We start from the raw sequence: 938,628 nt of genomic DNA, 5'->3' as shown, positions 1-938,628 counted from the left end.
ATATATGTTTGGTCATCCGGCCAAAAACAGCCAAAACCAGCAGCACATCATAGTTAATAAGTAACGTAAATAACTCAATGCAAAGTGCTCGTTTTCTTGTCCGCTTGCTTTGCATAGCAAGCCGAGCACTTAACGTTTCCTTTTGTTGCCATAAATTTGCATAGGCTGCTGCGCAGCCGCCACATATGTACTAGTTATTGTCGCTAACTCTGCAAGTCAAGTTCGTTTTTCGTTATCGCATCTGGTACGGAGAAGCTTAGCTTTCCGTCTACCAGCATAAACTTTGTAAATCTCGGCGATCGCTACCGATGCAAAATAAACATTTGTGCACCTCTTTTAAATTGAACAATTTCGTTTTCGCTTATTTTGCAATTATTTCGCCAACATAATTTCGCATATTTGGAATCATAAAAAAGCTTATGATTATACATTTTGGTGACGCCATAGTGATTAATAATTCCACAAAACCTTGCTTAATCGCGTTAAAAAACAAAAGCGTACATAATTGAGTTCATTGTACACAAAAAATATTCAAGTACATAAGTGCAAAAGTATAAGTTCATAGTGCCTACTGTACCGCCAATAAGCAGCCGTGTGAAGCGACGTTTTTGAGGGCAACGAACATCAGCAGATAAAACAGTTATTCGCGCGCGTCATTTATCTCTGCTATTTCGGTTTTCGGTTCTCTCTCGCGTTCATAATGTCTGAGAGCGACGGTCAAATGCGCGCCTTCCAAGCTGTCGCATCAGCTGCTGCTGACGTAGCTGATGCAGCGACGCTTGCGCCAACAGCTTCGACGTCAACAGCTGTGGGCAATGCAGTGCAGGCTACGAGCAATAGTGTTGAGTTTTATAAGCGCAAGGCGCAATCATTATATGCGTGGGCGCTTTCTATTCAAAATAAAATAAATGATTGTGAAATTGACAATATTTCAGAAAGTGAGCTGCGAAAACGTGTGGAAATGCTGCAAAGTATTCAGGCCTCTTTTAATTTGGTGCATGACAAATTAGAGGAGCTGGACTTTGACGAGATTGGCAGCAGTTTGCGCTGCAACTTTGCTGAGCTGGTGGTCTGCTTGGAGGGCCGCCTGCTAAATACAATACAAAGGATGCAATCTGGCGCGCCGCCGTGTTCGACGCTTCGGCAAGATGATCAGTCTACCATTGTGATAAATCGGTCTCGTTGCCTGAGCTTAAGTTGCCTACATTCAGTGGTGGATATACTGAATATGCAGATTTCTCTTCGATGTTCACATCAGTGATCGCCAAGGATCCAGATCTCTCCGATGTGGAAAAGTTGCAGCATTTGAGGTCAAGCTTAAGAGGATCTGCGTTGGACACGATTCGTGCGCTTGAGATAAGTGGTGCAAATTATTCAGTGGCGTTAGACCTACTCGACAAGCGGTTTAACAATAAGCGTCTTATTTTCCAGGCACACATCTCCGAGATTTTGGGCATTAAAAGGGCTGAAACTACAAGCAAGCTGCGAGAGTTGTCCGACAAAGTCAACGCAAATATGCGTGCACTGTTGAGTTTGGGCAATATGCAAGATGTAGCTGGCAGCATCGTCGTTCAGACAATTTTGGGCAAGGTGGATGCTGCGACGCAGGCAAAGTGGGAGGAAGCCGCCCCATTGAACGTTATACCGTCGTGGGAGCAATTTGCGACGTTCTTGGATAGCAGGTGTCAAAAATTGGAAAACATCGAGCATGCAATGGCATCATATTCGTCGAATTATCAGGTGGGAAAGAATAAAAACACTAACACCAAACGCTCGTTTGTCGCCACTAACCCATCCGCAAATGGTTGTCTGTTTTGTGACAATAATGCACACGAAATATACAGTTGCCCACTTTTTGGTAATTTGTCGCCTGTACTTCGTTTAAAGGAAGCGAAACGCCTCTCTCTGTGTATAAATTGTCTTAGAAAGGGACACAGAATGAGAACTTGCAATTCTGGATCGTGCAGAACCTGTGGTGCCAAACATCACAGTTTATTGCATTTTAATAATTCAGCTGCCGTAAATTTGATGCCTGAGCAATCGTCCGCTTCTGACTTACACTCGCGGCCGTCTTCATTGTTACTGCCACGTAGCGCTCTCGCAGCTGTTTCGCCATCATCGCTTGCTTCATTGCCTGCCCAAAATCTCGGCTCAGATGTTGTGCTCTTGGCCACCGCTGTCATCAGCATTCAAAATCGCGCCGGGACTTGGGTACCTTGCCGTGCACTGCTCGATTCCGGATCACAGTTGCACATTATAACTTCGCGATTCGCTCACCGGCTCCAACTTCGAAAGACCAAGTCGTCGGCCTCTGTGTCTGGTCTTGGTGACGTCAGTTTCAAGTCTGATGGTTGCACTGTGCACTTATGCTTGCAATCATTGGTCACTGACTATTCCGCAAATATTACTGCTTTGGTCGCTCCTTCCATTACTGAGAACCAACCAACTTTCACGGTTGACATATCTCATTGGGATATACCAAGCAATGTCCGCTTAGCTGATCCGGCGTTCTTCAAGCCACAGCAAATTGATATGCTTATCGGTGCCAATTTATTCTACGAGTTGTTGTGCGTAGGTCAGATTAAACTGGCTGATGGCCTGCCACTTCTGCAACAGACTCGTTTGGGCTGGATAGTTACTGGAGGTGGGTCGCAGCGTCAGAAATCTGCTTTGGTTGCATCCAATTCTCCGTCTACACAGGATTGCAATACACGAATCGAGCAGATGGTTCGCTCTTTTTGGGAACTCGAAAGTGGTGTCGATCCGGCTGTAAAACTCACCAAAGAAGAGTTCGACTGCGAGGAGCATTTCAAGGCTAATTACAGGCGCCTGCGTACTGGCGAGTATTCCGTCCGATTGCCTGTAAAGCTCAGTACAGATCTGCTTGGCGATTCCTATACGCAAGCCTATCGTCGGTTCATAAACTTGGAGCGAAAGTTAGAACGCAATCCACTTCTCAAAGCACAGTACTCTGCATTCATTAAGGAGTATTTAGAGTTGGGTCATATGTCGCTTGTATCGCCAGTTTCGCTAAATTTGTGCAAGTATTTCCTGCCGCACCATTGCGTTCTGAAGGAGGACAGCACAACGACAAAGTTGAGAGTCGTGTTTGACGGTTCCGCATCCACATCCTCTGGTCATTCTTTAAATGACATCCTAATGGCTGGTCCTTCCATTCAGTCAAAGCTCGCAAACACGCTTGTTCGATTTCGCACGTTTCCTATCGCTTTAACAGGAGACATCTGCAAGATGTACCGCTGCGTGCGAGTATCAAATCCGGATAGCTATTTTCAATGCATTCTATGGCGTGACTCGCCTCAAAAGCCTATTCAAGTTTTCCGTCTTGATACCGTCACTTACGGTACAAAGCCTGCCTCGTTTCTCTCCGTTCGCACTATGCATCAGCTGGCTGAAGATGAGCATGAGCTATTTCCTATTGGCTCCGATATCTTGCGCCGCGATTTTTATGTTGATGATTTAATCACTGGTGGTGCTTCTACAAACGAAGTCATAGAAATTATGAGACAAACCACAGGGCTACTTGCCAAGGCTAATTTCAAGCTAAGGAAGTGGTGCTCCAGCAATCCTGATGTGCTCAAACAAGTTCCGGAAGAAGACAAAGAAACTCTAGTTAAGTTTGATGATGGCAGCGACATAACAAAAACTCTAGGACTGTCGTGGGATCCTGCGACGGATTTATTCATTTTCACGTTTCTGCCAGCATTGACATCTGGTCGAATTTGCAAGCGCACTGTTTTGTCAACTATTGCCAGATTTTATGATCCGCTTGGCCTTATTGGACCAGTAATCGCAAAGGCTAAGATATTCCTGCAGGCGCTTTGGAGAGAAAGGCTTGATTGGGATGAAAGCCTTTCAGCATCATTGACAACATCTTGGCATAATCTTATTGCAGATTTTGAGCGCACAAAGCAGCTGAAATTTCCAAGGCTTGCACTTTCTGCTGGTGTTTCCATTGAAGTGCATGGTTTTAGTGATGCCAGCATAGATGCCTATGGAGCTTGCGTCTACATCATTTCGACCACGCAAGGCCAATCTCGTGCGGAGCTGCTGTGTTCCAGATCTCGTGTGGCGCCGCTCAAATCGTTGACCGTGCCCCGACTAGAGTTGTGCGGAGCCGTTTTGCTGGCACAACTCATAAACGAAATATCTCGTATGGAGTTATTCGACTGCAAGTTTTATTGTTGGTCTGATTCTGCAGTAGCGCTATCTTGGATTCGCAGCGAGCCATCCAGGTTTCAAATTTTCGTTTCCAATCGCATCGCAACTATTCAAGAGTTGACCTCTGGCATGGAATGGCGATATATTCCAACCGATTTGAATCCTGCGGACATACTTTCACGTGGAGCTTTGCCCAGCGAATTAGTCCAGTCCAACTTGTGGCTACATGGTCCCGCATTTCTGACGAAGGACAAATCTTCTTGGCCAGAGTCTTGCATTTCCGCCTCGTCGCTTCCTGAGCAGCGCTCTAAAGTGTTTGTAAGCACCACACTGTGCGAAGACATTGCACAGCAATGCAAATATGTTAACACATTTGGAAAGCTGCAGCGCGTGTTTGCATATGTATACAAGTTCCTGCACCGTGTACGAATTCCTGGGCTATCGGTGGACTGCATCCGTCATGGTACACTGCTGTTGATGCGCTCAATTCAAATGTCTACGCTTCGGGACGAATACAAGACCTTGCAGGCCGGACACACTTTGAAATCGTCTAGCTCCTGTCTTTCTTTATCTCCGTTTCTCGACAGCTCTGGATTGATGCGCGTTGGTGGCCGTCTAAGTAACTCTGCGCTCGACTTTGAAGCCCAGCATCCAATTATACTTCCAAGGCGTCATCCAGTCACGCGTTCAGTCATTATGCACTACCATGTCCGTAATCTGCATTCTGGACCTCGTGCATTGCTGGCCTCAATTCGGTTGCAGTATTGGCCAATTGGCGGTCGGAAAACAGTGTGCAGCGTAGTCAGCAAATGCACCATTTGTTTTCGAGCCAAGCCTCGTCTTGTGGAGCATGTTATGGCTGACCTGCCAAAGGATCGAGTTGATGCTTCACATACCTTTATGGTCACTGGTGTGGATTTTTGTGGGCCGTTTTTCTACAAAAGCGAGGTCCGCAATAAGGCACCAATAAAATGCTATATTTGCATTTTCATTTGCTTCGCCACCAAGGCTGTGCATTTGGAGTTGGTGAAGGATTTAACCACCGGAGCATTCTTAAATGCACTTAAACGCTTTATTTTGACGCGCTGTCGACCTACGAGGATCTGGTCTGACAACGCTACAAATTTCGTTGGCGCACGGAACGAGATGGCTGAGCTAAAGCGTCTTTTTGAATCCAGCGAGCACCTGCAGGCTGTGCAAGAATTTTGCCTTGCTGACTGTATTGATTGGCGTTTCATTCCGCCGCGCTCGCCTCACTTTGGTGGTCTATGGGAAGCGGCTGTAAAGACTGCCAAGCATCATTTCTACAGATCCGTCGGACTATCGCTGCTCGAATTTGATGAACTGCGCACGCTTGTATGCCATATCGGGGCAATTATTAATTCTCGCCCATTGTTATCCCTTTCAGAACATCCAGCAGATCTCGATGTCTTGACTCCAGCTCATTTTCTTGGTGCTGCTCCGCTGTCAACGTACGTTGAGCCTGATCTGACGAAGCTCAATTTCAATCGGCTGGATCGATGGCAGCGCGTGACGTACTACCAGCAGATATTTTGGGCTCGCTGGCGTGAAGAATACTTGACGCTTCTTCAACAGCGCTCAAAATGGCGAGTGTCGCAGCCTGGACTCTCCATTGATGATGTCGTTCTGGTCAAGGACGAGAATTTGCCGCCCCTCAAATGGCCATTAGCAAGGGTGGTCAGCCTCATCAGCGGCGCAGATGGCGTGTCGAGAGTTGCAGAATTGAGGACTTCCACTGGAACCATTCGGCGAGCCGGTCGCAAATTATGCCCGCTGCCGAAACAAGATGTTGTTGAAGACCCTGGTTCTTCAACAGGGGGAGTATGTTTGGTCATCCGGCCAAAAACAGCCAAAACCAGCAGCACATCATAGTTAATAAGTAACGTAAATAACTCAATGCAAAGTGCTCGTTTTCTTGTCGCTTGCTTTGCATAGCAAGCCGAGCACTTAACGTTTCCTTTTGTTGCCATAAATTTGCATAGGCTGCTGCGCAGCCGCCACATATGTACTAGTTATTGTCGCTAACTCTGCAAGTCAAGTTCGTTTTTCGTTATCGCATCTGGTACGGAGAAGCTTAGCTTTCCGTCTACCAGCATAAACTTTGTAAATCTCGGCGATCGCTACCGATGCAAAATAAACATTTGTGCACCTCTTTTAAATTGAACAATTTCGTTTTCGCTTATTTTGCAATTATTTCGCCAACATAATTTCGCATATTTGGAATCATAAAAAAGCTTATGATTATACAATATATATATATATATATATATATATATATATATATATATATATAATATATATATATATATATATATATATATATATATGTATATATATATAATTAAATATTCAACACGATATTCCTCATTCTAGAGTTAGTGTTGGCGAAATGAAAATAAAATTAATTGATCCAAGAAAGATTGTTCAAAGACGGCCATATAGACTTAGCCCAATGGAAAGAGAATTGGTACGAGACAAGATAAGTGAACTTATGGAATGCAATGTCATAAAACCTAGTTGTTCACCTTATGCAAGTCCCATAATGCTGGTAAATAAAAAGGATGGTTCCCATCGTCTGTGTGTTGATTACCGAGAGTTGAATTCCAACACAGTATCTGATAAATATCCTTTGCCCCTTATAGCCGATCAAATAGCCAGACTTCATGGAGCGAATTATTTTTCATGCTTAGACATGGCGAGCGGATATTACCAAATCCCTCTGCATGAAGATTCGATAGAATGTACAGCTTTTGTCACCCCAGATGGCCAATATGAATTTTTGTCCATGCCGTTTGGGCTCAAAAATGCACCTTCAGTTTTTCAACGTACAGTGATGCAAGCTCTGGGCGGCCTTGCAAATACATTTGTTGTTGTTTATATGGATGACGTACTGATAGTAGCTGCAACACAAAATGAGGCGTTAGAAAGGCTAAAGATTACTCTTGACATACTCACGAAAGCTGGATTTTCATTCAATTTAAAAAAGTGTTCTTTTCTTAAGTTAACTGTTCAATACTTAGGATATGAAGTAAGTGCGGGCGAAATTCGTCCAAATTCGCGTAAAATTGCAGCGTTGACTGCCCTACCGCCTCCTCAATCGGTTAGTGCTTTAAGACAATTTATTGGACTAGCGTCTTATTTCCGGCAATTTATGCAAGGGTTTTCTTGTTTCATGAAACCGTTATATATTTTAACAGCAGAAAAGAATGAATTTAGTTGGAAGCCAGAACATGAGCAAATACGAAAAAAAGTCATTTCTATTCTTACGCAAAAGCCGGTCTTAGTAATTTTTGACCCGCAGTATCCAATCGAGTTGCATACCGATGCCAGCTCTCGTGGATATGGTGCCATTTTATTACATAAAATTAACAACAAATCTCATGTGGTTGAATATTACAGTAAGGCTGCTTCACCTGCTGAGTCACGATACCATTCATATGAATTGGAGACTCTTGCCGTTGTCATGGCAATAAAACACTTTCGCCACTATTTGTTGGGCCGGAACTTTGTTGTGTTTACTGATTGCAACTCACTTAAAGCATCAAGAACTAAGCGTGACCTATCTTCCAGGGCACAAAGGTGGTGGGCTTATTTGCAGTCGTTCACATTTGATGTCCAATATAGGGAAGGGAAGCGAATGGCTCACGTTGACTTTTTATCAAGAAATCTTCCTTCGGTTGATTCAACTATTGTAACTCCTAAAGTCTCTGAAAAGCGAATTAATTTGGCTGAAATTTCTAGCAATTGGCTTATGGCTGAACAACGTCAAGATACTGAAATAGTCAATATTGTGAATAGATTAAAAGAAAATTCTCTTGCTGATGACATTGCAAAAACCTATGAGTTGAGAGCAGGAATACTCTGCCGAAAAATACAGCGAAATGGTAGGACTCGATCCTTATCAATTGCTCCACGAGCTTTTAGATTAGTCTGTAATAAACCAAATTCATGAGTCCATTATGCACCTAGGATGGGAGGAGACCTTAGATAAGGCCTATGATTATTACTGGGTTGATAATATGTCTAAGTATATCCGAAAATTTGTTGATAACTGCATAACTTGCAAAATGTCAAAGTCATTCTCAGGTAAAATTCAAGCTAGCCTTCATCCAATACCAAAAGTCGACATGCCTTGGCACACTATCCATATAGACATAACTGGGAAGTTAAGCGGCAAGTCTGATCAAAAGGAGTACGTTATTGTTCAAGTGGACGCATTTACGAAATTTGTCTATCTTACTCACACGCTTAAAATTGATGCCGAAAATTGCATAAATGCAGTGAAATCGACTGTATCTTTGTTTGGAGTACCAAACCGCATAATAGCGGATCAGGGAAGATGTTTTGCCAGCACTAAATTTAGTGAGTTTTGTTCACAACAAAAAAAAAATTTGCATTTAATCGCGACCGGTGCGAGTAGAGCTAATGGACAGGTAGAATGCATCATGAGCACTTTGAGAAACTTGTTGACTGCGGTTGAGACTAGCAGCAGATCTTGGCAAGACGCTGTAGGTGAGGTTCAATTGGCTTTAAATTGTACGGTAAATCGGGTGACAAAGGCAAGTCCCTTAGAGTTGTTTATTGGCAAGGTTGCTCGTCCGTTGGGATTACTTCCACCTTGTGATACGGCACACAAGATTGATTTGGCAGTAGTAAGAGCTCAAGCTGTAAAAAATATTTCAGCTGCAGCAACATATAACAAAACGCAGTTTGATAAATACAAGGCTAAGGTTGTTGGATAAAAGGTTGGAGATTTTGTGCTATTAAAAAATGAAGAGAGGCATCAGACGAAGTTAAGTCCAAAGTTTAGAGGGCCGTTTCAAATAACCGAACTTTTAGACGGTGATAGATATATACTCAGGTCATTGACGAGTAATAGAAAATACAAGTATGCGCACGATGATTTAAGAAAACTGCCAGATGGGCACGTACCAGCTGAGTTGGAATGTTGTGATGAGGATTTGAATGAAATGATTGAAATGGAAGCTGTTGAAAGAGACAGTAAAGAAAACACCAGTGAAGGTGAAGCTGTTGAAAGAGACAGCACTGTTGCCTGAGGGGCTGATTATTAAAGTTTGAATATTGGTCGAAATGCAAGCACAAGTGCAAAACTAAAGTTTTGATCATGGCGTGTGGCGCATTAGATGGTGTGATTTGACATTTGATGGATAAATAGTAATGTCAACATTAAAAAGAGAATTGAATTATTTGTGGTTGATTTAAAGAAAAGAAATCTGTATAAGTTTATTAAAAATGGAACCAAAATTTGAATATATATATATATATATATATGTATATATATATTATTAAATATTCAACACGATATTGGCCGAAAAAAATAGGTTTTATTTCTTATACAACACAACATTTATTGAATTTATATATATATATATATATATATATATATATATATATATATATATATATATATATATATATATATAATAATTCAATAAATGTTGTGTTGTATAAGAAATAAAACCTATTTTTTTCGGCCAATATCGTGTTGAATATTTAATAATATATATATACATATATATATATATATATATATATATATTCAAATTTTGGTTCCATTTTATATATATATATATATATATATATATATATATATATATATATATATATATATATATATATATATATATATATATATATATATATATATATATATATATATATATATATACCAGGACCGACCAGGACTTCCGGTAATACTGTCACCAAATCGTCTAGTCGCACGTTGCTCATATCTGCCTTATCTTCCAGATCCCGAAGGAACGTTCTTGGGTCCCCGCTGCCGTCAAATCGCACGCCCCACTGTGCTACCTGTGTCTGCAACGCGGCTCGTCTGTCTCGTTCGGCTGATGTTGGCGCATGTTCCTCTGCCACCAGCACACTCGCGAGTGGTGGCGCTGGAGTCGGTGCTGTTGGGTCATCATTGTCAGGTGCACCACCAGCAGGAGCAGCAGACGTGGTGGAAGCGCAGATCTGGCTCGACAGTTTCTGGAAACCATCCTCCACGGTCTGGGCCAATCGGTGGGTGTACTGCGCCAACACAACTGTCATCGAATCGGCAATTGCTTGTGCCAGGTTTACCGTTGAGGGCACTGGAGCCACTGTTGGCGTCGCTGAGGCTGCCGTGGGCTTGGCTGCGGACGCTACAGGCGAGGCCGCGACCGCTACCGAAATGGTCGGCACTGACGCTGGAGTTGGCGATGTCGTCCGCGCTGGAGTCGGCGATGCGGCTCGCACCGGGACCACGGCTGGTGTCGTGTCTGCCTCTGTCGCGACGAGTAGCCCCTCCGGTACGTCCTCTTGTTTCGGGACTCCCAGCCGTCCGCCGCTCTTCCTTCCGGAGCACACGTATCCACCTCGTTCGTAGCATCGTAGGTCCACGCTCTCTTCTCTCTACTTGGTCGGATATAACCTCAAACTTCTTTGGGGTCCCTGCTCGGGCCCCACTTGTAATGTTGTTACTCTGCCGCGGGTATGCTCGCCGGCCAGAGTTTACTGAAATAATAATTATTATTAGGCACCCCAAAGTGCCGAGGCGTCCGCTTAAATAAAGAGGGCGGTATGGCGAAATCCGTTTCACGTTTTTCTTTATTAACTAAAAATTTACAGCCCGCGCTTCAGTGCGCGATTTACTTCGGGCAAAACCAGAAAAGAACTAACTGAAACTCCATATTCATCAACTTACAACTACATTCGGCATCGAACTAAACTAGTCCATATTCATCAACTTAAATCTACTTTCGGCATCGTACCGACGCACTGCTGCCAGCTACGTAACGCGTCGTTACAATATAGCCGTAGATGAGGAGAAACAAAGATCAGTAAGCCCCACACCAAATTCCCCAAATACGACGTACATAAGCATAATTTCGGAAGAAGATTCCCTTTTCCTTTCAGGCAGTCTGTTAACGGCGCGGAAATCGTAGAAAAGTTCCGAATGACAGTCCCCAAGAATCGGCGGAGCTGCTTTGCGCTGGGGGGCAAGGAAATTGCCCGGATCGCTTCGACTTTGTCCGGGACGATCCGCAATGCACCATTGCCAACAACAAACCCCAAATACTTCAAGTACCTGTAGCAGAACTTTTTAAAGGAGGTCGTCAAGTTTGCTACTTTCAAGGCACTCGCCACGTCCAACAGCACCTTGCAATGCTCAGCAAATGTTCTGGATATAAAGAGGAGGTTGTCCAGGTAGACGGAGACATGGTTACTCAAACACTAGGGAATCACCTTATCCATCACGCGGCAGAGGCGCTGCGCTGCATTGCACAGCCCAAACGGCTGTAAATGCGGTGTACTTCCGGCTCTCCCGATCTAGTTCGATCTGCATAAAACGCATGCTTCAAATCTAGGCTGCTGATATAAACCGTGTCCTCCACTCGCCTCAAAATCGACTCAATGCTCTGGAGTGGGTAAGCAACATTTACCGTGAGTAGATTTAGTTTTCTCGCATCTAAGCACAGCCGGTTTTTTCCAGGCTTCCTCACCAAAGTCACTCGGTTGCTCAATGGACTCTCACTTCGCTCAACCACCACTAGCCGTAGCATCTCGTCGACTTATGTAAATAATAGTGCTTGCATAGCCGGTGACACTGGATAAAAATGCTCCTTCACTGGGAGTGCGCCCTCCGTCAACTGCATGTGGTGCTGCTCCACTGGTGTCCAACCCAGAATGTGCTCCTCGAAGGACCTGAATTGGACCACAACTCGCTATAGTTCCTCTTGCTGCCACGCCTCTAACTCATGCGGATCCATCGGTGTGCTCTTTGCCAAACGCTCCTCATCTAACTCAGCCACATGACGTCCCTCGCCTTCAGCCGGGATCACATTCGGAGCTAAGCCGAACATGCGCCAAAAATCTACGCCCACATAAAGCGGTTGGCATAATGATGGATAATCGTGGATTCCATGTCCAATTCCGTTCTACTTGTATTATACTGCACGCGGGCCTTCACGCTACCAATAATGCGATGCGGCACGGCTCCTGCTGTTTTCACAGCGGACTTGGTTTCGTGTACCACCAGCCCTAGGTCTTGTACTGCCTCCATGGCGCCAGCACCCAACAGGCTTACCGATGCCCTAGTGTTCAACAGTCCCGGGAACTTCCGATCCGCAATCACGACGGCGTAGGGACGACTATCTGCGCAACCGGCCGCCCTCACAGCTGCGCAAACCGCATGCCGTTTCCGCCTGCGTTCGCTGTGCCTTCTTCGCGCTCGCAGAGATATTCTAGACGCACTGCCAATATCCGACTCGTGCTGATTACCAAATATGCCGTTTCTGGCTACTTCATACTCGCGCTGACGCTGCTCCAAGGGTTTACGCTTACGGATAGAAAACTCGCGATACCGTGACCCTGATGTTCGTTTTTATCACCTTGATGATGTCGTAATCCGAAAACGGACACACCAGCCGGGACTGCAGCACCAGCATCGCCTGTATGTACTCCTCCCTCAGCTCCTGCTCTCTCTCTCAAACTCCGATTTTCGAGTTTGTAATTGCTGCTGCAGCCCCTAGCGGATATTCGGCCAATCGGGCACTCCAGTACCAGTCTTTTGCCCTTCCACTCACCAAACAATGGAAATCGCGCAATACGTCCCCCCATGGCACCTGGTACAATGATTGCAAATGCTCCAAGCGAAATATGAATTCCGCCACCGGCATACTTTTGGCTTCGCCATCAAATACCAGGCCCCACTTCCTGATGTGGACGACGTCAGGCCTGGAATCTCTGCTATGCCTCTAGTGTCCGGTTGTCCACGAACAGGTGTGTCGGTGCCGCTGCTGCTGGTTTATTGCCTAGTAAATCCCTTTCTTCTTCCATATGTTCATTCGCGCGCGCATCCTAGCGCCGCGCAGACACAGGCGGTGGCTCTGGCAGTCGACTGGGCTGCCGCTGTTGGTGTCCTATGCGTGTTCTCCTTTTTGAACACCGCCACCGCCTCATTAATTTCCCACATAAAGGCCAACATGCTGCTGCATTGTGTCGCGGATGGACTGCGATACGTCTCATGCGCCTACGCTAATGCCACGTTTATAGTGGAACGTACCTCGCTCGGCAGCGCGGACTCTGGTCCGCCGCCCTGTCTCTGTCCCATACCGCTCGGTTCTTGTGCGCGCGCGTCGGCTGCTGCCCCGGAACTGTTCGGCAGTTCATCTGAAAAACCTCTGAATGCTGCCCAGCCTACGCTTGGCCGCGATCACCGATGAGCGCCCCGAAACGGATTTCCAAGTATGTGTAGGAGTCGTAAACGCCGATCATATTCAAATATTTATGTATAAAAGTATTGTAACCAGGCACTAGAAACATCTTTTAAACTAATAAATAAACCATAAATAAATAGACCCGTGTACGTATATGTGTCTCTAAATGGCCTGTGCGTTATATCGAAGGCCTTTGAGTATCCTCATTTCATATATATATATATATATATACTTTATATTATATATATATTATATATATATATACCGGTTGAATACACACTTTCATGTGGCCTGTGCGTTATATCGAAGGCCTTTGAGTATCCTCATTTCAGCTGCTACTTGGCAGTGGCGGAATTCATATTTCGCTTGGAGCATTTGCAATCATTGTACCAGGTGCCATGGGGGGACGTATTGCGCGATTTCCATTGTTTGGTGAGTGGAAGGGCAAAAGACTGGTACTGGAGTGCCCGATTGGCCGAATATCCGCTATGGGCTGCAGCAGCAATTACAAACTCGAAAATCGGAGTTTGAGAGAGAGAGCAGGAGCTGAGGGAGGAGTACATACAGGCGATGCTGGTGCTGCAGTCCCGGTTGGTGTGTCCGTTTTCGGATTACGACATCATCAAGGTGATAAAAACGAACATCAGGGTCACGGTATCGCGAGTTTTCTATCCGTAAGCGTAAACCCTTGGAGCAGCGTCAGCGCGAGTATGAAGTAGCCAGAAACGGCATATTTGGTAATCAGCACGAGTCGGATATTGGCAGTGCGTCTAGAATATCTCTGCGAGCGCGAAGAAGGCACAGCGAACGCAGGCGGAAACGGCATGCGGTTTGCGCAGCTGTGAGGGCGGCCGGTTGCGCAGATAGTCGTCCCTACGCCGTCGTGATTGCGGATCGGAAGTTCCCGGGACTGTTGAACACTAGGGCATCGGTAAGCCTGTTGGGTGCTGGCGCCATGGAGGCAGTACAAGACCTAGGGCTGGTGGTACACGAAACCAAGTCCGCTGTGAAAACAGCAGGAGCCGTGCCGCATCGCATCATTGGTAGCGTGAAGGCCCGCGTGCAGTATAATACAAGTAGAACGGAATTGGACATGGAATCCACGATTATCCATCATTATGCCAACCGCTTTATGTGGGCGTAGATTTTTGGCGCATGTTCGGCTTAGCTCCGAATGTGATCCCGGCTGAAGGCGAGGGACGTCATGTGGCTGAGTTAGATGAGGAGCGTTTGGCAAAGAGCACACCGATGGATCCGCATGAGTTAGAGGCGTGGCAGCAAGAGGAACTATAGCGAGTTGTGGTCCAATTCAGGTCCTTCGAGGAGCACATTCTGGGTTGGACACCAGTGGAGCAGCACCACATGCAGTTGACGGAGGGCGCACTCCCAGTGAAGGAGCATTTTTATCCAGTGTCACCGGCTATGCAAGCACTATTATTTACATAAGTCGACGAGATGCTACGGCTAGTGGTGGTTGAGCGAAGTGAGAGTCCATTGAGCAACCGAGTGACTTTGGTGAGGAAGCCTGGAAAAAACCGGCTGTGCTTAGATGCGAGAAAACTAAATCTACTCACGGTAAATGTTGCTTACCCACTCCAGAGCATTGAGTCGATTTTGAGGCGAGTGGAGGACACGGTTTATATCAGCAGCCTAGATTTGAAGCATGCGTTTTATGCAGATCGAACTAGATCGGGAGAGCCGGAAGTACACCGCATTTACAGCCGTTTGGGCTGTGCAATGCAGCGCAGCGCCTCTGCCGCGTGATGGATAAGGTGATTCCCTAGTGTTTGAGTAACCATGTCTCCGTCTACCTGGACAACCTCCTCTTTATATCCAGAACATTTGCTGAGCATTGCAAGGTGCTGTTGGACGTGGCGAGTGCCTTGAAAGTAGCAAACTTGACGACCTCCTTTAAAAAGTTCTGCTTCAGGTACTTGAAGTATTTGGGGTTTGTTGTTGGCAATGGTGCATTGCGGATCGTCCCGGACAAAGTCGAAGCGATCCGGGCAATTTCCTTGCCCCCCAGCGCAAAGCAGCTCCGCCGATTCTTGGGGACTGTCATTCGGAACTTTTCTACGATTTCCGCGCCGTTAACAGACTGCCTGAAAGGAAAAGGGAATCTTCTTCCGAAATTATGCTTATGTACGTCGTATTTGGGGAATTTGGTGTGGGGCTTACTGATCTTTGTTTCTCCTCATCTACGGCTATATTGTAACGACGCGTTACGTAGCTGGCAGCAGTGCGTCGGTACGATGCCGAAAGTAGATTTAAGTTGATGAATATGGACTAGTTTAGTTCGATGCCGAATGTAGTTGTAAGTTGATGAATATGGAGTTTTAGTTAGTTCTTTTCTGGTTTTGCCCGAAGTAAATCGCGCACTGAAGCGCGGGCTGTAAATTTTTAGTTAATAAAGAAAAACGTGAAACGGATTTCGCCATACCGCCCTCTTTATTTAAGCGGACGCCTCGGCACTTTGGGGTGCCTAATAATAATTATTATTTCAGTAAACTCTGGCCGGCGAGCATACCCGCGGCAGAGTAACAACATTACAAGTGGGGCCCGAGCAGGGACCCCAAAGAAGTTTGAGGTTATATCCGACCAAGTAGAGAGAAGAGAGCGTGGACCTACGATGCTACGAACGAGGTGGATACGTGTGCTCCGGAAGGAAGAGCGGCGGACGGCTGGGAGTCCCGAAACAAGAGGACGTACCGGAGGGGCTACTCGTCGCGACAGAGGCAGACACGACACCAGCCGTGGTCCCGGTGCGAGCCGCATCGCCGACTCCAGCGCGGACGACATCGCCAACTCCAGCGTCAGTGCCGACCATTTCGGTAGCGGTCGCGGCCTCGCCTGTAGCGTCCGCAGCCAAGCCCACGGCAGCCTCAGCGACGCCAACAGTGGCTCCAGTGCCCTCAACGGTAAACCTGGCACAAGCAATTGCCGATTCGATGACAGTTGTGTTGGCGCAGTACACCCACCGATTGGCCCAGACCGTGGAGGATGGTTTCCAGAAACTGTCGAGCCAGATCTGCGCTTCCACCACGTCTGCTGCTCCTGCTGGTGGTGCACCTGACAATGATGACCCAACAGCACCGACTCCAGCGCCACCACTCGCGAGTGTGCTGGTGGCAGAGGAACATGCGCCAACATCAGCCGAACGAGACAGACGAGCCGCGTTGCAGACACAGGTAGCACAGTGGGGCGTGCGATTTGACGGCAGCGGGGACCCAAGAACGTTCCTTCGGGATCTGGAAGATAAGGCAGATATGAGCAACGTGCGACTAGACGATTTGGTGACAGTATTACCGGAAGTCCTGGTCGGCGAGGCAAAGGAGTGGGAGTGGTCAAGGCGCAATTTGGCACAACGGTGGGTCGAGTTCCGCCAAGACCAACTAAAAGAGTATCCAGCAGGCCCCCATATAGAAGAGCGCCGGCGGGAAGCATACAGCCGGGTCCAGGGTGCATCAGAGAGCCCTATCGAGTATGTCCGAGCGATGCGACGGCTGATGCGCGGCGCGGAGATGACTGCAGAGGAGCAGCTGAGACTTGTCCACGCCAACGGGCTACCAGAAATACGCGCCAACCTCCGCCTGGCAGGCGAAGAAGTGAGCTCGCTCGATGGGTACGTACAGGCGGCCCATGGCGTGTACCAAGCAGTCTTAGCACGGACACAGGCGGCCGGCAATGACGAGACGAACGCCACACACCCTACGCCGATCCCACAGCCAGTGGCTGTTGGCCCAGCGGACACGCATCGTCGCCCACCCATCTGCAGACGTTGCGGGATGGGATGACACAATATGGACGCGTGCCCAAACAGCTCTACTGTTGGGACTGTGGTAAGATGGGGGTGCGTGCGAACGAATGCTGCCGACGCGCGACGGGAAACGCCAGGGGGGCTCGCCCCACATCAACAGCCGGCGAGCCCACGCAGGCAAATTCCAATTAACAACGACACGCAGGTTAGCGGCTGTGCTATCAGTAGACTGTGATGGTGTACTAGTAGAGGCGGTCGTGGACACCGGAGCGACACGCAGCTTCGCGAGTCCGAGGCTGGCGCAACGCCTGCGGGCGCCAGACGGAGAAAATGTACGGTCCGTGAGCGTGACTGTGTCCATGGCTGACGGGACACAGAAGACGGTCCGTGAAGAAACGAAGGCAACGATCACGGTGGGCGACAGTCGCGTAGTACTGCCGCTGCTCACACTCCCCGGATGCATATATGAGCTCACATTGGGATTAGATTACGTCCATATGGCCAACGGGGCGGTGACTGTGGGCGGCCAAACTGTAGAACTGCGAGCGGACGACCAACGGCCACGCAGGCGGCGGAGGCGGAATCGCAGAGCCCGACATGCAGCCTTGGTGACAAGCGAGCAGGCGGCGCTCACTAAAGCCGCCCACCTAACGGAGCAGCAGACCCAGAAAGCAGACAGGTTCCTCGAGGGGGAACTGGCAAGCTTCGAGAGCATCACAGGAGTCTCGTCGGCAGCGGTGCACACAATCCGGATGAAAGACGAGCGTCCCATCAAACAGCGGTACTACCCCCGGAATCCGGCCATGCAAGCAGTGATCAATCAAGAAGTCGACGAATTGCTGGCAAAGGGCTGCATCGAGCGCTCCGACAGCGCCTACAGCGCACCCATTGTGTTGGTGCGCAAGAAGACAGGCGCCTGGAGGATTTGCATCGACTATCGACAGCTGAACGAACGCTCAGAACCAGATGCGTACCCATTTCCGTGGATCCAGCACATTTTGGAGCAGCTGCGCCAGGCCAAATACATAAGCAGCATCGATTTGCGGAATGGGTACTGGCAGATTCCGATGGAGCGCGAAAGCCAGCGATTAACAGCGTTCACGGTGCCAGGACGCGGGCTATTCCAGTGGCGTGTGATGCCGTTTGGCCTTCGCTCCCGCGACATTCCAGAGGGCGTTGGACAGCGTCATGGGCCCGGACATGGCACCGCACGCGTTTGCATACCTCGACGACATAGTGGTGGTCGGCAGGACGTTCGAGGAATACTAGAGCAACTTGCGCGAGGTGTTCCGGCGACTGCGGGCGGCCAAAAGGCGAATAAATCGAGATAAGTGCGAATTCTTTTGTAAATCCATTAGGTACCTGGGGCATCTAGTGACGGAGGCAGGCATCCAAACGGATCCGGAGAAGGTAGCAGCCATCCACGAGCTGAAGCCGCCATCAAATCTAAAACAATTGCGGCAGTACATTGGAATGGCCTCGTGGTATCGACGCTTCGTACCAAATTTCGCCACAACGGTTGGGCCCCTCACCGAACTGTTGAAGAAGGGCCACAAGTGGAGTTGGGGAATGCAGCAGCAGGAGGCATTCGAGTGTATCCAGAAGCAGCTGATGGCAGAAGACGCTTCTGCCTACAGATGGACGCCAGCGAGTGTGGGCTGGGCGCGGTTCTGACGCAAGACATAGACGGCCACGAACACGTGATTTCCTACGCCAGTAGGAAGCTGCAGAAAGCGGAGGTCAACTACAGCGCCACGGAGAAGGAGTGCCTCGCAATTGTTTGGGGAATCCGAAAGCTGCGACACTATCTGGAAGGCTACCATTTCACTGTCGTGACCGATCACTTAGCGGTGCGTTGGCTCAACTCGATCGAGAGCCCCACCGGCCGCATCGCACGCTGGGCTTTGGAGCTACAGCAGCACACCTTCGATGTCCAGTACCGGAAAGGATCCTTGAACGTGGTGGCCGACGCGCTGTCACGACAGCCGCGCGAGGTGGCCGGCCGTGCAAACGTGGATCCAGAGGCAGCGCCAACTTGTAAATGGTTACAGCGGCTGACGGCAGCGGTGTTGGAGAGTCCCAGCAAGTACCCAGATTACGCCATACAGAACGACAAGCTGTACCGCCGCATCGCCCACGTGCTAGGAGAAGATGAGGTGTCACCATGGAGGCTATGCGTGGCCGCGCCTCTACGACAGGAGGTGTTGAGAGAATGCCACGATGACGCAACGGCCGGCCATATGGGAGTACGCCGAACCTGTGCGCGCGTTGCAGACCGATACCACTGGCCTGGTCTGTATCGCGACTTAGCGAAGTATGTGCACCAGTGCCTGTTGTGCCAACGCTATAAAGCCCAGCAACAGCTGACGGCAGGCGAGATGCGAGAGGCTGCGGCGACAGGAGCAGCGGCAGCACGAGCGTCAGGAAAAGGAGCGGGAGCGGAGCGAAAGGCGGCAGCGGCTGGAAGGGGCCATACGGAGCGCGTGGAAGCTGGAAGCTTGTACGATTTATCGAACTTTTTCTCTATTTTATTCCTAGTTAATTTTTCTAAACACCCTTTTTTAAATTTTTGGTTTTTTTTTATATACTAGAGAAACCAAATTTTGCACAAAGATGCCTTATGTGTGTACGCTGTACAAGTTTGTTTTATTTTTTGGATTTTCCCCCACTTCCCCCCTATGGCAGTTTTCCCGATTTTGCAATCGTATAATCGCCTATATTTCGGAGACTATTGGAATTTCGAACTCAAATTTGGGAAATACCCCCAGTTAGTCATTATGTGTTCGTATGCCAAGTTTCACTATGATATATTTGCTGCCCCAGCGCTGCACAAGCGCTGCCCGCAGCTGTTGTTGATGCTGGTACTTTGGTTGACTGCAAACATGTTTACACAGACACGAATAGATGCGAATAGGCATTCATACACTTACATAGTCGCAATTGCTTTGTATATGTGCAATTATACACCCTTTTCGTGAGTTCGAATACCGAGAGAGGTAAAATAGATCCAAATTTTTATAATTTTCTTAATTTTTTATATTTTTTATAATTATTGTAAACATATGCACAGAGTATTTCAAAATCGGGACACCCGACTTTAGCTTTTTTACTTGTTTCTTTTCAAATTATTTTTTTCAGAAATTCTAATTCGGTCTGGAGTTTACAAGCTAACTCTCAGGCGTGGGTGGGGGGGGGGGGGGGGTGTGCTGGTGCGCATTCAAGGCCGTTTTTATTTCCGTTATTCTTTTAGCGATTTTCCGGCGCACGCCCCCTTTTCTATTTTTCATAGTATATATATATATATATATATATAGTTAAATTATGTTGTAAACATAATTTGTAACAATTTGATTTGAGTCTTACTAATGGCCCGTGAAAACTAAGACCAACGCTGTTTTTAATTAAACACACAAAGTTATTTATTATTGTGGTTATTTATTATATCTGCAGCTTAAGACTGATTACAAAGAGCGAAAGAACTTAAAAAGAAACCTCGGTGGGACACGATCGGAGCTTAAAGCTTAGAGTTTGTGGATGATGCAATAATTGCGTTAAAAGTGAAAGCATATGAATGAGGATACCTGGAGCTTTTGGATGATGCAATAATTACATTAAAAGCACAAGCATTACAAACGAAGATGCATGGAGCATTTGGATGATGTTGTTTGATTTCATTGAGGCCGCAGCAAATGAATGTTTAAATAATTTAATATAAAAATGAAATAAAGGTCCAATGTAGACGTGAATACGTCACTATATATATATATTTTTTTTTTTATTTTTATTTTTTTTTTACTTGACACATCACTAGCACTCTACTCACTCCGCTTTTATCCATTCCAATGAAATTTTCCCAGTTTGTCTCTTCTTCACCGCTTCTGCCTGCCTTGGCACGTACCACACGATCTGTGCCTGAGAGGTAAATATTCCGATGGTCCGTTAGTGTCACACCATTGCTAGTGAGCAAATCCTGCTGATTGAAGTCGCTAATCAATTTGTCCTAATAGCATCACTGCAGATTGCAGCTGTCACGGTCGCCATGAAATAAATCTCGTTCGATTTTGCATCCGTCGTCAAATTGAAAAATATATTTGACGGGCACGAAAACGAAAAAGAGAAGAAACAAAAACGACGGGGGAAGTGATGAGTATGAGGGGGGAGACAGGGGCGTTGAAGATTAGAGCCAACCTGAAGCTGAAGGGCGCCAGGGCAGGGTATACCGGAGCAAGGCAGTGGCTTCAGGACAGCGGCGGGGAGTTCGCACTGCGGATCACGACCACGAGGCAAGCAGTGCTGACGAGCAGTGCCAGTATTTAGGACCGGAACGCTTCCCGTATTCAGTATAAGTACCACTTGTTACACATATATCGCCATTATGTACAACCTATACGATCCTACACCACACAATCAATACATTCCACAGCCGTGAAACAGTCGAATTACACCAAAAATCATTTACCCGGGTCGTCGCTTATATTCTTCGTTTCAAAATAAGGCGGAAAAGTGGTACAACTCTAACACAAGAAGAGTTAAAATACGCACGAATAGTCATCATCAGGAATATCCAACATGTGGATTTCGCTGCTGAGATTAAGCAATTAAAGCGAAACGAAGCTGTTGACAATAGCAGCCCGTTATTGACATTGACTCCATTTCCGGACAAGGACGCAATCCTCCGAGTGGGAGGACGGTTCGAAGCATCAACTCTGTCTTTTGATGCAAAACATCCGATGCTGCTTCCGTTCAATCTCAAGGACCATTTTACACATGTTGCACATCGAAAATATGCACTGCGGAGCACAAGCCCTGATAGCAATATCCAGGCAAAAGTATTGGATATTGAAAGCAAAGGGAATGCCACGGAACATAATTCAAAGCTGCGTCAAATGCACAAGAGCTAAACCTAAACTTTTGCAAAAAATAATGGGAGACCTGCCAACATTACGAGTTACACAGGTAAAACCTTTCCTCAACGCTGGAGTGGACTACTGCGGACCATTCTGGATTTACTTTAACGCCCAGTCAAGGCTTATATAGCGGTCTTCTGCTGCTTTGCAACCAAGGCAGTTTACCTGGAGCTCGTCAGTAACCTATCAACGGATGCTTTCATAGGTGCACTAAAGCGTTTCTTTGGCCGTCGAGGGAGATGCAAAACTCTTCACTGCGACAATGCTACAAACTTTGTTGGCGCAAAAAATAAACTAGCAGAGCTGAAAGAGACCATTTAATCTAATCGCGGTCAAACAGCCATCATAAGGGCGTGCAATAAAAATGATGTCAATTTCAAATTCATCCCTCCGCGTGCTCCCCATTTCGGTGGTTTATGGGAAGCAGCAGTGAAGTCAGCGAAGCACCTATTGTTAAAAAATGTTTCGACCGCATCCTTGATTGCTGAGGAACTCGGAACTGTCATCGTTGAGATTGAGGCCATTCTCAATTCTCGACCACTAACGCCGCTATCAAGTGACCCTAATGATTTAACGGCTCTGACTCCAGGACACTTCTTGGTAGGAGAGCCTCTAACTGCCGAAGCCGATAACGAGCCTCCCAAGAATCCTAAAACGCTGGTTCGACAATGGGAACTCGTGTCGAAATTAAAACATCTGTTTTAGACTCAATGGTCGCAAGAATATTTGCAACAGCTGCAACAAAGGCAAAAATGGAGAAAATCGTCAGCTAACGTAAAAGAAGGAATGATGATTTTACTGAAGGAAGACAAAGTGCCTGTCCTTCAATGGCCTTTGGGACGAGTCGTCAAGACCTACCCAGGTCCAGATGGTTATGTGCGGATAGCAGACATAAAAACATCAACAGAAATATACAAGAGGCCAATCCACAAACTAGCGCCGCTTTTTCCTGAAGAAGAACCCACGCACAAACACCCACTCGACGAGGACGATCAGGAAAACATAGCAGACGAAAATGCCGAACCAAAAAGGCGCCAGCCGACAAACATCGAACTGGATGATATCAATCGGCAACCAGAAAAGCCCCAGCACACTCTCACTGTCAATATAAGTGAAGGTTAAACAACTGTTTAACGGCCGGGAGTATGTTGGTGTTCATATATGCCCCATAGCGCTGACGTTCATCGTACTGTCAATGTCACACGCACTTGACCGTATCATGAGCTACGCATAGGCCACGCATGGTCCACGCATGTGCATATGAAGTCAACGCAGGCAGCTATTCTTAGCTATTGCTAGAATAGCGGACGCGCATGTGCACAAAACAACCCCCAACCGGCTGGTACGTCTACCTACACCTACGCTGGATGTCCAGGCACCGACTCTGCTAGCGGGAAGTGAGCGGGAGTCAGCACGTCAAGGTCTGAAGGATGCTCCGAAAGTGGAAGTAATGGTCGAGAATTAATTATAGCGCCGATCTGGCAAACCAGGTGCGCATCTCTTCGAAGTCGAGTATTGCAGAGGCAACAGCACGGTAAAGATAATGCTTTGCCGTCTTCACCGCCGCTTCCCAAAGTCCGCCAAAGTGTGGTGAACGAGGAGGTATAAATCGGCAGTCAATCGACTCTGCTAAGCAAAACTCTTGCACCGCCTGTACATGCTCAGCACTCAGGAATAGACGCTTTAACTCTGCCAATTCATTTTTGGCGCCAACGAAGTTAGTCGCATTATTGGATCATATCCGAGCGGGTCGACCACGCGTGGAGATAAAGCGTTTTAAAGCACCAAGAAAAGCAGCTGTGGACAGGTCCTTGTAGACGCTGATGTAGCATTTTATGGCTGGCCTGTTGAGAACTTCACTCTGGTAGAAAAATGGGCCGCAGTAGTCAACGCCATAAACGCCATGACCATAAACGTATACGACGAATCCACTCGATCCCCAGGCAAGTCGGCCATCAGATGCTCAACCAAGTGCGGCTTGGCTCTGAAGCATACTGTGCACTTGCTGACAGCAGCTGAAACCGTCTTTCGGCCGCCTATGGGCCAGTATTGTAGACGAATCGAGGCCAACAACGCACGTGGCCCAGCAGGTAAGCTGCGAATGTGGTGATGATAAATAAGCGCTCTTGTCACAGGATGCTGCCTGGGTAAAATTGCTAGATGCTTGGCTGCGAAATCCAACGGAGAATTTTTCAGCCGTCCGCCTACGCGCAGCAATCCAACCTCATCAATAAATGGCGCGAGCGAGGCCAGGGAACTGGAGGGTCTCTCTCGCTGTCCCGCCCGTAGCGCCTTGTAGTCCTCGAAAAGCGTTGATAGTTGAATGGAACGTAGCAGAATGTGAGTTCCATGATGTAGGCAAGCCAGTGTTAAGCCAGAGTACCGGATACGATGAATAAATTTGTAGACGAAACCAAAAACCCTTTGTAACTTGTAGAAAGAGTTTACGAACTTGCAGCCTGCCGAAACATCTGTGTAGCATGCCGCTCCAAGCAGGACCCTTTGACGAAGTTCAGGCAGCGACTGTACAGACAAACAGGATTCAGGACATTTGCTTTTGCTTTCTGTAAGAAATTTGGGTCCATGAGCCCACAACGAAGATTCCAAAAGTTCACCGGGCAGAATCCTCTAGATAAAATGTCTGCCGGACTTAGATACATTGGCACGTATTTCCACTCCATTCCAGATGTCAGCTCCAGAATTGTGGCTAAACGATTGGAGACGAATATCTTGAAGCTCGAAGACTCGCTGCGAAGCCAAGATAATACGACGTATGAGTCAGACCAGCAATAGCATGGGCCACAGAATATCTTCATCTTGGCCACTTCATGCATAAGCTGCGCCAGCAACGCGGCACCGCAGAGTTCCAATTTGGGTACTGTGGTCGTCTTTAAAGGTGCCACACGCGATTTAGCGCAAAGAAGTTGCACCGTCGTTTTTCCCTGAGCTGTAGAGACTATGTAGACGCAGGCTCCATAAGCGCTCATGCTGGCATCGCTGAAGCCATGGACTTCAATAGTTGCGTTAGGAATGAGCACCAGCCGTGGAAAAGTGAGCTTTGGCACACGTTCAAAATTTTAGCAGAAACCAATCCAAGTGGGTGCTAACGCCGCCGGAAGACTCTCATCCCACTCCAACTTCGCCTTCCAGAGATCCTGCATAAAGATTTTAGATTTGGTTATTACAGGACAAGCAAGACCAAGCGGGTCGTAAAAACGTGCGATAGCTGACAAGACAGAACGCTTGGTAAGCTTAGAAGGCAGCTCTAAGGGTGATAGCGAAAACAAAAACTGATCGGAAGCCGGATCCCAGACCAAGCCCAATGTTTTGGTGATGTCGCAATTATCATCAAATTTTAGCAGCGATTCCTTACCTGCATGAGGGACGCCTTGCAGTACTGCAGAGTTGCTTGAGCACCATTTCCGCAATTTGAAACTGCCCGTCGACGGAAGACTAGTAGTCTGATGCATGATCTCCATCACCTCTGGAACTGAACTGGCTCCAGTAATGAGATCATCCACATAGAAATCACGCTGAAGAATTTCGGCGCCAATGGGAAATGAGGCCTGCTCATCCATGGCCAATTGATGCAGTATCCAACTTATAGACTTGCACTTCTTGGTGCGGTGTATCACGCCAAAAAATACATTGCAAGAAAGTGTCGGGCTCTGCCACCCGTACACAGCAATACATCTTGCATACATCACCTGTGAGTGCAATTGCAAACGAACGAAACCGTAGCAATGTGTTGAAGAGCTTTCTTTGAATGGTGGGACCTACCATCAAAACTTCGTTCAATGAGTAGCCAGAAGTTGTTGCCGCAGATCCATCAATCACAACTCTGAGCTTCGTAGTTGTACTATCCTCCTTTAAGACGCAATGATGCGGTAGATAGTACTTGCATTTATCCCTTGAGTCAGTGCTGACAAGAGACATTTGATTCAAATCCTTGTACTCCTTTATGAAGGCCGAGTACTGGACCTTTAAATTGGGGCGCTCCAATTTTCTCTCCAAATTTAGAAAACGGCGGCGTGGCTGCTGGTACGAGTCGCTTAGCAACTCAACGCTGTGTTTCGGAGGCAGCCACACAGAATACTCGCCATTAGGTAGGCGAAAAACGTTGGCATTAAAATGCGCTTCGCACTCCAACTCCTCCTTGGTAGGCAGCATATCTGTGTCGATGTAGCTCTCCAGCTCCCAGAATCTGCGTATGAGCCTTTCTATGCGACCATTTGACTCTGTTTCCTCATCTGCTACAGACTGAAATGAAACGAGAGCCGATTTACGGATTTGTGAACCACCTCCTGTTATGATCCATCCCAGGCGAGTCTTCTGAATCACCGGCAATCCGGGAGCCAGTTTGATCTGCCCAACGCAGAGCAGTTCGAAGAACAGGCTGGCGCCGATCAGCATGTCAACTTGTTGCGGCCTATTGAAGCTAGGATCAGCCAAACGGATATTAGATGGAATTTTCCAATGCGTCGTATCGAAATTAATGTTGGGCTGGTTGTCCGTGATATTCGGAGCCACCAACGCCGAAATGTTGGTTGAATAATCCGACGACCGAGACTCCAGACACACCAAGGCCAAAGACGCAAGCTCTTGTTTTCACTTTGCGCAATTGAAGCTGATGAGCAAGTCGAGAAGTAACTATATGCACCTGCGATCCAGAATCGAGCAAGGCACGACAAGGTACCAATGTGCCAGCGCGACTCCTCACGTTGACAACGGCGGTGGCGAGAAGCACAACATCAGGGCTGAGATTCTGGGCTGAAATGGGCGGATGCGGAGATGTGGCAGTCATGACGCTTGGAAATGACGATGATGTTGGCAATTGCGTTACTGCTTGCTGAGAGGAATCAGAAGCTTGGGCATCAGATGCAAACACGTGCGCTACGGATCCTTCAAAATGCAGAAGGCTGTGATGCCTTGCACCGCAGACTCTACAGGATCGAGCCTTCCAGGTTCTATATTGATAGCCCTTTTGGAGACAATTGAGACAAAGGGAAAGCTTTCTGGCCTCCTTATGGCGCAGAACTGACAACAGATTTGCGAATTGGGAGCAGGTGTATATTGAATGGCCCGCGACATCACAAAATACACAGATTTTCGTACTAGGGTTAGTAGCAACAAAAGACCGTCTATTGTTGTTAGTATTTTTGCTACTCTTTCCCACCTGTGATCCAGAATTGTACACTGCGGTAGCCTGTTCCACATTTTCCAACTTCTGACATCGCTTTTCCAGAAATGATGTGAACTGTTGTAGCGTCGGAACCGTGTCAAATGGGACAGTTTCCTCCCATTTGGTCTGAGTCGCATTGTCCAATCTCTGCAGCAACGTATGGATGATGACACAATCGGCGATCTGCTCCGAATTTCCCATTCCATGTAATGCCCGCACGTGCGAAGGAAATGTACAAAGAGAGCAAATATTGAGCGCGATCAAAGCCAACATTATAAGAGTTATTAAACGTTTAGCGCTTCTTGCTTCGCAGAGCAAGGTACAATTTGTACATATGAATAATTATGCGTCTGTTGCAGACGACTGCGCTGCCTGCGCCAGCTGCTTGACCAAACAAAACCCTTACATTTCGATAATAAAGACAGAACAAAAAGAACACTCGTGCTCTTATGATATCAATTCCCTTTCAGCTCCTCCGAATTACACTTGGTTCAAGCACCGATTGTAAAAATACCCAGCTACTAGTTTATTACTAGGGGCTAAATTCAACAAGCAACAACAATGGCCCTAACTGTTATTGCTGGGTGGGGAGATCTCTTCGCCGGAGTTGTGTATGGCTAGCCTGCCACGTTAAATTCTACGCAAGCTGGTACTTTGCATTCAACTTGGCGATTTCATCTTTAACAGATCCCACATTTAAATCTTTCCGAATATTTTCACTCCGTATGTACCTGGGTGCCCCAGTGATGGTTCTCAGCATCTTCGATTGAGATCTCTCGATTAACTCTAAATTACTAATGAAAGTGTTTTCCCCTAGTTTAGAGCACACATAAGGCATCTTTGTGCAAAATTTGGTGTCTCTAGATCTTACAGTCTCTGAGATCCAGGTGTTCATACGGACGGACAGACATAGATCGACTCGTCTTGTCATGCTGATGAAGAATATATATACTTTGTGGGGTCTGCCACGTCTCCTTCTGTCTGTTACATTTTTCAGCTCGTGCAAACCTAATAAACTGTAAAACTGTAAATTGTATAAAAATAAAAAAAAACTAAGGCAAATTTGTTAATGTACATTTGAATAACAAAAGGCTCGAAATAAGTTTTTTGTTTGTATGTAGACAGATAAGAAATTTTAATTAGAAATGGAATGGAAAAAAAATAGTAAATAAAAAAGCAAAGATTTGAAAAAGGGTGTTTAGAAAAATTAGCTAGGAATAAAATAGAGAAAAAAATCCCTTGCGGAGCATCCGAATTTTCAATAATACATTGATTGGAATGCTATTTTTTTATTCCTTTTTACTCCGCTTGGGAGCTTAGGGCTTCTACAAGAACATTTTTCCATCTGACTGACTCTCAATTTCTAGCCGTCTGTCTGTCTTGGATGTAGCTGTATCCCATGTGGTGTTGTTTCTGGGTTAAATTCTGAAGGTAATCCGCCGCCAGGTTGTCGTCTTTAGGTCTGTCGACCCGACTGCTTCCTTGGAAGTGTTCCTCCAGAGTATCCGTAACATCGACATCGAAGTGGAGCCGTTTTGGGTTCATTTGTCTCGTATAAGTTTCAATAATCATTTGTTGTCAGTCGACCTGGTGATTGGCCAGATGTGACTTATCCCAGTGGTGGGGCTGCCACCTGTCGCCGCCGGCGAGAGGCGTCTTGGGGGAGTTATACTATTGTGTTGTCCAGATAGCGTGGATGGATGTGTTCTTTTTGGTGGATAAATGACCACGACGTTGAAGGCATGTATTTAGGAGAGTTTTCGAGAGGAGACATTTTTGGGTCATACTCTCGCCATGAGTGTGGCTCGAGCCCACGACCTCTTGTTTGGTGTGCGCATGCGCTATCCACTACGCCACCGAGGCCCCCGGAATGCTATATGCAAGAGGCTAAATGAGCTGAGGGCTGAGTTCGATAAATCGTACAAAAGCCTCACTCAAAATACGCCAATACAGATAGGTACGCTGAATAGGCACACCATTAAATTGCATATGCCGAAATTAGTTTGAAAACTGCACTGTACAAGAGTACTTTGTACTCCAGTTTTAGTGGTGAATGGACGTTCATAAGTCAATCTAGATTAATAGCTTTTAGTTTCAGTTGATCTATCTTCGCTTCGATGTGTTTGCGACAAGTAATACCAAGGTATGGATACCAAGGTATTTTACATCGTTTTTTTGTGGAATATTGATGTTGTTTAGCGACAATGGAGGACAAGTTTTGTTTGTTTAGGGATGTCAGCGGAGGACGGCATGTGTGAGTATGTGAATACTTTCTGCTCAACGGTGGACAAACTGACAGAGGTAGATATTCGGCTAGGAGACAAGCTAGCCGTGGTGATTTTGCTGTCGAGTTTGCCAAAGGATTATGAGAACTTTGTTGTGGCCATGGAGACGCGAGACAGTTTGCCAACGTTGGATCAGTTGAAGATCAAGTTGTTGGGCGAAGGAGCACGCAGGAGTGCAGAAGACAGTTCCATTAAAAAGGCATACCAAGCAAGGAGTGGTCAGGTACGGCCAGAAGTGGCGCGGAAAAGCAAAGACAAAAGAGATGTCGAGTGCTATAAATGCGGGCAGCGCGGCCACTATAAAAGAGACTGCAGGAATAAAGGCAAAGACAGAACGTCAAGGTTTCAGCAACAACAACAACAGGCGCACTCGTTTACGGTTCTAGCTGCGTTGGACGCAGACGATCTAGAGTTTTCGAGTTGGTGTGTGGATTCTGGGGCAACAACGCACATGTGCTGCGTGCGCAATATGTTTGCGAATTTTGTTCCACATAAAGGCAGTTGGCAAAGGTGACGTCATGCTAAAAACAAATTCAGGGCAGTTAAAGCTGGAGAGTGTACTGTATGTACCAGATATGAAGGGAAATTTCATATCAGTCACGCGTGCTATCGAACGAGGCTGCACGGTGAAGTTCGATCAGCAGTTTGCGGTGTTTCGCAAGCATGGCCCAGAATTATTGAAGGCCAAGAAGAAGAACAAGCTTTTTGTGTTCAGGAGCGAACGCAACATGGTTTTCGATGCAGCACAAAGCAGTGCAAGTATATGGCACTACAGGTATGGACATCTAAATTATGCCAGTCTAATGAGTCTCGTAAAGAACGAAGAGTCGAGCCAGACATCAGCTGGAGTTGGTACATACCGATGTATGTGGCCCGTTTGCGAAGCGGTCACTAGGTGGCTCGATGTATTTCCTGACATTTATTGATGAAATGTCTAGGCGCATGTTTACATATTTTCTAAAGTCGAAGGACGAGTATTTAGAAAATTTGTAGAATTCAAGAACATGGCAGAGCGGCAGACTGGGTATAAGATGAAAGCAATAAGGAGCGACAATGGCCGTGAGTTCATCAACAGGCGATTTGATGAATTTTTAAAGCAGAATGGCATTGTGCGTCACCTGACGGTTCCATATAGTCCTCAACAGAATGGTGTTGCCGAGCGGGCAAACCGGACTCTTGTCGAGATGGCAAGAAGTATGCTTCTCCATGCGAATATGGGAGAAAACCTGTGGGCAGAGGCTTGCATCGATTTCCCAGATGTGGCTGATACCCCGGCAGTAGATATGGTAAAGATCTTGCCACATGGCGATGATGAGCATCAATCCGAGAGTTGGATTGATGAAGGTTCTTTCAGCGAGGAATATGCCAGTGCCGAGGAGACAGGGGCTATGCAGCAAAACGATTTTGAGCTTGACAATGAGTGTGAGCCAACGCAGATGGAAAGCGTGCGAATTGGTCCAGGTCGACCAAAACTGGTTCGGACAGGCAAAACAGGGCGTCCGAGAAAGGTCTACAATGCATTAGATTCATTGCATGCGAAGGAGATACCCTTGCCACAGACGTTCCATGAGGCAACGCGCAGTGAGCAGGCTTCATATTGGCAGGCAGCCATGGATCAGGAGTATGAAGCGCTGGTGGCAAATGGTACGTGGACTCCAGCGGATCTACCCAAAGGGCAACACGCGATTGGTTGCAAGTGGGTGTACACGATCAAAAGGAACAGCGCAGGCAATGTGGAGCGCTACAAATCTCGTCTGGTGGCTAAGGGATGTTAACAAAGATACGGCGTAAACTACGAAGAGACGTTACTCCAGTGTGTCGTTATGAAACGATAGAGATGAAACTGTATGTGCACCAAATGGATGTCTGCACGGCGTATCTCAATAGCGAGTTGAGTGAAGTAGTCTACATGAAGCAGCCTGAAGGATTTGTAGACAAGACATGCGCACAGCAGGTGCTGAGGCTCAACAAAGCGATATACGGATTAAAGCAAGCAGGAAGGGAGTGGAATGCCAAATTAGACGCAGCGCTATGCGATATTGGATTCACCCCTTGCCAACTGGAACCATGCTTGTATAAGCAAGACATGGAAGGTAATCTCTGTCTAATTCTAATCTATTTTGACGATTTACTTATAGCATGCCAGAACAAAGATGACCTGATGGCGATCAAAACAAAGATTGCAATGAAATTCGAATGCGTCGATAAGGGGTCACTGCGGATGTTTCTGGGCATGCAGGTCGAACGAGATGGCGAGACAGGCGATATAACAATGAACCAGTCATTGTATATCAAAGATGTACTGGAGAGGCACAACATGCAATCGTGCCGGATTGCAAAGACACCATTAGATGCCGGATTTCAAGTGGCATGTAATAGCGAAGATTGCGTGATTGAAGATACTCAGGCTTATCAATCAGCAATTGGCGAACTGATATGGCTGGCTCTAACGTCAATGCCAGACATCTACCACTCCGTCGTGAAGTTGGCACAGAGGAGCAAGAACCCACATGGTGAACATGTGGCAGCAGTAAAGCATGTAATGCGGTATCTGTCGGGCACTATAAATATGAAGCTGAACTATAGTGCATGTGGCGACGCGCTGAGAGGCTACGTTGATGCAGATTGGGGCGGTGACGTGAGTAACCGCAGATCATATACCGGATACGTATTCTTCATGGCAGGTGGGCCAATATCATGGAAGTCTGAAAAGCAGGACTGCGTAGCTCTGAGCAGCACAGAGGCTGAGTATGTGGCCCTATGATCAGCGACGAAGGAGGCATTACACTTGAGGCGATTGATCATCGAGATTGGCTGTGGAGAATCTGAAACATCAACGATATTGTTTGGCGACAATCTGAGTGCACAGAATTTAGCCAAAAAACCAGTCTACCACGCCAGATCAAAACATATTGATATCAGGCATAATTTCGTCCGCGAAGTCATCCAAAAGGGTGATATAGAGCTACGTTATGTTCCAACTAACGACAGGATTGCTGATGTCCTCTCGAAGAATTTGCCGAAGCAGAAACATTGTCATTTTGTTAAATTATTAAATTTGAATTTTAACTAAAATGAAATGTAATTTGAAATTGTAATTGGCAATGCAAAAGGCTCACATTGAGGAAGGGTGTCGATAATTGAGTAATCGATACACAATTTGTGCCTTTGCAGCCCTTGTTTTAGTTTTTGTATCACTTCTTCCCTGACTACTGAAATGTATGGAAGCACACCTGTTTTGTTTTGTTAACATGAAGTACACCAAAAATAAAATCACAAAATATTAACACCAACCTACACCGATCCTCGGGCATTGTTTAAATATAACAACACAGAGGTTACTCGGTTGACTTGTTCAATGGTTCCACGTTTTCGCGAAAACCAAATTGGTGCATTGGAATTGCACTGTTGGTGTGTAGGTGCTGTTTGAGCCGATTCAGGAGCAGTTTTTTGAATATTGGGACGGCTGGAGACTGATAGGTGTATATGATGATGGCTGAGACTTGTCCTTTCCGGTTTTATGGATCATTGTGATGACAGATTTTCTCCATTGTTGACGAAATTAGCTCTATTTCATCAGGCTGTTGAAAATGATGGTGAGAAAATATACTGCACAGCTCGACAATTCAATAATCATTTTGGGGGAATTTAAATCGTGGCCCGGCGTTTTTTTTTATTTGAAACTTGGCAAATGGTGAAATGTTGATTTAGTGTCGATTGGTGGACATACTCCTGATTTAGCTGTCGACAATGGGAATTGTTTGCAGCTCGACCCGACTGCTTCCTTGGAAGTGTTCCTCCAGAGTATCCGTAACATCGACATCGAAGTGGAGCCGTTTTGGGTTCATTTGTCTCGTATAAGTTTCAATAATCATTTGTTGTCAGTCGACCTGGTGATTGGCCAGATGTGACTTATCCCAGTGGTGGGGCTGCCACCTGTCGCCGCCGGCGAGAGGCGTCTTGGGGGAGTTATACTATTGTGTTGTCCAGATAGCGTGGATGGATGTGTTCTTTTTGGTGGATAAATGACCACGACGTTGAAGGCATGTATTTAGGAGAGTTTTCGAGAGGAGACATTTTTGGGTCATACTCTCGCCATGAGTGTGGCTCGAGCCCACGACCTCTTGTTTGGTGTGCGCATGCGCTATCCACTACGCCACCGAGGCCCCCGGAATGCTATATGCAAGAGGCTAAATGAGCTGAGGGCTGAGTTCGATAAATCGTACAAAAGCCTCACTCAAAATACGCCAATACAGATAGGTACGCTGAATAGGCACACCATTAAATTGCATATGCCGAAATTAGTTTGAAAACTGCACTGTACAAGAGTACTTTGTACTCCAGTTTTAGTGGTGAATGGACGTTCATAAGTCAATCTAGATTAATAGCTTTTAGTTTCAGTTGATCTATCTTCGCTTCGATGTGTTTGCGACAAGTAATACCAAGGTATGGATACCAAGGTATTTTACATCGTTTTTTTGTGGAATATTGATGTTGTTTAGCGACAATGGAGGACAAGTTTTGTTTGTTTAGGGATGTCAGCGGAGGACGGCATGTGTGAGTATGTGAATACTTTCTGCTCAACGGTGGACAAACTGACAGAGGTAGATATTCGGCTAGGAGACAAGCTAGCCGTGGTGATTTTGCTGTCGAGTTTGCCAAAGGATTATGAGAACTTTGTTGTGGCCATGGAGACGCGAGACAGTTTGCCAACGTTGGATCAGTTGAAGATCAAGTTGTTGGGCGAAGGAGCACGCAGGAGTGCAGAAGACAGTTCCATTAAAAAGGCATACCAAGCAAGGAGTGGTCAGGTACGGCCAGAAGTGGCGCGGAAAAGCAAAGACAAAAGAGATGTCGAGTGCTATAAATGCGGGCAGCGCGGCCACTATAAAAGAGACTGCAGGAATAAAGGCAAAGACAGAACGTCAAGGTTTCAGCAACAACAACAACAGGCGCACTCGTTTACGGTTCTAGCTGCGTTGGACGCAGACGATCTAGAGTTTTCGAGTTGGTGTGTGGATTCTGGGGCAACAACGCACATGTGCTGCGTGCGCAATATGTTTGCGAATTTTGTTCCACATAAAGGCAGTTGGCAAAGGTGACGTCATGCTAAAAACAAATTCAGGGCAGTTAAAGCTGGAGAGTGTACTGTATGTACCAGATATGAAGGGAAATTTCATATCAGTCACGCGTGCTATCGAACGAGGCTGCACGGTGAAGTTCGATCAGCAGTTTGCGGTGTTTCGCAAGCATGGCCCAGAATTATTGAAGGCCAAGAAGAAGAACAAGCTTTTTGTGTTCAGGAGCGAACGCAACATGGTTTTCGATGCAGCACAAAGCAGTGCAAGTATATGGCACTACAGGTATGGACATCTAAATTATGCCAGTCTAATGAGTCTCGTAAAGAACGAAGAGTCGAGCCAGACATCAGCTGGAGTTGGTACATACCGATGTATGTGGCCCGTTTGCGAAGCGGTCACTAGGTGGCTCGATGTATTTCCTGATGAATTTTTAAAGCAGAATGGCATTGTGCGTCAGCTGACGGTTCCATATAGTCCTCAACAGAATGGTGTTACCGAGCGGGCAAACCGGACTCTTGTCGAGATGGCAAGAAGTATGCTTCTCCATGCGAATATGGGAGAAAACCTGTGGGCAGAGGCTTGCATCGATTTCCCAGATGTGGCTGATACCCCGGCAGTAGATATGGTAAAGATCTTGCCACATGGCGATGATGAGCATCAATCCGAGAGTTGGATTGATGAAGGTTCTTTCAGCGAGGAATATGCCAGTGCCGAGGAGACAGGGGTTATGCAGCAAAACGATTTTGAGCTTGACAATGAGTGTGAGCCAACGCAGATGGAAAGCGTGCGAATTGGTCCAGGTCGACCAAAACTGGTTCGGACAGGCAAAACAGGGCGTCCGAGAAAGGTCTACAATGCATTAGATTCATTGCATGCGAAGGAGATACCCTTGCCACAGACGTTCCATGAGGCAACGCGCAGTGAGCAGGCTTCATATTGGCAGGCAGCCATGGATCAGGAGTATGAAGCGCTGGTGGCAAATGGTACGTGGACTCCAGCGGATCTACCCAAAGGGCAACACGCGATTGGTTGCAATTGGGTGTACACGATCAAAAGGAACAGCGCAGGCAATGTGGAGCGCTACAAATCTCGTCTGGTGGCTAAGGGATGTTAACAAAGATACGGCGTAAACTACGAAGAGACGTTTTCTCCAGTGTGTCGTTATGAAACGATACGACTAGTTTTGGCATTAGCGGCAGAGATGAAACTGTATGTGCACCAAATGGATGTCTGCACGGCGTATCTCAATAGCGAGTTGAGTGAAGTAGTCTACATGAAGCAGCCTGAAGGATTTGTAGACAAGACATGCGCACAGCAGGTGCTGAGGCTCAACAAAGCGATATACGGATTAAAGCAAGCAGGAAGGGAGTGGAATGCCAAATTAGACGCAGCGCTATGCGATATTGGATTCACCCCTTGCCAACTGGAACCATGCTTGTATAAGCAAGACATGGAAGGTAATCTCTGTCTAATTCTAATCTATTTTGACGATTTACTTATAGCATGCCAGAACAAAGATGACCTGATGGCGATCAAAACAAAGATTGCAATGAAATTCGAATGCGTCGATAAGGGGTCACTGCGGATGTTTCTGGGCATGCAGGTCGAACGAGATGGCGAGACAGGCGATATAACAATGAACCAGTCATTGTATATCAAAGATGTACTGGAGAGGCACAACATGCAATCGTGCCGGATTGCAAAGACACCATTAGATGCCGGATTTCAAGTGGCATGTAATAGAGAAGATTGCGTGATTGAAGATACTCAGGCTTATCAATCAGCAATTGGCGAACTGATATGGCTGGCTCTAACGTCAATGCCAGACATCTACCACTCCGTCGTGAAGTTGGCACAGAGGAGCAAGAACCCACATGGTGAACATGTGGCAGCAGTAAAGCATGTAATGCGGTATCTGTCGGGCACTATAAATATGAAGCTGAACTATAGTGCATGTGGCGACGCGCTGAGAGGCTACGTTGATGCAGATTGGGGCGGTGACGTGAGTAACCGCAGATCATATACCGGATACGTATTCTTCATGGCAGGTGGGCCAATATCATGGAAGTCTGAAAAGCAGGACTGCGTAGCTCTGAGCAGCACAGAGGCTGAGTATGTGGCCCTATGATCAGCGACGAAGGAGGCATTACACTTGAGGCGATTGATCATCGAGATTGGCTGTGGAGAATCTGAAACATCAACGATATTGTTTGGCGACAAACTGAGTGCACAGAATTTAGCCAAAAAACCAGTCTACCACGCCAGATCAAAACATATTGATATCAGGCATAATTTCGTCCGCGAAGTCATCCAAAAGGGTGATATAGAGCTACGTTATGTTCCAACTAACGACAGGATTGCTGATGTCCTCACGAAGAATTTGCCGAAGCAGAAACATTGTCATTTTGTTAAATTATTAAATTTGAATTTTAACTAAAATGAAATGTAATTTGAAATTGTAATTGGCAATGCAAAAGGCTCGCATTGAGGAAGGGTGTCGATAATTGAGTAATCGATACACAATTTGTGCCTTTGCAGCCCTTGTTTTAGTTTTTGTATCACTTCTTCCCTGACTACTGAAATGTATGGAAGCACACCTGTTTTGTTTTGTTAACATGAAGTACATCAAAAATAAAATAAAACAAAATATTAACACCAACCTACACCGATCCTCGGGCATTGTTTAAATATAACAACACAGAGGTTACTCGGTTGACTTGTTCAATGGTTCCACGTTTTCCCGAAAACCAAATTGGTGCATTGGAATTGCACTGTTGGTGTGTAGGTGCTGTTTGAGCCGATTCAGGAGCAGTTTTTTGAATATTGGGACGGCTGGAGACTGATAGGTGTATATGATGATGGCTGAGACTTGTCCTTTCCGGTTTTATGGATCATTGTGATGACAGATTTTCTCCATTGTTGACGAAATTAGCTCTATTTCATGAGGCTGTTGAAAATGATGGTGAGAAAATATACTGCACAGCTCGACAATTCAATAATCATTTTGGGGGAAATTAAATCGTGGCCTGGCGTTTTTTTTTTTTGCTTTGAAACTTGGCAAATGGTGAAATGTTGATTTAGTGTCGATTGGTGGACATACTCCTGATTTAGCTGTCGACAATGGGAATTGTTTGCAGCTTGGGGATAGTTTCTTGTAGTATGCGCACATAGGGAGTACACACTGTACGCAGTGCATTTATAAGAACACACACTGTAACACTCTGTTGCAGTGGTTACAAAAACTAGAGGCCGAAGCATATTTCAGGCACGACGTAACATGATCGCACTTATGCGCCTTAAGCGAGATAAGTGCAGTGTCGGCCTTTTTATCATAATCACTTCATGTGTGCATGTTATTCTCTCTCGTTTCTGGCAGCGCAGCTACGCGGCCTTAGCATAGTTTTACTTTAAGTCCAAAAGTAAGAGTTTAGTTTAAGTTTGAGTTTTGAGTTGTAATAAAGCTTCAACAAAACTCACTCCAAGTGTTTATAATGGGGCCCCGTCAATTCTAGTATTTGATGGGGCTCCACATATCTTCACACGGCGACCGTGACAAATTTCGAATCTTCGACTACATTTATAAAAGTTAAAAAAAAGATAATAATTACATAAAATACGTGAATAAAAATCGGACATAACGGCTTTAGGCGATGCTGATGTACAAAAACAAACAAATTTTATGACATCGTCAACGAAACTATAAAATCATAAATTTCTGCATAATTATGATTCAAATTTTGCTTCATATGAAACCACGAAAAAATCAACAAGAACAACAGAGGTCTACTACTGTATTGAAGAACTTCAACAAAAATAAATGCGTTGTCCGCGGTTGGATTACTCCAGAAGACAGCCCTGGCGGAAACAACAAGTGCGAAAGGCATAGGACATAGGACAGAGGAGCACACTCACGAAATCGAGGGAGCATCATCGTGGCAGGAGCCGGCGAAGTCCTGCTGATGCGGACGCCACTAGACGCCAATGCGAAGAGGGACACCAGAAGAAATAATAATAATTTAAAATATATACATAGAAGAAGATAATAAAATTGTAAGAAATATTGTAATTACGAGCTGTCCCTGCAAATGGCATGTAAAGATATAAACTAGGTAGGGATCAATGTAAAACAAAAAAAAACATTAATAAAATATATATATATATATATATATATATATATATATATATATATATATATATATAGAAGAAAAAGTAAAAAGAAAATATTCTTACTGTTCAATTTAAGTTAAGTAAAAAACATATCGAAAAAAAAACAATAAACAGATATAATTTTTGCACAAAAAGCTGCGATTATATACCTGTGGTAGCAGTACTACTAAATTTTTAAATTTTGATCGAATCTATATATATAAAACAGTTTGTCCTGACTGACTGACTGATTGGTGATCAACGCACAGCCCAAACGGTAAAGGCTAGGAAGCTGAAATTTGGACTCAAGTATCCTTTCATAGTCTAGGTTTTTGGAAAACTCGAGCTCCAAAGGGGGGAAAACAGGCTCCAACGTTTGTATGAAAAATCTACAGTTTTCATCTTTCTTTAAACTTAGTTTGTATACTCTCAGAACAATTCCAAGAAAAACTGTATACTTGGTTTTTTTTTGGGGCCTAAAATATGGGAGTTTTCCTGTAAAAAAAATGTTGGGGCACAAAAGCAAACCGCGTCAACAGCCCACAGCCCAAACGGTAAAAGCTAGGATGCTGAAATTTGGGCTCAAGTATCCCATCATGGTGTAGATGAGCACTAAGAAGGGATTTTGGAAAATTCGAGCTCCAAAGGGGGGAAAACGAGATCCAAAGTTTGTTTGAAAAATCCGCATTTTTTAGCCGATCGACATAAAATGAAATCAATTAAAGAATACAAACAAAACTGCATACTTAGATTTTCGAAATTTGTGTTGGAGCTTGAATTATTGGGGTTTTAATATTTATTCACTATTTCAAATGAAAAGTTTGTGTTATAAATTTAGTCCGATCGATTTAAAATTTGGATAATGTAATCTACGTAACTAAATCTACAACTTTGCATTCAAGGATTTTCAAAACATGCATTTTACAAAAGCAGGCAGAACAAACAATACAAAATATCAAACAGTTGGGGACAACTAAGTATACATACACACACACACACATGCAAACAGCTGTTCGTGTAGTTGCGTGCAACCGATTGAAATAGCCAAAGCAACATGTGAGACACTGTGTGAATGTCCATACATATGTGCACATCTATGTATGCACATATGTATCTACATGTGTATGTTTGTACATTCGTCTTGCACTGGCAGAGCAAGAAATGTTAATTAATTGAAAATTATATAACATTTTTTAAAGTAATTTTTTCTTTGTTTAGTGCATTTGGCATTAGTGTTTTCATTAATAACTTTATGCAGCAACAACAAATATCAAATAGTTGGGGATATCACATACACACACTCACACACAACAAGCAACAGTTCGTGTCTATGTGTGCGGTTCTCTACGTACGGTTGAAAAAGTAAAGAGAAACATACATATGTATGCCTGTTTATGAATATAGCATGTATGTACATTCGTATTAATGTATACATTGGGCAATCGAACACAGTTGTTTGATTGTAAAAAAAATAATGCTCTAAAAACAACAACAACTGCAAGTCATTGGCTCGCTCTTCTTCTTTCGTTTTGACCATTTAATGTTAATTGCAAAGGCAAAACGCCAAAAGTTTACAGTTACCGTCGCTAGACAACGACTGCGTAAGCGATAGTAAAGCAGAAACTGAATAACGGAGCTACGCATATTCTGCTTCGTATTGCGGGCAGATGTATGTATGTATATGATTTGTTCTTATTGATCTCAATAAATAATTAGATTTTATTATTTAAATATTCAGCTTATTCCATTCAAACTTTGATATTTTGATGGTATCGGTGGCTTCAACTATCGAAAGTCTTACTCTAGCAAATTGAGATGAGAATTGTCAGTGCTTTTTGATCGTGGCTCATCGCTGCACGGCATTGCCACGAGTGCCGTGTTTCATATACCGAGTTTGTGCGTGACCGTATTGACTCAATATGGCACGAAAAGACTCAAATGTGAATTTAAAATTAGGATATACCCTTATAATTATTCCCCTTTTTTGCACATAGTCTATCTTAAAACGTTGCGTTATCTCTATATATAAAACAGTTTGTCCTGACTAATTGGTGATCAACGCAAAGCCCAAACGGTAAAAGATGAAATTTGGACTCAAGTATCGTTTCATAGTATCCATCATAGTGTAGGAGCACACTAAGAAAGGCTTTTGGAAAATTATAGCTCCAAAGGGGCGAAAACGAGCTTTAAAAAAGATTAGTTATAGTGGTCATGTTCGTTTAACGAAATAGTTTGGCAAGAACAAAAATGTAACGGACTACTGAACAATTTTTTGTCAAGAACAGAAAATGTTCAATTAAAAACCTTAAATGCCTTCCTACTGGTAACTTAAAGGGTGAAAGCATATGGGAAGGTTATGCACACACAAAATAAATACAATTGGAAACATTATATTGAGCCGGGTTAAGACGGGCAATACCTGCTAGTAATTTTATATTTTGAGTTTAAATTACACAATAAGAAAAAAAAACTAATTTTCGGTTTTTTTTTTGTTAGCCAATGGAAGTCTGAAAAGCAGGACTGCGTAGCTCTGAGCAGCACAGAGGCTGAGTATGTGGCCCTATGATCAGCGACGAAGGAGGCATTATACTTGAGGCGATTGATCATCGAGATTGGCTGTGGAGAATCTGAAACATCAACGATATTGTTTGGCGACAATCTGAGTGCACAGAATTTAGCCAAAAAACCAGTCTACCACGCCAGATCAAAACATATTGATATCAGGCATAATTTCGTCCGCGAAGTCATCCAAAAGGGTGATATAGAGCTACGTTATGTTCCAACTAACGACAGGATTGCTGATGTCCTCACGAAGAATTTGCCGAAGCAGAAACATTGTCATTTTGTTAAATTATTAAATTTGAATTTTAACTAAAATGAAATGTAATTTGAAATTGTAATTGGCAATGCAAAAGGCTCACATTGAGGAAGGGTGTCGATAATTGAGTAATCGATACACAATTTGTGCCTTTGCAGCCCTTGTTTTAGTTTTTGTATCACTTCTTCCCTGACTACTGAAATGTATGGAAGCACACCTGTTTTGTTTTGTTAACATGAAGTACATCAAAAATAAAATAAAACAAAATATTAACACCAACCTACACCGATCCTCGGGCATTGTTTAAATATAACAACACAGAGGTTACTCGGTTGACTTGTTCAATGGTTCCACGTTTTCCCGAAAACCAAATTGGTGCATTGGAATTGCACTGTTGGTGTGTAGGTGCTGTTTGAGCCGATTCAGGAGCAGTTTTTTGAATATTGGGACGGCTGGAGACTGATAGGTGTATATGATGATGGCTGAGACTTGTCCTTTCCGGTTTTATGGATCATTGTGATGACAGATTTTCTCCATTGTTGGCGAAATTAGCTCTATTTCATCAGGCTGTTGAAAATGATGGTGAGAAAATATACTGCACAGCTCGACAATTCAATAATCATTTTGGGGGAAATTAAATCGTGGCCCGGCGTTTTTTTTTTTTTTTTGCTTTGAAACTTGGCAAATGGTGAAATGTTGATTTAGTGTCGATTGGTGGACATACTCCTGATTTAGCTGTCGACAATGGGAATTGTTTGCAGCTCGGGGATAGTTTCTTGTAGTATGCGCACATAGGGAGTACACAACGATATTGTTTGGCGACAATCTGAGTGCACAGAATTTAGCCAAAAAAACCAGTCTACCACGCCAGATCAAAACATATTGATATCAGGCATAATTTCGTCCGCCAAGTCATCCAAAAGGGTGATATAGAGCTACGTTATGTTCCAACTAACGACAGGATTGCTGATGTCCTCACGAAGAATTTGCCGAAGCAACGGTCGTTTTCATTGGCCAATACAAAAAAAAAAAAACATCTTAAAATGTTTGAAATACGATTACATTGAAAAAAAAAGGAGCTAATTGGCTGATACTGATAAAAAAAGATACAAGATGACAAGGTAGACAAAAATTCTGCGCAGGAAATGAGAAACGAAAAATGGAAATTGCCTTAGCAATCCATGAAAGAAAAGCTTCAAAGCCCAACGTATACGAAGTGCGTAAAGTAATATGATATTGACTATTTATATACGAATAGACATCTCGATTTAGGTCAGCTTTTCCAAAGGCTTGAAAGCCGGTATATACAAAATCAGCCAAATCAAAGAGGCACCGTGGGAAAAGATCTTTGAATTTGTTCAATAGATACTTTTAAGAATATGGGCAATAAATAATGAATTTAATGAGAGTAGCGCTACTCAACCCGGTGACCCAAATTAAAAATAAAAAGAAGAAGCTATTTTGTCTGCATTGATTGTATGTATTGTAACGACGCACGGCTGCCAGCTACGCAACGCGTCTTCACGATGAGTAGTTTTAAGTAGGTGTAAGTAGTTGTAAGTTGAAGGGAGTTTTTAGTTAGTTCTGTTGGAGAGGCAAACGAACGCGCATTGAAGCGCACCCTCCTATTTGACATTTGAGAAATAAAACACAAAGCATCATATTTAAATGGTAACTGCGGGCTCACTTTTTTTTTGGGGAACCAAACAAAGAATTTTGCAGCGACTCTGGCCGACGAGTATACCCGGGCCAGAGCAACGTTACAGTATATAACATATTTTTGAATATTTTGCTCTGAAGTACAGTCCAGTGAAGACGTTCATTACGGACTTGGAAACAGAGAATAAGAATTCACTAATTACTTATTTGTGCAGATGTTTAAAAAATTAAAGATATAGCGTCTAACGCATACCACCACAAACAGTTAGGGCAATCAGTAGATGTCATATGTCTGTTCTGGAATGTGTTTTTGGTTTAACCGCAAGCCGCAAAACCGCAAGCCACAAAACCACAATCCGCAAAACCACAGACCGCAAAACCGCAGACCGCAGTCCGCAAACCACAAAAATAAAAAGAACCCCGCAAGTGGGAACTGTGTGAAGTCGGGGCTATCGCTAGCCTGGTGGCCGGGGTTACCGCTAGCCTGGGGGCCGGGGCTATCGCTGGCCTTGTACTTGACCGCAAGCTGCTATCGCTGGCTTTGTACTTGGCCGGGCGGACTTATCGCTGACCGACCTTGGAGGCTGGTTATAATATGTAATAATTAAAATGAAATAACTTGCGATAGCTTCATAGTTTTTCTACCAAAACGCTATAACCTTTTTGTAATATTCGAGGGGGACGTCCCTAGAGGACTGGTAGCGAATTTCAACACTTGTTGCTTGACGAGTTTAGCGGTGTGAGTTGAAGGACCCTTTGTCCTGAGAAATGGCAGCTGGGTTGTGCACTCATTTGTTGGGCGTTGTTAATGCAGGATGTTCGCTCCTGCACTGCAATAAACGGGATGCGGTTGGACGCTGGATGTAGAAAGGTCTATAGTCTTGGTTGAGCAAAGTTGACCAGGCTGTGTAATTCACCTTGATGAGCACGTTAAGCACTTATCGTAATGAAAGTCGCGCACTGTGGTTCTTACACTGAATTTTATTATGCGCGGCATGGGTTTATATAGTAATGAATTTCTTACAATTATGCTTAGGTGTCTACTTATTGAACTAATTTCTTACGAATATGCTTATTTGTCTTCATTGAACTAATTGACTATTGAACTGCTTAATTCGACCTGGTTTGATTTGTTGTTCCGGGTCACATTGTTGTTTGACTGACCCACTGTTGGCCGCTTATGCATGTTGCTGACACTGCGTTTTTGTTGCATTGCTGCTGTTTTGCTTTGATTGCAATAATTGTTAATTCATAATTTGTCGATACGCTGAGCGACATACAGTTGGCTAATTGATATACTTTGCCCGTATTTCGCTTATGCTGCATTATTGCCGCTGTTGGTTCATGAATGCGTGGACATTGATTTTGTTCGTTGGTATTTCGCGTGCGCTGCATTGTTTGACACGCTGAGCGAAATACATTCTCCCCCCCCCCCCCCAAATCGCGGGTTCGCGCGATTTATTTTGTACCTGCTTGTAAGTGCTGAATCGGTGGGTAGCTGCTGGCGCCTGTAGCTAGGTGCTTCCGGAAATTGGACTCCTTGCAAGCTGGTTGCTGGTGTGCAGAATTTTCATGCCTGCTGAATCGATGGGTGACTGCTGGCGCCTCCCGTAATTGGACTCCTGGCCGAAGGTTTGCTTGCTTGCAGATTTCCTGTTTTAAAGTTGGTTTGAGGTTCGTTTGGTCAGATGTCTTCATTAGTCTTCTTTGGCTTGTTGTGATGGACACTCGTCTGCCCTGCCAAGTTTCCGAGGTGACGAGTACCACGATGACGTGGTTTGTAACGACGCACAGCAGCCAGCTACGCAACGCGTCGTCACGATGCCGATGAGTAGTTTTAGGTGTAAGTAGTTGTAAGTTGAAGGGAGTTTTTAGTTAGTTCTGTTGGAGAGGCAAACGAACGCGCATTGAAGCGCACCCTCCTATTTGACATTTGAGAAATAAAACACAAAGCATCATATTTGAGTGGTAACTGCGGGCTCGCTTTATTTCTGGGGAACCAAACCAAGAATTTTGCAGCGACTCTGGCCGACGAGTATACCCGGGCCAGAGCAACGTTACAAGTGGCGCCCGAGCAGGGACCCCAAAATAAAGTGAGGTTAAACACGACCGCGACCACGCGGCGAGTTGGAAAACGTAAGGCGAGAATTGTTGACTCGTGATGGTGCGAACGAGCTGGGTGCGAGCGTTGAGGAAGGAGGAGCTGATCGAGCTGCTGCAGGAGTTTGAGATCCACGTCGCGGGCACCGTTGAAACGCTAAGAACACGCTTCGCCACGTTTGTGAAAGCGGCGGGGCCGGAACACCAGCCACGCCTAGAACTGCTAGCGGCCCGCTATGAGAGCCTACAGTCACGTCCGGTGAGTCCTGTACCGCCGAAGGCCCAACTGGAGGTCCCCAAGCGAGAGGAAGGTTCGCCCGGCATGCACCTGCCGCCTACGGAAGCTGCGGCATCGCCAAGAACACCGACCGAGCATCCCGAGACACCATCAACGGGGCCATTAGCGGAAACAGCACCAGCTGGGGCTGCACCAGTGACCGTGACCGCCACCACCACCTATACGACAGAAGCGCCAGCGGCGCCATGCGTGACCACGAACCAGATCGTGGCCACGACGGTGGTAACGACCCTCGCCACACCGTCGATGGTCTCGACGGCCGGGCCGGCCATGTCAACCGCATCCGCGGCTGGTTCGGCCCTCTCGTCAATGTCACGAGCGGAGCGGAGAGCCCTGAGCACGGAGGTGGCACAGTGGGGAGTGCATTTCGACGGCAGCGGGGACCCACGAGCATTCTTGCGCAGGCTAGAAGAAAAAGCGGAAGTGAGTGGGGAAACGGTAGATAATTTGGTGTCGATGTTACCGAACATTCTGGAGGGCGCGGCAATGACGTGGGACCGCACAAGGCGAAACTCGACCCAGTCGTGGGCAGAGTTCCGCGCGGAACTGCTAGAAGCGTACCCGGCCGCTCCTCACGTTGAGCGGTGGCGACAGAATGCGCAACGACGCTTTCAGGGCGAGTCGGAGTCCACTGCGACCTACGTCCAAGCGATGCTGGAATTGATGCTCAATGCAGACATGCCCGGAGAGGAGCAGCTGAGGCTCATCTACCGCAACAGCCGACTAGCGATCAACATCAGGATACGACATCAGGATGTCCATACTGTGGCAGAATTCAAACGGCAAGCAGCAGAGCTGGAGGAGTTGGGCCTGGTTCCGGCCTGTACCATTGGGACAGGGCCATCCCAGCCAGCGTTCATGGGCCCACGGGGGTTTCCGATCCGACGTCCGGAGCCAACGGATACGCAGCCCATATCTGGTGGTGAGTTAAACAGGGGAGACTTTGTCCCTTTACAGACTGCACCCGCGCGAACAACAGCAACCGGACCCGAGATGCAGAGCTCGTCGGCACACCAGGGGCGGTCTTGCAAACGCTGTGGTATGGCGGGGCACGACAACGAATGCTGCCCAAACCAACAATAACTATACTGCTTGGATTGCGGTAGGCTGGGCATACGAGCGAACGAATGCTGTCGCCGCAGAGCGGGAAACGCCAGGGGGGCTCGCCACATGCAGCCAATAGGCGAGCCCACGCAGGAAAACTAGTGGCAGAACGCGCGCGAGTGATGGTGTTGAGGGTGGATTGCGGTGGTCTTGCCCTCGACGCGGTGGTGGATACGGGAGCCACCCGCAGCTTCGTGAGCCCGGCGCTGGCACGACGCTTGAGAAAGCCAGGTGGGGAGAATGTACGGAGTGTAGAGGTGTCGATGTCGATGGCCAACGGCTCGCGACAAACTGTTTGCGAGGAGACGATGACGGCGATAACAGTGGACGACAAATGCATCTCGATACCACTAGGGCTGGATTTCATCAGCAAGGCCTATGGTACGCTCACCGCCGGCAGCCACAAGCTGGAGATGCGAGATGTGCGTGAGCGACGACGGCGGAGAAGGCGTCAGGCGCGCCGCAGAGTACGATGTGCGGCATTGGTGACCACAGAGCCAATTGCTCCATCGGCGGCTACGCTGACAGATGAACAGGCTGCTCAGGCTGCCACGTTCCTTCAGGAGGAATTACCACGCTTTGAGAACATTGTGGGCGTATCGTCGGTGGCGACACACACGATCCGCGTGAAAGACGACAGGAGCATTAAACAGCGCTACTATCCGAGGAATCCGGCGATGCAAGCGGTGATTGACAACGAGGTTGACGAGTTGCTGGCGAAGGGCTGCATTGAGCGGTCCGATAGCGCGTACAGCGCGCCCATAGTCCTGGTACGCAAGAAGAATGGGGCGTGGCGAATGTGCATCGACTACCGCCAGCTGAACGAGCGCTCGGAGCCAGGTGCATACCCCATTCCGAGGATCCAACATATTCTCGAACAGTTACGACAGGCAAAGTACATCAGCAGCATCGACTTGCGGAACGGTTATTGGCAGATCCCCACAGCCGCAAATACACCGCCTTCACAGTGCCCGGACGGGGCCTTTTCCAATGACGAGTGATGCCATTTGGCCTGCACTCCGCCCCAGCCACCTTCCAGCGGGCGCTAGATAGCGTTATCGGCCCGGATATGGCTCCACACGCGTTTGCCTATCTGGACGACATAGTTGTGGTTGGGAAGACATTCGAAGAACACCTATGTAACCTCAGGGAGGTGTTTCGAAGACTGAGAGCGGCAAACCTACGGGTAAATCAAGATAAGTGTGAGTTTTTTCGCAGGTCCATACGCTACCTGGGGCACCTGGTGACAGAAGACGGGATACAGACGGATCCAGAAAAGGTGGCAGCCATACGTGAACTGAAGGCCCCGGCCAACCTAAAACAGCTGCTGTAGTACATCGGGATGGCCTCGTGGTACCGCCGCCTTGTACCCAATTTCGCCACAACGGTCGGCCCACTCACCGAGCTGTTAAAGAAAGGCCACAAGTGGAGTTGGGGAACACCGCAGCAGGAGGCATTTGATTGTATCCAAAGACAGCTCATGGAAGCGCCGGTGTTAGCGTGCCCCGTTTTCACACAACGCTTCTGCCTACAGACTGACGCCAGCGAGTATGGGCTGGGCGCGGTTTTGACACAGAACGTAGACGGCCAGGAGCACGTGATTTCCTACGCCAGTAGGAAACTGCAGAAAGCAGAGGTCAATTCGATGTCCAGTACCGAAAAGGAGCCCTGAACGTGGTGGTCGACGCGCTGTCACGGCAGCCGAGCGAGGTGGCCGGCCGCGCACACGTGGAGCCAGAGGCAGCGGCAACTTGTAAATGGCTACAGCGGCTGTTGTGCCAACGCTATAAAGCCCAGCAACAGCTGACAGCAGGCAAGATGCATTTCAAACCAGCGGAGGCAGCGTGGCACGTCGTATGCGCCGATTTTGTGGGGCCGCTGCCGCGGTCCAAACGGGGAAACGCGTATCTACTGGTCCTGGTGGATAAGTTCAGCAAGTGGGCAGAAATGGTCCCCATCCGCAAGGTAACAGCGGCGGCAGTTAAGCTGGCCCTACGAGAGCGGATCCTGGCGCGGTTCGGGACTCCACGAAAGCTCATCACAGACAACGGAGCCCAGTTTACAAGTCGCGCGCTGAAACAGTTCCTCGCTGAGGCAGGCATACAGCAACAACTGACGGAACCATATACACCTCAGGAGAATCCCACGGAGCGGACCAATAGAATGGTCAAAACATTGATTGCTCAGCTGGCGGACGGGCAGCACAACACGTGGGACGAACCACTGTCGGAAGCACAATTGGCTATTAATACAGCACTTTCAGACGCAACGGGTTACTCACCGGTTTTCATTCTATTTGGGAGAGAACCAAGGCATCCACGCACACTGTACGGCAGGGATCCAGACGCCCCTGAGGCAGTACCAGGTAGCCCACAAACACACGCGACACTGGTACAGTTCATTGCCTGAATAGCGAAAAGAAACCAAGTGGTGGCCAGTGAGGATCAGGCGCGTCAGTATAATCTGCGGAGGCGCGCGTGTGGACCCCAACTAGGCGACGAGGTTCTCGTGCGACAGCATCACCTGTCCGACGCCGCAGAGCAGTTTGCGGCCAAACTGGCGCCTCGCTTCGATGGCCCATTCACAGTGCGTGCATTTATATCCCCAGTCATAGTGCGCTTACGACCAGTAGCGGGCGGCAGAGGTAAAACAGCACATGTGCGAGATCTGAAGGCGCTGAATGCAGACGTCAGCGTCGCCGACGAGTGCAGCGACAGCGGCAGTTGCGCTGGTATGGGAACCATGCCACTGACAATCTCTCAACAGCCACAACAGCAGCCATCACAACAGCCACGACAAGCAGCGATAGTAACAGAATCCAAAGGATTTTGACACGCCAGCAGCAGCAGCGGTAGCTGCGTGGGTGTGGGCAGCACGGCTAGGCCACTGCCACGCAACCAGCCAATTCCGCAGCATCAGCGGCCTCAGCAGCAGTAACAGCGTGGACAGAAGCAGCGGCGAAGCGCCGAGAGCGATGACGCGTAAGCAGCAGCGGCACCAATGCAGCAGCGGCTACGTAGATGAAGGCAGTAGTGGCGACGCCGGCAGCCGCGGCAACAGGTGACGACAACAGCGGAGGCAGCGGCAGCCATGGCGGCGACGCCAACACAGCCAGGCCAGCGGTCAAGCGTCGGGGCAACCAAAGCAGGCGACCCTAGCTAAAGAATAACGTCCACGTAATCCTGCAGACATAATCTAATTTTATTACGTTTCAGCCACATATAGCGGCGATGGGAGGCCCGGTGCACTGGTTGCAGTCGACGCAGTATAAGATGTACACCGTGTTGTAACAGCATGTGCATGCCGCTGGCACATAATTAGCCGTTGCGTGCTACAGGTAGTCCATCAGCGGCAGGCCATGCAGGCTAGAAAGTATAGTCAGTACTTTTGCGAGATGCAGCTCGTTGCCCAGCAATCACCAACAGATTCCGCACCCCAGAGTTTGAAATTCAAACACGCTGCGGAAATGGAGAGCGAAGACAACGATGCGACAGAATGACAGCGCGAGCAGCTGACTGTGAAGTTACAGGTGGCGTCGACAGGTGGCCAAACGCGAGGGGTGGCAGCGCTACCACCCAGCTGCTACACATCTGCCTTTCGATTATGGCGCGGTGCTAACAAAATTTGAAAACACCTTCGATCGGGCCGTTCGACCCTTTGGGGAAAGGGGGAGGTGTAACGACGCACAGCTGCCAGCTACGCAACGCATCGTCAAGATGAGTAGTTTTAAGTAGGTGTAAGTAGTTGTAAGTTGAAGGGAGTTTTTAGTTAGTTCTGTTGGAGAGGCAAACGAACGCGCATTGAAGCGCACCCTCCTATTTAACATTTGAGAAATAAAACACAAAGCATCATATTTGAGTGGTAACTGCGGGCTCGCTTTATTTCTGGGGAACCAAACCAAGAATTTTGCAGCGACTCTGGCCGTCGAGTATACCCGGGCCAGAGCAACTTTACAGGTTGTTGCGAGATGCGGAGGGCCATGTTTATGGCTTGCGTGGTTCCTATGGAACTCTTGGCACAGCTTCGGGGGAGTTATGTCCAGTTAAGCCAGTGGCGATGGTTAACGAATGCCCTTTATATTATTAAAACTGCGACGTGGTGATGAAGCATCACAGGAAGCACCACAGGGGCCAAACGTCGTTCAGCGTTTCTTATCTGGTAGTTGAGCCTTCCGAGTATAGTGACGGTCTTCTGAAGCTGCAGGCTCCTCGTAATTAGCGTTCTCCTTTCCGAGGTACCCATGAATCAGTATTTTCGGGCGATACTTTCATGATGGAGATGATTCCATATGTTGCCTTTGTAGATCAATAAAGTCATAGCTCGTGCTTGTTTTCATGGTCTCCTCGTTTGTATTGTCAGCTATGTCGCGTTCGGTGTCGTTATTTGTTCCTTTTCCTTTTGTTGCTGGGTTCGTCATCAGATGAACGTTAGATGTTACCTTGCTTTGGCTACGGAATGTCCATTATGTACTGTAGGTTCATACTTGCTGGACGCTGTTCGTGTCTAGGAGCTGGTGATGGTTGTAATGGCAGTGAAGGCTGGCAACTCATGGCGACATCTTTGTCTTTGGCCTTGAGCGCTTGTCGAATTCCCAGTCCAATGGCTATGAGCACGAGCACTCCGCTGAGGCATAAAGCTGCATTTGCCTGTGTTGAGGGTCTATCTGGAATGACGTCGTCTTCCAGCCTGCTTAGTTGCAACTTCCTCTGTAAATCGGTGAACTGATCTGCATTAGCTCTTGCTTTGATTTCTGGAATACTCATGGTTTCTTCCGTTACTGCTGTCCCGGCCTCGATATTGCCAAACGCTGCATATGCCTCCATTATTTGGGACGTCGTCGTAGGATGTGCTGTGAGTGCGTATTGAGTGCCCTTCAACGAACAAGTAGGGTCGATTGTCAGAATGGCCGTGTCGGACAAGATCAGTTTCCTTTTATAAGTCTCACACACTGCTGTTAAGTTGGCTGTCTCCCTCGTGGCGAACAGCCAAGTGTTCGGTGCGTACAACGGAATCCATGTTGACACGTCGGTAACCTCTACTAGTGGGCATTGAGTTCCACTTTGGTTTAGGAACAAGTTCAGTTCACATTTCCACATCGGCGCCTCGGCAGAGAACGTCATCTGCTGCTTTGGGCAAACTAGGACGTTGCTGTTCAGCCGATGGCACTTGGCCATTTGTGGTGTGCTGAGCGTGAAAAAACGATTTCGATGGTCGTTGATTACAATGAAGTCAGCTTCGCTGGTAACTCTTTTTATCTGAGTTTTCGAACTTCGGAAAGGAATTAGTGTCATTTTGTATGCCATGAATTGCTCCTCGTCAACAAGTGGGAGGGTAATAGCAAAGATGAGATACGTATCGATCCACGTTACCTTTGTCTGCATCAGTTAGTACAGTTCTTGAATGCTGTCCCTGTGTGTTGGTAGTGCCGTTCTAGGGGGTAGATTGGCCTTTATCCTCTCCACCTCCTGAAGCAACTTCCACGGTGACAGTAACAGCAAACTCAGCTTTCCATGTCTGGCGTCTGTTATTACGTCAAACATCATATCTTCTGTTCTCCGGATTGTTGTCAACAACAGAGTTAGTTGTGTGGCGATGCTTGTAAACTGCCAGCCTAGTGATTCCCGATTTCCGAATTCCTTACCAATGGTGTTGATTTGCGTTCGCAGTGCTCGGAGTCTGCTGGCGTTGACCTCCTCATTTCTTTGCATTGCTTTGCGTGCTATTCATAACTGAGGTCTGATTCCGCAAGATCTCTTTCAGATGATTCCCGTCTGCCTTGATTCTGGTGATAGTATTGACCATAGACTCAGCGTATTTCGAGTCCAACACCCCAAACAGCCCATTTGCGATATTTCCAACAATGTCTAGTGGCGACGGGCGGTAACGCCTTCCTTTAAAGATCTCCTCGTTATGCCTGAAGGTATCCAATTCATGCGTGAGGAACGTGAGTAACGCCTAACATTTGTGGTCCTGGTGGGCTGCATCATCGCACTCCTTTTCGGCACTTGTCCGTGGTGGCTCGTCTCCCGGCACCGTATCCCGCTGCCAGAACCTTTCTATTAACGTGGCGAGATGCTCAGTTACCCGTCTCGTGATTGCTCCCACACACGCAGTTGATGACCTGGCTCGGGTGTCAAACATTCCTGACAAAATCCATCCGAGCGCCGTGCTTTGTAGCGTGGGTTGCCCGACGCCAAGAGAAAGCTGATGTGGGTTCATAAACGGGTGATAGAACTCTGCTCCAATTAACACGTCGATTCTTCCTGACCGGTAGAACTCTGGGTCAGCCAACTGGACCCCAGCGGGGATGGGAATCGCGGCCTTGTCCATGGGCGTTGCTGGCTGGTTGGGTACAATGGTGTCTAACGCCAACGCCTCCAGGTGTGTGGCCGTCCATGGATGATAGCTCGATACCCACCCTATCCGATACGGGATGGTTGCAACTGCCAATTCCCATCAGCCGGGTGGCGGTCTTGTGCGTCTTCATGTTGAGCTCGCGCAGGAGGCGATTTGACACCAGGTTCACTTGTGAGCTGGAATCCAGCAGGGCCCGCACCACCCTTTGCTGGCCGTTGGGTGCGGAAATTCTGACTCGCGCAGTGGCCACCAGTACTAGCCGCTCGTCGGCGGCGGCCTCAGCTATTCCCGACTTTATATGCTGACTGGTGGACGCGCATCCCTTCCTCTCCCTGTGGAGCAGCGTGTGGTGGGGTTGATTGCATTGGAAACATGGTGGTGCTCCGCAGCTGCGGGACGCATGCTTAGCGTATAAGCAGCTTCACCTGGCGTTTTCTTCCGCCCACGCCCATCGGTCATTGACGTGCAGGCTGAGGAATTTGCTTCTCGGCAGTAGCTGCAACCCTGTCCCTGGGTGGAGCTGCGCGCCACTGCTGCACCGGTGGTTGGCCGAACAGGTCGTTCACTCATTTTGGTCACTTCCAACGCCCGAAAGCGTCGGTTGAGGAAGCCCAGAAACGCGTTGACTGACTGCAGCTCAGTTGAATCCTGTGTTTCCTGCTCCAGCAGCGCCAAATTAAGCCTGTCCAACATCCGACGTAGCACATACAGGAGTATGCTGTCCCAACTGAGGACGACGGGATCCAATCCCACCTGCCGAAGTGCGCTCAGCGTCTTGATAGTGGTGTCATGCAAAGCCCGAATGGCCCTCGGGTCGTTTGTGACCGCTGGTTGCTCCATGAATCTTTCTAGAACGGCCGTGGTACTTGCCCTCGGGTTCTGATTGCGCTGTACCAGAGCCTTCTATGCTACTGCGTAGTTCGACGCAGTTCCGCTTAGATGGTCAATAAGCTCTGCTGCTTGTCCCTTTAGGCAGGTCTTCAGGTAGCACATCTTTTGCACATCCGGCAGACTAGTTCTGTGGACCAGCTCCTGGAATAGGGCGCTGAAGGCAGGCCAGTTGACGTATCGACCGTCGAACGGTGGGATGGATATTTGCGGGAGCCTGACTGCTATGTCTGCGGCGGGCGTTTGCTTGGACAGGATGTTGTTGAGCAGTTTTTGGGCCTGCAGGAAGCGGCCGGAGTTAAAACCGTGACTTTCTGGGTTCTCCCAATCGATGTTGAGCTGGTCCCGCTTGTTCTGAATGCGACTCCATACCGTCAGGGCTAAGTCTCGCCTTTTGGGCAGGACTGGTTGGGTTGACCAACTCTGCATCATGAGCTCGAAAGCCTTCAGCTCGTAGTTGAACGACGCGACGCCTGGAGCCATTACCTTTGTTGGCGTCATCCTTCCTGCTTCTAGGGCCGCTAAGTTGATCAACTCTCCTCCTAGGCTGGTCGGAGTGGCCGGCCTTGATGAGCCGCGGGGTGGCGGAACTTGCAGCTGGACACTGGACTCGGTGGTTGCTGCTCTCACCTCGGGCTGCGGCTGGCCCCTCTGGCCGGCGGCTGCTGGAACAACTCAAGGTACCGCTGGGCCTGCTTCTGAGTGTGCTCGTAGAGCCGGAAGTAGTCATGTTCTTCTGGCAGTTCTTCCGAGGCTAGCAGAGCGCGGTGGCAATCTTCCAACTCCTGTACCAGCGCTTGAAGCCGACTCGCCAGCCTTGGGAAGTATTCAGGCTTGCACTTGCGATCCCAGCCATCCTTCTTGTAATTCGTTATGAGCCGTTCGATTTCCTCGACCCTTCCTCGTTGGGCCTGCACGGCTAAGGACTTGTCGGTTTTCGACATCCTGTTCACTTATTGTCTGAGTTTCGTGCTCAGTGATTGTGATCCTGTATCAAGGATCACGTCGGGGTCACCAATGTTAATTCGCGGGGGACGTCCCTAGAGGACTGGTAGCGAATTTCAACACTTGTTGCTTGACGAGTTTAGCGCTGTGAGTTGAAGGACCCTTTGTCCTGAGAAATGGCAGCTGGGTTGTGCACTCACTTGTTGGGCGTCATTGCTGCAGGATGTTCGCTCCTGCACTGCAATAAACGGGATGCGGTTGGACGCTGGATGTAGAAAGACCTATAGTCTTGGTTGAGCAAAGTTGACCAGGCTGTGTAATTCACCTTGATGAGCACGTTAAGCACTTATCGTAATGAAAGTCGCGCACTGTGGTTCTTACACTGAATTTTATTATGCGCGGCATGGGTTTATATAGTAATGAATTTCTTACAATTATGCTTAGGTGTCTACTTATTGAACTAATTTCTTACGAATATGCTTATTTGTCTTCATTGAACTAATTGACTATTGAACTGCTTAATTCGACCTGGTTTGATTTGTTGTTCCGGGTCACATTGTTGTTTGACTGACCCACTGTTGGCCGCTTATGCATGTTGTTGACACTGCGTTTTTGTTGCGTTGACCCACTGGCCGTTTGCGCTGCATTGCTGCTGTTTCGCTTTGATTGCAATAATTGTTAATTCATAATTTGTCGATACGCTGAGCGACATACAGTTGGCTAATTGATATACTTTGCCCGTATTTCGCTTATGCTGATTTATTGCCGCTGTTGGTTCATGAATGCGTGGACATTGATTTTGTTCGTTAGTATTTCGCGTGCGCTGCATTGTTTGACACGCTGAGCGAAATACAATGTCTGTTATGGAACGTGTTTTTGGTTTAACCGCAAACCGCAAAACCACAAACCGCAAACCACAAAACCGCAAACCACAAAACCGCAAAAAAATAAAAATAAAATAAAAAGAAACCCGCAAGAGGGAACTGTGTGGGAGTCGGGGCTATCGCTATCCTGGGGGGCCGGGGCTATCGTGGGAACTGTGTGGGAGTCGGGGCTATCGGTAGTTTGGGGGCCGGGGCTATCGCTGGTCTTGTACTTGACCGCAAGCCGCTATCGCTGGCTTTGTACTTGGCCGGACGGACTTATCGCTGACCGACCTTGATGGCTGGTTATAATATGTAATAATTAAAATGAACTGACTAGCTTCATAGTTTTTCTACCAGAACGCTATAACCTTTGGTCTGAGACAGCCGTTGAACACGTTGCAGGAGGAAATTTTAAATTTGTAATTTAAGCAAAATACAAACAATTATACACTTAAATTTTTAGATGAAAATGAAGAGTTAAATAAAAAAGAAGAAGATGAAAATATGTATATATTTACAAATAACACAAAAAAAAAAAATGAAGTGTGTGGACAACGTTATCAACATAACACATCCTTAAGGCGTCACATAAGAAATAAACATGATTCAAACAACACATCATCTAACGCAACACGTTACTGTAATTTATGTGATCAACATGTTCCAAACGTTAAATAGTACTACGTACTAACTTACATAAACAGTTATCTAGTGTTCAAACAAATGATAACATAAGATGCATAAGAAATGTATTTCGAAATCGTATTGCATCGTATATAATCGAAAATCCCAATAAACAATGCTTAAATATTACTGTGTTTTTTCAATTAATCAACGAGCAAGTGATTAAATTAATAAAAGCCGCAATACAAAAACACATTAATATAAAGTTTAATTTTGAACTATTTTATAATTACGTTTTAATTAAGGCAAGTAAAGACTATTGACAAAGCGACCTTTTTTTATTTTATTTTATTCAAAATATCAACAACACTACTGTCGATTATATTATAAAACTTAATATAACAAATTAAACTAAACAAAATAAAAGATAAGAAAGCCTAACACAAAGCTGTACAATGACGTCTATTAATGCCTCCGACACGTTGGGGGAATTTTATTTGCCAATTGGCCAGCTATGCCCCGATTCACAGCCATATGCGGTCAGAGACATTAAAGACCTAAAAAAACTATACAAAAAGTAGATTAAGGTGAAAAATTAATTCTATTTAACAACTAATTACAAAAAGTACGAAGTAGAACGAGAAAGAGAAAAAGAAAGAAGGAAAGATAGACAGAGAAACAGAAAAACAGAAAGGTAGAAAGAGAGACGAAAAGAAAAAGAAAAAGAGGGAAATCTCCAACCCGGTGGGGGAAATTTTAAATGCCAGTTCGGCAAGCTATGCCCCAACTCACAGCAGTAAGTGGTCAGAGATTTCCCCGAAGATAATTATAAAGAATAGATTTGATAGAACAGAGAGAGAGCCCTGTCGAAAGTAAATGTGAAAGATCGTTATAATGTCTGCACATTTTTCAACCGATCGACTTAAAACTTGGTTTCTAAAATCAATAAAAGAATACAAAGAAAGTTGCATACTTGGTTTTTCAAATATTTTCTTGGAGACTGAATTATTGGGTTTGGGTTTATTGGCTTTTTTGGGGCACAAGAGGAAACCGCGTCAACAGCCCACTGCCCAAACGGTAAGAGCTTGTTGCATCGGGCTGGTCACAAAAAAAGCAAAACAAATGTATATATATATAACTAAACAGAGCTTGGCGCTCTATTTATATTTAAAAATTTATACTTACATTTATAAAGAAAGCTTAGATGTTTCAGTCGAGAAAGTTGTACAAAGTTTGCCAATTGCAGTAGCGCGTTTCGTAACAAGCTAGAAAGCTGAAATTTGGGGCCAAGTATCCTATCCATAGTGTAGGTGCGCACTAAGAAGGGATTTTGGAAAATTCGTGCTCTAAAGGGGGAGAAACGAGCTCCAAAGTTTGTTTGAAAATTCTTCAGTTTTCCACAAATCAACTTTAAATTTAATTTTTTATATTCTGTTATGTGCGACGCGGCAGTATTGGGAAACCGCAAATGGCGTCGGACGAAGGGGATGGCAACTCGCGCGATTGACAGCTGGCGCGGGCCGATACCAAGTACTCGTGCGTGAGGTGCGAGGACCAGTGCTACCAATTAGGAGGGTTGCAAAGTTGGGAAAGTAGCAATTCCTGGGGAATGACAAGTCATGACCTCAGGGAAGGGCAAATAAATTGTGGCCAGTGAGTGAGACGCACGTGAAGTTACGAACAAAGAACAAAATAATGGGACTAGAAGATTTATAAAACACAGGAGTAACGACAGGAGGATTGGGAAATACACCAGCGGGGGTTCATAGGCGAGGTAAGGATCTTAGAAAGGCCAGTGTGCCGATAACTAATTCCTTACCATGTATAATAGGAGTAGCAGTAACTGCGGACGGTCCAGAAAGTGCGCTGTGCGCGGGTCGACACCGAACGTCGGAAAAGTTTATACTAGCGGCAGAAGACAGCACTAGCACCGACCGGCAATACTGGATCTAAGACAGGACCTCGGCCCTAGCTGAAGCCAGGCCAACTTTCATTTATCCTGAAGTCCGGGCTAAGTACTCCTCTCTCTTTTGTTTTTTTTTTTGTTTGACGCACATATATAAACATTTGATTTAAACTCACACCACAAAATTTATATACATATATATATATGCATACACATATATATACATACACATATCAACACATACCCATATACTCATAAATATATTATATACACCGCACAAATAATTCAACCCCCCACCGCCACATACACACAATAGCCCAAATAACACAATAGCCACAAAACTCAAACACTAAACACAACACAAACAAATCACTGTTTTAAAGAAATATATGTATACATAAAATAAAAATAATAATAAAAAAAAATATCATAAAAAAATGTAAAACATATATATATATATATATATGTTTTACATTTTTTTATGATATTTTTTTTATTATTATTTTATTTATGTATATTCATATATATATATATATATATATATATTATATATATATATATATATATATATATATATATATATATATATATATATATATATATATATATATATATATATATATATATATATATATATATATATATATACAATTAGTTCAATGAAGACAAATAAGCATATTCGTAAGAAATTAGTTCAATAAGTAGACACCTAAGCATAATTGTAAGAAATTCATTACTATATAAACCCATGCCGCGCATAATAAAATTCAGATGCCTTATATGAATACGCAGAAAATGTATATTTTGGAATTTCCCTCCCTTACCCCTCTCCCATGCAAATCGCGATTTTCTCTAACTCCCGTAATTCTTGCAATTTCAAACTAAAATACCCCCAATTAGTTATTATGTGTCCGTATGCCAAGTTTCAAATAATAGACAGATTTAACAAGAAGTTATAGCCATAAATATATTTGCTGCTCCAGCGCTGCCCGCGGCTGTTGTTGATGTTGCTGTTTAGTTGACTGTTAACATGCTTACACAGACACGAATAGATGCGCATAGGCATATATACACTCACACAGGCGCAATTGCTATGTAAATGTGCAATTATACACCATTTACGTGAGTTCGAATACCGAGAAAGGTAAAATCGATAAAAAAATTTTTTTTTTTAATTTTCTTAATTTTTTATACCTTGTTCCCAAAGGGTACAAGGGTATATTAGGTTTGTGCGAGTGTACATGTAACACACAGAAAAAGGCGTGGCAGACCCCACAAAGTATATATATTCTTGATCAACATGACAAGCCGAGTCGATATAGCCATGTCCGTCTGTCCGTCTGTCTGTATGAACGCAAGGATCTCAGAAACTATAAGAGCTACAATAACTAAATTTGGTATACAGATTCTCCTGAGCCCGAGAAAGGACGAGTTTGTTCATTTTTCCCGATGCGCCCCCCCACTCCCCCCTTATTAATGATTTTCTATAACTCCCGTAATTCTTGGAATTTTTAACTAATTTTGGTAGTCACATTAGGTTAGTGATTATATATCCGTATACCAAGATTCATTATGATAGGTTGATCAGAAAGAAAGTTATAGCCATACTAGCAGGTATTGCCCGTCTTAGCCCGGCTCAATATAATGTTTCCAATTGTATTTATTTTGTGTGTGCATAACCTACCCATATGTTTTCACCTTATATATAATATAAGTTACCAGTAGGAAGGCATTTAAGGTATTTAAATGAACATTTTCTGTTCTTGACAAAAAATTGTTCAGTAGTCCGTTACATTTTTGTTCTTGCCAAACTATTTCGTTCAACGAACATGACCACCATAACTAATATTTTTTAAAGCTCGTTTTCCCCCCGTTGGAGCTAGAATTTTCCAAAAGCCTTTCTTAGTGTGCTCCTACACTATGATGGATACTATGAAAAGATACTTGAGTCCAAATTTCATCTTTTACCGTTTGGGCTGTGCGTTGATCACCAATTAGTCAGGACAAACTGTTTTATATATAGAGATAACGCAACGTTTTAAGATAGACGATTTGCAAAAAAGGGGGAATAATTATAAGGGTATATCCTAATTTTAAATTCACATTTGAGCCTTTTCGTGCCATATTGAGTCAATACGGTCACGCACAAACTCGGAATATGAAACACGGCACTCGTGTCAATGCCGTGCAGCGATGAGCCACGATCAAAAAGCACTGACAATTCTCATCTCAATTTGCTAGAGTAAGACTTTCGATAGTTGAAGCCACCGATACCATCAAAATATCGAAGTTTGAATGCAATAAGCAGAATATTTAAATAATAAAATCTAATTATTTATTGAGATCAATAAGAACAAATCATACATACATACATCTGCCCGCAATGCGAAGCAGAATATGCGTAGCTCCGTTATTCGGTTTCTGCTTTACTATCGCTTACGCAGTCGTTGCTTAGCGACGGTAACTGTAAACTTTTGGCGTTTTGCCTTTGCAATTAACATTAAATGGTCAAAACGAAAGAAGATGTGCGAGCCAACAACTTAAAGTTGTTGTTGTTGTTTTGTATGTACATGCTACATACATATACAGGCATACATGCATATGCATGTACATATGTATGTATGCATGGGCACACATAGACACGAACTGTTGCTTGTTGTATGCATGTGTGAGTGTGTGTATGTGATGTCCCCAACTATTTGATATTTGATATATGGCAAGTAAAAAACATATTGCTATATTTTAATCGTTGAATGCCAATTTGTTGATATAATGTTGATTACATTACCCAAATTTGAAATCGATCGGACAAAATTTATAACACAAACTATTCATTTGAAAAAGTGAATAAATATTAAAACCCCAATAATAAAATTAAATGCGATATATCGAAAATATCGATACTTGTGTTGATATATCGTAATACATGTCGAATACAAATACATCGAAAAACATCGTTTGAGAGTTATTGATTATAATACTGTATTCGATTGTTCACTGTACACATATGTACATACATACATACAAATGTATTTGTGTGTGTACGGTAACTGTAAACTTTTGGCATTTTTCGTATGCAATTAACAGCCGTAAATTATCAAAACGAAAGAAGTTTTGCGAGCCAGTAACTTGAAGTTTTTGTTTTAAAAATTTTGATTTGAAAACATAGAACACTATTTATTACAATTAAACAACAGTGTTCGATGGCCCACTGCATACATACAAACCTATATATGTATATAAGAATGTATGTACGTACATACATACTTATTGATGTACATATGTACATACTATACATACAGACGTATGTACATATGTATATACGTATGTAATACATATGGTGCTGGTGTAATTCATAAGGCGAAATTCTTTCTAAGGGGAGCAATGTCCCCCCTGCACAACCTGCGTACGCCTTTGTAGTCCGTTGTCCTAAAATCCCTTCTTAGTGCGCATCTACACCATGATAGGATACTTGAGCCCAAATTTCAGTTTCCTAGCTTTTACCGTTTGGGCTGTGGGGTGTTCATTGTGTTTCAATTTTTCCACGGAAAACCCCCCCTTTTTCATGCCCCAGGAAAAATGGTGAAAAACCAAGTATACAGTTTTTCTTGTATTCTTTTTGAGAGTATACAAACTAAGTTTGAAGTTAATTGGATGAAAATTGTAGATTTTTCATACAAACGTTGGAGCCCGTTTTCCCCCCTTTGGCGTTCGAATTTTCCAAAACCGCTTCTTAGTGCTCACCTACACCACTGAAGACAACATGTGTCCAATTTTCAGCCTCCTAGCTCTAATCGTTTGGGCTGTGCGTTGATTGCCAATCAGTCAGTCAGTCAGTCAGTCAGTCAGTCAGTCAGGACAAACTGTTTTATATATATAGAGATAACCGTGCCCAATGTACACATACATACATACATACATACATAACCAAAGTTGGCATCCAGATTCTCCTAGGTCCGAGAAAGGACGAGTTTATTATTATTTTTTTTAATTTCCCCCCTCCCCCCATCCGCCCCCCCCCCTTCCCATGCTACAGAATTTCGTTAATAGCATCCACATTTCAAATGCTACCTAAACCAAACTTTGCACACATAATTTATATATAATTATCTACTGTTGTTTTTCAATTTGGTCAATTCTAAGAAAAGTTATTAGCGAAACAAATTCTCGCCAGTACAACCCCCCCAAACTGCAGCAACAAGTTCGCTCTTCTTCTTCCTCGTTTTGCTTCTGCTTTGGGCTCATATAACTCAGTGACGGAAGTTTACCTGGGTACAGGGTATTACACTGTCGGGCTTGCTCGACTGTAGCATTCTCTCTTGTTTACTATATGATATTCTTCTTTCGACGCTCTCTAAAGTTTTTAAAGAGTTCATTTTCCAAATAGCAAATATAGTACAATAAGTACTATGTATGGTTATACGTACATACATACATACATATCTTCGTTACGCACCGGGCGGACTGCCAGTCCTGACTTAACTGTGTGCTTCCTCAGCACGTTCTACGCACGGTCGACTTATCCACAAAAAGTCCGACGTGGGACATTTAATTTTGATTTATAAATCGGGACGTCCCGCCAAAATTGGAGCGTTCGGTAACGCTGATGTACATACATTTAAATTTTTCATGCAGGCCTTATCCGCCTATATACATACATCTCTATATATATAAAACAGTTTGTCCTGACTACTGATTGGTGATCAACGCACAGCCCAAACGGTAAAAGCTAGGATGCTGAAATTTGGGCTCAAGTATCCTATCATGGTGTAGATGCGCACTAAGAAGGGATTTTGGAAAATTCGAGCTCCAAAGGGGGGAAAACGAGCTCCAAAGTTTGTTTGAAAAATCCGCACTTTTCAACCGATCGACTTAAAACTTAGTTTCTAAAATCAATTAAAGGATACAAACAAAACATACTCGGATTTTCGAAATTTGTGTTGGAGCTTGAATTATTGGGGTTTTAATATTTATTCACTATTTCAAATGAAAAGTTTTTGTTATAAATTTAGTCCGATCGATTTAAAATTTGGATAATGTAATCTACGTAACTAAATCTACAACTTTGCATTCAAGGATTTTCAAAATATGCATTTTACAAAAGCAGGCAGAACAAACAATACAAAATATCAAACAGTTGGGGACAACTAAGTATACATATACACACATACAAACAGCTGTTCGTGTAGTTGCGTGCAAACGATTGAAATAGCCAAAGCAACATGTGAGACACTAATGTGTGAATGTCCATACATATGTGCACATCTATGTATGTACATATGTATCTACATATGTATGTATGTACATTCGTCTTGCACTGACAGAGCAAGAAATGTTAATTAATTGAAAATTATATAACATTTTTAAAAGTAATTTTTTCTTTGCTTAGTGCATTTGGCAGTAGGGTTTTCATTAATAGCTTTATGCAGCAACAACAAATATCAAATAGTTGGGGACATCACATACACGCACTCACACACACAACAAGCAACAGTTCGTGTCTATGTGTGCGGCTCTCTACGTGCGGTTGAAAAAGTAAAAAGAAACATATGTACATACATATGTATGCCTGTGTATGAATATAGCATGTATGTACATTCGTATTAATGTATACATTGGGCAATCGAACACAGTTGTTTGATTGTAAAAAAAATAATGCTCTAAAAACAACAACAACTGCAAGTCATTAGCTCGCTCTTCTTCTTTCGTTTTCACCATTTAATGTTAATTGCAAAGGCAAAACGCCAAAAGTTTACAGTTACCGTCGGTAGGCAACGACTGCGTAAGCGATAGTAAAGCAGAAACCGAATAACGGAGCTACGCATATTCTGCTTCGCATTGCGGGCAGATGTATGTATGTATATGATTTGTTCTTATTGATCTCAATAAATAATTAGATTTTGTTATTTAAATATTCTGCTTATTGCATTCAAACTTCGATATTTTGATGGTATCGGTGCCAGTGCTTTTTGATCGTGGCTCATCGCTGCACGGCATTGACACGAGTGCCGTGTTTCATATTCCGAGTTTGTGCGTGGCCGTATTGACTCAATATGGCACGAAAAGACTCAAATGTGAATTTAAATTTGGACTCAAGTATCGTTTCATAGTATCCATCATAGTGTAGGAGCACACTAAGAAAGGCTTTTGGAAAATTCTAGCTCCAACGGGGGGAAAACGAGCTTTAAAAAATATTAGTTATAGTGGTCATGTTCGTTTAACGAAATAGTTTGTCAAGAACAAAAATGTAACGGACTACTGAACAATTTTTTGTCAAGAACAGAAAATGTTCATTTAAATACCTTAAATGCCTTCCTACTGGTAACCTTTAAGGTGAAAACATATGGGTAGGTTATGCACACACAAAATAAATACAATTGGAAACATATTGAGCTGCTAGTCTATGTATGTATGTATGTTCATTCGTTTTGCACTGACAGAGCAAGACATGTTAATTAATTAAAAATTATTTAACATTTTTAAAAGTAATTTTTTCTTTCTTTAGTACATTTGGCATTATGGTTTTCATTAGTAACTTTATGCAGCAACAACAATTTACAAAGAACGCAAATATCAAATAGTTGGGGACATCATATACACACACTCACACACAGAAGCAGCAACAGTTCGTGTCTATGTATGAAAAAGTAAAGAGAAACATGCATGCATATGTACATACATACAAGTATGTATGTATGTATGCCTATGTACGTAAATATATAGCATGTATGTACATTCGTATGTATGTATGTATGTATACATTGGACAATCGAGCACTGTTGTTTGATTGTAATAAATAATGTTTTATGGTTTTAAGTCAAATTTTTAAAGTCATTGGCTCGCGCTTCATCATTTACGCCTGTTAATTTCAAAGGCGAAATGCCAAAAGTTTACAGTTACCGTCGCTAGGCAAAGACTGCGTAAGCGATAGTAAAGCAGAAACCGAAAGCGGACCTACGCATATTCTGCTTCGCGTTGCGGGCAGATGTACATATGTATGTACAAGTATGTAGCACATAGAGCATCCGACACATGCCCATCACTAGCATATCAGCTGATCGCATATTTACAGCGACTTACCGTTTTAGTATTAGCTAACAACGCTACAAATGTATTCTGAACAAATCGAAGAGTCATTTACCACTAAGCCTATTTTGTGAGTGTATTCATGCGATTTACAAAAGCAGAAACACACCTTTTACATTCACAACATTCATATTTGGAATTGAAGACACAAATTAGTGTTGAATTACAAAAATTTAATACATACTTATACATATATGTATGTATGTATGTAGGATGGATTGTACTACCGTTTATTGGTAAATGCAAATCAATCAAGTATATAATGAATATAATATATAGAGCAGTTAAGAGAATAGTAAAAGTTCAACGCGACTAATACAATTGTGCAAGTTTACAACGGTTATTAAGATTAGACGACGGCTGGTCACTGAAACGACTGACGGCTGAAACGACTGACTGCTGCTCTTCAATACGGCACGACTGCTGACAACTTTATTACACGACCTGCTGATGACTTGTTGCCACGAACTCTCGTTGACGACTCTCTTCACACTCTGCTTCTGCTGTATAGGGATGCCATCTTGCTGCTATAGGTGCCTGGTTGCCACCTTACACTCGGCCATCCTGCTCTTCATCTGTCTCAGATGAATCTGTATCGGCTTCTTCGTCCTGTGTTTGATTTTGGTAGCGCCACAACTTCATAAAGTCGGCGCTGGTTGTTGTCAGCTGGTCATACCTTCCGTTACGTTTCACCTTGACAACGTCGTATGGGCCGATAAATTTGTTTGCCAACTTCTTGCCGGTAACGAATTGGGTGACCTTAATTGCCACAAGATCGTGTAGCTGATAGCCATGATGACCTTTGCGCCTCTTGTCAAAGTTGTTTTTATAGGTCTCTTGCGCCTGCTGTATTGCATCTTAACATCGTTTCGGATTGTGATACGCTCGGTTTGTAGACCCATAATAAATTCCTCTTCCAATATTTTGATAATTTCGGTATCTGCTTCACAACGCATTTTCACTCCAAACATAACTTCAAAAGGAGTATACTTTGTTGACGAGTGTACATGCGCGTTGATAGCCTGTTGAGCTTTTGACGTGTACTTGTACCATTTGGTCGGCTCTGCTGCTGATGTCTTTGCCAATACTGAGAGAATGACTCTATTCACTCTTTCGATTTGGCCGTTACCCCTGGGAACACCTGTGGTCGTTTCCACGTGCTCGATCTTATTCGCTGCGCAGAACTCCTTAAACATCTTCGAAGTGAATGCAGCACCTTTATCGCTTATTATGCGCTGCGGACTGCCGAATATGCTGACCCAGGACTCGACGTGTTTAATGACCTCTTGTGCATCTGTCGACTTTGTGGGGTATATCCAAGTGTATTTAGAGAACCCGTCTACCCCCCCGTCTAAATATGTACTTATAATTTTTTGTTGTAGAGTCCAGCGTGCCCAAGTGATCGACATGTAGTGTAGCTAATGGACTATCTCCTTTATCGATGCAATGCAGGAAATCGTCCTGCTTGCCCAGCTTTCTATTGTGTATGATGCACTCTACACAATTTTCGATTAACTCTTTGACCTTTTTTTCCATGTGCGGCATATAAAAATCTTGACGTATTGAGTGCATTGTTTTTTGAACACCCATATGTCCGAAATTGTGAGCGCTCCTTATGATTTCTTTTTCCATACTTTTTGGTAAAGCCAGTAAATCTTGACCTTCCATCTGTTTGTATACCAAACCATTTTTAAGTTTATAATCTGCATAAGGTTTTGTTTTTATTATCTCTGCTACGGCTACTAGATGTTGGTCCTTCTGTTGCGCTCGTGCTATTTGCGCGTGAACTTCCGTTGATATGACCATAATTGGGTATCGGCTGAGACTGTCGACGTGCTTCATTCTGTTGCCTGCTCGATGCTCGATCTTGAACTGGAAGTCTTGTAGGTACATAAGCCACTGAACAACTTCTCGGGGTACTTCTTTCTTGGAGTTTGTCTGCTTAAACGCGGCGCAATCAGTCACTAAGTCGAACTTGATTCCCATAAGGTAGTGACGCAGTTTTCTCGTAGCTAAATATGCGGCTTTTACCTCCAAAAGATAACTGTGCAACTTTTCTTCTGACGGCGATGTTTTCTTACTCCAGTAGAATACGGGGTACCACTTATTTTCATGCTGCTGCAATAAAGTTGCGCCGAAGCCGTCTTTGGATGCGTCGACATGCAACTGTGTTTTGACATTCTGATTGAATATTTTCAGCACCGGCTCCGTTGTTGATGCCAACTTTAGCTTCTCGATCGCTTGCAATTGTGGGCCCTCCATTTTAAATTCGGCATCCTATATTTTATATATCGAACAAATACGGCTGGCGAGTTACAAAAGCCAAATGGGGCTTTATTAAATTCAAATAGACCCTCCTTCGTTACAAAAGCAGTAAATTTTTTACTCTGCTCGTCGACTTCAACATGGAAAAAGCCATTGTGCAGGTCCATGACTGTAAAATACCTGGCACTCTGCATTTTTTCAAGAACCTCTTCCACGATCGGAACTGGAAATCTATCTTTGGCAACTAGTGTGTTCAGCTTGCGAAAATCAATACAAAGCCTGTGCGAGCCATCTTTCTTCTTGGCCAGTATGACTTTGCTTGCTATGTCGGAGTACGATTCACGGACGATACCCTGCTCCAACCATTGCTCCACCTGCTTCTTGACAACTTCTCTTTCCACATTTGACATGCGGCTTGGGTTCTCTCGAAAGGCTATGACGCTTCCATTTGGTACGATGCTCAACTTAATAGGACAGTTTGCGTGTACATTTTTCGGCTTGTAGTTGTTTACCATTTGCTCAACTGCTTTCTTGTATTTCTGATCAACGTCAATTTCAGCCTTCGAACTCACTACATTGTAAACTTCATGCTCGTTTTTATCCTCGCATACGTCTGTCTTAGGCTGTGTGAATTTGTAGCCTTCGCTGTTTAACTGGACTGTAAACTTTCGAATAAAATCGTAGCCAACAATAACATCAATGTTAAGCTTGACATCTGGAACGACAATAAAATTATGTTGTGTGTGTAATTCATCTACGCTCACCGTGGCTGAAAATTCGCCCAACGCTGCTGTTGTTACATTGCCCAAACCATACAACTTCGCATAACATTTCTGCAATCTGCACCCAGCAAATTTGTCGAGATAAATCCGTTCGCGCATCAGGGACACGTCAGCACCAGTATCCACTAAGCATGATACCTGAACATTGTTTATATCCATCTGCTTGTTACGGCTTTTGTCAACCACAATTTTGACATTTTGTTTCGATACTTCGCAGTTTTTGGCCACATGCCCGGCGCCGTTGCACTTGAAACATTTGGTTTCCTCCCTGCACTCCGCTCTCTTGTGTTGCGTCGATCCACAATTGAAACAATGCTGTTTGCGCTCGTTCTCTTTGCTTCCCTTTTCTGCTGCTTCGCTGTTTTCACGCTGGTAACCGCTTTGTTTACGTTTGGTCGAATGATTTCTGGTCAACTTTTGAATTAATTCATACGCCTGCAGCAGCTCCTTATACGTAGTGGCTTTATACAATGGGTATTTTAAGTCCTCACGTAACTCGACACCATCAGCTATATAACTCATCAGGGATTCATCGTCAATGACACCTAATGCTGCAATTTTACGCATTTGTAGTACATACTCGTGGAAGTTTTCATTTATCTGCTTTTTGCGCTGTCGTAACTTTTTGTGTAACTCTGCACTATTCAGCTGTTGATCGAACTCGTTTATTAAAACAGTACACAAAGATTCGAAGTTAGACACAGTTGTGGTCTCCAGAAATAGTTTTGCTGTTCCCTTCATCTTATTACGTGCATTTACATATTTCTGTTTTGCACTCAATTCGTAAGCGTCTGCATTTTCTATAAAATTGGTAATCCACTGTCGGATCGGAATTGTAACACCATCGTAGTCTGGTACGACCTTTGAAAAACATTCAACTGAAATATTGTAACCTCTGGTAGCTTCCTCTTGATTAAGTTTTTCTGCAAACAATTTAACCAAATCGCCGACTTCGCTGCTATTGTACGTAGTTTTGTAATATTGTTTTTCGGCATTCTCCTTTTGACCATCCTGTGCACCCTTTTGTCGTTGTGGTGAATTTCTCGACACCTACTGTTGTCTCGGTCTCATGCATGGACTCGGCACGGATCTTGCTGCTTTGCTCTTCTTCTGTAATTTCTGCTGTGTGTGACATTTCAAAATTTAACGACTGCTTTTCGGTGTCCATTTCTATTTCACCACTATCTTCTCTTTCTTCACACTGTTCGGCGTCACTTTCGTGTAATTGCTTCTGTACTTGTTTCTTGCCTTTTTTCTATTAGAATGAATCATTTCATATAACAAATTTCAATGTTTTTCAACAAAAACTGCTTTTCACTTTTCTCTAAGTTGGCTTGCTCTTCGGTTGAGCCCCCATGTAGGATGGATTGTACTACCGTTTATTGGTAAATGCAAATCAATCAAGTATATAATGAATATAATATATAGAGCAGTTAAGAGAATAGTAAAAGTTCAACGCGACTAATACAATTGTGCAAGTTTACAACGGTTATTAAGATTAGACGACGGCTGGTCACTGAAACGACTGACGGCTGAAACGACTGACTGCTGCTCTTCAATACGGCACGACTGCTGACAACTTTATTACACGACCTGCTGATGACTTGCTGCCACGAACTCTCGTTGACGACTCTCTTCACACTCTGCTTCTGCTGTATAGGGATGCCATCTTGCTGCTATAGGTGCCTGGTTGCCACCTTACATGTATGTATATAGGCGGATAAGGCCTGCATGAAAAATTTAAATGTATGTACATCAGCGTTACCGAACGCTCCAATTTTGGCGGGACGTCCCGATTTATAAATCAAAATTAAATGTCCCACGTCGGACTTTTTGTGGATAAGTCGACCGTGCGTAGAACGTGCTGAGGAAGCACACAGTTAAGTCAGGACTGGCAGTCCGCCCGGTGCGTAACGAAGATATGTATGTATGTATGTACGTATAACCATACATAGTACTTATTGTACTATATTTGCTATTTGGAAAATGAACTCCTTAAAAACTTTAGAGAGCGTCGAAAGAAGAATATCATATAGTAAACAAGAGAGAATGCTACAGTCGAGCAAGCCCGACAGTGTAATACCCTGTACCCAGGTAAACTTCCGTCACTGAGTTATATGAGCCCAAAGCAGAAGCAAAACGAGGAAGAAGAAGAGCGAACTTGTTGCTGCAGTTTGGGGGGGTTGTACTGGCGAGAATTTGTTTCGCTAATAACTTTTCTTAGAATTGACCAAATTGAAAAACAACAGTAGATAATTATATATAAATTATGTGTGCAAAGTTTGGTTTAGGTAGCATTTGAAATGTGGATGCTATTAACGAAATTCTGTAGCATGGGAAGGGGGGGGGGGGCGGATTGGGGGAGGGGGGAAATTAAAAAAAAAATAATAATAAACTCGTCCTTTCTCGGACCTAGGAGAATCTGGATGCCAACTTTGGTTATGTATGTATGTATGTATGTATGTGTACATTGGGCACGGTTATATGGCTATAACTTTCTTTCTGATCAACCTATCATAATGAAACTTGGTATACGGATATATAATCACTAACCTAATGTGACTACCAAAATTAGTTAAAAATTCCAAGAATTACGGGAGTTATAGAAAATCATTAATAAGGGGGGAGTGGGGGGGGGCGCATCGGGAAAAATGAACAAACTCGTCCTTTCTCGGGCTCAGGAGAATCTGTATACCAAATTTAGTTATTGTAGCTCTTATAGTTTCTGAGATCCTTGCGTTCATACAGACAGACGGACAGACGGACATGGCTATATCGACTCGGCTTGTCATGCTGATCAAGAATATATATACTTTGTGGGGTCTGCCACGCCTTTTTCTGTGTGTTACATGTACACTCGCACAAACCTAATATACCCTTGTACCCTTTGGGAACAAGGTATACAAAATTAAGAAAATTTAAAAAAAAAATTTTTTATCGATTTTACCTTTCTCGGTATTCGAACTCACGTAAATGGTGTATAATTGCACATTTACATAGCAATTGCGCCTGTGTGAGTGTATATATGCCTATGCGCATCTATTCGTGTCTGTGTAAACATGTTAACAGTCAACTAAACAGCAACATCAACAACAGCCGCGGGCAGCGCTGGAGCAGCAAATATATTTATGGCTATAACTTCTTGTTAAATCTGTCTATTATTTGAAACTTGGCATACGGACACATAATAACTAATTGGGGGTATTTTAGTTTGAAATTGCAAGAATTACGGGAGTTAGAGAAAATCGCGATTTGCATGGGAGAGGGGTAAGGGAGGGAAATTCCAAAATATACATTTTCTGCGTATTCATATAAGGCATCTGGGACTAGGTCTTATAGTCTCCGAGATATAGGCGATTATACAATTGGAAAATCGGGAAAACCCCCATAGGGGGGAAGTGGGGGGAAAATCCAAAAAATTGAACAAACTTGCACAGCGTACACATATAACGCATCTTTGTGTCTCTACCTCTTATAGTCTCTGAGATCCAGGTGTTCATACGGACAGGCGGACAGACAGGGCTAGATCGACTCGTCTTGGCATGCTGATCAAGAATATATATACTTTGTGGGGTCTGCCACGCCTCCTTCTGCATGTTACATTTTCAGCTCCCGCAAACCTAATATACTCTTGTACATTTTATGTACAGAGTATAACTACATCAAATTTATACACAAGATGATGAACGATATATAAAAGCTAATAATATAGACAAGGGTGTCATGAGGTCATAAAGGTATACCTTGAGCAAAAAACAAGAGAGAACGCTACAGTCGAGCAAGCCCTGTACCCAGGTAAACTTCCGTCACTGAGTTATATGCGCCCATAGCAGCAGCAAAAAGAGGAAGAAGAAGAGCGAACTTGTTGCTGCAGTTTGGTGGGGTTGTACTGGCGAGAATTTGTTTCGCTAATAACTTTTCTTAGAATTGACCGAATTGAATAAAATTTTAAACAACAGTAGTATATATAAATTATGTGTGCAAAGTTTGGTTTAGGTAGCATTTGAAATGTAGACGCTATTGACGAAATTCTGTAGCGGGGGAAGGGGGGGAAAATTCCAAAAAATAAAATAAACTCGTCCTTACTCGGACCTAGGAGAATCTGGATGCCAGCTTTGGTTATTCTAGCTTTTATAGTTTCTGAGATCCTCGCGTTCATCCAGACGGACGGACGGACAGACGGACGGACATGTCTAGATCGATTTCTCTCGTCATACTGATCAAGAATATATATACCTTATGGGGTCGGAGATGCTTCCTTCTGTATGTTACATACTTTGCACAAACCTAATATACCCTTTTTACCCTACGGGTACAGGGTATAAAAAACCCAAAAAAAAACAGCAACAACAACCTAATAATTAATTGTATAATCACATTTTATTTTTCCTAAATAAAAATCTTAAACATAAATGTCCACAATTATAGGTGTTGTGTTTGTGTTCATTTCTATAATTATATTCAATGGGTGGTTTTAAATAATTAACGATTTCAATCGGTGGTTGCAAATCACCAAAACTATCAAAGTATTTTTTATAATTTTCATTTTTTAAAATATGGTACCCAGTGTGTGCCTCTGCCGCTTTCATTATCTAAATTTATTATAACACATTCGTTGATCCATGGTCTCTTCGGCAAACGATCACGCATAAAAACACCACGAAAGTACTTAAAATATTTACCAATGTTGCATCGGGCTGGTCACTAAAAAAGCTAAGGGGTAGCGCTACGGGAGACGCCGAAATTTGAAGTATTGGCAATTAGCATTACCAATTCATTTATTTAATATACAACGAATATTTAACTTATTATAATTACGTTGATGCTGCCGTTCGTTCGCTACGCGGTAATCCTCTTGTTGATATCGATCTCGATAGCCAACAACCTTATTTTGGCGTTGCCACAAAGTTGGTACAGCAGCGACATCTAGCGGTACCGAGCGGAGGGCCGGGGTGCCAACTGCGGACGCACAGGCGCAGAGTTGCGGTCCGATGGCATGCAAAACGAAAAGGAAAGCCACGGCCGAAACAAACGGATACAAAGGGAGAATGAAAATCCGCAGGCGCATGACATCCGGCACATAAAAGGCGGTGCGGGGCGATAATCTGTGTTTTTGGCAACTGGGACCTGGCATGTAAGGACGTGGACCACGAGAAAAAAACCAGAAGCAGTCTCAAGGTGAGCATGAAAAAAAAAAATATATATATATATATATATATATATATATATATATATATATATATATATATATATAACTCGCAAAAAATGTACCTACCGTATGACTAAAGCTTTTAATCGTTTAATCGTTCGATGGTGTAGGGATAATTGTCACACACCATCATTGGCAGCAGCAGCACCACCATCAGCGTTCATCATAAGCAGCAGCATAAGCTGATCGTAGCAGTAGCAGCAGCAACAGCGGCAGCAGCAAAGCACTACCAACGACCGCGCAAACAGCGGCATCTCCAGCAGTAGTAGCAAGAGCGGCACCGCCATCTGCGGCATAACACCTCCAAAGCCAGCTGCCATAGCAGCATTAGCACCTTCAGCGGCCGCAGCGGCACCACCATCGTTAGCAGCAATAGCGGCGCCGCTACCAGCAACAGCAACCACGTCAGTCTGCGCCATCAGCAGCGGAGGATAGAAAAGCCGGAGAGTGCCTGTTGTTTGCGTTTGAACTGCAACAATCAGGCAGAGATCCTCCTACGCGCCTTCCGTTTGTTGTTTTGGGTATAAGCTGCACCTGCAGGGTCCCACGCGCAGCCCCAGTTTAATTTTCTGCAGAAAAAAGAAATAGAACGAGTACAATTAAATACATACATATAAATAAACATAGAAAAAAACAAGTAAAAAAGCTAAAGTCGGGTGTCCCGACTTTGAAATACTCTGTACATATGTTTACAATAATTATAGAAAATAAAAAAATTAAGAAAATAAAAAAAAAAATTTGATCGATTTTACCTCTCTCGGTATTCGAACTCACGTAAAGGGTGTATAATTGCACATTTACATAGCAATTGCGTCTGTGTGAGTGTATGTATGCCTATGCGCATCTATTCGTGTCTGTGTAAGCATTTTCGCAGTCAACCAAACAGCAACATCAACAACAGCCGCGGGCAGCGCTTGAGCAGCGCTGCAGCAGCGCTGCATCAGCAAATATATTTATGGCTATAACTTCTTGTTAAATCGGTCTATCATAATGAAATTTGGCATACGGACACATAATAACTAACTGGGGGTATTTCCAAAATTTTAGTTCGAAATTCCAAGAATTACGGGAGTTACGATTTGCGGGGTAGAGGGGGGAGGGAGGGGAATTCCAAAATATACATTTTCTGCGTATTCACATAAGGCATCTGGGACTAAAATTTGGTGTTCCTAGGTCTTATAGTCTCCGAGATATAGGCGATTATACGAATGGAAAATCGGGAAAACCCCCATAGGGGGGAAGTGGGGGGGAAAATCAAAAAAATAAAACAAACTCGTATAGAATACACACATAACGCATCTTTGTGCAAAATTTGGTGTCTCTATCTCTTATAGTCTCTGAGATCCAGGTGTTCATACGGACGGACAGACGGACAGACAGACAGACAGGGCTAGATCGACTCGTCTCGTCATGCTGATCAAGAATATATATACTTTGTGGGGTCTGCCACGCCTCCTTCTGCCTGTTACATTTTTCAGCTCCCGCAAACCTAATATACTCTTGTACATTTCATGTACAGAGTATAATGAGCCAGAAAGCGGCACCAAAACAGAGCTTGGCGCTCCAAAGAATAATAAATATATATATGTAGAGGCACTTAAAGTTTAAAGTTTCCTATATAAAAAAAGGAAAGGTTTAAAAAAAATTTATACATATATAAAGACGCTTAGATGTTTAAGTTCTAATGCAAATATTTCAGTAAAAAAAGAAAGTTGTCGTGTATATACATATATACATATTTCCATATTTATTATTCATTTATTTACGCATTGGCTGTTGGCAAGCCTTTTTATAGCCTGTACCCAAAGGGTGAAAGGCTATACTAGTTTTGTGCGCATGTATGTAACACACAGAAGGAGGCGTGGCAGACCCCACAAAGTATATATATTCTTGATCAGGATGAGAAGACGAGTCGATATAGCCATGTCCGTCTGACCGTCTGTCCGTCTGTCTGTATGAGCGCAAGGATCTCAGTAAGTACAAGAGCTAGGATAACCAAAATTGGTATCAAGGTTCCTATAAGCCCTAGGCAGAACGAGTTTGTTTATTTTTTCTGATACACTCCCCCACTCCCCCGCAATTCGTATTTTTTCTTATAACTTCCGTAATTCTCGGAATTTTAAAATCAATTTTGGTAGGTACATCCAGTTAGTACTAATGTGTCCGTGTGCCAAATTTCATCATGATAGGTCAATTATGAAGAAAGTTATAGCCATAAGTAAAATCGCTGCTCATGCGCTGCCTGCAGCTCTGTCGGCAGCGCTGCCCGCAGCTGTTGTTGTTGTTGCTGCTTTTGTTCAACTTTGTGCTGCATACATACACGCATATAAACACGCATAGGTACGTGATGTAAATGTATGCTGTTTAAACTGAACATAAACATGTATTCTAATTTAATTTAATTAATTATTTTAATTAATTCATTCATTCATTTTTTTTAATAATTTAATTTTTTTAAAATTTTTTTTTTTTTAATTTTTTTTTTTTTGTGGAGAGTACAGGCTATTTTACTGTCGGGCTTGCTCGACTGTAGCGTTCTATCTTGGTTTTTTTTTGTTTTGCATCGATTTATTTTCATTTTTATTCATTTACATTTTGTTTCAACTATACCTCACGCATGTAATGTACACACCTACTTCATAATTTTGCACTCATGCACATTAAAACACATGTATCACGCATTGAAAATTCTTTTTTTATGGCCGCACTGCCAATAATGATGCAGTAAAGCAGCTTTAATAGGGGTGGGAGACTCACCTTCGTCAAACACGGCCCTAGAATAGGGTATCCAATAAAAAATATTTGCGCTGGATACAGGCAGGGTGGGTACGCCAGGGATATTCCAGCTAGATCCAAATGCAGTTGTCCGATGCCACAATTTCTGTCCGTCCGCACATATGGAATTTCCTTTTCGTCCGTACGAATACGTGATAACTTGAGGGAGTTATCCGTTTATTTGTTCTTTGTTGCATTACGTTTCTTTTATTTTATGTTAGTTATTTTTGGTTTGTTTACGTTTAGATTCGGTTTTGTATATTGCGCCGCGAATTTATTGAAGTTATGGATATTGTGTAGATTGTTTGTAATCAATAGAGGAAACGAGGTATCGGATATTGTGCGACTCACGCGGGCATATGGTTTGGACACACACCCGAGGAGAGTTCCGATGAGCCAGCCGGCGTTGCCCAAAGGAAAAGCGTTGTCATAACAATATGGCGCCCAAGGGAATGTTTGAATTTTAGATGCCAAGGAGTAGGTGTAGTTGCTTAGGGCCCGGAACCATGGTCGGGTGGAACCTAGGCAGCAGCCGTACGCAGGCGTACAATTCGGATAGAACAAAAAAAACAAATGAAGCCGATGGCTGGGTGCGCTCGATCGGTTTGGTAGGGACCGAATCCCGTATAACACCAATTGCAAGCGTGTGTGACGTGGACAGTAACTCACGAAGGTGCGGATGTAAGCCCTTCGTTTGCGACCGCCATTTGGAACGACGCTGGCCAATATGTGCTATAGGGGGATTCCAATGCGCAAGTTTAGTGCTTTTCGTTTTGGTTTTGGGTTTTAGAAAGTGAAACACATTCTTGAGTCCAGTCACTGCACTGTCGCTGTGTTGTCATTGTGTTTGCCTGGTGGACGTGGAGTATCGGTGGCCCAGGATGGCAAATGAAGTCCCCTGCGATGCATCGATACGCACGATGAGCTAGAGCAGATGGTGGACATAGAGGAATTGATCGCAATGAAACAACCATTTAATTTGTTGACTGCCTTTCATCGCCATCAGGGCGATAAATGTAGCTGGCAACGAATAGTGCAGGTTTGTGGCGTAGGGCAGCTGTAGAAGGCGTAGAAATTTTAAGAGGTACAAGATTCCGGAACTCCAGCCACCCACGCTAAAAGGAGTTTCCCTCAAATTCAGCCGCAGTGCAAAGTACCTGGGAGTCATCCTGGACAGCAAACTGCACTGGAACGATAACACAATTGAGCGGGTGAAGAAAGCCACTAATGCACTCTACACCTGCAAGAGGGCCATAAGCTCCAGATGGGGATTCTCACCAAGCATCGTACAATGGATATATACGGCTATCATACGACCGATTCTCCTATATGGAATTGTGGTATGGTGGCCTGCGCTGGAAAGATCGACCATCCTCACTCTGCTCAGCAAGGTGCAGAGATCGGCGGAGAGGTCACTAAGCGCCTATCCCCCGGCACGGCAGGCGGCAGACCGATTTTTATTTTTTCGGACAGCCAAGCGGCGCTCAAAGCGTTGGAATCCAATGTGGACAACTCAAAAACTATTACTGACTGCCGCAAATCTCTCAACGAGATGGCCCAGCAGGCCAGTACCACCCTGGCCCCTGTAGTAGCCCATTTTCATTATGTTTTATCAATAGGAGCAGTATTTGCTATTATAGCAGGGTTTATCCACTGATACCCCTTATTTACAGGATTAACATTAAACTCAAAATGATTGAAAAGTCAATTTATTATTATATTTATTGGAGTAAATTTAACATTTTTCCCCCAACATTTCTTAGGACTGGCTGGAATACCTCGACGATATTCTGATTATCCAGATGCTTATACTACATGAAATGTTATTTCAACCATTGGATCTTCAATTTCTTTATTAGGTATTTTATTTTTTTTTATATTATTTGAGAAAGATTAGTTTCACAACGACAAGTAATTTACCCAATTCAATTAAATTCATCTATTGAATGAATCTTCAAGATAGTTCTTCTCCTTTAATACAACAATTAATTTTTTTTCACGATCATGCTTTATTAATTTTAGTAATAATTACTGTACTAGTTGGGTATTTAATATTTATATTATTTTTTAATAAATATATTAACCGATTTCTTTTACATGGACAATTAATTGAAATAATTTGAACAATTCTCCCCGCTATTATTTTATTATTTATTGCTTTCCCATCTCTTCGACTATTGTATTTACTTGACGAAATTAATGAACCTTCGGTTACTTTAAAATCAATTGGACATCAATGATATTGAAGCTATGAATATTCAGACTTTAACAATATCGAATTTGATTCTTATATAATCCCAACAAATGAATTATCAAATGATGGATTTCGTTTATTAGATGTCGATAATCGCATTGTTCTTCCTATAAATTCACAAATCCGAATTTTAGTGACAGCCGCAGATGTTATTCACTCTTGAACAATCCCAACTCTTGGGGTAAAGGTTGACGGGACCCCAGGAAGATTAAATCAAACTAACTTTTTTATAAACCGCCCAGGACTATTTTATGGACAATGTTCAGAAATTTGTGGAGCAAATCATAGTTTTATACCAATTGTAATTGAAAGAGTACCTGTAAATTATTTTATTAAATGAATTTCTAAGAATTTAAACTCTTCATTAGATGACTGAAAGCAAGTACTGGTCTCTTAAACCATCTTATAGTAAATTAGCACTTACTTCTAATGAAAAAAATTAGTTAAAATATAACATTAGTATGTCAAACTAAAATTATTAAACATTCTTAATATTTTTTAATCCCACAAATAGCCCCAATTAGCTGATTATTATTATTTTTAATTTTTTCTATTGTATTTATTTTATTTTGTTCAATTAATTATTATATATACCAACCTCACCTAAATCAAATGAATTAAAAAATATTAATTTAAATTCAATAAATTGAAAATGATAACTAATTTATTTTCTGTATTTGACCCATCAGCATGTTTTAATTTATCACTAAATTGATTAAGAACATTTTTAGGATTATTAATAATTCCATCAATTTATTGACTTATACCTTCCCAAAATAATATTTTTTGAAATTCAATTCTTTTAACATTACACAAAGAATTTAAAACTTTATTAGGCCCCTCAGGACATAATGGGTCTACATTTATTTTTATTTCTTTATTCTCATTAATTTTAATTAATAATTTTATAGGACTATTTCCTTACATTTTTACAAGAACAAGACATTTAACACTTACATTAACTCTTGCTTTACCACTATGATTATGTTTTATGTTATATGGTTGAATTAATCATACACAACACATATTTGCCCATTTAGTCCCTCAAGGAACTCCCGCTATTTTAATACCGTTTATAGTATGTATTGAAAATATTAGAAATGTAATCCGTCCAGGAACATTAGCTGTTCGATTAACAGCAAATATAATTGCCGGACATTTATTATTAACACTATTGGGAAATACAGGGCCTTCTTTATCATATTTATTAGTAACATTTTTACTAATCGCACAAATTGCTTTATTAGTTCTTGAATCAGCTGTTGCTATAATTCAATCATATGTATTCGCTGTACTCAGAACCCTTTATTCTAGAGAAGTTAATTAATTTACAGCCACATAATGTCTACACATTCAAATCACCCCTTTCATTTAGTTGATTATAGCCCATGACCTTTAACAGGAGCAATCGGGGCTATAACAACAGTTTCAGGTATAGTAAAATGATTTCATCAATATGATTCTTCTTTATTTTTACTAGGGAATATTATTACAATCTTAACTGTTTATCAATGATGACGAGATGTATCACGAGAAGGAACGTTTCAAGGACTTCATACCTACGCAGTAACAATTGGTCTACGATGAGGAATAATTTTATTTATTTTATCAGAAGTTTTATTTTTTGTGAGTTTTTTTTGAGCATTTTTTCATAGAAGTCTATCACCAGCTATTGAATTAGGAGCATCATGACCCCCAGCTGGAATTACAGCATTTAACCCCTTTCAAATTCCTTTATTAAATACAGCAATTTTATTGGCTTCAGGAGTTACTGTAACTTGAGCTCATCATAGATTAATGGAAAATAACCACTCACAAGCTACTCAAGGCTTATTTTTCACTGTAATTTTAGGAATTTATTTTACAATTTTACAAGCTTATGAATATATTGAAGCTCCGTTTACTATCGCTGACTCTGTTTATGGGTCTACATTTTATATAGCTACAGGGTTTCATGGGCTCCACGTATTAATCGGTACTACATTTTTATTAATTTGTTTAATCCGCCATTTAAATAATCATTTTTCAAAAAATCACCATTTTGGATTTGAAGCTGCCGCCTGATATTGACACTTTGTTGATATTGTTTGATTATTTTTATATATTTCAATTTATTGATGAGGAGGGTAAATATTTATTAACATATCTATATAGTATAAAAGTATATTTGACTTCCAATCATAAGGTCTATTAATTAATAGTATAGATAATTTTTTTAATTATTACTATATCACTTATTATTTTTATACCCTGTACCCAAAGGGTACAAGGGTATATTAGTTTTGTGCGAGTGCACATGGAACACACAGAAGGAGGCTTGGTAGACCCCACAAAGTATATATATTATTGATCAGCATGACAAGCCGAGTCGATATAGCCATGTCCGTCTGTCCGTCTGTCTGTCTGTCTGTCTGTCTGTATGAACGCAAGAATCTCCGAAAGTATTTTTTTTATTTTTTTATTTTTATTTTTTTTTTTATTTATAAAAATCAACAAATTTACTGTCAATAAATAATTGGTAATATTAGAAAGTAAAATAAAAATATTTATAGTATTACATTATAAGTTAAACTTAAAAGATAAGAAAGCCTAAGGGAGAGCTATACAATGACGTCTATTAATGCCTCCGACACGTTGGGGGAATTTTATTTGCCAGTTGGCCAGCTATGCCCCGATTCACAGCCAAATGTGGTCAGAGACATTATAGACCTAACAAACTAAACAAATAGCAAGTAGAAGAGAAGAATTAATTCTACTTGAGAACTAATTAGAAAAAGTAAGGTGTAGAAAGAGGAGCTAGAATAACCAAACTTGGTATACAGATTCTCCTGAGACCGAGAAAGGACGAGTTTGTTTATTTTTTCTGATCCACCCCCCCACTCCCCCCCTATTCAAGATTTTCTATAACTCCCGTAATTCTTGGAATTTTGGTAGTCACATTAGGTTAGTAATTATATATCCGTATACCAAGTCTCATTATGATAGAATGATCGGAAAGAAAGTTATAGCCATATAACCAGGCCCAATGCACACATACATACATATGTACAAGTACACAAACACGCATAAGGCACGATTCTGATGTAAATGTAAATGTATGTATGCATGCATGGAATATTTTATATTTAATTAGTTAATATTTAGTTAATTAATTAAATTAATTTAGTTAATTAATTTAATTAATTAATTAAATTACTTTTTTGTGGGGTGGTACAGGGTATTTAAGAGTTGAGCCTGCTCGACTTTAGCATTCCTTTCTTGTTATTATTTCTTCAATTGTAATAATTTTAGCATCTATTTTATCAAAAAAATCTTTAGTTGACCGTGAAAAAAGATCACCATTCGAATGTGGATTTGACCCTAAATCTTCTTCCCGGCTACCCTTTTCTTTACGATTTTTTTTAATTACAATTATTTTTTTAATTTTTGATGTAGAAATTGCTCTAATCTTACCTATAATCATAATTATAAAATATTCTAATTGAATAATCTGATCAATTACTTCTTTAATTTTTATTTTAATTTTATTAGTAGGACTTTATCATGAATGAAATCAAGGGATATTAAACTGATCAACTTAAGGGGTTGTAGTCAATTATGACATTTGATTTGCATTCAAAAAGTATTGATTATTCAATCTACCTTATGCACGTCTAAGAATATGAAGCGATTTATTGCAATTAGTTTCGACCTAATCTTAGGTAATTTTACCCTTATTCTTATTTTAATTGAAACCAAAATAGAGGTCTATCACTGTTAATGATAAAATTGAGTACTAAACTCCAATTAAAGAAGTATGTTGATCAAGAAAAAGCTGCTAACTTTTATCTTTTAATGGTTAAATTCCATTTATACTTCTATTTATATAGTTTAAAATAAAACTTTACATTTTCAATGTAAAAATAAAATTCTTGATTTTTATAAATTACTAATAATAATTATCTATATCCAAAGATTAATTAATCTCCATAACATCTTCAATGTCATACTCTATGTATAAGCTATTTAGATATAAAAAAATATAAAAATTAAATAAAATTAAAATTCAAAAAACAAATAATAATAGATAAATTTTTAAACTATTATTTTGTTTATTAAACAAAACTTGAGAATATTTTTACTAATTTTTGATAAATATGCTGACCCCCAAAATATTCCGATCAACCTTGGTCAAAACTTTTAATAATAACTTGACCATAATTTAATGGGTAAAAAATTAACCCATAAGTAGAAATATAGGGCATAAATTATATTGAACCTAAAAAAATGAAATTTTATAGTTTAAAAAGGATTTATTTAATGTATATAAATTTCTTACAGAAATTAAATATCCTAACGCCCCCCCAACAATACAAACAAATAAAGTTAATAAATTTATACAAACCGGTAAACAAATTATATAAGGGGAAGGAAAAATTAATCAATTTAATATTCTTCCTCCAATAATTCTTATAAATAATAATCCTAATATTCCTCGTAATATAACTCAACCTTCATCATTTAACATATTTAATCTACCGCAATTTAAATCTCCTCTTATTGTATAAAATACTAACCGAAAAGAATAACACACTGTTAACCCAGTAGAAAAAAAATTTAAAAAAAATGAAAATAAATTAATATTATTAATTATAACAATCTCTAAAATTATATCCTTTGAGTAAAACCCAGCTAAAAAGGGCATACCACATAAAGCTAAATTAGAAACATTAAAACACGCAGAAGTTAAAGGCATATGAATTCTTAACGAATATCTTGAGAATTATTTATATTATGAATAATAGTGCCAGGACACCAGAATATTGAGGGAAACTGCATTGCAGACGAGCTGACAAGGGAGGGAACAAACGCAAGCATTCTTACCGACAGGGAAGGCATGGGAATGCCGTTAGCAACCTTTCGGCTCATGACACGCAATCATGCGCTTTTCATGGCACAGCAGCGCTGGGAGAGCACAAACACATGCGTTTGTGCCAGGCTTACCTGGCCATCCCTTGATACAAAAAGGACGTTAAAGCTCGTAAGGCTAAGAAGGACAGATATCTCCATGGTGGTGGGGGCCCTCACGGGCCACTGTCCGATTGGCAGACATGCATCAAGACTGAACATTCCGTTCAACGACTTCTGCAGAAGCTGCAGAGACGAGGAGGAGGAGGAAAGTGTGGAGCACCTCCTCTGCCACTGCCCGGCACTGAGCAGGCGCAGGCTATGCACTTTAGGGAAACCTTTCTTAAGCGACCTCTCGGAATTAAAAGATGTGGAGCTCGTGGACTTAGAAAATTTTTTGAACACCACAGGGTGGCTGAAGGCTCACCAACAAAACTAGGGATTACATGGTATCACAATGGGCCTCCTAGGCCTAAGTGGGGGGTGATTATCATCACCCCCGCCATTTCAACCTAACCTAACCATGTAACATGCAGAAGGAAGCATCTCCGACCCCATAAAGTATATATATTCTGAATCAGCATGACGAGAGAAATCGATCTAGACATGTCCGTCCGTCCGTCTGTCCGTCTGGATGAACGCAAGGATCTCAGAAACTATAAAAGCTAGAATAACCAAAGTTGGTATCCAGATTCTCCTAGGTCCGAGAAAGAACGAGTTTATTTTATTTTTTGGAATTGGTTTTTGTTGTTTTGGGCGTTTGCAAAACTTTTCATTGTTTTGAATACATACATACAACAATTTACTTTATACGTGAATTTTACTTCGGGGCCTGCTTGAAAGATGAACAAATTTATAATCTAAAATACAAATAAATATTATAAACAAGTAAAAAAGCTAAAGTCGGGTGTCCCGACTTTGAAATGCTCTGTACATATGTTTACAATAATTATAGAAAATAAAACAAGATAGAACACTACAGTCGAGCAAGCCCTGTAGCCTGTACTCTACACAAAAAAGAAAAATTAAAAAAAAAAAAAAATAAAATAAAATTTAAAAAAAAAATGAATGAATGAATGAATTAATTAAATTAAATTAGAATACATGTTTATGTTCAGTTTTAACAGCATACATTTACATCACGTACCTATGCGTGTTTATATGCGTGTATGTATGCAGCACAAAGTTGAACCAAAGCAGGAACAACAACAACAGCTGCGGGCAGCGCTGCCGACAGAACTGCAAGCAGCGCATGAGCAGCGATTTTACTTATGGCTATAACTTTCTTCAGAATTGACCTATCATGATGATGGCACACGGACACATTAGTACTAACTGGATGTACCTACCAAAATTGATTTCAAAATTCCGAGAATTACGGGAGTTATGAAAAAAACATGAATTGCGGGGGAGTGGGGGTTGTATCAGAAAAAATAAACAAACTCGATCTGCCTAGGGCTTATAGGAACATTGATACCAATTTTGGTTATCCTAGCTCTTGTACTTACTGAGATCCTTGCGCTCATACAGACAGGGGGAATCAAAGGCAATAAGGCATCTTTGTGCAAAATTTGGTGTCTCTATCTCTTATAGTCTCTGAGATCCAGGTGTTCATACGGACGGACAGACGGACAGACAGACAGACAGACAGGGCTAGATCGACTCGTCTTGTCATGCTGATCAGGAATATATATACTTTGTGGGGTCCGCCACGCTTCCTTCTGCCTGTTACATTTTTCAGCTCGCGCAAACCTAATATACTTCTGTACATTTCATGTACAGAGTATAAAAAGAAATCGTTTTTGTTTTAATTGTCGTGTCTGACGCCCGCTTCAGACTAAGCCCATAGACTAAAAAAGGCTCCCGAACTATCTCGGTGCCTCAACAACTATATTCATATTTATTTATTCATATTCACTTAATTATCTATTTATTGTTGTACTTATTTATTTATCTAACATACATAATTAACGTACATATATTTGGCCCATTGGTTTTTGTTGTTTTGGGCGTTCGCAAACATTTTCATTGTTTTGAATACATATATACAAGGTGTTTTCCAAAGTAAACAGGACTTAAAAAAAAACAGAAGAAAAGGGTTTTTCGGCAAAATCAATTTATTTTATTCAAAATAGTCTCCATCTGGTTCAATACAGCTTTTTGCACGATCCAAAAGCATGTCGAACGAGTGTTTTAGCTCGTTGGCCGGTATTGCCGCCAGTATGCCGGTGCAAGCCTTTTGAATGGCCTCTACGTCTGCATAACGCGTTCCTTTCATGGGCAAATGCATTTTTCCGAAAAGGTAGAAATCGCATGGTGCCATATGAGGTGAATACGGCGAGTAATTAATGGTTAAAATGTGATTTTTGGTCAAATTATCGGTCACAAGCGTCGATCGAATGTTGGATTCTGAGCAATTTTTGGTCGTCAGTCAATTTGTGCGGAACAATCCGTGCACACACATTTCGTAAGCCCAAATGTTCGGTCAAAATGCGATAAATCGATATTTTGGAGATGTTTAATTCCATTTCCATCAATTTCAATGATGATTTCGGCTGATTTTTGATGAATTCACGCACAGTTTCGATGGAATTTTGATTGGCCCACATGTTGATCGTCATTTATGTCCTCACGACCACTTTGAAAACGTTGAAACCACTCGTGCACCCTGCTACGGGATAGGCAATCATCGCCATACACTTGTTCCATCAATTGAAACGTTTCGGTAAAAGTTTTACCAATTTTAAAACAAAATTTAGTGTTGGCTCTTTGTTCGAAGCTTATTTTCGCACCGATAACACAAACATACTGACACTTAAAACGCAATAACTTCACTTCCAATCGATGAAATGTCATTAAATTCTCACTGGACAATTGATAAAGATAGCAGATTCTAACGCACCAGTCGACATATAGATAGCGCCACCAGGGGGCGCTTGATTCAAAAAGTCCTGTTTACTTTGGGACGCACCTTGTACAACAATTCAATTGATACGCGAATTTTACTTCGGGGCCTGCTTGAAAGCTAAACAAATTTTAAATCTAAAATACAAATAAATATTATAAAAAACAGAGCGATTTTAAATTGAAAGGCCGTCCATAGCACAAGCAATACGCGGGGACGCCGAGCCAGTAGTCACGTTGGCGGTAGAATCAGCAGTGGCGCAGGCGAACGAAACATACCGCCAATCGCAAAAAGAGGGCATCAACAAAGTGTTGAAGGAAGAAATCCGAATGGGTTTCCAAGACTTGATGGGCGCGCTCAAAGAAGTCTTGCAGCCGCGAGCGACTAGCGGCGATTCAGCTGCTAATGGAGCATGGCAACCACCAGTCAGCCAAAGTCGTGGCGCATTTCCAAAACGGCCGCATCAATACCAAGCCAAGCCTATAACATCTGCGAGAAGCGCTTCGCGTCCGGTAGCAAGGCCGGCGGCAGCTAATTCCTCTAGTGGATCTGGCCATAGCAGCAGTACAGCGCGGAATTGGCGAAATCCGGTCGCACCATCAGCCCGGCGAGGAGGCAACAGGCGCAACGATTGGAGTGGTTAGATGGACCCACCTCCTCCGTGTGCAGCGGCGAATGGCAGATCAGGATGGTGCCGCGTTGAAAAGAGGGACATCGTTTTCAGCGGCGATAAGAGGCAGTGTCGCTGCGCGTGGTCCGGAGTCTTAAACAGCTTCCATCTGCTAGTGACTGGGCACGCTCGCGAGTGGTACTGGCAGTACGTCAGGGATCGCCGGGCGGACAGCTGGCATGAACTAAAGCGAAGCATGCTGTCCCGTTTTAAAGGCGCCGCCGACGAATTTGAGCGTATGCGTCAATTGCGCGAAAGACGGCAGAAGGCAAGCGAAAGCGTTGAGGAGTACTTCTATGCCTTGAGAAAGCTGGCGCCGCGTCTCCAAACAGCACCATCCAAAAACGAGATGATGAAATATATTAAAAGGGGATTAAAAACAGAATTAGCTCGTTATGTGTATGCGATGCGCGTGTACACGGTAGACCACTTACGTGAGGAATGCGTAGAGGTGGAAGCTATGGTTCTGCGGCGAGAAGGCTTGTACCCAACACGCAGGGCACACGTTTTAATGGCGGAAACCGTCCACCGCAAGTGGAGGAGTTGGTCGACGACACTAACGGCGAGGAGTCGGCGGATTTCGGCATCATCGAGGAGGCGCGTTTGGCAAGGCGCCCGCAACAGGCGTTAGTTTTCTGGAACTGTAGACAAGCCGGCCACAGTTTCCGTGACTGCATGTCGCCGGAAAGGCGCGTTTTCTGTTATGGATGTGGTAAACCAGAAACCTATAGTCCCTCATGCCCCGATTGTGCGGGAAACGGCCGTCGGAGTGCGGATCAAGTGGGCGAATCGCGCTCGACACAGGTGCCCACCAGGATGGCAACGGAGCGGTCCTAGAAGAGAAAATTGATAATAAAAATATCCCATATAGTAGTAAGTTGAGATTTTTACCATACGAAGAGAAGATGCGGGCATATCTGGAGGCGCGCAATAAAATTTTCGCTCAACATCAATTAGACGGCATGAGAATGGTAACAGCCAAAGTTAAAAAGGCCCGAGCACGATTTAGAGTAAGAAGGCAGACAAAGAAGCTGGTGGCCGAGGCAGTGCGACGCGAAGGAGCAGCAGACCCGAGGATTTATGCCGAAGTACTAGTACGAGGCTATGTGCTACGCGGTTTGCTGGATACCGGAGCCTCGGTAAGCGTGCTAGGCAAGGGCAGTCTTGAACTGCTGAAAGAGGTTGGCGTGGAGCCCAGCAAATACATTCCAATAATTAAAACAGCAGGCGGTCAAGATCGAGCCGTAATTGGGCGGGTGCGCTTACCAGTAAAGTATCGGGAGGATACCAAAGAAGTGGTGTTTTATGTATGCCCATCGCTCGAGCAGAACGCTTATTTCGGCATCGACTTTTGGCGGCTGTTTAATTTGACTCCACTATTAATTCCTCCAGAAAAGTCTGCCGTTGTCCTCGATGAATTGCTAGCTGATAGAGTAGCGCATTATGTGAACCAGGATGAAGTAAAACCGGAACTAGATATGTGGGAATTAAATGAACAACAAAAGCTGAAATTGGAACGAGTAGAAAAGGAAGTGGGATTAGGAAAGACGACTGTGGAAACTCACCGTATTGAATTTGTCAGCGGAGCAGAGCCAGTGAAAGACAGCCACTACCCTCTATCACCCGCTATGCAAAAGATTGTGTGGGATGAGGTGGACAGTATGCTTGCGCTTGGCGTCATCGAGGTTAGCGATAGTTCGTGGAGTAACCGCATCACCATAGTGCGACGACCGGGCAAGAACCGGTTTTTCCTCGATGCCCATAGGTTGAACAAACTGACTGTAAAAGATGCCTATCCGCTACCATGCGTGGAGGGAATCCTATCTGGAATCGACCAGTGTAGACTTGAAATTTACGTTTTGGCAAGTGGAGTTGGAGTAGTCCAGTAGAAGATGAACTGCGTTTACGGTACCTGGGCGTCCTTTGTACCAATTCCGCATGATGCTTTTCCGATTGTGTATCGCCGCTCAAAGATTGTGCCGGCTGATGGACAAGGTCATACCAAATGAGCTGAGGTCCAACGTGAAAGTATATCTGAATGCCTCAAGAAGGCAAATCTGACGATAGGGTTACAAAAGTCAAAGTTTTCCTTTAAAACATTGAAATACCTGGGATTTATCGTGGACGTACTTCGAACAGATCCGGAACGGGTGTGGGCGATACAGCGCATACAGGTACCGAGGTCCGTAAAGGAGGTTCGCGTTTTCTTAGTAACCGCCGGGTGGTACAGGCGATTCATAAGAGATTTTGCCACCTTAGCAGCTCCGCTTACTGAGGCACTGAAAAAGCGATCTGGATTGTTACTAAAACAGAAATGGAATATGACGGTGGTGATGCTGGTGGAACTCGATTTTAATAGTTTTTCACAACAACAATAAGAACAACATACAGATACAGACTATTCTGACTTCGTTTATAATGAATATGATATTTTTCCATTTGTTCTAATAAAAAACTATCACGTAAAGCTGTTCTTCTTCTTCTTCTTATTCGTTGGACTTTGTATTTTTATTTTGATTCATATTTTGAACGATAGCATTTAATTGATTTGTAATTGGTCTGAATGTATTTTCTAACATATTAATTCTATGAATTTGATTAGACTTTAGACTTTTTAGTTTTTCATTTAACACCAATCTGGTTTGAATCAGGTCGTTTAACATATTATTTTTTTGTTGTTGTTTTGTTTTTTCCATTGTTTTACTTGTATTGTATTTTTTCTTCTTCTTGTTTTTGTTTGTTTTTTCATTTTGTGTTTTATTGTATTTCTTCTTCTTCTTTTCAAACTCAATTTTAAACAAGATGAAATATGAAAATATTATCCTTTATATGTGATTATACAAGTTAACACCCAGCAACATAACAACCAACGTTGCTGCACCCTTCTACGCCTGCCACTGTGGCCCCTTCCACACGCCTTCCATGACCATCAGCGACGAGCGTTCACCCGTCGAGCTGCAGCGCCAACATAATGTGGAATGTTGAGCAACTATGCAGCCAGGCCGGCTATGCCAGCGCTGGCTCCGGTTTACACAATTCTGCAGCGTTAACATAACACAAGTGCTGCGGACATTGTGCTACATTGTGGCCGGGCCAGCAACATCAGCGCTGGCTCCGGCTAAATGCCTACGCAGCACACAGGAAATCTGACGCTGCGCAACGGGCCCGAGGAACTGGGCCATTGAAAGAGAAAGGAAGCCGCCTTCTTATTGTGAATCGGGAGAATATCAGCGACATGCACAGGATACTACTAATTATTACAAGGTGACCCATTCAATACTATATGGCCTTAACTGGCGCCCGAGCAGGGACCCCCTCTTGAGGGTGTACCCTGTTTAATTATAAGTGTTAGAATTTAAATGGTGCGCGGAGCCTTAATAAAATAATGAAAAAAAAAAAAAACGAAGATGTGGTGGTGCAAAAGGGCAAAGGAAAAAAAGGAAAAAAATGAAAATAAGTTCGAGAGAACAATTTAGTGTATGAGCGTGGAAGCAAAAAAATAAAGAAAAAGTAAAAACAACTACACACTGCGGCGGTATGCCAACGGCATATCCGCGAGTGCGAAAATGTTGTTAATATTAGTGTTATGAGCGTGAAAGCAAAAAAAAAAATAAAGAAAAAGTAAAAACAACTACACACTGCGGCGGTTTGCCAACGGCATATCCGCGAGTGCGAAAATGTTGTTAATATTAGTGTTCTGATGCAGTTTAAAACAAGTAAAAAAGCTAAAGTCGGGTGTCCCGACTTTGAAATACTCTGTACATATGTTTACAATAATCATAGAAAATAAAAAAAAAAGAATAAAAACAAGTAAAAAAGCTAAAGTCGGGTGTCCCGACTTTGAAATACTCTGTACATATGTTTACAATAATTATAGAAAATAAAAAAATTAAGAAAATAAAAAAAAAATTTGATCGATTTTACCTCTCTCGGTATTCGAACTCACGTATAATTGCACATTTACATAGCAATTGCGTCTGTGTGAGTGTATGTATGCCTATGCGTATCAATTCGTGTCTGTGTAAGCATTTTCGCAGTCAACCAAACAGCAACATCAACAACAGCCGCGGGCAGCGCTTGAGCAGCGCTGCAGCAGCGCTGCATCAGCAAATATATTTATGGCTATAACTTCTTGTTAAATCGGTCTATCATAATGAAATTTGGCATACGGACACATAATAACCAACTGGGGGTATTTCCAAAATTTTAGTTCGAAATTCCAAGAATTACGGGAGTTACGATTTGCGGGGTAGAGGGGGGAGGGAGGGGAATTCCAAAATATACATTTTCTGCGTATTCACATAAGGCATCTGGGACTAAAATTTGGTGTTCCTAGGTCTTATAGTCTCCGAGATATAGGCGATTATACGAATGGAAAATCGGGAAAACCCCCATAGGGGGGAAGTGGGGGGGAAAATCAAAAAAATAAAACAAACTCGTATAGAATACACACATAACGCATCTTTGTGCAAAATTTGGTGTCTCTATCTCTTATAGTCTCTGAGATCCAGGTGTTCATACGGACGGACAGACGGACAGACAGACAGACAGACAGGGCTAGATCGACTCGTCTCGTCATGCTGATCAAGAATATATATACTTTGTGGGGTCTGCCACGCCTCCTTCTGCCTGTTACATTTTTCAGCTCCCGCAAACCTAATATACTCTTGTACATTTCATGTACAGAGTATAAAAATTGGATCGATTTTACCTCTCTCGGTATTCGAACTCACGTAAAGGGTGTATAATTGCACATTTACATAGCAATTGCGTCTGTGTGAGTGTATGTATGCCTATGCGCATCTATTCGTGTCTGTGTAAGCATTTTCTTGAAACTTGGTATACGGACACATAATTACTAACTGGGGGTATTTCCAAAATTTTAGTTCGAAATTCCAAGAATTACGGAAGTTAGAGAAAATCGCATTTTCGGGGGAGAGGGGGGACGGAGGAAAATTCCAAAATATATATTTTCTGCGTATTCACACAAGGCACCTTGGACTAAAATTTGGTGTTCCTAGGTCTTATAGTCTCCGAGATATAGGCGATTATACGAATGGAAAATCGGGAAAACCCCCATAGGGGGGAAGTGGGGGGGAAAATCAAAAAAATAAAACAAACTCGTATAGAATACACACATAACGCATCTTTGTGCAAAATTTGGTGTCTCTATCTCTTATAGTCTCTGAGATCCAGGTGTTCATACGGACGGACAGACGGACAGACAGGGCTAGATCGACTCGTCTTGTCACGCTGATCAAGAATATATATACTTTGTGGGGTCTGCCACGCCTCCTTCTGCCTGTTACATTTTTCAGCTCCCGCAAACCTAATATACTCTTGTACATTTCATGTACAGAGTATAATAAATTACTACGTCATAACTGCTTTGAAAGGAAATATTTAATTTCCCGACAAAAGACAGTATAAAATGCCCAATCCTGCGAATCCTTCAAAAGAAGGACCCTCCAGGGTAGAAGGGCTAAGCCAGCTACCTGGTTTTTAACAAACAAATTAAATAACTGCAATGCAATACAATGCAAAAGAAAGGGAAAAAATAATAGAAAAAACGGAAATCACTTGGTTGGCACTATTCAGTAAAAAAAAATGAGTAATAATAGTAATAAATAAAATGAAATAAAATTTTTTTATTTTTATTTTAATCAGAACTCTCAAGGCATAAAGAGATCGGAGTTTAGTCACGGCACACTACACGAAACAGCACTTAACAACACAATACACACTGTAACAGGGGTAAGTGAAACGTTTTCATTTTCTTTATTCCTCCGCCGTCGTACTTAATTTTTTGCCGCCTTAATATTGGGCAACTTGTGGAAGCTTTTTTAGTGTGGAATAGTAATTCCTTAAACAAAACTAAAATTAAAAAAATCTATTATTTCAATAAATCAAATTGAAGGTAAAATAATATAATAATAAAGGAAAATTTTCGGAAATGAAACTAAGAATTGCATAACATTTGCGTATTCACAAACCTTTTTTTTAGGGGTAACAACAAACCCAATCTCTTGCAACTGCCTCACGAACAAGAAAAATGGAGGAGATCAAAAGTGCCCTCAATAGATTCAACGACAGCCTTAAAGCCCTGCTTGACCAGCTTATGGGGGTAAAGGAAAATATATGGAAATGGATGGCGCAGTCCATCCTGAATGACTACGAAATTATTAGGGGCAAGCCCCTATAACGGTCAATAGTCTTACACGTTAGGCAGAAGATAAGGGGCGATGCCGATTCGGCGCTTTGCTCCTATAGTGTACCAGATTATGATTGGCCGATTAGCCCTAAAATCTCTGCCGGTTGCACGCCACTACCCACTCCGTTTTTTGTCCAATCCGCTGCGGGCAGCGTAAAAATTACGCATCGCCTCGTGGGCCAATTTTTCAAACCTTCCGGAATTGACTCTGCCATTACCTTTTACGTACTCCCTGGCTTAAGTTCCTTTGACGGCATCATTGGCGATGACACCCTCAAGGAAATGAAGGCCCTGATCGACAGGAAAAACGACTTTTTACTTATATCCCCTGGGATTAAGTTGCCCCTGTTGGCAAGACGATCCTCCAACATTCACCCGTTGATCGACGGCGATCATCCCGACTGCATTAGGCAGACGTTGGAGAAACTGATCAGGGAATAGTGGTATATTCCCTCTTTTTGCCACTTTCGCCAGGGGAAGCTGTCCACACGACCGTTAAGGCCGAGATCCGCACTAACACGCATGACCCCATATTCACTCGGAGTTACCCATACGAGGGGGTTGGCTAGCCTTGGCAAAGCCAAGTATTTTACCACTCTTGATCTGACGTCGGGGTTTCATCAGATCCACATGAAGGAGAGCGATATCCCGAAGACCGCTTTTTCAACCCTAAATGGGAAATACGAATTCCTTCGTCTCCCATTCGGTCTCAAAAACGCTCCCGCGATCTTTCAGCGGATGATTGACGAGCACATCAGAAAGATCTGCTACGTTTATATTGATGACATTATAGTCTTTAGCGAAGACTATCAAAGCCATTGGAAAAACCTTCGCGCGGTCTTCGATAGTCTAAAGAAGGCCAAGCTCCAGGTAAATTAGGAAAAAACGCGTTTCTTGGCCACGAAGGTAGAATTCCTGGGGTATATTGTCACGCAAGATGGCATTAAGGCAGATGAGAAAAAGGTAAAGGCCATTAATGAAATGAAACCCTCCACAGACTTGAGGGAATTGAAGAGTTTCCTTGGCATGACCTCGTATTACAGGAAGTTCATCCAAGATTACGCCAAAGTCGCGAAGCCATTGACGAATCTGACAAGGGGAGAGCTTGCCGGGGTGAAGGCGTCGCAATCAAAAAACATCCCGATTGAACTCGACGAAAGGGCTTTACTGGCTTTTAGCGATTTGAAAACCATTCTTTCCTCGTCTGAGGTGTTAGCGTTCCCAGATTTTACCAAGCCATTTCACTTAACCACGGACGCTTCGAATTATGCCATAGGCGCCGTCCTTTCGCAAGACGATAAAGGCAAGGACCGGCCGATCGCGTACATTTCCCGTTCACTGAGTAGGACGGTTAAAATTACGCCACGATCGAGGAGATGCTCGCAATAGTGTGGGCATTGGAAAATCTTCGATCCTATTTGTACGGGGCGGGGTCGATTAAAGTTTATACAGACCACCAGCCCCTAACATTTGCGCTAGGCAACAGAAACTTTAATGCGAAGTTAAAACGTTGGAAGTCGCGAATTGAGGAATACAATTGCGTACTGGCCTATAAACCAGGAAGGTCCAATGTCGTTGCTGATGCCCTCTCTCGCATCACGACACAGGTTAATTATCTGGGCTCAGACACGGCTACCGCCTCAGAGGTGGACTCAGTGGCCACTGTTCGCGCGCTTGAAGACGCTTCCCACCTAATACCACATGAAGAGGCACCAATCAATGCATTTAGGAATCAATTGATATTCGACCAAGATCCCTGAGACTTACCTATCGTTCTTCCAGTCAATATGCTATGAGAATTTTAAACTGTTTAAAATTCGAATAACGCAGAGACTGGTCTCAGACCTGTCCGATGCGGAACAAATTTGCGATGTGATTGAAAAAGAGCATCGCCGAGCCCATAGAGGTCCGAAAGAAGTCCGCATCCAAATACTGGAGAAGTTTTACTTCCCCAAAATGACGAGCACAATACGCGCTCAGGTGTCATCTTGCGAGTGCTGTAAACTTTTTAAGTACGAGCGACACCCTAACAAGCCAGAACTGCAACCAACGCCGATTCCTGGCTACCCGTGTGAAATACTTCACGTTGACGTGTTCACACTAGAAAAAAGGGTATATTTGAGCTGCATAGACAAGTTCACCAAGTTCGCTAAGCTTTTTCCCTTAGAGTCTAAATCGTCGGTGCACTTGCACGAGAAACTTCTGGAGGCTCTCCACTACTTCTCTGTCCCTAGAATGATGGTCTCTGACAATGAGAGGGGTCTTTTGTGCCCCACCGTATTGAATTATTTGCGCACTCTGGGAATTGAGCTGTACTACACTCCAACCCAGAAAAGCAAGGTCAATGGCCAAATAGAGAAGTTTCATTCCACTTTCTTGGAAATCTATAGGTGTCTGAGAAGTGAATATCCCACCTTCAAAAACATCGACTTGGTACCCATAGCGGTGGACAGATACAACAATTCTGTCAACTCGGTGACCAAAAAGAAACCGGTGGATATTTTCTTTAATCAAACATCGAGGATTAATTACCAGGGCTTAGCAAGCTTTAAACAACAGATTCTTGAGGATGTAAAGGGACTGAATCAGCACAAACAAACGCTGACAAACCTTGCTAGGAACAAAAATAGAGGAGAACCCAGGGAGTACGGTCAGGGCGACAAGGTTTTCGTCGCTAATAAACAAATTAAGACGAAAGAAAAACAACGTTTTAGACCTGAGCAAGTGCAAGAGGCTGGGAAGGTTACTATAAAGACAAAATCAGGAAAGGTCTCCCACAAGTCCGACATTAGAAACTAGAATGATGCGGAGAATAAGAATTTTGAATTTGGAAGGCGTTTCACCGGTTCCTTGCACGCACATAATAGCAACTTAAGAGTACACCTAAACACCTCCAATTAGAATTAAGCTATGAAACCAATAATTAGATTTAAGTACAAAATATTGTATAGAATTAATATACACAAAAAATAATTTTAAGCTTCAAATTTAATTATTGCACACTAAAAATTCGTTTTAAAATTCCAATTCCAATACTCATCGCAAGCATGGCACTGGCCACCACCATGGGAGCCGTACACGTCTTCAAATATGAGGCGCCGGTCGTCCCCCTACAACAAGGAGTTGTCTGGTGCGTTAATGGATTATTCAAGCTGGCACACGTCATCGACCTGGAGCGAATGCAGAAAATCATCAGAGAAATGGAGGAGGAAGCGCTACACGTCACTGATCCCGGAATTGGCACCCTGGTGTTACACTACCTGCGAGGCGCAACGGAAAACATTGCACGCCTGCTAAGCGTGCCACAAAGGAGACCACGATCCTTAGACTGGCTGGGGTCAGCCTGGAATTGGGTTGCAGGATCGCCAGACGCGTCGGATTGAGATGCAATCCTCAAGGCTCAGGACAGCACCGTGAAAAACAACGACCAACAGATCCGGATCAACACGCGGCTCTTCGACGCTACGCATGAGTCCATCCAACGGCTCAATGAAGTCATCGGCAGGGTCAACGGGGACGTGCACGCCACCATGGCAGTATTGCACAAGGCTCTTATCTTGATGGACCAAGTGAATGAGATAACGAGGGCGTGTCAGCTCGCAAAGGCCGGCGTGATAAATTCGAATTTGCTGGATCACGAAGAGGTGCTGAATTAGAAAATCTGGAAATAGAAAATCTGCCGTACCAGAACGTCGTTGAAGCACTGGAGTTCTCTCGTCCCTCAGTTCTGACGCATGGAACATCGCTGCTGTACGTCCTGTCGATGCCCAAAGTCATTAATGGAGAATATCGCCTGATCCACGTCTTCCCGTCAGTGGTCAACGATAGTCAAGTGGCACTGGACTACAATACGTTGGCTATGAATAGCCAGGAAACGTACGACGTCATCGGAACCTGCTTATCCATTGGCAATACAACTGTTTACCAGGAGAAGGACCTGAGGAAGCTGGAAGAAGACCACTGTATCCCGAGGTTGCTGAGAGGTGGTCACGCTGCGTGCAAATATCTGGAGAGTAACCGACAAATAGTTAAATTGGTGGACGAGGGTACGTTGTTCCTCACCAATTTCGACGGAGCAGTAACCACCGCGTCGAGGGAATACCATCTGAAAGGTACAGTTATCGTACAGTACGACAATGAAACGGTGACGGTTCAGGGCAGGAACTACAGCAGCTACTCATCAACTCGAATGATGGCCATGGCCGCCGTGCTCACGAAGGTAACCGCCACTGGCTACGAACCGTCGCTGGGCTATGTCCATGACTTCAGTGTGAAGAACTAAAGTAGACTGGCCAGCATGTCGAATTAAATGGTGGTATCGCTCTGTACAGAAGCCGCACTAATCCTGATAGTCGCGGCCACGATCTACCTCATCTGGAGAAAAATAACGTCGACCAAAGGCATTCCGAGGCCGAGCGACATCGTCGCACAATTGGAGCCATAAGTCGTCTGCGAAACCTCCAAGGCCGAGTGATCTGCGGGACGCAGATCTTGTGGAAGGGAGGAGTTAACACCCAGCAACATAACAACCAACGTTGCTACACCCTTCTACGCCCGCCACTGTGGCCCCTTCCACACGCCTTCCATGACCATCAGCGGCGAGCGTTCACCCGTCGAGCTGCAGCGCCAACATAATGTGGAATGTTGAGCAACTATGCAGCCAGGCCGGCTATGCCAGCGCTGGCTCCGGTTTACACAATTCTGCAGCGTTAACATAACACAAGTGCTGCGGACATTGTGCTACATTGTGGCCGGACCAGCAACATCAGCGCTGGCTCCGGCTAAATGCCTACGCAGCACACAGGAAATCTGACGCTGCGCAAAGGGCCCGAGGAACTGGGCCATCCGACCGCCGACCGTGGTTCACTGCCGCTCTGGACGACGCACAGTGGGGCCTTAGGCCGAAACAGCTTGCGAAAATCAAAATTTTCATGAACGCTTTGGGAGTAATGAATAAACGTGTCTAATAGTTTTTTTTCCAAAGATTACGAAAATCTTACTCTCAAATCGGAATTATAGTTTAGGACATATGTGCACTCAAAGTCGACCCTTTTTTAAGCTCGCAACAATTAATTCAATTTGATGCAAATACTTCATCTTTCAGGTATAATATTAGCTAAGTTATGAAACGAATCATTGATGTTTTGATTTGTATTGCTAGATGAATTAATTTTATGCATTATTTAATAAAAACTATGTCTTTCGTATTTGTAGTTATCTAGAAAACGTTATTTTTTAAACTACCTATTTTTAGGGTGTTTTTCAACTTTGATGGAAAATACAAAAAAAGTACCCAAAAGTACCTCGCCCATATTTTCAAAATATGTTCCCTAAATATTCTTTTACCTAACGCAATAAAACTTTCATCCGCCCGGATCCGCCGGTGTGCACCAGAGCAAAAAGAGTGCCGCAACTTCGGAAAAAAATCAGCGAAAAAGGCGCTGCCGCGGGTATAAGAAGAAGAATGCATTGCAGGTAGATTCGCAGTAACGGCTATTAGGAACATTGTATTTAGCATTATGGATACAAAAATATACCTAAGCGGTCCTATTTGATCCACATTTAATATTGTGCAACCAAAATTATGCATAACATTTATTACAGGTAGTGTAATTTACAATATCAGGTGAAGGTCTTGCAATCTTTTTGACCCTTTCATGAATTGTAATTTCTTTGCTTTAAAGCATTTGAACAGGCAAAAAGAGGTTTTAGTTTATTATCTTAGGTATGCGTTTAGAAATGGTATATATTGCCAATATTTTTGGTGCAGCGTAATAGTCGAATTTTGACTTAAAAAGCAATCAGTTGTGTCTAACTAGCAGTGAATAGTATTTTTCAATATAATTTACGTTTAAATACCTTAAAAGTGATTTTTCTTTAACATGGCTGTGCAAAATGCAACATTATTTGATCTATTTAGGAATTCCAGTGATGAGAAGGAATTTGAAGAAGCTGTTCTGGAAGAGCTGTATGATGCTCTGGAAAGTGCAGATCAGCAAAAAATGTTGAGAAATAAGCTTAAATTAATTTATTCTAAAATCAAACAGAAATGGATAAGCGTAGGATATAGCAAGCAGAAATTTGATTTAAAATATGAAATCTGGCTATCAACGACTACGTACTTGGATACATCAATGGACGATGTACCCTCTACATCAACTGGACGAGCCAGAGGAAGACCAACGAAATCCATTGAAGAATGCTCGGATTTTACAAGAAAAAGAAAGCTTGTCGATGTCACAGAAGCCATAGCTACGGATCACTTGTCGGAGGCGCTGTCCATGAAATACACCAAGGATCAGGAAAAAATAAAATCGCAAGTCACAAAAGCGGTTGCTGACGCAAGCCCAGTGCGACTTAAAAGGATCAAGGAAAGCATTCCTACTCCGCCAAACTTACTGCCAAAGCAGTTCAGTGCCGATGAGGCTTTGGCATTGTTTATGGATTTGGGATTGTCAAAGGAAAAATATTTAATATTGCGACATTCCCTAATTCGGCATAATGTTGATGTTCTTCCTGGGTACAAACAAATAGGATCGGCTAAGAAAGAGGCAGTACCTCAGCCCACAATAGTGACGGAACAGTCAGTGCAAGTAACACTTCATGACCAATTGGAGAAATGTCAGAGGAAGCCCAAGAGTCGAGGAACAAGGACTATAAAAAATTCAGATATTTGAACACATGCAAGACGTCACGAATAAGGCAAAACGAGGATCTCTTCAATATGTTGTCAGCCTCTTCAGATCCACTGGTTTCATCCCTTAGACATGTGAGGTCTCACAAAGAATTAGTTAGTAATTATTCTTCGGACATGGTGAAATTATTAGATATTCCTTCGAATGTAGACGACTATTTTAAAGAAAACATATTAATGTAAATAATTGCAGCTGTCAGTACTTTATAATAAAAATTAATGTAATCATAAAATATTAACAAAATATTTTATTTTAATTTTTTTTATGTAAAAAAAATTTTCAATATTTTTAAATTAAAAAAAAAATTTGAAATATTTAAACAATTTTTTTTTCAATTTTTAATTTGTTAAAAACTAAAAATATAACATAACTGAAAATAATTGTATCATTAAACGTTTTTTATTAGTTTGATTAGGCAAATATTGCACTGGCAACAAAATCCAACTTTGAGCACACATTGCGCAGCTCCTACAAATCACAGCACAATGCGCTAATTGCTTAAGCTTAAGAATTTTTCTTTCAAACAAAATTTGAATGACGAAAATTGCTTCAGCCGTTCAGAAGATATGATTTTAGTCTTAAGTTTGCCATATTTTACTGATAATAAACTAATACTTGTATTGAAAGAGAAAGGAAGCCGCCTTCTTATTGTGAATCGGGAGAATATCAGCGACATGCATAGGATACTACTAATTATTACAAGGTGACCCATTCAATACTACATGGGCAACCTTAACTTATATTAAAACAACATCGTTTTTGAAAAGCTGATCATAACCTGATCAAAAGCTGATCAGAAGCAAATCAAGAGGTATCACAAATGTATGAAATTATCAAAACCGGTCCTATATCGTCCATTGTGTACAGCATTATCTTTACTTATAACAACAAATTCATATTTATCTTTCCAACATTTACTACAAATATCTAGAAATTGTTTAAAAGTCGCCTATGACATGATCATTATAAATATGTTTAATATTCATTTCATCTTGTTTAAATATTATAATTAAATTGGCATTGTCACATATTAAGAATAAAGTATCAGCTGTGCTTGCATACAGACGTGTTTCTCTATCGCTGCGCCAAAACTCCTAATTTGTCAATTTATTTACAACATTTTACGTACACAGTGCTAATAATCGCGAGAAGTTCAATTTCGTTCTTCATAGAAACTGCTAGTGATCAAATAAATTAAAGGAATCTTTAATAAAATCACTAATTATAAAAGTACTTTTGAAGCGCGAAAACTATACAAACACATATATCAATACCAACACCGAGGCACTGAGTTATTAACATATCTGCATATTTGAATCAGCGCTCAACAAAGCACTCAACAATCACTCATCAGCGCTCAACAAATAACTCAATAAAACATAAACGAAAAACTTACACTGTACATCAAGGCACCGCAGCCCAACAAACGCGCACGAGAAAACACAGTCACTGACCTTAAGGAGGGCCGCCAGTCAGAGGGTATATCGTCTAAAATTATGGCGTTGATAAGTCTCCGTTTTGAGGAACAGGCCAGCCTCATCACTGCCAATATGGGAGATGCTGAGCAGCGCATCCTAAACGTTCTGCTGGAGCGTTTCGACCGTATGGCTGAGGAAATGAAGCAACTACATGAGAGGGTGGATCAGCTTCATGAGAGGGTGAATACCATGGAGCGCGAGGTTGGAGAGCTGTCTTCATTGAGGGAGCGGGTTGGAGTGCTGGAGGCAAAGCTTGCTGCGCAGCTCAATGTCAATGCTGCCTGTGACCTGCGCATACATGGAGTCCCACACATGGAGGGAAAATGTACGAAAATGTACGTACCTTATACCACTCCCTCTGTTTCGCCTTAAACATTACACCACCGCCTAGGATACGGGAAATTTTTCGTCCAAGAAATAAACAGGTTTCGAATGTTGATCCCGATATAATTATTAAATTTGAAAATTTATATGAAAAAACCACGTTGCTGAAGGCAGCCGCAGCCTACCGTCGGCAAAGCAACAAAACACTAAGCTTGCAAATGCTGGGCTTTGATTCTCTAGCCCCCATATACATCAATGAGCAGCTAACAAGAGAAAGCTATATAATCTTTAAAGAGGCGATAAAGCTTAAAAAACAGAAACGTTTTGTTGCTGTGTTCTCACGCAGAGGCATAGTGCACGTGAAGCTTAGGGAGAACGAGAGTGCGCAGCCCATACATAGCAGGGACGAGCTTTTACAGCTCGCTCATTATAATGAGCGTGGATTTCGCTCTCCCACTGCCTGAGTTTCTGCCCTGTAAACATATGCTAGCTTTTAACAATAATATAAGCTTTAGGTCTAATTCTTGGATAAATAATTTTTTCATTATTCGTTTTCTTGTAAATGTAATAATAGTGTGCAGATCATCTGTTAGTGCTCTTGATCTCTGTATAATGCGTGGGCGTTTGATTGTTTTTTGGACTCCATGCAAGATAACTTAAGATATGCTTCCACAGCGAACAGTCATTCCATTATTCGGGTTCTATGTAAGCAAAAGAAGGGTCTTCATATTTGTCACCTCAACGCACAAAGTCTAGTGAATAAAATGGACGAGTTTAGATCTTTGTTTGTCAATTCTAATGTAGATGTAGTGTGTGTGTCTGAAACGTGGTTTGTCTCTAGTCTTAATGATCAATATGTATGTTGTAATGGGTATAATGTCTATCGTTCTGACCGTGAGGGGCATGCGGGGGGTGTGGCCATATATGTAAAAAATAGTCTTAAATGCCAGGTGATTAGCAACCAGCCATTGGGCAGCAATCTGGAATATTTGTTTCTGCAAATATCAGGCCGCAAAAATATTGAAAGCATCCTTGTCGGATGTACGTATAGACCTAACAGACATACGGACTACAGTGACTTTTTGGATACCTTTTCCGCAGTGTCTATAAAATATAACAATATTGTCCTGGCTGGAGATTTTAACAGCAATATGCTAATCGAGCATCACCTAAAAGATGACATGATCGGTTTGGGCATGAGACTGGGAAATACTGTTTTACCTACACATTTCTCCAACACCTGTAATACCCTCCTTGACGTATTCTTTGTTAATGACACCAATAAAGCGATTCTTTTTGACCAGCTCTCAGCACCAGCTTTCTCCAAACATGACATGATTTTTTTGACGTATGATATCTACCTAGATCAAAATAACCATACAATTACTTATAGGGACTTTAGGAATATTGACATTAGGCTACTCTTTGATTACTGCGATACCATAATCTTTGACGAGATATATACAAAACCCACAGTAGACGAGCAGCTTGAACTTTTTAATGAACACTTTCAGCACCTTTATAATAGTTTTGTACCGCTGCGACTAAAAGTAATTAAGCCTGTTAAAAACGAATGGTTTAGTAGAGAAATTGGTTATGCAATAATACGACGAGATCATGCTTTCAATAAGTGGAAACGCTATAAGACCACGGCTCACCTATTGCATTATAGGAAACTCAGAAAAATAGTTGGGCTGAAAATCATAAATGCTAAGCGTGCCCATTACTGAGGTAATGATTTTCGGCCTATTTCCATACTACCGTTCCTCTCAAAAGCATTTGAACACCTGATGACAAACCAAATTACTAACTTCATGGTAACAAACTCACTATTAAGCGACAAACAATCGGGCTTCAGGAAAAATAGAAGTTGTATAACTTCAATATTAAAAATTACAGAGGACATTCGTGAGCAAATGGACAACAGTATGGTAACTTTTTTGACCCTTCTTGACTACTCAAAAGCTTTTGACACGGTAAATCATACCATACTCTGCACCAAACTTGAACGACTCTATAACTTCTCTGACTCCGCTATACATCTAGTCCAATCATACCTGTCCTGTCGCCATCAAGCAGTCGTCACCTCGTGTAGTGTTTCGTCTTTTCTGTTAATAAAACGTGGAGTCCCACAGGGTTCAGTGCTAGGGCCCCTGCTATTTTCTATTTATGTTAATGACCTCCCATGTTCTGTGTCAAACTGCGATATTCACTTGTATGTTGTTCAGTTGTATGTTAATCCTCCGTTAGATAGATTAAAAGAATGTGTACGTGCTTGTAATGACGATCTGTTGAAAATCAGTGAATGGGCGAGAATAAATGGTCTGGAAGTCAATCCGGAAAAATCTAAATGCCTGGTAATTTATAAAAAGAAAATTAACTTACTTAATCTAGAGAAATTACAACTGAAAGACAAACATATTGAATACGTAAGGCAGGCGAAAAATTTAGGGATAATCATTAATGAGACACTATCATGGCACAATCATGTTAATAATGCTGTAGGAAGAACGTATAGTGCACTTAGGTTTCTCTCTTTGACGCAGAATTTCCTCCCAGCCAAACTCAAGCTCCTTATTGCTAAGACATACTTGATACCCTCACTATTTTATGGAGTAGAATTATTCAGAAACTGTGACGCCGTAAGCCAGAACAAACTAAAAGTAGCCTTTAACAGCATTGCACGTTATGTCTTTGATATTAAAAGAAGAGAATCCATAACGGAATACGCAAAACAAATTTTTAACTTGACTCTTAACTCCTGGATTAAACTTAGGACCCTAATTTTTATACACAGAACCATTACTCGAAAAGAGCCGAATTATTTGTATGACAAAATTTCATTTACCTCATCAAGAAGAACAAATAATATAGTCTGCATAAGATATAGATTATGTTGTTCCGAAAAACACTTTTTTATATTTGCTGTTCGTCTGTGGAACGAGTTACCGCATGGCTTAAAAACAATCAGCAATGAAACGCATTTTAGAAATAGAATTCATGCGCACTATCAAGAAAATACCTAAATGAAATAAAGTAAGAGCACAATATTAATACATTTACACTCAGTAGGCAACATTTTTGTTTATTATAAAATAATAATAATATTAAAAATAAGAACCAAATACACTTTAAATTTATGTATAATTAAAATGTATCTAATATAAATAGGTTAAGTACGCTAATGAAATCACTTGAATTTTAATAATATCTAAGGAAATTTAATTAATGTGACTAGTGCATAAATTTATAAGAATCATTCTTGTAGCACTAGGAATAAATAAATAAATAAATAAATGTTTTGGTATTTTTGTATATGTTTGACATAGATAGAAAGAGTCTATATGTTTATGACGGTCCATACAAAAATAATATCTTATTGTTTGTTTATCACAGAGTACATCATCAAATATGTGACTAGTGCTTTAACATATAAGTAACTCCACTTGTTGCACTAGGAAGTCATCAACAATAAATAAATAAATATCATTATTGAATTCGGTCTGGCTTTATCTGGACTTAGAACTTGTTCCTTGTCTGAAAACGTAAACAGCTGTATTCCCTTAATTGGTTTTTATCAATTCCATCAAATATTGATACTTGGGCTGATACAACGATTTTGTGTAGATGTAAATATTTTGGAATTTAAGTCCATTTAGCCTTTCGATTAAACTTATCATAACATTTTTCTTTCCACAATTAGATGGTCCCACAATTAGTGCACCTATCGAATTGGGTAACAACGGGCTATGCACAATTTGTTCACTCCTATCCCGCTCACCACAAACGTGATCAAAATTCCGTATTTTGATTTTCTTATGTTGTTTTACTAATCGCATTTTATCAACTAATAAGAAAACTATATATAAATATTTGTATATATATTGTAATAGTAATAATTAATAATGCCTATAAATTATAAACGGAAATTAAATTCAAAGCAGTGTGAAACTGGGAGCGGATTCGTCAACAACTTAATTAACAAATTATAGGTTGAACTTCATTTGCCTGGCTATCAATTTTACGGTTTCCTACCTTTGGTGCCAATAATGACAGCAATTTCAGCACTTGGTGGTCTTGCAAGTGGTGGATCAGCTATTGCCAAAGCCATAAACGATATTAAAAATGGAGAAGAACAATTATCGGAAGCGACACGACATAATCGATATATGGAATCAATTGCTATGGGGAAGGGATATTTTTTGAAACCATATAAGCAAGGCTATGGACTATTTTATAAGCCCCATTCAAAAAACTCTTAGAAATGCTACCTAAACGACTTACCGATATTGATTTAATTGGTTTTGGTAAATATTTTAAGCACTTTCGTGGTGTTTTTATGCGTGATCGTTTGCCGAAGAGACCATGGATCAACGAATGTGGCATAATAAATTTAGATAATGAAAGCGGCTGAGGCACACACTGGGTAGCATATTTAAAAAATGGAAATTATAAAGAATACTGCAAATGTAGTGACGTGGACGCTGTGTAGTACCAAATGATGCAGGTGAGATGATTGGTTGTACCTTAAATTTAATTATTTTATTTCAATAAATGCACTTCACTTGGACGGGGGGCGCACATGCGCAGACCTTATATTGCCAATACAATAATAAGAACTAAAAACTAAGCCTAGTCTAAGCTTATTCTAAGCCTATGCTAGGCGGCCGCCGGTGTGATGAGTTCACGGTCGGCAGCCGACGACCGACGGACAGTACGCTCTCCTCTTACGCGAACGGCTTGGGAAGCGCTTAGCCGCTGCAGAAGCCGGACAAGATCCAGCCGAAGAGGATGTTCTGAGCGACGGGGACTCCAGATTGACCCAGCAGCAGCCCTTGCTGTATGATGTTTGGGTACACATCAGCGCCGAGGACCAGGACCGTCGAAGGCCGGTCAAAATTGGGATCCGCAAGCGACAGATGCGCGAAGTGGCGCCGCCCACCGCAGCCGAGGGAGTCCGGTACTGGACCCTGGCCTCCACCTTCAGGATCACCTCCAGTTCGGTGAAAGGGCTGTGTTTGGAGCGCACAAAGGCTGAGTGGGCTTTTTCGGCACCTATCGGGACACTGGCCAGCTTCAGGCCTTTTGCGAAGGATTCGCTGATGCGGCTTACAGGGCTGCCGGGATCAAGGAGGACGCGGACGTCAAACCATTTCCGTCCTGAACCAACTTGGACGACAGCCGTGGGCATGACGAGAGTTTTCCCGTGTTGGAGGAGTGAGGAGAGCGTAGGAGCCTGTGGGACAGGTAGCGAGGACGGCGCTTTGGCGGAACGCCTTGGGGGCGTGCCTGTACGGCCTCGTCCGTGTTGGTGCGACAAGCGCTCGACCATGATCGGCACTCTGGCGGACCGCCTGGGAGGGGTGCCTGCACGATCGCGTGTTGTCTTACGATGTGCATGCTCCCGCATGTGGAGCAATGTGTGGTAGTCCTTTTCGCAAATTCGACACCGGTCACCGCTCCGACAGTCACCTCCTGAGTGCTCGTGCGCCAGACAGTTGGGACAGTACTGATTAATCAGCACTGCCCGAAGCGAGAAAAACGACAACTGTAGGAGAGCACAATTGGATGACATTCATCATAGCTCAATGTCTGAGAGGCCACCAAGCGGCCACACGATCTCATGATCCCGTGTTCATCCAAGAAGGGATTCAAATTATGGACTGAGCTTGACGAGGACACTGGTTGCTTTCCTTGCAATCCGATTGGCGACGAAGGTCGTCCAAGTACAAACTGGTTTCCTGAGCAAGGCAATCGTCGAATCCGTCCAAAAGAAAGTGTCGTAGCTGCTGACGGGAAGATATCTCTATATATATAAAACAGTTTGTCCTGACTGACTGACTGATTGGCAATCAGCGCACAGCCCAAACGGTAAGAGCTAGGAAGCTGAAATTTGGACACAAGATCCCTCTTATAGTGAAAGTGAGCACTAAGAAGGGGTTTCGGAAAATTCGAGCTCCAAAGGGGGGAAAACGAGCTCCAATTTTTATCCGATTAACTTCAAACTTAGTTTGTATATTCTCAAAAAGAATACAAAAAAAACTGTATACTTGGATTTTCAATATTTTTCCTGCGGCCTGAATAATAATGATTTTCCGGTGGAAAATTCGGTAAACGAAAAGCTATGTGCAATCAACGCACAGCCCAAACGGTATGGTTTTTCACCATTTTTCCTGGGGCATGAAAAAAGGGGGGTTTTCCGTGGAAAAATTGAAACACAATCAACACCCCACAGCCCAAACGGTAAAAGCTAGGAAACTGAAATTTGGGCTCAAGTATCCTATCATGGTGTAGATGCGCACTAAGAAGGGATTTTGGAAAATTCGAGCTCCAAAGGGGGGAAAAGTAGCTCCAAAGTTTGTTTTAAAATTCTGCATTTTTGAATCGATCAACTTTAAATTTAGGTTTTATAATCTATAAAAGAATACAAACAAAACTGCATACTCGGTTTTTCAAAATTTTTGGAGCTTGAATTATTGGGGTTTTAATATTTATTCATTTTTTCAAATGAAAAGTTTGTGTTATAAATTTTGTCAGATCGATTTCAAATTTGGGTAATATAATCTACGTAACTAAAATTACAACTTTGCATTTAACGATTTTTAAAATATGCATTTTAGAAATGCAGGTAGAACAAACAATACAAAATATCAAACAGTTGGGGACAACTAAGTATACATACACACACACACACATACATACATACAAGCAGCTGTTCGTGTAGTTGCGTGTAAACGGTTGAAGTAGCCAAAGCAAAATGTGAGACACTAATGTGTGAATGTTCATTTGTACACATGTATGTACATACATACATACATATGTATGTACAAAAGTACATTCGTCTTGCACTGACAGGGCAAGAAATGTTAATTAATTAAAAATTATTAACATTATAACATAAACATTTTTATGCTATTTTTTCTTTGTTTAGTACATTTGGCATAAGGGGTTTTTAGGACAACGGACTACAAGGGTGTACACAGGTTGGGCAGGGGGGACATTTCTCCCCTTAGAAAGAATTTCGCATTATGAATTACGCCAGCACCATATGTATTACATACGTACATACGTCTGTATGTATAGCATGTACATATGTATGTATGTACATCAATAAGTATGTATGTACGTTCATACATTCCTATATACATATATAGGTTTGTATGTACAAGTATGCAGTGGGCTATCGAACACTGTTGTTTAATTGTAAAAAATAGTTTTCTATGGTTTCAAATCAAAATTTTTAAAACAACAACAACAACTTCAAGTTATTGGCTCGCAAATCTTCTTTCGTTTTGATCATTTACGCCTGTTCATTACATACGCAAAATGCCAAAAGTTTACAGTTACAGTACACATACAAATAAATTTGTATGTATGTATGTGTACAGTGTACAATCGAATACAGTATTATAATCAATAACTCTCAAACGATGTTTTTCGATGTATTTGTATTCGACATGTATTACGATATATCAACACAAGTATCGATATTTTCGATATATCGCATTTAATTTTATTATTGGGGTTTTAATATTTATTCACTTTTTCAAATGAATAGTTTGTGTTATAAATTTTGTCCGATCGATTTCAAATTTGGGTAATGTAATCAACATAACTATATCAACAAATTGGCATTCAACGATTAAAATATAGCAATATGTTTTTTACTTGCCATATATCAAATATCAAATAGTTGGGAACAGTTCGTGTCTATGTGTGCCCATGCATACATACATATGTACAAGCATATGTATCTATGCCTGTATATGTATGAAGCATGTAAATACAAAACAACAACAACAACTTCAAGTTGTTGGCTCGCTCATCTTCTTTCGTTTTGACCATTTAATGTTAATTGCAAAGGCAAAACGCCAAAAGTTTACAGTTACCGTCGCTAAGCAACGACTGCGTATGCGATAGTAAAGCAGAAACCGAATAACGGAGCTACGCATATTCTGCTTCGCATTGCGGGCAGATGTATGTATGTATATGATTTGTTCTTATCGATCTCAATAAATAATTAGATTTTATTATTTAAATATTCTGCTTATTGCATTCAAACTTCGATATTTTGATGGTATCGGTGGCTTCAACTATCGAAAGTTTTACTCTAGCAAATTGAGATGAGAATTGTCAGTGCTTTTTGATCGTGGCTCATCGCTGCACGGCATTGACACGAGTGCCGTGTTTCATATTCCGAGTTTGTGCGTGACCGTATTGACTCAAATGTGAATTTAAAATTAGGATATACCCTTATAATTATTCCCCTTTTTTGCACATAGTCTATCTTAAAACGTTGCGTTATCTCTATATATAAAACAGTTTGTCCTGACTAATTGGTGATCAACGCACAGCCCAAACGGTAAAAGATGAAATTTGGACTCAAGTATCCTTTCATAGTATCCATCATAGTGTAGGAGCACACTAAGAAAGGCTTTTGGAAAATTCTAACTCCAAAGGGGGGAGGTTTAAAAAATATTAGTTATAGTGGTCATGTTCGTTTAAAGAAATAGTTTGGCAAGAACAAAAATGTAACGGACTACTGAACAATTTTTTGTCAAGAACAGAAAATGTTCATTTAAATACCTTAAATGCCTTCCTACTGGTAACTTATAAGGTGAAAACATATGGGTAGGTTATGCACACACAAAATAAATACAATTGGAAACATTATATTGAGCCGGGTTAAGACGGGCAATACCTGCTAGTTTAAAATAAAATTCGGTTTTTTTGTTGTTTACATTTTAATAAGTTTTGCTTACATTTTAATAAGTTTTGTGGTTACGTTTGTTGCAGAAATTTCTTGTGTTTGAGTGTATATTTTTGTTTACTTCAGTGCAACGTTTGGTGTGCATTCATTTATAGTTTTTTTTAAAATCATATTTATTCACGGAATTATTTGTGTTTGGTCACTTCGTAGTTTAAGAGAATTAAATTCAATTAGATATTAATAATGTTTAGATTTAAGTAAAAAATGAATTGTTTGCACATATGTTATTGTTAGGCGCTGTTTACAACTGTAAGTTTTTTTGTTTTATGTTGCTCTCTCGCGCTCTTGAATGCGATCCACTTGCGCATGAGAGCAAGCATCACTTAGAAAACTCAGATCAGACTGTGCAGTTCGCTTTTGTAACTTCTGCAACGTAAATTCAGTGCGAGCCAAAAACAGTCTGCCACTTTGATATTCCATAACATCGCTTCATTTGGAAGCGAATTAATCAAGGTACCTTGGACCTTCGCTTTTGCCATACCGGCAAGTTTCCGGCTTAAGCCGTACATTTTGGCGCCCCCGGGTGGACTTTGGCTTTTCTTGGTCGCCGCTGGACTTCGTTCTTCGTTGGATTTGTTCCTGTACGTGGATTGCTGTACTTGTGCCTCACATTGGGTTTGGATCTTGGCAAGTTCATCCAGCATCCATATGACTTTCCATAATTGTCAGGGTAGTGCACAGGTAACGAATACAAATTAAGTTTCGGCCACATATGTACATATGTGTACATTGTCGGCTTGTGCATAGATAAATAAATGCCAACTGCCAAGCGACAACCATACATATGTATGTACATAACTGCGCTTAGTTGCTGCAAGGTGGACCGTGACTTTTTTTGGAATTCGGAAAATTATTTGTACATACATATGTACATATATTGACATTAGTAAATGCACAGTTTTAATAAAGAAACTAAGTCAAATTTGTACTTAATTGATTTGTATTATTTAAACTGGTTGCGCTTGGCATAAAATTATTCCCAGTATATACATACATTTACATATAAATATATACACGCGCATGTATATATACACACATACATACATACATAATAAAAAATTTTAGTCGCGCCAAATTCTCGGCTGGGTCGTTGCGCTTTACCAATTTGCCGTTGCTTTTTCCTTTGGTACTTGTGTCCACTCTCCGTCGTTGCAGCTCGGTCTGCAAACGGTTACAGCTGTACATAAGCACACACAAAGCAACAAGCAATCGTGCGTTGGCTTTGTGCATTCTTCTAGCGACTGTGAATTTGCAGCGATTCTCTTCGCACTTGCTGCTTGTGCGCTTTCTCGTTGCGCCAGCCGTCGAAGTTGGTTCTGCTAGCGCCTGCGTAGCTGCCGAATATTTGTTCTATTGTAGCTGCGCTGCCAACGTTTGATAACTCAAATATTAATTCGAGTTATTGAACTTGTGTTTGCTTTGCGTCGATCAGCTGCGCTATCTAATAGAACAGTGCCGGCCAAATATATTAGGCACACTTTTGAGTTTGTGCATATTTAGGCAGCTTAACTTAAAACGTGCCGGTCTAATATATTAGCCATCTTACCTGTCCATTAGTATAGTAGCGTTAGATTTGATAATCGCCAGCCATTATTAAAATTTATCAATACACCGCCTTTAATAAAAAAGAATCAAAATGCCTAGTAAAAGATGCAAGCAAGTTCAGAGCAGAGAACTAGACGAGTCGAATTCTAGTAAAGCCGACTGCTGGCTACAGTCGCATGATAATGTGGTTCGCGACATTGAACGCATTAAATGCTCCATTCAGAGTACCCCAGTCATCGAACCATTCGAGGTTGAGTGCAGGCTAGAAATTTTGAAAAGGCATTCAAAATACAAGAAGAGCTTGACAACATAAATCCTTCTCTAGCTTCTAGAGCAGACTTAGAAAGTCTGTGCGTCACAGCAAAGGCATTGCTCATGAGCAGAGGTGGACGGGCAAAACTCCATACGGATAGTTTAGCCAATTCCACAATGAGTGGATCCTCTCATAGCCGGCAACTTCCAACAATGAAGTTGCCGAGATTTAGCGGAAACTATTCCGATTATAATAACTTTATTGGTAATTTTGAGAGCTTGGTCGACGACGATCCATCTTTGTCCAATATTGAAAAGTTCAACCACATGCTTTCATGCCTAGAAAAAAAAGCGCTCGGTACCGTAAGAGCCTACCAGGTAACCGAGGAAAATTATCCTACAGCGCTTGCAGCGCTTAAGCGCGTGTACGATAATAGTTGCCTTATCGTATTTGATAGCATTGCCAAACTTTTTGATTTGCCCAAATTGCACAGCCCGTCAGCTGTGTCGTTGCGTTCATTGATTGATAATGTTCGCGCCAGCTACGAGTCGTTGTTGTCGTTAGGTAACGACAAACAAATTTCAAACTTAATGCTCATACATTTGGTTATAAGCAAGATTGACCCCACTACAGTGGGAGGAAAGCCTTGACTACAGCCGTCTTCCGTCTTGGGAAGATTGCGAGGCTGCGCTCAATCGACGTTATCATCATTTGTCCGCTGAAGAATCGTCTTGTGGCCGTAGTAAAAAAAGTTGTGCCAATTATGCAAAAAAGGGTAGTAAAGTTGCGCTACCAGTTGCTTAGCCTAGTCAGCCGTCTGGTCCGAAATGTCCGTTCTGCCAGTCGAATGAGCATTACATACATTCGTGTACCCAATTTGCAGCGATAACTCGAGACAAACGCTTCAATTTCGTGAAACGGTCTCTGTTATGCATAAACTGCCTTAGAAAGGGTCATACGACAAAGGTGTGCAAATCAATTGGGTGTAGAGTTTGTTCGAAACAACACCACACAATCCTGCACAAATATGTTGCAAATTTCCCACATCCTGCACCTGTTAGACAGTCAGTAGCTGCCCAGCCAGCAACGCCAGCACAAACTTCGGTTGTTAACCATGCAACTACTGTATCTGACTAGGTCATTTTAACTACGGCAGTTGTTCGAGTTATGGATCAATCAGGATCTTTCCAACTTGCCAGGGCCTTACTCGATTCTGGTTCCCAAGTCAATTTCATGACGGAAGAGTTGGCCAAATCGTTGAATTTAAAAAGGGGAAAGAAAAGATATAAGCTTGCTTGGTATAGGTAAACGAAAATCTGCTGTCAGACATGTCGTGCAAACGTCAATAGCTTCACGCGTCGGCAACTTGTAACGTTGGTACTCTGCCGCGGGTATGCTCGCCGGCCAGAGTATGCTAATATAAATAAGGCACCCCAAAGTGCCAAGTTGTCCCACAAATAAAAGAGAGGCGGTATGCCAAAACTTCTCCACGTGTTTCTTTAATCTAACAAAATCAAAACTCAAACTGCCCGCGCTTCAGTGCGTGTGGGCCGAAAACAGAGAACAAACTAAACTTAGAAAGAACTTAAAGCTACTTGCCTTCGTGGCTTACTGTACTTATAATTACTTATACGCGTCATTACACGTCCCCCCTTCCTGAGCGGGGCACGTTCCTCCCTCCTGTGCGGAACACGATCCGGTCGAGGGGGGTGGCTGCCAACGCCACCATCGGAAGCCTCCCTTCTTCCGTCATCCGTCGTAAGCCATGCGCCTCCGCCGGTGTAAACATCGCCCATGCAAGGGGCTTGGTGGGGCCGTCGCACCTCTCCAGCACCACCATCGGCTGTTCGCACGCTGTGCCATCGGGCTCTCGGCCCCACGCCATGAACACTGGCCAATGGACGTGCGGCTGCACCACCTGCGGCCCCACTGCATGCAGCCGTTTCAGCTCCTGTACGCATCTGGCGTATATTAGACGCGCCTCCACCACTCGCATGGCTACTTCCAGCCCGACGGTCTATCGTCGGTGTTACCACTTGCAGCGATAGTGGTCGGTGCTGCCACTTATCGCATCTCCACGATAACTCGTTATCGACGGCCACCTGTCGCTCTGGTAACTCGACATCACCGCCCACATGTTTATATTATGCTTGATTTCCGGTCCTGGGCTATTTCAGGCCTGAAACGTAACAGAAAGTTTTTGTCTAATTATGTCTTATGCTCACATGGGTGTCCTCCTCGGCCAGAACGGCCACTTTGCCGCTCCCGCTTGAGTGGACGCCCGTTGCACTGCTGTTGTTGCTGTCTGTGTGACCAATAGGGCCCTGGCTGCTGTAACTGCTGTCTTGGCTGTCGTGCGGCTGTTGCGACCGCGGCTGCCTTCGTCGTGTTCGTTGACATGGCCGATCTAGTTGCCCGGACTGCCGCTGCGTCTGCGGAGATTGGTGTTGTGGCTGCTGTGAAGCTGTCGGTGGCGTGGTCCCGGTGACCATACTAACGCTGCCTCTGTCGGCTTCGCTGTCTTCTGCATTCACCGCTTTCAGATCCCGCACGTGTGCCGTTCTACCTCTGCCGCCCGCTACTGGTCGCACACGCACTATAACAGGGGATATGAATGCCCGCACTGTGAATGGTCCATCGAAGCGAGGCGCCAGCTTGGCCGCAAACTGCTCGGCTGCGTTGGACAGGTGATGTTGTCGCACGAGCACCTCGTCGCCCAGTTTGGGTCGCCACTCGCGTCTCCGCAGATTGTACTGGCGTGCCTGATCCTCGCTGGCCACCCCTTGGTTTCTTCTTGATATGCGGGCAACAAACTGTAGCAGCGTCGCGTGTGTTTCTGGGCTACCTGGTGCTGCCTCAGGGGCATCAGGATCCCTGCCGTACAGTGTGTGTGGATGCCGTGGTTCTCTTCCAAATAGGATGAAAGCCGGTGAGTAGCCCGTTGCGTCTGAAATTGCTGTATTAATGGCCAATTGTGCTTCCGGCAGTTGTTCGTCCCACGTGTTGTGCTGCCCGTCCGCCAGCTGGGCAATCAATGTTTTGACCGTTCTATTGGTCCGCTCAGTGGGATTCTCCTGAGGTGTGTATGGTGCCGTCAGTTGTTGCTGGATGCCTGCCTCGGCGAGGAACTGCTTCAGCGCGCGGCTCGTAAACTGGGCTCCGTTGTCTGTAATGAGCTTTCTTGGTGTGCCAAACCGTGCCAGAATCCGCTCGCGCAAGGCCAGCTTCACTGCCGCTGCCGTCGCCTTGCGGATGGGGACCAGTTCTGCCCATTTACTGAACTTATCGACCAGGACCAGTAGATACGCGTTGCCCCGCTTGGACCGCGGCAGCGGCCCCACAAAATCGGCGCAGACGACGTCCCACGCTGCCTCCGCTGGTTTGAAGCGCATCTTGCCTGCCGTCAGCTGTTGCTGGGCTTTATAGCGTTGGCACAACAGGCACTGGTGTACATACTTCGCTAAGTCGCGATACAGACCAGGCCAGTGGTATCGGTCTGCAACGCGTGCACAGGTTCGGCGTACTCCCATATGGCCCGCTGTTGCGTCGTCGTGGCATTCTCTCAACACCTCCAGTCGTAGAGGCGCGGCCACGCATAGCCTCCATGGTGACACCTCATCTTCTCCTAGCACGTGAGCGATGCGGCGGTACAACCTGTCGTTCAGTATGGCGTAATCTGGGTACTTGCTGGGACTCTCCAACACCGCTGCCGTCAGCCGCTGTAACCATTTCCAAGTTGGTGCTGCCTCTGACTCCACGTGTGCACGGCCGACCACCTCGCGTGGTTGTCGTGACAGCGCGTCGGCCACCACATTCAAGGCTCCTTTTCGGTACTGGACATCGAAGGTGTACTGCTGCAGCTCCAAAGCCCAGCGTGCGATGCGGCCGGTGGGACTCTCAATCGAGTTGAGCCAACGCAACGCCAAGTGATCAGTCACGACAGTGAAATGGTAGCCTTCCAAATAGTGTCGCAGTTTTCGGATTCCCCACACAATTGCGAGGCACTCCTTCTCCGTGGCGCTGTAGTTGACCTCCGCTTTCTGCAGCTTCCTACTGGCGTAGGAAATTACGTGTTCGTGGCCGTCTATGTCTTGCGTCAGAACCGCGCCCAGCCCATACTCGCTGGCGTCCGTCTGTAGGCAGAAACGTCGAGAGAAATCGGGGCACGCCAACACCGGAGCTTCCATCAGCTGCTTCTGGATACACTGGAATGCCTCCTGCTGCTGCTTTCCCCAACTCCACTTGTGGCCCTTCTTCAACAGTTCGGTAAGGGGCCCAACCGTTGTGGCGAAATTTGGTACGAAGCGTCGATACCACGAGGCCATTCCAATGTACTGCCGCAATTGTTTTAGATTTGATGGCGGCTTCAGCTCGTGGATGGCTGCTACCTTCTCCGGATCCGTTTGGATGCCCGCCTCCGTCACCAGGTGCCCCAGGTACCTAATGGATTTACGAAAGAATTCGCACTTATCTCGATTTATTCGCAGATTGGCCGCTCGCAGTCGCCGGAACACCTCGCGCAAGTTGCTCAAGTGTTCCTCGAACGTCCTACCGACCACCACTATGTCGTCGAGGTATGCAAACGCGTGCGGTGCCATGTCCGGGCCAATGACGCTGTCCAACGCCCTCTGGAATGTTGCGGGCGCAGAATGCAGGCCGAACGGCATCACACGCCACTGGAACAGCCCGCGTCCTGGCACCGTGAACGCTGTATATCGCTGGCTTTCGCGCTCCATCGGAATCTGCCAGTACCCATTCCGCAAATCGATGCTACTTATGTATTTGGCCTGGCGCAGCTGCTCCAAAATGTGCTGGATCCGCGGAATTGGGTACGCATCTGGTTCTGAGCGTTCGTTCAGCTGCCGATAGTCGATGCACATCCTCCAGGCGCCTGTCTTCTTGCGCACCAACACGATGGGTGTGCTGTAGGCACTGTCGGATTGCTCGATGCAGCCCTTTGCCAGCAATTCGTCGACTTCTTGATTGATCACTGCCTGCATGGCCGGATTCCGGGGGTAGTACCGCTGTTTGATGGGACGCTCGTCTTTCATCCGGATTATGTGCACCGCCGCCGACGAGACTCCTGTGATGCTCTCAAAGCTTGCCAGCTCCCCCTCGAGGAATCTGGCGGCCGTCTGGGTCTGCTGCTCCGTCAGGTGGGCGGCTATAGTGAGCCCCGCCTGTTCGCTTGTCACCAAGGCTGCATGTCGGGCTCTGCGATTTCGCCTCCGCCGTCTGCGTGGCCGTGGATCGTTCGTTCGCAATTCTACAGCTTGACCGCCCACAGTCATCGCCCCGTTGGCCATTTGGACATAATCCAGTCCCAGTGTGAGCTCATCTATGCAACCGGGGAGTGTGAGTAGCGGCAGTACTACGCGACTGTCGCCCACCGTGACCGTCGCCTTCGTTTCTTCACGGACCGTCTTCTGTGTCCCGTCCGCCATGGACACAGTCACGCTCACGGACCGTACATTTCCTCCGTCTGGCGCCCGCAGGCGTTGCGCCAGCCTCGGACTCGCGAAGCTGCGTGTCGCTCCGGTGTCCACGACCGCCTCTACCAGTACACCATCACAGTCTACTGGTAGCGCGGCCGCTACCCTGCGTGTCGTTGTTAGTTGGAATTTGCCTGCGTGGGCTCGCCGACTGTTGATGTGGGACGAGCCCCCCTGGCGTTTCCCGTCGCGCGTCGGCAGCATTCGTTTGCACGCACCCCCATCTTACCACAGTCCCAACAGTAGAGCTGTTGAGAGTTTGGGCACGCGTCCGTACTGTGTCCTCCCATCCCGCAACGTCGGCAGATGGGTGGGCGGCGATACGTGTCCGCTGGGCCAACCGCCACCGGCTGTGGGATCGGCGTAGTGTGTGTGGCGTTCGTCTCATCATTGCCGGCCGCCTGTGACCGTGCTAAGATTGCTTGGTGCACGCCCTGTGCCGCCTGTACGTACCCATCGAGTGAGCTCACTTCTTCGCCTGCCAGGCGAAGATTGGCGCGTATTTCTGGTAGCCCGTTGGCGTGGACAAGTCTCAGCTGCTCCTCTGCAGTCATCCCCGCGCCGCGCATCAGTCGTTGCATCGCTCGGACATACTCGATAGGGCTCTCTGATGCGCCCTGGACCCGGCTGTATGCTTCCCGCCGGCGCTCTTCTATGTGGGGACCCGCTGGATATTCTTTTAGTAGGTCTTGGCGGAACTCGGCCCACCGTTGTACCAAATTGCGCCTTGACCACTCCCACTCCTTCGCCTCGCCAACCAGGATTTCCGGTAACACGGTCACCAACTCATCTAATCGCACGTTCCTTATCTCTGCCTTATCTTCCAGGTCCCGGAGGAACGTTCTTGGGTCCCCGCTGCCGTCGAAACGTACTCCCCACTGTGCCACCTCCGTGCTCAGGGCTCTCCGCTCCGCTCGTGACATTGTCGAGTGGGCCGAACCAGCCGCGGATGCGGTTGACACGGCTGATGTTGGCGCCTGTGGTTCTGCCACCGCCTGCGCGCTTGCGAGCGGTGACGCTGGAGTCGGTGCTGTTGGGTCATCTGCGTCAGGCACATTACCAGCAGGCGCGGTGGAACCGCAGACCTGGCTCGACAGCTTCTGGAAACCATCCTCCATAGCCTGGGCCAACCGGTGGGCGTACTGAGCCAACTCGGCAATCGCTTGTGTCAGGTCCGCCGTTGAGAGCACTGGAGCCACTGTTGGCGTCGCTGAGGCTGCCGTGGGCTCGGTTGTGGTAGCTCCCGGCGAGGCCGCGACCGCTACCAAGATGGTCGGCACTGTCGCAGGAGTTAGCGGTGTCGTGTTCGCCTCTGTCACGACGAGCAGTCCCTCCGGTACGTCCTCTTGTTTCGGGACTCCCAGCCGTCCGCCGGGCACCGGGCTCAACTGACCTGCCGTCGCGGTACGCGACGACATGTTCTCGTAATACGCCGCTAGTTCTTCCAGGCGGGGTCGGTACTCTTCTTGGGCAGACTTCACGAACGTTGCCAGCCGCCCCCGCAAAGCCTCCACGGTGCCGGTCTCCTCGATGTCGAACTCGCGCAGCACCGTGCTGAGCTCTTCCTTCCGCATCGTAGGTCCACGCTCTCTCCCCTACTTGGTCGGATCTAACCTCACACTTCTTTGGGGTCCCTGCTCGGGCGCCACTTGTAACGTTGGTACTCTGCCGCGGGTATGCTCGCCGGCCAGAGTATGCTAATATAAATAAGGCACCCCAAAGTGCCAAGTTGTCCCACAAATAAAAGAGAGGCGGTATGCCAAAACTTCTCCACGTGTTTCTTTAATCTAACAAAATCAAAACTCAAACTGCCCGCGCTTCAGTGCGTGTGGGCCGAAAACAGAGAACAAACTAAACTTAGAAAGAACTTAAAGCTACTTGCCTTCGTGGCTTACTGTACTTATAATTACTTATACTTATAACTACTCGTAATGACGCGCGGCTGCCCGCTATGCAACGCGTCATTACAAACTTCACATTCGATTGAGATTGAGAGAAGGGCACGTAAAAGGAACAAGTGAGTCTCCATCTTTACAAGCAACAGCCCTCGGCTTGATAGTGGCTGGCCGATGCCAGTCTGCGAGCTCACCATGAGCTAATTAATTTAGACACACTTGTTCGCAGGTTCTGGGAGTTGGAAGAAGTTCCAAATTTAACTGAAACAAATTTATATATCCCAGAACAGATGCTTTGTGAGAAATCATTCGTGAATTCAATCACTCGCTTGCTTAGGGTCGGCTTAGTGTCGCATTGCCATTTAAATCTAGCCCTCAGTGTCTTGGCAACTCATTCGAGAATGCTAAAAGGCGTTTTTTGGCACTAGAGAGAAGAATGGCTAAGCAGCCAGAAATACATGTCAAGTACAACAACTTTATGTTGGAATATATTTCGTTGGGCCATATGACTGCTACCGACAATAGAATTCCGAGAGAGCCACACTATTTTATTCCATACCAGTGTGTGCTAAGACCACAAAGCACCTCAACGAAATTGCGAGTAGTTTTCGACGCGTCGAGCAAGACGTCGTCACAGAAGTCATTAAATGACATTCTTATGGTTGGTCCAACCATCCAACCATGTTTGTACTCCACTTTGTTGAGGTTTCGACTTCGGCCATTTGCACTGTCGGCTGACATTGCCAAAATGTACCGGCAGGTTGAAGTCGAAGAATCACAGCGCAATTTTCAGTTAATCACCGATTAAATACGGTCACCTATGGTACCGCATCGGCACCGTTCTTGGCAATTCGATGCCTAAAATATTTGAGTGAGCTGCACGCCCAGTCACATTCACTGGCTTCTAAGTCATTAGTTTCTGACTTTTATGTGGATGATTTGCTATCTGGCGCAGATACTGTGGAAGAATTGCACCATTTGGGTTTGTTCTTGCAAAATGGTCATCAAATTGTAAGGATTTTGAAGTCCAGCCTTCTGACGAACTCGTCATTGGACATCAAGAGGACACAAAGGCTTTAGGCATCGTGTCGAATCCTCGTGATGACGCATTCAAATATTCTACAGCAAACATATCGCTAGACGTAGTGCCTACAAAACGGGCCATTCTGTCGTTTATATCGCGTATATATGACCCACTTGGTTTGCTGTGTCCAGTTATTACTAGGGCAAAAATATTAATGCAAGAACTTTGGCTCCTTAAATTTGCATGGGATGACCAAATACCTAGTCACCTTCTGAAGGATTTACAGTCCATAACGAACTCATTTGTTGACTTGGAGTCGTTGCGCACACCCCTTACGTTGGTTTCACAAAAACAGCAAAGTGCCAAGTGCATGGTTTTGGTGATGCCTCAACAAGAGCGTACGGGTGCTGTCTCTACATTCGAGTAGAGCATGAGCAGAACGTGACAGTGCACTTGTTGACTGCTAAGTCCAAAGTTGCACCATTGAAGACCAAATGGGTTCCACGCCTGGAGCTTTGCGCAGCCCAGTTATTGGCCAATTTATGGGACAAAGTCAGGACACTTCTGCACACGCCATTGGAGCAAGTCATTTTCTGGTCAGATTCAGAAGTGGTGTTACATTGGTTGCAAACGCACCCGTCTCATCTTAATACATTCGTTGCCAATAGAGTAGCAAACATTCAGGAACTGACGTCAAATGTGTTGTGGCGTCACGTTCCCACAAAAGAAAATCCAGCAGATTTAGCTTCGCGTGGTTGTACTACAACTGAACTGACTGATTCACATTGGTTCAATGGTCCGAAATTTTTACTTCTAGATCGTTCCCTTTGGCCTCAGAATTCACATCTTGAACTGACCAAAGAGCAGTCAGAGCTGGAGCTGCGAAAGAGTGCTACGGCTCTCATCGCGGCCGATGTGCCTTCTAATCCACTTATTGATTTAGTGGAAAGGTTCTCATCGTTTCCGAAAATTATTCGCATTGTTTGCTACATCTTTCGATTTAGAAACGGAAAACGATTTAATCACTCATCTCTTGTGCCAACTGCAGCCTAATTGGAATTCGCGTTCTTGGCAGTTGTGCGTGCGGTGCAGCACACAGCTTTTGCAGATGAAATCTCGAAGCTGGACAAATCACTAACATTGCAGCCCTCGTACCAAAAGCTAAATCCTTTTCTGTGCCCGCATCGGAACGGTCCACATGAGCTTACATTGATTCGAGTGGGCGGTCGCTTATTAAAGGCACCAATTCCTCATAATGCAAAGTTTCCGTTGTTAATGCCAAAAGGATGCCGGTTTATTACCTTGTACATACAAAATTTTTTTATGTAACAAATTTCCACTCTGGTCCTCGGGCACTTGTCGGCATTCTTCGTCCGCAAGTATGGCTGATAAATGCGCGACAAGCCTGTAGCGCAATTGTGCGTTGTTGTGTACATTGCTTTCGGTATAAACCAATATTAGCAAGCCAAATTATGGGAAATTTGCCCGCTGATCGGCTACATGGATGTAGACCGTTTGAAGTAAGCGGAGTGGACTTTTGTGGTCCAATACCTGTCTCGATGGGAATTCGTGGCAGAGCCCCGGTCAAAATTATGTCGCAGTATTCGTGTGTTTTACTTCTAAAGCTGTGCATATAGAAATCGTAGCCGTGGGCTTGTGAAGCGCCTGTACTGCGACAATGCCACCAATTTTGTGGGTGCTGCACGCATGTTGGCGGACTTCAAGAGCAGCTTCAACGCCAACAAGGATGCCATCGCTTCAGCTGCTGCCACGAAGGGAATAACATTCGTGTTTATTCCCCCACGAGCACCGCATTTCGGCGGCCTTTGGGAGGCAGCGGTCGGCACGGTGGTTCTCGTACACGAGGACAACCGTCCACCGCAGCAGTGGATGTTGGGAGTCGTCGAGGGAACGACTCGAGGAGCGGATGGAAGAGTGCGCGTGGTGACCGTCCGAACTAAGACAGGCCAGTACACTCGCGCGATCCATCGTTTGGCCCCTTTGCCAAAAAATATTTCTTGAAGCCCTACGGGCGTTCAACGCGGCCGATGTTTGGTCACTTCGTAGTTTAAGAGAATTAAATTCAATTAGATATTAAGAATGTTTTGAAGCTTAGATTTAAGTAAAAAACAAGATAGAACGCTACAGTCGAGCAAGCCCGACAGTAAAATAGCCTGTACTCTCTACAAAAAAGAAAAATTAAAAAAAAATTAAATTATTAAAAAAATTGAATGAATGAATTAATTAAATTAAATTAGAATACATGTTTATGTTCAGTTTTAACAGCATACATTTACATCACGTACCTATGCGTGTTTATATGCGTGTATGTATGCAGCACAAAGTTGAACCAAAGCAGCAACAACAACAACAGCTGCGGGCAGCGCTGCCGACAGAGCTGCAGGCAGTGCATGAGCAGCGATTTTACTTATGGCTATAACTTTCTTCAGAATTGACCTATCATGATGAAATTTGGCACACGGACACATTAGTACTAACTGGATGTACCTACCAAAATTGATTTGATTTGATTGATTCCGAGAATTACGGAAGTTATAAGAAAAAACACGAATTGCGGGGGAGTGGGGGGGTGCATCGAAAAAAAACTCAAACTCGTACTTTCTCGGTCTTAGGAGAATATGGAAACCAAGTTTGGTTATTCTAGCTCTTATACTTTCTGAGATCCTTGCGTTCATACGGACAAACGGTCAGACGGACAGACGGACGGACGGACAAGGCTATATCCACTCGGCTTCTCATCCTGATCAAGAATATATATACTTTGTGGGGTCTGCCACGCCTCCTTCTGTGTGTTACATACATGCGCACAAAACTAGTATAGCCTTTCACCCTTTGGGTACAGGCTATAATGAATTGTTTGCACATATGTTATTGTTAGGCGCTGTTTACAGATGTAAGTTTTTTTTGTTTTATGTTGCTCTCTCGCGCTCTTGAATGCGATCCACTTGCGCATGAGAGCAAGCATCACTTAGAAAACTCAGATCAGACTGTGCAGTTCGCTTTTGTAACTTCTGCAACGTAAATTCAGTGCGGGCCGAAAACAGTCTGCCATTTTGATATTCCATAACATCGCTTCATTTGGAAGCGAATTAATCATGGTACCTTTGGACCTTCGCTTTTGCCTTACCGGCAAGTTTCCGGCTTAAGCCGTACAATCTGCTTATTCGCTTACGTATTTATTCATTTATTTACATCGCATATATTACGATCTTTACAAGTACAAGATACAAGCATTACGTTCAAGCTTGACTTCCCATATGTATACATGTGTAATTATAGATTTGTACACGAGTTTTGTGTTCGGTGGTTCGCCCGGAGGCTGGCACAAAATTATGACATAAAATATAGATAAATAATAAAAAGTAAAGTATAGCGTATTTGGCAGAAAATTGAGAAATGCCGAGAGAGATAAAATCGATCCAATTTTTTTGTTAATTTCTATAATTATTCTAAACATATGTACAGAGTATTTCAAAGTCGGTACACCCGACCTTTTTACTTGTTAATTAATTTAATGTTTTTAAATACTTTTTTATTTTTCGTTTTTGTGGAAAGTACAGAGTATTTTACTGTCGGGCCTGCTCGACTATATCGTTCTATCTTGTTTGGAGTATGGGTTTTGTTCGATAGGGTAAAAAGGTAAAATGGATCAAAATTTTTTTTTTAATTTTCTGTAATTACTGTAAACATATGTATAGAGTATTTCCAAGCCGGGACACCCGACTTTAGCTTTTTTACTTGTTTTTAAAATTGATGTTTAACATTTTTTTTACTTTTTTCGCTTTTGGTGGGAAGTACAGGATATTAAAGAGTTGAGCTCGCTCGATTTTAGCATTCCTTTCTTGTTATTGTTAGAAGATAGAAACAAAAACAACACAACGAGAATATAATTTGAAGTTAGGAAATACTCTACTACTTATTTGTTCCAGTTTTTTGCACAAAGTCTATCTTAATCAAGTAGAGAAGTAGAATAATTATGCGTGTATGTGTGTGCATGTCTCGTGTGCCTGTGCAAAGCAGTAACAACAGCTGCTGACACTGCTTGCCTATAACTTCCTGTTAAATCGGCCTATCATGATAAAAGTTAGCATACCGACTCAAAATCACTAACAGGGGGTATTTTCTGAATTTCAATTAAAAATTCCAAGGTAAATTCCAAAAATTGGTAATACATTGGATATTTATTTATTATAGATAGCATCCTCATCCTTTTTATTGCAATTTCCTGTGAATTTCCGATTGATCATGTAATATTTCAACACTTCTGCAAAGAAACTTTTACATTTTACGTAGATACGATTATAGTACATGGCTCCCAAATAATATAATCTTCTGTTATGCCTTTTAGATGTCTAGAAGAAAACGCGTCAGAAGAGCGAAAGAAATTGTATAAGCGTGATAAGCGGTCACATGCTCGCCAGAATAGCAGGCTAAACAATTTAAGGGATGTTTTTCAAATGTTTTCAATGAATGGCATCGACAAATGCTCTCAGCATACTACCGCCGTTAACCAACCTCTTGAATCACCATTTACAGGTTCGCATGACGTTATAAAACATGAAACTAACGAGTAAATATTTTTAGGGTCAACGACAAGGAGGGTGCAGTATCAGTGGATAGTGACAAGCAACTGCAAAGCAACTCAACTCCTGGTACCTACGAATCGAAATTTCGTGTGCTTTTTCAACAATCGTGAAAGGGAGTACTGCAGCGACTCTGTCGGGCATCTCTGCAACAACCGAGCCTTTTCCACGAATGATTGAATATATAGGAGTTAGTCGACTTTTGTTGGCTACATGCGACAGCATCGAAACATTGTTAATTTGAATAAGTATTATAAGTATTTTCATCAATAAAGTTTTTCGTGTTCACTCAGTACTAAATACTCAGCGCAACAATTATTGGCTCACGTTTGCCGTAAACATAAGATAACCGCCATCTATCGCCGAGAACACCTCTTAGGGCAATTCAATTATGCCTAATTTTTCTCTCTAATGCCTAATTTTTCTATCGGGCTTACAATATCATTTGAGACTAATATTTGGTCAAAATAAACGAATTTCAAGTTAGTTTTTTGATCAAACACTTAGTTTACCTAATATAGGTGAAAATAATGTTATTTTTGGTTATGAAACTGAAAAAAAAAAAAACAATTTTAGCGCATTAATTAAATAAATGTTACATTTTGTACAAAACGCCTAAGTTTCAGACATGCAACCCCTCAATTTGTATATTCTTTTACAAGTACCAACGCGATCCAACATTTTACACCAGTGACCAATCTGGTCGTAACGTACCTTATTTGTTGGGAAATAGAGTTTCTTTGGTAGTGATAGCGTTGAAGCAGGTGATGCCGATTGTGATGACAACGGGATTGAACAGAGCCAAACAAACACATTGATTCAGCCACTTCACTGCGGAAGTTAGTCAGCTGACAAGTGCGTCCTTTGTGCAGCCGGTGCTAAAGAATATACGCATTTACCATGGCCATATCCAACATATAACCCTAAACAGCTCTATAATTTCGTTTAAAAAGGGTGGTTAGTCTAATATTTCGAATTACAGAAGCATTGCAAAGTTGTCCGCTATACCAAAATTATTTGGAAAAATAATTTGTGGCACTTTGGAGGACCTCTGTAAATCTCTATATATATAAAACAGTTTGTCCTGACTGACTTGATTGGTGATCAACGCACAGCCCAAACGGTAAGAGCTAGAAAGCTGAAATTTGGACTCGGTCAATTTTATTTTTTTCTAAATCGGAAGCATCAGGGATACTTGCGACAATCTTCAAGGCTGCACCCAAGAAGTCTAAGCTTCTCGATATTCTATGGTGCACATTCAAAGCGGACAACAAATTTCTTACGTGCTCGACATCCAAGTCCAATAGTTTCCGCATGTGAGACTGGGGAAACAGATCTGACATTCCGGCAGTCTCGTCTGTCATGCGTGCAAACTCGGTCGAATTCGCAGAGTGCCTCACATAGTCGTGTTGATCCCACACCAAAACGCTTCCGTCTAATATCGGCACATATTTGGAATGGGAGTAGTCGGTAATCCGAGCGTCTGCTACCGCTAGCAAGTATCGCGCGTCCAAGTCTGGAAATAAATTTTAGAGTCGTGTCAGTCCAACAGGAATTATGTGTGCTTCATCTGATTTTTGGTAATCGAGAGGTGGCTATTCAAGGCTACCCTGGTTACTACCTTAGGTTGTCCTTGTGGACAACTCTGCCCTTAATTAGAACCATCGTTCCTAAGTCTGCGTCCACCCTCCGCTCAACGCATAAAGGTGTCAGTTTGTTGCCCAGCCTTCTGTTAGTTTTTTCTAGGACCCTTTCTCCTACTTCGAATACTCTATTCTGTCTGCGCTGGTTCTCCCTGTTGTGCAGGAGGTTCTGGGCTTTTTCCACCCTGCCCCTCACCACCTCCAACAATCCCGAGTCAGAGGCGTGCAGTATATCAATAGGTCTTTTGTCTGTGATCGAGTGTATCGTACGATTATATTCCGCTGTGGCCAGAAGTATTACGTCGGTCGTGTCCTCGATCCCCCTTTCGATTTTCAAACACCTTGCCATCTCTAAGAGTGTGCTGTGAAAGCGTTCCACTTGCCCATTTGACGTACTATGTAGCGGAGGCTCATTCTCCATAGTAACACCAAAATTGTTTGATAAAAGCGATCTCACCGTTTCCAACTTGAGCGCCGGTTCATTATCACAGTAGATCGCGCGGGCGTATGGAAAGATGTTCATTAATTGTATCAGGGGTGCTTTCACATCCTCTATTGTCCGTGATGTAATTGGTTGTACCACAGCAAATTTAGAGAACTTATCCACACATGTCAAAAAGAATTTCTTATCTGTTGAGAAGATATCTACGTGAAGTCTCTCACCCGAGTTTGATACAACTTCGTTGGCGAGCCTAGTCATCCTAGGGAAATAGTAGTCAGACAAGACTTGTTTTACGTTCTCTTGAGCGGCCCTATGAGCTCGATTATGCTCAGTTGTGAGGATCTCTCTTCTTTGATGTCGAAGATGTCCGCCACGAATTTCTTGCAGTGCCAGAACTTCGTGGACGGAAAATTCCGAACCAAGTCGTTCTGAATGTATGCTAATGTGGGCAGGTCGCAGTATATTGCATTTACCACGCCTGTGTTAACCACTTCTTTCACTTGCTCGAACAGATTTTCTTTGTCCGTGAAATCTATCATGTGGCGAGTTTTTTCGCCAAACAAAATAAAATTTCGCTTTAGTGGGAGGCGCGCCTCCTCTAGGACAATCTGATTTCTGAAGCAATTTAAGGGCTTGTCCGTGGATTCGACCGTGTAGGTCAACGACAGCTCACTGTGCATAGTGGCTGCGTCTGATTCAGGGTATTGGTCTTCCAATGCATTGACATTCTGTCGCGACAAGGCGTCGGCAACATGATTTTCTTTGCCTGGTTTATAGAATACCTTGGCGTTAAGTTCGTCTATTCGTGCCTTCCAACGCTCAATTTTCGCGTTAGGGTTTTGCTCCGAAACGGCAAACGTCAGCGGTTGGTGGTCGGTAAAAATATTTATATCTTTAACTCCGTAGAGGTAATGATGAAGTTTTCCCAGAGCCCATACTATGGCAAGAAGCTCTCTTTCATTTGTGGCATAGTTCATCTCTCTGTCCTTCAATGTCCTAGAGATCATCGTAATCGGACGACCACCTTGGGAAAGAACTGCCCCTATGCCATGACCTGAAGCGTCGGTCGTTAGATCAAACGGTTTTTTATAATCAGGGTAGATTAGCATAACATCCTCAGATGCGAGAATGTTTCTCAATTTTTCAAACGCATAGCGCTGGGTTTCGTCAAACTCAATAAGAACTTTTCTTGACTTGTTGACTGACCCATTTTCTCCCTTAAGAATGCTTGAGAGGGGCCTTGCAATTGAAGCAAAATCTTTTATAAAGCATCTATAGTAGCTCGCCAACCCCAAGAATAATCTGAGAGCGAACAAATTTTTTGGCTCAGAAAATTCCCTTATGGCTTTCACCTTTTCAGGGTCTGTTCTTGCGCCTTCGCTGGTTACAATGAAACCGAGATACTCGACGCTTTTTTTGAAAAAATGCGATTTTTCTTGAGCAACTCTCATGTTTGCATCATATAAACTTTTTAGGACCCAGTCAACGTGTTTAACGTTATCTACCTCATTTTCAGAAAAAACTATAACATCATCGACGTAGACGTAGCAAGTCTTGCCGATCTGCTCGCGCAAAACGTCATCGATGGCCCTTTGAAAAATACTGCCTGCATTCTTTAGACCAAACGGAAGTCGGCAAAATTCATACTTCTCCCCATTTACCGAGAAGGAAGTTTTCACACGATCACGCTCAGCCAGCGTGATCTGGTGGTAACCAGATTTTAGGTCTAATGTTGTAAAGTTTTTGGCTTTACCCAAATTAGCCAATATCATTGAAATATTTGGCATCGGGTAAGTATCTGCCACCGTATTCTCATTGAGCTTCCGAAAGTCGATTACCAGACGTTTCTTTTTGTTGCCCAACTCGTCGGTGCCTTTTTTGTCAACAACCCAGATTGGGTTGTTGTACGGTGACCTGGATTTTCGGATTATACCGTTCGCTAGAAGGTTCCGTATTTCCATGGTCACGAAGTCAGCCACACCCATGGGGTGGGGGTACAACTTAGAATATATTGGCTGAGTGTCCGTCGTCCTTATGGTTGCGACGACCGAAGTATTATATGGCAGAGCCTCGTTTGGGTCTGCGAAAGCCTTTATTCTATTTTTCAGCATTTTAACAAAGTTATTTTTTACCTCTTCTGGTGCTTCAATGTCGTCAACGTTAGTAAAGTTGACATTAGAGCACCTGTGGTACTCAATCGTTTCCGATTTGGTGCCACATCCCAATTCACCCTTCTGTAAATTTAGAACCACGCCCACTTGCGTTAGCAGGTCAAGGCCAATGATCCCATCAAACGTTGAGAGGCTGTTGAGCAAAAAAAAATGGTGCTTTAACACCAAACATTCTTAAAAAACATTTTTTCTCAATTCTGCTTGAACCGTGAAGTGAGTGAATTGAAAAGGGGGTATCGACCGGGACGACATTCCTCATACCCGTGTAGGGTTTTATGTAGTTTTTGGAGGCGCCCGTGTCGATTAAAAACTTCATGACTACCCCCGCTACTCTTCGTCTGATAAAGGGCAGCAGGGAGCTTCCTCTAAAAAATTCGCGAAATCACTCTCGCAATCGGCCCCGATTTCATCGGAAATTTGGGATACCGCGTCGAGTGCGGCCGAATTGTAAGTTACACACTCTTGGTCATTCCCCTGCGCAATGTGATTGACCCTTTGCCTTCTTTGGCCGGTCATTCGCTCAGATTGGTTAGGTTTTTTGCCTTGCTGGAAACCCCGTAGTGCCTCCCTGAGTTCTGGTTCTGCCGTGAAGCAGTAAAATGTCGAAATTTCGACGAAGAGGGGTCTACGTCCATGGGCTCGCCAAAATCCCCCTGGGTCTGTTCATTTTGTGTTTGATCCGGCTGCTGCTGGCCGCCCTGCTGTCGGCTAAAGAATGGACTTTTTCCTTGGCCTGTCTGAGACCCGCCTTTTAGCCCTTGCTGCCTCATCTGTTGTCTACCGTGTGGTCGCAGCTCCACACTTTGAGATTTTCCCTCTAAGCTCCTGGCGTAATTTGCAGCAAAGGCATACCTTTCGTGATTCGCCTCCAACTCCTGGGCCAATGCCAAAGCTGAAGGCAAATCGGGTGGATGGGCTGCGAAAAGCACATCCGTTAGATTTCGCTTGAGCCCAGATATGAACACCCGAAGGGCATCCCCTCTAAACTTCTCGCACATGCCCCTTGCTAGGTCTGTATCGTAGGACATGTTGACCTTATTTATTAGTAAGGTCAACTTCTTCTCCACCTCGTCATAGTATCCTAACAGCGAAAGATTTCCCTGTCTGAACGTACCTAGCTCCTGTTCGATGACGTGTATCTGTCTCTTGTCACTTTACGTAAAATCGAGTCTACCTATGATGGCCTCGAAATTCATAGGAGTGTTGAAAGATGCGAGCACAGCATCTGCTGGACCCCTTATCTTACTCCTCATTATGATAACCGCCTGGTAATGGCGGGAGCTGCCATTGTAAGGCTTAAAAATTTTGTAGGCGGCGAGAGCAGCTTGACGCCAAGACACATATGTCTCCTGTGTGCCGAAGAACTCGGCTAAGCACTTTACAGCGTCTAAGGGCTCATCACAGTGGACACCCTCCACTATTTGTACATCTTTATAAACTTCTACCTCCGGAGGCGCTATTTGTACAGTTTGTATGCGCTGCGAGAGTTCGCTAATTTTGCGGTTGAAGTCCCCCTTAAGGGTTTCTGTTCTCTGATCATACAGAGCTGCCTGTGCTGCCAAAGCGGAGGTTACCGCCGCATCGATAATGACCCTTAATTCCTCAGCGTTCATTTTCCTTTCTGCTCGGTCGATTTGGCAATTACTTACGCCCTCGATCAACCCCTGCAGTACACTATCGTTGCTGTCGTAAGTTTCTGACCGCACGGATACGTTACTAAACTCGTCTGAGCTATCGCCACTCATCAACAACCAGCAGCCCCTTCTGGCAAGAAAATGTACTTATTTTATATAATAAGGCAAGAATTTCACCTCACTCAGCACAACCCTGCTCACAAGTTCTATTAATTTGTTTCATTAACTATAATGGGCCGTTTACGTAGCCGAGAGAAAAAAGGTCAATTTAAGAGTAGCAACACACTAACATGCTCTCTTATTCTGCTTATTGTATTTATTTACTAATTTTAAACCTTTGGTATAAGTCTGTGTGTTAATCATTCGTTCAAATTCTAAATCCTACCCTCTTCAAAATCAATTAAAAAGGTATAAAATATATTTGACCAGTGCGAACCATTAAGGGATTTTTTTATATGATTTAAGGATTTATATTTATGCAGAAAGGGAAAGAGGAATTAAAAGAAACAAATTTTTATTTATTTACGTATTCTCTTTTGAAAACCAGCAGCTGGTTTAACCCTTCTACCCTGGAGGGTCCTTCTTTTTTTTTAAAGGATTCGCAGGATTGGGTGTGTTATACCGTCCTTTATATTTTTACGGTATTTTATGTAATCGCCTTTGGTCTCACTACTCACTTTTACATTTAATTAAGTTTTTTTTTCACATAAATAGCTATTAACACACAGACACAAAATATTATTTCACCTTAAGGTTTTAGGATATAAAAACTTCTTAACTGTATTAGATTTTTATTACAATTTTCACTTAATTCTACTTACATTACTATTAAATCCATCCTATTCCAAGGCGGAGCTGCTGTAGACGTGGCGGTGGCTTGGTGGTGGTGGTGCGGCAGCGCCGTGGCAGTGGTCCGGTCGTTGACGATTAGATTGATTGCCGGGGTTCTTTTTTTTATGAACTCTCTCAGCACCTAGTGCTGGGGTTTATTTTTTCCTTTTTTTTATATATATGTTTTCACACAAAAAGTTTTCCACAAAACTATTTTTATTTTGGGCACAATTTAAAGACTGTTTCCGTGAGTTTTTTGTGTTTTTTTTTTATTACTTTTTTTCAATAGTATGAAACTTTTGTCACTATCACAAATTTTGAAGTTTTACTTTTAATTATTATTAATTCAAACAATTCAATACAACGATATCTGTTGTTTTAATTTCTTGTTAATTTAAACAATTGGTGTTTCATTCGTAGCGTTGGCACGACGATGTTTTGTTTTAATTACATATCAATTTGAACACTTGATATTTCAACCGCGGCGTTGGCACGACGGTGTATTTATTAATTTAATTTTAAAACGCGAGTGAGTACTTCGCCGTTGGGCGCCAGTTAATTAGTCACTCCGTACGATATGATTAAAACCGTCGCTGGTCGAAGGACGCAGCATTAAAACACGGAGTGAGTTTATTTTGGAGTTTATTACTGCGCAGTGATGCGGCAGTCCAAATCGATTATTCAGAACTAAATTACAAAATATAAATCTTACAAGCTAGAGCCCAAATGCGGCCGCCGATGTGCTGAGCTTGCGCCTCGTGCAGCGTGTCACATTACCGCGTCGTTGACCAAGCTGCTGCCCATGGGAATGCTGGGTCAGCTACTTGGGTGCAAATGCCTGGCGGTGAATTTGCTCAAGCATTTGCTGGTTGGGGGGCTGAGCGTTGTGGGTTAACTTATATACCAACATACAATTATTGCACTTATATTCACAAACATATATTGATTGCCAACATACATTTATAGCACTTATATTCGCAAGCATATATTTATTGCACATACATACGTATATTCACAAACATATATTTACACGCACACATTGGTGCGCATACGTTTATATTTATTTTATTTTAATGTTTTTTTTGTGGTTATTTGTTAAGAAATTTAAATTAATATTGTACACGTCCATACACCGGCACAGATAGTATACATTAAAACATATGGCAATTATAACGTTTTGGAAAGGAAAATAATGACGCGTTTTTGCTAGACACGTAGAGTGGGGGGGGGATGAACTCACCGACCGGGCCAAAATAAGGAGTACGTAGCTCCATAGTGGGTAGCCACAAATCGTGTCGGCTACAGGATGGGCGGGAGCGCTTGGGCAGGAACACCGAAGTCCACAGAAACTGCCGGAGGAGTTTTTTTTTTGTCGCATCGTAGTTTTTTTTTGTTGCACTTGTAGTTTCGTTCTTTTGCAGTTTGTTTGTTTACGTTTATAGTGATGAACGTTTTGGCTGTAACCGAGTTATCGGTAATTGTTCGGCTCACGCGGGCATTGGGATGGACCCACACCCTGATTGGAGTTCCGAAAGAAAATAAATAAGCCGATACGAGGGCGCCGTCAAAGCTGGTTATTGTTGTAAAAGAAAATAATTATGTTAAAAAATGGAATGAGCAATTCTGATGGGAGCGCCTCGAGAATGCGTAAGTCGCGACGGTTGGATGAAGCCGCTCGCTTGCGACGTATTCATTGCCTGGTGGTGGAAGGCGTAAGCGCCGGAGGAAGTAGAGGGAATGGGCCCATTTTTAATCATATTTATTTACTTGTTTGTTTAGTTTGGGTTTTTTTTTTGTTTTTTTGTCTCGATTGCATTTTAATTAAATTTATTGTGAATAGTTAGTTGCAGTGGTGTTTTTGAGTGTGCCACTTGGCTTATTTGGCATTGTCTGCGTTGGCATTGTGGTCCGTGTGCCCGGGAGGCTTTTAGTTGTTTCAGTGGCCCAGGCGACAGAAGTTGTCACCTGCGATGCACTGGCAATGGCACGGAGGATAATGTTTAGGGTAGATTAGGATAAATTTGTATCCAAAGAGGCATGTAGGAAGGTGAGATCTCTTCACTGTCATCCATCCAGATGATGATGAATGGAACAGTGAATAAAGATCTCGCGATACATAAATAAAATATGAATCTGGCAAAGTATGTAAAGCGCAGAAAGGAGCAGCTGGTGGTTCCGGTCGGATGAATTGATGAATTTCCTCCCCTCATTGAATTAGTAAAACCGAAATTTTGTTTGAGTGTCACATTTGATTGCAGAATTTGTAGCGGTGTGCAACATTTTTGTTTTTTTTTGTAAGCGGGTGCTGTGGCGGCATGGCCAGGTGGACGGAGTAAGCCAGGTGTTGCAGGAGGAGATTCGGAAAGGCTTCCTGGAATTAATGCGAGCTGTTAACGCGGCATTGCTACCGGTCAGAACAGGCGTGGACTACGTACCTCAATTGCGCGCCGAGCAGCAGGTGTCTGATCAGGTCAGCAGGGGAGCAGTCCCGAAAAGGCCTGAGCCAAGGCAGAGCGCAAGCAGGACCCAAATACACGACGGCTCGAGCCGAGAGTATAGGCGGCCGAGCGACAACACGTCGAGCAGCATGGACGGCAGGAGCGAAGCGGATGCGAGGAACTGGCGAAATCCGTGGAGCGCTCAGCGGCCAAGGCGCGTAGATTTCCGGGGCCACGATGATGCGCGGCAGGCTGATCCACCCCCACCATACGTTCAAGGGAACGAAAGGTCGTCTTGGGGCCGAGTTGAAAAATGGGGCCTATCGTTTGATGGCGACAGACATAAAATTGCTGTGGAGGATTTCGTGTTCCGTGTGGAGTTTTTACAGCGGCAGTGCAGATGTTCCTGGGCTGAAGTTTTGAATAATTTCCATCTATTGGTGAGCGGCAACGCGAGAGAGTGGTACTGGCAATATGTGCGTGACCACAGGGCCGATAGCTGGCAGGAATTAAAGCATAGCCTGATCGCTCGGTTTAGAGGCGCCGCCGATGAGTTCCAGCGGATGCAAGAGTTGCGCGAGAGGCGAGAAAAGCCCACAGAAAGCATCGAGGACTTCTTCCACGCCATGAGGAAGCTGGCATCACGTTTGCAATCACCGCCAGCCGAAGCTGAAATGATAAAAATAATCAAAAAGGGGCTGAAAGTTGAAGTGGCGCGGTATGTTTACGCACTTTGTGTGTATAGCGTGGACCATCTGCGTGACGAGTGCGTGGAGGTGGAGGCAACGATGGAGCGGCAGGATGGAACGCCTGCATACCGCAGTGGTTTTAGAGCTGGTTCCAGTGGGCGAACCAGGCCCGTAGACGAGTTGGAGGACGATTTTGGAGGGACTGATGCAGCAGACGACGTAGCCGTAGAAGAGGCGCGAGTCACCAGGCGTGTACAGCTGCAGCTAAATTGCTGGAACTATGGCCAAGCGGGGCATGGTTTCCGCGATTGCATGGCGCGAGAGCGGCAGATATTTTGTTACCGCTGTGGCTTAGGAGTGTGAGAAGCCTGCGAAATGGAAAGGATAAACGGATGCAAAAAGGATTGGGAGTTGTCACGCGGTACAGGTAATGGAGCCGACACGGGAATCGACATTTTGCTAAAGATATTGGAAGAGTGCGGTTGTGCAGTGGGACTCGGCTTTCGTTTTTTTTTTGGTTCTGTTAACCTAAAAATTGGTAAGAGAACAAGGCGTGTAGGAGTTGAAAGAATGAATATTTATTGATATACGTCTACAGAAATGGTAGACCCAGCAGCAGACGAGCGGTCGCTGGGTCTATATTACATTTTGGATTGATGCTACAATTTTGGATTTACATCATTTTGGATTATTGGGAAATTGGTAGCCACCAGCACATGCCACATCGTCTCGCCGACCACATTTCGACGCATGTTGAGGCTGCATTGACCGCCCGCATCACCATCGTCGTTCTAATCGTGGCATCTTCGTCAGCGGCAGCCGTATAATAAGAGGCTAATTCAGCGCCATCCCACCGAGCAGCAGCTTGAACAGTAGCAGACGGAGGATACTTGCCATTGGAGCTAAGACTGAGTGAGTCCGTTCTGATACAAGGTGTTGATGCTAGCGACGCCAACGCCGTACCGTACCACAACCCTGATTCCTGGCCCCATCGTGTGTCTGGTGCTTTAAATTATAAAAAAAGAAAGAAAAGAGAACCAAATTAAATTTTAATATGAATATAAGTGTTTACGTGTATTTATGCGTACGCTCACCTGTCTCGTGAGGAAATAGCCAAGCTTTGATCTTAGAAATGTGTACAACCGAATAGGAAGGACAGCCTAGAATTTGTGAGTGTTTGGCCACCAGCGTAGAACAAATAGGAGTGCCCCTGACCCCTAGAGCTCTGTGGAGGGAAGGTGATTCGCGTCCATAGCTTATCCATTTACATATGCCGTCCGAATTGGGTTTTCATTCTCGTTCGGTTTCAATAGGTCATAGCCTGGGCTGCAATATACATACAAAGTTCCATACTTATATGTATTACAAACATACATATATTAATACGCGCATATACATATATTACAAACATTTTTTATTTTAATGTTTTTTTTGTGGTTATTTGTGAAGAAATTTAAATTAATATTGTACACGTGCATACACCGGCACAGATGGTATACATTAAAACATATGGCAATTATAACGTTTTGGAAAGGAAAATATTGACGCGTTTTTGCTAGACACGTAGAGTGAGGGGGGGATGAACTCACCGACCGGGCCAAAATAAGGAGTACGTAGCTCCATAGTGGGTAGCCACAAATCGTGTCGGCTACAGGATGGGCGGGAGCGCTTGGGCAGGAACACCGAAGTCCACAGAAACTGCCGGAGGAGTTTTTTTTTTGTCGCATCGTAGTTTTTTTTTGTCGCATCGTAGTTTTTTTTTGTTGCACTTGTAGTTTGAACGTTTTGGCTGTAACCGAGTTATCGGTAATTGTTCGGCTCACGCGGGCATTGGGATGGACCCACACCCTGATTGGAGTTCCGATGAGCCAGCCGGCGTTGCCCAAGTCAAGAAGCGTGGTCGTAACAAACAAAACAAAGAGTGGTTGTTGCGGGTGATCAAATGTTGAATGCAATCGGGATTGGTACGGTGCATATAAAAACTAATAAATCGGAATTTAACCTTAAAAATGTTTTACACATACCGGAGTTGCAAACAAATTTTTTCTCAGTGGCTAAAGGTGCTGAAAATGGACTACAAGTAATATTTTATAATAAATGTGCGATTTTAAAAATAATCGATGAAAACTTTGTTATTGCGGTGGCAAATAAACAAAATGGTTTGTATTTTTTTAAAAATATCTACAATTCGGTGAATTTAGCAGCGAATAAAATCATGGTGAAATGGCATAATCGATTCGGACATATTAATACACAAAGTCTAAATAAACTTGCGTCAAATGAAACGGTGTATGAAATGGAAAAGCTACAAGCAAAAGAAAACTTTAAGTGTGTATCATGTATGAAAAGTAAAATTTGTTCTCAGCCATTCGAAGAATCAAAATATCGCGCTAAAAATTTGTTAGAGATAATACACTCAGATGTGTGTGGACCTTTTAACGTAAAGTCAATTGGTGGATCGCAATATTTTTTGACATTTATTGACGATAAATCTATATATGCTACGGTGTTCTTTATAAAAAATAAAAGTGAAGTATTTGAGCATTCTAAATCATACAAATATGAGGTAGAAAAGCAAACTGGCTATAAAATAAAAGCACTCAGAAATGACAATGGTGGAGAATATGTGAGCAAAGATTTGAGTGAATTTTTGCGTGCACAAAATAAAAATAAAAAAAAATAAAAAAATAAAAAGACAACTCACAGTGCCTCATACTCCTCAACAAAATGGTGTGTCCGAGCGGTAAAATCGAACAATTGTAGAAATGGCTAGGTCAATGATGATACATGCAGGATTAGAAGAAAAGTTTTGGGCTGAAGCAATTAATTGTGCACCATATATCAAAAATCGGTCTTTAACAAAAGCGTTAGAAAATACTACACCTTTTGAAATGGTGTATGGTCGCAAACCAGGGGTGAAACATTTTAGAACTTTCGGATGTTTAGCAATTGGGCTAGATAAGACACAGAAAGGGAAATTCAAGGCCAGGGGCAAAGAATACATATTTATGGGGTATAGCAGTCAAGTAAAGGGATATAGGTTATATGATCCAGAACTAAACACGGTGGTAATAAAGCGAGATGTATAGTTTGATGAAGATTTGTTCATGGGAAACAAAAATAACATTGATTATTCTTACATAATTGGGCGAGAAAATGGGTCAGAAATTATGGAAAAACCACCACGCAGATGTTCATAAGCAAAGAATATCCAAATAAAGTAGCAAAACTGAATAGAACTATCTACTGGTTAAAGCAGTCTGGCAGAGAATGGAACGCAAAATTGGATGCGGCTCTTAAAGAATATGGATGTGTTCCATGTACCAGCAAGCCATGCTTGTACGAAATGGTGAACAACAGATTAAACATTATTGCAGTCTACGTGGACGAAATACTAATCGCAAGTACAAGCGAAGAAGACTTGAAGAACATCAAAAGCTACATTGGTGGAAAGTATAAATCCATCGACAAAGGGAAAGTAGAGAACTTTCTGGGATTTGATGTTGAGCGCATTGGAGAAACTGGAGAGATGTTTGTGAACCAAACAAAATACATTGAAGAGTTGTTGCAACAATACGATATGCAGAACTGTAGAGCAGCAGCAACACCACTAGAACCAGGATACCAGATAAAAGCTCCTTTAGACGACTCAAAACTGGTGGATGCGACGAAGTATCAGGCGTTAATTGGCAGCCTGATGTATATAGCGATACCCACGAGACCCGACATACTGCACTCGGTGTGCAAGCTATCCCAGATGAACAAAAATTCAACTGTTGAGCACGAAGTAGCAGCAAAACACGTTCTTCGTTATTTGTCCAGCACGAAGAACATGAAGTTACATTACCATTTGACAGGAAGACCCATGGAAGGCCACGCTGATGCAGATTGGGGTGGTAATTTAATTGATAGTAAAACTTTCACAGGTTATATGTTTTTCCTTGCTGAAACGGCTTTTTCGTGGGAGTCACATAAACAAACGACTGTGGCTCTAAGTACTACTGAAGCGGAGTACATGGCGTTGGCAGCAGCGGCTAAAGAGGCGGTGTATCTCAGACGTCTTTTGAATGAGCTCAACTGTTTCCAAACCGATCAACCGATATGTGTATATGGCGACAATCTCAGCGCGCAACACTTGGCCAAGAATCACATGTACCACGCAAAAAGCAAGCACATCGACATACGATACCATTTCATCAGAGAATTAGTTAATAACAATGAAATTATTTTGAAGTATGTTGATACAACAAACATGATAGCAGATCTTTGTACTAAAAATTTAAGTAAGCAAAAACATATGAAGTTGTTAAACATGATAGGCTTAAAGTAACATTTTTGTTGAGAAGAGGTGTTGAAATATTTGGAATTATAAGCGCGCAGTTCGCCTTATGAATTCAACCAATAAACACCTATGTTATTTTCATTCAAAGTAATAAATGCCAACATGATATTTACCGAGATTAATTTCTTTATATCAATGACTGCAAGAAATTCACGATTTCGCTGATGCTGGCTCAAAAGGAGAGAAGAACGTCGATTTTACTAGCTATCGCTTAAAAGCTGTGCACACTATGATCCTCTCAGAGAGAAAGAAGAGCGAGAGACAGAAAAGTAACGCGACAGAGGCACTTACCAAATAAATTATGCATCCCTAGTTCACCACTCTCTATCATGATGAAACTTGGCATATGGACATTTGAAATTCCAAGAATAACGAGAGTTACGATTTGCTTAGGAGAGGGGGGAGGGAGGGAAACTGCACACATATTCATTTATTTATTTATTTGTTTATAAAAAAATCAACAAATTTACTGTCAATAAATAATTGATAATATTAGAAAGTAAAATAAAGATATTTATAGTATTACATTATAAGTTAAACTTAAAAGATAAGAAAGCCTAAGGGAGAGCTATACAATGACGTCTATTAATGCCTCCGACACGTTGGGGGAATTTTATTTGCCAGTTGGCCAGCTATGCCCCGATTCACAGCCAAATGTGGTCAGAGACATTATAGACCTAACAAACTAAACAAGTAACAAGTAGAAGAGAAGAATTAATTCTACTTAAGAACTAATTAGAAAAAGTAAGGTGTAGAAAGAGGAAGAGGAAAAAGAAAAAAATAAGAGGGAAAGAGAGATACAAAGACAGAGAAAGAGAAAGAGGTAAATCTCCAACCCGGTGGGGGAAAATTTAAATGCCAGTCCGGCTAGCTATGCCCCGACTCACAGCAGAAGTGGTCAGAGATTTTCCCGAAGATAATTATAAAGAATAATCTTTACAGAACAGAGAGAGAGAGAGTTCTGTCGAAAGTAAATGTGAAAGATCATTATAATTACTGCAAATGACCCGAAAACGATTGTGCAAAGCGTAATCGGTTGTGCATCTAGCCAATATGAACGGCAAATAATTCCTTGTTGGTCTACAAGGAACTGAAAAATTAAGGCGACCTAAGAGGGCAGAGGAGTCAACCTCACCGATAACTAACTTGTGGAGAAAAACTATTCCAAGAACAGTCCTACGATTTTCTAAAGATGGAAGGTTTATAAGTAATAGTCTACTTGAATACGATGGCATCAAAACATTAGGATCCCAGTTAAGTCCGCGTAAAGCAAAATGCAAGAATTGCTTCTGAACAGATTCAATACGCTCCTGATACTTTCTATACTGTGGACACCAGACACAAGAGCAGTATTCAAGCACAGGGCGTACTAGAGACGTGTACAGAAGTTTGGTAGTATAAGGATCAGTAAATTCCTTGGACCATCGTTTAATGAATCCAAGTACACCCTTAGCTTTATTTACAATGCTAGAAATGTGAAGATTGAAGTTCAATTTGGAATCAAAAAGAACCCCAAGGTCTTCAACAGTCGATATACGCTGCAATGGCACATTGTCAATCGTATATGTGACTAAGAGGGGCAAAGTTCGATGAAAGGTCATGAACTTACATTTAGAGCAATTGAGGTACAAGCGGTTTACTATGCACCAAGATTGCATGCAGTTCAGATCATCCTGCAGGCGTTGAAAATGAAGAGGGTTTTTGTAAGATAGAATAAGTTTCACATCATCAGCATACATAAGTATATAAGAGTGTGACAAGATAGAGGGGAGGTCATTAATAAATAATGTAAAAAGTAAAGGGCCAAGATGACTACCTTGAGGCACACCTGAGGATGCATAAACGGGCTTAGAGATATGCGACCTGAGCAAAATTCGTTGGGTCCTGTTTTTTAAATAGGACGAAATCCAACGCAACAAATCGGCAGGAAATCCTATGCGGCTAAGCTTAAAGAGCAGAAGGTCATGGTTAACAGAGTCAAATGCTTTACTGAAGTCAGTGTAAACGACATCAGTCTGCATTTTTAGAATAAATGCCTCATTTACCAAAGAAGTAAATTCCAGCAAATTGGTCGTAGTAGACCGTCTCTTAATAAAACCATGTTGAGCAGGAGATATGACAGATTTGCAGAGATGCTGCAAAGTGCCGCAAACTATTTTTTCAAATAATTTTGGTATAGCGGACAACTTTGCAATACCTCTGTAATTCGAAATATCAGACTTACCACCCTTTTTATATAAAGGAATTATAAAAGATTCTCTCCAAATAGCTGGAAAGATTGAAGAACTAAGCGACAGATTAAAAAGTTTAACCAATAGTTGTAAAAGAGAACTAGAACATTCCTTGAGTACACAACTAGGAATGTTGTCTGCTCCAGGAGAGTACGAAGACTTCAAGGATTTGATAGCAGAAAGTAGACAACTATCAGTAATTATGGGAGCGTAAATAGTGTGGGAAGATGAAATGCTATAAGGATAAGAGGTATTACTAATAGAGACAGAGGAATAAGTTGACTGGAAGAAGTTGGCGAACAAGTCAGCAGCTTCAGAATCATTGCTGGCTTTCTTGTCACCAAGGAAAAATGATGAAGGTAGCGAAGCAGTTTTACGTTTAGAGTTAACGAACTTATAGAACTGTTTAGGGTCCTGTGCAAATTGTATCTTACATCGGGCAAGGTAATTATTATAACACCGTGAGTTAAGAAGGACAAAATTGGATTTCGCTATAGAGTATTTATAGAAGTCAATAGATAGGCCCGACTGCTTATACTTTTTAAAGCATCTAGATTTAACATTTTTTAAGTTTGAAAGTCTTGGCGAAAACCACGGAGGTTTTGATGACGCAGACAATATGACACAATTTGGGAGACAGACATCAAAAAGAGCATTAATAGTGTCATAGAAAAACTTAACGGCTATGTTGATATCAACCGCACTATACAGAAAAGACCAATTAGTTGCTAAAATAAGTTCATTAAGCAAAGAAAAATTTCCTTTGTGAAAGCAACGACTTGTTTTATTAGAATTAAGTGTAGGAATTAAGGTGTGATTTGAAAATGATAGAGAGATTTCTAAAGTAGGGTGGTAAGTATCTTCAGGCACTGACAGGGGTGAAGACCTAGAGACAACTGCACTACTAGGGTCAGTGACATAGACGAGATCAAGCATTCTACTAAGGTGATTAGGTATAGGATTAATTTGAAACAAAGAAAGGTCCAACAGGCAATCCAAAAATTCATGGTCTGCAGAGGGCACCAAATAATTTGATTCATTGAGGTATGACCATTCTATGTTGGGCAAATTAAAATCACCTACCACAACAAACGCGTCGCTGTCACGAAGATGAGTAAAAATTTCTTTAATACAAGTTATATGTTGCATATAAACCTGAACATCAGAAGAGGGAGGTATGTACGAGCAAGTGATGTATAGAACAAAAGACGGAAAAGTTACTTTAACAGCAACAAATTCAACATCATTTGGCACATCTACATCAATGATTTCCGACCGAAGGTTGGATTTGACTGCAATCAGTACGCCTCCACCTCGACGACTCGGACGATCACGACGAAAGATACAAAAGTCATCTGATAAAATTTCGTTATCAAAAATCGTAGGGTTTAACCACGTTTCTGAAAACGCAATAATATTCGAATCGAAAGAAAAACTGCTCAAAAATAAATTGCCAAGCTTGGACAAAAGACCCCTAACATTCTGATACAGAATATTAAGCGAAAAGGATCGCGAGCCTAGTTTTTTGAAGCCAAACTTGACGTTGGTTTCGAAGAAAGATTGGACTGTAAATCAACAGGCAGTGACGAAACTCGTTTTTTCTGCCTGAACTCATGAACAATCATATGTGGAGGCCAAAATTTTGGATCACATATAATTGTAAAAGCTTCCGGCGGAACACTTATTTTAAACGATGCTATTTCACGGGGCTCAGCAAAACTAATCTTCGAAATAGACACACTAGCTGTCGATTTACTAGCAATATAGGCTGCTAAGGATTCACAAGTGGTATCAGAAGATAATCTAGATACAAAAACTTGTTTTCGGGGAGCTATCACAGTAAGAGACGGAGGCTGAGGAAGAGCTGGAATTGACGCACTTTCAGCAGTAACTGATGAAACTACAGGGGATAGTGCAGGGGATTTGGCAGTGCAAGCTTTTTTAGAAGATTTTTTAGAAGCTTTCGAGGCAACTGCTGACTTGCTTACTGCAGGAGGTTCCATTAATGGGGCTACTGCGACTTCAGCAGGAGAAGGCATAGGGGAAATTTCAAACAAATTTCCAGGGGAAGCAGACAACGAGATTACCGGCGATAAATAGAGATGCCCTGGTGAACATGGGCGTGATGAGGTTGACGGGGCCGAGCAAGGCGGTACCTCTAAAAATTGAGGCTCTAACCTACGCTTGGGCGGAGACACAAACCAATATTGACTAAGCAACTCTTCACCAGAGTCAAACTCAGTTGAGAGTTGCTTAGTTATTTTTTGCAATTTAAGAAATTTATCTCTCACGTTATTATACATACGTGAGAAATTAAATTGTGTGCCAATGCATACAGGGCATGACCACTTCAAACCACCACAGCCTTTTTTAGGTGAGTAGATTCTGTCGAGGTCACGACCATTTAATCCAGCACATTTAATATGCATAAAATTCTCACACAACCAACAGCTAACAAACCGAAGTTGATCGGAATCAATTGCATCTTTAAATGTGCAAGACTTGTTGCAGCACGACATTATGGGCGGAATAAATACGAGTGTGAATGATTTAAATATGTGAGTTAGCGCAAAGCGTAAGAAAAACGGTATAAGCACAAACAGAGAAAAAAAAAACTAAGCGGCACTGAGATAAAGCTTTTAGGTACTGCAGCAAACAAGCAACAACAACAAGGCTGAGTGGGAGCGAAGACGCACAAAGAGAGGGCTACCGCGAACACACACACAAACTTTTTGCAAGCAAAGATAGCTGCTTAAAAGCAAAATGCAAAATAATTGCAAAAACAAAGTGCAGTGCACTGACGCCGAAATAATAAAAGTATTAAATAAATACCTGTTAAATGCACAACCAAAAAACTGAGCACAATAATGGTCTAATAGATAAAAAATTCACAAAGTAAAACAATAATGCACAAATTAAAAGTTGATTTAGAAGGCAAAAATAATAAAAAAAACACAGAGCGCAAGTAAACACGTCTTTCACTGACAACAACTCTCTCTCTCTCAACTCTTTCATATAAGGCATCTTGGACATCTTGGTGTCTCTATCTCTTATAGTCTCTGAGATACCGGTGTTCATACGGACGGACAGACAGACAGACATAGATCGACTCGTCTTGTTATGCTGATCAAGAATATATATACTTTATGTGGTCTGCTACGCCTCCTTCTGCCTGTTACATTTTTCAGCTCGCGCAAACCTAATATACTTCTGCACATTTCATGTACAGAGTATAACAAGTAGAGAAGCTAAAGCCGGGTGTCACGACTTTGAAATACTCTATGCATAGGTGCAGAATAATTATGCGTGTATGTGTGTGTATGTCTCGTGTGCCTATGCAAAGCAGTAACAACAGCTGCGGGCACTGCTTGGTCATACATACATATATGGCTTCCTGTTAAATCGGCCTATCATGATGAAACTTAGCATACAGACTCATAATCAGCAACAGGGGGTTTTTTCCGAATTTCAATGAAAAATTCCAAAAATTGGCAATACTATTGGATATAATTTTCTATACATAGCATACACATCATTTTAATTGCAAGAAGAAATCGCGTCAGAAGCGCGAAACAAATTGTATAAGCGTGAAGAGTAGGCTTAACCATTTAACATACGTCAAATATGACCACAGCAGACAGCTCACTATATCAAAGCCAAAATGTTTTTAATGAATGACATCGGTAAATGCTCTCAACGTACTACCGCCATTAACCAACCTTGAATCACCATGGTTCGCATGACATTATAAAACATGAAACAATTGAGTATACAATTTTAGGATCAACAACAAGGAGGGTGCAGTATCAGTGGATAGTGACAAGGCTCTTGAACAGCAACTGCAAAGCTACTCAACTCCTGGTACCTACGAATCGAAATTTCGTGTGCGTTTTAAACAATCGTGAGATCGTCACTGGATAGGGTGTACTGGAACGACTCTGTCGGGCATCTCAGCAACAACCGAGCCTTTTCCACGAATGATTGAATATAGGTGTTAGTCGACTTATGTTGGCTACATGAGTTGCAACAGCATCGAAACATTGTTAATTTGAATAAGTATTATAAGTATTTGCATCAATAAAGTTTTTCGTGTTCACTCAGTAATACATACTCAGCGCGATAATTAACGGCTCACGTTTGCCGTAAATGTGGCGACCCACTCGCGCACCAATCGGGCATCGCTGGAACTACAGACCGATGTCACTAACAATGCTAGCCGTTACTACGAATGAAGGCTACGGAGTATCGATAATCTTGTCTGGCTAGCTTGCGTGGAAACAACGTGTTATTATATTTCTTATAATATTATATGTGTAATAAAAGTACAAAAGAAACAAAGTGCATATTATTGAACTAATTATAAATGGCTCATATCTGCCATAGTGGTGACCCTGACGTGATTTATTAATCATCTATATGTAACAAAACTTTTGTTAAACACGTGCTTGGGGAAATTTCCGGAATTTGTGTATGCAGACTCCGCGATACAACTTACGCTCTCTGAAATGAAATAACTTTGTTTTTCTGACGACGACATAAAAACCGAAAGCATGGCAACTTCAGAAGAGCTTTCGAACCAACTGCGTGATCTTCAACGCCAAATGGAAGCACTACAAGCAACCTAGGATCTCATCGTTCGTCCGCCGACCACTGGTCAATACGAAGCGCTCAAGGAACGTCTGCTACAACGACTTGCGGAATACTCTGAATCCAAATTGCGACGCCTATTGCAAGGGGGTGGAACAACTGGTTTGAAACCTTCTGAGATTTTGGCAAACATGCGCCGCCTCGCTCCGGACCCCACCAGCCTTGCGAACGTTACCAGTCGTCAAACTAAAACGGCTGTCGTCTACGCTGGTTGGCGACAGCCACACAACAACTAACGAGTCCTGTCAAATTCATATCATCCGTGAACGCCGCCTTTATGTGTACGACCAATCATCCAACATAAGATACCTCATCGACTCCGGATCCGTGGTTTCTATTATACCACGCTCGTTGGTTAAACACAAGACCAAACTAGGCGATCTTCTTTTATACGCAGCAAACCAAACGCCAATTAAAACATGCGGATGTTATGTTGCTCACTAATAAACGTTTAATTGACTCATTAACAGGTATGTCAACACCCGCATGCATAACATATGTGAAGCAACTATCTCTTTCACTTTGCAATCCATGTTTAACCTACAAGATCTTCTGCGAGAATTTGTCGACGTGACAAATCCCTCTTTCAAAACCACCAATCATCACGTCGTGGATGTCCTGTTGCCGATCAACCACGTCGTCTCTCTGAAGAGAGCTTACTCTCGCAAAAAAGGAATTTCATTTTCTCGAGCAGCAGGGCATTTGTCGACCGTCAAAAAGGCCATGGTCAAGCCCACTACATTTGGTGTCAAAAAAGGATGGCGGTTGGAGAGAATGCGGCGACTATCGCAAACTGAATGCTGTTAATACACCGGATTGCTGTCACCTATACCAAACAACAGTTTTCTCCATACTCGATCTGGTTAAAGCAGATTCCAATGGATGAAAACGATATACGGATACGATATACTGCAGTACATAGATGATATACTCATTATGTACAATACATTGGCTGAACACTAAGAACATCTACGCATTGTTTTTGAAATACTCCGCAAGCACGGCTTGTGCGTCATTTTAAGCAAGTGTCAGATTGCTAAAACAGAGGTGCGGTTTCTTAGCTAGGTCATCACGGAGTTGGAATCAAGCCACCGACCGATTGAATTGACGCCATTGTCAATTACGCACGGCCAGACACAATAGGCCAGCTCGGCCGCTTTCTTGGCATAATTAACTATTATCGAAGATGCCTGCAGTGTAGCTGCTGCAACGCTCCTCTCACATCCATCGCCAAACTGCAAAAATACACAAACACAATCATCTTGTTCCCCAAAAAATCAACGTTTCCGCTGGAAGGTTCGGCCATGTGCACTTGGATATTGTGGTTATGCCAAGGATACCGTTACTGCTTAACCATGATAGACCGCTTCTCTCGCTGGCCTGAAGCCATTCCATTGGGCGACATCACGACTGAAACGATAGCTTCTGCATTTTGGACCTGTTGGATAGCACGCTTTGGTACACCGAAGACAATTACCACCGATCAAGGCAAGCAATTTGAGCCAGCCATTTTCAAAGAGCTAGCTCAACTTGTTGGTAGCAAATATGTATAAACCACGTATCATCCACAATGGAATGGCCTAATAGAAAGATAGCACCGATCATTTAAGTCAGCATTGATGTGTAACGCCGGTTTCCTGTGGTCACAATTGCTACCATCGGTAATGCTCGGACTTTGCACTTGTTATAAACAAGATTTGCAAGCTTCTGCGGCGGAGTACCGCTTCGTCTGCCGAATAAATTTTTCGATGATCTCGACTCCAATGTAACGCCTGCTGCATTTTTGATAAAACTTCGTGAGCACATACGTCACAGCAAACAGCTCACTACACCAAATCAAAAATGTTTTTAATGACGGGCATCGATCAGTGCTCTCACGTTTTCATCAGCACTGACGCCGTAAAGCAGCCTCTTGAGCCACCGTATACAGGTCCGTATGAAGTGATAAAACGCGAAACTGACAGAGTTTACATCCTGCGGATCAACGACAAGGAAGTTGCAGTATCAGTGAATCGTCTGAAACCGGCTTTTCTTTTAAATGATGATAATACTATCGAACAGCAGCAACAGCGCAACTTCACTTTTCGTACCTACGAAAGGAAATTTCAGGTGCGTTTTACACAATCGTGACGTCGTCACTGGAGAGGGAGTACTGTGGCGACCCACTCGCGCACCTATCGGGCATCGCTGGAACTACGGACCGATGTCACTAACAATGCTAGCCGTTACTACGAATGTAGTATCGATAATCTTGTCTGGCTGGCTTGCGTGGAAACAACAATATTTCTTATAATATTATATGTGTAATAAAAGTACAAAAGAAACAAAGTGCATATTATTGAACTCAATTATAAATGGCTCACATTTGCCATATAATTTTAGAAGATAACCGCCACCTATCGCCTAGAACACCTCTTAGGGCAATTCATTAATCCTCTAATGCCTTATTTTTATAGCCTGTACCCAAAGGGTGAAAGGCTATACTAGTTTTGTGCGCATGTATGTAACACACAGAAGGAGGCGTGGCAGACCCCACAAAGTATATATATTCTTGATCAGGATGAGAAGACGAGTCGATATAGCCATGTCCGTCTGTCCGTCTGACCGTCTGTCCGTCTGTCTGTATGAGCGCAAGGATCTCAGTAAGTACAAGAGCTAGGATAACCAAAATTGGTATCAAGGTTCCTATAAGCCCTAGGCAGAACGAGTTTGTTTATTTTTTCTGATACACCCCCCCACTCCCCCGCAATTCGTATTTTTTCTTATAACTTCCGTAATTCTCGGAATTTTAAAATCAATTTTGGTAGGTACATCCAGTTAGTACTAATGTGTCCGTGTGCCAAATTTCATCATGATAGGTCAATTCTGAAGAAAGTTATAGCCATAAGTAAAATCGCTGCTCATGCGCTGCCTCTGTCGGCAGCGCTGCCCGCAGCGCTGCTCGCAGCTGTTGTTGTTGTTGCTGCTTTGGTTCCACTTTGTGCTGCATACATACACGCATATAAACACGCATAGGTACGTGATGTAAATGTATGCTGTTTAAACTGAACATAAACATGTATTCTAATTTAATTTAATTAATTATTTTAATTTATTAATTCATTCATTTTTTTTAATAATTTAATTTTTTTTTAATTTTTTTTTTTTTATTTTTCTTTTTTGTGGAGAGTACAGGCTATTTTACTGTCGGGCTTGCTCGACTGTAGCGTTCTATCTTGTTCTATCTGGCTTACAAAATCATTTGAGACTAATTTTTGGTCAAAATAGACGAATTTCAAGTTAGTTTTTTGATCAAACACTTAGTTTACCTGGTATAGGTGAAAATAATGTTTATAATGTGGTATTATTTCAAATTTATTTTATTATTTTTGGTTATGAAACTGAAAAAAAAAACAACTTTAGCGCATTAATTAAATAAATGAATGTTACATTTTGTACAAAACGCCTGAGTTTCAGTGATAAGTGCATCCTTTGTGCAGCCGGTGCTAAAGAATATACGCATTTACCATGGCCATATCCAACATATAACCCTGAATAGCTCTATAATTTTGTTACCTCAAAACGTAAAACTTGTTCCCTTCCCCTCCTCCAAAAATTGGCAATACTTTTGGATATTTATTTATTATAGATAGCATCCACATCATTTTAATTGCAATTTCCTGTGAATTTCCTATTAATCATGTAAAATTTCAACAGTTCTGCTCTTTGCATTTACTTTTACATTTTATGTAGATAAGTACCAATGTCTCCTACCGTACATAAGATTTTAGTACATGGCTTCCAAAAAATATAAAATTCTGTTATACCTTTTAGATGTCTAGAAGAAAACGCGCCAGAAGCGCGAAACAAATTGTATAAGCGTGATAGGCGGTCACATGCTCGCCAGAAGAGCAGGCTAAACAATTTAACATACGTCAAATATGACCACAGCAGACAGCTCACTATATCAAAGCCAAAATGTTTTCAATGAATGACATCGGTAAATGCTCTCAACGTACTACCGCCATTAACCAACCTTGAATCACCATTTACTGGTTCGCATGACATTATAAAACATGAAACAATTGAGTATACAATTTTAGGATCAACAACAAGGAGGGTGCAGTATCAGTGGATAGTGACAAGGCTCTTGAACAGCAACTGCAAAGCTACTCAACTCCTGGTACCTACGAATCGAAATTTCGTGTGCGTTTTAAACAATCGTGAGATCGTCACTGGATAGGGTGTACTGGAGCGACTCTGTCGGGCATCTCAGCAACAACCGAGCCTTTTCCACGAATGATTGAATATAGGTGTTAGTCGACTTATGTTGGCTACATGAGTTGCAACAGCATCGAAACATTGTTAATTTGAATAAGTATTATAAGTATTTGCATCAATAAAGTTTTTCGTGTTCACTCAGTAATACATACTCAGCGCGATAATTAACGGCTCACGTTTGCCGTAAATGTGGCGACCCACTCGCGCACCTATCGGGCATCGCTGGAACTAAAGACCGATGTCACTAACAATGCTAGCCGTTACTACGAATGAAGGCTACGGAGTATCGATAATCTTGTCTGACAAAACTTTTGTTAAACACGTGCTTGGGGAAATTTCCGGAATTTGTGTATGCAGACTCCGCGATACAACTTACGCTCTCTGAAAGGAAATAACTTTGTTTTTCTGACAACGACATAAAAACCGAAAGCATGGCAACTTCAGAAGAGCTTTCGAACCAACTGCGTGATCTTCAACGCCAAATGGAAGCACTACAAGCAACCTAGGATCTCATCGTTCGTCCGCCGACCGACGCGACGCCTATTGCAAGGGGGTGGAACAACTGGTTTGAAACCTTCCGAGATTTTGGCAAACATGCGGCGCCTCGCTCCGGACCCCACCAGCCTTGCGAACGTTACCAGTCGTCAAACTAAAACGGCTGTCGTCTACACTGGTTGGCGACAGCCACACAACAACTAACGAGTCCTGTCAAATTCATATCATCCGTGAACGCCGCCTTTATGTGTACGACCAATCATCCAACATAAGATACCTCATCGACTCCGGATCCGTGGTTTCTATTATACCACGCTCGTTGGTTAAACACAAGACCAAACTAGGCGATCTTCTTTTATACGCAGCAAACCAAACGCCAATTAAAACATGCGGATGTTATGTTGCTCACTAATAAACGTTTAATTGACTCATTAACAGGTATGTCAACACCCGCATGCATAACATATGTGAAACAACTATCTCTTTCACTTTGCAATCCATGTTTAACCTACAAGATCTTCTGCGAGAATTTGTCGACGAGACAAATCCCTCTTTCAAAACCACCAATCATCACGACGTTCGACACCACATTGAGACAACTGGATGTCCTGTTGCCGATCGACCACGTCGTCTCTCTGAAGAGAGCTTACTCTCGCAAAAAAGGAATTTCATTTTCTCGAGCAGCAGGGCATTTGTCGACCGTCAAAAAGGCCATGGTCAAGCCCACTACATTTGGTGTCAAAAAAGGATGGCGGTTCGAGAGAGAATGCGGCGACTATCGCAAACTGAATGCTGTTAATACACCGGATTGCTGTCCCATCGCCCATATCCACGACTTTTCCGAGCACCTATACCAAACAACAGTTTTCTTCATACTCGATCTGGTTAAAGCAGATTCCAATGGATGAAAACGATATACGGATACGATATACTGCAGTACATAGATGATATACTCATTATGTACAATACATTGGCTGAACACCAAGAACATCTACGCATTGTGTTTGAAATACTCCGCAAGCACGGCTTGTGCGTCATTTTAAGCAAGTGTCAGATTGCTAAAACAGAGGTGCGGCTTCTTAGCTAGGTCAGCAACGGAAATGGAATCAAGCCACCGACCGATTGAATTGACGCCATTGTCAATTACGCACGGCCAGACACAATAGGCCAGCTCGGCCGCTTTGTTGGCATAATTAACTATTATCGAAGATGCCTGCAGTGTAGCTGCTGCAACGCTCCTCTCACATCCATCGCCAAACTGCAAAAATACACAAACACAATCATCTTGTTCCCCAAAAAATCAACGTTTCCGCTGGAAGGTTCGGCCATGTGCACTTGGATATTGTGGTTATGCCAAGGATACCGTTACTGCTTAACCATGATAGACCGCTTCTCTCGCTGGCCTGAAGCCATTCCATTGGGCGACATCACGACTGAAACGATAGCTTCTGCATTTTGGGCCTGTTGGATAGCACGCTTTGGTACACCGAAGACAATTACCACCGATCAAGGCAAGCAATTTGAGCCAGTCATTTTCAAAGAGCTAGCTCAACTTGTTGGTAGCAAACATGTACAAACCACGTATCATCCACAATCGAATGGCCTAATAGAAAGATAGCACCGATCATTTAAGTCAGCATTGATGTGTAACGCCGGTTTCCCGTGGCCACAACTGCTACCATCGGTAATGCTCGGACTTTGCACTTGTTATAAACAAGATCTGCAAGCTTCTGCGGCGGAGTACCGCTTCGTCTGCCGAATGAATTTTTCGATGATCTCGACTCCAATGTAACGCCTGCTGCATTTTTGATAAAACTTCGTGAGCACATACGTCACAGCAAACAGCTCACTACACCAAATCAAAAATGTTTTTAATGACGGGCATCGATCAGTGCTCTCACGTTTTCATCAGCACTGACGCCGTAAAGCAGCCTCTTGTGCCACCGTATACAGGTCCGTATGAAGTGATAAAACGCGAAACTGACAGAGTTTACATCCTGCGGATCAACGACAAGGAAGTTGCAGTATCAGTGAATCGTCTGAAACCGGCTTTTCTTTTAAATTATGATAATACTATCGAACAGCAGCAACAGCGCAACTGCACTTTTCGTACCTACGAAAGGAAATTTCAGGTGCGTTTTACACAATCGTGACGTCGTCACTGGAAAGGGAGTACTGTGACGACCCACTCGCGCACCTATCGGGCATCGCTGGAACTACAGACCGATGTCACTAACAATGCTAGCCGCTACTACGAATGTAGTATCGATAATCTTGTCTGGATGGCTTGCGTGGAAACAACAATATTTCTTATAATATTATATGTGTAATAAAAGTACAAAAGAAACAAAGTGCATATTAGTGAACTTAATTATAAATGGCTAACATTTGCCATATAATTTTAGTAGATAACCGCCACCTATCGCCTAGAATACCTCTTAGGGCAATTCATTAATCCTCTAATGCCTTATTTTTCTATCTGGCTTACAAAATCATTTGAGACTAATTTTTGGTCAAAATAGACGAATTTCAAGTTAGTTTGATCAAACACTTAGTTTACCTGGTATAGGTGAAAATAATGTTATTTTTGTTATGAAACTGAAAAAAAACAACTTTATGTTGGCTACATGAGTTGCAACAGCATCGAAACATTGTTAATTTGAATAAGTATTATAAGTATTTGCATCAATAAAGTTTTTCATGTTCGCTCAGTAATACATACTCAGCGCGATAATTAACGGCTCACGTTTGCCGTAAATAAGGCGACCCACTCGCGCACCTATCGGGCATCGCTGGAACTACAGACCGATGTCACAATATTTCTTATAATATTATATGTGTAATAAAAGTACAAAAGAAACAAAGTGCATATTATTGAACTAATTATAAATGGCTCACATTTGCCATAGTGGTGACCCTGACGTGATTTATTAATCATCTATATGTAACAAAACTTTTGTTAAACACGTGCTTGGGGAAATTTCCGGAATTTGTGTATGCAGACTCCGCAATACAACTTACGCTCTCTGAAAGGAAATAACTTTGTTTTTCTGACGACGACATAAAAACCGAAAGCATGGCAACTTCAGAAGAGCTTTCGAACCAACTGCGTGATCTTCAACGCCAAATGGAAGCACTACAAGCAACCTAGGATCTCATCGTTCGTCCGCCGACCACTAGTCAATACGAAGCGCTCAAGGAACGTCTGCTACAACGACTTGCGGAATACTCTGAATCCAAATTGCGACGCCTATTGCAAGGGGGTGGAACAACTGGTTTGAAACCTTCTGAGATTTTGGCAAACATGCGGCGCCTCGCTCCGGACCCCACCAGCCTTGCGAACGTTACCAGTCGTCAAACTAAAACGGCTGTCGTCTACACTGGTTGGCGACAGCCACACAACAACTAACGAGTCCTGTCAAATTCATATCATCCGTGAACGCCGCCTTTATGTGTACGACCAATCATCCAACATAAGATACCTCATCGACTCCGGATCCGTGGTTTCTATTATACCACGCTCGTTGGTTAAACACAAGACCAAACTAGGCGATCTTCTTTTATACGCAGCAAACCAAACGCCAATTAAAACATGCGGATGTTATGTTGCTCACTAATAAACGTTTAATTGACTCATTAACAGGTATGTCAACACCCGCATGCATAACATATGTGAAGCAACTATCTCTTTCACTTTGCAATCCATGTTTAACCTACAAGATCTTCTGCGAGAATTTGTCGACGAGACAAATCCCTCTTTCAAAACCACCAATCATCACGACGTTCGACACCACATTGAGACAACTGGATGTCCTGTTGCCGATCGACCACGTCGTCTCTCTGAAGAGAGCTTACTCTCGCAAAAAAGAAATTTCATTTTCTCGAACAGCAGGGCATTTGTCGACCGTCAAAAAGGCCATTGTCAAGCCCACTACATTTGGTGTCAAAAAAGGATGGCGGTTGGAGAGAATGCGGCGACAATCGCAAACTGAATGCTGTTAATACACCGGATTGCTGTCCCATCGCCCATATCCACGACTTTTCCGAGCACCTATACCAAACAACAGTTTTCTTCATACTCGATCTGGTTAAAGCAGATTCCAATGGATGAAAACGATATACGGATACGATATACTGCAGTACATAGATGATATACTCATTATGTACAATACATTGGCTGAACACCAAGAACATCTACGCATTGTGTTTGAAATACTCCGCAAGCACGGCTTGTGCGTCATTTTAAGCAAGTGTCAGATTGCTAAAACAGAGGTGCGGTTTCTTAGCTAGGTCAGCAACGGAAATGGAATCAAGCCACCGACCGATTGAATTGACGCCATTGTCAATTACGCACGGCCAGACACAATAGGCCAGCTCGGCCGCTTTGTTGGCATAATTAACTATTATCGAAGATGCCTGCAGTGTAGCTGCTGCAACGCTCCTCTCACATCCATCGCCAAACTGCAAAAATACACAAACACAATCATCTTGTTCCCCAAAAAATCAACGTTTCCGCTGGAAGGTTCGGCCATGTGCACTTGGATATTGTGGTTATGCCAAGGATACCGTTACTGCTTAACCATGATAGACCGCTTCTCTCGCTGGCCTGAAGCCATTCCATTGGGCGACATCACGACTGAAACGATAGCTTCTGCATTTTGGGCCTGTTGGATAGCACGCTTTGGTATACCGAAGACAATTACCACCGATCAAGGCAAGCAATTTGAGCCAGCCATTTTCAAAATGCTAGCTCAACTTGTTGGTAGCAAACATGTACAAACCACGTATCATCCACAATCGAATGGCCTAATAGAAAGATAGCACCGATCATTTAAGTCAGCATTGATGTGTAACGCCGGTTTCCCGTGGCCACAACTGCTACCATCGGTAATGCTCGGACTTTGCACTTGTTATAAACAAGATCTGCAAGCTTCTGCGGCGGAGTACCGCTTCGTCTGCCGAATGAATTTTTCGATGATCTCGACTCCAATGTAACGCCTGCTGCATTTTTGATAAAACTTCGTGAGCACATACGTCACAGCAAACAGCTCACTACACCAAATCAAAAATGTTTTTAATGACGGGCATCGATCAGTGCTCTCACGTTTTCATCAGCACTGACGCCGTAAAGCAGCCTCTTGTGCCACCGTATACAGGTCCGTATGAAGTGATAAAACGCGAAACTGACAGAGTTTACATCCTGCGGATCAACGACAAGGAAGTTGCAGTATCAGTGAATCGTCTGAAACCGGCTTTTCTTTTAAATTATGATAATACTATCGAACAGCAGCAACAGCGCAACTGCACTTTTCGTACCTACGAAAGGAAATTTCAGGTGCGTTTTACACAATCGTGACGTCGTCACTGGAAAGGGAGTACTGTGGCGACCCACTCGCGCACCTATCGGGCATCGCTGGAACTACGGACCGATGTCACTAACAATGCTAGCCGTTACTACGAATGTAGTATCGATAATCTTGTCTGGCTGGCTTGCGTGGAAACAACAATATTTCTTATAATATTATATGTGTAATAAAAGTACAAAAGAAACAAAGTGCATATTATTGAACTCAATTATAAATGGCTCACATTTGCCATATAATTTTAGAAGATAACCGCCACCTATCGCCTAGAACACCTCTTAGGGCAATTCATTAATCCTCTAATGCCTTATTTTTCTATCTGGCTTACAAAATCATTTGAGACTAATTTTTGGTCAAAATAGACGAATTTCAAGTTAGTTTTTTGATCAAACACTTAGTTTACCTGGTATAGGTGAAAATAATGTTTATAATGTGGTATTATTTCATATTTATTTTATTATTTTTGGTTATGAAACTGAAAAAAAAAACAACTTTAGCGCATTAATTAAATAAATGAATGTTACATTTTGTACAAAACGCCTGAGTTTCAGTGATAAGTGCATCCTTTGTGCAGCCGGTGCTAAAGAATATACGCATTTACCATGGCAATATCCAACATATAACCCTGAATAGCTCTATAATTTTGTTACCTCAAAACGTAAAACTTGTTCCCTTCCCCTCCTCCAAAAATTGGCAATACTTTTGGATATTTATTTATTATAGATAGCATCCACATCATTTTAATTGCAATTTCCTGTCAATTTCCTATTAATCATGTAAAATTTCAACAGTTCTGCTCTTTGCATTTACTTTTACATTTTATGTAGATAAGTACCAATGTCTCCTACCGTACATAAGATTTTAGTACATGGCTTCCAAAAAATATAAAATTCTGTTATACCTTTTAGATGTCTAGAAGAAAACGCGCCAGAAGCGCGAAACAAATTGTATAAGCGTGATAGGCGGTCACATGCTCGCCAGAAGAGCAGGCTAAACAATTTAACATACGTCAAATATGACCACAGCAGACAGCTCACTATATCAAAGCCAAAATGTTTTCAATGAATGACATCGGTAAATGCTCTCAACGTACTACCGCCATTAACCAACCTTGAATCACCATTTACTGGTTCGCATGACATTATAAAACATGAAACAATTGAGTATACAATTTTAGGATCAACAACAAGGAGGGTGCAGTATCAGTGGATAGTGACAAGGCTCTTGAACAGCAACTGCAAAGCTACTCAACTCCTGGTACCTACGAATCGAAATTTCGTGTGCGTTTTAAACAATCGTGAGATCGTCACTGGATAGGGTGTACTGGAACGACTCTGTCGGGCATCTCAGCAACAACCGAGCCTTTTCCACGAATGATTGAATATAGGTGTTAGTCGACTTATGTTGGCTACATGAGTTGCAACAGCATCGAAACATTGTTAATTTGAATAAGTATTATAAGTATTTGCATCAATAAAGTTTTTCGTGTTCACTTAGTACTAAATACTCAGCGAACAATTATTGGCTCACGTTTGCCGTTTAATAAGATAACCGCCACCTATCGCCTAGAACACCTCATAGGGCAATTCAATTAATCCTCTAATGCCTAATTTTTCTATCGGGCTTACAATATCATTTGATACTAATATTTGGTCAAAATAAACGAATTTCAAGTTAGTTTTTTGATCAAACACTTAGTTTACCTAATATAGGTGAAAATAATGTTATTTTTGTTATGAAACTGAAAAAAAACAACTTTATGTTGGCTACATGAGTTGCAACAGCATCGAAACATTGTTAATTTGAATAAGTATTATAAGTATTTGCATCAATAAAGTTTTTCATGTTCGCTCAGTAATACATACTCAGCGCGATAATTAACGGCTCACGTTTGCCGTAAATAAGGTGACCCACTCGCGCACCTATCGGGCATCGCTGGAACTACAGACCGATGTCACAATATTTCTTATAATATTATATGTGTAATAAAAGTACAAAAGAAACAAAGTGCATATTATTGAACTAATTATAAATGGCTCACATTTGCCATAGTGGTGACCCTGACGTGATTTATTAATCATCTATATGTAACAAAACTTTTGTTAAACACGTGCTTGGGGAAATTTCCGGAATTTGTGTATGCAGACTCCGCAATACAACTTACGCTCTCTGAAAGGAAATAACTTTGTTTTTCTGACGACGACATAAAAACCGAAAGCATGGCAACTTCAGAAGAGCTTTCGAACCAACTGCGTGATCTTCAACGCCAAATGGAAGCACTACAAGCAACCTAGGATCTCATCGTTCGTCCGCCGACCACTAGTCAATACGAAGCGCTCAAGGAACGTCTGCTACAACGACTTGCGGAATACTCTGAATCCAAATTGCGACGCCTATTGCAAGGGGGTGGAACAACTGGTTTGAAACCTTCTGAGATTTTGGCAAACATGCGGCGCCTCGCTCCGGACCCCACCAGCCTTGCGAACGTTACCAGTCGTCAAACTAAAACGGCTGTCGTCTACACTGGTTGGCGACAGCCACACAACAACTAACGAGTCCTGTCAAATTCATATCATCCGTGAACGCCGCCTTTATGTGTACGACCAATCATCCAACATAAGATACCTCATCGACTCCGGATCCGTGGTTTCTATTATACCACGCTCGTTGGTTAAACACAAGACCAAACTAGGCGATCTTCTTTTATACGCAGCAAACCAAACGCCAATTAAAACATGCGGATGTTATGTTGCTCACTAATAAACGTTTAATTGACTCATTAACAGGTATGTCAGCACCCGCATGCATAACATATGTGAAGCAACTATCTCTTTCACTTTGCAATCCATGTTTAACCTACAAGATCTTCTGCGAGAATTTGTCGACGTGACAAATCCCTCTTTCAAAACCACCAATCATCACGTCGTGGATGTCCTGTTGCCGATCAACCACGTCGTCTCTCTGAAGAGAGCTTACTCTCGCAAAAAAGAAATTTCATTTTCTCGAACAGCAGGGCATTTGTCGACCGTCAAAAAGGCCATGGTCAAGCCCACTACATTTGGTGTCAAAAAAGGATGGCGGTTGGAGAGAATGCGGCGACTATCGCAAACTGAATGCTGTTAATACACCGGATTGCTGTCACCTATACCAAACAACAGTTTTCTCCATACTCGATCTGGTTAAAGCAGATTCCAATGGATGAAAACGATATACGGATACGATATACATATGTACAATACATTGGCTGAACACTAAGAACATCTACGCATTGTTTTTGAAATACTCTGCAAGCACGGCTTGTGCGTCATTTTAAGCAAGTGTCAGATTGCTAAAACAGAGGTGCGGTTTCTTAGCTAGGTCATCACGGAATTGGAATCAAGCCACCGACCGATTGAATTGACGCCATTGTCAATTACGCACGGCCAGACACAATAGGCCAGCTCGGCCGCTTTCTTGGCATAATTAACTATTATCGAAGATGCCTGCAGTGTAGCTGCTGCAACGCTCCTCTCACATCCATCGCCAAACTGCAAAAATACACAAACACAATCATCTTGTTCCCCAAAAAATCAACGTTTCCGCTGGAAGGTTCGGCCATGTGCACTTGGATATTGTGGTTATGCCAAGGATACCGTTACTGCTTAACCATGATAGACCGCTTCTCTCGCTGGCCTGAAGCCATTCCATTGGGCGACATCACGACTGAAACGATAGCTTCTGCATTTTGGGCCTGTTGGATAGCACGCTTTGGTATACCGAAGACAATTACCACCGATCAAGGCAAGCAATTTGAGCCAGCCATTTTCAAAATGCTAGCTCAACTTGTTGGTAGCAAACATGTACAAACCACGTATCATCCACAATCGAATGGCCTAATAGAAAGATAGCACCGATCATTTAAGTCAGCATTGATGTGTAACGCCGGTTTCCCGTGGCCACAACTGCTACCATCGGTAATGCTCGGACTTTGCACTTGTTATAAACAAGATCTGCAAGCTTCTGCGGCGGAGTACCGCTTCGTCTGCCGAATGAATTTTTCGATGATCTCGACTCCAATGTAACGCCTGCTGCATTTTTGATAAAACTTCGTGAGCACATACGTCACAGCAAACAGCACTACACCAAATCAAAAATGTTTTTAATGACGGGCATCGATCAGTGCTCTCACGTTTTCATCAGCACTGACGCCGTAAAGCAGCCTCTTGTGCCACCGTATACAGGTCCGTATGAAGTGATAAAACGCGAAACTGACAGAGTTTACATCCTGCGGATCAACGACAAGGAAGTTGCAGTATCAGTGAATCGTCTGAAACCGGCTTTTCTTTTAAATTATGATAATACTATCGAACAGCAGCAACAGCGCAACTGCACTTTTCGTACCTACGAAAGGAAATTTCAGGTGCGTTTTACACAATCGTGACGTCGTCACTGGAAAGGGAGTACTGTGGCGACCCACTCGCGCACCTATCGGGCATCGCTGGAACTACAGACCGATGTCACAATATTTCTTATAATATTATATGTGTAATAAAAGTACAAAAGAAACAAAGTGCATATTATTGAACTAATTATAAATGGCTCACATTTGCCATAGTGGTGACCCTGACGTGATTTATTAATCATCTATATGTAACAAAACTTTTGTTAAACACGTGTTTGGGGAAATTTCCGGAATTTGTGTATGCAGACTCCGCAATACAACTTACGCTCTCTGAAAGGAAATAACTTTGTTTTTCTGACGACGACATAAAAACCGAAAGCATGGCAACTTCAGAAGAGCTTTCGAACCAACTGCGTGATCTTCAACGCCAAATGGAAGCACTACAAGCAACCTAGGATCTCATCGTTCGTCCGCCGACCGACGCGACGCCTATTGCAAGGGGGTGGAACAACTGGTTTGAAACCTTCCGAGATTTTGGCAAACATGCGGCGCCTCGCTCCGGACCCCACCAGCCTTGCGAACGTTACCAGTCGTCAAACTAAAACGGCTGTCGTCTACACTGGTTGGCGACAGCCACACAACAACTAACGAGTCCTGTCAAATTCATATCATCCGTGAACGCCGCCTTTATGTGTACGACCAATCATCCAACATAAGATACCTCATCGACTCCGGATCCGTGGTTTCTATTATACCACGCTCGTTGGTTAAACACAAGACCAAACTAGGCGATCTTCTTTTATACGCAGCAAACCAAACGCCAATTAAAACATGCGGATGTTATGTTGCTCACTAATAAACGTTTAATTGACTCATTAACAGGTATGTCAACACCCGCATGCATAACATATGTGAAGCAACTATCTCTTTCACTTTGCAATCCATGTTTAACCTACAAGATCTTCTGCGAGAATTTGTCGACGAGACAAATCCCTCTTTCAAAACCACCAATCATCACGACGTTCGACACCACATTGAGACAACTGGATGTCCTGTTGCCGATCGACCACGTCGTCTCTCTGAAGAGAGCTTACTCTCGCAAAAAAGAAATTTCATTTTCTCGAGCAGCAGGGCATTTGTCGACCGTCAAAAAGGCCATGGTCAAGCCCACTACATTTGGTGTCAAAAAAGGATGGCGGTTCGAGAGAGAATGCGGCGACTATCGCAAACTGAATGCTGTTAATACACCGGATTGCTGTCACCTATACCAAACAACAGTTTTCTCCATACTCGATCTGGTTAAAGCAGATTCCAATGGATGAAAACGATATACGGATACGATATACTGCAGTACATAGATGATATACTCATTATGTACAATACATTGGCTGAACACCAAGAACATCTACGCATTGTTTTTGAAATACTCCGCAAGCACGGCTTGTGCGTCATTTTAAGCAAGTGTCAGATTGCTGAAACAGAGGTGCGGTTTCTTAGCTAGGTCATCACGGAGTTGGAATCAAGCCACCGACCGATTGAATTGACGCCATTGTCAATTACGCACGGCCAGACACAATAGGCCAGCTCGGCCGCTTTCTTGGCATAATTAACTATTATCGAAGATGCCTGCAGTGTAGCTGCTGCAACGCTCCTCTCACATCCATCGCCAAACTGCAAAAATACACAAACACAATCATCTTGTTCCCCAAAAAATCAACGTTTCCGCTGGAAGGTTCGGCCATGTGCACTTGGATATTGTGGTTATGCCAAGGATACCGTTACTGCTTAACCATGATAGACCGCTTCTCTCGCTGGCCTGAAGCCATTCCATTGGGCGACATCACGACTGAAACGATAGCTTCTGCATTTTGGACCTGTTGGATATCACGCTTTGGTACACCGAAGACAATTACCACCGATCAAGGCAAGCAATTTGAGCCAGCCATTTTCAAAGAGCTAGCTCAACTTGTTGGTAGCAAATATGTATAAACCACGTATCATCCACAATCGAATGGCCTAATAGAAAGATAGCACCAATCATTTAAGTCAGAATTGATGTGTAACGCCGGTTTCCCGTGGTCACAATTGCTACCATCGGTAATGCTCGGACTTTGCACTTGTTATAAACAAGATTTGCAAGCTTCTGCGGCGGAGTACCGCTTCGTCTGCCGAATGAATTTTTCGATGATCTCGACTCCAATGTAACGCCTGCTGCATTTTTGACAAAACTTCGTGAGCACATACGTCACAGCAAACAGCACTACACCAAATCAAAAATGTTTTTAATGACGGGTGTAGTGTGCATACATAAGGAGTACACACTGTACGCAGTGCACTCTTAAGAACATACACTGTAACACTTTATTGCAGTGAATAAATTAATTCAAAAAGCCAAGCATAATTCGGACGCGATGTAATATGATCGCACATGCATTGGGCGACATAAGTGCAGCGTCAGTGCAACTAGTGTCAGCCACCTCAAGTGCACATAACATTCTCCCTCGCGCTCTCGCTGCCAACAGCGCTGAGTACAAATACATAAGTAAAATACATAATGCGGCCGCTCCGCTGCCGGCGTCTCTGGCAGCGCAGCTACGAGGCCTTAGCTAAGTTCATTTTAAGTAAAATGTAAGAAATCAGTATAAGTTCAAGTTTTAAGATTGAGTGTCATAAAAGTTAATAAATAATTAATAAAAACTCATAATAAAAAGTACGTATGTTATTACATGGCGACCGTGACAGTGTCCTACATAGGACCGTGATAGTGGTCCTGGAGGACCAAGGACAGAGGAGCTGATATACCATAAAAACGACCATAATAACGGCAGGAGGACAACTTTAAAATTCGGAAGACGGAGCTTGGCATGGACATCAACACAATAAAAATACTGAGTGAGTAGAGTGCGCGAGTGATGGGTAAACGCGGAGGTGTGCACAATAAAATTAATAAGAGAATAGCACATTTAAAGTGGCTTTTATTCTCAACTGCAACACCACCCGCGTGGACAACGGCCCAAAAATTGCAGGCAGAACTTGACTATTTAAAGTCAATAAGCAAAAATGCGAAACCCGACTCCGCAACTCGCTCCACTCGTATTGAAAATATAAATAAACGTGAAATAATTTTACCGCCTTCACCCAAGCAACTGCCAAGGAACGCAAAAAGCTGCCCAACGGACTGCGAGGGACCATTGCACACCCCACACTGCGAGTACACGTGCCGCCACTGCACGATACGCAATTAGGAGCAGTAAGTGTGAAAGGCATAGGACCGCCTTTTGCACCACCGCTGGAAAAACGCCGACGACAACTGTAAGTGCGGGAGGCAGGCCGCCCCTTGCACCAACGAGGGAGCATCAGCGTGCCACACCGGCGACGCCCAGCTGATGCGGGAATACACCACATCAAATAGCGACAAGTGCGGGAGGCAAACCACCACCAGCGACAACGAGGGAGCATCAGCGTGCCACACCGGCGACGTCCAGCTGATGCGGACGCCACAAGACGACAATCCCAAAAAGGGACACCAGAGGAAAATTTAATGATTAAGCAAAGATAAAAACTTATAATGCAAAATTTGTAATGCATATTTAAGTTAAAATATATATATGTAAGAAAAATTGTAAAAAAAATAGCCAATAAGAAAATTGTAAAATAATTAATAAGGAAAATTGTAAAATTGAGCGGAACCTTTTCTGCCCGATTAGAAGTACAGCCCGTAAAGCTGTACGAACAAATAGGCAGGAAAATTGTCAATCTTTTAATAGTATGAATGAGGAGCAATAGTATAAGTAAGATAGATCAGATAGAAATATATAAGCCATATAAAAGTGGCATAGTTACCGATAAAATAAGTAATATACCCAAAATGGGTTTGATAGACACTAAGGTAGTAGATTCCACTGCAGGAATTGTCAATAAGGTGGAATCACAGAAAGTAGATGTAGAAATGATAAATATCCTGTTGGTAGTAATCGTTGTGTTAATGAGTGCGAATTTGTTTTTTAAGCTGTATAAGCTACACAATAAATGCCTAAAAAAAAGAATTCTGAGTAAGGCAAATGACTTAGATAAAATATAAAAAAATATACAGCGATTACTGCCAGCAGCAAAAAAAAATTATTAATAAATAAATATAAATAAAAAAAGGACATTTTTCACCAATGTAAAATTATAATATCAGGTATGCCCAAGAGTGGAAAGAAATCCACACCTAGGTAGAACCAACCACTATGCACAATGGGTAGATGACCAGGACAATAGATTTAAACAGTAAATAATAATTATGAAATATAGGAATAGAATAGAAGAAACATAAATAAATAAAAATTAATAAATAATAAATAAAACATAAAAATTAAAAGTAAAAAAAAAAGAAAGGGTGTTCAACTTAATTACCTAGGAGTCCAATGAAAAAAAAATCTTGCTGAGCATCAAAATTATCCATAATACATGGACTGGAATGCTATATGCGGGAGAGTGCAAGAGCTGAGAGCTGAATTTGATAAATCATACAAAAGCCTCACTCAAAATAGGCCAATACAGATTGGTACATTGAATAAGCACACCATCAAATTGGTGCATTATTATAACGAGATCCGAGAGATATTCCTAGAAAACAAACCTAGGCTCACGGATCTCCATTGGACTCAGGCTTCAGACGTTGTCAAACGTCTAAGAGAACAGCTGCTCGCTGTTAGGGAAAGACATGGCTTGGATATACACTTGCCAAATGTCATAAGTAGCGCGGCGACATATATAGCTGTGGACGAAGATGAAGTAATGTCTATAAGTCCCAGGTCAAAATCGCCAAATACGGCATATGTCAGCATAATTTCGGAAGAAGATTCCAAAAGCGGACTTACTCCCAATAACAGCCCCGCAAGAAGCGAACCGGCTGACAGCCTCAACGCAATAGTAAACAGCCCGCAGTTGCGAAAAATGTCGCAGACACAGATACAATTCTTAAAAACGGCGTCATCTCTGATACCGGAGTTTGATGGCAAAGCCGAAAATTTGAGAAGCTTCTTGGACGCGTTGCAGTTGGTGGACTCAATTAAAGAGACACACGAGTCAACGGCAGTCCAATTAATAAAAACAAAGCTCAAAGGCAACGCACGCAATTTAATTAGCACTGAGAACTCAATTGCTGAAATTGTTTGCAAACTTTCTGCCACTGTAAAAGGTGACTCAGTTGAGGTTATTACAGCCAAACTGATGAACCTTCAACAGAAGAGCAAGACGGCTAATCAGTATACCCAAGAGGTAGAAAAACTGACAAAGTCTCTAGAGAGTGCATACATAAACGATGGACTTTCATTGGAGATAGCCGCTAAATACAGTACGCAACATGCTGTAAAATCAATGATGAAGAATTGTAACATTGACAGGGTAAAGCTGGTAATGGAGGCCGGCCAATTCAACAATATGAATGAGGCTGTCTCCAAGTTTGTCAATAGTTGTACCGATGCAACTGGACGAACAGATACAATTTTGTATTATAAAAACCAGCAAATAGACAGACGCTTCAGTAATAATCATAGAGCCAGAGGTAATAATAACCATCGCGTTGGAAATAGCTATCGTGGTGGAAATAACTATCGCGGTGGAAATAACTATCGCGGTGGAAATAACTATCGCGGTGGAGATAACCATCGTGGTGGTAGAAACTACCAGAATGGCTACCAACGAAATAACAGCAATTATAACCAAGTCCGACTGGTGCAAACCACGTCGGAAAACCAGTAAAAACCCTTGGGATAAAGAAAACTGTGGAACAAACGGTTCACGCAATAAACCTTAATTTCAATCTTTATGTTACACTAAAAAATGAAGCAACACATAAGTTGTACACATTGCTGGTTGATACAGGTGCAGATGTGTCTTTAATAAAGGAAGATACGGACTCGTTTGATAACGTCAATTATAATAATATTACTCAATTGTCCGGTATAGGTGAGGGAACAACCAATTCCAAAGGATCGGCAATGATAGAACTCCTATCAACATGCTATGCCATCCCTCATGACTTTCATATAGTAGATTCAGACTTTCCGCTTCCATGTAATGGAATAATAGGTATAGATTTTATGAAGAAATATAATTGTCAAATAGACTTAAATCAGGAGAGTGATTGGCTCATACTGAGACCTAATAATATTGATCACTCAATAAAAATCCCAATACATCATACACTTCAAAATAGTTACACAATTTTGCCAGCAAGATCCGAAGTCGTCCGAAAAATTTCCATAAATACTACAAGCAAGTATATATTCATACCAAATCAAGAAATTCAAAACGGAGTATACATTGGGAACTCCATTGCAGACTCTAAAAATATTTTTGTCCGAATTTTGAATACCACAGATAAAAATGCAATCATTCAGTTAAACGAAGTAAATTTTGAACCATTGAGTGATTATGAAATAATAGAAACAAATATGAACAGCAGTCACATTGAGGTCTTGGACAAACTAAGTAAAAATTTCCCACCACAGTTCGAACACGCTCTTACGGAGATATGCACCAAGTACATTGACGTATTCGGAATAGAAACCGAATCGATATCAACCAATAATTTCTACAAACAAAAGATAAGAATGAAAGATGATGAACCAGTTTATATTAAGAACTATAGAATTCCACATAGCCAAAAAGAAGAGGTAGACAAGCAAGTCGAGAAGCTAATAAAAGACAAAATAGTAGAACCGTCAGTCTCAGAATATAATAGCCCATTATTGATAGTTCCAAAAAAGTCATTGCCGGGTTCTGATAGTAAAAGATGGCGTTTGGTGATTGACTATCGCCAGATCAATAAAAAAATCTTATCCGACAAGTTTCCGTTGCCCAGAATTGATGATATTCTCGATCAATTGGGTAGAGCTAAGTACTTCTCATGTTTGGATCTGATGTCAGGATTTCATCAGATAGAGCTTGAGGAAAGCTCCAGAAACATAACGTCTTTTTCCACGAGCAATGGCTCTTATCGCTTCACGCGATTACCATATGGTTTAAAAATAGCACCAAATTCATTTCAAAGAATGATGACAATCGCATTTTCGGGTATAGAACCTACTCAGGCATTCTTATATATGGATGACCTGATTGTCATCGGGTGTTCAGAAAAACATATGATTAAGAATCTTACAAGCGTTTTTGATTTGTGTAGAAAACACAACCTTAAATTGCACCCCGAAAAGTGCTCATTCTTCAGGCACGAGGTAACCTTTTTGGGCCATAAGTGTACTGATAAGGGTATTTTGCCAGACAGCAAGAAATATGATGTCATAGAAAGGTACCCAGTCCCAACGGACGCTGATAGCGCTAGAAGATTCGTTGCATTCTGCAATTATTATAGACGTTTTATAAAAAATTTCGCCGATTATTCGCGGCACATAACAAGATTATGTAGAAAGAATGTTAAGTTTGAGTGGACCGGTGAATGTCAAAAAGCATTCGAATATTTAAAAGTCCAGTTGATGAAGCCTACGTTGTTGCAGTACCCAGATTTTAGCAAAGAATTTTGCATAACGACGGATGCGAGTAAACAAGCTTGTGGAGCTGTACTGACCCAAAATCATAATGGGACACAACTGCCAGTAGCGTATGCATCAAGATCGTTTACAAAAGGGGAAAGTAACAAAAATACAACGGAGCAAGAACTGGCAGCCATCCATTGGGCAATAAACCATTTTCGACCATATATTTATGGCAGACACTTCACAGTCAAAACCGATCATAGGCCCTTAACTTACTTGTTTTCAATGACGAACCCGAGCTCAAAACTGACGCGCATGAGACTTGACTTAGAGGAGTATGATTTCACAGTTGAATACCTCAAGGGAAAAGACAACCATATAGCAGATGCGTTGTCGAGAATAACTATAACAGACTTAAAAGATATACATAAAGGAAACAAAATACTAAAAGTCACTACAAGAAATCAAAGTAAACAGAAAAATCTCTGCGCAGAGAAAGACAAAGTAGATTTGCATAAGCAAACTAAAAATAAAGCTTCAAAGCCCAACGTATACGAAGTCATTATAAATGACGAGGTACGAAAAGTAGTGACCTTGCGTACGACAGATTCAACATGTTTACTAAAGCATGGAAAAAAAGTCATAGCAAGAATTGATGTTAGCGATATGTACTCCAATGGAATTCTCGACTTAGGTCAGTTCTTCCAAAGGCTTGAAAGGCAAGCCGGTGTGCTTAATATCAGCCGACTCAAAGTGGCACCGAGCGAAAAGATTTTTGAAACAACTTCAATAGAATCTTTTAAAGAAATGGGCAATAAAATATTGAAATCATTAAGAGTAGCGCTACTCAAGCCGGTGACCCAAATAAATAAAGAAAAAGAAAAAGAAGCAATACTGTTTACATTCCATGACGATCCAATACAAGGAGGCCATACGGGTATAGCAAGAACAATGGCAAAAATAAAAAGGCATTATTACTGGAAAAATATAACAAGAGACATTACAAATTATATAAAAAAATGTCGAAAATGTCAAAAGTCGAAATCGACTAAACATACCAGAGCCCCATTGATAATAACAGATACGCCAATAAAGGCTTTCGATAGGGTAATTGTGGATACGATCGGTCCACTACCTAGGTCAGAAAAAGGAAATGAATACGCAGTAACTTTAATCTGCGATTTAACAAAATACCTTGTAGCCATACCAATAGAGAACAAAAGTGCAAAGACAGTAGCCAAGGCTATATTTGAACATTTTATTCTGAAGTACGGTCCAATGAAGACGTTCATTACGGACATGGGAACAGAGTATAAGAATTCAATAATTGAAGATTTATGTAAAAATCTAAATATTAAAAACATAACATCTACTGCACATCATCACCAGACTGTAGGAACCGTGGAGCGAAGCCACAGAACATTTAATGAGTTCATCAGGTCATACATCTCAGTCGACAAATCAGATTGGGATGTGTGGTTACAGTACTTCGTATATTCTTTTAATACTACACCCTCAATGGCACATGATTACTGTCCATATGAGCTAGTTTTTGGTAGAACCTCAAATTTACCAGAGTATTTCAATAGCATAGATAGAATAGAACCACTTTACAATATAGAAGATTATGCTAAGGAATCTAAGTTTAGGATAGAACAAGCTTTGAAAAGAGCAAGATTAATGCTAGAGTCAAATAAACATAAACAGAAAATTAGTTATGACAAGAATAGTTTAGATCTGAAGTTAAAAATAGGAGACCAGGTTCTATTGAAAAATGAAACAGGTCACAAGCTAGATTTTAAATATACAGGACCATATAAGGTAGAAAAAGTAGAAGAAAATAATAACATAATAATATCAAATAATAAAGACAAAAAACAAACAGTACATAAGGATAGGTTAAAGATTTTTAATTCGTAACTTGAAGTATGGCCATACACAAGCATAAATACATATATATAAATATCAATAAATACAAAAAAAAATATACATCAATTTTCTATGATTCCATCGAAAAAAAATAATAATAGAAAGAAAAAAATATATATATATACATATACATATAAAAAAAAAAAATAATAAAATAAAATAAAAATAAGATAAAAAAAAAAAAACAAAATTTATACATACAAATAAGTATATACATACATATATCAATTTTCCCTTTAAAAACATTATTAAACAAACAAAACAAATAGATTAATAAGAAACGAATCATAAAGATATAAACATATTTCATAACTAGATATACATGAAATTAATAGATAAATAATTTAGAAAATAACTTCATAATATTACGTTATTTTTCAAAAGGAGGGAGATGTAGTGTGCATACATAAGGAGTACACACTGTACGCAGTGCACTCTTAAGAACATACACTGTAACACTTTATTGCAGTGAATAAATTAATTCAAAAAGCCAAGCATAATTCGGACGCGATGTAATATGATCGCACATGCATTGGGCGACATAAGTGCAGCGTCAGTGCAACTAGTGTCAGCCACCTCAAGTGCACATAACATTCTCCCTCGCGCTCTCGCTGCCAACAGCGCTGAGTACAAATACATAAGTAAAATACATAATGCGGCCGCTCCGCTGCCGGCGTCTCTGGCAGCGCAGCTACGAGGCCTTAGCTAAGTTCATTTTAAGTAAAATGTAAGAAATCAGTATAAGTTCAAGTTTTAAGATTGAGTGTCATAAAAGTTAATAAATAATTAATAAAAACTCATAATAAAAAGTACGTATGTTATTACACGGGCATCGATCAGTGTTCTCACGTTTTCATCAGCACTGACGCCGTAAAGCAGCCTCTTGAGCCACCGTATACAGGTCCGTATGAAGTGATAAAACGCGAAACTGACAGAGTTTACATCCTGCGGATCAACGACAAGGAAGTTGCAGTATCAGTGAATCGTCTGAAACCGGCTTTTCTTTTAAATGATGATAATACTATCGAACAGCAACAACAGCGCAACTACACTTTTCGTACCTACGAAAGGAAATTTCAGGTGCGTGTTACACAATCGTGACGTCGTCACTGGAGAGGGAGTACTGTGGCGACCCACTCGCGCACCTATCGGGCATCGCTGGAACTACGGACCGATGTCACTAACAATGCTAGCCGTTACTACGAATGTAGTATCGATAATCTTGTCTGGCTGGCTTGCGTGGAAACAACAATATTTCTTATAATATTATATGTGTAATAAAAGTACAAAAGAAACAAAGTGCATATTATTGAACTCAATTATAAATGGCTCACATTTGCCATATAATTTTAGAAGATAACCGCCACCTATCGCCTAGAACACCTCTTAGGGCAATTCATTAATCCTCTAATGCCTTATTTTTCTATCTGGCTTACAAAATCATTTGAGACTAATTTTTGGTCAAAATAGACGAATTTCAAGTTAGTTTTTTGATCAAACACTTAGTTTACCTGGTATAGGTGAAAATAATGTTTATAATGTGGTATTATTTCAAATTTATTTTATTATTTTTGGTTATGAAACTGAAAAAAAAACAACTTTAGCGCATTAATTAAATAAATGAATGTTACATTTTGTACAAAACGCCTGAGTTTCAGTGATAAGTGCATCCTTTGTGCAGCCGGTGCTAAAGAATATACGCATTTACCATGGCCATATCCAACATATAACCCTGAATAGCTCTATAATTTTGTTACCTCAAAACGTAAAACTTGTTCCCTTCCCCTCCTCCAAAAATTGGCAATACTTTTGGATATTTATTTATTATAGATAGCATCCACATCATTTTAATTGCAATTTCCTGTGAATTTCCTATTAATCATGTAAAATTTCAACAGTTCTGCTCTTTGCATTTACTTTTACATTTTATGTAGATAAGTACCAATGTCTCCTACCGTACATAAGATTTTAGTACATGGCTTCCAAAAAATATAAAATTCTGTTATACCTTTTAGATGTCTAGAAGAAAACGCGCCAGAAGCGCGAAACAAATTGTATAAGCGTGATAGGCGGTCACATGCTCGCCAGAAGAGCAGGCTAAACAATTTAACATACGTCAAATATGACCACAGCAGACAGCTCACTATATCAAAGCCAAAATGTTTTCAATGAATGACATCGGTAAATGCTCTCAACGTACTACCGCCATTAACCAACCTTGAATCACCATTTACTGGTTCGCATGACATTATAAAACATGAAACAATTGAGTATACAATTTTAGGATCAACAACAAGGAGGGTGCAGTATCAGTGGATAGTGACAAGGCTCTTGAACAGCAACTGCAAAGCTACTCAACTCCTGGTACCTACGAATCGAAATTTCGTGTGCGTTTTAAACAATCGTGAGATCGTCACTGGATAGGGTGTACTGGAGCGACTCTGTCGGGCATCTCAGCAACAACCGAGCCTTTTCCACGAATGATTGAATATAGGTGTTAGTCGACTTATGTTGGCTACATGAGTTGCAACAGCATCGAAACATTGTTAATTTGAATAAGTATTATAAGTATTTGCATCAATAAAGTTTTTCATGTTCACTCAGTAATACATACTCAGCGCGATAATTAACGGCTCACGTTTGCCGTAAATAAGGCGACCCACTCGCGCACCTATCGGGCATCGCTGGAACTAAAGACCGATGTCACTAACAATGCTAGCCGTTACTACGAATGAAGGCTACGGAGTATCGATAATCTTGTCTGACAAAACTTTTGTTAAACACGTGCTTGGGGAAATTTCCGGAATTTGTGTATGCAGACTCCGCGATACAACTTACGCTCTCTGAAAGGAAATAACTTTGTTTTTCTGACAACGACATAAAAACCGAAAGCATGGCAACTTCAGAAGAGCTTTCGAACCAACTGCGTGATCTTCAACGCCAAATGGAAGCACTACAAGCAACCTAGGATCTCATCGTTCGTCCGCCGACCACTGGTCAATACGAAGCGCTCAAGGAACGTCTGCTACAACGACTTGCGGAATACTCTGAATCCAAATTGCGACGCCTATTGCAAGGGGGTGGAACAACTGGTTTGAAACCTTCTGAGATTTTGGCAAACATGCGCCGCCTCGCTCCGGACCCCACCAGCCTTGCGAACGTTACCAGTCGTCAAACTAAAACGGCTGTCGTCTACGCTGGTTGGCGACAGCCACACAACAACTAACGAGTCCTGTCAAATTCATATCATCCGTGAACGCCGCCTTTATGTGTACGACCAATCATCCAACATAAGATACCTCATCGACTCCGGATCCGTGGTTTCTATTATACCACGCTCGTTGGTTAAACACAAGACCAAACTAGGCGATCTTCTTTTATACGCAGCAAACCAAACGCCAATTAAAACATGCGGATGTTATGTTGCTCACTAATAAACGTTTAATTGACTCATTAACAGGTATGTCAACACCCGCATGCATAACATATGTGAAGCAACTATCTCTTTCACTTTGCAATCCATGTTTAACCTACAAGATCTTCTGCGAGAATTTGTCGACGTGACAAATCCCTCTTTCAAAACCACCAATCATCACGTCGTGGATGTCCTGTTGCCGATCAACCACGTCGTCTCTCTGAAGAGAGCTTACTCTCGCAAAAAAGGAATTTCATTTTCTCGAGCAGCAGGGCATTTGTCGACCGTCAAAAAGGCCATGGTCAAGCCCACTACATTTGGTGTCAAAAAAGCATGGCGGTTGGAGAGAATGCGGCGACTATCGCAAACTGAATGCTGTTAATACACCGGATTGCTGTCACCTATACCAAACAACAGTTTTCTCCATACTCGATCTGGTTAAAGCAGATTCCAATGGATGAAAACGATATACGGATACGATATACTGCAGTACATAGATGATATACTCATTATGTACAATACATTGGCTGAACACCAAGAACATCTACGCATTGTTTTTGAAATACTCCGCAAGCACGGCTTGTGCGTCATTTTAAGCAAGTGTCAGATTGCTAAAACAGAGGTGCGGTTTCTTAGCTAGGTCATCACGGAATTGGAATCAAGCCACCGACCGATTGAATTGACGCCATTGTCAATTACGCACGGCCAGACACAATAGGAGAGGTCGACCGCTTTCTTGGCATAATTAACTATTATCGAAGATGCCTGCAGTGTAGCTGCTGCAACGCTCCTCTCACATCCATCGCCAAACTGCAAAAATACACACACACAATCATCTTGTTCCCCAAAAAATCAACGTTTCCGCTGGAAGGTTCGGCCATGTGCACTTGGATATTGTGGTTATGCCAAGGATACCGTTACTGCTTAACCATGATAGACCGCTTCTCTCGCTGGCCTGAAGCCATTCCATTGGGCGACATCACGACTGAAACGATAGCTTCTGCATTTTGGACCTGTTGGATATCACGCTTTGGTACACCGAAGACAATTACCACCGATCAAGGCAAGCAATTTGAGCCAGCCATTTTCAAAGAGCTAGCTCAACTTGTTGGTAGCAAATATGTATAAACCACGTATCATCCACAATCGAATGGCCTAATAGAAAGATAGCACCAATCATTTAAGTCAGCATTGATGTGTAACGCCGGTTTCCCGTGGTCACAATTGCTACCATCGGTAATGCTCGGACTTTGCACTTGTTATAAACAAGATTTGCAAGCTTCTGCGGCGGAGTACCGCTTCGTCTGCCGAATGAATTTTTCGATGATCTCGACTCCAATGTAACGCCTGCTGCATTTTTGATAAAACTTCGTGAGCACATACGTCACAGCAAACAGCACTACACCAAATCAAAAATGTTTTTAATGACGGGCATCGATCAGTGCTCTCACGTTTTCATCAGCACTGACGCCGTAAAGCAGCCTCTTGAGCCACTGTATACAGGTCCGTATGAAGTGATAAAACGCGAAACTGACAGAGTTTACATCCTGCGGATCAACGACAAGGAAGTTGCAGTATCAGTGAATCGTCTGAAACCGGCTTTTCTTTTAAATGATGATAATACTATCGAACAGCAGCAACAGCGCAACTACACTTTTCGTACCTACGAAAGGAAATTTCAGGTGCGTGTTACACAATCGTGACGTCGTCACTGGAGAGGGAGTACTGTGGCGACCCACTCGCGCACCTATCGGGCATCGCTGGAACTACGGACCGATGTCACTAACAATGCTAGCCGTTACTACGAATGTAGTATCGATAATCTTGTCTGGCTGGCTTGCGTGGAAACAACAATATTTCTTATAATATTATATGTGTAATAAAAGTACAAAAGAAACAAAGTGCATATTATTGAACTCAATTATAAATGGCTCACATTTGCCATATAATTTTAGAAGATAACCGCCACCTATCGCCTAGAACACCTCTTAGGGCAATTCATTAATCCTCTAATGCCTTATTTTTCTATCTGGCTTACAAAATCATTTGAGACTAATTTTTGGTCAAAATAGACGAATTTCAAGTTAGTTTGATCAAACACTTAGTTTACCTGGTATAGGTGAAAATAATGTTTATAATGTGGTATTATTTCATATTTATTTTATTATTTTTGGTTATGAAACTGAAAAAAAAAACAACTTTAGCGCATTAATTAAATAAATGAATGTTACATTTTGTACAAAACGCCTGAGTTTCAGTGATAAGTGCATCCTTTGTGCAGCCGGTGCTAAAGAATATACGCATTTACCATGGCCATATCCAACATATAATCCTGAATAGCTCTATAATTTTGTTACCTCAAAACGTAAAACTTGTTCCCTTCCCCTCCTCCAAAAATTGGCAATACTTTTGGATATTTATTTATTATAGATAGCATCCACATCATTTTAATTGCAATTTCCTGTGAATTTCCTATTAATCATGTAAAATTTAAACAGTTCTGCTCTTTGCATTTACTTTTACATTTTATGTAGATAAGTACTAATGGTTTCCAATGTCTCCTACCGTACATAAGATTTTAGTACATGGCTTCCAAAAAATATAAAATTCTGTTATACCTTTTAGATGTCTAGAAGAAAACGCGCCAGAAGCGCGAAACAAATTGTATAAGCGTGATAGGCGGTCACATGCTCGCCAGAAGAGCAGGCTAAACAATTTAACATACGTCAAATATGACCACAGCAGACAGCTCACTATATCAAAGCCAAAATGTTTTCAATGAATGACATCGGTAAATGCTCTCAACGTACTACCGCCATTAACCAACCTTGAATCACCATTTACTGGTTCGCATGACATTATAAAACATGAAACAATTGAGTATACAATTTTAGGATCAACAACAAGGAGGGTGCAGTATCAGTGGATAGTGACAAGGCTCTTGAACAGCAACTGCAAAGCTACTCAACTCCTGGTACCTACGAATCGAAATTTCGTGTGCGTTTTAAACAATCGTGAGATCGTCACTGGATAGGGTGTACTGGAGCGACTCTGTCGGGCATCTCAGCAACAACCGAGCCTTTTCCACGAATGATTGAATATAGGTGTTAGTCGACTTATGTTGGCTACATGAGTTGCAACAGCATCGAAACATTGTTAATTTGAATAAGTATTATAAGTATTTGCATCAATAAAGTTTTTCGTGTTCACTTAGTACTAAATACTCAGCGAACAATTATTGGCTCACGTTTGCCGTTTAATAAGATAACCGCCACCTATCGCCTAGAACACCTCATAGGGCAATTCAATTAATCCTCTAATGCCTAATTTTTCTATCGGGCTTACAATATCATTTGATACTAATATTTGGTCAAAATAAACGAATTTCAAGTTAGTTTTTTGATCAAACACTTAGTTTACCTAATATAGGTGAAAATAATGTTATTTTTGTTATGAAACTGAAAAAAAACAACTTTATGTTGGCTACATGAGTTGCAACAGCATCGAAACATTGTTAATTTGAATAAGTATTATAAGTATTTGCATCAATAAAGTTTTTCATGTTCGCTCAGTAATACATACTCAGCGCGATAATTAACGGCTCACGTTTGCCGTAAATAAGGCGACCCACTCGCGCACCTATCGGGCATCGCTGGAACTACAGACCGATGTCACAATATTTCTTATAATATTATATGTGTAATAAAAGTACAAAAGAAACAAAGTGCATATTATTGAACTAATTATAAATGGCTCACATTTGCCATAGTGGTGACCCTGACATGATTTATTAATCATCTATATGTAACAAAACTTTTGTTAAACACGTGCTTGGGGAAATTTCCGGAATTTGTGTATGCAGACTCCGCAATACAACTTACGCTCTCTGAAAGGAAATAACTTTGTTTTTCTGACGACGACATAAAAACCGAAAGCATGGCAACTTCAGAAGAGCTTTCGAACCAACTGCGTGATCTTCAACGCCAAATGGAAGCACTACAAGCAACCTAGGATCTCATCGTTCTTCCGCCGACCACTAGTCAATACGAAGCGCTCAAGGAACGTCTGCTACAACGACTTGCGGAATACTCTGAATCCAAATTGCGACGCCTATTGCAAGGGGGTGGAACAACTGGTTTGAAACCTTCTGAGATTTTGGCAAACATGCGGCGCCTCGCTCCGGACCCCACCAGCCTTGCGAACGTTACCAGTCGTCAAACTAAAACGGCTGTCGTCTACAACTATCTCTTTCACTTTGCAATCCATGTTTAACCTACAAGATCTTCTGCGAGAATTTGTCGACGAGACAAATCCCTCTTTCAAAACCACCAATCATCACGACGTTCGACACCACATTGAGACAACTGGATGTCCTGTTGCCGATCGACCACGTCGTCTCTCTGAAGAGAGCTTACTCTCGCAAAAAAGAAATTTCATTTTCTCGAACAGCAGGGCATTTGTCGACCGTCAAAAAGGCCATTGTCAAGCCCACTACATTTGGTGTCAAAAAGGATGGCGGTTGGAGAGAATGCGGCGACAATCGCAAACTGAATGCTGTTAATACACCGGATTGCTGTCCCATCGCCCATATCCACGACTTTTCCGAGCACCTATACCAAACAACAGTTTTCTTCATACTCGATCTGGTTAAAGCAGATTCCAATGGATGAAAACGATATACGGATACGATATACTGCAGTACATAGATGATATACTCATTATGTACAATACATTGGCTGAACACCAAGAACATCTACGCATTGTGTTTGAAATACTCCGCAAGCACGGCTTGTGCGTCATTTTAAGCAAGTGTCAGATTGCTAAAACAGAGGTGCGGTTTCTTAGCTAGGTCAGCAACGGAAATGGAATCAAGCCACCGACCGATTGAATTGACGCCATTGTCAATTACGCACGGCCAGACACAATAGGCCAGCTCGGCCGCTTTGTTGGCATAATTAACTATTATCGAAGATGCCTGCAGTGTAGCTGATGCAACGCTCCTCTCACATCCATCGCCAAACTGCAAAAATACACAAACACAATCATCTTGTTCCCCAAAAAATCAACGTTTCCGCTGGAAGGTTCGGCCATGTGCACTTGGATATTGTGGTTATGCCAAGGATACCGTTACTGCTTAACCATGATAGACCGCTTCTCTCGCTGGCCTGAAGCCATTCCATTGGGCGACATCACGACTGAAACGATAGCTTCTGCATTTTGGGCCTGTTGGATAGCACGCTTTGGTATACCGAAGACAATTACCACCGATCAAGGCAAGCAATTTGAGCCAGCCATTTTCAAAATGCTAGCTCAACTTGTTGGTAGCAAACATGTACAAACCACGTATCATCCACAATCGAATGGCCTAATAGAAAGATAGCACCGATCATTTAAGTCAGCATTGATGTGTAACGCCGGTTTCCCGTGGCCACAACTGCTACCATCGGTAATGCTCGGACTTTGCACTTGTTATAAACAAGATCTGCAAGCTTCTGCGGCGGAGTACCGCTTCGTCTGCCGAATGAATTTTTCGATGATCTCGACTCCAATGTAACGCCTGCTGCATTTTTGATAAAACTTCGTGAGCACATACGTCACAGCAAACAGCTCACTACACCAAATCAAAAATGTTTTTAATGACGGGCATCGATCAGTGCTCTCACGTTTTCATCAGCACTGACGCCGTAAAGCAGCCTCTTGAGCCACCGTATACAGGTCCGTATGAAGTGATAAAACGCGAAACTGACAGAGTTTACATCCTGCGGATCAACGACAAGGAAGTTGCAGTATCAGTGAATCGTCTGAAACCGGCTTTTCTTTTAAGTGATGATAATACTATCGAACAGCAGCAACAGCGCAACTACACTTTTCGTACCTACGAAAGGAAATTTCAGGTGCGTGTTACACAATCGTGACGTCGTCACTGGAGAGGGAGTACTGTGGCGACCCACTCGCGCACCTATCGGGCATCGCTGGAACTACGGACCGATGTCGCTAACAATGCTAGCCGTTACTACGAATGTAGTATCGATAATCTTGTCTGGCTGGCTTGCGTGGAAACAACAATATTTCTTATAATATTATATGTGTAATAAAAGTACAAAAGAAACAAAGTGCATATTATTGAACTCAATTATAAATGGCTCACATTTGCCATATAATTTTAGAAGATAACCGCCACCTATCGCCTAGAACACCTCTTAGGGCAATTCATTAATCCTCTAATGCCTTATTTTTCTATCTGGCTTACAAAATCATTTGAGACTAATTTTTGGTCAAAATAGACGAATTTCAAGTTAGTTTGATCAAACACTTAGTTTACCTGGTATAGGTGAAAATAATGTTTATAATGTGGTATTATTTCATATTTATTTTATTATTTTTGGTTATGAAACTGAAAAAAAAAACAACTTTAGCGCATTAATTAAATAAATGAATGTTACATTTTGTACAAAACGCCTGAGTTTCAGTGATAAGTGCATCCTTTGTGCAGCCGGTGCTAAAGAATATACGCATTTACCATGGCAATATCCAACATATAACCCTGAATAGCTCTATAATTTTGTTACCTCAAAACGTAAAACTTGTTCCCTTCCCCTACTCCAAAAATTGGCAATACTTTTGGATATTTATTTATTATAGATAGCATCCACATCATTTTAATTGCAATTTCCTGTGAGTTTCCTATTAATCATGTAAAATTTCAACAGTTCTGCTCTTTGCATTTACTTTTACATTTTATGTAGATAAGTACTAATGGTTTCCAATGTCTCCTACCGTACATAAGATTTTAGTACATGGCTTCCAAAAAATATAAAATTCTGTTATACCTTTTAGATGTCTAGAAGAAAACGCGCCAGAAGCGCGAAACAAATTGTATAAGCGTGATAGGCGGTCACATGCTCGCCAGAAGAGCAGGCTAAACAATTTAACATACGTCAAATATGACCACAGCAGACAGCTCACTATATCAAAGCCAAAATGTTTTCAATGAATGACATCGGTAAATGCTCTCAACGTACTACCGCCATTAACCAACCTTGAATCACCATTTACAGGTTCGCATGACATTATAAAACATGAAACAATTGAGTATACAATTTTAGGATCAACAACAAGGAGGGTGCAGTATCAGTGGATAGTGACAAGGCTCTTGAACAGCAACTGCAAAGCTACTCAACTCCTGGTACCTACGAATCGAAATTTCGTGTGCGTTTTAAACAATCGTGAGATCGTCACTGGATAGGGTGTACTGGAGCGACTCTGTCGGGCATCTCAGCAACAACCGAGCCTTTTCCACGAATGATTGAATATAGGTGTTAGTCGACTTATGTTGGCTACATGAGTTGCAACAGCATCGAAACATTGTTAATTTGAATAAGTATTATAAGTATTTGCATCAATAAAGTTTTTCGTGTTCACTTAGTACTAAATACTCAGCGAACAATTATTGGCTCACGTTTGCCGTTTATGGCGAATGCAAGAGCCATCTATTAGTATTATATACACTTTATTTAATACAATACTTTACAAGATAATGTTCAATATATTATATACGTGTTGTAGCGCGGGCAAGGCCGTAGCGTCGATAGATCACATCGAAAGTCTTGCCATCGGAGTTGCCATCGGTAGTGATACCAATAGTGGCGAATGAGGTTGCCACAGTACTCCCCCTCTATAAAACCTGTCACGGTAAAGGCTGGGAAAACCGTACGCGAAAATGTTTTTCGTAGGTGCGTGTTGGCTTGGACTCAGATTTTTGAAGTTTGTGTGATTTGTCAGCATCGTCCTTGACCACGAAAGCCGGCTTGAGTCTGTCTATGGAAATCGCTACTTCTTTACCATTTTTCTTGATGATAAAGACACGATCATTTTCTCTTCGCACCAGTTCGTAGGGACCAGTATATGGCGGCTGCAACGGCTGTTTGACGGAATCAACTCTTATGAACACATGTGTGCAGTCGTTGATTCCTTTTTGTAAGAATAATTTGTCTCGGATGTGATGCGATGTTGCTGTTGGGCGTACTTGTCGCATATGGTTGCGAAACTTAGTGATGAAAATATCAGAATCAGCAGCAACATCAATGTCGTCGAAGAATTCATTCGGCAATCTTAACGGTGCGCCATATAGCATTTCTGCTGCAGACGCCTTCAAATCGTGTTTGTAGCATGACCGCAATCCAAGTAGCACAGTGGGTAGTATTTCCGTCCAAGGAGAATCGGAATGGCACATAAGGGCTGTTTTGAACGATCTGTGCCATCGTTCGATGAGGCCATTGGATTGTGGATGGTAAGGCGTTGTACGAATATGTTGTCCACCAATCAATTTAATAAGCTCCTTGAATAACGCAGACTCGAATTGGGTACCTTGATCGGTTGTCAGAGTTTTAGGTGTGCCGAAACGAGCAATCCAATGTGTCCAGAATGCCGATGCAACCGTCTCTGCTGTAATGTCGCGAAGCGGTATGGCTTCAGGCCAGCGTGAAAATCGGTCAATCATTGTTAAACAATAACGAAAACCTTGTTGAAGTGGCAATACGACTATGTCCATATGGACATGCTCAAATCTCTTGTCGGGAACGTCAATTTTTCGAGGCTGCAAGGAATTGTGCTTGTGAATTTTCGCCCTCTGACATGGGAGACAATTTCTACACCAATATAAAACGTCTTTGTTCATGTATGGCCAGACATATTGTTTCCGTAGTTGCTGAAGTGTTGCTCTGCCACTAGGGTGTGACAATCCATGTACAGAAACGAACACCTGATGACGCAGACTTCTGGGTATGTATGGACGTATGTGGCCTGTAGAAACATCGCAGAAAATGGTTGTGTTGTCATCGTTCCGAATTGATTTCAACTGTAATGCTGTTGTTCCTTTTAGTAGCTCACTCAGCTCAGTGTCAGAAGCTTGAGCTGCTTCTACACTGGAGAAGGTGATTGTGGTCGGCATCTTTATTTCGCACAGTCGCGACAGTGCGTCTGCAACTGCGTTTTGTTCGCCTTTCACGTGTACAATTGTGGTCGAAAATTGTGATATGAAATCTAGTTGCCTCAGCTGTCTATCGGATGCCTTCTCTGGTCGTTGGTTGAAAGCAAAGGTCAATGGTTTGTGATCCGTTTTAATGACAAAAACGCGTGCTTCGAGAAGATGTTTGAAGTGTTTGATTGCTTCATAAATGGCAAGCAACTCACGGTCGTAGGTGCTGTAGCCTTGTTCCGTTTTGGTTAGCTTCTTAGAAAAAAAACCCAGTGGCTGCCACATGTCGTCGACTTGTTGCTCGAGGGAAGCTCCAATGGCAACGTCAGAAGCGTCACAAACTAAAGCCCATATTGCCTTAGTCATTGGATACGCCAACCGCGTCGCATCCGCCACGCTGCACTTGCAGTCCTCAAAAACTTTTGTCAACTCAGGAGTCCATGTAATTTTGCGTTTGTCATTTTTTTTGATGTCTCTTGTGAGCTCAGAAAGAGGTGCCTGAATATGGGACGCATGAGGTAAGCAACGGCGGTAATAATTTATTATTCCAAGAAAGCGACCTAGCTCACAAATGGTATCCGGTCTGGCGTAGTTCAAAATTGCTTCTATGCGATCGTTGGGTGGCTTTATACCATTTTCGTTAATAGTATAACTTAAAAAACGAACCTCGGATTTTGCGAACTGACATTTGCTGGCGTTGATACACAAGCCGTGTTTTCGCAAAATCTCCAAAACTGTGCTGAGGTGCTTTTCGTGTTCATCAGCTGTCGTAGAGGCTATGAGGATGTCATCTATGTAGCAGTATACGTAATCCAATCCACGAAATAGATTATCCATAAATCTTTGGAAGGTTTGGGTAGCGTTTTTTAATCCAAAAGGCATCCTTAGAAACTCAAAAAGGCCAAATGGTGTACAAACAGCAGTCTTTTTGATATCGTTTTCGGCCATTGGTACTTGATAATATGCACGCACCAAGTCGAGTGCCGTGAAGATCGTTTTTCCGTTTAGCTGTTCTGAAAAATCGTAAATGTGCGCGATCGGATAACGATCTGGAATTGTAGCAGCGTTTAATTTGCGGTAGTCCCCGCAGGCGCGCCAACTACCATCCTTTTTGGCTACTAAGTGCAGAGGGCTGGACCAGCAACTCTTTGATGGTCGACAGATTCCCTGTTTGATGAGAAAATTGACTTCTGTTTTTGCAGCTAAAAGTTTTTCGCCGGCGAGGCGCCGAGGTCGATCAGCGACTGGGCTACCAGTTGTTTCGATGAAATGACGGACCTCAGAGTCAGTCTGTGTAGATAAGTTTGGCGGTCTTGTAACCTCCACGAATTCTTTGAGAAGATTTCGAAAGTCATCAGCGCTTTGTACTGTTGAGATTGCAGGTTGATCAGATTTCATCAAACGGGCGCCTGTAGTTAATCCAGTCGTTGAGTCGATGTGTTGCTGATTATTGAGATCGATGATGAGTTTAAAGTTAATAAGGAAATCCGCACCAATTATAGCAGTGTGTATATCAGCTATGATGAAGGGCCAACTAAAGTCGCGACGCAGTCCCAGCTTCAGTTGGATAACTTGTCTGCCGTAAGTATGAATGATGGATTGATTTGCGGCATACAAGAGGAGATCGCTTTGTTGAGTCTTCTGTTTGACTGCAGATCGCGGTATCACAGACACCACTGATCCCGAGTCCACCAGAAATCGAGTTTGTGTTGCTTGGTCGAAAATATGTAGACGAGTTTCCTTTAGAGTTGTAGGTGGTTTGACTATATCGCTGGAAGATTGTTTGCTGTCGCCTACCAGCGCGTTCGATGACAGCTTTGTTAGTTTAAAGCTTGATTTTGAGAGCAGCCAGGCTGGCATTTACGGGCATCCTTGCCAAAAGTCTGATGATAAAAACAAACCTTTGGCTGTTGTTCGTCTGCCTTTTTGTGGATTGTTTTAGCCATTTCACGTGATCGACTACGTGAACGATTTTGTTTGAGATGTGTAACATCGGTTTGCAGTTTCTCGACCTTTTCTGACAGTGTACGAATAGCCTCTGTTAGATCTGTGATTGATTTTGGGGAAGCGATTGCGCTAACGGAGTCTTCGGCGGCAGCCATAGAATATGTAGTATTTGTTCCGCCAGCTTCTAACATCTTGTCAGCAATCCTGGCAAGTTTGTCAAGATCGGTTTCTTCCCACACCGAGAGTATTGGTCGAATGGACACCGGCATCTCTGCAAGAAACAGTGTAAGGATTATATTTTCGTGCTTGGGATCTGGGGCCAGCCGACGCATGTGCGCCAAAATTCCGGACGGTTTCATGCCAGCCGTCTCTCCCCCTTGTAACAAACGACGCAACATAGATTCAGGCGTTTCGGCAAATTTTTCCAGGAGACGAGTTTTAAGAGCAGCGTATTTGTCGTTAGCCGGTGGGTTGGTTACTAAATCAGCCACGACCAGTGCGATGTCTTCCTCTAACTGTACTGTGACCAGGTCAAATTTATCTACATCAGCATGGACGTTGTTAAGGCGAAAAGCGCGTTCCACCTGTGCGAACCAAAGTTGTGGATTGCTGCGAGTGAATTTGGGTACCTGTATTTGCAAGCGTTGCGGTGGCGGTGCAAATTGATTTGCCCCATTGCTTGGTTGTTGAACAGCACGTAATGTGTCCATTTCGCTCTGAAGCAAACGTAGCTGATCCTTGATTGCCTGTTCCAACTCACTCATGTTGCTTGTAGAAGGTTCGTCTTGGAAAATTAGTTTTTTTCTTGTAAGGGAGCGTAGGTCGTATCTATGTTGTTTCATGCGCTACAATGTGAAACGTTTTAGTTTTACGTATGATTCAAAAATGTTGGGGTCACCACTATGGCGAATGCAAGAGCCATCTATTAGTATTATATACACTTTATTTAATACAATACTTTACAAGATAATGTTCAATATATTATATACGTGTTGTAGCGCGGGCAAGGCCGTAGCGTCGATAGATCACATCGAAAGTCTTGCCATCGGAGTTGCCATCGGTTGTGATACCAATAGTGGCGAATGAGGTTGCCACACGTTTAATAAGATAACCGCCACCTATCGCCTAGAACACCTCATAGGGCAATTCAATTAATCCTCTAATGCCTAATTTTTCTATCGGGCTTACAATATCATTTGATACTAATATTTGGTCAAAATAAACGAATTTCAAGTTAGTTTTTTGATCAAACACTTAGTTTACCTAATATAGGTGAAAATAATGTTATTTTTGTTATGAAACTGAAAAAAAACAACTTTATGTTGGCTACATGAGTTGCAACAGCATCGAAACATTGTTAATTTGAATAAGTATTATAAGTATTTGCATCAATAAAGTTGTTCATGTTCGCTCAGTAATACATACTCAGCGCGATAATTAACGGCTCACGTTTGCCGTAAATAAGGCGACCCACTCGCGCACCTATCGGGCATCGCTGGAACTACAGACCGATGTCACAATATTTCTTATAATATTATATGTGTAATAAAAGTACAAAAGAAACAAAGTGCATATTATTGAACTAATTATAAATGGCTCACATTTGCCATAGTGGTGACCCTGACGTGATTTATTAATCATCTATATGTAACAAAACTTTTGTTAAACACGTGCTTGGGGAAATTTCCGGAATTTGTGTATGCAGACTCCGCAATACAACTTACGCTCTCTGAAAGGAAATAACTTTGTTTTTCTGACGACGACATAAAAACCGAAAGCATGGCAACTTCAGAAGAGCTTTCGAACCAACTGCGTGATCTTCAACGCCAAATGGAAGCACTACAAGCAACCTAGGATCTCATCGTTCGTCCGCCGACCACTAGTCAATACGAAGCGCTCAAGGAACGTCTGCTACAACGACTTGCGGAATACTCTGAATCCAAATTGCGACGCCTATTGCAAGGGGGTGGAACAACTGGTTTGAAACCTTCTGAGATTTTGGCAAACATGCGGCGCCTCGCTCCGGACCCCACCAGCCTTGCGAACGTTACCAGTCGTCAAACTAAAACGGCTGTCGTCTACACTGGTTGGCGACAGCCACACAACAACTAACGAGTCCTGTCAAATTCATATCATCCGTGAACGCCGCCTTTATGTGTACGACCAATCATCCAACATAAGATACCTCATCGACTCCGGATCCGTGGTTTCTATTATACCACGCTCGTTGGTTAAACACAAGACCAAACTAGGCGATCTTCTTTTATACGCAGCAAACCAAACGCCAATTAAAACATGCGGATGTTATGTTGCTCACTAATAAACGTTTAATTGACTCATTAACAGGTATGTCAACACCCGCATGCATAACATATGTGAAGCAACTATCTCTTTCACTTTGCAATCCATGTTTAACCTACAAGATCTTCTGCGAGAATTTGTCGACGAGACAAATCCCTCTTTCAAAACCACCAATCATCACGACGTTCGACACCACATTGAGACAACTGGATGTCCTGTTGCCGATCGACCACGTCGTCTCTCTGAAGAGAGCTTACTCTCGCAAAAAAGAAATTTAATTTTCTCGAACAGCAGGGCATTTGTCGACCGTCAAAAAGGCCATTGTCAAGCCCACTACATTTGGTGGCAAAAAAGGATGGCGGTTGGAGAGAATGCGGCGACAATCGCAAACTGAATGCTGTTAATACACCGGATTGCTGTCCCATCGCCCATATCCACGACTTTTCCGAGCACCTATACCAAACAACAGTTTTCTTCATACTCGATCTGGTTAAAGCAGATTCCAATGGATGAAAACGATATACGGATACGATATACTGCAGTACATAGATGATATACTCATTATGTACAATACATTGGCTGAACACCAAGAACATCTACGCATTGTGTTTGAAATACTCCGCAAGCACGGCTTGTGCGTCATTTTAAGCAAGTGTCAGATTGCTAAAACAGAGGTGCGGTTTCTTAGCTAGGTCAGCAACGGAAATGGAATCAAGCCACCGACCGATTGAATTGACGCCATTGTCAATTACGCACGGCCAGACACAATAGGCCAGCTCGGCCGCTTTGTTGGCATAATTAACTATTATCGAAGATGCCTGCAGTGTAGCTGATGCAACGCTCCTCTCACATCCATCGCCAAACTGCAAAAATACACAAACACAATCATCTTGTTCCCCAAAAAATCAACGTTTCCGCTGGAAGGTTCGGCCATGTGCACTTGGATATTGTGGTTATGCCAAGGATACCGTTACTGCTTAACCATGATAGACCGCTTCTCTCGCTGGCCTGAAGCCATTCCATTGGGCGACATCACGACTGAAACGATAGCTTCTGCATTTTGGGCCTGTTGGATAGCACGCTTTGGTATACCGAAGACAATTACCACCGATCAAGGCAAGCAATTTGAGCCAGCCATTTTCAAAATGCTAGCTCAACTTGTTGGTAGCAAACATGTACAAACCACATATCATCCACAATCGAATGGCCTAATAGAAAGATAGCACCGATCATTTAAGTCAGCATTGATGTGTAACGCCGGTTTCCCGTGGCCACAACTGCTACCATCGGTAATGCTCGGACTTTGCACTTGTTATAAACAAGATCTGCAAGCTTCTGCGGCGGAGTACCGCTTCGTCTGCCGAATGAATTTTTCGATGATCTCGACTCCAATGTAACGCCTGCTGCATTTTTGATAAAACTTCGTGAGCACATACGTCACAGCAAACAGCTCACTACACCAAATCAAAAATGTTTTTAATGACGGGCATCGATCAGTGCTCTCACGTTTTCATCAGCACTGACGCCGTAAAGCAGCCTCTTGAGCCACCGTATACAGGTCCGTATGAAGTGATAAAACGCGAAACTGACAGAGTTTACATCCTGCGGATCAACGACAAGGAAGTTGCAGTATCAGTGAATCGTCTGAAACCGGCTTTTCTTTTAAATGATGATAATACTATCGAACAGCAGCAACAGCGCAACTACACTTTTCGTACCTACGAAAGGAAATTTCAGGTGCGTGTTACACAATCGTGACGTCGTCACTGGAGAGGGAGTACTGTGACGACCCACTCGCGCACCTATCGGGCATCGCTGGAACTACGGACCGATGTCACTAACAATGCTAGCCGTTACTACGAATGTAGTATCGATAATCTTGTCTGGCTGGCTTGCGTGGAAACAACAATATTTCTTATAATATTATATGTGTAATAAAAGTACAAAAGAAACAAAGTGCATATTATTGAACTCAATTATAAATGGCTCACATTTGCCATATAATTTTAGAAGATAACCGCCACCTATCGCCTAGAACACCTCTTAGGGCAATTCATTAATCCTCTAATGCCTTATTTTTCTATCTGGCTTACAAAATCATTTGAGACTAATTTTTGGTCAAAATAGACGAATTTCAAGTTAGTTTGATCAAACACTTAGTTTACCTGGTATAGGTGAAAATAATGTTTATAATGTGGTATTATTTCATATTTATTTTATTATTTTTGGTTATGAAACTGAAAAAAAAACAACTGTAGCGCAATAATTAAATAAATGAATGTTACATTTTGTACAAAACGCCTGAGTTTCAGTGATAAGTGCATCCTTTGTGCAGCCGGTGCTAAAGAATATACGCATTTACCATGGCAATATCCAACATATAACCCTGAATAGCTCTATAATTTTGTTACCTCAAAACGTAAAACTTGTTCCCTTCCCCTCCTCCAAAAATTGGCAATACTTTTGGATATTTATTTATTATAGATAGCATCCACATCATTTTAATTGCAATTTCCTGTGAATTTCCTATTAATCATGTAAAATTTAAACAGTTCTGCTCTTTGCATTTACTTTTACATTTTATGTAGATAAGTACTAATGGTTTCCAATGTCTCCTACCGTACATAAGATTTTAGTACATGGCTTCCAAAAAATATAAAATTCTGTTATACCTTTTAGATGTCTAGAAGAAAACGCGCCAGAAGCGCGAAACAAATTGTATAAGCGTGATAGGCGGTCACATGCTCGCCAGAAGAGCAGGCTAAACAATTTAACAATTTTTCTATCGGGCTTACAATACTAATATTTGGTCAAAATAAACGAATTTCAAGTTAGTTTTTTGATCAAACACTTAGTTTACCTAATATAGGTGAAAATAATGTTATTTTTGGTTATGAAACTGAAAAAAAACAACTTTATGTTGCATGAGTTGCAACAGCATCGAAACATTGTTAATTTGAATAAGTATTATAAGTATTTGCATCAATAAAGTTTTTCGTGTTCGCTCAGTAATACATACTCAGCGCATATTATTGAACTCAATTATAAATGGCTCACATTTGCCATAGTGGTGACCCTGACGTGATTTATTAATCATCTATATGTAACAAAACTTTTGTTAAACACGTGCTTGGGGAAATTTCCGGAATTTGTGTATGCAGACTCCGCAATACAACTTACGCTGTCTGAAAGGAAATAACTTTGTTTTTCTGACGACGACATAAAAACCGAAAGCATGGCAACTTCAGAAGAGCTTTCGAACCAACTGCGTGATCTTCAACGCCAAATGGAAGCACTACAAGCAACCTAGGATCTCATCGTTCGTCCGCCGACCGACGCGACGCCTATTGCAAGGGGGTGGAACAACTGGTTTGAAACCTTCTGAGATTTTGGCAAACATGCGGCGCCTCGCTCCGGACCCCACCAGCCTTGCGAACGTTACCAGTCGTCAAACTAAAACGGCTGTCGTCTACACTGGTTGGCGACAGCCACACAACAACTAACGAGTCCTGTCAAATTCATATCATCCGTGAACGCCGCCTTTATGTGTACGACCAATCATCCAACATAAGATACCTCATCGACTCCGGATCCGTGGTTTCTATTATACCACGCTCGTTGGTTAAACACAAGACCAAACTAGGCGATCTTCTTTTATACGCAGCAAACCAAACGCCAATTAAAACATGCGGATGTTATGTTGCTCACTAATAAACGTTTAATTGACTCATTAACAGGTATGTCAACACCCGCATGCATAACATATGTGAAGCAACTATCTCTTTCACTTTGCAATCCATGTTTAACCTACAAGATCTTCTGCGAGAATTTGTCGACGAGACAAATCCCTCTTTCAAAACCACCAATCATCACGACGTTCGACACCACATTGAGACAACTGGATGTCCTGTTGCCGATCGACCACGTCGTCTCTCTGAAGAGAGCTTACTCTCGCAAAAAAGAAATTTCATTTTCTCGAGCAGCAGGGCATTTGTCGACCGTCAAAAAGGCCATTGTCAAGCCCACTACATTTGGTGTCAAAAAAGGATGGCGGTTGGAGAGAATGCGGCGACAATCGCAAACTGAATGCTGTTAATACACCGGATTGCTGTCCCATCGCCCATATCCACGACTTTTCCGAGCACCTATACCAAACAACAGTTTTCTTCATACTCGATCTGGTTAAAGCAGATTCCAATGGATGAAAACGATATACGGATACGATATACTGCAGTACATAGATGATATACTCATTATGTACAATACATTGGCTGAACACCAAGAACATCTACGCATTGTCTTTGAAATACTCCGCAAGCACGGCTTGTGCGTCATTTTAAGCAAGTGTCAGATTGCTAAAACAGAGGTGCGGTTTCTTAGCTAGGTCAGCAACGGAAATGGAATCAAGCCACCGACCGATTGAATTGACGCCATTGTCAATTACGCACGGCCAGACACAATAGGCCAGCTCGGCCGCTTTCTTGGCATAATTAACTATTATCGAAGATGCCTGCAGTGTAGCTGCTGCAACGCTCCTCTCACATCCATCGCCAAACTGCAAAAATACACAAACACAATCATCTTGTTCCCCAAAAAATCAACGTTTCCGCTGGAAGGTTCGACCATGTGCACTTGGATATTGTGGTTATGCCAAGGATACCGTTACTGCTTAACCATGATAGACCGCTTCTCTCGCTGGCCTGAAGCCATTCCATTGGGCGACATCACGACTGAAACGATAGCTTCTGCATTTTGGACCTGTTGGATAGCACGCTTTGGTATACCGAAGACAATTACCACGGATCAAGGCAAGCAATTTGAGCCAGCCATTTTCAAAATGCTAGCTCAACTTGTTGGTAGCAAACATGTACAAACCACGTATCATCCACAATCGAATGGCCTAATAGAAAGATAGCACCGATCATTTAAGTCAGCATTGATGTGTAACGCCGGTTTCCCGTGGCCACAACTGCTACCATCGGTAATGCTCGGACTTTGCACTTGTTATAAACAAGATCTGCAAGCTTCTGCGGCGGAGTACCGCTTCGTCTGCCGAATGAATTTTTCGATGATCTCGACTCCAATGTAACGCCTGCTGCATTTTTGATAAAACTTCGTGAGCACATACGTCACAGCAAACAGCTCACTACACCAAATCAAAAATGTTTTTAATGACGGGCATCGATCAGTGCTCTCACGTTTTCATCAGCACTGACGCCGTAAAGCAGCCTCTTGAGCCACCGTATACAGGTCCGTATGAAGTGATAAAACGCGAAACTGACAGAGTTTACATCCTGCGGATCAACGACAAGGAAGTTGCAGTATCAGTGAATCGTCTGAAACCGGCTTTTCTTTTAAATGATGATAATACTATCGAACAGCAGCAACAGCGCAACTACACTTTTCGTACCTACGAAAGGAAATTTCAGGTGCGTGTTACACAATCGTGACGTCGTCACTGGAGAGGGAGTACTGTGGCGACCCACTCGCGCACCTATCGGGCATCGCTGGAACTACGGACCGATGTCACTAACAATGCTAGCCGTTACTACGAATGTAGTATCGATAATCTTGTCTGGCTGGCTTGCGTGGAAACAACAATATTTCTTATAATATTATATGTGTAATAAAAGTACAAAAGAAACAAAGTGCATATTATTGAACTCAATTATAAATGGCTCACATTTGCCATATAATTTTAGAAGATAACCGCCACCTATCGCCTAGAACACCTCTTAGGGCAATTCATTAATCCTCTAATGCCTTATTTTTCTATCTGGCTTACAAAATCATTTGAGACTAATTTTTGGTCAAAATAGACGAATTTCAAGTTAGTTTGATCAAACACTTAGTTTACCTGGTATAGGTGAAAATAATGTTTATAATGTGGTATTATTTCATATTTATTTTATTATTTTTGGTTATGAAACTGAAAAAAAAACAACTGTAGCGCAATAATTAAATAAATGAATGTTACATTTTGTACAAAACGCCTGAGTTTCAGTGATAAGTGCATCCTTTGTGCAGCCGGTGCTAAAGAATATACGCATTTACCATGGCAATATCCAACATATAACCCTGAATAGCTCTATAATTTTGTTACCTCAAAACGTAAAACTTGTTCCCTTCCCCTCCTCCAAAAATTGGCAATACTTTTGGATATTTATTTATTATAGATAGCATCCACATCATTTTAATTGCAATTTCCTGTGAATTTCCTATTAATCATGTAAAATTTAAACAGTTCTGCTCTTTGCATTTACTTTTACATTTTATGTAGATAAGTACTAATGGTTTCCAATGTCTCCTACCGTACATAAGATTTTAGTACATGGCTTCCAAAAAATATAAAATTTTTATTGTTTGGCCGGCTCGAGGTCAGAGTAAGAAAAACCAATTTATTTAATTTTCTTTTCTTTTTCCGATATATTTCGGTTACGCCACGGTAACCGTCTTCAGGGCAACTACAAAACATATAACATAATTAACATATTAAAACTATAACACAAAAATTTTTATATAATTACTTATTTAAGCAAGTCTGCTCTGTTTGACTTGGAGTTACTAACTAACAGGTGTCTGTAAATATGCGCGCAATTTTCGGTGTCTGCTTTGTAGTTAATTCTGTATTTGTTAGGTGTGTTGATAATGTGTAGCGTTTCGAGAGTGAATCGCTTACTGTAGTGTCGTTCTTGTTGAAGTACTTTCGTTTCTTCAAAGTTGGGGGTGTGTCCAGTCTCTATGCAGTGGGTTGTTAGAGCAGTTTTTTGTGTCAATGTTTGATGCCTTAGTTTGTAGTCTGACTTGTGTTGTGATATCCGTGTTTTTAGTTTCGACTTAGTGGTTCCAATGTAAAATCTCCTACATGGGTTGTCGCTGTCTCCGTCACATGGAATTTTATAGACTACGTTATTCAGGTCCATTTCTGCAATTTTTGCCTTAGTCCTATTAAAAATGTTCCTAAGTGTATTCTCCGGTCTGTGCGCAATTTGTATATCCTCTTTTTGATAGCAGTCTGACTGGGTGAAGCGTTCTGAGAACCCAGATACGTATGTCAGAGATTTGTAGATTTTTGGTGCTCTTGGTTCTTTTTTCTTTGGGTTCTTATGGTTCTTGATTAGGGAATACGTCAATTTGATAGGGAAGTCGTTTTGTGTCAGTATCCGTTTAATTTCTTCCTCTATTTGTTTATTGTAAAATAAGTCACTTGTCTCGAACATCCGTCTTATACAGTTCTTGGCTGTATTTATTATCATATTTTTCGGATGTTTCGAGTGATAGTTAATCAGCCTACCCGATGCCGTCGGTTTCTGGTACCATTTTGTTTTTAGCGTATTCCCACATCTATTTATAGTCAAATCCAAATAATTAAGTTTCTCGTCATTTTCTGTCTCTAATGTAAATTGGATGTCTTTGTGGTATATGTTGAGGGCGTCTAATGTCTTTTGCACCTGTTCCTTGTCAATAATTGCGAACAAGTCGTCAACATATTTGGTCAGGAGTCTTGGTCTATGGATCAATTTCGATGTTGTGTTTTCCAGAAGCTCCTCCATGACTATGTCCGCTATTACAGGGGACGCCGGGGATCCCATCGGTAGTCCCTTAAGTTGTATATACATTCTGTCCGTATACTTAAAATACCTTGTTTCACGGATGCAGAAATGTACGATGTCCATAAACATTCTCTTTGGGATTTTAGTGAAGCTTTCTATCCTGGTCCAGTTTTTACTGATGACATCCATCGCTAAGTCGATTGGGATGCTCGGGAACAGAGACACCACGTCGAACGAAACTAAAATCTCATCGTCTACTATATAAGTGTTGTTGACCTTGTCTTTAAACTCTGAGGAATTTTTAACGTTATATGGTGAGGTATTGGTCAGGTTCTTTAATATCCCAGCGATGTATCTACTAAGTTCGTGACAAGGGGAACCGACTGACGAACAAATCGGTCTCAGGGGTGTTCCTTTTTTGTGTATTTTCGGTAGTCCATAGATCCTGGGTGGTAGTGCAGTGCTTGTAACTAATTTATTCCTTTCAGTCTTTGTGATTATGTTCAATTGGAGTAGTTTGTCAACGAAGTTGTTGTTTTTATTCTGTAGCCTAAGCGTGGGGTCTTGTCTGAGTGTTCTGTATGTGTTTGCGTCTCCTAGTATATCCGTCATTTTGATATTATATTCCTCCTTGTCCATGGCTACCGTCTTATTTCCTTTGTCCGAAGTTAATATTAAAATGTTGTCCCAAAGAGAATGTTTATGGACATCGTACATTTCTGCATCCGTGAAACAAGGTATTTTAAGTATACGGACAGAATGTATATACAACTTAAGGGACTACCGATGGGATCCCCGGCGTCCCCTGTAATAGCGGACATAGTCATGGAGGAGCTTCTGGAAAACACAACATCGAAATTGATCCATAGACCAAGACTCCTGACCAAATATGTTGACGACTTGTTCGCAATTATTGACAAGGAACAGGTGCAAAAGACATTAGACGCCCTCAACATATACCACAAAGACATCCAATTTACATTAGAGACAGAAAATGACGAGAAACTTAATTATTTGGATTTGACTATAAATAGATGTGGGAATACGCTAAAAACAAAATGGTACCAGAAACCGACGGCATCGGGTAGGCTGATTAACTATCACTCGAAACATCCGAAAAATATGATAATAAATACAGCCAAGAACTGTATAAGACGGATGTTCGAGACAAGTGACAAATTTTACCATAAACAAATAGAGGAAGAAATTAAACGGATACTGACACAAAACGACTTCCCTATCAAATTGACGTATTCCCTAATCAAGAACCATAAGAACCCAAAGAAAAAAGAACCAAGAGCACCAAAAATCTACAAATCTCTGACATACGTATCTGGGTTCTCAGAACGCTTCACCCAGTCAGACTGCTATCAAAAAGAGGATATACAAATTGCGCACAGACCGGAGAATACACTTAGGAACATTTTTAATAGGACTAAGGCAAAAATTGCAGAAATGGACCTGAATAACGTAGTCTATAAAATTCCATGTGACGGAGACAGCGACAACCCATGTAGGAGATTTTACATTGGAACCACTAAGTCGAAACTAAAAACACGGATATCACAACACAAGTCAGACTACAAACTAAGGCATCAAACATTGACACAAAAAACTGCTCTAACAACCCACTGCATAGAGACTGGACACACCCCCAACTTTGAAGAAACGAAAGTACTTCAACAAGAACGACACTACAGTAAGCGATTCACTCTCGAAACGCTACACATTATCAACACACCTAACAAATACAGAATTAACTACAAAGCAGACACCGAAAATTGCGCGCATATTTACAGACACCTGTTAGTTAGTAACTCCAAGTCAAACAGAGCAGACTTGCTTAAATAAGTAATTATATAAAAATTTTTGTGTTATAGTTTTAATATGTTAATTATGTTATATGTTTTGTAGTTGCCCTGAAGACGGTTACCGTGGCGTAACCGAAATATATCGGAAAAAGAAAAGAAAATTAAATAAATTGGTTTTTCTTACTCTGACCTCGAGCCGGCCAAACAATAAAAATAACTATGAGGAAGGTCACCAAAATACTCAACAAAAATATAAAATTCTGTTATACCTTTTAGATGTCTAGAAGAAAACGCGCCAGAAGCGCGAAACAAATTGTATAAGCGTGATAGGCGGTCACATGCTCGCCAGAAGAGCAGGCTAAACAATTTAACATACGTCAAATATGACCACAGCAGACAGCTCACTATATCAAAGCCAAAATGTTTTCAATGAATGACATCGGTAAATGCTCTCAACGTACTACCGCCATTAACCAACCTTGAATCACCATTTACTGGTTCGCATGACATTATAAAACATGAAACAATTGAGTATACAATTTTAGGATCAACAACAAGGAGGGTGCAGTATCAGTGGATAGTGACAAGGCTCTTGAACAGCAACTGCAAAGCTACTCAACTCCTGGTACCTACGAATCGAAATTTCGTGTGCGTTTTAAACAATCGTGAGATCGTCACTGGATAGGGTGTACTGGAGCGACTCTGTCGGGCATCTCAGCAACAACCGAGCCTTTTCCACGAATGATTGAATATAGGTGTTAGTCGACTTATGTTGGCTACATGAGTTGCAACAGCATCGAAACATTGTTAATTTGAATAAGTATTATAAGTATTTGCATCAATAAAGTTTTTCGTGTTCACTTAGTACTAAATACTCAGCGAACAATTATTGGCTCACGTTTGCCGTTTAATAAGATAACCGCCACCTATCGCCTAGAACACCTCATAGGGCAATTCAATTAATCCTCTAATGCCTAATTTTTCTATCGGGCTTACAATATCATTTGATACTAATATTTGGTCAAAATAAACGAATTTCAAGTTAGTTTTTTGATCAAACACTTAGTTTACCTAATATAGGTGAAAATAATGTTATTTTTGGTTATGAAACTGAAAAAAAACAACTTTATGTTGCATGAGTTGCAACAGCATCGAAACATTGTTAATTTGAATAAGTATTATAAGTATTTGCATCAATAAAGTTTTTCGTGTTCGCTCAGTAATACATACTCAGCGCATATTATTGAACTCAATTATAAATGGCTCACATTTGCCATAGTGGTGACCCTGACGTGATTTATTAATCATCTATATGTAACAAAACTTTTGTTAAACACGTGCTTGGGGAAATTTCCGGAATTTGTGTATGCAGACTCCGCAATACAACTTACGCTGTCTGAAAGGAAATAACTTTGTTTTTCTGACGACGACATAAAAACCGAAAGCATGGCAACTTCAGAAGAGCTTTCGAACCAACTGCGTGATCTTCAACGCCAAATGGAAGCACTACAAGCAACCTAGGATCTCATCGTTCGTCCGCCGACCGACGCGACGCCTATTGCAAGGGGGTGGAACAACTGGTTTGAAACCTTCTGAGATTTTGGCAAACATGCGGCGCCTCGCTCCGGACCCCACCAGCCTTGCGAACGTTACCAGTCGTCAAACTAAAACGGCTGTCGTCTACACTGGTTGGCGACAGCCACACAACAACTAACGAGTCCTGTCAAATTCATATCATCCGTGAACGCCGCCTTTATGTGTACGACCAATCATCCAACATAAGATACCTCATCGACTCCGGATCCGTGGTTTCTATTATACCACGCTCGTTGGTTAAACACAAGACCAAACTAGGCGATCTTCTTTTATACGCAGCAAACCAAACGCCAATTAAAACATGCGGATGTTATGTTGCTCACTAATAAACGTTTAATTGACTCATTAACAGGTATGTCAACACCCGCATGCATAACATATGTGAAGCAACTATCTCTTTCACTTTGCAATCCATGTTTAACCTACAAGATCTTCTGCGAGAATTTGTCGACGAGACAAATCCCTCTTTCAAAACCACCAATCATCACGACGTTCGACACCACATTGAGACAACTGGATGTCCTGTTGCCGATCGACCACGTCGTCTCTCTGAAGAGAGCTTACTCTCGCAAAAAAGAAATTTCATTTTCTCGAGCAGCAGGGCATTTGTCGACCGTCAAAAAGGCCATTGTCAAGCCCACTACATTTGGTGTCAAAAAAGGATGGCGGTTGGAGAGAATGCGGCGACAATCGCAAACTGAATGCTGTTAATACACCGGATTGCTGTCCCATCGCCCATATCCACGACTTTTCCGAGCACCTATACCAAACAACAGTTTTCTTCATACTCGATCTGGTTAAAGCAGATTCCAATGGATGAAAACGATATACGGATACGATATACTGCAGTACATAGATGATATACTCATTATGTACAATACATTGGCTGAACACCAAGAACATCTACGCATTGTCTTTGAAATACTCCGCAAGCACGGCTTGTGCGTCATTTTAAGCAAGTGTCAGATTGCTAAAACAGAGGTGCGGTTTCTTAGCTAGGTCAGCAACGGAAATGGAATCAAGCCACCGACCGATTGAATTGACGCCATTGTCAATTACGCACGGCCAGACACAATAGGCCAGCTCGGCCGCTTTCTTGGCATAATTAACTATTATCGAAGATGCCTGCAGTGTAGCTGCTGCAACGCTCCTCTCACATCCATCGCCAAACTGCAAAAATACACAAACACAATCATCTTGTTCCCCAAAAAATCAACGTTTCCGCTGGAAGGTTCGACCATGTGCACTTGGATATTGTGGTTATGCCAAGGATACCGTTACTGCTTAACCATGATAGACCGCTTCTCTCGCTGGCCTGAAGCCATTCCATTGGGCGACATCACGACTGAAACGATAGCTTCTGCATTTTGGACCTGTTGGATAGCACGCTTTGGTATACCGAAGACAATTACCACGGATCAAGGCAAGCAATTTGAGCCAGCCATTTTCAAAATGCTAGCTCAACTTGTTGGTAGCAAACATGTACAAACCACGTATCATCCACAATCGAATGGCCTAATAGAAAGATAGCACCGATCATTTAAGTCAGCATTGATGTGTAACGCCGGTTTCCCGTGGCCACAACTGCTACCATCGGTAATGCTCGGACTTTGCACTTGTTATAAACAAGATCTGCAAGCTTCTGCGGCGGAGTACCGCTCAGAGTTTGCTGAAATAAATAATAAATTAGGCACCCCAAAGTGCCAAGGTGTCCACCAAATAAAAAGGGCGAAGGTGAATCCATTCCACGTGGTTTTAATTTTTAGAATTTATACAAAAGGGTGCGCTTCAGTGCACGTTCGTTTAACCCTCGAACAGAACTGACTCCAAAAATCCTCTCTTTGACCTTTCACGACTTACACCTACTTAAAGTACTCATTGGCATCGTGACGACGCGTTGCGTAGCTGGCAGCCGCGCGTCGTTACACGTCCCCCCTCCCTAGGCTGAACACGATTCGGTTTGGGGTGGTGGCCGCCAGCGCCTCCATTGGGAGCCTTCCCGTGTCCGCCATCCGTAAACGTAAAACTTCTTCCCTTCCCCTCCTCCAAAAATTGGCAATACTTTTGGATATTTATTTATTATAGATAGCATCCACATCATTTTAATTGCAATTTCCTGTGAATTTCCTATTAATCATGTAAAATTTCAACAGTTCTGCTCATTGCATTTACTTTTACTTTTTACGTTGATAAATACTAATGGTTTCCAATGTCTTCTACCGTACATAAGATTTTAGTACATGGCTCCCAAAAAATATAATCTTCTGTTACGCCTTTTAGTCTATAAGAAAACGCGCCAGAAGCGCGAAACAAATTGTATAAGCGTGATAGGCGGTCACATGCTCGCCAGAAGAGCAGGCTAAACAATTTAACATACGTCAAATATGACCACAGCAGACAGCTCACTATATCAAAGCCAAAATGTTTTCAATGAATGACATCGGTAAATGCTCTCAACGTACTACCGCCATTAACCAACCTTGAATCACCATTTACTGGTTCGCATGACATTATAAAACATGAAACAATTGAGTATACAATTTTAGGATCAACAACAAGGAGGGTGCAGTATCAGTGGATAGTGACAAGGCTCTTGAACAGCAACTGCAAAGCTACTCAACTCCTGGTACCTACGAATCGAAATTTCGTGTGCGTTTTAAACAATCGTGAGATCGTCACTGGATAGGGTGTACTGGAGCGACTCTGTCGGGCATCTCAGCAACAACCGAGCCTTTTCCACGAATGATTGAATATAGGTGTTAGTCGACTTATGTTGGCTACATGAGTTGCAACAGCATCGAAACATTGTTAATTTGAATAAGTATTATAAGTATTTGCATCAATAAAGTTTTTCGTGTTCACTTAGTACTAAATACTCAGCGAACAATTATTGGCTCACGTTTGCCGTTTAATAAGATAACCGCCACCTATCGCCTAGAACACCTCATAGGGCAATTCAATTAATCCTCTAATGCCTAATTTTTCTATCGGGCTTACAATATCATTTGATACTAATATTTGGTCAAAATAAACGAATTTCAAGTTAGTTTTTTGATCAAACACTTAGTTTACCTAATATAGGTGAAAATAATGTTATTTTTGGTTATGAAACTGAAAAAAAACAACTTTATGTTGCATGAGTTGCAACAGCATCGAAACATTGTTAATTTGAATAAGTATTATAAGTATTTGCATCAATAAAGTTTTTCGTGTTCGCTCAGTAATACATACTCAGCGCATATTATTGAACTCAATTATAAATGGCTCACATTTGCCATATTGTATATGTAACAAAACTTTTGTTAAACACGTGCTTGGGGAAATTTCCGGAATTTGTGTATGCAGACTCCGCAATACAACTTACGCTGTCTGAAAGGAAATAACTTTGTTTTTCTGACGCCGACATAAAAACCGAAAGCATGGCAACTTCAGAAGAGCTTTCGAACCAACTGCGTGATCTTCAACGCCAAATGGAAGCACTACAAGCAACCTAGGATCTCATCGTTCGTCCGCCGACCACTAGTCAATACGAAGCGCTCAAGGAACGTCTGCTACAACGACTTGCGGAATACTCTGAATCCAAATTGCGACGCCTATTGCAAGGGGGTGGAACAACTGGTTTGAAACCTTCTGAGATTTTGGCAAACATGCGGCGCCTCGCTCCGGACCCCACCAGCCTTGCGAACGTTACCAGTCGTCAAACTAAAACGGCTGTCGTCTACACTGGTTGGCGACAGCCACACAACAACTAACGAGTCCTGTCAAATTCATATCATCCGTGAACGCCGCCTTTATGTGTACGACCAATCATCCAACATAAGATACCTCATCGACTCCGGATCCGTGGTTTCTATAATACCACGCTCGTTGGTTAAACACAAGACCAAACTAGGCGATCTTCTTTTATACGCAGCAAACCAAACGCCAATTAAAACATGCGGATGTTATGTTGCTCACTAATAAACGTTTAATTGACTCATTAACAGGTATGTCAACACCCGCATGCATAACATATGTGAAGCAACTATCTCTTTCACTTTGCAATCCATGTTTAACCTACAAGATCTTCTGCGAGAATTTGTCGACGTGACAAATCCCTCTTTCAAAACCACCAATCATCACGTCGTGGATGTCCTGTTGCCGATCAACCACGTCGTCTCTCTGAAGAGAGCTTACTCTCGCAAAAAAGAAATTTCATTTTCTCGAACAGCAGGGCATTTGTCGACCGTCAAAAAGGCCATGGTCAAGCCCACTACATTTGGTGTCAAAAAAGGATGGCGGTTGGAGAGAATGCGGCGACTATCGCAAACTGAATGCTGTTAATACACCGGATTGCTGTCACCTATACCAAACAACAGTTTTCTCCATACTCGATCTGGTTAAAGCAGATTCCAATGGATGAAAACGATATACGGATACGATATACATATGTACAATACATTGGCTGAACACTAAGAACATCTACGCATTGTTTTTGAAATACTCCGCAAGCACGGCTTGTGCGTCATTTTAAGCAAGTGTCAGATTGCTAAAACAGAGGTGCGGTTTCTTAGCTAGGTCATCACGGAATTGGAATCAAGCCACCGACCGATTGAATTGACGCCATTGTCAATTACGCACGGCCAGACACAATAGGCCAGCTCGGCCGCTTTCTTGGCATAATTAACTATTATCGAAGATGCCTGCAGTGTAGCTGCTGCAACGCTCCTCTCACATCCATCGCCAAACTGCAAAAATACACAAACACAATCATCTTGTTCCCCAAAAAATCAACGTTTCCGCTGGAAGGTTCGGCCATGTGCACTTGGATATTGTGGTTATGCCAAGGATACCGTTACTGCTTAACCATGATAGACCGCTTCTCTCGCTGGCCTGAAGCCATTCCATTGGGCGACATCACGACTGAAACGATAGCTTCTGCATTTTGGGCCTGTTGGATAGCACGCTTTGGTATACCGAAGACAATTACCACCGATCAAGGCAAGCAATTTGAGCCAGCCATTTTCAAAATGCTAGCTCAACTTGTTGGTAGCAAACATGTACAAACCACGTATCATCCACAATCGAATGGCCTAATAGAAAGATAGCACCGATCATTTAAGTCAGCATTGATGTGTAACGCCGGTTTCCCGTGGCCACAACTGCTACCATCGGTAATGCTCGGACTTTGCACTTGTTATAAACAAGATCTGCAAGCTTCTGCGGCGGAGTACCGCTTCGTCTGCCGAATGAATTTTTCGATGATCTCGACTCCAATGTAACGCCTGCTGCATTTTTGATAAAACTTCGTGAGCACATACGTCACAGCAAACAGCTCACTACACCAAATCAAAAATGTTTTTAATGACGGGCATCGATCAGTGCTCTCACGTTTTCATCAGCACTGACGCCGTAAAGCAGCCTCTTGTGCCACCGTATACAGGTCCGTATGAAGTGATAAAACGCGAAACTGACAGAGTTTACATCCTGCGGATCAACGACAAGGAAGTTGCAGTATCAGTGAATCGTCTGAAACCGGCTTTTCTTTTAAATTATGATAATACTATCGAACAGCAGCAACAGCGCAACTGCACTTTTCGTACCTACGAAAGGAAATTTCAGGTGCGTTTTACACAATCGTGACGTCGTCACTGGAAAGGGAGTACTGTGGCGACCCACTCGCGCACCTATCGGGCATCGCTGGAACTACGGACCGATGTCACTAACAATGCTAGCCGTTACTACGAATGTAGTATCGATAATCTTGTCTGGATGGCTTGCGTGGAAACAACAATATTTCATATAATATTATATGTGTAATAAAAGTACAAAAGAAACAAAGTGCATATTATTGAACTCAATTATAAATGGCTCACATTTGCCATATAATTTTAGAAGATAACCGCCACCTATCGCCTAGAACACCTCTTAGGACAATTCAATTAATCCTCTAATGCCCTATTTTTCTATCTGGCTTACAAAATCATTTGAGACTAAATTTTGGTCAAAATAGACGAATTTCAAGTTAGTTTTTTGATCAAACACTTAGTTTACCTGGTATAGGTGAAAATAATGTTTATAATGTGGTATTATTTCATATTTATTTTATTATTTTTGGTTATGAAACTGAAAAAAAAAACAACTTTAGCGCATTAATTAAATAAATGAATGTTACATTTTGTACAAAACGCCTGAGTTTCAGTGATAAGTGCATCCTTTGTGCAGCCGGTGCTACAGAATATACGCATTTACCATGGCCATATTCAACATATAACCCTGAATAGCTCTATAATTTTGTTACCTCAAAACGTAAAACTTCTTCCCTTCCCCTCCTCCAAAAACTGGCAATACTTTTGGATATTTATTTATTATAGATAGCATCCACATCATTTTAATTGCAATTTCCTGTGAATTTCCTATTAATCATGTAAAATTTCAACAGTTCTGCTCTTTGCATTTACTTTTACATTTTATGTAGATAAGTACTAATGGTTTCCAATGTCTCCTACCGTACATAAGATTTTAGTACATGGCTCCCAAAAAATATAATCTTCTGTTATGCCTTTTAGATGTCTATAAGAAAACGCGCCAGAAGCGCGAAACAAATTGTATAAGCGTGATAGGCGGTCACATGCTCGCCAGAAGAGCAGGCTAAACAATTTAACATACGTCAAATATGACCACAGCAGACAGCTCACTATATCAAAGCCAAAATGTTTTCAATGAATGACATCGGTAAATGCTCTCAACGTACTACCGCCATTAACCAACCTTGAATCACCATTTACTGGTTCGCATGACATTATAAAACATGAAACAATTGAGTATACAATTTTAGGATCAACAACAAGGAGGGTGCAGTAAGCACTACAAGCAACCTAGGATCTCATCGTTCGTCCGCCGACCACTAGTCAATACGAAGCGCTCAAGGAACGTCTGCTACAACGACTTGCGGAATACTCTGAATCCAAATTGCGACGCCTATTGCAAGGGGGTGGAACAACTGGTTTGAAACCTTCTGAGATTTTGGCAAACATGCGGCGCCTCGCTCCGGACCCCACCAGCCTTGCGAACGTTACCAGTCGTCAAACTAAAATGGCTGTCGTCTACGCTGGTTGGCGACAGCCACACAACAACTAACGAGTCCTGTCAAATTCCGTAAACGCCGCCTTTATGTGTACGTCCAATCATCCAACATAAGATACCTCATCGACTCCGGATCCGTGGTTTCTATTATACCACGCTCGTTGGTTAAACACAAGACCAAACTAGGCGATCTTCTTTTATACACAGCAAACCAAACGCCAATTAAAACATGCGGATGTTATGTTGCTCACTAATAAACGTTTAATTGACTCATTAACAGGTATATCAACACCCGCATGCATAACATATGTGAAGCAACTATCTCTTTCACTTTGTAATCCATGTTTAACCTACAAGATCTTCTGCGAGAATTTGTCGACGTGACAAATCCCTCTTTCAAAACCACCAATCATCACGACGTTCGACACCACATTGAGACAACTGGATGTCCTGTTGCCGATCGACCACGTCGTCTCTCTGAAGAGAGCTTACTCTCGCAAAAAAGAAATTTCATTTTCTCGAACAGCAGGGCATTTGTCGACCGTCAAAAAGGCCATTGTCAAGCCCACTACATTTGGTGTCAAAAAAGGATGGCGGTTGGAGAGAATGCGGCGACTATCGCAAACTGAATGCTGTTAATACACCGGATTGCTGTCCCATCGCCCATATCCACGACTTTTCCGAGCACCTATACCAAACAACAGTTTTCTCCATACTCGATCTGGCTAAAGCAGATTCCAATGGATGAAAACGATATACGGATACGATATACTGCAGTACATAGATGATATACTCATTATGTACAATACATTGGCTGAACACCAAGAACATCTACGCATTGTTTTTGAAATACTCCGCAAGCACGGCTTGTGCGTCATTTTAAGCAAGTGTCAGATTGCTAAAACAGAGGTGCGGTTTCTTAGCTAGGTCATCAACGGAATTGGAATCAAGCCACCGACCGATTGAATTGACGCCATTGTCAATTACGCACGGCCAGACACAATAGGCCAGCTCGGCCGCTTTCTTGGCATAATTAACTATTATCGAAGATGCCTGCAGTGTAGCTGCTGCAACGCTCTTCTCACATCCATCGGCAAACTGCAAAAATACACAAACACAATCATCTTGTTCCCCAAAAAATCAACGTTTCCGCTGGAAGGTTCGACCATGTGCACTTGGATATTGTGGTTATGCCAAGGATACCGTTACTGATTAACCATGATAGACCGCTTCTCTCGCTGGCCTGAAGCCATTCCATTGGGCGACATCACGACTGAAACGATAGCTTCTGCATTTTGGACCTGTTGGATAGCACGCTTTGGTATACCGAAGACAATTACCACGGATCAAGGCAAGCAATTTGAGCCAGCCATTTTCAAAGAGCTAGCTCAACTTGTTGGTAGCAAATATGTACAAACCACGTATCATCCACAATGGAATGGCCTAATAGAAAGATAGCACCGATCATTTAAGTCAGCATTGATGTGTAACGCCGGTTTCCCGTGGCCACAACTGCTACCATCGGTAATGCTCGGACTTTGCACTTGTTATAAACAAGATCTGCAAGCTTCTGCGGCGGAGTACCGCTTCGTCTGCCGAATGAATTTTTCGATGATCTCGACTCCAATGTAACGCCTGCTGCATTTTTGATAAAAATTCGTAAGCACATACGTCATATACGACCACAGCAAACAGCTCACTACACCAAATCAAAAATGTTTTGTAATGTTGTTACTCTGCCGCGGGTATGCTCGCCGGCCAGAGTTTGCTGAAATAAATAATAAATTAGGCACCCCAAAGTGCCAAGGTGTCCACCAAATAAAAAGGGCGGTACGCCAAGTGAATCCATTCCACGTGGTTTTAATTTTTAGAATTTATACAAAAGGGTGCGCTTCAGTGCACGTTCGTTTAACCCTCGAACAGAACTGACTCCAAAAATCCTCTCTTTGACCTTTCACGACTTACACCTACTTAAAGTACTCATTGGCATCGTGACGACGCGTTGCGTAGCTGGCAGCCGCGCGTCGTTACACGTCCCCCCTCCCTAGGCTGAACACGATTCGGTTTGGGGTGGTGGCCGCCAGCGCCTCCATTGGGAGCCTTCCCGTGTCCGCCATCCGTAAACGTAAAACTTCTTCCCTTCCCCTCCTCCAAAAATTGGCAATACTTTTGGATATTTATTTATTATAGATAGCATCCACATCATTTTAATTGCAATTTCCTGTGAATTTCCTATTAATCATGTAAAATTTCAACAGTTCTGCTCATTGCATTTACTTTTACTTTTTACGTTGATAAATACTAATGGTTTCCAATGTCTTCTACCGTACATAAGATTTTAGTACATGGCTCCCAAAAAATATAATCTTCTGTTACGCCTTTTAGATGTCTATAAGAAAACGCGCCAGAAGCGCGAAACAAATTGTATAAGCGTGATAGGCGGTCACATGCTCGCCAGAAGAGCAGGCTAAACAATTTAACATACGTCAAATATGACCACAGCAGACAGCTCACTATATGAAAGCCAAAATGTTTTCAATGAATGGCATCGACAAATGCTCTCAACGTACTACCGCCGTCAACCAACCTCTTGAATCTCATTTACAGGTTCGTATGACGTTATAAAACATGAAACTAACGAGTATAAATTTTTAGGATCAACAACAAGGAGGGTGCAGTATCAGTGGATAGTGACAAGGCTCTTGAACAGCAACTGCAAATTTCGTGTGCGTTTTAAGCAATCGTGAGATCGTCACTGGATAGGGAGTACTGCAGCGACTCTGTCGGACATCTCTGCAACAACCGAGCCTTTTCCACGAATGATTGAATATAGGAGTTAGTCGACTTATGTTGGCTACATGAGTTGCAACAGCATCGAAACATTGTTAATTTGAATAAGTATTATAAGTATTTTCATCAATAAAGTTTTTCATGTTCACTTAGTACTATATACTCAGCGCAACAATTATTGGCTCACGTTTGCCGTTTAATAAGATAACCGCCACCTATCGCCTAGAACACCTCATAGGGCAATTCAATTAATCCTCTAATGCCTAATTTTTCTATCGGGCTTACAATATCATTTGAGACTAATATTTGGTCAAAATAAACGAATTTCAAGTTAGTTTTTTGATCAAACACTTAGTTTACCTAATATAGGTGAAAATAATGTTATTTTTGGTTATGAAACTGAAAAAAAAAAAAACAACTTTAGCGCATTAATTAAATAAATGTTACATTTTGTACAAAACGCCTGAGTTTCAGACATGCAACCACTCAATTTGTATATTCTTTTACAAGTACCAACGCGATCCAACATTTTACACCAGTGACCAATCTGGTCGTAACGTACCTTATTTGTTGGGAAATAGAGTTTCTTTGGTAGTGATAGCGTTGAAGCAGGTGATGCCGATTGTGATGACAACGGGATTGAACAGAGCCAAACAAACACATTGACTCAGCCACTTCACTGCGGAAGTTAGACAGCTGACAAGTGCATCCTTTGTGCAGCCGGTGCTAAAGAATATACGCATTTACCATGGCCATATCCAACATATAACCCTAAATAGCTCTATAATTTCGTTTAAAAAGATTGGTAAGTCTAATATTTCGTACTACAGAAGCATTGAAAAGTTATCCGCTATACCAAAATTATTTGAAAAAATAATTTGTGGCACTTTGCAGCACCTCTGCAAATCTCTATATATATAAAACAGTTTGTCCTGACTGACTGATTGATTGGTGATCAACGCACAGCCCAAACGGTAAGAGCTAGAAAGCTGAAATTTGGACTGAAGTATCATTTCATAGCGAAGGTGCGCACTAAGAAGAAGAAGATTTTGGAAAACTCGAGCTCCAAAGGGGGGAAAACGAGCTCCAAATTTGTTTAAAAACTCAACATTTTCAACCGATCGACTTAAAACATGGTTTTTAATATCAATAAATAATATAATACAAATAAAACTGAATGCTCGGTTTTTTAAATTTTATCTTGGATACTGAATTCTTTGGGCTTTCTTGGGGAACAAAAGGAAACCGCGTCAACAGCGCACAGGCCAAACGGTAAGAGCTAGAAAGCTAAAATTTGGGGTTAAGTATCCTATCATAGCGTAGGTGCGCACTAAGAAGGGATTTTGGAAAACTCGAGCTCCAAAGTGGGGAAAACGAGCTCCAAAGTTTGTTTAAAAATCTTCAGTTTTTCACCAATCAACATCAAATGTGGTTTCTATAAAAGAATACAAAAAAGCTTCTCGCTCATGGAGCTTGAATTATTGGGGTTTTAATATTTCTTCAGTATTTTCCAAATGGAATGATTGTGTTATTAATGTTGTCAAATTTGGTATCCGTAATCAACATTGGCAGTCAACGATTTTCGAAATATAGAAAAATGTTTTTTTACTTGACATATGTAGCAATAATAAATAACAAAAATCGCAAAATATCTTACAGTTGGAGACATCACATAAACACACACAGTGACACACTCAGAGACACAAACAGAGATGGGCATAGTCGGTGCTTTTTATTGTTGGTGGCACATCGCTGCACTGCGTGGACCGAGTGCCGTGTTTCATATTCCAATTTCGTGCGTGAAATTGTGTTGACACAGTGTTGACTCAATAAAGCACGAAAAGACACGAACGTGAAAATGCGATAGAAACACGAACAACACAACCAAAATGTAATTTAAAGTTAGTTTTTGCACAAAGTCTATCTTAAACAAGTAGAGAAGCTAAAGTCGGGTATCCCGACTTTGAATTACTCTGTACATATGCTTAGAATAATTATAGAAATTAAAAAAATTAAGAGAATTAAAAATTGATCGATTGATACCTCTCTCGGTATTCGAACTCATGTAAAGGGTGTATAATTGCACATTTACATAGCAATGTAGCAATGAGCATGTTTGCAGTCAACCAAACATCAACATCAACAACAGCTGCGGGCAGTGCTTGGACAGCAAATATATTTATGGCTATAACTTCCTGCTAAATCTGTTATAACTATTATGTACAATACCAATGGTGACAATTCTATAATATCCGAGGATAAAATGAACTAGAAATAAAACTTAGATTTTGCCTTTCCCTCCGAAACTACATTTGTATACAATATACACACCCAGTTCCCGTTGGGCAGTCAATTAGATGTAATATACATTTATTTAGATAAAGATGGAAAAATTAATTTTAATAACGCTCATTTCAATTTTAATATTCGAACTTCATGTGCGAAAACTGATTAAAAGTATATAAAGTTATCAATAATAAGAATGTTTTAAGCTATAATACCAAATGATTATTTTCCAATTAAGTATAATATAAGCACAATGCGCGTCATTTCATGTTTAACTATATGTGAACCACGGTAAGCGTTTGGTTAGAATGACAGCGTTTTGTATGTAGGTCTGCATATTAGACTAGCTCACATATTCGATGCCTCAGCGGATATGTACAAGTATTATCAAAACAAAGGATAGAAAAAAATATGCTTTACCCGTTTCTATTTGCGTTTAGGCGCATATGCATATAAAACAAACGGTTGATAACTGCACCCGCATGTATAGAATTATGCACTAACTCAGATGGAGTTTGCATTAGGCATTTTGATATGTGATGTATGTTTGGCTCAGGTTATTATAATCACAACACAAAGTTAAATATTTTAGTTATTTGGAACGAACTCACCCATCGTAATCTCCTCCAAAGGCAAATTTCGATAGGATACGATAGCGTAACATGGCGTTTGACCTGTGACCTCTCTTTGGACATGTGGTAGAACCTTCTCTCCTTCCTAGTAAGATGATGGGCTTAGTTTCGCGCTGGACCCAAGTGCTGCTGTAGTGAAGTAACTTTCTATTGACGAAACCTCATGCTCCTGTACTTAGCATGGATATTGCATGGTTTCAATGGTATTGCCACGAACTATGAAGTCCTTGATTAGCACGCGTCGCTTGACATCTTATCTGAAAGGGCGCCAATTTCAATTCTCCCAAACTTATAAAAGTGCGTCCCCACGTAACAATTGCGACAGAGCCTTTAGCTACATTTAGATAGGATTCGCGGGCATATCCATGCGGTGTGCGGTTCCAGAATCGGGCACCAAGCTCACAATGTCCGCCTTGATTGGGCCTCACGCTATTGCGCCGCCGCCAAAATTAATAAAGCCGGCCTTCAACTTGCTGCTTGTGGACTAATTTTTGTCGTTTTCCCTTTTTTCCTCGTTGCCACCAATTCTGCACCAAAATATCTATTTCACTGCCCACTTATGGGTAACTAAAAGAACGTAACTTACTAAAAAACACTAACATTTTGTGGATGCCTGATATGTTGAAATATTTGAAATTATAAGCAACATAAATGTCAGTTAATTTGAATTTGCACTAAGCAACCCTGTCATACTAAGTTTGATATATATTGTAAGGTGACATGACATAACGCCCGAGGACTTATCGCCCGAAAATAATTTGGGCGTTATGTCCGTTTTTTTTTCGGACATAAAGCCCGAAAATATTTTTGGTCCGAAATAAATACGGACATAACGCCCAAAAAGTTTTTCGGGTGTGAAGTCCGTTTTTTTATTATTATATATATTATGTACATGAAATGTAGACACAAAATTTTGCACAAATATGCCTTATGTGTGTACGCTGCGCAAGTTTGTTTTATTGTTTTTGAATTATAATTTATAGATTTTTTTGTATTTAAATAGAAAGTTATACATATTATATATATATATTTTATGTGCTTTTTCAACAGTACACCTACAAAAAGGACATAACATAGAGGTCCCTGCTTGATCATGGAACGCTTTTAAATTTTCCAAACAGTGTTGGCAGAGCTTGGCGTGGTTGCATGGCTGGAGAAGTATATTTTTAATATTTTTTACGCAAAGCTCACATTTTTTATCAATCGACGTTTTTGTGGCTTCATCATTTGGTTCGTCATCTGATTCCGACTCATTCACATTTTCTAAGTTAATGAACAGATCGTCTTCTTGAATTTTGTTGTCTTTGCAGGAAACTGCCTTCAGGTCACTTATCAATCGATTGATTAAAGCAGTCCTATTTTGTTGTGCATTTCGTTGCTTTGTTGCATCGGGCTGGTCACGAAGAATAAAAGGTGGCAGCGCTACGGAAGGCGCCGAAAATTTATAAAGGCACTGCAGCGCCATCTAGCGGTACCGAGCGAGGCACCATGGTGGCAACTGCAGCCGCGCAGGCGCAGGGTTGTGTCCCGATGGCACCTCAAAGTGGGGAAACGTCAAGGCCGTGATGAACGGATGCGCAAGGACGTAAAAATCCGCAGGCATACGACATCCGGCCTATAAAAGGCAAGCCGCAACACGCCATTCCTGTTTTTGGGGCGACCGTGCAGACCCACGAGGCTGTGTTTTCTTGTGTGAACTGGAGGCGGTGCTGAAACCTGCAAAAGGAAAGGAAGAACCAGAAGCCGTTCGAAGGTGAGCATAAGGATATAGATGCAAGGCAGAACTAATGCCGATGTATACATACCTGTATATCCACTTAAATGTGCCGACCAGTGCTTAAATGCCTTTTGTTCCTTGGCATATAGATTTTCCGGCATATCGCCAAGTTTTCGGACAGCGGTGGAACCATACACAGCAGCTGCAGCGGCCGTCATAAGTAGCAGCACGAGCTGCATCGTAGCAGGAGCAACAGCGACAGCAGCAGATCCAGCTCCAGCGTCTTCAACGACAGCAGCAGATCCAGCACCAGCGTCTTCAACGGCAGCAGCAGCAACGACAGTGGCAGCCGGAGCAAAGGCGCCCACCCAAGAAGTAGCAGCAGCAATAGCGGCGCCACCACAACGCAACAGCAGACACGTCCGTCTGCGCCATCAGCAGCGGAGGATAGAAAGCCGGTGAGTCCGTTCCTTGGCCACGCGCCGTGCCTATTGTTCGCGGTTGAGCAGCAACATCAGGCAGAGATCCCGCGCGCCTTACGTCGTGTCGTTTTGTATGGGCTGCGCCTGCAGGGTCCCACACGCCGCCCCATTGAAGTTTCTGCAAAAGAAAAAAAGGAAGATAATACAAAAAAATATATATACAGATATAATAAAAACCAAAACGAGGCAGAAAGTGGCACCTAAACAGAGCTTGGCGCTCTATTTAATTAAAAAAAACCGTCGAGAGCTCTCGTTAGGATTTGGTTAGACATTTTTCTATAATTTTTTGTACCGCGCATATTTTTTTTATACACATACACATATATCTATATACATATTTATTTGCCATAAACATACTTGCATGTTGGCGCACATAAAGAACCGCATTGGCCGTTGGCAAGCCTTCTTTATTTTGTTTTTATATAAAAATTCTTGTTCCATGTTTACATTGTTTGCACTCACACTCAATCACACTGAAATATATGTATGTTTGTAGCCACATAAACTGAAAATTAATTGTTTATTTTAATGGTCGCACCGTTGGTGATGATGCATTAAAGCAGCATCAGTAGGGGCGGGAGACTCACCTTTGCCATGGAATAGCCCAAGCACGGCCCAATTAAGGGTATCCAAGAAACATTTTTCCTTTGGATACAGGCAGGGTGGGTACGCCTGGGATATCAACAGCTAAATCCCACACAGTTGTCCGATGTCACAATTTCTGTCCGTCCGCACGTATATAATCTCCTTTTACAGTCATCCGTATTCGTACGGATAGCTTGAGGGAGTTAGCCGTTTATTTGTTTTTTTGTTGCATTACGTTTCTTTTAGTTTATGTTAGTTTTTTTTGGTTTGTTTACGTTTTGAATTCGGTTTTGTATATTGCGCGTCGAATTTATTGTAGTGATGGCATTTTGTTTATCGATGGAGGAACCGTGTTATCGGTTATTGTACGACTCACGCGGGCATAGGGTTGGAACCACACACCCAAGGAGAATTCCGCTGAGCCAGCCGGCGTTGCCCAAGAGGAAAAGCGTAGTCGTAACAATATGGCGCCCAATTTGGATGTTTGAATTTTTAATGCCAAGGAGTAGGTGGAGTTGTTTAGGGCCCTGTACCACTTTTGGGGAGGAGTCTAGGCAGCCGCCGTACGCAGGCTGAGAATTTAGATAGGAAAAAAATAAATTAAGCCGATGGCTAGGGGCCGACGATCGGTATGGTAGGGACGGAATCCCTTATAGCACCAACTGCAAGCGTGTGTGACATGGACAGTAAGTCACGAAGGTGCGAGTATGAGCCCTTCGTTTGCGACTGCCATTTGGAACGACGCTAGGCAATGGGTACTATGGGGGGATTCCAATGCGCGTTTGTTTTGTTATTTCGTTTCAGTGTTCTTTGTTGTAATTCTTGCGTCAATTCGTTTGTGCACGGTCGCCGTGGTGTCATCGTGTTTGCCTGGTGGACGTAGAGTACCGGTGGCCCAGGATGACAAGGAAAGTCGCCTGCGATGCACCGCTACGCACGGTGAGCCAGAGCAGATGGTGCACAAAACAGAATTGGGTGTCAAGAAGCAACCATTTAATTTGTTGGCTGTCGTTCATCGCCGTCAAGGCGATAAATGTAGCAGCGATCAAATATTGCAGGATTGTGGCGTAGGGCAGCTGTACAGGCGTAGATATTATAGGAGCCGTGTTTGGGTTCCGGCTGAGTGTGAGTCTCAGCCCCTATATACATAAGTTTAAAAGAAAATTTGTTTGTTTATTGCTTACATTTTATTAAGTCTTTTTGGTTACGTTGGTGCATATACATATGTTACATTTGGCTTGTGGTTGAGCGTATATATTTTTTTTTTGGTTTCCGTGCAAAGTTGGACGTGAATTTATTTAAAGATTTGTTTTTTTATTTTTACTACTATATTCATATTTATTTATTCCAATTCACATATTTATCTATTTATTGTTGTACCTATTTATTTATTTATTTATCCATCATACATATTCAGCGTACATATATTTTCTTGCCCATTTGTTTTTGTTGTTTTGGGCGTTTTCAAACATTTTCATTGTTTGTGTTGAGAATACACATTTACTTCTACCAAATATCTATCTGGCCACTGTGGCGTTGTCGCAGTGTGTTGTTGCCAGATTGTGTAAATTATGTACGAAGGCAAAAGCAACAATGATAAATGTGTTAACCGTTAACTCTCCACGTATTCCCTTTTACTTATGTATAGTTTTCTCTTGTTGCATTGAATTGTATTTGGTTACTCAATGTGAATAGACCGGCAAGCTGTGCGCAATTAAGAAATAATTAAAAGAAGTTTAATTGAACGTTTCAAAACATAAAATAAAGTCTTTTATTTGTGCGATCCTCAGTGTGAATTTTAACAGGTTATGGGCCCAGTCACAAATCGGCGATATAAAATTTAACCTTTTTTATCGTTTTAAATTTTACATACTTATGTACATATGTATGTAGGTATGTATGTACATTTTTGTGAGTGCATGGGAGATTTATAGAAACACAAAAGTTCTCATATGAATTAAATAAAAGGACTTTATTGCTCAAGTAAACAATTAAACATATGTATTTATTTGAGAAGAGGTATGAATACATATTTCTATACATTTACATACATCCATGTATTTGTGTGTATACTTGTGAACAAACAAAAAAAAAATACTAAGAATTTGGAAAAGAACGCCACGTGCCTAACGTTTTAAATTGTGTATGTATGCAGTTTGGTGTGCACAGCCATTTGCCCTTGAACATTTTATACATACATATAGGGAACGGTGACTGTACTTCTTTTTTTTTCGACGAATTTTTAAAATAATGGATAAAGTGAAACGAAATATAAGGCCGTTTGACGGCGAAAAATATTCTATTTGGAAATTTAGAGTGCGGGCTTTATTGGCAGAAAATAATGTACTTGGTGTAGTGGATGATCCAGTTCCAGAAGAAAAAAATGAGAAGTGGGTCAAAAGTGATAGTCAAGCTAAAGGAATTATAATTGAATATTTGAGCGATTCATTTTTATCATTTGCCACTAATGAAAATTCCGCTAAGAAAATTTTGTTTGACTTAGATTCAATTTACGAGCGCAAAAGCTTGGCATCTCAACTTTCCGTTCGAAAGCAATTGCTATCTTTGAAATTGAAAAGTGGTGCACCTTTAATCAATCATTTTAATATTTTTGACGATCTTATTACTGAATTAATTTCATCGGGTGCAAAGATTGAGGAGGTGGACAAAGTGAGTCACTTATTGTTGACACTGTCTTCTTGCTATGATGGGGTTATTACTGCTATCGAAACATTGTCCGAAGGAAATATAACTTTGACATTTGTCAAAAATCGACTACTTGATCAAGAGATCAAATTAAGAAATGCAAGTAAAGACACAAGCGCAAAAATATTACATGCAGTGAGCAGTAATGGGCATAATAAAAATAGAGAAATTATGGCCTTGAATAAAAACAACAAAATATTTCATACAAACAAATATAAAGCAAAATACAATATAAAGTGTCATTTCTGTGGTAAAAAGGGACACATTAAAAAAGATTGTTTTAAATTTAAAAAGAGTCTACAGAATACTGATAAAGAGAAGGAAAAGCAGGCCCAAACAGTTGTAGTTGCTCCGGAACGAGGTTTTGCTTTTATGATTAGACAGGTAGTGAGTAATGCCGAAGTAGGTGGTGTGTCTTTTATTTTGGACTCTGGAGCATCAGACCATATTATAAATAATAAGAATCTATTTGTTGATCACATCGATCTGGATTCACCTATTGGGATTGCAGTAGCAAAGTGTGGAGACTATGTTCATGCAACAGCAAAAGGCATAGTTAAGCTCTGCAGCAGTTCCCAGGTGAATGTCACCCTAGAGGATGTTTTATACTGCAATCAAATTCCTCATAACTTGCAAGGATGCAAGATTCTGGTATAACTATCGAGTTCCACCCAGAAGGAGTGAAAGCCACAAAAGATGGACAAGTTATTCTACAAGGTATATGTGAGTATAATGTACCAATTGTTAAATTTAAGTTATGTCATAATGCATACTTAACTAATAAAACAAATAAAAAAAGAGTATCAATTGTGGCATGAAAGGTTGGGGCATATTAGCAAAGGAAAATTTTTAGAGATTAAGCGTAACAGTATGTTTAAAGATATTCACCTTTTAAAGGAAATTGAGTTTAATGATGACATTTGTGAAGCATGCATAAATGGAAAGCAGTGTAGACTTCCATTTGAAAAATTTAAAAATAAAGAGTACATTAAAAGGCCATTGTTTATTGTTCATTCCGATGTTTGTGGTCCAATTACACCTTCGACTGTAGATGGTAAAAATTATTATGTGGTTTTCGTTGACCAGTATACACATTATTGTGTTACATATCTCTTGACCTACAAGTCCGATGTATTTTCTACTTTTAAAGATTTTGTAGCAAAAAGTGAGGCCCATTTTAATTTGAAAATTGTCAACCTCTATATAGATAATGGAAGGGAATATTTGTCGAATGAGATGCGGCAGTTTTGTGTAGATAAAGGAATAAGCTATCATTTGACAGTACCACATACCCCACAGTTAAATGGCGTTTCTGAGCGCATGATAAGAACAATAACAGAGAAAGCTCGCGCCATGATAAGCGGAGCACATCTAAATAAAAAGTTTTGGGGCGAAGCTGTACTGACAGCAAGTTATTTGCTAAATAGAAGCCCAAGTAATGCGTTACGAGGGAATAACAAAACCCCATATGAGATGTGGCACAACCGAAAACCAAATTTAAAATATTTAAAGGTGTTTGGTTCAATAGTATACGTACATCAAAAATCTAGGAAAAGAAAGTTTGATGACAAATCGTCTAAAGCTATCCTTGTAGGTTATGAACCAAATGGTTTTCGACTGTGGGATTTAAATACAAGAAAATTTATGGTAGCAAGAGATGTTATAGTAGATGAAACTAGTATGAATTCTAAAGTTCAAATCCAAGAATCAGTTCCAGATGACAAGTTCCTGAACGAGAGTAAGGACGATGAAAATTCACACCAAGTGGATATCCTGAATGAGAGTAAGGATTATGGTCAAAGTAATATCCTGAATGAGAGTAAGGAATGTGCAAATTCAGATCTTTTAAATGTAGACCAATGTGATATCCCGAATGAGAGTAAGGATATTGGGAGCTGTGGTAATAAAAGTGATGATTTCCAGAATGATAGTATGGAAGAAAATCCAATTGAATTTATATCTACTTCTCTTGAAAATTCTTGTAAGATAATTGATGTTCAATGCCCTGGTGAGCAGAGTGATATCAGGCGAAGTGAAAGATTAAAGAGCAAACCACTGACTTCTTACAGATTTCTAAACAGTTGCTTAATGAATGCTCTGAATTTCCCCAGTAACATTCCCAAGTCATTTGATGAGATTCAGAATAGAAATGATAAGACACAGTGGGATAAAGCTATCAAAGAAGAATTGGATTCTCACTATCACAATGAAACCTGGACTATAGTAGAAAAACCAGAAAATAAAAACCTAGTAGACAGTAAGTGGGTTTTCTCAATAAAACATGATGAATTTGGAAGTCCAACTAAATATAAAGCAAGACTTGTAGCTCGTGGTTTTACACAAGAGTACATGGTTGATTATGAGGAAACATTTGCTCCAGTAGCTAGAATTTCCAGCTTCCGACTTATATTATCCTTGTCAAACCAATTTAATTTAAAGGTCCACCATATGGACGTTAAGACTGCTTTTTTAAATGGTGAATTGAAAGAGGAAATTTATATGATAATTCCTGAAGGTTTATCACAAGGGAGGAATAAAGTCTGTAAATTAAATAAAGCTATCTATGGACTTAAGCAAGCAGCGAGATGCTGGTTTGAAATTTTTGAGAAAGCACTGAAAGAAATAGGTTTTGTAAGTTCAGAAGTAGACCGTTGCATATACATCATTGATAAAGGTGATATTTTGAAAAATATCTATGTATTGTTATACGTAGATGATTTAGTCATAGCAACGAAAAGTCTTGAGACAATGTCAAAATTGAAGTCATATTTAATGAGCAAATTTAGAATGACTGACTTGATGGAAATAAGATATTTCATTGGAATTAAAATAGACAGAAAAGGAGATAGATTAACCCTTAGTCAGTCTGCTTATATAAATAATGTTTTAGAGAGATTTCATATGCATGAATGCAAGCCAGTTAGTACGCCTCTTCCAAATAAGCTCGATTATGAAGCCTTGAATTCTGAGGAGAAATGTGACTCTCCTTGTCGAAATTTGATCGGTTGCATAATGTATATTATGTTATGTACACGTCCTGATTTATGTACATCAGTGTGCATTTTGAGTAGATATACCAACAGAAATAACAAAGAACTATGGCAATGCCTGAAAAGAGTTCTTAGATACCTAAAAGGTACAGTCAACTTGAAATTAACGTATGTTAAATGTTCAAATTTTAAAAAATATTATTGTTGGATATGCTGACTCTGATTGGGCAGGAAGTGAAGGTGACAGGAAAAGTACTACTGGATATATATTTAAAATGTTTGAGTGTAATCTAATTTGCTGGAATTGTAGGAAACAGAACTCAGTGGCAGCCTCTTCTACAGAAGCAGAGTATATGGCTTTATTTGAATCAGTTAGAGAAGCTTTATGGCTGAAATCATTAATGCAAGGAATAAAGTTTCAAATAAACGAACCAATTAAAATTTTTGAGGATAATCAAGGATGTATAAGTATAGCTAATAACCCAACATGCCACAAACGATCAAAACATATTGATATCAAATACCATTTCTCCAGAGAACAAATAACAAATAAATCAATTGTTGTTGAGTATATTCCCACAGACAACCAGCTGGCTGATATGATGACGAAACCCCTGCCTGCAGTTAGATTCCTGAGCTTAAGAGGTCAGATGGGTCTTACTGATGACGACTAAATTGATGAAGCGAATTTTATATTAAATTCACGACTTTTCGTTTATATTTTTTTGTAAAGAATTAATTGAATGTTTCATTTTTTGTAATGGTCTGATTGGGTTTTTCTGGGTTTTCCCCATTCCTAGCAACAAATGTTGGACCATAGAATTGTATCTCCCCAGAATGCATTAGCTTGCCGAATAAGTTTGAAATGTAATCAATTTAATTATTGAATAATTTTTATTTAGTTTTAATTTTTTTTTGTTGTTGTTCAATCATTGTTTCTTTTGAGGAGGTGTGTTGAGAATACACATTTACTTCTACCAAATATCTATCTGGCCACTGTGGCGTTGTCGCAGTGTGTTGTTGCCAGATTGTGTAAATTATATACGAAGGCAAAAGCAACAATGATAAATGTGTTAACCGTTAACTCTCCACGTATTCCCTTTTACTTATGTATAGTTTTCTCTTGTTGCATTGAGTTGTATTTGGTTACTCAATGTGAATAGACCGGCAAGCTGTGCGCAATTAAGAAATAATTAAAAGAAGTTTAATTGAACATTTCAAAACATAAAATAAAGTCTTTTATTTGTGCGATCCTCAGTGTGAATTTTAACAGGTTATGGGCCCAGTCACAAATCGGCGATATAAAATTTAACCTTTTTTATCGTTTTAAATTTTACATACTTATGTACATATGTATGTAGGTATGTATGTACATTTTTGTGAGTGCATGGGAGATTTATAGAAACACAAAAGTTCTCATATGAATTAAATAAAAGGACTTTATTGCTCAAGTAAACAATTAAACATATGTATTTATTTGAGAAGAGGTATGAATACATATTTCTATACATTTACATACATCCATGTATTTGTGTGTATACTTGTGAACAAACAAAAAAAAAATACTAAGAATTTGGAAAAGAACGCCACGTGCCTAACGTTTTAAATTGTGTATGTATGCAGTTTGGTGTGCACAGCCATTTGCCCTTGAACAATTTATACATACATATAGGGAACGGTGACTGTACTTCTTTTTTTTTCGACGAATTTTTAAAATAATGGATAAAGTGAAACGAAATATAAGGCCGTTTGACGGCGAAAAATATTCTATTTGGAAATTTAGAGTGCGGGCTTTATTGGCAGAAAATAATGTACTTGGTGTAGTGGATGATCCAGTTCCAGAAGAAAAAAATGAGAAGTGGGTCAAAAGTGATAGTCAAGCTAAAGGAATTATAATTGAATATTTGAGCGATTCATTTTTATCATTTGCCACTAATGAAAATTCCGCTAAGAAAATTTTGTTTGACTTAGATTCAATTTACGAGCGCAAAAGCTTGGCATCTCAACTTTCCGTTCGAAAGCAATTGCTATCTTTGAAATTGAAAAGTGGTGCACCTTTAATCAATCATTTTAATATTTTTGACGATCTTATTACTGAATTAATTTCATCGGGTGCAAAGATTGAGGAGGTGGACAAAGTGAGTCACTTATTGTTGACACTGTCTTCTTGCTATGATGGGGTTATTACTGCTATCGAAACATTGTCCGAAGGAAATATAACTTTGACATTTGTCAAAAATCGACTACTTGATCAAGAGATCAAATTAAGAAATGCAAGTAAAGACACAAGCGCAAAAATATTACATGCAGTGAGCAGTAATGGGCATAATAAAAATAGAGAAATTATGGCCTTGAATAAAAACAACAAAATATTTCATACAAACAAATATAAAGCAAAATACAATACAAAGTGTCATTTCTGTGGTAAAAAGGGACACATTAAAAAAGATTGTTTTAAATTTAAAAAGAGTCTACAGAATACTGATAAAGAGAAGGAAAAGCAGGCCCAAACAGTTGTAGTTGCTCCGGAACGAGGTTTTGCTTTTATGATTAGACAGGTAGTGAGTAATGCCGAAGTAGGTGGTGTGTCTTTTATTTTGGACTCTGGAGCATCAGACCATATTATAAATAATAAGAATCTATTTGTTGATCACATCGATCTGGATTCACCTATTGGGATTGCAGTAGCAAAGTGTGGAGAGTATGTTCATGCAACAGCAAAAGGCATAGTTAAGCTCTGCAGCAGTTCCCAGGTGAATGTCACCCTAGAGGATGTTTTATACTGCAATCAAATTCCTCATAACTTGCAAGGATGCAAGATTCTGGTATAACTATCGAGTTCCACCCAGAAGGAGTGAAAGCCACAAAAGATGGACAAGTTATTCTACAAGGTATATGTGAGTATAATGTACCAATTGTTAAATTTAAGTTATGTCATAATGCATACTTAACTAATAAAACAAATAAAAAAAGAGTATCAATTGTGGCATGAAAGGTTGGGGCATATTAGCAAAGGAAAATTTTTAGAGATTAAGCGTAACAGTATGTTTAAAGATATTCACCTTTTAAAGGAAATTGAGTTTAATGATGACATTTGTGAAGCATGCATAAATGGAAAGCAGTGTAGACTTCCATTTGAAAAATTTAAAAATAAAGAGTACATTAAAAGGCCATTGTTTATTGTTCATTCCGATGTTTGTGGTCCAATTACACCTTCGACTGTAGATGGTAAAAATTATTATGTGGTTTTCGTTGACCAGTATACACATTATTGTGTTACATATCTCTTGACCTACAAGTCCGATGTATTTTCTACTTTTAAAGATTTTGTAGCAAAAAGTGAGGCCCATTTTAATTTGAAAATTGTCAACCTCTATATAGATAATGGAAGGGAATATTTGTCGAATGAGATGCGGCAGTTTTGTGTAGATAAAGGAATAAGCTATCATTTGACAGTACCACATACCCCACAGTTAAATGGCGTTTCTGAGCGCATGATAAGAACAATAACAGAGAAAGCTCGCGCCATGATAAGCGGAGCACATCTAAATAAAAAGTTTTGGGGCGAAGCTGTACTGACAGCAAGTTATTTGCTAAATAGAAGCCCAAGTAATGCGTTACGAGGGAATAACAAAACCCCATATGAGATGTGGCACAACCGAAAACCAAATTTAAAATATTTAAAGGTGTTTGGTTCAATAGTATACGTACATCAAAAATCTAGGAAAAGAAAGTTTGATGACAAATCGTCTAAAGCTATCCTTGTAGGTTATGAACCAAATGGTTTTCGACTGTGGGATTTAAATACAAGAAAATTTATGGTAGCAAGAGATGTTATAGTAGATGAAACTAGTATGAATTCTAAAGTTCAAATCCAAGAATCAGTTCCAGATGACAAGTTCCTGAACGAGAGTAAGGACGATGAAAATTCACACCAAGTGGATATCCTGAATGAGAGTAAGGATTATGGTCAAAGTAATATCCTGAATGAGAGTAAGGAATGTGCAAATTCAGATCTTTTAAATGTAGACCAATGTGATATCCCGAATGAGAGTAAGGATATTGGGAGCTGTGGTAATAAAAGTGATGATTTCCAGAATGATAGTATGGAAGAAAATCCAATTGAATTTATATCTACTTCTCTTGAAAATTCTTGTAAGATAATTGATGTTCAATGCCCTGGTGAGCAGAGTGATATCAGGCGAAGTGAAAGATTAAAGAGCAAACCACTGACTTCTTACAGATTTCTAAACAGTTGCTTAATGAATGCTCTGAATTTCCCCAGTAACATTCCCAAGTCATTTGATGAGATTCAGAATAGAAATGATAAGACACAGTGGGATAAAGCTATCAAAGAAGAATTGGATTCTCACTATCACAATGAAACCTGGACTATAGTAGAAAAACCAGAAAATAAAAACCTAGTAGACAGTAAGTGGGTTTTCTCAATAAAACATGATGAATTTGGAAGTCCAACTAAATATAAAGCAAGACTTGTAGCTCGTGGTTTTACACAAGAGTACATGGTTGATTATGAGGAAACATTTGCTCCAGTAGCTAGAATTTCCAGCTTCCGACTTATATTATCCTTGTCAAACCAATTTAATTTAAAGGTCCACCATATGGACGTTAAGACTGCTTTTTTAAATGGTGAATTGAAAGAGGAAATTTATATGATAATTCCTGAAGGTTTATCACAAGGGAGGAATAAAGTCTGTAAATTAAATAAAGCTATCTATGGACTTAAGCAAGCAGCGAGATGCTGGTTTGAAATTTTTGAGAAAGCACTGAAAGAAATAGGTTTTGTAAGTTCAGAAGTAGACCGTTGCATATACATCATTGATAAAGGTGATATTTTGAAAAATATCTATGTATTGTTATACGTAGATGATTTAGTCATAGCAACGAAAAGTCTTGAGACAATGTCAAAATTGAAGTCATATTTAATGAGCAAATTTAGAATGACTGACTTGATGGAAATAAGATATTTCATTGGAATTAAAATAGACAGAAAAGGAGATAGATTAACCCTTAGTCAGTCTGCTTATATAAATAATGTTTTAGAGAGATTTCATATGCATGAATGCAAGCCAGTTAGTACGCCTCTTCCAAATAAGCTCGATTATGAAGCCTTGAATTCTGAGGAGAAATGTGACTCTCCTTGTCGAAATTTGATCGGTTGCATAATGTATATTATGTTATGTACACGTCCTGATTTATGTACATCAGTGTGCATTTTGAGTAGATATACCAACAGAAATAACAAAGAACTATGGCAATGCCTGAAAAGAGTTCTTAGATACCTAAAAGGTACAGTCAACTTGAAATTAACGTATGTTAAATGTTCAAATTTTAAAAAATATTATTGTTGGATATGCTGACTCTGATTGGGCAGGAAGTGAAGGTGACAGGAAAAGTACTACTGGATATATATTTAAAATGTTTGAGTGTAATCTAATTTGCTGGAATTGTAGGAAACAGAACTCAGTGGCAGCCTCTTCTACAGAAGCAGAGTATATGGCTTTATTTGAATCAGTTAGAGAAGCTTTATGGCTGAAATCATTAATGCAAGGAATAAAGTTTCAAATAAACGAACCAATTAAAATTTTTGAGGATAATCAAGGATGTATAAGTATAGCTAATAACCCAACATGCCACAAACGATCAAAACATATTGATATCAAATACCATTTCTCCAGAGAACAAATAACAAATAAATCAATTGTTGTTGAGTATATTCCCACAGACAACCAGCTGGCTGATATGATGACGAAACCCCTGCCTGCAGTTAGATTCCTGAGCTTAAGAGGTCAGATGGGTCTTACTGATGACGACTAAATTGATGAAGCGAATTTTATATTAAATTCACGACTTTTCGTTTATATTTTTTTGTAAAGAATTAATTGAATGTTTCATTTTTTGTAATGGTCTGATTGGGTTTTTCTGGGTTTTCCCCATTCCTAGCAACAAATGTTGGACCATAGAATTGTATCTCCCCAGAATGCATTAGCTTGCCGAATAAGTTTGAAATGTAATCAATTTAATTATTGAATAATTTTTATTTAGTTTTAATTTTTTTTTGTTGTTGTTCAATCATTGTTTCTTTTGAGGAGGTGTGTTGAGAATACACATTTACTTCTACCAAATATCTATCTGGCCACTGTGGCGTTGTCGCAGTGTGTTGTTGCCAGATTGTGTAAATTATATACGAAGGCAAAAGCAACAATGATAAATGTGTTAACCGTTAACTCTCCACGTATTCCCTTTTACTTATGTATAGTTTTCTCTTGTTGCATTGAGTTGTATTTGGTTACTCAATGTGAATAGACCGGCAAGCTGTGCGCAATTAAGAAATAATTAAAAGAAGTTTAATTGAACATTTCAAAACATAAAATAAAGTCTTTTATTTGTGCGATCCTCAGTGTGAATTTTAACAGGTTATGGGCCCAGTCACAAATCGGCGATATAAAATTTAACCTTTTTTATCGTTTTAAATTTTACATACTTATGTACATATGTATGTAGGTATGTATGTACATTTTTGTGAGTGCATGGGAGATTTATAGAAACACAAAAGTTCTCATATGAATTAAATAAAAGGACTTTATTGCTCAAGTAAACAATTAAACATATGTATTTATTTGAGAAGAGGTATGAATACATATTTCTATACATTTACATACATCCATGTATTTGTGTGTATACTTGTGAACAAACAAAAAAAAAATACTAAGAATTTGGAAAAGAACGCCACGTGCCTAACGTTTTAAATTGTGTATGTATGCAGTTTGGTGTGCACAGCCATTTGCCCTTGAACAATTTATACATACATATAGGGAACGGTGACTGTACTTCTTTTTTTTTCGACGAATTTTTAAAATAATGGATAAAGTGAAACGAAATTGGAAATTTAGAGTGCGGGCTTTATTGGCAGAAAATAATGTACTTGGTGTAGTGGATGATCCAGTTCCAGAAGAAAAAAATGAGAAGTGGGTCAAAAGTGATAGTCAAGCTAAAGGAATTATAATTGAATATTTGAGCGATTCATTTTTATCATTTGCCACTAATGAAAATTCCGCTAAGAAAATTTTGTTTGACTTAGATTCAATTTACGAGCGCAAAAGCTTGGCATCTCAACTTTCCGTTCGAAAGCAATTGCTATCTTTGAAATTGAAAAGTGGTACACCTTTAATCAATCATTTTAATATTTTTGACGATCTTATTACTGAATTAATTTCATCGGGTGCAAAGATTGAGGAGGTGGACAAAGTGAGTCACTTATTGTTGACACTGTCTTCTTGCTATGATGGGGTTATTACTGCTATCGAAACATTGTCCGAAGGAAATATAACTTTGACATTTGTCAAAAATCGACTACTTGATCAAGAGATCAAATTAAGAAATGCAAGTAAAGACACAAGCGCAAAAATATTACATGCAGTGAGCAGTAATGGGCATAATAAAAATAGAGAAATTATGGCCTTGAATAAAAACAACAAAATATTTCATACAAACAAATATAAAGCAAAATACAATATAAAGTGTCATTTCTGTGGTAAAAAGGGACACATTAAAAAAGATTGTTTTAAATTTAAAAAGAGTCTACAGAATACTGATAAAGAGAAGGAAAAGCAGGCCCAAACAGTTGTAGTTGCTCCGGAACGAGGTTTTGCTTTTATGATTAGACAGGTAGTGAGTAATGCCGAAGTAGGTGGTGTGTCTTTTATTTTGGACTCTGGAGCATCAGACCATATTATAAATAATAAGAATCTATTTGTTGATCACATCGATCTGGATTCACCTATTGGGATTGCAGTAGCAAAGTGTGGAGAGTATGTTCATGCAACAGCAAAAGGCATAGTTAAGCTCTGCAGCAGTTCCCAGGTGAATGTCACCCTAGAGGATGTTTTATACTGCAATCAAATTCCTCATAACTTGCAAGGATGCAAGATTCTGGTATAACTATCGAGTTCCACCCAGAAGGAGTGAAAGCCACAAAAGATGGACAAGTTATTCTACAAGGTATATGTGAGTATAATGTACCAATTGTTAAATTTAAGTTATGTCATAATGCATACTTAACTAATAAAACAAATAAAAAAAGAGTATCAAGATTAAGCGTAACAGTATGTTTAAAGATATTCACCTTTTAAAGGAAATTGAGTTTAATGATGACATTTGTGAAGCATGCATAAATGGAAAGCAGTGTAGACTTCCATTTGAAAAATTTAAAAATAAAGAGTACATTAAAAGGCCATTGTTTATTGTTCATTCCGATGTTTGTGGTCCAATTACACCTTCGACTGTAGATGGTAAAAATTATTATGTGGTTTTCGTTGACCAGTATACACATTATTGTGTTACATATCTCTTGACCTACAAGTCCGATGTATTTTCTACTTTTAAAGATTTTGTAGCAAAAAGTGAGGCCCATTTTAATTTGAAAATTGTCAACCTCTATATAGATAATGGAAGGGAATATTTGTCGAATGAGATGCGGCAGTTTTGTGTAGATAAAGGAATAAGCTATCATTTGACAGTACCACATACCCCACAGTTAAATGGCGTTTCTGAGCGCATGATAAGAACAATAACAGAGAAAGCTCGCGCCATGATAAGCGGAGCACATCTAAATAAAAAGTTTTGGGGCGAAGCTGTACTGACAGCAAGTTATTTGCTAAATAGAAGCCCAAGTAATGCGTTACGAGGGAATAACAAAACCCCATATGAGATGTGGCACAACCGAAAACCAAATTTAAAATATTTAAAGGTGTTTGGTTCAATAGTATACGTACATCAAAAATCTAGGAAAAGAAAGTTTGATGACAAATCGTCTAAAGCTATCCTTGTAGGTTATGAACCAAATGGTTTTCGACTGTGGGATTTAAATACAAGAAAATTTATGGTAGCAAGAGATGTTATAGTAGATGAAACTAGTATGAATTCTAAAGTTCAAATCCAAGAATCAGTTCCAGATGACAAGTTCCTGAACGAGAGTAAGGACGATGAAAATTCACACCAAGTGGATATCCTGAATGAGAGTAAGGATTATGGTCAAAGTAATATCCTGAATGAGAGTAAGGAATGTGCAAATTCAGATCTTTTAAATGTAGACCAATGTGATATCCCGAATGAGAGTAAGGATATTGGGAGCTGTGGTAATAAAAGTGATGATTTCCAGAATGATAGTATGGAAGAAAATCCAATTGAATTTATATCTACTTCTCTTGAAAATTCTTGTAAGATAATTGATGTTCAATGCCCTGGTGAGCAGAGTGATATCAGGCGAAGTGAAAGATTAAAGAGCAAACCACTGACTTCTTACAGATTTCTAAACAGTTGCTTAATGAATGCTCTGAATTTCCCCAGTAACATTCCCAAGTCATTTGATGAGATTCAGAATAGAAATGATAAGACACAGTGGGATAAAGCTATCAAAGAAGAATTGGATTCTCACTATCACAATGAAACCTGGACTATAGTAGAAAAACCAGAAAATAAAAACCTAGTAGACAGTAAGTGGGTTTTCTCAATAAAACATGATGAATTTGGAAGTCCAACTAAATATAAAGCAAGACTTGTAGCTCGTGGTTTTACACAAGAGTACATGGTTGATTATGAGGAAACATTTGCTCCAGTAGCTAGAATTTCCAGCTTCCGACTTATATTATCCTTGTCAAACCAATTTAATTTAAAGGTCCACCATATGGACGTTAAGACTGCTTTTTTAAATGGTGAATTGAAAGAGGAAATTTATATGATAATTCCTGAAGGTTTATCACAAGGGAGGAATAAAGTCTGTAAATTAAATAAAGCTATCTATGGACTTAAGCAAGCAGCGAGATGCTGGTTTGAAATTTTTGAGAAAGCACTGAAAGAAATAGGTTTTGTAAGTTCAGAAGTAGACCGTTGCATATACATCATTGATAAAGGTGATATTTTGAAAAATATCTATGTATTGTTATACGTAGATGATTTAGTCATAGCAACGAAAAGTCTTGAGACAATGTCAAAATTGAAGTCATATTTAATGAGCAAATTTAGAATGACTGACTTGATGGAAATAAGATATTTCATTGGAATTAAAATAGACAGAAAAGGAGATAGATTAACCCTTAGTCAGTCTGCTTATATAAATAATGTTTTAGAGAGATTTCATATGCATGAATGCAAGCCAGTTAGTACGCCTCTTCCAAATAAGCTCGATTATGAAGCCTTGAATTCTGAGGAGAAATGTGACTCTCCTTGTCGAAATTTGATCGGTTGCATAATGTATATTATGTTATGTACACGTCCTGATTTATGTACATCAGTGTGCATTTTGAGTAGATATACCAACAGAAATAACAAAGAACTATGGCAATGCCTGAAAAGAGTTCTTAGATACCTAAAAGGTACAGTCAACTTGAAATTAACGTATGTTAAATGTTCAAATTTTAAAAAATATTATTGTTGGATATGCTGACTCTGATTGGGCAGGAAGTGAAGGTGACAGGAAAAGTACTACTGGATATATATTTAAAATGTTTGAGTGTAATCTAATTTGCTGGAATTGTAGGAAACAGAACTCAGTGGCAGCCTCTTCTACAGAAGCAGAGTATATGGCTTTATTTGAATCAGTTAGAGAAGCTTTATGGCTGAAATCATTAATGCAAGGAATAAAGTTTCAAATAAACGAACCAATTAAAATTTTTGAGGATAATCAAGGATGTATAAGTATAGCTAATAACCCAACATGCCACAAACGATCAAAACATATTGATATCAAATACCATTTCTCCAGAGAACAAATAACAAATAAATCAATTGTTGTTGAGTATATTCCCACAGACAACCAGCTGGCTGATATGATGACGAAACCCCTGCCTGCAGTTAGATTCCTGAGCTTAAGAGGTCAGATGGGTCTTACTGATGACGACTAAATTGATGAAGCGAATTTTATATTAAATTCACGACTTTTCGTTTATATTTTTTTGTAAAGAATTAATTGAATGTTTCATTTTTTGTAATGGTCTGATTGGGTTTTTCTGGGTTTTCCCCATTCCTAGCAACAAATGTTGGACCATAGAATTGTATCTCCCCAGAATGCATTAGCTTGCCGAATAAGTTTGAAATGTAATCAATTTAATTATTGAATAATTTTTATTTAGTTTTAATTTTTTTTTGTTGTTGTTCAATCATTGTTTCTTTTGAGGAGGTGTGTTGAGAATACACATTTACTTCTACCAAATATCTATCTGGCCACTGTGGCGTTGTCGCAGTGTGTTGTTGCCAGATTGTGTAAATTATGTACGAAGGCAAAAGCAACAATGATAAATGTGTTAACCGTTAACTCTCCACGTATTCCCTTTTACTTATGTATAGTTTTCTCTTGTTGCATTGAGTTGTATTTGGTTACTCAATGTGAATAGACCGGCAAGCTGTGCGCAATTAAGAAATAATTAAAAGAAGTTTAATTGAACATTTCAAAACATAAAATAAAGTCTTTGTTGAGCGACCAATATTTTTTGGTAGCTGTATGGACAACTATAATCAAGCTTGCTTTCCAACAAATAAAACAAGTTGATTTTCGACAACGACGTTATAAAGTTTATTGTAAATATGCACTGGCTGTGGCTTAGACCAATTGTCTTGCTTCGCCAAAAACAACAACAAAGGGCGAGATCGAATTAATCGTGCACGAAGAGACTAAACTGCGCGGGCGGGCTGCAATTTTATACTAGACTTTGACGAACGCACGCCCTACCACTGCAGCTGCCTTTGCAGATCAGCCGCTGCAAATGAGAGCGAGAGCGTTGCCACATTATAATGTTAATTAGAACAAGAGAGCGCCGCATAAGCAGCCGAATTACATGATGTTATGTTATGAATTTACGTTACAAGTTATCAAATGTTAAATCTATTTTGATGACTTCGCTGCCGCTGCGCCGAACATACTCCCCCCGTTGGAAGCTTGTCTTTCAACAGAATCCTTGAGGGGCAGCAGGCACAACTTGTTGACGGCCCTCCTGATAACTCCAGATGCAGTCTTCAGATCAGCAACACGAGAAACGCCATCCTTTCCAGGAATGAGTTTGACCAATCGAGCCAGCGGCCATCGCATAGGAGGAAGGTTCTCGTCCATTACGAGCACAACATCGTTGACACACAATGGACGCGCAGGCATGCGCCACTTGGCACGTTGCTGGAGGAGAGTAAGGTACTCCTCACGCCAACGGGCCCAAAACACCTGTTGCAACTGGGATACACGCTGCCAGCCATCTAGACGATTGTAGTTGAGCTTCGTAAGATCGGGCTCGATGATGGTTGCTGAAGGACCACATAGCAGGAAATGGGCAGGCGTCAAGACATCTATATCATCGGGGTTCTCTGAAATTGACAGAATTGGGCGTGAGTTTATAACTGCAGCTATCTGTGAAACAAGCGTGCGAAGCTCATCAAAGCTGAGCACTGAGCTTCCAGCACAACGATAAAAATGGTACTTCGCCATCTTCACCGCCGACTCCCACAATCCACCAAAGTGAGGAGAGCGAGGGGGAATAAAACGCCAATCGATGCTATCAGCCAAGCAAAACTGATGAACCGCTTCCATGTGAGAATCGCTTAGTACGAGCTGCTTCAACTCCAGTAGTTCATTTTTCGCGCCGACGAAATTGGTAGCATTATCAGACCAAATCTGGCTCGGCTTGCCACGAGTAGATATGAAACGCTTCAGAGCGCTGAGAAATGAAGCTGTCGACAAGTCCTTTACCAGCTCTAAATGCACCGCTTTACTTGTGAAGCAAATAAACACGGCAACATAGCACTTGATAGGAGGCCTGGTGCGTACGTCTGATTTGTAGAAGAAGGGTCCACAGTAATCGACTCCAGTGACTGTGAATGCCCGGACGGCCTCAAGACGCTCCCTCGGTAGATCTGCCATAATATGCTCAACAAGTCTTGGCCGGGCCCTGAAGCACTTCACACACTTGCCAACTGCCTTTGAGACCGTTCGCAAGCCGCCGATTGGCCAATACTGAAGACGAATTTTTGCAAGAAGTGAATGAGGACCGGCATGCAAGTTCATTTCATGTGAATGAGCGATGAGTGCCATTGTGATTGGATGATGGCGAGGCAAAATGATAGGATGCCGAGCATCATATCCAAGCGACGAATTTCCAAGCCGTCCACCAACGCGAAGAACTCCACTGTCGTCAATAAACGGAGCGAGAGAAACGATGGAACTCGATTTTTTGACCATGCCGTTCGACTGCAACTCCTTGACGTCATCATACAGATTAGCCAGTTGCACAATACGAAGCAAAATCTGGGTGCCATGATGCACGTCCGACACAGTAAGGCCAGGGTGCCTTACCCGATTAATAAACTTGTGAATGTAGCCAAAAGTTCGCTGCATTGAACTAAAAGAGTTTGTGTGCTTGCATCCAAGAGTGACATCTAAATGCGGAGATTTAACCAGCAGAGCATTTTTCCGCAATTCAAGTGTCTGCCGTTCGTGGAGACAAGAAACTGGCCAGTCGGCGTGATCACCAACCAAATATGAAGGACCATGCAACCAGAGCTCAGATTGGGCTAGGGCTTCAGGAACAGCACCTCTCGACAGAATATCCGCTGGATTGAGTTTTGTGGGAACATAATGCCACTCCATATTGGTAGTCAGCTCCTGTATGGCTGCTACTCGATTTGCCACAAATACGTTAAACCGGTAAGGTTCGTCTCTGATCCAGGAAAGAGCCACGGAGGAATCGCACCAGCAGTAGAACTTGCCGACGAAAATGCCTGTGTGCTGGATCTCATGCATAAGCTGAGCTAGTAGTTTAGCACCACTCAACTCGAGCTTTGGCACCGACAACGTCTTTAACGGCGCAACTCGGGACTTTGAGCATAGAAGATTACTTGCAGCAGCTTGCCCTCTGGACACAGCGTACACGCAGGCGCCATAAGCCTCAAAGCTAGCATCGCAAAAGCCATGTATCTCCACTTCAGCGTCAGCCTTGAGAGCAAATCTGGGAAACGACAGTCGACGAACGTTTTGAAAGCAGCTGCTTAGCTCAATCCAAGTTGTGTTGCGTTCAAAAGGCAAGCTCTCATCCCACGTCAGTTGGTCCTTGCAGAGCTGTTGAAGAAATATCTTGCATTTAGTAATGAATGGCCCAAGAAGCCCAAGCGGGTCGTAGAAACGGGCTATTGTAGACAACACTGAGCGTCTGCAAGGCTTTAGAATTGCTTCTGAAGGCGCTAAAGAAAACAACAGCTGGTCGGATGCAGGATCCCAAGCAAGGCCAAGAGCCTTGGTTATGTTGCTGCCGTCATCAAATGTGAGATATTTCTCCTTATCTTCTTCATCTACTCCCTCGAGGACCTCTGGATGACTAGAGCACCATTTTCGTAACTTAAAGTTGCCAAGAAGCAGAATACCGGCAGTCTGATGCATTTTATATCTAGCTTCAGCCACTGAGTTGCCTCCAGAAATAAAATCATCCACATAGAAGTCTCTTCGCAGAGCAGCTGAGCCGACAGGGAATGAGTCCTGTTCATCGAGAGCCAGCTGGTGCATCGCACGAACGGATAAGAAAGATGCCGCCTTCGTGCCATATGTGACGGTATCCAATTTGTAAATTTCCACCTCCTTCTGAGGGGAATCTCTCCACAATATACATTGAAGAAAGCTATCAGGAATGTCTACTCGAACACAGCGATACATTTTGCAAATGTCTCCTGTGAGAGCCACCAAATACGAACGAAATCTAAGCAAAATATGAAATAGCTTCGGCTGTATAGTTGGTCCTGCCATCATCACATCATTTAGGGAATATCCAGTAGACGTTTCGGCCGAGCCATCGAAAACGACACGAAGTTTTGTTGTTGTGCTGTCCTCCTTAACGACGCAGTGATGCGGGAGAAAGTACTTGCACAAGCCAACGGATTCAAGACCGACCCGAGACATATGCTTCAAATCAGCATATTCGTTGATGAATGCAGAATATTGCTCTTTAAGATGCGGATGTCGCATAAGCTTGCGCTCGAGGCTGAGAAATCGACGATAGGCACGGTTATAAGATTCTCCCAGCTGATCAGCATTGTGCTTTAAAGGCAATCGAACGGAATATTCACCGGAAGCTAAGCGAGAATAGTTGCTAACAAAGTGCTCCTCGCATTCTATTTCTTCCTTGCTGGCCTTAACAACGGCTTCTTCACAGCATTCAATTTCCCAAAATCGGCGAACTAGTTCATCCAGTCGTACATCAACATGAACATCATCTTCTTTTTCAACGCAGCGAGCTGCCAATAGCGAAGTGTTGATTAACCGTTCGCCACCGCCTGACACGATCCAGCCAAGGCGAGTTTTTTGTAGGAGCGGCAATCCTGTGACCAACTTGATTTGGCCGACACAAAGAAGCTCATAAAAGAGGCTCGCACCAATAAGAAGATCTACACGCTGTGGTCTGTTGAATGCAGGATCAGCTAATTCAATGTTCGACGGAATGTTCCAATTTGCTGTATCAATAGCGAAACTAGGCTGACTATCAGTGATCGTAGGCGCCACGAGAGCTGAGAACCTGGTGACGTATTCCGAGGTTCGAGATTTCAGGCAGATATGGACAGCGTTTCCATCAGTTGACACGCTTGTGTCACCAAGGCCTGAGACGGTAGCTGAAGATCTTGTTTTCTTTAGTCCCAATTGCTGCGCAAAGCGAGAAGTGACGAGATGCAATTGAGAACCTGAATCCAATAAAGCTCGATGGCTGTAGCCAGGAGCACAACATTAGATTGGAGAACCTGGGCAGCAAGAGAGGTAGACGTTTGAGGCTGAATTGTAGGACTGTCAACATGAGCCGGCGAAAACGATGCAGCGACCTGAGGCGCTGCCGAAACATTTTGCAAAGTGGACATCGAGCTGCCAAAGTGCAGCAAGGTGTGATGCTTTCCACCACAAACGCGACAGTGGCCACTGCTACAAGACCGAGTTTGATGCCCCTTTTTTAGGCAGTTATAGCAAAGAGCGAGCTTTTTTACTTCCTTGTGGCGCAGAGAAGGGGACAAATTTCCAAATCTACTGCATGAGTAAATTCCATGCCCAATCGCTTCGCAAAACAGACAGTTATCTTGATTAGTTCGGGCAGCAACGAAAGTCTTTCTACAGTTGTTAGTACTTTGGTTGGATTTTCCCACCTGAATGCTCGGCGTATTGGTTGCCATAGCGTGCTGCACGTTTTCCAATCTTCGGCATCGCTTTTCCAAGTAGTCATAAAACTCCGAGGCAGACGGTATCTGGTCCGCTGACGTTGCCTCTTCCCAACTGGCCTGAGTTGCAGCGTCAAGCTTTTGAAGCAGAATACACACAATCATGCAGCCTGAAATTTCCTCCAAATTGCCCAGCGTTTGCAAGGCGCGAATGTGCGAGTTCACCTTGTCCGAAAACTCACGAAGTTTTGCAGCGGACGACGAATCTACCCTCTTGAGCCCAAGAATCTCCTTTATGTGTGCCTGGAAAACAAGACGTTTGTTACTAAAACGTTTAAATAGGATATCCAGTGCCACACGATAATTGACACTAGAGAATTCAAGCGATCTCACTGCTTCTAAAGCTGGACCTAGCAGGCAAGATCGTAAATGCTGAAGTTTTTCGATATCAGTCAAGTCGACATCGTTGTCAATGACTGAATTGAACATTGCAATGAAGTCCGCATACTCCGTATATCCACCAGAAAAAGTAGGCAATTTTATTTCTGGCAGACGTGGCCTACTTGCCATGATCACGGTTTGGCTTACTGATTCCTCTAGACGGCCAACCGTAGAATGGGCAGGCAAATGAGATTGGCGGCGTTGTTTGTTCTCACGCACGCGGACATCTAATGCGTCTACCAACAAATTAAAATCAGTTCGCGACGGACTTCCAATCTCACCATGATCCAGCTCTTCCAATGAGCTGTGCAAGCCCTTGAACTCTATCTCGAACTTCTCTATTCGATGTTGAAGCACTTCTAGGTCGTGGATGGTGCAACGATTAAATCGCTCATCAGTGTAGGCCTGATTAAGATTTCTCATCTCCTCAAGCATTACAGAAACTTTGCGCTTCAAAAAAGGCACCCTGTTGGGCCCTGGCGCGCCAACTTGCACTTCATCTACCATTTTGAGACAAGGCAAGCGGTTTTACAACAACACGCAATCGTCCGATAAAACCGCAATGTCTTTGCGTGGGCACTGATGACAACGAACGGTAAACCAAAAGCAATTGTTTTTTGCGCGGCCGTTAGCATATACGTATGTATGTATGCTAGCGCGACGAATTTGACGAACTGCAAGCAACGGTTCTTACAGCGTCCACTATGCATGTGCATATGTATATAATGTTCAAATTTAGCACTTTTAACAATGCACTTGCTTACGAATAGCACTAATGTTCGCTTATTAATTGTTTTTAACTCGTGACAAAAGAAACCACGACATTCAATCTCGCCGGGGCCTCCAAATGTTGAGCGACCAATATTTTTTGGTAGCTGTATGGACAACTATAATCAAGCTTGCTTTCCAACAAATAAAACAAGTTGATTTTCGACAACGACGTTATAAAGTTTATTGTAAATATGCACTGGCTGTGGCTTAGACCAATTGTCTTGCTTCGCCAAAAACAACAACAACGGGCCCAAAACACCTGTTGCAACTGGGATACACGCTGCCAGCCATCTAGACGATTGTAGTTGAGCTTCGTAAGATCGGGCTCGATGATGGTTGCTGAAGGACCACATAGCAGGAAATGGGCAGGCGTCAAGACATCTATATCATCGGGGTTCTCTGAAATTGACAGAATTGGGCGTGAGTTTATAACTGCAGCTATCTGTGAAACAAGCGTGCGAAGCTCATCAAAGCTGAGCACTGAGCTTCCAGCACAACGATAAAAATGGTACTTCGCCATCTTCACCGCCGACTCCCACAATCCACCAAAGTGAGGAGAGCGAGGGGGAATAAAACGCCAATCGATGCTATCAGCCAAGCAAAACTGATGAACCGCTTCCATGTGAGAATCGCTTAGTACGAGCTGCTTCAACTCCAGTAGTTCATTTTTCGCGCCGACGAAATTGGTAGCATTATCAGACCAAATCTGGCTCGGCTTGCCACGAGTAGATATGAAACGCTTCAGAGCGCTGAGAAATGAAGCTGTCGACAAGTCCTTTACCAGCTCTAAATGCACCGCTTTACTTGTGAAGCAAATAAACACGGCAACATAGCACTTGATAGGAGGCCTGGTGCGTACGTCTGATTTGTAGAAGAAGGGTCCACAGTAATCGACTCCAGTGACTGTGAATGCCCGGACGGCCTCAAGACGCTCCCTCGGTAGATCTGCCATAATATGCTCAACAAGTCTTGGCCGGGCCCTGAAGCACTTCACACACTTGCCAACTGCCTTTGAGACCGTTCGCAAGCCGCCGATTGGCCAATACTGAAGACGAATTTTTGCAAGAAGTGAATGAGGACCGGCATGCAAGTTCATTTCATGTGAATGAGCGATGAGTGCCATTGTGATTGGATGATGGCGAGGCAAAATGATAGGATGCCGAGCATCATATCCAAGCGACGAATTTCCAAGCCGTCCACCAACGCGAAGAACTCCACTGTCGTCAATAAACGGAGCGAGAGAAACGATGGAACTCGATTTTTTGACCATGCCGTTCGACTGCAACTCCTTGACGTCATCATACAGATTAGCCAGTTGCACAATACGAAGCAAAATCTGGGTGCCATGATGCACGTCCGACACAGTAAGGCCAGGGTGCCTTACCCGATTAATAAACTTGTGAATGTAGCCAAAAGTTCGCTGCATTGAACTAAAAGAGTTTGTGTGCTTGCATCCAAGAGTGACATCTAAATGCGGAGATTTAACCAGCAGAGCATTTTTCCGCAATTCAAGTGTCTGCCGTTCGTGGAGACAAGAAACTGGCCAGTCGGCGTGATCACCAACCAAATATGAAGGACCATGCAACCAGAGCTCAGATTGGGCTAGGGCTTCAGGAACAGCACCTCTCGACAGAATATCCGCTGGATTGAGTTTTGTGGGAACATAATGCCACTCCATATTGGTAGTCAGCTCCTGTATGGCTGCTACTCGATTTGCCACAAATACGTTAAACCGGTAAGGTTCGTCTCTGATCCAGGAAAGAGCCACGGAGGAATCGCACCAGCAGTAGAACTTGCCGACGAAAATGCCTGTGTGCTGGATCTCATGCATAAGCTGAGCTAGTAGTTTAGCACCACTCAACTCGAGCTTTGGCACCGACAACGTCTTTAACGGCGCAACTCGGGACTTTGAGCATAGAAGATTACTTGCAGCAGCTTGCCCTCTGGACACAGCGTACACGCAGGCGCCATAAGCCTCAAAGCTAGCATCGCAAAAGCCATGTATCTCCACTTCAGCGTCAGCCTTGAGAGCAAATCTGGGAAACGACAGTCGACGAACGTTTTGAAAGCAGCTGCTTAGCTCAATCCAAGTTGTGTTGCGTTCAAAAGGCAAGCTCTCATCCCACGTCAGTTGGTCCTTGCAGAGCTGTTGAAGAAATATCTTGCATTTAGTAATGAATGGCCCAAGAAGCCCAAGCGGGTCGTAGAAACGGGCTATTGTAGACAACACTGAGCGTCTGCAAGGCTTTAGAATTGCTTCTGAAGGCGCTAAAGAAAACAACAGCTGGTCGGATGCAGGATCCCAAGCAAGGCCAAGAGCCTTGGTTATGTTGCTGCCGTCATCAAATGTGAGATATTTCTCCTTATCTTCTTCATCTACTCCCTCGAGGACCTCTGGATGACTAGAGCACCATTTTCGTAACTTAAAGTTGCCAAGAAGCAGAATACCGGCAGTCTGATGCATTTTATATCTAGCTTCAGCCACTGAGTTGCCTCCAGAAATAAAATCATCCACATAGAAGTCTCTTCGCAGAGCAGCTGAGCCGACAGGGAATGAGTCCTGTTCATCGAGAGCCAGCTGGTGCATCGCACGAACGGATAAGAAAGATGCCGCCTTCGTGCCATATGTGACGGTATCCAATTTGTAAATTTCCACCTCCTTCTGAGGGGAATCTCTCCACAATATACATTGAAGAAAGCTATCAGGAATGTCTACTCGAACACAGCGATACATTTTGCAAATGTCTCCTGTGAGAGCCACCAAATACGAACGAAATCTAAGCAAAATATGAAATAGCTTCGGCTGTATAGTTGGTCCTGCCATCATCACATCATTTAGGGAATATCCAGTAGACGTTTCGGCCGAGCCATCGAAAACGACACGAAGTTTTGTTGTTGTGCTGTCCTCCTTAACGACGCAGTGATGCGGGAGAAAGTACTTGCACAAGCCAACGGATTCAAGACCGACCCGAGACATATGCTTCAAATCAGCATATTCGTTGATGAATGCAGAATATTGCTCTTTAAGATGCGGATGTCGCATAAGCTTGCGCTCGAGGCTGAGAAATCGACGATAGGCACGGTTATAAGATTCTCCCAGCTGATCAGCATTGTGCTTTAAAGGCAATCGAACGGAATATTCACCGGAAGCTAAGCGAGAATAGTTGCTAACAAAGTGCTCCTCGCATTCTATTTCTTCCTTGCTGGCCTTAACAACGGCTTCTTCACAGCATTCAATTTCCCAAAATCGGCGAACTAGTTCATCCAGTCGTACATCAACATGAACATCATCTTCTTTTTCAACGCAGCGAGCTGCCAATAGCGAAGTGTTGATTAACCGTTCGCCACCGCCTGACACGATCCAGCCAAGGCGAGTTTTTTGTAGGAGCGGCAATCCTGTGACCAACTTGATTTGGCCGACACAAAGAAGCTCATAAAAGAGGCTCGCACCAATAAGAAGATCTACACGCTGTGGTCTGTTGAATGCAGGATCAGCTAATTCAATGTTCGACGGAATGTTCCAATTTGCTGTATCAATAGCGAAACTAGGCTGACTATCAGTGATCGTAGGCGCCACGAGAGCTGAGAACCTGGTGACGTATTCCGAGGTTCGAGATTTCAGGCAGATATGGACAGCGTTTCCATCAGTTGACACGCTTGTGTCACCAAGGCCTGAGACGGTAGCTGAAGATCTTGTTTTCTTTAGTCCCAATTGCTGCGCAAAGCGAGAAGTGACGAGATGCAATTGAGAACCTGAATCCAATAAAGCTCGATGGCTGTAGCCAGGAGCACAACATTAGATTGGAGAACCTGGGCAGCAAGAGAGGTAGACGTTTGAGGCTGAATTGTAGGACTGTCAACATGAGCCGGCGAAAACGATGCAGCGACCTGAGGCGCTGCCGAAACATTTTGCAAAGTGGACATCGAGCTGCCAAAGTGCAGCAAGGTGTGATGCTTTCCACCACAAACGCGACAGTGGCCACTGCTACAAGACCGAGTTTGATGCCCCTTTTTTAGGCAGTTATAGCAAAGAGCGAGCTTTTTTACTTCCTTGTGGCGCAGAGAAGGGGACAAATTTCCAAATCTACTGCATGAGTAAATTCCATGCCCAATCGCTTCGCAAAACAGACAGTTATCTTGATTAGTTCGGGCAGCAACGAAAGTCTTTCTACAGTTGTTAGTACTTTGGTTGGATTTTCCCACCTGAATGCTCGGCGTATTGGTTGCCATAGCGTGCTGCACGTTTTCCAATCTTCGGCATCGCTTTTCCAAGTAGTCATAAAACTCCGAGGCAGACGGTATCTGGTCCGCTGACGTTGCCTCTTCCCAACTGGCCTGAGTTGCAGCGTCAAGCTTTTGAAGCAGAATACACACAATCATGCAGCCTGAAATTTCCTCCAAATTGCCCAGCGTTTGCAAGGCGCGAATGTGCGAGTTCACCTTGTCCGAAAACTCACGAAGTTTTGCAGCGGACGACGAATCTACCCTCTTGAGCCCAAGAATCTCCTTTATGTGTGCCTGGAAAACAAGACGTTTGTTACTAAAACGTTTAAATAGGATATCCAGTGCCACACGATAATTGACACTAGAGAATTCAAGCGATCTCACTGCTTCTAAAGCTGGACCTAGCAGGCAAGATCGTAAATGCTGAAGTTTTTCGATATCAGTCAAGTCGACATCGTTGTCAATGACTGAATTGAACATTGCAATGAAGTCCGCATACTCCGTATATCCACCAGAAAAAGTAGGCAATTTTATTTCTGGCAGACGTGGCCTACTTGCCATGATCACGGTTTGGCTTACTGATTCCTCTAGACGGCCAACCGTAGAATGGGCAGGCAAATGAGATTGGCGGCGTTGTTTGTTCTCACGCACGCGGACATCTAATGCGTCTACCAACAAATTAAAATCAGTTCGCGACGGACTTCCAATCTCACCATGATCCAGCTCTTCCAATGAGCTGTGCAAGCCCTTGAACTCTATCTCGAACTTCTCTATTCGATGTTGAAGCACTTCTAGGTCGTGGATGGTGCAACGATTAAATCGCTCATCAGTGTAGGCCTGATTAAGATTTCTCATCTCCTCAAGCATTACAGAAACTTTGCGCTTCAAAAAAGGCACCCTGTTGGGCCCTGGCGCGCCAACTTGCACTTCATCTACCATTTTGACACAAGGCAAGCGGTTTTACAACAACACGCAATCGTCCGATAAAACCGCAATGTCTTTGCGTGGGCACTGATGACAACGAACGGTAAACCAAAAGCAATTGTTTTTTGCGCGGCCGTTAGCATATACGTATGTATGTATGCTAGCGCGACGAATTTGACGAACTGCAAGCAACGGTTCTTACAGCGTCCACTATGCATGTGCATATGTATATAATGTTCAAATTTAGCACTTTTAACAATGCACTTGCTTACGAATAGCACTAATGTTCGCTTATTAATTGTTTTTAACTCGTGACAAAAGAAACCACGACATTCAATCTCGCCGGGGCCTCCAAATGTTGAGCGACCAATATTTTTTGGTAGCTGTATGGACAACTATAATCAAGCTTGCTTTCCAACAAATAAAACAAGTTGATTTTCGACAACGACGTTATAAAGTTTATTGTAAATATGCACTGGCTGTGGCTTAGACCAATTGTCTTGCTTCGCCAAAAACAACAACAAAGGGCGAGATCGAATTAATCGTGCACGAAGAGACTAAACTGCGCGGGCGGGCTGCAATTTTATACTAGACTTTGACGAACGCACGCCCTACCACTGCAGCTGCCTTTGCAGATCAGCCGCTGCAAATGAGAGCGAGAGCGTTGCCACATTATAATGTTAATTAGAACAAGAGAGCGCCGCATAAGCAGCCGAATTACATGATGTTATGTTATGAATTTACGTTACAAGTTATCAAATGTTAAATCTATTTTGATGACTTCGCTGCCGCTGCGCCGAACAGTCTTTTATTTGTGCGATCCTCAGTGTGAATTTTAACAGTTTGGAATACATATATACAATTATCCAATTAATACGATTTTTTCTTCGGGGCCTGCTTGAAAGCTGAACAAATTCATAATCCAAAATATAAATAAATATTATAAAAAAACAGAGCGTATTTTTTTTTGGATTGAGATGGAAAAGGATTCTGCGCGTGCGTATAACACAAGGTCGAGAACTGCCAGAAATGATGATCTGGAGGAACACCTAGAAGGAGCCGTAGGTTTTTCCACCGGTGGCCTCATGCACACTCCTCCGAGGCCGTCCATAGCACCAGCAGTACACTGGGACGCCGAGCCAGTAGTCGCGTCGGTGGTAGAAGCAGCAGTGGCCCAGGCGAACGAAACATACCGCCAATCGCAAAAAGAGGGCATCAACAAAGTGTTGCAGGAGGAAATCCGAATGGGGTTTCAAGACTTGATGGGCGCGTTGAAAGAAGTTTTGCAACCGCGAGCGAATAGCGGCGATTCAGCTGCAAATGGAGCATGGCAACCGCCAGTCAGCCAGAATCGGGGTGCGGTGCCAAAACGGCCGCATCAATACCAGGCTGAACCTCTAACACCAGCAAGAGGAACTTCGCGTCCAGTAGCAAGGCCAGCGGCAGATAATTCCTCCAGTGGAGCTGGCAATAGCAGCAGCACAGCTCGAAATTGGCAAAATCCCGCAGCACAGTCGGCCCGTCGAAGAGGCAACAGGCGTTACGATGGGAGTGGTCAGCTGGACCCGCCTCCTCCGTATGTAGCGGCGAATGGCAGATCCGGATGGTGCCGCGTTGAAAAGTGGGACATCGTTTTCAGCGGCGATAAGGAAAAAATGACTGTTGAGGACTTCGTTTTCCAAATAGAGTTCCTTCAGAGGCAGTGTCGCTGCGCATGGTCCGAAGTATTAAACAGTTTCCATCTGTTAGTAACTGGGCACGCTCGCGAGTGGTACTGGCAGTACGTCAGGGACCACCGGGCAGACAGCTGGCCAGAACTAAAACGAAGCATGCTGTCCCGTTTTAAAGGCGCCGCCGATGAATTCGAGCGCATGCGTCAATTGCGCGAAAGACGGCAGAAGGCAAGCGAAAGCGTTGAGGAGTACTTCCATGCCATGAGGAAACTGGCGTCGCGTCTCCACACAGCACCATCTGAAAACGAGATGATGAAATATATAAAAAAAAGGATTAAAAATAGAATTAGCTCGTTATGTGTATGCGATGCGCGTGTACACGGTAGACCACTTACGTGACGAATGCGTAGAGGTGGAAGCTATGGTCCAGCGGCGAGAAGGCGTGTTCCCAACACGCAGCGGCACACGTTTTAGTGGCGGAAACCGTCCACCGGCAGTGGAGGAGTTGGTCGACGACACTAACGGCGAGGAGTCGGCGGATTTCGGCGTAGTTGAAGAGGCGCGTTTGGCAAGGCGTCCGCAACAGGCGTTAGTTTGCTGGAACTGCAGACAAGCCGGCCATAGTTTCCGCGACTGCATGTCACCGGAAAGGCGCGTCTTCTGTTATAGGTGTGGCAGGCCCGACACCTATAGTCCAACATGTCCCGATTGCACGGGAAACGGCCGTCGGAGTGCGGAGCAAGTGGGCGAATCGCGCTCGACACAGGTGCCCACCAGGATGACAGCGGAGCGGTCCTGAAAGAAGAATTTCATAAGAAAAATACCCCATATAGTAATAAGTTGAAATTTTTACCGTACGAGGAAAAGATGCGGCATATCTGGAGGCGCGCAATAGAATTTTTGCCCAACATCAGTTAGATGGGATGAGGATGGTGACAGCCAAAGTTAAAAAGGCCCGAGCACGATTCCGAGTGAGAAGGCAGACGAAGAAGCTGGTAGCCGAGGCAGTGCGACGCGAAGGAGCAGCAGATCCGAGGATTTTTGCCGAAGTACTAGTACGAGGCCATGTGCTACGCGGTTTGCTGGATACCGGGGCCTCGGTAAGCGTGCTAGGCAAGGGCAGTCTGGAACTGCTAAAAGAGATTGGCATGGTGCCCAGAAATTACATTTCGATAATTAAAACAGCAGGCGGTGAAGACAGAGCCGTAATTGGGCGAGTGCGTTTACCAGTGGTGTATCGAGAGGAGGCCAAAGAAGTGGAGTTTTACGTATGCCCATCACTCGAACAGAACGCGTATTTCGGCATCGACTTTTGGCTGCTGTTTAATTTGGCACCACTATTAATTCCTCCAGAAAAGCCAGCCGTTAAAAGACTTGTCCTCGATGAATTGCTAGCTGATAGAGTGGCGCATTACGCGGACCAGGATGAAGTAAGGCCTGAACCAGATATGTGGAAATTGAATGAACAACAAAAGCTGCAATTGGAACAAGTAAAAAAAGAATTTTTAACCTTCGAAGAAGCGGGATTAGGCAAGACTACTTTGGAGACTCACCGAATTGAATTGGTCAGCGGAGCAGAGCCAGTGAAAGACAGGCACTACCCTCTATCACCCGCTATGCAGAAGATTGTGTGGGATGAGGTGGACAGCATGCTGGCGCTTGGCGTCATCGAGGTAAGCGATAGTCCGTGGAGTAACCGCACCACCATAGTGCGACGGCCGGGCAAGAACCGCTTTTGCCTCGATGCCCGCAAGTTGAACAAACTGACAGTCAAAGATGCCTATCCGCTACCATGCGTGGAGGGAATCCTATCTGGAATCGATCAGACATATTATATTTCCAGTGTGGACCTGAAATTTGCGTTTTGGCAGGTGGAGTTGGAGGAGTCCAGTAGAAGGTGCACTGCGTTTACGGTACCAGGGCGACCGTTGTACCAATTCCGCATGATGCCTTTCGGGTTGTGTAACGCCGCTCAAAGGTTGTGCCGGCTGATGGACAAGGTCATACCGAATGAACTGAGGTCCAACGTTAAAGTATATCTGGACGATTTGGTAGTCTTCGCGGCTGATTTTGATACGCACTTGGAGTACCTGAAGAGAGTAGCTGAATGCCTCAAGAAGGCAAACCTGACGATAGGGTTACAAAAGTCGAAGTTTTGCTTTAAAACGTTGAAATACCTGGGATTTATCGTGGGCGGCGGCGTGCTTCGAACAGATCCAGAACAGGTGCAGGCGATACAGCGCATACAGGTGCCAAGGTCCGTAAAGGAGGTTCGAGCTTTCTTAGGAACCGCCGGGTGGTACAGGCGATTTATTAAAGATTTTGCCACCTTAGCGGCTCCGCTCACTGAGGCTTTGAAAAAGCGATCGGGAGGTCGGTTCTCACTCGGTGGCGAAGCTATTGCAGCATTTGAGTTGTCCGATGTCACAATTTCTGTCCGTCCGCACGTATATAATCTCCTTTTACAGTCATCCGTATTCGTACGGATAGCTTGAGGGAGTTAGCCGTTTATTTGTTTTTTTGTTGCATTACGTTTCTTTTAGTTTATGTTAGTTTTTTTTGGTTTGTTTACGTTTTGAATTCGGTTTTGTATATTGCGCGTCGAATTTATTGTAGTGATGGCATTTTGTTTATCGATGGAGGAACCGTGTTATCGGTTATTGTACGACTCACGCGGGCATAGGGTTGGAACCACACACCCAAGGAGAATTCCGCTGAGCCAGCCGGCGTTGCCCAAGAGGAAAAGCGTAGTCGTAACAATATGGCGCCCAATTTGGATGTTTGAATTTTTAATGCCAAGGAGTAGGTGGAGTTGTTTAGGGCCCTGTACCACTTTTGGGGAGGAGTCTAGGCAGCCGCCGTACGCAGGCTGAGAATTTAGATAGGAAAAAAATAAATTAAGCCGATGGCTAGGGGCCGACGATCGGTATGGTAGGGACGGAATCCCTTATAGCACCAACTGCAAGCGTGTGTGACATGGACAGTAAGTCACGAAGGTGCGAGTATGAGCCCTTCGTTTGCGACTGCCATTTGGAACGACGCTAGGCAATGGGTACTATGGGGGGATTCCAATGCGCGTTTGTTTTGTTATTTCGTTTCAGTGTTCTTTGTTGTAATTCTTGCGTCAATTCGTTTGTGCACGGTCGCCGTGGTGTCATCGTGTTTGCCTGGTGGACGTAGAGTACCGGTGGCCCAGGATGACAAGGAAAGTCGCCTGCGATGCACCGCTACGCACGGTGAGCCAGAGCAGATGGTGCACAAAACAGAATTGGGTGTCAAGAAGCAACCATTTAATTTGTTGGCTGTCGTTCATCGCCGTCAAGGCGATAAATGTAGCAGCGATCAAATATTGCAGGATTGTGGCGTAGGGCAGCTGTACAGGCGTAGATATTATAGGAGCCGTGTTTGGGTTCCGGCTGAGTGTGAGTCTCAGCCCCTATATACAGAAGTTTAAAAGAAAATTTGTTTGTTTATTGCTTACATTTTATTAAGTCTTTTTGGTTACGTTGGTGCATATACATATGTTACATTTGGCTTGTGGTTGAGCGTATATATTTTTTTTTTTGTTTCCGTGCAAAGTTGGACGTGAATTTATTTAAAGATTTGTTTTTTTTATTTTTACTACTATATTCATATTTATTTATTCCAATTCACATATTTATCTATTTATTGTTGTACCTATTTATTTATTTATTTATCCATCATACATATTCAGCGTACATATATTTTCTTGCCCATTTGTTTTTGTTGTTTTGGGCGTTTGCAAACATTTTCATTGTTTGGAATACATATATACAATTATCCAATTAATACGATTTTTTCTTCGGGGCCTGCTTGAAAGCTGAACAAATTCATAATCCAAAATATAAATAAATATTATAAAAAAACAGAGCGTATTTTTTTTTGGATTGAGATGGAAAAGGATTCTGCGCGTGCGTATAACACAAGGTCGAGAACTGCCAGAAATGATGATCTGGAGGAACACCTAGAAGGAGCCGTAGGTTTTTCCACCGGTGGCCTCATGCACACTCCTCCGAGGCCGTCCATAGCACCAGCAGTACACTGGGACGCCGAGCCAGTAGTCGCGTCGGTGGTAGAAGCAGCAGTGGCCCAGGCGAACGAAACATACCGCCAATCGCAAAAAGAGGGCATCAACAAAGTGTTGCAGGAGGAAATCCGAATGGGGTTTCAAGACTTGATGGGCGCGTTGAAAGAAGTTTTGCAACCGCGAGCGAATAGCGGCGATTCAGCTGCAAATGGAGCATGGCAACCGCCAGTCAGCCAGAATCGGGGTGCGGTGCCAAAACGGCCGCATCAATACCAGGCTGAACCTCTAACACCAGCAAGAGGAACTTCGCGTCCAGTAGCAAGGCCAGCGGCAGATAATTCCTCCAGTGGAGCTGGCAATAGCAGCAGCACAGCTCGAAATTGGCAAAATCCCGCAGCACAGTCGGCCCGTCGAAGAGGCAACAGGCGTTACGATGGGAGTGGTCAGCTGGACCCGCCTCCTCCGTATGTAGCGGCGAATGGCAGATCCGGATGGTGCCGCGTTGAAAAGTGGGACATCGTTTTCAGCGGCGATAAGGAAAAAATGACTGTTGAGGACTTCGTTTTCCAAATAGAGTTCCTTCAGAGGCAGTGTCGCTGCGCATGGTCCGAAGTATTAAACAGTTTCCATCTGTTAGTAACTGGGCACGCTCGCGAGTGGTACTGGCAGTACGTCAGGGACCACCGGGCAGACAGCTGGCCAGAACTAAAACGAAGCATGCTGTCCCGTTTTAAAGGCGCCGCCGATGAATTCGAGCGCATGCGTCAATTGCGCGAAAGACGGCAGAAGGCAAGCGAAAGCGTTGAGGAGTACTTCCATGCCATGAGGAAACTGGCGTCGCGTCTCCACACAGCACCATCTGAAAACGAGATGATGAAATATATAAAAAAAGGATTAAAAATAGAATTAGCTCGTTATGTGTATGCGATGCGCGTGTACACGGTAGACCACTTACGTGACGAATGCGTAGAGGTGGAAGCTATGGTCCAGCGGCGAGAAGGCGTGTTCCCAACACGCAGCGGCACACGTTTTAGTGGCGGAAACCGTCCACCGGCAGTGGAGGAGTTGGTCGACGACACTAACGGCGAGGAGTCGGCGGATTTCGGCGTAGTTGAAGAGGCGCGTTTGGCAAGGCGTCCGCAACAGGCGTTAATTTGCTGGAACTGCAGACAAGCCGGCCATAGTTTCCGCGACTGCATGTCACCGGAAAGGCGCGTCTTCTGTTATAGGTGTGGCAGGCCCGACACCTATAGTCCAACATGTCCCGATTGCACGGGAAACGGCCGTCGGAGTGCGGAGCAAGTGGGCGAATCGCGCTCGACACAGGTGCCCACCAGGATGACAGCGGAGCGGTCCTGAAAGAAGAATTTCATAAGAAGAATACCCCATATAGTAATAAGTTGAAATTTTTACCGTACGAGGAAAAGATGCGGCATATCTGGAGGCGCGCAATAGAATTTTTGCCCAACATCAGTTAGATGGGATGAGGATGGTGACAGCCAAAGTTAAAAAGGCCCGAGCACGATTCCGAGTGAGAAGGCAGACGAAGAAGCTGGTAGCCGAGGCAGTGCGACGCGAAGGAGCAGCAGATCCGAGGATTTTTGCCGAAGTACTGGTACGAGGGCATGTGCTACGCGGTTTGCTGGATACCGGGGCCTCGGTAAGCGTGCTAGGCAAGGGCAGTCTGGAACTGCTGAAAGAGATTGGCATGGTGCCCAGAAATTACATTTCGATAATTAAAACAGCAGGCGGTGAAGACAGAGCCGTAATTGGGCGAGTGCGTTTACCAGTGGTGTATCGAGAGGAGGCCAAAGAAGTGGAGTTTTACGTATGCCCATCACTCGAACAGAACGCGTATTTCGGCATCGACTTTTGGCGGCTGTTTAATTTGGCACCACTATTAATTCCTCCAGAAAAGCCAGCCGTTAAAAGACTTGTCCTCGATGAATTGCTAGCTGATAGAGTGGCGCATTATGCGGACCAGGATGAAGTAAGGCCTGAACCAGATATGTGGAAATTGAATGAACAACAAAAGCTGCAATTGGAACAAGTAAAAAAAGAATTTTTAACCTTCGAAGAAGCGGGATTAGGCAAGACTACTTTGGAGACTCACCGAATTGAATTGGTCAGCGGAGCAGAGCCAGTGAAAGACAGGCACTACCCTCTATCACCCGCTATGCAGAAGATTGTGTGGGATGAGGTGGACAGCATGCTGGCGCTTGGCGTCATCGAGGTAAGCGATAGTCCGTGGAGTAACCGCACCACCATAGTGCGACGGCCGGGCAAGAACCGCTTTTGCCTCGATGCCCGCAAGTTGAACAAACTGACAGTCAAAGATGCCTATCCGCTACCATGCGTGGAGGGAATCCTATCTGGAATCGATCAGACATATTATATTTCCAGTGTGGACCTGAAATTTGCGTTTTGGCAGGTGGAGTTGGAGGAGTCCAGTAGAAGGTGCACTGCGTTTACGGTACCAGGGCGACCGTTGTACCAATTCCGCATGATGCCTTTCGGGTTGTGTAACGCCGCTCAAAGGTTGTGCCGGCTAATGGACAAGGTCATACCGAATGAACTGAGGTCCAACGTTAAAGTATATCTGGACGATTTGGTAGTCTTCGCGGCTGATTTTGATACGCACTTGGAGTACCTGAAGAGAGTAGCTGAATGCCTCAAGAAGGCAAACCTGACGATAGGGTTACAAAAGTCGAAGTTTTGCTTTAAAACGTTGAAATACCTGGGATTTATCGTGGGCGGCGGCGTGCTTCGAACAGATCCAGAACGGGTGCAGGCGATACAGCGCATACAGGTGCCAAGGTCCGTAAAGGAGGTTCGAGCTTTCTTAGGAACCGCCGGGTGGTACAGGCGATTTATTAAAGATTTTGCCACCTTAGCGGCTCCGCTCACTGAGGCTTTGAAAAAGCGATCGGGAGGTCGGTTCTCACTCGGTGGCGAAGCTATTGCAGCATTTGAGTTGTCCGATGTCACAATTTCTGTCCGTCCGCACGTATATAATCTCCTTTTACAGTCATCCGTATTCGTACGGATAGCTTGAGGGAGTTAGCCGTTTATTTGTTTTTTTGTTGCATTACGTTTCTTTTAGTTTATGTTAGTTTTTTTTGGTTTGTTTACGTTTTGAATTCGGTTTTGTATATTGCGCGTCGAATTTATTGTAGTGATGGCATTTTGTTTATCGATGGAGGAACCGTGTTATCGGTTATTGTACGACTCACGCGGGCATAGGGTTGGAACCACACACCCAAGGAGAATTCCGCTGAGCCAGCCGGCGTTGCCCAAGAGGAAAAGCGTAGTCGTAACAATATGGCGCCCAATTTGGATGTTTGAATTTTTAATGCCAAGGAGTAGGTGGAGTTGTTTAGGGCCCTGTACCACTTTTGGGGAGGAGTCTAGGCAGCCGCCGTACGCAGGCTGAGAATTTAGATAGGAAAAAAATAAATTAAGCCGATGGCTAGGGGCCGACGATCGGTATGGTAGGGACGGAATCCCTTATAGCACCAACTGCAAGCGTGTGTGACATGGACAGTAAGTCACGAAGGTGCGAGTATGAGCCCTTCGTTTGCGACTGCCATTTGGAACGACGCTAGGCAATGGGTACTATGGGGGGATTCCAATGCGCGTTTGTTTTGTTATTTCGTTTCAGTGTTCTTTGTTGTAATTCTTGCGTCAATTCGTTTGTGCACGGTCGCCGTGGTGTCATCGTGTTTGCCTGGTGGACGTAGAGTACCGGTGGCCCAGGATGACAAGGAAAGTCGCCTGCGATGCACCGCTACGCACGGTGAGCCAGAGCAGATGGTGCACAAAACAGAATTGGGTGTCAAGAAGCAACCATTTAATTTGTTGGCTGTCGTTCATCGCCGTCAAGGCGATAAATGTAGCAGCGATCAAATATTGCAGGATTGTGGCGTAGGGCAGCTGTACAGGCGTAGATATTATAGGAGCCGTGTTTGGGTTCCGGCTGAGTGTGAGTCTCAGCCCCTATATACAGAAGTTTAAAAGAAAATTTGTTTGTTTATTGCTTACATTTTATTAAGTCTTTTTGGTTACGTTGGTGCATATACATATGTTACATTTGGCTTGTGGTTGAGCGTATATATTTTTTTTTTTGTTTCCGTGCAAAGTTGGACGTGAATTTATTTAAAGATTTGTTTTTTTTATTTTTACTACTATATTCATATTTATTTATTCCAATTCACATATTTATCTATTTATTGTTGTACCTATTTATTTATTTATTTATCCATCATACATATTCAGCGTACATATATTTTCTTGCCCATTTGTTTTTGTTGTTTTGGGCGTTTGCAAACATTTTCATTGTTTGGAATACATATATACAATTATCCAATTAATACGATTTTTTCTTCGGGGCCTGCTTGAAAGCTGAACAAATTCATAATCCAAAATATAAATAAATATTATAAAAAAACAGAGCGTATTTTTTTTTGGATTGAGATGGAAAAGGATTCTGCGCGTGCGTATAACACAAGGTCGAGAACTGCCAGAAATGATGATCTGGAGGAACACCTAGAAGGAGCCGTAGGTTTTTCCACCGGTGGCCTCATGCACACTCCTCCGAGGCCGTCCATAGCACCAGCAGTACACTGGGACGCCGAGCCAGTAGTCGCGTCGGTGGTAGAAGCAGCAGTGGCCCAGGCGAACGAAACATACCGCCAATCGCAAAAAGAGGGCATCAACAAAGTGTTGCAGGAGGAAATCCGAATGGGGTTTCAAGACTTGATGGGCGCGTTGAAAGAAGTTTTGCAACCGCGAGCGAATAGCGGCGATTCAGCTGCAAATGGAGCATGGCAACCGCCAGTCAGCCAGAATCGGGGTGCGGTGCCAAAACGGCCGCATCAATACCAGGCTGAACCTCTAACACCAGCAAGAGGAACTTCGCGTCCAGTAGCAAGGCCAGCGGCAGATAATTCCTCCAGTGGAGCTGGCAATAGCAGCAGCACAGCTCGAAATTGGCAAAATCCCGCAGCACAGTCGGCCCGTCGAAGAGGCAACAGGCGTTACGATGGGAGTGGTCAGCTGGACCCGCCTCCTCCGTATGTAGCGGCGAATGGCAGATCCGGATGGTGCCGCGTTGAAAAGTGGGACATCGTTTTCAGCGGCGATAAGGAAAAAATGACTGTTGAGGACTTCGTTTTCCAAATAGAGTTCCTTCAGAGGCAGTGTCGCTGCGCATGGTCCGAAGTATTAAACAGTTTCCATCTGTTAGTAACTGGGCACACTCGCGAGTGGTACTGGCAGTACGTCAGGGACCACCGGGCAGACAGCTGGCCAGAACTAAAACGAAGCATGCTGTCCCGTTTTAAAGGCGCCGCCGATGAATTCGAGCGCATGCGTCAATTGCGCGAAAGACGGCAGAAGGCAAGCGAAAGCGTTGAGGAGTACTTCCATGCCATGAGGAAACTGGCGTCGCGTCTCCACACAGCACCATCTGAAAACGAGATGATGAAATATATAAAAAAAAAGGATTAAAAATAGAATTAGCTCGTTATGTGTATGCGATGCGCGTGTACACGGTAGACCACTTACGTGACGAATGCGTAGAGGTGGAAGCTATGGTCCAGCGGCGAGAAGGCGTGTTCCCAACACGCAGCGGCACACGTTTTAGTGGCGGAAACCGTCCACCGGCAGTGGAGGAGTTGGTCGACGACACTAACGGCGAGGAGTCGGCGGATTTCGGCGTAGTTGAAGAGGCGCGTTTGGCAAGGCGTCCGCAACAGGCGTTAATTTGCTGGAACTGCAGACAAGCCGGCCATAGTTTCCGCGACTGCATGTCACCGGAAAGGCGCGTCTTCTGTTATAGGTGTGGCAGGCCCGACACCTATAGTCCAACATGTCCCGATTGCACGGGAAACGGCCGTCGGAGTGCGGAGCAAGTGGGCGAATCGCGCTCGACACAGGTGCCCACCAGGATGACAGCGGAGCGGTCCTGAAAGAAGAATTTCATAAGAAAAATACCCCATATAGTAATAAGTTGAAATTTTTACCGTACGAGGAAAAGATGCGGCATATCTGGAGGCGCGCAATAGAATTTTTGCCCAACATCAGTTAGATGGGATGAGGATGGTGACAGCCAAAGTTAAAAAGGCCCGAGCACGATTCCGAGTGAGAAGGCAGACGAAGAAGCTGGTAGCCGAGGCAGTGCGACGCGAAGGAGCAGCAGATCCGAGGATTTTTGCCGAAGTACTGGTACGAGGCCATGTGCTACGCGGTTTGCTGGATACCGGGGCCTCGGTAAGCGTGCTAGGCAAGGGCAGTCTGGAACTGCTGAAAGAGATTGGCATGGTGCCCAGAAATTACATTTCGATAATTAAAACAGCAGGCGGTGAAGACAGAGCCGTAATTGGGCGAGTGCGTTTACCAGTGGTGTATCGAGAGGAGGCCAAAGAAGTGGAGTTTTACGTATGCCCATCACTCGAACAGAACGCGTATTTCGGCATCGACTTTTGGCTGCTGTTTAATTTGGCACCACTATTAATTCCTCCAGAAAAGCCAGCCGTTAAAAGACTTGTCCTCGATGAATTGCTAGCTGATAGAGTGGCGCATTATGCGGACCAGGATGAAGTAAGGCCTGAACCAGATATGTGGAAATTGAATGAACAACAAAAGCTGCAATTGGAACAAGTAAAAAAAGAATTTTTAACCTTCGAAGAAGCGGGATTAGGCAAGACTACTTTGGAGACTCACCGAATTGAATTGGTCAGCGGAGCAGAGCCAGTGAAAGACAGGCACTACCCTCTATCACCCGCTATGCAGAAGATTGTGTGGGATGAGGTGGACAGCATGCTGGCGCTTGGCGTCATCGAGGTAAGCGATAGTCCGTGGAGTAACCGCACCACCATAGTGCGACGGCCGGGCAAGAACCGCTTTTGCCTCGATGCCCGCAAGTTGAACAAACTGACAGTCAAAGATGCCTATCCGCTACCATGCGTGGAGGGAATCCTATCTGGAATCGATCAGACATATTATATTTTCAGTGTGGACCTGAAATTTGCGTTTTGGCAGGTGGAGTTGGAGGAGTCCAGTAGAAGGTGCACTGCGTTTACGGTACCAGGGCGACCGTTGTACCAATTCCGCATGATGCCTTTCGGGTTGTGTAACGCCGCTCAAAGGTTGTGCCGGCTGATGGACAAGGTCATACCGAATGAACTGAGGTCCAACGTTAAAGTATATCTGGACGATTTGGTAGTCTTCGCGGCTGATTTTGATACGCACTTGGAGTACCTGAAGAGAGTAGCTGAATGCCTCAAGAAGGCAAACCTGACGATAGGGTTACAAAAGTCGAAGTTTTGCTTTAAAACGTTGAAATACCTGGGATTTATCGAGGGCGGCGGCGTGCTTCGAACAGATCCAGAACGGGTGCAGGCGATACAGCGCATACAGGTGCCAAGGTCCGTAAAGGAGGTTCGAGCTTTCTTAGGAACCGCCGGGTGGTACAGGCGATTTATTAAAGATTTTGCCACCTTAGCGGCTCCGCTCACTGAGGCTTTGAAAAAGCGATCGGGAGGTCGGTTCTCACTCGGTGGCGAAGCTATTGCAGCATTTGAGGCGTTGAAGAAGGCGCTCACATCTGCGCCAGTGCTGGTACACGCGGATTTTTCACGCCCATTTTTTGTACAATGTGACGCATCCCATATTGGCGTCGGAGCCGTATTATTCCAGGTGGATTTGCAGGGAAACGAGAGGCCCATTGCGTTCTTTTCTGCCAAGATGAACAAGCACCAGGTGAACTACTCGGTGACCGAGAAGGAGTGCTTGGCGGCGGTATTGGCGATACAAAAATTCCGGCCATACATCGAAATGATGCCATTCACGGTCATAACCGATCACGCCAGTTTGAAATGGCTGATGTCCATGAAGGATTTGTCCGGGCGATTGGCTCGTTGGTCGTTGCTGCTCCAGGGCTTCGACTTTGAAATCACGCACCGGAAGGGCACCGACAACATCGTGGCGGATATGCTGTCCAGGAGCACCGAAGCCGAAACTTTAGAGGAGTTGGATTTCTTCCCAGGAGACCTGTTGGGTATAGAAACCGCAGAATTCGAATCAGAGGAGTATCGGGAGCTGATTAGCGAAATTCAAAGTCAAAAAGATAAATTACCTGATTTAAAAATTGAAAACGGGGTGATCTACAAAAAGACATCCTTCAATCGGCTAGAAGATCAGCTCGAAGGCAGTGTGTGGAAACTGTGGGTTCCGCGTGCGCTAACCGGCATGCTTATATCGAAGGCCCATACCGAAGAGTCAACGCATGGAGGAGTGTTGAAGACGTTGTCCTGGCTGCGGCGGCAGTTTTATTGGCCGGGAATGGCCAAAGACGTTGCTGAAGTGGTCCGAAAATGCGTGGTCTGCAAAGAGACGAAAGCCACCAATTACGGGATGCAGGTGGAAATGGGTGCAGAAGTCGTCACGGAGAAGCCGTTCCAGAAGTTATACATAGACTTCTTGGGCAAGTATCCGCGATCAAGGAAGGGGCACGCCTTCATATTCATAGTGGTAGATCACTTCACCAAATTCACGTTCCTGAAGGCGATGCGAGAGGCCACCACTCGGAGCGTCGTCGACTTCTTGGTGAATGCGAAATTCGCGCGGAAATTTCTAAAAGCTCGCGTAAGGAAATCCATCGGCACCAACGCATACGAGCTGGAAGATTTGCAAGGGAACTTGCTGGGGGTATTCCACGCAAAGGATATCCGAGTGTGATGCCTGTCCTAAAGCCGAATGGATGAATATAGGGAGGAGGATGCAGCCAGAGCTACTCACCTGAAGATCAAGAGTGGGTGTGGCCCACCAGCCGTTTGATGCGCGCAAACATCACTTCGGGGCACGAGCATCCGCCCACTTGGATATTTGCGGTGGTGTTGCATCGGGCTGGTCACGAAGAATAAAAGGTGGCAGCGCTACGGAAGGCGCCGAAAATTTATAAAGGCACTGCAGCGCCATCTAGCGGTACCGAACGAAGCACCATGGTGGCAACTGCAGCCGCGCAGGCGCAGGGTTGTGTCCCGATGGCACCTCAAAGTGGGGAAACGTCAAGGCCGTGATGAACGGATGCGCAAGGACGTAAAAATCCGCAGGCATACGACATCCGGCCTATAAAAGGCAAGCCGCAACACGCCATTCCTGTTTTTGGGGCGACCGTGCAGACCCACGAGGCTGTGTTTTCTTGTGTGAACTGGAGGCGGTGCTGAAACCTGCAAAAGGAAAGGAAGAACCAGAAGCCGTTCGAAGGTGAGCATAAGGATATAGATGCAAGGCAGAACTAATGCCGATGTATACATACCTGTATATCCACTTAAATGTGCCGACCAGTGCTTAAATGCCTTTTGTTCCTTGGCATATAGATTTTCCGGCATATCGCCAAGTTTTCGGACAGCCATGGAACCATACACAGCAGCTGCAGCGGCCGTCATAAGTAGCAGCACGAGCTGCATCGTAGCAGGAGCAACAGCGACAGCAGCAGATCCAGCTCCAGCGTCTTCAACGACAACAGCAGATCCAGCACCAGCGTCTTCAACGGCAGCAGCAGCAACGACAGTGGCAGCCGGAGCAAAGGCGCCCACCCAAGAAGTAGCAGCAGCAATAGCGGCGCCACCACAACGCAACAGCAGACACGTCCGTCTGCGCCATCAGCAGCGGAGGATAGAAAGCCGGTGAGTCCGTTCCTTGGCCACGCGCCGTGCCTATTGTTCGCGGTTGAGCAGCAACATCAGGCAGAGATCCCGCGCGCCTTACGTCGTGTCGTTTTGTATGGGCTGCGCCTGCAGGGTCCCACACGCCGCCCCATTGAAGTTTCTGCAAAAGAAAAAAAGGAAGATAATACAAAAAAATATATATACAGATATAATAAAAACCAAAACGAGGCAGAAAGTGGCACCTAAACAGAGCTTGGCGCTCTATTTAATTTAAAAAAAAAAAATTCACACTCTTATACACACTTATATTGTACGAAGATTGCCAATTGCAGTAGCGCGCAGTGTTTTATATGTATTCTTATATTTCTATTGCGCCCATGACCGTCGAGAGCTCTCGTTAGGATTTGGTTAGACATACACATATACATATTTATTTGCCATAAACATACTTGCATGTTGGCGCACATAAAGAACCGCATTGGCCGTTGGCAAGCCTTCTTTATTTTGTTTTTATATAAAAATTCTTGTTCCATGTTTACATTGTTTGAACTCACACTCAATCACACTGAAATATATGTATGTTTGTAGCCACATAAACTGAAAATTAATTGTTAATTTTAATGGTCGCACCGTTGGTGATGATGCATTAAAGCAGCATCAGTAGGGGCGGGAGACTCACCTTTGCCATGGAATAGCCCAAGCACGGCCCAATTAAGGGTATCCAAGAAACATTTTTCCTTTGGATACAGGCAGGGTGGGTACGCCTGGGATATCAACAACTAAATCCCACACAGTTGTCCGATGTCACAATTTCTGTCCGTCCGCACGTATATAATCTCCTTTTACAGTCATCCGTATTCGTACGGATAGCTTGAGGGAGTTAGCCGTTTATTTGTTTTTTTTGTTGCATTACGTTTCTTTTAGTTTATGTTAGTTTTTTTTGGTTTGTTTACGTTTTGAATTCGGTTTTGTATATTGCGCGTCGAATTTATTGTAGTGATGGCATTTTGTTTATCGATGGAGGAACCGTGTTATCGGTTATTGTAAGACTCACGCGGGCATAGGGTTGGAACCACACACCCAAGGAGAATTCCGCTGAGCCAGCCGGCGTTGCCCAAGAGGAAAAGCGTAGTCGTAACAGCTTGTAGACTCCATAAATATCGCCTCCGAAAACTTTTTTTAATTCGTTGAACTTTTGAAAATCGTCCTGTTTAACTATTATTAGGAACTCCCAAAAAGAACCATTTTTTGGAATAAGCTTCGATAAATAGCTATTGAATCCCTCAAGCGCGCTTGTTGTCCTTGTGTTTTCGCGATAAACAGATAATCCAGATGGTGTTTCCTAGAAATGTATATTTACTTTTAAAACTAGTTGCATACATCTAATAAAGCTAAATTGTCAGTAACTACCTTTTGCATCCATTGTTTTTCAAAATAACTGATAAATGGATCGAAATAGGTGGCTCCGTCAGAAGTTAGAAAATCTAAGTTGGCGTAAACTTCCATTTGGCAAATAGAAAATGCCTCTTTAATATCAGAAGGACATAAAAGAGGTAAAGACATGAATTTCTTGAGCACTCGATAGGCGTTTTCATTTCTTTTGATTAATGCAGCCAAATCTTTATATTTTTGTACCCTTCGTCGTAAAGCTTGGCAGTAGTGAAACCAACAGCCCTTTATTAAAGATGTTGGAAAAACACTCCTTATTGCATTTTTAATTGCTTTTTCGTAATCTGTTGTAAAACTTGTTGGCTCCATATTGAATATATTATTTATGTACTCTAATTATGTACTCAGTGCTTTTATTTGTCATCAAATTTTTCTTAGCGGGTGACCGTTATATGTGGTTTATTAACAAATTCTCCTGGCTTGATTGCTGCTCTGGTCCCATTTTACAAAAAGAAAATTAAAAATGGACCTTCAAAGTTACCAAATCAAAATGAAATGCTTGTAAAAGCAGATCAAAGGCATAAAATTATAAAGTACATATAAATAACGCAACATTGAAGTACTACTATATCAAATAAAAATGACTGCATAAAATGACATAAAAATATGCAGTATTTTTTGTTTTGTAATGTTTAAGGTCATTTATTGCTAATAAATAAAATCCCATTTTAACTAAAGGTTAAATGGTATTTTAAATGGTATTAAAATTTTGGCTCAAGCACTAACCATACAACATATAGATGCGTCATTTCATACAACGAAAACGTCCCATCGAAATTGTTAGCGACAGCTCCCATAGCTGTTCGGGTATTTGCCGAATGGGAGCTGTCGCACTTCGGCTATGAGCCGACTGGGAGCTGTCGCATTCGTGCTCTCTGTGAGCGAATTTCATTTCATTCGCAGAGAGGCAGTCTACAGAGACGGTCGGTTCACGCCGCTTATGCTCTTTATATGTGTGCGTGCACATATATACATGTATATGTTTATATGTATTTGTGCATTTGGTCTTTTGCTGTTTGCGAGCAGCAGCTTCAATTTCGTTTTCAGATTTTACCTGCTACATGGGCATCAGAATTTCATACACTGTTGCCATATTTCTGTCGTATTGTATTTTGGGATGCGTATGCAAGTGAAGTTTGTCAGTAGTGTATGGGTTTCTCATAACGCCTATAAAAGCACACATACATACAATTACATACATATTTATGTGTGCAAATGTTGTGTTCATATGCAGACACTTCATATATGAACGCGTGGCAGTAGCCTTGACATTGTCATGACCTGCCTCAACTTATATTTATGCACAAGCAATTTTATTGATAGACTATTTCTTATTTTTGTTTGACTTGCATATTAATTACAAAATATTTGGTAAAAATGTCAGTTGGCATTTAAATCAAATTAATTCAAAAATATTAGTTTAAAAATATATTATTTTATTTATGTTCTTGGTAAAAATGTCGGTTGGCAAATTAGCCGATATTTAATATGAAAATAAGTACATTTAAGGGTCGCAAAATGTGGTAAAATTTGTAAAACAAGTGTAATTAAATAAATAAAAATACATACATATATGTTTATATGTATGTATGTACATCTTTTGATAATTTAATATATATTGTTTTTTTTTTTTAATTCGCCGCTCAAATTTGTTACCGATCTAATATTGTATATGAACAAACATATTACATCGGTATCCAGAGACGGACGGAGCTTTAAGTTTAAGGTTACTATTAACGTAACCGAAGTTTTTATTTAGTATTAAATACTCGGAAGTGCATTGGACTTCATCGGACGGTTTCAACAGATTTGAACACACTTTGCAGTCGTGTTTCTTCAAGAGCTTATGTAAGAGATACCCTGCAAAATAACGCAAAGCATTCTCATTGAAAGCGTCTTGAATATTCAAATCTGTTGCTTCTATAGCCAATTCTAATTCTAATTCGTCATCAATGAAAATCAAGTCATCATCTTCAGAAGATGTTAGCTCTGATGATGATTGATTTGACCCACAGTCTTGTATAATGTTAATCAACATAGTATCTTCATCGGGGGCACAGTTCCCAGATACTGTTGTTGATGTCAAGACTTTCATGTACAACATTTTGGACATGATGAGATTAAACTCAACCGATGTAATATGTTTGTTCATATACAATATTAGATCGGTAACAAATTTGAGCGGCGAATTAAAAAAAAAAAACAATATATATTAAATTATCAAAAGATGTACATACATACATATAAACATATATGTATGTATTTTTATTTATTTAATTACACTTGTTTTACAAATTTTACCACATTTTGCGACCCTTAAATGTACTTATTTTCATATTAAATATCGGCTAATTTGCCAACCGACATTTTTACCAAGAACATAAATAAAATAATATATTTTTAAACTAATATTTTTGAATTAATTTGATTTAAATGCCAACTGACATTTTTACCAAATATTTTGTAATTAATATGCAAGTCAAACAAAAATAAGAAATAGTCTATCAATAAAATTGCTTGTGCATAAATATAAGTTGAGGCAGGTCATGACAATGTCAAGGCTACTGCCACGCGTTCATATATGAAGTGTCTGCATATGAACACAACATTTGCACACATAAATATGTATGTAATTGTATGTATGTGTGCTTTTATAGGCGTTATGAGAAACCCATACACTACTGACAAACTTCACTTGCATACGCATCCCAAAATACAATGCGACAGAAATATGGCAACAGTGTATGAAATTCTGATGCCCATGTAGCAGGTAAAATCTGAAAACGAAATTGAAGCTGCTGCTCGCAAACAGCAAAAGACCAAATGCACAAATACATATACATGTATATATGTGCACGCACACATACAAAGAGCATAAGCGGCGTGAACCGACCGTCTCTGTAGACTGCCTCTCTGCGAATGAAATGAAATTCGCTCACAGAGAGCACGAATGCGACAGCTCCCAGTCGGCTCATAGCCGAAGTGCGACAGCTCCCATTCGGCAAATACCCGAACAGCTATGGGAGCTGTCGCTAACAATTTCGATGGGACGTTTTCGTTGTATGAAATGACGCATCTATATGTTGTATGGTTAGTGGCTCAAGGCATAATAGTTTCGTTGTTACAGACCTCCAAGGCGAGAATATGTACTGCATAAAATAAGCTGTGAGCCACTGTAATTAATAATTTCGTCACATGTTTGATCTCATATTAAATTAAAACTTAAACAAAACTTCATAAATTATGGGTAATAACTTATTGATATTGTTACTATTATTATAAATATAAAAAAATTTTTTTGGGCGTTATGTCCGTTTATTTTTTTGGACAAATTATTTTCGGGCGATAAGTCCTCGGGCGTTATGTCATGTCCCATATTGTAATCTATCGATAAGATGCTCGTCGATAGCGCGCAGTTCGCCTTATGAATTCAACCAATAAACACCTATGTTCTTTTCATTCAAAGTAATAAATGCCAACCATGGGTTTGGGCCCAGGTACTGTTACACACGGTGAATGAAAGGCTTTGGTGAAACTGGTGTTTTAAACAAATTAATTTAGCGTCCGATATGTTCGGCTAAATAATACAGAAAATTAATTTTTGGAGAAAGCACTCGCGTCCATAATTTTATCTGTGAAACCAACACAATTAAATTATATAAAGCATTATAAAACGTCGGCGCAGGCATGGAATAAACTAAAAGAAATATATAAGCCAAAAGGACCAGCTCGAAAAGTGTCGTTGTATAAAAGTTTATTAAACCTTTAACAGAGAACACGTGTGTCGTGCAGTATTTAAATGAGTTTTCAAGCGTAGTAGATAAATTAAATGAAGTCGGAATTTCGCTAAGAGACGAAATTGTTGTAATTATACTATTATCGAGTTTACCACAATCTTACGAGAATTTTGTAATTGCAATTGAAACAAGAGATGAGCTTCCAAATTAATTAACAATTAACATTAACTAGCAAAATAAATTACTGGACGAAGCAAATCGTAGAAACCAAGCAACAATAGATAAACGGTCAAACGGTGAACAACAAGCGTACATGATAAAAGGGAATAGCAAATCTGTCCTTGAAAATGACCAACGGAAAAAGAACGGTAAATGTTTTGTGTATGGCAAAATCGGTCACTATGCAGCAGTGTGTCGGCATCGGCCGAGCAACGCAAAAAACGAAAAAGAAAAGAATGTGCAAAAGCAACAAAGCGAAAGATCGTTTTTGGGTTTATCAGCGGCTAGCGTCAATTTATTTTGTGGTGATTGTCCGTGTATTCGCGAGAGTTGGTTAATAGTGGTGCTAGTTGCCATATGGCAAATGATTGTGATTTATTCACAGATTACACTGAAACAAAACAAAGAGTGGTTGTTGCGGGTGATCAAATGTTGAATGCAATCGGGATTGGTAAGGTGCATATAAAAACTAATAAATCGGAATTTAACCTTACAAATGTTTTACACATACCGGAGTTGCAAACAAATTTTTTCTCAGTGGCTAAAGGTGCTGAAAATGGACTACAAGTAATTTTTTATAATAAATGTGCGATTTTAAAAATAATCGATGAAAACTTTGTTATTGCGGTGGCAAATAAACAAAATGGTTTGTATTTTTTTTTTAAATATCTACAATTTGGTGAATTTAGCAGCGAATAAAATCATGGTGAAATGGCATAATCGATTCGGACATATTAATACACAAAGTCTAAATAAACTTGCGTCAAATGAAACGGTGTATGAAATGGAAAAGCTACAAGCAAAAGAAAACTTTAAGTGTGTATCATGTATGAAAAGTAAAATTTGTTCTCAGCCATTCGAAGAATCAAAATATCGCGCTAATAATTTGTTAGAGATAATACACTCAGATGTGTGTGGACCTTTTAACGTAAAGTCAATTGGTGGATCGCAATATTTTTTGACATTTATTGACGATAAATCCAGATATGCTACGGTGTTCTTTATAAAAAATAATTAGATGTCTAGAAGAAAACGCGTCAGAAGCGCGAAACAAGTTGTATAAGCGTGATACGCGGTCACATTCTCGCCAGAAGAGCAGGCTAAACAATTTAACATACGTCAAATATGACCACAGCAGACAGCTCACTATATCAAAGCCAAAATGTTTTCAATGAATGACATCGGTAAATGCTCTCACTACCGCCATTAACCAACCTTGAATCACCATTTACTGGTTCGCATGACATTATAAAACATGAAACAAATGAGTATACAATTTTAGGATCAACAACAAGGAGGGTGCAGTATCAGTGGATAGTGACAAGGCTCTTGAACAGCAACTGCAAAGCAACTCAACTCCTGGTACCTACGAATCGAAATTTCGTGTGCTTTTTAAACAATCGTGAGATCGTCACTGGATAGGGTGTACTGGAGCGACTCTGTCGGGCATCTCTGCAACAACCGAGCCATTCCCACGAATGATTGAATATAGGTGTTAGTCGACTTATGTTGGCTACATGAGTTGCAACAGCATCGAAACATTGTTAATTTGAATAAGTATTATAAGTATTTGCATCAATAAAGTTTTTCGTGTTCACTCAGTACTACATACTCAGCGCGATAATTAACGGCTCACGTTTGCCGTAAATGTGGCGACCCACTCGCGCACCTATCGGGCATCGCTGGAACTACAGACCGATGTCACTAACAATGCTAGCCGTTACTACGAATGGCTGGCTTGCGTGGAAACAACGTGTTATTATATTTCTTATAATATTATATGTGTAATAAAAGTACAAAAGAAACAAAGTGCATATTATTGAACTCAATTATAAATGGCTCACATTTGCCATAGTGGTGACCCTGACGTGATTTATTAATCATCTATATGTAATAAAACTTTTATTAAACACGTGCTTGGGGAAATTTCCGGAATTTGTGTATGCAGACTCCGCGATACAACTTACGCTCTCTGAAAGGAAATAACTTTGTTTTTCTGACGACGACATAAAAACCGAAAGCATGACAACTTCAGAAGAGCTTTCGAACCAACTGCGTGATCTTCAACGCCAAATGGAAGCACTACAAGCAACCTCATCGCCACAAGATGTGCCACGTGCACCGGCACAACGTGATATGATTCACTTGCCAAAGTTTACACGCAAGAGCCCTCATCTATGGTTCGCTCATTTCGTCTACACAACATCAACGACGACGCTTACAAATTCGATTTTGTTGCTGTACATCTTGGTCGTTAAGGATCTCATCGTTCGTCCGCCGACCACTGGTAAATGCGAAGCGCTCAAGGAACGTCTGCTACAACTATTGCAACTGGTTTGAAACCTTCTGAGATTTTGGCAAACATGCGGCGCCTCGCTCCGGACCCCGGCAGCGAAAGTATAATTAGAACACTGTTCTTGGCAGAAATGCCGCAATCTATTCGGCCTTTTGTCTCAGTGTGGGACGAAACCGATTTGGATAAACTTGCCAAACTCGCTGATAAGATGATCGATGCCGTTGGCACAAATGCAAAATTTGCCATCGGACACAATGGGGTACGGGTATTTTTACGAACATTTTAAAAATTATACATTTTATAACACACACTTACTTAACACACATACACCCTTCTTTTTGCTATGAGTTACTAAGAAGGAGTAAAATTTATTTTGGATATTATTATTTTAATGATTTTTTGTTCGTTTTTAGATTTTTTTTGTTATTCTTTATTAGGTCAGATAGGTTAACATACAGTAAAGCATTGCTTTCGTATGTCGATCCCTACTACTTCGAAGGCTTGATCTTGGGACTACCGGAAATTGAAGCCATATAAATGATCAAATGGGATCATCATTATATGAGGTAGTTGACCAGTTGCTGGGCCGTTGATAATAGTTGCTACACTTAAATTGTCCTGCAATTCCTTAATAAGCAGCCTCGTCCAATTGCACATGCTTTGAAGGCTTTAATTTCTCAAAATTCATGTGGCGGCAGTCCAGAAGGGCTTAGTGAATTAATATGTCTTCAATATTAATCACGATCGATTTGTAATATTTTTTTTGGCTGGGGGCTTTTGAATAATATTGCCTTAATATTTAAAGTTACAATTTTTCGAGGATGATTATGAACTAAGACCGAAAAACAATTTGGGCGTTATGTCCGAAAATAAAACGGACATAACGCCCGAACATTTTGTGGGCGTTATGTCCGAAAAAAAACGGACATAACGCCCAAATTATTTTCGGGCGATAAGTCCTCGGGCGTTATGTCATGTCCCATATTGTAATCTATCGATAAGATGCGCGCCGATTGTATGTGTAAATAGCGCGCAGTTCGCCTTATGAATTCAACCAATAAACACCTATGTTCTTTTCATTCAAAGTAATAAATGCCAACCATGGGTTTGGGCCCAGGTACTGTTACACACGGTGAATGAAAGGCTTTGGTGAAACTGGTGTTTTAAACAAATTAATTTAGCGTCCGATATGTCCGGCTAAATAATACAGAAAATTAATTCTTGGTGTGTCCAAAGTTAATTCGGTGTTAAACAATAAGGAATAAAAATTAATTCTTGGTGTGTCCAAATAATACGGTGTTGTTAGTTAAAAGAAATTTGCAAAAGTGGCAAGCAATTTGTACGCAATTGAGAAGTTAGACGAAAAAAACTATGACGTATGGTGTGTGCAAATGCGTGGCGTGTTAATTCACTCAGAAATATGGAAAATCGCAAGTGGCGAAGATGAAAAGACATTGGAAAATAGAGTGATATGGCAAAAGGCAGACGAGAAAGCACTCGCGTCAATAATTTTATCTGTGAAACCAACAAAATAAAATTATATAAAGCATTATAAAACGTCGGCGCAGGCATGGAATAAACTAAAAGAAATATATAAGCCAAAAGGACCAGCTCGAAAAGTGTCGTTGTATAAAAGTTTATTAAACCTTTAACAGAGAACACGTATGTCGTGCAGTATTTAAATGAGTTTTCAAGCGTAGTAGATAAATTAAATGAAGTCGGAATTTCGCTAAGAGACGAAATTGTTGTAATTATACTGAAAATTTATATGAGTTTATATAAATTATTTAAACAAAGAAAATGGGACACTTGCTTTTACTTTAACTTTTATATTGAAATTTACAAAACGATTCGGCGGCGATTGTGCTTGTATTTAGCTCGGTTTTACAACTGACTTCAAATTAGGCTTACATGCTAAACTAAGCCTAAGGCGGCGAAAAAAGGGCGCGAGGCGACGTCAAACGGCCGCTCTCGCGCTCTCTTTTCGCCCTAAACTAAAATTCAAATATTTCTCTTAAACTATCCTAATCTAAAACAGCATCTGCGCGAACACCGGCCCCCTTGGAGGGACATCGTCCTTCAACGGGCAATGGCGCCAGCCGGTGAATCGCCCTTCGGAGATTGCCGCTACTCGTGGCGACGTCGGCCACCCGCACCTTCCCGTCTGTCCCGGCGTGAGTTGTGGTGACCCTGCCAAGTACCCACTTTTGTGGCGGCACGTTGTCTTCGGCCACCACGACGAGTTGTCCCACGACGACGTTGGGTTCCTCCTGGAACCACTTCGCTCGCACCTGGAGGCTCGAAATGTACTCCCGGGACCATCGCTGCCAAAACCTGTGCTTGAGACACGAGGCATTGCGCCATCGCCTTAAGCAGGTTTGGCTGTCGATGTCCGGGAGCGGTGGAGCTAGAGGCCGCCCGATTAGAAAGTGGCCCGGGGTTAGCGCCTCGCCGTCGCTGGGGTCCGCGCTGAGTGGTCCCAGTGGCCGAGAGTTCAGCACGGCCTCGACGCTCGCCAGGAGTGTTCCGAGCTCTTCTGCGGTCAGGAGCGCATTGCCCACCGTCCGTAGGAACAGGTGCTTTGCAGACTTGACACCTGCCTCCCATAGACCGCCGAAGTGAGGCGCTCTGGGTGGTATGTACGCAAACTCGCATCCTTTTCTTGATGCGAATTCGCGTACGCCTTCCGCCTCCTTCTCCCATCTCGCTCGGAACTCCTGCAGCTTCCTGTCAGCTCCCACGAAGTTCGTCGCGTTGTCGCAGTAAACTTTGCGAGGGACGCCTCTCCTGCCGACGAACCTTTCAAAAGCCAAGAGAAAAGCATCAGTGGTTAGATCTGACACAAGCTCTAAGTGAACCGCTTTCGAGGCAAAACAAACGAAAAGAGCCACGTACGACTTGTACGGTGGCTTGCCACGGATGCGGAGCGTTGTGCTTATAGGGCCACAAAAATCAACACCACATACTTCAAACAAGTGGAAAGGCTGGAGCCTGTCTGCCGGAAGATTTCCCATTACTTGGGAGGCCAACCGGGGCTTCCATTTGAAGCAGAGGATGCACGAACGTATTGTTCGGCGACACACTTCCTGAGCGTTAACCAGCCAAACTCGCTCACGAAGCAGGCTCACCAGCAATCTAGGGCCAGCATGGCAATTTGACATATGCAAATAAGATACGTACGATCTTATGAATTGCGACTTTTTAGAAAGCAACAGCGGAATCTTGGCTTCGTACGGGATAGGAGCATTTAATAATCTTCCCCCCACTCTCAGCAAGGAAAACAAAAAACCGTCTTCTCTAAACTCATGTAGAAATGGACTCAGACGCTGTAAGTTAGCGTTTAGTGTTCTCTTTTTTCGAACCTTGTCGATTTCGTCACCGAACTCATTGTCCTGGATGACTTGAACAATTTTGTTGAATACCAAATTGAGTTCGCTTGGCTTGGCTATAGGATCAAAGGGCTTCGAGACCTTTCTGCACCTTTGTATAAATCGAAAAACCCAAACGAACACCCTCAGCAATTTTGAATGTGACGAGTAGCTTTCGATAACTTCGAGAATATAATTGGCTTGCCGATCTGCGAGTAAAACTACAGCAGACCTACGAATTTCTAGGGAAGCTGAATTTTTAGGCGGCTCGAAGTGAGCATTCACAGGCCAATTTTCTTCCGATTCCATGAGGAAGGCTGGCCCTGTAAACCAAATGGAGCTACGCAACTCGTCTACATTACATCCTCTGGACACGATGTCTGCTGGGTTGGATTTCGTTGGGACATGTCGCCACGTTGCATTCTCGGACCACTCTTGGATTTGAGAAACCCTGTTTGAAACGAAAACTGACCATGCCGACGGATGCGACTTGATCCAGTGGAGCGTTATTTCCGAGTCAGTCCACATAACTATCTTGTCTATCGGAAAATTAAGCAACGGGCGGACTTGACGAAAAAGATCTGCGAGAAGGTGAGCTGCACACAGCTCAAGACGAGGCAAAGTTTTCGTCTTGAGTGGAGCTACTTTGGATTTTGAGGTCAAAAGTGACACTTTCCAACCATTCGCAGTCGAAACACGAACATAAATACAGGCGCCATAAGCTCGCATTGAGGCATCGGCGAACGCATGTATTTGAATGGGTGACTGCGTATCTGTATGGACGAATCTAGGGACTTGAATACCGCTGAGGTTCAACAAATTCTGCTTAAATGAGTCCCAAACTGTATGAAGATTCTCAGGGATGGATTCGTCCCAATCTAGTTTTTGTAGCCACAAATCTTGCAGCAACATTTTTGCTTTGGTGATCAGCGGGGAAAGAAGGCCCAGAGGATCGAAAAGCCTGGCAGTCACCGATAATATGTTCCGTTTTGTCGAGCGGAGATCTAGGAAGGAATTTTCCAACTGGAACTGAAATACATCTTCCTTCGGCAACCACATAACGCCGAGCGTTTTGGTTGGGTCTGAGTCGACTGTGGCTCCTGGAATAACTGTGCTATCAAATGCGGACAGTTCCGAGCAGTTCGAAAACCACTTTGCCAATTCGAAGCCTGCACTTTGAAGAACGTGCGACACTTCTGCTCGAAGCTTTTTTAGCTGTTCAACGCTTTCAGCACCAGTTAACATATCGTCGACATAAAAGTCGCTCCGAATTACTTCAGCAGCTGTTGGATGTGAGGAACGGACCATTTCACTCAGCCTTGTTAAACACCGCACCGCCAAGAACGGAGCTGGCCACGTGCCATATGTTACCGTGTTTAACCTGAAGATTTTCAAAGACTCAGACGGATCTCTTCGCCACACTATGAGCTGATAGTTTCTATCTGCTTCGTGCACCATCACCTGACGGTACATTTTTTTAATGTCTGCCGCTAAGGCGAACTTTCGCAAACGAAAACGAAGCAGCGTAGAATAAAGCTCCTCCTGAATTGTTGGACCGACCATTAAGGTATCATTCAACGCAATCTGAGTGGACGTGCGGCAAGAGGCATCGAAAACGACACGCAACTTGGTTGACGTGCTTTGAGGTCGCAGGACACACTGATGCGGAATAAAATAGTGTGGAGTATCTGGAATTTTGTTGTCCGTTGAGGACATGTGACCGAGCGAAACATACTCGTCCATAAATTCCAGATACATGCTTTTCATTTGAGGGTCTTTTGACAACCTCCTTTCAAAAAAACAAAAAACGACGTTTCGCAATTTCATACGACGAGCCAAGATTTTTTGGGTCAGATTTAAAAGGTAACCGTACCTGAAATCGACCAGACGACAAGATTTTTGTATTATCAACAAAGTGTTGTTCACAAAGCTGTTGCTCAGGTGAGAGAACTTTCGAATTATTAGGCAAGTCCTCAATGGACCAAAACTTTTGTATCGTTGAGTCTATCGAAAGTAATTGTTCTTCTTGGCAACTTAAATTCACTGCTCCTTCTATACTCGTTGTAGGTTGAGTAGAGCAGCTGCCTATCCAGCCGAGAAGCGTGTTTTGTAATGTGGGAGACTCAGGGCCTTGCTTTATTTGGCCTACCGACAATAAGTCGAAGAATGACTCTGTTCCAATTAGCATATCAATTTTTTGCGGTTTATGGAATTGAGGATCGGCCAATTGAATATTTTTGGGGACCCTCCACCCGCTGGTGTTCACCGCTTGATCGGGATGATAACCAAAAATCGATCCCAAGATCGTTTTTGGCAGCAACGAACGAATGATTTATCCTGCTAGCATTTTTGACTTTTTGAGTCTGAGTGTTATTGCTCGACTGGCTGCCCTTCGCTTGAGCTTTACTAGCTTCTTCAGCAACAATATGCTGGTAGCGTCTGTTAAGAGCTGTCTCACAATCTCGCCATAGTGGGAGCGTTGTGTAGTCGAGCTGCTCTTCCCACTTCTTTTTTGTGGTAGGATCGACTTTGCCCATAACTAAATAAATTAAAATGGCATTAGCGATTTTCTTGTCGTCACCAATTGACAGAAGTGAGTCATAGGTGGCCGACACTGTGTCGATCAGGCTTCTCAAAGCTGACGCAGATGGCTGGGAAATCTTTTGCAGATTGAAAAGTGTCGATATGTTATCGAAAAATATTAGGCAGTCATTATCGTACACCCGCTTTAGACTTTCAAGGGCTTTGCTATAATTGTCTTCCGTCACTTGGAAGGCGCGAACTGTGCCTGAAGCGTCACCAGCCAAACATGATATTAAGTGATTGAATTTTTCAATATCATGCAGTGTGTCATCATTGTGAACAAAAGTTTCAAAAAGACTCATGAAATTTTTAAATTCAGAATGCTTGCCGCTAAAAGTTGGAAGAGCGACCGCTGGCAATCGACACCTTGGCTTTTTTGAAGTAGACGGTGCAATACCGTTTGCCGAACTTGAATTGTCGATGCTTTTTCTTCTTAGTTTTTCCAGCTGGCCTTTTAATGAGGATTTGGTCATAATGCAAGTTTCTTCCAACTTTTCACGGTAGTCATCTTCTGTATCTTTTGCTTCAATTTTGCTTTGCAATATATTTGCAGTTTCTATATGAGTTGTTAGAAGCTCTAACCTGCATTCTAACTCGATTGGCTCTAACGAAATCGAGCCTTCTTTTAATTGCCGTTGCATACGACATATACTCCTCATACAGCCCTCGCGCTTCCTTTTAAGTTCTTCGATCAAGTCCTTACTCATATTGATTTAAGGTTTTAAACTTTGATCGAACGAAAATTGTCGAGTGACAAACGAGAAATCGAAAATAATATGCTGTTCTCAGCAAGTGTAGGGGAGCGCAACAGATGGTCGTCTAGCAGTGCGAACGAAAACGAGAAGAACTGCAGTTGACTGACCGTCGAAGGCAATACTTTTGGAAGCAGCAGCGAAAGTGGCGACAAACGAAAATAACAATTCTAATACAAATGCCTTGTGTGCGTTAGCAGAACAGCTAATTCTTATGCATGTATTATGCGAAGCGCAGGCAAACAAAAAATGCAGCAGCTTAAGCGCGAACACGACAGCAATGTATTAGCTATGTTATGTATGCGAGTATGTCGGTATATATGTACATATGTAATAACGACAACCGCGAATTTAATGAGAACAACGAGAGCAAGCAACAAACGAAAACTGCCGACGGTTGGCTGAGATTGACGTGGGGGGGGGGGGGGGGGATGCCGTATTTAAAAGTGGCTATGTATATTTATGTATGTATGTATGTATAACAAATCAAACGACAATAAATTGGCACTTTAAATAATTGCCTATAGCGGTTCACTTTTATTTAATATTAGTACGACATGCAATTTATATTTGTGTTAATTATGCTCAACTATCTACCGTATTATATTATGGTCACGTATGTGCCAAAGGTTGAAAGTTGAACGCCGAAATGAGCAATTCGCTGGTTAAATTTCACTTTCAAACTTTAGCACAGTACCTGTGAAGTCGACTTTGGCTCAGGAACTTCCCTTTGGTCGACTTGACTCATCCTCCAATAATCCAGTTGACGTGACAGCAACACACACAATCCCCAGTGCAGCAACAACAACACGACCGACGCGGTTCCGCAAAAATTAAAGTTTTTAATTTAAAAAAAAACAAGCAAGTCCCTGCTCGGGCGCCAATGAAAATTTATATGAGTTTATATAAATTATTTAAACAAAGAAAATGGGACGCTTGCTTTTACTTTAACTTTTATATTGAAATTTACAAAACGATTCGGCGGCGATTGTGCTTGTATTTAGCTCGGTTTTACAACTGACTTCAAATTAGGCTTACATGCTAAACTAAGCCTAAGGCGGCGAAAAAAGGGCGCGAGGCGACGTCAAACGGCCGCTCTTGCGCTCTCTTTTCGCCTTAAACTAAAATTCAAATATTTCTCTTAAACTATCCTAATCTAAAACAGCATCTGCGCCAACATATACTATTATCGAGTTTACCACAATCTTACGAGAATTTTGTAATTGCAATTGAAACAAGAGATGAGCTTCCAAATTAACTTCCAAATTAATTAACAATTAACATTAACTAGCAAAATAAATTACTGGACGAAGCAAATCGTAGAAACCAAGCAACAATAGATAAACGGTCAAACGGTGAACAACAAGCGTACATGATAAAAGGGAATAGCAAATCTGTCCTTGAAAATGACCAACGGAAAAAGAACGGTAAATGTTTTGTGTATGGCAAAATCGGTCACTATGCAGCAGTGTGTCGGCATCGGCCGAGCAACGCAAAAAACGAAAAAGAAAAGAATGTGCAAAAGCAACAAAGCGAAAGATCGTTTTTGGGTTTATCAGCGGCTAGCGTCAATTTATTTTGTGGTGATTGTCCGTGTATTCGCGAGAGTTGGTTAATAGTGGTGCTAGTTGCCATATGGCAAATGATTGTGATTTATTCACAGATTACACTGAAACAAAACAAAGAGTGGTTGTTGCGGGTGATCAAATGTTGAATGCAATCGGGATTGGTACGGTGCATATAAAAACTAATAAATCGGAATTTAACCTTACAAATGTTTTACGCATACCGGAGTTGCAAACAAATTTTTTCTCAGTGGCTAAAGGTGCTGAAAATGGACTACAAGTAATTTTTTATAATAAATGTGCGATTTTAAAAATAATCGATGAAAACTTTGTTATTGCGGTGGCAAAAAAACAAAATGGTTTGTATTTTTTTTTTAAATATCTACAATTTGGTGAATTTAGCAGCGAATAAAATCATGGTGAAATGGCATAATCGATTCGGACATATTAATACACAAAGTCTAAATAAACTTGCGTCAAATGAAACGGTGTATGAAATGGAAAAGCTACAAGCAAAAGAAAACTTTAAGTGTGTATCATGTATGAAAAGTAAAATTTGTTCTCAGCCATTCGAAGAATCAAAATATCGCGCTAATAATTTGTTAGAGATAATACACTCAGATGTGTGTGGACCTTTTAACGTAAAGTCAATTGGTGGATCGCAATATTTTTTGACATTTATTGACGATAAATCCAGATATGCTACGGTGTTCTTTATAAAAAATAAAAGTGAAGTATTTGAGCATTTTAAATCATACAAATATGAGGTAGAAAAGCAAACTGGCTATAAAATAAAAGCACTCAGAAGTGACAATGGTGGAGAATATGTGAGCAAAGATTTGAGTGAATTTTTGCGTGCCCAAAATAAAAATATAAAAAAATAAAAAGACAACTCACAGTGCCTCATACTCCTCAACAAAATGGTGTGTCCGAGCGGTACAATCGAACAATTGTAGAAATGGCTAGGTCAATGATGATACATGCAGGATTAGAAGAAAAGTTTTGGGCTGAAGCAATTAATTGTGCACGATATATCAAAAATCGGTCTTTAACAAAAGCGTTAGAAAATACTACACCTTTTGAAATGGTGTATGGTCGCAAACCAGGGGTGAAACATTTTAGAACTTTCGGATGTTTGGCAATTGGGCTAGATAAGACACAGAAAGGGAAATTCAAGGCCAGGGGCAAAGAATACATATTTATGGGGTATAGCAGTCAAGTAAAGGGATATAGGTTATATGATCCAGAACTAAACACGGTGGAAATAAAGCGAGATGTAAAGTTTGATGAAGATTTGTTCATGGGAAACAAAAATAACATTGATTAATGGAAAAACCACCACGCAGATGTTCATAAGCAAAGAATATCCAAATAAAGTAGCAAAACTAAATAGAACTATCTACTGGTTAAAGCAGTCTGGCAGAGAATGTAACGCAAAATTGGATGCGGCTCTTAAAGAATATGGATGTGTTCCATGTACCAGCAAGCCATGCTTGTACGAAATGGTGAACAACAGATTAAACATTATTACAGTCTACGTGGACGAAATACTAATCGCAAGCACAAGCGAAGAAGACTTGAAGAGCATCAAAAGCTACATTGGTGGAAAGTTTAAATCCATCGACAAAGGGAAAGTAGAGAAGTTTCTGGGATTTGATGTTGAGCGCATTGGAGAAACTGGAGAGAGGGGGGAGGGAGGGAATCTGCACACATATTCATATAAGGCATCTTGGACAAAATTTGGTGTCTCTATCTCTTATAGTCTTTGAGATACAGGTGTTCATACGGACGGACAGACAGACAGACATAGATCGACTCGTCTTGTCACGCTGATCAAGAATATATATACTTTATGTGGTCTGCTACGCCTCCTTCTGCCTGTTACATTTTTCAGCTCGCGCAAACCTAATATAATTCTGCACATTTCATGTACAGAGTATAACAAGTAGAGAAGCTAAAGCCGGGTGTCACGACTTTGAAATACTCTATGCATAGGTGTAGAATAATTATGCGTGTATGTGTATGTATGTCTCGTGTGGCTGTGCAAAGCAGTAACAACAGCTGCGGGTACTGCTTGGTCAAAAATACATACAGCTTCCTGTTGAATCGGCCTATCATGATGAAACTTAGCATACAGACTCATAATCACTAACAGGGGGTTTTTTCCGAATTTCAATGAAAAATTCAAAAAATTGGCAATACTATTGGTTATATATTTTTTATAGATAGTATACACATCATTTTAATTGCAATTTCCTGTGAATTTCCTATTAATCATGTAAAATTTCAACAGTTCTGCTCTGCATTTTATGTAGATAAGTACTAATGGTTTCCAATGTCTCCTACCGTACATAAGATTTTAGTACATGGCTCCCAAAAAATATAATCTTCTGTTATGCCTTTTAGATGTTTAGAAGAAAACGCGTCAGAAGCGCGAAACAAATTGTATAAGCGTGATAGGCGGTCACATTCTCGCCAGAAGAGCAGGCTAAACAATTTAACATACGTCAAATATGACCACAGCAGACAGCTCACTATATCAAAGCCAAAATGTTTTCAATGAATGACATCGGTAAATGCTCTCACTACCGCCATTAACCAACCTTGAATCACCATTTACTGGTTCGCATGACATTATAAAACATGAAACAAATGAGTATACAATTTTAGGATCAACAACAAGGAGGGTGCAGTATCAGTGGATAGTGACAAGGCTCTTGAACAGCAACTGCAAAGCAACTCAACTCCTGGTACCTACGAATCGAAATTTCGTGTGCTTTTTAAACAATCGTGAGATCGTCACTGGATAGGGTGTACTGGAGCGACTCTGTCGGGCATCTCTGCAACAACCGAGCCATTCCCACGAATGATTGAATATAGGTGTTAGTCGACTTATGTTGGCTACATGAGTTGCAACAGCATCGAAACATTGTTAATTTGAATAAGTATTATAAGTATTTGCATCAATAAAGTTTTTCGTGTTCACTCAGTACTACATACTCAGCGCGATAATTAACGGCTCACGTTTGCCGTAAATGTGGCGACCCACTCGCGCACCTATCGGGCATCGCTGGAACTACAGACCGATGTCACTAACAATGCTAGCCGTTACTACGAATGAAGGCTACGGAGTATCGATAATCTTGTCTGGCTGGCTTGCGTGGAAACAACGTGTTATTATATTTCTTATAATATTATATGTGTAATAAAAGTACAAAAGAAACAAAGTGCATATTATTTAACTCAATTATAAATGGCTCACATTTGCCATAGTGGTGACCCTGACATGATTTATTAATCACCTATATGTAACAAAACTTTTGTTAAACACGTGCTTGGGGAAATTTCCGGAATTTGTGTATGCAGACTCCGCGATACAACTTACGCTCTCTGAAAGGAAATAACTTTGTTTTTCTGACGACGACATAAAAACCGAAAGCATGGCAACTTCAGAAGAGCTTTCGAACCAACTGCGTGATCTTCAACGCCAAATGGAAGCACTACAAGCAACCTCATCATCGCCACAAGATGTGCCACGTGCACCGGCACAACGTGATATGATTCACTTGCCAAAGTTTACACGCAAGAGCCCTCATCTATGGTTCGCTCATTTCGCCTACACAACATCAACGACGACGCTTACAAATTTGATTTTGTTGCTGTACATCTTGAGGAAGAAGTTGTATTGGTCGTTGAGGATCTCATCGTTCGTCCGCCGACCACTGGTAAATGCGAAGCGCGAACGTTTGCTACAACGACTTGCGGAATACTTTGAATCCAAATTGCGACGCCTATTGCAACTGGTTTGAAACCTTCTGAGATTTTGGCAAACATGCGACGCCTCGCTCCGGACCCCGGCAGCGAAAGTATAATTAGAACACTGTTCTTGGCAGAAATACCGAAATCTATTCGGCCTTTTGTCTCAGTGTGGGACGAAACCGATTTGGATAAACTTGCCAAACTCGCTGATAAGATGATCGATGCCGTTGGCACAAATGCAAAATTTGCCATCGGACACAATGGGGTACGGGTATTTTTACGAACATTTTAAGAATTATACATTTTATAACACACACTTACTTAACTCACATTATTAGGTCAGATAGGTTAACATACAGTAAAGCATTGCTTTCGTATGTCGATCCCTACTAATTCGAAGGCTTGATCTTGGGACTACCGGAAATTGAAGCCATATAAATGATCAAATGGGATCATCGGTATCCTCGTTATATGAGGTAGTTGACCAGTTGCTGGGCCGTTGATAATAGTTGCTACACTTAAATTGTCCTGCAATTCCTTAATAAGCAGTCTCGTCCAATTGCACATGCTTTGAAGGGTTTAATTTCTCAAAATTCATGTGGCGGCAGTCCAGAAGGGCTTAGTGAATTAATATGTCTTCAATATTAATCACGATCGATTTGTAATATTTTTTTTGGCTGGGGGCTTTTGAATAATATTGCCTTAATATTTAAAGTGACAATTTTTCGAGGATGAACAGCATGCTATTCAGGAGTTTTTTAACGTAATTTTTATACTCTGTACATTAAATTTACAAGAGTATATTAGGTTTGCGGGAGCTGAAAATGTAACAGACAGAAGGAGGCGTGGCAGACCCCACAAAGTATATATATTCTTGATTTAGGATTTAACAGGAAGTTATAGCCATATATGTACATACGACCAAGTAGTTCCCGCAGCTGTTGTTGTTGTTACTGCTTTGCTCAGGCACAAGAGACATACACAGACACACACGCTGTGGGGCCCTTGCCCCATTTTTTAATGCATCGTGGATTATTTAATCAACATTTTAATTTGTTGGCCCCCCCTTTGGTAAAAGCTGCCTACGCCCTTGATAGATATTAAATTTTTGTTTTTATATTCTGTACATGAAATGTACAAGAGTATATTAGGTTTGTGCGAGCCGAAAAATGTAACAGGCAGAAAGAGGCGTGGCAGACCCCACAAAGTATATATATTCTTGATCAACATGACAATACGAATCGATCTAGCCTTGTCTGTCAGTTCGTCTGTTAGTCTGTCCGTCCGTATGAACACCTGTATCTATAAGATGCCTTATGTGAAAGTTTGTTTATTTTTATACTCTGTACATGAAATGTACAAGAGTATATTAGGTTTGCGGGAGCTGAAAAATGTAACAGGCAGAAGGAGGCGTGGCAGACCCCACAAAGTATATATATTCTTGATCAGCATGACGAGACGAGTCGATCTAGCCCTGTCTGTCTGTCTGTCCGTCTGTCCGTCCGTATGAACACCTGGATCTCAGAGACTATAAGAGATAGAGACACCAAATTTTGCACGAAGATGCGTTATGTGTGTATTCTATACGAGTTTGTTTTATTTTTTTGATTTTCCCCCCCCACTTCCCCCCTATGGGGGTTTTCCCGATTTTCCATTCGTATAATCGCCTATATCTCGGAGACTATAAGACCTAGGAACACCAAATTTTAGTCCCAGATGCCTTATGTGAATACGCAGAAAATGTATATTTTGGAATTCCCCTCCCTCTCCCCTCTACCCCGCAAATCGTAACTCCCGTAATTCTTGGAATTTCGAACTAAAATTTTGGAAATACCCCCAGTTAGTTATTATGTGTCCGTATGCCAAATTTCATTATGATAGACCGATTTAACAAGAAGTTATAGCCATAAATATATTTGCTGATGCAGCGCTGCTGCAGCGCTGCTCAAGCGCTGCCCGCGGCTGTTGGTGATGTTGCTGTTTGGTTGACTGCGAAAATGCTTACACAGACACGAATAGATGCGCATAGGCATACATACACTCACACAGACGCAATTGCTATGTAAATGTGCAATTATACACCCTTTACGTGAGTTCGAATACCGAGAGAGGTAAAATCGATCAAATTTTTTTTTTTATTTTCTTAATTTTTTTTATTTTCTATAATTATTGTAAACATATGTACAGAGTATTTCAAAGTCGGGACACCCGACTTTAGCTTTTTTACTTGTTTTTTTTGATTTTATCTCCTCCCAAAGTTTTAAGTCGATCGGTTGAAAAATAAGTTCTGGAATGGCCTCTCCGTGACGACTTCGGCCGATCCCCACCTGCATCCCGGGATTGGTGGCCTTCGTCTCCTTGCAGACCACGCATTTTTGGACCACTTCAGCAACGTCTTTGGCCATTCCTGGCCAATAAAACTGCCTCCACAGCCAGGACGAAGTCTCTTATAAATCGCCTGTACTATCCGGCGGTTCCTAAGAAGGCTCGAACCTCCTTTAACGACTTGAGTATTTGTATGCGCTGTATTGCCCTTACCTGCTCCGGATCTGTTCGAAGCGGACCGCCGCCCACGATGAATCCCAGGTACTTCATCGTTTTAAAACAAAATTTCGATTTCTGTAACCCTATTGTGAGTGTCGCATTTTTCAGGCATTCGGCGACTTTACGCAAGTGCTCTAAGTGGGTGTCGAAATCTGCAGCGAAGACAACCAAGTCGTTCAAGTACACCTTTACGTTGGACCTCAGCTCGTTGGGTATAACCTTATCCATCAATCCGAATGGCATCATGCGGAACTGATAAAAAGGTCGTCCTGGTACCGTAAACGCCGTGCATATCTGACTGGACTCTTCCACCTCCACTTGCCAGAATGCAAAACTTCAAATCCACCCTGGAAATATAATATGTCTGGTCGATTCTGGACAGAATTCCCTCCACTCATGGTAACGGATAGGCATCTTTAACAGTCAGCTTGTTTAACTTGCGGGCATCGAGGCAAAAGCGGTTCTTGCCCGTCGCACTATGGTGATGCGGTCACTCCACGAACTATCGCTTACCTCGATGACGCCAAGCGCAAGCATACTGTGCACCTCATCCCAAGTCTCCAAGATGTTTTCCCTAGCCCCACTTCTTCAAAAGCTAACAAGTAAAAAAGCTAAAGTCGGGTGTCCCGACTTTGAAATAATCTGTACATATGTTTACAATAATTATAGAAAATAAACAAGTAAAAAAGCTGAAGTCGGGTGTCCCCACTTTGAAATACTCTGTACATATGTTTACAATAATTATAGAAAATAAAAAAATTAAGAAAATAAAAAAAATTAAATGATCGATTTTACCTTTCTCGGTATTCGAACTCACGTAAAGGGTGTATAATTGCACATTTACATAGCAATTGCGTCTGTGTGAGTGTATGTATGCCTATGCGCATCAATTCGTGTCTGTGTAAGCATTTTCGCATTCAACCAAACAGCAACATCAACAACAGCCGCGGGCAGCGCTTGAGCAGCGCTGCAGCAGCAAATATATTTATGGCTATAACTTCTTGGTAAATCGGTCTATCATAGTGAAACTTGGCATACGGACACATAATTACTAACTGGGGGTATTTGCAAAATTTTAGTTCGAAATTCCAAGAATTACGGGAGTTAGAGAAAATCGCATTTGCGGAGGAGAGGGGGGAGGGAAGGAAATTCCAAAATATACATTTTCTGCGTATTCACACAAGGCACCTTGGACTAAAATTTGGTGTTCCTAGGTCTTATGGTCTCCGAGATATAGGCGATTATACGAATGGAAAATCGTATAGAATACACACATAACGCATCTTTGTGCAAAATTTGGTGTCTCTATCTCTTATAGTCTCTGAGATCCAGGTGTTCATACGGACGGACAGACGGACAGACAGACAGACAGGGCTAGATCGACTCGTCTTGTCACGCTGATCAAGAATATATATACTTTGTGGGGTCTGCCACGCCTCCTTCTGCCTGTTACATTTTTCAGCTCCCGCAAACCTAATATACTCTTGTACATTTCATGTACAGAGTATAAAAATTCCCTTTTGACTTGCTCCAATTTCAGCTTTTGGTGTTCATTAATCATTATTCGGTCACTACTTAATTATTATTAGTGATTAGGGGTGTTCCTTCTATCACCCATTCCTACAACTCGGCCATCCTCTTAATATTATTTGCATAAATTATAAAAGGTTAGACTTATGAAAAGAGAAAAAAAAATATAGGGGTTTAGGTATACATAATTCATTCGGATCTTAAACTAATCAGATAATGTTATTTTAATCAGGGTAATCTTCACATTGAATGCGCCAATCTGCCCATTTTCGTAATCGGCTCGCCTTTACAATACCATCATAAGGGATCTGACTTATTTGGCAATTTTCAATGTCACTTATAATATATCTGGGCATTGGGCAGCTTTTTCTTTACTTTAAAAGGGCCTTTATATTTTGGAATAAATTTCTTATTTGTACCAATTGTAGTGTCAATGTTCCGCATTACAACGAAGTCGCCTTCTGAATATTGTTCCGCTTATGTTTTTCTCATAATATTCAGTGCTCTTCTTCTGGCAATGTTCAATTTTATCTACAGCTGTTTTGCGTATCGTATCTAAATTTCTATCAAATTCTAACTCACATTTATCATTTAAGTACTCTGTTAACGCATCAATGTCACACCCTCTTTGCTGAACTCCAAATAATAATCTTGATGGTGATTCACCAGTTACTGAATGTACCGAATTATTTATTGCATATTCTACTCTAAATAGAAATTTACTCCAATCAGCATGTTGAACTGGCTCACTTATTTTAGCTAGCATTGCTTTTAATATTCTGTTGACACGTTCAACCTGACCGTTCTATGTTATTATCAAACAGAAATTTCCCAAATTCTAAGGAAGTGAAACATGTACCTCTATCGCTAATAATTCTACGCGGACGACTATAATTTTCAAAATATTTAGCTAAACATGCGCAGACTTCTTTTGTACTAGTTGTATTTGCTGAATATAATTTAACAAATTTAGTGAATCCGTCTATTACAACCAATATATGTTTCTTCTTTGATATAATGGAAGGAAGGGGTCCAAAATGGTCTATGTGCAAGATATCGAAAGGGATAGGGCGTTTAGGAATACTGTGCAATGTTCTATTGTTTGCGTGAGTCGGGACTGTAAACATAATACACGTTAAACAATTCTGAATAAAGGATCAACTTTTGTTCTCATATTTGGGAACCAATAATGTTTTTCAAGTTCTTTTATACATTTCTCAGTTCCTAAGTGGCATAATTTTTCATGAACAATTCTAATAAGGTTTGTTTCCATTTCTTCTGGCACATATAGTAATTGGGAATTATTCTCTCCTTTCCTGTATACGATGCCATAATCTAAAATGAATTGTTGAACTGGTCCACTTTCTAGTTTATCTTTTAATTTTATTATTTCACTTTCTCTATTCTGAGTTATTTGAAGCTGGAAATTAATATCATCACTATCAATTACAGACACAATTTGGTCATTATTTTCATTTTCGTTTATATTTACTAAAGGCTCATATTTAAATTATAGGTTGACATAGGGTTGGATATCTACTAAGAGCGTCTACATGTGTCATATGCTTACCGCTACGGTGCTCGATAGTATATTTATTTATTATATATTTATTGTCATCGCCTCTCTGTAACAGTATAACACCAAATCCTTCTGCGCTTGCGTCACAATGAAGTTCTGTTTCTCGATTGGGATTGTACAATGCTAAAATAGGTTCGGAGATCAGTCGCTCGCGAAGGTATTCAAAAATCTTTATGCAATGATCATTAAGCTCAAACTTTATTTCTGGCTTTGTTAACTCCTTTAATGGTTTGGTAATTTTTGAAAAGGCTGGAATAAAACGTCTGAAGTAAGAAAATAGTCCTAAGCACTTTTGCATTTAAATATAATTCTTTGATCTAGGTAAATGTCTAATAGTTTCAATATGCTCACTGTTGGGTCGAATTCCGTTACTGGACACTGTATATCCCAAGAACTCAATACTACTATAACATAGTTGACATAGGTTTGATTTCTAATCTATATCCTGCCAATAGTTTTAATACATTGTCCAAGACTATAATATGTTCCTCTAATGTCTGAGCATTATTTGTTAATGTGGCATTGTACAACATATGTTCGCTGTTTACTATGCAATCGTCGCCACTACGATTTGCTGGTTCACTGTGCAATATCTGGATTCTACTATTCATTCGTTGACTATTCAATACTTGGTCACTACAATTCAATGGTTCACTATGCAATAATTGGTCGCTACAATCCAATAATTCACTAAATTTCAATGGTTCACTATGTTTCAATGGTTTACTATGTTTCAATAATTCGCTATTTACTTTTAAGGAAGACACAACTAAATATGCAAATTTTTCCAAAAGCCTGCCATCTGGATCCATTGACACTGCAAAAGTTAAAAGGCTGCAATAGTTCACTTAATGTAGTGAAAGGCACTGCAGATCGTCGAATTATGCTAATTACGCTGCCAGTATCAAATAAAGCAGATAGGATAGGTGTATGAGGCATTGACGCATTACAATTGTAAAAATGTACCCTTACCTTATTTATATATGGAACATAATATTGATTAGTGCCCCCCATTTCATCATTCTTCAGCAAGTTGTCATCAGCTGCTCCGACCAGTCTCGATGTCTTCATTGGCTGCACTGTGCAGTCTTTAATCATGTGTTGCTGAGATCCACAACGGAAGCATGAGCCCTTCGCGCGCTTTGGTGCAGCGCATGATGATGAGTAATGTCCATATCTTGTGCAATTAAAGCAACGCACACCTCTGTTATCATCAAGCGGTGTTGCTTCCTTGCTCTTTTTACGTAGAGCTCCCTATTTAAGGGAAAGCTCCTTAAGATCGTCAATAGTTTTGGCTGAATATAATAAGGCAATGCTGGGAGAGCTATCGCAGAACCCATCCACGATAAATTGTACTGCGACTTGTTCATCAATGCTTACGCGTGCAGCAATTTCTTCCATCTGGAATATGTATCCCAATATTGTAATTTTCTTCGCAATGAATTTTGTTTCTTTTAGATGAAATATAATGTCCGCTGCAGAAATATTATGACCAAAAGTCTTGAGAAAATTTTTCTTGAATTCATCAAAACTAGTGGACCGGTCGACGCGCAGAAATAATTCGGCCTCTGAATTCATTTTCATCAGCGTTCATACGCAACGTAGCTTAAATGCGTCATTGTTATTAATATCATTGCAAGTGCGTTCGAAATTTAAAAGCCACTTGCGCGCGTCATAATTATTAGGATATTTTCATCGAATGTTGAGCGAGGTCGGACGTGTTCTTTTATCGCTCCGCTGTGTAACAAATTTAAAGTGCAATTAACACCAATTTAATTCGCGAAAAGACGCTTAGGGTACGCATGAGCACCTGTGCTCGTGTTACCGATATAAATTATCTGTTAAAGGGTGGAATATTGCTTAAAATAAAGCAATGCTGTTGAGTAAGAGCACAAGCTCGGTAAACACCAAAGAAAAAATGTGCAAAACTCGTGCTCAGCAGCAACAACAACAAGACGACCGTCGACTTTCGGCTGTTCGTACCAACAACGCATACTTCACCATACGCTCACCAGAGGTAACGGCACCTGACACAACTGCATCACTGCAAGTTGACACGAAGAGAGCACGCTCTCTCTCGCCCGCTATAATATGCTCAGTCAGCACATTGCAAAGTGAGCCATGGAGTGCCCAGTGCCCGTCCCCAGACCCCAGCAGCCTTACCAACGAGCTTCTGATAACAACAACGACCAGTACATTGCCTTCGCTTACAACTGTGTCTTTGACTGTAACAACGACAACTACAACAACAACAACGGCAGTCTCTCAGCGCCCGGTATTGTCAACTCAGTGCGACCAGCTCCCCCTCTCTAAGCCGAAAAGTACAAAGAGCGCAAGCCGAACGCTAATACAGACCGGGCTCGATCGCTATGTCCAAATTAAAAGAAGATTAACCCCACAATCAATTAAAAAAACTAACGCACCTAAAATAACAAAAACATCGGAAAACACTGTGCCGAATGAAGCGCTGAAAAACAATAGATTCGCGATCCTCAGCGAAGCCGAAGAAAATAGCGTTGAAACACCAAAGGCCAAGCAACTAAAGCCACCACATATTTATGTGCGTCAAGCAAATTGTACAGATTTGGTTAAAAAAATCAGTAATAAAATTGGCGAAAACAAATTCTATGTTACGTCGATAAGAAGAGGTAACATCAATGAAATTAAAATACAAGTCAACGACGAAAAAAACTATGGATCAGTGGCCAAATACCTCAACGATGAAAAAATGAATTACTACACGTACCAACTTAAAAGTAGCAAGGGACTACAAGTGGTAATCAAAGGAATAGAGCCAACCGTTCCAGTCGAAGAGATAAAAGATGCACTAAAAGATAAGGGCTTTGAAGTTAAAATGGCCATGAACATAATAAACAAAAATAAAATTCCCCTACCAATGTTCAAGGTAGAATTGACACCTGACTCCATGCCTAAAGGTAAAAACGAAGTTCACCAAATTTATAAGCTGCAATATCTACTGCACCGTAGAATTACAGTTGAGGAACCGCATAAGCGAAATGGACCTGTTCAATGCACAAACTGCCAGGAATATGGGCATACAAAAACCTATTGTACCCTACGTGCAGTCTGCGTTGCCTGCGGGAATGTGCACCCCTCTGAGCCCTGCCCCGTAAATAAGGAGGACCCATCTGCGAAGAAATGTAGCAATTGTGGGGGAAACCATACGGCCAACTATAGAGGTTGCCCTGTGTACAAAGAGTTAAAAAGTCGCATAAGCCAACAAAAAACCGCAGCTCGAAACCCTGTCATCCGACAAAACTTGCCGTATATACCACCAACTACGATTCCAGGAGTATCTTTTGCTCAGGCGTTAAGTAACACTAACGAGTCGTATGCCTCAGTTTCTAAACCGAAACTTCAACAAACCACTGCAGGAACAATGCACCATCAGGTACCGCAACAGAGGCCAGAAATGACTGCTCAGCAGCCCAATGCGAATCCATCCCAATTGCCTAGTGGAATTGAATCAATTCTGGCAACTCTCACCAATACAATGGTAGCAATACAACAAACGATGCAGGAAATTATGCGCAATCAAAATCTCCTCCTGGACTTATTTATCAAACAGAAATCTAATTAAATGGTCTCTCTAAAAATATGTTTCTGGAATGCATTGCATGGCATTTCACAGCACAAATGCGAGCTCTTGCAGTTCCTCGATCATCATGACATTGACGCCATGCTCATATCAGAGACTCACCTAATGAACAAAAATTATTTTCATCTCAACGGCTTCATTTACAGGCCACAACAATTCAAATCGAAACTCAAAGCGGCTACTTAAGCATATCCGCAGTATACTGCCCACCGCGCTTCTCTGTTTCTGAAGCAGAATTTGTAAAATTCTTCGATCTGTTAGGTGACCGGTTTATAGCAGCTGGTGACTACAATGCGAAACATACCCATTGGGGATCCCGACTCATCACCCCGAAAGGAAGACAACTATATAACGCCATAATAACACCAAGAAACAAGCTTGATTTTATTTCTCCAGGCTGGCCTACATATTGGCCCACAGATCCAAAGAAGCAACCCGACTTAATAGATTTTGCTGTTACAAGAAGAGTGCCACAGGCCTAGATTCGTGTGGAGCACTTATCAGACCTATCATCGGATCACTCGCCGATCCTTCTGCACTTTTGTGACCATCCACAGTTATTGGAACGCCCACATTTTCTAACTTCTAGAAAAACAGATTGGCTTAAATACAGGAAGTACGTAAGTTCCCATATTGATGACTGCCCTAGCATTTATTGTAAAAATGACATAGATACCTCAGTTGAAGCATTAGTGTCTGTAATGTCACTGGCGGCAAAACATTCGACTCCAATAACTACAGCTAATAAACTTCACAAATGCAGACGTGTCCCCAGTCACGTTGAAGAGCTGCTTCGCAATAAGAAAAAACTTCGGCGGGAGTGGCAAGCCCAAAGATCACCTGAATCGAAGGAGCGGCTAAAAATAGCCAACCATCTACTACGCAAAGCCCTAGAAGATGAAAAACACCGAGCTCAAATTGATTATATGGAGCAACTCTCCCCAAACAGCAAACGATTCCCATTGTGGAAAGCTAAATCAGGCGTATGTCCACCAATCGAAAGTGAATCACCATTACGTACACAAAGAGGAAAGTGGGCTCGCAGCAACAAAGAGAAGGCAAATGTATTTGCCGCCCATTTAGAAAAAGCCTTCAAACCACATCCAAATAGCTTTGTGCTTCCACCAACCAATTATCTTGAATCGTATTTCAAGTTGGAGAAGTTACAAGTGTCATTAAGGACCAAGTTTCAAAGCAAAAAAAAAACGCCGGGCCACGATTTAATTTCCCCCAAAATGATCATCGAATTGCCGAGCTGTGCAGTATATCTTCTCACCATTATTTTCAACAGCATGATGAAATGGGGCTATTTTCCTCAACAATGCTGGAAAGGACAAGTCTCAGCCATCATCATATAGACCTATCAGTCTCCTGCCGTGTCTATCAAAGATATTCGAAAAACTGATCCTGATTCGCATCAAACAGCACCTACACACCAACAGTGCAATCCCATTGCACCAATTTGGTTTTCGCGAAAAACATGGAACCGTTGAACAAGTCAACCGAATAACCTCTGAGATACGAAATGCATTTGAAAAACGAGAGTATTGCTCCGCTGTTTTTCTGGATGTCGCCCAAGCCTTCGACCGCGTTTGGCTGGATGGCTTAATTCACAAAATCAAAATATTACTTCCACAGAACATCCACAAAATACTGGAGTCATACCTACAGCAAAGAAGTTTCGCAGTTAGATGCAAAGATTTCCTCTCCGAATACCATCCAATTGAAGCTGGCGTACCCCAAGGGAGCGTGCTTGGACAAACACTGTATATTATATACACAGCAGATATACCGACAAACAGTCGTACAACAATTTCGACATTTGCTGATGATACTGCCATCCTAAGTCGCTCCAAGTGCCCAAAAAGAGCTACAGAACTTTTATCATCTCACCTCGTGGCCATACAAGAATGGCTAGCAGACTGGCGCATACATGTTAACGAGCAAAAGTGCAAACATGTCACCTTTACCCTAAACAAACAAACCTGCCCTCCATTGTCGCTAAACAACATCAATATTCCACAAGAAACCGAAGTATCATACCTTGGTGTCCATTTGGATAGACGGCTTACTTGGCGTGAGCACATCAAAAAGAAGAGAGATCAACTGAAACTAAAACTAAAACAAGTAAAAAAGCTAAAGTCGGGTGTCCCGACTTTGAAATACTCTGTACATATGTTTACAATAATTATAGAAAATAAAAAAAAAAATAAATAAAAAAAAAATTGGATGATTTTACCTCTCTCGGTATTCGAACTCACGTAAAGGGTGTATAATTGCACATTTACATAGCAATTGCGTCTGTGTGAGTGTATGTATGCCTATGCGCATCAATTCGTGTCTGTGTAAGCATTTTCGCAGTCAACCAAACAGCAACATCAACAACAGCCGCGGGCAGCGCTTGAGCAGCGCTGCAGCAGCAAATATATTTATGGCTATAACTTCTTGGTAAATCGGTCTATCATAGTGAAACTTGGCATACGGACACATAATTACTAACTGCGGGTATTTGCAAAATTTTAGTTCGAAATTCCAAGAATTACGGGAGTTAGAGAAAATCGCATTTGCGGGGGAGAGGGAGGAGGGAGGGAAATTCCAAAATATACATTTTCTGCGTATTCACACAAGGCATCTTGGACTAAAATTTGGTGTGTCTAGGTCTTATAGTCTCCGAGATATAGGCGATTATACGAATGGAAAATCGGGAAAACCCCCATAGGGGGGAAGTGGGGGGGAAAATCAAAAAAATAAAACAAACTCGTATAGAATACACACATAACGCATCTTCGTGCAAAATTTGGTGTCTCTATCTCTTATAGTCTCTGAGATCCAGGTGTTCATACGGACGGACAGACGGACAGACAGACAGACAGGGCTAGATCGACTCGTCTTGTCACGCTGATCAATAATATATATACTTTGTGGGGTCTGCCACGCCTCCTTCTGCCTGTTACATTTTTCAGCTCCCGCAAACCTAATATACTCTTGTACATTTCATGTACAGAGTATAACTATGGGGAAACGCTTCCATTAGTAATTTAGAGTTAATCGAGAGAGCTCAATTGAGGATACTGAGAACCATCACTGGGGCGCCCAGGTAGATAAGAAGTGATAATATCCGCGAAGATTTAATTGTGGGATCTGTTAAAGATGAAATCGCCAAGGTGAAAGCAAAGTACCAGCTTAAGCTTCGGAACCATCCGAACAGACTTGCACAGAACTTAACTTGTCAGGCTAGCCATACACGACTCCGGCGAAGAGACCTCCCCACCCAGCACTAACAGTTAGGGCCGTAAAAAAAAAAATATTTAATTGTAATTAATTAAATAACTGTATTAGATTAAGATTTTACTACTTATCGTAAGTCTCCTAGAGAGAAGATCCGATAAATAAAGAAAGCTTAAACAAAAAAAAATAATAATTATTAGCATCTGAGAATGGAACAATAGAATCCTTGACGATATCAAAGTCACCTGCGGAGTTATCGAGTGGACATAAGTTCAGCCAGCATTTGTTTCTTCTGAGCTACACGAATTGCGGCGTCAATCAACTCTTCTTTTTCTTTCATGGCCGCCATTTTTGAGACTCCCGCGGCCAATTCTGACGACACAACCAATTTGCGCGTCTCTCCTATCAATGTATTAGAGTTTTCATTCTCTGCAATTTCACAAACATTTGGGCAATTGTTGTCAATAGCAAACCTCTGCAATTGTCGTAAGCTTGCACCATGAGGAAAATTTATGTTCTTGTTAGACAACCACTCAATTATTTGTTCTTTGTCCATTATAAAGTTATTGCGGCCATTGCATCAGCCAATTGTAAGTGTAAAAATTTGTATTTGTTCAGGATAAAAAAAAAATCGGTGTATTTGGCGTGTAATCCCACTTCTGATGTTGTTGGATTAATTCAGTTTATTTAAATTAACGATGTTACTTATGTTTATTGCAAATAACAATCTTTTACAAAATCCGTTTAATTCAAATTTCACTCAGCGTCCTTCTACTTTGGCTGGTCAATATCAATTGACCTCTTACAAGGTGCAATTCAAAAGCTCCAGGACTTTTAGTAAAAATCGAAAACTATTTTTTTTGTTTTGGAAAAATTTATTGGTCGCCTTCAAAATAGTCTCCTTCCGCCTGAATACAACGTTTTGCACGTTCAAGAAGGTGATCGAACGACTTTTTTAGGTCATTTGTCGGTATAGCGTTGAGGATGGCGGTCGCCGCCTGTTGGATGGCATCAACGTCAGCATAGCGGTTTCCTTTCATGGCCAAATGTAGTTTTCCGAAAAGGTAGAAGTCGCACGGTGCCATATCAGGTGAATACGGCGAGTGGTTAATGGTTAAAATGTGATTTTTGGTCAATTAACGGTCACAATCGGTTTTTTTTTTTGAGCAATTTTTGGTCGTCAGTCAATTTGTGCGGAACAAACCGTGCACACACCTTTCGTAAGCCCAAATGTTCGGTCAAAATGCGATAAATCGATGTTTTGGAGATGTTCAATTCCATTTCCATCAATTTCAATGATGATTTCGGCTGATTTTTGATGAATTCACGCACTGTTTTGATGGCAATTTTGGTGATAACGAATTTTGATTGGCCCACATGTTGATCGTCATTTATGTCCTCACGACCACTTTGAAAACGTTGAAACCACTCGTGCACTCTGCTACGGGATAGGCAATCATCGCCATAAACTTGTTTCATCAATTTCGGTAAAAGTTTTTACCAATTTTAAAACAAAATTGAATGTTGGCTCTTTTTTTCGAAGCTCATTTTCCGACCGATAACACAAACATACTGACACTTAAAACGCAATAACTTCACTTCACTTCGATGAAATGTCATAAAATTCTCACTGGACAATCGATAAAGATAGCAGATTCTAACGCACCAGTGGACATATAGATAGCGCCACCAGGGGGCGCTAGATTAACAAAGTCCTGTTTCCTTTGAATTGCACCTTGTACTTCCCTGTTATTCGTTATTATCGATTATCGATTACTTATTACTACTTCGCTATTCAATCACTATTCGGTCACTACTTAATAATTGTTAGTAATTAGGGGTGTTCTCTATTACCATTTCCTACAATATATATATATATATATATATATATATATATATATATATATATATATATATATATATATATATATATATATATTGTTACGACTACGCTTTTCCTCTTGGGCAACGCCGGCTGGCTCATCGGAATTCTCCTTGGGTGTGTGGTTCCAACCCTATGCCCGCGTGAGTCGTACAATAACCGATAACACGGTTCCTCCATCGATTTTAACCAAAATGCCGTCCCTTACAATAAATTCGAAGCGCAATAAGAAAACAAAATTCAAAAATGTAAACAAACCAAAAATAACTAACATGACACAAACGAAACACTAACGTAACAAAAAGGAAACGGATCTACACGGATACGGACTCAAAAAAAAAAACAAAAGGAACTACATCTGTATGTGCGGACGGACAGGAATTGGTGGCATCGGACAACTGTATGGGATTTACCTGTTGATATCCCAGGCGTACCCACCCTGCCTGTATCCAAAGACAAAATGTTTCTTGGATACCCTAAATTGGGCCGTGCTTGGGCTATTCCATGGCAAAGGTGAGTCTCCCGCCCCTACTGATGCTGCTTTAACGGGTCATTATAGACAATGCTTCCATAAAAAGAATTTTAAATTGCTTGGTTACATATGCATATATAGTACATTTTAATGCGAATAAACGTAAATATTAACAATTATTTGTGTACATGAATTTGGTGTAAAGATTATGACCGAAAATGCAATTATAAAACATAAAAAAAACAATACGACGAAGGCTTGCCAACAGCCAATACTAATAAGCAGTGAAGTCTATGAAAATAATCTGGATCTTATGTGTGTATATAAATTGCGAATGTATGTATATGTGCATGAACATTAGGGAGGGTGTTTGCATTATTTTATTTTTTTTATTGGCAGGCGGGTACGCGGAGCACGTTGGGCTGCTGCTTTGCTGTAGCAGCTTCTACCAATAAAACGACGCGTAGGACGACTGCCTGGCAGTTGCAGCTCAAAAAAAAAGGTAACCGGCGCGTGGCCAAGGAACGGACTCACCGCTGAAACTTCCTCCGCTGCTGATGGCGCAGACTGACGTCGTTGTTGCTGGCATTAGCGCTGCTACTGGCGTTGCTGGTGCTGTCGGTGCGGCCGTTTCTGGCAGCCGTTGTCTGCTCCCATGCTGCTGGATTTACCGCTGTTGCTGGATCTGCCGGGGGAGCTGCTGGCCGCGCTATTGCTGATAGTGGCCGCTGCTGTCGTTAAGGGTGGCACCCGCTGATGATGGTGCTGATGCTGCCAATGGTGCGCTGCTACCGCTGTTGATGGTGGTGTGCAGCTGGCACTGGCGTGGACTTTCGCTGCTGGTGCTGCTCTCTTTGGCGCGCTAGCGGACGCCTTTTCCTCTCGGTCAACTTGCCACTATGTCGTTGACCGGACGGCTCCCAACCAAAAAAACCTCGTGCTACGACTCCCCTTTTATAGGCCGGATGCCATGTGCCTCGGATTTTTTCCTCCTTTTTCCCTTTTCATCCGTTTCTTGTAGCCTCTCGTTTCCTTCTCTCTCGAGTACCATCGGACCGCAACTCTGCGCCTGTGCGACCGCAGTTGCCACCCCGGCTCCTCGCTAGGTACCGCTAGATGGCGCTCATGCGAAATTTAAAGTTTAGCGCCCTTATCCGATGCTGCCAATTCGAGCTTTTGTCCCCGACCGGCCCGATGCAACACCACCGCAAACACCCAAGTGGGCGGACACTCGCGCACCGAAGCGATGTTTGCGCGCATCCAACGGCTGGTGTTAGCCCGTTTTCCGTTCCGAGCCCGGCGTTGTCTTGCGTGACTCCTTTGCGGCGCCCAACGTAGGCCACACCTACTCTTAGTCTTCTGGTGAGTAGCTCCAGTTGCGTTCTCCTTTCTACGCCCATCAATTCTTTACTTCTTTCTATTCACGTATATACCAAAATGTCCCAAAAACTGAATCGTCGTGGCTAGCCTGTGCGCGTTATGATGTCGATGCCAGTGTTAGACGAATCTTCCTTGGACTCAGCGTTCTCTTCTCGCATCGTCAACTTGATTGATGTACTTGCCGGTCGCTACCAGGTGGACACTGAGCTTTCGCAAGGATGCGATGACGAGATCCTGACCATGTGTGGGAATAAGCGAGTGCATGGCGCGTACCTCCAATGGAGACGATGGACTAAAGAGATGGTGTATGACACCTCGATGCGTAGCCGTACAATCGTGCTCCACCGCAAACTGTCCCCACAATTATTTAATTTTCTAATATTTATTTATTTTTTTCTTTTTGTTATGAATTCCTTTCCAGACCCCGGGGACCTCCGAAATCAAATGTAAAATTCGATAAATATATACATACATATAATAAACAACCAAATCCTCAAAACAAAAACAAACACAAAATAGTGTTATATATATATATATATATATATATATATATATATATATAACAACAACAAAAATGGAAAATTGTATGGGCAAAACTATACGTAGATAATAAATAGATAATTACGCGAATAAATACGGCAATAAATGCAAAAAAAAAACGTTGAATTAATGCACACACAAAAAACGTTCAAACCCAAGAAAATGTAGCCATTCATGCAACGTAACAACTTATTAAAATGTAAACAAAAAAAAAGCATTTTTCTCTAAACATCTGTATATAGGGGCTGAGACTCACACTCAGCCGGAACCCAAACACGGCTCCTAATATTACTACGCCTTCTGCAGCAATCCTGCACTATTCGTTGCCTGCTACATTTATCGCCCTGACGGCGATGAAAGGCAGTCAACAAATTAAAAGGTTGTTTCATCACGATCAATTCCTCTCTGTCCACCATCTGCTCTAGCTCATCGTGCGTATCGGTGCATCGCAGGGGACTTTACTTGTCATCCTGGGCCACCGATACTCTATGTCCACCAGGCAAACACGATGAAACTACTGCGACAGTGCACCAGCGAATTGACGCAAGAAATACAAAAAAAAACCCACAAACTGTTTCCTTCTTGGAACTCCGGACCACTATGCCCACCATCTGCGCTAGCTCACCGTGCGTATCGGTGCATCGCAGGCGACTTTACTTGTCATCCTGGGCCACCGATAGTCTATGTCCACCAGGCAAACACGATTGCACTACCGCGACAGCCCAGTGACTTGACTCAAGAAACACAACAAAAACGAAAAGCACGAAACTCTCGCATTGGAATTCCCCTATAGCACACATTGCCCAGCGTCGTTCCAAATGGCAGTCGCAAACGAAGGGCCTACATCCGCACCTTCGTGACTTACTGTCCACGTCACACACGCTTGCAATTGGTGTTATACGGGATTCCGTCCCTAGCAAACCGATCAAGCGCACCCAGCCATCGGCTTCATTTATTTTTTTCCTATCTAAATTCTCAGCCTGCGTACGGCGGCTGCCTAGACTCCTCCCCAAAAGTGGTACAGGGCCCTAAACAACTCCACCTACTCCTTGGCATTAAAAATTCAAACATCCATTGGGCGCCATATTGTTACGACTACGCTTTTCTTCTTGGGCAACGCCGGCTGGCTCATCGGAATTCTCCTTGGGTGTGTGGTTCCAACCCTATGCCCGCGTGAGTCGTACAATAACCGATAACACGGTTCCTCCATCGATTTTAACCAAAATGCCGTCCCTTACAATAAATTCGACGCGCAATAACAAAACAAAATTCAAAAATGTAAACAAACCAAAAATAACTAACATGACACAAACGAAACACTAACGTAACAAAAAGGAAACGGATCTACACGGATACGGACTCAAAAAAAAAACAAAAGGAACTACATCTGTATGTGCGGACGGACAGGAATTGGTGGCATCGGACAACTGTATGGGATTTAGCTGTTGATATCCCAGGCGTACCCACCCTGCCTGTATCCAAAGACAAAATGTTTCTTGGATACCCTAAATTGGGCCGTGCTTGGGCTATTCCATGGCAAAGGTGAGTCTCCCGCCCCTACTGATGCTGCTTTAACGGGTCATTATAGACAATGCTTCCATAAAAAGAATTTTAAATTGCTTGGTTACATATGCATATATAGTACATTTTAATGCGAATAAACGTAAATATTAACAATTATTTGTGTACATGAATTTGGTGTAAAGATTATGACCGAAAATGCAATTATAAAACATAAAAAAAACAATACGACGAAGGCTTGCCAACAGCCAATACTAATAAGCAGTGAAGTCTATGAAAATAATCTGGATCTTATGTGTGTATATAAATTGCGAATGTATGTATATGTGCATGAACATTAGGGAGGGTGTTTGCATTATTTTATTTTTTTTATTGGCAGGCGGGTACGCGGAGCACGTTGGGCTGCTGCTTTGCTGTAGCAGCTTCTACCAATAAAACGACGCGTAGGACGACTGCCTGGCAGTTGCAGCTCAAAAAAAAAGGTAACCGGCGCGTGGCCAAGGAACGGACTCACCGCTGAAACTTCCTCCGCTGCTGATGGCGCAGACTGACGTCGTTGTTGCTGGCATTAGCGCTGCTACTGGCGTTGCTGGTGCTGTCGGTGCGGCCGTTTCTGGCAGCCGTTGTCTGCTCCCATGCTGCTGGATTTACCGCTGTTGCTGGATCTGCCGGGGGAGCTGCTGGCCGCGCTATTGCTGATAGTGGCCGCTGCTGTCGTTAAGGGTGGCACCCGCTGATGATGGTGCTGATGCTGCCAATGGTGCGCTGCTACCGCTGTTGATGGTGGTGTGCAGCTGGCACTGGCGTGGACTTTCGCTGCTGGTGCTGCTCTCTTTGGCGCGCTAGCGGACGCCTTTTCCTTTCGGTCAACTTGCCACTATGTCGTTGACCGGACGGCTCCCAACCAAAAAAACCTCGTGCTACGACTCCCCTTTTATAGGCCGGATGCCATGTGCCTCGGATTTTTTCCTCCTTTTTCCCTTTTCATCCGTTTCTTGTAGCCTCTCGTTTCCTTCTCTCTCGAGTACCATCGGACCGCAACTCTGCGCCTGTGCGACCGCAGTTGCCACCCCGGCTCCTCGCTCGGTACCGCTAGATGGCGCTCATGCGAAATGCAAGTTTAGCGCCCTTATCCGATGCTGCCAATTCGAGCTTTTGTCCCCGACCGGCCCGATGCAACAATATATATATATATATATATATATATCATTATTTGGAGTGCCAAGCTCTGTTGTGGTGAGATTTAAACTTTTATTTATATAGATATATTTTATTTGTATTTTTTTCTTTTTAGAAATTAGGGCGCAAAGGACTGCTGCCTATCTGTCTCAGCTCAAGTACAAATAACAGGAACGGCGCGTGGCCAAGGAACGGACTCACCGCTGGTATTTTACTTATGCGGTCGCAGCTGGAAGCGAATATGGCCGGCACTGTTTGCCTTTCTGCGCGGCTGCTCCTGCTGGTTATGCTGATTACGGCTCTGCGGGTACTCCGTTGCTGGAGCTGCTGTCAATGGTGATGCCGTGTCGGGGAAACAAAAAAACTTAGCACTCGGTTTGTACATTCGTATCTTTAACTTTTTTTTTTTTCATTATGCCTCATTTTAATCGCACTTCTTTCGTTTCCTTTTTCCGTCAGGAACGTCGCCTTAGAGCAGGGGAGCCATCGCTCTGTCCACAACAGAAGACCGCGCGAGCACCAGCCCTCTTTTATATACACCCCACATTCAAACATACCACAAAAAAGCATATACATACATACCATAGACCAAGCTCCCAGTAACACAGTCTAATAGCCACGTAACACAAAATACAATACATATGAAACAGAAAACTGTATTAAAATTACACCTTAAACAAACAATAGACAAACCACAAGTCATTCAACACCACTTTCCTGTACATACATTTAAACTGGCTACATGAAACGATTCCATTAACACAATTGTAACAAGAAACAAACATTTCTTGCAGCCAACTGCAATATACGCAATATATGTATAATTAAAAGCATTAGAAAAAATAATATTAAGATAAAAAGAATATAAAATGAAGTATTTTTTTGTAAAATCATAAATGTCTAACTTGGGGCGATGCACACTTCACAGCAACAAAAGCAGCAACAACACCACCACCTTCCTCAGGCGGCCACCAGTCGGCAGTATGAGTAGCTGTGTTAGTAAGAGAAAATATAATATAATATAATATAAATAATTATATTGCTAATCCTAGCTACCATAAGTAAAATTAATAAAACAACTTATTGAGTAGTTAAATTTTTTCAAAATATTTTATTTAAAATTATTTATAGTTTTTCTATATGTCATAAAATAATGCCGGTATAAAAGGTACGTTTGTTCCTTTTCAACTGTTTCAAAATCGTGTCTAACTATTACTGCTAGCTTGACGCACATGTAAACACTAATATCTGACGCATCTAAACATTTTTGGAAATATCAATTCATCTTGTTAAGAATATCGTGCTTTCGAGACGTATCGCTAATTTCGTACATCTCTAAACTTTGTTTTTATAGGTTCTTATATGCATACTTATATGTATATGTTTATGTACATAAATTAAATGTATTATATTTAAAGGCAGCTAATTGTTAATGCTCTTTACAAAAACAGCGCGATTTACATGAGTAGTAGGAAAAGGACAAAGTAATATTAAACAACCTATTGTTAAAAACAAAGCGTACAATTCGAGTGATAAAAGTTTAGGTAAGCATGAGTATGCGTTTGGGAGCAATTTTCAAATGTTCTATACTCTAAAAAACATCCATATATGCATTAGTTATATTATTGACACTACTATTCGTTTGTTGTTTTATTGCAGCATCCCTAAATATGTCTTGGTTTAACCTTTGGGACGGTTTAAAAACAAAGACTTGCAGATATTTGCTTCAAAGGTATTTAGGACAGTTCTTTGAAAATAATCTCAACTTGGAACAATTAAAGGTGGATCTTTATAACGGAAAAGCAGTAGTCGAAAATGTTTCACTTAAACTGAATGTAAGTGGAAAACAATTACTTAAATTTTCTTATTATTAAAAAAAATACACGTCAATATGGATACTTTTGATAAAATATTAAATAAGTTGAGAAATGTAACGAAATTGTAATATTACAAATATATTTTTTTTCAATTATACCTTGAGTATTTGATTTCACGTAAAGGGTGTATAACTGCACATTTGCATAGGAATTGTGTCTATGTGCGTCTATTCGTGTCTATACTCGTATGTGGTTGTGCAAAGCAGCAACAATAACAGCTACAGGCAGCGCTTGGGCAGAGATTTATAGCTATAACTTTCTTTAAAATCGTCGTATCATTATGAAACTTGGTAATTCCAATGTCAAAATTGTTAATTGAATATCTAGCGTTTATGTGTCTGTATGTACATATGTAGTTTCATCATGATACTGTCAATTACGAAGAAAATTATAGCCATAAATATAATCTCTCCAAGCTCTGCCTGCAGCTGTTGTTGTTGCTACTTGTCACGCATAGAAACGATTCTGATGTAAATGTGTGCTGTTGATATGTATAGATGCATGTGTAGAATATTTTATATTTAATTGAGTTAATTAAATTTTTAAGAGTTGAGCCCGCTCAAGTCATATTGTATATGGAGTATATATGTATATTAGGTTTGCGGGAGATGAAAAATGTAACTGGCAGAAGGAGGCGTGACAAGACGGGTCCATATGCAAAAGTTAGAATAACCAGATTCTCCGAAAAAGAACAAGTTTTTATACTCTGTACATGAAATGTACAGGAGTATATTAGATTTGCGGGAGTTGAAAATTGTAACAGGCAGAAGGAGTCGTGGCAAACCCCACAAAGTATATATATTCTTGATCAGCATGACAAGACGAGTCGATCTAGCCCTGTCTGTCTGTCCGTCCGTATGAACACCTGGATCTTAGAGACTATACGAGCTATAGACACCAAATTTTGCACAAAGATGCGTTGTGTACGCTGTGCAAGTTTGTTTTTTTTTTTTTTGATTTTTCACCCCACTTCCCCCTATGGGGGTTTTCCCGATTTTCCATTCGTATAATCGCCTATATCTCGGAGACTATTAGACCTAGGGACACAACATTTTAGTCCAAGATGGCTTATGTGAATACGAAGAAAATTTATTTCGTGGAATTCCCGAGAAGAAGTTGTAGCCATAAATATATTTGCTGCCCAGCTGTTGTTGATGCTGGTGCTTTGGTTGACTGCAAACATGTTCACACAGCCACCAATGTAAGCGCATAGATATTTATACACTCATATAGACGCAATTGCTATGTATATGTGCAATTATACACCCTTTACGTGAGTTCGAATACCGAGAGATGAAAAATAGATCTTTTTTTTGTAATTTTTTTTAATTTCTATAACTATTCTAAACATATGTACAGAGTATTTCAAAATCGGGACACCCGACTTGTTTTCTAATGCCTCACTTCCCTGGTTTTAATGATTTTCCATAACTTTTGTAATTCTTGATATATTGTACTCAAAATTCGACAACCAGTTAACGCTTATCTGACATCATGTTAAGTTTCATCACGATATGCCAATTGTTACGAAAGTTATAGCCGTAAATGTAATCTTTTCCCAAGTTCTGCCCGCAGATGTTGTTGTTGCATTGTATATCCAGGTTCCCCGAAGCCCTAGGCAGCTCAAAGTTCAAGTTTTCTGATACAGCCCCCCGTTACATGCGGTTAGTGCGTATATGCCCTCATGTTAAGTTGAATCAGAAAGGGTCAAAGAGACTTATAGCCACTGCTGTTGTTGTTGCTGCAGCTGTTGTTGTTTCCGATTCGGCTTAACTCTGTACTGTCCATATAAGCGAACACATATTCATGCATTGCCACACATAGACAAAAACTATATGTAAATGTATTATATTGAAACGGTATGACCTTATCAGTGTGCACGTGTTACGAACCCTGGACCTTATGTACGTGTAATATTTGTATTATTTTATGAATATTATTTAATTAATTTATTTATTTTATTTATTTATTAACTTATCCTAGCGTTACAAGTACGAGATTACTTTTGAGTTATTACGCTAGTCATTACATATTCATTTCGATTTCATTCAGTTAATTGTTAATTTAATTACAGGTTTAATTTAGTTTAAATTGACATTTAATATTACAATTACATTTAAGAGTTTCACAATTTGCCTTAGCTTTAATTATTATTTCTTATTTTATATTAATAGTTTACTTAAATTAATAATTATTAAAGTTGTTTCTTTATGTGTGTTGAAGAGAATTTAGAAGTACTATTTCAAGTGTGCTTGAGTTTTAAGTCTAAAGTGCGTCTCGCTGGTAATTGTCTTCAGGTTATGTGGAAGATCGTTCCACAGCCGAACAGCGTATATAAAAAAGTGCCTTACCGAGCTGGCTAGTTTATATCTTATGCAGACTAAATTATTTGTTCTTCTCGACGTGGAGAAGGTGATTTTTTCGTATAAATAACTCGGTTCTCTGCGTGTTATAATTCTGTGCAAGAAAAGTAAAGTTCTCAGTTTTATCCAGGAGTTGAGGGTCAGATTGTATATCTTGTTGGCGTACGCCGTTATGGGTTGTCTACTTCTAATGTCAAAAATGAATCACGCTATACTATTAAAGGCTACTTTAATTTTATTCAGGCTTACAGCATCACAGTTCGTGAAGATTTCAATACCATAGAATAATGAAGGTGTCTAGTAAGTCTTAGCAATTAGGAGCTTGAGTTTAACTGGAAGGAAATGCTGCGTCAAAGACAGATGCCTTAGCGAACTATAAAGCTTTCCAACTGTTTTGTTTACATGATCATTCCAAGATAGTGTTTCGTTCATAGTTATCCCTAAGTATGTTACCCGCTCTACTTTCTTTTTGTATATCACTAAACTTTTTGACTTTTTCGGGTTTACTTCCAATCCATTAAACCTCGCCCATTTATGTATCTCACAAAGATCGTCATTACAGGCACTAACACATTCAACAATTCTACTTAAAGGACGACTCACATACATTTGGACATCATCTGCATACATATGTAACTCACAATTTGACACGCAACATGGAAGGTCATTTACATAGATGGAAAACAGAAATGGGCCTAGCACAGATCCCTGGGGGACTCCACGTTTAATTAACAAAAAAGACGAACAACAATCCGAAGTGACAACTGCTTGGTGGCGATTGGACAGATACGACTGGACTAAGTTTATTGCAGTGTCAGAGAAATTATATAGTCTTTTTAATTTAGTACATAGTATGGAATGATTTACGGTATCAAACGCTTTGGAGTAGTCAAGAAGGGTCAAGAAGGTTACTGTTGTCCATTTGCGTGCGAATGTCATCAATGATTTTTATTAAAGAGGTGGTACAGCTCCTATTCTTCCTAAAGCCCGATTGCTAGTTGTTCAAGAGTGAATTTCCTATCATATAGTTGGTCATTTGGTATGCCATTAGATGTTCTAGCGCTTTTGATAGGAAAGGCAAGATTAAATAGGAATAGGGATCATTTTTCCAAATTTCCACTTATTTGGGAAACAGGATGTTGTAAGAGCTGTATTAAAAATGTGGGTAATATATTTTAGAGTATTCGGAAGCAGCAACTTTAAAAATTTGGGATCTAACTCGTCTAGGCCTATAGCATTGGACTTCACTTTTAGGATTGAATCTAGGACATCACATTGACGTACACACATAAAGCTAAAACTAGTATCACAGTTTACTAACGATGTAGAGTTCAGGTACGCGTTTGCAATGGTTTCAGGTACTGCTAAGTGGACAAACTTATTGTTTAATTCATTTAAGGCAACGTCAGGACTTATAGAGGGTAAATTTTTTCCAACTCCTATCCTTTTAATTTCGGTCCAAACTTGTCTGGTTGAAGCGGCTGAATTGAATTCAGATGAGTAGTGGGCACGATTGGCATTGGTAATCTTCTGCCCAAATATACGCCTCAATTTTTATACTCTGTACATGAAATGTACAAGAGTATATTAGGTTTGCGCGAGCTGAAAAATGTAACAGGCAGAAGGAGGCGTGGTAGACCCCACAAAGTATATATATTCTTGATCAGCATGACAAGACGAGTCGATTTAGCTCTGTCTGTCTGTCTGTCCGTCTATCCGACTGTCCGTCCGTCCCTCCGTATGATCACCTAGATCTCAGAGACTATAAGAGCTAGAGACACCAAATTTTGCACAAAGATGCCTTATGTGTGTACGCTATACGAGTTTGTTTTATTTTTTTGATTTTCCCCCACTTCCCCCCTATGGGGGTTTTTCCCGATTTTCCATTTGTATAATCGCCTATATCTCGGAGACTATAAGACCTAGGAACACCAAAATTTTGGAAATACCCCCAGTTGGTTATTATGTGTCCGTGTGTCAAGTTTCACTATAGAGATAGACCGATTTAACAAGAAGTTATAGCCATAAATATATTTGCTGCTGCAGCGCTGCTCAAGCGCTGCCCACGGCTGTTGTTGATGTTGCTGTTTAGTTGACTGCGAAAATGCTTACACAGACATAAATAGACGCACATAAACATACATACAGGGAGAGTTACATGTAGAAGAGGGAGGAAAGGGAAACCCATCAACGCGAGCGAGCTTTAAAAGCTCATCTCTGCTTTGAATAAGCCGCGCACTCTCACTCTCCTTATGCTTCACATGCACCAATCCTCTACGTGTGAAGACAGCAATGACATGTTTTTGTTTCTTGAGTTTCATAGCTTCTTTAAATATATTCTCCCTAGTAAGCTGCTCATTTACATAAATGGGAGCCAGAGAGTCAAAGTCCAGCATTTGTAAATTTAGTGGTATTTTTTCGGTGCGACGGAAAGCTGCGACAGCCCTCAAAAACGTGGATTTTTCTTGCAAGTTATCAAAGCTAACAATTAAGTCCGGATCGACCGGTGATAGTTGCATTTTCCTCACACGGAAAATTTGCCGAGTCCTCGGCGGTGGTGTAACATTGATGGCGAAGCAGAGGGCATTGTAAAGTGCTCTTGCGTTTTCGCCTTCAGCGTGGGGCACTCCATGCATCCGCAGGTCACATGCAATTTTTGCATTGTGCTGAGAAGCAAGCAGTGTATGTTGAGTTATTTTTCTTTGGTACGTTGAACGTTGATGCAAATTATGTTTTATTTGAGATTGTGAGTGAAGCTGTATTGGTGTTGTGTTTGTATTGTAGTTTATTTGCGCGTGGTAATCTTGAAAACGCTCTTATTTATTATTTGAGTGGTTTTATCTTGTGAGTCAGTTTTGTTGTATTCACTTTAAGGTAAAAATGTAATTTAAAGTTGTTTGAACAATTACACTGAACAGATACAACACAGATCTGGATTAGACAGTCTATCTTTTCACTAAGTGCAAAGAAATGTTCGATTTAACTTTTTATTATACTCTGTACATAAAATGTACAAGAGTATATTAGGTTTGCGGGAGCTGAAAATGTAACAGGCAGAAGGAGGCGTGGCAGACTCCACAAAGTATATATATTCTTGATCAGCATGACGGTGTTGCTGTTTGGTTGACTGCTAACATGTTTACTCAGACACGAATATACGAGCATATACATACATACACTCACATAGACGCAATTGCTTTGTATATGTGCAATTATACACCCTTTACGTGAGTTCGAATACCAAAAGAGGTAAAATCGATCAAATTTTTTTTTTTTATTCTCTTACTTTTTTAATTTCTATAATTATTCTAAACATATGTACAGAGTATTTCAAAGTCGGGACACCCGACTTTAGCTTTTTTACTTGTTTATTTTAAAATTTACAAGAGCGAATAAATAATACGTCTGCTTCCGTCGATAGACGATGATTATTTATTTTTATTCAGCATATCAACAATAATTCTGTCGATTATATTATACAAATTAATATAACAATTTAAACTAAACTTAAAAGATAAGAAAGCCTAACACAAAGCTGTACAATGACGTCTATTAATGCCTCCGACACGTTGGGGAATTTTATTTGCCAGTTGGCCAGCTATGCCCTGATTCACAGCCATACGTGGTCCGAGACATTAAAGATCTAAAAAACTATACAAAAAGTAGGTAGTGGTGGAAAATTAATTCTATTTAACAACTAATTAGAAAAAGAGAGAAAAAAAAAGAAAGAAAGGGAGAGACGAAAAGAAAAAGAGGGAAATCTCCAACCCAGTGGGGGAAATTTTAAATGCCAGTCCGGCAAGCTATGTTCCAACTCACAGCAGTAAGTTGTAGATACTTTTAGACTTGAAAGGAATACGCGTCGGTTCTTTGATTTGTACTACTCGTGCTGTCGCACGATTTGTCCTTTTATTCAAAACTCACGCTGTGTTGTAGGGCAGCAGCGTGTGGAACTTGATTTCTATTGGACAATATCTCTATAAATATAAAACAGTTTGTCCTGACTGACTGATTGGTGATCAACGTACAGCCCAAACGGTAAAAGCTAGGAAGCTGAAGGTGCCCACTAGGAAGGGATTTTGGAAAATTCAAGCTCCAAAGGGGGGAAAACGAGCTCCAAAGTTTGTTTGAAAAATCTTCAGTTTTACACCAATCAACTTTAAATTTGATTTTTATAATCTATAAAAGAATACAAACAAAACTGCATACTCGGATTTTCGTGGTAGAGCTTGAACTATTGGGGTATTAATATTTATTCACCTTTTCAAATGAAAACTCTTTGCGTTCAAGGATTTTCAAAATATGAATTTTACAAATGCAGGCAGAACAAACAATACAAAATATCAAACAGTTGAGGACAACTAAGTATACATACAGACACACACGTATACAAGCAGATGTTCGTGTAGTTGCGTGCAAACGATTGAAATAGCCAAAGCAAAATGTGAGACACTAATGTGTGAATGTACACACATACATATGTACACATCTATGTATGTACATATGTATGTATGTTCATTCGTCTTGCACTGACAGAGCAAGAAATGATAATTAATTGAAAATTATATAACATTTTTAAAAGTAATTTTTTCTTTGCTTAGTACATTTGGCATTACGGTTTTCATTAGTAACTTTATGCAGCAACAACAAATTACAAAGAACGCAAATATCAAATAGTTGGGGACATCATCACTCAAACACAGAACAAGCAACAGTTCGTGTCTATGTATGAAAAAGTAAAGAGAAACATGCATGCATATGTACACACATATGTTTGTATGTATGCCTGTGTACGTACATATATAGCATGTATGCACATTCGTATGTATGTATGTATGTATACATTGCACCATCGAGCACTGTTGTTTGATTGTAATAAATAATGTTCTATGGTTTTAAATCAAATTTTTAAAACGAAAACAACTGGAAGTCATTGGCTCGCGCTTCTTCTTTCGTTTTAAACATTTACGCCTGTTAATTTCAAAGGCAAAATGCCAAAAGTTTACAGTTACCGTCGCTAGGCAACGACTGCGTAAGCGATAGTAAAGCAGAAACCGAAAGCGGACCTACGCATATTCAGCTTCGCGTTGCGGGCAGATGTACATATGTATGTTTGTATATGATTTGTTCTAATTGATCTCAATAAATTATAAGATGTTATTATTTAAATTTTATGTTAATTGCATTTAAACTTCGATGGAATTATTGATTGGATCGACGGATTCAACTATCGATAGTTTTGATGCTCTAACACATAGAGCATCCGACACATGCCCATCTCTACCATCTTAGCTGATCGCATATTTACAGCGACTTACCGTTTTAGTGTTAGCTAACAATGCTACAAATATACTCTGAACAAATCTAAGAGTCATTTTCCGTTAAGCCTATTTTGTGAGTATATTCATGCTATTTACAAAAGCAGAGACACACCTTTTACATTCACAACAATCATATTTGGAATTGAAGACACAAATTAGTGTTGAATTAAAAAATTTAATTCATACTTAAATATATATATGCATGTATATAGGAGGATAACGCCTGCATGAAAAATTTAAATGTATGTACATATCAGCGTTGCCGAACGCTCCAATTTTGGCGGGACGTCCCGATTTATAAATCAAAATTAAATGTTCCGCGTCGGACTTTTCGGGGATAACTCGACCGTGCGTACAACATGCTGAGAAAGCACACAGTTAAGACAGGACTGGCAGTCCGCCCGGTGCGTAACGAAGATACATATTTGCATATGTATGTATGTACGTATAACCATACATAGTATTTATTGTACTATATTTGCTATTTGGAAAATAAACTCTTTAAAAAACTTTAGAGAGCGTCGAAAGAAGAATATCATATAGTAAATAAACTTATAATTTAAAGCACATTTTACTTAGCCCAGCAAAGACGGGCAAGACCTGCTAGTCTGTAATAAGGATGGTCCGCATGCTGCGTTTGTAGGGCCCCGCATGAGGACGTCTAATTCTATTGGTTAGCCTATCTTAACTAACACGGTTTTGTATGCAGCTGTGTAAACCTTAATCTATAAGTGTAATTCTAAACGATGCAGCTGCGCGATCCTTGTCACTTAACACTTGAACCGCAATGTGTGTGCAGGCGTGGGATCGCGTTTACATAACGCAGGCAGCAATGTAACGTCCGTTGGTCTTTAAGGCAGTCATGGGACACTTGAACTAGTCCTTCAACGATGCCGTATGTTCATGCCTGAACAAAGTGGTAAGAGATTTTCCCGAAGATAATTATAAAGAATAATTTTGATAGAAAAGAGAGAGAGAGAGAGAGTCCTATCGAAAGTAAATGTGAAAGATCATTATAATGTCTGCACATGACGCGTAAACGATTGTGCAAAGCGTAATCAGTTGTGCATCTTGCCAATATGAACGGCAAATAATTCCTTGTAGGGGTACAAGGAACTGAAAAATTAGGGCGACCTAAGAGGGCAGAGGAGTCAACCTCACCGATAACCAACTTGTGGAGAAAACTACTCCAAGAACCGTCCTACGATGTACTAAGAAGGAAAGTTTATAAGCATCAGTCTACTAGAGTACGATGGCAAGCAGAGATTGCGATCCCAGCATAAGCCACGTAGAGCAAAAAGAAGGCATTGCTTCCGAACAGACTCAATACTTTCCTGATGCTTTATATATACTGCTATACTGTTTGGTCTCCAAACGCATGAGCAGTATTCAAGCACAGGGCGTACTAGAGCAGTGAAAAGAAGCTTAGTGGTATAAGGGTCATTAAATTCCTTGGACCAACGTTTAATGAATCCAAGTAATCCCTTGGCCTTATTGACAATACTAGATATGTGAAGGTAAAAGTTCAATTTGGAATCAAAAAGAACCCCAAGGTCTTCAACAGTCGATATACGTTGCAATGGCACATTGTCAATCGTATACGTCCCTAAATGAGGCAAGGTTCGCTAAAATGCCATGAGCTTACATTTGGAGCAATTGAGGTGCAAGTGGTTAGCTAAGCACCAAGATTACATGCAGTTCAGATCATCCTGCAGGCGATGAAAATGAGAAGGGTCTTTGTAAGTCAGAATAAGTTTCACATCATCAGCATACATAGATAAGACGAAATCCAACACAAAAAAGCGGAGGGAAATCCTATACGACTTAGCTTAAAGAGCAGAAGATCATGGTTCACAGAGTCAAATGCTTTACTGAAGTGCATTTTGACTGATGTCTGCATTTTTATAGTAAAGGCTTCATTTACCAAGGAAGTAAATTCTAGCAAATTGGTCGTAGTAGACCGTCTCTTTATGAAACCATGTTGAACCGGAGATATGACAGATTTACAGAGGTGCTGCAAACTATTTTTTATAGCCTGTACCCAAAGGTTGAAAGGCTATACTAGTTTTGTGCGCATGTATGTAACACACAGAAGGAGGCGTGGCAGACCCCACAAAGTATATATATTATTGATCTGGATGACAAGACGAGTCGATATAGCCATGTCCGTCTGTCTGTATGAGCGCAAGGATCTCAGGAAGTACAAGAGCTAGAATAACCAAACTTGGTATCGAGCCATTTCTATGAACGAAATCCTCTTGCAAGTTCTCAGAAAGCCTCTAAAGGATATGCGAATAACTTTTCGCTTTCTTCCATAAGAATAGATAAGCTACGAAACTGCAACATTAGCTTTTTAATAAATATCTTTGTTTCGGCCAGGTAGCAAAATATTGGATCGTATGTAGACTTTTGGCGCCCACTGTATGTACGTACGTGTAAAACACTATAAATATGTATATATTATGGCATTTAGGGCTAGTGTTTCTAGAATATGTATATATGAACAGATGTTTGTATGGAAATAAGTAGGTACATAAATGTCCCACATTAACATGACATTTAAAATACCTAATATAATAGAGTAAGAGATACAAGTAGAAAACCATTGTTTTTATCTATTGCACTTGTAGAGTTTCCACATCAGAACCGATATCGATAAGCCCGAAAAGCTCTCCTGTTGAGGTTTTCAAAAATATAAAAGAAAAAGGAATACCAATGCAGACTTGCTTATCTATAGTCCAGTACCTTCTCTGTTTGTATTTTCATTAATAATTGCTTTGTGGACAAACGTCAGTAAAATGTACACATTACAGGCGATGCATCTCTTAAAATATTGGCAGTTGCGATCAATTTAATGATATTATAAATAATAGTGAAATACCCTGTATCCAGACTAACTTCCTAGCTTATGCGTCTCTAGCAAGCGCAAACTTGATGAATAAAATTTGGAAAAGAAAAAAAAAGTTTTTTGAAAGAAATTTGAAATCTGTGGACAATAATTCAAGCTCGAGGGTAAAAGGCTATATTAGTTTTGTGCGAATGTATGTAACACACAGAAGGTGGCGTGACAGACCCTACAAAGTATATATATTATTGATCAGGATAAGCAGTCGTGTCGATATAGCCATGTCCGCCTGACCGTCTGTCTGTCTGTATGAACGCAAGGATCTCAAAAAGTAGAAGAGCTAGAATAACCAAACCAGATTCTCCTAAGTCCGAGGAAGGACCAGCTTGTGTTTTTTTTTCTAATACTAACCCCCCTCTCCCCACAATTCGTGTTTTTCCTATAATTTCCTATAACTCCCGTATTTCTTGGAAGTTTGTACTCAAATTTAGCAAATACATCCATATAGTAATTATGTGTCTGTTTCATAAGAATAGGTTAATTACGAAGAAAGTTATAGCCATAAACATAATCTCCGCCCAAGCTCTGTCGGCAGAGGTTGCTGCTTTGCTGCTCTATACATGAAATGTACAAGAGTATATTAGGTTTGCGCGAGCTGAAAAAACAGGCAGGAGGAGGCGCGGCGTGACACGACGAGTCGATCTAGCCCTGTCTGTCCGTATGAACACCTGGATCTCAGAGACTACAAGAGATAGAAACACCAAATTTTGCACAAAGATGCCTTATGTATGTAAGCTATACGAGTTTGTTTTATTTTTTGGATTTTCCCCCCTATGGGGGTTTTCCCGATTTTCCAATCGTATAATCGCCTATATCTCGGAGACTATAAGACCTAGGAGCACCTAATTTTAGTCCAAGATGCCTTATATGAATACGCAGAAAATGTGTATTTTGGAATTTCCCTCCCTCTCCCCCGCAAATCGTAGCTCCCGTAATTCTTGGAATTTCAAACTAAAATTTTTCAAATACCCTCAGTTAGTAATTATGTGTCCGTATGCCAAGTTTTATCATGATAGACCGATTTAAGAAGAAGTTATAGCTATAAATATATTTGCTGCTGCAGCGCTGCTCAAGCAAATGTCTCGTGCTCCATTCCGCATTTGTAAAATCGCGCGGCTCCTTTGCAATGTTGTTTAGCCAAATGGCCGAAGCGCTGGCAACGGAAGCATTGGCGAAACTCAATATAAGGCTGCACCTCGACCTTAGTGTAAAGAAATTTAATATCTTTCGGAAGCTGATGACCCTTAGACCAGCTTTTACTCTCATAGTAGGAGCAAGTTCCTTTGAGTTCTTGTCTCTTTTAAAAATCCTTTCCACCTGCGATATTTGAATTTGCGATGATAAGAGCTCCATCAATTGCTCATTCGTCAAATGCGTACGAATATTGAATAAAATTCCTGCCTTGGTTGTGAAATGCCGAAATATTTTAGTCTCAAAACCATGGTCTACAAACACTTCCAATGACGCCAGTTCATTCGCACTTTCAGCCGAATGGCTAATAATTTTGCACCTGCCATACCCTATTTTGAATACCTCGTCAATACCTTCAATATTTTTGGAACATGGCAGTTCCGTGAGTTCAAATTGGTTTATGGATTATCTCGACCCGATTTCACAAGCCTTGTCAACACAAACCACATACGGGCCTGAGCCTCTTCATAATACAATTTTTTCGAATAGTTGTTATAACTCACCCTTGTTATTCCCGCTTCTTCTTCTTTTTCCTTTAAACCATATTTCTCAGAATTTTCTGACTTACTTGAGAGTTCCTCTTTGTCTTTCTGTTTGACTTGCCCCGAAATGGAGTGATTTAACGTTTTGAGCTTCGGCGGGCTTTTTGTCGGCGCGTCACTTATCAAGCTTTTGCTTAAGACATCGTACCAATAGCTATGACTGTTAGGAGTAATGCGACGGGTTATAGGCCCTTTTGTCTCCGTGCTGCCGAGTGAACGTCCTGCTCTGCTCCTACTTGCCATAGTAGCTTTTGAAGTCTTAGCCCACTGCCAACCGGTGTCAGTTATGGCCTTTTCCTTATTTATGCGTAGGTACCTACACAACAACTGTGGATGTGTTTTAGATTACACTTTATTTATAATTCTTATATATCCGAAATTGGAGTAAATTATTTTATTTTTTTTATTTTCTTGGGTTAAGCTGCAAAACTTTCAAATTTTTCCTTTTAGCAATTTCTTGCTTATGATTTCACTAGTGCTTTATGCACTCGAGTGGATGTTCTCCGAACCGTGTTCAAATCGCAACTTCTCGATCGATGCGTTTTTGTGATAGAGTGTATAAATAATCAAGTCAGAGCGATTTATGATTTTTGATTAATGATTTAACCTTGTGACTGCTGTCATCACAAATCTGTGATTCCAATCGGGATAATATTTCGATTACTGGATTGCGATAGCTGTTGTGACTGACAGTTGAGTGAGTAGTTTTGACACAACGAAAATTGTGCATTTTCTTTTGGATGCTGAAATGCATCCAAACAAAATCATTTCCGATATGTTCGTGAAAGCTTCAATTAATAAAAGGTATTGGTATTGGTACAGCAAAGTGAGAAGGGAGCGGATTCGCTCCAAGTACTTCTGCGAGGAAACTATACTATATATAGAAGAAAGCATTATATCGAAATAAAAAAATCTATATAATGCTTTCTTTAATTCGACAGTAATTGAAAGTGCGTTTGGATTGATAAATGGAAAATTTCGACGCCTTAAGTATGTGGATGTGCAGTCGCCATAAGTGGTAACATGCATTTTTAATACCTGCTTCATGCTACACTATTATACTATTATACTTATAGACAACGTCACGGAGGACTTAGTTGATGTAGATGAACCAACTGGAGAAGAAGATTATAAGGAGATGTATACTGTGGACCACCCAAGTCAGCTGCGGCATATCGCAAAAGAGATGCTATTAAAGAAACTCTCTAACTGTCCAATTTGAATTAAAGAATCCTTAAAATTTTAAAAGTATTATTTATTTTTATTATTTTTATACCCTGTACCCAAAGGGTATACTAGTTTTGTGCGAATGTATGTAACACACAGAAGAAGGCGTGGTAGACCCCACAAGGTATATATATTCTTGAAGAGGATGACAAGCCGGATCGATAGAGCCATGTCCGTCTGTATGAACGCAAAGATCTCAGAAAGTATAAGAGCTAGATTTAGCAAACTTGGTATCCAGATTCTCCTAAGTCCGAGAAAGGACGAGTTTGTGTTTTATTTCTGATGGACCCCCGCTCAGATTTAACAAATACCTCCAGTTAGTGATTATGAGTGATTATGCCAAGTTACGATGGGTTAATTATGAAGAAAGTTATAGCTAGTTATAGTTAATATATTCTCTGCCGAAGCTCTGCCCGCAGCTGTTGTTGCTGCTACTTTGACTTATTCCTTTACTGCATACATACAGGTATAGGCACCATGATGGAAATGTATGCTGTTGAAACTGATGTCTTCACTTTCGCATATATGTATTGAATATTTTTTATTTTATTCAATTAATTAATTTAATATATTTTAATTATTATTTTTTTAATTTTCTCTTTTTGTGGAATGGGGTTTTTCGCCTGTATCGTTCTTTCTTGTTTAATTATACTTTGTACATTAAATGTACAAGAGTATATTAGGTTTGCGGGTGGTGAAAAATGTAACAGGGAGAAGGAGGTAGACCTCACAAAGTATATATATTCTTGATCAGCATAACAAGACGAGTCGATCTAGTCCTGTCTGTCCGGCTGTCTGTCTGTATGAACACCTGGATCTCAGAGACTATAAGAGCTAGATACACCGAATTTTGCACAAAGATCCCTTCCCCCCAATTTCCCTATGGGGGTTTCCCGATTTTTCGTTCATCTATATCTAGGAGACTATGAGACCTAGGGACACCAAATTTTATTCCAAGATGCACTATGTGAATACGCATGAAACATGTATTTTGCAATTTCCCTCCCACCCCCCTCTCCACCGCAAATCGTGATTTTCTCTAACTCCCATAGTTCCGAACTCAAATTTTGCAAATACCCCCAGTTGGTGATTATGTGTCCGTATGCCAAGTTTCATTATGATAGACCGATTAAACAGGAAGTTATAACCAACAATTGCTATGTAAACGTGCAAATATACACCATTTACGTGAGTTCGAATACCGAGAGTGATAAAATCGATCAAAAAAATTTTTTTTCTGTAATTATTCTAATGTACAGATTACTTCAAAGTCGGGACACCCGACTTTAGCTTCTCTACTTGTTTTCTGTATTGCTTAGAGTATTAATATATCTTTCAAAGCGGACATTCCTTCGTTTTTGAATTTATTTGATTCCTTAAAGTCTGCGCTCTCGCTGGGTATTTTTTTTTATCTTTTTCTTTGTTTCCTCATCTGGCGCCGTTGAACTTCCTCCTTTAGACCATTGGAAAGGTACTCTCGTCGGTAGTGTTTGTGGTCTCGCCAGCAAAAATAACGTCTGGCGCTGCCTCATAAAGCTTTCAATTGAGGAGGAGGATGAGAAGTTATTCTATCTTTAAGGAGCATGGCAAATAATTGTTTTTGCTGATCCTCATTATCCTCTGCAGACACGAATGACTGAGCCGACTGGCTGAAGCTATGCAGCAGCAAAAGGTCGTACGAGCCGGCCTGCAGAAGCCGAGTGCTCATTCGTGCTAGGCACTCATATGTACGTACGATTTTTTGTTGCTGTTGACAGTGACCCACGGCCTCTATCGGCAGTGTCCCTCTAATACCCGCATTGCATCAGGTAGCGGTCAAATTTTCCGAACCCTGATATATATTACGTGTGCACTGTTTGGTTTATGTGAACTGTATTAATGATATACACCTAATTCTGTCTTCCTCTTTTTTATAATTCCTTTTACTCCAATTGGGAGCTTAGGGCTTCTACAAGCGCTTTCCATCGAACTCTATTTCTGGCCGTCTGTCTAGCTGTCCTGAAGGGTGGTCCGTCGCCAGGTTATCTTAGGTCTGCCGACCCGTCTGCTGCCTTGGGGGATCCAGTCTAGCTCCATCCTTACATTGCTCTGTGGGTTCTTCCGCAGTGCGTGGCCAATCCACATCCATTTCTTCTTCCTTATCTGAAAGTGGATTGGTGACTCACCAACCAGTCATGCTCCACAGGTCTGCGTTTGATATTCTGATGGCCAGAATATCCCGCATATAATTCTGAGGCATTTGTTTATAAATGTCTGCATATGTTGGATCATTCTTTGTGTGGTCAGCCACGTCTCGCTCCCATACAGTAATGTGGATTTCACGCAGGCATTTAAAATTCGGAGTTGAGTTTTTCTGCTTAACTGTCCGCTTCTCCATATGCGATACAGTCTTGCGAATGTTGCTCGGGCTTTGATAAGACGGCTCGATACATCTTCGTTCACGCCACCATTGTAGGAGATAATGGTGCCGAGGTATGGGAAGTTATCGACAAACTCGATTGGGTTCCCACATATGTTGACATTTCCTTGTCTGGCGTGATTTAAGCGCATCGCTTTTGTTGTTGCCGTGTTTATTTCCAGCCCGGCTCGACTGGCTAACTCCACGAGGTCATTAGCTTTGGATTGGATATCACAGAGCCTGTGAGAGATCAGACAGATGTCGTCCGCATAGTCCAAATCTTCAAGATGTCTGTTGAAGTACCACCTGATGCCACGCTTGGACTTGCATATTTTCCTCATGAATTCGTCTACCCCGATGTTGAAGAGCAGTGGCGATAGAGGGCAGCCTTGCTTGACTCCTGTGTTTGTCTGGAAAGGTGTACTTGTTTTTCCATTGTGCAGGACCGCCAGGTTGGCATCATCATACATCGCCTTAACTATGGCGATGATTTTGGTCGGTACTCCTCTCCTTGCCAGTGCGCTCCATATTGGCCGCATCCACTGAATCGAAGGCCTTCTTGAAATCGATGAACAGGAGGTACAGCGGGGACCACCACTCCACGACTTGTTCGGTAATTATGCGTAGTGTGTTTGCCTGGTCTACGCAACTCCTGTGTGGTCTGAATCCTGCCTGTTCATCACGTATTGATGGCTCAATTTTTTCCTGAAGACGCTCGTTCAGTAGTGTGGCTAGAACTTTATAGCTCGTATTCAGCAGTGTGATTCCTCTCCAGTTGTTGCAGTCGCTAAGGTCTCCTTTCTTGGCTAGTTTGACAATGATTCCGCTTTTCCAGGTAATTGGAATCTGTTCGTTCTCCCATATACCACCGAAGTGTGGATGCAATATTTCCGCCATCAGCTGGGTGTCAACTTGAAGGAGTTCGGCTGGTATGCCGTCTTCTCCAGCTGCCCTGTTGTGCTTCAGCTTAATTATTGCGTTGCCGTTTTCTCTGGTTGATGGTGGTGCGGACGAGATTCTCAGTATCCCATTTGTTGGTGCAATACCTCTGAAGTCATCACTACTGCTTGGTGTGGCAGTGTTGCTGATCTCCATGAAGTGTTGACGCCATCTCTCTATTTGGGCTTCATCATTGGTCAGCAGGTTTCTGTGTCTCTTACTGGTTGGGATTGCCTCTGATAGCTTCCAGAGATTCGTGCTACTAACTGGTATAGTGAACGCATGTTGTTTTCGCCGGCTGCTCGTTCTGCATCGATTGCAAATCTGTCCATTAGTGCCCACTTATCGGTTCTGGCGGACGTCTTTACAGCTTTACACAGTTCGTGATGTCCATCACGATTGTGGCTGTTTTGGTCTGCCATAGCCTTCAGATTGTTTCTCCTGCTAATTAGGTCCCATGTCCTGTCGGATATCCAATTGGTTCTTCTGCGTTATTGCGTGCCAATAATCGCTTCTGCGGTCAGCCTTAGCGTTCTGCATGCTTGTTCCCAGGGGTGATTTTGTTGCGGTGTTTTCCGGTTCAACTTAATGGAAAGTTCGCCTATGACCAGCTCGTGATCGCTGTCTATCGATGATCCTCGCTTGTCCCGTACATCTAGTAGCGAGTGCCTCCATTTCCTGCTTATGCATATGTGGTCAATCTGGTTGCGTGTATTCCCATTTGGAGATGTCCAGGTGTATTTGTGGACATCTTTGTGAGGGAATAAACTGCCGCCAATGACCAGTTGGAATGTCTGGCAGAGTTCTGCCAGTCTTTCACCATTGTTGTTACGAGTCCCGATTCCATGTTGGCCCATGACTGATCTCAGTAGCCGGTTGTTGTTGGGACCATTTTTCGCGTTTAGGTCACCCATGAGAATAGTGATGTCACATCGGTGTATTTCCGTGAGAGTAGTTGTGAGAGCAGCGTAGTAGTCGTCTTTGGTGTCGTCACTGGCGTCTTCTGTTGGGGCATAGCATTGCACGATGGTGGGGGACCCAGGAGAGTAGTGTCATCTTCAACCTGCTGGCCACGAAGATTCCTACCCCGTATTTGCTTCCGTCACTGTTGCCACTATGCAGAATTATGTTGCCGTTTGATGTTGTTGTAGTCCCATTGATCCCCGCTATTGATATCTGCAGCTTGTCCATTTCTCCTTCAAATTGTGCTAGCCTGGATGGTTCCTTTAGAGTTCTCACGTTCCATTGTCCGATTCTTGTCCGTTTTGAAATGCCTATGGTCGTCATCGAGCCGTTTGGATTTATTTCTCTTGTATTAGTTTCAGTAATCAGTGAATTGTCAATTGAACTGGTGATTGGCCAGATGCGACTTATCCCAGTGGTGGGGCTACCACCTGTCGCCGCCGGGGAGAGGCGTCTTGGGGTGGCGTGGATGGATGTGTTTGGTGGTTATTATTAAAAGGACCACGACGTTGAAAGCATGTATTTGGGGGAGTTTGTCGAGAGGAGAAAGTTCGGGGGTCATGCTCTCGCCAAGAGTGGGCCTCGAACCCACGACCTCTTGTTTGGTGTGCGCGTGCGCTATCCACTACGCCACCGAATTCTGCCTTAAAACGTGTAAAAAAAACCGTGCCAAAAAGATATTGATCATATTAAAAATTAGGTGATTGATTCCTTATCTCTAAAACCCACTCAAATTAGTAAAAAAAAAAAAAAAAAAAAAAAAAAAAGGATTTGTAAAGAAAAACTATTAATGTTTATTTTATAAAATCACATATATACAGGGGTGTTACAGAAATCTCTTCCGCCCAAGTTTTGCCATTTCTCGGTGCCACAGAAATCGCTTTTGGGAGGTGTTCCCGGAGTTTTGCGTAAAAACACTAACAAAGACATCCAAATAATAAACAACAGTTTTAACAACATAAAGACATAAATAAAAAAAATAAAATAAAATAAAATATAAAAAAACGACTTCTAACAATTCTAACCAGAGCTTGCAAATAACTTTTAACCGTTTCTCTACGTCACAAAATAACTGAACCGTTCACTACGTTTGTTGAATAAATCGCTCTCAGTTCAACCAAGAACCAGCTTTTTGTTTTGCTTTTGATCTGATTATTTACTGAACGTTTCGTCCTGAGCGAGAAAATAAGAGTCTTTTGCATTTGTTTGTGTGCGTGCATGTAAGTGTATGACTTATTTGTTCTTGTCACTTGATTTTCTTTTTTCTGTGTGTTTGGATTGTTCATTATATGAATTGTCGCGAAAAATGGGCCGGGACCAAAATAAACAAGAGAGAACGCTACAGTCGAGCAAGCCCGACAGTAAAATAGCCTGTACTCTCCACAAAAAAGGAAAAATAAAAAAATAAAAAAAAAAAAATTAAAAAAAATTAAATTATTAAAAAAAATTAATTAATTAATTTAATTAAATTAGAATACATGTTTATGTTCAGTTTTAACAGCATACATTTACATCACGTACCTATGCGTGTTTATATGCGTGTATGTATCCAGCACAAAGTTGAACCAAAGCAGCAACATCAACAACAACGCTGCCGGCAGAGCTGCTTTCTTCAGAATTGACCTATTATGAATTTTGGTATACAGACACATAATCACTAACGGGATCTAGCTACCTAATTTTAGTTAAAAATTCCAAGAACTACGGGAGTTATGGAAAAAAACACGAATTGTTGTGGAGTGGGGGGGGGGGGGGGGTGTATCAGAATAAAAAAAATAAACTTGACCTGCCTAGGGCTTATGGGAATCTGGATACCGAGTTTGGTTATTCTAGCTCTTGTACCTTCTGAAATCCTTGCGCTCATACAGACGGACGGACAGACGGACATGGCTATATCGACTCGGCTTGTCACCCTGATCAATAATATATATACTTTGTGGGGTCTGCCACTCCTCCTTCTGTGTGTTACATACATTCGCACAAAACTAGTATAGCCTTTTACCCTTTGGGTACAGGCTATAAAAAGTAATGATAATAGTCAATGCAACATATGCAGTTTAAAATTAGCAGACTCGCACACCACAAATTTAAAACGCCATTTCACAGCGAAACATGCCGAAATATTAAATGAAATGGACAATAATGGACATAACGAAGAACAAAAAAAAAAAGAAAAATAAACAAGAGAGAACGCTACAGTCGAGCAAGCCCGACAGTGTAATACCCTGTACCCAGGTAAACTTCCGTCACTGAGTTATATGCGCCCATAGCAGCAACAAAATGAGGAAGAAGAAGAGCGAACTTGTTGCTGCAGTTTGTGGGGGTTGTACTGGCGAGAATTTGTTTCGCTAATAACTTTTTTTAGAATTGACCGAATTGAATAAAATTTTGAACAACAGTAGATTTTATATAAATTATGTGTGCAAAGTTTGGTTTAGGTAGCATTTGAAATGTGGACGCTATTGACGAAATTCTGTAGCGGGGGAAGGGGGGGAAAATTTAAAAAAAAAAAATAAACTCGTCCTTACTCGGACCTAGGAGAATCTGGATGCCAACTTTGGTTATTCTAGCTTTTATAGTTTCTGAGATCCTCGCGTTCATCCAGACGGACAGCCGGACAGACAGACGGACAGACAGACGGACGGACATGTCTAGATCGATTTCTCTCGTCATGCTGATCAAGAATATATATACTTTATGGGGTCGGAGATGCTTCCTTCTGTATGTTACATACTTTGCACAAACCTAATATACCCTGTTTACCCTACGGGTACAGGGTATAATTATGAAACTAGTTCATCAATAATTAAAATTGTGAACACAGACGGAAAGCCATTTTTATTTCTGGAGAGCGAAGGGCTTAGAGAATTAGTGAACCCAATTTCATTTTAAGCGATAAAATAAGTTTTTAAAGTAGAGAAACAATAAATTCGTTATTAGTTATTAAGCTTAACGCAGAATAAATAATAAATATTTATTATCCCATTGATGCATTACTTTTATTATGTTACCATTATTAATAATTACTTCATTAATTCAACTTGAAGTGTATGTAACGGGTTTTGTGTACTTTTTTTTTTTAGTGTTTAATTATACTAAATAACAAATATAATAGAAACGCACAGTGTAGGATTAAAAGTAGGAGTAACAAAAATAAGAGAAGGAGATAGATAGATATAAGTTACAGGATATACGCAAGTTGTAATCCGGGCGGTACGGCCGTTAGGCATTGCTTCGCCTGGATGTTCAACCTGCCTATCCTCCGCTCCTTTCGCGCTCCAGTCGTCGAAGTTTGCCCATAATCGAGGCTGCAAAGCTTGCACTCGCCATTGACGTATCCTCGCTGGCCAGAATTTTGGACACGAAGTTAGTCCCCAGGGGAGGAGTGCCAGTAGTTGCCTCCCACCTCCGCCTGTCCGCGTCAAACCTTGGGCATACGAAAGCTACGTGATGTGCGTCTTCCTCTACCCCCATGTAGTTAGGGCATTCCGCAGTTGCGTCGTGACCACCTTCCCATGCGATCTTCCAGTCCACGATGCAATGTTAGGGATCATCCTATTGGTTCAACGGCCCTTGGGCGAGGCCTTCCAGCGTTCTTGCCATGCGATGATCGTTGCTTCTCTGGCCACCGCCCGCGCAATTCTGCAAGGCTGCCCAGTTGCACTGCCGTGAAGATTGCTCTCTTCTGCGACGAGGAGGTCGATAGGAACCATCCCCGCGATCACCAACACAGCATCGTCGGAGACAGTCATATAGCATAATAGATTTAGTTACGCTCATTAGCAGCAGCCTCCGTCCTTGCTTGGGGCCCCGAGTATTGGCCATTATTCGTGCCAATGCCCGTGTCGCCTCGGCAGCTTTCTTGTTGTTGTGCTCCAAATGCTCTCGGAAGCACAGCTGCGTGGTCAACCTAACTCCCAGGTAGGTAATGGAGCGTTTGGAAGGCACTAACAGACCGCCGATACGAGTGTGCGCCTGTTCTACCGCCTTGCGGCTGCTGATTAGCACTGCCTCAGTTTTGCCTACTGCCAGTTCGAGTCCAACTGTGTTCAGCCACCTCGTAATCGTTTCAATTCAGACTGCTTTTGCGACGGCAACGATCGCTACATACGACATACCCCACTAGCTCCGTGCCCGTGCTGATTGTGCATTAGGACAGATTACAAATATAAAATATCAGTTACAAAAAAAATTATTTCGGTAATTCCTTCTGTTTAATGTTGGCTATAGTTTCGTATCAACGTTTGCTAGAATATGTCTCAGCATAGTGTAGTATTGAATTTCTTTTTAATTAGGTATCGGTATTTTTGTCGTTTCAAGGTCGCAGATATTAACACAGTATACTATATGTACTTACAATATATTCTTGATCAGCATGACAAGACCAGTCGATCTATGTGTGTCTGTCCGTATAAGTACCTGGATCTCAGACTATAAGAGCTAGAGACACCAAATTTTGCACAAAGATGCCTTCTGTGTGTATGCTGTGCAAGTATGTTTTATTTTTTTGATTTTCCACTCAAACATGCTCACACAGACACGAATATGCACGCATACACTCACATAGACATAATTCCTATGCAAATGTGCAATTATACACCATTTACGTGAGTTCGAATACCAAGGGAGGTAAAAGTGATGAAATTTTTATACTCTCTACATCATATGTACAAGAGTATATTAGGTTTGCGGGAAGTGAAAAATGTAACAGGCAGAAGGAGGCGTGGCAGACCTGTCTGTCTGTCTGTCCGTCCGTATGAACACCTGGATCTCAGATACTATAAGAGATAGAGACTCCAAAATATTTTTTATCCCCACCACTTTACCCCTATGGGGGTTTTCCCGATTTTCCATTCGTATAATCGCCTTTATATATATGTTTGAGTCCAAGATGCTTTATGTGATGTGTATTTGGAATTCTTGGAATTTCGAACTGTTGCAAATGCTCCCAGTTAGTGCGCTTATGTGTCTGCGCTGCCCGCAGCTGTTGCTGATGCTGGTGCTTTGGTTGACTGCAAACATGTTTACACAGACACGAATAGACGCGCATGGACATGCATACACTCACATAGACGCAATTGCTATGTAAATGTGTAATTATACACGTTTCTTAATTTTTTTAATTTCACTGATTATTCTAAACATACCTCAGTAAAATTGATATTTGTGCAACTTGTTTTTAAAAGTTTATTATAAACTCTTGCATGATAGATGTTTACTATTATTTTATTTTATATAGGTAATAGATATTAATAATTAAGAACAGTTAAAGTTTGACTCTCTTGGTAATCAGGCGTCTTTGCGGATCATTGCAATTCGTGCTAGTGAACTTTGCTCTCTTGTGGTTTTTTCTCTCACAAGCAAATTATTAACTGTTCTTTTGATTTAACCGTTTAAAAAATACAATAAGTGGTTAGTTAAAACAAAAGTAATACAAATAAGTGTACAAAAAACTAAAATAAAACAAATTCAATAGAAGTAAAGGCTTATAAACCTAATACGACAATGGAGGATCCTCCTGACAAGGGCACCAGCAATGCCTTATTGTTAAATACACCCGGCCCTAAATTTATTAACATTATAAGAAGTGACGCCAATGAAGATTTATCAAATGTTTCACCATTTCTTATAAAAAAACAAATCGACTATACCTGCGGCTCTGAAGTCGACTTCTGCAAAAAAACGCGTAACGGAACTCTTCTAGTTAAAACCAAAAACAACACACAAGCCATCAAGCTTCTTAAGCTTAAAGCTTTCTCGAGCACAATAAATGTTACAGTGAATGTTCATACTTCACTTAACTTCACAAAGGGTGTAATTTATTCAAATGCATTGCGTGGCATTCCAGACACCGAAATAGTAAAAGAGCTTCAAACATGTCACCGAAATACGCAGAATACAAAAAATAATAGAAGGCAATCTAAAAGAGACAGGTCTCATAATCGTGACGTTTGCATCTTTAACGATCCCTGACTATATAATGATCGGCTATGAGAGAACTCCAGTCCGACAATACATACCGCTTCCAATGAAATGTATTAAATGTCTACGCTTTGAGCATACACAAAAATTCTGCAGCAATCAACGGAACTGCTACAACTGTGGCGAAAGCTCTCACTTAGACCCTGAATCTGACGTCACTTGTATGAAGCCTAAACGATGCATTAATTGCTCTGAGCAAAACATTGAGAACAACACGCACTCATCTACAGACAAAAAATGTCCCGTTTTTATAAAACAGCAAGAGCTTCAGGCAACTAAAACCAACAACAAGTGCGACAACAAAACTGCTCTATCTATTTACAAATCTAGACACCCAAACAACAACACCCTCTACTCCACAGTCACAAGAGAAGATCAGAGTACAAAAAACAAAGGTGTGACAAAGGTCACAAATTCAATACGGTGACGTAATGGACCCATTAAACATTATTCCAGATGAACTTAATTTGCCAATAGTTTCTAAGATAGACACTAATTCAAAAATATTACACTCTAAGTCAAAAACCAAAAATAATGTTAAAATCCTCCCAATCAAAACTTCAAAACGTAAAGTAGCGGCACTTAAAGTTAAACTAAGCAAAAACATGAAAATCAACAACAAATCTAAAAGTCAAACAACAACAAATAATAACGAAATGAGCATTTCAGAGAGTGATTCAGAAATTTCGTGAACGACTCTCTCTTCGCAACCACTGCGTGGCTACCTAAAGTTAGAGTCCCTCTCTCTCCCTTAGATGGCCACGTGTTTCCTCTTACGTGCATATTTACGTTCTAACTTCAAACTCACTTAAACATTAGATTCATTCGTTATCATTTCTCTTGATTTCTAACCCTTATATGACAAAAATTATTCAGTGGAATATCAAAGGTTATAAAAATAATTATAGTGAGTTACAACTTCTTTTAAAAGAACACCAACCACACATAATTTCACTTCAAGAAACACATATAGTTGATACTCAATACCTCCCAATCCCTGTTAATTACTCTTTAATGTCCTTAAATAACACAAATTCATTTGGCGGAGTAGCATTTCTAATTCACGACTCCATTAGTTTTACAAAGTTACAGCTAAGTGGAGACCTTGAAGCCATAGGCATAGAAATTTTATCAAAAAAAAAAGTAAACATTATTTCAGTTTGTATTTCACCCAATAAACATTTTTCCAAAACTAATTTTGAAAATGTTCTTAGTCTGTCCAATAACTCCTCACCTACACTAGTTTTAGGCGATTTTAATTCTTGGCATCCAATTTGCGGCTCTCCTAAGAGCAATTTAAGGGGCAAAGTATTAGCCAAATACATAACACAAACCAACTATATTCTGAACAACAAAAGCCCAACACACTACTCTACACACCATTCATTTACTCATATAGATTTATCATTCTGTTCTGCAGAACTGGCCTGTGACGTTTCCTGGGAAGTTATCGATGACCTTAATGGTAGCGATCATTTCCCGATATGCATCTCCCTCTTTCCCACCCCAATTTACCATACATACTCTGCCAAACCCACATTCAAACAAATTGGCTCTCATTTTCTGAAAAAATACAACGAATTCACTCGCTTAAGCCACCAAGCAATAATATCAACAGAGAAGCTTCCTTATGAAAGAAAATTATTATCCAAAGCGCCCATTTGACAATACCACAAAACACAACATTTTCGAAAACACATACAGTTCCCTGGTGGAATTCAATGCTAACTGCATTAAGAGAAAACAAAAACGCTTATTGGAAGATACTAAAAAAACAAAAAAAATCAACCAAACATAATTAACTTTAAGAAAGCCAATGCTCTGTTTAGAAGAGAACTCAAAATAGCAAAGCGTACCGCTGTTGATAACTTTACCTCTGATATCCAGCCAAACTCTGGTCTACATCAAACAAAACATATCCATAGCCTTTATAATCCAATAACAAAAGAATTGTCAATAGACCCAAATACTAACTCATTTGCCCAATTTTGGTCAACTGAATCAGGCGACAAAAACTTCTCCCACAAGTTCACCTTAAACAAACAGAACTCTTTAATTTTTAATTTATCACATGTTCCATATAAAGTGGCGCTAGAAATAGAAAACAATATTACCTTTGTTGAACTCCAGTCAACCCTCAATTCGCTCAAAGGACTCACACCCGGACATGACCGCATATCATATCCAATGATCAAAAATTCACCAATAGCTTTCCAAACCCCCATCCTTGATCACTTCAACAACATTTTAAATTCACATATACCACAATCTTTTAAACTAAGTATGACAATACCCATATTGAAACCTAACAAAGACAAATCAGAATTATCTTCTTACCGCCCAATTTCACTGAACTCGTGCCTTGGTAAAGTCTTGGATAAAATAGTAGCAAAAAGATTATGGTGGTAATCCATAATAACCAATTTGGTTTTAAAAGGGGTAAATCAGTTACGGATGGTCTACTCTACGTAGACCACTTGGTAACTAGATCAATCTCAAAAAAACGTTACATTTCTATAATATCTTTAGATTTTGTTAAGGTTTTCGATAAAATAGGTATCCACACACTGCTTAAACAACTAATAGAATGGAAAATAGGTACAAAAATGTTCAACTACGTTAAAAACTTCATGTGTAATAGAAAATTAACAGTAAAAAATGGTAATATTTTATCAGGTACATTCCCATTAAACAACGGTATTCCTCAAGGTTCTCCTATTTCAGCTATTCTTTTTATTATAGCCTTCAACAGCGTTCCTAAAATCATTTCCATACACAAAGAAATTAAATTCTGCGCCTATGCAGATGACTTTAATTTAATAATTGATCTTAAAAAGCAAAAAAATCAAACAATCAACCTCAATTCTCTCTTCATCAAAATAGACGAATGGTGTCAATGTTCTGGTGCAGTTAAATCCAAACATTTGCACATATGCCGCAATCACAATTGCACCTGCTCAATTTTGGCAGGTAATATGTCCATCCCAACAGTTCAGTCAATAAAAATTCTTGGTCTTACTATAAACAATAGATACAACTGGACCTCGCATATCACACAACTTTCTATAGCCCTATCAAAAAAACTTAACATTATCAAACATCTGTCTCATTATAAATATAACTGCAACACTCTTTCCCTCATTCATGTAGTGAAGGCAATTCTCATCGCTAAGATCGACTTTTTTCTCCCGCTATATGGATATGCCCCAAAGTCTCAACTCAATAGAATTAAAACCATCAAAAATAAAGCAGTTCGATCAGCGCTAGGCGCGTACCGTACAACCCCCATTAACAACATGCTAATTGAGTCTAACACATATTCCTTAGAGGAAAGAAGAGATTTCCTTACAGCAAAGCTTTTCAAAACCTATATGTATTCAGCTGACTCTCCCTTAAAAAAATTTATAAAACCAATAAATAAAAATAAAATTCACCTAAGCTCTATAGAAAGAGTCTTATTAATTTGCAGTAATCTTGCCATACCTAACAATGCTCTTAAAATACCTAAAAGTAATAAATACAATTTAAAACACCTTGGTAAAACAATAGACATTTCTCTTTCACGCTTCAACAAACAAACAAACAACACTTCCAACTTATCTCTATATATATAAAACAGTTTGTCCTGACTGACTGATTGGCAATCAACGCACAGCCCAAACGGTAAGGGCTAGGAGGCTGAAAATTTGACACATGTTGTCTTCAGTGGTGTAGGTGAGCACTAAGAAGCGGTTCTAACGCCAAAGGGGGGAAAACGGGCTCCAACGTTTGTATGAAAAATCTACAATTTTCATCCAATTAACTTCAAACTTAGTTTGTATGCTCTCAAAAGAATACAATACAATACAAAACTGTATACTTGGTTTTTCACCATTTTTCCTGGGGCATGAAAAAGGGGGGTTTTCCGTGGAAAAATTGAAACACAATCAACACCCCACAGCCCAAACGGTAAAAGTAAGGAAACTGAAATTTAGGCTCAAGTATCCTGTCATAATGTAGGTGCTCACTAAGAAGGGTTTTTGGAAAATTCGAGCTCCAAAGGGGGGAAGTCGAGGTCCAAAGTTGGTTTGAAAATTCTGCTTTTCTGAATCGATCAACTTTAAATTTGGTTTTTATAATCTATAAAAGAATACAAACAAAACTGCATACTCGGTTTTTCGAAATTTGTGTTGGAACTTGAATTATTGGGATTATACATTCGTATTAATGTATACATTGGGCAATCGAACACAGTTGTTTGATTGTAAAAAAAATAATGCGCTAAAAACAACAACAACTGCAAGTCATTGGCTCGCTCTTCTTCTTTCGTTTTGACCATTTAATGTTAATTGTAAAGGCAAAACGCCAAAAGTTTACAGTTACCGTCGCTAGGCAACGACTGCGTAAGCGATAGTAAAGCAGAAACCGAATAACGGAGCTACGCATATTCTGCTTCGCATTGCGGGCAGATGTATGTATGTATATGATTTGTTCTTATTGATCTCAATAAATAATTAGATTTTATTATTTAAATATTCTGCTTATTGCATTCAAAAAATATTTTGATGGTATCGGTGGCTATCGACTGAACTGTGAATTTAAAATTAGGATATACCCTTATAATTATTCCCCTTTTTTGCACATAGTCTATCTTAAAACGTTGCGTTATTTCTATATATAAAACAGTTTGTCCTGACTAATTGGTGATCAACGCACAGCCCAAATGGTAAAAGATGAAATTTGGACTCAAGTATCATTTCATAGTATCCATCATAGTGTAGGAGCACACTAAGAAAGGCTTTTGGAAAATTCTAGCTCCAAAGGGGGGAAAACGAGCTTTAAAAAATATTATTTATAGTGGTCATGTTCGTTTAACGAAATAGTTTGGCAAGAACAAAAATGTAACGGACTACTGAACAATTTTTTGTCAAGAACAGAAAATGTTTATTTAAATACCTTAAATGCCTTCCTACTGGTAACTTATAAGGTGAAAACATATGGGTAGGTTATGCACACACAAAATAAATACAATTGGAAACATTATATTGAGCCGGGTTAAGACGGGCAATACCTGCTAGTTAAAAATACATTGACAAACTACAAATTTGTATACACTGACGGTTCCAAAACGAAAGATTCTATTGGTTTAAGTGTTACTACTGAAACTGATACCCTAAAACTTGGACTTATCCCACACTACTCCACAGTATTTTCAGCAGAAATTATAGCCATTCACGAAGCAATTAAAACAGCTCTCTCAAAACCCGGAAAATTTGCCATATGTTCTGACTCACTTTCAGCCTTAACTGCAATAGCGAATCCAGATAATCATAATTACTATCCTTTTATAATTAGAACCATTTTAAACCACAAATTTCCCAAATTTAAAATGATTTGGATACCCAGCCACTCTAATATTAAAGGCAATGACAATGCCGACTCTATAGTCAAAATCGCCACTTCTCTCCCTCTTATTATCAAACCGAACTACAATAGCACCGACATTAAACACATCCTCAAAATTAGTTTAGCTCAAAAACAATTCGAACGAACCAAATTCACTTCCAGTTGGTACAAAAATCTCAATCCAAAAGCAATATCTACATTTGAGTTCTTCAAAAATATTACTCAAGCCCAACTCAGTAGAGTAGATCAGATTAAATTTGTTAGAATTCGCCTTGGTCACACAGCTATTACGCATCTCCACTACATAGACAAGCAACATATTAACCAATGCCCCTTATGTAATACACCTTCCGTTGACATGGAACATAATATTAGTACATGTCCTATCACCTCGGCTTTAAGAAAATTTACATTTGGAAATACTGATCCAGCCTCACTACATTCTTCATCTTCTATTGAGAATATAAAAGTAATAATAAAATACCTTCACAAAGCTCAAATTTATGATCAAATTTAAATCAATTTCTCTAAGTTATGCCGCTACTTACTTAATATAAATAACATAACAAATATTGTTTAAGTAAATATCTTTAATTCATGCTTCTAAAAACTACATATGGGCATGTCTCTAGAAATGTCAACCGCAGCCAAAAAAAATTCAAAGTCTGTAAAAGTATGATGTTTTAACATATTTGTATAGAGAATCTATCAAATTTAACTAATGTAATGAAATTTTACATTTATTCATAACACATTTCGAAAAATTCAAATGCAAAGTCGAACAACTGCAAAAGTTAAGTTATGAACACATCTGTTGCACGTTTTGTTTTGATTACTGTTCTTAATGAGAGACATTATGCATTGATATTTGCTCTATAAAATATTGGTTTATATTCAATATAAGAAAAATGTAAAAGGAACGACGCGATTGCCAATTACGGTAAATTTTTAACTTTGCTTTAAGGTTTATTTGGATGTCGCGTGCGACATCGAAAAAGTACATTTGTTACAAGGAGCGTCTTGCCTCCTGCTGAAATTGAAAAGTTGTCCCTTCATTATAAGTTAAACGAAAAATGGAAGGAAGTGAAGAGTATACTAGGTATATCTCAGTTACATTCATTTATTTGCGATGGCCCTCAGGTAAAAGGAGGTAGGACTGCATTAAAAAAAATATATATGTGGCATAAGTAATGCTATTAAGTAAAGTTAAGTTAGTTTCTCTTATTCTTATATAAGTTAACACGACCACTCAGCAACAAAGAAGTTGCCAAATCGACATAGAAGAGCTGGCGTGATAATAGTGCAAGATCAGCAACGTCCGCGGATATTGCACACCGAAAACCGTCGTGGCAGAGTGCAACGCTCCGTGATGTAAGCAGCTGATATGAGACACCATGCACGAGGCGCGGTGTCAGCATGTTTGAGGTACAGGGCTAGCTTTAGTTATAAGAAATAATGTTCTTAGCAGTTAGTTGACTTTTGGATATTAAACCGTTCGGGATACACGAGGCCTTCTCTTTTATTAGTGCAACAGTGCACTGTGTTAATTGAATGATAACTCCTTAGTCGGTCGAACATAATAATCACCAACGTCAGGAACTTCTTAATTGGCGCCCAACGTGAAAAAACCCGAAAGTCACTCAAATTGCGGCAGCATTAAAACGTCACCATCGACAGCAGCAGGAAAAGAAAAAAAATTAAATAATAAATTAATTTGATAAAACTGTTACAACAACAGCAACTGAAGCAGCATACAGCGTCAACACCGACGGCAGCATCAGAAAAAAAAAGTTAAATAATAAAGCGTTTAAATAAAATTTGTTGTAACAACAATAACTGAAGCAGCATACAGCGTCAACACCGACGGCAGCAGCAGAAAACAAAAGTTAAATAATAAAGTGTTTAAATAAAATTTGTTGTAACAACAATAACTGAAGCAGCATACAGCGTCAACACCGACGGCAGCGACAGACAAAATTGTTACGGCAACAGCAAAACACAACGTCACCATCGACGGCAGCAACGGAATAAAAGGAAAAATTCCACCGGCAACAACAACAATAGCGACAGAAGCGGCAACACTAGAATTAGATCAGAGCATGTAAGTAAGTAGATCGCTCATTGACAATTTACAAACAAAAAAAATAAATACAAAAAAAGATCGAACATTTTTTAAATCAATTCAAATTTAAAGAAGAATATAATAAAATTTGTTACAAAGTTAAAATACCAATCTTTGTGTAGTGACAGAACTTATGTGTGATAGCGACATAGAAGATTTGCTGGACAAATTTAAAAAACTTGATAGTAAAGTCCGTGTAAAAAACCAAAACGAAAAAGAGTTAGGTATGGCTATGTCTTCAGAGCAGCTACAGACAGTAATAGAAGCGGCAGTCAACAATGCACTTGCCGCTCAAAAAAGAAGTTTTGATGCACAGATACAAGATCTGAACCAACGTTTAGGCAGTGTCTGTGTTGGGGCTCCAGAAGTAGAAAAATACAGGGACGCGGAAATTCGTGCAATGATCAAGTGCAGTGAAACATTAGACATTGTGAAATCTTTGCCGGAGTTCGAAGGAAAACATGAGACGTACGTCTCATGGAGGAAAGCGGCACACACCGCTTATAAAACTTACGAAAAGTATGACGGTAGTTCAACGCACTACCAAGCTTTAGGTATTATGAGGAACAAGATTAAGGGACCAGCGGACATGGTGCTAGCATCATGCGGACAAACGCCCCATATATTTAATAGAGCAAGAAATGTCGACACTCCAACAGGGAAATTTGACACTCCTACAGTACTACGACGAAGTAGAAAATAAACTCACCTTATTAACGAACAAAACGATCATGACTTACGGCAACACCATAGCTGTCGCACTCAATGAAAAGTATAGAATGGACGCTTTACGAGTGTTCATTTCAGGAACTAAGAAATCATTGAGCAACGCTCTGTTTTCGGCAGGACCGAAAGATCTTCCTTTCGCTTTGGCTCTGGCCCAAGAGGTTGAATCCAATCACGAACGCTACACGTTCGCCAGTAACTATGCTCGAAGTATAGAGGAAAGGGCCCAAAGGAATGAACATAGGCAACAAGCTAGAGGCAGGGTGCCGGCGGGGAAAACGGTAATAACGCATATTGGAAGAACCCCCATTTTAGTAAACGACAGGCACCTCCTAACGGACCTCCTCAGAGGCAAGAGCAACCTCAGCCAATGGAGGTAGACAATTCATCAAGATTTAGACAGGTCATGCAGTACCAAAACCAGGGTAATATTAACACTCAAGGACAGGCCGACAAAAGACCAAACAGTGGAACTGCTAGGTTTACGGGACCAAAATACCAAAGAATTAATCATCTGACCCAAGATGACTCTCTGTCGGACACAGACACTTTCGAATACCAGACTGACGCAAACCAAGAGGCAGATGACATTAATGATGACCTTGTAGTGTACGACCCAGTTAATTTTTTAGGCACAACTCCCTGCTACCGTTTATAGAAAGAACAATTGCAGGGAGAAATATTAAACTTCTAATAGACATGGGAGCTTCAAAAAATTACATAAAACCATTACAGGAATTAAAGGGAGTCGTACCAGTAGACGAAACTTTTTGGGGTAAAATCAATTCACGGTTTTAATACAGTGAACCAGAAATGCGTATTGCATCTTTTTAACAGAAACGCAACCTTTTTTGTACTACACAATCTTACAACATTTGACGGAATAATTGGACTTGACTTACTAAAACAAACAAGCGTACAACTAGACTTCAAAAACCAAAGATTAAGAACTGACACGGAATCAGAAAAAATACAATTTCTTAAATGTGCAAGTGTAAATTTCACAAAAGTTAAAAATATTGAGGTTCCCCAAAATATTACATTAGAATTCCGAGAAGTGTTAAAGAACCGAACCGATGTATTTGCAGACCCTAATCAGGCTTTAACCTATAATACAAACATAGTCGGCACTATCCGAACTGAGAATGAGGACCCCATCTATTCTAAATTGTATCCATATCCCATGGGCGTAGCAGACTTTGTAAATTCCGAAATGCGTGACTTGCTCAAGGATGGCATAATCAGACCATCAAGGTCACCATACAACAACCCCGTATGGGTCGTTGATAAAAAAGGAACTGACGAACATGGGAATAGAAAGAAAAGATTAAACAATAGACGACAAATACCCTATACCAAATATAACTTCCATTTTGTCAAATTTGGGGAAAGCAAAATATTTCACCACGTTGGACCTGAAGTCAGGCTTCCATCAAATCCTACTCGCGGAAAGGGATAGAGAGAAAACAGATTTTTCAGTGGGAAACGGGAAATACGAATTTTGCAGGCTTCCTTTTGGCTTGAAGAATGCACCAAGCATTTTTCAGAGGGCCATCGACGATGTACTTAGGGAACAGATCGGGAAATCATGCTATGTTTACGTCGATGACGTCATAATCTTCTCAGAAAACATGAAAGATCATGTAAAACACATATCATGGGTCTTGGACAGGTTATACCAGGCCAACATGAGGGTTTCGCCAGAAAAATCCAATTTCTTTAAAGACAGTGTAGAATTCTTGGGCTTTGTGGTATCACGTGTTGGTATCACTACATGCCCTAATAAGGTAGAAGCTATTCGTAACTACGAGCAGCCAACCACGCTGTTCAATGTCAGATCCTTTCTTGGATTGGCAAGTTATTACAGATGCTTTATTAAAGACTTCGCATCAATAGCAAGACCTTTGAGTGATATCCTATAGGGAGAAAACGGAAAAGTTAGCGCTGGCCAGTCAAAGAAAATACCAGTAAATTTCGACAAAAAGCAATGCGAGGCATTCAGTAGGCTTAAGGAGGTTCTTGCATCGGAGAACGTAATGCTACTCTATCCCGATTATAAGAAGCCGTTTGACCTAACAACCGACGCTTCGTCCTTTGGTTTGGGGGCAGTCTTGTCTCAGGACGGAAAACCCATAACTATGATATCTAGGACTTTAAAGGATAGAGAGCTGAATTTCGCCACAAATGAAAGGGAACTCCCTTTGGCTATAGTATGGGCTCTGAAGAACCTCAGAAATTACTTGTACGGAGTGAAGAATCTAAATATTTTTACTGACCACCAGCCCCTGACATTCGCGGTCTCTGACCGCAACCCTAACGCAAAAATTAAGCGATGGAAAGCTTACATTGACGAGCATAATGCTCAAATATTTTACAAGTCAGGGAAGGAAAATTGCGTTGCAGATGGCTTGTCAAGACAAGGCATCCACGCTTTGAAGGAAGATGCACAGTCCGATATTGCAACGATACATAGCGAGTTGTCACTCACTTACACTGTTGAGTCAACAGACAAACCAGTCAACTGCTTTCGAAATCAAATAGTGATAGAAGAAAGTGGATCTGCCTCAGATAGGACTGTTATTATGTTTGGTAAGAAAACTCGTCATCATACATTTCTCAAGTAGAGAAACGTTGATTCAGAGGGTATGTTGTTGCGTACCTGTAATTTAATTATGAATCCGGCTCGATCGACCAAATCTCGCTCTCAATATTCACAATATACCATCGATACGCGTACTTCATTAAAACTTTATTTATTTAGGGTATATATACTTTATTCTTTGTATTCTTTGAATTATTTAAGTTTCTTTTATTCTACACTTTATTGTAGTTGAGTGCCTTGTACATGTGCATTGCTTGCTGTTCCTCACGACACTGACTCCAAACCTGTAGCAGTCCTGCCAACTGCAGTGTCGTCTGGATCATTTATCGAAAATGCCAACTCATTACAATAAATCATTTAAACTTAGGCTAAGTTAACAACATCCTCCTCCCAAAGTATTGTATTTGTAACAATACTTTTACAATTTTCTTGTTAGTACATCTAACTTTATTAACTTAACTACAGATCTTTTATAAATTCCATTTTGTGTCTTAACATCTACAATTCTAACTCGACCATCTTGAGATGGGTATGTTTTTATTATTTTGCCCAATGGCCATGAGTTTCTTGGTAAGTTTGAATCAGCAATTATAACAACGTCACCTTCGTCAATCTTTCCTTTATCCTTAGACCATTTTCTACTACAGAGAAGGTACTGACGGTAACCTTTCTTCCATTTTTGCCAAAACATATCTGCCAATTTTTGTGATGCTTTCCACATATTTAAAAATTTTAAATCTCTATCAGTTGCGCTTGAATAAAATGAATCCCTATAGTTCGGTCCAATCAAAATACTATTTGGTGTTAACGGTTCTGTTTCATTTGAGTCTGCAGGAATATACAAAAGTGGTCTATTATTCAACATAAATTCTATTTCGCAAAAAACTGTCTTCAAAACATATTCCTTTGGATATCTTTCTTTTAGCATATACACAGTATATTTTTTAACTGATTGTGGGGATAACGGTGGATTAAAGAACCATGTACATTTTTTTGTGGTCATAAACTGAATCAATTCATTTTCGGGCCAGTTGGAAATAATGTCATTGAAATCTTTACTGGCCTTTTTAAAATTTGTTCCATTGTCCGAGTACAATTCTATTGGAAATCCTCGCCGACAACCAAATTGACGAAAAACATTCATAAAGCCTAGCACGATAAGTCTTCAGCAATTTCTAAGTGAACGGCACGTGACGCCATACAAGTGAAAATAACCCCATAGCGTTTAACATGACTACGATTCACCGATACTTCTATTGGGCCGAAATAGTCGACACCTGTTTTTAAAAACGGTCTTTCTGTGGGCATGACTCTGCACGTCGGTAATTGACCCATAATAGGGATAACTGGTTTCGCCTTTTTGTTTCTACAGTACTGACAATTTTGAATTACTTTTTTCACGACACTGCGACATTTTGTTATCCAAAACCTTTGTCGAAGATTAGCAATAACAGTTTCAGTGCCAATGTGACAATTATTTACATGATAAAAATAAACTAGTAAATTGGTGAGTGTATGTCCCTTGCTTAATATAATTGGGTTCTTTGAATCAAAGTCAAAACTTGTTTCGCTAATATTATTTAACCGTCCATGTAGTCTCAATAGTCCGTCATCCGCTATAAAAACTGGAAGTGTGTTTAAAGAGCTAGATTTATCTATTGGTTTACCTTTCATGGGGCATTCAATTTCATTTTTATATGATTCTGACTGTATTTTTATACCCTGTACCCGTAGGGTAAAAAGGGTATATTAGGTTTGTGCAAAGTATGTAACATGCAGAAGGAAGCATCTCCGACCCCATAAAGTATATATATTCTGAATCAGCATGACGAGAGAAATCGATCTAGACATGTCCGTCCGTCTGTCCGTCTGGATGAACGCGAGGATCTCAGAAACTATAAAAGCTAGAATAACCAAAGTTGGCATCCAGATTCTCCTAGATCCGAGTAAGGACGAGTTTATTTATTTTTTTTTAATTTTCCCCCCCTTCCCCCGCTGCAGAATTTCGTCAATAGCGTCCACATTTCAAATGCTACCTAAACCACACATAATTTATATATAATTGTCTACTGTTGTTCAAAATTTTATTCAATTCGGTCAATTCTAAGAAAAGTTATTAGCAAAACAAATTCTCGCTAGTACAACCCCCCCAAACTGCAGCAACAAGTTCGCTCTTCTTCTTCCTCTTTTTGTTGCTGCTATGGGCGCATATAACTCAGTGACGGAAGTTTACCTGGGTACAGGGTATTACACTGTCGGGCTTGCTCGACTGTAGCGTTCTCTCTTGTTGCATATATGTTCCTAAATTTTAAATTGAACGCAAACAAATCCTGTTTAAAATCCCACATAAGTCCTAGGATACGTTCTTCTTGTACATTCTTAATTTGTTTAACATCTGTCTGTAAATTGTTTTTATTTATTTGCTCTAAGACTTCCTTCGAATTTGAAACCCAGTTACACATATCAAACCCAGCCTTTTTGTGAATATATGTGACTTCGTTGATTAATTTGATAGCACTAGCTGTGTCAGGTGCTCCTCCCAAGTAGTCATCCATGTAGTGATTGTTCACTATATCATTACATGCCTTTGGGAATTGGATTTTAAAATCTAGAGCATTCCGATTCCTTGTCTGTTGAGCTATGCTTGGGCTACATTTAGCACCGAAGAAAAGGACTTGAATCTCATAAACATCTGGTTTTATATTTTGATCTGATCCTCGCCATAGGATTCTTTGAGCGTGCCTGTCTTCTTGACGAAATAGTATCTGTAAGAACATCTCTTTTATATCGCCCACAAATACTATCTTATGTTTTCGAAAGTTCATTAGCACTGGTACAAGTTGATTGTATAGATCTGGTCCCGTCAGTAAAAAGTCATTTAAGCAATATCCATAAGATTTTGATGCTGCGTCAAATACAATTCTTAGCTTGTCCGGTTTATTACTGTTAACTACACCGAAATGAGGAAGATAGTATGTTAGGGGAGTTTCAACTGCAATCTCTTCCGGGCTCAATTTTTGTAAATATCCCTTTGCTATATAGGAGTCTATCGTGGCATTGTATTTTTGTCCATATACGTTATCTTTGTCGATCTTTTTTTCCAAATGCATTAATCTACTAAAGGCGTTTTTATAACTTTCCGGTAGTTTTTCCTGTTCCTGTTTCCAAAAGAGACCACACTCAAATCTATCTCCTTTCCTTTTTAATGTTTTTTCAATTATACGCATGCACCTTTTGTCATGTGGTTTTAAAAATGTCCACTTGTCAATTAGATTGCCGACATTCAGTGTCTGAATTGGTAGATTAAGACCCGATATTGTCTTAACTCTTCTCAAAGTGATTAATTTCAATGATTCACTCCTGCCCCTGACACGAACACTAACTATTTTTGAATTGTTTTGTTCGTTTATTTCGTTGTTTGTCCACTGCATTCTTAATGGCTTTATAGGTCCATCTAATCCCAATTCATTTGCAAGATCCTGATCTATTAGTGACACTGTGGACGCTTCATCCAAAAGAGCATAAGTATTCACTGTTTTTATTGGTCCAATAATTGAAATTGGAACCACCTTTAAAACTACTTTTCTATCACTGAGATTAATGTTGCAATTATTGTCAGTCAATGTTTGTAACCCTTCTTGTGTCGTTAAATTTTCCTTAACTGGAATTTGTTGTCTATTCTTATGTAACAATGTGTTATGTGTTTGATTACAGTCTCTATTTTGGCATGATTTCTTGCGTTTGCAATTTTTCATTATATGGTTTCTGCCCAGACATGATATGCATAAGTGATTTTTGATAACGTGTTGCCAACGTTCATCTATTCCTAGTCCCTTAAATTTCTCACATGATACGATAAAGTGATTTGTTTGTTTACAAAAATTGCAATACTTGGAATGATCTGGTTTGTTAGCCGAATCCTGATTTGAAACGGTCAAGATTGTTTCTTTTGCTTTGTTCTGCCCGAACCCGAGTATCTGTGCTGCTTTAGTTTTTTTTCCTAACCAATTGTGTAGTGCTATTAACTTTGTCTCTTGGTAGTATTGCGTGAAAGTTAAACGTTGTGATAATTGCAATTTTTCCAAAATTTCTTCAAACAAAATTGGATTTCTAATATGATCGATTTCTTCAAAATTCTGCAGTGTATGTATAAGGTTAGTAAGTGTATCATATAAACTTATAAGTTTTTCAATTTTATCGTCTTTAACAGGGGGATGATTTTTAATTTTATCTATTAAATGTCTGATAATATGCGCAGGATCGCCAAATCTTTCTTTTAAGACATCAATAATAAGTTTTACGTTTTGTGGCAATAACAAAAGCGATTGTATAGATTCCTTTGCTCGACCAGTTAATGCTTTTCTTAATCTATTTATGTTTTCATAATCCGAAAATTTACATATTTCAGAACTGTTTTTAAATTCAGTATAAAATATTGGCCATTCAAGTGGATCTCCAGAAAATACTGGTAAATCCTGTGAAATGGTTTGTCGAGCAACAAATGTTTTCATAATATTTTGTGTTGAAATATTTTCTTCATCGGAACTAACATTATTTCGATTTAATTCTAATCTTTGTGGCTGTAAGCCAACCCACTCACTTGTTCGAAGTGCAGCCTGTACGCCAATGTCATCAATGTGTTCGTTGTCTTCACAATTGCCTTCAGCTTGGTTTTCATCGTTTTGGTCGTCATAGTCTTCGTAGTTGCTGCAATCCTCCAGTTGTGCCATCTGTAGTTGTCGTTGCATCTCGTTCTGCTTCTCCTGGAATTCTAATTTTGCGCGTTGCTGTTGAAGATCGTGTTGTGTCTTCAAAAAGTCCATCTCAATTTTTAGTCGTTGAGTTGCTGTTAATTTGCGTGAACGTTGAGTTCCTGTTGTTTGCGAGGTTATGACTGATGGTGGTATTTTGGCTGATGGGTGCGGAGTCGATGTTTGAATTACAGTTTTGTCCAAGTGCTCAGCGGCCGCATTGTCAAAACCACTAGCCATGTTTTCCATATCCCCAGTCACACTCACACTTTTCTCCTCATTTGTTTCCATTTTAAAAGTCGTCTTTTTGTTGCGTAATACTGGCATGATCACTTCTTAAATCCGGATATTACCAATTATTACTTTTTAATTCGCAGAATAACTGCATTCGCTTGTCGGTGTGTGTATCAGTCTGTTCATGCGTTAGGTTACATACACGAGGCTTTGTTATACACACTTCAATTGAAATTCAACACGACGCGCGTGTGGTGAATTTCCTATACTTCGTATACGTAGATATGTACTTTATATCGCTTTTTTCCAATGAAAGACCATAAATGTTGTGTTCCAATGTGCCGTTCTGTAGGCGTCGAAGGACCATTAATGTTGTTGCGTACCTGTAATTTAATTATGAATCCGGCTCGATGGACCATTAATGTTGTTGCGTACCTGTAATTTAATTATGAATCCGGCTCGATCGACCAAATCTCGCTCTCAATATTCACAATATATTTTATTTATTTAGGGTTAAAATATATATACTTTATTCTTTGTATTCTTTGAATTATTTAAGTTTCTTTTATTCTACACTTTATTGTAGTTGAGTGCCTTGTACATGTGCATTGCTTGCTGTTCCTCACGACACTGACTCCAAACCTGTAGCAGTCCTGCCAAATGCAGTGTCGTCTGGATCATTTATCGAAAATGCCAACTCGTTACAATAAATCATTTAAACTTAGGCTAAGTTAACAACAGGGTATGTGACGCGGTCAAGAAGGACGTAGTTAACGCGATTTTCTGTGAACTACCTGCCAGTATTGGTAGTTCATTCAACATAAACTAATAGAAACATACCCTACGACGACATTCCGTTATGCAAAACATATAGTAACCGATATTTTGAATAAGGGCGAGCAGAAAGAAATAGTTGTCACAGAGCACAATAGAGCTCATAGGGCCGCTCAGGAAAACGTGAAACAGATTCTCCAGGATTATTTTTTTCCCAAGGTGACCCAACTTGCAAACGAGGTGGTCGCAAATTGCAGAATTTGTCAAAAAGAGAAGTATGATCGGCACCCTCAGAAGCAGGTACTTGGAGAGACACCTATTCCGTTGCGTGTGGGCGAGATATTGCACCTTGACATATTTTCAACTGACAAGAAATATTTCCTTACTTGTATAGACAAGCTTTCAAAGTTTTCGATTGTCTAACCTATCGCCTCCAGAACAATAATAGACTTACAACCGGCGATCTTGCAGCTCATGAACTTCTACAAGTACACTAAAACAATATATTGCGATAATGAACCCTCCATAAAATCAGAAACAATAAGATCACTTCTAAATAATCGATTTAACGTTCAGGTTGTAAACGCACCACCGCTTCATAGCACTTCGAATGGACAGGTAGAGAGATTCCATAGTACTCTTGTTGAAAGCGCAAGATGTCTGAGAGCTGGGAGAAATATTGCCGATACAACCGAACTAATACTTCAGGCAACTATAGAATACAACCGGACAATACATTCAGTTACCGACAAACGACCTATTGATGTGATTCATTCTTCTCCTCCAGAGCTTGATGCAGAAATAAGAGATAAAGTCCTTAAAGCACAGAATATACAAATGCAAAGGTTAAATGAAGTAAGAAAAAATAGAAATTTCCAAGTGGGTGACAGAGTCTTCGTAAGATCAAATAGGAGACTGGGAAATAAACTAACATCCTTGTACAACGAAGAAATGGTAGAAGCAGACTTGGGGACCACAGTCTTGATTAAAGGGAGGGTGGTTCATAAGGATAATATAAGGTAACTATAATATGGGTTTCCTTTCTTACTTAGGATCTGGACTATGCTACTTCTTGTCACAATGACAAACGCTAAACTGACTGACTACTCGAACGCGGACTACATACCAATCATGGACGGGGACACGACAATTTGGAAAGATTTCCAATATTTAAAACACTCGACTAATCTAACAATGTACGCGGAAATGATGGGCGAAACAGAGAAGTTGAGGAATCATTTTCCTCAATCATCCTAGCTACAATAGACATTCACCATCGGCATGCCAGAAGCATTAATATGTTAGGCACTGTTTTAAAGGTAGTAGCTGGGACTCCAGATTTTGACGACTTTGAAAAATTGAAACTGACGCAACAGGAGGTCATTGAATTTGCAAATAGGCAGGTTAATATTAATACAAAAACGCAGCAGCAGTTAAATAAGTTAACAGACACAGTAAACATGCTAATAAAGAATTCAAAGAATAGCCATATAAACACAGAACACTTATACGAAACTTTGCTCTCAAGAAATAGAATGTTAATTTCGGAACTTGAAACTTTAATGTTATATGTTACACTCACTAAGATTGGAATTATTAACCCAGCAATATTAGACACTAACGATTTAAATAACATAATCAATGAGCGTTCTACGAACATAACCATTACTGACTTGATGGAAGTGGCCCAAATCAGAGTTATACTAAGTAATGATTTTTTACATTTTCTAATTAAATACCCTAAGCCAAGTTTAATATGTAAGAAGATTATCTTGTACCCTGTACAACACAATAACACCATCCTTAACATAGCTGACGAAAACATCATAGCCGATCGCGGGAATGAGATATTTCCAATCGGAAACTGCAGCGCTGCGCTCACAACAACTTTCTGTAGAAGATTGCCCTATGCTACGTGCGCTCAACAACTACACTCTGGCGGCACGGCCCATTGCACCACGCGACCCAGCCATCTCGAGCCATTCACGGTCATCGACGACGGCATCATCATCATCAACGACGAAACAGCGGCTATCACGACTAGTGATAACGAAGTGCAAATTGTAACCGGCACGTTCCTCCTTACCTTCGACGAAGATGTCTTTTTGAATGGTTCTTTATACCGTAACCTGAAGAGTTATGTGAACAAGTCTCCTGGTCCAGCAGCGTCAACGTTGGTCAACATAACGGCCCACCAGGAGATATTAAGCCTACCATACTTACAAAGGCTGAGTCTCGAAAACACGCATTACATTGGCGAAATCGAGAAGGAACTGATAAAGCAGCCCATAATGTCTGGATTGACTGAGACTATCTTTTTGGTTTGTTGCTACGCCTCTTTCAAATTTTACAAGAAGCGTCAGGCGTTTCGAAGTCAACAAGACATCCTGGCTGTCATTCATGGTTATAAGAAGTCCGAGGACGTCCTTCACTTAAGTGGGGGAGGAGTTAACACGACCACTCAGCAACAAAGAAGTTGCCAAATCGACATAGCAGAGCTGGCGTGATAATAGTGCAAGATCAGCAACGTCCGCGGATATTGCACACCGAAAACCGTCGTGGCAGAGTGCAACGCTCCGTGATGTAAGCAGCTGATATGAGACACCATGCATGAGGCGCGGTGTCAGCATGTTTGAGGTACAGGGCTAGCTTTAGTTATAAGAAATAATGTTCTTAGCAGTTAGTTGACTTTTGGATATTAAACCGTTCGGAATACACGAGCTCTTGTCTTTTATTAGTGCAACAGTGCACTGTGTTAATTGAATGATAACTCCTTAGTCGGTCGAACATAATAATCACCAACGTCAGGAACTTCTTAATTTATAAGTAGATGAATACACATTTTTGTTTTTCTTTATTGAAGAACATTTGTTATAATTTTTATTTTGGAAAACAAAAATATGTGTATAACAATCATTTACAATCATCTTATGTATTTCTAATTCCTTTTCCTTCATCTTATGTATTTCTAATTGCATAAAAAGTAAAAAAAAAAACATAAAAAGTATGATGGAAGAAAATGTCGCGTGCGACAGTGATTAAAATTAAATAATAATTAAACTACATAATATTTTTGAATCAAATAAAAAGCATTATTAAGATACATCAATGCATAATATCTTAAAATTAGTCGCATTAAAATATTCCTTGACGTTTCGCTGAAATCGGTGTTTGAACTGTTCGCCGAGAAAGCGACTTCTATATATGTCGTGTGCCTTGGTTTTTTTAAATTATCTGGATAACTAACCGATCCCCAAAAGCCACCTTAGCACCAATAATAGAGCTAGTCAAGAGTTAAAACTTTCTCCTTTTGAGAAAACAAAATTATGTTTTGACATATTTCTTTTTTTACTTAGAATGCGTACGAATGTCTCATTTGACATTAGAGACATGCCCATATGTATCCTCTTTTTTTTTTTTTAATTACTTGTACATATTCTTTCATTAATTGTAATAGCTTAAGATCCTGAAAGTCATAGCTGTTCAAACCCTGTTAGCTGTAAGTTTTAACTTTAAGCTAGCATTAAATAAATAAATAAATAAATAATTAAGAAACCATAAATGTATTTAATTTGATTATTTTCATATTTGATTATTTGATCAATAATAAATTAAGGTAAACAAAATTTTCATAGAAAGTTGATATTTGTGCAAATGAAAAGAAATTCACATTTTAATTATTATTTACATTTTGAATAGAATTTATGATTTTTGTAGGATATAGTGTTTCCCTGTTGTTATTTGACCAATTGCAACCGTCAGGAAATGGATTGACAAACTTTTGAAGGACGAATTTCTCCATTTTTGGGCATTCCTAGACAATGGCCTCTCTTAAATTTTGTAAAGGTCAAATTGTTTTCCACACCTATAAACTTTGCCTGATAGGATACCCTAAAGTCCTCAATTGAATTTAAATCCGGACACTGCATAAAGAAATATTTCTTGTCTCGAAAAACGTCATGCTAATCGTGCAACATGTATTGGAGCGTTATCCTGGTGAAATTTCCAATTCTCTCTCTTGGAACAGCCGCTTTCCGGTGGTTTTGAGCATATTTTATCGGAAATTTTAAAAAGTTTGAGACGGTATTCTGATGTTTGATTAGTGCTTTAACAGTAATGTTAATGTTACAATCAGCCATGACAAGCCGAGTCGATATAGTCATATCCGTCTGTCCGTCCATCTGTATGAGCGCAAGGATCTCAGAAGGTACAAGAGCTAGAATGACCAAACTTGGTATCCAGGTTCCCCTGAGCCCTAACCAGTTCAAGTTTGTTATTTTATTCTGATACACCCCCCCATGTATCCGTATGCCAAGTTTCATCATGATTGGTCAATGCTGAAGAAAGTTATAGCCATAAATAAAATCGCAGCCCATGCCCTGCCTACAGCTCTGCCCGCAGCGCTGCCTGCAGCTGTTGTAGTTGCTGCTTTGTTTTTACTTTGGGCTGCATACATACACGCATATAAATACGCAGAGACACGATTCTGATGTAAATGTATGCGGTTAAAACTGTACAGAAACATGTCACCACTTTGTATATATGTATTGAATAATTTGTATTTAAGTAATTTATAGGAGAGGGGGGAGGAATATCAAAAACATAAATTAAACTCGTGTTGACTAGGGACTACCAAGTTTAGTTAATATGCGCACAGCTCATACGGAATTTAGTGAAAGTCGGTCGTATAGGTTATATGACAGCTATATAAATTAGTGGCCCAAACTGAACCGAACTTGGTATGCTGTCTTGAAAAACCAAAATATGCGAACAAACCAATTTTGGGGTAAATATCTTTATATTTCGAGTTTATGCCAAAGTTTGAGCAATTCAAACCAGTGTGATGTGGGGGGTTTCCCGATTTTCCGTTCGTATAATCGCCTATATCTCGGAGACTATGAGACCTAGGACACCAAATTTTATTCCAAGATGCCTTATGTGAACACACAGAAAATGTGTATTTTGGAATTTCTCTCTCTCCCCCTCTACCTCGCAAACACTGATTTTCCATAACTCCCGTATTTCTGGGAATTTCGAACTCAAATATAGCAAATATTTCCAGTTAGTGATTATGAGCCAAGTTGTATCATCATCAAGAGCTGCCCGCAGCTGTTATTATTGCCGCTGCTTTTGTGGAACTTTGTGCTGCATACATGCTTACACAGACACGGATAGACACGCATAGACATGCATACGCTCACATAGACACAATTCCTATGTAAATGTGCAATAACACACCCTTTACACCAAGCGAGGTAAAATCGATCGAAATTTTTTTTTTAACTTTCTTAATTTTTTAATTTTCTGTACAGAGTATTTCAAAGTCGGGACCTGCAACTTTAGCTTCTCCACTTGCTTATTTTTAAACTGTGTTAAATCTCAGCCATGTAAAATAGCCAAACTCTTCGAGAAGTGTGAAAACCTAAATCCCTCCCTTTCAATTTTGGTTCCGAAAATCCCATGGAACGCCAGAACAGTTGAATAGGGTTATAAATTTCATCCTTAAGGGATTTGAGGCTTGCTGCCCCTTCAACTTTATTGGATAGTTCGGAACTACCTCGAAGACAGGATATTCACGGTGGTGCAGGATGGAAAGGAGTCTAGTTTCCGGGTAATTAGAGGGGCCCACCCTCTATACTCTCTTTACACATGATATGCCCACTGACACTTTGATTCCCATGGAAGATCCGATCGCCACCTACGAAGATGTCACAGCCATCTTGGTCAGAAACAACTGCCTTTATGAAGGCAGATATATATTGCAGGAATATTTGAAGGGCTTTGAAATGTGGGCAAAGCGATGGAACATTGACAATGTTACCTACACTCTGTGCAAATTGAGCTGTCCTGGCATCTTCTTGCAGGACCAGCTACTGGATCAATCAAACAGCTACAAATATTTGGGCGTTCATTTGGACAGGCACCTCAGGTTACGGAATCTCTGCTAAATCCCAATTTTTCAAATCCGAATTCTTCAAGCCAAAACTCTTCGCCTGCTAACTATGGCCCCTGGTATATGAAAACGGCATAGAAAAGGACATGTTGGGGCAAAGTCAGAGCAATCGAAAACTATGGATTTTATTTTGCAATTATATTTTTCTATTAAATCTTCTTCTTCACAATGTCATTCAACTCCAACTTCTCAACTACTGACGCTTACCAGGGTAGCAAGCTTACAAAATATGAGCGTCGATAATGCTATCGATGTAACGTATAATAAATTCAAATTGAATTCAAAAAGATGCAATGTTCAGCGACAGGACCTTTGAGTGCAGAAAGTTGGTAACGTCCTCAATGAGCAAGCTTCACAATACATGAGGCGTCTTCGAACCCATGTAAATGTTTTAGCAAGGCGTCTACTGAAACGGCGTACTAAAGGAGGAGGTTTAATGAGAAGGAGGCTGAAGAAGTCACACCCTATTGGCCTTGCCAATAGATTTATATAAATTATGAATGTAAAATTTTAAATGAGGCTAAACTCCTAGTTTATGTTGTAGTGGTATTTAGTATATATAAGTTTAATTTAAGTTTTCGAATGCGAGGGGGAGTGAATGAAAAAATATTTATCGTTTCTCGGGCAGAATTTGGAAACCAAGTTTGGTTAGTGTAAAATACTTGAACTATTTCTTTGTTCGCAAGTATTTACTACCAGAGGCCAGCACTTTATTTAAAGCTACAGCGCATCTCTGGGCGAACAAAAGGAAACAAACTAAAGTGCCAAACTTAATATAGTTTTATTTCTGAAATTCAGTATTTACAATTTTTAACTTATACTAGTTTTTTCTTATGTACTAACCAAGTTTCTCATTTACTATTTTACTCTTTCTTATGCTCAGAACATTTTACTTATTCTAATTGTACATTTGTTGCCTTAGTTTATCCCCATCGTGTCAAGTGGTCTTTTCCCTCCATCTGTGTATTTGAAGCCTTTCTTATCTAATGCATTGCGCACCCACCCTTAACCGCTGTCGCTTCATATGCATATGCTCCATGCGGCTATTTTTATGCCGAGATGTTTAGCCTATCTACTGCCTTGCATTCCCTATGCTAACTTCTGGGCTCTTGTTCACTTTTGTGAACAGATATTCTAGCTCTTATACTTTCCGAGATCCTTGCAGATAGATGGACATGTCTAGATCGTTTCGTCTCTTCAAAAACCTAATATACTCTTTTTACCCTACGGGTATAAAAACGCTTTGAAAAAACACAACAATGAAAAGTTTCTTTTATGCAATCTTGAAGTCAATTTGCTCATCATAATAAATTAATTCGAATGAAAATCTTTTAGATTACAAATTCACTTATACTTGTAATGTAGTAAGAAGAATATTTTTTGCCGTGCTTACTAATTTAAATGAACATTTAAACCAATTACTCAATAAAATACAGCAAAAAATAAAACTTAAATTAAGGCTTATAAATTTTTGGTAGATTTTCCTCCTTAATGTATTTAAATACATTATTAATCTATGATTTGTTTTATATTATAGGCCTTCAACGACTTGTGTGAAGAACAAGGCTGGGCATTTGAAGTCGTCTCCGGGCACATAGGATGTTTAACTGCGATTGTTCCGTGGAATGCTCTGATGACTAATGACAGTTCCCTCGAGATATTTAACTTAACAATAACTCTTCGACCTTTCATACGTAAGCAAAATGGAACAACTATGTTAGAATCAATGTGGTCATCAGTGAGCAGCTCAATGCAGATGGCAGAAGAATGTATGAATCAAGTAGACGATGATGTACCTTTTCTAATTCACAACAACGCGATAATAGGACTGGAAAAGTTTGCAGAAACAATCGACAATGGTAAGCATATATATACTATTTACTAGCTTTTATTTTGCAAATGTATGTAACACAAAGAAGGAGGCGTGGTAGACCCCCCAAAGTATATATAAATATATATATCTCTATATATATAAAACAGTTTGTCCTGACTGACTGATTGGCAATCAACGCGCAGCCCAAACGTTAAGAGCTAGGAAGCTGAAATGGACACAAAATCCCTCTTATAGTGAAAGTGAGCACTAAGAAGGGGTTTCGGAAAATTCGAGCTCCAAAGGGGGGAAGCGAGCTCCAACGTATGAAAAATCTACAATTTTTATCCGATTAACTTCACTCTCACAAAGAATACAAAAAAAACTGTATACTTGGTTTTTCAATATTTTTCCTGCGGCCTGAATAATAATGATTTTCCGGTGGAAAATTCGGTAAGCGAAAAGCTATTTGCCATCAACGCACAGCCCAAACGGGAAGAGCTAGGACGCTGAAAATTGGACACATGTTGTCTTCAGTGGTGTAGGTGAAAATTGGTTTTGGAAAATTCGAACGCCAAAGGGGGGAAACGGGCTCCAACGTTTGTATGAAAAATCTACAATTTTCATCCAATTAACTTCAAACTTAGTTTGTATATTCTCAAAATACTAAAAAACTGTATACTTGATTTTCACCATTTTTCCTGGGGCATGAAAAAGGGGGGTTTTCCGTGGAAAAATTGAAACACAATCAACACCCCACAGCCCAAACGGTAAAAGTACGGACTCTGAAATTTAGGCCCAAGTATCCTGTCATAATGTAGGTGCTCACTAGGAAGGGTTTTTGGAAAATTCGAGCTCCAAAGGGGGGAAGTCGTAGTCCAAAGTTTGCTTGAAAAATCCGCATTTTTCAACCGGTCGACTTAAAACTTAGTTTCTAAAATCAAATAAAGAATACAAACAAAACTGCATACTTAGATTTTCGAAATTTGTGTTGGAGCTTGGGGTTTTATTGGGGTTTTAATATTTATTCACTATTTCAAATGAAAAGTTTGTGTTATAAATTTAGTCCGATCGATTTAAAATTTGGGTAATGTAATCTACGTAACTAAATCTACAACCTTGCATTCAAGGATTTTCAAAATATGCATTTTACAAAAGCAGGCAGAACAAACAATACAAAATATCAAACAGTTGGGGACAACTAAGTATACATACACACACATCCAAACAGCTGTTCGTGTAGTTGCGTGCAAACGATTGAAATAGCCAAAGCAAAATGTGAGACGCTAATGTGTGAATGTCCATACATATGTGCACATCTATGTACAAGTATGTACAAATGTATCTACATATGTATGTATGTACATTCGTCTTGCACTGACAGAGCAAGAAAAGTTAATTAATTGAAAATTATATAACATTTTTAAAAGTAATTTTTTCTTTGTTTAGTGCATTTGGCATTCGGGTTTTCATTAATAACTTTATGCAGCAACAACAAATATCAAATATTTGGGGACATCACATACACACACTCACACACACAACAAGCAACAGTTCGTGTCTATGTGTGCGGTTCTCTTGAAAAAGTAAAGAGAAACATACATATGTATCTATAGTATGTATGTATCCCTGTGTATGAATATAGCATGTACATTCGTATTAATGTATACATTGGGCAATCGGACACAGTTGTTTGATTGTAAAAAAAATGCTCTAAAAACAACAACTGCAAGTCATTGGCTCGCTCTTCTTCTTTCGTTGTGACCATTTAATGTTAATTGCAAAGGCAAAACGCCAAAAGTTTACAATTACCGTAGCTAGGCAACGACTGCGTAAGCGATAGTAAAGCAGAAACCGAATAACGGAGCTACGCATATTCTGCTTCGCATAGCGGGCAGATGTATGTATATGATTTGTTCTTATCTCAATAAATAATTCGATTTTATTATTTAAATATACTGCTTATTGCCTTCTAACTTCGATATTTTGATGGTATCGGTGGCTTCAACTATCGAAAGTTTTACTCTAGCTAATTGAGATGAGAATTGTCAGTGCTTTTTGATCGTGGCTCATCGCTGCACGGCATTGACACGAGTGCCGTGTTTCATATTCCGAGTTTGTGCGTGACCGTATTGACTCAATATGGCACGAAAAGACTCAAATGTGAATTTAAAATTAGGATATACCCTTATAATTATTCCCCTTTTTTGCACATAGTCTATCTTAAAACGTTGCGTTATCTCTATATATAAAACAGTTTGTCCTGTCTAATTGGTGATCAACGCACAGCCCAAACGGTAAAAGATGAAATTTGGACTCAAGTATCCTATCATAGTATCCATCATAGTGTAGGAGCACACTAAGAAAGGCTTTTGGAAAATTCTAGCTCCAAAGGGGGGAAAATGAGCTTTAAAAACGAACGTTGAACGAAATAGTTTGGCAAGAACAAAAATGTAACGGACTACTGAAAAATTTTTTGTCAAGAACAGAAAATGTTCGTTTAAATACCTTAAATGCCTTCCTACTGGTAACTTATAAGGTGAAAACATATGGGTAGGTTATGCACAAACAAAATAAATACAATTGGAAACATTATATTGAGCTGGGTTAAGGCGGGCAATACCTGCTATATATATATGGTATATATATATATATATATTTTATATATATATATATATAAGGTCAATTGATATTGACCAGCCAAAGTAGAAGGACGCTGAGTGAAATTTGAATTAAACGGATTTTGTAAAAGATTGTTATTTGCAATAAACATAAGTAACATCGTTAATGAATTAATCCAAAAACATCAGAAGTGATATTACACGCCAAATACACCGATTTTTTTTTATCCTGAACAAATACAAATTTTTACACTTACAATTGGCTGATGCAATAGCAGCAATAACTTTATAATGGACAAAGAACAAATAATTGAGTGGTTGTCTAACAACAACATAAATTTTCCTCATGGTGCAAGCTTACGACAATTGCTATTGACAACTCTAATAAATTGATAGGAGAGACGCGCAAATTGGTTGTGTCGTCAGAATTGGCCGCGGGAGTTCAAAAATTGCGGCCGTGAAAGAAGAAGAAGAGTTGATTGACGCCGCAATTCGTGTAGCTCAGAAGAAACAAATGCTGGCTGAACTTATGTCCACTCGAGAACTCCGCAGGTGACTTTGATATCGTCAAGGATTCTATTGTTCCATTCTCAGACGCTAATAATTATGACGCGCGCAAGTGGATTTTAAATTTCGAACGCACTTGCAATGATATTAATAACAATGACGCATTTAAGCTACGTTGCGTACGAACGCTGATGAAAATGAATTCAGAGCCCGAATTATTTCTGCGCGTCGATCGGTCCACTAGTTTTGATGAATTCAAGAAAAATTTTCTCAAGACTTTTGGTCATAATAATTCTGCAGCGGACATAATATTGCTTCTAAAAGAAACAAAATTCATTGCGAAGAAGGAGCAGCTGATAACAACTTGCTGAAGAATGATGAAATGGGGGGCACTAATCAATATTATGTTCCATATATAAATACCTCAGTAAAATTGATATTTGTGCAAAATTTGTTTTCGATGGTACAACTATTTCCATTCCGCTATTGTTGTTTTGAGTATGTATGTTTTATCGCTTATGCTTTGTGATGTTTTTCCATGTATTCATTTCTTATCAGCTTTTAATCTATAGTCCCGTTAGGATTTTATTGAAGACAAAACCATGCCTTTAGTAGAAAATTGATATTTGTGCAAAGTTCATCTTTTAAATTTTGACTGCGACGCGTTTATGAGTTTTGAGCAAAAAGTGATTTATTTAATAGCAATTGTATTTTTCCATTCATATAAATTTATTTTGTTACAATTGGAGTGCGTTTTTTCGACTTTTTGTTATTTTTGAACGAAAATGGCTCTCACAACCGAGTTAAGCCCCAAGGAGAAGACTCAGATTGAGACAATGTCTGAGCTTGGCGTAAAAGTTGGTGAAATAGCGAAAAGACTCCAGCGTCACCGAAATACAATTCGCAATTATTTAAAAAACCCCCAAAAATACGCCCAAAATAATCGCAAGGGAGCGGTTCCAAAAGTTGATGCGCGCACTAAGCGACATATTCGAGCGTTAGCAACGGCTAAAACTATGAGCTGCGCCCAGATAAAGGCGGAATTGAAGTTGCCAATAACTAGGCAGAGGATGCAACAGATTTGCCGAAAGGAGTTGCTCCTGAAATATGATTCCAAAGTGCGGACTCCAAAACTTTTACCCCGCCACAAGAAAGCCCGTCTTGCCTTTTACGAAAAGTATAAGTTGTGGGTGAATGAACTTAAAAAAGTAGTCTTCAGTGATGAGAAGAAGTTCAATTTGGATGGTCCAGATGGGAATCAGAAGTATTGGCGTGACCCAAGGCATCCTCGGCAGACTTGCTATAAGCGGAACCATGGTGGTGGCTCTCTCATGGTATGGGCGGCTTTTAGCGCACTTGGAAAAACCCCAATTTGCTTTGTACCCGGACGAATTGATTCAGAAATGTATGCGGATCTCCTTGAAAGCGAACTTATATCATTTGCTGAAAAGTTTCATGGCGAAGACTGGATATTTCAACAGGATAATGCTCCTATACATGTTTCAAGGTATACGAAGTCATTTCTGGAGTCGAAAAATATCCCTTTATTGGACTGGCCAGCAATAAGTCCGGACTTGAATCCTATTGAGGATCTTTGGGGCATCCTTTCCTCAAAGGTTTATGAAGGTGGAAGGCAATTTGATTCCTTACAGGAGTTAAAGAAAGCCATTGTTGAGAAGTGGGCAATCATCGACATAAGCACCCTTGAAAATCTAGTAAATTCGATGCCCCGACGATTACAATTGGTTGCAAAACAAAAGGGAGATTCAATATCTTACTAATTAAATTAATATCAGAAGCTTTGAATGTAAATAATACTTAATTTTGTTTATTTCTTTTCCATACCTTTGTTTTGCACAAATATCAACTTTCATCTAAGAAATTTTTCAAATTCACTTTTTATAAATAAAATGATTTAAACCTTATTAAAGATTATGTCGATTAAATATCATTATCATTTACCTATTTAAAATAAATAATAAAAAAAATCGAACAAGTAAAAGTTCGGAAAAAAAATAAAAAAATATGATGCACAAATATCAATTTTACTGAGGTAAGGTAAGGGTACATTTTTACAATTGTAATGCATCAATGCCTCATACACCTATCCTATCTGTTTTATTTGATACTGGCAGCGTAATTAGCATAATTCGACGATCTGCAGTGCCTTACACTACATTAAGTGAACTATTGCAGCCTATTAACTTTTGCAGTGTCAATGGATCCAGATGGCAGGCTTTTGGAAAAATTTGCATATTTAGTTGTGTCTTCCGTAAAAGTAAATAGTGAATTATTGAAACATAGTAAACCATTGAAACATAGTGAATTATTGGATTGTAGCGACCAATTATTGCATAGTGAACCATTGAATTGTAGTGACCAAGTATTGAATAGTCAACGAATGAATAGTAGAATCCAGATATTGCACAGTGAACCAGCAAATCGTAGTGGCGACGATTGCATAGTAAACAGCGAACATATGTTGTACAATGCCACATTAACAAATAATCAGACATTAGAGGAACATATTATAGTCTTGGACAATGTATTAAAACTATTGGCAGGATATAGATTAAAAATCAAACCTATGTCAACTATGTTATAGTAGTATTGAGTTCTTGGGATATACAGTGTCCAGTAACGGAATTCGACCCAACAGTGAGCATATTGAAACTATTAGACATTTACCTAGACCAAAGAATTATATTGAAATGCAAAAGTGCTTAGAACTATTTTCTTACTTCAGACGTTATATTCCAGCCTTTTCAAAAATTACCAAACCAGTAAAAGAGTTAACAAAGCCAGAAATAAAGTTTGAGCTTAATGATCATTGCATAAAGATTTTTGAATACCTTCGCGAGCGACTGATCTCCGAACCTATTTTAGCATTGTACAATCCCAATCGAGAAACAGAACTTCATTGTGACGCAAGCGCAGAAGGATTTGGTGGTATACTGTTACAGAGAGGCGATGACAATAAATTTCATCCTATTTCTTATTTTTCACAAACGACTACTGCCGCAGAGAAAAGATACCATAGTTTCGAATTAGAAACCCTAGCTATTATATATTCACTTAACAAGTTTAGGATTTATTTGGAAGTGATTCCTTTCAAAATTATAACAGATTGCAATTCATTAACATTGACCCTGAATCGAAAAAGCATTAATGCCAGAATAGCCGTATGGGCTCTAGAGCTTGAAAATTACAAATATACTATCGAGCACCGTAGCGGTAAGCATATGACACATGTAGACGCTCTTAGTAGATTTCCAACCCTATGTCATGAATTCAAATATGGGTCTTTAGTAAATATAAACGAAAATGAAAATAAGGACCAAATTGTGTCTGTAATTGATAGTGATGATATTAATTTCCAGCTTCAAATAACTCAGAATAGAGAAAGTGAAATAATAAAATTAAAAGATAAACTAGAAAGTGGACCAGTTCAACAATTCATTTTAGATTATGGCATCGTATACAGGGAAGGAGAGAATACAAGTAATTCCCAATTACTATATGTGCCAGAAGAAATGGAAACAAACCTTATTAGAATTGTTCATGAAAAATTATGCCACTTAGGAACTGAAAAATGTATAAAAGAACTTGAAAAACATTATTGGTTCCCAAATATGAGAACAAAATTTGATTCCTTTATTCAGAATTGTTTAAAGTGTATTATGTTTACAGTCCCGAATCACGCAAACAATAGAACATTGCACAGTATTCCTAAACGCCCTATCCCTTTCGATATCTTGCACATAGACCATTTTGGACCCCTTCCTTCCATTATATCAAAGAAACATATATTGGTTGTGTAGTATGGCGAGTAAAACAAACGTTCTCCTTTGCACATTCGTTTAATACTGACTTTCTGAGAGATGAGGCTCGGTGGAGCTCATCTCGATATTATTTACATTTATCGATATATCTTACAAACTATATTGCATGGCTAAATCTATTGAATTTCTTCCTTGAAACCAATATTTCATATTTTGTGCTGCCCATACACCTTTGTACGGAATTTGTGTTTGTTGAAATCCCTCAACATCTTCTACTATAAAGCGATCATTTTCAAGAATCTTAGTAATTTTGTATGGTCCTTTAAACTTTGGAATTAATTTTCTGGCTACTCCTGTAGTACAATCGAAATTTTTGTTAACAACACAATCTCCCACTTTGTATTTAGTAGCAGGTTTTCTTTTTGTATTAGCATATTTTTCATTATATTCCTGAGCTTGTTTTTCTTTTTGTATTAGCATATTTTTCATTATATTCCTGAGCTTGATTTTCATTTTGTATTAGCATATTTTTCATTATATTCCTGAGCTTGTTTTTCTTTTTGTTGGGCTTTTTCTATAATTTGTTTTAGGTCTCTGTTCTTTTCTTCTTCGCAATCTATATTCTCTTTGATGCCGTCCAAAATTTTTCCTCTCTGATCTATGCCAAACAACATAAGGCTTGGATGTTGGGCTATCATTCTATGTTTTGTATTATTTAGAGTGAACTCAACTGTTTCCACAACTTTTTCCCACTTTAAACTGTTATCTAAACTTGTAAGTTTTGCTAACATTGGTCCTACATTTCTATTGACTCTTTCTACTTGACCATTCGCTTGGGGCGAACCTGTAGCGATTTTAATGTGCTGAATATCGTTTTCTTCCATAAATTCAATAAATTCGTTCGACGTAAAACTAGTGTCTCTATCTGAAAATTTATACTTGGGTCTGCTATAATAACGGAAATATTCTCGTAATGCTGCAATAACTTCTAGCCGTAGCCGTAGTCTTCGTCGGATATAACCGTACAAATTTTGTGCATGCGTCAATAACAACTAACAAATGTTTATGAGCTGTATTTTTATCGACTGGTCCATAATGATCTATGTGTAAAATTTTAAAAGGCACATTCGATTTTGGAATATTATGAATTAAACCATCAATTTTACCACTTTTACTAGAAAACGCAATGCATTTCAAACAATTTTGGATGTGTGTCTCTACTTTTGCCTTAATATGTGGAAACCAATAACTTTTACTAATTAATTCAACAACTTTGTTAATGCCATGACTTTCCATAGCTTCTGGGACGTAAAACCGTAATGTTTGTCTATCTAGTTTCTTATAAACAATTCGTAAAATTTATGTTCGGCATTTTGCATATCTTCTTTTAGTTTCACTATTTTCGAGTCTCTATTTTGACATATCACTAAATTTTTCCTCAAAAGTATTTGTTTCAACTATCATTATTCTCATACTTCTACTCAACGCATCTACATGCTGCATCGTAGTTCCTGCCCTGTGTTCTACTACATAATCAAAATTTTGCATTTCGAGCGCCCATCTTGATATTCTCGGATTTAATTCTTTCTTATTCAATGTCAGAATCAATGAGTTGCAATCGGTAACTATTTTAAATTTTCTTCCGTACAAATAAACTCTAAACCTCCTTAATGCATAAATTATACCCAATGTTTCTAATTCATAGCTATGAAATTTCGATTCTGCTTCCGTCGTTCTTTTTGAAAAATAAAACACTGGATGCCACTTTTTATCTTCTTTTTTCTGTGTTAACACCGCACCAAAGCCTAAAGCACTGGCGTCGCAATTTAATTCTGTCTCTTCGTTCGGATTAAACAAAGCTAACACTGGAGATTTCACCAGTTTCTCTTTAAGAATTTCAAATGTCTCAAGTTCTGTAGCACCAAACACAAACTTCGTATTTTTCTTTGTAAGATCGTATAAGGGCTTAGCAACAATTGAAAAGTTCTGAATAAATCGTCTAAAATATGAACATAAACCCAAAAAACTTTGTACCCCATGCACATTTTCAGGTACACGGAAATTTTTGATTGCTAACAAACCAATTGCATCTGCTCTAATACCTAATTCATCAATGGTGTAACCTAGATATTTGACACTACTTTGAAGAAACTCACACTTGTCTAAGCGCAACTCTAACTTATTTTCGACAATTTTTTTCATGACCTTTTCTAATATTTTGAGATGTTCTTCAATGTTATCTGTAGCTATCATAATATCATCTAAATAAGCAATAAGTTTCTCCTCCCGAATAAGATCTGCAAAAATTTTATTTATAAACATTTGTAATATAGACGGAGCGTTTTTTAGTCCAAACGGCATTCTTTTGAATTCAAACTGCCCAAGGGGCGTTGTAAATGACGTATATTTTATTGATTCCTCGTGCATATAGACATGAAAGAATCCATTCTTCAAATCTAATTTTGAAAATAAATTTTTGTAGCCTAAGCTTTCTAGTAAATCATCAATTAGCGGAATCGGATAATTATGCTTTGTAGTAACTTTGTTTAAATTTCTAAAATCAACACACATTCTGAGATCTCCAGTTTTTTTTCGTACTAAGACTATTGGTGACGTATATTCCGACTCACACGAATTATTCCTTTTCCTAAATAATCGTCTAAAACTTTTTGAAGTTCTTGCTTTTCAATATAAGATAATCTGCGAGGTGGACAATTAAAAGGTTTGGTATCCTCTAAAACAGGTTTCATTTCAGTTCTTACATTGGGTTCTAAAGGTCTTTTCATTTTAACATATGTGTTTTGAAACATTTCTGTAAGCTTAAGCTTAACATTGTTTTTTATGTGTACTCCAATATTTAGCGACAATTCGTCTGTTACAGCAGGCAAATCTATCAACATTATTTGTTTCTCGAAATCGTCACTATTATCGATTTCAATTTTCTTTATATTTTGAATTCGTTTTTCGTAAATCTCAAGATAGTCATTACCTATTTTTGCATTTTCGATAAATTCTGTAGGACTTGTCTCACACCATACAATTTTGCTTTTAGTTTTTTCTAAAAAATCTCGTCCCAAAACCACAGAATACCCCATAGATTCGTTTTTAACTGCGATCAAATTGAGTTTAATATTTTTGTTCATAATTTTTACAGTACATGACATTTTTAATTTCTGTTAACTTAACATTTTTAGGAAATAGACAAATTTTTGCAAAGCTGATCGCGCTTCCAGAATCTAACAAGCATTCTGCGGAAAATGTAAAATTAATATTGCTAACTAGAGTAAAGTTGAACATTCTTACATATTCCTTCCTTAGCTGCTCAGTCGAACTCTGCTTTTTGTTTTGCCAGCAGTTAATAACGGTGTGCGATTCGCTGCCACATGCATAGCAGCTACCTGGTTTCCTTCTAGGTTTCTTGCAGTCAGCCGCATATTGTCCAATGCTGTTGTAGCATCTCACGTCCAACTTCTCTGTAGCTTTTATTTTCGGCTGCTGCAGTGTACTGTAGCTATTGGCCTTGACTAACTGCACACTTGACATTTCGTCCAAGAACTACTCTTTAGTTTTGTAGTTTTGCATCGATGTCTGTATTTTGATTTGCCTCTCCGGTATGCCATCGATCACATAATCTAGAAGTTCGTCTTCCTCCATACGAATTTTCTCGGCTAGGCCAATTTTGTCGTTGTAATAATCTGCGAAACTTTCTCCATACTGCCACAAACGGGCCTCAAAAGTTTTGCGAAGCTGTAGTTTATTCTGTTTAGTACCAAAAACCAAACCAAATTCTTGTAGCAACTCTTCTGTGGTAATTTTCATCGAATTCGGCTTCGCATATAGCCACGATCTGGCTTTGCCGGTCACTTTGGTTGCAAATAAAGCTCGCAACATGTTGTCAGACAGCATAAACTTTTTAGCAACATTACACAATTGCTCGATCCATGAGTTGGCATCACTCAAGCCATCAAAGTCTGCAACCAAATTATTTACCAATTCAAGAGAGTAATTTTCACCACACTTTTTATTGGCGGACTGTAACCATTCATTCTCTTTCCGCAACATTTTCTGGTTTCTCTTTAACAATTCGTTCTCTTTTTTCAACAAAATCAACTCTCTTTCACACAACTGTAGTTTTGCGGCGTCAGTGCTGTATTCGTTGTTAGCCTTGGTGACCGTTATGTCTACATTCTTTTCTATGGCGTGTGTGAATTTTTGTTGGTCGCCGGCTTTTTGATAGAATATTTCTGCATTTTGCTGTTGTGCACCGTCTTTTTGATCAGAATGAAGTTCAGCAGTTTGTTGTTCGCCATCTTTTTCATCAGAATTAAGTTCGGCACTTTGTTGTTCGCTATCTTTTTGATCAAATTTAACATAATTATTTTCAGCAATATTTTCGGCAACACGTTCGACGTTCTCGATCGGAAGTGTTATTAAACGCGCTGTCAGGTGCGCTTTTGTACCAGTGGTTGGTAAATCTAGAGCCGCACAAATCTTTTTTAAACTCTGCATAGTAAATTTGTCCATCTTGGCGTCTGTAGGGAAAAAATTTTTTTTTTGTATCCCACTTCTGAATTTTGTAGTATGGCGAGTAAAACAAACGTTCTCCTTTGCACATTCGTTTAATACTGACTTTCTGAGAGATGAGGCTCGGGGGAGCTCATCTCGATATTATTTACATTTATCGATATATCTTACAAACTATATTGCAGGGGTACATTTATATTGCATCGGTATACGTATATACTAACTATATACTACAGTTGTAATAGACGGATTCACTAAATTCGTTAAATTATATTCAGCAACAACAAGTACAAAAGAAGTCTGAGCATGTTTAGCTAAATATTTTGAAAATTATAGTCGTCCGCGTAGAATTATTAGCGATAGAGGTACATTCACTTCCTTAGAATTTGGGAAATTTCTGCTTGATAATAACATAGAGCACATTAAGGTAGCTACATCCTCACCTCAAGCGAACGGTCAGGTTGATCGTGACAACAGAATATTAAAAGCAATGCTAGCTAAAATAAGTAAGCCAGTAATTAGAGTAGAATATGCAATAAATAATTCGGTACATTCAGTAACTGGTGAATCACCATCAAGATTATTATTTGGAGTTCAGCAAAGAGGGTGTGACATTGATGCGTTAACAGAGTACTTAAATGATAAATGTGAGTTAAAATTTGATAGAAATTTAGATACGATACGCAAAACAGCTGTAGATAAAATTGAACATTGCCAGAAGAAGAGCACTGAATATTATGAGAAAAACATAAGCGGAACAATATTCAGAAGGCGACTTCGTTGTAATGCGGAACATTGACACTACAATTGGTACAAATAAGAAATTTATTGCAAAATATAAAGGCCCTTTTAAAGTAACGAAAAAGCTGCCCAATGACAGATATATTATAAGTGACGTTGAAAAATCGATTTCAAATTTGGGGACTGTAATCTACGTAACTAAATCTACAACTTTGCGTTCAAGGATTTTCAAAATATGCATTTTACAAATGCAGGCAGAACAAACCATACAAAATATCAAAAAGTTGGGGACAACTGTGTATGTATACTTATACACACACACACATACAAGCAGCTGTTCGTGTAGTTGCGTGCAAACGATTGAAATAGCCAAAGCAAAATGTGAGACACTAATGTGTCAATGTACACACATATGTATGTACATATGTACACATCTATGTACATGTACACATCTATGTATGTATGTTCATTCGTCTTGCACTGACAGAGCAAGAAATGTTAATAAATTAAAAATTGTTTAACATTTGTAAAAGTAATTTTTTCTTTGTTTAGTACATTTGACAAGGGTGTTGGCAGGGGGTGGGCAAGGAGGGGCCGTTGACCACCCCGCCCCCCCCCCCCCCCCCCCCCCCCCCCTTCCCTAAAAAAAATTTTTCCATATAAAGTCGACCACACGTGAATTATTATGCCGCACTATTTCGCCTTAAAATGGATCTGAGCTGGATTTGTTGAAGTTTTTTCATTGATCGTATGCATAAGTTATTTTTTAAATGCATCGTGCACTATTTAATTAAAATTTTGATTTTTGGCCCCCTTTGGTAAAAGCTGGCTACGCCCTTGACATTTGGCATTAGGGTTTTCATTAGTAACTTTATGCAGCAACAACAAATTACAAAGAACGCAAATATCAAATAGTTGGGTACATCATATACACACACTCACACACAGAACAAGCAACAGTTCGTGTCTATGTATGCGGCTCTCTACGTACGGTTGAAAATGTAAAGAGAAACATGCATGCATATGTACATACATATGTACATATTTTGCACTATTATCACGCCAGCTCTGCTATGTCGACTTAGCAACTTCTTTGTCGCTGAGTGGTCGTGTTAACTCCTCCCCCACTTAAGTGAAGGACGTCCTCGGACTTCTTATAGCCATCGATGACAGCCAGGATGTCTTGTTGACTTCGAAACGCCTGACGCTTCTTGTAAAATTTGAAAGAGGCGTAGCAACAAACCAAAAGAGTAGTCACAGTCACTCCAGATATTATGGGCTGCTTTATCAGTTCCTTCTCGATATCGTCAATGTAATGCGTGTTTTCGAGACTCAGTCTTTGTAAGTATGGTAGGCTTAATATCTCCTGGTGGGCTGTTATCTTGACCAACGTTGACGCTGCTGGGTCAGGAGACTTGTTCACATAACTCTTCAGGTTACGGTATAAAGAACCATTCAAAAAGACAATTTCGTCGAAGGTAAGGAGGAACGTGCCGGTTACAATTTGCACTTCGTTATCACTAGTCGTGATAGCCGCTGTTTCGTCGTTGATGATGATGGGTTAATAATTCCAATCTTTGTGGGTGTAACAGATAACATTAAAGTTTCAAGTTCCGAAATTAATATTCTATTTCTTGAGAGCAAAGTTTTGTATAAGTATTCTGTGTTTATATGGCTATTCTTTGAATTCTTTATTAGCATGTTTACTGTGTCTGTTAACTTATTTAACTGCTGTTGCGTTTTTGTATTAATATTTACCTGCTATTTGCAAATTCAATGAGCTCCTGTTGTGTCAGTTTCAATTTTTCAAAGTCGTCAAAATCTGGAGTCCCAGCTACTACCTTTAAAACAGTGCCTAACATATTAATGCTTCTGGCGTGCCGATGTTAGTGTCTATTGTTGCTAAGAGTGTGCTCGTGTGTCGTATATCCGAGTCCAGTATCTGTCTCATCCTAAGTAAGAAAGGAAACCCATATTATAGTTACCTTATATTATCCTTATGAACCACCCTCCCTTTAATCAAGACTGTGGTCCCCAAGTCTGCTTCTACCATTTCTTCGTTGTACAAGGATGTTAGTTTATTTCCCAGTCTCCTATTTGATCTTACGAGGACTCTGTCACCCACTTGGAAATTTCGATTTTTTCTTACTTCATTTAACCTTTGCATTTGTATATTCTGTGCTTTAAGGACTTTATCTCTTATTTCTGCATCAAGCTCTGGAGGAGAAGAATGAATCACATCAATAGGTCGTTTGTCGGTAACTGAATGTATTGTCCGGTTGTATTCTATAGTTGCCTGAAGTATTAGTTCGGTTGTATCGGCAATATTTCTCCCAGCTCTCAGACATCTTGCGCTTTCAACAAGAGTACTATGGAATCTCTCTACCTGTCCATTCGAAGTGCTATGAAGCGGTGGTGCGTTTACAACCTGAACGTTAAATCGATTATTTAGAAGTGATTTTATTGTTTCTGATTTTATGGAAGGTTCGTTATCGTAATATCTTGTTTTAGTGTACTTGTTAATGAGTTAATGAGTTGCAAGATCGCCGGTTGTCTATTGTTCTGGAGGCGATAGGTTGGACAATCGAAAACTTTGAAAGCTTGTCTATACAAGTAAGGAAATATTTCTTGTCAGTTGAAAATATGTCGTTTGCAAGTTGGGTCATCTTGGGAAAAAATAATCTTGGAGAATCTGTTTTACGTTTTCTTGAGCGGCCCTATGAGCTCTATTGTGCTCTGTGACAACTATTTCTTTCAGAAAATTGCGTTTACTACGTTCTTCTTGACCGCATCACATACCCTCTGAATTAACGTTTCTCTACTTGAGAAATGTATGAAGTGACGAGTTTTCTCACCAAACATAATAACAGTCCTATCTGAGGCAGATCCACCTTCTTCTATTAATATTTGATGTCGAAAGCAGTTGACTGGTTTGTCTGTTGATTCAACAGTGTAAGTGAGTGACAACTCGCTATGTATCGTTGCAATATCGGACTGTGCATCTTCCTCCAAAGCGTGGATGCCTTGTCTTGACAATGCATTTGCAACGCAATTTTCCTTCCCTGGCTTGTAAAATATTTGAGCATTATGCTCGTCTCGGTAGCAGGGAGTTGTGCCTAAAAAATTAACTTGGTCGTACACTACAAGGTCATCATTAATGTCATCTGCCTCTTGGTTTGCGTCAGTCTGGTATTCAAAAGTGTCTGGGTCCGGCAAAGAGTCATCTTGGGTCAAATGATTCATTCTTTGGTGTTTTGGTGCCGAAAACCTTGCAGTTCCACTGTTTGGTCTTTTGTCAGCCTGTCCCTGAGTGTTAGTATTACCCTGGTTTTGATACTGCATGACTTGTCTAAACCTTGATGAATTGTCTACTTCCATTGGTTGAGGTTGTTCTTGTCTCTGAGGAGGTCCGTTAGGAGGTGCCTTTCGGTCCTGCCGAAAACAGAACGTTGCTCAATGATTTCTTAGTTCCTGAAATGAACGCTCGTAAAGCGTCTATTCTATACTTCTCATTCAGTGCGACAGCTATGGTGTTGTCTTAAGTCATGATCGTTTTGTTCGTTAATAAGGTGAGTTTCTTTTCTACTTCGTCGTAGTAGTACACTGCACTTAATCATTGCACAAATTTCTGCGTCATTGTATTTTTCTACTTCTGGAGCCCCAACACAGACACTGCCTAAACGTTGGTTCAGTCTTGTATCTGTGCATCAAAACTTCTGTTTTGAGCGGCAAGTGCATTCTTGACTGCCGCTTCTATTACTGTCTGTAATTGCTCTGAAGACATAGCCATACCTAAGTTTTGTCACTACGCAAAGATTGGTATTTTAACTTTGTAACAAATTTTATTATATTCTTCTTTAAATTTGAATTCTATGTCACTGTCACACATAAGTTTTGTCACTACGCAAAGATTTGTATTTTAACTTTGTAACAAATTTTATTATATTCTTCTTTAAATTTGAATTGATTAATTCAATTTTTTTTTTTTAATTATTTTTTTTTTATGTATTTATTCTTTTAGGTTGTAAATTGTCAATGAGCGATCTACTTACATGCTCTTATCTAGATCTAATTCTAGTGTTGCCGCCGCGTCGGTGTTGCCGTTGCCGCTTCTGTTGCTATTGTTGCCAGTAGAATTTCCTCTTTATTTTGTTACTGCCGTCGGTGTTGACGCTGTATGTTGCTTCAGTTATTGTTGTTATAACAATTTTATTTAAATAATTTGTTATATAATTTTTGTATTCTGTTGCTGCCGTCGGTGTTGACGCTGTATGCTGCTTCAGTTGTTGTTGTTGTTTTTGCCGGTGGAATTTTTCCTTTTATTCCGTTGCTGCCGTCGATGGTGACGTTGTGTTTTGTTGTTGCTGTAACAATTTTGTCTGTCGCTGCCGTCTGTGTTGACGCTGTATGCTGCTTCAGTTACTGTTGTTGTAACAGTTTTATCAAATTAATTTATTATTTATTTTTTTTCTTTTGCTGCTGCTGTCGATGGTGACGTTTTATGCTGCCGCAATTTGAGTGACTTTTGGTTTTTTTCACGTTGGGCGCCAATTACGTTGGTGATTATTATGTTCGACCTACTAAGGATTTATTATTCAATTAACACAGTGCATTGTTGCACTAATAAAAGACAAGAGCTCGTGTATTCCGAACGGCTTAATATCCAAAAGTCAACTAACTGCTAAGAACATTATTTCTTATAACTAAAGCTAGCCCTGTACCTCAAACATGCTGACACTGCGCCTCGTGCATGGTGTCTCATATCAGCTGCTTACATCGCGGAGCGTTGCACTCTACAATGACGGTTTTCGTTGTGCAATATCCGCGGACGTTGCTGATCTTGCACTATTATCACGCCAGCTCTGCTATGTCGATTTGGCAACTTCTTTGTCGCTGAGTGGTCGTGTTAACTTGTATACATTGGACAATCGACCACTGTTGTTAGATTGTAATAAATAATGTTCTATGGTTTTAAGCCAAATTTTTAAAACGAAAAACAACAACAACTGCAAGTCATTGGCTCGCGCTTCTTCTTTCGTTTTGATCATTTACGCCTGTTAATTTCAAAGGCAAAACGTCAAAAGTTTACAGTTACCGTCGCTAGGCAACGACTGCGTAAGCGATAGTAAAGCAGAAACCGAATAACGGAGCTACGCATATTTTGCTTCGCATAGCGGGCAGATGTACATATGTATGTTTGTATATGATTTGTTCTAATTGATCTCAATAAATTATAAAATTTTATTATTTAAATTTTCTGTTAATTGCATTCAAACTTCGATGGAATTATTGATTGTATCGACGGATTCAACTATCGATAGTTTTGATGCTCTAGCATATAGAGCATCCGACACATGCCCATCTCTAGCATCTCAGCTGATCGCATATTTACAGCGACTTACCGTTTTAGTGTTAGCTAACAACGCTACAAATGTATTCTGAACAAATCGAAGAGTCATTTACCGTTAAGCCTATTTTGTGAGTGTATTCATGCGATTTAAAAAAGCAGAAACACACCTTTTACATTCACAACAATCATATTTGGAATTGAAGACACAAATTAGTGTTGAATTAAAAAATTTAATACATACTTATATATGTATGTATGTATATAGGCGGATAACGCCTGCATGGAAAATTTAAATGTATGTACATATCAGCGTTGCCGAACGCTCCAATTTTGGCGGGACGTCCCGATTTATAAATCAAAATTAAATGTCCCGCGTCAAACTTTTCGGGGATAACTCGACCGTGCGTACAACGTGGTGAGGAAGCACACAGTTAAGTCAGGACTGGCAGTCCGCCCGGTGCGTAACGAAGATATGTACATATGTATGTATGTACGTATAACCATACACAGTACTTATTGTACTATATTTGCTATTTGGAAAATGAACTGTTTGAAAAACTTTAGAGAGCGTCGAAAGAAGAATATCATATAGTAAATAAACTTATAATTATAAGCACATTTTAGTTAGCCCAGCAAAGATGGGCAAGACCTGCCAGTATACTTGTATATATAAACTATTATACTGTTTTTTGCCCGGAACTCAAAGAAGAGCAACTGTATGCAGCGTGTGTTCCTTTATTACTAGTTTTATACGTAAAATGGCTATTTGTATTAGCTATTATTCGTGTCTATGAGTATAAGAGCTAGGTTTACAAAGTAGAACATCTGAGATGAAACGATTAGTGCTTGATCAGTATATTTTATGGTATTCTATTAGTAAATTATACTTAGCCCCGGCAAGTCCGATTGAATTTCCAAAGGGTAGAGATGTGAACCGGTCGAATATGTTGATTTCTTGATCTGATGTCGCAAGATCTAGTTCTTCCATCTCGTCCGGTGTATGTTTTAACTACTACACCAAGTTTCCACAGTAGCCGCACCTGATTATCATCGTGCACCAGTACCACGTCACCTTCCGTTGAACTTCGACGCAACAGGCATTCAAATTAATAGTTGGCAACACATTTTTTTATTTTTTTTAATTCCTTTTTACTCCGCTTGGGAGCTTAGGGCTTCTACAAGAACATTTTTCCATCTGGCTCTCAATTTCTAGCCGTCTGTCTGTCTTGGCTGTAGCTGTATCCCATGTGGTGTTATTTCTGGGTTAAATTCTGAAGGTAATCCGCCGCCAGGTTGGTGTCTTTTAGGTCTGTCGACCCGACTGCTTCCTTGGGAGTGTTCCTCCAGAGTATCCGTAACATCGACATCGAAGGGGAGCCGTTTTGGGTTCATTTGTCTTGTATAAGTTTCCATAATCATTTGTTGTCAGTCGACCTGGTGATTGGCCAGATGCAACTTATCCCAGTGGTGGGGCTGCCACCTGTCGCCACCGGGGAGAGGCGTCTTGGGGGGGTTATACTATTGTGTTGTCCAGATACCGTGGATGGATGTGTTCTTTTGGTGGATAAATGACCCCGACGTTGAAGGCATGTATTAGGAGAGTTTTTGAGAGGAGGCACTTTTGGGTCATGCTCTCGCCATGAGTGGCGCTCGAACCCACGACCTCTTGTTTGGTGTGCGCATGCGCTATCCACTACGCCACCGAGGCCCCCAGTTGGCAACACATAACATACATATAAGTACACACACCCACATATACACCCATATTGTTTTAGCATAGATAATATTGGCACCATAGTCTGCATGCGCACATGAATTACAGGTGCATTGACATTGGCCAGCCAACATAAGCAATAATAATAAGCAAGAATAAGACACATATTATTCTGCTACCCCAGCATAAGCCAATCAATCAGATACAGGTCATAGTTCCGTGCCCAGCACATATAAGCTTATGAGCCACATTGAGCTGCCACCAGCATACTTAAGCTCATAATTTATGATTGCGCATCATTATTGTGAAACCGCCAACACAGAAATGGTAAGTGTAAATAGTCATAAGGTAGTTTTAGCATGGCATTATAAGCCATGATTTGTAAGAATATGCAAATTATCAACGAACGGCCTATTACTATGGGTCAATACGGGAACCGCTGATCTTTATCACGCCGACTACCACGTTGAACTACATGCTCCCAAGGATTGCCATCCGGTATCCTTAGTCACTGCAAACGTCCTGCGTCGTTTCACTCAAGCGCAACCAGGACAACCGGTGCTACTCGCACCTATTGGACCACGAGGGTCCACTGAAGCACCAGGGCCACAAGTGCCTTTAATTAAACGGACCACGAGTGCCTACCCATATATCAAACCGGACCACTGGGATCCCGCCTTGATCAACAGAAGGACAACAAGCGTCCTTTAGCTTAATTCGTCAGGACTAGGATTGTCCTGCCGATTCGCACTACCGCATGTGTGGGAATAAACATTTGTTTTGCTAAGGTTTGCTTTTCAAATGACAGCTCTTAGGCAACCTTTTACAGTGCGCACAAGTCTTTCCTAGAATCCGCCCCACCAGGCTCGATCTGGGATGAACTGCCAAAATTATACCTCCATTGGCTACAAATTGATGAATATTGCTGTTTTCCATTATAGTTTTGATTGCTCGTCTTGCTACAAATTTTTGAAGCGCATCTATGCAGCTTTCGACAGTCATATCCGCTACCAGCTGCAAATGTACACCGCGTATAGCAGCGGAAATAAATATCATAATGTAGACTTTACGAATGGTTGATCCCTCTTCTTTTGTAATATAAAGTGGACCAGCAAAATCCAGTCCTGTTGTTTCGAATGCCTTGCTTGTGGTTAATCGATTCGTTGGTAGAGTTGTCCAAGGTTCTAATGCGCTCTTGCCATGTAGTCGTCTGCACACCACACACTTGCCCAGTATGGTCTTGATCAGCTGGCGCCCTTTTATTACCCAAAACCGTTTGCGAATTTGGGTTAATGTAGCGTTTATAACATTGTGTTATTCTCTGATGAGTGTCTCTAATGAGCAATTCTGAAAAATGTGAATTTTTCGGTAAGATTATTGGGTTATATAGCGTTTCAAAATTATTGTTGGGTAAACGCCCTGTAGGCCTCAATACTCCGTCAGTCATGATTTAGGCAGATGATCCTTGAGTCTCTTGGCAAGTCTTTGCCTGATTTCAGTGCTTCAATTTTGGTTAAGAATTCTTTTCCTTGTATAAATCGAATTCAATATAGCTCGGCTGCCTGTAGCTCTGTAAATGATAGCGCCTCCGTGACCTCGTTGTGTGTGTCGACTCCCTTAGTTGTGCGTTTTCGCAAACGTTCTATAAAACGCAACACAAAGCCGGTTACACAAAGCATTTGCGCAGTGTGCTATATCGTCTTCTTTCTCTCTTATGGCAGTTACAGTTGTATTTATTGTTGGCCATTCGTGGATTGTCGATTCAAGCCATTTTGGCCCTCGCTTCCAAAGTTCTGATCCCAGAAGCCTTTTAGCTGTTATACCGCGTGTCAGAAGATCAGCTGGGTTGCATTTTCCTTGAAAGTGTCGCCAATCGTATATATTTGTGAGTTTGTTTATTTCGGCCACCTTTGATTTAATTGAAGACATTGGCTGCCCGCATCCTGAAATCCAGTTTAGCACAATGCTTGAGTCCGACCACATGTAGGTCGAAGATACGCCGAGCCTTAGCTCCTTAATCTATTTTTTGAGCAAACAAATTTTATTTGTATTTCGCCATTCATCCCAAATTCTCTTAAGTAAGCGACAGCTGCAGGGCTTGCGTCTACGAAAATGAGTAATTCTAGGTCAGCCATATTTTCCGACACCATACACCGTTGCAGGGAAAAATCCTCAAGCTTTGCTATATCCTCTCGCCAGGCTATGAACTCGCCTGATAGTCCCGTGGTGGATATTGCATCCTATTCTAGATGCTCCTTCCATATTTTTTGGAGTAAAATTTTTATGTTTATTGTAAATGGGCTAAGAAAGCCCAATGGATAATAAATTCTGGCCATAGCTCGTAATACGTTGCGTTTTGTTGGTCGTAGATTCTGAACATACGTTATACTCGGTTTTAGATCTACGCTCAATTCGTCGGTTATAGAGTCCCATTGGACTCCAAGCACCTTTTGAGCTGGTGCTAAATTGACATCAGTTTCTTTAAATTTCCTTTTAAGTTAAATCCTGCGCTTTGCATTATTTTCGTTGATTAGTAGTAAAGATATAAGTCGTCAATGTAAAATGAGTCTTGAAGTTGCTGACATATGGCTGCATGCGCCGGATCCTACATTTGCAAGTGTTGCTGAATTGTTGACGTCAATAAAAATGGGCTGCATGTTACTCCAAAAGTAACACGTGTCATTCGATACTCCGGAATTTTCGAATATGGTGTGCCAATAGATGCTACTGATGCGTACCAAAAGAACCGGTGGTAATCATGAACAGACTCATCTATTGATATCTGCAGAAACGCCTTCTCGATATCCGCAACGATAGCAATTCTATGGCAACAAAAACTGAATAAAACAGCAGTTAAATCTGTTAATAAATTGATACCAGGGCTACGATGATCATTCCTTAGTTGTTGTATCCTATTCTAGTATTCCGTATTTTTTGGAGTAAAATTTTTATGTTTATTGTAAATGGGCCATGAATGCCCAATGGATAATAAATTCTGGCCATAGTTCGTAATACGTTGCGTTTTGTTGGTCGTCGGTTATAGAGTCCCATTGAACTCCAAGCACCTTTAAAGCCGGTGCTAAATTGACATCAGTTTCATAGTACAGTCGAACATGCAACGAGCCACGCTAGACCAACAACGTCACTACAATTTACGCCGCAGAGAATGGCGACCGCAGCTAGGATCTCTTGTCCTACATCGACAGCATCCCCTTTCAAAAGCTGCCGAAGGATTTGCTGCGAAACTAGCACCAATCAAACAGCAGCGTCAACAGCCAGATGGAGAGAAAGAACGAACATAGTGCGGGGCAATCGTCTCCAGAGCAGGGTTGGGAAGACGATAAGTCCACGTCCCCGTACCTTCCTCACGACCAGGACGGCCAGTCGCTGGATGACCTGTCCCCAGCCAGCAGTGCCCCCGGCAACGAGTGGCTCTCCTCACCGGAGCAGGAGTTAGACGACGACCAGCCCGACGCAAGATTTGAGCCCGTATTAAGATGGGACGAATGGGACTGGCAAGAGTGGCCAGCCCCTCGCAGCCCGGACAGCGACACGACACACGGGAGACACTATCCGGACAACGTGCGCGCGATTTACGATGAGGGCGCTTACCACACCGTGGTTTCCGAGGTCCCTCGTATCCGCCCCGGTTCCAGGGTCATCAGGGCAGCGATTCCAGAATGAGTTTTCCGATAAGTAGCGAAAAGGGATGCAAGAAAAACGAGGTTAGAAGGGCGAGCAAAAATGTAAGCTCGCAGCGAATAGACGTGCGAGTACCAGCCGCAAAGCCTTACACGATCAAATAAAATCCATGTAAGTTCAAAGCATCCTGGTGTTAAATTTGTGTAGCATAGGGCCGGCAGCATTTAGAGTAGGAGTACAGCGAAGTGGGGCTAATATTTCGTGGGAATTATGGCATGTTATATCTGCTGGGCCATTAACAGGCAGATATAACGCTAAGTTTATAAACCATGAAATCGGCAGAGCCACAATTGCAAGACGGCAGCAGTTTGGTAGATGCGTCGAACTTTAGTTCATCGGGCATCAACCAGTGAACTCAAAACCTACGTGACGCTGCCAATAGTCCCCTACGGTGTGCATCGAACCCTTTTGGTCGTAAGGTCCCGCAACTTACAAATTTTCTTGTAAGGGATCCTGGACAGCTGAGCATTATCTCAGCTGGAAAAATAACTTCTTTGCAATGGGGTGCATGTTACTCCAAATGTAACACGTGTCATTCGATACTCTGCAATTTTCGGATATGGTGTACCAATAGATTCTACTGATGCTTACCAAAAGAACCGGTGGTAATCATGATCAGACTCATCTATTGATATCTGCAGAAACGCCTTCTCCATATCCGCAACGATAGCAATTCTATGGCAACGAAAACTGATTAAAACAGCAGTTAAATCTGTTAATAAATTGATACCAGGGCTACGAACACAATGCGCACCTTAGTTGTCGCCTTGTCGAGCCGATAAACCGGGTGATGGGGCATATAGTATGCTTTCTGGGTTTCACCTAAAGCAGGCGCCTCTTCAGCAACGCCAGTACTCAATAGCTCTCTTATGCCAGCATCGTATTCCTCTAATTTATTAGAATTTTTGAGCAATTTATTGCACAAACTGCTTAACCGATTCTTTGCACTTTGTTTATTGTCATGCCAATTCTCCTTTGGAAGCTTCCATTGTAAGCGCACTGAGTAGCGCCCGTCTATTTGGTGTATGTCGGCTGCCTGTACAGCAGCTTGTGGTTCGGAGTACAACGCTATGCCAATACTCTCCAAATTCCAAAATTCTTCAATGTCGAATGTTTCGCGATGCTCCTGAATATTTAAAACTCACCTTGATTCGCCTTGACCTTCCCCATAATGACCTTGTATTATCCATCCAAGGAAAGTTTCTACTACGACTACGTTTTCTGCTAATATGTCACGATTATTTTTATTAAATTTCCAGTAGTAGGTTTGGCCAATCAGTAAATTAATGCCTGGATTACGCTTTTCCTGGGCTACGATGTTTTTTTGTTTGTTTGTTTTATAAAACGCGGCTCAGGCAATACATCCTCGCATATGTTCGGCATTAAATCTCCATGGTTTCATCCGAGTACTGACTCCTTACATTTATAATTGCGCGTTTAAATTGCGTGGCATGTGTTTGTTTACCAATTTCTTTCCATGCCTAAAACCGGCAACTTTAAATGTTTTGCTAAATGTTCCGTCACGTAGGTGCATTGTCTCCCGTTATCCATTACAATACGGGATAACACCTTTATTTCAGCACTCATTAGAACCGCCTTGGCTTGGTTTACGCGCTGCACCACTGTACTGAGTGTCGCTGTCTCTACCTTTATATGTACAATGGATTTTTGTATTAGGTATTATTCGTGTGTATGAGTACAAAATAGACCGCCTGGGCTCAGTATTTGTGCTTACCATTATAAGTTTATTTACTATATGATATATATAGAGAGCTAGGACATACAACTACAGGACAATACTATGTATGGTTATAGTGATAATTAAGCCATGTAATTTGTAGAATTAGATGTTGAACAATTAGGCAAAGTTATTTGGTCAACTTATGCAACTGCACAAAATTTAAATGAGAATACACACATGTATATGTATAAACCTTCATTATGATAATTATTTCTTCTATTCCTTAATGAAAAGTTAAAACAAGAAAAAAAGCTAAAGTCGGGTGTCCCGACTTTGAAATACTCTGTACACATGTTTACAATAATTATAGGAAATAAAAAAAATTAAGAAAATTAAAAAAAAAATTGTGATTGATTTTACCTTTCTCGGTATTCGAACTCACGTAATTGGTGTATAATTGCACATTTACATAGCAATTGCGTCTGTGTGAGTGTATGTATGCCTATGCGCATCAATTCGTGTCTGTGTAAACATGTGTGCAGTTAACCAAAGCACCAGCATCAACAACAGTCGCGGGCAGCGCTTGAGCAGCGCTGCAGCAGCAAATATATTTATGGCTATAACTTCTTGTTAAATCGGTCTATCATAGAGAAACTTGGCATACGGACACATAATAACTAACTGGGGGTATTTGCAAAATTTTAGTTCGAAATTCCAAGAATTACGGGAGTTAGAGAAAATCGCGATTTGCATGGGAGAGGGAGGGAAATTCCAAAATATACATTTTCTGCGTATTTACACAAGGCATCTTGGAGTAATATGATGTTCCTAGGTCTTATAGTCTCCGAGATATAGGCGATTATACGAATGGAAAATCGGGAAAACCCCCATAGTGGGGAAGTGGGGGGGGGAAATCAAAAAAATAAAACAAACTCGTATAAAATACACACATAAGGCATCTTTGTGTAAAATTTGGTGTCTCTATCTCTTATAGTCTCTGAGATCTAGGTGATCATACGGACGGACATACGGACGGACAGAGAGACAGGGCTAAATCGACTCGTCTTGTCATGCTGATCAAGAATATATATACTTTGTGGGGTCTGCCACGCCTCCTTCTGCCTGTTACATTTTTCATATTCCGCAAACCTAATATACTCTTGTACATTTCATGTACAGAGTATAAAAATTCAACGCAGTTTATCTTGTATTCTTTCTTAGAGTAAATACATAAAACAAGATTAAAGTCAATGAGATTTCTAATTTTCTAAAACCACTTCTTAGTGCTCACCCACACTTTGACAGGAAACTTGTGTCCAAATATCTGCGTCTTAAAGCCCCAATAAAAAATGGCAGATATATGATACAAATTATTTTATGTATTCACGTACATATATGTATCTACATAAAATACATACATATGTACATAAGCATAAATATATAAATTGTGACATTGAGAGCTAGTAGTTTCTAGAATCAAACACTGTTAAATTCAACAACGACATACATACATATCTTCATTACGCTCCGGTCGGACTGCCAGTCCTCACTAATATGTGCCACCCGCCCGCGCTTCCTCAGCACGCTGCACGCACGATCGAATTATGCTGAAAAGCGGGACTGAGCCTGTCCCGCGCGTCACATTTAATTTTGATAAAAAAAATCGGGAGGTCCCGCCAAAATCGGCGCGTCTGGCAACGCTGATACATTTTATATTTAATGCAGGCGCTATCTATCCTCATATACATCTATATATATAAAACAGTTTGTCCTGACTGACTGATCAACGCACAGCCCAAACGGTAAAGGCTAGGAACCTGAAATTTGGACTCAAGTATCCTTTCATAGTCTAGGTGCCCACTAAGAAGGGATTTTGGAAAACTCGAGCTCCAAAGGGGGGAAAACAGGCTCCAACGTTTGTATGAAAAATCTACAGTTTTCATCTGTTTAACTTCAAACTTAGTTACTCTCAGAACAATTCCAAGAAAAACTGTATACTTGGTTTATTGATATTTTTTTTGGGGCCTAAAATATGGGAGTTTTCCTGTAAAAAAATGTTGGGGCACAAAAGCAAACCGCATCAACAGCCCACAGCCCACACGGTAAAAGCTAGGATGCTGAAATTTGGGCTCAAGTATCCTATCATGGTGTAGATGCGCACTAAGAAGGGATTTTGGAAAATTCGAGCTCCAAAGTTTGTTTGAAAAATCCGCATATTTTACCCAATCGACATAAAACTTGGTTTCTGAAATCAATAAAAGAATACAAAGAAAACTGCATACTCGGTTTTTTAAATTTTTTGTTGGAGCTTGAATTATTGGGGTTTTAATATTTATTCACTATTTCAAATGAAAAGTTTGTGTTATAAATTTAGTCCGATCGATTTAAAATTTGGGTAATGTAATCTACGTAACTAAATCTACAACTTTGCATTCAAGGATTTTCAAAATATGCATTTTACAAAAGCAGGCAGAACAAACAATACAAAATATCAAACAGTTGGGGACAACTAAATATACATACACACACACACACACATGCAAGCAGCTGTTCGTGTAGTTGCGTGCAAACGATTGATATAGCCAAAGCAACATGTGAGACACTAATGTGTGAATGTCCATACATATGTGCACATCTATGTATATACATATGTATCTACATATGTATGTATGTACATTCGTCTAGCACTGACAGACCAAGAAATGTTAATTAATTGAAAATTATATAACACTAGCAGGTATTGCCCGTCGTAACCCGGCTCAATATGTTTCCAATTGTATTTATTTTGTGTGTGCATAACCTACCCATATATTTTCACCTTAAAGGTTACCAGTAGGAAGGCATTTAAGGTATTTAAATGAACATTTTCTGTTCTTGACAAAAAATTGTTCAGTAGTCCGTTACATTTTTGTTCTTGACAAACTATTTCGTTAAACGAACATGACCACTATAACTAATATTTTTTAAAGCTCGTTTTCCTCCCGTTGGAGCTAGAATTTTCCAAAAGCCTTTCTTAGTGTGCTCCTACACTATGATGGATACTATGAAACGATACTTGAGTCCAAATTTAAATTCACATTTGAGTCTTTTCGTGCAATATTGAGTCAATACGGCCACGCACAAACTCAGAATATGAAACACGGCACTCGTGTCAATGCCGTGCAGCGATGAGCCACGATCAAAAAGCACTGGCACCGATACCATCAAAATATCGAAGTTTGAATGCAATAAGCAGAATATTTAAATAACAAAATCTAATTATTTATTGACATCAATAAGAACAAATCATATACATACATACATCTGCCCGCAATGCGAAGCAGAATATGCGTAGCTCCGTTATTCGGTTTCTGCTTTACTATCGCTTACGCAGTCGTTGCCTAGCGACGGTAACTGTAACATTTTGGCGTTTTGTCTTTGCAATTAACATTTAATGGTCAAAACGAAAGAAGAAGAGCGAGCTAATGACTTGCAGTTGTTGTTGTTTTTAGAGCATTTTTTTTTTTACAATCAAACAACTGTGTTCGATTGCCCAATGTATACATTAATACGAATGTACATACATGCTGTATTCATACACAGGCATACATACATACATATGTACATATGTTTCTCTTTACTTTTTCAACCGTACGTAGAGAACCGCACACGTTGCTTGTTGTGTGTGAGTGTGTGTATGTGATGTCCCCAACTATTTGATATTTGTTGTTGCTGCATAAAGTTATTAATGAAAACACTAATGCCAAATGCACTAAACAAAGAAAAAATTACTTTTAAAAATGTTATATTATATAATTTTCAATTAATTAACATTTCTTGCTCTGTCAGTGCAAGACGAATGTACATACATACATATGTAGATACATATGTACATACATAGATGTGCACATATGTATGGACATTCACACATTAGTGTCTCACATGTTGCTTTGGCTATTTCAATCGTTTGCACGCAACTACACGAACAGCTGTTTGTATGTGTGTATATGTATACTTAGTTGTCCCCAACTGTTTGATATTTTGTATTGTTTGTTCTGCCTGCTTTTGTAAAATGCATATTTTGAAAATCCTTGAATGCAAAGTTGTAGATTTAGTTACGTAGATTACATTATCCAAATTTTAAATCGATCGGACTAAATTTATAACAAAAACTTTTCATTTGAAATAGTGAATAAATATTAAAACCCCAATAATTCAAGCTCCAACACAAATTTCGAAAATCCGAGTATGCAGTTTTGTTTGTATCCTTTAATTGATTTTAGAAACTAAGTTTTAAGTCGATCGGTTGAAAAGTGCGGATTTTTCAAACAAACTTTGGAGCTCGTTTTCCCCCCTTTGGAGCTCGAATTTTCCAAAATCCCTTCTTAGTGCGCATCTACACCATGGTAGGATACTTGAGCCCAAATTTCAGCATCCTAGCTTTTACCGTTTGGGCTGTGGGCTGTTGACGCGGTTTCCTTTTGTGCCCCAAGAAAACCCCAATAATTCAAGCTCCAACAAAAAATTTAAAAAACCGAGTATGCAGTTTTTCTTGGAATTGTTCTGAGAGTAACTAAGTTTGAAGTTAATCAGATGAAAACTGTAGATTTTGCATACAAACGTTGGAGCCTGTTTTCCCCCCTTTGGAGCTCGAGTTTTCCAAAATCCCTTCTTAGCGGGCACCTAGACTATGAAAGGCTACTTCAGTCCAAATTTCAGCTTCCTAGCCTTTACCGTTTGGGCTGTGCGTTGATCACCAATCAGTCAGTCAGGACAAACTGTTTTATATATATAGAGATTTTTAAAAGTAATTTTTTCTTTGTTTAGTGCATTTGGCATTAAGGTTTTCATTAATAACTTTATGCAGCAACAACAAATATCAAATAGTTGGGGACATCACATACACACACTCACACACACAACAAGCAACAGTTCGTGTCTATGTGTTCGGTTCTCTACGTACGGTTGAAAAAGTAAAGAGAAACATACATGTATGTATGTATGTATGCCTGTGTATGAATATAGTATGTATGTACATTCGTATTAATGTATACATTGGGCAATCGAATACAGTTGTTTGATTGTAAAAAAAAGAATGCTCTAAAAACAACAGTAACTGCAAGTCATTGGCTCGCTCTTCTTCTTTCGTTTTGACCATTTAATGTTAATTGCAAAGGCAAAACGCCAAAATTTTAAAGTTACCGTCGCTAGGCAACGACTGTAAAGCAGAAACCGAATAACGAAACTACGCATATTCTGCTTCGCATTGCGGGCAGATATATGTATGTATATGATTTGTTCTTATTGATTTGATTGATGATTTGGCTCGCTCTTCTTCTTTCGTTTTGACCATTTAATGTTAATTGCAAAGGCAAAACGCCAAAAGTTTACAGTTACCGTCGCTAGGCAACGACTGCGTAAGCGATAGTAAAGCAGAAACCGAATAACGGAGCTACGCATATTCTGCTTCGCATTGCGAACAGATGTATGTATGTATATGATTTGTTCTTATTGATGTCAATAAATAATTAGATTTTATTATTTAAATATTCTGCTTATTGCATTCAAACTTCGATATTTTGATGGTATCGGTGGCTTCAACTATCGAAAGTTTTACTCTAGCAAATTGAGATGAGAATTGTCAGTGCTTTTTGATCGTGGCTCATCGCTGCACGGCATTGACACGAGTGCCGTGTTTCATATTCCGAGTTTGTGCGTGACCGTATTGAATCAATGTGGCACGAAAAGACTCAAATGTGAATTTAAAATTAGGATATACCCTTATAATTATTCCCCTTTTTTGCACATAGTCTATCTTAAAACGTTGCGTTATCTCTATATATAAAACAGTTTGTCCTGTCTAATTGGTGATCAACGCACAGCCCAAACGGTAAAAGATGAAATTTGGACTCAAGTATCCTATCATAGTATCCATCATAGTGTAGGAGCACACTAAGAAAGGCTTTTGGAAAATTCTAGCTCCAAAGGGGGGAAAACGACCTTTAAAAAATATTAGTTATACTGGTCATGTTCGTTGAACGAAATAGTTTGGCAAGAACAAAAATGTAACGGACTACTGAACAATTTTTTGTCAAGAACAGAAAATGTTCATTTAAATACCTTAAATGCCTTCCTACTGGTAACTTATAAGGTGAAAACATATGGATAGGTTATGCACACACAAAATAAATACAATTGGAAACATTATATTGAGCTGGGTTAAGGCTGGCAATACCTGCTAGTATGTACATACGTGTATGCATTCAATTTTACAATTCAACACTAATATGTATGTGTTTTCAATTTTAAATGTGAATGTTGTGAGTGTAAATGGCGGGCTTCTGCTTTTGTAAACGGCAAGAATAAATACATTTACAGAATAGGCTTAACGCTAAATGAATCTTAGAACTCTTCAGAATACATTAGTAGCGTCATTAGCTGATGAAACCGTTTAACACTAAAACGGTAAATCGCTGTAAATATGCGATCACCTGAGATGGTAGAGATTGTTATGTGTCGGGTGCTCTATGGGCTAGAGCATCAAAACTATCTATAGTTGAATCCATTAATTACTATCAATAGTTCCATCGACGTTTGAATGCAATAAAAATAAGATTTCAATAATAACATTCTATAATTTATTGAAATCAATTAAAACAAATCAAAATAAAAACAATGGTTTATCCACTGTTTGTGGCTTAAGAAAACATCAGTAATCAGAAATTAATCGAATGGTAGAGTTAATTTTAAAAAGCTGTAGGTAGTATCAATAGTGTCATCGATATTTCTCATGCTCTACTATTTGCTATGTCTGTTTGTTGTGACATCAGATACACGATGTCCCCAACTATTTGATATTTGCGTTCTTTGTTATTTGTTGTAGCTGCAAATGGCAAGTAAAAAACATATTTCTTTATTTTGAAAGACGTTGATAACGGATACCAATTCGATCGGACAACATTCAGAACACAAACTTTTTATTTATAAAATACTGAAGAAATATTAAAACCCCGATAATTCAAGTCCCGAGACAAATTTCGATAAACCGAGTATGCACTTTGTAGTCTTCTTTGTATTCTTTTATAGACTGTAAAAATCATATTTAAAGTTGATTGGTGGATTTTTCAAGCAAACTTTGAAAGTCGTTTTCCTCCGCTTGGAGCTCGAATTTACCAAAATCCCTTCTTAGTGCTCACCTACACTACAGCCCGTTTGGGCTGTGCGTTGATCACCAATCAATCAGTAAGTTAGCACAAACTGTTTTATACATAGAGATTGATAAGCATGACAAGACGAGTCAATATAGCCATGTCAGTATGAACGGAAGGATCTCGAAAAGTATAAGAGCTAGAATAATCAAACTTGGTATTGTAGCAATATAGTTAGCACGTAAGATCACTTTATATAAACATACATACATTCATAAGAATAGGCCGAAAATGAAAAAAAAAAAGAATGGCGGTGTTTATGTGGCAAACAGAGTATTTAATGTAGTTTATTAAAATATGTAATGCAAACAAAGTAATATATTTAATAATGTGAGTTGTAGTTTTTAATCAAGAGCGTTATACATTTAAGATTAACTGTAGACATAAAATAAGAACGAATAAAATGATGCTCGAGAGAGTTTCGATTGAGAGCCGAAGTGAAGTGCACGCATTTAAATCGCCACTACAATTTCAGAAGTGTTCGAACAAAATTCACAATTAAAACAACTGAAACAGCAAATCGTAATGTATGAAAAAGAAGTTAACATAAATGATTAAACTCTAAATGAAGTATAAATGTGGAGGGCTTGTTTAAAACTACCCCACTAAGGCTACTCTGGTGTCAAGGCTAAATGCAACTCCAAGTCCTGAGCGCGGATACAAGTGATTATTTTCCATCAGAGACTTACATCGAGGGGGAATACAACGATTTCCTATTTAAAAACATTGACGCAGAGCCAAAACTTGGAAGATGCGAGAACAATTTCGGCGCCACACAAACGTGCAGCATCTTCGCCGCACCCAAAAGTGTGTCAGAGAAGAATGGAGAACCGGCGAGCCGGCGTGCACAAACCGAGCGCTCGTTCGCAGGCAGGCATATGTATATACATATGTGTGATTAGTGCTTGTGTGTATATCAACGTGCGCGTCCCGTTTCATCCCTTATAGCTTCATCTAGCTGATTTTTCTGCGTTTATATATGTCGACTCCCGTTAATTCGAATCTCGAGGGACTTTTAAAATATTAAGAATTATCGAGAGCTTGAAATATCAAATGGTTCGAAATTTGTGAGAGAAAATAAATAAAACTTCGAATTATTAAGTGTTGATCAATTATTATTTATTAACTGCTATTCTATAACAATGTCAAAAGAGTAACAGTAACTGAATGATAACTAAACAATAGCCAAACTAATCATGAAAAAAAACCATTACTTGAGCCGTGACGATTAGATGCGCAGAAGTCGATTTGTTTTATTTTTATTTTTTTTTTTTGAAAGAAATCAAAAGATTTACGATACGAAAATATGATTAGGCTTAAAAGTAGCTCTCAAGAACTTCTACAGCTTTTCTGCAATTGATTGAGATGCACTTTTGGTTTTTCATTTGATTTGTACCCTAAGCGAAGACTTGCCAAGATCTATTTAATATTTAAACCACTACCTCTGTCCCAATCAGGATTGCCTGACTCGGAGCAGTACACACACTCGTTAGCATTCAAAAGAAAACTCGGATTAAAATTAACATGTCACTGGTCTGCTTGGCGGAATGAAGGGCGGTGCGCCGGGCGGGGCTAGCACCTGTACGTTGATATAAGTTTGAACTTGCAAAATGTACTTACATACAATCTTTCCGCCTCTTTCTCTATGCAACTTTGAATTGTCGAGTGTTGGATGTCGATGAGTTTGAATTAACGCGTCGTTTTGTACGGCCTCTGCCAGACGGCTCAGGCGACACTCTTCTTCAGCGACCCGCGGCAGAATTTCTCGTGTTTCCGAATGAGTTTTGCTCGCATTTTACGAACCCTGATAACACATTTCGAAAAATTCAAATGCAAAATCGAAAAACTGCAACAACATTTCTGTTGATTACTGCTCTTAATGAGAGACTTATGCATTGATAATTGCTCTTTTAAATATCGGTTTATATTTAAACAATATAAAACAAGATAGAACGCTACAGTCGAGCAAGCCCGACAGTAAAATAGCCTGTACTCTCCACAAAAAAGAAAAATTAAAAAAAAAAAAATTAAATTATTAAAAAAAATGAATGAATTAATTAATTAATTAAATTAAATTAGAATACATGTTTATGTTCAGTTTTAACAGCATACATTTACATCACGTACCTATGCGTGTTTATATGCGTGTATGTATGCAGCACAAAGTTGAACCAAAGCAGCAACAACAACAACAGCTGCGGGCAACGCTGCCGACAGAGCTGCAGGCAGCGCATTAGCAGCGATTTTACTTATGGCTATAACTTTCTTCAGAATTGACCTATCATGATGACACATTAGTACTAACTGGATGTACCTACCAAAATTTATTTCAAAATTCCGAGAATTACGGAAGTTATAAGAAAAAACACGAATTGCGGGGGAGTGGGGGGGGGTGCATCGAAAAAAAACTCAAACTCGTACTTTCTCGGTCTTAGGAGAATATGGAAACCAAGTTTGGTTATTCTAGCTCTTATACTTTCTGAGATCCTTGCGTTCATACGGACAGACAGACGGACGGACGGACGGACGGACAAGGCTATATCCACTCGGTTTCTCATCCTGATCAAGAATATATATACTTTGTGGGGTCTGCAAAACACAAAACTAGTATAGCCTTTTACCCTTTGGGTACAGGCTATAAAAAAATGGAAATTAAACAAATCGAAAAATTGCATTTGTTATTAGGGCGTCAATGGTATTTGTACAAGGCGTGACAAATATTGGTTCCAAACGAATGACTAGTTATTGCGTAGAGGGACCCGTTGAAGCTAAAGTCGGGTGTCCCGACTTTGAAATACTCTGTACATATGTGTAGAATAATTATAGAAACTACAAAAAATTACGAAAATTAAAAAAAAACAAGTAGAGAAGCTAAAGTCGGGTGTCCCGACTTTGAAATACTCTGTACATATATGTAGAATAATTATGCGTGGATTTGTGTGTGCCTGTACCCTGTACCTCCCACCAAAAACGAAAAACAAGAATTAATTTTTAAATTATATTAATTAAATTATTTAATTTAATTAAATACAAATTATTCAACACATTCAAAAGTGGAAACAGTATACATTTACATGATCGTGTCTATTATGTATTGCATAAGAGCTCGCTCGACTTTAGCATTCCTTTCTTGTCTTTAAATAGTTTAATTTGTATAGCCTGTAGCCAAAGGGTAAAAGGATAGATAGGATAGGAAGATATAGTCATGTCCGTCTGTCCGTCCGGTCTGTATGAACACAACGATCTCAGGAAGTACAAGAGCAAGAATAACAAAACTCGGTATCCAGATTCTCCTAAGTCCGAGAAAGGACGAGTTTGTGTTTTTTTTTCTGATGCACCCCCCCCCCCCCCCCCCCACTCTCCCGCAATTCGTATTTTTCCCATAATTCCCGTAACTTCCGTATTTCCGTATTTCTTGTAAATTTGTACTCAAATTTGGCAAATACATCCATATAGTGATTATGTGTCTGTGTGACGAGTTTTATCATGATAAGTCAATTATGAAGAAAGTTATAGCCATAAACATAATCTCTGCCCAAGCTCTGCTCACTGTCTGTCTGCATGTATTAAATATTTTATATTTAATTTAATTAATTAATTATATTTTTTTATTTATTTATATATTTTTTTCGTGGGGTGGTACAGGGTATTTAAGAGTTGAGCCCGCTCGACTTGTTTTTAAATATCTTCTTCATTTTCCTTTTTTTGTGGAGAGCACAGGCTATTTTACTGTCGAGCTTGTTCGACTGTAGCGTTCTATTTAGTTTATCTTTCAATTTGGTATTTCTTAATTTTATATTCTTATCGCGGCGTTGGCACAACGATTTATTTTCACTTAATTAAACTATAAAACGGGAGTACTTTGACCGTTGGGCGTCAGTAATCAAATTCCGTTTTGAGTAGTTTCAATTAATCGTTTATTAGCTCAAGTGAGCATTATGAGTTCCAAATTATAACTAACTTAAATATTTAAGGCAGGCCACATAGCCTGTATTTCGCTCAACGAAACGCACGCGAAACACCAACGGCGGAGCAGGCAATTAATGCAGCGGAAGCGAAAACGGAAGCGGGCATAAATATATCAGCCAAGCATTGCGCGCACAAATTATTCAGCCAATTATTGCAAACAGAGCTGAAAACCCGGTCACAAATGACGGCAGGTGGGCAACAATGCCGCGCAAGCAAAAGCGACAAATAGGTCACCAAGCCATGGCATTGGTGGCAAGCAATGATGCATATCGCCAAAACTAGATCAGCCAAGACACAATGGGGAACAAAATCAGGGTCAAGCAGTCAGCAGTATATTAAATAGTTCAATAAGTAGGCACAATCATTTTGTAAGTAAATTATCACAATATAAATAAAATATAAAATTCAGTGTAAGAACCACAGTGCATAGCTTTCAGTACGTCAAGTGCAAATCAAGAAACATAGCCTATGGCCCGCGGCAGCGTAGGCAACAGAACGCTGACTTGGCGCCTCCTGACCGTTCTTACAGTGGTCACTCAGCGCAGGCATGCGGGTGTCAGGTTCCGCCGGCAGCTGTTTTGCAACAGCTGTTTTCTAGATTTGAGCATTATAATCGATGCTCAGGAAGTAAAGCATTTATGTATTGCTAGTCTCGGCCATTCGCATTCGTAGACAATAATATACGGCTTTCCGAGCGGAGATTTCAGTGCCAGAAATAAATTTAAATGAACATTTTCTGTTCTTGACAAAAAATTGATCAGTAGTCCGTTATATTTTTATACCCTGTGCACGTACGGTAAAGAGGGTATATTAGGTTTGTGCAAAGTATGTAACATACAAAAGGAAGCATCTCCGACCCCATAAAGTATATATATTTTGAATCAGCATGACGAGCGAAATCGATCTAGACATGTCCGACCGTCCGCCTGGATTTCGGAAACGGTTGCGCACATTAACCAAACTTAGTATGTGGACGCTGTTGATTGCCAATGAGTCAGTCTGTCAGGACAAACTGTTTTATATGTATAGAGATAACGTAACTGCAGTACGCATAAGGGTCCAAAATAAACTGAATATCCAGTTTGCCGGCTGTTGTTGATGCTGGTGTTTTGGTTGACTGCGAACATGCTTACACAGACACGAATATACGAGCATATACATACATACACTCACATAGACGCAATTGCTTTGTATATGTTCAATTATACACCCTTTACGTGAGTTCGAATACCAAAAGAGGTAAAATCGATCAAATTTTTTTTTTTAATTCTCTTACTTTTTTTAATTTCTATAATTATTGTAAACATATGTACAGAGTATTTCAAAGTCGGGACACCCGACTTAAGCTTTTTTACTTGTTTTAATTTAATTAAATTTACTTGGAAATTTGTACGTTCGACGTTTTAAGTGCGAGTATTAATAAAGAGGTTCGCGTGGCCTGCGCCCCTGACTAGACGAGCCTTCGCCGCCTTCACCGCTGCCTCCCAGAGTCCTCCGAAGTGAGGATCTCTGGGAGGAATAAATCGCCAATCGATCCCTCGCTCTGCCGCTAGGTCCATCAAGGCGTCGCTCCCACAAAGTTTGTCGAGTTGTCGCTGAAGACTATCTCCGGCAGGTCGCGTCTCACGATGAACCTTTTGAAAACGTTAAGAAAGGCATTAGTTGATAGATCTGTTACCAGCTCGAGGTGAACGGGTTTCGAGGCAAAACAAACAAACAAACACGGCGACGTAATTTTTAACGGGTGGTCTTTCTCGTATGCGGTAGCTTACATAGAAAGGACCGCAAAAATCGACCCCACAAACCCTGAACGGTCGACCTTCTCGAAGGCGATCACCTGGCAAATTTCCCATTATTTGCCCCAAAAATTTGGGCTTGTATCGGAAGCAGTGTACACAGTTATGTACAACTACTGAGCAAGCACTACGAGCATTCACCACCCAGATCTGTTGCCAAATAAGCCCAATCAATACCTTTGCACCTGCATGATAGTGCCTGAGGTGCAAATGCCGAATATACAATGCTACTATTGGTGCATCTTTAGGCAGTAATAGTGGAACTTTTGCGTCATAAGGAATTGGACCATGCAACAAACGTCCACCTACTCGAAACAAACGAAACTTAATCCCAGTGTCTTCGAACTCGTGTATAAAGGGATTAAGAGATTGCAAACTTGGGGGGAGTGGCGCCGACTTTTGTAGAGACTTGATCTCACGGCTGTATATATCAGCTTGCAGCACTTCAATCAGCTTAGAAAACGACAATCTTCGTTCTGAAGCTGACACAACTAGAGAATCACTGCTGCTTTTCCTGTAGCAAAATCATAAAACATATGCCAATATTCGAAGTAGTTTAGGAAAGGATGAACGTCTCAACATAAGGTCTAGTATGGAACTTGACTCTACATCTGTTCGAATGGCTGTAAGTACAGTCGCATTCTTTTTATCTTCAGATGCCTTAATGTCTGACGATAATTCAACATGGGCCATCAAACCACAGTGATGACACAATTTCATGACGCCAAACAGTATTCTCAGAAGCCTCTTGGATCTCAGCCACTCTATTTGCCACGAATGTGGACAATGTGGATGAGTCTCTCTCCAACCAATGCAACACTATCTGAGAATCTGTCCAGAAGCTTACATTTTGTATATCAAACTTACTCAGCGTGGCGCGAACATGCTGCCAGAGTTTGGCTAGTAAGAGTGCAGCACACAACTCGAGTCGGGGAATCGTCTTCACGATGAGTGGTGCCACTCTGGATTTGGCAGTAAGCAACGAAACCCCTACGTTATCATTGTTGCAAGTCCTAAGGTAGATGCAACAGCCATATGCCTGACTTGAGGCGTCTGCGAAACCATGGAGTTGCACTGTCTCATAAACGTTTAAGCAAACGTATCGCGGAATGTGAATTTTGTGCAAATCACGCAGTCTCAGTGAACTTATTCCGCGAAGTATGCATACTCGTTAGAATAGTTTCATCCCAATATACTTTTAACTGCCACAACTCTTGCAACAGAATTTTCGATTTTGTGACGATGGGGCACAACAGCTCAAGTGGGTCAAACAGACGAGACGCTACCGACAAGATCTTTCGTTTTGTTGGCTTTAACGAAATAAAGCTATCCACATCTAGATGGTACCGAAATACATCATCTTGAGGGGCCCAGCACATTCCAAGCGTTTTGACTGAGGTGGAGTCGTCAAACTTAATTGCCTTTTCGATGATGTTGCCATCATCACCGAACAAGGCCTGACAATTTGATGCCCACTTTGCCAAAGGGAACCCTCCTGAATCTAGTACCTCTCGTACTTGATTACAGAGTTCTTGAAGCTCATCTAAAGAATCTGCTCCTGCCAGCATGTCGTCAACATTAAAACAATTTTTAATGACATTTGAAGCGATAGGGTGAGATCGATCATTTATATTGGCCAATTCAAACAACGAGCGTACAGCTAAAAATGGCGCTGATACAGTCCCGTATATAACAGTGTTCAACTTGAAGGACTGAAGCTCATGTGAGGCGCTTTCTCGCCAGAGAATGAGCTGGTAATTTTTGTCTTTTTCAGACACGTTTATTTGCCTGTACATCTTGGAGAGGTCGGCAGTATTTGCGTATTTATCCAACCGAAAATTTATGAGCGTTTAATAAAGCTCCCTCTGAATAGTCGGCCCAACCATTAAAGTATTATTTAATGATAGAGCCGTTGACGTCTTACTAGAAGCGTCAAACACCACACGCAATTTGGTTGTGGTGCTTTCAGAGCAGAGCTTCATCTTTTGCAAGTTTGAGCTCAAGTTGCAAAAATCGTCTTTTAGCAGTTTGAAAAGAAAGGCCTAGTACAGTCGGATTTGAACGGAAGTTCGACTTGGAAGCGACCTGTAGACAGGCGCTGTACTGATTTTGTGAAGTGAGCTTCACAGGCCCTTTGTTCAGCTGTCTGGCGTACAGCCTTCGACTCATTTGGGCTCCGATCACGTTCCCAGAAGCGTTGAACTAAAGTGTCGGCAACGTTAACACTGAGTTGTATTGACCTGTATACCTACCAGCAACAACCCATCCCAGCAAGGTCTTCTGAAACAATGGAAGACCCGAATTAAGCTTCATTTGCCCAACGCACAACCGTAAAAGAACTCTGCGCTTAGAAGAATATCAACCTTGGCTGGTTTGTAAAACTCTGGGTCTGCCAACTCGAGATTTTTGGGCATTTTCCAACTCGTTGTGGGAAAAAAGTTACAAGGCTGACAAGTGGATATGGATTTAAGAACCCAAAAATCAGTGGCAAAGTTATGTGCTTACTATCAGTTGTGGTAACACCTGCCAGTGCAATACTCACTGCAGTGTCTTCACGCTTTAGTCACAAGCGCTGCGCAAGGTTCTCCGTCATGAGATTCAACTGTGAGCCGCCGTCAAGTAACACACGAGCAGGATGGTATTGGCCAAATCTATCTTTAATATTTACTAATGCTGTGGCAAGTTTTACTTGATCGGCACCCAAGACATGACCTAAATATGCTTCCGGCTGAACTACTTTTTGTTTTCGTTACCTTAATATACAACGATTTATTATAGCCTCTATTATCGTTATTTGGATTGAGACTATCCAAATCTACCTGAAGTGCAATAGCTTTCTTTATATATCCTACTAACAGCTCGAGACTACACTCGAAATCTGAAATGCTCACAGATTACGTACACACGCACTCAATACAGTATGCACGCATGCAAAATTGCAGTCCACACAAACAACAACGAAATCTGCAAGCAGATTTATTGTCTCAGCTGTACTCAGAAAATAAACGTCGATTACCACAAGCGCGCTTGTAGACAACGCTAATCCGAACGGGAAGCGAGGGGAAGTTCGTTGGCCCAGCGACAAGTGCAGCCGAAAAAAGGCGCGCACAAAAGAGAGAGCGACAAAATTCTTTAGCAATGGTGTAAGCAATGGTGTAAGCAACAACAAAATTCTATGTTTGTATGTATGCAGCAGATGTAACAAACCAAAAAAAAAAAACAAACAATAGAAATAAAATGTCTTCAAAATTTTGTTTTTGATTTTAAGAATGAGCCCTTTTTATACCCTGTACCCAAAGGGTACAAGGGTTTATTAGTTTTGTGCGAGTGCACATGGAACATACAGAAGGAGGTTTGGTAGACCCCACAAAGTATATATATTCTTGATCACCATGACAAGCCGAATCGATATAGCCATGTCCGTCTGTCCGCCTGTCTGTATGAACGCAAGGATCTCCGAAAGTATAAGAGCTAGAATAACCAAACTTGGTATACAGATTCTCCTGAGCCCGAGAAAGGACGAGTTTGTTCATTTTTTCTGATCCACCCCCCACTCCCCCCCTATTAACGATTTTCTATAACTCCCGTAATTCTTGTTAATTAATTTAATTAAATTAATTAATGAATTTAATTAATTTAATTTCTTTTTTGTGGGGTGGTACAGGGTATTTGAGAGTTGAGCCTGCTCGACTTTAGCATTCCTTTCTTGTTTAATTATTGTTGTTTGTTTTGCCTCGAGGTTTTGTTAATAAGTATGTTTATAAGGGTGTATAATGTGTTAATTTGTGCAAGGTATGGTGTATGTATGTATATAATATAATCATGCAATGGTTATTGGCGAGTATATATGTATGATTATGTATTTGTGTAAGTAATGTTGATGAACAAATAAATCAATTGCCAAAAATTGAGTGGTCATAAGCATACACTTACTATATGTATGTACATACATATGTATGTATGTAAGGTGGCAACCAGGCACCTATAGCAGCAAGATGGCATCCCTATACAGCAGAAGGAGAGTGTGAAGAGAGTCGTCAACGAGAGTTCGTGGCAGCAAGTCATCAGCAGGTCGTGTAATAAAGTTGTCAGCAGTCGTGCCGTATTGAAGAGCAGCAGTCAGTCGTTTCAGCCGTCAGTCGTTTCAGTGACCAGCCGTCGTCTAATCTTAATAACCGTTGTAAACTTGCACAATTGTATTAGTCGCGTTGAACTTTTACTATTCTCTTAACTGCTCTATATATTATATTCATTATATACTTGATTGATTTGCATTTACCAATAAACGGTAGTACAATCCATCCTACATGGGGGCTCAACCGAAGAGCAAGCCAACTTAGAGAAAAGTGAAAAGCAGTTTTTGTTGAAAAACATTGAAATTTGTTATATGAAATGATTCATTCAAATAGAAAAAAAGGCAAGAAACGAGTACAGAAGCAATTACACGAAAGTGACGCCGAACAGTATGAAGAAAGAGAAGATAGTGGTGAAATAGAAATGGACACCGAAAAGCAGTCGTTAAATTTTGAAATGTCACACACAGCAGAAATTACAGAAGAAGAGCAAAGCAGCAAGATCCGTGCCGAGTCCATGCATGAGACCGAGACAACAGTAGGTGTCGAGAAATTCACCACAACGACAAAAGCAGAAGTGCAAACGAATATAGAACTACATGAACACAGGGTGCACAGGATGGTCAAAAGGAGAATGCCGAAAAACAATATTACAAAACTACGTACAATAGCAGCGAAGTCGGCGATTTGGTTAAATTGTTTGCAGAAAAACTTAATCAACAGGAAGCTACAGAGGTTACAATATTTCAGTTGAATGTTTTTCAAAGGTCGTACCAGACTACGATGGTGTTACAATTCCCATCCGACAGTGGATTACTAATTTTATAGAAAATGCAGATGCTTACGAATTGAGTGCAAAACAGAAATATGTAAATGCACGTAATAAGATGAAGGGAACAGCGAAACTATTTCTGGAGACCACAACTGTGTCTAACTTCGAATCTTTGTGTACTGTTTTAATAAACGAGTTCGATCAACAGCTGAATAGTGCAGAGTTACACAAAAAGTTACGACAGCGCAAAAAGCAGATAAATGAAAACTTCCACGAGTATGTACTACAAATGCGTAAAATTGCAGCATTAGGTGTCATTGACGATGAATCACTGATGAGTTATATAGCTGATGGTGTCGAGTTACGTGAGGATTTAAAATACCCATTGTATAAAGCCACTACGTATAAGGAGCTGCTACAGGCGTATGAACTAATTCAAAAGTTGACCAGAAATCATTCTACCAAACGTAAACAAAGCGGTTACCAGCGTGAAAACAGCGAAGCAGCAGAAAAGGAAAGCAAAGAGAACGAGCGCAAGCAGCATTGTTTCAATTGTGGATCGACGCAACACAAGAGAGCGGAGTGCAAGGAGGAAGCCAAATGTTTCAAGTGCAACGGCGCCGGGCATGTGGCCAAAAACTGCGAAATATCGAAACAAAATGTCAAAATTGTGGTAGACAAAAGCCGTAACAAGCAGATGGATATAAACAATGTTCAGGTATCATGCTTAGTGGATACTGGTGCCGACGTGTCCCTGATGCGCGAACGGATTTATCTCGACAAATTTGCTGGGTGCAGACTGCAGAAATGTTATGCGAAGTTGTATGGTTTGGACAATGTAACAACAGCAGCGTTGGGCGAATTTTCAGCCACGGTGAGCGTAGATAAATTACACACACAACATAATTTTATTGTCGTTCGAGATGTCAAGATTAACATTGATGTTATTGGCTACGACTTTATTCGAAAGTTTACAGTCCAGTTAAACAGCGAAGGCTACAAATTCACACAGGCTAAGACAGACGTATGCGAGGATAAAAACGAGCATGAAGTTTACAAAGTAGTGAGTTCGAATGCTGAAATTGATGTTGATCAGAAATACAAGAAAGCAATTGGGCAAATGCTAAGCAACTACAAGCCGAAAAATGTACACGCAAACTGTCCTATTAAGTTGAGCATCGTACCAAATGGAAGCGTCATAGCCTTTCGAGAGAACCCAAGCCGCATGTCAAATGTGGAAAGAGAAGTTGTGGTTGGAGCAGGGTATCGTCCGTGAATCGTACTCCGACATAGCAAGCAAAGTCATACTTGCCAAGAAGAAAGATGGCTCGTACAGGTTTTGTATTGATTTTCGCAAGCTGAACACACTAGTTGCCAAAGATAGATTTCCAGTTCCGATCGTGGAAGAGGTTCTTCAAAAAATGCACAGTGCCAGGTATTTTACAGTCATGGACCTGCACAATGGCTTTTTCCATGTTGAAGTCGACGAGCAGAGTAAAAAATTTACTGCTTTTCTAACGAAAGAGGGTCTATTTGAATTAAAAAAAGCCCCATTTGGCTTTTGTAACTCGCCAGCCGTATTTGTTCGATATATAAACTATATTTTTCAACAGCTGATAAATGATGGCATAATGGAGATGTACGTTGTTATTTTTGGAAACACCGCTGAACAATGTCTAACAAACATGCGTACCGTTTTAAAACAGGCAGAGCTGTATGGCTTGGAAATAAACTGGTCCAAATGCCAATTTTTGAAAACGAAAATTTCATTCCTTGGCCACGTTGTTGAAATTGGTTCTGTGTCACCAGGACAAGAAAAGTTGAAAGCAGTTAAAAATTTTCCGTTGCCTAAAAATATAAGAAGTATTCAAGCATTCCTTGGACTAACTGGATACTTTAGAAAATTTGTTCAGGATTATGCCGTACTAGCTAGGCCGCTGACCGAGTTGTTAAAAAATGGATGCCGAATTTAAAATTGAGGGACCACAATTGCAAGCGATCGATAAGCTAAAGTTGGCATTAACAACGGAGCCGGTGCTGAAAATATTCAATCAGAATGTCAAAACACAGTTGCATGTCGACGCATCAAAGACGGCTTCGGCGCAACTTTATTGCAGCAGCATGAAAATAAGTGGTACCCCGTATTCTACTGGAGTAAGAAAACATCGCCGTCAGAAGAAAAGTTGCACAGTTATCTGTTGGAGGTAAAAGCCGCATATTTAGCTACGAGAAAACTACGTCACTACCTTATGGGAATCAAGTTCGACTTAGTGACTGACTGCGCCGCGTTTAAGCAGACAAACTCCAAGAAAGAAGTACCCCGAGAAGTTGTCCAGTGGCTTATGTACCTACAAGACTTCCAGTTCAAGATCGAGCATCGAGCAGGCAACAGAATGAAGCACGTCGACAGTCTCAGCCGATACCCAATTATGGTCATATCAACGGAAGTTCATGCAGCCGTACCAGAGATAATAAAAACAAAACCGTATGCAGATTATAAACTTAAAAATGGTTTGGTATACAAACAGATGGAAGGTCAAGATTTACTGGCATTATCAAAAAGTATGGAAAAAGAAATCATAAGGAGCGCTCGCAATTTCGGACATATGGTTGTTCAAAAAACAATGCACTCAATACGTCAAGATTTTTATATGCCGCACATGGAAAAAAAGGTCAAAGAGTTTATCGAAAATTGTGTAGAGTGCATCATACACAATAGAAAGCTGGGCAAGCAGGACGACTTCCTACATTGCATCGATAAAGGAGACAATCCATTAGCTACACTACATGTCGATCACTTGGGCACGCTGGACTCTACAACAAAAAATTATAAGTACATATTTGCGATGGTAGACGGGTTCTCGAAATACACTTGGATATATCCTACAAAGTCGACAGATGCACAAGAGATCATTAAACACGTCGAGTCCTGGGTCAGCATATTCGGCAGTCCGCAGCGCATAATAAGCGATAAAGGTGCTGCATTCACATCGAAGACGTTTAAGGAGTTCTGCGCAGCGAATAAGATCGAGCACGTGGAAACGACCACAGGTGTTCCCAGGGGTAACGGTCAAATCGAAAGAGTGAATAGAGTCATTCTCTCAGTATTGGCAAAGACATCAGCAGCAGAGCCGGCCAAATGGTACAAGTACACGTCAAAAGTTCAACAGGCCATCAACGCGCATGTACACTCGTCAACAAAGTATACTCCTTTTGAAGTTATGTTTGGAGTGAAAATGCGTTGTGAAGCAGATACCAAAATTATCAAAATATTGGAAGAGGAATTAATTATGGGTCTACAAACCGAGCGTATCACAATCCGAAACGATGTTAAGATGCAGATACAAGAGGCGCAAAGGTCATCATGGCTATCAGCTACACGATCTTGTGGCAATTAAGGTCACCCAATTCGTTACTGGCAAGAAGTTGGCAAACAAATATATCGACCCATACGAAGTTGTCAAGGTGAAACGTAACGGAAGGTATGAAGTCAAAAAAGTTTCTGATTTTTAGGGGCCCCAGCTGACAACAACCAGCGCCGACTTTATGAAGTTGTGGCGCTACCAAAAGCAAACACAGGACGAAGAAGCCGATACAGATTCATCTGAGACAGATGAAGAGCAGAATGGCCGAGTGTAAGGTGGCAACCAGGCACCTATAGCAGCAAGATGGCATCCCTATACAGCAGAAGGAGAGTGTGAAGAGAGTCGTCAACGAGAGTTCGTGGCAGCAAGTCATCAGCAGGTCGTGTAATAAAGTCGTCAGCAGCCGTGTCGTATTGAAGAGCAGCAGTCAGTCGTTTCAGCCGTCAGAAGTTTCAGTGATCAGACGTCGTCTAATTTTAATAACCGTTGTAAACTTGCACAATTGTATTAATCGCGTTGAACTTTTACTATTCTCTTAACTGCTCTATACATTATATTCATTATATACTTGATTGATTTGCATTTACCAATAAACGGTAGTACAATCCATCCTACATGTATGTATGTAAATAGATTTTTTACCACTTTTCACTTGCACGAATTGCAGCAATTAAACTTATTAGAGCGCACAAAACCAAGCCACAAAGACCGCAAATGAAAGCGAGAAAAAGTCGTAGAAACCGATGTCCCGCAAGCTTTTCAGCGATAAACAAACGAAATTAATTTCAACTAAATAAATGACACGCGGGTTTTGTGATTTTAATATGTCTTTAATGGCTTGGAAATTTGTACGTACGATGTTTTAATTGCGAGTATTAACAAAAGAGTGATTCGCTTGCTGCCGCCACAAGTCAGCGAACCAGCATAGGAACGTGCGCACAAAGGAGAGCGCAGTAAAGGGCGCTATAGAGAGCGCAAGAGAAAGGTTTAAAACTAAGCCCTTGAAAGTCTAAAGCGGTTGTACGATAATAACTGCTTGCAAAAGATTTACCAGCCACGTTACTTGCCACGATAGTCCAATTTACAGGAAGTCATAGCCATACAATATTTTCCGAAGCTCTGTTAGCAGCCATTGTTGTTGATACTGCTTTTGCTCGCCTATATATGTAGGATGGATTGTACTACCGTTTATTGGTAAATGCAAATCAATCAAGTATATAATGAATATAATTTATAGAGCAGTTTAGAGAATAGTAAAAGTTCAACGCGATTAATACAATTGTGGAAGTTTACAACGGTTATTAAAATTAAAAGCCGGCTGATCACTGAAACTACTGACGGCTGAAACGACTGACTGCTGCTCTTCAATACGACACGGTTGCTGACGACTTTATTACACGACCTGCTGATGACTTGCTGCCACGAACTCTCGTTGACGACTCTCTTCACACTCTCCTTCTGCTGTATAGGGATGCCGTCTTGCTGCTATAGGTGCCTGGTTGCCACCTTACATATATTACATACATGGTCTCAGAAACACACGCATAGACAAGATGGGCACCATAGACACAATTCCGATGTAAATGTGCAGACAAGAAGGTATAATCGCTTAACAATCACTATTACTTGGCATACTGATACATAATTACTAACTGGAGGTGTTTGCCAAATTTGGGTTAACAATTCCAAGAATTATGGAAGCTATGAAAAATCTTTAATAGCGGTGGAGTGGAAGTACACTTTCATATAATTTTGACCGTCGTAGACGTCGGACGTATTTTTATATCACTCAGCCGTTTCTTAAAAGTGCAATTAACGCGAAATTAAACAAATTAATTCGCGAAAAGACGCTTAGGGTATGCATGGGCACCTATGCTCGTGTGACCCATGTAAATTTATCATATATTGTGATTTACATTAAGAAAAACGAACTAAATCTTGTGGAAAAAGAAGGTAATGCGAGTAACAGCATAAGCTCTGTAAACAACAATGAAAAATTGAGCCAGAATCGTGCTCGGCAGCAACAACAACAAGACGAACGTCGACTCTTGACACTTCGTAACAACGCGTACCAACAACAACTGCATTACTGAAAGCTATGTGCAAATTAAAAGAAAACTAAACCCACGAGCGACAAAGAAAAACAACGCATCCAAAATAACAACAAGTAAAATAGCTGAAGTCGGGTGTCACGACTTTGAAATACTCTGTACATATGTTTAGAATAATTATAGAAATTAAAAAAATTAACAAACAAAAATTTAACGATTCTACCTTTCTCGGTATTCGAACTCACGTAAAGTGTGTATAATTGCACATATACAAAGCAACTGCGTCTATGTGAATGTATGAATGTCTATGCGCGTCTATTCGTGTCTGTATAAATTCTTGTTAAATCGGTCTATCATAGTGAAACTTGGCATACGGACATATAATCACTATCTGGGTATTTGAAAAATATGAGTTCGAAATTCCAAGAATTACGGGAGTTATGTGAGATCATTAATTGCTGTGAAGAGGGGGGAGGGAGCGAAATTCCAAAATACACATATTCTGCGTGTTTAGGAAGTGAGGAGGAAAACAAAAAATAAAACAAACTTGCACAGCGTACACATAAGGCATCTTTGTGAAATATATGGTGTCTCTAGCTTTTATAGTCTCTGAGATCCAGGTGTTCATACGGTCAGACAGACAGACAGACATAGATCGACTCGTCTTGTCATGCTGATCAAAAATATATATACAGACCTCACTGCCACGCCTCATTCTGCCTGCTAGATTTTTCAGCTCGCAAAAACCTAATATACTCTTGTACATTTCATGTACAGAGTATAAAAACAGCTAAAAATACTGTGACAACTAAGGCGATGAAAAACAATAGATTCGCGATTCTCAGTTTACTTGAAAAAGATAACGCCGAAACAGCTAAGGCCAAGCAACTAAAGGCGCCACATATTAATGTGCGTCAGGCAAATTGTACAGAATTAGTTAAAAATCTCACTACTGAAATTGGTGGAAACAAATTCTATGTTACGTCTATAAAAAGGGGTAGCATAAATAAAACTAAAATACAAGTCAATGACGAAAATAACTATCGATCAGTGGCCAAATACCTCGACGATGAAAAGATGAACTACCGCACCTACCATCTTAAAAGTACCAAGGGTTTACAAGGGTTATCAAAGGAATCGATTCAACGGTTCCAGTCAGCGAGATAAAAAATGAACTTAAAGATAATGGCTTTGAAGTCAAAATGGCCATGAACGTAATAAATATAAATAAAGTTCCCCAACCAATGTTCAAGGTAGAACTGATACCTGACTGTATGCCCATAGGAAAAATGAAGTTCACCCAATTTACAAGTTGCAATATTTAAATAATATTTAAATATTTGCACCGTAAAATCACAGTTGAGGAATCGCAGAAACGAAATGGACCTGTCCAATGCACAAACTGCCAGGAATATGGACACACAGGCCTGCCTTGTAAGTAAGGAGGACCCCTCTGCTAAAAAATGTAGCAACTGTGGGGGAAACCACACTGCCAACTCAGTCAATGCGAGTTCTTGCAGTTCCTCGATAAATATGACATTGACGCAATGCTCATAACAGAGATTCACCTAAGAAACAAAAATAATATTCATCTCAATGGTTACAATGGCTATGCGACAAATCATCCCGATGATAAGGCTCATGGAGGTACTGGCATTCTGATAAAGCGTCGCATCAGGCACTATCTGTTGCCATCATTTACTACAACTTATATACAGGCCACAACAATTCATATTGAAATACAAAACGGCTACTTAGGCCTAGCCGCAGTATACTGTCCACCACGCTTCTTCGTTTCTGAAGCAGAATTTTACTATTTGCTGATGATACTGCCATCCTAAGTCTCTCCAAGTGCCCAACAATAGCTCCAGAACTCTTATCGTCTCACCTCATGCCCATAGAAGCCTGGCTACCAGACTGGTGCATACTGTAAACGAGCAAAAGTGCAAACATGTCACCTTTACCCTAAACAAACAAGCTTGTCCTCCATTGTCGCTAAACAACATCAATATTCCACAGAAAAACGACCATTCACCACTAAAACTGGAGTACACAGTACTCTTGTACAATGTAGTTCTCAAACCAATTTGGACATATGGCTCTGAACTATGGGAAAACGCTTCCATTAGTAACTTAGAGATAATCCTGAGATCTCAATCGAAGATTCTGAGAACCATCACTGGGGCACCCAAGTTCATACAGAATAAAAATATCCGGAAGGATTTAAAAGTGGGATCTGTTAAAGCAAAGTACCAGCTTAAGCTTCGGGACCATCCATATAGACGTGCGCAGAATTTAACTTGGCAGACTATCCATAAACGACTCTGGCGAAGAGATTTCCCCACCTAGCAATAACAGTCAGGGCCGTAATTTAAATATTTAATTGTAATTAATTAAATAATTATATTAGATTAAGATTTGACTACTTATCGCAAGTCTCCGAGAGAGTTTATTCGATAAATAAGGAAATCTATCAACAAAAAAATGTATAAGGGATATTAAGCCAAGTTGCCGAAAGTTGTCTGTTTCCAGTGAAGGCATTTTACATAACCGTATACGTTCCTTGCCAATGAACCGCTTTTGGAAACAATTCATAACTTATTGCTAGCACGGGTAAATTTTTAAAATACTTGTAATTTTAAAAAAGTTTCATTTCAAAGATATTGACACTATATTTGTTCTTCTTGTTACAGTACTAAATCGCATACATGCTAATTTAAAGGATACCACAGTAAACATTGAATATATTTTACCGAATTCAGGGAGAAAACTGCTGATATCTTTTCAAGCTAATCATGTGGAGTACAAAAATATGACTGGCAATGAAAAGACTCCGCCAACCATAAATGAAAAAAGTGAAAGCAACAGTGATGATCGGGAAAATAATTGTAATATTAGTCCATTGCCAACGATCACGAAACACAATTTAATTTTGAGAGGTTTAACCATACTTACATCAGAAACATTTTTAGTTGAAAACAACGAAGATCGTAAAGAATGTAATCACAAGACCAAATCGATTACAAAATTATCCAAAATAGTTGAATTAAAGGGATATCAAAACATTCAAATCAATATTAAACAAGATGAGAATATTATTGGTCCAAAAGTAAACCTTGAAGTTATCCTTGATGAAATTGTAGTGATGCTAACTCCTCGACAAATACATTTATTGATTGAAATTATAAATGGATTTAACAATGAATATCCAACGGAAAATATTGTGATTAAAGACAGAGAGTCAGATACAGCACAAGAATATTCTGAAAGTACAAAAATGTCAGGAGTTATTACACCTAGTAAAGAATGGGGAAAAGACAAAACTATTTCCGGAATACGAAGTTTTCCGATCGCAGATAACATAAAAGCCTTGTCTTCCAACAAACGTCGGCTAACGGATTCTATCATAAGCTCAGAGTCTGCACATAGTACGACAACATCATTTGCAAACGCGAACCAGGAAAAAAATAATTTAGAAAAATCTGGTGAAATTTTAAAGTTTAAAATGCAAATTGCTTGCGTAATGGGAATTATTCTTCATAAAGATATATTATTTTCGAACTGTCAAAATGAATATGGATACCAACTAATTAATGTTGAAAGCTATCAGAATCTTTCTAGGATTGAAAATAATTTTTTTATGTTTGTAAATAAGGATAATCCAGTGCAAGAATTGGAGCTCCCTGAAGGAAACAGCAGCTATTTATTTTTCAAAGTTTCACCAATATTATTAAATGGTAATCAACAGAGACAGTATCATGAGCTATCATCTATTATTTCTGTATCAGCAACAATGGTTGATGTATCGGAAATTCTTGATAACAACGCGGACAGCCTCATACTATTTAGCCGAACAAAGGTAAAGTACATATATGATATTCAAAAATTAATCAGAGCTAAAACATTGGATAACATGTTAAACCCATTCCAGCTATTTTACCTGTATTTCCAAGATAAGATATTCCTAAAAATTTTACAAAATAGTCACGTAAGTCTTGTGAGCTTGCCATTCCGCAAACCAGTTTTTATACTCTGTACATGAAATGTACAAAAGTAGATTAGGTTTCCGTCTCCTCCATATTTTTATACTCTGTACATGAAATGTACAAAAGTAGATTAGGTTTCCGTCTCCTCCATATTTTTATACTCTGTAAAAAATGTTACAGGCCGAAGGAGGCGTGGCAGCCCCCACAAAGTGTATATATTCTTGATCAGCATGACAAGGTGAATCGATCTGTGCCTTTCTGTCTGATTGTCCGTCTGTCCATATAAACACCAGGATCTCAGAGACTAACAGCTAAAGCACAAAGATGCCTTATTTATGTACGCTGTGGAAGTTATTTTTTTGATTTTCCCCCAATTTCCCCCTATGGGAGATTTCCCGATGTACAATTCTTATAATCGCCTATTTCTCAGAGACTATTAGACCTAGGGCACCAAATTTTAGTCCCAGATTCCATATGTGAATACGCAGAAAATGTGTATTTTAGAATTTCCCTTTATTTTGTGTGTGCATGATCTACCCATATGTTTTCACCTTATTAGTTATAGTTATATGTACATAAATACATATGTACATATGCATGCATGCTGCCAGTGCAGCTGCAATCGAAGTTAGTCGACACAGAATCGCCGTGCTGATCTAACGCGTCTCGTAAAACAACACAGTACGAGACAACACACTTCTACTTCTGCACATATTGCTTAAAGGCTCAACTATTTGAATTGGTGGCCTTTTAAATTGTGTAATTAGTTCAGTTCATAGACGAACATAATTGGCCCTGTGCGGCAAAAATATACATTTGAAAAGAGAAATCGTTCTTGTTTTAATTGTCGTGTCTGAAACGCGCTTCAGACAAAACCCATAGACTAAAAAAGGCTACCGAAAAATTTCGGTACCTCAACATTTTGGTGACCCCGACGTGATGAACACTTAAAAACTGGTGACCCTAAAAAACCATAATTTGTGGCTTAAAACGCTTTTAGCTAAGTACTAAGTGAGTGCAAAGTTATTTAACGTACATATACATACGTACATACCGCTGCAGCGTCAGTGCACGTACTTACATAAATATGCGTGCATATTCGACTGTACAAAGCGCGTGAGTTTTTATACCCTGTACCCAAAGGGTAAACGGTTTTGTGCGAGTGTACATGGAACACACATAAGCAGGCGTGGCAGACCCCACAAAGTATGTGTATGTATTTAGGCGGATAACGCATGCATGAAAAATTTAAATGTATGTACATATCAGCGTTGCCGAACGCTCCAATTTTGGTGGGACGTCCCGATTTATAAATCAAAATTAAATGTCCCGCGTCGGACTTTTCGGGAATAACTCGACCGTGCGTACAACGTGGTGAGGAAGCACACAGTTAAGTCAAGACTGGCAGTCCGCCCGGTGCGTAACGAAGATATGTACATATGTACTTGTATGTATGTACGTATAACCATACATAGTACTTATTGTACTATATTTGCTATTTGGAAAATGAACTCTTTAAAAAACTTTAGAGAGCGTCGAAAGAAGAATATCATATAGTAAATAAACTTTTAATTATAATCACATTTTACTTAGCCCAGCAAAGACGGGCAAGACCTGCTAGTATTAAATATACAAGTATATGCAACTTTTCGTTGAAATTTTATAACTCAAAAACTGGCTCACCTATTCAAACCAAATATTTAGGCTTTGTTCGGACTATTTAGTAGATGGTTTATGTAAAGTTTGCACAAAATCGGTCGAGCGGTTCTTCATTTATCACATTTTTTGAAACATATAAACGTGGAGTATTGTAATTCAGTCAAATCCATTAAACAATTTTGCACGTACGTAAATAAAGGGTGGGATATGGCTGTTTTCGGTGTTTCCGCTGATAATAGAATGATGAAATTACTCAGTCTCAAATGGGGCGCTATTTTAGTACTATGAAGCTGTCCTGAGGATTATGTCGTTTCCAATGCACGAAAGACATCCTATGGTTGTTCACTTGGCTGTGCATCTTGAGAATGGCCAACGTGTTTATTTTAATGAAGAAAATGTATTGAAGAGAGCAGCAGCGACTACGTTGACCGCTTTTTATACTCTGTACATGTTGGTTCCGGGCGGAACTTACAACGAAACGGCCACGAACCGCAGGAGCCAGTTCCAATTCCGTGAACAGTGCTTCCATGAAATAGGGTGACCAGCCGACATACCACAACAGACACGACAGCCACAAATTTCTATGTAATTTTAAATTTTTAATATGGCGCACCGTTAAGGAATTAAAACTAGTAGCTGCATTTTGTAGAGGCAAGCAATAATGCAAACCTCCCTACGTTGACTATATAATAGCTTGTTTTTAATGCTTTTCTTACGCTGATCCTGGTGAATATGGCGCACTCCAGTTGAAGTGAGCCACGTATATAAAACGTTGGCTTCCAGATGAGCCGCAAAGAAGTTGCAATGGGCACCAAGGTTACGGAACGGGGCTCTGGCGGCCGAGTAGGGGCGGCATATACCCCATCCCGCCGAGAGAAATCTTATGGCCAACGAGGGATTCAACTCCCCAAGCGACATGTATGTCGCCGCGCTCACAACGTAATAACACTCTCTCCGTAGTACCGAGCCCAGTTACGTGCTACGTATGGTGTATACCATATTCCGTTCCAGTATTGGAAGCCCCTTATTGTTTTTGACAATTCGAGCTGACGATGTTGGTATTCTGCGACGTGAGTACGTAGATTGACACCCTATCGAAATGGATCGTAGGTTAATGCCACCATTGCCCCCGTCCCACTAAAACCGTGGCAGGCCTTGAGTAACGCTTGCTGTTCGTCGCCATTTATTTGGTTGTGAAGGCTCAGATGCACACTCTAGACTAGTACCGATCTGGGTCTGAACTTTGTCTCCCATAAAGAGCAAAGTCAACCCTTGAGTGGACCACACTCATGAAGAGCACCCACGGGATCATTAAGGCAACAAAACGCACGGACAGCAATAACGGACCCAAGTTGGGTCCCAACAACAATGACAACAACAACTATAATAAAGAAATAACCCCAGCAGTGGAAATGAATGATGAGAAGCAAGCTTTTCTGCACAGCTCGGTGCTGAGGCGGTCACCACCAAAAGCGGTAGCAATGCCAACCGCGGAGGCCTGATGGCCCTTATAAATGGAGGCTAGAGGCACATCAACCAGCTTGTTGTCTCTGCAAATATGGCACTTATATTGTGTACCGGAAAGCATGCGGGTGAACCAGTGCACCCAAACGACGCCACCGATGGAGCACCGCCCCCAACTGAGCACCCCCAAAAAGGCCCAGAGACCCAAAAGGTAACCAGCGCACTATACCACCGAAGAAGTTGAGAACGCGCGACCAGGAGCGAGCCACTGCACCGATGCCACTAGCTCAGAGCGAAGATGGCCATGGAGCCATCATGGAGCCGGCAACCGCCAAGAAGAGCGCCTGGACAAAGGTGAAAGGTCGTGGACAAATGAAACTCAGCAAACCAGGTGACATTATTGTCAAGAGCGGTGGCGATCGTCAATTTTCTGACTTACTGAAGGCGGTCAATTCGGGCCCAACCCTACAAAGCATGCGCGATGATGTCCAATGCATCCACATCTTGCTTAGGTCGCACATTTCTAAGCCTGTGTTTGCATCATCAGGTGTGCCTCAAGGTAGCCATCTTGGCCCCTTACTTTTTACATTATTTATTGATGACCTTCCCGCCACCTTGTCACACTCATTCTTATGTATGCTGATGATGTGAAACTTATTCTGACTTACAAAGACCCTTCTCATTTTCATCGCCTGCAGGATGATCTGAACTGCATGTAATCTTGGTGCTTAGCTAACCACTTGCACCTCAATTGCTCCAAATGTAAGCTCATGGCATTTTAGCGAACCTTGCCTCATTTAGGGACGTATACGATTGACAATGTGCCATTGCAACGTATATCGACTGTTGAAGACCTTGGGGTTCTTTTTGATTCCAAATTGAACTTTTACCTTCACATATCTAGTATTGTCAATAAGGCCAAGGGATTACTTAGATTCATTAAACGTTGGTCCAAGGAATTTAATGACCCTTATACCACTAAGCTTCTTTACACTGCTCTAGTACGCCCTGTGCTTGAATACTGCTCATGCATTTGGTCTCCGCAGTATAGAAAGCATCAGGAAAGTATTGAGTCTGTTCAGAAGCAATTCCTTCTTAAGCTGGGATCCCAATCTCTGCTTGCCATCGTACTCTAGTAGACTGATGCTTATAAACCTTCCTTCCTTTGAAAATCGTAGGACGGTTCTTGGAGTAGTTTTCTCCACAAGTTGGTTCTCGGTGAGGTTGACTCCTCTGCCCTCTTAGGTCGCCTTAATTTTTCAGTTCCTCGTAGACCAACAAGGAATTATTTGCCGTTCATATTGGCAAGATGCACAACGCTTTGCACAATCGTTTTCGGGTCATTTGCAGACATTATAATGATCATTCACATTTACTTTCGACAGGACTCTCTCTCTGTTCTATCAAAACTATTCTTTATAATTATCTTCGGGGAAATCTTTGACCACTTACTGCTGTGATTTGGGGCATAGCTTGCCGGACTGGCATTTAAAATTTCACCCACCGGGTTGGAGATTTCCCTCTTTTTTTTTCGTCTCTTTTTCCACCTTGCTCTTTTTCTTTTTCTCTATCTCTCTTTCCTTCTTTCTTTCTCTTTTTCTCGTTCTACTTCGTACTTTTTCTAATTAGTTGTTAAATAGAATTAATTTTTCACCTTTATCTACTTTTTGTATAGTTTTGTAGGTCTTTAATGTCTCTGACCACATATGGCTGTGAATCGGGGCATAGCTGGCCAATTAGCAAATAAAATTTGATGCAGCACGGTGTATCAGTGTATAACTATAGGCATTGAGAAAGATTGACCTTCGCAGCATAACTGATGAAATGATGTCCGGTACTGTTTTCGACGCGTTGAAAATTCCCAACAGTGGTCGATGATCTGTAACCAACGTAAAAGAACTGCCATACAGATAATTGTGGAATTTTTTGACTCCTGATATAAGCGCTATGGCTTCTCTATCAATTTGCGAGTAATTCCGTTCATCTTTTGACAGCGTTCTAAAATAAAACGCTATTGGTTTCTCAGTGTCGTCTGGTAATTTATGACTTAGGACTGCTCCGAGTCCGTAAGGCGATGCGTCACATGTTAGTATCAATGGTAGTTCCTCATTGTACTGTACTAAAACGTCGCTCGATGTAACTAAACTCTTTAGTTCTTCGAAAGCTCTCTGATGCTCTCCGCCCCTTTTCCAGCGCGCATGCTTATCTATGAGGCGATGCAAGGGTGATGACACTCCGAACTTAAATTTGTCTCTGCGTAGACGCAAACCGGCCTTGTCAAAACGCGAGAACACTTGTATGAGCCTATCCGCAAGCTCTCCTTTTGTCTTTCCCATTACGACAATATCATCAGAATAGGGCAAAACGCCGTGGATATTTTGTAGAAGATTCTCCATGAAACTCTGGAAAATCCCTGGCGCTGATGATATGCAAAATGGCAGACGTGTTACCTTGTATGCTCCCTTGTGTGTGCATACCGTTTGAAGCAATGCTGACTTGTCATCGACCACAAGCTGTTGGTAACCTTGTGTTAAATCTATTTTAGCAAAAATCAATCCTCATTAGATCGAAGCTAATAGGGTATTGACGCCTGGAATTTGATAGCAATGAGGTTTGATTGCTTTATTTAACCCTTATTTATAGTCGCCGCAGATGCGTATAGATCCATCCTTCTTGACGACAGGCACAATCGGGGTTGCTCAGTCACAGTATTCTACTGGTTCCAAAATGCCTTGTTTGCATAATCGCTCGATCTCTTCTTCGACCAGACCCTTGATTGCGAAAGGTATACAGCGCAGTGACAGACGCACAAGGGCGACGCCCGTATCGATATGCAGTGTAACTGGCGGCCCGTTATGGCGCCCCAGTTCTGTAGCGAATAAATGCTCATACTCACTGAGCACGGATTTTATGTTGACGCCACTGTTGACAGCAAACACGCCTTCGATGCGTATGCCCAGTGCGTCGAACCAGTTGCACCCTACCAAATTTGAGCCTCCTACATTGGCGATGATCAGTGGCGAATTATCAATCTTACGACGATTGTAACGGATTGACACACACCCTTAATCGGAATTTGGATGCGTTGGTAATCCGTTAGGTCTAAGTTACAGTTGGCGAGATCTGGCTGTCCTTGAGCCCAGAAATTGTTGAACGTGGTTTCCGTCATTAAGGTCACTGGAGACCCTGAATCCATTTCAAAAGAACACGTGCATCCATTGATGACAAGAGAAATTGACCTCTTCTGATTGACCAATGGCACGATTTGGTTGACAGATTCTCCACGAGACGATCTGTGTGTTGACATACCTCGATGTCTTTGCTGTGAGTTGGGTGTTGATGTAGATCTCGTCGACTTCGCTGCCTCAGGGCTACGGCAGACTCGTTGAAGATGCCCTTTATGACTGCAGGAATGGCACACAGTATCATGGTGGGGGCACTGCTTGCAGGAATGTCGGCCTTCGCAGCCGCCACATACTTGTCCATTGTACTTGCTGTTGACTGTACCACGCTGTGAATGCCGGTAACGATTCATGTTAATATTATGAACGGGCTCGCCGGTTTGTCTAATAGCCTTTGCACCAGGGTTCGTAAAATGCGGGCAAAACCCGTTCGGGCCCGCGAGAAATTCTGCTGCGGGTTTTTTCGGGTCGCTGCCGACAGACAACAACAAATTGGCAAACGAGGAGAGAACTATCCATCGGAGCGCAAGAGCAGTTGGTACGAGTGCGACGGTGACGCCCTCACTGGGTAGGGTATTAGACTCCAACGCGAGGCAGCAAAGCCTATGTGCATGGCAGGAGCGTTGGAATATCTCCTCTAAGGGCCGCTGGACGCACCGTCTGATCCCAGATGTCCAGGCTTGAAAGCACGGGTTCGTTACGTTCCCCCTCACACAAATTCTGAGTGGCCACGGTTGCTTCCCCCACTATGTTTTCCGATTTGGACACGACGACTGCGTCGAATGCACCTTCTTCAGAAGAGGAGTAGTCGAGGACCCCCATCATGTCACTTTCGTGTGCCCAAGATTCGAGAAGCCAAGAAGTCTCCTTAACAGCTTGTTAGGGGAACCGGTGTCGACTGCAAGCTTCACCAGCAGTATGGTAGCTTTTGGAACGCTGCCAACGACTTCGCGTACATCGTAATTGAAAAACTACGTAGATTGGAGCGCGAACGCCAACGAGGACGGATATGAACGGATCAACGCCCGGGTGAAGCAATGCTTCACGGGCGTACCCTCGGATGCTGATTCGCTCATTAAATTCTTAATTTCTTTCTCCTAACCTCTATTCTCAAACTCTGTACTTTTCCCTCCTATCAAATATATGAATTTAAAAAAACACACATACAAGCAACTGTTCGTGTAGTTGCGTGCAAACGATTGAAATAGCCAAAGCAAAATGTGAGACACTAATGTGTGAATGTATGTACACATGTATCTGTATTCGTCTTGAACTGACAGGCCAAGAAATGTTAATTAATTAAAAAACTATTTAACATTTTCAAAAGCAATTTTTTCTTTGTTTAGTACATTTGGCATTAGGGTTTTCATTAATAACTTTAGTTTTCGTTATTTTTATCCCCTGTAAGCAAAGGGTGAAAGGCTATACTAGTTTTGTGCGAATGTATATAACATACATAAGGAGGCGTGGCAGACTCCACAAGGTATATATATTCTTGATCAGGGTGACAAGCCGAGACGATATAGCCATGTTCGTCTGTCCGTCTGTCTGTATGAGCGCAAGGATCTCAGAAGGTACAAGAGCTAGAATGACCAAACTTGGTATCCAGGTTCCCCTGAGCCCTTAAGCAGGTCAAGTTTGTTTTTTTTTTATTCTGATATACCACTCCACTCCCCGCAATTCGTGTTTTTTTTATAACTACCGTAATTCTTGGAATTTTGAAATCAATTTTGGTAGTTACATCCATGATGTAATTCTGAAGAAAGTTATAGCAAATGGTTCCATGTTTTGGTGACCAAATTGGTGATTTGGGATTGCACTGTTGGAGTCTATGTGCTGCTTAATGCGATTCAGGAGTCGTTTTTCGAATTTCTTCAATAGGCACGGCAGGAGACTGATAGGTCTATATGATGATGGCTGAGACGTGCTCTTTTCGGCTTTATGGACCATTGTGATGACAGATTTTCAGAGACAGAGGATAATAGCCCCATTTCATCATGCTGTTGAAAATGATGTTGAGAAAATAAACTGCACAGCTCGGCAATTCAATGATCATTTTGGTGGAAATTAAATCGTGGCCCGGCGCTTTTTTTGCTTTGAAACTTGGCCCTTAATGACATTTGTAACTTCCCCTGCTTGGAATATGATAGGCGTGGTAGCTTCAGGATGATTGGTTAGTGTGAGTACAAAGCTATTTGTTGCTGAATGTGGTTTGAAGACTTTTTCTAAATGTACGTAACGGTGATTCACTCATGATTGGTGGACATACGCTTGATTTGGCTTTCCATAATGGGAATCGTTTGCTGTTTGGGGAGAGTTGCTCCATATAGTCCATTTGAGCTCGGTGTTTCTCATCTTCTAGGTCTTTGCGTAGTAGATGGTTGGCTATTTTTGACCGCTCCTTTGAGTCAGGAGATCTATGCGCTTGCCTCCGAATACAATTGGTTCAAGTACCAATTGTAAAATATTCAAATACTAGTTTATTACTAAAGGCTAACATAACAAACAACAACATATTTGAGGACGCAACAGCAGCAGGGCAGCAGGCTAAGCCATCTTCAGGAGCAGTTTCAAGCAGGCAATAATAATGTTATTGTTGCCTTAAGTGGTCAAATAATAGACCCCAGCTATTTTTTAAGCGACTATTATACAAAAATAATAGATATCGCTAACTAAATTTACTCAGCACACAACCATGCTTCAAACTTTTGACATGGACCTCAGCCTTTTGAATGACAATGCTGAAACTAAAACACAATGCTGAGCACATTGTCTCGCATAATGAGACAAATGACACTTGAAAACAAACACCAATTGGAAACCAAATCTATAGAGATTTTGAAAATCCTGACAGCCTGGGCTATAATATTGCCAATTTTATTTCTGCCGAAAGTGCTGTCATACTTAACATAATTGTCCTTGCAAGCTGTTTGTCTCCACGTAAGCCAACGTAAGCAGACGTGTTTCTTGGTCGCTCCGGAAAATTTCAAAAATAAATCAAATAGTAGATGTTAATTGAACATATTTCGTATACTGTGAAATAAACAGCTAAACAAATGCAAATCGTTCGGTGTTTCGCTACCTCAAACAAGTGTTTTCTTCTCCAAACAAAAAACACAAAACAATAATACATAATTGAAGCATTTAAGGCGCGCAAAAAAACCACTCATAAAACACTAAATAAAACATCAGACTCAAAATACACTAATCAACATGGCACCGCAACCCAACAAACGCGCAAGCAAAAACACAAACACAGAGCTTAAGGAGGGCCGTCAATCCGATGCTCTCTCAGCTAAGATCATGGCTACGATCAATCTGCGCTTCGAGGATCAGGCCAACCTCATCACTTCCAATATGGAAGACGCTGAGCAGCGCATTCTCAACTCGCTGCTGGAGCGTCTAGATCGTATGGCTGGGGATATGAAGAAGCTGCATGACACTGTGGATTCGCTTCACAGTAGGGTCAAGAACTTGGAGCATGAGGTTGGCGAGCTCAGTTCGTTGAGGGAGCGGGTTGGTGGGCTGGAGGTGGAACTCGCTCTTCAGCTGAACGCAAATGTGGCGTGCGATGTGAGAGTGCACGGTGTCCCTCATATTGAGGGGGAAAACGTACGTGCCCACTACAATGCTTTGTGTTTCGCCACCCACGCAACACCACCGCCGATATTACGGGAAATTTTCCGGGCACGAAAATCTCAGGTTTCCCAGGTAGATCCCGACATAATAATTAAATTTGAAAACATTCACGAGAAAAGCACGTTGCTGAGGGCAGTTGCAGCTTACCGTCGGGAGGAAAAAAAAACCACTAAAACATCTATATTAACGAACAGTTAACAGGGGAGAACTTTTTCATCTTTGAAGAGGCGATAAAAAGCAAGAAAGAATAGTTGCTGTGTTTTCGCGTAGAGGCATTGTTCACGTAAAGCGTACAAAGAATGAGAGCGCACAGCCGATTCAAAGCAGAGATGAGCTCTTGAAGCTCGCGCATGATAAAGAGCATGGGTTTCTCTCGCCATCCTCTTCGAGTAACAGTAACTCTGCTCTGCAACTCATTGCTAGTTTGCGCTAAGCTTATCAGTATTAGGTTTAAGTATAGGATAAATTGTTCTACTACTCTAAGTTTAAGTGATAATGAATGTAAAGTGTGCAGTACGTCTGCTCTTAGCAAAGTGCGTATGCAAATTATTGTTTTTAGATTCAATGCTAAATAATATAAATTCTGACTCCACAGCGAACAGCCAAACTATGTTAAAGGTTCTAACCAAGCAAAATAATGGTATACATATATGTCACCTCAACGCGCAGAGTTTAGTTAAAAAAATGGATGAGTTTAGATATTTATTTGTTAATTCTAATGTAGATGTAGTTTGTGTATCTAAAACATGGTTTGTGTCTTGTCTTAATGATAATAATAATAATGATAATAATAATAATATATGTGAGGGGCATGCGGGCGGTGTAGCCATGTATGTCAAAAATAGTTTGAAAGCTAATGTGATTTCCAAACAACCAGTAGACAGCAATATTGAGTATCTGTTTATACAATTATCGACTAGTACAAATATGGAAAACCTACTAGTTGGATGTGTTTATCGACCTAACAAATACACTGACTACACTGATTTTTTGAGCATTTTCTCCTCGGTGTCCCTGAAACCCAATAATATTGTCCTGGCTGGAGATTTCAATAGCAATATGCTAATTGAACGACATTTAAAGGACGATATGGTGTCTCTTGACATGAAGCTAGTGAACTCTAAAGTACCTACACATTTCTCTAACACCTCTGATACCCTTCTTGACGTATTTTTTGTAAATCACACCGAAAAAATTCTTTTATTCGGCCAGCTATCAGTACCAGCTTTTTCAAAACATGACTTGATTTTCATAACTTACGACATATTCTTGGATCATACTGACCTGTCATATAGTTATAGGGACTTTAGGAACATTGACCATAGGCTACTGTTTGATTTTTGCGATAACATGAACTTCGACGATATTTACACAAAACCCACCGTAGACGAGCAGCTCCAACCATTCAATGACAACGTTCAGCAACTGTTAAATACGTTTGTGCCGTTGCGACACAAAGTAATCAGGCCTATAAATCATGAATGGTTCAATAGAGATATCGGGTGTGCAATAAAAAGCAGGGACTACGCATATAAAAAATGGAAACGGTACAAGACGACGACTCACTTGTTGCAATATAAAAAACTGAGGCGCATAGTGGGGCTGAAAATTATGAATGCGAAGCGTGCCCACTTCTCCTCGAAATTCACTTCAGTCACTTCATCTAGACAAGTTTGGGCCGAAGTTAAAAAGTTAGGGATTGGGAAAAACAGACCTTTAAATCTTGACGTAGATGTTAACGAACTAAACAATACATTTGTACAACTAGGAGTACCTGAAGTCCATGTAAATGAGTACCTGAATTCAACATCGTTATTAAACTGTGATACTAGTTTTAGTTTTATGTGTGTACGTCAATGTGATGTCTTAGATTCAGTCCTCAAAGTAAAGTCCAACGCCATTGGCCTAGATGAGATTCATCCCAAATTCTTAAAATTACTGCTCCCTAAAGTCCTAAAATATATTACTCACATTTTCAATTCAGTGCTTACAACTTCGTGCTTCCCGTACAAGTGGAAATCAGGAAAAATTATTCCTATTCCGAAAGGAAGCAATGACTTTAGGCCAATATCAATTCTATCATTTCTTTCAAAAGCACTTGAACACCTGATGTCGAAACAAATTAGTAATTACATGTTAGAAAATTCACTCTTGAGCGACAAACAATCTGGCTTTAGAAATAAGAGAAGTTGTGTTACATCATTAATTAAAATCACTGACGATATTCGAAAAGAAATTGACAACAGTATGGTAACTTTCTTAACGCTCCTTGACTATTCAAAAGCGTTTGACTCCGTAAACCATTCCATTCTTTATACGAAATTGAAAAGACTTTATAATTTCTCTGACTCAGCTGTTAATCTTGTCCAGTCATATCTGTCCTGTCGTCACCAAGCAGTTGTCACATCGCATAATATTTCGTCTCTTTTATTAATAAAGCGTGGAGTCCCTCAGGGGTCTGTCTTCGGGCCACTATTGTTCTCAATTTATGTCAATGATCTTCCATGTGTGTGTGTCTAATTCCGAGCTACACATGTATGCCGACGATGTTCAGATGTATGTTAGTCGTCCGTTATGTAGAATAGATGAATGTATTCGTGTCTGCAATGATGATCTCTACAAAATCAGTAAATGGGCTAGTATTAATGGAATGGAGGTTAACCCTAAAAAATCAAAATGCCTGGTAATATACAAAAAAAATTAAACACACTCAATCTTGAGCAAGTGCGTCTTAACAACGAGCCCGTTGAGTATGTAGAGCAGGCAATAAACCTAGGCATAAATCAAACGTTATCTTTGTACGATCATGTCAATAAGGCAGTTGGAAAGCTCTATAGTGCACTAAGGCGACTGTATTTGACCCAGAATTTTCTTCCATTGAAACTAAAGCTCCTTATTGCCAAGACGTGCCTGGTACCCGTTCTATTTTATGGAATAGAAATCTTCGGAAACTGTGATTCAGTAAGTCAAAACAAGATAAAAGTAGCATTTAATAGTATAGCACGGTATATTTTCAATATTAAAAGAAGAGATTCCATAACGACGTATGCCAATAAAATATACAATCTGACCCTTGATTCCTGGATTAAACTAAGAACCCTAATCTTCTTGCATAAAATTATTACAAGTAAGGAACCAAGTTATTTGCACGAAAAAATTACTTTCCCGACATCAAGAAGAACCAAAAACATAGTTTGCACTTGATTCAAATTAGCAAGTTCAGAAAAGCATTTCTTTATTTTCGCTGTTCGTCTGTGGAATGAGTTACCGCATCAACTAAAAACAATTAGCAGCGAAACGCACTTTAGGGTTAAGATTCAAGCACACTTAGAAAACATTATCTAAATTAACGTTACCTTAAACTTAATACTAACAACACACTTAGTTTAGTAGACAAAATAAATTAAGTAAATAACTGGTAATACAAACCTAAAAATATATATAATAATTATAAAGATTAATAAAAATTTTGAATGTTAAAAATAAAACTAATATTAAGAAAATAACCTAATAATAATAAGCTCAATATAATTAAATTTGTAATGACTAGCGTAATAATTTAAAAGTAATCCAATACTTGTAACGCTAGGATAAGGGTTATAAATAAATAAATAAATGTTAAATGTTAAATACAACAGCTACTGCAGACAGCGTACTTGATGCAACAAGATCAATGACAAGTCAATTGTCGTTACAGCTGCCGAAGATGTCTATACCGAAATTTGACTATCTCAAGTGGCAACAATTTCATGACATCTTCAAGAATATGATTCATGAGGCCGAACTTCCCACGATTCAGAAAATGTGGTACTTTAAGGTCAACGTTCAAGGCGAAGCAGAACGACTAATTCACCATCTGTCGCTCACTGAAGCAAACTTCGAGACAGCTTGGAAAATGCTTCAGGAGTTATGAGTGAATCCTGGTCAATAAAACAGTTTCATGACACTATTCATGAAACAATTGCTGCAGTAAAAAACATGAATATCAGCACCCATTCTTGGGATCCAATGCTGCTGCACATTTGGACAAAGAACTTGGATTGCCAAACTCATACTTTGTATGAACAGTCCATACTGGACACACGGAAACTCCAATCATTAAGTGAGTTTAAATCCTTCCTTGAACAACGCTTTCTGCCTATGGAAGCCATCGGAAGCAAGCAAGGAAACAAGGAGAAACACAAGGCATGCATATCAGTACAGCTGACGCAGATAATGCACGTTCTGCAATCAGCCTAATCACCGCATTTTTCAATGCGACAAATTTAAACAAAATCAGGCCCAGAGAGATTAAACTGGGCACAAACGGAAAGACTATGCGTCAATTGCTTGGGCAGAAATCATAGGGCCCAAGAATGCCGGTTCCGAGGATGCCTTACATGCAACAAAAAATATAATGCACTGTTCCATTTACAACCCAAGGTTCCAAGCAATGGAACCAATGCAAGCACCCCAGCAGTAGCCACCACTGCAAACAAAAATAAACAAAATGATGTGCTGCTAGCAACTGCTCGAGTCATGGTACAGGGCCAAAATGGACAAATGGTGAAGTTTAGAGCTCTCTTACATTCAGGTTCACAAATAGACCTGATTTCTGAGAGAGTGGTAAAGAAGCTATCGCTTAAGTTGGCAGACACCAACTTAAACATTGAAGGCGTTGGAGGACACCACAAATCTTCGAAAGCGCGAGCGAATGTTATCGTCAAAACAAAAGTAAATGATTTTACGACGAAATTAGAGGTATTTGTGCTATCGCACATTGTTGCCGACCAGCCGACGCAACCTCTAAACGATTCAGCGTGGAATTTTCCGAGTGGTATATCATTGGCAGATCCACAATTCGACAAGCCAGGAAAAATCGATCTACTTCTCGGCGCGGAGCGCTACTTTGCATTGATGAGACCAGAATCAATGCAACTTGAAGCGCAATTTCCATCGCTACAAAACTCCGACCTAGGATGGATTGCCGCCGGAAGGGTAAATGTGGCCTCCCAGTCAGCAGCAACATGCTCGGTGCTAACGAACACTGATGACCTGCATCAGTTAATGGAACGCTTCTGGAAAATTCAGAATATAGAGGCTACCAAACCTCAGCGCACACCCACGGCAAAGAAATGTGAAGTGCATTTCTTTCAGAACCTTAAAAAGGCTGTCGATGGAAGAATGATAGTCAGACTTCCCTTTGCTGAAAACGTTTTAGCCCTGGGGAAGTCTCGTGATGTTGCAACGCGACGCTTTCTAGCCTTAGAACGGCTAGCTGTTTTCAATATTGCTACGATTCAGAACATATAAATATGGGCTCACTGTCGACATTGAGAAAATGTATAGGCAGATATGGATGAATCCTATTGACCAATTCCACCAAGTGATTGTGTGGAGAGAAAGCCCAGCCGAAGAAATAAAATATTACAGGCTGAAAACGGGCTGTGCACCACATCGGCACCATTTCTGGCCACCAAATGCCTTCAGCATCTGGCAACACAAAACACAAGAACATATCCACGTGGAGCTGCGGCCTTGGAGAAGGATTTTTATGTTGACGAATGAATCACTGGAGCAAACTCACTCCCGAAAGCGCTGCAAATTCAATCGGAGCTTAACTTAATGTTGCTGAAATCGGGATTTAAGTTAAGGAAATGGTGCGCAAACCACAGCTAACTTACGAGAAATCGTCAGCTAAAGTAAAAGAAGGAATTATGATTTTACTGAAGGCCTGTCTTCACTGGCCTTTGGGACGAGTCGTCAAGACCTACCCAGGTCCAGATGGTTATGTGCGGGTAGCACACATAAAAACATCAACAGGAATATACAAGAGGCCAATCCACAAACTAGCGCCGCTTTTTCCTGAAGAAGAACCCACTCGACGAGGGTGACCAGGAAAACAAAGCAGACGAAAATGCCGGAGCAAAAAGGCGCCGACAAACATCGGCAACCACAACACCCCAGCACACTTTCACTGTCAATATAAGTGAAGGTTAAACAAATATTTAACGGCCGGGAGTATGTTGGTCTTCATATATGCCCCATAACGCTGAAGTACGTTGAATGTCACACGCACTTGACCGTATCATGAGCTACGCATGGGCCAAGCATGTGGGTATAAAGCCAACGCAGACAGCTATTCTTAGCTATTGTTAGAATAGCGGCCGCGCATGTGCACAAAACGACCACCAACCGGATGCCACGTCTACCTACACCTACGCTGTATATGCACGCACTGACTCAGCTAGCTGTGTACAACACCCCAGCGACGATATATTTTAAGAATCACTTATTAGAAATAATTAGACCTCCGCAAACTCAAATACTGTATATAAACCCTTGCATTTCGTTTAATAAAGACAGAACAACAAGAACACTCGTGCAGCTCTGATCTCACATTCCCTTTCAGCTCCTTCGAATAAAATTGGTCAAGTACCAATTGTAAAATACGCAGCTACTAGTTTATTACTAGGGGCTAACATAACAAACAACAACAGCAGTGATTTCTGTAGTGGAATGTTTTTGACATAGTTGTCTTCCTTTCGGGTTGATGAGTCGGGATCCCCAATGTATGTGTTTGGCATTGTAATCACCAGCTGGTATGAAGCGGTCACCTAGTAGGTCGAAGAAATGTACAGATTCGGCCTCAGAAACGGAGAAGCGCGGTGGGCAGTATACTGCGGCTAGCCGCTTTGTATTTCGATATGAATTGTTGTGGCCTGTAGATAAGTTGTAGCAAATGATGGCAACGGATAGTGCCTGATGCGAAGCTTTATCAGGATGCCAGTACCTCTATGAGCCTTACCATCAGGATGATTGGCCGCATAGAAGTTGTAGCCATTGAGATGAAAATAATGTTTGTCTCTTAGGTGAGTCTCTGATATGATCATGGCGTCAATGCCATGTTGATTGAGGAACTGCAAGAACTGGCATTTGTGCTGTGAAACATATTTTTAGTGAAGTCATTTAAGTAGATTTCTGTTTGATTAGTAATTCCTGGAGGAGATTTTGATTGCGCATAATTTCCTGCATCGTTTGTTTTTATACTCAGTACATGAAATGTACAGGAGTATATTAGGTTTGCGGGAGCTGAAAAATATAACAGGCAGAAGGAGTCGTGGCAGGTCCCACAAAGTATATATATTCTTGATCACCATTACAAGACGAGTCGATATAGCCATGTCCGTCTGTCCGTCTGTCTGTCCGTCCGAACACTTGGATCCCAGAGACTATAAGAGCTAGAGACACCAAATTTTACCCAAAGATGGCTTATGTGTGTACGCTATACGAGTTTGTTTTATTTTTTCATTTTCCTTCCCACTTCCCCCCTATGGGGGTTTTCCCGATTTCCCATTCGTATAATCGCCTATATCTCGGAGATTTTCTATAACTCCCGTAATTCTTGGAATTTTGAACTAAAATTTGGTAGTCATAAATATATATCCGCATACCAAGTTTCATTATGATAGAATGATTGGAAAAAAAGTTATAGCCATATAACCAGGCCCAATGCACACATACATACATATGTACAAGTACACAAACACGCATAAGGCACGATTCCGATGTAAATGTAAATGTATGTATACATGCATGGAATATTTAATTTAGTTAATTAATTAAATTAATTTAGTTAATTAATTAAATTAATTTAGTTAATTAACTAAATTAAATTAAATTAAATTCATTAATTAATTTAATTTCTTTTTTGTGGGGTGGTACAGTGTATTTGAGAGTTGAGCCTGCTCGACTTTAGCATTCTTTTCTTGTTTTAATTTATTTAATTATTCTAAACATATGTATAGAGTATTTAGACTTTAGCTTTCTTACTTGTTTTATAATTATATTTTCTTAAGTTTTATTTGCTTTATTTAACTTGAAGTATATTGCTAATATTATTAAGTTTAAGCAATAATTTAATTTTTGTAAATGAAGTGCGTTGCAAAACTATAGAACCACTTATAAAAATGCGATTGATTAAAAACGACTAACTGTAGAGTACAACAATGTTCTGCGAAAATGTGTTAAAGACAAAATAAGGAAGAAATAACGGTATTTGGTGAAATTTTTTAGTGTAAAATTTTAAGAATTAGGGGAAAAACGGGTTTTTGCTGTTGCATTACTATAGAACCACTTGCGTTATATGCAATTTTTACTGGTTTTAGTCAGTGATACTCAGTTGTTAATTCAAGAAGAGTTGAACACGGAGAGAATAATAAAACTGCCGCGTGGAAAAATATTAAAAAATTGTGAAAAATTGCAAATATTGGCATATAAAGAGCAAAATGTGGGCATTTGTGAAATTGCCAGAATACTCGCTCGAAGCCACCATGTAATACCGGAATTTTTTATAGATTCGGAAGGCTATGGGTCAAGAAATTCTGGAGGAAGGAAAAAAAATCAACCAATGCGAAGAACGTAGAATTTTAAGGGCTGCGAATAACTCAACCACGTGTTTGGCGGACCTTCAAAAGCTTGTTGACGTTCCCGTTCCCCGATCGACTATTTCCAGGGTTTTAAAACGGAGCGGAATTATTAGAACAATAGGGCCAAAAAATGGGCTTAAGGTGATTTTTTCTGATGAAAAAAGTGGAACCTCGATGGTCCAAGTTGTTTTCGAGGATACTGGCGCGACTTAAAAGTGGCGAGAAATACAGTCCACAAAAGTCAACATGTGGCAATGGTCGGGGGAGTCCAAACAAAATTTGGACACGTGGAAGTCGAAAAATTTACGCGACGTCTATTTCGCAATATACCGCAATTTCGTCACGGAAAATTTTGTGAAGCGTGGTCATCGAGAATTCAATGGCTTGCAATTGACCGCTGAAGAAAAACAACAACACGCGGAATCAATTGCTTAGTACCAACGCCTTGCGGCGTGTGAGTTACTAAATATTGAAGTATCCGCCGATGCATATTGCGTGTAAAATTGTCGACGCAATTTCATACAATCATCAAAACGGAGCAATACCGAAACAAAATAATACAGAACGCATGCAGGAGCTAGAGGTTCTACAGCAGATACAAGCCATAGATGAGGACAACGTAAAGCTTCAAAACGAAATTTGTGACAAAGAAACTGAAATGTTGGAGTTAACGCGTCAGTTGGAAAATGCATCAAATGACGGTGTGTCAACCGACCTACTCAACGAGGCGACCGTGTCGAAAATGGCGGCGAAACGGGCATCTCCAACACCTTCAGAGACAAGTCTTCAAAATGCTGTCGTTAATATGCTGGCCAGACAAACACTGGCAAACAAGCATATTCAATTCGATGGATCCTCGCATTTGGCGTGGCGTCACTTTAAAGCGCAATTCACGTCAAGTAGTAAAGAGTGTGGATTTTCTGGAGAAGAAGATGTATATCGTCGACATCCTGTTAATGTCTGCAAAGGAGCACCAGAAAACGTCGCAGTTGAGTTGATGGCAAAGGCACAAAAAATCGAATTTGTGAAGGAAATCGCTGATTTTCACGAATTTAATGGTGCAGTGAAAAATAAAAACACCGCACTGGAATTTGTCCAATGTAAATTTATCCGACGCGCAAAAACTCCTTGCAATTCTAATAGAACGTTTGGATGAATGCTATCTCCGAGAGTGGGGACTATTCCTACAGTCTGAACAAATTAGAGCAGTGGATTGCAACTTCGAGAAATTTGCTAAATGGACACAACAACAATCTAACCTACAGGTTGATACACAAGATATAGGATTTTACAAAAAAATGATCATATGGTAGACACTGTAAGCCAATCCAGAGAAGTCAAACAACCATCGAAACAAACCAATAGGGAGTGCCCATAATGTTTGGTTTGTGATGAAGACAAGCATCCTCTGAAAAAATGCGGCAAATTTATAAGAGCCAATAATAAACAGAGATGGGACTTCGCAAACAAGAGTACCGCCTACTACTGCTGCCTAAAGTTCCATAAAGGACAGTGCACTCAGCGGGCAAAGTGTAACATTGACAACTGCGAAAGATACCATCACCGTCTCCTGCATAAACCTAAAATGGTAGCAGATCTAAAAGCAATACAACCGAAAATGAAACCCGAGTTTAGTGGCTGCATTCAAGAAAACATGCAACAAGTACTCCTCAAAATGTTGCCTGTAACTTTATATGGGCCAAAAGGGGAAAAACTAGTACTGGCATTTTGGGTGACGGAAGGACAACCACCATGTTGGATATGGGAATAGCAAGAGAGATCGGAATAAAAGGGAAAGAAGAGCCATTCTGTTTTGGATGGACAGGTGGACTGTATCGTCATGAGAAAAATGCCGAAATTGCTAACATTCAAATAAGCGGTGGCAGCCAAATACATGACCTACAAAATGTTCGCTTAATAAATGATCTGAACCTACCGTCTCAGCAAATTAATTATAAAAAAATTCAAGAAGAATACCCATACACGAAAATGGCCTACTTATGCACAATAGATAATCCAAAACCTACGCTCTTGATTGGTCAACAGCATGGAAAACTGATCACATCGCAGGCAATCATCAACACTGATGACAACGGGCCAATCATGTCAAAGACAAAGCTTGGATGGGTTATGCATGGACCAATAGGAACAAATGTAGCTGGGTTGAACTTTGCATGTTGTCAAATTGGTGATCAACAATTGCAAGAAATGATCCAAGGTCAGTACAGCTTAGAAGGATTTGGTGTCTGCGTAACTAAAGAAGACAAAACTAAATCTGCCGATGAACAAATGGCCATCAGTAAGATATCATCTTCAATAAAAAAGGTCCAAGATCATTACCAAGTAAACTTACCTTGGAAAGAAAATAACACTCATTTCCCAGACAGCCGTGCAATGGCTGAGCAAAGGCTTAAATGTCTTGAGCGGAAGTTGCTGCGAAATCAAGACATTTTTTTTTTTTTTTTCGTATTTTATTTAAAACTGTCCATCATCGACAATCATTAAATTGGATAAAGATAAACTCCACAGTTTATTATTTCATTAAGTATGTGGTTGTAGTATCCGGCTAGGCCCCTGGGAGGTCCAGAGGATGGGTCCTGAGCAGCCTCCTGGTCCGTTCGCTGTTGTCCAGCAAGTTCATCGCCAAGTTGTTGGGGTGGTCATGTAGCCTCTGCATGTACCGCTTGCTGATTTTCTTAACTTCGCCCTTCACCCAAGGGAAGCTGAGGACTTCATGAATGGTGTCGTTGTCGTGCAGTCTTCTGCCTGGCGGCGCTTCTTCTGCAGGTGCGGTTTCCACGTTAGCCTCCTGTCGAGGGTGATGCCAAGATATTTGGGAGTGTCTTCTTCTGGGATTGTAATATCATTGAGGCTAACTGGTGGGCAGGCGTAGATTACATAACCTAAATTTTAAGTCTATCGGACTAAATTTATAACACAAGATCATTACCAAGTAAACTTACCTTGGAAAGAAAATAACACTCATTTGCCAGACAGCCGTGCAATGGCTGAGCAAAGGCTTAAATGTCTTGAGCGGAAGTTGCTGCGAAATCAAGACATGGCAACAGCATATCAAGGGGAATTGATAAACTTCTTACAAGCGGATATGCCAAAATACTGGAGGATCAGAAAGTCTTTAAGTCACCAAAATTCTGGATTCTGCCACACTTTGCAGTCAATAACCCAAAAAGCCTGGGAAAGTAAGGCTCGTGTTTGACGCAGCGGGGGAATGCAATGGCACATCATTAAACAAAAACTTACTCACTGGTCCTGACTGGCTTACATCGATAATAGGTGTATTAATGCGATTTCGTCTATATTCGACTAGCAGGTATTGCCCGTCTTAACCCGGCTCAATATAATGTTTCCAATTGTATTTATTTTGTGTGTGCATAACCTACCCATATGTTTTCACCTTATAAGTTACCAGTAGGAAGGCATTTAAGGTATTTAAATGAACATATTCTGTTCTTGACAAAAAATTGTTCAGTAGTCCGTTACATTTTTGTTCTTGCCAAACTATTTAAACGAACATGACCACTATAACTAATATTTTTTAAAACTCGTTTCCCCCCTTTGGAGCTAGAATTTTCCAAAAGCCTTTCTTAGTGTGCTCCTACACTATGATGGATACTATGAAAGTATACTTGAGTCAAAATTTCATCTTTTACCGTTTGGGCTGTGCGTTGATCACCAATTAGTCAGGACAAACTGTTTTATATATAGAGATAACGCAACGTTTTAAGATAATATCCTAATTTTAAATTCACATTTGAGCCTTCTCGTGCCATATTGAGTCAATACGGTCACGCACAACCTCGGAATATGAAACACGGCACTCGTGTCAATGCCGTGCCACGATGACCCACGATCAAAAAGCACTGGCAATTCTCATCTCAATTTGCTAGAGTAAAACTTGCGATAGTTGAAGCCACCATCAAAATATCGAAGTTTGAATGCAATAAGCAGAATATTTGAATAATAAAATCGAATTATTTATTGAGATCAATAAGAACAAATCATATACATACATACATACATCTGCCCGCAATGCGAAGCAGAATATACGTAGCGCCGTTATTCGGTTTCTGCTTTACTATCGCTTACGCAGTCGTTGCCTAGCGACGGTAACTGTAAACTTTTGGCGTTTTGCCTTTGCAATTAACATTAAATGGTCAAAACGAAAGAAGAAGAGCGAGCCAATGACTTGTTTTTGTTGTTTTGTATGTACATGCTACATACATATACAGGCATACATACATATGCATGTACATATGTATGTATGCATGGGCACACATAGGCACGAACTGTTGCTTGTTGTATGTATGTGTGAGTGTGTGTATGTGATGTCCCCAACTATTTGTTATTTGATATATGGCAAGTAAAAAACATATTGCTATATTTTAATCGTTGAATGCCAATTTGTTGATATAGTTATGTTGATTACATTACCCAAATTTGAAATCGATCGGACAAAATTTATAAAACAAACTATTCATTTGAAAAAGTGAATAAATATTAAAACCCCAATAATAAAATTAAATGCGATATATCGAAAATATCGATACTTGTGTTGATATATCGTAATACATGTCGAATACAAATACATCGAAAAACATCGTTTGAGAGTTATTGATTATAATACTGTATTCGATTGTTCACTGTACACATACATACATACAAATGTATTTGTATGTGTACTGTAACTGTATACTTTTGGCATTTTGCGTATGCAATGAACAGACGTAAATGATCAAAACGAAAGAAGATTTGCGAGCCAATAACTTGAAGTTGTTGTTTTAAAAATTTTGATTTGAAACCATAGAACACTATTTATTACAATTAAACAACAGTGTTCGATGGCCAACTGCATACATACAAACCTATATATGTATATAAGAATGTATGTACGTACATACATACTTATTGATGTACATATGTACATACTATACCTACAGACGTATGTAATACATATGGTGCTGGTGTAATTCATAATACGAAATTCTTTCTAGGGGGAGCAATGTCCCCCCTGCCCAACCTGCGTACGCCCTTGTAGTCCGTTGTTCTAAAAACCCCTTATGCCAAATATACTAAACAAAGAAAAAATAACATCAAAATGTTTATGTTATAATTGTAATAATTTTTAATTAATTAACATTTCTTGCTCTGTCAGTGCAAGACGAATGTACTTTTGTACATATGTATGTATGTATGTACATACATGTGTACAAATGAACATTCACACATTAGTGTCTCACATTTTGCTTTGGCTACTTCAACCGTTTGCACGCAACTACACGAACAGCTGCTTGTATGTATGTATGTGTGTGTGTGTGTATGTATACTAAGTTGTCCCCAACTGTTTGATATTTTGTATTGTTTGTTCTGCCTGCATTTGTAAATTGCATATTTTAAAAATCGTTAAATGCAAAGTTGTAATTTTAGTTACGTAGATTATATTACCCAAATTTGAAATCGATCGGACAAAATTTATAACACAAACTTTTCATTTGAAAAAATGAATAAATATTAAAACCCCAATAATTCAAGCTCCAACACAAATTTCGAAAAACCGAGTATTGTTTGTATTTTTTAATAGATTATAAAAACCAAATTTAAAGTTGATCGATTCAGAAATGCAGAATTTTCAAACAAACTTTGGAGCTACTTTTCCCCCCTTTGGAGCTCGATTTTCCAAAATCCCTTCTTAATGCGCATCTACACCATGATAGGATACTTGAGCCCAAATTTCAGCATCCTAGCTTTTACCGTTTGGGCTGTGGGGTGTTGATTGTGTTTCAATTTTTCCACGGAAAACCCCCCCCTTTTTCATGTCCCAGGAAAAATGGTGAAAAACCAAGTATGCAGTTTTTCTTGTATTCTTTTTGAGAGTATACAAACTAAGTTTGAAGTTAATTGGATGAAAATTGTAGAATTTTCATACAAACGTTGGAGCCCGTTTCCACCCTTTGGCGTTCGAATTTTCCAAAACTTTCACTATAAGAGGGATCTTGTGTCCAAATTTCAGCTTCCTAGCTCTTACCGTTTGGGCTGTGCGTTGATTGCCAATCAGTCAGTCAGTCAGGACAAACTGTTTTATATATATAGAGATTGCGTATGCGGCAGACATCAAAGAAATGTTCAACCAAGTCAAAATTGCGGATGACGACGCAACAGCACAATGTTTCCTATGGCGAAATATGCAGATAGACAAACAACCGACGGTCTATCAAATGCAGTCAATGATATTCGTCGCCTTTTATAGCATAGTTCGTTAAAAACCATAACGCAAATATGTAAAAAAGTTGCGAACCGGAAGCCGTTCGAGCAATAGTACAAAACCATTACGTAGACGATTATCTGGAATCAAAGCCAACGGTTGCTGAAGCAGTCAAAGTCATACAAGCCGTAATAAAAATACACGCAGCAGCGAAATTCGAAATCAGAAACTTCATCTCGAACAACACGGAGGTATTACAAAGTATCCCAAAACATTTGCAGGGACCTACTTGTATAAACCATAAACAGTGGTCAAAAAACCAGACATCTCGCAAAGGTTGCTCGGAATAATCTGGGACCCGCCAAAAGATGTCTTCAGTTTCTCAACACCAACAATGCGCAGCATCGGCGAAGGTCTGCTAAATGGACAGACAGACCTACAAAGCGCAAGGTCCTTGCTGTAGTTAATTCTGTGTATGATCCATTGGGATTAATAACGCCTGTAACAATAAAGGGTCGCATATTGATGCGTGAAATATGGGACACTGGCATTGGGTGGAATGACGTCATCAAGGGTGATCCTGTGCAAAAGTGGCACGGATGGTTAACCGAACTTAAACTGTTACCCGAAATACAAATACAGCGATGCTATTCGCTTCATTATATAGCGGATAATAAGGCTGAATTGCATGTGTTTTGCGACGCCAGCAGTTCGGCATATGCTGCAACCGCATACATGCGCGTATGCTACAAGGAAATGAATTGTCAACAGTATGATGTGGCGCTAATAGCATCAAAGGCCAGAGTAGCACCCCTAAAAGACGTCACAATACCAAAATTGGAAACTTTAGCGGCAGTACTGGGTTGCCGCTTGGCCCAAATGATTGAAAAAGAAATTGGCATACAATTTGACCAGAGATTTTTCTGGACGGATTCTAAAACAACGCCTTCGTGAATCAAAAGCGATGGCCGAATGCAAACATTTGTAGCTAACCGAGTCGGCGAGATATGCGAAAATTCAAAAAGGTCTGAATGGAACTGGGTGCCCACAGCTGACAATATAGCGGACATTATAACACGCGTCATTAGTCAAAAGCACAAAATGGAACGTTGGTTAAGTGGACCGAAATTTCTGAAAAACAACGAAAATACGTGGCCTCCTCAAGCGAACCTGCAAAAAATGGAAATTGCTCTGGTGGTTTAAATACTAGAAAATGTACTCACTAATATCGTCAAAAGGGTTTCAAAATATATGAAACTTGTACGCATAACGGGCTGGATAAAAAGGTTCTTCAAAAATTTAAAAGCAAAAGTATATCAAACCAAATATCAAACGGGAGATCTGCAAGTTGAGGAATTACTTTGGGCCAAAACGTACTGGTACAAAATTGTCCAAAAACAATTCATTAAAACAGGCAAACGCACAGGCGATCTACGACTAACAAAATACTGCATGAACATCGATGCAGAGGGCAAGCAATATATTGCAAACAAGTCCAATTGTGTTGGATGGAAATCATACCTATACGAAGCTACTTGTACAATATTTGCACGAACAATTTAACCATACAGGTGTACAAGTTGTGGTACACAAGTTCAAACAAGAATACTGGATGCCGAAGATGAATACCTACATCAAAAAGGCCATAAAGGAATGTCTTTGGTGCAGAAAAAGAAATGCAAAACCATTGCAACCAAAAATGGGATAGTTGCCGAAAGAGCGATTCACAACTTTCCAAAAGCCATTTACTTCGGCTGGAGTGGATTACTAAAAACGTTATGTCGGACAACGGAACAAATTTCCGCGGTGCAGCCAATCAGCTCGTCGAGGCTCTGGAAGAACTTGACGAACGAGCATTAAAATCAACAAATGCTGTAAAAGGAATAAATTGGAACTTCATTCCAGCAAATGCTCCAAACCTTGGGAGCAGTTGGGAAAGATTAGTTGGATGCGTCAAAAGGACACTGCAAGCTGATTTGTCTATAAATACAAACCCGTCCGACGAAACTCTTCGTACTGTGTTTTGCGAAGCAGAACACTTGGTAAACAGTAGACCATATCTTCTGGAGTCAGATGATCCTGATGATGGGATTGGATTCTGCCCAAATGACATACTTATTCAACAGCGGGTAAGCATTCATGCCCCATGCGCCAATTCTGAGTCATTCGAAAAACGGACTTGGAGGGAAACACAAATTTTAATTGAGTGCTTCTGGAAAAGATTTATAAAGGAGTACTTGCCAACCTTAATTAACCGTCCAAAGTGGACAAAAAACTGCAAAAATCTTCAAGAAGGCGAAATTGTTGTGGTCAAAGCACAAACACCAAGAGGAGATTGGCTACTGGGAATCGTGCTGAAAACCTATCCTGGAGAAGACAACGTGGTATGTGTGGCTGAAGTCAAAACTGCAAGCAACGTGTATCGTCGACCAGTCAGCAGCCTATGCAGATTGCAGATCCTCAGCGACTCTAATTATCGTGTTGAGATCGGGAGTCGACACTAGGTGCCGGTCTATGTCGCTGAACATTGATCTTTTTGAATTTAATTTGAATTTATTATACGTTACATCGATAGCATTATCGACGGTCATATTTTGTAAGCTCGCTACCCTGGTAAGCGTAAGTAGTTGAGAAGTTGGAGTTGAATGACATTGTGAAGAAGATTTAATAAAAATATAATTGCAAAATAAAATCCATAGTTTTCGATTGCTCTGACTTTGCCCCAACAATGACATTGACGCCATGCTCATATCAGAGACTACCCAAAAAAACAAAAATTATTTTTATCTCAATGGCTACAACTACAATCACCAATCATCCCGATGGTAACTCTCATGGAGGTACTGTCATCCTGATAAAGCGTCGCATCAGACGCTATCCGTTGCCATCATTTGCTACAACTTATCTACAGGCCACAACAATTCATATCGAAATATAAAGCGGCTATTTAAGGCTAGCCGCAGTATACTGCCCACCGCACTTCTCCGTTTCTGAAGCAGAATTTGTACATTTCTTCGACCTACTAGGTGACCGCTTCATAACAGCTGGTGATTACACAGCTGGTGCCAAACGCACACATTGGGGATCCCGACTCATCAACTCGAAAAGAACACAACATTATGACGCTATAATAACACCACGAAACAAGTTTGACTTTATTTCTCCGGGCTGGCCTACATATTGGCCCACAGATTCAAAGCAGCAACCAGACTTGATTGATTTTGCTGTTACAAGAAGAGTGCCAAAGGTTCAGACTTGAGTGGAGCACTTAACAGATCATCCACGGGTCACTCGCCAATCCTTCTTTACCTTTATGACCACCCACAGTACTCGGAGCGCCCACACTTGCTAACTTCTAGAAAAATAGATTGGCTTAAATACAGGAACTACGTAAGTTCCCATATTGATGGCTGCCCAAACATTAACTGAAAAGTTGACATAGATACCACAGTTGAAGCATTAGTGTCTGTAATGTCACTGGCGGCAAGACATTCCGCTCCAGAAATCACAGCTTATAAACTTTACAAAAGCAGTCGTGTTCCCAGGCATATTGAAGAGCTGCTACGAAATAAGAGAAGGCTTCGGCGGGAGTGGCAAGTGCACAGATCACCTGACCCAAAGGAGCGGTTAAAAATAGCCAACTATCTACTATGCAAAGCCCTAGAAGATGAGAAACACCGAGCTCAAATTGACTGTATTGTGCAAAGCTAAATCAGGTGTATGTCCACCAATCGAGAGTGAATCACCATCTTTGTGTGGTGGGCTCACAGCAACGAAGAGAAGGCAAATCTATTTGCCGCCCATTTAGAAAAAGTGTTCAAACCACATTCAGCAACAAATAGCTTTGTACTCCCACTAACCAATCATCCTGAAGCTACCACGCCTATCATATTCCAAGCAGGGGAAGTTACTAATGTCATTAAGGGCCAAGTTTCAAAGCAAAAAAAAGCGCCGGGCCACGATTTAATTTCCCCCAAAATGATCATCGAATTGCCGAGCTGTGCAGTATATCTTCTCACCATTATTTTCAACAGCATGATGAAATGGGGCTATTTTCCTCAGCAATGGAGAAAATCGGTCATCAAAATGATCCATAAAGCTGTAAAGGACAAGTCTCAGCCATCATCATATAGACCTATCAGTCTCCTGCCGTGCCTATTGAAGATATTCGAAAAACTGTTCCTGGGTCGCATCAAACAGCACCTACACACCAACAGTGCAATCCCATTGCACCAATTTGGTTATCGCGAAAAACATGGAACCGTTGAACAAGTCAACCGAATAACCTCTGAGATACGAAATGCATTTGAAAAACGAGAGTATTGCTCCGCTGTTTTTCTGGATGTCGTCCAAGCCTTCGACCGCGTTTGGCTGGATGGCTTAATTCACAAAATCAAAATATTACTTCCACAGAACATCCACAAAATACTGGAGTCATACCTACAGCAAAGAAGTTTCGCAGTTAGATGCAAAGATTTCCTCTCCGAATACCATCCAATTTGAGCTGGCGTACCCCAAGGGAGCGTGCTTGGACAAACTCTGTATATTATATACACAGCAGATATACCGACAAACAGTCGTACAACAATTTCGACATTTGCTGATGATACTGCCATTCTAAGTCGCTCCAAGTGCCCAAAAAGAGCTACAGAACTTTTATCATCTCACCTCGTGACCATACAAGAATGGCTAGCAGACTGGCGCATACATGTAAACGAGCAAAAGTGCAAACATGTCACCTTTCCCCTAAACAAACAAACCTGCCCTCCATTGTCGCTAAACAACATCAATATTCCACAAGAAACAGAAGTATCATACCTTGGTGTCCATTTGGATAGACGGCTTACTTGGCGTGAGCACATCAAAAAGAAGAGAGATCAACTAAAACTAAAAGCTATTAATCTACATTGGCTGATAAACGTCCGTTCACGACTAAAACTGGAGTACAAAGTACTCTTGTACTTATGATCCATTAGGATTACTTGGCGCAAACACATCGAAGCGAAGAGAGATCAACTGAAACTAAAAGCTATTAATCTAATTTGGCTTATAAACGTCCGTTCACCACTAAAACTGGAGTACAAAGTACTCTTGTACAATGCAGTTCTCCATCCAAATACACCAATTTCGGCTTATGGCTCTGAACTATGGGGAAACGCTTCCATTAGTAATTTAGAGATAATCCTGAGATCTCAATCGAACTCCCCAAGGTGAAAGCAAAGCACCAGCTTAAGCTTAGGAACCACCAGAATTTAACGTGGCAGGCTAGCCATACACGACTCCGGCGAAGAAACCTCCCCACCCAGCAATTACAGTTACGGCCGAAATTTAAATATTGAATTGTAATTAATTAAATAACTATATTAGATTAAGATTTGACTAAGTCTCCGAGAGAAAAGATTCTATAAATAAAGAAAACTGTAAACAAGTAAAAAAGCTAAAGTCGGGTGTCCCAACTTTGAAATACTCTGTACATATGTTTACAATAATTATAGAAAAAAAAATAAGAAAATTTAAAAAAATTGGATCGATTTTACCTCTCTCGGTATTCGAACTCACGTAAAGGGTATATAATTGCAAATTTACATAGCAATTGCGTCTGTGTGAGTGTATGTATGTTTATGCGCGTCTATTTGTGTCTTTGTAAGCAATTTCGCAGTCAACTAAACAGCAACATCAACAACAGCCGCGGGCAGCGCTTGATCAGCGCTGCTGCAGCAAATATATTTATGTCTATAACTTCTTGTTAAATCGGTCTATCATAGTGACGGAAATACGGACACGTAATAACTAACTGGGGGTATTTGCAAAATTTTAGTTCGAAATTCCAAGAATTACGGGAGTTAGAGAAAATCGCAATTGCGTGGGAGAGGGGGGAGGGAGGGAAATTCCAAAATATACATTTTCTGCGTATTCACAGAGTGCATCGTGGAATAAAATTTAGTGTCCTTAGGTCTTATAGTCTCCGAGATATAGGCGATTATACGAATGGAAAATCGGCAAAACCTCCCATAGAGGGAAGTGGGGGGCAAAATCAAAAAAATAAAATAAACTCGTGTAGCGTACACACAGAAGGCATCTTTGTGCAAAATTTGGTGTCTCTATCTCTTATAGTCTCTGAAATCCAGGTGTTCATACGGACGGACAGACGGACAGACAGGGCTAGATCGACTCGTCTCGTCACGCTGATCAAGAATAGATACACTCCTTTTGCCTGTTATATTTTTCAGATCCCGCAAACCTAGTATACTCTCGTACATTTCATGTACAGAGTATATAAGTATTATATACATGAAGATGAAATTTGGACTCAAGTATCCTTTCATTTCAATTTTCATCTGATTAACTTCAATTTTAGTTTACTTTCAAAAATTCCAAGAAAAACTGCATACTTTGTTTTTTGAAATTTTTCTTGGGGCCTAAAAAATATGGGTGTTTTCCTGTAAAAAAATTTTTGAGTCACAAAAAAAAACCGCGTCAACAGCCCACAGCCCAAACGATAAGAGCTAGAAAGCTGACATTTGAGCTCAAGTATCCTTTTATAGTGTAGGTGTGCACTAAGATGGGATTTAATATTTCTTCACTATTTTTCAATTGTCCGATCGATTTCAAATTTGGTATCCGTAATCAACAAACCTATATCTACAAATTGGCATTCAACGATCTTCGAAATTTACAAGGTGTATTCAAAGGAAACAGGACTTTAAAAAAAATAGAACAAATGGTTTTTTCGGCAAAATCAATTTATTTTATTCAAAATAGTCTCCTTCTGCTTCAATGCAGCTTTTTGCACGATCCAAAAGCATGTCGAACGAGTGTTTTAGCTCGTTGGCCGGTATGGCCGCCAGTATGCCGGTGCAAGTCTTTTGAATGGCCTCTACGTCTGCATAACGCTTTCCTTTCATGGGCAAATGCATTTTTCCGAAAAGGTAGAAGTCGCACGGTGCCATATCAGGTGAATACGGCGAGTGGTTAATGGTTAAAATATGATATTTGGTCAAATAATCGGTCACAAGCGTCGATCGTCTGAGCAATTTTTGGTCGTTAGTCAATTTGTGCGGAACAAACCGTGCACACACCTTTCGTTAAATCGATGTTTTGGAGATGTTCAATTCCATTTCCATCAATTTCAATGATGATTTCGGCTGATTTTTGATGAATTCACGTACAGTTTTTATGGAATTTTCGGTGATCACGAATTTAGATTGGCCCACATGTTGATCGTCATTTATGTCCTCACGACCACTTTGAAAACGTTGAAACCACTCGTGCACTCTACTACGGGATAGGCAATCATCGCCATAAACTTGTTCCATCAAATGAAACGTTTCGGTAAAAGTTTTACCAATTTTAAAACAAAATTTAATGTTGGCTCTTTGTTCGAAGCTCATTTTTGCACCGATAACACAAACATACTGACACTTAAAACGCAAAAACTTCACTTCCAATCGATGAAATGTCATGACACTGGACAATCGATAAAGATTCTAACGCACCAGTCGACATATAGATAGCGCCACCAGGGGCGAAATGTGTTTTTTCCTTGCCAGATGCAGCAACAATAAATAACAAAGAACGGAAAATGTCAAACAGTTGGTGACATCACATAAACACACTTACACAGTGACACACGCACAGACACAAACAAAGATAGGCAAAGTCGGTACTTTTTATTGTTCGTGGCACATCGCTGCACTGCGTGCCGTGTTTCATATTCCAATTTCATGCGTTTTCGTGTTGACTCAATAAAGCACGAAAAGACACGAAAATGCGATGCAAATAAAAACAACACTATCAAAATATAATTTAATGTAAGGAAATACTCATAATACTACATAACATGTATTTTATTGTTGAAAAAAGCAAGGGATTTGGAGCGTAAAGCCAAAAAATAACAATGTTAATTTGCATAAAATAAATTAATATTTTACGAAAAAGTAATATTATGTACATATATCGGTCCTTGGAAATTGGACTACCATATACACATGTATACAAGCTTAATTTAAATAACGACATTCTCCTAATTATTCAATTTACAAAGAAAAATGTGTGTTTCTATTTACCGTCCATACGAATTCGTGATGTCCATCGATACATGCCCTTCTCTAGCACCTCTGCTGATCGCATATTTACTAGCGATTTACCGTTTGTCTTAAAAGGTTGCGTCAGCTAAAAACGCTACAAATGTATTCTGAAGAATTCTGGGAGACATTAAACGTTAAGCTTATTCCGTGAATGTATTCTTCCGATTTACAAAAGCAGAAACACGCCTTTTACACTCACAACATTCATATTCAAAAAACACATATGGATAAGTGTTGAACTGTACAATTGAATACATTCACTTATATGTGTACATATCAGCGTAGTTAGACATCCCGATTTTTAAATCAAAATTAAATATCCCGCGTGGTACAGGTTCAAAAAACTGTCAAAGTGTAGGTGAGCACCAAGAAGTTATTTTAGAGAATAAGAAAACCGATTAACTTTAAACTTGGTTTATGTATTTACTCTGAGAAAGAATACCGAAAAAACTGCGTTGTATTTTTGTAACCTTCCATTAAAGAGTAGAAGAAATAATTATGATATACATGTGTATGTACAAGTATGTATATACATATGAGTGAATGCTTATTTAAATGTTGTGCAGTTGCATAATTTACCAAATAACGTTGCCAAATTATACAGCTTTTAATTCTACAAATTGCTTGCTTTGATTTCTTCCTATCATACTATATACATAAATATACATACAAGTATGTACAAGGTGCGTTCGACCTAAAATTGCTTAGACGATCGACGCTTGTGACCGATTATTTGACCAAAATTCACATTTTAACCATTAACCACGCGCCGTATTTACCTGATATGGTACCGTGCGACCTATACCTTTTCGGAAAAATGCATTTGCATTTGCAAAAAAGGCTTGCACCGGCATACTGGCGGCCGGTCAACGAGCTAAAACACTCGTTCGACATGCTTTTAGATCGTGCAAAAAACTGTATTGAAGCAGGAGACTATTTTGAAAAAAATAAATTGATTTTGCAGAAAAAACCATTTGTCCTGTTTAAACTATGTACATAAAATGTACAAGAGTATATTAGCTCTAGCAGCTGCAGCGACTAAGAAAAGGATAACAAAAAAAAGTACAACGAGAGCAAATTATTGAACGCGATCAAAGCAAACATTTTAAGAGTTATTAGAAATTCAGCGCATCTTGCTTCGCAGAGCATGGTAGAGTTGTATATACAAATGATTGTGTGTCTGCCGGTGAAGGCTGCGCTGCCTGAACCTGCTGCTTGACCAAACATCCTCCCCACGTTGGAAGGCATGGGCTTCCAACCTCATCCTGTATAGCCATTGCACACAATTTGCGACTCCAGGGCAGTGAGTACGCCATTTCGAACATTCTTGGAGTAGAGTGATATACTCTTCGCGCCAACGAGTCCAGAAGAGCTGAAGAATAGGTGACCCGCTGCCAACGGCCTAAGCGATCGTAATTGAGCGTGGTAACATCAAGCGGCGCAGTACCCAGGAAATGAGCGGGAGACAGCACGTCGAGATCTGAAGGATGCTCTGAAGATGGAAGCAATGGTCGAGAATTAATTATAGCGCCGATCTGATACATCTATCACATCAAGGCGCATCTCCTCGAAGTCGAGTATTGAACAGGCAACAGCACGGTAAAAGTGCACTGCACTCAGGAACAGACGCTTAAACTCTGCCAATTCATTTTTGGCGCCAACAAAGTTTGTCGCACTATTGGACTATATCCGAGCAGGTCGACCACGCGTGCAGATAAAGCGTTTTAAAGCGCCAAGAAAAACAGCCGTGGACAGATCAATGACGAGCTCTAAATGCCCATCCTTTGTCGCGAAGCATATGAAGATGCTGATGTAGCATTTTTTGGCTGGCCTGCGGCCTATGACCATAAACGTATGAAATGAATCCACCCGATCGCCTGGTAATGCGGCCATCAGATGCTAACAAAGCGCGGCTTGGCGCCGAAGCATACTGTGCACTTGCTGAAACCGTTTTTCGGCCGCCTATGGGCCAGAATTGGAGACGAATTTAGGCCAACAGCACCCGTGGCCCAGCATGTAAGTTGCGTATGTGGTAGTGATGTAAGAACGCTCTTATCACAGGCTGCTGCCTGGGTAAAATGCTGGATGCTTTGCTGCGAGCTCCAACGGAGAATTCTTCAGACGTCCACTTACGCGAAGCAATCCAACCTCATCAATGAATGGCGCAAGCGAGGCCAGGGAACTGGGGAGTTTCACTCGCTGCCCCGCCTGTAGCGCCTGGTAGTCATCCGAAAGCGTTGATAGTTGAATGGAACGTAACAGAATGTGAGTTCCGGAATGCAGGCAAACCACTGTTAAATTTGTAAACGAAACCAAAATCCTTTTGCAATTTGTAAAAGAGTTTATGAACTTTCAACCGGCCGAAACATCTGTGTAGCGTTCCGCTCCAAGCAGCACTTTTTTAACGAAGTTTAGGCAGCAGCTGTACAGACAAGCAGGATTCATGCCATTTTCCATTGCTTTCTGTGAGAAATTTGGGTCCATGAGACCACAACGAAGATTCCAAAAGTTCACCGGGTAGAGACCAAATGTCTGCCGGGTTCAAATTCGTCACCACTGCATTCCAGACGTCAGCTCCTGAATTGCGGCTACACGATTGGAGACGAATATCTTGAAGCTCGAGGATTCACTGCGAAGCCAAGATAATACGACGGATGGGCCAAAGAATATCTTTATCTTGGCAACTTCATGCATATCACAGCACCAAAAAGTTCCAACTTGGGTACTGTGGTCGTCTTTAGAGATGCCAGACGCGATTTAGCGCAAAGAATTTGAACCGTCGTTTTTCCCTGAGCTGTAGAGACTACGTAGACGCAAGCTCCATAAGCGCTCATGCTGGCATCGCTGAAGACATGGACTTCAAAAGTTGCGTTAGAAATAAGCACCAGTCGTGGAAAAGTGAGCTGTGGCACACGTTAAAAATTTGAGCAGAAACCAATCGAAGTGGTTACCAAGAGGAATCGGAAACTTGGGCATAACATGCAAACACTTGCTTTATGGATCCTTCGAAATGCAGAAGGCTGTGATGCCTTGTGCCGCAGACTCTACAGGATCGAGCCTTGCAGGTTCTATATTGATGGCCCATTTGGAGACAATTGAGACAAAGGGAAAGCTTTCTGGCCTCCTTATGGCGCAGAACTGACGACAGATTTGCGAATTGGGAGCAGGTGTATATTGAATGGCCCGCGACATCACAAAATACACAGATTTTCGTACTAGGGTTAGTAGCAACAAAAGACCTTCTATTGTTGTTAGTATTTTTGCTACTCTTTCCCACCTGTGATCCAGAATTGTACACAGCAGTAGCCTGTTCCATATTTTCCAACTTCTGGCATCGCTTTTCCAGAAATGATGTGAACTGTTGTAGCGTCGGAACCGCGTCAAAAGAAACAGTTTTTTCCCATTTGACCGTATGGATAATGACACCTTCGGCGATCTCCGAATTTCCCATTCCATGTAGTGCCCACACGTGCGCGTTCAGCTTGTCCGAAAACTCTCGCAATTTGGCAGTCGCACCAACATCAACCTTCTTTAGTCCAAGAACCTCAGCAATGTGTGCCTGAAATAGAAGACAGCGATTATTAAAACGTCGATTAAGCAAATGCATTGCCCTTGAGACACGAGCGCAAATGTTACAGCTTTTCCCCTTGGGTAAACTCCAAATCCTTCTCGACGAGAAGGGCGCTTGAAACTGGCGCTTGCGCAACTCTATTTCCAGCTTGGCAGCTGCAGATGCGGATTTTTTGTCGAGCTCCTCATGTAGGATGAAGCTAGCGTCACCACAATCGAACTTCTCCAAACTACTGAGCGCGCGGTTAAAATTAACATTCATATTCTCGAGCAGTTTTACAAGATAGAGCAACTCATCTTCCCTTAATAAACCAATTTTGTCATATTTTAAATTGCATTCCATTACCTTGAGACTTTCACAAAGATATTCAGCTTTGCACTTAAAAAATACTACCCGATTTACGGACATGGCTATATCGACTCGGCTTGTCATCCTGATCAAGAATATATACAGGGTGCGCCATCTTTTATGTCGGTATGTAAATATTGAATAAAGTTGTCAATAGTGAACCGATTGACTTGAGTAGACCAGTGTTGAAAACCTCAGTTCAGCACAATTTTAATCATGAATCGCTTCACTCCGAAAGAACGCGCTGAAATAGTGACGCTTTACATTGAAAATAGTCGTTCAGTTGTGTTAACTCAACGTGCATATCGTCGAAAATATCGCGACAAACAGGCACCATCTGACAACACTATTCGTCGTTTGTATTCAAATGTTGTTGAGCACGGGACAGTGGGAGATCGTCCACATGTTGTTCATCAACGACCAAGACGTTCCAAAGAACTGATTGAAATGGTAAGAGAGAGTGTTGCCCAGGACCCAAATGTGTCGTATCGCCACCGTGCTCAGCATTTTAACGTCAGTGGAACCACTTTGAGGCGCATTTTAAAGGACGATTTGCATTTGTTTCCGTATAAAGTGCAATTAACTCAAAGAATTTTTCCGACAGACTGTCCACGTCGCTTGGAATATGGCCAAACAGTTGCTCGAATGGTTGACACTGAACCTGATTTTTGGAAGCAAATTTTGATGACTGACGATGCCCATTTCACACTCTCTGGCGGCGTTAACAAGCAAAATTTTCGCATTTGGGGAACGGAAAATCCACACGAGATTCATGAAACACCATTGCATGATCAAAAAGATGCATTTTGGGCCGGTGTCTGCGCCAAAACCATCATTGGGACATTTTTCTTCAAAGAAGGCGAAACAGTTGATGGGAATCGATATCGGTGGATGTTGGCTCATTATGTCTGCCCGCAAATGCGTGAAAAAGGTCTGAACGGTTACTGGTTTCAACAAGACGGTGCGCCATGCCATACTGCAAATAAAACATTTCAGTTTTTACAACGAAAATTCCCTGTACGTCTGGTATCAAAAAAAGGCGATATTGATTGGACACCCAATAAATAATAAAAATATCTCATACTTGAAAATCGGTTGTTTATTTTCAAAGATATTCAATGTTTACATACCGATATAAAAGATGGCGCACCCTGTACGTATAACCATACATAGTACTTATTGTACTATATTTGCTATTTGAAAAAAGGAACTCTAAAAAACTTTAGAGAGCGTCGAAAGAAGAATATCATATAGTAAATAAACTTATAATTATAAGCACATTTTACTTAGCCCAGCAAAGACGGGCAAGACCTGCTAGTATTTATATAAAACTTAAGTAAAGTTCCCGTCTATTGTGGAGTGAAAACATACTTTCTGCAACTTTCTACGAAAAAGTAATATTCCCAAATTAAAGTAGAATATTTATATTAACTTATACTGAATATGCTTCTTGCTACGTTTTTTCGACTTTTCGGAAACTGTTTGGTCAAGCAGCAGGCGCAGGCAGCGCAGTCGTCCGCATAATTATTCATATATACAAATTGTACCTTGCTCTGTGAAGCAAGAAGCGCTAAACGTTCAATAACTCTTATAATGTTTGCTTTGATCGCGCTCAATAATTGCTCTCTTTGTACATTTTCTTTTGTTATCCTTTTCTTAGTCTCTGCAGCTGCCAGTGCAGCTGCAATCGAAGTTAGTTGACCTAGATTCGCCGTGCCAATCTAATGCTTCTCGCTGTGCTGTTGTACGAGACAACGCACTTCTACTTTTAAAAAGAAATCGTTCTTGTTTTAATTGTCGTGTCTGACGCTTCAGACAAAACCCGCTTCAGACAAAACCCATAGACTAAAAACGGCTCCCGAAAAAGCTCGGTGTCTCAACATTTTGGTGACCACCCAACGTGATTTACATTAAAAAATCGGTGAAAAGCCATCATTTGTGGCTCAAAACGATATACATTTGGTGTACTAGCTAAGCACTAAGTGTGTGCAAAATTCGTGTGCATACATACATACATACCGCTGCAGCATCAGTGCACGTATGTGTGTACATAATTGACTGCACAAAGCGCATAGTTTTTGTACATATGTATAAACCTCAAGCAAGCACCGTTGCTTTGTGCGGTCATTCGCTTTTGCTTTTATGCCGGTGTTTGGCGCGAATGACAATTTTCGGTCCGAACATTTGAAGTGCGTGTTGTTGTTGCTGCCGTTGCCAAACCGAGACTTGTGTTTTCGTTGTGCATTACATTTCATTCGTATTAGAGTACTGCACTAATAATGGATGGTGATGATTCATCTGTACCGCCGTGTGAGCGTCAGATTGAACGTGGACCCACTGCAGTGGCTGCGCCTGGAAATCGGGTAGTATTTTTCAAGCGCAAAGGTGAATAACTTTGTGAAAGTCTCAAGGTAATGGAATGCGAATTAAAAGATGACAAAATTGGTTCGTTGAGAGAAGATGAGTTGCTCTATCTTGTAAAACTGCTCGAGGATAAGAAGGTTAATTTTAACGGCGCGCTCAGTAGTTTGGAGGAGTTCGACTGTGGGGACGCTAGCTTCATCCTACATGAGGAGTTTGGCAAAAAATCCGCGTCTGTAGCTGCCAAGCTGGAAATAGAGTTACGGAAGCGCCAGTTTCAAGCGCCCTCTTCGTCAACTATGCGGAATGACTTGACTACAGAGACTCAAACTATGGTGGTACAAAATCGGTCTCGCTTGCCCGAGCTAACGTTGCCTTCATTCAGCGCCAGTTACACGGATTATGTTTATTTTATGTCGCTCTTTTCAACAATGACCGACAAGGATTTGGAGTTAACCCAAGTGGAAAAACTGCAGCATTTACGCTCGTGTCTCAAAGGCAATGCATTAGATGCGATTCGCTCTTTAGAGATATCGACGGAAATTTATACAGTGGCATTGGATTTGCTTAATCGACGTTTTAATAACCGCCGTCTTATATTTCAGGCACACATTGCTGAGATTCCGGGGCTAAAGAAGGTTGATGTTGGTGCGACTGCCAGATTGCGAGAGTTTTCGGACAAGCTGAACGCGCAGGTGCGGGCATTACATGGAATGGGAAATTCGGAGTAGATCGCCGATTGTGTCATCATCCATACGCTGCTGCAGATATTGGACAATGCGACTCAGGCCAAATGGGAAGAAACTGTCCCATTTGACACGGTTCCGACGCTACAACAGTTCACTTCATTTCTGGAAAAGCGATGTCAGAAGTTGGAAAATATGGAACAGGCTACCGCAGTGTACAATTCTGGATCACAGGTGGGAAAGAGTAGCAAAAATACTAACAACAATAGAAGGTCTTTTGTTGCTACTAACCCTTGTATACGCACCTGCTCCCAATTCGCAAATATATCGTCAGTTCTGCGCCATAAGGAGGCCAGAAAGCTTTCCTTTTGTCTCAATTGTCTCCAAAAGGGCCATCAATATAGAACCTGCAAGGCTGCGGTGCAAGGCATCACAGCCTTCTGCATTTTAAAGGATCCGTAGCGCACGTGTTTGCATCTGATGCCCAAGCTTCTGATTCCTCTCAGCAAGCAGTAACGCAATTGCCAACATCGTCGTCATTTCCAAGCGTCATGACTGCCACATCTCCGCATCCGCCCATTTCAGCCCAGAATCTCAGCCCTGATGTTGTGCTTCTCGCCACCGCCGTTGTCAACGTGAGGAGTCGCGCTGGCACATTGGTAGTTACGTCTCGACTTAATCATCAGCTTCAATTGCGCAAAGTAAAACAAAACAGCAACTTGCAACAGCAAGACTCGCCTGTGATGGATCATAACAGGAGGTGGTTCACAAATCCGTAAATCGGCTCTCGCTTCATTTCAGTCTGTAGCAGTTGAGGAAACAGATTCGAATGTTCGCATAGAAAGGCTCATACGCAGATTCTGGGAGCTGGAGAGCTGCATAGATACGGATATGCTGCCTACCAAGGAGGAGTTGGAGTGCGAAGCGCATTTTAAGACCAACGTTGTTCGCCTACCTAGTAACAAGTATTCTGTGCGGCTGCCTCCGAAACACAGCGTTGAGTTGCTAGGCGACTCGTACCAGCAGGCACGCCGCCGTTTTCTAAATTTGGAGAGAAAATTGGAGCGCAGCCCCAATTTAAAGGTCCAGTACTCGGCCTTCATAAAGGAGTACAAGGATTTGAATCACAAGTCTCTTGTCAGCACTGACTCAAGGGATAAATGCAAGTACTATCTACCGCATCATTGCGTCTTAAAGGAGGATAGTACAACTACGAAGCTGAGAGTTGTGTTTGATGGATCTGCGGACCAACTTCTGGCTACTCATTGAACGAAGTTTTGATGGCAGGTCCCACCATTCAAAGCAAGCTCTTCAACACATTGCTACGGTTTCGTTCGTTTGCAATTGCACTCACCGGCGATGTATGCAAGATGTATCGCTGTGTAGGGGGTGGCAGAGCCCGACACTTTCTTGCAATGTATTCTTTGGCGTGATACACCGCACCAAGAAGTGCAAGTCTATAAGTTGAATACCGTAACATACGGCATAAAACCTGCTTCGTTTCTCGCGGTACGTACAATGCACCATTTGGCCATGGATGAGCAGGCCTCATTTCCCATAGGTTCCGAAATTCTTCAGCGTGATTTCTATGTGGATGATCTCATTACTGGAGGCAGTTCAGTTCCGGAGGTGATGGAGATCATGCATCAGACTACTAGTCTTCTGTCGACGGGCAGTCTCCTTCAAATTGCGGAAGTGGTGCTCAAGCAACTCTACAGTACTGCAAGGCGTCTCTGATGCAGATGAGGAATCGCTGCTAAAATTTGATGATGATAGCGACATCACCAAAACATTGGGCTTGGTCTGGGATCCAGCTTCCGATCAGTTTTTGTTTTCGCTCTCACCCTTAGAGCTGCCTTCTAAGCTTACCAAGCGTTCTGTCTTGTCAGCTATTGAACATTTTTACGACCCGCTTGGACTTGCTTGTCCTGTAATAACCAAATCTCAAATCATTATGCAGGATCTCAGGAAGGCGAAGCTGGAGTGGGATGAGAGTTTTCCGGCGACGTTGGCAACCACTTGGTTTCTGCTCAAATTTTGAACGTGTGTCAAAGCTAACTTTTCCACGGCTGGTGCTCATTCCTAACGCAACTATTGAAGTCCATGGCTTCAGCGATGCCAGCATGAGCGCTTATGGAGCCTGCGTCTACATAGTCTCTACGGCTCAGGGAAAAACGACGGTGCAACTTCTTTGCGCTAAATCGCGTGTGGCACCTTTAAAGACGACCACAGTACCCAAATTGGAACTCTGCGGTGCAGCACTACTGGCGCAGCTTATGCATGAAGTGGCCAAGATGAAGATATTCTGTGGTCCATGCTATTGCTGGTCTGACTCATCCGTCGTATTATCTTGGCTTCGCATCGATTCTTCGAGCTTCAAGATATTCGTCTCCAATCGTGTAGCCACAATTCAGGAGCTGACATCTGGAATGGAGTGGAAATATGTGCCAACAAATTTAAATCCGGCAGACATGTTATCTAGAGGGGCTCTGCCCGGTGAACTTTTGGAATCTTCGTTGTGGTCTCATGGACCCAAATTTCTTACAGAAAGCAAATGCAAATGGCCTGAATCCTGCTTGTCTGGCCTGAACTTCGTCAAAAGGTGCTGCTTGGAGCGGCATGCTACACAGATGTTTCGACAGGCTGCAAGTTCGTAAACTCTTTCTACAAGTTACAAAGGGTTTTTGGTTTCGTCTACAAATTTATTCATCGTATCCGGTGCTCTGGCCTAACACTGGCTTGCCTACATCATGGAACTCACATTCTGCTACGTTCCATTCAACTATCAACGCTTTTCGAGGACTACAAGGCGCTACGGGCGGGGCAGCGAGTGAAACCCTCCAGCTCCCTGGCCTCGCTCGCGCCATTTATTGATGAGGTTGGATTGCTGCGCGTAGGCAATTTTACCCAGGCAGCATCCTGTGACAAGAGCGCTTATTTATCATCACCACATTCGCAGCTTACATGCTGGGCCACGTGCGTTGTTGGCCTCGATTCGTCTACAATACTGGCCCATAGGCGGCCGAAAGACGGTTTCAGCTGCTGTCAGCAAGTGCACAGTATGCTTCAGAGCCAAGCCGCGCTTGGTTGAGCATCTGATGGCCGACTTGCCTGGCGATCGAGTGGATTCGTCGTATACGTTTATGGTCACTGGGGTTGACTACTGCGGCCCATTTTTCTACCGGAGTGAGGTTCGCAACAGGCCAGCCATAAAATGCTACATCAGCGTCTACATATGCTTCGCGACAAAGGCTGTGCATCTAGAGCTCGTCAAGGACCTGTCCACAGCTGCTTTTCTTGGTGCTTTAAAACGCTTTATCTTCACGCGTGGTCGACCCGCTCGGATATGGTCCGATAATGCGACTAACTTCGTTGGCGCCAAAAATGAATTGGCAGAGTTAAAGCGTCTGTTCCTGAGTGCTGAGCATGTACAGGCGATGCAAGAGTTTTGCTTAGCAGAGTTGATTGACTGCCGAATTATACCTCCTCGTTCACTACACTTTGGCGGACTTTGGGAAGCGGCGGTGAAGACGGCAAATCATCATTTTTACCGTGCTGTTGCCTCTGCAATACTCGACTTCGACGAGATGCGCATCTTGGTTTGCCAGATCGGCGCTATAACTAATTATCGACCATTACTTCCACTTTCAGAGCATCCTTCAGACCTTGACGTGCTGACTCCCGCTCACTTCCTGGGTACGGCGCCGCTTACATCATATATTGAGTCTGATGTTACCAAGCTCAATTATGATCGTTTGGGCCGTTGGGAGCGGGTCACCTATTCTTCAGCTCTTCTGGACTCGTTGGCGCGAAGAGTACCTCACTTTACTGCAAGAACGTTCAAAATGGCGTACTCCATGCCCTGGAGTCGCTGTCAACGACGTGGTTCTCGTCAAGGATGAAAACTTGCCTCCTCTAAAGTGGCCATTGGCAAGAGTCATCGAGCTGATCTCTGGAGCTGACGGTGTTTCGAGGGTCGCGGTGCTGCAGACTGCATCTGGAATCGTATTCGAGCGGTGCGCAAATTGTGTGCACTGCCAAAAGAGGATGAGGTTGGAAGCCCGTGCCTTCCAACGGGGGGAGGATGTTTGGTCAAGCAGCAGGCTCAGGCAGCGCAGTCGTCGGCAGCGGACGCATAATTATTCATATATACAAATTGTACCTTGTTCTGTGAAGCAAGAAGCGCTAAACGTTCAATAACTCTTATAATGTTTGCTTTGATCGCGCTCAATAATTGATCTCTTTGTACATTTCTTTTTATTATCCTTTTCTTAGTCTCTGCAGGTGCCAGTGCAGCTGCAATCGAAGTTAGTTGACCTAGATTCGCCGTGTCAATCTAACGCTTCTCGCTGTGCTGTTGTACGAGACAACGCACTTCTACTTTTGCGCATATTGCTTAAAGGCTCAACTATTTGACTTGGTGGCCTCTTAAATTCGTGTATATTAGTTCGGTTTATAGAGAAACATAATTGGCCCTGCGCGGCAAAATATACATACATATGTACATTGAAAAGAAATCGTTCTTGTTGTCATTGTCGTGTCTGACGCCCGCTTCAGACAAAACCCATAGACTAAAAAAGGCTCCCGAAAAAGCTCTGTGCCTCAACAGACACTTTTATTTTGTTTATGAGGTTAAATTTCGCTATCCAACGTTGCTCAATATTTGGATGCTGACGGGGTTTTCAGCTAGATATTTGAGCAACTAAAGAAGTATAGCTTCAACCAAGAAAAAAAAGATTAAATAAAATTAAAATGCTTTGATATTTACATCCGAATGAATTACACAAATGTGTTAGAAATAGACGAAGCTATCTGTGGGGCGAGCACAAAAGATTTTATGCAAAATGGCTGTGTAGTTATAGTCTTTTCTATAACTAATAATAGGCCAGAATTAATATTCAACTGTGCGAAATTGTTCGAATTAAAAATGTTATTTATTTATTTGGTTGCGATTCAAATAGTACAAGTTCAGTATTAAGTGACGAAAAACAAACTTATGTAAATGTTAATTGCCGAAATGCAATTCAATTTATTAAACAATTGCCGAAGTGCAATGTTAATGTAAAAATTGGTCTATTAGAGGGAAAACTAGGGTTTGCCGTACCGACACAAGCGAACAACGAACGATGCGATTTGACAGTTGGTTAACAAGTAGAAATATTTTGTAGCTGCAGCAGCGCCTTAGGCAAAATTATAGCAAATTAAGAACAATGCGTAAAGGAAAACAAGGAATTTGAGCGACAAAGCAAACAATGAGTTATGATAACGTTAAATGGCTCAACTTGCTGCATAGAGCAAGATTACAAATTGAGTGTATTTGTGATCGAATTAAACAAATATACAAGGTACGTTCCAAAGTAAACAGGACTTTAAAAAAAAAAAACAGAACAAATGGTGTTTTCGGCAAAATCAATTTATTTTATTCAAAATAGTCTCCTTCTGCTTCAATACAGCTTTTTGCACGATCCAAAAGCATGTCGAACGAGTGTTTTAGCTCGTTGGCCGGTATGGCCGCCAGTATGCCGGTGCAAGCCTTTTGAATGGCCTCTACGTCTACATAACGCTATCCTTTAATGGGCAAATGCATTTTTCCGAAAAGGTAGAAGTCGCACGGCGCCATATCAGGTGAATACGGCGAGAGGTTAAAATGTGATTTTTGGTCAAATAATCGGTCGCAAGCGTCGATCGAATGTTGGATTCTGAGCAATTTTTGGTCGTCATTCAATTTGTGCGGAACAAACCGTGCACACACCTTTCGTAAGTCCAAATGTGCGGTAAAAATGCGATAAATCGTTGTTTTGGAGATGTTCAATTCCATTTCCATCAACTTCAATGATGATTTCGGCTGATTTTTGATGAATTCACGTACAGTTTCGATGGAATTTTCGGTGATCACGAATTTTGATTGGCCCACATGTTGATCGTCATTTATGTCCTCACAACCACTTTGAAAACGTTGAAACCACTCGTGCACTCTGATACGGGATATGCAATCATTGGCATAAACTTGTTCTATCAATTGAAACGTTTCGGTAAAAGTTTTACCAGTTTTAAAACAAAATTTAATCATTTTCGCACCGATAACACAAACATACTGACACTTAAAACGCAATAACTTCACTTCCAATAAATGAAATGTCATGAAATTCTCACTGGACAATCGATAAAGATAGCAGATTCTAACGCACCAGTCGACATATAGATAGCGCCTCCAGGGGGCGCTAGATTAACAAAGTCCTGTTTACTTTGGAACGCACCTTGTATTTATGATGAATTGTTGCCTTTTGGCTGTGGCGACTGCATAACCAAACATTCTCCCTCCGTTGAAGAACTTGGGTCTTCAGCAGAATCTTGTTTCGGCAGTGGACACAGCTTGCGAACGGCTCTTCTCATTAGTCCAGGGGCAGTCTTCAGTTCGGCAACCCTCACGACGCCATCTGCTCCAGGGATCAGGTTGACGACTCGTGTCAACGGCCATTTGAGTGATGGCAGGCTTACGCCACTTGGATCTCTGCTGAAGTAGAGTTATATACTCTTCACGCCAGCGCGCCCAGAACACCTGTTGATAGTAGGTGACCTGCTGCCATATATCCAAGCGATTAAAATTAAGCTTGGTTATGTCCGGCTCAATGTAGGACGACAGAGGTTCAGTGCCAACAAAGTATGCTGGAGTCAGAACATCAAGATCGCCAGGATGTTCTGAAAGCGGGAATAGAGGACGTGAATTAATAATAGCTGTGATATGGGAAACTAATGTACGCAGCCCATCAAAATCAAGCAGCGAACGCCCAACAGATCTGAAGAAATGGTGCTTGGCAGTCTTCACCGCCTCCCAAAGCCCAACAAAATGCGGAGAACGAGGAGGGATAAATCGCCAATCTATGTAGTCAGCCAAACAAAATTCCTGAAGTGCCTTCAAATGATCGCTGCTCTCTAATAGTCGTTTAAGCTCAGACATCTTGTTCTTTGCATTGTTTGTTGCATTGTCCGACCATATGCGAGCTGGCCGACAACGCGTCAAAATATATCTTCTTAATGCGTTCAGGAAAGATCCCGTGGTTAAGTCCTTAACCTACTTGATGTGCACGGCCTTCGTGGAAAAACAAATAAAAATGCTCATATAGCATTTAACAGGCGCCTTGTTACGCACTTCATTTCTGTAGAAGATTGGCCCACAGAAATCATTGCCTGTGGCCATGAACAGGTGCGACAATCTGACGCGATCCTCAGGACGGTCGGTCCATTAGACGTGGCTTTGCTCGAAAGCATAACGTGCATTTATTAACAACACGGGCTACTGTTTTGCAACCGCCGATTGGCCAATATCGCATTCGAATAGATGCGAAAAGCGAACGTGCCCAGAATGAAGATTTCGCTCATGAAAATGAGCTATGAGTGCGAATGTGATTGGATAGAGTCTGGGAAATATAATTGGGTGTTTGGCGTTGAAGTCAAGTGTCGAGTTGATGCGATGTTACTAGATGACTTGATAGAACGAGATTGTTGGAGAGCCTTTTAGTCATCCCAAAGATGTGCCCTCTGTGTCAAACGAAGCTATATTTTAGTGCCGTGATGCACGAAATCCACAGTTAATCCGGGAATCCGTATGAGATGCAGGAACTTGTAGATATATCCAAACACGCGCTACAGTTTGGAAAAGCTGTTGGAATATTTACATTCCTGACTGATGTCCTGAAATGGGCAGGAACTCAGAAGCACCTTATTTCGCTGCTCCGGCAAAGTCAAAACTGTTGCGCAGGAAGTAGGCCAACTAGTTTTGTCCTCAGTAAGGAACGATGGGCCATGTAGCCATAGCGTTGACTGGACGAGCTCGCTGGGAAGTGCTCCCCGCGAAAGAATGTCCTCTGGATTAAGATCAGTAGGTACATAGCGCCACTTCATGTCCGAAGTCAACTCTTGAACGGTTGCTATCCGATTCGACACAAAGGTTTTTTATCGGGACGGAGAGAACCAATCTGGGAAACTTTAATCTCTGCGTCTGTTTAAAGTCTGAAATTAAGTTATGCCAAGATGTGGTTAGAGAGGCTGGCAAACTTTCATCCCAATTAAGTTTTTCCTTCCAAAGGGTTTGAAGGAAGTCACCATCAGTAAAATTGGCATCAATTGATTGGGGCCATGAATAAAGCGATTGCAGTTTGCGCTTGCAAAACGAAATGTTTTTGTCAACGGCGGATAGCGCGCTGTCTACAGCTGTTGACATTGACGCCGACGCTGCTCCCGGCTGCGACGCAAGCGCCGACTCTGAAGCGACTTCAGCAGCGAAACCAGTGGGAGAGCCGACGCATACTCTCAGAGACATTCCAACGAGGAAGTGAGGGTCAAAGTGTGCGACGAGAACTAATGCGTGCGTCGAATGCTTGCAGGCACCGTTAGGTATTTAAGACAAAAACACCAAAAACAAACGATGCGCGCGCGACGGCAGTCAACTGTTGCAGGCTGAAGTGCGTGCCGTTATATGCGTTTATGCGTGTGCTTGCACCTATAATGCGAATTTGTATGCATGTATATCACTTTGTGCCGATTTGCACATCAATCTTTATATTGTTAAAACCGATTTAAGCGAATATATGCACGAATATATATCACGTCGGGGTCACCAAGATGTGTAGTTATAGGCTTTTCTATAACTAAGAACAGGCAAGAATTAATATATAATAATATATATATAATATATATATAATATATATATAATATATATATAACTAGCAGGTATTGCCCGTCTTAATCCGGCTCAATATAATGTTTCCAATTGTATTTATTTTGTGTGTGCATAACCTACCCATATGTTTTCACCTTATAAGTTACCAGTAGGAAGGCATTTAAGGTATTTAAATGAACATTTTCTGTTCTTGACAAAAAATTGTTCAGTAGTCCGTTACATTTTTGTTCTTGCCAAACTATTTCGTTAAACGAACATGACCACTATAACTAATATTTTTTCAAGCTCGTTTTCCCCCCTTTGGAGCTAGAATTTTCCAAAAGCCTTTCTTAGTGTGCTCCTACACTATGATGGGTTCTATGAAAGGATACTTGAGTCCAAATTTCATCTTTTACCGTTTGGGCTGTGCGTTGATCACCAATTAGTCAGGACAAACTGTTTTATATATAGAGATAACGCAACGTTTTAAGATAGACGATTTGCAAAAAAGGGGGAATAATTATTAGGGTATATCCTAATTTTAAATTCACATTTGAGCCTTTTCGTGCCATATTGAGTCAATACGGTCACGCACAACCTCGGAATATGAAACACGGCACTCGTGTCAATGCCGTGCAGCGATGAGCCACGATCAAAAAGCACTGGCAATTCTCATCTCAATTTGCTAGAGTAAAACTTTCGATAGTTGAAGCCACCGATACCATCAAAATATCGAAGTTTGAATGCAATAAGCAGAATATTTAAATAACAAAATCTAATTATTTATTGACATCAATAAGAACAAATCATATACATACATACATCTGCCCGCAATGCGAAGCAGAATATGCGTAGCTCCGTTATTCGGTTTCTGCTTTACTATCGCTTACGCAGTCGTTGCCTAGCGACGGTAACTGTTAACTTTTGGCGTTTTGCCTTTGCATTTAACATTAAATGGTCACAACGAAAGAAGAAGAGCGAGTCAATGACTTGCAGTTGTTGTTGTTGTTTTGTATGTACATGCTACATACATATACAGTGCATGGGCACACATAGACACGAACTGTTGCTTGTTGTATGTATGTGTGAGTGTGTGTATGTGATGTCCCCAACTATTTGATATTTGATATATGGCAAGTAAAAAACATATTGCTATATTTTAATCGTTGAATGCCAATTTGTTGATATAGTTATGTTGATTACATTACCCAAATTTGAAATCGATCGGACAAAATTTATAACACAAACTATTCATTTGAAAAGGTGAATAAATATTAAAACCCCAATAATAAAATTAAATGCGATATATCGAAAATATCGATACTTGTGTTGATATATCGTAATACATGTCGAATACAAATACATCGAAAAACATCGTTTGAGAGTTATTGATTATAATACTGTATTCGATTGTTCACTGTACACATACATACATACAAATGTATTTGTATGTGTACTGTAACTGTATACTTTTGGCATTTTGCGTATGCAATGAACAGACGTAAATGATCAAAACGAAAGAAGATTTGCAAGCCAATAACTTGAAGTTGTTGTTGTTTTAAAAATTTTGATTTGAAACCATAGAACACTATTTATTACAATTAAACAACAGTGTTCGATGGCCCACTGCATACATACAAACCTATATACATATGTATATAGGAATGTATGAACGTACATACATACTTATTGATGTACATACATATGTACATACTATATATACAGACGTATGTACATATGTATGTACGTACATATGTATTACATATGGTGCTGGTGTAATTCATAATGCGAAATTCTTTCTAGGGGGAGCAATGTCCCCCCTGCCCAACCTGCGTACGCCCTTGTAGTCCGTTGTCCTAAAAACCCCTTATGCCAAATGTACTAAACAAAGAAAAAATAACATCAAAATGTTTATGTTATAATGTTAATAATTTTTAATTAATTAAAATTTCTTGCCCTGTCAGTGCAAGACGAATGTACTTTTGTACATATGTATGTATGTATGTATGTACATACATACATGTGTACAAATGAACATTCACACATTAGTGTCTCACATTTTGCTTTGGCTACTTCAACCGTTTGCACGCAACTACACGAACAGCTGCTTGTATGTATGTATGTATGTATACTTAGTTGTCCCCAACTGTTTGATATTTTGTATTGTTTGTTCTGCCTGCATTTGTAAAATGCATATTTTAAAAATCGTTAAATGCAAAGTTGTAATTTTAGTTACGTAGATTATATTACCCAAATTTGAAATCGATCGGACAAAATTTATAAGACAAACTTTTCATTTGAAAAAATGAATAAATATTAAAACTCCAATAATTAAAGCTCCAACACAAATTTCGAAAAACCGAGTATGCAGTTTTGTTTGTATTCTTTTATAGATTATAAAAACCAATTTAAAGTTGATCGATTCAGAAATGCAGAATTTTCAAACAAACTTTGGAGCTACTTTTCCCCCTTTGGAGCTCGAATTTTCCAAAATCCCTGCTTAGTGCGCATCTACACCATGATAGGATACTTGAGCCCAAATTTCAGTTTCCTAGCTTTTACCGTTTGGGCTGTGGGGTGTTGATTGTGTTTCATATATATATATATATATATATATATATATATATATGTATATATAGAGTGGCAACCCTGTCGTTGAAATCGGTCGTGGTTATTTTGAGCTCTGTGATTAATCGTTTTTTAATTATAAACTGAACTTTTTTCCAAAGTACTACTTTGTCAAGTGTATACATATCTGTGACTGATTACCAGCGAATGCTTTACTTAATCGATTGCGGCTTACAAACGCTAAACATGTAAGTGCAGTGAACAAGTAACTTTTTGTTGTTACTTTTCAACAGTGCATTCACATTTCGGTGCGCCTATATACGAACAACAAAAACTAAATTTTTTCGTTACCAACTGTGCCCTTATTCTTGATGAAAAAATTCGACGTGTCAAAACTCTAAAATAGAGTCAAAACCTTTCCATTCCCGAATTTTTTGAATAAAATCTTCGTTTTAAATCACTAAAAACATTTTTGCTAATTACTTTGAGTGCGTGTGTTTGTGCTATTCCTATTGCCATTCAACAAACATTGTTTTTTTCATAGCATACGTTTAGGCTCTAACTAAAACGGACCATAATGTTTTCTTGCTGTTTTAAGTCCTGTGAGTTTGGCCATAAGCTTGGTTCAATGGACCCTACAGTGCAGTGCTGGTTGAGCGATGACGTTGGTCACGCGAAAATGTACCTTCTTGCTTAGCTGATGATGTTTTGGTTTCGAAATTCCAGTTTAAGTATAAGCGCGACATTTCGTCTTTCAAAATTTCTGTTCCTGAGAATTTATTTAATAAAATCATTGACCCTACTTTCTGGCCAAAACATGTAGTTGCTCGCGAATTTACCCGTAAACGCATTAATGCAAATAATAATTCTTCTTCCATAGCACCGTCTTCACCAAAAAACTAAATCATTCCTCTTCCCTGATATTTCATTATCAAAATGTACGGGGACTGCTTACTAAACATCAAAGGCTTTATTCAAACAGTACATCATTCGTTGTTATTTTATTAACTGAAACGTGGCTTAAACCCAAAGTATTAAACTCTGAAATATTTATTCAAAAATATTCTATTTTCAGACTTGACCGTATACACCGCAAAGGTGGTGGTGTTCTTATCGCTGTAGATTCTCTATTGTCGTCTGAATTTGTCTCGTTTGATAATCCGTTTTAAATCGAGTTTATATGTGTAAAACTTATATTTGCGCGTTTTTCTATATTTGTCACTTGTTCTTATATCCCACCTGCATCCAATAATGAAACTTACCTTCTTCACTGTTCTGCAATACAACGCATATCCAGTATGCTTAAAGATAGAGACTATTTGGTCGTTTTTAATGATTTTAACATACCTGATGTTTCGTGGTCAGTATTAGAAAATACAAATTTCCTAGCTCCTTCTTCTGCCTGTCAATTTTTAGATGGTATGCTTGATATACCTCTTTTTCAAGTTAATTCTGTGTTAAACTCGTCAATGAAAATTCTAGACCTTGTTTTCTTAAATGATGTGTCAAATATGGTTATAAATAGAACACTGCCTTTGTCCCTGCCCGAAGATCTTCACCATCCAACATTAGAGCTAGTGATTGATACTGAAATGTGCACAACCTTGCCTCAAAGCCAAAATACGCGGGTATGTTGCTTTAAAAAAGGTAATTTTATTAAACTGAATTGTATTTTAGCGCAGCTTGATTGGTCTCATTTATATGTGTGTAACGATATGGACTTAGCCATTAATATATTTTATGGAGCTCTTAACTCTGACTTGATGCTTGTATTCCTATTTGTACTCTACGGCCATCGCGTCGTGTGCCTTGGTTCACTAAAGAGCTTTCCAAATTAAAGAATGTTAAGTCCAGGTTATATAATCGTTTTTCAAAATCTGGGACCAACCCTGATTTTTTTTTAGTGTTGCCCGTTCTCAGTTTCTAATATTAAACAATCAATGTTATGCCGAGTACTTGACACGATGCAGACTTAACTTTTCTCAAGACCCAAAGCAATTTTATAGTTTTGTTAACTCAAAAAGAAATGCAAATGGGTTTCCTTCAATGTTGTTTTTTAAAGGACTTACTGCTAACACAGATGCTGGTATCGCTGACCTTTTTTCAACTTTTTTCCAAGATACATACACAACAAATTGTTTTTCCTCTTCCAACATTAACTTTTACGGCAATATTCATGAAGCTAACTACATATTCATGCCTGTTGCCGATGAACCTTCCATCTTGTCCGCGCTTCAAAATCTTAAGCAAAGTTTTGCACCCGGTCCAGATGGTATACCTAGCTGCGTCCTGAAATTCTGTGCTGATGCCCTTAGCAAACTACTTTATAGACTATTCTCCTTATCACTTGACAGATGCCGATTCCCCGATATGTGGAAAAGTTCTTACATCTTCCCTCTCCATAAAAAAGGACCGAAATCTGACATTGAAAATTACAGAGGGATTTCTAAACTCTCTGCTATCCCCAAACTTCTTGAGAAAATGATGACCTCTCAGTTACTGCACCATTGCAGGTCCATAATTTCCTCTTTTCAACATGGATTTATGAAACGCCGCTCTACCGCAACAAATCTCCTTGAATTCTCATCGTTCGGTTTGAATCGGTTTTTAGCTAAGAGCCAGACGGATGTTGTATACACTGACTTCAGCAAAGCTTTTGATTCTGTCAATCATGAGCTATTGATCCATAAGTTGGGTCTTTTGGGATTTCCCAAAAATCTTATCGTATGGATATATAGTTATTTGTTTGGCAGAACACGTGTAATTTGTAACGGCGTACTGTCAAAAGCTATTAAAGTAACTTCGGGGGTCCCACAGGGTAGTCATTTAGGTCCTCTACTGTTTACTCTTTTTATAAATGATCTGCCATCATCCCTAACTTACTCTCGTGTACTAATGTATGCCGACGACGTAAAACTCTGCCTCTCATATAACGATGTTCAGTTTCATGATAATTTGCAGCTTGATCTTAATGCCTTCCAATTGTGGTGTTCGCGGAATCTGTTGAACTTAAATTTTATTAATGTAAGCTAATGACGTTCCACCGATGCAAGCGTCATTTCATTTCATATTATTTAAATAACTCTGCCGTAGAACGAAACTTTACTGTTAACGACCTAGGTGTACTGTTTGATGCTAAACTTTGTTTTAATGATTACATCTCCACCAGTGTTAATAAAGCAAAGGGAACTCTAGGCTTTATTAAACGTTGGGCAAAGGAATTTGAAAACCCCTACACAACACTAATTTTGTATACGGCTTTGGTGCGGCCTACCTTAGAATATTGTTGTAACGTCTTGTGCCCGCAAAATGAAATACATAAAAATCGCATTGAATCTGTTCAAAAGCAATTTCTTTTGTTAGGTCTTCCATCACTTGCTAACCGCCGGATTTTATTAGGTGTTGTTTTTATACATAAATTAATTACCGGCGACTTCGAGTCTTCGGTGCTTGTTAGCCAAATTAACTTTACGGTACCACAAAGACCTTCAAGATTTTTTGTTCCCATAAGCCTAAATCGCTGTACAAGCAACTATGCTTTGCACAGTCCGTTTCGGGTTCTGTGTAGCAACTACAATAATTTGAGTCATCTCTTTGGCTATGAGAGTTCGTTTAGATCGATTAAATCTTGCTTACTTAATTTCCTGATCCGGTCTGAATCTCTTTAAATCGTTTGTAATTCTATTTAATTTAAATTTTTATTTTGTATGTTTTTTTTTTTTATCAATATTTGAATGTATATCTAGTTTGTTATTTCTTTTCTTTATGTTTAACATTGACAGTTATTTGTCAATTAAATAAATAAATAAATAAATAAAAAAATAATATTTAACAGTGCGAAATTGTTCGAATTAACAATGCTATTTATTTATAAATGTTTGGTTGCGATTCAAATAGTACAATATCAGTATTAAGCGACGAAAAACAAACTTATGTAAATGTTAATTGCCGATATGCAATTAAATTTATTAAACAATTGCCGAAGTGCAATGTTAATGTAAAAATTTGTCTATTAGACGGAAAACTAGGATTTGCCGTACCGACACAAGCGAACAACGAACGATGCGATTTGACAGTTGGTTAAGTATATATTAAAATAAACAAGTGACAAAATCTGTGGGTTATATGGGCGGTAGGAGTGGGCGTGGTCTGTCGGTCCAAAATTTAACACAGTTATTATACATGTCATTACAAGTATCAGTACCAAATTTTAAGTCTCATGTTGCGAATTTATGCCAAAAAATCGCCTGGCCCAATGTGCAGTGGTGGGGCTGCCACCTGTCGCCGCCTAGGAGAGGCGTCTTGGGGGGGTATAATGGATAAATGACTACGACGTTGAGGGCATGTATTTAGGAGAGTTTTTTCGAGAGGAGAAATTTTTAGGCCATGCTATCGCCATGAGTGGGGTTCGAACCCACGACGCTATTTTGAATGTTGTCGAAGAGAGGACTATCTGGTGTCAGTCCTCTTTCCATTTTCTCCAAATTCCTTTTTGATGCATTGCAAGTGTCTCCATTTATCGAGGGATCCAATTATTCGAAAAGAAATAAGAAAGAACGAACAGAAAAAGTTATGGCAGTAAGGTAACGTGCGCCGAGAGCAATGTTATGCAAGTCAGTTTAATATGGGCAACGTTACAATTGCGAATTTATGTACGAAATGAAAAAATAGGAACACCGCACCAACTGCGTGAACTATGTAACACATCTCCGACATCAGAAGTGGGATCGATCGTTAATTTACATATTTGTTCAAATTTCCTTTGTAAATTTCTACAAATATTGTACGCATAGGAACAGAATATTTAAAAGACGGATCACTTGACTAGTTTTTGTCTGAATGCTTGCATGAGTATTTATTAATATAATTTGTATAATATAATATTTATACTGTAATAAATCGAGATGTATTTATTATTTTCAGAATTGTGTAGACGGCTATCATAAACATCCAGAAGTCATGGTGACTTTTTCCTCACTTTTCAGTGGTGAACAAAATTGCAACCGCAATTATAGCAAAGTTGAATGTATCTTAGATGACTGTCTTGTTGATTTAGACATATCTATTTACGACAGATTAAGTGCACATTTTGCACCATCTCCGTTTTTAAAGGAATATAACTCGAAGTACTTAAAATTGGATAATTCTAAAAGCACCATAGAAGTGTATATTCAATCACCTTTCTTAAAACTACACTTAAGGTGAGTTTTTAATTTTATTATTATAGCTATATTCATTTGTTACCCAATGGGTAAAAGGGTATACTAGCTTTGTGCATATGTTTGTAACACACAGAAGGAGTCCTGAGAGACCCTCAAAAGATTCTCCTAAGTCCGGGAAGCTATAGCCATAAATTATCGCTGCCCATGCGCTGCCTGTAGCTCTTCCAGCAGCTGTTGTTGTTCCTGCTTTGGTTCAACTTTGTGCTGCATACATACACGCATATAAACACGCAAAGACACGATTCTATGTAAATGTAAACATGTCTCCACTTTTGTATATATGTATTGAATAATTTGTATTTAATTTAATTAAATAATTTAATTAATATAATTTTTTAAAATTAATAACTTTTTGGTGGTAGGTATAGGGTATTTAAGAGTTGAGCCTACTTTAGTATTCCTTTCTTGTTTTTGTTGTTGCTGTTTTGACGTTATTCTGTACAGCACATACACATCTGTCTCCACCTATGTAAATAAGTATGCATCTGTACCCAAAGGGTAAAAGGCTATGTTCACAGAAGTCTCTTCCGCCCAAGTTTCACCTCACAACTAATTCTCTGTGGCACAAAAAACGCTTTTGGGATGTTTCAAATCTTGTTTGCTTTGCTAGAAGTTTTGATTAAAAACACTAACAAAGACATTATTCCAAATAAAAATAATCATTGGAATATAAGCCTTATAGTTTTTCTGAACAATCTGCATCAAAAATATTTTGCATATCCCACGTAAATATTATTAAATTAGCAAATTCCTAAATGTATACTTGAAACACCGGCATCCACACACAGCATCCAAAACAACCGCACAATAGAGATGCCCCTTCGGCCCAAATAGATCATTACATTTTTCGAACATCACAATTTGTTGAGTTAGGTCTAAAGTTGTGAGTCAAACGAAAGTTAAAAATATATATTTGACGCAATTCTTGTTTCAAATAAGTACCACATAACTGTGTATTAGTTTAACAAACTGGGCAAAAATTGTGTGTCGCCGATTGGGCAAGTCAGTTAGCGAAAATGTGAATAAACTGCCATTTGAATATACAATACGGACCAGGGAAACAAAATGTAAGTACATTTTTGTAATTTCTGAATTAAATTTCAAATGCTGATTTTTGCAAAACTTAGATCGGAAGTACACCCTGTAATTGCGAAAGTAAATATATTATTGATCAGGATGACAAAATGAGTCGATATAGACATGCTTGTCTGCCTGGCCGTCCGTATCAACGACGTCCTGACGGACGGACTAATTGGCGATCAACGTACAGCCCAAACGGTAAGAGATAGGAACCTAAAAAATTTAACATAAGTTTTATGGTGTAGGTGAGCATTGAAAAGTGTTTTTTCGAAATTCGAACGCCAAAGGGGTGAAAATGGGCTCCAAAGATTGTGTGAAAAATCTGTAATTTTTATTTGACTGGCTTGAAGCAAAGTTTGTGTAATCTATGAAGGAATTCAAAAAACACTGCCTACTTGGGTTACCACCACTTTTCTTTGGGCTTGAAACATGGGGGTTAGTAGGTAGATGCGGCAGCCAGGGTGCAGAACCCTGCCTCACTTAGACCTTGAAAGTTGGCCCATTGTGATACCGCGTGGACTGGTCCACTTCCCGTTTTCCCGAGATGAGTTTTTGGTCAGTGATGGTATTAAACCTAGATATTTGGCTGAGCTGCTGAAGGATGGCGCTACCTTATTTAATAGTGGGGGACGAAGAAGTGGAATTTTATATTTCCTTGTGAATATCACCAGCTTTGTTTTGCTGGGGCTTACACTTAGACCACTTGACGTCGCCTAAGTTGACTATGTGCTTAATGCATCGTTCATGTGCTCACACAGGGAATTTACACGAAAAGGAGATGGTAACGTCATCTGCGTAGGCTACAGCTCTGCATCCTCCAATTCCCTCCAGGGAACGTAGAAGTGTGTTGACCGAATTAGTGATAGAGCTTGGGGACACGTTGTTGAAAGCGCCTTCTATATCTAGGAAGACATTGAGTGCATAGTGTTTGGTATTAAGTGATTTTTTAATACCCAAAGTAGGAGCGTGGAGTGCCTCTGCATACTTAGTTTTTTGAAAGTTTTCTTGGATTTTTAGGGTTATAATATTTACACTTTTTGTCAAATGAAAAGTTTATGTTATAAATTTCGTCCGATCGATTTCAAATTTTACAACTTGGCATTCAACGATTCCAAAGATCTCAAAATATAGAGTTAGGGTTTTCACTTCGCATATGGAGCAACTAACAAAATAAATATCAGTATCTGTTCCTGACACATCGCTGCACTGCGTTGACACGAGTCAGTGTTTCATATGCCGATTTCGTGCGTGGTAGTGATGACTCACAAAAAGACACGAAGATTAAGATGCGATAAAATCAAAAACCACACGACCAAAATGTAACTTAAAAGAAGAAAGAATGCTAAAGTCGAGCAAGCTCAACTCTTAAATACCCTGTACCTCCCACCAAAAAGGAAAAAATGAAAAAAAAATGTTTTTAATAATTTAAAAAATTTATTAATTAAAATATTTAATTAAATTAAATACATGTTCATGTACAGTTTCAACAGCATAAATTTACATCAGAATCGTGTCTCGGCGTGTTTATATTTATTTATTTATTTATAACCCTTATCCTAGCGTTACAAGTATTGGATTACTTTTAAATTATTACGCTAGTCATTACAAATTTAATTATATTGAGCTTATTATTATTAGGTTATTTTCTTAATATTAGTTTTATTTTTAACATTCAAAATTTTTATTAATCTTTATAATTATTATATATATTTTTAGGTTTGTATTACCAGTTATTTACTTAATCTATTTTGTCTACTAAACTAAGTGTGTTGTTAGTATTAAGTTTAAGGTAACTGAAAAATCGCTAGCTTTTTAGCGATTGCAACAAACAATATTGTAATTTAATGAGACGCGGTATTCTTTCGATTATTAGTACAGCTGTAATGGCTTGGATAATTGTACCAGCGAGGTTCACAGTGCCGATATTGCAAGATTTTGCAAGTGATTTGCCTGCTGCCGCTACAAGTCAGCGGGCCGGCAGAAGAAAAGGAATGCACAAAGAGAGCACAGTAAGGGGCGCGATAGAGAGCGCAACAGAGATACTTAAAAACTATACATGGTGCTCCAACATTCCGGCCCCGTTGAAAGACTAGCGGTCTTTCAAGTCCATTGGGAGCACCGCCAACTTGTGGACTTGTCGCCTAATAGTGCCGGTCCTGGTTAGTACGTCGGCCACCCGCACCACCCCACTTCTGTGGGGGGGGGGGGGGCGTTGTCGTCGTGGACGAGCACCACTGCTCCGTCGTCCAGGTTGGCCTCGCCTTTGGCCCACTGCGTCCGTTGCTGCAGGCTGAGCAGGTAGTCCTTGGACCACCTGCGCCAAAACTGCAGTTTGAGCTCCGACAGCTGCCGCCACCGCTTCAAAAATCCGGACCCGGCTCTGCTCAAAGACCCTTCTTGCACGCCTTCGTGCGGCAGAGTAAGAAGCGGCTGTCCGATGAGCAGGTGGCCCGGAGTGAGCACCTCTCCATCGTTGGGATCGCTGGCGCTTGCCACCATAGGCCTGGAGTTGAGAATCGCCTCCACGTCCACCAGGTGCGTTTCCAGGTCGTCTCTGGTCAGGTTCGCGTTGCCTGCGCCCCTGACTAGATGAGCCTTCGCCGCCTTCACCGCTGCCTCCCACAGTCCTCCGAAGTGGGGAGCCCTGGGAGGAATGAACCGCCAATCGATCCCTCGCTCTGCCGCTAAGTCCATCAAGGCGGCTTTGCTCCTCTCGAACGCCGACGTCAGCTCCTTCAGCACGCCGCTCGCTCCTACAAAGTTGGTCGCGTTGTCGCTGTAAACTGTCTCCGGCAGGCCGCGTCTCCCGATGAACCTTTTGAAAACATTAAGAAAAGCGTCAGTCGCTAGGTCTGTTACCAGCTCGAGGTGAACGGCCTTCGAGGCAAAACAAACACGGCGACGTAATTTTTAACGGGCGGTCTTCCTCGTATGCGGTAGCTTACATGGAAAGAACCGCAAAAATCGACCCCACAAACCCTAAACGGTCGACCTTCTCGAAGGCGATCACCTGGCAAATTTCTCATTATTTGCCCTAACAACTTGGGCTTGTATCGGAAGCAGTGTACACAATTACGTACAACTGCTGAGCAAGCACTACGAGCATTCACCACCCAGATCTGTTGCCTATGAAGCCCAATTAATACCTTTGCACCTGCATGATAGTGCTTCAGGTGCAAATGCCGAATATACAATGCTACTATTGGTGCATCTTTAGGCAGTAATAGTGGAAATTTTGCGTCATAAGGAATTGGACCATGCAACAAACGTCCACCTACTCGAACCAAACGAAACTTAATCCCATTGTCTTCGAACTCGTGTATAAAGGGATTAAGAGATTGCAAACTTGGGGGGGAGTGGCGCCGACTTTTGTAGAGACTTGATCTCACGGCTGTATATATCAGCTTGCAGCACTTCAATCAGCTTAAAAAACGATAATCTTCGTTCTAAAGCTGACACAACTGAAGAATCACTGCTGCTTTTCCTGTAGCAAAATCATAAAACATATGCCAATATTCGAAGTAGTTTAGGAAAGGATGAACGTCTCAACATAAGGTCTAGTATGCAATTTGACTCTACGTCTGATCGAATGACTGTAAGTACAGTCGCATTCTTTTTATCTTCAGATGCCTTAATGTCTGACGATAATTCAACATGGTGAAGATTGGGCCAATCATTTTCACCGAGCTTTAGAAAATAAGGGCCCTTAAACCACAGTGACGATACAATTTCGTCTATATCAGTTCCACGAGAAACTAGGTCAGCAGGGTTGCAGTCTGTAGGCACATGACGCCAAACAATATTCTCAGAAGCCTCTTGGATCTCAGCCACTCTATTTGCCACGAATGTGGATAACGTGGATGAGTCTCTCTCCAACCAATACAACACTATCTGAGAATCTGACCAGAACTTTACACTTTCTATAACAAACTTACTCAGCGTGGCGCAAACATGCTGCCAGAGTTTCGCTAGTAAGAGTGCCGCACACAACTCGAGTCGAGGAATCGTCTTTACGTTGAGTGGTGCCACTCTGGATTTGGCTGTAAGCAACGAAACGCCTACGCTATCATTGTTGCAAGTCCTAATGTATATGCAACAACCGTATGCTTGACTTGAGGCGTCTGCGAAACCATGAATTTGCACTGTCTCATAAACGTTTAAGCAAACGTATCGCGGAATATGAATTTTGTGTAGATCACGCAGAGTCTCAATGAACTTATTCCACGAAGTATGCATACTCGTTGGAATAGTTTCATCCCACTCTAGTTTTAACCGCCACAACTCTTGCAACAGAATTTTCGATTTTGTGACGATGGGGCACAACAGCCCAAGTGGGTCAAACAGACGAGACGCTACCGACAAGATGTTTCGTTTTGTTGGCTTTAACGAAATAAAGCTATCCACATCTAGATGGTACCGAAATACATCATCTTGAGGGGCCCAGCGCATTCCAAGCGTTTTCACTGAGGTGGAGTCGTCAAACTTAATTGCCTTTTCGATGATGTTGCCATCATCCCCGAACAAGGCCTGACAATTTGATGCCCACTTTGCCAAAGGGAACCCTCCGGAATCTAGTACCTCTCGTACTTGAGTACAGATTTCTTTAAGCTCATCTAAAGAATCTGCTCCTGCCAACATGTCGTCAACATAAAAACAATTTTTAATGACATTTGAAGCTACAGGGTGAGATCGAGCATAAATATTTGCCAATTCAAACAACGAGCGCACAGCTAAAAATGGCGCTGATGCAGTCCCGTATGTGACAGTGTTCAACTTAAAGGACTGCAGCTCATGAGAGGCGCTTTCTCGCCAGAGAATGAGCTGGTAATTTTTGTCTTTTTCAGACACGTTTACATCTTGGAGATGTCGGCAGTAATTGCGTATTTATTCAACCGAAAATTTACAAGTGTTGAATAAAGCTCCCTCTGAATAGTCGGCCCAATCATTAAAGTGTCATTTAATGATAGGGCCGTTGACGTTTTACTAGAAGCGTCAAACACCACACGCAATTTGGTTGTGGTGCTTTCAGGCCTCAGGACACACTGATGAGGAATATAGTAGTGCTGTCCTGGAGGAGGAGATTCAAGAGCAGACATATGCCCAAGATCACGATACTCTCTCATGAAGTCATGGTACATGTCATGGAGAGTTTTGTCTCTTGCGAGTTTGCGCTCAAGTTGCAGAAATCGTCTTTCAGCAGTTTGAAAGGAAAGCCCTAGTACAGTGGGATCGGATTTGAACGGAAGTTCGACTTGAAAACGTCCTGTAGACAGGCGCTGTACTGATTTGGTGAAGTGAGCTACACTTTGCCTTTTGTTCAGCTGTCTGGCGCACAGCCTTGGACTCATTTGGGCTCCGATCGAGTTCCCAAAAGCGTTGAACTAATGTGTCGAGAGAACAATCACTAACTTGAGCGGCAACATTAGCACTAAGTTGTTGACGAGGTATTTGTCCTGTGTACCTACCAGCAACAACCCATCCCAGCAAGGTCTTCTGCAACAATGGAAGACCAGAATTGAGCTCGATTTGCCCAACACACAACAAGCCGTAAAAGAATTCAGCGCCGAGAAGAATGTCAACCTTGGCTGGTTTGTAAAACTCTGGGTCAGCCAGCTCGAGATTTTCGGGTATTTTCCAGCTCGTTGTGGGCAAAAAGTTACAAGGTTGACAAGTGGATATGGATTTAAGAACCCAAAAATCAGTGGCAAAGTTGTGTGCATTCAAACGAGATTGAATAGCAGCACACACCTTGTGTGTATCAGTTGTGGTCCCACCTGCCATTGCAATACTCACTGCCGTGTCTTCACGCTTTAGTCGCAAGCGCTGCGCAAGGTTCTCAGTCATGAGATTCAACTGTGAGCCGCCGTCAAGCAACACACGTGCAGGATGGTATTGGCCGAATCTATCTCTGATATTCACCAATGATGTGGCAATAATAACTTGGTCGGCACTTAAAACGTGACCTAAATATGCTTCTGGAGGTGCGACCGCTTGTAGAACGGGTGAGTTTGGCACAGCTACAGAGTATCTGTGCAACAACGAGTGGTGTGGTTTTGAACACACCCGACACTTGGAAGCTTTGCAACTGGAAACTACATGATCCACATTCAAGCAATTGAGGCACATTTTTTGAGTCTTGGCGAACTCAAATCGTTGCATAACGGGAATAGATCCGAAAGAAGGGCAAGTATAAATATTGTGTTCCGCAGAACTACATTATGTGCACTTCGAGATCGGTTTTGAAGGCTTTGAAGGACCCTTTGTGCAAGAAAACGAAGCTTTACTGTTTCTTGCAGGTTCGGCTCGCGGTTTATTTTTAACCCGAATTGTCTCTTCAGCCGCTAAATATTGGTAACGTCTATTTAACTGCTTAGCGCAGTCATCCCAAGAAGACATGATCAACTTTGGCCATAACCATATGTATGATCATTGCGTTTGAGATGTCCTTTTCACTTCCCAACGAAGTTAAAGACGCATAAATGGCAAATGACAAGCACGACACCAAATGGTTAAACTTCTCGACGTTGGTCAACGAAGGATCGTCACGAACTAGACTTGCAAATAGGCACATAAAATTCTTCAATTCGGCATGCTTTCCACTGAATGTAGGCAGCCGCATTTTGGGTAACTGTGACCGTTGACTAGCCATCATAGAACAGTCATGAGAAGTCTGACTTTCAACTTTCTGTTTCGTTGCCTTTACATACAACGCCTTAGTTGAAATGCACAAGTCCTCAAGTGGCCCTCTACTATCGTTACTTGGATTGAGACTATCCAAATCTGCCTGAAGCGCCATAGCTTTCTTTATGTAACCTTCTAACAGCTCGAGACGACACTCGAGTTCTGTTTGTTCAAACGAAATTGTCTTTAACTGAAATGCCGTTTTCATACGAGCAATATCAGCTATATAGCAATATAGCTACTACTTGTTGCTTTTCAGATTCCGACATGGTAGAGTATAACCAAAATAAACTCTAAACAAGTTGCAAATCAAAGAAAATGAAAACCGAACTTTCCTAACAGCCCTCGCAAATAACAACGCGCTAAAACAGCAAGAAACCAACTGAAATGCACACAGATTACGTACAAGCACGCTTGTAGGCAACGCTAATCCAAACGGGTAGCGGGGGGAAGTTCGTTGGCCCAGCGACAAGTGTAGCCGAAAAAGGGCGCGCACAAAGGAGAGAGCGACAAAATTCTTTTGCTACGCTAGCGGCGCAAGCAACAACAAAAGCTATGTTTCTATGTATGCAGCTGATGCAACAAATCTTTACCAAAAAACCAACACAATAGAACCAAAATAACTTCAAAATATTTGTTTTTTATGTTAAAAATCAGCTTAACAGCCCTTTTTTAATTATTGTTGTTTGTTTTGCCTCGAGGTTTTGTTAATAATTATGTTTATGAGGGTGTATAATGTGTTAAATTGTGCAAGGTATGACTTATGTATGTATATAATATGTGGTTATTGGCGAGTATGTATGTACATGCATATGTATATATGATTATGTATTTGAGCATGTAAAGTGGTTGCACAAAATAATTTATGTGCCAAAAATTGACTCCGCATAAGCATACACGTACTATATATACATATGTATGTACGTATGTGAATAGGTTTTAAACACCTTTCGCTTGCACAAATTTGCAGCAATTAAACTTCTTAGAGCTTTATGCTCAATTGTTGGCACAGAATACCTGCAAGCTCTCAAAGGAGTCCACCACTTCCACTTCCCTGGATTCCGAGCGACGATCACCCATTAGCCAAGCGAAACGACAGTACCACAAGTAGGGCAGACAGCAGCTCCACAGTCCAAACGAGCAGTTGGGGTTAATGGTATCCAGAACACCAAGGCACCAAGCTCCAAATCCAAATAAATGTAGCAGGATGGTACCCAATCGACACCAGCCTCAAACAAACGAGTAGCAATCACACGACCGCGCACAAAAACCAAGCCACAAAGCCCGCAAACGAACGAGAAAAAAATCTTAAGAAAACCGATGTCCCAGCTCAGGCGCCAATGAAAAATCGCTAGCTTTTTAGCGATTGCAACAAACAATATTGTAATTTAATGAGACGCGGTATTCTTTCGATTATTAGTACAGCTTTAATGGCTTGGATAATTGTACAAGCGAGGTTCACAGTGCCGATATTGCAAGACAAGTGATTTGCCTGCTGCCGCTACAAGTCAGCGGGCCGGCAGAAGAAAAGGAATGCACAAAGAGAGCGCAGTAAGGGGTGCGATAGAGAGCGCAACAGAGATACTTAAAAACTATACATGGGGCTCCAACAGTAACGTTAATTTAGATAATATTTTTTAAGTGTGCTTGAATCTTAACCCTAAAGTGCGTTTCGCTGCTAATTGTTTTTAGTTGATGCGGTAACTCATTCCACAGACGAACAGCGAAAATAAAGAAATTCTTTTCTGAACTTGCTAATTTGAATCTCGTGCAAACTATGTTTTTGGTTCTTCTTGATGTCGTGAAAGTAATTTTTTCGTGCAAATAACTTGGTTCCTTACTTGTAATAATTTTATGCAAGAAGATTAGGGTTCTTAGTTTAATCCAGGAATCAAGGGTCAGATTGTATATTTTATTGGCATACGTCGTTATGGAATCTCTAAATATTGAAAATATACTGTGCTATACTATTAAATGCTACTTTTATCTTGTTTTGACTTACTGAATCACAGTTTCCGAAGATTTCTATTCCATAAAATAGAACGCCTTAGTGCACTATAGAGCTTTCCAACTGCCTTATTGACATGATCGTACAAAGATAACGTTTGATTTATGCCTAGGTTTATTGCCTGCTCTACATACTCAACGGGCTCGTTGTTAAGGCGCACTTGCTCAAGATTGAGTGTGTTTAATTTTTTTTGTATATTACCAAGCATTTTGATTTTTTAGGGTTAACCTCCATTCCATTAATACTAGCCCATTTACTGATTTTGTAGAGACCATCATGATATGACTGGACAAGATTAACAGCTGAGTCAGAGAAATTATAAAGTCTTTTCAATTTCGTATAAAGAATGGAATGGTTTACGGAGTCAAAAGCTTTTGAATAGTCAAGGAGCGTTAAGAAAGTTACCATACTGTTGTCCATTTCTTTTCGAATATCGTCAGTGATTTTAATTAATGATGTAACACAACTTCTCTTATTTCTAAAGCCAGATTGTTTGTCGCTCAAGAGTGAATTTTCTAACATGTAATTACTAATTTGTTTCGACATCAGGTGTTCAAGTGCTTTTGAAAGAAATGATAGAATTGATATTGGCCTAAAGTCATTGCTTCCTTTCGGAATAGGAATAATTTTTCCTGATTTCCACTTGTACGGGAAGCACGAAGTTGTAAGCACTGAATTGAAAATGTGAGTAATATATTTTAGGACTTTAGGGAGCAGTAATTTTAAGAATTTGGGATGAATCTCATCTAGGCCAATGGCGTTGGACTTTACTTTGAGGACTGAATCTAAGACATCACATTGACGTACACACATAAAACTAAAACTAGTATCACAGTTTAATAACGATGTTGAATTCAGGTACTCATTTACATGGACTTCAGGTACTCCTAGTTGTACAAATGTATTGTTTAGTTCGTTAACATCTACGTCAAGATTTAAAGGTCTGTTTTTCCCAATCCCTAACTTTTTAACTTCGGCCCAAACTTGTCTAGATGAAGTGACTGAAGTGATTTCAGCCCCACTATGCGCCTCAGTTTTTTATATTGCAACAAGTGAGCCGTCGTCTTGTACCGTTTCCATTTTTTATATGCGTCGTCCCTGCTTTTTATTGCACACCCGATATCTCTATTGAACCATTCATGATTTATAGGCCTGATTACTTTGTGTCGCAACGGCACAAACGTATTTAACAGTTGCTGAACGTTGTCATTGAATGGTTGGAGCTGCTCGTCTACGGTGGGTTTTGTGTAAATATCGTCGAAGTTCATGTTATCGCAAAAATCAAACAGTAGCCTATGGTCAATGTTCCTAAAGTCCCTATAACTATATGACAGGTCAGTATGATCCAAGAATATGTCGTAAGTTATGAAAATCAAGTCATTTTTTGAAAAAGCTGGTACTGATAGCTGGCCGAATAAAAGAATTTTTTCGGTGTGATTTACAAAAAATACGTCAAGAAGGGTATCAGAGGTGTTAGAGAAATGTGTAGGTACTTTAGAGTTCACTAGCTTCATGTCAAGAGACACCATATCGTCCTTTAAATGTCGTTCAATTAGCATATTGCTATTGAAATCTCCAGCAAGGACAATATTATTGTGTTTCAGGGACACCGAGGAGAAAATGCCCAAAAAATCAGTGTAGTCAGTGTATTTGTTAGGTCGATAAACACATCCAACTAGTAGGTTTTCCATATTTGTACTAGTCGATAATTGTATAAACAGATACTCAATATTGCTGTCTACTGGTTGTTTGGAAATCACATTAGCTTTCAAACTATTTGTGACTTGGCTTAACCTTTAACATAGTTTGGCTGTTCGCTGTGGAGTCAGAATTTATGTTATTTAGCATTGAATCTAAAAACAATCATTTGCATACGCACTTTGCTAAGAGCAGACGCACTGCACACTTTACATTCAGCACCAGCAGCGAGTTGAGAATGCGCTGTTCAGCGTCTTCCATATTGGAAGTGATGAGGTTGGCCTGCTCCTCGAAGCGCAGATTGATCGTAGCCATGATCTTAGCTGAGAGAGCATCGGATTGACGTGTATGTATGCAGCACAAAGTTGAACCAAAGCAGCAACAACAACAACAGCTGCGGGCAGCGATACAAGCAGAGCGTGGGCAGAGATTTTATTTATGGCTATAACTTTCTTCAGAATTGACCTATCATGATGAAACTTGGCAGACAGACACATAATATAACAGAATGTACAAGGTGCAATTCAAAAGTTCAAGGACTTTTATTAAAAAATGAAAACTATTTTTTTTTTTGAAAAATTTATTAGTCTCCTTCCGCCTGAATACAACGTTTTGCACTTTCAAGAAGGTGATCGAACGAATTTTTTAGGTCATTTGTCGGTATAGCGTTGAGGATGGCGGTCGCCGCCTATTGGATGGCATCAACGTCAGCATAGCGGTTTCCTTTCATGGCCAAATGTAGTTTTCCGAAAAGGTAGAAGTCGCACGGTTCCATATCAGGTGAATACGGCGAGTGGTTAATGGTTAAAATGTGATTTTTGGTCAAATAATCGGTCACAATCGGTTGATTTTTGAGCAATTTTTGGTCGTCAGTCAATTTGTTCGGAACAAACCGTAACCTTTCGTAAGCCCCAATGTTCGGTCAAAATGCGATAAATCGTCGTTTTGGAGATGTTCAATTCCATTTCCATCAATTTCAATGATGATTTCGGCTGATTTTTGATGAATTCACGCACTGTTTTGATGGCATTTTTTGTGATCACGAATTTTGATTGGCCCACATGTTGATCGTCATTTATGTCCTCACGACCACTTTGAAAACGTTGAAACCACTCGTGCACTCTGCTACGGGATAGGCAATCATCGCCATAAACTTGTTCCATCAATTGAAACGTTTCGGTAAAAGTTTTACCAATTTTAAAACAAAATTTAATGTTGGCGCTTTGTTCGAAGCTCATTTTCCGACCGATAACACAAACATACAGACACTTAAAACGCAATTCCAAGAACTACGAGAGTTATGGAAAAAACCACGAATTGCGGGGGAGTGGGGGGGTGTATCAGAATAAAAAAATAAACTTGACCTGCCTAGGGCTTATGGGAATCTGGATACCGAGTTTGGTTATTCTAGCTCTTGTACATTCTAAGATCCTTGCGCTCATACCGACGGACGGACAGACGGACATGGCTATATCGACTCGGCTTATCACCCTGATCAAGAATATATATACTTTGTAGGGTCTGCCACGTCTCCTTCTGTGTGTTACATACATTCGCACAAAACTAGTATAGCCTTTTACCCTATGGGTACAGGCTATAATAAAATTAGCAAATGAAAAATTATTTGAGTTTTATTGCACATATTACATTACACATTATTCTTGGAGCTTGAAAAATTGGGCGTTTAATATTTTTTCACTATATTTCAAATGAAAAGTTTGTGTTATGAATGTTTTCCATCGATTTCAAATTTAGGTAATGTAATCTACGTAACTAAATTTAAAACTTCGCTTTCAAGGATTTTGAAAATATACGGGTAATACGGAAATACGGGTTTCGCTTTACAAATGTAGGCAGAATAAACCACAAACCATAAAATGCATATCAAACAGTTGGGGACAACTTAGTATACATACTCACACACACATACAAGCAACTGTTCGTGTAGTTGCGCTTTCTATATGTCGTTTGAAACTGCTATCTTTATCGATTGTTCAGCGATAATTTCATGACATTTCATCGATTGGAAGTGAAGTTATTGCGTTTTAAGTGTCAATATGTTTGTGTTATCGGTGCGAAATGAACGCTTGTGACCGATTATTTGACCAAAAATCACATTTTAACCATTAACCACTCGCCGTATTCTATCTTTTCGGAAAAATGCATTTGCCCATGAAAGGAAAGCGTTATGCAGACGTAGAGGTCATTCAAAAGACTTGCATCGGCATACTGGTGGCCATACCGGCCAACGAGCTAAAACACTCGTTCGACATGCTTTTAGATCGTGCAAAAAGCTGTTGTATTGAAGCAGAAGGAGACTATTTTGAATAAAATAAATTGATTTTGCCGAAAAAACCATTTGTTTTTTTTTTTTTTTTAAGTCCTGTTTACTTTGGAACACACCTTGTACTTAAGCTCAAAATATATGCTTGGGCATCATTATTGTGAAACCGCCAACACATAGAAATAGTAAATATAAATAGTCATAAGCTAGTTTTAAGCATGACTATATAAGCCATGATTTGTAAGAATAAAATCAGTATGCAAATTACCAACGAACGGCCTGTTACTTTGGGTCAGGAACCGCTGATCTTTATCACGCCGACTACCACGTTGACTACATGCTCCCAAGGATTGCCATCCGGTATCCTTGGTCACTACAAACGTCCTGTGTCGTTCATGTCGATGTTCACCGCATACCTCCAAAGCTTCATGTTATCAGAGCTTGTGGCCGTGCTTATTGGTCCTTCGATATTTGCTGCTTTTCGCACCTCGTAGCGCCCGTTTCTTTTAACTTTTGTTACCTCGTATGGGCCAAGGTACTCGCACGCCAACTTCCTTCCTGCTCCAAATTGCGTGCGACGGATTGCCACCAAATCGCCGATATGGTATCCGTATTCGCTTTTACGCTTCTTATCGTACTGTTTATACTCTGTACATGAAATGTACAAGAGTATATTAGGTTTGCGCGAGCTGAAAAATGTAACAGGCAGAAGGAGGCGTGGCAGACCCCTTAAGTATATATATTCTTGGTCAGCATGACGAGACGAGTCGATTTAGCCTTGTCTGTCTGTCTGTCCGTCTGTCCGTCCGTATGATCACCTAGATCTCAGAGACTATAAGAGCTAGAGACACCAAATTTTGCACAAAGATGCCTTATGTGTGTACGCTATACGAGTTCGTTTTATTTTTTTGATTTTCCCCCCCACTTCCCCTCTATGGGGGTTTTCCCGATTTTCCATTCGTATAATCGCCTATATCTCGGAGACTATAAGACCTAGGAACACCAAATTTTAGTCCAAGATGCCTTGTGTGAATACGCAGAAAATGTATATTTTGGAATTTCCCTCCCTCCCCCCTCTCCCCCTCAATTGCGATTTTCTCTAACTCCCGTAATTCTTGGAATTTCAAACAAATTTTGGAAATACCCCCAGTTGGTTATTATGTGTCCGTGTGCCAAGTTTCACTATGATAGACCGATTTAACAAGAAGTTATGGCCATAAATATATTTGCTGCTGCAGCGCTGCTCAAGCACTGCCCGCGGCTGTTGTTGATGCTGGTGCTTTGGTTGACTGCGAACATGCTTACACAGACACGAATAGATGCGCATAGGCATACACACACTCACACAGACGCAATTGCTATGTAAATGTGCAATTATACACCATTTACGTGAGTTCGAATACCGAGAAGGTAAAATCGATCAAATTTTTTTTTTTTAATTTTCTTAATTTTTTTTAATTCTTGTAAACATATGTACAGAGTATTTCAAAGTCGGGACACCCGACTTTAGCTTTTTTACTTGTTTTTATAATCAGCTTGAGTAGGTTCAATTTGAGTTTTCGCAGCTTGTCGTAATAATTGCCTTTCGCTGTCAAAATTAGCAACAATTTCTTCTTCGAGCATTTCCACAATTCGGTTATCTGCAGAGTTGTGCATCTTTACGCCAAACATTATCTCAAAAGGTGATCTTTTAGTTGTAAGGTGGACTGTGGAGTTTATGGATTTTTGGACTATCGGCACGTATTTGAACCATTTGGCTGGTTGCTCCGAGGACAATTTCGATATAATCGTCAGCACGGAACGGTTTAGTCGATCTATCTGACCGTTTCCGCGGGGAACAACTGTGGTACTCCAAACGTAGTCGATATTATTTGAATCAGCATACTGCTTAAATGCGTCCGCTGTGAATGCTGTGCCCCGATCACTGATAATACGGATTGGATTTCCGAATACTGCGGCCCATTCGCTAAGCTTCTTAACCACATCTTCGCTTGTTGTTGTTTTGGTCGGGTGTAACCATACGAATTTGCTAAACCCATCCACCATGGCAAATATATACTTGTACTGCTTCGCAGTGGAGTCCATTGGGCCAAGATGATCCACGTGCAGCGTGTGTAACGGGAGTACGCCTTTTTCTATAACATGCAGGAAACCTTCTTTCTTGCCAACCTTTTTGTTGTGCACAATGCACTGTACGCAATTATTTATAACATGTGTAACTTTGTTCTCCAGTTGAGAGATCCAGTAAGTCTGCTGGATTGTATGCATTGTCTTTTGTGCAGCCAAATGTCCAATGTTATGCGCGTTCAGTATGATCTCCTTTTCCATCAGTTTTGGCACCACCAGTAAATCAACTCCATTCGCTACTTTAAATAACAAACTGCCTTTTATTTTGAAGTCCTCATAGGGACGGATGGAGAGAATATCATAGATCGCCTTGACCATAGGATCCTTCTGCTGCGACGCCCATATGCGTACTGTTAACTCCGAAGATACCATCATGACTTGCAGTGGGTAGCAGCTAAGACAGTCTACATGCTTCAGTCGCTCTCCTGCACGGTGTTCTACGTTGAATTGAAAATCTTGCAAATACACGACCCATTGAGCAACGTCTCGTGGTACATCCTTTTTGTTAAGGGTCTGCTTAAATTCGGCGCAGTCCGTAACCAGCTTGAAAGACACGCCAAGTAAATAATGGCGATACTTCTTAACTGCTAGATATATTGCCGTCGCCTCCTGTAAGTAGCTATGCTTGCGAGACTCTGCATCCGATGACTTCTTACTCCCGAACGAAACAGGGTGCAATTGACCATCAAACCATTGCATTAAAGCCGCTGCAAAGCCGTCCTTCGATGCATCGGTGTGCAATTCCGTTTTTGCCTCTCTGTTGTACAGTCGCCGTATTGGTTCTTCTATGAGCGCCTCTTTTAAGTTACGAAAAGCCAGCAACTCGTCAGGTCCCATTTTGAAATGTACACTTTTTCGCAACAAATCTGTGAGCGGTTTTGCTATCTGCGAGTACTTCCGTATGAATCTGCGAAAAAATCCTGTCAGACCGAGGAATGATTGTACTCCTCTGATATTTTTCGGAACTGGAAACTTGCTGACGGCATCTGTCTTCTCCTTGCCCGGCTTAATTCGTCCCTCTTCAACTGTGTGTCCCAGGAAATTAATCGATGTTTGCAGAAAACGGCATTTTCTCCAATTTATTTGTAAAGCGTTTGCAGCTGCAGTGTCAAATACTCTTTTCATCTTGCTGAGACACTCTTCCGGCGACTCTGCGTGTATTATTATGTCGTCCATATATAAATCCATTACATCTTCGCTTAGTAAACCTTGGAACACGTGGTTTACAAGTCGTATGAAAACAGCAGGTGAATTACAAAAGCCAGAAGGTGCTCTGTTGAATTCATAGAGTCCATCCTTAGTAACAAATGCAGTATACTTCTTGCTGTTTTCCTCGACCAAGACGTGGAAAAAACCGTTCTGTAAATCCATTGAAGTGAAGTACTTTTCCAAAACGTCATCAATGATGGGAACCGGAAAACAGTCCTTCAAAACCATTTGATTAGGCTTCAGTTTCTGCAGCAGTCACATTGTATTCGGCTGGTTTATAGTTCTCGATCATTGTTTGCACCGCATCTTTAAACTGCGAAGGTACATGTGGATCTGTGTTTGTTTCGATTACGTTAAATAAACTTAAACTTATCTGATTTGGTTCCTCAGTTTCCTCCCCAAGGGGAGAAAACTTGTAGCCAGCTTCCGTTAATATAAATCCAAACTTGCTCACGAAATCGTATCCCAGAAGTGCATCGCATTCTATGGCCCTGTCAGCCACAACGAAAAACTTATGGGCTACTTTCATGTTGTCGATCAAAACTTCGGCCATAACAAATCCAAGAGGTCGCGTTGAATTGCTTCCCAAGCCACGTAGAGTAGAAAAACTTCGCTGCAGCTCACCAATTTTCATATTGCTAAATACTGCTTCCCTTAATATTGTGACGTCAGCGCCCGTGTCGACCAGCCCTTGCACTTCAATGTTGTTGACCATAAGCTTCTTTAAGCGTTTTGCCTGATAGACCATGTTGACACTTTTCTCTGCTTAACATTCTTTTGACATGTGGCCGCTTTTATTACATCGGAAGCATTTAAGATCGGCCCTGCAATCTTTGCGTAAATGCTCTGCTGATCCACAATGAAAACAATGCTGCTTCTTCTCTGGCCTATTCTGCATGGATTTTTTATTGTTTTCATACTGCTTTTTAAACTTTAATGCTTCCTGTTCTGGCTCCGTAACGCTTTCATAGACATCGTACTTTTCTTTTAACTCTTTTAATGTTTTACAGCTATACTACAAGTATATAGGTTAAACTTGTAGTCACTTCTCATGTTTAAGCCATTCACAACGTATCGTATAACCGACTCAGTGTCCACAATGCCGCGTGCAGCAATGCGTTTTATATGCAGCAGATATTCATGAAAACTTTCGATTTCACGAGGCTTTTAAATTCCTTGTGTATGTCGGCACTGCAGACATATTGTTTTCCAAATTCATCGACCAACAATTCATAAAGTTCTTTATAATCGCAGACTGTTGCCCATTCCAAAAATAATTGAGCCGTACGTGTCATTTTGAGGCGCGCCTGTACATATTTTTGTTTCTCGTTAAGGCCGTAAGCATCGGCATTCATTTCGAAGTTGGTAAACCACTGTTGCACTGGTATGCTTTCGCCATCAAAATCCGGAATGATTTTATTGAAATTATCCGCTATCGCTCTGATTTTTCTCATCGACTTGGATTTTAAGCGTCAACAGCTGAACGAGTTGTTGCAACGTTGTATTGTTGTCTGCTATCCCACTTGTTTTCTCTTCGTTTATTCTCGGATTTTCTCGTACACTCGTTGACGTAGCAGCTATTTCCTTTTGCAACACTGAAATGAGTGGCGGCTTCTCGTTGCTTTCCACGATCGCTCGTTCGGCTTCTTGCATGTTACCCTTTGGTACTACATTCATCTTGTTGAAATTATGTGCTGCACGAGTGTTAGGTTTTGCCGTTACAATTTGTTTCACTATACTTTTCAAATTTATCGCTTCTCTTTTAGCTCTTTTTACAGCCGGCTTTTGTTCTTTTTTAAACGGCATGAGTTTTGCGTGTATTCGTGGCGTACCAGATAGACGTTCGATAGTTTTTCTGCTTGTTGCCAACTGTACCTCTTTTTATTGCGCGTTAGAATAAATGCGTCTGCCACTGTATTTCACAATATTTTTACGTCTCTTTACTGCGCGTCTGCTCTGCGTATTATTTAATTAGTTATTCATCGAACTACTTAGCCCGTTAATTGAATATTAGGACCTTTATGCTACGCGGCGGCTTTTTCCGCGGCTTTAATCATAAGTCCTATAAATTCAGCACGTCAATTTAGTATTATTGGGCACACTTTAGCTGCACATCTGCTTTGCTCCGCGTTTCCAATCACGAGTTGTTCCCCAAAATGTAATATTATTCTGACACACTGTAAGCTGCACATATGGTTTCCTCCGCGTTTCCAATCACAAGTTCGAACGGTTGAGCTCCCAAATGTAATAATAGTGTATTTATTATATGTGTATTATAATATATTGATTATGACGTTAATGTGATTTAAAACTAGCGGACAAGGTAAATGTCTTAACAAGAATAGGCGGTAGTGGATACAAGACAACTGCGTACGGCTGTACAACGGCACTTCGACTTCTCACGACTGACTACTGCTGATCATGACCGTTGACGACAACTGCTCACAACTACTTATGACGGTTGACGACTGACTGCTTGAAACTGACTCCTTCCGACGACGGCTGATCACTCACTGCTGATGTCGATCTTCCTCTTCTACTATGCCATTCTCCTGCGTGCGCCTTGCCATTATCACCACTGCCTATCTTACATATATATATATATATATATATATATATATATATATATATATATATATATATATATATATATATATAGCAGCCCGTTTGCAGCATATGCGGCAATATAGCGCTGAGTATCGAACCTCTAAATCAGCAGCTCAACACGCAGCTTTAATTATTAGGATTAGATAGATATATAATATAATATATATAATATATATAATATAATATATAATATATATATATAAAACGGTCTGCTTTATTATGCTTTATTAGGTTTGCGAGAGCTGAAAATGTAACAGGCAGAAGGAGGCTTTGCAGACCCCACAAAGTATATATATTCCTGATCAGCATGACGAGACGAGTCGATCTAGCCCTGTCTGTCTGTCTGTCAGTCTGTCTTGCCGTCTGTCCGTATGAACACCTGGATCTCAGAGACTGTAAGAGGTAGAGACACCAAATTTTGTTCAAAGCTGCGTTATGTGTGTACGCCGTGCAAGTTTGTTTTATTTTTTCTTATTTTCCCCCCACTTCCACCCTATGGGGTTTTCCCGATTTTCCACTCGTATAATCGCCTATATCTCGGGGACTATTAGACCTAGGGACACAAAATTTTAGTCCAAGATGCCTTATGTGAATACGCAGAAACTCCCGTAATTCTTGGAATTTCAAATTTTGCAAATACCCCCTGTTAGTGATTATGTGTCTGTATGTCAAGTTTCAGTATGATAGACCGATTTAACAAGAAGTTATGGCCATAAATATATTTGCTGCCCAAGGGCTGTCCGCAGCTGTTGTTGATGGTGGTGCTTTGGTTGACTGCAAACATGTTCACACAGACACAAATAGGCGCGCATGGACAGTCATACAATCACATAGACGCAAATGCTATGTAAATGTGCAATTATACACCCTTTACGGGAGTTCGAAGACCTAGAGGTAAAATCGATCAACATTTTTTTTTAAATTCTCTTAATTTTTTTTAATTTCTATAATTCTAAACAAATGTACAGAGTATTTCAAAGTCAGGACACCCGACTTAAATTTTTTTTTACTTGTTTTTATTCTAATTTTTTCTTTATTTATCGAATCCTCTCTCGGAGACTTACGATAAGTAGTCAAATCTTAATCTAATATAGGTAATTAATTACATTTAAATATTTAAATTACGGCCCTTACTGTTATTGCTGGGTTGGGAGGTCTCTTAGCCGGAGTCTTGTATGGCTAGCCTGCCAAGTTAATTTCTGCGCAAGTCTATTTGGATGGTTCCGAAGCTTAAGCTGGTACTTTGCTTTCACGTTGGCGATTTCATCTTTAACAGATCCCACATTTAAATCTTTCCGGATTTTTTCACTCCGTATGTACCTGGGTGACCCCAGTGATGGTTCCAGCCGAGCCGTTTGTCGGCAAGCAAGCGTTGTAGGCTAAATACGAACACTGCTACCGCGTTTATGAACGGTGCGCTACTCTGCTCACCATGCAAATACAAAACGCGTCCATCATCAATTCTTCAATTCAGGGGTTGCAGCCTCCCGCCAGTTCACACAGAGGTGTTCACTGGCGATCACCTGAAGTGGCCCACGTTCAGGGATCTCTTCACGTCGGTGTACATCCGCAATCCACGGCTGCCAGAGGTCGAAAAACTGTTTCACCTCAATTCCAAAACTATGGGCGAGGCGAGGGCAATCATTGTCAACAGTCAGCTGAAGGTCCTCGCCAACCTCCAGCTTATTCCTTCGGTGTGTGGCGTAGTCATAAAAGAGCACCATCCAAGGGTGCTTAACGGTTGAGGAGAACGCCAAGATAAGCACCGAAAACTGAGGTTGCATTTTGGTGTTCTTCTGCGCCTCCAGCTACCCTTTCCTTATGGGAGTAATTGGTCCAAGATAAATCGGAAATTTCGAGGGGTCCACTCCTTAGAGACGTCCGCAGACATGTAAACTCTGCTTTTAGGAGAATCACCCAGTGCGCCTCTGTCCGCGCTTCCTCCAAAAGCCCGCCCAGGATGGTGGGCCGCCACAACACATTGTTGCATCGTGTGGCCCCTCCTCCATTCTCGCCCTCGGCAACCGCTCCTCCAAGTCAATACCCATACATACAGTCCACTCCCATGGATAACGTACCTTCTACTTCTCCGAATATCATACAGTCCACTACATCGAACGTCCAGAGCTTCTTCTCCAATATTCAGAGCGTACTCCTAGGCACGCCTGTCGTAAACGTGCACCACTTGGGCATTGTCTACACCGCGCGTGCGCTCATTGATTCAGGTTCCGAGGGAACGTTTATTTCGGAGCGACAAGTCCCTGAGACTGCCGTTTCACAAGGTGCAGGCCCAAATATCGGGACAAAGCTTGTCCATTGATTTGCTCATTGTCGCCGATATTCTGCCCTCTGTCCTGCTGGGCAGCGCTCAACTAAAGGCAGGCAGCTGTCTGCTGGCGCAGGAGACCATTTGTGGATGGATTTTGACGGGCACAGACGCAGCTTTCGAATGCCTTTTCACTCATAACCCCCAAAATTTATCATCGTGAAGTTTGACATTCGCGCTGTTATATATCGCTGTTATTGTGAATTTAATCGAGCTCGTAGTTCGGTCGCCGACGAATTCCGTGAAGGTCGTACAAAATCGTTTATTGTGCCACAAAACATCGATGCAGTGCATGAATTGATAATGCAAGATTTTCATGTGACACTTCGTGAGATAAAGGTATCCTTAAGCATTAGTATTACAACGGAAGTGGATTGTAAAAATAATTGTAAAAATAAATGCTTAAAAAGTTTGATCGTGGTGCTTCAAACATTTTGAATAAAATCGTAACAGGTGACGAATCATGGATATATGCGTATGATCTGGAAACAAAACAGCAACTGATCGTGTGGGTGTTCCAAGACCAGCAAAATCCAACAAAAGTGGTTCGCGCTCGAAGCATTACGAGCAAATGGTCGCCTGTTTCTCCGGCCGAATGGATCATGTGGCCACTGTTCCACTTGATCAACGTAGGACGATCCATTCCGTGGTACACGACCATCGGAATTCTTCAGAAAAATTCGCAAAACCAACCGCCAAAGATGAATTATTCGCAATCATACTAGCTCTCTTGTCAAATATGTGAATTTTTGAGCAGTCAAAACATCGAAATGATGACTCATCCTCCGTACAGTCCTGATTTCGCACCCAATGACTTTTTCTTGTTTCCGAAAATCAATGGTAAACTGTGTGGTCAACGATTTACAAGCACCGAAGAAGCAGCTGAAGTGTTCAAAAACCAAATTTATATTATTTTATATAAATTATTAAAACTGCTGTGCTTCTATTTAGCTCTAGTTTGCAACTAAACTTCAAATTCGGCTTAACGGCCGCTCTCTCTCTCTTTTCGCCCTAAACTAAAATTCAAATATTTCTCTTAAACTATCCTAATCTAGACCAGCATCTGCGCCAACACCATGTTTTAGAACTGCCTCAAGAGGAATGGACAAGCTGCTACAACAAATGGTTTAAACGAATGCAAAAGTGCATTGATTATCATGGTCAATATCTTAAAAAACAATAAAATCGTTTTCATTTAAAAATTTTTTTTATATAAATAGTGCCCTTATGTACATATGACCACACACAGTACACTATATGCCCTAGTTCTCGGGCAAAACATGCTAGTAATATAATATTTATTTATTATCTTCGCTATTGACATGCAATTTCTTTTTAGGTTTCCAATGGTTGATGGGAGATTACCAGAAGACCCAAATAAAATTGCCTGGTGGAAAAAAAATATACGGAGAGATTATTTAGTATTTAACTTTCAAAATATTGCTATTACCTGGAAAAGCCACTTGCGTATAGTTGCAGATGAGATACAAATATTTTATGCTGTAAGTATGCTGGATCCTGGGTATTTTATACATGTCATTGTAGCGTATGTTGAAGTTTAACTGTTTTTACCACATTTTGATTACAAACAAGTGGAGAAGCTAATGTCGGGTGACTCTCACCACGACTTTTCACTTTTCGTGGGTAAAGTACACTGCGCGACAACCGATTAGCATACTCTTTAACCTTTCAGTGCAAATGCAAATAACTCAGTACTCTAAATATGTATCATGCTCAATATTTTTTTCTTTCATTCTTCTTTATTTACATTTCTGAGAAATCAACTGTTATGCTCTGGAAGTGTACCGTTAGTTTGCTTTGCTGTTTTCTTTGAAGCGACAGAAAAAATGCATGGTTTTTCTGCGACAGTCGATTAGCACACTTACGCTTCAGTGTTAATTTTTGCGAGTGCGTTGTCGTATTTGGCTTATTAAAGTTTTTGTTCAATAAAGTTAACCAATTTTCAATTAAATTGAGTTAATATGGGGAAGGTAAACCATTTAATGATACGGAAAAGGCAAAAATAAAGACATATAAAGAGTATGGGCAACAAAAACAACCTCTAAACCAGCACCGAAAGGCTCAACGGCTCGATTTCTGCAGCTCGAATATGACCTGGACCAAGGAATGGGAGCGTGTTGTCTTTTCAGATGAAAAAAATTTAATTTGGAGGGTCCAGGTGGCTATGCTTACTACTTTCATGATCTAAGAACGGAAGAACGGAACGCCGTGCCGGTGGTGTAATGATATGGGGAGCAGTTACGTACTATGGGACCATAAAACTGAAATTTCTTACAAGTCGTATGAATGCCACAGCATACACTGATGTATTGAAAAGGAAAAGCTGTTCCCTGCAATCAATGATATTTTTGGGTCCTTGGATTGGAAGTTCCAGCGTGGGTGACCATTTCACTAAATTATTTAAAGAAATTCTCTACCCAACAGGATGTATGAAGTCATAGTTAACCATGGTGGCTCAACCCATTATTAATTCTTCTTAAATAAGTTAATAACTTTCTTATGTTATTCGATATTTATATTTATTTGCTGTGCTAATCAAATGTCGGAAAAATAAAAGCAAATTTTGGGTATTAAATTTGTTAAAATTCTTAAAATATTATTTATAAAGCTAATACAATAACTATTACAAGCTTTATAAGATTAGCTGATATTAAGCTTCAAAACGAAGAAGCATAGAGTGTGCTAATCGGTTGTCGCGCAGTGTACATTCATTTTTTTTAATTTTCTTAATTTTTATTGCCTGTACCCAAAGGGTGAAAGGCTATACTAGTTTTGTGCGCATGTATGTAACACACAGAAGGAGGCGTGGCAGACCCCACAAAGTATATATTATTGATCAGGATGACAAGACGAGTCGATATAGCCATGTCCGTCTGTCCATCCGTCTGTATGAGCGCAGAATCTCAGGAAGTACAAGAGCTAGAATAACCAAACTTGGTATCGAGGTCAAATTTATTTTTTTATTCTGATACACCCCCCACTCCCCCGCAATTCGTGTTTTTGTTTATAAATTTCGTAATTCTTTGAATTTTGAAATTAATTTTGGTATGTACATCCAGCTAGTACTAATGTGTCCGTGTGCCATCATGATAGGTCAATTGTGAACAAAGTTATAGCCATAAATAAAATCACTGCTCATGCGCTGCCTGCAGCTCGGCCGGCAGCGCTGCCCGCAGCTGTTGTTGTGGTTGCTGCTGCTTTGGATCAACTGTGTGCTGCATACATACACTCATATAAACACGAATAGGCACGTGATGTAAATGTATGCTGTTAAAACTGAACAAAAACATGTCTTCTAATATACTTTAATTACTTAATTAATTAATTCATTTTTTTAATAATTTAATTTTTTTTAATTTTTTTTTTTTTAATTTTCTTTTTTTGTGGAGAGTACAGGCTATTTTACTGTAGCGTAGCGTTCTCTCTGTAGCGTTCTCTCTGGTTTTTATTTTCTATAATTATTGTAAACATATGTACAGAGTATTTCCAAGTCGGGACACCCGACTTTAGCTTTTTTACTTGTTTATTGTTCTTGTTTTTGGTTTTATATAGACACACTTTAATACTACTGTTACTATTTACAATAACTTAAATAAAACATAAAGCTACAATTACAGCTTAAACTAGCTTAGTCGTATTTACAATTTTATATTTGGAGGAGGAGATTGACGTCGCTGTATGCATTGCCCGGAGTAGATTAAGTGAACCTTTTGTATACTGTATACATGAAATGTGCAACGTACTTATATTAGGTTTGCGGGACGTGAAAAATGTAACACGCAGAAGGAGGCGTGGCAGAGTCCACAAAGAATGTATATTCTTGATCAGCATGATAAGACGAGTCGATCTAGCCCTGTCTGTCCATCTGTCTGTCTGTCTGTCCGCATGAACACCTGGATCTCAGAGACTATAAGACCTAGGGACACCAAATCTTAGTCCAAGCACTATGTGAATACGCAGAAAATGTGGTTTTTGGAAATTCCCTCCATCCCCCTCACCACCGCATTTCGTGATTTTTCATAACTCCCGTAAATCTTGGAATTTTTGACTCCATTCGGCAAATCCATTCTCTTAGTGATTATGTGTCCGTATACCAAGTTTCATTGTGATAGGCCGATTAAGCTGGAAGTTATATCCATAAATACAAAATTTGGCCGCAGCTGAAATTTTTCCAATGCTCTCTTGGTCCTTTATTAATTCGGCATCGTTTGCAATATTGAATCTTAGTGTAGTACTTTTTATACTCTGTACATGGAATGTACAGGAGTATATTAGGTATGCGCGAGCTGAAAAATGTAACAGGTAGAAGGAGGCGTGGCAGACCCCACAAAGTATATATATTCTTGATCAGCGTGACAAGACCAGTCGATCTAGCCTTTTCTGTCTGTCTGTCCGTCCGTATGAACACCTGGATCTCAGAGACTATAAGAGCTAGAGACACCAAATTTTGCAAAAAGGTGCCTTATGTGTGAACGCTATGCAAGCTTGTTTTATTTTTTTTAATTTCCCTCATGTTTTCCCGATTTTCCATTCGTATAATCGCCTATATCTCGGAGACTATAAGACCTTGGAACACCAAATTTTAGTCCGCCTTATGTGAATATAGCGTACACACATGTCTCTATCTCTTATATTCTACCCATGTACATTTTATGTACAGAGTATAACAAATAAAATAATAAAATAAAAATGAAAAATAATAAAATGTATAAATACATAGTTGAAAACACAGAAAATGGCTCATAGAGTCGTATGGGGGGTAGGAGTGGGCGTGGTCCAATCTACCTATTAATTTCTAATAACGTCAATATTATATGTGCCAATTTTGCGGAGTTTATTTCAAAAACGGCATTTGGGACCATAGTGCAATGAAGGAAGATTAATAAGCAGAATTCTGTTTGAGTAAGATGGTAAAACGAATGTTGGGATCCCGGTTTAAACCACAAAGAGCAAAAAGGAGGAATTTTTTCTGAACAGACTCAATTCGATCCTGATGCGTTTTGTAAAAACGCATGAGCAGTCTTTTAGAATTGGCCGTACCAGTGAACTGTAAAATAATTTAGTGGTGTAGGGATCATCCTTGTTTATGATAGAAGAAATATGAAGATTGAAGTTCAATTTTAAATCAAAAACTACTTCAAGATCTTCGACAGATATGCCGATGCTATGCCGAGCTATGCCCCTACTCACAGCCTTGATTGCACTCTGGTCTCAAGGCGCTCACACTCAGTGTGAAATATCAGAAATATCAGTACCAGTTACCACTATGGAAACGCAGAAAAAACAGCTGCACGCAGGCATTCCATCATAAAAATATCACACATATTTTCATATATCTGCCTGACACTAACGAGCGCCCGGCTCTGCAGGCAGGTTTGTACGACTCTCTGCTGTCGGCAGCGGCCGACGAATACCCGCGGCAACATTTCTTATGGATAGCAGCGGGTAGTGAGCACAATTTAAGAAACTTGGTATTAATACAAAATATTCGCAAGAGCTTTAAAAAATCGTGTTGCTTTCTATCGGCCTGTTTGCTGCAACTGTCGTAAGTCCAGCTTTTCGGTCGTATGGTAGGTTTTAGACTGCTGCATGAATGGCAAAAAAAAAACACATTCGAACGTACAACAGTCTCACTCAGTCGAAACGTAGAAAAACGAATTGAGTGGAGTGAGAATACGAAAATTGTAGACGTACTTCTCAAATGATTCGAATAAAAAACCAGTAAAGAAGAAAGAACAAGAAAAGAATGCTAAAGTCGAGCGAGCTCAACTCTTAAATACCCTGTACCTCCCAAAAAATATATATTAATTAAATTATTTAATTAAATTAAAGACATGTTCATGTACAGTTTCACCAGTATCAGATTTAAAAAAAACTTGACCTGCCTAGGTCTTAGGGGAACCTGGATACCAAGTTTGGTAATTCTAGCTCTTGTACCTTCTGAGAACCTTGCGCTCATACCGACGGACGGACAGACGGACATGACTATATCGCCTTGTCTTGTCATCTTGATCAATAATATATATACTTTGTGGGGTCTGCCACGCCTCCTTCTGTGTGTTACATACATGCGCACAAAACTAGTATAGCCTTTAACCCTTTGGGTCAGGCTATAAAAACTGTTGTCAATAAAATGGTTGCTATTTATATTTTCATTTGTATTTATTTTACTTATTACTAACATAACAACATATTTATTGTATATTATTATAGCCTGTACCAAAAGGGTAAAAGGCTATGGCCGCGAGCAGCGCTTGGGCAGCGCTGCAGCAGCAAATATATTTATGGATATAACTTCTTGTTAAATCGGTCTATCATAGTGAAACTCGGCATACGGACACATAATAACTAACTGGGGGCATTTGCATTTTAGTTCGAAATTCCAAGAATTACGGGAGTTAGAGAAAATCGTATTTGCGGGAGAGAGGGGGGAGGGAGGGAAATTCCAAAATATACATTTTCTGCGTATTCACACAAGGCATCTTGGACTAAAATTTGGTGTTCCTAGGTCTTATAGTCTCCGAGATATAGGCGATTATACGAATGGAAAATCAGGAAAATCCCCATAGGGGGGAAGTGGGGGGAATAAGGCATCTTTGTGCAAAATTTGGTGTCTCTATATCTTATAGTCTCTGAGATCTAGGTGATCATACGGACGGACGGACGGACAGACGGACAGACAGACAGGCAGGGGTAGATCGACTCGTCTCGTCATGCTGATCAAGAATATATATACTTTGTGGGGTCTGCCACGCCTCCTTCTGCCTGTTACATTTTTCAGCTCGCGCAAACCTAATATACTCTTCTACATTTCATGTATAGAGTATAAAGATTCACAATTAATATGGGAGTCGAAAAGCAAACGACAACGAGTGCAGACGTGCGTATATTTTCGGTGTCAACGTAAAGGAAACAAATAAAATAACCAACGATGCGAGTTACACTAAATCAATTGCGAATTTGCGATTTGGATATTAATCTGCATGAGCATAATATCCAAGTCAAAGGAAACAAGGCAGCGAAAATTAACGAGTTGATGCAGGTCATAGGCGGAGACGAAATTGACACAGATGAGTACCCGGCATTGGGAGCAAATACAAGTGTGCAGAAACAGATCGACGAATTAAAGCAGATGGTGGCAAGCCTAACGACAACAGTGCAAACGGAGTGTGTGCAGCTACAACAACAAGCGCAGGTCACGCGTAGACAAGGGCGCTTGGAAACGGTAACGGCACATGGCAATGAAACTGAGGCAAAACAGTCGCTGCAAAACGACGATCTACGAATGTCGCCAAGTATTCAAGGTCACGGCTTTACAAGCATCAAACAAGTTATTAGAGGAATTTGATCCATTAAAAGGGTTCATAACGTTTGAGCAATTTATTGCGAAAGTTGAATTTGGATTTTCCAAGTGTGGTGAATACGGCCGATGTTCATAGAGAATTGATGCGACGCAAACGGCGTAGCAACGAATCATTAAGCGAGTATTTTTATGCGATGTTAGCTATCAAGCGTCGAGCGAATATCGATGTGCCATCGATAAATTCATATATTATCAACGGACTCAACCACCAAGAGACAACAAAGGCATTGCTAGCGATGAACATACGCACCAGTTCGGAGCTTTTCAGATCACTGGAGAATATGAGATCGGCTCAAGGAATGCAACAACACCAATACAACGCACCTACTGTTAACAGCGACAGGCACCATGACGAAGCTGACGGCAAGGCGAAGGTCGAAGGTCAAGGCACCGACATCGATCCCGACCAGCGTAATCAGCTGAGCGACGTGTTAAAAAGCTATACAGACTGTTTTGCCGAAAATTCATCAAATATTGGCAGGTGCAAAACAACAATAATGACGATTGAAATATCGACAACGAAGTCCATTTTGAGAAGGCGATACGAAGTACCATTTGCTCAAATAGAGACGCTGAACTCTAGTCGATGACCTGTTAAGCTACAATGTTATCCAGAGGAGCAAGTCAACACATACAGCATCAGCAATATTGGTGCCCAAGTCAAACGGAGAGAAAAGGCTATGTGTTGACTATCGAGCTCTCAACGCAGTCACCATAAAGAAGCGGTACCCAGTGCCCATTGTAGAGGAGCAGTTGGCCAAGTTGTCCGGTAACGTGTACTTTACAACTCTAGACATGATGTCAGGATATGATCAGATCCCGATGAGCGACGAACGCAAAAAGTTTACAGCCTTCACCAAATGGATTATTCGAATTCAATTTGCCATTTATGCCATTTGGGTTGTTAAATGCGCCTATGGTATTTCAAGAGGTCATAACAGAAATAATACGGCAATTGAAGTACCAATGAAATATCATTAACAACGTAGATGAAGTCATAATTTCGTCAAAAACAGTGGAAGAAGGGCTGCTCATACAGCCTGGCAACGAGAAGACCGAGTGCATCAAAGACTATCAACAGCCATGTAATGAAACAGAGGTACGAAGATTCCTTGGCATCGCGGGATTCTTCCGCAAGTTCGTCAAGGATTACAGTATGATCCCATACCCGTTAAGCAAGCTGTTGAAAAAAGATGTGGAGTTCGTGTGGGGAGAAGACCAAGACCAGGCATTTCTACAGCTAACCCTAACCTCGAAGCCAGTTTTAACTCTATACGACCCCATGAAATACCACGAGGTGCATACCGATGCTAGTAAGATGAGAATAGCTGGCATTCTGTTCCAGCGAGAAGAGGAAGGCACGAAACCTGTATTCTATTACAGACGATTGTGTAGCGATGCCGAAAGCAGGTATTCCAGCTATGCATTAGAAATATTGGCAATTACCGAGACACTGGATAGATTTCGTGTATACAAGGTGCGTTCCAAAGTAAACAGGACATTTTGAGTCTAGCGCCCCCTGGTGAGATAGCGCATCTATATGTCGACTGCTGCGTTAGAATCTACTATATTTATCGATTGTGAGAATTTCATGACATTTCATCGATTGGAAGTGAAGTTATTGCGTTTTGAATGTCAGTATGTTTGTGTTATCGGTGCGAAAATGAGCTTTGAACAAAGAGCTAAGATAAGATTTTGTTTTAAAATTGGTAAAACTTTTACCGAAACATTTCAATTGATGGAACAAGTTTATGGTGATACGGTATTGCCTATCCCGTAGCAGAGTGCACGAGTGGTTTCAACGTTTTCAAAGTGGTCGTGAGGACATAAATGACGATCAAAATTCGTGATCACCGACAATTCCATCGAAACTGTGCGTGAATTCATCAAAAATCAGCCGAAATCATCATTGAAATTGATGGAAATGGAATTGAACATCTCCAAAACATCGATTTATCGCATTTTGACCGAACATTTGGGCTTACGAAAGGTGTATGTACGGTTTGTTCCGCACAAATTGACTGACGATCAAAAATTGCTCAGACAATCGACGCTTGTGACCGATTATTTGACCAAAAATCACATTTGAACCATTAACCACTCGCCGTATTCACTTGATATGGCACCGTGCGACTTCTCCTTTTTCGGAAAAATGCATTTGCCCATGAAAGGAAAGCGTTATGCAGACGTAGAGGCCATTCAAAAGGCTTGCACCGGCATACTGGCGGCCATACCGGCCAACGAGCTAAAACACTCGTTCGACATGCTTTTGGATCGTGCAAAAAGCGGTATTGAACCAGAAGGAGACTATTTTGAATAAAATAAATTGATTTTGCCGAAAACACCATTTGTTCTGTTTTTTTTTTTTTTAAGTCTGTTTACTTTGGAACACACCTTGTATCTGCTGGGATCTCATTTTTTGGTTGTAACAGATTGCAATGGAGTCGTGACCCTTGTGGTCACATTGTAGAAGATCTGCCAGATCACGCCATTACCCAACGACATTACTGCAATGTGGTATCCTGCGACCATATGAGGCCCATGTGCGCCCTTATTCCAAACTTGGATATCGACGAGCAGATTATGAATACACAAGCGATGACGGCGGATTGTCAACAGAGGCCGAATGTCAAGTATGAGGAAAGTGGAGTATCGTATGAGTCGTCGAAGAGAGCAGACGTGTGCATAGCCAAGAGCACAGCATTGATGAAGTTATTATTTTAAGTTCTCATATAAATTGTTTGATTAATAACTTGTATGTAAATAAACTGAACAAATACATACAACTAGCAGGTATTGCCCGTCTTAACCCGGCTCAATATAATGTTTCCAATTGTATTTATTTTGTGTGTGCATAACCTACCCATATGTTTTCACCTTATAAGTTACCAGTAGGAAGGCATTTAAGGTATTTAAATGAACATTTTCTGTTCTTGACAAAAAATTGTTCAGTAGTCCGTTACATTTTTGTTCTTGTCAAACTATTTCGTTAAACGAACATGACCACTATAACTAATATTTTTTAAAGCTCGTTTTCCCCCCTTTGGAGCTAGAATTTTCCAAAAGCCTTTCTTAGTGTGCTCCTACACTATGATACTTGATACTATGAAAGAATACTTAAGAATACAAACTGTTTTATATATAGAGATAACGCAACGTTTTAAGATAGACTATGTGCAAAAAAGGGGAATAATTATAAGAGTATATCCTAATTTTAAATTCACATTTGAGTCTTTTCGTGCCATATTGAGTCAATACGGTCACGCACAAACTCGGAATATGAAACACGGCACTCGTGTCAATGCCGTGCAGCGATGAGCCACGATCAAAAAGCACTGACAATTCTCATCTCAATTTGCTAGAGTAAAACTTTCGATAGTTGAAGCCACCGATGGCATCAAAATTTCGAAGTTTGAATGCAATAAGCAGAATATTTAAATAATAAAATCTAATTATTTATTGAGATCAATAAGAACAAATCATATACATACATACATCTGCCCGCAATGCGAAGCAGAATATGCGTAGCTCCGTTATTCGGTTTCTGCTTTACTATCGCTTACGCAGTCGTTGCCTAGCGACGGTAACTGTAAACTTTTGGCGTTTTGCCTTTGCAGTTAACATTAAATGGTCAAAACGAAAGAAGAAGAGCGAGCCAATGACTTGCAGTTGTTGTTGTTTTTAGAGCATTATATTTTTTACAATCAAACAACTGTGTTCGATTGCCCAATGTATACACTAATACGAATGTACATACATGCTATATTCATACACAGGCATACATACATACATACATACATATGTATGTGTGTGTGTGTGTGTGTGTGTGTGTGTTTTTTTTTTTTTTTAATTCGTTTATTGAAAGAAAAGAAAAGAAAAGGATATACAAGTAATATGATGTAGAGCAGAGGAGTAAAGAGAAGGTTGTGAAGAAGTGGTTGAGACAAGCCCGCGCCCAGGCGGTACGGCCGTGGAGCATTGCTTCGCCCGGGCGTCGACCTGACTACATCTCGCCTCGATGTCGTTCCCGCTCAAGTCTGCGCAACTCCCCCATGACTGTGGCTGCAAACTTGCAGCAGGCATTCCAGAATTGCTCGTCCGCTATCATGTTGCTGATGAAGTTCAATGGAGACACGGGTTCACCTAGCCAGTTGTTGAGGTGACTTCTTGCTCTCTCAAACCTGGGGCACACAAAGGTCACGTGATGTGGGTCCTCTATTACCCCGCGCCTGCAGAAGGTGCATTCTTCTCCGTCGTCATGACCGAAGCGGGACAGGTAACTACGGAAGCACCCATGGCCGCTCAAAATCTGCGTGAGGTGGAAAGTGACGAAACCGTGCTTCCGCCCGACCCAAGCCTGAATATCTGGAATCAGATGGTGCGTCCAGCGGCCCTTGGAGGAGACATTCCATCGCTCTTGCCATGCCCGTAGACTTTCCTGCCTCGCGTTAGAGCGTAAAGCCCTACGCAGTGAGGGCATCACCGTCGCGCTCGTGCCATCTGCTCTCGTGCTCCGATGAAGAGTGGCGGCCTCGTTTGCCAACAGGTCTATAGGCACCATACCCGCGATGACCAGGGCTGCGTCGTCCGATACGGTCCTGAACGCGCTGCATACGCGCAAAGCGCCAAGGCGATATGTTACTTCCAATGGCTTTATGTAACTCTTTGTTTTTGTGGCCTCAACCCAGACGGGAGATCCGTATAGCATCATTGCCCGTGTGACTCCCATTAGGAGAAGTCTGCTTCCTTGCCTGGGACCGCGAGTATTTAGCATTATGCGCGCCAGAGATCGCGCCATCGTGGACGCTTTCTTCCCAGCATGGGCGAGGTGCTCTCGGAAGGATAACCTAGTATCTAGCATGACGCCCAAGTACATAATTGCACGCTTGGACGCCAACACCAGGTTGCCGATGGTGACGTGCGCTACCTCCACCACTTTGCGGCTACTTATTAAAACGGCCTCCGATTTATGTGGTGCCAGTTCTAGGCCCACTGTGCTCATCCAGGCTATAATTCTTCTGATGGCTACGTTGCATTTGTCCTCGACGGCTGCCAGATCCTTTGCAACCGCTACTATCGCGACGTCGTCTGCAAATCCGACCGCTTCTGTACCTGCTGGTAGCTCTAGCCGCAGGACGCCGTCATACATTGTATTCCACAGGAGAGGCCCCAGTACAGAGCCTTAGGGCACTCCTGCAGAGACCTTATACGTCTTAGTGCCAGTCGACGTTTCATACATTAGCACCCTATTTCTAAAATAGCTGCGAATACATTGGTAGAGGTACGCGGGGATACCTCGTTCTCCAAGTGCGTTAAGAATGGATATCCAGCTGGCCGAGTTAAAAGCATTTTTTACGTCCAGCGTAACCACCAGGCAATACTTCTTAGTGCCACCCTTCCAGCGCGTCCCTGAAATAGCGTTAGCGGCTATCTCGACCACTTTTCCGATGGCATCAATCGTTGAACGCGCCTTGCGGAATCCAAATTGGTTTGGGGATAGTCCGCCAGCAGTGCTTAGGGCTGCCTCCAGTCTCGTGCAGAGAAGCCTCTCTAGCACTTTCCCCGCCGTGTTCAGCGGGCAGATCGGTCTATAGGATGATGCTTCTCCAGGTGGTTTACCTGGTTTCGGGAGCAATAGCAGCTTTTGGACTTTCCAGCAGTCCGGAAAAACACCTGAATTCAAGCAATTTTCGAACAGTGCTGCGAACGAGCTGGGATGCAACGCAAGTGCCAGCTTAAGTGCCCGGTTTGGGATTGCGTCGGGGCCTGGTGCCTTGTCCTTTAGAGAGCTTGCTACTGCAAGTACTTCTGATTCTGGTACCACAGTAGTCTCCTGGAATGGGCGTGGAACGCTGTCCTCCTCTTCTCCGGTCACCGGCCCAGGGGGGAATAGTACACCGACTATTTTTGCTAGTGCGTCTGGAGTTGAAGGCACATCGTATCGACCTGCGTTGATTTTTTTTACTACTGATTTGTACGCCTTTCCCCATGGATCGTGGTCTGCCGAATCGCATAGCTCCAGAAAGCAGTTCCTTTTACTACTGCGAATGGCTCGTTTCAGGGATCTTCTGCAATTCCTAAAATCTGCTAGTTGGGAAGGAAACGCCTGTGTGCCTCGCAGTCTTTGGGTGAGTCGTCTGGCGCGGTTACATGCCACTCGCAGCTGTGCAATTTCATCGTTCCACCAAACAACGGGATCATGATGACGCGGACTTGTCCTCCTCTTAAGCATGCTCCTATCACATGCAGCCTGTAGATGTGCTACAGCAACCTGCGCCATACTGTGGGGGTTCCCGGCCAGGATCAATGCAGGCAGAGCTTCCGAGAAGGCAGCAGGGTTAAAAGTGTTAATACGATACGTGTGATACCTGCGCGGCCCATGCCGCTGGCTACTCGTCCTTTCCCCGACTGTGTAGATGATTGCATAGTGATCACTAGCCGTATAGACGTCACTCACAGACCACGACGCAGAATTGAACAGAGAGCTGCTTGCGAAAGTGAGATCGATAATAGAGCTTGCGCCGGCTCTACTAAATGTGGGTTGGGTGCCTGTGTTTAGCAGGGAAATATCCATGTTGGCGAAGGTTTCAAGCAGTATACGGCCACGAGTGTTCGTACAAATACTGCCCCAGTCCACTGCCCATGCGTTAAAATCGCCGGCCAAGATAACCCTACGGCGATTCGCTGCGTCGATCACCAGCTCGTCCAAAGCTGTTGCAAATTCGTTGATTGTCAAGCTAGGTGCCAGGTAGCAGCTGTAGATCCACAGGCCGCTGACTCTTGCGCGCACAAACGTTCTGCATGCCCGTACATCATCCAGATGAATCCCGCTGGGTCCGCAGGCCCATAGCGCCGCCTTACCCGATTGGTCGATAGCCCATCTGGGGCCTTCCATTGGTCTGTAGGGCTCGCTTAGGATAGCCAAGTCGACAGAGAGCTCCTGTGTTGTTTTGAGCAGCAGATCTTGTGCCGCACTACAGTGGTTCAGATTAAGCTGGATGAACTTCAGTGTTTCGCCTGACGCACTGCTTCTTTAAACGCTGGGCATTTGAAGCTGCCGGTGGCGTGGGCATAGTTTGGAGTTCCTTTCCTAAAGCATAGCATACATTTAGGATCCTTGCTACAGGTCTTAGCAATATGGCCCTTCTCGCCGCATTTAAAGCAGTTCCCTTTTAGGTCCTCGCTGCTCGTGCATCTTCCTGCGATGTGCCCATAATCTAGGCATTTGTAGCACCGCATTGGGTCAACTAAGGTTCGCACGCGGCATATGACCCAACCAATCCGGATCTTGCCAAGTTCCAAAAGTGACGTGGCTTTGTCAGCTGGCAGTGAAAGCACTGCAGTTTGCTGCCCACCTCGTGCCTTGCGAATCGACTTTACTGACAAGCAGTCCAGGCTGATGTTCTCCACATTCGCTACGATCGCTGCACATATCTCCTCCTTGGTAGTGAGTTCATCTAGGTCGCGGAGTTCTACTCTAGCTTGTTCTGTCAGGGCTCTGACTTCTGCTATCCCGTGTAGTGCTTTCTCCACTGCAGCATGCAACGAACTCTCGCTATGAGCTGGGGCTCTGCTTAGCTGCAGAAGAAGGCTGCCATTCGCCGTTTTGCGGATGCCTTGGACATCATCGCGCATGCTTTGAAGGGTTGGGTCCGATTTGACCGCCTTCAGCAGGTCAGAAAATTGACATTCACCTACGCTCTTGGCAATAATGGCGTCTGGTTTACTGCGCCTCTTTTGCCCACGACCTTTCACCTTGGTCCAGGCGCTCTTCTTGGCGGTTTCTGGCTCCATAATGGACTGGTTCTCCTTGCTCTGGACTAGTGACGTCGGTGCCGTGGCGCGCTCCTGGTCACGCGTTCTCAGCTTTTTCGGTGGGGTAGTGCGCTGGTTACCTTTTGGGTCTCTGGGCCTTTTAGGGGTACTAAGTTGGGGGCGCTGCTTCATCGGTGGTGACGTTTGGGTGCACTGGTTTACCCTCTCCTTTCCTGCACACAATATTAGCGCCGCCTTTTGCAGAGACAATAGTTTAGCCAGCTCGTCTTTAACCAGCTGGTTGATGTGCCTCTGGCCTCCATTTATAAGGGCCATCAGGCCTTCCACCGTTGTACCGATACCCTGTAGGGCTTCTTCGATCCTTTGTGGCTCCTTTGCCCGTGGGCTCTCGGGTGATTTGAGCATCTCCGCGGTTGGCACTGCCACCGCTTTTGGTGGAGATCGCCTCAGCACCGTGCTGCGCAAGAAGGCTTGCTTCTCCTCATCCATTTCTGCTACTGGGGTTGTTTTTTTTGTTGATGTCATTGTAGTTGGGTCCCAACTTGAGTCCGTTATTGCTGTTCGTGCGTGTAGTTACCTTAGTGATCCCGTGGGTGCCTTTCCATGAGTGAGGTCCACGCGAGGGTTGACTTTGCTCCTTATGGGCAACAAAGTTCAGAGCCAGATCGGTGCTATTCAGGAATGTGCATCTGAGCCTACACGGCCAAGTTAATGGCGACGAACAGCAAGCGTTACTCAAGGCCTGCCATGGTTTTAGTGGGACGGGGGCAATGGTGGCATTGGCCTGCGAGCCATTTCGGTAGGGTGTCAATCTACGTACTCAGGTCGCAGAATACCAACATCGTCAGCTCGAAACGTCAAAATAACATAAGGGGCTTCCAGTATACCATACGTAGCACTTTACTGGGCTCGGTGCTACGGAGAGAGGGGGATAATTCCGTTTTGGACACGGAGAAATTACATGCCGCTTGGGGAGTTCAGTCCCACGTTGGCCATAAGATTTCTCTCGGCGGGATGGGGGATATGCCGCCCCTACTCGGCCGCCAGAGCCCCATTTCAATTAACTTGTTTATTAATTGGGCACACCGCCTGCGCGGCAGGGGTTGGCTCAGCCAGTTCCGTGGCCTGAGTGCCCGTAGTGACTCCGATGCGGCCCATCAGAAACCTAACGTTTTGTATGCGGCTTACTTTGAATGCGTCCAAACGGCGTGGAAAAACGTTGTAGCAGGCAAAGCTAGGGCATAGCGTACTTGTAGATTCGGTCCTATTGGTTGTTGTTAAAATTATTGCAGCTAACAGATTTATTTCTGTTACGGCACGCCAATACAAAATTTAAAATTACGATAGTTGGTCACCCTATTTACGTGAACCACTATTTGCGGAACTAGAACCGGCTCCTGAGTTCCGCGGACGCCTCGTCGCGAGTTCTGTCGTGAACCAGCTCCGTTAGTGTTTGGTTGGAACCACCTGTTGACTGGCTCCACTCCGAAATGAGTCGGTTCCCATATGTTTGGGGCCCGCGTGTTCATTCTGTTACAAAATCATTCGGACGCCGTGCAGAATAAGTTAAAAGAAAATTGGAGCTACTGCAGGACACAATGGGCCAAAAAGGGTTGCCACTTAGCCTCAAAGTTAGGAGCGGCAGCGCCAGCCACCGTGAGAGGACCAGAGCAATATGGCAGCCATACGAGTGTTTTGTCCGGCTGGAAACCAACAACAAAGCACTCACTCCATATTGAGCGCCAACAGCCCCTTCTTGTAGAGCGTCTTTCCAAACGCCAACGTAAGTTGTTCACCGCTGTTAGGTGAAAATATCAACCCTTGCCTTTCACTTTATAGGAGCACCAGTCCGCACGTTGGCCTGCATGGGCCAAGCACCCTCACAGATTCGAACAATGCAAGGAACTCACCGGAGCTTGGACTTTGCCTCACCAGAACCGGCCAACCAGGTGTTCAGCCGATCCACACACTCAGCCATCCATCTGCCAAGTCGCACTTACGCAGCATATCGCGTTCGGTCCACTTTTCCGCTGCCCGCGTTGGCAAAACCACCAGCGTCGCGGAACAGGCAGAAAAACAACCGCCCACGGCTTCTAAATCACATAGTGCCCACTGGACCAGTCACCACAATCGCACCACACGTATGTACACGCACAATGCAGACCGCTATATACTCGTATTAAGGCTTTTCCGCGCCTATTTCCGTGGTAAAAAATAACATTTTGAGGAGCTAGAAAAATTTGCGTCCTCGCTCGACCGCCCAACCTGTGTGTGTGTGTGTATACTTAGTTGTCCCCTACTGTTAGATATTTTGTAATGTTTTTTGATTTTTTTTTTTATTTTCCCCCCACTTCCCCCCTATGGGCGTTTTCCCAATTTTCCATTCCTATTATCGCCTATATCTCGGAGACTATAAGACCTAGGGACACCAAAATTTTAGTCCCAGGTGCCTTATATGAATACGCAGAAAATGTGTATTTTGGAATTTCCCTCTCTCCCCCCTCTCCATCACAAATCATAACTCCCGTAATTCTTAGAATTTCGAACTTGGCAAATACCTCCATTTAGTTATTATAAGTCCAAATGTCAAGTTTCATCATGATAGGCCGATTTAACAGCAAGTTATAGCCATATATGTACATAAGACCAAGTAGTGCCCGCAGCTGTTGTTGTTGTTACTGCTTTGCTCAGGCACACGAGACATACACAGACACACACAAATACACACATACACGCATAATTATTCTACCCCACTTTAGCCTCTCTACTTGTTACAAGTAATTTTTTCTTTGTTTAGTACATTTGTCATTAGGGTTTTCATTAGTAACTTTATGCAGCAACAACAAATTACACAGAGCGCAATTAGTTGGGGACATCATATACACACACTCACACACAGAACACGCAACAGTTCGTGTCTATGTGTATGTATGTATGTATACATTGGACAATCGAGCACTGTTGTTTGATTGTAATAAATAATGTTCTATGGTTTTAAATCAAATTTTTAAAACTAAAAACAACAACAACTGCAAGTCATTAGCTCGCGCTTCTTCTTTCGTTTTGATCATTTACGCCTGTTAATTTCAAAGGCAAAACGCCAAAAGTTTACAGTTACCGTCGCTAGGCAACAACTGCGTAAGCGATAGTAAAGCAGAAACCGAAAGCGAACCTACGCATATTCTGCTTCGCGTTGCAGGCAGATGTACATATGTATGTTTGTATATGATTTGTTCTAATTGATCTCAATAACTTATAAGATGTTATGATTTAAATTTTCTGTTAATTGCATTCAAACTTCGATGGAATTATTAATTGTATCGACGGATTCAACTATCGATAGTTTTGATGCTCTAGCACATAGAGCATCCGACACATGCCCATCTCTAGCATCTCAGCTGATCGCATATTTACAGCGACTTACCGTTTTAGCTAGCAACGCTACAAATGTATTCTGAACAAATCTAAGTGTCATTTACCGTTAAGCCTTTTTTGTGAGTGTATTCATGCGATTTACAAAAGCAGAAACACACTTTTTACATTCACAACAATCATATTTGGAATTGAAGACACTATAACTAATTATTGTGGCATGTATGTGTGTATGTGTATGTATACTTAGTTGTCCCCTACTGTTGGATATTTTGTAATGTTTTTTGATTTTTTTTTTATTTTCCCCCCCACTTCCCCCCTATGGGCGTTTTCCCAATTTTCCATTCGTATTATCGCCTATATCTCGGAGACTATAAGACCTAGGGACACCAAAATTTTAGTCCCAGGTGCCTTATATGAATACGCAGAAAATGTGTATTTTGGAATTTCCCTCTCTCCCCCCTCTCCATCACAAATCATAACTCCCGTAATTCTTAGAATTTCGAACTTGGCAAATACCTCCATTTAGTTATTATAAGTCCAAATGTCAAGTTTCATCATGATAGGCCGATTTAACAGCAAGTTATAGCCATATATGTACATAAGACCAAGTAGTGCCCGCAGCTGTTGTTGTTGTTACTGCTTTGCTCAGGCACACGAGACATACACAGACACACACAAATACACACATACACGCATAATTATTCTTGGCGGAGACTTCAACGCATGGGCAGTTGAGTGGGGCAGCAACACCACTAACGCGAGAGGCCGAACTCTACTGGAAGCTTTCTCAGTATTGGATCTGACGCTGCTGAATACCGGGTCACAGCACACATTCAGCAGGGCAGGCAGCGGATCCATAATTGACCTGTCGTATGCTAGTAGCTCCCTCCACAGTCAGATCATGTGGTCCATTAGCGACGCTTATACGGCAAGCGACCATGTGGCCATCACAATCACAGTCGGAGCAACCTCCCGCAACATGCTGAATCCACCGTCCGCCAACGTGGCATACAAGCTGGATTCCTTCCGTCCAGCATCCTTCGCAAGCGCCCTCAGCGGCTTCCGACTCTCCGGTGATCCAGAAGTTATGGCTATGGACGCCGTGGCCCAAATCCGCGCGGCATGCGACGCCAGCATGGACAGACGTGGCCCTTATAGGCGCCACCACGTACCAGCTTACTGGTGGACCAACGAAATCGCGGAACTGCGAAGCTCTTGTATCAGGGCAAGAAGAATGGCGCAGAGAGCTCGCGGCACATCCTCGTCGCCCCTCAGACAGGATGCCTATCGGGAGTCTAGGCGATCTCTGAAAAGGGCGATAGCAGCAAGCAAGAGGCGATGCTTTTTCGAGATGTGCGACTCAGCCGAGCACGACCCCTGGGGGAAAGCATATAAGCTCATTGTGAAGCGAATCTACGCTGGCGGACGCAATGCTCCCATGGATGCTGAGAAACTCTCACGAATCGTTAATACCCTATTCCCCTCGAGACCTGAGTCGCCTGCGATGATCCCTACCAGAAACGAGTTATCGCCTGCCTTAGGCGACGTCACCACTGAGGAAGTGCTGCTGGCTGCTCGTAGCTTGCAGCTCAACAAAGCGCCGGGCCCGGATTCTATACCGAACCGCGCACTCAAACTGGCACTTTGTATGCACCCTGGGGCGTTCGCTACTCTGTTCGGAAGGTGTATCAGGGAAGGCATATTCCCTGCCTGCTGGAAGGTGCAGAACCTGGTTCTACTGCCGAAACCGGGAAAACCACTCGAAGACCCCTCATCCTACAGGCCGATTTGTCTCCTGGACTCGATCGGTAAGGTGCTGGAGAGACTGCTTTGCTCGAGGCTTGAAACAGCAATCGGTCTATCCCCCAATCAGTACGGGTTCCGGAAATCGAGGTCCACCATAGACGCGATCAGTAGAGTGGTGGATCTTGCGTCGAAGGCAATATCAGGTAGCAGATGGAAGGGAGGTGCCAAAGAATACTGCCTGGTGGTGACCCTCGACGTCAAAAATGCATTCAACTCGGCAGACTGGGGATGCATTCTCAACGCACTGGTGGATCAAGGCGTACCCACGTGCCTGGTGCGCTCCATTAGAAGTTACCTTAGCGATCGGATACTTAGGTTTCACACATTGTCTGGCACCAAATCCCTCAATGTTGTTGCTGGCGTCCCCCAAGGGTCGGTCCTAGGGCCGCTGCTCTGGAACGTCATGTACGACGGCATTCTCCGCCTCCAACTCCCACCCGGTACGGAGCTAGTGGGGTACGCAGATGACGTCGCAATTGTAGGCGTTGCGAAAGACATCAAAACCGTGGAAGACGCGTGCAACCGCTGCATCCGGACGATCATTGACTGGCTGAACACCGTGGGCCTGGAACTAGCGGCGGGCAAAACAGAGGCAGTGCTAATCAGCAGCCGCAAGGCGGTAGAGCAAGCGCACATATCAATTGACGGTACTCTCGTGCGGTCCAAACGTTCAATTAACTACCTTGGGGTTAGATTGGATACGAGATTGTGCTTTCGTGAGCATCTGGAGCAGACGAATAATAAAGCTGCAGAGGCCACACGGGCGCTAGCCCGAATTATGGCCAACACTCGGGGCCCAAAGCAAGGTCGGAGGTTATTGCTTATGAGCGTAACCAGATCAATAATGCTGTACGCGGCACCGATATGGGCTGCCGCGGTGAACAAGAGGAGCTACATCCGCGACCTCGCTGCTACATACCGTCTTGGCGCTCTCCGTGTCTGTAGTGGATTCAGGACGGTTTCTGACGATGCCGTACTGGTGATCTCGGGGATGGCACCTATCGACCTCCTCGTCCTGGAAGCGAGCTACCTTCACAGTTTTGCTGCCGGGCGGCCTCGAAGGGACGCGCGGGCGGCGGCTAGACGTACGACGGTAAGCAAGTGGCAAGAGCGATGGGATGCCTCGTCAAAAGGCAGGTGGACCCACACGCTAATCACTAACGTAGCATCGTGGATCGGCAGAACACATGGCAAGGTCGACTTCCACCTGACCCAACTTCTGAGCGGCCACGGATGCTTCAGAAGTTATCTTCATAGATTTGGGCACGACTCCAGTGCGGAATGCCCGGCCTGCAGAGGGATACCGGAAGATGCTAACCACGTAGCCTTCCATTGCCCAAGGTTTGGGGCGGACAGAAGGAGACTGGAGGCGACAACCGGATCACCCCCAACGGCGTCGAACTTTGTGGCCAACATGCTCGCTAACGAAGAGTCGTGGGCTGCGAGCGCAAACTTTGCGGCCTCCGTTATGGGCAAGCTCAGGAAACAGGAGCGGGACAGGAGCGCGATATAAGCGGGTTGATCGGCCGGGCGAAGCAATGCCTAACGGCCGTACCGCCTGGACTTTGACCTGCGTATATCATTATTATTATTACTTTTACTTTTACTATTATTATTATTACTACTATTGTTATTTCTATCTATTCTATATTGTTATTTTTCCACTCTTTGTCAGTTTATATAAAGAATACCAAAAAAAAAAAAAAAAAACGCATAATTATTCTACCCCACTTTAGCCTCTCTACTTGTTAAAAGTAATTTTTTCTTTGTTTAGTACATTTGTCATTAGGGTTTTCATTAGTAACTTTATGCAGCAACAACAAATTACACAGAGCGCAATTAGTTGGGGACATCAAATACACACACTCACACACAGAACAAGCAACAGTTCGTGTCTATGTGTGCGGTTCTCTACGTACGGTTGAAAAAGTAAAGAGAAACATACATATGTATGTATGTACTATATGTATGCCTGTGTATGAATATAGCATGTATGTACATTCGTATTAATGTATACATTGGGCAATCGAACACAGTTGTTTGATTGTATAAAAAAATAATGCTCTAAAAACAACAACAACTGCAAGTCATTGGCTCGCTCTTCTTCTTTCGTTTTGACCATTTAATGTTAATTGCAAAGGCAAAACGCCAAAAGTTTACAGTTACCGTCGCTAGGCAACGACTGCGTAAGCGATAGTAAAGCAGAAACCGAATAACGGAGCTACGCATATTCTGCTTCGCATTGCGGGCAGATGTATGTATGTATATGATTTGTTCTTATTGATCTCAATACATACATAAGACCAAGTAGTGCCCGCAGCTGTTGTTGTTGTTACTGCTTTGCTCAGGCACACGAGACATACACAGACACACACAAATACACACATACACGCATAATTATTCTACCCCACTTTAGCCTCTCTACTTGTTACAAGTAATTTTTTCTTTGTTTAGTACATTTGTCATTAGGGTTTTCATTAGTAACTTTATGCAGCAACAACAAATTACACAGAGCGCAATTAGTTGGGGACATCATATACACACACTCACACACAGAACACGCAACAGTTCGTGTCTATGTGTATGTATGTATGTATACATTGGACAATCGAGCACTGTTGTTTGATTGTAATAAATAATGTTCTATGGTTTTAAATCAAATTTTTAAAACTAAAAACAACAACAACTGCAAGTCATTAGCTCGCGCTTCTTCTTTCGTTTTGATCATTTACGCCTGTTAATTTCAAAGGCAAAACGCCAAAAGTTTACAGTTACCGTCGCTAGGCAACAACTGCGTAAGCGATAGTAAAGCAGAAACCGAAAGCGAACCTACGCATATTCTGCTTCGCGTTGCAGGCAGATGTACATATGTATGTTTGTATATGATTTGTTCTAATTGATCTCAATAAATTATAAGATGTTATGATTTAAATTTTCTGTTAATTGCATTCAAACTTCGATGGAATTATTAATTGTATCGACGGATTCAACTATCGATAGTTTTGATGCTCTAGCACATAGAGCATCCGACACATGCCCATCTCTAGCATCTCAGCTGATCGCATATTTACAGCGACTTACCGTTTTAGCTAGCAACGCTACAAATGTATTCTGAACAAAACTAAGTGTCATTTACCGTTAAGCCTTTTTTGTGAGTGTATTCATGCGATTTACAAAAGCAGAAACACACTTTTTACATTCACAACAATCATATTTGGAATTGAAGACACTATAACTAATTATTGTGGCAAGCAAAAATTTTCTAAAAACAATTTAGGTCAGCTTTGTCCAATGCAAAATAATAATTATAAATTTAAATTCAAGAGAGTCTATAAAAGATTGACCATGAGGTCATACGAATTACAAAATTTATTTTATGTTATCCAAAGCGCTTAATAGCCTTTGTATTTTATTTTTCTATTAGCCCAGAAAAGACGGGCAAGATTGCTAGTATTTATATATACCTGAATATATTAAATGACGAAGATTTTTTTTTAGCATGGCAATTTGGGAAATGACGTCACACACATAATCAACTGTGTTTCCTATAATGTTGAGGGATGTGCAACTAACCAAAAAAATGAAAAGGGGTAAGTTCATCATTGTTTAACTATATTAGGTTTGTGCAATGTATGTAACAGGCAAAAGAAGTATTTACGACCCCATAATGTATACATATTCATAATCAGCAAGACAAATCGATTTAGTCATTTCCGAACGGCTGTCTGGATGAACGCCTAGATTTCAGAAACGGCTTTTTTTTTTAAATTTGTATACCCTGTACTTAAAGGGTGACAAGTCGAGTCGATATAGCCATGTCCGTCTGTCCGTCCGTCTGTATGAGCGCAAAGATCTCAGAAGCTAGAATTACCAAACTTGGTATTCAGGTTCCCTTAAGCCCTAAGCGGGTCAAGTTTCTATTTTATTCTGACACCTATTTTTTTTAATTTTTTTTTTTCGTATGTAAGAGTATTTAAGGATATTTAAGAGTTAAGCCCGCTCGATTTTAGCATTCCTTTCTTGTTTTTATTCCTTTTTCCTTCACTTGGGAGCTTTTGGCTTCTACAGGAACTTTCCATCTAACTAAATTTCTAACCGTCTGTCCAGCTGTGTCCTATGTGATGTTGTTCTGGTATAATAATTACTGAACGATGGTCCGCCGCCAGGTTGTCGTCTTAGGTCTGCCGAAGCGTCTGTTTCCTTGGGGGTTCCTCCAGTCTAGCGCCATTCTTACAACGTCACCGAAGAGACGTTTGGATTCATTTTTCTTGTGTTCCGAGGCCCCCGGAAACGACTGTTATTCTTTTGATATTTCCTCGACTGGGATGAGAGACCTGCACTTACTTCTGTGTTTATAAGGCTGCGTTAAAATGGTCCTGTCACTGCACGGTTAATTTGGTCTAGCAAATTACGTGGATCGGTTACTATGTCCATGCTATGGCCTTGCAGGAGAAGCATAGCTTAGCTTGTTACTTGGGTTGGTAACACCATTGAACACTTGCTTTCTCTCAGGATTTAAAAGACGAGAACCCCAATGTGTAAAAACTGCGTACCAAAAGTGCTATAAACCACCATAAACTGCTTTTTTGAGATTGAAAAGCGATGTTTAACTGATGAGAATTAGAATACCAGCTCCACCATGTACGTTACCATCAGGATGATTTACCGTAACACACAAATCATTTAGACTCAAGTATCCTTTCATAGTGTAGGTGTCCACTAAGAAGAGATTTTGGAAAATTCGATTAACTTCAAACTTAGTTTGTATACTCTCCGGAAAAAAAATTCCAAGAAAAACTGTATACTTGTTTTTTTGAAATTTTTTTTGGGGCCTGAAATATGGGAGTTTTCCTGTAAAAAAAAAGTGGGGCACAAAAGGAAACCCCGTCAACCGCCCACAGCCCAAACGGCAAAAGCTATGAAGCTGAAATTTGGGCTCAAGGATCCTATCATAGTGAAGGTGTCCACTAAGGGATTTTGGAAAATTCAAGCTCCAAAGGGGGAAAACGAGCTCCATTTCTGCACCGATCAACTTTAAATTTGACTTTTATAATCTACTAGCAGGTATTGCCTGTCTTAACCCGTTTCAATATTATGTTTCCAATTGTATTTATTTTGTGTGTGCATAACCTACCTATATGTTTTCACCTTATAAGTTACCAGTAGGAAGGCATTTAAGGTATTTAAATGAACATTTTCTGTTCTTGACAAAAAATTGTTCAGTAGTCCGTTACATTTTTGTTCTTCTCAAATTGCTAGAGTAAAACTTTCGATAGTTGAAGCCACCGATAGCATCAAAATATCGAAGTTTGAATGCAATAAGCAGAATATTTAAATAATAAAATCTAATTATTTATTGAGATCAATAAGAACAAATCATATACATACATACATCTGCCCGCAATGCAAAGCAGAATATGCGTAGCTCCGTTATTCGGTTTCTGCTTTACTATCGCTTACGCAGTCGTTGCCTAGCGACGGTAACTGTAAACTTTTGGCGTTTTGCCTTTGCAATTAACATTAAATGGTCAAAACGAAAGAAGAAGAGCGAGCCAATGACTTGCAGTTGTTGTTGTTTTTAGAGCATTATTTTTTTATACAATCAAACAACTGTGTTCGATTGCCCAATGTATACATTAATACGAATGTACATACATGCTATATTCATACACAGGCATACATATAGTACATCTATATATATAAAACAGTTTGTCCTGACTGACTGACTGACTGACTGACTGACTGACTGACTGACTGACTGATTGGCAATCAACGCACAGCCCAAACGGTAAGAGCTAGGAAGCTGAAATTTAGACACAAGATCCCTCTTATAGTGAAAGTGAGCACTAAGAAGGGGTTTCGGAAAATTCGAGCTCCAAAGGGGGGAAAACGAGCTCCAACGTTTGTATGAAAAATCTACAATTTTTATCCGATTAACTTCAAACTTAGTTTGTATACTCTCACAAAGAATACAAAAAAAACTGTATACTTGAATTTTCAATATTTTTCCTGCGGCCTGAATAATAATGATTTTCCGGTGGAAAATTCGGTAAACGAAAAGCTATGTGCAATCAACGCACAGCCCAAACGGTTAGAGCTAGGAGGCTGAAAATTGGACACATGTTGTCTTCAGTGGTGTAGGTGAGCACTAAGAAGCGGTTTTGGAAAATTCGAACGCCAAAGGGGGGAAAACGGGCTCCAACGTTTGTATGAAAAATCTACAATTTTCATCCAATTAACTTTAAACGTAGTTTGTATACTCTCAAAAAGAATACAAGAAAAACTGTATACTTGGTTTTTCACCATTTTTCCTGGGACATGAAAAAGAGGGGGTTTTCCGTGGAAAAATTGAAACACAATCAACACCCCACAGCCCAAACGGTAAAAGCTAGGAAACTGAAAACTGGGCTCAAGTATCCTATCATGGTGTAGATGGGCACTAAGAAGGGATTTTGGAAAATTCGAGCTCCAAAGGGGGGAAAAGTAGCTCCAAAGTTTGTTTGAAAATTCTGCATTTCTGAATCGATCAACTTTAAATTTGGTTTTTATAATCTATATTTTCGAAATTTGTGTTGGAGCTTGAATTATTGGGGTTTTAATATTTATTCATTTTTTCAAATGAAAAGTTTGTGTTATAAATTTTGTCCGATCGATTTCAAATTTGGGTAATATAATCTACGTAACTAAAATTACAACTTTGCATTTAACGATTTTTAAAATATGCATTTTACAAATGCAGGCAGAACAAACAATACAAAATATCAAACAGTTGGGGACAACTAAGTATACATACACACACACATACATATATACAAGCAGCTGTTCGTGTAGTTGCGTGCAAACGGTTGAAGTAGCCAAAGCAAAATGTGAGACACTAATGTGTGAATGTTCATTTGTACACATGTATGTACATACATACATACATATGTACAAAAGTACATTCGTCTTGCACTGACAGAGCAAGAAATGTTAATTAATTAAAAATTATTAACATTATAACATAAACATTTTTATGTTATTTTTTCTTTGTTTAGTACATTTGGCATAAGGGATTTTAGGACAACGGACTACAAGGGCGTACGCAGGTTGGGCAGGGGGGACATTGCTCCCCTTAGAAAGAATTTCGCATTATGAATTACACCAGCACCATATGTATTACATACATATATACATACGTCTGTATGTATAGTATGTACATATGTACATCAATAAGTATGTATGTACGTACATACATTCTTATATACATATATAGGTTTGTATGTATGCAGTGGGCCATCGAACAAATCAAAATTTTTAAAACAACAACAACAAGTTATTGGCTCGCAAAACTTCTTTCGTTTTGATAATTTACGGCTGTTAATTGCATACGAAAAATGCCAAAAGTTTACAGTTACCGTACACACACAAATACATTTGTATGTATGTATGTGTACAGTGAACAATCGAATACAGTATTATAATCAATAACTCTCAAACGATGTTTTTCGATGTATTTGTATTCGACATGTATTACGATATATCAACACAAGTATCGATATTTTCGATATATCGCATTTAATTTTATTATTGGGGTTTTAATATTTATTCACTTTTTCAAATGAATAGTTTGTGTTATAAATTTTGTCCGATCGATTTCAAATTTGGGTAATGTAATCAACATTATATCAACAAATTGGCATTCAACGATTAAAATATAGCAATATGTTTTTTACTTGCCATATATCAAATATCAAATAGTTGGGGACATCACATAAACACACTCACACATACATACAACAAGCAACAGTTCGTGGCTATGTGTGCCCATGCATACATACATATGCATGTATGCCTGTATATGTATGTAGCATGTACATACAAAACAACAACAACAACTTTAAGTTGTTGGCTCGCACATCTTCTTTCGTTTTGACCATTTAATGTTAATTGCAAAGGCAAAACGCCAAAAGTTTACAGTTACCGTCGCTAAGCAACGACTGCGTAAGCGATAGTAAAGCAGAAACCGAATAACGGAGCTACGCATATTCTGCTTCGCATTGCGGGCAGATGTATGTATGTATGATTTGTTCTTATTGATCTCAATAAATAATTAGATTTTATTATTTAAATATTCTGCTTATTGCATTCAAACTTCGATATTTTGATGGTATCGGTGGCTTCAACTATCGAAAGTTTTACTCTAGCAAATTGAGATGAGAATTGTCAGTGCTTTTTGATCGTGGCTCATCGCTGCACGGCATTGACACGAGTGCCGTGTTTCATATTCCGAGTTTGTGCGTGACCGTATTGACTCAATATGACACGAAAAGGCTCAAATGTGAATTTCAAATTAGGATATACCCTTATAATTATTCCCCCTTTTTTGCAAATCGTCTATCTTAAAACGTTGCGTTATCTCTATATATAAAACAGTTTGTCCTGACTAATTGGTGATCAACGCACAGCCCAAACGGTAAAAGATGAAATTTGGACTCAAGTATCTTTTCATATTATCCATCATAGTGTAGGAGCACACTAAGAAAGGCTTTTGGAAAATTCTAGCTCCAACGGGGGGAAAACGAGCTTTAAAAAATATTAGTTATAGTGGTCATGTTCGTTGAACGAAATAGTTTGGCAAGAACAAAAATGTAACGGACTACTGAACAATTTTTTGTCAAGAACAGAAAATGTTCATTTAAATACCTTAAATGCCTTCCTACTGGTAACTTATAAGGTGAAAACATATGGGTAGGTTATGCACACACAAAATAAATACAATTGGAAACATTATATTGAGCCGGGTTAAGACGGGCAATACCTGCTAGTACATACATATGTATGTTTCTCTTTACTTTTTCAACCGTACGTAGAGAACCGCACACATAGACACGAACTGTTGCTTGTTGTTTGTGTGAGTGTGTGTATGTGATGTCCCCAACTATTTGATATTTGTTGTTGCTGCATAAAGTTATTAATGAAAACCCTAATGCCAAATGCACTAAACAAAGAGATATGTATGTATGTATATATGTACATACATTTGTACAAATGAACATTCACACATTAGTGTCTCACATTTTGCTTTGGCTATTTCAATCGTTTGCACGCAAATGCACGAACAGCTGCTTGTACAAGTATGTGTGTTTACATAAAATGTGCAAGAGTATATTAGGTTTGCGGGAGCTGAAAATGTAACAGGCAAAAGGAGGCGTGGCAGACCCCACAAAGTATATTCTTGATCAGCATGACGAGACGAGTCGATCTAGCCCTGTCTGTCTGTCCGTCTGTCAGTCTCTCCGTCTGTCCATATGAACACCTGGATCTCAGAGACTATAAGAGATAGAGACACCAAATTTTGCACAAAGATGCCTTATGTGTGTACGCTGTGCAAGTTTCTTTTATTTTTTTGATTTTCCCCCCCACTTCCCCCCTATGGGCGTTTTCCCAATTTTCCATTCGTATTATCGCCTATATCTCGGAGACTATAAGACCTAGGGACACCAAAATTTTAGTCCCAGGTGCCTTATATGAATACGCAGAAAATGTGTATTTTGGAATTTCCCTCTCTCCCCCCTCTCCATCACAAATCATAACTCCCGTAATTCTTAGAATTTCGAACTTGGCAAATACCTCCATTTAGTTATTATAAGTCCAAATGTCAAGTTTCATCATGATAGGCCGATTTAACAGCAAGTTATAGCCATATATGTACATAAGACCAAGTAGTGCCCGCAGCTGTTGTTGTTGTTACTGCTTTGCTCAGGCACACGAGACATACACAGACACACTCAAATACACACATACACGCATAATTATTCTATACATATGTACAGAGTATTTCAAAGTTGGGATACCCCACTTTAGCATCTCTAAAATGGTTATCCTAGTTCTTGTACTTACTGAGATCCTTGCGCTCATACAGACAGACGGACAGACAGACAGACGGACATGGCTATATCGACTCGTCTTCTCATCCTGATCAAGAATATATATACTTTGTGGGGTCTGCCACGCCTCCTTCTGTGTGTTACATACATGCGCACAAAACGAGTATAGCCTTTCAGGCTATAAAAACTTATAATTATAAGCACATTTTACTTAGCCCAGCAAAAACGGGCAAGACCTGCTAGTAAATGTATATATAACTAAGCAGTGACCGCAGCTGTTGTTGTTATTACTGCTTTACACAGGCAAACAGACACATACACGCATAGACACGCATAATTATTCTACACATATGTACAGAGTATTTCGAAGTCGGGACACCCGACTTTAGCTTCTCTACTTGCTTAATGATGATGAAGAGTTCGCTGTAATTATTGATGTAACCGCTTATATTCCATTGAATTTATTTAAGATAATGTATCTTATAAATTAGAATTATAGATAGAAAATAGAAAAATAGATAAATCGATATTAGCTACTGTGAACAACTCGTTGTGTTTAAAAGTGAGGTCTCAGACTGATCGACTCAAGAGGGGCCTGCTACAAAAAACATTGCAACAGGCCACCTTCAGCCGGCCAATCCGAGGCCTGTTTATACAAGTGGATGGAGATCTGCATTTGGCACATGTTTTTTGGTTTTCATACCCTGTACCCGTAGGGTAAAAAGGGTATATTAGGTTTGTGCAAAGTATGTAACAGGAAGAAGGAAGCATCTCCGACCCCATAAAGTATACATATTCTGAATCAGCATGACGAGAGAAATCGATCTAGACATGTCCGTCCGTTCGTCCGTCCGTCTGTCCGTCTGGATGAACGCCTAGATTTTGGAAACGGCTGAGCTTACATAAACCAAACCTGGTATGCAGACGCTCCTAGTCCCTAGTCTATTCGAGTTGATTTAATTTTTTTGATTTTCCCTCCTCTCTCCCCGCTATAGAATTTCGCTAATACTGTCCGTCCACATTTTCAATCCTAGATAAACCAAACTTTGCACAAGTAATCTATACATAAATATCTACTTTTTATAACATTTCATCCAAATCGGTAAATTATAAAAAAGTTATTAGCGAAACAACTTCACTGCAGTACTACGCCCACAAACTGCAGTATCCGAATTGCGTCAATATTGCCCACATTTCTAAAGCTATATGAACAAACTTGGTGTGTAGGCTCTCCTAATATATGGGCAACGCGAGTTTATTTTGTATTTTTTTTAATTCCTCTCCCCTCCCCCGCTACAGAGTTTCGTCAATCATGTCTACATTTCAAAAGATGCATAATTTAAACTTTCCACACTTAATATAATACATACATTACATATAATTATCTCATTTTGTTTTAAATTTCATCCAAGTCGATCAATTTAAGGACAAGTTATAAACGATACAAATTTTCGCCCAACAAATTGTAGCAGTGATGTCTTACACTTCTGATGCAATGGTATACACAAAGAGAATATATATATTCATCGGTTTTTTTTAAATCGCTATCCTTTACAATCTTTTGTGGATTACCTGGAAAAGGTTCTATGTCTTTTGGGACATTTGTGTAACGGTTTGAAACGGGACTTATACTACTTATACTTCTTAATCGTTGACCTACAGTAGCCAATACAACCGCGTGATCCCAAAAAACTCAAAAAAATAGGCCAGGTTACAAAAGGGTTATATTGCACGCAAAACATAGGTCGACTAGCTGTCTAAGAAATTTGTTTGATTTAGTTGCATATTGCATTTACTTCTGTGCAGTTGTGAGTGTGGTGCGATTGTTATAATTCAAACATGTATATGTCGCTGCCCGCGGCTGTTGTTGATGCTGGTGCTTTGGTTGACTGCACACATGTTTACACAGACACGAATAGATGCGCATAGGCATACATACACTCACACAGACGCAATTGCTATGTAAATGTGAAATTATAAACCCTTTACGTGAGTTCGAATACCGAGAGAGGTAAAAACGATCAAATTTTTTTTTTATTTTCTTAATTTTTTTTATTTTCTATAATTATTGTAAACATATGTACAGAGTATTTCAAAGTCGGGACACCCGACTTTAGCTATTTTACTTGTTTCATACAAAGTTTGTTGTCGTCTCAACAACCATATCAACACTGTGTGCACCCAATGCCCCACACGCCATGATCAAAACATTCGCTCTGCACTTGTGCTTGCATTGTGACACGTGTACTCAGTTTCTCTTTTTGTCCTTTAGACATCATCATCATCACTCTCAACAGTTTCCAAATTCTCAACAGTCTCACTGTTGTTCACATCTTCTTTTTCAACGACTTCTTCATTGTAACCTCCAAGCACTTCTGTCGCTCATCATATATGTCTAGCTCGGTGGGTATTTGCCCGTCTGGCAGTTTTCGCAAATTCTCATGTGCATACTTGTACAGTCTTTTGTTATTCAACCCTTTAGCGTGTATCTATCACCATCCAAAACTTCTGTTACTACGAATGGTTCCCTAAACTTTGGGTCTAATTTGGTTTGGTGTCTTTCTTCGTTTTTTAGAAGCACAAAGTCACCTATTTCATGTTTAATTTTTTTTGCCCTGCCTTTGTCAAACCTTAATTTCTCGTAAATAGCAGTACTTAACATGTTTTTGGTTGATTGAGCCCTTACATTTGACAAGTCAACTTCAAATTCCTCATCACCAGGTGGAAGTAAACCTATCGTACGCGCTACCTATCCACTAAACATTTCTAACGGGCTTGCTTTCGTAGTGCGATTAATTGTACAATTTAATGCCAGCTGCACTTCACCCAATGCCTCTTGCCACGACCTGTTACCTGACTCTACAGCAGTCAGCAAACCCTTTAACGTGCTCATGACGCGTTCAACCTGACCATTAGCACGGCTAGATCCTGTTGCGCAAGTCACTAAATTTGGCACAAGCAAAACACCTTCCCTGGTCGGCTATTATGCGGTTCGGTACTCCAAACAAGGATATGAAAGATTTTATGGCTTTCATGCAACTCTCTGCATCCAAATTTCAGGTGTGGCTTAAATAGACATACTTGGTAAAAGCATCCACTTGAACAATAATATATTCCTTTTTGTCATTTTTCCCGCTTAACTTTCCAGTAATGTCTAAGTGGACGGTATGCCACGGTATATTAATTTTTGGGATGGGATGAAGCTCGGCTTGAATTTTGCCAGAAGACGATTTTGAAATTTTACACGTTATGCAGTTGTCAACGAATTTTCGAACATATTTTGACATTCCATCGAACCAATAATAATCATAAACTTTATCAAGTGTCTTTTCCCATCCCAAATGCATGATAGACTCGTGGACTTGATTTATCACCGACCATCTGAAAGCACGGCTGGCAAACAACGGGTTCTACTATAACGCTGTATTTTTCGATAAAGTATTCCTGTTCTTAATTCGTACGTTTTTGCAATTTTCTCATCTAGAACCAGGGTTCGTAAAATGCGGGCAAAACCCGTTCGGGCCCGCGAGAAATTCTGCTGCGGGTCGCTGCCGACAGCAGCAGAGGGTCGTCTGGCAGAGGTAACGGGTCGTGCGGGTACGCCGTGCTTCGCCGCGGGTCGCTGCCGACAGCAGCAGTGTCGTACGAGCCGGTCTGCGGTAGCAGAGCGCTCGTTCGTGGTAGGCAGGCATATGTACATATGTATGTGTGATGTGTGAAATTTGTATGATGGTATGCTTGTGTGTATATATTTTTTTAAGGCGAAATGTGCGCGATCCCTTTCACTCTGTACCTGCTGCCTACTCCGTTTCAGCTTGACCCAGCTGTTTTGCCTACGTTTGCACAGTGGTACCTGATACCTTATTTTTACTAAATTAAGAAATAGACTAAGTCCAAATGTATTAAGCGATATTTTAATAGTGAAACTAAATGCGGAATTAATAAACGAAATTTATTTCGAATAGTAAAAATATTTTAGTAACAAGTATATTTATTTGCAAATGATCTTTTTATTTCCTATAGCCAAAAAAATCAATAGACATTCATTCAGAAATCTAGTATCATGTACCACTATGCAAACGCAGACAAATCTGCTGAGTGAGGCTATAAGGGATGAAATGCATCGCGCACATTTTGCCTTGAAATATATACACACAAGCATCATACAAATTTAACACATATGTACATATGTACGACCCGATCGTACCCGCGGCCTCTGTCGGCAGCGACCCGAAAAAACACGCAGCAGAATTTCTCGCGGGCCCGAACGGGTTGCGAGCACATTTTACGAACCCTGTCTAGAACATTAGTTTTCAATTTAGTAACAATATCAACTATATCTGGGTCGCAACACTGCTCAGCGAGAAGCCAGTTGCTGGAAATTTCTGTTAGATTAACGCGTTTTTCAATGAGTTTACTCACAGTACTCTTTTTAACAGACTCTAGAGGAAGGGCATTTCTTGATAGAAAATCGACGTGTGCCATTCGTTTTCCCTCTCTATATTGAATATCAAAGGTAAATGTCTGTAGATATGACCACCATCGTTGTGCTCTTGGAGTTAGGTCCTTCTTCGTCCGTAAGGCCTTCAGTGAATTGCAGTCTGTAAACACTGTAAAATCTCGGCCTGATAAATAATGGCAAAAATGTTTCACAGAGTTTACAACTGGCAAAGTCTCCAGCTCATACGAATGGTATTTTGACTCAGCAGAAGAAGTAGTTTTACTGAAATATTCTATTACATGGGTTCTGTTATCAATCTTGTGCAGGAGTATGGCACCATATCCGTCAGAACTGGCATCGGCATGCAATTCAATTGGATATTGAGGATCGAAAATTACAAGAATTGGTTTATTCCTAAGGATGGAAATAACTTTTATTCGGATTTCTTCGTACTCTGGTTTCCAAGTGAATCTATTTTTCTCAGAAGTGAGAAAATATAACGGTTTCATTAGTTTAGAAAATCCATGTATAAATTGCCGAAAATAGGAAGCCAGTCCAATGAATTATCTCACTCCTGTAACGGATTTTGGAGAAGGCAATGCGGTTAGCGCTATAATCTTATGAGGATTTGGTCTAATTTCGCCGGCACTAACCTCATAGCCCAGATATTGTACCTTAGTTTTGAGGAAAGAGCATTTTGTGATATTGAACGAAAACCCCGAAGCGTCAAGAATATCTAAAACAATGTGCAATCTGTCAAATGCTTCTTTTTTTGTTGAAGCTATTACCATAATGTCGTCCATGTAAACGACTACGTATGTGTTTGCCAGATCCCCAAGAGCTTTCATAACTACTCGTTGAAAAACCGAAGGGGCATTCTTGAGCCCAAATGGCATAGACATAAATTCGTACTGCCCATCTGGAGTCACACACGCCGTACACTCGACGGAATCAGGATGGAGAGGGATATGATAAATAATGATATGATAAATGATGATAAATAAATTGCCATATCTAAGCACGTAAAAAAATGTGATCCACGGAGTCTAGCTATTTGGTCAGCTATTAAAGGCAACGGATACTTATGGGAAACTGTGTTCGAATTTAATTCAAATATTATATATATATATATATATATATATTTCCAAAAATATGCACTCACAAAAACGTATATGTCGGCGATTACGTAGGGTATCAGTTGTTTCACAATGTTTAACAGCTGTTTTGTTATATTCGTTGTTCTCGGTATTCTGCCAATTACGGCTTTATCCCGTTTCCTTTTAATTGAAGCGGCGAATTCAACGTTGAGTGTGGCTCCGTTACAGTGCGTGAGAGTGAGAACGCTAAGTGCAACGTCATCTTGTTGCTACGTCTGACAGCGTTTTTCATCTCACGGCCTCGAACCGTGTGTCCATGTTCTGCTAAGGCTTCCTTAATGTCATCTATGTCAGTGGAGTGATGCAGTCCTTTGACAACTATCCTATAGGCACGCTCATCCTTAGCCTGGAAAGTCTGGTAACTGATGTCGTTCGTATTGAGGTAGCTTTTAAGCTTTGAGAAGCTCTCCTTATCAACAAGATTGACCCTGACGCGACCGTCTCTGCCAGCCTTATAGTCAAAGTTCACTTTTCCAATGGCCAGATCAACGTCCGTTATGAATTCCTTGATGTCGCCAGCATCACGAATGAAAATCGGTGGTGGCTTGATTATCCTCTCTGGGGCAGTAGGGGCGTCCTGAAACTTATCGGCTTCGTCGTCTTCTTCTCCTTCTCCATCGCTTCCATCGGAGAGCGCAGCGAATCTGTTAGCATTATTGAATTTGCTATTAGTGGCTTTGGGATTATTGCGCTGCGAGGCTTTGCGAGGAGGGGCTATGCGAAGAGGGGCTTTGCGTTTTATCTCCCTTGGCTCCATGCCGGACGAGCTTGCTTCACCATCGCTCGAGCCATCTAGCTGTGCCTTAGGAGACACATTTGACACCTTTGCCTGCTTCGCTGATGGGACTCCACTAGGATTGAAGTGTTCTCTTGGTAGAAGCTTCGGTGGCGTTAGCTGCCACTTTGGTTTATGTGGGGCTGGTGGGACCATAGTGCCTGTTGGGGCCGCTATGGCGACAACAACAACGAACTATTGCAGTTATGAGCGAGTGAAAACTTGAACTAGGTATCTGGATTTTTTGAAGACGCACTAGACGCGTTTATATTAAGAAATGAAATATAAAATATTTTACGGAGCGCACAATAAAAACACGACTTCTCACTTTGACGTTTATCTCAGTGAATGACCAACAACAAGTGACGCGCAACAAAACAAAATAGTCGCGCTACTTAAGTTCAATAAAGATTTTTCTGGAGCCAACGCTTTATCGTGGTGTAGTACAGTCGACATAATATTGACAGAAAATATGTTGAAAGGCAGTGCACTTGTTATGGCCTTGAGTGCGTCGCTTGAAGGCAGTGCGTCACAGTGCCTTTCGCACATTTCTTACCCTGAAATAACCTGGCCGCAGCTTAAAGAATTATTTGTGCAGCGCTTTGACAGTGTCGAAACACCAGCGGCCATGTTTTTAAATGTGTTGAGCAGCCGCCCAAATGACGGCGAGTGTTTATCGGTGTATGCATGCCGTATGGTGACGTCACTCACAACAAGATGGCGCGAAATGAGTGTGGAAGAAATTGCGGTGTCGGTAACTCTCGGACATTTAGCCAATATCGACAGCCGTTTGCAGCGGCTAGCATTTACGTCAAACACGAGTTCCAGAATTGAGTTGCAGTCAGAGCTAAAGGCATTCACGTTTAGTAAGAAGCGAAACCATTTCCCCGAAAACCTTGGAGGCGCAAACGTCAAAAGGCAAAAATTGTCAACCATCACTTGTCATTTTTGCGGCAAGCTGTGTCACAAATTGGTCGAATGCCGACTCAAAATGCAACAAAGCCAGTCAACATATAGGAACGACCGATATGGAAGTCAAGCGAGCTGGCTGCAGGAGAAATCAAACATAACTTGCTACAAGTGTGGAGAATTGGGACACATTGCGTCTTATTGTTCGAAGTTAGTGACTGGCGGCGGAAAAGGAACCCATCAGGAGAAGAGAGTCGAACAGTGTACCATAATAGAACCAAAGGGGCATATGGTTCACCGAGGTGAGACCATACCAATTATTTTTGACTCTGGCGCAGAATGTTCACTGATTAAAGAGAAGATAAGTAACAAATTGTCTGGCAAAAGAATTAACAAAACTGTAATAACTAAAGGGCATTGGTAATGCTAGTGTTGTCAGTACAATACAAATCTTAAGTAATGTATTAATAAACGAACATTTTATCGAAATACTATTCCATGTAGTCCTTGATGAATATTTGAAGAATGACATTTTAATTGGTCGAGAAATTCTCAGTCAAGGATTTCATATAATTATTACACAAGATAAATTTGAAATTGTGCGAACTAAAGCGGTAAACTATTGCTCAGGTGATGAGAATTTTGTTAATTTTGATAATCTTGACAGACAAAGTCAGTTTAATTTCTCTGTTAGAAAAATATTCATCATCCTTTATTAAAGGAACCCCTTGTTCACTGTTAGTACTGGAGAAATGAAAATAAGGCTAATTGATTTAAGGAAAACGGACCGTACAGATTCAGTCGAAATGAAAGACAAATTGTGAGGAATAAAATCAACGAACTTATAACATGTAATGTAATCAGACCTAGCTGCTCACCATATACCAGTACTGCAATGCTCGTAAAAAAGAAAAACGGGTCTGACCGTCTGTGCATCGATTATCGCGAATTAAATTCGAACACAGTTTCCCATAAGTATCCGTTGCCTTTAATAGCTGACCAAATAGCTAGACTCCGTGGATCACATTTTTTTACGTGCTTAGATATGGCCAGTGGGTTTTATCATATCCCTCTCCATCCTGATTCCGTCGAGTGTACGGCGTTTGTGACTCCAGATGGGCAGTACGAATTTTTGTCTATGCCATTTGGGCTCAAGAATGCCCCTTCGGTTTTTCAACGAGTAGTTATGAAAGCTCTTGGGGATCTGGCATATATATATATATATATATATATATATATATATATATATATATATATATATATACTCTGGGAAAGAATTTTAGCGAGACAGGAATCGTTTGACGTTTCAAGAAATTTGACTCAGAGAGTTAGTCAGCATAGAAGCTTTAGCCAAATACAGTAGCAGAAAACCGACGAAATGCAATTCGCAATAGGGAAGATCGAATGTTTTAGCACAAGATATAAAGGTCAGAGTTGCCACAATTGAACATCAAATTGACCATTTAATACGGTAGTCGAATTAGGTCCTGACAGAATTTGCCTTTGCTGTAAAGGCCTTTGGTTTCCTCGCAAATACTGAAGGGTTTAGTCAGCTTTGCATATCTATTTTTAGTCTGGCAGGTACTTTACTTCTAATAACGAAATGTTCGCTTTTTGCAAAACATGCGCTAGATATATTAAAGCTCGTAGGGTACCTAACAGCTATCGCAAATGGCTTAGATTTTCCCACATTGCCCGATTGCCTCAAAGAATTAACACCTTTGGAGGAAAGATTAATATCTCCCCGGCTTCCCTTATGGTCATAAATCCTCTTGAATACGGTCGCCAAAGTGGTCTTAAAGGAGCTGTTCTTAATGTCCCAATTCCAGTTTCCAACGTGGTTACTTCTCTTCCACGAGCTTTTCATGAAGCAGAGCTTGTTCAGCTCCACCTCAAACGTATAATGTAATACAGTCATAATTTTATGGCTGAAACCATTCGACCTTCCAATATTGCCAGTGCAATTAGATATCTGATTAATACAGAGATTTATCGCAAGCATAACGTGATTCTTAATGAGCAGTGGATGATTTATTCTACATCCGATGCTGTTCCGTTTATATCGTCTCAAGCAGACAGAGAAGTTGTTGAGGAAGGTATGCAAAAGGCTCAAACTTAGAGATCGAGGAGATAAATCCAGGGGGGCAAGAAACATTGTTAGACAGCACGCATGCACAAAATATCCCTGTGCGTATCACAATTGCTCCTGGTGAAGGCCAAAGACCCCTTGATATGGTTGCAGACTGTGATTCAGAGGAACTGTCATTTCCAACCATATTTGCTGGCAAGAAAAGAACAACTTCACAAAGTTTTACAACAGTTGTTAGATCTAAGCTTAGAAATGTTGATAGGTTGTAGAACTGATGAGTTGTTCTACAATTACAAGAAGCTAGAGTTGATTTATATACGTAATAATACATATATTTGATAAAAAAAAGTCATGGCCATGATACGCCAATTTGGGCCCCCTACTTTTTTGTATAACGTTGTCGGCTGCTGAGAAAAGGTGGTCAGAGTTGTTAGTTTTACTTAAGAAAAATGTAGATAGATCCCGTTACTTGCGCAAGATATTTTGATTACCGTATTAGGCAGGTTTCTAAATTAATGAAGAAGGAAGGCGGAGTTTCTCGTAGGCATAATGCTGTTAAATATTATTGGTGAGTTGAATTTCAGCACAGAGGTTCACCTCATATACATGGCATGTTTTGGTTGAAAGCAAAAAAACCTGAAAAACCTATCGTCGATTTAACTGACGATACGTCTTTTCCTCCAGTAATAAATTGTATTGACCAATTTGTAAGCACAAATGTTTCGTGTGCTAAGTTAGCTCAGTACATTGAATACCAGAAGCATGGCCATTATAACTCATGCAAGCGAGAAATAAGGGGGAAACAAATCTGTCGCTTCTGTATTCAATATCCTCCTATGCCCCAAACGGAAATATTATTACCATTGCCAGAAGACGCTCATGATATTTCTGTTCATCGCACTAATTTTGCAAAAATACAAAGCATTTTATATTTTTCGTTTGATTGTGATAGTATTAAGCGCTTAAATATATTTGACAATTTCCTATCTCACGATCAAATCAATCTAATCTATGCTATTATGCCATTAGGTCTAGTTTAAAGAAACCCCAAATATTCCTGAAAATAACTTTTGAAGCAATTAAGGTGAATGCTTACAACAAACACCTTCTTCCTACCCAAAGAGCCAATATGGATATTGAATTCATATTGCTGTAGCTATGTTATTAATTACATAAACAAATCGCAAAGGGGTATTTAAGGGCAATTTCAGCATTAAGCAAAAGCTAGCGCATAAGATCACAAATTTATTTGTGCTACTGTAATTTCTGCTCAAGAAGCCGTTTACTGCTGTATGGGTATGTGATTATCGGAGACAAGTAACGCAGAAATATATATAAATACTTCGTTACCAGAGCGTCGCACAGTGGGGCCTTCGGACTTTTTTCGTTGCAAAAATCATATCTTCTGAACGGCTGAAGCAATTTTCGTAAAATTTTGTTTGAAAGAAAAATTCTTAAGCTTGGAAACAAGTCATAGCGCATTGTGCTGTGATTTCTAGGAGCTGCGCAATGTGTGCTCAAAGTTGGATTTTGTTGCCAGTGCAATATTTGCCTAATCAAACTAATAAAAAACATTAAATGATACAATTATTTTCAGTTATGTTATATTTTTAGTTTTTAACAAATTAAAAATTGAACAGAAAATTGTTTAAATACAACAAATTTTTTTTTTAATTTAAAAATATTGAAAATTTTTTTTACATAAAAAAAAAGTAAAATAAAATATTTTGTTAATATTTTATGATTACATTAATTTTTATTATAAAGTACTGACAGCTGCAATTATTTACATTAATATGTTTTCTTTAAAATAGTCGTCTACATTCGAAGGAATATCTAATAATTTCACCATGTCCGAAGAATAATTACTAACTAATTCTTTGTGAGACCTCACATGTCTAAGGGATGAAACCAGTGGATCTGAAGAGGCTGACAACATATTGAAGAGATCCTCGTTTTGCCTTATTCGTGACGTCTTGCATGTGTTCAAATATCTGAATTTTTTATAGTCCTTGTTCCTCGACTCTTGGGCTTCCTCTGACATTTCTCCAATTGGTCATGAAGTGTTACTTGCACTGACTGTTCCGTCACTATTGTGGGCTGAGGTACTGCCTCTTTCTTAGCCGATCCTATTTGTTTGTACCCAGGAAGAACATCAACATTATGCCGAATTAGGGAATGTCGCAATATTAAATATTTTTCCTTTGACAATCCCAAATCCATAAACAATGCCAAAGCCTCATCGGCACTGAACTGCTTTGGCAGTAAGTTTGGCGGAGTAGGAATGCTTTCCTTGATCCTGGGCTTCCGTCAGCAACCGCTTTTGTGACTTGCGATTTTATTTTTTCCTGATCCTTGGTGTATTTCATGGACAGCGCCTCCGACAAGTGATCCGTAGCTATGGCTTCTGTGACATCGACAAGCTTTCTTTTTCTTGTAAAATCCGAGCATTCTTCAATGGATTTCGTTGGTCTTCCTCTGGCTCGTCCAGTTGATGTAGAGGGTACATCGTCCATTGATGTATCCAAGTACGTAGTCGTTGATAGCCAGATTTCATATTTTAAATCAAATTTCTGCTTGCTATATTCTACGCTTATCCATTTCTGTTTGATTTTAGAATAAATTAATTTAAGCTTATTTCTCAACATTTTTTGCTGATCTGCACTTTCCAGAGCATCATACAGCTCTTTCAGAACAGCTTCTTCAAATTCCTTCTCATCATTGGAATTCCTAAATAGATCAAATAATGTTGCATTTTGCACAGCCATGTTAAAGAAAAATCACTTTTAAGGTATTTAAACGTAAATTATATTGAAAAATACTATTCACTGCTAGTTAGACACAACTGATTGCTTTTTAAGTCAAAATTCGACTATTACGCTGCACCAAAAATATTGGCAATATATACCATTTCTAAACGCATACCTAAGATAATAAACTAAAACCTCTTTTTGCCTGTTCAAATGCTTTAAAGCAAAGAAATTACAATTCATGAAAGGGTCAAAAAGATTGCAAGACCTTCACCTGATATTGTAAATTACACTACCTGTAATAAATGTTATGCATAATTTTGGTTGCACAATATTAAATGTGGATCAAATAGGACCGCTTAGGTATATTTTTGTATCCATAATGCTAAATACAATGTTCCTAATAGCCGTTACAGCGAATCTACCTGCAATGCATTCTTCTTCTTATACCCGCGGCAGCGCCTTTTTCGCTGATTTTTTTTCCGAAGTTGCGGCACTCTTTTTGCTCTGGTGCACACCGGCGGATCCGGGCGGATGAAAGTTTTATTGCGTTAGGTAAAAGAATATTTAAGGAACATATTTTGAAAATATGGGCGAGGTACTTTTGGGTACTTTTTTTGTATTTTCCATCAAAGTTGAAAAACACCCTAAAAATAGGTAGTTTAAAAAATAACGTTTTCTAGATAACTACGAATACGAAAGACATAGTTTTTATTAAATAATGCATAAAATTAATTCATCTAGCAATACAAATCAAAACATCAATGATTCGTTTCATAACTTAGCTAATATTATACCTGAAAGATGAAGTATTTGCATCAAATTGAAATAATTGTTGCGAGCTTAAAAAAGGGTCGACTTTGAGTGCACATATGTCCTAAACTATAATTCCGATTTTTTTTAGAGTAAGATTTTCGTAATCTTTGCAAAAAAAAACTATTAGACACGTTTATTCATTACTCCCAAAGCGTTCATGAAAATTTTGATTTTCACAAGCTGTTTCGGCCTAAGGCCCCACTGTGCGTCGTGTCAGAATGCTAAAGCCTAGGCAACAGCTTCAAAATATACCTGAAAATTCAACCGAGATTTTCGTGGTAGGATTGCTAGACCATTATGTTCAACGTCCAAATTGTCTCGAGGGTTTGTGCTTGACAGATTTTTCTGCCAAGTATAAGTTTAGTAAGAGCCGAAATGCGACTCGTCATAATATTGACAACGAAAGAGAAGAAGACGGTGACATTTTAGGTAACACCGTATTTGCTCTTTGCGATGGTAGTGGAATTTGGGGTTTTAGCTTTTCCCGAAATCAGCTCTCAAATAAACGGTTTGAATATAAATGCTAATAAAGAAGTCCCAGATACGTCCGATGGTGTTTTAAGGGTAATTAAACTCCCACCAGTTATATCCTCCGAAAAGTTTGCAAATTTAACACGGTCTTTAAATTTAAAGCAGAAAATATTTCTAACACATGTTTTGCATAACGCAAAATCAAAAACAGTGTTTTATGAGTTCGTGGGTGAACGAGCGGGGGTTGGCAAGAGCAGGCTTATATCAGCACTTTTTCATTCTTTAACTTCGCTAAAAAATAGCATTCCTGGATGTAATCCAACTTCTGCCAAAATTATATTGTGTGCTCCGACAGGAAAAGCTGCTTTTGGAATTGGCTTGCACCGCTTTGCACTCAATGTTTGCACTCCCAGTTAATCGGTCTGGGACTACTTTTAAGGAATTTGGAGCACATTTGCTAAATTCATTCTCTATGGGAGTGCTTCAAGTTCTTTGAACTTATTTAGATTATGAGACAGCGAGAAGACCAGTCCTTTGCTGTAGCCTTGAATAATATGGCAAATGGCAAAATGACTCCTGCTGATATTAGGTTGCTCAAAAGCAGGAATGTCGATAGTCGTCAAGTTCCGGATGATGTTGATAGGTATAATACAGAAAAATTTAACCTAATTTCAACTGAGCAATTTATATCTCATGCTCGGGATTCCATTAAGGCTACACATTTAAACATGGCAACTAGGAATAAGTACCTTGAGTTGGTAATTATGAAAACCACTGCGAAATATATGGTCATTGTCAATGTGGACACAGCAGATGGATTAGTAAATGGAGCAACAGGTATTTTAATGGAGATAACCTTCAATTCAGTCAATAATCCAAATCTTTTTTGGACGAAATTCTTTGAAGATAGTGTAGGTGCAAATGCTCGATCAAAATGTACTCACCGTGATGAACCTTCTTGGTTCTTCTCATTCAGAAAACTTCAAAAAGTTTTTAATATAAATCAAACGAGCAAGTTACCATTGACCGTGAGCAATTTCCTGTTATACCTGCAGAAGGTATAACCATTCATAAGAGCCAGGGAGCTACATATAGCAAAGTGGTGGTTCACACTTGCCTCAACATGAAACGGGATTCATTGTATGTAGCTCATAGTAGAGCAACAAGTACATCTTTATAGTTGGGGATTTTCCCGCCCCACCCAGATCCCAATTCGAAGGTTGAGAAAGAGCTGCACAATTTGCGCTCTGTCAAGTTGCTTCACACACACTTTGATTATTTACTCAACAGTTCAGATTTAAATGGCTCAACTCTTAAACACCCTGTACAACCCCACAAAAAAAATTTATTAAAAAAGTTTAATTAATGTAATTAATTAATTAAAGGAAATATAAAATATTCCATACATACATTTACATTTGCATCAGAATCGTGCCTATTTTGTTTGTGTACTTGTACATATGTATGTGTGCATTACATAATTATGTCAAAGCAGCAACAAGAATATATATACTTTGTGGGGTCTGCCACGCCTCCTTCTGCCTGTTACATACACTCGCACAAAACTAATATACCCTTTTACCGTTTGGGTACAGTATAATATAATATTAGCCCGCGAGCATTTGCGGAAACGCCAATTTAATCTTGAAAAAATACATGCAATATAAGTGTGCTTATTAAAAATTAAATTTACCTGTTGTGGCGATCTATGTTTTCCGCTAAAATTTACTTACATTTTATTTCCCTGGTCCGTATTGTAAATTTAAATGACAGTTTATGACCACTCACATTTTCGCTAACAAACAGACCTACCCCATCGGCGAAACACAATTACTATTTATTTAATTATTTGTTTAATTTAAACACAGCTATTTGGTACTTATTCGGAACAAGGAAGCCGTCAAATATATATATTACTTTTGACTTTCGTTTGATTCACAACTTAAGTCTTAACTCAACAAATTGTCATGTTCCAAAAATGTAATGTTCTAATTGGGCCAATGGAGCATCTCTATTGTGCGGTTGTTTTGGATGCTGGTGTTTTAAGTATACATTTAGTAATTTGCTAATTTAATAATATTTACGTAGGATATGCAAAATATTTTTGATGCAGATTTGTAGTGGCTGATTTTCTACAAGGTCGATTTTTATCCAAACACTTAATTATTGCCAGGGTGAGAAATAAGAACAACGTTGATTTTTTTGCTCTTGACTTAAGCTCACTTGCTTGGCAGATGGTCATCATACGATCATACAGTTATCTGAATGAAAGCTAGCGCGCTTATCTTTTAAACTATGCACATACGTATGTAAGGCATTGGCACTGTACATGAATGCGACGTGCCTATTTCATTTTTGAAACAACAATAAATTATTCTGAGATAAATTACATGTGCTTTGGTTAACATAGCACAAGTCGCAATCAAATTTAAAGGTATTGGGATTATAAAAAACAGTGAAGTGTATTTGGTGTCTGGCAAGGTGTGTTATTTCTGCTAATTGGTACACTTAATGATGTAAACATGTTTATAGAAATTGGTCACCTCTTTCCGGTATTATCCAACAACTTCAAAATGCTAGACACGGTTGCGAAGCACGACCACCTAAAAGCTATTAATGTTAATTGAACGTTGAATATAATTTGTGACCAACGCAATACCTACAAGTTTTCTACGGCCAGTCCTAATTGGACTGGGAGGCGCATGAATCTTCTCAAAGCCATTTGTCCAGTCAACAATGTATCGATTTAAAATGAATGGCCATCGATGATATGGAAAATTCCGTCCCAGTCGTAGCTCAACATCCAGCTTTAGTCTTCGTTAGCGCGACTGCGATTTCATTATGAGGATTTTGTAGATCATTTTACCAGGATATACCCATAGATATATATAAGCTACATATCTACAAGGTGCGTTCGAAAGTAAACAGGACTTTTTGAATCTAGCGCCCCCTGGTGGCGCTATCTACATGTCGACTGCTGCGTTAGAATCTACTATCTTTATCGATTGTCCAGTGAGAATTTCATGACATTTCATCGATTGGAAGTGAAGTTATTGCGTTTTAAGTGTCAGTATGTTTGTGTTATCGGTGCGAAAATGAGCTTCGAACAAAGAGCTAAGATAAGATTTTGTTTTAAAATTGGTAAAACTTTTACCGAAACGTTTCAATTGATGGAACAAGTTTATGGCGATAATTGCCTATCCCGTAGCAGAGTGCAACGTTTTCAAAGTGATCGTGAGGACATAAATGACGATCAACATGTGGGCCAATCAAAATTCGTGATCACCGAAAATTCCATCGAAACTGTGCGTGAATTGATCAAAAATCAGCCGAAATCATCATTGCAATTGATGGAAATAGAATTGAACATCTCCAAAACATCGATTTATCGCATTTTGACCGAACATTACGAAAGGTGTGTGCACGGTTTGTTCCGCATAAATTGACTGACGACCAAAAATTGCTCAGAATCCAACATTCGAAGGACATCATTAAATAGGTCAAAAAGGACCTTCCCTTCCTTACCTTCCCTTGTGACTGGTGACGAAACGTGGTGTTTCCAATATGATTGCCGAAAAAACCAGTTGTTCTGTTTTTTTTATACTCTGTACATGAAATGTACAGAAGTATATTTGGTAGAAGGAGGCGTGGCAGACCCCACAAAGTATTCTTGATCAGCGTGACAAGACCAGTCGATCTAGCCCTTTCTGTCTGTCTGTCCGTCCGTATGAACACCTGGATCTCAAATTTTCCACAAAGATGCCTTATGTGTCTGTTATTCTATCCGAGTTTGTTTTATTTTTTTTGATTCCCCCCCCCCCCCCCCCCCCCCCACCACTTCACCAAACACCAAATTTTAGTCCAAGATGCCTTGTGTGAATGCAGAAAATGTATATTTTGGAATTTCCCTCCCTCCCCCCTCTTCCCCGCAACCGCGGCTGTTGTTGATGCTGGTACTTTGGTTGACCTCACACATGTTTACACAGACACCAATAGATGCGCATAGGTATACATACACTCACACAGACGCAATTGCTTTGTAAATATGCAATTATACACCATTTACGTGATTTTTCGAATACCGAGGAAGGTAAAATCGATAAAAAATTTTTTTTTAATTTTCTTAATTTTTTATAGCCTGTACTCAAAGGGTGAAAGGCTATACTAGTTTTGTGCGCATGTATGTAACACACAGAAGGAGGCGTGGCAGGCCCCACAAAGTATATATATTCTTGATCAGGGTGACAATCCGAGTCGATATAGCCATGTCCGTCCGTCCGTCTGTCCGTCTGTATGAGCGCAAGGATCTCAGAAGGTACAAGAGCTAGAATAACCAAACTTGGTATCGAGGTTCCCCTAAGCCCTAGGCAGGTCAAGTTTGTTTTTTTTTTATTTTAATACACGACCCCGCTCCCCCGCAATTCGTGTTTTTTCTTATAACTTCCGTAATTCTCGGAATTTTAAAATCAATTTTGGTAGGTACATCCAGTTAGTACTAATGTGTCCGTGTGTCAATTTCATCATGATAGGTCAATTGTGAAGAAAGTTATAGCCATAAATAAAATCGCTGTACGTGATTTTATGTATGCTGTTAAAACTGAACATAAACATGTATTCTAATTTAATTTAATTAATTAATGATTTCATTCTTTTTTTTTAATAATTTAATTTTTTATACCCTGTACCCAAAGGGTACAAGGGTATATTAGTTTTGTGCGAGTGCACATGGAACATACAGAAGGAGGCTTGGTAGACCCCACAAAGTATATATGTAAGGATGAGTTTATAATAATGTTTAATCAAATACCAAATTAGAGTTATAATAATGAATCGAATGAATTGAACAACTGTTAACAGAGTTACAAAAATCAACTTAAAAATGTTAGACGACTTTTTAGTGAGCTGCAGCCGACGTCTTGCTTCTGCCGAGTTTTTCACCGAGTGTGTCCCTATGCTGCCACCGGGTCGTTACCATCGCGCTGCCCAAGCGCTGCCCGCGGCTGTTGTTGATGTTGCTGTTTAGTTGACTGCGAAAATGCTTACACAGACACAAATAGACGCGCAAAAAAAAATACATACACTCACATAGACGCAATTGCTTTGTATATGTGCAATTATATACCCTTTACTTGAGTTCTTCTATAATTATTGTAAACGTATGTACAGAGTATTTCATTGTCGGGACACCCGACTTTAGCTTTTTTACTTGTTTTTTCTTTGTTTAGTACATTTGGCATAAGGGGTTTTTAGGACAATGGACTACAAGGCCGTACGCAGGTTGGGCAGGGGGGACATTGCTCCCCCTAGAAAGAATTTCGCATTATGAATTACACCAGCACCATATGTATTACATACGTACATACATATGTACATACATCTGTATGTATAGTATGTACATATGTACATCAATAAGTATGTATGTACGTTCATACATTCCTATATACATATATAGGTTTGTATGTATGCAGTGGGCCATCGAACACTGTTGTTTAATTGTAATAAATAGTGTTCTATGGTTTCAAATCAAAATTTTTAACACAACAACAACAACTTCAAGTTATTGGCTTGCAAATCTGTTATACATTTTGTCCGATCGATTTCAAATTTGGGTAATGTAATCAACATAACTATATCAACAAATTGGCATTCAACGATTAAAATATAGCAATATGTTTTTTACTTGCCATATATCAAATATCAAATAGTTGGGGACATCACATACACACACTCACACACACAACAAGCAACAGTTCGTGTCTATGTGTGCGGTTCTCTACGTACGGTTGAAAAAGTACATACGTATGTATGTACTAGCAGGTATTGCCCGTCTTAACCCGGCTCAATATAATGTTTCCAATTGTATTTATTTTGTGTGTGCATAACCTACCCATATGTTTTCACCTTATAAGTTACCAGTAGGAAGGCATTTAAGGTATTTAAATGAACATTTTCTGTTCTTGACAAAAAATTGTTCAGTAGTCCGTTACATTTTTGTTCTTGTCAAACTATTTCGTTAAACGAACATGACCACTATAACTAATATTTTTTAAAGCTCGTTTTCCCCCCTTTTGGAGCTAGAATTTTCCAAAAGCCTTTCTTAGTGTGCTCCCACACTATGATACTTGATACTATGAAAGGATACTTGAGTCCAAATTTCATCTTTTACCGTTTGGGCTGTGCGTTGATCACCAATTAGTCAGGACAAACTGTTTTATATGTAGAGATAACGCAACGTTTTAAGATAGATTGTGTGCAAAAAAGGGGAATAATTATAAGGGTATATCCTAATTTTAAATTCACATTTGAGTCTTTTCGTGCCATATTGAGCCAATACGGTCACGCACAAACTCGGAATATGAAACACGGCACTCGTGTCAATGCCGTGCAGCGATGAGCCACGATCAAAAAGCACTGACAATTCTCATCTCAATTTGCTAGAGTAAAACTTTCGATAGTTCAAGCCACCGATACCATCAAAATATCGAAGTTTGAATGCAATAAGCAGAATATTTAAATAATAAAATATAATTATTTATTGAGATCAATAAGAACAAATCATATACATACATACATCTGCCCGCAATGCGAAGCAGAATATGCGTAGCTCCATTATTCGGTTTCTGCTTTACTATCGCTTACGCAGTCGTTGCCTAGCGACGGTAACTGTAAACTTTTGGCGTTTTGCCTTTGCAATTAACATTAAATGGTCAAAACGAAAGAAGAAGAGCGAGCCAATGACTTGCAGTTGTTGTTGTTTTTAGAGCATTATTTTTTTATACAATCAAACAACTGTGTTCGATTGCCCAATGTATACATTAATACGAATGTACATACATGTAAGATGTTTATTATAAAAGGAATATTATATAGTATTATAAACCAATGTGGGATAAGTTAAATACAACTGATTTAAAGGAATATGAATTACAAACTACAACGTTGACACACTGCTACGGGCGAAACAACTTCTCTTCACGACGTTCTCAGCTCGACCTCTCCCTCACGACTCCCCTGCTCTACTGTGTCTCTCTGTGCGGAAAGGGCAGGTTGGCAATACTCTTGTGTGTTGCCACCTTACATTCGGCCCTCCTGATCTTCGTCATCCGACCCGGATGACAACAGCTCCTCGTTTTCGACGAAATACTTCCACAGCTTAATGTTATCGCAGCTAGTTGCTGTGATACCTGGTCCTTCGACGTTTGCGTCTGCTTTCTTCACATCGTAGCGGCCATTTCGCTTAACCTTTACAATTTCGTAAGGGCCCAGAAATTCGCTTGCTAATTTCCGGCCCGCCACAAATTGTGTCCGCTTGATAGCGACACTGGGCGAACTTGTAGCCTTTCTCGCTACAGCGCCTCTTGTCGTAGTTTCGCTTGTAGTCCTGCTGTGCCTGCTGTATGTTGCGCTTAGCCTCTGCACGCAACTCTTCTCGCTCCTTGTTAAACACTTCGATTAACTCTTGGTTTAAGAGCTCCAGCAATCGATCCTCAGCTTTGTTATGCATCTTGGTGCCAAATAATAGTTCAAATGGCGACGACTTTGTAGACATGTGTATGTGCGCGTCAATTGCCCTCTGCATACGGGGCACATACTTGAACCATCTTGCAGGTTCCTCATCTGACAGCTTCGCAATGATGGACAAAACGGAACGGTTCATCCTCTCGACTTGACCGTTGCCTCTCGCTACACCTGTTCTTGTCCAGACGTGCTCAATCATGTTTGCGTTTACAAACTCTTTAAACGAAATAGACGTGAAGGCGGCGCCCCTGTCGCTTGTAATACGCCTCGGAAAACCAAAGATGCTCGCCCACTCCTTCAACTTTTTGATGACTTCTTCTTGGCCTGTTGACTTCTTAGGGAACAGCCAGACAAATTTGGAAAACGAATCGACGACCGCCAGGATGAACTTATACTGCTTTGATGTTGCATCCATAGGGCCTAGATGGTCGATGTGCAGCGTGTGAAGTGGTACATCACCCTTTTCAATACAGTACATGAACCCTTCTCGTTTCGTTAGCTTTTTACTGTGAATTATACAACTTATGCAATTAGCAATAAACCTTGTTACCTTACCCTCCAGATGTGGGATAAAAAACTGCTGTTGAATATTATGCATCGTTTTGCGCACCGCAAAGTGACCCGACTCGTGAGCGTTCTTGATTACCTCACGCTCCATCAGCTTTGGGACGACCAGCAATTCGCTACCGTTGACTTCTTTAAATAGCAGCCCGCCTTTCATCTTATAGTTCTCGTATGGCCCAATTTGTAACAGCTTGACGACTGCTTGTAGTTGCTCATCATTTTCTTGTGCTTTCTTTAGTTGTACCGACAAAAGTGTTGATACCATAAACACATTTTGTGGGTAACGGCTTAGATGATCGACGTGTCTCATTTTTTCGGCTACACGGTGCTCCATATCGATACAAAAGTCTTGTAAATACAAAACCCACTGCGCGACTTCTCTCGGCATATCCTGCTTGCTCGTGGTCTGCTTAAAAGCGATGCAATCCGTCACCAGCTTAAACTGGACTCCCAGCAGATAATGGCGGAACTTTTTCAATACCAAATATGCCGCCTGAACCTCCAGGACGTAACTATGCTGCTTCGACTCCGCTTGCGACGTTTTCTTGCTCCAATAGTAGATTGGATGGAGCCTTCCATTGAATGACTGCAGCAACACCGCTCCATAACCCTCTTTAGACGCGTCTGTATGTAACTCGGTGGGTGCTTCTCTGGCGTAAATATGCAAAACTGGTTCACTCGTAAGCATATTCTTCAACTGTTGCATGGACTCCAATTCCGCAGGACCAATTTTAAATTCCACATCTTTCCTCAGGAGATTCGTAAGTGGACGCGCCACCTGTGCATAGCTCGGCATAAACTTCCGGAAAAATCCCGTTAGACCAAGGAACGACTGAACGCCTTTTATATTTTTCGGCGTGGAAAACCGGCTGACAGCAGTAGTCTTTTCAGTACCAGGCCAAACTTTACCATTCTCGACGACATGGCCAAGAAAACATATACGTTGATAAAGACTTTGCATTTTTTCCACTTCATCTTTAGCCCGTATAGAGCAGCGGCTTCCAACACTTTTCTCGTTTTCTGCAAACATTGTTCAGCTGAGGAGGCATAAACTATTATGTCGTCCATGTATAGTTGCATAATATCTTCATTTATCAGCTTTTGGAAGATATGGTTCACGAAACATATAAAAACAGCTGGAGAGTTTCGGAACCCAAACGGTGCCTTGTTAAATTCAAATAATCCTTCTCTTGTAACGAACGCTGTGTAGAGTCTACTGCCTTCTTCCACTGGCACATGAAAAAATCCATTTTCAAGATTCATTATTGTGAAATACTTAGCTGCTTGTAGTTTCTCCAGTACATCTTCAACCATGGGCACAGGAAAGCGATCCTGTAGCACCATACTGTTCAACTTGCGGTAGTCGATGCATACTCTAAGCGTCTGATCCTTCTTTTTGACTACGACGACTCTGCTTGCAACGTGTGATGACGATTTCCGTACAATGCCTTTCTCCAACCATTCTTCGACTTGGAACTTTACAGCTTCGGCTTCTTTGACAGACAGACGACTTGGTGAGTGGCAAAACGGTTTCAGTACTCCATCGGGAATAATCTTAAACTCGATTGGGCTCTGTAACTGTGCTGCAGGCGGCTGACAACTGTTCTTGATCAACTGCTCGACGACTTTTTGAAACTAAGGAGGGGCTGAAACGACACAAGACTCTTCAAAAACACTGTAAACATCGAGCGGATATTCATCTGTGGATTTCTGTTCGGCTTGCAACTGTTCAAAAGAATAGCCATTGCTATCGGCAGAGAACTTGAACTTTTTAAGAAAGTCGTGTCCCAACAGCGCATTACAATCCATCCTGTGACTTGGTACGACCAAAAACTTCTGCTCTGTACACAACTGGTCTACTTCGACCTTGGCAAGAAAGCATCCAACTGGCTTCGTGCTGGCATTACCCAATCCGCGCAACGTAGAATAACTTTTCAGCATCTCGACATCGTTTAAATATTTCAGTATACGTTCGTTCAAAATTGTTACATCCGATCCTGTATCAACTAGGCATGCAACACTAGCCCCGTTGATAACAATTGTTTTTAGGCGACTTTGATCTGCAATAACTCGCACTTTCTCTTGCAGTCCCGCGCTATATGTCCGCTTTCGCTGCAATTGAAGCACTTTGTATCCGCTGTACACTCTCTTCTTTTGTGGTCTGGTGAGCCACAATTAAAACAGAACTCTTTTCTTTTGTCACTATTGTATTGTTTACCAGTTGCAATAGTTGTATTTTTCTCGGTGCGTTTTTTCTCTTGCTCATGAACTAGTTCGTAAATTGCGTACTCCTCTTTGAGCGACTTATACGACTCACATCGATATATGGCACATTTAAATTCATTCTTTATATTGAGGCCATTAACTATGTGGCGTAAAACGGCTGCCTCTTCTACATCTCCTACACCTGCCAACTTTTTCATATGCAAAATGTATTCATGAAAGGACTCAGACTTTTTCTTTTTTCGGTCACTCAACAGCTGGTGAATATCGGCGCTGTTTAAAGAACATTCAAACTCATCGATTAGCTTTTGTTTAAACTCTTTAAAATCACACACACTCTGACTCCAAGAACAATCTGGCAGCTCCCGACATTTTTCCCCTCGCTTGTACATATTTTTGCTTGTCCGACAATTCGTAAGCATCAGCATTGCGCTCAAATATTTCAAACCATTTTACAGCTGGCACCGAATGACCGTCGAAATCGCTTAAATTTTTTTCAAAATTCGGCCGTTATTTTGATTTGGTTCTCTTTGCGATCATCCACTTCAACTTTTAATGCCAGCAACTGTATAAGCTGTGACGTCACTGTTGCTCTTTATAGCTGTTTCGCTGACTTGCAGAGACATTGTTGCTATCTCCTTTTCTTCGTTTTCTTCTACCGTATCAATGGCGTCGATGTAACTGGTACTTATGTTCCCTTTATGCGGCGTTCGTCTGGTTTTCGTCATTCTCTTCTTCTGTATGTGCAAAATTCCTTACGGTACTTTTGCGTGTGTATCTGTAGAAATTTCTAGACGCGATCACTTGGCCTTGAATACTGCGCTGCTTTTGGCTTGATTGGCTGAATTATTGTAATTGCTTGCTTTAACGGCTGCACAACTTCACAACTTTTCGACTTTTAGCAATCTACAATAAATAACCCTCTACGCTCAACTTTTAGCCCGTACAACTTTTCACACAGTTTTTCTACCTCCACGATCGAGTCAAACTTCACTGTACATATGCGATTTTACTGCCACTGTTCTTTAACTTTTGCGCACATTGGACCGGTTGAGCCCCCAAATGTAAGATGTTTATTATAAAAGGAATATTATATAGTATTATAAACCAATGTGGGATAAGTTAAATACAACTGATTTAAAGGAATATGAATTACTAGCAGGTATTGCCCGTCTTAACCCGGCTCAATATAATGTTTCCAATTGTATTTATTTTGTGTGTGCATAACCTACCCATATGTTTTCACCTTATAAGTTACCAGTAGGAAGGCATTTAAGGTATTTAAATGAACATTTTCTGTTCTTGACAAAAAATTGTTCAGTAGTCCGTTACATTTTTGTTCTTGACAAACTATTTCGTTAAACGAACATGACCACTATAACTAATATTTTTTAAAGCTCGTTTTCCCCCCTTTGGAGCTAGAATTTTCCAAAAGCCTTTCTTAGTGTGCTCCTACACTATGATGGATACTATGAAAGGATACTTGAGTCCAAATTTCATCTTTTACCGTTTGGGCTGTGCGTTGATCACCAATTAGTCAGGACAAACTGTTTTATATATAGAGATAACGCAACGTTTTAAGATAGACGATTTGCAAAAAAGGGAGAATAATTATAAGGGTATATCCTAATTTTAAATGCACATTTGAGCATTTTCGTGCCATATTGAGTCAATACGGTCACGCACAAACTCGGAATATGAAACACGGCACTCGTGTCAATGCCGTGCAGCGATAAGCCACGATCAAAAAGCACTGACAATTCTCATCTGAATTTGCTAGAGTAAAACTTTCGATAGTTGAAGCCACCGATACCATCAAAATATCGAAGTTTGAATGCAATAAGCAGAATATTTAAATAACAAAATCTAATTATTTATTGACATCAATAAGAACAAATCATATACATACATACATCTGCCCGCAATGCGAAGCAGAATATGCGTAGCTCCGTTATTCGGTTTCTGCTTTACTATCGCTTACGCAGTCGTTGCCTAGCGACGGTAACTGTTAACTTTTGGCGTTTTGCCTTTGCAATTAACATTAAATGGTCACAACGAAAGAAGAAGAGCGAGCCAATGACTTGCAGTTGTTGTTGTTGTTTTGTATGTACATGCTACATACATATACAGGCATACATGCATATGCATGTACATATGTATGTATGCATGGGCACACATAGACACGAACTGTTGCTTGTTGTATGTATGTGTGAGTGTGTGTATGCGATGTCCCCAACTATTTGATATTTGATATATGGCAAGTAAAAAACATATTGCTATATTTTAATCGTTGAATGCCAATTTGTTCATATAGTTAGGTTGATTACATTACCCAAATTTGAAATCGATCGGACAAAATTTATAACACAAACTATTCATTTGAAAAAGTGAATTAATATTAAAACCCCAATAATAAAATTAAATGCGATATATCGAAAATATCGATACTTGTGTTGATATATCGTAATACATGTCGAATACAAATACATCGAAAAACATCGTTTGAGAGTTATTGATTATAATACTGTATTCGATTGTTCACTGTACACATACATACATACATACATACATACAAATGTATTTGTATGTGTACGGTAACTGTAAACTTTTGGCATTTTGCGTATGCAAACAACAACTTGTTGTTGTTGTTGTTTTAAAAATTTTGATTTGAAAACATAGAACACTATTTATTACAATTAAACAACAGTGTTCGATGGCCCACTGCATACATACAAACCTATATATGTATGTATATAAGAATGTATGTACATACATACTTATTGATGTACATATGTACATACTAAACATACAGACGTATGTACATATGTATGTACGTATGTAATACATATGGTGCTGGTGTAATTCATAATGCGAAATTCTTTCTAAGGGGAGCAATGTCCCCCCTGCCCAACCATCGTACGCCCTTGTAGTCCGTTGTCCTAAAAACCCCTTATGCCAAATGTACTAAACAAAGAAAAAATAACATAAAAATGTTTATGTTATAATGTTAATAATTTTTAATTAATTAACATTTTTTGCCCTGTCAGTGCAAGACGAATGTACTTTTGTATGTATGTATGTACATACATGTGTACAAATGAACATTCACACATTAGTGTCTCACATTTTGCTTTGGCTACTTCAACCGTTTGCACGCAACTACACGAACAGCTGCTTGTATGTATGTATGTGTGTGTGTGTATGTATACTTAGTTGTCCCCAACTGTTTGATATTTTGTATTGTTTGTTCTGCCTGCATTTGTGAAATGCATATTTTAAAAATCGTTAAATGCAAAGTTGTAATTTTAGTTACGTAGATTATATTACCCAAATTTGAAATCGATCTGACAAAATTTATAACACAAACTTTTCATTTGAAAAAATGAATAAATATTAAAACCCCAATAATTCAAGCTCCAACACAAATTTTGAAAAACCGAGTATGCAGTTTTGTTTGTATTCTTTTATAGATTATAAAACCTAAATTTAAAGTTGATCGATTCAAAAATGCAGAATTTTCAAACAAACTTTGGAGCTACTTTTCCCCCCTTTGGAGCTCGAATTTTCCAAAATCCCTTCTTAGTGCGCATCTACACCATGATAGGATACTTGAGCCCAAATTTCAGTTTCCTAGCTTTTACCGTTTGGGCTGTGGGGTGTTGATTGTGTTTCAATTTTTCCACGGAAAACCCCACTTTTTTCATGCCCCAGGAAAAATGGTGAAAAACCAAGTATACAGTTTTTCTTGTATTCTTTTTGAGAGTATACAAACTAAGTTTGAAGTTAATTGGATGAAAATTGTAGATTTTTCATACAAACGTTGGAGCTCGTTTTCCCCCCTTTGGCGTTCGAATTTTCCAAAACCGCTTCTTAGTGCTCACTTTCACTATAAGAGGGATCTTGTGTCCAAATTTCAGCTTCCTAGCTCTTACCGTTTGGGCTGTGCGTTGATTGCCAATCAGTCAGTCAGTCAGTCAGTCAGTCAGTCAGTCAGTCAGGACAAACTGTTTTATATATATAGAGACAAACTACAACGTTGACACACTGCTACGGACGAAACAACTTCTCTTCACGACGTTCTCAGCTCGACCTCTCTCTCACGACTCCCCTGCTCTACTGTGTCTCTCTGTGCGGAAAAGGCAGGTTGGCAATACTCTTGTGTGTTGCATGCTATATTCACACACAGGCATACATACATACTACATACTAATGTGTGAATGTCCATACATATGTGCACATCTATGTATGTACATATGTATCTACATATGTATGTATGTACATTCGTCTTGCACTGACGGAGCAAGAAATGTTAATTAATTGAAAATTATATAACATTTTTAAAAGTAATTTTTTCTTTGTTTAGTGCAGGCAACGACTGCGTAAGCGATAGTAAAGCAGAAACCGAATAACGGAGCTACGCATATTCTGCTTCGCATTGGGGGCAGATGTATGTATGTATATGATTTGTTCTTATTGATCTCAATAAATAATTAGATTTTATTATTTAAATATTCTGCTTATTGCATTCAAACTTCGATATTTTGATGGTATCGGTGGCTTGAACTATCGAAAGTTTTACTCTAGCAAATTGAGATGAGAATTGTCAGTGCTTTTTGATCGTGGCTCATCGCTGCACGGCATTGACCCGAGTGCCGTGTTTCATATTCCGAGTTTGTGCGTGACCGTATTGACTCAATATGGCACGAAAAGACTCAAATGTGAATTTAAAATTAGGATATACCCTTATAATTATTCCCCTTTTTTGCACATAATCTATCTTAAAACGTTGCGTTATCTCTATATATAAAACAGTTTGTCCTGACTAATTGGTGATCAACGCACAGCCCAAACGGTAAAATATGAAATTTGGACTCAAGTATCCTATCCTAGTATCCATCATAGTGTAGGAGCACACTAAGAAAGGCTTTTGGAAAATTCTAGCTCCAAAGGGGGGGAAACGAGCTTTAAAAAATATTAGTTATAGTGGTCATGTTCGTTTAACGAAATAGTTTGGCAAGAACAAAAATGTAACGGACTACTGAACAATTTTTTCTCAAGAACAGAAAATGTTCATTTAAATACCTTAAATGCCTTCGTACTGGTAACTTATAAGGTGAAAACATATGGGTAGGTTATGCACACACAAAATAAATACAATTGGAAACATTATATTGAGCCGGGTTAAGACGGGCAATACCTGCTAGTATTTAATACTTATGTTCTAGCATATATAATTAATGTGCTGTGTCTTCATTGAGCTCAACGAACACAACGCTGCCGTGAGTATGTAATGAAAACTAATACTGATGTGCATTTCTATTATCTATAATTTTTATATTGAAGAGAATTATTTAATTTTGGGTTGTTTCTTTGAATACAACAATGAGCAGAAGATTATTTAACTAGTGAATTTTTTTTGCCAATTAGAAAGATAATAAGATCACTTTAGTTATATTCTAAGTAATCCCCATTCAGTATATATACTTTTAATGTTTTCTTTGCATGCTCTTATTATGCTTTTTTATTGGCTTCGCCGAATATTATGAACATATTTAATAAATGAAGTTAAATAAGAAATGATTTCTTAAACCCCCTCCTTACTGAAGCATGATGAAATTCTACTAGGGAAGAAAGTTTTTAGACAATATATGTAGTTCGTTTCGTTCAACAAGATTCACGATTATTAATCGTGCATAGCCACATAGGCTGCACGCTTCACAATTGACGCCCAACGTGGGGCCACGACATAAAAACAAGCACACCAAAAATGTTATTTATAAGAACACCCTATGCATGTCCTCCATTAAATAGTAATATTCCTATTTGATGACTTCCGATGTTAGTGTTGGTTATTGTTGTTATTTGCAAAATTTGCGATTTTATTCACACACGAAGGATATGTCGACCGGTACATATTCAGTAGGCCCGATAATGCTATCTGTATACGAAATCTAGTATTAGGAATACTTCCCAAATCAAATTATTAGTATTTTCTTCAATTAAGTTTTGCCAGTTGCTATGGTTATTTCTGGAATAAGCGGATGAGAATCGAGTACTTCTTGGTTTGCCGACCGAAATATTAATTGTATGCTTGGTTTTACTATATTTTTGGGACTTGCTTTTAATTATCAATTTAGCCGAAGATTAGCTCAAGTTTCAGAACTACAATTATCTAGATAATTTCATATTTAATAGAAAGGTAATTCATAGTGCCTAACATATCAAAATATTCTAGTTGTATATGTTTAGTATACGGATTCATGCTTCAAACAACACTTTGGCAGCTGAAATTAGGGCTGCTAGTAATGTTCAGGTAGATGAAAGACAGCTAGGTAATACAGTGCTTCAGGAAGGGGCTAAAGAGTATGTAAATCCTAGAAGGGATGGGAGATCTAGCAAACCTCGTGGTGCCACACCGAAAAGGGGTATGCATACCAAATCCATGCAGCGCAACTACAAAGATCACTCAGTCAGTCATTTGTCCCTTGACAGTAATCGGTCTAGAGAACAAATTCCAAGTGTGGAAATAACCAAATATATTCCATATGTACTACAGGTTCAGCAAAGAACTCTTATTGATGACTTAAGTTCTTTTATTAAAAGCAGCATTAAATAGACTTTACAAGCACAGCTTTCGGCTCTTGAAATAGGGCGTAATAACCCCATACCAACACAGAGTAGACGCATTTCTCCAGCACATGGCGGTAGAGCCACATCCAACATAAATCAGGACAATAACCCAAATATCTTACCGCCTACACATTCTTTTAGTAGCAGTGGATCAAATATAAATGAAAATCCTGATAAGGCTGTTCAGATAATTCAAAGCTGGCGGCTAAAATATGACGTTTCGAAAGATTCTATGCAAGTAGAGTATACCGTCTTCGTTCATTGACAGCTCAGAACTTGAATGATGATTACCACCTCCTTTGTGATAATCTGCACTTAATTTTTACTGGTAAAGCTGGTTCTGGAACTTCCGATTTGACGAGAGGGATGATTTTGAGTTATGGGAATTGATTCGGAAGCGGCGCCAAAAAGAGAACCAATCGTTTGATGATTTTCAATCAGCCATTGAAATCCTAGTTAATCAGTTGTCCCATTCCGTAAGTGAAGCCAAATTGGTCGATATTGGCCCTTGGAGTAGTAACTGCGTCTTCGTGAGGAAAGGAGATAAGTGCAGGTTCTGCTTAGATTCTCGTGAAATAAACAAATATACTCGTAAAGATACTGAGTATACTTAGACGACTTGTTAGTGTTGTCAGAAGACTTCGATTCGCACATGCTACTCTTACAAGAGGTCACATTGCACTAATTTAAATTAACAAAATTTTGTATGCGTGAAATCAAATATCTTGGATTTGTAATTGGATATGGTCAACTCAAAACAGATTCCGGAAAAGTACAAGCTATTAACGAATTTCCGCTACCTAAAACCGTAAAGGAACTTGGACGCTTTCTTGGCTTATCGGCTGGTATCGGAGGTTTGTTCATAACTATGCTACGGTTAGCCTTCCACTGACGGACTTGCTTAGGAAAAACAATTCTTTTAAATGGTCTAGTCAGGACTTCCAAGTGATTACCGATCATGCCTCATTGCAGTGGTTGATGAAGCAAAAAGATCTCAGAGGGCGACAAGGGAGATGGGGGTGGTAAAATTACAAGGATTTAACTTTAAAATAGCACACCGGAGCGGCTCTCAAAATGTAGTGGCAAAATGAACTGGCCATAGAAGAATATGAAAATCAGGGACCTATTGTTGATCTGTCTTCGGCAGAATTTAAGCAGCCGGAATACTGCAATAGAGTAGTTACTATGTTTAGAGAATAAGAAAGAGCCAAATGTTAAATTAGAAAGAAAATAAAAAACTAGTAAATATACCAAAATTGTATAAATACTGAAGGAATTTCCGGAATGCTAGCTGTATAGCAAGCAACTATTTACATAGTTTTTAATTAGTTAACATAAATACATATGTACATACATGTGTTCATACATTCACACATTAGTGTCTCACTTTTTTTTTGCCTCTTTCTATCGTTTGCACGCAACCACACGAACAGCTGCTTGTATATATGTGTATGTATACTAAGTTGTCCCCAACTGATATGCATTTTATGGTTTGTGGTTTATTCTCCCTGTATTTGTAAAACGAAACCCATGTTTCTATATTTTATAAATCCTTGAATGCAAAACTGTAGATTTAGTTACGTAAATTTGAAATCCATCGGACAAAATTTATAATACAAACTTTTCATTTGAAAAGGTGAATAAATATTGCAACCCTAATAATTCAAGCTCCATGAAAAATTTCGAAAAACCAGTGCAGTTTTTTTTGCATTCTTATATCTCTATATATATATAAAACAGTTTGTCCTGACTGACTGATTGGTGATCAACGTACAGCCCAAACGGTAAAGGCTAGGAAGCTGAAATTTGGACTCAAGTATCCTTTCATAGTCTAGGTGCCCACTAAGAAGGGATTATAGAAAACTCGAGCTCCAAAGGGGGGAAAACAGGCTCCAACGTTTGTATGAAATATCTACAATTTTCATCTGATTAACTTCAAACTTAGTTTGTATACTCTCAGAAAAAGTGTATACCCAAGAAAAACTGTATACTTGGTTTTTAAAATTTTTTTTGGGGACTGAAATATGGGAGTTTTCCTGTAAAAAAAATGGGGCACAAAAGGAAACCGCGTCAACAGCCCACAGCCCAAGCGGCAAGAGTTAAGAAGCTGAAATTTTGGCTCAAGGATCCTATCATAGTGAAGGTGCGCACTAAGAAGGGATTTTGCAAAATTCGAGCTCCAAAGGGGGGAAAACGAGCTCTAAAGTTTGTTTGAAAATTCTGCACTTCTGCACCGATCAACTTTAAATTTGATTTTTATAATCTATAAAAGAATACAAACAAAACTGCATTTTCGAAATTTGTGGTGGAGCTTGAATTATTGCGGTTTTAATATTTAATCACCTTTTCAAATGAAAAGTTTGTGTTATAAATTTTTTCCGATCGATTTCAAATTTAAGGACTGTAATCTAAGTAACTAAAGCTATAACTTTGCGTTCAAGGATTTTCAAAATATGCATTCTACAAATGCAGGCAGAACAAACAATACAAAATATCAAACAGTTGGGGACAACTAAGTATACATACACACACACACCAACACACACACCCATACAAGCAGCTGTTCGTGTAGTTGCGTGCAAACGATTGAAATAGTCAAACCAAAATGTGAGACACTAATCATCCAAAGTTGCCGGTAGGCAAAAGTGAAGGGGTCCCTCGTCGCGACGATCCAACCAAAGATGTATGTATGTATATAAGTAACCCTTGTACTTATATGCACGAACGCACTGGCTTATGTATGCACTGAAGAGCACCGAAACAAAATAAAATAAACTGCACGAATCGACTTCCAATTTTCAAGTGCTTTATTGGTAGCCATGCAAGGTTTAGCATGCGCATAACATAATGTGGACATTAACTTAACAGCGACCAAGAGACTAACATAAACAGCTGTTATTACAAATTAACATTTGTGAGCGCTTACAATTAATTACTTACAAACGGCTTAAGTCTACAATTCAATGATAGTTCAAACAACTTATATCTACAATTCAGATTATTTCAACAAACTTAAATCTATACTTAAGTATAAAGGCATGAAATGCCCATACATTTTTGAAAGTAATTTTTTCTTTGCTTAGTACATTTGGCATTACGGTTTTCATTAGTAACTTTATGCAGCAACAACAAATTACAACGAACGCAAATATCAAATAGTTGGGGACATCATCACTCACACACAGAACAAGCAACAGTTCGTGTCTATGTATGAAAAAGTAAAGAGAAACATGCATGCATATGTACACACATATGTATGTATGTATGCCTGTGTACGTACATATATAGCATGTATGTACATTCGTATGTATGTATACATTGGACAATCGAGCACTGTTGTTTGATTGTAATAAATAATGTTCTATGGTTTTAAATCAAATTTTTAAAACTAAAAACAGCAACAACTGCAAGTCATTGGCTCGCGCTTCTTCTTTCGTTTTGATCATTTACGCCTGTTAATTTCAAAGGCAAAATGTCAAAAGTTTACAGTTACCATCGCTAGGCAACGACTGCGTAAGCGATAGTAAAGCATATTCTTCTTCACGTTGCGGGCAGATGTACATATGTATGTTTGTATATGATTTGTTCTAATTGATCTCAATAAATTATAAAATTTTATTATTTAAATTTTCTGTTAATTGCATTCAAACTTCGATGGAATTATTGATGGTATCGACGGATTCAACTATCGATAGTTTTGATGCTCTAGCACATAGAGCATCCGACACATGCCCATCTCTAGCATCTCAGCTGATCGCATATTTACAGCGACTTACCGTTTTAGTGTTAGCTAACAACGCCACAAATGTATTCTGAACAAATCTAAGAGTCATTTACCGTTAAGCCTATTTTGTGAGTGTATTCATGCGATTTACAAAAGCAGAAACACACCTTTTACATTTACAACAATCATATTTGGAATTGAAGACACAAATTAGAGTTGAATTAAAAAATTTAATACATACTTATATATGTATGTATGTATATAGGCGGATAACGCCTGAATAAAAAATTTAAATGTATGTACATATCAGCGTTGCCGAACGCTCCAATTTTGGCGGGACGTCCAGATTTATAAATCAAAATCAAATGTCCCGCGTCGGACTTTTCGGGGATAACTCGACCGTGCTTACAACGTGCTGAAGAAGCACACAGTTAAGTCAGGACTCGCAGTCCGCCCGGTGGAGAAGAATATCATATAGTAAATAAACTTATAATTTAAAGCACATTTTACTTAGCCCAGCAAAGACGGGCAAGACCTGCTAGTAGATTATAAAAACCAAATTTGAATTTGGTTAGTGGAAAAATGTGGATTTTTCAAACAAGCTTAGGAGCCCCACTTGGAGGTCAAATTTTTCTAAGTGCTCAATTACACTATGATGGGATACTTAAGCTCAAATTTCAGCTTCTTAGCTCTTACCGTTTGGGCTGTGGGGTGTTGATTGTGTTTCAATTTTTCCACGGGAAAACGCCCTTTTTCATGCCTCTTTTGAATTCTTTTATAGATTACACAAACGAAATTTGTAGCCAATCAAGTGAAAATTTCAGATTTTTCATACAATCTTTGGAGCCCGTTTTCTCCCTTTTGGCGTTCCAATTTTCCAAAATCGAGTTATCGACGTAAGCAGCGTTATTATTTATTCGCTAAATAAATTTTAAAATAAAAAGTTAAATAGAACATTTCTTTACACTTAGGGAAAAGATCGACAGTCTAATCCAAATCGGTGTTTTATCTGATTAATGTAATAGTTCAAACAAGTTCAAATTAAATTTTAACCTAAAGGTAAATACTATAAAATTGAGTCACAACATAAAAAGACTAAAGTAGATAAATAAGAGCGTTTTCAAGATTACCGTGCGTGAAACATAATTTGCATCAACGCTCAACGTACCAAGAAAAAACTCAACGTACACTGTTCATCATGGCACCGCAACCCAACAAAGGCGCGCGAAAATACAAATATTGACCACAAGGAGGGCCGTTAGTCTGATGCGATGTCTTCGAAGTCCGACGACCGGTCATCACAACCGACAAATCAAGACCGAAATCGCCCAACAATGAACCTGCAAAGGATGACAACATGAGAGTCAGATTGACCGCACCAACCAGTTTATCTATATATATAAAACAGTTTGTCCTGACTGACTGACTGACTGATTTGTGATCAACGCACAGCCCACACGGTAAAAGCTAGGATACTGATGCTTTGGGCTTTGCAAAACTCGAGCTCCAAAGGGGGGAAAACAGGCTCCAAGGTTTGTATGAAAAATCTACAGTTTTCATCTGATTAACTTCAAACTTAGTTTTTATACTCTCAGAAAAATTCCAAGAAAAACTGTATACTTGGTTTTTTGATATTTTTGGCCTGAAATATGGGGCACAAAAGCAAACCGCGTCAACAGCCCACAACCCACACGGTAATAGCTAGAATGCTGAAATTTGGGCTCAAGTATCCTATCATGGTGTAGATGTGCATTAAGAAGAATTTTGGAAAATTCGAGCTCCAAAGGGGGGAAAAGTAGCTCCAAAGTTTCTTTGAAAAATCCGCATTTTTCAACCGATCGACTTAAAAAAAAAATTGACCTGCCTAGGGCTTAGGGGCCCAAGTTTGGTTATTCTAGCTCTTGTACCTTCTGAGATCCTTGCGCACATACAGACGGACGGACATTGCTATATCGACTCGGCTTGTCGCCCTGATCAAGAATATATATACTTTGTGGGGTCTGCCACGCCTCCAAAACAAAACTAGTATAGCCTTTCACCCTTTGGGTACAGGCTATAAAAAATAGAATATTTAGAAAATAAGGCAGGGATATTTTTTGAGAACGTTGGCTACGTGGGATTAACGCGGACATCATGGAATATAATTATTCACGCAAATCTGGATGAGTATTGGGCTGGTCCGTACTGGTCCGTATTAAGGAGAAGATTCAAAAAGTCACAACTCTAGACTCAACGATGAAGCTGTTAGAAAACAAATTCAATAGGCTAGAACAAAATAATGACATTATTGTTCAAAATCAGAGGAGCAAGAAAGGACAACAACCTCGTGCGCCGCTCAGTTTCATGGGCAACGTGTTTCACGCCGTATTTGGATTAATAGATGAAGACCATGCGGACGTATTGCTCAACAAAATCAACCAGAGCAGAGACAACGAGGAGTATCTCCGGGACCTAATTCGTAACCAGTCATCAGTGCAGGATTCTACAATAACCATTATGCGGAAACAGAATGAAGTCATTTGGGACAATTTCATAGTTATTAACAACACGATGTATACGTTGTCAAGTGCTATAAATAAGAAACTAGACAACGATAACATTCTTTCCGCATAAGAAAGCGTTTCAATTGGAATGGATGCCTTCGAAGAGTTGCAGCGGGACATCATCGCAGTAGTCTTGAACACTAAGGGAGCTTGATGCCTTTGAAGCAATTCAAGTCATGGCTTTAAATATGACTGAGGGCGTCCAATTACCAGATACGGATCCCTTCGAGCTGGGTAAAATTTCAAAAATAACGACGAGGGCTACAAGTACCTCACTGTTATTTAACATAAGAATCCCATTAATAAATCACAATAAAATGAGAGCTTATGTAATCTACCCATATCCCACATTACACGATGGAAAATTCGTCAGTATTCAGCCCGAATTTACTCAAATACTCATCGATGACAACTTAGCCAGTTTCTATGGACTTACAGAAGGGAATCTAAATTACTGCCAAAAGATGGAAAGGCTGCTATTATGTCCGCAAATCCACCCAATATACAACGTAAACGGTGCTACAAATTGCGACATATTACTTTTACTAAATACAAAAACGCTGCCGCCTACCTGCCAGGTAAACGTGATGAACCCTCGAAATTATTGGGCTCAACTTCCAAGGCTAACTCCTGGATATTTTCATTGCCAAATAAAATAACAGCGGAAATGCATTGCAAGGAAAATATCACAAGCCTCACCATATTTGGTCAATGGATCCTTCAACTTAATACTGGATGCTTCCTACAGACTGAAGAAGCCAACTTGTGGGCATACGAGGATACTACTATGGATGTTAACTTCCGTCTACCAACAGTAAATCTTCCCAGCCAATTGCCTGAAATAAGCCATATGCAGGTAGAGGGTGAAATCAAAACATATAAGGTACGTGATATCCCAAGGATCAAACCAATCTTCGATTTCCCGATTCATCTCGATACACATCAAATGGCATTTTACGGTATCAGCATCACCTCCTGGATTGTCGGATTTGGTCTCATCGTGGCGATTGTTATCATCTTTAAAAAGATGTGCCAACTATCTACCCAATTTCTACCCGTAACATTTGCCTTACCACGCTTATCCTAAAAACTAAGAAAATATATGTCATCATGCACAATTATAATTAAACTTTAGAAATAATTAACTAGTTGAAAGGGAGTCCTTTCAAGGTGGGGAGCATGTTAAATCCTAACGAGATCCTAAATAAACGTAAATTAATTGATAAGCTAGATTTGCTCTATCTAGACCACGAATGGTACATTATCACATTGTTATAGATACTTGTAAAACCTCGATAAGAAACACAGACATGCTCTCTTATACAGATAATAATGAGTTCGGCCTCAGACGCCGAACATAACACCAACATTTTCGTAGCTGGCAGGCGTCAGCTCAATAGATAAGGATGTGCAAGTACACAAATCATTAGCTCAGACTCGCCACCGCGCTGGATGAGCATGCTGCGGCTGGCTAACATGAGCTACCTGATAAAGTACGCACACATGGTAGAAGATAAGGAATCGATGATAGTATGTAGAATTCAAAGCAATTGCGTCTATGTGAGTGTACGTATGTTTATGCGCGTCTATGCGTGTCTGTGTAAGCATTTTCGCAGTCAACCAAACAGCAACATCAACAACAGCCGCGGGCAGCGCATGGGCAGCGCTGCAGCAGCAAATATTTTTATGGCTATAACTTCTCGTTAAATCGGTCTATCATAGTGAAACTTGGCATACGGACTCATAATCACTAACTGGAGGTACTTGACAAATTCCAAGGATTACGGGAGTTAGCGAAAATCACGATTTGCGGGGGCGAGGTGGGGTGGAGGGGAATTCCAAAAAACACATTTTCTTCGTATTCACATAAGGCATCTGGGACTAACATTTGGGGTCCCTAGCTTTTATAGTCTCTGAGATATAGGCGATTATACGAACGGCGTTACGGAGAAACCCCCATAGGGGGGAAGTGGGAAGGGAAATCAAAAAAATAAAACAAACTCGTATAGCGTACACACATAAGGCATCTTTGTGCAATTTGGTGTCTCTAGCTCTTATAGTCTCTGAGATCTAGGTGATCATACGGACGGACAGACGGACGGACGGACAGACAGACAGGGCTAAATCGACTCGTCTTGTCATGCTGATCAAGAATATATGTACTCTGTGGGGTCAGCTCGCGCAAACCTAATATACTCTTGTACATTTCATGTAGTAGCTCCGATATTCAGTTTCTGCTTTACTATCGCTTACGCAGTCGTTGCCTAGCGACGGTAACTGTAAACTTTTGGCGTTTTGCCTTTGCAATTAACATTAAATGGTCAAAACGAAAGAAGAAGAGCGAGCTAATGACTTGCAGTTGTTGTTTTTAGAGCATTATTTTATTTACAATCAAACAACTGTGTTCGATTGCCCAATGTATACATTAATACGAATGTACATACATGCTATATTCATACACAGGCATACATATGTATGTTTCTCTTTACTTTTTCAACCGTACGTAGAGAACCGCACACATAGACACGAACTGTTGCTTGTTGTGTGTGTGAGTGTGTGTATGTGATGTCCCCAACTATTTGATATTTGTTGTTGCTACATAAAGCTATTAATGAAAACCCTCATGCCAAATGCACTGAACAAAGACAAAATTACTTTTAGAAATGTTATATAATTTTCAATTAATAACACAAATTAATGTACAAATAATACAAACATACACATGTAGATACATATGTACATACATAGATGTGCACATATGTATGGACATTCACACATTAGTGTCCCACATTTTGCTTTGGCTATTTCAATCGTTTGCACGCAACTACACGAACAGCTGTTTGCATGTGTGTGTGTGTGTGTGTGTATATATACTTAGTTGTCCCCAACTGTTTGATATTTTGTATTGTTTGTTCTGCCTGCTTTTGTAAAATGCATATTTTGAAAATCCTTGAATGCAAAGTTGTAGATTTAGTTACGTAGATTACATTATCCAAATTTTAAATCGATCGGACTAAATTTATAACACCAACTTTTCATTTGTAATAATGAATACATATTAAAACCCCAATAATTCAAGCTCCAACACAAATTTCGAAAAGTATGCAGTTTTGTTTGTATTCTTTAATTGATTGAGAAACTAAGTTTTAAGTCGATCGGTTGAAAAATGCGGATTTTTCAAACAAACTTTGGAGCTACTTTTCCCCCCTTTGGAGCTCGAATTTTCCAAAATCCCTTCTTAGTGCTCATCTACACCATGATAGGATACTATGAGCCCAAATTTCAGCATCCTAGCTTTTACCGTGTGGGCCGTGGGCTGTTGACGCGGTTTGCTTTTGTGCCCCAACATTTTCTTTACAGGAAAACTTCCATATTTTAGGCTCCAAAAAAATATCAAACAACCAAGTATACAGTTTTTCTTCGAATTGTTCTGAGAGTATAAAAACTAAGTTTGAAGTTAATCAGATGAAAACTGTAGATTTTTCATACAAACGTTGGAGCCTGTTTTCCCCCCGTTGGAGCTCGAGTTTTCCAGACTTTGAAAGGATACTTGAGTCAAAATTTCAGCTTCCTAGCCTTTACCGTTTGGGCTGTGCGTTGATCACCAATCAGTCAGTCAGTCAGTCAGGACAAACTGTTTTATATATATAGATACTGATACAACCCCCCCACTGCCCCGCAATTCGTTTTTTTTCCATAACCGTAGTTCTTGGAATTTCGAACTAAAATTAGTGATTGTGTGTCTGTATCAGTTTCATCATGATAGGTCAATTCTGAAGAAAGTTATAGCCATAAATAAAATCGCTGCCCATGCTCTGGTTGTAGCGCTGCCTGCAGCTGTTGTTGTTGTTGTTCCTTGGGTTCAACTTTGTGCTGCATACATACACACATATAAACACGCAGAGACACGATTCTGATGTACATGTATGCTGTTGAAACTGTACATGAACATGTCTTTAATTTAATTAATATACATTTTTTTAATTATTAAAAAAAAAATTGTTCATGTTTTTCTTTTTGGTGGGAGGTACAGGGTATTTAAGAGTTGAGCTTGCTCGACTTTAGCATTCTTTTCTTGTTTAGTTTTTATACTCTGTACATGAAATGTACAGAAGTATATTAGGTTTGCGGGAGCTGAAAAATGTAACAGGCAGAAGGAGGCGTGGCAGACCCCACAAAGTATATTCTTGATCAGCATGACGAGACGAGTCGATCTAGCCCTGTCTGTCCGTCTGTCCGTCCATATGAACACCTGGATCTCAGAGACTATAAGAGATAGAGACACCAAATTTTCCACAAAGATGCCTTATGTGTGTATTCTATACGAGTTTGTTTTATTTTTTGATCTCCCCCCCCCCACTTCCCCCTATGGGGGTTTTCCCGATTTTCCATTCGTATAATCGCCTATATCTCGGAGACTATAAGACCTAGGAACACCAAATTTTAGTCCCAGATGCCTTATGTGAATACGCAGAAAATGTATATTTTGGAATTTCCCTCCCTCCCCCCTCTGCCCCTCAAATCGTAACTCCCGTAATTCTTGGAATTTCTAACTACAATTTTGGACCCATTATTAGTTAGTTATTATGTGTCCGTATGCCAAGTTTCACTATGATAGACCGATTTAACAAGAAGTTATAGCCATAAATATATTTGCTGCTGCAGCGCTGCTCAAGCGCTGCTCAAGCGCTGCCCAAGCGCTGCCCGCGGCTGTTGATGTTGCTGTTTGGTTGACTGCTAATATGTTTACACACACACGAATAGATGCGCATAGGCATACATACACTCACACAGACGCAATTGCTTTGTAAATGTGCAATTATAATCCCTTTACGTGAGTTCGAATACCGAGAAAGGTAAAATCGATCAAATTTTTTTTTTTATACCCTGTACCCAAAGGGTGAAAGGGTATACTAGTTTTGTGCGAATGTATGTAACAGGCAGAAGGAGGCGTGGCAGACCCCACAAAGTATATATATTCTTGATCAGGGTGACAAGCCGAGTCGATATAGCCATGTCCGTCTATCCGTCCGTCCGTCCGTCTGTATGAGCGCAAGGATCTCAGAAGGTACAAGAGCTAGAATTACCAAACTTGGTATCCAGGTTCCCCCAAGACCTAGGCAGGTCAGGTTTGTTTTTTTTATTCCGATATACCCCCCCCCCCCCCACTTCCCCGCTATTAGTGATTTACGTAACTCCCGTAGTTCTTGGAATTTCAAATTCATTTGGTAATTACATCCAGCTAGGGATTATGTGTCCGTATGCCAAGTTTCATCATGATAACTCAATGTTGAAGGAAGTTATAGCCATAAATAACATCGCTGCCCACGCTCTGCTTGTAGCGCTGCCGGCAGCGCTGCCCGCAGCTGTTGTTGTTGTTGCTGATTGGGTTCAACTTTGTGCTACATACATACATGCATATAAACAAGCAGAGATGTCTGCGTGTACATCTCTGATGTAAATGTATGCTGTTGAAACTGTACATGAACATGTCTTTAATTTAATTAAGTAATTAAATTAATATTTTTTTTTAATTATTAAAAAAATTTTTTTTTATTTTTTCCTTTTTGATGGGAGGTACAGGGTATTTAAGAGTTGAGCTTGCTCGACTTTAGCATTCTTTTCTTGTTTATTTTCTTAATTTTTTTATTTTCTATAATTATTGTAAACATATGTACAGAGTATTTCAAAGTATGGACTGTTCATACAAAGTGTGAGTTTGGCGATCCAATTTCTTCGTCAGAATGTGCAGAAAATTGGATCCCATGAAAGAGTGTTTATCTTCATATTTTTCAATGCAGCCATTGTTTCATGAATGGTGTCATGAAACTGTTTTGTTGACCAGGCTTCACTCACAACTTGTGGTTGGTCTACGAGTTTTTTCAGCAGCCCTGAACATAAAACTCTTTGGTTGTTAAACCGATCCTTTAGCTTTTTCCATGCTGTCTCATAGTTCGCTTCAGGAATCCTTTTTGTAATTCCTTATCAGGTTCTCCCAGCAATGCCTGCTTTGTAAGCAGCGAATCCAATTCTGGAGATAAATTTGCCATTTCTCCAATCTGGTATTAGTTTTCAGACCCGTTGGAGATGTTTTTGTTTTGCTTTATTAAAGGCCGGATGTGCCTCGACTTACACCGATGAAAGGTCAATGACACTAAATACCAATGGAAGTCCGTCCGTTTCTGGCGGCGGATTTATCCTGAAGTGTTCCCACGTTGAGGTTTCTGGGGTTTCTGTGAGCACGACCAGAACTGCTGCCCAACGGAGTCCTCGATATTTGTATTTGTATTTGTTTGTTTATTAATTCCTAGTACGACAAGAAGATTTCTTATAAATTAATGTACTAGTCACAAAGTATGCAATTTTCTTACCTACTTAACCTATTTTTATAAGATTAATATTATTAATACATACATTTAAGGCTTGTTTTTCTTTCTGTTTTCCTGTTTTTTTTATTATTATTAATACATATATTTAAGGTGATTTTTCTTTTGCTCTTATCGTTATCTTTAAAATAGTACAAAAGAGTTGCCTAATGAATGTAAATGTATAGTATAGGTTTAGTGCTTTTTGATTTTTTCAATTAGTTATACTCTTGGAAGTGTGATTCAATTCTAGTTCTAAAATGCGTTTCATTGCTGATTATTTTTAAGTTATGTGGTAGCTCGTTCCACAGACGAACAGCAAAGATGAAAAAGTGCTTTTCTGAACTGGATAATCTATATCTTTCGCAAACTATATTATTGGTTCTTCTTGATGAATTAAATGAGATTTTGTTATACAGATAGTTCGGTTCTTTACGATTAATGGTTCTATGCAAGAAAATTAGAGACCAAGTTTTATCCACGAGTGAAGAGTCAGGTTTAAAATTTTGTTAATGAAAATACGTTTAATGACATATCGCGCAATGCGATGTTGAAGGCGACTTTTAATTTATTCTGGCTGCGGCATCGCAGTTTCCAAATAACTCAACCCCATAAAATAATGAGGGTATCAGGTATGACTTTGCAATAAGAAGCTTGAGTTTGCCTGGGAGGACATTCTGCGTCAAAGAGAGATGCCTTAGTGCACTATAAGTTCTTCCTACTGCATTATTAACGTGATTATGCCAGGATAGGGTGTCATTGAGATTATGCCTAAATTAGTTGCCTTCTTTACGTATTCGATATGATCATTGATAAGTTTCTCTAGATTGAGTGAGTTAATCTTCTTTTTATATAATACCAACCACTGCGCTGTCAAGCTCCTGGTAAACATACCAGCCAGCACCAATTCGGCAAGGAGCAGATTGTTTAGGCGTAACACCAATATCGATCGCTATCAGCACTGGCTGCAGAGCAATTTGGACCCAATGGTTGAGATTGCAACTGGAGACGACTTGGATGAAGTTGTAGAACATCTCAACGTTCAAATCCACAACGCTGTGTCGCATGCCACACCCCCAAGCAGACCCTTCTATAGCGTCGCCCATAGAGATGTCCACCTTTGGTCTCCCGAAGTTGCAGCCTTGGTTGCTGAGAAAACGCGTCTACGCCGACTGTGGCATAATTCTCGCAACCCCAGAGACAAAACTGTGTTCAACAGAGCGGCCAAAGCACTCAAAGAGCTGTTATATAATCTTCGAAAGCAATCCCTGGATCAGTTTCTTGAAGACGTGGAGCCAGACGACCCTCAACACAACCTGTGGCGACTGACCAAGAGCGTCAAAAGACCTATAAGAAGGAAGGAGCCAGTTAAGAACGCCAACGGAGCCTGGTGTCGTTCTGACAGCGAAAGGGCAACAGCCTTTGCCGATTATCTGTTTGACGCATTCTCACCTTTCTCAAGATGCTCTCAACAGGAAGCAGACGAGACGGCTGAATTCCTGGACGTGCCCTGCCAAATGGCGCTCCCTATCCCCGCTGTCGAGCCAGATGAATTAATCTGCGAAATCGGAAAGCTCAAGGCGTCAAAATCCCCAGGATACGATGGTATCGATGTACCAGCCATTAAAGCACTGTCACCGAATGGAATCCAGCTCCTTCTCAAAATCACTAACAAATGTTTTCAACTAGGACACTTCCCCACCCAGTGGAAATGCGCTGAAATAATCGTAATTCAAAAATCTGGGAAACTTGCAGCTAATCTTACTTCATATCGCCCAATTAGCTTATTGGCGGTTCTCTCCAAAGTAGTTGAGAGATTATTTTTGCGCAGAGTCCGATCAATACTTGAGGAGGCCAATTTGATCCCGGATCACTAGTTTGGCTTCAGAGAATGTCATGGCACACCTGAACAATGCCATAGGATTGTTGCAAGCATTCTGGATGCATTCGAGGAAAAGAAATATTGCTCGGCAGTCTTACTGGACGTCAAGCAAGCCTTTGACAGAGTATGGCACACTGGACTGCTCTACAAGCTGAAGATTGCCCTACCTGCACCATACTACTTATTTCTAAAATCTTACGTCGAGGGAAGAATGTTCTTCGTGAAATGCGGAGATGAAGACTCCGACATTAGAGACATTAGAGCCGGAGTTCCTCAGGGAAGCGTACTGGGCCCAGCCCTCTATACTCTATATACCGCTGACATGCCTATCATTTCGGATAGAAGACTACTGACTGCCACCTATGCTGACGACACGGCCTTCTTGGCAAACGATGTTTCGTCACAGACTGCCTCTGCCATCCTCCAAATGCAGCTTGGCTCCACTAACGTCTGGCTAAGGAGATGGAATTTGATGGTCAACCCCGAGAAGTCCACTCAAACCACTTTTGCCCTAAGAAGTGAAGACTGCCCCCCGGTTCAACTGGACGGCTCAACCATCCTATATCATTCAAAAATTTCAAAACAAAGCGCTCAGAACCATCTCCAATGCGCACCCATTCCACTCAACCGTGGAGATTCAGAACGAACTCGGTGTCCCATGGGTTCACGAGGAGATTACCAGGCTGAGCAGAGCCCACATAGAGCGACTGGACAGACACACCAATCCCCTCGCCATCAACCTGCTTAACAACAGGAACTCCACCCGCCGTCTGAGAATATACCACCCGCTTGATCTTCCTCATCGCACAAGCTAAACTTATCAATCCATCTCTCCACAAAGCCACACATAATACAAAATCATAATGCCAATGTTCCTCCAGTATAATTTGCTGATTGTCCGTCAGTGCACTATAAGTTCTTCCTACTGCATGTAATGAACAGGACCGCTCCTTCCTTGTTATGCGACAAAACGGAAGACCAAACAGCCCTAACGTTTGCACGCAAAACTCTGTAACGCAAAGAACTCAGAATATTGGTACATAATACCGAAATGGCTGCCCTTGGTGCGCAAAGCGATGTAATGGACCAAGACCTTTGCTCTGTAATCGGGTCCTCGTGCAGGTTGAAATTGTTGGGAACTTGTCGGAGTGGATTCTCTGGGATACGACCAGCATACAGTCCGCGAGGGGGTTCTTTGACTTGTCCATCCAACACACCCACACTACATAAAACATTAGAATCCTTGCCTCTTTGGTGGTTAAAAGAAAAAAGTAATCATGAAATTTCAGAAATAGCAATAAGACAGATAGACAGACAGACAACAGCCTAGCACCGATGTAGCTACATGTTGTTGTTGTAGCCTCGCCTCATGACCCACCCTACCATTGATTTTCCAGTGGCGAACAAATTATTGGAAAATCCCAAACTTAAATGCTTTACTTCCTTTACCTTTGCATTACCTCAAAAGAAAAACTAAATTACTCACAATTTCATTTCAATAATATCCATTTACAATTTATTCAACTCATAATTACTATCTATAATGTGCATAATCTTTTATAGACTTTTACTTCAAAACTGGCATGTCAAGTACCAAACATTAAATTTAAATTTATATAAAAATAGAAATAATAAAAGAAAACTAATTTAAATTCATATTTAGGAACAAAAGAAAGCGCAAGAAAATTTACGAAAATAAAATTTACGAAAATAACGATTTCTATTGTGCTTATATAAATCCAGTTTGAAATTAATTTTATATTAAATGAATTTTTATTAAATCATTATACAAATTAAACACCGCCACGAGAAAACTTTAGGGCATACGCACTTTAAATCATCATGCCCTTATGAAAATCAAACTACGTTACTTCAGCTGTCATATGATTTTGGCAACAAAAAAAAAACAAAAACAAATTTAGAAGCGATTTATTCATTGCATGTTGTGGTTGTACTAATTATCATTATCAAAGTGAAGCTTTAAAAATAAAACGGTGCACGAATTTGTATAAACAAATAGGCATATAAGAAACACATGCACAAGAACTGATAAGAATGGTTAGACTCACCCGCTCGCTGTGTCCGTCGAAGGCCTTCGTCGTCGATGCGATGCTCCAAGTGTTTTACAGCTAATATTAATTTTGGAAAGATAATATGCACTAACCACAATGAAGCACTATTGCTACTTTTGCTTCTCTTATCTTTGTTGGTTTTACTTTTGATAAGACAGACTTCAACATATCTATGTAAAGCATATACACTATAGTTTTTGTTGTTGCAGTTTGCATTTACGTTAGATGTTTTTATGAAAATAAAAAAAAACTGCGCTGTTTCAAAATAAAATGTTTTACGCTGGTTCTAGGGTTTTTCTTCCCTTAAAATATGCTTTTAACTGCCACAGACCTGTTCCAATAGTTTTTGAATTGCACTTGCTAATTTTCAATGTTGACATTTATCACTGCCACTAGATCTATTCCAGGTTATGTAACTCGGTGGGTAGCTTGGGTGCTTGCCCTTTCTTAGACTGCGTGGTAGCCTTAGCGTGATACTGCAACGGGAATCAAATGGGTGTGGTGCTTTGATGGTCTGCGACCTGCCACAATCACGACATTCTGGTTGTCAATTTCAGCTGGTCAATTATCAGCGTTGCTTATCTCTTATTGAGAGTGGTTGGTGTCACAGCTAAGGATAAGTCAGTTGCATCAAAATGTGAGTTATTATCGAATTTCTTTTATCAAAGTTTTCCCACCTTGCCTGCACAAATGTTTTCCACAGTAATTGTACATTACATGCATTATTAACGTGATAATGCCAGGATAGAGTCTCATTGATGGTTATCCCTAAATTATTTGCCTTCTTTACGTAATCTATATGCTCATTGCTGAGTTTCAATTTCTCTTGATTGAGTGAGTTATTATACCCTGTACCCAAAGGGTACAAGGATATATTAGTTTTGTGCGATTGCACATGGAACACACAGAAGGAGGCTTGGTAGACCCCACAAAGTATATATATTCTTGATCAGCATGACAAGCCGAATCGATATAGCCATGTCCGTCTGTCCGTCTGTCTGTCCGTCTGTATGAACGCAAGGATCTCCGAAAGTATAAGAGCTAGAATAACCAAACTTGGTATACAGATTCTCCTGAGACCGAGAAAGGACGAGTTTGTTCATTTTTTCTGATCCACCCCCCCCCACTCCCCCCCTATTAACGATTTTCTATAACTCCCGTAATTCTTGGAAAAAAATTTAATCTAAAATTTGGTAGACACATCCTGTTAGTAATTATATATCCGTATACCAAGTTTCATTATGATAGGTTGATCAGAAAGAAAGTTATAGCCATATAACCATGCCCAATGCACACATACATACATATGTACAAGTACACAAAAACGCATAAGGCACGATTCTGATGTAAATGTAAATGTATGTATGCATGCATGGAATATTTAATTTAGTTAATTAATTAAATTAATTTAGTTAATTAATTTAATTTAATTAAATTAATTAATTAATTTAATTAATTTAATTTCTTTTTTGTGGGGTGGTACAGGGTATTTGAGAGTTGAGCCTGCTCGACTTTAGCATTCCTTTCTTGTTTTCTTTTTATATAATACCAGGCATTTAGATTTTTTCGGATTTAACTGTAGACCGTTAATTCTCGCCCATTCACTGATTTTTAACAGATCGTCATTACAGACACTAACACATTCTATTATTCCATTTAACGGACGACTAACATATAACTGGACATCATCTGCGTACATGTGAATCTCGCAATTTGACACGAAACATGGAAGGTCGTTAACATAAATAGAAAATAACAGAGGCCCTAACACCGATCCCTGTGGGACACCACGTTTTATTGACATAAAAGACGAAAAACTACACGAGGTGACAACTGCTTGATGGCGACCGGATAGGTACGATTGCACTAGACTTATTGCCGAGTCAGAGAAGTTGAAGAGTCTTTGTAGTTTTGTGCAAAGTATGGTATGGTTTACCGTGTCAAAAGCTTTAGAATAGTCAAGAAGTGTAAGAAAAGTTACCATACTGTTGTCGACTTGCTTGCGAATGTCCTCTGTAATTTTTAACAGTGATGTTTTGCAGCTTCTATTCTTTCTAAAGCCCGATTGTTTGTCAGTTAATAATGAGTTTCCTACCAAGAAGTTACTAATTTGGTTAGCCATTAGCTGTTCAAATGCTTTTGAGAGAAATGGAAGAATGGAAATTGGCCGAAATTCATTGTCTCCCTTAGGTATAGGGATTATTTTTCCGAATTTCCATTTGTACGGAAAGCATGAGGTTGTAATGGAGTTAAAAATATATGTAATATGCTTTAAGATTTTAGGGAGTAAAAATTTTAAAATTTTTGGGTGAATTTCATCAAGACCAGTGGCGTTTGACTTCACTTTGACGATGGAATCTAAAACATCACATTGACGCACACACATAAAACTAAAACTAATATCACAATTTAGCGGCGAAGTATGGTTCAGGTACGCGTTTTCGTGGACTTCAGGTACATCTTAATCTACAAATTTGCTATTAAGCGGATCTACGTTTACTTCAGATGTTAAAGAAGGTTTACATTTCCCAATCCCTAACTTTTTTTAGCTCAGTCCATACCTGATTTGATGATAGGGCTGAATTGAATTTGGCAGAGTATAGGGCACGTTTGGCATTTGTGATCTTCAGCCCTACTATTCGTCTAAGTTTTTTATAATGCAATAGGTAAGCTGCAGTCCTATAGCGTTTCCACTTTTTGTATGCATGATCTCGGCTTTTTATTTTTAAGTTATCACAGTATTCATACAATAGCCTATGGTCAAAGTCCCTAAAAGAGATTGCGTAGTTACTTTGATCTTTGTAGATGTCATACGTCAAGAAAATCATGTCGTGTTTTAGGCTGGTGCTGAAATCTGGTCAAATAGGATAGCTTTTTTGGTGTCATTAACAAAAAATACGTCAAGGAGGGTATCACAAGTGTTGGAGAAGTGCGTCGGTAAAGTAGTACTTACTAGTCCCATGCCAAGAGAGATCATATCGTCCCTCAGGTGATGTTCAGTTAACATATTCCTTCGCTGAGGTTTTTGGGGCTTCTGTGAGCACGCCCAGAACTGCTGCCCAACGAAGTCTCGATTGTTGACTAATCGTTCCAATACAAATTGTTGGAAAACTGCCCGAAAGCGAAATCTCTAGCACGTAGATTCAGCTGGCACAGCTTCCTTGTTGCGGTCCTTCCGTCAATCTTGCTTTGTTGATGTTTCTTGGGCTTCTTTGAGCAAGACAAGAACTGCTGCCCAACAAAGCTCTCTTCAATAGAGTTCAATCAGTTTTGCTTCGTTGAGGTTTCTAGGGCTTCTGTGAGTGCGACCAGAACTGCTGCGCGGCAGAAGCTCCCTTCAATAGAGTTTCAATAGAGTTGATGTTGGTCGCCCTGTTGACCAACCCTTCCAATCCAGTTGCGTCCTCAAAGTGTGTGATCCTATATTAAGGATCACGTCGGGGTCACCAAAAATATGTTGTTGTTGAGTTACCCCTAGTAATAAACTAGTAGCTGAGTATTTTACAATCGGTACTTGAACCAAGTGTAATTCGGAGGAGCTGAAAGGGAATGTGAGATCAGAGCTGCACGAGTGTTCTTGTGTTTCTGTCTGTTTATTGATTGAAATGCAAGGGTTTATATACAAAATTGAGAATGTGAATGTGGTTGTTTTGTGCACATGCGTGGACGCTATTCTAACAATAGCTAAGAATAGCTGCCTGCGTTGGCTTCATATGCACATGCGTGGCCCATGCGCGTCTCATGATACGGTCAAGTGCGTGTGACATTGACAGTACGATGAACTTCAGCGATGTGGGGCATATACATAATAATAATAATTCACATTTGGGGGCTCAACCGTGTCCAATAATAAGTAAAAGTGTAAAAGCCGAGTTTTGCGTGAAAAAGTGTCAGAGGTGTTTAAGCAAGGAAAGATTGTTTCACAAAAGTTGCTAAGATCGTTAATATAATATTTAAATGAAAACAAGATTGAACGCTACAGTCGAGCAAGCCCGACAGTAAAATAGCCTGTACTCTCCACAAAAAAAAAAAAAAATTAAAAAAAAATTAAATTATTAAAAAAAATGAATGAATTAATTAATTAATTAAATTAAATTTGAATACATGTTTATGTTCAGTTTTAACAGCATACATTTACATCACGTACCTATGCGTGTATGTATGCAGCACAAAGTTGAACCAAAGCAGCAACAACAACAACAGCTGCAGGCAGCTCATGAGCAGCGATTTTACTTATGGCTATAACTTTCTTCAGAATTGACCTATCATGATGAAAATTGGCACACGGACACATTAGTACTAACTGGAGGTACCTACCCACATGATTTCACAATTCCGAGAATTACGGAAGTTATAAGAAAAAACACGAATTGCGGGGGAGTGGAGGGGTGCATCAGAAAAAAAAAAACAAACTCGTCCTTTCTCGGACTTACTAGTAGGAGAACCTGTATACCAAGTTTGGTTATTCTAGCTCTTATACTTTCTGAGATCCTTGCGTTCATACAGACGGACGGACGGACGGACAAGGCTATATCGACTCGTCTTCTCATCCTGATCAAGAATATGTATACTTTGTGGGGTCTGCCACGCCTCCTTCTGTGTGTTACATACATTCGCACAAAACTTGTATAGCCTTTTACCCTTTGGGTACAGGCTATAAAAACACTGCATACTTGATTTTTCCTGGGGCATGAAAATGGGGGCTTTTCCCGTGGAAAAATTGAAACACAATCAATTTATGTACTTTGCATTTAAGGATTTTCAAAATATGCTTGTAGAAATACGGGTTTCGCTTTACAAATGCATGCAGAACAAACAACATAAATTCATATCAAACAGTTGGGGATAACTTAGTATACATACACACACATACACATAAAAGCAGCTGTTCATGTAGTTGCGTATAAACGATTGAAATAGCCAAAGCAAAATGTGTGTGGGAATGTATGTACATTCGTCTTGCACTGACAGGGCAGGAAATGTAAATTAATTAAAAACTATTAAACAGTATCTATTTAAATTAAGTTTTTCTTTGAAACTGTGCGTGAATTCATCATCAATCAGCCGAAATCATCATTGAAATTGATGTATGGAATTGAACATCTCCAAAACATCGATTTATCGCATTTGACGGAACATTTGGGCTTACGAAAGGTGTGTGCACGGTTTCTTCCGCACAAATTGACTGACGACCACAATTGCTCAGAATCGATCGACGCTTGTGACCGATTATTTGACCAAAAATCACATTTTAACAATTAACCACTCATCGTGTTTACCTGATATGACACCGTGCGACTTCTACCTTTTCGGAAAAATGCATTTGCCCATGAAAGGAAAGCGTTATGCAGACGTAGAGGCCATTCAAAAGGCTTGCACCGGCATACTGGCGGCCATACCGGCCAACGAGCTAAAACACTCGTTCGACATGCTTTTGGATCGTGCAAAAAGCTGTATTGAAGCAGAAGGAGACTATTTTGAATAAAATAAATTGATTTTGCCGAAAAACCATTTGTTCTGTTTTTTTTTTTTTAAAGTCCTGTTTACTTTGGAACACACCTTGTATGTATGTACATTCGCCTTGCACTGACAGGGCAAGAAATATTAATTAATTAAAAACTATTAAACAGTATCTATTTAAAGTAATTTTTTCTTTGTTGAGTAAATTTGGCATTAGGGTTTTCATTAATAACTTCTTTTCGTTATTTTTTTCATACGATATTTTGTAATTTTTTTTTCGACGGTCTCCAAATTTGTAGTACATAGTCAACATAACTAGAGCTAATTGCATAAAATAATTTTGACAATGAAATCGAATGAATGAAAATCGAATTTTTCTTTACTCTATACACTAACAAGTAAACAAGAATACCATGTACCACCCCACAAAAAAAAAAAATTAATTTAATCTGATTAATTAATTAATTTAATTAAATTTATTTAATTAATTAACTAAATTAAATATAAAATATTCCATACATGCATAAATACATTTACATCAGAATCGTATCTATTCGGGTTTGTGTACTGGTTATATGACTATAACTTTCTTTCTGATCAACCTATCATAATGAAATTTGGTATATATATAATTACTAACTGGATGTGTCTACCAAATTTTAGTTCAAAATTCCAAGAATTACTTGAGTTATAAAAAATCCTGAATAGGGGTGGAGTGGGGGCCTGCATCGGGAAAAATGAACAAACTCGTCCTTTCTCGGGCTCAGGAGAATCTAGATACAAAGTTTAGTTATTCTAGCTCTTATACTTTCTGAAATGCTTGCGTTCATACAGACAGACGGACAGACAGACGGGCGGACATGGCTATATCGACTCGGCTCATGCTAACCAAGAATATATATACTTTGTGGGGTCTGCGACGCCTCCTTCTCTGTGTTACATGTACACTCGCACAAAACTTGTACCCTTTGGGTACAGGGTATAAAAATAAAAAAAAAAAAATTTTAATTAATTTTAAAAAATTATATTAATTAAATTAATACAAAATATTCAATACATATATACAAAAGTGGAGACATGTTCATGTACAGTTTCAACAGCATACATTTACATCAGAATCGTGTCTGTTTATATGCGTGTATGTATGCAACACAAAGTTGAACCAAAGCTGCAACAACAACAGCTGCGGGAAGCGATTTTATTTATATAACTATAACTATATAGTGATGATGATGATATAGTCATGATGAAACTTAACATACTGACACATAATCACTAACTGGATGTATATGCCAAGATTCCAAGAATTACAGGAGTTATGAAAAACATGAATTGCGGGGGAGTGGGGACGTGTATCAGAAAAAAAAACATAAACTCGTCCTTTCTCGGACTTAGGAGAATCTGGATACCAAGTTTGGTTATTTTTGCTCTTGTACAGACGGACGGACGGACGGACATGGCTATATCGACTCGACTTGTCATCCTGATCAATAATATATGTACTTTGTGGGGTCTGCCACGCCTCCTTCTACATTTGCACAAAACTAGTATAGCCTTTTACCCTTTTGGGTTGGGTACGGGCTATGAAAATAGTTACTAGCAGGTATTGCCCGTCTTAACCCGGCTCAATATAATGTTTCCAATTGTATTTATTTCGTGTGTGCATAACCTACCCCTATGTTTTCACCTTATAAGTTACCAGTAGGAAGGCATTTAAGGTATTTAAATGAACATTTTCTGTTCTTGACAAAAAATTGTTCAGTAGTCCGTTACATTTTTGTTCTTGCCAAACTATTTCGTTAAACGAACATGACCACTATAACTAATATTTTTTAAAGCTCGTTTTCCCCCCTTTGGAGCTAGAATTTTTCAAAAGCCTTTCTTAGTGTGCTCCTACACTATGATGGATACTATGAAAGGATACTTGTGTCCAAATTTCATCTTTTACCGTTTGGGCTGTGCGTTGATCACCAATTAGTCAGGACAAACTGTTTTATATATAGAGATAACGTTTTAAGATAGACTATGTGCAAAAAATGGGAATAATTAAAAGGGTATATCCTAATTTTAAATTCACATTTGAGTCTTTTCGTGCCATATTGAGTCAATACGGTCACGCACAAACTCGGAATATGAAACACGGCACTCGTGTCAATGCCGTGCAGCGATGAGCCACGATCAAAAAGCACTGACAATTCTCATCTCAATTTGCTAGAGTAAATCTTTCGATAGTTGAAGCCACCGATACCATCAAAATATCGAAGTTTGAATGCAATAAGCTGTAACGTTGCTGTGGCCCGGATATACTTGTCGGCCAGAGTCGCTGCAAAATTCTTTGTTTGGTTCCCCAGGAATAAAGTGAGCCCGCAGTTACCATTCAAATATGATGCTCGCCGTGTGTACAATTTGTGTTTTATTTCCCAAATGTAACAAATGGGAGGGTGCGCTTCAATGCGCGTTTGTTTGCCTCCCCAACAGAACTCACTCCAAAACTCTCTTCAACTTACAACTACTTACACCTACTTAAAACTACTCATCGGCATCGTGACGACGCGTTGCGTAGCTGGCAGCTGTGCGTCGTTACACCTCCCCCTTTCCCCAGAGGTTCGAACGGCCCGATCGATGGTGTTTTCAAATTTTGTTAGCATCGCGCCATAATCGAAAGGCAGATGTGTAGCAGCTGGGTGGCAGCGCTGCCACCCCTCGCGTTTGACCACCTGTCGACGCCACCTGTAACTTCACAGTCAGCTGCTCGCGCTGTCATTCTGTCGCATCGTTGTCTTCGCTCTCCATTTCCGCCACGTGTTTGAATTTCAAATTCTGGGGTGCGGAATCTGTTGGTGATTGCTGGGCAACGAGCTGCATCTCGCAAAAGTACTGACTATACTTTCCAGCCTGCATGGCCTGCCGCTGATGGACTACCTACGCCACGGCTAATTATGTGCCAGCGGCATGCACCTGCTGTTACAACACGGTGTACATCTTATACTGCGTCGACTGCAACCAGTGCACCGTGCCTCCCATCGGTGCCGTTGAGGTATATTTGTGCTATATGTGGCTGAAACGTAATAAAATTCGATTATGTCTGCAGGATTACGTGGACGTTATTCTTTAGTTAGCGCCTGCTTTGGTTGCCCTGACGCTTGCCCGCTGGCCTGGCTGTGTTGGCGTCGCCGCCATGGCTGCCGCTGCCTCCGCTGTTGTCGTCACCTGTTGCCGCGGCTGCCGGCGTCGCCACTACTGCCTTCATCAACGTAGCCGCAGCCGCTGCTGCATTGGTGCCGCTGCTGTTGACGTCGCTACCGCTGCCGTTGCTGCGGCTGCTACTATCGTGTCGCTGCCGCTTACGCTGTTGCGGCTGTTGTCGTGGCTGTTGTGATGGCTGCTGTTTTGGCTGTTGAGAGATTGTCAGTGGCATGGTCCCCATACCAGCGCAACTGCCGCTATCGCTGCACTCGTCGGCGACGCTGATGTCTGCATTCAGCGCCTTCAGATCTCGCACATGTGCTGCCACGCATAGCCTCCATGGTGACACCTCATCTTCTCCCAGCACGTTGGCGATGCGGCGGTACAGCCTGTCGTTCTGTATGGCGTAATCTGGGTATTTGCCGGGGCTCTCCAACACCGCTGCCGTCAGTCGCTGTAGCCATTTACAAGTGGCGCTGCCTCTGGCTCCACGTGTGCGCGGCCGGCCACCTCGCGCGGCTGCCGTGACAGCGCGTCGGCCACCACGTTCAGGGCTTCTTTTCGGTACTGGACATCGAATGCTGTTGCAGCTCCAAGGCCCAGCGTGCAATGCGACCAGTGGGACTCTCGATTGAGTTGAGCCATCGCAACGCCAAGTGATCGGTCACGACAGTGAAATGTTAGCCTTCCAGGTAGTGTCGCAGCTTTCGGATTCGCCAAACAATGGCCAGACACTCCTTCTCCGTGGCGCTGTAGTTGACCTCTGCTTTCTGCAGTTTCCTACTGGCGTAGGAAATCACGTGCTCCTGGCCGTCTACGTTCTGTGTCAAAACCGCGCCCAGCCCATACTCGCTGGCGTCAGTCTGTAGGCAGAAGCGTTGTGTGAAATCGGGGCACGCTAACACCGGCGCTTCCATGAGCTGTCTTTGGATACAATCAAATGCCTCCTGCTGCGGTGTTCCCCAACTCCACTTGTGGCCTTTCTTTAACAGCTCGGTGAGTGGGCCTACCGTTGTGGCGAAATTGGGTACAAAGCGGCGGTACCACGAGACCATCCCGATGTACTGCCGCAGCTGTTTTAGGCTGGCCGGGGGCTTCAGTTCACGTATGGCTGCCACCTTTTCTGGATCCGTCTGTATCCCGTCTTCTGTCACCAGGTGCCCCAGGTAGCGTATGGACCTGCGAAAAAACTCACACTTATCTTGATTTACCCGTAGGTTTGCCGCTCTCAGTCTTCGAAACACCTCCCTCAGGTTACATAGGTGTTCTTCGAATGTCTTCCCAACCACAACTATGTCGTCCAGATAGGCAAACGCGTGTGGAGCCATATCCGGGCCGATGACGCTATCTAGCGCCCGCTGGAAGGTGGCTGGGGCGGAGTGCAGGCCAAATGGCATCACTCGCCATTGGAAAAGGCCCCGTCCGGGCACTGTGAAGGCGGTGTATTTACGGCTGTCGGGCTCCATGGGGATCTGCCAATAACCGTTTCGCAAGTCGATGCTGCTGATGTACTTTGCCTGTCGTAACTGTTCGAGAATATGTTGGATCCTCGGAATGGGGTATGCGTCTGGCTCCGAGCGCTCGTTCAGCTGGCGGTAGTCGATGCACATTCGCCACGCCCCATTCTTCTTGCGTACCAGGACTATGGGCGCGCTGTACGCGCTATCGGACCGCTCAATGCAGCCCTTCGCCAGGAACTCGTCAACCTCGTTGTCAATCACCGCTTGCATCGCCGGATTCCTCGGATAGTAGCGCTGTTTAATGCTCCTGTCGTCTTTCACGCGGATCGTGTGTGTCGCCACCGACGATACGCCCACAATGTTCTCAAAGCGTGGTAATTCCTCCTGAAGGAACGTGGCAGCCTGAGCAGCCTGTTCATCTGTCAGCGTAGCCGCCGATGGAGCAATTGGCTCTGTGGTCACCAATGCCGCACATCGTACTCTGCGGCGCGCCTGACGCCTTCTCCGCCGTCGTCGCTCACGCACGTCTCGCATCTCCAGCTTGTGGCTGCCGGCGGTGAACGTACCATAGGCCTTGCTGATGAAATCTAGCCCTAGTGAGAGCTCGTCCTCGCAGCCCGGCAGTGTCAACAGTGGTACCAAGATGCATTTGTCGTCCACTGTTATCGCCGTCATCGTCTTCTCGCAAACAGTTTGTCGCGAGCCGTTGGCCATCGACATCGACACCTCTACACTCCGTACATTCTCCCCACCTGGCTTTCTCAAGCGTCGTGCCAGCGCCGGGCTCACGAAGCTGCGGGTGGCTCCCGTATCCACCACCGCGTCGAGGGCAAGACCACCGCAATCCACCCTCAACACCATCACTCGCGAGCGTTCTACCACTAGTTTTCCTGCGTGGGCTCGCCTATTGGCTGTATGTGGCGAGCCCCCCTGGCGTTTCCCGCTCTGCGGCGACAGCATTCGTTCGCTCGTATGCCCAGCCTACCGCAATCCCAGCAGTATAGTTGTCGTTGGTTTGGGCAGCATTCGTTGTCGTGCCCCGCCATACCACAGCGTTTGCAAGACCGCTCCTGGTGTGCCGACGAGCTCTGCATCTCGGGCCCGGTTGCTGTTGTTCGCGCGGGTGCAGTCTGTAAAGGGACAAAGTCTCGCCTGTTTAACTCACCACCAGATATGGGCTGCGTATCCGTTGGCTCCGGACGTCGGATCGGAAACCCCCGTGGGCCCATGAACGCTGGCTGGGATGGCCCTGCCCCAATGGTACAGGCCGGAACCAGGCCCAACTCCTCCAGCTCTGCTGCTTGCCGTTTGAATTCTGCCACAGTATGGACATCCTGATGTCGTATCCTGATGTTGATCGCTAGTCGGCTGTTGCGGTAGATGAGCCTCAGCTGCTCCTCTCCGGGCATCGAGCATCAATTCCAGCATCGCTTGGACGTAGGTCGCACTGGACTCCCACTCGCCCTGAAAGCGTCGTTGCGCATTCTGTCGCCACCGCTCAACGTGAGGAGCGGCCGGGTACGCTTCTAGCAGTTCCGCGCGGAACTCTGCCCACGACTGGGTCGAGTTTCGCCTTGTGCGGTCCCACGTCAGTGCCGCGCCCTCCAGAATGTTTGGTAACATCGGCACCAAATTATCTACCGGCTCCCCACTCACTTCCGCTTTTTCTTCTAGCCTGCGCAAGAATGCTCGTGGGTCCCCGCTGCCGTCGAAATGCACTCCCCACTGTGCCACCTCCGTGCTCAGGGCTCACCGCTCGTGGCATTGTCGAGTGGGCCGAACCATCCGCGGATGCGGTTGACACGGCCGGCCCGGCCGTCGAGACCATCGACGGTGTGGCGAGGGTCGTTACCACCGTCGTGGCCACGATCTGGTTCGTGGTCACGCATGGCGCCGCTGGCGCTTCTGTCGTATAGGTGGTGGTGGCGGTCACGGTCACTGGTGCAGCCCCAGCTGGTGCTGTTGCCGCTAATGGTCCCGTTGATGGTGTCTTGGGATGCTCGGTCGGTGTTCTTGGCGATGCCGCAGCTTCCGTAGGCGGCAGGTGCATGCCGGGCGAATCTTCCTCTCGCTTGGGGACCTCCAGTTGTGCCTTCGGCGGTACAGGGCCGCTAGCAGTTCTAGGCGTGGCTGGTGTACCGGCCCCGCCGCTTTCACAAACGTGGCGAAGCGTGTTCTCAGCGTTTCCACGGTGCCCGCGTCGTCGATCCCAAACTCCTGCAGCAGCTCGATCAGCTCCTCCTTCCTCAACGCTCGCACCCAGCTCGTTCGCACCATCACGAGTCAACAATTCTGGCCTTACGTTTTCCAACTCGCCGCGTGGTCGCGGTCGTGTTTAACCTCACTTTATTTTGGGGTCCCTGCTCGGGCGCCACTTGTAACGTTGCTCTGGCCCGGGTATACTCGTCGGCCAGAGTCGCTGCAAAATTCTTTGTTTGGTTCCCCAGGAATAAAGTGAGCCCGCAGTTACCATTCAAATATGATGCTCGCCGTGTGTACAATTTGTGTTTTATTTCCCAAATGTAACAAATGGGAGGGTGCGCTTCAATGCGCGTTCGTTTGCCTCCCCAACAGAACTCACTCCAAAACTCTCTTCAACTTACAACTACTTACACCTACTTAAAACTACTCATCGGCATCGTGACGACGCGTTGCGTAACTGGCAGCTGTACGTCGTTACAAAGCAGAATATTTAAATAATAAAATCTAATTATTTATTGAGATCAATAAGAACAAATCATATACATACATACATCTGCCCGCAATGCGAAGCAGAATATGCGTAGCTCCGTTATTCGGTTTCTGCTTTACTATCGCTTACGCAGTCGTTGCCTAGCGACGGTAACTGTAAACTTTTGGCGTTTTGCCTTTGCAATTAACATTAAATGGTCAAAACGAAAGAAGAAGAGCGAGCCAATGACTTGCAGTTGTTGTTGTTTTTGAGGATTATTTTTTTTACAATCAAACAACTGTGTTCGATTGCCCAATGTATACTTTAATACGAATGTACATACATGCTATATTCATACACAGGCAGACATACATACATACATGCTGTATTCATACACTGGCATACATACATACATACATATGTATGTTTCTATTTACTTTTTCAACCGTACGTAGAGAACCGCACACATAGACACGAACTGTTGCTTGTTGTGTGTGTGAGTGTGTGTATGTGATGTCCCCAACTATTTGATATTTGTTGTTGCTGCATAAAGTTATTAATGAAAACCCTAATGCCAAATGCACTAAACAAAGAAAAAATTACTTTCAAAAATGTTATATAATTTTCAATTAATTAACATTTCTTGCTCTGTCAGTGCAAGACGAATGTACATACATACATATGTAGATACATATGTACATACATAGATGTGCACATATGTATGGACATTCACACATTAGTGTCCCACATTTTGCTTTGGCTATTTCAATCGTTTGCACTCAACTACACGAACAGCTGCTTGCATGTGTGTGTGTGTGTGTGTGTGTGTGTGTGTATGTATACTTAGTTTTCCCTAACTGTTTGATATTTGGTATTGTTTGTTCTGCCTGCTTTTGTAAAATGCATATTTTGAAAATCCTTGAATGCAAAGTTGTAGATTTAGTTACGTAGATTACATTATCCAAATTTTAAATCGATCGGACTAAATTTATAACACAAACTTTTCATTTGAAATAGTGAATAAATATTAAAACCCCAATAATTCAAGCTCCAACTGAAATTTCGAAAATCTTAGTATGCAATTTTGTTTGTATTCTTTAATTGATTTTAGAAACTAAGTTTTAAGTCAATCGGTCGAAAATTTCGGATTTTTCAAACAAACTTTGGAGCTACTTTTCCCCCCTTTGGAGCTCGAATACCCTATGATAGGATACACTATGATAGGATACTTGACCCCAAATTTCAGCTTTCTAGCTCTTACCGTTTGGGCTGTGCGCTGTTGACGCGGTTTCCTTTTGTGCCCCAAGAAAACCCCAATAATTCAAGCTCCAACAAAAAATTTAAAAAACCGCGTATGCAGTTTTCTTTGTATTTTTTTTTTATTGATTTCAGAAACCAAGTTTTATGTCGATCGGCTAAAAAATGCGGATTTTTCAAACAAACTTTGGAGCTCGTTTTCCCCCTTTGGAGCTCGAATTTTCCAAAATCCCTTCTTAGTGCGCATCTACACCATGATAGGATACTTGAGCCCAAATTTCAGCATCCTAGCTCTTACCGTGTGGGCTGTGGGGTGTTGATGCGGTTTTCTTTTGTGCCCCAACATTTTTTTACAGGAAAACTCCCATATTTTAGGGCCCAAAAAATATATCAAAAAACCAAGTATACAGTTTTTCTTGGAATTGTTCTGAGAGTATACAAAGTAAGTTTGAAGTTAATCAGATCAAAACTGTAGATTTTTCATACAAACGTTGGAGCCTGTTTCCCCCCTTTGGACCTCGAGTTTTCCAAAACTTCTTAGTGGGCACCTAGACTATGAAAGGATACTTGAGTCCAAATTTCAACTTCCTAGCCTTTACCGTTTGGGCTGTGCGTTGATCACCAATCAGTCAGTCAGTCAGGACAAACTGTTTTATATATATAGATAGTGGTCATGTGTGTGTACGTTCAACGAAATATTTTGGCAAGAACAAAAATGTAACAGACTACTGCACAATTTTTTGTCAAGAACAGAACATTTTCATTTAAATATGGGTAGTCATGCACACACAAAATAAATACAATTTGAAACATTATATTGAACCGGGTTAAGACGGGCAATACCTGCTAGTAGAATAATAATAATAACGGAGCACACGATAATAAAACAAAACTTTTCCCATTGAAGAGTGGTAAAAAAAACTTCCTATATACCTCTGAGACACTTGCGCTTATACAGACGGATAGATGGACATTAATAGCTGTATCCACTCTTCTTGCCGTACTGATTAAGAATATTTATAAATAGTTTGGGGATTTTAAACGCCTCCTTTCTTTTACGTACACCTACTAAGTAGTGCACCCTTTGGCTATAGGGTATTAAAACATTAAAATAAATTTTTGTCACCCTTGAAATTCACGTATCATAACAATTGTAGGTTTATTTAAATTAAACGATATGAATTCAAAATTTAATATTATTCTTGACTTCTTAAGAAACTCTTACACACTTGTATTATGCCGGTCAAAGTAAATCTTTATCTTAATTGAAATTCTAAATTTTTTTACAGCATTTGTATTGATGTTGAACAAGCAAAGCAAATCTCACACTCTCTGCCTGATGACGTAAATGATAAAAATCATTCGCCTTTTAGTTCCAAATGTACATATGGTTTCACATCACCCGTGGAAGGACTACAATACGAAACAGGTAAAACCCACATTCTGAAGTCGGCAAACATTCATTTTTAAGTAAAATGTATACGAAATTTCAAATTTACGTAAGTGTAAAATGTTATATTAATAAACAAAATATTATTTAATTTTTTAGGTCAAAATTCTTTTCTACCTGGTGAGACAGAGGAGTTGGACGACTTCTGTCACAAAACAATGACAAGATCTGATTTACAAATTTCGGTATTTGTGCCACTAGTGAAAGTTGTTCTAGAGTAAGTACTTAGTGCAGCACTTGAAATCTAAACTTTATTTATAAATGTCAAGGCATCCATATAACCAGCTGAAAACCCACATATATGTCATAGTTTTAAAAAGAACACATAAGCTGTGCTCTAATAAATTTGAACAAGAAAGGAATGCTAAAGTCGAGCAGGCTCAACTCTTAAATACCCTGTACCACCCCACAAAAAAAAGTATTAAATAATTAATTTGATTAATTAATTAAATTAAATATAAAATATTCCATACATACATTTACATTTGCATCAGAATCGTGCCTATGCGTGTTTGTGTACTTGTACATATGTATGTGTGCATTACATAATTATGTCAATGCAGCAACAAATACAGCTGCGGACAGAGGTTGGGCCTGGTTATATGGCTGTAACTTTCTTTCTAATCAACCTATCATAATAAAGCTTGGTATACGGATATATAATCACTAACTGGACTGACTACCAAATTTTAGTTCAAAATTCCAAGAATTACGGGAGTTATAGAGAGAATAGGAGGGGAGTGTGGGGGTGCATCAGAAGAAATGAACAAACTCGGGCTCAGGAGAATCTGGATACCAAGTTTGGTTATTCTCGCTCTTATACTTTCTGAGATCCTTGCGTTCATACAGACAGACAGACGGACATGGCTATATCGACTCGGCTTGTCATCCTGATCAAGAATATTTATACTTTGTGAGGTCTGCCACGCCTCCTTCTGTGTGTTCCATGTACACTCGCACAAAATAAATATACCCGTTTACCCTTTGGCTACAGGGTATAAAAAGAGGCTTTAGCAACAATCGAAGGAAAGGAAAGGTGAAGGTTTAGCTCACTGTTTTCAACAGGTCGTATGGTTAATAAAGAATACTACAAGGAAGTTGTGAAACGTTTCCTTATATATATATAACTCAGTAAAATTGATATGTGCAAAATTTGTTTTTGATATTACCGCTATTTTAATAGATGTTTTAATGTTTTATGTATACAATTTTTTTCTCTTTTACTATGTGTTGCTTTCTCATACATTCGTTTCTTATCAGCTCTTAATCTCAAGCACCGTTAGCTTAAAAGAATCCCAGGTCATTTCATAACAAATTGATAAATGTGCATTTTAACCTTTCACATTTTAAGTCTGAACTACACTTATTATCTCCAGAAAAAAATTGAATTGTTAAGAAGGTTTATTGGAGGCTTATTAAAAGCCGTATCGTTGTGTTTTGGCGAATTTAAAATTAATAATTATATAAAATACCCCGCGAAAACGAGTTAAGCACAGAAAGTAAAATCAAAATCAAAACTATGGCTGATTATGGCATTAAAGTCTGTGTTATTGCTAAAGCAATAAACAAGCATCGGAATACCGTCTCAAACTTTTTAAAATATCCGCTAAAATATGTTCAAAACAACCGGAAAAGGGCAGTTCCCAAAGTTGGTGACCGCACTTAACGGCATATTCGAGCTTTGGCAACCACCAAAGTAATGAGCTGAGCCCAAATTGGGGCAGGATTAAAAATGCAAATAACTGGGCTACAGTTGCAAAAAATTTGGAGAAAGGAAATGGATCTCCAATATGACGCCAAGGTACATAAACCAAAGCCATTGCACCGACATGAAATGGCGGTATGGCGGTATGGTACTCATGGTATGGGCGGCTTTAAGTTCCCTTGGGAAGCTATCAATATGCTTTATACCAGATCGGCTGAAAGCGCAAATGTATGCGGATCTCCTGGACAGCGAACTTATACCATTTCCAAAAGAGTTCCATGGATAGGATTGGAAATTTCAGCAGGTTAACGCCCCAGTACACGTTGCACGGTATAGCATGACGTTTTTCTAGACAAGAAATATCCCCTTAATGCATTGTCCGGCAAAAATTCCGGATTTAAATCCAATTGAGGACCTTTAGGGCATCCTATCAGGCAAAGTTCTTAGGTGTGGAAAACAATTTGTCCCTTTAAAAAATGTAAGAGAGGCCATTGCCAGGAATGGCAACAAATTGACATAATCGTCCTTCAAAAGTTAGTTAATCCATGTCCTGGTTGCAATAGGCCGTATAACAAAAGGGAGACACTATATCTTACTAAAATTATAAGTAAATTGTATTCAAAACAAATAATAATTAAATTTTGAATTTCTTTTCATTTGCACATATATAAATTTTCTATGAAAAATTTCTTTGCGTTAACTTATTGATCAAATTATTAAATACTAAATAAATTTATGGATTTTTAATTATCAATATCTATTATCTATATAAAAAAAATAAAAGTAAAAATCTAATAATTTTATTCTCTAGCAGAAGCAAAACCCCGGCTCAATATAATGCGTCAAATTGTATTTATTTCGTGTGTGTGCATGACCTACCCTTATATTTTCACCTTATTAATTCCCAGTACGAAGGCATTTTAGGTATTTAAATGAACATTTTCTGTTCTTGACAAAATATTATTCAGTAGTCCGTTACATTTTGGTTCTTTCCAAAGTATTACACACACATGACCACTATAACTAATATATTTTAAGTCTCGTTTTCCTCCCTTTGGAGCTCAAATTTTCCAAAAGCCTTTTTAAGTGCACACTTACACTGTGATGGATACTATGTGATACTTGAGTCCAAATTTCAGCTTCCTAGCTTTTACCGTTCGGGTTGTGCGTTGATCACCAATCAATCAGTTAGTCAGGACAAAATGTTTGATATATATAGAGAAAATGCAACGTTTTAAGATAGACTGTGTGCAGAAAAGGAGAACAATTATAAGAGTATATCCTAATTTTAAATTCAAATTTGTGTCTTCGTGCCTTATTAAGTCAACACGATCACGCACGAACTCCGAATATGAAACACGGCACTCGTGTCAATGCCTTGCAGCGGTGAGCCATGATCAAAAAGCACTGACTCTTCCCATCTCAATTTGCTAGATTTAAACTTTCGATAGCTGAATCCATCGATACTATCGATACATCGAAATTTGAATGCAATAAACATAATATTTAAATAATATCTTATAATTTATTGAGATCAATTAGAACAAATCATAAAGATTTGGTAGGCAGGTTGAGATGGTGATATTGACAATGTTCTTATTCTTACATATCTTTACTTGATTATAGGGTTTACATACATTTTCTACCCTGTACAATATTTGCTTACATCTAACAAATTTTTCTGAATTTAGCTTAACAACAAATTGACCCTTTTTTATGGGTTTTACTATTATTTCTTCACAAGGTTCTTTATTCGTTATGGGGATTTTTAGAATGTAGATTAATGTTTCATTACAACTTGCGATGCTTATTTCTGCTGTTTGCAAAGCTTCCTCAAGATTAACATATGGAATTTGATCCTGATCTATGACCTGTTTTATTTTACTTATTTCTGATTTGCTCAAAATCTCGGGGTTGCTAACATCTACCTTTGCCCATTGGACAGCGTATACGAGGTTGAGAATCTCGTCCTTCAGTATACGTAACTGATACATCAAGGTGATGCCTAAGTCTCTCTCTGCATTACCCTCATAATTTAAGCTGTTTGCCAAATTTTGTGTTTTGTCTTCTATTTCGTTCAGTTTCTCTGTTAATTGTTTATTTATTATGACCTGAAGATTGTTATTTTGAAGTATATTATTTGTTTTTTCCTGAACTATTTCGAAATCTCTGCTGTCAGGCGAACCGGCTATCCACTTCCAGGCGGCTCCCAGCAAATCTATATGTCTTTTGCTTCGTCTGTTTGTCTTAAGTTTGTCCAGAAAGTTTTGTAGCCTGTTGATTTCTTCAGAGGCGTATGGGCGAATAGGGTCATATGTCCTTAGTCTCGTTCGTATTGTCGTATTTATTATGTCCAAAGTTCTTTGGTAGTCTTCGAGTCCGATTATGTGTACGAGTCTGTACGTCCCTGTTTGTACTAGTGCTTTTCCTGTGGTTAGTGTCACTGTCTCAAAGTTTGAGTAATCTATTATATGTACTTCAGCCGCACATGCGACAAAAAGAGCCCTGAAATATAACCTGTAACGACGCGTTGCGCAGCAACCAGCTGTGCGTCATTACGAGTAGTTATAAGTACAAGTAATTATAAGAACAGTAAGCCATGAAGGCAAGTAATTGTAAATTCGTTTTAAGTTAGTGCACTTCTGGTTCTCTTCTGGCTCAGGCCCAACGCGCACTGAAGCGCTCTATATGTTGTTCTACAATTAAAGAAACACGTGGAGAAGTTTGGGCATACCGCCCTCTTTTATTTGGTGGACACCTCGGCACTTTGGGGTGCCTAATTTATTACAGCATACTCTGGCCGGCGAGCATACCCGCGGCAGAGTAACAACGTTACAAGTGGCGCCCGAGCAGGGACCCCAAAGAAGTGTGAGGTTAGATCCGACCAAGTAGGGGAGACCTACGATGCTACGAACGAGCTGGATTCGCGTGCTGCGGAAGGAAGAGCTCAGCACGGTGCTGCGCGAGTTCGACATCGAGGAGACCGGCACCGTGGAGGCTTTGCGGGGGCGGCTGGCAACGTTCGTGAAGTCGGCCCAAGAAGAGTACCGACCCCGCCTGGAAGAACTAGCGGCGTATTACGAGAACATGTCGTCGCGTACCGCGACGGCAGGTCAGTTGAGCCCGGTGCCCGGCGGACGGCTGGGAGTCCCGAAACAAGAGGACGTACCGGAGGGACTGCTCGTCGTGACAGAGGCGAACACGACACCGCTAACTCCTGCGACAGTGCCGACCATCTCGGTAGCGGTCGCGGCCTCGCCGGGAGCTACCACAACCGAGCCCACGGCAGCCTCAGCGACGCCAACGGTGGCTCCAGTGCTCTCAACGGCGGACCTGACACAAGCGATTGCCGAGTTGGCTCAGTACACCCACCGGTTGGCCCAGGCTATGGAGGATGGTTTCCAGAAGCTGTCGAGCCAGGTCTGCGGTTCCACCGCGCCTGCTGGTAATGTGCCTGACGAAGATGACCCAACAGCACCGACTCCAGCGTCACCGCTCGCAAGCGCGCAGGCGGTGGCAGAACCACAGGCGCCAACATCAGCCGTGTCAACCGCATCCGCGGCTGGTTCGGCCCACTCGACAATGTCACGAGCGGAGCGGAGAGCCCTGAGCACGGAGGTGGCACAGTACGTTTCGACGGCAGCGGGGACCCAAGAACGTTCCTCCGGGACCTGGAAGATAAGGCAGAGATGAGGAACGTGCGATTAGATGAGTTGGTGACCGTGTTACCGGAAATCCTGGTTGGCGAGGCGAAGGAGTGGGAGTGGTCAAGGCGCAATTTGGTACAACGGTGGGCCGAGTTCCGCCAAGACCTACTAAAAGAATATCCAGCGGGTCCCCACATAGAAGAGCGCCGGCGGGAAGCATACAGCCGGGTCCAGGGCGCATCAGAGAGCCCTATCGAGTATGTCCGAGCGATGCAACGACTGATGCGCGGCGCGGAGATGACTGCAGAGGAGCAGCTTGCAGACTTGTCCACGCCAACGGGCTACCAGAAATACGCGCCAATCTCCGCCTGGCAGGCGAAGAAGTAAGCTCACTCGATGGGTACGTACAGGCGGCACAGGGCGTGCGCCAAGGAATCCTAGCACGGTCACAGGCGGCCGGCAATGATGAGACGAACGCCACACACCCTACGCCGTTCCCACAGCCGGTGGCGGTTGGCCCAGCGGACACGCATCGTCGCCCACCCATCTGCAGACGTTGCGGGATGGGAGGGCACAGTATGGACGCGTGCCCAAACTCTCAACAGCTCTACTGTTGGGACTGTGGTAAGATGGGGGTGCGTGCGAACGAATGCTGCCGACGCGCGACGGGAAACGCCAGGGGGGGCTCGTCCCACATCAACAGTCGGCGAGCCCACGCAGACAGATTCCAATTAACAACGACACGCAGGGTAGCGGCCGCGCTACCAGTAGACTGCGATGGTGTACTGGTAGAGGCGGTCGTGGACACCGGAGCGACACGCAGCTTCGCGAGTCCGATGCTGGCGCAACGCCTGCGGGCGCCAGACGGAGGAAATGTACGGTCCGTGAGCGTGACTGTGTCCATGGCTGACGGGACACAGAAGACGGTCCGTGAAGAAACGAAGGCGACGGTCACGGTGGGCGACAGTCGCGTAGTACTGCCGCTGCTCACACTCCCCGGATGCATAGATGAGCTCACATTGGGACTGGATTATGTCCAAATGGCCAACGGGGCGGTGACTGTGGGCGGCCAAACTGTAGAATTGCGAACAAACGATCCACGGCCACGCAGACGGCGGAGGCGAAATCGCAGAGCCCGACATGCAGCCTTGGTGACAAGCGAGGATCAGGCACGCCAGTACAATCTGCGGAGACGCGAGTGGCGACCCAGACTGGGCGACGAGGTGCTCGTGCGACAACATCACCTGTCCAACGCAGCCGAGCAGTTTGCGGCCAAGCTGGCGCCTCGCTTCGATGGCCCATTCACGGTACGAGCATTCATATCCCCAGTTATAGTGCGTGTGCGACCGGTGGCGGGCGGCAGAGGTAGAACGGCACATGTGCGGGATCTAAAAGCGGTGAACGCAGAAGACAGCGAAGCCGACGAAGGCAGCGACGACAGAGGCAGCGTTAGTATGGTCACCAGGGCCACGCCACCGACAGCTTCACAGCAGCCACAGCAGGCCACTCCTCAGCGTCAACAAAAGCAGCCACAGCGGCAGTCCGGGCATCAAAATCGGCCATATCAACGAGCACGACGACAGCAGCCACGGTCACGACAGCAGCAACAGCAACCAGGGCTTCGTAGCAGCCACACCGACAACAGCAACGGCAACACCACCGGCGTCCACCAAAGCGGGAACAGCAAAGCTGCTGTTCTAGCCGAAGAAGATGCCCATGTAAGCCTACAAACATAATTAAACGCAGTTTGTTGTTACGTTTCAGGCCATGTGAAGCGATGTAGATTACCGCACCGCCTGAGATACACACTCAGCGCCGAATATACCAGAGACGCAGCAGATGGGCGGTATGCTAATTCCATTGGCGATCCCTAAACAGCTACGGCAACAGCAGCCAGTCCCACAGCAGCCACTACATCACCCATTACAGAATCCAGAGGATGACGACACGTCAGCACCACGCGGCGGAAATGCAGAAAACAACAATGCGACCGAATGACAGAGCGAACAGCTGACGGTGAAGGTACAGGTGGCGTTGACAGGTGGCCAAGCGCGAGGGGTGGCAGCGCTGCCACCCAGCTGCTGCACATCTGCCGTTCGATTATGGCGCGGTGAAGGAAAATTCAAAAACACTACCGATCGGGCCGTTCGACCCCTTGGGGAAAGGGGGAGGTGTAACGACGCGTTGCGCAGCAACCAGCTGTGCGTCATTACGAGTAGTTATAAGTACAAGTAATTATAAGAACAGTAAGCCATGAAGGCAAGTAATTGTAAATTCGTTTTAAGTTAGTGCACTTCTTGTCAGTTTCTTATGAGGCCTTTGTAGATAACACGTTCTGTTTCTATTAGTAGTGTTGAGTTCCTATCTTCCTTCACTATTTCCCTTTTGAACCTAGGAGACAGTTTGGTCCCTAATCTTTTGTTGTTTTTCACGAAAATGATGTCGCCTGGTGCGTATTTTTTTATGGGTTGTTTATTATTATTGTGGTAACTAAGATCTTTCTGCTGTTTTTCTTTGATTTTCTTCGCGGTTATGCGCCTTTGGTTGCTCATTAATTGAGGATTGTCGGCCACTTGTCTTCCAAAAAACAGGTCTACCTTTTTTTTGTTTAGTAGTTGAATGTATCGTGTAATTATATTTGCATACTGATCTGTCAAGAAGGTCTCTAAAGGAAGTGTGTACTGCTTCTGCCTTCTGGCATCTAATTATTTCTGACAGGGTGGAATGTAGTCTTTCGATTTGTCCATTTGCTGAGCTATTATATGGCGGAGTTTTATAAACGTTTATATTATATTGATCTTGTAACAACCGCATAATGGTATGTGAACCCAATGATTTCTCGTTATCTATCACTACTATTTCAGGTATTCCAAACATGTTAGAATTTCTCTAAGTGGCTGTTTTATATCTTGTGTGGCCCTAGAGTTTACTATTCTTGCCTGTACGTATTTCGAAAACTTATCGATGGCTGTGAGAACGACCTGTTTGGTGGTTAGGTAGAAGTCGATGTGAACAATGTGTCCGGGGTATCGGGGTATAGGGGTCTCTTCGAGCGCCGGCTTATTGGGGTGTCTCTCATACTTTTGTTCCTTGCATATTTTACATTCTTTTACTACCTTGCTTACCTTTGCTCTCATATGTGGGAAGTATACCTTGTTCAGAAGTTGCTGTTTATTCTCTTGGCTGTTTCTGTGCGCTCGCCTATGTTCTGAAACTATTGCGTCTTCTTGGTCAGACTCGTTGATTAAATCCTTGACGAATCTCCTAGAGAACCTTATCTTATAATTGCTGAAATGTACGGGGTAAATTTCCTGAATTTTCCCAAGGGTTCGTTCATCTGTCTGGAGACCATTGATGACTGAAGGGTTGAGACGTTGTTTGAGAATCTTTATGAGATTAGTTTCGTCATAGAAGGGTTCAACTATTGAGTGCCTATGGTATGTTGGGAATACTATCTCGAATTTATATGAAGATGGTTGGCCTAACTTTAAGAAGATCTGATTTTTGAACACGTTTACTGGTTCATTTGCCATTCCTATTAAATTTTCTGAAGAACTATCGCTGCTATGAACTGAGGCCGTTAGGGCATTTACTTCGTTTCCCAATATCGGGGGCCTACTCAGCGCGTCTGCTACAACATTTTCTTTCCCTGGCTTGTAACACAACTCGTAATCATATTCTTCTAATATTGCTTTCCATCGTTTTAATTTTTTATTATCGTTTTTATTACTGAGGGCGTAAGTAAGGGGCTGATGATCAGTAAATATTTTAACCTTTGCAGTGCCGTATAGGTAGTTTCTGAGATTCCTAATTGCCCATACTATTGCTAACATTTCCCTAACGTTGGCTGCATAGTTTTCTTCTGCCCTACTTAGTGTTCTGGATATGAAGACTATTGGTCGATCCGCCTGTGACAGAACTGCGCCTATTGCGTAGTTGGAGGCGTCTGTTGTTAAATGGAACTCTTTACTGTAATCAGGGTAGCTAAGCACGACTTCTTTTGAAACCAAAGCCTGTTTGACATCCTCGAAAGCCTCTAACGCAGCCCGATCCAATTTTATTGGTGTTTTACTTGATATTTTTTTGGGCGAACGTCCTGCCTTCCCTCTTAAAAGGGTTGTCAGGGGTTTTGCAAGATTCGCATAACCTTTGACAAACCGTCGGTAGTACCAAGAGAGTCCCAGAAAAGATCGAAGGTCCCTAAGTGTTTGGGGTACTGGGAACTCGGTAATTGCCTTGACTTTGTTCGGATTAGTTTTGACGCCACTCGGCGTAATAACACAACCCAAAAAGTCTACTTTGCTTTTTAGAAAATCGCATTTATCTAGTTGGACTTTTAAATTAGCTTGCTCTAGGGTGCTAAATATTTGTCTTATATCGTTAAAATGAGTTTCTTCATCCTTGCTGAATATTATTATGTCGTCTATGTAAACTAGGCATCTTTTCCCTATATGTTCCCTTAATATGTCGTCTACTGCACGTTGAAAGATTGAAGGGGCATTTTTAAAGCCAAATGGAAGCCTTGTAAACTCATATTTCCCATTTCTTATAGAAAATGCAGTCTTCTCGATATCAGATTCCCGAAGAGGAATTTGATGAAACCCGCTCTTCAAGTCTAAAACTGAGAAACATGTGTTTTTTCCCAGTTCTGTCAGAATTTCGCTTATATTAGGAATTGGGTACCTATCCGCTATTGTTACCGAATTGAGTTTTCGGTAATCGACTACAATTCGAAATTAATATCTTTATCATTTCTCCGTTGCCCATTCTACATTCTATATATGGCAACGAAGAAGTTATTCTAAAAAATTAATATCTGTGAATTCGCGCTTGACTTCTCCACCCTCTGTGCTTTCAATATAATCCTCAAAATTTTCGACTTCATCGTTTTCTTCATTATACTCGTCAATCTGTTCGTTGTACGTCTCTTCCTCCTGTTCTGTCATTACATGGAAGTTTCGCTGTCTTTTATCGTCCGGCCTGTTTCCGTATGTGTTTGATGGTCTCTTTCCTGAAAATTGTCACTTGGTCTGTTCATGTAGTTTATCTTCCTTGTCTACTTTGGTCGATGTCCATTGGCTCAGGTGGTGCCAATGGTTTAGGAGCAGATGGACGTTGTGGAGGCATATTGCCAAATGGACGTTGTGGATAATTATTTGATGCATGAGCATTGAAATTTCTCTGATAGTTGCCTTGTTGAAAAATTATTGGATTGAATAAAGTTTGGTATTTGTCTCATGGTCTGTGCGGCTAAGTGTGCTGTATTTCTTTTTGGAGGAATCGGTGGTGCTGTTGCATTGAACTGTTTCCTAGGGATGCCTTGTGCACCAACTGCATGGTTTGTTCTAAATTTCTGGTTTTGGTAAATCAATAGGTTCTTTCATGCCTAGGAGCCTGGGGAGATCGCCATTTAGACCTCTCACAAAGGTATCCATGGCCTTATCCCTATATGTTCTGGTTAAAAGCTCAAGTGCATCGCCACTTATTTTCATGCACGAAATTTTGTTAAGTATGAGAGACAGATGCGAGTAGACATGCTGGTAAAATTCCGATATAGAATGCTGTCCTTGTATGAGGCCAGACATTTGGTATTCGAGGGTACCTATATCTCTCCTATCGGCGTAATTATTTGTTAGATGCTCTGATATGGCCTCCCAATTGAGTGGAGTATTATAAGCTTCTAAAGCTTGGTCTGCATTTCCTACCACCTTGTTTCTGATAGTACTTAGGATTCCGTAGTATTTCGGAGTTCCTTTCAAAGTTGAATAAATGTCTAGAACTCGGTCGACGCTTTTTTTCCAGGAGCTAAACTCCCCTGAATTGCCTGAAAATTCCCTAAGGCTTTTAACAATATCGGGAATCTTATCGAATTCTCCTAGGTTTGATCTGTCTATGCTTACACTATGGTCCACCCATCTCTGTATATTGTTTTCGCCTAGTCTCTGTGTCAGGGCCTCTTGTACTACCTGCGAAATGGTTGCTACTAGCTCTACCTGGCTCATGTGGGCAATAGGAGGATTGATGCTAGCACTTGGCATATTTTGGCTTTGATTCTGGTTAAGCTGCGGTGGCCTAATTAGATTATTCGGATTTGCCATAATGGATATAAATAACTCCAGAAGCTCTTTACGCACAGGAGAAATAAGCAATATGTATATAAATGCAAGGGTTCGGATGAAATAATAAATTTTATCGAAAATAAATGTATATAGAAATGCAAAGGATCAAATGAAATAATAAATTGTATAAAAGTATATGTGTATAAAAATGCAAAGGTTTAAATGAATAATAAATTTTATAAGAATATGGTTGTAAAAGGATATAATTCTCTATCCTGTTACAAAATTCAAGTTTTTTTCTTCAATGTATATATATATATATTTTTATACCCTGTACCCGTAGGGTAAAAAGGGTATATTAGGTTTGTGCAAAGTATGTAACATACAGAAGGAAGCATCTCCGACCCCATAAAGTATATATATTCTTGATCAGCATGACGAGAGAAATCGATCTAGACATGTCCGTCCGTCTGTCCGTCCGTCCGTCCGTCTGTCCGTCTGTCCGTCCGTCTGGATGAACGCGAGGATCTCAGAAACTATAAAAGCTAGAATAACCAAAGTTGGCATCCAGATTCTCCTAGGTCCGAGTAAGGACGAGTTTATTTTTTTTTTTTTAATTTTCCCCCCCTTCCCCCGCTGCAGAATTTCGTCAATAGCGTCCACATTTCAAATGCTACCTAAACCAAACTTGGCACACATAATTTATATAAAATTGTCTACTGTTGTTCAAAATTTTATTCAATTCGGTCAATTCTAAGAAAAGTTATTAGCGAAACAAATTCTCGCCAGTACAACCCCCCCAAACTGCAGCAACAAGTTCGCTCTTCTTCTTCCTCTTTTTGCTGCTGCTATGGACGCATATAACTCAGTGACGGAAGTTTACCTGGGTACAGGGTATTACACTGTCGGGCTTGCTCGACTGTAGCGTTCTCTCTTGTTTTTACGTTGTTTTAATTGCGCAAATTGCGGGTTTTAATTTGTTCTATAATTAAACAGTGTGAACCGTAAAAAGGACTTTTTGTATTCTCAAAATTTTTAGGCGCTTATTTTATTTGTATAAATTTTTTTTATTTTTTATTTCTTTATGTTTTTTTTTCTGAAAACCAGCTGGTTTTACCCTTCTACCCTGGAGGGTCCTTTTAGGACTCGCAGGATTGGGCAGTTTATACTGTATTTCTTCAAGAAATTTAAAATTTCCGTTCAGAATCAGTTCAGTTTTGGTTGCACTGTTCACTTTTAATTTCGTATCTTTTTATCTTTTCCCTTTTCTTATCAAAATTAATTTTTAAATTGAATACAAAATATTTTGTTTCCTTTTCTTGTTTCTTTCCTTAGAAATTTCCTTGTTTCAAAATTTTCTTTTTCTTTTGTTTCACAATATGTTTTTGTATAACTCTTAATTCTACTTACAATATAAGGTGGAACATTTTATCGTCGCCGGCTGGCGGGTATGTTCCTTTTTGCTGTTGCTACTAGGGTACCCTTTCCTAGCACTCCCGCGGCGGTGACTGCGAACTTATCTACAATCACTGTTCCTGGTTCGTCTTCTGGCACCGGTATCTTCGCCTGCTGTTTTTGTTCTTTTTTTCGTCCGAAGGGCAGCCTAAGGGTGCTCTTACATCGAATTTTTTTGGTTTTTCGTCGCTCGCTCTATTAGGCCGCTTTGCGATTTGCTAGTCTTGCACTGTCTTTTCAATACGACACACACGTAGGAATGGCATCTACTTAAGGTACACTTATATCCTTTTACGTTTGACGAATACGACACACACGTAGGAATGGCAGCTACTTAAGGTGCACTTATATCCTTTTTACGTTTGACGAAAACAACACACACGTAGGAATGGCAGCTACTTAAGGTGCACTTATATCCTTTTACGTTTGACGAATTTCTACCGATGCCTCACGTTGGGCGCCAGTTAAATCGTAAATGATTCGATCGAACAAAAAAAATAATTTCTGATCAGACCGGAGGTCTGGTTTATTTAGAATAGAAATCAGAACTAAAAGCTAATTACAAATTTGTTTATCTTAATGCCTCAACCTGACAACCAGCGCAGCGTCGACGCGGTAGCGGCGCAGCTATGCTGACATGTAGTTCGTTCCCACGGAAGCCCCGTAGACATGGTGTCAGCGTTTTATGTGTTCTAGAGCGGATGTGCGTGCAGTTGCAGTATGAAAATGTTAAGTCTTGCCGAATAACAATTTCGGTGTTAACTTATATTTTTTTCAATTTTTATGTCGGGCTTGCTTAGCGTTCTCTCTTGTTATTTATAATGTCATTAAATTGTCCGCAACTGCCAATATTATATATTAAAAGAAATGTGTCCACTTTTAGTGACGTTTGTGCACAAAGCAATTATCAATGTAAATAAAAACAGAGAAGGTACTGGATGATAGATAGGCAATTTTTCATTGGTATTCCTTTTTCTCTTAGATTATTAAGCACCTCAATTCACCGCTGTTTTGTCAAACAGGAGAGCAGGAGGAGGAGATGCAGTAGACAAGAACAATGGTTTTCTATCTCTTACTCTATTATATTATGTATTTTAAATGTCATGTTGGTAATGCGGGACATGCGGGACGCATTTCAGGGTTTTCGGGACTATTTTATTCGATTTTTCAATGCGGGACAACACCTGTCAATATGGGACTGTCCCGCACAATGCGGGGCGGTTGGCCGCCTTATTCAAGCCCAAACTCAAGTTTCGAAAAAGCGAGTAGGTAGTTTTTTCTGAATTTTTTTTATAGATTATAACAAGATAGAACGCTACAGTCAATATAGAATATAAAAATCAAACTTGAAGTTCATTGGTCTGTCCGTCTGTATGAACACCTGGATCTCAGAGACTATAGGAGCTAGAGACACCAAATTTTGCACAAAGATGCCTTATGTGTGTACGCTATACAAGTTTGTTTTATTTTTTGATTCCCCCCCCCTTCCCCCCTATGGGGGGTTTTCCGTAACGCCGTTCGTATGATCGCCTATATCTCGGAGACTGTAAGACCTAGGGATATCAAATTTAAAGTCCAAGATGCCTTATATGAATACGCAGAAAATGTGTTTTTTTGGAATTCCCCTCCACTATAACTCCCGTAATTCTTAGAACTCAAATTTTGGAAATACCCCCAATTAGTGATTATGTGTCTGTATGTCAAGTTTCATTATGATAAACCGATTTTACAAGAAGTTATTGCCATAAATATATTTCCTGCTCAAGCGCTACCAAAGCGCTGCCCGCAGTTGTTGTTGATACTGACTGCAAACATGCTTGCACGCGCATATATATACATACACTCACATAGACGCAATTGCTATGTAAATGTGCAATTATACACCCTTTATGTGAGTTCGAATACCGAGAGAGGTAAAATCGATCACAAATTTTTTTTTTTTTTTTTCTTAATTTTTTAATTTCTATAATTATTCTAAACATATGTACAGTGTATTTCAAAGTCTGGACACCCGACCTTAGCTGTTTTACGTGTCCAAACAAACTTTGGAACTCATTTTCCCCCACTTGGAGCTCGAATTTACAAAAACTTTACAAACTTTGGAGACTCTCTAACTCCGTAATTCATGGAATTTCGAGTTTAAATTTTGCAAATACCCCCAGTTAGTAATTATGCGTCCGTACGCCAAGTTTCATTATGATAGACCGATTTAGCAAGAAGTTATAGCCATAAATATATTTGCTGCCCAAGCGATGCCCGCAGCTGTTATTGATGTTGGTCGTTTGGTTGACTGCAAACATGCTCACACAGACAGAGAGGTAAAATTGATGAAAATTTTTTTTTAATTTTCTTAATTTGTATACTCTGTACATGAATATACTCTTGCACATAAGAGTATATTAGGTTTGCGCGAGCTGAAAAATATAACAGGCAAGGAGGCGTGGCAGACCCCAAAAAGTATATATATTCTTGAATGTAAATAGACTACAACTACACACTTCTGCATACCAAAAACAAATGTACCGGTACAACTAAAGATGGGACACATTCAAATATTTATGCACATATACATACTTCTTTCCATGAGGTACATACATACATCTGCCCGCAATTCGAAGCAGAATATGCATAGCTCCGTTATTCGGTTTCCGCTTACTCAGTCGTTGTCTAGCGACGGTAACTGTAAACTTTTGGCATTAATTAATTTAATTAATTTAATTTTTGTGATATTTTTAATGTATAGAGTAAAGTAAAATTCGATTTTCATTCATTCGATTTTATTTTCAAAATTATTTTTTACAATTGGCTCTAGTTATGTTGAGTATGTACTACAAATTTGGAGATCGTCGAAAAAAAATATTACAATAGGTTAGGTTAGGTTAGGTTGAAATGGCGGGGGTGATGATAATCACCCCCCACTTAGGCCTAGGAGTCCCATTGTGATACCATGTAATCCCTAGTTTTGTTGGTGAGCCTTCAGTCACCCTGTGGTGTTCAAAAAATTTGCTAAGTCCACGAGCTCCACATCTTTTAATTCCGAGAGGTCGCTTAAGAAAGGTTACCCTAAGGTGCATAGCCTGCGCCTGCTCAGCGCCGGGCAGTGGCAGAGGAGGTGCTCCTCACTTTCCTCCTCCTCCTCGTCTCTGCAGCTTCTGCAGAAGTCGTTGAACGGAATGTTCAGTCTTGATGCATGTCTGCCAATCGGACAGTGGCCCGTGAGGGCCCCCACCCCCATGGAGATATCTGTCCTTCTTAGTCTTACAAGCTTTAACGTCCTTTTTGTGTCAAGGGATGGCCAGGTAAGCCTGGCACAAACGCATGTGTTTATGCTCTCCCAGCGCTACTGTGCCATGAAATGCGCATGATTGCGTGTCATGAGCCGAAAGGTTGCTAACGGCATTCCCATGCCTTCCGTGTCGGGAAGAATGCTTGCGTTTGTTCCCTCCCTGGCCAGCTCGTCTGCAATGCAGTTTCCCTCAATATTCTGGTGTCCTGGCACCCATATGAGGGTGGTACTGACCTGCTGGGCCATCTCGTTGAGAGATTTGCGGCAGTCAGTAATAGTTTTTGAGTTGTCTACATTGGATTCCAACGCTTTGAGCGCCGCTTGGCTGTCGTTGTTCTGGTAGTGTGGTAGGTAGTCCCATTCTGTTCGAGTGGGTATCCTGACGACATATTTCTTATCAAAAATAAGTTTTGGTATGCAGTAGTCCGTGTGGGTAGGAACCCCGGGGTGCAGACGGAGTACACTTGCATGTCCTCGTGCTGAGCTTTTCCAAGCAGAAGTTTCTCTCAGCCTGAGGGCTGAGTTTGTGGCTAGTTCCCTCCCGACTATATCCAGTGGGAGGAGGTGGAACATTATGTTAAGCGCCTCCGTTGGTGTTGTGCGAAGAGCCCCGCTTATGCTTATTTCCGCCGATCTCTGCACCTTGCTGAGCAGAGTGAGGATGGTCGATCTTTCCAGCGCAGGCCACCATACCACAATTCCATATAGGAGGATCGGTCGTATGATAGCCGTATATATCCATTGTACGGTGCTTTGTGAGAATCCCCATCTGGAGCTTATGGCCTTCTTGCAAGTGTCGAGTGCATTAGTGGCTTTCTTCACCCGCTCAATTGTGTTATCGTTCCAGTGCAGTTTGCTGTCCAGGATTACTCCCAGGTACTTTGCACTGCGGCTGAATTTGAGGGGAACTCCTTTTAGCGTGGGTGGCTGGAGTTCCGGAATCTTGTACTTCCTTGTGAAAAGTACTAGCTCGGTCTTTGTAGGATTTACTCCTAGACCGCAGGGGGACGCCCACTGCGAGAGCGTTGATAATGCTCCTCATGAGGCAAAGTGTCTGTGGGTATTTACCACTGCAGATTATAGCCACATCATCAGCATAAGCTATGACCGCGTGGCCTTCTATCTCCATGCGCCGTAGTAGCTGGTTTACCGTCAGCACCCACAGTAGCGGGGACAGAACTCCGCCCTGAGGGGTACCCCTGCTCACGAACTTGCGGCAAGATAGTCCCCCTAGTTCGGCATTCACAGCCCTGCTAGTGAGCAGCTGGCTGATGAAGCTTACCAGGGAGTCATCCACCCCAAGATCCGTCAACGACTTGGTGATTGCCGACGGTAATATATTGTTGAAGGCGCCCTCTATGTCCAGAAAGGCTACCAGCGAATACTCCTTAACGTGGAGTGAGTTCTCTATTCTAGAGACAAGGGAGTGGAGGGCAGTGTCAGTGGACCTGCCTTTGCCATATGCGTGCTGAGAGTTCGACAGCAGTGCCGGGTTAATGGACTGTCTGAGGTATATCTCAATGAGTCTCTCCAAAGTTTTTAGAAGAAACGAGGATAGGCTGATGGGCCTGAAGTCTTTTGCTTTTACATGTGATGCCTTCCCGGCTTTGGGAATGAACACCACCCTTACTTCTCTCCAGCCTGCTGGAATGTGATTGACTCTTAGACAACCTCTAAGCGTAGTCAGTAACCATGGCATGATGTGCCTCAAGGAATATTGGAGTTGGGCTGGGACAATACCGTCCGGCCCAAGAGATTTGTATGGCTGGAAAGTTTTTACTGCCCAGAGTATGCGTTCTTCGGTAACGATGCTACCTATCAAATGCCTAGATATCCCACTCGTTTGGGGGATGATGGCTGCACTGCTGCTGTCAGTACCGCCCGAAAAGTGTGTGTTGATAAGCAGGTCTAGGGAGTCCCTGCAGGATTCCATCCACCTACCATCGTCCCCTTGCAGAAGGGTTGGTGGAGAGGGTGATTTAGCCAGCACTTTTCTGAGTCTCGATGCTGCAGACGTTGACTCGATGCTTGAGCAGAAATTGGCCCATGAGCTCCTAATGGCCATTGGCTCTCCTAATGGCTGACTTAAAGGCTGCAAGTTTACGTTTATACAGTTCCCAGCTGGGTACTGTATTGCATCTCTTAGCCTCATTGAATTGCCTTCTACATTCTACACGAAGACCATCTATCTCGGTGAACCACCAGGTGGTTTGCATTTGTCTTTATAAATTGTGCTAGGGCAGGCTTTTTCAAGCGCTTCCGTGCACGTTCTAGTAAAAATATCAACCAACTTGTCCAATTCCTCTCCCGTACTGGGTTCAGAGTTTTGAAGGGGGGGTAGTTTCTTGAAAAGAAGTCTCAGATAATACCCCCAGTTGGTTTTTCTAGGGTTCAAATTCATAATTGTAGCTGGGGTATGGTACCCAAGCCTAAAGTGTATGAGCCTGTGGTCCGAGAATGAAAGATCCTTCAGGACCCTCCAGGCAAGGATTCTATGCGAAAGAAAGTCAGACGCTAACGTGATGTCCAACACCTCGCTGCGATTTTTAGTAACGAAGGTGGGGTCGTTCCCTACGTTGCAGATCAGCAGGTTGCTACTTACAATATAGTCGTATAAAGACTCACCTCTTTCATTAATGTCACTGCTACCCCATTGGGTATGGTGAGCATTGGCATCTCCGCCTAGGATCGTGCCAATTTTGTTGTCACTGCTATTGCCGACTAGGGCTCTTAGCAGCTGTGAGGGGGGCTGACTTCTTGGTCATGGGCCATGTAGACGGAAGCCATTCGTATGGTAGTTTTAGCCTCACCATTTATGTCCCCAAGTCGTAGACTGATCGTCGTTAGGTCATCATCGCTGAATTGAGGAATTAGAATGGCGGTAAGTTTTTTCTTAGCTAGAATACAAGTTCTAAGTTTACCCTTACCGCTCCTGTAAAAAAGGTCGAAGCTTAGTGATCCAAGACCCCTGATTTTGCTGTTATTTACCCAGGGCTCTTGGATTAGGACTAGGTCCGCCTCGCCTGCTGCCAGACGAACCATTAAAGCAGCTGTTGCTACTTTACAGTGATGCAGGTTTATTTGGAGGACCTGCATCTCCGGTGTTCTCCGCACTCTCCTCCGTTAGCGTCGCGTCGGCTTCTCCACTGCTGTCTTCAAGAAGCTCCCGATCGGAATAGAGCTTGCCCAGCGTGTTTCCATAACTGGAGTCGGTCGAGATGTCGTCCCGTAGATCCCCAGAGGGGTCTTCTGCGTCGACGTCCATCTCGTCCTCACTGGGCGGCTCTATTGCATTTGTGTTTTCGGCGAGATTGCATAATGCTCCCATGTCCGCCTTGTATATACTTAGTTTGATCTTGTCAAACCCGTAGTTGATGCGACATTCCGCCGCATTCAACTGCTCTATGCATTCATTGTTGAGCATAAGGACGACCTGCATTGTAGCTCTTTTTGTCGCCTCAGTTTTTATTACTTTCCAACCCTGGGTGTTAACCTTCGTGTTGAAAAGTTGGATGAGCTCCAGAATCTTTGCGGGCTCTGCGGGCTTGGCCGGGATCCAGGCCCTGGCCCTCGGACGGGATGGTATGTCCTTTGCATCAACCACTGCTAGTTGTGCACCCGGGTATACCTCCCCCACTCTGCTGATTGCCTGCCTATATAGCTCAGCCGACCTCTCGTCATCACAAGCTATGAGCTTGACACCGCCCTGGTACCATCCAGCATCAGTGCACTGAGGAGGTTCACCAGGATTATCTTTCAGCACCTCCACCGCGACCGTGGCTATCGCTACTTTTTTGCTTTCTTTCATAGATTTTAAAATCCAAATTTGAAGTTGATTGGAGCTCATTTTCCCCCACTTGGAGCTCGAATTTACAAATATCCCTTTTTATGGTGTAGGTGAGCACACCATAAAAAACATCTTATGTCCAAATTTCAGCTTCCTAGCTCTTGCCGTTTGGGCTGTGCGTTGATTGCGCATAGTTTTTCGTGTCCCGATTTTTCCACGGGAAAATCCCTATAATTCTGGCCTCAGGAAAAATAGCGAAAAACCAAGTAAACAGATTTTCTTGTATTCTTTATGAGAGAGTATACAAACTAAGCTAAGCTAAAGTAAATCGGTTGAAAATGGTAGATTTTTCATACAAACGTTGGAGCCCGTTTTCCACCACTTGGAACTCGAATTTTCCAAAATCCCTTTTTAGTGCTAACTTTCACTGACAGAGGGATCTTGTGTCCAAATTTCAGCTTCCTAGCTCCTATATATATATAAAACAGTTTGTCCTGACTGACTGACTGATTGGCAATCAACGCACAGCGCAAACGGTAAGAGCTAGGAAATTTGAAAAAAAATTTTTTAAATTTCCGTAAGAACCCTGATTCTTATGGTGAGATCAAAAGCTACGGAAACCAACCAACATTGACGAACGTTGTTAACGGGAAATTAGGCGTCTTGTTGTTCAAAAGTACATTTCTTGTAACGAGATAAGGGGTCATTTAGATCTGAATGTTACTAGAAGACGAGTCCACCAAATTCTGGTTGAAAATATTAACGCTTAATATACTTCCCGAGAGTCAGTACTTAAGCTACTTCCATTTCCGTCGGGCTCGTTTATCAGTTGCTGAAAAGCACAAATTTTGGATAAATAAATTTCGAAATAGTATTCTTTCCGAAAAGAAAAAACTTTACATGGCCCAGATGGCTGTCATAAATATTGCCGCAATTTCAGGCCACCACAGCAAACTCGTCATAAGCGGAACTACAGTGGCGTATCATTGATGATTTGGGCTGCATTTGGATATGCTGGAAAGACCTGAATTGGTTTTATTCCATCTAAAACCAAATCGGGAATATATACAAGTATACAGCTGTTGAAAAAAGAACTTATTGAATTTGCGGGAGACCTTTACGAATATAATTAAATTTTCCAACAGGACAATGCCCCAAATCACGCTGCACGCCTTACTACCTTTATGAAATATACCATCAACTCCAAGAGAATTGGCCAACACAATGCCTAACCGGCTAATAAAGGTTATAACGGGAAATGGAGAATTACGGAAGTTATAAGAAAAAACACGAATTGGGAGTGGAGGGGTGCATCAGAAAAAAACAAAAACTCGTCCTTTCTCGGACTTAGAAGAACCTCGATACCAAGTTTGGTTATTCTAGCTCTTATACTTTCTGAGATCCTTGCGTTCATACAGACGGACGGACGGACGGACAGACGAACAGACGAACATGGCTATATCGACTCGTCTTCTCATCCTGATCAAGAATATATATACTTTGTGGGGTCTGCCACGCCTAGTATAGCCTTTCACCCTTTGGGTACAGGCTATAAGAATAGGATATACTCTTATAATTATTCCCATTTTTTGCACATAGTCTATCTTAAAACGTTGCGTTATCTCTATATATATCAAACAGTTTGTCCTGACTGATTGGTGATCAACGCACAGCCCAAACGGTAAAAGCTAGGAAGCTGAAATTTAGACTCAAGAATCCTTTCATAGTACGCATCATAGTGTAGGTACGCGCTAAGAAAGGCTTTTGGAAAATTCGAGCTCCAAAGGGGGGAAACGAGCTTAAAAAATATTAGTTATAGTGGTAATGTGTGTGTATGTTCAACGAAATATTTTTGGAATATATATGTATTGGACTTTATGTATACTAGGTGGGGTGAAAAGTAACCTCCTTGGGCATGAAAAAAAGGGTTTCATTTTTTAGTTAATGTAGTCTCAAATTTTTTGATTCCGTGTGAAAATTAATTTTCCGGAAGGTCTACAAAATACGCTTCTGCAGCGTCGATGACCTCCTCACGCGAGCTGAATTTTTTATTGATGAGCCATCTTTTGAGGTTTGGGAAGAGATAATAGGCCGAGGGATCCAAATCAGGTGAATAAGGTGCATGGGGAAGTACTTGAATTCATCTTTTGAGGTTTGGGAAGAGATAATAGGCCGAGCGATCCAAATCAGGTGAATAAGGTGCATGGGGAAGTACTTGAAGTCCTAAATCGTTGATTTTAGCCATGGTTGAGATGCTGGCTTCAGTCTTTTGCCGAGCACTCATTCTGTTCTCTGGTATGTAATAGTGGATGAAGGTTACCAATCGATGCCAAAGTCCACCCGATTCCGCACCAACATGACCAAACACTCTTTCCAAGTGTGCTCACAATCGTATTTTTGGTCTGAACTCAGCGTGCGCGGCACCCAATGGCAGAATAACTTTTACATATGCAAAATTTCGCCCAAAACATGGCATGTACGCTCAGTACTAATCCTTATGGCCTCTGCTAGCTCGCGCCGTTTCACTTTTCGGTCAGCCATTTCATGTATTTTTTGAACATTTTCCTGAGTAACACTTCATCGCTAGTGCAGTTTCTCGAAACCAATATTTCACAGTGTAATCTGAAGGAGCATTCGCCCTATAGTATTTAGCCAACTTTTGTTTAATTTCCTTCGCTGTTTTGCGTCTCAAAAAATAATGTTTTTTGAGAGAACGAAATTCAATTTTTTCCATGCTGAACATGATGCGAAACACGTCAACAACTATCAGCTATAAAAACAATACTAAGGGCTACCTAAATATGAATGGACTATAAGGCACCATAATAATTTTTGCGAAAGTAGCGCATTGTGGTGGTCTAGGAGATTACTTTTCACCTCACCTAGTACCCTAGCTCTCGGAAACTACCAAAGAAATTTGCTGTTTGGTTAGTTTCTTTAGAAACTTTAGATAGTGCCGGTAGAGAAAAAGCATACTGTAAATAAACTTGTAACTGTATGAAAAAATTATGAGCCCATCAAAGACAGGCAAGGCCTGCTAGTTGCTAGTTGCTGCTAGTTTTCTGAACATTACTCAAAATTCCAAATGATATTAAAAAGAGTGATACAAATAAATTTAATTTTTAAAAACACCATAAATGGAATTCTTCACTTCGCCAAAGTTCGATCAGATGCACTTCTCAAACATTTGCGTTGTATTTTTTTCTATATTTCAATATTAATGCAAATGACATATTTGTTTTTTGTTTAACATATTACGTTACAGAATTTTAACAAAATTAGTCAGTAAAATGTAACCGTTGACAGTCAGTTGTTGCTGACAGTGTTACAGGATTTTTACAGAGTTAGTCAGTTAAATGTCAGCGTCGACAGTTAGTTGTTGCTGACAGCTGGCATGGTGGGAAGTTCGATGAAATGAAATCCTTCAAAGTTTTGTGGCATCGACCTTTTTTGTTTTTGGAGATTTCAAAAATAACTGTTGCCGAAACCTCCGAAAATTTCTGTGGCACCCCTGTATATAAATAAGTAATTATCTACTTTTGTTTCAAACTTGATCAAAATCGGTCAATTCTAAGAGAAGTTAAGAACCCCGACCACTATTAATTCGTACGGCATGCTTTTTTAGCCGTATGCAATGCTTAACAGATGATATTTTCAATAGTAATGCAGATAACACATGCAATTTTTTTTTTTCTGAAAGACCATTTTAATCTCCTAACTTTAGAAAAAACAAGAGAGAACGCTACAGTCGAGCAAGCCCGACAGTGAAATTCCCTGTACCCAGGTAATCTTCCGACACTGAGGTATATGGGCGCCATAGTAGAAGCAAGCAGAGGAAGAAGAAGAGCGAACTTGTTGCTGCAGTTTGGTGGGGTTGTACTTTAGAGAATTTGTTTCGCTAATAACTTTTCTTAGAATTTACCGAATTGGATAATTTTAAACAACAGTAGATAATTATATATAAATTATGTGTGCAAAGTTTGGTTTATGTAGCATTTGAAATGTGGACGGTATTGACGAAATTCTGTAGCGGGGGAATGGGGGAAAATTCCAAAAAATAAAATAAACTCGTCCTTTCTCGGACCTAGGAGAATCTAGATACCAACTTTGGTTATTCTAGCTTTTACAGTTTCTGAGATCCTCGCGTTCATTCAGGCAGACGGACAGACAGACAGACGGATGGACAGCCGGACAGACAGACGGACAGACAGACGGACGGACATGTCTAGATCGATTTCTCTCGTCATGCTGATTCAGAATATATATAATTTATGGGGTCGGAGATGCTTCCTTCTGCATGTTACATACTTTGCACAAACCTAATATACCTTTTTTACCCTACGGGTACAGGGTATAAAAATGCGTACTTATTTAAAGATAATCAAAGTTTTGCAACGGTGGCACGTGGTAAGCAAATATGAACAGGTGCAATTGCAAGAAATTAAATTTGATTAAGTCGTCTGTGCAAGGAATTGTACAAAATTTTAAGAAAAACTTAAATATTCAAAATAAAATCGCAAATAGAGGGTGAAAATCGACAACAGCTCGTGACAAAAGAGCCCTGACCACAATTTTGAAAACTGATCGACGCCAATGTTTAAGAAATGTAGCATCTGAGTGGTCTGAGAAAATCGGTAAAAGAGTTAAGCATGAGTGGATATAGGTTTTATAATCAATAACTTACTCTTAGGCCAAGGAAAAAACAAATGCTTACGCTTCATCAAAAGAAGAAGCGTTTACAATGGTTTTGGAAAAGATGTCTTGGACTCAAAGGCATTGGAGCACCATCATATTTAGCGATGAAGCTAAATTTGAACGATCAAGTACGAATTAATAGTGGTCACACGTTTCTCTGTACATGAAATATACAAGAGTATATTAGGTTTGCGCGAGATATAAAATGTAACAAGCAGAAGGAGGCGTGGCAGACCCCACACAGTATATATATTCTTGATCAGGGTGACAAGACGAGTCGATCTAGCCCTGTCTGCCTGTCCGTCTGTCCGTATAAACACCTGGATCTCAGAGACTTTAACAGCTAGAGACACCAAATTTTGCATAAAGATGCCTTATGTGTACGCTATACGAGTTCGTTTTATTTTTTTTATTTCCCCCGCACTTCCCCTATGGGGGTTTTCCCGATTTTCAATTCGTATAATCGCCTATATCTCGGAGACTATAAGAGCTAGGGACACCAAATGCCTTATGTGAATGCGCAGAAAATGTGTATTTGGAATTTCCCTCCCTCCCCCTTCTCCACCGCTATCATTGATTTTCCATACCTCCCGTAATTGCAGGAAATTTTCATTGAAATTCGGAAAGTACTTTGAGTTAGTGATTTTGAGTCTGTACGCCGAATTTCATATTGATAGGCTGATTTAGCAGGAAGTTACATCTATATATGTATATATGATTAAGCAGTGCCCGCAGCTGTTGTTGTTGTTACTGCTTTGCTCAGGCACACGAGACATACACGCATAACTATTCTACACATATGTACAGAGTATTTCAAAGTCAGAATACCCGACTTTAGCTACTCTACTTGTTTTAATTAGAAGTATTTCAGAGTCGGGACACCCGAATTTAGAAATGTCGATCGGATTTCTTTTTGCTAGTGCCGAAAGATTTGTGAGGAGGCCATCTCCTAGAAAGCGTTGCCTGGTCCTGAACAAGGCTGGGCAGTCGCAGAAGAGGTGGGAAACTGTTTCCTTCCTTTCTTCGTCTCTACAACCTCTACAGGAGTCATTGTGCTGAAGTCCCAGTTCACCGGCATGGAAGCCCACCAGCCAGTGCGGCGTGATGACTCTGATTACAGTTGAGCATTGGTTTTTACTCAGTTTACAGAGTTCTAAAGTCCGTTTCTTATCACGAATGGGCGACGTTTGACGTGTGATTTTGTGCTGGTTTGTATCGTTGGTCCACATTTGATTTACAATGAAATCGAAGTGGTTCCGAACGGACAGTTTACAGCTGGCCATCGGTATACCGATGCTTTTCTTGTCTGGAAGGAGGCGAACAGTGGTACCTTGTCTTGCCAGTTCGTCGGCTATGCAGTTTCCCTCTATGTCCCGATATCCTGGCACCCAAATGAGATATACTGAGAACTGTGCTTCCATCTCGTGAAAAGATTTGCGACAGATCTGCACTGACTGTTTAGGGATTTTATTGCCGCTTGGCTATCCGCATATATGCAGACTAGCAGGTATTGCCCGTCTTAACCCGGCTCAATATAATGTTTCCAATTGTATTTATTTTGTGTGTGCATAACCTACCCATATGTTTTCACCTTATAAGTTACCAGTAGGAAGGCATTTAAGGTATTTAAACGAACATTTTCTGTTCTTGACAAAAAATTGTTCAGTAGTCCGTTACATTTTTGTTCTTGCCAAACTATTTCGTTAAACGAACATGACCACTATAACTAATATTTTTATAGCCTGTACCCAAAGGGTGAAAGGCTATACTAGTTTTGTGCGCATGTATGTAACACACAGAAGGAGGCGTGGCAGACCCCACAAAGTATATATATTATTGATCAGGATGAGAAGCCGAGTCGATATAGGCTTGTCCGTCCGTCCGTCTGTCCGTATGAACGCAAGGATCTCAGAAAGTATAAGAGCTAGAATAACCAAACTTGGTTTCCATATTCTCCTAAGACCGAGAAAGTACGAGTTTGAGTTTTTTTTCGATGCACCCCCCCACTCCCCCGCAATTCGTGTTTTTTCTTATAACTTCCGTAATTCTCGGAATTTTGAAATAAATTTTTGTAGGTACATCCAGTTAGTACTAATGTGTCCGTATGCCAAATTTCATCATGATAGGTCAATTCTGAAGAAAGTTATAGCCATAAGTAAAATCGCTGCTCATGCGCTGCCTCTGTCGGCAGCGCTGCCCGCAGCTGTTGTTGTTGTTGCTGCTTTGGTTCAACTTTGTGCTGCATACATACACGCATATAAACACGCATAGGTACGTGATGTAAATGTATGCTGTTAAAACTGAACATAAACATGTATTCTCATTTAATTTAATTAATTAATTCATTCATTCATTTTTTTTAATAATTTAATTTTTTTTTTAATTTTTTTTTTTTAATTTTTTTTTTTAATTTTTTTTTTTTTTTAATTTTTATAGCCTGTACCCAAAGGGTGAAAGGCTATACTAGTTTTGTGCGCATGTATGTAACACACAGAAGGAGGCGTGGCAGACCCCACAAAGTATATATATTCTTGATCAGGATGAGAAGCCGAGTGGATATAGCCTTGTCCGTCCGTCCGTCTGTCCGTATGAACGCAAGGATCTCAGAAAGTATAAGAGCTAGAATAACCAAACTTGGTTTCCATATTCTCCTAAGACCGAGAAAGTACGAGTTTGAGTTTTTTTTCGATGCACCCCCCCATTCCCCCGCAATTCGTGTTTTTTCTTATAACTTCCGTAATTCTCGGAATTTTGAAATCAATCTGCTAATGCGCTGCCTGCAGCTCTGTCGGCAGCGCTGCCCGCAGCTGTTGTTGTTGTTGCTGCTTTGGTTCAACTTTGTGCTGCATACATACACGCATATAAATACGTATAGTTACGTGATGTAAATGTATGCTGTTAAAACTGAACATAAACATGTATTCTAATTTAATTTAATTAATTAATTCATTAACTTTTTTTAATAATTTAATTTTTTTTAAATTTTTTTTTTTAATTTTTCTTTTTTGTGGAGAGTACAGGCTATTTTACTTTCGGGCTTGCTCGACTGTAGCGTTCTATCTTGTCCTTTTTTGTGGAGAGTACAGGCTATTTTACTGTCGGGCTTGCTCGACTGTAGCGTTCTATCTTGTTTAAAGCTCGTTTTCCCCCCTCTGGAGCTAGAATTTTCCAAAAGCCTTTCTTAGTGTGCTCCTACACTATGATGGATACTATGAAAGGATACTTGAGTCCAAATTTCGTCTTTTACCGTTTGGGCTGTGCGTTGATCAATTAGGCAGGACAAACTGTTTTATATATAGAGATAACGCAACGTTTTAAGATAGACTATGTGCAAAAAATGGGAATAATTGTAAGGGTATATCCTAATTTTAAATTCACATTTGAGTCTTTGGCATAGCGTCATATCTCCGACGACATATCTCCGCCGAACTGAAAGCGACATATCTCCGCGCGGAGACATATATATATACTCCGCGCGGAGTTATGTCGTTTTTGCTTCGGCGGAGATATGTCGTTTAAGAACGACATATCATATATATAGATATAAAAATTCCAAAAAATAAAATAAACTCGTCCTTTCTCGGACCTAGGAGAATCTGGATGCCAACTTTGGTTATTCTAGCTTTTATAGTTTCTGAGATCCTCGCGTTCATCCAGACGGACGGACAGACGGACAGACGGACGGACGGACATGTCTAGATCGATTTCTCTCGTCATGCTGATCAAGAATATATATACTTTATGGGATCGGAGATGCTTCCTTCTGTATGTTACATACTTTGCACAAACCTAATATACCCTTTTTACCCTACGGGTACAGGGTATAAAAAGGGTATATTAGGTTTGTGCAAAGTATGTAACATGCAGAAGGAAGCATCTCCGACCCCATAAAGTATATATATTCTGAATCAGCATGACGAGAGAAATCGATCTAGACATGTCCGTCCGTCCGTCCGTCTGTCCGTCTGTCCGTCCGTCTGGATGAACGCAAGGATCTCAGAAACTATAAAAGCTAGAATAACCAAAGTTGGCATCCAGATTCTCCTAGGTCCGAGAAAGGACGAGTTTATTTTATTTTTTGGAATTTTCCCCCCCTTCCCCCGATACAGAATTTCGTCAATAACGTCCACATTTCAAGTGCTACCTAAACCAAACTTTGCACTCATAATTTATAAATAATTGTCTGCTGTTGTTTTATTCAATTCGGTCAATTCTAAGAAAAGTTATTAGCGAAACAAATTCTCGCCAGTACAACCCCCCCCCCAAACTGCAGCAACAAGTTTGCTCTTCTTCTTCCTCTTTTTGCTGCTGCTATGGGCGCATATAACTCAGTGACGGAAGTTTACCTGGGTACAGGGTATTACACTGTCGGGCTTGCTCGACTGTAGCGTTCTCTCTTGTTTGAAAATCGATCGTTAAGGGAAATAGTACGTGTTAAAAGTCCCTGTATGTCGATTTCTCCCTTGTCGAAGAGTTCCATAGCGTCCATGATTTTACGAGCGTGGTCCTGAGTATAATAATAATTGTTTTAATATTTCATATAAATAAATTGAATTTCAATTATCTTACCCGTATTTTTATACTCTGTACATGAAATGTACAAGAGTATATTAGGTTTGCGGGAGCTGAAAAATGTAACAGGCAGAAGGAGGCGTGGCAGACCCCACAAAGTATATATATTCTTGATCAGCATGACGAGACGAGTCGATCTAGCCCTGTCTGTCTGTCTGTCCGTCTGTCCGTCTGTCCGTCCGTATGAACACCTGGATCTCAGAGACTATAAGAGATAGAGACACCAAATTTTGCACGAAGATGCGTTATGTGTGTATTCTATACGAGTTTGTTTTATTTTTTTGATTTTCCCCCCCACTTCCCCCCTATGGGGGTTTTCCCGATTTTCCATTCGTATAATCGCCTATATCTCGGAGACTATAAGACCTAGGAACACCAAATTTTAGTCCCAGATGCCTTATGTGAATACGCAGAAAATGTATATTTTGGAATTCCCCTCCCTCCCCCCTCTACCCCGCAAATCGTAACTCCCGTAATTCTTGGAATTTCGAACTAAAATTTTGGAAATACCCCCAGCTGGTTATTATGTGTCCGTATGCCAAATTTCATTATGATAGACCGATTTAACAAGAAGTTATAGCCATAAATATATTTGCTGATGCAGCGCTGCTGCAGCGCTGCTCAAGCGCTGCCCGCGGCTGTTGTTGATGTTGCTGTTTGGTTGACTGCGAAAATGCTTACACAGACACGAATTGATGCGCATAGGCATACATACACTCACACAGACGCAATTGCTATGTAAATGTGCAATTATACACCCTTTACGTGAGTTCGAATACCGAGAGAGGTAAAATCGATCAATTTTTTTTTTTATTTTCTTAATTTTTTTTAATTTCTATATTTATTCTAAACATATGTACAGAGTATTTCAAAGTCGGGACACCCGACTTTAGCTTTTTTACTTGTTTTCGACTGTGGTTGGTATCCAACACCACCATTTTGAAACAGCAGAGCAAATTCGCGACTTTTTTCATATTCGGCATCTATAGGACATTGGACAAATTTAAAAAAATGCCCTTTTGCCCGAATTTTATTTCCCAAATTCAAGTTATATGCCTCAACAGAGCTCGTGGTTCTTGTTGAACGTTTAAACACAGATATGTTTTTAGGTCCTTCCTACATAATTGAAAAATATGCGATTTAACACACAAATTAAAAGTAAATGATTTAAAAGTAATACAAACATAAAATAAAAACATACCTTTTTAAACCATTGCTTTTTAAAATATGTCAAAAAGGAAGAAAATAGTTTTTCATCTATAGCAGTTGCTTGGCATTTCAAAAGATTAAAACCTTCGACAATTTTGTTGGCTGGCAAGAGCGGTAAATGCAGGAATTTCATAAAAACCATATATGCTAGTTTGTTGCTTTTTAGCATATGCTCAAAACCAATCGTTTTTTTTGCATTTTTCTTGCATGCTTGAGTAAAATGAAACCAGCAAGCATAGAAATCCATGTTGGGATGTATGGTTTTCAAAGCGTTACGCATTGCCTTTTCATAATCCGAAATGAAAGATGCCCCATTTAGACAGCAAAGATTGGAGTCAATGTATGTGAACAAATGCTGATAGCAAAGCTCCGTTTTTCACGTCATCAAAACAAATATAAATGGAATTTTCTAAAAAGGAGTTTTTAATTATTAAGTATTATTTGGAAAAAAACTTACCTTTTGCATATGTTTGATATAAATAATCAAAAGTTACTTGAAGTCTCCAAAAGGGCAAATTTTAAATGTAGCATCAATTAAAAAATTTCGAACTTGCTCCTGAATATTGGCTTGCATCAAGGCGATTATCTTGTCTGATGCAAAAATGCAGTATGCAAATGAGCTTGAAGAATAAATATAAATAATGCCACGCGTACATTTTCTGGAGTAGTTGGAGATTTTGGCAGGAAAGGCTGTCTCTTTCTTTGCAGGGTGCGTTTGACAGTGTCGTAGTTTATTTCAATCTCCGATTCTCCCTTTGTTTTCCTGAAGAATTAGAAAAACAATATAAAAAATCAAAGTGAATTGTTAATGCGTGTTTCTATGCACATATCAATGCATGTATGTATGTACATTTTATATTTGCACACATGAACACATGCACATGTACACAACTGAATAAAACAACAATTTTAGCCGCGCACATTGTACATATGTATAAAATAGTCTCCCTATACATCTACATACCTACATACATGCAATGAGCATATAGTATGAATGTACATATATTTATATGTACATATGTAGGCATATGCGCGCCTAAAATTGCGTTATGTACATATGTTGTTTTATATGTACATATGTATGCATATGCGCGCCTAAAATTGCGTTATGTACATATGTATATGCACATACATACATATGTATGTACGTGTATTTCAATTGTATATGGCTACTTAGCAAGTACATCATTGAATATTTGTTTAGTGTCGGTGTTTTCATTATTTTGGCACTTTTTTTTCATTTCACTTAAGGCAATTAACTTTTCCATTTCAACAATCTGGGAACCATGGCTATGCATTATGTTTTCTGGTTTTGAATAGGCTTCAGCTTGGTCTGAGCTCAAATACACTCTGGCTTTACAACCGGCCATACGGCATACATATGCCGTATGACCACATTTAAGTTCCTTATTTTTTAAATAAATTTGTTGCTCACTTAGTGAAAATAGCAGGAGTGAGCAACCGGCGCGACTGCCTTCTCTTAACTCAAATTCTATCTTTTCCATTCTTTAAATTTAAGCTAAACCAACTGGGCACTTTGAGGTCTCGAAATCAAATGATAATTGCTATGCAGAACTAAAGATCAGTTCATTGCATCACATACATACATATTTGGCGCGCGAATGTCAGCTATTCGCCAAATACACAGTAAAAATTGTATATTTATATGTATGTTAGAGAAAGCAACATGACAAAAGCCACCTGATTAAATCAATGTGCAAGAAAGGCAAACAAATGAACTATGTAGTTTATCTGGTAGGATCTGTGCAACCATGATTTATACTAGAGCCCTATTTTACAACTTTCCTAGATAGACAAGCGTTACAGTCCTCATTTGTAAGCACTCAAGTTGATGCTCTGAATAAATAAAGAAATGGATCCAAATAGATTTTATACATTTTTCTCACAGTGTATTTACAATTTATGAGGCGCCGAAAACAAAGAATGAGGTGACGAAATAAAGGAATAAGGGAAAAACCAAAGAAGCGCACTTTTGGCGCGTGTCAGTGCAGTAACTTCTAGAATGCAGTGGGACGAAACAATTGTAAGGGATTGGGGTTTTGTCAAGTTTAAATATTAAACACTAATTTAACAAATTCGTATGTATAAATATACAATTACAAAAATTGACGCACATGAATAATGAAAGGCTATACTATATGTTTGCTTATGCGTGAAATTTTTGAAATTTTTTTCAAACCCTGGGTAGTGAACCAATCTTCAACAAATTTGGTGTCAAAGACAAAAGAGAATGCTGTAAGTAGACACATAATATATACATATAAATTTGTTGAACATTGGGTCACTACCCAGGGTTTGAAAAAAATTTCAAAAATTTCACGCATAAGCAAACATATAGTATAGCCTTTCATTATTCATGTGCGTCAATTTTTGTAATTGTATATTTATACATACGAATTTGTTAAATTAGTGTTTAATATTTAAACTTGACAAAACCCCAATCCCTTACAATTGTTTCGTCCCACTGCATTCTAGAAGTTACTGCACTGACACGCGCCAAAAGTGCGCTTCTTTGGTTTTTCCCTTATTCCTTTATTTCGTCACCTCATTCTTTGTTTTCGGCGCCTCATAAATTGTAAATACACTGTGAGAAAAATGTATAAAATCTATTTGGATCCATTTCTTTATTTATTCAGAGCATCAACTTGAGTGCTTACAAATGAGGACTGTAACGCTTGTCTATCTAGGAAAGTTGTAAAATAGGGCTCTAGTATAAATCATGGTTGCACAGATCCTACCAGATAAACTACATAGTTCATTTGTTTGCCTTTCTTGCACATTGATTTAATCAGGTGGCTTTTGTCATGTTGCTTTCTCTAACATACATATAAATATACAATTTTTACTGTGTATTTGGCGAATAGCTGACATTCGCGCGCCAAATATGTATGTATGTGATGCAATGAACTGATCTTTAGTTCTGCATAGCAATTATCATTTGATTTCGAGACCTCAAAGTGCCCAGTTGGTTTAGCTTAAATTTAAAGAATGGAAAAGATAGAATTTGAGTTAAGAGAAGGCAGTCGCGCCGGTTGCTCACTCCTGCTATTTTCACTAAGTGAGCAACAAATTTATTTAAAAAATAAGGAACTTAAATGTGGTCATACGGCATATGTATGCCGTATGGCCGGTTGTAAAGCCAGAGTGTATTTGAGCTCAGACCAAGCTGAAGCCTATTCAAAACCAGAAAACATAATGCATAGCCATGGTTCCCAGATTGTTGAAATGGAAAAGTTAATTGCCTTAAGTGAAATGAAAAAAAAGTGCCAAAATAATGAAAACACCGACACTAAACAAATATTCAATGATGTACTTGCTAAGTAGCCATATACAATTGAAATACACGTACATACATATGTATGTATGTGCATATACATATGTACATAACGCAATTTTAGGCGCGCATATGCATACATATGTACATATAAAACAACATATGTACATAACGCAATTTTAGGCGCGCATATGCCTACATATGTACATATAAATATATGTACATTCATACTATATGCTCATTGCATGTATGTAGGTATGTAGATGTATAGGGAGACTATTTTATACATATGTACAATGTGCGCGGCTAAAATTGTTGTTTTATTCAGTTGTGTACATGTGCATGTGTTCATGTGTGCAAATATAAAATGTACATACATACATGCATTGATATGTGCATAGAAACACGCATTAACAATTCACTTTGATTTTTTATATTGTTTTTCTAATTCTTCAGGAAAACAAAGGGAGAATCGGAGATTGAAATAAACTACGACACTGTCAAACGCACCCTGCAAAGAAAGAGACAGCCTTTCCTGCCAAAATCTCCAACTACTCCAGAAAATGTACGCGTGGCATTATTTATATTTATTCTTCAAGCTCATTTGCATACTGCATTTTTGCATCAGACAAGATAATCGCCTTGATGCAAGCCAATATTCAGGAGCAAGTTCGAAATTTTTTAATTGATGCTACATTTAAAATTTGCCCTTTTGGAGACTTCAAGTAACTTTTGATTATTTATATCAAACATATGCAAAAGGTAAGTTTTTTTCCAAATAATACTTAATAATTAAAAACTCCTTTTTAGAAAATTCCATTTATATTTGTTTTGATGACGTGAAAAACGGAGCTTTGCTATCAGCATTTGTTCACATACATTGACTCCAATCTTTGCTGTCTAAATGGGGCATCTTTCATTTCGGATTATGAAAAGGCAATGCGTAACGCTTTGAAAACCATACATCCCAACATGGATTTCTATGCTTGCTGGTTTCATTTTACTCAAGCATGCAAGAAAAATGCAAAAAAAACGATTGGTTTTGAGCATATGCTAAAAAGCAACAAACTAGCATATATGGTTTTTATGAAATTCCTGCATTTACCGCTCTTGCCAGCCAACAAAATTGTCGAAGGTTTTAATCTTTTGAAATGCCAAGCAACTGCTATAGATGAAAAACTATTTTCTTCCTTTTTGACATATTTTAAAAAGCAATGGTTTAAAAAGGTATGTTTTTATTTTATGTTTGTATTACTTTTAAATCATTTACTTTTAATTTGTGTTTTAAATCGCATATTTTTCAATTATGTAGGAAGGACCTAAAAACATCTGTGTTTAAACGTTCAACAAGAACCACGAGCTCTGTTGAGGCATATAACTTGAATTTGGGAAATAAAATTCGGGCAAAAGGGCATTTTTTTAAATTTGTCCAATGTCTTATAGATGCCGAATATGAAAAAAGTCGCGAATTTGCTCTGCTGTTTCAAAATGGTGGTGTTGGATACCAACCACAGTCGAAAAAAATACGGGTAAGATAATTGAAAATCAATTTATTTATATGAAATATTAAAACAATTATTAGTATACTCAGGACCACGCTCGTAAAATCATGGACGCTATGGAACTCTTCGACAAGGGAGAAATCGACATACAGGGACTTTTAACACGTACTATTTCCCTTAACGATCGATTTTCAAAACAGGACTTGCTCGACAGTGTGACAAATTTGTCTGGAATGTCGCCTGAAATGAAGTCATCGACATCATCGCTTTCGTCGGACGATTCTAATTTAATCCAGCTATTTAGTAATGAATTCGTATTATCAAATCCCTGCAATGTATGCCTTATGAAACCAAAGACCGTTTTATTGCGGCCATGTAACCATGTAAATATTTGTGGTTCTTGTTGGGATCAAATTGTTGCCCACCATGAACAAGATAATGAAAATCCTAAGCTTAAATGTCCAACATGTAAACAAGAAGTAAATGAAGCAATTCGCAATCTTTTCATTTATACATAAAAATGTATTTGAGTAAATATACCTAAAACAAAGATAAAAAGGTATATTAGAAGTATATTAATAAATAAAATATATGTTAAGTAGCTTTGTACGGCATAGCGTCATATCTCCGACGACATATCTCCGTCGAACTGAAAGCGACATATCTCCGCGCGGAGATATGTCGTTTTTACTTCGGCGGAGATATGTCGTTTTCAAGCGTCATAACTCCGCGCGGAGATATGTCGTTTTAAAACGTCATATCTCCGCCGAAAAAAAAGCGACATATCTCCGCCGTAAAAATGTACTGTATGCCGAGTCTTTTCGTGCCATATTGAGTCAATACGGTCACGCACAAACTCGGTATATGAAACACGGCACTCGTGTCAATGCCGTGCAGCGATGAGCCACGATCAAAAAGAACTGACAATTCTCATCTCAATTTGATAGAGTAAAACTTTCGATATTTAATAATAAAAATCTAATTATTTATTAACTGTAAACTTTTGTCGTTTTGCCTTTGCAATTAACATTAAATGGTCAAAACGAAAGAAGAAGAGCGAGCCAATGACTTGCAGTTGTTGTTGTTTTTAGAGCATTATTTTTTTTACAATCAAACAACTGTGTTCGATTGCCCAATGTATACATTAATACGAATGTACATACATTCTATATTCATACACAGGGATACATACATACATACATATGTATGTTTCTCTTTACTTTTTCACCCGTGCGTAGAGAACCGCACACATAGACACGAACTGTTGCTTGTTGTGTGTGTGAGTGTGTGTATGTGATGTCCCCAACTATTTGATATTTGTTGTTGCTGCATAAAGTTATTAATGAAAACCCTAATGCCAAATGCACTAAACAAAGAAAAAATTACTTTTAAAAATGTTATATAATTTTCAATTAATTAACACATCTTGCTCTGTCAGTGCAAGACGAATGTACATACATACATATGTAGTGTGTGTGTGTATGTATACTTAGTTGTCCCCAACTGTTTGATATTTTGTATTGTTTGTTCTGCCTGCTTTTGTAAAATGCATATTTTGAAAATCCTTGAATGCAAAGTTGTAGATTTAGTTACGTAGATTACATTACCCAAATTTTAAATCGATCGGACTAAATTTATAACACAAACTTTTCATTTGAAATAGTGAATAAATATTAAAACCCCAATTATTCAAGCTCCAAATGCGGATTTTTCAAACAAACTTTGGAGCTACTTTTCCCCCTTTGGAGCTCGAATTTTCCAAAATCCCTTCTTAGTGCGCATCTACAGCATGATAGGATACTTGAGCCCAGATTTCATCCTAGCTTTTACCGTGTGGGCTGTGGGCTGTTGACGCGGTTTCCTTTTGTGCCCCAACATTTTTTTACAGGAAAACTCCCATAATTTAGGGCCCAAAAAAATACCAAAAAACCAAGTATACAGTTTTTCTTGGAATTGTTCTGAGAGTATACAAAGTAAGTTTGAAGTTAATCAGATGAAAACTGTAGATTTTTCATACAAATGTTGGAGCCTGTTTTCCCCCCTTTGGAGCTCGAGTTTTCCAAAATCCCTTCTTAGTGGGCACCTAGACTATGAAAGGATACTTGGGTCCAAATTTCAGCATCCTAGCCTTTACCGTTTGCGCTGTGCGTTGATCACCAATCAGTCAGTCAGTCAGTCAGGACAAACTGTTTTATATATATAGATTTCTCTGATGTCTGTGACTGCGCTTGGCAGCTATGAGGAGGGCTTCTTGAATAGTTGTGATTGGGCCTGGAACACACTACAGGATTTTGGCGTGACTAAAACATTACTCTGACCATTGCTTGGTTTCTCTGATGCGAAGGGCCGCCAGCGTGGCGTTTATTTTGCCCATGAGATGTAATGAGAGTATTCCCAGAATCGCATCTAATGCGTTGCTGGGAGTGGTGCAGAGTGTTCTCTGAAGAGACGAAATTTTTGTCAGTGATGAACACCATATAGAGACTCCATATAGGAGTATGGGTCTGATAATTGACGTTGCCCAAGTAGGCAGTATGCTTAGTACATCGGTCATGCGCTCGAGTTACCGTATCTCCCAGCGAGGGTATCCCAGAGTCGATACCGCCTCTTAAGCCACTAGGAAGCGGATAAAGTTACATCTCCCCCGCCTCACCACCTCGCCACACAGCTGAAAGGGCATTGGCACATTGTAGCGGTTGTGTATACAATACCAAAAGTCCAAGGATGCATTTTAAGAGGATGTGGCGACACTTCTGGCTGCACCGAAACAGCCGCAACAGCATAATTTTAAGAATTCATTGTAGACATGAGGTTAGCATAAGATTTGAGAATAAATGGATATTCAGTCTGATTCAAGAAACCAAATTGACTAGTTGTTCATTGTGAAGAAAAAGGAAACTACCTTTATAAGTGATAAAAGCCCAAATTGGTTACTTTTATTTGTGAAATGACAAATACGTGTACTTAACATTAACACCGTCAACTACGGCAATTGACACTACCGACAACTAAGGTCAATCAGGAGCTGTTCTAAGCAAGGACCAAGGAGACTCAGGTTTCGATGACCATCCCAGGACTCCCGTCAGGAGAATTGTTGTCTTCCCTCAGCCACGGATTGGTAACTGGCGCAGCCGGACACGGACCAAGGATGATATTAGCCGCTAGCATATGGTTAGAATGCTAGGCAAGATATAATATGTAAAAGATAAGAGTACAAATGAAAATGAAAAGTGAAATGGTAGCGATACAAAAAAAGGGCATACAAGTGCTGGAAATAACAAAGTTAAATTAAATAAATACATAAATAATTCAAGCTATGAAAAAACGAAACGACAAGAACGAGCCACGTCATATCGTGCAACTTGGTTGCGGTGGTTCGATTCGGGTTCTTGCGCAGAATGTTAGATGAGCACGAACGAAAGTTGTGTTCACGCATACCAACAAATCCGTTGCAATATCTGTATTGCATTTGATCGAATCAGTACGGCGAAGCGAGCACGTTGGACGTTCAGTTGGCACTTAGAACCAGGGTTCGTAAAATGCGGGCAAAACCCGTTCGGGCCCGCGAGAAATTCTGCTGCGGGTCGCCGCGGGTCGCTGCCGACAGCAGCAGAGGGTCGGCCGGATCGTCTGGCAGAGGTCACGGGTCGTGCGGGTACGCCGTGCTTCGCCGCGGGTCGCTGCCGACAGCAGCAGTGTCGTACGAGCCGGTCTGCAGTAGCAGAGCGCTCGTTCGTGCTGAGTGAGGCTATAAGGGATGAAATGAATCGCGCACATTTTGCCTTGAAATATATACACACAAGCATACCATCATACAAATTTAACACATATGTACGACCCGATCGAACCCGCGGCCTCTGTCGGCAGCGACCCGAAAAAACCCACGTCAGCATTTCTTAAGGGTTGCAGCGGGTTGCGAGCACATTTTACGAACCCTGCTTAGAACTACGGCGACGAGAACAACACAAGTTGAGCTCGAATACAACATACAAGTGAAGCCAGGTACAATAGTAAGGGTGGGATCGAACCGCGTTGTAAGGCTAGTTGGACGCAAACCAATTTCGGTTGGTTTGAACAGGTCACTGAAACATGCTGCACTACGCAAGGTTCGTTGAGAAATAAACCAGTCATGCGCTTCAGGGTTAAGAAAGAACCACTGCAAGAAAGGCAATAATATATAAATAAGAAACAAACACAATATTTTCTTAAACAGAGGTGAGCCTTATGTGGTTACAGGCCGAAGAATATGTAGAATCGCACTGATGTTGGGAGTTGCATCGAGCATATACCTTATGTCGCATTCGGCATGTCTGAGGTTGAACCAGATTGGAATGAACCCAAAATGGGGTGATGCAAATAAAAAAAAATAAAACAAAACAAAAGGAATAATAAGAATAATACTAATAAATAAATAAAAAAAAAAGTATATATACGTGCTTTCAAAGTAAACAGGACTTTTTGAATCTAGCGCCCCATGGTGGCGCTATCTATATGTCGACTAGTGCGTTAGAATCTGCTATCTTTACCGATTGTCCAGTGAGAATTTCATGACATTTCATTGATTGGAAGTGAAGTTATTGCGTTTTAAGTGTCAGTATGTTTGTGTTATCGGTGCGAAAATGAGCTTCGAACAAAGAGCCAACATTAAATTTTGTATTAAAATTGGTAAAACTTTTACCGAAACGTTTCAATTGATGGAAAAAGTTTATGGCGATGATTGCCTATCCCGTAGCAGAGTGCAACGTTTTCAAAGTGATCGTGAGGACATAAATGACGATCAACATGTGGGCCAATCAAAATTCGTGATCATCGAAAATTCCATCGAAACTGTGCGTGAATTCATCAAAAAGCTGTTGTATTGAAGCAGAAGGAGACTATTTTGAATAAAATAAATTGATTTTGCCGAAAAAACCATTTGTTCTGTTTTTTTTAAAGTCCTGTTTACTTTGGAACACACCTTGTATATGTGTATGTATATGTATATATATGTATATGTATGTATATATGTGTATCAGAGAACTGCAACGAGTACTACATTTTCGGTCATACTCGAGTATTTACCCATACTCGGTACGATTATTTCATTTGGGTATAGTGACAACCAATGACGTTGCGAATGAGTGCACGTGCACTTGTATTTTCTATTGTTTCTTCGGCTATTAGTTAAATAGTAACATCGTATACAAGTATGTAAATGCATATAAATTAAAGAAGCCAACAAAACTATTAGCGAAAAGAAATACCTTCCTTTTTATTTAAATTAAAAAAAGTTATGCTATTTTAATTTATATTAATTTAATTTATTTAATTAAACACACACGCAGATAAATTAAGAAGAATACAAATTAGAATAAGACACATAAACCAATAGATTTAAGCTTAAAATATAAGAGATACACATAACTATAATGAAACTAAGTACTATACATAAACCATACACGTAATCCATATTAAAACCATATCATGAATTCACAAAATAACAACATAAATATTAATGTCCAAGGTAGGAAAGGTAAAACAAACATTAACAAGAAGTAGGACACAATTGCAATTTGAGCACCGTTCGGAGAACATCTACTCGAGTGCTTGAAGTACGGGTGAACTATTAGCAAAGGATTGCTAAAAGATGTTCTCCGAACGGTGTTCAAATTGCAACTCAAAACATGTTATTTTCGAAAGCACAAAGCATAACATAGCACGTCAACGTTACACATCACTAGCAAAATACAACAATGTGCACACTTTTTTCAAGCAAGCGGCCACAGCTGAGTACAATTCACTGGTCAACTTTATAAAAGAAATCAATGTAAAACTTTAAAGACAAGCAAACACTACGAAATAACCCGCGTGGCAATTTCCACTTTACCAATAATGGGCGGCCAAATAATTCCACAATACCCAAGGGTATCGTGGTAACTTAAAACCAAAAAAAAAAAAAGAAGAAGTAGGACAAGAATAAGTGCCAGTTTGTCCGATATAGCAGAAACTACTGCCCGCAAAACAATATCTAGACCCAATATCACTAGAAGAGAATTAGAGGCAACAATGCCATCGACCTCGAACTCACCACCACACCAGCCGACCAGCCCAGGACATATTCGCGTCTATGCGCATTCCAGATGCAATTCGTTACCTACCACCTTATGATGGGGATATTATGCCACTGAATGAATTCATTACTAATGTAGAAGAAATCCTATTATTGATTAGGGGCACAGACCACACCCCATACGGACAGCTATTGATGAGAGCTATCTGAAATAAAATTGAAGGGAAAGCTAATGACGTCTTGTTATCTGCAGGGATTTCACTCAATTGGGATGAAATTAAAGATACCTTTATAGGTAACTTCGCGGACAAACGCGAAGAGTCGGCCCTTTTATACGAATTAAATATGGTAACGCAGAAAGATCTGTCAGTGACCCGACATTACGAGCAAATTGACGAGTTCAAATTATCCCTGTTCAACTTAATCGAAAGTAAGGAATCAGAAACTAGCATTGTTAAAGCAAAGAAATAATCATATATGAAAATATGTCTTAGTACGTTTGTAACAGGAGTTAGAGGACCCTTAGGAGCATTTCTAAGGCTTACGACGCAGCAATCCAAGAGAGGAATATTTATTACCAAGAGTGTAGACATAAGCGGAATACTTCAGAAAGATCAAGAACATCAGAGAACAGAAATCGAACAGACCGAAGGGACAAACGAATCGACTATACAAATAATGGGAATAGCCCATACTACACAAACTCCAACAATGGACAGGCAGAAGACAGGGCAACCAATACTCATAAAACAAAAATCAGCAACGACCGAATAACAACTGGAACAGTAATTCAAATAACAACCAATATAGACAAGCAATTATGCCCAAACTCGAAAGAATTAGTGCCCAAACACGTAGATCCACAAACAACCAAGTATACAACATAGAAGAGGGAAACACGCACAATATTGAGGAACAACCAAATTTTCACGCAGAAGCCTCAAACAACAGACAGGGTACATAGATGTGAATAAACACGGTTCTACACTCCCGTACATTAAAATGGATTCCCCATTTGGCAGACCATTAAAATTCTTATTAGACACAGGAGCATCAAGTTCATTTCTCGACCCAATATTTACACAAACTATAAATAGAATCAAATTAGAAGTACCAGTTCGAATCAAAACAGTTCTGAACGAACACACGCTCTACGAAAAAGTAGAATTTCCAATATTCCGAGAATTCAAAACAAGGGGTAAACTAACATTCCTTCTATTCTAATTCAACGATTTTTTTTTTGATGGCCTAATAGGCATTGATATTTTACAACAATTAAAAGCTAAACTGGACTTGGAAAAAATATACCTACAAACACCCCAGGCTAACCTGCCGATTTTTATCCAAAATAATAAAATCACACAGATCTATACAATAGAAGAAAATTCTAAGGCCATAGTACCACTCCCGGTAAACATCAACGATGGTGTTTATTTCGGGACTGAAACTGAAATAACAGAGAAAGTATACATTACAGAAGGGCTTTATCAAGCCACAGAAAGCATGAGTTATATGGAGGTCGTTATTTATTCAGATCAACCTCAGAAAATTTATTTAGACTCTCCCCTACTAGTAAGAAAATTTGACATGGACGAATATGTAGAAGTTAATGCAATGGACCTAAATACCACAGAAACAAAAACAGATAGGACAAACCATCTTAACATACGGATAGACCATCTTAATGTAGAAGAACGTACCAAAATCATAAAATTATGTAATAAATTCCCATTTTTATTCTATAATAGTCAGGAAAAATGAACATTTACCAACTTCATTAAGCACAACATTCCGACAACGGCCGATATACCAATATATACCAAACCATTTAGATACGGACATTTCGAAACAGCAGAAGTCAGAAAACAGATAAACCAGTTATTAGACCAAGACATTATTAGAAACAGTCACTCACCTCGGAGTGCTCCAGATTGGTTAATACCAAAAAAACAAGATGCATCCCAAGCGAAAAAATGGAGATTGGTTGTAGACTTTAGGAAACTGAACAACAAAACAATTAAAGACAAATACCCCTGCCCAACATTAACGACGTACTTGACAAAATAGGAAGAGCGCAATATTTTTCGATTCTTGACCTAGCAAGCGGATACCATCAAATAGAGATGGCACTACAAGACACAGCAAAGACAGCAGTTTCTGCCGAAGGCAGACACTATGAATTCACTAGGATGCCATTTGGTTTAACAAATGCACCAGCGACATTCCAAAGAATCATGGACAGTACTTTACAGGACGTAGTAGGGAAATTATGTCTAGTATATCTGGATGATATTATTATATTCTCACCATCGCTTCAAGAGCACATTGACCTAAAGCAGATATTCAACAAACTTACGGTGGCAGGATTAAACCTACAACCGGACAAATCTGAGTTCCTAAAGAAAGAAATAGAATATCTAGGACACATAGTGACTAGTGAAGGTATTAAACCTAATCCTGAAAAGATAGACGCAATTAAAAAATTCCCCATGCCTAAAACACGAAAGGAAATAAAATCCTTTTTAGGGTTACTGGGGTACTACAGGAAATTCATTAGGGACTTTTCAAGAATTACAAAACCTCTTACGGCCCAATTAAAATTAGATTTATATAGAATAGATTTTTATATATAAATAGATTTTTCAAAACAGTTTATTCTAACTACCGATGCCAGCAATGTGGCGGTAGGAGCAGTCCTTTCACAGGGCACATTAGAGAAAGATAAACCAGTTTCATTCGCCAGTAGATCTTTCTCCGAAACGGAACAAAATTACTCAACAGTGGAGAAAGAAATGGTCGCAATAATTTGGGCAACTAAATACTATAGACCATACCTCTATGGCAATAGATTCAAAATTATAACAGACCATAGGCCACTGACTTGGCTGATGAGTTTTAAAGAACCAAATTCAAAATTAGTTCGTTGGAAACTCCAACTACTAGAGTACGATTTCGAAGTAATCTACAAAAAAGGTTTATAGAATGTAGTGGTAATTGCCAACACAGGGGATACAATACACTCAAATATAGAAGAGTTAAATGACCACATATATATATATCAGAAAAACCGATAAATGACCATAATATTCAGTTAATATTTTCAATAGGCAGTAACTCTACTATGGTCACGATAAGATATGTAAAATTTATGCACCGGATGAGATTTTTAAGATAATTCAAAAATGTTATGCGAAATTGTTTGCACACAGTAACATTTATAAAGTCGTTAGATGTACAAGTCAACTAATAGAGCTGACAACAACGGACGCTCAAGGAAACGAAATCCGTGAACAACATATTTCGTCTAATCATAGAGGCATCGATGAGGTAACAGCTCAGTTAATGAGACGATATTTTTTCTTAAACATGAAGGCAAAAGTCAAACAAACAATCAATAACTGAGACCGAAACACCTGAAAGACCACTAGATATACTGCACACAGACCTATATACAATAAATGAGAAATACGTAGTTAAAATAATTGATACATTTTCACGATTTGCAACAGGGTCCACAATCCCTATACGGGATAGTACAAATGTTGTAAAATCAATCCAAAATTTTATACAATTGTTCGGCATACCAAAAAAAAATTATTTGCGATCAAGGAGCGGAATACTCTTCAAATCTTTTTAAAGATTTTTGTAAGCAGTACAACATACAACTCCACGTAACATCATTTCAGCAGTCATCTAGTAACGCTCCGGTGGAAAGACTGCATTCAACATTGACAGGAATTTATAGAATCATATTAGATAAAAGAAAGAAAACCAACATGAGTATAGAGTATGAAACCATATCTGCAGAAACAATGACTACCTATAATAACGGTATTCATTCTGCCACTCAACATACACAATTTGAACTCTTTACCGGACGTACGCATGTATTTAACAGAGACAAACAATTCGACAACGAACACGATTACCTTAAAAGGCTAAACGAGTTTAGACAAAAAATTTACCCGCAAGTTCAGGAACTCGTCGCACGAGAAAAGAATCTTAGAACAGAAAAATTAAATAAAGACAGAAATCCACCCGACAAATACGATACGGAAGAGACTATATTTAGAAAGGAAACCCGACGAAATAAAATCACACCAAGATTTAGTAAGCAAAAAGTCCTAGAAGACTCAGGAGTATCGTTAACCACTAGCAAAAATCAAAAGATGCACAAGTCCAAGCTTAAGGGAATTAAAAGGAAGAAAATAATAGAAAATAACGAATAACTGAATTTTACAGATTGACTACGGTCTCAGGAGGACATATTGAATTCCATTCAATCAGCGGACAACAACCGATCGCAAAGATCAACCTAGGACCGGCAAGGATTGTAAGCACATTTAAGACAGTTTCACATGTTATTGATCTAAAGGAATATGAAAATAGCATAGAGAAATGTATTGAGGAGGAAAATGGAATTAACGGATTGAAAGATGTTCTTAAAGAAAAATTGAGCCAATTAGAAAATAGAGTTAAAAGTCTCATGAACACCAAAAGGTAGAGGAATAATTAACGGACTAGGCACCGTTTTCAAAACTATAACTGGGAACATGGACGCCTAAGACAATCTTGGGCTAGATAAGGACATAAAAAAATTAAAAGAAGAAAATAATAACTATACGAATAATATAAAGATACAAGAAGAATTTAATAATGAAATACTAATAAGGTTCACCAATATTTCAACACATATTAATAAAGAACAAGAAACGATAAACAGTTTCCTAAAAAATTTTCAAAATACGATATACAAAGATTTAATTGTAGAAAGTAAGCCAATTGCACTACTCTAATAAAATAGAATAAGTTTCAATATAGATATATTGTACAATCACTTAAATAATATCGCAGAGAACATCTTGTTTTCCAAATTGAAAATTATTCCCAAATTTATATTAAATAAAGAAGATGAAAAATGATAAATAAAAAGATGAATATATAAATAATAAAATCTAATTATTTATTGAGATCAATAAGAACAAATCATATACATACATACATCTGCCCGCAATGCGAAGCAGAATATGCGTAGCTCCATTATTCGGTTTCTGCTTTACTATCGCTTACGCAGTCGTTGCCTAGCGACGGTAACTGTAAACTTTTGGCGTTTTGCCTTTGCAATTAACATTAAATGGTCAAAACGAAAGAAGAAGTGCGAGCCAATGACTTGCAGTTGTTGTTGTTTTTAGAGCATTATTTTTTTTACAATCAAACAACTGTGTTCGATTGCCCAATGTATACATTAATACGAATGTACATACATGCTATATTCATACACAGTCATACATACATACATACATAAAAGGTGCAATTCAAAGGAAACAGGACTTTTTGAATCTAGCGCCCCCTGGTGGCGCTATCTATATGTCGACTGGTGCGTTAGAATCTGCTATCTTTACCGATTGTCCAGTAAATTTTATGACATTTCATCGATTGGAAGTGAAGTTATTGCGTTTTAAGTGTCAGTATGTTTGTGTTATCGGTCGGAAAATGAGCTTCGAAAAAAAGAGCCAACATTAAATTTTGTTTTAAAATTGGTAAAACTTTTACCGAAATTGATGAAACAAGTTTATGGCGATGATTGCCTATCCCGTAGCAGAGTGCACGAGTGGTTTCAACGTTTTCAAAGTGGTCGTGAGGACATAAATGACGATCAACATGTGGGCCAATCAAAATTCGTGATCACCAAAAATTCCATCAAAACTGTGCGTGAATTCATCAAAAATCAGCCGAAATCATCATTGAAATTGATGGAAATGGAATTGAACACCTCCAAAACATCGATTTATCGCATTTTGACCGAACATTTGGGCTTACGAAAGGTGTGTGCACGGTTTGTTCCGCACAAATTGACTGACGACCAAAAATTGCTCAAAAAAAAACCGATTGTGACCGTTAATTGACCAAAAATCACATTTTAACCATTAACCACTCGCCGTATTCACCTGATATGGCACCGTGCGACTTCTACCTTTTCGGAAAACTACATTTGGCCATGAAAGGAAAGCGTTATGCTGACGTTGATGCCATCCAACAGGCGGCGACCGCCATCCTCAACGCTATACCGACAAATGACCTAAAAAAGTCGTTCGATCACCTTCTTGAACGTGCAAAACGTTGTATTCAGGCGGAAGGAGACTATTTTGAAGGCGACCAATAAATTTTTCAAAAAACAAGATAGAACGCTACAGTCGAGCAAGCCCGACAGTAAAATAGCCTGTACTCTCCACAAAAAGGGAAAATTAAAAAAAAAAAATTTCTTTTAAAAATTAAATTATTAAAAACAAGTAAAAAAGCTAAAGTCGGGTGTCCCGACTTTGAAATACTCTGTACATATGTTTACAATAATTATAGAAATTAAAAACAAGAGAGAACGCTACAGTCGAGCAAGCCCGACAGTGTAATACCCTGTACCCAGGTAAACTGCTGTCACAGAGTTATATGCGCCCATAGCAGCAGCAAAAAGAGGAAGAAGAAGAGCGAACTTGTTGCTGCAGTTTGGGGAGGTTGTACTGGCGAGAATTTGTTTCGCTAATAACTTTTCTTAGAATTGACCGAATTAAATAATTTTGAACAACAGTACATAATTATATATAAATTATGTGTGCAAAGTTTGGTTTAGGTAGCATTTGAAATGTGGACGCTATAGACGAAATTCTGTAGCGGGGGAAGGGGGGGAAAATTCCAAAAAATAAAATAAACTCGACCTTTCTCGGACCTAGGAGAATCTGGATGCCAACTTTGGTTATTCTAGCTTTTATAGTTTCTGAGATCCTCGCGTTCATCCAGACGGACAGACGGACGGACGGACGGACATGTCTAGATCGATTTCTCTCGTCATGCTGATTCAGAATATATATACTTTATGGGGTCGGAGATGCTTCCTTCTGCATGTTACATACTTTGCACAAACCTAATATACCCTTTTTACCCTACGGGTACAGGGTATAAAAAATAAGAAAATAAAAAAAAATTCAATGATCGATTTTACCTTTCTCGGTATTCGAACTCACGTAAAGGGTGTATAATTGCACATTTACATAGCAATTGCGTCTGCGCATATGCGCATCAATTCGTGTCTGTGTAAGCATTTTCGCAGTCAACCAAACAGCAACATCAACAACAGCTGCGCGCAGCCCTTGAGCAGCGCTGCAGCAGCAAATATATTTATGGCTATAACTTCTTGGTAAATCGGTCTATCATCGTGAAACTTGGCATACAGACACATAATAACCAACTGGTGGTATTTCCAAAATTTTAGTTCGAAATTCCAAGAATTACGGGAGTTAGAGAAAATCGCAATTGAGATGGAGAGGGGGGAGGGAGGGAAATTCCAAAATATACATTTTCTGCGTATTTGGTGTGCCTAGGTCGTATAGTCTCCGAGATATAGGCGATTATACGAATGGAGAATCGGGAAAACCCCCATAGGGGGGAAGTGGGGGGGAAAATCAAAAAAATAAAACAAACTCGTATAGAATACACACATAACGCATCTTTGTGCAAAATTTGGTGTCTCTATCTCTTATAGTCTCTGAGATCCAGGTGTTCATACGGACGGACAGACGGACAGACAGACAGACAGGGCTAGATCGACTCGTCTTGTCACGCTGATCAAGAATATATATACTTTGTGGGGTCTGCCACGCCTCCTTCTGCCTGTTACATTTTTCAGCTCCCGCAAACCTAATATACTCTTGTACATTTCATGTACAGAGTATAAAAACAAGATAGAACGCTACAGTCGAGCAAGCCCGACAGTAAAATAGCCTGTACTCTCCACAAAAAAGAAAAATTAAAAAACAAGTAAAAAAGCTAAAGTCGGGTGTCCCGACTTTGAAATACTCTGTACATATGTTTACAATAATTATAGAAAATAAAAAAAATTAAGAAAATAAAAAAAAATTTGATCGATTTTACCTCTCTCGGTATTCGAACTCACGTAAAGGGTTTATAATTGCACATTTACATAGCAATTGCGTCTGTGTGAGTGTATGTATGCCTATGCGCATCTATTCGTGTCTGTGTAAGCGTTTTCGCAGTCAACCAAACAGCAACATCAACAACAGCCGCGGGCAGCGCTTGAGCAGCGCTGCAGCAGCAAATATATTTATGGCTATAACTTCTTGGTAAATCGGTCTATCATAGTGGAACTTGGCATACGGACACATAATAACCAACTGGGGGTATTTCCAAAATTTTAGTTCGAAATTCCAAGAATTACGGGAGTTACGATTTGCGGGGTAGAGGGGGGAGGGAGGGAAATTCCAAAATATACATTTTCTGCGTATTCACATAAGGCATCTGGGACTAAAATTTGGTGTTCCTAGGTCTTATAGTCTCCGAGATATAGGCGATTATACGAATGGAAAATCGGGAAAACCCCCATAGGGGGGAAATGGGGGGGAAAATCAAAAAAATAAAACAAACTCGTATAGAATACACACATAACGCATCTTTGTGCAAAATTTGGTGTCTCTATCTCTTATAGTCTCTGAGATCCAGGTGTTCATACGGACGGACAGACGGACAGACTGACAGACGGACAGACGGACAGACAGACAGACAGGGCTAGATCGACTCGTCTCGTCATGCTGATCAAGAATATATATACTTTGTGGGGTCTGCCACGCCTCCTTCTGCCTGTTACATTTTTCAGCTCCCGCAAACCTAATATACTTCTGTACATTTCATGTACAGAGTATAAAAAGAAAATTTAAAAAAAAAATTAAATTATTAAAAAAAATGAATGAATTAATTTATTAATTAAATTAAATTAGAATACATGTTTATGTTCAGTTTTAACAGCATACATTTACATCACGTACCTATGCGTGTTTATATGCGTGTATGTATGCAGCACAAAGTTGAACCAAAGCAGCAACAACAACAACAGCTGCGGGCAGCGCTGCCGACAGAGCTGCAGGCAGCGCATGAGCAGCGCATGAGCAGCGATTTTACTTATGGCTATAACTTTCTTCAGAATTGACCTATCATGATGAAATGGCACACGGACACATTAGTACTAACTGGATGTACCTACCAAAATTGATTTCAAAATTCCGAGAATTACGGAAGTTATAAGAAAAAATACGAATTGCTTGGAGTGAGGGGGTGTATCAGAAAAAATAAACAAACTCGTTCTGCCTAGGGCTTATAGGAACCTTGATACCAATTTTGGTTATCCTAGCTCTTGTACTTACTGAGATCCTTGCGCTCATACAGATAGACGGACAGACAAACAGACGGACATGGCTATATCGACTCGTCTTGTCATCCTGATCAAAAATATATATACTTTGTGGGGTCTGCCACGCCTCCTTCTGTGTGTTACATACATGCGCACAAAACTAGTATAGCCTTTCACCCTTTGGGTACAGGCTATAAAAATAGTTTTCGTTTTTTAATAAAAGTCCTGGAACTTTTGAATTGCACCTTGTATAATTAGGGAACGCGATACTGCGTACTCTAGGTGGAAGCGATACAAAACTCCAGAACATTACCAGCAATTTAAAATTTTAAGACGGTCAGTAAATAAAATGATTTTTAGGGAAAAGTGTCACTATTACTCTGTCAAATTCAAAAACGCAATATCAGCTAAGCAGAGATGGGGTGAGCTCAAAAAGTTTGGTATAGGAAAACGAAAAGTTTCGCCAAAAATTACAGCTGATGTCAATGACCTGAACAGAAAATTACTGCAATCGACTGTACCGGATATCTTGATTAACCCTTACATTGACGCCGTAGTAAATACTGTCTGTAATAATATCTTTAATTTTATGTGTGTAACTCCCTGTGATGTCCTGAGCTCTGTTCTTAGAATTAAGTCGAACGCCATTGGTATGGATAATATGCATCCAAAATTTCTTAAATTAGTTCTGCCCAAAATAATTAATTACATAACGCACATATGTAACACTGCGCTTACGACTTCGTGTTTTCCCTATACTTGGAAATTAGCCAAAGTAATTCCCGTTCACAAGGGTAAGGATGAATACAGACCAATATCAATTCTGCCATTTCTATCCAAGGTTTTCGAAAATATTATGGCTAATCAAATCAATAAATACCTAGCACAACATTTATTACTGTGCAATAAACAATCTGGTTTTCGCAAATTTAGAAGTTGTACTACTGCCATACTAGACGTTACAGAAAATATTAGAGAGCAACTTGACGATAGTAATGTTACCTTTTTGATGCTTCTAGACTTTAGCAAAGCTTTTGACACGGTAGATGATAATATCTTATGTACCAAGTTACACAAATTCTTTAATTTTACAAGCAGTGCTGTAAAATTAATATCGTCCTATTTACATGGACGAAGCCAAGCTGTGACAACCGACAGTGCTATATCAACATTTTTACTTGTAAAACGTGGAGTACCCCAAGGTTCAATCCTTGGTCCACTCCTCTTCTCGTTATACAAGTATGTTAATGATCTCCCATGATGTTAGTTGTCCGTTACGTAGTATAAATGAGTGTGTGAATTTATGTAATGATGAACTGTCAAATGTTAGTAAATGGGCTAAGTGCAATGGCTTGTCACTAAATCCTGGTAAATCGAAATGCATTATAATATATAAAAAGTTACTGAGTACGGAAAATTTGCCTAAGTTATCACTCAATAACGCACAAATTGAATACGTGGATCATATTCTAAATCTTGGTATCACCTTCAACAGTTCTTTGTCCTGGAGCGATCACGTTTCCAAGGCTGCAGGAAAAACTTATGTAAGCCATAAGACAACTTTCGTTGACTCAGCAATTCTTGCCCATAGATATCAGACTATTAATCGCTAAAACTTATCTGATACCCACGCTCTGCTATGGTATTGAAATTTTTATACTCTGTACATGAAATGTACAGAAGTATATTAGGTTTGCGGGAGCTGAAAAATGTAACAGGCAGAAGGAGGCGTGGCAGACCCCACAAAGTATATATATTCTTGATCAGCATGACGAGACGAGTCGATCTAGCCCTGTCTGTCTGTCCGTCTGTTCGTCCGTATGAACACCTGGACCTCAGAGACTATAAGAGATAGAGACCCCAAATTTTGCACAAAGAAGCCTTCTGTGTGTATTCTATACGAGTTTGTTTTATTTTTTTGATTTCCCCCCCCCCCCCCCCACTTACCACCCACTTCCCCCCTATGGGGGTTTTCCCGATTTTCCATTCGTATAATCGCCTATATCTCGGAGACTATAAGACCTAGGAACACCAAATGTTAGTCCAAGATGCCCTGTGTGAATACGCAGAAAATGTATATTTTGGAATTTCCCTCCCTCCCCCCTCTCCCATGCAAATGCGATTTTCTCTAACTCCCGTAATTCTTGGAATTTCGAACTAAAATTTAGTAAATACTCCCAGTTAGTTATTATGTGTCTGTATGCCAAGTTTCACTATGATAGACCGATTTAACAAGAAGTTATAGCCATAAATATATTTGCTGCTGCAGCGCTGCTCAAGCGCTGCCCAAGCGCTGCCCGCGGCTGTTGTTGATGTTGCTGTTTAGTTGACTGCGAAAATGCTTACACAGACACAAATAGACGCGCATAAACATACATACACTCACATAGACGCAATTGCTTTGTATATGTGCAATTATATACCCTTTACTTGAATTCGAATACCGAGAAAGGTAAAATCGATCCAATTTTTTTAAATTTTCTTATTTTTTTTTTTCTATAATTATCGTAAACATATGTACTGAGTATTTCAAAGTCGGGACACCCGACTTTAGCTTTTTTACTTGTTCATATTACAGTTTCGAAACTAAAGTCAATCTTTTATAACTGTTTGTGGACAAAAATATTTTGACATTTCAATGTTGGTTAACTAAATTAGTGAATAAGTGAATATTGGTAAAAAATAACGAAAATATTATTAAAAATTAAACCCTCCTTTCATATCAATGACCTTTTGTAAGCATACAGGAATTGATTTTACGAAATTTGTTAATGTTACTAATAAACAAGTAAAAAAGCTAAAGTCGGGTGTCCCGACTTTGAAATACTCTGTACATATGTTTACAATAATTATAGAAAATAAAAAAATTAAGAAAATAAAAAAAAAATTTGATCGATTTTACCTCTCTCGGTATTCGAACTCACGTAAAGGGTGTATAATTGCACATTTACATAGCAATTGCGTCTGTGTGAGTGTATGTATGCCTATGCGCATCTATTCGTGTCTGTGTAAGCATTTTCGCAGTCAACCAAACAGCAACATCAACAACAGCCGCGGGCAGCGCTTGAGCAGCGCTGCAGCAGCGCTGCATCAGCAAATATATTTATGGCTATAACTTCTTGTTAAATCGGTCTATCATAATGAAATTTGGCATACGGACACATAATAACCAACTGGGGGTATTTCCAAAATTTTAGTTCGAAATTCCAAGAATTACGGGAGTTACGATTTGCGGGGTAGAGGGGGGAGGGAGGGGAATTCCAAAATATACATTTTCTGCGTATTCACATAAGGCATCTGGGACTAAAATTTGGTGTTCCTAGGTCTTATAGTCTCCGAGATATAGGCGATTATACGAATGGAAAATCGGGAAAACCCCCATAGGGGGGAAGTGGGGGGGAAAATCAAAAAAATAAAACAAACTCGTATAGAATACACACATAACGCATCTTTGTGCAAAATTTGGTGTCTCTATCTCTTATAGTCTCTGAGATCCAGGTGTTCATACGGACGGACAGACGGACAGACAGACAGACAGGGCTAGATCGACTCGTCTCGTCATGCTGATCAAGAATATATATACTTTGTGGGGTCTGCCACGCCTCCTTCTGCCTGTTACATTTTTCAGCTCCCGCAAACCTAATATACTCTTGTACATTTCATGTACAGAGTATAAATATTGTGCTAAGTCCTTGAACGTCAGCAGTCGTCTCATTGCTCGTACTTGATAAGTTTGAACTTCGTTTTCTTTTTATATAAGCCCACAAATTCTCTATTATATTGAGATCGGTGTATTGACTTCGACATTCCCTAAAAATTGCAGTTTTCATATGGGCCTTGTGGCATTGAGCGTTGTCCTGCAGCAGTATAAATAATTGTCCAATGAGCTGCTCACCGAAAATGAATGCGTCTTCATTCAGGACACGTCAATATTTGTCCTGCAGCAGTATAAAAAATTGTCCAATGAGCTAGTCACCGAAAATGAATGCGTCTTCCCTCAGGACACGTCATTTTCATTCAGTCACGTTCATTGTTCTATCAATTATTATCAAATCGCCCAAGCCATTGAAGCACATGTACCCCAAGAACATTACCAATCCTCCACCATGTAATCCCCATTCGCACATGGGCCTCATTTCTTGGCAAATATTCTTTGGCAACGTGCAATAAATCTTTTCCTTCCTTTCCTGGGGGTGCATCGGGCAAAAATGAACAAACTCGTCCTTTCTCGGTCTCAGGAGAATCTGTATACCAAGTTTGGTTATTCTAGCTCTTATACTTTCTGAGATCCTTGCGTTCATACAGACAGACAGATGGACAGACAGACGGACATGGCTATATCGACTCGGCTTGTCATGCTGGGTCTGCCTCGCCTCCTTCTGTGTGTTACATGTACACTCGCACAAAACTAATATACCCTTGTACCCTTTGGGTACAGGGTATAAAAATAAGAAAAATCACTTCAAAAATTAGAGCACGTAAAGCAATGTCAAAACATTTTTGTCCAGCCAAAAAATCACAATCTACTACGCAGATAATCATAGAAAAGAAATGTGTTACATTATCAGTTCGATCTTTTATTCTCTTAAAGCTTTTAATATCTTCTCTCTCTTAAAAATTGAATGGATACCGTTACTATTCTATGTTTGCTGAAATAAGCGGTTTTAAATTTTGGAATGTGTCAAAATACTTTTGTCCACCGTTGTATATACTTACTCGGAGATGCTTCCATCTGCATGTTACATACTTTGCACAAACCTAATATACCCTTTTTACCCTACGGGTACAGGGTATAAAAAGTTAATTAATTTAATTAAATTAAATAGAAAATATTCAACACATGCATATAATAAATTTACATCAGAATCGTGTCTCTGCGTGTTTATATGCGTGTGTGTGCAGCACAAAGTTGAACCAAAGCAGCAATAACAGCTACGGGCAGAGCTGCTGGCAGAGCTGCAGGCAGACCATGCGATTTTATTTATGGCTATAATTTTCTTCATAATTGACCTATCATGATGAAACTTGGTATACGGATAATAACTAACTAATTACGGGAGTTATAGAGAGAACAGGGGGTAGTGGGTGGGTGCATCAGAAGAAATGAACAAACTCGTCCTTTCTCGGGCTTAGGAGAATCTGGATACCAAGTTTGGTTATTCTAGCTCTTATACTTTCTGAGATCCTTGCGTTCATACAGACAGAAAGACGGACATGGCTATATCGACTCGGCTTGTCATCCTGATCAAGAATATATACTTTGTGGGGTCTGCCACGCCTCCTTCTGTGTGTTACATACACGCGCACAAAACTAATATACCCTTTTACCCTTTGGGTAGAGGGTATAAACATTTTAGTAAGGTGTTTGTGCAATGTTTTCTTAGTAATTGTGCTTTTAACGCATTTAATTATTCTGTCTACCTCTCTCTTATAGGATTCTATGACAGATTCTAATTCCAACCAAGTTGCCATTTTAAACTTTGGTTATCGTGGAATATTTTTTTTTTCATATGTTTTGTTTTTTGTTGGCCTATGCGATTTTTGTATCCAGGCAACCTCTATAGTTGGCAGGTTACCAACAGCTTGAAATCCAGTCATCCGACAAAACTTGTCATATCCGTTAGCCTCATTTGCTACAACCTATCTACAGGCCACAACATATCGCAATACAAGGCGACAGAATTTGTACATTTCTACTCCTAATGCCAAACACACACATTGGGGATCCCTACTAATCAACCCGAAAGAAAGACAATTATATAACGCTATAATTACACCACGAAGAAAGCTTGACTTTATTTCTACGGACTGGCCTACATATTGGCCCACAGATCCAAAGAAACAACCAGACTTGATTGATTTTGCTGTTACAAGAAGAGTGCCACAGGCTCAGATTTGTGTGGAGGACTTAACAGATCTAACATCGGATCACTCGCCAATCCTTCTTTATCTTTATGACCACCCACAGTACTCGGAGCGCCCACATTAGAAAAACAGATTGGCTTAAATAGAGGAAGTACGTACGAGGAAGTTCCTACATTGATGGCTGCCCAAACATTAACTGTAAAGATGAGATAGATATCTCAGTTGAAGCATTAGTGTCTGTAATGTCACTGGCAGAAAAACGTACCACTCCAAATATCACAGCTTATAAACTTTACAAAAGCAGTCGTATTCACAGGTACTCCCAGGCTTCAGCGGGAGTGGCAAGCGCACAGATCACCTGACTCAAAGGAGCGGTTAAAAATAGCCAACCATCTACTACGCAAAGCCCTAGAAGATGAGAAACACAGAGCTCAAATGGACTATATGGAGCAAAACTCCCCAAACAGCAAACAATTCCCATTGTGGAAAGCTCAATCAGGCGTATGTCCACCATTACATACACAAAGAGGAAAGTTGGCCTGCAGCAACGAAGAGAAGGCAAATCTATTTGCCGCCCATTAGGAACAAGTCTTTAAACCTCATCCAGCAAGAAATAGCTTTGTGCTCCCACTAACCAACTATCTTGAAGCTACCACGCCTATCGTATTCCAAGCAGGAGAAGTTACAAGTGCCATTAAGGGCCAAGTTTCAAAGCAAAAAAAAAACGCCGGAACACGATTTAACTTCCCCCAAAATATCATTGAATTGCCGAGCTGTGCAGTATATTTTCTCACTATTATTTTCAACAGCATGATGAAATGGGGCTGTTATCCTCAACAATGGAGAAAATCTGTCATCACAATGATTCAAGTTTCAGCCATCATCATATCAAAACTACTCCTGAATCGCATCAAACAATACCTACACACTAACCGTGCAATCCCAAATGACCAACTTGGTTTTCGTGAAAAATATTGAACCATTGAACAAGTCAACCGAATAACCATTTGAGATACGAAATGCATTTGAAAAACGAGAGTATTGCTCCGCTGTTTTTCTGGATGTCGCTCGAGCCTTCGACCGCGTTCTGCTGGATGGCTTAATTCATAAACTCAAAATATTACTTCCACATAACATCCATAAAATATTGGAGTCATACCTACAGCAAAGAAGTTTCGCAGTTAGATGCAAAGATTTCCTCTCCGAATGCCATCCAATTGAAGCTGGTGTACCCCAAGGGAGCGCCCAAGGTGCCCAACAAGGGATACAGAACTCTTATCATCTCACTTCGTGGCCATAGAAGAATGGCTAGCAGACTGGCGCATACATGTAAACGAGCAAAAGTGCAAACATGTCACCTTTACCCTAAATAAACAAACTTTTTCTCTATTGTTGCTAAACAACAACAATATTCCACAAAAAAACGATGTAACTTACCTTGGTGTCCATTTGGATAGACGGCTTACTTGATGCAAACACATCGAAGCGAAGAGAGATCAACTGAAACTAAAAACTATTAATCTACATTGGCATATTAACGTCCGTTCATCACTAAAACTGGAGTACAAAGTACTCTTATACAAATACACCAATTTGGCTCTGAACTATGGGGAAACGCTTCCATTAGTAATTTAGAGTTAATCGAGAGATCTCAATCGAAGATACTGAGAACCATCACCCAGGTATATACGGACGAAAATATCCGGAAAGATTTAAATGTGGGATCTGTTAAAGATGAAATCAAGGTGAAAGCAAAGTACCAGCTTAAGCTTCGGGGTCATCCAAATAGACATGCGCAGAATTTAACTTAGCAGACTAGCCATACACGACTCCAGCGAAGAGACCTCCTCACCCAGCAATAACAGTTAGGGCCGTAATTTAAATATTTAATTGTAATTAATTAAATAACTATATTAGCTTAAGATTTGACTACTTATCGTAAGTCTCAGAGAGAGACTGTGTGCGTTATATAATCGCAACACCAAAGTAATGACAGAAACTAATAAAAGGTATAACATAATGTTGTAGACTTTGTCTATCGAGTCTGTATAATCACTACTTCGACTAACTGAATGCACTGTTATTGGTTTATACATTTTTTATTTGCTGGACTCTCCAGTCTTCCGATGATTGTTCTTTTGGCCAGGATGGTGGTGGTTGGAACGCGGATCATCCTTCTTTTTGTGTTCAATTGTCTCCTGCTCTTGCATTCCTCTATGCCGAGTGGCCTTGACCCAGCCTGTGGATTGTTAGCGTCTCCAGTAGCGCACCTCCTTCATTTTGGCTATCCCTTCTGCCGATTAAAGGCATGGGTGACAATATTCTTTTGTACCCATTTATGCCAGGCTCGTATTAGATAGCAGGCTGGCAGGATCGTATCAGATGCCAATTTAGGCAGGCTGGCAGGATCACCCTGTAAAGACGAATACCAGTACGTGAAGCTCTACTTGGAGCTCTGAACAGAATGTTGTTTATTGTTATAACCTGTTGGGTATTTAGGCAATTTCAACCTAATTTTGTGATTGGTATGTTGGTGTAGTGTGAATATTGTAACGTAGCTCTGGCCCGGGTATGCTCGCCGGCCAGAGTCGCTGCAAAATTATTCGGTTTCAGGCCCCAAAATAAAGCAAAGCTGTTGGCTTGGTCTTCAATTTGTTGTACTATTGGTTTTATTTAGAGGTATGCCGCCTCCAGTGGCACCTGGCAGAATCGGCGGGGAAGAGGGGTTAGGGGAAACTTAGCCATAATACTTTTATTTCAATACTTCGTGGGCAGTGCGACTGCTCGCCTTCGTGACTGTACAAAAACTAAAACTCCATCTTTCACCTTCCGCCTATATACATCTTTCCTTTTCCTAAAAACTACACCTCGCTGTCCTTCTCTAGTGACGACACCCTGAGACGGTCACCAGGGCGTCGTTACAATAGAATATGTTATTTGTGATAACAATTGAGCTCTATATGTTGGATAGAAATCAGTTGGTCATTGCGGGGTTGTTGTTGGTGCTTTTACTTTCTTTAACTTTGGTCAGGCACTTCAATCGGGTTAATATGTATAGTTTGTCAATGCAGCTACTGGTGCATGTGTCATATGATCCCTTGTTATTACTGTTGCTTTTGGCATACAGTGAAGTCTCCAAGTGGGACTTAGCGACTTATTCATTTGCCTAAATAATGAGTAAGTAGCCGAAAAAAGTTCACTTACCTTTTCTCCAAAATTTTCTTTAAAATATGGCGATTTTAATAGTGTTGCTGAAGGATTTTGAAGTCCGATTTGATTTGCCTCAAACTGAATCCTCAGCTCTTCTAACTTGCGGTTCCGGTTGACCGGATCCATCCCACTTTGCCGCTGCATTTTAATCAAAACTTCCCCGATACTCTCTTGTTGCTTTATCAATTCAGCATCGTTTTCCATATTGATTTTTAGTTTGTTACTTTTTTTTTAAGCTTCCACACAGTATTTACTAATTTCGTATTAGTAAGTTGAAAATTGTAACATGCAGAATGAGGCGTGGAGACCCCACAATATATGTTCTTGATCAGCATGACAAGACAAGTCACTCTATGTCTGTCTGCCTGTCCGTATGAACACCTGGTTCTCAGAGACTATAAGAGCTAGGATACTAAATTTTGCACAAAGATGCCTTTATGTGAACGCTGTGCAAAGATTGTTTTATTTTCTTGATTTTCCTCCCACTTTCACTATATGGAGGATTTTCCGAAACGCCGTTCGTATAATCACATATATCTCGGAGACTGTATGATCTAGGTACACCAAATTTTAGTTCACGATGCCTTGAATGAATACGGAGAAAATGTGTATTTTGGAATTTCCCTACCGCCCCCCTCTCCCCAGCAAATCGTAAATACCGTAATTTTAGGAATTACCAATTTTGCAAGTACCTCTAGTTAGTGATTATAAGTCCGTATAGCAAATTTCATTATGATATTCCGATTTCACAGGAAGTTATAGCCATACATGTATGTATGAGCAAGCATTGCCCGCGGCTATTGTTGTTGTTACTGCTTAGCACAGGCACACGAGACACACATGATAGTGTGCAGTTACACACGCCTTACGTGATTTCGAATACCATGTATACAAGGTGCAATTCAAAAGTTCCAGGACTTTTATTAAAAAAAACTATATTTTTTTTTTTTGAAAAATTTATTGGTCGCCTTCAAAATAGTCTCCTTCCGCCTGAATACAACGTTTTGCACGTTCAAGAAGGTGATCGAACGACTTTTTTAGGTCATTTGTCGGTATAGCGTTGAGGATGGCGGTCGCCGCCTATTGGATGGCATCAACGTCTGCATAACGCTTTCCTTTCATGGGCAAATGCATTTTTCCGAAAAGGTAGAAGTTGCACGGTACCATATCATGTGAATACGGCCAGTGGTTAATGGTTAAAATGTGTTTTTTGGTCAAATAATCGGTCACAAGCGTCGATCGTCTGAGCAATTTTTGGTCGTCAGTCAATTTGTGCGGAACAAACCGTGCACACACCTTTCGTAAGCCCAAATGTTCGGTCAAAATGCGATAAATCGATGTTTTGGAGATGTTTAATTCCATTTCCATCAATTTCAATGATGATTTCGGCTGATTTTTGATGAATTCACGCAGTTTTTATGGCATTTTTGGTGATCACGAATTTTGATTGGCCCACATGTTGATCGTCATTTATGTCCTCACGGCCACTTTGAAAACGTTGAAACCACTCGTGCACTCTGCTACGGGATAGGCAATCATCGCTATAAACTTGTTTCATCAATTTCGGTGAAAGTTTTACCAATTTTAAAACAAAATTTAATGTTGTCTCTTTTTTTCGAAGCTCATTTTCCGACCGATTACACAAACATTCTTCTTCTTGACTGGTCTTCAAACCCGTTATCGGGCTATGACCTGACGTAACACAGCTCTCCACGCGCCTCTGCTTCGCGCGCGTCGCTTCCAGTTGGTCACTCCGCAGGTAGTAAGTGCGTTCTCTACCTGGTCCTTCCAACGTAGGCAAGGCCTCCCCCGTCGTCGTCTCCCCCCAACATCCGCATCGAGAACTTTTTTCGCTGGAGCGTCTTCTTCCATACGCACGACATGACCTAGCCAGCTTAGCCGCTGGATGTTTATTCGCTTGACTATGTCAATGTCAGCGTAGAGCTCGTACAGTTCGCTGTTCCATCGTATGCGGTAGTCGTCGCCAACGCGTATGGGACCGAAGATCTTCCGAAGCATCTTTCTCTCAAACACTGCAAGAGCTGCTGCATCAGTCTGCGATATCACCCATGCTTCTGCACCATAAAGCAGCACGGGGAGGATGAGCGTCTTGTAGAGCGTTAGCTTGGTTTTTCGGGAAAGGTCTCTGCTACTCAATTGCCTACTGAGGCTGAAGTAGCATCGATTGGCTAGAGTTAATCTCCATTTGATTTCTAGGCTGACATCGTTGGTTGCTGTGACGGTGGTGCCAAGATACATAAAATCTTTCACCATTTCGAAAGTATAGTTTTCCACCGCGATCTGGGAGTCTGGTTGCCGCGTGTCCCTGCTAGAGGAAAACATATACTTAGTTTTGCTCTCATTTATCACCAAACCCACTTTTGCAGCTTCCTTCTCAATAGCCGCAAATGCTCCGGTGACGCCTCTCCTGGTACGGCTGATAATGTCTATATCATCAGCGTACGCAAGAAGCTGAACGCTTTTAAAAAAGATCGTTCCGCCTCGGTGTACACCAGCTTTGCGCACCACACTCTCCAGCAGGAAGTTGAAGAGATAGCACGAGAGGGCATCGCCTTGCCTGAAACCTCGAACGGTATCAAAGGGTTCGGAGAGGTCCTTTCCTACCTTGACGGAGCTACGAGTGTTGCTCAACGTCATTCTGCAAAGTCGCACTAGCTTTGCAGGGATACCGAACTCAGACAGTGCGGCATATACACGTTCCCTCCTCGGGCTATCGAATGCTGCTTTATAATCGACGAAAAGATGGTGGGTATCGATTTGAAACTCATGAGTTTTCTCCAGGATTTGGCGTAGCGTGAATATCTGGTCAGTGGTGGATTTACCAGGCATAAAGCCGCACTGATAAGGCCCAATCAGTGCTATTACACACATACTGACACTTAAAACGCAATAACTTCACTTCCAATCGATGAAATGTCATAAAATTCACTGGACAATCGGTAAAGATAGCAGATTCTAACGCACCAGTCGACATATAGATAGCGCCACCAGGGGGCGCTAGATTCAAAAAGTCCTGTTTCCTTTGAATTGCACCTTGTAAATGTAGAGAATATTTCAGTGTCGAGAAACCTGACTTTAGTTCTCCATTTGTTTTAATAGATATTTCAATTCTGGGGGGAATTGTACGGGGAATGGCTTTGCCTTCTCTGATGCACGTTCGCCGGGTAAAATCTACAGTTTGGACTCATTCTTGGTCTTTGGTGTTCTTTATTCGCACACGTGCGGTAGTGCGAATCGGCAGGACGATTGTGGTCCTGACGAGTTAAGCTCAAGGACGCTTGTTGTCCTTCTGTTGATCAAGGCGGGATCCTAGTGGTCCGGCTTGATGTTTGGGTGCACACTCGTGGTCCGTTTAATTAAAGGCACTTATGGCCCTGCTGTTTCAAATGACCCTCGTGGTCCAGTAGGTGCGAGTAGCACCGGTTGGTCTGGTTGCGCTTAAGTGAAACGACGCAGGACGTTTGCAGCGACCAAGGATACCGGATGGCAATCCTTGGGAGCATGTAGTCAACGTGGTAGTCAGCGTGATAAAGATCAGCGGTTCCTGACCCAAAGTAACAGGCCGTTCGTTGATAATTTGCATACTGATTTTAATCTTACAAATCATGGCTTATATAGCCATGCCAAAAACTAGCTTATGACTATTTACATTTACTATTTCTATGTGTTGGCGGTTTCACAATAATGATGCCCAAGCATAAATTTTGAGCTTAAGTATGCTGGTGTCAGCCCAATTTGGCCCATAAACTATGACCTGATTGTTGGTGTTATGCTGAGGTAGCAAAATAATATGCGTCTTATTTTTGCTTATTATTGCTCATGTTGGCTGGCCAGTGTCAATGCACCTGTAATTCGTGTGCGCGTGCAGACTATGGTGCCAATATTATCTATGCTATAACAATATGGGTGTACAGGTTTATGTGTACTTATATGTATGATATGTGTTGCCAAGCTATTTTATTGAATGTCTGTTTGCGTCGCGTTGATGAGATGTCATATACTCATTCGCGTCCTAGCAGGTGTGTACCAGTGGATCCATTCTTCATCGATGGTCACAAAACGACGCAGAATTATGCTTAAACGGGGTCAAACACTGATCTGAGTTGGTCTCATTTTGCACTTGTTGCCCGGAGTGAATAAATGCGGCCGGTAGCTTCCTCATGCCAATATTTCATGCAGGATATGACCCGTGCACACTATGTTGGGCACCTTTAATCTGTGGTCTATCAATACTAGATTGTGGACTTTTTTCACGTTATCATCCGGGGGGAGCTGGCCGTGGCTCATCAAAAACCGACGTGCGACCATGCTGGAATTTGTTAAACCAGTTTTTGACGGTCGCCATCGAAGGAGAAGAGCCACTGTACACATCCCTTTGATTTCGCTGCGCGATTTCCCTTCTAAAAATAAGAATTGAATCACCGACCGATATTGCTCTTTTTCCAGTTTTCAAAAATCCGCTTACACGCTCGCTAGCCTTTTAAATTTCCCAAATTCTCGCAATTAAGGGTCATGAAGCACTTATGCTTATACCAGCATAAAAAAAAATTCCGGAAAGTTCAATACACCCGACTTTGAAACACTCTGTACATATGTTTAGAATAATTATAGAATTAAAAAAATGAAGAGAATTAAAAAAATGTTGATCGATTTTACCTCTCACGGTATTCGTGTCTGTGTGAGCATGTTTGCAGTCAGCCAAAGCACCAGCATCAACAGCAGCTGCGGGCAGTGCTTGGGCAACAAATATATATAACTTCCTGTTAAATCGGTCTATCATAAAGAAACTTAGCATACGGACACATAATCACAAACTTTGCAAAATTTGTTCGAAATTCCAAGAATTACCGGAGCTAGAAAAAATCGCGATTTGCGTGGGAGAGGGGGAGGGAGGAAAATTCCAAAATACACATTTTCTGCGTATTTATATAAGGCATCATGGACTAAAATTTGGTGTTCCTAGGTCTTATAGTCTCCGAGATAATAAAATAAAACAAACTTGCACAGCGTACACACATGAGGCATCTTTGTGAAAATTTGTGAAAGGCTCTTAAAGTCTCTGCGATCCAGGTGTTCATACGGACAGGCTGTAAGACAGCCAGGCGGACTGAAAGACAGGGCTAGATCGACTCGTCTTGTAATGTTGATGAAGAATACAAGTATATATACTTTGTGGGGTCTGCCACTCCTCCTTCTGCCTGTTACATTTTTCAGCTCGCCCAAACCTAATATACCCTTGTTCATTTCATGTACAGAGTATAATTAATATCAAATAACAATATCACAGTCTGTATAACTGTATTAACTTGTATTGTTTACATATATTTCAAGGTTAAATCTAAGACAACTATAGAAACACAAGATCCAAATCCAATTGCATTACTCAGATTGTATCCATCAACCTCAGCAGAAGCATTCAATATACTCAAGTACTGAAAAATAGACTATAGACACAAGTAGTGAAAAAACTACGTAATTATATATACAAGGTGTGTTCCAAAGCACACAGGACTTTAAAAAAAAAAACAACAAATGGTTTTTTCGGCAAAATCAATTTATTTTATTCAAAATAGTCTCCTGCTTCAATACAACTTTTTGCACGATCCAAAAGCATGTCGAACGAGTGTTTTAGCTCGTTGGCCGGTATGGCCGCCAGTATGCCGGTGCAAGTCTTTTGAATGGCCTCTACGTCTGCATAACGCTTTCCTTTCATGGGCAAATGCATTTTTCCGAAAAGGTAGAAGTTGCACGGTACCATATCATGTGAATACGGCCAGTGGTTAATGGTTAAAATGTGTTTTTTGGTCAAATAATCGGTCACAAGCGTCGATCGTCTGAGCAATTTTTGGTCGTCAGTCAATTTGTGCGGAACAAACCGTGCACACACCTTTCGTAAGCCCAAATGTTTGGTCAAAATGCGATAAATCGATGTTTTGGAGATGTTTAATTCCATTTCCATCAATTTCAATGATGATTTCGGCTGATTTTTGATGAATTCACGCAGTTTTTATGGCATTTTTGGTGATCACGAATTTTGATTGGCCCACATGTTGATCGTCATTTATGTCCTCACGGCCACTTTGAAAACGTTGAAACCACTCGTGCACTCTGCTACGGGATAGGCAATCATCGCTATAAACTTGTTTCATCAATTTCGGTGAAAGTTTTACCAATTTTAAAACAAAATTTAATGTTGTCTCTTTTTTTCGAAGCTCATTTTCCGACCGATTACACAAACATACTGACACTTAAAACGCAATAACTTCACTTCCAATCGATGAAATGTCATGAAATTCTCACTGGACAATCGATAAAGATAGCAGATTCTAACGCACCAGTCGACATATAGATAGCGCCACCAGGGGGCGCTTACTTCAAAAAGTCCTGGAACATTCGAATTGCACCTTGTATGTATAAGTTAACACATCCGGCCGGTCATAAGTCAGTGACCGCTCGATCATGCAGAATAAGAACGATTTTGGGCATGGTCATTAATCTAAGCGTACGGCTCGTGCACGCGCACAGTAGCATAGTCGCGCGTCAGCGACTACAGGGCACTCACCCTCCACTTGCACTTGAAGAAAGTGTAATACCAGCAAATATGGGTCACAGGGCTAGCTTTCATTTTAAGAACTTTTCTGTACGTAGAGTTAGTTGATTTTTGGAAATAAACCGCGTCGGTCATCGCCACGTGAAAGCATTAATTAAAAAGTGTACTCATTTGTGCGACACCGCGCATCTTATAAATTCGCTCAACAGCGAATCAGTGTAAAGCTTCCGAAATAGTGTTCCACCGCGCTCCCCATCAATTCGCTTAACAACGAACTTGCTTAAATGCCGCCCAACAAAACGGAAACCACGATCCGCAATTAATTAAACCCCATTAAAACCCACAAAAATTGCCAAGCCGGCAAACAACAAAAACTAAAAAAGAAGATCCAACGAAGGAAGACTACATTGACAGATGGTCACTTTTTTATAAGAAGACAATTAGTACAACACATGTAAGTAGAGTGCCTATTTAACATATTTTGAACATAAACAAGATAGAACGCTACTAAAATAGCCTGTACTCTCCACAAAAAGGAAAATTTAAAAAAAAAATTTTCTGTACATGAAATGTACAAGAGTATATTAGGTTTGCGCGAGCAGAAAAATGTAACAGGCAGAAGGAGGCGTGGCAGACCCCACAAAGTGTATATATTCTTGATCAGCATGACGAGACGAGTCGATCTAGCCCTGTCTGTCCGTCCGTATGAACACCTGGATCTGAGAGACTATAAGAGATAGAGACACCAAATTTTGCACAAAGATGCCTTATGTGTGTACGCTATACGAGTTTGTTTTATTTTTTTGATTTTCCCCCCCACTTCCCCCCTATGGGGATTTTCCCGATTTTCCATTCGTATAATCGCCTATATCTCGGAGACTATAAGACCTAGGAACACCAAATTTTAGTCCAAGATGCCTTGTGTGAATACGCAGAAAATGTATATTTTGGAATTTCCCTCCCTCCCCCCTCTCCCCCACAATTGCGATTTTCTGTAACTCCCGTAATTCTTGGAATTTCGAACTAAAAATGCAAATACCCCCAGTTAGTTATTATGTGTCCGTATGCCAAGTTTCACTATGATAGACCGATTTAACAAGAAGTTATAGCCGTAAATAAATTTGCTGCTGCAGCCCTGCTCAAGCGCTGCTCAAGCGCTGCCCGCGGCTGTTGTTGATGCTGGTGCTTTGCTTGACTGCACATATGTTTACACAGACACGAATAAATGCGCATAGGCATACATACACTCACACAGACGCAATTGCTATGTAAATGTGCAATTATACACCCTTTACGTGAGTTCGAATACCAAAAGAGGTAAAATATATCAATTTTTTATTTTATTTTCCTACATTTTTTTTTATTTTCTATAATTATTGTAAACATATGTACAGAGTATTTCAAAGTCGGGACACCCGACTTTAGCTTTTTTACTTGTTTTTAAAATTAAATTATTAAAAAAAATGAATGAATGAATTAATTAAAATTAATTAATTAAATTAAATTAGAATACATGTTTATGTTCAGTTTTAACAGCATACATTTACATCACGTACCTATGCGTGTTTATATGCGTGTATGTATGCAGCACAAAGTTGAACCAAAGCAGCAGCAACAAGCGCTGCCGACAGAGCTGCAGGCAGCGCATGAGCAGCGATTTTACTTATGGCTATAACTTTCTTCAGAATTGACCCATCATGATGAAAATTGGCACACGGACACATTAGTACTAGTACTACTAGTACATTAGTGGATGTACCTACCAATTGATTTCAAAATTCCGAGAATTACGGAAGTTATAAGAAAAAACACGAATTGCGGGGAAGTGGAGGGGTGCATCAGAAAAAAAACACAAATTTGTCCTTTCTCGGACTTAGGAGAACCTGGATACCAAGTTTGGTCGTCTTCTCATCCTGATCAAGAATATATATACTTTGTGGGGTCTGCCACGCCTCCTTCTGTGTGTTACATACATGCGCACAAAACTAGTATAGCCTTTCACCCTTTGGGTACAGGCTATAAAAACATAAAATAAATTTTATGCGGGTGTTTATAAGATAGGCCTCTGCAGGGGAAAAAAAGGCGAGAATTGGTGGTCCGAGCAAAACATAACTACGAAAATGTTTTTCACCGAGTCCGATCTAAAAATGCTAGTCGAGATGGCAGTAAACACTGCATTCGCAAATCAGGCTCAAATTTTTTAGAAGAAATAGAAAGAAATTGAAACTAAATTTTCTAGCGTAACCGTAACCGTACCCGAGGTAGAGATATTTAGGGACGCCGATATAATACCAGGCATCCAATGTAGTGAGACATTGGATATTGTTAAATCTGTAACCGACTGTGAGGGTAAACATGAAACATACGTTTCATGGCGCAAAGCCGCCCATACGGCTAATAAAATTTTCGAAAACTACGCAGGTAGTTCGAAACATTACCAGACGCTAGGTATAATCAGAAATAAGATAAAGGGCCCTGCCGATATGGTGCTGTCTTCCTACGATACACCATTAAACTTTAAAGCAATCATAAACAGACTTGACTTTACGTATGCAGATAAACGCCCTATTTACTTAATTGAGCACGAGTTGTCGACTCTGCGTCAGCGAAAATTGACAATAACACAATAATATGAGGAGATGAGCGGAAGCTTACGCTCCTCATAAATAAGACAATAATGTCGTACGATGGGACCTTGGCTGCTTCCCTTAACGAAAAATATAGAACAGATGCCTTGAGAGTATTTATTTCAGGCACCAAAAAATCCTTAAGCGACATCCTTTTTTCGGCACGTCCCAAAGACCTGCCATCAGCCCTGGCCTTAGCCCAGGAAGTTGAGTCAAATCATGAGCGTTTCCAATTTGCAAATAACTATGCAAAAAGCCTCGAGGAGAAAGCTCACAGAAGCGAACGACAGCTAAAAAGTCTAGTTATGGATTATAACAGCCCGCCACAGGGTAAAAGTCCATATTTTAATAAGCAAAAAGCACAGAGTAATAGCTATTTCTCAAAACAGGAGCCACCCCAGCCGATGGAAATTGACAGTTTCTCCCGGTTTAGACAATCAATTCAACAAAGGAACCAAAACATTCCCCCTTACTTATCATACCAAAATCAGGACACAAAAAGACCAAATAGTGGGACTGCTAGGTATACAGGTCCGAAGCTACAAAGGGTAAATCACCTTTCGCATGAAGAAGGTGAACCTGTTCAGGAAGAACAGGGGTACCAATTATACTATATATAGCAGAATCGGAAGAGGCCAACATCCGTTCGTAGAACGAACGATAGCAGGTAAAACCATTAATTACTTATTGACACGGGTGCCTCAAAGAACTATATAAAAAACGTAATTGCAGTAGATAAACCTTTTTTCGTTAAGTCACTTCATGGTCACTTCTGTTCAGGAAAAGTGTTTCATGCACCTTTTCAACGCCACAGCTACATTTTTTTTAGTCCCCAATCCGACAACATTTGATGGAATAATAGGACTTGACCTATTAAATAGAGTAAATGCCACGATGGATTTTAAAAATAAAATTTTGAAAACCGAATCCGGATTTGAAATTATTCAATTTCTGAAAGGCACAGACGTCAATTTTACAGAAATAGAGGGCATAGAAGTTCCTCAGTACATTCCGATTTTGTAAATAGCGAAATCAACAGCTTGTTGAAAGACAAAATAATTAGGCCATCTAGAGCACCCTATAATAATCCGGTGTGGGTAGTTGATAAAAAGGGGACAGACGAACAGGGAAACAGGAAAAAGCGTCTTGTTATAGATTTTAGAAAACTTAATTCAAAGACTACAGATGATAGATACCCTATACCCAATATTGTAGCAATCCTCTCAAATCTAGGGAAAGCCAGGTATTTTACAACACGACCTAAAATCGGGATTTCACCAAATACTACTTGCGGAAAAGGATAGGGAAAAAACTGCCTTCTCTGTAGGGAACGGGAAGTATGAATCCTGCAGACTTCCTTTTGGCTTGAAAAACGCCCCCAGTATTTTTCAGAGAGCGATTGATGATGTCCTTCGGGAACAAATTGGGAAGTCATGCTATGTTTATGTGGATGATGTTATCATTTTTTCGAAAAGCATGGAAGACCACGTAAAACATATTGCATGGGTATTGAATAAACTCTATTATGCAAATATGAGGGTTTTGCGAGAAAAGTCATACTTTTTTAAGGAAAAAGTAGAGTATCTTGGATTCGTGGTCTCTAGAGGCGGTATCACAACGAACCCCAGTAAAGTAGAGGCAATCAGCAGATTTGAGAAGCCAACCACATTGTTCCATGTTAGATCATTTTTGGGTCTAGCAAGCTATTATAGATGCTTTATAAAAGACTTTGCATCTATTGCTAAGCCATTGACAGAAATACTGAAGGGTGACAACGGCAAAGTCAGCGCAGGACAATAAAAAAAAAAATCCTGTAAGCCTTAACGAGAAACAACGTCTAACTTTTGAGAAATTGAAAAATATTCTCGTGTCTGAGGACGTTATGCTACTTTACCCCGACTTTCACGGATGCTTCATCCGTTGGCCACCATCCGATTTGGCCACCATACAGCGAACTAACGCTAACATATACTATTGAATCCACTGATAAACCAGTAAATTGTTTCCGAAACCAGATAATTATAGAAGAATGCGTGGTTTCATCAACGCGCACTTTAATTATGTTCGGCCAAAAGACAAGACAATACACGTTTCTGACAGGGAACATTTACTTGAAAAGGTGTATGACTCGGTCAAAAAAGACGTAGTCAACGCGATTGCGTGCGACTTACCAATCCTGGCTTTTATTCAAGATAAATTGGTGGAAGCATTTCCTACAACAACGTTTTGGCATTCCAAAAGAATGGTCATCGACGTTCTTAATAAAAATGAACAAAAGGAAATAATAGTCGCAGAACATAACAGAGCCCATAGAGAAGCGCAGGAAAATAGCAAACAAATACTTCGAGACTATTTTTTTCCGAAAATGACCCGTCTTATTAACGAAATAGTAGCAAACTGTAAAGTCTGTAATAGAGCCAAATACGACCGACACCCACAAAAACAGGTTATTGGTGAAACACCCATCCCTTCTCAAGTAGGTGAGATTCTTCATATTGACATTTTTTCCACGGATAAAAAATACTTCTTAACTTGTGTGGATACATTTTCAAAATTCGGAATTGTTCAACCTATAGCTTCTAGAACTATAATAGACATAGAGCCATCAATTTTACAGCTTATGAATTTTTATCCTCATACGAGAATCATATATTGCGACAATGAGCCCGAGCCCTCTTTAAATTCAGGAAGTATCAAATCACTTTTAGAAAACAAATTCGATGTTCAGATCATAAATTCCCCACCACTTCATAGTACTTCAAATGGACAGGTAGAGAGATTTCATAGTACTCTTGCAGAAATTGCTAGGTACCTGAAATTAGAAAAACACATGAACGACACAGTTGAGTTGATACTTCAGTCAACAATAGAATACAATAAGACAGTACACTCCACCATAAACAAGAGACAAAATTAATAAAGCCCAAGAAACGCAGCTTCAAAGACACAACGAGATAAGACGAAACAGAACTTTTCAAGTAGGTGACAAAGTACTTATGAAAATAAATATAAGGCTAGGAAACAAACTAACACCCCTGTACGAGGAAGTTACAATAGAAGCCGACTTGGAAACAACGGTTCTGATAAGTGGAAGGGAGGTCCATAAGGACAATATACGATGAGCTTTCATTTCATTTATTATTATTTTTCATTTATTCTATTTAGGTTTCTGCCTATGCTGCTTTTTGTTACAATAACAACTGCCAAGCTAACCGACTACTCGAATTCTGATTATATCCCACTACTAGACGGAAACGCAATCATCTGGAAGAATTTTAAGTATCTCAGACAGAAATAGCCGAGGAAACACAACTTCTCATGAAACATTTTCTCCAGTCCCATATGAAACAAATACTAGAATCTGACATAGGTCATATAAAAACATTTTTAGAAACTGTTAACATTCATCATAGACATACAAGAAGTATAAATATTCTGGGAACAGCTCTGAAGATAGTTGCTGGGACCCCCGATTTCGACGATTTCGAGAAAATAAAGTACAATCAACAAAGTTTAGTTGAATCGATAAACAGACAGGTAGTTATTAACACTCGAGTACAAGAAAAAATAAGTAAATTAACTGAAACTGTAAATCTGATTGTCAGGGATACGAAGAAAAAACAAATCGAAACTGGCCACCTCTACGAAACATTACTCGCAAGGGATAGAATTTTAATTTCGGAACTTGAGACATTAATGCTGTCTGTTACACTTGCTAAGATTCAAATTATTAACCCCGCTATTCCTGATTCTAAAGATTCAGAGAAAATGTTAAATTAGCACTATTAGCATTATTACAATAACAGATTTAATGGAAGTAGCATATGTCAATGTTGTATTAGATAATAATTTTCTGCACTTTATAATTAAATATCCTGATCCTAGCTTAGTCTGTAAAAAGATCACCCTGTTTCCTGTACAACACAATGGTACAATACTACATTTTGCTGAAGATAATAATGTCGCAGACTGTGGCAATAAAGTCCTGCCAATCGGAAATTGCACCGCTACTCTCACGTCAACATTTTGCAAGGAGCTATCCTCCGCGACATGTGCGCAACAACTCCACTCCGGTGGCACCGCACACTACAGCACTCGTCCCAGTCATCTTAAAACTCTAGAGGTTTTGGACGACGGTATCATCATAATAAATGAGGGAACTGCCGAAATAAAAATTGACAATACTTGTAGTACAAAACAAGAGAGAACGCTACAGTCGAGCAAGCCCGACAGTGCAATACCCTGTACCCAGGTAAACTTCCGTCACTGAATTATATGCGCCCAAAAATAGGAAGAAGAAGAGCGAACTTGTTGCTGCAGTTTGGGGGGGTTGTACTGTAGAGAATTTGTTTCGCTAATAACTTTTCTTAGAATTGACCGAATTGAATAAAACAACAATTTAAACAACAGTAGATAATTACATATAAATTATGTGTGCAAAGTTTGGTTCAGGTAGCATTTGAAATGTGGACGTTATTGACGCTATTCTGTAGCGATGGAAGAGGGGGGAAGGGGGGGAAAATTCCAAAAAATAAAATAAACTCGTCCTTTCTCGGACCTAGGAGAAACTGGATGCCAACTTTGGCTATTCTAGCTTTTATAGTTTCTGAATATCACTGGTCACCAAGAAATTTTGATCCTGCCATATCTGCAAGGGTTAAACATTGAAAATCTGCGGTACATTGGGGACATAGAGGATAAGCTGACAACAAGACCGGCGATGTTCAGCGCATCCATTCTTTTCATCATAGCTATTGGAGTCCTTCTTTTGAAGCTGTACCAGAAACGGAGAAGGGCTAGCCGCCAATCTTTCCTGCAGATTGTTATCGAGAGTCTGAGGAAAACCGAGGACGGCCTTCAACTTAGCGAGGGAGGAGTTAACACATCCGGCCGGTCATAAGTCAATGACCGCTCGATCACGCAGAATAAGAACGATTTTGGGCATGATCATCAATCTAAGCGTACGGCTCGTGCACGCGCACAGTAGCATAGTCGCGCGTCAGCGACTACAGGGCACTCACCCTCCACTTGCACTTGAAGAAAGTGTAATACCAGCAAATATGGGTCACAGGGCTAGCTTTCATTTTAAGAACTTTTCTGTACGTAGAGTTAGTTGATTTTTGGAAATAAACCGCGTCGGTCATCGCCACGTGAAAGCATTAAACACATGCCCATCTCTAGCATCTCAGCTGATCGCATATTTACAGCGACTTACCGTTTTAGTGTTAGCTAACAACGCTACAAATGTATTCTGAACAAATCGAAGAGTCATTTACCGTTAAGCCTATTTTGTGAGTGTATTCATGCGATTTACAAAAGCAGAAACACACCTTTTACATTCAGAACAATCATATTTGGAATTGAAGCCAAAAATTAGTGTTGAATTAAAAAATTTAATACATACTTGTTTATGTATGTATTACGTCCAGATTTATAAATCAAAATCAAATGTCCCGCGTCGGACTTTTCTGGGATAACTCGACCGTGCGTACAACATGCTGAGGAAGCACACAGTTAAGTCAGGACTGGCAGTCCGCCCGGTGAGTAACGAAGATATGTACACATGTATGTATGTACGTATAACCATACATAGTACTTATTGTACTATATTTGCTATTTGGAAAATGAACTCTTTAAAAAACTTTAGAGAGCGTCGAAAGAAGAATATCATATCTATACTATATATATAAAACAGTTTGTCCTGACTGACTGACTGACTGATTGGTGATCAACGCACAGCCCAAACGGTAAAGGCTAGGAAGCTGAAATTTGGACTCAAGTATCCTTTCATAGTCTAGGTGCCCACTAAGAAGGGATTTTAGAAAACTCGAGCTCCAAAGGGGGGAAAACAGGCTCCAACGTTTGTATGAAAAATCTACAGTTTTCATCTGATTAACTTCAAACTTACTTTGTATACTCTCAGAACAATTCCAAGAAAAACTGTATACTTGGTTTTTTGGTATTTTTTTGGGCCCTAAATTATGGGAGTTTTCCTGTAAAAAAATGTTGGGGCACAAAAGGAAACCGCGTCAACAGCCCACAGCCCACACGGTAAAAGCTAGGATGAAATCTGGGCTCAAGTATCCTATCATGGTGTAGATGCGCACTAAGAAGGGATTTTGGAAAATTCGAGCTCCAAAGGGGGAAAACGAGCTCCAAAGTTTGTTTAAAAATTCTGCACTTCTGCACCGATCAACTTTAAATTTGATTTTTATAATCTATAAAACAATACAAACAAAATTGCATACTAAGATTTTCGAAATTTCTGTTGGAGCTTGAATTATTGGGGTTTTAATATTTATTCACTATTTCAAATGAAAAGTTTGTGTTATAAATTTAGTCCGATCGATTTTAAATTTGGGTAATGTAATCTACGTAACTAAATCTACAACTTTGCATTCAAGGATTTTCAAAATATGTATGCATTTTACAAAAGCAGGTAGAACAAACAATACAAAATATCAAACAGTTGGGCACAACTAAGTATACATACACACACACACACACATGCAAGCAGCTGTTCGTGTAGTTGAGTGCAAACGATTGAAATAGCCAAAGCAAAATGTGAGACACTAATGTGTGAATGTCTATACATATGCGCACATCTATGTATGTACATTTGTATCTACATATGTATGTATGCACATTCGTCTTGCACTGACAGAGCAAGAAATGTTAATTAATTGAAAATTATATAACATTTTAAACATCAAATAGTTGGGGACATCACATACACACACTCGCACACACACAACAAGCAACAGTTCGTGTCTATGTGTGCGGTTCTCTACGTACGATTGAAAAAGTAAAGAGAAACATACATATGTATGTATGTATGTATGCCTGTGTATAAATATAGCATGCATGTACATTCGTATTAATGTATATACAAGTAGTACATTGGGCAATCGAACACAGTTGTTTGATTGTAAAAAAAATAATGCTCTAAAAACAACAACAACTGCAAGTCATTGGCTCGCTCTTCTTCTTTCGTTTTGACCAAAAGTTTACAGTTACCGTCGCTAGGCAACGACTGCGTAAGCGATAGTAAAGCAGAAACCGAATAACGGAGCTACGCATATTCTGCTCCGCATTGCGGGCAGATGTATGTATGTATATGATTTGTTCTTATTGATCTCAATAAATAATTAGATTTTATTATTTAAATATTCTGCTTATTGCATTCAAACTTCGATATTTTGATGGTATCGGTGGCTTCAACTATCGAAAGTTTTACTCTAGCATAATTGTCAGTGCTTTTTGATCGTGGCTCATCGCTGCACGGCATTGACACGAGTGCCGTGTTTCATATTCCGAGTTTGTGCGTGACCGTATTGACTCAATATGGCACGAAAAGACTCAAATGTGAATTTAAAATTAGGATATACTCTTATAATTATTCCCCTTTTTTGCACATAGTCTATCTTAAAACGTTGCGTTATCTCTATATATAAAACAGTTTGTATTCTTAAGTATTCTTTCATAGTATCAAGTATCATAGTGTGGGAGCACACTAAGAAAGGCTTTTGGAAAATTCTAGCTCCAAAGGGGGGAAAACGAGCTTTAAAAATATTAGTTATAGTGGTCATGTTCGTTTAACGAAATAGTTTGGCAAGAACAAAAATGTAACGGACTACTAAACAATGTTTTGTCAGGAACAGAAAATGTTCATTTAAATACCTTAAATGCCTTTCTACTGGTAACTTATAAGGTGAAAACATATGGGTAGATTATGCACACACGAAATAAGTACAATTGGAAACATTATATTGAGCCGGGTTAAGACGGGCAATACCTGCTAGTAGTAAATAAACTTATAATTATAAGCACATTTTAGTTAGTCAAGCAAAGACGGGCAAACCTGCTAGTATATCATACTTGTAAGACATACGAGTACATCATAAGAGTACGAGTAATAAGGCATTATCCCATTAATTCTAATTAAATTAAAATTTGTTTACAGATCCAAGCAACTTTATGAGATAATGTACAATCGTATTAATGGAGACTTATTTATGTGGGAACCGAGATCACCTTTATTTAAGACGCATGAGGTTCGATCGCATACTGAATACAATTCATCTGATGACTGTGAGCCAAAAAAAGTGTGTCATAGTCCTAATGGAAGTCTTTTAAACAAAAGTATTTACTTTTCATTAGACAGCAACAAATCTTTAATGGAAAAATTAGTTAAAAAATCTAAAAATAACTGTGCGCTGAAATTAGTTATTGATGAAATGAAACTAATTATGTGTACACAAGTTCGGGATATCGAAACTCATGTACATCCTAGTCAATCAGGAAAATTTCAGTTCGAACTAAAAGAACTACAGCTTTTTATTGTGATGGGATTTAATGGTGACAAAAATCTTAATTATATATGCATTCAATTGAATGAAATGAATATCCTTCATTGTGGTAAGAAAGCTTAAATTTGTAAAATAATATAATTTGGCATTTGTCATATTTTTAGGCCTTGTACCAACATCTTCATCTACCGCTTGGTCTGACGAAGTTGATGAAAATATTTACCAAATAATCCATAATATTCCAAAATTGCATCAGATTTCGAATAAACGGAAAGAAACTATAGCGGTTGCAGCTGAAATAAAAAAATATCCAAAACAGAATTTGAAGGTAATAAATATAATAGTTATAAGAAAAATGTGCCTTGTGGCCTTATATACGTGTATGTATAGTTTTATGCTTATAAACTTTACATATTGTACATTGTAGTGTCGTGATTAGAAAGAAGCTACTTATTCAAATCAAATATTAATTTTGAGACTTTTTTTACCCTAGGAAATATATTTTCTCCTAAATTTTGTATATTTTGAAATTGAAATTGAAAAGATGAAATAATTTGAAGAAGATAATTAAACAGAATGCATCTTTTTGGGGGACATCGAGGACACAAACGAAGTAATGGACCAGAAAAACGCCATCAGAAAAACATATACAAGTATTTGGAATAAACAAACCAAGAAATGTTCTAGTAAACAAAACTTAAGAAAAAACTGATAACAAAAAATTGAGAGGAATGGGAGGTATCATAAATGACCAATAGTTCAAAAATAGCTAACTCCAACTGAAAGAGCTCCGATGTATGTAATCAGCTTACAAACTTAAAGTGGGCCTATTAATATATGTTTTGCAAAGTGAGTTGCAGTTACGTAGAAGGGGCAAATGCTCTTTCGAAGTATCAACGTCTAAAAGCGGAAGGCTATGATTCTACAATGTTGATAACACTCTTCATTTATTTATTGAATCTCCGCTTATTTTATTAAGAGACTAAAAATAATTTAATTTTTACCGTTTAGCGCTTCTTGCTTCGCAGAGCAAGGTACAATTTGTATATATGAATAATTATGCGTCTCCTGCGGACGACTGCGCTGCCTGCGCCTGCTGCTTGACCAAACATCCTCCCCCCGTTGGAAGGCACGGGCTTCCAACCTCATCCTCTTTTGGCAGTGCACACAATTTGGCGCACTCTTGCTAATGGCCACTTTAGAGGAGGCAAGTTTTCGTCCTTGACGAGAACCACGTCGTTGACAGCGACTCCAGGGCATGGAGTACGCCATTTTGAACGTTCTTGCAGTAAAGTGAGGTACTCTTCGCGCCAACGATTCCAGAACAGCTGTTGCAGATAGGTGACTCGCTGCCAACGGCCCAAACGATCGTAATTGAGCTTGGTAACATCAGGCTCAATATATGATGTAAGCGGTGCCGTACCCAGGAAGTGAGCGGGAGTCAGCACGTCAAGGTCTGAAGGATGCTCTGAAAGTGAAAGTAATGGTCGAGAATTATTTATAGCGCCGGTCTGGCAAACCAAGGTGCGCATCTCGTCGAAGTCGAGTATTGCAGAGGCGACAGCACGGTAAAAATGATGCTTTGCCGTCTTCACCGCCGCTTCCCAAAGTCCGCCAAAGTGTGGTGAACGAGGAGGTATAAATCGCCAGCCAATCGAATCTGCACCGCCTGTACATGCTCAGCACTCAGGAACAGACGCTTTAAATCTGGCAATTCATTTTTGGCGCCAACGAAGTTAGTCGCATTATCGGACCATATCCGAGCGGGTCGACCACGCGTGGAGATAAAGCGTTTTAAAGCACCAAGAAAAGCATCTGTGGACAGGTCCTTGACGAGCTCTAGATGCACAGCCTTTGTCGCGAAGCATATGTAGACGCTGATGTAGCATTTTATAGCTGCCCTGTTGCGAACTTCACTCCGGTAGAAAAATGGGCCGCAGTAGTCAACGCCAGTGACCATAAACGTATACGACGAATCCACTCGATCGCCAGGTAAGTCGGCCATCAGATGCTCAACCAAGCGTGGCTTGGCTCTGAAGCAAACTGTGCACTTGCTGGCAGCAGCCGCAACCGTCTTTCGGCCGCCTATGGGCCAGTATTGTAGACGAATCGAGGCCAACAACGCACGTGGCCCAGCATGTAAGCTGCGAATGTGGTGATGATAAATAAGCGCTCTTGTCACAGGATGCTGCCTGGGTAAAATTGTTGGATGCTTGGCTGCGAAATCCAACGGAGAATTTTTCAGCCGTCCGCCTACGCGCAGCAATCCAACCTCATCAATAAATGGCGCGAGCGAGGCCAGGGAACTGGAGGGTCTCTCTCGCTGTCCCGCCCGTAGCGCCTTGTAGTCTTCGAAAAGCGTTGATAATTGAATGGAACGTAGCAGAATGTGAGTTCCATAATGTAGGCAAGCCAGTGTTAGGCCAGAGCACCGGATACGATGAATAAATTTGTAGACGAAACCAAAAACCCTTTGTAACTTGTAGAAAGAGTTTACGAACTTGCAGCCTGCCGAAACATCTGTGTAGCATGCCGCTCCAATCAGCACCTTTTGACGAAGTTCAGGCAGCGACTGTACAGACAAGCAGGATTCATTTGCTTTTGCTTTCTGTAAGAAATTTGGGTCCATGAGCCCACAACGAAGATTCCAAAAGTTCACCGGGCAGAGCCCCTCTAGATAAAATGTCTGCCGGATTTAAATTCGTTGGCACGTATTTCCACTCCATTGCAGATGTCAGCTCCTGAGTTGTGGCTACACGATTGGAGACGAATATCTTGAAGCTCGAAGACTCGCTGCGAAGCCAAGATAATACGACGGATGAGTCAGACCAGCAATAGCAGGGACCACAGAATATCTTAATCTTGGCCACTTCATGCATAAGCTGCGATTTAGCGCAAAGAAGTTGCACCGTCGTTTTTCCCTGAGCTGTAGAGACTATGAAGACGCAGGCTCCATAAGCGCTCATGCTGGCATCGCTGAAGCCATGGACTTCAATAGTTGTGTTAGGAATGAGCACCAGCCGTGGAAAAGTGAGCTTTGACACACGTTAAAAATTTGAGCAGAAACCAATCCAAGTGGTTGCTAACGCCGCCGGAAGACTCTCATCCCACTCCAGCTTCGCCTTCCAGAGATCCTGCATAAATATTTGAGAATTGGTTATTACCGGACAAGCAAGACCAAGCGGGTCGTAGCAATGTGTTAAAGAGCTTGCTTTTAATGGTGGGACCTGCCATCAAAACTTCGTGCAATGAGTAGCCAGAAGTTGTTGCCGCAGATCCATCAAACACAACTCTGAGCTTCGTAGTTGTACTATCCTCCTTTAAGACGCAATGATGCGGTAGATAGTACTTGTATTTATGCGCTTCGCACTCCAACTCCTCCTTGGTAGGCAGCATATCCATGTCGACGCAGCTCTCCAGCTCCCAGAATCTGTGTATGAGCCTTTCTATGCGAATATTCGACTCTGTTTCCTCATCTGCTACAGACTGAAATGAAACGAGAGCCGATTTACGGATTTGTGAACCACCTCCTGTTATGATCCATCCCAGGCGAGTCTTCTGAATCACCGGCAATCCGGGACCCAGTTTGATCTGCCCAACGCAGAGCAGTTCGAAGAACAGGCTGGCGCCGATCAGTATGTCATTTTGTTGCGGCCTATTGAAGCTAGGATCAGCCAAACGGATATTAGATAGAATTTTCCAATGCGTCGTACCGAAATTAATGTTGGGCTTGTTGTCCGTGATATTCGGAGCCACCAACGCCGAAATGTTGGTTGAATAATCTGACGACCGAGACTCCAGACTAATGTCAACTGCGAATCCATTCGAAATGAAATTTGCCTCGCCAAGGCCAGAGACGCAAGTTGCTGTTTTGTTTTACTTTGCGCAATTGAAGCTGATGAGCAAGTCGAGAAGTAACTATATGCACCTGCGATCTAGAATCGAGCAAGGCACGACTGAGATTCTGGGCTGAAATGGGCGGTTGCGGAGATGTGGCAGTCATGACGCTTGGAAATGACGACGATGTTGGCAATTGCGTTACTGCTTGCTGAGAGGAATCAGAAGCTTGGGCATCAGATGCAAACACGTGCGCTACGGATCCTTCAAAATGCAGAAGACTGTGATGCCTTGCACTGCAGACTCTACAGGATCGAGTCTTGCAGGTTCTATATTGATGGCCCTTTTGGATACAATTGAGACAGAGGGAAAGCTTTCTGGCCTCCTTATGGCGCAGAACTGACGACAGATTTGCGAATTAGGAGCAGGTGTGTATTGAATGGCCCGTGGCATCACAAAATACACAGACTTTCGTACTAGGGTTAGTAGCAACAAAAGACCTTCTATTGTCGTTAGTATTTTTGCTACTCTTTCCCACCTGTGATCCAGAATTGTACACTGCGGTAGCCTGTTCCATATTTTCCAACTTCTGACATCGCTTTTCCAGAAATGATGTGAACTGTTTTAAGCTTCGGAACCGTGTCAAATGGGACAGTTTCTTCCCATTTGGTCTGAGTCGCATTGTCCAATCTCTGCACCAGCGTATGGATGATGACACAATCGGCGATCTGCTCCGAATTTCATAGAGCAATGGATTCATCATCCATTGTTATCAAACCTTTATTGAAGTATGATCTTTTAGAAGAGCCGACTGTGGCACCATGAATGGATGTGAGTACTACGGAAGATTTCGATTCCACCAATGATTACGAAAATATGAAAGCATATTTGTTTGAAGAAGAAGAATATTAATAAACTTCCTTTTTTGGAAAAATATTTTACCTACAAGTTAAGAGATGCCCCTGCTTCGCAAGGGTATTTTTACAAAAATTTTAAAAATTAACACACATACACCCTTCTTTTTGCTATGAATTACTAAGAAGGTTTAAAATTTATTTTGGATATTATTATTTTAATTATTTTTTTATTCGTTTTTAGAATTTTTTGTTATTCTTTATTAGGTTACAGGTTAGCTGTAAAATATATTTGATGTTTTATTTTGTGGTAGCAAAATAAATTGATTTTCAGGAGCTCCGACCCGTGATAGGTCAACATACCGTAAAACAATGCTTTCGTATGTCGATCCTTACTAATTCGAAGGTTTGGCCTTAGGATTACCGGAAATTGAAGCCATAAAAATGATCAAATGGGATCATCGATATCCTCGATATCCCCATTATATGAGCTAGTTGACCAGTTGCTGGGCCGTTGATAGTAGTTGCTGCACTTAAATTGTCCTGCAATTCCTTAATAAGCAGCCTCGTCCCATTGCACATGTTTGGAAGGTTTTAATTTCTTAAAACTATGATTGCAATTTCTAATTTTACCGTCAGTTTATGTGGCGGCAGTTCAGAAGGGTTTAGTGAATTTAAATGTCTTCAATATTAATCACGGTGTCGTGATTGCTGGGGGCTCTTGAATAATATTGCCTTAAAATTTTTTTTTTTTAAGCTTTCTTTATTTATCGGATCTTCTCTCTAGGAGACTTACGATAAGTAGTAAAATCTTAATCTAATACAGTTATTTAATTAGTTACAATTAAATATTTTTTTTTTTTTTTTTTTTACCTCCCTAACTATTATTCCTGGGTTGGGAGGTCTCGTGTATGGCTAGCCTGACAAGTTAAATTCTGTGCAAGTCTGTTCGGATGGTTCCGAAGCTTAAGCTGGTACTTTGCTTTCACCTTGGCGATTTCATCTTTAACAGATCGCGGATATTATCACTTCTTATGTACCTGGATGCCCCAGTGATGGTTCTCAGTATCCTCAATTGAGCTCTCTCGATTAACTCTAAATTACTAATGGAAGCGTTTCCCCATAATTCAGAGCCATATGTCCAAATTGGTTTGAGAACAGCATTGTACAAGAGTACTTTGTACTCCAGTTTTAGTCGTGAACGGACGTTTATCAGCCAATGTAGATTAATAGCTTTTAGTTTTAGTTGATCTTCTTTTTGATGTGCTCACGCCAAGTAAGCCGTCTATCCAAATGGACACCAAGGTATGATACTTCGGTTTCTTGTGGAATATTGATGTTGTTTAGCGACAATGGAGGGCAGGTGAGATGATAAAAGTTCTGTAGCTCTTTTTGGGCACTTGGAGCGACTTAGGATGGCAGTATCATCAGCAAATGTCGAAATTGTTGTACGACTGTTTGTATGACTCCAGTATTTTGTAGATGTTCTGTGGAAGTAATATTTTTTAATTTTGTGAATTAAGCCATCCAGCCAAACGCGGTCGAAGGCTTGGGCGACATCCAGAAAAACAGCGGAGCAATACTCTCGTTTTTCAAATGCATTTCGTATCTCAGAGGTTATTCGGTTGACTTGTTCAACGGTTCCATGTTTTTCGCGATAACCAAATTGGTGCAATGAGATTGCACTGTTAGTGTGTAGGTGCTGTTTGATGCGATTCAGGATCAGTTTTTCGAATATCTTTGATAGACTGATAGGTCTATATGATGATGGCTGAGACTTGTCCTTTCCAGCTTTATGGATCATTTTGATGACCGATTTTCTCCATTGTTGAGGAAAATAGCCCCATTTCATCATGCTGTTGAAAATAATGGTGAGAAGATATACTGCACAGCTCGGCAATTCGATGATCATTTTGGGGGAAATTAAATCGTGGCCCGGCGCTTTTTTTTGCTTCGAAACTTGGTCCTTAATGACACTTGTAACTTCTCCAACTTGAAATACGATAGGCATGGTAGCTTCAAGATAATTGGTTGGTGGGAGCACAAAGCTATTTGTTGCTGGATGTGGTTTGAAGACTTGTTCCTAATGGGCGGCAAATAGATTTGCCTTCTCTTCGTTGCTGTCGGGTTGCTTCTTTGGATCTGTGGGCCAATATGTAGGCCACTGCCGTTCTTTATTTATCGGATCTTCTCTCTAGGAGACTTACGATAAGTAGTAAAATCTTAATCTAATACAGTTATTTAATTAGTTACAATTAAATATTTTTTTTTTTTTTTTTTTTACCTCCCTAACTATTATTCCTGGGTTGGGAGGTCTCGTGTATGGCTAGCCTGACAAGTTAAATTCTGTGCAAGTCTGTTCGGATGGTTCCGAAGCTTAAGCTGGTACTTTGCTTTCACCTTGGCGATTTCATCTTTAACAGATCGCGGATATTATCACTTCTTATGTACCTGGATGCCCCAGTGATGGTTCTCAGTATCCTCAATTGAGCTCTCTCGATTAACTCTAAATTACTAATGGAAGCGTTTCCCCATAATTCAGAGCCATATGTCCAAATTGGTTTGAGAACAGCATTGTACAAGAGTACTTTGTACTCCAGTTTTAGTCGTGAACGGACGTTTATCAGCCAATGTAGATTAATAGCTTTTAGTTTTAGTTGATCTTCTTTTTGATGTGCTCACGCCAAGTAAGCCGTCTATCCAAATGGACACCAAGGTATGATACTTCGGTTTCTTGTGGAATATTGATGTTGTTTAGCGACAATGGAGGGCAGGTGAGATGATAAAAGTTCTGTAGCTCTTTTTGGGCACTTGGAGCGACTTAGGATGGCAGTATCATCAGCAAATGTCGAAATTGTTGTACGACTGTTTGTATGACTCCAGTATTTTGTAAATGTTCTGTGGAAGTAATATTTTTTAATTTTGTGAATTAAGCCATCCAGCCAAACGCGGTCGAAGGCTTGGGCGACATCCAGAAAAACAGCGGAGCAATACTCTCGTTTTTCAAATGCATTTCGTATCTCAGAGGTTATTCGGTTGACTTGTTCAACGGTTCCATGTTTTTCGCGATAACCAAATTGGTGCAATGAGATTGCACTGTTAGTGTGTAGGTGCTGTTTGATGCGATTCAGGATCAGTTTTTCGAATATCTTTGATAGACTGATAGGTCTATATGATGATGGTTGAGACTTGTCCTTTCCAGCTTTATGGATCATTTTGATGACCGATTTTCTCCATTGTTGAGGAAAATAGCCCCATTTCATCATGCTGTTGAAAATAATGGTGAGAAGATATACTGCACAGCTCGGCAATTCGATGATCATTTTGGGGGAAATTAAATCGTGGCCCGGCGCTTTTTTTTGCTTCGAAACTTGGTCCTTAATGACACTTGTAACTTCTCCAACTTGAAATACGATAGGCATGGTAGCTTCAAGATAATTGGTTGGTGGGAGCACAAAGCTATTTGTTGCTGGATGTGGTTTGAAGACTTGTTCCTAATGGGCGGCAAATAGATTTGCCTTCTCTTCGTTGCTGTCGGGTTGCTTCTTTGGATCTGTGGGCCAATATGTAGGCCACTGCCGTTGTTGTTGTTGTAGTTGTCGTTGTTACAGTCGAAGACACAGTTGTAAGCGAAGGCAATGTACTGGTCGTTGTTGTTATCAGAAGCTCGTTGGTAAGGCTGCAGGGGTCTGGGGACGGGCACTGGGCACTCCATGGCTCACTTTGCAATGTGCTAACTGAGCATATTATAGCGGGCGAGAGAGAGCGTGCTCTCTCCGTGTCAACTTGCAGTGATGCAGTTGTTTCAGGTGCCGTTTCCTCTGGTGAGAGTATGGTGAAGTATGCATTGTTGGTACGAACAGCCGAAAGTCGACGGTCGTCTTGTTGCCTTAATATTTAAAGTGACAATGTTTCGAGGATGATTATGAACTAACAGCATGCTATTCAGGAGGTTTTGAGTGTAATTTTTTTACACCGTTTGTTACATTATTGGCGTTTTAGTAAGGATTCCATTATTTTTTGCAAATTTAATATAGCCCATGTTAGCCGTCGATAGTGTAGCTCTCCCAACAGTGAAAGAATCCATTAAATCGGTCCAGTAGATTCGGAGCCTTTTCAATTCAAACTAACTAACAAACAAACAAACAAACATACAAACAAGGTAGGTAGGTAGGTAGGTGCGGCAGCCACAGCTTATGAAGTCCCTGACTCACTTAGGCCGTGATTATTTGGCCCGTTGTGGTACCGCGTGGACAAAGTCCGCTTCCCATATCCCGTGGTTGGCTGCATTCCTGCGCAAATTGTTACATCCATCCGGATGCCCGGATGAATTTAGAAATTTCTATCGGCTTTCTTTTTGCTAGCGTCGACAGGCCATCTCCTAGAAAGCGTTGTCTGGTCCTACACGAGGCTGGGCAGTCGCAGAAGAGGTGGGAAACTGTTTCCTTCTCTTTTTTGTCTCTGCAACTTCTACAGAATTCATTGTGTTGAAGTCCTAGTCTGGCGGCATGGGAGCCCACCAGCCAGTGCCCCGTGATGGCTCTGATTACAGCTGAGCATTGGCTTCTGCTCAGCCTACAGAGTTCTAAAGTCCGTTTCCTATCGCGGATGGGCCACGTTTGACGTGAGATTTTGTAGTAGTTTGTGTCATTGGTCCACATTTGATTTGCAATGAAATCGAAGTGGTTCCGAATGGACAGTTTACAGCTGGCCATCGGTATACCGATGCTTTTCTTGACTGGAAGGAGGGGAACAGTGGTACCTTCTCTTGCCAGTTCATCGGCTATGCAGTTCCCCTCTATATCCCGATATCCTGAGATATACTGAGAACTGTGCCTCCATCTCGTGAAGAGATTTGCGACAGGTCTGCACTGACATCGAGTTCGATGTGATGTTGTCTAGGGATTTTATTGCCGCTTGGCTATCCGAATATATGCAGATTTCTCTGATGTCTGTGACTGCGCTTGGCAGTATGAAGAGAGCTTCTTGAATAGCTGTGATTTCGGCCTGGATTACACTGCAGTGATTCGGGAGCCTGAAGGCTTTTCTGATGCCGAGTTCTTCGCAGAAGATACCTCCGCCTACGCGGTTGTCCAGCTTAGAACCGTCTGTATATATTTTTATTGAATTTTCGGGGCCTGGAGGGCCAAAATTCCATTCATCCCTGGAAGGAATGATTGTATGAAAGGGAGTATGGAGGTACTCCTTTGGGGTACAATAGTCAGTGCGGGTGGTGCGGAGTGCACCAGAGATCGTTAGTTCAGCTTGCCGTTGAACTTTATTTAGTCTCTGAAGAGACGAATTTCTTGTCAGCGATGGTCACCATATAGAGACTCCATATAGGAGTATGGGTCTGATAATTGCAGTATACAGCCAATGGACCACGTAGGGGGCCATGCCTCATTTCAGTCCAATGGATTTCCTACAGGTGTAGATTGCGATTATGGCTTTTCTCACTCTATCTTCGATATTCAGGTTCCAGTCCAGCTTCCTATCTACTATCAAGCCTAGATATTTGGCTGAATTGCTGAAGGTTAAAGGTACCCCATTCAGGAATGGGGGTGTAGAGGAGGAATTTATATTTCCTTGTGAATAGTACCAGCTTTGTTTTGCTGGGGTTTACAGTAGACAGTATGCTCAGTGCATCGGTCATGCGCTCGCACAAAGTTTGAGGGAATTTTCCCGAGAAGGAGATGGTCACATCATCTGCATAACCCACCCCGCGGCATCCCCCTATCCCATCCAAGGATCGTAGGAGTGTGTTGACTGCCACGTTTCATAGGAAGGGTGAGAGGACACCGTTCCGTTTCGTTCAGGCGTTCCCCTGCTTACATATCTGGATGATGTGGACAGCCCCAGTGTGGATTTGATGGACCGCCTGGTGAGAAGCTGTCTTACCAGTTCCACAGTGGAGTCGTCCACACCCAGGTCTGTAAGTGAGCTAGTAGTGGCGTTTGGGGACACATTGTTGAAAGCGCCTTCTATGTCTAGGAATGCGGTTAGTGTGTTTGGTACTGAGGGCCTTTTCAATACTTGAAGTAACGGCGTGGAGAACCGTTTCTGTTTATCTGCCTTTACAGTAGGCATGTTGAGAGCTTGAAAGCTCTAAGAGCGAAATCATGCTTCTTAAATGGAGGCCTAGAAGTCTCTCGAACGTCTTTACTAGGAAAGATGAGAGACTTATGGGTCTAAAATCTTTGGGGGTGGTGTGCGAGGCTTTACCCGCTTTGGGTATGAAGATCACTCTTGATATCAGCCAAGCTTCTGGGATTCTCCTCGTAAGGAGGATTTTCTGAAAAATATCTGCCAGCCATCTGATGGCAGTATTCCCTGCGTGGAGTAGCTGTGCCGGAATGATGTTGTCCGGCCCTGCTGATTTATAGGGCTTGAAGCTTTTTATTGCCCAGATATTGTTCTCGGATAATAGATCAGGCAGCTTGAGAGCCGGACTGTTGGTCAGTCTAGTGCTTGTGGAGCTTGGAAAGTGGGTTCCTAGAAGTAGCTCGAGAGACTCCTCACTTGAGGTCGCCCAGGTCTTGTCTGGCTTCTGAAGGTATCCCAACGTGGGGGGAGTTTTAGAGAGAACTTTTCTTAACCTTGCGGCTTCAGAGGTGTTCTCGATGTCGGAGCAAAAGTTTTGCCAACGTGATCGTTTCGCCTGTCTGAGTATTTTCTTGTACTCTGACAGGCTCTTCTTGTATGCACACCAGTTTTCTCCCCCTTGGGATCTGGCTGCGTTGAACAGTTTCCTGGCTTTTTTCCTTGACTCACTGACTTGTGGAGTCCACCAGGTAGGCTTAAGTTTGCCCCTTGGTTTCTCAATGGGGCACGATTTTTGCAGCGCAGTGCTGCCGTGAACTTATTAATTAGGGTCGAAGTGAACTCGACTGAATCTGGACCCTGGGGAAGGGTAGTCTGGTAGTAGCCTACTGATACGCTTCGAATATGAGGACCTATTTGTGCGTCTGGGATTCCCAGTCGCGATGGGTCTACCACTATTTAGAGATACCTCGAAATGAATGTATCTATGGTCCGAGAAAGAGGGTTCTGAGAGAACTCTCCACTTGGAAATGCGGTTATACAGTGCGTCTGAAGCTAGAGTGAGATCAAGAACCTGGCTTCGATTTCTTATCACAAACGTTGTATCTGAGCCAACATTACAGAGCAGTGTGTCAGTAGACAGGATGTAGTGGAAAATTGACTCACCCCGTGCGTTGGTCTCAGTGCTGCCACACTGAGTGTGATGAGCGTTGGCGTCGCATCCTAAGAGCAGATCTATGTTTCTTTGCCTGCTGTCCTCTATAAACCGTCTCGTCAACAGAGGGGGGGATTGGCTTCCTCATAAGCCATGTAGGCGGAGCATATTCTTATAGGCTTTGGCTTAGCCTCTATGCATACCGCTGTGTGCATACCGCCTCGTCTTCGTCGAGGATGGAGTCCTCATCATCCTGGCCAAAGGTGGCGAGCCCTCTCACGATCTCCGACGTTTCAGAGGAATATTCCTCTAGGATATACTCTTCGTCCGTCGCAACCCCCATTCCAGGATTTTCTGGAACGACTGGCTCCGCGTCAACTAGTTCCGCGCTCTCCGTGGTTGGCTTACCACACGCTGTATCTCCTCTGTAAACTCGTATGGCTGCCGACTTGTAGCCATACCTCGCTAGACCGCCGCTTTGGGCTAGCTCGTCCACAGATTCTTTATTTATGACTAGGACGATCTGGCGCGTGGTCCCTTTCAGCTCCTCTACTTTGACCACACTCCAGTCGTCCGTCTTCATATGAGAGTTGCAGATCTGGAGAATTTTCAAAATCTCCTCTGGCTTTTCCGGCTTAGCCGATACCCTTACTCTGGCACGTGGTCTGCTGGGTATATCACACCAGTCAACTGCTACTAATTTTGCACCTGGGTACACTTCACCAAGCGCTGATATTGATTTTTTATATGCTTCGACCGACCACTTGTCGTGACAAGCGATGGCCTTGACTCTGACTTGATGCCAGCCTGCATCATCGCAGATCGGTGGTGGTCCTCCATTTGAAACCAGGTCCATCAGAAAACGACCCTGCAGCTCGTTTTCGACTCCTGCCCATCTGTGCCTCGCTTCGCTGGTTGTGGCAGCGTGTCTTCTGCCGACCTCTGCCTTTTCGGGGCATTTTTGTGTCTTCTTACCGGATCTGGCTTGAAATCCGGTAAAATTGTCTCTGCCCATTCTACCATCGCCGAAGTGCCTGGCTCTGCAGAGTTACCAGTAACCTCCCCTTCGACTGCTGGCTTAGCAGCTTGGCTTAGCTGCTTCGCTTTCGAGGTGGAGGGTGTCTGATGCTCTCCAGATTCTGAGACAACCGATTGGCTTGTCGGATTGTCTCCACCTGCCCTGGCAACAATGGGATGGGAGCTGTTGGGAGTTCCATCCTGGTGACAATGAAGTCTATGGCCGTTTGGTTTGAGGGATTAGAAATCTCGTCCGGCTTATGGCGAGATCCGGTCTCAGTGTTTTTGTTAGGTTTTATTTTTTTTGAAAGGTTGCATATTTGGTCCCCCGAGTAGACGGGAAGGAGTGAGTCACCCGTGGCATATCACGGGTACCACGGGAAGCCTGACTTAAAACTGGAGGTCGGCAGGTATCCAGAATTCGAATAGTAGAGAAAGTACGAGTTTAAGTTTTTTTTTCGATGCACCACCACTACTCCCCCGCAATTCGTGTTTTTTTTGGAACTTTGTACTCATTTGTACTCATTATACTCTGTACATAAAATGTACAAGAGTATATTAGGTTTGCGTGAGCTGAAAATGTAACAGGCAGAAGGAGGCGTGGCAGACCCCACAAAGTATATATATTCTTGATCAGCATGACGAGACGAGTCGATCTAGCCCTGTCTGTCTGTCTGTCTGTCTGCCCGTCTGTCCGTATGAACACGTGGATCTCAGAGACTATAAGAGAATGAGACACCAAATTTTGTTTTCCCGATTTTCCATTCGTATAATCGTCTATATCTCGCAGACTATAAGAGCTAGGGATACCAAATTTTAGTCCAAGATGCCTTATGTGAATACGCAGAAAATGTGTATTTTGGAATTTCCCTCCCTCTCTCCTCTCCACCGCAAATCGTAATTCCCGTAATTCTTGGAATTTCGAACTCAAATTTTGCAAATACCTCCAGTTAGTTATTATGTGTCCTATAAATTAATATTTTACAATGATAGACCGATTTAACAAGAAGTTGTAGCCATAAATATATTTGCTGCTCAAGCGCTGCCCGCAGCAGTTGTTGATGTAGCTGTTTGGTTGACTGCAAACATGTTTACACAGGCATGCGCATAGGCATTTATACAATCACATAGACGCAATTGCTTGTATATGTGCAATTATACACCCTTTACGTGAGTTCGAGAGAGGTAAAATAGATCCAAATTTTTTTTTTTTAATTTTCTTATTTTGTTTTATCTTCGATAATTATTGTAAACATATGTACAGAGTATTTCAAAGTCGGGACACCCGACTTTAGCTTTTTTACTTTTTTAAAATTGGTCTTGGAGCTTGAATTATTGGGGTTTTTATATTTCTTCACTTTTTTTCAAATGAAAAGCTTGTGTTAAAAATGTTGTCCGATCGATTTCAAATTTGATATCCGTAATCAACATAACTATATCTACAAGTTGGCATTCAACGATTTTCGAAATATAGAAATATGTATTTTACTTGGCTTATGCAGCAACAATAAATAACAAAGAGCGCAAAATATCAAACAGTTGGGGACATCACATAAACACACTTACACAGTAACACATTCACAGACACAAACATAGATGGGCAAAATCGGTGCTTTTTATTGTTCGTGGCACATCGCTGCACTGCGTGGACACGAGTGCCGTGTTTCATATTCCAATTTCGTGCGTTTTCGTGTTGACTCAATAAAGCACGAAGAGGCACAAACGTGAAAATGCGATGCAAACAAAACCAACACTACCAAAATATAATTTAAAGTAAGGAAAACTCTTATATTTATTCCAGTTTTTTGCACAAAGAGTATCTTAAACAAGTAAAAAAGCTAAAGTCGGGTGTCCCGTCTTTGAAATACTCTGTACATATGTTTACAATAATTAAAGAAAATTTAAAAAAATTAAGAATATCAAAAAAAAATTTTTTGATCGATTTTACCTTTCTCGGTATTTGAACTCACGTAAATGGTGTAAAATTACACATTTACATAGCAATTGCGTCTGTGTGAGTGCATGTATGCCTATGCACATCTATTCGTGTCTGTGTAAGCATGTTCGCAGTCAACCAAAGCACCAGCATCAACAACAGCCGCGGGCAGCGCTTGGGTAGCGCTTGAGCAGCGCTGCAGCAGCAAATATATTTATGGCTATAACTTCTTGTTAAATCGGTCCATTATAGTGAAACTTGGCATACGGACACATAATAACCGATTGGGGGTATTTGCAAAATTTTAGTTCGAAATTCCAAGAATTACGGGAGTTCCAATTTGCATGGGAGAGGGGGGAGGGAGGGAAATTCCAAAATATACATTTTCTTCGTATTCACATAAGGCATCTGGGACTAACATTTGGGGTCCCTAGCTCTTATAGTCTCTGAGATATAGGCGATTATACGAACGGCGTTACGGAAAAACCCCCATAGGGGGGAAGTGGGAAGGAAAATCTCCTTCTGCCTGTTACATTTTTCAGCTCGCGCAAACCTAATATACTCTTGTACATTTTATGTACAGAGTATAAACATTGTGTGCATACATACATGTATGTACATAACATGTATTTTATTGTTGAAAAAAGCAAGGGATTTGGAGCGTAAAGCCAAAAAATAACAATGTTAATGTTAGCCACATTTGCATAAAATAAATTAATATTTTACGTAAAAGTAATATTATGTACATATATCGGTCCTTGGAAATTGGACTATCATATACACATGTATACAAGCTTAAATTAAATATCGACATTCTCCTAATTATTCAATTTACAAAGAAAAATGTGTGTTTCCATTTACCGTGCATACGAATTCGTGATGCCCATCGATACATGCCCATCTCTAGCACCTCTGCTGATCGCATATTTACAAGCGATTTACAAATTCTCGGAGACATTAAACGTAAAGCTTATTCCGTGAATGTATTCTTCCGATTTACAAAAGCAGAAACACGCCTTTTACACTCACAACATTCATATTCAAAAAACACATATGGATAAGTGTTGAACTTTACAATTGAATACATTCACTTATATGTGTACATATCAGCATAGTTAGACATCCCGATTTTTAAATCAAAATTAAATATCCCGCGTGGTACAGGTTCAAAAAACTGTCAAAGTGTAGGTGAGCACCAAGAAGTTATTTTAGAGAATAAGAAAACCGATTAACTTTAAACTTGGTTTATGTATTTACTCTGAGAAAGAATACCGAAAAAACTGCGTTGTATTTTTGTAACCTTTCATTAAAGAGTAGAAGAAATAATTATGATATACATGTGTATGTACAAGTATGTATATACATATGTGTGAATGCTAATTTAAATGTTGTGCAGTTGCATAAGTTGACCAAATAACGTTGCCAAATTGTACAGCTTTTAATTCTACAAATTACTTCCCTTGATTTATTCCTTTCATACTATATACATAAATATACATACAAGTATGTACAAGGTGCGTTCTAAAGTAAAGAGGACTTGTGGCAGCCCTGGGACACACATAGCTGATGAGCGAACCGGTGCAGCCGCAATCGTTGTAACCGTGGCATCAGGGAAGAACAAGAAGAGACTTTCTCGGAAGATACAAAACTTACACACATTGTGAAAGTCTCTCCAGATTAATAAAGAATATATTAAGTTACAACTTGAGTTTAAATGGCTTAACAAAGCCCACCACCCCGACTTTAAGAATCAACTGTTCATGCCAAACAATCGCTACTTTTTGCGCTCCACAACTAACGAGCAACTTGCAAGTAACGCCGAACAATTTTACGACGCAGAAAACATGCCGACAACTGAGAGCACCCTGAATGAAGAGATTCAGGAGTTGAAGGTGCAACTGCAACTATTTCAATTATCAATTATTTGGCGAGTCAGAGGACTCCAAAATCAAGCGGCTTCTACAAGGCCGTGATATGTCTGGGAAAAAGCCGTCAGAAATCTTAGCACACATGCGTCGCCTGGCACCTGTCAATGGTTGTGAAGCCATTATCCGTAACCTTTTCCTGGCTCGAGCTTCCAGCGTCAATTCGCCCGTTCGTTTCTGTTTGGGAGGAAGCTGACCTCAACAATTTGGCAAAGATAGCAGATATAATGTCATTACAAAATAACGCCGCTGAGCAGCCAGCTAATCTGGAAGCGGTAAGTAGCAACAAATCCAGCCTTACAGACGTTGCTGCCTCTTTGCAAACCCTTTCACAGAAATTCGACAAGCTAAAGGACGAACTACGCAAATCAAAGCAGCCCAACACGCCACGCTCAACAAAGCCTAGAAGTGGAGAGGAAGATGGTAACAAGGAGCTGTGCTACTATCATGCCAAGTTTGGTGACCGCGCTCGCAAGTGTCAACCAAATTGCCGTCACTATCAACAGTTAAACTAAAGTTGCTACCGCTAACTCAGCTGGTACGCGGTAGCATTTCAACGACCAGCAACAAATTATCACATCCCGAGATCGGTCGCGACCGTCGACTACACATCGAGGATCGAAACACACATTTTTCTTTTCTCATTGATTCGGGATCTGTGGTGTCAGTTGTACCAAGTGAAATGGCCCCACATAAACGAAAGAAAAGCAGACTGCAACTGTATGCTGCCCATCAAACTATAATACAAACTTACGGCTAACATGACTTAGAACTAGACTTGGGGCTGGGCTGTTTATTCAAATGGTCCTTTATTGTCGCTGATGTCCAGAACGCAATAATTGGCGCTGACTTCCTAGCACAGTTCCATCTGCTAGTCGGCATTAACCAACAACGTCTCATCATCTCAACAAACAACGCTGCCAGCAACCCATCGGGCAACTCGCAGGCTATCCTGAGCTGTGACGTAAATCAACATGAGACACGTTCTCAAAGAAACGACGTGGATGCAGTAAATATGGCTGCACTAGAGAGTACATGTGATGGACATGGAGTCCGCCACTATATTTTAACATCTGGAGCACCTGTGGCAGATTGGACAAGGCGGCTGATGGGCGAAAAACTTTCGGCGGCAAAATCACAAATTCATCAACTAATCGATGGCAAAATTTGTCGTTATTCCAAAAGTCCCTGGGCGAGCCCGCTTCATTTGGTGGCAAAACCTGATGGCGGCTGGCGCGCATCTGGGAACTATCGCAAGTTGAACGCAGTAACAGTTCCTGATCGTTATCCGATACCACATATTCATGATTTTGCTGACCGCCTGCACGGCAAAAAAAATTTTCACAACACTCGACCTAGAACGAGCATACTATCAGATTCCAATGGCACCAGAACACGTTGAAAAAACAGCAGTGTACACACCGTTTGGATTGATTGAATTTTTGAAAATGCCGTTTGGGCTCAAAAATGCTACACAAACGCTCCAACGATTCATGGATCAACTCTTTCGTGGAATCGACTATGTATTTTGCTACATTGATGACATTCTTATTATATCAAGCTCAGCTAAGGAGCATACGCAGCATGTCAATAGAGTTATCAGCATCTTGAAAACTAATGGCCTTACTTAACAAGTGTCAATTTGGATTGTCTGAAGTTTGTTCATTGAGCTACGTCGTCAGCAGCAAAGGCATTAAGCCCTCCGAAAATCGAATAAAAGCAATCACACAATACACTCGGCCACAAACCATCTGCGAACTAGGCCGTTTCCTAGGAATAGTGAACTATTACCGGCGCTGTATACCTCATGCGTCGGAGATACAGGCCCCGCTCAATGATTTCACGCGCAATATGAAAAAGAACGACAAACGACCGGTCGTTTGCTGCCACTCTTGCACATCCTAGTCCACATGCAAATATGAGCTTGACTTCCGATGCCTCGGACACAGCCATTGGCGCAGTATTGGAACAACACAATGGAGGTATATGGGAGCCTCCTGGTTTCTTTTCCAAAAAACTGAGCGCAACAGAAAGCAGATACAGCACATACGATAGGGAGCTGTTAGCAGTTTATATTACAAGCACATGCTGGAGGCACGAATCTTTATCATCAAGACAGATCATAAGCCGCTTATACACGCCTTCGCTCAGAAACCGGAGAAGGCATCAGAGCGCCAATTACGGCAATTGGGTTTCATCTCTCAGTTCTCCACAAACATTTTGCATGTGAGCGGAACTGCAAATGTAGTGGCAGACACTTTATCTAGGATCAATGCCATCACGATGCCAACTATGATGGATGCAAAAAGCATCGAAGCGGCCTAGTTAACAGACAACGAGTTGCAAGACATCTTAAACGGCCACACGACACTTAAATTAAAGCGTGTTCAAATCGACAATCAAGTTTATTTGTACTGTGATGTTGCTACTGGAACAAAGCGTCCCTATATTCCACAAGTGCTGCGACTCAATGTATTTGCAAGCGTTCATGGCCTGTCACACCCGAGAGGGTCTCACTGAGACAGATTTGTAGGAGTTACGTATGGCCATCAATGCGAAAGGATATTTTGGAGTGGTCAAGAAATTGCCTACCATGTCAGCGAGCTAAAATTCACAGGCACAATTCTGTGTTGCCAAACAAAATTTATGTTCCTGATGGTAAATTTGACCATATACATCTTGATATTGTGGTCATGCCCCTGGTTGACGGCTATAGATACTGCCTCACTATTATTGACAGATTTTCTCGCTGGCCAGAGGCTTTACCTATCAAAGACATGACAGCAGAGTCTATCTGCGAGGCTCTATGGTCACGCTGGATATCGCGCTTCGGTTGCCCATTGACGATCACGACCGATCAAGGGTCACAATTCGAGTCTGCACTCTTCAGGTCACTTGGAAAAATGACTGGTAGCGGACATATCCATACACCAACACCAACACCATACCACCCACAGTCAAACGGGATGATTGAACGTTGGCACAGATCAATGAAAGCCGCTTTAATGTGCCACCCGGAGGTACCATGGACCAAACTACTTCCAACTGTTATGCTTGAGCTCCGCACCTGCTTTAAGGAGAACCTTCAGTCATCTGCCTCGGAAATGTTGTATGGATGTACACTTCGGCTTCCAAATTAATATTTTTATGACCCAGACGTCCCATCGGGCCCACGTGAGTTCGTCAGCCAATTCCGTAGCAGCATGCAGGCAGTGAGGCCAACTCCAGCATCACATCACATACAAAACTATTACTGCTGAAGGATATTCATAGTTGCTCACATGTTTTTGTACGCCACGATGCTGTCAAGCCACCGTTAGAGCCACCTTATTCGGGACCACACCAGATTATATCCAAGCCATCGGATCGGGTGTTTGTTGTTCGTATTAACGATAAAGAAACGGCCTTGTCGACTGACAGGCTCAAACCCGGAAGATACAAAACTTACACACATTGTAAAAGTTTCTCCAGATTAATAAAGAATATATTAAGTTACAACTTGAGTTTAAATGGCTTAACAAAGCCAAAGACTATTTGAATCTAACGCCCCCTGGTGGCGCTATCTATATGTCGACTGGTGCGTTAGAATCTGCTATCTTTATCGATTGTCCAGTGAGTTCATGATATTTCATCGATTGGAAGTGAAGTTATTGCGTTTTAAGTGTTATCGGTGCGCAAATGAGCTTCGATCAAAGAGTCAACATTAAATTTTGTTTTAAAATTGGTAAAACTTTTTCATCAATATTAAGCCGAAATCATCATTGAAATTGGTGGAAATGGAATTGAACATCTCCAAAACATCGATTTATCGCTTTTTGACCGAACATTTGGGCTTACGAAAGGTGTGTGCACGGTTTGTTCCGCACAAATTGACTGACGACCAAAAATTGCTCAGAATCCAACCGATTGTAACCGATTATTTGACCAAAAATCACATTTTAACCATTAACCACTCACCGTATTCACATGATATGGTACCGTGCTACGTCTACCTTTTCGGAAAAGTGCATTTGCCCATAAAAGGAAAGCGTAATGCAGACGTAGAGGCCATTCAAAAGCCTTGCACCGGCATACTGGCGGCCATACCGGCCAACGAGCTAAAGCACGCGTTCGACTATTTTGAATAAAATAAATTGATTTTGCCGAAAAAACCATTTGTTCTGTTTTTTTTTAAAGTCCTGTTTACTTTGGAACACATCTTTTTTACTATACAAAAGTTTTTGAAAGACCCCGAACACCACGGAAAAAAGCCACGCTCCGGTCGCCCGCCATTGGTACAAAATCGCAATAAGAGGAGAATAAAATCGTTAGAACTCAAAGAAAACCTGAGCGCAGGCGAAATTTGTCAGGAACTGGATCTCTTAGTGTCAAAACGTCGCGTGCAACAAATTTTACGAGCCGATCAATTCATTTCATATGAAAAAAACCGTCAAATGTGAACTACTTCCTCGGCACAAAGTTGCCCGCATGCACTTTGCAGAGATGCATAAGTTTTGGGACCTGGAGTGGAAAAAAATTATTTTCAGTGATGAAAAAAAATTTAATTTAGATGGACCAGATGGATATCAATATTATTATCGTGACCTCAGGACCCCCAAACAAATGAAAGTGTCGCGCAATTTTCAAGGAGGATCGCTAATGGTGTGGGTTGCATTTTGCTTTGCTGGAAAGAGTCCTATATGCTTTGTCTCACATAAAAAATACCACTTTTGATGTGGCCTGCAAAAAGTCCATATCTTAATCCCATAGAGAACCTTTGGGGAATCCTTTCCAGTAAGGTTTACATACATGGCAGACAATTTAGATCCTTGAAAGAATTAAAAGAAGCAATCGTAACAGAGTGGGCCAAATTGGACGGATCATTTCTTCAAAACTTGGTTAGTTCAATGCCAAATCGCATGTTAAGAGTAATTAATAGTAATGGAGGACATATCTAAACAATTAACGCTAAAAACACAAGTATATCGAGATATAAATATAGTTTTTTTGTATTTGAATAGTTCAATTATTTCGTTCTGAAAAATTTTTATTTCATTTTTAAAACAGTTTTTTATTATTTCTTAAATATTACTAAACTGAATTTAAACTGTCATTTTATAAAGTTTAAGAAAAATTACAATCATGTTAAAATATCGAAGATTTTTGTTTTAATTAAGAAAAATATGTTGATAAGGTGACTTATTTCGCAGACCTTTTGTACATACATATACATATACATATATGTATGTATGTACATATCAGAGAACTGCGACAAGTATGTTCGACCACCCTTGCTGAAAATTCAATCAAATCAGATCTTTGCTTGGCTGCAAACGAGCTCGAACGAGTCGAGTACTCTCAGCATTTTTCTTATGATCGAACTGGCATGAGCAATCTTTCTATTTTTACGAACAACCACCGGACTTGATTGGTTTGCTTTCGAGCACACCACTTTGCTTATTGCGGTCGGTTCGAACGAGTACCGGCCTTGACTGGTTTGCTTTCAAACAGTTCAGGCTCGGGCACTTCGAGTATTCTGTTCGTTGCGAACGGGTACCAGCCTTGATTGGGTTGCTTTCAAACACTTCAGGCTCGGTCACTTCGTTTAACATGACTGGGTCCTGATTGAAGCAAACCAGACTTTACAGAATGAGCGTTTGATCGAACGAGTATAGTGCCGTTATTTGTCGAGTATTGTTTGGGTATTGCGCTATCTGTACTCGGGTAATACTCGAGTATTGCGCGGGTTTTACCTAAGCCTGACCGTAGGTACCTGCGTCTGACCGTACAAAAAATGTATGTATGTATGTGCGTGTATGTTATGTTTGTAATTATGCGGAAACATGTGTAGGTACGTATTTTAAATAAAGAGGCACAGAATTAAAGCAAAACATATTTATGCATTTATTTTTCTATTATGATAAATATGTACCATGATGATAAAATAAGGAAATCAAATTTCTTAAAGTAAACAAATGATAATTAAACTTAATATTATTTTTATTTCATAAAAAAGGAACTCAAATTTCTTAAAGTAAACAAATTAATATAAATTTAAATAGTATAACTTTTTTTAATTTAAATAAAAAAGAAGGTATTTCTTTTCGCTAATAGTTTTGTTGGCTTCTTTAATTTATATGCATATACATACTTGTATATGAAGTTACTATTGAACTAATAGCCGAAAAAACATTAGAAAATGCAAGTGCACGTGCACCCGCCGATATCATTGGTCATTTTGGTCATGCGGGCATGATTGTAAATACGCATTCGATCATTTCTTGCATGCAGGCAAAAAGTTTTGGTCACCGCCGCTCATTCTGAGTCTTTGCAGTTGTGAGTCGAACTGACTGGTTGGTGAGCGTTCGTTCACAACCGGTCATTGCTTGCACGCAGGCAATATTTCAGCTTGTACTGCACATACATTTTTTAAAATTATATGTTGTGAACCTTTATTTTTTTACATTTAATATAGCATAAACAAGTAACGGGATTTTTCAAACGGTAGTTGAGGAAATTTTCTTTCGTTTTACATTGCCTAAAAACGCTGCATTTTTTTGGCTCATCAGAATAGGTTCAATTACTTCAGTTTTACTTTGTGATTGACAGCGTGAAGTTAATGGTGTCAACATTTTTTCTAATTGTAATTAGAAGTATTTACCGTTGTTTTTTGGTGGAATGGGTCGCGAGAAACAATTGAATGACTTTGAAAAAGGTCAAATAAAAGGATATCTCAATTCCGGCCTAAATCAGCGCGAAATTGCACTGATAATTGGAATAAGTCAAAATGTTGTTGGTAATTTTGTGCGCAATGAAGAATTTTACGGGAAAAATATGAAAGGAGGGTCTCCGCATGCGACAATTCCAGCCGACAGAAGATGAATCCTTAGAACCGCCTCTAATTCCCAACTTTCTGCGGCTAAAATCAGGGAAGAATGCGGTGTAACCGCAAGTTTGGCAACGGTAAAACGGACTATTCGGAGTGCCAAGCATTTGAAGAGACTAAAAATAAAAAGAAAACCACCTCTCAATGACACACGTGAGGCGACACGCTTACGATTTGCCAGAAAGCACATGTCCTGGGACAATCAATGGTAGAAGGTAGTTTTAACGATGGAAAAAAATTCAGCCTGGAAGTAACGGATGGCTATAACTTCTACTATCACGACTTATGAAAGGAAGAATGTGTTTTGAGTCGAAATCACAGTTGGGGTGGTGTGGGGTGCGATTTCGTACTATGAGACGTGTGAGCTTCAGTTTGTGTCAACAAAAATGAATGCAAATGTGTACAAAACTGTGATCCAAAAAGCATTTCCACATTTTTCTAATATTTTTGGACCGATTCCATGGTTGTTTCAATAAGACAACGGTCCCATTCAAACCGCAAAAGTGGTAAAACAGTGAATCAAGGACCAAAATGTTGAGTTGCTCGAGTGGTCGCCATATTCACCTGACCTAAACACTATCGAAAACGCTTGGGGATTGTTGTCCCGAAAAGTATACGAAGGCGGGCGACAATTTAACGACACTGAGAGCCTAATTGACGCCATACAAAAATCCTGCGCTACTATATCGATTACAGTCCTAGAAAATTATTATAAGTCCTTAAGAGATCGAATCTTTGAAGATATTACAACCAAAGATGGTTGTACTAAATACTAATTTACTCGTAATTAGTTTATTTTTATGTTTTAAGTTATTAAAGCCATGAAAAACGCGTTTATTATTTACTTTTTTAGTTTTTAAGTTACTGAACCTATTCAATTGAGCCAAAAAAAATAGGCATTTAATGTTATGTTTTATTAACAATAAACTATTCTTCCTACAAAATTTTATTTGATCAAAATCGACGATTTGATTGAAAAGATATAACCATTTGAACTTTTGAGAATCGTTGAACCTATTCAGTTGAGCGGTAGTGTACATAAATATACATATGTATGTACATATATAATACATAGCATTTAGTGTACTTTATGTCCTAGCTCTCGAAAGTAATTTGCTTTGAAACTTTAGAGAGTGTCGGAAGAGAAATATCATGTAGTAAATAAACGTATAATTGTTAGCACACATACTGAGCCAGCAAACACGGACAAGACCTGCTACATATATTTAACGAATGTTAATAAGACCTAAATGCATTGATTGTGCATTGTGTTTACGTTTGTTTCTTACATTGTTCCGCCTTACTTGAGTATACATTTCTCGAGAAACTTTACAGTTCTGAAAATGTGTTGCAAAAGTAATAATTGAAAAAATATTAACAGCAAAGTAAACGCATTTTAAATTAAAAAAAAAAAGTGTATATTTAAAATAACGGCATAACGGCAGAAATCGATAGTCATGTAGACTCTCCTTATCCTTAGGCAACAGTAGTTGTACGCTGTACATGAAATGTACAAGAGTATCTTAGGTTTGCGCGAGCTGAACAATGTAACAAGCAGAAGGAGGCGTGGCAGACCCCACAAAGTATATATATTCTTGATCAGAATGACAAGACGAGTCGATCTAGCCCTGTCTGTTTGCCTGTCTGTCTGCCCGTCTGTCTGTCTGTCCGAATTTCCCTCCCTTCTCCCCCTCCACTGCAATCCATAACTCCCGTATTTCGTGGAATTTCGAATTCAAACTTGGCAAATACCTGTAGTTAGTGATTATAAGTCCAAGTGCCATGTTCCATAATGATAAGCCGATTTAACAGGAAGTTATAACCATAAGACCAAGCAGTGCCCGCAGCTGTTGTTGTTGTTACTGCTTTGCTCAGGCACACGAGACATACACGCATAACTATTCTACACATATGTACAGAGTATTTCAAAGTCGGGACACCCGACTTTAGATTTTTTACTTGTTTTGTTTCTTAGGTTTTAAGATTTTTGCAAAAAAACTGAGTTTAAAACGTTTTTATTTTTAAAAAGTTCCGCTTAAAAATTAAGATTTTTTTCAGTGTAACTAAAAATTTCTTTTATAATATTTATTTTAGAGAATGAAAGTTTCATTTGGGATTAACGGAGTAATTTTAAGGCATACTGCAACCCTTCCCGGCCATTCTTGGCTAACGCAACTAATTGACTTTTTGGATATTGCCGTGAGTACGATTTATTTAAAAAAACACATATACATATTTCTTAATTTAATATAATAACGCTGTCGAAGTAAAGGAAAATATTATCTCTATTCGAGTTTCAAATGGGGGAAAACGAGCTCCAAAATATGTTTGAAAAATCCGCATTTTTGCACCAATCAACTTCAAATTCGGTTTTTATAATCATAAAAGAATTCAAAAGTGAAAAAACTAAAGTGGGGTGTGAACTGAGTTGGATTTGTATTTTATTAATCATATGCATAAATTATTATTTAAACACACCGTGCATTATTTAACCAAAATTTATTGGTCCACCTTTGGAGAAAGCTGCGTACGCCCTTGACGGACTACACATACACTGTTCTTCGTACGGTTATATGGTACATATGTTATAGGTATAGGTATATGGTTGTATATATGCAGTAGACCATCGAAGACTGTTGTTTAATTGTAATAAATAGCGTTCTATGGTTGTAAATCATAAATAATATTTTTGAATCGAAAAGCAACAACGGCAACTGCAAGTTATTGGCACCGCCTTATTCTTTCGTTCATATTGTTTGATCATCTGCGCCTTTTAATTGCAAAGGCAAAATGCCAAAAGTTTACAGTTACCGGCGCTAGGCAACGACTGAGTAAGCGATAGTAAAGCAGGAACCGAATAACGGAGCTACGCATGTATACGATATACGAGCCCTAACTACTATTAATTGGTACGGCTACGTTTTTTTCGATAGTGCAACTTTTAATGACTTATATTTCTTTTTAGGTGATTATTGCCCAAACATATTTATAATTTTTAAAAAAGTAATTGAACTACCATTAATTTCTTATCAAAACATGCACACGTTTCACAAACAATAATGCAAAAAATCAATTTAAATAAGTCAACACGAAATATTTTTGCTTTCTTTTAATGATTTCCCACAAGTTTTCTATTGGGCTTAGACCTGGAATTGATGATGTCCTATCTAGGCCATCAATACCATTCTCTTGAACCCAGTAATCGGTTGTTTTTGCGGGGTGTGTAGATGCAACATCGCGTTGAAAAGTATTCCCCACAGTCACAAAGCTGTGAAATGAGGTTACTTTGTAAGATAAACTTGTATTTTTCTGCATATACAGCTCCGTATATGAAGTAAAGTTTCCCACACCCTTGGCTAATATGCACCCTCACCATTGTGATTGCTAGAAACTTGGTTGAACGCCTAAGACAACCTTTGTGACATGCGTCCGTACGCTTTTATATTACTCGTTTTTCAGCATCACCGACAAACACATCAAATTTGGATTCCTCGCTAAAAATAATAGAGTTCCTCTGCCTTAGTACCCAGTTCTGTCTTTCTCTTGCCCATAGCAGTCGTGTTTTTTTGATTGGCAAAGCTGTGAGCAAACGTTTTTCTTTGGCCTAAAGACATCAAAATTATTTGTTATGTTCAACAGGAGCTGCAATCATACCTTAAATAAGCCATATTAAGTTCGTTTCATTTTCTGTCGCGTCCATTCATGTTTTACTGTTTTCCCAATATTTTCAGACCATTTTGCCGCTATATCTCTCACAGTACTTCGCTGATTTTGACTTATAGTCGACAAACTTCTTTTTGTCACGTGTAGTTATTTTCGAGACTCGACCTCCTCCTACTGTGAATATTGTCAATCATTCTATACCTTTGCACATTATTTTGTATTGGAGACTTTTAAAGCATACGATTTTTTCTTACTTTGCCATAGCTGTTGGACAAATTGAATTTATCTATATTTGAAGTTCAACCTTACTCACAAACTGGCTTACCTCGTGCCATCGTGCGCAAAAATTAGAAAACTTATTAAAAATTACAACTCAAAGGCATATTTTTTTTATATAATGTCAGTTTTACAATTTATGTTCACATTTCCCTTTTTTAAGGCCCTATTTAAAAAAATAATGTTGCCGTCAAAAATGTTTCGTGTATTATGAAGTTGTCTTATTTAAATTGTTTTTTTTTTTTTGTATTATTGTTATGTGAAACGTGTGCATGTTTTAATATGAAATTAAAGGTTATTCAATGCCCTTTTCAAAAAGTATAAATATGTTTGTGCAATCATAACCCACTGTAATAATATGTGGAGCCCCATCAAATACTAGAATTGACGGGGCCCCATTATAAACACTTGGAGTTATTTTATTAAAGCTTTATTACAGCTCAGAGCTCAAACATAAACTTAAAACTGACTTCTTACATTTTGACTTAAAGTGAACTTAGCTAAGGCCTCGTAGCTGCGCTGCCAGAGACGCTGGCAGCGGAGCGGCCGCATTATGTATTTTACTTATGTACTTGTACTCAGCGCTGTTGGCAGCGAGAGCGCGAGAGAGTATGTTATGTGCACTTGAGGTGGCTGACACTAATTGCACTGACGCTGCGCTTATGTCGCCCAATGCATGCGCGATCATATTACGTCGCGTATGGATTGTGCTTAGCTCTTGAGTTTGTATAAACATTGCAACAAAGTGTTACAGTGTGTATTCCTTATGTGTGCACACTACACCACAAATAAAAAAAGGTCATTGAAAGCTGCACTATTGAAAACAAGAGAGAACGCTACAGTCGAGCAAGCCCGACAGTGTAATACCCTGTACCAAGGTAAACTTCCGTCACTGAGTTATATGCGCACATAGCAGAAGCAAAGAGAGGAAGAAGAAGAGCGAACTTGATGCTGCAGCTTGTGGGCGTAGTACCGAAGTAAAGTTGTTTCGCTAATAACTTTTCTTAGAACGATCCGATTTAGATGAAATTTAAAGCAAAAGTAGATAATTATATAGAAATTATGTGTGCGTTATCTCTATATATATCGGGTGTCTCGACTTTGAATTACTCTGTACATATGTTTAGAATAATTATAGAAATTAAAACAAAAATTTTGATCGATTTTACCTCTCTCGGTATTCGAACTCACGTAAAGGGTGTATAATTGCTCATATACAAAGAATGTGAGTGTATGTATGTTTATGTGTCTGTGTAAGCATGTTTGCAGTCAACCAAAGCACCAACATCAACAACAGCTGCGGGCAGCACTTGGGCAGCAAGTATATTGAAGGCTATAACTTCTTGTTAAATCGGTGTATCATAGTGAAACTTGGCATACGGACACATAATAACTAAGGTGAGGTATATGCAATTACGGGAGTTAGAGAAAATCACGTTTTGCGTGCGAGAGGGGGAGGGAGGGAAATTTCAAAATAAAATACAATATTTTCTGCGTATTCACAAAAGGCTTCTTGGACTAAAATTTGGTAACCCTAGGTCTTATAGTCTCCGAGATATAGGCGTTTATACGAATGGAAAATCGGGAAAACCCCCATTACGGGTAGTGGGGGGGGGGGGGGGAATCAAAAAAGTAAAACAAACTCGTATAGCGTACAAACTCTATCTCTGATAGTCTCTGAGATCCAGGTGTTCATATGGACGGACGGACAGACAGACATACATACATCGACTCGTCTTGTCATGCTGATCAAGAATATATATACTTTGTAGTGGGGTCTGCCAGGCCTCCTTCTGCCTGTTACATTTTTCAGCTCCCGCATACTTATTATACTCTTTTACATTTCATGTACAGAGTATAAAAATTGAGTTATTTAACCTTTCTCCTACGCCACCAATGCAGAGAGGGCAGACACTCTTGCAAAGCAAGGAAAAAATCGTACCCATGCAGCACAATCTTGAACCAAAGCAGCACCGATAACAACAGCTGCGGTCAGAGCTGCAGGCAGAGCATGTGGAGCGATTTTCTTTGTGGCTATAACTTTCTTCAGAAGTGAACAATCATTATGAAACTTAACATACGGACCCATAATCACTAACAGGATGTATTAACCAAATTTCAATATTCCAAAAATTACGGGGGCTATGGAGAAAAAACGAATTGCGCGGGAGTGGGAGGTGCATCGAAAAAAAAACTTAAACTCGTACTTTCTCGGTCTTAGGATATTTGGTTATTCTTGCTCTTATACTTTCTGAAATCCTTGCATTCATACAGACAGACGGATGGACAGACGCAGGAACGAACAGACGAAGGGACGGACAGACCAAGGGACGGACAAGAATATTTACTTTGTGGGGTCTGACAAGCCTCCTTCTGCCTGTTACATACATTCGCACAAAACTAGTATACCCTTTACCCGTTGGGTACAGGGTATGAACAAAAGATTATTAAAGTAATCTGATTACGCAGCGCAGAATGGACGACTGTAAAGGCGTGTCGCCAATGTGCTAGGAGACGAAGATGTGTCCCCATGGAGGCTGTGCGCGGACATTTGTGGATCCTGAAGGAGTGCCTTGACGACGTCACGGCTCGTCACATAGGAGTTCGCAAAACGTGCTCACGAGTCGCAGACCATTATCACTGGCCAGGCCTGTATCGAGATGTCGCCAAATATGTCCACAAATGCCTTTCATGTTAGCGCTCCAAGTCCAACAACGACAAGCAACTGGCAAAATGTACTCCCGGCCAGATGCAGAATCGTTGGACTTCATATGACGACTTGGCGGGGCCTTTACCACGGTCCATGAGGGGCACCGCCTATCTGCTGCTGCTGCTGGATAAGTTCAGCAAGTGGACAGAACTGGTCCCAATTCGCACTGCCACAGTGTCGGCAATGATACTGACTGCAAGTTACGAGTAGTGTAAAGGAGTTATTTTTCCAGCTGAGGTAATGGCTCATCTGTCCAGGATCCCTTACAAGAAATTTGTAAGTTGCGGGACCTTGCGACCACACACTGTAGGGGATAAGTGCAAATTCGACGCATCTACCAGTCTGTTGCCGTTTTACAACTGCGGTTAATGGCCCAGCAACTGTAAAACGTCGCCAGTCTGATCCGCCGATCTCACGACATCCATATGGTTTTGGTGTTGTATTTGCCTGTTAATGCAGCAAATATAACTACCAAGACTCAGATCAGAGGGCTATAGTTTATATACCACAGCTAATGTCCGCTGTATATAAACTGTACTCACGCAGAGGGAGAAATAATTCAAGAAATAAATCAATGCGCGCTGCCTTTTATTTATAATATAAACACTGTTGGCCCTACGCTGCACCACGATTGTTGCTTGATTACACAGATTTACTCAGATTAATTCTCTACGTTAACTTAGGTTATTCAAAAAGGTGCAATATAAAGTAGTGAATTCAATATAATAATAATAATTTGTGGCGCAGAATTTAACTGCGTCACAGTAGCATGGGTGCGCGAACTCGAGTTGAATTTGCGCAGCCGCTAACATATGCAGCGGCCGTCGGTAATGAAAACGCCAGCGTCAGCTGGCTGCGGCACAAAAGAAGAAGAAAGGGAACGAACAACACGCGCAAAAACCAAAATTCACACGTAAATAAAACAAATACGGAAAATGAATTGCAGACCCGCGCACCGAATCGGCGACCCCAAACCGTTGTGGTCCGCAGAACGACATCCTGGATGGCGAGGTGTAGTTTTAAGGAAAAGGAAAGATGTATATAGACGTAAGAGAATAATATTAAAAGGGGAGAATTTTGCCGTGCCACGAAGGCGTAAGGTCATGTTAGTGTTAGCAAGGTTCTCAGCAATTACAAGAGCTATGATAACAAAATTTGGTATCGAGGTTCCCATAAGCCCTAGGCATATCGATTTTGTTTTTATTTTTTGATAGACCTCCCCCCTTCCCCCACACTCTCCGAACCTTGGACTTAAATTTGGCAAAGACTTCCAGTTAGTGAATTTGTTATTATGATTACGTGATTATGTCTGTATGCCAAGTTTTATTATGGTAGGGCGATTTAGAAGAAAGTTATAGCCACAAATATAATATTTGGCCAAGCGCTGCTGTTATTGTTGCTGCTTGGGTCAATATTGCTATGCATGATCACATAAGTACGAATAGACATGCATACACTCACATAGACGCAATTCCTATGTAAATGTCTAATTGTACACGCTTTACGTGAGTTCGAATACCAAGGCATCTTCTTCTTCTTTTGTGGCCATTACAACCGGATGTCGGTTTTAGCCGCGTCGAGTAATCCTCACCAGCGTGTTCTGTCTTGTGCCTGCTGTCGCCAATTGGTCACACCAAGACTATTAAGGTCCTGCATAGCTTGGTCTTTCCATCGCAGACATGGTCGCTCTCTTCTGCGTCGTCCACCAGCAGAGTCCGAATCGAATACTTTTTTGGCTGGAGCACTGTCATCCATGCGGACGACATGACCTAGCCAGCGCAGTCGTTGGATCTGAATGCGCTTCACTACATCAATGTCGCCGTATAGCTCATACAGCTCATAGTTCATTCGTATTCGATACTCGCCGTCAACGTTTAGGGGTACGTAGATTCGTCTCAGGATTTTTCTCTCGAAACCTCCCAGTGTCGCCTTATCAGGTGTTGTTAATGTCCATGCTTCAGCGCCGTACAGAAGCACAGGCAAGATAAGGGACTTGTAGAGGGTTTGCTTAGTGAGTCGAGAGTGTGATCTACTCATGAACTGTTTACTTAGCCCATAGTAGCACCGGTTGGCAAGGGTTATCCGACTGCGAATCTCCAAGCTGACGTCATTAGTGTTGTTTATGCTGGTCCCTAGGTAGACAAAATCCTCTACTACTTGAAAGTCATATCTGTCTATAAAGACACTGTTTCCAATACGCCGTGTCTGTCTGCTTGTAGATAGGAAGTATTTTGTCTTGTCCATGTTTACCGCCAAACCCATGTTTTTCGATTCCCTCTCAATTTCTGTGAAAGCTCCTCTCACTGCGCGTGCGTTTGTGCCAATGATGTCAATATCGTCGGCATACGCTAGCAGCATGAAACATTTATAAAAAAAAGTGCCTGCCCTATTGACATCGGTCCTTCGCAAAATAGTTTCCAGCAGAAGATTGAAGAAGTCGCACGATAGGGTATCACCCTGTCTGAAACCTCGTTTGGTATCGAATGGTTCAGAGAGGTCCTTTCCTACCAAGACGGAACTGCAAGAGTTTCTCAACGTCATCATACAAAGCCGTACTAGCTTTGCCGGGATACCAAACTTAGACATGGCTGCGAAAAACTTCGTTCTATCGGGCGAGTCGAAAGCGGCTTTAAAGTCGACGAAAAGGTGATGGGTGTCGATTTGTTTCTCTCGGGTTTTCTCCAGGATTTGTCGCAATGTGTATATCTGGTCTATTGTTGATTTACCAGGCCTGAAGCCACACTGATAAGGTCCAATCAGTTCGTTTATGTACGGCTTCAGTTTATTGCACATTACGTTAGCCTTGTATGCGATGGGTAGAAGACTGATTCCGCGGTAGTTGGCGCAATTTGTAGGATCGCCTTTTTATATATGGGACATAGTACACTAAGACTCCAATCGGTGGGCATACTTTCCTCCGACCATATTTTGCATAAGAGCTGATGCATGCACCCGATTAGCTGTTCGCCGCCAGTTTTGAACAGCTCGGCTGGGAGTCCATCCGCTCCTGCAGCCTTGCCATTTTTCAGCCTGGATATGGCTGAATAAACTTCATCATAGACGGGTGGCGGTATGTCAACGCCATCGTTTGCGATTTTTTTTGGTCGTCTTCACCTGCTAATAGCTTAGAGAAATGGTCCCTCCAATGTCTTAGTGATTCCTTCACATCCTTTACCAGATTTCCGCTTTCATCTTTGCAGAATGTTGGCCCGGGCTTGCAACCTGCGATAAAACGCTATACCTTCTCTTCTGCTTCCATACATTTCTATCTCCTCTTCCTCACGCCATTCTTGTTCCCTTTTTTTGCGTCTAAAAAGGCGTCTCTCATTCTTTCTCTTCTCCCTGTATCGCTCTATAACAGCTCGCGTCGCTGATGACTGTAGGGTTCGTTGGTACGCGGCGTTTTTCTCTACCGTTGCTCGGCGGCACTCATCATCATACCAGCAATTTCGCTTGGGGCGGTAGTAGCCTACCACCTCTCTGCTAGCGGTAGCGAGAGAGTGCGAGATATTACTCCACTGTGAGCATATTGTTTCGGGTTCGGAGGAGGTGCTTCGGCGAAGCAGATCCGAGAGTCTAGAGGTGAAGGCGTTAGCTACCGTTTGTGATTGCAGCTTACTGACGTCTAGTTTTCTTCGTGTGCCTACCTGTGCGTTATAATGCACACTAAGACAGGTGCGTACCTTGGCTGCTACAAGGTGGTGATCCGAATCAATATTGGCTCCACGGATCGTGCGAACATCTAGCACACTAGATACATGTCTTCCGTCGATCATCACATGATCGATTTGGTTTCGGGTCTGTCGATCAGGGGATAGCCAGGTCGACTTGTGGATGTCGAGATGTTGGAATCTGGTGCTACTAATAACCATTGTTTGGTTATGCAGTCGCCACAGCCAGATGTCAAAAATTCATCATAAATACATTTGTTTGATTCGATCATAAAATCGCTCAATTTGTAATCTTGCTCTACGCAGCAAGTTGAGCCATTTAACGTAATTTTTACTCATTGTTTGCTTTGTCGCTCAAATTTCTATTTTCTTCACGCATTGTTCTTAATTTGCTATAATTTTGCCTAAGCCGCTGCACTGCTGCAACGGCCGAAACACTTGCTTGCTTAGTAACAACCAGTTAAGTCGCATCGTTCGTTTTCGCTTGTGTCGGTACGGTGAACCCTAGTTCTCCGTCTACTCGATCAATTTCCATATTAACATTGCACTTCGGCAATTGTTTAATAAATTGAATTGCATTTAGGCAATTAATATATACATTTATAAGCTTGTTTCGTCGCTTAATACCGAACTTTGTATTATTCAATCGCAACCAAACCTTGGTTAATAAATCGCATTTTTAAATTGAACAATTTCGCACAGCTGTTAATTAATTCTTGCTCATTATCAGTTATAGAAAAGCCTATAACTGCTCAACCATATTCCGGGCCGCCGCGAAGTCAATCAGCCTCATTCCGTTATCGGACGTGTTGACGTGTAGGCTGTGTTTTCCGACAGTTCCACCAAAGATACCTTCCCTTCCAACCTTGGCGTTGAAGTCACCAAGTACGATTTTGACATCACGTTGAGGGCAGCGCTCATATAGCATGTTCAGGCGCTCGTAGAATATATCTTTGATGGACTCGTCTTTCTCTTCCGTCGGGGCATGGGCGCAAATAATGCTAATATAGAAATATTTTGCCTTGATGCGGATTGCTGCCAGGCGTTCATCGAACGGTATGAATCTGGAGACAATATGTCGCAGTCTTTGATTCACAGAAAATCCACATCCGAATTCGCGCTTTTCTATATGGCCGCTGTAGCAGATGTCGAAGGTAAATACTTTCGAGCATCCCTGCCCAGTCCATCGCATTTCCTGGAGTGCGGTAATGTCAGCTCTATGTTTCTGTAGAACATTTACCAGCTGGATAGTGGCACCTTCCCTATGGAGGGTTCGGACATTCCAAGTGCATATCCGTATATCGTGGTCCTTAAAACGTTTGCGTAGGTCGTCATCAGAGGGAGTCCGTATCCGAGGCTTTCTCAACGTTTTCATTGGTTTGGCGTTTTTTACAGTGGCGGGTACCAAGCCCAGCGCACCAACCTCAAACCGAGGTAGCGTTCGTCGCTCATTTTAGCCATTGCACCAGCGGATGCTAGTCCAATGTTACCAGAGGTCCCCACGTGGAGGGAATGAGTCGGCTTGAGGCGCAGTCAAATAAGGATCGCGCTGGGTCCACCAGGTAGAACCAATCAGCAACTTTGCCTTACGACATACTCCTCCAGACCAAGGCATAACTTCTTTTATTTTTGGGGTGCACAAAATAGAGTATACCCGTGCCAGAACAACAATACAGGGGCTCGCTCTTCTTCTTTTTATTTTGCTGGGAGCGTATAACTAGCGGCGGAAGTTTGTTTGAGTACAGGGTATTTATTTACTTTCAGATATGCTTTAGAGTTTTTTCTTGAATTATTCAATAAGTTATGTTCATACTTTATTTATAATGTCTTCATCATTTCAAATTTTTAGCGCTAACAGAAATTAAGTGAAGTAATGCTTAACATCATACAATTTCAGGATTTTCCTATTGATGCATATCAGCCGTTTGCTCTTGTAACAGAAATTCAAGTTCATTTATGGAACTCAGCTATTGACTATAGGTAAGTTAAGTTCGATGTTTTTGGAACAATAATTAGATTTGTATTGAATTTCGTTCGTTCCAATATTATTTACCTTATATATTAGTGCATGTATACTAGCAGGTCTTGCCTGCCTTTTCTGTGCTAAGTATTTTTGGTTACAATTATAAGTTTATTGACTATATGATATTTCTCTCTAAAGTTTTAAAAGAAACTACCAAATGGCAAACTACTTTGGTACGTCCGATGTGGTAAAACAAATACTTTGTATTTACGAACACATATACATACATAGCTGCGCGTCATCAGGTTAGCACACCTACATCAGCCAAATATAATTGCTTCTGATTTTGTTTTTGTAAACTTTAAGCAATTTTTTGGTTTATATTTTTCTCACCTTTTCATGCACTATCACTGACAAAGATAACAACAATATACCATTATGTGGTTTTTACTATTATCTTTTCTTTTCAATCGGCTACATTTTTGCGTCATCATGCAATTGGTTTTTCATTTATCTTTGGAACTTGACCAGGTATTGAAACAAATTTTTGTTTGTGATCAAGTGATCTATTTTCTATTTTCTTAAACGAAGCTTAAGAAGAGTTAACGCTTTCAAAAACTTAAATAGCAAGATAAGTCGACAGAAGTGGAAAAGTTATGTACTTATATATAATTTCTTACTTAAAAAGTCGGGATATGGTATAAAAAAAAAGTTGTGTGTCAGGGCGACACGCGATAGAAGTGAAACTTCGTGGTTCGAAATCGATTTAATCTATCTTTAACATTTTTGTTAAACATCGATTTGTTTATTAAGAGTCGATTGATCGTATGAAGTCATATGCATACCTGAATTAGCACATTATTACTTTAAAATGTCACTGAAACTGTCTGATCTCCTCGAAAACGACAATAAAAATTAATTTTGTTCAGCTTTACGATTAATAGATTTTATTTTTGTGAAAATAGCTGAAAGAAAGTCTGACAGGTTCAGTCAACATAGATTATTTTTCAGCACTAGGGCGCAGGCGAATAAATGTTCGCAGACAAAATGAATGAAAAGAACACAAAAAGTAGCAAAACGTTTAAAGCCAACAGCTGGCGTTTTATCTTTGTATTCGTTCGCCTGCTTCATATTTATATATTTCAGATTATACTGTTATGTTCATGCACGCATCTTCACATACCACAGCTGATTATATTCTGTACATGAAATGTACAAGAGTATATTAGCTTTGCGCGAGCTGAAAAATGTAACAGGTAGAAGGAGGCGTGGTCAAAATATAATTTTGTTTTCACAAAAGGAGAAAGTTTTAGCTCTTAACTAGCTCTATTATTGGTGCTAAGGTGGATTTTGGGAATCGGTTAGTTTTCCAGATAATTTAAAAAAAGCCAAGGCATTCGCACACGACATATATAGAAGTCGCTTTCTCAGCTAACAGTTCAAACACCGATTTCAGCGAAACCTGAAGGAATATTTTAATGCGACTAATTTTTTTTAGATGTTATGCATTGATGTATCTTAATAATGCTTTTTATTTGATTCAAAAATATTATGTAGCTTAATTATTATTTAATTTTAATCACTGTCGCACGCGACATTTTCTTCCATCAGACTATACTTCAAAACTAAGATTTTTTTTTTTTTTTACTTTATATGCAATTAGAAATACATAAGATGTATAAATGATTGTTATAAACATATTTTTGTTTTCCAAAATAAAAATTATAACAAAGTTTCTTCAATAAAGAAAAACAAAAATGTGTATTCATCTACATATATCACTGAGATAAACGTCAAAGTGAGAAGTCGTGTTTTTATTGTGCGCTCCGTAAAAATATTTTATATTTCATTTCTTAATATAAACGCGTCTAGTGCGTCTTCAAAAAATCCAGATACCTAGTTCAAGTTTTCACTCGCTCATAACTGCAATAGTTCGTTGTTGTTGTCGCCATAGCGGCCCCAACAGGCACTATGGTCCCACCAGCCCCACATAAACCAAAGTGGCAGCTAACGCCACCGAAGTTTCTACCAAGAGAACACTTCAATCCTAGTGGAGTCCCATCAGCGAAGCAGGCAAATGTATCAAATGTGTCTCCTAAAGCACAGCTAGATAGCTCGAGCGATGGTGAAGCAAGCTCGTCCGGCATGGAGCCAAGGGAGATAAAACGCAAAGCCCCTCTTCGCAAAGCCCCTCCTCGCAAAGCCTCGCAGCGCAATAATCCCAAAGCCACTAATAGCAAATTCAATAATGCTAACAGATTCGCTGCGCTCTCCGATGGAAGCGATGGAGAAGGAGAAGAAGACGACGAAGCCGATAAGTTTCAGGACGCCCCTACTGCCCCAGAGAGGATAATCAAGCCACCACCGATTTTCATTCCTGATGTCGGCGACATCAAGGAATTCATAACGGACGTTGATCTGGCCATTGGAAAAGTGAACTTTGACTATATGGCTGTCAGAGACGGTCGCGTCAGGGTCAATCTTGTTGATAAGGAGAGCTTCTCAAAGCTTAAAAGCTACCTCAATACGAACGACATCAGTTACCAGACTTTCCAGGCTAAGGATGAGCGTGCCTATAGGATAGTTGTCAAAGGACTGCATCACTCCACTGACATAGATGACATTAAGGAAGCCTTAGCAGAACATGGACACACGGTTCGAGGCCGTGAGATCAAAAACGCTGTCAGCCGTAGCAACAAGATGCCGTTGTCTATGGTCTTCGTGAACTTCGAACCCGCCAGCAACAACAAGGACGCCTTTGGTATAAAACGGCTATGTAGGTGTGTTGTCACGATTGAACCACCACTGAAATCCAAGGATATCATGCAGTGCTATCGATGCCAAGACTTCGGGCACTCCCAAAAATACTGCCGGTTTCCACCTTAATGCGTTAAGTGTGGCGAAGACCACAGCTCTATCGAGTGCACCAAATCCAAAGAGATTCCCGCCTGTTGCGCCCACTGTAAGGGCAATCATGCAGCCTCCTATAAAGGCTGTAAGGTGTATCAGAAGGCCAAGCAGCTCCATTCACCTAAACCAAGGCCCTTGTTACCGACCTCAAGCCGCGTGACATCCACAGTTGTTCCTAGCATTAGTTTCGCCAGTACGCTACGTGGATCCCAACAACCCCCGCATCAGTCTGATACCACTCCCTCTGCCCCGAATGCAATAAACTCCAGAATGGACCGTCTGGAAGCCATGATGGAGAAAATGCTTGATCAATTTGCTGACATGATGCAATTGCTCACGTCACTCTTGGCGAAGCAATGCAAATAAATCTCCATATAATTATATGGAACGCGAACGGTCTGTGCAAGAGCAGGCCCGAGGTCGAACATTACCTCAAGACAAACCACGTTGACATACTCCTCGTCTTGGAAACTCACTTCTCCCCCAGGTCCTTCTTCACCATTAGCGGCTATGATGTCATAGCCGTGAACCATCCCAGCGGCAATGCCCGAGGCGGAGCGGCTGTAATCATCAGGAGCGGGATTAAATATATCGAACTCCCGGCATACCAGGAGCCATGGGCACAGTGTGCCAAGAAAAGAGTACTCAGTCCAACTGGAGACACAACAATTGCGGCCGTGTACTGTCCACCACGAAAACAAAACAACGACCACTCCATGGTCTGTTGGACAACCTTGGGTCACGGTTTATTGCTGGAGGTGACTTTAACGCCAAACACATATGGTGTGGTTCCCGCACTATCAACCCCAAAGGCAGAGCCCTCTACAAGGTGCAATTCAAAAGTTCCAGGACTTTTATTAAAAAACGAAAACTATTTTTTTTTTTGAAAAATTTATTGGTCGCCTTCAAAATAGTCTCCTTCCGACTGAATACAACGTTTTGCACGTTCAAGAAGGTGATCGAACGACTTTTTTAGGTCATTTGTCGGTATAGCGTTGAGGATGGCGGTCGCCGCCTGTTGGATGGCATCAACGTCAGCATAGCGGTATCCTTTCATGGCCAAATGTAGTTTTCCGAACAAATAAAAATCACACGGTGCCATATCAGGCGAATAGGGTGAATGGTTGATGGTATGAATGCGATTTTTGGTCAAAAAATCCATCGTGAGTGTCGAACGGTGAGATGGTGCATTATCATGCAATAATCGCCAGCTTCCTTCTTCACAATATTCCGGCCGAATTCGACGAATACGTGCTACCAAACGCTTCAAAACACCAACATAAAACACCGCGTTAACCGTTTGGCCAGTTGGAACGAATTCTTTATGAATAATGCCCTTGGAATCATAAAAACAAATCAACATTGACTTGATTTGTGACTTCTGTTGACGAGTTTTTTTCGGCCTCGGCTCCTCTAAAGACTGCCACTTCGCACTTTGACGCTTGGTTTCGGGCTCGTATTCAAAGCACCATGTTTCGTCACCAGTCACAATCTAATATAAAAAGTTTGGGTCCTTTTTGGCCTCTTTAATGATGTCTCTTGAATGTTGAATTCTGAGGTCTTTTTCGTGTTGTTTCAAAGTGTGCGGAACAAATCGAGCAAAAACCTTTCTGAGACCCAAATTTTCTGTCAAAATACGATAAATCGACGCTGCGGATATTGATAATTCCGATTCCATATATTTAAGCGATGATTCGGCTCATTTTTAATGAATTCACGCACAATTTCCGTGTTTTTTTCGTTCACAACATCTTTTGGCCGGCCCGAACGTTCGTCGTCTTCCAAGTCCTCCCGTCCTTCTTGAAAACGTTTAAACCACTCGTGAATACGGCTACGGGATAGACAATCATCGCCATAAACTTGTTTCATCATTTGATGAGTTTCGGTAAAAGTTTTACCAAGTTTAAAACAAAACTTAATGTTGGCTCTTTGTTCGATGTTCATTTTCCGACCAACACTACAAATGTAATGTCACATTTAGCGCGATATATCAGCTGTTATACAAATCAGCTGTTATATAAATTCCATACGACAACACTGAAGAATACACAATTGACGGATAAAAATTTCCAACACAGGGCACCACTAGGAGCCGCGCTATTTAAAAAGTCCTGGAACTTTTGAATTGCACCTTGTATAAGTGTATAACTGATTCCAGACTCGACTGCCATTCCACCGGTGACCCTACTTACTGGCCCACTGACAGCGACAAGATTCCCAACGTGCTGGATATTGCGGTGTCTAAAGGGATCGCAAGGCATAAGGTCTTCACCAGCAACGTGTTAGAGCTGTGTTCTGACCACTGCGCTGTCAAGCTCCTGGTAAACATACCAGCCAGCACCAATTCGGCAAGAAGCAGATTGTTTAGGCATAACACCAATATCGATCGCTATCAGCACTGGCTGCAGAGCAATTTGGACCCAATGGTTGAGATTGCAACTGGAGACGACTTGGATGAAGTTGTATAACATCTCAACGTTCAAATCCACTACGCTGTGTCGCATGCCACACCCCTAAGCAGACCCTTCTATAGCGTCGCCCATAGAGATGTCCACCTGTGGTCTCCCGAAGTTGCAGCCTTGGTTGCTGAGAAAAGGCGTCTACGCCGACTGTGGCATAATTCTCGCAACCCCAGAGACAAAACTGTGTTCAACAGAGCGGCCAAAGCACTCAAAGAGCTGTTATATAATCTTCGAAAGCAATCCCTGGATCAGTTTCTTGAAGACGTGGAGAGCGTCAAAAGACCTATAAGAAGGATGGAGCCCGTTACGAACGCCAACGGAGCCTGGTGTCGTTCTGACAGCGAAAGGGCAACAGCCTTTGCCGATTATCTGTTTGACGCATTCTCACCTTTCTCAAGATGCTCTCAATAGGAAGCAGACGAGACGGCTGAATTCCTGGACGTTCCCTGCCAAATGGCGCTCCCTATCCCCGCTGTCGAGCCAGATGAATTAATCTGCGAAATCGGAAAGCTCAAGGCGTCAAAATCCCCAGGATACGATGGTATCGATGTACCAGCCATTAAAGCACTGCCACCGAATGGAATTCAGCTCCTTCTCAAAATCACTAACAAATGTTTTCAACTAGGACACTTCCCCACCCAGTGGAAATGCGCTGAAATAATCGTAATTCAAAAACCTGGGAAACCTGCAGCTAATCTTACTTCATATCGCCGAGCATCCTCTAAAACAATGTTTTTCGATTTGGTTATTTGCCACACTTTTCTTTTAATTACGGCACCAACTCCATCAACTGCTCCCTTCCCGTGAGAACTTGCAAAAAAATTCCATTCGATATATAAGCATTCAATTTCTTTAATTATGTCAGGCAAGCTTGTCAAAATATATTTATTTTTGAATTAACTGCAGCTTCCATCCGAAAATATTAAAATTTTGCAAAAATGCCCATACAAGCTTTTAATTTCAATTAATAGCTTTAAAACAAAAAAAAACGTTTTTAAAGTGATATTTTGTATGTATATACAAGTATATAAATAAGGTTGTTTTAGAAATTTTTTTTTAGTTTATACATTTTGCACTTACGGTGTCGCACGCGACAAACTTTAAATAGGTTCTGCGACAAAAGCGCTGACTATTTTGCGGCAAATTTTTAAAAATATTATTTGCAATAAAAAACTGTGTTTACAGCTAATATTTGACGCTCCTTGTACAATACATCCAAATATACCTCAAAGCAAATTTAAAAATTTACCGTAATTGGCAATCTCATCGTTCCTTTTACATTTTTATATCCTGTACCCGTAGGGTAAAAAGGGTATATTAGGTTTGTGCAAAGTATGTAACATGCAGAAAGAAGCATCTCCGACCCCATAAAGTATATATATTCTGAATCAGCATGACGAGAGAAATCGATCTAGACATGTCCATCCGTCCGTCTGTCCGTCCATCTGTCCATGAACGCAAGGATCTCAGAAACTATAAAAGCTAGAATAACTAAAGTTGGCATCCAGATTCTCCTAGGTCCGAGAAAGGACGAGTTTATTTTTTTGGTTTTTTAATTTTGCTGCTGCTATGGGCGCATATAACTCAGTGACGGAAGTTTACCTGGGTACAGGGTATTACACTGTCGGGCTTGCTTGACTGTAGCGTTCTCTCTTGTTATTTTTCTATTTTTCATATAATTTGATACGAAATTGGAAATTGTCGGTCGTATTTCCCTTAATTGGTTGGTTCTCTTAATTGGTTTAGGATTGAGTGGCTAACTACTCTATCAAAAGCCTTAGAAAAGTTTAAGGATATGATAGAGCTGTGGGCGCCCGCTGCAAGGGATTACGTTAGCTGATGATCTATATATAATAGGTTGTCAGTAACGCTTTTCCCTGGCCTAAAACCTAATTGGTTGGGGTGAATAAGTTTTTTGGTGTTAACGTACTACCATAATCTTCGTGCTATAATCTTGTCCAGTACCTTGCTTAAACAAGGATTAAGGGAGATTGGTCTATAAGAGTTGATGGCAGTTTTGTCTGAATTAGGTTTTAAAATTGGAACAGTTAGACTGGTTTTGTAGGTTTGGGGGATGTAATTGTTGAAAATATTATTAAAGTGCTCAAGAATTCTATGGGGTATGATATTCTGTCTATCCCCGGTGTTTTCCCTGAGAGATTGGATAGTGCAGAAGATAGTTCAATCATTGTTATTTCATTTTCTATAGATTGAGCTATTTTTGATGTGGTGTTGTTACTGAGTGTTTATTTGTGGAGAATTGGGCTGGGAAGTTAGAGTCATGTGACTCATTTTGCCAGTAGAGGGCGAAGGTATTTGATATGATTTGATTATCTGTTATGTACTGGTTATTTATTGGGTCTTGAGTCCGCAGAAGCGTCTGATGTTGTGCCAGGTTTCGGAGACTGGAGTGTTTGGGTTGAGTTCTGTTGTACATTTTGTAATAAATGTTCGTTTGGATTTTTTAATTTCTAGTTTATAGGTTGCGTTGGCTTTTCTGAATGCAATTATGTTGTAAATGCTTATGTTTTAAAATTTTTTCAAGCGTTGACTTTGTTTTGTTTTATTTTGGCTATTTGGTTGTTTCACCAGTGGACATTCTGGGTCAGTTTTCTTACTGGGGTTGGGGTATGCTTAGGTGAGCAGATTGCAGTATTATTTGATTGTTGTTTGCTGTTTGTTTATGTTTGAAGATATGTCTATTTTTGTGTTGAATGTTGCGGTAAGTAAGTGGAATTTGTGCCAGTCAGCTTTGTCTAATTTAAAAATTGGTTTGTAGGGTACTATGCTATTGGGGTTTTGGAATAGATTTATTAATATTGGGAAGTGGTCGCTACCATTCAGGTTATCTGTGATGAACCAGTTCGCTTCTGTTATAATATCTGGGGTACAAAGGGTGAGATCTATATGTGTGAAGATGTTGTGTGTTGTAACGTGATTGGGCGACTTATCGTTTATTAGTATTAGGTTGGAATTTTGGATAAATTTGGATACTGTGCTTCCTTTTTATTATTTCTTTGGTCCTTAGTTGGTGCCAACTGTTGAAGCCTCCAGCAGTTGTGGTGTTATTTTGGAAGTTTGACATTTTGTAAGATAATTTTGATTTTTCTTTTTGATTTGATTTCGACGCAGATTGCGTCGAAGTCGTTTGTCGTGGGATTGGGATATTTGTGGAGGTATGTGTGTTTCTTGCAATGCTATTACATTTGGATGGAATATATTTATTAGTATTTGTAGTTCTAGTTGTTAATGTAACCTCTAATATTACATTATATACATTTAAGTGTCATAGATATTTGTTTATATTTATTTTTTTGATGAGTAGTTTTGTTTGCTTTTGTTTTTGTTTCTGTTTTTTCTTTGGCTTTAAAGGAGGTGGAAAGGTTGTTAGTTTTATCTTTTTTATATAAACTTAGCTTAAGATCAGAAGTAATTTGTGATGTGTAGGGTGAAGAATTATAGTCTGTTGAAATGTCCATTATGTCACCTTGAAGGCTGTCGTATTATACAAATTTCCTGTTTGGTTGTTTTGATGTGCTGGTAGCTGTGGTGGGTGCGTGTTCTGTTGGTACTGTGTTTGGTTGTTGAATTGGGGTTCTATAGGCCTGTTTTGTGCAGTTGGTGGATTGTGGAACTTTGGACAAAAATTGTTCTTTGGTTATTGTGTTTCTGTGTTTCGTGTTTGGCTGCTGTTTAATGATTGACTTTGTAGATTTGTTGAACTGGTATTGGGCTGTTTTGTGCAGTTGGTGGGTTGTGTAGTTTTGGATGAAATTATTGTGTGGCAATTGGTAACTGTGTTTCGTATTTGACAGTTGTTAATTGGTTGAAGGCAATTTTTGCATCGTAGTAGAGGAGGGACGTAGGGCCTTACGTGAACTTTTTCGTACCCGATTGAGAGCTTTTCTGGCTGTTGGTGTGTGGCGAACGTAATGATAATAAGCCCCGTTTCTATTAGTTTGTCTTCCTGCTTTCTTAGTATTTTGCGGACTTCTCTGATTTTTTTTGGCTTTAGCTCTGAGAGTATTTCGCTCTCTTCTATGAATCTGAGTTCGTTTGAGTAAATGACACCTTTTGTTGAGATTAGTGTTCTGTGTTTAGTTGCTGTAACGCTGACTTCTGCTATGGCTTTAATTTTAAGTAGTTTGCTGGTTTGGATGATATTTTTACTTTTAATGAGAAGTGTGCCAGCACCAGTTTTTTTGCACAAGTTGACTTCGCCTCCGCAGATGTAGCCGATACATTTTTTTTTATTATAAATGGATTAGTGTGTGTTCTAGTGTTTCGTTGCTTGTTGCGGTTCTTCATTGTTCTTTCATTGTTCTTGTTTTTGGGCTTAAGCCCAGCACTTGCACTTTGCACTCGTTGTTTTTGGTTTTTTTTTGCTTATTTCGTTTTACGAGGTTAGTTAGAGTCAGTTTATGGCTCTGGTCAATGACCTCTGTTTAGGCACTGTTGTCATAGTCACACGCCTATACTCGAAGAGGGTTGAAGTGAAACTGATCTCTGTAAATTATCATAATTATTTCTTCCACACTTCAATAAAAATTGACGAAAGCATACTACGCTGCTTATTCTTTCATAGAGTAAATAAACCAAGTTTAAAGTTCATCGGACATCTAATTTTCCAAAACCACTTCTTAGTGCTCACACTTTAACATTTCAGCTTCTTAACGCTTACCAAATGGGCTGTGCGTTGATCGCACAAACATACATTTTCGAGTTCCAATTTTAAAACATTTATGCCTAAATGAAACAAGTAAAAAAGCTAAAGTCGGGTGTCCCGACTTTGAAATACTTTGTACATATGTTTAGAATATTTATAGAAATAAAAAAATTAAGAAAATTAAAAAAAAATTGTTGATTGATTTTACCTCTCTCGTTTTTTGAACTCATGTAAAGGGTGTATAATTGCACATTTACAAAGCAATTGTGTCTATGTGAGTGTATGAATGTCTATGCGCGTCTATTTGAGTCTGTGTGAGTATGTTTGCAGTCAACCAAACAGCAACATCAACAGCAGCTGGGGGCAACGCTTGGGCAGCAAATATATTTAATGCTATAACTTCCTGTTAAATCAGTCTATCATAATGAAACTTGGCATATGGACACATAATCACTAACTGGGGTATTTGCAAAATTTGAGTTCGAAATTCCAAGAATTACGGCAGTTACGATTTGCGTGGGAGAGGGGGAGGGAAAATTCCAAAATACACATTTTCTGTATACTCACTATCTGGGACTAAAATTGTGTGACCCTAGGTCTTATAGTCTGCGAGATACGCCTCCTTTTGTCTGTTACATTTTTCAGCTCGCGCAAACCTAATATACTCTTGTACATTTCATGTACAGAGTATAAAAAAAAGTATATTTTAAATAAATATGAAAATATTTGGATATTCTTATTTTAATGATTTGTTGTTCTTTTTTATATTTTTGTTGGTATTCTTAATTAAGTTAGAGCCTCTCAGTTGGCCATGAGTAAAACATTCCTTTCGTAGGTTGATCCCTACTAAGTCGAATGTTTGGCCTTAGGACTTAGTTAACGCGAAAGTTGCTTTTAATAGAAATTGAAGCCGTTTAAATGGGACAGATCATCGGTATCCTCGGTATATGAGTCAGTTGATCAGCTGCGGTGCCGTTGATAAATTGTCCTGCAAACCTTAAAAAGCGGCCTCGTCCCAGTGCACATGCTCAGAAAGCTTTTACTTCTTAAAAGCATGATTGAAATTTCGATTTTTAACTTCAATACATATGCGGGTAGTTTAGAGAATTTAATAGAGAGGGAGTTGGGGGTTATCAGAATAAATAAAAAAACAAACTTGACCTGTTTAGAAGACTAGGTTCTTCTAGGTTCTATACCAAGTTGGATAATTCAAGCTCTTGCACCTTCAGAGATCTGTGCGGTCATACAGACGGGCATAGAGACGGACGGAATTTTAATTTGTCCAAAAATTGGTCGCTCTGATATCTTTATCCGAAGATACAATATGGAAAAAAAAACTCCACAATTGATCTCTCTTCTGCCTTTTCAATGAAATTATGCAGACATCGAGCTATCACAACTGCCCATAAAATAAATTAGAAGAAACTTTCGATTCCGTTTAAATTATTGAGATAAAAACTATCCTATCTTTTAAGTTAGGGCAAGAGTCATCCGTACAAATGCAGCATCGTTCCATAAAGACTGTCTTAAAAGGAGAGTCAATTTTCCACAAAGTATAATGGTGTGGGGTTGTATGTCAACGCTGACAAAAATGTTAAAATACTAAGATGAAAGTTTGCTGCCATCAATATCAAAACTGACAAACTGTGGTGAATACACATTTGAGCAGGATGGAGCATCACCTCACACTGCTGAACGGACAAAAAAATGGCTGCAGTATGAGGAAATTGAGGTCCTAGTGTAGTATACACACATACTGAGTACACACTGTACGCAGTGTATTTATGAAAACCAAGCATAATTCATACGCGACGTAACATGATCGCACTTATGCGCCCTAAGCGACATAAGTGCAGCGTCGGCGTCTTTATCATAATCACTTCATGTGTGCATGTTATTCTCTCTCGCGCCCTCGCTGCCAACAGCGCTGAGTATACAGGCTAATATATAATGCGGCCGCTCCGCTGCCGGCGTCACCGACAACGCAGCTACGCGGCCCTAGCTAAGCTGACTTTAAGTAAAAATGTAACAGATCAGTATGAATAAAGATTATAAACAAGAGACGTCTGATTTTTGCAAAGACGTCTTTACATGGCGACCGTGACAGGACCATCGTCCTAATACAGAAGAAAAGAACAAGTTAAAAAAAATCCGCAGCAGAATATGGAATATAATCGAGATGTATACGAAATATATTAATGAACTTAAAAATCAAAGTGAACCCTGCCGACGATGAAGAAAAAAGCAGTCGCTCTTCTACGGAGGAAAACCTACGGAAAAATGTTGTGTACCCAGGCAAACAAGTAAAAACGTATGAGAAAAATGATTGAGGAAATCAAATCTATAAATGAAAAAATGTAATGTTGTGGAGCTCGAGCCAAAAACCCAACTTCAGAAGAAGAAAAACACGCAAAAGTCAGTCAACTTTCAAAACTCCAATCTAAGCAGAGAAATAGTTTAGAGTTATAAGCAAAAAGAGAGAGTGGCATTATACCGCACTAACCTACTACTACAACGTGAAAAAAAAGAGAATGAATAAAGTGTAAAAAAGAAAACCAACAACACATTGCAAATAAAAAGTAAAACTACAAGTGAAACAACACAAACACGGAAATAGCCTGTGCGATGACCATCGCCGGCAACGCTTAACGCGCCCAGTTAAGCCTCCATGAGCGACGACTGCGTAGATTCTGCTCCTATTGAGCAAAGGGAAGCACCTTCCATCCAGGAGTACCTGGAGGTGTTTCTAAACGTTGGACCACGTCCACTCACAATAGCTGAGTACCGTCAGGAAAAAAAATCTACGGCCAAACCAAAGACGAAACGTGGAGGACAAGTAAGGAAGATACTCCAGCAAGCTTTTTTTTTATTTTTTTTATGAATTGTAACATTGAATTGTGAGCCTACCACATAATGTAAATAACTAACTTTTTCCACGTCTCTGGCGCTGAGTATTTATACTCAGCTGCGTTTAGAATTTTTGTGAAATTTGATAAACCTTTTAATGAACTCAAATTTTGTTTTCGATTTCCTAAGAGGAAATATATTTTCTTTATAAAATCCCATATAAAACTAACCAATATTATGAAAATAATTAATTAATGAAAATAAAATTAATTTGTCTTTCATGAACGTTTTTTGAAAAAAAAAAAGGAAATTTTTTTTTGAATAGACAGAAATAGAATTAGAAAACATAATGGAATTTATGTTGCAAATACAATAACAGCATCCAAACATGTATACATTCGTCTTCTAAACACAACTAATTTCGACCAATTGGTCAAAGTAAACAAAATCCAATATGAAAATTTAACAGATTACGACATTCATAACATCAATCCAGAAATTAGAAGCGAACAAGTACTTTCAAAATTAAAGAAAAATTTTCCAGATCAATTCAAAAGTCAACTAACAGAATTATGCACCAAGTATAGTGATGTGTTCGGACTGGAAACTGAACCAATAGCGACAAATAATTTTTATAAACAAACATTGAGACTTAAAGATGATGAACCCATTTATATTAAAAACAAGTAAAAAAGCTAAAGTCGGGTGTCCCGACTTTGAAATACTCTGTACATATGTTTACAATGTGTGAGTGTATGTATGTATATGCGCGTCTATTTGTGTCTGTGTAAGCATTTTCGCAGTCAACTAAACAGCAACATCAACAACAGCCGTGGGCAGCGCTTGGGCAGCGCTTGAGCAGCGCTGCAGCAGCAAATATATTTATGGCTATAACTTCTTGTTAAATCGGTCTATCATAGTGAAACTTGACACACGGACACATAATAACCAACTGGGAGTATTTCCAAAATTTTAGTTCGAAATTCCAAGAATTACGGGAGTTAGAGAAAATCGCATTTGCATGGGAGAGGGGGGAGGGAGGGAAATTCCAAAATATACATTTTCTGCGTATTCATACAAGGCATCTGGGACTAAAATTTGGTGTTCTTAGGTCTTATAGTCTTCGAGATATAGGCGATTATACGAATGGAAAATCGGGAAAACCCCCATAGGGGGGAAGTGGGGGGGGGGGGGGGGAAATCAAAAAAATAAAACAAACTCGTATAGAATACACACATAAGGCATCTTTGTGGAAAATTTGGTGTCTCTAGCTCTTATAGTCTCTGAGATCTAGGTGATCATACGGACGGACGGACGGACAGACGGACAGACAGACAGACAGGGCTAAATCGACTCGTCTTGTCATGCTGATGTGGGGTCTACCACGCCTCCTTCTGCCTGTTACATTTTTCAGCTCGCGCAAACCTAATATACTCTTGTACATTTCATGTACAGAGTATAACTACAGAAACCCGCATAGCCACGTTGAGGAAATTCAAAAACAAGTAGGGAAATTAATAAATGACAAAATCGTAGAACCGTCTGTATCCGAGTATAACAGCCCACTCTTGTTAGTTCCGAAAAAATCATTACCAAATTCGGAAGAAAAGAAATGGCGATTAGTAATTGACTATCGCCAAATAAACAAAAAACTACTTTCTGACAAATTCCCGCTCCCCAGAATTTATGATATCTCAGACCAACTGGGTAGAGCTAAATACTTTTCATGCCTTGACCTAATGTCAGGTTTCCACCAAATTGAACTTGAAGAAAGTTCAAGAAATATAACATCTTTTTCAACGAGCAATGGCTCATATCGCTTCACGCGATTACCATTTGGTCTTAAAATAGCAGCAAATTCGTTTCAGAGAATGATGACTATAGCATTCTCGGGTTTAGAACCCTCTCAGGCATTCCTTTATATGGATGACTTAATGGTGATAGGATGTTCCGAAAAACACATGATGAAGAACTTAACTGATGTTTTTAATGTGTGTAGGAAATATAACCTAAAGTTGCATCCAGAAAAATGTTCATTTTTTATGCATGAAGTGACATTCTTAGGTCACAAATGCACTGACAAAGGAGTATTGCCAGATGACAAGAAATTTGACGTCATCAAAAACTACCCTGTCCCTATTGATGCGGACAGCGCGAGACGATTTGTAGCATTCTGCAATTATTATCGTCGATTTATAAAAAACTTCGCCGATTATTCACGGCACATAACTAGATTATGTAAAAAGAATGTACCTTTTGAATGGTCAAGTGAATGCCAAAACGCATTCCAATACCTTAAAGAAAAGCTTATGCAACCCACATTATTACAATATCCTGATTTTCGCAAAGAATTTTGCATAATAACAGATGCTAGTAAACAAGCTTGCGGAGCGGTTCTAACTCAGAACCATAACGGAATTCAACTCCCAATAGCTTATGCATCTCGTTCATTTACAAAAGGGGAAAGCAATAAGAGTACAACAGAACAGGAGTTAGCGGCAATTCATTGGGCAATTATCCACTTTAGACCATATATTTATGGCAAACACTTTACTATTAAAACGGATCACAGACCATTGACATATCTTTTCTCTATGACTAATCCCAGTTCGAAATTAACTCGCATGCGGCTAGAGCTTGAAGAATACGACTTCACAGTAGAATACCTAAAGGGGAAAGATAATTTTGTAGCTAACGCACTTTCGCGTATTAATATAAAAGAACTCAAAGATATGCAACATAAAGTCCTGAAAGTCACTACCAGGCGACAAAGTAGACAGAATAAAAACTGTACAGTAGAAAATTATGAACTTCTGCCAAGGCAAAGTCATAACAAGTAAAAAAGTTAAAGTCGGGTGTCCCGACTTTGAAATACTCTGTACATATGTTTACAATAATTATAGAAAATAAAAAAATTAGGAAAATAAAAAAAAAAATTTGATCGATTTTACCTCTCTCGGTATTCGAACTCACGTAAAGGGTTTATAATTGCACATTTACATAGCAATTGCGTCTGTGTGAGTGTATGTATGCCTATGCGCATCTATTCGTGTCTGTGTAAGCATTTTCGCAGTCAACCAAACAGCAACATCAACAACAGCCGCGGGCAGCGCTTGAGCAGCGCTGCAGCAGCAAATATATTTATGGCTATAGCTTCTCGTTAAATCGGTCTATCATAGTGAAACTTGGCATACGGACACATAATAACTAACTGGGGGTATTAGTTCGAAATTCCAAGAATTACGGGAGTTACGATTTGCGGGGTATTGCGTATTCACATAAGGCATCTGGGACTAAAATTTGGTGTTCCTAGGTCTTATAATCTCCGAGATATAGGCGATTATACGAATGGAAAATCGGGAAAACCCCCATAGGGGGGAAGTGGGGGGGAAAATCAAAAAAATAAAACAAACTCGTATAGAATACACACATAACGCATCTTTGTGCAAAATTTGGTGTCTCTATCTCTTATAGTCTCTGAGATCCTGGTGTTCATACGGACGGACAGACGGACAGACTGACAGACGGACAGACGGACAGAAAGACAGACAGGACTAGATCGACTCGTCTCGTCATGCTGATCAAGAATATATATACTTTGTGGGGTCTGCCACGCCTCCTTCTGCCTGTTACATTTTTCAGCTCCCGCAAACCTAATATACTTCTGTACATTTCATGTACAGAGTATAAAAATGTATCTAAGCCCAACGTACATGAAGTCATTACAAATGATGAAGTACGAAAAGTAGTGACCTTGCGAACGACACAATCCAAATGTTTACTTAAGCATGGAAATAAAGTTATCGCAAGAATTGAAGTTAGCGATTTATATACTAATGGAATCCTCGACTTAGGTCAGTTCTTCCAAAGGCTTGAAACAGAAGCCGGTATATTAAAAATCTGTCAACTTAAAGTGGCACCGAGCGAAAAGATCTTTGAATCAGTTTCAATAGATTCTTTTAAAAATATGGGCAATAAAATATTAAAATCTTTAAGAGTAGCGCTACTCCAGCCGGTGACCCAAATAAAAACTGAAAAAGAGATACAACAAATACTGTCTACATACCATGACGACCCAATTCAAGGAGGTCATAGTGGCATAACAAGAACGCTAGCGAAAATAAAAAGACACTACTACGGGAAAAACATGACACGTCATATAAAAGAGTACGTACGTAGATGTCAACAATGCCAAACATCTAAAACAAGGACACACACAAAAACTCCTTTGACTCTCACAGAAACACCTGTGAATGCTTTCGATATAGTGATAGTGGATACAGTTGGTCCGCTACCTAAATCGGAAAAGGGCAATGAATATATAGTCACATTAATATGTGACCTTACAAAATATTTAGTAGCCATTCCAATAAAAAGCAAAAGCGCAAATAATGTCGCAAAAGCTATATTCGAAAATTTCATACTCAAGTTTGGTCCAATGAAGACGTTCATTTCGGACATGGGAACAGAGTATAAAAACCAGATTTTAACTAATTTATGCAAGCATATGAAGATCAAGAATCTCATCTCTACTGCATATCATCATCAAACATTAGGGACAATAGAACGAAGTCATCGAACATTTAATGAATACATTCGTTCATATATCTCTGCAGACAAAACTGATTGGGATGTCTGGATTCAATATTTCACTTATTGCTTCAACACGACACCATCAGCAACGCATGAGTATTGTCCATACGAACTAGTATTTGGCAGACTACCAAAACAGTTCATAGATTTAAACACAACTAATTACGTAGATCCTATTTAAAATTTAGATGACTATTCTAAGGAAATAAAGTTTAGATTAGAAATAGCATACAAAAGAGCTAGAATTATGTTAGAAAAACCAAAGCTTATAGGAAATTAGTATATGACAAAAATACTAAGAATTTTGATTTAAAGGTAGGAGATAAAGTACTTATAAAAAACGAAACAGGGCACAAATTAGACCCAGTATATTTAGGATATTGGCCATCAAATAGCCAGATCTAAGCCAGATCTAAGCCCAATCCGAAATATATTGGAAATAATGAAAAGAAATCTAAAAAATAAGCACCCTTCCAGATTTAAAAATGAAGCTGCAAGAGATGTGGGACTCAATTTTAAGATAACTGTTTGGTCAAGCAGCAGGCGCAGGCAGCGCAGTCGTCCGCAGCAGACGCATAATTTTTCATATATACAAATTGTACCTTGCTCTGCGAAGCAAGAAGCGCTAAACTTTTATTAACTCTTATAATGTTTGCTTTGATCGCGCTCAATAATTGCTCTCTTTGTAAATTTCCTTTTGTTATCCTTTTCTTAGTCGCTGCAGCTGCCAGTGCAATCGAAGTTAGTTGACCTAGATTCGCCGTGCAAATCTAACGCTTCTCGCTATGTTGTTGTACGAGACAACGTACTTCTACCTTTGCGCATATTGTTTAAAGGCTCAACTATTTGAGTTGTGGTGGCTACCGAAAAAGCTCGGTGCCTCAACATTTTGGTGAACACCCGACGTGATTTACATTAAAAAACCGGTGACCCTGAAAAGCCATAATTTGTGGCTCAAAACGATATATATTTGGTGTACTAACTAAGCACTAAGTGTGTGCAAAGTTAGTGTGCATACATACATACATACCGCTGCAGCATCAGTGCATGTATGTGTGTACATAATTGGCTGTACAAAGCGCATAGTTTTTGTACATATAAACCGCAAGAAAGCGCCGTTGCTCAGTTTCTAAACTGAAACTTCAACAAACCACTGCAGGAACAATGCACCATCAGGTACCGCAACAGAGGCCAGAAATGACTGCTCAGCAGGCCAATGCGAATCCATCCCAATTGCCTAGTGGAATTGAATCAATTCTTGCAACTCTCACCAATACAATGGTAGCAATACAACAAACGATGCAGGAAATTATGCGCAATCAATATCTCCTCCTGGAATTACTTATCAAACAGAAATCTAATTAAATGATCTCTCTAAAAATATGTTTCTGGAATGCAAATGGCATTTCACAGCACAAATGCGAGCTTTTGCAGTTCCTCGATCATCATGACATTGACGCCATGCTCATATCAGAGACTCACCTAACGAACAAAAATTATTTCCATCTCAATTTCTTCAACTTCTATGCGACAAACCACCCCGATGGTAAGACTCATGGAGGTACTGGCATTCTAATAAAGCAAACACTATCCGCTGCCATCATTTGCTACAACCTATTTACAGGCCACAACAATTCAAATCGAAACTCAAACCGGCTAGTTAAGCATATCCGCAGTATACTGCCCACCGCGCTTCTCTGTTTCTGAAGCAGAATTTGTAAAATTCTTCGATCTGTTAGGTGACCGGTTTATAGCAGCTGGTGACTACAATGCCAAACACACCCATTGGGGATCCCGACTCATCACCCCGAAAGGAAGACAACTATATAACGCCATAATAACACCAAGAAACAAGCTTGATTTTATTTCTCCAGGCTGGCCTACATATTGGCCCACAGATCCAAAGAAGCAACCCGACTTGATAGATTTTGCTGTTACAAGAAGAGTGCCACAGGCTCAGATTTGTGTGGAGGACTTAACAGATCTAACATCGGATCACTCGCCAATCCTTCTTTATCTTTATGACCACCCACAGTACTCGGAGCGCCCACATTAGAAAAACAGATTGGCTTAAATAGAGGAAGTACGTAAATTCCTACATTGATGGCTGCCCAAACATTAACTGTAAAGATGAGATAGATATCTCAGTTGAAGCATTAGTGTCTGTAATGTCACTGGCAGAAAAACGTACCACTCCAAATATCACAGCTTATAAACTTTACAAAAGCAGTCGTATTCCCAGGTACTCCCAGGCTTCAGCGGGAGTGGCAAGCGCACAGATCACCTGACTCAAAGGAGCGGTTAAAAATAGCCAACCATCTACTACGCAATGCCCTAGAAGATGAGAAACACAGAGCTCAAATGGACTATATGGAGCAAAACTCCCCAAACAGCAAACAATTCCCATTGTGGAAAGCTCAATCAGGCGTATGTCCACCATTACATACACAAAGAGGAAAGTTGGCCTGCAGCAACGAAGAGAAGGCAAATCTATTTGCCGCCCATTAGGAACAAGTCTTTAAAGCTCATCCAGCAAGAAATAGCTTTGTGCTCCCACTAACCAACTATCTTGAAGCTACCACGCCTATCGTATTCCAAGCAGGAGAAGTTACAAGTGCCATTAAGGGCCAAGTTTCAAAGCAAAAAAAAACGCCGGAACACGATTTAACTTCCCCCAAAATGATCATCGAATTGCCGAGCTGTGCAGTATATCTTCTCACCATTATTTTCAACAGCATGATGAAATGGGGCTATTTTCCTCAACAATGGAGAAAATCGGCCATCACAATGATCCATAAAGCTGGAAAGGACAAGTCTCAGCCATCATCATATAGACCTATCAGTCTCCTGCCGTGTCTATCAAAGATATTCGAAAAACTGATCCTGAATCGCATCAAACAGCACCTACACACCAACAGTGCAATCCCATTGCACCAATTTGGTTTTCGCGAAAAACATGGAACCGTTGAACAAGTCAACCGAATAACCTCTGAGATACGAAATGCATTTGAAAAACGAGAGTATTGCTCCGCTGTTTTTCTGGATGTCGCCCAAGCCTTCGACCGCGTTTGGCTGGATGGCTTAATTCACAAAATTAAAAAATATTACTTCCACAGAACATCTACAAAATACTGGAGTCATACAAACAGTCGTACAACAATTTCGACATTTGCTGATGATACTGCCATCCTAAGTCGCTCCAAGTGCCCAAAAAGAGCTACAGAACTTTTATCATCTCACCTGCCCTCCATTGTCGCTAAACAACATCAATATTCCACAAGAAACCGAAGTATCATACCTTGGTGTCCATTTGGATAGACGGCTTACTTGGCGTGAGCACATCAAAAAGAAGAGAGATCAACTAAAACTAAAAGCTATTAATCTACATTGGCTGATAAACGTCCGTTCACGACTAAAACTGGAGTACAAAGTACTCTTGTACAATGCTGTTCTCAAACCAATTTGGACATATGGCTCTGAATTATGGGGAAACGCTTCCATTAGTAATTTAGAGTTAATCGAGAGAGCTCAATTGAGGATACTGAGAACCATCACTGGGGCACCCAGTTACATAACAGACTTGCACAGAATTTAACTTGTCAGGCTAGCCATACACGACTCCGGCGAAGAGACCTCCCCACCCAGGAATAATAGTTAGGGCCGTAAAAAAAAATATTTAATTGTAACTAATTAAATAACTGTATTAGATTAAGATTTTACTACTTATCGTAAGTCTCCTAGAGAGAAGATCCGATAAATAAAGAAAGCTTAAAAAAAAAAAATTTAAGGCAATATTATTCAAGAGCCCCCAGCAAAATAAAAAATTACAAATCGATCGACACCGTGATTAATATTGAAGACATTTAAATTCACTAAACCCTTCTGAACTGCCGCCACATGAACTGACGGTAAAATTAGAAATTGCAATCATAGTTTTAAGAAATTAAAACCTTCCAAACATGTGCAATGGGACGAGGCTGCTTATTAAGGAATTGGAGGACAATTTAAGTGTAGCAACTACTATCAACGGCCCAGCAACTGGTCAACTAGCTCATATAATGGGGATACCGAGGATATCGATGATCCCATTTGATCATTTTTATGGCTTCAATTTCCGGTAATCCTAAGGCCAAACCTTCGAATTAGTAAGGATCGACATACGAAAGCATTGTTTTACGGTATGTTGACCTATCACGGGTCGGAGCTCCTGAAAATCAATTTATTTTGCTACCACAAAATAAAACATCAAATATATTTTACAGCTAACCTGTAACCTAATAAAGAATAACAAAAAATTCTAAAAACGAACAAAAAAATAATTAAAATAATAATATCCAAAATAAATTTTAAACCTTCTTAGTAATTCATAGCAAAAAGAAGGGTGTATGTGTGTTAATTTTTAAAATTTTTGTAAAAATACCCTTGCGAAGCAGGGGCATCTCTTAACTTGTAGGTAAATATTTTTCCAAAAAAGGAAGTTTATTAATGTTCTTCTTCTTCAAACAAATATGCTTTCATATTTTCGTAATCATTGGTGGAATCGAAATCTTCCGTAGTACTCACATCCATTCATGGTGCCACAGTCGGCTCTTCTAAAAGAGCATACTTAAATAAAGGTTTGATAACAATGGATGATGAATCCATTGCTCTATGAAACATATCTGTTTTAGTATTCATGCGGAAGATTTTGGAAAAATCGAGCTACAAAGGGGGGGAAAACAGGCTCCAATGTTTGTATGAAAAATCTACAATTTTAATCTGATCAACTTCAAACTTAGTTTGTATACTCTTAGAATACTTTTCATACTCCAAGAAAAACTGCATACTTGGTCATTTGAGATTTTTCTTGATTCCAAAAATATGGGAGTTTTCCTGTAAAAAAATGTTGGGGCACAAAAGCAAACCGCGTCAACAGCCCACAGCCCACACGGTAAAAGCTAGGATGCTGAAATTTGGGCTCAAGTATCCTATCATGGTGTAGATGCGCACTAAGAGGGGATTTTGGAAAATTCGACCTCCAAAGGGGGGAAAACGAAAAAAAGTTTGTTTGAGAAATCCGAATTTTTTAGCCGATCGACATAAAACTTAGTTTCTGAAATCAATAAAAGAATACAAACAAAACTTCATACTTAGATTTTCCAAATTTGTGTTGGAGCTTGAATTATTGGGGTTTTAATATTTATTCACGATTTCAAATGAAAAGTTTGTGTTATAAATTTAGTCCGATCGATTTAAAATTTGGGTAATGTAATCTACGTAACTAAATCTACAACTTTGCATTCAAGTATTTTCAAAATATGCATTTTACAAAAGCAGGCAGAAAAAACAATACAAAATATCAAACAGATGGGGACAAATAAGTATACATACACACACACACACACACATGCAAGCAGCTGTTCGTGCAGTTGCGTGCAAACGATTGAAATAGCCAAAGCAAAATGTGAGACACTAATGTGTGAATGTCCATACATATGTGCACATCTATGTATGTACATATGTATCTACATATGTATGTACTAGCAGGTATTGCCCGTCTTAACCCGGCTCAATATAATGTTTCCAATTGTATTTATTTTGTGTGTGCATAACCTACCCATATATTTTCACCTTATAAGTTACCAGTAGGGAGGCATTTAAGGTATTTAAATGAACATTTTCTGTTCTTGACAAAAAATTGTTCAGTAGTCCGTAGTCAGTAGAACTGACAATTCTCATCTCAATTTGCTAGAGTAAAACTTTCGATAGTTAAAGCCACCGATACCATAAAAATATCGAAGTTTGAATGCAATAAGCAGAATATTTAAATAATAAAGTCTAATTATTTATTGACATCAATAAGAACAAATCATATACATACATACATCTGCCCGCAATGCGAAGCAGAATATGCGTAGCTCCGTTATTCGGTTTCTGCTTTACTATCGCTTACGCAGTCGTTGCCTAGCGACGGTAACTGTTAACTTTTGGCGTTTTGCCTTTGCAATTAACATTAAATGGTCACAACGAAAGAAGATGTGCGAGCCAATGACTTGCAGTTGTTGTTGTTGTTTTGTATGTACATGCTACATACATATACAGGCATACATGCATATGCATGTACATATGTATGTATGCATGGGCACACATAGACACGAACTGTTGCTTGTTGTATGTATGTGTGAGTGTGTGTATGTTATGTCCCCAACTATTTGATATTTGATATATGGAAAGTAAAAAACATATTGCTATATTTTAATCGTTGAATGCCAATTTGTTGATATAGTTATGTTGATTACATTACCCAAATTTGAAATCGATCGGACAAAATTTATAACACAAACTATTCATTTGAAAAAGTGAATAAATATTAAAACCCCAATAATAAAATTAAATGCGATATATCGAAAATATCGATACTTGTGTTGATATATCGTAATACATGTCGAATATAAATACATCGAAAAACATCGTTTGAGAGTTATTGATTATAATACTGTATTCGATTGTTCACTGTACACATACATAAATACAAATGTATTTGTATGTGTACTGTAACTGTAAGCTTTTGGCATTATGCGTATGCAATGAACAGACGTAAATGATCAAAACGAAAGAAGATTTGCGAGCCAATAACTTGAAGTTGTTGTTTTAAAAATTTTGATTTGAAACCATAGAACACCATTTATTACAATTAAACAACAGTGTTCGATGGCCCACTGCATACTTGTACATACAAACCTATATATGTATGTATATACTTGTAGGAATGTATGAGCGTACATACATACTTATTAATGTACATACATATGTACATACTATACATACAGACGTATGTACATATGTATGTACGTATGTAATACATATGGTGCTGGTGTAATTCATAATGCGAAGTTCTTTCTAGGGGGAGCAATGTCCCCCCTGCCCAACCTGCGTACGCCCTTGTAGTCCGTTGTCCTAAAAACCCCTTATGCCAAATGTACTAAACAAAGAAAAAATAACATCAAAATGTTTATGTTATAATGTTAATAATTTTTAATTAATTAACATTTCTTGCCCTGTCAGTGCAAGACGAATGTACTTTTGTATGTATGTATGTACATACATGTGTACAAATGAACATTCACACATTAGTGTCTCACATTTTGCTTTGGCTACTTCAACCGTTTGCACGCAACTACACAAACAGCTGCTTGTATGTATGTTTGTGTGTGTGTGTGTGTATGTATACTTAGTTGTCCCCAACTGTTTGATATTTTGTATTGTTTGTTCTGCCTGCATTTGTAAAATGCATATTTTAAAAATCGTTAAATGCAAAGTTGTAATTTTAGTTACGTAGATTATATTACCCAAATTTGAAATCGATCGGACAAAATTTATAACACAAACTTTTCATTTGAAAAAATGAATAAATATTAAAACCCCTATAATTCAAGCTCCTACAAATTTCGAAAAACCGAGTATGCAGTTTTGTTTGTATTCTTTTATAGATTATAAAAACCAAATTTAAAGTTGATCTATTCAGAAATGCAGAATTTTCAAACAAACTTTGGAGCTACTTTTCCCCCCTTTGGAGTTCGAATTTTCCAAAATCCCTTCTTAGTGCGCATCTACACCATGATAGCTTTTACCGTTTGGGCTGTGGGGTGTTGATTGTGTTTCAATTTTTCCACGGAAAACCCCCCCTTTTTCAAGCCCCAGGAAAAATGGTGAAAAACCAAGTATACAGTTTTTCTTGTATTCTTTTTGAGAGTATACAAACTAAGTTTGAAGTTAATTGGATGGAAATTGTAGATTTTTCATACAAACGTTGGAGCCTGCTGCGTAGCTGGCAGCTGTGCGTCGTTATACCTCCCCCTTTCCCCAAAGGGTAGAACCCGATCGATGGTGTTTCCAAATTTTGTTAGCATCGCGCCATAATCGAAAGGCAGATGTGTAGCAGCTGGGTGGCAGCGCTGCCACCCCTCGCGTTTGACCACCTGTCGACGCCACCTGTAACTTCACAATCAGCTGCTCGCGCTGTCATTCTGTCGCATCGTTGTCTTCGCTCTCCATTTCCGCCACGTGTTTGAATTTCAAATTCTGGGGTGCGGAATCTGTTGGTGATTGCTGGGCAACGAGCTGCATCTCGCAAAAGTACTGACTATACTTTCCAGCCTGCATGGCCTGCCGCTGATGGACTACCTACGCCACGGCTAATTATGTGCCAGCGGCATGCACGTGCTGTTACAACACGGTGTACATCTTATACTGCGTCGACTGCAACCAGTGCACCGTGCCTCCCATCGGTGCCGTTTGTGCTATATGTGGCTGAAACGTAATAAAATTCGATTATGTCTGCAGGATTACGTGGACGTTATTCTTTAGCTAGGAGCGCCTGCTTTGGTTGCCCCGACGCTTGCCCGCTGGCCTGGCTGTGTTGGCGTCGCCGCCATGGCTGCCGCTGCCTCCGCTGTTGTCGTCACCTGTTGCCGCGGCTGCCGGCGTCGCCACTACTGCCTTCATCAACGTAGCCGCAGCCGCTGCTGCATTGGTGCCGCTGCTGTTGACGTCGCTACCGCTGCCGTTGCTGCGGCCGCTACTATCGTGTCGCTGCCGCTTACGCTGTTGCGGCTGTTGTCGTGGCTGTTGTGATGGCTGTTGTTTTGGCTGTTGAGAGATTGTCAGTGGCATGGTCCCCATACCAGCGCAACTGCCGCTGCACTCGTCGGCGACGCTGACGTCTGCATTCAGCGCCTTCAGATCTCGCACATGTGCTGTTCTACCTCTGCCGCCCGCTACTGGTCGTAAGCGCACTATGACTGGGGATATAAATGCACGCACTGTGAATGGCCCATCGAAGCGAGGCGCCAGTTTGGCCGCAAACTGCTCTGCGGCGTTGGACAGGTGGTGCTGTCGCACGAGAACCTCGTCGCCTAGTTGGGGTCGCCACTCGCGCCTCCGCAGATTATACTGACGCGCCTGATCCTCACTGGCCACCACTTGGTTTCTTTTCGCTATTCGGGCAATGAACTGTACCAGTGTCGCGTGTGTTTGTGGGCTACCTGGTACTGCCTCAGGGGCGTCTGGATCCCTGCCGTACAGTGTGTGTGGATGCCGTGGTTCTCTCCCAAATAGGATGAAAGCCGGTGAGTAGCCCGTTGCGTCTGAAATTGCTGTATTAATGGCCAATTGTGCTTCCGGCAGTTGTTCGTCCCACGTGTTGTGCTGCCCGTCCGCCAGCTGGGCAATCAATGTTTTGACCGTTCTATTGGTCCGCTCAGTGGGATTCTCCTGAGGTGTGTATGGTGCCGTCAGTTGTTGCTGGATGCCTGCCTCGGCGAGGAACTGCTTCAGCGCGCGGCTCGTAAACTGGGCTCCGTTGTCTGTAATGAGCTTCCTTGGTGTGCCAAACCGTGCCAGAATCCGCTCTCGCAAGGCCAGCTTCACTGCCGCTGCTGTTGCCTTGCGGATGGGGACCAGTTCTGCCCACTTGCTGAACTTATCCACAAGGACCAGTAGGTACGAGTTTCCCCGTTTGGACCGCGGCAGCGGCCCTACGAAATCGGCGCATACGACGTCCCACGCTGCCTCCGCTGGTTTGAAATGCATCTTGCCTGCTGTCAGCTGTTGCTGGGCTTTATAGCGTTGGCACAACAGGCACTGGTGCACATACTTCGCGACGTCGCGATACAGACCAGGCCAGTGGTATCGGTCTGCGACGCGCGCACATGTTCGGCGTACTCCCATATGGCCCGCCGTTGCGTCATCGTGGCATTCTCTCAACACCTCCTGTCGTAAAGGCGCGGCCACGCATAGCCTCCATGGTGACACCTCATCTTCTCCCAGCACGTTGGCGATGCGGCGGTACAGCCTGTCGTTCTGTATGGCGTAATCTGGGTACTTGCTGGGACTCTCCAACACCGCTGCCGTCAGCCGCTGTAACCATTTACAAGTTGGCGCTGCCTCTAGCTCCACGTGTGCACGGCCGGCCACCTCGCGCGGCTGTCGTGACAGCGCGTCGGCCACCACGTTCAGGTCTCCTTTTCGGTACTGGACATCGAATGTATACTGCGACCAGTGGGACTCTCGATTGAGTTGAGCCATCGCAACGCCAAGTGGTCGGTCACGACGGTAAAGTGATAGCCCTCCAGAGTGCAGACCAAATGGCATCACTCGCCATTGGAAAAGGCCCCGTCCGGGCACTGTGAAGGCAGTGTATTTGCGGCTGTCGGGCTCCATGGGGATCTGCCAATAACCGTTTCGCAAGTCGATGCTGCTGATGTACTTTGCCTGTCGTAACTGTTCGAGAATATGTTGGATCCTCGGAATGGGGTATGCGTCTGGCTCCGAGCGCTCGTTCAGCTGGCGGTAGTCGATGCACATTCGCCACGCCCCATTCTTCTTGCGTACCAGGACTATGGGCGCGCTGTACGCGCTATCGGACCGCTCAATGCAGCCCTTCGCCAGGAACTCGTCAACCTCGTTGTCAATCACCGCTTGCATCGCCGGATTCCTCGGATAGTAGCGCTGTTTAATGCTCCTGTCGTCTTTCACGCGGATCGTGTGTGTCGCCACCGACGATACGCCCACAATGTTCTCAAAGCGTGGTAATTCCTCCTGAAGGAACGTGGCAGCCTGAGCAGCCTGTTCATCTGTCAGCGTAGCCGCCGATGGAGCAATTGGCTCTGTGGTCACCAATGCCGCACATCGTACTCTGCGGCGCGCCTGACGCCTTCTCCGCCGTCGTCGCTCACGCACGTCTCGCATCTCCAGCTTGTGGCTGCCGGCGGTGAACGTACCATAGGCCTTGCTGATGAAATCTAGCCCTAGTGAGAGCTCGTCCTCGCAGCCCGGCAGTGTCAACAGTGGTACCAAGATGCATTTGTCGTCCACTGTTATCGCCGTCATCGTCTTCTCGCAAACAGTTTGTCGCGAGCCGTTGGCCATCGACATCGACACCTCTACACTCCGTACATTCTCCCCACCTGGCTTTCTCAAGCGTCGTGCCAGCGCCGGGCTCACGAAGCTGCGGGTGGCTCCCGTATCCACCACCGCGTCGAGGGCAAGACCACCGCAATCCACCCTCAACACCATCACTCGCGAGCGTTCTACCACTAGTTTTCCTGCGTGGGCTCGCCTATTGGCTGTATGTGGCGAGCCCCCCTGGCGTTTCCCGCTCTGCGGCGACAGCATTCGTTCGCTCGTATGCCCAGCCTACCGCAATCCCAGCAGTATAGTTGTTGTTGGTTTGGGCAGCATTCGTTGTCGTGCCCCGCCATACCACAGCGTTTGCAAGACCGCCCCTGGTGTGCCGACGAGCTCTGCATCTCGGGCCCGGTTGCTGTTGTTCGCGCGGGTGCAGTCTGTAAAGGGACAAAGTCTCGTCTGTTTAACTCACCACCAGATATGGGCTGCGTATCCGTTGGCTCCGGACGTCGGATCGGAAACCCCCGTGGGCCCATGAACGCTGGCTGGGATGGCCCTGCCCCAATGGTACAGGCCGGAACCAGGCCCAACTCCTCCAGCTCTGCTGCTTGCCGTTTGAATTCTGCCACAGTATGGACATCCTGATGCCGCATCCTGATGTTGATCGCTGGTCGGCTGTTGCGGTAGATGAGCCTCAGCTGCTCCTCTCCGGGCATGTCTGCATCGAGCATCAATTCCAGCATCGCTTGGACGTAGGTCGCAGTGGACTCCGACTCGCCCTGAAAGCGTCGTTGCGCATTCTGTCGCCACCGCTCAACGTGAGGAGCGGCCGGGTACGCTTCTAGTAGTTCCGCGCGGAACTCTGCCCACGACTGGGTCGAGTTTCGCCTTGTGCGGTCCCACGTCAGTGCCGCGCCCTCCAGGATGTTTGGTAACATCGGCACCAAATTATCTACCGGCTCCCCACTCACTTCCGCTTTTTCTTCTGCGCAAGAATGCTCGTGGGTCCCCGCTGCCGTCGAAATGCACTCCCCACTGTGCCACCTCCGTGCTCAGGGCTCTCCGCTCCGCTCGTGACATTGTCGAGTGGGCCGAACCAGCCGCGGATGCTGTTGACACGGCCCGCCCGGCCGTCGAGACCATCGACGGTGTGGCGATGGTCGCTACCACCGTCGTGGCCACGATCTGGTTCGTGGTCACGCATGGCGCCGCTGGCGCTTCTGTCGTATAGGTGGTGGTGGCGGTCACGGTCACTGGTGCAGCCCCAGCTGGTGCTGTTGCCGCTAATGGTCCCGTTGATGGTGTCTTGGGATGCTCGGTCGGTGTTCTTGGCGATGCCGCAGCTTCCGTAGGCGGCAGGTGCATGCCGGGCGAACCTTCCTCTCGCTTGGGGACCTCCAGTTGTGCCTTCGGCGGTACAGGACTCACCGGACGTGACTCATAGCGGGCCGCTAGCAGTTCTAGGCGTGACTGGTGTTCCGGCCCCGCCGCTTTCACAAACGTGGCGAAGCGTGTTCTCAGCGTTTCCACGGTGCCCGCGTCGTCGATCCCAAACTCCTGCAGCAGTTCGATCAGCTCCTCCTTCCTCAACGCTCGCACCCAGCTCGTTCACACCATCACGAGTCAACAATTCTCGCCTTACGTTTTCCAACTCGCCGCGTGGTCTCGGTCGTGTTTAACCTCACTTTATTTTGGAGTCCCTGCTCGGGCGCCACTTGTAACGTTGCTCTGGCCCGGGAGTCGTCAGCCAGAGTCGCTGCAAAATTCTTTGTTTGGTTCCCCAGGAATAAAGTGAGCCCGCAGTTACCATTCAAATATGATGCTCGCCGTGTGTACAATTTGTGTTTTATTTCCCAAATGTAACAAATGGGAGGGTGCGCTTCAATGCGCGTTCGTTTCCCTCTCCAACCGAACTAACTCCAAAACTCTCTTCAACTTACAACTACTTACACCTACTTAAAACTACTCATCGGCATCGTGACGACGCGTTGAGTAGCTGGCAGTAGCTGGCAATATAACATTTTTAAAAGTAATTTTTTCTTTGTTTAGTGCATTTGGCATTAGGGTTTTCATTAGTAACTTTATGCAGCAACAACAAATATCAAATAGTTGGGGACATCACATACACACACTCGCACACACACAACAAGCAACAGCTCGTGTCTATGTGTGCGGTTCTCTACGTACGATTGAAAAAGTAAAGAGAAACATACATATGTATGTATGTATGTATGCCTGTGTATAAATATAGCATGTATGTACATTCGTATTAATGTATACATTGGGCAATCGAACACAGTTGTTTGATTGTAAAAAAAATAATGCTCTAAAAACAACAACAACTGCAAGTCATTGGCTCGCTCTTCTTCTTTCGTTTTGACCATTTAATGTTAATTGCAAAGGCAAAACGCCAAAAGTTTACAGTAACCGTCGCTAGGCAACGCTGCTTAAGCGATAGTAAAGCAGAAATGAAAGCGGACCTACGCATATTCTTCTTCACGTTGCGGGCAGATGTATATATGTATGTTTGTATATGATTTGTTCTAAATGATCTCAATAAATTATAAGATGTTATTATTTAAATTTTCTGTTAATTGCATTCAAACTTCGATGGAATTATTGATTGTATCGACGTATTCAACTATCGATAGTTTTGATGCTCTAGCACATAGAGCATCCGACACATGCCCATCTCTACCATCTCAGCTGCTCGCATATTTACAGCGTCTTACCGTTTTAGTGTTAGCTAACAATGCTACAAATATACTCTGAACAAATCTAAGAATCATTTACCGTTAAGCCTATTTTGTGAGTGTATTCATGCGATTTACAAAAGCAGAAACACACCTTTTACATTCACAACAATCATATTTGGAATTGAAGACAAAAATTAGTGTTGAATTATAAAATTTAATACATACTTATGTATGTATGTATGTATGTATGTATATAGGCGGATAACGCCTGCATGTAAAATTTAAATGTATGTACATATCAGCGATGTGCATTAAGAAGAATTTTGGAAAATTCGAGCTCCAAAGGGGGGAAAAGTAGCTCCAAAGTTTGTTTGTAAAATCCGCATTTTTCAACCGATCGACTTAAAACTTAGTTTCTAACATCAATTAAAGAATACAAACAAAACTGCATACTTATTAAAAAAAATGAATGAATAAATTAATTAATTTAATTAAATTAGAATACATGTTTATGTTCAGTTTTAACAGCATACATTTACATCACGTACCTATGCGTATTTTTATGCGTGTATATATGCAGCACAAAGTTGAACCAAAGCAGCAACATCAACAACAGCTGCGGGCAGCGCTGCCGGCAGAGCTGCAGGCAGCGCATGAGCAGCGATTTTACTTATGGCTATACCTTCCTTCAGAATTGAATTATCATGATGAAACTTGGCACACGGACACATAAGCACTAACTGGATGTAACTACCAAAATTGATTTCAAAATTCCAAGAATTACGGAAGTTAAAAGAAAAAAAAACGAATTGCGTGGAGTGGGGGGGTGTATCAAAATAAAAAAACAAACTTGACCTGCCTAGGGCTTAGGGGAACCTCGATACCAAGTTTGGTTATTCTAGCTCTTGTACCTTCTGAGATCCTTGCGCTCATACAGACGGACAGACGGACGGACGGACATGGCTATATCGACTCGGATTGTCACCCTGATCAAGAATATATATACTTTGTGGGGCCTGCCACGCCTCCTTCTGTGTGTTACATACATGCGCACAAAACTAGTATAGCCTTTCACCCTTTGAGTACAGGCTATAAAAAATTAAGAAAATTAAAAAAATTTTTTTTATCGATTTTACCTTTCTCGGTATTCGAAAAATCACGTAAATGGTGTATAATTGCACATTTACATAGCAATTGCGTCTGTGTGAGTGTATGTATACCTATGCGCATCTATTGGTGTCTTTGTAAACATGTGTGAGGTCAACCAAAGTACCAGCATCAACAACATAAATAAAAAAAAATAAAACAAACTCGTATAGAATACACACATAAGGCATCTTTGTGCAAAATTTGGTGTCTCTATCTCTTATAGTCTCTGAGATCCAGGTGTTCATACGGACGGACAGACAGACAAAAAGGGGTAGATCGACTGGTCTTGTCACGCTGATCAAGAATACTTTGTGGGGTCTGCCACGCCTCCTTCTACCAAATATACTTCTGTACATTTCATGTACAGAGTATAAAAAAAAACAGAACAACTGGTTTTTTCGGCAATCATATTGGAAACACCACGTTTCGTCACCAGTCACAAGGGAAGGTAAGGAAGGGAAGGTCCTTTTTGACCTCTTTAATGATGTCCTTCGAATGTTGGATTCTGAGCAATTTTTGGTCGTCAGTCAATTTATGCGGAACAAACCGTGCACACACCTTTCGTAATGTTCGGTCAAAATGCGATAAATCGATGTTTTGGAGATGTTCAATTCCATTTCCATCAATTGCAATGATGATTTCGGCTGATTTTTGATCAATTCACGCACAGTTTCGATGGAATTTTCGGTGATCACGAATTTTGATTGGCCCACATGTTGATCGTCATTTATGTCCTCACGATCACTTTGAAAACGTTGCACTCTGCTACGGGATAGGCAATTATCGCCATAAACTTGTTCCATCAATTGAAACGTTTCGGTAAAAGTTTTACCAATTTTAAAACAAAATTTAATGTTGGCTCTTTGTTCGAAGCTCATTTTCGCACCGATAACACAAACATACTGACACTTAAAACGCAATAACTGCACTTCCTATCGATGAAATGTCATGAAATTCTCACTGGACAATCGATAAAGATAGTAGATTCTAACGCAGCAGTCGACATGTAGATAGCGCCACCAGGGGGCGCTAGATTCAAAAAGTCCTGTTTACTTTCGAACGCACCTTGTAGATATGTAGCTTATATATATCTATGGGTATATCCTGGTAAAATGATCTACAAATATCATATCTATACTATATATATAAAACAGTTTGTCCTGACTGACTTCACTTCCAATCGATGAAATGTCATGAAATTCTCACTGGACAATCGATAAAGATAGTAGATTCTAACGCAGCAGTCGACATGTAGATAGCGCCACCAGGGGGCGCTAGATTCAAAAAGTCCTGTTTACTTTCGAACGCACCTTGTAGATATGTAGCTTATATATATTTATGGGTATATCCTGGTAAAATGATCTACGAATATCATATCTATACTATATATATAAAACAGTTTGTCCTGACTGACTGACTGACTGATTGGTGATCAACGCACAGCCCAAACGGTAAAGGCTAGGAAGCTGAAATTTGGACTCAAGTATCCTTTCATAGTCTAGGTGCCCACTAAGAAGGGATTTTGGAAAACTCGAGCTCCAAAGGGAGGAAAACAGGCTCCAACGTTTGTATGAAAAATCTACAGTTTTGATCTGATTAACTTCAAACTTACTTTGTATACTCTCAGAACAATTCCAAGAAAAACTGTATACTTTTGATATTATTTTTGGGGCCTAAAATATGGGAGTTTACCTGTAAAAAAATGTTGGGTCACAAAAGCAAACCGCGTCAACAGCCCACAGCCCACACGGTAAAAGCTAGGATGCTGAAATTTGGGCTCAAGTATCCTATCATGGTGTAGATGCGCACTAAGAGGGGATTTTGGAAAATTCGACCTCCAAAGGGGGGAAAACGAAAAAAAGTTTGTTTGTAAAATCCGCATTTTTTAGCCGATCGACATAAAACTTGGTTTCTGAAATCAATAAAAGAATACAAAGAAGACTGCATAGTCGGTTTTTTTAATTTTTTGTTGGAGCTTGAATTATTGGTGTTTTCTTGGGGCACAAAAGGAAACCGCGTCAACAGCCCACAGCCCAAACGGTAAGAGCTAGAAAGCTGAAATTTGGGGTCAAGTATCCTATTGTTGGAGCACCCTACTTAGCTTCTAAGCTTTTCCTTTGCGCTCTCTATTGCGCTCTTTACTGCGCCCTCTGTGGCGCTCTTTTTGTACGTTTTTCTTGTGCTGGTCCGCTGACTTGTAGCGGCAGCAGGCAAAATCACTCGCTAATTAATATCGGCACTGTGAACTTGCGAAGTAATACTCGCACGTTTAACATCGTCTGTACAATTTTCCAAGCCATTAAAAGCCATATTAATAATTGAAAGAATACCGCGTCTCATTTAATAACTAGTTAAATATTGTTTGTTGCAATCGCTAAAAAGCTAGCGATTTTTCATTGGCGCCCGAGCAGAGACTTCGGTTTTCATAAGATTATTTTCTCGTTCGTTTGCGGGCTTTGTGGCTTGGTTTTTGTGCGCGGTCGTGTGATTGCTACTCGTTTGTTTGAGGCTGGTGTCGATTGGATACCATCCTGCTACATTTATTTGGATTTGGAGCTTGGTGCCTTGGTGTTCTGGGTACCATCAAATACAACTGCTCGTTTGGACTGTGGAGCTGCTGTCTGCCCTACTTGTGGTACTATCGTTTGGCTTGGCTAATGGGCGCTCGTCGCTCGGAATCCAGGGAAGTTTCGGTGGACTCTTTTGAGAGCTTACAGGTATTCTGTGCCAACAATTGAGCATAAAGCTCTAAGAAGTTTAATTGCTGCAAATTTGTGCAAGCGAAAGTTGTCTAAAACCTAGTCACATACGTACATACATACATATGTATATATAGTACGTGTATGCTTATGCGGGCTCAATTTTTTGGCACTTCAACTATTCTGTTGAACAACTTTACATGCACAAATACATAATCATACATATGCATGTACATATGTACATACTCGCCAATAATCACATATTATATACGTACATACATCATACCTTGCACAATTTAACACATACACCCTCATACTAACAAACCCTCGAGGCAAAACAAGCCACAACAATTAAAAAAGGGCTACTAAGCTGATTTTTAATATACAAAACAAATATTTTGAAGTTATTTTGTTTCTATTGTGTTGGTTTTTTGGTAAAGATTTGTTGCATCAGCTGCATACATACAAACATAGCTTTTGTTGTTGCTTGCGGCGCTAGCGTGGCAAAAGAATTTTGTCGCTCTCTCCTTTGTGCGCGCCATTTTTCGGCTACGCTTGTCGCTGGGCCAACGAACTTCCCCCCGCTACCCGTTTGGATAAGCGTTGCCTACAAGCGTGCTTGCGGTAATCGACGCCTATTTTCTGAGTACAGCTGAGACTGCTTGCAGATTACGCTGTCGTTTGTGCGGTCGCTTGGACTGCTACTTTGCTTGCGTGCATACTGTATTGAGTGCGTGTGTACGTAATCTGTGTGCATTTCAGTTTGTCTCTTGCTGTTTTAGCGCGTTGTTATTTGCGAGGGCTGTTAGGAAAGTTCGGTTTTCATTTTCTTTTATTTGCAACTGTTTAGAGTTTATTTGGGTTATACTCTACCATGTCGGAATCTGAGAAGCAACAAGTAATCTAGTATCTAAACTAGTACAATGCTTGCAGAAATTTGATAAGGTTAGCGCTGATATTGCTCGTATGAGAACAGCATTTCAGTTAAAGACAATTTCGTTTGAACAAACAGAACTCGAGTGTCGTCTCGAGCTGTTAGAAGATTACATAAAGAAAGCTATGGCGCTTCAGGCAGATTTGGATAGTCTCAATCCAAGTGACGATAGTAGAGGGCCACTTGAGGATTTGTGCATTTCAACTAAGGCGTTGTATGTGAAGGCAACGAAACAAAAAGTTGAAAGTCAGACTTCTCATGACTGTTCTATGATGGCCAGTCAACGGTCACAGTTACCCAAAATGCGGCTGCCTACATTCAGTGGAATTTAAGAATTTTATGTGCTTATTTGAAAGCCTAGTTCATGACGATCCTTCGTTGACCAACGTCGAGAAGTTTAATCATTTGGTGTCGTGCTTGTCAGGTGAGGCTCTAGGAGTTGTGAAACCGTTTCAGTTAACGGATTGCAATTACTCGAAAGCCATTGCTAGCCTCAAGTCTGTGTACGACAACAAATGTTTGATATTTTTCGACACTATCTCGCAATTGTTTGTCATCCCAAGTATGACCAAACCTAATGCGTCTAGTTTGCGGTCCATCATTGACACTGTTTCTGCCATTTATGCGTCTTTAACTTCGTTGGGAAGTGAAAAGGACATTTCGAATGCAATGATCATACATATGGTTATGGCCAAAGTTGATCATGCAACCAAATCTCGTTTTGAGGAACAGCTCGATTATGACAAGTTGCCTTCTTGGGATGACTGCGCTAAGCAGTTAAACAGGCGTTACCAATATTTAGCGGCTGAAGAGACAACTCGGGTTCCAAATAAACCGCGAGTAGAACCTGCAAGAAATAGAAAAGCTTTGTTTTCTTGCACAAAGGGTCCTTCAAAGCCTTCAAAACCGGTTTCGAAGTGCACATATTGTAGTTATGCGGATCACAATAATTATTCTTGCCCTTCCTTCGGTTCTATATCTGTTATGCAGCGATTTGAGTTTGCTAAGACTCAAAAAATGTGCCTCAATTGTTTGAATGTGGGCCATATAGTTTCCAGCTGCGAGGCTTCCAAGTGTCGGGTGTGTTCAAAACCACACCATTCGTTGTTGCACAGATACTCTGTAGCTGTGCCAAATTCACCCGCTCCACACGCAGTCGCACCTTCAGAAGCGTACTTAGGTCACGTTTTAAGTGCCGATCAAGTAATTCTTGCCACAGCAGTGGTAAAAATTAAAGATTGATTCGGCCATTACCATCCTGCTCGTGTGTTACTTGATGGCGGCTCACAGTTGAACCTCATGACTGAGAACCTTGCGCAGCGCTTTCGATAAAAGCGTAAAGACACAGCTGTGAGTATTGTAATGGCAGGTGGAACCACTACTGGTAGTAGGCACAAGGTGTGCGCTGATATTCAATCTCGTTTGAACTCTCACAGCTTTGGCACTGATTTTTGGGTTCTTAAATCCATATCTACTTGTCAGCCTGGTAACTTTGTGCCCACATCGAATTGGAAAATACCCACAAACCTTGAGTTGGCTGACCCAGAATTCAATAAGCCAGCCAAGGTTGATATTCTCCTAGGCGCTGAACTTTTTTACAAGTTATTATGCGTTGGGCAAATCGAGCTCAATTCTTGACTTCCATTGTTGCAGAAGACATTGCTGGGATGGGTTTCTTGCTGGTAGATATACAGAGCAAATACCTGCTCAACAATTCAGCGTTAACGTTGTCGCTCAAGTTAATGATTGTTCTCTCGACACCTTAGTTCAACGCTTTTGGGAACTCGATCGGAGCCCAAATGAGTCGAAGGCTGTGCGCCAGACAGCTGAACAAAAGGCCTGTGAAGCTCAATTCACCAAATCAGTACAGCGCCTGTCTACAGGACGTTTTCAAGTCGAACTTCCGTTCAAATCCGATCCCACTGTACTAGGGCTTTCCTTTCAAACTGCTGAAAGACGATTTCTGCAACTTGAGCGCACAGAGACAAAACTCTCCATGACATGTACCATGACTTCATGAGAGAGTATCGTGATCTTGGGCATATGTCTGCTCTTGAATCTCCTCCTCCAGGACAGCACTACTATATCACTACCTCATCAGTGTGTCCTGAAGCCTGAAAGCACCACAACCAAATTGCGTGTGGTGTTTGACGCTTCTAGTAAGACGTCAACGGCTCTATCATTAAATAATACTTTAATGGTTGGGCCGACTATTCAGAGGGAGCTTTATTCAACACTTGTAAATTTTCGGTTGAATAAATACGCAATTACTGCCGACTCATACTCCAAGATGTACAGGCAAATAAACGTGTCTGAAGAAGACAAAAATTACCAGCTCATTCTCTGGCGAGAAAGCGCCTCTCATGAGCTGCAGTCCTTTAAGTTGAACACTGTAACATACGGGACTGCATGAGCGCCATTTTTAGCTGTGCGCTCGTTGTTTGAATTGACAAATATTTATGGTGACCCATGTCGCGTTAAATGTCATTAAAAATTGTTTTTATGTTGACGACATGCTGGCTCCTCATGATGATGTATTTCGTTATCATCTGCATGTCTGAGCAACTTGGACCTTTGTGCGTCACAGCGGCCAAAACTCTGTGGCAAGAGCTGTGGCGATTTAAGATGTTAGTTGGGCTGCTAAAGCAACAGATTTGGGTGATAAATACTCGTAGGTCTTGCTCAGCAGTTTTACATAACTGCCTTCGATGCAAGCCCAAGTTAGTTGAGCAAATAATGAGAAATTTGCCAGGTGATCGCCTTCGAGAAGGTCGGCCTTTCAGGGTTTGTGGACTCGAACTTTGCGGCCCATTCCATGGTAGCTATCGCATACGCGGAAGACCGCCCGTTACAAATTACGTAGCGGTATTCGTTTGTTTTGCCTCGAAGGCCGTTCACCTCGAACTGGTAGCTAATTTATCCACTGATACTGTCCTTAACGTCTTTACAAGGTTCATCGGGAAGCGCGGCCTGCCGGAAATGGTCTTTAGCGACAACGTGACCAACTTCGCGGGAACAAGCGGCTTGCTGATGGACCTGCCGTCGGCTTTCGAGCGGAGAAAGGACGCCCTGACGGACTCTGCGGCAGAGCGACGAATCGATTGGTGGTTCATTCTTCCCCGACCTCCTCACATAGGAGGATTGTTGGAGGCAGCGGCGCTGCTAGGCGACCAGTCCACGATGTTGGCGGTACTCCCTGTGGATTTGAAAGACCGGGAGTACTTTAAAGGGGCCGGAATGTTGGAGCACCCTACTTAGCTTCTAAGCCTCTCTGTTGCGCTCTCTATAGCGCCCCTTACTGCGCTCTCTTCCGGCATTCCCTTTCTTATGCTGGCCCGCTGACTTGTAGCGGCAGCAGGCAAATCACTTGTTAAGTAATACTCGCACGTTCAACATCGTCTGCAATTTTCCAAGCCATTAAAGCCATATTAATAATCGAAAGAATACCGCGTCTCATTTAATTACAATATTGTTTGTTGCAATCGCTAAAAAGCTAGCGATTTTTCACCTATCATAGTGTAAATGTGCATTAAGAAGGGATTTTGGAAAATTCGAGATCCAAAGGGGGGAAAACTAGCTCCAAAGTTTGTTTGAAAAATCCGCATTTTTTAGCCGATCGACATAAAACTTGGTTTCTAAAATCAATAAAAGAATACAAAGAAAATTGCATACTCGGTTTTTTTAATTTTTTGTTGGAGCTTGAATTATTGGTGTTTTCTTGGGGCACAAAAGGAAACCGCGTCAACAGTCCACAGCCCAAACGATAAAAGCTAGGATGCTGAAAGTTGGGCTCAAGTATCCTATCATGGTGTGGATGCGCACTTAGAAGGGATTTTGGAAAATTCGAGCTCCAAAGGGGGGAAAAGTAGCTCCAAAGTTTGTTTGAAAAATCCGCATTTTTCAACCGATCGACTTAAAACTTAGTTTCTAAAATCAATTAAAGAATACAAACAAAACTCCATACTTAGATTTTCGAAATTTGTGTTGGAGCTTGAATTATTGGGGTTTTAATATTTATTCACCTTTTCAAATGAAAAGTTTGTGTTATACATTTTTTCCGATCGATTTAAAATTTGGGTAATGTAATCTACGTAACTAAATCTACAACTTTGCATTCAAGGATTTTCAAAATATGCATTCTACAAATGCAGGCAGAACAAACAATACAAAATATCAAACAGTTGGGGACAACTAAGTATACATACACACACATACAAACAGCTGTTCGTGTAGTTGCGTGCAAACGATTGAAATAGCCAAAGCAAAATGTGAGACACTAATATGTGAATGTCCATACATATGTGCACATCTATGTATGTACATATGTATCTACATATGTATGTATGTACATTCGTCTTGCACTGACAGAGCAAGAAATGTTAATTAATTGAAAATTATATAACATTTTTAAAAGTAATTTTTTCTTTGTTTAGTGCATTTGGCATTACGGTTTTCATTAATAACTTTATGCAACAACAACAAATATCAAATAGTTGGGGACATCACATACACACACTCACACACACAACAAGCAACAGTTCGTGTCTATGTGTGCGGTTCTCTACGTACGGTTGAAAAAGTAAAGAGAAACATACTTGTACATATGTATGTATGCATGTATGCCTGTGTATGAATATAGCATGTATGTACATTCATATTAATGTGTACATTGGGCAATCGAACACAGTTGTTTGATTATTAAAAAAATAATGCTCTAAAAACAACAACAACTGCAAGTCATTGGCTCGCTCTTCTTCTTTCGTTTTGACCATTTAATGATAATTGCAAAGGCAAAACGCCAAAAGGTTTACAGTTACCGTTGCTAGGCAACGACTGCGTAAGCGATAGTAAAGCAGAAACCGAATAACGGAGCTACGCATATTCTGCTTCGCATTGCGGGCAGATGTATGTATGTATATGATTTGTTCTTATCGATCTCAATTAATAATTAGATTTTATTATTTAAATATTCTGCTTATTGCATTCAAACTTCGATATTTTAATGGTATCGGTGGCTTCAACTATCGAAAGTTTTACTCTAGCAAATTGAGATGAGAATTGTCAGTGCTTTTTGATCGTGGCTCATCGCTGCACGGCATTGACACGAGTGCCGTGTTTTATATTCCGAGTTTGTGCGTGACCGTATTGACTCAATATGGCACGAAAAGACTTAAATGTGAATTTAAAATTAGGATATACCCTTATAATAATTCCCCTTTTTTGCACATAGTCTATCTTAAAACGTTGCGTTATCTCTACATATAAAACAGTTTGTCCTGACTAATTGGTGATCAACGCACGGCCCAAACGGTAAAAGATGAAATTTGGACTCAAGTATCCTTTCATAGTATCCATCATAGTGTAGGAGCACACTAAGAAAGGCTTTTGGAAAATTCGAGCTCCAAAGGGGGGAAACGAGCTTTAAAAAAGAACAATTTTTTGTCAAGAACAGAAAATGTTCATTTAAATACCTTAAATGCCTTCCTACTGGTAACTTATAAGATGAAAACATATGGGTAGGTTATGCACACACGAAATAAATACAATTGGAAACATTATATTGAGCCGGGTTAAGACGGGCAATACCTGCTAGTTACTATGGTAGACGGTAAAGTTCACAATGAGTTAAGCAACACAGCCACCATGAAATACTTTATATGCGGAGCGAAGTCCACAGAGATGAATAATATAGAAAAATGTCTTTTAAGAGAAGTGCAGGAGAAGTATTTACCCCCTCTTCATTCCTATATTCGCTTCTTTGAGTATTTTTTGCACATTTCCTATAAATTGGAAGTTAAGCTCCGCCAAATATGATCAGCAGAACAAAATCTTAAGGTAATGTAAAGAAAAGAACGAGTTCAAGCGGAATCTCGCGATAAAATGGGGTTCATTGTGGATAAGGGATAGAGGCAGGGGAACTTCCAACGATGGAAATACAGCCAGGCAATTTTTCAGTAACCCGAGTTTGGAATCTGAAATTACAGATATTGATTTATTTATTTATTTTATTTAGTACATCAACAATAGTTCTGTCCATTATAATTATTCAAATATATTTTAACATTTTATATACATATGTTAAAATAAACAAGTAAAGCTAAAATCGGGTGTCCCGACTTTGAAATACTCTGTACATATGTTAAGAATAATTATAGAAATTAAAAAAAGTAAGAGAATTTGGTATTCACTCACATAAAGGGTGCATAATTGCACATACTTATACAAAGCAATTGCGTCTATGTGAGTGTATGTATGTATATGCTCGTATATTCGTGTCTGTGTAAACATGTTAGCAGTCAACCAAACAGCAGCATCAACAACAGCCGCGGGCAGCGCTTAGGCAGCGCTTGAGCAGCGCTGCAGCATCAAATATATTTATGGCTATAACTTCTTGTTAATTCGGTCTATCATACTTGAAACTTGGCATAAAACAAACTTGCACAGCGTACACATATAACGCATCTTTGTGCAAAGTTTGGTGTCTCTACCTCTTATAGTCTCTGAGATCCAGGTGTTCATACGGACAGACGGACAGACAGACAGACAGGGCTAGATCGACTCGTCTCGTAATGCTGATCAAGAATATATATACTTTGTGGGGTCTGCCACGCCTCCCTCTGCCTGTTACATTTTCAGTTCCCGCAAACTTAATATACTCTTGTACTTTTTATGTACAGAGTATAAAAATTTAAAATATATACTTGTATGATATAACTTAATATAACATTATAATCTCAACTAAAAAGATAAGAAAGCGTGAAAAAAAACTGTACAATAACGTCTATTATTGCCTCCGACACGTTGGGGGAATTTTATTTGCCAGTTGGCCAGCTATGCCCCGATTCACAGCCATATGTGGTCAGACACATTATAGACCTAACAAACTAAACAGAAAGTAAGTAGAGGAGGAAATTTATTTATATTTAAGAACTAATCAGAAAAAGTAAGGAGTAGAAAGAGAAAGAGGAAAAGAGAAAAAGAGAAAAAGAAAGAGGGAAAGGGAGATAGAGAAACAGGGAAAGATAAAGTTGGAAAGAGACGAAAAGAAAAAGAAAAAGAGGGAAATCTCCAACCCGGTGGGGGAAAATTTATAGAACAGAGAGAGAGAGAGAGAGAGAGAGAGAGAGAGTCCTGTCGAAAGTAAATGTGAAAGATCATTATAATGGCTGCACATGACCCGAAAACGATTGTGCAAAGTGTAATCGGTTGTGCATCTAGCCAATATGAATGAAATAATTCCTTGTTAGTCTACAAGGAACTGAAAAATTAAGGCGACCTAAGAGGGCAGAGGAGTAAACCTCACCGATAACCAACTTGTGGAGAAAAACTACTCCAAGAACCGTCCTACGATTTACAAAGGAAGGTTTATAAGCATCAGTCTACTAGAGTACGATGGCAAGCAGAGGTTGGGATCCGAGCATAAGCCACGTAGAGCAAAAAGAAGGAATTTCTTCCGAACAGACTCAATACTTTCCTGATGCTTTCTATACTGCGGAGACCACACGCATGAGCAGTATTCAAGCACAGGGCGTACTAGAGCAGTGTAAAGAAGCTTAGTGGTATAAGGGTCATTAAATTCCTTGGACCAACGTTTAATGAATCCAAGTAATTCCTTGGCCTTATTGACAATACTAGATATGTGAAGGTTAAAGTTCAATTTGGAATCAAAAAGAACCCCAAGGTCTTCAACAGTCGATATACGCTCCAATGGCAGTTGTAAATCGTTTAAGTGAATAAATGAGGCAAAGTTCGGTGAAAGGTCATGAACTTACATTTAGAGCAATTGAGGTGCAAGTGGTTAAATAACACCAAGATTGCATGCAGTTCAGATCATCCTGCAGACGTTGAGAATGAAGAGGGTTTTTGTAGGTGAGAATAAGTTTCACATCATCAGCATACTTAAGAATATGAGAGTGTGACAAGGTAGCTGGGAGGTCATTAATAAATAATATAAAAAGTAAGGGGCCAAGATGGCTACCTTGAGGCACACCTGATGATGCAAACACAGGCTTAGAAATATGCGACCTAAGCAAGATCCGTTGGGACCTGTCTTTTAGATATGATGAAATCCAACACAAAAAGCGGAGGGAAATCCTGTACGACTTAGCTTAAAGAGCAGAAGATCATGGTTCACAGAGTCAAACGCTTTACTGAAGTCAGTGTAAACGACATCAGTCTGCATTTTTAGAATAAATGCTCCATTTTCCAAGGAAGTAAATTTCTGCAAATTGGTCGTAGTAGACCGTCTCTTTATGAAACCATGTTGAGCCGGAGATATGATAGATTTACAGAGGTGCTGCAAAGTGCTGCAAACTATTTTTTCAAATAATTTTGGTATGGCAGACAACTTTGCAATTCCTATGTAGTTTGAAATATCAGACCTACAATACTTTATACTTTGTAAAGCATCTAGATTTAACATTTTTAAAGTTTGAAACTCTTGGTGAAAACCAAGGAGGTTTTGATGACGCAGACGATATGAAACTATTTGGGATACAGGCATCAAAAAGAGCATTAATAGTGTCATAGAAAAAGATGAAGATTGAAGAATTGATAATCCGATGCACAACCATATTGCATGCGTTAGGATCAGGATACCCCATAAATGTTAAAAAATTCGAATGCATTCAATGCGGCTAAACAATTTGTCAAAATATATCCATGGTGTCGATTGGAGAGCTTTCAGAGGAAGCTGCAGAGTCAAACAATAAGGAAATGAAAAAGTGCCGGCTGCAGTTTTCTCGGAAGATGTCTCGCATATTGACAAATACAGATTTGATTAGACACTTCTTTTAAGATCAGACCCTTTTTAACAGATCAAAGAAAACTGTGAAAGACAGACAAATATTTAATTATTTGTTTTTTCATAGCCTGTACCCAAAGGGTAAAAGGTGCGAGTGTACATGGAACGCACAGAAGGAGGCGTGGTAGACCCCACAAAGTATATATATTCTTGATAAGGATGACAAGCCGAGTCGATATAGCCATGTGCGTCTCTCCGTTTGTCTGTCTGTCTGTATGAACGCAAGGTTCTCAGAAAGTATAAGAGCTAGAATAACCAAACTTGGTATCCAGATTCTCCTGAGTCCGAGAAAGGACGAGTTTGTTCATTTTGTCTGATGCCCCCCCCCCCCCCCCCCCACTCCTCTTATATTCACAATTTTCCATAACTCCCGTAATTCTTGGTTTTTATAGCCTGTACCCAACGGGTGAAAGGCTATACTAGTTTTGTGCGCATGTATGTAACACACAGAAGGAGGCGTGGCAGACCCCACAAAGTATATATATTCTTGATCAGGATGAGAAGCCGAGTGGATATAGCCTTGTCCGTCCGTCCGTCTGTCCGTATGAACGCAAGGATCTCAGAAAGTATAAGAGCTAGAATAACCAAACTTGGTTTCCATATTCTCCTAAGACCGAGAAAGTACGAGTTTGAGTTTTTTTTCGATGCACCCCCCCCACTCCCCCGCAATTCGTGTTTTTACTTATAACTTCCGGAATTCTCGGAATTTTGAAATCAATTTTGGTAGGTACATCCAGTTAGTACTAATGTGTCAGTGTGCCAAATTTCATCATGATAGGTCAATTCTGAAGAAAGTTATAGCCATAAGTAATATCGCTGCTCATCCGCTGCTCATGCGCTGCCTGCAGCTCTGTCGGCAGCGCTGCCCGCAGCTGTTGTTGTTGTTGCTGCTTTGGTTCAACTTTGTGCTGCATACAAACACGCATAGGTACGTGATGTAAATGTATGCTGTTAAAACTGAACATAAATATGTATTCTAATTTAATTTAATTAATTAATTAATTCATTCATTTTTTATAGCCTGTACCCAAAGGGTGAAAGGCTATACTAGTTTTGTGCGCATGTATGTAACACACAGAAGGAGGCGTGGCAGACCCCACAAAGTATATATATTCTTGATCAGGATGAGAAGCCGAGTCGATATAGCCTTGTCCGTCCGTCCGTCTGTCCGTCCGTCCGTCTGTCCGTCTGTCTGTCCGTCTGTCCGTATGAACGCAAGGATCTCAGAAAGTATAAGAGCTAGAATAACCAAACTTGGTTTCCATATTCTCCTAAGACCGAGAAAGTACGAGTTTGAGTTTTTTTTCGATGCACCCCCCCACTCCCCCGCAATTCGTGTTTTTTTTTATAACTTCCGTAATTCTCGGAATTTTGAAATCAATTTTGGTAGGTACATCCAGTTAGTACTAATGTGTCCGTGTGCCAAATTTCATCATGATAGGTTAATTCTGAAGAAAGTTATAGCCATAAGTAAAATCGCTGCTCATGCGCTGCCTGCAGCTCTGTCGGCAGCGCTGCCCGCAGCTGTTGTTGTTGTTGCTGCTTTGGTTCAACTTTGTGCTGCATACATACACGCATATAAACACGCATAGGTACGTGATGTAAATGTATGCTGTTTAAACTGAACATTAACATGTATTCTAATTTAATTAAATTAATTCATTCATTCATTCATTTTTTTTAATAATTTAATTTATTTTTTTATTTTTTTTTTTAATTTTTTTTTTTGTGGAGAGTACAGGCTATTTTACTGTCGGGCTTGCTCGACTGTAGCGTTCTATCTTGTTTAATAATTTAATTTTTTTTTTAATTTTTTTTTTTTTATATTTTTCTTTTTTGTGGAGTGTACAGGCTATTTTACTGTCGGGCTTGCTCGACTGTAGCGTTCTATCTTGTTTGAACTAAAATTTGGTAGTCATATCCAGTTAGTGATTATATATCCAAGTTTCATTATGATAGGTTGATTAGAAAGAAAGTTATAGCCATATAACCAGGCCCAAGCTATGTCCGCAGCTGTATTTGTTGCTGCTTTGACATAATTATGTAATGTGTAATGCACACATACATATGTACGAGTTCACAAATACGCATAGACACGATTCTGATGTAAATGTATGTATGGAATATTTAATATTTAATTTAATTAATTAATTAAATTTTTTTAATAAATTTTTTTTGTGGGGTGGTACAGGGTATTTAAGAGTTGACCGAGTGGACTACTCCATGGACCGGTCCGTGACTACCCCTCTGCCAGACAGAAAAATCAATACGCAAATAAAAATTAATTCATTATAATTCAGTTTATTGGCTGCATAATATTAATACATTAAATTAATGTGTTTATTATATTATTTATATTAACTATGTATTATTAATTTTTTTTCCTGTCCTCGGTACGTCATTTTCTTGGACAGCTGCAGAGCTTTGCGCAACTTCACTTCTGCGGAGCCTTCACAATAAGCAATTCTGAAATTTTATATTTATTTAATTGTGCGAGTATATCATTTATTTGTATAAATACTTCATTAGTACCTTTTTATATGATGCACCTATCAAAACACTATTTGTTTTTCACTACGCAAGTAACACACGAGTTACCACTTCGACCACATCCGAGATGGCACTGCCATAACCACATACCGTCATTGGTTCCTGATAGAAAAGACCCCCTGTATTTGTTCGGAAGGCTCGACTACCCTGTTTTGACCGTACACCGAAAATGCGAGCATAAAGAACGGAGAGATGGTTGGTTACAAAAGAAGTAGTTCCGATTATTGAGTCTCTTGTGGAGGACGTGTTCGACCAGCTGCAAAAAACTGACAAAAGCATAAAAAGAGTTGAATATAATAGTTTCTGACTACATTAAAACTGAAAAGAGCGTTTTATTTTCAACAAATACGTCCAGGAGTCAAGCATATCAATGTTTATTGGTAACTGGCGCAGTCGTTTTTTTATTTTTCTTTCCGAACCAAACCTCCCGAAGATGAAGGAATTAAATTTAATTTATTCGGTGTATGCTTAAGTCACAAAACACTATTGAAGTGCGAAGCGAGAAGGAATCAATCAAATATAACTCCTTGTAGTAAAGTGTAAGTGTAAAATAAAGTAAAATGTTACACTAAACATGCATTTCTACGCGAATACATACATATGTGGATTCTTACATATGTATGTATGTATATAAATTGCATTGCGGCAATATGCAACGGAATACTTAAAAAATATTTATGTGGTAGTATGTGTGTGGATATGCCAAGAATGTGCTAGTGCTGGACGTCACAATCCCAGAAAGTCGAACCCAACACGCTGGACGCGATCTAAATTCGTTGAAACGATGCCGATCGAACAGGTCACTGAAGTGTGTTACGACTGTATGGTGATGAAATTGCGACGAGCCGCAATTCGTTGGACGCGAACAATTACTGGTTGTTCGAACAGGTCACTGAAACAGTTGCGGCTCATTGAGCAACGCCAAGGTTGAGTATAAGCAGTTTGCTAGTAAACTCAATCAGCCGTCTCGTTGTAGACCTCGAGCTGCCCTACGTGTTGACGCGAATTTATTGTTCGAACTGGTCACTAACATGTTGCAAAGGTATGTTCAGGTCGAACCGAATCGGAGGCGGACAAATACAATAGAATATAGAAATACAAAAGAAAACACACGATGAATAAAATGTATGTATACAAGTGTCGCGTTGACAACTAAAGGCAACGCCTGGCAATTGTTATTTTCGTTATTTTCCCGTTACTCCTCTTTCTCTCGCTCTTTCCCTTCCATCTTATTCGAGTAAGATGTTTTGCGGCATCAATCCTGATGCCCTTCATTACACGCTCCAAAATAGTAAAGCATAACCGATTAGTCTAAACGCCTCACACACATCAACGTCATATACCTATCCCAGTTCCTCCAGTGCAGTAGCCGTCTACTCACACATAATTACAATGTGCATACGCTAACTGCCACTGGTTTGTCTCTATCCAATTTTAGTCTCATTTGGCCTACCATAGAAACAAGTGATGCAAATAAAGAGAGCATAATTTAAAATGTGCAGAATAACGAATAACAACGAAAGTGTATATATGTACATGTAATATGATTCCTTAAAGGTTCAATATAAGGAACACGTTTCGCAGTGAATCAAAATTCTTTAACAATAATAATATTAAAAACAGAACTACTACAGTACAAAAAAAAAAAAAAAAAAAAAAAAAAAAAAAAAAATAATAATAATAATACAAAAAATACAAAAGGCATTTTTGATTGCTATCTGTACCTGTTGTAGACTGCACAAATATTTAAAGGCAATCGATCCAAAACATCACTTACTACAAACCACACATAATCAAGTAAAGCAAGACGATTAAAATATTATTATGAAACCATTCACTAATATATTTCATTACAGGCTCCACGTCACCCACTTACGCAATCAAATTATCTACTATTTTAAAACAGATTTATCAATACGTTGTTTTCAAAGAACTCAACACTAACACGCAACATACTTATACCACTCGTAATCAAGTAAAGACTACGATGGCAATTAAATATTTTATGAAACCATTTACTAATATAATCAATTGCAGATTACACGTTCACTCCCTTCACCAATCAAAATAAAATGCAATTGCTTTGAGAAGTTAATTAATATAACACAACTGTAGAAGAACACAGCACCAAATCACTACACACCACACGCAATTAAGCTCCACGTCACCCAGCTTCACGTCACCGACTCCTCCAATCAAAATTAATTACAAATTCTAAAGATAAGTGTACTAATATACTTAATTTTAAGAAAATTCTTGATTTGCTAAAAAATAGTAACTGGCGGAAACACATGTCTAGGATTCAGAAAGTAAAAGGGCCTCTCCCAACAACCAGAAACAAAACAAAAACCCAACAGATTGGTCCCACTAACTCACAGTTAACAGACCTAGGCAATCAAATTTTAGTCCGAGCTCAGTCGGAAGGTTCAACAATGTCCTCTTCAACAGGTTCCCCATCATCCCACCAACTGACCATTGTAAACCCAATAGACGTATTCACGTCCTTGAGAATCCCTGACCCAATACGATTCCTCCCTACCTATGACGGAAACCCCAAAACCCTGAGCGAATTTATAGCTAATGTTGAGGAGATTCTATTATTTATTAGAGGAACAGACAATACACCATGTGGACAACATTTGCTTAGGGCAATCAGAAACAAAATAGAAGGCAAAGCCAATGAGGCTGTCATAGCATCAGGGGCCACTTTAAAGTGGAACGAAATTAAAGACGCATTAATTTTGCATTGCTCTGACAGACGCGACGAACCAACACTGATGTACGAATTACATAATCTAGTCCAAAAAAGACTACCATTACAAAAATTTTACGAAGAAATAACAGAATTAAAATTAACATTGTTTAAATTAACTGAAACCAAAGAGTCAGAACCTACTTTAATCAAGACCAAGAAGGAGCTATTTGCTCAAACATGCCTAAACATATTCTTAACAGGTATCAGGGGTCCACTAGGAACAGCAGTTAGATCAATGAGACCCACCAATCTACAGGAAGCCTATGAGCTTGCGATTAAAGAGAGGAATATTTACTTCCAAGAAAATAGGAAGAAGCAAGAAGGACCGAGAATTCAATCGGCAAACCAAAGAGAAAGGCGTATTACAGGGTACCAAAGCGATAACCGCGGATCGTATAGGAAACCGTATGAACAGTGTAATCCATACAGAAACTACTCAAACAATACTTACGGTGAAGGCAGACTTAGAGGAGACAGTAATTTCAACCAGAACCCACGCAGAGAGGTTCCGGCAATAATGCCAAGACAGAAAGATCAGAGCTATCGTTTTGAGAAAAGGAATGAAAACTACACCAAGAACTATAACAACAGCAAGACTATGCATAATGTAGAAGAGAATGACCCGGTAGAAGTTAGGGCTTCACTACATAACTTTGACGAAGGGTCAAATTTTCGTATTCAAGCCTCGCGGAACAAACAGGATACATAAATAATCTAACACATACATCGACACTGCTCTATGTCCTGCTACATCTCAATAATTCGAACCCATCTAAATTTCTGGTGGATACCGGGGCAGAAGTGTCGTTTATAAGACCAGAACTAGTTAATGAGGCCTTTCAAATAGAACTCAAGACACCAGCCCTAATTAAAACAGTTCTAAACAAGCACAACATTCTTAAGAAAACTAACATTAAGCTATTTAACGAATTCAATGAGTACAGAAGCTTCTCATTATTACTTTTTAAATTTCACCCACTCTTTGATGGTCTTATAGGACTGGACATATTAACCCAAATAAAATCAGTTGTTGATATACCAAATAATGTTATAACAACACCAATATTCAATATGAACTTGTACAAAGAAAACAACAGAACTTCAGCTCTACACGTGGTCAACGAAATGTCAAAGTCCATTGTTAGGCTACCCGTTAAATTAAATGAAGGCACATTTTTTTTAGAACCAGTACACATAACAAAAGACCTTATTATTTCGGGCGGACTATACAATGCCAAAGACAATTTCAGCTACATAGAGATAGTGAATTACGCCCCACATAAGCAAAAATTATTATTAGATACCGACCTAGAGGTGTTAGAACTAAAGCAAGAAGACTTTGTTACGGTTAATGTTATAGCAAACGACGAAGTAAAAAATAATAAAGACTCTAAGGTAAACCAAGTAAAAATAGAGACAAATCATTTAAATCAGGAGGAAAAGTCAGCAGTTTTAAAACTATACTATGAATTTCCTGACTTGTTCTACAAGGAAGAAGAAACACTATCCTTCACTAATCTAGTGAAACACAAAATAAAGACCCTCGATGAGATTCCGTTATACACCAGACCATTCAGGTACAGCCAGGTAGAAACTCAAGAAATCCAAAGACAGATTATCAAACTCCTAAACCAAAATATCATTAAACACAGCCATTCGCCTTGGAGCTCACCCGTATTTTTGGTGTCCAAGAAATTAGATGCATCCAAAGAAAAAAAATGGAGACTGGTTGTTGATTTTCGGAAGCTCAATGAAAAAACGGTCAAGGATAAATATCCAATGCCGAATATAAACGAGGTATTAGACAAAATCGGCAGAGCAAAATATTTTTCGGCTCTAGACCTAGCCAGCGGGTACCATCAAATTGAGATGGATCCAAGAGATACCGCAAAGACGGCCTTTACGGCGAATGGCGGCCATTTTGAATTCTTACGAATGCCCTTCGGGCTGACAAATGCCCCGGCAACCTTCCAAAGGGTTATGGACAATATTTTGTCCGACCTAAATGGCAAATGCTGTTTGATATATTTAGATGACATTATAGTGTTTTCACCATCCTTACAAGAACACATCAAAGATTTAAAGACTGTCTTTCAAAAACTCACAGGAGCAAGACTTAAACTACAACCACATAAATCAAATTTCTTAAGAAAAGAACTAGAGTACTTAGGTCACGTGGTAACAGAGCAAGGAATTAAGCCAAATCCAGACAAGCTAGCAGCTATCAAAGCATTTCCTATGCCTAAAACAAAAAAGGAAATAAAGTCATTTTTGGGCCTCTTGGGATATTATAGAAAATTTATTAAAGATTTCGCCAGACTAACGAAACCACTGACTCAACAATTAAAAGGCAAGAAAACCTCAGTCGTTATAGGAGAGGAGTACACTAAGACATTCGAAAATTGTAAAAAATTGCTTTGCAATGATCCACTTCTGCAATACCCTGATTACTCAAAACCATTCATCCTAACCACGGATGCAAGCAATTTTGCAATAGGCGCAATACTATCACAGGGTTCCCTGGGCAACGATAAACCAATAGCTTTTGCGAGTCGCACACTCTCAGACACCGAAACAAAATATTCAACAGTTGAGAAAGAGATGTTGGCCATAATCTGGGCTACAAAACATTTCAGACCGTATTTGTTCGGTCAAAAGTTCAAAATTGTTACAGACCATAGACCTTTAACATGGCTGATGAATTTTAAAGAGCCAAATTCTAAGTTAGTCCGCTGGAAACTCCAACTACTGGAATACGACTACGAGGTCTGTTATAAAAAGGGATCACAGAATACGGCCGCAGACGCCTTAAGTCGTGTCATTTTAGATATAAACGTCAACAATGAAATTCACATAGAAGAAAATACAATCCAAGAATCCGATAAACCTTTAAACGAATTTAATATTCAACTTATCCTAAAAAAAGAACAACAGACTAAAACCGAAACGATAGTCCCATTTAAAAACAAATTAAGACGCACTATTCTCGATAGTACTTTCTCCAAAGAACAAGTCGCGCTAGTTTTTAAAAGTTATTTAAAACCTAACAAGACGTGTGCGATTCTAGTGGCAGACGAAACCTTCGAAATTGTCAAAACAGTATTTATGGAATATTTTTCCCAATCTGGAAAATATAAAATCATAAGATGTAAAACACTGTTAAAAGATATTACGGATACGAAGCTGCAAGACATAGAGATCAAAACATACCATACCAACAACAACCATAGGGGAATAGATGAAACCTTACTGCACTTAAAGAGAACGATTTACTTCCCCTATATGAAACAAAGAATAGCAAGCATTATAAATAGTTGCGAAATTTGTCAAACATTAAAATATGACAGACAGCCGCAAAAGATTATGTTTAAAGAAACCGAAACCCCAAAGAAACCTTTAGAAATACTTCACCTAGATTTATATACAATCAATAATAAAATGATTCTAACAATAATCGATAAATTCTCCAGATTCGCAGTTGGATATACAATTCCAGCTAGAGATAGTATCAATATCGTTAAAGCAATGCGAAACTATATTAACACATTTGGTATACCACTTAAAATCGTTTGCGATCAAGGGACGGAATTCGCGAATAAATTATTCAGTGACTTTTGTAAACAGTACAACATCCAAATACACATAACTTCGTTTCAACAGTCATCAAGTAACGCACCAGTAGAGAGACTGCACTCTTCCCTTACGGAAATATACAGAATAATATTTGAAAAGAAGAAAGCTCTAAAGATTCTGTTAGACCACGAAGAAATTCTGTCAGAAGTTTTTACCACGTATAACAACTCAATACATTCAGCAACAAAATTAACCCCATTTGAATTATTTACCGGACGTACACATACTTTTCAAAAAGACATAACGTTTAATACCGAGCATGAATATCTTAGGGAACTCAATGAATTCAGGCAAAAATTATACCAGGAAGTAAAACAGGAAGCGGAAGCATCAATAGAGGCCAGAACACAAAAATTAAACAAAGAAAGAACAAATCCCATTCCGTTACAAAGAGAAGACATAGTCTATAGGAAAGAAAACCGACGAAATAAGCTCACGCCTAGATTTACGAAACATAAAATTGAAGAAGATAACGATTTTACAATAACTACCAATAAAAAACAAAAAATCCATAAGTCTAAGACAAAAAAGAATTATATTAAACATGTCCAGAAATAATAAGATTATTTATAGCCCATGCTGCAAAGCCTGGGGGCTGGTAATCAAAAAACAATGCCCAAGAACAGACACCGCCTTTTACAATTTTTCATCGAATTCTAGGATCTCCATGACAACATTGAAAATAGAAGATTAGAAAATATAAAGAACGCCTCCAAACACTAACCCCTAGGCTAAAGAAAAGAGGCATTGTTAATTTTTGAAAATACACAAAAACAAATCATCGAAGATAATATAAGAAACATATTTGAAAGCATTAATGAACAAAACTTCATGATTGAACAGAAGAACTTTCATACTGTTACATTGTTATTATTATATTACTAAAGTTAGAAACACTTATATAAAATAATTTTTTTTTTTTTTTTTTTTTTTTTTTTTTTTTTTTTTTTTTTTGAAAATATTGAAACCTATATTGAAAAATGGAAATTCTAATTATTTTAATTAAATCAATGTTCCTAAATTTGAAGTATTCGAAAAAGAAAATTAAGCTTTAAGTACTACAATATACTTGTAATTGTACTGAATTATATAAGTCATATCTATGTAAGGAAAATGCAATGGTCGATCACGAAGCAGACAATCGCTGGAAATATTTGGGGCAATTACGCCGACCATAACAACGGTGGCAGCGACATATTTACAGGACCAGCCAATTACGTGTTGGCCATTACCTCGTTATGGCCGCCACTTCACTCCAGGGGGGAGGAGTTACCACTTCGACCACATCCGAGATGGCACTGCCATAACCACATACCGTCATTGGTTCCTGATAGAAAAGACCCCCTGTATTTGTTCGGAAGGCTCGACTACCCTGTTTTGACCGTACACCGAAAATGCGAGCATAAAGAACGGAGAGATGGTTGGTTACAAAAGAAGTAGTTCCGATTATTGAGTCTCTTGTGGAGGACGTGTTCGACCAGCTGCAAAAAACTGACAAAAGCATAAAAAGAGTTGAATATAATAGTTTCTGACTACATTAAAACTGAAAAGAGCGTTTTATTTTCAACAAATACGTCCAGGAGTCAAGCATATCAATGTTTATTGGTAACTCACGCGTCACATGCAACACTTTGAGGCAAACTAAATGTCAGAACAAGAAAACAATCTGAGGCAGGGGAAACGCAAAAGAATAGAAAAGTAGCTAGAAAAGTACCGTCATTGGCCTAATATTTGTTGGTGTAATTAGACGAGCGAACAAAGTAGTAACAATAACTAGACATCATAACAAGTGCAACAAACTGCTGACTCTGCGTCTGCCTTATTTCCTGCACCCGCCGGCCAATTGCATTACCAAGAACGAAGGTGACAACGCCGCTGCCGCTATTTACATCCTAATAAAGAACTACTCAAAAGTATTCTTTAAATTTGTTTTTTTTTCGTGATTTTAATTAATTAGAATATAACTGGCACCCGAGCAGGGACCGGTACGCGGATCGACAGAACAACCCGCTTCTAAGTTTCGCGAGTTTGCAACCAAAGTTTGCAACATACCGGCTAATAGTGAACAAAAACCACCGCGACTCTCGTCGAGTAAAATTCTACGATCGGTTTAGTTTGCTGAAGGTAGTTACAACTTAATTGTTTAATTGCCCATCGGTGGACAACATATCCTGGACGGTCCGTCCGCAGGATACTCTCATCGGTGACTGGTCGCAGGATCCCCAGTAGATACCAGAATTTCAAAAAGGACAAAATCCGGGCCAGCTGGAGAGGTTGCCACAACAATGATAGCTACGTAAGTTAATATTAAGTGACAAATCGAAACAAAGAAAACTAAATTTAAATTAAAGCAAAAGCTAAAATCAAATATATTGCAAAGAAAATTTTAAAAAACAAGGAAATCGAATTGAAAATTTTAAAGAAAAAATATATCAAAAATTTCTTAAGAAGTAACAAGTGAATGGTGCAACCAAAAGTGTCGCTATAAAAAATAGTAAAACGATCAATTACTACGTCTAAACTGCGTTGAAAAAGGAAATTTATTTCCTTCGAGCAGTATAGTATAACCCAATCCTGCGAATCCTTAAAAAGGGGCCCTCCACGGTAGAAGTGCAAAACCAGCCACTGGTTTTAAGAATATAATTCAATAAAAGTAAATAAAAAATAAATAAATGAAAATATATATATACTATATTTATATATAAAATAAAATATTTAAAATTAAAGAAAGACCAAAACAAACAAGTAAAAAAGCTAAAGTCGGGTGTCCCGACTTTGAAATACACTGTACATATGTTTACAATAATTAAAGAAAATAAAAGAAATTAAGAAAATTAAAACAAGAAAGGAATGCTAAAGTCGAGCAGGCTCAACTCTTAAATACCCTGTACCACCCCACAAAAAAGTAATTAAATTAATTTATTAATTTAATTAAATTAATTAACTAAATTAATTTAATTAATTAACTAAATATTAACTAATTAAATATAAAATATTCCATGCATGCATACATACATTTACAATTACATCAGAATCGTGTCTATGCGTGTTTGTGTTCTTGTACATATGTATGAATGTGTGCATTGAGCCTGGTTATATGGCTATAACTTTCTTTCCGATCATTCTATCATAATGAGACATGTTGAGCCGGAGATATGATAGATTTACAGAGGTGCTGCAAAGTGCTGCAAACTATTTTTTCAAATAATTTTGGTATGGCAGACAACTTTGCAATTCCTATGTAGTTTGAAATATCAGACCTACAATACTTTATACTTTGTAAAGCATCTAGATTTAACATTTTTAAAGTTTGAAACTCTTGGTGAAAACCAAGGAGGTTTTGATGACGCAGACGATATGAAACTATTTGGGATACAGGCATCAAAAAGAGCATTAATAGTGTCATAGAAAAAGATGAAGATTGAAGAATTGATAATCCGATGCACAACCATATTGCATGCGTTAGGATCAGGATACCCCATAAATGTTAAAAAATTCGAATGCATTCAATGCGGCTAAACAATTTGTCAAAATATATCCATGGCAATATCTGCCTGCAATAGTGCATAAAATCGTTGGTGTCGATTGGAGAGCTTTCAGAGGAAGCTGCAGAGTCAAACAATAAGGAAATGAAAAAGTGCCGGCTGCAGTTTTCTCGGAAGATGTCTCGCATATTGACAAATACAGATTTGATTAGACACTTCTTTTAAGATCAGACCCTTTTTAACAGATCAAAGAAAACTGTGAAAGACAGACAAATATTTAATTATTTGTTTTTTCATAGCCTGTACCCAAAGGGTAAAAGGTGCGAGTGTACATGGAACGCACAGAAGGAGGCGTGGTAGACCCCACAAAGTATATATATTCTTGATAAGGATGACAAGCCGAGTCGATATAGCCATGTGCGTCTCTCCGTTTGTCTGTCTGTCTGTATGAACGCAAGGTTCTCAGAAAGTATAAGAGCTAGAATAACCAAACTTGGTATCCAGATTCTCCTGAGTCCGAGAAAGGACGAGTTTGTTCATTTTGTCTGATGCCCCCCCCCCCCCCCCCCCCCACTCCTCTTATATTCACAATTTTTCCTTAACTCCCGTAATTCTTGGTTTTTATAGCCTGTACCCAACGGGTGAAAGGCTATACTAGTTTTGTGCGCATGTATGTAACACACAGAAGGAGGCGTGGCAGACCCCACAAAGTATATATATTCTTGATCAGGATGAGAAGCCGAGTGGATATAGCCTTGTCCGTCCGTCCGTCTGTCCGTATGAACGCAAGGATCTCAGAAAGTATAAGAGCTAGAATAACCAAACTTGGTTTCCATATTCTCCTAAGACCGAGAAAGTACGAGTTTGAGTTTTTTTTCGATGCACCCCCCCCACTCCCCCGCAATTCGTGTTTTTACTTATAACTTCCGTAATTCTCGGAATTTTGAAATCAATTTTGGTAGGTACATCCAGTTAGTACTAATGTGTCAGTGTGCCAAATTTCATCATGATAGGTCAATTCTGAAGAAAGTTATAGCCATAAGTAATATCGCTGCTCATCCGCTGCTCATGCGCTGCCTGCAGCTCTGTCGGCAGCGCTGCCCGCAGCTGTTGTTGTTGTTGCTGCTTTGGTTCAACTTTGTGCTGCATACAAACACGCATAGGTACGTGATGTAAATGTATGCTGTTAAAACTGAACATAAACATGTATTCTAATTTAATTTAATTAATTAATTAATTCATTCATTTTTTTAATAATTTAATTTTTTTTTTAATTTTTTTTTTTTTTATATTTTTCTTTTTTGTGGAGTGTACAGGCTATTTTACTGTCGGGCTTGCTCGACTGTAGCGTTCTATCTTGTTTGAACTAAAATTTGGTAGTCATATCCAGTTAGTGATTATATATCCAAGTTTCATTATGATAGGTTGATTAGAAAGAAAGTTATAGCCATATAACCAGGCCCAAGCTATGTCCGCAGCTGTATTTGTTGCTGCTTTGACATAATTATGTAATGTGTAATGCACACATACATATGTACGAGTTCACAAATACGCATAGACACGATTCTGATGTAAATGTATGTATGGAATATTTAATATTTAATTTAATTAATTAATTAAATTTTTTTAATAAATTTTTTTTGTGGGGTGGTACAGGGTATTTAAGAGTTGACCGAGTGGACTACTCCATGGACCGGTCCGTGACTACCCCTCTGCCAGACAGAAAAATCAATACGCAAATAAAAATTAATTCATTATAATTCAGTTTATTGGCTGCATAATATTAATACATTAAATTAATGTGTTTATTATATTATTTATATTAACTATGTATTATTAATTTTTTTTCCTGTCCTCGGTACGTCATTTTCTTGGACAGCTGCAGAGCTCTGCGCAACTTCACTTCTGCGGAGCCTTCACAATAAGCAATTCTGAAATTTTATATTTATTTAATTGTGCGAGTATATCATTTATTTGTATAAATACTTCATTAGTACCTTTTTATATGATGCACCTATCAAAACACTATTTGTTTTTCACTACGCAAGTAACACACGCGTCACATGCAACACTTTGAGGCAAACTAAATGTCAGAACAAGAAAACAATCTGAGGCAGGGGAAACGCAAAAGAATAGAAAAGTAGCTAGAAAAGTACCGTCATTGGCCTAATATTTGTTGGTGTAATTAGACGAGCGAACAAAGTAGTAACAATAACTAGACATCATAACAAGTGCAACAAACTGCTGACTCTGCGTCTGCCTTATTTCCTGCACCCGCCGGCCAATTGCATTACCAAGAACGAAGGTGACAACGCCGCTGCCGCTATTTACATCCTAATAAAGAACTACTCAAAAGTATTCTTTAAATTTGTTTTTTTTTCGTGATTTTAATTAATTAGAATATAACTGGCGCCCGAGCAGGGACCGGTACGCGGATCGACAGAACAACCCGCTTCTAAGTTTCGCGAGTTTGCAACCAAAGTTTGCAACATACCGGCTAATAGTGAACAAAAACCACCGCGACTCTCGTCGAGTAAAATTCTACGATCGGTTTAGTTTGCTGAAGGTAGTTACAACTTAATTGTTTAATTGCCCATCGGTGGACAACATATCCTGGACGGTCCGTCCGCAGGATACTCTCATCGGTGACTGGTCGCAGGATCCCCAGTAGATACCAGAATTTCAAAAAGGACAAAATCCGGGCCAGCTGGAGAGGTTGCCACAACAATGATAGCTACGTAAGTTAATATTAAGTGACAAATCGAAACAAAGAAAACTAAATTTAAATTAAAGCAAAAGCTAAAATCAAATATATTGCAAAGAAAATTTTAAAAAACAAGGAAATCGAATTGAAAATTTTAAAGAAAAAATATATCAAAAATTTCTTAAGAAGTAACAAGTGAATGGTGCAACCAAAAGTGTCGCTATAAAAAATAGTAAAACGATCAATTACTACGTCTAAACTGCGTTGAAAAAGGAAATTTATTTCCTTCGAGCAGTATAGTATAACCCAATCCTGCGAATCCTTAAAAAGGGGCCCTCCACGGTAGAAGTGCAAAACCAGCCACTGGTTTTAAGAATATAATTCAATAAAAGTAAATAAAAAATAAATAAATGAAAATATATATATACTATATTTATATATAAAATAAAATATTTAAAATTAAAGAAAGACCAAAACAAACAAGTAAAAAAGCTAAAGTCGGGTGTCCCGACTTTGAAATACACTGTACATATGTTTACAATAATTAAAGAAAATAAAAGAAATTAAGAAAATTAAAACAAGAAAGGAATGCTAAAGTCGAGCAGGCTCAACTCTTAAATACCCTGTACCACCCCACAAAAAAGTAATTAAATTAATTTATTAATTTAATTAAATTAATTAACTAAATTAATTTAATTAATTAACTAAATATTAACTAATTAAATATAAAATATTCCATGCATGCATACATACATTTACAATTACATCAGAATCGTGTCTATGCGTGTTTGTGTTCTTGTACATATGTATGAATGTGTGCATTGAGCCTGGTTATATGGCTATAACTTTCTTTCCGATCATTCTATCATAATGAGACATGTTGAGCCGGAGATATGATAGATTTACAGAGGTGCTGCAAAGTGCTGCAAACTATTTTTTCAAATAATTTTGGTATGGCAGACAACTTTGCAATTCCTATGTAGTTTGAAATATCAGACCTACAATACTTTATACTTTGTAAAGCATCTAGATTTAACATTTTTAAAGTTTGAAACTCTTGGTGAAAACCAAGGAGGTTTTGATGACGCAGACGATATGAAACTATTTGGGATACAGGCATCAAAAAGAGCATTAATAGTGTCATAGAAAAAGATGAAGATTGAAGAATTGATAATCCGATGCACAACCATATTGCATGCGTTAGGATCAGGATACCCCATAAATGTTAAAAAATTCGAATGCATTCAATGCGGCTAAACAATTTGTCAAAATATATCCATGGCAATATCTGCCTGCAATAGTGCATAAAATCGTTGGTGTCGATTGGAGAGCTTTCAGAGGAAGCTGCAGAGTCAAACAATAAGGAAATGAAAAAGTGCCGGCTGCAGTTTTCTCGGAAGATGTCTCGCATATTGACAAATACAGATTTGATTAGACACTTCTTTTAAGATCAGACCCTTTTTAACAGATCAAAGAAAACTGTGAAAGACAGACAAATATTTAATTATTTGTTTTTTCATAGCCTGTACCCAAAGGGTAAAAGGTGCGAGTGTACATGGAACGCACAGAAGGAGGCGTGGTAGACCCCACAAAGTATATATATTCTTGATAAGGATGACAAGCCGAGTCGATATAGCCATGTGCGTCTCTCCGTTTGTCTGTCTGTCTGTATGAACGCAAGGTTCTCAGAAAGTATAAGAGCTAGAATAACCAAACTTGGTTTCCAGATTCTCCTGAGTCCGAGAAAGTACGAGTTTGTTCATTTTGTCTGATGCCCCCCCCCCCCCCACTCCTCTTATATTCACAATTTTCCATAACTCCCGTAATTCTTGGTTTTTATAGCCTGTACCCAACGGGTGAAAGGCTATACTAGTTTTGTGCGCATGTATGTAACACACAGAAGGAGGCGTGGCAGACCCCACAAAGTATATATATTCTTGATCAGGATGAGAAGCCGAGTGGATATAGCCTTGTCCGTCCGTCCGTCTGTCCGTATGAACGCAAGGATCTCAGAAAGTATAAGAGCTAGAATAACCAAACTTGGTTTCCATATTCTCCTAAGACCGAGAAAGTACGAGTTTGAGTTTTTTTTCGATGCACCCCCCCACTCCCCCGCAATTCGTGTTTTTACTTATAACTTCCGTAATTCTCGGAATTTTGAAATCAATTTTGGTAGGTACATCCAGTTAGTACTAATGTGTCAGTGTGCCAAATTTCATCATGATAGGTCAATTCTGAAGAAAGTTATAGCCATAAGTAATATCGCTGCTCATCCGCTGCTCATGCGCTGCCTGCAGCTCTGTCGGCAGCGCTGCCCGCAGCTGTTGTTGTTGTTGCTGCTTTGGTTCAACTTTGTGCTGCATACAAACACGCATAGGTACGTGATGTAAATGTATGCTGTTAAAACTGAACATAAACATGTATTCTAATTTAATTTAATTAATTAATTAATTCATTCATTTTTTTAATAATTTAATTTTTTTTTTAATTTTTTTTTTTTTATATTTTTCTTTTTTGTGGAGTGTACAGGCTATTTTACTGTCGGGCTTGCTCGACTGTAGCGTTCTATCTTGTTTGAACTAAAATTTGGTAGTCATATCCAGTTAGTGATTATATATCCAAGTTTCATTATGATAGGTTGATTAGAAAGAAAGTTATAGCCATATAACCAGGCCCAAGCTATGTCCGCAGCTGTATTTGTTGCTGCTTTGACATAATTATGTAATGTGTAATGCACACATACATATGTACGAGTTCACAAATACGCATAGACACGATTCTGATGTAAATGTATGTATGGAATATTTAATATTTAATTTAATTAATTAATTAAATTTTTTTAATAAATTTTTTTTGTGGGGTGGTACAGGGTATTTAAGAGTTGACCGAGTGGACTACTCCATGGACCGGTCCGTGACTACCCCTCTGCCAGACAGAAAAATCAATACGCAAATAAAAATTAATTCATTATAATTCAGTTTATTGGCTGCATAATATTAATACATTAAATTAATGTGTTTATTATATTATTTATATTAACTATGTATTATTAATTTTTTTTCCTGTCCTCGGTACGTCATTTTCTTGGACAGCTGCAGAGCTCTGCGCAACTTCACTTCTGCGGAGCCTTCACAATAAGCAATTCTGAAATTTTATATTTATTTAATTGTGCGAGTATATCATTTATTTGTATAAATACTTCATTAGTACCTTTTTATATGATGCACCTATCAAAACACTATTTGTTTTTCACTACGCAAGTAACACACGCGTCACATGCAACACTTTGAGGCAAACTAAATGTCAGAACAAGAAAACAATCTGAGGCAGGGGAAACGCAAAAGAATAGAAAAGTAGCTAGAAAAGTACCGTCATTGGCCTAATATTTGTTGGTGTAATTAGACGAGCGAACAAAGTAGTAACAATAACTACACATCATAACAAGTGCAACAAACTGCTGACTCTGCGTCTGCCTTATTTCCTGCACCCGCCGGCCAATTGCATTACCAAGAACGAAGGTGACAACGCCGCTGCCGCTTTTTACATCCTAATAAAGAACTACTCAAAAGTATTCTTTAAATTTGTTTTTTTTTTCGTGATTTTAATTAATTAGAATATAACTGGCGCCCGAGCAGGGACCGGTACGCGGATCGACAGAACAACCCGCTTCTAAGTTTCGCGAGTTTGCAACCAAAGTTTGCAACATACCGGCTAATAGTGAACAAAAACCACCGCGACTCTCGTCGAGTAAAATTCTACGATCGGTTTAGTTTGCTGAAGGTAGTTACAACTTAATTGTTTAATTGCCCATCGGTGGACAACATATCCTGGACGGTCCGTCCGCAGGATACTCTCATCGGTGACTGGTCGCAGGATCCCCAGTAGATACCAGAATTTCAAAAAGGACAAAATCCGGGCCAGCTGGAGAGGTTGCCACAACAATGATAGCTACGTAAGTTAATATTAAGTGACAAATCGAAACAAAGAAAACTAAATTTAAATTAAAGCAAAAGCTAAAATCAAATATATTGCAAAGAAAATTTTAAAAAACAAGGAAATCGAATTGAAAATTTTAAAGAAAAAATATATCAAAAATTTCTTAAGAAGTAACAAGTGAATGGTGCAACCAAAAGTGTCGCTATAAAAAATAGTAAAACGATCAATTACTACGTCTAAACTGCGTTGAAAAAGGAAATTTATTTCCTTCGAGCAGTATAGTATAACCCAATCCTGCGAATCCTTAAAAAGGGGCCCTCCACGGTAGAAGTGCAAAACCAGCCACTGGTTTTAAGAATATAATTCAATAAAAGTAAATAAAAAATAAATAAATGAAAATATATATATACTATATTTATATATAAAATAAAATATTTAAAATTAAAGAAAGACCAAAACAAACAAGTAAAAAAGCTAAAGTCGGGTGTCCCGACTTTGAAATACACTGTACATATGTTTACAATAATTAAAGAAAATAAAAGAAATTAAGAAAATTAAAACAAGAAAGGAATGCTAAAGTCGAGCAGGCTCAACTCTTAAATACCCTGTACCACCCCACAAAAAAGTAATTAAATTAATTTATTAATTTAATTAAATTAATTAACTAAATTAATTTAATTAATTAACTAAATATTAACTAATTAAATATAAAATATTCCATGCATGCATACATACATTTACAATTACATCAGAATCGTGTCTATGCGTGTTTGTGTTCTTGTACATATGTATGAATGTGTGCATTGAGCCTGGTTATATGGCTATAACTTTCTTTCCGATCATTCTATCATAATGAGACTTGGTATACGGTTATATAATTACTAACCTAATGTGACTACCAAATTTTAGTTCAAAATTCCAAGAATTACGGGAGTTATAGAAAATCGTTAATAGGGGGGGAGTGGGGGGGTGGATCAGAAAAAATGAACAAACTCGTCCTTTCTCGGTCTCAGGAGAATCTGTATACCAAGTTTGGTTATTCTAGCTCTTATACTTTCGGAGATCCTTGCGTTCATACAGACAGACAGACGGACAGACGGACAGACAGACGGACATGGCTATATCGACTCGGCTTGTCATGCTGATCAAGAATATATATACTTTGTGGGGTCTACCAAGCCTCCTTCTGTGTGTTCCATGTGCACTCGCACAAAACTAATATACCCTTGTACCCTTTGGGTACAGGGTATAAAAACAAGTAAAAAAGTTAAAGTCGGGTGTCCCGACTTTGAAATACTCTGTACATATGTTTACAATAATTATAGAAAAAAAAAATTTTTTTTTGATCGATTTTACCTTTCTCGGTATTCGAACTCACGTAAAGGGTTTATAATTGCACATATACATAGCAATTGCGTCTGTGTGAGTGTATGTATACCTACGCGCATCTATTCGTGTGTGTGTAAACATGTTAGCAGTCAACCAAACAGCAACATCAACAACAGCCGCGGGCAGCGCTTGGGCAGCGCTTGAGCAGGGCTGCAGCAGCAAATATATTTATGGCTATAACTTCTTGTTAAATTGGTCTATCATAGTGAAACTTGGCATACGGACACATAATAACTAACGGAGGGTATTTCCAAAATTTTAGTTCGAAATTCCAAGAATTACATGAGTTAGAGAAAATCGTATTTGCGGGGGAGAGGGGGGAGGGAGGGAAATTCCAAAATATACATTTTCTGCGTATTCACATAAGGCATCTGGGACTAAAATTTGGTGTTCCTAGGTCTTATAGTCTCCGAGATATAGGCGATTATACGAATGGAAAATCGGGAAAACCCCCATAGGGGGGAAGTGGGGGGGAAAATCACAAAAATAAAACAAACTCGTATAGCGTACACACATAAGGCATCTTTGTGGAAAATTTGGTGTCTCTACCTCTTATAGTCTCTGAGATCCAGGTGTTCATACGGACGAACAGACGGACAGACAGACAGACAGACAGGGCTAGATCGACTCGTCTCGTCATGCTGATCAAGAATATATATACTTTGTGGGGTCACGCCTAATATACTTCTGTACATTTCATGTACAGAGTATACAAATTTTGATCGATTTTACTTTCTCGGTATTTGAACTCACGTAAATGGTGTATAATTGCACATTTACATAGCAATTGCGTCTGTGTGAGTGTATGTATGCCTATGCGCATCTATTCGTGTCTGTGTCAGCATGTTCGCGGTCAACCAAATAAAACAAACTTATAGAATACACACATAAGGCATCTTTGTGCAAAATTTGGTGTCTCTGTCTCTTATAGTCTCTGAGATCCAGGTGTTCATACGGACGGACAGACGGACAGACAGGGCTAGATCGACTCGTCTGATCAAGAATATATATACTTTGTGGGGTCTGCCACGCCTCCTTCTGCCTGTTACATTTTTCAGCTCCCGCAAACCTAATATACTTCTGTACATTTCATGTACAGAGTATACAAATTTTGATCGATTTTACTTTCTCGGTATTCGAACTCACGTAAATGGTGTATAATTGCACATTAACATAGCAATTGCGTCTGTGTGAGTGTATGTATGTTTAAGCGCGTCTATTTGTGTCTGTGTAAGCATTTTCGCAGTCAACTAAACAGCAACATCAACAACAGCCGCGGGCAGCGCTTGAGCAGCGCTGCAACAGCAAATATATTTATGGATATAACTTCTTGTTAAACCGGTCTATTATAGTGAAACTTGGCATACAGACACATAATAACTAACGGAGGGTATTTCCAAAATTTTAGTTCGAAATTCCAAGAATTACGGGAGTTAGAGAAAATCGTATTTGCGGGGGAGAGGGGGGAGGGAGGGAAATTCCAAAATATACATTTTCTGCGTATTCACATAAGGCACCTGGGACTAAAATTTGGTGTTCCTAGGTCTTATAGTCTCCGAGATATAGGCGATTATACGAATGGAAAATCGGGAAAACCCCCATAGGGGGGAAGTGGGGGGGAAAATCACAAAAATAAAACAAACTCGTATAGCGTACACACATAAGGCATCTTTGTGGAAAATTTGGTGTCTCTACCTCTTATAGTCTCTGAGATCCAGGTGTTCATACGGACGAACAGACGGACAGACGGACAGACAGACAGACAGGGCTAGATCGACTCGTCTTGTCATGCTGATCAAGAATATATATACTTTGTGGGGTCTGCCACGCCTCCTTCTGCCTGTTACATTTTTCAGCTCGCGCAAACCTAATATACTCTTGTACATTTCATGTACAGAGTATAACAAGTTATATCAAATAAGAATAAAAAATTCGAATATTATATTTTAATATTTCCCACATATTTCAAAACCATATTATTTCCTACATATATCAAACATATTTGAATATTTCCCACATATATAAAACACGTGTGAAAACTATACTTTAATATTTCACACATATACACAAAATATTTGAATATTTCCCACATATATAAAACATATTTGAAAATTATATTTTAATATTTCCCACATTCATAAAACATATCGAAAATTATATTCTAACATCTCTCATATATACTTGTATAAAACTTATTTGAAAATTGCTTTCTAATATCATTTGGTTGGAGTGAAATTTATGGCAAACGAAGAAAATTTGATTAGGCCCCCAATAATAGCAGATCAACCACAGGTAGGCGGGCACATCATAAACAGACCACTACCGGACAGACGGACAGACGCCTCCTTCTGTGTGTTACATACATTCGCACAAAACTAGTATAGCCTTTCACTCTTTGGGTACAGGCTATAAAAAGGTGGAAAGCGTACCTGGAAGAGTTCGACTATGACCTTCTTTATAAGCCAGGTAGGGATAATATTGCAGCCGACGCGCTATCAAGAATTCCTGTCATCAATAATATCGGGTCAGTAGCCTCTACCCAACATAGTGCAGACAGTTCAAGCCACAACTTAATACCAAGCATAGAAGCCCCAATAAATGCATTCAAGAACCAGATATTTCTTAGCAAAGCCAACGAGTCAGATTATAAGTTCGACATCCCATTTCCAACTTTCCATAGACACACTATAACACGACCAGACTTTACAGAAAACGGACTTATACAGATCTTGAAAGCTCATTTAAACCCATCAGTAATTAACGGAATAATAACCTCAGAAGAAATAATGAACCAAATCCAACAAATATATCATAAACATTTTAGAAACTTCAAAATTAGATTCACACAGACTCAGGTGAAAGACTTAACAAACGAAACAAAACAAAATGAGAAAATTTTGACTACACACAACAGGGCTCACCGTAACGCACTAGAGAATAAGAAACAATTGTCCGAAAATTTATATTTCCCAAAAATGAAACAGCGAATAATGGAATTAGTTAAACAATGTCAGTTTTGTAAAGAAGAAAAATACGATAGGTACCCAACTAACCCAAAACTCAAAGAAACACCAATCCCTGAATATCCAGGACACACAATACACATCGACATATACATGACAGAAAAGAATTTAGTACTAACAGCAGTAGATAAATTTACGAAATTGGCTCAAGGACGGGTAATTAAATCTAGGGCAATAGAAGATATAAAAAAAACCACTTCATGAGATCTTATTTTATTTCGGAGTACCGAAAGCTGTTGTGATAGACAACGAAAAATCTCTGAACTCGGTATCAATAACTTTTATGATGCAAGACCAACTGGTATCGAGGTCTACAAGACACCACCATATAAAAGCACCATTAACGGTAAGGTAAAAAGATTTCATTCGACGTTATCAGATATTATGAGGTGCAATAAACGAAAACAGGAATATAGAACATTTGAGGAACTTCTCGATAAATCAATATACGACTACAAGTACACCTTACACTCAACAACTAATAAGAGACCATTAGACATATTCTTCGGTAGAAACGTGACTACAGATCCAAATCAGTACGAAAAGGCTAGGGAAGAGAACATTGACAGACTAAAACAGAAACAATCGACAGACAACGCGATATCATAACAAAAAACGTAACGACATACGTAATTATAGACCAGGTCAAGAAATATTAATACTAATACTAACAACAACAGATAAGATAATTCATAAAAGTAATTTAAACAAGTAAAAAAGCTAAAGTCGGGTGTCCCGACTTTGAAATACTCTGTACATATGTTTACAATAATTATAGAAAATAAAAAAATTAAGAAAATAAAAAAAAATTTGATCGATTTTACCTCTCTCGGTATTCGAACTCATGTAAAGGGTTTATAATTGCACATTTACATAGCAATTGCGTCTGTGTGAGTGTATGTATGCCTATGCGCATCTATTCGTGTCTGTGTAAGCATTTTCGCAGTCAACCAAACAGCAACATCAACAACAGCCCGGGGCAGCGCTTAAGAAGCGCTGCAGCAGCAAATATATTTATGGCTATAACTTCTTGTTAAATCGGTCTATCATAGTGAAACTTGGCATACGGACACATAATAACTAACTGGGGATATTTGCAAAATTTTAGTTTGAAATTCCAAGAATTACGGGAGTTACGATTTGCGGGGTAGAGGGGGGAGGGAGGGAAATTCCAAAATATACATTTTCTGCGTATTCACGTAAGGCATCTGGGACTAAAATTTGGTGTTCCTAGGTCTTATAGTCTCCGAGATATAGGCGATTATACGAATGGAAAATCGGGAAAACCCCCATAGGGGGGAAGTGGGGGGGAAAATCAAAAAAAATAAAACAAACTCGTATAGAATATACACATAACGCATCTTTGTGCAAAATTTGGTGTCTCTATCTCTTATAGTCTCTGAGATCCAGGTGTTCATACGGACGGACAGACGGACAGACTGACAGACGGACAGACGGACAGACAGACAGACAGACAGACAGGGCTAGATCGACTCGTCTCGTCATGCTGATCAAGAATATATATACTTTGTGGGGTCTGCCACGCCTCCTTCTGCCTGTTACATTTTTCAGCTCCCGCAAACCTAATATACTTCTGTACATTTCATGTACAGAGTATAAAAACATATAAAATTACAGACTACTATTAATGATGACAGCAATTCCAGCTAGGGGATACCTGGAAGTTTTTAATTATACGGACGCACAGACAATAAGGGGAACCTCGATACCAAGTTTGGTTATTCTAGCTCTTGTACTTCCTGAGATCCTTCCGCTCATACAGGCAGACGGACGGACGGACAGACGGACATGGCTATATCGACTCGTCTTGTCATACTGATCAATAATATATACACTTTGTAGGGTCTGCCACGCCACCTTCTGTGTGTTACATACATGCGCACAACACTAGTATAGCCTTTCACCCTTTGAGTACAGGCTATAAAAATAAAGAAATAATACTGGAACTAAATCATGAACAAGAGATTATCAGAACAGAACAACCTCCGATTTAACAACATACCCTTCTTCTCGGTTGAGGACAACCTTAAATTAAAGGGGGAAGAGTTAACACCAAATAAATTTGCATGTTGACATTAAATAAACTTGCAAATTTACAATAAATAATTTATCAAAAGTACAACAAAAGAACATTGCAACACATCATAACAAGTGCAACAAACTGCTGACTCTGCGTCTGCCTTATTTCCTGCACGCCGGCCAATTGCATTACCAAGAACGACGCTGCCAACGCCGCTGCCGCTAAGCCACAGCTTGTTAGGGATAGATTTGATTTAAGTAAGTCAGTCGCAAATTTACATCCTAATAAAGAACTACTCAAAAGTATTCTTTAAATTTTTTATTTTTTCGTTATTTTAATTAATCAGAAATTAACTTATACATAAGTTTCAGTGGATGATGAAATTACGTTGTTGTTATGTTTGGCTTATTTCCACGAGCCAGTCAGTAAATGTATCGAAGAACCATTTTGTTACCCATGGTGGTGTTACCCGGTGGCAACTACTTCAGACAAACTCTCCACGATCACTTATACCACTAACCATACAACGAAAATGCCCCATCAAAATTGTGAGCGACAGCTCCCATAGCTGTTCGGCTATGAGCCGAATGGGAGCTGTCGCACTTTGGCTAAGCCGACTGGGAGTTGTCGCATTCGTGCTCTCTGTGAGCGAATTTCAATTCATATGCGGAGAGGTAGTCAACAGAGACGGTCGATCTGTGCCGCTTCTGCGGTTTGAATGTATGTGTGCACATGTATACATGTTTATATGTATTTGTGCATTTTGTTCTTTTGCTGCTTTGCGAACAGCAGCTTAAATTTCGTTTTCAGATTTTACATGGGCATGAGCATCGCGTGTTTTAAGGTGCGTATGCAAGTGAACTTTGTCAACAGTGTATGTATGGCTTTCTAATAATGCCTATAAAAACACACGTACATTACACAAGTACATTACACAAGTACATATATGTATATGTATCAGAGAACTGCATGAGTGCCTATTTTTGTGACTCTAAGTATACTTACCGAAAAAGCGGTTGCGGTGTGATCGCCACCGCGTACTTTTTTGTCTATTCAGTCATTGACTTAAAAGGCATTTTTGTATTGCTATGACTGGATCACTTTCATACTCTTTCATGGGTGTATGCTTTACTTTTTCATCGCACATTCTTGTCGTTGTTTTCTGCAATCGTACTTATACTCATACGCACACAATACAAATATTGCGTGCGCAAGAAACGATGAGAGAAGAGTTGACAAAATCAATGTGATGATTAGTTAAGCAAAGACCAAGTACTGCAAACACCGCATAGAAAAACCGAAGCGAAGCAAAGACCAGGTACAACGCATGTGTATAACGGCGTTTCTTATTTTTGCTCATTATGTACGGCAAATTAGGAAGTAAAAAATTCCTTTTGTGTGAAAATCTTTTTATACTCTGTACATGAAATGTACAAGAGTATATTAGGTTTGCGCGAGCTGAAAAATGTAACAGGCAGAAGGAGGCGTGGCAGACCCCACAAAGTATATATATTCTTGATCAGCATGACGAGACGAGTAGATCTAGCCCTGTCTGTCCGTCTGTCCGTCCGTATGAACACCTGGATCTCAGAGACTATAAGAGATAGAGACACCAAATTTTGCACAAAGATGCGTTATGTGTGTATTCTATACGAGTTTGTTTTATTTTTTTGATTTTCCCCCCCACTTCCCCCCTATGGGGGTTTTCCCGATTTTCCATTCGTATAAACGCCTATATCTCGGAGACTATAAGACCTAGGAACACCAAATTTTAGTCCCAGATGCCTTATGTGAATACGCAGCAAATGTATATTTTGGAATTCCCCTCCCTCCCCCCTCTACCCCGCAAATCGTAACTCCCGTAATTCTTGGAATTTCAAACTAAAATTTTGGAAACACCCCCAGTTGGTTATTATGTGTCCGTATGCCAAATTTCACTATGATAGACCGATTTTACGTGAAGTTATAGCCATAAATATATTTGCTGCTGCAGCGCTGCTGAAGCGCTGCCCGCGGCTGTTTGGTTGACTGCGAAAATGCTTACACAGACACGAATAGATGCGCATAGGCATACATACACTCACACAGACGCAATTGCTATGTAAATGTGCAATTATAAACCCTTTACGTGAGTTCGAATACCGAGAGAGGTAAAACCGATCAAATTTTTTTTTTATTTTTTTTTAATTTTTTTATTTTCTATAATTATTGTAAACATATGTACAGAGTATTTCAAAGTCGGGACACCCGACTTTAGCTTTTTTACTTGTTTTGGAGATGTTCAATTCCATTTCCATCAATTACAATGATGTTTTTGGCTGATTTTTGATGAGTTCACGCACAGTTTCGATGGAATTTTCGGTGATCACGAATTTTGATTGGCCCACATGTTCATCGTAATTTATGTCCTCACGACCACTTTGAAAACGTTGAAACCACTCGTGCACTCTGCTACGGAATAGGCAATCATCGCCATAAGCTTGTTCCATCAGTTGAAACGTTTCGGTAAAAGTTTTACCAATTTTAAAACAAAATTTAATTTGATTTAATTTTTAAAACAGATTCTAATGCACTAGTCGACATATAGATAGCGCCGCCAGGGGGCGCTAGATTCAAAAAGTCCTGTTTACTTTGGAATACACCATGTAAAATTTGTAAAACTGGTGTAATTAAATAAATAACAAGAGAGAACGCTACAGTCGAGCAAGCCAGACAGTTTAATACCCTGTACCCAGGTAAACTTCCGTCACTGAGTTATATGCGCCCATAGCAGCAGCAAAAAGAGGAAGAAGAAGAGCGAACTTGTTGCTGCAGTTTGGTGGGGTTGTACTGGCGAGAATTTGTTTTGCTAATAACTTTTCTTAGAATTGACAGAATTGAATAAAATTTTGAACAACAGTAGACAATTATATATAAATTATGTGTGCAAAGTTTGGTTTAGGTAGCGGGGGAAGGGGGGGAAAATTAAAAAAAATAAAATAAACTCGTCCTTACTCGGACCTAGGAGAATCTGGATGCCAACTTTGGGTATTCTAGCTTTTATAGTTTCTGAGATCCTCGCGTTCATCCAGACGGACAGACGGACGGACATGTCTTGATCGATTTCTCTCGTCATGCTGATCAAGAATATATATACTTTATGGGGTCGGAGATGCTTCCTTCTGTATGTTACATACTTTGCACAAACCTAATATACCCTTTTTACCCTACGGGTACAGGGTATAAAAATACATATACATATCAGAGAACTGCAACGAGTATGTTCGACCAGCCTTGCTGAAAATTGAATCAAATCAGATCTTTGCTTGGTTGCAAACGAGCTGGAACGAGTTGAGTACTCTCAGCATTTTTCTTATGATCGAACTTGGATGAGCAATCTTTCTATTTTTACGAACAAGCACCGATCTTGATTGGTTTGCTTTCGAGCACACCACGTTGCTTATTGCGGTCGGTTCGAACGAGTGCCGGCCTTGACTGGTTTGCTTTCAAACAGTTCAAGCTCGGTCACTTCGAGAATTCTGTTCTTGCGAACGGGTACCATTGTTGATTGGTTTGCTTTCAAACAGTTCAGGCTCGGTCATTTCGTTTAAGATGACTGGGTCCTGATCGAAACAAACCAGACTTTGCAGAATGAGCGTTTGATCGAACTAGTATAGTGCCGTTATTGCTCGAGTATTATTTGGGTATTGCGCGAGCTATACTCGGGTATCACTCGAGTATTGCCCAGGTTTTACCCGAGTATGTCTCGAGTATTGCGTGGGTTTTACCCGAGTATAGCCGTATAAAAAATGCATGTATGTACATACGACATATGTATTGATTGCAATTATGCGCAAACATGTGTATACATATGTATGTATAAAGAGGTACAGAATGAAAACAAAACATATTTATTTATTTTTATATTATGATATTCAGCATGATTTTATCTTAAACATGAAAGGAATGCTAAAGTCGAGCAGGCTAAACTTTTAAATACCCTGTACCAACCCAAAAAAAAAATTATTAAAAAAATTTAATTAGTTTAATTAATTAATTAAATTAAATATAAAATATTCCATACATGCATACATACATTTACATTTACATCAGAAGCGTGTTTGTGTACTTGTACATATTGTGCGCATTACACATTACATAATTATGTCAAAGCAGCAACAAATACAGCTGCGGACAGAGGTTGGGCTTGGTTATATGGCTATAACTTTCCTTCTAATCACCCTATCATAATGAAACTTGGTATACAGATATATAATCACTAACTGGATGTGACTACCAAATTTTCAAGAATTAAGGGAGTTATAGAAAATCGTGAATAGGGGGGGAGTACTCGAACATACTCGTTGCAGTTCTCTGATACCGAGTATGGGTAAATACTCGAGTATGACCGAAAATGTAGTACTCGTTGCAGTTCTCTGATAAATACATACATACATATGTACGTCTTTAAATAATTCACTAAATATTGTTTTTTTTTTTAATTCACCGCTCAAATTTGCTTCCGATCTACTATTGTATATGAACATACATACATATGTACATATTAGATTGGAATCCAGGGAACACCACGTGGAGGCCATCAATATTTTAATAGGGTCCTAAATTAATAGGACCTTTGAATCGACTTAAAATGAGTTATTTTTGATAAATAAAGTCGGGTGTACCGACTTTGAAATACTTTGTACATATGTTTAGAATAATTATAGAAATTAAAAAAATTAAGGAAATTTTACCTCTCTCGGTATTCGAACTTAGGTAAAGACTGTATAATTGCACATATACAAAGCATTTGCGTCTATGTGAGTGTGTCTATGTGTGTCTATGTGTGTCTATTCGTGCCTGTGTGAGCATGTTTGCAGTCAACCAAAGCACCAGCATCAACAACAGCTGTGGGAAGCGCTTGGGCAGCAAATATATTTATATATGGGGGAAGTGGGGGGAGAATCAAAGCAATAAAATAAAATTGCACAGCGTACACACTAGGCATCATTGTGCAAAATTTGGTGTCTCTAGCTCTTATAGTCTCTGAGATCCAGGCGTTCATACGGACGGACAGACAGATAGACGGACAGACGGACAGACAGACAGACAGGGCTAGATCGACTCGTCTCGTCATGCTGATCAAGAATATATATACTTTGTGGGGTCTGCCACGCCTCCTTCTGCCTGTTTTTGTGCTCAAATTTGGCAAGTTTCGTCATGATAGGTCAATTCTGAAGAAAGTTATAGCCATAAATAAAATTGCTGCCCATTGTCTGCCTGCAGCTCTGCCCGCAGCTGTTGTTGTTGCTGATTGGGTTCAACTTTGTGCTGCATACAAACACGCATATAAACACCCAGAGACACGATTCTGTTGTAAATTTATTCTATTGAAGATGTACATAAACAGTTATGTATGTATGCATGTGTTGAATATTTTATATTTAATTTCATTAATTAATTAAATTAATTAAATTTTTTTAAATATTTACTCTTTTTAATTTTCTTTTTTGTGGAGAGTACAGGGTATTTTACTGTCGGGCTTGCTCGACTATAGCATTCTATCTTATTTTTTTTTTTTTAATTTTGTTTGTGTATGATGTATTTAGTTAAATAATATCTATCGCAACCAGGCCTACGATTATAAAAATGTGAGAAATACCTAGCGCATGTTACAGGGTGTGCTCTAATTAAACGCGCTTTTTAGCCGAAATTTAAAATTAGAGCAGTTTCCTCTGTTATTTATTGCCTATCTACTGTTCTTTTTAAAATGATAAGCAGCTCAGTCCACCTCGTCAGCAGCCGACATATTAATTGTTGTGTCAAGGAGCATTTTCCTTGCCAACATGAAACTTCAGGTCTGGGCGGTGTGCGAATTAGTTTGAAAATAAATTAAAATGTAATTAACACATAACCAAATAATACGCGACAGACAATGGTTCTTCTTCAAGAGTTGATTACAAACGGTTTATTGGTATTTTCGTACTGATTCATTAGAGCTCAAATTATAGTGTGGTGAATTTAAATGTAAGAATGTAAGCAGTATAGAATAACAAAGGAAGAATTTACAAGGTGCGTTCCAAAGTAAAAAGGACTTTTTGAATCTAGTGGTGCCGCTATCTATATGTCGATGACTGGTGCGTTAGAATCTGCTATCTTTATCGGACAATCGATAAAGATGAGAATTTCATGACATTTCATCGATTGGAAAAGAAGTTATTGCGTTTTAAGTGTCAGTGTGTTTGTGTTATCGGTGCAAAAATGAGCTTCGAACAAAGAGCCAACATTAAATTTTGTTTTAAAATTGGTAAAAGTTTTACCGAAACGTTTCAATTGATGGAACAAGTTTATGGCGATGATTGCCTATCCCGTAGCAGAGTGCTCGAGTGGTTTCAACGTTTTCAAAGTGGTCGGTTCGTGGTCGTCGAAACTGTGCGTGAATTCATCAAAAATCAGCCGAATTCATCATTGAAATTGATGGAAATGGAATTGAACATCTCCAAAACATCGATTTATCGCATATTGACCGAACATTGGGCTTACGAAAGGTGTGTGCACGGTTTGTTCCGCACAAATTGACTGACGACCAAAAATTGCTCAGAATCGGTCGACGCTTGTGACCGATTATTTGACCAAAAATCACATTTTAACCATTAAACCCTCGCCGTATTCACCTGATATGGCACCGTGCGACTTCTACCTTTTCGGAAAAATGCATTTGCCCATGAAAGGAAAGCGTTATGCAGACGTAGAGGCCATTCAAAAGGCTTGCACCGTCATACTGGCGGCCATACCGGCCAACGAGCTAAAACACTCGTTCGACATGCTATTGGATCATGCAAAAAGCTATATTGAACCAGAAGGAGACTATTTTGAATAAAATAAATTGATTTTGCCGAAAAAACCATTTAAAAAGTCCTGTTTACTTTGGAACACACCTTGTATATTTGCAGTTGTGAGGGTTAATTGACTGATTATGACATGAGAATATTTCCAAGCGAAATAATAGGGTTATAATAGGGTTTAGAAACTATAATGTTATTTAACTGCGAGTGTGGCTAGTTTGACCCAACAGTAATACTTGTAAAGAAAGAAGGCAGGCCGAACTGACGAATCATGGCCATAACCTTTTTCTTTTCTGCTTCCCAATGAGCAGGTGACGTCAGAATACCTCTAAGGATCCTATAGCCTTCATCGTGGCGAATAAGATGATCCATATGATCATCATTAAGGGCATTAGTAGCTGTTATGCCGTGAGGGGCGCTATGCTTTCTCAAACATATTGAAGGGTTGTTTGAAGAATAGTTTATCAATTCTACAAGCTCTCATATCTTCATTCAAAAGCTCAGACCTAAAAATGGTTGTACAACTTTGAGAAGTCTTTCTTTGAATGCCGGCGAATATTGTTGGAAAAGCTAACTCTTCTGAGTCAGCATCAAGAATCATGTTCAGGGGTCTTTGGCCTTCGCCAGGAGCAATTGTGTTTTTTTGCATGGCAACATTATTGCTCTTAAAAGAGAGTGCACCTGCACGTTTTAAGTAAATTTCTCTTACACACAAATACGTGCGCAAATGTTTCGCCTGGTGGGTGCACATACATATGTTTTGTTTATGCGTCCGATTTGATCATTCAAACATATGAAATAGTGGCTTACGTAGCTTACCACAATTATTAATATTAAAATTTAAAAAAATAGAGAGGGTCATTTTTGATCTACAGGGATTTTAGCCAGACCCCAAGCGGCGCTGTATCATTGTATTTTATCGCGCCGGATTAAACTGTCTGTCTATCTCTCCGTCTGTCAGCCTGTCCGTCCGTTCGTCCGTATGTATGAACACCTGGATCTCAGAGACTATAAGAGCTAGAGACACCAAATTTTGCACAAAGATGCCCTATGTGTGTACGCTGTATATGCATATAAACACGCAGAGACACGATTCTGTTGTAAATTTATTCTATTAAAATTGTACATAAGCACTTATGTATATATGCATGTGTTGAATATTTTATACTTAATTTAATTAATTAATAAAAATGTTTAAAATATTTGTTTATTTTGTAAGTTTTCCTTTTTTGTGGAGAGCACAGGGTATTTTACTGTCGGACTTGCTCGACTGTTGCGTTCTATCTTGTTACGCTCTTTATATATGAAACATCGTATCATTTAAAGTTGGTAGAAATATTAAAACTTGTGGGAGCATTTTCAAAAATAAAACAAGTAAAAAAGCTAAAGTCGGGTGTCCCGACTTGGTAATACTCTGTACATATGTTTACAATAATTATAGAAAATAAAAAAATTAACAAATAAAAAAAAAAATTTGATCGATTTTACCTCTCTCGGTATTCGAACTCACGTAAAAGATGTATAATTGCACATTAACATAGCAATTGCGTCTGTGTGAGTGTATGTATGCCTATGCGCATCTATTCGTTTCTGTGTAAACATGTGTGCAGTCAACCAAACAGCAACATCAACAACAGCCGCGGGCAGCGTTTGAGCAGCGCTTGAGCAGCGCTGCAGCAGCAAATATATTTATGGCTATAACTTCTTGTGATATCGGTCTATCATGATGAAACTTGGCGTACGGACACATAATTACTAACTGGGGGTATTTACAAAATTTTAGTTCGAAATTCCAAGAATTACGGGGAGAGGGAGGGAAATTCCAAAATATACATTTTCTGCATATTCACATAAGGCATCTGGGACTAAAATTTTGTGTTCCTAGGTCTTATAGTCTCCGAGATATAGGCGATTATACGAACGGCGTTACGGAAAAAACCCCATAGGGAGGAAGTGGGGGGAAAATCAAAAAAATAAAACAAACTTGTATAGAATACACACATAAGGCATCTTTGTGCAAAATTTGGTGGACTCTATCTCTTATAGTCTCTGAGATCCAGGTGTTCATACGGACGGACGGACAGACGGACAGACAGACAGACAGGGCTAGATCGACTCGTCTCGTCATGCTGATCAAGAATATATATACTTTGTGGGGTCTGCCACGCCTCCTTCTGCCTGTTACATTTTTCAGCTCCCGCAAACCTAATATACTTCTGTACATTTCATGTACAGAGTATAACAAACAATAACAAAAATTGCAATAAAAATGCAAAAAAAATTCGATCGATTTTTCCTCCTTTGTGGTTTGAAATCACGCCCGTATGGGTGTTTAATTGTACAAAAAGAAGTTGTGGAATTAACCGCTTACCCACCTGCAGGTTAGTTTTCTAAATGTTAATGTGAGTAAATTATATGTATGTTGGTGGGGACATTTCAACTCAGACTTTCTTGCCCCACGTTGTAATTGGACAACACTGGTTTTAGGAATATTTCGTTGTTTATTAGGCATTTGTATGAATATTTTCAATATTAGTTGTATGCGTTTATTATTATTTTTTTTAGCAAAACGCTTGTCGCTTAGCTATGTGTGTAGTGTACAGCGCAGAGTGCAGGCAAAGCAGCAAAAACAACAACAGCTGCGGCCAATACTTGGTCATATATATACATACATACATATATTGCTATAGCTTCCTCTTAAATTGGCCTATCATTATGAAACTTGGCATACGGAATAACTGGAAGTATTTTCCGAATAAGGAAATAAGGAAAAATTATAAAGGAAGGGAAGCAGCTTGACGTTTTGAGTTAACAAAATAATAGCAATCGTCAGTAGATGTACTATAATGATTTCCGACCGAAGGTTGGGTTTGACTGCAATCTGTACGCCTCTGCCTCACGTCGAAAAATACAAAAATTTTATGATAAAATGTCTTTGTTAGAAATCGTTGGACTTAACCACGTTTCTAGAAACGCAACAATACCTTATTCAAAAGAAAAACTTATTTTAAACGAAGGTATTTTATTTAAATTTCACCCATTTTAAAACATTATTTTTCTAGGCCAAAACATTTTATGTACCGCGCTGTAATTGATATTGGCTCTGGTAATCTGAGTAGCAACATTGTTTCCTCCATCAGTGGATGCACATTAGGATTGATTGCTGAAGATTGTGTCCTTAAAATTGTAAGTATTTGGAGAAGCTAAAATAATTAGAATAATTATAGAAATTTAAAAAATTAAGAGATTTAAAAAAAAAATTTTGATCGATTTTACTTTTTTTGGTATTCGAACTCACGTAAAGGGTATATAATTGCACATATACAAAGCAATTGCGTCTATGTGAGTGCATGTATGTTTATGCGCGTCTATTCGTGTCTGTGTAAGCATGTTCTCAGTCAACCAAAGCATCAGCATCAACAACATCTGCGGGCAGCGCTTGGGCAGCAAATATATTTATGGCTATAACTTCTTGCTAAATCGGTCTATCATAGTGAAACTTGGCATACGGACACATAAGCACTAACTGGGGGCATTTGCGAAATTGGTCGAAGTTCCAAGAATGACGGGAAGAAAATCGCGATTTTCTCGGGAGAGGGGGGAGGGAGGGAAATTCCAAAATTCACATTTTCTGCGTATTCACATAAGGCATCTTGGACTAAAATTTGGTGTCCCTAAGTCTTATAGTCTACGAGATATAGGCGATAATACGAATGTAAAATCGGGAAGTTGAGGGGAAAATCAAAAAAATAAAACAAACTCATCTTTGTGCAAAATTTGGTGTCTTTAGCTCTTATAGTCTCTGAGATCCAGGTGTTCATACGGACAGATGGACAGACAGATAGACAGACAGGGCTAGATCGACTCGTCTCGTCATGCTGATCAAGAATATATATACATACTTGTACTTTGTGGGGCCTGCCACGCCCCTTTCTGCCTGTTACATTTTCAGCTCCCGCAAACCTAATATACAAGTACTCTTGTACATTTCATGTACAGAGTATAATTAACGAAATTGTAATATCGAAGTCACATAAAGAGTGCATGATTTAATATTTACTGTTTGGTCAAGCAGTAGGCGCAGGCAGCGCAGTCGTCCGCAGCAGACAAATTTAATTATTTATTTATTTATTTCATCGACAAACAATGCAGTCGATGTAAAAGAAAAAGAAAACATAAAATCAATACAAAAGATAACTTAAACTAAAATAAAGCTATAGGAATAAAAAGCCTATAAAAATTACACAAATATCTAATAACGAATCCGACACGGTGGGGGAATTTTATTTGCCAAACGTCCAGCTATGCCCCGATTCACAGCAGAGGGTAGTCAGATAAGTTATTAGACCTAACAAAAAAAAAGGAATGGAGATGAAAAAATAGCAATAGAAGATAAAAGAAAAAGAAAAAAAAAAACTTAAATAATAAGAGATAAAATATAATTAAAAGCTAAAGGTGAAGAATCACTGACCCGTTGGGGGAAAATTTATTAGCCAGTCCGGCAAGCTATGCCCCTACTCACAGCAGTGGTGATCAGTGATTCTGCCGGAGGTAGCTGAAAATAAAAGCTTTTAGTGAGGGGAGAGAGAGCTCATTTGAGATTAAAAAGTAAAAAGAATTATAATTAGAGCATAATACTCGAAAAGGGTTGTGCATGGCGTAATCACTAGTGCATCTGTTAAGTAGAAGAGGCAGAAAGTTCCTTGTTGGCCTGGAAGGAACAGAAAAATTAATACGACCTAAAAGCATAGAGGAATCAACATCTCCAACAATCAATTTGTGGAGGAACAGAACACCAAGAACTATCCTACGGTGAGCCAAAGAGGGCAGGTTAATAAGGAGAAGCCTACTGGAGTAGGAAGGTAATAGCAGATTAGGATTCCAGTTAAAACCACGAAGAGCAAAAAGAAGAAATTGTTTCTGGACTGACTCAATGCGATCCTGATGCAGTTTATACTGAGGACACCAAACACATGAGCAGTATTCTAGCACTGGTCGTACTAGAGAACTGTAAAGTAGCTTGGTAGTATAGGGATCGTTAAATTCTCTGGACCATCGTTTAATATAACCAAGAACACCATTAGCTTTGTTAACGATAGTGGAGATGTGAAGATTGAAATTCAATTTGGAATCAAAAAGAACTCCAAGATCTTCAACTGTAGATATACGTTGCCATGGTATATTGTCAATCGCATAAGTACCTAAATGTGGTCTGGACCGGTGGAAAGTCTTAAAACTTGCATTTAGAACAGTTAAGGTGAAGGTAGTTGACCAAGCACCACCATTGAAAACAGTTTAGATCATACTGCAGACGAGACTGATAAAGAGGATCTTTATACGAAAAAATAAGCTTTACATCATCGGCATAGTATACGGGAATGCAGCAGGATAGACGGAAGATCATTAATAAATAGAGTGAATAATTGGGGGCCGAGATGACTACCTTGAGGTACTCCCGAAGTTACGATAACAGGTTTAGAAATATTCGACCTGAGTAGTACCTTCTGTGTCCTATTTTTTAAGTATGAGGAAATCCAATTCAAAGAGTTTGACGGAAATCCCATACGAGATAGCTTTAAGAGGAGAAGGTCGTGATTCACAGAATCAAATGCTTTGCTGAAGTCAGTATATATAACATCACCTTGCATCTTTGCTAGGAATGCATCATTTATGACAGATGTAAATTCTAACAGATTAGTCGTTGTTGACCGATTTTTAAAAAATCCATGCTGAGCAGGGGAGATTACAGACTTACAATGATGCTGTAGAGAGGAAGTAATTATTTTTTCAAATAATTTAGGAATAGCAGACAGTTTGGCAATGCCCCTATAGTTAGAAATGTCTGACTTACAACCCTTTTTGTGGAGTGGTACAATAAACGATTCTTTCCAAAAAGCAGGAAAGATTTCGTTCTCAAGGGACAGATTAAAAAGCTTAAGCAACGGCTTACAGAGGGAGGTACTACACCCTTTGAGCACACAACTAGGAATGTAGTCAGGCCCAGGAGAGAATGAAGCTTTTACAGATTGTATATTAGACAAAATACAAGAATCTGTAACTATTGGAACAAAAGTGAAATTTGAAGGCATAATGCAAAATGGGTAGGAATTGCCGTTAAAAGAATCGGAGGAGTATGTCGACTGGAAAAACTTTGCAAATAATTCAGCACTTACGGAATCATTAACAGAATTGTCATTCGCAAGAAAAAATGACGATGGCAAAGTCGAAGATTTCCGTTTAGAATTTACGAAGTTGTAGAACTTCTTAGGGTCATGTTTAAATTGGAGTTTGCAACGCTCGAGATAATTTGTGTAACACAGGGAGTTTAACAGAATAAAATTAGATTTTGCAATAGAATATTTGGAGAAGTCATCAGATAAGCCAGACTCTTTGAACTTTTTAAAACATCTCGATTTAATGTTTTTTAAGTTAGAAAGTCTACGCGTAAACCATGGAGGTTTAAGAGTAGAAGATGATGCGACGCTATTGGGAACACAGACATCGAAGATGGAATACATGGTGTCATAAAAAAATTTTGAAGCAACATCTATATCAGTGGAGCTATATAAGAAAGACCAGTTAGTATTTAAAATCAAACTGTTAAGCATAACTGAAAAATCGCTAGCTTTTTAGCGAAACGACAACAAGATTTAACTATTTATTAAATGAGACGCGGTGTTCTTTAATTATTAAAATGGCTTTTAATGGCTTGGTAATTGTGTAATAACGATGTTAAATGTGCGAGTATTACTTTGCAAGTGATTTGCCTGCTGCCGCTACAAGTCAGCGAGCCGGCATAAGAAAAGTAATGCACAAAGAGAGCGCCACAGAGAGCGCAGTAAAGGGCGCGATAGAGAGCGCAAAGAAAAGGCTCAGAAGCTAAGTAGGGTGCTCCAACATTCCGGCCCCTTTGAAGGACTCCCGGTCTTTCAAATCCACACGGAGCACCGCCAACATCGTGGACTGGTCGCCTAGCAGCGCCGCTGCCTCCAACAATCCTCCTATGTGAGGAGGTCGGGGAAGAATGAACCACCAATTGATTCGTCGCTCTGCCGCATAGTCCGTCAGGGCGTCCTTTCTCCGCTCGAAAGCCGACGGCATGTCCCTCAGCAAGCCGCTTGTTCCCGCGAAGTTCGTCACGTTGTCGCTAAAGACCATTTCCGGCAGGCCGCGCTTCCCGATGAACCTTGTAAAGACGTTAAGGACAGTATCAGTGGATAAATTAGCTACCAGTCCGAGGTGAACGGCCTTCGAGGCAAAACAAACGAATACCGCTACGTAATTTGTAACGGGCGGTCTTCCGCGTATGCGATAGCTACCATGGAATGGGCCGCAAAGTTCGAGTCCACAAACCCTGAAAGGTCGACCTTCTCGACGGCGATCACCTGGCAAATTTCTCGTTATTTGCTCAACTAACTTGGGCTTGCATCGAAGGCAGTTATGTGAAACTGCTGAGCAAACCCTACGAGTATTTATCACCCAAATCTGTTGCTTTAGCAGCCCAACTAACATCTTAAATCGCCACAGCTCTTGCCACAGAGTTTTGGCCGCTGTGACGATGGGGCACAAAGGTCCAAGTTGCTCAGACAAACGAGATAATATATTCCGCTTTGTCGGCTTCAACCAAGTAAAGCTATCCTCATGCAGATGATAACGAAATACATCATTATGAGGAGCCAGCATGTCGTCAACATAAAAACAATTTTTAATGACATTTAACGCGACATGGTAACATCGAGCATAAATATTTGCCAATTCAAACAACAAGCGCACAGCAAAAAATGGCGCTGATGCAGTCCCGTATGTTACAGTGTTCAACTTAAAGGACTGCAGCTCATGAGAGGCGCTTTCTCGCCAGAGAATGAGCTGGTACTTTTTGTCTTTTTCAGACACGTTTATTTGCCTGTACATCTTGGAGATGTCGGCAGTAATTGCGTATTTATTCAACCGAAAATTTACAAATGTTGAATAAAGCTCCCTCTGAATAGTCGGCCCAACCATTAAAGTGTCATTTAATGACAGGGCCGTTGACGTTTTACTAGAAGCGTCAAACACCACACGCAATTTGGTTGTGGTGCTTTCAGGTCTCAGGACACACTGATGAGGAATGTAGTAGTGCTGTCCTGGAGGAGGAGATTCAAGAGCAGACATATGCCCAAGATCACGATACTCTCTCATGAAGTCATGGTACATGTCATGGAGAGTTTTGTCTCTTGCGAGTTTGCGCTCAAGTTGCAAAAATCGTCTTTCAGCAGTTTGAAAGGAAAGCCCTAGTACAGCGGGATCGGATTTGAACGGAAGTTCGACTTGAAAACGTCCTGTAGACAGGCGCTGTACTGATTTGGTGAAGTTAGCTTCACAGGCCTTTTGTTCAGCTGTCTGGCGCACAGCCTTCGACTCATTTGGGCTCCGATCGAGTTCCCAAAAGCGTTGAACTAAGGTGTCGAGAGAACAATCATTAACTTGAGCGACAACGTTAACGCTGAATTGTTGAGGAGGTATTTGCCCTGTATATCTTCCAGCAACAACCCATCCCAGCAATGTCTTCTGCAACAATGGAAGACAGGAATTGAGCTCGATTTGCCCAACGCATAATAACTTGTAAAAAAGTTCAGCGCCTAGGAGAATATCAACCTTGGCTGGCTTATAGAATTCTGGGTCAGCCAACTCAAGGTTTGAGGGTATTTTCCAATTCGATGTGGGTACAAAGTTACCAGGCTGACAAGTAGATATGGATTTAAGAACCCAAAAATCAGTGCCAAAGCTGTGAGAATTCAAACGAGATTGAATATCAGCGCACACCTTGTGCCTACTACCAGTAGTGGTTCCACCTGCCATTACAATACTCACAGCTGTGTCTTTACGCTTTAATCGAAGGCGCTTCGCAAGGTTCTCAGTCATGAGGTTCAACTGTGAGCCGCCATCAAGTAACACACGAGCAGGATGGTAATGGACGAATCTATCTTTAATTTTTACGACTGCTGTGGCAAGAATTACTTGATCGGCACTTAAAACGTGACCTAAGTACGCTTCTGGAGGTGCGACTGCGTGTGGAGCGGGTGAATTTGGCACAGCTACAGAGTATCTGTGCAACAACGAATGGTGTGGTTTTGAACACACCCGACACTTGGAAGCCTCGCAGCTGGAAACTATATGGCCCACATTCAAACAATTGAGGCACATTTTTTGAGTCTTAGCAAACTCAAATCGCTGCATAACAGATATAGAACCGAAGGAAGGGCAAGAATAAATATTGTGATCCGCAGAACCACAATATGTGCACTTCGAAACCGGTTTTGAAGGCTTTGAAGGACCCTTTGTGCAAGAAAACGAAGCTTTACTATTTCTTGCAGGTTCTACTCGCGGTTTATTTGGAACCCGAGTTGTCTCTTCAGCCGCTAAATATTGGTAACGCCTGTTCAACTGCTTAGCGCAGTCATCCCAAGAAGGCAACTTGTCATAATCGAGCTGTTCCTCAAAACGAGATTTGGTTGCATGATCAACTTTGGCCATAACCATATGTATGATGACAAGCACGACACCAAATGATTAAACTTCTCGACGTTGGTCAACGAAGGATCGTCATGAACTAGGCTTTCAAATAAACACAAAAAATTCTTAAATTCGGCATGCTTTCCACTGAATGTAGGCAGCCGCATTTTGGGTAACTGTGACCGTTGACTGGCCATCATAGAACAGTCATGAGAAGTCTGACTTTCAACTTTTTGTTTCGTTGCCTTCACATACAACGCCTTAGTTGAAATGCACAAATCCTCAAGTGGCCCCCTACTATCATTACTTGGATTGAGACTATCCAAATCTGCCTGAAGCGCCATAGCTTTCTTTATGTAATCTTCTAACAGCTCGAGACGACACTCGAGTTCTGTTTGTTCAAACGAAATTGTCTTTAACTGAAATGCTGTTCTCATACGAGCAATATCAGCGCTAACCTTATCAAATTTCTGCAAGCATTGTACTAGTTTAGAACTAGATTTAGCTACTACTTGTTGCTTTTCAGATTCCGACATGGTAGAGTATAACCAAAATAAACTCTAAACAAGTTGCAAATCAAAGAAAATGAAAGCCGAACTTTCCTAACAGCCCTCGCAAATAACAACGCGCTAAAACAGCAAGAGACAAACTGAAATGCACGCAGATTACGTACACACGCACTCAATACAGTATGCACGCAAGCAAAGTAGCAGTCCAAGCGACCGCACAAACAACAACGAAATCTGCAAGCAGTCTCAGCTGTACTCAGAAAATAGGCGTTGATTACCGCAAACACGCTTGTAGGTAACGCTAATCCAAACGGGTAGCGGGGGGAAGTTCGTTGGCCCAGCGACAAGTGTAGCCGAAAAAGGGCGCGCACAAAGGAGAGAGCGACAAAATTCTTTTGCTACGCTAGCGGCGCAAGCAACAACAAAAGCTATGTTTCTATGTATGCAGCTGATGCATCAAATCTTCACCAAAAAACCAACACAATAGAACCAAAATAACTTCAAAATATTTGTTTTTTATGTTAAAAATCAGCTTAACAGCCCTTTTTTAATTATTGTTGTTTGTTTTGCCTCGAGGTTTTGTTAATAATTATGTTTATGAGGGCGTATTATGTGTTAAATTGTGCAAGGTATGACGTATGTATGTATATAATATGAGGTTATTGGCGAGTATGTATGTACATGCATATGTATGTATGATTATGTATTTGTGCATGTAAAGTGGTTGCACAAAATAATTTATATGCCAAAAATTGAGTCGGCATAAGCACACACGTACTATATGTACATACGTATGTATGTATGTATGTAAATAGATTTTTATCCACTTTACACTTGCACGAATTTGCAGCAATTAAACTTATTAATGCTTTATGCTCAATTGTTGGCACAGAATACCTGCAAGCTCTCAAAAGAGTCCACTGAAACTTTCCTGGATTGCGACCGACGATCACCCATTAGGCAGGCCAAACAACAATAGTACCACAAGTAGGGCAGACAGCAGCTCCACAGTCCAAACGAGCAGTTGCAGTTGGTGATATCCAGAAAGGTACCAAGCTCCAAATCCAAATCAATGTGTGTATATGGTATCCAAACGACACCAGATCCAAATCAAACGAGGTACTAAGCACACGACCGCGCACAAAAACCAAGCCACAAAGACCGCAAACAAACGAGGAAATAATCTTATGAAAACCGATGTCCCTGCTCGGGCGCCAATGAAAAATCGCTAGCTTTTTAGCGAAACGACAACAAGATTTAACTATTTATTAAATGAGACGCGGTGTTCTTTAATTATTAAAATGGCTTTTAATGGCTTGGTAATTGTGTAATAACGATGTTAAATGTGCGAGTATTACTTTGCAAGTGATTTGCCTGCTGCCGCTACAAGTCAGCGGGCCGGCATAAGAAAAGTAATGCACAAAGAGAGCGCCACAGAGAGCGCAGTAAAGGGCGCGATAGAGAGCGCAAAGAAAAGGCTCAGAAGCTAAGTAGGGTGCTCCAACAATAACAAAATCACAATTACGAAAGCATTTGCGAGGCATGTTGCACTCAGAAGACCCTGCACTATATCTAGAAAAGGGAAGACTAATTTCTAGAGTTGGATGATAGATGTCTTCGGGCAGTGTTAAAGGAGAAGATCTAGAAACAACAGCATTATTAACATCATTAACAAACACCAGGTCGAGATATCTATGAAGGTGATTGTATATAGGATTAATTTGAACAAAAGAGAGTTCAAGAAGGCAATCTTAAAAGTCATTCGGTGACGAAGGAATAAGGTGAGGGGAATCATTAAAGAATGACCAAGAAATGTTTGGCAAATTAAAGTCCCCCACCATAACCACCAAGTCATTATCACGCAGGCGGGAACATACTTCTCTGATACAAGTGATATGGAGCATATAAACTTGAATATCAGAAGAAGGAGGTGATATATAGCGCTCGAGAAGGAGATGTTGTCTTAACGCAAATAAATTCCAGGTCGTCCGGCATATTAACGTGGACAATTTCCGACTGGATGGTCGATTTTATTGCAATCAGTACACCACCACCACGGCGAGTAGGTCTATCCCGTCTATCTCTATATATATAAAACAATTTGTCCTGACTGACTGACTGATTGGCAATCAACGCACAGCCCAAACGGTAAGAGCTAGGAAGCTGAAATTTGGACACAAGATCCCTATTATAGTGAAAGTGAGCACTAAGAAGGGGTTTCGGAAAATTCGAGCTCCAAAGGGGGGAAAACGAACTCCAACCTTTGTATGAAAAATCTACAATTTTTATCCGATTAACAAACTTAGTTTGTATACTCTCACAAAGAATACAAAAAAAAAACTGTATACTTGGATTTTCAATATTTTTCCTGCGGCCTGAATAATAATGATTTTCCGGTGGAAAATTCGGTAAACGAAAAGCTATTTGCAATCAACGCACAGCCCAAACGGTAAGAGCTAGGAGGCTGAAAATTGGACATGTTGTCTTCAGTGGTGTAGGTGAGCACTAAGAAGCGGTTTTGGAAAATTCGAACGCCAAGGGGGGGAAAACGGGCTCCAACGTTTGTATGAAAATTCTACAATTTTCATCCAATCAACTTCAACCTTAGTTTGTATACTCTCAAAAAGAATACAAGAAAAACTGCATACTTGGTTTTTCACCATTTTTCCTGGGACATGAAAAAGGGGGGTTTTCCGTGGAAAAATTGAAACACAATCAACACCCCACAGCCCAAACGGTAAAAGCTAGGAAACTGAAATTTGGGCTCAAGTATCCTATCATGGTGTAGATGCGCACTAAGAAGGGATTTTGGAAAATTCGAGCTCCAAAGGGGGTTTGGTTTTTATAATCTATTAAAAAATACAAAACAAAACTGCATACTCGGTTTTTCGAAATTTGTGTTGGAGCTTGAATTATTGGGGTTTTAATATTTATTCATTTTTTTCAAATGAAAAGTTTGTGTTATAAATTTTGTCCGATCGATTTCAAATTTGGGTAATATAATCTACGTAACTAAAATTACAACTTTGCATTTAACGATTTTTAAAATATGCATTTTACAAATGCAGGCAGAACAAACAATACAAAATATCAAACAGTTGGGGACAACTAAGTATACATACACACACACACACACACACACACATACATACATACAAGCAGCTGTTCGTGTAGTTGCGTGCAAACGGTTGAAGTAGCCAAAGCAAAATGTGAGACACTAATGTGTGAATGTTCATTTGTACACATGTATGTACATACATACATACAAAAGTACATTCGTCTTGCACTGACAGGGCAAGAAATGTTAATTAATTAAAAATTATTAACATTATAACATAAATATTTTGATGTTATTTTTTCTTTGTTTAGTACATTTGGCATAAGGGGTTTTTAGGACAACGGACTACAAGGGCGTACGCAGGTTGGGCAGGGGGGACATTGCTCCCCCTAGAAAGAACTTCGCATTATGAATTACACCAGCACCATATGTATTACATACGTACATACATATGTACATACGTCTGTATGTATAGTATGTACATATGTATGTACATCAATAAGTATGTATGTACGCTCATACATTCCTACAAGTATATACATACATATATAGGTTTGTATGTACAAGTATGCAGTGGGCCATCGAACACTGTTGTTTAATTGTAATAAATGGTGTTCTATGGTTTCAAATCAAAATTTTTAAAACAACAACTTCAAGTTATTGGCTCGCAAATCTTCTTTCGTTTTGATCATTTACGTCTGTTCATTGCATACGCATAATGCCAAAAGCTTACAGTTACAGTACACATACAAATACATTTGTATTTATGTATGTGTACAGTGAACAATCGAATACAGTATTATAATCAATAACTCTCAAACGATGTTTTTCGATGTATTTGTATTCGACATGTATTACGATATATCAACACAAGTATCGATATTTTCGATATATCGCATTTAATTTTATTATTGGGGTTTTAATATTTATTCACTTTTTCAAATGAATAGTTTGTGTTATAAATTTTGTCCGATCGATTTCAAATTTGGGTAATGTAATCAACATAACTATATCAACAAATTGGCATTCAACGATTAAAATATAGCAATATGTTTTTTACTTGCCATATATCAAATATCAAATAGTTGGGGACATAACATACACACACTCACACATACATACAACAAGCAACAGTTCGTGTCTATGTGTGCCCATGCATACATACATATGTACATGCATATGCATGTATGCCTGTATATGTATGTAGCATGTACATACAAAACAACAACAACAACTGCAAGTCATTGGCTCGCTCTTCTCTCGTTTTGACCATTTAATGTTAATTGCAAAGGCAAAACGCCAAAAGTTTACAGTTACCGTCGCTAGGCAACGACTGCGTAAGCGATAGTAAAGCAGAAACCGAATAAAGGAGCTACGCATATTCTGCTTCGCATTGCGGGCAGATGTATGTATGTATATGATTTGTTCTTATCGATCTCAATTAATAATTAGATTTTATTATTTAAATATTCTGCTTATTGCATTCAAACTTCGATATTTTGATGGTATCGGTGGCTTCAACTATCGAAAGTTTTACTCTAGCAAATTGAGATGAGAATTGTCAGTGCTTTTTGATCGTGGCTCATCGCTGCACGGCATTGACACGAGTGCCGTGTTTCATATTCCGAGCTTGTACGTGACCGTATTGACTCAATATGGCACGAAAAGGCTCAAATGTGAATTTAAAATTAGGATATTATCTTAAAACGTTGCGTTATCTCTATATATAAAACAGTTTGTCCCGACTAATTGGTGATCAACGCACAGCCCAAACGGTAAAAGATGAAATTTTGACTGAAGTATCCTTTCATAGTATCCATCATAGTGTAGGAGCACACTAAGAAAGGCTTTTGGAAAATTCTAGCTCCAAAGGGGGGAAAACGAGCTTTAAAAAATATTAGTTATAGTGGTCATGTTCGTTTAACGAAATAGTTTGGCAAGAACAAAAATGTAACGGACTACTGAACAATTTTTTGTCAAGAACAGAATATGTTCATTTAAATACCTTAAATGCTTTCCTACTGGTAACTTATAAGGTGAAAACATATGGGTAGGTTATGCACACACAAAATAAATACAATTGGAAACATTATATTGAGCCGGGTTAAGACGGGCAATACCTGCTAGTAGATTATAAAGTTATTAGACAAAATTTCAAAACCAGATATAGTAGGATTTAACCACGTCTCTGATAATGCAATTAAGTCAAATTCAAACGAAAAACTATCCCTATATAAAGTATTAAGTTTAGATGCAATACCTATAACGTTGTTAGTAGCCAGTATTGAAGAACTAACTGGCAAAGACATCTGAATTGGATTAGTGCGTTTTTTCTGTTTGAACTCATGAACTATCATATGCGGTGGCCAAAATTTTGGGTCGCAAATAGTTTCAAAAGCTTCAAACGGAACACTAATCTTAAAAGAAGCTATTTCTCGAGGCACGGAAAAATTAAATTTAGAAATGGAAACGCTAGCAGAAGATTTGCTAGCAATGTAAGCTGCGATAGACTCACAGCTAGTATCAGCAGACAGCCTTGAAACAAATACTTGTTTCCGAGGCGCTACGACTGTAAGGGCAGGAGGGCATGCAGATGAGGTAGAAGCAGTATCGACCGTTACACCAGAAGGCCGTTCGCATTGATCCTTACGAACGCGAGAAACAGGCTCAGATGGTTTATGAGATGGCGCAGCTGCTTCACTTTCCTGAGGGTGGGACAAAAATAGGCGCCGCTGAGACAGTTATCGGCGAGGGTAAAGGGGAAGTATCAAACAGAATACCTGGAGAGGTTGACGGAGACAGCATTGGGGAGCAGTCAATGTTTTGAAGAGTTAATGGGAGAGGAGCAGGCGATTGAGGCGACAAAGAGGGCGCGACGGAAGGCACATTCAAAAATTGGGTCTCCAACCTCTTTTTAGGTGGAGAATCAAATTTATACTTGCTAAGCAACTTAGCTCCTGAGTCGAAATCACTCGCAAGCTGCTTAGTCATCTTATGCAGCTTTACAAAATGATTTGTCACGTTATTGTACATACGCGAGAAATCAAATTGAATATCAATGCACGTAGGACAAGACCATTTTACACCGCCGCAGCCTTTTTTGGGCTTGGCCATGATCTTATCATGATCCCTCCCACTGAGACCAGCACACGCAATATGCATCATATTGTCACACAACCAGCAGCCTATGAACTGCAGTTGGTCACAATCCAGAGCATCTTTAAATGTGCAAGACTTCTTGCAGCACGACATATTAACCACACAAGTTTTATAGGGTTAATTACAAAGAAAGCACAAACTAAAGTGCGCGATCGCAAAGCACAAACAACAAAACGGCAGAAATAAAAAGCAACAGTACTACGCTGAGCGACGCTAAACGAAAGCTCTGATGCAAATTGGTGAAAGCGGGGGTACAACAACAATTAAGTGAGCGCGATGCAAAAGAAAAAATGCACTGAAACACACACACAAACTTGAAGATCAGAAGGGAGACGCCAGAAAAACGGAAGACAGAAAAAATAAGTAATAAGGCACCAACAACAAACACAGCAACAGAAGCCAAAATATTAAATAATAAATTTTTATACTTATCGCTGCACAAGTTATCACACCAAACACAACACAGTGTAGAGAATACAAAAAGCAAGCTTTATATGCCCAATTACAAATTTAAGTTCCAAAAGAACAACCAAAAATTAAATAAAATTGCGGAGCACAAAAAAGACGCGTCTGATAGACTCAAGAGAAAGCTCTCATTGTACCTTGCTCTGCGAAGCAAGAAGCGCTAAACGTTTAATAACTCTTATAATGTTTGCTTTGATCGCGCTCAATAATTGCTCTCTTTGTACATTTTCTTTTGTTATCCTCTTCTTAGTCTCTGCAGCTGCCAGTGCAGCTGCAATCGAAGTTAGTTGACCTAGATTCGCCGTGCCAATCTAACGCTTCTCGCTGTGCTGTTGTACGAGACAACGCACTTCTACTTTTGCGCATATTGTTTAAAGGCTAAACTATTTGAGTTGGTGGCCTCTTAAATTCGTGTATATTAATTCGGTTTATAGACAAACATAATTGGCCCTGCGCGGCAAAATATACATTACTTTACATTTGAAAAGAAATCGTTCTTGTGTTAATTGTCGTGTCTGACGCCCGCTTCAGACAAAACCCATAGACTAAAAAAGGCTACCGAAAAAGCTCGATGCCTCAACATTTACATAGGAATAAAAATAAATAATAATACTAGACTGTGTACACATATTTTGTACATCGCCTGAAATGTCATCATTTAGGGCGGATATTTGGGGCTCTATCTGATGGAATGGGAGCTTGGGAGCTAAAAGGACACCTTGAATATTGGATGCGAAGTAATTTTGCATACACGATTGTGGATTTAGAGTCGTGAAATGCATATTTGGTTTTGAACTAGTAGCAGCCGTAGTGTGCGTGGTTGCACTTGTAGCTGGGGGAACGATGAATATTTGATCATCACCTGGATTCAGAGTTGTGGACTGTATATTTGAATTTGATGTAGTAGCAGCTACATTGTGCTTGGATACGCTTGTAGCCGGTGTCGATGATGGAGGAGCACCACGCTGCAGCAGTGGCGCTCTTTCTACGTGAAACAGTCAATTGCCTCTAGAGCTCAATGCCGCTCTACCAGTAATCTATTTAACTCAAGCCAAGCCCGTGTGCCGCCTTTATTCTTTTGAGATTGCTTCCATAATGATAGCGTTATTTTAAAAAGCTTACACGTGCATAAGAACATTAGGACACAATCCCAATATGGGAGTTCTCAAGAGCCCTCAAGCATCATTGGAGCGTACTTTTTAAATATTTTAGTGCAACTGCTGATTTTTGGGCTTTAGGCAAAAGGCTAAATACGAACTTGAGCTGGCTAATTATTAAAAGCCTTACACAGCCTAAACACACGGTCCCAGCTTCACATATTTATAGCCTGTACCCAAAGGGTAAAAGGCTATATTAAATTTGTGCGAATGTATGTAACACACAGAAGGAGGCGTGGCAGACCCCACAAAGTATATATATTCTTGATCAGCATGACGAGACGAGTCGATCTAGCCCTGTCTGTCTGTCCATATGAACACCTGGATCTCAGAGACTATAAGAGCTAAAGACACCAAATTTTTCACAAAGATGCGGTATGTGTGTACGCTGTGCAAGTTTGTTTTATTTTTTTGATTTTCCCCCCCACTTCACCCCTATGGGGGTTTTCCCGATTTTCCATTCGTATAATCGCCTATATTTCGGAGACTATGAGACCTAGGAACACAAAATTTTAGTCCCAGATGCCTTATGTGAATACGCAGAAAATGTGTATTTTGGAATTTTCCTCCCTCCCCCCTCTCCCATGCAAATTGCGATTTTCTCTAACTCCTGTAATTCTTGGAACTTCGACAAATTTTGCAAATACTCCCAGTTAGTAATTATGTATCCGTATGCCAAGTTTCACTATGATAGACCGATTTAACAAGAAGTTATAGCCATAAATATATTTGCTGCTGCAGCGCTGCCCGCGGCTGTTGTTGATGTTGCTGTTTGGTTGACTGAGAACATGCTTACACAGACACGAATAGACGCGCATAAACATACATGCACTCACATAGACGCAATTGCTTTGTATATGTGCAATTGTACACCCTTTACGTGAGTTCGAATACCAAAAGAGGTAAAATCGATCCAAATTTTTTTTTTTAATTCTCTTACTTTTTTAATTTCTATATTTATTCTAAACAGAGTATTTCAAAGTCGGGACACCCGACTTTAGCTTTTTTACTTGTTTTTTTTTAAGTTTCTTAATTTTTTGTATTTTTTATAATTATTGTAAACATATTGTAAAGGCATTTCACTTAGTTTTAAGATTATTTAAGGGAATTATAATTGAAAGCAACGCATTAGTTGAGAGAAAATTGTCGTACACTGCAGATGCCTGCGAGCAGCATAATTGCAATTGCCGCTCTTATGTTGTGCTTACGGCGGCGGCCTTTGATTTGTATGTAGCTTCGCTACAATTAAAGTGACACTTGCTAATTGGAAGTCTAGCTATGCGAACGCGTGATAATTATTCTTAGCCCAATAAATCGTGCATAGAAAGACACCGCCTTTCTTTATATAAAATTGGTGAATCTTTTGCTTTTGCCATACCGGCAAGTTACCGGCTTAAAGCCGTTCATTTTGGCGCCCCCGGGTGGACTGCTGGAGTCTACTCCCTCGTTGGATCTAACATTGACTCGGCTTTCGACTTGCCATTACCGTCGTGGTGGTGTCTACTGGTCTTACTGGTGTCTTCGATCTGCGCGAGATTATTGGCGGTGTTCTCCTGGACAATTGGACGTTTGGCTACACTCCCAACCGATGAATTGCCACAATTTTCAGGGAAGTTCACATCAGGTAACGAGTGCGAAAAATAAATTGCGGCCACATTTGTCGACTTGTGTGTGTATTTAAACGCCAAATTGCGACACATATGTACATACATACAAGTGCATAAATATATGTACACATATAAATTTGTGCAACTCACTTATAAATTTATATGCACAAATTTATATGCTATACTCATTTGTAAATTTAGCAAATAGAGTGGACCGTAATTTTTTTGGCAGTCGGCATCTCACTTAAAGAAATATATAATTACTAACGCACGGCTGTTGGAGCTTTATACAGTAAATAAAGTTTGAAAGAAAACATACATACATACATATATTTGCGTGGAAAATTGCATTTATTTATTTCTTGCTATCCTATAAATACATACATATGTACATACTCGTACATACACAATACATAAGCACATATCCAAACGTTGGTTGGAAATTTGTCGCGCCAAATCAGTGTATGGAAAAGGTCACTGCACTGCGCTAAGTCGCCGTTGCTTAATTTCTTCTGTACATGCTTTCTTGCTGCACTGGTCAATCCGTCGCTAGCGGACGTTGTACATAGGAATATACTTAGGTACAAGTGCAGTAGGAGAATTACAATTGCAACAGGCGAGGCTGCGTTTGCGTGCACTGATTTTGGCAGTTTTGGTTTGCCTTGCCGTTCTGCTAATTTGTTCGTTTCGTTATTGTTGTTGTGCTGCTGTCACACTGCAGCAGCGTTGGCTCGTCCGTATATCGCTGATTCTCTCCCGCTCTCTTTGCTTCGGTGCCCATATCGTTGGTACACTACTGGCTCGCTGCTATCGTGTAGCTTGAATTCGTCGTCGACTGCGTTGTCGGCGTTGGTAGAAATCAGCTGGACAGTTCGCTGTTTGGTAACTTTAGAGTTTGGTACGCTATTTGTTTGTGCGCGCCAGCTGCAGTGTACACGTAAACAACAACATAAACACACTTTCGTCTAGCAGAACAGTAATGGCTAACAATTTAGTACCACTGTACTACAATTGAATCACTTTATTACAGCCTTTTGCATACCTTTATTTTGTAAATATGCCTGGCAAAAGAAGCAAGCAAAACCGAAGCAGGGCATTAGACGACCCTGTCTCAAATAAATTTGACTGCTTGCTTTAGCCACATGCCAATGTCGTTCGCGATATCGACGAATAAAAAGTTCTATCCAGACAACTTCTGGCAGCATCGAGCCTTTTGAAGTTGAGTGCCGATTGGAAATTTTGTCCCGGTATATTGATAAAGCCTTTGACCTGCAGGAAGAATTAAACAGAATCGATCCGGCCTTAGTGTCAAGGGCAGACTTGGAGATTCTCTGCGTCTCAGCTAAAGCGCTTTTGATGAGCAAAGGCGGACGGCCAAAGCCTCTTAGGGACAGCGTAGTGAATTCCACAATATTTGCATCCTCGCATAGCAAACAGTTGCCCTCAATGAAGTTGCCACGGTTTGGTGGTAGCTATTCGGACTATAAGAACTTCATTGGGCTGTTTGAAAATCTAGTGGACAATGACGTATCACTTTCAAATATTGAAAAGTTTAATCATTCGCTGTCATGCTTAGAGAAAGAAGCACTAGGAACGGTCAAGGCCTATCAAGTTACCGAGGAAAATTACCCAAAGGCACTGGCAGCTTTGAAGCGCTTTTACGACCACAGCTGTCTTATCGTGTTTGATAGCATTGCCAAACTATTTGACCTTCCGAAAATGCTGCTTGTTCTTTGCGTTCGTTGATTGATAACGTTCGCGCTAGCTACGAATCACTGCTATCCTTAGGCAATGACAAACAAATTTCTAACGTCAAGCTCATACACTTGGTCATGAGTAAAGTTGATCCCAATACTCGTTCAAAGTGGGAAGAGAGCCTCGACTATAGCAAACTTCCGTCTTTGGAAGACTGCGAGGCATCTCTCAACAGACGCTACCAGCACTTATCTGCTGAGGAATCATCTTCTGGTCGCTCCCGGACTCAAAAACAAAATTTTGATGCGTCAAAGAAAGGTGGCAATATAGCACTGGCAGTTGCACAAGCCAGTCCCCCACTGAGTCCGAAGTGTTTGTTTTGCCAAGCGATTGACCATTTTATACATTCGTGTACTCAATTCGCAGCACTTAACCGCGACGAACGATTTAAGTTCGTGAAAATGTGCCCCTTGTGTATAAACTGCCTAAGGAAAGGTCACACAACAAAGGCATGCAAATCGACTACATGCTCGATCACTCGCTTGCCCTCGGGCCGTCTTAGTGTATCGTTTCCGTTTAAGTCCAGTCCGCAGTCACTTGGCAGCTCCTATGAAACAGTTAAAAGGCGCTTTCTAGCCTTAGAAAGGAGATTGTCCAAGCAGCCAGACGTACATGCCATGTACATAAGTTTCATGACTGAGTACATATCTTTCGGACATATCAACGCAATCGACAACACGGTCCCGACATAGCCGCACTATTTTATTCCGTATCAGTGCGTGCTAAGACCGCAAAGCACCTCAACAAAGTTGCGAGTTGTATTCGACGCGTCGAGCGACGCGTCGTCCCAAGTGTCGTTAAATGACATACTCATGGTTGGGCCGACTATCCAGCCATGCTTATATTCAACTTTATTGCGGTTCCGACTTCGACCGTTTGCTTTGTCCGCTGACATTGCCAAAATGTATCGGCAAGTCGAAGTCGTGGAATCACAACGCAAGTTCCAACTGATTATTTGGAGAAAATATACCACAGAATCATTAAAATATACCGTTTGAACATATGGTACCGCTTCGGCACCGTTTTTGACAATTCGATTAAATACTTACCAACGATACGGCAGGACGAGCTGGTAACCGTGCTGGTGGAAGTGGAGGCGATCCTCAACTCGCGACCGATCGTAGCAGACAGCGCCAGCCCAAACGACGGAGAGGCCGTCACTCCAGCGCATCTACTCGTCGGAGGAACGCTGGTAGCGCTGCTTACAGGGTTAACGCAGCCCGTAACAGACGTCAAACTGACGTACTTAAGACGCTGGCAGCTAATCTCAGGCATCAAGCAGCGGTTTTGTGCCGATTGGTCCAAAGAATACCTGCCGTTGTAGTCGTCCACGAGGTCAACGCTCCTCCTTAGCAGTGGATGCCAGTCGTTGAGGAGACAACAAAAGGCGCCGATGGTAAAGTCCGCGTGGCGACCGTCAGGACGAAGGCTGTTTAATCGGGCGATACACCGTCTTGCGCCATTGCCTACCAATATTTCACACTGCGTGCCTTCAACGTGGCAGATGTAAAGGCATTTCACTTAGTTTTAAGATTATTTAAGAGAATTATAATTGATAGTAGTTAAGAGAAAATTGTCGTACACTGCAGCTGCCTGCGAGCAGCATAATTGCAATTGTCGCTCTTATGTTGTGCTTACGGCGGCGGCCTTTGATTTGTATGTAGCTTCGCTACAATTAAAGTAACACTTGTTAATTTGAAGTCTAGCTATGCGAACGCGTGATAATTATTCTTAGCCCAATAAATCGTGCATAGAAAGACACCGCCTTTCTTTATATAAAATTGGTGAATCTTTTGCTTTTGCCATACCGGCAAGTTACCGATTTAAAACCGTACACATATGTACAGAGTATTTCAAAGTCGAGACTCCCGACTTTAGCTTTTTTACTTCTTTTAAAATTGCAAAATTGCAAATACATTTTAACTTTGATTTATTATTTTATTAGAATTTTTTCTCGTTTTATTAGTATATTAATTATTAATTATTATTAATTTTGATAATATTATTGTATTGGAACAAATCATACTGGAATGCTATATCCAATTGACTTGTCACCCTGATCAAATATATATATATATATACGTTTTCAAAGTGGTCGATTTATCGCATTTTAACCGAACATTTGGGCTTACGAAAGGTGTGTGCACGGTTTGTTCCGCACAAATTGACTGACGACCAAAAATTGCTCAGAATCCGTCTCATCGATCGACGCTTGTGACCGATTATTTGACCAAAAATCACATTTTAACCATTAACCACTCGCCGTATTCACCTGATATGGCACCGTGCGACTTCTACCTTTTCGGAAAAATGCATTTGCCCATGAAAGGAAAGCGTTATGCAGACGTAGAGGCCATTCAAAAGGCTTGCACCGTCATACTGGCGGCCATACCGGCCAACGAGCTAAAACACTCGTTCGACATGCTTTTGGATCGTGCAAAAAGTTGTATTGAAGCAGAAGGAGACTATTTTGAATAAAATAAATTGATTTTGCCGAAAAAACCATTTGTTCTGTTTTTTTTTTTAAAGTCCTGTGTGCTTTGGAACACACCTTGTATATATAATTACGTAGTTTTTTCACTACATGAGTCTACTGAATACTTCTGCTGAGGTTGATGGATACAATCTGAGTAATGCAATTGGATTTGGATCTTGTGTTTCTATGGTTGTCTTAGATTTAACCTTGAAATATATGCAAACAATACAAGTTAATACAGTTATACAGACTGTGATATTGTTATTTGATATTAATTATACTCTGTACATGAAATGAACAAGGGTATATTAGGTTTGGGCGAGCTGAAAAATGTAACAGGCAGAAGGAGGCGTGGCAGACCCCACAAAGTATATATATTCTTCATCAACATTACAAGGCGAGTCGATCTAGTCCTGTCTTTCAGTCCGTCTGGCTGTCTTACAGCCTGTCCGTATGAACACCTGGATCGCAAAGACTTTAAGAGCCTTTCACAAATTTTCACAAAGATGCCTTATGAGTGTACGCTGTGCAAGTTTGTTTTATTTTTTTAATCCCCCCCCCCCCACTTCCACCCTTATGGAGGCTTTCCTGATTATCCATTCGTATAATCGCCTATATCTCGGAGACTATAAGAACTAGGAACACCAAATTTTAGCCCTAGATGCCTTAAATGAATAGTGATCTCACATAACTCCACTAATTCCTGGAATTTCGAGCTCAAATTTTGCAAATACCCCCAGTTAGTTATTATGTGTCCGAATGCTAAGTTTCACTATGATAGACCGATTTAGCAGGAAGTTATAGCCATAAATATATTTGCGGCTCAAGTGCAGCCCAGATGTTCTTTATGCTTGTGTTTTGGTTGACTGCAAACATGTTCACACAGACCTGAAAAGACGCGCATAGACATTCATACACTCACATAGACGCAATTGCTATGTAAATGTGCAATTATACACCATTTAAGTAAGTTCGAATACCGAGAGAGGTAAAATCAACCAGAATTTTATTTTAATTTTTTTTAATTTCTATAATTATTCTAAACATATGTACAGAGTATTTCAAAGTCGGGAAACCCGACTTTAGCTTTTTTACTTGTTTTATTATATCCTGTACCCAAAGGGTAAAAGGCTATACTAGTTTTGTACGAATGTATGTAACAGGCAGAAAAAGGCGTGGCAGACCCCTCAAAGTATATATATATATATATATATATATATATATTATTGACAAGACAAGTCGATATAGCCATGTCCGTCTGTCCATCCAAACTTGGTATCGAGGTTCCCCTAAGTCCTAGGCAGGTTAGGTTTATTTTTTTATTCTGATACACAAACCCCACCCCTATTTAATCGTATATTTTCATTTATTTCCTGGCAATCTTGTCTTATAATGGTATCATTTATATTCCAGGTAAAGATATTGTTTGGTTCTACATATTTAATTATTTGTTTGACTGTTATAGGGACGAAATTACATATCGGGTTGGTTCTTTTTATAATATTCTTAATACTTTCATCGTTTATTTCTTTGAAATCTTGGTTATAAATTTTGTTTGGTTCTTCAAAATATGTTACTTTTTCTGAATGATCAAGCTGATAACCATTACTATCCGGTTAATATTAATGGTATGAACAGTTTTTTGTTTAAGAAGGATGTGTGATATGATAAGTATTTGATTAGTGCTAATCCAGGTTGATGTTTTGGTTAGCAATATGTTACTACTGTCTACTTTTTCTAACATGTCGTAATTAAGTAATTTTAGATTGAATAGACCCAGTCTAGAATGTTGCATTTCCATTGTAATATCTTCCATATATTCGATAAATTGGATCAGTTCGTATAATAGCTGTTATCTGTTACTCTGTTTATCTTCAAATTCTTTAATCTTTTGCATATTATTATTGATCAACTGAATCACGTCGTCTATTTCATGTAAGCTAATTGAACTCGTTGCTACTGATTCTAGTTGGTTTTGGATTTTAATTATCATCTAATGTTCCAAGTAGGTAAATAAACGCGGATCCTACTATATTAATCAATCCACGTTTCTGTCTTATTTGTCTGGTGTATGGTTATACCATTAAGTTCCCTCAGCATTTTGTTATGTAATTATTTGTGGGATATTAGTGTAGTTAGTCACTTTAGTGTTGAAGTAATAGGCTAGGTTATTTATATCAGTAAGATTGATGCGAAAACAACGTATTCTGATGGGATTTTTATTGGTTTGTCGGAAAATAGGAGGTATCCATGGTAAGTATCGATGTTATTGATCTGAATTATTTGAGTTTGACATAATTTCATACAGGTGAAAATCTTTTTTTGTTTCTTGAATTGCGTCTTGTAGTAGTGTGTTTCTCTGTTTCTATTAGTAATAATACCCTGTACCCAAAGGGTAAAAGGGTATATTAGTTTTGTGCGAGTGTATATGGAACACACAGAAGGAGGCGTAGCAGACCCCACAAAGTATATATATTCTGGATCAGGATGACAAGCCCAGTCGATCCGTCTGTCTGTCTGTATGAATGCAACGATCTCAGAAAGTATAAAAGCTAGAATAACCAAACTTGGTATCCAGATTCTCCTGAGCCCGAGAAAGGACGAGTTTGTTCATTTTTCTGATGCACTCCCCACTCTCCCCTATTCATGATTTTCTATAACTCCCGTATTTCTTAGAATTTTGTAGTCACATCCACTTAGTGATTATATATCCGTATACTAAGTTTTATTATGATAGGTTGATTAGAAAGAAAGTTATAGCCATATAACCAGGCCCAAGCTCTGTCCGCACCTGTATTTGTTGCTGCTGTGACATAGTTGTGTAATGCACACAAGTACACAAACACGCATAGACACGATTCTGATGTAAATATAAATGTATGTATGCATGTATGGAATATTTTATATTTAATTTAATTAATTAATTAAATTACCCCACAAAGTATATATATTCTTGATCAGCATGACGAGACGAGTCGATCTAGCCCTGTCTGTCTGTCCGTCTTTCCGTATGAACACCTGGATCTCAGAGACTATAAGAGGTACAGACACCAAACTTTGCACAAAGATGAGTTTGTTTTATTTTTTTGATTTTCCCCCAACTTCCCGATTTTACATTCGTATTATCGCCTATATCTCGGAGACTATAAGACTTAGGGACACCAAATTTTAGTCCAAGATGCCTTATGTGAATACGCAGAAAATGTGAATTTTCGAATTTCCCTCCCTCCCCCCTCTCCCGTGCAAATCGCGATTTTCTCTAACTCCCGTAATTCTTGGAACTTCGACCAATTTCGCAAATGCCCCCAGTTAGTGCTTATGTGTCCGTATGCCAAGTTTCACTATGATAGACCGATTTAGCAAGAAGTTATAGCCATAAATATATTTGCTGCCCAAGCGCTGCCCGCAGATGTTGTTGATGCTGATGCTGTGGTTGACTGCAAACATGTTCACACAGACACGAATAGACGCGCATAGACATACATACACTCACATAGACGCAACTGCTATGTAAATGTGCAATTATACACCTTTTACGTGAGTTCGAATACCGATAGAGGTAACATCGCATAAAATTTTTTTTAATTTTCTTAATTTTTTTAATTTCTATAATTATTGTAAACATATGTACAGAGTATTTCAAAGTCGGGACACCCGACTTTAGCTTTTTTACTTGTTTTTTGTGGGGTGGTACAGGGTATTTAAGAGTTTAGCCTGCTCGACTTTAGCATTCCTTTCTTGTTTTGTCGTCGGCAGTTGGTTCGACATTCTTGGTTAGTTTAAATGGGTTTTGCAATTTGCCATTTTGTAATGATCCCTTTCTATATCTAGTGTCAACTTCGTTTTCTTTTATGTTTTTGTTCATTTTGTTTATTTTGATTTGCTTGTTTTGTTGTGTATCAAGAAATATGTGAGCGGGAGTTCGTCCAGTAGTGTCGTGTTTAGTTTTGTGATTGTAAATATAAAGTATTGTCTCTATCTTGCTTAGTTTGGCTTCACTGTCGTCTGAGTTTTTTCGTTTATTGTTTTGTGGAGTCTTTATATCAGCTACGTCTGTTTTCGTTGTATTGAGTTGTAATTCTCTATCTTCGCTCTCGAGGCATCTTTTAAAGGCTAAGCTGGCGAATGCAACATCTCTGTCAGCTTTTAAAAGTCTGGGTTTACCCAACTAATTAAATATGAGCATAAGGGCATTTTTACATTCTATCCAATCTTTTGTTTTTATTTCTTCAAGAGTAGCGAATTTAGTATAGATGCCTAAGCAGCTCAAATAATGATTGCCTTCGGAAGAATAAATGTCTATTACAAATTCATCGCGGCAATGTTCGGGTTTGGTGTGATTTTCATTGGTATGTTTGTGTTACGATGTTCCGTTTTTGCTAAATTGCATATTTGACATTCGCTAATTATATTTCGAATGAGGAGTTGGCTATTGGGAAAATAGTATGTCTCACCGAAAAGTTTTGTAGTTTTCTGAATTCCTGGATGTAGAAGTTTCTCATGTGTGGTTAGAACTAATTCTTTAAATTTTGCATAAGTAGGTATGTTTTTTAATAAAATAAGACTTCGGACCATTTTGGTATATTTTGAATTAATAGTTTATATGCACTTTGAATAGTTTCGAAATCTGTATCCCTCGCTATGTATAGAGCAGTATTTGTAGAATAAAAATAATTAAGTAAAGAAGACGTATATGATTTGTTTTTTGAAAAAATCTCATATTGTGTGGGACCTTTGGAAAATATAACTTGTTGTTTATGGCAATTGATGGGTTTCTCTGACAAGCCTATTAAATTGCTACTATCTTCCCCTGCGCTATGTTGTGTAGACTCACCGAAAAATTTTTATTCAGCATAGGGCGTCGGCGACATGGTTTTCTTTTCCTTTAATGTATTTTATATCAAAGTCATATTCTGAAAGTCTAATTTTCCATGTCATTAATTTTGCATTAGATTCTTTTAATTTGTGCTGCAAACATAATGGTTGGTGATCGGATGCTACTTCAAAGTGTCGCCCTAATAAATAATGTCGAAAGGTTTTAGTTGCCCAGGCTATAGCTAGCAATTCCTTTTCTATGGCGCTGTAAGTCACTTCATGCTCGTTTAAAGTTCTACTGATGTAACTAACAGGATGTCCATCTTGTGAGAGAACGGCTCCCTACGTTGCTCGCATCTGTGGTTAATATGAATTTTCTTTCAAAGTTTGGTATTTTTATACCCTGTACCCGTAGGGTAAAAAGGGTATATTAGGTTTGTGCAAAGTATGTAACATGCAGAAGGAAGCATCTCCGACCCCATAAAGTATATATATTCTGAATCAGCATGACGAGAGAAATCGATCAAGACATGTCTGTCCGTCTGGATGAACGCCAGGATCTCAGAAATTATAAAAGCTAGAATAACCAAAGTTGGCATCCAGATTCTCCTCCAGATTCTCCCCCCCTTCCCCCGCTACAGAATTTTGTCATTAGCGTCCACATTTCAAATGCTACCTAAACCAAACTTTGCACACATAATTTATATGTAATTGTCTACTGTTGTTCAATTCAATTCGGTCAATTCTAAGAAAAGTTATTAGCAAAACAAATTCTCGCCAGCACAACCCCCCCAAACTGCAGCAACAAGTTCGCTCTTCTTCTTCCTCTTTTTGCTGCTGCTATGGGCGCATATAACTCAGTGACGGAAGTTTACCTGGGTACAGGGTATTACACTGTCGGGCTTGCTCGACTGTAGCGTTCTCTCTTGTTAAAATTGGGTTTTCGGAGATTTATAATTTCAGATTTTGAAATGTTTCTATGTAATCTTTTTGTTTAGTGTCTACTTTGGCTCCTTTTTTCAAACACCTAGTCAAGGGTTTAGCAATGTCGGCAAAGTTAGGTATGAATTTTCTATAATAGCCTGTGAGAAGAAGGCTTTCATTTCTTTGGGTTTGTTTGGTAATGGATATTTTACTATGGCTTTTATTTTGTCGGGGTTTGGTTTAATTCAATCTTTAGTGATGACGTGTCCTAAAAAGCTTGTTTCCTGTTTTAAAACTTTCTAAGTTTTCTTGTAATAGTTTTCCGAAAACTGCCTGCAGGGATTATAAATGTTCTTCTAGAGAGGTGGATAAAACTATGATGTCGTCTAAGTACACCAAGCAATTTTTGTTTAGAGGCGGACGAAGTAAGTTGTACAACGTTGAAATGTGGCGGGGGCATCTTTAAGCCCAAATGGCATTCGTGTGTATTCACAATGACCGTGCTTGGTTGAGAATGCGGTCTTAGGTATTGATTCTGTATCCATTTATATTTGGTGGAAGCCTTTTGCAAGATTTATTGTCGTGAAATAATTACATTACATTTACCTAGTTTGCCTAATATTTCATCCATTGTGTTTTGTATACGGTATCTGTCGTTTAGATTTTCTTTATTTAAATGGTCTTGTAGCAACAGGTTATACGGAAGCGTGGAGTTATGCTTTTCATGGAATAAAGGGTATTCTTGACTATGATTTTGTTCGGTAGTGTTGCTTGTATTGATTAATTTGTACTCTTTATTAAATAGATTAACCGTTCCTTTTTTGTAGTTTATTATTGCATTACCTTTAGACAAAGAATTGTGTCCAATCATCATATCATATTGGTCTGAGAAACGGTGAATTAAAAACTCTTGAGCAATAGGGAAATAGTTGTTCGGTGGCAAGTTTGTGATTTCATTTATAATTAGTGGGCCGTTACTACAGGTAGTTGGATGGGTGTTTCGAAGATATTTCGAGTCAACATATTTATTGTGGAACCAGTATCAATAAGGCACCTTATTTTATTTATTTATTTAAAGTTAGAAACTTACACTGACAGGGTTTGAATAGCTATAACCACCAGGATCTTAAGCTACTTGTATTACAATCAATGTAAGAGTATGTACAAGTAATTTAAAAAGAAACAAGATACATGTGTAGTTTTTTGAAGCACGAATTAAATACATTAACTTAAACATTATTTGTTATCTAGTATTTATATTAGGTAAGTAGCGGCATAACTTAAAGAGTAAGATTTAAATTTTATCATAAATCTGAGCTTTGTGAAGGTATTTAATTATTAATTTTGTATTCTCAATAGAAGGTGCAGAAAGAAATGTGGCTGGATTAGTGATTCCAAATGTAAATTTTCTTAAAACCGAGGTGGTAGGTCATGTACCAATAATATTATTTTTCATGTCAACGGAAGGTGTATTACATAAAAAATTGAAAATTTTCCTCTTGTTCTGTATCATATTGTTCGTTGTGATTTGGTACTGTTTTTTCTTCTTCTGTCTGGTTTGAGTTATCGTAACCTTGTTTTAGAGTGTCATAAATTGGACTAGGGATGCCATACGTTTGGTAAAAATGAGGGTCAACTTGTTTGTTATAAATGTTTTCCGATCGATTTAAAATTTGGGGCCCGTAATCTACATTCATAACTATATCTACAAATTGGCAATTAATGATTTTCAAAATATAGAAATATGTTTTTTACTTGCCATATGCAGCAACAACAAATAACAAAGAACGCAAATATCAAATACAATAGTTGGGGACATCACATACGCACACTCACACACACAACAAGCAACAGTTCGTGTATATGTGTGCGGTTCTCTACGTACGGTTGAAAAAGTAAAGAGAAACTTACATGCATATGTACATACATATGTACATACATACATACATATGTATGCATATAGCATGTACGTACATTCGTATGTATTTATACATTGGACAATCGAACACTGTTGTTTGATTGTAATAAATAGTGTTCTATGGTTTTAAATCAAAGTTTTAAAACGAAAAACAACAACAAATTCAAGTTATTGGATTCTTTCGTTTTGCTAATTTACGCCTGTTTATTGCAGGGGGAAAATTGTCAAAAGTTTACAGTTACCATCGCTAGGCAACGACTGGGTAAGCTATAGTAAAGCAGAAGCCGAAAATGGACCTACGCTCGCTCAATCCTAAAATTGCGACATTTCTAGCATATGTGTGTTTGTGCAAACATAGTTAATAATGCAACGGATTCATACATACATACATATTTATGCATACATATGCACGTACATACATACATATGTATGTATTGTAGAAAAATAATTTAACTACTATAAACTATGAGAGTGAGAGAGAGGCAGAGCTATTATGCAATTCATGTACGTATGTATGTGTATGCATACACATAGCAAATTAGTCAATTACCGCCGACTATCGATTGTCTGTAGAAAAAAATCGATGTTTTTTGATGCGATGCCTCACCATATTTCGTCGATGTATTGCGATATATCAATGAAAAATATCGATGTATTCGATATATAATCAGAACAGAAGAGCGTACGTTTGTATTTAATTAAATAAAGCCTTATTGTTATAAGTCTCATTGGTTTTTAGGAAAATTTTGCAAAAACAATATTTTATTGACACGCTTGGCTTGCAAACGGCTAAAATAAGATTCATTTTTGATATTCAAATTAAAATTAATTTACCTGGACTTTAAAATTTAAATAAAATTTGCACTTACCAGATTTATCGCTAACTTTTTCGTAATAATTCCATACGGCACCTTTTTGGTTTGGTGCCATGATAATTGATTTCTGTATACAAAATAACGCAATTAATTGAATCAAGAATGGCTAAAAGTAAAAGCAATCTTAACAAAAGCAATTTAAAAGGTTCAGCACACTCAAACAAGAAATTGCAAACGTATGTGTTACACGTGTACACGTGTACATACGGCGTGCAACAGACTTGATCCACTTTGCTTTGGCGCTGTTTGCACGATTGTGCAATTGTGCAGCTTTACACATACTATTTAATCTTTCAAGTACATTTAATACATGCATTAAAAAAATTACGTCTCTTAATAAATAGACTGAAATATATTTATGTTTTATTAAAGGCGTGCGCCCAAAGCACTAACCATACAACATACATATGTATATGTAGATGCGTCATTTCATACAACGAAAACGTCCCATCAAAATTGTTAGCGACAGCTCCCATAGCTGTTCGGGTATTTGCCGAATGGGAGCTGTCGCACTTCGGCTATGAGCCGACTGGGAGCTGTCGCATTCGTGCTCTCTGTGAGCGAATTTCATTTCATTCGCAGAGAGGCAGTCAACAGAGACGGTCGGTTCACGCCGCTTATGCTCTTTGTATGTGTGCATACACATATATACATGTATATGTTTATATGTATTTGGTCTTTTGCTGTTTGCGAGCAGCAGCTTCAATTTCGTTTTCAGATTTTACCTGCTACATGGGCATGAGAATTTCATACACTGTTGCCATATTTCTGTCGCATTGTATTTTGGGATGCGTATGCAAGTGAAGTTTGTCAATAGTGTATGGGTTTCTCATAATGCCTATAAAAGCACACATACATATAATTACATACATATGTATGCGTGCAAATGTTGTGTTCATATGCAGACACTTCATATATGAACGCGTGGCAGTAGCCTTGACTTTGTCATGACCTGCCTCAACTTATATTTATGCACAAGCTATTTTGTTGATAGACTATTTCTTATTTTTGTTTGACTTGCATATTAATTACAAAATATTTGGTAAAAATGACAGTTGGCATTTAAATCAAATTAATTCAAAAATATTAGTTTAAAAATATTTTATTTTATTTATGTTCTTGGTAAAAATGTCGGTTGGCAAATTAGCCGATATTTAATATGGAAATAAGTACATTTAAGGGTCGCAAAATGTGGTAAAATTTGTAAAACAAGTGTAATTAAATAAATAAAAATACATATATGTTTATATGTATGTATGTACATCTTTTGATAATTTAATATATATTGTTTTTTTTAATTCGCCGCTCAAATTTGTTACCGATCTAATATTGTATATGAGCAAACATATTACATCGGTATCCAGGGAACACCACGTGGAGGCCATCAACATTTTAATGGGGTCGTAAATTAATAGGACCTTTGAGTCGACTTGAAATGACTTAATTTCAAAAATGCATAACATTTTAATTACTATTTATAAGTGTTTGAAATAAAGTCAAATCCATGTTCCCCACTTAATATTGCCTTATTTAGTGTATTAACTAACATGTAAATATTTAATATTTGCTATTATTTGAACATAAAGTAAGAAAAAATTCTACTGCTTAATTATTTTTAATTTATTTAAAGCTACCCTGGAGTTCTTACTACCAGCAATCCCATCTGTTATCCATTTAAAATTGTTTCTAATTAAAATCAAAATGAAATCATTAAGTAATTGAGTTCTGTGATTATAGCACGGATCAGACTCTGTAAACCAGCATGCGTATTTATCTAACTTTGATGTAATGAATACGCATTTTTGAACTATTGTTTTTTTCAATTGGAATCTGTGAGACTTTGTCTCGAAATACCGTTTAAAAACATCAAAGTGTATTTTAATTAAAGTGAAAAAATCATCGGATGGAGCTCTAGGTTTATGGTTACTATTAACGTAACCGAAGTTTTTATTTAGTATTAAATACTCGGAAGTACATTGGATTTCATCGGACGGTTTCAACAGATTTGAACACACTTTGCAGTCGTGTTTCTTCAAGAGCTTATACAAGAGATACCCTGCAAAATAACGTAAAGCATTCTCATTGAAAGCGTCTTGAATATTCAAATCTGTTGCTTCTATGGCCAATTCTAACTCGAATTCGTCATCAATGAAAATCAAATCATCATCTTCAGATGATGTTAGCTCTAATGAATTTGTGTTGGAGCTTGAATTATTGGGGTTTCAATATTTATTCACTATTTCAAATGAAAAGTTTGTGTTATAAATTTAGTCCGATCGATTTAAAATTTGGGTAATGTAATCAACATAACTAAATCTACAACTTTGCATTCAAGGATTTTCAAATTATGCGTTTTACAAAAGCAGGCAGAACAAACAATACAAAATATCAAACAGTTGGGGACAACTAAGTATACATACACACACATACAAACAGCTGTTCGTGTAGTTGCGTGCAAACGATTGAAATAGCCAAAGCAAAATGTGAGACACTAATGTGTGAATGTCCATACATATGTGCACATCTATGTATGTACATATGTATCTACATATGTATGTATGTACATTCGTCTTGCACTGACAGAGCAAGATGTGTTAATTAATTGAAAATTATATAACATTTTTAAAAGTAATTTTTTCTTTGTTTAGTGCATTTGGCATTAGGGTTTTCATTAATACCTTTATGCAGCAACAACAAATATCAAATAGTTGGGGACATCACATACACACACTCACACACACAACAAGCAACAGTTCGTGTCTATGCGTGCGGTTCTCTACGTACGGTTGAAAAAGTAAAGAGAAACATACTTGTACATGTATGTATGTATGTATGTATGCCTGTGTATGAATATAGCATGTATGTACATTCGTATTAATGTATACATTGGGCAATCGAACACAGTTGTTTGATTGTAAAAAAATATTGCTCTAAAACAACAACAACTGCAAGTCATTGGCTCGCTCTTCTTCTTTCGTTTTGACCATTTAATGTTAATTGCAAAGGCAAAACGCCAAAAGTTTACAGTTACCGTCGCCAGGCAACGACTGCGTAAGCGATAGTAAAGCAGAAACCGAATAATGGAGCTACGCATATTCTGCTTCGCATTGCGGGCAGATGTATGTTTTGTATATGATTTGTTCTTATTGATCTCAATAAATAATTAGATTTTATTATTTAAATATTCTACTTATTGCATTCAAACTTCGATATTTTGATGGTATCGGTGGCTTCAACTATCGAAAGTTTTACTCTAGCAAATTGAGATGAGAATTGTCAGTGCTTTTTGATCGTGGCTCATCGCTGCACGGCATTGACACGAGTGCCGTGTTTCATATTCCGAGTTTGTGCGTGACCGTATTGAATCAATGTGGCACGAAAAGACTCAAATGTGAATTTAAAATTAGGATATACCCTTATAATTATTCCCCTTTTTTGCACATAGTCTATCTTAAAACGTTGCGTTATCTCTATATATAAAACAGTTTGTCCTGACTAATTGGTGATCAACGCACGGCCCAAACGGTAAAAGATGAAATTTGGACTCAAGTATCCTTTCATAGTATCCATCATAGTGTAGGAGCACACTAAGAAAGGCTTTTTGAAAATTCGAGCTCCAAAGGGGGGAAAACGAGCTTTAAAAAAGATTAGTTATAGTGGTCATGTTCGTTTAACGAACAAGAACAAAAATGTAACGGACTACTGAACAATTTTTTGTCAAGAACAGAAAATGTTCATTTAAATACCTTAAATGCCTTCCTACTGGTAACTTATAAGGTGAAAACATATGGGTAGGTTATGCACACACAAAATAAATACAATTGGAAACATTATATTGAGCCGGGTTAAGACGGGCAATACCTGCTAGTACAATATATAATAAACGGTGTCTTTTTCAATAGTAATACACTTTATTTCAACGGACTTTATTTATACTTTTTCGAACTACTTTTTGATCGCATGTCTGGCTTCTTACGCTGCTGAGCCTAAGACTGAATACATCCTCTTTCTGCCGCTTTTCTTTTTAAACATGTGTGTTGCCAGATATCTCTTATTCTTTTAAGGATGCCATATAGGGTATTTTATGACTAGATTTAAATATTAATGTTCGCTTATGAATATTCGATATTTACATATACGTATATACAGCTTATACTTGTAGTAAGTAATTACATATATACATATCTTAAGTAGCTATTTACATATATACACATCTTACTAAAGGAATGATATTATCCATATCTTCCATTATTAATTTGGCTGAAAAAGTTTGGAGCGAATCTGCAGAAGTTTTTTTTGTTGCTATGTCAAAATTAAATCAAGATCCATTCGAAAACCTATTTTATTTAATTAGATCTCGTGGAGTCACTAACAGCAATCCCACTCTGTATGAGTTTAATCTCATCATGTCCAAAATGTTGTCCATGAAAGTCTTGACATCAACAACAGTATCTAGGAACTGTACCCCCGATGAAGATACTATGTTGATTAACATTATACAAGACTGTGGGTCAAATCAATCATCATCAGAGCTAACATCTTCTGAAGATAATTATTTGATTTTCATTGATGACGAATTCGAGTTAGAATTGGCCATAGAAGCAACAGATTTGAATATTTAAGACGCTTTCAATGAATGCTTTACGTTATTTTGCAGGGTATCTCTTGTATAAGCTCTTGAAGAAACACGACTGCAAAGTGTGTTCAAATCTGTTGAAACCGTCCGATGAAATCCAATGTACTTCCGAGTATTTAATACTAAATAAAAACTTCGGTTACGTTAATAGTAACCTTAAACCTAAAGCTCCATCCGATGATTTTTTCACTTTAATTAAAATACACTTCGATGTTTTTAAACGGTATTTCGAGACAAAGTCTCACAGATTCCAATTGAAAACAAGAGAGAACGCTACAGTCGAGCAAGCCCGACAGTAAAATAGCCTGTACTCTCCACAAAAAGGAAAAATTAAAAAAAAAAAAAATTCAAAAAAAATTAAATTATTAAAAAACAAGAAAGGAATGCTAAAGTCGAGCAGGCTCAACTCTTATATACCCTGTACCACCCCACAAAAAAGTAATTAAATTAATTAATTAATTTAATTAAATTAATTAACTAAATTAATTTAATTAATTAACTAAATATTAACTAATTAAATATAAAATATTCCATGCATGCATACATACATTTACAATTACATCAGAATCGTGTCTATGCGTGTTTGTGTACTTGTACATATGTATGTATGTGTGCATTGAGCCTGGTTATATGGCTATAACTTTCTTTCCGATCATTCTATCATAATGAGACTTGGTATACGGTTATATAATTACTAACCTAATGTGACTACCATAGAAAATCGTTAATAGGGGGGGAGTGGGGGGGTGGATCAGAAAAAATGAACAAACTCGTCCTTTCTCGGTCTCAGGAGAATCTGTATACCAAGTTTGGTTATTCTAGCTCTTATACTTTCGGAGATCCTTGCGTTCATACAGACAGACAGACGGACAGACAGACGGACAGACGGACATGGCTATATCGACTCGGCTTGTCATGCTGATCAAGAATATATATACTTTGTGGGGTCTACCAAGCCTCCTTCTGTGTGTTCCATGTGCACTCGCACTAAACTAATATACCCTTGTACCCTTTGGGTACAGGGTATAAAAAGAATGAATTAATTAATTAAAATAAATAATTAAATTAAATTAGAATACATGTTTATGTTCAGTTTAAACAGCATACATTTACATCACGTACCTATGCGTGTTTATATGCGTGTATGTATGCAGCACAAAGTTAAACCAAAGCAGCAACAACAACAACAGCTGCGGGCAGCGCTGCCGACAGAGCTGGACACGGACACATTAGTACTAACTGGATGTACCTACCAAAATTGATTTTAAAATTCCGAGAATTACGGAAGTTATCAGAAAAAATACGAATTGCGGGGGAGTGGGGGGGTGTATCAGAAAAAATAAACAAACTCGTTCTGCCTAGGGCTTATAGGAACCTTGATACCAATTTTGGTTATCCTAGCTCTTGTACTTACTGAGCCATGTCCGTCTGTCCGTCTGTCTGTATGAGCGCAAGGATCTCCGAAAGTATAAGAGCTGGAATAACCAAACTTGGTATACAGATTCTCCTGAGCCCGAGAAAGGACGAGTTTGTTCATTTTTTCTGATCCATGATAATTAAACTTAATATTATTTTTATTTCATTAAAAAGGAACTCAAATTTCTTAAAGTAAACAAATTAATATAAATTTAAATAGTATAACTTTTTTTAATTTAAATAAAAAAGAAGGTATTTCTTTTCGCTAATAGTTTTGTTGGCTTCTTTAATTTATATGCATATACATACTTGTATATGAAGTTACTATTGAACTAATAGCCGAAAAAACAATAGAAAATGCAAGTGCACGTGCACCCGCCGATATCATTGGTCATTTCGGTCATGCGGGCATGATTGTAAATACGACGTTCGACCATTTCTTGCATGCAGGCAAAAAGTTTCGGTCACCGCCGCTCATTCTGAGTCTTTGCAGTTGTGAGTCGAACTGACTGGTTGGTGAGCGTTCGTTCACAACCGGTCATTGCTTGCATTCATGCAAAAAGTTTCGGTCACAACCGCTCACTTCTGAGTTTTTGCAGTTGTGAGTCGAACTGACTGGTTGGTGAGGGTTCGTTTAAAACCAATCATTGCTTGTCACTATACCCAAATGAAATAATCATACCGAGTATGGGTAAATACTCGAGTATGACCGAAAATGTAGTACTCGTTGCAGTTCTCTGATACATATGTATGTATATAGTACATATAACATAATTGATTTCTTTAATAATTATGCAAATAATATAATTGATCATAAAAAACATGTAGTTATGTATAACATTGAAAAACAAAATAGATTTTAAGCAAGTAAAAAAGCTAAAGTCGGGTGTACCGACCTTGAAATAAAAAAATTAAGAAAATAAAAAAAAAAAATTTGATCGATTTTACCTCTCTCGGTATTCGAACTCACGTAAAGGGTTTATAATTGCGTCTGTGTGAGTGTATGTATGCCTATGCGCATCTATTTGTGTCTGTGTAAACATGTGTGCAGTCAACCAAAGCACCAGCATCAACAACAGCCGCGGGCAGCGCTTGAGCAGCGCTGCAGCAGCAAATATATTTATGGCTATAATTTCTCGTTAATAACCAACTGGGGGTATTTCCAAAATTTTAATTCGAAATTCCAAGAATTACGGTTTGCGGGGTAGATAAATATACATTTTCTGCGTATTCACATAAGGCATCTGGGACTAAAATTTGGTGTTCCTAGGTCTTATAGTCTCCGAGATATAGGCGATTATACGAATGGAAAATCTGGAAAACCCCCATAGGGGGGAAGTGGGGGGAAATCAAAAAAATAAAACAAACTCGTATAGAATATACACAGAAGGCATCTTTGTGCAAAATTTGGTGTCTCTATCTTTTATAGTCTCTGAGATCCAGGTGTTCATACGGACGGACAGACAGACAGACAGGGCTAGATCGACTCGTCTCGTCATGCTGATCAAAAATATATATACTTTGTGGGGTCTGCCACGTCTCCTTCTGCCTGTTACATTTTTCAGCTCCCGCAAACCTAATATACTATACTTCTGTACATTTCATGTACAGAGTATAAAAAATTTTGTTGGCATGGCCCATCATCTAAACCTTAAATTGGTTAAAAAAAAAAATAAATATAGACCACCAATCATTTCTTGCAACATAAAATCGTAAACATTATTAAATTACAGAAAGTAAATTTAAAATATAAGAAAAAAACTGCTAGAAAAACACGCCGTACCAGGGTTTAAACTTATAAACGCGGCGACTCAACGTCTTAGAACACTGCAACTTAAACCACTACGCCACCGAGGCACTTGACTCGGCTGAAGCTATAACATTATATTAACATAACAACTAACAATCATTGGTCAGTTCAGCAGATCATTCGCTCTTCTTATTTCAGTGTTATGTTAGATAACTGAGAGTAAAAGTAAGGCAATCAAATTGAACTATATTCAATGTCCCGATATTATATATATTATATATTATGTGTTTAAATTAAAAAAACATGCCCAGAGTATAAAAATAATAGGAACAAAAATGCAATAAAAACAAAATATAAACCTAACTCCCCTTCGGGAATCGAACTCACGTGCACGGTGCACGAGCAACCGAGGACTTATACGGCTTTGCCGCGGACACTATCGCACACTCAGAAGTTCGGTTGCTTAATCTAAATAACACTAAAATATATATTGATGGAGGCATTTGAAACGTTTTTGCTCATGAGAAGGTAACTAGCCAAAACTTCGGAATATCTCCGTTGTTTATGGAAAACAAAAAACGTATTATTATTATTAAAGATATTGATTTAAGCAAATTGTACGTCTGCGCGTGGTTGTTAGTGTGTGTAAATGTGTTCAGTACAAATTTAAACCAAAGCAGCAACAGCGACAACAGCTGCAGGCAGCGCTTGGACTACAATTACATTTATGGCTACATCTTCCTTGTTAATCGGCCAATTATTATTAAAATTGGCGTAAGGCATCTTGGACTAAAATTTGGTGTTCCTAAGTCTATAGTCTCCGAGATATAGGCGATTATACGAATGGAAAATCGGGAAAACCCCCATAGGGGGGTAGTGGGGGGGAAATCAAAAAAATGAAACAAACTTGCACAGCGTACACACATAAGGCATCTTTGTGCAAAATTTGGTGTCTCTATCTCTTATAGTCTCTGAGATCCAGGACAGAGAGACAGACAGGGCTAGATCGACTCGTCTTATCACGCTGATCAAGAATATATATACTTTGTGGTGTCTACCACGCCTCCTTCTGCCTGTTACATTTTTCAGCTCCCGCAAACCTAATATACTCTTGTACATTTCATGTAGAGAGTATAAAAAGAAAGAAAGTTATAGCCATAAGTAAAATCGCTGCTCATGCGCTGCCTGCAGCTCTGTCGCTGCCCGCAGATGTTGTTTTTGTTGCTGCTTTGGTTCAATTTTGTGCTGCATACATACACGCATATAAACACGCATAGGTACGTGATGTAAATGTATGCTGTTAAAACTGAACATAAACATGTATTCTAATTTAATTTAATTAATTAATTCATTCATTCATTTTATTTAATAAATTAATTTTAAAAAAAATTTTTTTTTTTTAATTTTTTTTTTTTTTTTTGTTGAGAGTACAGGCTATTTTACTGTCAGGCTTGCTCGACTGTAGCGTTCTATCTTGTTTTTATACTCTGTACATGAAATGTACAGAAGTATATTACAAGTAGGTTTGCGGGAGCTGAAAAATGTAACAGGCAGAAGGAGGCGTGGCAGACCCCACAAAGTATATATATTCTTGATCAGCATGACGAGACGAGTCGATCTAGCCCTGTCTGTCTGTCCGTCCGTCCGTATGAACACCTGGATCTCAGAGACTATAAGAGATAGAGACACCAAATTTTGCACAAAGATGCTGTTGGTTTATATTATTATATTTTGTATTTTTTTATATTTAAGTTGGCATATACTTGTATGAATTGTTGAAGTTGAATTGTTAGTTATTTAAGTTAATAGATGTACAATTAAATTGTTAATTTAAGCTTAAGTAATTGAACTCAATGTTGTCGTAGCTTGCGCCACTGTACAAATGAGTGGTTAATGTAAAACGGGATCAATCCAGCTGTTAACAGCTGGTCGCGCTTTTATGTTGCCGAAAAATAAACATGAGTTCTCTTCTCTTGTGACCACCGAACACAGCAGACGTTTTTATTTAACCAAGCGCAATAGCCAACTACTTTGTCTACTTTTTCCGCAGTTCCATTTGTATGCAAGCTATTTAACGTAAATTGATAGCTGCATTTATTTCGTTTCGTTTATAAAATTTACATGGCGCCCGAGCAGGGACTTCGGTAAAGTTTCGTTTCGGTTTAAATACAATACTTTGATAATTTAAACATATTTTCGCGACAATTAGTTGGCTGCTCGCTTTGGTTATTCGCTTGTGAACGCCGCTGGACCTGGAATGGATACAAGGAAAGTCGATGAATCTTCATCTGATGACCAGGTAACCGTGTCATAGCCTATGCATACGGACATACATATATGTGCATTGTTAGAACTGCTTATGATACACATATGTATGCACATTAAGCTGCTGCTAATTACATACATACAGTTCTTAGTACATACAATCAATTTTCGCATATAGTGGCGCATGCATCTGGTTTGGCACAGGAAATATTTGTGTCAAGTGTAAAACGGCAATTTGAAGCAATTATTAATTGTGATTAAAAATCCGGAATTGAAAATTGTTCGTTCCCAAGTTCGTTGACCGACCAGTTTATGCTCATGATTCTTTGCTGACCGCGGTATCGAGTTAGTGCTGTGCGTGCTCCTACATTCCCCTTTTCGATTTCGTTCGTACAGCCTACGTTTACAGCAACGGCTTATGCGTGGGTGCGCGCCAGTACACACTTAGACCGCTCATTCCGTGCCCTTTGCCCTCTTGTCGTTTTATCTTCACACTTAAACGCTGAGTGCAGTGGTTCTCTTCGTTAGTTGTTTTTTCAGCAACAATTCGGCTTGCGTAAGAGTAAGGTAATTGCTTCCCTTGCTTACATTGCTTAAATTGGCCGTCGCTTATCGCGTACGATAGGTAAGCCGACTCTCTTTTGAAAACTCTCTTCGACGAACTACTTGTAGATAATAACCTCAGCTGACAGCTGAAATTTGTTCGAGCTGCATTTGCTTTTATATATGCACAGTGGGCTGTGCCATTAGAAAACTCATAACATAATTAATTAAACTTTAAATAATTACTTCGCAAATATGTCGACCAACAAAGTAGACGACTCTTTGTCAACTCCTGGCTGTCTTAGTGACCAACTTACCAAGTTGTTCTCGAAATTAGAGAAGGTAGAAGAGGATATTCTTCGTTTAAAATAAACTTTCGTAAAACAAACTACTCCACCAAATCCGATCGAAATACACTGCCGATTGGAAATCCTAAATTCTTATATATCAAGGGCCATGGATCTTCAGTCAGATATTGACTCCATTGACCCAGATAATACAAATCGAGCTTCATTGGAGGAAACTTGTATCAGTGCCAAAGCGCTATATTTATCTGCATTAAATGCACCGCCGGCAGTTGACACATTTCCTCCTGCTGCGCAACATTCTCATTTACCAAAAATGAAGCTACCAAGATTTAGTGGCAAACATGCAGACTACAAACAGTTTATAAGCCTTTTTAAAAGTTTGGTAGATTCTGACCGCTCACTATCGAATATTGAGAAGTTTAACCATCTTCTCTCGTGTCTGTCCGACGAAGCCTTAGGGACAGTTAAAGCTTTCCAAATGACCGGTGAGAACTATTCAAAGGCCTTAAAAAGTCTAGAGCGCGTATATGACAACAAATGCTTAATATTTTTTGACACATTAGCACAGTTGTTTGACGTTCCGTCTATGAGCAAGCCCTCAGCTTCGGCTTTGAGGTCAATCATAGACACCGTATCAGCCATTTTTGAGTCACTCCTGTCTTTGGGGAATGAAAAACAAATTGTCAATGCACTGTTGATACACATCGTCTTGTCGAAAGTAGACAGTTACACAAAGGCTAGATACGAAGAGCAGCTCGACTATGATAGTTTACCACTGTGGTCGGAGTGTGTCACTGTACTCAACAGGCGATACCAACACTTGTCTGCTGAAGAATCCTCAAAGTCAAAAGGCAAGCCAAGGTTTGAGTTTCCGTCGAAAAAGGCCACTAAATCGTCGTTTTCATGCTCCAAGAGCGAACAAAAATGTTCTTTTTGTGAAGCCGATCACCATATTTCTAAATGTCGAGGTTTCAGTGCGACTCCTGTTTTAGAGAGGTTTGCCTTTGTAAAAAGCAACCAATTATGCATTAACTGCTTGATGCCAGGGCATAGGGTGTCTGCCTGTACATCGTCAAAGTGTAGGGTTTGCTCTCGTCTGCATAACACTTTGCTTCATAGGTATTCAGACCCTGCTCAAATGCATAATGCTGCTTCTAATCGAGAGCAGCAGTCGGAGGCTCTTTCTTGTCCGTTGTTGAAGCTTCTTCGCATCCTGCACATGTTAATCACGCTTCATCGGAAATCGAACACGTCATTCTTGCAACAGCACTAGTGCATATCCGTGACCGCTTTGGTCAAATTCACGTCGCAAGAGCCTTGTTAGACTCAGGCTCACAGGTGAATTTCATGATAGAAGACTTTGCCCAATCTCTGCGTATTTCCAGACAAAACAAGTGTTTTACTGTCACATCAGTTGGTAAATCCAGTCTGGTGGCGAAAAGCGAAGTCACCGCAACAGTTTTTTCAAGAGTCAACTCTTACCAGTTCAATGCAGATTTTTGGGTGCTTAGTTCAATTTCTATAAAGCAGCCCGATTGCGATTTGTCAAGCAATCAGTGGAAAATCCCAGCCAATCTCGAACTAGCCGACCCCGAGTTTTACAAGCCCCAAAGAGTTGACTTGTTGCTTGGTGCTGACTCATTCTTTGACCTGTTATGTACTGGTCAAATGAAACTTGCAGACGGTGCGCCATTATTGCAGAAAACCCTGTTTGGATGGGTAGTATCTGGGCGATGCAAGAACTTCAATACGCGAAGTCCGTCTTGTTGTGCAGTCTCATATTCTGTTGAAGACACTAAGCTTGAGGCTCTAGTGGAGCGTTTCTGGGAATTAGAAGAAATTCCCAACGCTCGAAAATCCACAAAATTCTCTTCTGAGCAAATTGCATGTGAAGAAGATTTCGTCAAGCGTGTACTCACGTTGCCACCAGGTCGTTTGGAAGTCAGTTTGCCATTTAAGACCGATCCTCAGGTCTTAGGCTCATCATTTGACATTGCCAAACGACGATTTCTATCGCTAGAACGCAGAGTTCTAAAATCCCCCTCGCTCCAAAGAATGTATGTCGATTTTATGAACGAATACATCGAGCTTGGCCATATGACTGCCATAGGAACAAAAATTCCACCGGGACCACACTATTTCATACCGCATCAGTGTGTCCTGAGGCCAGATAGTAGTTCCACCAAACTGAGAGTTGTTTTTGACGCTTCGTGCAAAACAACTTCTGACAGTTCATTAAATGATATTCTTATGGTGGGACCGACTATACAGAGGGAATTATTTTTGTCGCTCATTCGATTTCGTTTAAATCGCTTTGCCATTACGGCAGATATAACCAAAATGTATAGGCAAGTGAGCATATCCGAAAAAGACCGCTGGTTCCAACTTATTGTTTGGCGTGAAAGGCCATCTGATGAGCTTCAAGTTTTTCGGTTGAACACGGTCACCTACGGCACAGCTTCTGCACCATTTCTTGCAATTCGGTGCTTGCAGGAGCTAGGAGTTCGTCATAAAGACGCTCTCCCAATAGGTGCCGAAGTTGTTTGCAACGACTTTTATGTCGACGATATGCTCACTGGAGCTGACAATTCAGACATGGTAAAGACGATTTGCACTCAGGTGTCTCAAATTTTAGAATCAGGGGGTTTTCAGTTAGCAAAATGGTATACAAACCATCCAAACATTACAGATGCTAACGAATCTGAAAAGTCGTTGAACTTCAATGATACCGATTCAACTAAGACCTTGGGTATGAGGTGGACGCCAAATACAGATCAGTTTCGATATCATTTGGATGACAGTTTCGCTGATCTAAGTCCTACCAAACGCAATATTTTGTCAGTGACAGCACGTATGTTTGATCCCCTTGGCCTTTTATGCCCAATAAGCGAAAATTATTTTGCAAGAGCTTTGGCGCAATAAGCTTGATTGGGATGAGGCAGTCCCAATGGAATTGGCTACCAAATGGGAAGCGTTTCAGCAAAATCTTGTGCTACTGCATGAGGTCTCTATCCCTCGATATTCTTTTGCCTGTGGCAGCTCAAACATACAAGTGCATGGGTTCGCTGATGCGTCTAGTCACGCATATGGATGTTGCCTCTATATTCGTGCCAACCACAATGACAACATTTCCTGCCGTTTGCTTACAGCAAAGTCAAAGGTTGCACCGTTGAAAACAAAATCCATACCCAGGCTCGAATTGTGCGCAGCATACTTACTGACCCAACTATGGTCTCAAGTTAAAGAAATGCTTGCCAAATGCAGAATCGAGAGTGTGTATTTTTGGACCGACTCTGAAATCACACTACATTGGATAAATTCGTCTCCTTCCACGCTTACAACGTTTGTGGCAAATCGAGTAGCTGGAATTCAAGAAATGTCTGAAAATGTTCTATGGCGTCATGTTCCTTCTCTTTCGAATCCCGCAGACATTGCGTCGCGTGGCTCTGATATAAGAGAGCTGGTTAATTCAATTTGGCTTGAAGGGCCTAAGTTTTTGTATGAAGATGAGTCAGTTTGGCCTCAAAATGCTAATTTTTCATTATCTCAGGAAGTTAAAAATAGCGAGACGAAAAAATCTGCTCAAGTCTTCTTAGCTTCCAGCCAGGATGACTTTTCGTATGTACCCAATCGTTTTTCCTCGCATCGCAAACTTGTCAGAGTGTTCGCTTATGTATATAGATTCATATTTCGATCAGCTGAGAAACGCAGTACTTTGGAACTAAACGTTAAGGAGTTAAGCTTCGCAACGCTTAAATTATTCGAGCTGGTGCAGCGCTCTGAATTTTCAGAAGTGTTTGCAAAATTAAAAAAGGGTCATCTTCTTCAGCCAGGCTTTCAAGCGCTGACTCCATTTATCCAGCAGTATTCAGACTCTGGTAGACATTTTTCGCTTATTCGGGTCGGAGGTAGACTGCTAAACGCCATACTTGACTATGAAACAAAGCATATTGATGCCAAAGTCCTCAGCGTTTGTCGCAATGTATTTGCGAGAGCTACATATAAAAAACTGCCACGCTGGCGTTAAAACTATGATAGCTCTGTTGCGACAACAGATTTGGCTTATTAATGCCCGAAAAGAATGCCCGCAAATTGTTCGAAAGTGCATTCACTGCTATCGTTATAAGCCTAAGCTTCTGAGCCAGATTATGGGAAACCTTCCAGCGGACAACGCGACCAACTTCGCGGGAACCAACAACTTGCTGAAGGAGCTGCAGGCGGAGTTCAGCAAGCAGAAATCCAGTCTGCAGTTGTTTGCAGCCAAGCAAGGGATGGAGTGGTGCTTCATTCCACCTCGAGCGCCTCACTTCGGAGGCCTTTGGGAAGCGTCAGTCAAGTCGGCAAAGCACCTCCTCATACGCCAAATCGCAAACGCGTCGTTGGTGGAGAGCGAGGTCAGAGGCCACTTAGCGGACGTAGAGGCAATCTTGAACTCGCGACCGTTGACGCAGTTAGGCGCAGATCTCAACGACGGCGACGCCCTTACGCCGGGTCATCTGCTAATCGGTCAGCCGCTTCGTTCGCTGCCGCAAGGATCCGAGCCGGACAGGCCAGACAGACCGCTAACGTATACGCGCACGTGGCAGCTGCTATCACTGCTCAGACAGCGGTTCTGGCAAGCGTGGTCCAAGGACTACGTACACAGCCTTCAGCTTCGCACCAAGTGGCAGAGTCCGCAACCCAACGTAGGCGTCGGCCCCCACAGCGTTGGATCGTAGGACGGATAACCAGCACTACAACAGGAGCAGACGGCCAAGTGCGGGTAGCAACCGTAAAAACGGCCATGGGCGAACTTAAACGGCCCATCCACAAGCTAGCCATGCTTCCTACATTTTGAAGGTCCAATGCATGGCCCTTCAACGTGGCCGGCATGTTGGTTTATATTATTATATTTTGTATTTTTTATATTTAAGTTGGCATATACTTGTATGAATTGTTGAAGTTGAATTGTTAGTTATTTAAGTTAATAGATGTAAAATTAAATTGTTAATTTAAGCTTAAGTAATTGAACTCAATGTTGTCGTAGCTTGCGCCACTGTACAAATGAGTGGTTAATGTAAAACGGGATCAATCCAGCTGTTAACAACTGGTCGCGCTTTTATGTTGCCGAAAAATAAACATGAGTTCTCTTCTCTTGTGACCACCGAACACAGCAGACGTTTTTATTTAACCAAGCGCAACAGCCAACTACTTTGTCTACTTTTTCCGCAGTTCCATTTGTATGCAAGCTATTTAACGTAAATTGATAGCTGCATTTATTTCGTTTCGTTTATAAAATTTACAGATGCCTTATGTGTGTATTCTACGTATACGAGTTTGTTTTATTTTTTTGATTTTCCCCCCACTTCCTCCCTATGGGGGTTTTCCCGATTTTCCATACGTATAATCGCCTATATCTCGGAGACTATAAGACCTAGGAACACCAATTTAGTCCAAGATGCCTTATGTGAATACGCAGAAAATTTATATTTTGGAATTTCCCTCCCTCCCCCCCCTCTACCCCGAAAATCGTAACTCCCGTAATTCTTGGAATTTCGAACTAAAATTTTGGAAATACCCCCAGTTGGTTATTATGTGTCCGTATGCCAAGTCACTATGATAGCCCGATTTAACGAGAAGTTATAGCCATAAATATATAAATGTGCAATTATAAACCCTTTACGTGAGTTCGAATACCGAGAGAGGTAAAATCGATCAAATTTTTTTTTTTATTTGTTAATTTTTTTATTTTCTATAATTATTGTAAACATATGTACAGAGTATTTCAAAGTCGGGACACCCGACTTTAGCTTTTTTACTTGTTCTTATATTGCTTAAATATAAACCAATATTTAAAAGAGCAAATATCAATGCATAATGTCTCTCATTAGGAACAGTAATCAAAACAAAACGTGCACCAGATGTGTTCAAAACTTAACTTTTGCAGTTGTTCGACTTTGCATTTGAATTTTTCGAAATGTGTTATGAATAAATGTAAAATTTGATTACATTAGTTAAATTTGATAGATTCTCTATGCAAATATGTTAAAACATCATTCTTTTACAGACTTTGAATTTTTTGGCTGCGGTTGACATTTCTAGAGACATGCCCATATATAGAGATGAATACACATTTTTGTTTTTCTTTATTGAAGAAAATTTGTTATAATTTTTATTTTGGAAAAAATATATATATATATAAATCATTTATAATCATCTTATGTATTTCTAATTGCATATGAAGTAAAAAAAAAAACATAAAAAGTATGATGGTATGGTATGGTATGGTATAATATTTTTGAATCAAATAAAAAGCATTATTAAGATACATCAATGCATAACATCTTAAAATTAGCCGCATTAAAATATTCCTTCAGCTGAAATCGGTGTTTGAACTGTTCGCCGAGAAAGCGACTTCTATATATGTCGCGTGCGAATGCCTTGGTTTTTTAAAATTATTATATATACTTTGTGGGGTCTGCCACGCCTCCTTCTGCCTTTTACATTTTTCAGCTCGCGTAAACCTAGTATACTCTTGTACATGTACTAATGTATTAATGTACAGAGTATAACAATAAGTTAGTGAACGAATATGAGAATAAAGAAGTTGGAAATGCATTGCCAAAGTAGAATGTTGCTGCGAACGCGGGCAAGAACCAACATGTCAGAACAACTTTGGCCGAGCTCGAAGCGAAGCGCTTCCGCTATTCCATTGTACATCGGACGGCATCAGGAATGACTCACGTTGATGCGCTCAGCAGGCAAGTGAATCCGTTAGAGTCCGAAAGTAATGACACTGTGGCTAATGTTGTAACTTTATGTGAGGAGGAACAGATGTTCGATCCCTTAGCCAAATTATTTAAAACACATGAAAGTATGGTGTCAAGGGATATTATTGGATTGGTCGTGCAGCCCCAGGATATGTTGAATTGCTTTTGCGAATAGAGCAAATGCGAGATAGTCAGGTTATAGCTGTTCGGAAAGAGTTGGAGAAAGGTAGTGTTAAGAACTTTGACTAGATTGACCAAATTTTATGCAAGAACAAATAATTCGTTTGTTCCACAAGAAGTTGGGCCACTTAGTGTCAGGAAAATGTATTGAGGAGTTAAGAGCCATATATTGGTTCCAGTCGATGAAGGTAAAGGTGGAATCATACATTCGCAATTCTTATACTCTGTCCCCAGAAGTATTCATAAGAGAACCTTGCATAGCATTCCAAAGGCACCAGTGTATGTTTCTTCAATTCACATTGACCATTTAGGTCCTTTGCCGTGCGTCCAATCTAAAAGAATGCATATTCTGGTCGTTATTAATTCGTTTACCAATTTGTAATGCTGTACCCAGTAAACTCGGCCAAGACTCGTGAAGTAAATACCTGTTTGGAAAAGTACTTTGCATGCTATAGCCGACCCAGAAGAATTATATCTGATCGAGGTTCATGTTTCACATCCCTCGATTTTGAAGAGTTTTTGAAAAAGCGAAGTATTCAGCATATTAAGGTAGCCACTGGAGCCCCTCAGGCGAATGGGCAGGTTGAGTGTGTCGCGAATTGGGCCCTATGCTTAGGAAACTGTCTGAGCCCATAAACCCGTCTGATTGGTACAAGATTTTTTATCACGTTAAAACTCTTAAAACTCCTAGTAGACTGCTGTTTGGATGTGACCAAAGGGGTCCAATTGTGGAGGAACAAGCTGGATTACTTAGTGACTAATTCCAATCAAAAAATCCCCGAAGTCTACCAGAGATGAGGCAGGAGGCTAGTTGTGAAATAACCCGGTCGCAACAGAGGAATCAGGCTAGTTATGCACGAAATCATAGGCCACCGGCACAGTATTCTGACGGCGACTTCGTTGCTATTCGTAACAAAGAAACCACACCGGAGCCAAACAGTGAGTCGACATGAGATAACTGACGTGGACGACTGTCAACTGACCCAGCTACCATACAGAGGCATTCTTGAACAAGCACGACTTAAGCCGTAGATGCAAATAGATGGAAAAGAAATCGTTGAAATATAAATTCAAATAGGTCGATCTAACGTCAGTTTGGCCGAGTATAAAATGTAGTCAGTAAGATATCGAAAATAAGACTAGTCGAATTTTTACACTAATAACATTGGCGAAAATCAATTATATTTCACGTCCAAAAAAACAGAAAAAATAAAAGTTCAAGTCAATGACGAACATAACTATCGAATTGCAAGTGATTATCAAAGAAATCGAATCAAAAGTTCCAGTCAATGAGATAATCAGGGGTGCCACAGAAAACTCCGGTGGTTTTGGCTACAATTGAAACTCCCAAAAAATTCGTCGGTGACGTAGAACATCGAAAGATTTCATTTTTTGGATCTTCTCCTCCAAGACAGTTGTCAGCAACATCTGACTGTCGACGCTCACATTTTTATACTCTGTACATGAAATGTACTAACTGTGGGAGAAACCACACTGCCAACTATAGATGTTGCCCTGTATACAAAGAGTTAAAAAGTCGCCTAAGCCAACAAAAATCCGCAGCTCGAAATCCAGTCCCACAAAACTTGCGTTACATACCATCAAGTACGATTCCAGGAGTATCTTTTTCTAAGGCGTTAAGTAACACAAACGAATCGTACGCCTCAGTCTCTAAACAAACCACTGCAGAAATAATGAATCGTCAGACATTGCAACAGGGGCCAGAAACTACTACCCAACATACCACTGCAAATCCATCCGAATTGCCTAGTGGGATTGAACAAATACAATGGTAGCAATACAATGGTAGCAATACAACAAAGGATGCACGAAATTATGCGCAATCAGGCACTATCCGTTGCCATCATTTGCTACAACTTATCTACAGGCCACAATTCATATCGACATACAAAGCAGTATACTGCCCACCGCGCTTCTACGTTTCTGAGGCAGAATTTGCACATTTCTTCGACCACTAGGTGACCGCTTCATAGCATCTGGTGACTACAATGCCAAACACACACATTGGGGATCCTGGCTCAACAACCCGATAGGAAGACAACTATATAACGCTATAATAACACCACGAAAAAAGCTTGACTTTATTTCTCCGGGCTGCCCTACATATTGGCCCACAGATCCAAAGAAGCAACCAAACCTGATTGATTTTGCTGTTACAAGAAGAGTGCCACAGACTCAGATTTAGAGCACTTAATAGATCTATCATCGGATCACTCGCCAATCCTTCTTTGCCTTTATGACCACCCAAAGTACTCGGAGTGCCCACACTTTCTTACTTCTATAAAAACAGATTGGCTTAAATACAGGAAGTTTGAAGTTCCCATATTGATGGCTGCCCAAACATTAACTGTAAAGATGACATAGAAGCATTAGTTGAAGCATTAGTGTCTGTAATGTCACTGGCGGCATAACAATCCAATCCAGAAATCACAGCTTATAAACTTTACAAAAGCAGTCGTGTTCTCAGGCATATTGAAAAGCTGCTACGAAATAAGAGAAGGCTTCGGCGGGAGTGGAAAGCGTAAAGATCACCTGACTCAAAGGAGCGGTTAAAAATAGCCAACCATCTACTACGCAAAGCCCTAGAAGATGAGAAATACCGAGCCCAAATGGACTATATGGAGCAAAACTGCCCAAACAGCAAACGATTCCCATTGTGGAAAGCTAAATCAGACGTATGTCCACCAATGGAGAGTGAATACTCATTACATACACAAAGAGGAAAGTGGTCTCGGTGCAACAAAGAGAAGGCAAACCTATTTGCCGCTCATTTAGAAAAAGTCTTCAAACCACATCCAGCAACAAATTGCTTTGTGCTCCCACTAACCAATCATCTTGAAGCTACCACGCCTATCGAATTCCAATCAGGAGAAGTTACAACTGATGAAATGGTGCTATTATCCTCAACAATGGAGAAAATCTGTCATCCCAATGATCCATAATGCCGGAAAGGACAAGTCTCAACCATAATAATATAGACCTATCAATCTCCTGCCGTGCCATACAACAATTTCGACATTTGCTGATGATACTGCCATCCTAAGTCGCTCCAAGTGCCCAACAAGAGCTACAGAACTCTTATCATCTCACCTCGTGGCCATAGAAGAATGGCTAGCAGACTGGCGAATAAGTACATGTAAACGAGCAAAAGTGCAAATATGTCACCTTCACCCTAAACAAACAAACCTGTCCTCCATTGTCGCTAAACAACATCACTATTCCACAAAAAACCGATGTAAAATACCTTGGTATCCATACCTTGGTATTACTTGGCGCAGACACATCGTAGCGAAGAGAGATCAACTGAAACTAAAAGCTATTAATCTACATTGGCTGATAAACGTCCGTTCACGACTAAAACTGGAGTACAAAGTACTCTTGTACAATGCTGTTCTCAAACCAATTTGGACATATGGCTCTGAATTATGGGGAAACGCTTCCATTAGTAATTTAGAGTTAATCGAGAGAGCTCAATTGAGGATACTGAGAAACATCACTGGGGCACCCAGTTACATAAGAAGTGATAATATCCGCGAAGATTTAAATGTGGGATCTGTTAAAGATGAAATCGCCAAGGTGAAAGCAAAGTACCAGCTTAAGCTTCGGTACCATCCAAATAGACTTGCGCAGAATTTAAATTGGCAGGTTAGCCATACACGACTCCGGCGAAGAGACCTCCCAACCCAGCAATAACAGTTAGGGCCATAAATCAAATATTTAATTGTAATTAATTAAAAAACAAGTAAAAAAGCTAAACTCGGGTGTCCCGACTTTGAAATACTCTGTACATATGTTTACAATAATTATAGAAAATAAAAAAAATTCAGAAATAAAAAAAAAAATTGATCGTTTTTACCTCTCTCGGCATTCGAACTCACGTAAAGGGTTTATAATTGCACATTTACATAGCAATTGCGTCTGTGTGAGTGTATGTATGCCTATGCGCATCTATTCGTGTATGTGTAAACATGTGTGCAGTCAACCAAAGCACCAGCATCAACAACAGCCGCGGGCAGCGCTTGAGCAGCGCTGCAGCAGCAAATATATTTATGGCTATAACTTCTCGTTAAATCGGTCTATCATAGTGAAACTTGGCATACGGAAACATAATAACCAACTGGGGTTATTTCCAAAATTTTAGTTCGAAATTTTAAGAATTACGGGAGTCAGAGAAAATCACGATTTGCGGGGGAGAGAGGGAAATTCCAAAATATACATTTTCTGCGTATTCACATAAGGCATCTGGGACTAAAATTTGGTGTTCCTAGGTCTTATAGTCTCCGAGATATATACGAATGGAAAATCGGGAAAACCTCCATAGGGGGGAAGTGGAGGGGAAAAACAAAAAAATAAAACAAACTCGTATAGAATACACACATAAGGCATCTTTGTGGAAAATTTGGTGTCTCTATCTCTTATAGTCTCTGAGATCCAGGTGTTCATACGGACGGACAGACAGACAGACAGGGCTAGATCGACTCGTCTCGTCATGCTGATCAAGAATATATATACTTTGTACATTTCATGTGCAGAGTATAACTATATTAGATTAAGATTTGACTACTTATCGTAAGGCTCCAAGAAGGAAGAATCGATAAATAAAAACACTTAAAAAAAAAACATTCTTGTTAATAACCCAATTTAAAGTTCAATATTTTAATTTTTTTTAAATTTTTTTTGCAGGGTCCATATGAACACCGTACTAATAAATCTAATTTCCATATCAGTACTGGTTCATTAATACCAGTTTTGGATATTGGCTTGTTTAATATTTCGTTGAGATTAAATGAGCAAAAAACACTTACTAGACCCCGAATCGATATACGCTGTTCAATTCATGAGGTACATCTACGCACTTGTTTTGACTCAGCTTCTGCGTTAGCTCAACTTATTTCATATGTTGCCAATGAGAGTGACCTTAGTCCCATGGACGAAACTGCTCATGATTGCAAAAACAACAAAAATGATTCCAGCAGCTTTTTATTAAGCCAAGTAAACAAAAATGAGGACCAGTCACAGGAACATGTAAATAAGCTTATAAAAGAAGCATTAAAAGATGCAGATCATGTACCGTTAACAGCACAAATATCAAATGATATTGCCAAAAAAGCGACAGTGGAAGTCTTTTTTTTTCCAGACGAGCCCGATGAAAAAATTGTTAAGTCACAGAAAGCTTTTGGAAGTGACTGCAACATTTCCGATGCATGCAATATATTAAATTTTGAGTCAAATGTCATGCTACAATCATATTATAACAACAAAACACACCAAAAATCTCTACCTTTCATACAAGCTGACCTTGGAAGCATAACACTAGGAGATCAAATCTTGCCAGAGGAAAAAGAATTTTGCATTATAAATGAGGATGGTATGGTAAGTACTTATTATTTAAATAAACAAGTGAAAAGCTAAAGTCGGGCGTCCTATGTAAATGGGCTGTTGTGAGTTCGAATGGCAAAGAGGTATACACGTAATCGATCAAACATTTTTTTATAATATTACAAATGCTGTGATTTTCCCTAAGTCCTAGGCAGGTCAAGTTTATTTTTTATTCTGATACACCCACTCCCCCGCAATTCGTGTTTTTGTTTATAAATTCCGTAATTCTTGGAATTTTGAAATTAATTTTGGTAGGTACATCCAGCTAGTACTAATGTGTCCGTGTGCCAAGTTTCATCATGATAGGTCAATTGTGAAGAAAGTTATCGCCATAAATAAAATCGCTGCTCATGCGCTGCCTGCAGCTCTGCCGGCAGCGCAGCCACCAGCTGTTGTTGTTGCTGCTTTGGTTCAACTTTGTGCTGCATACATACACGCATATAAACACGAATAGGTACGTGATGTAAATGTATGCTGTTAAAACTGAACAAAAACATGTCTATTTAATTTAATTAATTAATTCATTTTTTTTTAAATTTTTTTTTTTTAATTTTCCTTTTTTGTGGAGAGTACAGGCTATTTTACTGTCGGGCTTGCTCGACTGTAGCGTTCTCTCTTGTTATACAGAGTATTTCAATGTCTAAACACCCGACTTAAGCTATTTCACGTGTTTTATTAAAAATTTGTTCATCTATTTAAATTATGTTAATTTTTGAACATTTTTATAATTATTCTACACATACTCGTATACATAGTTGTTGACAACTAATTGGAAACAAATGCATTGGTTGTGATATTCTTCATTTGTATTAATTTCTATAATTATTCTACACATATGTACAGAGTATTTCAAAGTCGTTTCCCCTCAAAACCAATTCTCGGTACCACAGAAATCGGTTTTGGGATGTTTCATTCAAATCTTGTTATACCCTGTACCCGTAGGGTAAAAAGGGTATATTAGGTTTGTGCAAAGTATGTAACATGCAGAAGGAAGCATCTCCGACCCCATAAAGTATATATATTCTGAATCAGCATGACGAGAGAAATCGATCTAGACATGTCCGTCCGTCTGTCCGTCTGGATGAACGCAAGGATCTCAGAAACTATAAAAGCTAGAATAACCAAAGTTGGCATCCAGATTCTCCTAGGTCCGACGTAAGGACGTAAGGACGAGTTTATTTTATTTTTTGGAATTTTCCCCCCCTTCCCCCGCTACAGAATTTCGTTAATAGCGTCCACATTTCAAATGCTACCTAAACCAAACTTTGCACACATAATTTCTATATAATTATCTACTGTTTAAAATTTTATCAAATTCGGTCAATTCTAAGTTATTAGCGAAACAAATTCTCGCCAGTACAACCTCCCCAAACTGCAGCAACAAGTTCGCTCTTCTTCTTCCTCTTTTTGCTGCTGCTATGGGCGCATATAACTCAGTGACGGAAGTTTACCTGGGTACAGGGTATTACACTGTCGGTCTTGCTCGACTGTAGCGTTCTCTCTTGTTTGCTTTGCTAGGAGTTTTGATTAAAAACACTAACAAAGACATTTTTCTTCATAAAAAATCATTGTTATGTACACCTTATAGTTTTTATGAACAATCTGCATCAATAATATTTTGCATATGACAGTCGTACACATTTAAAGTGAAAAACAAGAGTGAACGCTACAGTCGAGCAAACCCGACAGTAAAATAGCCTGTATCAGAATAAAAAAATAAACTTGACCTGCCTAGGGCTTAGGAACCTGGATACCAAGTTTGGTCATTCCAGTTCTTGTACCTTCTGAGATCCTTGCGCTCATACAGACGGACGGACGGACATGGCTATATCGACTCGGCTTGTCATCCTGATCAAGAATATATATGCTTTGTGGGGTCTGCCTGTCTGTGTGCTACATTCGCACAAAACTAGTATAGCCTTTCACCCTTTGGGTACAGGCTATAAAAATCGAAATGAAATTTTTTTTGTTTTTTTTTTTGTTTTTTTTTGTTAACTTATACCTCTTAAGTAGCCCTATAATTGGTGCTAACGTTGATTTTGGGCAACTTTTCGTTTCCCAGATAATTGCAAAAAACCACAGTACTCGCACGGGACAAATTCAGAAGTATTTTTCGCGGCCACCAGTTTAAACCCAGATTTCAGCGAAACCTAAGGCAATTTGTCAGTGTGACTAGTTTTAAGAGGTTATGCATCTTTTAAAAATAGTTTTGATTTTACCTAAAAATTATTTGTACATTTTGTTGCAATTAAATTTTAAGCGGATTCGCACGGGGCATGTCGCACGGGAAATTTTTTCCATATGATATATATATTTTTTTTTTCTTCTTTTTTACAAAAATATATATGAAAAATGCTAATGCTTTTTCTCTGCAGAGCCTGCACGCATTTTTTTCTCGCTGCTATTTTTATTCATCTATGTACATTTAAATAATTTAAAATTTTGTATTTATGCAGAAAAAAACATTTAAAAAAAAATTAATTTATTAATTTCACACTTATTCTTATTTTTATACCCTGTACCCGTAGGGTAAAAAGGGTATATTAGGTTTGTGCAAAGTATGTAACATTCAGAAGGAAGCATCTCCGACCCCATAAAGTATATATATTCTGAATCAGCATGACGAGAGAAATCGATCAAGACATGTCCGTCCGTCTGTCCGTCCGTCTGTCCGTCTGTCCGTCTGGATGAACGCGAGGATCTCAGAAACTATAAAAGCTAGAATAACCAAAGTTGGCATCCAGATTCTCCTAGGTCCGAGTAAGGACGAGTTTATTTTTTTTTTTTAATTTTCCCCCCCTTCCCCCGCTACAGAATTTCGTCAATAGCGTCCACATTTCAAATGCTACCTCAACCAAACTTTGCACACATAATTTATATATAATTGTCTACTGTTGTTTAAAATTTTATCCAATTCGGTCAATTCTGAGAAAAGTTATTAGCGAAACAAATTCTCTACTGTACAACCCCCACAAACTGCAGCAACAAGTTCGCTCTTCTTCTTCCTCTTTTTGCTGCTGCTATGGGCGCATATAACTCAGTGACGGAAGTTTACCTGGGTACAGGGTATTACACTGTCGGGCTTGCTCGACTGTAGCGTTCTCTCTTGTTTATCATTTTTTTTTTTAATTTATTGTTATGTTAATTACTATTTGTGATCAATATTTGATAAGCTTTCTGCTTTTATTCTCGACGCACTGATGACAAATGATGTTTTTTGATGTCGCACGGGACATCAAAATATATGACAATTTAAAGTCAAAATTTACAGTTATCTGTATTGCGTGGTCTTATGTATTCTTTTATGACTCTTTGTGATTCCAGGAACATTTTAACTAGCAAAAGTCAATGACAAATATTTCTCTCTAAGAAATATAAGCAAAATCTTATCGAGGAAATTTGCGCTTGCGGGCCTTTGCATTCAAATATCTCGAAACGGGATATTAAAAATTTGAATTATAATTTAAATTACTTAAATTCTATTGTTCCTCTATAAGAATATGATCAAAAAAAAGTTAATTCAATAACTTTTAATTTTTTGGTCTCGGTGGACCTTTCGGTGGAAATGCCCATATCCTATTTTACATAGGATTTTACATTATTAAATGAGCAAATTACTAAATGTATACTTAAATGACTAGCATTCACACACAGCATCCAGCTGAGTTAAGTCTAAAGTTGTGAATCAAACGAAAGTTAAAAATAAAATATGTATGTATTTGATGCAATTCGTGTTTCAAAAAAGTACCACATAACTGTGTGTTAATTAAAACAAGAAAGGAATGCTAAGGTCGTGCGAGCATGACACTTAAATACCCTGTGACCTAACAAATTATTTTAAATTAAAAACAAAATGTCATATTGCATGAAATATATGGCTGTGAGCAGGCTCAAAAAATAACTTGGAAGCAATTTTTATTAGAAAATTTTGTATTAAACAAGTAAAAAAGCTAAAGTCGCGACTTTGAAATACTCTGTACATATGTTTAGATTAATTATGTAAATTCAAAAAATTTGGACCGATTTTACCTCTCTTGGTATTCGAACTCACGTAAAGGTGTATAATTGCATATTTACATAGCAATTGCGTCTATGTGAGTGTATGAATGTCTATGCGCGTCTATTTGTGTCTGTGTAAGCATATTTCCAGTCAACCAAAAATCAACAACAGCTGTGGGCAGACGGACGGACGGACGGACAGACGGACATGGCTATATCGACTCGACTTGTCTTCCTGATCAATAATCTATATACTTGTATATAAAACAGTTTGTCTTGACTGACTGATTGGTGATCAACGCACAGCCCAAACGGTAAAGGCTAGGAAGCTGAAATTTGGACTCAAGTATCCTTTCATAGTCTAGGTGCCCACTAAGAAGGGGTTTTTGGAAAACTCGAGCTCCAAAGGGGGGAAAACAGGCTCCAACGTTTGTATGAAAAATCTACAGTTTTTAGCCGACTTAAAACTTAGTTTCTAAAATCAATTAAAGAATACAAACAAAACTGCATACTTAGATTTTCGAAATTTGTGTTGGAGCTTGAATTATTGGGGTTTTAATATTTATTCACTATTTCAAATGAAAAGTTTGTGTTATAAATTTAGTCCGATCGATTTAAAATTTGGGTAATGTAATCTACAACTTTGCATTCAAGGATTTTCAAAATATGCATTTTACAAAAGCAGGCAGAACAAACAATACAAAATATCAAACAAAGCAAAATGTGAGACACTAATGTGTGAATGTCCATACATATGTGCACATCTATGTATGTACATACATATGTATCTACATATGTATGTATGTATATTCGTCTTGCACTGACAGAGCAAGAAATGTTAATTATTTGAAAATTATATAACATTTTTAAAAGTAATTTTTTCTTTGTTTAGTGCATTTGGCATTAGGGTTTTCATTAATAACTTTATGCAGCAACAACAAATATCAAATAGTTGGGGACATCACATACACACACTCACACACACAACAAGCAACAGTTCGTGTCTTGCGTGCGGTTCTCTACGTACGGTTGAAAAAGTAAAGAGAAATATACTTGTACATATGTATGTATGTATGTATGCCTGTGTATGAATATAGCATGTATGTACATTCGTATTAATGTATACATTGGGCAATCGAACACAGTTGTTTGATTGTAAAAAAAATAATGCTCTAAAAACAACAACAACTGCAAGTCATTGGCTCGCTCTTCTTTCGTTTTGACCATTTAATGTTAATTGCAAAGGCAAAACGCCAAAAGTTTACAGTTACCGTCGCTAGGCAACGACTGCGTAAGCGATAGTAAAGCAGAAACCGAATAACGGAGCTACGCATTTTCTGCTTCACATTGCGGGCAGATGTATGTATGTATATGATTTGTTCTTATTGATCTCAATAAATAATTAGATTTTATTATTTAAATATTCTGCTTATTGCATTCAAACTTCGATATTTTGATGGTATCGGTGGCTTCAACTATCGAAAGTTTTACTCTAGCAAATTGAGATGAGAATTGTCAGTGCTTTTTGATCGTGGCTCATCGCTGCACGGCATTAACACGAGTGCCGTGTTCCAAGTTTGTGCGTGACCGTATTGACTCAAATGTTAATTTAAAATTAGGATATACCCTTATAATTATTCCCCTTTTTTGCACATAGTCTATCTTAAAACGTTGCGTTATCTCTATATATAAAACAGTTTGTCCTGACTAATTGGTGATCAATGCACAGCCCAAACGGTAAAAGATGAAATTCGGACTCAAGTATCCTTTCATAGTATCCATCATAGTGTAGGAGCACACTAAGAAAGGCTTTTGGAAAATTCGAGCTCCAAAGGGGGGAAAACGAGCTTTAAAAAATATTAGTTATAGTGGTCATGTTCGTTTAACGAAATAGTTTGGCAAGAACAAAAATGTAACGGACTACTGAACAATTTTTTTTCAAGAACAGAAAATGTTCATTTAAATACCTTAAATGCCTTCCTACTGGTAACTTATAAGGTGAAAACATATGGGTAGGTTATGCACACACAAAATAAATACAATTGGAAACATTATATTGAGCCGGGTTAAGACGGGGAATACCTGCTAGTACAAGTATATATGTATACTTTGTGGGGTCTGCCACGCCTCCTTCTGTCTGTTACCTACATTCGCACAAAACTAGTATAGCCTTTTATCCTTTGGTTTCAGGCTATAATAGGTGTTAAAAATAAAGGCTGAGGATAAAAGACTTTATTTTATGTTTTTATGTTCAATAAAACTTCTCTTAATTATTTCTTAATTGCGCACAGCTTGCCGGTCTATTCACATTGAGTAACCGAAAACGACTATATTGCAATAAGAGAAAACTATACATAAGTAAAAAGGAATAGGTGGAGAGTTAACGGTTAATGCATTTATCATTGTTGCTTTTGCCTTCGTATATAATTTACATTATCTGGCAACAACACAATGCGACAACACCACAGTGGCCAGATAGATAGTATTTGGTGAACGTAAAAGTGTATTCTCAATACATTTCAAACTTATTCGGCAAGCTAATGCATTCTGGGGAGATACAATTCTATGGTCCAACATTTGTTGCTAGGATTGAGGAAATCCCAGAAAAACCCAATAAGCCCATTACATATATAAAACAAGTAAAAAAGCTAAAGTCGGGTGTCCCGACTTTGAAATACTCTGTACATATGCTTACAATAATTATAGAAAATAAAAAAATTAAGAAAATAAAAAAAAAAATTTGATCGATTTTACCTCTCTCGGTATTCGAACTCACGTAAAGGGTGTATAATTGCACATTTACATAGCAATTGCGTCTGTGTGAGTGTATGTATGCCTATGCGCATCTATTCGTGTCTGTGTAAGCATTTTCGCAGTCAACCAAACAGCAACATCAACAACAGCCGCGGGCAGCGCTGCAACAGCAAATATATTTATGGCTATAACTTCTTGTTAAATCGGTTTATCATAGTGAAACTTGGCATACGGACACATAATAACCAAAATTTTAGTTCAAAATTCGAGGGGGGAGGGAGGGAAATTCCAAAATATACATTTTCTGCGTATTCACATAAGGCAGCTGGGACTAAAATTTGGTGTTCCTAGGTCTTATAGTCTCCGAGATATAGGCGATTATACGAATGGAAAATCGGGAAAACCCCATAGGGTGGAAGTGGGGGGGGGGGAATCAAAAAAAATAAAACAAACTCGTATAGAATACACACATAACGCATCTTTGTGCAAAATTTGGTGTCTCCATCTCTTATAGTCTCTGAGATCCAGGTGTTCATACGGACGGACAGACGGACAGACAGACAGACAGACAGGGCTAGATCGACTCGTCTCATCATGATCAAGAATATATATACTTTGTGGGGTCTGCCACGCCTCCTTCTGCCTGTTACATTTTTCAGCTCCCGCAAACCTAATATACATCTGTACATTTCATGTACAGAGTATAATAAACGAAAAGTCGTAGATTCAATATAAAATTCGCTTCATCAATTTAGTCGTCATCAGTAAGACCCATCTGAGCTTTAAGTTCAGGAATCTAACTGCAGGCAGGGGGTTCGTCATCATATCAGCCAGCTGGTTGTCTGTGAGAATATACTCAACAATAATTAATTTATTTGCAATTTGTTCTCTGGAGAAATGGTATTTGATATCAATATGTTTTGATCGTTTGTGGCATGTTGGGTTATTAGCTATAATTATACATCCTTGATTATCCTCAAGAATTTTAATTGGTTCGTTTTGGGTATAAAAATGCAACTTTTAGTGGTGACGTGTTGAAATTCTAAGATAGAGTCAAAACATATCTACAAGGTGCTTTTTTTTCAGTTTATTTCTTTATTATAAGTGGCCAGCAGCACTTATGTTCCATATTCCACATATATAACGCTTACAAATGACGTGGATGGACGTGAACATATGTTTGTAACAATTTGAGAAAAAAAATTGCAAATACATTTTAACTTTGATTTATTATTTTATTAGAATTTTTCCTCGTTTTATTAGTATATTAATTATTAATTATTATTAATTTTGATAATGTTATTGTATTGGAACAAATCATACTGGAATGCTATATCGAATCGACTTGTCACCCTGATCAAATATATATATATACAAAGCGCGTTCCAAAATAAACAGGACTTTTTGAATCAAGCGCTCCCTGGTGGCGCTATCTATATGTCGACTGGTGCGTTAGAATCTGCTATCTTTATCGATTGTCCAGTGATTTTCATGACATTACATCGATTGGAAGTGAAGTTATTGCGTTTAAAGCGTCAGTATGTTTGTGTTATCGGTGCGAAAATGAGCTTCGAACGAAGAGCCAACATTAAATTTTGTTTTAAAATTGGTAAAACTTTTACCGAAACGTTTCAATTGATGGAACAAGTTTATGGCGATGATTACCTATCCCGTAGCAGAGTGCACGAGTGGTTTCAACGTTTCCAAAGTGGTCGTGATCAAAAATCAATCAAAATTCGTGATCACCGACAATTCCATCGAAACTGTGCGTGAATTCATCAAAAATCAGCCAAAATCATCATTGAAATTGATGGAAATGGAATTGAACATCTCCAAAACATCGATTTATCGCATTTTGATCGAACATTTGGGCTTACGAAAGGTGTATGCACGGTTTGTTCCGGACAAATTGACTGACGACCAAAAATTGATCAGACGATCGACGCTTGTGACCGATTATTTGACCAAAAATCACATTTTAACCATTAACCACTCGCCGTATTCACCTGATATGGCACCGTGCGACTTCTACCTTTTCGGAAAAATGCATTTGCCCATGAAAGGAAAGCGTTATGCAGACGTAGAGACCATTCAAAAGGCTTGCACCGACATACTGGCGGCCATACCGGCCAACGAGCTAAAACACTCGTTCGACATGCTGGATCGTGCAAAAAGCTGTATTGAAGCAGAAGGAGACTATTTTGAATAAAAATAAATTGATTTTGCCGTAAAAGAATTTTTTCTTTTTTTTTCTTTTTTTAAATCCTGTTTACTTTGGAATACTCATTGTAGTCTAGTTTTGACTTAAAAAGCAGCCAGTTGTGTATAATAAGCAGTGAATAGTATTTTTAAATGTAATTCACGGTTATTATTTCAAAAACTTAAAAAGTTGATTTTTTATGAAATACAAAATACATATTGCAAAATGTAATAATAAAATAATAACTTAATATATTTTTTTATTAATTTTTTAATTTAAAAATTTTTTGTAAATGTATCATTAAATGTTTTAACTATATGTTAAAAACTTGGCAGTTTTATTAGGCAAATATTGCACCGGCAACAAAATTCAACTTTGAGCTCATATTTTGCAGCTTCTAAATATCATAGCCCAATTTGCAATGAATTTCTCTTTCCAACTAAATTTGTTTGATGAAAATATCTTTATCCGTTCAAGAGATATAATTTTTGCAACGAAAAAAGTCAGAAGGCCCCACCGTGCGCCGTCCGTATAATCACCTATGACTAAGACCTAAAGATGTGAAATACTCTACACAGTTTAAATATATTTCAAAATTTTACTTCTTCCCCTACTCCCCCGCAATTAATGATTTTCCGTACCTCCCGTAATTTTTGACATTTTTCAATCAAATTTATTTATTTATTTATTTTTCAATCAAATTTGGAAAATGCTTTCATTTAGTGATCCGTATCCGTGTGCCATCATCGTGATAGGCCAATTCTAAAGGAAGCTATAGCCATAAATATAATCCTTGCGTAAGCGCTGTCCGCAGCTGTAGTTGCTGCTTTGGCTAAACACTGTACTGCACACACTCACAACTATAGGCGCAATTCCGTTGTAAATTAATGCTATTTTCAACACGTTCCTACCTTACCAATTAAATTTCAAACTCTCCAAAATACGCTTCTTTTCTGCTATAACGTATTCATTAAATCTGAGATTATGTCTACCAAGCGACCTTTTTAAGTTAGTAAATAGAAAAAGTCGCTAGATTCCAGGTCGCCTTACCGCGATAATTAAAGATGAACTTAGTGCGTAATCCTTATGGATGAGCACTATAAGTAATTGCGACACCTATAGCGCTGGCACTTTCATCACACATGTGTATCTTATCAATTAAAATCTTGATTCCGTATGGCCTCAGATACTTTGTGCATACTACGTGCAAATTTTATCGAGATAGCTCTAAATAGTGGGAGTAGTCGTGATTGAAACAGACAATGTAGATTGCGCTCATATATGTACCTTTGAAATATGGTTTCCCATTCTTCCATCTGAGTTTAAGAAACAGACACACCAAAAAAAAACCTTTAACTTTTTTCAGTTTCACAAAATATATGCATACAATGCAACCGTACCGGCTTTAGATTAAATTATATCTAAAATGCTTAAAATATGCTTATCTTTATATCTAGGATCAATTTGGAATAAAACAAATAAACGTGTCTGAAGATCCACTCAGAATAGTTGAAAATCATTTCTGCCTGCCACATGAGAAAGTTGATCTCCTACGTGCCCCAGTAAACTTTCCCGATGCCGAGTATAGCTACACATTATGTGAGATGACAATAACATGGCACCTATTTGGAGGAAAGGATTTTCCTGATAAGCCCGAATCGCAGGAGAATTCGAGGTAAGTTTTTCAATTGTTCTCCTTTAAGAATAAAACAAACAATTTTAAATTATCTGTAAATATTGATATTAAATATAAAACGCAAATACTAAACCTTACATTTTTAGACCTTCAGCTGTAATGTCGGAAACATATAAATATGGTGTATCTCAGGGTCACGAAGGTTCTGCAAAGAATTATGAACCAAATATTTCGCACGGGTTTGAATCATTTGGAAGAAATACCAAAGTACTTGTGGAAATTCAATTAACGAAAATTCGTTTTTCGCACGAAATATATCCGCAAACGTCGATATATTCATCCCGACAAGTGCTACTCGTATCAGATATAGAAATTCGTGACCGTTTGCAATCTTCAGATATCAACAAGCTACTTTACCGTGGCAATAATAAAAACATAACTGGGAAAAATGAAGATTCTATGGTAATTATTAAAGCACTGCATGTACGGCCAGACCCTCAAATCAGTAGGATTGAAGAATGTTCTCTGAGAGTTTCCATTACACCAATAAAACTAAATATTGATCAAGATACTTTGTTATTTATTGAGGAATTTTTTGCCGCTCTCTTGGAAATTTCGGCGGTTAACTCTTGTCCAAATGATTCCAAATTGCAATCAAATATATTGGGACATGATACACCGGTTATGTCAGTCAATCAAGTTTCTGAAACTACAGATGAAATGGAGATTAAAAATATGGAAGAAAAACTAGAAACATTACTAAATGATACTATGTCAGCTAGGGCAGAAACGGATGGAAATACCAATAAACTCCCAATATACTTCCGGGAGGTCATTTTCAGTCCGGCAGTACCAATATGCTTAGACTATCATGGCCGTCGAATAGAACTATCACGTGGCCCAATAACAGGCCTTTTAATGGGACTTGCTCAGCTACAAGGCTCAGGAATATGTCTGCGCGAAATTATAAACCGGTAAGTATATGAATATTTTATACACGAAAGCATATACTTAGCACGCTAAAAACAAGTAAAAATTGTAAAAAAGTAAATTGCACATTTACATAGCAATTGCGTGAGTGTATGTATATCTATGCGCGTGCAAGCATGTTTGCAGTCAACCAAAGCACCAGTATCAACAACAGCTGCAGGCAGCGCTTGGGCAGCGCTTGAGCAGCGCTGCAGCAGCAAATATATTTATGGCTATAACTTCTTGTTAAATCGGTCTATCATAGTGAAACTTGGCATACGGACACATAATAATGTACATCTGTACATGAAATGTACAAGAGTATATTAGGTTTGCGAGAGCTGAAAAATGTAACAGGCAGAAGGAGGCGTGGCAGACCCCACAAAGTATATATACTTGTATTCTTGATTAGCGCGACAAGACGAGTCGGTCTAGCCCTGTCTGTCCGTCCGTATGAACACCTGGATCTTATTTGGTCAAATAATCGGTCACAAGCGTCGATCGTCTGAGCAATTTTTGGTCGTTGAAACCATTCGTGCACTCTGCTACGGGATACGCAATCATCGCCATAAACTTGTTCCATCAATTGAAACGTTTCGGTAAAAGTTTTACCAATTTTAAAACAAAATTTAATGTTGGCTCTTTGTTCGAAGCTCATTTTCGCACCGATAACACAAACATACTGACGCTTTAAACGCAATAACTTCACTTCCAATCGATGTAATGTCATGAAAATCACTGGACAATCGATAAAGATAGCAGATTCTAACGCACCAGTCGACATATAGATAGCGCCACCAAGGAGCGCTGTTTACTTTGGAACGCACCTTGTATATATGTACTGCTGTTGATCCAGGAATTTGTCTGTTAAACAACTGGAAAAAACCCAACAAAATTTTGGAATTGCTAGGGCAAATATCAAGATATATAGTCAATATCCCTGACAGCTTTTTAAACAAGTGAACGAGTTTTTTTTTCACTTCTGGAGAAATTTTAAATAAGCGACGAGCTCGGCTTCTTAGCTCAAATATACATGAGTACATACAAGTATGTATTCTTTAATACAAAATAAAAGTGCTTAATATGGATATATCTATTTTTCGTTTTTACATTTAATGGTTATAACAATTCCGTGTTTCCAAAGGTTCATTTCGTGGCCGTGTCGCGTCGGACCGGTCCATGCCCATCTCTCCCATAAATGGAGGTTATTACGGCATTTCTAAAACGCTAACGAAAATTAAAAAGCATTATTTATGGAACAAGAAAGGAATGCTAAAGTCGAGCAGGCTCAACTCTTAAATACCCTGTACCACCCCACAAAAAAGTAATTAAATTAATTAATTAATTTAATTTAATTAATTAACTAAATTAATTTAATTAATTAACTAAATTAAATATAAAATATTCCATGCATGCATACATACATTTACATTTACATCAGAATCGTGCCTTATGCGTGTTTGTGTACTTGTACATATGTATGTATGTGTGCATTGGGCCTGGTTATATGGCTATAACTTTCTTTCTGATCATTCTATCATAATGAGACTTGGTATACGGTTATATAATAACTAACTTAATGTGACTACCAAATTTTAGTTCAAAATTCCAAGAATTACGGGAGTTATAGAAAATCGTTAATAAGGGGGGGATCAGAAAAAATGAACAAACTCGTCCTTTCTCGGTCTCAGGAGAATCTGTATACCAAGTTTGGTTATTCTAGCTCTTATACTTTCGGAGATCCTTGCGTTCATACAGACAGACAGACGGACAGACAGACGGACAGACGGACATGGCTATATCGACTCGGCTTGTCATGCTGATCAAGAATATATATACTTTGTGGGGTCTACCAAGCCTCCTTCTGTGTGTTCCATGTGCACTCGCACAAAACTAATATACCCTTGTACCCTTTGGGTACAGGGTATAAAAATATGACAAAACATATTAAAGAGTATATACAAAAATGCGATAAATGCCAAAAATCAAAAACAACGAAACATACAAAGACTCCACTAACAATTACTGACACAGCAATTTACGCTTTTGACCGAGTATTGGCTGACACAGTAGGACCATTACCTAGGTCAGAAAAGGGAAACGAATATATTGTTACACTTATTTGCGATTTGACTAAATACTTAGTCGCAGTACCAGTCCCGAATAAAAGCGCAAAAACAATTGCCGAAGCAACATTCAAATCATTCATACTGAAATACAGTCCATACTAATGGGTAGATTTGAAAAATATAACACAACATTTTGAAATGGGACAACTTTAAATTTTGTAAACTAAATAAAAAATAGTTCTTAGGAAATAAGTATATGTGCACTTTTCATTTTTATACCCTGTACCCGTAGGGTAAAAAGGGTATATTAGGTTTGTGCAAAGTATGTAACATGCAGAAGGAAGCATCTCCGACCCCATAAAGTATATATATTCTGAATCAGCATGACGAGAGAAATCGATCTAGACATGTCCGTCCGTCTGTCCGTCCGTCTGTCCGTCCGTCTGGATGAACGCAAGGATCTCAGAAACTATAAAAGCTAGAATAACCAAAGTTAGCATCCAGATTCTCCTAGGTCCGAGTAAGGACGAGTTTATTTTATTTTTTTAATTTTCCCGCCCTTCCCCCGCTACAGAATTTCGTCAATAGCGTCCACATTTCAAATGCTACCTAAACCAAACTTTGCACACATAATTTATATATAATTGTCTACTATTGTTCGAAATTTTATTCGGTCAATTCTAAGAAAAGTTATTAGCAAAACAAATCCTCGCCAGTACAACCCCTAACTGCAGCAACAAGTTCGCTCTTCTTCTTCCTCTTTTTGCTGCTGCTATGGGCGCATATAACTCAGCGACGGAAGTTTACCTGGGTACAGGGTATTACACTGTCGGGCTTGCTCGACTGTAGCGTTCTATCTTGTTTATGCCTCAATTTGTTTAATTCTTGTGATAATTTTTTATTTTTTATCAAAAAAATAAAACTCAAAGAATAATCATTATTTTATAAGTTTTATTTTTTTGCTCATCAATAATGATTATTGGTTAAGTTTTAAAGTAAAACTCAAAATTAATCATGAAATTGTAAGCGAATGAATAAAATTAATAAATCATTATTTTGTAATTTTTTTAATAACACTTATAATGATTACAGTCCCTACTAGTTCCACTTATGACGTGTTTGCTGTGGTGGCCTGAAATTGCGGCAATATTCATGGCAGACATCTGGGCCGTCTAAGTTAAGTTTTTTCTCGTCGGAAAGAATACTATTGCGATATTTATTTATCCAAAATTTGTGCTTTTCAGCAAATGATAAACGAGCCCGACGGAAATGGAAGTAGCTTTAGTACTGGCTCGGGAAGTATATTAAGCGTTAATATTTTCAACCAGAATTTGGTGGACTCGTCTTCTAGTAACATTGAGATCTAAATTACCCCTTATTTCGTCCATGTCCTTTTGAACAACAGGACGCCTAATTTCCCGTTTACAACGTTCGCCAATGTTGGTTGGTTTCCGTAGCTTTTGATCTTACCATAAGAATCAGGGTTCTTAACGAAATGTTTTATTGTGTTTCGGTGTCGATTGACTCTGGCAGCTATATCATCTATTTTTGTACCTTTTCCTCTTATCATTCGCTATTAAATGCATTCCATGTGGCATTTTAGGTAAAATCCACATTTCGTATGAACATTCAATATTTAAAATCAGTGCACTAGTTTGCTTGCGTTCTTTTACATACGTTTTACACTTATTTAATGAAAAGACTTCAACTTTGTAGCACACTAACCGTCCAAAGCACTTTAATCGCTGTTTGCACATATACTTAAAAGTATTACCTAAGTAAATCAAATGACGCCAAACAAATTTATGAAAACGGTACTACAAGGTGGTTTCGAAAGTAAACAGGACTTGTTGTATCGCCCCTGGTGGCGCTATCTATATGTTGACTAGTGCGTTAGAATCTGCTATCTTTGTCGATTGTCCAGTGAGAATTTCATGACATTTCATCGATTGGAAGTGAAGTAATTGCGTTTTAAGTGTCGGTATGTGTGTGTTATCGGTGCGAAAATGAGCTTCGAACAAAGAGCCAACATTAAATTTTGTTTTAAAATTGGTAGAACTTTTACCGAAACGTTTCAATTGATGGAACAAGCTTATGGCGATGATTGCCTATCCCGTAGTAGAGTGCACGAGTGGTTTCAACGTTTTCAAAGTGGTCGTGAGGACATAAATGACGATCAACATGTGGGCCAATCAAAATTCGTGATCACCAAAAATTCCATCAACCAACCTGTGCGTGAATTCATCAAAAATCAGGCGAAATCATCATTGAAATGGAATTGAACATCTCCAAAACATCGATTTATCGCATTTTGACCGAACATTTGGGCTTACGAAAAATGTGTGCACGGTTTGTTCCGCACAAATTGACTGACGACCAAAAATTGCTCAGACGATCGACTCTTGTGACCGATTATTTGACCAAAAATCACATTTTAACCATTAACCACTCGCCGTATTCACCTGATATGGAACCGTGCGACTTCTACCTTTTCGGAAAAATGCATTTGCCCATGAAAGGAAAGCGTTATGCAGACGTAGAGGCCATTCAAAAGGCTTGCACCGACATACTGGCGGCCATACCGGCCAACGAGCTAAAACATTCGTTCGACGTGCTTTTGGATCGTGCAAAAAGCTGTATTTTGAATAAAATAAATTGATTTTGCCGAAAAAACCATTTGTTCTGTTTTTTTTTTTAAAGTCCCGTTTACTTTGGAAACAATTGCTTGTATAACCAATTGCTATGTAAATGTGCAGTTATACACCCTTTACGTGAGTTCGAATACCGAGAGATGTAAAAACAAACAACTTTTTTTTTAAATTTTCTTAATTTATTAAATTTCTATAATTATTTTAAGAATACTTGTATGTACACAGTATTTCAAAGTCGGGGCACCCGACTTTAGCTTCCTTACTTGTTTTTATATTGAATTTAATTTTGGGTTGTTTCTTTGAATACAATAATTTTATTGTTTTCTTTGCCTCCTTTTTTAATATTCGATTTAATTCTTTTTTATTGGCTTGTCCAAATACTATGAACATGTTTAATAAATCAAGTTAAATAAGAAATGATTGATTCCCAAACAACAAGATATTGGTCTGATTAACCGATCTCTTCTGTCGGGTAGTACAGTAGTTTTTAGTTTGTTTATTTGATATTGCTTGTTCAGTTTAGTGTATGCTGGTTTGCATTGCCACGTTGCGAATTTTGCTAAGAAATCCCCGAGTATGTGCTGTTCGAAAGGTAAAGTTGTTCCACCACCGCTCAATCAGCCACTAGTGCCGCTTCTGAGCTACATCTCTGGCACCGATTTTAAAACATTTCCTGTAGAACATGATAATGAACGACGTCGGCTACATGCCAACATTCAAAGGGCAAGGCCAAATATATCACACATATATCACAAATATATCACAGAACCTCCAAATCTATTTTACTGGCAACGAAACAACAGAAGTCGAACAGCGTGGCGCCCTTAGCACTGATGTTCGGGGGGAAATCGTTTTAAGTCTGCAAGCTATGCTGCACGAACACATCCGCCTTATCCAATTATTCAAGACAGCCATAGACCAGATGCCACCTTGTGATTATACGGTTCTGATTCGGGCAGACAAAATATTCGAGCGACAAAATATAATCATTCACCGCCGAAAAGTCTACAACGCATTACGGAAACACATCGATCGTATCATGCACTACAATATCTAGTGCCTTTTCCGCGCGGCTATTATTTCAACATAATGTAAATGAAGCCCGGCACGAATGAAGAGTCAACAAAGAAAGTCCCTTGCATGGACCTATCGCCTCATGAAGCCGAATAAATTTAATTATTTGCTGAAATGTCGCGAACTCTTCCATCAGTTTATACTCGACTTGTACGCGAAAATTTATAGTGAACGTCTGCACTTCATTCGGCTGAATCAGCAAAAGCTGCGTGTTGAAGAATTTGTCTACTTGCTTTGCGTGATCGCTAACGATGGGAACGCTGAGCACATTGGGCAAATAGTGATCTTGCCAGCAACGTACACCGGCAGTTGCACGAATATGCTCAACACGCTCTGACATACGCGCAAGTATGGTCGACGATACCAATCTTCTGTTCATCGCGTAGACATGATCTCCCCGCTCTAGTTTTCAAGCAAAAGTTAATAAGGCTGATGACGTCATCACAAAAAATCCCATCTTTGGGAAAACTCAGTGGTGGATGTATGTACTCGGTTGAAAAGCGACACACGCCAATATATTGGTCTGGATAAAACAAAAAATCACTCCAAAACAAATCGATGACATTATTTCCGCGTTGCGGAAATAAATCGAAAACACATGGTTCACGGGCGTTGTGGTGAATTGAACCCAAATTCACCATGCATGAAAGATGGAAGAAGTACAAAGCGATATCCACGCGAGCTGATTCAAGAAACACAAACAGGAGGAGATGGATATCCTTTGTATAGACAAAGGAAGGTGGATGACGCTGGGTACTCTAGAGCTGGAACAAACATAGATTTCAACATCGCTATATCGATGTTTGGGCAATATCGAAAACATCGATGTTTTAGTTGCCAATATCGATAATCGGGTACTTTTTAAATTATTAATTGGATATTCATATTTTTTTATTAATGTAATAGTTTCGGAAGTAGTGCTGTTGACAGTGAACGTGGATGTAACGTGGGCGAAAACAATGTATAGATATCTGTAAAGTAAACTTGAAGTGCATACAGTATATGTATGTATTTAAGAAATGAACACTTGCTGCCTCACTAGGGTAGTGATTGTCTGCTATGCATTGAAGCTTCTTTAAATGTTTCCCGTTTTATAGTTACATCGAGGGACAACTGTGTGAGAAGGAGCGAAAAAACATTGATAACCTCATGGCCGTGCCATAAAATGTGCCTCTGAATGCCCTTTTAGCAAAGCTGGCCAAATTATAACACAAGTAGCAGTTTTTTAAAAAGCAACATCTTAAACAAGTTGTCATTTTTGAAAAAAAAAATCGATCTAAAAAAAAGGGCTAAATGAAAATAGTGTATTTGAAAACATCGATAGTATCAATTTTTTTTAAATATCGAAAACATCTGTTTAGGTATGAACATACGGCATCGTTGAAGCACTAGTGCAAGTGTCCCACGACTGCCTTAATGACTATCGGACGTTACATTGCTGCCTGCGTTATGTCAACGCGTTCCCACGCCTGCACACACATTGAGGTTCAAGTGTTAAGTAACAAGGATCGCGCAGCTGCATCGTTTATAATTACACTTATAGATTAAGGTTTACACAGCTGCTTACAACACTGTGCTAGCTTAAGATAGGCTAACCAATAGAATTACACGTCTACATGCAGCATGCGGACCATAGATATTGTCCAATAAAAATTAAGTTCCAGTTGTGAATTCGTAGAGTCGGCTGTGAGTCGAGGCACAGCAAGGTCAACCAGGCGACTAAACTAAATTTCCTCTAAAGATTCTACCAATTGTTACATCAAAACCTTTAAAAACAAATAATAATCGCAATGCTGTCCGATAAAGTGGTTCAGCTTTTCCAAAGGCAGACAGATCTGCATAGAGAAATATTATATCTCTAAAAGTAGACCTGTCTAGGGTTAAGGCGAAAACGACGGAGTTCGTCTCAAACAACTCAGCCCTCGTCAAAGGTGGAGTGATCGACCACCAGTATTTCAACGAGAGGATCTTCGACAGCACCATGGCTCGTATCAAACAATATAGGGAGTCATTCATGAAGGTCGAAGACAACCTCTGTCAGAGAAATTCCAACCGCTTCAAAAGTACCGGAAGTGGAGGCTGAAATTGCAAAAGTACCTGAAGTGCAGTTTGAATTTGCATCTCGTAATTCAAGCAACACGTGGAAAGGCAAGACTGATCCTGAAGCTGCAAGACGTTTTTGAATTTATTGAGCAAATTTACAACTCAGTAAGTTCATTGCAAAAGGACGTCAAAAAAGCGACGACAAGTCAGCAACAAAAGGAATGCCGCTACTGTGGCATTACTGGACACGACATAGCAAGATGTCAACAGTTTAAGGCTGCATCAGTTAACAAAAGGAGGAAGTTTACATCAAATCAGCATTTATGTTTTCGCTGCTTGGACAACCACGATATCAGGAACTGTGAGAAAGAATTGAAATGTCAATTCTGTAATAAAGGTCACAACACCTTGTTGCATGAAGAAGAAGAAGGAATGTGTAAACTACATGACCAAAACAAATGGTCAAAACAAATTTTTGGCCACAGCTCTAATCAAAGTAAAAAATGCAAGAGGAGACTATGAACTGCTTAGAGTTCTTATGGATGGAGGATCGCAGAGAACTCTCATCTCCAAAGAAGCAGCACGACTCCTACAGCTTCCAAGAGTAAAGCAAGTAGTAGAAATAGAAGGAATTTGTACAGGTTGTAACGACGCGTTGCGCAGCAACCAGCTGTGCGTCGTCACGATGCATGAGTAGGCGAGTAGTTTTGAACGCGCATTGAAGCGCAACGACTTTTGAGTTTAAAATAAAAGCACATTGTTTGAACTATATTCACGGCATACCGCCGCCCCTTTTATTGGGTCGCCTTGGCAATTTGGGGTGCATAATAAACATTAAAACATCGACTCTGGCCGGCGAGTATACCCGCGGCAGAGTAAACAACATTACAAGTGGCGCCCGAGCAGGGGCCCCAAAGAAGATTGAGGTTATATCCGACCAAGTATAGAGAGAAGCGCGTGGATTTACGATGCTACGAACGAGCTGGATACGTGCGCTGCGGAAGGAAGAGCTCAGCGCGGTGTTGCGTGAGCTCGAAATCGAAGAGACGGGCAACGTGGAGATGCGGTCGCGGCTATTCACGTTCGTGAAGTCGGCCAAGGAAGAGTACCGACCCCGCCTGGAAGAGCTGGCGGCGTATCATGAAAACATGTCATCGCGTAATCGCCTGGCGGACAGCTGGGAGTCCCGAAACAAGAGGACGTACGGGAAGGTCTACTCGTCGCGATAGAGGCAAATACGACACCAGCCGTGGCCCCGGTGCGAGCCGCGCCGCCGACTCCAGCGCGAGCTACATCACCAACTCCAGCGCCAGTGCCAACCATATCGGTAGCGGTCGCGGCCTCACCCGCAGAGACCGTAGCCAACCCACGGCAACCGCAGCGGCACCAACCAGCGACTTCGGGACCCTCCACGGCAGACCTGACCCAAACCATTGCCGATTCGTTGGCATCGCTGGCGCAGTGCATCCACCGATTGGCCCAGATCATGGAGGATGGTTTCCAGAAACTGTCGATCCAGACCCACGCTCCCACCACACCCGCTGCTCCTACTGGTGGTGCACCTGACGATGACAACCCAACAGCACCGGCCCCAGCGCCACCACTCACGAATGCGCTAGCGGTGGCAGAGCAGCATGCGCCAACACCAGCCGAACGAGACAGACGAGCCGCGTTGCAGAAAGAAGTAGGACCCAAGGACTTTCCTCCGAGACCTAGAAGATACGGCAGAGATGAGCAACGTGCGACTAGATGATTTGGTGACAGTATTACCGGTAGTCCTGGTCGGCGAGGCAAGGGAGTGGGAGTGGTCAAGGCGCAATTTGGCACAACGGTCTGCCGAGTTCCGCCAAGATCTATTAAGAGAGTATCCAGCAGGGCCCCATGTAGAAGAGCGCCGGCGGGAGGCATATAACCGGGTCCAGGGTGCATCAGAGACACCTAGAGAGTATGTCCGAGTGATGCGACGGCTGATGCGCAGCGCGGAGATGATCGTAAAGGAACAGCTGAGGCTCGTCCACGCCAACGTGCTGCCAGTAGTACGCGCCAACCTCCGCCTGGCGGGCGAAGAAGTGAGCTCGCTCGATGGGTACGAACAGGCGGCAACTAGCATATGCCCAGCAGTCTTGACACGGGCGCAGACGGCCGGTAATGGCGAACCAAACGCCACGCATCCCACGCCAATACCACAGCCGATACCACAGCCATTACCACAGCCGGTGGCTGTTGGCCCAGCGGACACGCATCGACGAGGACCCATCTGTAGACGTTGCGGGATGGGAGGACACAATATGGACGCGTGCCCGAACACTCAACAGCTCTACTGTTGGGACTGTGGTAAGATGGGCGTGCGTACGAGCGAATGCTTCCGACGCGCGACCGGCGACCGGCGGCTGGCGTGTCCACGCAGGCAACCTCAAACTAGGAATAAAGCGCCGATTGGCGGCCGTTCTAGGTTTACTAGGAGATGCGGTTGTGGACACCGGAGCGACGCGCAGCTTTGCAAGCCCGGTGTTGCGATATATAAGCATAATATATATAATATAAGCAGCATCGATTTGCGAAATGGGTACTGGCAGATTCCAATGGAGCGTGAGAGCCAGCGATACACAGCTTTCACAGTACCAGGACGCGGGCTGTTCCAGTGGCGAGTGATGCCATTTGGCCTCCACTCAGTTCCCGTGACGTTCCAAAGGGCGTTGGACAGCATCATCGACCCGGACATGGCACCACACGCCTTTGCATACCTCGACGACATAGTGGTGGTTGGCCGGTCGTTCGAGGATCACTTGCGCAATTAGCGCGGGGTGTTCCGGCGACTGCGGGCGGCCAATCTGCGAATAAATCGGGATAAGTGCAATTTCTTCCGAAAATCCATAAGGTACCTGGGGCATCTGGTGACGGAGGAGGGCATCCAGATGGATCCAGAGAAGGAAGCAGCCATCCACGAGTTGAAGCCACCATCAAATCTGAAGCAACTGCGGCAGTACATCGGGATGGCCTCGTGGTACCGACGCTTTGTGCCCAATTTCGCCACAACGGTCGGCCCACTCACCGAACTGTTGAAAAAAGGGGCGCAAGTGGAGTTGGGGAACACCGCAGCAGGAGGCATTTGAATGCATCCAAAGACAGCTCATAGAAGCGCCGGTGTTAGCGTGCCCCGATTTCACGCAACGCTTCTGCCTACAGACTGACGGCAGCGAGTATGGGCTGGCCGCGGCTTTGACACAAAACGTAGACGGCCAGGAGCATGTAATTTCCTACGCCAGTAGGAAACTGCAGAAGGCAGAGGTCAACTACAGCGCCACAGTGAAGGAGTGCCTGGCCATTGTCTGGGGAATCCGAAAGCTGCGACACTATCTAGAAGGCTATCGCTTTGGGACGTCGTATGCGGTTCAAACGGGGCAACTCGTACCTACTGGTCCTTGTGGATAAGTTCAGCAATTGGGCGGAATTGGTCCCCATCCGCAAGGCAACAGCGGCGGCAGTGAAGCTGGCCCTACGAGGGCGGATCCTGGCGTGGTTTGGAACGCCGCGAAAACTCATCACAGACAATGGAGCCCAGTTTACTAGTCGCGCGCTGAAACAGTTCCTCGCTGAGCCAGGCATACTGGCATACTGACGGCACCATATACACCTCAGGAGAATCCCATGGAGCGGACCAATAGAACGGTCAAAACATTGATTGCTCAGCTGGCGGACGGGCAGCACAACACGTGGGACGAACAACTGCCGGAAGCACAATTCGCCATTAATGCAGCACTTTCAGACGCAACGGGCTACTCACCGGCTTTCATCCTATTTGGGAGAGAACCAATGCATCCACGCACACTGTACGGCAGGGATCCAGACGCCCCCGAGGCAGTACCAGGTAGCCCACAAACACACGCGACACCGGTACAGTTCATCGCCCGAATAGCGAAGAGAAACCAAGTGGTAGCCAGTGAGGATCAGGCGCGTCACCTGTCTAACGCCGCAGAGCGTTCGATGGGCCATTCACAGTGCGTGCATTTGTATCCCCAGTCATAGTGCGCTTACGACCAGTAGCGGGCGGCAGAGGTAGAACAGCACATGTGCGAGATCTGAAGGCGCTGAATGCAGACGACAGCAGCGACGACGAGTGCAGCAACAGCAGCGGCGGGGGCGGTATGGGTACCGCGACCGTGCCATTGGCGATCCTTAAACAGCTACGGCAACAGCAGCCAGTCCCACAGCAGCCGGTACAACAGCAGCCAGTCTTACAGCAGCCATTACAGCAGCCACGACAACAGCATTCAATTCAGCAGCAGCCGGTACAACAGCTACGGCAACAGCAGCCAATTCAGCAGCAGCCGGCACAACCGCTACGACGACAGCGGCCAATTCCGCAATGGCCTTTACAACGGCCACGACAGCGGATGCAACAACAAGCCCAGCAGCTGGGCGCGAGCACCAGTAGCAACAGAATCCAGAGGATGACGACACGCCAGCAGGACCGGCAGCAGTAACAGAAGACCAGCGACAAGGGCATCAGTAATAATAGCCGCGACGACCGCCATATACAACCACTCACAACCACAACACTTCTAGCAATTCCCGAAGACAACCACCACCCGCTGCAAGCGCTAAAGTCAACGATCACCACCATATTCCACACCCCGGAATTTGAAATTCAAACTTGCGGCGGAAATGGAGAGCGAAGACAACGAAGCGACAGAATGACAGCGCGAGCAGCTGACTGTGAAGGTACAGGTGGCGTCGACAGGTGGCCAAACGCGAGGGGTGGCAGCGCTGCCACCCAGCTGCTACACATCTGCCTTTCGATTATGGCGCGGTGCTAGCAAAATTCGAAAACACCACCGATCGGGCCATTCGACCCCTTGGTGAAAGGGGGAGGTGTAACGACGCGTTGCGCAGCAACCAGCTGTGCGTCGTCACGATGCCTGAGTAGGCGAGTAGTTTTAAGAAGTAGTTTAAGTATTAGAAGAAATAAGGAGTTTGAAATTGGAGTTTGAGTGGAGAGCCTTGGCTTGGAGTTGGTTGAACGCGCATTGAAGCTGTAGGAATGGGTGATAGTAGGAACACCCCTAATCACTAACAATAATTAAATAGTGACCGAATAGTGATTGAATAGCGAAGTAGTAATAAGTAATTGATAATCGATAATAACGAATAACAGGGAAGTAAGAGGTCAATTGATATTGACCAGCCAAAGTAGGAGGACCCTGACTGAAATTTGAATTAAACGGATTTTCTAAAATATTGTTATTTGCAATAAACATAAGTAACATCGCTAATTTAAATAAATTGAATTAATCCAACAAAGCGCAACGACTTTTGAGTTTAAATTAAAAGCACATTGTTTGAACTATATTCACGGCATACCGCCGCCTCTTTTATTGGGTCGCCGTGGCACTTTGGGGTGCCTAATAAACATTAAAACATCGAACAAAGAACTGGCAGAAGTGCACTCTGGCAGATCCAAAATTCAACAAGCCATTATTGGATCAGACCTATTTCCATTTATAATGATGGGAAATGTGAAAACCGTCAAAGAAATATTAGGTCAAAAGACAAAGTTCGGTTGGATAATGTCTGGAAATATAACTGTAAAGCCGCGCAGTAAAGTAATCACTGCCGCAACAACAGTACGTCAGCATGAATTGGAACACTTTTTGGAGCGGGAAGGTGAATCCTCTGATTCAAAAATATATATGCAGCGCAAAATGGCAAATTCTCAAAAGCGAGAGTTACTCGAAACGTCTCAATCGCATCTAGCAAAACCGCTAACAACAGACTTATGCAAATTCATTCCGAAATCCAATGAGGTTGTTCAGAATTTCATTGACAACAACACAGAGAGCTTTGACCTACCAGAACCAATTTCGAAACGAGGGCGTGCAGAAGCCAGCCTACCCATGTCGGATTTGACTTCCAAACCAATCACACAGCTGATCCAGCGGGGGGGTTGGAAGACAAGTATGATCGTCGTAGTCGGGACGATGTGGAAGAGGATCTGAAGAGTCCATGGATCTTTGGAATACATCTATCATATCAAGGGCGTAGGTAGCTTTGTGCAAAGGGGGGGCCAATTTCCTGTTCAACTTTTTTCCAATTAATAAACAATTTTATATACATAGATTTATATACATAAGTGAAATTAAATTATAGTATTAATTTTCTTGGGTTTTTAGAAAACTCATCCACAATTGAATCTTCTAGTTCCGCCCTTTTTTCGGCAACTAACTTTCTGTGTACGCTTAACATGCATAATCCTTAAAAAAACAGATATAAATATATACATATATATTAATAGGGCTGTTACGTTTAATTTATCTCATTTTAATTACCATTTAAGAGAGATTCGGTCATTGTAGTTCGAAGCCACGTTTTGACTCTTCCGTGGCCGTTGTGCATGGCATAGCGAGCGCAATTGTCAAAGCCTGTCTGATTTTTGGATAAAACTCCGATTTTTTTTACCACCAAATCTACATCTGTTAGCTTTTGACAAGCATTAACCTAGCTCATGCTCTATGCCTTTTATGTCGTAAAAAGCGGTAGTAGAATCTATTTTTGCTTTTGTTTCATTTAAAGATATATTTTTAATTTGTTTTGGGTGCAAAGTAGTTAAAAAAAAAACTGGGTTATTTTCTTCCGAAAATCTTTGCGATATCGCGGATATTAAGGAATCAAGGTACGGGACAAAAATCGCTCTTTGGTAAAATAGAAGCGCTGATGTAAATGGTGGATTTAGTCTATTTTTTTTTTTTTTTTTTTTTGGACTATCCTTGGCGTAGTTATTTCAACTGATGCGTTATTTGCTATCTCGGATGCGTTTTTATAAATATCATTGAAAACTACATCTGCGGTGGATCTGTGCATTTTAAAGCATTCCAATAAATGGCGCATATGTTCGGCGCATTTAAATATATCATTATTTTTTTACTAATCAATATTATGTTCCATATATAAATAAGCGTAATTAGCATAATTCGACGATCGGCAGTGCCTTATACTACATTAAGTGAACTATTGCAGCCTATTAACTTTTGCAGTGTCAATGGATCCTGATGGCAGGCTTTTGGAAAAATTTGCGTATTTAGTTGTGTCTTCCTTAAAAGTAAATAGTGAATTATTGAAACATAGTAAACCATTGAAACATAGTGAACCATTGAAATTTAGTGAATTATTGGATTGTAGCGACCAATTATTGCATAGTCAACCATTGAATTGCAGTGACCAAGTATTGAATAGTCAACGAATGAATAGTAGAATCCAGATATTGCACAGTGAACCAGCAAATCGTAGTGGCGACGATTGCATAGTAAACAGCGAACATATGTTGTACAATGCCACATTAACAAATAATGCTCAGACATTAAAGGATGCAACTCAATTGATAGACCATATATTTACAATATTGATATCTCCGAAAACTTCATATATAATATAAACCCGAAGTTAAGTAAATTTTACCAAAATCAAAACCACAATATGTTTGTCACCAACTATGAAAACATGTCAGATATTCCTCCAATCAAACATAATTATGAAATGAAAATTAAATTAAAAGGGAGGAGAAAAGCGACTATGTGTTGATTACAGGCAGTTAAATTTAATCACCATTCGCGATGGATACCCAATGAAAAATCGCTAGCTTTTTAGCGAAACGACAACAAGATTTAACTATTTATTAAATGAGACGCGGTGTTCTTTGATTATTAAAATGGCTTTTAATGGCTTGGTAATTGTGCAAAACGATGTTGAATATGCGAGAATTAGATAGCAAGAGATTTGCCTGCTGCCGCTACAAGTCAGCGGGCCGGCATAAGACAAGTAATGCACAAAGAGAGCGCCACAGAGAGCGCAGTAAAGGGCGCGATAGAGAGCGCAAAGAAAGGGCTCAGAAGCTAAGTAGGGTGCTCCAACATTCCGGCCCCTTTGAAGGACTCCCGGTCTTTCAAATCCACACGGAGCACCGCCAACATCGTGGACTGGTCGCCTAGCAGCGCCGCTGCCTCCAACAATCCTCCTATGTGAGGAGGTCGGGGAAGAATGAACCACCAATTGATTCGTCGCTCTGCCGCATAGTCCGTCAGGGCGTCCTTTCTCCGCTCGAAATCCGACGGCATGTCCCTCAGCAAGCCGCTTGTTCCCGCGAAGTTCGTCACGTTGTCGCTAAAGACCATTTCCGGCAGGCCGCGCTTCCCGATGAACCTTGTAAAGACGTTAAGGACAGTATCAGTGGATAAATTAGCTACCAGTCCGAGGTGAACGGCCTTCGAGGCAAAACAAACGAATACCGCTACGTAATTTGTAACGGGCGGTCTTCCGCGTATGCGATAGCTACCATGGAATGGGCCGCAAAGTTCGAGTCCACAAACCCTGAAAGGTCGACCTTCTCGAAGGCGATCACCTGGCAAATTTCTCGTTATTTGCTCAACTAACTTGGGCTTGCATCGAAGGCAGTTATGTGAAACTGCTGAGCAAACCCTACGAGTATTTATCACCCAAATCTGTTGCTTTAGCAGCCCAACTAACATCTTAAATCGCCACAGCTCTTGCCACAGAGTTTTGGCCGCTGTGACGATGGGGCACAAAGGTCCAAGTTGCTCAGACAAACGAGATAATATATTCCGCTTTGTCGGCTTCAACCAAGTAAAGCTATCCTCATGCAGATGATAACGAAATACATCATTATGAGGAGCCAGCATGTCGTCAACATAAAAACAATTTTTAATGACATTTAACGCGACATGGTGACATCGAGCATAAATATTTGCCAATTCAAACAACAAGCGCACAGCAAAAAATGGCGCTGATGCAGTCCCGTATGTTACAGTGTTCAACTTAAAGGACTGCAGCTCATGAGAGGCGCTTTCTCGCCAGAGAATGAGCTGGTACTTTTTGTCTTTTTCAGACACGTTTATTTGCCTGTACATCTTTGAGATGTCGGCAGTAATTGCATATTTATTCAACCGAAAATTTACAAGTGTTGAATAAAGCTCCCTCTGAATAGTCGGCCCAACCATTAAAGTGTCATTTAATGACAGGGCCGTTGACGTTTTACTAGAAGCGTCAAACACCACACGCAATTTGGTTGTGGTGCTTTCAGGTCTCAGGACACACTGATGAGGAATATAGTAGTGCTGTCCTGGAGGAGGGGATTCAAGAGCAGACATATGCCCAAGATCACGATACTCTCTCATGAAGTCATGGTACATGTCATGGAGAGTTTTGTCTCTTGCGAGTTTGCGCTCAAGTTGCAGAAATCGTCTTTCAGCAGTTTGAAAGGAAAGCCCTAGTACAGTGGGATCGGATTTGAACGGAAGTTCGACTTGAAAACGTCCTGTAGACAGGCGCTGTACTGATTTGGTGAAGTTAGCTTCACAGGCCTTTTGTTCAGCTGTCTGGCGCACAGCCTTCGACTCATTTGGGCTCCGATCGAGTTCCCAAAAGCGTTGAACTAAGGTGTCGAGAGAACAATCATTAACTTGAGCGACAACGTTAACGCTGAATTGTTGAGGAGGTATTTGCCCTGTATATCTTCCAGCAACAACCCATCCCAGCAATGTCTTCTGCAACAATGGAAGACAAGAATTGAGCTCGATTTGCCCAACGCATAATAACTTGTAAAAAAGTTCAGCGCCTAGGAGAATATCAACCTTGGCTGGCTTATAGAATTCTGGGTCAGCCAACTCAAGGTTTGCGGGTATTTTCCAATTCGATGTGGGCACGAAGTTACCAGGCTGACAAGTTGATATGGATTTAAGAACCCAAAAATCAGTGCCAAAGCTGTGAGAATTCAAACGAGATTGAATATCAGTGCACACCTTGTGCCTACTACCAGTAGTGGTTCCACCTGCCATTACAATACTCACAGCTGTGTCTTTACGCTTTAATCGAAGGCGCTTCGCAAGATTCTCAGTCATGAGGTTCAACTGTGAGCCGCCATCAAGTAACACACGAGCAGGATGGTAATGACCGAATCTATCTTTAATTTTTACGACTGCTGTGGCAAGAATTACTTGATCGGCACTTAAAACGTGACCTAAGTACGCTTCTGGAGGTGCGACTGCGTGTGGAGCGGGTGAATTTGGCACAGCTACAGAGTATCTGTGCAACAACGAATGGTGTGGTTTTGAACACACCCGACACTTGGAAGCCTCGCAGCTGGAAACTATATGGCCCACATTCAAACAATTGAGGCACATTCTTTGAGTCTTAGCAAACTCAAATCGCTGCATAACAGATATAGAACCGAAGGAAGGGCAAGAATAAATATTGTGATCCGCAGAACCACAATATGTGCACTTCGAAACCGGTTTTGAAGGCTTTGAAGGACCCTTTGTGCAAGAAAACGAAGCTTTACTATTTCTTGCAGGTTCTACTCGCGGTTTATTTGGAACCCGAGTTGTCTCTTCAGCCGCTAAATATTGGTAACGCCTGTTTAACTGCTTAGCGCAATCATCCCAAGAAGGCAACTTGTCATAATCGAGCTGTTCCTCAAAACGAGATTTGGTTGCATGATCAACTTTGGCCATAACCATATGTATGATCATTGCATTCGAAATGTCCTTTTCACTTCCCAACGAAGTTAAAGACGCATAAATGGCAGAAACAGTGTCAATGATGGACCGCAAACTAGACGCATTAGGTTTGGTCATACTTGGGATGTCAAACAATTGCGAGATAGTGTCGAAAAATATCAAACATTTGTTGTCGTACACAGACTTGAGGCTAGCAATGGCTTTTGAGTAATTGCAGTCCGTTAACTGAAACGGTTTCACAACTCCTAGAGCCTCACCTGACAAGCACGACACCAAATGATTAAACTTCTCGACGTTGGTCAACGAAGGATCGTCATGAACTAGACTTTCAAATAAGCACATAAAATTCTTAAATTCGGCATGCTTTCCACTGAATGTAGGCAGCCGCATTTTGGGTAACTGGGACCGTTGACTGGCCATCATAGAACAGTCATGAGAAGTCTGACTTTCAACTTTTTGTTTCGTTGCCTTCACATACAACGCCTTAGTTGAAATGCACAAATCCTCAAGTGGCCCTCTACTATCGTTACTTGGATTGAGACTATCCAAATCTGCCTGAAGCCCCATAGCTTTCTTTATGTAATCTTCTAACAGCTCGAGACGACACTCGAGTTCTGTTTGCTCAAACGAAATTGTCTTTAACTGAAATGCTGTTCTCATACGAGCAATATCAGCGCTAACCTTATCAAATTTCTGCAAGCATTGTACTAGTTTAGAACTAGATTTAGCTACTACTTGTTGCTTTTCAGATTCCGACATGGTAGAGTATAACCAAAATAAACTCTAAACAAGTTGCAAATCAAAGAAAATGAAAGCCGAACTTTCCTAACAGCCCTCGCAAATAACAACGCGCTAAAACAGCAAGAGACAAACTGAAATGCACGCAGATTACGTACACACGCACTCAATACAGTATGCACGCAAGCAAAGTAGCAGTCCAAGCGACCGCACAAACAACAACGAAATCTGCAAGCAGTCTCAGCTGTACTCAGAAAATAGGCGTTGATTACCGCAAGCACGCTTGTAGGCAACGCTAATCCAAACGGGTAGCGGGGGAAAGTTCGTTGGCCCAGCGACAAGTGTAGCCGAAAAAGGGCGCGCACAAAGGAGAGAGCGACAAAATTCTTTTGCTACGCTAGCGGCGCAAGCAACAACAAAGCTATGTTTCTATGTATGCAGCTGATGCATCAAATCTTCACCAAAAAACCAACACAATAGATCCAAAATAACTTCAAAATATTTGTTTTTTATGTTAAAAATCAGCTTAACAGCCCTTTTTTAATTATTGTTGTTTGTTTTGCCTCGAGGTTTTGTTAATAATTATGTTTATGAGGGTGTATAATGTGTTAAATTGTGCAAGGTATGACGTATGTATGTATATAATATGTGGTTATTGGCGAGTATGTATGTACATGCATATGTATGTATGATTATGTATTTGTGCATGTAAAGTGGTTGCACAAAATAATTTATGTGCCAAAAATTGAGTCCGCATAAGCATAGGTTTTAAGCACCTTTCTCTTGCACAAATTTGCAGCAATTAAACTTCTTAGAGCTTTATGCTCAATTGTTGGCACAGAATACCTGTAAGCTCTCAAAGGAGTCCACCGAAACTTCCCTGGATTCCGAGCGACGATCACTCATTAGCCAAGCCAAACGAAAGTACCACAAGTAGGGCAGACAGCAGCTCCACAGTCCAAACGAATGTATGTAGTTGATGATATCCAGAAAGGCACCAAGCTCCAAATCCAAATCAAACGAAGTAATCACACGACCGCGCACAAAAACCAAGCCACAAAGACCGCAAACAAACGAGGAAATAATCTTCTGAAAACCGATGTCCCTGCTCGGGCGCCAATGAAAAATCGCTAGCTTTTTAGCGAAACGACAACAAGATTTAACTATTTATTATTATTATTATTAATGACTGCTTAGAGCGTCTGGAAGGCAATAATTATTTCTCCATTCAAGATTTAAAGACTGGCTTTCACCAGATTAAGGTTGCTGAGAGTTCAATACCATACACATCTTTTGTAACACCTAGTGGTCAATATGAATATAAGCGAATGCGTTTCGGGTTAACGAACGCACCAACAGTTTTTCAGCGTTTTATTAATTTTATATTACAACCATTTATTAAGGAAGGTAGTGGCACAGTATATATGGACGATATTGCGATAGGGTCACAGACATTAGAGGAACATATTATAGTCTTGGACAATGTATTAAAACTATTGGAAGGATATATATTAGAAATCAAACCTAGCAAATGTCAACTATGTTATAGTAGTATTGAGTTCTTGGGATATACAGTGTCCAGTAACGGAATTCGACCCAACAGTGAGCATATTGAAACTATTAGACATTTACTTAGACCAAAGAATTATATTGAAATGCAAAAGTGCTTAGGACTATTTTCTTACTTCAGACGTTTTATTCCAGCCTTTTCAAAAATTACCAAACCATTAAAAGAGTTAACAAAGCCAGAAATAAAGTTTGAGCTTAATGATCATTGCATTAAGATTTTTGAATACCTTCGCGAGCGACTGATCCCAAATATGAGAACAAAAGTTGATTCCTTTATTCAGAATTGTTTAAAGTGTATTATGTTTACAGTCCCGACTCACGCAAACAATAGAACATTGCACAGTATTCCTAAACGCCCTATCCCTTTCGATACCTTGCACATAGACCATTTTGGACCCTTTCCTTACATTGTATCAAAAAAGAAACATATATTGGTTGTAATTGAAGGATTCATTAAATTTGTTAAATTATATTCAGTAGATACAACTAGTACAAAAGAAATCTGCGCATGTTTAGCAAAATATTTTGAAAATTATAGTCGTCCGCGTAGAATTATTTGGAGTTCAGCAAAGAGGGTGTGACATAGATGCGTTAACAGAGTACTTAAATGATAAATGTGTGTTAGAATTTGATAGAAATTTAGATACGATACGCAAAACAGCTGTAGATAAAATTGAACATTGTCAGAAGAAGAGCACTGAATATTATGAGAAAAAAACATAAGCCTCACATACAATATTCTGAAGGCGACTTCGTTGTAATGCGGAACATTGACACTACAATTGGTACAAATAAGAATTTTATTACAAAATATAAAGGCCCTTTTCAAGTAAATAAAAAGCTGCCCAATAAGTCAGATTATGATGGTATTGTAGAGGCGAGCCGATTACGAAAATGGGCAGATTGGCGCATTCAATGTGAAGATTACCCTGATTAAAATAACATTATCTGATTAGTTTAAGATCCGAATGAATTATGTATACCTAAACCCCTATTTTTTTTCTCTTTTCATATGACTAACCTTTTATAATTTATGCTAATAATATTAACACTTTTATGTATTTGAGATCGAGGACGATCTAATGGTCAGGATGGCCGAGTTGTAGGAATGGGTGATAGTAGGAACACCCCTAATCACTAACAATAATTAAATAGTGACCGAATAGTGATTGAATAGCGAAGTAGTAATAAGTAATTGATAATCGATAATAACGAATAACAGGGAAGTAAGAGGTCAATTGATATTGACCAGCCAAAGTAGGAGGACGCTGAGTGAAATTTGAATTAAACAGATTTTGTAAAAGATTGTTATTTGCAATAAACATAAGTAACATCGTTAATTTAAATAAACTGAATTAATCCAACAAAGCGCAACGACTTTTGAGTTTAAAATAAAAGCACATTGTTTGATAGTTCAAACAATAGTTATTAGGCACCCCAAAGTGCCAAGGCGACCCAAAAAAAGAGGCGGCGGTATTATTATTGGGTCGCCTTGGCACTAGGGGGTGCCTAATAAACATTAAAACATCGACTCTGGCAGGCGAGTATACCCGCGGCAGAGTAAACAACATTACAAGTTGGCACGGAAATATCGAGAAACACCGTTCAGTTAAAGATAAAACCCAGATTTGAAAGCAAATTCGAGACTCGAACTAAGGCCATGGTAATGCCAAAGTTACAGAGAGTGCTACCAGAAAAAGGTTTTGATATGGACATAGGAAAGAACTGGAAGAAGTGCACTCTGGCAGATCCAAACTTCAACAAGCCAAGTAATATTGACATGATTATTAGATCAGCCCCCATTTATAATGATGGGAAATGTGAAAACCGTCAAAGAAATATTAGGTCAAAAGACAAAGTTCGGTTGGATAATGTCTGGAAATATAACTGTAAAGCCGCGCAGTAAAGTAATCATTGCCGCAACAACAGTACGTCAGCATTAATGGGAACACTTTTTGGAGCGGGAAGGTGAATCCTCGAAACGTCTCAATCGCATCTAGCAAAACCGCTAATAACAGACTTATGCAAATTCATTCCGAAATCCATTGACTTCCAAACCAATCACACAGCTGATCCAGCGGGGGGGTTGGAAGACAAGTATGATCGTCGTAGTCGGGACGATGTGGACGAAGCCCATAATGCCATTGCCGAGCGTGAATCGGAACTTGAAGCGAAGCCACAAGACACTCGGCGCAGGCATGTCAGGTTCCGCCGGTAGCTGTGTTGCAACGGCGTCCGGCCTGATGACTTGGTCAGCAGATATTGCCTTGCGCATGTGAACTGGCATCTATGCTGCAACGGAGTCCGGTCGAATGACCTGGTCAGCAGCTTCTGCCTTGCGCGTGTTAACTCCTCTCGGGGTTAAGTAAAAGTGGTCCTCGGGTTTTCTCAGATGTACCGCGAGTTCAATTCAGCATTTAAGGGCTACGACAAGTGCAAGAGTAAGTCAGTTGCTTAGTAACGGCCTTGATAGTAGTCCGGATTGCAGGTCGCCAATGCATGGAAGATTCTTCAAGCTCAGATCGTGAAGGAAGTGCAAATTCAGGTGCTCTCGGTGGCTGGTCACGTTGATTTGTGACGAGGCGGACACCGCAGGTTTTTTCATCAAGACGCCCTATGGTTGACATATAAAGTGCCGTTCAGGGAAATGCGGCCATCTAAGGTTGCCAGATATGTTCCCGAAACCAGCTAACTGATGCCATTATTATCTTCGACCTTTATGGTCGCGTCGTTGATAATCGTCAATCGGCGTTACCGGCTCCAAGTACAATGAGCGACGATTCCAGCTGTTTGGCGCAAGTTAAAGCCCGCATCCTCTTGCAGAAGGTAGTGCCCACAGCCGCGCTACATTCGCAACCGGCTACCGTGCTACTGTCTTCTAAATCTAAAATTAGTTTGTTCTTTTGATCTGGAAAAACATTAATTTTCTTACAAACTAAGAAATATAACATATTGTTTTTTTTGAAAATCTTTAATGCTAGATACTGATAAAATATCTGATATGCTAACATTTGTGAAGTGTTCACTTGCCAATTCTTTAATATCGATGCTGTCCAGAATGAGAGGGCCTATTAGATTGATTTTTACTAGCGTTATGGAAAATGTTAGATCTTCAAGACTAGTGATAATTATTCTGTTCTTTGCAAGAATGGTTTCATACTAATAATCGGAATCTCCCGTCCTGTGAATTGCGTTCAACGTCTTTGTAATTTCTTTAATTCGTGTCTACAATTAAGTATTTATCTCAATTTGCCTCTATTAACTGTCCTTGCCTAAACTTAATCTGTTCCCAGTCGTTGAAGTCCGGTGTACTGGCTAATCCTTTCAGCGCTGTTCCCAGCAGATTTATGCTGCGTGCCTGTCTGTGATGAAATTTAGGTGTGTCTATTAATGTTTCTATATGTCCTAAGTCCGTGTTGAGTAATTTCCTCATATGGTTTTTTGTAAATAGGTCCAATGACTTTCTCGTTTTCTCAGCGTAAGTTTCGTATGACGTCATATTCGTTGTATGTCACAGGTACCCATAGTCATCCCAGATAGTCACGTCCCCGTCAGTTATAGGTAGTCAGCGTGAGAGTAATCAGTAAGTCTTGATGTCGCTGTTGTCCGAGTGATCAGTGTCAGAGTCAGCACGAGCCTATATCCTAAACCGCGGCAATTTCAATATGAAAGAAAAATGCTTCCGATATAATAAGAGTGTTCAAACCTAATCAAAACAAAATGTAGAGCCTAAGGTATGTTAAGGCTGTCCTTATGGACAAGCACAAGCGTGATAACTTATTTGATTTCAACAACACCCTCTCCCCACCTGATAAGTTTTGTGGACTCTTGTTTGCTTTTTCAAGCTTTCTATCCTCAGCTGTTTTTCTTGTTTTCGACTTGCGTTGCAAGTTCTACCGGTATCGAATGAATAACCTCTGTTGGTTTCCTGTCTGTCACTAAATGTATTTATCTATTGTATTGTATGGTTCCGATGGTATCTGTCAAGTTTTTATTCAACTTCAAGCAACGACCTATTTCCCCAAGGGTACTATGGAAACGCTCGACATGTCCATTAGAAGTACTATTTAAAGGAGGTGCATTCGAAATTTCAATGTCAAAATTATTTGCTAGTATTGATTTTATGGTCTCAGAGTTAAGTGATTTTTCGTTATCGCAGTAAATGGTTTATGTCTTTGGAAACAGGCTGAAAATCTGAGCTTTAATGTCCACGATTGCACGTGAATGAATGGCCTGTACCATGGCGAACTTGGAAAATTTGTCCACGCAGGTCAGAAAAAAATTCTTGTCTGTGGAATAAATCGACATGCAATATTTCTCCCGCATATGATGGTATCGGCGTTTTTTCTATTGCTCGTTTGGTCGGATGTTGACTATATTTTCCCATAGCGCATATTCTGCAATTTGCGATTACTTCTGTCGCTAGTTGACTCTTCTTGGGAAACAAATAATCCCGAAGTATTTGTTTTACATTTTTTTTGAGCTGCACGATGAGCACGATTATGCTCTATCGTGGCTTTTTCCCTCTGCTATGTGCTGTAAGTTATGTCCGTTATAATATTCTTGGAATATCTGAATACGGTTGAGGGGAATGCTAAGTTTGTGTTGAATAAAGGCCAGAATAGGCATATCGAAATGTATTGCGTTGACTACGTCCGCTCTTACCACGTCTTGCAAAGTTTGCAAGGGAGTGTTTGGGTCAGAAAACTAGACAATGTACCTAACTTTTTCTTTAAAGGAAATACAAGTTTTCACCGAAGGGTTGCTATTCTCGTCAATAACTGAGCGCTTTAACATTCTGACGAGACAAGGCGTCTACCACGAAGTTCTCTTTGCCAGGTTTATAAATGTAATATTCGCGTTGTGTTCATCAATAAAAGCTTTCCAGCGTTTTATTTTTGCGTTCGAAGAAATGTCAGAGGCTGGTGGTCAATGAAAATATTCAGATTTCTCACTTCGTATAAGTAATTCCGAATGTTTTTAAAGCTCACAATTTAATGTGTTCGACATGATCTTCTTTGTTTTTTTGTTTTTGTTTTTACTTCATCCACATATACACAACAAGTTTTTCCTACCTGCTCCCGGAGGACAACGTTTATTGCCCTCTGGAATATGCTTGGAGCGTTTTTCAGCCTAAAGGGAAGGTTGCAAAAGTCGTACTTCCCGTTACTGTACCCAAAGATTAAATGGCTATGCTAGTTTTGTGCGAAGGAGGCGTGGCAGACCCCACAAAGTATATATATTATTGATCAGAATGATAAGTCGTGTCGATATAGCCATATCCGTCTGCCCATCCGTCCGTCCGTCTGTATGAATGCAAGGATCTCAGCATGTACAAGAGCAAGAATAATTAATTTTGCTATCCAGATTCTCCTAAGTTAGAGAAAGGACGAGTTTGTGTTTTTTTTCTTATACACCCCCCACTCCCCCGCAATTCGTGTTTTTCCACAACTCCCGTAATTTTGGGAATTACCTCCAGTTAGTGATAACGAGTCCGTATGCCATTTTACATATTACAAAAGTTATAGACATAAATATACTCTTTGCCGATGCTCTGCCCGCAGCTGTTATTGTTGTTGCTGCTTTGACATAATTATATACTGCATACATATAAATACGCATAGACGCGATGATGTGAATGTATGCTGTTGAAACTGTACATAAACATGTCTTCACTTTTGTATGCATACATGAATTTAATATATTTTAATTCAATTCAATTAATTAATTAAAATTTTTAAAATAATTTAATATTTATACTCTGTACATGAAATGTACAGAAGTATATTAGGTTTGCGGGAGCTGAAAAATGTAACAGGCAGAAGTAGGCGTAGCAGACCCCACAAAGTATATATATTCTCGATCAGCGTGACAAGACGAGTCGATCTAGCCCTGTCTGTCTGTCTGTCCATCGGTCCGTCTGTCCGTCCGTATGAACACCTGGATCTCAGAGACTATAAGAGATAGAGACACCAAATTTTGCACAAAGATGCGTTATGTGTGTATTCTATACGAGTTTGTTTTATTTTTTTTGATTTTCCCCCCACTTCCCCCCTATGGGGGTTTTCCCGATTTTCCTATATCTCGGAGACTATAAGACCTAGTAACACCAAGTTTTAGTCCAAGATGCCTTGTGTGAATACGCAGAAAATGTATATTTTGCAATTTCCCTCCCTCCCCCCTCTCCTATGCAAATTGGAACTCCCGTAATTCTTAAAATTTCGAACTAAAATTTTGCAAATACCCCCAATTAGTTCTTGTGTGTCCGTATGCCAAGTTTCACTATAATAGACTGATTTAACAAGAAGTTATAGCCATAAATATATTTGCTGCTGCAACGCTGCTCAAGCGCTGCCCGCGGCTGTTGTTGATGCTGGTGCTTTGGTTGAGTGCACAGATGTTTACACAGACACGAATAGATGCGCATAGGCATACATACACTCACACAGACGCAATTGCTATGTAAATGTGCAATTATACACCCCTTACGTGAGTTCGAATACCGAGAAAGGTAAAATCGGTCAAATTTTATTTTTTTTAATTTTCTTAATTTTTTTATTTTCTATAATTATTGTAAACATATGTACAGAGTATTTCAAAGTCGGGACACCCGACTTTAGCTGTTTTACTTGTTTTTAAATAATTTTTTTTTAATTTTCCTTGTGTGTGGAGAGTACAGGCTACTTTGCTACAAAATTTAAAGAAAATTGGACCAGGCCTACCCCACTGCCAATATAAGGCAACATAGCGTATACATGATAATAAATAAAGGTTTAAGAGCTGTAAATAAAAAGCCAACATTTGAAATGGAATTGGTTGTTTTTACATGGTTTTTAAAGAATATAGTAATCATTCTATATATATGAAAAAGTTTGTCCTAACTAACTTATTTGTATAAAAAATCTAAAATTTTCATCCGATTTACATTATTGTATACTATCATCTCTATATATATAAAACAGTTTGTCCTGACTGACTGACTGACTGATTGGCAATCAATGCACAGCCCAAACGGTAAGAGCTAGGAAGCTGAAATTTGGACACAAGATCCCTTTTATAGTGAAAGTGAGCACTAAGAAGGGGTTTCGGAAAATTCGAGCTCCAAAGGGGGGAAAACGAGCTCCAACGTTTGTATGAAAAATCTACAATTATCCAATTAACTTCAAACTTAGTTTGTATACTCTCACAAAGAATACAAAAAAAAACTGTATACTTGGATTTTCAATATTTTTCCTGCGGCCTGAAAAATAATGATTTTCCGGTGGAAAATTCGGTAAACGAAAAGCTATTTGCAATCAACTCACAGCCCAAACGGTAAGAGCTAGGAGGCTGAAAATTGGACACATGTTGTCTTCAGTGGTGTAGGTGAGCACTAAGAAGCGGTTTTGGAAAATTCGAACGCCAAAGGGGGGAAAACGCGCTCCAACGTTTGTATGAAAAATCTACAATTTTCATCCAATTAACTTCAAACTTAGTTTGTATACTCTCAAAAAGAATACAAGAAAAACTGTATATTTGGTAAACCAACCAAACCAAACGGTAAAAGCTAGGAAACTAGGAAACTGAAATTTGGGCTCAATTATCCTATCATGGTGTAGATGCGCACTAAGAAGGGATTTTGGAAAATTCGAGCTCCAAAGGGGGGAAAAGTAGCTCCAAAGTTTGTTTGAAAATTCTGCATTTCTAAATCGATCAACTTTAAATTTGGTTTTTATAATCTATAAAAGAATACAAAACTGCATACTCGGTTTTTCGAAATTTGTGTTGGAGCTTGAATTATTGGGGTTTTAATATTTATGCATTTTTTCAAATGAAAAGTTTGTGTTATAAATTTTGTCCGATCGATTTCAAATTTGGGTAATATAATCTACGTAACTAAAATTACAACTTTGCATTTAACGATTTTTAACACATGTATTTTACAAATGCAGGCAGAACAAACAATACAAAATATCAAACAGTTGGGGACAACTAAGTATACATACACACACACACACACACACACATACAAGCAGCTGTTCGTGTAGTTGCGTGCAATTGATTGAAATAGCCAAAGCAAAATGTGAGACACTAATGTGTGAATGTTCATTTGTACACATGTATGTACATACATACATACATATGTATAAAAGTACATTCGTCTTGCACTGACAGGGCAAGAAATGTTAATTAATTAAAAATTATTAACATTATAACATAAACATTTTTATGTTATTTTTTCTTTGTTTAGTACATTTGGCATAAGGGGTTTTTAGGACAACGGACTACAAGGGCGTACGCAGGTTGGGCAGGGGGGACATTGCTCCCCTTAGAAAGAATTTCGCATTATGAATTACACCAGCACCATATGTATTACATACGTACATACGTCTGTATGTATAGTATGTACATATGTACATCAATAAGTATGTATGTACGTACATACATTCTTATATACATATGTGTATCGAACACTGTTGTTTAATTGTAATAAATAGTGTTCTTTGGTTTCAAATCGAAATTTTTAAAACAACAACAACAAGTTATTGGCTCGCAAATCTTATTTCGTTTTGATCATTTACGGCTGTTAATTGCATACGCAAAATGCCAAAAGTTTACAGTTACCGTACACATGCAAATACATTTGTATGTATTTATGTACATATGTGTACAGTGAACAATCGAATACAGTATTATAATCAATAACTCTCAAACGATGTTTTTCGTTGTATTTGTATTCGACATGTATTACGATATATCAACACAAGTATCGGTATTTTCGATATATCGCATTTAATTTTATTTTTGGGGTTTTAATATTTATTCACTTTTTCAAATGAATAGTTTGTGTTATAAATTTTGTCCGATCGATTTCAAATTTGGGTAATGTAATCAACATAACTATATCAACAAATTGGCATTCAACGATTAAAATATAGCAATATGTTTTTTACTTGCTATATATCAAATATCAAATAGTTGGGGACATCACATACACACACTCACACTTACATACAACAAGCAACAGTTCGTGTCTATGTGTGCCCATGCATACATACATATGTACATGCATATGTATGTATGCCTGTATATGTAAGTAGCATGTACATACAAAACAACAACAACAACTGCAAGTCATTGGCTCGCTCTTCTTTCGTTGTGACCATTTAATGTTAATTGCAAAGGCAAAACGCCAAAAGTTTACAGTTACCGTCGCTAGGCAACGACTGCGTAAGCGATAGTAATGCAGAAACCGAATAACGGAGCTACGTATATTCTGATTCGCATTGCCGGCAGATGTATATATGTATGTATATGATTTTTTCTTATTGATCTCAATAAATAATTAGATTTTATTATTTAAATATTCTGCTTATTGCATTCAAACTTCGATATTTTGATGGTACCGGTGGCTTCAACTATCGAATGTTTTACTCTAGCAAATTGAGATGAGAATTGTCAGTGCTTTTTGATCGTGGCTCATCGCGGCACGGCATTGACACGAATGCCGTGTTTCATATTCCGAGGTTGTGCGTGACCGTATTGACTCAATATGGCACGAAAAGGCTCAAATGTGAATTTAAAATTAGGATATTATCTTAAAACGTTGCGTTATCTCTATATATAAAACAGTTTGTCCTGACTAATTGGTGATCAACGCACAGCCCAAACGGTAAAAGATGAAATTTGGACTCAAGTATCCTTTCATAGTATCCATCATAGTGTAGGAGCACACTAAGAAAGGCTTTTGGAAAATTCGAGCTCCAAAGGGGGGAAAACGAGCTTTAAAAAATATTAGTTATAGTGGTCATGTTCGTTTAACGAAATAGTTTGGCAAGAACAAAAATGTAACGGGCTACTGAACAATTTTTTGTCAAGAACAGAAAATGTTCATTTAAATACCTTAAATGCCTTCCTACTGGTAACTTATAAGGTGAAAACATATGGGTAGGTTATGCACACACAAAATAAATACAATTGGAAACATTATATTGAGCCGGGTTAAGACGGGCAATACCTGCTAGTAAAGAATATAAGAAAAACTGTATGAAAAACTGTATATCAATTTATTCATCTTCAACAATTTATATTTAGACAAATTATCAGTCAGTTGTTTTCTACAGCTAATTCAAACGAAAATTGATTTATTTCCTCTGATTCCGAATCATCCGAGTCATCAATTTCCTGTTCAACTTTTTTCCAATTAATAAACAATTTTATATAAATAGATTTATATACATAAGTGAAATTAAATTATAGTATTAATTTTCTTGGGTTTTTAGAAAACTCATCCACAATTGAATCTTCTAGTTCCGCCCTTTTTTCGGCAACTAACTTCCTGTGTACGCTTAACATGCATAATCCTTTAAAAAAACAGATATAAATATATACATATATATTAATAGAGCTGTTACGTTTAATTTATCTCATTATACCCTGTACCCAAAGGGTACAAGGGTATATTAGTTTTGTGCGAGTGCACATGGAACACACAGAAGGAGGCTTGGTAGACCCCACAAAGTATATATATTCTTGATCAGCATGACAAGCCGAGTCGATATAGCCATGTCCGTCTGTCCGTCTGTCTGTCTGTCTGTATGAACGCAAGGATCTCCGAAAGTATAAGAGCTAGAATAACCAAACTTGGTATACAGATTCTCCTGAGACCGAGAAAGGACGAGTTTGTTCATTTTTTCTGATCCACCCCCCCACTCCCCCCCTATTAACGATTTTCTATAACTCCCGTAATTCTTGGAATTTTGAACTAAAATTTGGTAGTCACATTAGGTTAGTAATTATATATCCGTATACCAAGTTTCATTATGATAGAATGATCGGAAATATAGCCATATAACCAGGCCCAATGCACACATACATACATATGTACAAGTACACAAACACGCATAAGGCACGATTCTGATGTAAATGTAAATGTATCTATGCATGCATGGAATATTTTATATTTAATTAAATTAATTAAGTTAATTAATTTAATTAAATTAATTAATTAATTTAATTAATTAATTTAATTACTTTTTTGTGGGGTGGTACAGGGTATTTAAGAGTTGAGCCTGCTCGACTTTAGCATTCCTTTCTTGTTTTAATTTTCCCCCCCTTCCCCCGCTACAGAATTTCGTCAATATCGTCCACATTTCAAATGCTATCTAAACCAAACTTTGCACACATAGTTTATATATAATTGTCTACTATTGTTCGAAATTTTATTCAATTCGGTCAATTCGAAGAAAATTTATTAGCAAAACAAATTCTCGCCAGTACAACCCCCCCAAACTGCAGCAACAAGTTCGTTCTTCTTCTTCCTCGTTTTGCTGCTGCTACGGGCGCATATAACTCAGTGACGGAAGTTTACCTGGGTACAGGGTATTACACTGTCGGGCTTGCTCGACTGTAGCGTTCTCTCTTGTTTTAATTTGTTTTGGGTGCAAAGTAGTTAAAACAAGATAGAACGCTACAGTCGAGCAAGCCCGACAGTAAAATAGCCTGTACTCTCCACAAAAAGGAAAAATTAAAAAAAAAATTTTTTTTTTTAATTAAATTATTAAAAAAAAGAATGAATTAATTAATTAAAATAATTAATTAAATTAAATTAGAATACATGTTTATGTTCAGTTTAAACAGCATACATTTACATCACGTACCTATGCGTGTTCATATGCGTGTATGAATATAAAAAAAATTAAATTATTAAAAAAAATGAATGAATGAATTAATTAAAATAATTAATTAAATTAAATTAGAATACATGTTTATGTTCAGTTTAAACAGCATACATTTACATCACGTACCTATGCGTGTTCACATGCGTGTATGTATGCAGCACAAAGTTGAACCAAAGCAGCAACAACAACAACAGCTGCGGGCAGCGCTGCCGACAGAGCTGCAGGCAGCGCATGAGCAGCGATTTTACTTATGGCTATAACTTTCTTCAGAATTGACCTATCATGATGAAATTTGACACACGGACACATTAATACTAACTGGATGTACCTACCAAAATTGATTTTAAAATTCCGAGAATTACGGAAGTTATACGAAAAAATACGAATTGCGGGGGAGTGGGGGGTGTATCAGAAAAAATAAACAAACTCGTTCTGCCTAGGGCTTATAGGAACCTTGATTCCAATTTTGGTTATCCTAGCTCTTGTACTTACTGAGATCCTTGCGCTCATACAGACAGACGAACATGGCTATATCGACTCGTCTTCTCATCCTGATCAAGAATATATATACTTTGTGGGGTCTGCCACGCCTTCTTCTGTGTGTTACATACATGCGCACAAAACTAGTATAGCCTTTCACCCTTTGGGTACAGGCTATAAAAAAGCTGGGTTATTTTCTTCCGAAAATCTTTGCGAAATCGCGGATATTAAGGAATCAAGGTACGGGACAAAAATGGCTCTTTGGTCTATTGGTCTATTTGGTCTATTTTTGTTTGTTTTTGGACTATTCTTGGCGTAGTTATTTCAACTGATGCGTTATTTGCTATCTCGGATGCGTTTTTATAAATATCATTGAAAACTACATCTGCGGTGGATCTGTGCATTTTAAAGCATTCCAATAAATGGCGCATATGTTCGGCGAATTTAAATATATCATTATTTTTTGATTGCATTATATTTACCACCGGTTCAAGAATGCCGTAGTATTGTGATATAATGCATAGGCAGATTATATACACGGAGCAGTATGTAGCAGAAATGCTTGATTTCTTGTAGATCCATTTCCTTCCATGCTCAGTTTTTCGAGTGCAACAATAATTTCGTTAAAATATTTTGTAAAATCGCGTATACTAGCATATTTTTCAGACCAGCGCGTTTCACAAAATGAGTGAACGTTGGGTACATATTGTCGACGAATGACCGATTCCTTAAAAAAGTTTATGACGTCCTTAATTGTCGAAAGAGTGTTTCGAATTTCCGGAACCGAATTTAAATCGTTCAATACCAAATTTAACCTGTGACTGGCGCAGTGAAAATATAGGCTCTTAGTGAACGTTTTCTTTAAAATATTTTGAACACCGCCAATTTTCCCAGCCATTGTAGCGCATCCATCAAAACCTTGTCCCACACAATTCTCAGGTTGAAGATTTCTTTCAGTAATGAAATGTTTTATATTGGCAGCTATAGTGTCAGCATTCATAGCCTTAAGCTCTACAAATCCGATGAACTCTTCCCGAATAAGCAGTTTTCCTTCATCAAAAAATCTGATTCCAATAGATAACTGCTCTTTTCCAGACAAATCTACTGTCTCGTCGGCCAGTATACTATAAGCTGCAGCTTTTCTTATATCTTCACATATAAATGACTTTAAAACTTTTGAACAGATATCAATAAGCTCGTTTTGAATACTTGGAGACATATACGATGCATTTTTTTTTTTGCCTTCGATATTTTTATATTTTTATTGTACCCAAAGGGTACACGGGTATATTAGTTTTGTGCGAGTGTACATGTAACACACAGAAGTCGAGCGAGCGAGCGAGGAGCGAGCGAGCGAGCGAGGCGATGCTGAGCGAGCTAGCGAGCGAGCGAGCGAGCGAGCGAGCTAGCGAGCGAGCGCGAGCGAGCGAGGAGCGAGCGAGCGAGCTAGCGAGGCGAGAGCGAGCTAGCGAGCGAGCGAGCGAGCGCGCGAGCGAGCGAGGCGAGCGAGCGAGCGAGCGAGCGAGCGAGCGAGCGAGCGAGCGAGCGAAGCTAGCGAGCGAGCGAGCGAGCGAGCGAGCGAGCGAGCGAGCGAGCGAGCGAGCGAGCGAGCGAGCGAGCGAGCGAGCGAGAGCGAGCTAGCGAGCGAGCGAGCGGAGCGAGCGAGCGAGCGAGCGAGCGAGCGAGGAGGAGCGAGCGCGCGAGCGAGCGAGCGAGCGAGCGAGCGAGCGAGCGAGCGAGCGAGCGAGCGAGCGAGCGAGCGAGCGAGCGAGCGAGCGAGCGAGCGAGCGAGCGAGCGAGCGAGCGAGCGAGCAGCAGCATCTAGAGCAGAGCAGCGAGCGACGAGCGATCGATCAGCGAGTCTATCAGCAGCTAGCAGCGACTATCGTAGCGATCGATCAGCTAGCGAGCAGCATCTTCGACTAGCAGAGCAGCGAGCGACTATCGACTAGCGATGCTTCGTCGATCATCTATCTAGCATCGATCGATCTATCGATCTATCTATCTATCGATGCTACATCGATCTAATAGCTAGCGATTAGGATCGAGTAGTATCTAGATAGCTATAGACTGAATCTATCTATCGATCGATTACGTACGACCTTAGCTATCTATCTATCTTGATCTATCTATCTATCATCATCGATCTATCTATCTATCGTAGCTATCTATCTATCTATTATCTATCTATCTACTATCTATCTATCTATCTATCTATCTATCTCCCACGATCTATCTATCTATCGATCTATCGATCTATCTATCTATCTATCTATCTATCTATCTATCTATCTATCTATCTATCTATATAATCTATCTATAGATAGATAGATAAAAGGAGGCGTGGCAGACCCCACAAAGTATATATATATTCTTGATCAGCATGACAAGCCAAGTCGATATAGCCATGTCCGTCTGTCTGTCCGTCTGTCTGTCTGTATGAACGCAAGGATCTCAGAAAGTATAAGAGCTAGAATAACCAAACTTGGTATTCAGATTCTCCTGAGGCCGACAAAGGACGAGTTTGTTCATTTTTCCCCGATGCGCCCCCCCACTCCCCCCCTATTCAAGATTTTCTATAACTCCCGTAATTCTTGGAATACCAAGTTTCATTATGATAGGTTGATCAGAAATAAAGTTATAGCCATATAACTAGGCCCAATGCATACATACATACATATGTAAAAGTACACAAACACGCATAGGCACGATTCTGATGTAAATGTAAATGTATGTATGCATGTATTGAATATTTTATATTTAATTTAGTTAATTAATTTAATTAAATTAGACACGATGTAAATGTAAATGTATGTATGCATGTATGGAATATTTTATGTTTAATTTAGTGAATTAATTAATTTTATTTAATTAAATTAATTTAATTTAATTAATTAATTAATTTAATTTAATTAATTTATTTTTTGTGGGGTGGCACAGGGTATTTAAGAGTTGAGCCTGCTCGACTTTATCATTCCTTTCTTGTTATAGCCTGTACCCAAAGGGTGAAAGGCTATACTTGTTTTGTGCGCATGTATGTAACACACAGAAGGAGGCGTGGTAGACCCCACAAAGTATATATATTCTTGATCAGGATGAGAAGACGAGTCGATATAGCTATGTCCGTCTGTCCGTCCGTCTGTCCGTCCGTCTGTATGAACGCAAGGATCTCAGAAAGTATAAGAGCTAGAATAACCAAACTTGGTATCCAGCTTCTCCTAAGTCCGAGAAAGGACAAGTTTAATTATTTTTTCTGATGCACCCCTCCACTCCCCCGCAATTCGTGTTTTTTTCTTATAACTTCCGTAATTCTCTGAATTTTGAAATCAATTTTGGTAGGTACATCCAGTTAGTACTAATGTGCCCGTGTGCCAATTCATCATAGATAGGTCAATTCTGAAGAAAGTTATAGCCATAAGTAAAATCGCTGCTCATGCGCTGCTCATGCGCTGCCTGCAGCTCTGTCAGCAGCGCTGCCTGCAGCTGTTGTTGTTGTTGCTGCTTTGGTTCAACTTTGTGCTGCATACATACACGCATATAAACACGCATAGGTACGTGATGTAAATGTATGCTGTTAAAACTGAACATAAACATGTATTCTAATTTAATTAATTAATTCATTCATTCATTTTTATACCCTGTACCCGTAGGGTAAAAAAGGGTATATTAGGTTTGTGCAAAGTATGTAACATACAGAAGGAAGCATCTCCGACCCCATAAAGTATATAGATTCTTGATCAGCATGACGAGAGAAATCGATCTAGACATGTCCGTCCGTCTGTCCGTCCGTCTGTCGGTCCGTCTGGATGAACGCGAGGATCTCAGAAACTATAAAAGCTACAATAACCAAAGTTGGCATCCAGATTCTCCTAGATCCGAGTAAGGACGAGTTTATTTTTTTTTTTTTAATTTTCCCCCCCTTCCCCCGCTACAGAATTTCGTCAATAGCGTCCACATTTCAATTGCTACCTAAACCAAACTTTGCACGAATAATTCAATTTGGTCAATTCTAAGAAAAGTTATTAGCGAAACAAATTCTCGCCAGTACCACCCCCACAAACTGCAGCAACAAGTTCGCTCTTCTTCTTCCTCTTTTTGCTGCTGCTTTGGGCGCATATATGAAATGTACAAGAGTATATTAGGTTTGCGGGAGCTGAAAAATGTAGCAGGCAGAAGGAGGCGTGGCAGACCCCACAAAGTATATATATTCTTGATCAGCGTGACAAGACGAGTCGATCCAGCCCTGTCTGTCTGTCTGTCCGTCTGTCCGTCCGTATGAACAGCTGGGTCTCAGAGACTATAAAATATAGAGACACCAAATTTTACACAAAGATGCGTTATGTGTGTATTCTATACGAGTTTGTTTTATTTTTTTGATTTTCCCCCCCACTTCCCCCCTATGGGGGTTTTCCCGATTTTCCATTCGTATAATCGCCTATATCTCGGAGACTATAAGACCTAGGCACACCAAATTTTAGTCCAAGATGCCTTGTGTGAATACGCAGAAATAGTATATTTTGGAATTTCCCTCCCTTCCCCCTCTCCTCCGCAAATGCGATTCTCTAACTCCCGTAATTATTGGAATTTCGAACTAAAATTTTGCAAATACCCCCAGTTGGTTATTATGTGCCCGTATGCCAAGTTTCACTATGATAAACCGATTTAACAAGAAGTTATAGCAATAAATATATTTGCTGTTGCAGCGCTGCCCGCGGCTGTTGTTGATGTTGCTGTTTGGTTGACTGCGAAAATGCTTACACAGACACTCACACGGACGCAATTGCTATGTAAATGTGCAATTATACACCCTTTACGTGAGTTCGAATACCGAGAAAGGTAAAATCGATCATTGAATTTTTTTTATTTTCTTAATTTTTTTATTTTCTATAATTATTTTAAACATATGTACAGAGTATTTCAATGTCGGGACACCCGACTTTTTTACTTGTTTTTAATAATTTAATTTTTTTTTAGATTTTTTTTTTTAATTTTTCTTTTTTGTGGAGAGTACAGGCTATTTTACTGTCGGGCTTGCTCGACTGTAGCGTTCTATCTTGTTTTTTAATATTTCGTCTCCAGCATCTATCCTCATCATCAAAAGGTCGTAAAGTACACCTGTAGATAAGACAAATATATTTAATAGAAATTTTGACCGCAATAGGCAATATTGGCTACCTTCATCATTTTGTTTTCCTCGTAACGGAAGATCATGCGTACCGCAAAATATTATTGTGGAAACAATAGATTTTAAAAATTGTCTATTCTTTTTAATTACTTTTTCATGTCCAGTTTGCATTTTGACATCCACTGGTATCTGTTCCAAAAATAATTTGACAGACTCTGCAGCTTCCTTGTGCACATTTGATTCACAGTGAGACTTGCAGTACTCATGAATATTTTTAAGCTTCGTAAACGGTCGTATCACAAAGGAAGAAACCACTCCACGTATTTTGTGTGGTTTAAACAAAACGCAGTATATGCAAAAAACTCCTTTTAGTCTGCCACCAACCAAGGCTTATACATTTCAAGCCAATTATAATTAAACTAGCATGTATTGCCCGTCTTAACCCGGCTCAATATAATGTTTCTAATTGTATTTATTTTGTGTGTGCATAACCTACCCATATGTTTTCACCGTATAAGTTACCAGTAGGAAGGCATTTAAGGTATTTAAATGAACATATTCTGTTCTTGACAAAAAATTGTTCAGTAGTCCGTTACATTTTTGTTCTTGCCAAACTATTTCGTTAAACGAACATGACCACTATAACTAATATTTTTTAAAGCTCGTTTTCCCCCCTTTGGAGCTAGAATTTTCCAAAAGCCTTTCTTAGTGTGCTCCGACACTATGATGGATACTATGAAAGGATACTTGAGTCAAAATTTCATCTTTTACCGTTTGGGCTTTGCGTTGATCACCAATTAGTCAGGACAAACTGTTTTATATATAGAGATAACGCAACGTTTTAAGATAATATCCTAATTTTAAATTCACATTTGAGCCTTTTCATGCCATATTGAGTCAATACGGTCACGCACAACCTCGGAATATGAGCCACGATCAAAAAGCACTGACAATTCTCATCTCAATTTGCTAGAGTAAAACTTTCGATAGTTGAAGCCACCGATACCATCAAAATATCGAAGTTTGAATGCAATAAGCAGAATATTTAAATAATAAAATCTAATTATTTATTGAGATCAATAAGAACAAATCATATACATACATACATACATCTGCCCGCAATGCGAAGCAGAATATACGTAGCTCCGTTATTCGGTTTCTGCTTTACTATCGCTTACGCAGTCGTTGCCTAGCGACGGTAACGACGGCGACTGTAAACTTTTGGCGTTTTGCCTTTGCAATTAACATTAAATGGTCGAAACGAAAGAAGAAGAGCGAGCCAATGACTTGCAGTTGTTGTTGTTGTTGTTTTGTATGTACATGCTACATACATATACAGGCATACATACATATGCATGTACATATGTATGTATGCATGGGCACACATAGACACGAACTGTTGCTTGTTGTGTGTGTGAGTGTGTGTATGTGATGTCCCCAACTATTTGATATTTGATATATGGCAAGTAAAAAACATATTGCTATATTTTAATCGTTGAATGCCAATTTGTTGATATAGTTATGTTGATTACATTACCCAAATTTGAAATCGATCGGACAAAAATTATAACACAAACTATTCATTTGAAAAAGTGAATAAATATTAAAACCCCAATAATAAAATTAAATGCGATATATCGAAAATATCGATACTTGTTGATATATCGTAATACATGTCGATTACAAATACATCGAAAAACATCGTTTGAGAGTTATTGATTATAATACTGTATTCGATTGTTCACTGTACACATACATACAAATTTATTTGTATGTGTACGGTAACTGTAAACTTTTGGCATTTTGCATATGCAATTGACAGCCGTAAATGATCAAAACGAAAGAAGAAGAGCGAGCCAATTACTTGAAGTTGTTGTTGTTGTTTTAAAAATTTTGATTTGAAACCATAGAACACTATTTATTACAATTAAACAACAGTGTTCTATGGCCCACTGCATACATACAAACCTATATATGTATGTATATAAGAATGTATGTACGTACATACATACTTATTGATGTACATATGTACATACTATACATACAGACGTATGTACGTATGTAATACATATGGTGCTGGTGTAATTCATAATGCGAAATTCTTTCTAGGGGGAGCAATGTCCCCCCTGCCCAACCTGCGTACGCCCTTGTAGTCCGTTGTCCTAAAAACCCCTTATGCCAAATGTACTAAACAAAGAAAAAACGAGAAAGGAATGCTAAAGTCGATCAGGCTCAACTCTTAAATACCCTGTACCACCCCACAAAAAGTAATTAAATTAATTAATTAATTTAATTAAATTAATTAATTAATTTAATTAAATTAATTTAATTAAATTAATTAATTAATTTAATTAAATTAAATTAAATTAAATTAAATTAATTAATTAATTTAATTAAATTAATTAACTAAATTAATTTAATTAATTAACTAAATATTAACTAACTAAATATAAAATATTCCATGCATGCATACATACATTTACATTTACATCAGAATCGTGCCTTATGCGTGTTTGTGTACATATGTATGTATGTGTGCATTGGGCCTGGTTATATCTTTCCGATCATTCTATCATAATGAAACTTGGTATACGGATATATAATTACTCACCTAATGTGACTACCAAATTTCAAAATTCCAAGAATTACGGGAGTTATAGAAAATCGGTAATAGGGGGGGAGTGGGGGTGTGGATCAGAAAAAATGAACAAACTCGTCCTTTCTCGGTCTCAGGAGAATCTGTATACCAAGTTTGGTTATTCTAGCTCTTATACTTTCGGAGATCCTTGCGTTCATACAGACAGACGGACAGACAGACGGACAGACGGACATGGCTATATCGACTCGGCTTGTCATGCTGATCAAGAATATATATACTTTGTGGGGTCTACCAAGCCTCCTTCTGTGTGTTCCATGTGCACTCCCACAAAACTAATATACCCTTGTACCCAGGGTATAATAACATCAAAATGTTTATGTTATAATGTTAATAATTTTTAATTAACTAACATTTAGTTTTGTACATATGTATGTATGTATGTACATACATGTGTACAAATGAACATTCACACATTAGTGTCTCACATTTTGCTTTGGCTTCTTCAACCGTTTGCACGCAACTACACGAACAGCTGCTTGTATGTATGTATGTGTGTGTGTGTATGTATACTTAGTTGTCCCCAACTGTTTGGTAATTTGTATTGTTTGTTCTGCCTGCATTTGTAAAATGCATATTTTAACAAGTAAAAAAGCTAAAGTCGGGTGTCCCGACTTTGAAATACTCTGTACATATGTTTACAATAATTATAGAAAATAAAAAAAATTAAGAAAGTAAAAAAAAAATTTGATCGATTTTACCTCTCTCGGTATTCGAACTCACGTAAAGGGTTTATAATTGCACATTTACATAGCAATTGCGTCTGTGTGAGTGTATGTATGCCTATGCGCATCTATTCGTGTCTGTGTAAGCATTTTCGCAGTCAACCAAACAGCAACATCAACAACAGCCGCGGGCAGCGCTTGAGCAGCGCTACAGCAGCAAATATATTTATGGCTATAACTTCTCGTTATATCGGTCTATCATAGTGAAACTTGGTATACAGACATATAATAACCAACTGGGGGTATTTCCAAAATTTTAGTTCGAAATTCTAAGAATTACGGGAGTTACGATTTGCGTGGTAGAGGGGGGAGGGAGGGAAATTCCAAAATATACATTTTCTGCGTATTCACATAAGGCATCTGGGACTAAAATTTTGTGTTCCTAGGTCTTATAGTCTCCGAGATATAGGCGATTATACGAATGGAAAATCGGGAAAACCCCCATAGGGGGGAAGTGGGGAAAATCAAAAAAATAAAACAAACTCGTATAGAATACACACATAACGCATCTTTGTGCAAAATTTGGTGTGTCTATCTCTTATGGTCTCTGAGATCCAGGTGTTCATACGGACGGACAGACTGACAGAAGGACAGACAGACAGACAGGGCTAGATCGACTCGTCTCGTCATGCTGATCAAGAATATATATACTTTGTGGGGTCTGCCACGCCTCCTTCTGCCTGTTACATTTTTCAGCTCCCGCAAACCTAATATACTTCTGTACATTTCATGTACAGAGTATAAAAATCGTTAAATGCAAAGTTGTAATTTTAGTTACGTAGGTTATATTACCCAAATTTGAAATCGATCGGATAAAATTTATAACACAAACTTTTCATTTGAAAAAATGAGCCTTTGGAGCTCGAATTTTCCAAAATCCCTTCTTAGTGCGCATCTACACCATGATAGGATACTTGAGCCCAAATTTTTCTTGTATTCTTTTTGAGAGTATATAAACTAAGTTTGAAGTTAATTGGATGAAAATTGTAGAATTTTCATACAAACGTTGGAGCCCGTTTCCCCCCCCCTTGGCGTTCGAATTTTCCAAAACCCCTTCTTAGTGCTCACCTACACCACTGAAGACAACATGTGTCCAATTTTCAGCCTCCTAGCTCTTACCGTTTGGGCTGTGCGTTGATTGCAAATAGCTTTTCGTTTACCGAATTTTCCACCGGAAAATCATTATTATTCAGGCCGCAGGAAAAATATTGAAAATCCAAGTATACAGGTTTCTTTGTATTCTTTGTGAGAGTATACAAACTAAGTTTGAAGTTAATCGGATAAAAATTGTAGATTTTTCATACAAACGTTGGAGCTCGTTTTCCCCCCTTTGGAGCTCGAATTTTCCGAAACCCCTTCTTAGTGCTCACTTTCACTATAAGAGGGATCTTGTGTCCAAATCAGCTTTCTAGCTCTTACCGTTTGGCTGTGCGTTGATTGCCAATCAGTCAGTCAGTCACTCAGTCAGGACAAACTGTTTTATATATATAGAGATAGTCATCTTCACAATTGTCAACGGTAGCTGTAGTTGGTCCTGAGTAATCAGGGGTTTTTTGGCTGCCGTCGGAGTCGCTAGGGCTATGTTCTATTTTTGATGCTACAACGTGTACAAGCTCTAAGATTTACCATGTTACAATATAAAATATCACACTTACATGAATTACTAGTAAAAAACTTTCTAATATGCATGTTTTTTCTTTTCCTTCTATTTAGCACATAATTTATATCGAAATTACACAACAATATCGAAATTGCTACAACAATTTCACAGAAAGAAAGCGCGATTAATAGTGTTCTTCTTCTCTGTTCTTTTTGTTGGATATAACTAATTATATTTTTATTTATTGTTATATTTCTTTAGTACCAACAGTCTGGTCATGTCAAAGTGTGTCATAATAATGAATGTATGATTGACTTCAGATTGCGAAAAAAATTGTCTAAAGACTACGCCCTTGTATCATATTATTTATTCGGGTATTCAGTCGAGTGTGCATTTGCCTATCACGCTTATAAAATTTGTTTCACGCTTCTGACGCGTTTTCGCCAAGACAGCTAGTTTATTTTTTTGACTTGGCCTGACGTGCTTCGTCATATGTTAGCTATGGTCTACCCTTTTTTTACTCTGTACATGAAATGTACAAGAGTATATTAGGTTTGCGCGAGCTGAAAAATGTAACAGGCAGAAGGAGGCGTGGTAGACCCCACAAAGTATATATATTCTTGATCAGCATGACAAGACGAATCGATTTAGCCCTGTCTGTCTGTCTGTCCGTCCGTATGATCACCTAGATCTCAGAGACTATAAGAGCTAGAGACACCAAATTTTGCACAAAGATGCCTTATGTGTGTACGCTATACGAGTTTGTTTTATTTTTTTTGATTTTCCCCCCCACTTCCCCCTATGGGGGTTTTCCCGATTTTCCATTCGTATAATCGCCTATATCTCGGAGACTATAAGACCTAGGAACACCAAATTAGTCCCAGATGCCTTGTGTGAATACGCAGAAAATGTATATTTTGGAATTTCCCTCCCTCCCCCCTCTCCCCCGCAAATGCGATTTTCTCTAACTCCCGTAATTCTTGGAATTTCGAACTAAAATTTTGGAAATACCACCAGTTGGTTATTATGTGTCCGTGTGTCAAGTTTCACTATGATAGACCGATTTAACAAGAAGTTATAGCCCTAAATATATTTGCTGCTGCAGCACGGCTGTTGTTGATGTTGCTGTTTAGTTGACTGCGAAAATGCTTACACAGACACAAATAGACGCACATAAACATACATACACTCACATAGACGCAATTGCTTTGTATATGTGCAATTATATACCCTTTACGTGAGTTCGAATACCGAGAAAGGTAAAATCGATCAAATTTTTTTAAATTTTCCTATTTTTTTTTCTATAATTATTGTAAACATATGTACAGAGTATTTCAAAGTCGGGACACCCGACTTTAGCTTTTTTACTTGTTAAGACTGTGAATCTCTTCTTGATTGTCCAAAACTATTTTTAAACGTTTTGATAGCCACTGTGGGTACTTGAATGTTCGCATTTTTCGGCTACATAGCGAACTTGATTTATCATAAACTTCAAAACGTTTTATTTTGTTTTACAAAGTGTGTTCCAAAGGAAACAGGGCTTTAAAAAAAAAACAGAACAAATGGTTTTTTCTGCAAAATCAATTTATTTTATACAAAATAGTCTCCTTCTGCTTCCATACAGCTTTTTGCACGATCGTTGTCCGGTATGGCCGCCAGTATGCCCGTATGATTTTTGGTAAAATAATCGGTCACAAGCGTCGATCGTCGATGACCAAACTTGGTATCCAGGTTCCCCTGAGCCCTAGGCAGGTCGTTTAATTTTTAATTCTGATTCACCGCAATTCTTCCGCAATTCGTGTTTTTTTTTCCATAACTCCCGTAATTCTTGATAGTTACATCCAGCTAGTGCTTATGTGTCCGTGTTCCAAGTTTCATTATGATAGGTCAATTCTGAAGAAAGTTATAGCCATAAATAAAATCGCTGCACATGCGCTGCCTGCAGTTCTGCCCGCAGCTGCTGTTGTTGTTGCAGCTTTGGTTCAACTTTGTGCTGCATACATACACACATATAAACACCCATAGACACGATGATGTAAATGTATGCTTTTGAAACTGTACATGAACATGTCTCTACTTTTGTATATGTATATGTATTGAATAATTTGTATTTAATTTAATTAAATAATTTAATTAATATAATTTTCAAGTTTTTTTTTAGTTTTTTCCTTTTTGGTTGGAGGAACAGGGTATTTAAGAGCTGAGCTCGCTCCTTGCTTGTTTTAATATAAATATGTACACACTGGAATAGTTGTATGAAGAACTAAAATAAAATGGTATTAATATTACGTATTAGTAGCCCGTGCTAGACTTATTCTTTGGCTTGCTTCTGCTTATGCTCTCGCTTTTTCTGTCATCCTTTGGCACTCACTTCTTGCTTCTCTGGCGAAGTCGCAAGGGTGTGGCTTTCAGATATAAGTATCAGGTTACCAATGGCCCTAAATGTATCGTGGCAGACACCACAAAGTATATGTTGAAGAAAGGTCAGATAATTCGAGCGGCGTGGTGCTGTTCAGCCATTTTCTATGGAGCACAGCAATTTGCAGTTGCAGTGTTGCCTTTGTCTTTATAAAGCAGAGTGCCTTGCAAATTTTCTCTCTCGAGACTCGTTGCCTTACTCGTTCTAATCTTCCTATTTGTTTCTTCATATTTCCTTTTCTCAACTGCCTAGACAAAAACAATGCGCTTTGCTCGGCTGAGGCAATACTTGCTCTTAAACCTTGCTCTCTTCATAGTCTGCAATCCGTTATTGGCCAAAGCATGTAGTAACTACTCACAAATTCACCCACAAACGCAATATTGCAAATACCAACTCTTCTTTCACAACCCCGCCTCTTCCAAAAAACTAAATCGTTCCTCTTCCGTGATATTTCATTATCAGAATGTACGGGGATTGCTCACTAAACAGCTTTACTTAAACAGTCAATCATTCATAGCAAATGTTTTCATATTTACTGAAACGTGACTTAAACCTAAAGTGTTAAATTATATCAAAAATATTCTATTTACAGACAGCACCGTATACACCGCAAAGGAGTGGTGTTCTTATCGATGTAGATTCTCTTTTTATACTCTGTACATGAAATGTACAAGAGTATATTAGGTTTGCGGGAGCTGAAAAATGTAACAGGTAGAAGGAGGCGTGGCAGACCCCACAAAATATATATATTCTTGATCAGCGTGACAAGACAAGTCGATCTAGCCCTGTCTGTCTGTCCGTCCGTATGAACACCTGGATCTCAGAGACTATAAGAGATAGAGACACCAAATTTTGCACAAAGATGCGTTATGTGTGTATTCTATACGAGTTTGTTTTATTTTTTTGATTTTCCCCCCCACTTCCCCCCTATGGGGGTTTTCCCGATTTTCCATTCGTATAATCGCCTATATCTCGGAGACCATAAGACCTAGGAACACAAAATTTTAGTCCAAGGTGCTTTGTGTGAATACGCAGAAAATGTATATTTTGGAATTTTAGTAATTATATGTCCGTATGCCAAGTTTCACTATGATAGACCGATTTACCAAGAAGTTATAGCCATAAATATATTTGCTGCTGCAGCGCTGCTCAAGCGCTGCCTGCGGCTGTTGCTGTTTGGTTGACTGCGAAAATGCTTACACAGACACGAATAGATGCGCATAGGCATACATACACTCACACAGACGCAATTGCTATGTAAATGTGCAATTATACACCCTTTACGTGAGTTCGAATACCGAGAAAGGTAAAATCGATCATTGATTTTTTTTTTATTTTCTTAATTTGTTTTATTTTCTATAATTATTGTAAACATATTTACAGAGTATTTTAAAGTCGGGACACCCGACTTTAGCTTTTTTACTTGTTTCATCTGAAATTGTCTCTTTTGAAAATCCGTTTTCAATAGAGTTTATATGCGTAAAGCCTGTATTTGCGGGATTTTCTATATTTGTCACTTGTTCTTATATTACACCAGCATCCGATAATGAAACTTACCTTCTTCATTGTTCTGCAATACAACGCATATCCAGTATGCTTAAAGCTAGAGACTATTTGATCGTTTTTGGTGATTTTAACCAGTCTGATGTTTCGTGGTCGTTATTTCCTCCTTCTTCTACCTGGCAATTTGTATATGGCATGCTTGATATACCTCTTTTGCAAGTTAATGCTGTGTATTCGTAAATGATGTGTCAAATATGGTTTTAAAAATAACACAGACGTTATCCCTTCCTGAAGATGTTCACCATCCAACATTAGAGTTGGTTTTTAATATTGAAATGTACTCCACCGTGCCTTGCATCGGAAACACGCGGGTACGATGCTTTAAAAAAGCTAATTTTATGAAATTGAATTGTATTTTAGCACAGTTAGATTGGTCTCATTTATATGCGTGTAACGATATGGACGTAGCCATTAATTTTTTTTGTTTGGTGCTCTTAACTTTGCGCTTGACGCTTGCGTTCCACTTTAATAAATGTTAAGTCCAGGTTATATAAGCGTTTTAAAAACTCAAATTCAGCGTAGCTCGTTCTCAGTTGCAGTTCAGTTTCTAATATCAAATAATCAATGTGTTCAGGCATGAACATACGCCATCGTTGAAGGACTAGCTCAAGTGTCCCACGACTGCCTTAAAGACCAACGGACGTTACATTGCTGCCTGTGTTATGTAAACGCGATCCCACGCCTGCACCCACATTGCGGTTCAAGTGTTAAGTGACAAGGATCGCGCAGCTGCATCGTTTATAATTACACTTATAGATTAAGGATAACACAGGTGCATACAACACTGTGTTAGTTAAGATAGGCTAACCAATAGAATTACACGTCTTCATGCGGCGCCCTAAAAACGCAGCATGCGGACCATCTATATTATAGATATTGTCCAATAGAATTCAAGTTCCACACGCTGCTGCCCTACCACACAGCGTGAGTTTTGAATAAAAGGACAGCACGAGTAGTACGAACCAAATAACCGACGCGTATTCATTTCAAATGTAAAAGTATCTACATTTTTTGGTTCTTCGAGCCGGATCATCCCTATTCTTGTTATAATATAATAAGTTAATATATATAATATAATAAGAAGATAAGATGATAATTAAAAGTAATCAGTGCTTTATAAGTGATTAAAGATTTAACTGATTCTTATAAGCATTTCTGTGGCTTTAACAAATTTAAATTTGTTAAATAAAGAGTGTAAGAGTGAATGGGTAGAGTCAACTGGGAGTCGAGGCACAGCAAGGCAACCAGGCGACTAAACTAAATTTCCTCTAACGATTCTACCAATTGTTACAAAACCTTTAAAAACAAACAATAATCGCAATGCTGTCCGATAAACTTGTTCAGCTTTTCCAAAGGCAGGCAGATCTCTATAGAGAAATATTAGAAATAATATCTCTAAAAGGAGACCTGTCTAGGATTGAGTCGAAAACGACGGAGTTCGTTTCAAACAACTCAGCCCTCGTCAAAGGTGGAGTGATCGACCACCAGTATTTCAACGAGAGGATCTTCGACACCACCATGGCTCGCATCAAACAATATAGGGAGTCATTGATGAAGGTCGAAAAGATGAGTCAGCCCAAACCCTCTGCAAGAGAAATTCCACCCGCTTCAAAAGTACCTGCTGAAATTGCAAGCGATCCAAAAGTACCTGAAGTGCAGTTTGAATTTGCATCTCGTAATTCAAGCCCAGTTGATCAACTGGTTGAGATAGCAGATAAGCGGGCAGAGCGCCTCAGGCAATACCTTACACAGGTGCACAAATGCCTAATGACATGGATGAGCTTCTAGATGCCAAGTACCGGATGCTAATTTTCTGGTCAACTGTCCAAAGTACGCTCGACAAATTGGAAAGCAAATATGAAAGTTTCGCCTTTAATATAGACGTAATCGATTTGCTAAGAAAGGAAGTTAGCCTTGTTTCCCGGAAAATTGACAGGAAGGCAAGTAACCTCAAGATGCAGAAAGAAGAGATCCCAGAATTGCCCAAAATAGAGCTTCCCAATTTCAACGGGAACTCGAAAGACTGGCCAATATTTTTCGAGCTGTTCAAGGAGGTCAGACACGAAAGGAAAGATCTCAGCAACGCAAGGAAACTCAATTACCTCAAGACTGGCCTCAAGGGAGAGGCCAAGCTGGTAGTTGGCCACCTGTTGAACGGATCAGCTCTAATTATGATTCAGCATGGGAGCTAATTTGCAAGCGATATGAAAATAATCGCAAAATATTCGCTAATCGTCTGCGCATGATTTTAGAGCTGGAGCCACTGAATCATGAGTCAGAGGAAAGCATACGCAAGTTTTTGGATACAGCAATGGAAAGTATCAATATTATTAAAGAAAAGGGTAACATTGGGCAGGACGCAGATGTAATTTTTGCCCAAATATTGCTAGGCCGATTTTCACAAGAGTCGTTGCAATTGTATGAGCAACACGTGAAAAGGGCAAGACAGAAGCTGCAAGACGTTTTTGAATTTATTGAGCAAATTTACAACTCAGTAAATTCATTACAAAAGGACGTCAAAAAAGCTACAGCAATCCAAAAGGATCTAAATCTGATATTGAAAATTACAGAGGAATTGTTAAACTTTCAGTTATCCCTAAGCTTCTGGAAAAACTGATGATGGTCATCAGTTACAACATCATTGCAGGTACATAATTTCCCCGTTCCAACATGGATTTGTGAAACGCCGCTTTACCTCAACGAATCTCCTCGAGTTCTCATCGTTTCTATCGAATGGGCTCTTTTGATTCTGTCAATCATGAGCTATTGATCCACAAGTTGGGGCATTTGGGATTTCCCAAATTTGTATGGATATCTAGTTATTTGTAAAATTTTTAACGGCGTACTATCAAAAGCTAAGTAACTTCGTGGGTCCCACAAAGTAGTCATTTAAGTCCTCTACTGCTTACTCTTTTTATAAATGAGCAACTCTAATTTTGTATACGGCTTTTGTGCGGCCTAGAATATTGTTGTAATGTCTGGGGCCCGCAATATGCAATTAATAAAGATCGCATTGAATCTGTTCAAAAGCAATTTCTTTTGTTTGCTTTACGTGGTTTTGGATGGAGTAGAGCTGACCCTCTACCACCATATTCTCACAGGGTGCAATTGTTAGGTCTTCCATCACTTACTAATCGCCGGATCTCATTAGGTGTTGTTTTTATACATAATTTAATTTCTGGCGAAATCGAGTCTTCGGTGCTTGTTAGCCAAATTAACTTTACGGTTCCTCAAAGACCTAAAATTTTTTGCTCCCTTAATCGCTATACCACCAACTACGCTTTGCACAGTTCGTTTCGGGTTCTATGTAGCAACTATAATCAATTGAGCCATCACTTTGGTCAGTTAGATTAAATCATGCATACTTAATTTCTAAAGGTGTAAATAATATTTGTTGTTGCCCTTGAATATCTTTACTTTTTTAAACAAATTATTGTAATTTCTATTTAATTTTAATTTTTCTTTGAACAATAGAAATATTGTTTTTATTTTTAATATCTGAATGCATATCCCGTATGTTTATACTCTGTACATGAAATTTACAGAAGTATATTAGGTTTGCGGGAGCTGAAAAATGTAACAGGCAGAAGGAGGCGTGGCAGACCCCACAAAGTATATATATTCTTGATCAGCATGACGAGACGAGTCGATCTAGCCCTGTCTGTCTGTCTGTCCGTCTGTCCGACTGTCCGTCTGTCCGTCCGTATGAACACCTAGATCTCAGAGACTATAAGAGCTAGAGACACCAAATTTTGCACAAAGATGCGTTATGTGTGTATTCTATACGAGTTTGTTTTATTTTTTTGATTTTCCCCCCCACTTCCCCCCTATGGGGGTTTTCCCGATTTTCTATTCGTATAAACGCCTATATCTCGGAGACTATAAGACCTAGGAACACCAAATTTTAGTCCCAGATGCCTTATGTGAATACGCAGAAAATGTATATTTTGGAATTCCCCTTCCTCCCCCCTCTACCTCGCAAATCGTAACTCCCGTAATTCTTGGAATTTCGAACTAAAATTTTGGAAATACCCCCAGTTGGTTATTATGTGTCCGTATGCCAAATTTCACTATGATAGACCGATTTTACGTGAAGTTATAGCCATAAATATATTTGCTGCTGCAGCGCTGCTCAAGCGCTGCCCGCGGCTGTTGTTGATGTTGCTGTTTGGTTGACTGCGAAAATGCTTACACAGACACGAATAGATGCGCATAGGCATACATACACTCACACAGACGCAATTGCTATGTAAATGTGCAATTATAAACCCTTTACGTGAGTTCGAATACCGAGAGAGGTAAAATCGATCAAATTTTTTTTTTATTTTCTTAATTTTTTTATTTTCTATAATTATTGTAAACATATGTACAGAGTATTTCAAAGTCGGGACACCCGACTTTAGCTTTTTTACTTGTTTTATGTTATGTTATGTTATGTTATGGCATTTGGACTTATAATAACTAAATGGATGTATTTGCCAAGTTTGAGCTCGAAATTCCAAGAATTACGGGAGTTATGATTTGCGTTGGGGAGGGGGGAGGGAGGGAAATTCCAAAATATACATTTTCTGCGTATTCACATAAGGCACCTGGGACTAAAATTTGGTGTCCCTAGGTCTTATAGTCTCCGAGATATAGGCGATTATACGAATGGAAATTCGGGAAAACCCCCCATAGGGGGGAAGTTGGAAAAATCAAAAAAATAAAACAAACTTGCACAGCGAACATACATAACGCATCTTTGTGCAAAATTTGGTGTCTAGCTCTTATAGTCTCTGAGATCCAGGTGTTCATACGGACAGACAGACAGGGCTAGATCGACTCGCCTCGTGGTGCTGATCAAGAATATATATACTTTGTAGGGTCTTCCACGCCTCCTTCTGCCTGTTACATTTTCAGCTCCCGAAAACCTAATATACTCTTGTACATTTTATGTACAGAGTAAAAAATTATGATTGCATATGTTATCTACATTCGTATTAACAATATCGTCCGTTAAACAGTGCATACGGGTAACAAAAAAACTGTACTAATATTAGTGGTCGGGGCTTGTATAATAACCAAATTTCAGTCAAAGATTTCTTATATGAATACGCAGAAAATGTGTGTTTCAAAATTTTCCTCCGCAATTACCGGAATTTTCTATAACTCCCGTAATTCTCAAAATTTTTTATTCAAATTTGACAAATACCTCCAGTTAGTGATTATTTGTCCATATGCCAAGTTTCATACTGGTAGGCCGATTTAAGAGGAAGTAGTATTTCACCTGCTCATGTATTTTTTCAGGTCACTTCTTTGTTTCTTAGGAGGTTATCAGTCCATCATCCCATTCTAGATGTATCCCAACATTGTTGCCATTTCGCTATTGCTTCATCACTTATACGGTGGGGGTACGTTACTTCGGAAATTTTACGTTATGCCAGTAAATTTAACGGTGGCACTGTATTAAACGGTAAGGCTACCTTTAGGCAACTCCTTCTGTATGCTGAGAGTAGATAATTCTTAAAGGAATTCTAGGAATTTGGCAATGACATCCAGTTAGTGCTTATGTATCCTTGTGTTTCATAATGACAGGTCAAAGAAGGTAAAGGAAGTTATAGCCATACGTCTAATCTCTACCCATGCTTAGCCCGCACTTGTTGTTGTTGTCACAGCATGTTGCTTCCTGCCTTCGTCTGAATCGTACAGGACCCATATGTCTTTGAGGTAGTCCCTCATAATCTCTACTAGGTACTTCGGAACATTTTTCTCCATCAGAGCTGCTATTATGGCTTCTCAGTCGGCTGAGCGGCATTTTCAACATTAATGCAGAGCTGATGAAAGTTATATCAATCTTCGAGCTTCTCCCTCCTGTTAGGTGACATTTTCGCTGCAGCTCAGTAGTACCATATCGCCTTGCCTTGGGCAAGTATTTTATTCCATAAACTTTAATTGTAACTTAGAGAAATTGTGTTTTGCCGAGTGGGCAGGTTTGTTTGTTAACGAAAATGGAAATGGTAACAAACCTGTAATTTAAAATATATAATACGGAGCAGCGAAACAAAATGTAAGTATATTTTGTAATTTCTGAATTTAATTGCAAATGCTATTTTTTTGCAGAGGAAAACATAGATCGCCTGAACAAGACTCAATCTGGAAGCACACCCCTATATTGCGAAAGGTTATTCGCGCGGGGACTTTTTAAGCATTTGTGTTGTATTTTTTTCAATATTTAATTGGAGTTTTCGCAAACTTTCTGCGTCAGGGAATTTACAGCTTGACAGTTTGCTCAAAGGAGAAGTTCGAAAAATTAGATCTCTCGAAGTTCTGTAGCAACTACTAGAATTTTGTGGATCTTATCCTTTTGAATAGTCGGCAAACTGTTCATCTAATTCGCAGTTTACTCATGAAATCGTTCTTATTTGTCTGTTTTTCCGGTATTCCAATTATGGCCGTCCTAGTGCCTACAGGAACATATCTAGTTTTTGATCGTTGAGCGGTGCGTATTTCGTCCTCCACCAGCGTTACTCGAATGTTGCTTTCTGTGTAATTCTAATAAGTAAAAAAGCTAAAGTCGGGTGTCCCCACTTTGAAATACTCTGTACATATGTTTACAATAATTATAGAAAATAAAAAAATTAAGAAAATAAAAAAAAAATTTGATCGATTTTACCTCTCTCGGTATTCGAACTCACGTAAAGGGTTTATAATTGCACATTTACATAGCAATTGCGTCTATGTGAGTATGTATGTCTATGCGCGTCTATTCGTGTCTGTGTAAGCATGTTTGCAGTCAACCAAAGCACCAACATCAACAACAGCTGCGGGCAGCACTTGGGCAGCAATTATATTTATGGCTATAACTTCCTGTTAAATCGGTTTATCATAATGAAACTCACACACGTGTGGTAGTGCGAATCGGCAGGACAATTGTGGTCCTGATGAGTTCAGCTAAAGGACGCTTGTTGTCCTTCTGTTGATCAAGGCGGCATCCCAGTGGTGCGGTTTGATATTTGGGTGGACACTCGTGGTTCGTTACATTCAAGGCACTTGTGGCCCTGCTGCTTCAGTGGACCCTCGTGGTCCAGTAGGTGCGAGTAGCACCGGTTGTCATGGTTGGGCTTGAGTGAAGCGACGCAGGACGTTTATAGTGACCAAGGATACCGGATGGCAATCCTTGGGAGCATGTAGTTCGTGGGAGTTGGTGTGATAAAGATCAGCGGTTTCCGTATTGACCCAAGTAACAGGCCGTTCGTTGATAATTTGCATACTGATTTTATTCTTACAAATCATGGCTTATATAGTTGTAGCCATGCTTAAACTATCTAATGAACTATCTAATGAAACTTTACATTTACACAATAATGATGATTATGAGCTTACGTATGCTGGTGTCAGCCCAATTTGGTTTATAAACTATGACTTATACTGAGGTAGCAGAATAATCTATATATATAAAACAGTTTGTCCAGACTGACTGACTGATTGGTGATCAACGCACAGCCCAAACGGTAAAGGCTAGGAAGCTGAAATTTGGACTCAAGTATCCTTTCATAGTCTAAGTCCACTAAGAAGGGATTTTGGAAAACTCGAGCTCCAAAGGGGGGAAAACAGGCTCCAACGTTTGTATGAAAAATCTACAGTTTTCATCTGATTAACTTCAAACTTAGTTTGTATACTCTCAGAACAATTCCAAGAAAAACTGTATACTTGTTTTTTTGATATTTTTTTGGGGCCTAAAATATGGGAGTTTTCCTGTAAAAAAATGTTGGGGCACAAAAGCAAACCGCGTCAACAGCCCACAGCCCACACGGTAAAAGCTAGGATGCTGAAATTTGGGCTCAAGTATCCTATCATGGTGTAGATGCGCACTAAGAAGGGATTTTGGAAAATTGAGGTCCAAAGGGGGGAAAACTAGCTCCAAAGTTTGTTTGAAAAATCCGCATTTTTTAGCCGATCGACATAAAACTTAGTTTCTAAAATCAAGCAATACAAACAAAACTGCATACTCGGATTTTCGAAATTTGTGTTGGAGCTTGAATTATTGGGGTTTTAATATTTATTCACTATTTCAAATGAAAAGTTTGTGTTATAAATTTAGTCCGATCGATTTAAAATTTGGGTAATGTAATCTTCGTAACTAAATCTACAACTTTGCATTCATGGATTTTCAAAATATGCATTTTACAAAAGCAGGCAGAACAAACAATACAAAATATCAAACAGTTGGGGACAACTAAGTATACATACACACACATACAAACAGCTGTTCGTGTAGTTGCGTGCAAACGATTGAAATAGCCAAAGCAAAATGTGAGACACTAATGTGTGAATGTCCATACAAATGTGCACATCTATGTATGTACATATGTATCTACATATGCATGTATGTACATTCGTCTTGCACTGACAGAGCAAGAAATGTTAATTATTTGAAAATTATATAACATTTTTAAAAGTAATTTTTTCTTTGTTTAGTGCATTTGGCATTAGGGTTTTCATTAATACCTTTATGCAGCAACAACAAATATCAAATAGTTGGGGACATCACATACACACACTCACACACACAACAAGCAACAGTTCGTGTCTATGCGTGCGGTTCTCTACGTACGGTTGAAAAAGTAAAGAGAAACATACTTGTACATGTATGTATGTATGCCTGTGTATGAATATAGCATGTATGTACATTCGTATTAATGTATACATTGGGCAATCGAACACAGTTGTTTGATTGTAAAAAAATAATGCTCTAAAAACAACAACATCTGCAAGTCATTGGCTCGCTCTTCTTCTTTCGTTTTGACCATTTAATGTTAATTGCAAAGGCAAAACGCCAAAAGTTTACAGTTACCGTCGCTAGTCAACGACTGCGTAAGCGATAGTAAAGCAGAAACCGAATAACGGAGCTACGCATATTCTGCTTCGCATTGCGGGCAGATGTATGTATGTATATGATTTGTTCTTATTGATCTCAATAAATAATTCGATTTTATTATTTAAATATTCTGCTTATTGCATTCAAACTTCGATATTTTGATGGTATTGGTGGCTTCAACTATCGAAAGTTTTACTCTAGCAAATTGAGATGAGAATTGTCAGTGCTTTTTGATCGTGGCTCATCGCTGCACGGCATTGACACGAGTGCCGTGTTTCATATTCCGAGTTTGTGCGTGACCGTATTGAATCAATGTGGCACGAAAAGACTCAAATGTGAATTTAAAATTAGGATATACCCTTATAATTATTCCCCATTTTTGCACATAGTCTATCTTAAAACGTTGCGTTATCTCTATATATAAAACAGTTTGTCCTGACTTATTGGTGATCAACGCACGGCCCAAACGGTAAAAGATGAAATTTTGACTCAAGTATCCTTTCATAGTATCCATCATAGTGTAGGAGCACACTAAGAAAGGCTTTTGGAAAATTCTAGCTCCAAAGGGGGGAAAACGAGCTTTAAAAAATATTAGTTATAGTGGTCATGTTCGTTTAACGAAATAGTTTGGCAAGAACAAAAATGTAACGGACTACTGAACAATTTTTTGTCAAGAACAGAAAATGTTCATTCAAATGCCTTAAATGCCTTCCTACTGGTAACTTATAAGGTGAAAACATATGGGTAGGTTATGCACACACAAAATAAATACAATTGGAAACATTATATTGAGCCGGGTTAAGACGGGCAATACCTGCTAGTACAAGTATATGTCTTATTCTTGCTTATGTTGGCTGGCCAGTGTCAATGCACTTCGTAATTCGTGTGCGCGTGCAGACTATGGTGCCAATATTATTTATGCTAAAACAATATGCGACCTTTCGCAATTTATGAACGCATGGTGCGTGAATATGGTTTGTCAATCGCATTTCTTGTGCTTAGTATACACCTTCATGTACCCTGGATGGTCAATTCATGTAACCTACAGGTGCACTAAGTTGCCGGCACTGTTTATGCCGCTTCACAGCATTCTCCCCCCAATTGCGGATTCTTTCGCAATTTGCGTAATCTCTGTTGGTTATGCAGGAGGCATATATAGACATTCTTTGTCAATTGCATTTGATTCTAATAACTAGCCTTCCACAATTTTCTAAAACAAAAATGCACGTCAGCATTTGTATTCTGTGAGACTGCCTTGAATATTTCGTTTGATGCAGTAAAGTTGGTCACTATGACCGGCCGTTGAGGCGAAGTCAATTTCACAAACGCGATGTGCTTGTGTGACGTTGGCGTTTGTAAATTATTTTGAGAAGAGTTGCAAGTGTCGATTTGTGGCGAGCGGAAGTGCCGTTTAGGCAATATTGCTTCTGGCCAATATTACGGTAGTAATTAGTATGCATGCGTACATCGCAAATGCTATCGCTATGTGTATGCATTTGAGAGTGTTACGTCAGCATATAGCCGGCGGTTGGTGTTGTGTATTGGTAGAAATAACTATTCCAGAAGAAAATTCTTTGAAGCTTCTTCTTCTATTACTTCTTAATGTAGCATGCTTCTGAGTACCTGTTGAACTATCTTATGGTGAGTGTTTAGGGAAACTAAGCTGGTATGCATGTATAGGTGTCATTGTGTTAAATCTTTGCTTACTTATATTAATTCCTATAGCTGATGCGGGTTGGTTGTCGTCTCGGTCTAGAACGTGATACCGATTTGATGGTTGCGGTGTAGGCCAGATTGGAGGCGGTATTGGTATTGCTCAGTGGCTGACGTCGGAGCCACAAATTGATGCCCATCGAGATTATCAGGGCTACGTAGGTGCCAATGGTGGCGATGACTGCTACTAAGTGAAACTGACTTTATGTCTTCAAGTAGTGTATTTGCCAGAAATGTGAGTTTTGCTTGCTGCAGGTAACTTGGTCAGTACATAACTTTATTCGTTGTGACTGCTTACTAAACCTCGATTGCCTTTTAGGTTCTTCTTTGGCGATGGATACACAGGTCGGATATGCTTCTAGTACTTGCGACGTAAATGTAGGGTGCTCCAGTAGGAAGTAATGTGAACTGGTTAGTGAGCACGCAGGGTCAATGGGGCTGATAGGTGTTGTCTTCATGTTTATGAGCTGCCAGTCAAACGCCTTGTAGTCAGGTTTGCCGTTGCTGATTTCATTGACGTGCGTCCGAATTGCTACTAGACATGCATTGCTGTCAATTTCGTTCTGTTGTGCAATGTTAAGCGAGCTGTCTTAAATCAAGGCTTGCCTTCGGATCGCTTCTTTCATGTGATTTTTCTGCACCATAATCTGGATGATGGGCTTAGCCATGGGTAACGTATACCTTGAGTCCCGTTCTTCAAATAGCCCGGTGGTATTGTTTCCATCGATCTCCTTTTATAGGTGCCTTCGTGTGCCGGAGGGCATCCATTTTATGTGGGTGGAGTACGAAAGACGACTTACATACATGGCTTTTGTGTGAAGTGTCCTTACATATATTTCAAATATTTCAATGCCTTGCATGGCAATCTTCATGTCTTGCAGTAACAGTTGCAGCTCATAGTAGCTTACGAATTTCCATTGGGACACTGCTGTGGAAATGGGTGCCCGTTCTTGACAATAAAGTCCAGGTGCATTTGGAAGCTGAGTATCGTTGACGCTGGGATGCTCGGCTGACGCTAGTAGTATAAAGGCTACCAACAGCATTACGTTGATCCATCTTATGGGTGATAAACTGATTGGTGCGGTCAGTCTGACTCTCATGTTGTCATCCTTTGCAGGTTCATTATTGGTCGATTTAGGTCTTGATTTGTCGGTCCTGATGACCTGTCGACGGCTCCTGGTAGAGCGATCCACTTTATACGGATGGTCGGTGTAGATGTCCTGAATGTTCTGCTACTGTGACAGCCTACCCTGATTGACCCTTTGTAACAGCCCCAACGTAGACTGTCTTGGAACATTTACTGATCCCGACACAATCCATCCGATCGCAGTACTTTGTAATATGGGTTGGCCAATTCCTAGTGGTATCTGATGAGGCTGCATTAGGTGGTCAAATTCGGCTCCAATCAACAAGTCAATTTCGGTGGACCGGTAGAACTCAGGATCAGCTAACTCTATTCCCATCGGAGTTTGTACTTAATCTCTGGTGGTCGTCGTCGACGATTAGTCGGGCACAATTGTGTTTAGAACCAGAGCTTTTACTTGCATGTCATGCTTGCAGTTTGCCGGTGACACCTGCAGACTTATTTGTTTTGAAGCTGGTAGATTGCTGTATCCAATGCCCTGCAAAGTAGTCTCTATTTGCTGTGGCCTGATCTTCCAGCCTGTCAATAAGCGACTGGATACAAAGTTGGCTTGGGATCCAGAATCCAGTAATGCTCGCACGATTTTGTGCTGACCATTGTGGGCTACTACTTTCACCTGTGCCGTGGCCAATAACACGTATTGGTTCTTCAGCAGACTCTTTTAGACCTTAGCTCTCTGGTCGATGAGTTTAGCTGCCTCTCCCGTTATGCAGGATTTTAGATAGCACATCTTTTGTAGGCCGGTTTAATATTTATTTATTTTATATTTACTAAATAAATTAATTAAATTTTTATACCCTGTACCCGTAGGGTAAAAAGGGTATATTAGGTTTGTGCAAAGTATGTAACATGCAGAAGGAAGCATCTCCGATCCCATAAAGTATATATATATACTGAATCAGCATAACGAGAGAAATCGATCTAGACATGTCCGTCCGTCTGTCCGTCCGTCTGGATGAACGCAAGGATCTCAGAAACTATAAAAGCTAGAATAACCAAAGTTGGCATCCAGATTCTCCTAGGTCCGAGAAAGGACGAGTTTATTTTAAACTGCAGCAACAAGTTCGCTCTTCTTCTTCCTCTTTTTGGGCGCATATAACTCAGTGACGGAAGTTTACCTGGGTACAGGGTATTACACTGTCGGGCTCGACTGTAGCGTTCTCTCTTGTTTAAATTAATTAATTTAAAAAAATTTTTTAGGGGTGGTTTAAGGATTTAAGCATTCCTTTCTTGTTCATCATATTTATACCCTGTACCCAAAGGGTACAAGGGAGGAGGCGTGGCAGACCCCACAAAGTATATATATATTCTTGATCAGCATGACAAGCCGAGTCGATATAGCCATGTCCGTCTGTCCGTCTGTCTGTCCGTCTGTCTGTCCGTCTGTCTGTCCGTCTGTCTGTCCGTCTGTCTGTCTGTCCGTCTGGCTGTCCGTCTGTCTGGCCGTCTGTCTGTCCGTCTGTATGAACGCAAGGATCTCAGAAACTATAAAAGCTAGAATAACCAAACTTTGTATTCATATTCTCCTAAGTCCGAGAAAGTAGGAGTTTGAGTTTATTTTTCGATGCACCGCCACTCTCCCGCAAATCGTGTTTTTCCCAATAACCCCCGAAATTGTTGGAATTTTGAACTCAAATTAAGTTGTTACATCCAGTTAGTGATTATGTGTCCGTATATTAAGTTTCATCATGATAGGTCAATTCTGAAGAAAGTTCATAGCCATAAATAAAATCGCATGCTCTGCCTGCAGGCCTGCTCGCAGCGCTGCCCGCAGCTGCTGTGGGTGCTGCTTTGGTTCAACTTTGTGCTGCATACATAAACGCATATAAACACGCAGAGACACGATTCTGATGTAAATTTATTCTATTAAAATTTTACATAAACACATGTATTTATGCATGTGTTGAATATTTTATATTTAATTTAATTAATTAATTAAATAAATTAAATTTTTTTAAATAATTGTTTTCATACTTTTTCATGTTTTGTGGAGAGTACAGGGTATTTTACTGTCAGGCTTGCTCCACTATAGCGTTCTATCTTGTTAAACTTATATAATAACTAATTTAAAGATAATTATACCCTGTACCCAAAGGGCAGAAGGAGGCGTGGCAATCCTCACAAAGTATATATATTCTTGATCAGGATGACAAGCTGAGTCGATATAGCCATGTCCGTCCGTCCGTCTGTCCGTATGAACGCAAGGATATCAGAAAGTATAAGACCTCTGTATAAGCCGAAAATAAGCTTTAAGCCAGAAGTATGACTGCCCATCGGGGTCGAAAATATTATTAGAGCGTTATTTTCACTGATAAGTCAAAAATTAACTTTTAGTCATATTTACGGCTAATAAAGTGCTCGAACACAAATATTTAACAGTAACAGTCAAAGATGGCGTTGGCAGCGTCATGGTTTGGGCCTGTATGTCTGCAGCCGGGATGGAAAAGATGGAGTTCATTGTGAGTACAATGAATAAAAATATGTACCTTTAGATTCAGACAAGAAAATTGCTCAAAAAGGCTGAAGATCTTGTCTTGTTGGAACCGTCCCCACGTTTAGTCCAAGATGCCTTATGTGAATACGCAGAAAATGTTTATTTTAGATTTTCCCTCCCACCCCCCTCTCCACTGTAATTAGTGACTCCATAATCCATAGTGATTCCATAACTCCCGTAATTCTTATGATTTCGAACTAAAATTTTTTAAATACGCCCAGTTAGTGATTATGTGCGTATGCCAAGTTTCATTATGATAGATCGATTTAACATATAAAAATTTTTGCTGCCCAAGCGCTGCCCCCAGCTGTTGTTGATGTTGGTACTTTGGTTGACTGCAAACATGCTCACGCAGACACGAATAGACACGCATAGACATACATACGCTCGTATATATACAATATATTCTGAATCGATCTAGACATTTCCGTCAGTCCGTCTGGATGAACGCAAGGATCTCAGAAACTATAAAAGCTAGAATAACTAAAGTTGTCTACCAGATTCTCCTAGGTCCGAGAAAGGACGAGTTTTTTTTTTAATTATATGTACATTATTTTACGCACCAACCGGCAAGACCGCCTTAAGACGGTCATTAAATTTCATTTAAAAACTGCACGTTTTATCATTTTTTCTATGAAATTTTTAATATAAAACTCAAATAAAATATTGTAACTATTCACCATAAAATGATGAGCTTGCCCACTTTATTAAAAACACACTGTACAGCTTAAGCCGGTATGCCAAATACGAAGTTCCAAAGTATTAGACTTATTCACTTCCAAGCAGAGCTTGCAAATAACTGTTAACCGTTTCTCTAGGTCATAAAATAACTGTTATTTACGGACTTTTTTGGGAAATAGTCACAACTGAACCGTTCACTACGTTTGTTGAATAAATCGTTCTCAGTTCAACCAAGAACCAGTTTTTTGTTTTCCTTTTGATCTGATTATTTACTGAACGTTTCGTCCTGAGCGAGAAAATAAAAGTCTTTTGCGTTTGTGTGCGTGCATGTAAGTGTATGACTTATTTGTTCTTATCATTTGATTTTCTTTTTTCTGTGTCTTTGGATTGGGCCGGGACCAAAATAAAAAAGTGCAGACGGAAAGCCATTTTTATTTCTGGAGAGCGAAGGGTTTAATTAATTAGTGAACCAAATTTATAGCGCGCTTTCAATGACTCCTATAACTTCCCGGAATATTATGAGCCATGTGAATATTAGAGAGCAGCATGGTCGTTTACCATTGAATGCGGACATTCTAGATTTTTAGATAGTCTTCTAGCCTTAGACTACTTGATATCATCATCCCTTTCAACTAAAAACCACATCTCCATCATTTCACTGGATTTCACGAAAGCATTCGATAAAGTTGGGCTACATTCAATAATCGATGAACTTCAGTCCTGGAATATCGGTCCGAAAATATTAAACTATATCGTAAGCTTCATGTCTTCCAGGAAAATAGTGGTATATGCCAATAACCAGTTTTCCTCGACTAAACCTCTGCACAATGGCATTCCTCAAGGTTCACCCCTTTCTGTCATACTCTTTCTTATTGCCTATAATAAATTAAATAGAACAATAAGCATGCCCAAAGGATTTAATTTTTTCGCGTATGCAGATGATTACTACGTAGTAAAAAAATTAAACATCCATCCAAGCTGACAATCTTATGTCAGACATTTTATCATGGTGTGATTATTCAGGAGCACAACTTTCTATTGCAAAATGCAAGCACCTACATATCTGCAGAAAAAAATTATGCAACGTTTTTATAACATCATCCATAGCCCCTATCTCAGGATTAACAATTAACAATAAATACACCTGGTCCAATCACATCACCTCACTTTTACAATCACTCACAGTTAGATTAAATATTATTAAATGTCTCTCAAACAATAGATACAACTGCAACCATCTCTCCGTAATCATAGCCACAAATCTCTTAATAATGTCGAAAATTGACTTTGGAATTCACATTTACGGCTACTATCCTGCTTCTCAAACCAATAAAGTCAAAACCATCTACCACTCTGATTTACGCTTTGCTCTTGGGGCTTTTAGATCCACACCAATAAACAACATGCTCTTTGAATCTAAAATATTGCCGTTTGAAATTAGAAGAGAATTAAACACAGCCAAAGTAATTAAAACAATATTGCTCTCTAAAGACTCTACTGTTGAACACTTAATTAAAGTTATAAAGAAAAAAAGAAAATACCAAAATTACATCATCTTTGTACCGATCACTTCAAATCTCTCGAGAGCTCAGCCTTCCTACCAATCCCATCCCAATTTCCAAGGTCAAGGTCCCCCCTTGGCAAGAAAAAACTAAAACTGACACCACATTGCATGAGGCACTTAAAACATCGACCTCATCAACACAATACCAACAAATGTTTCTCCACATCAAAGAATTATTACCTTCCCACTCCTTTATATACACTGATGGTTCCAAATCATACGACTCCACCTCTTTTGGAATTTACTTCAACAACATAAGCAAACCCTTTCTACTCCCACACTACAGTTCAATATTTGCAGCCGAACTAATAGCGATTGTTCAAGCTATACAAACTGCTACTTCTTACTCCAACCCGGTCGCTATATGCACTGACTCTCTTTCTGCTTTAGAAGCAATAAAAAATCCTTCAAATATATCATACTATCCCCTACAAGCCAGACAGTTACTGTCATCACATTTCCCCCATGTAACATATGCCAACTCTGCAACACCAGCTCTCCTACCCCAGTAAAAACACATTTTATCGGAATGCCCGGAATTTAATATCTACCGACAGATTTATTTCCCATCTCTCGACCCATCCACTTCTCTTTTTTGTCCATCTAAAGACAACTATAAAATACTTAAAAAGTTTCTTAAAAAATCAAATTTAATTCATAAATTATTATTATTATATATATAAATTATAGCAATATAGCAATTACAATTCCACACACAATATCTTCTTATTACCTTTAACTTTTGTATAAAAAATCAATTTCACTACAATAAATCATACTATTTTTAAGTTAAGCTTAAGGCCTCGTCGCTATAGCTTATTCCATAGCTTATCTGTAATTTTAATTACCTATTAAGCTATTTATAAATAAATAAAAAACAAGATAGAACGCTACAGTCGAGCAAGCCCGACAGTAAAATAGCCTGTACTCTCCACAAAAAGGAAAAAATAAAAAAAAAAAAATAAAAAAAAAATTAAATTATTAAAAAAATGAATGAATTAATTAATTAAAATAATTAATTAAATTAAATTAGAATACATGTTTATGTTCAGTTTAAACAGCATACATTTACATCACGTACCTATGCGTGTTCATATGCGTGTATGCATGCAGCACAAAGTTGAACAACAGCAGCAACAACAACAACAGTTGCGGGCAGCGCTGCCGACAGAGCTGCAGGCAGCGCATGAGCAGCGATTTTACTTATGGCTATAACTTTCTTCAGAATTCACCTAGCATGATTTGGCACACGGACACATTAGTACTAACTGGATGTACCTACCAAAATTCCGAGAATTACGGAAGTTATAAAAAAAATACGAATTGCGGGGGAGTGGGGAGGTGTATCAGAAAAAATAAACAAACTCGTTCTGCCTAGGGCTTATAGGAACCTTGATACCAATTTTGGTTATCCTAGCTCTTGTACCTTCTGAGATCCTTGCGCTCGTCTGTATAGACAGACGGACAGACGGACATGGCTATATCGACCCGTCTTCTCATCCTGATCAAGAATATATATACTTTGTGGGGTCTGCCACGCCTCCTTCTGTGTGTTACATACATGCGCACAAAACTAGTATAGCCTTTCACCCTTTGGGTACAGGCTATAAAAAATAGATTTTTACAAGAAATTGAAGCTAAGCTGGCTACACCGGCGACTCAGGTGTCCATTGAAAGAGCATTTTCATCTCTTAATTTCATTTTAAACGATAAAGGAAGTTCTTTAATTGGAGAAACAATAAATTCGTTATTAATTGTTAAGCTCAACGCAGAATAAATAATAAAAATTTATTATCCCATTGATACATTACTTTTATTATTTTACTAATATGAATAATTACTTAAATAATTCAACTAGAAGTGTGTGTAACGGATTTTGTGTGTGTGTGTGTGAATTACTGAGCGTTTGGGCTGAGCATTTCATTTTTCGGTTTATCTACTGATTCTCAAAATATGAACTGTCAACCGGATTGCTCTCTGTAAGTTGTTAATAAACGAGCGTAAAACAAACAGCTCGACGCAAAAAAAAAAACGAAGACAAACGAAGTGTTCTGCTCAGAACGATATCAAGCATGCCTGATTTTTCGGTTTGAGCAGTAAAAACAATATACACCTGTTCTTTTCAGGTACGGTGTATAAAAATATAGCCATTAAAAAATATGTACATTATTACAAATAGTAATAGTCCTAATAAACTGATTTCATTTTACAGGAGAGGCCTTTTAGGGTGGGATAGACTGCTCACATTTCTATGTAAGGAATGGCTAAAAGATATAAAGCGGAATCAACTCCCCACTATTTTAAGTGGCATTGGTCCAACAAATGCTGTATTGCAATTATGTAAGTATGCATTAAAATTGGCTTTCGACTTTCTTTTAAGCCCTTTGTGCTTCAAATACAATAATATACATAGTAATTCCTACATATTAATATAAGTATGAACATAAAAACCCACCCAACATAAAAACCATAAAATTAAAACACAAAAATTATTTAAACACGTTTAGTCCGATTTTTGGCCACCCAAGAATAATATGTGACTGACAGAGTAGGTGGCGAAAATGATGCTGACTTTGTTCGGCTACACGTGTTTATTTTTATACCCTGTACCCAAAGAGTACAAAGGTATATATATTAGTTTTGTGCGAGTGTACATGGAACACACAGAAGGAGGCGTGGCAGACCCCACAAAGTATATACATGTAAGATGGGAAGGCAGGATAGTGAGAATGGCAGAACACCTAGAAGCAGCATCGCCATCAGTACTTGGTACTCATTTTGGTTTTAAGCAGTAAGTTGTCAGCCGCACTACCACAGTCGTCAGCCGCACTACCACAGTCGTCAGCCGTAAAGACAGAAGCAGAAGTCAGCAGTCAGAAGAAGAAGCAGAGAGAAGCCGTCAGAGAAGTCAGCCGTCGAACCAGAGTGCCTTAGCTGCACTATCCGCCATCATCATTTTACATTATATACCTATTTTAAACTATATCATATATCTTGGTATCGTTATCAATAATAAACATTCTATGATACACAAGATCACATACATATATTCTTGATCAACATGACAAGCCGAGTCGATATAGCCATGTCCGCCTGTCCGTCTGTCTGTATGAACGCAAGGATCAGAAAGAGCTAGAATAACCAAACTTAGTATACAGATTCTCCTGAGCCCGAGAAAGGACGAGTTTGTTCATTTTTTCCGATGCAACCCCCGACTTCCCCGCTATTTGCGATTTTCTATAACTCGCGTAATTCTTGGAATTTTAAACTAAAATTTGGTAGACACATCCAGTTAGTGATTATATATATTATATATATATATATTATATATATATATATATATATATATACATATATATGTATATATATATATAATAGTATACCAAGTTTCATTACAAGTATGATAGGGTGATTAGAAAGAAAGTTATAGCCATATAACCAGTCCCAATGCACACATACATGCATATGTACAAGTACACCAACACACATAGACACGATTCTGATGTAAATGTAAATGTATGTATGCATGTATGGAATATTTTATATTTAATTAATTATTATAGCCTGTACCCAAAGGGTAAAAGGCTATATTAGTTTTGTGCGAATGTATGTAACACACAGAAGGAGACGTGGCAGACCCCACAAAGTATATATATTATTGATCAGGATGACAAGACAAGTCGATATAGCTATGTCCGTCTGTCCGTCCGTCCGTCTCTCGCGCAACGATCTCAGCAAGTACAATAGCTAGGATAACCAAACTTGGCATTCAGGTTCCCCTAAGCCCCAGGCAGATCGAGTTTGTGTTTTTTTTCTGATACACCCCCCTCCCCTGCAATTCGTGTTTTTCCTAACTCCGGTAATTTTGAATTTTGAACTCAAATTTGGCATATACATCCTGTTCGTGGTTATTTGTCCGTATGCCAAGTGTCATCATGATAGGTCAATTATGAAGAAAGTTATAGCCATAAATTAATCGCTGCCCATGCTCTGCTTGCAGCGCTACCCGCAGCTGTTGTTGTTGTTGCTGCTTTGGTTCAACTTTGCTGCATACATACACGCATATAAACACGCATAGGCACGTGATGTAAATGTATGCTTTTTTTTTAATTTTCCTTTTTTGTGGAGAGTACAGGTTATTTTACTGTCGGATTTGCTCGACTGTAGCGTTCTCTCTTGTTTTTTTGTGGGGTAGTACAGGGTTTTTAAGAGTTGAGCGTGCTCGACTTTAGCATTCCTTTCTTGGTTTTTTTTTTTTTTTTGGTGGGGTGGTACAAGGTATTCAAGAGTTGAGCCTGCTCGACCTTAGCATTCCTTTCTTGTTGTGTTAGGAAATATTTTTATATTACATATATAATAATGATAATGGTACACAGATGCCCTATGTGTGTACGATATATGAGTTTTTTTCATTTTTGATGTTAATGCCATATTTTATCGTAATAGGCCGATTAGAGTGGAAGATATAACCATAAATGTAGTCCCTGCCGAAGCTCTCTCCGCAGCTTTTGTTGTATATTTCAGTTCTTCTTGTAACTCTTCCAGTGTGTACATATTTACATTAAAACTAGAGATGGAATATTTTAAGCAATATTTACATAAGGCTTAACATATAATATATAGTTCATCGTATCGTATTTACATAAGGGTGTTTACTACTACGGTATTTACATAATTTTAACAGACGAAAATAGGCTGGTGAGTGGCTTTCAGGCTACTGTCTCACCTGCCTCGCACCCGTTAAAACCTGGCAAGCCTCGGAGAACGCCCGTTAGGTTGTGGTGTAGGATATTCAAAGATAACCATGAGACCTCAATAAGAGTAACTACACAACTAATGGGTTGCTCTAGTTTTTACAATCATATATAAGAAACATGAAAAAACGCTGTGTTTCCGTCCTCAATGAAATTTTTAGAAAGAATCGGAAATATTGGTAGCACGCACTACTAATTTATTTTTGTTGATTATTTTTATACTCTGTATATCAAATGTACAATACTATTTTATGTTTGCGCAAGCTGAAAAATGTAACAGGCAGAAGGAGGTGTGGCAAACCCCACAAAGTTAATATATTCTTGATCAGCATGACAAGACAAGTCGATCTAGCCTTGTCTGTCCGTCCGTCTGTATACACCTGGATCTCAGAGACTATATGAGCTAGAGACACAAAATTTTGCACAAAGTTTATTTTATTTTTTTGATTTTCCTCCCACTTCCCCCTATGCAGTATGGTTTTTTGCCTGTTTTTTTTTTTTTTTTTGACAAACTGGAAATATTAGGATATTTACCCAAAATTTAGTTTATACGCATATTTTAATAGCTCGAGACGACATACCAAGTTTGGTTCTGTTTGGGCTACTATTTCATATAGCTGCCATATAACCGATATGGCCGATTTTCACTAACTTCAGTATTTTTAACTGCATCAAACCAAAAACTGGCCTATGCATGCAATATATTTTAGTTCACAAAACATAAATAATTGAATATGAGTATATTTTATTTTTCGTTAATACTGTCCACATTTCAAAAGCTATATAAACAAAACTTTGCACACGTAATTTATATAGAATCATCTATCTTTGTTTTAAATTTCAATGAAATCGGTAAATTTTTAGAAAAGTTATTAGTGAAAACATTTCACTCTAGTACTACGCCCACAAGCTACAGCATCAAGCTAGCTCATCTTCTTTTTGCTTCCGCTATGGGCGTATATAACTCAGTGCTTGAAGTTTGTCTTGGTACAGGGTATTTCACTGTCGGGATTGCTCGACTGTACCGTTTTCTATCACGGCTCAAAATCGCCATCAGCATCAACAATCATGTTAAAAGAAAAACAATTTGTTTTTTTTTTTTGAATGGCTTTAAAGTTTGATTACAACTTGGCATGTGTTTGTTAATATAATTGGAGAAGGTTTTTATACTCTGTACATGAAATGTACAGAAGTATATTAGGTTTGCGGGAGCTGAAAAATGTAACAGGCAGAAGGAGGCGTGGCAGACCCCACAAAGTATATATATTCTTGATCAGCATGACGAGACGAGTCGATCTAGCCCTGTCTGTCTGTCTGTCCGTCTGTCCGTCCGTATGAACACCTGGATCTCAGAGACTATAAGAGATAGAGACACCAAATTTTGCACAAAGATGCCTTATGTGTGTATTCTATACGAGTTTGTTTTATTTTTTTGATATTCCCCCCCACTTCCCCCCTATGGGGGTTTTCCCTATTTTCCATTCGTATAATCGCCTATATGTCGGAGACTATAAGACCTAGGAACACCAAATTTTTGTCCAAGATGCCTTGTGTGAATACGCAGAAAATGCATATTTTGGAATTTCGCTCCCTCCCCCCTCTCCCCCGCAAATGCGATTTTCTCTAACTCCCGTAATTCTTGGAATTTCGAACTAAAATTTTGGAAATACCCCCAGTCGGTATATCAGAGAGTCGGTAATAGAGTGCTATTGATAGTGCAGTAATGCAACTCCACAGCGGGCCTGTGACGGGCGGTATGGCACTACCAAACGTCACAGCGCGTTTGCGACGGGCGAAACAGCAAAAGTCGGTAATAGAGGGCTGTCGGTAGTGCAGTGATGCGTCGATCAAAGTCACAGCGGGCCTGCGACGGGCGGTAAAGCAGAAGTCGGTAACAGAGGACTGTCGGTAGTGCAGTGTTACGACGAGCAACGTCACAGCGGGCCTGCGACGCTGCTCAAGCGCTGCTGCAGCGCTGCCCGCGGCTGTTGATGCTGGTGCTTTGGTTGACTGCACACAGACACGAATAGATGCGAATAGGCATACATACACTCACACAGACGCAATTGCTATGTAAATGTGCAATTATACACCCATTACGTAAGTTCAAATACCGAGAGAGGTAAAATCGATAAAAAAAATTTTTTTTTTTTCTTAATTTTTTTTATTTTCTATAATTATTGTAAACATATGTACAGAGTATTTCAAAGTCGGAACACCCGACTTTAGCTTTTTTACTTGTTACTTTTACCAATATTAACATAGTATTGTATTCATCTAAGATGTTTACGTTAATTTTCTGTAATATATTCTGCTTAAATGCGTCTTCTGAGTCTTTGTTGCTACTACAAATGTCAACAATGTTTGCATGCCCAAACAGTAGTTTTGCGGCAACAAACGTAATTTTACAGAAAACGTGCAAATTGGGACGAAGTTCTTTAGTAATTCCATAATAAACATATATTATTTAGTATTTTCACATTTATAATTTTTTGCCACTCTTTACCATTCAAAAGTACTATTTCACGAAACACAGCGCAACTTATAAAGGTTAATTTAAAAACAAGAAAGGAATGCTAAAGTCGAGCAGGCTCAACTCTTAAATACCCTGTACCACCCCACAAAAAAGTAATTAAATTAATTAATTAATTTAATTAAATTAATTAACTAAATTAAATATAAAATATTCCATGCATGCATACATACATTTACATCAGAATCGTGCCTTATGCGTGTTTGTGTACTTGTACATATGTATGTATGTGTGCATTGGGCCTGGTTATATGGCTATAACTTTCTTTGGGGAGTGGGGGGGTGGATCAGAAAAAATGAACAAACTCGTCCTTTCTCGGGCTCAGGAGAATCTGTATACCAAGTTTGGTTATTCTAGCTCTTATACTTTCGGAGATCCTTGCGTTCATACAGACAGACAGACGGACAGACAGATGGACAAACGGACAGACAGTCGGACAGACGGACATGGCTATATCGACTCGGCTTGTCATGCTGATCAAGAATATATATACTTTGTGGGGTCTACCAAGCCTCCTTCTGTGTGTTCCATGTGCACTCGCACAAAACAAATGTACCCTTGTACCCTTTGGGTACAGGGTATAAAAACACATGAACAACACATGGCACAATTACACGAACACACTTCATAGCTTAAAAACAGTTTTGGATTATAATTTTACATACCTTGATTAACGTTTTCCATTATATAACTTAACTTTTGTTGGTTCTTTTCTTAATTCTGCAAGCTCTGAAAGTTTACCAAAAATTGCTGTCAAAATCACAAATACATGTGCTTCATACAATCAGGTAACTTTGAATGAGCCCCAAGAAAATGGTGTTGCCATATGAGCAGGAATTAATTTAATTTTCGCTTAATTAAACAATTTATAATAAAACTAGCAGGTATTGCCCGTCGTAGCCCAGGCAAGTTAATTTTATTATTTATTTCTTCGAATAAACATTCTAAAATAAAACAATTCACAATTTTAGCATACCGTTTAACTTTTGTCTTCGTCAAAATAACGTTAAACGTACAACTAAGCCCACTACAATTTATTATTCCTTTTTTTTGATAAGGATAGATACTTAATAATGGGCATTTTAATTAGACAAATCAATTTCATGTTTCCTCCTTTCCACACCACCTTAGAGGTAGAGGTTTGGGTGCGTTTTTATTAACGTGGTATCCCCTTTAGGCCTACTCCACGGTCCCACTTAATATACACGTATTTAACATAGGTTAAATGTGCACTATATAAACCATTAAAAAATCTTTAAGTTGCAAGTTTTACATTAGTTCTGTTGTAAAACTTCTGTATAAACAACATTTGCCGATTTCCCCCCTTGTGCGAGAATCATTAAGCTGCTAGCGGAGCTAACCCTTGAACAGGCCACATAAAACTGTCCATGAGAGAAGCAATCCTCCTGTAGGTCTAATCCAGCTAGCTTTAATGTCTGGCCCTGTGACTTATTTATTGTAATGGCAAAACAGACTTTGAGCGGAAATTGAAGTCTTTTAAATTGAAATGGAAGGTTTGATGGTATAAGTGGGATTCTTGGTATAAATACCGTCTCCCCTTTGGCACAACCAGTGAATACCGTGGCTTCAATTACATAAGAGTGAAGACTTTTTATTTGCAATCTTGTTCCATTGCATAATTTGGGAGGATTAAGATTCCGCAGCAACATTATTGGTGCTCCCACCTTAAGAATAAGGTTATGAGGGGGAAGCCCCGCAGGATTTTGCGAGTTGAGGAACTCAACAGGATAATTAACTGCATCCTCGACTTCTATTACAGAGTCGACGAACTTATAGGTAATTTCTTCTCCATCAAATGACTTTAGAAGTATGTTATTTATTTTGGTGGCTCCTTCATTTTTTGAGGTTAAAATTGCTCGCTCAGATAACCAATCCAGCGATTTTGTTGATATATTTGAAATATCTGGAAATATGCTGGAGGTAAGCTCTTTTAGAGACTTAACCAAAGTGCCCAAACATGATGGAATGACTATTTTCCCATCTGTTGTTGGATATACTCCGTCTCCTATTTTAAGAAGTGTTTCTGCGAAAATGCCGGCAGAAGTATCACCTTTTAGGTACACTCGCATATTTTTTGTTAGTGCCGATTTTTGGATCTTAGGCCACAAAAATGAGGATTTCAAGCATGACTTTATTTCATCAGCTTTTGTTCCTCGAGGCACTACTGGAAGCGTTTGACGAAAGTCTCCAGCTAAAAGGACAGCAATTCCTCCCATTAAGGAGTTATTATCTCTTCAATCCTTTAGTGTTCTATCTAACGCTTCAAAGCCGCCTTTATGGGCCATTGTGCACTCATCCCAAACCATAAACTTGCAGTCCTTAAGAACCTTAGCCATATTGCATTGCTTTGAAATAGAGCAATGTGGTGTTTCTACATTTATTAAATCAACCGGGAGTTTAAATGCAGAGTGTGCTGTCCGACCTCCGTTGAGCAATGTGGCTGCAATACCAGAAGAAGCTACAGCCAAGGCTATTTTCTGGTTGTGCCGCACTTTCGCTAACAGTAAATTTAGCAAAAATGTTTTTCCTGTATCACCAGGGGCATCCAAGAAAAAGATTTCACCTTTTTCAGCTTCAATGCTTTCTAATATTTTTTTATATACCCCATTTTGCTCATCGGAGAGTAAATGTTCATTGTTATTAACAATATGTTCATTGTTTTCATAACTTATTCCTCTGAGGTACTCTTTATTTTGCAGCACTTCTTCGGATCTACTCGGCTTAGGAAGAGTCCATATACTGTAAGATTTTGTCCGCCTATGGACAAAACTATATCTTCAATATGGATGAGACATTTATTAAAGATTATATCCATAATAACTGAATCAATATTACCATCTGTAGGTAATTCCATATCATTTACAATGTAAATGCCATTGCAGGCAAAATATTTGTTGATAACTTAATATATATTTTTAAAGGGATTGCATTGTTTTCTATTAATTCATTCATTCCGTTGGACCCATTGATATTAAATATGGACTCGTCTGCAAAAATTACGTCGTTCCACCTTGAGATTGGCTTCAGAACGAAATCCTTGGGAAATTAAAGTTGGCACATCTTATTTCTTGTGAACATAAACGACCATTGAAAGCGTATTTCCCCAGCATACGGAGGAGGGCTTGTGCAGAGGATTTCTTGCCCAGTTCATCCTCTATTTGTACCCCTAATTTGGGGCTGATAGCATGGGGCTTTCTTTAATTTTTCGTACTATACGCCGCTAATCTGAATCCGTGAAAATCTAATTTGGAGCATTTGGACCCTTAATGGCTACCCTATTCTCACGTACAAGGCGTTGGATGATGCTCTGCACTTTACCAGAATTCAGATCTACGAGTTCCGCTATTTTCCGTTGGCTCATGCTTTCTTTATAATGCAGGAGCACCAATTAACGACCCAATAAGCGACCCATACTTAAAAATGCTAAAATATTTATATTTTATTTTGAAAAAATGGAAAATTTATGGAAATAAAGTAGTTAACACATTGCTAATTACAATGGAAGAAGAACAACTCCATTTCGGATAACCATTCAACATTGCTCGCCAACGTAAGTCACTGCACGAAATAAGCTGTGACCTTTTTTCGGTTGCAATATGCTCCATTTCTGTTTTGTTGAATAATAAAGCAATGCTTGAAATTCACTAAACTTGTTAAATATATTATAAATAACTACAAATCTGCATTTTAAAAAGTTCGATTTAGCAAGCTATCGATACCATAGAGGCACTTGGTTTCTGATCGTACAGACAACAGTAGCGTCCACCATCTCCGCACGTTAATTTCACAAATTGTATTAAACATATTAAATAAAAAAATAAAATAAAAGTGGTTATTGTTATTATTATAATTATTACAAACAAAATCCCACATTGGTGACCCCGATGGAGACGTCAACTTTTAAGAAATTTAAACGCTATAAACCTACGGCGTCTTCGGTGATATTACACACATACACGCAAGCGCAAACACATTAAACGCCCGCGTCAGTTATATATACACACGTTTCAAATAATTTCACAACTTGATGCAATACCAAACCATTAGTGATTGTTCTTGTGACGACACAGTAATTGAAGGAACGTCGTGCTATTTCAACTCGGATTCAAACAAACATGGATTCAAACACCGTGGTTAACCGTGTTACAGTAAACGTCTCGCCATTTTAGGCAGAATGTCCCGATATCTGGTTCGCTTAAATTTAATCGCAATTTTGCATCGCAGGAATTACATCTGACCTAACAAAGTTTCACACTGTTGTAGCTTCAATGGAATCGAACATTATTGCTCAAATTACCGACGCTGTGCTCAATCCACCCGAAAATGACAAATACGAGAATCTCAAGCGCAGTGTTATAGAGCGATTTTGTGAGAGTGAACAGATGAAGATTCGCAAACTTCTGTCTGATATTGACTTGTGTGATCGGCGACCGACGCAACTCCTCAATTATAATTTTTCTTTTTTGTGGAGAGTACAGGCTATTTTACTGTCGAGCTTGCTCGACTGTAGCGTTCTATCTTGTTTTTGTTTTAAACCTTTTATTCGAAATTAAAAGCTTGTGCATTTATTTTTGAATTGACTGCAGCTTCCATTCGAAAATATTAAAATTTTGCCCATACAGGGTGCGCCATCTTTTATGTCGGTATGTAGATATTGAATAACTTTGTCATTAGTGAACCGATTGACTTCATTAGACCAGTGTTGAAAACCTCAGTTCAAGAAATTGTACAGAACCAAATTAAATAAAAATATCTCATACTTGAAAATTGGTTGTTTATTTTCAAGGATATTCAATGTTTGCATACCGACATAAAAGATGGCGCACCCTGTATGGGCAAAATTGTAATATTTTCGAATGGAAGCTGCAGTCAATTCAAAAATAAATATATTTTGACAAGCTTGACTGACATAATTAAAGATATTGGATGCTTGTATATCGAATGGAATTTTTTTGCAAGTTCTCACGGAAAGGGAGTAGTTGATGGACTTGGTGCCGTAATTAAAAGAAATAACCAAATCGAAAAACATTGTTTTAGAGGATGCTCTTTCGTTTTATCAATGTGCAGAAAACAACATTAATAGAACTAAAATATATTTTATGCCTTCTGCTGAAATTGAAAAGTTATCCCTTCATTATAAGTTAAACGAAAAATGGAAGGAAGTGAAGAGTATACTAGGTATATCTCAGTTACATTCATTTATTTGCGATGGCCCTCAGGTAAGAGGAGCTAGGACTGCATATTCCATTAAAAAAAATATATATGTGGCATAAGTAATGCTATTAAGTAAAGTTAAGTTAGTTTCTCTTACTCTTATATATGTAGATGAATACACATTTTTGTTTTTCTTTATTGAAGAAAATTTGTTATAATTTTTATTTTGGAAAACAAAAATATGTATATAACAATCATTTATAATCATCTTATGTATTACTAATTCCTTTTCCTTTATCTTATGTATTTCTAATTGCATAAAAAGTAAAAAAAAAAACAAAAAGTATGATGGACGAAAATGTCGCGTGCGACAGTGATTAAAATTAAATAATAATTAAACTACATAATATTTTTGGATCAAATAAAAAGCATTATTAAGATACATCAATGCATAACATCTTAAAATTAGTCGCATTAAAATATTCCTTCAGGTTTCGCTGAAATCGGTGTTTGAACTGTTCGCCGAGAAAGCGACTTCTATATATGTCGCGTGCGAATGCCTTGGTTTTTTTAAATTCGCTGGAAAACTAACCGATCCCCAAAATCCACCTTAGCACCAATAATAGAGCTAGTAAATAGTTAAAACTTTCTCCTTTTGAGAATACAAAATTATGTTTTGACCTATTTTTTTTTTTACTTAGAATGCGTACGAATGTCGCATTCGACATTAGAGACATGCCCATATGCATAAGTTATTTTTTAAATGCATCGTGCATTATTTAACCAAAATTTTTTCACCCCCCCTCCTAAAAAATAAAAAGATTTGTGATCGTGGAACTAAAGTTGGTCCCGTGCTATATCAAGAGTGTAACATTTAAAAATTCGAAATTTTGTTTTCTTACATAAATAATAAATTTGTTTATACTCGTATATACAAATAAACAAATCCCGTTTTGAGTAGTTTCAATTAATCGTTTATTAGCTTTAGTGAGCATTGAGTTCCAAATTAAACTAACTTAAATAAATATTCAAGCCAGGCCACATAGCCTATGGCCGGCGGAAACGCCCGAGCATAGCCCATGGCTCGCGGCAGCGTAGGCAACAAAACGCTCGGCGCCTCGTGACCGTTCTTGCAGTGGTCACTTAACGCAGGCATGCGGGTGTGAGGTTCCGCCGGCAGCTGTGTTGCAACGGCGTCCGGTCTGATGACTTGGTGAGCAGATATTGCCTTGTGCGTGTGAATTGGCGTCTGTGTTGCAACGGCGTCCGGTCGAATGACCTGGTCAGCAGCTTCTGCCTTGCGCGTGTTAACTCCTCCCGGGGTTAAGTAAAAGTGGTCCTCGGGTTTTCTCAGATGTACCGCGAGTTCAATTCAGCATTTAAGGGCTACGACAAGTGCGAGAGTAAGTCAGTTGCTTAGTAACGGTCTTGATAGTAGTCCGGATTGCAGGTCGCCAATGCATGGAAGATTCTTCAAGCTCAGATCGTGAAGGAAGTGCAAATTCAGGTGCTCTCGGTGGCTGGTCACGTTGATTTGTGACGAGGCGGACACCGCAGGTTTTTTCATCAAGACGCCCTATGGTTGACATGATGTAAAGTGCCGTTCAGGGAAATGCGGCCATCTAAGGTTGTCAGATATGTTCCCGAAACCAGCTGACTGATGCCATTATTATCTTCGACATTTATGGTCGCGTCGTTGATAACAAGGAGACCTTCGTCAATCGGCGTTACCGGCTCCAAGTACAATGAGCGACGATTCCAGCTGTTTGGCGCAAGTTAAAGCCCGCATCCTCTTGCAGAAGGTAGTGCCCACAGCCGCGCTACATTCGCAACCGGCTACCGTGCTACTGTCTTCTAAATCTAAAATTAGTTTGTCCTTTTGATCTGGAAAAACATTAATTTTCTTACAAACTAAGAAATATAACATATTGTTATTTTTAAAATCTTTAATGCTAGATACTGATAAAATATCTGATATGCTAACATTTGTGAAGTGTTCACTTGCCAATTCTTTAATATCGATGCTGTCCAGAATGAGAGGGCCTATTAGATTGATTTTTACTAGCGTTATGGAAAATGTTAGATCTTCAAGACTAGTGATAATTATTCTGTTCTTTGCAAGAATGGTTTCATACTAATAATCGGAATCTCCCGTCCTGTGAATTGCGTTCAACGTCTTTGTAATTTCTTTAATTCGTGTCTACAATTAAGTATTTATCTCAATTTGCCTCTATTAACTGTCCTTGCCTAAACTTAATCTGTTCCCAGTCGTTGAAGTCCGGTGTACTGGCTAATCCTTTCAGCGCTGTTCCCAGCAGATTTATGCTGCGTGCCTGTCTGTGATGAAATTTAAGTGTGTCTATTAATGTTTCTATATGTCCTAAGTCCGTGTTGAGTAATTTCCTCATATGGTCTTTTGTAAATAGGTCCAATGACTTTCTCGTTTTCTCAGCGTAAGTTTCGTATGACGTTATATTCGTTGTATGTCACAGGTACCCATAGTCATCCCAGATAGTCACGTCCCCGTCAGTTATAGGTAGTCAGCGTGAGAGTAATCAGTAAGTCTTGATGTCGCTGTTGTCCGAGTGATCGGTGTCAGAGTCAGCACGAGCCTATATCCTAAACCGCGGCAATTTCAATATGAAAGAAAAATGCTTCCGATATAATAAGAGTGTTCAAACCTAATCAAAACAAAATGTAGAGCCTAAGGTATGTTAAGGCTGTCCTTATGGACAAGCACAAGCGTGATAACTTATTTGATTTCAACAACACCCTCTCCCCACCTGATAAGTTTTGTGGACTCTTGTTTGCTTTTTCAAGCTTTCTATCCTCAGCTGTTTTTCTTGTTTTCGACTTGCGTTGCAAGATCTACCGGTATCGAATGAATAACCTCTGTTGGTTTCCTGTCTGTCACTAAATGTATTAATCTATTGTATTGTATGGTTCCGATGGTATCTGTCAAGTTTTTATTCAACTTCAAGCAACGACCTATTTCCCCAAGGGTACTATGGAAACGCTCGACATGTCCATTAGAAGTACTATTTAAAGGAGGTGCATTCGAAATTTCAATGTCAAAATTATTTGCTAGTATTGATTTTATGGTCTCAGAGTTAAGTGATTTTTCGTTATCGCAGTAAATGGTTTTTGTCTTTGGAAACAGGCTGAAAATGAAAATATTCAGATTTCTCACTCCGTATAAGTAATTCCAAAGATTTTTAAAACTCACAAGCCCCAAGTTTTCTTTCATTTCAATCATGAGACAACACTGTTGAAATCGGGATACGTTAGTCTTCATTATAGTATTTCATTCAGCTTGTTAAAAGCTTCCAGCTGGTTTTGTGTCAATTCAAGGTTAACCTTTCTCGAATGGTTAGCACTAATTTTGCCATTCTCGCACTTTAAGATGTCCGTTAGGTGTCTAAAATAAAACACCTATAGTAACTTGGTAGTAGAGATGGGCATGGGCCGGCTATTTTCGGCCCGACACGACACGGCGACGAAATAAACTTTTAAAAACACGCACGACGAAAATATTATTAAACACGGCCCAACAAGAACCTGCTACAAGTATAACCATTAATTAACCAGAATTTCGTCAATAGCGTCCACATTTCAAATGCTACCTAAACCAAACTTTGCACACATAATTTATATATGATTATCTACTGTTGTTTGAAATTTTATTCAATTCGGTCATTTCTAAGAAAAGTTGATAGCGAAACAAATTCTGTCTAGTACAACCCCGCCAAACTGTACCAACAAGTTTGCTCTTCTTCTTCCTCTTTTTGCTTCTGCTATGGGCGCAAATACCTCAGGGTCGGAAGTTTGTCTGGGTTAAGGGAATTTCACTGTCGGGCTTGCTCTACTGCAGCGTTCTCTCTTGTCTTTCGTATGTCGATCCCTACTAATTCAAAGCTTTGGGATTACCGGAAATTGAAGCCATATAAATGATCAAATGGGATCATCGGTATCCTCAGTATCCCCATTATATGAGCTAGTTGACCAATTGCTGGGCCGTTGATAATAGTTGCTACAATTCATGTGGCGGCAGTCCAGAAGGGTTTAGTGAATTTAAATGTCTTCAATATTAATCACGGCGTCGATCGATTTGTAATCTTTTATTTTGCTGGGGGCTTTTGAATAATATTGCCTTAATATTTAAAGTGACAATGTTTCGAGGATGATTATGAACTAACAGTTTGCTATTCAGGATTTTTTTTAACGTATTTTTTTACTCCATTGGTGACATGATTGGCATTCCATTCCATAAGGATTCCATTATTTTTTCAAATATAATATAGCCCATGTTCACCGTCGATAGTGTAGCTTCCCAACAGTGAATGAATCCATTAAATCGGTCCAGTAGATTCGGAGCCTTTTCAATTCAAACAAACAAACATACAAACAAACAATCAAATCATTCCTCTTTATATGTGAGTACTAGCAGGTATTGCCTGTCTTAACCCGGCTCAATATAATGTTTCCAATTGTATTTATTTTGTGTGTGCATAACCTACCCATATGTTTTCACCTTATAAGTTACCAGTAGGAAGGCATTTAAGGTATTTAAATGAACATTTTCTGTTCTTGACACAAAATTGTTCAGTAGTCCGTTACATTTTTGTTCTTGCTAAACTATTTCGTTAAACGAACATGACCACTATAACTAATATTTTTTAAAGCTCGTTTTCCCCCCTATAGGGTATATCCTAATTTTAAATTCACATTTGAGTCAATACGGTCACGCACAAACTTGGAATATGAAACACGGCACTCGTGTCAATGCCGTGCAGCGATGAGCCACGATCAAAAAGCACTGACAATTCTCATCTCAATTAGCTAGAGTAAAACTTTCGATAGTTGAAGCCACCGATACCATCAAAATATCGAAGTTAGAAGGCAATAAGCAGTATATTTAAATAATAAAATCTAATTATTTATTGAGATAAGAACAAATCATATACATACATCTGCCCGCTATGCGAAGCAGAATATGCGTAGCTCCGTTATTCGGTTTCTGCTTTACTATCGCTTACGCAGTCGTTGCCTAGCGACGGTAACTGTAAACTTTTGGCGTTTTGCCTTTGCAATTAACATTAAATGGTCAAAACGAAAGAAGAGCGAGCCAATGACTTGCAGTTGTTGTTGTTTTTAGAGCATTATTTTTTTTACAATCAAACAACTGTGTTCGATTGCCCAATGTATACATTAATACGAATGTACATACATGCTATATTCATACATAGGCATACGTACATATGTATGTTTCTCTTTACTTTTTCAACCGTACGTAGAGAACCGCACACATAGACACGAACTGTTGCTTGTTGTGTGTGTGAGTGTGTGTATGTGATGTCCCCAACTATTTGATATTTGTTGTTGCTGCATAAAGTTATTAATGAAAACCCTAATGCCAAATGCACTAAACAAAGAAAAAATTACTTTTAAAAATGTTATATAATTTTTAATTAATTAACATTTCTTGCTCTGTCAGTGCAAGACGAATGTACATACATACATATGTAGATACATATGTACATACATAGATGTGCACATATGTATGGACATTCACACATTAGTGTCTCACATTTTGCAAAATCCCTTTCTAGTGGGCACCTAGACTATGAAAGGATACTTGAGTCCAAATTTCAGCTTCCTAGCCTTTACCGTTTGGGCTGTGCGTTGATCACCAATCAGTCAGTCAGTCAGGACAAACTGTTTTATATATATATATATAGATAGATAAATGAAACGGGCATTTCTGCCAAATTTTTGTGTGCCCATGTATTGACTTGACTTGGAATGGTTTGTCAACGGGCAAAAAGTACTACAGTACTAAAAGTACTACAGTACTACTACTGAAAGAGGATTTACAAACTTTTAGACGCTCCTGTGTCAGTAAGAAATTTTATAGTTTTCCGTACCGTGATGTACCGTACGTGTGATGTACGGTAGCAGGAAGTTACCCCTAAACAAGAGAGAACGCTACAGTCGGGCAAGCCCGACAGTAAAAATAGCCTGTACTCTCCACAAAAAAAGAAAATTAAAAAAAAAAATTTTTTTTTTTAAATTAAATTATTAAAAAATATTAATTAAATAATTAAGTAATTAAAGTAAATTAGAAGACATGTTTTTGTTTAGTTTTAACAGCATACATTTACATCACGTGCCTATTCGTGTTTATATGGGTGTATCATGCAGCACAAAGTTGAACCAAAGCAGCAACAACAACAGCTGCGGGCAGCGCTGCCGGCAGATCTGCAGGCAGCGCATGAACAGCGATTTTATTTATGGCTATAACTTTCTTCACAATTGACCTATCATGGTGAAACTTGGCACACGGACACATTAGTCTAGCTGGATGTACCTACCGAAATTAATTTCAAAATTCCAAGAATTACGGAATTTATACAAAAAAATGGGAATTGCGGTGGAGTGGGGGGGGGGGGGTGTATCAGAATAAAAAAATAAACTTGACCTGCCTAGGACTTAGGGGAACCTCGATACCAAGTTTGGTTATTCTAGCTCTTGTACTTCCTGAGATCCTTGCGCTCATACAGACAGACGGACAGACGGACGGACGGACATGGCTATATCGACTCGTCTTGTCATCCTGATCAATAATATATATACTTTGTGGGGTCTGCCACGCCTCCTTCTGTGTGTTACATACATGCGCACAAAACTAGTATAGGCTTTCACCCTTTGGGTACAGGCGATAAAAATTACAGGTTCAGCTTCGGACAATTCGTCATCAAACGCTGCTGCTTTCGATTGTGATCGGGTTTCAAAATTCTCGCTGTCTTGTTAATGAGGCAAGTGGTATAATCTTTGGCGGCTTAGCGTTGATTGGTCACTATCATTTTGAAATTTCCTATTTCCCTGCGACTGAGTTAAGGCAAAATGAGCGCTTCACTTACATGACAGTCATACTGCCACGAAATTATTTTACAGTTGCTGTTGGTGGCCGCTGCTTGGTGTAGCAATGTTGTTGTAGACTTTGAAGGACTTGTAACTCATTCAGCAAATTGCAATTGCTGGGGTTTTTTATTTATTTTTGTTGCTGAAGTTTTTTTTTCTTTTTTTCTTGTAACTTGTTCAGCAATTGCTGGAGTTTTATTTTTTCTTTGTTCTTTATTAATTTTTGTTAATGATGTTTGAATGTTTTCGCACTACAAAAAACTTAAGTCGGGTGTCCCGACTTTAAAATACATATGTTTAGAATAATTATAGAAATTAAAAAAATTAAAACAAAAAAAAAAGATGATCGATTTCAGCTCTCTCGGTATTCGAACTCCCGTAAAGTGTGTATAATTGCACATTTACATAGCAATTGCGTCTATGTGAGTGTATGAATCTCTATGCGTGTCTATTCGTGTCTGTGTGAACATGTTTGCAACTAAAGCACTAGCATCAACAACAGCTGCGGACAGCGCTTCGGCAGGAAATATATTTATGGCTATAGCTTCTTGTTAAATCGGTCTATCATAATGAAACTTGGCAATTACTAACAAGGGGGTATTTGCAAAATTCGAGTTCGAATTTCCAAGAATTACCTCTACCTCTTATAGTCTCTGACATCCAGGTGTTCATACAGACGGACGGACAGACAGACAGACAGGGCTAGATCGACTCGTTTCGTCATGCTGATCAAGAATATATATACATATACTTTGTGGGGTCTGCCTCGCTTGAATTTGTTTTCCGTCCGCTACCGAATACCGTCAATACCGTCCACATTTCAAAAGCTACATTAACCAAACTCTGCACCGCAAACTCACACACAATTTTTTTTTCAAATTTCATCTAAATCGGTTATGCCTAAAACTTTTCTTAGGCATTAGCGAAACAATTTCACTCCGGTACTACGCTCACAAGCTACAGCATCACCTTACCTTAGGTTACCCTAGGGTAAGTAGTCTACGCCTGCTTTGTGCCGGGCAGTAGCAGAGAAGGTGCTCTACGCTCTCTTCCTCACCTTCGTCTCTGCAGCATCTGCAGAAGTCATTATATGGGATTCCCAGTCTCGCAGCGTGCCTGCCATTCGGGCAATGACCCGTGAGCGCCCCCACTACCAATGAGATATCCGTTCGCTTTAGTTTTACAAGCTTGTACGTCCTTCTTGCGTCAAGGACTGGCCAGGTGAGCTTTGCTCGAACACATGTGTTAGTGTTCTCCCAGCGTTGCTGTGCCATAGACCGCGCATGGTTGCGTGTCAGAAGCCGGAAGGAGGCTAACGGCATGCCCGTTCCTTCCCTGTCTGAAGGGATGCATGTAGTAGTTCCCTTCCTTGCCAGCTCATCTGCAATGCAATTTCCCTCGATGTCCCGGTGCCCTGGCACCCATGTGAGGGTGATACTGACTTGCTGGGCCATCCCATTGAGAGATTTGCGGCAGTCAGTGATTTCTAGTTCTTTCCCTGCGATGTTCAATGGGAGAAGATTAAGAAATATATTAAGGGCCTCTGTTGGTGTAGTTCGGAGCGCCCCGCTGATGCTCACTTCCGCCGATCTCTGCACCCTGCTGAGTAGGGTGAGGGCGGTCGATTTATTTAGCGCAGGCCACCATACCAAGATCCCGTAGAGCAGAATCGGTTGGATGATGGCCGTGTAAATCCAATGCACTATGCCAGGTGAGAACCCCCAACTGGTGATTATGGCTCTCTTGCAAGTGTAGAGTGCATTCGTAGCTTTCTTCACTCGCTCAGTTATGTTGTCGTTCCAGTGCAATTTGCTATCCAGGATGACTCCCAGATACTTAGCACTACGACTGAATGTAAGGGGGACCCCCTTTAGAGTGGGTGCCTCAAGTTCCGGGATCTTGTACTCTCTAGTGAAGAGTACTAGCTCCGTTTTTGTGGGATTTACTCCCAGACCACAAGGGGACGCCCATTGCGAGAGCGTCGATAGTGCCGCCTTCATTAGGTAACACAGTGTCTGCGGGTATTTACCGTTGCATATTATGGCCACATCATCGGCATAGGCTATGACCGTATGGCCTTCCGCTTCCATACGCCGAAGCAACTGGTTGACTGTTAGCAACCATAGTAGTGGGGAGAGGACTCCACCCTGTGGAGTGCCCCTGCTTACAAACTTTCTGCAGGACTGTCCACCCAGTTCGGCATTCACAGCCCTGCTAGTGAGCAGCTGGCTGATGAAGTCGATTAGGATGACGTCCACCCCATGGATTGGGTGATAGCCGAGGGTAGTATATTGTTGAAGGCGCCCTCGATGTCCAGAAAGACTACTAGTGAATACTCCTTAAAAGTGAGTTCTCTATTTTAGAGACCAGAGAGTGGAGGGCCGTATCCGTGGACCTGCCTTTGCTGTACGCGTGCTGCGAATTCGACATTAGAACCGGATTGATTGTCTGCCTAAGGTATATTTCTATAAGTCTCTCCAGAGTTTTTAATAGGAAATACGATAGGCTGATAGGCCTGAAATCTTTAGGTTTGACGTGTGATGCCTTTCCCGCTTTGGGGATGAACACCACTCTAACTTCTTTCCAGCTGGCTGGAATGTGGTTAATTCCTAGGCAGCTTTTGAGCATTGTCAGTAGCCACGGCATGATGTGCGTCAGGGAGTGTTGGAGTTGGGCCGGGACGATGCCTTCTGGCACAGGAGATTTATAGGGCTGGAGTGTTTTTATAGCCCAGCTTATGCGCTGTTCAGTGACAATAGCATCTATCATATGCCTAGGTATCTCCCCTGTGCTAGGAGTAGGGATTGTGCTGATAACATCAGTGCAACCCGGAAAATGCGTATTTATGTGAAGATCGAGCGAGTCCCTGCCGGAGTCTGTCCAACTGCCGTCACCCCTTTGCAAAATTTAGTGGTTTACGTTTGGTTTTGTAGACCGTGCTCGGACAGGCTTTATTAAGCGAGTCTGAGCACGTTCTGGTGAAGATGTCTACAAGCCTGTCCAGCTCGTCCCCCGTAGTGGGTTCAGAGTTATGCAGGGAGGGTAGATTTTTGGTAATCAATCTGAGATAATACCCCCAATTGGTCTTCCTTGGGTTTTTTCTTTTGATAACGGCTGGGACTTGATACCCTAGCCTGAATTGGATGAGTCTATGGTCCGAGAATGAGGGTTCATCTAGGACCCTCCACTAACACCTCCCAACGATTCTTAGTGACAAAGGTGGGGTCGTTCCCTATGTTACAAATTAGCAAATTGCTACTTATTATGTAGTCGTATACTGACTCACCTCTTTCGTTAATATGACTGCTCCCCCATTGGGTATGGTGAGCATTGGCATCTCCTCCCAGGATCGTGCCTATACAACAGCATACATTTACATGAAAGTTGAACCAAAGCAGCAACAACAACAGCTGCGGGCAGAGCTGCAGGTAGCGCATGGGCAGCGATTTTATTTATGGCTATAACATTCTTCAGAATTGACCAATCATGATGAAACTTAACAAACGGACACATAATTACTTAGTGGATGTATATTCCAAATTTGAGTTCAAAATTCCAATAATTACAGTAGTTATGAAAAACATGATTTGCATGGTAGTGGAGGGGGGAGGGGGTGGTGTATCAGAAAAAAAAAACACAAACTCGTCCTTTCTCGGACTCAGGAGAATATGGATACCGAGTTTTCTGACTCTTGTACTTGCTGAGATCCTTGCATTCATACAGATGGACGGACAGATGCACGGACGGACAGACATACAGACATGGATGACAAGACGAGTCGATATAGCCATGTCCGTCTGTCTGTCTGTCTGTCCGTCTGTCTGTATGAGCGCAAGGATCTCAGTAAGTACAAGAGCTAGGATAACCAAAATTGGTATCAAGGTTCCTATAAGCCCTAGGCAGATCGAGTTTGTTTATTTTTTCTGATACACCCCCCCACTCCCCCGCAATTCGTGTTTTTTCTTATAACTTCCGTAATTCTCGGAATTTTGGTAGGTACATCCAGTTAGTACTAATGTGTCCGTGTGCCAAATTTCATCATGATAGGTCAATTCTGAAGAAAGTTATAGCCATAAGTAAAATCGCTGCTCATGCGCTGCCTGCAGCTCTGTCGGCAGCGCTGCCCGCAGCTGTTGTTGTTGTTGCTGCTTTGGTTCAACTTTGTGCTGCATACATACACGCATATAAACACGCATAGGTACGTGATGTAAATGTATGCTGTTAAAACTGAACAAAAACATGTATTCTAATTTAATTTAATTAATTAATTCATTCATTTTTTTTAAATTTTAATTTTTTTTTTTAATTTTTTTTTTTAATTTTTCCTTTTTGTGGAGAGTACAGGGTATTTTACTGTCGGGCTTGCTCGACTGTAGCTTCTCTCTTGTTTTTTTTATATTTATAGTTTGTGGGATCTGCCACGCCTCCTTCAATGTGTTATATACATTACCACTCGACTTTTATACCCTTTTAACGTTTAGGTGCAAGAGCGAAGAAATTTTAAAAATGTAATATTTCAGGATCCAAAAAAAAAAATTTTAATAAAAACCATTGTTTGAGTTGTCAAGAATTTCTTGGTGTTCCCCTTTACTGTGAAGAGAAATTGTTGATCTAATTTCACCTTCCTTGCTCTTAAATTTAGTCAGGAAAAACTTTGTTGTTAGATTCTATAGATAAAAAGCTTATCGAACTTAATGAAGAGGCAATATCCAAAGCTCAGCTTTGCTCATAACGAATTAAGGCTTTATTTACATCACACATGGATACAATTTTGTTGGCATAACATAACACGTTACTATTATTATTTAAATATGTACAATTACTATTGGGAACTCTTTTAAGCTTATACTCTTCAATCTTTATTACTAAGCAGCTATATCGATTCCTTTCGTCTAATAAGTTACGAAATTCAGCATTTGCTTTCTTGTATAATAATATTCATATTAAAACAGCTTGCTATTCACCATTTTTTTAACGTAATTTTTTTACACCTTTGGTTACATGATTGGCGTTTTAGTAAGGATTCCATTCTTTTTTTCAAATATAATATAGCCCATGTTCACCGTCGATAGTGTAGCTTCCCAACAGTGAAAGAATCCATTAAATCAGTCCAGTAGATTCGGAGCCTTTTCAATTCAAACAAACAAACATAGTACAAACAAACAAACAATCAAATCTTTCCTCTTTATAATATTATGTATTAACACCTGGATCTCAGAGACTATAAGAGATAGAGACACCAAATTTTGCACAAAGATGCCTTATGTATGTACGCTATACGAGTTTGTTTTATTTTTTTGATTTGCCACTCCACTTCCCCCCTATGGGGTTTTCCCGATTTTCCATTCGTATAATCGCCTATATCTCGGAGACTATAAGACCTAGGAACACCAAATTTTAGTCCAAGATGCCTTATGTGAATACGCAGAAATATTTTGGAATTTCCCTCTCTCCCCCCTCCTCGCCACAAATCGTAACTCCCGTAATTCTTGGAATTTCGAACTAAAATTTTGGAAATACCCCCAGTTAGTTATTATGTGTCCGTATGCCAAGTTTCACAATGATAGACCGATTTAACAAGAAGTTATAGCCATAAATATATTTGTTGCTGCAGCGCTGCCCAAGCGCTGCCCGCGGCTGTTGTTGATGTTGCTGTTTGGTTGACTGCATGCGCATAGGCATACATACACTCACACAGACGCAATTGCTATGTAAATGTGCAATTATACACCCTTCATGTGAGTTCGAATACCGAAAAAGGTAAAATAGATCAACATTTTTTTTTTTAATTTTCTTAATTTTTTTTATTTTCCATAATTATTGTAAACATATGTACAGAGTAAATACTCTTTGAAATCGAATTCGGGACACCCGACTTTAGCTTTTTTACTTGTTTAAAACTTATATTTTAATAATGTTTTTCAGTTCATGGTCTTTATGATCTCTTTTGGCTTCCTATTGAACAATATAATAAGGATGGAAGGATTATTCGAGGCTTTCAATTAGGAGCTCAAAGTTTTGGCGCCCGTACTGCCATTGCTGCGCTTGAAATAACTTCTAGGATTATTAATATACTGCAGGTAAATATCTTAATTATCCAATATGCCTTTGGTCGAATTAGAAAAGGCAAATAATAATAAGGTATTATGACAGCTATGATAAAAATGTTAGTTTTAAAATGCTTATTTTAATTTTAGTTCACGGCGGAAACCACTTTCGATATACTTTCGGCAGGACCATCCGTAAGAAATAAAAGGCAAATGAAGCAAGGAAAAAAACGACGAAACCGCCCAAAAGATATCCGTGAAGGTGTTGCTAATGCGTATACATTAGTAAAAGAGGTAATTTCATTGAAAATAATAATCGAATTAAACGCTTTAGTATGAACCAAACGTGAATAATTCACTTTGAGTAAATATTATAAAGCTAAGCTTTGCTTTAATAACACATTTATACGTCTAAAAATATCCAATACATTTGTATAACTTATTTTTTAATCTTGTACTTTAAGGGCATAAATGACTCCGCGAATACTTTAATTGAAGCGGCAATAACGGAACATGATCAAAATGGATATACCGGTGCAGTTGGCGCTATAGTTAGGCAAATACCACAGTTAGTTGTATGCCCGGCTGTTTTAGCAACTCAAGCAACTACTAATATCTTAGGAGGGGCGAAAAGTTCTTTGGTGCCTGATGCGAACGTTGAGGCACGAGAAAAATGGAAACATGAAAATAAATAATATAGATAAAACATTACTTTATGATAATAAATTCACAATATTATTATTTTAAAATGATAAATAATTAAAAAATATAACCAATACGAATACGTATGAAGTTTTGGCACAAATAAGAAATATATATATTTGTTATTAAAAATGGCTTAATTGTTTCGTTCAATAATCTTTTGAATACATTTGACCCAATTTTCAAAGAACTTTTACCACTCCACTTGAATTGCATTGCATTGCAATTGAAAAATATATTTGTATACCCTGTACCCAAAGAGTATACTAGTTTAGAGAAAACTTATGTAACAGAAACAAGTGGAGTAACTAAAGTGTCCCGACTTAAAATTAATTAATTAAATAATTAAATTCACATGTTTTTGTTCAGTTTTAACAGCATACATTTACATCACGTGTCTATTCGTGTTTATATGGGAGTATGTATGCAGCACAAAGTTGAACCAAAGCAGCAACAACAACAACAGCTGCGGGCAGCGCTGCCGGCATATCTGCAGGCAGCGCATGAGCAGCGATTTTATTTATGGCTATAACTTTCTTCACAATTGACCTATCATGATGAAACTTGGCACACGGACACATTAGTCTAGCTGGATGTACCTACCGAAATTAATTTCAAAATTCCAAGAATATAAAATATAAAAATGGGAATTGCGGTGGAGTGGGGGGGGGGGGGGGTTTTGGGTGCATCAGAATGAAAAAAATTAACTTGACCTGCCTAGGACTTAGGGGAACCTCGATACCAAGTTTGGTTATTCTAGCTCTTGTACTTCCTGAGATCCTTGCTCTCATACAGACAGACGGACGGACGGACAGACGGACATAGCTATATCGACTTGGCTTGTCATCCTGATCAATAATATATATACTTTGTGGGGTCTGCTACGCCTCCTTCTGTGTGTTACATACATGCGCACAAAACTAGTATAGGCTTTCACCCTTTGGGTACAGGCTATAAAAACGACTTTAAAGTGCTGTGTACATATGTGTACCATATTTATAAAAATTACAAAAAATAAGAAAATTAATTTCTAAAATTGTTGGTCGATTTTACCTCTTTATAGCCCGTACAGAAGGAGGCGTGGCCGACCCCACAAAATATGTATATATATTCTTGATTAGGGTGACAAGCTGAGTCGATATAGCCATGTCCGTCTGTCTGACTGTATGAACGCAAGGAACTTAGAAAGTATAAGAGCTAGAATAACCAAACTTTCTATTTAGATTATCCTAAGTCCGAGAAAGGACGAAATTATGTTATTTTTCTGATGAACAACCCAACTCTCCCGCTATTCGCTATATTGCATAACTCCCGGAATTCTCGGAATATCAATCTCAAATTTGGTAGTCACATCGAGTTTGTGATTATCAGAGGTGCCACAGAAAACTCCGGTGATATTGGCTGCAGTTGTTTTTGAAAACTCCCAAAAAAAAAAACGTCGGTGCCACAGAACTTCGAAAGATTTCATTTTTTCGAGCTTCCCCTCCAAGCCAGCTGTTGTAGTGGCTGATTTTCTACAAGGTTGATTTTATCCAAACTCTTAATTTTTGGCAGATTCAGAGATAAGAGCAACGTTGGTTTTGCGCTCTTAGGTGACCTTGACTTAAGCTCACTTGCTTGGCAGATGGTCATACGATCATCAGTTGTCTGAACGAAAGTTAAATTACATGTGCTCTGATTAAAATAGCACAAGTCGCAAACAAATTTACAAGAATTGGGATATTAAATTAGTGAAGTGTATTTGGGGTCTGACAAGGTATGTTTTTACTGCTAAATTTTTACACTTACTAAAGGAAACATGCTTATAGAAATTCTTGTCTTCCCGGTATTATCCAATAACTTCAAATTGGTGATATTCCTTGAAAAAGTGGTAGACTCGGTTGGAAAGCACGACCACCTAAAAGCTACTATTGCTAATTAAACGTGGAATATAATTTGTGAACCACGCAATATCCACAAACTTTCTACGACCAGTCCTAATTCGACTGGGAGGCTCTCGGATATTTCCAGACAGCATTCAGTAAAAGTCATTTGCCCAGTCAGCGATGTTTCGTATTTAAACGGAATGGCCAGGGATGAAATGGAAAATTAAAGCTCAAAGTAGCATATTACGTCACCCGTCGACCACCACTTGCCGTCCCAGTCGCAGCTCAACACCCAGCTTTAATCTTCGTTGGCGCGACTGCAATTCCATTATGAGGATTATATAGATCTTCAATTCACCAGGATATACATATAGATATATATATGCTGCATATCTATATAGACGTATAACTAGTTCATTTTGCTTTAGTTTTTATACCCTGTACCCAAAGGGTACAAGGGTATATTAGTTTTGTGCGAGTGCACATGGAACACACAGAAGGAGGCTTGGTAGACCGCACAAAGTATATATATTCTTGATCAGCATGACAAGCCGAGTCGATATAGCCATGTCCGTCTGACCGTCTGTCCGTCTGTCTGTATGATTCATTTTTTCTGATCCACCCCCCCACTCCCCCCCTATTAACGATTTTCTATAACCCCCGTAATTCTTGAACTAAAATTTGGTAGTCACATTAGGTTAGTAATTATATATCCGTATACCAAGTCTCATTATGATAGAATGATCGGAAAGAAAGTTATAGCCATATAACCAGGCCCAATGCACACATACATACATATGTACAAGTACACAAACACGCATAAGGCACGATTCTGATGTAAATGTAAATGTATGTATGCATGCATGGAATATTTTTTATTTAATTAGTTAATATTTAGTTAATTAATTAAATTAATTTAGTTAATTAATTAAATTAAATTAATTAAATTAATTTAGTTAATTAATTAAATTAAATTAATTAAATTAATTTAGTTAATTAATTAAATTAAATTAATTAATTAATTTAATTACGTTTTTGTGGGGTGGTACAGGGTATTTAAGAGTTGAGCCTGCTCGACTTTAGCATTCCTTTCTTGTTTTTTTCTCTCTTCTCTGACCAGTCAACGTTAAAATTATAGATTTATTCCATCGATCTGGTCACAATAATGAAACAATAGAGATAATCTCCTGTTCCTGTAAAAACGAATATTAGTTATCATGCAATGCAAAAGTCGAAAGTATTTTGATAATGGCCAAATCACGAGTTGCACCAATTAAACCAATGTCAATTCCGCGACTAGAGTTTCAGGGTACATTGTTGGGAGCTAGACTTAGCAAAATTATAAAAAAGGACTTGCAGATGAACACCACGAAGACATTTATGTGGACAGATTCAGAAATTGTCTTATATTGGCTCAAATCCAGTAGAAAGAGATTTATAACATTTGTAGCTCAACGCTTGGGGGAAATCCAAGAACTTACAAATATGTGTGACTGGCGATACGTACCTTCCAAAATGAATTCCGCAGATGAGGCCACAAAAGTATATGATATTGATTTTTGTAGTAACAATTTATGGCTTAAGGGCACACCATTTTTACAAAAGGACATAAGTAAATGGCCGGTTGGAAAAGTTGCGATTATAGGACGGGACAAAAAGATGTTAGCAAAGAATATGTCAACTTAACAACTTTGACCAAATTGCAGATTATTTTGCCGGACACTTCAAGATTTTCGAATTGGGTGAGATTCCTGAGAACGGTGGCGTGGGTACAAAGATATATCAAAGCTAAGCGAAACAAATTCGTGGACGACGAGCTCACCGCGAAAAAATTAGAAAGAGCCAAAATGTTGATATTTAGGAGAATACAATTAGATTGCTACCAGACCGAAATAGAAAGATTAAAAAAGGACGAACCAATACGTAGTTCAAGCAGCTTGAAATCACTACCAATTATTTTGTCAGATGATGGTTTTCTTAGACTCAGAGGAAGGCTAGATTATTTAAATGAAAATGAGTATGACTTTGATGCCAAAAATCCTATTATTTTGAGCAAAGGCCATATGATTACGAAATCGCTGATACATTACTATCACGTAAAAAACTGTCATATGGGTACTGAAACCGTGATTTCCAATCTTAGACATAAGTTTTGGATTACGAAATGTCGTAATACAGTTAAAAACGTCATCCGCAATTGTCAGCACTGCAAAAACAAAAAAAAAACTCTGTCTTACTCAACAGTGATAGGACAGCTTCCATTATGTCGAATAGAACCAACGCAAGAGCATTTTTGAAAGTGGGAGTTGATTACTTTTGACCGATAGAAGTTACTGTCAACAGAAGCCATGTAAAACGCTATGGTGTAATTTTTACGTGCATGATTTTATCTTGTAATTCGTTCATGAATGTGTTTCGACAGTTTGGGTGCCGACGTGGATTTCCCACTGAATTTTACTCGGATAACGGAACTAATTTTAAAAGTGCGAGTAGAGACATTAAGGACATTATAAAAACCTATTTAAATGATTAAATTTTACAGTTCCTAACAACGAAACAGTGCACTTGGTTTTTCAACCCGCCTCTGACTCCTCACATGGGAGGAGCCTGGGAGAGACTTATTCAGTCAGTCAAAAAATATTTGTGTGAGTTGCTTAAAGAAAGGTATCCCAAGGAGTTTATGCTTAAAACTCTCTTTTGTGAAATTGAATTCATGGTGAATTTTGTATGTGCCCTCTGTTTCGTTACAGTAAGAACCATTAACGCCAAATGACATTTTGATCGTTTAATTACAGAGACTCCTTTTATTCTAATACAACTGACATTGATTTGAAACTTTTGAATATGTGGAAAGCATCACAACGACTAGCTGATATATTTTGGCTAAAATGGAAAAAGAATATAGACAATATTTATTGTACAGTCGCAAATGGAAAAATAATGCAGATAATTTAAAAGAAGGGGATATAGTTTTAATAAATGAATCTGAACTTCCAAGAAATGTTTGGTCAAAAGGCATTACTGTAAAGCATATCCATCAATGGATGTACGCGTTCGTATTGTGGATGTCAGAATAAAAGATAAAATTTATAAGAGACCAATTGTGAAACTGAATACGAAAACGAATACTTTAGTATATTGTAATAAAATAAGTTGTCAGTTTTTTTATTGTTAAAAATTAAGTTGACAGTCCCGCATCGTGCTCAACTGTAGCGTTCTCTCTTGTTTTCTTTGCCTCCTTTTTGAATATTCGATTTAATTTTCTTTTATTGGCTAGGCCAAATACTATGAACATGTTTAATAAATGAAGTTAAATAATTAGGGCTGCTAGCAATGTTCCGGTAGATGAAAGACAGCTAGGTACAGTGCTTCAGGAAGGGGCTAAAGAGTATGTAAATCCTAGAAGGGATGGGAGATCTAGCAAGCCTCGTGGTGCCATACCGAAAAGGGGTATGCACACCAGATCCATGCAACGCAACAACAAAGATCATTCAGTCAGTCATTTGTCCCTTGACAGTAATCCCGTGTGTAAATTCCCAGTGTGGATATAACCAATTATATTCGATCTGTTCTACAAGTTCAGCAAAGAACTCTTATTGATGACTTAAGTTCTTTTATTAAAAGCAGCTGTTGCGTCCCGGAGGACCTTATCGTTACCTGTTGTAACAGAAAATATGTTTATAGATCCGGCTCGAACGATCTGTCGCTCTAGCAAGATATTCAGTAGTTGGCACGAGATTCGTCGGTGTCAATAGATTTTTCCCACTTCCAAGCAGAATGTCATTAAAAAACGCCGTTACAACAAAACCACAATGTTGTTCAAATAAATAGTGTATTTAACTGTTCAAAATGTAGGGAAATTATGCACTATATGTGTTGCCTTCTTGGCATTAGTGAACGAACTGCCCCGATCGCACGATGCGGGACTGTCAACTTAATTTTTAACAATAAAAAAACTGACAACTTATTTTATTACAATATAGTAAAGTATTCGTTTTCGTATTCAGTTTCACAATTGGTCTCTTATAAATTTTATCTTTTATTCTGACATCCACAATACGAACGCGTACATCCATTGATGGATATGCTTTACAGTAATGCCTTTTGACCAAACATTTCTTGGAAGTTCAGATTCATTTATTAAAACTATATCCCCTTCTTTTAAATTATCTGCATTATTTTTCCATTTGCGACTGTACAATAAATATTGTCTATATTCTTTTTCCATTTTAGCCAAAATATATCAGCTAGTCGTTGTGATGCTTTCCACATATTCAAAAGTTTCAAATCAATGTCAGTTGTATTAGAATAAAAGGAGTCTCTGTAATTAACCGATCAAAATGTCATTTGGCGTTAATGGTTCTTACTGTAACGAAACAGAGGGCACATACAAAATTCACCATGAATTCAATTTCACAAAAGAGAGTTTTAAGCATAAACTCCTTGGGATACCTTTCTTTAAGCAACTCACACAAATATTTTTTGACTGACTGAATAAGTCTCTCCCAGGCTCCTCCCATGTGAGGAGTCAGAGGCGGGTTGAAAAACCAAGTGCACTGTTTCGTTGTTAGGAACTGTAAAATTTAATCATTTAAATAGGTTTTTATAATGTCCTTAATGTCTCTACTCGCACTTTTAAAATTAGTTCCGTTATCCGAGTAAAATTCAGTGGGAAATCCACGTCGGCACCCAAACTGTCGAAACACATTCATGAACGAATTACAAGATAAAATCATGCACATAAAAATTAAACCATAGCGTTTTACATGGCTTCTGTTGACAGTAACTTCTATCGGTCAAAAGTAATCAACTCCCACTTTCAAAAATGCTCTTGCAGTTGGTTCTATTCGACATAATGGAAGCTGTCCTATCACTGTTGAGTAAGACAGAGTTTTTTTTTTTTTGTTTTTGCAGTGCTGACAATTGCGGATGACGTTTTTAACTGTATTACGACATTTCGTAATCCAAAACTTATGTCTAAGATTGGAAATCACGGTTTCAGTACCCATATGACAGTTTTTTACGTGATAGTAATGTATCAGCGATTTCGTAATCATATGGCCTTTGCTCAAAATAATAGGATTTTTGGCATCAAAGTCATACTCATTTTCATTTAAATAATCTAGCCTTCCTCTGAGTCTAAGAAAACCATCATCTGACAAAATAATTAGTAGTGATTTCAAGCTGCTTGAATTACGTATTGGTTCGTCCTTTTTTAATCTTTCTATTTCGGTCTGGTAGCAATCTAATTGTATTCTCCTAAATATCAACATTTTGGCTCTTTCTAATTTTTTCGCGGTGAGCTCGTCGTCCACGAATTTGTTTCGCTTAGCTTTGATATATCTTTGTACCCACGCCACCGTTCTCAGGAATCTCACCCAATTCGAAAATCTTGAAGTGTCCGGCAAAATAATCTGCAATTTGGTCAAAGGTTAAGTTGACATATTCTTTGCTAACATCTTTTTGTCCCGTCCTATAATCGCAACTTTTCCAACCGGCCATTTACTTATGTCCTTTTGTAAAAATGGTGTGCCCTTAAGCCATAAATTGTTACTACAAAAATCAATATCATATACTTTTGTGGCCTCATCTGCGGAATTCATTTTGGATTTTGAGTTACAAATGTTTTAAATCTCTTTCTACTGGATTTGAGCCAATATAAGACAATTTCTGAATCTGTCCACATAAATGTCTTCGTGGTGTTCATCTGCAAGTCCTTTTTTATAATTTTGCTAAGTCTAGCTCCCAACAATTTACCCTGAAACTCTAGTCGCGGAATTGACATTGGTTTAATTGGTGCAACTCGTGATTTGGCCATTATCAAAATACTTTCGACTTTTGCATTGTACTCAAAACGTAAATATGGCCAAGTCGCATAGGCAACTTTTAAGGTATCACAAAATACATGGGGTTGTACATTACATTCGTTTATTGGCAAGGAAGTCATTGCTCTTGTTGTACTAAAGTCACGTTTCTACCTAAAGAATTACATATAGTTTTCCAAATTTTAAAAGGTTTTTCTGTGATGGAGTCGTCCCAACTTATACCACTGTCCCAAATTGCTTGGAGAAGTATCTTATTTGAAATAAGAACATTTGGAAGAAGTCCCAACGGATCGAAAACTGACATTTGTAACGTGCACGACATCATGCGGTCTCGGCAACACCTCTGTCTACTATAGGGGTCCAGCCGTGCTCAGGGCTAATGGGGGGGTTCTTTGGTGCTGCTTACTCCATGGCCGTTGTTACAAATTAATTTTAGTTTGAATTTGTACTGGTTTTAATTTGAATTTGAAAGTACTTGCCGATTAGTTGTTTATGAAACTCTGTAATATTCGATCATTAGTTTAGAATTAATTATCGAACTATCGCGTCAGTATTCAAGACGAAGGGAAAGGATTGGTATGTAAGCGCGTAAAAATATATACTTTGTAAAACAAAACTACTTTATAGATAATAAACCACCACCACAACCGCTCAAGATTTTCATTATAATTGCCAAGTGAAGTTGGGTTGGTTGTCGTTTTGCTATTCACGGACCCTTCGGAGAGTGCTCAACATTTTTTATTATCAATCGCCGCCATCTTGGGAGACGCCGATCTAGTGCACCTGTCGCCGCGCTGTTTGGAGTTTGTTTTTTGGGCATTGTCTGCCGCCCAGTATTGGACTAATTCAGGAATGTGCATCGCCGCCGCACGATTAAGGAAACCTGAAGAAGTCACGTAAATATCGGAGTCTACCAAATATATCTACGTGCACAGTGAATTGCCTGCCGCACAGTGGTGGATATATAAGCAGTGGTGAAAAAGTTTTGTGCATTGCCCGCCGCACATCGACTCTTATGCCAAGAGTCAGTCATCGAACAACTAAAGGAAAGCCGCCAGTCCGTTTAGGACTTGAACACAACATGTCTCAAAGGTCAGACAATGAAGATGAGCTCGACGCTACCGTGGTTGCCCCCTGCAAGGTTGAGCAACTACAGCAAAAGGTTCTGGACTTGGAAAAGAAGTTCACAGAGGTGCTCAAGCGTAATGATGAGCTGAGTAAGTCCCTAGAAGAAAAACTGAACCGTAATGATGCCGAAAGTAAAGGTATGTTTCAAAATGTAATGCCCTTAGTAGATCATAACATTTTCCCAGAAAAGCAATTAAAAAGCCAGCAGCATGTAGTTAGAAATAACGAACCATATAATACCATTACAATGCCGCCACCGCCAAAACACACTGTTCTACAAGCTGCAAATGCTATGCCGCCACCGTCAGATTATACGCCTCTACAAGCAACGAATTTTTTGCCGCATTCGTTGCAACCTGTCCCTCATATCCCGCCGAGGTCTCCGTATACATCTTCGTCATCACAGAATAATAATTATGAAGACAACTCACACAGTCAACCTTACTTACGTAAACTACAGGATTTGCCTGAGTTTTCTGGAACACCAGAACAGTGGCCTATGTTTTACGTAGCCTATAAAGAAACATCGAAAGCGTACAAATATACTAATTTGGAAAACTTGACGCGCCTTCAAAAAGCTCTTGTAGGTGCTGCCCGGAATATAGTTTCGTCTTTGCTTATACACTCTGAGAACGTCGAAATCGTTATTGCCACTTTGAATCAGTATTATGGTCGCCCTGAAATTTTAATCCGAAGCCAAATTGCCAAAGTTCGTGCCTTTCCGACAGTAAAATATAATAAAATAAATGACTTAATTGAATTTAGTGTATTAGCCGCGAACTTGACAGCATTTTTAGAAAATTGTAATGCTATGCCGCATTTAAGTAATCCAACTCTCATTGACGAGTTGGTTAGTAAACTGCCTATGTCTAAAAGAGAGGAGTGGGCAAAATATACGACAGAAAAAGGATTGATATACCCAACAGTAAGGAATTTCTCAGATTGGCTGCAACAAGTTGCGAAATACTTAACAATTGCATTAGAAGCAACAACCGTCAAAGTTCAAACGAATGAATTGCGAGAGAAAAGACCTGAACCAAAGCAAACATTCACTTTATATGAAAATAACACGAAGTCTCAAAAGTGTCTCCTATGTAACGCCGAGCATCAACTCTATAAATGTAATGTCTTTCGCCAAAAAGAATTGGCCGATAGATGGGAATTTGTCAAAAAGAACCGATTGTGCTTTTGTTGCCTAAGTCTAGGCCACTCACTACAAAATTGTTCACGCCGAAGAGATTGTAATATCGACTCTTGTACTAAACCACATAATCGTTTGCTACATTATAACGCCGCGATGCAAGGTAAAAGGAAAATACATCCTACAACTATATCCGAGGAACCAAAATCAGAAGCCAGTGTTGTTATTACAACGGTCGTCGAAAAAGACTTGCCCGATAAAACGCTTCTTAAGTTTCTGCCTGTAAGTGTTTCGGGTCCAAAAGGTACATGCGAAATTATTGCATTCATTGATGAAGGATCAACTATTTCCCTGATTGAGAATGACGTCGCTGAATTAATAGGAGCTAAAGGAAATAAAAGCCTAATGACGCTAAAGTGGATTGGTGACAAATCCGTAAGCGAAATGTCGGAACAAGTTAATATAGAAATCAGAGGTATAAGCTGTGGGCCTATATCCTACAACTTGAAAAATGTTCGCACAATAAACAATTTGCTTTTGCCAAAACAGAGCCTGAACTTAAATAAATTTTACTCTCATTTCTTATCTTTGAGAAACTTACCAATTGAGAATTACACTGACGCCGCCCCTAAAATGTTAATTGGAATGCCACATACAACGTTGATAAGGCCGGAGAAGGTCATAAATCTTAATAACAATTTTGCCGTACACAAAACAAAACTGGGCTGGACACTTTTTGGTTCTAACGAATCAAAAGGTGGAGAAATCGTATGCCACTTAGTAAACGAAAATGACATTTCTACAGAGCTGCAAGAACTGATGAACGAATACTTGAATATAGAAAGCTTTGGGGTAAAATCGTTTAAGCCGAAGAAATTTTAGAAGTTACAACGAAGAAAATAGAAAATTACTATGAAACCGGATTATTATGGAAAGAAGATAATATTGAAATGCCAAACAACTATGAGATGGCATTGAAGCGCCTAGAAGCTATGGAAAAGAAAATGAATAATGACAATGCGCTTAAGAAGTGGTACACGGAAAAGATATCGGACTACTTGAAAAAAGGATATGTACGCAAGCTTTTACCAGAAGAAGAAAGACAAAGAGGACACAGAACATGGTACCTTCCACATTTTGCCGTCTGCAACGCAAATAAAAACAACAAGCTGCGTCTTGTGTTTGACGCCGCTGCTATGATGAATGGAGTGTCTCTTAATACGAACTTAATGAAAGGACCAGACGCTTACCAACCCGTACCGTTACCAACAATTTTAATGAAATTTCGCGAAGGAAGCATTGGCATATGTGGAGACATCAAGGAGATGTTCCATCAGATCGCCATTCGAAAAAAGGACCAGGGTTCGCAAAGATTTCTGTGGAGAGATAGTAATGTCAGCACACCTAGCACATACGTTATGCAAGTAATGATTTTTGGATCAGCCAGTTCGCCTTGTTCAGCGCAGTATGTTAAAAACACAAATGCCAAAACCTATTTAGATAAAAACAGTAGAGCCGTGCAAGCCATAATAGAACGCCATTATGTTGATGACTATGTTGATAGCTTTAGTAATATACATGAAGCTTATTCCGTTGTAAAAAAGGTTATTGAAATTCACGAAAATGCTAACTTCGAGCTTCGTGGTTTCGTTTCAAACTCAGAACAATTAATGCATTTGTTAAATAACAAAAATATACCACAGCTAGCAAACCTAACAGACCTTAATCAATGTAAGCCAATTACTGAAAAGATTTTGGGCTTACATTGGAATGCAAAAGACGATATATTTTGCTTTGTTCTTAAATTTAACAAAATACCCGAATCAGTCGTTAAAATGAAATCATATCCCACAAAGAGACAGGTACTGTCTATTATTATGTCTATTTTTGACCCATTTGGATTTATCGCACACTATGTTATAAAAGGAAAATTACTTATACAAGAGCTGTGGCGCTCTAAGACGCAGTGGGACCAGGTTATACCCGATCAACTAAAAAATTTATGGAATAATTGGTATACAATGATTAACGTAGTAAACTCAATACGAATACCCAGATGTTATCACTCGAAGTTTTTGGAAAATAATTGCATAATACAACTGCATATTTTTGTTGACGCCAGCGAAGAAGCCTATGCCGCCGTTGCTTACTGGAGGATTGAATATTGTGACGAAGTAACAGTTGCCTTCGTTTTAGGTAAAGCAAACTGTAGCCCTTTAAAGCAGCTATCTATTCCTCGATTAGAACTTCAGGCAGCCGTATTGGGAGTTCGCCTTAAAGATGCTATTGTCAACAGCCACGACATAAAACCAGACGAAGTCTTTTTATGGTCCGATTCAAAAACAGTTATCAATTGGATTCAGTCAGACAGCCGCCGTTATAAACAATTTGTCGCTCATCGCATATCAGAAATATTGGACAGCACTGAAGCACGCCAATGGAAATGGATACCTGGATCGCAAAACCCTGCTGATGTTGCCACTCGTATGGACTCGAATGTAAAATCAAAGAAATGGCTAGAAGGACCTTTATTCCTAAGAAACGACAGCGAAAGATGGCCTGTTTTAAACGAGAACATAAAGCAGTACGATCAACAAAATGAACAACGAATAAAATTCTTGTTTTCGACCGTAGAAGAGAATGGTCCAATATTTAGTTTAATTGAAAAAACATCTAAATACGAAAAGCTAATAAGAGTGTACGCCTATGTTCTTAGAGTCGTGGACACGTTCAAAAACAGAATTGGAAAAACTTCAGCATGTCTTCAGACATCGTTGATATTATCAGCAAGAGAATTACACCTTTCTGAAAAGCTTTTATGCCGCCTGGTTCAGCGTCATTGTTTCAGAGCCGAAGTAGCCGCACTTCAGAACAGACAATCCGTACCAAAAGCCAGTAAAATAGTTTGCCTAACCCCAGTAATGGACGAAGATGGAGTTATTCGTGTATCCGGTCGAATTAACAATGCCAACTGCGTGGATGACAATGTAAAAAGACCTTTGATATTGCCAAAGAATCATAAGTTGACATATTTAATTGCACAGCACTTTCACGAACAATGTAAGCATCAGAATATGGAAACTATAATATCAAATATAAGAACAAAATTTTGGATACCATCTGTTAGAGCCTTGGTCAATAAAGTAAAGTCAAGTTGCCAAGTTTGCAAAAATACGTACATATGTCCGAAGCCGCCATTGATGGGTCAGCTGCCCATAGATCGACTTTCACCATATGTAAGAGCCTTTACGTATACTGGATTAGATTATTTTGGTCCTTTGTTGGTTGCTATTGGAAGACGTCAAGAGAAACGCTGGGTTGCTTTGTTCACCTGTATGACCACTAGAGCAATACATTTGGAACTCGCTAAGGATCTCTCATCGGACTCTGCTATTATTTGTTTGCAAAATTTTTGTTGCCGCAGAGGCTTACCGCAGAAAATTAGAAGCGACCAGGGAACAAACTTTATTGGTGCAAGCAAAATACACTGGATTGAAGCCGTGAATGGGATGTCATCAGAGTGTGGCCGGCGCGGCATTGAATGGGAGTTTAATTCACCTGGTAATCCTGCTGCTGGCGGTGCTTGGGAGCGCATGGTGCGCAGTGTTAAAAGGGTACTAGCATTTACATTGAAACAAAAGGTACCGCAAGTTGAGACTTTGCAGAGCTTATTAATAGAAGCTGAAAACTTGATTAATTCTCGGCCATTAACACATATTCCTATTGAAGATTCCGAAGCAGAACCTCTCACTCCTAATCATTTTTTAATTGGTTGCCCTAACCTAATTCAAACGCCGCATATTGACGAGCGGCAATGCTTGAGAAAACAATGGCAAATACGACAACAGCTGAAACAGACATTTTGGAAGCGATGGATTTTAGAATACCTGCCAACATTGACTCGCCGAACCAAGTGGTTTCGACGCGTGGAACCAATTAAAGTTGGAGACATCGTAATCATCTGCGATGAGTCTGAAAGCCGAAGCCAGTGGAAGCGAGGTAGAGTAACTGCAGTGCAACTAGCTCGAGATGGACAAGTACGCAGCGCTTCAGTGAAGACGGGAACTACAACGCTTCAAAGACCAGCATCTAAGCTGGCAGTCCTCGACGTGTTTGGTGAATCTCCGGCTCCGCCTTTGTCGATTCACGGGGGCCGGAATGTTACAAATTAATTTTAGTTTGAATTTGTACTGGTTTTAATTTGAATTTGAAAGTACTTGCCGATTAGTTGTTTATGAAACTCTGTAATATTCGATCATTAGTTTAGAATTAATTATCGAACTATCGCGTCAGTATTCAAGACGAAGGGAAAGGATTGGTATGTAAGCGCGTAAAAATATATAATTTGTAAAACAAAACTACTTTATAGATAATAAACCACCACCACAACCGCTCAAGATTTTCATTATAATTGCCAAGTGAAGTTGGGTTGGTTGTCGTTTTGCTATTCACGGACCCTTCGGAGAGTGCTCAACAGCCGTCATATAAATAAAAATTCGTAGACAGATAAGGAATGAATCCAAAAAGCTACTTGTATTACCTTGAGATGCGTCTACTTTAGGTATTTGAAGAACCAAGATGAAAGTGTTCTTCTATACCCTCCCTACCTGTAGGATCGGAGAAATTATAGGATCCTACCCTTTTTGCAATTGAGGTGTGAGATACTTTAGGTGCCCATAGGGAAATTAAATTATATCATGTTTTCTTCAAAAATAACCGCATATAATTCAAGAAAATTCATCTTTAGAAACAATTCATATTGATTAAGATAGGAAGTTTAAGTAAGATAAGGAAAATAAGAAGTGTTTTTACAAAATTACTTATAATTAGGAAGTGATATATACAAGAATAAAGGTGAATAGTTAAGTATACTAACAAAATGTACGCCGCATTCAATTATAGGCGTTTTAAGTAAACAAACGTTTTCTAGCGGATTGCTATGCTATTGTTGCACTCAATTTATGACCTTTTACACTTAATATTTTCGACTGTGCCGTACTTACAACATTCAGAGTCCATCGATGTCAGCAGGCCTGTTGACGATGATTGGCTGTTGGTACAAATTGGCATATTATGTTTGCAACAATACACTCATAGCGCACCGAGGCTTTATAAGACGTAAAAAGAAAACAGAATTAGATTTAACCTATTAAATTAAGATTATTTGCAAATATGACTTATCCCATCGATACAAAGATTGTGGTCTGTGTGTCTCTTTCAATTAGGTGCAGTCAGATCTAAAACCATTTGAACTGGAGGTGGATTTGGCAAGCGCCATGTTTTAATACGAAAGATCAGCTTATAGTGCGCGCATTGGAGTCAAATTCTGGGGTTCAGTAGAGCTGGTGTTGGGCTCTAGCATCAGTTCATGCTCTAGCAACTGAGCTAGCCGGGCGTGTCTCTAACGCCTGCCCATGCTGGGCCTTAACACACGTGTTCCTAGCGCCGACGCTGCGATCTGGGCTAGGTAAGCGTACCAAAATTTCGCAAATGCGTTGGTAGCCCAAAACAAAAGCCACCAATATATGTCGAGGCAGTTTCACTGGTGTAAAGGGATGCTTGTTAGAAGCATTAAATTATTGACATTGCACGAGGCTTACCTGGTGTAAATGCCAAATTGCACCAAAATATAAAAACAATCAAAATAATCACGGCGGCGTGCTTAGGTGGGGGTTTTAAAATAGTCCGACACCTCGAATAAATCGCACAGTTTTTATATGGAGACGATGTCTTCCGATTAAATATTTTGGGTCTAACACGTGACCTTATTAAATATTATAAGTGCTTTAGAGCGACGTGCATCCGATCTTGAGTAAGACTTGAGCAGAAATAAATCATCTGCTTAAGCCGGAAATCTAATTAGATTAGGAAAGCTTATTTTTGGCAAATAAAAAGCTTTGGAATGCAACAGCTGCGCATGGGCAGTCGGCTGAGTGCAAGGCTTTTAGAGTTGCACTCCTACGATCGCGTCCAGAATAAATGAGCACGTTCCCTTTACTTGGAAGTTTTACAATAGGGTCCATAATAATCAGTACTCATTTTATTTGGGTCAAAATACTTGCACCCTCACACCACAGGTTTAATCTTGGCTACCAGCCTAAGATAAAAGCTGAAAAAAAAACAAAGGGTGCTTTTCGAATCTTCTTTACCAAATATCTTTGGCATGAAATTTTCCTAATTCTCTTCCTTTAAGATCTTCGAGAAGATAGATAGATTGGCCAAACTTCTGCTTAATTCTGGCTTTGGTTCCTATTGGGGCTAATTTTGCATTGAAATTAGTAGACATATTGCTCAAGGCAAAATTTCGTTTTATTACCTCTTGCCCCACCTCAAATGATCGTGGTCTACTTCTCAAATCATATATTCGCTGATTCTTTTCGTAGGCTTTCGTTAACTGTTTTCCTATCGTTGAACGAATTTTCTGAAAATCATCAGCTCTTCTCAATTTCTCAATTCCTTCGCTGAGTAAGTCTAATTTCTTTAACAACTTATAATCTTGACCGTGAGTTATCATATGTTGGCCAAATACTACAAAGTATGGCGACATTCCAATTGACTGGTGGATTGAATTTCTTAACGACGAATTAATACTAGGTAAATATACGTCCCATGTCCGCTGATCGGTTCGTATATAAGCTCTTAACGCTGCATTAATAGATCGATTGACTCTTTCTGCAGCGTTTGATTGTGGAGCATATGCGCCTGTGCAAATGTGCTGAATACCGTACTTGGATATAAATGCCGCAAAATCATGGCTTTTAAATTGAGTGCCATTATCGCTTACAATTACTTCGGGTACTCCAAAACATGTAAATAGTTCTTCTCTCAAAAAGTCTATAACGATTTTTGACGTGAATTTCTTCACTGCCTTAAGAAAGGTAAACTTTGAAAAATGGTCAAGAACAATAAAAATTCCGACTTTTCCACTTTTAGTTCGAGGAAATGGACCAATGAAATCAATATATAATCGCTGAAAGGGTCTTTCGCTCGACACTTGATTTCCCATGGGTGGTTTAAGTGCGCATGTCGGGTGTTTGGATGTTCTACATATATCACACTTGCCTATATAGTCCCGCACATCACTAACCATTTTTGGCCAATAAAATCTACGTCGAATACGTTCAAGGCATTTGGCAATACCACAATGTCCTGACGATGGTTGATCATGAGCGGAGCTTATCACGTTATTACGCAATGCTTCTGGAACAAACAATTTCCAACTTTCCTCTTTATCTGCACTTCTTTCATGAAAACTGCTACGCCGATAGATGTAATTATCAATTACTCGAAAGTCTGGTAGATTAGATGACAAATAGTTATCTTTAAGCTTACTGTATTCGGTGGATTAAAAAGCTTCAGAATCTAAATCAATTTCTGGAAAGAGTTCAATCTCTACTGCGGCAATTTCGTTACTTTCTTCGAATGAACGAGATAACGCATCTGCTACTACATTTTCGCTTCCTTTACGATGCTCGATGCTGAAATTGAATCCCTGCAATTTAATTGCCCATCTCGCCAATCTTCCACTCAAGTCAGCTTGGTTCATAAGCCAACGAAGGCTTGAATGATCAGTGACGACTTTGAAAGAGTGTCCTTCAACATACATACGGAATTTCTTTATAGCTAATACTACAGCTAAACATTCAAGCTCAGTAACAGTATAGTTACGTTGAGCTTTATTTAATTTCTTCGACATATATGCGATAGGTCGCTCGCATCCTGTTTCGTCCAGTTGAGCTAAAACCGCACCCACGCCATACATTGAGGCATCACATTGTACAATAAATTCTTTTTCATAATTCGGATGGACTAAAAATGGAGCTGTGCATAGTCTATGCTTGATATCGACAAAAGCCGTTTGAGCTTGCTCATTCCATTCGAACGATTTGCCACGCAGCAATTCCGTGAGCGGGAAAATTACTGATGAATACTGGGAAATGAATCGCTGGTACCAACCAGTAATTCCTAGGAATCTTCTAAGTTGTTTGCGCGTCTTAGGCGCTGGAAATTCTTCAATGGCTTGAATCTTATCAGGGTTAATTTGAAGTGTACCTTCGCCAACAACATATCCAAGATAATCAACTTTATTTAAACAAAACTTGCGCTTACTAACGTTTATGGTAAGTCCAGCTTTGCGCAGTTGTGTGGATACTGTAGCAAGATGCTCTAAGTGCTCTTCAAAATTAGATGACATTATCAATAAATCATCAAGATATACTAATACATGTGATTTTAACTGATATGGTATAACCTGATCCATCAACCTACACATGGTTTGTGGAGCGTTTGTGAGGCCGAAAGGCATTCGTTTAAACTGATACAGGGGTCGATTCGGAATAGTAAAAGCTGTTTTTGCACGAGAATCCTGATCTAATCGAATTTGCCAAAATGCATCTTTTAGATCGATTTTTGAAATGCAATGCACAGGACGCAGTCTACTAAGCAAACCCTCTAGAATTGGCATTGGATATGCATCCTTGATGGTTACTGCATTAACCTTACGAGCATCAAGACAGAACCTAACTTTTCCTGGCTTGACGACGAGTGTGACTGGAGAGGACCACGGCGATGACGGAGCTTCTTCCACAACACCTAAATTGATCATGCGGTCAACTTCTTCACACAAAAGTTTCTCCTTAGCCGGAGATAAAGGGTAAAACCTTTGCTTAATAGGTTTGGCATCTGCCGTGTCAATTGTATGCTCAACCAATGAGGTCTCCCCTAATCCATCACGTTCAGATGAGGGAAAGTAATTAATGACAGATTGTAATTTAAGTCTCTGAACATCGGATAGTAATAATTGGTTCGAATCTTCGTTTATTTCCACATTAATTTCGCTTATAGAACAAGTTGGTAAAATAGAAATGTGAAATATTTTCCAGAAATCCATTCCACAAATCACATTCTGTTGAATGGACGGTACTACTAGAAATTCAAAGTCTTCTTGAACTGAGTTATACGTCAAGGGTATTATTATCGTTCCAGCAACGCTTTGCTTGTGGCCGTCTGTTGTATGTACTACGCCTTTTATATAATTAAATTGCATTTGTTTGGAGATAACTTGTGCCGCCAGTGTTCCACCAATTACGCTTTTGTTGGCCCCACTATCTAAAAGTGCTAAATACGAGGTGCCAAATATCTCTATGCTAGTAAAAGGGCGTATATCGTTACTTTTATATACAATGGAAGATATTTTAAATTGTTTTAAACGGTGTCTATTGAGCCAAAATTTACTCATGCGTAATGAAGAACGATGCTTTGGAACAGCATTGAAAATCTCAGCTTTCCGTTGCCTAAATTCTTGTAATCGTATATGATATGGTTTGAATGGAAAATTACGTGTTACGTCTGGTGTATTATATGGTATGTCTGGTAATGCTTGAGATGAAACTGTATTTGAACCCAAGGCTAACGTCGGACATCCCCTATCGAAACACGGTGGACATCCTGTGCTGAGTTTTCCGATATCAGTGTACATTTAACACAGTTGGGCTTATAAGTATCAAGTAAGCCACACCCGTAGCAGAAAACACGACGAGGTTTTAAACAATCATGGTATCTATGACCTTGCTCGTCACAGTTCCAACATTTCAACTTATTTGCTTGGTGTATCGCGCAGACCTGATCGACAATTTCAAAATCTTGTTCTGGTGTTTCATCAAAATTCTCTACATGATTGATCGAATTAATAAATCGCTTGGGATATGGTTTCGTTCGGAGGTGACGATAGAATTCTTCGTGGCGATGACATTCCTTACGTAAGGTGGCTAAGTCTGGTGTATTTACGTGCAATAATTCATGTTTTAATTCTGGCTTTAAGTTATGTCTAACTTCTATAATTATGTCTCTTTCTAACATGGGATCTCTTAATGAATCGGCAATTGCTAACATTGCATCGAGGAATTCGTCAAAGCTCTCATTATTGCCTTGCTTCCGACACCTCATTGCATTTTTAATATCTCGGTCAGTTCGCTGATCTTGATATCTCTCTCTATGAACTCTCCAAAAGAAAGAAAGAGCAGGTCCGGAAAACAATAGATTTGCAAACTGGTACAATAACTCAAAGTTTCCATCGAAATCTTGTGAAGTCAAACAATTTACTCTGTATATAAAATCTTCGATTGGGATGTCATTTGCAGATCCCGAGAATTTTAATTTCCAATTAGAAATAACATTTGAAATTCTATCGGGACGATCAATCGTAAATTCCTGTGTAGTGGCTCGAACATTGGCCGTTCTATTTCTTTGACTATGGTCGTGTCCAATGACTGAACGCGGACCGCCTAAATGAATATCATTTTCCCATTCAAGTTGTGGCTCTTCTCGGGCTTCTCTTGAAAGGCCAGATAAAGACAAATTCCGTACTGCGGCGCTGATCTGGTCAGTTACTGACGCAGTAATATTTAGCCGATAGTTTTCTAAAGAATTAGCAATTATTTGTTGAATACGGTCTTCGGATATGGTATTAGTCTCGGAAGCCTGAACACCTGGTGCATGCCTTATGCGCGAACTAGATGATGGCTGCATATTTCCTCTACTTGGAGTATTTCTATTTTGTGCTCTCGTTGCCTGCCGAGTTCTAGGGGCGGCACTTGACTGAGTGTTACCTACTGGAGCACGAGGTCTCCCAACGACACCTCCAAAATTTGATCTAGGTTGTGCCGAGAGATTATCGGAGCTCTGTGCGAGCGTACAAGGCTGCCTACAAATTGGGCATGAGTTGTTATTACTCAACCACTCTGATAGACAGTTCCTATGAAACTTATGCTTGCAGACGGTTTCGGTGAAACCTATTTCTGAACTTGTGTCATTACAAATGGTACATATAACAGACTCGTTCGGTACGCCTGATAAGCTGACTAAGTCCTCGGTACTACGACGTACAGCCATGACTATGAATTAATGAACAAAAAATTTTTTTTCTTATAAGAGTATAACAATCTCGATGTATCGATAGATAAAAGATAGTTGCGAAAAATGTATTAGATGGGACTTATCCATAAGCACTCACACAACAATTTATGTATACATGCATAAAGCAGGGCATCTCAACGGAAAATACTGAAACTACTTAAAAATCAAATAGAATTACATTCCAAATTGAAGAGGGACATGCCGAAAATATCCAGCTTGAACAATCTCAATTCTATTTAGAATCAAATATAATACTTAAATACTTTTTACTTGGAAAAGATTCGACTACCAATCAGATCTAATAGTCCTAAGCAATTAGATATTTAACGTAACAGCAGACATAAACTTACAATAATCTCGTATTAATTTACTGCTGGTCTGACTACGGCAATAACCTTAAAGTCAGCTTCTCCTAGCTAGATTCAAAATATACGGTCGGAAACTAATAACAGAATATTGGATGATTATGCGTGGTTTAAGGAGAAAAGGAATTTTGGGAATTTTGGGAAGCGCGGGGTGTTTAGACATGAAGTCTAAAATTTCTTCTTCCTCGGGCCCCACACGTTGGGCGCCATTTTATCTTATGTAACGTGCACGACATCATGCGGTCTCGGCAACACCTCTGTCTACTATAGGGGTCCAGCCGTGCTCAGGGCTAATGGGGGGGTTCTTTGGTGCTGCTTACTCCATGGCCGTCATCTAAATAAAAATTCGTAGACAGATAAGGAATGAATCCAAAAAGCCACTTGTATTACCTTGAGATGCGTCTACTTTAGGTATTTGAAGAACCAAGATGAAAGTGTTCTTCTTCTATACCCTCCCTACCTGTAGGATCGGAGAAATTATAGGATCCTACCCTTTTTGCAATTGAGGTGTGAGATACTTTAGGTGCCCATAGGGAAATTAAATTATATCATGTTTTCTTAAAAAATAACCGCATATAATTCAAGAAAATTCATCTTTAGAAACAATTCATATTGATTAAGATAGGAAGTTTAAGTAAGATAAGGAAAATAAGAAGTGTTTTTACAAAATTACTTATAATTAGGAAGTGATATATACAAGAATAAAGGTGAATAGTTAAGTATACTAACAAAATGTACGCCGCATTCAATTATAGGCGTTTTAAGTAAACAAACGTTTTCTAGCGGATTGCTATGCTATTGTTGCACTCAATTTATGACCTTTTACACTTAATATTTTCGACTGTGCCGTACTTACAACATTCAGAGTCCATCGATGTCAGCAGGCCTGTTGACGATGATTGGCTGTTGGTACAAATTGGCATATTATGTTTGCAACAATACACTCATAGCGCACCGAGGCTTTATAAGACGTAAAAAGAAAACAGAATTAGATTTAACCTATTAAATTAAGATTATTTGCAAATATGACTTATCCCATCGATACAAAGATTGTGGTCTGTGTGTCTCTTTCAATTAGGTGCAGTCAGATCTAAAACCATTTGAACTGGAGGTGGATTTGGCAAGCGCCATGTTTTAATACGAAAGATCAGCTTATAGTGCGCGCATTGGAGTCAAATTCTGGGGTTCAGTAGAGCTGGTGTTGGGCTCTAGCATCAGTTCATGCTCTAGCAACTGAGCTAGCCGGGCGTGTCTCTAACGCCTGCCCATGCTGGGCCTTAACACACGTGTTCCTAGCGCCGACGCTGCGATCTGGGCTAGGTAAGCGTACCAAAATTTCGCAAATGCGTTGGTAGCCCAAAACAAAAGCCACCAATATATGTCGAGGCAGTTTCACTGGTGTAAAGGGATGCTTGTTAGAAGCATTAAATTATTGACATTGCACGAGGCTTACCTGGTGTAAATGCCAAATTGCACCAAAATATAAAAACAATCAAAATAATCACGGCGGCGCGCTTAGGTGGGGGTTTTAAAATAGTCCGACACCTCGAATAAATCGCACAGTTTTTATATGGAGACGATGTCTTCCGATTAAATATTTTGGGTCTAACACGTGACCTTATTAAATATTATAAGTGCTTTAGAGCGACGTGCATCCGATCTTGAGTAAGACTTGAGCAGAAATAAATCATCTGCTTAAGCCGGAAATCTAATTAGATTAGGAAAGCTTATTTTTGGCAAATAAAAAGCTTTGGAATGCAACAGCTGCGCATGGGCAGTCGGCTGAGTGCAAGGCTTTTAGAGTTGCACTCCTACGATCGCGTCCAGAATAAATGAGCACGTTCCCTTTACTTGGAAGTTTTACAATAGGGTCCATAATAATCAGTACTCATTTTATTTGGGTCAAAATACTTGCACCCTCACA

General features: G+C 40.2%; 4 protein-coding genes, 5 long non-coding RNA genes and 1 pseudogene across 11 annotated transcripts; 3 read left to right on the top strand and 7 right to left on the bottom strand.

The window, feature by feature from the left end:
- Window positions 1–82,667: 82,667 nt before the first annotated feature.
- LOC115633436 lies at window positions 82,668–83,682 on the bottom strand (annotated as a pseudogene).
- A 4,206-nt stretch (window positions 83,683–87,888) lies between these two features.
- On the bottom strand, window positions 87,889–110,662 carry LOC115633437. Its single transcript, XR_003996343.1, has 7 exons — window positions 110,645–110,662; window positions 89,283–89,477; window positions 89,087–89,216; window positions 88,740–88,998; window positions 88,441–88,679; window positions 88,066–88,346; window positions 87,889–88,007 (listed from the first exon to the last, which is right to left on the bottom strand). It is a non-coding gene; the product is annotated as an uncharacterized LOC115633437 (long non-coding RNA).
- A 132,891-nt stretch (window positions 110,663–243,553) lies between these two features.
- Window positions 243,554–244,569, bottom strand: LOC115633442. Its single transcript, XM_030530895.1, has 3 exons — window positions 244,367–244,569; window positions 243,909–244,308; window positions 243,554–243,811 (listed from the first exon to the last, which is right to left on the bottom strand). The coding sequence occupies exons 2-3, from the start codon at window positions 244,150–244,152 to the stop codon at window positions 243,717–243,719; spliced, it is 339 nt and encodes a 112-aa protein (XP_030386755.1). The 5' UTR covers window positions 244,153–244,308; window positions 244,367–244,569; the 3' UTR covers window positions 243,554–243,716.
- A 3,593-nt stretch (window positions 244,570–248,162) lies between these two features.
- LOC115633439 lies at window positions 248,163–249,113 on the bottom strand. Its single transcript, XM_030530894.1, has 3 exons — window positions 248,975–249,113; window positions 248,517–248,916; window positions 248,163–248,420 (listed from the first exon to the last, which is right to left on the bottom strand). Exons 2-3 carry the CDS (start codon window positions 248,758–248,760, stop codon window positions 248,326–248,328), a joined length of 339 nt encoding a protein of 112 aa, XP_030386754.1. The 5' UTR covers window positions 248,761–248,916; window positions 248,975–249,113; the 3' UTR covers window positions 248,163–248,325.
- Window positions 249,114–291,586: 42,473 nt separating this feature from the next.
- Window positions 291,587–293,679, top strand: LOC115633438. Its single transcript, XR_003996344.1, has 3 exons — window positions 291,587–291,855; window positions 292,020–292,150; window positions 292,214–293,679. It is a non-coding gene; the product is annotated as an uncharacterized LOC115633438 (long non-coding RNA).
- Window positions 293,680–297,838: 4,159 nt separating this feature from the next.
- LOC115633443 (autophagy-related protein 2 homolog B) lies at window positions 297,839–915,606 on the top strand. 3 transcript variants are annotated; one of them, XM_030530896.1, is made up of 21 exons: window positions 297,839–297,978; window positions 298,094–298,269; window positions 346,227–346,548; window positions 397,028–398,193; window positions 454,096–454,373; window positions 477,754–477,916; window positions 500,254–500,345; window positions 568,874–569,013; window positions 569,134–569,251; window positions 645,725–646,179; window positions 646,235–646,398; window positions 671,794–671,898; window positions 681,917–681,999; window positions 762,031–762,154; window positions 813,730–814,419; window positions 824,836–825,053; window positions 825,161–825,988; window positions 891,547–891,674; window positions 914,643–914,797; window positions 914,915–915,058; window positions 915,229–915,606. In XM_030530896.1, the coding sequence occupies exons 2-21, from the start codon at window positions 298,105–298,107 to the stop codon at window positions 915,457–915,459; spliced, it is 5,769 nt and encodes a 1,922-aa protein (XP_030386756.1). In that variant the 5' UTR covers window positions 297,839–297,978; window positions 298,094–298,104; the 3' UTR covers window positions 915,460–915,606. The 3 variants fall into 3 exon arrangements, with proteins under 3 accessions (XP_030386756.1, XP_030386757.1, XP_030386758.1); XM_030530897.1 differs by lacking the exon at window positions 297,839–297,978 and having other exon boundaries at window positions 298,105–298,269; window positions 645,725–645,852; window positions 645,922–646,179; XM_030530898.1 differs by lacking the exons at window positions 297,839–297,978; window positions 813,730–814,419 and having other exon boundaries at window positions 298,105–298,269.
- On the bottom strand, window positions 599,602–600,992 carry LOC115633446. The gene is made up of 3 exons (XR_003996347.1): window positions 600,885–600,992; window positions 600,104–600,212; window positions 599,602–600,040 (listed from the first exon to the last, which is right to left on the bottom strand). It is a non-coding gene; the product is annotated as an uncharacterized LOC115633446 (long non-coding RNA).
- LOC115633445 lies at window positions 602,421–603,811 on the top strand. Its single transcript, XR_003996346.1, has 3 exons — window positions 602,421–602,528; window positions 603,201–603,309; window positions 603,373–603,811. It is a non-coding gene; the product is annotated as an uncharacterized LOC115633445 (long non-coding RNA).
- Window positions 630,694–631,380, bottom strand: LOC115633444. The gene is made up of 2 exons (XM_030530900.1): window positions 630,943–631,380; window positions 630,694–630,889 (listed from the first exon to the last, which is right to left on the bottom strand). The coding sequence occupies exons 1-2, from the start codon at window positions 631,219–631,221 to the stop codon at window positions 630,725–630,727; spliced, it is 444 nt and encodes a 147-aa protein (XP_030386760.1). The 5' UTR covers window positions 631,222–631,380; the 3' UTR covers window positions 630,694–630,724.
- Window positions 915,607–937,293: 21,687 nt separating the features above from the next.
- LOC115633440 lies at window positions 937,294–938,586 on the bottom strand. Its single transcript, XR_003996345.1, has 2 exons — window positions 938,158–938,586; window positions 937,294–938,099 (listed from the first exon to the last, which is right to left on the bottom strand). It is a non-coding gene; the product is annotated as an uncharacterized LOC115633440 (long non-coding RNA).
- Window positions 938,587–938,628: the final 42 nt, after the last annotated feature.

Source organism: Scaptodrosophila lebanonensis, unplaced genomic scaffold (genome assembly GCF_003285725.1).
Source record: "Scaptodrosophila lebanonensis strain 11010-0011.00,11010-0021.00 unplaced genomic scaffold, SlebRS2 tig00001419-arrow-arrow-pilon, whole genome shotgun sequence".
NCBI lineage: Eukaryota > Metazoa > Arthropoda > Insecta > Diptera > Drosophilidae > Scaptodrosophila > Scaptodrosophila lebanonensis.
The sequence above is the reverse complement of the archived record's forward strand: the minus strand, read 5'-3'. Positions and strand labels throughout refer to the sequence as shown.

Excerpts from the sequence above, each read along its gene's own strand:
- LOC115633444 (XM_030530900.1), bottom strand. The coding sequence starts at position 631,221 with ATGACGTTGAGCAACACTCGTAGCTCCGTCAAGGTAGGAAAGGACCTC. Across the intron at positions 630,890-630,942 it reads TTGAGAAGGAAGCTGCAAAA|GGACACGCGGCAACCAGACT; the intron begins GTGGGTTTGGTG and ends TTCCTCTAGCAG.
- LOC115633442 (XM_030530895.1), bottom strand. The coding sequence starts at position 244,152 with ATGCAGTCGCGGAAACTATGGCCGGCTTGTCTGCAGTTCCAGCAAACT. Across the intron at positions 243,812-243,908 it reads CACCTCTACGCATTCGTCAC|ATGGTGCTGTGTGGAGACGC; the intron begins GTAAGTGGTCTA and ends TCTCGTTTTCAG.
- LOC115633439 (XM_030530894.1), bottom strand. The coding sequence starts at position 248,760 with ATGCAGTCGCGGAAACTATGGCCGGCTTGTCTGCAGTTCCAGCAAATT. Across the intron at positions 248,421-248,516 it reads CACCTCTACGCATTCGTCAC|ATGGTGCTGTGTGGAGACGC; the intron begins GTAAGTGGTCTA and ends TCTCGTTTTCAG.
- LOC115633443 (XM_030530896.1), top strand. The coding sequence starts at position 298,105 with ATGTCTTGGTTTAACCTTTGGGACGGTTTAAAAACAAAGACTTGCAGA. Across the intron at positions 477,917-500,253 it reads AGATACAAATATTTTATGCT|CATGGCAATTTGGGAAATGA; the intron begins GTAAGTATGCTG and ends ATTTTTTTTTAG. Across the intron at positions 569,014-569,133 it reads AGGACTACAATACGAAACAG|GTCAAAATTCTTTTCTACCT; the intron begins GTAAAACCCACA and ends TTAATTTTTTAG.